This window comes from Grampus griseus (assembly GCF_964374135.1).
Source record: "Grampus griseus genome assembly, chromosome: 11".
NCBI classification, from domain to species: domain Eukaryota; kingdom Metazoa; phylum Chordata; class Mammalia; order Artiodactyla; family Delphinidae; genus Grampus; species Grampus griseus.
The window spans coordinates 63036235-64172697 of NC_139005.1; the positions used below are offsets into that span (position 1 = coordinate 63036235).

A 1136463-nucleotide genomic window follows, 5' to 3' on the forward strand; every position below is an offset into this window, starting at 1 on the left:
TCTAGGTTGTCCAATTTGTTGGCATATAACTGTTCACAGTATTCTCTTATGACTTTTTGTATTTCTCCAGTATCAGTTGTTATTTCTCCTCTTTCATTTCTTATTTTGTTTATTTGAGTCCTCTCTCTCTTCTTGGTGAGCCTGGCTATGGGTTTGTCGATTTTGTTTATCCTTTCAAAAAACCAACAGTTGGTTTTATTGATCTTTACTTTTTGTAATCTCTTATTTAATATTTCTTCTCTGATCTTTATTATTTCCTTCCTATGGCTGACTTTGAGTTTTGTTTGGGAGGGAACAAATTTTTCTAATTCTTTTAGGTTATAGGTTAGGTTGTTTGAGATTTTTCTTGTTTCTTGAGGAAGGCCTGTATTGCTGTGAACTCCTCTCTTTGAATTGCTTTTGCTGCATCCCATAGATTTTGTATGGTTGTGTTTTCATTGTTGTTTGTCTTGGGGTATTTTAAAAATTTCCTCTTTGATTTCATCATTGACTCACTGGGGTTTTAGTAACATGTTGTTTAGTCTCCATGTGTTCATTTTTCCCCCATTTTTCTCTGTGGTTGATTCCTAGTTTCATGCCATTCTGATCAGAAAAGATGCTTGAAATAATTTCTATACTCTTAAATTTGTTGAGGTTTGCTTCATGACCTAGTATGTGGTCTATCCTAGAGAGTGTTCCATGTGTGCTTGAAAGCATGTGTATTCTTATTTTTTTTGGATGTGGTGTCCTGTAGATAGATGGTCTACTGTGTCATGTAGGAGCTCTGTTGCCTTATTGATTTTCTGTCTGGAAGATCTGTCCATTGATGTCAGTGGGATGACAGTGGGGGTCTCCTACTGTTATTGTATTCCTATCAGTTTCTCCCTTTATGTCTGTTAGTGTTTGTTTTATGTATTTATGTGCTCCTATATTGGGTGTATATATTTTAACAAATGTAATATCCTCCTCTTGTACTGATCCCTTTATCATTGTATAATGCCCTTCTTTGTTTTTCTTTATGGACTTTGTTTTAAAGTCTATTTTGTCTGATATGAGTATTGCTACTCTCACTTTTTTGTCATTTCCATTTGTTTGAAATATCTTTCCCCCCCTCACTTTCAATCTGTGTGTGTCTTTCAACCTGAAGTGAGTCTCTTGTAGGCAGCATATTGTAGGTTTTTGTTCTTTTAATCCAATCTGCCACTCTTTGTCTTTTGATTCGAGCACTTAGTCCATTGACATTTAAAGTAAGTATTGATATTTATATACTTATTGCCATTTTAAATCTTGTTTTCCAGTTGATTTTTTAATTCTTTTTTGTTCCTTTCTTTTTCTTGTTTTTCCTTTTGTGGTTTGATGTTTTTCTTTTGTATTATGCTTGAGTTCCTTTCTTTTCGGTTTTTGTAAATCTATACATTATATATATTTGGGTTTTGATTTGTGGTTACCCTGATTTTCAAGTATGTTGACCCACAGCTATATCTACTTACTTTAGACTGATAGTCATATAAATTCAAGCACATTCTAAAAAATTTACACTTTTTACTCTACTCTGCCACATTTTGTTTTTATGATGTCTTATTTTACATCTTCATGGTTATTCTTTTGTTCTTCATTGTAGTTATAACTGGTTTATTTTTTATTGTTTTTTAATCTATATACTAGCTTAATTAAGTGATCTTCAATCCTTTTATATATTTGCCTTTCCTATTGTGATTTTCCCTTTCCTGTAGATTCTTCCTTCTTTTCTGATTAGAGATGGCCTTTCAGTATTTCTCTTCAGCCCTTTTGGGGGCTAAGTCTTCTCCCCAGTTATTGGAGTAGAGCACTGAGGGTCAGGTTTGATAAGCCTCCATTGCCCTTGAGTACATGCTCTATCCCAAAGGAGGTGAGCACTGAAGCAAGTGAGGCCCCTGTGGTCACAGAGAACCTATGTGCTGCCTGTGCAGGCACACGTGGTTCTGCCCAGAAGCAGCCCAAGGTTGCATCCCTTTCTTTAGCGTATTTGTGCCAGACCTAGTGCTAGGCTGTGTTGTCAAGTGGGCTGATGCTGGAGTCTGGGGTTCTGTGGCTGCAGGAATTGAGGTGGTTTTGCTGCCAACAGGCACCTTGGCTGCCTCTGTGTCAGGCCTTTCCCAGGACCTGCCTGCCCCAGAGCTGGCTCCAAGCTGTGGTGTGAGGTGGGTGGAACTGGAGTACTCCTGCCAGGAATGAACAACTGCGTACTCCTTCCCAGGAGTTGTCTGCCTGAGACATGTGTTTCTGTGGTGCCATCCAGTATGTACGCCAACCAAGTGTGCTGCTGTTGGACCTGTCCCTGCTCTGTGAGTGCTGACAGTGGGCTCTGAGATTTGACCCAGACTACAGCCCAGGCCTTTTGGGTTGTCTCCATGCAGCTAGATCAAGTCCTCTTCCAGGGCCCATCTGCTGGAGATTCAGTGCTTAGTCAGTGCATGTACTAGTAGCCTGATCTGGTCTGTGTTTTGGGCTGGGTAGTGCAGCAAGGTGGCAGACATCAGCACCAGTCTAGCTCCCTGATTGCTAGCAAGCCAGCATGTGTGCACTCTCATGAGCAGAGTCCAGGCTGCTCCAGTCCCTCTATCTGTCCCAGCAGACTCTCAGCAGACAAGGGGATTCCCCAGGGTGAGGGCCTGCCCCTGTGGACCTTGCCTCCTTCACAGATTCCTCCCAGGGGTGCCAGTCCCATCCAGATGCCTATTTTTTCTGTCCTATGCAGTTACATGGAGATCTTTTTCGCAGCTCTGGTTGCGAAAGAGATCTTCTGCCAGTTTCCAGCTGGATTTTGGTGAGAATTTTTCCTCATGTAGATGTATTTTTGATTTGTTTGTGGGGGGATGTGAGTTCCATGTCCTCCTACTCCGCCATCTTGATCCTCCTCCACATTCTTGTTATTTTTGAGAAATTGAACTACTATATCCTTTTTACAAGAAAGATAACTTGTTACAAACTGTATTTTCTCACAGTAAGAAATATACAGAACAGTTATTTATTTTTTAGCTTATTTTTGATTATAAAATTCCCAGGCATATGAAATGACATAAAAATAATATAATGAATACCTGTGAAAGTGCTAGTTTTAAGAAATAAAATATTACAATAAAGCTGAGTTTCCCTAGTCCCCCCTACTCCTCATAATATCTGCAAGAGGTGACATCTCTTAAATTCCAAAACTTCACGTACAGGTTTTTATATTTTTACTATATGATTGTTTTAGTGAATGGTATGATTTTGCATGTGTTCATTTGTACTCCCATTTTCCCCCTCAGTAGTTTGCTTGTGAGTTCTTTGTTAATGTTTTCAAGGCCACCATGGTAAAAAATACTTGGGGTGAGTGGCAAACTCATAACTTGCTAATGTGGGAGTCTTTGTATTGGTTAAGGCTTAGTTTGTAGCTTAATATGTGATAAATTATCATAAATGTCCCCCTTGTTCCTGAAACATCTGTATTCTCCAATTTTGAATGCTGCTCTATGTATATGATACATGGGCATATGTTTTTTTCCTATTGGTTCAATCTTCTATAAACTCACACATTTATTTTGTCTATTGATCTATTAACTCCTAAGAAAGATATTTAAAATTTTTCTGCATCCAAGTATGTACAATTTCCTCATTTTAACTTAGCTTTGTTAATTTCTTAGTAATTCTTTCACTTTGTGCTTTATGTCCTTTTTAGTTTGTATTATTAAGTACAAAGTGAGTTAGAATTCTTATGTATTCCTGATTAATTAAACTATTTGTTATATTGCATCATCCTATTTTATCTTTAGCAGTGTCTTTCTTTTTTCTTTTTTTTTCTTTTTTTTGCGGTACGTGGGCCTCTCACTGTTGTGGCCTCTCCCGTTGCGGAGCACAGGCTCCGGACGCGCAGGCTCAGAGGCCATGGCTCACGGGCCCAGCCGCTCCGCGGCATGTGGGATCTTCCCGGACCGGGGCACGAACCCGTGTCCCCTGCATCGGCAGGCGGACTCTCAACCACTGCGCCACCAGGGAAGCCCAGTGTCTTTATTTTTTTTTAAGTTTAAGTCTATTTTGCTTGATCGTAATATAGCTACACCAAATTTTCACAGACTTGATTGTTAGTATTTATGGGCGCTTTTGTTTTATATTTCTCTTTAAACAATATAGCTAGGAAAATTTAGCACAACCTGAAAATACATATTTTTAACTAATAAATTGGATTATTTTATATTTATTGTGTTTATGAATATATTTGCACTTATTTTTAATAGATACATTTAGTTTTCAGTTTATCTTGCTTTTTCTTTTTTTTTCATATTAGAGAGACTTCTTTTGAAATGTTTGAGGTATTTTTAAAGTATATGTTTTCCTATACTGATTTGGAAGTTATACCTTGATTCTGTTCTTTAATAGTCACTCTTAAACACTTAATGTGCATATTTAACAAAAACTAAAGTTAATCAACATCCCTGTGTTCCTTCTGAATAATATAGTATTTACGGGCCATTATAGAATGCTTTGACTTCCATTACTTTCTTTCAATTTCCATAGAACTGTTTTCCAGTGTTCTAATTCCACAAGAGCAATTTTGATTTTTATCTTTCAAATTATCATTAATTGTATTGCATTATGTGGTTATCATTTGCTTAGATTTACTTACACATCTATGATCTTCTTTGATCACTATTACTTCTTGCATCTCACTTTTTCCTTTTTGGTTCAGTTTCCTTCCAAAAGTTCCTTTATTGAAGGTCTATCAATGGTTAATGCCCAGGTTTTGTTTTTCTGAGATGTCTTGATTTTACCTCCTTTCAGGATTAACAGTTATTTTCATTCAGAACCATGTAGCACTATTCCGTTCTCTTCTAGCTTCTCTTCTTACTCTTGAAAAGTTTGCTTCAGTCTACTTGCTGTTTCTATGATGTATCTAGAGAGTGACAGAGAAAATTAACCATTGAGTCCCTGAGTCATCTTGCACTCAAGAAGCTGTGACTCATGCCCAGTTCTCTATTATACAGAAGTCACTGCTACCTCATTCCCCTGAAACCCCGTTGAATTAAAAGTGATTTAACCCCAAGAGTACTGGGACATTTTATTAGTAGTCCTTCTCAGTTTCAGCTTTACCTCTTGCTTCCCACACCACCCCCTTCACTGACAGTGAGAGAGTTAAATATCTTTCGATCAAAAAGCTCAGAACAGTTCAGATGTAGTCTCTCCATTGACCATTAGATTGGGAGCAAGCATCCCTCTGAAAATTTGACAATTAGGCCACAAAGGTGCCTTGGTTTTTTGGCTACTAGAGGAGCCTGGAAAATAACCCATCTTTTTTGCTTACAGTGCGATTCGCTAACTGTTTTAAGAGAAGACTGAGCTAGACTAAAATGACTCTTGAGCCATTTGAAAGAGCTGGATATGCAATAGTGAAATTTGAGAACCATATAAAGGAATTGATTGGGCTTCTCTATGTGCAATATATTGATGAATTAGGCATTTACTTATTAGGCATTTACCTAATTATTAGGGCATGTTAGATTCGGTGCAGGTTAGAGAACACAGTAATGCTGCAGTTTCTCATGACTACCAAAGTGGGCAAAGAGTACATACTTAAATTAATAACAAGACTATTTCGAACCTAGACCCTTCAAAATTTCTCCTATTGTTTTTAAAACAATGTGTATAAAGGGGGGACATGCATGCAGATGACTTGAGGCATCTCACAACTTCTCATTTCTGTCCTTTATCTTCTCTGGCTCTTAAGTGGTTAAATTGACACTTGGATTCTTTTCTCAGTAACTCACATGCTATTCATGTAATCCATATGGTTTCCAAGGAAATCATATACTACTTGAAATAGTAGGTGCTGTTATTACCACTGCAACTACACTTAGATCCAGGGTAACACTACCTCAGAGGGAAGGCTCTCCTTCTTGAAAGGGGAGCTAGTAACCAGGAGGGAGTCTCCACAGACCAGTTAGCTTTATGTAGGTTAGTTACAGTCTGCTTCCTACTGCTGCCATTAACCTCATTCTCTCATGGAAGTGGTAGTTCTGGTCATCAGTCACACTGTCCAAGCAAGACCTTACTTCAGCATCACTCAGCCCTGGCCAACCACAATCTCTTACATATCTTTTCTCCTCCCCTCACTGGCACAAAAGACACCAGCTTTACATTTCTAGGTAAGGCCTTTATCTGTTTCTTGGGTTCCCTGTGTGTTGCTGTTCTTTAACCTGGCCCTTCGTCTAAACTGAGCAACCATTTTTTTCCCCATTACCTGGACCAGATTTTATCATGTATTGACCAGTCGCTTTTTCTTCCCCAGACTCCTGTCATTTTCACCTGTCTAGTCAGAATTCTCCAATCTCCATCACCTCATAGTTTTTTCGTTGCTTGCCTTTGTTTGTTTGTTTATTGAATTGTTTGGGGAGGGGGAAGAAGGGAGTGACTCAGTAGTTTCTATAATCAAAATCATTTTTGTTTGTTTTCCATGATGTTTGCCATTTGTGTTATTGTTACCTGAAACATTTGAGTCTTTAAGTTTTCATCAGTGGTTTAAATAAACAGAATCATTCTCTGAGACAGACTTCTTTAACACTAAGCTGCATGAAATGACATTGAAAAATGACCTTCCAGCTCTCTGAATAGTGCGAATGCATGAGAGTTTTATCATGAACATCAAGAAGGAGGAATGGAATTTAGGCTTGTTGTCAAATCAGTGTCAAGGTCAATTAAAGCAGTTGATTAAATGGAGGCATTTTATAGAACCTATATCAATAAATATAGTAGGTATTGATGTAGACTTAGGAGACTTGAAATGGAATTGTTGAGGATTTAAAAATACCTCTTGAAGCATTTCTTTTTTTTCCCCCTTAGAGCACCCAATTGAAATTTTGTGGCACATTTGCAAAGTAAAAATGGAATTGCATGAATTATGCACAGTGTTCTTAACTGCACATAGTCTCTGTCACTGGAACCATCATCACCTACCCCCACATCTTGTCTCTCCATCCAAAAAAGAGACTATTCACACTATTAGACATGCCATATTGAATTACAGGGAAGAAATATGCAGAATATCCAGCTCCCTACATCCCAAACTGAAGCACTAAAATCGCACATTGAAGGTGTTGTTCAGACAAAACCCACTAACTTCCCTTTGATTTTTATGGTAGTTTATGCTGTCTGGAAATTATGGGCTGGCATTTCAAAGTAACATTTTAGAAGAGGAAAATGGATATTTTAGAAGAATATTTCTTTTGACATACACTGTGTCAGAATGAATTTTTTTTCCCCAATGGTGAAATCCCTGTATTCTGGGTTTTATCTTTGAAAGCAGAAGAGATGGAAAATAGTATGTGACTTAAATACATCTTTCTGTATCTTAACTTCCAACTGTTTCTTCATAGAATGGACTGTGAAAGATTAATTTTACAGCTACTTAAAACTGTCTGAAGATGAGAAGTGGTTTCAGTAAGAAAAGCAGAGAGTAAATAAAGCTAACATACCAAACGTGAATGCCATGAAAACTGAACAGAACACGACATGGATTAACTGATTTGTTCCACTCCACTAAGTTACATTGAAGTTGGAGAAGTTTGTAGGACTTTGATGTACATGGAGGTAAAAGTGGTATGTGTTTTTATCAAACTGAATACTGATTGTTCAGAGCTCTGAAGGTGAATAATGGTAGTACAGCAGAGTAGTTAGAAGGGTTTGAGCTTCTCATCCCAACTCTGTTATTTACTAGTTAAGTGCAGGCAAGTGACTTAATCTAAGCCTTGTTTCCCAGTCTATCTGTCACAGGGTAACTGTTAATTATATGAAGAATGAGAAGTAAATAAATCATTATCAGAACTAAACAAAATGAAAGAACTCAGCACAATGCCTGGCATCCATATATTAAGTTCTCAGTAAATGCTACTTCTTATTATTTTCATTTATTATTATTATATGACAAAAAGATGATCATACAAGCAATAGCCAAATTCTTATTTTAAACTTTTCCCAATTTTATAGTAAATTAATTCTCATCATAACTTCATAGATGAAAGTTACCATAAACTTGAAGAAACGGTGGAAAAATTATTTTTTAACATTTTTATATTTTCTCAACTCTTCTGTATCCAGTTCCCTGATTATTCATAAGCTGTGTGCATTTCTTCCGAAAGAAAGTGCTTGTCAGTCCTCCTAATGGCCTCCAAGGAGAGAGATGTCAAGTAATTTATCTGAAGCCTATTTTGGTGTTTAAACCTGCTGAGCCCATGTCTCTACAATTTGACATTCAGTGGAAGCAATAAATGATGATCATATCATTAGGAATTCAGATCCACTTCTCAAAACATTCCACTGGCCCATTCCTTTCATATTCCTGTATGAGGAAATTTATATACTCAAAATGGGTGTGTGTGTGTGTGTGTATGCATGTACATTCAGGATGCCAAGTCCGAATCTTTCAGTGGTCTGAAGCGGAATCTTCTCATAGAGTAGCCATGTGTTTGTAGAAATTTAGCCAAATAACATAATGCATTTTGTCTATGTCTTACCACATCCAGCACGTCCAGTACTTTGCCTTATTTGATTATATATGAATATGGAGAGACATCTGAAAGGCCTATGTTTTTTTTGAGAGCTTTTGACTTATAAGAATATGTTGTTATACAACTTAATTTGTTGAACATGCTGCTTAACTTTTTATTTATCTCCATCTGTACCCACTAAGATATGTATATATTTATCAAATATAATAATCACTTGCTAAATACCAGGTACCCTTCTAAGTGCTTTATGTATGCTAACTCATTTCATTAATTCCTATCATTTAAGTTTTAAGTATGATTTAAGTACCAATTGCTGTTTTACAGAAGGGAAAACTTTAGCACAGAGAGATTAAGCAATTTACTCAAAGACACATAGCTAGATGTGAAAAATAGATAGACAACAAGGATATACTGTATAGCACAGGGAAATATAGCCACCATCTTATAATAACCCACAATGCAGTATAATCTGCAAAAGTACTGAATCACTGTGCTGTACAGCAGAAAACAACACAACATTGCAAATCAGGTATACTTCAATTAAAAAAAAAGTATACATAGCTAGTAAGTGGTTGAGTCAGGAATCAAACACAGGCTACATGTCAGAAAGGCATATCTTTAATTGGATAAAAAGTTCTACTATTCTAGATTTTCAACTCTCCCTAGATTCAGGACTTCTGATGACATGTGTGAGAGACCAACTTCAACAAGATTAAGAATAGAAGAAATTTATGATAAGAAAGTACAGGACAGAGATTCCTCATGAACCCGAAGGTAGGGTTCAAGTCTCAAAAAGAAGGATTACAGTTAGGAATTGGCTGACCTTTAGAAATCTTGTCGTCTATCTCTGTATACCTGTTGTATTATTTTACACTCAAGGGTGAACTACTTCGACTTCTTGGCCTCTGTGGTTTGTGGAAAATGGCTGGCTTACATTTGCATAACTACATTTAAAGGATTGAAAAAAATCTAACTTTGAACTTATTTTACAAGTCTATAGTCTCAGGGGAGAGAAATTCAGAGAGAGAAGGTTGAGTCAAATATATAATAAGAGTTTAATAAAGTTTGGACATAGAGGTAAGGTTATGTACTGTAAACATTCCCTAGTTGCTTCCCTTTCATGTTTTTTTTTTTTTTTCCCTTTCATGTTTTTGAGGAGTTAAATTAAAGGGTCATAGTGAGTTAGGCTGATACCATGGTGGAAGTCTCCTACTCTCCCTTCACATGCCAATGTCTCAAGGAAAGCTCTGTGTCTCAGACATTACAGGAGGTGCAGTACTTATTTCATATCCACTCTGACCTCCCCTGTCCCAAGTTTTCCTCACTGTATTTATGCCTTAATATTTGTCATAGTTATTTTCTGAAATTTTTTGTGACCTCTTCTGGAATCAACTGTGATTACTTTGCATCATATTTCTGCATTCTGTTGATATTACATTTATACCTGAATATGCTGCTATTTATAATTTTAGTAAGGTACTATATATTCTAATATTTACAAGATTCATGAATACTATCCTTGGCTCAGCTTTTAGAATATTACTCAGTATATTGTCCTGAATAGATATACTGAAGCTGTAACTCACCAGGTGGTTCCTTTTAAACTTATCAAACAAAAGCCGAGACATAATGAAAATCAATGTGTGTTTATGTGTGTGTCTTCGTCTTTAGTGGGAGATTAAAGGGGCGTAGTGATTTGTGGGAGCTATCAAGCGTGGAAGAAATGTCTCCTTCTTCAAGTATATGTACTGCTGACAGAAATGGGGGAAAATAGAACCTGTACTCACATCTCTTAGGATCTTGAGGATTCTGCATAGGTTTTAAAACTTATAAGAATCAACTGAAATGAACGCAATCGTCTATTGCAATGTCTATTTGAGCACAGTTTTAGAAGTTTGAGGTTTTCATGCCTAGAGTTCTATTAATTTGCTTGACACACTATTTTCCCAAACTGTGAAAAGGTTCCTACTGTCTACTTCTGTCAGCTCCCTATTTAATAGGGGCTGGCAGTCAATGTGCAGCTTGAGCTAGTGAGACTCCTCAGAGGACTCTTAAGGACATCTGTTGCTAATCTCCATTCCCTCAATTTCCTGAAGATTCAGTCCCCTTCCCCACCTCTCTCACTCTTAGCAAATGATTTTAGTTACAGCTTTCCCGAGGAGATGAAACTTATCTGACATGGATTGCATCATCTTTAGTTTGTGTTCTCACTCTCACTATTTCCCACATCTACTGAGACATCACTCTATCAAATATTCTAAGCTTAAATCTTTTTTTCCTTTTGCCAATTAACATGAATAGACTCTCTCTATTCTAAAAGATGTTCCCTAATATCTTTGTATGGTGACATATCTTAACTAGACTTATTGTGGTGATCAATTTGAAATGTATAGAAGTATCAAATCACTATGTTGTTTAACAGGAACTAATGTAGTGTTGTAGGTCGATTATACTTCAAAAACAAACAAACTCCTAGAAAAAGAGATCAGATTTGTGTTACCAGAAACAGGGGTGGGGTGGAGGGGCCATGAGGGGAGGGGGAATTGGGTGATTGGATGAAGACAGTGAAAAGGTACAAACTTCCAGCTGTAAAAAAAATAAGTACTAGGGATATAATGTACAACATGATAAATATAATTAGAACTGCTGTATGTTACATATGAAAGTTAAGAGAGTAAATCCTGAGTTCTCATCACAAGAAAAAAAATTTATTACTTACTTTTCTATTTCTTTAATTTTGTATGTACCTATATGAGATGATGGATATTCACCAACTTATTGTGACAATCGCTATATGACGTATGTAAATCAGTTGGTTACGTTGTATCCCTGAAGCTTCTACAGTGCTATATGTCATTTATATCTCAATAAAACTGGAAGTAAGTAAATAAATAAATAAGACATTCCCATTTGATCCCTTAAGTTACTACTCTGCCTCTTCCTGTCCCTTCTTCATCAGGTATCCTAACATAAATATCTACACTTGCTGCCCCCACTTCCTCACTACCAGCGTTTTAATTGGGCCCTTACAATCCAGCTTTTACATGCTCTACTTTTCTTAACTTGTTTTTACCAGGTAATGAACTACTCTCATAATTTTCCAGTGCTTAGGGAATATATAAGATGCATCTCAATTTTACAAGTAGTTTTAGAAAAAAATAACTACTTTTCTTCAAAGTAATTTAAAAATGTGTTGAGAATAAAATTATTAACTTAATTACAATATATTGTAAAATAAAATCCAGTAAGAAATAAAAATTCCTGCCTAACTTGTAAGTCTATTATCACAAGAAACAATTATAAATACAAATAACTGAAAACAAATATAATGAAAGGAAATAATATTGGTATATAGCAGGGCTGTAATACGTAAATTGAAAAAGACCTGGGAGGATTAAAAATTTTCCACTCTGTCCCTTGCATGCCTTTGTCACCTGCAGCTGTTCCTCCCAACCCCCTATTGAACTTGACCTCATTAATTGTTTCTTTCACCTTCTTGATAAATCAAATTGCCAAAACCATGGCTGTTATTAAATAAGCTGAAATTTAGATAAATCCCTTGCTAAAAAGCTATAAAAAATTCTGCCTTTTTTCCCAAAGATAATCACTGGCCTTCTGAATAAAGTCTTATAATTAATGGTGATCTGTATGGTTTTTTCCCCCCACAAACTGTGATTTGTTTTATGACATCTTCTGTGGAGTCATAGCTGAGAGAGGTGAGAAGAAAGTCTGTGTTTTTGGTGTCATATCCAAGAAATCATTGCCCAGACCAATGTCAAGAAGCTTTTCTTTTATATTTTCTTCTAGGAGTCTTACAGTTTCAGATCTTACATTTAACTCTTTAATCAATTTTGAGTTGATTTTTGTGTAAAATAAGCATTTAATTTAATTTTTTTGGATGTGGATATCCAGTTTTTCCAACACCATTTATTGAAGAGACCATCCTTTCCCCATTGTGTATTCTCAGTACCCTTGTCCAAATTCGACTGATCATATATGCATGTGTTTGTTTCTGGTCTCTCTATTCTGTTCCATCGGTCTATATGTCTTTTTTTTTAATGCCAATACCATACTATTTTGATTACTTTAGCTTGGTAGTATATTTTGAAATTAGGAAATATGATGCCTCCAACTTTGTTCTTCTTACTCAAAAGTACTTTGGCTATTCATGATATTTGTGGTTCCATAAGAATTTTAGGATTCTTTTATCTGTTTCTGTAAAAATATGCCATTGGGATTCTGATAGTGATTGTATTGAATCTGTAGATTCCTTTGGGTAGTATCAACATTTTAACAATTTTATTTCCTCCAGTCCATGAACACTGAATGTTTATTTATTTGTATCTGCTTTATTTTCTTTCATCAGTGTTTTATAGTTTTCAGTGTACAAATCTTTCACCTCCTTATTTAAACTTATTCCTAAGTACTCTATCTTTTGATTGTTTACATAATTTTCTTTTTGGATAGTTCATTGTTAGTATATAGAAATGCAGCTGATTTTTGTATGCTGATTTTGTATCCTGCAACTTTTCTGAATCTATTTATTAGTTCTAGTGGTTTTTTGGTTGGAGTATTCGGCTTTTTCTACACATAAAATTATTTCGTCTTAAAACAGACAGATATAAGTTTTTTCCTTTCTGATTTGGGTGCCTCTTATTTCTTCTTCTTGCCTAATTGCTCTAGATAGGACTTCCAATATTATGTTGAAAGAAGTGGCAAGAGTGGACATCTTGCCTTGTTACAGATCTAAGAGGAAAACCTTTGTTTTTGACTACTGGGTATGATGCTAACTGTGGGCTTTTAATATATAGACTTTATTGTGTTGAAGTAAGTTCCTTCTATACCTAATTTGAGAGTTTTTTTTATCATGAATGGGTGTTGAATTTTTTCAGCTGATTTTTCTGCATCTATTGATATGGAAAAAGATTTTTATTCTTCATTCTGTTCATGTGGTGTATCACACATCAATTAATTGGTGTATGTTGAACTATCCTTGCATCATAGGGACAAATCCCATTTGATCATTATGCATGATCTTTTTAATGTGATGTTGAATTAAATTTGCTAATATTTTGTTGATGATAGTTACAGCTATGTTTATCAGGGATATTGGCCTATAGTTTTCTTTTCTTGTGTTGACTTTGTATGGTTTTGGTATCAGTGTGATAATGGCCTCATAAAATAAGTTTCAATGTTTTCCCTCATATTTTTTGGAGGAGTTTAAGAAGGGTTGGTATTAATTCTTCTTTAAATGTTTGATAGAATTCACTTGTGATGCCATCTAGTCCTGGTCATTTCTTTTCTGAGCGTTTTTTGATTACTGATTCAGTCTCTTTATTGGTCATATAGGTTAATGGTCTGTTTAAATGTTCTGTATCTTCTTGATTTAGACTTGATAGTTTGTATGTTTCTAGAAATTTATCCATTTCTCCTAAGTCACTTGGAATATAATTGTCCATAACAGTCCCTTTTATTTTTTACTTCTGTGGAATCAGTTGTAATATATCCTCTTCCATTTCCGATATTATTTATTTATCTCTTTTTTCTTAGTTAATTCAGCTAAAGGTCTGTTGATTTTAGTTTTTCCAAGAACCAGCTTGTAGTTTTGTCAATTTTTCTTGTTTTTCTATTCTCACTTGATTTATTTCAGCTCTAATCTGTATTATTTACTTCCTTCTGCTAACTTCAGATTTAATTTGTCTTTCTTTTTCTAGTTTTTTGAGGTGTAAATATATGTTGTTTGAGATCTTTCTTCTTTTGTTAAATGCAGGTATTTATCATTATAGACTTCCTTCTTAGTACTGTTTTTACTGCATCATCTAAGTTTTATTATGTTGTGTTTGCATTGTTGTTTGTTTTGTGTTATTTTCTAATTGCCCTTTGGACTTTTCTCTTTGACCTAATGGTTGTTCAAGAATGTGCTATTTAATTTCCATGTATTTGTGAATTTTTCCTTTTTTTATAATTTTTAGATTCATCCCATTGTGGTCAAAATTGTTACTTGGAATAATTTCACTCTTCTTAAATTTGTAAAGACTTGTTCTGTGACCTAGCATGAGCACCCTCTGGAGAAAGTTCTGTGTGCATTTGAAAATAATGTGTATTCTACTACTTTTGTATGTTCTGTATATGTCAGTTAGATCCACTATACAATGATGTATAGTGTTTCTTGGGTTTCATTTCCCTTATTGATTTTCTATCTGGATCATCTATTTATTTTGGAAAGTGGAATATTAGAGTCTTCTACTGTTATTCTATTGCTCTCCAGTTCTCCCTTTACATCTGTCAGTGTTTGTTTTATATATTTCGGTGCTCTGATATTGGGTACATATATATTGTAATTGTCTTTGTTTTATATATTTCGGTGTTCTGATATTGGGTACATATATATTGTAATTGTTCTATCTTCCTGTTGAACTGACTCTTTTATCAGTTTGTGATTACAAACTTTGTCTCTTGTGACAGTTTTTGACTTAAAAATCTATTTTGCCCAATACTCTCTTTCAGTTGTTATTTGCATGCAATATTTTTTCCATCATTTCCCTTTTAGCCTATGTGTGTCCTTAAATCTAAAGTGAGTCCAGGACTTCCCTGGTGGCACAGTGGTTAAGAATCTGCCTGCAGGGAGATTGATTCAAGATGGCAGAGTAGGAGGAAGTGCTCTCACTCCCTCTTGTGAGAGCACCAGAATCACAATTAACTGCTGAACAATCATCGACAAGAAGACAATGGAACTCACCGAAAAAGATACCCCACATCCAAAGACAAAGGAGAAGTTACAATGAGATGGTAGCTGGAGCGCGATAACAATAAAATCAAATCCCATAACTGCTGAGTGGGTGACTCACAAACTGGAGAACACTTGTACCACGGAAGTCCACCCACTGGAGTGAAGGTTATAAGCCGCATGTCAGGCTTCCCAACCTGGGGGTCCGGCAATGGGAGGAGGAATTCCTAGAGAATCAGATGTTGAAGCCTAGCGGGATTTGATTGCAGGACTTCAACAGGACTGGGGGAAATGGAGACTCCACTCTTGGAGGGCACACACAAAGTAGTGTGTGCATCGGGACCCAGGGGAAGGAGTGGTGACCCCATAGGAGACTGAACCAGACCTACCTGCTGGTGTAAGGGGATCTCCTGCAGAGGCAGGGGGTGACAGTGGCTCACAGTGAGGACAAGGACCCTGGCAGCAGAAGTTCTGGGAAGTACTCCTTGGCATGAGCCCTCCCAGAGTGTGCCATTATTCCCAACAAAGAGCCCAGGTAGGCTCCAGTGTTGGGTTGCCTCAGGCCAAGCAACCAACAGGGAGTGAACCCACCCCCACCCATCAGCAGACAAGCAGATTAAAGTTTTACTGAGCTCTGCCACCAGAGCAACACCCATTTCTACACACCACCATCCCTCCCATCAGGAAACGTGCACAAGTCTCTTAGCCTCATCCACCAGAGGGCAGACAGCAGAAGCAAGAAGAACTACAATCCTGCAGCCTGAGGAACAAAAACCACATTCACGGAAAGAGAGACAAGATGAAAAGTCAGAGGGCTATGTACCACATGAAGGAACAAGATAAAACCCCAGAAAAACAACTAAATGAAGTGGAGATAGGCAACCTTCCAGAAAAGAATTCATAATAATGATAGTGAAGATGATCCAGGACCTCGGAAAAAGAATGGAGGCAAAGATGGAGAAGATGCAAGAAATGTTTAACAAAGACCTAGAAGAATGAAAGAACAAACACCTAGAAGAATGAAAGAACAAACACCTAGAAGAATGAAAGAACAAACAAACAGAGATGAAAAATACAATAACTGAAATGAAAACTACACTAGAAGGAATCAATAGCAGAATAAATGAGTCAGAAGAAGGGGTAAGTGACCTGGAAGACAGAATGGTGGAATTTACTGCTGTGGAACAGAATAAAGAAAAAAGAATGAAAAGATATGAACACAGCCCAAGAGACCTCTTGGACACCATTAAATGCATCAACATTTGCATTATAGGGGTCCCAGAAGGAGAAGAGAGAGAGAAAGGACCCAAGAAAATGTTTGAAGAGATTATAGTCAAAAACTTCCCTACATGGGAAAGGAAAGAGCCACCCAAGTCCAAGAGAGTCCCAGGCAGGATAAACCCAAGGAGAAACATGCAGAGACACATAGTAATCAGTCAAAAATTAGAGACAAAGAAAAATTATTGTAAGCAACAAGGGAAAAATGACAAATAACATACAAGGGAATTCCCATAAGGTTAACAGCTGATTTCTCAGCAGAAACTCTACAAGCCAGAAGGGAGTGGCATGATATATTTAAAGTGATGAAAGGGAAGAACTTACAACCAAGATTACTCTACCTGGCAAGGATCTCATTCAAATTTGACAGAAATCAAAAGCTTTACAGACAAGCAAAAGCTAAGAGAATTCAGCACCACCAAACCAGCTTTACAACAAATGCTAAAGGAACTTCTCTAAGTGGGAAACACAAGAGAAGAAAAGGACCTACAAAAACAAACCCATTACAATTAAGAAAATGGTTATAGGAACATATATCGATAATTACCTTAAACATGAATAGATTAAATGCTCCAAAGAAGCACTTGCTGAATGGATACAAAAACAAGACCCATATATATGCTGTCTACAAGAGACCTACTTCAGACCTATGGACACATTCAGACTGAAAGTGAGGGGATGGAAAAGATATTCCATGCAAATGGAAATCAAAAGAAATCTGGAGTAGCAATACTCATATCAGATAAAATAGACTTTAAAGAATGTTACAAGAGACAAGGATGGATACTACATAAAGATCAAGGGATCAATCCAAGAAGAAGATATAACAATTATAAATATACATGCACCCAACATAAGAGCACCTCAATACGTAAGGCAACTGCTAACATCTCTAAAAGAGGAAATCGACAGTAGCACAATAATAGTGGCCGACTGTAACACCTCACTTACACCAATGGATCATCCAAACAAGCTTTAAATGACACAATAGACCAGATAGATTTAATTGATACTTAGAGGACATTCCATCCTAAAAGAGCAGATTCTAAAAGATCATCCTAAAAGATCCTAAAAGATCTCAAGTGTGCATGGAACATTCTCCAGGATAGATCACATCCTGGGTCACAAATCAAGCCTCAGTAAATTTAAGAAAATTGAAATCATATCAAGCATCTTTTCTTACCACAACGCTATGAGATTAGAAATGAATTACAGGGAAGAAACCATAAAAAACACAAACACATGGAGGTTAAACAATACGTAACTAAATAACCAAGTGATCACTGAAGAAATCAAAGAGGAAATCAAAAAGTACCTAGAGACAAATGACAATGAAAACACGACAATCGCAAACCTATGAGATGCAGCAAAAGCAGTTCTAAGAGGGAAGTTTATAGCTATACAAGCCTACCTCAGGAAACAAGAAAAATCTCAAATAAACAATCTAACCTTACGCGTAAAGGAAGTAGAAAAAGAAGCACAAACAAAACCCAAAGTTAGCAGAAGGGAAAAAATCATAAAGATCAGAGCAAAAATAAATGAAATAGAAACAAAGAAAAAAATAGCAAAGATCTATAATACTAAAAGCTGGTTCTTTGAGAAGATAAACAAAATTGATAAACCATTAGCCAGACTCATCAAGAAAAAGAGGGAGAGGACTCAAATCAATAAAATTAGAAACGAAAAAGAAGTTACAACAGACACCGCAGAAATACAAAGCATCCTAAGAGACTACTACAAGCAACTCTATGGCAATAAAATGGACAACCTGGAAGAAATGGACAAATTCTTAGAAAAGTATAACCTTCCAAGACTGAACCAGGAAGGAATAGAAAATAAGAACATACCAATCACAAGTAATGAAATTGAAACTGTGATTAAAAATCTTCCAACAAACAAAAGTCCAGGACCAGACGGCTTCACAGGTGAATTCTATCAAATATTTAGAGAAAAGCTAACACCCATCCTTCTCAAACTCTTCCAAAAATTGCAGAGGAAGGAAAACTCCCAAACAGATTCTATGAGGCCACCATCACCCTGATACCAAAACCAGACAAAAACACTACAAAAAAAAGAAAATTACAGACCAATATTACTGATGAATATAGATGCAAAAATCCTCAACAAAATACTAGCAAACAGAATCCAACAACACATTAAAAGGATCATACACCATGATCAAGTGGGATTAATCCCAGGGATGCAAGGATTCTTCAGTATATGCAAATCAATCAATGTGATACACCAGATTAACAGACTGAAGGATAAATACCATATGATCAACTCAGTAGATGCAGAAAAATCTTTTGACAAAATTCAACACTGATATATGATAAAAACTCTCCAGAAAGTGGACATAGAGGGAACCTACCTCAACATAATAAAAGCCATATAAGACAAACCCACAGCAAACATCATTCTCTATGGTGAAAAACAGAAAGCATTTCCTCTAAGATCAGGAACAAGCCAAGGATGTCCACTCTCACCAATATTATTCAACATAGTTTTGGAAGTCCTAGCCACGGCAATCAGAGAAGAAAAAGAAATAAAAGGAATACAAATTGGAAAAGAAGAAGTAAAACTGTCACTGTTTGCAGATGCCATGATACTATATATAGAGAATCCTAAAGATGCCACCAGAAAACTATTAGAGCTAATCAATGAATTTGGTAAAGTTGCAGGATACAAAATTAATGTACAGAAATCTCTTGCATCCATATACACTAATGATGAAAAATCTGAAAGAAAAATTAAGGATACACTTCCATTTATCACTGCAACAAAAAGAATAAAATACCTAGGAATAAACCTACCTAGAGAGACAAAAGACCTGTATGCAGAAAACTATAAGACACTGATGAAAGAAATGAAAGATGATACAGATGGAGAGATATACCATGTTCTTGGATTGGAAGAATCAATATTGTGAAAATGACTATACTACCCAAAGCAATCTACAGATTCAATGCAATCCCTGGCAAATTACCAATGGCATTTTTTACAGAACTAGAAGAAAAAATCTTAAAATTTGTATGGAGACACAAAAGACCCTGAATAGCCAAAGCAATCTTGAGGGAAAAAAACGGAGCTGGAGAAATCAGACTCCCTGACTGCAGAATATACTGCAAAGCTACAGTAATCAAGACACTGGCACAAAAACAGAAATATAGATCAATGGATCAGGATAGAAAGCACAGAGATAAACCCACGCACCTATGGTCAACTAATCTATGACAAAGGAGGCAAGGATATACAATGGAGAAAAGACAGTCTCTTCAATAAGTGGTGCTGGGAAAACTGGACAGCTACTTGTAAAAGAATGAAATCAGAATACTTCCTAACACCATACACAAAAATAAACTCAAAATGGATTAGAGACCTAAATGTAAGACTGGACACTATAAGGCTCTTAGAGGAAAACATAGGAAGAACACTCTTTGACATAAATCAAAGCAAGATCTTTTTTGATCCACCTCCTAGAGTAATGGGAATAAAAACAGAAATAAACAAATTGGATCTAAGGAAACTTAAAAGCTTTTGCAAAGCAAAGGAAGCTACAAACAAGATGAAAAGACAACCCTCAGAATGGGAGAAAATATTTGCAAACAAATCAACAGACAAAGGATTAATCTCCAAAATATATAAACAGCTAATGCAGCTAAATATTAAAAAAACAAACAACCCAATCCAAAAATGAGCAGAAGACTTAAATAGATATTTTTCCGAAGACATACAGATGGCTACAAAGCACATGAAAAGCTGCGCAACATCACTAATTATTAGAGAAATGCAAATCAAAACTACAATGAGGTGTCACCTCATACCAGTTAGAATGGGCATCATCAGAAAATCTACAAACAACAAATGCTGGAGAGGGTGTGGAGAAAAGGGAACTGTCTTGCACTGCTGTGGGGAATGTAAATTGATACAGCCACTATAGAGAACAGTATGGATGTTCCTTAAAAAGCTAAAAATAGAATTACCATATGACCCAGCAATCCTACTACTGGGCATATACCCAGAGAAAATCATAATTCAAAAAGACACATGCACCCCAATGTTCATTGCAGCACTATTTACAATAGCCAGGTTATGGAAGCAACCTAAATGCCCGTCGGCAGACAAATAGATTAGGAAGCTTTTGTACATATATAGAATGGAATATTACTCAGCTGTAAAAAGGAAGGAAATTGGGTCAATAATAGAGATGTGGATGGATCTAGAGACTGTCATACAGAGTGAAGTAAGTCAGAAAGAGAAAAGCAAATATTGTATATCAATGCATATATGTGGGACCTAGAAAAATGGTACAGATTAACTGTTCTGCAGGGCAGAAATTGAGACACAGATGTAGAGAACAAATGTATGGACACCAAGTGGGGAATGTGGTGGTGGTGGTGGTGGGGTGTGACGAATTGGGAGACTGGGATTGACATATATACACTAATATGTATAAAATGGATAACTAATAAGAACCTGCTGTATAAAAAAATAAATAAAATTCAAACTAAAAGAATCTGCCTGCCAACGCATGGGACACGGGTTCAGTCCCTGGTCCAGGAACATCCCACATGCAACGGAGCAACTAAGCCCATGTGCCACAACTACTGAGCCTGAGCTCTAGAGCCGGCGAGCCACATCTACTGAGCCCATGTGCCACAACTATTGAAGCCAATGTGCCTAGAGCCAGTGCTTCGCAGCAAGAAAAGCCCATGCGCTGCAACAAAGAGTAGCCCTCGCTCCCCACAACTAGAGAATGGTCATGTGCAGCAACGAAGACCCAATGCAGCCAAAAATAAATAAATAAACAAATAAATAAATTTATTAAGAAAAAAATAAAGTGAGTCTTGTAGAGAGTGTATAGTTCAATCTTGTATTTTTAATATGCATGCATCTACTCCAAATCTTTTGATTGGTGAGTTTAATCTATTTACATATAGAGTAATTATTAATAGGTAAGAGCTGACTATTGCCATTTTGTTGTTTTCCCTTTTGAATTTCTTTTGTTCCTCTCTTTTTCTGTTGCTGTCTTCTTTTGTGACTTACTGTGGTTTTTCCCATAGTGATATACTTCTTTTCTATTTACCATTTTTGTATCTACTATAGTTTGTATGTGTGTGTGTGTTTTTGTGGTTACCATAAGACTTGCATAAAACTTAATATATTTATAAGTCTATTTTAGGCTGATAACAAGTTCAGTTGCATACAAAAAATTTATACTTTTACTCTCCCCTACATTTTATGTTATTAGTGCCAGAATTTACTTACTTTTATGCTGTATATCAGAAAATAATTCTTTGTGGTTATAGTTATTCTTAGTATCTGTCTTTTAACTTTTATACTAGGGTTAAAAGTGACTTATACAATACCAGTGCAATATTTTTTCTCTATATGTCTATATGTTTATCTTTATTAATGAATTCATACTTTCATGCACTTCTGTGTTGCTGTTTAGTGTTCTTTCATTTCAACTTGAAGAGCTACCTGTAGAATGTCTTGTAGAGCAAGTCTAGTGGTAAAGAACTCCCTCAGTTTTTGTTTTTCTGGGAAAGATTTCTCTCTTCTTTATTTTTAAAAGATAGTTTTGCTGGATCTAGTAGTCTTCACTGGCACTTTTCTTCCTTCAGCACATTGAGCGTATTATCCCAATCTTTCCTGGCTTGCAGGATTTCTGCTGAAAGTTCTACTTATGAGGTCCTCTTGTATGTGACGAATCACTTTTTTTCTCACTACATTCCAAACTCTCTCTTTGTCTTTGATTTTGACAATTTAATTATATTTTGTTTTGATGTAGAACTGTTTAGATTTAACATTTCTGGAGTTCTGTGGGTTTCATGAATCTGGATGTCCATTCTCCTCCCCAGATTTGGGAAGTTTTCAGTCATTATTTTTTTAAATAAGCTTTTCACCCCTTTTTGTTTCTTTTCTGCTTCTGAGACTCTCATGATGTGGTTCTCTTTGATGGTATCTCATAAGTTCTGTGGGCTTTCTTTATTATTTTTCTTTATGTCTCTCTGACTAGATAATTTCAAATGACTTGTCTTTGAGTTTGCTGTTTCTTTCTTTTGGTTGATAGAGTCTGCTGCTACTGATCTCTAGTGAATATTTCAGTTGTAGTCATTGTATTCTTTAGATCTAGAGCCCTGAATACTAATAGGAAGTTTTTCCATTTCAAACTAACTATTTTGCTTTGATTTGTTTTAGATAGTATGTGCACATTATAGATATTAAGTAAATAAGTGTTGATTTGAACTTTATTATATTCTCTACTTTTAAATTTTTTTGAGAAGAAAATTGGGATTGACATATATACACTAATATGTATAAAATGGATCACTAATAAGAACCTGCTGTATAAAAAATAACTAAAATTCTAAAAAAAATAAAAAAGAAAGAAAGAAATTTTCTTCTTTTGCTTCCTGAAGGAACTTATCTTCCTGTAATCCTTGGGACAACTTCTTGAAGCTCACCACTTTTGTTTCCTTACCGTTTGTCTCCAGTTGAGGCAAAACCTTACATTTCATCACTGCTTGCTTCCTGGTTAAATTTGGGCCAATCTAAGTATTCATGGTTTCTTCATTTCAAAGGAGAAGCTTTCTTTTCAGTGCACAGGTATCATCCTTTAAAAAATCAGTCAGGTAAATGTGGGTGAAATATAAACATTAAACTCCATGGGTCATGCATTCCAAGTTTAAAAGCTATGTGCTTCAGTTGGATCTGCTGGGGATAACTATTTCATATGCATCTTCTGTATACAATTAGCCCTTGAACAACAGGGGTTTGAACTTTGCAGGTCCACTTAGGTGCAGGTTTTTCCCCCCCCCCCCCCAATGTATAGGTATTACAGTACTACCCGATCTCTGGCTGGTTGAATCTGTGGTTGTAGAACCGAGGGTCAAAGCATAAAGTTAGTTTTGCAAGGGTTACACTAACCCTTGTGTTGCTCAAGGGTCGATTATACTTCACACTCGACATGGAACAGATTGTTTTTCTTGGTATAGAACTTCACAAAGTTTTTTCTTCCTCCAACAGGAAAGAAAGAGGTCATTAAAATTTTCATAACAAGTTGGTTCAATTTAATTGATTAATATTGTTTACAACTTCTATCCTTGTTGTATTAATCATAAAGTTCTTATTAAACTCCACAAGGGAACAATATAAATTTTTATATGAAACATGAACTTAATAAACAAGATTTTGGCTTTCCTGCATTCAAGTAATCATTTTCTTAATGTAAATAAATGACAAGCACTTCTATAGATCTTAAAGAGTAAAAGTCAGTACAGATCATCCTTGATGAGCTTAGTACAAAACTTTCTAAGTTGCTTCCCTAAAATATTTCCCACAGAGTATCGTTCTTTCACATCCTAGTCTTAGGTCAAACAACATACTCCTTTTGGAATAAAGACTAGGATTTCTTGGACATCTGGGGAATTATTTTTAAGATAAATATACTATTTATGTAGAGGAAACTATAAGCGACTTTATATAATTATATAAAAAAAGAATGTTGCATTGGACCTTAACATTATGCACAAACTGGTTTCACTTTTTAAAAAATATATAAAGAATGGGAGGTAGTTGAATGAAAATGGTCAAATTGTGTGGAGGCAGCTGTAATCCAAGGGGAAATTAAATAGGGCACAGTACAAAGGTTTACATTTTTGTAAGAAGAGAGGATTCCTCCCTTTTCAACATGTAAATATGTTTGGCCCAAGGCAAGGCAAGAGAATTACACGCTTGGACTTTTTCCTCATAAACAAAGGTGTTGCTGTTTCAGCTCTGTAGCAATTTTCTAGGCTATGTTTTTTACTATTTTTGATATGGAAAAGAAAGACTTCTGATGTAGCTCTGAAAGCTCGACAATCATTTTTTGCCACAAGCATACTATATTATCAATTTGGTGCAAGGCTTGGAGAAACTGAGGTGGTCACTTCTTAGTGCAGAGGGGAGAAAGTTTTCCTAAGTCTGAACCTATAAACACTGTTTTCAGCATCTGTAGGGATCATCAATAATTCATAAATCTTTAGGAAATATTTGAATCAAGAATGGATGTTTCGTCTTTTTTTATTATGTTAATTTAGTTGGATATTTTTGGAATGGTTCATTTATTAACTCTCTATTCATCAAATTCTTGTCCTTAAGAAACTTTCCTCTAATAGAAATGTCACTTTGTTTTTCTATTCCATGAGATGAATAGTCTTCGCAGCTAATCAGAAAGCAAGTATTGTGTCTGTTCTACACCACATGAACTCTAGGTATGAATCCCAAACAATACCATTTTAATATACACGGGAGACAGTACAAAAGATCCTGAAGAAATTGGCAAAAATGTAAGATAGTCTATGTAAATTGTGCAAGTTCTATTTTTAAGTGCTATATTATGTGATATAAATATATGACCATATGTTACAAAATCAAAATCAGGACCCATGTTCCAATAAATTATTTTTGCTTTATTATTCGGTCATAGAAGCTGTCTGAGAGAGGTAGTGTTAAGTGCTTAGTAATGGAATTTTCAGGATATTTTAATAGCTTATGGGGATAGCAGATACTTGCAATTAGATTTGTCCCTAAAAACCTGATATGTAAACATACTTTGGATATTCACATATAACAAAGAAAAATGAAAATCAGAACCTTACTATTCAGGTCTTTATATTCATGGGCCATCATAAAAGATGCTTTTCTCATTTGTCCTGTGTTAGTGAAAAATTTATCGTGGATCAGTGTTTGAGAAGCTGGTGTTGGAAGTGATCCAATAAGACATTATAGACACAATGAGCTGGATTTCTCAAGCAAAATGGATTTTGGTAAACAGAGGAAGGATCAGAAGACATTTCAGGACAGAGGGATGAAATGTTTGAAGAGACAGAGTCCAGGAAGAGTCTAGCTCTTTTGTAGAACTATGATAAAGGTGGGACCAGTTAAGTAAAAAGTACATGTTGTTGGTTAGTAAACATGAGGAATCATCAATGAAGTAAATCAGGATTATGGAAGGCTTAGAAAACCAAAGTCTAGGCATGGTGGATTACGTGGGTTATTTATACATTCCTGTTACAGTAAGGCATAGAGTCAAATACAAGATGATTATGATGACTTTATCTTCCTTTAAAAGTTATGTTAATGATAGATTGGTATATTTCATGATGACTATACTTTGATGCTGTTCTAAAATTTGAGTTCCTTTTTTTTTCTGATCATTTAAAACACATAGAAACAACTTCTCCTCTTCCTTCTCCTCTTTCTCCTGCTCCTGTTCATCCTCCTCTCCTATCCCTGTCTCTCTGTTTATCTCTCTCTACACACACATGCATACATATACAGTAATCAGATAAACTTGACTGACTGTAAGAAGACCAGTTGCTTACTTTCACAGTGTTTCTTTTGATTTTCCTATGATACTGTAATTTTTGCCCTTGCTCTTATGTCCGAAAAATGTTTTTGATTAATAGAACAAAAACAAATCCCGCCCTAATTATTGGAAGGTGGTGGAAGGAAACTAATATGTGTGAAGCGAAAGCTACTTGATAATCACTAATCTGGTTACCTTACCTGCACACATCCATTTAATCTTCAAACCAACCACAGTAAGGAAAAATTATCTCCATATTACAGATAAGAATATTAAAAATCAAAGAGATTAGTCAATTTGCTCAAGAGTACTCAGTAGGTGTATGTCAGAGGCCGGACTTGAACCCAAATCTGTCTGGCTCCAAAACCCTTGTTCACTTCTCTGTACAACTCTTTGCTCAAACAAAATACTACCACCATATAGGGTCAGTGATCTATAAGATTAAAGTTTCATTAATCTGTTTGAAGTAATTCAGTTAAGTGTGTTTTTGTTTTACCTCTTAATTATGGGCCATGAAACAGTCACTTGTCAGTTGTTTTAATGAAAAAAATCCACAGTAACAGGTTAGAGTCTTTATTCGTCCATAAGAAGCCGTAAGATAAGTCAGGAACCATGGCACACATGACTTCTGTTTGTAGTTAATAGAGAAAATAAACTACAGGCAGTTTTCCTGATAATAAAAAGTGAAAGCAAGGGCCTAGCAGAAAAAACAGCAAAATAGAATTGTCCCTCTTCTTTTTATGACCCTCTTCTATCCATATTCTTACTTCTAATTCTGTTGTTATCTGAATAGAGGAAGGTACGAACAGAAAAATCACAGTCTAATCACATGCTGAACTTTTAACTATGGTACTGTGATCAGTGAATTTCCTGTATAATCAATGCCTCCCTCATCTACTTTATCTCTATGTATCAGGCCCTCCTAACTACCTGATAGTTTATTAAGGAAAAGAAAAAAACTAAGCTTTTCACAGTTCTTTTGTTCTATGCAGTAATTATCATTCTTGCCTCATTTACCAACCCCAATTACTTCCATTGCTTTTGTTACAGAAATAATGTCTGCTAGCATTTGTTCAGCCCTTAGCTACATGTGAGGCCCCACTTGAAGTACATTACAGGTGATGGATGGCTTACTTATTCCTCATACTTAACCCTACAAGGCTCATGTTCTTTTGTCATCCCAGTTTTATAGATCTAGAACCTGAGGCATAAGCTGGTTATGGAGTAGGGATTTGAACCTGGGCACTCTGACTACAGAGGCCAAACAAACCCTACATTGTACTTTTCAGTCTTAGTAAAAAAACTTAACCTGTCTCACTTCCATTATTGGTGATTTGTGTACAGTATTTCCTAACTTGCAGAATTGTCAAGATTAAACTAGATAACTTATTACGATTATTATCATGGTGCCTGACACAAAGCATTTATTATATATTTAATTTATTTAAGCTATTATAATTATATATTAGGCTTAATTATATATTAAATATAAGTAAAATATGACTAGTATATTTATTATCTTCATTATCATTGTGAAATGCCTGTTCCCTTCTGTTACAGGTACAGGATAGAATTTGTTGCTTATTTTTGTGCTCAAGGTACATAGTCCAGTATCTAAAATATACCAGCTAGTTAACACATGTTTGTTGAACCAACTAGAAATGTACAAATTACTTAATTAGTGTCATGTGTTTTTTTCTTTAAAAGTTTATTTCTTTTTTTTCATCTTTATTGGAGTATAATTGCTTTAAAATGTTGTGTTAGTTTCTGCTGTATAACAGTGAATCAGCTATATGTATACATACATCCCCATATCCCCTCCTTCTTACTTCTCCCTCCCACCCTCCCTATCCCACCCCTCTAGGTGGTCACAAAGCACTGAGCTGATCTCCCCCTGCAATGTGTGTCATGTGTTTTTAAAGCTAGTTTCAAAATTACTTTATAATTTCCACATTATAAACACTTGTGGAATGAAAGAATTTGATGCCCCTTAAAGTTCTTAAGATGGGATATACAATATGTTCTTCAATGAAGGGTACAGAATGGTAAATTTGGGTTGTTAAATTAATTGGTAAATACTAAACATTGGAGAGTATATAAAAATGTTCCTGGTGATGTTTTCTATGATAGGTCTCCTAACAGTGCAACCTTCAGAAGCTCTCACAGATATAAAGCCTAGATATTTATTTCACAGTGGTTGCAAAGTGAGATGTTTTTGTCCACTTGAAGTAAATAGCAGTAATGTACTTCCTGAGAGTATTTTAATTTAAGGGAAGGTAGTGTCAGATGATGGAATATATTTTTAAATCTGATATGTTTGTAACTTAACATTTAGCATCTATAAGTACAAATGTCAAATAATTGCAGTTTCGTAACTATCTTATAGTATCATATATTACTGATAATTTTTTAAAGAAGTGACAGTCTTATCAGCCGGTAGATCTAAAGCAAAATCAGTGAAAAAGGTCTGGGGCCTATGAAAAGAGGTCAGTGTGGTGGCCCAGTATTGAAAGTAGTAAGTGAATTCAGAAGCACCTGACTTTTTTCCTTTTTCCTCATTCACAGTCTCATTCAAGTGTGGAATTTCCCTTTAATTATTATCCTCTTTCCTCCCATAACTCATGTTTTCATAATTCTATTGCTCTCTCCAGTGTTCTTGTGTGTAAATGGCATTTATACATTTGAACAGTTACTTAACAAATGTTTATTTAGCGCCCATGAAATGGATGGATTTGGGGGTAAGGCATTCATAGGTTCAAATCCTGACTGGACGACAGAGCAGCTGAGTGATTTTTCTTTTCAAGGGGAAGGATAAATTAGGATTTTGAGATTAATGTATACATACTACTATGTATGAAATCAACCAAGAACTACTGTATAGCACAAGGAACTATACTCAATAATTAGTAATAACCTATAAGGGAAAAGAATCTGAAAAAGAAATTTTATATATATATGTGTGTGTGTGTATATATATATGTGTGTATATATATATATATATATATATATATATATATATAAAACTGAATCACTTTGCTGTACACCTGAAACTAACACAACATTGTAAATCAGCTGTACTTCAATTAAAAATATGTTGCCAAATGTGAAGAAGACCACTTGAAGTCAACCTTGGAAACAGGCATAAAACACACAAATAAAACAAATAGAAGTGGAAGAATGAATTTTATAAACTGTACAGAACAATTCAAATCTTTGAAGAAAGAGAAGTAGAGGTATCTACCCATTTTCCAGGGATATGTGGCAGTTCCTACTTCAAATCACTGTTGACAGTCTAGGTCAGAGATTATATAAGTAGTGAGAATGCTAAGAAATAAAATTAAGGAGCAAATTTGCTAGTGAAAATTAAATTATTTACAGTAATCAGAGTATGCCAGTCAGGATTTAGGGAAAGAAACATCATGGAATAGGGTAAAAATAGGTTCCTTATACAAGGGGAATTAGAGTGAACACAGCATTATAGTCAGTATGGAATGTGTTCCTACATTTCCAGTGCTAAATCTCATGATTCCTCTTGATTTAGTTCAATTAATCCATTTCATATTTGTGTGCAAGGTGGACTCTAGCAGGATTACAACGGGATTGTAAGGAGAGGGAGGCTTTAATTGTAAAGTGCACAAGAACACCTAGGATTGAAAGAATTCCTCAAATTTAAAAATGATTACTGATGTTGATTATTATTTACCTTATATTGTTAAATAATATTCAGTGTCCATTTTATAATGGACCTCACAGACACCTTTTATGAAAAATAATTATCACAAACATGCCTGACTCTTTCTTCCTTCTCTCAACTCTCTGCCCTTTCTATCAAATATTTTGTCTTGAACACTGGCATGTACAACAAGCAATAATTCTATAGAGGATATCTGAACAATTTGTACTTTGAACAAAACAGTATGATGTATACTCTTCATTCTTAGAAGTAAACTTTCAAGAATGTACAAAACCCCAGGAAACATACATAGAGACTCAATTTCACAGCTATTGAACATGTATTTATAGTTAATCACATCTTTTAATGTGAATCCCTGTATTTGTCTGAAGGCACAGGAGTCTGTCAACAGAGCATACTAATAAATCCTTGATGCCCTGAAAAAATTTTATATTTTTTCTCTTAAACTGTGTTTAGACTGATCAGGAATATATGATTCATGCATCCTTAGCATGCCCTTTTTACCAACAGGGACAGCATCTTCAGATATGTAGGAAAAATATGCTTATTAAGAACACATGGTGGAGTGGACACCACAAAAATAGAGTCAGGGGAACAGGGGAAGAGATTATAACTGCAACATGACTTTGGTTCTTACAGCTTCTAGCACAAGGACTGGTTTTTCTATCCCATTAGGCTTTTCAAAGAATATATGTATGAGAATTCTAGAAACCTGTAGAGATAACACCACAGATCAGATGGCTTAATCTGAACATGAAAGATACTCCCTTCACAGTAATAAGAAAAACAGATCTTTTCTAGAATGATCTGGAAATATCAAGAAAAGAATGGAGGAGGATGTAGGAACAAATTGCCATGATACTACCAGGTCTGCATAAAATGTGAAAGAAGAGAGATTGGAGTCACAGAATCAGTGGAAGGACATGGCAGGAATCCTGGCCATAGCATTGCCTGTAAGTCTTCCTGTCTTCTCTTGAGTCAAGAAATCTTCCCCACTCTACCTTATGCCACCTACTGTTCAGTGCTTGCCTACACATCCTTGTAGTCAGGGTAAGCACAAATAAAATGGTCCACAGTACAAACCTGAGGGACAGCTAGAAAAGTTCCTCTGACTTAAAATCCTTCTGCTGTAGTACTGTCTCAGAGATCCAATACTTTGGGTTATTAAGCAAACTCCTTTAACATGCAATACTGTTGGGAAGAATATGTAATAATAATAAGGTAGATTCATATTTGTGTAGCTTTCCAGTTTATAAAAAGCACTTTCTCATTTTTAAATTATTTAATGCAACAGTTCTGGTTTATTATTTTCACTTTGTAGATGAAGCAAGAGACCAGAATGATTAAATAACTTCTCCAAAGTCACACCAGGAACACATAGTAGAACCAAGACAAAATTACAGGATATATATTGTTAAAGGGATTTGTCCTTTTATCAATTCATTCAAAAAATGCTTGTTTAATATCAACCACTAGGCCTTGTGCTAGACACTGGGATACCATAGAGAACAGGATATTCATAGTGTACTAAAAAGTCATACAGCCATATAGTAGGGAAAAATATGTGTTAAAGTAAAAGCTATTTTTCTCATTAGAGGAAGAAAGAAAAAAAAAGAAAGGAGGGGAGGCAGGGAGGATGGAAAGTAAAGAAAAGTTGACTTTCATCAATTAACAGGAAGGAACGGAAATTAAGAGAAGGTAAAACTAGATCTTCAACATAAAGGTTTTTGAAAAATATTCAGCATCCTGCCTCTTCTTGTTGAAACCCTAGGTCAAAGTGATAGAAATCCCAGAGAAGATTAGGGCGTTCACAGAATAAAACAGACTCTACCTGGTTTGCCAGGGAGTAGCCCAAAAGACAACAAACCTTGTAGAGAAACACTAGACCTACTTGGGGCCTGAAAATAGAGGTATCCCTGCTGATGGAAGAGTGACATACTCCCAATTTCACTATCGTGTGGAGTCTTTAAAAATAGACACCAAATAGCTCTGGATCATGACAAAGAGGATCATGACAAAGAGGATCTTGGACCATATTGAAACAGTATAGTAGCAATAGGTGGTGTCTCGTAATAATATTGACCAGAAGAGATGATTTGTGCTTTAATGGAAACCAGGAAATACAGATGCCAGCATGTAGGTCAGATTTCTCCCCTAACCATGGTTCAACAAGATGATGAGTTGCCTTTATTTAGCACAATTAACTCTTCCATAGTGTTTTGTACTATGGAATTCAAGAGTTATATTTAAAAGGGATAAAAAATTATGTTTTATTTTTGCTCAACTAATTAAACCACTATATTAAAATTGATGATGAATATCAAACATCACTATACTTAATGTTGAAACACTAAACATTTTTCAACACATTCAGCAAAAAGACAAGGATATCTGCTATCACTAAAATTATTCAATACTGTTCTGGAAGTTTATAAAATGCCATAAAAATGCAATAGAAATGATACCCCCCTTTATCACTGCAGATAAAACAACTTTATCATAGAAAACCAAAAATAATTAACTGAAAAGCTTTTAGAAATTATAAAACAGTCCCCAAACTGGCTGGTTACAAAGTATACATAGAAAGATCAATATATGTCACAGTATTCAAAAGAATATGATTAAAGACTTAAATATAAATAGCAAAGCTAAAAAAATTAGGTGACAACATTAGAGGAAAAAAATATGAGTTTTAGTAGATAAATCCTAAAATGAAACTATTTATATTTTTCTTTGGACATTTATTATGTTTTTATTTAATCATATATTTTAATCATATATCAATCTAATTATATGTTGATTTTAGACTGATATATGACTAAATTAAAATGGACACACATATAATTATGTATATTGATGTATATGATTAAATAAAAACAAATAATGTTCAAACACAAATATACTGGGAGAAAACATTTGTGGTACACATAACAAAGTATTGGTATTCAGAACATATAAAGAACTTTGCATATAGTAGAGCAGATGAGTGTGCAAACCCTGGAGCCACCCAGTTCGACTACTTACCAGCTGTGTGACTTTAGAAAAGTCCTTCAGCCCTTCTAGGCTCAGTCTCCTCATTTTGTAAAATGGGAATAAAAATAGTACCTACCTCGTCGACTTGGTATAAAGGTTTATTAAGTTCATATTTATAGAGTCCTTAGAACAGTATCTGGCACATAGTAATTACCGTGTGTGTTTGTTAAATAAATTAAATGGCTAATAAAATGATGAACTCACTAAAAAATGACAAATCACTTCTCAGAAAAGGTCATATGAATAGCTAATAAAAATATAAAAAGATACTTGACTTCAACCAGTAATAAGAAAAATGCAAGGCAAAAATCCATCAGACTGACAAAAGATTTAAAATGTGTGATTATTAAATGTCTCAAATGAAGAAAAATAATAATTTGGAAGCAATTTTTGAAGTTTCCATTTAAATTTAAAATAATATAAAATCTTTCTATCTAAAGGAAATATTGATGCAGTAAAAAAAAATGTACAAAGATACCCATAGCACTACAAATTATAAGAGCAAAAAAAGTGACTTAAATGTTCAATGGCAAAATGTAAAATGGTATAGCCATGATATGACATACTATGCAAGGTTCACAAAAGAATAAAGGAAAAAATATTATATATATGTAATTATATGTAATATACTCTAGGAAAAGCAGGTCATAAAAATGCTTAAATTATCTAAAAGAAAAAACTCAACAAACAATACTATGAGCTTTCTATGACAACTTTAATATTTTAATATGCAGAAAAAATAGGTAAATGATAATAATACTTATTTCTGGGGAGATGCTATTCATAATATCAGTAACATTAGGAATTGAATTTATGAGAAAAAAATCAAGTAAAAAACCCTGTAAAACTTCACAGATTAAAGCAAAAGAAGACTTGGATACATTAAGAGACATACTGTGATTTTGGATTGAAGACTCAATAGTGAAAATAGACTTTCCCCCTAAATTAATTAATGCTATCTTAGAATAGCAATGTTAATTTTGACTTTGCAAAATATTTATAAAGTTCATATGTAAGAATTAGGAAGAAAAATCACCAAGAAAAACATTTCAGAGGAAAATATGGCTAGAGAGCTTATATTGCCAGATATTAAGGTATATAATAAATATATAATAATTGAAACATGTGCACCACAAATGTAAAAGGGAGCATTGCATTGTCTATAAATGTCTGTATTAGTTTTCTATTGCTGCTGTAACAAATTACCACATACTTAGTGGCTTAAAAAAACACAAATTTATTATCCAACTGGTTTAGAAGTCTAGTTTTGCTGGACCAAAATCAAGATATTGGCCTACTGGGTTCCTTCTGGAGAATCTGGGGGAGAATTTATTTCCTTGTCTTTTCCAGCTCCTGATGTCTATCTGCATTCCTTGGCTCCTGGCCCCTTCCTTCATGTTCAAAGCAAGCCACTTCAAAGCTAACATCTTCAAATCCATGTGGCATCACTATGGCACTCTGCTTTCATCCTTATAGCTTCTCTGACTTTAAGGAATTTTATAATTACATTGGACCCACCTGGAAAATCCAGGATAATAGTCCATCTCAATGCCTATTGCTTTACCTAATCACATATGCAAAGTCCTTTTTGCCTTGTCTGAGATTCCAAGGATGAGGTTACAGTCTTTTGGGGGCCGTTATTCTGCCTACCAAAAGCACATGACAATTTATGTAAAAATAAACAGAAACATGATTATAAAATATATGTTTAATGTGAAACATATGGAATATGTATTTGCCACCACCTCTGTTAAGATAAGGAACATTTATCTTACCCCCAAAAGTCTGTTATATACCATTTTAGTCACTCCTCTTTCTCTCTACAGTCAATCACTGATATTCTGTCTGTCACTATAGATTTGATCTGCCTTTTCTAGAATTTCGTATAACTGGAATCGTAGAGCATGTACCCTGTTTTTATATCTGGTCTCTTCCATTGTGCATAATGTTTTTTATAGTTTAATCATTGTTGTATGCATCAGTAGTCTGTTCTTTTTTATTGCTGAGTAGTATTTCATGATAGGGATTTATCATTTGGTTTACTTAAATACACAGGAATAATTCTGAGAATGTCTCCCAATGACCCTGTCTCTTGTGTAATCAACCCCCATCTGAGTGTGGATGGAACCTGTGTATATGATGAGATATCACTCCTACAATTATATTACATTATATGACAGGAGGGGATTATTCCTGGTAAGCTGAAATGAAGCATGGGAGCCCTTTAAAAGGAGAGGATTTTCTCTGGCTGGCTGCAGAACAGAATTTAGAGATTCAAAACATGAGAAGGTTTTACTTGCCATTTCTGGCTTTAAAGATGGAATGGGCACATACCATGGAATGTAGGTAGCCTTTAGAAATTGAGAGGGACCCTGCATCAACAGCTCGCTGGTGAAAACTTCAGTCTTAGAACTACAAGCAACTGAGTTTTGTTAACAAACTGAATGATCTTGCAAGGAAATTCTTACCCAGGGCCTTCAGATAAGAACTCAGTCTGGCCATCACCTTGATTTTGACCTTCTGCAAATAATTTACTGGCATCTGCCTGGACTTCTGACCTACAGAGCTATAAGCCAACACAGAGGTGTTGTTTTAAACCACTGAATTTGTTGTAATTTGTTACGATAGAAAATTAATATCCATTCGCCTGTTAATGAACGTTTGAGTTGCCCTTAGTTTGGGTTATTATGAACAAAGCTACAATGAATAATCATGTAAAAATCTTTGTGTAGATATGTGTTTCCATTTGTCTTGCAAACGTGTGGAAATGGGATTGCTAGGTCAGTTGGTGGTGTATGTTTTTCTTTTTAATAAAAAGCTGCCAGCTGTTTTCAAAAGTGGTTGTACTATTTTATATCCCTATCTGGAAAGTAGGAGAGTTCCAGTTGTTCCACATCTTTGACAACACTGTGTATTGTTAATGTTGTTAACTTTAGACTTTTTTGTGGGTGTGTAGTAGGATCATCATGAAATCATTACTATAAATCATTATTCTGAGTACCTTTTCATATTCTTATTAGACATTTGTTCTTATATTATTAAGTCATGAGCTCTTTATATAGTCTGAATATAAGACCTTTGTCAGACATATAATTTGAATATAATTTTCCAACCGGTAGCTTACCTTTTCATTTTTCTAAATATATCTCTCAAAAGCAGAATTTTAGAATGTTATTAAAGTTTAATTTTTTAAATTTAAAGTTGGTTAGTGTTTTAGGGTGTCCTGCCTTAGAAACCTTTACCTACCCTGATATTGGGAAGATTTTCTCTAATGTTTTCTTCAAGAAGTTTGTAGTTTTAGATTTTATATCTAAAATCTGATACATTTTGGGCAGAATTTTATATTTTCTGTCTGGTATGGTAGGCTGGATTCTAAGATGTCCCCCAAGTTTTCACATCCTTCTGGAATACACCCTGCATAATCCTTGGATCTGTGAATTTGATCTCCTTTACTCTTATTATTATGTCTCTTTAAAATCACTTTTTATTGGAGTATAGTTGATTTACAATGTTGTGTTAGTTTCTATGTGCAGCAAAGTGAATCAGTTATACATATACATCTGTCCACTCTTTTTTAGATTCCATTCCCATGTAGGTCATTACAGAGTACTGAGTAGAGTTCCTCTGTGCTATACAGTAGGTTCCTATTAGTTATCTATTTTATGTATAGTAGTGTGTATATGTCAATCCCAATCTCCCAATTTATGCCTCCCCCCTTCCCCCTTTGTAACCATAAGTTTGCTTTTTACATCGGTGACTCTATTTCTGTTTTATAAATAAGTTCATTTGTACCATTTTTAAGATTTCACATATAAGCAATATCAATGATATTTGTCTTTCTCTGTCTGACTGAATTTACTCAGTATGACAATCTCTAGGTCCATCCATGTTGCTGCAAATGGCATTATTTCATTCTTTTTTATGGCTGAGTAATATTCCATTATATATATACATGCCACATCTTCTTTATCCATTCCTCTGTTGATGGACATTTAGGTTGCTTCCACGTTCTAGCTATTGTAAATAGTGCTGCAGTGAACACTGGGGTGCATGTATCTTTTCACATTATGGTTTTCTCTGGATATATGTATTAAGTTATGTATATGGCACAGTTGACTTGAACATAGAGAAATTATCCATTGACCCTAGCCTAATCACATGGGTTCTTTAAAAGCAGAGCGTTTTCTCTCATGGTAGATGAGGAAGGCAGGGATATTCATAGTGTGAGAGGGATTTGATCTGAGGCAGGTTCTCCTTTACTGAGTTGGAAGGGCCTGTAAGGCAAGAACTGGAGACTGGCCTTTAGGAGCTGAGGCGATTAGCTTCCTTCTACTTTTCAAACAAAGAAACTGAAACTCCAAAGATTCGGCTGGCACAGAGCCATTAAAAATACTGATTCAGAACTCAAAATCCTTTATTTCTGACTCTAAATATTGATAGAATGCCTTTCCATTTTGCCACACTGACTTCCAAATGTTTAATCTCTCAACTCTGATGTATAAAATGCAATAATCAAAGTGTAAACTTTCCTAAATTATAAGATCAGACTGTCACACAGCGCAACAATATACGAAATTAGTACTGGTATACTTAAGAAAGAGGAATAAGAAGAGTCTGGAAGCTCTTTGTTTCCCAAATTTAAACCCCCCACATTACCGCCACCATCTGATGCTACGCGTTTCTCCACTGGTTCTGAGTTTCCTGTCAGAAAGGGATAACCAGAGCATTTGAGGCTAGTTACATGGTAATTGTTCTTTTATGTCTATATGGATAACCTGGAGGTTTTTTTAAATTATAGATTTGGGTTCAGTAATTTGGGAATGGGCCCAGGAGTCTGCATTTCTAACAAGCTCTTTGGTACTACTACTATTCCACAGAACACACTGAATGTCGAGGAGTTAAGAGTGTTTTTTAAAAATCATAGTAGGGAACTTGAATTTGACAGAGTGTAGGAGTATCCCAGCAGAAGTAGAGCCATTTCATGTTCCCAGTGATGCTAATATATTCATATATGAATAGCTCCCAAATGTTCAAATAATTTATTCGAATAAATCTTTGAAACTCACCTATTTATTATGTGTAAGAATCAGTAACACTAGAATGAAGTGGATGGTGGCAAAAGACATATTTATAGTTCACTGAGATGGTTAGGACTTAGGTTCATATGAAACATTATAAAATTGACCTTCAGAAAAAGTGACATCTTGTCTCTTACGAATTTCATTTTATTTCTTCTTTTATGTTAAAAAAACCCCAAAATAGTTGTTCATCTGTTTTATGGCTGATTTTTAATGACAGAGAAAATATATTGCTAATTTGTGATATAATTAATATATTTATTTTTGTGTGTGTGTGTGTGATTAGTCAAAAATTAATTTAGAGGGAGTTTATTAGGCTTTGGTAATAAGCTCAATCTCTGGCTTATGCTTTGGTTTTGAAATATCGGTGACACATTGTGATCTATCATTCAGTCAATTGGAAAAAAAATCAGCGACACTTGAATACTCTGAGTACCTTTTTTGTTTGTTTTTTAGACAAAAGGGTATTTGAACTGATGCACAAAACATTCTTAAAAGTCATAGATTTGTATGATGGAATATATTTCTCCTTTTGTTGATATATTTCTTGGAATATATAGGTTTTATGGAAAATGTCCTATGATGTAAGAGTATTTTTTAAATAGCATCTTCAGTAACAACTTCTTAAAGATTCAGTGGAAATGAACCATAATATTAATTACACTTGCAAACACAAATTTATAAATTTTTCTCATGAAAGTCAGATTTTGAATGTCACAAATTGATGCAGTTTGATTAGTCTCTTTGGGACCAAAAGAGTATATATATATTATGGGCTTAGGTCATGCTGGGACAGGAAGTCTCTCTGGGGAGAAAATTAGTTTGACTTAACGTGGGAAATTTCATAAAGGTGAACTTGTTATTCAAATGAAGATTTTGTCTATAAGCAGTACTTCATAAAACCAAAAGAGAGTTATTTACCAAGGAATGAAATTTTAGGAGCTAGTTTATAATGTTTATGAAGTAAACAAAGTTATGTACTTTCATTCTTTCACTTTTCTTTTTTGTTGTGTTACCTGATTTTCTATTTATATTAATAGAAGAATCAAGTCCAACAATGCAATTAGATTGCCAGGGACAAAAATATGTTTTTAAATTAAATTTAAACTTTTGGTCCATTTTATTCTCTTAGGATTTGAATAATCAGCATTCCTTTTTATTTGACATCTTTATTGGAGTATAATTGCTTTACAATGGTGTGTTAATTTCTGCTTTATAACAAAGTGAATCAGCTATACATATACATATGTTCCCATATCTCTTCCCTCTTGCATCTCCCTCCCTCCCACCCTCCCTATCCCACCCCTCTAGGTGGTCACAAACCACCGAGCTGATCTCCCTGTGCTATGCAGCTGCTTCCCGCTAGCTATCTATTTTACATTTGGTAGTGCATATATGTCCATGCCACTCTCTCACTTTGTCACAGCTTACCCTTCCCCCTCCCTATATCCTCAAGTCCATTCTCTAGTAGGTCTTGTGCCATGACAGCTGCCATATCTAAAACATGCAGTAGTTTTCTCCAAGTCCTTTGGAAGTTTTCAAGTCTATGTAAGAGATTATTTCTCTTATCATCAATGAGAGGCAAGAGAGGCCCTAATGGCAGTTTTTCATTAGCCTCATCTTTGGCTTGTCAGTGAAGTGCAATTCAAACAACAACAGCTTGAAAGTCAGATTTTTCTGTGTCCCATTTACTAGCTGCATGGACTCAGATGATTCTCAACTACTCAGTTTTCTCAATCAGTAATAATAATAATAATGCCTTTCTCTTGGAGCTATGAGGGTGATGAAAAAGAACATATATAGAGTTCCTAGCACAATTTCTGACCCATAATGATATCAATAAACATATTTATATTCTTCCGTTTTTTATATTTCCTTTCCCTCTCCAACTTATGAGGTCCTTAACAAAATAAATTGTATTAATTGTCAATATTCTGTACTTGGCAGAAAACTTGGTAGATGTCTTCTCCGATTCCTTGGAAAGTACTTTCCATTCTATATTGGAAGAGAAAAGAAACCTGATTGAATTGTGAATCGTGTTGAAAGAAAATTGTTTCATGTTCATATGAGTGAGGCTAAGTTCATAAACTTCCTCAAAAAGCATATGTTTTACTTCTGAACATAATTTTAAAATATTTAATAGCTTTCCACTTTCAGTCAATTTTATTGAGTAAATGCTTCCTAGTTGTTTTGATGTCAACTCACTTCAAATTTTTTCCTGCCACTTATTTTGATCTAATAGTGGACTTGTCTGAATAATGAGTTTATTTGGAATACTAAGCATTTGATAATGCTATTTTAATGATAATAAGACATTTTTATATAGACCATTGGTAGGTAGGCATGAGGACATTCAGGAGAGCATCTGTATAATAATAGCAAAGTATTTTAGCAGAGGAAAAGCAGGATAGTGATACGGATTTTCCTCCGATTAGATTAGGGCAAATTAGTGGAAGGGAGGGGAATCGCCTACATTTACATTTAAGATTCACTTGATCTAAGTTCCTGGGCTCACTTAAAGGCCAAGGAATCTGGAGAAAAAATGAGGAAACTATTCTACCATACTTTTATTTAAAAATGCCGGTAGGACCAATCTCTTCATAGAACCTCTAGAAGCACAAAGACAGATTAACTTATTCTGTTAATTCATTCACTCAAAAATATTTACTGAGCCCCAACCATGTGCCTGACCCTTTTGTGATACATCAATATGCCAAATAGAGTACAATCCCTGGCCCTATGGAACTTACATTTTAGAGGAAGATTTGGTTAGACAAGCAAAAAGTATTAAATACAATAAACTTTGCTTAAAGGTGATTAGTGCTTTGAAAAAGAAAGAAGAGCAGGTAAGAGGGCATTCAAATATTATGAAAGAGGGTGACCCACGGATGATGATTTTAAGATTGTACTAAACAGTGGACTCGGAAGTTTCAAACACGATGAGAAAATGGTTGCTTAGTGTGTCAGTCAAAGTTCTCCGGGGAAAACAAGGTAGAAATTTATTAAAGTTTGTTAGGTCAGCCAAAGCGTCTTCCAGAGAGACAAAGACTAGCCAGGAAAAATCCCCAACTATGCCACATGAACTGTGGTAGAAATCACTGTCGTCCCCAGCCTGCACAAATAGCATAGTTCTGAGTCCACATGGTCAGTACCTACGGTGTTAATACTGTCAAGACCACAGACTTCCACTGCTGCTGCTCTTGAAAGGTCTTACTCCCTGACCCCATGACTCACTGGAGGATGGACTCTGCACATGTCTACTTCTTGTTTTTCCCTGCTTGTCTTATAAACAGTCCTCTTGTTTCTGCTGGCTGCCTCACACAGGTGTGTCTAACCGACAGAATCTAGGTCACCTGCCTGTGTCCTAGCAGTGAGTCCCGGGATAGTCCTTGAGAAGGATAGAACTCACAGTGTGAGAAATCGCCGCCTCCCCAGAAGTCATTCAAGTGATTTGGGGCTAAGCAAACGTGACAAATACACACGACCGCTAGGAATCATTGATTAATTTCTAAGCCATATCATCTTACTTTTATGTTTTACCTTATTCTTAATTATTGATTTTTTTTTTTTTTTCTCTCAAACAGATTCATGAGAGTGTAGCTCTGTGTCTTTCAATTAGCCGGGTTTTGGAACATTTTAGTGTTTCAAGCAACATGGATTTTTCTTTCACGTAGGATAAAGACAGAAAATTGGTTGATATTGATGATGATAATGGTTTTCATGGTGATTATATCTGAATATCTAGTAAACGGTGAGAGAAGTTTTCTTAAAGATTACAAGCCAGTTGTAGTTTTAAACATAAAACTCTAGACTTTGATATGCTATGGGAAGTAGGTACTCTAATTTAGCAACCTCTCTTTTAATATATTTATTTCTCCCTAGAAACATTAAAAAATATATTCCCCTCTCCTTCACACCTGGTAAGATTAGAGGATAATAGAGTTCAGTTATGTGTAAAGAAATAAATTAATTAAAAAGAAAAAGTATATGCAACTATTGAAAATAACAGTTGTAGAATTATATACTGTGAACATCAATGTAGGCATTTTAGTTATGATTTATGAACTATATCTTTTCATTTATGGATGATAATATTTTTCTGCTTAGCTTTTTTCATCCCTTCATTAACTTAAATCTAATCTTAGTAGTTCTCCTCTATAAAGTATTTACAAAGACTTCTTAAATACATACACTATTCATTTAAATACTTTACATATATTTATAAAGAAATCAAGTGCACGTAAATAATGAGTTGTTTCATAATTTCTTTTTTACCTCATTTAAGTAAAATGGAACTGAGCCAAAAACTGTTGTGAAATCTTTCCTGAAGAAAGATATTCAGAAGAGAGTTTTCATTATTTAGGTCATCATTAATGAAAGGCAGGGAGTGAGACTAAAATCATGAGTCAGAATTGGAAGCGTGGTTCGTGTGAGTATGATGAACTACAGGTAAATTGCATTGGAGAGAGGAAGATCATTAAAGAAGAAACTGGTATAAAGTGAATACACTGAAGGATTGAGTGCACATTTATTGGAGACAAATTCTTCCTTTGATAACATTTCCAGACCCAAGCCATTTCGGGGCTGCCAGTGTTCCCTACAGAGTCACCCCTTTACTCTCGGGGTGATTTAGTCCATATACCTGACTGTGATGGAAGGAAGCATTCTAATTGTGGCCTTTGTGAGACTGTAAAGCAAATGGTCCTTACTTCCATGGGCTTATTACTGGGTGTTTCTCTGCACCGCTGGCAGAAAATTGGGCGACGCATGAGTTCCTCTTGAATTAGTCAACCAGACTACGACTTAACCACAATTGAAAAGACTTTGTAACAGTTGCCAAGGATGTTTGGACAAGCCAGACTTCCACAGCTTCCCACAGGGGAATCCTGACGCACTTGTCACTTCCCAAATCAATCATTGGCCTTGTTGTTTTGCTAAGTTTCCCAATGGCTGGACTACTCTCCCCAGAGATTCTGAGAGCCTGGCCAAGGTGGGCTGGGCAGTCTGCAGAAATATGTACCACAGCCAGGATTGTCAAGCTGCATGAGTTCTCCCTTGAGCTAAGAAACTTCAAACACTATCACAATGCAATGCCCTGGACTGTAAGCAAAGGCATTTTCAGCATAAAACATCTCTGTGTGCTTGGCAGTGTAATAGATGCCACATGCAGAGAGATTAATCTGATCGTTATCCAAAGAAGGAAACAGAAGGGAGAGCCTGGCCTGGCACGCCTTTAACTCCGTCAAACACAACAACAAAGTAAAACAACAACATTCTCTTTGGAACATACTTATTCTTTTCAGTACTTTCTCACATGTGTTAGCTCATTTGACTGTAATGACCTCACTCGACTTGAGACAATGTGGTATGTGGCTGAGCCCAGGATTGGGAATCCTAAAGCGTGGAGCCAAGCCACCATTAAACCTGTGTGTCGTTAGCATCTGAGTGGCATTGTGCCCAAGGTAATGTGAGGATAAATGAGATGATGAATGAGCCAGTGCTTTGTGAACGGTCTCCAGATATAAGGCAATGATATTATCATTGAAGTGGACCATACGCTCGTAAGAAAGGCTGTATATTATTATTTATCTGACCTAGGGCATCTGTGAAGATTCCCAGAAATGTATGAAGAAGGAAACCCAGTCAAAACCCAGAGAACCCTCTAGTTAAGCAGGGTGAGGATTTGGACCCTCCTTACTTGGGCTTTAAAAGAAAAGATGACCCTTGAAACCTAGAGAAATCTAGGACATCTGGGTTACGTGAGCAACTCTGAAATGCAGCAATTATTTTTGGTCAGGTAACACGGCAGGAAAGTTTTGTAATTCTGTTGTATGTGAAATAAACAGTACCTGTTCAGGTACTGGAAGTTGAATGACGGTGCTTATCTGTAGAAGCAGCAGCTTTGAGGTAGCAGTTTTGACATGACTATGAAGCTATGGACATAAGGAGAGAGAGAGAGAGATTATTATCCAACAGACAGTAATTTTATTTTCAGACTCCAGAGCAGATTAGTTTCCATTTCCCATGATGTATTAAATGTGTGTGCATGCATATGCACACACATCACAAATGCATAAAAAAAGTGCTTACTATAGAGCAAGGCTCAGGAATTTGGATGAAATTGTGAACAGCACTATTGAAGCTGCTCTAATTTTAAATTCCCTCTTGCAGCTGCACCATCCTGCCCTATTCTCTATGAATACAACACATTGATTTAAATAAAAATAGTTATCAGCATCATGCTTCCCTGTACCAGCTGCAGAGCTCTAATAAACCTTTGATTTACTCTCTATTAGTGGTATAGAAATAAAGCCATTTAAGATGAAAATAGTAATGCCTCCTATTCCAGTTCCCAGGTCCTGTCAAGTTTAACCTAATGTCAATTAATGTGACTGGTTTTATATATTCAGTATCTTGTAATAATTTATAATTAAAAAGAATATATATGTGAATATGTATATATGTATGTGTATATATATATATATGAATCACTTTGTTGTACACCAGAAATGAACACATTGTAAACCAACTATACTTCAAAAAAAATTTTAAAAATGTAACTCGTTTTATATTTAACAAAGGAATAAATCTGGTTCTTTCTGTGAGGTAGAGAGGAACCTTTTTGAACTCTTCTCCCACGTTCACAGGTTTTGTCCTAGAGTTGATTGTAGAGTTGATGTCCTTTAAAGCAGTTCCTGAACACCTCCACATGTTTTTTCTTTCTCCTTGTCCTAGTAAAGCTTCTCTTTCTCCTATTCACCACTGGAAATACCTGTCTTGACAATACTTTTTATCTCCCCCCTACCCCCTGCCATAGATAGTGCACAGAGATAGAAATCTCCTTAGGTGCCCCTCCTCTCTGTTTCCAAGCACTATAAACCCCTCTCTAGAGTAACACACAGCCTCATTGAAGCTCCATACGAGCAGAGGCCATATCTGCATTTCCCCCATTGTGTATCCCTAGCCCACATAACTCGGTAGACCCTTAATAAAAAACAGTTGAACAGATGGAAGACAGGAATGAGTGTATTGCCTGTGTTCTTGTCTAATACCCTGCCTAGTACAAAGCAAGTGCTTAATAAGATATATATGTTGAAGAAGCAAATCCAGTGTGTTAGAGTGGTTTTTCTTATCTGTGTTGACCATAAATGGAAGAGAACTGTGAGGGCAGGAGAGAAGATATTCCCTTCATTGTTCTCACTGGCGCTAGAATAAACTTAATAGTACCTATGGTAGTTAACAGCCATCTTGGTTCAAACCTTGCTCACCTACCCACTTCATCTCTTGCCCCTCACCAGACTTCCACTCTTGGCCCCCCCGCACTGCCCACTGCACAGCTGCAGACCTAATGTATCCCACTCTCCCTTTGCCAGGTCATTGCATGTTTTCCTTCTATGAGAAATGTCCTTCGTAATCTCTCCACCTTGCTTCCTCAGCCATCAGGTCTTAGGATCAAAGTCACTTTCTCAGAAGATCATTTCCTGATACACCAGGTTGACATTAGGTGAGTTTTTCTGTGTTCCTTTTGCATATTGAGCTCACCTTGCTTTCATAGCCATATTTTGTTGTAAATTGTGAGATTTCTGGTCCTTTAGACGCTTTTCTACTGGATGACTTAGAGCGTCATTTCATTTAAGATAAAGCCCAAGATTCGTAAGTGTGGAATGCAAGGTTCTAGGGGATCAAACCACTCTTTGCCATTCCAGCCTCATTTCAGCCTTAGGGTCTTTGGCCATAATGTTCCTTCAGGTTGAAAAATTCTTCTCCCTTCCCTGAAAATTCCTTCTCATCTTTTAGTCTTCTCTCAAAGCCTCTTCTATTAACCCAGTAACTAGTTAATTCCTAGTTCAAAATAGTCATTGCAAAAATGACTTATCACTGTGCAGCTGACTATAGTGATCAACACAAATAAGATGTAAGCATATCATATTTTAGTTTCTATAATGCTTTTACAAAATATTCAGTAACTCTGTGCTTTAATAAAAAGGTCTAATACTCTGCGGATGCACCACAGATTTATGTGGACAGGTTTTACTTCTCTCTTCCTTCTCATTAGGCTGTATAACAGTTCAGACCCAGAGGTTTGTTGTGTTGTTCTTGTCTCCTTATATTAATGAAATTCTTCAACAAGGATATCAAGGTATTTAAAAGGGAAAATGTTGTTAGCCCTCTGCAGTTGAGAGTACCCGAGTTTAACGCCCACATCAATAAATAATCACTGCAAGGTTATATTATTCATCTGGACAAATTGTATAAACTAGATACGCATTGTTTTAATTAAGCTCCAGAGCTATTCCAATTAAGACAGCTGTATAAAAATGTGAAGGGAGAGAAAAATGGAAGTAGGGCATTTGAATTTCTGAGCAAGGAAAAAATGATGGGGGAACTGAACAATCAATTTTATTTTATCTAACGAAGTCAATTTGAGAAGTCAAATTGCAGAAACTGGTTTTCTCGATTTTCTATGCAGCATCTAGCATACTCTTTGCCTTAATGATCTGAGTCCTCCTTGTGCCCAGAAACCTAATATAGGAAGGAATGAGAGCTGCTTAGTAAGCCTGCTGTGCAGATACATGAAATGTTAGAGATAGGAATTAAAATGTTGCACAGAAGGCACTGGTGAGTCAGTAAAGGGATTTAAAAGAGTTGAATAATGTGTGATTATTTTATTTGAGGTTTAAGCTGATTGAAGTCAGGGGTAATTAATAATACCTCAGAAAAATATTTAGAAGTATCATGGACTTTGTCTCCTACAGATGTAAGAAATGATAACTAACTATTCAGATCAACTACATATTAAGCTCCTGCTATATGTCAGTTGTTCAACTATAACCTTTCTATATTTTATCTCCAAGCTTCCCGTAACTCTATGAGATTCACGTCGGTATTATTATTACCATTTCAAGTGTTAGGAAATTAGTAACTGCCCTCATGTCATATACACATCAGACATCAGAGCTAGAATTTGAACCCAGGACAATTGCACACCCGAAACCGGGCAATTTCGTAGCCACTTAGCACATATTATTTAATTTATTTATTCTTGGCAACAATCCTGTTGAGACAGCGTCATTATCCTAATTTTGTAGATGATAAAGTTGAAACGCAGAAGAGTTCAATAACTAACATAAGGCCATATCCTCAGTCAAGGGTGGAGCTTGGATTTGAACCCAACACAGTTTTTTTCAATCCTGTGCACAGTCTTATTTTCTACTAGATTAGCTTTGATGTGCTAATCCTATGCCATACGCTAGTGACTCTGTGGGTAAGGAAGCTAAGAATCATTTTACTTTTATGTAAGAGAGTGATTTTCAAATGGGTAGGTAAACAGGTCCTTGGAAATTGTGGCTACATATAATAGGTATTTCTTAAAATCAGGCTCACTCACATAGGCTTACATTTCAATATGATTTGCTGTTTCCAAATTATTTCAATTTAATGTCTATGCAGAGGAGATAAGTTGATGCCAAGGACTGTTGGATCAAGTTGCTGAAATTCGGAACTGATTTATTAATTAATTTACTGTAGCAAAATCTAGCCTATCCTGACTAAAAAAATATCTGCTTTCTTCATAATTCTGTCACTTTCTTGCCAGGTAACAATGGGAAAGTTCTTTAATTTTTCCATATTTCAGTACCCTTGTCTGCAAAAAGGAGGTAATGATAATGCCAATCTTATAGGAGAATTGTGGAATTAAACTAGTTGATATACTTAGAGTTCTTAGACTAGTGTTGGTACAAAGTAAAAATTCTTCTTTGGCTTCAATCCCCCATTATCTCAGATGCTTATAGATAAAAAAGATGAAACACTTTGTATGGTCTAAGAAGTTAACCAAGATCTTCAAAGTAGTCATTTCAAAGCCTCTGCTGAATTTTTGGACATGTAAAGGGAAGACCTGACCAGAGTTGACAGCAGGGACAATGGAGAGCTCAGTTGCTCTGCATTAGGAAATGTAGCTTAGTGTCATTATTGTGTTTATGTCTGTATGTTTTTGCTTTTGTCATGAAAGAGATGAGAAAGGAGGAATGGGTTACATGGAATCACTAAATCTCATAGTGGCCCAAGAACAAGAAATAATAAGCAATTTAAAGTTGTTTTTGTCCCTCTGATGTAAAACCATATTCATCTCCAAACTTTCAGTCACATAGACACCTTAGTAAATATTGTTTTCTTTGTTTCATTGTTTTAGTGTTTGCCTTTGATTTTTATTTTATGGTTGCAATCGTTTTTTGAAGTCAAAGAATGGAGTTGACGATAGTGCCATAGCAGAGGTAAAGGAGAGTAAACGGTAGTCACAGATAGGAGCCAGAGAAAAATGCTGTAGAATATCATCTGTAGCCTAACTCTGATATATTCATAGTTGATTGCAGTGTTATCCACTAATATCCCATGATATCATTATTGGAAACTATAAAAATGTTTGTTTATTGGGTAAGAGATCAAAAAAGGAAATGATACCAATGGCATCATACACCCAGACTCTCCATTCCTCCATCCTTCACTCCTGAGTCTGGTATGCTTCCCCTAGGGATGGATAAAGCTTCTAGACCAAGGCTCAGTCTTGGAGGTTTCCATATTTCTACTCAAGAGGTAGCAGACCTTCAGTGGGTCATGAGAATGGAATGAATATATGGTCAATCCAAGAAACTCCTGTCTGTGATTGTTCAGAATTTTTATTGACCCCCTTCCCACCTTCAACTCAAACACCACCTGTCTCTCCTTCCATCAGATGCTAATGAAGAAATTAGATCACTTCACCATAGGTAAAGTGGAAAGAATTTAAAGTCAGACAACTCAAAAGTGAACACAGATTATTCCTGACCTACCAGTGTTTTCCAAGGCTCATTCTCTGAGATTTTGAGGTATTACTTCATTTCTCAGGGAACTCTCCCCTCAAAAGTTGGAGTACTAATTATCTTCCCTTTTTTTTCATAAATCTTGTTACTACTAAGATCCTAAATGAGCTAATATTGACGTCAAATCTTGCTTCATGACTATACTTTTGCTGCTTGAAGTGATATGAAGTTCCACTTTAAATAGGAAGCAGGGGAGGAAAAGTCATTTTGCCCTCACATAAAATTCATATTTAATATGGAAATACCAAGAATCCACTATTGTAAGGATGAATCAAATGTCCTCTCTTAAAGGAGTTTTCATTATTGTAGGTGAGATAGGTGCACAAAATAATGATAAAATTGCTTTTGGTATATTGATAAAATAATGGTAAAACTGAAGAGTATAATTTAGATATTTAAAAAGTGTTATTGGAATACAGAGGAGAGATTGCTGACTTCTAAAGGCATGGAATGTGATGGAAAGTAAGAAAAACTGTTCTGAGGACATAGTATTTCAGCACGTTTCATGGGTTTTGGATTAATGATGGATCTGCAGGAAGGGCATTACTAGCACAAGACATGAGCAGATCACAGAAGCAATAAATCAAAGGATCAGAAGCAATATTTTGCTGTAACTGGGAAATGAGGTGTATAAAGGGAAGTAATGGGAATAAAATTGGAAAAAAATAATTTGGGAAATGTTGAATACCAGGCACAGACATTTGGGTCTGTTTAGTATTCAAAGGAGAGCTATTAGAAATTTTGAACAAAAGACTTATAAGGTCAGAATGGAGATTCAATAATATTAATCTGACAATAAGATCTAACGTGGATTGGAATGGGGGAGATTTTGAATGAGACAAGTTGGGAAACCAAGACAACATTTTGGGGGAATGGTAAAGATAATCTAAATAAGTGCATAATATGAGAAGGAAATGAGCCTCATAATCAGATCCAGTAGGACTTGGTCACTAATTAGAATTTGAAGGTAAAGAGAGGAAGGAGTTGAAGATGACTTAATCCTAGAATCAGTAGTAGAATTAAGGAAGCCAGAAAAATAAACAGGATTGGGGAAAGGGAATTGAGCTGAATCGGAAGCTTAAGTAGAATATCCAAGTGAAAAAAATCTAAGAGAAATGGGAAATACAGTTTGGACTATGAATTTCTTTGGGGAAGAAAACAGAATATTCTCTTTTTAGAGTTTTTTAAAATTTATTTTTAGATAAGCTTGCAGTTGCAGTTCAACATAAGCTAGGAATAGGAATGTTTAGGATGGGGAAGGAACAGTATTGTATTAAAATTATTGTATTAGATAGCAGATAAATCTGATTGGAAAACACTTTAGAGGTGCTTACAATGCATGTTTTCTATTCCTAATTCAGAGACATCTACTCTCTTAAATATCTCTTGGAAGACAATTTCAATTTATGTTTAAAATTGGAATGGTCAAGAAATGACCATTGTAACTCTTATCTAAATCTCATCTGTTGTAATTTAAGACCATTTACACTCATTTTTAGACATTTTCTATTGTTAAATTTCATCTTTTACTCAAATATTATTCATTACTTACTATGATTTTAGATCCATTTTTGCATTAATCACCTTCATGTTTATATTGGCATTAATCACCTTCAGATTTACTGAGATGTATTGCCAGGACTTTCCTATTATTCCTTGACATGTTTAAAAGATTTAAATTCTTCTCTGTTTCATTGTATTTATAGTGTACTTTAGCATAGTATTATCTTAATGTCTGGTTGAAATAAGTTAATGTTTCAGAAATTTAATGAAGATATTAATGACAGAACACAGAGAATTTCTTTTAACTTTTTGTAGTCTCAAAGATTTGAAGGCAGAAATTAAGGATTACTTCGGAACAACTGCATTTTGGGAATGTTTTCTTTTTAAGTCTGACTTTAGGCATATATAAGTGCTCTCTATCCTTTTCCTTTTTAATAGACTTTTTTTTCACTTAACTTCATTGAATACTAATGGTTTTTTTTTTTACTATCACTCTGAACTTCCTGATGAACATCTGGTTGACCTTCTCTTTTCACTGTACATACCACTCAAAGAAAGTTTATCAATTCCCATGGCTTCATCTACTCTTTGCTAGTGATTCCCTGATTTTCTGCCTGGTGTAGAAATTACCTAGCCATCTTTGACTCTTTTTTATGGACATATCCTGTCCATTCCGTACCATAAATACTCTCTGTGCACTCCCCACTGACCCCATTGCTGCTACTATTATAGACTGTGATGTTATCATCATTCTGTGGATTGTTGAAATCAACTTCTAATTGACCCTCTTACCCTGTCTCTCATTATCTACCTTGCCATGCTGAAGAATCTAAGACATACCTTTAGCATGCACCCCATTTCCTCCAGAGCTCTATTAACATGCCAGTCAAGGCTCTGAACGTGCTTGCCACAAACTTTTTTCAGAGCCAAGTCAAATCCTCTCCCCACATATAAATATTACTCTTGATTGAAGAGAGTGTACCTTGGGCCTCTTGCCTCTATTCCTTTTCTTATGATCTTCCGTATTCCCAAGATATACTCGTACTCCCTTCTCTGCTTTACAGGTTCTTACCCATTTTTAAAGTCTTAGCACAAATATCACCTCCTGTAGTTTTCCTTGATTCTTCTGTCAGAATAACTTTTTATCTTCATCTGAGTTTCCATAGACCTGTGCATGAACCTCTATTATAGAACTCAGCACGTTGTATGGAGGGAATAGTTTTCATACCTGGCTGATTATAGTAGACTGAGAGCTTTTTGCAGGTAGATGTGCCTTATTTCCCTAGTCCCCAATGCCAAGTATAGTTTCAGAAATTAGCAGGTACTCAATAATTGCTTGAATCACTATTTCATCATATGGAGAGGCATAGAAGAAATAACTGTCTCAAAGGAAGAGTGGAGAAACAGACCCAAGAGAATTAAAAGCAACTGAACTTGAATTTTTCTCACAAAAATATTACTATAATCAAGACAGATGTCATTAACGGGATACAGTGAAGCGGCAGCCCTTTGGAGTGCAAGCTGAAGTTGGGGAGGTGGTTCTGTTGCTACACGGTGGGGGAAGTGGGTTTGGTGAACATCTACCTAGACTGGACAAGTGAAGGTAGGAGTGAGAGCAGCACATGAATATTAGCAACAGAAGATGGTCTCTAAATTAAGAGTCTAATTATAAAACAGCTTTACCGAGATTCAGACATACAGACTGCCCCTAGCCCTCCACTGGACAAGGTCAAGCCTTCTTATACTCACATCTCTCTTCCCTGTAATATCCGTACTCTTATTCTTTGTTCTTCCTTTCTTGTTCACATTCTTCCTCCAGATTAAAAAAAAAAAAATTTGTATGTGGTAGGGAGGGAGTAAGACTAGGGAAAACAACCGATAAGAAAGAGTTTCTTGAGATTTATAAATGCTGTTCTCGATGCATGCTTATTCTTTATTAGAGAAAGTAGTGTTAGCGATACTACCAAGGAAATTCCAAAATGTCAGTGGTTGGGCACAATGGAGGTCTACTTCTTGCCCATGTACATTCCAGTTGGCAGTTTGAGAGTCGGAGGTGAGGGTAGGATGCGTGGGTAGTGGGTGTGTGGGAAGGTCAATGTGTGAAGTATGCGCAGTAGAGGGGGTTTCTGCTCCAGGAGTCATTCAGGAGCCCAAGCTGACACAGACTCTACTTTCTTCAATCAAATGGACATTTGACTCTACCATGCAGTCTGTGAAATGAATTCTAGCCACCTGCCCAGGAGAAAAGGGACTCGGGTTATTGAGCAAGCAGTCAGTCTCTGCCCATTAAGTACAAGTGATGCTACCAAGAGATAGCAAGAAGAAAGTTTTAGCTGTTATATTTATATTCATATGCAAGATGTATATATGCACATATAAAGCAACAAAAGACATTCTGATAGAATATTCTTTAAAAGCATAACAATAACTAAACACATACTTTTCAGATGTCTCCATATGACATCAATAGGCTGTGCTTCAGTAAATTTATTTTATAGTCTGGAGGCAGCGACTGTAAGATTATATATATATTGTTTTGGCTCATTTTTCTAAAAAATGAGCCGTGAGAACTTTAAATCACACTTGCCTGAGGATTCAAAAGTAAAGAGGTTTGTGGGTAGAAGTGATTTACGTGTCATATAAATACTGTTATTTCTGTTTGGAGGCAACTGGAAACAGTATAAAAAATCAATGCAGACATTCTTTTGAGTGAATATAGGAAACTTACTGTGGGTACATACATTGCTGGAGAACTGCGGAGTAAATAACATAGATTTGCCTGATGTTTACACAGTTTGGGCTGTAATTTCTAAAATAATGAGACTTATTTTACAGAAAAATTAAGTTAAATTTCAAAATAAAAGTGATAGTTGTGTCTAAGTCTAATGAATAATGTAATGTCAGATTCACTAACCCATTTTTGTCTACAAAACATCTACATATATACCATCTTCATACCATCCTCATAATTGCTGAATCTTAACCCTGGGCAATTAACAAATGTGGTGGGAAGAACCAGCATCCAAGTTTGCAGTTGATGAAACACAGGCTCCAAATTATTTTTCTTAGGATTAAATAGTGACAAATAAGACTTTAGATTAAAAAAAATTTTTTTACTGTGGTCTGAGGATTAATTCCTTTGTAAGCTACTTCTCCACACATCATACATACTTAAACATAGTATTATAGGATTTCATGTTTCTTTGTTTCATCTTTGCAACAGATCAGCAGTATGATTCAGAATTCATGTCAGTGGACCAGTGTCCTGTGTGCTCCAGAAATGAAAGATGCTGCCCCTCTAAGTGGACTTCTTCATCCCTTTAGTGTTTGTGATTCTCTCTGCATTCAATATGTCAACTTCAAGTTAAATTGTGCCCCAAGTAGCACAGTAATTGCATTGGATGCCTGGAGGGGTGAACATCAATTAGTTACAAGTGTTCAAAAGGCTTCCGACCGGCAGATTACATTATTCTTGTATGAGGATTTCATATTGCTTTGAAGGCATTTTCAGTAACCTCAACAGGTCGCAAAACTTTTAAAGGATTTTGCCACTTACATTGGCCACCATTCCCTTAGAGCCCTAGATTGATCTACAGTGTCTAACAAGGCCTGATAGTGGCCTTTGTGGATTCAAAGTTTTCTTTCTTTTCCCTCTGTTTCGGTTTTTGCCGAAATTGATAGTATAACCATGTGGAGGAAAGAGTTTTAATCATTTACAAGGAAGGGCTCAAAAAGTCAAAGTGATTTACAGCAGCTTCTCAAATTTTCATGTACCTACAGATCCCCTGGGGTTTTTGTGAAAATGCACATTATGATTCAATCAGTCTGGGGATCACCTTAGATTCTACATTTCTGAAAAAGTCCCAGGTAATGCTGATGTTGCAGATCTATGGATCAAAATTGGGAGTGACAAGAAATAGTATTTCAGTGGTCTGCAAAGCCAAAGGTTAGTCACAGGCTAGGACAGATCCACAAATTTAGGTGTCTCATTTTCTGATTAGTAGAATGAAGTCTAGTATATTATTTAAAAATATAAATGTTGTTAGATATCCCTGGGTCCACTAGTAGCTACTCATAATTGCTCAACCTTAACCCTTGGCAATGAACAAATTCTAGTGGGAAGAGCCAGCAGTCCTGGGATCTGGCCTGAGGAGTCTTGCTCCTAAGTTCTGGAGAACAAATGGAGCAAATACGAAATTTGACGTAATAATTTGCTTCATAGTTGTCTTATTGCAGAGCCTCAAAGAAATGTGGACCTTTGGGAACGTCCCTGGTATATAGCAGAGTGTCTGGCATTTGTTTATTTCTCAATAAATGTTGAATGAATAAAAGAGTGAAATAATCTCTAATTGTTAAGAGATGTTGATAACCTGTGACCTACATAGGTTTGAATAGGTTAATCTTCCTGCTAGACATATTTTCTTCTATATAGGTGTATTAAATAGAAGATGTGCTCTCTCCCCAGATAATATGAATGGGCTTGTTGAAAGACTCTCACTATACAAACATATTAGAAATGATGTGGATTCAGGAAGTAATCCAAAAAAAGAAATCACCAAATGGAAGATAGGATAACTCAACTAGTAATAATAAGTAAACAAATGGACAAAGGTAACACAGAGAGTGAAGCAATAGAAAGAAATTCCATCTAATTAAAAAATAGGTAAAAAGCACTGTATCTAACACCAGCTATGCATGGAATGTGTTAAAGAGTGAATGGATAAAGAAACAGTTATTATTCTTTCCCACACCCCCAAACTGAATGCATGTTTTTAGGGAAGAAATGCATATTTCTACAATAGAGAAAGCAAAAAATTGTAACGCTAAAAATAATACATGTAGTGTCATGTCTGTTATCTCAGTGCTGAAAATTAGAAATTATGCAGCCACAAGTAGTGTAAAAGGGAAACTTTCACTTACAGTAGCATTTGACTAGGGCTGTCACCTGATGGTCAGAGGAGGTGGGGTGTTTGGTAAGTGATTAGGTCATAAAGGCAGAGTTGTCGTGAACGGGATTAGTGCCCTTATAAAGGAGACCACTGGTGAGCTCCCTCACTCCTTCCACCATGTGAGAGGTCAGCAGTTTGCAACCAGAAGTGAGCTCTCACTAGGACCCTGACCATCCTGGCACTCTGCTCTTGGACTCCTAGCCTCTAAAACTGTAAGGAACAAATTTCTATTGTATGTAAGCCACATAGTCTATGGTATTCTGTTATAGTAGCCCGAACAGACTAAGACACTAGCTACCTTTAAAGCTCTGATGGTCTTTGTTTTATTCTTTACCAGTCACTGAATGGGTCTATTTCCAGGAGGTTGTATATTTGCTAAGGAGGAAAGCATGTTTCAAGTATCAGTTAAGTTGACAGTAGTCAGATAGTCCCCTTCTATCCCCAACACAAGATGAATGATGCGATTAGGACAAATCTAGGAGATATTTTAAGGGTTGTAAAGCTGTAAACTCAACTTGAATGGCAAGAATGCACACCAGTGTTTCCCCATTTTCTCCCAGTTAAACTATGAACTCTGGTAGAAAGAGGACATGGGAAATAAACAGCAAACAATGTGCATGGTGCCAGATGACATACCTACATATTCTGGATATGATGGACTTTATCTTGACTATGCCATATATATGAAAATGTTTCCAGATAAAATTGAAACATCATACATTGTGGGAGATGTTAGATTAGATATATCTATCCATTCATGTATCCATTCATTGATTCAAGAAACATTTATTGAGTGCCTATTGTGTATCAAGCAGTATTCTATTATTCTTAGGAAATAGCAGTAAACAAAAGTGAAAATCCTTGCACTCTGTGTATAAATAGAAATTTATTAAAAATAAGTAAATTGTAGTGTCATATAGTATGATATAGTGAATATAGTGTATGGAGAAAATGTCATCAGAAAAGGGGAGTGAGAAGTGCTGGGAATGTGGGTTGGGAGAGTTGCATTTATAAATGGGGTAGTCGTTGCATTTATAAATGGGGAAGTCATAGAAGGTTTGGTTGAGAAGGGGTCACTGAAGAACGTTGAGGGAGTGAGCCATATGCAAATCTGAGATCAGAGGTCCAGGTAGATGAAACTGCAAAGAGTTATAAGGTATGAACGTGCCTCGGGTATTGAGGAAAGGGCAGTGTGGCTGTAGCAGAGTGAGCTAAAGGAAAACTAATAGATGTGGTCAGAGAGGTAAGGTTGGAGAAAAACGAATCAGAGATGGGGCATGGGGAGTGCTTTATGTGTGTGCATATGTATGGTGGTGCAATTATAAATCAGGTGGTGATTATATGTAATTTTTAAAATATTGGCTTTAAATTTGAGTGAAGTGGGAAGTTTTAGAAGGGTTTTGAGCAGAGGAAAGACATGACCTAATGCTACCGCAGAATCAGTTTGGTCATTGTGTTAGGAATAAATTGAAATGGAGTGATTGTAGAAATGGAGACCAGACTATGAAAAAAATCCAGGTGAGAGAAAACTGGGACTTAAACTAAGGGGTTAACAGTGGAGATGGTGAGAGACAGTTGGATTCTGGATATATTTTGAAGGCAGAAATGGAGATATTTGCTGATGGATCTAATGAGGTATATGAAAAAGATGAAAGAAGTTAATTAAAACTTCAATATTTGGAGGCTTAGGAAATGGAAGGTCCAGGATGGATATATAAATTTGGAAGTCATCAGCTTATAGAGACAGTGTTTAAAGGCAGGAAACTAGATAAAAATAATCTTGGTATGAAAGAGAAGAGACTAAAATTCTGAGTTCTGCAATGCTTCTGTATCAATAAATAGTTGGAGAAATGAGCAGGAACCAGCAAAGGAACCTAGGAGGGAGGGGCTAGTAAGGTAGAAGAATGAATTATTATAGTAATATTCTCAGTGATAAATTACTCCCAGTCCTATACAGAAGAAACCTCCAGTAATTCAAAAGTGACAATAATGTTTTCAGAACTCTATGTATCAATATACAAATGGAAAAGAAAGACGGAAAGAAATGTTTTCAGAGCCCTATGTATCAATATACAGAATATAGAGAGGAATAGTTAGAAATATGGTGAGATACCATCATCATCATTGTTATTAACAATGAAAATGACAAAACAAGTACCATTTAAGTTACAAACTTTATTTAATCTTCATAAAATTGTGGTTTAATTATTCACACTTTTTATGGAAAATGAAGATGAGAAAGGCAAGTAACATTATCAAGGTCATTCAGGTACAAAGGACTCAAGAGGAGATGGGAGTTACAACTGGAATTCAGGCACCAAGTGGAGTAGAAGGCTATAACTTTGAACTTAGGACACGCATTTTAATTAATTTACAGTTGTTCGAGTAGCATACGTTCAGCAGAGTGTTAAATATAAGTACAGTTTAAAGAATGATTATAAGGCAAATATTAGTATAACCACCACCAAAGGCATAAAATTGAATATTGTCAGAATTCTGGAAACTTTGCCCCTTCCAGGTCAGTACCTTCCTACTCATCCCAGAGGTAACCACCACCCTGGTTTCTTTATTGTTCTAACTAATTCTTTGTTGTTCTAAGTAATTCTGCAACCTATGAATGAACACTTAAACTATATTATTATTTTGCTTACTTTTGAACATTATATAAACAGTGTCACACTCTTTTTAGTATTTTGGGTTGAGAACTGCAACAAACTGCATCGGACATAGCTATTGGGACTAAGAAGTAAGTGTTGTCAGCATGACTTTGTTGTTTGTTCCAGGAAATCTTTGCTCAAAAAAAAAAAAAATAAAACTATGAACCAATGAATAGCACCACTGCTTGCTTAAGAAAATTTGTGCCAAAAAATATGAGACAACTGCTTTAAGACAATTCAGGACCATCACTTTGCTGTGTCTACTAGTCTGGAATTTGATGTCACACACTTTGCAAAATCCAGTCAGTTTCCTGACTGGAAAACCTCACTTTAAATTACTTGTGCCAAGACCTCAAGATCCTAGAAATAGCCCTCTTCTGACTCTCACCTTCTCAGTCACTGCTAAGATGTTGCTGAGATAATGTTTTCCCTTACTGCAGTGGCTCTGGTAAATTTAGCTATTCTTTATTAACAGGTTGTCTGATGATGCTTTAGGGAGTTCAGCAAACTTGGGGAACTTTTGGGGGAGTCCCGTTGAGATGAATTCAAGACTTCCTCCTTGCCATGTTCCAAGAGGCTTGATTCAGAAATAGTGTGCTTCTCAGAGGTCCTTTGAGCCTCCCACTCAGAGATCTGTGGAATTAGTCTCACAGTGGATCTTAGCCCTGATCTCTTTTCTTTGAGCTCCAAATGTGAGGTTTATTTTGTATCCCAGAAAGTAAGATGTTTTAGGGGAGGCTTTTGTTTTCTTGAGCAGATTTGAAATCTCTTTCTTTTGGTGGAAACGTATCTTGTGACTGTGTTTTGTCTGTCCTTTTCAATTTAGATTGTAAATCTGTAAGAAACATACTATAGGGAGAATATGAGCATAAGCTGAATAAGTCTGTCCTCAAAACAAATTCTGAAAGGCTCTTCAGGAGTCCCTTGGGCACACTTTGCCTTGGGTCAGGTTTTCAGAACCTTCTAAGCACCTTCCTCAATTGTTTTTGTAACTGACCTGTTTAGTTCTCTCTATTTGGATCTGAGAAATTTATTGGGCTCTTGGTGGGTGATAGACAATCTGTTGACTAATTTCTTTGCACCACTCTTAATGACTGTTGCAGTTCTCATGGGCTATTCACATTTAGGTCTTTAATCCACAAGGAACTGGTTTTTCTGTAAAGTATGAAGTAAATATTTAATTTCATTCTCCTTCCATATGTATGCATAATTTCCCAGGACATTTATAGACAAGTCTGTCTTTTCCCACTGATCTGCAATGACATTTCTGTCATATAGTGTGTCTCTGTATGTGTAGGTCAGTTTCTTGGCTTCCTATCATGTTCCTTTTGTCTAGCACAGGATTATCAACCCACTGTTCCAAATATTATATTTTTATAATAAGTCTTGATATATGTTAGTGCAATTCATCCCAATTGGTTGTTCTCCTTTGTGAATGCCTTGGCTGTTTAGATCTCTTTCACTATTTAATGCAGTAAAGAAAAACCCTGTCAACTTTGAACCAAAAAAAAAAAAATAATAATAAGGAATTTGTTTGGGATAGCATTGAATCCATAAAATAATATGGGGAGAAGTGACATTTTTTCAATATTGGGTATTCCTGCCATGAACATGGTATATCTCTATTTATTTAGGTCTTTTAAAATATCTCTCAATTAAATTTTATAATTTTATTTACTAAAATAATATATATATTTGTAGATATACTCACAGGTATTTTGTACTTCTGATTACAAGTGGTATATTTAAAAATTTTGTGTTTTAAATACTTGTTGATGATTTATAGAAAAGCCATAAGTATTTATATTTTTACTTTCTTCCTATCAACCTAAATTCTTTTATTAGTTCTAATAATTTACTTGTAAATTCTTTTGATAATACAGATCACAACCACAAAATACAGATACCATCACTAAACAATGAGAGTTTTGTTTTTTCCTTTTCTATCTTTAGTCTATTTGTTTATCCTTTTTGCCCTGCTGTGTAGTGAGGACCTCTCAGGTAAATGCTGAATGAAAATGTTGCTGATAGAATTAGTTTCTAGTCATCATATAAAAGGAAAGCTCTCAGTATTTCACTGTTAAGTATGATATTTGCTCTAATTTCAGTGGAGGTACTATTTAGCAGATTAAGGGATGTTCTTTTTATTCAAGTTTGCTAAGAGCATTATTTGAAAAGTCGTGAATATAAACTTTCATTGATGAATTTTCTCTTCATAATTACACACACACACCCCTTGGTATCATCCTCCCTGCTTTTCTTCGGATTCTACAATCAGTCTATCTATTGGTCTCTACCTTCAAAATGTCCAGAATTTGACTACATCTCACCATCCTCAGCGCCACTACCCTTGTTCAAGCTGTTATCATCTCTCACTTGGTTATTTTAAAAGTCTCTAACCTAATTGAACTCTGTCTCCACCCTTGTGCAGTCAGGGCAAAATTTTGAATGTATAAATTAATCAGACCACATGACTTTGTGACTCAAAAGCATCCAATCGCTATCCCACTCACTCAGGATAAGAGCTAGAGTCCTGACCAGGACCGTCAAGTCTCCTCCCACCTCTGCCCCGTGTGTAACCTCTCTTACTTTATTCTCTGTCCTCTTCCCTGGTTCTCTAGACTCCAGCACAATAGTGTTGTTTCTGTTCCATGGATATGCCAGGCCTGTTCTTACGTCAGCACTTTGCACTCATTGGTATACTACTCAGAACACTCTTTAATCTATCTGCATGCCTGATGTCTTCATTTCCATGAAGTCTTAACTCACACGTCATGTTTTTATTGATGACATTTCTTTATTGATGACCTGTCTAATAAACACTATAACTTAAAACTACGCATGTGGCCCATTCATACCTTTCCCCTTATTTTTTCCTTAGCACTTATCAACATGCATCATACCATAAATTTGCATATTTTTTACCTCCCTCTCTGCAAACTAGAATGTAGTCTGCACAAGGGCAAGGCTTTTCATCTGTTTTACGCATTACTATATTTTCCAAGCATAGAACAATGCCTGGGATGTACCATGGTGGAATGAATTAGTTAATATTGTAATTTTTAAAATTTCTGAAAATCTACTTTAAGAAATAGGAAATGTCACTCTGTACAGTTTCCTATTCCCCGCACATACTTTCACATTTTATTTCTTTAAATCTAGTAAGCGTACTGTACTTTAATCTGTGTCTGATAATTCCAACATCTAAATTCTTTTTGAGACTTTTAGCTCTTTTATTTCTGTTGGTTCTCAAAGAAAGTGTCATTTCCTTGTGTCCTTAGTTTTGACAGGGAGTTACCCCAGAGAGTATTTGCATTTCCTTCTGACAAGCACCGACAACACAATTTCTCCGGACTTCATTAAACTCAATGTGTAACATTAGGGTTTTTGTTGTTGTTGTTCTCGTTTGAGTACATATGTGATCTCATTTTGTCACAGAGATCCACAGAGCACCATTTGAGGATTTTATTTTCCCTTTCAGCTTTGCTTGAAGCCAAGGTGATTTTTCATGCAGTGTCTTGTGGTGGAGGTAGGGGAACGTTTATTTATGACTTACTCTTTCACTAAAGTATAGACATTTGGAATTCCAGCGTTCTCTTCTGTTGGACTTCCAAGCTTGGCCAGTGATTGTGTTTGATTTTGGCCCCCATTCTCCAGCAGGCTATCAGAAGGAAAACTCAATTTTGCTAGTTTGGTGAATGCTTTCAAGGTAAATGTGGTTTCATTGATATGCTTACGTCTCTTAGTTTCTACCTTCTCTTTGATTTACTATCTTGCCACTTATTTAAAACTTTAAAAAGCATTTTTAAAACAATGTTAAAAGCACCTCAGTTGTTTTCAGCAGAAGGGATAGTTGAAATAGCTTAGCTCATCATATTACTGGAAATAGGATTTAAATATTTCTTTCCAATTGTTTTATAAAAATAGCATAAAAATATTATGAAAGATTTAGAAATTTAAGGAAACAAATCATCTAACAATGTACCATACAAATACTAACTAAATTGGCATTTTAATTCATATAATTTTTAATTCATAGTTTAAAATATGGTTTTTGAACTTTATGCATGATTTTGCATTGTTTTAATAATTTAATGTCATATCAAGAAGTAGTAAATCTTGTTGCAGCATTAATAAGTAGTTTTTATGTTATAGTGTTAAGAACTCAAAACTTGGAGTCAGATTGCTTATTTCTACTTTTTCACTTTTACTGTGATCTAGAGTAGGCCATTTAAACTCTGTTTCTCAGTTTTCTCATCTCAAATTTGGTTATCTTCCTAGAGTTCCTGTGAGGAAATTAAATGAAATGAGTGATACATTTAAATATCTAGGAACAATATTTGTCACACAGTAGGGCCTTAGTAAATGTTTATTTTTATAATCAATTCTCATATTTTAATAACTTTAATCTATGCGTCAAAATAAAAACCAACTCATATATTTTTTTATTTTATTGAAATATAGTTGATTTATAATGTGTTAATTTCTGCTGTACAGCAAAATGATTCAGTTATACATATATATATTCTTTACCATATTCTTTTCCATTATGGTTTATCACAGGATATTGACTATAGTTCCCTGTGCTATACAGTAGGACCTTGTTGTTTATCCATTCTGTATATAATAGTTTGCACTTGTTAATCCCAAACTCCCAATTCATCCCTTCCCACCCCTGCCCCTGCCACCGTGGCAACCAAAGTCTGTTCTCTGTCTGTGAGTCTGTTTCTATTTCGAAGATGAGTTCATTTATGTAATATTTTAGATTCCACATATAAGTGATATCCTGTAGTATTTGTCTTTCTTTTTTTGACTTACTTCACTTAGTATGATAATCACTAGGTCCATCCATGTTGCTGCAAATGGCATTATTTCATTCTTTTTTATGGCTGAGTAGTATTCCATTGTATGTATATGTGTGTGTGTGTGTATATATATATATATATATATATATATATATATATATATATATATATATATATATATATACCGTTTCTTCTTATTCATTCATCTGTTGATGGACATTTAGGTTGTTTCCATGTCTTGGCTATTGTAAATAGTGCTGCTATGAACATTGTGGTACATGTATCTTTTTGAATTATAATTTTGTCCAGATATATGCCCAGGAGTGGGATTGCTGGATTACATGGAAACTCTATTTTTAGTTTTTTTGAGGAACCTCCATACTGTTTTCCATAGTGGCTGCACCAATAGACATTTCTACCAACAGTGTAGGAGGGTTCTCTTTTCTCCACACCCTCTCCAGCATTTGTTGTTTGTAGACTTTTTAATGATGGCCATTCTGACAAGTGTGAGGTGGTACCTCATTGTAATGTTGGTTTGCGTTTCTCTAATAATTAGCAATGTTGAGCATCTTTTCTTGTGCCTATTGGCCACCTGTATGTCTTCTTTGGAGAAATGTCTATTTAGGTCTTCTGCCCATTTTTTGGCTGTTTTTTTAAAATTTTTGTTATTGAGTTGTATGACCTGTTTGTACAGTTTGGAAATTAAGCCCTTGTTTGTCGCATCATTTGCAAATATTTTCTCCCAGTCCGTAAGTTGTCTTTTCATTTTGTTTATGGTTTCCTTTGCTGTACAAAAGCTTGTAAGTTTGATTAGGTCCCATTTGTTTATTTTTGTTCTTATTTCTGTTGCCTTGGGAGACATGACCTAAGAAAACATTGGTATGATTTATATCAGAGAATGTTTTGCCTATGTTCTCTTCTAGGAGTTTTATGGTGTCATGTCTTACAGTTAAGTCTTTAAGCCTTTTGAGTTTATTTTTGTGTATGGTGTGAGGGTGTGTTCTAACTTTATTGATTTACATGCAGCTGTCCAACTTTCCCAACACCACTTGCTGAAGAGACTGTCTTTTCTCCATTGTATATTTTTGCCTCTTTTGTTGAAGATTAATTGACTGTAGGTGTGCAGGTTTTTTCCTGGGCTCTCTATTTTGATCCATATGTCTGTTTTTATGCCAATACCATGGTGTTTTGATTATTGTAGCTTTGTAGTATTGCCTGAAGTCTGGGAGGGCTATGCCCCCAGCCTTGTTCTTTTTCCTCTGGATTGCTTTGACAATTCTGGGTCTTTTATGGTTCCATATAAATTTTAGGATTATTTTTTCTGGTTTGGTGAAAAACGTCATGGGTAATTTGGTAGGGATCACATTAAATCTGTAGACTGCTGTGGATAGTATGGCCGTTTTAACAATATTAATTCTTCCAGTTCATGAGCATGGTATATATCTTTCCATTTCTTTGAATCATCTTCAGTTTCCTTTATTAATGTTTTGTAGTTCTCAGCATATAAGTCTTTCACCTCCTTGGTCAGGTTTATTCCTAAGTATTTTAATTTTTTGGTGTAGTTTTAAAAAGGATATTTCATTGTCAGCATAAGAAAATGCAGCCAATTTCTATATGTTAATCTCGTGTCCTGCTACTGTGCTAAATTTATTTATCGGTTCTAGTTGTTTTTATGTGGAGTCTTTAGGGTTTTCTATATATAGTATCATATCATATAATTATTTTTTATGCTGGTTTATTTTGGATTTTTTAAATTGGTTTAACTAATATAAGTAATACTATGATGGGCACCACTGAATATCACTTTTCCCCATATTTAAATTATTTCCTTAGGAAAATCTCAAAAAAGAGTTATTTTGCCACTACATGCCTATATTTATTGTTTTAGTACATGGTGCCAAATACAAATTCAAAAGGATTACACTAATGTACAATAAAAGCTTTGCCAAGCTTAAGTTTTCTAATGTTTAATTATTACTAATAGGAAGAAATTTTTTTTGTTATTTTGATTTGTGTTGATTACTGGTATGAATGAACATTTTCTCAAATGTTTGTTTAGTATTTGTATTTCTGCTTTTGGAAAGTATCTGTTTATTTATTTGCCTGTTTGTCTTTTAAGTTTTTTCCTATTTATTTTATGAGCTTTTTAGATAATAAAGAGATTAACCTTTGGTCTGTCATATTTCCTGCCACTATTTTACTATGTTGTTTGGCTTTTAATTCTAGTTTCTGTTTTTGCATGCTTTTATCATACAAGTACACTTTTAATATATTTGAATCTGTAGACACTTTCCTTTGGACCTTCTCCTCTTGCTTCTAGATTAAGAAGTTTCTTACCCTGAAGATATTTAATAGACAGTATTTTTTCTGGTCTGGCTGAAGTTTAGAGTTTACATTAGGCTGTTTGGTTAAAAGTCAGATTTTTTGGTGTATGATGCTGTGTAGAGAACCAAACTAAATCTGTTTTAGATTGCTAACTATGTATTCCAAATCCATTCATTAAATAACTGACACTCCATTGATCTGGGATGCTTCTTTTATATTAATTTAGTAGCTGTGTTAAAATTTTAAATGTGATTTTCATTTTTTTCTTCAGTGTAAACCAATGTTTATGGCCCCTGGACTATCTTTATAATAGGTACATTATATTTTGAGATAGGGAAGGATTCTCTATTAAATTACAAATTCACAGTAAACAGATTTTGAGGTTATCAGTTATGATCCTTTGTGCTGAAGGGTAGGTATCCTCATTCATTAATAGCTGCTGAGTGGAAACGAGATCAAATCACTTAATTTATCTTTAAAATTACAGTAAGTTGGATTGGCACATAAAGAAAAACTCTCTCAGTATTAGAGCTTTTCAAATGGAATTGACCACTTCAGGAAGCAATGAGTTCCCCATCACCGACTGTAGTTAAAGAAGATGGTTAAATAAGAGCTCATTACCAGTTGGAGGATTTTCATAAAGACTCCTTGTTGTCTAATACTGGAGGACTCCAAGGTCCATTTCAGCTTTAAGATTCCATGTTTCTTTAATCTACCTATGAATAAATATTTTTCACAGTGTAGGACTTAGAGGACAGGAGTATTTTTGATTAACTTTTGAGTAGCTCCTAAACCACAGAACAAATCAATTGTTTCATTTAATTCTATTTGAATTGCTAAATTTGCATAAATTCTCATCAAGTTTAATGCCTATACTTCCTCTCTTTTTTCTCAATAAACAATAAAGTTCCAGGGAATAGGTACATACCTAAGAGAAACACAAGCCTGTTTTAGAAGTTCCCTAGGTAGTTTTAGAAGTTGAATAAAATAATTAACTGGATTTACCCAACAGGAAAGCCCAGTAGGGGCTTCATGTCATTACTGAAAGGGGAGATACATGTTACCAGACTTTAAGGAGGATAATGATGATGAATCGTAAAACCATACATAAGTTTCATTAAAAGCAAAGTTATATCTCATCTATTTAGATAATTGAGGAAAAATACAATACTGAATTATAGGATATTTTAAATAAAAATTTATAAAGCAATAAATCAAAAATTTAATAAAATATGACTTTATAGAAAAAAATACATTTGTTCTATAAAATAAATTGTTTCAACAAACAGATGAGAGTAAATTATAATTAATATAGATACTACATTTAACATAGGTGTTGCATTTAGAATTAAAAAGTTTAATTTCCCTCATAGTTCGAAAAATATTGATGGAATTGTAACATATTAATATGCCTGTTAATCTTTTTCTGTGATAACCTAAACATTAGCCTGAACCCTAATTAATCAAAAAAGTTAAGTAGGTGGTTCTCATTGATGAAATTGTAATGCATTGATACATGTACTGTAAAGCAAAGAGAATGCCTTAGAAATAAACATCACAGTAGAGGCAAGAGTCTGTGGCTTTTACCATGACTCTCAGGAGAAGCTCAGCCATGAAATTTCTGCATCCCTGACTCCAAGAAACTTTGTAAGCAGGTCACAACAAATTGCACATTTTGGTACCTTCTATTCTGCTGTATGTCTACAGACACAACCTGAACTGCTTACATGGTACAGATGGCTCACAGTTCCTAGAACAAACACAGAGGAATTTGTAATATATGATCATCATTTCAAAAATTTTGCATTTATTTTCTTCTTTGGAGGAATCATTTTGTATAATGTGACTACTAAAGATAATTTTCATTGTAAAACGTAACACACATTCACAAATGCAAAGTGGTTTTATATTTTGAAAAAGAGCATCCTTATTTTCAAATAAATTGGCATAGGAATGTAGGTTAAAAATGATAGAAGTAGGGCTTCCCTGGTGGCACAGTGGTTGAGAGTCCGCCTGCCGATGCAGGGGACACGGGTTCGTGCCCCGGTCCACGGGGATCCCACATGCCGCAGAGCGGCTGCGCCCGTGAGCCATGGCCGCTGAGCCTGCATGTCCGGAGCCTGTGCTCCGCGGCGGGAGAGGCCACGGCAGTGAGAGGCCCGCGTACCGCAAAAAAAAAAAAAAAAAAAAAGAGAGAGAAGTAAATAGTGTTTTAATATTATTTTGTAAGGAACAAGATGGAAATTTTTTGTGTCTCAGTTTACTCAACTATTCAATGAGAATGATGGTAATACCCAGTTCATTGGGTATTGAAAAGATTAATAAGTATAAAGCACAAGTGCTATGTTAAATGCAAAGCATATATTTATTATTGTTCCTTAAAGTTTAATTAAATGAGATACATTTTTGTTCAGTTTGATGTATGTTTATAAACTTGTTCTAGGCACAGTAGAGAGGACAGGGTGGAAGAGACAGATATGAGGTTAGCCAGTTATAATGTAAGATGGACCATGATGCTAGAATAAATTGACAAAGGAGACATGTTCCAGCCTAGAGGTGGGGGGATGGTTGAGGAAGATGACCTAGGGGGAAAGGTTTAAGCAGTTATCCATGTTGTAGGCTTCCCTAGACCAAAAATATTCCATATAGACATAATCCAAACTTCCCCTTTGTACTCTCTTAAGTAGCCCAATACTCTACCACTAAAGACATCCTTGGTTAGGTTCAGAATCATTTAAAACATATTAATTTTCCAACTCTCTTCTAAATATGTTGTGCGCTTTCATGTCCCTAGGCCTTTAAATAGGCAATCGTCCCTTCCTGGAATGCATATTTTCGCTCCCTTCCTGTCCACTACAGACTTTGTCTGAAAAATTTGCACTCCCCCTCCAAAACCTAGCTGAAAATCACTTCCTTTGCATAAAATTCCTATACAAGAACGTAGGCAGAACACTCCTTGACATAAATTGTAGCAATATTTTTCTGGACCTGTCTCCTAAGGCAAAAGAAACAAAAGCAAAAATAAACAAATGGGACCTAATTAAACTTAAAAGCTTTTGCACAGCAAAGGAAACCATTAACAGAATGAAAAGACAACCTACTGAATAGAAGAAAGTATTTGCAAAACATATGATCGATAAAGAGTGAATATCCAACATATATAAACAGCTCATACAACTCAATATCAGGAAAACAATCTGATTCAAAAATGGGTAGAAGACCTGAATAAACATTTTTCCAAAGAAGATACACAGACAGATGGCCAACAGGCACATAAAAGATGGTCAACATTTTTAATCACCAGAGAAATGCAAATCAAAACCACAATGAGATATTACCTCATACCTGTCAAAATGGCTATGATCAAAAAGTCTACAGATAACAAGTGTTGGCGAGGATGTGGAGAAAAGGGAACCCTCCTAAGCTATTGGTAGGAATATAAATTGGTGCAGCCACTGTGGAAAACAGTATGGAGGTTTCTCAAAAAACAAACTAGAACTACCATATGACCCAGCAATTCCAGTCCTGAATATATATCCCCCCAAAATGAAAACACTAATTCAAAAAGAAACATGCACCCCTATGTTCATAGCAGCATTGATTACAATAACCAAGATATGGAAGCAACATTAAGTGTCCATCAGCAGATGAATGGATAAAGAAGAGGTAGTATATACCTACAGTGGAATAGTACTCCTCCCTAAAAGGAATGAAAGTCTGCCACTGGCAACAACATAGATGGACCTAGAGGGTATCACTGCTCAGTGAAATAAGTCAGATAGAGAAAGACAAATACTGTATGTTATCACTTATATGTGGAATCTGAAAAATAGAATGAATGGACATAACAAGACAGAAACAGACTCATAGATGTAGAGAACAAACTAGTGGTTACCAGTGGGGAGACGGAAGTGGGGAGGGACAAGATAGAGGCAGGGAATTAAGAGATACCAACTACTATGTGTAAAATAAATAAGCAATGAGGATATATTGTACAGCAGAGGGAAGTATAGCCATTATTTTGTAACAACTTTAAATGGAGTATAATCTATAAAAATATTGAATCACTATGTTGTATACCTTAAGGTAATGTAATATTGCAAATCAACTGTACTTCAATTTAAAAAAATCACTTCCTCTTTGGAGCCTTCTTCAAATCCTGCAGTATGGTGAACTGCCCTTTCCTTGTAGTTCTCACAGTGCTTTGCTCTGTGTCCTGTGATGTATTTATCAGACCATATATCATAATTTGTGTGTACTATCTAAAATAGTGTGGAGATTTACCCCCAAACAAGGACAGTATCTTACCTATACTGTATTTCCTAAAATCTAGTATGTACTGTGTTTCTAACAGATGTTTTTGCTTGAGTTGATGGATATAATAGCTGAGGGAGTAAGAGGGGGCAGTCAGAGATAATGAGAAATCTTTAGGAATGACAGTTCTAGGAAGACACCTGGAAGCAAGACTCCAATAACCTTTAGACGAGAGGAAGGGTTTCCAGGTGTTGGAAATGGCTGCAGAATGTTAGATAAAATTACAAAACAAAATGCATACTTCTCAACTCTGCCCAGGGCAAGCTCTGAGAAGAAGGTCCTGAAATTTAAATTGCTGTTCCTTGAATTGTACCTCCTCCAAAAAAAGCCATCGAAGACACATTGTAGTAGACCTTATTGAATTTTATTATTTCTGTCTCTTTTATTCTGTTTACTCTCCAGGAGTTTAATTAATGTGCTAAGTTCAATTTTTAAGTGTTCATGCTTCTTACAGTGCTTTTTCCCTTTCTGATGAAATTTTGCAAATAAAAGTCTATACAAATTTTAAAGTAAAAAGCTTACATTTCTCATTATTAGTTCAAAAACATGTATTTTTTTTCAATCAAACCTGAACTTTGTACCAGATCAGTACTAAGCTAAGTCTGACTGTGAAGGGGAAAGAATCATACAAAGATGTCAAAACATGGTGTCTGCTCCCAAGGAGCTCATAAGGTCATAGGATAGTAATGTTTTTTAGCATTTTATAGATAAAAATACTTTCATTTGCTAAGTCTCATTTCACTTTTTTATACAACTTATTTCTTAACAGGTAAGGAGGCTAAAAGTAAGAGATTGAATGACGACTGAGGTCACAGCTATTAAGGGGAAGAACATGGACTTGAAAATGGGTTTTCTGACTACAGATCACATAGCTTTTGGACAGCATCCTACTTTGTTCTTTTGCAAGACTCATAATCAAATTGATTAAGTCGGACCTCAGAAAACTTAGTTTAACATTGGAGACAAGCACATTTCCAGTGTTACTATAGAACTCATGATAGATATATAAAAGACCCCAAAGGGATGAGGAGCTATAATATTTGGAATTGAGATGAGAAGGAAATTTCCTGAAGGAGTTGATTCTTAAGCTGAGTTTTGAAGAACAAGTAAGTTCTAACTTGAAAAGGATTGGGGAGATTGCCTCCATGCAGTGAGGACTGAGTGTATATGTGTACAGAGGTATGTAGAGACAGAATACATGTGGGGAAATAGCAGTACTGCAGAGAGACTGAAATAGAGAAAGAAGAGAAAGGAGGAGTAGAAGGCGCTGAGCTAGGAGGCAGACAGATGTTAGCTTTTAAAGAGGCTGACAGACTGAAAAGAAATCTGTTTTTTTTGTTTATGGAGTGCAGACCCCACAGAAGTGTGACACGACCAAATTTGTATTTTGAGAAGTTCATTCATTCAGCACAGTAGATGATTGTTTGGAGGCCCAGACGGAAGGAAGCCATCACAGTCACTCAGGGGAGGAGGAAAGAAAGTTTAACACGCAAGAATGGCAGTACAAATGGAAAGGAAAGGACGTGGAAGATTAGGCGGCCAAATATGTATAGAACTGATAAGTGATTTTATGGTTGAGGTGGGAGAGAAAGCAGGATCTATGGTAAGTCTCAGGTTTACCACTTAGAAACCAAATGGATTGTGTTGCTGTGTCCTGAAAGAGAAATTTGGAGCAGGTCTGAAGAAAAGATGCAGTGAGTTTAGGCTGGCATATGTGGGATGTGATGTAGCTTTGAGGCACTCAAGGCAAGATGTCTAGCTATCGTTTGTTGTAGAGAAAGCAGTAGAACCCAGGACTTAGGGTTGCAGTCCGTGAAGCTAAGGTGACTTACATTTCAAGCCCTGCTTACCACCTGCCAGCTGCATGACCTTAGGCAACTTATCTAATATCTTAAAATCTTATGTTCATAACTAGTAAAAAAAAAAAAAAAAGGGGGGGGGTTTAAAATAGTTACCTTAAAATGTATTTTGAAGATTAAATATGATCACATGTGTAATTATTTACAGTCTGTCTTCCCAACTGAATTGTCTGCTTTTTGAGAATAGAGACTATGTCTCTTTTGTTTAATTCTTTATCTCAGTACCTGGAACCATACTTGGAATGTAGTAGGTACTGAATACATACTGAGTGAGCTAAATGACCAAATGCCCAGAGACTCTTCTGTAAAGAGCAGGTATAAGTATCATATAGGAGGTTGAAGCTTAGCAAAGAGGGTTGGGAAAGAGAATGTATGTAAGTAATTGAGTGTAGGTATGGATTCATAGTAGTCACTCTGTGGAGTTTGTACACAAAATGTATCCCTGAGGAAAAGAATTTTTAAGGAAGAACTGAAGGAAAAGGAATCTCTGCTGCTATGACTCTTGACTATGTCCAGCTGTTCTTTTTCTAAGCTTGTCAAATCTAACACTCTTAATATCAGAGCTGGTTCCTGGAGACACCCCTTCACCTGTTAACACCAGACTCCACATGGTGAATTCTTCCATGATGGTGCACTGGGCAGTCAAGGGTAGGTCCCACTTACAAACTGGTGATCCTCCTTCAGGTGGCCTACTGCCCATCTGTCTTCTGAGTTTCCGGGTTCCACCAGTAACATTCAAGAGTGCCCTTGGCTTTAATGGGAGCATTTAGAGCACAGACAAGAACAGCTGCTCCTTCCATGCATTCCTGTATATAGCAAGCTGTAGGTGTTCCCTCTATCTGGATCCATCTCACAACGAACTTCTGTGCTGCTGTTACTAAAATATGGGACAACTGTGACATCTTTAGATGGGAAAGTCTAATTTGTTTCATACTATTCTAGATTTAAGTTTCTAAGTAAACTCAGAGAGGTGACAACATTGTGGGTGTGTGAAATTGTCTTCCTGCCAGCTAAGTGTTTCTCTTTTTTGCTTGTGTGGCAGAGAAGGTTGTGCTGTGCTTTGTTAACATGCACGACAGTTGGCTTTTTGTCAACAGCTGGCCGTTTGGGGTACACTCAACTGTTCTTCAGTCAGATGACAGAAATGTCTTAGGGTGGTTCTTCAATCACAACCAAAATAGTTTTTTTTTTCTGTATGTCTAACTAATAACAACAATAACAATCATTTTCTAAGCTTCTATTACACTGCAGAACATGAAGAAGACAAGGAGGGTAATAATGCACACCTGTTAAGGAGCTGCTTGTTGTGATCTAAGTACAAAGTGCTAGTGACCTGAACTAAGATGGGGACAGTGGGATTAGAGGGAAATTAAGGGATAAAAATGTAGAAAGAGCTGTGAATTTTATGACTTGGTGCTAGATTGGGGGATAATAAGCAAGAGGGAGAATCAGTGATGACCCACTCCCACCCTCAGTAATTTTAAGTACCCCGTTTACATGCTCTATGCACTCTTCCTCTTATATTTCTTGTTAAATTTTATTCTTCACTGTTGGGTTGAACCTGAAGGAAGGCAGGGGCCACCTCTGTCTTGTATACTGCAGCAGCTCTTTAGCAGCTGGTAGAGTGAATACAAGCCATTCACCAAGGTGTGGACCACAGAGGAAGGGGTGGGTTGGAATTGTGTGAAGAAAATGATAGTTATGGACATGTGTGAAACATTCAGATGGAGCTGTGTTGTAGCAAAACTGAGACAGCCGTCTGGACTCAGGAGAGAGTTCTGTGCTGGACATTTAGATTAAGGAGCCATCAACATTTAGACAGTAATGGAAATTATAGAGGCTTTGCAATCTATGCAGAATATTTAGGGTGAGAGAAGACAGGCCAGAACTCTGGGAACACTGGGACTTAAGGATAGAGAGAGAAAATCCCACTTTCTTTAAAGAAGTTAGATTTCTCTCTCTCTTTTTCCCCCCCTTAAAACAAGAAAAATCATTTATTATCTCATAGTTTCTGGAGGTCAGAAATTTGGGAGGGGCTCAGTTGGACAGTTCTGGCTTTGGGTCTCTCATGAGGTTGCATTGCCTGTAGGCTTCACTGAGGTGGAGGATCCCATTTCAAGGTGGCTCCCTCACATGGTCGGCAAATTGATAGTGGCTGTTGGCTGGAGGTCTTAGTTCCTCTCTACATGGACCTCTCCACAGAGCTGCCTGGGTGTCCTTGTGGCATGGTAGCGGGCTTCCCCCAGAGTGAGCATTTCAGAGAGAGTGCCAGGTGGAAGCTGTATCCTTTTTGTGATAGTCTTGGAAGCCACATAGTATTCCTTCTGCCACATTCTATTTGTTAGAAGTAAGTCACCAGTGACCCACATTCAAGGGAAGTTAGACTTCTCCTTAAAGAAATTTAAGCCAGCTGAGGCATTGAAAGCAACCTTTGCATTTAGTACCAGAGATCTCATTGATTACCTTGCTAAGGGCAGATTCTATAGGGTTTTGGCAATGAAAATGCATTTGTAACAGGTAATCTGGCTTCTGCCACTGTCTATTTTGTAATGGCTATTTGCTTTTATGTCAATTTAGAATCCTTGTCTTTCTCTCTCCACCACTGCTCAGGGTCTACGCTTTCAGTACAGAGCTTTCTTCAATTCTATTCCTAAGGAGGTATACTTTACTCCAGGAGAGATCTTTTAAAACACTGCCTCTATATTTTACCTGTGACTGTTTTTTTCCTCCTGCTATGTACATTCCCTCTCTGGCTGTTCTTTCGGACTTGAACGAGGCACTCTAATGGTTTTCTATGAGTTTTTATGAGTTTCTAATAAGTTTGGTAGAACTGTCCAAGCTGACCCCCAAAAGACTTGTATAGCTCTTATGAAACTTCGGTGTAAAATATCACAGGTAGCCTTGACTTGAGAAGGTCAGTGTTTTTCTATCTAAATTTTAATTCTTTCGTAGGTGAAGACCATTCAAATCCATCTCAGATTGTTTAGGCTAGAGGTAGAGGAATGGGCAAAAGTAGTAATCTGCCAACATACCAGTCACATCCGAACTAAAGTGAAAGATATCTTCAGTAATTCTGACCTTTAAAACAGTCATAGTCTACACAGCCATGTTCAAAATAAACTCATCACCAAATGTTCTGTGTATGCAGCTGGAGAAACTGATGCAGGGAATAATGAAATCCATATCAGAGAGCTAACAAAGCATGGCAGGAGAGTTCAGGCAAAGATTTGCTGACAAAGATCTTTGAAGAATGATCATCTTTGCCTTGATACCCAGCAGGTGTGCCCATTGGACGAGAATTAAGTCATCTTTTCATGTCAGCAAAGGGCCTTGTTTCTACACTGCTATCAGGGAGCATCTACTCCCCTTAGTTGCCTGGAATCTTACTAAATTGAATCCTGGCTGCCATTGTGGCAGCCTGAATTATTTGTAGGACTTCAGTTATCATGGGCATACCATGGGGCTTGAGGAAGAAATTATTTGCCCCCTAATGTTGTAAATTTAATTTTCTTTCCGAACACCTGCTAAAGGACTAACTAAATCATTTGCCAGCGTGAAATATATCACACTGAAAGTTGATAGTGTCTGTATTTATTCTCATTATTCTCATTATTCTCATTATTCTTATTATTCTTCATTTCCCAAGAAGCCTGCCACAGTCTATAGAACAAGGGATGAATTTCTTAAAGAAGGTTTTACAACAGTTGGATCTTTCCAGGCTAAAGAGAATTGTTAAGTTTTTACAGGTTACACATAGTAGTCAGAATGGTGATTAAAATGTAGAAAGACTTCAGTTTCTTTTTTAATGGTACATTTGTCTCACATTTTAAGTCTCTCAGCTGTAAAAACATCATGTGCAATCATTACACTTTTACTCAAAGAAGTCCTGATTGCATTCTCACCAACGATCTCCACAAACAAGTCTAATAATTAATAGGTAGGAAGACCAAACTGTCCTCCTACTGTAAAAGGTAGGACAGAATTAGGGCAGACATAGTTTTGGGAGGAAACTTAGAAACTTTACCTTCCTTTTTGAAGGAAAAATAAAGTTTCTACTTTGCATCTCTTTGATACTCTCCTAAAATAAAAAATGAGCTACTGAGGCTAAAGTTAGAGAAATAAATTATTAATATGTACACTAATTAATATTTGCATTAATTTTGTAAATCTCTGAGCTGTAGAAAAGAGAAAAAAGCTAATTTCATACCTCTGGTATCCTCAACAGTATACATGAATTTGGGAAAAATGTTTTAAGTATACCTTGGAACACCCTATGACCTGTAAAAATTTTTTTTAAATGAAGATAATGGATATAAATCTGATAGTACTGTCACTATACTTATTTACTTTGGGTAAAAAAGTAAATATACTTATTTACTTTGGGATATATATGCCAATAAAGTCATGTTTTGGGAAGAAACAGAAATACATTTCTAAATTGAAAATGATCTTTAAAGTAATCATTTTGGGAATTATAGACATTTGGTGAATTCTTCTTTGGGAATGCCTTCAGAATCAGAGTCACACATGAAATTCAGGTTTTATTTTATAGCAATATATTTGGGACCCTAATATATATTACCAAGATGTCACATATGTTATTCGTAGAATTTTCAAAATACTTTTTATTGATTTAAACCAATCTATTATACTCCCAAAGTACAATATCCAGTATGACCTAAATGTATAATACAGAAAATCATCCCTGCCCAATCCCTTGCCATTTCTTAAAAAAAGATCTAAACTCTGAAGTACGAAGGCCAGGTAAGTCAAACCTAACTCAAGGCAGATCTGGGTCATTGTCAATTTTTAGTCTAACATATGTCAGTGGGACACAGGAGCAGGACTTCTGTATGGCAGACTGTCTCAAATTCCATCTGTAGAACTGTAACAACTCTGGAGGTCTACCTACCGTGATACCAGAGGAGCTGGAAGCAGTGAAAGTATTGGCAAGAACATAAATCCAATCCTTAGAGGGAAATGTAATGAAGCTCTTGATATGCTGCAAGTTTGGGTTCTCAATATTCACAAACTAAGAAGAGATACCATTATTGTTGCCTGTAGGTAGACAAGGCTGATGCAGATAGGGACACACAGAGTGAATGAAAATGGGCCTTGAAATATTTTAAAATAACGTGCTTTAGAACCTAAAGATAACTTTGAAAGAGGTGTATGGTGATACAATGTGAATGGAATTATTTGAATTGGAATCAGTCTTCAGACTTACAAGTTTGCTACTTCGAAGTGCCTCATCATCCATTTGGGTGTATAACTTCCAGTATGTTGTTAAAATAATACTAAATAGGGCTTCCCTGGTGGCGCAGTGGTTGAGAGTCTGCCTGCCGATGCAGGGGACACGGGTTCGTGCCCCGGTCCGGGAAGATTCCACATGCCGCGGAGTGGCTGGGCCCGTGAGCCATGGCCGCTGAGCCTGCGCATCCGGAGCCTGTGCTCCGCAATGGGAGAGGCCACAGCAGTGAGAGGCCCGCGTACCGCAAAAATAATAATAATAATAAATAATAAATAATACTACCCTCTTTTTAAGGTCATAATGCTTATGTTCTTCTGCTTCTGCTGTTTGGATTCTAAATTCTCTGCATATTCAAGTTTGAAATTTGCTCTAAAGAATAATAGGCATACTATGACCCCCAGATCCAAATTGGATTTTTATTATTTTTTTATGCTATTGGAATAACCTATAAGAGTATCACCTGCCTCTGCTCTTGCACAGTAAAATTTCTAATGTTTGAGATACCAAGGTTTTATGTATTATATTAAAAATATACTCTCCACCAATAATACTCCAAAAGGCCAGCTGAGATTAGTTCAGCATTCCATAATTTCTCCCTTATGACCTTTATTTACTCCTATTAATTGTGTGCATATCTGTCTTCACAATTGATTTTAAGCTCCTTTAGGGGTATGGACCATATTTCACTGAAATTTATATCCTCCACATAATCTAGGGGAGAGTTTTCTATTTTATCATTCTTATTAAAATCTTTAGGGCATATAAGAATTCATGTGGATCTAAGGACGAAGTGCAAAAAAAGAGAAATGTGGGAAGGGTGGGTCCCACCTTATAGTTCCACACGGCTGCTTTCCTAGGCAAACTGCATCAGCAACCGTCGTTTTCCTGAAAGAGCTATGCTATGTATAGCTGCTCCTGTGAGTTTACCACGGCGAGGGAGCTCTTAGGAGATGCTCTAAAATTATTGCAGTGAAGTAGTAGAACGCTACCTTATAAGGTCTTGTTTGCTATAACTGAGGATAAGACTGGTAGTAAACTGGGCAACAACCAAACTGAATTATTGTTAAACTGAGGACCAATAACCAATAGGCGGTGATGAGCTGAGAATGTATATGTCAGAGGAACAGGACAGAGGAGCTGCTGATGTACACACAACTGGACAAAATTAGGAACTACTGCAAGGCTAGTACCACCCCTCCACCTTCATCGGGTTAGAATTTTTCACACCCTGAAGGTTGTGGCAAGATGGAGGTGGGAGCACAAATTCCACTCACATTAAAAAATTTTCACTACATATTAAAAAAAATTTTTTTTTGGCTACGCTGGGTCTTCATTGCTGCGTGCGGGTTTTCTCTAGTTGCGGCGAGCAGGGGCTACTCTTTGTTGCGGTACGTGGGCTTCTCATTGCAGTGGCTTCTCTTGTCGCGGACTCTGGTAGTTGTGGCATGCGGGCCCTAGAGTGCACGGACTTCAGTAGTTGTGGTGCGTGGGCTCAGTAGTTGCGGCGCGTGGGCTCAGTAGTTGCGGCATGTGGGCTCAATAGTTGTGGCACATGGGCTCAGTAGTTGTGGCGCACGGGCTTAGTTGCTCCACGGCATGTGGGATATTCCTGGACCAGGGCTCGAACCCGTGTCCCCTGCATTGGCAGGCAGATTCTTAACCACTGTGCCACCAGGGAATTCCCTTCACTATATCTTAAATGAAGATTGAGCTAAGATGGAGGTAGGAACGTGAAGTATTTATGTTTTATGCATCTTCAAGCAGAAAGCTGAGATTATTTAAAATGTTCATGCAGAGCAAGAAATCGAAATACCAGAAAGGATCAAGTGGCACTGACTTTGGAATATGACCAGGTCTTCAGTTTCTGGGGAGAAAGAAGAGGAGGGAGCTGCTTGAGGAAAATACTTGGAGTAAAGAAAGAAACAGAAACACTATTCTCTTTTAGAAATATTTGGTAGTTAAGTGCTTCAAGTTTTGTCTTTATAGTTAGCCATCTAACTCCTTAATGGAATTAGAGTACTTCGTTGGTTTCACTGTTTGTTTTACATTTTAATTTTATTTATTTTTAATTTTTCTTAATTTTAATTTCAATCTCTTTAATTTTCAAAACCACTAAGCTTTATTTCTTTTTAAAAAACAGAAAATAGTTGGGCTTGTATTAGTTTTCTTAGCTCTGTTAAAAGAAGATTGAAAATGGATTATGAAGTTGCTCATTCATGAACAATCAAATATCGCATTCTTTGCTGAAATGACAGCTTTTGGTTAATTAATTATGTTGTAGGCATTTACACTTCTTCTGTGGGCAGTGCACCATAGCAGAAGTTGCTCACATGAGCAGCTTTAAGAATATTCTACACTTAATACTCACGTATTATAAGAACTTCAGCTAGTAAAAAAGTGTGTTTCTTTTTATTAATTATCATCCCTTCCTTTTGCTTACTTCTCTGGAATCTTTGCTCACGTAAACCTAAATGTCCACTTGTTCTCACCAAAGACATTGAATAAATCGTTCTCTCTGAAAATTGCGCTGTTTCCTAAGCTTTCAATTTCCAATGTATCCCTGAATTCTTCACTCTCTACCCTTGAAACATTCTCTCACTTTTAGTTTGTGTCAACAGCTCACCCTGCCTTATCAATCTCTCTTGTCACTTCTGTTGCAGAAACTGCCCATGTTAGGAGTGGTGGATATAAGATTTGAGCTTTAATTTCCAATTCCGTATGCTCTTTAACCATGTCCTAAGGAAGCTGTGAGATTTCAGTATCCCATTTTTTAAGCAAGAATTTGTTGTAAATAAGTCTGGCAGATGGCCACAACATCTGGGACAATTAAGCCCCAGGAATGGATGAGTAGTTTTCTAAGGTGAGTAGAATTTTCCATCTGTTCAAATGGCACGTTAGGGGTTTAGACAAGCCAGTGCTGGCTGCTCGGGGTGTATGCCTTACACAAGCCTACTTTTTGTCCCCCCAGATACTTTCTGGTTGTGCCGCTAAAAAGTGGAGAAAGTAGGAAAATAAATATTTGCTCTTTTTACAGCTGTCTGGCTGTTGTGAATGGATAACTTAGGCTTCTTTGGGTTTAAGCAATGAGATCAAACAGTTTTCATGAAATTCCACTCACATTTCAATGCATGACTTATTTTGGTTTATTCTGTTGTAGAATATTCCAAACCAGAAGTAAATGCTAAAGAATAAATTATCCCATTTAAAAGATATGGATGTACCACATAACAGATTGTGGCCACAAACATTCTGAGTCAGACCTTCCCCTCCAAATGCCCCGTCATCCCCTACACCCAGGCAACTCTCTAATTAATGTGTGATGGAATCATACCAAATCAGTATTAGGAACATATTATTTAGAGCCTAGGTTATTATTTTGAAGGTCTGTTGCTTAGGGTAAGCCACAGAAAATCAGTGAATTAGGCAGGATTTTTGTTTGTTTTCTGTTTGAGGAGGTACAATAAGTTGGCTAGTACAAGGAAGCTCTTACATCCTTGCAAACTTCAGTCACATTGCCATGTAAAGTCATTGCCAAGTTTTCAAAAATGAATCTGGACTGCTATTCTAATTCATGACTGTTCCGCCTCCGTGACAGTTGGTGCTCGCTTTTGCAGGGGACACAGCTGAAACTGCGTGGTGGAAGTGTCATTCCACTGCTAAGGTTTTGGATTTTGTTGCTCTGAAGAACTCGTATGTCAAAGAGTAGCAGCTTCTCGGTCTTCTTCTCTCCCCATCAGCAGCTGATATCTACTTTTCTCCCTATTTCCTCCAGACCGTCCACTCCCCAGCATCATTTCTGGAATATAACTCTGCCTTTCTTTCTGCATTTTATTTTCTTTTTGGTAAGCATATAGACTTATATGGTTTGCTAATAATTCCTGAATATGCATTTGCAGCCTTGAATCTCAGTGCCTTTCTGGCTTAAGTATCTGAGCAATCTTATGGCAGTACTTGGAGAACACTGTAAATGCTGAGACCTGATCTTTCAAACAGTTGAAGTATTGACCACACCAGATTTACACTTGGCTGTGCCATTTGCTATCACTGTAGCTTTAGAGCATATATTTGACCTATGCTAACTATTTATTTATTTATTTATTTATTTCACATCTTTATTGGAGTATAAATGCTTTACAATGTTGTGTTAGTTTTTGCTGTACAACAAAGTGAATCACCTATATATATACATATATCCCCATATCTCCTCCCTCTTGCGTCTCCCTCCCACCCTCCCTATCCCATCCCTCTAGGTCATCACAAAACACCGAGCTGATCTCCCTGTGCTATGCACCTCCCACTAGCTATCTATTTTACATTTGGTAGTGTATATACATCAGTGCTACTCCCTCACTTCATCCCAGCTTCCCCATCCCCCTCTGTGCTCCCAAGTCTGTTCTCTACGTCTGCGTCTTTATTCCTGCCCTGCCACTAGGTTCATCAGTACCACTTTTTAAATTCCATATATATGTGTTAGCATACGGTATTTGTTTTTCTCTTTCTGACTTACTTCACTCTGTATGACAGATTCTAGGTCCATCCACCTCACTACAAGTAACTCAATTTTGTTTCTTTTTATGGCTGAGTAATATTCCATTGTATATATGTGCCACGTCTTCTTTATCCATTCTTCTGTTGATGGACACTTAGGTTGCTTCCATGTCCTGGATATTGTAAATAGTGCTGCAATGAACACTGTGGTACATGACTCTTTTTGAATTATGGTTTTCTCAGGGTATATGCCCAGTAGTGGGATTGCTGGGTCATATGGTAGTTCTATTTTTAGTTTTTTAGGAATGTCCATACAGTTCTCCATAGTGGCTATATCAATTTACATTCCCACCAGCAGTGCAGGGGGTTCCCTTTTCTCCACACCCTCTCCAGCATTTATCATTTGTAGATTTTTTGATGATGGCCATTCTGACTGGTGTGAGGTGTTACCTCATTGTGGTTTTGATTTGCATTTCTCTACTGATTAGTGATGTTGAGCATTCATTCATGCGTTTGTTGGCCATCTGTATGTCTTCTTTGGAGAAATGTCTATTTAGCTCTTCCACCCATTTTTGGACTGGGTTGTTCGTTTTTGTGATATTGAGCTGCATGAGCTGCTTGTATATTTTAGAGATTAATCCTTTGTCAGTTGCTTCATTTGCAAATATTTTCTCCCATTCTGAGGGTTGTCTTTTCGTCTTTTTTATGGTTTCCTTTGCTGTACAAAAGCTTTGAAGTTTCATTAGGTCCCATTTGTTTATTTTTGTTTTTATTTCCATTTCTCTAGGAGATGGGTCAAAAAGGATCTTGCAGTGATTTATGTCATAGTGTGTTCTGCCTATGTTTTCCTCTAAGAGTTTTATAGTGTCTGGCCTTACATTTAGGTCTTTAATCCATTTTGAGTTTATTTTTGTGTGTGGTATTATGGTGTGTTCTAATTTCATTCTTTTAAATGTAGCTGTCCATTTTTCCCAGCACCACTTACTGAAGAGGCTGTCTATTCTCCATTGTATACTCTTGCCTCCTTTATCAAATATAAGGTGACTACATGTGCGTGGGTTTATCTCTGGGCTTTCTATCTTGTTCCATTGATGTATATTTCTGTTTTTGTGCCAGTACCATACTGTCTTGATTACTGCAGCTTTGTAGTATAGTCTGAAGTCAGGGAGTCTGATTCCTCCAGCTCTATTTTTCTTTCTCAAAATTGCTTTAGCTATTCAGGGTCTTTTGTGTTTTCATACAAATTGTAAAACTTCTTGTTCTAATTCTGTGAAAAATGCCTTTGGTAGTTTGATAGGAATTGCACTGAACCTGTAGATTTCTTTGGGTAGTATAGTCATTTTCACAATATTGATTCTTCCATTCCAGGAGCTTGTTATATCTCTCCATCTGTTTATGTTATCTTTGATTTCTTTCATCAGTGTTTTATAGTTTTCTGAGTACAGGTCTTTTGCCTCCCTAGGTAGGTTTATTCCTAGGTATTTTATTCTTTTTGTTGTGATGGTAAATGGGATTGTTTCCTTAATTTCCCTTTCTGAACTTTCGTTGTTAATGTATAGGAATGCAAGAGATTTCTGTGCATTAATTTTGTATCCTGCAACCTTACTAAGTTCATTGATTAGTTCTAGTAGTTTTCTGGTGGCATCTTATGATTTTCTATGTATAGTATCATGTCCTTTGCAAACAGTGACAATTTTACTTCTTTTTCAATTTGTATTCCTTTTATTTCTTTTTCTTCTCTGATTGCTGTCACTAGGACTTCCAATACTATGTTGAATAATAGTGGTTAGAGTGGACAACCTTGTGTTGTTCCTGATCTTAGAAGAAATGCTTTCAGTTTTTCACCATTGAGAATGATGTTTGCTGTGGGTTTGTCGTATATGGCTTTTATCATGTTGAGGTAGTTTCCCTCTATGCCCACTTACTGGAGAGTTTTTATATAAATGGGTGTTGAATTTTGTCAAAAGTATTTTCTGCGTCTGTTGAGATGATCATATGGTTTTTATTTTTTAATTTGTTAATATGTTGTATCACATTGATTGAAGAATATATTGAAGAATCCTTGCATCCCTGGGATAAATCCCACTTGATCATAGTGTATGATCCTTTTAACGTGTTGTTGGATTCTGTTTGCTAGTATTTTGTTGATGATTTTTGCGTCTATGTTTATCAGTGATATTGGTCTATAATTTTCTTTTTTTGTGATATCTTTGTCTGGTTTTGGTGTGAGGGTGATGGTTGCCTTGTAGAATGAGTTTGGGAGTATTCCTCCTTCTGCTATATTTGGAAGAGTTTGAGAAGGTTAGGTGTTAACTCTTCTCTAAATGTTTGATAGAATTCACCTGTGAAGCCATCTGGTCCTGGACTTTTGTTTGTTGGAAGATTTTTAATTACAGTTTCAATTTCCTTACATGTGATTGGTCTGTTAGTATTTTCTAATTCTTCCTGGTTCAGTCTTGGAAAGTTGTACCTTTCCAAGAATTTGTCCATTCCTTTCAGGTTGTCCATTTTATTGGCATATAGTTGCTTGTAGTAGTCTCTTATGATCTTTTGTATTTCTGTGGTGCCTGTTGTAATCTCTCCTTTTTCATTTCTAATTTTATTGATCTGACTCCTCTCCCTTTTTTCTTAATGAGTCTGGATAATGGTTTATCAATTTTGTTTATCTTCTCAAAGAACAAGCTTTTAGTTTTATTGATCTTTGCTGTTGTTTCCTTTGTTTCTGTTTCATTTATTTCTGCTCTGATCTTTATGATTTCTTTCCTTCTACTAATTTTGGCTCTTTGTTCTTCTTTTTCCAGTTACTTTCGGTGTTTATTTGATATTTTTCTTGTTTCTTGAGGTGAGCTTGAATTGCTATGAACTTCCCTCTTATAACGGCTTTTGCTGTGTCCCATAGGTTTTGGATCATTGTGTTTTTGTTGTCATTTTTTTCTAGATTTTTTTAAAATTTTCTCTTTGATTTCTTCAGTGATCTCTTGGTTATTTAGCAACGCACTATATAACCTCCATGTATTTGTGTTTTTTACTGTTTTTTTTTTCCTGCAATTGATTTCCAATCTCATAGCATTGTAGTCGGAAAAGAAACTTGATTTCAATTTTCTTAAATTTTCCAAGTCTTGATTTGTGACCCAAAATGTGATCTATTCTTTAGAACATTCCATGTGCACTTGAGAAGAAAGTGTATTCTTCTGCTTTCAGTGGAATGTCCTAAAATATCCATTAAGTGTATCTGGTCTGTTTTGTCATTTAAAGCTTACGTTTCCTTATTTATTTTCTGTCTGGATGATCTGTCTACTGGTGTAAGTGGGGTGTTAAAGTCCCCCAATATTATTGTGTTACTGTTGATTTCTCCTTTTATGGCTGTTAGCATTTGCCTTATGTATTGAGGTGATCCTACGTTGGATGCATAAATTTTTACAATTGTTATATCCTCTTCTTGGATCGATCCCTTGATCATTATGTAGTGTCCCTCTTTGTCTCTTGTAATAGTCTTTATCTTAAAGTCTATTTTATCTGATATGAGTATTGCTACTCCAGCTTTCTTGTGATTTCCATTTGCATGGAATATCTTTTTCCATCCCCTCACTTTGTCTGTATGTGTCCCTCGGTCTGAAGTGGGTTTCTTGTAGTCAGCATATATAACGCTCTTGTTTTTGTATCCATTCAGCCACTCTGTGTCTTTGTTTGGAGCATTTAATCTGTTTACATTCAACATCGATATGTATGTTCCTATTACCATTTTCTTAATTGATTTGGGTTTGTTTTTGTGGGTCTTTATGTTCTCTTGTGTTTCCTGCTTAGAGAAGTTCCTTTAGCATTTATTGTAAAGCTGGTTTGATAGTGCTGAATTCTCGTAGCTTTTGCTTGTCTGTAAAGCTTTTGATTTCTCCATCAAATCTGAATTAGATCCTTGCTGGGTAGAGTAATCTTGGTTGTAGGATTTTCCCTTTCATCACCTTAAATATGTCCTGCCGTTCCCTTCTGGCTTGCAGAGTTTCTGCTGAAAGATCAGCTATTAACCTTATGGGGATTCCCTTGTATGTTATTTGTTGCTTTTCCCTTGCTGCTTTTAATATTTTTTCTTTGTATTTGATAGTTTGATTAATATGTGTCTAGGTGCGTTTCTCTTTGGGTTTATCCTGTGTGGGACTTTCTGCACTTCCTAGACTTGACTGACTGTTTCCTTTTGCATGTTAGGGAAGTTTTCGACTATAATGTCTTCAAATATTTTCTCAGATCCTTTCTTTTTCTCTTCTTCTTCTGGGACCCCTGTAATTCCAGTGTTGGTGTATTTAATGTTGTCCCAGTGGTCTCTGAGACTGTCCTCAATTCTTTTCATTCTTTTTTCTTTATTCTGCTCCCTGGCAGTTATTTCCACCATTTTATCTTCCAGCTCACTTATCCATTCTTCTGCCTCAGTTATTCTGCTATTGCTTCTTTCTAGAGTATTTTTAAATTTCAGTTATTGTGTTGTTCATCACTGTTTGTTTGCTCTTTAGTTCTTCTAGATCCTTGTTAAATGTTTCTTGTATTTTTTCCATTCTGTTTCCAAGATTTTAGATCATCTTTATTATCATTACTCTGAATTCTTTTTCAGGTAGGTTGCCTTTTTCATCTTCATTTATTTGGTCTTGTAGGTTTTTACCTTGCTCCTTTTTCTGTAACATATTTTTTTGGCTTTTTTTTTTTTGATGAGTGGGGCTGTATTCCTGTCTTACTAGTTGTTTGGCCTGAAGCGTCCAGCACTGGAGTTTGCAAGCAGTTGGATAGAGCTGGGTCTTAGTGCGGAGATGAGGACTTCTGGGAGGCCTCACTTCGATCAATATTCCCTGGGGTCTGAGGTTCTCTGTTAGTCCAGCGGTTTGGACTCAGAGCTCCCACCACAGGAGCTCAGGCCCACCCTCCGGCCTGGGAACCAAGATCCCACAAGATGTGTGGTGCGGAGAAATGAAAAAGAAAAGTAAAAAAGGAGCAATACAGTAACAAAGAATAAAAACAAAATAAAATCAGAAAGATAAAAACTATATTAGGCAAAATAAAAATTTATTTGAAACAACTGCAACAAGGTAAAATAAAACCACAACAGAAGAAAAAAGAAACAAAAACAAAAGCCTTGGCTATGGGGGGTGGAGTTTAGGTGGGGGTGGAACTTAGACAGGGGCGGGGTTTAGGGTGGGGCAGGACCTAGGCAGGTGGGGGGTGACTTTTGGGCGTGGGTTGCGACCTAGTCTCAGGACCCAAGCCAATGGAAAAGGCAGTGGGGGCAGGGCCTAGGTGGGATAATGTTCACGAGTGGCGTGGGGCCTCTGCTTAGGACCTGCACAGAAGGGGAGAGGCAGCACCTCCAAAGGAGGGCCTCTGGAGTGTGGAGTTCTACAGTTTGGAAGTTAAGTCCCTGGGTGAGGGTGTGTGGGTGGGGTTTAGGCCCAGTGCAGTTAGAGGGGTCTAAGAGGGGGTCTCCGAGTGTAGAGGTAGAGCCCTGGGTGAGGGTGTAGGGGTGGGACTTGGGCTCTGCACAGCAAGAGGGAGGCTCCTAGGGCAGAAGATTGGGCCTGGGAACCAAACAGCCTCCCCAGTGCCTAAGTGGACAGAGAGAACGCTGTTTGCATTCTGTTCTTCTGTGCCCCCCTCCCCCACAGTCTCCCACAGGGTCTCCCCTGTCCTGCTGGACCCCTAACCATGGGTGGGTCCTGCTGGGTGTAGGAACTCCTCCCCTCCCCCAGGCCCCCCTCAGGGGAGGCTGGTCCCAGAGGTCCAGCCTTTACTTTCGCTCCCCCTTCCCTCCCTCCCACTCCCTCAGGACCCACGTGGCTGGAGGGGGCCTTGGTAGGCAGAGGATCAGTCCCAGGATCTCAGCAGGCTCCCAGGGGTCCAAGTGGGCAGGGGAAACCTGGCCACACTCCCTTTTGGTCCTCTGCCTTCCCAATGGTACCCCAATATCCCCCTTCGGGTGTGGGATCCCTTCCCCTCCCCCAACCACCCCTCAGGGGAGCCAGTCCTGTCCCACCTCCACTTCTCCTCCCCCTTCACTCCCCCCCATGCCCCATGTCCTACCTGGTTTCTGGGGTTTCCTCCCGTCCCCTTAGGTGTCTGTGGTCCCTTGCCAGTACCTGGTAGGTGCCCTAGTTGTGCGGAGACATGAATTCCGTTTCTTCCTAGTCCGCCATCTTGTCTCCACCTTGCCCCTATGATATTTATAAAATGGAAATAATCATTCTTTAGAAACCTCACAGGGTTATGAGGCTTAAATGAAGTTGAATCTTTATGTTTGATATAGTAAATGATAAACAATTGTGTTCTTCTCACTGCCAATCTCCTAATTGTTGTAAACTTCCAACTTTGGAATTATCCTTAATTGTTCACACTTTTATCTTCTAAATCAAATCCATCACCATGTTCTATTAATTAGGGTCCCCCTCTTTCTCTGTGTCCATGGCTACATTTTTTATTGGTTCAGACCATCATTGTAAACCAGGAGTACTGCTGTATTTTATATCCAAATTTCTTTACTTTTTTTTAGCCCATTTAATATAATTAAATTTTCTTTCAATTTAGCAAACATCATTTTGAACCTACTATGTGCCGTAAAGATTGCTAGGCCATATTGTAAGTGGCCTTGGAAGACACTATTAGTTAGAGCTTGGGCTCTGGAGCTGGATTGCTTGGCTTCAAATGCCAGCTCAACTATTTATTAGCTATGTAACTTTGGACAAGTTAGTTAATATTTCTTCATTTCAGCTTCCTTGTCTCTAACAAGGATATAGATAATAATAGTATCTCATGTCATAATGATTATCATAAGAAATAAAGAAAATGGTGCATATAAACATGCCTAACATGCAGAAAGCACTCAATTATTAATTTTTCTTATTATCTTTGAATTTTTTTTCAGCATTGGCCTCCCATTTTGATACCTACAATGACCACCTCTTCAATATAAATTAAATTGGAGCCTCTGTATTTGAGTTTTCCATTAACTTCCTTTTAATCAGTTCTCACTAATGCAGGTGTTTATGACACCTGCATAAACATAGACATTTAGCCTGATGGCATTTAGTCCATCATCCCTAGACTTCCAGTCACTGACAGGGTTTCTCCACAGCATAGATTCTCTGTCTTAGTTAAGCCATTGTACTTCATGTTTCTTTATTTTTATCTGATGTAGTTCTAGATTCAGTGCATTTACCCAAGTCATTCCTGTTTTTCTATTGTTTATTTTTTCGCTAATTTCAAACATTCTGCTTTGAGCTCGCTTTTCAAGATTCTTTCCCTTACTAAGTGCTCCTAAACTAAGCACTCTTATATTCCCTCTGCTTTTAGAATAATTATGTTCTGCTTGTGCTATGTTGAATCCCTTACTCCATAAGCCTAAGCCTTTCTGCTCCAGTCATATTAGTCTCCTGCTATTCCTGAAACATGCCGAGCATTCGTCTATCTTAGGACTGTTGCATCTGCTTTTCCCTTTAACTGAAAATAATGTTTTTCTCTAGACATATGCGTGGTTTATGGTCATACTTCATTCAGGTCTCTGCTCAAATATCACTACCACAGAGAGTCACCCCATCATCCTTACATGGTTTCATTTTTCTTTGTAGTATTTGCTATAGGTAGATCTGATATTTATCTATTGTCTTTTTTCCTCACCAGGGGGCAGGGCCATTGTCTTGTTTTGTTCCCTGTTCTATCTGTAGCTCCTGGCACAGTGCCCTTTATATAGGAGATTCTCAATTAATATATATTGGATGGATGAATGAATAAATTGTAACTTGACATCCCCCACCAAAAATCATTCTAAACACTTAAAATATTTATGGACGATATATTTGATTTTATAACATACCACTGTATATTGTGATCTTGATGAAATCATGCTGGTTTTAGGACAAAACTGACTCAAATTTCCAATTTCTCAATATTATCTGAGTGAATCCCAGTAAATATTTCTCTGAGCCTCAACACCTTTATGTATAAAATATAGTAATACTCACTGTGATGATTAACTTTATGTCAGCTTGCCTGGGGTATAGTGTCTAGTTATTTGCTCAAACACTAGTCCAGATGCTGTTGTGAAGACATGTTTTAGATGTGAATAACATTTACACAAGTGGACTTTGAGTAAAACAGATTACCTTCCATAATGTGAGTGGGTCTCAAACAATCAGTTGAAGGCCTTAAGAGGAATAACTGAGGTTTTCAAAAGGAGAAACACTTCTGCCTCAAGACTGCAGCATAGAAACCCTGCCTGGATTTCTAGCCTGATGGCCTGCTCTAAAGCTTTTGAACTTATCACCCCCACAGAATGCTGTTTGCCAATTCCTTGAAATCTCATATATTCTTATTCTCTCTCTCTCTCTCCCTCCCTCCCTTCCTCCCTCCCCCCTCCCCCCTCTCTCATTCATATATATCCTCTCTCCGTATGTGTGTGTGTGCTTATATACATACATATCATATCATATTGGGTTTTTTTCTTGGGAGAACGCTGACTAATAAACCTACCTTGCCTGATTGAAGTTGGGATTGAATGAGGCATGTTTAAAACTCAGTAAATAGTACAGTAAATTCTTTTGGCAGGTTATTGTGCCTGCCACATAGTAGGTGCTCAATAAGGATATGATGAAAGAATGAATAAATATTTTCCAGAACAAATATTATTCCAGAAGACTGTAAAAGCTCTTACATTTTGGTCACCATTAATCATTTCTGAATAGTCTTTTTGGCTGAATGTACAGCACATTGCATTCCCCGTAAAGGTCTAAGGAAGCCTATTCATATGCAACATCATTCACTGAAAATAAGTCAGTATTTCTTTTATGACAGCAAAAGTACTGTTTGCAAATGAAAGGAGGTCGAGTGCCAAATCACTCCATGAATCTTCTAGCAATTTTTAGATAAATCTCATTTTCTACATCTGAAAACACTTTCTAAGAGTGTTTTGAACACTAGTTAGCTAATTGGGGCCATGGTCTTTGAAAAAATATATATATACATATTATACAAATGTTAAGTATTTTAATTCAGGTGGAAATGGGAAGTGGCAAGGTATCTTTTAAATGTTTGAGCATCTGGAAATTAAGTACACGTATTTGAAGAATATACAAATTCAGATGGGGTTCTAGTAAGAACGTATTCTGTTTCAAAGAACTGAGAAGATTGAAATAGTCACTGTTGAAGCTGAACAGATTTCATGGATTTTAAAGGTATTTTGCAGTATATGGACTTGGAGGCCTATCAGGTGCCATCGTATTTGGGGTTTCCCTCAAGGTATCAACTAGAAGACTAAGAGATAGACCCATGTGGCAGGGATGGCCGAACAAATACCAGGACCGTGTTAAGAGTCTTTAGTGCCAACCAAACACACTCACTAAAGGCTAGGCTCTTAGAGAGACAGTTAGGGAGAAGATGAGAGGAGGAAGGAGTGATTGAAAGATCCAAAATGAGACGCTGGAAACCAGATTGTCTGCCTTCAGTTTTGCCCAGTTTCCCAGCCAGAGTCTTCCAAAAGAAAACAGTATTTTTTAACTCCATTGACATTCTTACCGTGGTGGAAATATCCTGAAATTCAGTAGAAATTTGAATTTCTACATTGTTAAGCCTTAATGTATGACAAGTTTCTAATCCTACTGCCTCTGTCTTTCCAATGCCCCTTGATTTGGTAGTTGGTCGTAAATGTCCTAATGAGAATGTTTTTGTTAATTAGGATAGGAAAATATCCTAAAAATACGAAAATATCTTTACCACTTTTAAATATGCTTGCATTATAAACCTACTCACTGGAATAACCAGCTCCTCAAACATCATTAACTACTTATTTAAAAATTCATTTTTAACACTTTTATATTATATCAAGTTTTATTGCAACAGATGCTGAAAAAGCCTACCAGTTTCATGGGGATTTTAGTGACAAGATAGGGGAAATGTCTAGACTTCAGTTCTTTTCTCAGTACTTGAATTCAGGCCAACTGCAGGATATCAGCTTCTACATGTGTTCAAGCTCACAGATTTTTTTGTTTTAAATGAAAGTTACATAGATTGGAACATCAATGCATTGGAGATATTTGAGGGAAAGAAAGAGGACAATAAAAGAATAAAAGTGAGTTCGTGGACTTCCCCCTAGAATCCTAGATTCCCTAAATGACATAAAATGTCATGTGGCTATGTGTGGCTAGATAGTGACATTTTGGACATAAATTGAATTCCCTGTTTGAAAGAAGAAGAGAGGTTTGTCCTAGAACAATAAAGCTTGCAAAAATGAAGTACTGTAAGCTGAACTGTATTTAAAATTCACTATATATATGTATAACTGAAAAACTTTGCTATACACTTGAAACCAATACAACATTGTAACTTAACTATACTTCAGTAAAGAAACATAAAAAATAAAAAAGATGAAAGAGAAAAAAATTCACACTACACATCTGTGCCATAAGGATTCAGGAGTTGTCCCCCACGTTGTCTTGTCAGTACTCATTTGACTTGTAGTGGGCATATGGCAGGGAGGCATCAGAGCATACCTGAGAGCACACACCACCTGGGAAGCAAGTGGAGATGACAGTAGCAGGGGAATAATTAGGGTGGCCTTGAAGGGGAAGGGCATTACAGGGGATTGAGACTGTTCTCCATAGCCAATCACTGAGATTTACTGCAGTATGAGGAAGAGGTCAGGGACCAGCAGAGTGACTTAGGAAGAACCATCCAGGGATCTATTCTAACCCAAATGATCTGTAATTTGAGGGATCCAGTCTCTGAATGCTCCCCCAAATATACCATCATTTTTCACTAAGCAACATGGAATTTGCTACAAATGACTGTTCTGTTGATACACAGAGGTCTAAAGTGCCTTCAATCTGATAACACTGTTCGATAGGCTTTGAGACACCACTCAGCATGTGCATTTTTTAAGAGAAATTAAAATAGTTGCCTCAAAAGCTTTCAACAGAGGGGAAGAACTTCCCTGCACCCCTGTCTCTTTAGTTTATATCTCTAAGTTCCATTGTTCTGTGCATAGCTGTCTCTTGGGCCTTTTCAGAAACCCTTGTCACCAAAGTTAAAAATACCTACCAAACTAGATTCTAAGAAGAACAATGCACATCTTTACTGACTTTTTTGCTTGTTTGTTTTCAGTTTTGGTAAATTGCAAGTACATCATTCTCTGCACAGCTGGACACTGTGCTCTTTCAAATATTTTTCCCTTCTCAGAAATTAAAAAAATATATATATATATTTGCCAAATTATCTTTCACCAAAACATACCCCCCCAAAATCATTTTATTAATTTTTTTTATGCTTCATGGTGACAGATCTAACTTCAGAAACGTGTCACTAAAGGGCTAGATAACCTGGTATTACTTCAGACAGGCAGCCAACATGTTGGCCACAGGTTTTATTGTCCAAATCTGCTCAGTGAAACCCCACACCAACAGTGGCCATTACGCAATAGAGCTACGGATATTGTCAGAGAATCTAGAGACCATAAAAATCTGTATGTTGTATGCATAAATTTGCATATGGAATTAAAGAGGTCTTAACTTCAAGTGGGAAATTGTGACTTCGTGAACTTAATGCTTTGATCTCAGTGGTCATATCTGGACATCTGAAATTTACAACTGGTTGTGCCAAGATACTTGGGAAGAGTCGGGTAGGAGTGAGAACATTCTTAACAATTAGCAGGGGACTAAGCTTCAGATAATATACATAAGCACAAATGGACAGAAAAGGTCTCTGCTGTTCTGTTTGTCTCCTTTTCCACGGGTACATGAGGCCAACAATTTAATTTTCTATTTTAATTAATCTGGTAGCCACAGTTCAACACTGGCTTGTGGTAGAGAAAGAATTGGACAGCTCTTTCTGACTTAGTATTTTTGTACTTTTCTTCTATCATATTGTCTTAATATGATAAACCATAACTACAATAAAGGAAAGAATTTGGAGACAATCCACATTAATTTTACAAGTACTTAGATCTCTCCCTCTTGAACCTCACAGGAGCTGCCTGAGTGATTGTTCATGGATACTGAAAATAGCCAATCATTTGTTATCCATACAACTTCGCTTCTGAGAAAAATACATTAGGAAAAGGCTTGCTCTGGATTTTCCAGCATGCAAAACTCCATCAAATCAGTTCAACATGCAAAAACAATTTAATAAAGCACTTACTTCCCCTGGGCCCAAGGTCATATCTATGCAGAACTGAGGAATTGAAGGTTTTTCAACACTGTTATTGACTTTCAGTCATTTTTAACTTAGCCAGACCAAGTAATATTGACATGTACTAAATACAACTCTTAATCATTAGGATGATTAAAAAGAACATAAGTTTTCTAAACAGTGCTTTACATTCCTTTTACTTTTACAATCATAACATTTTCATTTATTAACTTAACACATACTTATTGAAAATAAACTGTGCTCCAGGCATTGTGAAAAGGTTTGAGAATATAAAGATAAATAACAAAATCCCGTCCCCAAGTTGTTAAAAAAATCTTAGTGCTTCTGTCACAATATCCTTCACAGTTGCTGTCACATATCTCATGGAAAGGCTGGTGGCAAAAGCCCCGAGGGGGAGAATCAGAAGTCCTGAGTTTGAATCCTGACTTTGTCCTCTGCTTGCTGAGTAACCTTGGGTAAGTCAGTGAATACTGAAACTCTTAAATTTGTTTCCCAATTTATAAAATAGGGACTCGGGATGTAGTAATACCTGTCACTTAGGGTTACTGTAAGAATGAAATGGATTGATACCATGTCAAATGCCTAACAGAGTGGCTTGCATGAAGTCAGCATTATAAATAGTAGCTATTTTCAAGGAGTTAACAGCCGAATTAGACAGCTCACTCTGTTTTTCAACAGTTCTCATTGTCACAAGGTTCTGAAATTTGCCTTCCTGCGAATTCCGACCACTGGAACTCATTATGCTCACTGGAGCAGATAAGTTTAATTCTTTCTTCCACATGAACAACCTTAAGACAGCGGAACACAGTTTCCACCCTTCTTGATTTCTTCCCTGTTGAGCGTCTGCAGTGAACTTTTATTGTTACTTAACTATTTTTTCTTAGGTATAATAAATATATTAAAACCTTCAAAACCATTTACACTAGGGTGAGAATCAGTATAGGATGGAACATTTCATACTGAATTTAAATCTGTTTAGTAATTGAAATCAGAAAATAACCTCTCCTCCAAGTTTTACTTAGAAGATAAACCTCCATAAACTTTCACCAAGGCAGTAGTCTCCTAGTCTATTTCCAGCCTGCTTACTGAGTCATGTTCTAAGTACAAATCTATTTCTCTATTGGTTGCCATAAATAAAACTTCCCAGCTTACTTAGTACAGTGGTTCCAAACTTTTTGATCTACTAACCCCTTTACACCCTTAAAAGTGATTGATGATCTGCAAAAGCTTTTGCTTCTGTAGGTCAAATCTATATGTACTTACTGTATTAGAAACTAAAACAATTATTAATTCATTTAAAATACAACAGATTTATTATATATTAACACAAATAACACATATTTATGAAAAATAATATCTTTTCCTAAACAAAAAAGAAATAGTGAGCAGAGTGGCCTTGCTTAATATTTTTGTAAAATGTTTAATGTTTAGCTTAATAAAAGTCAACTAACTGTCTGCTTCTGCATTCAACCTGTTGTGATATGTTGTTTTGTTTGAAAAATGTGACAAAAATCATACCTCACAGAGATATGTAGTTGGAAAATGAAGGAATATTTTAATAGTCTTTTTCAGATAATTGTGAATATCCTTCTTTGGTATTACACCAAATCTCAACAAATGGTAGTTTCTTACAGGGTAGTTGAAATGTATGATCTCAAGTGATGCCCATGACATTTAAATTAAAATCTATTTGTCTAACTTGCGCTTTAAAAGGAACTTTTACCCATGTGTGATCTTGTAATACCATGTTTTGATTATATGAAAAAATTGGTTCACTACGTTATACAGATATTCCAAAGGTTGATGCATTTCACTATATAATATCAAGAAATCACATTCACTGATACCATCCCAAATCTCATTTTTTCTTAAAAAAAAATTGTTGTATACTGGGATGCTGTTAAGTTCATGATGGCAGATACAAGTTTTCCAAAATTCTAATTTTCTTTGAAATTTGTCATTGGCAACAAACACTATTAGTTATTTTCCTTACAATGACAAGTTCACTTTGTTCATTTTCAAGAAAATGCCTGCCAAACAAAACTCATTTCAACATTTTGGAACACCCTGAAAGAGTCTTGGGGACCCCAGAGGTCTATAGACCATCCTTTGAGAACTGCTGTCTCAGCTTTTAATAAGATCCCCTACAAGTTGCAGCCTACCTTCCAGCCCTACCATACCTCTAATCCTCTCTGGCCTAATCTAATCTATCTTTCCTCTCATCTGCTCTGCTCATTTTTTGGCCAAGATTCATGAACTCTTTCCTGATATTTTTTCCATGTATTATTAAAATATTATTAAGATAATCCCTCCTTGAGTTGTTACTATATATATCGTGTACTTTCTTTTAGCGTTGACCTTGCATAGTTTCATTTGTTTATATACCTGTCTCTTCCTTTTAGACAGTTAGTTGCTCAAACACTGGAACTCAGTCTTGTTAGTATCTATATCAGAAAGTAAATACTAGATCTACCAATTATTAGCTTGAACAAGTTTTTTAACCACTCTGTGTCTGATTTCTCACTTGTAAAATGGAGTACCATTACTTACTCCAGAGAGGACTGAAAGAGAAAATGCATATATCAGCTCAAAATACTGTTAAGTATGATCATTATTACTACATGTTTTTGAGGGATTACCCCGTTGATGAGGTATTTCCTGTTTTAATATCAAAAGGATTAGTTATAATTGAGTCTATAGCATTGTCTGAGTTTACAAGGGTTTCTTGTCTTGTATTTTTTATCTAGGGCCTAAATTCTAGACAATGATTTATTTGGGTAATTTTTGATCTATTGTGAGTTCTGTTTGGTAAGCAAACATTTTCAGGTTAGATACTTCTGTCACTGTGTTTATTCTGTGAAGTACCATATTTTAAGCCACATGTATGTGGTTCAGGCCCTTACTGATGCAGTCATTCTAGACCCTGTCCTCTACCTGACCAAGAAATCTCTCACATTACTCCTCAACTCTCCTCCCTACTGCTGCCATTTCAGGGTTGATCCTTATCCCTTCTCTTCTGGACTTTTCCAAATAGTCTCCAGTCTCTCTCACCTACAATTTAACCTCCATTCAGATTCTGGAGAGTGCAAATTCTTCATAAAATGCTAATATGACTAAAAACCTATCTTAGCTACTTGTCACACACAAGATGAAGTCCAAACTCTTTGGGGTGGGTATTAAAGCTCTTTATATTCTCACCTCTTTATTTCTTGCTAAACTGACTTCTTATTCATTCTCTTAGCCCTACCCCACCTCTCATGCACCTGCTGTGTTGAGCAACTTGCAGTTCCTAGAATATGATATATCTGTATTTATTGGCTCCAATTTTTTTTCTATTTCTAGGCTATCTTTCTGAAAATTACCACTGAGTCTTCCAGACTCAGCTCTTTTCTGCTCTGGTGTCATTCTGCTGTGACTTTCTCCTCTCCTGTTTTTTTAGGCTCTGTATCCTATGTTATAGCCCACACAGTACTTTGTTACCTCTATTTGTGTTTATATCTGTCTTCCTTCATACACTAAGACATATTCACAGAACCTGCCATTCATATGATCTAACAAGAGAAGCTATTCCCCCTCAGTCCCTGCTATATAGAGAGCTATGACTTGGACCACTAATTCTGTTCTCCTGGCAAGATCTTCAGACCAACTGACAGGAAGACAGCAAATCCAAAGGATGCTCTGTGATCTATGACTTAGGACCAATGGCATACCAAGTGTGAACGTTTGAGATAGGCTGAACAGGTTCTCCTGCCAAATTGAGTTGGAAAGAACTGAGTCATAAAGTGAAGTTGAAAGAATTTCTAGGAGTACCTATATGAGTCCCCTCCATATCCACTCATCTGCTTCCATCTGTGTACATACACCCTGCCTCCCTACCTTTATCACAGGTGTACTAACTGACCATTCTTACTTAAGGCCAACCTCTCCACTGGAGCACTCAATCCTAGCCTCACTCATTTATTGGAGAACACCAGTCTAGCAGTTCTCTCCTACCTTATCTTTTTCCCCTTCTGATAAATCATTCTCATTGGCATACAAATATGCTGTAATTTCTTCACTCTAAATATATATAAATATTTTTCTCCTGAATCTGCATCTCCCTTTAGCTACTGTCCTATTTCTCATCTCTCTTCTGTGGAAAAATTTTCTGGAATAAAATAATCTCTAATAGATACAATCATAGAGTTCTCTACTTTCCTGAACCTGCTCTAATCAAGCTTTTACTCCACCACTGCAGAAGTTAAATTTTGGTCATCTTCTTCCTTGACAATTCAGAGGTATTATACTGGTAGTCAAGTCTTCTACCTTCAAATACTTTCTTCACGTGTCGTTCAGGAGATCACACTCACCTGAGTGGCCCTCTACCTCACTTACCCTCCTTTGGAGCTTCTGTTTTCTCCTTGTCTTCACGCATCAAGGTAATTATTTTTTCTGTCTGTACTGGCTCTGTTAGTATACTTGAGTCAGGTGATTCTATAATACACCTAGACACTGATGATTCACATATTTTAATCTCCAGTTCACACTACTGCCCTCAACTCCAGACTCCAAATGCCTCCTAGATACACCCAACTGCATGTCTCCCAGCCTCTGCATTTCTCTCTGCCAACAATAATTTTATTAATGCAGTAGCCAGAGTTATCCTTTTATAAAGTTAGTCAAAGGCTATTATCCTTCCTTTGTAGCCCTCTCAAGGGACCTCAATGTCCCTACAGGATCTGTTCTGCCTCTTCCCTGTTATCTCGCAGACTTCATCTTCTACTATCTTTCTCCTCTGTCTCAGGACTCCCATCAAGCATGCTCCTGACTCAGGGGTTTTATGCTTGTTCTTACGTCTCCCTGGAATTCTCTTCCCTTAAATATTTCCTAGGGTTAATCATATTCCCTTCAGAACTCTGCTCAAAGTTACCCCACCCCAGCACTTAAAAACTCTCTTGCCTTTTGTTAATGGAGTTGAACTCAGTTCTGTACTGAAGTCCTCTCCCCTATTGCAATAACTCAAATAATACTTGTCATTTTTTAATGTACCCAGTGAAATTTCTGTTTTACGTCCCTGTACTTTCTTTTTAACATTTCACGTACTGTGCCTGTACATATTATACTTCTGGAAATTTGTTGTGTGGGTAAGTGGATGCAAAGCCTCATAAAAGCTAAAAATTTGAGAGGGTAGGAAAGAGGAATAGAAGATAAAGACTTCAGTAGACAGAGGGAGAATGAAAGAGTATATGCTTAGAGAGTAGGCAGAGGGAAGGAAGGGGAGAGTGAGAGAGCAAAGCAGAGATGACCTGTGGGCTGCCTCTGTCAGTTCCTGGTTCACATATATATATTTTATGTATATGTATATATACACACACATATACACTATTAGAAAGTATCAGAGTGGGGCTTCCCTGGTGGCGCAGTGGTTGAGAATCTGCCTGCTAATGCAGGGAACACGGGTTCGAGCCCTGGTCTGGGAGGATCCCACATGCCACGGAGCAACTAGGCCCGTGGGCCACAACTACTGAGCCTGTGCGTCTGGAGCCTGTGCTCCGCAACAAGAGAGGCCGCGATAGTGAGAGGCCTGTGCACCGCAATGAAGAGTGGCCCCCGCTTGCCACAACTAGAGAAAGCCCTTGCACAGAAACGAAAACCCAACACAGCAAAAATAAAGTATTTAATTAATAAATTCCTACCCCCAACATCTTCTTAAAAAAAAAAAAGTATCAGAGTGTATATGTATAGTGTATATATGGAATGTATAATAAGGATATATATTATATATAATTAGCATATAACAGTAAATATATCCTTACAGTACACCTGCTTCTTCTTAAATTTAGTTGCGTGAATTTTCTAAATCACTGATCCTAGCTACTAGATGAGACCAATTAGAATTCTCCATTCCTGTGATCTCTTATACAAGAACCCATCTTTGAATCTGGAGTGCCTGGCATTGTACCTACTGCATATCAAGCATTCACTGGCCAACTTTTAAATTAAAATATAAATATATCAAGGCTTACTTTTCTACTACCCTCATAAGTAAGTCTTCTGTTTATGAGAAGATTATGGACAAAATATATCCTCCGTGGTTAAGATCGAAAAGAGAGTTATTTAATTGTCTTACCTTGCGATAGAAATATTAACTTCAAATACCAGCAGAAACAAATCAAGTTCTCTTGGAGTTGGCCGTTGTTAACTGAGGCCTCCACCAATTTCTGGTTGTTAGAAGTCAGACTTGAGGCAACTTAGTAAACCTCTAGACCTACTAATGAAAGAAAAATATATTTAGATTTCAAGTTTCAATTTCATTATTACTTCTTTACATTTTGCCAACATAGCATGCATGGTTTTGCTGGAAAATCCAATCAAAGCTCTCAGAGGAAACAGCCAATAAATATGTAGTATAGAGATGCATTTTCCCTTTGTTTGAATGACCCCTTTACCCTATGGCTTTTTCCAATTCTGGAAAATTTCTGGAAAATTCTTTTTCCAATCTTCCAACCAAACACATACAGCTCGTTAAACAGTCTTATTGAAATTTCATTGAAGTTACCATTGTCCTCATATGGCAGCAGATCTTGTTGCCTTTTCGTATGTATTTTCAATCTAGGAGGCAGAAAGTTGTTCTGCAGAGCTTCATATGCAATCTTTTGCCAGTTGATAAACTCTGTGTCAGTTCACCACAAAACAGGACTGCCCCCCCTCAGAATATGAAAGTCTTTCATATACTTCTGTTTTGACCTCCAAAGCAAAACAGCAGGTATCTAAAGGATTCTTAAATCCCCCATGCTAATTATTGTAGCAGTTTGGTTGAACAGGGAGATAGATTTTATGCTTCTATTTTATCGATCTCTTTCCGTTGAACAACTTCTTGTGTGAAATATTTCTTTCTTTAAGCAGTCAAGTGAGATGTGAGGCAAGCATCTGTTTTTGCCTCTCATTCAGGGCTTCTTTTTTTTTTTTTTTTTGCGGTACCCAGGCCTCTCACTGCTGTGGCCTCTCCCGTTGCGGAGCAACAGGCTCCGGACGCGCAGGCTCAGCGGCCATGGCCCACGGGCGCAGCCGCTCCGCGGCATGTGGGATCCTCTCGGACCGGGGCACGAACCCGCGTCCCCTGCATCGGCAGGCGGACTCTCAACCACTGCGCCACCAGGGAAGCCCTCATTCAGGGCTTCTTAAGGACCAGGTCCAAAGGGATGAGTATCGAATGATTCATGATAAGACTAAAGATATGGAATTTACTTCTTTTTCTAAGGTCTGAATGTCAAAGCCAAATTGAGATTCTTAAGGCAGTCTTCAGCTATAGAGCTATAAAGAACAATGCTCTCTACCCAATTCTCAGCCAGTTAGGCCTGCCCCAGCTAAATGCTAAATACAAACCCAGCACAGACTACATGAAGAGAAGCCCGAGGGGATGTGTTCTGCAAAGGGGTCAAATACAGCAGTTCAAATCTGTCTCACAGTGTCCTGGTTGCTTAGAAAAGTGTAGTATATTGAGTGTTATGGATGGTCCAGTGGGACTACAATGTGTTTTATTCTGCCCCTATTATGTAAAAGGATTCAGGGAAGGTTGGAAACAAAATATAAATCACCCACTTGGGTGCATGCACACACATGCATTTAATTATCTAATGATCTGCTTTCATTTGACAAAAGCAGAACTATTCAATGTTAAAGATTGCATGACCCCGCAGGAGACAAGGTTTGGAACATCATTTATTAACGTTACAGTGAAATGCTTAAGTATTTCATGTTTTCATGATCTATGGGAAATGTGATCAGATGGCAGCAATAAAATTTGGGATTTTCCTGATCCTCACTCCAAGATCTTATTTTTCTTACTTGTCTTACTTTAGCTTTTGATTATATTTAACACTTATTATTACATATTCACAAGTAGGTAGGGCCTATAACCTGCTGAGACATGTTCCATCTGTCCTTCCCTAGGAGAGTTTGTTCTGACATTTCAAGTAAACTGTTTAGATGTCTTTTCCACTTTTCAATCTGGGGAAAAATTATGGGAAACTTGTAGTCTGATTCAAGATTTGGATAACTGTAAAATCTCCCAGAAAATATGGCTTGCTTAAAAGTTTAAAATATCTTATTCATTGCAATTACAGTTAGGAGGAATTTAATTGAACTGTGATAACTGCTATTTAATAAGTATTATTATAATTTGTACTACTAAGGAAAATATGGTAATCAGGCTTAGAATATGATGTGTGGTCCTGGTTAGCATTCTGGAAATTACTGAGTCTTGAGCAAGGAGTTGAGACTATAGCGACTGATATGCAGAAAAGTCTTAGGACCATATATCTGGGAAGTAAAAATATGGTCAATAATTTAAATTCCTATATCACACATCATACACAAATATATTGATGTCTCTGTTCTATACACGAAGGAGTGCAATATTGGTGCAGAAAATGAAAAGTCTGCTAAATTCCCTACTGAAGTCAAGTTTTTCTTGACGATAGACCAATGAATGATAGAGGTAACACTTAGTATTTTTCTGGTGGTTCATTCAGTTTCTGTTAGTCATTTAAGACAGCTTAAAGGAGCTCAGGCTTACTAAGGAAAGTGTGATGGATATGTTCTGGGAGTTGTAGACCTATGTTATTAATACCAAAGTAAGTAAACAGTGTAGTCAGAGATATTAGAACTCTCTCAAAAATGCTCAAGGGCTTCCCGTTACTTTTAGAATAGTTGAACTCCTTAACATGGCCTTTATCTCCCAAATCACTTCCTATGCTTTTCTTTTTGGTCACTTTGCTCCAACTACATGGGTCTTTTAAGTTCTTGGTCATTTCAAGACTTTTCTTCAGGTTTCTGTCTAGGCTCCTCTCTCTGTCTGGGCTGCTCCTGCCCTGCTCTCTGCATGGCTGTCTCCTCTCATCCTTCAGGCCTGGTGTAAGTATTGTAGCCACACTGTGGTTTTCCCTAACCCCTTATCTAAGCAGGCTTTTTATGTCAGTTTCTACTCTTTTTCTTTGCATATTAGCTTCATTATCACAATTCATAATCATATACTTACCTATTTATTTATATATAAATATCTTTCTTTTCCCATTCTAAATTATAATCTTGATGAGAACCACTATATTAAAAATTCTAGTATGTAGTAGGGGCTCAATAAATATTTTAAGAATAAATGTGAAAGAAAGGAAGTGATCAAAAAAAGAGGGTTGCAGACCAATATCACTGATGAACAAAGAGGCAAAAATCCTTCACAGTATATTAGCAAACTGAATTCAGTAATACATTAAAGGGATCATATGCCATGATCAAATGGGATTTATATGAGGGACACAAGGATGGTTTACTATCTACAAATCAAACAATGTGATACACCACATTGACAAATTGAAGAATAAAAATCAAACGATCATCTCAATAGATGCAGAAAAAGCTTTTGACAAAATTCAGCATCCATCTATGATAAAAACTCTCAACAAAGTGGGTATAGAGGGAATATCCCTCAACTTAATAAAGGCCATATATGGCAAACCCATAGCTTACATTGTATTCAGTGGTGAAAATCCTATCCTATCCTCTAGGATCAGGAAAAAGACAAGGATAACCAATCTCACCACTTTTATTCAACATAGTATTTGAAGTCTTAGCCATAGCAATCAGACAAGAAAATGAAATGAAAGGAATCCAAAATGGTAATGAAGAATTACAGCTATCACTATTTGCCAATGACATGATATTATATTTAGAAAATCCTAAAGATGCCACCCCAAAGCTACTAGCATTCATCAAGAAATTTGGTAAAGTTGCAGGATACAAAATGAATATACACAAATCTGTTGCATTTCTATACACTAATAATGAACTATCAGAAAGAGAAATTAAGGAAACAATCCCATTTAATTGCCTCAAAAAGAATAAACTAGCAATAAATCTAACTAAGAAGGTAAAAGGCCTGAACTTGGAAAACTATATAAATCACTGATGAAAGAAATTTAAAATGACACAAACAGATGGAAAGATATATCATGATCATGGATTGGAAGAATTACTATTGTTAAAATGACTGTACTACCCAAGGAAATCTACAGATTCAGTGCAATCCCTATCAAAATATCAGTGGAATTTTTCATAGAACTAGAACAAATAATTCTATAATTAGTATGAAAACACAAAATTCCCAAAATAGCCAAAACAACCTTGAGACAGAAGAGCAAAGCTGGAGGTATAGCACTCCCTGATTCCAAACTATACTACAAAGCTACAGTAATCAAAACAGTATGGTACTGGCTCAAAAAAAAGACACATGGATCAATGGAACAGAATAGAGAGACCAGAAATGAACCCACACTTATATGGGCAGTTAATCTATGACAAAGGAGGCAATAGTATACAACAGAGAAAAAGCAGCCTCTTCAATAAATGGTGTTGGGAAAACTGGACAGCTCCATGCAAAAGAATCAAGATAGGGCTTCTCTGGTGGCGCAGTGGTTGAGAGTCCACCTGCCGATGCAGGGGACACAGGTTCATGTCCTGGTCCAGGAAGATACCATGTGCTGCGGAGCAACTGGGCCCATGAGCTATGGCCGCTGGGCCTGCGTATCCAGAGCCTGTGCTCTGCAACGGGAGAGGCCACAGCAGTGAGAGGCCTCTGTACCACAAGAAAAAAAAAAAAAGAATCAAGATAAACTACTTTCTCACATCATGAGCAAAAATAAATTCAAAATGGATTAAATACTTATATGTAAGATCTGAGGCCATTTAAAAAAATGGTCATGAAGAACTTAGGGGCAAGATGGAAAGGAAGACACAGACCTACTAGAGAATGGACTTGAGGATACGGGGAGGGCGAAGGGTAAGCTGGTTCAAAGTGACAGAGTGGCATGGACGTATATACACTACCAAATGTAAAATAGATAGCTAGTGGGAAGCAGCCACATAGCACAGGGAGATCAGCTTGGTGCTTTGTGACCATCTAGAGGGGTGGGATAGGGAGGGTGGGAGGGAGGGAGACGCAAGAGGGAAGAAATATGTGGACATATGTATAACAGATTCACTTTGTTATAAAGCAGAAACTAACACACCATTTTAAAGCAATTATACTACAATAAAGATGTTTTAAAAAAAAAGTTCTAGAAGAAAACATGGGTAGTATGCTCTTTGACATCAATCTTAGTTATAATTTTTTTGGATATGTCTTCTCAGGCAAGGGAAACATAAGCAAAAATAAACAAGTGGCATTACATCAAACTAAAAAGCTTCTACACAGTGAAAGAAACTATCAACAAAACAAAAAGGCCACCTACTGAATGGGAGAAGATATTTCCAAATGATATTATCTGATAAGGGGTTAATATCCAAAATATACAAAGAACTCATGCTACTCAACATCAAAAAAACAACTCAATTTAAAAATGGGCAGAGGATCTGAATAGACATTTTTCCAAAGAAGACATACAGATGGACAACAGGCACATAAAAGATGCTCAGCATCACTAATCATCAGAGAAATGCAAATCAAAACCATGGTGAGATATCACCTCACACCTATCAGAATGGCTGTTATCCAAAAGACAACAAATAACAAGTGTTGGTGAGGATGTGGAGAGAAGGAAACCCTAGGCACTATTGGTGGGTTGTAAATTGGTACAGCCACTACGGAAAACAGTATGGAGATTCCTCAAAGAATTAAAAATAGAACTACCATTTAATCCAGCAATTCCACTCCTGTGTATATTTCTGAAGAAAACGAAAACACTAATTAGAGAAGATATATGTACCCCTGTGTTCATTGCAGTACTATTTACAATAACCAAGGTATGGAAGTAACATAAGTGCCCATCAACAGACAAAGGGAAAAAGAAGAGATGGTATATATATATGTGTATATATACGTGTGTGTATATATATATATGTATATATGTGTATATATATACATTTGTGTATATATATATATATATATGTAGTGCAATATTGTTCAGCCATAAAAAGAGAATGAAATTTTGCCATTTGTTACATGGATGAAACCAGAGGGTATCATGCTAAGTGAAACAAGTTAGAGAAAGACAAACACTGTATGATTTTACTTATATGTGGAATCTGAAAAACACAACAAATGAACAAGTATAACAAACCAGAAACATAGTTGTAGATACAGAGAACAGGTGATTACCATAGGAGAGGGGTGTGGGGGGAGGAAAGAGTAGCTAAGGATGATAAGAGGTAAAAAGTTCCAGTTGCAAAATAAATGAGTCATAGTTATGAAATGTACAGTGTGGGGAATATAGTCCCACCATCACACCTTAGTATGGTGACAGATTGTACCAGGACTTAATTATGGTGATCATTTTGAAATGTATAGAAATATCAAATCACATAGTGTTGTAGGTCAATTATACTTCAAAAACAAACAAATGAACAAACAAACTCATAGAAAAACATCAGATCTGTGGTGACCAGAGGTGGAGAGTAGGGAGAGGGGACGTTGGACAAAGGCAGTTGAAAGGTACAAACTTCCAGCTATAAGGTGAATAAATACTAAGGATGTGATGTACAACATGATAAATATAATTTACACTGCTGTATGTTATAATGAAAGTTAATACAGTAAATTCTAAGAGTTCTCATCGCAAGGGAAAATATATTTTTCCTGTTTCTTTAAATTTTTATCAATATGAGATGATAAATGTTTACTAAACTTATTGTGTTAATCATTTCATGGTGTATGTAAGTCAAATCATTATGCTGTACATCTTAAACTTGTACACTGCTGTATGTCAATTATATCTCAATAAAACTGGAAGAAAAAAGGAAAGGAAGTGGTCACAAAAAATTTCGCAGATATGGTAACATTTTTCTTATTTATCAGTATCAATCCCATGATTTCTGATAACTGTTTTTTTTTCCTCTGTGAAGAAAATTCTTCCAAACAAAGGGAAAGGAACTAATATCCAGGCTAGCACTAAAACACTAAAAAAGCTCTCTCAGAAAGATTAGACCGATCTATTTTACTGTCTATCTATCTACCTCCCTCCCTCTCTTTATCTCCATTTGGGGTACACTTATAAGGATATTGAACTATAATCATCTCTTTCTAATCATTGTGGAACAACAAATGTTTGTGAAACGATTCCCTGCCACAAGGCAGGAGAGAAAGGACCCTAAAAGGAGAGAAAGAAAGATGGTTAAGGTTTATCACTTTAGTCACTTTGAAATAAGTGAAAAGAAGAAGAGACCACTTCTACCTGATCGTTATTTACCTTGTAATCCTTTACTTTTTGAAAATTCCACCCATAACAACTTTAATCCATCCCAGTGTAGGAAATGTGATCCACCAAATTCTTATTTCTCTCTTTTAGAGTGAAATAAGGGAAGGAAGAAGTGGTGAGAAACCATACTCTTTCTAGAGTATGTCTAGCAACCCTTTTGCACTTGAAGAAATGGAAATGGAAAGCGAGTTGTGCTAAATCATGTATCTATTTGTGCATTCTATCTTCAAATCCACTTCTCCTTCCACCAACACAACCATGTCTGGTATTGCTGTAGAAAATCTGGGTTTGACATAAATATACACAAAAATTTCCAACATTAAAAAAAAAATTTCCAGCATAAAAATAACTTAAAATAATTGAAGTGAAATTTTTATTAGGAAGAAGATAAGGTAGTTATTGCAAGGATTTTTCATTATACATTAGAATAAAAGAAGGTACAAAAATGCATTTATTACTCCTGAGTCCTTGGTGATTAATGTTTGAGGATTTGACAGGTAAGGAAGGTCATTTCTTAGTCTAAGTGTGCCAAATCACACTGATTTCTGTTGTGGACCCCTGACCTCATAGGGCAAGAAGTTTCCGCAAACAGATACTCCATACTTGAAGGTAGTTAGAAACTTCAGGTTGCTTGGCATCTAGCAAAGCAAAATATCTAGAACATTGATTTGTAAAAGAATCTAGATATTTAGGGATTATGTAGTCTAAATCTCTACTTAAAGTTGTCAGAAATTGTGTTTTTCTGATGAAATAGATATTTATAAATTCACAGTACCTTTCTCCCTTTTAAAAGTTGTCTGAAATTTTAGAAAACATTAAAAATTGTGAAGTTAGCATATCCTAGTTATATAGGGTATGCTCTTGGCATTGTTTTGTGTAAGTTTAGTCTGTTACTTCACTGTCCTTTATATTTTAATATATAAACCTAAACTACAATTTCCTTGTGCTCCTGCTTTTTTTCTCTTTTATAGTAAATGGCTTCATAGTTCTTTGTAAAAATCCAATCATCTCTCTTGTCCATATAAACCATTTTCTCAGAAGAAGTTTGCTTTGAAAGCTCACATCATTCTTGAAAAATTCTGCTTGTCTCTCCCTTGTAGTTAAAGGTAAACTGTTGTATTTCTTGGAAAACAAAACTACTGAAATCCTAGCTTGTAAGTCAAATAGTAGGACACAGTGACTCTTCAATGTGAAAGGTCATTTCATCATACCTGATTAGATGAGATATGTAACATCTGGATAATTGAAGTAAAACCTAAATAACAAACCAGTTGAATTTCAGTAAAATTTTGGAGAAAATTGTATAAGTTGTCCTATATGGAACAAATTAAATGCCATCTTTAAGTGGCCTGTTTTTATATCAACAGAGCAGAATAGGGTTATTTAGTGAACTAAAAACCAAAAATGAGTCACAGTGCTAGTTTTAAAAGCCCACATGTTATTGAAATATAAAGACGGCTGTATAATTTCCAAAAGCTACCAAGGATTTGTTTCTAGAAATCAAGGGACCCCTTGGCTACTGAACTGGCTTTCCTGGAAGCAAAATGTGGAAGTGTTTAGGAATCTCTTATATTTGTTTAAAAACTTGATGCTATTTTATAAAGAAGTTTACAGTCGTTCAAAAGAGGTTGAAAAAATAAAAAAAGAAATAGATGCTGTTAGAGAAGCATGAGTTGGATTATACTGAGATTTTCAGGCCTGAAATGGGAAGGGGAAAAAGTACACAGTGCAGATTATCTATGGAAAATGAGAAACCTGGTATCAAGGATTTTGCTATAAGTGGCTGGTTGCCATGGTAGCAAGAAGTAAATGTAGATACTAATGGGGAGCAAAATACCATGTAGTGGTATCAGACAGGATCAGAGTGGCAGGAGAGAGTTTTGTTTTCCTTCTGATTAGGAAAGAAAAAAAAAGTGAAGAGTGAGGTTGGCTGGGGGCAGATTCTAATGCAACTGAAACAAATCCAAAGTAATCAGTGTATTACTGCAGGCTTATGGGGAGAGCCAGGTCCAGTGAGAGACTCCTACTCCAAGCTACTAGTGATGGGCTACCTCATAACCATCCTCTAGATGGGGGAGAAAGACAAGGGCTGAACAGTTGGATCCTGGATTTGCTATGCGTCTGGATTTAATACAGATGGTCTCATATATGAGTTTTGTACACATATATTTGTATCTTTATTTTTTTCAGAAGTAGTTATACTTTTAAATTTTAGGCATGAGTGGATGAATGATGCATCAGTAATAACTTTTTCTGAGAAAAAATGTAAATTTTACTTTTAATATATTATGCATACAAGTTGTTTAAGAAAAAATAAAATGTGAAAAGCTAGGATTTATTTTGTTATGACAGAAGTTCTGTACATACACATAACACCATCTAATGCAAAATATAAATTGTAATCTAGATTAGCATCAAGAAATTTCACATACTGTGTTTTTTATTTGCTCTTCAGATTCCTTCAGATTTCCTGAACTGTCATCCAAATGGGAATCTTACCACTCTGCTCTCTCTCAGAATCCTTCCCTCTCTATTCCTCCCTCATGTCCCTCACCCAGCCCTGCTCCTCGGTACAAGGAACGAGCGTGAGGGCCTAGTGCTTCTTCAAGAATCACTGGCCTCCTCCCACCTTCTGAAGTTAGAGAATGTAGCTCTTTCTGGAAGTTTCTGGAAGCAGCTCTTTCTGAAAGTTTGCACTTTCCAAAACACCTTTCCCCATGAGAAACTTTGTCCTCCTTTGGCCAAAAGCCCTGTGCTCAAATGGAAAAGAAGAGCGATCCTTTTGGTGTTAACATGTGCATATAACCAGAGAGGCAGTGACTAATGCAAGGGTTTTGCTTTGGCCCATTTTGTCTCACTGTGCCACGAGGGACACCTCCTAACCATCTGTCTGTTTCTGAGATTCTTGCCTTGTTCAAAGACACTTGGTCATATAGGCAAGCATATACACAATCAATTCCGGTGTGCAGTTTCCTTGCTAAAGCATGAGCACTCTCTTAGGGGTTTGTCTTCCAAGAGGCAGTCCCTTTTTGAAATTTTTGCAAAAGTACCACCTAGGCTTGTTAGCAGTGACTCGGTGAGCTGCTGGTCGCAAGTGGGGTACTTCTCCCCAGATACAGTTTGAAGCAAGGATAGACAGACCTAGGTATGGATGTTATTGTATCTAGAAATCCTACAGGAATCTGGGCATTTTTCTTCAGCAGCAGTAGAAGCCATAAAATGATAACAATAGGGCTTCCCTGGTGGCGCGGTGGTTGAGAGTCCGCCTGCCGATGCAGGTGACACAGGTTCGTGCCCCGGTCCGGGAAGATCCCACATGCCGCGGAGTGGCTGGGCCCGTGAGCCATGGCCGCTGAGCCTGCGCGTCCGGAACCTGTGCTCTGCAACGGGAGAGGCCACAACAGTGAGAGGCCTGCGTACCGCAAAAAAAAAAAAAAAAAGATAACAATAGATAAATATCATTCATTCAGCACTTACTATGTACCTTCGTCTGTGCTTTATCTGAATGATCTCAAGATCTCATTTAGTTCTTAAAATAAACTTGTGAGATGTGGTTTGACTCCTCAAGTTTCAAATAAGGCTTAGGAAAATTAAGTACCTCATCCAAGGACAAACTTCTAGTAAGCGGAAGAAACAGGATTTCCTCTGAGGGCTGACTGAGGCCAACAGCAGGACTCTTAACGCTTTGCTTTCCTGATGCTTCCAAGTGATACAAAACCAAACTTCTAAGAACTCGCCCTTCAAAAGTGTCAGTGACTAAAGCGCTGTGAGAACATCATAGTCCCAGAAACAGTGTATCCGTGGATGTCTGCTTGAGAGATGACACTTGTTAAGAATGGAATAAGATCAGAATTCTCCTCAGTCATATGTATTTATGTATAAAGTTAATGGTAAACGAAGACCATATAGTCATCTAGATAAATGATGCCCCCCTAAAAAGATCAGCCAACTTCAACACTCATTCTCTCTAGCTCCTACCCACACACAAACACAGAACAGGAAAGCTAAAAGAAACATAAAATATTTTTTGAGCTAGAGGTAAAATAAAGCAATATATGTGTAGTCAGTTTCTGAACTGACTTGTGTTGCTCAGTAATACATGGTCTTGATCCTTGTGTCTTTTATTGTCTTAAATAATTTAGTATAAGTCCTCCAGTTGTGTTCTGCATTTTAAAATTGTTTTGCGACTTCTACGTCCTTTACACTTCCAGATAAAATTTAGAATCATCTTCTCAATTTCTACAAAAATAATTGAATTATTATTGGGGTTGTATTATTTATATATATAAACATAAATTTGAGGAGAAATGATATCTTAACAATGTGCCTTTCAATCTATAACCATGATATGCACTTCCATTTATTTAATTTCTCTGACCAATCTTTTGTAGATTTCAAAATATAACTGTCGTACATATTTTGTTAATTCATGCTCAGTATTTGATGTTTGTTGGAATTTTTGCTTATTGTTTGTTAAAAATGGCAGGGCTTCCCTGGTGGCGCAGTGGTTGAGACTCCGCCTGCCGATGCAGGGGATACGAGTTCGTGACCCGGTCCGGGAGGATCCCACATGCCACGGAGCGGCTGGGGGCCCGTAAGCCATGGCCACTGAGCCTGCGCATCCGGAGCCTGTGCTCCGCCACGGGAGAGACCACAACAGTGAGAGGCCCGCGTACAGCCAAAAAAAAAAAAAAGGTAACTGGCATGTTTTATAATTTTTTGCTAGCAAATGAAACTACAGTTGTTTTTTGTATATCAACTGTGTATCCTGTGTTCTTTCTAATTTACTTAAGATTTCTAGCAATTTTTTATGGGTGTCCTAGGAGCGTCTTCAAATCTGATATTATTTCCAAATTAAGAAAATTTCATTTCTTCCATACAAATTTATATGCCTTTCATTTCTTTCTCCTGCTTTATTGCACTAGATAGGACCCACAGAACAATGTTGAATAGAAATGGTGAGAATAAAACTCCTTTCCTTATTCTTGATTTTAGGGGAAAAGCATTCTGTAGTTCACATTTAAATATGATGTTAGCTCTAGGTTTTCATACATATCCTTTCTTAGGTTGAAGGAGTTTCTTATATTCCTGATTTACTGAGAAGTTTATCATAAGTGGGTATTGAACTTTATCAAATGATTTTTTAGTATATGATCCTATTTGGAAAGGCATAAGGCTTTTATTTTTTTAGAATGTTTATGTGATAAATTATTTTGATTGGTTTTTGAATGTTAAACAACCTTATATTCATTTAATAAACTTATTTGGACATAATGTATTACCCTTTTAATATTTTGCTGAATTCAATTTGCTAGTAATTTGTTAAGGGTTTTGCACCTATGTTTAGGAGGCATGTATCGTTCTCTTGCTTTCTTTGCTTGTAATGTCTTTGGCATCAGGATAATGCTGACCTCATACAATAAGTTGAAAGATATCTTCTCCTCTTCTGTTTTCTGGAAGTTTGCATAGATTTGGCATCATCTCTTCCTTAGGTGTTTGGTAGATGCCACTGAAGGCATCTAGTCCTGGGGTTTTTTCAATGTGGGAAGGCTTTTAACTATGAACCTAATTTATTTAAGAGATACAGGGTCATATATGTTATCTGTTTCTTCTTGGATGGACATTGGTGGTTTGTATCTTTCAAAGATTTTGTCCTTTTCACTTAAATTGTCAAAATTATTGGCATAGAGTTGATGAAAAGATTTTGCTATTATAATTTTATAATGTCTGTAATATTTGGAAGGATAATCCCCCCTTTTACTTCTAGTATTGTAATTTGTATCTTTTCTCCTTTTTAAAAATAAGTGTGGCTAGAGGTATGTGAATTTTATTGCTCTTTCAAAGAAACAACGTTTGGATTTTTTTTGTTTTGTTTTCTGTTTTAGTGCTTCTTCTTGCTTTAAGTTTAATTTGCTTTTCTTTTTCTAAATTGTAAATATGGGAAGTTAGATTATGAATCTTAGACCTTTCATATTTTCTGATACAAGCGCTTATGGTATAAGTTTTTTTTCTAGGTGCTATCTTAGCTGAATTAAATATATTTTGATATTTGTGTTCTAATTCACTCAATCCAAAATATTTTTTGACGCCCAGGTTCAAAACTAGGAATCATCTTTGATCTCTTTCTTAACTCTTTCTAATAGCTGATCAGTTTTCAAATCCTCTCAGTTCTACCTTTGAAATATTTATTAGTCATAGTGTCTCCCTATTGCCAATGTCACCACCCTGGCCAAGGCCCAATTATGTTCACCACTGGTCTCTTACAACACCTTTAAATCATTTTTCCAGTCACCCATTTTTCCTCATTCACTTCATCTTGTCCATTGATATAAGATGTCTAATAATTAAAAATGAAAACAGTAAGCAACTGGTTTTTGCAGGGCTATACTTAGATTAACGGCAAATGAATCAAAAACCCTAACTTTTAAGAAATCTGATCATGTTCATTCCCTTTCCCCCAAATATTAAAGACATTGATTTCTCCCTAAGTAGTTCCAATTCTTTCTTATAATATTAAAGACCCCTTCATGCAGCTATGGAGCCCCTTTTTTTTTCCCCTCAAAGTGTCTTTATTTTCAAATCTGATATTCGAAAGTACTAGGTACATAGAGCAAATTGAATCTGCTACAAGAAAAATAAACAGGCTTCCAGAGACACCATGGCCAGATCTCCTTACCCTTCCCACAAAACTCTCTCCCTTCCACCTCCCCTGACCAGAAGCAACTGGGTCCCAGTCTCATCTCAGCTGAATCCAGCTCGGCCTCGCTGCCTGTCTCAACACCGCTTTCATGCTTCCGATCAAAAGTCTGGTTTGGTTTTGTCCGCTTGCCTGAGGGTGGAGAACACTTAAGACTGGGAACATACCACCACTTATGGAAGAACTTTCAGTGTCTTTTTTGTAATTGGAAGTTCTTGAGGAACAAATGATGTATGTTAAATCTCTTTGAAAATCATGAATTAATATTCCAAAATTAGGACTTATTGGTATTAGGCCTTACCAAACAGAATTTGGCTCTTTATAAGAAAGAAGTTTTTGTCAGTAAATGATGTCCAAAATTGAGTAGTTGGCTGCCTTGGGCAGTCAGTGCTCTCAGTGCCTGGAAGTCTTTAAATTTGATGTCAGTGGATGGGAATGCTGTAGAAGGGATTTAGCTTCGATTGAGAAAGTAAAGCAGATAACTTTGATAACCCTGCCAGATATTTGAAGTGCAAAACTTCATAAGTAATGTATTCTGACCACTGGAGTGCAGGAGTTCATGTCGGTGACTGTTTGTATCTATTTCTGACCAGCTTTATGTTCAGTGGCGTCATGCTGACATCTTGAAATCAGCCACAGCAGATGTAAAAATCAGCAAATACTTTCCAATCAGGACATTCCCTCTGATCAGAGGGCCAGGGGGTCAACATTGAAACCAATACTTTCAACAAAATTCAAGCCAGTAGAATATTTCCATTAATATATCTACCTAGCATTTGAGAATTAGAATAAAATGTAGTTTTCTTCTATAACATAAAATAAAAGTCTTTGCCTAGGACCAGATAAGTCACTTAGAAGACCTAAACTGAAAACATTACAGTGCCCAGCAATACCAAATCATGAAAATATGTGTAAGGAAATCCAGCTAAGGTCTTTTTCATCTCCATGCACAAGAAAGAATTTTGACACTTCTTTGAAATAATCACATTTTTTAAAATGTGGTGCCTTTGCTCTTTTAGTGACTAAAATATCTGGTTGATATTTAAAATTAAAGAATTTAAATCTAAGAATTAAAATTATGTTTAGAAAGGAAGACTGACCCATTTATTTTCCAGTATATGGCGTAGATGAATGGATAGATAGATAGATGGATGGACGGATAGAGAGATAGCTTGGTAGACAGATGTTGTGTCTTTTAATTTCATTATTAAAATAACACTGTAAAAAAGATGTTACTTTCCAAAATCTCATTGCCACATTCTTGATCAAGACTGGGAATGAGGATTTACAGCCAGTGCTTCAAGTATGGTAAATAAAAAGTATATATTGGTTGCTATTAATATTACTGTTACTGTCCGTGTTTGGCCATTGAGTAAAATGCTTGACTTTCACTAATTTACTTAATAACTATGTGGCTCAGTTTCTTGATCTCAAAGAAAATTAGGCTATTGACACCCTATTGTGTAACTAAAAACATTTCAACAGGCACAAATCAAGATAATGTATGTAAAGTCAAGATAATGTATTGATGAACAATATACAAATATAGTCACATTATCTTTTGATTAATAATACAGAGCCATAAATCTTGGTTATCAAACATCAGGAAATTTGTTTTGCATATATCAAAGATTTCATATTACAGCAGAAGAGTTGGTCAGAGTAGTTAACAAATAATTGCCTCAAATATCACTCTTATCTGGGAGCTGTCTGTTCTCCTCAGTCTGACTCTAAAAGTATTCTCTTGGTAGCTCTAGATGATTAAGGTTGAGTTAAATTCAGTGTGTTTTCAGTGCAAAATATTCCACTCAGGGTGCACAAAAGCACTCCTTACCTACACAGCAGCCAGGGCCGCAGGAGGTCAGTGCTCAGTGATGGAGGCGGGCAGGGAGATTTATTCCCTTTAGAGCTTCTTCCTAGGTCAGATGCCATACAGGCCTCTGACATTTGAAAATGTATTTTTTTTCTTTTTTCTTTTTCTTTCTTTTTCTTTCCCCATACAGCTTTTTCTTTTCTGGCATTGAAGTGTTCGATTCATTTCCCCAAAGAAGCAACAGGGAAATGAACTGTAACAAATACTGTTTGTTTCTGGAATGAACACCCTCAAGTCCTAGAGAGTAGCCTGGGATTAGAGAAATCACTGATATTCTTAAAAGAAATCATCTTTCCACTGAATCAAAGGAGCAGAAATCACGAATGCTAAATAAATAAATCCATAGAAATAAAGGTAGTTGTAAAAAATATTAAATGAAGAACTTGAGAAAAGGCTAATTTCATGTTCCTTAGATGACAGCTTAGATCAGGTGGTTAATGTTTTTAATTGATCTTTGATGAGAACCCTGAGGCATAAATCCAGTTAACATATACATGGATGTATGTATACAATCAAATAAATTTATTCCATATTTTATTAAAATGAGAAGCCCTTCTGGAATTAAAAAATGTGGATGTACAGAAATGAATCTCTTTAGATAACACAATTATGAATTGCTTAAACTAATTTTGTAATAATACCATTGCTTGTCACGTATAAAGAATGCTAGTCATCTGTGAATAGTTCAGTTAAAAGTATTCTACTAAAAATCCGTCAGGAAGATATATGCAAATTAGTACCCTTTTTCATTGCTTTTTTTTCTTGACAACTGAATTCTTTTCTTTCTCTCAGGTATGAATATACTACCAATAATTTTTTTAAGGGAAATAACTTCTTTAATAGAGAGATGAAGGAATTAAAAACATTTTTTTATACAGCACATTCTTATGAGTTATCCATTTTATACATATTATTGTATATATGTCAATCCCAATCTCCCAATACATCCCACCACCACCACCCACCACCACATTCCCCCCTTGGTGTACATACGTTTGTTCTCTACATCTGTGTCTCAAATTCTGCCCTGCAAACTGGTTCATCTGTACCATTTTTCTAGGTTCCACATGTATGAGTCAATATACGATATTTGTTTTTCTCTTTCTGACTTACTTCACTCTGTATGACAGTCTCTAGATTCATCCACATCTCTACAAATGACCCAGTTTAGTTCCTTTATATGGCTGAGTAATATTCCATTGTATATATGTACCACATCTTCTTTATCCATTCGTCTGTCGATGGGCATTTAGGTTGCTTCCATGACCTGGCTATTGTAAATAGTGCTCCAATGAACATTAGGGTGCATGTGCCTTTTTGAATTATGGTTTACTCTGGGTATATGCCCAGTAGTGGGATTGCTGGGTCATATGGTAATTGTATTTTTAGTTTTTTAAGAAACCTCCATACTGTTCTCCATAGTGGCTGTATCAATTTACATTCCCACCAGCAGTGCAAGACGGTTCCCTTTTCTCCACACCCTCTCCAACATTTGTTGTTTGTAGATTTTCTGTTGATGCCCATTCTAACTGGTATGAGGTGATATCTCATTGTAGTTTTGATTTGCATTTCTCTAATAATTAGTGATGTCGAGCAGTTTTTCATGTGTTTCTTGGCCATCTGTATGTCTTCTTTGAAGAAATGTCTATTTAGATCTTAAGCCCATTTTTGGATTGGGTTGTTTATTTTTTTTAGCATTAAGCTGCATCAGCTGTTTATGTATCTTGGAGATTAATCCTCTGTTCGTTGATTGGTTTGCAAATATTTTCTCCCATTCTGAGGGTTAATGTTTCAGCTTGTTTGTAGTTTCCCTTGCTTTGCAAAAGCTTTTAAGTTTCATTAGGTCCCATGTGTTTATTTTTGTTTTTATTTCCGTTACTCTAGAAGGTGGATCAAAAAAGATCTTGCTGTGATTTATGTCAAAGAGTGTTCTTCCTATGTTTTCCTCTAAGAGCTTTATAGTGTCTGGTCTTATATTTAGGTCTCTAATCCATTTTGAATTTATTTTTGTGTAGGGTGTTAGGGAGTGTTCTAATTTCATTCTTTTACATATAGCTGTCCAGTTTTACCAGCACCACTTACTGAAGACACTGTCTTTTCTCCATTTTATACCCTTGCCTCCTTTGTCATAGATTAGTTGACCATAGGTGCGTGGGTTTATCTCTGGGCTTTCTATCCTGTTCTGTTGATCTATATTTCTGTTTTTGTGCCAGTACCATATTGTCTTGATTACTGTAGCTTTGTAGTATAGTCTGAAGTCAGGGAGTCTGATTCCTCCAGCTCTGTTTTTGTCCCTCAAGACTGCTTTGGCTATTTGAGGTCTTTTGTGTCACCATACAAATTTTAAGATTTTTTGTTCTAGTTCCATAAAAAATGCCATTGGTAATTTGATAGGGATTGCATTGAATCTGTAGATTGCTTTGGGTAGTATACTCATTTTCACAATATTGATTCTTCCAATCCAAGAGCATGGTATATCTCTCCATCAGTTTGTATCATCTTTCATTTCTTTCATCAGTGTCTTATAGTTTTCTGCTTACAGGTCTTTTGTCTCCCTAGGTAGGTTTATTCCTAGGTATTTTATTCTTTTTGTTGCAGTGGTAAATGGGATTGTTTCCTTAATTTCTCTTTCAGATTTTTCATCATTAGTGTATAGGAATGCAAGAGATTTCTGTGCATTAATTTTGTATCCTGCTACTTTACCAAATTCATTGATTAGCTCTAGTAGTTTTCTGGTGGCATCTTTAGGATTCTTTATGTATAGTATCATGTCACTTGCAAACAGAGACAGTTTTACTTCTTCTTTTCCAATTTGTATTCCTTTTATTTCTTTTTCTTCTCCGGTTGCCATGGCTAGGACTTACAAAACTATGTTGAATAATAGTGGTGAGAGTGGACATCCTTGTGTTGTTCCTGATCTTAGAGGAAATGCTTTCAGTTTTTCACCATAGAGAATGATGTTTGCTGTGGGTTTGTTGTATATGGCCTTTATAATGTTGAGGTAGTTTCCCTGTATGCCCACTTTCTGGAGAATTTTTATCGTAAATGAGTGTTGAATTTTGTCAAAAGCTTTTTCTGCATCTATTGAGATGATCATATGGTTTTTCTTCTTTAATTTATTAATATAATGTATCACATTGATTGATTTGTGTATATTGAAGAATCCTTATATTCCTGTGATAAATCCCATGTGATCATGGTGTATGATCCTTTTAATGTGTTGTTGGATTCTGTTTGCTAGTACTTTTTTGAGGATTTTTGCATCTCTATTCATCAGTGATATTGGTCTGTAATTTTCTTCTTTTGTAGTATTTTTGTCTGGTTTTGGTATCAGGGTGATGGTGGCCTCATAGAATGAGTTTGGGAGTATTCCTTCCTCTGCAGTTTTTTGGAAGCGTTTGAGAAGGATGGGTGTTAGCTCTTCTCTAACTGTTTTATAGATTTCACCTGTGAAGCTGTCTGGTCCTGGACTTCTGTTTGTTGGAAGATTTTTGTTTGTTTGTTTGTTTTTGTGGTACGCGGGCCTCTCACTGTTGTGGCCTCTCCCATTGTGGAGCACAGCCTCCGAACGTGCAGGCTCAGTGGCCATGACTTACGGGCCTTGCTGCTCCATGGGATGTGGGATCTTCCCGGACCGGGGCACGAACCTGTGTCCCCTGCATCAGCAGGCAGACTCTCAACCACTGCGCCACCAGGGAAGCCCTGTTGGAAGATTTTTAATCAGAATTTCAATTTCATTACTTGTGATTGGTCTGTTCATTTTTTCTGTTTCTTCCTGGTTCAGTCTTGGAAGGTTATACCTTCCTAAGAATTTGTCCATTGCTTCCAGGTTGTCTATTTTATTGGTATAGAGTTGCTTGTAGTAGTCTCTTAGAATGCTTTGTGTATCTGCTGTGTCTGTTGTAACTTCTCCGTTTTCATTTCTAATTTTATTGATTTGAGTCCTCTCCCTCTTTTTCTTGATGAGTCAGGCTACTGGTTTATCAATTTTGTTTATCTTCTCAAAGAACCAGCTTTTAGTTTTATTGATCTTTGCTATTGTTTTCTTTGTTTCTATTTCATTTATTTCTGCTCTGATCTTTATGATTGTTTCCCTTCTGCTAACTTTGGGTTTTGTTTGTTCTTCCTTCTCTAGTTCCTTTAGGTGTAAAGTTAGATTGTTTATTTGAGATTTTTCTTGTTTCTTGAGGTAGGCTTGTATTGCTATAAACTTTCCTCATAGAACTGCTTTTGCTGCATCCCATAGGTTTTGCATTGTTGTGTTTTCATTGTCATTTGTTTCTAGGTATTTTTTGATTTCCTCTTTGATTTCTTCAGTGATCTCTTGGTTATTTAGTAACGTATTGTTTAGCCTCCATGTGTTTGTTACGTTTTTTTCCCTGTAATTGATTTCTAATCTCATAGCATTGTGGTCAGAAAAGATGCTTGATATTTTTTCAGTTTTCTGAAATTTACTGAGACTTGATTTGTGACCCAGGATGTGCTCTATCTTGGAGGATGGTCCATGTGCACTTGAGAAAAAAGTGTAATCTACTGTTTTAGGATGGAATGTCCTATAAATATCAATTAAACCTATCTGGTATATAGTGTCATTTAAAGCTTGTGTTTCCTTATTAATTTTCTGTTTGGATGATCTGTCCATTGGTGTAAGTTAAAGTCCCCCACTATTATTGTGTTACTGTTGACTTCCTCCTTTATAACTGTTAGCAGTTGCCTTATGTATTGAGGTCCTCCTATGTTGGGTGCATATATATTTATAATTGTTATATCTTCTTCTTGGATTGATCCCTTGATCATTATGTAGTGTCTTTGTCTCTTGTAACATTCTTTATTTTAAAGTCTTTTTTTTCTGATATGAGTATTGCTACTCCAGCTCTCTTTTGATTTCCATTTGCATGGAATATCTTTTTCTGTCCCCTCACTTTCAGTCTGTATGTGTCTCTGGGTCTGAACTGGGTTTCTTGTAGACAGCATATATATGGTCTTGTTTTTGTATCCATTCAGCAAGCGTGTGTCTTTTGGTTGGAGCATTTAATCCATTCACGTTTAAGGTAATTATCAATATTTATGTTCCTATGAACATTTCCTTAATTTCTGGGGGTTGTTTTTGTAGGTCCTTTTCTTCTCTTGTGTTGCCCACTTAAAGAAGTTCCTTTAGCATTTGTTGTAGAGCTGGTTTGGTGGTGCTGAATTCTGTTAGCTTTTGCTTCTCTGTAAAGCTGTTGATTTCTCCGTTGAATCTGATGAGATCCTTGCCGGGTAGAGTAATCTTGGTTGTAGGTTCTTCCTTTTCATCACTTTAAATATGTTATGCCACTCCCTTCTGGCTTGTAGAGTTTCTGCTGAGTAATCAGCTGTTAACCTTATGGAAGTTCCCTTGTATGTTATTTGTCATTTTTCCCTGCCACTTTCAATAATTTTTCTTTAATTTTTGCCATCTTGATTACTATGTGTCTCAGCCTGTTACTCCTTGGATTTATCCTGTATCGGAATCTGCACTTGTGGACTTGGGTAGCTATTTGCTTTTCCATGTTAGGGCAGTTTTTGACTATAATCCCTTCAAATATTTTCTCAGGTCCTTTCTTTCTCTCTTCTCCTTCTGACCCCTTTAATGCGAATGTTGTTATGTTTAATGTTTTCCCAGAAATCTCTTAGGCTGTCTTCATTTCTTTTCATTCTTTTTTCTTTATTCTGTTCTGCAGCAGTAAATTCCATCATTCTGTCTTCCAGGTCACTTATCCGTTCTTCTGCCTCAGTTATTCTGGTATTGATTCCTTCTAGTGTAGTTTTCATTTCAGTTATTGTATTGTTCATCTCTGTTTGTTTGTTCTTCTATGTGTTTGTTAAACATTTCTTGCATCTTCTCGATGTTTGCCTCCATTCTTTTTCCAAGGTCCTGGATCATCTTCACTATCATTATTCTGAATTCTTTTTCTGGAATATCGCCTATCTCCACTTCATTTAGCTGTTTTTCTGGAGTTTTATCTTGTTCCTTCATCTGGTACATAGCCCTCTGCCTTTTTATCTTGTCTGTCTTTCTGTGAATGTGGGTTTTTTTCACAGGCTGCAGGATTGTAGTTCTTTTTGCTGAGATGAAGGAATTTCAGGCTTACAGTTGAAGTACCTGACCTAATTCAATCAGCTAGTAAATATCACAACCAGGGCCCGGTATCAAACCCCCAGTTTTCTGTTCTCTTATCTGCCTTATGTTACCATGCAAAGAATGAGCCTAGAAATAATTTAAGCCAAACTTCCACTCAACATAAGAATGCAGATTACCAAAGTGTGCAAAAGAGACCTTTCTTTCTCTGATGAAACAGATTGGCACACCATCACCTATTTCACCTTTAGATATTTCTGACTTGTTAAGTCCTTCTAATATTAAGCTGACAGGTGCCTTTGGACAATTTTCAGTCATTGCTTTTGCATTTAGGATCTAGTACATTAAAGAAAACATCTTCTTTCAAAATGTAAAAGTCAGCTCTTATAACACTTCCACCCCCCCAACTCAGTATCTCATTTTTCAAGTCAAAACAGTTCCATCAATTATGCACTGAATGCAGTAGGCCCTCAAGGATAACCTGTTGAAATTAATTGAAATGAATTGAGTTATTTATGGAGTCTTCACCATGATTTCTTAAGTATAATTCTTTAATTGCACACCTCAAATTTTGCACTTGGAACAAAAACAATCAAAAAAAAAAGAAAGAAAAAGAAACACAGACACACAAAAACAAACTTAATTCTAATACACTTTGACCAATAAAATTATAGTGAGGTTTTTAAAATGTTTCTTGGTTTTATAGTACAGTGTATAAATTCTGTTCTTGCCGGATACTTTTGTTACCTTTAATGTACATTTGCCAGATAACTTGTGTTCACAGGGATAGTCTTTTGGCATAGAGCAGAGAGGCTCCAGCTATAAAGTGACTACAGGATTATGACTTCCTTAAATAAATTAGCTATATTACATCTAATACCCCTTAATGTTTACTATATTAAGGCCTACAGTTAAAGACTACTGTTATAAGAGGCATGTCCCAAAGGGGTTTGCTTGTCTCTCTGTAAACCCCATTTATTATGTCTCACATGAACTAATAGTAGAACCTAGCCAGCTTGCTTGCCTCAAGTTTCTCCCCCAATTCATTCTCCATATTGACAACAGGATTATTTTTAGAATATACATCTTCTTATATTTTTGCTATAGGTAGAACTTGAGTTCAACGTACTTAAAAAAATAAAATTGAGGGGATTGGTCAGATTATGTAGGGCTCTGAATTTCAGGTCAAAGACTGGGAGAAATTATATAGGTAATGGAAAGTCATTAAAAGTTTTAGAATAGGATACAAAAATGATAAAAATTTTGACCTCTAGAAGATTTTTCTGGCAGTGCCTGACAGAAAAAATTATACAAAAGGTAAACTGGAAGTAAATCAAATAGAAAAATTTCCCCTTGTTCTCTGATATGTTACTGATAGACTGGGGCAAATAATTAAAAAAAAATTAATCCTCTACTTTCTATCCCATGAAACAAGGTGATTCCACTATTTTATGAAAAATAAATATATGTATTTATGTGGTATTTCAAAATAAATGTGTTACCCTTCAAAGAAAAGATAAAGTAGCAAGAATTATGGTGAAAGTACAGTAAAGTACTCCAGTTTTTAATATCATTATATAAATATACACATTTCAATATTATAACTTCTCAAATACTCTTTTAGAATTAAGAATAATGAAAATGTAAAAATGATGTCCACATTAGTACATTGATTAAGATAAGTGAGGTTTAACAGGCATAACCTATTGCTTTGTTGATGCTTATAGGCGGATGGGAAGTTATAGAGTCTGTATGTGAGCATAATAGATGGAAAATAACCAATAAAATGAAACATCAGCTGTACAGCTTTTATAATTTCCATTCAGTTATTAATCCCATCAGTTTAATTTAAAGCAATATACAACACAGTGACAAAACCAATTCATGGTTACCATGGTAAATTCAAACACATAGAGAAAGCCAGTGGTGAATCAGTATTTCAAACGTTCAATTATTAACTCAATCAGCTTCAGTTAAAGGACCAACTACTGTATTACACAGGCAATTAATAACTACTGCAGAATAGCCAAGTGTTTTTTCCACTTTCTCATTTTTATGTGTAAGGAAAGACTTTGACAGTATTATCCACATAACATCACCCACCACAGGGTCACCAGAACTGCAAGTTCTCATTCTAGGGTAGTGAAATATTTTAATTTATAATATAAATAAAAGTAAAAGTTACAAGTATTAACCTATTAGGTTTTAAATATATTTTATATAAAGGATTATAGCAGTTGATAAAAAAATGACTATTGTTTTACCTCTCTTAGTCACAGTGAATACTATTTGCATAAGGAAACCTATTACTAAAGTTGAACAACAGCAGTAATTCAAATTTCATGGCTAGATTAGTAAAAAAAAAAAAAAAGAGAGAAAAACTCATAAACTTTTATCAGTCAATATAAATTTACTGATTTTCTTAACTTCCAGGTGTCAATATCAATATCACCCAGAGCTCTCTCCACACCCCACCCAGTATATCTGCACACATGCATATGTGTGTGTGTGTGTGTGTGTGTGTGTGTGTGTGTGTGTGTGTGTGTGTGTGTTTAATGTGGACTCAGGGAGCAGAAGAGATGAGGTAGATATTATGCATCATTAGAAGATAAACATCTAGAAGCCAAGAATTTCTGTCCCTTTTGATTACTGTTTTATCCCCAGTGAGACACAGTATATTAATACAGGATATCTGTTCAATGAATAATTTTGAAAGGGCAATTCCATAGATGTTTGAAGCAAAATAACCTAGTTACATATTTTGCCAGATCAATATCATTTGGCTATTTAGGCTCTCAGAAGTGCATTCTGTAAAAATTACTTTTCATTTACATTTACACGTTTAGTTGGTCTTTAGAGTCCATAGTTTAAAAAGAATTTTTAAAGTCCCGTACAAAAGGGAAAAGAAGTGACCTGGCAATAAACAAACTACTCAATTGTCTAGATGTTCACATCTAATCCTTTTGGTTTCTTTGATTCCTTTGTACATAAAGTATCAAGAAAAAGAACCAATATATATTCTTAAAATCAGACTTCTGAGTTGTGGTCAAGATTTTGGTGCTCAGGAAGGGCAAATTCCCTTTCAGAATGCCTTTAGAGTGTAAATTTTTAGATTAGTGTATCAATTTTCTTTTATTAATGTATGAACACTACTCAAATTTTTCTCATTTTTGGTTGATTACTATGGGTTTTGCTGTCATTTCTAACAATCTTGGAAGTTGTCCATTCATTATTAATTTAATGAACAAGTACAGACCACCTCTTCTGTGCCATCACCCAGCTAGATGATACATATTCCTGATGCATAGAAGATCTCATGATCTAGTCAGAGTAGGTAGGCGATTAAATGGTATAGAGGGCAATTCAGGATTCCGATCAGGGAGAGTTGTGGCCTAAGAAAGAATGCTGTGAAAGGTAGATGGTGTAGGCCTGTAAGAGTTGAAGTTGTAAAGTTAGCCAGGCATAGATCATTTTAAAAACCTGTTTTATTTAGATATTTTCAACAGGCAGTGGGCTGCAGAAAATGTCACGACAGCTAGTTTGATGAATGAAAAGTTGGCAACACTGTGTGTGATAAGTGCAAGAGAAAAGACACTAGAGGCAATTTGACAAATTGGAAGCATAATTTGATAGATAAGCCCCAAAATGATGAAAGCCTGACTTAAGTAGAAGCAGTGGAAATGCAGGAAAGAAAACAACCATGAGAGATGATAAGCTGATATAATTGACAGTACTTGGTCATTCTTGGAGGTTGGTGACAAGGAAGAATATGGAAAGAATATAAAATAACTTGGGAGCCTGGATGAATAACAATAGCATCCACTAAGACGGGGATAACAGAAGAGAGATTAAGTTTTGGAGGAAAAAAAATGATATCAACTTTTGGGTACTAGATTTAAGTTGCCAAATTGCAAGTAAAAATTTCCAGGAGGCAGATAAATGTATAGTGTTGCAATTCAGAAGAAGTCTGGGGAGGGATAACATTTGAAAATGATCAGCATAATTAATAACTAAAACTATGGGAGAAATGATGTTATACTGGCAGAGTGATGAAATAACATTCGTTTGCTTGTTTTTGTGGGAATAGTCAGGAAAAAGTCATGTATCGATAGAAATGCCATTCATTTATTTATTTTTGTGGGAAAAGTCATGTAGGAAACAAAGTTATGTGCCTCACGTGTTAAGACTGCTCAAGCAAATGACTTTTAAGAAATCTGTATAAACAGTAAATAGTTACGGGATGCAGAGAAATTGTTAGGGATCTTTGTTCACAAAGAGGCATGCAATTGACTTGTCCCTTCCTTCAGATTTCCTCCTTACTGCAGTATAATTTCCAAGAGAAACTAAGGGTATCTTTCCCTTATTCTCTGGCTGCACGTTGGAAATGGATTTAAAAGATCAAATTGTTTAAAAGGATTATTGAATTCACTTTTTAATATTTTCTTAAAAATGAGATTCTCTACCCTGAGTGTATGAGTTAGAACTCTTCTGCGGCAATGAATAAAAAATCAAAATAGTTTATACAATGAAGAAATGTATTGACTCACATTACTAAAGGAGTAGTGGTAGGGAGAGGCTTACTGATCCAGTTATGTAGTGATATCATCAAGGACAATGTGCTTTCCATCTATATGCTTTAACCTTGGCTTCATCCTGAGGTTGGTTCTCTGAATGATTCCTCATGGTGTTAGGATGGCTGCCGGTAGCACACAAGTTACATGCTTCCATGTTCACATCAGAGGTGTAGAAAGAGGGGCTTTCTGCACCTCTTTTATGAGCAAGAAAGATCAGTCTCCAGAGCTTCCAAATAACCTCTGAGGAGAGGTTAGTATCATTGGCCAGCATTGGACTGCTTGATGGGAATTACTCTTACACAAATCAGACCCACTGCTAGAGTTGAGGGGTGATGTCAGATTCACTCAGCCATATGAGTATTGTGGGAGAGGGTAGAAATGTATACAAATTCAAAATCTATTAGGACAACATAAAATGGAGTGGTTGTTTAGGTAGTCGATGTCTGCTGTGAGAAGCTTCCATTCTAAATTATAAATATTCATAATGCTAATAGTTTAGAGAAATGTATCAAAAAAGTGCTAGGACTTTATATGAAATAGCACATTTAATTGTCATAACACTATTTAGGTGACATGATTATATCCATTTTGCAGTTGAAGAAATGGAAGTTTCTAGAGATTATGTAATTTACTTGTAGTCCAACAAATGCAGGTCTCGATTCCAGCTTTGTTTATCTCCCAAGCTATTTGCTATGACATTTCATTCAAGTGCAAGGAAAACTCTTTTATCTTTCTGCCTCATTTCCCTTTTGTTAATAAAGATATTGTTTCTTTCCAAACAATTGACCAAGGCCTGCTTGGTGACCTCAAATCTTCAGATGCCTGAGAAACATCACTCATATAAGAAATCTCCTCTTTCGTATTGTGACTTTACATCCTAGAGGTCCAGGAGCATAAAGTCACGTGTTCAGAAAACAGTGTAGATTCCTGGAGTCTCTTGTACACAGCACGATATATGCAGCAGTTATACTGAGAAGCAGGCACAAAAATAATTCTCTCACAGCTCTTCTTTATTAGAGGTGCTCAGAAAGAGGGACAAGCCTGAAGCTTTCTGCTGGAAATATATTTGTTTCACAAATGAGAACCAGTAAGGTGGATCAGAATTTAAACTCAGGCTGCTTCATGACAGCAAGTCTTTAGTTTAGCAAAGCTGCTTAGGGAGCCCAGCCGTTTAATGGAATGAGATAGCAGAAAACTGTTCTTTTCTTCACTAGCTATCCATTAGGCAAAGTGAAGGAAAATCTCTTTTATATCTGACCTAAAAAATGAGGATGGAGAGTTTCTTTTATGACACATCTCTTTATTAAAAAATTTCCATTCTAGATGAGAGAGATATGAGAAGTGAACAAAAATGCTGACTATCAAAGCCTTCATTTGAAGATGCTTGTTATACTCTAATTTAATAAATGGCTAACTTCATTCCTTATATTGATCAAAAGTCCATATATCAAAAATTTGAATTAAAAAGGTCTTGGTTTTGATCATTTTAATGGGGTTAATTGGATAGTTTAGGAAGTGATCGGAAAATTTCAGTCACTAAGCACAATTCCTAGTTGGGAAGGAAGTAAAATGCAAGCTAAACCAATGTTAGAGAGGAAGAAGATGAATTATTTTCTCTTTCAATAAGCTATTTAAATATAATTTATTTTGTAATGGAAACTGTTCATTTACTTTAAAAACATATTTAGTACATGCAAGGAGTTATTATTCATAAAATGAGATGTGCATCCTGCCGTAAAGTGGCTGATAGTGGATTAGGGAAATGAGATTTGTATTTAAATAACTGCAATGCAATGTAAAATTGTAAGTGCCATATAAAAGGTGCCAGTGAAAGTGTGGTATTACCAAAGGAACAGTATTCAATTGAGTAATCAGGGAAGATTTGGTGGGCGGGTAGACCTTGAGCTGAATTTGAGGATTTGGACTTGCAGATAAGAAATGAATCTTCTCTGCAGGGAGTAACAACGTCAAGATGCAAACTAGGAAAGTAGGAAGAATGAATAGCTACAAGCTGGTACATCAGTCTGACTGGAGGAGGATTCTGCAGGACAGTGCCTGGGCCCTTGTTTCTTCTTGGGGGAAGAGCCTGACCTTATCTAAGATTAAAATTTTTCTCATTTGGGCTTTAAGAGGTAGTGAATTTTTCTCATTTGGGCTCAGCTGAGTTGAGAATGGGCCCAGTTGGTTCTGGTCAGGGGAGGTAGAAGTGAGAGAGTTTGGTGGAAGTGGAGAGGAGATCTGGCCATGGTGTCTCTGAAAGCCTGTTTATCTTTCTTGTAGATTCGATTTGCTCTATCTACATAGTACTTTCAAATGTTAGATTTGAAAATAAAGATGGTTTAAGGGGAAAAAAGGGCTCCATAGCTGCATGAAAGGGAGTGAATATTATAAGAAAGAATTGGGACTACTTAGGGAGAAGTCAGTAAGTCTTTAATATTTTGGGCAAAGAGAATGAACAAGGTCAGATTTCTGAAAAGGCTGGGTTTGTGATTCATTTGCCTTTAATTCTTCAGTATCTAAGTATAGTCCTGTAAAACCAGGTGCTTACTAAGTGTTTTCATTTTAAATTATTGGACATCTTATATCAATGGACAGGATGAAGTGAATGAGGAAAACCAGGTGACTGGAAAAATGAGTTAAAGGGGTTGCAAGAGACTGTGTAATTGGAACTTGGCTAAGGCAGTGACATTGGCAATGGGGAAAGGCTATGACTATTAAGTATTTCAAAGGTAGAACTGACAGGATTTGAAAATTGATCGGCTATTAGTGTCAAGGAAGAAATCAAAGAGGATTCCTAGTTTTGAACCTGGGGTTTGGGAATTTGATGGTGTAAAGAACATACCTATATAAGGAAGGCAACAGGAATATTTTGAAGAAAGATGAAAAGTTTAGTTTCAAGTATGTGTTTAAGGTGACAGAGATATATTTTAGATGTTTAATAATAAATAGTTGGACAGGTAAGCCTGAATTTTGCATGAAATAAGGGCAACAGATGAATACTATGGAGGCATTTGAATCATGGTGATTGAGAAAGGAGAGACTAAATAAAATTGAGAGCCAAGGGTGTATTTTGAGGAAATCTTTATTTAGAGGGGTTTGAAGAAAACTTGAAAAAGTTTTTATAGACATGATTTCAATAAGCTACTTTGTTTTTGGCAGTATTAGAAATTAATGAGATAATAGGAAGCAGAAGTTAGGACTATACTTGAACTCTTTCCAGGAAAGAGAAATCCAAATTCAAGTTTAAGCACCAGGATGCAAATCCACAGAAGAGCCATGTTTGACTTGTTTATCACTCTCTTCATTTTCTTATACTTAGTAGTTTCTGAATAAATATATAAAGATATTTGAATTAAATGGATTAAATAGGTTAAAAGTCAATAATTTATTGTGAAATAATTTCTCTGTTCTTTTGCTTTTTGGGTTTTATTTTATTTTTTAATTTTATTGAAGTATAGTTGATTTACAGTGTTGTATTTAATTTCTGCTGTACAGCAAAGTGACTAAGTTATACATATATATTCTTTTTCATATTCTTTTCCATTATGGTTTATCACAGGATATTGAGTATAGTTCCCTGTGACCTTGTTGCTTATGCATCCTATATATAATAGTTTGCATCGCTAATCCCAAACTCCCAATCCTTCCCTTCCCCACCCCTCCTCCCCTTTGGCAACCACAAATCTGTTCTCTATGTCTAAGAGTCTGTTTTTGTTTTGTAGATAGGTTCATTTGTGTCATATTTTAGATTCCACATATAAGTGGTATCAAATGGTATTTGTCTTTATCTTTCTGATTTACTTCGCTTAGTGTGATAATCTCTAGTTGCATACATACTGCTGCAAGTGGCATTATTTCATTCTTTTTAATGGCTGAATAATATTCCATTGTGTGTATATATCTATATCTATATCTATATATATATATATAGATATAGATATACACACACACATACACATACACATACCACATCTTCTTTATCCATTTATCCATTGATGGACATTTAGGTTGCTTCCATGTCTTGGCTATTGTAAACAGCACTGCAATGAACATTGGGGTGCATGTATCTTTTTGAATTATAGTTTTGTCTGGGTATATGCATGGGAGTTTAATGAGTTTAATTATGAGTTTAATTAGGTCCCATTTATTTATTTTTGCTTTTATTTATGTTGCCTTGGGAGACTGACCTAAGAAAACAGTGGTACACTTTATGTCGGAGGATGTTTTGCCTATGTTCTCTTCTAGGGTTTTATGGTGCCATGTCTCATATTTAAGTCTTTAAGCCATTTTGCATTTATTTTTGTGTATGGTGTGAGGGTGTGTTTTAACTTCATTGATTTACATGCAGCTGTCCAACTTTCCCAACACCACTTGCTGAAGAGACTGTCTTTTTCCCACTGTATATTCTTGTTTCTTTTGTCGAAGATTAATTGTACATAGGTGTGTGGGTTTATTTCTGGGCTCTCTATTCTGTTCCATTGATCTGTATGTATGTTTTTGTGCAATACCATGCTGTTTTGATTACTGTAGCTTTGTAGTATTGTCTAAAGCCTGGGAGGTTTATGATCCCTGTGTTCTTTTTCCTCAGGATTGCTTTGGCAATTCTGGGTCTTTTATGGCTCCATATAAATTTTAGGATTATTTGTTCTAGTTCTGTGAAAAATGTCATGGGTATTGGATTTTATTTTTTTAATTATAGGTTTAACATATGCTTATTGAAAAAACTTCAAGCAAAAAGTATAAAGTAAGTAGAAAAAAGTGAGTAGGACATTACTGTGAATGTTTTGTATTATATTTTTAGACATTTTTATATGCAGCATATATATATTTATTCACTTATTTATTTATATTGGAATTTACCCTTTAACTTTCACAATATACTATGGGAGATTTATAACATTAGTACATGTACATCTATCTTACTGTTTTTAATAGCTGTGAGTAATGTCCCATAGTGTGATGTACAATGATTATTTTTACCATACTACTAATGGGCACTTAAGTAGTATGCAGTTGTATTTTTTCATATTTAGCGATGACAATACATTGCCCATTCTTATATAAATATCTTTATGTACACATGTGAATAATTTTGTGAGATAGATTCCTTTTAGTCACAGAATATACTCATTTCAAATTTTGTTATTGACAAGTTATCCTTCAAACAAGCAGTAGCAATAAAAAAATCTTTGCAAATGTACAAGCAAATGTATAAAGCAACTTGACTGCACATTTTTTGCTTATTGCTATTTTGACAATAAGGATTTAAGTATCCAAGCATAACTTTTAATTTAAGTACTGAAAAAAAAATTCCTTTTTGAAATCTGGATCAATGAACAAGTATTTTCTGTAGTGAAAATATGCTAGACTATTTTTCTCCTTCAGTCCTCAACTCCTGATTCCACTAAAATATATGTGTTCCTTGAAAGGGTTGGGCTGATTGCAGGTGAGTTGGGTATCGCAGGTGTGGTAATTCTAACAGGAAAAAACCCACATATGTCCAGGGCACAATCAGTTAATAAGAATATGTGAGGTTGGCCACAGTTAATAGAATTGGGATTCTGAACAGGAAGGATCACATACCTAATATAGCAAAGGCATTAAAATTTAATTTATTTAATTTAATTTAATATTATAGTCATTTTCATATTAATATTCCAAATTCAATGTTATTTAATACATATTTTTAAATTATGCACATCAAAGCACGAAGGTCTGTGAGACAGATTCTACCAGCATGATGCTAGTCTTGACTCAGTTCTTAATAGTGATGCTTAGGGCCCAAATTGGGTCTGACTGGATGACTCCCATGCTATTCCGGTATCTCTGATATGGAAGACCCTTGACTACTAGAGAGGAGGGAGGTTTTAGAGGGCTTCTTCCATGTCTGAAAAAGGGTAATTCGATCTCCTCTGAAAGCCTAGTACTTGTCTTATATATTTTATATTTATTAAGCAGTGTAGTTAAAAAATATGTAAGTCTGTTACTCTGTAAGTTATTATCAAAATTTTATAGCTTGGAAATTAAAGATGCCCAGATAAGTAACTTGCTCCAAGTTTACGTGCAAGTAAATGGCACCAACTTAAATGTAATGGAAGATCTAGTGCCCTTTGTAAGATACCACATTTATTCCTGTGAGTACCTGAACTGATTTCTAGAGTGAAATTCTCTGGAAAAATCCCATACTGTATTCCAAGCTCCTCTACACTGCATGTTTAGGCATCAGGAAATTGAAAGGCCTCAGTGGTTCAGGCCTTGTCACTGTGCGGGCATACACAACTGACAGATAACCATTCGGGGTAATTCATTACCTCAGTATGAGCACTGGAGTGTTATGCAAAGCTAACAACTAAGAAAAACAAGGCACAAATAGTAAGGACTCAATCTTTAAACCATGTATTCCTGTGGAAAATGAGAATTAACAACCAAGTTACTAGGAATACAAAAGTGATAATGTATATTTGAGAATGTTACAGTCCTTTTGAAAGGGCAGTTGTAGAATTTTATAGAAGTTACTAGAGATTAGTATGTTTCATGGGTAATAAAAATTAAATGAATTCTAACTAGCTCAATAAAATGACCAAAACTAAATTGGAGAAAATAAACATTTAAATAACTTTAAACATGTCTAACCTCTTATTTATATCATCCCAACAGCTGTGCCACTCCTGTTTATTCCTGCTTTACAAGTCATTTTAAACTATTGATTCCCTGCAATCTATAAAATCAGCATTGTTTCTTGCCGAATGTATTCATATCACCTTTGTCCTCCTATCCATCCACATGCACTTCTTATGTTTCCATAGCACTGAAATAAGAGGAAATACCTGAATAAGAAAAAACCTGAAATGGTGAAAAGTAGAACCAAAATTCATTTCATTTGTCTTAGAGACTTGCTATGTAATTCTCTTTAGGGCCAACCTCATCCATTTTAAAATATATACTCATTTAATATTTGATATACACAACAGAGGTATATTTAGTCACCATATGCTAACTGCTATAGCAAACTATTCCTAAATCTCAGTGACTTAATACAATAAGGTGGTATTTTCTTTCTTGTGTCATAGACTGTTGTAAATTAGTTGGGAGAGGAAAGGCTATGCTCCATAAGTCATTTAGGGAGTTGGGCTCTTTGTGTCTATGGCCACATCATCCTCTGTGGCTCTTGAGTCCTCCAGTAGGTACATTATATCCTCATCAACTTTGGGTGTGATCAATCTTTTTAGTTTTAGCCGTGCTACTAAGTTTGGCTTGGTAATACTCATTGTGGTGGTGGTGGTGGTTTTTTTTAACATCTTTATTGCAGTATAATTGCTTTACAATGGTGTGTTAGTTTCTGCTTTATAACAAATTGAATCAGTTATACATATACATACATCCCCATATCTCTTCCCTCTTGTGTCTCCCTCCCTCCTACCCTCCCTATCCTACCCTTCTAGCTGGTCACAAAGTATGGAGCTGATCTCCCTGTGCTATGCGACTGCTTCCCACTAGCTATCTATTTTACATTTGGTAGTGTATATATGTCCATATATACACTACCACTCTCTCACTTTGTCCCAGCTTACCCCTCCCCCTCCCCATGTCCTCAAGTCCATTCTCTAGTAGGTCTGTGTCTTTATTCCCATCTTGCCCCTAGGTTCTTCATGACCATTTTTTTTTTTTTTAGATTCCATATATATGTGTTAGCACACGGTATTTCTTTTTCTGATTCTGACTTACTTCACTCTGTATGACAGACTCTAGGTCCATCCACCTCACTACAGATAACTCAATTTCGTTTCTTTTTATGATTGAGTAATATTCTATTGTATATATGTGCCGCATCTTCTTTATGCATTCATCTGTCGGTGGGCATTTAGGTTGCTTCCATGTCCTGGCTATTGTAAATAGAGCTGCAATGAACATTGTGGTACATGACTCTTTTTGAATTATGGTTTTCTCAGGATATATGCCCAGTAGTGGGATTGCTGGGTCGTATGGTGGTTCTATTTTTAGTTTTTTAAGGAACCTCCATACTGTTCTCTATAGTGGCTGTATCAATTGATGTTCCCACCAACAGTGCAAGAGGATTCCCTTTTCTCCACACCCTCTCCAGCATTTATTGTTTGTAGATTTTTTGATGATGGTCATTGTTTTTTTGATTTGCATTTCTCTAATGACCAATAATGTTGAGCATATTCCATGTTTATATATGCCATCCAAAATGTTTTCTTAGGTAATATCTCTATTCACATATCATGCCTATTTTTCAGTTGAGTTTTGAGAGGTAGCCCTTTCCTCTGATTCCTCAGTAGTATCTCTGTCCTCTCTAATAGAGGAGGTGGCTCAGCACCCTGGACCTGTGCCCTCTGGATTTATGTTGACAGCAGTAGCCCTGCAGACCTCTGAGCCACATTAACATTATTCTTTCATTTTCTTAAAGGAGACAGGTGTTCACAGCTGAGTGGCTCTCTTGGCCCATATCCTGCCTGTAGAGTCCCAGAATTCCAACAGCCTATTTCATTACATCTCATCTCTGCCCACTTCCATCCAAGCCAGCAGTGTTTCTGCTTTAGTGGTTGATCCATGAGTTGCATGTCTAATTTCTCCAGCAAAAGTTTGTACAGTCAGACCTTGGCCCTGTTTCAGATCATACTATCTGAACAAACTGAGCATTTTCCAAATCATCAAGTTCTGATTCATTTTTGCTTAACAGTTCCTTTTAAATTTTATCTATTTTCTCTCACATTTACTATAAGAAACAAGGAGAAACCAGGCTGCATCTTCAACACTTTGCTAGGAAATCTTAGCTAATTATCCATGTTCTTCACTTAAAGTTTCACTTTCCACCCAACGGCAGAAAATAATGCAACCCAGATTTTTGGCACTTTACAAAAGAAGAAATATCTGTATGTGTGGCCAAGATGATAAAGCAGAAAAACCCTGAGCTTGCCTCCTCCCATGGGTTTACCAAAATTACAATTATTGAGTAACTATCTATGAGAATGACCTGAAGACTAGCAGAAAAGATTTTCCACAACTAAAAATGTTAAGAAGGAAGCACAATGATATGGGTAGGAGGGAATGAGACACGAATGAGTCAAGGTCCATATCCTCAGGTAGGTGACCCACAAATGGGAGGATAATCACAATTACAGAGGTACCTCCCTAAAAGTGAGCCGGTCCTAAACCTATATCGGGTTCCCCATCCTGGGGCTTCTGCACTGGGAAGACAAGTACCCAGAACATTTGGCCCCAGTGGGGCTTGTTTTCATGAGAGCTGGAGGGCTGTGGGAACAGAAATTCTGCTCTTAAAGGATGAAAACAAAATTTCACATGCCCTAAGTCCCAGCACACAGGCAATAATTTGAAAGGAGCCTGGTTCAGACCCACCTGCTGATCTTGGAGAGCCTCCTGGCTCTACTGCCTAGGCAGTAGGGAACTAGGACTCCTTTTGGGACATAGGTCCTGGCAGCAGCCATTTTGAGGAGCTCATTCTACCACAAAATCACTGGCGTTTCAAGTGCCATTCTGGAGCCCTTCCTCTAATCTATTAGCACTGAGGTTCAGCCTTGCCCACCAGTGGGCTGCCTGCTTGCAAGGTCTGGCAACCAACTGTGCCAGGGGCCAACCTTGAATATTAGTGCACCCACAGTAATTGGCTCCACCACAACAGAAGGGCTCATGCAACCACATAGGAGATACCCCTAGAGCATCTGTAACCAGAGAGGAGTGTGCCTCTGGGCCCCATAGGACATCTCTGATATAGGGCCACTTCTCTAAGATCAGGAAATTAACCAACCTACCTAATATATAGAAATAAACACAGAGAAGTGAACAAAATAGGAGACAAAGAAATATGTTCAAAATGAAGGAACAAGACAAAACCTCAGAAAAAGAACTAAATGAAATGGAGATAAGAAATCTACCCAATAAATAGTTCAAAGTAATGGTCATAAAGATGCTCAACAAACTTGGGAGAACACTGGATGAATAGAGGAGAAGTTTTACAAGTTAGAAAATTATAAAGAAGAACCAAACAGCTGAAAAATACAATAACTGAAATAAAAAATACACTAGATGGAAACAATAGTAGATTAGATGATATAGAGGAGCAGATCAGCAAACTGGAAGACAGAGTAGTGAAAATCAACTAAGCTGAACAGAAGAAAAAAAAGATTTAAATGAAGATAGTTTAAGAAACCTCTGGGGCAACATCAAGGGTGTTAACATTTGCAGTATAGGGGTCCCAGGAGAAGAGAGAGAGAAAGAAGCAGAGAACTTATTTGAAAAATAATAGCTGAAAACTTACCTGGGAAAGAAAACAGAATTCCAGGTCCAGGAAGCACAGAGTCCCAAACAAGATGTACCCCCAAGAGGTCCATACCAAGACACATTATAATTAAAGAGGAAAAAATTAAAGATAAAGAGAGAATCTTAAAAGTTGAAAGAGAAAATAAACTAGTTATACACAAGGAAAATCCTATAAGAACATGAGCTGATTTTTCAGCAGAAACTTTGCAGGCCAGAAGGGAGTGGCATGATATATTCAAAGTGATGAAAGGAAAAAACCCAAAACCAGGAACACTCCACCCAGCAAGGATATCATTCAGATGAAGGAGAGAGAAAGATTATTACAGACAATCAAAAGCTAAAAGAGTTCAGCAACACTAAACTGGTTCTTCAAGAAATGTTAAAGGGACCTCTCTAAGAGGAAAACAAAAGGCACAACTAGAAATATGAAAATTATGAAAGGAAAAATCTCCTTGGTAAAGGGAAACATGCAGTGAAAGTAGTAGATCAACCACTTATAAAGCTAGTAGAAGTGTTACAAGACAAAAGTAGTGAAATCATCGATAGCCGCAATAAGTAGTTAAGAGGTACACAAAACAAAAATGTAAAATATGACATCAAAAACAAATGTGGGGCAGTGTGGTAAAATTCAGATATGTTAGATTGCATTAAAACTTAAGAGATCAACTTAAAATAATCTCATATATATCTAGGTTGTTATATATGAACCTCACAGTAACTAGAAACCAAAACCTATAATAGATACAAACACACAGAAAGAGAAAGGAATCCTGACATAACACTAAAGATGCTCATCAAATCACAAGGGAAGAGAGCAAAAGAAGAAAGGAACCAAAAAGAACTATGAAAAGATCCAAAAAACAATTAACAAAATGGCAATAAGTACACACCTATCAACAATTACTTTGAATGTGAGTGGACTAAATGTTCCAATCAAAAGCCATAGAGTGGCTGAATGAATAAAAAAAATCAAGACCCATATATATGCTGCATCAAAAAGAACAAAAAACCCAGGGATGAATGAAATGCAATCCCTATCAAAATATCAATGGCATTTTTCATAGAACCAGAGGAAATAATTCTAAAATTTGTATGTAAACACAAAAGACCCCAAATAGCCAGAGCAATCTTGAGAAAGAACAAAGCTGGAGGTATCGTACTCCCTGATTTCAAACCATGCTACAAAGCTACAGTAATTAAAACAGTATGATACTGGCACAAAAATAGATACAGAGATCCATGGAACAGAATAGACTAGAAATAAACCTACACTTATATGGTCAATCAGTCCATGACAAAGAAGGCAATAACATACAGTGGGGAAAAAGACCACCTCTTCAATAAACGGTGCTGGGACAGCCACATGCAAAAAAACAAGCTGGACTGTTTTCTCATACCATGTACAAAGATAAAGTCAAAATGGATGAAAGACTTAAATGTAAGACCTGAAACCATAAAACTTCTAGAAGAAAACATAGGCAGTATGCTCTTTGACATCAGTCTTAGCAGTATTTTTTTGGAACTGTCTCCTCAGGCGAGAGAAACAAAAATAAACAAGTGGGACTAAATCAAACTATAAAGCTTTTGTACAGAAAAGGAAACCATCAACAAAACAAAAAGGCTGCCTACTGCATGGGGGAAGTTATTTGCAAATGATATATCTGATAAGTGGTTAATATCCAAAATATACAAAGAATTCGTACAACTCAACACCAGAAAACAAGTAATCTGATTAAAAAGTGGGCAGAGGACTTGAATAGACATCTTTCCAGTGAAGACATACAGATGGCCACAGACACATGAAAAGATGCTCAACATCATTAATCATCAGGGGATGCAAATCAAAACCATAATGAAATATCACCTCACACCTGTCAGAATGGCTATCATCTAAAAGACAACAAATAACGGTGTTGGCTAGGAAGTGGAGGAAAGGGAATCCTTGAGTGTGGTTGGTGGGAATGTAAATTGGTGCAGCTACCATGGAAACAGTATGGAGATTCCTCAAAAAATTAAAAATAGAACTGCTGTATGATCTGGCAGTTTCACTTCTGGATATTTACCTGAAGAAAACAAAAACACTAGTTTGAAAATATTTATGCACTCCAGTGTTCCTTGCAGCATTATTTACAATAGCTAAGATGTGGAAGCAACCTACGTGCCCACTGATAAATGAATGAATAAAGAAGAGGAGGCATATATACACAATGGAATACTTCTCAGCCATAAAAAAAAACTTGACGTATGTGATAACATGGATGGATCTAGAGGATATTATGCTAAGTGGAATAAGTCAGACAGAGAGAGAGAAATACCACATGATCTCACTTATATGTGGAATCTAAAAATCAGAACAAACAAAATAAAACAAAAACAGGCTCATAGATACAGAGAACAAATGGGTGGGTGCTGAAAGAGAGGGGGAAAGCGGTGGGTGAAATAGGTGAAGGGGATTAAGAGGTACAAACCTCCAGGTATATAATAGTTAAGTCACAGAGATATAATATACAGCATAAGGAATATAGTCAATTATATTGTAATAACTTTATATGGGGACAGATGGTTACTAGATTTGTCATGATCATTTCATAATGTTTGAAAATTTCACATCATTATGTAGTACATCTGAAACTAACATAATATTGTACGTCAACTGTATTTTAATTTTTAAATTAATATTATATATAAATATACTTCTAAAGTTAATAAATATTTCAATTAAATATATATCTTTCTATATATTTAAATGTACATATTTGGTACATAGACATCATCATACTGTATATAAATTTTTCCTTTATTGTTGCCAATACATTTCAGCCTATTTTAATACATATATTCATGCATATAATTCTTTTTAATATTCACATGTTATTTTTACAACATACTGTAAATATGTTATATTTTATAATATTTAGTTTCACATTCTTCTCCATCTTCTAATGGTGATATAATCTTAGGGCCAGTTACTTAATTTTTCTGTACCCCAGTTTCCCTATTCAGAAAAAACTGATGCTGATAAAATATCTCCCTCATAGGTTGATTATAAGAATTGAATCATAACCCATGTGAAGCCATTAGTACAATATCTGGCAGATAGTAGGCACTAAATAATTGTTACCTATTATTGCTGCTTCCAAGATTCCATGCCAGTTCTTATGCCTTTTACCAGAACTCCTGGTCAGGAACCATTCCTTTTGGCATTGTTAGGAATGAGGTATTTCTTCTACATAGTGTCTGTGCTCTTGTTAAGTCCTCATTTATCCAGCACTTTAGCCCGTCACACAGGTGGTCATAAAATTTACCACTGACAATGCGGAGAAGCAATTCTGGATTATATGGCTGTCACTTTTCACTGTCCTAGCTGTTTTCCTCTTCATCTACCAAATGCCAGGCCCCACTCCACACGACACCCTCTGAAACTGACAACCTCTGACACGTTGCCCAGAAATATCTTACTGTAAAGTAGCTATGCCACTTCTCAGTGGCCCTGACAGTCAACCCTGTAATATGACACCCTAAAAGGTCTCCATCTTCAAAGTAGCAAAAAAAAAATTTAGTTCAAAATAAAATTATTTTTAATTCACTTAATTTTCTTTTCTTTCTTTCTTTCTTTCTTTTTTTTTTTTTTTTGTAGAGAAGGAGTAAAAGATAGACATGAGATCAAACAGTGCTAGACTGGTAAATTCCCAGAAGGTAATAAATCATTGCTTTGGAGTGCAGGGTAGGATAAAATGTATTGTCATTTAAAATGTGTTAGTACAAAATTGATTAATCATTAAACTTACTAATTTGATTCACTAAGTTTCAACCAAATAAGCTGTCACTGAAACAGAGCTCTATACTTTGAATCATAATCTGATAACTTAGTCAGTAATGAAGGTGTGAATTTCTTAAATCACCTCTAGTTCAAATTATCTACTAAGACCCATTTGGGCAGGCATAGAAAATAATTTGATATTTCTTAATTTTTAGTCTCCATTTATAAAATAGCAATAGTGTTTAACTCTTTGACATAAATTTTGAGAAAACTGAATTTGAGGAATCTTCTCTCCCTTGTGTTTGGTATGCTTATACAATTGGCATCTGTTTTTCAAGAAATAAGGTGAGATTTTGCTCTATTTTTAAAATTGGGTATAAGTCAATTTAAGGTTAAAGATGCAGCACACTCCTTGGTTTTCGGACAATTTTTTAGAGAAGTTTGCTTTTGAGAAGGTGGCTGCATGAATATGTCTCCCTTCGCCCCACAGAAGCAGTTAAAAATCCATTCGGAGGTTTTAAGCAAAGTTCACTTGATTGTAGGTCAGTACCCAGTGGATAAATCACAAAATTACTTCAAATAACGTACGTGATTTGTTTTCTCCCTGCTAAGGAGAAGGTCTGAACTGAGAAGCCATGAAGTAAGAATTGTTTCCTCACCCCTAAGGTTAACGCCCCTGTCACAACTGAAGTCACCATCAAGGAAAAACAGAGAAGTAGCTTAAAATGCAACTGTTTTCATCAATCTGCCACAGGCAGCAGAAAACAAATGATCGTGGATCCTATCTGCCAGTGGCAGGCTATTTGTTAAAGTACAAAGATAAGAGAAAAGAAGGGACAAGAAATCCCTTGGCAAAGAACGTGAGTGAAACATGCCACCAAAAGTGCAGGGCCTTCCAAAAATAGTCTCTTGTGATCACTGAGGCCCGCTGGGTTGGCAGAGTGTAGTGTTTGGGTGAATGTGTTAGGCGTAAATGTTCCCCTTTAGAGTATTAGGCTATTGACCCCCTGCTGCAAGAATAATCTTTCTCAAGCACCATTTTCATCATGTCGTTCCTACTCAAGGACCCTTAGGGCAGAGCACCCTGGTGCCTACCATATTAAATCCAAACTCTTCAGCTTGGCATCCTCAGTGGTCCTCTCCAACTGATCTTTGCCTCTATTGCACCAGCAAACAGGCCCTCTTCAATCCATTCAAGTAGATTGGCGTGCTTTTCTCTGTATAACTTTTTTGGTAGAAATTGGCTTTAATATTCTGCTTCTCATTCTCCTCCAGCCTTGAATGTTCTCCTTGTTCCCAAAGGTACACACTCCCACATATACTTCTGTTCCACGCCTGTTGAAGTCTCTGCGATTAGCTTTGAAATTGGCTTCCCTCAGGAAGTCTTCCCCGACTAAACTTAGCCCTATTCTGTTAATTTTGATTTTGTGTCCCTCTTCAATTTGTACTGTTTTTCCATATATATTCTTCACTGTGAGTTTCACTTCTGTAAGTTTGTTGCCCCAAGCTAGAGTCAAAATATAACAATCGTAGCATGTTTTATGTTTGTTTTCCCAGTGACTTGATCATCATTCATTCTTTTATTTCTTCACTAAATGTTTATTACTTAATTACTCTATGTCAGGAACATTGCTAAATTCTGAGTCCAGGGAATTCCCTGGCCGTCCAGTGGTTAGGACTCTGCGCTTTCACTGCCAAGGGCCCAGGTTCGATCCCTGGTTGGGGAACTAAGATCCTGCAAGCTGTGTTGTGGCCAAAACAAGCAAACAAACAAAAACAATACTTCTCATTGTCAATATTAAAAAAAAATTCTGAGTTCAAAAATAGACAATAAACTGTTCCAGTTTGGGGGAATTCTTAAATTCTAGTTGATTCAAGACCAAAGTGTTGTGTGAGCACAGAAGCAGCTCAGGTAAAGTTTTCTGAAAGAAGTAGCCTCATCTTAACCTATATGTATTACATTCAAGATAAACTAGGAATTTCTGGGGAGGGATAAGCAAGATGGAGAATCTCTTTGATATAAAAGTAATAAAATATTTGTAGAAATTCAGAATATAAATGTGGTTCTTAAAAACCTCAATCTTAGCTTCATGTTAGCACAAACATTTTTCTTTCATGGGACGATTTGCTGAATGCAAGTTTATTTCAGAAATTTAATTTCTCTAAATAAATGCCATGCTAGGTATTGCATGTTATAGAATTGTTTAGAATTGACCTGCTGGTCTCAGAAATTAACATTATGATCCTTCATGGGTCATAAAATTTAGACATATAACCACCAGCTTCTTAAACCAGGTAATAATGTATAATATGATGCAGAAGTATAGCTGCTACTGTTATTATGTTTTTTTTTGTTTTTTTTTTTTTGTGGTACACGGGCCTCTCACTGTTGTGGCCTCTCCCGTTGCGGAGCACAGGCTCCGGACGCACAGGCTCAGTGGCCATGGCTCACGGGCCCAGCCACTCCGCTGCATGTGGGATCCTCCCAGACCGGGGCACGAACCTGTGTCCCCTGCATTGGCAGGTGGACTCTCAACCACTGCGCCACCAGGGAAGCCCTACTGTTATTATGTTATTGAGAAATAAATTATTTTAGGACAAGAAAAAGCTTACAATAAAAATTAGAGTTTCAGTATAGAGACTTTTAATCTGTATGGTTGAATAGACTTATTTTTATTAACATAGTCTGATTCTTTTACTTCTTCCTCCTTAATTTGTTTTGTCATTTGCCGGTCATTCAAAGGTACTTAAATCTCATGTGAGCTACAGAGCATAAATATATGAGATTCTTGTCTTAAATGTTAATTCTAGATATTTAAGTGGATGATTCCATTTTGGAAGCTATATTGTTCATTATATATATGTATATATATGTATATTTATTACAGAAAGAGCAAGAGATAGAGGGAGAGAGAGAGAGAGATGAATTGATGGACTGATTTTAAGGTATTGGCTCATGAAGTTATGGAGGCTGGCAAACCCCAAATCTACAGGGTGGTCCAGCAGGCTGGAGACCCAGGGTAGAATCAATGTGAAGTTCAAGTCCAAAGGTAGTCAGCTGGCAGATCTCCTTTTGGGAGGGGAGATAAGTCTTTATTCTATTACAGTCTTCAACTGATTGGATGAGTCCCACCCACATGATGGAGGGTAATCTGCTGTACTCAAAGTCCATGAATTTAAACTATTAATCTCATCCAAAAAAGCATCCTTATGGATATATCCAGAATAATGTTTGACCAAATATCTGGGCACTGTAGCCCAGTTAAGTTGACACATAAAATTAACCATCACAGAAGTCAGAAGTTTTCTTCTTTGTCTTATTTTAGACCTTATTAAAAGTTAGGGAGAGAACTGTGTTCAAGGCTTATCTTTTGTCTTGTTTTTTTTTTTTAATTTAATTAATTTATTTTTATTTTTGGCTGCGTTGGGTCTTCATTGCTGCGTGCCAGCTTTCTCTAGTTGCAGTGAGCGGGGGCTACTCTTTGTTGCGATGCGTGGGCTTCTTATTGCAGTGGTTTCTCTTGTTGCAGAGCACAGGCTCTAGGCACATGGGCTTTAGTAGTTGCAGCACGTGGGCTCAGTAGTTGTGGCTCGTGGGCTCTAGAGCACAGGCTCAGTAGTTGTGTAGCACAGGCTTAGTTGCTCCGCGGCATGTGGGATCTTCCTGGACCAGGGATCAAACCCGTGTCCCCTGCATTGGCAGGTGGATTCTTAACCACTGCGCCACCAGGGAAGCCCCAAGGCTTATCTTTTGAATTCATATGACTTGACTACAGGCTCATGAATCACAGTCCCCACCACTGCCACCTCATCACAACCACCACATATGCTTAACGTTGTCTCTGTATTATTCAATGAAGTGTTTTCAATTCTGGCTAATCAGCCAATAAAACAACCTAAGTGTTCATCATGGATGAACATGGATAAGGAAAATGTGCATATATAAAATGGAATATTATTCAGCCACTAAAAAGAAGGTTATCTTGTCATTTTTGACAACATGGATGGATCTTGAGGCTATTATGCTAAGTGAAAAAAGTCAGACAGAGAAAGACAAATACCATATGATCTCAATTTTATGTGGAAACTAAAAAAAACTCCCCAAACTGAACTCACAGATACAGAGATCAGATTGGTGGTTACCAGAGGGAGGGGTAAGGGGTAGGTAAAATGAGTTGAAGGTAGTCAGAACTACAAATTTCCAGTAATAAAAATAAATAAGTCCTAGGGATGTAATTTACTGCATGAGGACTATAGTTAATAATACTGCATTGTACATTTGAATGTTGCTAAGGGAATCAATTGTTGCTAAGAAAACAATTTTTAACTATATGTGGTGATGGATATTGATTAAACTTATTGTAGTAATCATTTTGCAATATATACATGCATCAAATCATTATGTTGTACACCTAAAACTAATATAATATCATGACAGTCATATCTCAATAAAAAGCAGCAACATATATATATTGAGTCCTTATTAGATTTTATGCATTATTCCAGGTACTGTTGATAGCAGCCTGTTCTTCTGAAGCTTACATTCTATTGAGGACCACACACAACAATAAATAAATAAGTGAACATAATAAAAGATAAAGTAGTAATAACTACTCTGGAGAAAAATAAAGCAGGGCATGAGAATAGTAGGGAGAACTATTTTAGACAGGGTGGTCAGGGAACCCTCTCTGTGAAGGTGATGCTTCTGTTTCAACAGGAACCTAAAGAAATGTTGGGAGAAACTAGGCAGATATCTGGGAGAAGTGTGCTATATTCAGAGGCACTAGTAAGTGAGACATCCTGAGATGGTTCTGACTTGCTGTGTTCAAGGAATAGCAGAAGCCAACTTGGCCAGAGCAGTGAAAGATAGAGGAGAGGCAAGAAATGAGGGCAGAGGTAGCCAGGAGCCGGTTGTCATTGGGGTTGTCAGGGACACAAGCTGTATAATCAAGTACACTGCTATGGTGATTTTATTCATGAGCAGAGAGAAAAGGAATTTTGGATCTTATTGTAAAATATAATAAAGATGAAGTTTTCAAATGTAAATACCTATTCTGGGCTGGCCAGATAAGGAAATGTGTGAGGCATGTTGGTGGAAACTCTGATGATCTGAAGAGTAAAGGCCTTGTCAAAAGGGGATTTCTTATACGAACTTCTAGCAAATTATCATCATGCAGGTAAGCTTTAAATTTGAGACTTCTGATAAAATGGTTTGGCATGTTAATTATGTGCATTATGGAAAGAAACATACATTTATTATACCTCCTCTCTAAGCCAGGCATTGTAAAAGTGGATTTCATACCTGTTCTCATACAGTCTTCACAATTAAATTAGAGGCACTTTTCAAAGAATAACAGAGCCATGTCAGAAGGCAGTTCCTACTTTAAAAAATCATCAGCAACCATGGCAATAAGTTGGAGGTCAGCACTGACACATACTCTGTCGCACAGTTAGGTCAGTGAAATGGTATGTGTAAATGAGACTCATCCAGTTTGTCTGAGGCACCATGGTTTGATGGCTGTCAGTACCAGATACTTATGCATAAATTTCAAAATTGTTTTCTGAGAACTAGTTAAATACTCTGAACTACTCACATATATCAAGGTTATAAAATAATTGAGAGTGAGAGTTGTTTTTAGAAGAATTTCTTTCTTGTAAGCTATGCTATGAGCCCCACTCTCAGAAAGAAAAGGGATAAAATTATTGATCCATTACCAAAAGCCTAGGAAAAAAGAATGGCTTTCATAGGATTAACGCAGGAGACATTTGTCCTCTGAATCCTCTTTGGAAAATCTCAAAAGCCAGAAATGACTGAGTAATATTCCATTGTATGCATATACCACATCTTCTTAAACTCATCATTTGTTGGTGGGCATTTGGGTTGTTTCCATGTCTTGGCTAGTGCTGCCGTGAACATTGGGGTGCATACATCTTTTCAAATTAGAGTTTTCATTTTTTCCAGACATATGCCCAGGAGTGGGATTGCTGGAAACTATTTTAGCTCTATTTTTAGTTTTTTTTTTTTTTTTTTTTAAGTTACTCTTCAGCGTGTATTGCCATGAAGTTGAATTTTCTTTTTTAAGTATAAACCAGATTATTTATTTATTATTTATTTATTTATTTTTGGCTGTGTTGGGTCTTCGTTTCTGTGCGAGGGCTTTCTCCAGTTGTGGCGAGCGGGGGCCACTCTTCATCGCGGTGCACGGGCCTCTCACTGTCACGGCCTCTCCCGTTGCGGAGCACAGGCTCAGTAGTTGTGGCTCACGGGCTTAGTTGCTCCGCGGCATGTGGGATCTTCCCAGACCAGGGCTCGAACCCGTGTCCCCTGCATTAGCAGGCAGATTCTTAACCACTGCGCCACCAGGGAAGCACTATTTTTAGTTTTTTAAGGAACCTCCATATTGTTTTACACAGTGGCTGCACGAATTTACATTCCCACCAACAGTGTAGGAGGGTTCCTTTTCTCCACACCCTCTCCAGCATATATTATTTGTAGACTTTTTTTTTTTTTGTAGACTTTTTGATGGGAGCCATTCTGACAGGTGTGAGGTGATACTCCATTTTGATTTAGATTTGCATTTCTCTAATAATTAACAATGTTGAGCATCTTTTCATGTGCCTGTTGACCATCTGTATGTCTTCTTTGGAGAAATATCTATTTAGGTCTTCTGCATTTTTTTTTGATTGGGTTGTTTGCTTTTTGATATTGAGTTATACAAGCTGTTTGTATATTTTAAATATTAACCCCTTGTTAATTGCGTCATTTGCAAATATTTTCTCCCATTCCATAGGTTGTCTTTTCATTTTGTTGATGGTTTCCTTTTCTGTCAAAAGCTTTTAAGTTTAATTAGGTCCCATTTGTTTATTTTTGCTTTAATTTCTTTTGCCTTGGGAGACTGATCTAAGACAACATTGCTACAATTTATGTCTGAGAATGTTTCGCCTATGTTCTCTTCTAGGAGATTTATGGTGTCATGTCTTATTCTTAGGTCTTTAAACCATTTTGAGTTTATTTTTGTATATGGTGTGAGGGAGTGTCCTAAGTTCATTAATTTACATGAGGCTGTCCAGCTTTTCCAACATGATTTGGGGAAGAGACTGTCTTTTCTCCATTGTATATTCTTGCCTCCTTTGTTATAGTTTAATTGACTATATGTGGGTGGGTTTATTTCTGAGATCTCTATTCTGTTACGTTGATCTATATGTCTATTTTTGTGCCAATACCACACTATTTTCATTACTGTAGTCAGCACTGTAGTATTGACTGAAGTCTGGGAGAATTATGCCTCCAGCTTTGTTCTTTTTCCTCAGGATTGTTTTAAAAAAGAATGAAATGTTGCCATTTGCAGAAACATGGATGGACCTACAGAATATCATACTAAGTGAGTTAAGTCAGACAGAGAAAGACAAGTTTTATATGATGTCACTTAAATGTGGCATCTAAAAAATGATACAAATGAATCTATATACAAAATAGAAACAAACTCAGAGACATAGAAAACAAACCTATGGTTACCAAAGGGGAAAGGGAGGAGGGGGAGGGATAAATTAGGAGTATGAGGTTAACAGATACAAACTCCTGTACATAAAATAAATAAGCAACAAGGATTTACTGTATAACACAGGGACAATATTTAATATCTTATAATAACTTATAATAGAAAATAATCTGAAATATATATATAACTCAAGCGCTTTGCTGTACATCTGAAACTAACATAATATTGTAAATCAACTATACGTCAATTTTAAAAAAGTAAAATGGGAAAAATAATACTTAAAAAAAAGCTAGATATAGGCGATTTGATGGCAGAACTAAAATAGAATTACTACTGCATTATTACCAGGTTGTGGAAAATAATGCATAGACCACTTGTAGATGTATAAGTGAGCACAGCAGCATGGGTTAATTTGATCCTGTACAAAGAGGAAGAAATCTAACTAGTATTGCTAGATATCTACTGACTGCAGAAACACTAAAAAATGAGCTGACAGTACATCACTTGTATCAAGGGAAATGCAGATAATGGCCCCAGCAAAGGGAGATTTCTGAAGAACATACAAAAATGTTCCATGTGAGAGAATCAGTTTAAACATTGGCCAGGCTCATAGAACCTGAAGCCAGCTTATGACATTAGCAGTCAAGTAAGAATGTCATCACTTATAATTCTACTTTTTCTATTCTCCAGCCTGGGAAAGTGCAAACTTCCCTCATGACGATAATGTTAATATGTAGAACACACAACTGTTTATTATAATAATAGTTTCAGTAAATGTTAATAGTTATCATCTCTGGATCAAACCAGTACAATTTAACTCCTTATATATAACTTGTCTTTGCCTAAAGGTAAAGGTCCTCTCAAACTCTTCCACAGATGTTCCTTAAGCCAGGGGTTGGCAAAATTTTCCTGTAAAGGGCTAAATAATAACTATTTTATACTTTGTAAGCTAAATGGTCTGTCACAACTTTTCAACTTGGCCATTTTTAGTATGAATGCCTCAAAGACAATATACACATGAGTGGGAGTGGCTATGTTCCAACAAACCTTTATTTGCAAAAATAGGCAGCAGGTTGGATTTGTCTCAAGGGCTATAGTTTACCCATGTTTGCCCTAAGTGGTGAAAACAGTCGTATTCCTCAATTTTATATGAGTATTCTCATTATGATATCCTTGAAATAGTGAGTAGTCCAATTGCTGAGACAACCAAATGTAGCTACTTACATTAGCAGTAACTGAAACCTTAGCTCTACTTGGCTAAACTATGCTTTTTTTGCCCCATTAGTTCCAGTGCAAGATTTCAAACTTTCTATAATTATTCTATTTATTTTGCTTTTTTCCTACAATATTTTGGTGACCTGTGCCACTTTCTATGATTTAATTTACTTGACAGTTTCTACTAACTAAACTTGATATTGTTCTCTCCTTTAATAAAAATAGATTTCCATTTGAATCAATAATATACCTCTAGATCAGTATAACTTTAGATTTCTTTTTTTTTAATTACATCGGTTTATTTATTTGTTTGTTTATTTATTTATGGCTGTGTTGGGTCTTCGTTGCTGCGTGCAGGCTTTCTCTAGTTGCAGCGAGTGGGGGACACTCTTCATTGTGGTGCAAGGGACTTCTCTTGGCGGTGGCTTCTCTTGTTGCGGAGCACGGGCTCCAGGTGCGTGGGCTTCAGTATTTGTGGCATGTGGGCTCTGTAGTTGTGGCTCGCAGGCTCTAGAGCACAGGCTCAGTAGTGGTGGCGCACGGGCTCAGTCGCTCCGTGGCATATGGGATTTTCCCGGACCAGGGCTCGAACCCATGTCTCCTGCATTGGCAGGTGGATTCTTAACCCCTGCACCAGCAGGGAAGTCCCAACTTTAGATTTCTTATATAAACAATCTTAGTGAATCAGTTGATAGTCAAATATAATATCTACATTTATGTTTCTGATCTGGTACGTAGATTAATGCCTGGAAAATATCTCTGTGTCCAGTAAAATCTTTTCATGCTTGAAGATTGGAAGTTTCACTTCAGGTACTTTGTCACATTGGATAGACTGTCTAAAGTCAAAGAAGTAAACAATAGTTATAACAATGGTCTTTAAAAAATAAGCTTAAAAAATAAATTTAGCTCTTGTCACTTGTAACGTTACCTATATTCGGCCTAAGAATCTAAGGAGGCATTTGATTAACTGATTTTCAGGTTGTGACTCAAAGTAGAACTGTGTATTACATATTTTGGTAAAAGTAAGAGTAAAATTATCTCAGAAATACATCAAGCAGATTTTGGCAATTGAGGAATCAATTACTGACAGAATATTTAAGCCAATGATCAGAGAAGAAGATTACTTCCTCAGAAAGTAAATTTATAGTATGATAATAGTAACATATCCTTGATCTCAGAGAAATAAAAATAGATAATAAAGCAAATGTAATAAATTGATGAGTTATTTGTTAATTTAAAGTGGGGGAACTGACCAAGTCGAAAGTTTTGTGGGTTTTGTTGTTATTATTATTTTGCTATTACTAACATTTGAGTTAGAGTGAAAACGACTTTATTTTATTTTTATAAATAGATGCTAGGTCTAAAGACCACATTCTTAGAACTTCAAAAGTGATTTTTTTCCTCCAGTGCTGTGTATGGCAGGCTAAAACAATTCTTTCCTCCATAAAGCATTTAGTAATACTCTGTAAAACATAACAAACACTCTTTCAGATGCACAGCTGAGTTCATATGAAAGTAAAGGAAATACTCAGGGTCCAAAATCAAAGAGGAGTCCAGAAACTAGAGTTGTCAATTGGAACTGAAGCTTGTGTCTGCCCAAGAGCCTTAACAGATTCAGAAACATAGAACCTAGGATTGTAGAAGCTACCAGGAGGGTAAAGAACTGAGGTCCCCACATAAACCTGAAACGCTTGCAAGGCACCTACAGTGAAAAGGAAGACTGAAGAAAAATCTATTTATTGCTATAAGGACTGGAAAAAAATCTTATTTACTGCCCTATGCAGGCTACCAGAAAACAAGATTGTGTTGATCTGCAAGATGGAAAAAAGAAAATGCCTGAGAATTAAAATCCATAGTACTGCTCTTCTGCATGTTTGATGTTTGTGCTTATATTACCTGCAAAATACAGAAAATGATAAAAAATGAATAAATTGCAGTGGTCACAAGTTGATAGCTCCCAGATATATGTGGCAGGAGTAAAAGCAAATTCTTCCTTGAGGGGCACAACTTCATGCCAGGTCTCAAAGAATTTATACAGTTAAAGCCTAATGAAACATGGATTCAGAAACCAAAATTACAGAGCATGGAAAGAAATAACCTACCATGAATGAAATCATCAGAAGCAACAGAAAGCATAATTAAACTTACAGGAGTATCCTATGATTTGAAATAACATAAAAAGAGTGTAAGTCATATATTAAATATATATGGAAAAAAGAAGCTATAAATATAAGCCAGGTGGATCTGAAAAGAAAAAAGAAAATTAGTAGCAATGAAAGCTATACTTTTAAAATTAAAACACAATGGATAAATTAAAGTGCATGAGACCCAGCTGAAAATAGGATTAGTGAACTGGAAAAATTAATCTGAAAAAATTACATAGAATATAACAAAATAAAACCAAAAAAGAAAAGCATTCAACAGTTAAGAAAATAGTCTTCACCACTACACATGAACCAGTGCAAAGCAATTACTTATTCTCTGAATATGTGCAACAATATAGGCACCTATTAAATTTAAATTCTACAACATTGTATGTCAGACTTATGAAAAATAGCTGAAGTGGTGCTTGGAGGAAAACACACACCTAACCACTTGCATTGGATAAAATTATCAGGCAAGCATCCAGCCAAAGAACTCAGAAACAATACAACAAAATAAATCCAAATAAAGTGGAGGAACTGGAAAAATAAAGATAAAAGCAAATATTAGAGAAGATTAATAAAGCCATGAACTTTAAAATTTTAAAAGATATATAATAGGTGGATTTTTGGCAAGAATAATTGTGGAAAAAAGAAAATATATGAATAAATATTACTAAAAATGAGAAGTGAGATAGAATTACAGATAGGATAGAGAGTAAAAATATTAAAGCAAACGTTAGGAAAAACTCTAGACCATTAAATTTTAAAACATATGAAATGGTACATTTCCTAAAACAAAGAAGTAACTTATGTAATAGTGACTGCAAAAGAAAGTCTGGATATGTTTTTAATCATTAAGGAAATTTAGTCAGATTAATCAGTAACTAAAAATCTATCCATCAAATACTATGAATATTAAACTAGTAGGCCTGTATTATTTTACAAATGAATTTTAACAAACGTGTACAGTACAGAGGCCTAATAGTACAGATTAGCTAAAGAGAAGTAATATTCACCAATTCTTCTTGTGAGATGAGTGTGATCTTGGTGATAAGCCAAAATGTAAGAGAAGAAAAGTATAAGTAAATATAATTTGTAAAAACATACAAAAATCTGAAATAGGTATTAAGTTCATTATGACAATATGTAAAAGAGATTAATGTATCAAACACAGGTGGGTTTATCCCAACAATGCAAAAATGTTAGAATATCTGTCAGTGTAATTCTCCACATTGATATTGAAACAGATAACAATATGACCATCTCAACAGACTGATAAAAAGCATTTGATAAAATTTAGCATTCATTAATACTAAAAATTAATGATAAAACTAGTAATAAAGTTCTATTAAACTGGGAAGAAATTTTAAATTCCTCTGCTAAAGGAAAACTACTTAAAATTAAAGAATGTCACTGACAAAATTTATAAGCATTTCCTTTAAAGTCAAGAGTAGGGCAATGAGGTCTATTGTCTCCATTTTAATTCTATCTGGGATGGAAACTCTGGTGAGTGCAAAAGTAAAGGTGGAATAGAGAAGGAGAATAAAAATTACAAACGAAGAAAAATTATAATCATCCACAGATTATATGTTATCACATAAGAGACTCAAAAGAATCTAGAAAGAATATTAGAAATATATGAATATAGCAGGGTGGCTATTTATAAGGTTGGTAAAGAAGAATCAATGGCTTGTCTACATAACTTTTAGAAAACATAATTTGTGAAGTTCACTTACACTAGAAACAAAAATATGAAATAACTAGGTATAAATGCAAATGATGCTTCAGATCTGTATGGGAAAAAATAACACTTTATTTAAAGTCATTAAAAATACCTTTTAAAAAAGTAGAGATATACCACATTAAAGGGTAGCATAACTCAGTATCTTAAAGATGACAATTATTTTTTCAGTGCAATACAAATCAAAATTCTCAGTGGGTTTTTCATGAACTTGAGAAGCTAAATTAAGATATATATATATATTTGGGAGAGCAGATGGCCAAAAAGAGACAACTCAGTCTTTTTTTAATTTAATTTTTATTTTATATTGGAGTATAGTTGATTTACAATATTGTGTTAGTTTCAGGTATACAGCAAAGTGATTCAGCCATATTTATATATATCCATTATTTTTCAGATTATTTTTCCATATAGGTTATTGCAGAATATTGGGTAGAGTTCTCTGTGCTATACATTAGGGCCTTGTTGGTTTTCTATTTTACATATAGTAGTATGTATATACTAATCCCAAACTCCTAGTTTATCCCTCCCCCCTTACCTTTCCCCTTTGTTAACCATAAGTTTGTTTGCAAAGTCTGTGAGTCTGTTTCTGTTTTATAAATAACTTCATTTGTACCATATTTTTTAAGAGTCCACATATAAGTGACATCATATGATATTTGTTATTCTCTGTCTGACTTACTTCACTTAGTATGATAATCTCTAAGTCCATCCATATTGCTGCAAATGGCATTATTTCATTCTTTTTTTGTGGCTGAGTAATATTCCATTGTATATATGTAATTAATACCACATCTTCTTTATCCATTCCTCTGTCGATGGACATTTAGGTTACTTCCATGTCTTGGCTATTGTAAATAGTGCTGCTATGAACATTGGGGTGCATGTATCTTTTTGAATGATGGTTTTCTCCAGATATATGCCCAGAAGTGGGATTGCTGGATCATACGGTAGCACTATTTTTAGTTTTTAAAGAAACCTGCATACTGTTCTCCATAATGGTTGTACCAATTTACATTCCCACCAACAGTGTAGGAGGGTTCCCTTTTCTCCACACCTTCTCCAGCATTTATTGTTTGTATACTTTTTGATGATGGCCATTCTGACTGGTGTGAGGTGATATTTCATTGTAGTTTTGATTTGCATTTCTCTAATAATTAGCGATGTTGAGCATCTTTTCATGTGCTTTTGGGCCATCTGTATGTCTTCTTTGGAAAAATTTCTATTTAAATCTGCCCATTTTTTGATTGGGTCTTTTTTTTTATATTGAGCTGCAGGAGCTGTATGTATATTTTGGAGATTAATCCCTTGTTGTTCATTTCACTTGCAAATATTTTCTCCCATTCTGTGGGTTGTCTTTTCATTTTGTTTATGGTTTCCTTTCCTGTGCAAAAGCTTTTAAGTTATTTAGGTCCCATGTTTTAAATTTTTGTTTTTATTTTTATTACTCTAGAGGTCGATCCCAAAAGATATTAGTGTGATTTATGTCAAAGAGTGTTCTGCCTATGTTTTCCTCTAAGAGTTTTATAATATGCCATCTTACATTTAGGTCTTTAATCCATCATGAGTTTATTTTTGTGTATAGTGTTAGAGAATGTCCTAATTTCATTCTTTTACATGTAGCTGTCCAGTTTCCCAGCACCACGTATTGAAGAGACTGTCTTTTCTCCATTGTATATTCTTGCCTCCTTTGTCATAGATTAATGGACCATAGGTGCATGGGTTTATTTCTGGGCTTTCTGTCCTGTTACATTGATCTATATTTCTGTTTTTGTGCCAGTACCATACTGTTTTGATGACTGTAGCTTTGTAGTATAGTCTGAAGTCAGGGAGCCCAATTCCTCCAGCTCTGTTTTTCCTTTCTGAAGATTGCTTTAGCTATTTGGGGTCTTTTGTGTTTCCATACAAATTTTTTAAAAAATTGTTCTAGTTCTGTGAAAAATGCCGTTGGTAATTTGATGGGGATTGCACTGAATCTGTAGATTGCCTTGGGTAGTATAGTCATTTTGACAATATTGATTCTTCCAATCCAAGAATATGGTATATCCATCCATCTGTTTGTGTTGTCTTCAATTTCTTTCATCAGTGTTTTATAGTTTTCAGAATACAGGTCTTTTGCCTCCTGAGGTAGATTTATTCCTAAGTATTTTATTCTTTTTGATGAGATGCTAAATAAGATTGTTTCCTTAATTTATCTTTCTGATCTTTCATTGTTGGTGTATAAAAATGCAAAAGAGGGCTTCCCTGGTGGCACAGTGGTTGAGAGTCCGCCTGCTGATGCAGGGGACACGGGTTTGTGCCCTGGTCTGGGAAGATCACATGCTGTGGAGCGGCTAGGCCCGTGAGCCATGACCGCTGAACCTGCGCATCCGGAGCCTGTGCTCCGCGACGGGAGAGGCCACAACAGTGAGAGGCCCGCGTACTGCAAAAAAAAAAAAAAATGCAAAAGATTTCTGTGTATTAATTTTGTATCCTGCAAGTTTACTGAAATCATTGATAAGCTCTAGTAGTTTTCTGGTAGCCTTTTTAGGATTTTCTATGTACAGTATCATGTTATTTGCAAACTGTGACAGTTTAACTTCTTCTTTTCCAATTTGGATTCCTTTTATTTCTTTTTCTTCTCTGATTGTCATGGCTAGGACTTCCAAAACTAAGTTGAATAAAGGTGGTGTGGGTGGACATTCTTGTCTTTTTCCTGATCTTAGAGGAAATGCTTTTAGCTTTTCACCATTGAGTGTGATATTAGCTATAGGTTTGTCATATATGGCCTTTATTATGTTGAGGTAGGTTCCCTCTATGCCCACTTTCTGAAAATTTCTTTTTAAACATAAATAGGTGTTGAATTTTGTCAAAAATGTTTTCTGCATGTATTGAGATGATCATATGGTTTTTATTCTTCAATTTGTTAATGTGGTATAGCACACTGATTGATTGGCAGATATTGAAAAACCTTTGCATCCCTGGGATAAATCCCACTTGGTTATGATGTGTGATCCTTCTAATGTATTGTTGGATTCTGTTTGCTAATAATTTGTTGAGGATTTTTGCATCTATGTTCCTCACTGATCTCAGCCTGTAATATTCTTTTTTGTGGTATCTTTATCTGGTTTTGGTGTAGGGTGATGGTGGCCTCATAGAATGAGTTTGGGAGTGTCAATCTTGAAAATAAATAAAAGGTGATGAGAGTTTTCAGTTACTAAGATTTATTATTATATACTTATTATAAGATATCAAGACTTATTTTGAGTAAATCATATTTGTGTATCTCTGAAAACTTGATTTGTGACAGCAGAAGCGCTACAGATTAAGAAGAAATAATGGACTGTTTAGTAAAAAGTGTCTGTTAGTCAACTGGTTAATCGTATGGAAAACAAAATACAGTTAGCATCCTACCTTACAATACACACATAAATTGCAGATTGATTAAAAATATAAGTATGAAAACCAAAATTTGTAAAAAAAAATTACAATGGCTTTTGTTAGGAAAGGATTTATTAAGATACAAAAAGCAATAACCATGAAAAAAAGATAGTTAAATTTTCTGCATTAATATTAAAAACTTCTTTGGGAAATGTGACAGATACAGGTAGAAGCAGGTAAAAGATGTTGCAATACATGTACCTGACAAAGGGTTAGTGCACAGACCATATGAAAAGCATTTCCAAATTAATAACAAAAAAGTACACTGGAAATGTGGGCAAAAGATACATCTTGATGGAAGAGAGAACCCCCAAACCCCAAAATATTATGAAAATATTTATCAATTGCATTAATAATAAAGGGAATCCAAATTGAAACCACAATCATATCTGATTTTACACCAAATTGGCCAAAATAAATACTCTAGTGATTTAAAAAGGTAGATAAAGGAAAACTACACTGCTGACAGGAATCTATCTGGTATAGCCTCCTTTGAGGCAAAGTTGACTATACTCTATCTGGTAAATAAAAAGTGAATTTAACCTATGAAATTCCACTTCCAGATATATACTTTAGAAAACTCTTTGCACAAGGAGACATCCATAGTAGCAATGTTATAATAGTCATAAATAAGTGTAGCATATTTACATAATATAATACTGTGTAGCAGTGCAAATAAATTTCCTAGAGTCACATATATTAACACTGATGAATTTCATAAACTATATTGAATAAAGCCATTCTTTTTTAGGAGTAGCAAGAGAATAAAATGTGCCGGAGAATTACAGATAAAAAAATTTAGTTTGGTGTTTCCTTCTGAGGAAGGAGTGAAATGAAGGAATTACACTCTGTACGTAAACTGGCTGGTGTGTTCTTGGTATTGTTTATATGTTTTCTATTGCCTGAAAATTTTAAGTAGAATGTATAAAAGAAGGAGAAAAACCTACTTAAAATGTTTAATCTTTTTCCTTTATTATCTTATGGCCTACCAGTCTATGCTACCATTTTAAAATTCTCATCCCCAGAAAAATCTCGGCGGAATTCCTTTGTGGATTAGTCACTCCATTACATGGATTTTTAGTTTGTATATCTCTATCCTTACTTCCTAGTTCTTGTATTTTTCCAGATTCACAGTACTTCTTGAGAAAATAGTGTGAAAGAGAAAGTGTAATATTTGCTCTACAATAAAAAGTAAAGAGCACCATAAAAATCTCTTAGTTATATCCATGAGTTTCATAGACTTGTATCAAGAATAGATTTGAGCTCTGGAAGCAGTTTGGTCTTTAGAGGAATACTCGAAAGCCTGAAAGCTCTTCCATGAAAACAGAATTAGTGAAGCCCTGTTCAGTCATTTGCTGTTATAAAGTGAATTAGAGCACGTGCGTATAGCACATCTTGTCCTATTTAATTGAGGGTTGTAAGCATACTCAGTGATGTAAGCAAGGAATGAAACTTGGTTTGGGCAGGGATGTGATATGATTTTTTAAAAAATATGTATGTAAAAAATACAAACAACCACAAACCATGAAATTAAGAATGAGACATACATAGGCTGAACAGAGGAATTTGGCACTCATATTCTTACTAGCAATCTAAAAAGGCACTAAGTGTTGCTATATAGGAGACTGATTAATTGCTATAAAAAACTAGAAAGTATGAAACATAAACAAGCATCTTTGACAGAGGGGAACACCAAACTAAAGATGTAATGAGGAGGAGATTATCTATAGCGTGTGACTCGTAGAAGATGCTGATAAAACTTCTTTGCCATACAACATCCAAAGAAAGAATTCTAAGACTTGTGTACAATAAAATGGCAGTACAGGGCCCAACATGGCTTTAAATAATACAGTCAGTGTGTAATCACTGTTGTAGTACTTGGTGCAACTCAACTATGTTGCAGGTGTTCAGGGGCTAGATTGTCAAAACATTCTCAAACAGTTATGATATGTGAGGAAGTGATACATTTTGTCGCTTGGGAAGCAGAAGCAAAAGAAGATGAAGCCTGCTGTGGCACCATGTAGCATGGTATGGCACAGTTGTAGGGCAATTAATAGGAGCAAACTAACCAGTTTGCTTCTAGCAATACAAAATGAAGGAGATCACACTGTGGGCAAAGAGGCAAAGATGCAAGTAGTGATGTCTCATAAACTGGATGCAGCTGTGTCCCAAACGGCACTCTTAATGGTAGAACTTTGAAAAGGAATATTCCTTACACATTTTGATTTGCAGACCAGAAATAATTTTGAACTTCCAATGTGTGCATATAAAAATGTGTATATTTTAAAAAAACCCAGATTAATAAACATACCAAAAGAAAATTAACTAATTAAATTATAATAGAATTTAAGAAGTAGTTGTAAATAAGCACTATTTATTGTGGTAGATTTCTTGCAGAGTATAAGAGAAATATTTTCCTTATAATTCCCAAAGATTGATTCACCTGAGATGTTTATAAATTCGCTGTAGAGGCAAAATGTTTGTAGAGTCACCATAAAACGTTTTAACAGAAAATATTTTACAAGTGTATTTAACTCAGGAATGAAGACAAAATGTATAAAAGGTCAGAGAAGATTTCACAGAGTATAAATTCTTTGAGATGGTCCATGAATGCTTTGCAGGGCTTGGATGAGTGGATTTGAATGGAAAATGTCTTCTGTGTGTTAAGAACAGTCCATGTAAAAGCACAAAGGCAAGAATGTCTCTAGAGTTTGCAGGCAACCCTCAAGAAAGAAGCCTGACTGAGAAAAGTATATTGAAGTCTTGGGAAATGATGTTGGATAGCTGAAGTGGAGTGAGATTCCTGAGAGCTTTGAATTGAATTCCTGGGTGAGGAATATCAGTTTTATCTCACACAGGAGGGGGAGACATCCAATTATATGAACTGGCTTGATCAAAGTGGGGTTTTAGTAAGATATATCTTTCTTTAGTGTGTAAGGGCTGTTTGAAATGGGAGGTTAGAAACTCAAGAGAAATAGGAGATATTTGACCTAACCCACCTAAGTGGTTAGGACCTAGGCAACTGGTGGGGCCAGTGGTAACAGGAAATGATCAAGTCTATTCACATGCCCAGTTACTCTTAAATTTATTCATTTTCTTTCATTCAGTGCATATATATTGAGCGCTTTCTATGGGCCAAGTTCTATTCTAGGTACAAGAGATACAGCAACGATCAAGTAAAACAAGGCCCCCATTCTCAAAGAATATACGTCCAAAGACCATGGAAAAACAAAACATAAATAACTTTATAAAGTGTTTTTAAAACGGTGAAAGAATAGAATAGAAAGTAATGGGGAGAATGGCTAGTTGAGATTGGGTGTGTGGTTAGGGACAGTCATTTGAGCTGGGTCCTGAATGAAGGGAGGGATGGATGCTGAGCAGAGAACATCCCAGGTGCCAAGGAAATCATACGGAAACACTGAGCCAGAAACATTCCTGGTGTGGAGATTCATTACACACAGCAGCATACTGAAAGCTCTGACAAGTCCAGCTTTAAAGAATCTTTAGTAAATGTTGTTAGCATTTCTCCAATTTGTTTTATTCCAAACTGTCTTTTGAAATTGTTGGGGCTGTTTTTCCTTAAACAACGATTGGTGTGTTACCCTAGACATTTCATGTCAAAGTCCCAATCATTTAGCAAGTTCTATCTTTATTTTTTGTAAGATAAAACATGTGAACGAGAATAAAAATGTCACTGCTTAGTATATTCTTTGGCTCAGAATAGTACATTTGCATTAAGCAAATGGAAATGCCAGATGTTATTATGATAGTTCCTCTAGAATAGCTCAGCGATAACACTGGCATTGCCACCACACTATTTCAATAACTCTCAACTCACTTTGGAACCACTTCCCCTGTCAGTCTCATTGTCTTCTGCCACCTTCTGGGTTCATCACATTTTACAACCCCCTGCTGGAGTAACTTGGAAAGCAGTTTCATCCAGTAGCTTCTCTGAACAAGAACTGGTTCTGCGTTGGTTACAAAATAACGTTAAAACTTTATCTGATATTCAAGGCTTTTTTCCAATTGCACTCCAGTCTGCTCTAAAAATCTTATCTCCCACATTAGCCCAGCTTGAAATTTCCTACCCATTACCTGTGCTCAGAGTTCTGCAGCACCTAAAATAATATCCTCTCCCCCTAATATAAATCTAATCCATGTACTCATATTTCAAAGTCCATTTCAAAGCCTAAAGGCCTCTCTTTTTTTTTTGCGGTACACGGGCCTCTCACTGTTGTGGCCTCTCCTGTTGCGGAGCACAGGCGCCGGATGCGCAGGCTCAGCGGCTGTAGCTCACGGGCCCAGCTGCTCCGCGGCATGTGGGATCTTTCCAGACCGGAGCACGAACCCGTGTCCCCAGCATCGGCAGGTGGACTCTCAACCACTGCGCCACCAGGGAAGCCCCTAAAGACCTTTCTTTAGGGCCTTTCATTTCCATCACCCAGCTCACAATTCTTTCTCAATTTCAGTGACATTTGTTGTCTGTACTATTAATGTGAGATATACATATATACACAGATACATTCATGTTTTTATTATATATATTTGTTTATATTATGTTTTTCCTAGTTATGAGATTATATGCATGTATGTCAACTATAACCTGAGCTTCTGAAAGGTAAGAATGATTATTTAGTTCTTTTATTTCTATTAACACCAGAAGAGTTAGCTAATAATAAATACTCAACATATATATCAATTGATTAAACACCTACATAGAAATTATAAACAAATACAATTCCTGAATTTGCTCATATAGTTGTTCTTATTACATCATTAGTCAGATTCAGCTTGTTCCATAATAATTTTCCATTTTCCCCTCTTATTCCACACACAGTTGATAAAATGTGTTCTGTATATATTCTTTTTCTCTTTCTCTACATATACTTATGCATTTGCACATATATATACATACCATATATGCAAATCACCTCTATATATAACATATATCAGATATGAGTTACATATGACATAGTGTTGGTTTGACAACTTGATGTCACATTTACGGATACTGCATAGGTTATCATTGATTTTCATTTCTGAGAATTAAATAGACCAAAGGTTGGCAAATCTGATCCATTATCTGTTTTTGTAAATAAAAGTTTTATTGGCCACAAAAGCCACACCCATTTATTTACATACCATCTATAGTTGCTTTCCCCCTAAAAGGAAATGTTAAGTGGTTGCATCATGGAGCATATGGCACACAAAGTCTAGTATATTTGCTATGGCCCTTTACAGAAAATGTTTGCTGATACCTGATACAAAATAAGAGGAAATGTAGTGCTTTACGTTTGCATAGTTCTCAAGACCCAGGTGTCATAGGTCGATTGATGTTCTACTGTTCAACTTCCCCATTTATTCAGTTGTAATAGGAGTTTGACACCAGACACATAGACCCAGAAGGACATTATTTGCAAATTATCCTCTTGTTGCTCAAGGCATTCAGTCTGAGTTATACTGGTCTTGAAAATACGGAAAATGTTATAAGGAGATATCAGAAGGTATAGAAGTTGAGCTTAGTCCAGAATTATTTTCTTCCAAAGTTATTTTGATTATGGAAGGCCTAATTAGAAAGCTTAATCATAACACGAAGAATGTGTTTGCTTTGCAAAATCAAATCAATTGCACAATTTATGTTCCTTGCAGCTGCTACTTCCCATTTTTCTTTTTTTCTTTTTTTTCGGACCTTCACTTTATGAAGATCTGTTTCAGATCTTTTTTTATAAATGTATTTATTTATTTTTATTTTTGGCTGTGTTGGGTCTTCGTTTCTCTGCAAAGGCTTTCTCTAGTTGTGGCAAGCAGGGGCCACTCTTCATCGCGGTGCACGGGCCTCTCACTGTCGCGGCCTCTCTTGTTGTGGAGCACAGGCTCCAGTCACGCAGGCTCCAGACGCGCAGGCTCAGTAGTTGTGGCTCATGGGCCTAGCTGCTCCGCGGCATGTGGGATCTTCCCAGACCAGGGCTCGAACCCGTGTCCCCTGCATTAGCAGGCAGATTCTCAACCACTGCACCACCAGGGAAGCCCTACTTCCCATTTTTATAGAAGCAGCTGCATCCCAGCTGTGGATATGAGCAGTTATGGCTCCTGCTTATTCATAGTGGAGATGTTTCACACCCATCAATACGGATGCCAACAACCAAAGCTTGGAAGCAAATTTCTTTTAAGAAAAAAAAAAAGAGGCTAGTATTTTTGAACTAAAAAAGAAATGAAAATGTAATGTACTGTAGGTTTTTGCAAGCCTAAGGAAATATAGTAATATATAGTATTACGTATTAACATATCAATAACATATCAATTTCAAGGTTTATTCTGTTAACTTGGGATTTGAATTATTATTAATATTTTTCTGCATCCCAAACTGACACATTAAATTACTAATTTATGACAGATTCTAAAACTATAACATTGAAGAATAATATTTTTCTTCCTTTATAACATAACCTTAAGCAATGAAAGAGAGGATAGACCTCCTTTTAAAGAGACAACAAGCACCTTGTTAATAAGTTAGCAAATAAATTCATTTGACATTTTCAGTAAATTCCATTGACTTTGTCATATGCACGCATATATCTGTACAGTATCTAAGGTATGGGTTTTGTCTCAGTATTTTTGGTTTTGCTTAATAAAATATTACTTTTTTTGCTAAAAATATGATTTTCTTAATCTCTGGCAATTAGTCATGTTTCTATTTTTCTGGTTTTATCAACCATTTTATTGTATTAGTATGCCATTAATTCTGGAATATAGCCCAAACAGTGATATGAAACAATCCCAGAATTGTAAGAATATGAATTCTTGCTGAGTAAAAGCAAGACATAAGAACTGCATGTAGTGAAATGTAAGTTCAGTCACACAGTAGCTTGGATAATAAGTGTAATGTATTCTTGTTCACAGAGCAAAATTCTGAAATCACTCTCATTAACTTTTCCTGTGTGTTGAGAAGTTAGCTGAGAGCTGAGATATTAGCCAAAATTAGTTTTCATGCCTTAGCATAAGCACATTCCACATTTTTTGTTATACATTTGCTAATTTGCCCCTCATATTTCTAAATTTCTACTTTTACTGTGGTAAGAGTATATACTTAAGGATATCACAAATTGATTCTGAAAAGGACAAAGGAATAAAAGGAGAACATACAATCACTATAATCACATAATATTATTTGAAAGTCTAATCAATTTGGAATTTGTACATTAGCATAAAATTTTTATTTGTGCATCCAGCAATTACTTTTGAGCTGACGTATTCATTTAAAACTTAAAGAAAGAGTATGCATGTGGCGTGTCTTAGAATGCCATTAGCACCAGTTGAGGAAGAGTTCCTGGTCTTCTCTCCATATCTGAGTCATGAAGGAAGAGATGTATATACAGATAAGAGAAACACTTGATGAAGCTACCTAGGAGTAGGGAAAATTCAGTGGTATTGATTCATATTTCATAAAGTATATTCCTATCGTTATATCACAAAAGTTAAGAATATTACAGTTCCATGGTTGAATAATTTTTGGAAAACATTCCATATTATTTCCCCTGAAAATTCAGTGTTTATTTGGATATTAGAGGGTTTGAAAAATCCTAATTCAAGAATCCTGCATTTTTTGTTTTGTTTTGCTTTCCTTTGTTTTACCCTTCATTTGCCTTTCATTCTCCAAATTCATTTAATTATAAAGTGCTTTTTGTAAGTGACAACTCTTGATATCATCTGGAACAAATATTCCAAAAAACATGTAGGGAAACATGGAAATAGGTCTTTGAAAAAACAGGTGAAAACACACATGGAGATATGCAAAGATGGTGGGGTACTGGCCAGTCTCTCACCAAATTTGTTTATAGCAGATGCCAATTCTAGGTTCACTCTGGTATTCTCTGGATAAGAGGTGACCATGCAAAAGAAGACTCTCAGAAGGAGCTGGGAGCATAACAGTGACTCTCAAACTCCTTAGATGGGTACTTTACAACTGGCAGGAACCTTTCAAGGAATGCCCTATTGTCCTCTATGATACTCTAGGAATTTCTATCAGCTGAGAGCCACATGCTTCCTAAAGGCAATATCCCTTGTTGAACCTAAAGCCGGGGCCCACCATTGCACCATTGAACAGTAAAAAGTTTACAAGACACACTTCTTCCCAAACCAGGGGTCTTTGGCCCTTTGGTAATTAAATTAAACATTTATGGAGACAACTAACACATGTATGCAACCGTGTGTTAAAGCTGGAGTCTGAAAAAAAATGACAAAATAAAAGTCTCAAAAGGGTAACAGATTAGTGTAAGAAATAGCCATAGGGACAAATAACCCCAGTAAAATCGGATAAATGCTATACTAGTGGAATAATTAAAGTGTCATAGGAGCACAGGGTTGAGGGAGACAATACATTCCACGTGTGGAAGACAGAGGAAGAAGGTGGCTAAAATTTCACAAAGTAGGTGAAATTTCATCTGAAGTAATGTAATAAGAAGTAAAATATTTTAATAGAAATTATTTAATAATAAATAAGATAAAAAAATTATTCACTCCATGAAACAAAAATGAGCTAAGAAAGCTGCTGCCTAGTACAGAGCCAAATCTTTAAGTTGGGTCACAAACCACCAGGAAAAATTCTTTGAGATAACGCTGCCATCTATGTCTAGCTATAGCCTTGAGAAATAATGGCTACTGGTATAGTCACTCAACAAATGTTTCTGAGAATTTACAATGTGAAGGGCATACTTATTAAGTACTAGGCATATACATTTGTAAACAAGACACAAACCTCAGGCTTAAGATTCTAAAAGTATAATGCAAAAAAATGCAAATAAGCAATTAAAGTAAGCATTTTTTAAATGTATGCAAAATGCTGCCTGATTTGGTAAGTCAGCTCATCGTGTTTATGAGAAGTTTACTATGCAGAGACAGAGTGGTGAACAAAGCATCAAAACATTCTGGTCATTGCCCCTAGGAATTTATAGCATAGATAGACTTTGAAAAGGTTCTAATTCCAGTTGAAGGTGTATGTGTATATATATAAGTATACGTAAGTGTGTATGTGTGTGTGTATATATATATATATATATAATTTATATATAAATTTATATGTTGATTTAATATATAAATTATATATATATATATAATATAACATTTCCAGTAATCTCCTTTGAAAAATAATCCAATGGTGAGTCTCAATTGCTATATAGCCAGTGGTGCAGCTTCAAAACTTCAAAATGGATCATTGTAAATATTCAATGCATATTATGAACGAGTCCCTACACTTATCCATCGCAAGTGAAGCTCTCTGGTTAAGAGCTCCAATTTGCTTACTATTGGAGAGTTTTCCTCATTGTGCCGTTTATGTTTTGGTTATTTTCTGGTATTACTAGAGGTCTTTAGGAAGAGATAGGGATGGGATAGGTAGATGGAGAAAACCTGTATATTCTGTTGTCTCTTTTTTTTTTTTTGAATTTCCTGTTATTTATATTTTTATCCAGCAGGTTCTTATTAGTTATTCATTTTATACATATTAGTGTATATATGTCAATTCCAGTCTCCCAATTCATCACACCCCCTCCCCCCGTCGCTTTCCCCCGTTGGGTCCATACATTTGTTCTCTACATTTGTGTCTCAATTTCTGCCCAACAAACCAGTTCATCTGTACCACTTTTCTAGGTTCCACATATATGCATTAACATACGATATTTGTTTTTCTCTTTCTGACTTACTTCACTCTGTATGACAGTCCCTAGATTTATACACATTACTACAAATGACCCAGATTCGTTCCTTTTTATGGCTGAGTAACATTCCATTGTATATATGTATCACATCTTCTTTATCCATTCATCTGTCGATGGGCATTTAGGTTGCTTCCATGACCTGGCTATTGTAAATAGTGCTGCAATGAACATTGGGGTGCATGTGTCTTTTTGAATTATGGTTTTCTCTGAGTATATGTCCAGTAGTGGTATTGCTGGGTCATATAGTAATTCTATTTTTAGTTTTTTAAGGAACCTCCATACTGTTCTCCATAGTGGCTGTATCAATTTACATTCCCACCAGCAGTGCAAAAGGGTTCCCTTTTCTCCACACCCTCTCCAGCATTTGTTGTTTGTAGATTTTCTGATGATGCCCATTCTAACTGGTATGAGGTGATACCTCATTGTAGTTTTGATTTGCATTTCTCTAATAATTAGTGATGTCGAGCAGCTTTTCATGTGCTTCTTGGCCATCTGTATGTCTTCTTTGGAGAAATGTCTATTTAGGTCTTCTGCCCATTTTTGGATTGGGTTGTTTGTTTTTTTTAATATTGAGCTGCATGAGCTGTTTACATATTTTGGAGATTAATCCTTTGTCCGTTGATTCGTTGGCAAATACTTTCTCTCATTCTGACAGTTGTTGTTTTATATTGTTTGTAGTTTCCTTTGCTTTGCAAAAGCTTGTAAATTTCACTAGGTCCCATTTGTTTATTTTGCGTTTTATTTCCATTACTCTAGGAGGTGGATCCAACAGAGATCTTGCTGTGATTTGTGTCAAAGAGTGTTCTTCCTGTGTTTTCCTCTAAGAAATTTAGAGTGTCTGGTCTTACATTTAGGTCTCTAATCCATTTTGAGTTAACTTTTGTGTATGGTGTTAGGGAGTGTTCTAATTTCATTCTTTTACATGTAGCTGTCCATTTTTCCTAACACCACTTATTGAAGAGACTGTCTTTTCTCCATTATATATCTTTGCCTCCTTTGTCATAGGTTAGTTGACCATAGGTACGTGGGTTTATCTCTGGGCTACCTATCCTGTTCCATTGATATGTATTTCTGTTTTTGTGCCAGTACCATATTGTCTTGATTACTGTAGCTTTGTAGTATAGTCTGAAGTCAGGGAGTCTGATTCCTCCAGCTCCGTTTTTTTCCCTCAAGACTGCTGTGGCTATTCGGGGTCTTTTGTGTCTCCATACAAATTTTAAGATTTTTTCTTATAGTTCTGTAAAAAATGCCATTGGTAATTTGCTAGGGATTGCACTAAATCTGCAGATGGCTTTGGGTAGTATAGTCATTTTCACAATGTTGATTCTTCCAATCCAGTATCATGGTATATCTCTCCATCTGTTTGTATCATCGTTCATTTCTTTCATCAGTGTCTTATAGTTTTCTGCATACAGGTCTTTTGTCACCCTAGCTAGGTTTATTCCTAGGTATTTTATTCTTTTTGTTGCAGTGGTAAATGGGATTACTTCCTTAATTTCTCTTTCAGATTTTTCATCATTAGTGTATAGGAATGCAAGAGATGTCTGTGCATTAATTTTGTATCCTGCAACTTTACCAGATTCATTGATTAGCTCTAGTAGTTTTCTGGTGGCATCTTTAGGATTCTTTATGTATAGTATCATGTCATCTGCAAACAGTGACAGTTTTACTTCTTCTTTTCCAATTTGTATTCCTTTTGTTTCTTTTTCTTCTCTGATTGCCATGGCTAGGACTTCCAAAACTATGTTGAATAATAGTGGTGAGAGTGGACATCCTTCTGTTCCTAATCTTACAGGAAGTGCTTTCAGTTTTTCACCATTGAGAATGATGTTTGCTGTGGGTTTGTCGTATGTGGCCTTTATTATGTTGAGGTAGGTTCCCTGTATGCCCACTTTCTGGAGAGTTTTTATCATAAATGGGTGTTGAATTTTGTCAAAAGCTTTCTCTGCATCTATTGAGAGGATCATATGGTTTTTCTTCTTCAATTTGTTAATATGGTGTATCACATTGATTGATTTGCATATATTGAAGAATCCTTGCATCCCTGGGATAAATCCCATGTGATCATGGTGTATGATCCTTTTAATGTGTTGTTGGATTCTGTTTGCTAGTAATTTTTTGAGGATTTTTGCATCTCTATTCATCAGTGATATTGGTCTGTAATTTTCTTTTTTGTAGTATTTTTGTCTGGTTTTGGTATCAGGGGGATAGTGGCCTCATAGAATGAGCTTGGGAGTGTTCCTTCCTCCACAATCTTTTGGAAGAGTTTGAGAAGGATAGGTGTTAGCTCTTCTCTACATATTTGATAGAATTCACCTGTGAAGCCATCTGGTCCTTGACTTCTATTTGTTGGAAGATTTTTAATCACAGTTTCAATTTCATTATTAAATTCATTTCATTATTAAATTCATTTTATTATTGAATTCATTTCAGTTCAATCACAATTATGTGTGATTGTTCTGTTCGTATTTCCTGATTCTTCCTGGTTCAGTCTTGGAAGGTTATACCTTCCTAAGAATTTGTCCATTGCTTCCAGGTTGTCTATTTTATTGGCATAGAGTTGCTTGTAGGTCTCTTAGGATGCTTTGTATTTCTGTGGTGTCTGTTGTAACTTCTCCTTTTTCATTTCTAATTTTATTGATTTGAGTCCTCTCCCTCTTTTTGTTGATGAGTCTGGCTACTGGTTTATCAATTTTGTTTATCTTCTCAAAGAACCCGCTTTTAGTTTTATTGATCTTTGCTATTGTTTTGTCTCTATTTCATTTATTTCTGCTCTGATCTTTATGATTGCTTCCCTTCTGCTAACTTTGGGTTTTCTTTGTTTTTCTTTCTCTAGTTCCTTTAGGTGTAAGGTTAGATTGTTCATTTGAGATTTTTCTTGTTTCTTGAGGTAGGCTTGTATTGCTATAAACTTCCCTCTTAGAACTGCTTTTTCTGCATCCCATAGGTTTTGAATCATTGTGTTTTCATTGTCATTTGTCTGTGGGTATTTTTTGATTTCCTCTTTGATTTCTTCAGTGATCTCTTGGTTATTTAGTAACACATTGTTTAGCCTCCATGTGTTTGTGTTTTATGTTTTTTTCCCTGTAATTGATTTCTAATCTCATAGCGTTATGCTCAGAAAAGATGCTTGATATGATTTCAATTTTCTTAAATTTACTGAGGCTTGATTTGTGACCCAGGATGTGAACTGTCCTGGAGAATGTTCCGTGTGCACTCCAGAAGAAAGTGTAAACTGTTGTTTTTGAATGGAATGTCCTATAAATATCAATTAAACCTATCTGGTCTGTTGTGTCATTTAAAGCTTGTGTTTCCATATTAATTTTCTGTTTGGATGATCTTTCCATTGCTGTAAGTGAGGTATTAAAGTCCCCTAATATTATTGTGTTACTATCGATTTCCTGTTTTATAGCTGTTAGCAGTTGCGTTATGTGTTGTGGTGCTCCTATGTTGGGTCCATATATATTTATAATTGTTATATCTTCCTCTTGGATTGATCCCTTGATCATTATGTAGTGTCCTTTCTTGTCTCTTGTAACATTCTTTATTTTAAAGTCTATTTTATTTGATATGAGTATTGCTACCCCAGCTTTCTTTTGATCTCCATTTGCATGGAATATCTTTTTCCATCCCCTCACTTTCTGTCTGTATGTGTCCCTAGGTCTGAAGTGGGTTTCTTGATATATCGGTCTTGTTTTTGTATCCATTCAGCAAGGGTGTGTCTTTTGGTTGGAGCATTTAATCCATTCACTTTTAAGGTAATTATGGATATGTATGTTCCTATGACCATTTTCTTAATTGTTTTGAGTTCGTTTTTGTAGCTCCTTTTCTTTTCTTGTGTTTCCCACTTAGAGAAGTTCCTTTAGCATTTGTTGTAGAGCTGGTTTGGTGGTGCTGAATTCTCGCAGCTTTTGCTTGTCTGTAAAGCTTTTGCTTTCTCCATCGAATCTGAATGAGGTCCTTGCTGGGTAGAGTTATCTTGGTTGTAGGTTCTTCCCTTTCATCACTTCAAGTATATCATGCCACTCCCTTCTGGCTTGTAGAGTTTCTGCTGAGAAGTCAGGTGTTTACCTTATGGGAGTTCCCTTGTATGTTATTTGTCATTTTTCCCTTGCTGCTTTCAATAATTTTTCTTTGTCTTTAATTTTTGCCATCTTGATTACTATGTGTCTCGGCATGTTACTTCTTGGATTTATCCTGTATGGGACTCTCTGCACTTCTTGGACTTGGGTGGCTATTTTCTTTCCCATGTTAGGGAATTTTTCTACTATAATCTCTTCAAATATTTTCTCGGGTACTTTCTCTCTCTTCTCCTTCTGGGGCCCCTAAAATGCAAATGTTGTTGCGTTTAATGTTGTCCTAGAGGTCTCTTAGGCTCTCTTCATTTCTTTTCATTCTTTTTTCTTTATTCTGTTCCGCAGCAGTGAATTCCACCATTCTGTCTTCCAGGTCACTTATCCGTTCTTCTGCCTCAGTTATTCTGCTATTGATTCCTTCTTGCACAGTTTTCATTTCTGTTATTGTATTGTTCATCTCTGTTTGTTGGTTCTTTAATTCTTCTATGTCTTTGTTAAACATTTCTTGCATCTTCGCCATCTTTGCCTCCATTCTTTTTCCGAGGTCCTGGATCATCTTTACTATCATTATTCTGAATTCTTTTTCTGGAAGTTGCCTATCTCCATTTCATTTAGTTGTTTTTCTGGAGTTTTATCTTGTTCCTTCATCCTGTACATAGTCCTCCGCCTTTTCATCTTGTCTGTCTTTCTGTGAATGTGGTTTTTGTTCCTCAAGCTGCAGGATTTTAGTTCTTCTTGCTTCTGCTGTCTGCCCTCTGGTGGATGAGGCTATCTAAGAGGCTTGTGCAAGTTTCCTGATGGGACGGACTGTTGGTGGGTAGAGCTGGCTGTTACTCTGTTGAGCAGAGCTCAGTAAAGCTTTAATCCACTTTTCTGCTGATGGGTGGGGCTGGGTTCCCTCCCTGTTGGTTGTTTGGTCTGAGGCGACCCAACACTGGAGCCTACCTATGCAATGGGTCCCGATGCACACACTACTTTGTGTGTGCCCTCCAAGAGTGGAATCTCTGTTTCCTCCAGTCCTGTTGAAGTCCTGAAATCAAATCCCGCTAGCTTTCAAGTCTGATTCTCTAGGAATTCCGCCTCCCGTTGCCAGACCGCTAGGTTGGGAAGCCTGACGTGGGGCTCAGAGCCTTCACTCCAGTGGGTGGACTTCTGTGGTATAAGTGTTCTCCAGTTTTTTAGTCACCCACCCAGCAGTTATGGGATTTGATTTCATTGTGATTGCACCCCTCCTACTGTCTCATTGTGGCTTCTTCTTTGTCTTTGGATGTGGGGTATCTGTTTTGGTGAGTTCCATTGTGTTCCTGTCGATGATTTTTCAGCAGTTAGATGTGATTCCAGTGCTCTTGCAAGAGGGAGTGAGAACATGTCCTTCTACTCTGCCATCTTGAACCCTGTCTCTCTGTTTTCTCTTTTTTCTTTAAATTTTTGCACATAGTTCTTGAGATGTCATTTTTAGTAACATTTACATATCATTCTCTACTTCTTTCATAAGTAAATTCTGGATACATGTCATGGGGTAAATGCAGCCTAGGCTGCTATGCTGTGTATATTTAGGTAAGATAACATTTTAAATTGAATAGATATATATAAAATTCTGGAAAAAATTAAATAGACACACACATAAACACAGACCCTTTCTTCAGATGAACACTTTCTTTCCCAAGAAGCACAAACAGTTCAAAATGAATCTGTTAAGTCTGAATTCATCTTTGTACAAATTCAATTTACAAACAGTGACTCATTCTTTAATTCTTAACATAGTAAAACTTCCCTGAAAGTTTTATTCCTGCTGCATATTTAAGGCATGATATCTATGTTGTTGAGATCTTGCTCTTAAAGGTTAGAGGAACATGTTGCAATGTGGCACAATACCTACTGTCAGGTGGCAGAAGCATCCCAGGTAGATGTTAACAAGCATGGATGATCATACCTCATCCCATGCCAAGTTTTTAGCAGTAAATATGTCTGCCTTTGAGGGTAGCTCGTCTGCCCTCCTCCACACACATGCACACTCTTCTTTTCATGCAGAAATCAGAGATGATTTCTGAACTTATCTTTCCGTATTTCTTTAAGGAAAAAAATCCTCAATTTCTTAATAATCATATACTAATTAACAAAGGAGCCAGATGTAGCAGTGACATTCAAAAACTATTAATTCCACTAAGAGTAGAGTATCTGATACATCTCTATTTTGATTTTACTTTAAATTTTCAAAAGACAGTGGAAACACTGAAGGCAACTTCTACACTGAATTCAAGTGGAAAAACAGATGAAATGATAATTTATCACCAGATGGAATGGTTGAAAATATAGAACAGAAAGTTGTTAAAAATTTGCCTTGCCCTACATACGGACAAGAATTTATAGGTCTCAATACTCTATATATTTCACATTATACACATTTTTTCAAATGTTACTGTTAATTACTGAAATGTAAATGTGGTCATATCTGAGGAGTTGAAGGCAGTTTTGCCAGCACTGGAAAGTTTATCTTTTCAAAAAATCTCCTTCCTTATCTTTGTGATTTTTTCTACATTAATTTACTTTTCTTACTTGATTTACAAAGTGGTGACCATCCTCTCCAGCACCTTTTATCACATTTTTTCAGACAGTGTTCTTATAAGATGTATGGATTCATTCTGAACACCTGAGACATAACTCCGGAGCAGCTATTGCTTGTTAAATCTCCTCTTGTTTTCTGATTATTAAATTTCCGAGTTAAAGGTAGACTGTTGCATCTCCAAGCAATAGTTTAGTAACACATTCATGAACACATACACAGCATTATAAGCTTCTGTTTCCATCAGACTTTTAACTGTTCTATTTTAGTACTCACTGTACCTAGTCTTAACCAGGGTAACTATAGAGTGGTCCGTACTTACTTACCTATATAGTATTGAGTCTTTTAGCAGGAAAGGACTACATCATTGTGAAATTCATAATCACAAAGAAAGATAGTTAGAAACATGCCTTAGACTTCAGCAATAAAATATTTTAACAAAAATTGTCATAATCCTTCTGCCTGGATAATCTTAAAAGAAATATAGTTCAAGAATATCAGATGATCAAAAATGAAATTTTGACTCTACAATTACAAATATTTTCAATTAGTAAGACCTGAAGTGTTATACAAATTAACTAAGAAGAAATTTACAAATAAATTAAGATTTTCAAATAGATATATACAGGTATACCTCGGGGATATTGCAGGTTCAGTTCCAGACCACCATAATAAAGTGAGTCACAAGAATTTTTTTGTTTCCCAATGCATATAAAAGTTGTGTTTATACTATAGTCTATTAAGTGTGCCATAGCATTACATATAAAACAACAATATACATACCCTAATTAAAAAATATTTTATTGCCAAAAAATTCTAACCATCATCTGAGCCTTCTGCAAGTCACAATCCTTTTGCTGGTGGAGGGTTTTGCCTCCAAGTTAATGGCTGCTGACTGATTAGGGTGGTGGTTGCTGAAGCTGGGGTGGCAATTTCTTAAAATAAGACAACAATAAAGTTTGCCACATTGATTGGCTCTTCCTTTCATGAATGATTTCCCTGCAGCATGCAATGCTGTTTGATAGCATTTTACCCACAATAGACCTTCTTTCTGTATTGGAGTCAATCCACTCAAACTCTGCTACTGGTTTATCAACTAAATTTATGTAATATTCTAAGTCCTTTCTTGTCATTTCAGTAATCTTCACAGCATCTTCACCAGGTAGATTCCATCTCAAGAAACCACTTTCTTTGTTCAGCCATAAGGAAGCAAATCCTCATCCGTTCAATTTTTTTTGTTTTAATAAATTTATTTATTTATTGGCTGCATTGGGTCTTCGTTGCTGCACGTGGGCTTTTCTCTAGTTGTGGGGAGCGGGAGCTACTTTTTGTTGCAGTGCATGGGCTTCTCACTGCGGTGGCTTCTCTTGTGGTAGAGCACAGCTCTAGGTGTGCGAGTTTCAGTAGTTGTGGAGCGCAAGCTTCAGTAGTTGTGGCGCACGGGCTTAGTTGCTCCATGGCATGTGGGATCTTCCCAGATCAGGGCTGGAACCCGTGTCACCTGCACTGGCAGGTGGATTCTTAACCACTGTGCCACGAGGAGAGCCCCCATTCAAGTTTTTTTGTGAGATTGCAGCAACTCAGTCACATCTTCAGGCTCCACTTCTAATTCTAGTTCTCTTGGTAGTTCCACCACATCTGCAGTTATTTTCTCCACTGAAATCTTGAACCCATGAAGTCATCCATGCGGGTTGGAATCAACTTCTTCTAAATTCCTGTTACTGTTGATATTTTGATGAACCATGAATATGTTTAATGGCATCTAGAATGGTGAATCCTTCCCAGAAAGGTTTAGGTGACTTTGCCCAGATCCATCAGAGGAATCACTATCTATAGAAGCCTCACAAAATGTATTTCTTAAATAATAAGACTTGAAATCCAGAATTACTCCTTGATCCATGGGCGGCAGAATAGATGTTGTGTTAGTTTCATGTGTGACATGAAAACAATATTAATCTTATTTACATCTCCATCAGAGCTCTTGAGTGACCATGTGCATTGTCGATGAGCAGTAATATTTTGAAAGGAATCTTTTTTTTCTGAGCAGTGGGTCTCAACAGCGGGCTTAACATATCCAGTAAATCATGTTGTCAACAGATGTGCTGTCATCCAGGCTTTGTTGTTCCATTTGTAGAGCACAGGCAGAGTAGATTTAGCATAATTTTGATGGGCCCTAGGATTTTTGGAATGATAAACAAGCATTGGCTTCAATGTCAAGTCACCAGATGCATTAGCTCCTAACAAGAGAGTCAGACTATCCTTGGAAGCTTTGAGGTCATGCATTGACTTCTCCTCTCTAGCTGTGAAAGTCGAGATGGCCTCTTCTTCCAATATAAGGGTGTTTCATCTCCATTGAAAATCTGTTGTTTAGTGTGGCCACCCTCATTAATAATCATTACTAAATCTTCCAGATAACTTGCTGTAGCTTCTACGTCAGCACTTGCTGCTTCACCTTGCACTGTGATGTTATGGAGATGGCTTCTTTCCTTAAACCTCACGAACCCACCTCTGCTAGCTTCAAACTTTTCTTCTGCAGCTTCCTCACCTCTCTCAGCCTTCAGAGAATTGAAGAGAGTTAGGGCCTTGCTCTGGATTTGGCTTTGGTTTCAGGCAATGTTGTGGCAGGTTTGATTTTCTCTCCAGATGACTGAAACTTTCTCCATGTCAGCAAGAAGGCTGTTCCTCTTTCTTATCATGTGTGTGTTCACTGGAGTAGTAGTTTCCTTTAAGAACTTTTCCTTTGCTTTCACGACTTGGCTAACTGGCACAAGAGGCCTAACTTTTGGTCTGTCCCATCTTTCAACATGCCTTCCTCAATAAGATTCATCCTTTCTGGCTTTTGATTCAAAGTGAGAAACATGCAAGTCTTCTTTCACTTGAACACTTAGAGGCCACTGTAGGGTTATTAATTGGTTATTTAATATTGTTGTGTCTTGGAGAATAGGGAGGCCCAAGGAGAGGGAGAGAGATGGGGTCAGTGGAGCAGTCAGAACACACACAATATTTATAGATTTTCATCTTATGTGGGTGCCGTCCATGGTGCCCCAAAACAATGACAATAGTAACGTCAAAGATCACTGATCACAGATCACCATAATCATAATAATGAAAAAGTTTGAGATATTGAGAGAATTACCAAAATGTGACACACAGACATGTGAGCAAATGTTCTTGGAAAATGACACTGATAGACTTGCTTGATGAAGGGTTGCCACCAACCTTCAATTTGTAAAAAAACACAATATCTACGAAGCACGATAAAACTGAGGTATGCCTATACAAACAACTTAATATATAGAATAATGGCTAAGACCTGTGATGGTTAAATCTTAGTAGTCGGAGTTTGAAATTCTCCTCTCACACCAGCTCTGTGAGTTCAAGCATGTTATGTAAGCAGTCTAAGCAACTGCTTCCTCATCTGTAAATGGGAATAATAAAATTACCCATCTCAAAGTTTTTTGATGATTAAATTAGATAATATTTATAAAACAATTATCTCAGTGCCTGGTTAATAATAGGTACTTGATATATTCAACATTTTTGGTCAAAAAGGAGAAGGGTCGCCTAAAAAGCTAAATATAAAAATTAACATGAAAAAAAATTAACATGAATAAAATGGAAAGCTGGGGACTTCTCTGTCAGTCTAATGGTTAAGACTCCATGCTCCCAATGCAGGGGGCATAGGTTCAATCCCTGGTCCGGGATCTAAGATCCTACATGCCACACAGTGTGGCCTGAAAAGAAAAAAATCAGGAAATTGGAGTATCAAAGATGGTAAAACTTAGAAAATATTCTAAAATACGAGGCCCACAACCTCACATCTTACAGGTTATTGTTCAAGTCTCACCTTCCTAGAGAGGCCTCCCTCCCTATCGGATTTAAGATTTTGAGCTCCTGCCCCCGTCCTCACACTCCCTATTCCACTTCCCGTTGTAATTTTTCCCATCAGGCAGCTAGACCAATACCTGTCCTATAGTAGGTGCTGATATTTGTTGAATGAATGAATAAATGAATTACAGATCAAGTAGAACAAAGATGGAGTAAACTCATTGCTTAGGGAAGGTGATATAAAGTTAAATGATGACAGAAAGACAGCACAACTGTTCATCTTTACATTCATCTTCTTGCATAATGAAAATGGAAATACGGAAGTTGTCCTCCTTTCACTCCTCTGTTTCACCTTCTAGATTTTATCAGTCACTCTGTTGTGTCCTTTGATTATATTTCCTGTTTCTTGCTCTCCATGCTTTATTTTCTTTTTTAGCATTACAAAAATCTCTAAATAGGTTTGTTCCTTCCAGTGCCATCTCTCTCCAATTTAACCTCCACACTGTCAGGAGTGATATTTTTAAAATACATAATCTGATTAGGTTAGTCCCTTATTTTAAGTCCTTCACTTGTTCTTTACTTTTTTTTTTTTTTTTGGTAAATTCTAAGATCCTTAGAAAGGGGTGCGAATTATGGCACAGTGCAGTATTATTCAAACAGTAGGCTATGATCAGTTAGTGGTTCCAAAATAAATTTACTCTTTTGTTGTGAGCAACAGTTCTAAAACAATTAAATAGACTATACTAGAATAGAAATATCTAAATAAATCACACTTATAAAGGATAATTTTTGGAATTGAGACACACACACACACACACACACACACTACTTTATGACACGAGACACATTTCTTACTGTGGATTGAGGTAAAAAAATTACTTTGAAAGCCACTGGCATAGTGGTTAAGAGCATGGACTCTGGAACAAGGTGACCAGAGCTTCAAATTCAGTTCTGCAATTTACAAGTTGTGTAACTTTGGGTAAATTACTTAACATCTCTGGCTCCAGAGATATTTATGAGGTAAAATACAGTATCTACCTTTGTGATTATTTTGAAGACAAATGAGTTTATATATGTAAATTGTATAGAAAAGTACCTGACTCAAAGTATATACTCAATAAACATCAGCTATATAATTTGGAGGGTTTTTTTCCCAGTGTACGTTCATCTGGCTCCTCGTCTATCTCTATAGCCTTACCTTACTTACCCTTCCCTTTCACCTGTGCTTCACTACAACTTATTTGAATTCCTTAACATTCTTTGCGCCATCAAGTTTAGCACCTCATAACTGAAGAAGCTGGGGCAGAGATAAGTAACTTACTTTGCCCAAGTTCACAGGGCCAGTTACTCTGGTGTGCTGAAGGCCAAAGCTCGTGCTCTTAAGCACCACACTGCGGTGCCTCTATTGCCTTTGCTATAACCATCATCACAAACATCTAAACTTCCATCATTCTTACTGATCTTTGTTGGACATCACTTACTGAAATTCCCAAGTACTTCATTATATATCTGTCTTTCATATTAGATTCTCTTTCCTGTATGTACTTGAAATGCTCTTCTCTCAGAAGTTTCCCTGGAAAAGTCCTACACATCATTCTAGATTCTGCTCCCAAGCATCCCTCTCTATGTGCAGCTCCTGGCAGACACAGTTTAGTCACATTAGTAATTTAGTAAATTAGTCAAATTGGTAATTTCCGTGTACTCCAAAAGTACTTTGTGATTTCCTCTAACAGTATTTCTCAGTTTGTGTTATCAGGGACAAATAAAACAAGTCACATATGAGATGCCAAAAAAACAGGTCACTGGTCAAACTTGGGGAATGCCACACACTATGCCTTCTTTTGCCTAGGAAAGTCACAAAGTGTGTGCGTGTGTGTGTGTGTGTGTGTGTGTGTGTGTGTGTGTGTGTTTGTATGAATATATATATTTTAAAGGCTCAGAGAAGACCTGAAGGAAAGATGGCAATTTTTCTTTTGTATTCCAGATTTTAAAAATAAACATTGAACCATTATTTTGGTGTAATACTTATTAAGTATTAAGCAACAGTTTTTGCAAATGCTGTACTATTAGCCTTTATTTTCCTAAATTGGGATTATTTTCCATGCCTACCTCTTTCTCTTGAGTAACTCTAGCGTGTTTGTTGTTTTGGCTGTCCATTGTGGGAATACCTTCCCTGTTTTGGCATAACCCTTAAATATTTGGCCAATGACCTCACCTACTTCCATGAAAGCAGAAAGAGCTATATTACCCTTTGATGCCTGATTACCTGTTTTTATCTGGAAATTTAAAACTTAAGAGGAAAATCAGGAAAGTACAAGGATATTTATTGCTATTTTTAACATCTGTGGCTATCAGTAAGCAGTAGTAATGGGGCCATTGTTTTCCTATGTTGCTCAGCTTATACTGCACAATACACTACTCTAGAAATCTCAGTGGAATACAGCAAAAGTATTTGCTTCTCACTCATGCGTTGCATGTTAACTGGGGCTCAGCTGATCTCGACCGCGCATGGCTGGACTTGGCTCCAGGCCATGCCTAGCATTTAGGATTTCTCCATATGGCTCACATTTTCTGGGACAGCATTATACCTGGTGCATGCACATTCCAGGCATGATGCAAGCCTTTGCTTTATCATGCCCACTAATATCCCACTGGACACAGCAAGTCACATGGCTAAGCCCAAAGTCAAGAAGCTGGGAAATAACACTTTTTCTACCAAGAGACCATGGCAAGGGTATGACTGTATAATATTATTACAAGGGAATGGAGAATTGAGAACGTAATATAATCTGCCACACATCCTAAGCATACATGTCCGTGGCTGAATCTTCATTGAACCTTAACTTCCTCTGTTCCTGCTAGGGAGTTTTTCTAGTCCTCCTGATGATTCAGTGAGCTACTTGCTATCCTTCAGCAAACAGTGACATTTCAAATAATATGGCATCATATGAGCATGTGGGAGAGTCTTTGGGTACAAAGATAAGATCCTCAAATAAGGTCAGGAGACCATGGCCTACCCTGTATCTTAGTAAATCCAAATTCTGACTCATAAATCTTCTCCATGATACTTACACTTTCCCATCAAATATTTTGTTATAGGAAGCGCTGATCATTATATAGGATATGATTTTTTAGGAATATAAGTTAAAATTAATAAATACCTTTATTAGGATATAAGTATTCTATTCCAAATTTCTGGTTCGTAATATCTTTTAAACAAAGATTTTCACCAGAATACTCACATCCATAAGTTTGAATTGGAAGTAATGGTATGTATGATTTTTAGTTGCTTTTTTTCCTATTAGAAACCAAATTTGATGGGGGCGGGGGGGGGGTGCTGTCTCCAAATACTTGCATTGGTAAGCATGAAGTAATTGAGTTGAGTTTCAAACAGTCAGCAGTAACTGTTACTTTTTCCACAAATGTAATATTCTTCTGGATTACTAAATATGTAACTGGTACTTGCTAATTAATAATATTAGTTAATATTAGTAGGCTTAATATTTAAAAGAATACTTCTTCATTTGAGGGCAGATAGTATCTATGAGACATCGAAAGAAAGCTAGTTAACCATGAAATATGAAACCAAGACCTGGAATGAAGAATATTTCCAGTAAATGTGGGAAAATACTCGTAAACCTGATGATTAGTCCATGTGAATTATTCTCAGTGCTCTGCCTTATGGTTGGAAATTTGAGCATGCAGAGTAATGCACTGCACATCTGTGACTGCTAGAGGGAATTGAGTGAAAGCACTACTGTCTATCCAAAAAGAAAATAGCATTATAAAATACCTTGTAATGCAAGATAATGAGCTGATATGATTACAAGCTAATAGACTGCATTACAGTACACAGTGCCACTCTGGGGTCAGTCTGATATTCCTCTTCTTTCACTCCAGATGCCACTCTGCTATTATTTTGTCTCTTTTTACTGTCATTGTGTAGATTTACAGCTACTTTGTATGTTTAATTTTGTTTCAAAAAAACTGTTGGTGAATTCTGCTCTAGGTTGATAAAAATCAATGGTTTGTAAGCTCCGGGAAGGAATACCGACTAACTGGTGAGGAGCTGCATCATTGAGAGTCCTAGTCAGTGGCCTCCACTCATGTCACCATCTGCCACAAAATAGTACTGTTTCTTCTTTTTTCTTAAATTCTTTTTTCTTAAATGAGTAATTCTTTGTGGCAAATTAGATGTGCCATGGAAGCTCTGTCAGTTAAAGTTTAAGCTTAGCTGAATGTAACAGAAAACCTAAATATAGCCGATTAAACAAAATGGGGTTTCTTGTTCTGTCAAGAAGGCTAAGTTAGGGAGTAGACCCTCCTAACTTCCACTTACATCCCATTGTCTGGAATTTAGCCACCTGGCCAATGCTACCTGCAAGGTACTATCTTTTAATTGGAAATACTGTCACACTCAACTAAATAATAAGGAAGAAGAGATAAATGGATATATAGTAGGAAATTAACACATTAGTCACATATCAAATCCAACAACAGCAGTCTTGGAAACTAATGGTAAGAGAATGCCTCATTTGAAGAAAGACAAACACAGCCAGCGATTAGACTGTAATCTCATTTAATAAGAATCATAGAGTACTCCAGGTGACTTTGGAATAGAGTACTTTAAACTGTCAAAGTATAATTATACCCTACAGAGTTGAACAGACAAGGAAGATTTTATTCATGAGAAATGCAATAAAGGAGAGAGCTTGAACTAAACTCTGCTGCAGCAAAAGATGGGAGATGTTTTAAACACTCGGGTGAGCTAATGGAAGAGTACTGAAAGGCATCGGGTTGAGGGGAGCTTGGTCAGTGTGCTTAGGCCATCTGTGTTTGCTAATTGGTGCTTATCAAAGTTAGGTTCCTACCATCCCACAGAGACTAAGAGAGGAGAGCTATCTTTCTTGATGATTACTTTTCAAAGGGATGACTGTCAGGTCTTGAGAAGGATATTTTTGAGTTGTAAAAATGACAAGAGGTTTGGAGAAGATTTTCATCAAAGGGGAGACGCTCTAAGAAAAGGGAGGTCAGGAGCTTATTATGGTCAGGAAGAAACCTGGCTAAGGTTTAATCAAGCCAAGGGGAACATTAAAGACCTCTTGGTCAATCTCATTGATGCTGTTTGGAAATGCTAGACCATGGTGATGATAAAAAGCAGAATAAATTCAAGTCATTAAAAAAATTCTTTTTATATTCTCTAGTCAGTATACCCCCTTGTTGCCAAGGATATTTGTCATTGTTATGGGTTGCACTCTGTCCCCGTCAAATTTGTATATTGAAGTTGTACCCCCAGTACCTCAGAGCGTGACCTTGTATGGAAATAGTAGAAATAGGGCTGTTACAAATGTCATTAGTTAAGATGAAGTTATACTGAATAGGGTGGTCCTCAAATCTAATATAACCAGTGTCCTTAAAAAAAGGGAAGATTTGGGCTCAGAGACACACACAAAGGAAGACTGTCATGTGAAGGTCGGAGTTATGCTGCCACTGGCCAAGAAACTCCCAGAAGCTAGGAGAGAGGTATGAAACAGATCCATCCCTAGCATCTTCAGAGGGAGCATGGCTCTGCTGACGCCTTAATTTCAGACCTCTGGCCTCCAGAACGGTGAGATGATAAATTTCTGTTCTTTAAGCAGTTGGTTTTTGGTACCTTGGTAGACAGCCCTAGCAAACTAATACAGTCATTTGTTATTTCTTAAAAATTATCTACAGCAAGTATTGCAAAAATTGAAAAACTGATAAAACTGAATGATAATTATATGTAGGCATGCCATGTTATTCTCTGTGCTTTTTTTCTGAACTTGAAAATGTCATGATTTAAAAAAATAGAAGTAAATTTCAATCCTCAAATACATAATTAATAAAATGGAAAAGGTATTCAACTAAGGAAGCTAGAATGTGAATATTAAAAACTCAGCTTCATGGATGGTAAGAGGAAAGTCCTAAACAGTAGTAAATCCTGAATTAGTACACTGAAACTCAGTGCAATTAAGAAAATTATTCTTTAAGCTTAAAAAGCAAAACTCTGAAAAATCAAATTAATAAAAAAGATTTATAAACAGAAAATACATGAAGAAGACATAGATTATGTAAAGATATACAGAGATAAATTCTTTTTTTTAAAAGGTGTAGTTTTTTTTTTAAATCTTTATTGGAGGATAATTGCTTTACAATCGTGTGTTAGTTTCTGCTTTATAACAAAGTGAATCAACTATACATATACATATATCCCAATATCTCTTCCCTCTTGCATCTCCCTCCCACCCACCCTCCCTATCAAATGAATAATGATACAATTGGCAAAGTTGTATACTAGTACATTTAAATATCTTGAGAATGAGAATAATTTTCTAAAAACTATGAACCAGCTGATATACATCCAGGAGAAAAGTCCTAGAATCCCATTCTTATACATTTATAATGTGGAGAGTATATATCATATAATTTAGAAAAGTGGAATACACAATTTAAAATATGATGAAGGTTTCCTCTCACACTAGACTGGGAGCTTCTTGAAGGCAAGGATTTTATCATGTTGATCTTTGTATTTCTTAGCACTTGGTCCAATGTCAGGCAGTTTGCAGGTATTTAAGCAATGTTTTTCTGAGTAAATATAAGAAATAAGCATTAATCCAGTGCATGATAAATGTCAAATATATGGCACAAAACAAAATATGGTAGGGAATCAAAAGAGAGCAAGATTGCTATGTGAAGTTTTCATTGCATCACAGTACAATGGGAAGCTTTGGGTTCACAGACTATTGGGGGCCAGGTGCTAGCTGTGTGATCAAGTTATCTAATCTTTCTAAGCCTCCACTTCTCCGAGTGTGAGGATAACCAACTTGAGTTCACAGGGTTGTCTGGAGCCCATAATGTGCCTGGCTGATACAGGTGGTCCATGAATGTTGGTTGCTGTCCCTCTTCTGCACTGTTTACACTGTTGTAATTGATTCTTGACCAGCTCTATGCTTCTTGGAGGCAGAGATGGTATCTTACTCATTGGTACTATTTCATAGCATAGAACAATGAATAGCACAAAACATGTGCTCAATAAATAGTTTTGATTAAAGAAGAAACTACGTGAGGTTGAAGGTTGGGTTGCATTTGGATATATATGAAGATGTAGCATGATGGTGAGAGAATGAAAAAGGTGAAGCATAAATAAAATGTGGGAAGTAAAATGATCTAGGCAGAGACCTTAGAAGACAAGTCAACCCAAGTAGATGATTCAAGTAAGAGATTTCGCAGAAGAGTGAGCAGAAAGTAAGGTTAAGTCTTAACTATGAAAACATGAAAATTTAAGATTCTGTCTTTTATATAATGGGTAGCAAGAGAAGCATTTTGAGCAGAAGTATGACATGTTCTTTACCTCAGGATTAAAGAGTGTTCCCCAAATTCAGGCAGGGTGAAATAGAGGTTATTTGAAAATAGAGTTTGATTTTAATCACTGAGCACACTTAAGAGAAATGTTATTATTAATCATCCATGTGGTATGGTCCTGAAATAGAGTGATATCAAAAGAAATAAACATGGAGCATTGGATATAATTAATATTACATGATAGATTCATAGAATGTGATGGGGAAGGACATGGAGAGCATGCAAAATAAGAACAATGAAAAAGAAGCTTGAGAACAGAAAAGAATTCAGAGAGAAGATAAATTCAGCTTTAGACAGGTGATGGTGGTGATATGTCCAAATACAAAAGCTGGGTAGGCATTTAGGGAAGTGGTACTGGATGGACTCAACAATTACATAATTACCACAGAGGTGGTAAGTTACAGGATTAGAGTAGATGAAGACATTTTAACTCAAAATACAAAAAATAATAATAGAAGACCAAAGTTTGTCCTTTAGGAGAACAAAGTACTAGATGTTAGGAACCAAAGGAAAAGGGCACAATCTTGTATGTTTTACAGAATTCTGATCTTTTTTTTTCTTTTTTAACTAAGAACAGTGCTTCAGTGAATAACTGAGTCCTCTTCAGATCTATTTAAGGCAATCATTGTATTTTATATTTTTCTTCTTTTTTAAAAATAACTTTATCAGGGAGACATTAAGGTTACAGAGGAGTAAGGCATGGAGATCACCTTCCTCTCCACAAATACATCAAAAATACATCTATATGTAGAACAGCTCCTAAAGACCACCTACTGAACACTGGCAGAAAACCTCAGACTTCCCAATATGCAAGAAAATCCCCATGTAACTGGGTAGGGCAAAAGAAAAAAGAAAAACCAGAGACAAAAGAATAGCGATGGTACCTGCACCTCTGGGAGGGAACTGTGAAGGAGGAAAAGTTTCCACACACTAGGAAGCCCCTTCACTGGTGGGGACGGGAGTGGGGGGAGCTTCAGAGCTATGGAGGAGAGCGCAGCAACAGGGGTGCAGAGGGAAAAGCAGAGAGATTCCCCCAAAGAGGATTGGTGCCGACCAGCACTCACCAGCCCGAGAGGCCTGTCTGCTCACCCGCCAGGGTGGGTGGGGGCTGGGAACTGAGACTTGGGCTTCACAGGTTGGATCCCAGGGAGAGGACTGGGGTTGGCTGCGTGAACACAGCCTGAAGGGGGCTAGTGCGCCACAGCTAGCCGGGAGGGAGTCTGGGAAAAGGTCTGGACCTGCCGGAGATGCAAGAGACCATTGTTTCAGAATGTGTGAGGAGAGAGGCTTTTGCTCCATGTGCCCACAGATGGCGGAACACCGCCTAAGTGAGCTCCAGAGAAGGGCATGAGCCATGGCTATCATCTTGGACCCCAGAGGTGGGCAGGAACTGCTACCGCTGCCACCAAAAATCCTGTGTACAAGCCCAGGTCACTACCTACAACCCCCTGGGAGCCTGTGCAGCACACCACTGCCAGGGTCCTGTGATCCAGGGCCAATTTCCCTGGGAGAACACACGGCACACCTCAGGCTGTTGCAAAATCATGCTGGTCTCTGCCACCACAGGCAAGCCCCAACCCGCATTCCAGTTATGACTGCCATACCCCTCCCTCTCCCCAGCCTGAGGGAGCAAGAGAGCCCTAATCAGCTGCTGCTTTAACCCCCTCCTGTCTGGGTGGGGAAGAGAATGCCTGAGGACGGATTACAAGCAGAGGTGGGGCCAAAACAAAAGCTGAACCCCGGGAGCCCCAGGAGCTATGCAAACAAAGAAGAAAAAGGGAAAATTTTCAGTGCAGCCTCAGGAGCAGTGGATGAAATCCCTGCAGTCGGATTGAATAAACCCTGCATCTGTGAAATACCTGAATAGACAATGAAAGTTTCCAAAATTGAGGTGGTGGACTTTGGGAGCAACTGTAGAATTGGGGTTTGCTTTCTGTATTTGATTTTTTATTGGTTTTATGTTTATGTTGGTTTCGTTTTTAGTGCCTGTTTTTATTGGTGGGTTTGTTTCTTGGTTTGGTTGGTAACACAATAATAGTAGGGGACTTTAACACCCCACTTTCACCAATGGACAGATCATCCAAAATGAAAATAAATAAGGAAACACAAGCTTTAAATGACACATTAGACCAGATATACTTAATTGATATTTATAGGACATTCCATCCAGAAACAGCAGAATACACTTTCTTCTCAAGTGCACATGGAACATTCTCCAGGATAGACCGTATCTTGGGTCACAAGTCAAGCTTTGGTGAATTTTAGAAAATTGAAAGCATATCAAGCATCTTCTCTGACAACAACCATGAGACGAGATATCAATTACAGGAAGAAAACTGTAAAGAATACAAACACATGGCGGCTAAACAATACACTACTAAATAACCAAGAGATCACTGAAGATATCAAAAACTACCTAGAAACAAATGACAATGAAAACACAAAGAGCCAAAACCTATGGGATGCAGCAAAAGCAGTTCTAAGAGGGAAGTGTATAGCAGTACAATCCTACCTCAAGAAACAAGAAACATCTCAAATAAACAACCTAACCTTGAACCTAAAGCAATGAGAGAAAGAAGAACAAAAAAACCCCATAGTTAGGAGAAGGAAAGAAATCATAAAGATCAGATCAGAAATAAATGAAAAAGAAATGAAGGAAACGATAGCAAAGATCAATAAAACTAAAAGCTGGTTCTTTGAGAAGATAAACAAAATTGATAAACCATTAGCCAGACTCATCAAGAAAAAAAGGGAGAAGACTCAAATCAACAGAAATGAAAAAGGAGAAGTAACAACTGACACTGCAGAAATACAAAGGATCATGAGAGACTACTACAAGCAACTCTATGCCAATAAAATGGACAATCTGGAAGAAATGGACAAATTCTTAGAAACGCACAACCTTCCAAGACTGAACCAAGAAGAAATAGAAAATATAAACAGACCAATCACAAGGACTGAAATTGAGACTGTGATTAAAAATCTTCCAACAAGTAAAAGCCCAGGACCAGATGGCTTCACTGGTGAATTCTGTCAAGCATTTGGAGAAGAGCTAACACGTATCCTTCTCAAACTCTTCCAAAATATAGCAGAGGGAGGAACAGTCCCAAACTCATTCTATGAGGCCACCATCACTCTGATACCAAAACCAGACAAAGATGTCACAAAGAAAGAAAACTCCAGGCCAATATCACTGATGAACATAGATGCAAAAATCCTCAACAAAATACTAGCAAACAGAATCCAACAGCACATTAAAAGGATCATACACTACGATCAAGTGTGGTTTATCCCAGGGATGCAAAGATTCTTCAGTATACGCAAATCAATCAACGTGATACACCATATTAACAAACTGAAGGAGAAAAACCATACGGTCACCTCACTAGATGCAGAGAAAGCTTTCGACAAAATTCAACACCCCTTTATGATAAAAAACTTCCAGGACTTCCCTGGTGCCGCAGTGGTTGGGAGTCCACCTGCCAATGCAGGGGACAAGGGTTTGAGCCCTGGTCTGGGAAGATCCCACATGGGATGGGCAGAAGACCTAAATAGACATTTCTCCAAAGAACATATACAGATTGCCAACAAACACATGAAAGAATGCTCAGCATCACTAATCATTAGAGAAATGCAAATCAAAACTACAATGAGGTATCACCTCACGCCAGTCAGAATGGCCATCATCAAAAAATCTACAAACAGTAAATGCTGGAGAGGGTGTGGAGAAAAGGGAACTGTCTTGCAGTGTTGGTGGGAATGTAAGTTGATACAGCCACTATGGAGAACATTATGGAGTTTCCTTAAGAAACTAAAAATAGAACTAACATACGACCCAGCATTCCCACTACTGGGCATATACCCTGAGAAATCCGTAATTCAAAGAGTCATGGACCACAGTGTTCATTGCAGCAGTATTTACATTGCCAGGACGTGGGAGCCCTAAGTTTCCATCAACAGAGGGATGGATAAAGAAGATGTGGCACATATATAGAATGGAATACTACTCAGCCATAAAAAGAAACGAAATTGAGTTATCTGTAGTGAGGTGGATGGACCTAGAGTCTGTCATACAGAGTGAAGTAAGTCAGAAAGAGAAAAACAAATACCGTATGCTAACACATATATATGGAATCTAAAAAAAAAAGTGGTTCTGAAGAACCTAGGGACAGGACAGGAATAAAGATGCAGACATAGAGAATGGACTTGAGGACACCGGGAGGGTAAAGGGTCAGTTAGGACGAAGTGAGAGAGTGGCATTGACATATATACACTACCAAATGTAAAATAGATAGCTAGTGGGAAGCAGCCTCATAGCACAGGGAGATCAGCTCGGTGCTTTGTGACCACCTAGAGGGGTGGTATAGGGAGGGTGGCAGGGGATATGGGGATGTATGTATATGTATAGCTGATTCACTTTGTTTTACAGCAGAAACTAACACACCATTGTAAAGCAATTATACTCCAATAAAGATGTTTTTTAAAAAAGTTACTAATAAGTAAAAAAAAAAGAAAAAAAGAAATAACCTAGATTAAGTTTTGCTTATGTTCATGAAATAAGCTAGATTTTAGTTTTCCTTACATGGTTTAAATGGTTGTGTCTGTTCAGGGCATTCTCAAGTTTGGTCTCATTCTGTATTTAATTTTAATGCTTGGATAAAGTTGAGTTGTGATTTGTGAGTTCTCCCTACTTTAGTTCAATTTACTTAATAATTAGTGTCAATTCCTCTCATTCTGTTATTATGTTTTCTGACAGTCTTGGTTTCCAAGGTTGTGAATATTTTTTTAAAAATTTACTTCATGGATATCTTAGTGATCAGTTGAGAGAGGTTGTATTAGAATCTTCTTGTCAGAGACCATTTTGAACTAGAAACTATTTTGTTTAGTTAGAAAATTGTGTGACATGATTGGATAAAAAACTAGAGCTGGGGATGCTGGCCTTGGCTATTACATTCCTTAACAGAGAAAGCTTTTTACCACATTTCAAAAACTGACTTTGCCCAGCACCTGAGACCTATATCAGTATATACAGGTCAGCACGCGTCACAGGTGTTCAATAAATGTGTGTCGGCAGCTACTTTTCTGAGAGCGTTTCTTATACCAAAAATCCTTAAAAGAGATGTCTGTACATACTTTATCATGCTCACTCCCTGGGTAATAACATTTATTCCATGACTCCAAAATGCTGTCAATAATAAAATGGGTCCAAAACTTATAACTGTGTCTCTGACCTCTTCTTTAAGTTTGGACTCATTTAACTACCACTTTGATGCCTGGTAGGCGACTCAGAAAAGAAGTCTTAATCACATCCTACCTTTTCTTTGCAGGTTGTTTCTGTCTCAGTAAATGGCTCTACCATTTACTGTGTGTTGCTTAGGCCCAGTTTTTTAAAACTGAGGTATAGTATAGTGTTATATTAGTATAATTTCAGGTGTGCAACATAATGATTAAATGTTTGTATATTTTGTGAAGTGATCACCATAGTAAGTCGAGTTAACATCCATCACCATACATAGGGAATAAGCCTCTTTCTCATAAATTCTGGGCCCTTTTCAAACAGCTGCATCTGCCCTAGGCCCTGTGGCATGTGAGTCCCTGTGCAAGTCCTTTAAAATTTGTTTCTCAGTTCACCACAGCCCCTTTGGTCATGTGAGCATGAGCCCCGTTAGTTTTCAAGCTAGATGTTTTGGGGGCTTGTCTCTCAGGTGCAGGTCTTAAAAGTTGAGGTGTTTGTTGTGTGGTATGAGCCCTTAGCTCCTCAGGGAGGAGCACCAGGTTCGAGTTCCCTCCTGATTGTGCCTGGCAGTGCTGGCCAATGGGGTTTATGGTGAGATTACATCTCAGCCTGTCCTAACTACTTACATGTGTTTGGGTTTTTTTATCCTTTGCCCGATAGGGAGTCGCTCTGCAAGTTTCTTAGGTTTTCTTTTTTTGTTTCGTTTTTTTCCCCCCAGAGGATATTGTTCCATATGTAGCGGTAGGTTTAATGTGACCATGGGAAGGGGTGAGTTCAGGATCTCTTTACGTCGCCATCTTGAACCAGAACCTAAGGCAATCATTATAGAAAGATAATTTGATAAATGTTTCCTATCATGTGTGTTTGCTTTTTGAGCATGGGTCTTTGCCATGATTATTCCTGATCTACTTCCCAAAACTATATAGTGAGTTTTGTGTATTCATACAGGTAAAAGTTAATAATGATATTCCTTAAATTCATCTCTTGTAAAATGGTTATAATTATGTACAAATTTTATGAAATACTTTATAGATTGGTAAAATTTATAATACTTGGTAAAATTTATGTATAAATGAAATTAAATGGCAAGTGTTATTTTAATCTGAAATAATTCTGATTAATTAAAAATATTATTCAGCATTCTTTCATCTCTACCTGTGATCTGGATGAACCAATGAGTATCCTATCCTTTACAAATTAATCTCCAATTAAGAGCTGCTCCTGGGAATGTGGATGCTGATAATTTTAATCAGGAACACTGTGAAACAGCTGATTTCATTTAGTTCTTGAATGTGGTAGAATTTCATAGACTCCCAAACATAAGATTTTATTTAACAGTAAAATTCAAAGTAACCCAAAACAACTGGATATATTACTTTTAAGGTAACTCAAACAGAAGTATATTTTCTGTGTACTTTTTAATGCCAGCCCTGAAAATTAAATGCCTAGATCTTTCCTGGTAGAATAGACACTAGTCTATTGTTTCTTTTGTGTTTTGTTCCAGAACATTGTATCCTTTTAAATGAAATACACTAAAAAACACTGTAATATTAGAGTGTTTAAAAAAAGAAAAAGAAGCAAAATGGCAATGGAAAATTTCAAGCCTACACACAGGGACTACACACTCAGAATCAAAGTTTCTTAAAGAAAAAAAAATGAAAAAGATAAGAGTAAGAAGTTTTCTTCAGAATGGTACAGTGTGTGCATCCCAGTCACATGGAAAATTGTCTTAGACTGGAAGCTACTTATGACAAACACGAAGACTTCTGCTTAAATGCCAAAAGATTCTGCCAATCTCCCCACAGTAGCGCGGTTAGCTGACAGACAGATGTTAAACAAAGCTCTCTCACTCTGTGACTTCCTGTTGATATGCTTCATAAAACACCTTTCTTCCTAAAACAAAAGACCAAGAAAAACCTGGAAGACTTCTTTGCAATTCATATAGGAGGATGCCATCAGTCCTAATCCCAGCTCCTTGAGGCTGTTTGTCCTTCAACTTTCAAACTATACAATATACAGCTTAATAAGAGGACTTTTGCTTCTGCAAATGCAAGTCACCAGTAAATCAGTGAACTAGATAATTGCCTGTATTTTGAGAGAAATTAGAAACATTCACTAAGGATTTCTGTAGCAAGATCCCATTTCAAAAAAATGTTTGAGAAGTGTGGCAAAATAATTTTCATCAATGATTTTAATTAAACCTCTAAAATTTTTGTTTCTTCGTTGTTGTTAGGTGAATAGATAGCTGCTTGGAGGCCAAAACTGTTCTATTTGTTTGTTTCCTTTAGATTGAGGTATAATGGACATAGAACATTATATTAGTTTCAGGGGTATAATATAAGAATTCAGTATTTTTATAATTGCCAAATTATCACAAGTCTAGTTAACATCTGTCACCCTACAAAGTTACAAAATTTTTCTTGTGATAACTTTTAAGATTTATTCTTTTAACAGCTTTCAAATATGCAATATCGTATTAACTATATTCCCCACCCTGTACATTGCATTTGCATTACCGATTTATTTTCTAACTGGAAATTTGTACCTTTTGACCCCCTGTACCCACTTTGTCTAGCCCCCATCCCCACTCCTACTGCTGGCAACCACCAATCAGTGCTCTGTAGCCAGAGCTCTTTTTTTTGTTGTTAAAGTCCACATATAAGTGAGATTATACAGTATTTGCCTTTCCCTGTCTGACTTACTTCACTTAGCATAAGGCCTTCACAATTCATCCATGTTGTTGAAATGGCAAGATTTCCTTCTATGTCTGAATAATATACACCACACCTTTATCCATTGATTTATCAATGAACACTTAGGTTGTTTTCATACCTCGGCCATTGTAACTAATGCTACAGTAAACATAGGTGTGCATATATCTTTTCAAATCAGTGTTTTCATTTTCTTCAGATAAATACCCAGAAGTAGAATTGCTATTTTAAACGTTTTTGAAGAACCTCCTCTGTTCTCTGTAGTAGCTGCACCAATTTATATTCCCCCAAGCGGTGCACAGGGGTTCCATTTTCTTTACATCCTCGCTAACACTTGTTCTTTCTTGTCTTTTTGGTAATAGCCATTCTAACAGGTGTGAGGTTATCTCGTTGTGGCTTTGATTTGCATTTCCCTGATGATTAGTGTTGTTGAGCATCTTTTCATGTACCTCTTGGCCATCTGTATGTCATCTTTGGAAAAATGTCTGTTCAGATATTCTCATTTTTAATTGGATTGTTCTCTTGCTGTTGAATTGTATGTGTTCTTTATATATCAGAAACTCTTCTTGTAAGTACTGTGGCTATGAGATTTCTCAGAAAGCCCCATGAACCCTGCTTGGTGCTGGTACTTTCCGCTTCCCATCACATATGGCCCTCTCAAGAATGTCCAATTTACTCAGTGTTTTATGGGTCTCTACTTTGAATGTGATGTCACAGGAGAGCCTAGGAACTGTTTTTCTCCCATCTTACCTGGGGAAGGTAAAGTTGTGTAGCAAATTCTATTTTTAGCCAAGTGCAAAGGAAAAATAATTTTCTCATCCTCAACAAGGAAACCATCTGGATGGAGGATGGAGGGAGTGACGAGGAAAGCTGTACTCCCTTCCTCGTGGAGTTTGGAGCCCCATTGCATTGAGGCCTGTAAGAGGAGCCCTGATGTGTCACTTGCTTCCCACACATCCCCAAATGGTTTTCTTAAATTTGCAAAGCAGACATCTTTCATTTTCTTTTCCAAGAAATGAAGTTTTAAAGGTCAACTATATTAGAGAGAATTTAAGGGTTCTTGAGTAGCTGCTTCTTGAAAGAAGAAAAGCAGTCTTGTATTTTTGTCTTTGAAAATACATTTCTTCTAGTTTCTTAAGTCTTCTATATCTCAAATGCTTGACTTCTGAGCAAACCTAAGGCTAACAGGGACCAGGCTAGTTAAACATTAGAATGTGTGGAAATACTCCTGCTTTCTTTATATTACCGATTTTTCTCAGCAAATGCTGTAAATTTCTCATAGAAAAGAAAAAAGCAATAGGAGAAAGATTACCTAGAAAATCTTCAATTAATTTTTATAAAATCCCCTATTTGGTAAAAGACTTACTGGCACAATTCCTATTTGAAAAATTTAGTGGGGAGCATCAGAATTGGAAAAGTAAATAAAATATTTCAGTAGAGTCAGAGGCAAATAATCTGTATTCCTTAACTATGTGAAGCAGGATTAAAGCAAAAATTGGAGTTGAGGTTGAAGTAATTGATCTATACCCTTGTGATACCACTATTGAATATTAATCATATTTTTCCAGGATTTAAGATTTAAATTTCCAGGATTTAAGATTGTCTCATCACCAAGAAGACTAAAATGAAAAGCTAGCAATAATGCAAAGTCCAAGCTACTCTTTCTCTCTTTACTTACTACCCCAAATCTTACATAAATGCTTACTCTCACTGCAGTCACTCTCTGCTCAGCTTCTCGCTCACCTTACAACTTTGTAACCTGAACTCTTCCTCAGTCACTGTGAAGACCACAAGGACACTGCTTGATACACAGGACCAATGCCTTCCTAAATTGCCCATCCAGAGTCTCACCCTAGAAAACCCCAAACTTCAAGGATAAGAGCAGAATTGAGGTCCCCCCAAAAAGTAAAGGGGAAGTAGAGAATCTCAGTTTATTAAAGCAAGTTGAGAAGAGCAGTCCTTCCTATCCCATCCCTTTCACACAACCCCAAGAAAGGCAATCACTACTATGAACCAAGCTCTTGAAATTTTATTGGCCACTATGGTAATTGGTTGAATTTTGTAAACTAAGGGGTAAAAAATCCGGTGTTCATGAGGATGATCTCTCTTCTCTCTCTTTTCTAGTGCAATTGCTGAAAGGATGATGGAGAAAAAAAGGATAGAGGGAGTTGTTTTTCCTTTGAGAAGCTGAGCTATTTTGTTGTATATCTTTCTCTCCTCCTCTCTTCGTCCTCCCCGTCCCCCCTTGCTACTCTCTGACTCCCAAACTACCTCCAAAATAGAATGGCTCTTGGAGGTTTGCTCTCCACCTGGGGGAGGAATACTCTGTCTAATTTGCATTCCCTCCCTGTGTGTTTGTTGGTTGGTTGGCTTTGAGAAGGCAAACGAGTTAACTTGGGCAAATCTGTTTCACTAGGGAATAGAATATCTGTTTCACTAGATAGAGCCCCAGCCTGGAATAACAACATTCTGTGCATACTTCTCCCCATGATTATTTTTCTCTTGGGGACTTCATGTAGAAATGTTTGTTGATCTAGAACAAGCCTAAATAGTGGAACAATTTTAATTTTAGCTTTCACGTGATGATATTTATACCTGATCCTTGTTTTGAGCTATCTTTAATGTGCTATTTTTCATAAATATTATTCCAACCTACCAACATTATTTGACTCTTGCATAGGAGCAAAATACTGAATTAGGTTTGAGAGAATATGAAATAATGCTACCTCTAATGAAATGATAACCTAGTTTGGAGGATTAAACATATAGATCAATAAATAAAATAGTAATAATAACTAGACTGAGAGTAGAAAACAAAACCTGAAAACATTACAGTCATCTGAGGAAGAGATTTTTTTTTTCCATTTAGGGTTATTAAAGGAAGTTTTCATTAAAAAGGGTGGAATTTGAGCAGAGTCTTGATGAATTACTGAAATGCTAGTAGTGGAGTTTACACTAATGGTTATTCCTTATGATGAGAATGACAGAAGAAAGGCAGGAAAAATTGGAAAATTATAGATACCTCAAACTAAAGAGTCAATTTGTGTGAATACTTAATACAGTGGTAAGAATTATAACTTAATACTTAGAATGGAATCAGATGAATCTGAGATAATCTGAGCTCTTTGCAATTTATTCTGAAGGAAAAGAGGGTCTACTCATGGTTTTGGAACAGGGATTCAAGTTAATGACACAGAATGGTTCATTTGGTAATGATATGCTTGATACTTCTTCCCAGACCAAGCCCACATCTTCTCTGTCCATTAAAAGAGTCCCCTATTTACCCTTAAACATGTCAATACTATAGTGTTCTAGAGTGTTTTCAACTTAACATACAATGGACCATGCCCTGTCCAAACCCTTTAATGGCTCCTTGATGCTTATGGGATAAAGGGAACATGATTTCATATGACTTCCCAGACCCTCCATGCCTGGGACGCTGCCTCTGCCTCAGAGTAATGTTCTGCCATTCTCCACATGAAGAGTATATGATATCATTGGATGAGAAGCTGAAGAAGACATTAAAATGTGAAAACTGATATAAGTAAATGTAATACAAGGAAGGGAAATTGCACTTGACTTTATCCAGTGACTCAGAAAATGGGGGTAATAATTTAAAAAGCAAAACCAGAAGAAAGCTGAATTGAGAAAGAGAGAATCATTTTGCATTTCTACTTGTTGGGTATGAGAAACTTGCAAAATTACCGGGTAAAAACTTCCTTCGTGGGGTTGATAGTTGGGGCCCAGAACTCAGTTGTGAGCAAAAGTAGATCTAAAAATTGAATTTTGATAATGTTAGGCATTATGGTGAAAGTGGAAGCCACACAGATTATGAAAATTGACAAGGAAATTGTGGAGAAAGAAAGTGGTACCAAAGATCCTTTTGACATTTTATAATGTGCACAATTAGTAAGTGGGTGTAAGAGGCACCTAGAACAAGAGACTGTAATAAATGTCTCCTTCTCATGAGAACAGAGACTTTATTTCAATCCTGCTGTATTTCTGCTCCTGTAACAGAGCTTGGCACATGGGAGAATTTTAATAGGTCTTTGTTAAAATAGCTGAATAAAACATAAAGGCATAAACTCACACGGTACTGAGACATTTTCTTGTAGTGAGCATTTTAGTATTTGGAAATGGAGAAAAATAAGTGAGGTATTCAGGACTCTGGATGGAGGAGTTCTTAGGAGCGTTCAGACCCATTGCTGAAAAGATATGTCTAGAAACCCAACTAAGTTACGAGGCAAGTAATGCTAGAAGGGGATTTAGGCTTGGAGAAAAAGGAGAGTGAGGGACCTGAGACCACAAGGAGAGGAGACACTAGTGTTTTGTAAGCATGAAGAATTGGGAGAGGGAGCATTGTGGAGATTGTAGTAAGGGACAAGAAATTTTAAATTCAAGATCCTGTCTTAGCTCCTTTCTTCTCTCCTTCCGTGATTTATTTTCTGTCCACCCCCATGACTTCAGTTGTCATCCAAATGAAATATACTGAGTGCCTGGCTCAAAGGAAGAATTCAGTGAAATTTGGCTATCACCTTTTCTGTATTATTATTTGTTTATATACAAAGGCTTTGCACACAAGTTTTCTAACTTCCTTAAATAGCTCCAGATTTATCATTCCAATGCTGACCTCAGACATCTCAGATTTAACTTGTTCAAAATACAATTTATCAGTACTTTTCCAAGGAAAAGCTTTTGTTCTTTCCTGTGCCACAGTAAAGTGCATTGTAAACCCAGTCTTACCAGTTAAAACAGAATCATCAATTACCATTTCCTTTTGGTCATGGTCACATCCAGCCATCACGTCCTACTAATTTCCATTCAGAAATATCTCTAGAAGTCGACTTCCAGTCATCCATACTGCTACCTCACTAGTTTAGGCACCCATCATTACTCCCCTAACCTATTAGAGCAGCCTTCTGTTCCGCTCCTCAGCTGTTTATACGTCTAGACTGTTCCCCACACTGTTGTCATTGCTGTTTTTCTAAAACTAGAATCATGTCACCAGCATTGAAGATATCTGCTGGCTCCTGATTGGCCTCAGGATAAAAACATCCATTCTTTTGCTATGCACTACTCCTTGTGCTGGAGGCCTGGGGTACCATGATGAGTAAGACAGTTGCAATCTACCTTCTTCTCCTGGCTCCCATTACTTCTTCATGATCATCTTCAAGCAACTCATCGCCATGTTCTCTTTTCCTTCCATACGGAGTTATTACCATCTAAGAGTATTCTGGGCTTTTCCACAATTTCTCCTTCTGTACGTGCTGATCCCATCATCTAGGAAATAATACCTACCAACATTCAAATGAAAAACCTCTCAAATGCCATTCTTTCTCTGAAACGTGCGTATGTCCATGGCCAAGATATTTCCTCTTACCTGTCCTAGGACTCTGCTTATGCTTCTATTATAGTACTTATCATGTTTGTCTTTCTCTTTTTCCTTTACTGTGACTTCCTGTAAACATTTGTATACCTAAAGCATAATACAGTGCTGACACATCGTATACACTGAATGAGTGTGAAGCAGTACTGAGAGGCATTTGAGTATTCTGGGGATGCGGTGAAGTCAAAGAAAGGTACAAGCACAGATCTTGCAGGGAAACAAACCTAATTTGAATTCTTAAGTCAATAATTTTTTGTTGTAGAACAAGAGCAATCATTCAACAGCCTTTTTTAAAAGAAACTTACTATAATGGAAAATTTCAAGCAATACCCAGAATCAAAGAGCATAACATTATGAACCTCCGTCACGTACTCATCACCTGTTGTCAGTTATTACCAACATGTCTAATCTTTTCATCTATACCCGGTCTGTTTTCCCCCTCTCCTTCTGAACTATTCTGATGCAAGTCCCAAACTTCATCAACTTTAATCCATAAATAATTTATCACGTATCACTGAAAGATGTGTTCTCTATTTTATAAGAACTTATAACATCTCAAAAATTTCTTAGTGTCATCATTCAGTCCAAATTTTCCCAGTTATTTCTAAATAAGCAAGTGTTCTTTAAATAGCTAGTTTTGGGGAATCAGAATCCCAATTTCCACATTTCTTGTATTGATATGTCCTTTAAGTATCCTGTGGTAATTTTCCTCTTTACTTCCTCCCTGATATTGCTGTTAAAGAAACCAGTTTCTTGTTCCTTATAGAGCAGGGCTTCTCAAATATTAATGTGCCTATGAATCACCTTAGAATCTTGTTAAAATGCAGATTCTGAGTCAGTAGGTCTGGGTTGAGGCCTGAGAGTCTGCATTTCTAACAAGCTCCCTCCCACCTAGTGCCAGAGCTTTACAGGCCGCACTTGCAAATGTGACTGTAGAGCATCTTACATTCAGGATTTTGCTAATTTCATCTTCATGATGTCATTTGCCTTGTTCCTCTGTACTTTGTGATATCCTGTAAACTGACAGTTGTATCTAGAATTATGGTTCCCAAACTTGGCTACACAATTGCATCACCAAGGAACTTTACAAAATCTTCATGTCCAAGTCATACTCCAGACAAGATATTAAGCATAAAAGTCCTCTTTTATTGACCAGTTTGTAGAACAATGAGTTATTTCCCTATCATCTTCCAAAAGCTTTTATTTAAATATACTTTAAATATATTAATATATTTGTATCTATGCATCTATATGTACATATAAAATCAGAATTCTTAATAGAAGAAGAATTATATATTTTGTAACATGTGTTGATGAATCATTTAAACGTAAAATAGGTTGTTTGTGGTGGTGGTGGTTTTTTCTTCTTTTGTCTTTGCTTTTGTTCTCTTTGTAAGAGCTGTGAAAGCATAAGCGTCTCAGTGAAAATGTGCCATCAGTAGCAGTAGGTACACCTTAACACCTGGCACTGACATCTCTGCCAGAGTCTGACCTTCCCATTCCCGGGCTTCTGCCTCTCCAGCTGCAAGTACGGTTGTCCCCTCTGAATCCTGGGGGCCCCGAGTGGTTCCAGAGCAGTTGCTCTTCACTGCAGCTCTCAGGATAAGGAGGTTATTTTCCATGTGCCCAAAGCTTTCCTCGCCCCTTTCTTCTTTTGGACTAAGTATAGACTTTTATCAGACAGGAAAATTCTTTTATCTTCTAAAACACTGCTGCTTTCAGTCCTGCATAATTCTTTGAGACAAGGAAGTAGAGGGTCTTGCTCACTGGCTAGGAATAGACGAGAGGAGGGAAAATTGTGGAGAACAAAATTAGCTAAAAAAATTTATTTTCTATCATTTATTGTCATTGATAAGAGTATTTTGTTTACATAGCTTTAAAGAGAGCATTTACATTAAAACCCAGCATTAAACTTTACTTTATGGGAATGTGGATGGTTAAACATATGTGTGAGCCACTGAAAATTTACAGTTACTGAAAACTTAGAGATAGTATTTTCTTATGTGTATTTGTCCATAGTAGGGCAAAGATTTTAATCTACAGTCTGTCTAGTAATCAGAGAGGTAGTGTTTAAGCAATGTGCTTCAAATAAAAATAATACCCTTGAATGTAATAATCAACTTCAAATGGGTTTTTTCTTTCTGTAATTTTACAGAATGGGATTTTAAACATAAAACTTATACAAGATCAGGGTACTTTGGAACATTTGTGTAAACTAATTCTGATTTTCAAACCCAGAGGCTTAAAATATAATGAAAACTAAAGATATTGCCAGAAAATGAACTATACTATATGGTTAGCTGAAGGCTAAATTTGTTTTCAACTGCTGCTGTTGAATTTATATCTGTTATTCTCTCACCATGATATCATGAAATATATTGAAGAGTGGGTACTTTAAAAGTGGTATTATAATTATTACAATTAGCATAACACTTCATAAGTTACAAAATATAGTGAATGTATATATGCTTATACACCAATTCAAAAACTCATTCAATCCTTACAATACCCCTGGGAGACAGGTGCTACTGTCCTGATACTTTTATTGAGATAGAAACTGAGGCTCAGAAGAATAAAGGCTCATAGCTGGAAATCAGTCTCTTGGAAACTAGAGCTCAGGTTTTCTGATTGCAGATCTTGGTGTGCATTTATTTTTTTTATGCATAGACTAGATCCAGATGAGATCTGATCTGAGAGGCCTAACTAGGTTTAGAACTAGTCATATCTCTGATTAAATAATCAAGTGATTTGCTAATGATGTATAACATACATAATGTACATTTAGATATCACACTTAAAAACTTAAAGTATCTTTACTGCTTTAATCTTATTTTAGTCTTCCAAGAAACCTGAGTTAATAACTTCAACACCCAACTAACAGATGAATAAACAGAGGTCTAATGAAGTTATGGAACTCATCTAAAATTATTAAAAGTTTCATTCTTTCTGATATTCCAAGGTAACTCTTTCCACTGAAACCACTTCATTTGTAAATACTTATCAAGCCTAAAATTTACTAACAAAATCTGATTTAGTTACCTTTAATCATTTTAAGAATATAGAGCTGTTTAAACTTCTATGGGGGAAAATATGCATATGAGAAAGTAGATTTTTCTTTTATAAAGGAAAAAACCCCAAACCCTACCTATGTCCGCAATTTGTAATAATACAAAATTTGCCACACTGCTTTATGTGTACTGCTACTAACCTTTACCCTACTCATTGATTTAATCCTTTAGCCCAACATTTAGTCATAAAGCAAATTATGAAATAAACATTTGGTGCAAATGAGAACAAACATCATTTGTTTCCAAGGGTAAGTCTATTGACCTGCTTACAAACTACCCTCTGAGAAACATCATACATCAAGACTTTGACTGTTATCAACGTTATACTTCCAGAATTTTCTTTCTCAGACGGACTGGGCACAGAGAAACTGAGCATGTGCAGATGAGTCCCGAGGGCCTCAGGAGCCACACAGTTGTGCAAAGCTCTTTTCTTGAAGTGAGTTGGGCTGAATTAGAAAGCTTTATTTAGGTCCTTCTATGAGATGATTCAGGAGGGAAGTAGTTTTCAGCCCAATTACCACCAGCTGAGATGGGAAATCTGTCTTGATACCTCCATCCTCTTTGGATATCTGAAGCTTAATGGAAATTGGGGAGGAGGGCTCTGATATTTAAAAACCAAACTACTCAGCTAGGTCTCACACTAAGCTTTTAGGCACTTCTGATAGAAGAAAGTAACACCATTGCTCAGAGTGACACCAGAGATTCAATGTGAATCAAATGTGTTCTGATGATTCTGAAAGTCTGCTGGAAGCTTTAGACAGCCCATCAGCAAGTTGGCCATGTGACTAACCAGAGGTGACTTCAGAACTGCCAGTTTCCCAAACAAGGAAGCCTTCCAAAGAGCCATATGCCACTAGAAGTGTCTGTCACAATTTAGCATCTGAATGTAATGCTTGCTTTCCAGCTTAAAGAAACGGTAAAATGCTTTAGCTTCCTACTGGAATTCTCTCTGCATTCAATTAAATTATGTTATTTAGTGACCAGAGGGTACAATAACTAGTTATGGATATAAAAAACAAATTATAAGTCACTAGGAAACAGGATCCTAAACTTCAGAAGTACATAACCTTGTTGAAATATAGCAGTGTTACGGTATTTAACTGCTCTAAACCTTCCTAGTCCTTCAAGGTCTTAATTCCTGAATAATGAAACCCAGGCATAAGAATGGTACTAAACTATCATGTATACAGGTACGACATAAATATGTTTGTGTTCCCAGGGCTGTTTGCATGTTAACAGAGACCAAGAAACCTTAAGTCAAAATAATGATGCTCTAGGGAATTACTTTCAGGTACCAGTGAACAGGAGGGAGAAGTATATTTCAGGGCCCTGGGCACTGTTCAGCATCCCAGAAATCATATGACACGAACAGATGACTTACTCCAGCTATATGTAAATTTGGCCCCCGAATTGGGACTACCATGGTCTGCTTGCCTATAAAGCAATAATAATAATATGATAGGATATTTTAGAGCTGTACATTATTTGTTAATACATCATTTTATTTAATCTTCTTAACAACCTTGAGTTATGCAGAGCACTTAGTTTCCCTCCACCCCTCCATTTTTTTTAAAGGAAAAAGGCAGGCTCAGGAGGTCTAGATTAATTTCAGATAAATGACAAGCCTTATGAATTAAAATGAACTTCTGGGCTGAAAAAGCTGAGCACTCATTGGTTATGGTAGTGTATCCCAGAGGTATGCTTGTCTCTCATAAAAGGAACATTTTTATTGAGTGGAAAGTGAAAATGGTAGCCATTGCTACATTGGAAAGTGCTATGAGCATGAAATGTAGGGTAAAGCAAGTATAGAGAACAGAAAAAAAAAAAGTGAAAGGAATTAGAAAAACTAAAGGAAATAATGAAAGGAAAAATGAAACAAAAGGAAATAATAAAAAATGTCCCCAGCTATTCTAATGCATGTTTCTATTATTAGGAAAGGGAAGAAGCTTGCTTGTGATCTTCATATTTAAAGATGTTTACCGACCTACTCTCAGTGAGATGTAGACTTTACATTGTGAAAATTGTCTTCCAAAACAAGCAAAAAAAACCCCAAAAGAACCAAACCTCACATTCTTAACAAAAACACCTAGGCAGAGACAGAGACATCCACAAAGCGGTTTCTCCATGCACACATCAAGTTGTTGCTTAAGGCTCAAGCCTGTGGACTGGATCCCATTAACTCCATTTTATAATATACTCTGTTGACCACCATTGAGATGTATCCACTACGCAAATAAAATTGGGAGAAAAGAGGAACTTTCAGAATAGTTAGAAAAGTACTTGAAAGCAAGGATTAGGACTAGAATACTGAGCAGGGTGAATAAAGAGTCGGAGTACTCAGAGGTCTTTCAGTACTTTCTGGTATTTTACTTCCTACCTAGTTCTCGACCATATTCCTATGTACATATGGTAAATAATTTGCCATATTTGTAAATGTAAAATGTTACTAGATTAAGTCGTATTTTTAAGCCTTGATAACACTATAATATTGTGGAGGAGAGATTAAAACATTGAGGTTTCCATTCCATTTTTCCAATGTGCTTTTAGGAAAGCTCAAATAGGTAGCATCACTAGGAATCATGTCAATATGCTTCATGCAGGTTGAACAGAATGTATCTAAACATGAGGAAAAAGATACATTGGGAAATTGTGTCACATTAGCTAAGATGAAATCCTCCAATTTTTACCTCCATACCTATCTAAGATTTGGGGTAAACTTTAGGCCTCCATTAAAGGATAACCTAATTGGTTAACACAATTATCGATGTAGCTGATGTTCTGTTGCTCATGCCAGACTCTTAAAGGAATAATGAGATTAGTTTAAGACAGGAATAAAAGGAGTTCTGAAGGTTAATGAAACCAAGGGTAGCAAAGAAGGAAGATGTCAGTTCTGGCACACCAGCTGTGTATTTCGAGTACAGGAGCATCTGTCTCCTGTCTGTAGGCCTATTACTATTAAATTTGTCAAAGCAACAGCACCTAATGGAGCTTTATTTTTGTTTTTCTCCAATAGAAGCGTGTTTCTTTGAAAAAGGTTGACAGAGGATTCTTAAGTTCATGGAAACCTTGTACTTTAAAAACCTGGTTTCCTTTATACATCCTACCCTTAGACCTTTTGTTTATTGCCTTCACCAAGTCTGACTACAAAATCTGAGTATGGATGTTTAGGGAAAACCCATTGAGAGTACCATCTATAAGGGACTACTCAAATAGAGAAGAAGTAGAAGCCCAGCATGAGCAGGTTATGAGATTCTTGAGGGCCGAGAAAGACAGCATAGCCAGAGGGAGAATCTCAATTAAAGTCAATGAGGAAACCAAATATCGCCACAGAGGAAGAACTGAGGATTGGGAACCAGGTACCTGAGCTTCCTTTACCAAATAGAAACGTGCCCCCATCAACACTGGGACACAGTCCTGTTCCCTTCAACACTGGTAATGGTGTGCTAGGACAGATCAGTTCTTTGCAATTAATCCCCTCTGTTACTGACTTGCTGATTAAAAATTCCAGTATACTCTGTGTACTGCTTAAATTAAGCACCGTCTTTGTAACAGATAAATCCTGAAATATTAGAGGCTTAAGCTAATAGCTATGGTGGAATTGGCTATCTGTCCAGAAAAAATGTTGACTCTCTTTCCTTGGAGTAGAGTTTTTGCGGGGAAGCAACTGTCCAGTTGAGAGCTTGATTTTACAGCCCCATGGAATCAAGGGAAGGGGGCATCTGACTAAGTTTGGACCAATCCTGGTAGAAGTGACTTATCTCACTTCTGGGCATATCCCCTAGTTAGGGGACCAGCTCACATATGCAATATACTCTCTAACTTCCCTTCTCAACAACCTGTCGAGGTCAGGGAAAATGGAAACTATGTATAGAAGATGGCAAACTTCTTTCAGCTGAATTTCTAAGTGGAGTAGCCACCTGTAACATTTGAGGTTTATGAAATTTGCAAACTGACCAATTCTTGATCTCTCTCGTTGATCTAATGCCTGCTAAATTGTCTATTCTATTTTCATCCTCCTTCCTAAGAGCTACAGACAAGAGATTGGCTGGCTGCTTTCCAAATTATTATGTGTGACAGTTTGACTCAGTGTTTCGTCGCTGCGTAACATGGGTCAACAGCTTTCCAAACACCAGTATCAGTTTCCTTGTTACCCAATACCCAACTACTAAGCCAGTGCCACTTGCTTTAGTTTTGGGGTTCTTTTAATGATACCACACCACTTCTGATACCAGTTTCTTTATCAGTATAAACACTAGAAGTGGAGTCTTAGGGTTAACACAGTAACACAGTATCTCACTCAAATAAATGCCAAGTGACAGCAGAGAAAGCGAGAGTTCTATTTGACACAGTCATTCAAGGACCCAGGCTGACAAAGGTTTTGCTATCTTCATGTGGTTTCCAGGTCACCTTGGGAATCAACATTCAAGCCCAGACATGGCGAGTGGTAAGATAGTGCATGTGGAGGGTATACGGAATGTGTCAATGGCCAGGCCTGAAAGTACATTACCAGCCCTACCTAGACGCAAGGGACATGTGTAGAAGAGAAGTCTTGGAAACAGTTCCTGGCTGGGCAGCAACTGCTCAAACGCCACTACACCATAGTCAAGACCTGGTCATCCCTGCCATATTTTTTGGCTATCCCAATAAAAACATCAATAACAACAGCAAAACCACAATAATTAGAATAATAAAAGTAACCACTTACTGAACATCTACATGCCAGCCTTTTATAAAGATCTATTTTAATCCTCACATGTATCTTTTAACATAGCTAATATTACCTATTAAAAAAAAAAAGAAAAGAAAAAAAGAAACTGAGGGGGCTTTGCAATTTGGCCAAGCTTCTACTGTGTTACTATCAAACTCACATTTTAAACTCAGCTTTTCTTAGGCCAAAATGTGTGATCTTTCTGCACTATACCTGCCTGTACCTTATCTAACAATAATTTAGAAGCTCTGGTTAATAGGATGGTCAGAACTGAAAATAGAAATAATAAGTATAACTTATAGAAATTAAAAGGCAAGTGTGTCTTATTTTTCATGTGATATGCATATGCCTAAAATATTCAATAGAAAAATGTCATAAACAAATTCAATAGCTTTCCTATATATTAGAAAAAATTGCTATTTTAGTGATTAGAATTTAAATGAAAATATTTTGTAAGGCAGTTCTTTCACCCTGACTATATTTAGAAAGTTATTCTAAGCCAAAAAAAAAAAAAGTACAGAAAAGACATTAATTACATGATGTTTTCTAGCTTTATTTATACAAGTGAAAGACAGGAGGTAACATAAATAGTAATACCAAATGCATAAACATCCTCTTGATGTAATCTCACACAACTCTAAAACTTGATCATATTCACTGAAAATACTATAATATATAAAATGCATATGTTACAACAAATTTTAAAAAGTATACTAGTATCCTCTTTATATAACATTAATCAAAACAAAGCATAATGTATAGAAAACCAGGATACACACCAAGAATTAATTGTGGCTATTTTTATGTGAAGGGAAATTGATTGCTTTTTTCTTTATTTCTTTAATTGGGTATTTTTTTTCTCACAAATCTCTTGCATGGATGAATTTTATAGTGGAAAATATCTGACCTTTTATTTCAATGAGTGTGGCAGGAAATTATATTTGTAGAAGTAAGAGTGATTAATGCACTTATCATCTGCAATCAGCACTCTGGGTATAACACCTTCCATGACCTACTCAGTAAATGCACAATCATAAATGTCTATGATGTGCTAAGTAGCTCCTTAAACCCTATCAAAGTATGTAGCCCTGAATATTTCACTTTAAACTAGTTCTGTTACTTTTTCTTATATAGAAAATTAAAGTTCTGAACTCTTAAAATATTATAGTTGTACATCATGTGTACATTCATCATCCTTATCATTGTCATCATGTAGATATTTAACGTAGATACTCAGAAGATCTATATATGTTGTTCCAGACTAGCCCCCTACCTAATCCAAAGACTTCTGATATGCTTTATGTTTGATGAACTATTGTAGATAACTTTTGCTGAGCAGTCTCATCTAAATCTTCTTTGGCCAATTTATTCTAAAGGAAGGGCAGAATTACATATTTTTATAGTAAAATATGTGCCTAATTGAAGGACTGCAACACCGTTACTCATTTTAAGAATCCTTATCCCATGAACCACTATGCATTTATATCTGATTTTGATACTTTATAACTTAATTACCTCCTCCATATTGGAGAAGGCCTTGGTAAGAGAAACTAATTTCAAAGTGCTGTGAGATCCTGACCATTTGTCCCCCAAATTTTCTGTTTCCACCATCTCTTTAAATAAATTGTTATAGATCAAGTTCCTAATTCACGTCTTGTTTTAGTCAAACTCTTTTCTTCAATCCTGATATCATCATCAAAAGAACAAGTCAGATCCTCTCTAGCAAAGGAACTAAATTTTTATTTGGCATATCAAAAACTGAACTATGATTCTCCCTATTGTCAATGTACAATGGTTCAATTCACTCCTCCACTAAAAATTCATACTTATTTGTGTTTTTTCTCGAATCCAAACATCTCATGTGCCAATCCCTTCTGGAAATCTTCCCCGACCCTGTAGGCTGAGTCAGCTGCCCCTTCTCAGGGTTCTAGTGACGCCCATGCTTCTGCCAGTAGTGCGGAAGCTCCGTTACTTTAAATAAATTGTAAATTAATATATGACTAAAACGCAGGCCTCTCAACATGGTTTCTACCTAAACCATTTATTGACTCAGACATAAGTCACATAGGAAGGAAAATGGCCATTACATTAGATTCATGAAAATCCTAGCATCTAAGATCATGTCTATCTATATGATCCTCTGAAAAGTGTTACTGTGACTAAGACCACATAACCAATTTGTAGTGTCTGTACTCATCGAGAAAGCAATCAGTCCCAAGGCCTCTAAGCTTTAAATGTCTGGTACCCAGTAATGTACTCCCATTATTTCCTCATCAAGCTTGTCAAACATGACTAAATCACCTCTACGTACAAAGCTCTTGAGTCCTAAACTCAGGCCATAGGAATTATACATGCGAAATAGACAAACTGTAGAGTCATGGAACATGAGACAACTGCCACATCTGTGAGAATGAGAGCGGTTAAGACTCAAAGATGATCGTTATTGGTCCTTTTGTTCTTTGCTGATTTGAAGCATCTTGAGGTCTCTAGTCTTCTCCTTTCCCTGTTCAGGGGAGGAGATGGAGAGGAATAGGGGGAAGGGACCTCAAATTAAGCTAAAGGCTGGCTTCAGGTCCATGAAAGAGGTCTTCCACAGGAGCAATGGCCAATGAGAAGAGGTTGGATAAATATCATCTGATCAGACTCTTGTGTTCTCTAAAAATGTTAACAGTGTAATGACTACAATAAAGGGTGTATTCTCAGGGCTTGTTTACCAGAATTATCGATGAACTAACCTTGGAAGTACTCCATTTTGGCACAAAAGGGGTGCGATTCCTTTAACATGAAGTATATCAGAGAAGACAAGGACCCCCTGAGTCATCCAGACACTCTGAGGAACCTTTCAGTGTGCCCTAATGCTTCTTTCTCTGGCAGCTAGCCAGAGCACTGCATTTTCTGTCAGAATCTCTAACCCACTTAGCACTCTGTTTCTGGGCCTGGCCTTTTGTTTGTTTGCCTTAAGCCTGGACTTGATTTAGTTAGACAAGCAGCCCCAGCCAGATCTTGTCATTCAGTATCACTTCCTGACCCTTTTTATTTTATTAATGTCATTAATCTGTTCCTGACACCATGGAAAGAGTTTGTTAATGCTCATCTTCTGCATACATAAACATTTAAAATTCCAAGATAAATTTAAAACAGTTCAGGTTGGATTTCACAATATTTAAATGTATTTAATGCTCACATGACAAGCTTGCAATTTAAAAGAAATGTATGGAGAGCCTTTTTCTAAGGCCAAGAAGCCTGAAAGAAGACTGGGAGTCATATGTATTTGAACAAGGATTGCCCTTGGAGCTAGGAGAGTCAGATCTGGGTCCCAGCTCTCTCAAAAGCTTATCGTGTCATCTCAGGCAAGTTAAATCATCTAACCTTTCAACTTGAATTTCTCGTCTTTCCAACTGGAGTGTTTGGACCAAGTAACCGCCATGTTCTGATCAACTTTTAAAATTTTACTAAATTATGTTATACCACCACCTGAATTATGAGCATCCAGACTTCACATAACTTAAAAACACAAATGTTTTTGTGTTTTTAAATGTGAACTACCCCTTTCACCACACACGTCACCCACACAAAAGTTGGAGGCTCTTGCTCTGAACAGAGACAATTGTAACTCACATGAAATGAGGCACTGGTGAATTTTCCAGTCTTACGCTTTTGCACACATTAATTCCTTACCTTTAAACGGTTGGATAATTGTTGCTTTTTTTTTTTAACAGAGTTGTTACAAAGATGCAATAAGATAATACATATTCTGGTGCTAGTATTTCTGGAGAGAGAATAGAATGAGTTTGATTTTTTGACATCTAGAAGGAAATAAAATTGCCTATAGGCCATTGACTATTATGTTTCAAGACATTGAGCTAGGTGTGAAATTGGTATTAGTTAAATAATTTGTCTGTTTATCTTCTTCATTCCCCTCCCTCCACTATTCTCCACCATCCCTAGTGTGCCTAAAAATTTGTCTGTAGCAGATCTCATACTCATAATTGAATTCTCTGTAGTATCTACAGCGTTTGCACCGTATTTAGCACATTGTAGGGCTTCATGTTTGACGGAAGTCACGGGAGTTTGACAATACCCAAGAAGAAATGGGTTATGAAGAAAAATTCTGGGGGCAGTTAGAGGGCTATTATAGTAATACAGTAGAAATGTTTATGACTTAGAAAATATTATTAGCAGTGAGGCTAGAGTGAGGTGGATGACATTGAGAGACATTTGCAAGGTAGAATCATCAGTACTAGGTGATTAAGTGGATGTGAGTAGAAGAGAGAGAAGAGTCTGCCAGGTTTTTAGCTTGAATTGGGTAGAAGATGGTGTCATTTACAGAGTGAGTAGAGGTTTTTTACATATTGAATCTGAGATGACTGTGAGCTATCCAAATGTCAAACAGATGGTTGGATATGCGAATCTTGAAATCAGAAGCAATGTGAGAGCTCTAGAAATACAGCACTCAGATTATAAGTGAAGTCCTGGAAGTGCATGGCATTCCATAGGCATTCCATACGTAGAGAATAAGAAGAGAATCTAGAAGAGGCTCTGGATATTTTCAAACATTTAATAGTAGCATTCAGAAGGAAGAATTGATAATGAGACCAAGGAATAGATGACAGAGATATTGGAACAAAATCTGGAGAGGTGATAGAGAGCAAGGGCAGAACATATTACTAAAAAAAGGAGTGATCAGCTGCATCAAATGAAACTGAGCTCTGAAATGATGAGTCCTTGGAGATACCCATTTGACTGAGTAACATGGAGCCCATTGGTGAACTCGGTAAGAGCAGTTCCAGTGGAATAGAAAGAGGGGAAGCTGAATTGAAACCTATAGAGAAGTGAACGAGGGATGAAGATGCTGAGACACTTAGCATAAACAACTTTTTGGTTATTTCTAAGTTTGACTGTTAATGAAAAAATAAACAGAGCAGTGAGGAGAAAAGACCATGGTGTGATAAGTGAGGGATAGTTTTTGTCTGTTTATTTGTTTTTAAATGTAGGTAAAATGTGATCATGTTAAAATGATAATTGGAAGGAGCTGATAGAAAGGTCAGGTTTGAAAATATGAGAAGCGGTAAGTGAAGCAGCACAGATTTTTAAAATTGAAGCATAGTTGATTTACAACGTTGTGCCAGTCTCTGCTGTACAGCAAAGTGACTCAGTTATACAGATATAGACATTCTTTTTTTATATTCTTTCCATTATGGTTTACCACAGGATAGTGAATATAGTTCCCTGTGCTATACATTAAGACCTTGTTGTTTATCCATTCTAAATGTAATAGTTTGTATCTACTCACCCCAAATTCCCAGTCCATCCCTCTCCCTTCCCCTCTCCCCCTTGGCAATCACAAGTCTGTTTTCTGTGTCTGTGAATCTGTTTCAGATTTGTAGATAGGTTCATTTGTGCCGAATTTTAGATTTTACATATAAATGATATCATATGGTATTTGTCTTTCTCTTTCTGACTTACTTTACTTAGTGTGATAATCTCTAGTTGCATCCATGTTGCTGCAAATAGCATTATTTTGTTCTTTTTTTATGACTGAATAGTATTCCATTGTATATGTATCACATCTTCTTTATCCATTCATCTGTTGATGGACATTTAGGTTGGAAACAACAAAGTTTTTGAGAGGGGAAACAACAAAGTTTTTGAGAGGACAAACAGATGGGATTCCAAACACAGGTAGAGGAGTTATTTCTTCCATTGTAAGTAGAAAGAAAGAAAAAAATTATAAAGATAAAGGAAGGGTTAGTAAATACAAATCAAGGTGGTACCCAATCAGTGGCATCAGTTGAGGGTGAGAAGGAGAATTCAGAGATTTGAGGAGAGTAGAGAAGTACAGAGTATTCACTGGACAGAATGAGAATGTTGTAGAAGAAGAAAAACCAAAGACATTCCATGAAGAAAAAGGAAACATCAGAAAAAGTAAGAGTGGAAGCAAGGGAAAGAAATCATTAAAGAAAATAGACACGGTTGTTGGGCAGAAGCCACTGCATCTCACTCCATTTCTCCACATGCTGCATCATTAACAGATCACTGCATTCCAGTTTTTCACTGTTCCCCATCACCCCATCTCTTCTAACTTTTCCAGTTAGCTCCGGAAGATATTTTACTATTTCTTGTTGGCTTGGATAGTTTCTCCTTTCTTTGTTCAATTCATAAGCCTAACTTTTACTGTAGTTATGGTTTGTAAACTGTAGTGTCATGCTAGTAAAAATACCTTCTTCAGGGAACAGGGCAATCATATTTTGAAATGAAATAGGCATAAGAAATCATGGCTGACCACCAGTTCCAAGCAAATTGTAGACTCAATTCCCCCATCTATCTCATTAGCCTCTTTAACTTGATTCTACTTTAGTTTAAGCTCCAATGAGTCAGGATGTTAAAACATTTTCAATGTACCATTTTCTTATATATTTGGAGATGAACTCCCTTATCAGATTTATGGTTTGTAAATATTTTCTCTCATTCTGTACATATTAGCATTCTCAAGTTCATTGTAGCACCATTCACAATAGCCAAGATCTAGCAACAACCTAGATGTCCATAGATGGATGAATGCATAAGGAAAATGTGGTATATACATACAATGGAATACGATCCAGCCTTTAAAAAGAGTGAAATTTTGCAATATGCAACAACATGGATGAATCTTTTTTTTTCTGTGATACACAGGCCTCTCACTGTTGTGGTCTCTCCAGTTGCGGAGCACAGGCTCAGCAGCCATGGCTCACAGGCCCAGCTGCTCCACGGCATGTGGGATCTTCCCGGACTGGGGCACAAACCCATGTCCCCTGCATCGGCAGGCGGACTCTAAACCACTGTGCCACCAGGGAAGCCCTATTTTTTAATTCTTTTTTTAAAGTTAATTTTTATTGGAATATAGTTGCTTTACAATATTGTGTTAGTTTTTACTGTACAGCAAAGTGAATCAGCTATACTTATACATATATCCCCTCTTTTTTTTTTTTATTTCCTTCCCATTTAGGTCACAACAGAGCATTGAGTAGATTTCCCTGAGCTATACAGTAAGTTCTCATTACTTATCTATTTTTTAATATAAATTTATTTATTTATTTATTTATGGCTGCATTGGGTCTTCGTTGCTTCACACAGGCTTTCTCTAGTTGCGGCAAGTGAGGGCTACTCTTCCTTGCAGTGCGCAGTGGCTTCTCACTGCGGTGGCTTCTCTTGTTGCAGAGCGCAGGCTCCAGGCGTGTGGGCTTCAGTAGTTGTGGCATGTGGGCTCAGTACTTGTGTCTTGCGGGATCTAGAGTGCAGGCTCAGTAGTTGTGACTCATGGGCTTAGTTGCTCCGCGGCATGTGGAATCTTCCCAGACCAGGGCTTGAACCCGTGTCCCCTGCATTGGCAGGCGGATTCTTAACCACTGCGCCACCAGGGAAGTCCCTAGTTATACATTTTATACATGGTATCAATAGTGTATATATGTTAGTCCCAGTATCTTGAGGACATTAGGCTAAGGGAAATAAGCCAGTCACAGTAAGACAAATACTGTGTGATTCCACTTAAATGAGGTTTCTAAAATAGTCAAATTAATAGAACCAAAGACTAGAATGGTGATTGCCAGGAGCTAGGGGTAGGGGGAAATGATGAGTTACCAATCACTGGGCATATAGTTTTAGTTCAGCAAGATGAATATGCTCTAGGGATCTGCTGTACAATATTGTACCTATAATCCACAATAATATGTTGTACACTTAATAATTTGTTAAGAGGTAAGATCTCATGTTAAGTATTCCTAATATGACTAAATTCTAACAATAAAATAAAACTTAAAGATATTTATACTATTTTCATATTAACAGTATTATAAATAATTTGCATAGTACAGAAAACCAAAAAGAAGAAAATAAAAATCACTCATCGCATCACTCTGAGATAATCCCAAATTACTTGATACTTAACCTACTGGTTCTTTATGGCACGCACACCCTTTATACCTTAAATAACACAATCCTAACAATATGGTTTTATTTTTTCTTAAAAATAACACGTTGCTACAGCTATATTTGGCATGAAATTAATCAATGTAAGTATGTTACATCTGTTTTAGGCACTGTAGATACAAAGGTTATCAAGACACAAACACCAGTAATGTCCAAATTGATAATGTATGAATAAAATATAATAAAAGAGGTATGAATAAAATAATGGAAAAGCAGATCTTTAATTCAAAAGAAGCATCACAGGGGAGGACGTACCCTTCTGAGATCTTTATAAGAATTAACAATCCTGTGAAAGAAGCATAATTATTTCCTTAATTTCATACATAAGAAAACAGATGTAGATTTCAAACGAAGTCACACTGCTAACATGTGATGTGGCCAGCATTTAAACACTGGTGGTCTAATGGCAGAGCCCATGCTCGTTTAATCACCAGGTGATGCTTTTCTTTTCACCAACAGGACTTTATTTAGCAGAAGGTAGGTACAAAGGCAAGACAATAAAAGTCCATGATCTACTCCAGGAAGAGCCAAATGTTTTCTCCAGTAGTAGTAGAGGGTCAGTGTAAGGTGATGGAAGAGATGAGACTGGAAAAGTGGTTGCAGATAGATTATAAAAAGCATTTAATGCCATGGTAAGGAATTTGGACTTTATTCTGTAAGCAATACGGGAGGCACTGAAGGATTTTAAGCAGAGGAAGACAAGTTTCTGTGTGGACTTCCAATTTATAATATTGGTATCACCAGTCTTAAAGTTAGAAATCACTTTTTAATTGTTTTCTTCACATCATTATATTTTAACTTTGCCCCTCTAAGTTATCAACAAGAACATTAACAGTAATAACAGCTTAGATGGAGCCAGAAAATCTGAACCTAACTCCATGGGGAAGTTGGGAAATGTTAGGACGGGTACTATGCACCTTTGTCTAGATATAAATGGTTTCAGAGCTTTTGCTCTGATGGCAGGACCATCTTCTTCCTGTTTCTTGTGTTGCCCAGGTAGCCTTGGTCTTACTGTAGAAGCTGAAGAAGGCACAGGTCAATGATCCATTAGCTTTAAAGATTAAGATGATAGAGATGATTAAGTAAAGGAGTGTACATGTACTATTGGAGAGAATAGTTCTGATGAGGGGATATCTTCTGGTTACTCTGCTACAGTCAGTTTTACTGCTTTATGACTCCAACAAATGCATTCTTTAACTTCATCTTCACTCCTTGAGGAAAACACAATGATTTTACTAGAACATATAATAAAATTTCAAATCAAGGATATAAATTTAAGATGTCATTTCCCAAACCTGAAACATTTTGCTTATCCACTTGGAAATCTGTCTTTTGGTTTTTCTGTGATATTAAATATCATATAGAAGCATTTTGGAGGTTTAACAGTCTTACTTATTTTAAACCAACATTTGCAGTTTCTACCTAACCCTCTTCAAAAAACCAACCAACCAAACAAACAAAAAACCCCAACTTTTCCTAGAGCTATTAATTGTTAAAAAGATTTGGTTGAAGTTTCAGATCTTGATTTTTTTTTTTCTCCTTTCCTCTTTCTAAGTAGGAGTGCCAGAGAAAACCAAAATGACAAAAAGATGTGAAAAAAAGGCATAAAGGATAGAGCTGAATCATCTTCAGAACACTGATAATAGGATTTGTTCATGCTCTATTTTAACAGATACACATTGAAGGGACAGATCATGTTTTCTTATCTGGCAAATTAGACCAGTTCCTTTCTTAGTTAACTGTAAACAACCAGCCAAACTTTATGAGCTTCCTTTGATTTTGCAACTGAAAGCTGTAGAACTATGGACACTGTTATCCTGCTTCCTAGAGACCAAAGGTAATTAGTCATGGTTTGCCAAAAATCCAGTCTCACAAGCAGAATATTAAATTAAGATGAATAAGTATGCCGCACAGTTAGGAAACTTAAGCAGCAGGACAAATAAAAAAGGGAAAGAAGTTTTGCTCTATTGAGTAGATTAACAGCTAAAATTGAAGCTTGAATTCTAGGGCTGAGCTCTGCCACTTCCTTCTTATCTGTTTATGAGAAACTGTTAAGCCAGAAAAGCCCCTAGGCAAACATCTCACTTTATTTTATCTCTCCATTTTATCCCTCTCCTGCCTCTCTGTTCCACACATCACTGCCTAGCTCCATCACCAGCTGCCTCTTTTTTAATCTAAATCACACAGAGGTAAAAGTGAGTTGATATTGGTGGATAATGTCTGGAACAAGCAAAGCTTATCCCAAAGGAACAAGGCTCTAATTATGAACTTCAGATAGTACAACATCTGGATACTATTCTGAGGCAGATGAGTTCAGGTGGTTCTCCCAGGTCTCACGAAATGCTCATTACACAGCATGACTTTGCTCTTCTGAGTACCGTCACTGGATCTAGACTGCCTGGACTGGAATCCCAAGTTCACTGCGTGCATACACTTGGCAACAGCTATGGAAATGTACTTGGGCACAGCACTTCTTCCACTTGGTTTTAGTGTCCTCCCCTCTATGGCTGAAAGAGTAATAATGCCTATCTTATAGTGCTGTTGGAGGATTAAAGGAGATTCTAACATGTAAAGTGCTTAAAACTATTTTGGCCACAGCCAGTACCCAATAATTGTTAGCTGTTTATTTATTTACACATTTTCTCAGATTTTCTTAAGGAAAAAGAGATGGCTGACATCAATTTTGGTATCCTTTCCCAAGGCTTATTATTATTATGAAGGAAGAACATATGTTAACATTTTGACTTATGATTTATGGGTTCAAATATTTGCATTCCCCTTTGCCAAACTTACTATTTTTACTGAGCGCCTCCTCTTAAAAAGATGGTGGTAGAGGTAAGAGAGATGCTGTGTCATGATACAGTAGAAAATGGCTTGGACTTAGACTTATTTTAAAGCCTTGCTCTGCCACTTAAAATCTAGGTAGTTTATTAAGTTTCTCTGTTAGCCCTCTGTGAAATGGAGGTAGCAGTTGCCCAGTTTGTTGGGTCATGGTGGTATATGGAAGATAAAACTTATCCATAGAACCAAATAGAATATTAAAGAAGGAGGCTTTTGGAAGGGTATAGGGTCAGCCATGGTAAAAATTATATATTTCCATTTCTACTTTCTACTAGAAAGCAGTTCCTGCCAAGTGATCCATTAAGTGTTGATCTGGACTGAATGGGTACTCCTTTCATAATGTCCCTTGGGAAGGCTAATCACTCAATGAGCAGCATTGAGTAACTTTTTCTGCATGTTTCTCCGTTGGCTTTTATAGCAACTTTTCTGATCTTCCTCCTACTTTATTGGCTGCTCTTTCTAGGATGGTTATTGTGGGCTTATGTTTTTTTAACCATTTAAAAGTCCAAGTTATTCAGTGTTGTTTTCTTGTCCCACTGCTGTTCATACCCTCTATCCCCCTCGGATGATCTCAGTAGCTTCAACTGCCATTAACAAGCAGGTTATTCCCAACACAAACCAATCTCCAGGTCAGCTTTCTCTCCTATACTTTGGACTAACCAGCTACTTGATGCAAACCTCGATGGGATATTCCACAATCATTTGAAACTCAATAGTCCAGCACTGAACTGAACGCCTTCCCCAGATTAAAAAAAAAAAAAAATGTTTTTTTACCTTCTGTCTTAGAAAGTGGCACTATTATCCACTCGTCATTCAAGCTAGAAACATAGGAAACATCTTAGAAAATTGCTTTGTAACCTCCATTATCACCTCTTACATATTCTTCTTCCTTAATATTACTCACAGCTCCAGTCCACTCCCCTGTTTTAATTTAGTACCTCATGGCTTCTTGAACTGTGTGAGTTCACAGCCTTAAAGTGGTCCCCCTATGTTCAATATCTCTTCCTCAAGTCTTCCTCACATTGTGACCATAGTGATGTCTCATAAGGCAAGACTGACCTTGTCTTTCTCCTGCTTAAAAAGTGTAATGGCCTCCCCCCCGCAACACACATAATTGTAATGGCCAACATAGCTTTTATGACGAAACTTAAAATATTTATAGGCTAGTGCATGGGTGTTTCACACTCTTGCCCTTGCCTCTTTCCAGTCTCAGTCCAGCGTGCAGTCTCCATATTTATCAGCCTGAGGTCACAGGACAGTTTCTGATAGAGATACAAGGAATAGCCGTCAGATTCAGGCAGTGCAAAGAATTACACTTGAGATATTCCTTCTCTCATACCAAACTACCTCCAGAGACAAAGGAAGGAGGCTACCTATCATTTGGGAGTTGTTGGCTGAGATTCCAAGAGATGTTAGTGACACACTGTTTAAATAAAATTAATTAGAATCCACAAACTGGTGTGAGCTGGGTGGGGTAGAGGGTATTTGGATTAATTAATGGTGTATTTTCAGACCTTAAACACTTAGGATGTAGGAATCATATATTAATGGACTTTTTATACCTCGTGATTAATACAAAGCCCAGCACATATTAAGCACTGATTAAATTATTTAGGGAATGAAAGAGAAAGCAATGAGAGAGGCCACTATGAACATGTATTTGACTCTATACTCACTTTTTACATTTCTTTCTTTACAAGAGTATTCAGTGATGTAGAAGATGAAAAAAGGAAAGGGGAATATTAACCAGAATTGTTAAATATTTTATTTTGAGGGTAGTGTTTATATACAGTTAACGCACAGTTCTTAACTGTACAGTATGATGTGTTTTGACAAACGTATATATACACCAGTGCAAACACCACCCCAATCAACATAAAGAAAATTTCCATCGTACTTTTCTCATGCTCCTTTCAGGCAATCCCCCACCCAAACAGCCACTTTGCTGATTTCCAACACCATGATTCGTTGGCCTGTTCTTGAGCTTCATATAAGGGGAATCATACAATGAATGTATACATTTTGTGTTTGGCTTATTTTGCTTATCATCTTTTAAACATTAATCTGTGATGGTGAACGTATCAACAGTCAGTTAGTTTTCATTGCTGAATAGCATTCCATTGGATGAATATGAATATACCAAAATTTGTTTGTACATCCACTTGTTGATGGACATTTCTACCCCTACCCAACACCCACTCCCAGAGTTTTGACTCACAATCTCCTGTGAAAATTCTTATACAAATCTTTCTGTAGGCATGATCTTTTCATTTTTCTTGGGTAGAAACTTAAGAGTGGAATTATTTGCTCACATGCTTTGTTATATGTCTGAGTTTGGAAGGAATTGCCAAACTGCTTGTCAAAGCAGTTGTAAGATTTTACACCTCTCCCAGCAGTGAACGAGAGTTCCAGTTGTTTCGCATTTTCATAACACTTGCATTGTGTTTATAATTTTAGCCATCCTAGTGAGTTTTAATTTGTGGGGTTTTTGTTTTGTTTTGTTTTTGTTTTTTGCGGTACGCGGGCCTCTCACTGTTGTGGCCTCTCCCGTTGCAGAGCACAGGCTCTAGATGCGCAAACTCAGCGGCCGTGGCTCACGGGCCCAGCCGCTCCGCGGCATGTGGGATCTTCCCGGACCAGGGCACGAACCCGTGTCCCCTGCATCAGCAGGCGGACTCTCAACCACTGTGCCACCAGGGAAGCCCTAATTTGTGGTTTTAATTTGATTTCCCCTGATTACTAGTGATGATGGGCATCTTTCTATGTGCTTATTGTATTATACAACTTCTTCTGTGAAAAGTCTGTTCAAATCTTTTGTCTACTTTTTGAGTTATTTGTAACTTTATTGAGATGTGAGACAATTATATATAAATATATATAATGGATATGTAAATATATAATCCGTGGCTTATTTTAATTTTAATATTGTCTTTTAAAGAGTAGAAATTTATAATTTTGATGATGTCCAATTTATTATTTTATGTTTATTGCCATTTTAGTTCTAAGGAATCTTTGCTACCCCAAGATTCTGAATGTATTCTCCTATTAATTTTGAAATTTTGTGAATGCATAAGATAGGAGTTAGGGTTCATTATGTTCCACGTGGATAACCAGCTGTTCCAGATAATTTTTTGAAAAATTTCCTTTCCCCACTGAATTGCTTTGCCACTTTGTGAAAAATCCATTGACCATATGTGTTTGTCTATTTCTGGATACTCTATTCTGTTGTACTGATCTACTTATCAATCCTTACACCACACCATACCATTTGACTGCTGTAGTTTAAGAGTAATTTTTAAAATTAAGTAGCATAAGTGTGTTCTTTCAAGACTATTTCGGTTATTTGATGTCCTTTGCACTTAATAATTTCATATATATTTTAGAATCAGTTTGTTTTATTTCTACCAGAGGTAAGGAGGGAGGCAGGGAGGGAGAGAGGGAGGCAAGGAGGGAGAGTGCTTGCTGGGAATTTGACTGGAATATTCACAAGGTTGGGCCATCCAATTAATAAACTGTAATATTTCTCAACTCATTTTTTCCTTAGTTTCTTCCAACAGTGTTTTATAGTTTTTCAGTGTAGAGATATTAAATATTCTTTATTCAGTATATCTACTTTTTTGTTATTAAGAATGGTATTGGTTTCTAAGTTTCATTATCCAACTGTTTGTAGTTTATAAAAATGTAATTAATTTTTGTATAATGTTCTTATGAACTACTAATTTGCTTAGTAGTATAGCATTTCTTCTTTCTAATAGATTTTAAAAATTTACTATGGACTAAGTTATGTTGTCCATGAAAAAATACTATATTAATCTTTACTATATTTTATTATTTTTTACTTGTTTTATTGCACTGAATGGGAACTCCATTACAGTATTATTAGAAGTAGTGAGAACGGACAAGCTTGCCTGTTTCCTTTAGAAAGGAAAATACTTAATTATTAACTATGATGTTGATTGTAGATTTTTTTCCTCAAGGTGACCTTTATCAGATTGAAGAATTTCCCTTAGATTCTCAGTTTTTTGAGAATTTTTATCATGAATGGGCATGGAATATGATCAAATGCTGTTTCTACACCTATTGAAATGACTATATAGTTTTTTAAATGTGGTGTAGAATTCAACAGTGAAGTCTTTTGGACCTAATGTTTTACTTGTGGGACAATTTTAAATTATGAATTCAAGTTATTTAAGGTGTAAGGCTATTCAAAATCTATTTGTTGTTGGATTAGTTTTGGTAACTTGTGTTTTTCAAGGAATTTGGTGGTTACATCTTAATTGTCAAATTTATTGACATAAGATTGTTCATAATATTTCCTTATTATTCTTCGAATGCCTGTAGAATCTATAATAATACTTCCTCTTTATTCCTGATATTGGCAATTGGTATTTTCTCTTTTGTTCTTCTTGTTCATTGTAGCTAGAGTTTTATCAATTTTGTTCTTCTTTCCTACAAATTGGTTTTTAGTGTGATTGATTTTTCTCTATTTTTTATTTTATAATTTTCTGATTTTATTTTTATTATTTACTCTCTTCTCCTTACTTTGGGTTCAGTTTGGTCTTTTTGTTGTTGTTATCTAGCTTTTTAAGGTGGAAACTTGGATCAAAGATTTTAGAACTTTCTTCTCAGTCTATACATCTTTTCTAGGAACTCTGTAGAAGCTGTCATTATACTCTGCTCAACTATGAAGGCTGATAACTCCTTGGAATTCAGTTTATCAAGGTTTCTTTGCAAATGCCTTTTCCTAATCCCACAGAGAAGTATGGTTTTTATTTTGTGTCGACTTTTCTTACTTCTATCGTGGGAGAAAAGATCTTTCAAATCCTTTACTACTTACCTCCTAGTAGAAGTTGATTCACTGGTTCTTTAGATGTCCTGAACATACTGAGGTTCTGCTAACATCTGGTTTAAAAAAATTCATATATTCTTAGCATCTTTCCCCATTTTCCTAAATTAATGCTAAGTAAAAATCCTGGCACACTCACTCTGAAAGATCTCAGAGAAAATTACCTTAAAAAACAAAATGGAAATATGAGATTTAGCCTTTCCCAGCTAGAAAACACCCAGTTAACCATTTTATTTCTTTTCTCTAAATGAGTTGCTAATTTGTTAAATTCCAAGGGAAAGTTATACAGTATCTCTCCCACATCTTTTTATTTCTGCTCTAAAAAATTTGTTTTAAGTAGTAAAATGTGCTGTAAAGTGACAAGTGTAAACTATCTTAAATGAAAAAAGTTGAAGACTGAAGGAACATTTTATTCTATCATAAGATTCATGTATCAGATATTACATCTTTTTAGGTAACGTTTAAAAAAATCTTTTCATGAATGACAGCTATTACTTCCATTCCAGAAAGTGTATACTTTAATACTCAGAGGAATTTCCATGGACCCCCAGAGGGGGTCTATCGTTGAAGATTAATCATGTCAGATCACTCTACTGTGAGAAGCTAAAGCCAAGCACACGTGATGATTTCATTTCAATAGATTTAATTTTCTTCTTCTGACTGCCACTTTACTCTCTGTTTGCCTTAGAAAAAGGCATGGTTAAAGGAATCCCATTGTGAAGAGAAACCAGGAAAAAGCTTTGCTACAAGGCAAGAGCTAATTCTCTATTCTGTAGGGGCTGATACTCTTCTATCCTTCAGTAAAAGCTAATGGCTCAATAGGCCTCATGCACTAAGCTAATCTAGGAAGAAGTTGATGCTTATTCAATCGAGGATTATTCTTAAGTGCTATTACTGCATATAAAAATACACTTACACCTACTTGATGTAAAATATGACTAAGGTTTTTAAAAAACCAACCTACTGACTTTAGCCTTGTCAATATTACATAGACATTTGCAAATGTGATAGTATTTGAATCAGATGCTACTGCATATCAGTTTGGGTTTTTATAGCAAATGACGATACCTGCTAATTAGAAAATGAATACATAAATCTCTGGCATGAAAATTAGCCTTGTATTATCCCTAAGGTCTCCTAAAGAATTAGAAATATGTAAGTGATGCTATTTAAAAATAATTCAGTGACTGCTGTTTACTATTTAGAATTCAGGCATCCTGATAAAAGGACATAAGCTTTCCTAGCAGGTATTTTTGCCAAACATTCACAAGAGTAAGAGCAATTTCCTTTTGATATGAGTAGTGTGTTGGCTAAAGGCACTGCCACCCTATGGTTATCAATTCCTACAAGGGGAGAGAAAACTATGAGTAGAGAAAGAAAGCAAGTGAGAGAAGTAAGCAGCATAAAATTTGGAGACAAAGTTCTTGTATAGGGAAATAGCAGAAAAGTTTTTGTGAAATTCAGTTGTGTCAGTTGCGGATTGTAGGCCCTCAATATGAGTAATGAGTGGTCAATGCAAAAAAGACCCTCAAATAACTTCTCTTTACTTAATTACATACAGCTCAGTTTAGATGGTTCATTTTAGTTAGTTAAAACTGAAAAATCATAGAGATCATAATGTGAAATTACTTACAGTTGCATGAAGATATAGAAGTTTGAAAATTATTTTGCTTTACCAAGTACTCCTAATATAAAAATCATATGCTACTGTTTCCGTCATTTCAACTACAACCATATCCACTTTCAGTTTTATTTGGGATGATGATCTGCATGTAAAGGCAAAAAGTTAATTCATAAAAGTGATGCACTGTTCTCATGATGTTAAATGCAACCACGTTTATGTATAGGCATATTGGGTTTTATGTAAAACACATGTGTTCAAGAGCGATTTACTCACTTGACATGCTATTTATAAGTGTTTGAGTATCCTCTAGCATTTGAGTATTGTTATATATGTTGCATTTTTAAGTCTACTCGTGCTGAAACCATTTTAGTTTGGGTCTAAGCAAATAGAAAGTGTACTGCTCTGAGTTATTTCTTCTTAATGTAGTAGAATTTAAATTAAACCCTAAGAGTTGAACATCTATTATGAAAACTCTCTACTGAAACTTCAGTTTGCTCATCAGAAAAAATGAGTATGACCTATATGATCTCCTATTCCTCAGATATTCTGATTGTGTGATTGTACGTGTTGCTCATTACAAAGGGTAGAAATAGGCATAATTTTATTACCTAAGGAAGTTCTATCCAAATGTTCTCACATTTCATCTGGTTTCATCTCTAGGCATTTGTGACCTTTGAGAGATTTGGGAGCATCAGGAAGAAGCTGTGGACTTTTATTTTTGAAGGCTAAAATGCATTGCTCCTTCCTTGTAAAGAATGAATTTTGACATTGTGCACAGGTTTATTCATCAGAAAAGGGGATATAAAACTAGGGTAGCCCTTTGGCTTACAGACATATCTTTACTTATTTGTGAATTCTAGAATAAAGCCAAGCAACTTCACAACAGTAAACATGATCCAATATTTACTGAACACTAAATGTGTGCCAAAAATTCTAACTGCTCTAATATCTGAAGTTTTGTAATCCTCAAAACAATTCTTTAAAGAAGATATTATTATTTTTTTATTTTATTGAAGTATAGTTGCTTTACAATGTTGTGCTAATTTCTGCTATACAGCAAAGTGACTTACTTCTACATATATATATTCTTTTTTATATTCTTTTCCATTATGGTTTATTATAGGATATTGAATAGTAGGACCTTGTTGTTTATTCATCCTATAGATAATAATTTGCATCTATTAATCCCGAACTCCCCTTGCCTCCCCCCAACTCTTCCCCTTGACAATGATGAGTCTGTTCTCTATGTCTGTGAGTCTGTTTCTGTTTCATAGATATGTTCATTTGTGTCATATTTTAGATTCCACATATAAGTGATATCCTGTAGTATTTGTCTTTCTCTTTCTGACTTACTTCGCTTAGTATGATAATCTCTAGGTCCATCCATGTTGCTGCAAATGGCATTATATTATTCTTTTCAATGGCTGAGTAATATTTCACTGTGTGTGTGTGTGTGTATATATATATATATATATATATATATATATATCACACCTTCTTTATCCATTCATCTGTTGTTTCCATGTCTTGGCTATTATAAATAGTGTTGCTATGAACATAGAGGTGCATGTATCTTTTCGAATTATAGTTTTGTCTGGGTATATGCCCAGGAGCGGGATTGCTAGATCCTATGACAACTCATTTTTTAGTTTTTTGAGGAACCTCCCTACTGTTTTCCATAGTGGTTGCACCAATTTACATTCCCACTAACAGTATAGGAGTGTTCCCTTTTCTCCACACCTTCTCCAGCATTTGTTATCTGCAGAATTTTTTTTAACATCTTTATTGGAGTATAATTGTTTTACAATGGTGTGTTAGTTTCTGCTGTATAACAAAGTGAATCAATGATGGCCATTCTGACCAGTGTGAGGTGGTGCCTCATTGTAGGTTTTTTTTTTTAATAAATTTATGTATTTTTAAAATTTATTTTTGGCTGCGTTGGGTCTTTGTTGCTGTGTGCGGGCTTTCTCTAGTTGCGGTGAGCAGGGGCTACTCTTCATTGTGGTGCGCGGGCTTCTCATTGCAATGGCTTCTCTTGTTGCCAAGCATGGGCTCTAGGCATGCGGGCTTCAGTAGTTGTGGCACGTGGGCTCAGTAATTGTGGCATGTGGGCTCTAGAGCGCAGGCTCGGCAGTTGTGGTGCCCAGGCTTAGTTGCTCCGCAGCATGTGGGATCTTCCCAGACCAGGGCTTGAACCCGTGTCCCCTGCACTGGCAGGTGGATTCTTAACCACTGCACCACCAAGGAAGGCTTTTTTTTGTTTTTCGCAATTCTCTAATAATTAGCAATGATGAGCATCTTTTCCTGTGCCTATTGACCATCTGTATGTCTTCTTTGGAGAATTGTCTATTTAAGTCTTCTGCCCATTTTTTGATTGGGTTGTTTAGTTTTTTGTTATTGAATTGTATGAGCTGTTTGTATATTTTGGAAATTAAGCCCATGTTGGCTGCATCATTTGCCAATATTTTCTCCCAGTCCCTGGGTTGTCTTTTTGTTTATGGTTTCATTTGCTGTGAAAAGCTTCTAAGTTTGATTAGGTCCCATTTATTTATTGTTGCTTTTATTTCTATTGCCTTGGGAGACTGACCTAAGAAAACATTGGTATGACTTACGTCAGAAAATGTTTTGTGAGGCAGGTATTATTGTTCTATCCATTTTACAGATGAGTTACAAGAGATTAAGTAACTTACACAAGGTATTAGTAAGTGGTCAAGCTGAAGATCCAACCCACGCATTCCAGCTCTGCAGCCTGCATTTAAAATCAATACACTATAGTGTTTCTATGGAATACATGTTAAGTTGAACACTGTCAATAATAGTTCCAGATCATTGGTTTTATTTTTTACCAGCAATTTGGATAACATGGATCATCTTAGTGGTCTGTGGCAGCTGAGTTCTTCTGCTTGGAGAAAAGGTCCCCAGACAAAAGCTCTCAGGGTCTTTCCTTTCTAGACCCTGAGCTATTTATGTACTCTTTCAACTCTTAATTATCTGTCTTGGGCCAGTAGCTTAGTGAGCTTGGGCTCCCATAACAACATACCATAGACTGTGTGGCTTAAACTGTAGACACTTATTTTCTCACAGTTCTGGAAGCTAGAAGTCCGAGATCAGGATACCAGAGTGTTTGTGTCTGGTGAGAGCCCTCTTTCTGATTTGCAAATGGCTGCCTTCTTGCTGTATCTTCACATGACAGAAGGAAGAAGCTCTGGTGTCTCTCCCTTCTTATAAAGGCACTAATCCCATCATGTGGGGGGGTTCTACCCTCATGACCTCATCTAAACCTAATGCTTCCCAAAGGTTCCACTTCCTAATACCATCACTTTCGGGGTTAGGGTTTCACCATATGAATTTGGGGGAACATAAATGTTCCATTCATAACAGCCAGACTTTGCTCTAGGCACTGGGGATATAGCATAAACAAGTCAGACAAAAAGCCTTGCCCATGTGGAGCTTAAAGTTTCATGGGAAAGACAGATGATAAGCAAGATGAATAAAATAAATAGACTGTAAGTGCTAAGGGAGATAAAAGGCAGAAAAGAAGGTTAGGATATATAGGGTGTTGACATTTTGGATAGGATGGTTAAGAAAGTCTTCTGAGAAGTTGACTCTTTTTTTTTTTAATATCTTTATTGGAGTATAATTGCTTTACAATGGTGTGTTAGTTTCTGCTGTATAACAAAGTGAATCAGCTATACATACACATATATCCCCATATCTCCTCCCTCTTGCGCCTCCCTCCCACACTCCCTATCCCACCCTTCTAGGGGGTCACATAGCACCTAGCTGATCTCCCTGTGCTATGCGGCTGCTTCCCACTAGCTATCTATTTTACGTTTGGTAGTGTATATATGTCCATGCCACTCTCTCACTTCGTCCCAGCTTACCTTCCCCTACCCCGTGTCCTCAAGTCAATTCTCTACATCTGCGTCTTTATTCCCGTCCTGCCCCTAGTTTCTTCAGAACCATTTTTATTTCTTTTTGGATTCCATATATATGTGTCAGCATACGGTATTTGTTTTTCTCTTTCTGACTTACTTCACTCTGTATGACAGACTCTAGGTCCATCCACCTCACTACAAATAACTCAATTTCGTTTCTTTTTATGGCTGAGTAATATTCCATTGTATGTATGTGCCACATCTTCTTTATCCATTCATCTCACTTAGGTTGCTTCCATGTCCTGGCTATTGTAAATAGTGCGGCAATGAACATTGTGGTACATGACTCTTTTTGAATTATGGTTTTCTCAGGGTATATGCCCAGTAGTGGGATTGCTGGGTCATATGGTGGTTCTATTTTTAGTTTTTTAAGGAACCTCCATACTGTTCTCCATAGTGGCTGTATCAATTTACATTGACTTAATCTAAAAGGGCTAAATGGTGGGAAGAGCCAAAGCAAAGGGCTTGAGGGGGAGTGTGGCTGGCTTCTACGAGACAGTGACAGAGCAGGGTTTGTCAACTCATGTGAGTAAGGGAGAAACTGTAAGAGATGAAGTTAGAGACATAAAGGAAACCCAGACCATGAAGGTCCTTATAATTCGTAATAGGAACCTCAGAAACTATTGGAGGATTTTGAGTGGAGGAATGACATAATCTGACTTTCACTTTAACAGAGTAATTCTGGCTGCTCTGCTGAAAATAAACTGAAGCGAGGAACAAGAGCTGAAGCAGAGAGACCAGTTAAGAAGCTATCACCTGTCAAATTATTAAAAGAGATGAGGCAAATGAGTGCTAATCATGTCTCATCTGAATCGATCAAATGTTTTGTTTGCTGCACAGAGAAAATTTGAATGTGATTTTAATGCTAACTTGGGAAGACTTGCAAGAAAGTTGGCAAAGTGTACAAGGCATTAATCTCTTTTGAATTCTTTCAAAGAAGAAAGACAGCCTCAAATTGGATGTAAACTGCATATGTATACTGAAACTAAAGAGTGGCAACAAAGTCATACTTCAAATTCTATAAGTTACCTGCTGGATAGTGTGCAACTTATACTTAGATGAAGTACTCCAAACTTCAATAGATACTACCTATAATCCTAAGTATGATAAGGAGTTTAGACTGTGGATGGGAACATTCCGAAGAATACCACTAAATTCTCTTGCTTGGAGGTTAATAGTGGGATATATTTGTGGACTCACTCTCATTCTGTGCAATAGGAAGGGCAGGGGTTAGCAAGAGATCTTCTGACCACACAAGATAGCCACGATATTGCATTTAAAAGGAAAAGGGGAGATTGTAATTATAGCTGGGTCAAAGGAGAAACAAGGGAACAACATTGTGGGGACATTCTGGGTCAACAAAGACATTCTGCGTTAAAGATTCAATAGAAAAACTCCATGAGCCATAGAAAATCACATTAGATGGAACTTCTTCCAAGATGGTATTCACTCCTAAAAGCCCAGAAATGAAGATCTCATCCTGACCTACACTGATGTGACGGTGCATGCCAATAGGGGATGAAATTCAATAAATCTGGAAGAAAAGCTGAAAGAAGTTGGCTGCCGAGTGCCCTGTCTCCCTTAGAATTTACCCCTCCTAAAGCTAAATAACCCTAATAGTTGGAGGAAGGAAAATATTAATAACATCAAGGCCTTCAATTTAGAATATTGAAGTGATGCCATGATAAGAGGTAGGGAAGAAAAGAGAGAACCTCTGTGCAACATTTAGGGACAATGGCGGGCCTCAGTGGGCCTGTTTTTATTAAAGGCAAAATTACAAATAAATGCAAGATTAAATTGGTGCCATAATTCTTCAACAGAATGAAAGAAGACACCTATGCTAGACGTAAATACGTGCTCGAATTTACGGAAATACACTTACCTAAACATTTGGGAAGTTTAGGAAAGAATTGCGTCACCCTTTCAGGTTAATAAAAGACAGGAAAGGGTAAGATGCAAAATACCAAATTATCCATTGGAGAATGAGCTATCAGAATGAATATTTAAACTAAAATAGATAATTTCAAAATCATACTGAAAAAGAACAGAATTTTATTAGTCTTCACTCTATAGCTTACCAGACAGACTTGAGGAATATATGTATATACTGAGGGAAGGGGAAAATAAGTGAATAATTGGCAATGCAGAAATTGTTTTAGACAAAGTTAAATAGGTGAAGAAGACTTTATTCAAGGCTACTGCAATAGGGGAAAAAAGATGCCAATGCAGTCTAAGCTGAATTCTGCGGATAGAAGTGGCAGAAGTGTTTTTAAGGGCTGAGTATGGGGGACCAGAGACCATCTTCTCATACCTTCATCACAAGAGATAGTCTTACAGCTTGGAACAAGGCAAGTTAAGCTCCTACCCTCCTACAGAAACAGAGATAGGGATACTCTCTCCCTTGTTTATTACACTTCAAAGAGATGAATCCCAGGTCCTTTAGAGAAAACAATCTTAGGTGGTAAAATCAGCAAGACGCTTCTAAAGAGATTTAAATCACAAAGGAATAGAGAAAGACTTTATAATGACAAGTTTTCTAAAGTAAATGCTCTAAGTAAACAGAGGAGAGAGGCCTCTGTGGTTAGGCTATCTGGATTTTGTAAGGCATGTGCGAGGGAGGTCAGAGGTAGGAAGATGCCTGTCTAAAGTTTAGTCAACCTGAGAGAAAGGTTAAGGTGGTCTTGGTCAATATAGATGATAAGGTAGTTGATACAGAGGGCCACAAAATGAAGATTCAGTCCCCAGATAGGTATAGAAAATACTTTCAAAGACATAATAAAAGAATAATTCCCAAAATCAAATAACACCTAGATCAGTATATATTTAAATCATGTTCTACGAAAATTTAACACCAAGATCTATCTTGATGAAATAACTAAACTTTAAAGATTAAAAAAAAATCCCACAGTTCTAGGCGGCAAAAACATAATAAAATTGCAAAGGACAAGAAATATTTAGCCAGGCCAACTTCAAACCTCAGATCAGCAAGTATGGGCCATTGTCATTAGAGTATTTTCAGGGACTGATCAGATTGTAGAGAGAAATAAATTACAGTTTAAGAAATGTTATCTTTATTCCCTTCTCTACTTTTTAAAATAGCTTTATTGAGGTGTAATTGATATCCAATAAACTGTACATATTGAAATGTGATAAATTTCAACATATATATGAGTATGTATGTGTGTGTATGTATATATATGAAATCATTACCACAAGTAAAGTAACAAACAATTCCATGAACTCTTTGTTTCCCAGTGCTCTTCTGCAGTCCAACTCTTCCACAACCCCACCCACAAATAACCACTGATCTGCCTTCTGTAATTATATGTTAATTTGTATTTTCTAGAATAAATGAAATCATACATAGTCAAGATGGTTATTAGTCCCACCATACACTCCCATTATGCAATCATACGATTGTATTTATAATGTATGTGGGGGAAGATAATGGGGCATTTTTCACTTACCATTTTTGTTTTGAGAATCTCTCATGTTTGTTATATGAATCATTCGCTCTTTCATTACTGAGTAGTGGTATAATTACACAATGGAACACAATTTGATTCACCTGTTGGTTGTCATTTGTGTTGTTTCTAGCTTTTAATAAAGAATCCCAAATAAATCTCACATGAACATTTGTGTACCACCAAGTCTGTGTGGAAATAAGCTTTAATTTCTTTAGGGAAAATACCTAGAAGTGGAAATCGTATGTCATAAGGTAGTTTTATGTTTAATTTTGTAAGACTCTGTTACCACCAGCAGTCTGAGAGTTCCAGTCACTCTACAGTCTCACAAACACTTGTTATGGCCAGTTTTCTTAATTTTAGTGTTTCAAGTGGGTGTTCTATGGTATCATGCTGTGTTTTTAAATTTGCACTTCACTGATGACTAAGGATCTTAAACATTTTCTTCCTGTGTTTACTTGGTATTAGGAAATCTTCTCTGAGGTGGCCATTCAAAGATTTTATCTATTTAATTATTTTAATTGGGATATGTGTCTTTTTATCATTGAGTTGTGAAAGTTTTTTTTATATATTCTGGATTTAAGTTCTTTTTCAGTTATTTGTTTGTTAATATTGTCTCCTAGTCTATGGCTTGACTTTTCATTGCCTTAACAACTGGTTTTAAGAGAAGCCTGTAATTTTGATAAAACTTCATTTATCAGTTGTTATATGGTTCATATTTTAGTGGTTTTTCTCAGAAACCTTTTCGTAATATAAAATCACAATTTTTCTCTAGTGTTTCCTAGAAAAGCTTTATAATGCTAGCTCTTACATTTAGAGATATGATTCATTTCAAGTAAAGTATTATATATGGTATGAGGTAAGGGTCCAGATTCATTATTTTGTGTGTGGAGAACCAATTGCTCCAGCACTATTTCTTGAAAAGACGTTTCTTTCCCCATCAAAAATTGCCTTTGCCCCTTTGTCAAAATTAATTGGCAGTACATAGATGACTTTTTCTAGACTCTCGATTCTCTTCCATTGTTCTATATATCTATTTTTCCACCAGTACTACACTGTCTAGATTACTGTAGTTTAGTAGTAAGTCTTGCAATCTGCTAGTATAACTCCTCCAACTTTGTTTTTCTTTTGCAGAATTGTTTGTCTGTTCTGGAAAACTTCCATTTACGTGTAAATTTTAGAAATCATCCTGTCAATTTCTACCCAATAAAGTCTTCTGTGATTTTGATTGGGATTGTGTTGAATTGTAGGTCAAACTGTGGAGAATCTACCTCTCAGCAATAATGGGTCTTTCAATTTATGATTATGTTATATCTCTCAATTTTTTAAAATATCCTTTTATATTTCTCTCAACAACGTGTTGTATTTTCATTATGAAAGGATTAAAGGGCTTCCCTGGTGGCGCAGTGGTTGAGAGTCCGCCTGCCGATGCGGGAGACACGGGTTTGTGCCCCGGTCCGGGAGGATCCCACATGCCCCAGAGTGGCTGGGCCCGTGAGCCATGGCTGCTGAGCCTGCGCGTCCGGAGCCTGTGCTCCACAACGGGAGAGGCCACAACAGTGAGAGGCCCGCATACCGCAAAAAAAAAAAAAAAAAAGGATTAAAAATACTTATCAAATTTTATGTTTTAATTCTATTAGTTGTATTTTAATTATATTAGTTTTAAATTTTAAATCGTCAGTTATTACTAGTATATAGAAATAGATGTTTTAATATTAACTTTATACCCTCCAACTCTGCTTTTCTGTGGATTCTTCATGCATTTCTTTTTTCCCCAGTTTTGAGATACAGTGACCATTTAAAATTTCATGAATTTAATGTGTACAACTTGATGATTTGATAACACGTATACATTGTCAAATATCCACCACACTGTCTTTATTTTACGTCAGCCTTTCCCAGATGGATGTTCAAAAATCAATGCATCCTACATCCTTTCTCATTACCAGTTTGAAGATTCATTTCATATATTAGCACATTAAAGTCTTAAATTCCACGCAAACATGTAGCTTTTTAAAACATTTTCCAAATGTATTTGACTGTAAAACTTTTTTGAAGAACAACTTTTAACGTTGCCCAAACTATCGTAACATTTTCTAAAATTGCTACCTTAGGTCATTTGATCAAAAAATTGGCATCAAAAATGGGGTGTTTGGAGGAGATGAACACAGTGGCTGTGCATAGAATGGACTGGAAGCCAGGAGATCTTACCAACTAGAAGGCCATTGAGATGGCTATTTCAATAAGCCAGACAAGAAGAGATGAGAGCCTAGAGAGTTATAAAGAAGGAACTGATGAAATGCCTTGCTTACTTCCTGTTGCCTGAAATGCCCTGTTCTCTCCTTTCCAACATGGAATTTAAAGAATTGTTCTTGTTTGAATAACTACAACAAGATTATGGTGGTAGCATCTACTACTTAACAAATTATAATTGCTACTTTCCCCATTGTTTCTGTAGTCCCCTCACCTTCTTTATCTGAATTGACATGCAACTTATTACCGAGAGATTAGTCAGTTTAAATGGATATAATAATTTGCTAATACTAAAAATCAGTGTTGGTAAGCTCTGCCTTCATATGCCATTTCTAAAAATTACTATTTGTTCTATAACCTGGGTCAAATCCTACTTCTTTATAAATATTTCCTAGACCATGCTTTCGTATATTGACTCTCTGGTCACTGAATTACTTTAGCATTTATTTACTATATTACTGTAATGTATCCTGTCTTAATTTGTTTTTATTTTATATACTCAATCTTCCTATTCATCTGTATTGTAATTGTATTCCATGGAAGATAATTGTTTACCCTTCTGCAGCACCATCTATAGACCTATTGCACTGGGTACAAGATAAGTAAAATTGATTAGATTTAAATATTCTACTTCCTTTGATTTTTCTATTATTTGATAAATAAGCTGTGAATTTTAATGAAATGCTCTCCATACATTGGAGAGAAATGGAATGGAATAGAGTATTTTCTCACGGAAAGGTAATTCCCTAAGCCTCTAAAAATGTACACTTTAAAAAGAATGTGTGTATGTATATATATACATATATACACACACACATATATATATATAATTTGAATTAGTAGGAAATTGTAGTTTTTTGACATTGACATCTAATGAATTTAAAGAGAAGTTCACAAGGTAATTGAGAATACATAACCAAAACTATTCAGCAGTAGAGTTTTTATGGAGATGAAAGTTTCATATATTTTATTATCTTCTAGGCAAACATAAATGAATTCAAACCAAGCATTTAAGTTGCCCGCCTACCCTTTAGAAAATTGATTTCTATAGGAAAAAGTACAGGTACTAATAGCAATTTATTAGACTATAGCTTATGAAGAGTAGGAGGTTGGGATAAAAATATCGCATGTGGTATAGTGATGGAGTAGAAACTCTGGAGTCAATGGAGTCATTGAAATTTGGTGTGAATCACAGCTTTTGTTTTGCTAGTGATCTTGGGCAAATCAATCTATAACTATCCATCTATCTGCATATTTTGAAAATAACAGCACTTTCCCCCACAGGATTGCTATGAGGCCTATGAGAGAATAGTTGTAAATAGTTGTAAAGAGTAAAGAAAAGAGGTTCTATTTTTATTTTTGTATAATTCATTGTAAGATATTGTGGGATATTTAAGCAAAATAATTTCTCAACAGAGAAATAAAACATCTAAATTAGTTTTAGGACAATTAGTGTGAGATACTTAACACATGAAGTATTTAACTTCACTGAATCATTTGCTCTCTGTTGAGAGGAAATATCATGGGCCCCATAATGATTTTTATTGAATTTTCAGAAAAGAGTGTTTGCATAGTCCAAAGTTACAAAGTTTTTCTCCTATGTTTTTTCTTCTATCTTTACCTTTAGGTCTGTGCTCTATTTTGCGTTAACTAATTTTTATGTGCTGCAAGGTGTGGATTGAAGTTCATTTTTTCGCATAGGGATATCCAGTTTTTTGTGGGGTTTTTTTTGCGGTATGCGGGCCTCTCACCGTTGTGGCCTCTCCCGTTGCGGAGCACAGGCTCCAGACGCGCAGGCTCAGCGGCCATGGCTCACAGGCCTAGCCGCTCTGCAGCATGTGGGGTCTTCCTGGACCGGGGCACGAACCCATGTTCCCTGCATCGGCAGGCGGACTCTCAACCACTGCGCCACCAGGGAAGCCCTATCCAGTTGTTTTAACATGTTTTATTGAAACAACTGTCTTCTCCCCACTGAATTGCTTTTACACTTCTGTTGACAACAGTGGTCCACGTAAGTGTGGGACTATTTCTGACTTTCCATTTTGTTCCGTTGATCTGTTTTTCTATCTTTACACCAATGTCACACTGTCTTGTTTGTTGTAGTTTTATAAGAAGTTAGGTAATATTAGACCTCCAGTTATTTCAAACTTATTTGCTATTCTAGTCTCTTTGCATTTCTATATAATTTTTAGAATTTATTTGCCAATCTCTACAAAATTACCTATTCAGTTTTGACTAGGATTATGTGAAATTGATAGATCAGTTTGGTGAGAACTGGCATCTTAAATTACTGAATCTTCCAGCCCACGTAGAATGTATCTGTCTCTATTTAGCCCTGTTATTTCTCTCAGCAACCTTTTAAGGTTTTCAGATCTTTCATATCTTGTGGGATTTATCCTTAGGTATTCATATTTTGAGGCTATCATAAATGGTATCACACTTTAAATTTCAACCATTTTGGAAATCAGTTTGGAAGTTTCTCAAAAGTTAAACATACTTCTGACATATGATCTAGCCATTTATCTTGTAAGTATTTTCCCAAGACAAACAAAAGCACATATACATAAAAATACTGCAAAGCTTTATTCGTAATAGCACAAAGCTATAAGCAACTCAAATATCCACCAAAAGGTGAGTGAATAAACTGTGGTATATATACATACAATAAAATAAAACTTAACAATAAAAAGGAATAAACTATTGATCCAAAGCTAGAATATGAATGAATCTAAAAACAATTATATTGAGTGAAAGAAGTCAAACAGAAAAAGAACAATCTGTATGATTTCATTTATATAAAGTTCTATAAAATACAAACAATCTATAGTGGCATAAAGCAAATCATTGGTTGACTGGGAATGGTGTGAGAGGCTGGGAAGGGATTACAAAGAAGAAAAAGTAAAGTTTGGGGGGTATATTGTTTTGCTAGGACTGCCACAATAAAATACCGTAGGCTGGGTGGCTTACACAACAGAAAATTATTGTCTCAGTAGAAGTTCAAGATGAAGCTTCTCCTGAGGTCTCTCATCTTGATTCGCAGCTGGTTGCCTTCTTGCTGTCCTTGTATGGCCTTTTCTCTATGCCTGTGAGCATCCCTGGTAACTCGCTTCTTATGAGGACACCAGTCATATTAGATTAGGGCCCCACCCTTATAACCACTTTTAACCTTAATTAGCTCCTTAAAGACCCTATCTCTAAATATAGTCATGTTGGGAATTAGGTCTTCAGCAAATGAATTTTGGGGTGAACACAATGAGTCCATAACATTCTACCCTCTCCCCCTCTCCCAAATTTATGGCTTATAGCTGTGGGTCTATTTTACTTAAATGTGTGTGTTCCCTTACTATAATAACCTAAAGCCTTGAAATACTGTGTTTTATGTCTATGGCTAACAGAATTATTTCTAGTTAGTTTGCATAACTGATGGTTTTACATAACTTTCTAATAAGGGGTAGCAGGATCAATATAGAGAGAAGCTAACATCAAACCACAGATCAAAATGAAGTGCAAATTAGAGTTGGTGAATATCTTTGAGAATTAAGTTGTTAAATTCTGTGCTATTTTAAAAATTCACAGCTAGCTGTTTTTCCGAAGTTTTACATAGGTGCTCTGCCTGCTGTTTGCTTATCACTCAATTCAGCAATATATCTCCCAATTGTTAGTAAGCCTTTGATTTGGTCTGAAGTGGCTGCTCACCCAAATGGCAGGCCTGAAGTATATAGTGTAATAATTAATGAATATACACTAATGTAGTCTCAAGGATTCAATTAGTAAATAAAATAAATTTAGGGAAAAAATAATAATTTAGAGAGCTGTCTGCATCTGACTCCAAACAATAAACAGGATTTCTTACACATGCTCTAATTTTCCTTTTCAATAGCCTATTTCTAGTTCTGAGGTATTACTTACAAACTTGTTAGTATTTAACAAGGGGAAATAGGGGGTCATAGCATTCATTATAAACAGAATGTGTCATTCATATAGAAGAGCAAATAATTATGTGAATGAGATATAAAGTATTTTAATCATAAGTGCAGCACAAAACAGTCTCTTCTTTTGTAGACACTACCTACTTTTCTTCTTAAATGTCATCCATATTTATCAGACAGCATGGTTCTTGACATTTAGGTTTTTTTTTTTTTTTTCGAACTGTAACTGAAGCTTTGACAACAGGAGCTAATCATCAAGGGACTAAAGAGAAACTTCTTTTTTTTCTTTTTTTAAGCAGCAGGTCTCAGTAAAAGTGTGAATTATCAGTCATTTGAGATACTCTGTAGCCGAGAACTTTTATCATAATGTAGTTAAATCTCTTAAAGCATTTAATAGATCTTAGAAGTTTACATGGAAAGTGTCAGAAATTAAGTTTAACTTATTAGACAACTTTTTCTGTCTTTCTGTGTTAAGTCATCTGTGTACATCATATGGAAAAATTGTTTTGAAAAATTTCCACAAAACAGAAAGTCTTACTTGAAGTATTTTATGGAGATAATTGTTTCCCCATGAAAATTACATTATAACAAATGTTCCAAATGTCTATCTTTGGTCATTCAAATTAATCTTTTAAAGGCCCCATTTCAAAGTTTATTAATGACTAGTCAACTACAATATTTTCACTAGTTATGTTTATAGATTGTTTATCAGCAGTAATATTATAACTATTTTCCTGCTCTTAAGCCAGTTCATATCATGAAACATATGTCAAGAAATCTCAGGAAACACTGGTGAAAAAGTATTTACTAGGAAACTTTTCATAAAAGTTGTAGATTTATCAAGAATTGTGAAAAATCTGAGATTTTACCCTCCTTCAAGGTAACGAGTTAGCCTACAACAGTTGTATAAATGCTGGTACAATACACAAGATTCCTGGATCAGAGACTAATGCTAGTTTATTTCTGACAGCAATCTTAGTAGACAGAGTATAATTTCTGCTTTGGTTCCCTGAGCCTCAGTTCTCACAGGGTGAGAGGAAGCGGACCAGTTGATGTTTGCATATGCAGTGTGTTGGATTACAGAAGAGGAACCCTAAGTTTAGGTAACCCAAATATCTTATAATGGGCAGTAAGAGAGCCTGGCCTTTTTTCTGGAAGGAGACACTATCTTTATCTTCCAAGGTTGTTTCCATTCTGGAAAATAGTCTGGAAAAAAGGCAGTGCCTCTGAACTGAAGATATGGAAAAACATGAGAGATGCATGGAAAATTGTCTCCCGGTAGTAATTTCTTAGGTATGTATCTTTACTCCAAATAAACTCCTCTAATGGGTATTGATCATGTGGCTGACCGAAAACAATTTTAAAGACCCAGTATATTGAGATCTACAAAATTAAACTAATTCATCAATTCACTTACTATAATTTAGACATTATATGTAAAAATTCTCACATTCCTACACCAAGGGAAAGTTTATTGTTCTGAACAGTACATAAAGTAGTTGGGATTTTTTGGTTTTTTGTTTCTATTTTTGCTTTAACAATTCTGGTTTCTATTCCAAAGTTCCTTCCTCAATAAATCCAGTTAATTTCTTTCTTATTGAAGCTGTTATTGATGCAGTTTTTGTGTTGGGAATACTTAGACTCTAAGATTAAAAGTGGTCAGCTGTACTTAAGGCAATAGATAGAAATGGAACAACGCAAAAATCCGCAACCATCTGTCCCTCTGTTAATGAATTACAGTCCTTAAGGGTCTGCTAAAAATCCTTTTAAGCTGACTAAAGTATTTTAAATGTAAATCTTCAGAAAAATATTAATTTTTAAGATAATGCTGAGCGGCAGCTATGCACTAAGAAAATGTATAACTTAAATTATACTATAACCAAGCATATTTTAATATAAATACAAATAAGGTATGAATAAACGCTAAAACAGACAATGTGATGAAAATAACAGAGCCTGAAAACAGCCAATATTTGATATTTTGGGGGCACTGACAGAGTATGACTTAACATTGTGCTAAGGATGGGGCAGTTAGCTCTTTGCTGTAGATAGCTATGGGGTCTCCTGCTTCTATACTATGCCTAGACGTGGTTCTTGTCCTAGGTTTTATGGCCTAACACTCAGTATTCTCCTGCCTTAATCTTACCCATGAAATATGGGATGAATCAGTAGGAACGATGAGGAATAGCAGCCGTGGGATGAAAAGCAATCACTAACAGGGAGTGGTATCTAAGCTAAGCACACTGATGGATGTGCTGGATATTAGGGATAACAACTGCCCATGGGATGCTTGGTCATAGCCTTTGCCCAATAAGTGCAGTCTATATTGGATGGACTTAAAATGACCCAGCTGGATACTCTCTTGTGATTTTCAAATGAAATACAGAGATGTTAATAGGGGATGCTTGATTGTGAGGAGAATGAACAGGATATGTTCATTTGAGTTGTTACTTAGCCTGAATCACAGTAGAACATTTTATTTCTATTCTCCTTGATGCTCGTGCACCTTCAAGTCATGGAAACTCTGAGTGGTATCCAGTGACCATACAATTGCTGAGATGGCTTTGCATGATTGCTCACTTCTCCCTGCATTGATAGAATAAATCCTAATGAACTGAAACAAATTGAGTACATATCTTCCCTCTGAAGGAGAAGAATTTCCCTGATAGACAAACGTGGATTAATTACAACTGAAGTATATAGTTTACTGAATGGTTAATTTAATGTCAGTAACTTACAAAATTGCACATACCATATAATGTAAGTCTATTGTAACTTCCAATCTCTCCTTTGCAGGAATCAGTGAAATAGTTACTCACGTGTGGCTAAGGTAAATTGTGTCCCCATTAGTCGAGTATAGTCAGCCTTTTAGTACTAGATTCTCTTCTGTATCTACGTCATTTCTCTAGAAAAACATTTAATATTATTTTGAGGGGATTCTGTCTCTAGATTTGAAGCTACTCAAAATATAATTCTAATTAAAGCAACTTTATAGAATGAATTTATATAACTCTAGGTAATTCTGTTTTTAATTGTGTTTCCTTTAGATTTTTTAAATTGAAGTATAGTTGACTTACAATGTTTTAGGTGTACAGCAAAGTGATTCAGTTATACATATATTTATTCTTTTTCAGATTCTTTTCCATTATAGGTTATTATAAGTTATCGAATATAGTTCCCTGTGCTGTACAGTAGGTCCTCCTGAAAATCTATTTTATACGTAGTACTATGTATCTATTAATCTCAAATTCCCAATTTCTCCCTCCCTGCCCTTTACCCTTTGGTAACCATAAGTCTGTTCTCTTATGTCTGTGAGTCTGTTTCTGTTTGGTAAATAAGTTCATTTGTGTCATATTTTAGATTCCACACGTAAGTGATATCAGGTGGTATTTGTCTTTGTCTTACTTCGCTTGGTATGATGATCTCTAGGTTCAACTATGTGGCAAATGGCACTATTTCATTCTTTTTATGGCTGAGTAATATTCCATTGTATTTAATTGTGTTCTTACTGGCTTTCCCCCTTTCAATATAGTTATCAAAATGCCAGTGCCAATTTGCCCCCCACCCCACAAGAAAGTTTGTTGGATATTCCACAGTACACTGTAACTTTGTTTTTCCTCTCTCTAGGAATATAGTAATTTGTTTATATTTGCAAAATCACTGTAGCAGATCTCTTTCCCTCTAAATTTAAAATCTACTTATGTTGCTGAAATCCACAGGGATGAGGAATGAGTTGGAGGGTGAGTGACTCTTCTTTTCTCTGGATATTTTTAAGAAAGAGAATCTCATGGAGGCCCAACTGAAATTCTTAACGTGCACAAAAGTGCGGTTTCGTGTACACCACTGTATTTTACATTTCTTCTAGTTTTAGCGGTGTCTCTTCACCTTCATAGCCCTGGTTTTATTGTTTAACTATTTTAAAATCTCTGGTGTACAGGATATAATTTTTAACTTAGTACATCAAGGTAAAATTTTAGCTGAAAAACTGCTCTGTATATAGATGTCTGGGAAAAGGGGGAAAATAAATCTACCGATGAAAGAAATTACTTTGCTATTTAAAATTAAATTATCTCTCTTAAAATTAGAAGGAAAGTAATACATTTTAATGAAAAAAATATGGGCGTACGAATTAGACAAATAGAACTCAAAACTTGGTTCTCCCATCATTAAGTGTACAAACTTGAGAAAGTCATCGTGTCCTCCACGCCTGTTTCATTATCAATAAATTAGGACTAATAATACCTAGTTTGCAGAGGCTTTTGAGATTTATGCCATTATGTGTGAAAAAATGCTAGCTGAATTGTTTGCTCTTAATAAATATTTTTAAAAATCGACTTTGATAAAAGAATTAAATTTTTGGCAATCCCTTATATATTGTACATTTCTTTCTTTTGACCTTTTGCTAATCAGTCTCTTCATAACCCCAGTTATCTTTAATATAATTTTAATTATATTATATATTTAATATAATTCTATTAATTATATAATTATATTTAATATAATTTTAATTATATTAAATTTATATTAAAGATAACGTGGGTTATAAAGAGAGTATTTCCCTCTGACATGTTAATATTATCTGTGCTTTCTTTAAGTTTCCATCATAATTTGTTCTTTTTGGTTGAATCTTCCTTTCTGGGGTGTGTGTGTGTGTGTGTGTGTGTGTGCGTGCGCGTGCATGCGCGTGCTCACGCACATGAGCACACAAATATCTGGATAAAAGGCACAGCAGATGATGAGTTGCTTTCTCTGGGAAACAGTATAGCAACTAGGTGAAGGGCTGCAGTTATTTAACTGTATACAATTCTGTGCAGTATGTGTTTTTATATGAAATACTAACATAAAACAGTCATAATTTACTATTAAAATATTTAAGCTAACACAATGCTAGTTTTGTCTTTTACTCTTTGACTTTGAAAATTTAAATTTTAAATATCTTAACAATCCCAACTACCTCTAAGTTTATGCAGTGATCTTCTCTTTTCTAAGACCTCTACACCATCTATCGGTCTTTTTAATCAAGAGACAAAATCATGTTACTTTATTATTTTAAATTATTATGCCTCTTTATGTCTTAATTGGAATATTGAGTTCTAAACCCCTCACCAGAAAGACTGTTCTTTGAGTATCATGTTTTCTTTTTTTGCTTTGTCTATATTAGTACTGAAATTTATCATAGTAGTGACAAGTATTATACAGCAATGATTTTCTTTATTTAGACTGCATGTGATCATAAACAAAGCATTGATCCCACACATGCCTACGAGTCCAGAGAGGCATTGTAAAGTAGTTAGTGTAGTAAAAAAGACTACAGATGCAGTGTGTCTCATAACATATTGCAGTTTTGTGATCTCCAAGGAACCTTTAAAAAATAGATTTTCTTTACAGCTGGCTTACCTAGGCAGTTCTTTTTTGATTACAGAGTTTCCTTCTTTCTCTTTTTCAGATCTTTCAAAAAGCAGCAACACCTGAGTTCACCAAATGATGCCATTGCTTATTCTTTATCATGCAATTTTATAAACAATAAGCTTTTTATTCTCATAGTTTGACTAAACGATACATGTACAAAGCAGGGCTGCTATTTAGCCCATATGCACAATTTTCAGTCATGCCAGATGTTCCAGATATTAGAATATATGAATATTTCTGAACTGGAAGAAAAAGAGCCACAAAGCTCAGCTGCTTCAGTATCTGCCCCTAGCACATTCTGTCCATCCTGTCAAGACTGCAGCAAGATCTAGGGCTGCTGAGGGAAACAGTAGGTCCTCCACAACTCGCCTGTTGATTGCTTTCATAATCCTTGTTAAATATTCTAAATATCAAAGGATGTTGGGTGGAAGTTAAATATGTATTACATATTTTTTATTAGAATTTTTTAATAATTTGAATGAAGTATACAAAAACAGTTTACCTGAGAAAACCATTGCATCTAAGGCCAAGAAAGTGGGCTATGTCCTTATCACCCTGACCTTTTTGGTTCGGTCTATTTTGGAAATGTTCTCTGGCACAGTTGTGGAGGTCTTGCTGTCTATCCAGTGATTCCTTGGACACCAAGGCAGGATCTAGAGTTGAGGTTCCCTGGATTCAAGACTTGATTTTGTTACTCCACTAACTGTGACACCTTAGGTCTCTTACTTAACTTCTCTCTGCTGTAAAACAGCAATACTAATTATCCCTGCCTCATAAGACTGTTATGCAAATCATATGAGATAATTAATATAAAGCATTTATAAAAGTGCATGGCACATATTATGTTCAGTAAGTATTAGTAACCACTGCTGTGTTGGTGGTCAGTGTTGTTACTACTGGGTCATATTGCTGTCACTCGGACCAGGTGGTTTCTCGTGATCTATAAAGTTACACTTAGCAGCTTTAAGAAAGTGTAAGTGTTATGCAACCTATTCTGGCAGAAAGACCTCCAAAGTAAACATTATTTTTGGTCTACTAAAAAAAACTTTCTGTAAAACAGTACTAATTATCAAATCACCTTTAATTTAATAAAATGTACTAACAGTATTGCATTGTAATAATTTGATTACAGTCTAGTCTCCATACTTACCCTTCTCTCCTTCTCCTTGAAAGAAAATAATATATTTGATGAGTAGCAATAATCAGAAGAACTACTATGTACTTAATATTTAAATACCTTGATTCTCACAGCACTTCTGAAAGGTAGCTATCACTATTCCCATTCTACAGATGAGGAAACAGATATCACAAAGGCTAAATACTTTTTCAAAATTATGGAAGTAATAAATTGCATAATTGTACTCCCAAATCTATGCTCAGAGCATTAAGCCATTTGTAAAAGTGTTCAGTGAATAAAAAACCACTATGAGATCTGAATGGAAAGATCTGTGGCAACAGTGATGCAGTATACCTTCAAATTAAGGGCTATGGGCAATAGTAGCATTCGTTTAGCCTTGGCATAAAAATTATTTTTTTATATTTTGTTTTGCATTTACAAGACAAATCCTTGTTGCATCACTATAAGTTTTGCTTTATGGAAACAGTTTTGAAGTAGATTTTTTAATCACAGGATATTCTTTTATTAACGTGACCAAAAGCTTTGAATAGGAACAAAAGGATATGTTAGTTTCAAAGTGAAAAAAGTAACCATATCTAACATAGATAATGTTCCTTTTTAATATATTTAAAATAAGAGAATACCCACAAATTGCAATAACTGTTTTAGATTAATATTACCTAATAAGATAAATATTTATTTGATATTGAATAACTCATTTATAAAATAATGAAGGCTCACCTTATTCTTACCTGGCATGTAACTGTCTTTAACATCTATAATAATTTATCTACTTGGCTTTGCTTTATTTCCCATATTCTGTCTTTCCTTACTCATTTCCACAGTTCTCCTTTACCTTTACATTTCTGAGCACCTAATGATGCTCTATTCTAGCTAATGCACTATTCTATCTTTGGAAAGATCTTGACAACCCAGGGGTTTCTGATGATGCTGAAAATAATTCATCTCTCTGTGATAAATATAAGATTTAATTAGAAGCTAGAGAATAAGTCCAGAGAGAAAAGATTTGAATGTCAAGGTGAGAATGATATTTTTTTTCTGATTCTAAGGCTATTAGTTTTTTTTGTTATTTAAAAAAAAAATCCAGAGACCATACAATAAGAGATCCAGTGTGTTATGATTCTACCATTTAATTTGATTTTTATTTTGCTTTTCAAACAGGGTTTAAATCAAACCTAAATAACTAAATCAAGTAATTAAATGCAAAGTTTGAGCTGATCCACTCATGCATATTCTCTACAATAACCATCATCTTGATGCCTTAATCAAGGGGGTAAAATTAGATTAGTTCTTCTCTAGCTTAATGTGAATATTTAGTACATCAGTTATGAATGATCAGTGTTCATGGAAAAAGTCCACCTTGTGAAACTGAGCAACTTTCCAAATTTCTACTATTAATTGTTGCTTCAGAACAACTCATCTCAAAAAAAAAAATAGTTAATCAGTGTGTAACTGTATAATTTTATCAATGAAATTAGATGGTACTACTTAAATTTCTAGACTCTTTTGCTTTTTGAAGATAAAACATTCTCTCAATTGCCAAAGTTCAGCTTTATGCCAAGACAATAAAGTGCTAAAGTTAAATGCCATCCTCATTCTAAACCATTGAAAAGACAAGCCCGCTCTTATTGAGTAAATTAAACAAAAGACTTTGACATAAGAGGATCACTGAGAAAAATGCCCAAACAAAAGCCTGCGTGATGTGAATCAGTAAATCCTTGAAAAGCCCTGACAAAAGACAAAAACATACTGTAGTATTTTAATGTATTTTGGGAATTTTTTTTTTTTTTACTTACAGAAAACGGATTAAAGAGGGCTTGAAGTGTAGGTGTCTTTATTCAAAAGCTTATCTATGAAAACAATCAATGGAAGACATACATCTTTTCAAAACTTACCTTTTCACAGACCTTCAAGATTGTACAAACCTGGGCTAGTCAAACAGGCTGTAACTCACAGAAACCCATGATCTGACTTGACTCTCAGTAAGGAGGAGATACTGCTAGAGCACGGTTGCTTGTCAAACAGCTTCCTATGCCCAGACTAACAACGCTGTGTCCATGGCAATGCAATTAGCACAGCATCCTTTGAGTTTAAGGAATGAAGAAGCAGGCTATGTTACTTCAACATTCTTTGCCTTACGCACTCCCTTGTTCTGTAGTCTCATACCTGAGAATCACTGGATAGAACTAAATTATCAAATGGATAGCCTCAAAAAATGTATAATTACACTAAAGTCATTCATCAGTCCTGATAGGAGCTTAATCTCAAACTGAGTGGTACTTAACTCCAGACCAAAAGAATGGAATTTGAGAGACACAGGTAAGACATGCTATCATCTGTTCCCTAAATTCTCAGTTTCCTTTCATATTAAAGTCAGCAGGCAGTAATTTATTTTGATATAGGTAGGAAATAATAATTGTCCATTATATCAGTTCTTCATCTCTTGCATCCTTTGTAGATTATCTTTTTCATCTTTTGAGAACATTGTCCATTAATTATTCATTGTCCTTAGAGATAGCACTGAATAGCAGAAATTTCAGTGAAATTCAGAATAAGAAAATCTAGATTCTTATCCTTATCTGATGCTTACAGAGACTATAACCTTTTACAAGACACTCAATCCCTTTGGGCCTCAGTTTTCTCATTTAAAAAAGAAGCAGGTCGGACTAGGTAGTTCCTACCACCTTACCTGGATCCAAATGTTCATAAATTTCTGAAGATATTCTCTCTGATACAGGGTGGTAGCGTGTGTCTGTCATTTCCCTGTTGTCTCTCAGCTCCAAACCTATCACTATATACCTTTGCTCTGTGATGCTCACAGCTGGGACTCTGCAAACTACATTTCTCTTATGCCACCTGGTTTCCAGTTAGATTCTCTTAATAGGAAGCACCGGAGGGAGACAGCAAGGCTGTTTGTTTTTTGATCCTTTGAACAATGTTGAGCTGTTGTACGTTGCTTAGCAATTGGTTCCAGTCTCCAGCTTCTTTCAAAACTCCCACTTCTTTTTCAGCCCTCTAAGTTTAGTCATTGTCCTATATTAAATTCTTCATTATAGTTTCCAGTTTTTTTGTCTGGACCTATACTAATACTTAGATTATGGGGCAATGGATAAAGCTGTATGTGTCAAGAGATAGGACCCATGTCTATCTTCTTTACCTTGTTCACTGCTGTATTTGTGGTCTAAAACATAGTAAGCTCTCAATACATACTGAGTGAGTGAGCTGGACTTTTATAGACTAGTGACCTTAATTCAAGTTCCTGGCCTTACCACTTAAATGTTCTTAAATGATCTTGGGGAATTTTCCTAACATATCTGATCCTTAGTTATATAATCTAAAAACCAGAAAAGTAGACATTGTTTTTTGTAATTCCTGGTTATTTGCAAAAAACCTGATTAACTTAGTTTTTCCTACATACTCACTATCCAGCAGATTGTCCGGCTCATGGTTGGTATTCAATACATTTGTGTTAAATAAATGATGAGTGAAGGCTGCAGGAAATAAAAAGATTTTTTTACGATTGATTGGAGCATGGTGGGTCTTTGAAAAAATTTGACTATATCATCTTGTTATTTTTGTAAGACTCAGAATTCCCCCAAAGATAGATAGTATGTTTCTATAGCTCTCTGTTCTCGACGTGTAGCATAGCACCCATGCCTGTGGGTACTCATGGAGAGTTGAATGAAGCATGTTACTAACAATGCTCAACTACAGTAAATGTATCCTCTTGCTCCTGGTTGCAGTCATCTCCTTTTTTATTACTGTAGCTGTATTGTGTATGGACCTGGTAAATTTTTACATCTAAGAGCTTAGGGCTCAAAACGTATCTCCACATTAATTACTAGCTGTTAACTTCTCCTTTTCACAGCTTTCTCATATGTAAATGGAGATTCTAGTATACTGTTCTCATAGGGTTGTTTTGAGGATTAAATAAATGACTACATCAAAAGCTTTTGGAGCAGTGCTAAATATGTGGTAATCTCTCAATAATACCAGCGATTGTTCTAGAGGCATTCATTCAGAGCTGCTAAAATCTTATTTCTGAACTCTCTATTATTGATAATACATATATACTTATAGTTTTGAGCATCCACAAAGTGGCCTTAATTTTTCTAGTGAACATAAAAAATTGTGTCATGATCCAACAGAAATCCAAACCTGAAACTTGGCAGGATTTCTCGCTCCCATCTTGTACATCTAACTGGTCACTGAGGGTTACACAAATGAACCAAAGATGACCTCTGTGCATTGACCCCCGGGTTGTAAATTTCTTCACTGCAAGCTGAGACCTGTTAGCTCAAAAGCCTGCCAACACCAAACTCAAATTTTCGTAACTCCAATTATTTTTTAAAAATAGACCATCCACGCAGTCAGTCCCCAGATCCCTTTTTACTTTCCTTTTTTTTTTTTTTTAACATCTCTAGATCCACCTTTTAGTTTTCATCCTGGCTGCAATTGCTATGGTTCAAGACTCATCACCTTTAGCCTCAACTTTTATACACACTACTATATATAAAATAGATAACTAATAAGGACCTACTGTATAGCACAGGGAACTCTACTCAATACTCTGTAATGATCTATATGGGAAAAGAATCTAAAAAAGTGTGGATATATGTATATGTATAACTGATTCACTTTGCTGTACAGCAGAAACTAACACATTTTAAATCAACTATACTCCAATAAAAATTTATAAGTAAATAACTAAATTAAGTAGGCTAGTAACTGGTCTCTTGCCCCATCCAATTTTACCTTCCATAAACTGTCAGGATGATCTTCTCAAACATAAACCCAGTCGTATTATGTGCTGCTTAATATCTTTCATTAGCTGATTATAACACTGTGACTTTGTTGAACTGAAGTGGGTAATGTGACTGTTGACTTCTAAGCTTTTAAAGTAACATCTGTATATAAATATGAAACATAACTAAAAAAAGAAAATACAATATTGTAAGTTGTAAATGATGTGAAAAAAGACAGGACTATCATAAAGAGAAAGCAAATTCATAGTTACTAGTCTATGACACATAAAAAGACCTCCAAAGAAACCTTCAAAGATACTTTTGAAACAATATATTGAATTTAAAGTTATGTGAAGTATATTACAGAGATTCTCAAATAGGTCTGTGTTATTTTCATGTTCATAAAGGGTGTCACCACTGTATAAAAGAGTTTAAAAAGCACAGGATTTAAAAAGGTAGTAGAAAAGAATAAAAACAGCAATCTGTCTTCCAAATGTGCAAATTTACATGCTCATTCTAGCAAAACTTATTTGAGTCAGGTTGGATTCATTTGTCATCTCAGAATTCATAAATCAATCCTAGAAACAATATAAACAAATTCTCTTGTGAATTTATTAATCCTTTTTTACCACACCATTTTCTAATAGCTAGAATGCTTTACATCTTGGAAAGGTTGAATTCCAAAGCTATCCTACAGTGTTTGTTGATTTATTTGACATCAAATTGTTGATCTCTTTGCTTGGTTCTAATAATATAAAGATGAATAAAAATGGTCCCCAAGTTATAGCAGTTTATATTTACAGGAAAAAAAAAAAACACATATAACCAAGTAGTCTTCCAACTGAATGAAAATGACTATGCTAGTTTTGTCTATACAAGATACAGGTATGGTTTAAAGGAGTCATAATCAATTTCCTTTAGGTGAGTGGAGAGAGAAGTTGCAAAGAAGAAATCTTTGACCTAGATCTTCAAGCAAAGGGAAGCTCTTTGAACGATAGAGTGGTTGAGAGGAAGGTTACTGCAAGGTGACTAGAGATTAGCCCACTCTGGGACTCTAAATCCTGGATGACATTCATACTATAGATATCTGGTTATTTTTAAGCAACAAATTTTATGTAATATTTTTCTGGCATGAGCTTCCAAGTATAGCCAAGTCTAACCTTCAAAGTTTAGAGAAGTTTTAAAAAGGAGAAATATATCTAGTCATTTTACCTGTACTTTTGTCTTTGGGGAAGTGTTCTTAAATTATCTCAGGTAGATTTTTACCATTTTACTTCACGTAGAATGGTATATAAACTTCTCACAATTCTCAGTTTAAAGGAGAAAAATAATATGCACTCTAGAGATTAAATATGATAAAAATCACCAACCCTCAGTTTCCTCATTTGTAAAGAAGGAATGCAAAACCACATACCACATAGGGTAACAGAAAGGATTATTACCTATATAAAGTGCTTAAAAGAGTGCCTGTCCCACAGTAAACTCTAGGTAAGTGTTATTTATTACACTATTCTGAATACTCATACATATTTTTTCAATGACTCTTGAAATAAGACAAAATAGACTATTTTTCATGTTGTTACTTTGACTATATTTCTTGTTACCTTAATATAGACTTAGTTATTCACGATAGAACATTTAAAAATTTTATTTCATTCATAACATGTTACTTATGGGTTAATTTTAGGTGGTCTGAGATGCTCTGTACCCAACCTATAACTTCCTGCATGAAGGGCCAAAGATGGCATCAGGGTATAAGTGGCTCCTGTGACTTCCAGCCCCGGAAGCATGTGGAGAGTAAGGGAGGAGCATGGTTGGAAAGATACAGAGCCAGAGCCAGTCTGTGAAAAGCCCTTCCAATCTTACAGCTCACATATGAAAGAGACTTGACAAATGTTTTCCCAAATTAGATGGTGATTCTTAAAAATCTATGTGATATTGCCAGTAATAAATCTAAAGCAATCATTTCTAAACCATCAATAAAAAATTCAGTCTACTCTGGTAGAAAAACTAAGGTCTTTTTTCAATTCTCTCTATAGAAAATGATTTACAAAGTTGCCATCATGGGAAAGTGGCATCATCAAAGCAGTAAGTTTGCAGCCAAAATTTTCAGGCAAAAAGTCTTATAAAAGTAGTGTTAGTTAATGAATAAAAATATTGCTTTATTTCCTCATTTTTGTGATATTTGTGGTCTCAACTTTTAATAAGTTGTACTTTGATTTCTTCCTTTATTCTCAATAAGTAACCACACTGCACCAATTTTTACTCTCAATTTTGCAGTATTATTTTTTAAACAGTGGCCCTCAAATGGTCTTAGTTCAGAGCCCCTCTTTCTGAATGATGTTATGATATCCGATTGACAGTAGAGGAAAGTGAGGTGCAGAACCAAAAGTCACATAACCAGTAAGTGAGAGAGCAGAGCTAATATACGTGGTACGTGTGATGAGAAATGTGAGGATAACAACTATGTGTAAGGAACCCATGGAAAACAGGTCAAGTGTCCAATGCTATTGAGAAAAATGACAGGAAAAATAAATTATATGTATTTGCAGCCCAGAGAGACATGTCTTTGTGTACCAAGCAGGTTGAAGGGAGGAGAGGAGACTGGCAAAAGTGTAGAGATTGAGTGAGGAGATTCTCTGAGAACAGTTTGGGAGGAGGTGGGGAAGCAAAGCCAAGAAAGGGAGAGGAGAAGAGGGAATAAGAAAGAGATGAGAATCATGAGAGAGAAGGAGTGTGAGAAAATAAAGCTTTTGGTTTGACTCAACAATCTGTTAGTGTTCTGCCTCCAAAGAATAGACGCCTACTTGAAACTTTGTATTTGAGTAATATTGTGTGAGGAACATATGTGAAGTATCTAGTGGAAATTTATTATTTGGCTCCCTTAATGTGAGCTTGCAGTTGAAAAAATTAAGAAAAATAAAGAAAATTTGATTATAAGAAGGAAGGAATAAAAACAGTGGTTATTCCAGGTCTAAGTAAAAATTGTATACTTTGTAATATACAACAAAATAGCATCATTATAGCCTAAAGGGAGTTTTAAGCTAAAGCTCACAACTTCTGAGGAAACTTGGCTTATATTACGATGATAAGAAATAGATTTAAATAATGAAAATAATGGAAATAGATTTAAATAATGAAAAAAATAATGAAACTTTTCATTATCTCAAAATCTACCCTAATCACTTAATTATATTGCTGCAAGGAAACACCGAAACGAAAATAATCTGATGACATGAAATATTTTTTACAGATTATTTAAATGTGTCCAATTGTTTCTCCTATTTTCCCCCTAAATTAGTTGATAAAAGATATCTTAGTCAAAGGCTGAACCATGAACCAGAAAGCTGTTTATAATATTGGCACGCATTCCTTCATTTATTCACTCAAAAAGTATTCAGTACCAATTGTGCTCCAAGCACTGTGCTTTGGACAAATGATGGTGGAGACAAAAAAATGGCTGGGGACACCAGGCACAATGGCTGCTCTCAGGGAATTTACATACTAATGGAGAGGCAGGCATTAATGAAATAACTACATAAGTGAATATATGAATACATTGTAAGATAAATACTATAAAGGGAAGTAACCAAATGGGAAGACATTCCTGAGGATGTGTGTATCTGAAGTGGAAGTGATGGAGAGAGAATATTTTAGTACAGGGAATCAGACATGCTGAGGTTATTGTGCCTTAGCCTAAGAACAAAGAAAGTAATTTAAAGGTGGAGATTGGATTAGGAAACGTGTGAATGAAGAAAAGGTAGTTATAGATGACAAGTGGCAGCTGGGGTTAGGTGGGAGCATTGGAGACAGAGAAATGGGAGTATTCAAGAAGTATTTAAGATAAAATATAAAAGATTTAGTGATTGACTGAATATAGGAGGGGTGATGATAAAGGAGGGCAGTGTCAGGAATGACTCATCAGTTTGTGCTTCTAGATAAATGTTTCCATTTATTAAGATGGAAAACACCAGAAAGATGGGGTGAAAGGATGGCAGACATAAGGAAGGCTATATTATTGGGATTACATTAGACTATTCCAAAGATCCACTGCTAACACAGCATTGCACTAGGACTCCAGGCACTACACCAAGCCACAACTACCTCTAATGATAAATGGCCATACAGGCATAAATCACTTAGTAGTGAGCAGTATTTCATCATCTTCACAGATAATTCTATAATAGGACCAAGGGAAGTGTAACAACGCAGATTATGTTCCGTTCTTTAGTTAGATGGTTTCTTCTGGCTTATATAATTGTTAATTTGGTAGCAGAATGGAAACAGAATATGTAAGCGTATGCAAGTGCCAAGTTAGCCTTTTAAAAATCTATGCTAAATGTATTTTTCTTTACATTATTCCTGAGTAGCCTTCCTGGAAAATGTAGCTGGTTTATTATAATCAGTGTATTGATCTCATCTCCCAATATAATTTAAACCAGAGTAAGACATTTCTTCTCAGCAATAAAACAAAAATCTAGTTAGTCTTCATACGTGGCTTCAAAGTTGTTTATACGTAAAGAGAACCATGCAAGAAAATTATCCTTGCATATCCCAAACTGCATTTTTATATATTTCTCTTTTTTTGGATGATTACTAGCATATAAACTGGTGAGAATTATTTATCTCTATTCAACATTCAATAGATTTCAGCCTCTGCCAGACAATAATGTATTTGTTAATATGTTCTTCTGAATATAATCCTATTATAGCCCCATTACTTTCCAAATTTATTTTAGTCCTTTAAGTGTGGATTCTAAGAACAGATGTTGAATACATATCCGATTTTGGTTCAATCATCTCATTCCTCATAGTGTTAAAAACGCAATAGGTCATGGAATTTTAAAAATTAGAGCTAATTTCAGATGAGAAAATTAAGGCCCTGAGGAATGAAGCCAGCCTTGCACAGTCACAGGAAGTTCCTGGCCAGATCAGAGCTCAGAGCTCGGCTGTAGCAGCATGGGTCCAGGCCTGTTTCTTCTGCTGCACTACATGCTGCTTCTCCACTGCAATGGCCCCTGAGGCCATTTTATTTAACACTTACTAGATGCTGTATCAGTTTATTGATAGTATCTCTAATGTTTGCCCACCTCTTACCCCACTTTTACAGATGAGCTCCCTGAGGCATAAAGATATTAATACTCTACCCTAGTAAAGGGTGGAACTGTTATCTGACCCCTGAAGTCTGACTTGTGCATCAGTGCAGTTAACCAGTATACCACGCTGCCTTTTTAGAAAAACTCTCAAAAAAGCTGAACCTGAAAACACTGCTCTCTTCTAATAATTTCTTTTACTAACTTTATATAAAATATACTTTAGTTCATCAATGGGAATAATATTTTTCATTGTTAAAATACAAGAAATTCTCATGAAAAATTAGTCAATAACATCTGCTAAACTTAACATACTTATCTCCTCATAGACTGGCATTCTTTATATTCTTCAGAGGAAGTCTTATTATTTTGACTATTGAGCCCAGTGTGAAGTCAGCATAGAATTTCCTAATAGCCTTTAGAAGTAGAATAAATTAATTCAATAAAGGTTCTAGTCTGCTTAGTTTCCTTCTCTTTCATAGTAAGGAAGTAGTAAAGTAGTAAAGTCCAAAATAGACTCATTATAAGCTTATCATAATATACTTATTTGAACCACATTCAATCCTGAATTTTTAAAAAAGTCTTCCATTTAAACATCATTTTTTATTGCTGCAGATGTATGTGGAAAAAATATTGCCTGAACTGCATTAAAACCAGCTGATGTTTTATGAGATTTTCTACCATGATATTCTCTAGACATTGAAGGTCTGTTAGAACAATGGAGGAATATGACAAAAGAGGAGGAAAATAATTGTTGAACTAGGTGCTAGATATTTTCATTTATATGATCTCCTGTTTATCACAGCACTAAGATATTTACATACATACATTTCCTGCATTTTGCAAATAAGGCAACTAAGGTACAAAGAGGGAAAATACAGCCCACAGCCAATTAGAGACAAATTCAGGACCCAGGTATAGGAATACCTGTAAGAGAGCTGAAGCTTTCCCCACTGTTTTATGCCAGATAGTCTGCAAGTGTATAGATAGTGTCTAAAATTTTCAAGGAAAAGAGAAATAAGGGGAAAATTAGCTTAAAGAATCAGGAGCATTTTATGGGAAGGTATGTAAAAGGGAGAGGCGATGTGGAGAATAGTATGGGTGAGAGTGAGAAGCAGGGAGAGAGAGAGAGAGAGTGAGTGAGAGTGAGAATGAGAATGAGTGAGAGACAGACACTACACATGGTGGGAGACAGGGAGTGTGGGGAGGAGAGGTTGGAGTTCCAGAACTAGAGGGGAGAGAAAAATATTTTCCGGGAGTTACTGTATGGCATAGATGAGAGAGAGTATCTAATGCTGACATGTTAAAAATTGCCTTCACAACTCATGGACTTTTGTGTATCTTTAAAGCCAGAGCAAAGATTTAATTTTTTTCTGATAGAATGTTGTTACTTATTTTAATGTAATTTTGCATAAACCCTGGAACATATGAGTCCTCAATATTAGTGTTACACATTAATGATCTATACTGATAATAAATTCATTCATAGATATTCCTCCATATTACCTTCTGCCTTTTTCATTCTTTGTACTACAAGGGAAAGGTAGAGAAGATGAAAGACTACCCTAGACTTAGAAACATACCTATCGTACTTTTTTACACTATAGGAATCAGTGCAAATACAACATATTAGCATTTTGGCTAAAATGAAGAATGTTGAGTTTTACAATATTTTGAGTTGTTTAATGTAAACATTAATAGTGAAAAGTGAGATAATTAGCTACCGTACATCTGAATGGATATAGAAAATATGCTTCTCTCGTTCCCCAACGTTCTTTACAGATACTCATCTCTATGCTATGATTCCCTTTTCCCAACCTTTAGATGTTTATCATTTATTCATTTGTATATCATCTGTTGGTCCAAAACTTCCCTGGTTTTGTTCATCCATCCACTTAACAAAAAGGAATAAGTGCCTACTCTGTGCTAAATTCCCCATGGAGGACTACCTCTTGCTCCTGCCCTATTCCTTTGCTGCTTTGTGAGCTGGTTATCTTGTATTAAGCAACAGAATAAATATAATTACAATAGATCTTAGACTTCCTTCCCTCTCCTAATGTGGGACTATCTACTATATCATTATAAAAAGATGGTGAAACAATTTCAGCCCAGGAAGATATGTTCTATTTTTAAGCAGAAAATACAAAATAGCTTTTAGGAACTTACCTCTTTTCAAATGAAAAAGCCTCCTTCCACTAAGGCTTAAAAGTGGCTTAGAAATTTGAAGAGAGCTTTGCAGTTTAAAAGAAAAGTGTAGAAGGTGAAAAGCCTTCTCAAATTGTGGGTTATATAGGGGATTGGAAATATTTGGGTCAGGAGTCCTCTAAATGCCCTTAGTTTACTGCTGGCTACTTATTTAGGGTCCCAGGGAACAGAATACACACCCCTCCCCACCATCCTTGGAAGATACCCCAAGATACTAACGAGTCAGCTCTTAAAGAGAAAGCATGTTTTCCACATATAGCTTCAGAAAATTGTAGGCACCCTAGGAAAAAATAGAAAAGAATAATAGAGCCTTTAAATGAGATAATTGGGAAATTTAATATATTACTATAATTTAAAAAATATATCTGTAAAATATTTAACATACTACTCTATGAACAGAGAGATGTTTATAGAACATTGTTTTAAATGTTGATGCTGCAATTGTAAAACAAGATCTCATACTAAGCTGGTGATAACAGTTTAGAAAATTTCCCAAAGTTGTTATTTAACTAACCAGATTCTCTGACCATGGTAATGTAACACTAGAGTACAATTTTTAAATTTAACTAAAAAATAACTACAAAACTTTAAAAATACAATCTTGATCACAGAAAAAATTTTAAATTTCAAATTACACTAACAGACTACTCATTTAGTTTTAGAACATTGCATATGAAAATTTATGAGATGACATTAAGAGTAGCTATTTGGGCAGCAGTGGACATCAAGTTTAATAGTGAATTGTTAGTAATGCTCTCTAATCGAGCTTTCCACAATGATAGAAATGTTCTCTGCATTGTTCAGCATGGTAGACACTAGCCACATATTACTATTGAGCACTTGAAATATGACTAATATAACTAAAGAACTGAATTTTATGTGGAAAATTCATAGTGAAAAATGCTCATGTTATTTAACATGAAATAATAGAAACAAACTAAGCACTCAGCTCCAAAGTTTTTTTTTAAAAGACATTAACATTAGAATTAAAAATTGCTTAAAATTAGAAGTACATTAGAATTTATGAGTAAATCCAAATTCAGGCAGGATATTTAAAGAAAGTGAGAGGCCACCCCTAAAGTCACACATCAAGAATAAGAAAGACATTATAACCAAAATGCAAAGATGTTTTTTAAAGGATAAAAGGAGAATCTCTTCTAATTGGGAAATTTTCAGTAAATGTGGCAATTGTCTAGTAAAGTATAAATTATGAAAATTGACTTGAAAATGTGTTTGCATCACTTAACCATTTAAAAAAAATCCTAATATATGTACTAGACCAAAATTTTTAAATAGGTAATTATTTAGGTATGTGACATGTCCCATATCGTTGACAAAGATTAAGTCTTCCTAGAACTAATTTCGAAAGCTAAAAATGGTTTGATATGCACTCTTAACATGTTATTCAAAGAATAAACTATATTTTACTGTAAGGTATAGAAGGAAAATTCCCAGAAAAATCTTTGAGAATTTCATACAGCAGAATGAAATGCCACAAACAAATTGTACTTGTGCTAGGAAAGCAAGAATGACTAACATTAGAAAAAAATACCTTATTAAATCCATCATACAAAGAAGTTTAAGAGAATTTTTTTTAAAAAAAGCTATAATCAAGGCTTCCCTGGTGGCGCAGTGGTTGAGAGTCCGTCTGCCGATGCAGGGGACACCGGTTCGTGCCCCAGTCCGGGAAGATCCCACATGCCGCGGAGCAGCTGAGCCCGTGAGCCATGGCCGCTGAGCCTGCGCGTCCGGAGCCTGTGCTCCGCAATGGGAGAGGCCACAACAGTGAGAGGCCCTCGTACCACACACACACACACAAAAGCTATAATCATCTTAATTAATTTGATGAAATTTAACATCTGTTCCCTACTCCATTAACTAGTGTTTCTAAAAACATACTTCTCCTAACACGAGTGAAAATTATCCATTTGGACCAACAGTAGACATCAATTTTAGTGGTAGAATTCAATGGCAGTGCTGTCTGGTGCTTATAGCAATGGTAGCGATGTTCTCCTCACTGTCCAATAGAGTAGGCACTAGTCAAATGTGGCTATTGATTAGTTGAAATGAGGCTAATGGTATTGTAGAACTACATTTTAAATTTTATTTAATTTTAAACAATTTAAATGTAACTTTAAATACCATATGTAGCTAGTGACTACTATACTAGAAAGTGCAATCCCAGACACAAACCTCTTAAATTCTTGAATATATTTAGGGAGTGCCAGCTAAGTACCATGAACTATGCTATGTTCTGAGAAAACAAGGGTGGTTGGATAGACCTCACTCCTTACATAATGACACTTAACTTTCAATTTATCTCAATATAAACAGTATTATTAAGAATACTCACAGATTTTATTTTGCATGTTGATCTTCTGAAAAAAATATGCAAAATTTGAAAGTAAAAGTCTAAATAGAAATTTACATCTTTTTTTTTTTTTTTTTTTTTGCGGTACGCGGGCCTCTCACTGCTGTGGCCTCTCCCATTGCGGAGCACAGGCTCCGGACGCGCAGGCTCAGCGGCCATGCCTCACTGGCCCAGCCGCTCCGCGGCATGTGGGATCTTCCCGGACCAGGGCATGAACCCGTGTCCCCTGCATCGGCAGGCGGACTCTCAACCACTGCGCCACCAGGGAAGCCCTACATCTATTTTTATATAAATAAAATTCCACTAGAATGAAAGCTTCTTGAAGTCTGGGTTTTTCTTTTGTTCACTACTATATGTCCTTGCTTTAGAACAGGGTATGGAACACAGAGAACATTCATTAAGTCTTTGATGAGAGAAAGAGAAAAAAAGGAAAGAAAGAAAAAAAGAAAGGAAGGAAAAAATGGAGGTACTGAGGGCAGAAGGAAGAATAAGTATATGTTTTTTCTATCATATCTTACAGTGTTGGATTATAGCATTGGTATTAAATTATATGTTTACATTGATAAGATAAATAATTTAAGAACAGATAACCCCTGAGTTGTGTATAAGGCTATATCTGTTAGGTCCACATAAGATTGCTCCAAACATTTAATACTAAGGTGTTCTAGAGGTGTTAAAGGACCTTTTAACATTTTTACCAAAGCAAATATACTTCAGGATTCCCTATTGCTATTAATTACCAATTTTATGTTATTCTAGTCAAAGCGATTTGCAAATCAAAGAGAACTATAATGTATTTAATACTGTTGCTGTTAGAATTGAGCCTTATGTTCAAAAACTTCCCAAATACTGAATTGGGAAATAAAGAGAATGGCAGGCATAATTAACAAGTTGTTTGAGGAGGTTGGTGATCTTTGGAGACAGGAAGGTCTGGACACAATGAAGGTCAAAATGACTGCAACTCCATGATTTTTAAGGTATAGTATAAGGAAAGAGGATGTACTTTAGAGTTAGATTGATCTGAATTCTGATTCTTTCTGTGCCAAGTACTGATTCTGTGATTAGATTCACCATCTGTAAATTTCCATGATAATACTTCACCAGAATGGTATAGCTGTTAAATCAAATATTGTTTTAAAGCACTGGGATTGAGTCTGACACATTGTCAGCATTTAATAAATGCAAATTCCAACATGGATACCATCTTTCCTTGGCTATTACCTCCCTACTCTTTTAGCAAAATGGTTTATTCCATGTTCAGATAGCATTTTGCACCAGGACAGTTTCTTTTCCAAATACACCCCAAATATCACCAGTAGCTCTTTGAAACAACAGTGTTAATTATCATAGGAATATCATATTTGCTAACACATTTGACTTTTCATTGCAATATAATCTTTTGTTGTAGAAAGTTCTTCCATTTCTTGAAATTCTAGCCAATTACAGTGGGAATCTTTCTTGCCCTTCAAAAGCCAGTTGTGGGGAAATTATAAACAAGATCATACTTAGTTTGGTACAACTTTTCCATGTAACCCACATCCTCTGACCTTCCAAGAAATAAGTGAACCTTATCAATTCATAAATCTTACTTCTCAGCAAAGTTCTGTCTATACTGAATTCTTTTGAAGAATTTCCATTTTGAACTTGATGGACTCTTGCATTATTCCTTCACAGTCTTTGATTGATCACAGGGAAAAGTAGGTTGGGCTCGAAAAATGAAAGATGAAGTAAGACTAAGACAACATTTCAACCCAATTTTTATTTACACTCATGTTCCAAAAATGGAATGAAAACTGTAAAATGCCAAGGATTCATTTTTAAAATAGATTTTAATGGAATAAGGAGAATGTTGTGTGATAACTTCTCATTAAAATGTAAAGAAAGTAAACTTGAATATTAAAAGTGATACTGAGTGATCCCGTATAAGCTCTTGTATCTCCCTTTCTGAAGATGGCAGGAGGAAAAAAAAGCAGGATACATTCTATATTTGATTTTGAGATGCTCTGTTTCATTTCAGTCTAGACTCAATTTTGTTTTAAGATTGACAACGTGGCCTAGCTTCATAGTGCATTTCTTCCAAAAGCAGTGTACTGAAACAACATTGCAGTATCGATTCATTTTACATGGTTGATAATGTGATCATATAATTAGAAGAACTGTGAAGAAATCTTTCACACTTCTGCCCTGGTTGAAGAAATAGCTCCATGGGATAAATCTTTAAAACATTAAAGGATTTAAAAAATAAGTGTTGTGTTGGTGATTTATGCAGCCCATAATAATTTGGGTTACATTTATCATTTAGTTATGCAGATTGATACTTGAGTAAACAATAACTTCCTTGGAGAAAGGTAGGCTTAGCTATTTCTTTTTTTTTTTTTTGTGCAGTACACGGCCCTCTCACTGTTGTGGCCTCTCCCGTTGTGGAGCGCAGGCTCAGCGGCCATGGCTCACGGGCCCAGCCGCTCCGTGGCATGTGGGATCCTCCCGGACCGGGGCACGAACCGGTGTCCCCTGCATCAGCAGGCGGACTCTCAACCACTGCGCCACCAGGGAAGCCTGCTATTTCTTGACTTACTATAGCTAATAACAAAAGTTAATAATGAATATTAAAAACAATAGTTCTCAAAATTTATTGTATATCTAAATCACCTGGAGAGCTAATAAAATTCATATTACAGGCCCCACAGCCTGATGTTCAGTTTTAATGGATAAAATTTGGGTCCATGAATCTGCATTCTGAATAAGCCTCTAGGCTTATTGTCTAGGCTTATTGTCTAGGCTTGTTGTCTACCAGAAATGTGAATTAAGCATAAAGACTCAAATAGCCACCTGAAGGATCAGAATTAGAGCTAATTCTGATCTAATCAGAATTAGATCAGAGATAGAGCTCTTTCAAAGTCTTATTCCAAAAGAATTGCATTATTTAACCTGTCTAATGGTTCCCTGGAAGATCCCACTTGCAAGACTATTTGTATCTGACCTAACAGAGAGCATACCCAATACCAAAAGCCCTTTCTCCTAGAGGAGTTTGTTGAAAACAATTACAGAGAGCATTCTAACTTCATAGCTGTATGAGGGGGTGGATAACAGTTGGGGCAAACAGTAGACTAACTGAAAGGCCTAAAAGGAAATTCTGGTGAATAATGTGTGCATAGGGGCTTTGAAACACTCTGACATAGTCCTAGGGATCTAGAAAGTCACATACATGCTGTGGACACGCTCAGGAAAAGATCTGAGAAGGCCATAAGCTCTCACCTCCAGCTGACTTCAAGGCTCAGTGAAAGCAGGAAGTAAGACCAAGACAGAGATGTCAACTGCTTGGCTGGGCATAGCAGGCATGCCTCAGCATGCACAGAGTGCCCTGGTGAAGACTGGGAGACGTACTGCTTCCAGGAATTGAAGACAATATGTCTAGTATTCACAAAAATATTAAACAAATGACCAATGATCTGACAAATGATTAAACAGAAAATTCAGTGGTCAGAGACAATAAAGAATACAAACTTTACAGAAAAGTCACTAAAACAAACAGTAACAAATGTAACAAGTAGCAACAACAACAAACCTTGGGGAAAGGGGAGACAATGATTTCCAGAAAAGCCATATTATATTATTTTAGATGTCAAGTTTTCACCATAAAATTATGAGATATGCAAATCAACAGGAAAGGGTGCCTCATAAACACAAAAAATAATTAATAGGATCTACACCTGAGGAAAGAACTATTCCTGAGGAAGTCCAAACACTGGAATTCCCAAAGACTTCATTTTTTCTAAGTTTTTAAAATTTTTACTTTATATTGGAGTACTGGTGATTAACAATGCCATATTAGTTTCAGGTATACAGAAAAGTGATTCAGTTATAAATATACATGTATCTATTCTTTTTCAAATTCTTTTTCCTTTTAGCTTATTACAGAGTATTGAGCAGAGATCCCTGTGGTATACAGTAGGTCCTTGTTTGTTGTGTATTTTATTTTAATTATTTATTTTCTGTGCTTCAAGAACATAATTTTTTATTTGCTGTATGGAATAAAGACTGGGGAAGGGAGACACAAAAGGTAGAGACACCAGTTAAGAGGCTATATTTTATTACAAGGGTACAAAATAATAGGAAAGGGCAATTACAGAGGTAATTCGTACAGAAAGCCAGTTCAGGAAATGGTGTTTCTTTCTAACTGATAGACTTCCAAGAATTGTTTTTTTTTTTTTTAACATCCTTATTGGAGTATAATTGGCTTACAATTTTGTGTTAGTTTCTGTTGTATAACAACCTGAATCAGCTATACGTATACATATATCCCCTTATCCCATCCCTCTTGTGTCTCCCTCCCACCCTCCCTATCCCACACCTCTAGGTGGTCACAAAGCACAGAGCTGATCTCCCTGTGCTATGCGGCTGCTTCCCACTAACTATTTTACATTTGGTAGTGTATAATATGTCAGTGCTACTCTCTCACTTCGTCCCAGCTTCCCTTCCCACTCCCGTGTCCTCAAGTCCATTCTCAACACCTGTGTCTTTATTTCTGTCCTTGCCCCTAGGTTCATCAGAACCTTTTTTCTTTTTATTTTTAGATTCCATGTATATGTGTTAACATACAGTATTTGTTTTTCTCTTTCTGACTTACTTCACTCTGTGTGACAGACTCTAGGTCCATCCACCTCACTAAAAATAACTCAACTTCATTTCTTTTTAAGGCTGAGTAATATTCCATTCTATATATGTGCCACATCTTCTTTATCCATTCATGTGTCGATGGACATTTAGGTTGCCTCCATGTCCTGGCTATTGTAAATAGTGCTGCAGTGAACACTGTGGTACATGTCTCTTTTTGAATTATGGTTTTCTCAGGGTATATGCCTAGTAGTGGGACTGCTGGGTCGTATGGTAGTTCTATTTTTAGTTTTTTAAGAAACCTCCACACTGTTCTCCATAGAGGCTGAATCAATTTACATTCCCACCAACAGTGAAAGAGGGTTCCCTTTTTTCCACACCCTCTCCAGCATTTAATGTTCGTAGATTTTTTGATAAAGGCCATTCTGACCACTGTGAGGTGATACCTCATTGCAGTTTTGATCTGCATTTCTCTAATGATTAGTGATGTTGTGAGCATCCTTTCATGTATTTGTTGGCAGTCAGTATATCTTCTTTGGAGAAATGTCTATTTAGGTCTTCTGTCCATTTTTGGATTGGGTCGTTTGTCTTTTTGATATTGAGCTGCATGAGCTGCTTGTAAATTTTGGAGATTAATCCTTTGTCGGTTGCTTCATTTGCAAATATTTTCTCCCATTCTGAGGGTTGTCTTTTCATCTTCTTTATGGTTTCCCTTGCTGTGCAAAAGTTTTTAAGTTTCATTAGGTCCCATTTGTTTTTTTTTTTTTTGTTTTATTTCCACTTCTCTACAAGGTGGGTCAAAAAGGATCTCGCTGTGTTTTATGTCATAGAGTGTTCTACCTGTGTTTTCCTCTAAGAGTTTTATAGTGTCTGGCCTTACCTTTAGGTCTTTAATACATTTTGAGTTTACTTTTGTGTATAGTGTTAAGAAATGTTCTAATTTCATTCTTTTACATGTAGCTGTCCAGTTTTCCCAACACCACTTATTGAAGAGGCTGTCTTTTCTCCATTGTATATTTTTGCCTCCTTTATCAAAGGTAAGGTGACCATATGTGTGTGGGTTTATCTCTGGGCTTTCTATCCTGTTTCATTGATCTATATTTCTGTTTTTGTGCCAGTACCATACTGTCTTGATTACTGTAGCTTTGTAGTATAGTCTGAAGTCCAGGAGCCTGATTCCTCCAGCTCCATTTTTCTTTCTCAAGATTGCTTTGGCTATTCGGGGTCTTTTGTGTTTCCATACAAATTGTGAAAATTTTTTTGTAGTTCTGTGAAAAATACCATTGGTAGTTCAATAGGGATTGCACTGAATCTGTAGATTGCTTTGGGTCGTATAGTCATTTTCACAATGTTGATTCTTCCAATCCAAGAACATGGTATATCTCTCTATCTGTTTGTATCATCTTTAAATTCTTTCATCAGTGTCATAGTTTTCTGCATGCAGGTCTTTTGTCTCCTTAGGTAAGTTTATTCCTAGGTAATTTATTCCTTTCATTGCAGTGGTAAATGGGAGTGTTTCCTTAATATCTTTTTCAGATTTTTCATCATTAGTTTGTAGGAATGCAAGAAATTTCTGTGCATTAATTTTTTATCCTGCTACTTTACCAAATTCATTGATTAGCTCTAGTATAGTATCATGTCATCTGCTAACAGTGACAGTTTTAATTCTTCTTTTCCGATTTGGATCCTTTTTATTTCTTTTTCTTCTCTGATTGCCATGGCTAAAACTTCCAAAACTATGTTGAATAATAGTGGTGAGATTCGGGACCCTTGTCTTGTTCCTGATCTTAGAGGAAATGGTTTCAGTCTTTCACCATTGAGAACGATGTTGGCTGTGGGTTTGTCATCTAAGGCCTTTATTATGTTGAGTTAGGTTCCCTCTATGCCTACTTTCTGGACAGTTTTTCTCATAAATGGGTATTGAATTTTGTTAAAAGCTTTTTCTGAATCTATTGAGATGATCATATGGTTTTTATCCTTTAGTTTGTTATTATGGTGTATCACATTGATTGATTTGCATATATTGAAGAATCCTTGCATTCCTGGGATAAACCCCACTTGATCATCGTGTACGATCCTTTTAATGTGCTGTTGAATTCTGTTTGCTAGTATTTTGTTGAGGACTTTTGCATCTATTTCTATTTTGCATCTATATTCATCAGTGATATTGGCCTGCAGTTTTCTTTCTTTGTGACATCTTTGTCTGGTTTTGGTATCAGAGTGATGGTGGCCTCGTAGAATGAGTTTGGGAGTGTTCCTCCGTCTGCTATATTTTGGAAGAGTTTGAGAAGGAAAGTTGTTAGCTCTTCTCTAAATGTTTGATAGAATTCGCCTGTGAAGCCACCTGGTCCTGGGCTTTTGTTTGTTGGAAAATTTTTAATCACAGTTTCAATTTCAGTGCTTGTGATTGTTATGTTTATATTTTCTATTTCTTCCTGGTTCAGTCTCGGAAGGTTCTACTTTCATAAGAATTTGTCCATTTCTTCCAGGTTGTCCATTTTATTGGCATATTGTTGCTTGTAATAATCTCTCATGATCCTTTATATTTCTGCAGTGTCAGTTGTTACTTCTCCTTTTTCATTTCTAATTCTGTTGACTTGCGTCATCTCCCTTTTTTTCTTGAGGAGTCTGGCTAATGGTTTATCAATTTTGTTTATCTTCTCAAAGAACCAGCTTTTAGTGTTATTGTTCTTTGCTATTGTTTCCTTCATTTCTTTTTCATTTATTTCTGATCTGATCTTTATGATTTCTTTCCTCCTGCTACCTTTGAGGGCTTTTTTGTTCTTCTTTCTCTAATTGCTTTAGGTTTAAGTTAGGTGGTTTATTTGAGATGTTTCTTTTTACTTGAGGTAAGATTGTATTGCTATAAACTTCCCTCTTAGAACTGCTTTTGCTGCATCCCATAGGTTTTGGGTCATTGTGTTTTCATTGTAATTGTTTCTAGGTAGTTTTTGATTTCCTCTTTGATACCTTCAGTAATCTCTTGATTATTTAGTAGCATATTATTTAGCCTCAATGTGTTTGTTTTACAGTTTTTTCCTGTAATTGATATCTAGTCTTATAGTGTTGTTGTCAGAAAAGTTACTTGATACGATTTCAATTTTCTTAAATTTACCAAGGTTTGATTTGTCACCCAAGATATGATGTATCCTGCAGAATGTTCCATGAGCACTTGAGAAAAAGTGTATTCTGTTGTTTTGGATGGAATGTCCTATAAATATCAAGTAAGTCCATCTTGTTTAATGTGTCATTTAAAGCTGTGTCTCCTTGTTTACCTACATTTTGGATGAACTGTCCATTGGTGAAAGTTTGGTGTTAAAGTCCCCTACTATGATTGTGTTACTGTTGCTTTCTCCTTTTATGGCTGGTAGCATTTGCCTTGTGTATTGAGGTGCTCCTATGTTTGGTGCATAAATATTTACAATCGTTTTATCTACTTCTTGGATTGATTCCTTGATGTTTATGTAGTGTCCTTCTTTGTCTCCTGTAATAATCTTTATTTTAAAGTCTATTTTGTCTGATATTATAATTGGTACTCCAGCTTTCTTTGGATTTCCATTTGCATCGAATATCTTTTTCCATCCCTTCACTTTGAGTCTGTATGTGTCCCTAGGTATGAAGTGGGTCTCTGGTAGACAGCATATATATGGGTCTTGTTTTTGGATTCAATCAGCCAGTCTGTGTCTTTTGATTGGCGCATTTAATCCATTTACATTCAAGGTGATTATCAATATGTATGTTCCTGTTACAGTTTTCTTAATTGTGTTGTGTTTGTAGGTCTTTTCCTTCTTTTGTGTTTTCTGCCTAGAGAATTTCCTTTAGCATTTTTTGTAAAGCTGGTTTGGTGTTGCTGGATTCTCTTAACTTTTGCTTGTCTGTAAAGGTTTTAATTTCTCCATCGAATCTGAATGACATCCTTGCTGGGTAGAGTAATCTTGCTTGTAGTTTTTTCCCTTTCATCTCTTTCAATATGTCCTGCCACACCCTTCTGGCTTGCAGAGTTTCTGCTGAAAGAAGAGACTTTCAAAGGGGGATTCCCTTGTATTTTATTTGTCGTTTTTCCTGTGCTGCTTTTAATATTTTTTCTGTGTATTTAATTTTTGATAGTGATTATCATGTGTCTTGGCATGTTTCTCCTTGGATTTATCATGTATGGGACTCTCTGAGCTTCCTGTACTTGATTGACTATTTCCTTTCCCATATTACAGAAGTTTTCAACTATAATCTCTTCAAATATTTTCTCAGACCCTTTCTTTTTTTTCTTCTGGGACCCCTATAATTCGAATGTTGGTTGTTAATGTTGTCCCCGAGCTCTCTGAGACTTTTTTTTCTTCTGGGACCCCTATAATTCGAATGTTGGTTGTTAATGTTGTCCCCGAGCTCTCTGAGACTGTCCTCAATTCTTTTCATTCTTTTTTCTTTATGCTCTGCTTTATTTATTTGCATTATTTTATCCTCCAGGTCACTTATCCATTCCTCTGCCTCAGTTATTCTGCTATTGATTCCTTCTAGAGAATTTTTAATTCCATTTATTGTGTTGTTCATTGTTTGTTTGCTCTTTAGTTCTTCTAGGTCCTTGTTCAACATTTCTTGTATTTTTTCCATCCTATTTCCAAGATTGTGGATCATCTTTACTATCATTACTCTGAATTCTTTTTCAGGTAGACTGCCTATTTTCCCCTTCTTTTGTTTGGTCTGGTGAGCTTTTACGTTGCTCCTTCATCTGCTACATATTTCTGTGTCTTCTCATTTTGTTTAACTTACTGTGTTTGGTGTTTCCTTTTCGCAGGCTGTCTGTTCGTAATTCCCATTGTTTTTTATGTCTGCCCCCAGTGGGTAAGGTTGGCTCTATGGCTTGTGTAGGCTTCCCAGTGGAGGGGACTGGTGCCTGTGTTCTGGTGGGTGGGGCTGGATCTTGTCTTTTTTGTGGGCAGGGCCACTTCTGGTGGTGTATTTTGGGGTGTCTGTGAACTTAGTAAGATTTTAGGCAGCCTCTCTGTTAACGGGGGGCGTTGTGTTCCTGTCTTGCTAGTTGATTGGCACGGGGCTTCCAGCCCTGGAGCTTTCTGGCCGTTGGGTGGAGCCGGGTCTTAGTGCTGAGACAGAGATCTCTGGGAGAGCTCTCGCCAATTGATATCATGTGGAGCTGGGAGGTCTCTTGTGGTCCAATGTCCTGAACTTGGCTCTCCCACCTTAGAGCCTCAGGCCTGACACCAGACCAGAGCACCAAGACCCTGTCAGTTACCAGCAGGTAGGAGATAGCTAAATAGAAAGTATCTCAATGGCTTCTTAAGTGATGGGGAAGATGTGATGCATGAAGTACACAAGCTCAAGTCTCACAGCTTAGTTCTGTGAACTTGAATGAGACAGTTAACCTCTCTGTGCCTCAGGTTTCCTTTCGTGCAGCATCTCCTCATCCCAGAGGCCCAGTCATGTGCAAGGGAAGGGCTGTCGCTCACAGGCTGTGCAGGGAGGAAGGCTGGGAGCCTGGCTCAGGACCGAACTGCGCATGAGTGTCTTGGAAATGTCTATATCTATTTTAAATAAAGCAGTGTGTACATGTCAATCCCAAACTCCCAATCTGTCTCTCCCCCAACCCTTCCCCCGGTAACCATAAGTTCATTCTCTAAGTCTGTGAGTCTACTTCTATTTTATAAATGAGTTTGTATTATATATATATTTTTAGATTCTACATATAAGCGATATCATATGATATTTGTCTGTCTTTGTCTGACCTACTTCACTTAGTATGAGAATCTCCAGGTCCATCCATGTTGCTGTAAATGGCATTATTTCATTCTTTTTAATGGCTGAATAATATTCCATTGTGCATATATATATATACATATATATATATATATATATACATATATATATATATATATATATATATATATATATATATATATATACCACATCTTCTTTATCCATTTATCCATTGATGGACATTTAGGTTGCTTCCATGTCTTGGCTATTGTAAACAGCACTGCAGTGATCTTTGGGGTGCATGTATCCTTTCAAACCATGGTTTTATCCTGATATAGGCCCAGGAGTGGGAATGCTGGATCATATGGTAGTTTTAGATTTAGTTTTTTCAGGAATCTCCATACTGTTCTCCATAGTGGCTGCACAAATTTACGTTCCCACCAGCAGTGTAGGAGAGTTCCCTTTTCTCCACACCCTCTCCAGCATTTATTGTTTGTAGAGTTTTTGATGATGGCCACTTTGACCAGTGTGAGGTGATATCTCATGGTAGTTTTGATTTCCATTTCTCTAATAATTAGCGATGTTGAGCATCTTCTCATTTGCCTCTTGGCCATCTCTATGTCTTCTTTGGAGAAATGTCTATTTAGATATTCTGTCTTTTTTTTGATTGGGTTGTTTGTTTTTTTGACATTGAGTCCCATGAGCTGTTTGTAAATTTTGGAGATTAATCCCTTGTAGATCACATCATTTGCAAATTTTTTCTCCCATTCTTTGGGTTGTCTTTTCGTCTTGTTTATGGTTTCCTTTGCTATGGAAAAGCTTTTAAGTATAATTAGGTCCATTTGTTTATTTTTGTTTCTATTTCCATTACTCTAGGAAACAGATTGAAAAAGATATTGCTGCAATTTATATCAAGGAGTGTTCTGCCTATGTTTCCCTCTAAGCGTTTTATAGTATCCGGACTTACATTTAGCACTTTAATCCATTTTGAGTTTATTTTCGTGTATGGTGTTAGAGAATGATCTAATTTCATATTTTTACATGTAACTGTCCAGTTTTCCCAGCACCATTTATTGAAGACACTGTCTTTTCTCCATTTTATAGTCTTCCCTCTATTGGCATAGATTAATTGACCATAGGTGCATGGGTTTATCTCTGGGCTTTCTATCCTGTTCCATTGATTCATAGTTCTGTTTTTGTGCAAGTACCATACTGTTTTGATGACTGTAGCTTTGTAGTATAGTCTGAAGTCAGGGAGCGTGCCTCCTCCAGCTCTGTTTTCCTTTCTCAAGATTGCTTTGGCTACTTAGTGTCTTTTGTGACTCCATACAAGTCTTAAGACTTTTTGTTTTAGTTCTGTGAAAAATGCCATTGGTAATTTGATAGGGATTGCATTGAATCTGTATACTACCTTAGAAAGTACTGTTATTTTGACAGTATTGATTCTTCCAATCCAAGACCATGGTATATCTTTCCATCTGCTTGTGTCATCTTTGATTTCTTTCATCAGTGTCTCTTTTCTAATTTGGATTCCCTTTATTTCTTTTTCTTCTCTGATTGCCATGGCTAGGACTTCCAAAACTATGTTGAATAAAAGTGATGAGAGTGGATATCTTTGTTTTGTTCTTGATCTTAGAGGAAATGCTTTCAGCTTTTCACTGTTGAGTATGATGTTAGCTGCAGGTTTGTTGTATATGGACTTATTATGTTGAGGTATGTTCCCTCTATTCTCACTTTCTGGAGAGTTTTTATCCATAAAACAATGTTGAATTTTATCAAAAGGTTTTTCTGCCTCTATTGAGATGGTCATATGGTTTTTATTCTTCAATTTGTTGATGTAGTGCATCACACTGATTGATTTGTGGATATTGAAAAATACTTGCATCCCGGGATGAATCCCACTTGATCATGGTGTATGATTCCTTTAATGTATTGTTGGATTTAGTTTGCTAGTATTTTGTTGAGGATTTTTGCATCTATGTTCATCAGTGATATTAGCCTGTAATTCTCTTTTTTTGTGGTAACTTTGTCTGGTTTTGTTATCAGGGTGATGGTGGCCTCATAGAATGAGTTTTGGAGTGTTCCTTCCTGTGCAGTTTTTTGGAATAGTTTCAGAGGATAGGTGTTAACTCTTTTCTAAATGTTTGATAGAATTTACCTGTGAAGCCATCTGGTCCTGGACTTTTGTTTATTGGGAGTTTTTAAATCACAGTTTCAATTTTAACACTTGTGATTGGGAGATTGTACCTTTGTAAAAATTTGTCCATTTCTTCTAGGTTGTCCATTTTATTGGCATATAGTTGCTTGTAGTAGTCTGTTATGATCCTTTGCATTTCTGTGGTGTCTGTTGTTACTTTTCCGTTTTCATTTCTAATTTTATTGTTTTGAGACCTCTCCCTCTTTTTCTTGATGAGACTGGCTAAAGATTTCTGCTCTGGTCTTTATGATTTCTTTCCTTCTACAAACTTTGGGTTTTGTTTGTTCTCCTTTCTCTAGTTGCTTTAGGCGTAAGGTTAGGTTGCTTAATTGAGCTTTTACTTGTTTCCTTAAGTAAGATTGTATTGCTATAAACTTCCCTCTTAGAACTGCTTTTGCCATGTCCCATAGGTTTTGGATCATTGTGCTTTCATTTTCTTTTTGTCTCTAGGTATTTTTTGATTTCCTCTTTTACTTCATTGATCCATTGGTTGGTTATTAACATAATATTTAACCTCCATGTGTTTGTGATTTTTACAGTTTTTTCATGTAGTTGATTTCTAGTATCATAGCATTGTGCTCAGAAAAGATGCTTGATATAATTTCAATTTTCTTATATTCACTGAGGCTCACCTTGTGGCCCAGCATGTGATCAGTCGTGGAGAATGTTCCATGTGCACTTGAGAAGACTGTATTCTGCTGCTTTTGGATGGAATGCTCTCTAAGTATTAATTAAGTCTGCCTGGTCTAATGTGTCATTTAAGCCCTAGGTTTCCTTATTGATTTTCCGTCTGGATGGTCTGTTCATTGATGAAAGTGGGATGTTAAAGTCCCCCACTATTATTTGTGTTTCTGTCAATTTCTCCTTTTTTTTTTTTTTTTTTGGCAGTACGCGGGCCTCTTACTGTTGTGGCCTCTCCCGTTGCAGAGCACAGGCTCTGGATGCGCAGGCTCAGCAGCCATAGCTCACGGGCCTAGCTGCTCCATGGCATGTGGGATCTTCCCGGACCGGGGCACGAACCCGCATCCCCTGCATCGGCAGGCGGACTCTCAACCACTGCGCCACCAGGGAAGCCCGATTTCTCTTTTTAAGGCTGTTAGTGTTTGCCTCATATATTGAGGTGCTCCTCTGTTGGGTGCATTTATATTTACAATTGCTTTATCTTCTTATTGGATTGATCCCTTGACCATTATGTCGTGTCCTTTGTTACTTGTAACGGTATTTATTTTAAAGTCTTTTTTGTCTAATAGGAGTATTGCTGCACAAGCTTTCTTTTGATTTCCATCTTCATGGAATACCTTTTCCATTCCATCCCTTCACTTTCAGTCTGTATGTGCCCCTAGATCAGAAGTGGGTCTCTTGTAGACAGCATATATATAAGTCCTGTTTTTGTATACTTTCAGCCAGTCTATGTCTTTTCATTGAAGCATTTAATCTGCGCAAGACCCTATGTGTGCCCTCCAAGAATGGAGTTTCTGTTTTCCCCAGTTCTGTGGAATTCCTGCAGTTAAACCCCACTAGCCTTCAAAGCCAGATTCTCTGGGGGCTCCTCCTCCCAGTGCCAGAACCCCAGGCTGGGGAGTCTGACATGGGGCTCAGAATTCTGAGTTCAATCCTGTGGGAGAACTTCTGTGGTATAATTATTTTCCAGTTTGTTGGTCACCCACCCAGTGGGTATGGGATTTGATCTTATCGTGATTGTGCCCCTCCTACCATCTCATTCTGGCTTCTCCGTTGTCTTTGTATATAGGGTATCTTTTTTGGTAGGTTCCAGCATTTTTTTTTGTCAATGGTTGTTCAGCAGTCAGTTGTGATTTTGGTGTTTCTGTAAGAAGAGGTGAGCTCACATCCTTATACTCTGCCATCTTGTCCAGGAATTTTCCAGACAAAGACTTTAATTCAGCTATTTTAAATATGTTCAAAGAGCTAAAAGAAATTGTGTCTAAAGAACTAAGGAGAGTATGAGAATGGAGTTGTTTATGCTGCAAATTTATATACAAAAAGTACTTAAGGTACAAATCTAACAATATGTACAGAATATGTATAAAACTATAAAACACTGTTGAAAGAAATCAAAGAAGAGTAAATAGAATTTCCTTGTTCATGGATTGGAAGACTCAATATTAAGATGGCAGTTCTTCCCAACTTGATCTGTACCTTCAGTGTAATTCAGATCAGAATCCCAGCAAAGTCTTTTGTAGTTTGAAACAGTTTTTAAACTGATTCAGGTATTCAAATGGAAAGGCAATAGCCTAGGCTAATCAAAACAATACTGAGGAAACTCAGAAAGATTCTACTACTTGTTTTTAAGTCTTACTATAAAGCTTGCAGTAGTAGAAAAATAATAAACACACACACAGCTCAATGAAACACAAGAGAGAGCCCCAAAATAAACATGCTCAAATATAATAAACTAATTTTGGACAAATTTATAAAGTCAGTACAATAGAGAGAGGTTAATATGTGTAACAAATGATGTTAGAACAATTGAACATCCATGTGCCAAAAATAAAGTGAACCTAGACAAAAAGTTTACCTCTTTTACAAACAGCTCAAAATGGGTCTTAGATTGTAAAATGCCAAACTATAAAAATTCTAGAAGAAAACATAAGATACGATCTACGTGATCTTGCATTTAGTACTGAGTTTTTAGATATAACACCAATAATGCAATCAATGACAGAAAAACCACATAAATTGGAGTAAAGTAAAATTATCTGCTCTGTAAAAGATACTTGTAGTAGGCTCAGTAATCTTTTCCCAAAGACATAGGGTCCTAATCCCCCAAACATGTAAATGTTTGCAGATGTGATTAATGTAGGGATCTTGAGATGGGGAGATTATCATGGATTGTTTGGTAGGCCCTAAATGAAATCACTAGTGTCTTTATGAGAAAGATGTGGAAAGAGATTTGACATAGAAGAGGACTATATAATTAACCATAGATGCAGAAACTAGGGTGGCTACAGTCTAAAGAATTCTAGCAGCCTTTAGAAACTGGAAGAGACCAGGAACAAATTCCCCTCTAGAAAGCATCCGGAGGTCGATTTAACCTACTAACACCTTGGTTTCAGCCAGTGAAACTGATTTTGGACTTTTGCCCTCCTGAACTGTGAGAGAATAAATTTCTGCTACTTTAAGCATTTGTAATAATTTGTTTCAGCAGCCATTGTAAACTGATAAGCACTGTTAAGAGAATGAAAAGACGAGCCAAAGAATGGGAGAAAATATCTGCAAAATGTATACCTGATAATGGACATGTGCACAGAATATACCAAAAAAAAACCCCAAACCTTAGAACTCAACAATAATAAAACAAACCATCCACTTTAAAAATGGGCAAAAGATTTGAAAAAATACATCACCAAAGTAAATATAAATATGGCAAATAACTATATGAAAAGATGTGCAATATCATGTTAGTAAAATGCAAATCAAATAACAGTGATAAAACACTACTCTTTTAGCCATTCCAGTAGGTATAGAAGGTAATTTTTTAAAACGTAGACTACCAATTGCTGATAAGGAGAATTCTCATTCATTGCCAGTGGGAGGGCAAAATAGTCCACCCACTTTGGAAGACAGTTTGGCATTTTCTTGCAAAGCAAAACATAGTGTTGTTATATGCTCCAGCCTTGTACATCTATAGATATTCACTCAACTGATGTGAAAACTTATATGTACACTAATCTGCATGAAACTGTTTATAGTAGCTCTATTCATAATCATCCAAAACTGTTGCCAACCAAGATGTCCTACACCAGGTAATGGATATACCACCTGTGGTATATCCATATGATGGAATATTATTCAGCAATAAAAAAGAATGGACCATCAAGTACAGAGAAAGACATGGATAAATCTTAAACACATATTCCTAAGTGAAAGATGCCAGTCTGTAAAGCAACATATTTTATTACTGCATTTAAAGGAAATTCTGCAAAAGCAAAACCATAGAGGCAATGAGCAGACCAGTGGTTAGAAGCTTGGGGGATGGGAGAAGAATAAATAAGCAAAGCACAGGGGATTTTTTTATGGCAGTGAAATTATTCTATATGATACAGTAATGGAAAACACATGACACTGTGTATTTGTCAGTATCCACAGAACTTTACTATACAATGGTGAACTCTCATGTAGGCAAATTTTTAAACTACTAAGGAAGTTAAGGGATCTCAGGATGAATGTGGGATGTGCCCAAAAGGAAAAAAAAAGAAACTGTAAGAGAGGTATGAAACAGCTTCAGTGATTAGAGTGGGGGAATAAGGTGCTGACTTAAGTAAGTAACTTTGCAAGCTGAGTGCTGTCTGTATGACTAAAGGCAAAAGGAACTGTGCATGAACACTCTACCCTAGTTGATAAAGTTGGTTCCTATGGGGTGTGGGTTAACAATTCTGAAACCATTACAGATATTGTAATTGAACAATTAAGTAAATGGAAGGGGATGGTGGGAATGAGTTTTGTAGCTGCTAGAGTAGAGGTTACATGAAAACATGAGGAGGAGGCTAGAATGACCCACGTGGTTGTGGATTAGAGCAGAGACATCAGCATCAACGCACATCCCACTTAATGTCAGTGGAGTTACTTGCATTTAGAAATATTTATAGATATGTGTGTACATACAGATTAGTACAGGTACATGTATTTCCTTGCTCCCTCAGCTAAGGGAAAGCTGTACAACTTTGTACAAATAGTCAAAATTGTTGATTGTGATTTTTGAACTTCCTTTCAAAATTCAAGACATTTTTATTGTTTGCCATTCACTCATTCAACTAATATTTACTGTATGTCCATTGTGAGCCAAGAATGTTCCACCCTGAGGATATGAAACCAATAATGTCATTGACCTCATAGATGAATGGGAAAAACATTCAATAAACAAAGAGTTATATGTATATAATATAACTATATACCTTCAATTTATTAAAATACTTCTAAAGTAAGTAAAGGAAAATATTATTACCTTGTACCAAAATTTCAGAGCAAGAAAAATATTCAGGTCTTTGACTTGGTATTTGACATCTACCTGCTGTAGAAAACATCTAGCCTGATGATTGCAGTGCTTCATTAATCCAATGATGCTCTCAATTCAAAATATACTTGTTGACACCTAATATGCTATCTATATATATATATGTATAGTATATATATGTGCTATATATATATGCCATATATATGCTCTCGCTCTCTCTCGCTCTCTCTCTCTCTCTCTCTATATATATATCTCCTATTTAGGAGTTAGAAATATCCATTCATTCCCTTATTCAACATTTATTAAGGGGTAACTGTGAGACTATTTCTAGAAATTTCCAAGATGAATTAGACATATTTCCTATCCTTAAATAGGTCAGTATAACGGGAAAGAAATACAATTAAAAAAAATTAAATCCACTCTGGCAGAATGTGCACAAAGTATTATGGAACTATAGGGCATATCATCTAACCTAGCGTGAAAGCCAAGGAGGATTCTTGTTATATGCCTTTTCTGAGCTAAAAATTTGAGAAGGAAGTTAGGCTTCAGAACCAGGCAGGAAGAATATAAGAAGTGAGGACGTATACCACAGAGAGAGTATGAACAGTGAGAAAAGAAACAAAATGGAATGTGCAGGAAGCTACACAGTTTAGTGTGGCCCTGGCTTTTCAGGGGGAGGACAGGAATGGTAGGAGATGATGTTGGAGAAGGAGGAAGAAACAAGTTTGTAAAGAGGCGTCAGCCATGCTGTGGAACTTTAATTTTATACTGTGGGGATAGCACATGGATTTTAAGTTGGAAAATGAAATGGCTAGATTTAGAGGTAAAAGATGTATTTCTCTCCTTGAGAATCTTATGGCCTCAGAAATCAACTTTCTCTTTATAGGAGATGTGTTGCCCTTATCCTTGAAGAAATCCAGAGTTTAGGAATAGAGTATTATATTCTTGACATCATACCAATGCTAAGGAGAGATACGAAGGACTCAAGGAAAAATAAATACAGTGAGAGTTATCTTAGTAATTTTTTTTACAAGAAAGTTGGGACTGTGAATTCTGAGTTCCAAGGCTGATCTTTAGAAATGTCTATTTTAAGGGTGGAACATTTAAAGAGCAGGATATCTCTCTAATGGGTTGGCCTGTGTAGGAGGAGTATGTTTTGTATATTCTGTATGATCTGAGCAGAATCACTCAAGTGATCACAAGCAAAGGATGATCATAATTGAAATTAACCTTTTGGTTTCTTCTTACTAAGGCTGTGCCTTTTGGCTGGCATTATAAAATGCTTAACACTTGAAAGCACCTTCTTTTGATATTGCTACAATGATCACAGAAAAATATAACTTTCCTCTCAGTGAACTAAATGAAGCAAATTATAGTGAGGGCTACAAAGAAGAAAATTACATGTTGCCATCAATTTAGGCAATAGAGTAATAATTTTAATAAAAACTTTCCCTATTAATTTTGTCACTCTCTTTCTGTGTGTTACCATTGGATGACTAACCATCCCAATGGACTAGACAGGCTCACATTGAAAGTTTTATTCTTAGGCAAAAGTTTTCCCAGAGCTATCATAGAATTTATTGTTCTCACTTATTTGCCAAAAAACATAATGTAAGTGACACAGAATAAACTCAAAGTTACTGAGAAGAGGGTTAATTTGAAAAAATCTGACAGTGCACTGGGTTTCAGATTTCATATGCCACAGAATCACCTGTGAAGGTTGTTTAACATATAAATGCCTCAGTCTCCATCTCTGTCAGTCTCAGGAGGCACCTACACTTTTAGTGCATTTCTGGTGCACTCCAAAGTTTGAGAATCAGAGTTACAAATGACAAAAACCTTCCAGTATCAGTTTGGAAAACTGATTTTAAAATTTTAGAGCAAGGACAAGAATGCCTCTTTGCTGCATGCTTAAACATAAAAATTTATAAAATGTTAAATTCTTTTTAAATTCTGCATGTCATCTAAAAGATCGGAATTTACAAAGATGAACATAGTAGCTAATATGTTTAAACAACCTAATATAATAAAAGATAAGTTAATTAAAATGGAAAATAACTGTAGTCTCACAGGAGAATGCCAAATGCAAATCAGGGTATGCTTCTTCTGTGCTAAATGAGAATATGCCTATGCAAACTTTGAAAATAGTAAGTTTATATGGAAAAAAATAAGCATGTATATATTGAAGTAATAAATTCATCATGTATGTAAAAAAGAAAAGGTGCTAAAAATTATGTTATGGGGGAAAAAACCCAGAAGAGCAGTCACCTCTAAAACTGGATTCTGATTCTCTGAAATCATTGGTTGTTTTTTGTTTTTGTTAAACTTGTATAACGTGAAGAAAAAATATATATATACATACCTCAAGGAAGCATATGCTTCAAGTTTTTGGATGTTGGTCCAAAGAAAACTCAGTGTTTATGTGCAAGGCAGACATTTCACGTTTTTTAATGTAATCCAGTTTTTGTGGAAAGGGTCCGTTCCCAATATATAAACTTTTCTCAGTAATGCTGTGAGATTTCCACCTGTCTCCTCAGCAATAGTTCATAAAACTAAATAAGAGAATTTATTTTAAGAAAAGTGTGCATTAACCTGTGACATCTGGTTTGTTTAGTGACCCTGTAAATGCCGTGGGCCTATCACTTTAAACTGATGAGGTTTACATAACCTTAATTGAATTATCAGGGCATTGAAAACAGAAGGGACAAGAGGGACTACAAGGCGAGTATTCCAGTTTCTAACTTCTACTTAGCTCAAAAAGTCAGTCTCCTGTCAGATTTTTGGAGATTTGTGCCTCCCTGGGGCTATTGCAGACTTCTAGCCTCTGCTCTTTCGATTAGGTTGCGCAGCTCTCAAACAAATACAGAGGATAACTTTCTGAGTGCGTAGAAACAAAATGTGGAGTCTGAAGCTTTGCTAAAATTTGAAAACATCAAAATGATTTCCCCCAGGCCTGAAAATGCTCTCAGTGTTGCAGTGAAATTCAGCCAGCCCTATGCTTACATGGAGTGACCAGTATGAAAATACACTGGACAATGTATTTGAGACTGCTAAGACAAGAGGCACGGTGGACCAAAGCATCAATTTAATGTTAGAACTAAATTCAAATCTGAACTCTCATACTCTGTATGACCTGAGCTATGGTCTCTAACCCATTTTCCTCATCTGAAAATGGTGATGATATATATCTTGATAGATTCTTGTGATGACTAAATGTTGAAATTCATACAAAGTATCTGAAAAAAATGTCTAAAGATAGTTATCTATGAGTAAGAAAATACATAGCTAGAATCATTCATTCCAGGTAAGTTTACTGATCACCTCGTTTATGTAATAGAGATGGTAGGTTATATCAAAGTTCTTTGTGAGCATCTGTAACATTTTGAGGAGCACTTTAGATGGCCTTAGAGAATATCTAGTTTATATCTAGGTATAATTAAGCCTTGAGGAATAGGAAAGGGAGCCACCTCTGTCATATGCAGAAATTTCCAAGAAGTTGAGAGGGACTACAAATTTACAGTGACAAAAGATTAAAGCACTTTCTCTCAACTGTACTGAGAATCTCAGAGAAGGTGGAGAAGATAGAATGTTAGAATAATTCAGGATTAGGGCATTCTTGTTGTTGTTTGTTTTGTTTTTCCAGGCAGTTATAAAAGATCTAACAGAAGCAGGGTCATTGATAGTGTGGCAGGGTGTAGTTGAAGCCAAAAAAAAAGGAATTAAGAAAATGGAATATTAAAGTTTACAATTTGGAGGTACAACTTTTGAGAAATACAAGCTGTGTCTAATGTTTGACTGTGGGTGTGTGTGACTTCTGCAAAAAAGATTTGCTGGCTCTTGAGTTAAGGAAATCAAGAAATTCTAAGTCTAGAGGCTAGAGATGGAGAGACACACTCTGGGTCAGCCTGACACAGCCTTCAACGGCTATCGATTTGACCAGGATGGTAAGTAACAGTATCAAGGAGAGATGACAAGGTTATATGGATATATGTCAATGGATATCACAAATCTCAAAAGAGAAGTGTTCTTAATATCAAGTTATAAGTTCACAGTGGTGAACAGGAGCTAGGTGAACACTGACAACACCACTATCATCATCACCACCGCAATTCTGATCATCATCACCACCAATACAATTCTGATCAGAGAAACTAAGCTGAATGGAGCCAACAATATGGGAAGTAATTAACAGCCAAGGAAAGATACTGGAGTAAGCAAACTGTGAAATAGTTGAGTATGTAGGAAAGTTTGTTGACCATGAAAGGGTCATTCCAGAGGCTAGAGGGAAGAGTTAGTAGGGAAGGGAACAGTGAGAAAAATGGAGTAGGGAAAGGATGCACAGAATATATGGGGATGAGGTTACAAGAAAAGATAGGTGTTAAGAAAGGAGGCATTTAATGTGGTATCCGAGGATGAGGTATGTGGCTACTGTAGGATGACTTGATCTCCGAGATCCCAAAGGAATTCTGGTTTAAAGTTTTTCAGTGTTTCTGTAGTCTAGGTGGTTCATATGGCTTGTTTGTTGGTAAGAAGTATATTGTATTAGTTAGGTGCGTGGATTGTGGGGTCAGATCATCTAGTTACAGGTCTTCCTGCAGTGCTGACTCACTGTGCAACTTTAATAAGTTACTTAATTTCCCTGAGTCTTGGTTTCATCATCTGTAAAATTATCAGTGTAGCAGGTTCATCATAGAGCTGTAGGATTGAATGTCATAATGTGTATTATATTAAGATTTGAACTTGGCACAAAATTAGCACTTTGCTTTCACTATTACTATTTTTGTATGTATAAGAAGATGATGGCTTTTATTTAAGGTTCAAGCAGAACATTCAGTAAAAATTGTAATGTCTTACTCATAATCAGAATTGCTTTTAATTAGTTTATAGAACACGCACCTCAAAATAGAAAAATCAGGAGACTGTGCAGAGTGAGAGAATTCAGGCCTCTCATAAAGAGCCCATCTTACTGGCCACCTTTGCAAAGGAAAGCTTAGTGCGGGCCAGGGAAAGGGGTGCAAAGGAGATTTCTTAGTTTCAAGATTGTTCCCTTTATCTATTGCTGCAGAACAAACCACCTTGAATTTGATGGTATTGAAAACAACATTTAAAAAAAATATTCTCTCTCATAGTTCAGGGGTTGATTGATCCCAGTCAAGTTTCTCTCCCTTAAGGTCATTCATTTGACAAAAGTCAGACAGTGACTGGAACTGGAGTCATCTCAAAGGCTTCTTTTTTAAAATCCATTCTTTGTTTGATAGCAGTTTTATATTTACAAAATTATTACAAAGATAGTAAAAAAAAGTTCCCATATACTCTACACACAGTTCCCATTACTATTAACATCTTACGTTAGTATGGTATTTTTGTCACAAGTAATGAATCGATACATTAGTATCAACTAAAGTACATCATGTACTTAGATGTTCTCAGTTTTACCCTAATGTCCTGTTTTCTGTTCCAGCATCTCAGCCTGGATAACACATGACATTACATACATGGTCGTGTCTCCTTAAACTCCTCTTTGGCTGGAAGAGTTTCTCAGACTTTCTTTGCTTTTGATGACCTTGTCAGTTTTAAGGATTACTGGTCAGGTATTTTTGTATACTATGCCTCAGTTGGGATTTGTTTGATGTCTTTCTCATGATTAGACTGGGGTAATGTGTTTTGGGGGTGTAACCCCAGAGACAAGGTGCCGTCCTCATTACAGAATGTCAGAGGTGTGTATTATCAATATGACCTACCATTGTTGTTGTTACCTGTATTCATTTCCTAGTACTGCTGTAGCAAATTACCACAAACTTTAGAAGATTAAAAAAAAATTATTACCTTACATTTCTATATGTTACAAATCCCATATAGGTCTCACTAGGCTAAAATCAAGATGTCAGAGGAGCTGTATTCTTCTCCATAAACTCTAGAGTAACATCTATTTTCTTGCCATTCCAGCTTCTAGAGGCTTCCCATGTTCCTTGACTCCTTTCCTCCACCTTCAAAGTCAGCAATGTGGCATCTCTCAGTGCCTTTCTTCCATAATCACATCTCTCCCTCTGACTTTCCTCTTCTGTCTCCCTCTTCCATTTTTAAGGACCCTTGTGATTACATTAGGTTCAGCTGAATACTACAGGATAACTTCCCTATCTTGAGGTCAACTGATTAGCAACCTTAATTCCATCTGCAACTTTTAATTTGCCTTTGCTATGTAACATAACATATTCATATTTTCCAGGGCCTACAACATGTATGCCTCTGAGGCCATTATTCTTCCTACCAGATTAATCTTGATCACCTGCTTGAGGTAGTATTTTTTCCCCTCCCTTTCATAATATACCCAATGGAAGAAAGTCACTATGCTCAGTCCATTCTTTTTTTTTTTTTTTTTTTTTTTTTGTGGTGCGCGGGCCTCTCCCTGTTGTGGAGCACAAGCTCCGGACCCGCGGGCTCAGCGGCCATGGCTCATGGGCCCAGCTGCTCCGCGGCATATGGGATCTTCCCAGACCGGGGCACGAACCCGTGTCCCCTGCATCGGCAGGCGGACTCTCAACCACTGCGCCACCAGGGAAGCCCTCAGTCCATTCTTAAGGACTGGGAAATTATGATTTTATGCTTCCATAAGGGCAGAGTATCTATATGAGTTACTTGGAAGTTTTTATCTATTTTTTTCCCTTTCATTTATTACTCAATCACCGGTTATCTTTATGGACTCATGCATATTTATTTTATTCTTTGGATTATAACCTAATACTACTTAGTTTACTTTGTTTCTCAAGTTTTTCCAGCTTGGCTGTTGGGAACTCTTTCAGATGACTCCTGTATCCGTTAGACATACCCTCATAATTGTGGGGTTTTTTTTGGTTTTTTTTTAGCACTTTCTTACTTTCTGGAATTTTAAGATGCTCTAGGCTTGTTTATATACTTCCTTCTACATTCTAAGAATCAGCCGTTTCTCTTGTTCCTTTTATTGAAGTCCAAAATCTGGGTGCTAGCTGTTCCGGTTGCTATTAGGGTGTCATTATTTCTAGGGCCTTTCAGCTGACAGAGCATGGAGATATATATATTTGTGCACTAACCTGTGCATATGCACATATTTACACATGTTTTTATATTTATACTAAGCTAAATATGAGTTGATACTGATGTCTCTAAGTCTAATCAGTTACTACACGGATCATTCTAGCTTATTCCTCCTGCTTATCTATAACCTCCCACTCCAACATTGAGAAACCTTACTCCTCCCACCCCCTTCCATTTCTTTAATTGTTCAATTTCTGTATACATATAAAATGGATTCAGAATTGTTAAACCCATATGCCCATAGGAAATAACTTTATCAACTAGAATGCAGTTCATATGTACAGCTCTCTTTGCCTTTAGTGGAATATACGCCACTCATTTCCAGAGTTACTTAGCTCAGGGACTTCTTCTCCCATCCCATTCAGTGAGGTGGTTTCATATAGCTGTAATATAGTCACATGTTTTGGTTACACTTAGCATTTCATCCCGTGATTCCTCTGAAGCCCTAAATAATTTCACAAATATTTGCATACATTGAGGTTCACTGTGCTATAAAGTTCTATGAGTTTTGACAAATGCTTAATGTCCTGTACTCACCACTAGAGTGCCAAACAGAACAGTTTAATCACCCCCAAATTTCCTCTGCTTCATCTATTGCAACCCGTATCCCTTGAACTCCTGACAACTAATGGTGTGTTTTGCCTTTCCAGAATGTTATATAATTGGTATCATACCGTATGCAGCTTTCGCAGATTGGTTTATTTTACTAGCAGTATGCATTTAAGATTCATCTATGTTTTGTATGGCTTGATAGCTCATTTCTTTTTATTCCTAAATGATATTGTATAGATGCATCATAGTCTGTTCACTTATTGTAGGACATCTTGGTTGCTTCCAGTTTGGGCAATGATGAAAAGTTTACTATAAACATCTGCAGGTTTTTGTGTAGGCATAGGTTTTCAAATCAATTGGATAAATACATAGAAGCACAACTGCAGGATTATATGGTAAGACTATATTCACCTTTGTAAGAAACAGTCAAACCATCTTTTAAGTCATTACACCATTTTGTATTACCATCAGTAGTAAATGAGAGTTCTTGCTGCTCTTCATTTTTACCAATATTGGTACTGTCAGTGTTTTTAGATTTTGGCCATTCTAATAGATCATTGTATTATCTCACTGCTGTGTCAATTTGCAGTTTCCCAATGGCAGATAATGTCGAACATTTTTAAGATGCTTATGTTGCCATTTTTGTATCTCCTTTGATGGGATGTCTGTTCATAACTTTTGCCCATTTTTTAAAAATTGAGTCATCTTTTTTTAATTTATGAGTATTAATAGTTCTTGGTATATTTTGGATACACATACCTTTATCAGGTATGTGTTTTGTAAATATTTTCTTCTAGTCCGTGGCTTGTCTTTTCATTCTCTTAACAGTGTCATTTGTAGAAAAGAATTTTAAAAATGAAGTACATCTTTAATTTTTTTAAATTTCATGGATCATACTATTGGTATCGTATTTAAAAGCTCATTGTCAATCCAAGGTCATGTACAATAGATGTTGTTTTATGTTTCTATTAGAAATTTCATTACTTTGAATTTCACATTTAGGTCTATGATCCACTTTGTTTTAAATACACATAGTCATGTTTATAAAGATATACCATTTTTACAAGCTGAGATCATATTCTACATACTCATCTGTTTTCAATGTGGCAAAATTTGTGTCTGTGCAAAATAGAAGTCTTCAGAGTTTAATCCTATGCCTTTTCACTGATGTACATAGAACCATATAACAAATATCCCAATCAAGGTATAGAATATTTCCATCATCCCAATAGGCTTGCGTCTGCTACCCTTCAAGTAAATTTCTCTCCTCATATTTTGATTTTTACCACCATAGATAATACTGCCTATTTTTGAATTTCATATAAAAGATACCATACAGTATATATACTTCTGTGCCTAGTTTCTTTCACTCAGATACTGTTTTTGAGATGCACATATGTTGTTGCATGTACAAGTGGCTCAGATTTTCTTTTATTGTTGACTAGTGTTCTGTTTTATGAATAAAAATAATTTGTATCCACCATCTTGTTAAAGTATATTTGAGTTGTTTCCAAGTTTTGGCTATTACAAATATTAGCAAAAAGTTGCTGCCAAAGTGTTTCCCAAAGTGGTTATACCATTTTACCCTTTCACCTGCAATATATAAATATCCTCTTGTTCCACAACTTTTGATATTGGCAGTCTTTTTTATTTTAACTGTGATAATATACATATAACATAAAATTTACCGTGACATTTAATATGTTAACAGTGTTGGCAAAACCATCACCACTGTAGTTCCAGAATGTTTTCATCACTCCAAAAGGAAACCTAATCCCACTAAGTAGTCACTTCCCATTCTTCACCTCCCCCTGAAATATTTTTTTCTGTCCAATCTCTCTCTCTTCTCTTTATTGGACTCCCAAGTAAGTAATGATAGACTGCCGAACATTGCCCTATAAGAGTCTGTATTCTTTTTCAATCTTTCTTTTCCTTAGGTCTTCTGATGTAATTATTTTATTAATTTGTCTTTAAAACACTTTATTTTTTAGTTTCCGATCTGCTAAGTCCATTAGGTACTGAAATTTTTTTAGATATCATAGTTTTCAGTACTAGAATTTTCATTTGATTCTTGTTTATATTTCTCATTCCTCTGCTGAGGTTTCCTATCTATTTACTCATTATATCCATCTTTTATTTAAGTCCTTGAGTATTTATAATACTTATATTAAAACCTTTGCCTGCTAATTTTGACATCTAGGTCATCTTAAAGATGTTTCTATTACCTGCTTTTGTCTTTATTTTGTGCCATATTTTCTTCTAATAATATTTTAAAGTTATATTAGGGTATTATGGTGATGCTGTAGACAATCTGAATGTTGTCTTCCTTAAAGAGATCAGACTTTGTTTAGTTAGGCAGATCAATTACTATCAGATAATTCATTTTATCTTGTCAGAATGTTGTGTGTGTGTGTATGTGTTGTTTTATTTTGACTCGTCTGTACGTAGGTTCTACAGCTCTCAGCCAGGCACATGTGGGGAGCCTCTATGCAGAGTTCTGAGCCCACCTCTCTGTGCAGCTTTCTCCTTTTCAGTGCCCTGCTCAATAAATTCAACAGCATCTCTGATATCTGCCCTCTCAGCGTAGCAAGACTTCTGTGCTCTACTTATACCCATCTTCCTGTAGCATAATCTAGAAAGAGACCACAGGCAGAAAGCAAGAGCAAATGTGCAGTTCACCTGGTGTGTCTCCCTTCTCTTGAGAAGGATGTATGTAAACAGTTTTCTCTAATATTCTGTCCAGTTTTATAGTTGTATGCAGAAAAAGAGCAAGTCTAGTATTAGTTACTACATGATGGCTAAGAGAAGTCTTGATTAGGGACCTTTAAGCATTTAACATTCACACTGTATTATAAAATGATAATAATTGGTATTCACAAAAATATTTTTCTCCATTCTTGAAATATTTTTGTTCCAAGGTAATACATATGTGTCCCAATTTTTAGCTTTGCTGTATATTTTTTTCATATTTTTTTCCATGAAGCATACAGTTGGTTAAAAATCAGTTTAGAAAGGTAATTTAGAAACTCCTTGAAGGGCAGTAATTATATCCTGTAGCAATAAAATAGTAAAGAGAGATATTAAATATTGGAGTTGTAAGTTAAAAGAATTAGGATGATAAAAGTGGAGTAGTGTTATGGGGGAATGACATAAAGAAATGCTACTGAACCCCTTCAGTAGATGATGGTGTGGAGGTTACTACAAGGTCTAAATAACATAATAATGCTGGAATAGGGGAAATTAGAGGGTAAAAGATAGGAAGACTCTGCTGGTTTTATTTATTTATTTGACAAACTTCATTCAAAAACCTCTTTTTCATAAAGGTTGTAGAAATGTGAACATTGGCATAGAATAAAAATAGATTATGAAATCAAGGATAAGGAAAAATAAAATCTACATTCAAAATTAAAATCTAAGACCATGTTAAAGGAGCCACAAATTTGGCCATGACATTCCTAGTAAATAAAGGAAGGAAGAAAAGTGAACACAGCATCCATAATGCTGAAAAAGAAACTAGATAATTAGGAGAACATGTAAGTGAGTGAGTGAGTGAGTGAGTTTTTTGGTCCCAGCAGCAAAGAAAGATTTCTCTGATGGGTTCTTACAGAGGTACCACATTTAAGCATAGCACCTTTATATTAAAGACAAGTACACAGTATGCTCAAGTAGTGTAATTACATTTTCTGATACTCAGGGGTAGTGCTCTTTAATTTACAATTTACTTATCCATTCCAACGAACTATATTGAGAAATGCTATGTTTTACTAGATAAAGATTGGATGGTATGGTGTCTTTTATCTGCAATATTTTATCCTTAATATTACTTATAAATACTGTTCAACTTTTTTTTGCATATTCAGCCATATGCATTCTTTCTTCTATGTGTACATCATGTAGATATCATAACTGACTGACTGAATGATTGGACGGATGAGTTAGGAGGACAAAAAACATTCAGATCCTAAATAATAACTTCCTATGTAGGAAGCAAAAATCTATTCCCTGTAATGACAAACATTAACTTACCAGTATGCCAGTTGGCCAAATGGGAGATTTAGGAGCAGTAATCATCCAGAAAAATACTGGATCAAGGCTTCTAATTGACCTTTTTGATATTTATTATAGTTCAGTCTTCTTGCTTCCTAGCTTTCTTTAAACTCTGAAATGTTGAGCCTATGCTCATCTCAACAGGAACTTTATAGCTTCAGCCTGCCCAGATAGAAGAGCATATTTGCATAGCATGAACTTTATATCGACTCTTATGATTCCTCAGATAAATGTCTTTGATATATTTAAAAATGAATAAAATCCATCTCACAAAACTGTGATGGAAAATTAAAGACAAACTTTTATTTTCATCACTTCTAAACTTCAAAGGCACCATCTTGGTAGAGCAAGAAAATGTTAACACTTCTGACTCCTACACTTCTTGGTCATAATCCCTCAGTGGATAATCTTACATTGGGAAGGTAATAATGAATACAGATTTTACTTATTTGTCCACATGTCCTTTATTTTAGTGTGCATCACACGAGTATGAGTTAGTTTTGTTCACACAAAGGGAAAAATTTAAATGACCACCCAAGTTAGAAATACTGTAAAGAGATCAGGTAAAGGAGATGGAAGATTTTAGTAACTAAAGAAAGGTTTTCACCAACCTTTTCCTGTGCAACTCTATTAAAAAATGTACTTCAGATGATCTCATGCTCGTAATTCTAGAAACTAGATGAAACGTTGATCAGAGCAAACTACAAAGCAGTGTATGTCATGACAAAGTGACTAGACAAGACACATGGGAGAATGTCAGGAATTATAATCTGACATTAGAGTTGATATTGTTCATGGTTGGATTAAATAAATGTGATTACTAAACCATTTTTCTCTGAATCATTGATAGGATGATTTATATGAATACATTTCATAAAAACATAAGCAATCTTTAAAGGTATGATAAATAATCCTACTTTGTCAAAGGATTTTTTTTTTTTTTTTACTATACTGCTGGATATTTTATTTGGTATTGGATATCTCTAAAGAGATAGATAGATTTTGGTCTCTGATAGATTTGTGTATCAGTGGTAAGCAAGATTTATAAAATTAACAGAGAAACAACCAATATTTCCTATTTCCTGGAATATTTTATTGACTTTTTATCTAAAATGATCAAAAAGGTTATTTACTAAATGGTGTGTGGACATTGCCTGCTCCAGTTGTAGTTCTTTAACAAACTTTTTATTTATTCCATTATTATTGGTATATTTTGTTGCATCTTCAATTTTGGTCTTTTATGTTTTCCTAGAAAATCACCAATTTGATAAAATCTTAAAATGTATATCAGCATAAAATAGTATTCCTAAAAATGGGCTTTTGGAGATACTGGATCCAGGAATTGATAACAGATATGCCAAGAAATAAGTATTCCTTAGTAAAATACATTTGCATATTATGACAGGGAAATTAGAAATCAGCAATATGCCTTAACCTATCAGATCTTCTGAAAATTCCTAGAGTCAAAATATCTCATTTTTTTTTTAGTTTGGAATTTCCAAAACATACTTGAACATGGATACTTCTACCATCACACAAAAACATACCTATAAATATACTGTAAAACAAGGCTTTGTGGGACAGTGGTTTAGAAACACTAGAATGCAGCAGATATAAAAAGTGATCTCCCATACTCATTCATCTGTTTACTACATATTGCTTTTATAATTGCAAGATAATGAATAGACATTGCAAAATATATACAAACATAAATGTGAATAAAGTTAGTGAAAGTTTTTATTTCTCTACTTCCATTTGTGCTTCCTTCTATGGAATGCTGAATGGACTAATTATTCACATATTTTTCCTTAATTATTCAGTAATATATTAATTTAAACATATATAATTAGTTCCTAACTGCAGATTTTACTACATATTTTGTACATTTTTATTAAAATTTTTTCAAATTCTTTGTTTTGGTTTCTCCTTTGAAACAATAATTGTTTGAGACTTTCTTTTCTTAACAGTAAATGGATGTTTCTTATTTAAACTTTTTTCATTAATACCTAGTTTGTTACACTGTAATTAGATATTATACCTGTATAAATATGACTTTTAGGAGCTGATTGAAATATTCATTAAGCGTAGCCTGGTTTATAATAAGGTTTGTAAATATTTGCAAAAATATGTATTCTTTCCTTACAAAGTAAAATATTTAATTTAAATCAAGTTATTATATTAATAAGTTTTTCATTATACAATATTCTTACAAAATTCATTCAAAAAAGTACATAAAAATGTCATGATTTTGGTTGTTCCAGGTAAATACATGAAAAAAGAGAGGGATGAAAGAATTAAAGAAATTAAAATTATTAAATTAAATTAAAATTATTAAAATTAAAAAAATCATTGATAATAATGACATTATTTTAAACATTCATCAATGTATCTGTTTTACTTAATGGGTCTGCCCATGATTTGAATGATATTTTGAACAATTCAACTACCATCACTTTTTCTTCAATTTTTATTGAGTTTATAATGTGTTTGCTTTAAATTGTTGAGTCATTCATTCATTCAACAAATATTTACTGAATATCCATCATATTCCAGGCGTTTTTCTGGGTACTGTGGATATAGTAGTTAATGAAAAAGACAAATCCAAAAGTTCCTGCTCTCACTGAGCTCATTTTGTAGTCCCATGGTACCATCTTTGATGCTCTGACATTTGACACTAAAAGATAATGAAAGGTCTGTATTAATTTTGGCTTGTCCTTTTATTTGTACACCTATTCAGTGTAAGTTCTCAAATTTTAATATTTACACTTCTCCTTCCTTAAGTTTGTACTTTCCTGGTAAAATTTTACCTATACTTTTATTTTATTTTATTTTTTACTTCTTTCTCCCGTTTCTTTGTTGATTGTCTCTTTTATACAAAATATACTATCCTTTTATATCCTACATTGTTTGTTCTACTTTAACTGTTTATTCTGTTCAGTCACTATCTGTTGGTACACAGCCTGAAGCAGCCAGCTCTCTAGTCTCTGGGGGTAGAGTGGTGTGAAATACATCCAAGGTTCTTACTTCCCTGAAATTTACCTTCATGTGGGAGAGGCAGATCATATTTTAGATATTAGTAAGCACTATGAAGACAATTAAAGCAACTGAATGGGATAAAGGGGATATGAGATATTCGGGATAAGTGAGCAGAGAAGTTTTCTCTGAGTAATTGCTAATTTCTGAATGAAGATCCAGTGACGCAAAGATTTAAGAGAATAGTGTTCTAGGAAGAGGAAAGAACAGGTGCGTAACATTTAGGAACTGAAAGAAAGCCATTGTTGCCGGATGGCATGGAGCAGGTGGGAATGAGGTTAGAGGGTATACGGGAGCCAGATAACAAAGGCCTTTGGATTTGCAGAGTAAGTATGTAAGAAAATATTAAAGACTGCTCTGTTTTGAAGTCTGGCCTCAAATCAGAGAACAATCAGTGCAAAGTAACCTGTCATTCTAGGTATAGAACTGTCATGCCGGACATATATGAGAGGTGTTCAGATCTGGTTCTGCCACTGCTAATCTGTATCCCATCACACATTTAATGAGCAAAAGCTAAGCATTCCTTAGAGAGGATAGTTTCTCTGAAGAGAATGAGGAATTCTATGGAGCACTGGTGTCTTCCTCCTTCCCACAGGCATAGACCTGTCACTCCCTCCCAGCCAGGGAAGAAAGCTCCCAAGAGCACGTTCAGAAAGATTGATCCGTGTCCTGGAATTGGAAAGACACTGTGGCCGGTGTCCGTGTCAAGGCTGAGAAACGGCTGAAGGCCAGAGGCTGGCTGGAGGGGCCTGGTGTGACAGAGGGGAGGGAGACGTCCTGGAAACACTGAGGTTCACAGTATGGCTGGGGGTTTTCCCTTGGAACGTTCTGGGGAAGGTAGCTGGGTGAGAGTAAGCCTGATGGGAAACAGCCCCAGTGATTGGGTCCATGTGGTGAGGTCCTCCTGAAGGCAAGACAGTGGGAAGGCCAAAACTGATTACCAGAGGCAGCGCCACACATATCAGCCTGCTGCAGGTGAGACAGTCCAGTGACAGGGTCTCCAAAAGGCCCACAAAAGCACCTCACGGGCAGAAAAAGCAAATAAAATGAGATTTAAATTTCTGACACAAGCATGGTTCCAGGTTGCCAGACTACAGTAGCACCTGCCATGTAAGGTTGTGCACTCTTGGGATTTCTCACTCCTGCTGAGGCTGGCCTAGCTTGATGGGGAAGAGGCCAAACCTTGGAACCCACCCCCTTTCCGTGTGGTGGGTTGAGTCAGGCATCAGTGAGGGGAGAAGAAAAGAAGCTTTGAAAGGAAAAAGGAAGTCAGCTTTTGCTTTAGATCAAAGTGGACTTTATAAACTAGAGAATGAGGTTTTTAGTCAATATCTGAGAGCAACTAAAAATCTATGAACTTGAGATGGTATTCAGTAGAGGGAGTATGAAAAAGTCTATTTTAATCATTGCATTCCTACAATTTTATTTTGTTCAGTAAACAGCCTGGCAGGGTTTTAATATACTTACTTACCTATATTTTAAAATCTAGATCCATTTATTTTCATAAGTGACAGTGTTGGTCTTTCTGCATGTTTAGTCTCTATTTTTGTTGATGTTATCTGGGAAGTACATTGCATTCATATTTTTTAAATTATTTACATTCCTACTAATTATTTAATGTTTGATTACTTTTAGCCATAGGAATTAATTTTTAAACTAAATCTTGGCTTCTGTGTCTCAACTTAAATCCTTTTAAAATCACAGTCTCTTTATTCTTCCATTCTTCATGTCATTTATCTCTCAGTCAATTGAAGTATCTCTTTGATTATTTTTTAAAAAGAAAGCATATTGGCCTCCTAATATCTGAGAATGGCTTGGCATTTTCTTTGAGAAGAATGACAATTTGGTTGGATAAATATTTTCTGAATGTACAATCATTTTTACTTTAAAACTTTTAAAAATACTCAATATTGCACAGATGCCTGCTTAAAAACTGATTTGTGTTCTAAGGGTATTTGTACAGATTTGTTTTGTTTTGCCTGCATCCTGTACATTGCCAGACTTTGTCTAGGATTTGGTCTCTTTTCCTTAGTTAAAATTGCTTTAGAAAGAAGTTCAAGGACTTTTTTCAGGTTAGCAGTGTTTTCTTCTTACATTTATTTGATCACTGCTAATAATCTATCCTGTTTCTTATTCTGAGAGCTGTATTATATGCAAGTTTAAACTTCTTATATCTTGTATGAACTGGTCTCGAGAACAAGCATCCCCTGTTTCGAATCTGCAGTGGTAATCAAGTTATGAGTGTCTTCCTTATTGCTTCCCCAGCACTTGTGCTTTCATATAAGAAGCTCATTCTCCCGGCATTACTAACTAACATAGATTCACCAAAGCTTCAAAAGACTGGCTTTTTTCCTAACACAAAATTTTCCTCCATTTTTTTTCTTCTTTTTGGCCATTTCTGTGGAAATCTGGGAGGGAGTTATATCCATCTGTATTCTAATAACAAGCCTATCCAGACAAAAAGCACTTATTTTATGCAATGTTCTAGTTGCACCCTTGTAGAAATGTCTATATCCACGTTACTGAATGTAATGCCTAAGAAACATTTATAGAAGTACAATTATAGGCTCAAAATTATGCACATTCAATTTTTTTTTCATTTTGATAGGCTAAAATATGCATCTCAACATTTGAATAAATTTTAATTTTCTCTCAGTGAGGTTGAGCATGATTTCATAAAATAACTTGGTGTTAATAAATTGTCTTTTCAGGTCTTTGATCTTTTTTAAAACTAGGTTCCAATATGTCACTTATAAATTTGAAAGAGTTCTTTGTACATTAAGTGTACTAACATCACATTTTATTAGTTACAGTAGCCTCAGCACTATAAAAAATAGACCCTTAAAAGAATTGTCTTCTATTTTATAGAGAGTTTTACTTTACATAATTGAGATTATTTCATATATGATTTTAACAGTGGTCAATAAAGGAACATTTATAGATTTTATCTCGACAAGGATTCCCTTTTTGGAGACAGCGAATAATATTTTTTGTTTGTTTTACTTTCAGCACAGTAATTTTAAGTGGGTTCTTAAAAAGACAGGAAATTACATGTGAATTGTAGGATTAAGGATGTGGCTCAAAAATCACATTTTCCCTTAGGAAAATACAAATTCAGAACCAGTATTTATCCAGTCCACATGAGAAAAATTTAATGAATTGAACGACTTCCTGAAGTCAAGAACCAAACTTTATGAAAACTTAAAAAAGTTCTTTTATCTAAAAGCACCCCCCCCCATTTTTTTAAGGTTATGGCTTTTCTTGTGTTTTTCTCTGTAAATCTCCATGAAGATGGGATCCACTTCTGTTTTGATCACCAGCTTATCCCAACTCTTGGCAGAGTTGGCAGAGTATCTGATGCATAGTATCATATTAAAATATTTGTTAAAATATAGCAGAGGGAGGAACACTCTCAAACTCATTTTACGAGGCCACTATCACCCTGATACCAAAATGAGACAAAGATGTCACAAAAAAAGAAAAATACAGGCCAATATCTCTGATAAACATACATGCAAAAATCCTCAACAAAATACTAGCAAACAGAATCCAACAGCACATTAAAAGGATCATACACCATGATCAAGTGGGGTTTATTCCAGGAATGCAAGGATTCTTCAATATACGCAAATCTATCAATGTGATAAACCATATTAACAAATTGAAGGAGAAAAACCATATGATCATCTCAATAGATGCAGAGAAAGCTTTTGACAAAATTCAACACCCATTTATGATAAAAACCCTGCAGAAAGTAGGCATAGAGGGAACTTTCCTCAACATAATAAAGGCCATATATGACAAGCCCACAGCAAACATCATCATCAATGGTGAAAAACTGAAAGCATTTCCACTAAGATCAGGAACAAGGCAAGGTTGCCCACTATCACCACACTTATTCAACATAGTTTTGGAAGTTTTAGCGACAGCAATCAGAGAAGAAAAAGAAATAAAAGGAATCCAAATCGGAAAGGAGAAGTAAAGCTGTCAATGTTTACAGATGACATGATACTATACATAGAGAATCCTAAAGAGGCCACCAGAAAAACCACTAGAGCTAATCAATGAATCTGGTAAAGTAGCAGCATACAAAATTAATGCACAGAAATCTCTTGCATTCCTATACACTAATGATGAAAAATCTGAAAGAGAAATTAAGGAAACACTCCCATTTACCACTGCAGCAAAAAGAATAAAATACCTAGGAATAAACCTACCTAAGGAGACAAAAGACCTGTATGCAAAAAGCTATAAGACACTAATGAAAGAAATGAAAGATGATACAAACAGATGGAGAGATATACCATGTTCTTGGATTGGAAGAATCAACATTGTGAAATGACTATACTACCCTATGCAATCTACAGATTCAGTGCAATCCCTATCAAACTACCAATGGCATTTTTCACAGAACTAGAGCAAAAAATTTCACAATTTGCATGGAAACACAAAAGACCCCGAATAGCCAAAGCAACTTAAGAAAGAAAAATGGAGCTGGAGGAATCAGGCTCTCTGACTTCAGCCTATGCTACAAAGCTACAGTAAGCAAGACAATATGGTACTGGCACAAAAACAGAAATACAGATCAATAGAACAGGATAGAAAACCCAGAGATAAACCCACGCACATATGGTCACCTTATCTTTGATAAAGGCGGCAAGAGTATACAATAGAGACAAGTCAGCCTCTTCAGCAAGTGGTGCTGCGAAAACTGGACAGCTACATGTAAAAGAATGAAATTAGAACACTCCCTAACACCATACACAGAAATAAACTCAAGATGGATTAAAGAACTAAATGTAAGTCCAGACACTATAAAACTCTTAGAAGAAAACATAGCCAGAACACTCTATGACATAAATCACAGCAAGATCATTTTTTACCCACCTTGCAGAGTAATAGAAATAAAAACAAAATTTTAAAAATGGGACCTGTTGAAACTTAAAAGCTTTTGCACAGCAAAGGAAACCATAAAGAAGATGAAAAGACAACCCTCAGAATGGGAGAAAATATTTGCAAATGAAGCAACTGACAAAGGATTAATCTCCAAAACTTACAAGCAGCTCATGCAGCTCAATATCAAAAAAACAAACAACCAAATCCAAAAATGGGCAGAAGACCTAAACAGACATTTCTCCAAAGAAGATATACAGATTGCCAGCAAACACTTGAAAGGATGCTCAACATCACTAATCATTAGAGAAATTCAAATCAAAATTGCAATGAGGTATCACCTCACACTGTTCAGAATGGCCATCATCAAAAAATCTACAAACAATATATGCGGGAGAGGGTGTGGAGAAAATGGAACCCTCTTGCACTGTTGGTAGGAATGTAAATTGATACAGCCTCTATGGAGAACCCAGCATTCTCACTACTGGGCATATACCCTGAGAAAACCATAATTCAAAAAGAGACATGTACTACAGTGTTCACTGCAGCACTATTTACAATAGCCAGGTCATGGAAGCAACCTAAATGTCCATCAACAGATGAATGGATAAAGAAGATGTGGCACATATATACAATGGAATATTACTCAGCCGTAAAAGAAACAAAATTGAGTTATTTTTAGTAAGGTGGATGCACCTAGAGTCTGTCATACAGAGTGAAGTAAGTCAGAAAGAGAAAAACAAAGTATGTTAACACATACATATATGGAATCTAAAAAAAAGAAAAAAAATGGTTTTGAAGAACCTAGGGGCATGACAGGAATAAAGACAGAAACGTAGAGAATGGACTTGAGGACATGGGGAGTGGGGAGGGTAAGCTGGGACGAAGTGAGAAAGTGGCATGGACATATATACACCACCAAAAGTAAAATAGATAACTAGTGGGAAGTACCACATAGCACAGGGAGATCAGCTCTGTGCTTTCTGACCACCTACAGGGATGGGATAGGGAGGGTGGGAGGGAGACACAAGAGAGAGGAGTTATGGGAACATATGTATATGTATAGCTGATTCACTTTGTTATAAAGCAGAAACTCACACACCATTGTAAAGCAATTATACTCCAATAAAGATGTTAAAAAATAATATTTGTTATAAATAACAAGAAAATCTTAAAGTTTTATGTGTGTGTATGTTGTGTGTTTGTTAATGGTATATTCAATAAGAGTACATAGGTGGTATGTTTTCTAAGCCCTTGTATATCTGAGAAATTCATTGTCTTCTGACATGGAAGACTTGGTTGTTTATAAAATTCTTGTGTTTTAAACATGTTTGTTCAATACCTTTAAGTGTTACTCCAGTGCCTTTTTGGCGTCTTATTGTGTTTGAGTATAAAATTTACAAGTATTTTTTTGACCAAAGTTTATAGGCTTTTGTTCTCATCTCTTTTTGAAATTTAAACCTTTAGTCAGGACATGTTTTGATTTGGATCTTATCTAATTTGGGTGGGAGCATAGTGGTTCCCTTTTAACTGTATACTTAGTTACTATTTTAATGAAAACTATTTTCCTCATTTCTGTTTTTAAATATTATTTCTGTTATTATTCTTCCTGCACATTTATAATTCTTGGTTTATTCTCCATTTTCCTTCTTTCATATGCACTACTTCTCTCCTTCTAATCATTTCCATTTGTTAACTTTTTCTTTATAATAATATGAATAAGAATAATGAGAAGGAGGGAACTTCACTGTTGGTCCAGTGGTTAAGACCCCATGCTTCCACTGTAAGGGGCGTGGGTTCGATCCTTGGTCAGGGAACTATGATATCCTATGTGCCCTAAGGTGTGGCCAAAAAAAAAAAGAAAAGAAGAAGAACGAGGAGATAAAGGAGATGTAGAAGGAGAAGCAGCAGAATCCAAGCTCTGCCACAGGGAAATAAAATAAAAACCCTTTAAAAAGAGCCTCTTATGCCAAGGGGGAAATACAAAATTAAATTGTAAAACTTACCAATACTAATAATTGTTATTTATCATAATCTATGGCATGATGCTAAAGCAGTACTCAGAGCAAAATTCATAGCACTAAATGGCTATATCAATAAACATGAAAATTAAAATTTGTTCCAAGCAGTGGAACACTTATTCCCTTAATTCAGGGGTCCATGGCCTGTTAGGAACAGGGCTGCACAGCAGGAGGTGAGCAGCGAGCTAGCGAAGCTTCATCTGCTGCTCCCCATCGCTCCCCATCGCTCACATTACTGCCTGAACCATCCCCCATCCCATCCGTGGAAAAATTGTCTTCCACAAAACCGGTCCCTGGTGCCAAAATGGTTAGGGAATGCTGCCTTAATTCCTGTTCCTTTAACCTGGATCCTAGCAGGAGGAGACACGTGAAGCAGACCTGAAGTCAACCTACAGAGCTAAGCCAGACTGAGACCAGAGGAGTCAGGCAAAGCCACAATCAACCCATCAAGCTGAGAAGAAGAAAGAAGTGTTTATTGTGAAAGCCATTTAATTTTAGGGTTGTTTGTAGAAAAAGTTGACTGATATATTGAAAAATTAATATATTGAGGACATATTAGAGGCATTTCTTCAAAGTATAAAACAAGTATGCCACTATTATCATTATTACTTAACATGGTACTGAGGTGTTAGTCACTGCATTTAGATAAAAGAATGCAGTCAGGAGAATAAAATAAAAAATGAAAGGAGTTTTACAGTTTATGTGATTATATAACTGGAAAACCAAAGAAATTTAGTGGAAAAACTATAAAACAATAAGAGAATGTGGTAAAATAACAGGAAGTATACATATAGAAATCAATACAAAGAAACCAGTTATAAGATATGCCAGAGAAAATTCTGTTTTCTGTGGTAAGAATAACAAAAAAGCAAAAAAAATACCTAAGCACAAAAAATTAAAATTGTGCAATAACTATATGAGGAAAAGTTTAAAACCCCAAAAGACACATAAGAAACAAAAAATAAAAACATATTATTTTTGGATATGAAAATTCAACATCATGAAAATGCCATCTCTTCCTAAATTGCAAATTTGCATGATTTCTATAAAAATGTCTGTAGGCTTATTTTTCTACATTAACTATAAAATTCATATAGCAAAATGAACAAATAAGAATTACCAGGAAACGTCACCAAAAAAGAACAATATTGGGGGATATAACCCTACCAAATATTAAAACATATTATAAAACCTCTATAATTAAAGCAGTTTATTATTGGTGCAGACCTACAGTGGAACAGGTTCCTAAATCCACAAATAGATACAAATACATGTGGAAAGGCAGTATATGAAGAATGAGGCATCTCAAATATGTGAGGAGATAAGAACTTTCTGCTAAAGATTGTTGCTACTTTGTCATTTGAAAAAATATTGGATTCATGTCACACCGTACTGCACAATAAATTCCAAGTAGATCAGAGATGAAAATGTGGAAACTTAAACCAACGTGTACTTAAAGCATGGGTAAATTGTTTTATAACTAGAGAAAAGGGAACACTTTTAATTATGTCTCAAAACATTACTAAATTTGAGTACATTAAAACTTGCATTCTAGAAAACACTAAAAAATAAAAATTATAATTACATACTGAGAAATAATATTTGAGGCATATAATATACACAAAAGGCTAATTGTTGTAATATATAAACTATTCAGAGAGGAAGATATGAAAATAGCTCTTAAACATGTGAAGAGACAGAAAACCTTATTCATGATAATGAAAATAAACATTAAAATTATATTTCTAAGCTCGTTTGCAAAAATCTACAAATTTGATAACAAACTCTTGTATGGAAACAGGGAGGTTTAGCCATTGTTGTTGGGAATGCAAAATAGTTCAACACTTACAATGAAGAATGTGGGAAGACCTAGAAAAGTTGCTGGGCATTTACTAATTCATCTGATAGTCCCTCTTCTAGGATTCTATTCCTAAGATGTACCAGCACAAGTATAAAATTACTTAGGCAAAGAGACTTCCCTGGCTGTCCAGTGCTTAAAACTCTGCGCTTCAAATGCAGGGGGCGTGGGTTCGATGCCTGGTGAGGGAGCAAAGATCCCACATGCTGCGTGGCTGAGGGTGGGGGTGGGGGGATTACTTAGGCAAAAAGTTATTCTTTGTAGTCTTATGTGTAGTGGAAATGTATTGGAAATGACCCACATATCCATCAGTTTCGACCTGATTGAATAAATTATTCTCTGCCTACACAATCAAATACAATGCAGCTGCAAAATGGAATGAAGAATATCTTTATAAATTGATATGGAGCAACGTCCAAAACATAATGTGGAATGAAAAAAGGACGATGCCAAACAATATACATAGTATGTTATCCTTTGTGCAAGAAATATACTAATATATGTACTCATATTTTCTTACATTTACAAAAATAATCACTAGATGGGTAAATAAAAAAAATAGATACCTGTAGAACTGTGGAGATAGAATAAACGGTTTGGTGAAAAAAAGTCACAATACAGTTATTACTCCAACATTTTTGTTACAAATCTTATATTTATGGGCAAAACGTTAGAATCACTGGGGAAAATAAGGGAAAGGCATCTCTACTTTCTTTAAGGTGAAAATATTTGCATCCTTTTTAGGTCACAGTACCAATTTGTTCTTAATTAAAATTTATGGGCTTTGTGGTTACTGGAAATTCTTCACAGAATCTGTCAGTAGATTGACTTTGAGTCTTTCCTTTTCAACGTGGTAATTTTCTTTTCCTATCTTTTCATGGCATCTTAGAGGAAAAAGTTGGAGAAGCTGTGCATTTTACTACTCACAAAATTTTACACTAATTAAATTATGAATTTTTATGATATATTTGTAAGATCTGACAAGATAAGTGCTACTCAGTCTCCTTTTTAAAATGGATTGGCTAATCTTGTTTATCTATTTTATATAGTTAATATTCAAAGTGATTCCTGCAAAAAAAGAAACATTTCCCCATTTGAGATTTTGCTTAAAATTTCCTAAACTTATTAGAGAAGACTTTGGAGATTTATATCATTTGTTCTAACTACGGGGACTTTATAAAGTTTCTCTCATAGAGTTTGTTTTTTTTTCATAATTTTATAATATAGTTTCATCATATTATTAAAACATTTCTGAATATTTTATATTTTTTGTTCTAGTTGTTATATAGGGCAGTTATTTATTTTGGTATATTTATTTTGTACCTGGGCACTTTGCTTTCCCATTAGTTCTAATACATAGAAAAGCATGTTGTCTGCAAGTATTTATGACGGTGATATCAAGTTTCTAAAAGTAATAACCAATACATCTGATTTGTGGCTTATTGACTTAATAAAACATGAGACTGGTAATTCTTTTCTTAAACTAAATTATTGTAAGAAAGCTTTCAGAGTTGCATTTAAATATAATGCTGACTGTTCTTCAGAGTAAGAGAGAACCCATCTATTCATAAGTATACTATTGGGGACTTTCTGTGATATCCAGTTATTTGTGCCCACTTTAAAAAGTGGGAATTCCAGCAGAACTCTTAGGAACACATTCCAGTAACTAATAATACTCATCATCAGGGAATCTCTTTGTATGTCAGTTAAATCCCTAGTGTTTCAATTCAAATCAACTACTTCTTAGACTATCCCTCATTAATTGAGGTAGCTCATTATCAACATTTTGTTATATCTCTCAAGGTTCATTTTTCTTCATATAAAAATTGTTGCTCCTTTTTCAATTATTCTCATATATGCTTCAAAAATGCTCAGTGAAGAGTAGGTTCACCTGAACAAATACATCATGAGATAAGTTTCATTTACTGTTATTACATCCCTATAAAACCATGTTTATCATGCCTGAAAATGTTTCTAGTGGCCCTTCGCCTGATGCTTTAAATCACTTAGTTATCATTTTTAACTTTATCACACAGAAAAAAAATGCTAATCAAAAGAGATTATTCTAATTTTACTCTAAATAATCCTTAAGTAAAATAAAGGAAATTAGGAAATAAGATTTCTGATGAATGTAACTATACATAGAAAACTAGTTTAGTTATGTAAAATTATCTTTTAAAGCAATCTTCATTGGAGGTTATATTTTCTAACAATAAGTTTTTATGGAGCTTAGATAACTAACTAAATAATGTTTGGTGATTTAGGCAAAGATATATGAGTACTGGAAAGTATATATGAATTAGTATGGACTTTGTTAAATACATAATATCAGTAGTTAAACACATAGAAAGGCAATAAAATACTGATAATGTGAACATTTTTCCAACTTACATCAAGGAATATATGGTTTGAAAATTTGACTTTATATAATAAGAAGAAAAAATTTTTATTATATTTCTAGACAAAAATTAGGTAGCCCAACATTGATATCATATGTACATACTTGGAGCATTGCTTTCAGAAACAATTCTAAAGACTTGAAACAGATACATACTTTTGCTTGTTTTAATTGATCACTAGTTTCACTGCAGTATAATAGATTCTGAGTAAAAGTGTGTTGGATTAAAAAATCAATTTATATATTTATTAAAATCAGCGAAGTAGGGCTTCCCTGGTGGCACAGTGGTTGAGGGTCCACCTGCCGGTGCAGGGGACATTGGTTCGTGCCCCAGTCCGGGAGGATCCCACATGCCGCAGAGCGGCTGGGCCCATGAGCCATGGCCGCTGAGCCTGCGCGTCCGGGGCCTGTGCTCTGCGATGGGAGAGGCCACAACAGTGAGGGGTCCACGTATCACAAAAAATAAAATAAAATAAATAAAATAAAATAAAATCAGCGAAGTATATTTTTGTTATGAAAAGATTCTGAAGCATACTTTATCAATGAAAGATTTACTTTCATATTAATCTTTCATTTATTTAAAAATTAATCAATTTGTTTCTTGAAAAACTAGAAATTACTGATGTCTGGATCACATCATCTGACTATAATTTTCAGTTCAGTGGAAATAAAAATGGCTTTTTCTCTTGATAGTCCTCCATTTTGACTATCAAGGACTATTTTGCTTCAAGGACTATCTTTATCAGTGGAAGTATAAGCTGAATATAAACTCTTATTTTATGCAAATACAGCTCTCACTAGGTCTAAATCCGTGAAGGACAACTATTTCTTCTTCACAGATTGCCAGTGACCTAAGAGGGGAGGGGAGGAAAGCTTCCAGCAATCAAGTAGAAGAATTAGTATAAACACTGTGTCCACTGTGATCGCCCATCATGATTAAAATCAGAAATCTTTCAAGTGTCACTAATTTAAATAAGTCTTTTGTTGTTTTATAAAATCCAATGGACCATTCACAATGGCTGGATCAACTCTTTCCCCTTATCACTGCACCACTGCTGTAGTTCAGTCATTGTAAATCAATTCTTCCCATGTTCCTACAGCCTAAGCAAAACTGAGTTGAAATACAGGGAAAGATGGATATTGTTGGTAGAAACCAGAAAGATATTTTATTCATTAGTTTTGCTTTTCATTCTTCTGATTAACTTGGACTTTTCAATGAAAATTGGTTGTGGAGCAGTTGTTAGTGTGATATGGGGAAGATGAAGTATAACTGATGGTTGTCTCTGAAGTTTAAAACCTTCTTTACAAATATTGTGCCATTTCATTTTGGGAACAAGCTAGTGAGAGAGTAAAGACATTTATAGGTAATGAAATCTAATAGAGAAGATAAATTTAACATGGTTCTTCTGATTCCCAAATATTTAAAAATTATAGGCACTGGAGAACAGCTGAGGACTTAATGGACATAATCCCTGAGAAATAAGCAGGTGTAAGATTAAGTAAACCAACATTTTACAGCTCTTTCTTTTTCTTACGATTCTAAACATTAGGCAGAAGACTGAACACAGCACGGACCCGGAGAAAAGGCCTCTTCTAATAGGCAGAGAAAGAGCACAGCTTTAGGCTGCTTTCAGGGGATATAAAGACAAAAAACAAACCAAAAAAAAAAAACATAAGGGGCCAGGATCTCAGTCAGATGGGTGGTGCAGAGAATGATTTCAATACTGTGTCAGTTTGTACTCAAGATATTTGCTAAATTTTAAAGCTGCGTAGGTCAAAATATAAGAAACCAAGTACAAACTCTGAAAAATTGAAAAAAAAAAATCAGTAGTGTCTACATGTTAAGAAAACTAGCATTGGGCTTCCCTGGTGGCTCAGTGGTTGAGAGTCTGCCTGCTGATGCAGGGGACACGGGTTTGTGCCCCGGTCTGGGAAGATCCCACATGCTGCGGAGCGGCTGGGCCCGTGAGCCATGGCTGCTGAGCCTGCGCGCCCGGAGCCTGTGCTCTGCAATGGGAGAGGCCACAACAGTGAGAGGCCCGCGTACCACACACACACAAAAAAATAAAAATAATACCCTCTTTTTAAGGTCATAATGCTTATGTTCTTCTGCTTCTGCTGTTTGGATTCTAAATTCTCTGCATATTCAAGTTTGATAAAATACAAAGAAATAAAATTTTCTTGTTTCCTACAGAAATTAAGCATGATTAAATGGGATTGCCTAATCATTATGTTGAACTAAGTTTGCAAGTTTTTAGATATTTCATTAGATGTCACTCCCCCTGCACATACAGACACATACCTGCCTAGTAACATCCTAGTATCAAGTAGATACTTATGAGAAAAACCAGATCAAATACAGATAAATAATTTACTCTTCCCCTGCATATCTGAGATATACTGTGAGTTAAATTTTGTAATTTTAGTGTATAAATATTTGGAATATAACTCATTCATGGCCTACTACCTGTGCCTTAAAAATGTTGTTAAATTGTTTTGCTTAATTAGAAGGATATTTATTTTGATAATAGCTGATAACAGTATTCAAGTATTATTTAGAATAACTCATTACTAATTTTATGACAGATTTTACATTATATTGGTACTTCAGTGAATGTAGCTTTTAAAAATTGTGTTGAGTTTCCTTCTATAGTTATTTAATAATAAATATAAAGGTTTTTAAGAAGCATATATAAACTTGAAAAAAAGTATTAAAAATGGTGTTTGTATTGCTTTTAAATTAAGGACCTTATTTATAGTTGCTATGATTGAGTTATTCATATGCAACTGAAGAATCAAATTTTATTTTCCTTTACTGTGGTTATTATAGTCAAACCCACAAAGCTATTATTTTATTTTTAATTGTAGTCTTTTCAGTTTTGTGTGTTTCATTTTTTTTTTTTTTTTGGAAGTTGATAAAGTTAACTGTCAGTTTTCACCCCAGGGTGAGAGTCTCATTTTCTAGGACTTCTGAAAACTCAAGAACCATACTTCTTCATGAATTTTTAAAACATTATTTTCTTTTGACTTGCCATGTAAAAATATTGGAAGTTAGTGATAATAGTAAGCCCATTTCTATGGAAATGGTCTATATTATTTAATCAATCTTTCTAGATGCTAAACAATTCATGAACTTCTTTTTGAAATTCAATAAGCAGTTCATGAATACTTGAAAAGAGAGATTCTGTTTAAAAAAATCAGAAACTGGTAAGTTCTATCAGTGACGAATGCTCTCCCATCAAATTCAAACTGGTTATGAAACAACCCAGTTTTTAAACTCATCCTGAGTGCCCTCACAGCAGTAAGAATAGACAAGGTACGAAATTCATTTTCTTAGGTGATGTGTAAAAAAAAGGCTTTCTGAACACAATTCCATAAGAGGAGTTCCAGAAAGGTTTCAAGCCGTGGTAGCTTCATTGTAATTAACGTACAGTCTCCCAGAGAGATTTCTTAGAAGGTAAACACTCATTGTGGTACTTGTTAGTAATTGTCTTTGTTATTTTACTGTCATACCTTTTAAGTTCCGTAAGGCACTTTGCAACTAAAAGAATGTCTTTCAGAGAACCTTGGAAAGGATGGTGTAAGGGGCCTGGTACATATCTGGAGTGTAGGAAAATAAAATAAAATCGTATTCTTCATACTATCAGTGTACATTCTTATTCTGCCATGGATGCATTTTTAATCGCTCTCCTTAAAAGCTTGATCCAGCAGCCTTAGAAATAAACAGCTCTCTATCATTATCCTATTATAAGTGAACAGCCTCTCAATCCTATCCTGATTTTCAGAAAGAAAAAAAAAAGACATTTAGAAATCGTTCTGAAATATAGTTTCTACAAACATTTCCGGTGGGTGATCTTACTAGCCTGTTAAACATTTGTAATCACACAGAGCCTAAAATATGGAACTGCAAGCATGTTAGCAAAGTGTGAAATTTCAGTGCTCAGAAGGCGTCCAACACTCACAGTGAGCTGATTTCCAGAACTGGAGCTGCACCAGCTCTCCAGAGAGCTAAAGCTGCCATTCCATTCTCCTATCTCCCTTGGAGGATAATAAGTGGTAGCAACAATCCATGTGGGTGGAAACTGAAGAAATAGAAAGATAAAGTAGAGGAGGAGGAGAAGGTGGCACACGCACGGCAGTGATGGAATAAATGACACAGCTTAAATTCAGCGGGTTTCTGTTCCTGGTTTTAGACTGATGATGTGCACAGCTTTTTTTCCCCCTCCTTTTTAAATTATCAAACATAATCCTAACTAAGCACCTGGCTGCCTTGCTCCTAGACTGCATCGGCGGTGTCTGTCTCCTTTCATCTACCATTTTAATGCAAAATCTGAATGCAGTTTCACTGCTCTAAGAGATTTGCCGGGAGCCTACTGATATTTTTCCAAGAACGCTTAAAAATACATCTTTGTATCAGAATTTCAAGCACTGGAATAATAAAAGAGTGATGACAAGAATAAGCAAGTGGTTTAGGGAAAAATCATAATCTGCTTCCCCAAAGTAATGGTATTAAGAATCCTATTGCTAGCATGAGTCATGGTTAAATTAGTACATAATTAAAATGAAATAATAGATTATGATAACTGTTATGCCTTCAGTTTTTCTATCTCTTTCTCCAAAGGGGTGACAGTGGTGAAAAATACAGGAAGTAGCATGATTTGTTCGGGATGAGATGAATGGTTCAATTACACAAAGAAATTTTTGGTTGGTTTGGATAAATATTGAAAATTGTGTCATATCAATATATCAGCGTGCCCTTTTCTTCAACAACACAAATATTTAAATCCCCTTTGGCTGTTCATGTGAATTCAGCCCAGCCACCAGTTCTGTACCTGGTTGTAATTAGCTATAAACACATAATTCCCAAGGTAGGTTGTTTAAGGCTAGGTGGAAAGATTTAATACTTCTTAGACACAGTCAGATAGTTTATTGCTTGTATGAAGGCCTGTGAGCCCTACCACACAGGAATGTGTACAGCAGCACTTGTTTCTGACTATGGCTACATTCTTCATAGGACAGTCCACTATTCTGTCTTTATTTTAGTTGAGGCTATACACGAAGCAAGATGGGAAGATGTGAAAGCTTTAAAGACTCAAGTTCTTCGGGGTCCTGAAGACAGGCAAGTGGCCACTCAGCCAGGTTCGTGTCTAAGGCCTATACCATGAATCAGAGCCTCCAGTTATTTGATGTGCCCACTTCCCTTTATTATACATGAAAGCTTACATACAAAAAGAGGGGCCATAGCTGTCCAGGAAAGGACAGGTAAATATAAACATAGAAAAGTAGTCATCAAGTTGAATATATACCTAGTTCTGACAGGAGACTTGGTCATGGAAAAAACAATCACAGTGTGAAATTGATGGAATTAAAAAATAATTACACGTGGGAGAAAATGTCCAACTAGCAGCAGAATGCTTTTGGGAATTCTCCATTACAAATGTGGGTGTAGACACCACCTTATTTCATTTTTGATAAGTGTTTTTACAAGTTCCACATTTCAAGTGTTTTCTGAAGTCTGCTACAGAGCTGATGTGAAAATAGCCTAATTCTAAAATTATACTCCTGTTGCTGTTACTGTATGTATCTACTTTTAAAAATAATTAGACTGCTTAATATCTTGAATTATGTTGAAAAATCTAATGAGTAAAGTATTCACCAGGATTTCCATTTGACAATGTGTGAAGTAGTGGATCCCAGTACGATATTTATGTTACAAGACTGTAGTCTCACATTTGACAAAGATTTTTCCAAATAGAGACTAAAGATCTTTGGTAGACCGTATTATTTTAGCTGTGTTGAACACGGTCAAATCATCACAGAGTCTGATAAAAGTTGATTCAGCTAAAGATCTGTCTCTTCATATAAAAGATTACAGTTAATCTAAACTCTTAAAAACTCTCAATGGATTGCCTCAGATTCATAGAAAATATATTTCAGTTTTAGAGAAGTTAACTCTTTCAAAGACAGTCTATCTAAATACTTTTATAGCTTTTAATCTGTACAATTTTTTGTGAAGTAGTATATACTATTGATTAAGATCATGGGACATGGATTCAGACTGACCTAGATTCACTCTGTGGTCTACCACTAACTTGCTTTTTGGGCCTGGACGAATCTCATAAAATCAGAGTCTTTCTTTTCAGATTTATTAAATGGAGATAACAAAAATTTATCTCATAGAAGTTTTTGTGGGGATTGAAATAAAATAAAAAGTTATTTAGGACAGTGCCTGGTACATGTGAGATGCTGCTATTCTTATGACAAATCAAAAATAAAAGTTAAATTACAATGGATTAAGTTGTAATCTCATTAGAGAACATCAGATTAGTTGTAAAATCACTGTAGAAATCCCTTGTACTATGCTGGGAAATTAACATATGCCTCTTAATAACCTGTGCCTAAATTTTCAGGGTGGCCAGGTACCAATAGTAAACCTTGAAGGAACAAATTTCACTGACAATTACATGACTTGAACTAGCTGATCTCTAGTATCAACAGTAGTATTGACCTAAAATCAGGAAATTTAATCAGTTCATATTCAAAAAGAAATTGAGGGAATCTAAGATGTAAAGAAAATCAAGCAAGAGAGAAAAATAATCTCATTTCCATGAACTGAAAATAAAATATCAGAGGTATTTAAGATGAGGTCTTACCCTCCACCAATAACAATAGAAAGAGATGGAGAGAAAAGGAGAGACTAGGTATTACATGAGTCAGCAATTCACATTGGAAGTTTTTCATCCTCAGGTCAGTAGATCAAATATGATCTCAGGCGTGCAGAAGACTCTAAATATACCGGTTGTTTGTGCTGTGAAAAAGACAAGGTATAATTAAGCTCTCATCCACCCAGGTCCATACCAGACTCGGCTTACCCAGGAGTGAGTCACAGCTCTGATGCGCTGATTGCCCTGGGCAGAGCCAAAGCAGTGATTAAATAGCTCAGAGCTTAGGAGCTGGAGGGAACCTCTGCATTAATTCTCCTTCATGCTTAAATTAAGGCTGATTCTGGAGCAATCCCAGTGATTGCTAGGGATTTAAGATGGTCTTCTGCAAACCATCCCCAGGAATTGATGCCAACAGGCTCTCCACTGAGCAGATGAAATGCAGGCTGAGGAGCTCTAGGGCTAATTTGTTTTTCATATATTATGAATGTTTTCAAATATAAATTATTAACTGTACTTTAAAAGTTGACTGAATAAAATGAATTTTCAGTTAACCTACTCTCCAAATGGTCTGCGACATATAAACAACTGAAGATACAAAAACATTTCTTTACTCAACATATGACTAAGTTTATTCCTTTGAATAAAACATTACTTTTTTTTTTCTGGACTCTGTATCATAATGCTTAAATCTTATTTTGTCACATGGGAAGACTTTATTGTAACGATAAAAAAAAAGCCTTTCTAAACTGATCAAAATAATATATTTTTATTTAATTGGCCCGGAAGATTATAGTGGATACTGATTACTTTTCACTGGTTGGGTATGATGCTGCTGCTTGGGTCACTGGCTTAAGTTTCACATATCCAGATTATCTATAGATTATCTATGCATTGTGTATCCAGGTTACCTATAAATATCCATGCATCATGAATCCAGCTGTGCATACAGAAAGATTCTATTCCACACTCAAATTTGTGCACAGTTTCACAACTGGTAAGATTTATAAAGCACCTACCATATTAAATATGTGGGAAGGATTGTACTTAACCCATCACCACTGTTCATTGCTCAAAGCGAATATAGTTGGGGGAGTTATAAGGACAAAATGTGTTTATGTTCAAAGTGACTCAGATATATAGATTTGATTCTGAACCTCCACATACTTTTAATCAAAGATAGATTGAACGACAGACTTTACATGCAGAGTTTATATTATTATCTTAGTAAATAAGTTCATTAAAAAAGCATTTGAACAAGGTGGATTTCATTTTCAGATATAAGGTAACTGGAAATGCCCTTCTTCTGGTAGAAAGAGTATACAATGAAAGAAACTTCATCATGCTTAAGATCTCCCGCTCTGAGGTGGTGCTCCTCTCATATGTTCATAGTTTCTATTTCTCCAATTTGATTAAAGGGTTTTGAATAGTGAACTCAATAATAATAGCCTTGGAGTTCAATTCAGATCCTGGTTCATACTCTGGAGTTGACATTCCAGCTGTCTCATTTGGGGCAAGTGTTTAACTCCTCTGAGCCTTGGTTTTTTATTTGGTAAAATAGTTTGTAAGCTGATAAGTTTATAAGGTATTTTTTTAAAGAAATCAGAAATATTCCCTGAATTCTCTCATAATTCCTAGCAAAGTGTCAGACTTATTTAACTTAGCATAATGCCCTCAAGATCCATACATGTTGTTGCAAATGACAGGATATCATTCTTTTTTATGGCTGAGTAATATTCTATATATATATATATATAAATCTCACATTTTGGGACACAGGTTTTTTTCCATATCTTGGCTATTATAAATACTGTTGCAATGAATGGACATACTTATATCTTTTTGAGTTAGTGTTGTTTTTTCTTCAGATAAATCCCCAAAGTGGAATTGCTGGATCTTGTTGTAGTTCTATTTTTAATTACTTTTAGGAATCTCCGTACTTTTTTCCATAGTGGCTACACCAGTTTACATTCACACCAGCAGTGCACAAGGGTTCTCTTTCCTCCACTTCCTTGCCAACACCTGTGATAATAGCCATTCTGATAGGTGTGAGGTGATATCTCATAGTGGTTTTGATTTGCATTTCTTTGATAATTAGTGATATTGAGCATCTGCTTATGTGTCTGTAGACCATCTGTATGTCTTCTTGGGAAAATGTCTATACAGAGCCTCTGCCCATTTTTTAATAGGATTGGTTGTTTTGATATTGAGTTGTATGAGTTTTTTTCTATATTTTGGATACTAATCCCTTATCAGACATATGGATTTGCAAATATTTTCTCCCACTCAGAAGATTTCCTTTTGATATTGTTGATGGTATCTTTTGCCATCCAGAAACTTTTTAGTTTGATGTAGCCCCACTTTATTTTTGCTTTCATTGCTTTTGGTGTCAAATCCGAAAAAATATATCATCACTAAGACTGACGTCAAGGAGCTTACCACCTATGTTTTCTTCTATGAGTTTCATGGTCTCAAATCTTACATTCAATTTTTTAATCCATTTTGAGTTAATTTTTGTGTATGATATATGACATTGTACCAGTTTCATTCTTTTGCATGTGTCTGTCCAGTTTTTACAACGCCACTTACTGAAGAGACTATCCTTTTCCTCGTGTATTTTCTTGGCTGTTTTTTTTTTTTTTTATAACTTAATTGACTATATATGTGTTGGTTTATTTCTGGGCTCTCTATTCTGTTCCACTGATCTATATGTCTGTTTTATGCCAATACCATACTGTTTTGATTACTATAGCTTTGTAAAATAGTTTGAAATCAGGGAGCATGAAGCCTCCAGCTTTGTCCTCCTTTCCCAAGATTGCTTTGGCTACTCAGGGTCTTTTGTGGTTCCATACACATTTTGAGATGGTTTGCTCTATTTCTGTGAAAAATGACACTGAAATTTTGATGGGGATTGCATTGAATCTGTAGACTGTGTAGTATGGACTTTTTAACAGTATTAATTCTTCCAACTCCTGAACACCAAACATCATTCCATATATTTGTATTTTCTTCAATTTCTTTTATTGTCTTACAGTTTTTAGTGTATAGATCTTTCACCTCCTTGGATAAATTTTTCCTAGGTATTTTTTTTTTTGAAGCAATTGTAAGTAAGATTGCATTCTTAATTTCTCTTTCTAGTTTGTTACTAATGTATAAAAATGCAACAGATATCTGTATACTGATTTGTTATCCTGCAACTTTACTGAATTCATTGATTAGTTTTAACAGTTTTTTGGTGGAATCCTTAGGGTTTTATATATATAATACTATGTTTTCTGCAAATAGTGAAAATTTTACTTCTTCCTTTCTGATTTGGATACCTTCTATTACTTTTTCTTTCCAAGTTGCTCTGTCTAGGACTTCCAATACTGTGTCAATAAAAATGGCAAGAGTGAACATTTTTGTCTTCTTCCTGATCTTAGAGGAAAAACTTTCAGCTTTTTAGCATTGAGTATGAATAACTGTGAGCTTGTCATATATGGTCTGTATTATGTTGAGGTATGTTTGTTCCTTATCCATTTTATCGAGAGTTTTTTATCATAAATAGACGTTGAATTTTGTCAAATGCTTTTTCTGCATTTATTGAGACGGTCATGTCATTTTTATTTTTCCTTGTGTTGATGTGGTGTATCATGTTGATTGATCTGCAGATACTGAACTATTCTTGCATCCCTGGAATAAATCCCACTTGATCATAGTGTATGATCCTTTTAATGCATCATTGAATTCAGTTTGCTAATATTTTGTTGAGGATTTTTGAGTCTGTATTCATCAAAGATATTGGCCTATAATTTTCTTTCTTGTGGTATCCTTGTCTGGTTTTGGTATCATTGTAATGTGCATTTGGAAGTGTTCCCTCCTGTTTTTGGAAGAGTTTGAGAAGAATAGGTATTAATTCTTCTTTGAATGTTTGGTAGAATTCATGAGTGAAGCTGTCTGGTCCTGGACTTTTTTTGTTGGGAGATTTTTTAAATTGCTAATTCAATCTCCTTACTAGTAATCAGTCTGTTCAGATTTTCTATTTCTTTATGTTTCAATTGGAAGGCTATAGTTTTCTGGGAATGTATGATTTATTCTACAAAGCTCAATATTGATATATAAATGTTCTTGGTAGTCTCTTATGATCCTTTGTATTTCTGTGGTATCAATTGTAATGTCTCTTTTATTTCTGATTTTATTCATTTAGCCCTTTAACCATCTAGTTAATGGTTTGTCAATTTTGTTTGTTTTCAAAGAAACCAGCTCTTGGTTTCATTGGTCTTTTCTATTATCTTCTTAGTCTCTTTTATTTATTTCTGCTCTGATCTTTGCTTTTTCTTTCCTTTTAATTTTGGGCTTTATTTATTCTTCTTTTTCTAGTTCCTTAAGGGGCAAACATAGGTTGTTTATTTGAGATTTTTCTTGTTTCCTGAGCTAAACATGTATTGCTATGAAATTTCCTCTTAGAACTACTTTTGCTACATTCCCATAAATTTTGGTGAGTTGTATTTTCATTTTCTTTTATCTCAAGTTTTTTAAATTTTTCTTTTGATTTCCTCTTTGATCCATGGTTGTTCAGTTTGATGTTGTTTAATCTCTACATATTTGTGAAATTTTCAGTTTTCTTTTTGTAATTTATTTTTAGTTTCACACTATTAAGGTCAGGAAAAATACTTGATATAATTTCAGTTTTCTTAAAATGTTTAAGACTAGTTTTGTGGCCTAGCACATGATCTGTTCTGGAGAATGTTCCATGTGCACTTGAAAATAATATGTATTCTGCCATTTGGGGAGAGAAACATATATATGTATAACTGCTAAGTCTATCTGGTCTAACATGACACTTAAGTTGATGTTTCCTTGTTAATTATGTCTGAATGATCTATCCATTGGTGTAAGTGAAGCTATATATCCTTTTAAACTACATATTTAAATTTTAAAATTAGTTCTTATATTTGTGCTTACCTTACAAAAAATCAAAGGAGGTGTATATAATTATTTAAGGTTAAAAGTACAAGATATAGGGCTTCCTTGGTGGCGCAGTGGTTGAGAGTCCACCTGCCGATGCAGGGGACGCGGGTTTGTGCCCTGGTCCGGGAAGATCCCACATGCCGCGGAGCGGCTGGGCCCGTGAGCCATGGCCGCTGGGCCTGCGTATCTGGAGCCTGTGCTCCGCAAAGGGAGAGGCCACAACAGTGAGAGGCCTGCGTACCACCAAACAACAACAACAACAAAACAAAAGTACAAGATATAATAATATCAGTAAGAAAGATAAAGGGAAAAGTACTTCAGTGATTAATGGAAATTATGGATATATTTTCTTCATCTGCTGAATATATATATATATATATATTTTTTAACTTTATAATTACTCTTTGACTTTCAGTGACACAATGTATTTGACAACCCCAAAAACTAAAAAATAAGAACCAACATCTCATGAAATTTCCAATAAACTGTCTGAACAGATTTTATTCTCTCTTTCTCTAATCAGTACCAGATTAATTTCTTTTCTGTCATATACAGCTATATTTCACATTGCTTTTAGGAGTGAATTTGCATACTTTAGATCAAGTACTGTTTCTGTCTCCTTATGTTATTTAACTGAAAAGGCAATCTTAATTGGTAGAAACTTATTTATTAAAAGAAATTATTAATTTTTTCTTAAAATTTTCATCTTTCAATGAGAGCTACAAAATGGAAAATAATATAGAGGTTTTCTCTATTAATGTCTAATTAGATAGTATAGTGTGAAAGTAATTTTAATTTCCATGTCACATCTGGAATGCAATAAAAATTACATAACCATATGGAAGATTTATTATTTGAATAAAAAACACTAATAAATTGAAATACTGAAAATATGTATATATGGCGTAACCTTAGTAAGTTATTTACTCGGGAAATTAAAAGAATATTTAAAAACTCAATTCTAACTCAATTTAGTAAAATAATGCAACATGGGTACATTAATTTCTTTAATTTGGGACTTTTAAATTTATTTCTTTGTAGCCATCATTGATTTCCAATTCTTGTTTTCATAACATGTTTTTCTTCATTTTTTTCTGTCATATTATTTATTCAGATGTCTGACTCTCCAGCAAAAGCTGTACCTTTATCAACTGATATTCACATTTAGTTCACTACATTGTGTCTAGTGAAGGAGAATCATGTTTATTATAATAAACAAAGAAATAAATAATGCTATATATATTTCACAGACTATTATGTGGATCTTAAAATTCTGTGGAAGAATATTTAGTAACAAGGGAAAATATTTTTTAAATCATCTAAAATGGCCAAAAGCAGGATATAAAACTTATGTAATCATAATATAATTCCAATTTTATATATAAATATATACATATAAAATTGCCAGACATTAATACACCAAAATAATATTCTATATGCTAAGGGTGTTAGGAGCCGGAAAGTGAGATTAGACATAATATTGCTTTTCTTCCTTATATTTCTTTATTTTCCAAAATTTCTATGGTGAATATATATTAATTTTTACAAGTTATATGCATTTAATCATGTTTTAAAATATATTTTGAATAATGGATTTATCTTTGAAACTAAAAGTATTTAGTTTAAATTATTAAAAGTCATTGCCTTACTTCATTCATATCTGATCTGATATTATGCCCTGAGACAATAATGTACCTTTTAGTACTCTACCAAGAATGGAAAATACAGCAAAATACCTTTATTACTATTACAAATTGAGGAAAGACTAATTACTCCATCTTCTCTCAATTATATCCCCACTTGAAAATTGCATATACTGAGTAGAAAAAACAATGGTGGAAAAACTGTAACCAGTCACCTTCAGAGTATTTCAATATGAAGACCATGTTCATAAAATTTTAATCTCTGAAAGAGTTACTGGTTTCCAGTTCTATAGCCAAAAAAAAAAAAAAAAAAAATTTTTTTTAAACAAGGTTGACAGAGCACAAGATAGAATAATATTTTGATTTTACCTTTGGAACCTTAGTATGGGCTTTAAATCAGTGCACAGAACTTTTTTCAATTTATATATATATATTTCCCTTTGTGAAAGTAACAAATGTTGAAAGGTTCTGTAAAATATAAGTGCCTTTTGATACATTGATAAAACAAAGCTACAAAGAATATATCGCATAACAAGACCCAACTGAGCATGAGTTTTAACTGTAATCTTAGCTGACATTTATCTAAAATTGTCTCCTACTTTGTCATTGCACTGTTATAGGTACAAGTTTGAGTGGCCCATAAATCAGAGGTCCTCTAATTCTGTCTGAAAAATTAAGGTTGATTTATTTAAATTTATCTGAAATCCCAAGGCCCTTAGAGAATGGATGATTAAATAGAGATGTATGGCTCTCTGCAAGGTAGCTGACATTGCACCAGGGTCTATAAAAGCTCTATACTTGCTCCAGTCTTTTATCAAGGCTCTCTATTTCAGAATAGAAGATTATAAAAAAGAATCTTCACTTTATTGAAAAGCTTCAACCCATCCTGATTTACTCGTACAAAATTCCATGTAAACTGACCTTGAGGAGCCTTCTAAGATAATGCCAACTACTCTCTTAATGAAATTTTCTATTCAAGAATTTTACCCGGGAGGTTTAGAGATGGTTTTATCTCTGCTATGTACATTGAGATTCTGAATGGTTAGGTAAATTCTCTAGTACATTGTATGGCTCATTGCCAGGTTCCTGTCTCCCAACTTACCATGCTAATAGTATTTTCTCATTCACCATTCATGGATATAAGAGGAAAATGACATATATGCACATATATTGAAGTACTGCCATCCTTTATTACATTTATATTTCTAAATGTTTGATATTCAAAACAAAGGATTTAGATCCTTTAAATAGCATCCAAAAGAAACCAAGGGTGAAAAAACTCTTAAGAAACCTTGAACAAATCTGAGTTTGAATAACTATGTGGTTATATGTCTTTATGCCTGATGCACTCCTATTTGAAACTTTGATCCAAATTTAAAATCTCCGGTTAAACAAATTTTTACATGAAGAGTAATAGCAGTTGTTTTGTGGTTCATTTAGTGCCTCAGTAAAACAAAATTTATTAACTTCAAAGTCTCCAAAAAGCATTGTTTTTTCTTACCTCTACTTGTACTTTTAAAACTTCAGTCCATCATTTACTCTAATAAAGGAAAATACAATTTTAAACTTATTTGCCAAGGTAGGTAACTTATTTACCTACTAAGGCAAGTATGTTAGTGAAATAAACATCTTTTTAACCTAAACTCATCTGAAAGATGAAAATTCCAGAATTTATAAGGATCACCTCCATTATGAATTTCTCTTATTAAAAGAAATCTTATAAATTGTTCTCATAAAAGTTTCAGAATTATGCTAGTTGCAGGAACTCTTCATAACTGTTACAGGGACTCAATGTTTTCACTTTGTAAGAGCACTATTTTAGTGTTCATACTTTGGCTGATTCCCTCCCACAAGGTCAATGTGGGGTGATAAATAGAAAATACCCATAAATGAAAAAAACAACAACACAAAGTGTCTAGGGTTCTGTTTTGAATTAGTATGTGCATCCTGTGTAAGGACTGGGGGACAAGGCAGGGAGTAGAGTTTTTGGCTTGGGGCATTGCTGTGCTGCAGAATGATAAAATAGTAAAAAGAACTGCTGGGATTATGTTGTTGCTTCTCCTTGCCAATGATTTTGGGCAAACGGTGCCTGCTTCACATTGGTAATGATTCAGGGAACTCTCAGGATTTGTCAGGAGTAAAATCGGAAGCCCTATGTATTTAAGAATCTGATAAAATAGATTAAAATAACTAATTTTAGGCAGGGCTTCCCCACCCCTCCTTTCTAAACTTACTGGACTGATAAACTCTAAAGAGGGTCTCCTCCTAATGTTGTCTTATTGGGGGAAAGGGTAAGTGTAAGCCTTTTCTGATTCTAGGTAGTAAAGAGTGAATAGTGGTTTTCTAATGACTCTGGGTCTTCATCCTAGGGGTTCATTTGCTCTCTATCCCTCAGCTGTTTGGATCTGTCATGTCCTTCCCACATGTCTGACAAATAGCTGATATACGGAGGGCAAATGAGCTCACTGGATAAAATAAAATAAAAAAAACAACCTCTCCCAATACACCATTTATTAAATGAACTGTCCTTCACTCTGAAGGTAATCTTGAACTAATAGATAAAATCACCCAAACTCTTTTATCCTCCATCCACAGAATAATTCATTATTATTGGTCCAGAAAAATATTACCAAGCTTATCAAGAACAGTAAAAGGAACCCATTAGTCATAAAAAGCTAGTATGAGAAGAAAAGATAAAGTAAAAATCAAAATTTGTCATCTGAAGAAATACTCCAAACCACAAAGAGAAAAACTGGTACATAACATCAATATGAATTAAACCTAATTAAATAATTGTCACAGGTAAGGTACACCAGATGAATCAGAAATTCAAAAACTGAGAAGTGGAAAACAAATTATTCATTGAAGAAAAACAGAAAATAAACTCAGAAATAAATATGGAGATTAAAAAGTATCCAAGGGAGAAAAAAATATGACTCAATACACAGTGATAGATACAGAAAGTAAAAGAACAAAAATGAAATCTGAAAAAAAAAAGATTAAATTATGAAAAAAAAGCAGGCACAGAGATCCAACATACATACATACATACAACTGGAATGGGAAGAGCTAATAAAAACAAAACAGAACTTTATAACCGAGCTAAATATTAAAAATTTTTCTGACATAAAAGCAGACCTGCCCTTTCTACTGAAAAGATCTATCTTTGTACCTAGAAAAATTAACCTGGAAGGGTCAAGTCCAAAATATATCAAAGTAAATCTATGCCTCCAGAACAAAACAAACAAACAAACAAAGAAAAAGAAACTGAGTCACTTACAAAAGGAAGAAATTGGTGTGAATAAAAACTTCTTTTATGAAGTGTTTGTTCAAAACTTCTCCTGTTGTTTAAACTAGGTTGGTTCATTTTTTACTGAGTTATGAGCTATTTATATATTCAATATTAAAATATTTTATCAGATTTTGTTTTCAAATATTTTCTCCCAGTTTATATTGCATTTTTGCATGTGGTTGTTAAGCACTTGAAATGTGGCCAAGTGTGACTAGAAAGCCAATTTTTTTTTAATGTTTTATTTTTAAGTTTTTTTAAAATTGAAGTATAGTTGATTTACAGTGTTGTGTTAGTTTCAGGTGTACAGCAAAGTGATTCAGTTATACATATATATGTGTATGTATACTTTTCAGATTCTTTTCCCTTATAGGCTATTATAAAATATTGAGTTTAGTTCCCTGTGCTATATGGTAGGTCCTTGTTGGTTGTCTATTTTATATATAGTAGTATGTATATGTTCATTTCAAACTCCTAATTTATCCCTCTTCCCTTTCCCTGTAACCATAAGTTTGTTTTCTATGTTTGTGGGTCTATTTCTGAGAACACTGAATTTTAAAATTTCATTTTATTTTAGTTAATTTACATATAAATAAAATAGACAAAAGTTATATGAATGTCTAGTCAGCGCATAAAAAGATGTTCAACACCATTAATCATTTGGGAAATGCAAATTAAACTATGAAATGCCACTATAAATACACTAATATGGCTAAAATGAAAGAAACTTATGATAACAAGTATCTGTGAGAATGCAGAACAACTGGAAAGCTCACATATTGCTGGTATGGTTTCCACATTAGAATATACTTTGCCAATTTCTTATAAAGGTAAACACACTTACCATATGACCTAGTAATCCTAGGGTATTTATGCAAGAGAGAGGAAAGTATATGTCCACTCAAAGACTTGTACATGAAAGTTCATTAAATTTTATTCTTAATTCCCACAAACTGTAAACAACCCAAATGTCCATCAACTGGTGAATGGATAAACAAATTGTGCTTAGTTAAAAAAAACCTGAGATAAAAAATCTTAAACTATATAGTTGTGCTTATGTAAAATTCCACAAAAGACACATTTAATAATCAATAATTGCTGGAGTTAGGGTGGATGTGTGGAGAGGATTTAATGCAAAAGGGCATGATGTAACTTTTGGGGTGATGGAAATGTTCTCTGCAGTGTTTGCAGTGGTAGTTATATGAATACATATATTTGCCTCCAAACTTACTGTGCAATTCACTTAAAATTGATGAATTTTACTGTGTGCAGAGTATACCTCAATTAGGCTGATTATAATATTCCTAGAAATGAATGATTGTAAAGACAGTACTTATAAAAACCTGTAGAATTCAGCAAAACCTATGCTTTGTGGAAATCTTATAGCCTTAAATATATGTATTAGAATGGTAGGAAGCATCAGAATGAGTGAATTCAACATTCAACATTTATCAGGAAAAATAATTTTAATTATTATAGAATATACCCAAAAGAAGAGAAACAAAAGAGGTAATGAGGTGGATAGACCTAGAGTCTGTCATACAGAGTGAAGTAAGTCAGAAAGAGAAAGACAAATACCGTATGCTAACACATATATATGGAATTTAAGAAAAAAAAAATGTCATGAAGAACCTAGGGGTAAGACAGGAATAAAGACACAGACCTACTGGAGAACGGACTTGAGGATATGGGGAGGGGGAAGGGTGAGCTGTGACAGGGCGAGAGAGAGGCATGGACATATATAAACTACCAAACGTAAGGTAGATAGCTAGTGGGAAGCAGCCACATGGCACAGGGATATCGGCTCCGTGCTTTGTGATCACCTGGAGGGGTGGGATAGGGAGGGTGGGAGGGAGGGAGACGCAAGAGGGAAGAGATATGGGAACATATGTATATGTATAACTGATTCACTTTGTTATAAAGCAGAAACTAACATACCATGGTAAAGCAATTATACCCCAATAAAGATGTTAAAGAAAAAGAAAAATTATAATATGTTATAAAAACAAATATTAAAAAGGCATTAAAACAGCTAAAAACTAAAACATTGGCAAGATGACTCAGATTTTCATTGATGAGTTTGCTGGTGCTTATTACATTATTAAATTTATTAACATTATTAAAATATAATAAATACCAAACAAAAGTGTGCTAAGTACTGACAGCGACGAGTATGTTCAGTGAACCAGGGTTTATTACTCGTCTCATTCTGTGCATCGTAAGTACAATGGAGAAAAATGCAGTTTTCAAAAACCTTGATGTTTTACTTATAGATTCAAATAACAATAACAATAACCTAATATTTTTTAGATGTGTATTTATTTCAAGATGATATTGTATATTTGAATTTTCTATTTCTATTTTCCAAATTTTCAAGAGAATATCTTTTAAAGAAAATAATAAAATTAATAACCATGTTAAATTTTATTATTTTTATTACTATTTCATGAATTTTTGAAATATGAAGATGAAACAACATGATACATGTTTGTGTGTGATTACGAATAAGTACTGCAAAATATTTCTGCCTAGGGAAGTTCTTGTAGCATGTATACACACACACACACACACACACATATATGTGTTTTATTTTGTATGGTATATATACCATAGTATATTCCACATAAATGTACATATGTATTTTTTACACTTTCATTGCTCATTATAATAGTGGTAAATAATTTTTTAAAGGTTGCTGATATAAGTACTTATCTCTACCATTGAAGAAAAATGTGGCATATAGAGAATGAGTACAGTTTATGAAGAAAAATAGACTAAAACAGTTATGAAGTAAAATCATTGGAGTATATCAGTGTTAGCCCATTGCTTTTTTAATGCATGTGATTACAAAACGAGAAATGTAATTTTATTGCATCCTTCATTCTTTGTGACATGGAATTAAAGCTCTTCTTCATTTCTTGGCAGACATTCATTGACAGTTTTGTAAAAGTTGACAAGGGCCAAATTTTTAAAAAGATAACTTCATAGATGTACACTGGAACTTCTTATATGAAAGTATGGCTTTAAAACTTCTTAGCTATCAAATTAGTCATAAAATAGTTAATGTCTAAATAGAGCTATCTCTATACTTAAAATTACACTTATATACTCATTTTTCATATGAAAATCAGTTTTCTTTTCTCACCTAGACTCTCCCTGCAAAAGAGAGAATGAAAGAAACCTGCATGAATTTCCATGGGAATATTCAGATTGGGTGCTTAAATATTCAGATTCCAAGAAATCAGAATCCTTAATGAGGTGGGATGCAAAAACTGCAGAAACAAATCCATCAACAAAATTTTAGCAACTAAAGCTCAAGAGAAGTTTATTTCTTGCTCATTTAGCAGTTCAAGGCGGTGAATCTTGATCTTTAAGCGGTTCTTCTTTAAGTAGTAATTAGGAGACGCAGGGTTCTTTCATCTATGTTCCTACTATAGTGTGGATTCTTGTTATCATTTGCAGCCAGTCAGTGGAGAAAGAAAGAATGGGCAACAGGCCACCCATCTTCTTAACCCTTGTCCCTGATATGGCACATAGCATTTCCAGTTTATCCCATTGCCTATAATTCAGTGACATGTTCACACCTAACTGCAAAGAAGTCTGGGGCATGTACTCAATTTGTGTGCCTAGGAAGAAGAGCACATGGATTTCAGTAAACCACAGTCTCTGACATAGAAATCAATTCTGTGCTATATTTTAACATCTGAATGATGTTAAGTGAAAAAGCTGAGTTTCTGTGGTAGAAAATACCTACATTATGGTGTCATAAGAATAAGATGAATTAAGATTCATTATACCTGGGCCCTATGCTGTCTCCACCTATAACATCTGAGTAAATAGGCAAATCATTAAACTTTGGTGAAATTCCATTATGAGTTTTGTGACTGAATCATCTCTAAGATTAGCTACAGCTCTAAAATGCTATAATTATACTTTTAACAGTTTTTGAGGTGTTGAGTGAGACTTCAATGTACAAACTTCCAGCAAATTGGAAAAAGGTGATGAGTACTTTATAAAATGAATATTAAGGTTCATGTGGATGGTTTTTATTACATATCAGAGGTACGCTATTCTTTTTCTAGGAATTATAGTGCAAGTAAGTATCAATATTAAATATCAATTGATTTTAGTCACAGTTTTTCTTAAAATTCGATATTTTTTCACCAGTGTGTGCTGACACCATTACTTCTGGCACATCGTAGGAACTCAGTAAATAAGTGCTGAATGAAGAAATGGATGAATAAATAATTAAAATGAATTTAATTAAAATTTAACTCCTATGGCCTGAATTTGTATCTAAAGTATCACTTATGCTATAGATCTTCTCCATGATTAATCGAAAAAATACATAAATAAAATGCAGATAAGAAAATCCTCCTATAAAACTTAATACTTAAATGGAGTAAGCTCTGCCTTTTTCTTCAGAGCATGTTGTAAATGAATTCAGATGGGTCTAATAATTAAACTAAATCTAGCGAAAATCTGAAAAATTTAACTCAACAACTGGGACTGGTAAGTGCACACACATTACATAGTTCAAATGAAAAAGACTGCATTTTCCATAACAGATTACTTACCAGAATTGACATTTTTAAATGAATTTCCTAAGGGAAAGACCTAGAGAAGAAACATAATATGTAAATGCAAAGAGAGTTAGATTCTGAAGCTGGCAGAAAGCTTCAAGACACTGTGTGATAATTGACACATTTGGTCCTTTCATATTCTTGAATATAACTATCATCCCACTCCCCCACCAACTTAGAGGAGAGTTTTCTTTTCTCAAATGCTTATGGGAAAGAAAATGTTAATTATATTCAAGTAAATACAGGCAAATTTCTCCCACATATTGGTCTAATTCATTTCTTTTTTAACAACTTCATTGGACTATAATTGCTTTGCAATGGTGTGTTAGTTTCTGCTTTATAACAAACTGAATCAGTATACATATACATATGTCCCCATATCTCTTCCCTCTTGCGTCTCCCTCCCTCGCTGCCACCCTCCCTATCCCACCCCTCTAGGTGGTCACAAAGCACCGAGCTGATCTCCGTGTGCTATGCGGCTGCTTCCCACTAGCTATCTATTTCACGTTTGGTAGTGTATATATGTCCATGCCACTCTCTCACTTTGTCCCAGCTTACCTGCCCCGTCCCCATATCCTCAAGTCAATTCTCTAGTAGGTCTGCGTCTTTATTCCCGTCTTGCCTGTAGGTTCTTCATGACCTTTTTTTTTTTTTTTGAGATTCCATATATATATGTAAACATATGGTATTTGTCTCTCTCTTTCTGACTTACTTCACTCTGTATGACACACGCTAGGTCCATCCACCTCACTACAAATAACTCAATTTCATTTCTTTTTATGGCTAAGTAATATTCCATTGTATATATGTGCCACATCTTCTTTATCCATTCATCTGTTGATGGACACTAAGGTTGCTTCCATGCCCTGGCTATTGTAAATAGAGCTGCAATGAACATTTTGGGACATGACTCTTTTTGAATTATGGTTTTCTCAGGGTATATGCCCAGTAGTAGGATTGCTGGGTTGTATGGTAGTTCTATTTTTAGTCTTTTAACGAACCTCCATACTGTTCTCCATAGTGGATGTATCAATTTACATTCCCACCAACAATGAAAGAGGGTTCCCTTTTCTCCACACCCTCTCCAGCATTTATTGTTTCTAGATTTTTTGATGATGGCCATTCTGACTGGTGTGAAGTGATATCTCATTGTAGCTTTGATTTGCATTTGTCTAATGATTGATGATGTAGACCATTCTTTCATGTGTTTGTTGGCAATCTGTATAACTTCTTTGGAGAAATGTCTATTTAGGTTTTCTGCCCATTTTGGGATTGGGTTGTTTGGTTTTTTGATATTGAACTGCATGAGCTGCTTATAAATTTTGGAGATTAATCCTTTGTCCATTGATTCATTTGCAAATATTTTCTCCCGTTCTGAGGATTCTCTTTTCGTCTTGTTTATGTTTTCCTTTGCTGTGCAAAAGCTTTTAAGTTTCATTAGGTCCCATTTGTTTATTTTTGTTTTTATTTCCATTTCTCTAGGATGTGGATCAAAAAGGATCTTGCTTTGATTTATGTCATAGAGTGTTCTGCCTATGTTTTCCTCTAAGAGTTTGATAGTTTCTGGCCTTACATTTAGGTCTTTAATCCATTTTGAGTTTATTTTTGTGTATGGTGTTAGGGAGTGTTCTCATTTCATTCTTTTACATGTAGCTGTCCAGTTTTCCCAGCACCACTTATTGAAGAGGCTGTCTTTTCTCCACTGTATATTCTTGCCTCCTTTATGAAAGGCAAGGTGACCATATGTGCATGAGTTAATCTCTGGGTTTTTTATCCTGCTCCATTGATCTATATTCCTGTTTTTGTGCCAGTACCATACTGTCTTGATTATTGTAGCTTTGTAGTATAGTCTGAAGTCAGGGAGCTTGAGTCCTCCAGCTCCTTTTTTCTTTCTCAAGATGACTTTGACTATTCGGGGTCATTCATGTTTCCATACAAATGGTGATTTTTTTTGTTCTGGTTCTGTGAAAAATGCCAGTGGTAGTTTGATAGGGATTGCATTGAATCTGTAGATTCCTTTGGGTAGTAGAATCCATTTCATGATGTTGATTCTTCCAATCCAAGGAAATGGATATCTCTCCATCTGTTTGTATCATCTTTAATTTCTTTCGTCAGTGTCTTATAATGTTGTGCATATAGGTCTTTTGTCTCCTTAGGTAGGTTTATTCCTACGTATTTTTTTTTAACATCTTTATTGGAGTATAATTGCTTTACACTGGTGTGTTAGTTTCTGCTTTACAACAAAATGAATCAGTTATATATATATACATATGTTCCCATATCTCTTCCCTCTTGCGTCTCCCTCCCTCCCTCCCACCCTCCCTATCCCACCCCTCCAGGTGGTCACAAAGCACCGAGCTGATCTCCCTGTGCTATGCGGCTTCTTCCCACTAGCTATCTACCTTACGTTTGGTAGTGTATATATGTCCATGCCTCTCTCTCACTTTGTCACACCTTACCCTTCCCCGTCCCCATATCCTCAAGTCAATTCTCTAGTAGGTCTGTGTCTTTATTCCTGTCTTACCCCTCGGTTCTTCATGACATTTTTTTTTCTTAAATTCCATATATATGTGTTAGCATATGGTATTTGTCTCTCTCTTTCTGACTTACTTCACTCTGTATGACACACTCTAGGTCTATCCACCTCATTACAAATAGCTCAATTTCGTTTCTTTTTATGGCTGAGTAATATTCCATTGTATATATGTGCCACATCTTCTTTATCCATTCATCCGATGATGGACACTTAGGTTGTTTCCATCTCCGGGCTATTGTAAATAGAGCTGCAATGAACATTGTGCTACAGGACTCTTTTTGAATTATGGTTTTCTCAGGGTATATGCCCAGTAGTGGGATTGCTGGGTCATATGGTAGTTCTATTTGTAGTTTTTTAAGGAACCTCCATACTGTTCTCCACAGTGGCTGTATCAATTTACATTCCCACCAACAGTGAAAGAGGGTTCCCTTTTCTCCACACCCTCTCCAGCATTTATTGTTTCTAGATTTTTTGATGAGGCCATTCTGACTGGTGAGAGATGATATCTCATTGTAGTTTTGATTTGCATTTCTCTAACGATTAGTGATGTTGAGCATTCTTTCATGTGTTTGTTGGCAGTCTGTATATCTTCTTTGGAGAAATGTCTATTTAGGTCTTCTGCCCATTTTTGGATTGGGTTGTTCGTTTTCTTGTTACTAAGCTGCATGAGCTGCTTATAAATTTTGGAGATTAATCCTTTGTCAGTTGCTTCATTTGCAAATATTTTCTCCCATTCTGAGGATTGTCTTTTGGTCTTGTTTATGGTTTCCTTTGCTGTGCAAAAGCTTTTAAGTTTCATTAGGTCCCATTTGTTTATTTTTATTTCTATTTCTCTAGGAGGTGGGTCAAAAAGGATCTTGCTGTGATTTATGTCAAAGAGTGTTCTTCCTATGTTTTCCTCTAAGAGTTTGATAGTTTCTGGCCTTACATTTAGGTCTTTAATCCATTTTGAGCTTAATTTTTTGTATGGTATTAGAGAGTGATCTAATCTCATACTTTTAAATGTACCTGTCCAGTTTTCCCAGCACCACTTTTTGAATAGGCTGTCCTTTCTCCACTGTACATCCCTGCCTCCTTTATCAAAGATAAGGTGACCATATGTGCGTGGGTTTCTCTCTGGGCTTTCTATCCTGTTCCATTGATCTATCTTTCTGTTTTTGTGCCAGTACCATACTGTCTTCATTACTGTAGCTTCGTAGTATAGTCTGAAGTCAGGGAGCTTGATCCTCCAGCTCTGTTTTTCGTTCTCAAGATTGCTTTGGCTATTCGGGGTCTTTTATGTTTCCATACAAATTGTGAAATTTTTTGTTCTAGTTCTGTGAAAAATGCCAGTGGTAAGTTGATAGGAATTGCATTGAATCTGTAGATTGCTTTGGGTAGTAGAGTCCTTTTCACAATGTTGATTCTTCCAATCCAAGAGCATGTTAAATCTCTCCATCTATTTGTATCATCTTTAATTTCTTTCATCAGTGTCTTATAATTTTCTGCATACAGGTCTTTTGTCTCCTTAGGTAGGTTTATTCCTAGATATTTCATTCTTTTTGTTGCAATGGTAAATGGGAGTGTTTTCTTGATTTCACTTTCAGATTTTTCTTCATTAGTGTATAGGAATGCCAGAGATTTCGGTGCATTAATTTTGTATCCTGCTACTTTACCAAATTCATTGATTAGCTTTAGTAGTTTTCTGGTAGCATCTTTAGGATTCTCTCTATATAGTATCATGTCATCTGCAAACAGTGACAGCTTTACTTCTTGTTTTCCGATTTGGATTCCTTTTATTTCCTTTTCTTCTCCGATTGCTGTGGCTAAAACTTCCAGAACTGTGTTGAATAAAAGTGGTGAGAGTGGGCAACCTTGTCTTGTTCCTGATCTTAGTGGAAATGCTTTCAGTTTTTCACCATTGAGGACGATGTTGGCTGTAGGTTTGTCATATATGGCCTTTATTATGTTGAGGAAAGTTCCCTCTATGCCTACTTTGTGGAGGGTTTTTATCATAAGATGGTGTTGAATTTTGTCAAATGCTTTCTCTGCATTTATTGAGATGATCATATGGTTTTTCTCCTTCAATTTTTTAATATGGTGTATCATGTTGATTGATTTGCATATATTGAAGAATCCTTGCATTCCTGGAATAAACCCCACTTGACCATGGTGTATGATCCGTTTAATCTGCTGTTGGATTCTGTTTGCTAGTATTTTGTTGAGGAATTTTGCATCTATGTTCATTAGTGATATTGGCCTGTAATTTTCTTTCTTTGTGACATCCTTGTCTGGTTCTGGTATCAGGGTGATGGTGGCCTTGTAGAATGAGTTTGGGAGTGTTCCTCTCTCTGCTATATTTTGGAAGAGTTTGAGAAGGACAGGTGTTAGCTCTTCTCTAAATGTTCGATAGAATTCGCCTGTGAAGCCATCTGATCCTGGGCTTTTGTTTGTTGGAAGATTTTTAATCACAGTTTCAGTTTCAGTGCTTATGACTGGTCTCTTCATATTTTCTACTTCTTCCTGGTTCAATCTTGGATGGCTCTGCATTTCTAAGAATTTGTCCATTTCTTCCAGGTTGTCCATTTTATTGGCATAGAGTTGCTTGTAGTAATCTCTCATGATCCTTTGTGTTTCTGCAGTGTCAGTTGTTACTTCTCCTTTTTCAGTTCTAATTCTATTGATTTGAGTCTTCTCCCTTTTTTTCTTGATGAGTCTGGTTAATGGTTTATCAATTTTCTTTATCTCGTCAAAGAACCAGCTTTTAGTTTTATTGATCTTTGCTATTGTTTCCTTCATTTCTTTTTCATTTATTTCTCATCTGATCTTTATGATTTCTTCTGCTAACTTCGGGGTTTTTTTGTTCTTCTTTCTCTAATTGCTTTAGGTGTAAGGTTAGGTTGTTTATTTGCGTTGTTTTTTGTTTCTTGAGGTAGGATTCTATTGCTATAAACTTCCCTGTTCAAACTGCTTCTGCTGCATCCCATAGGTTTGGGGTCATCGTGTTTTCATTGTCATTTTTTACTAGGTATGCTTTGATTTTCTCTTTGATTTCTTCTGTGATCTCTTGGTAATTAAGTAGTGTATTGTTTAGCCTCCATGTGTTTTTATTTTTTACGGAGTTTTACCTGTAATTGATATCTAGTCTCATAGCATTGTGGTAGGAAAAGATACTTGATACGATTTCAATTTTTTTTAATTTACCAAGGCTTGATTTGTGCCCCAAGATATGATCTATCCTGGAGAACGTTGCATGAGCACTTGAGAAGAAAGTGTATTCTGTTGTTTTTGTATGCAGTGTCCTATCAATGTCAATTAAGTCCATCTTGTTTAATGTATCATTTAAAGCTTGTGTTTCCTTATTTATTTTCATTTTGGATGATATGTCCATTGGTGAAAGTAAGGTGTTAAAGTCCCCTACTATGATTGTGTTACTGTTGATTTCCCCTTTTATGGCTGTTAGCATTTGCCTTATGTATTGAGGTGCTCCTATGTTGGGTGCATAAATATTTACAGTAGTTATATCTTCTTGGATTGACCCCTTGATCATATGTAGTGTCCTTCTCTGTCTCTTGTAATAGTCTTTATTTTAAAGTCTATTTTGTCTGAAAGGAGAATTGCTACTCCAGCTTTTTTTGATTTACATTTGCATGGAATAACTTTTTCCATCCCCTCACTTTCAGTCTGTATGTGTCCCTAGGTCTGATGTGGGTGTCTTGTAGACAGCATATATACGGGTCTTGTTTTTGTATCCATTCAGCCAGTGTGTGTCTTTGGTTGGAGCATTTAATCCATGTACATTTAAGGCAATTATTGATATGTATGTTCCTATTACCATTTAATTAATTGTTTTGGGTTTGTTATTATAGGTCATTTCCTTCTCTTGTGTTTCCCACCTAGAGAAGTTCCTTTAGCATTTATTGTAAAGCTGGTTTGGTGGTGCTGAATTCTCTTAGATTTTGCTTGTCTGTAAAGGTTTTTATTTCTCCATCAAATCTGAATGACATGCTTCCTGGGTAGTGTAATCTTGGTTGTAGATTTTTCTCCTTCATTACTTTAAATATGTCCTGCCACTCCCTTCTGGCTTGAAGAGTTTCTGCTGAAAGATCAGCTGTTAACCTTATGGGGATTTCCTTGTATTTTATTTGTTGTTTTTCCTTGCTGTTTTAATATTTTTTCTTTGTATTTAATTTTTGATAGTTTTATTAATATGTGTCTTGGCATGTTTCTCCTTGGATTTATCCTGCATGGCACGCTCTGTGCTTCCTGGACTTGATTAACTATTTCCTTTCCCATATTAGGGAAGTTTTCAACTATAATCTTCAAATATTTTCTCAGTTCCTTTCTTTTTCTCTTCTTCTTCTGGGACCCCTATAATTCGAATGTTGGTGCTTTTTATGTTGTCCCAGAGGTCTCTGAGACTGTCCTCAATTCTTTTCATTGTTTTTTCTTTATTCTTCTCTGCAGTAGTTATTTCCACTATTTTATCTTCCAGGTCACTTATCTGTTCTTCTGCCTGAGTTTTTCCGCTATTGATCCCTTCTAGAGAACTTTTAATTTCATTTATTGTCTTGTTCATCACTCTTTGTTTTCTCTTTAGTTCTTGTAGGTCCTTGTTAAACGTTTCTTGTATTTTCTCCATTCTATTTCCAAGATTTTGGATCATGTTTACTATCATTATTCTGAATTCTTTTTCAGGTAGACTGCGTATTTCCTCTTCATTTGTTATGTCTGGTGGGTTTTTGCCTTGCTCCTTCATCTGCTGTGTGTTTCTCTATCTTCTCATTTTGCTTAACTTACTGTGTTTGAGGTCTCCTTTTCGCAGGCTGCAGGTTTGTAGTTCCCATTGTTTTTGGTATCTGTACCCAGTGACTAAGGTTGGTTCAGCAGGTTGTGTAGGCTTCCTGGTGAACGGCACTAGTGCCTCTGTTCTGGTGGATGGAGCTGGATCTTGTCTTTCTAATGGGCAAGTTCACATCTGGTGGTGTGTTTTGGTGTGTCTGTGGCCTTTTAATGATTTTAGGCAGCCTCTCTGCTAATGGATGGGGCTGTGTTCCTGTCTTGTTAGTTGTTTGGCATAGGGTGTCCAGCACTGGAGCTTGCTGGTCCTTGAGTGGAGCTGGGTCTTTTCTTGAGATGGAGATCTCTGGGAGATTTTCAGTGTTTGATATTACATGGAGCTGGGAGGTCTCTTGTGGACCAGTGTCCTGAACTTGGCTCTCCCACCTCAGAGGCACAGCCCTGATGCCTGCCTGGAGCACCAAGAGCCTCTCATCCATACAGTCATATGGCTGTAGGTAGGAGGCCTCAGTTCCTTGCCACATGGATCTCTCCTTTGTGCTGCTTGAGTGTCCTCATGACATGGCAGCTGACTTACTCCAGGATGAGTGATCCGTCCTGCAGTCCCCAGGACTGTCACAGCTTCAGCTGCTGGGGCCCCTCCAGTACCAGCATCCTCAGTGAGGCCTCCCTCCCCTCAGGCTCCGCTGCTGTTCAATGACGGCGGAGGGCAGAGACCCCAAGCCAGCAGTTCCATCTCTGCCTCTAATTCATTTTTACATTTGGTCACTGTTTAAAATATTTTGATTGTATATACTTTATATACCAGGTTTTTGAGATATAATTGATATATAACATTATGTTAGTTTCAGGTGTACAACATAATTGTTCAATATTTGTATACATTCTGAAATGATCAGAATATGCCTAGTTAACATCTGTCACCATACATAGTTACAAATTTTTTTCATGTGAAGAAAGTTTTTACAGTCTACTCTCTTACCAACTTTCAAATATAAAATAGAATGTTATTAACTATAGTCCCCATGTTGTATATTACATCTCCTTAACTTATTTATTTCATAACTAGACGTTTGAATCTTTTGAGTCATTCACCCATTTCACTCACACCCCCAACATCCCCCACCTCTCACTACCACCAATTTATTCTTTGTATCCATGAGCTCAGATATTTTGTTTGTTTTTTAGATTCCAAATATAAGTGAGATGATATGGTATTTGTCTCTCTCTGACTTATTTCACTTAGCATAATACCCTCAAAGTCCATCCATGTTAACATAGATGGCAATATTTTATTATTCTTTTTTTAGGCTGAATAATATTCCATTGTCTATATAAAGCACATCTTCATTAGCCATTTATGGACACAGGTTGTTTCCATATCTTGGTCATTATAAATGATGCTACAATTATCATGGGGTGTCTATATCTTTTTGAGATTTTTGTTTGTTTGTTTTCTTTAGATAAGTACTTAAAAGTGGAATTTGCTGAATTATATGGTAGTTCTATTTTTAATTTTTTGAGGAACCTCCATACTGTTTTCTATGATGGCTGTACCAATTTACATTCCTACCAACAGTGCACAAGGGTTCCCTTTTCTCCACATCCTCACCAACACTTGTTATTTCTAGTCTTTTTGATAACAGCCAGGTGTGAGGTGATATCTCATTGTGGTTTTTATTTGCATTTCCTTTATGATTAGTGATATTGAGGATTTTTTCATGCATGTGTTGGCCATCTGTATGTCTTCTTTGGAAAAATGTCTGTTCAGATCCTCTGCCCATTTTTTAATCATATTGTTTGGGGTTTTTAAAAATTCTTTCCCTATTTAGTTGTATGAGTCCTTTATATAGTTTGGATATTAACCTCTTATCAGATATATGGTTTCCAAATATTTTCTCTCATTCAGTAGGTTGCCTTTTTATTTTGGTGATGGTTTCCTTTGCTGTCCAGAAGCTTTTCAATTTGATGTAGTACCACTTGTTTATTTTTGCTTTTGTTGCTTTTGCTTTTGGTGTCAAATCAAAAAAATATATGTATATATCTTCACTAAGACCAATGTCAAGGAGTTTGCTGCCTATGTTTTCTTCTAGGAGTCTTATGTTCTCAGGTCATACATTTAAGTTTTAATTCATTTTGAGTTAATTTTGTGTTTCAAATAAGATAGTGTTCCAGTTTCATTCTTTTGCATGTGGCTGTTCAGTTTTCCCAGCACTATTTACTGAAGAAACTGTCTTTCTCCCATTGTATATTCTTGGGTCCTTTGTCAGAAATCAATTGAATATATATGTGTGTGGATTTATTTCTGGGTTTTCTATTCTGTTGCATTTTTCTATGTATCTGTGGTTATGTCAGTATTATACAGTTTTGATTACTATAGCTTTGTAATATAGTTTGAAATCAAAGAGCATGATGCCTCCAGCTTTCTTCTTCTTTCTCAAGATTGATTTGGCTATTCAGGGTCTTTTATGGTTCCAACTTCAACGAATATTTACCAAACATTTTCAGAGCTGTAGGTCTGAATACATACTAGTGACATAGAAACACAAAGATCCTGCTCTCATACAATGTATAATCCCCAATAAAAAACTCTACATTACAGTATTGTATTGAGTAAAGGGAGTAAATAATTTAGCATTCATCAATTATAGAAAAGCAAAATATTAGAAAATTTAAGTTAATATAAAGAAGAGATAAATTTCATGTAAAAGAGTTAAATGATGTGAGGTAATAGAAAGTTTAAACCCCATTTTCTTGGCCTCTTAGTATCCAAAACGGTGTGGAAATGCTAGAAAAAATTACTATAGATCTAAAAATAGAAGCTAATTTGGAATGTAGGTATTGTGAATTCCATTAATTGATTTAATCATTTGGTGAGTATTGATTGAGTCCTTACTATGGGCCAAACATACAAAGGTTAAGATATTGCTTAGAAAAGAAATAAAATAATTACAATACAATGTAATAGAATTATAAAAAGAAGCACAAAACTGTAGAGAATATAGAATGGTCACTTAATATAGGCAAGCCAATGCCATAATTTAAGAGAACTTGGACATGTAAGAGAACATTTCCAGGAGAATCATTGTCTAAAACAGATATGGAGACCTTCAAGATGGCAGAGGAGTAAGATGTGGAGATCACCTTCCTCCCCACAAATACATTAGAAATACATCTACATGTGGAACAACTCCTACAGAACACCTACTAAGTGCTCACAGAAGACCTCAGACTTCCCAAAAGGCAAGAAACTCCCCACGTACCAGGGTAGGGCAAAAGAAAAAAGAAAAAACAGAGACAAAAGAATAGGGATGGGACCTGCACCTCTGGGAGGGAGCTGTCCACACACTAGGAAGCCCCTTTACTGGCAGAGACGGGGTGGGGAGGGTAAGCTTCAGAGCCACGGAGGAGAGCACAACAACAGGGGTGCAGAGGGCAAAGCGGAGAGATTCCCGCACAGAGGATTGGTGCCGACCAGCACTCTCCAGCCTGGGAGGCTTGCCTGCTCACCCGCCGGGGCGGGTGGGGGCTGGGAGCTGAGGCTCGGGCTTCAGAGGTCAGATCCCAGGGAGAGGACTGGGGTTGGCTGCGTGAACGCAGCCTGAAGCGGGGGGGGCTAGTGCACCACAGCTAGCTGGAGGGGGTCTGGTAAAATGTCTGGAACTGCCTGAGAGTCAAGAGACCATTGTTTTGGGGTGCACGAGGAGAAGGGATTCAGAGCACTACTTAAACGAGCTCCAGAGATAGGTGCGAGCACGGCTATCAGCGTGGACACCAGAGACAGGCATGAAACGCTAAGGCTGATGCTGCAGCCACCAAGAAGCCTGTGTGCAAGCACATGTCACTATCCACACCTCCTCTCCCGGGATCCTGTGCAGCCTGCCACTGCCAGGGTCCTGTGATCCAGGGACAACTTCCCCGGGAGAACACACGGCGTGCCTCAGGGTGTTGCAATATTATGCTGGCCTCTGCCACTGCAGGCTCGCCCCACATTCAATACCCCTCCCTTCCCCCTAGCCTTAGTGAGCCAGAGCCCCCTAATCAGCTGCTCCTTTAACCCCGTCCTGTCTGAGCGAACAGACGCCCTCCGGCAACCTATTTGCAGAGGCAGGGCCAAATCCAAAGCTGAACCCCAGGAGCTGTGCAAACAAAGAAGAGAAAGGGAAATTCTCTGTGCAGCCTCAGGAGCAGGGGATTAAATCTCCACAGTCAACTTGATGTACCCTGCATCTGTGTAATACCTGGACAGGCAACGAATCATCCCAAGATTGACGTGGTGGACGTTGGGAGCAACTGTAGATCTGGGGTTTGCTTTCTGCATCTAATTTTTTTCTCTTTTTATGTTTATCCTAGTTTAGTATTTAGAGTTTATTATCATTGATAGATTTGTTTATTGATTTGGTTGCTCTCTTCCTTTTTTTTATTTATAGATATATATTTTTCCTTTTTCTCTTTTTGTGAGTGTGTATGTGTATGCTTCTTTGTGTGATTTTGTCTGTATAGCTTTACTTTTACCTTTTGTCCTAGGGTTCTCTCCAGTTTTTTGTTTGTTTGTTTGTTTGTTTTGTTTGTATATTTTTTTTAGTATGCTTTTTAACACTTGTTTTCATTGGTGGATTTATTTTTTGGTTTGGTTGCTCTCTTTCTTTCTATTTTTTTTATTAAACTTTTTTTATTTTTAATAATTTCTTATTTTTTATTTTAACAACTATTTTATTTTCTTCTTTCTTCCTTCCTTCCTTCCTTCCTTCCTTCCTTCCTTCCTTCCTTCCTTCCTTCCTTTTTTCTCCCTTTTCTTCTGAGCCATGTGCTTGACAGGGTCTTGGTGCTCCAGCTGGGTGTCAGGCCTGTGACTCTGAGGTGGGAGAGCTGACTTCAGGACACTGGTCCACCAGAGACCTCCTGGCTCCACATAATATCACACTGTGAAATCTCTCCCAGAGATCCCCATCTCAACACTAAGACCCAGCTCCACTCAACGACCAGCAGGCTACAGTGCTGGACACCCTATGCCAAACAACTAGCAAGAGAGGAACACAACCCCACCCATTAGCAGAGAAGCTGCCTAAAATCATAAGGTCAAAGACACACCAAAACACACCACCAGATGAGGTCCAGCCCACCAGAAGGACAAGATCCAGCCTCCTCCACCAGAACACAGGCACCAGTTCCCTCCACCAGGAAGCCTACACAACCCACTGAACCAACCTTAACCACTGTGGGCAGACACCAAAAACAACGGGAACTATGAACCTGCAGGCTGCAAAACGAGACCCCAAACACAGTAAGTTAAGCAAAATGAAAAGACAGAGAAACACCGCAGATGAAGGAACAAGGTAAAACCCCACCAGACCAAACAAATGAAGAGAAAATAAGCAGTCTACCTGAAGAAGAATTCAGTCTTAAACTCAAGTAAGAGTAGTCAAGGATGTTCCAGATAAAGAAAAGCACAAATGGCATAAGCTAGAATAATAGAATGCCTTTATATTAGGTCCCTAGGGAACAGTTGATAAGCTGCTAGTAGGTGGACTGAATAGAGAAAAGAGTACAGAGAATGAATTCGGAGAGGTGAAGTGTTGGAGTTAGATAGTGAAGGACTTGTGTGATATTCTAAGGAATGATGCAGAATCAAATTTCTGTTACAGAAAATTATTCTGGTGACAACTGGAAGGTGAATTGGAGATGGAGCAGTATGTCAGTTATAGAGATCATATAGAAAGCATTTGGAGGCATGCGTCCACTCCTCCTGTGTACCAGGCATGATAGGTTATATTGATGCGTAAATGAAGAGATAGCTACTTTTAAATCCAGGAGAGAAATTGTGAAGCATGAAATAGTGGAAGCAGAGGTAATGAAGATTTGGGAGAGCTTTGGAATCATAATGGACAAGAGTATATGATCAAGTAAGTGTGGGATATGAGAGACAGAGAAAAGTCAGGATGACTCTGGAGCTTCTGAATGAAGCCTGTGGGTAGGCTACAGGCAGGACAGCAGTGGGCGAAAAAACATGGTCTCCAGAGACTGCTTGGGCCCAAATCCTGGCTTCATCACTTTGTAGATGACATACCTTGGGTAAGTAAGTAGCTCCTCCACTTACTAGCAATATGCCTGGAGTGGAACAGGGGAGACGACAAGCTCAGTAAAGTGAAGAAATCTTCCTAGAGTAAAACTTTTGATAATATATTAAAGAGCTTGAGACAGAAATACAAACAAGGTATGTGGTTAACAGTTTGGCTGCTTCACTGCTCAAAGCCGTAGCCACTAGCTACATGTGACTATTTAAGTTTAGCGCTTTAGTCACACTAGTCATACTTCAAATGCTCAGTAGTTACATGTGTCTAGTAGCTGCCATATTAGACAGTTGTACAAACTATTTTCATCATTACACGAAGATCAACTAGACAGCACTGGGTTACTCCAAGAACTTATAAGGAGCAAGATTAGAGGATTTTAAAGAGAGGTTTGGGGTTCCTGAAACTTTTAGAATAAGCCTACAGTGCAGAAAAATTTGTTCTGTTAATGTTTACTGAAAGCCCCTCTCTGCTGAAGAGACTTAATCAGGCACATGAGTGTACTTGGTATTTGTATATCCTTCAGTCACATTCTGTTCACCTGATGTTTGTCCAGTGGGTTAATAAACAATATTCATCAGCTCAACATCACAATTCTCCATTCAATCAGTGCTGACCTTGCTGTACTACACATAAGAACCCAATTTTTCAGTAACAACCACCACCCCTGAACCCCCAATTCAATAACATACAACAAAGGGTGCAGCCAACTAGATACCTGGTATCAAGCTTATGACATTGGACACCTTCCATTTGAAGGAAGCTTGGAAGAGACATGTACTCTAGATTGAGATTTGTTTTCTTTGCTCATTATGTTATGCCAGCACAAACATTCATGGGCTTGCTAAATGCCTTATCCACTCTCCTGGCATGATGGTATCATTGCTTTAAGGAAATCATGGAAAAAGTAAAATTCAAAACCTTATCAGTTAACTGATCATCAAAAAGCAGCTGGTATTCTAGCATGATAAAATTTCTATTAAAAATACATTTCTCCAGCACAAGGAGTCAAATCATTTTTAGGCTTGGACAGTATCTCATACCTAGAGGATGTGGTAAATGGTTTGTATTTTTGTCATCTTTTTCCCATAACCAGAACTCAAGTGTCAGGTCTCCTAGCATGGAATTTGACATGGAGCCTGCCCTTAGGAAACCAAATGATCCACTTGTGTGCTTTTTTGTTTTTATTTGTATGACTGAACCAATATCTCCACCAATTAAAAACTGATACTGCTGCTTGGCCTTTTGGGGTTCTTCATGCCACTTACTAAGCAATCCCAAATGGAAGTTTATATAGTTGATATGGGCAGTGGTTCTGTTTTAAGAAAAACTGGGTTATAATCCCTACAGTCCAGGAATTCCAACCCTCCTTCTTGTTCTCTATATATTCTCTCTTTCATACTTATTACATTCTAACATTATATAAAATTTACTCATTAGTGTTCAGTGTTTATCATATATCACTTCATGCTTAAATATAAGTGACTCAAGGACAGAGATCGTTGTCTTCTTTTGTCTACCAAAGATTTCCACTGTATAGAACCGTGCCTAGAATGTATCAGTTATTAAATATATATATATAGAAAGAGAATTGAAGCATGAATGGAATCAGAGACTCCCCTAGTTTCAACTGTTCTATTATAAAAGAAATGGAAGACTACTGCAATCCATTACAAGTACGATTACTGTAAAGCTCACATCCCACGAGAATATTTTGGGTCATCCTTCAAAGTTGAAACAAACAAACATGGTCAAGGTTCTGGCTAAAGGCAAAAGTAATAATGAATTGGCAAAAGAGTTAAAAACCATGAATATCAACTATGGCCCCATGACAAAAGGGAATCATGCCTGCGGAAAGAGAATAGATTGTTTATGGTTGTATTTTTCATTCTTTTCTCTGTTTTACTAGCATTTATAGATCATTTTTATTGAGATGGGGTAATCATAGACTTAAGGAAATAAAAGGTGCCACCTAAAAATCTTGGGCTTAGACACCTAAACTCTTACAGCTGTCTGCAATAACTGATGAGATTTGTGGATGGTTTGCCTTTCTGGGGGGAACTGGGTATGTTTGCAGTTTTAAGGTTGATTATGTTATGGGGGAATATTATTTTTAGAAATGTAATATAGTTAGAAGATATATGAGGAAATGAGGTAGCCAAGGGGGTAATTTTGTAAACATTTCATGGTTTGGGGTACCATCAACATTGACCCCTCCTTCTACTGGTAAAAAAGGAAACTTCATGTATAATATCTGTTTCATTTCTCACTATGGAGACTGAGGGAAATGGCACCTAATGGCAGCAAATGTACATAAAAGTATCTACAGCTCAGCCTTGGGTGTTGTATCTGAAATGAATGATGTAAAGGCAGTAAGGTGGTTGGTATTTATTAAAGTTAGCTGTGACTGTGTCCAGACAGAGAAATACCCTGGGTATTTATTTAGCAAGTATACATATATGTCTTACTATGTGTCAAGTCCAGCTCTAAGTGTTTTACAAATATTAACTCATTTAGAAACTTCTATTAGTCTCTGCCAAATATTCTGGACTTGTAGTAGGATTGTACTCTCTGATGTCCTTCTGGTGTAGCCAAGTGACCAGTTTGCGCCAGGGAGTTTTAAGTAGAAGGGATGTGTGTCATTTTTAGGCCTACCAACTAGTTGTCAATAAGATACCCTCCAGTCCTCTTTCACCTTTGTTGTGGCCATTGATAATAATCCAGAGAATGGCTCTTCCTTCAGCCTGGATTTAAGAGTGCAGGTGATGGAGCTGTCAGTTAGCCAAACCATAATGAACATGTTCCATGAGCATGAAATGAATATTTTAAAGTCAGTGAGATTTGGGGGGTTGTTTGTTACCAGAGCATAGCTTTCCCTAGCCTAATACAAATTCCTATGTGGTAGGTACTGTTATTCCCATGCTTAGGGAAAACCGACCACAGAGTGGTTAAGTAATTTACACAAGGTCATACAGTAGGAAGCAGGATTCAAGTTCAGCTAAGTTAGCTTCAGAGTCCATATTCTTAACTAGTAGGCTCTGCATCCTCTATAGGCTGTCATTTATAAAAGATGGTTTCTGTCCTTTCTGATTTTTGTACTTCCAGCCTTGCCTTATACCTGTGTACCTTCCAAGTCTTTCCATTAGCTCCCCATTATTAACATGGGTACTTCAACAAATAAAGCTTTTCTTTCTTAAAATAGAGTTGTTTTGGTGCTTATAACCAAGAACCCCAAAAGAAATATGTGAATGCTTTTTACCTATTAAAAGCAATAGGTATTCACTGAAGGAGTTTAAGCTGATGAAATACATGATCCAATTGTATTAAAATAAGCCAAATAACCTGTTTTAAAAAACTAAAATTAGAAGTGTATTTTACAAATTAGAAGTGTATGGAAACAAATTGATTAAATATATTGATAGAATGTCTCAAAATTTCCCATAAATCTCAGAGAATTTTAGATATTAGAAAAACACAATATAGTGATACTGTGTTCTCATTACGATGCTAACCTCAAATAATCCCAACTCAGGCATAATATATAGTCTCTCCAATCCTGAGAAATGGTTTTTGTAATGGTGTGACTAAGGAAATATATTCTGAAAGCCCCACAGAACTACTTTTCTATCCACTGTTGATTTTGACAGTGTTTTCACAAGTTCTGGTTATATGTTTGGAACTCTATTTTTAAGGTAACAAAATACGTTCTGAAAAAGCAAGACTGGATTTAACATCTAGCAAAACTGCCAATTGCTTTTCAATTTGTTAGTTGAAAAAAATATCTAGATAGTAAATTGAAAGTTTTTATATCTATCATTGAAAAGTGGTATTTGTCTCCAGACTAAGATGGAATTTGTGATGCAGAAGCCTAAGAAAATTTTTATTTACAATGGCTCACTCTCAGTACCTATCTCTTAGAAGTGAGACAGTACATCAATACATATTGCCAATTCTGTCTTTTATTGTTTCCATAATTGTCAGACTCCTTGTCAGATTTTTAATATCTGAAAATAATCAAAGCAAGATAGCAGTTTCACCCATTATACTTGAAAATTTCAGCAAGAGTTCCTTGTTATTTGTATATATTGAGCCCTTCCTCGAGAATCTAGGTCTAGATGTTATCACATAAAACCAACAATAATTTTTAGGTTTTAGGGTTCCCAAGATAATAAAAGAATACGCAGATAATAGAGTACAAGGAAGATAAATTTCTTTTAGGCCATATAAAAGACAGAAACTATGCTTATAATGCTTGGTTCTTCTTTTTTGTAGAAGAGTTGGATATATTCATTTTTATGTGTGTATGTTTATTGTGATTTGCTATTATGGGTTTTTTTTTCAATCATCCCAATTGCAATGATTTCTCCTTTCTAAGTGAACAGAGAATATTAATAAATCTAGGGCCATTGTTCCTAAGTGAGTTTTGCCAGAAGGTCAGTGCGTTTTTTTCTGTAAAAATACATTTACATGTTTGCACTAAGGAAGGATGAGTTAACGTATGCAAATCCTATGGGGATTTTTGGGGGTTTTTTTTGTAGATCTTGCTGCAGGACCCTGTTGTCTTAATCTACTTAAAGTGAGGTTTGTCCCTTTGTTTCACGTCTAATAAGATTGCTAAGCAAGGACCTTTGTCTAGCAAGTACTGTTGGGAATAAAATCTAGGGATGCTGTGAATAAATTTGGGTCATTAACATAACCTAGTCATGCTATAAATTTTTATCATAACCTCTCTTCAGTGATGAGTGGAATGGTCTGAGATCTGCCTGCTGAGGTATAACTGTAAGCTAGAGGCTACCTCAGTTTGCCCCTGTACACTCAGGCCTGACAGCTGAGATGCTCAGGATCACTTAGACCTTGAAGATGTCGACTATCAGAAAGAGGCCTGAAAACAATCATGGAATAACTAAGTATGGTCTGGATATTACTTTGAGCAGAAAGAAGTAGTTTGGAGGCCCCCAAACAATGAATTGACAGTGTCTATTTAGAATCCAGTAATAAGCACTTGAAATATAAGCACTTAAGGTGATTTTAATACTTTTTACTATATTTCTCCAATAGTGAATATGAAAGGACTGGGCTTTTATTGTTTGTGTTGGGAATTTTATTGTTCTCATTAATTTCACCATCTGTCTACATTCGTGTTGTGTGATTATTACATGGACAAGAATGTAACAATGAAAAGAACAAGCATTAATTCAACTAAGGTTATCTTTGAAGTCTGTCGACTGTACATTGTCTTAGTCTCCTAATAAGGAGATAATATGGTTTATAATTATATTGTTTATTTACCTAAAGAACAGGAAGATCTAAACATATGGCTCAAACTCACAATTAGATGATTCCTTGCAGTGAGCTCAGTAATCCTTGATAATTTTATACAAAGTGACATTTGGCTAAACCTGTGACAAGGAAAAAAGCAAATTTTCTTTGGAAAATAAGTGAATAATCTCCTAGAATCTAGAAACTGGGAAAAATAGGAAGTACAGGCTAAAAATTAAGACTTTCTGTCTGCATATCAGCTCATAAGTTTTATAGCACTTGCCTTCCTCCAGATTTTCAGCAAGCCTATAATCTACAACAGCCCTTAGATCCCATTCACTTTGCCTTATGCACTTGTTTATTTTTCTTGAAAATTCCCCAGACATTTTTCTTAACAGGTGATTTTTCAATGAAATGTCATTTTGGTTTTTTGTGAGTATCCTTAGTGGCATGTACCAAATGACTCATTTCATTTGTGACCAGAGCCAAATTCAAATTTAATTTTCCAGAGGGGACAAGTTAATGTATAACCTATTGTGCCACCTGGCATCCTAAATTCAATTTCCTGAACTGTTTTCACTGAGAACAGAATCGGGTTTATTGTTTTGTAAAGACATTTCCAGCTGTCAGCTGTGACTTCAGTCACTTTTTTAGTTATATAATTAACCCATTTGTTATAATTAATAAGTAATAAATACTCAGAATTCTAAATTTTGAAAATGAAAATTTGGGTTATTTAGATCTATGGAACTGCCGTGGCCTATATTCTGAACTAGAGAAATACTAAAACCTCTTAATTGAACTTCCATTATTCATCCTATACTGAGTTTTGTGCCTCATGAATACTATCCTAAATTGTTCTTTTGAGGTTCAAACCCAAACCAATTTAATTCCAAAGCTCATATATTTTTCTATTACATGATGTTTGAGTTAAAGGTGTTTTTTTAATGTTTATAGAAAGCATGAACATTATAAAGTTAAAAATAGGAAGAAGAATTTTCAGACCACTTCAAAATGGCATGTAGATACAAAGTCGTAATAGTATTGTATGTTAAAAAAGTGAGACTTAATAAAGTTTCTTTACGTAAAGATTTCTGAGTTATTAAGGCCACTTGCTGTTCATAGTAGCCTGGTATGTTACCAAAAGACTCTAATTATAATATATAATATGTGTCTTGTAACTCACCAGTTTACATTCTAGCAGCAGCTTGCTCATTTATGTCCAAATATTCAAGATTGTTCTATATGTTTGACTAAACCCTGAATGAGCCATTTTAAATAGTAAACAACATATTTTACACTGCATTATTTTGAAAAAAAAATAAGATGAGAATTTATGAATTAAATGATATTTTGTTCTTTATTCTTATTTTAGAATCAGTTATTCCCTTTCTTATTCTTCATCTAAAACTACAGACCCTGACTTTAAATTCCAGGCCCACAATCTCTTAGCTGAATAACTTTGGGAAGTAGTGTAACCTCTCTGGGTTATAGTTATACAATGGGAATAATAATAATAATAGTAATGACCTCATTTGGTAATTAGGAGCATTAGGCAATTTTTATTTATGTAAAGACTTCAAACAATATCTGAGTACTTAAAAAACATCATGTACTATTATTAGTTGTTAAAGTTTTCATATTACAGTGCCTTAGCATATTAGCTAATCTATCGATCTCTAATGCTCAATTCTCAATCACTACTATGTTTTTTCTTCCGTTTTGCCTCATTTCTTCTGAGCACAGGTAATAAATAATAATACCAAAAATACCAAATAATAATACCAAATATACCAATAATAATATACCAATACCCATATACCAATAATAATACCAAAATATTTGCAAAATATTTTGAAATAAGGAAAATACATGATGTCTTCATCCAAAAACATGTTCTAGAAATACTTGAGGTGTTTCTTCTCAGTCTTTTCCCCCCTAGGTATAATTTACACTGTGATGATCGTATTGCATATAAAATTCTAGTTCCTGTTTATTAATATAATGTTACCAAAGAAATCTCTTTACTATAAAATATACATCATGTTAATGGTTTAAGTTATGAATATATACTAGGTTATTCAACAGTCTTTCTATTGTGAATCATTTAGTTTACTTTCATCTCTCTCTCTCTCTTATTTTTATCATTATAGCTAGTGCTATGGTTTGTTCATTCACCAAGTAAGAGTCCTTTCTAGCCAGAGGAAACAGTAGGGACCAAAGGAGGCAGAATCCCTACCTTTGTGGAGCTAATGTCCTAGCTGGGAAAGGAGCAATAAACAGATAACTCTACGTACATTTAAAGGAATGATGTGTACTTTAAAGAACACTAAGACAAGATATGGGTATAAATATTGATGGGGAAGTTCTCTTTAAGACAAACTGAATTTGCAAAGCCTCTCTGAGGATATATTTGAATAGAAGCCTAAATGAAATGATGATTAAATTATAAAGTTTAGTGCATAAAACTTTTTATTGCAGGTCTTTTTGAATATTTTTAGTTTTATATGGGGAAGGGAAGGAAAATCAATAAACTAAAAAACCTAAATAATTTCATGTCACATCCTAAAGTCACTCCCCAGCAAGCATTTAACATAAAGAATTTATAACATTATTCCTTATTAACAGTAGCAAAATAAGCATATTTAACTCACTGGTTGACATATGAGAGGTTTGAAATATGACTCAGAGAGTTACATGATTACTCAGGCCAGTTTTCTTGTCTGGTAGGTTAGAGATCATGGATCTAAAAACCAATTTTGGTTATATATTTGTTAGCAAAATCCTCATAATCTGTTTATAAAAGAAAATCAACATCAATGGGTATGATTCAAACATGTGCATCTCTTTGGGTTCAAATTATTGGCAACAGCATACCTCTATATTTTTATACTTATAAAACAATCCAAATTCTCCTGTGGAATTCCAATAGAGAGAAACCTATTATATTCAACAATATGTAACCTGCAAAGGATTTCTGACAGTCAGGGTGCATGATGGAGATTGCCTTTGCTTAGACCTTTACATAATCACTTACAGTCAGCCTTCCTGGAGAAGTTCCCATATTTAGCTTTTTGATCATAATGCAGTAGGACAAATGTCAGGAAATACATTCCCATAAAGTGAAATAAATCTTGTTCTTTAACCCAGAAATGACTATAAACATTACCTTCATGGAAATTTCACTCATTTGCATATTTTCAGCTTCTGTAAGGAGAACAGAACGAATGATAATTAGGTGGTGGTATTTTTAATTGAGGACAAGATTAAACCTTACTTATCAGATTCTCACATAGTGCAGGCTAATTTTGGTCTGTATACTATAGTGAAAACATGACACATTGACCTCAAAGCATTTGAGGGCTGTTTAATTTTCTTTCACTGAAAGGAAAAATAAAATAGATTTTGGTAAGTTGTCTTGATGAGAAAAATTCATACAATATTTACATATCTTTTTTTGTAGCATGTTTATATATTTTGAGATCAAACAGCATTTTTCCTTTAGTTTTCTTTTTAAATAATATAGCATTGTAAGTTTCAATCTCACATAGATGGGAAGATTCAGAGCTTAAAACAACTAAACAAAGACTTAGGTACATGTACAAGCCTCAAATTGGAAACACATCAGATTCAAGAATGGAAAATGGTGAGTAAAAAAAGGGAAGGAAAACAATGAAATGAGAACAGACCTAGAAACGATAGAGGAGAATTATGTTAAGAACGGGCAGAAAAGTGTCAGAAGTACCATGAGGAGGAAAACACAGAGAGAGAAGTAGAAGAAGAGACATAAATACTGAATAGAAAGAAGTAACAAGGCAACAGGGAAAGGAAGAGAAAAATAAATGTCAGTAGAGAGGATTATCTCAGTCCTCCAAAAACAAAAAAATCAGAAATGACAAAGAGGGGAAGTAAAAAGAAAGCTAGAAGAACAGGCAAAAGAAAAAGAAATTCCAAGTTAAGATTCTTTTGACTGAAAGTTATACACTCACCACAACTATGTTGCAATTAATTAATTAAGAAGAAAATATCTCATAAAGATACAAAAGTATCTCAGAGAACACAAGACATGGAAGTTCAAGCAGGTTTTCCCAAGGACTAGCACCCGAAACTGGAAAGCTGACAGTGTCAAGGGCTCTTTCTTCCATTCTTCCCTTTTTTCATTCTTTGCTTTCTGCAGACTGGTTTCTGGTTAGAAGTTTGGTTTTCTTGCAGCTTCCACTTTCTCATCTACTCAGTATAATCAGCATCAGAGACTGGCTAGGATTTCTGAATTTTAATCTCAAATTATCATAGGAGTTTGTTTAACCCAATTGGATCAAGGATCTACCCCTAGTATAATAGGTTTAATCAGCCTTCACCAGGGAATGGTAATTAAATTGAGATTAGTCAGTCTTCTCCCTATGAATTGTGGAACAATTCTCAGGAAAGGAAGCAGTGGGATAGGTTGAAAAGTTCAAAGATATCAACTTCTTAGAAATAAAGAAGATTAACTAAAGGAGTGATGGAAAAAGAACGCTTATAGGTCAGTAAAGTAAAAGGAATATTGAAAGGAAAGCAAACAGAGGAAGAGAGAGTAGTAGAGATGATTACTATGTTAAAGAAGAATCAACCCAATACAATTATAGTACTTCATATTGGTTTCAGCATTTACAAAAGTTTCATAACACCCCAAAAAATGGTTTCTAGCTCTACATTTATAGGGAGAATGGAATATCTTCTCTTGAGTTCACATAATTTGTCCTTTATGACTGACATCTCTTGAGGGCAAGGATTGACTCTTTTTTTAAAAAGTTTATTGTGGTAAAAACAATTTAACAAGAGATCTGTCCTCTTAATAGACTTTTACATGTATAATACAGTACATGTAAAGTATTGATTACAGGCACAATGTTGAATAGCAGATCTCTAGAACTTATTCAACTTGAATAACTGAAACCATATACCCCTTAGTTAGCAACTCCCCAATTATTCATCCCTTCAGCCTTTGGCAACCACCATTCTTCTCTTGCTTCTATGAATTTGACTATTTTAGATACCTCATGTAAGTGAAATCATGCGGTATTTGTCCTTCTGTGACTGACTTATTTCACTTAGCATAATGGCCTCAAGGTTCATCCATGCTGTCACATATTGCAGGATTTCTTTTTAAAGTTGAATAATATTCATTGAATGTATGTATATACCACATTTTGTTTATTCATTCATCTGTTGATGGACACCTAGATTGTTTGCACATGTTGACTATTGTAATAGTGCTGCAATTAACATAGGAGTACTAATATCTCTTCAGGATACCGATTTCAATTATTTTAGATAAGTACCCAGAAGTAGGATTGCCGGATAATATGGTAGTTCTATTTTTAACTTTTTAAGGACGTTCCATACTGTTTTCCATAGAAGTTGTATTATTTTGAATTCCCATCAAAAGTGTAGAGGGTTCCAATTTCTTCATATCCTCATCAACACTTTTTATCTTTTTTTTTTTTTTGAGGGGAGAATAATAGCCATCCCAACAAATGTGAGGTAATAACTCATTGTGGTTTCAATTTGCATTTCCCTGATAATTAGTGATGTTGAGCATCTTTTCATATGTCTGTTGGCCATCTGTATATCTTCTTCAGAGAAATGTATTTTCAAATCTTTAGTCTATTTTTAAATCAGGTTATTAGGTTATTAATATTGCTGTTGAGTTGCAGGAGTTGACTATATATTTTAGAAACTAATCCCTTATCAGATATATGGTTTGCAAATATTTTCTCCCATTATATAGGTTACCTTTTTGTTTTGTTTATTGTTTTCATTGCTCTGCATCTTTTTAGTTTGATATAGTCTCACTTGTCTATTTTTGCTTTTGTTGCCTGTACTTTTAGTATCATATCAAACAAATAATTGCCAAGACCAATGTCATGAAGCTTTTTTCTGTTATTTCTTTTAGGAATTTTACAGTTTCAGGTCTTATATTTAAGTCTTTAATTCATTTTAAGTTGATTTGGGGGTATGGTGTAATATATAGATCCAATTTTATTCTTTTCATGTGGCTTTCCAGTTTTCCCAACACCTTTGTTGAATAGACTATCATTTCCCCATTTTGTATTCTTGGTACCCTTGTTGAAGATCAGTTGGCCATATATGTGTGGGTTTATTTCTGGGTTCGCTATTCTGTTCCATTGGTCTATATGTCCTTTTGCCAGTACCATACAGTTTAATTACTGTAGCTTTGTAATATAGTTTGAAATCAGAAAGTGAGATGCCTCCAGCATTGTTGTTCTTTCTTAAGATTGTTTTGGCTATTTTGGTTCCTTTGTTTTTCCATGTTAATTTAAGAATTGTTTTTTCTTTTTCTGTAAAAGAATTCCATTGGGATTTTGATAGATATTGCATTGAATCTGTAGATTGTTTTGAATAGTATGAACATCTTAATATTATCTTCCAGTCCCTGAACATGAGATGTCTTTCCATTTGTTTGTATTTTCTCTAATTTCTTTATCAATGTTTTGTAGTTTCAGTGTACAACTCTTTCACTTCCTTTTGTTTATTTTTAGGTATTTTATTATTTTAAAACTATTGTAAATGGTACTGTTTCCCTAATTTACTTTTCAGATAATTCACTGTTAGTGTATTATCACAACTGATTTTTGTATGGAAACACAACTGATTTTTTTGGTTGTTGTTGATTTTGTATCCTGCAACTTAACTGAATATAGTTATTAGTTATAATAGGGGTTTTTTTGAAGTCTTTAAGGTTTTCTATATATAAGATTATGTCATCTGCAAAAAGGGGTGATTTTACTTCTTTTTTTCTGATTTGGGTGCCTTACATTTCTACTTGGTCTGGATAGGACATCTAGTACAGTGCTGAATAGAATTGCCTAGAGTGGGCACCCTTGCCTGTGCCTGATCTTAGAGGAACAAATTTGTTTTTCACCAGTAAGTATGACAATGACTATGGGCTCTTCATATATGGCCTTTATTATTTTGAGGTAGTTTCCTTCTGTTCCTAGTTTGTTGAGTGTTTATGATGAAAAAGTGTTGAATTTCGTAAAACATTTTATCTGTTGACAATATCATGTCATTTTTATCTTTCTATCTATTAATGTGGTATATCACATTAATTGATATTCATATGTTGAATCATCCTTGCATCCCAGGGATAAATCCCACTAGGTCCTGGTGTATGAAATTTTTAATATGCTTTTAATTTGGTTTGCTGCAATTTTATTGAAGATTTTTGCATCCTTGCATTTATCAGTGATACTGGCCTGTAATTTTCTTATGTTTTGTTGTCTTTATCTGGCTTTAGTACCAAGGTACTGCTGGCCTCATGATACGGGTTTGGAAGTATTTGCCCCTCTTTAATTTTTTGGAAGAGTTTGAAAAGGGTTAGCCTTAATTCTTATAGAATTCACCAGTGGAGTGTTCTGGTCCTGGGCTTTTCTTGTTGTAAGGTTTCTGATAACTTTTTCAATCTCATTGCTATCTATAGGTCTGTTTAGACTTTCTTTTTCTTCATGACTAAGTTCCAATAAGTTCTATATTTCTAGGGATTTATCCATTTCTTTTAAGTTATCCACTTTGTTGATGTATAACTGTTTATAATAGTCTTTTATGATCCTTTTTATTTCTGTGACATCAGTTGTAATCTCTTCTTTATAAGCAGGTTTAGGTTTACAGAAAAATTGTGCAGAGTACAGAGAATTCCTGTAAATTGCCTTCCCTCCCCTTCCTTCCAGTTTCCCTAATTATTAAGACCTTGCATTAATGTGGTCCATTTGCTACAATTGATGAGCCAATATTGATGCATTATTATCAACTAAAGTCTATAGTTTATATTAAGGTTCACTCTTGTTGTACATTCTATGGGTTGTGATAAATGTATACTGGCATGTATCCGCCATTATCATGTCATACAGAATAGTTTCATTGTCCTAAGAGTCCTTTGTTCTCCCCCTATTCATCTCTCCTCCATTCCAACCCCTGGCAATAACTGATCTTTTTACCTTCTCCATAGATTTGCCTTTTCCAGAATGCCATATAATTGAATTTATGCAGTATCTAGCCTTTCAAATTCACTTCTTTCACTTAGCAATATGCATTTATGATTTCCTCATGTCTTTAGTGGCGTGATGGGTCATTTTGTTTTATTCCTGAATGATATTCCATTGTATGATGTACTACAGTTTGTATATCTGTTCATCTATTGAAGGACATCTTCCAAATTTTGGAAATTATGAATAAAGCTGCAGTAAATATTCATGTGTAAGGTTTTTGTGGACCTAAGTTTTCAACTCATTTTGGTAAAAACCAAGCAGCACAATTGCCCTTCTTTTTCAGTACAGTTTTTATACCTGGTAGTCCTACCTTGATAAATTATAATTTCTCCTTCATAGCTAGGTCCTGTGCCTGTGATCCTAATTTCTTTTTTTTTTCTTTTTTTTTTTTGCGGCACACGGGCCTCTCACTATTGTGGCGTCTCCCATTGCGGAGCACAGTCTCCGGACACGCAGGCTCAGCGGCCATGGCTCACGGGCCCAGCCGCTCCGCGGCATGTGGGATCTTCCCGGACCGGGGCACGAACCTATGTCCCCTGCATCGGCAGGTGGACTCTCAACCACTGCACGACCAGGGAAGCCCCTAATTTCTTTTTTTAACACATTAAAATATGGATATTTTACTGAAGATTTATCTCACGGTAGATGGGGAAGAAAAGGTATAACATATAGCCCAGACTTAAAATCCTTATTAGACATATTCATTCTTTAATCCTCAAAGTTCTTAAAATGAGCAAACCACCTCTTCTTTTCATTTCTCATTTTACTTTTTTGAGTATTTCTTTCCTTAGGTTATCTAGCTAAAGTTTGTGAATATTGTTTATCTTTTCAAAAAATCAACTCTTTATTTTGTTGATTTTTTTTCTTTTATATTCTTTATTTATTTCTGCTCCAATCTTTTTTATTTCTTTCCTTCTGCCAATTTTGGACTCAGTTTTTTCTTCTTTATCTAGTTCTTTGAGGTGTAAAGTTAGGTTGTTTGTTTAAGACCTTTGTTTTTTTTCTTTTTTATTCTTTTAAAGGTTTATCACTAAAAACTTCCCTCTTGGTGCTGTTTTGGCTGCAACCCATAAATTTTGGTATGTTGTATTGTTTGTTTGTTTTTTTTGCGGTACGCGGGCCTCTCACTGCTGTGGCCTCTCCCGTTGCGGAGCACAGGCTCCGGACGCGCAGACTCAGCAGCCATGGCTCATGGGCCCAGCCGCTCCACGGCATGTGGGATCTTCCTGGACCAGGGCATGAACCCGTGTCCCTTGCATCGGCAGGCAGACTCTCAACCACTGCGCCACCAGGGAAGCCCTGGTATGTTGTATTTTCACTTCATTTTCTCAGGATATTTTCTAATTTCTCCTTGATTTCTTCTTTGACCCATTGGTTGTTGAAAAGTATTGTTTAATTTCCACATGTTTTTTTGATTTTCCATTTTTCCCTCTGCTATTGATTTATCATTTCATTCCATTGTGTTTGGAAAAGGTACTTTGTATGATTTCAGTCTTACTGAATTTGATCAGACTTGTTTTGTGACAAACTAGTGACTTATCCTGAATAATGTTCCACATGTGATTGAGAAGATTGTTATTCTGATGAATGTTCTGTGTGTGACTATTAAGTTCAGTTGGTCTATAGTGTTGTTCAAGTTTGCTGTTTCTCTGTTGATATTTTGTCTGGGTGTTTTATCCATTATTGAAAGTGTGGTATTGAATTCTCCTACTATTACTGTGTTGCTCTGTATCCTCACTTTAATTCAGGAATATTTGCTAATGTATTTAGATGGGTACATATATATTTATAATGGTTATATCTTCCTGTTGAATTGACCCTTTTATCATTATTTAATATACTTTGTCCCTTACAATTTTTGACTTAAGTCTATTTTGTGTGATATAAGTGTAACTACCCCTGCTTTCTTTTGGTTTTTATTTGCATGGAATAAATTTTTCCATTCTTCTTTTTTTTTTTTCCAGCCTATGCATGTCCATAAATGTAAAGTGAGTCTCTCGTAGTCATCTATATGTTCATTTTCTTTCCCAGATTTGGAAAGTTTTTGGTCATTGTTGCTTTGAATTAGATTTTGGTTGTTTCTCTCTATGTTCTTCTTCTGGGACTTACATAATGCATATATTGATCTTCTTTTTGGTATCCCATATATCCCTTAAACATTCTTCACTCTTTTTGCTTTTTGCTCCTCTGACTGGATACTTTCAAATAACCTGTCTTCAAGTTGCTAATTCTTTCTTCTGCTTGCTGTAGTTTGTTGTTGAACTCCTCTATTGAAATTTTCAGTTTAGTTGTTGTATTCTTAAGTTCCAAAATTACTGTTTGGCTATTTTTATAAATTTCTGTCTTTTTGTTGACATTCTCACTTTATTCATGCATTACTCTCCTGAGCATTTTTAGCATTCTTATAATAATTATTTTAATTCTCTATCAGGTGATTCATATATCTTCACTTCATTAGGGCTAGTTCTGGAATTTTACCTTGCTCCATTTTTTAAAATCATATTTCCATATTTCTTCATTTCCTTTAACTCATTGTGTTGTTAGCTACACAGAAGAAAAAGACCAGCTCTCTCAGTCTTTGCACATTGGCCTTGTACAAGAGATGATATTCACCAGTCAAGCCAGTTAGAGCTTCTGTAGTGCTCTCAAACATTTGTGTCAGTCCAAATCACCATTTTTGTTTTTAGGTGCCCCTAGACAGAAGTGACAGAAGTCAATCCCTTTGGTGGTAACTGGAGAAATTGTAACACTGAATGTGTGATCCAAATCTTTTCCTCCCTAGGGAGAAGCTTGGAGTTAGGGTGCCTTTTTCTTTCTCCCCACTAGCTCTGTGTTAGGCTTGAGTAGCTGTGCTGAGTGCATGAATTTTAGTTTAAATTGCTGCCTTTGTTCTCTGTGGTCCCAGGAGTCTAGCATATGTTGATCCTGTCAAGCACTCTGCAAGAGATGAGATAGAAGCCAGTCCTGTGGGCAGCATGCAAAAAGTTGGGATACTATATGTGTGGTCTAATTCTTTCTCTCCTCATTGATAAGCTGGCAGCTGGGGGTTTCCTGTCAACAGCATGGCACTGTTTCAGGGAAGGGATTATGGCAAGAGGATGTCTCCAATTTTACTACCAGTTTTTTTTTGTACCTGGTTTTTGTACTTGTCCAGACTGCAGGAGCCCCTCAACTAGTTTCTGGATTTCTCACAAAGGGCATTTATCTGTGTATTTCTGTTGAATTTGTATGCTGGTGGTGGGTGAGTCCAGGGGTTCCTCTTCTGCCTTCTTGCTGATGTCACTTAAGTCTTATTTGTTTTTATGCTAGCACTTCACAGAATGCCAAGCACTTAATCAATGCTTATGGATTGATGATAGGAAATCATATACTATTGCCTTTTGTGCTGTTAGCTGATTCATTGAATGATATACTCATTCAAAAAATAATTGAGTTTCTCCTGTTTACTAATCATTTTTTTCCTAAATATGAAATATTCACCACTGGAAAGATGAAGATAAAATGGCTTACTTGACACACTCAACGCATAAAATGCTCTAGGTTAGATTCCTTGATGAAACCAAATAAAGAGTGTCCTTCTTTACTGCCTGTATCCTAGATGAATTGGGAGGCAAGATAACAGGCCAGCAGATGGAGAACCAAAGTATCTCCTTTACTGCTGATAAAGGTTAAGAGGAAGGACATAATGGAGGAATCAAAATTGCTTTGCTCACTGAACCCATAGAAATAGAGAGATATACCAACTGGAAAGTTTTGCATTGAGCCAGCCACCCCTACAAAAGAGTCTGCCACCAGAGGAATAAGGACAAAATGTGATATCTTATGAACACATTCAGAAGGAAGGAAACAGGAATGGTTTACCCCTACAGTACTTCAAATTAGTGTATACAAGTCTAAGTTATAATGAGTGAGATGCATTATCTAACACTGAAGTCAAAATATCAATGAATTACAAGAAAAAAATAAATGAGAACCAAAAATTTTACTAAATTTTGTCTTAAAGATTTAATTTCACTCATTAATGATATTGATTTCTGCTTGTAATTAATACATCATTAGAGTTTTTATTTCTTAATGACAGCACCTAAGGCTGTGGTTATAATTCTCCTACATTAGTGGAAGCTATCCAATGGCCAATGGCATTCTATTAGATTTTCCCAGTTAAATTAATATGATGGACTTTTAATGGATGTTTTAATAAACATGATCAAGAATATTGTGAAATCACAGTCACTCTCAATGACATTTTTGACTTTGTGTAGTAATAGAGTTTTCAGTCATTGATTCTGGTCCTCTGAGAAACAATTCAAAATGAATTATTAATATATTTTTCTAGTGTTAGTAAGAAAAGTGACAAAGGGAACATAGACTAGACCAGATTTAACAAGATTTTTTTAAAGATAAGCTATTTAATTAGCTAATCTAAAGTTTTCGTTTCATGTCATTGTGATTATCTAGGTCTGTGATCTTTCCAAATAGAATACAGGTAGAAGGGGTGAGATTTGATTTGGGATTGAAAGAGTAATAGATAGGCCATCTATGCTTATTTATAAATTTCCTGTCTTAGGGTCATGTGTTCAGATCACTCACAAAGACAGATTTTGAGCTTAGCTTAACCTAACTCAAAACAGTGTTTCCTCCAAGATATAGATTCTTAAAACCTTCAAGTCCAATGGGTGGCTATTTCTCTTCACTCTGTGAAAACACACATTTAAAGAGAAAGCTGCTAAGTTGCATGCTGAGATTCTCCTAGGACATATTTTAAAGAAATTTTTGCAGGTGGTTGAGAGTTGTCCTCTATGTATCTGTGGTAAGGGAATGAAAATTGCTTACTCTGGGAACATTGACTCTATCATTCTTAAATTATCTGTGTACTACTTAAATAGTTTACATTGATATAGGGATAGAAAGGCTCACGGTTATGTTTCCATCCTGCCACCATCATTGCCTATAAACACTGGGTACTCGGTGCAAGCAAAGCAAATTGTGTCATATTTTTTGTTTTAAATTTTCATTACATTTTTATTGCTTATGTAACAATATTGTTACTAAAGAAAAAATAAAGTATACATATAAAAGATAAGAAAGAATTTAGGAGAATTATTCCTGTAACCTAGCATTTAAGTATAAAGCCTATTAATATTTTAATATTAATGACCATTCAGATATATTTATATGAGTATATGTGTTTTTCTTTGTTTTATTTTTCCTCAAACACTCATGTAGTTATTCTCCAATATATTAAAAATCTTATATTTTCTAATTGAATACAAATAGTATAGAAAATTAGAAAAGAAAGAAAAATATAATAAATTGGAATTACTATAAATCATTGCTCTCAGACATAACTACTGGAAATATTTTAAGATATAGCTGTATATTTCATTTTCCCAATCTTTATCCTGAATAATTGGTATAATTAAGTAAAATATTAAGAATATATTCCATGTCAATAAATGTAGAGAGACTTCAGTAGTCTAGTGATCAAAATCATTTTCCCGATTCAGATTGCCTGACTGCCATTTAGTTGTTATGGAACATAGAACAATTTCATAACTCTGTGGAAACTCATGTCTGTATCGGAAAATAATAGCACCATCTACCTCATATAGCTGTTGTAAAGCAACTAATACATAGTATTTTATGTAACATAGTATACTATAATATCTCATAATTTTATTTTATACTATTACTGTGTATTTTGTCATGTGTACATATACCAGAGTCTATTTAACCAACTCTATTTTGATAAACTTTCAAAGCACCTCAGATTTTTCACTATGAAAGAGAATGTCTATGATGAAGATTCTTACACATGTATCCTTATACATATATCAAATTATTTTCTTAGAATACTTTGCATGTAATGGAAAGTTAAGTCAAAGATTATTCATTTGAAAGAATTTTAGGACTACTGAAATTTTCTACTTAAAAACGTTTTTATTACATCTATTATGAATAAAAAGAAAACTATGAACAAGCACATAAAGTACCAGAATTCTTCTTAATAATAACAGATGCCATTCCTTATACTTGCATAGAAGAAAAGAACTTGTTCAATTTGTTCACCTTTTATTGTTCATAGTAGTTTTTTAAGATCTTTGTATTTCTGTGATGTCAGTTGTAACATATCTGTAATTTCTGAATTTTACTTGAGTACTTTCTCTTTTTTTTTTCTTGGGGAATCTAGCTAAAGGTTTGTTTATCCTTTTTTTAAAAAAAACAAAAGCTCTTAATTTCATTGCATTTTTAGACTCTACTTATTTCCACTATGGTTTCTATTATTTTCTTCCTTCTACTAATTTTGAGCTTAGTTTGTTCTTCTTTTTCTAGTTCTTTGAGGTGTAAAGTTATATTGTTTTATGAGATCTTTCTTGTTTCTTCATGTATGAATTTTTTGCTAAGAGCTTCCCTCTTAGAACTGCTTTTGCTGCATCCCATAAGTTTTGGTATGTTGTATTTCCATTTTCATTTGTCTCAAGATTTTTTTTTTTAATTTCCCATTTGATTTCTTCTTTGACCCATTGGTTCTTCAGTAGCATGTTGTTTAATCTTCACATTTTTTTTCAATTTTCCAGTTTTCTTCATGTAATTGATTTCTAGTTTTTTACCGTTGTGGTTGAAAAGATGCTTGATATGATTTTAGTCTCCTTATATGTTATGAACTAACATTTAATTTAACTTCTCACTTATTTTTAACTCCAGATAACTTTAGAAAATTACTTTCTACACTGTGACATTTTCTTCTGAGTTGCTTCTTAAAAGGCTTAATAATAAAAGTCAGTAATGGAGTTCAGAATTCTATCCATGAAATTTATTCTCTTGTCCTTGTTGATATCGCCTAAAAACTTTGTTGACATGCAGGCACCTTAATTTTAGTTCCTTGGAGCATTGTCTTTATGTCCAAAGGAATGTTATCCATTATCTAAAAGTGAATTCCTTCTCTTACATATAGAGGGGGGAAAACGTCTTGATTTTATGAGATAATCATTTTGTTTGATTATTTATGCAATTTCTAAATAATCAAAACTGTCTAAATAACATTGGTTAAACTATTTTAGAGAAAACCAAAATGCTATATGAGACAAATGAGTTATTCCAATTGCTATATGGAAGTATGATTTTCTTTTCCCTATACAACATCCATTTAATCTTTTATTGAAATGTCTAGAGTGGTATATCCCTTTAAAATCTAAAATTACATTATTTATATTTGAAGTGTTTCTGCTATTACTATTCTTCCTGAAAATGTTTTTTTTTATTTTTATCTTTTCTAACCTAGCTCCTTTCCTCATCTTGTGTTGCAACTTAAAAAGTATCTCTGTTTTAAAAAATTCTAAGTAGAAGAACATGTTTATCAAAGGATTTTTAATTGTCATGCTTTAGATTTTACCAATTTATACCAATTCCATAAATTTTTTATTGTAAGTGAAGTTTTCCACACTCAAATAAAAGTACCCACTAGAAGACCATGGCTTTATTACTCTATTTTTATAATTCTTAAATAATTTACAATATCAATATCTTCCACTTTAGGTTATACTGATATTTTATTAAGTGAAATAATGTATTAAAAGTACATAGTATCATCACTTAATAATGCTAAGTTGTAAATTTACTATTGCTGCTAGATGATTAAATACTGAAGCTCTGTTTATTTGGGAGCCTAAATAAAAAGTGCACAGTTTCAAGTATCATAATCACACAGAATTTTATTTTCTATGAAATGAGGTGGAAATAGAAGTTAATCGTATTATTGATATCATTTTAAAACTCTGACACATACCGGAAAGGCATTTATGTGAAATGTGCAGTGAAGAAATGAGAAAGTTTATCAATATTTTTAACAACAGAAGTTTCTCTAGTGTACAAAGAAAAACAACTTGTTAAAGAACATGCCTGAAAATCTTACACTAGGAAATACTTTCATAATGACTTTGAATTGGAAAACTTTCTACAATCCATTGGAATGAAAGCAAGAGAAGTGAACTCCAGCAGTAGTATATGTTTGAGAGCAATGAAATCTCTTCAGTACAAACATTCATATGCATTTTGAAAGACTATAGAAAAGACATTATTGTCATGCTTTAAAAATGAACCTATAGTTACACAGGGAAATTGGCATATGTATGTTCCTCCATCTTTTCCTGAATCTCGCCGAATACAAAATTCCCATCTCTATCGTCCTGTAAAGCTGGAACCTATAAATCTAGAGAATTTGCAACAGTTTAAGTTAAAAATGACTTTAAAACAACCCAGAAGCAAATGTTCTAAACTGACTTGGATTTAGGAGCTACTTAGCTGTAGTCAGAGCTTGCACAGGTGCTGGACTCTACAATTCTGAAAGCACATAGAAAATTTAGAGGACTCTGTGATTAAGGGATTTTAAGAGGAAGCTAAAGAAACAGAGTTATAATGTAAAACAAACAAACAAAAAAACAAAAACAGAATAAAAAGACCTCAGTGTTCCTCCTCAGACTTAATTGTTTAATATCGTAGAGACTGAAGGAATACACTGATATTTTATTGAGGAGGGGCATCTCTACTGTGATTCCTGAAAATGGCTCAGGTTTAACTACAGGGTCAGAGGAGTTAGATTCAGTATAAAAATGAATCAGTAAATTTCCAATGTAGATGCTAAAGTGCAAACAGCTCTCTTAACGAAAAAACTTCAGGCCAGCTCCTCATCAATATTCAGTTAGAATGCATATTCCAGAAGTATTCCTTGATCCCTCTTAAACATACTACACACAGCCATCAAAAGTGACTTTCTTAACACATAAAACATATAGTGTCATTCTCTTATCTCACTCTCTCCCTCTTGGCACATGGGATCATCTGTATTTTTTTCACTGATTTTTAAAATGTGGCAAAATATATATAACAACATAAACATATAACATAACATTCACCATCTTAACCACTTTAAAGTGTACAATTCAGTGGCACTTAGTACCTTCACAATGTTATTCAATCATTTCCACTATTTAGTTCCCGAAAGTTTTCATTGCTCTGAAAGGAAACCCTATACTTATTAAGCTGTAACTCTCTACTCATCTCTCTCCTCAGCCTCCGGCAATGACTAATGTGCTTTGTATCTGTATGGATTTAAGTATTCTGGATATTTCATATAAATAGCATCATAAAATATGTGGCCTTTTCTGTCTAGTTTCTTTCACTTAGCCTAATGTCTTCAAGGTTTATTCATGTCACAGCATGTATCAGTACTATAATACTTTTCATGGATGAACAATATTCCATTGTATGTATATACCACAATATTCATTCATCAGTTGATGGAAATGCAAATCAGTTGAGTTGTATGCACATCTTGGCAATTGTGAATAATGCTGCTTTGAATAGTTTTGTGCAAGTCTTTATTTGAATATCTGTGCTCAATGTGGAATTGCCGGGTCATATGTTTTACCTATGAGAAACTGACAAACTGTTTCCACAGCAGATGCACCATTTGATATTTCCCCCAGAAGTGTGTGAAGGTTAAAACTTTTCCACACTCTTGCCAACGCTTATTATCACTTTTTTTTTTTATGATAGCCATCCTAATGGGTATGAAGTGGTGTGTCATTGTGGTTTTTAATTTCCTAAATGACCGATGATATTGAAGACTTCTCATGTGCTTTTTGGCAGTTTGTATATCTTCTTTGGAAAAATGTCCATTGAATTTTTTTTTTTTTTTGTATGCGGGTCTCTCACTGTTGTGGCCTCTCCCGTTGCCGAGCACAGGCTCCGGACGTGCCGGCTCAGTGGGCATGGCTCACGGGCCCAGCCGCTCCACGGCATGTGGGATCTTCCTGAACCGGGGCATGAACCCATGTCCCCTGCATCGGCAGGTGGACTCTCAACCACTGTGCCACCAGGGAAGCCCTGTCCATTGAATTTTTTTGTCCATATTTTAATTGGGTTGCTTGTCTTTTTGTTGGTAAGTTGTAAATATTGTTTATATATTTTGGATACTAAACACCCTGATCAGATACATGATTTGAAAATATTTTCTACCCATTTGTGGGTTGTCTTAACTCTCTTGATAGTGTCTTTTAATGCACAAAACTTTAATTTTTGAGAAAATCTGATTTATCTGTTATCTTTTGTTGTTTATGCTTTTTTTGTCGTAACTAAGAAATTATTGGCAAGTCCAAGGTCATGAAAATTTACCTCTTTTCTTCTAAGAGATTTAGCTCTTAACGTTAGGCCTTTGAAACATTTTGAGTTAATTTATATATGGTGGGAGGTAAAGGTACAACTTCATTCTTCTGCAAATGGCTATACAGCTGTCCCAGCACCATTCATTGAAAAGACTGTCCTTTCTCTTATTGAATGGTCTTGGCACCCTTGTCAAAAATTAGTTGGCCATAGGTATTTAATTTATTTCTGTACTCTCAAGTCTGTTTCATTGGTTTATATGTTACCCTTATGCCAGTGCAATTGTTTTGATTACTGTAGCTTTGTAGTTAGTTTTGCAGTCAGGAAGTATGATTACTATTTTGGCTGTTCAGGGTTCCTTGCAGTCCCATGATAATTTTACGGTCAGGTTTTCCTTTCTGCAATATGGTCATTGGACTTTGATAAAGATTTCATTGATTCTATAGATCACTTTGGGAAGTACTGCCATTTTAACAAAATTAAATCTTCCAATTCATGAACATGAGACGCCTTTCCATTTATTTAAGTCCTTTCTATTTTTCAGCAAAGTTTATCATTTCCGATGTGCGAGTTTTCTAATCTTTGTTAAAATTATTCCTAAGAATTTTGTTCTTTTTGATACTTTTATAAATGGAGTTGTTTGCTAAATTTTTTGATTGTTCATTGATAATGTATAGAAATACAAATAATATTTGTGTGTTTATATAGTATCTTCCAACTTTTGTTGAATTTGTTTATTCTTTTTAAAATTTAATATAATTAATTAATTTTTATACAGCAGGTTCTTATTAGTTATCTATTTTACACATAATAGTGTATATATGTCGATCCCAATCTGCCAGTTCATCCCACCACCACCAACCGCACCCACCCCACCCCTTTTTCCCCTTGGCATCCATATATTTATTCTCTGCATCTGTGTCACTATCTCTGCTTTGCAAACCAGTTCATCTCTAACATTTTTCTAGATTCTACATATATGTGTTAATATAGGATATTTGTTTTTCTCTTTCTGACTTACTTCACTCTGTATGACAGTCTCTAGGTCCATCCACATCTCGACAAATGACCCAATTTCATTCCTTTTTATGGCTGAGTAATATTCCATTGTATATATGTACCACAGCTTCTTTTTCCATCTTCTTTATTCATCTGTCCATGGGCATTTAGGTTGCTTCCATGACCTGGCTATTGTGAATAGTGCTGCAATGACCATTGGCGTGCATGTGTCTTTTTGAATTATGGTTTCTCTGGGTATATGCTGAGTAGTGGGATTGTTGGGTCATGTGGTAATTCTGTTTTTAGTTTTTTAAGGAACCTCCATACTGTTCTCCATAGTGGCTCTATCAATTTACATTCCCACCAATAGTACAAGACGGTTCCCTTTTCTCTACAACCCCTCTAGCATTTGCTGTTTGTAGATTTTCTTATGATCCCCATTCTAACTGGTGTGAGGTGATACCTCATTGTAGTTTTGATTTCTCTAATAATTAGTGATGTTGAGCAGCTTTTCATGTGTCTCTTGGCCATCTGTCTGTCTTCTTTGGAGAAATGTCTATTTAGGTCTCCTGCCCATTTTTGGATTCGGTTGATGGGTTTTTTTAATATTGAGCTGCATGAGCTGTTTAAATATTTTGCAGATAAATCCTTTGTCCATGATTCATTTGCAAATATTTTCTCCCATCCTGAGGGTTGTCTTTCCATCTTGTTTGTAGTTTCCTTTGCTGTGCAAAAGCTTTTAAGTTTCATTAGGTCCCATTTGTTTATTTTTGGTTTTATTTCCATTTCTCTAGGAGGTAGGTCAAAAAGATCTTGCTGTGATTTATGTCATTGAGTGTTCTGCCTATGTTTTCCCCTAAGAGTTTGATAGTGTCTGGCCTTTCATTTAGGTCTTTAATCCATTTTGAGTTTATTTTTGTGTATGGTGTTAGGAAGTGTTCTAATTTCATTCTTTTACATGTAGCTGTCCAGTTTTCCCAGCACCACTTATTGAAGAGGCTATCTTTTCTCCATTGTATATCCTTGCCTCCTTTGTCATAGATTAGTTGACCATAGGTGCGTGGGTTTATCTCTGGGCTTTCTCTCCTTTCTATTGATCTATATTTCTGTTTTTGTGCCAGTACCATATTGTCTTGATTACTGTAGCTTTATAGTATAATCTGAAGTCAGGAAGTCTGATTCCTCCAGCTCTGTTATTTTCCCTCAAGATTGCTTTGGCTATTCGGGGTCTTTTGTGTCTCCATACAAATATTAATATTTTTTGTTCTAGTTCTGTAAAAAAATGCCATTGGTAATTTGATAGGGATTGCAGTGAATCTGTAGATTGCTTTGGGTAGTGTAGTCATTTTCACAATATTGAATCTTCCAATCCAAGAACATGGTATATCTCTCTAACTGTTTGTGTCATCCTTGATTTCTTTCATCAGTATCTCATAATTTTCTGAATACAGGTCTTTTCCTCCTTCAGTAGGTTTATTCCTAGCTATTTTATTATTTTTGTTGCAATGGTGAATGGGATTGTTTCCTTAATTTCTCTTTCTGAACTTTCAATGTTAGTGTATAGGAATGCAAGAGATTTCTGTGCATTAATTTTGTATACTGCTACTTCACCAAATTCATTGATTAGCGCTAGTAGTTTTTTTGGTGGCATCTTTAGGATTCTCTATGTATAGTATCATGTCATCTGCAAACAGTGACAGTTTTACTTCTTCTTTTCCAATTTGTATTCTTCTTATTTCTTTTTCTTCTCTGATTGCCATGGCTAGGACTTCCAAAACTACGTTGAAAAATAGTGGCGAGAGTGGACATCGTTGTCTTGTTCCTGATCTTAGAGGAAACACTTTCAGTTTTTCACCATTGAGAATGATATTTGCTGTGGGTTTGTTGTATATGGCCTTTATTATGTTGAGGTAGGTTCCCTCTATCCCCACTTTCTGGAGAGTTTTTTTAATCATAAATGGGTGTTGAATTTTGTCAAAAGCTTTTTCTACATCTATGGAGGTGATCATATGGTTTTTGCTCTTCTATTTGTTAATATGGTGTATCACATCGATTGATTTGCATATATTGAAGAACCCTTGCCTCCCTGGGATAAATCCCACTTGATCATGGTGTATGATCCTTTTAATGTGTTGTTGGATTCTATTTGCTAGTATTTTGTTGAGGATTTTTGCATCGATATTCATCAGTGATACTGGTCTGTAATTTTCTTTTTTTGTAGTATCTTTGTCTGCTTTTGTTATCAGGGTGATGGTGACCTTGTAGAATGAGTTTGGGAGTGTTCCTCCTTATGAAATTTTTTGGAAGAGTTTGGAAAGGATGAGTGTTAGCTCTTCTCTAAATGTTTGATAGAATTCACCTGTGAAGCCATCTGGTCCTGGACTTTTGTTTGTTGCAAGATTTTTTTTTTGAATTTTATTTATTTTTATACAGCAGGTTCTTATTAGTTGTCTATTTTATACATATTTGTTTATATATGTCCATCGCAATCTGCCAGTTAATGCCACCACTACCACCCACTTCCCCACCCTGTGGTGTCCATATGTTTGTTCTCTACGTCTTTGTCTCTATTTCTGCCTTGCAAACTGTTTCATCTGTACCATTTTTCTAGATTCCACGTATATGCATTAATATACGGTATTTGTTTTTCTCTTTCTGACTTACTTCTTTCTGTATGACAGTCCCTAGGTCCACTCATGTCTCTACAAATGACCCAATTTCTTTCCTTTTTATGGCTGAGTAATATTCCATTGTATATATGTACCACATCTTCTTTATCCATTTGCCACAGTTGCAATTTCATTACTTGTGATTGGTCTGTTCATATTTTCTATTTCTTCCTGGTTCAGTCTTATACCTTTTTAAGAATTATACCTTCCTAAGAATTTGTCCATTTCTTCCAGGTTGTCCATTTTATTGGCATAGAGTTGCTTGTAGTAGTCTCTTATGATGCTTTGTATTTCTGCAGTGTCCATTGTAACTTCACCCTTTTCATTTCTAATTTTATTGATTTGAGTCCTCTCCAGCTTTTTCTTGAGCAGTCTGGCTACACTCTAACCTTTAGGTGTAAGGTTAGCTTTTATTGTTTTTTGTTGTTTTGTTTTGTTAAAAGGTAGCTTTTTAAAAATTTATTTATTTATTCATTTATTTTTGGCTGCTTTGAGTCTTTGTTGCTCCGTGCAGCCTTTCTCTAGTTGCAGAGAGTGGGGGCTACTCTTTGTTGAGGTGCATGGGCTTCTCATTGTGGTGTCTTCTCTTGTTGCGGAGCACGGGCTTTAGGCACTCGGGTTTCAGTAGTTGTGGCATTCAGGCTCAGTAGTTGTGGCACATGGGCTTAGTTGCTCCGTGCCATGTGGGATCTTCCTTGACCAGGACTGAAACCCATGTCCCCTGCATTGACAGGTGAATTCTTTTTTTTTTTTTTTTGGTACGCAGGCCTCTCACTATTGTGGCCTCTCCCGCTGCGGAGCACAGGCTCCGGACACGCAGGCTCAGTGGCCATGGCTCATGGGCCCAGCCGCTCCGCAGCATGTGGGATCCTCCCGGACCGGGGCACGAACCTGCGTCCCCCGCATTGGCAGGCGGACCCCCAACCCCTGCGCCACCAGGGAAGCCCGACAGGTGAATTCTTAACCACTGCACCACCAAGGAAGTCCCTAGATTGCTTATTTGAGACTTTCCTTCTCTATTGAGGTAGGATTCTATTGCTATAGACTTCTCTCTTAGAATTGTCATGTTTTCATTGTCATTTTTCTGTAGATATTTTTTGATTTCCTCTTTGATTTCTTCAGTGATCTCTTGGTTATTTAGTAATGTATTGCTTAGCCTCCATGTGTTTGTGTTTTTTTACGTTGTTTTCCCTGTAATTGATTTCTAATCTCATAGCATTGTGGTTGGAAAAGATGCTTGATATGATTTCAATTTTCTTAAATTTACTGAGGCTTGATTTGGGACCCAAGATGTGATATATCCTGGAGAATGTTCCATGTGCACTTGAGAAGAAAGTGTAATCTGCTGTTTTCGGATGGGATGTCCTATAAATATCAATGATATCTATCTGGTCTATTGTGTCATTTAAAGCTTGTGTTTCTTTATTAATTTTCTGTCTGGATGATCTGTCCATTGGTGTAAGTGAGGTGTTAAAGTCCCCCACCATTATTTTGTTACTGTTGATTTCCTCTTTTATTGCTGTTAACATTGAGGTGCTCCAATGTTGGGTGCATATATATTTATAATTGTTGCATTTTCTTCTTGGATTGATCCCTTGATCATTATGTAGTGTCCTTTCTTGTCTATTTTATCTGATATGACTATTGCTACTCCAGCTTTCTTTTGATTTCCATTGGCATGGAATATCTTTTTCCATCCCCTCACTTTCAGTCTGTATGTGTCCCTAGGTCTGAGGTGGGTGTCTTCTAGACAGCATAAATATGTATCTTGTTTTTGTATCCATTCATCTAGTCTATGTCTTTTGGTTGGAGCATTTAAGCCATTCACATTTAAGGTAATTATCAATATGTATGTTCCTATTACCATTTTCTTAATTGTTTTGGGTCTGTTTTTGTAGGTCCTTTTCTTCTCTTGTGTTTCCCACTTAAAGAGGTTCCTTTACCGTTTGTTGTAGAGCTGGTTTGGTGGTGCTGAATTCTCTTAACTTTTGCTTGTCTATAAAGCTTTTGATTTCCCCATCGAATCTGAATGAGATCCTTTCCAGGTAGAGTAATCTTGGTTGTAGGTTCTTTCCTTTCATCACTTTAAGTATATCATGCCACTCCCTTCTGGCCTGTAGAGTTTCTGCTGAGAAATCAGCTTTTAACCTTATGGGAGCTCCCTTGTATGTTATTTGTCATTTTTCCTTTGTTGCTTTTAATACTTTTTTTGTCTTTAATTTTTGTCAATTTGATTACTGTGTGTCTCAGCATATTTCTCCTTGGGTTTATCCTGCCTGGGATTCTCTGCACTTCCTGGACTTGGGTGGCTATTTCCTTTCCCATGTTAGGGAAATTTTCGACTATAATCTTTTCAAATATTTTCTCTGGTCCTTTCTCTCTCTATTCTCCTTCTGGGACCCCTATAATGCGATTGTTGATGCATTTAATTTTGTCCCAGATGTCTCTTAGGCTGTCTTCATTTCTTTTCATTCTTTTTTCTTTATTCTGTTCCACAGCAGTGAATCCCACCATTCTGTCTTCCAAGTCACCTATCCATTCTTCTGCCTCAGTTAGTCTGCTATTGATTCCTTCTAGTATATTTTTCATTCCAGTTATTGTATTATTCATCTCTGTTTGTTTGATATTTAATTCTTCTAGGTCTTTGTTAAACATTTCTTGTTAAACATTCTAGGTCTTTGTTAAACATTCTTTTTTCCGAGGTCCTGGATCATCTTCACTATCATTATTCTGAATTCTTTTTCTGGAAGGTTGCCTATCTCCACTTCATTTAGTTGTTTTTCTGGGATTTTGTCTTGTTCCTTCATCTAGTACATAGTCCTCTGCCTTTTCATGTTGTCTCTCTTCCTGTGTATGTGGCTTTCCTCCGACAGGCTGCAGGATTGTAGTTCTTCTTGCTTCTGCTGTCTGCCCTCTGAATTGGTTTATTCTTCTAATAGTTGTATTGTGCATTCTTTCAGATTTTCCATACATAAGATCCTGTTATCTGAGAATATAGTTTTTGTTATTTCTTCTTTTCCAGTTTGGATGACTTTTAGTTATTTTCCTTGCCTAATTTCTCTAGCTATAACTTCCAGTACAGTGTTCAATAGCAGTGCAAAAGTGGAATCACTTTCTTTTTCCTCATCTTAAGGGGAAAGCTTTCAGTATTTCATTATTGAGATGTGGGTTCTTCATAAATGCCCTTTATCTTGAGTAAGACCCCTTTATGTTGAGTAAGACCCCTTCTATTCCTAGTTTGTTGAATGTTATCATCATGAAATGGGGTTGGCTTTTGTGAAATGCTGTTTCTGCTCAATTGAGATGAACATTTTTTTTTTAACCTTCCATCATTAGTTGGTTATATTATATTGATTTTTGCATGTTTAGTTACTCTTGGATTTGTGGAATAAATCCCACTTGGTCATGGTGTTTAATCCTTTATATAGGCTATTAGATTCAGTTTGCTAGTATATTATCCAGGATTTTTGCATCTATGTTCATAAGAGATATTAATCAGTACTTTTCTTGTGATATCTTTGGCTTTTTGCCAGGCTAGCCTCAAAGAATGTGTGAAAATAGTGTTTCCTCCTCTTTTGATTTTTGAAAGAATTTGAGAAGGATTTGAGAGAATCCTTTAAAAATTTGGTAAAATTAACCAGTAAAGTGATCTGCTCTTGCACTTTTCTTTGTCGGCAGGTTTTGTTGGGATATTTCATGTGCTTTTAATTTTATGAACACTAATGATCTGAGCACTTTTTCATGTTCTTATTAGCCATTCACACTATGTGAATCATGTGTTGAACTCTTCCACCATTTTTTAATTGTTTAGCAGTCTTTATTATTGTGCTGTAAGAATTGTTAATATATCCTGGACACAAACAGGATATACGTTTGTGAATAATATTTCCCAATACGTGGCTTGCCTATTCAGTTTCTTAAGTTTCTTTTGAAGAGATTTTTAATGTTGATCAACTTAATTTATATTTTCCTTTATAGTTATTAGTTTGTTCTAAGAGCCTAGGAATTCTTTATTTGTTCTGGATTTAAGTCCTTTGTCAGATAGATGCATTACAAATGATTTCTCTCAGTTTGTGTTCTGTCTTTTCATTCTTTGAATGTTGTCTTTGATGGTCAGAAATTCTTAATCTAATGAAGTCCATTATGTCAGTCTTTCCATTAATGGCTAGCTATTTCTGTGTTGCATTTAAGAATTATTTGCCTACCTCAGGCTGATGAAGATGTTCTTCTATGCTTTATTCCAGAAGCTTTACTGTTTTTCTTTTCACATTTAGGTCTATGATCTATTTCCAATTATTCCATTGGATAAATGTATCTAATTGGTTTAATGTCATTTGTTGAAAATAAATCCTTTCCCCCACTGAATTAGCGATGTGCCTTTGGTACAGATCAGGTGACTATATATATGTGAGAGTGTTTCTGGACTCTACTTTCAGATCTGTTGGACTATTTGTCTATTCTTGTACCAGTAACGCACAGTTTTGAATATGAGGCTTTGTAATAAGTTTCATATCTACTATTGTAAGACTCTCAACTCTGTTAAATGTATTTGAGACTTTCACAGAAAGTATAAGCCTTTTTACCTCCATATAAATATTTAATCAGCTTGTCAGTTTACATTAAAATTGATATTGAATTTTATCTATAAATTTATATGGGAGATTTTGGCATCCTATTATTTATTTCTCCAATATAAGAATATGATATTTTTTCATTTATTTGTTTTCTTAAATTTTTCTCATCAATATTTATAATATTTAATGTAGACATCATAACCATATTTTCATAGATTTATTTCTAGGTATTTAATATCCATTGATGTTATTGTAAATGATGTAATATTAAATATCACTTCTAATTATTTGTTTCTAATAGTTACAGAAATTAGTTTTGTATATTGATCATTTATGAAGAAAACTTGGTAAATTTATTTATTAATTCTAAGACTAGATTTTTTCATAGTTTCTGCATATAGAAACATGTAATTTGCAAATAATGATATTGATTTTTAAATTTCATATGTAATTTAAATTTCATATATATGATTTTAAAATTTCATAATATATAATCTTTCTCACATATTTCTGTGTCAGTGTGGTTAGATGAGAAGTCCATTTTCCAGAATCTTCTTCTATGTATAATGCCTAAATAGAGTTGGTCCAGAGGTACTTGTGTACGTATGGAAGACATAAGTGAAGCTGTATCTATTGTTCTCGGAAGGTCCTCATGCTTAGATGTGGTATCAGATAGAACCTGGCAGATTACATGTAACAGAAAGAACCTGGCAGTTTCTAGTTTGTTCTGTCTATTCCATGTCCAGTTCTTCTTCTCAATAATGCTCACAGACCCATAACCAGACCCTTGGCTGCAAACCTACAGAAATAATAAGTAGGCAACAACTTTCCATCAGTCTCTCCATAAACTTCATCTGTTAAATCCTTCTGAAATCCTAAGCTTGTAATTATAAAGGATAAATAACTTAAACCACTAACAAGTTTTCAAAAAACAAACAACAAAAAATATTGTGAGGCATTCAGAGGAAGACATTTTTAATCGAGAAAGGGTAGGAAATAAGTTTCTAACTTATGATGGGTTGCCTGAAAGTATCAGAATTGAGACTTGAGTCAGTTGATAAAGAAATACTTAAGACATTTATTTAAAGAAAAAAACCACTATAATTAAACCATGAACAGTTTATTTTGTATTTAGAAGTTAAACTTCTTTCCATTTCTGGGGATATTAACAATGTAGATTGCTTAATCATTTTTTATTTTAGCAGTGTTCAATATGTGCTTTGCAAACAGATAAATGCTACAAAAATTTAAAGTACTGTATAAAACTTAAGATCCTATATGTTAAATTTGAGATTAAATACATCTATTCTAATTGAGATTAATTTAAAATTCCAGTTCATTTTTTTTAATGTTTTGAAAACTCTGCAGTTTAAGGGAAAGTATAAACACCTGGATTGCTCAGCTGAGAAACCCATACTTAAGCAGGGAAATGGAGACATTTTAAAAAGAATAAAACAATTATAAGCAATAATCACTGAATAGATTGTATGAAGTTCATAATTCTTTCACCATTATTTAAACAAACTCAAATCATAGAAATATCAATTTTGTATACTTTAATTTTTACTACAGTCTCTCTTATGATCAAATATCTAACACTGCCTTAGGAACAGGCAGCACAGCAAAGTTAATTTACCAAACTTTAGGTCAATTCAAGCTTGGTTAAATTGCCATTATTTACTGGCTCTTTGCTACCTGTTTTCAAAGCAGTCCATGTTCTTTCCCTTTCACCTTCTGTTAGTCAGTTTCAAAATCTTCTGATCTATTAGACATGCACAGAATCTGCTTCCCATCTGCTCATCTCAACACCACTGATGTTAAATTCTTAATCTTTAACCCAACATCACCACAGTACTTTCATCTCTTGGGAAAAACTTTTTTGATCGTTGAATGAAAATGGCTACCTTCACCTAGTTGCTCCATGTTTTGTTCATGCTTACTGATATACCCTGAAACTAGCCCTAGACATTCCATTCTAGATTTGCCTGGTTTCAATGTGTGCTCTGCCACTACCAATGCAGAAAGTAAAGAGGGAGACTGGGTAAAACAAAAGACATTGCATTGGTAGAACCAGGTTATACTCCCTATTACCTTTAATTGCAAGCCTTTTAAACAACCTGACCCTCTTTCATCCTCTGTTAAGTGGGAACAATAGGAATGACATCAGAGGACTATTACACTGAAATGATATGGGTAAAAAGTATACTATAAAACCCAACATATTACTATTATAAAATATGCTAATTTTGAAAATATCTTTTTAATATTCTGAGATACAGCACTGATGTTTTTTTCCTTTAGAAACCATATTTAAAGTGGCAGTTAGGAATACTAAACATGGGATTAATATTACTAAACTTTGAGCTTGTAATAGATTTTACAAGTTTTGTGAATTCTCTAGAGGAGTATTTTGAGAGTGTTTCCACTTAAATATATATATTTAACTTCCAAACAATTGCCTTACAAATAAACTTTTTACTTATTCAATATTTTTTTGTTTATTATAAGTAAAGGTATCTCTTCATGGTATTCTTTATATGAAATTAAGATCTAAGGAACTTTTTATTATTTTATTTTATTTTATTTTTTTTTTACGGTACGTGGACCTCTTACTGTTGTGGCCTCTCCCGTTGCGGAGCACAGGCTCCGGACGCGCAGGCCCAGTGGCCATGGCTCACAGGCCCAGCTGCTCCGCAGCATGTGGGATCTTCCTGGACCAGGGCACGAACCTGTGTCCCCTGCATCGGCAGGTGGACTCTCAACCATTGTGCCACCAGGGAAGCCCCCAGGAACTTTTTAAACAGGGTTAAAGTTGTTGTGATATCAGTATGCTTGCTTATTCCCTTGTTTAAAAGCATATGCTAGCAAAATAATAGAAATGGTGAGAATTTTTCTTATTTCTATGAATTCAATCATAAATCAACAATAACTGTCCCCAAATTGTTATCTCTAACCTTGACCAAATTCCCAGACCTGAGAATTACTGACTTAAGTGACATCACCAGATCTCCTTTCCATAGGCAACTTAAACTCTAAAACCCCACACTGAACTCACATTCTTTTTAAAGCATACTTTTCTCTGTATTTGCTCTCCAGTCAATGACTCTAATATTTCAATTAACCAGCTCAGATATCTAGACTTTTGTCTAAATTCCTCCCTCTCTACCACCTTTGACCTGGAAAACCTTTAAATACATGTTTTTAAACATCTCCCAAATGTGTCTCATCTTAAACATGTCATTATTACTGACTTCACTCAGGTCCACATACTTGCCTAAGACAGGAATCAGCAAACTTGTCTTTGTAAAATACTAGATCACAAATATTTTAGGCTTTGTAGGTCATATAACATCTATGAGTACCAAACGCTTATCTCTGCTATGTGAAAGCAGCCATGGACAACAGACAAACAAATGGGTGTAGCTGGATTCTAATAAAATTTTATTTACAAAAAGCAGTTGTACCTTGGGTTGTAAATAAACCTTAACATGAACAAATTGGTCTAAGAGAAATTAGTCTGCATGCCAAAATAAACTTCAGCACACTTTAAAGGAAGACAGTAGTATTCAGACATTTGACAATGTAATATTCACAATGTCCTGTATCCAATAAAAAAATACTAGAAAGAAGAAGGAAGCAACTTTGACACATAATCATGAGGGAAATCAATCAATAAGAATAAATACAGAAATAATAGATGATAGAGTTAACAAGGATTTCAAATGAGATAAGTTCATGCTTAAAGCTAAATATAAACATAACAGAGGGAGAAACAGAAGATATAAAACAAATGACATTCTGAAGCTGAAAGCACAATATTCAAAATGAGAATTGATAGACTAAATAACAGATGAGATACCGAGGGGTGGGGAAAAAAAAGTGTGTATAAGGACATAGCAATAGAACTATTAACACAGAAGCAAAAAGAGTAAAAGGGAGGGAAAACCCCTGAGTTTTGGATACCTGTGGAAAAATATTAAGCAGTCTAACATATACAGACGTGGAATCCTAGAAAAGAGGAAATGTGGTTGGAATGAGAAGAAATATTTTAAAAATTTTCAGAATTTTCCCTAATTCATTTGAAACTGTGTTTACAGATTAAAGAAGCTCAATGACCCCAAGCAAAATAAACACACAAAAAAACTGAAACCAAACAAATCATATTGAAATTGATTTGAAAAATGAAAATCCCAAAAGCAGTCAGAGAAAATGAACATATTTTATGCAGGCCGAGAAAGAAAAAAAAAAAATCATTCTCATCAAAACCATTGCAAACTAGAAGATAATTCAATAATGTTTCTAAAGTCCTGGGGAAAAAACACATATTTTATCAGCCTATATTTCTATGTTCAATGAAAATATACTTCAAAAATTAAGATGAAATTAAAGACATTTTTAAACAAACTAAAGTTCAGAGAATTTGTGAATAGCTGTCTTGTACCACAACATAAGTTATAAGATGTTTTTCAGGCTGGAGGAAAACCCAGATAAAAATAGAAATGCACGAAACAATGAAAAACAGCAAAAGTTTGTGGGTAAAGATAAGTGAATATTGTACAAAACTAATGATAATGTAGATTTAAAATATTTGTATAATTAGAATAAATTGTCAGATTTATGCTACTCGTGGTATAGGAATAAATGGAATTACATGTTCCTAAATTATAGCATTATTGAGAAAGTGGTAAATAATGTGTATGCGATTGCAATAAGTAAAGGGTATATGTTATATAAACACTAAAAGAATAGTAAAAATAATGAGTTGAATCCACCATATATTCACATAGAAAAAAAATGAATACTGACCCCCAGTCTGACACCATGCATAGAAATCAATTCCAGATGGCTTACTTATTTAAATGTTAAAAGTAACAAGCAAATCTCTTAGATGAATGCACAGGAAACTGTCTTCATAACTTTAGAGTGAGCAAACATTTCATATATAGGGCATAAAACAAGCTATCCATAAAGGTGTGATGTGAAAGGTTGTGCTACACAGAAAAAAGAACACAGACCCAATACACGTTATTTGATGCTTTAGTAACCTTGATACCAAAACCAGGAAGTACAGCTCAAGGGGAAAATTATAACTGAATCTTAGTCAACAACAGAAATCCAAACATCTTGACAGAATATCATGAAACCAAATCCAGCCATTTATTTAAAAAATAGGTTTATATTAGAGTTAATTTATGTCAAAAGTGCAAGATTAATTCAATATTAAAATACATATTAGTGTAAATGACATTAACGTATTAAGAGGAAATTGCCCTCTCAGTAGATGCAAAAAACAAATTAAAACCTAGAGAAAATTCAACATCTGTCCATGATTAAAAAATAAAAATGTAAACCAGAAATAGGAGAGAACGTCTTTGCCTTATAAGGACTTTGTCAAATACTCTACAACAAACAAATACTTATTGGTAACATATTAAAAGTGTTTTCCTTAAAGTTAAAATAATAAGGATCTTTACTTAAGTGGATCATCTACCCAATGCAATAATCAGGCAAAAGAAGTGAAAATGATAGCTGTTGAGAAAATTGTCATTATTCATAGATTTTTGTCTCCAGAGAAAATCTAAATAATATCCAAATTATCATTATTGATTAGTTTAGCAGCTTTGCTACAAAAGCCAACTTCATTTTTTATGAGGAAATGTAAGTTTTAAGTGGTAGAATTTGCCTCAAACAATAAAAACTGGTACTTAAATCTGGGGAAAAAGTGTATAATGTCTTTGATAGAGTCAAAGTCATAGTGCTACCAATATTTTCCCAAATTAGTAAAATATGTAATAAATGTTATCAATAATATTAACAGAGTTTTTTTTATGGAAATTTACAGGGGAATTCTAAATTATATGAGCATGCTTAAGGTAAGCAGTCAAGACACTTGGGGAATAGAAGAAGGAAGAAACAGTGGAGGAGGAGGAGTGGGGAATGCTTTTAGATATCAAAATCTATTATAAAGTTACATAATTAAAACAGTGTACTGTTGATGCAGAGATAGATAAGAAACATATATGCAAAAATGAAAAAGTGATCTAGACAAAGCTAGCATTGCAGGTTGATGGGGGAAAGGACAGGCACTCAATAACTGTGCTGGGACAACTGGTCATCAGTAGGAAGAAAATAAATTCTATCTCAAGGTATATACAAAAATTATTTTAGTTATATTGATGACTCAAAAGTTAAAATATTTTTAATTTTATAAATATAGAGAATATGAAGTGAAAGAATCATAGAATTGGGCTACACTAAAATTAAGCATTTGTCTTCATTAAAAAAAAAACAGAAAAAGATGACAATACAAGCCACAAGTTGAGAAAAGATATATGCAATACATATAACCAACAAAATATTAATACAAAGAATATATAATGAACTCCAGTGAATCAAAGACCAAAAATAAAACATGGGGAAATGATTTAGAAAAGGCATTTCACAGAAAAGGAAATATGAATGGCCAATAACATATGATATTATTCTCAACAAATTTCTCAGTAATCAGAAAAATACAAGTTAAAAATTCAAAAATATATCATTGATCTCCACCAAATAAGAAAAATTGTTTTTAAAATTTGTTGTGATTTCTTTTCTCATTCCAAATAAATATACACTTCCATTCCTATTTTGAGGCTATTTTTAAATAGCAGATGACATGATATTATACACTGAAAATCCTAAAGACAGCACCAAAATAAACAACTAGAACTCATCAATGAATTCAGTAAAGTTACAGAGTACAAAATTAATATACATAAGTTTGTTGCATTTCTAAACACTAACAATGAACTATCAGAAATAGAAATTAAGAAAACAGTCCCACTTACAATCACTTCAAAAAGAATAAAATACCTAGGAATAAATCTAACTAAGGACATAAAGAACCTGCCCTTGGAAAACTATAAAACACTGATGAAAGAAACAAAAAAGGACACAAACAAATGGAAAGCTATACCGTGTGCATGGGTTTGAAGAATTAATATTGTTAAAATGACCATACTACCTAAGGCAATCTACAGATTCAGTGTGATCCCTATCAAAATGTTGATGGCATTTTTCATGGAACTAGAACAAATAATTCTAAAATTTGTATGGAAACACACACACACAAAAACCCTGAATAACCAAAACAACGTTGAGGAAGAACAAAGCTAAAAGTATCAGATTCCCTGATTTCAAACTATGCTACAAAGCTACAGTCATCAAAACAGTATGGTACTGGCACAAAAACAGAAACATAGATCAATGGAACAGAATAAAGAGCCCAGAAATGAACCCACATTTATGTGATTAATTAATCTACAACAAAGGAGGCAAGAATATACAATGGGGAAAAGACAACCTCTTCAACAGCTGGGAAAACTGGACAGCTACATGCAAAAGAACCAAACTGGACTAATTCCTCATACCATACACACACACACACACACACACACACACACACACAAAGAAAACAAACTCAAAATGGATTAAAGTTCTGAATGTAAGACCTGAAACCATACTCCTATAGGAAAACATAGACAGTATACTCTTTGACATCAGTCAGCAATATTTTTTTGGATCTGTCTCCTCAGGCAAAAGAAACAACAAAAGCAAAAATAAACATATGGGACTACATCTAGCAACAAAATGAAAAGACCACCTACTGAATGGAAGAAGATGTTAATAATATTTGCAAATGATGTATCTAATAAGGAGTTAATATCCAAAATATACAAAGAACACATAAAATTCAACATCAAAAAAAACAAACAACCCAATTAAAAAATGGGCAGGTGAAAAAAAAATGGGTAGAGGACCTGAGTAGACATTTTTTTCCAAATAAGACATACATATGGCCAACAGGCACATGAAAAGGTGCTCAACATCATCAATCATCAAGGAAATGCCAATCAAAACCACAATGAGATATCACCTCACACCTGTCAAAATGGCTACTATCAAAAAGACAACAAGTAACAAGTGTTGGCAAGAATATGGAGAAAAAGGAATCCTCATGCACTGTTGGTGGGAATGTAAATTGGTTCAGCCACTGTGGAAAACAAAGTATAGAGCTTCCTTAAAAAAATTAAAAGTAGAATTATCGTATGATCCAGCAATTCCACTCCTGGGTATTTATCTGAGGAAAACAAAGACACTAATTCAAAAAATATGTGTACCCTTATGTTCATTGCAGCTTTAATTACAGTAGCCAAGATAGGAAAGCAACCTAAGGGTGTCTGTCAATCAATAAATGAATGGATGAAGAAGATGTGGTATACATACAATACAATATTACTCAGCCATAAAAAAGAAATGAAATCTTGCCATTTTTGGCAACATGGATAGACATGTAGGGTATTATACTAAGTGAAATAAGTCAGACAGAGAAAGACAAATACTGTATGATTTCACTTATATGGGGGATCTAAAAAATAAAGCAAATGAGTAAATATAACAAGAGAAACAGAGTCACAGATTTAGAGAACAGACAGGTGGTTGGCAGAGCAGAGGAGAGTGGTGGGGATGAGCGAAATAGTTGAGGTAGATTAAGAGGTACAGATATCTAGTTAAAAAATGAGTCACAGCTATGAAATATACAGTGTGGGACATATTGTCAATAAAAAAGATTTGTTGTGACTTTTTTCATTCCAAATAAATATACACTTCAATTCCTAATTTGGGGCTATATTTTTTTTTTTTTTTTTTTTTTTGCGTTACGCGGGCCTCTCACTGTTGTGGCCTCTCCCGTTGCGGAGCACAGGCTCCGGACGCACAGGCTCAGCGGCCATGGCTCACGGGGCCCAGCCGCTCCGCGGCATGTGGGATCTTCCCGGACCGGGGCACGAACCTGTGTCCCCTGCATCGGCAGGCGGACTCTCAACCACTGCGCCACCAGGGAAGCCCCATGGGGCTATATTTTAAAATAAGGTCCCTAAATTGTAAAAACCTCAGATCTATAAAACCTGGGTCCATTTCTTATTCTAGGTGTATACCCAAGAGAAACTCATGCACATGCAGAACAAAAGACATGTTTGAAATTAATTATAGCAGTACCATATGTAATAGCAAAACAATACAATTATCTATAGACAAAAGAACAATGGTAAAAAACAATGATGGGGACTTCCCTGGTGGTGCAGTGGTTAAGAATCCGCCTGCCAGTGCAGGGGACACGGGCTTGGGAAGATCCTACATGCCACGTAGCAACTAAGCCCATGCACCACAACAACTGAGCCTGTGCTCTAGAGTCCGTGAGCCATAGCTACTGAAGCCCGAGTGCCACAACTACTGAAGCCCACACATGTAGAGCCCGTGCTCCCAACAAGAGAAGCCACCGCAATTGAGAAGCCCGCACACAGCGATGAAGAGTAGCCGCCGCTCACCACAACTAGAGAAAGCCTGCACACAGCAATGAAGACCTAATGCAGCCATAAATAAATAAATATTTTTTAAAATGATGTATTCATACAATTGAATACAATCTATGAGTTATAATGAATAAACTTCAGCTACATGGATGAATCCCAAAATGTACTCAAACTAAGTGTGTTGAAGGAATATATATTACTGCATAAGTCCATTTATAAAAATCCAAAAAAAGGAAAAACTGAAAATGACAATTTTTAGAGTTACTTATATATGTGGTAAAATTATAAAGAGTAGCAAGATAATGGTAAACACAAAATATAGGATAGTGGTTACCTTGGTGGTGCAGGTAGGAGAGTATCAGATGAGGAAGAGCAAATGAATGATGGCAAAGGTAATTTTCAATACTTAATTCCTGAAGCTGGGTGGTGCATATACTAGTGTCTTTATTAATAACATTTAAACTATTCATACTATTTCCTAATGAACATTTCTAAGAGTTCTAAAGCCAACAGCTAAAACTCAGTAACCTTATTCATTAAGAAGAGTGGCTGGCAAAATATCCCTTTTCTGGTTCCATGCATTTCCCTTGGTGATGATGAGACAGTTATATTAATGTGTTATTTAAGCTATTCCTTAATCCATAAATCTTTCAATTTACTCTGTATTTTTGGAGCCTAGTAGAAAAGGATTGGAATTCTTGAAGTAGTCACAGTTATTTTGAATATATCTTAAATTTCTCTTGATTGTCATGTGTTGGGGATTGAGATGTGCTGTGTGATGTTGGAGAAATTAACATTTCTGTTTCAATTTTCTCGAAAATATTTTTAATATTTATATCCCATTGACTTCCTGATACTCAAATCTATTCCTCTACTCTTAAGATAGAAAACACGGGGACATACAAAATGGACAACCATGGTCCAGGAGATGTCATCATCATGGCATCCACAATAGGTTTCAACTACAGTGGGGTTTAAGCATGCTCACAGACCAAGAGACCAATCACTCAGGCTCCTGTTACCTCTGTCAAAAGTCTTCAATATCCAAAAGGGAAGCATGCCCAGATCTATGAGAGACTTTTATTCTGGGGTTAGAAGTAGAGAACCTTGTGTCTTTCTTATCTTTCCTCTTTGTTCAGTATCCAGTAAATGAACTTTTCCTTCAAAAGCCTGCCAGTTTTGATGCTTAATTTAGTATTAGGTGAATTAGAAACAAATGGACCAGGTTGCATATAAATTGTTGAAGCACACACAGATAGTCGGTTCTACAAAAACCCTCCCAGGAGTGTACTAGAATGAATCAAAGGTATTTGTGTTTTTCCTGCCTTCTATCAAAGCACTGAGCACCATTCCAGAATCAAATTTTGAAGTCTTGAATGTCTGCCCTGCTTCTCTCCTAAACATTATTAAAACATTTTAGCTTGTTGAAAGCACAGACTATTTCTCCCCTTCCACAGCCTCAACCTACCTTAACTCTCTCTATGGCTTTTGATAAGTAATTAATCCCTCTGGACACACATTTTTTTTTTTTTACATAAATTGAAGGCAGTAGTTGAGCTATGATTCTCTTATGTATTCAGTTAAATAGAATTCTCCCTCTGATTTTAAAGGGAATTAATATAAAATTTAATGTTCCTCTTGATTTATTAGCAAAATTGCTTTTGCTACAGTATATTCCTGGTGTGATAGGGTATTTGAAAAATATATCACTTGTTTTCCTTCTAAAACCTTTGGCTAACACTAACTCAAACTACTTTTTATTTTGCTCTTGAGATAGATTCACTTAAATATTATTTTCCTTTTGCTAACCTCAACAGCCTGACACAGTATATTACTTTTTGAGTCACTGTTCTCCTTTTCATTTTCAATATTTTCTTAGCCATAACTTTAAGAAAAGCCTTTTGTAAAGCCACATTGAATACTTCTAGCTCTTTATTTTCTTTTCTGTGAAAATTGTAAGGTATTGTAGTTCAATTATAGAACTCTTACTCTCTGCCCTAGAGACTAAGACTTGACTTGACTCCCATGTATTCATTTTATTTTTTTCCTCTTTCAATTCTAGATTCTCTTTATTTAAAACTTTGGGTGTCCAGTTAAAAAATCCATGTGGTTAATTTCTTTTTATCTAATTCTAAAACAGCTCTGTTGTGTTCTCCTTACCAGGTGGCTATAATATCATTAGCAGTACTATCAGGCCAAACGATTGTGAGAGAAAGGAAACCAAAATGGATGACTCCACTGTCTTTAAGTGTTTTGAAAACATGTGGTTGGTTCCACTGGCCTCCTAAAAACCAAAAACACCAGTGTTCATATTTTTAACACTAGAATAGATTTTTCTTAAAGAGTAATATAAACTAAATGTTAACAGCAAAACGATACTTAAGTGCATATTCTCTAAAAATTATTCATCTCCTAGAAGCTTACAGTCTAAGACCAACACATGCAAGATAGAAGACTGTTGATGCTTTATGTATAAACAAATTTTTATAACACGGATTAACTCTCTTCTAACTTCAATGTTCATACGTAAAGAGTGTCCAACTCACTGTTGGCTTAAATGGATTGGATTATGGGAGGAAGTCCCACCTCCTAGAAATCTGAAAAACAAAAACAATGGCAAGAGGAACGATAATGATAAAATAATAATAATGGCTAATGTCATTAATCCTTGCTATGTGCTTGGAACTAGCACTTTATATACATTGCATTACTTAATCCTCGCAAAAAACCCTAAGATATATGCTGTGTCCTTTTGTACATATTATAGATGAGAAAACTGAGGCTTGGAGGGGTTTTGTACATTTTTCGAGATCACATAGACAATTAGTGTGGAAGCTGGAATTCTATACAGATTTTTGCTCCAGAAAACAAACACTTAATCAATCCTGTATCCTGGAAAGAGGGGAGAAAAAAGGCTGTATCTTGAAAGGCAATGATAGAAAATGTATAACTATAAAAGAAAATATGAATTTATAGAAACAAAATAAATCTATACAGGCAAAATATGGAAAAGTTGGTTATTTTTTCATTTTTTCACAACCTTGAGAAATGATACTTATGAATAGATTTTACCAATTAGTGTGGTTATTAAAGATATAAACTTTAATGATATATGAGTGTGTTAATTCAATGGAACTCTTCAGTACCATTGATCAACTAGCATATACAAGCCTTTTCAGCAATGTGGAGAATTCTCTTGATACCTCTCTTGTGTGTTCTTTCTGTGGTCTATACAAAACCTTGGCTAAGTTTGCACTTAATGAATTTCTAGTTTCTAAAGTCTCTAATTCCCACTCTTGCCCTAAGACACACTCTTCTCCTCAGTGCCCCAATCCAATTTAATTTCTATTCTGATCCTGTAGCCTATTAAAATAGATGGCAAAGGGAACATTAAAGTAGTAAATAGATGAATCCATTGAAAAAGGAATAAAGAAAATGATGATGAGATCTCAGAGCAAAAAATGTGAAGAAAAAAATGAACAAAGGTTTTTTTTTTTTAAGCAAAGAATGAGGAAGCAAAATGTTGAACAAAATAGATAAACACAGTTCTGAAAATAGCAAATATTTTTTAAAAATACAGGATAACCAAGGGATGAGTTCAATCTCAGTAGCATAAGACATAGACATTTCTAGATTTTAAAAGTACCTGAGGAACTGGATAAAGACAAAAGACTATTGACCTGATCTTTCTTTTAATGGAGGTGAGTCTACTATAAAGTCAAAGAGATGATATATACTCTCTGCAACAGAATAGCATGATATGTGAGCCCAGGTGGAGGTCTTTAGTTCATTCCCAGAGTTTGGAGAGAACATAGGAATAGGAGAGAGAATTAAAAATCTTAGTTCTGTAAAAATTACAGCGTATATATATCCAGTATGTAAGTGCAGTCTTCCTAATATTCATGATCAGAAATGCTGTTTATTCCAAAGTTAATCACAATATACCTGTGAAACCCATTCATATCTTAGCCAGCAGTCTCCTGCAAGGAACTTTGGGATGTAAACATCTAACACCATTCCTGTTGTTTAGGATTCTGACCACTGAGAGAGAGTTGATTATTGGGTAGCATATGAGGTAGACAGGAAGAGAAATTGGCTAAAACGCTGATAATAGGATCAGAGTCTGGAACAGAGATTAATATGGAATCATATTCTACTTACTAATTTCTTCTAAAATAAGTTTACTTGTTTCTACATGCAGCTATTGGACACAGCTTTTTAAAACAAGCAGCTTTTAATTATTGGAATCTAGAGAATGTGCTAGGAGTATTTTTTAGAATAAAGATCTCTATTAGGTGGATAATATAATGATCCTCATGTGAGGACGTTTACTAGGAAACAGTGTTAGGTAATTGATTCTTTTTCTCCTCCTCCTCCCCCCTCAACCTCCTCATTCTTTTTCTTCGTCATCAAATACTTAAGTTGATTTTAAACTAACATCTATTATCTTTCTCCATCTATGAAATTATTCTAAGATTTGAGGAATATTTTTAAACAATGGGAGATCCATATAGTTACAATTTTGGAGAATACACAGGTATTTGTCATTAAAAGGATTAGTTTATATCAAGTTGTCTTCTTTTCCCGTATACTTAGAATAAGGATCTTAATCTTAAACATTACATAAATTGGAGAGATTTAATTAAAACTTGAAGAAATGTGTTACTGTTAATTGAATTCTTGATACAGTTACCTTTGCAAACCAATGTTAATGAAACTCCAGTTCAAAGTGGATGGGTTTGGGGAATTGAGATAGCTATTTATTTCCTTAACTGAGATGCCGTGATCATCTTCTCAGTAAAATAAAGAACCCAGTTAGGAGAGTTCTCATTTGTAGCTATTGATCAAGTTTACACAAACTGGAAGTATTTCTAAGCAAAACAAATCAGAGATTCAAAGTCCGGTAAACAAGGTCAGTGAGTGAGAGATGGAAATGCTTCTATGCGTTTTGAAAGACTTGCACCTGTGGAGCAGAGCCAGGACTTGGTCCGACCCCGAGCCAGGTTCCGCTCCGCCCCTTGCCTCGCTTGCTCTCCCTGCCCCCACACGCTGAACCTCCCAGTTTGGTATCTCTCGGTATTACCAAGCTATAAATTGCCCTAGAGCTTAGAGGCAATCAGGTCAGCACCGCTGTCACAGGGGAAAAGCTTCTTACTCCCGAGCAGAATCGTTCGGGGGAAAGAGAGGAAGGAGGGAGGGAACCCACGCTTTAGTCGTCACTGCGCTGGCAGGGGGTGGAGAGATGGGGGAGGGGGCTGGCAGAAACTGCATCCTCAACAACGTCGCCCTTGACCCAAGTCTACAAACTTATTGGTCGCCACAGTGGAAACTCCCAGTGCACTCTCCGCTGCCTGACAGCCCCGGCTGCTGGGTGGAGTCGCGCTTCCCGGCCCCACCTATGGGAAGGAGCTTCCCCTGCATCTCCGATCCACCGCACCCTTTACGAAAAGTCTCCAGGTACCTAGCAAGGCTCAGATTGTTCTACCCCCGCTTCCACCCCTGTACCCACACGATAATATTATCAGCCTCCGACAGCCCAGAGGGCCACCTTCCTGTGTCCTCAGTTTGAGGACACTCTTGCGGAATCCTTTCTTTTCCCCGCCCTGCTTTGCTTTCACAACTCCAGCGGGTTGAATGGCCAAAGACAAACTTCTGCCTCTCCTTCCCGGCTCCCACATTTTCAAAACCCCACAGCCTGCAAACCCACACACATCGGAACTCCAAGGGTGCTGTTGCAGTCCGGGCATGCTCAGTATCAAGGCAGATTTTGATTGAAAGTAAAAAAAAAAAAAAGAAAGAAAGAAAATAGCTTTGTATTATGCAGTCTCCCTCTCATGTGCTTACAGCTTGCTGAACAGGTTGCGGGGCATTCCTGCGACTACCCAGAGGGTTTATCTGGTGCCCTTGATTACGTCTCCTTGGCATTTGTACCCCTCGTAGTTCCCCCCCCAACCCTTCTCAACCCCCCCTCCTCAGGTCCCTGTCCGCTGTGGGGATGGAGAGACACTAACAGAACTGGGATGGGCGCTGTTGGCTGAGCGGATCCACCTATTATTAGTGCGCCAGGATTGGCTCCTCGGCGCAGCGTACCCCAGGTGGAACCAATCAGGCGGCCGGGGCTGGGAGCTGATGGGCGGCCGCCTCCTCACTGGAGGGATTCCTCGAGAAGCTGCAGTGTGGGGATGCTCTAGACCGAGTACTGCCCCCAGTGTCTTTCCACCTCTTCTTCCTGCAGCGGCGGCAGCAGCGCTTGGCAGCGGCAACTTGAGACTGCGCCCAGGGCAAGCCCCCCCCCAGGGTGGTGCTCAACTGAGAGGGGGGGCTCAGTGCCCGAAGGTGTGTGTGTAGGGTGGGGGCGGCCAGCTGGGACCAGCTGGTGGCCCTGGAAAACCTCCCACACACCCACACCCACACACCCCTTTTGTGTTGCAGGCTGCCCCTCCAAGAGCAGAGGCAGCAAGAGGACGTGTGTGCACCGGTCCGCACGGGGAAGCAGTAGGGACGGAGCCCGGCACCACCTCCTGGTTCTCCCTCCAGGTAAGACAGCGGGACTGGCGGCACAGCAGCCTCAGCTGTGCCTATTTGCTTGAATCCGTTCGTAAGATTTTGTTCTCGGTACACTTAGGTTTTGGCGGTGGGAGACTGAGACCTGGGCAGGGAGCCCCGGGTGGCCTATTGTGAGCGATGTAATGAGAACACATGTGCCTCTCCTGGAGAAGCACTTTGCACAGCGCCCGTGATTTAGAGCCTGGAGTTGATGATGTTGGTCATCCCCCATCTTCTTCTTTCCCTCTTTCATTTCCTCTCCTCCGTCCCCCACCCCCAATCTCTATCCTTCACCTCCCCCCCCTCAACCCCTTTCAAATCTCTCATCTTCTCCCTCCTCCCATCCAAAGCACGCACAGTATTTCTTTCTCTTCCTGGAAAGGATTGCCTTTTCTCAGAGGAAAGAGGGGGGTAGTGATGAAAGGAGAAAGATTTCTTTCTGCCCAGGGGGAAAAGAACAAGATAGAATACACGATAGAAAATTAGAGTACCAAAAGCAATTAAACTGAATAAAGGAAGTAGACAAGCCATGCAGCCCCAGCTGCCAGAGAGGGGAAGTGTCAAGTTTGACTTGATCTTCTGCTTGCAAGGGGCTGTGTCTCTCACTAGATTGCTTCAAATGGAACAAAAATAAACCACCGATCCAACCCACTTTCAATTGCTTAATTGCTGTTGCTTTTAAGTGCCCACCATCTGACTTTTCCTGGTTCCATTTGTCCTGCGGGGCTGACTATTTGGTCTTATCCATCACTGGTAATGTCTGAACTTGGAGAGGTTTCTCGAGTGGAGAAAAAATTTTAAAAACAGATTATTACTTTCCTGAGGTTCTTTGGCATGGCCTTTATGTTGAGGGGCAAAAGAAAAAAAAGTAAAGTTTCAAAACATGTTAGTGACACCAGTATTATTAGGAGGCTTGGATTTCTACTTTGAGAAAGCAAATCTGGTTAGCTTTGTATACATGGTGATTTTGACTTTCTTGAATATTAACCTTCTGAAATAATGCAAACATTTAACTTTTGTGTTAAAGCTGCATTTGCATATGAATTGTGATTTCATTCTACCTTTCTGCTGTTTGCGTTTTGCTGCCCAGATATCGAATTCATGCCTTGCCTTATTTTCTTTTAATAAGTATATTTAATAGATGTACACATGATGCTTATACAGTTTCAGTACTCGATTTAGAAGGTGCATGGAAGCTCAGTTGGCCAAGAATCCTCTTGTACTGGAACAAAGTTTAGGAAGTAATGGTAGGAAGATAGCGTCAAATTAAAAAACCTTGAAGGGGAAAATGCTTTTACTTTCATGTCTTATTATAATACAGAGAAAGGTATCAAAACAACTATGTGCCCTGGCTGCCTGCATGATAGGTCAAGTGAAAGGGACTTGCTGGACAGAGCCTTGACAGCAGCCTCAGAAATTTCTAATTCCATCATCAATGGTATAAGCTTTCCTTTCCTATTATTCAGCTAAGTGATGACCGTCAGATGGGAGGAGATAGAGAGAAGTGCTTAGCTGAATGTAATGGGAAAGCATCCCAAGTGGGTGCTACATGAGTGCAGAGAAATCAGCAGATGTTAGTGTCCAGATAAATCTTTTCCTTTGATTTATCAGGGGAAATGCCAAGTCTTACTTTTTTTTTTTTTCCTACGTGTCCACTTCGGATAAGAAAAGGGAGCCTTCTTAACTCTGCCTGATCTTCCACACTAATCTGTGTACCCCAGAAAGTATTTTTTTCACCACATATCTTCAGTGGACAAGTTTATACACTGACCTAAAGAAGAGCTGCTTTCATTTACCATCAACGTAATATATGTTATTTTCTAAACCATTTTCCATTTGAGACACTTATCTTTCCTATCTAAGTAGAATTGTCTCGAGTCACAAAAACAAGATCTTCTTTCTAGGCCTTTGACATTTAAATGCCTTTTTTTTTTTCTTTTTAATGTAGTATCTCTGTTGAAAGCTAAAACTTATTTTTAGTGGTGCCACCTTTTGGTTATAAGGACAAAAGGACAATTGTTTAATTGCTTTATGTGTGTACAACTGAATTAACAAGTTTAGACATGAAAAGATATAGAAAAAGGAAACCAACTGCTTTTCACTGCGAGCAAAATATTTTACTTGCTTATTTCTCCACTGTCTTAGGAAGGGTAAAAGTTTGGTCTTGGTTTGTGACATTTATGTTCAGGACTCTTAACAAATGCTAATTATAACAATGACAAGTAAAAGACATGCATATGAGTATTGAGTTTCTCACATACAAAAAAATTAAGCCTTTATATACCGGAAGTCAGAACTAATTCCAATATATATTGAGTGGATTAAAGTGAGACTTTAAATGATATATTATGGGAAATTATTACCCTGTCTTTCCACAAAATGTTCTAGTGTAACAGTTTCATACAACCTTCATCTTTTCTCCTTTTAAAAGAATATCTTAGTAAATCTTATTAATGTTTTAGAGCAAATATGGTAATTAGACTTTAATGTATTTTTATCAGAACTAAAGGTTGCTACCCTACAGAGGAAATGCTAAAATGCTACTTTCATAAAATACCACATGATAGAGAGTTGTTACCGAGTAGTTTTGAACTTTATTTCATAATGGAGAATATTAGTTATTCTGTCTGGTCAAATTGTCAGAGAGTTCTAATTCAGAAATATGAAAATGGTTAGCGTGGTATGTACAAGATTTGCACATTAGACTTGGTGCTAACTGAAAATAAAACTAGAATATAGTAGCTTCTCTTAATTGTACTTGCAAAATGAACTGGATGATTAATAAATAAAATACAGAATGTGTTAGATCTAAAAGCTAATTCGAACTTCCTGTTTGCCTAATGACACCATGGACATAATATCAATTCATTCTTTTGAGTTCAGTATACTAAATCAATTTATAGCGAATTCCCAAAACAGATTTTTACAGTCATCTAATCTTAAAAAAACTCACACTTAACACAGACAATTATGTGAGCCTGAAATACTTATACCTCTTAGGATTTCCAGTTTGTGTAATAGCTAGGAAGAGATACCATTAACTCCAAATTGGAACATCATAATTCTTTTCCTAATGGTAGTGATTAAATGATTTGGGGAAGGGAAAGTAAAAGTAAACAGTTTGATTACATAATGGAGCAAATTTGGTCTACTATTACAGAAAACCAAGACCAAAGTTAGACTTTCTGGCATTAGAATAACATAGGTGTGGGTTTTACAAGTGTTTTGCTAAAAACTAATGCTTTCTAAAATGAAATACCTGGAACACTTGTGATTTAAAATAATTTTTTTTTTTTTTTTTTTGTGGTACGCGGGCCTCTCATTGCTGTGGTCTCTCCCGTTGCGGAGCGCAGGCTCCGGACGCACAGGCTCAGCGGCCATGGCTCACGGGCCCAGCCGCTCCGCGGCATGTGGGATCTTCCCGGACCGGGGCACGAACCCGCGTCCCCGGCATCGACAGGCAGACTCTCAACCACTGCGCCACCAGGGAAGCCCCTAAAATAATTTTTAATGATTTTCTTGTCATAAATACATCCGTATCAAAAGTTTAATATATGATATTCTTCCTAACTGAATTTGTTTGCCATCGCAATTGATCAAAGCTATTTAAATAGGGATAAAGCATATGGCTGTGTAAAACATAATTTCAATTAGCATTTAAGCATATATATATATATATACGTATGTGTGTGTATATATATGTGTACGTGTGTACATATATATACATATTATGTAACATTTTCTAAAAGGATTTGAGACTAATGGACAGTAGCATGTAATCTGCTGAAACTAGGGAGTACTCCTGTAAAAAGTACCATTTAAAGAAAGATGACAATGTCTTGGGGATGCTTTTAATATTTCTTTGGTTGAAAAGACCAGGAGTACTCAGAGGCAAAATTAATGGAGGTCTAGATCTTTTCCTTTATACAGCCCTTCTGTGGCTTAGGGAAGAAGTGATTTTTATATGAATCATGTATTAAAAAAAAAAACAAAACACCTCTCAGTGCAAGATGCACTTTTATATACAGGTAACAAACTGAAGTCACATTTTCACATGATTTGGACATAACAGGGCATTAAAGTTTTTATCTTTCTAAGATTTCTTCAGTGTTTCTTTCAGCATTTGCACAAAGGTAAACGTGTTCTTAATCTTTTACATAATCGACATGATTATCATTGCTTTTTCAGATAAGGGGGTTTAGATTGGTATCTTAAATAATTCCTTTAGGAGTGATCAATATTTTTCCTAATAGTTTTATAAATTTGATTCAAATCTCTCCATTCAGTGTGGCCACTTTTTTTAAAGCAGGAATTTAATCTTTCCAATCTGAAGAAAACAGTGTTTTTCCTTTAGCTTCTCTGTCATTTTAGGAGAGTTCTTGAAGAGCCACTTTTATATTGACTATAAGATGAACTGTGATAGCAGGGCATATGAACATCGTTCTACTCATATGTGTTAGTATAAAACAAATGTATTTTAAATAATATTGCAAGTATAGTCATGCTATCTATTGGAAATAAGAGAGCACCCAGTCCTTTCTTGCTATGTATGAATAAAACTTCAACCTTTGCTATATTGTTTAAAAAGGAAAAGCTCTTATTTTAAAGTGTACAACGTGAAATTATTGCTATGTTATAGAAGGAGTAAGCACCGGGGATGTTATTTCTGCAGTTTTAAAAATAATTATAGAGGTCCTATTGCAAAGAAGCCTCCTTTTAAAATATCCACTTTCTAAATCTAAAAACAATATTTAAAAGAGTTCTAAAACAAACTGAAACCTAGGTTAGCATAACAATAGCACATTTATGACTGTGTTAGAAAGAAGTATTCTGCTGTCTTTGAAAAATGCAAAGCAGATTAAAAAATGTTTCTGTAATTTCTGTAATTGTATTTAGTTAAACCACAACTTCTAGTTGTTTAGAACTAATTCTGATTCTCTTTGGGTTTGTTTTGTCTCTACAAATACACTCAGTGCTTGAAAGGGATGTGACACACTGGTTTCCTTAACTTACCAATAATGTAAATGAGAGGAGGTCAGAGTTCATCATTTTTGGTTACTGCTATTGTGGAGATAAGAAGAAAAGATACCGATCGTTCCTATACTGGTCTCACATGTAGTATGTTGAACATATTAGTTATACACATAGGACGTCATTTTGTTGAAGAGGAGCTCTGGAAAATTGGAAAGCTTATGAAGATAATAAACGCCTTCTGTATTTTAGCTGTCTGTACAAAATGGGAGCTGGAAACTTTCCATGTAGATTGAGAATGGCCTTTCTCAGCTAGTATGAGAATCTAGTGAAATAATGTAGTTTCTGAAATAATTTGGTTAAAATACCATTTCCTAGCAGCGCTGTCAGACAACATTTCATTGGAAATACTGGATTACAACCCCCCTACCGCAGCCCCCAAAACTACGCCTAAGACAGTTAGCTAAGTGCCTCAGTCAAGAACGAATTTTGGTCGAAATAGCCATTTAATCAAATCCAGCTATGGATGGTACTGAAACTTGGTCTTGCCTCATCCCATTAAACCTGTTGTTTCTCTATTTGCTCAATGTAGTTTTGCTTATAATTAAAAAGAGTTAAGTGTTTCCTGCAATAGATGAATGTTTTCCTTTTCTTTCTAAATCATTCACCTGATCAAGGATAAAATGCACATAGGCACTTAAACACAAATAGAATCGGAGAGTTACTTAAATATGAGAACTTCTGATACTGCAGTTGTTTAAATGAGACATACTATCTCTTGTCCTCCTCCTACACCCTCCCAGACTACAGCCAACTTTTCTGTCGCAAGCAAATGAAGGAGAGAGCAGGCAAACCCACCTCACACCTCTGGGCGCAGTTCCTTGGGTGTGGCCTCCAGGGGACAGCCTCCTGTTTTTACCTGAGGTCTTCTTGCGTATCAGCCCAGGCCCTACTCTAGCTGAAAGCAGATAACTGAATTTAGGAATTGCTACTTTGAGATTTATTGGCATATTTTCGTCAACGTGAGGGCAAAATCACACGGAAATACTCAGACAGAACATACTCAGCTGTAACAAACTTGGTGCTAACACTTTTCAAATGTGATGCTGAATCTTATATACGATTTAGATAATTGATAACATAGTTTTCTTTCATGGAATTTCTTTTGATTACTCACAAGTGATCCAAGCAAAAGGTGAGATTGTTAAACCGTGAAGCCTCGTATAACTTAACTTATTAGCACCACTGGACAAAGCTGAGATAATTATTTAAAAGAATTTCAAATCCTTCGATTGGCTTTAATACTTCCAAAATCCACCTGTGTCTTGTTATGGAGACCCTTAAACATTTACATACCTCGTCCTGCTCATCACAGATAATTGAGAACTGGTTTGTACATCTACAGACTGGATATTATTGTGAAACGTCACATAGGGTTGCTTTTAGGATGGATTATTGCTAATCTTTCAGGCATAATTTTATGTGAATGTAACTAAGTGTAAACAGCATGTAGCATCACAGCAGCAGACTACACTCACTACAATGTCAAGTTAGAATTGTTTGCTCTTTCCTTGAGAAGGAGAAAGAGTCGATTAAGTATATTTTTTCCTGATGTTGTTCTGCCCCCCAGCATTCTATGTATTATAAACAGCGAAATAGGTCCTTGTTCTCCACCTATGAAATATGGAAGCTGCTTATTTTTGTGGGGAAAGTCATTAACAAATGTTTTTTTGGACAAATGACTTAATGGCTTTTGAAACAAGGACAAATGATATAACACAGGTTACTAAGGCCTAGCTAAGCTCCTCTAGCAAGCAGGCTCTGCGTTAGCAAGATTATTAAGAAAAGTTGACACAGCTTCTCAGGAGAAAGGCAAGGTAGCAAAGCTCTGAATCTCTGTCTGACTTGGAGTGTCTGCAGATCCTTGTTTACAAGGCTGGCTTTCTGCCTAATCCCTAGCATTTTTATCAGATTTGAGGAATGAATTAAGTGAACCATTGGGCCTTAGACCATATTTCTAGAGCACTAGCATCTTTTTATAAATAGAATAACATCACTATCCTATTTTCGCCAGTGTCCAGAATCCAAGGCCACTAAAAGTTTTATATATAAATATAAACCAGACCATTAAATGCCTAAAAATGCTTGAGTTTTATCTGTCTGTGTACAGGAAATTCTTGTGTTGAAAGCTTAGTTAACAACATGACTGTACAAGTAATTTACCTATTTTTCGTGTTTTTATTAAATTATAATATTAAATTTAAAATGCCAAACAATCACTTTGAGATACAGTTGAGTTTAATAATTCAAGAAAGTGACATTTCAACAAAAAGCCAACATATTCCTAAATTCTCCAACACCACCCTGCTTTTAAATTGTGGGAGGAAAAAAGTACTTCATATGCAAGTTTCCAGTTTTGTTTTGTTTTTTTTTTCCTGTGGAATCATAGATACTTTCGGAACCATTCCTAGATACCACAAAATGAATATTAATGATAGGACAGAGCCGACTCCTTCAGGACAGAGTGGAGTAGACAAGTTGTTAGCCTTGGAGAATCTGTTTCATCATTTAGATATTGAACACATAGCAAGAGTTTGATTTCTTTGACTTCTGGACTTTTAGACCCGTATGTGTTGGAGCGTGTTACTACTCACTGCCAGGGTAGAAGAGATTTGTTCAGCTCTCCAGCTAAGAGCGTGATATAGCAATTCTCTTGCATTCTCTTCCTTCCCCACCATTTTGTTCCTTTCTCATCTCTTTTTTTCCTGCCCTCTTCTGCCTTCCTTCCTTTTTTTCTTTCTTATTCACCTCCTAACGAATCATCTTCCCCTAGAATCACTGGGAGCTTGGTACTCTAGGCCCCATACTAATCTCCACATGCTGAATTTATTTTTTGTCAGTAACCAAGAAATTTCACTCTTAGTTTGTATACATTTCAGGTTAGTTTCGCAAAAGGTTTGTATAGATAGATAAGGGAGCATCCTCTTAATTTGTTTAAGTAGTTGGCACACTTAAATGGATTGTGCCACGATTTGAATGTTTTTAAGACCTTACATGTAAAGACTAGCCCACTGGTAATTTTTAGAACAAAATTGATTGAAGAGAGATAAAACAATAATGTTTAAAATTCCAAACGGCATGTACTTTTAGGCACCTTTTTTTCTCTGTTTTGTTCTTCCAGTGGTAACTTTTACATCATTGTTTTCACAACAGTTGTATCTCACCGTATGTAAAAAATATTATGTTGCCTTATTTGATTTTGATAATAGAGAGATTCTCCATTTTACAGAGGCAATAAAGGAGACTCAGAAGTTAAGTTACCTGGCTGTAATTACACACTTAGGAAGGCTTTTATAATTTTCACCTGCTGAATCATACTGCCTCAGCAGTTAATCAAGAAAAAAGTCAAGTATATTTTTAAACTTCCTCGCTATATAAGAACTAGTTTGCTATTTCTTATCAAAAATAAAAACAAAAATATAACATCTTCACTGAATATTGGATATACAGTTGTTATTCTTCCCATTGAAAAGAGAAGGACAGTTTAATATACTGTCATTACTTCTGTGACTCTAACTTTGTATTAAATTGTATTTTAAAATTATTCAAGGAACAGTTCTCTAATCCATAAGACAGTTCACCAATCCTGAGTCACTAGGCTTAGTTGGCCTTTACTCATTGCTGTATCACTGTGGTATTAGATGTTACCTCATTTGTTTCCTTATTTGGAAACTATGGAGTCATAAGCCACCTCCTAGAGTACACAGAGATGTGATGAGAAAATGAACGTTGTAGCTTTACTAGAAGCTTTACGACCTCATCTCTCATTATTTTTCTCATTGGTACTTACACATAAAACTTCTCACTGTTTCCAGAACCTGACATTAATGGAAGTTGTTGAATCTACTGGTGCTTTTTCTCTCCTATTTCAAGATAGAAAGGGCTAAGCAGGGAACATACTCAAGCCCCAATTATTATCCAGCCCTAATGTGAAATCCATCAATTGGCAATTCTTTATGTTAAAAATCAAACACGTTTGGAAATGATTGCCAGTAGGTATACACATTGCAATGTGGATCATCATAATTGACTTTCTAGCTGATCTGATAGAAGGAAACAGAAGTTTTAATTGGGAAAGGCTTATAGAAAGAATGCAAGATTAATTGGAACAGAAGACAGGTATTTATGGGGATTTTTGGACAAACACAAGTTAATCATATTCTCGTGTTCTTACTACGATTCCATTTAATATTCCCAAGAATTTTTTGAGACTGGTACTAATTTATCTATAATTTTTAGATGAGAAAAATGTGGAAAAGTAACTTGCCAAGGTCATACAGCTGTTATGTAAAGGGAATTGGATTCAAACCCAAGCAGTCTATTTCTAGAGCCAACACCCAACCATAAGAAATCATAATCATTAAACTCCTCAGTGGTAGAAGATGCAGAACAGTTGGAAGCAAACAGATAGAAGTGATCAAAAGAAACTGAACAGTCATAAGCAAACTGTACTTCATAGTTTGAGTCAATATGACCATGATGGCAATGTGCTAAAAGATTGAAACTTGAGTCTCATAGGTCTGGGTGTAAAGACCTACTCTGGCATGGTGAGCTTCAGTAATATATTTCACTGCTAAAAGCTTCATTTCACCAGGAATGGAAATGTTTGCAAATTGTCTGGTACTCTGTTAATAAATGGCAGATCTGACCACTCTTGCCCCCTTTTTTATTAGTCAGGAACTCTTTCACTTTCAAAAATGCCACCTAACTCAAAATGGTTTAGAGAGAAAAGGGATTTTAGAGCTCATGTTACCATAAAATCCAGGAATATTCTGGATTTCATCATAGCTGGAAATAGGAAATCAAGCTATATGATCAAGACCAGGCCTATCGCCCCCCACCCTCCCACCCATCCCTACCTCCTTAATTTTACTTTTCCTGCCATTGCTTTATTTAGAATCAGGCTCTTTCTTTACAGTGGTAAGAATGTTCCCAGGGAACAGGCTTACATAAGAAATCTCCATGTAAAGAGAGCATCTTTTTTTCCAAAAATTTCTAGGATAATCTTGACTGGAACAACTTGAGTCACTTGCCCCAAACTCATCACTATGGTGAAGGCTGTGAAATACCATATTTTTCTAAGCTGAGCCTTGTGTCATCCCTGGATTTGAGAGTTGTACAAAGCATCACTCAACTACACAGAAAGAGAGTTCTGCTGTTAAAAGAAGGGAAATGATTAGATTTAGAGCAGGCAAAACAACAAATGCCTAGCTCATAAGGTATGGGCACTGACCGGTCGAGAGGATGCCTGCTGGCATTAATGCTGGAGCAGGCTCCTGGAGGGCCCTTATTTTTCCTGGCACTAACCCCTTAGTTGATGGGGTAAGATCCAGGGAATTCTAGGGGAAGGGCCATAGTAGTTGAGGATGTGGAAAGGAGTGGCCCTCAGAAGGCTTGAAGCAATGCCATTTACAAACAGGTGTGGATGTAGTCAATAATTAAACAACTGGTATGACTATAGCAGTGTGAAAAGGCTGCCTTCGGGCTGAGGGCTGAGTTGAGTGTCATTTAACTCTAGTTGGGTCCTTGCCTTATTGCTTTGGCCTCCTCTTTTTTAATGCAGTGGGAAAATACTTATAGGATTTGAGGATTCTTAGATTCAGAGCTCAGTAGGTCTGAGAACTGCCAACTAAAGATATGTACAAGGCCACCTGTGTATATGTCAATACCTCACATTTTTGTTGGTTTTGAGTAAGGCTGGTTATTTTCAGGAGTTTATAGAGTTTTATTTTATGATTACCCTAACTACCTATGTATTGCTACAGATACAATAAAATAAATTTGCACAAAAACACTATACGTTTTTCCTTGCTATACCCTGAACTGAAAGGGAATTATTTAGGAATGATGCACTTCCTCCGTAAGCACCAGGGCATGCCTGTTATATGCCAGGTGCTATTTTAGTGCTGGGAATATAGAAACAAATGTAGTAGATAAGTTCCTTGCTTTTAGGGAGCTGGCATTCTAGGGAAGGAGACAAAATAGTTAAAAACAACAACAAAAGATAACTAAGGTAGTTTTCAAATAGTGAGAAATGCTACTACATAATAAAACAACCTAATAAAACAGTAAAATCAAGGACTCTGGTAAACCAAAGCTATGTAAGTTGAGGCATGAAAGGAGAAGGATCCGGCTATGTAAACACCAGGGGAAGAGCACAGTAGACAGCAGAAATCCTAAGTGCAGAAGCTTGGCAGTGAGGGTGAGTTTGTTCTACTTACGGAAGAGAAAAAAGCAAATGTAGCTGAAGTTGTAAAGATGCTGGCTTCATGAGTGTAACCCTGCTTTAATATTTTAACTAAAAGCAAACTACAAACATTATTAAGGAAATTTTCCAAACAAGACGATCACGTCACCTCAACATTATTTAAATATATGTAGTATCTTATTTCTGTGTAATACATTTCCAGTCTATGTAATCATGCTTACACATTTTATGATTACAGTCATGGAATACATACTATTTCCACCCTGACTTTCAAAATGCACTCTCAGGTGACTTACAGGCATATATTTTTATCTTCCAATTTCTCTAGAAAGGTAACTTCTTTTCTTTTATGACATAGATTCCTTAGACACTTTCCGTTATCTTTTGTTAAATCTTAATAACCTTTCTCCTTTTGCCCTCCTTTCTAAGGGAATTGAACACACAGCCTACCCTCAATTTTATTGTTTCTCAAAATTTAAGTGAACACCTTGGTTTTTTATCACAATAACGTTTTTTTCCTCAATTTAATTTCCTTTTGAGTATATGTTTGATTATATCCAACAAAATTCAAATTTAGATTTTGAAACAAAAGTAAATAAACACTGAAAGCATAATGAAACAACTCATTTTGTGTCGATTATCATTTAGACAACACGGGTCTCAGAGCATTAACCGGAAATTATTTTTCCTCTGTCTGGTTTCATATCCTGGTTTTAAGAACTCAGTAACCCAAGTCTACCTAGGTCACTCTGTGACAGTAAACTAGGTGCTTACAGAGGCATATTAACATTGCGAGTGGTGCTGCAGTACCACTCCCTATGCTGCAGCAGTAATGAAGTAATAATTACAGTGTCAATCTTAAATGGCCCTCTTTTTTCCCCTAAGACTCCCATAGACATTATATGCTGATAATAACATATTTTGTAAAGAGAGTATTCTTTGCTGAATTCACCCAAAATCATCTATATGTGAATATAGCAAGAGTGTTATAATGGACCATTCTCATCAGTAAGTGATAAACTCTGTTTTCCTTATCTGTGGAAATCAGGCTCTTTTGTATCCTAAATATCTTATGTTTTTCTACATCTGTGTGTGTATATATATATATATATATATATATATATATATATATACTTGCATATATAGTATATTTGAATTTTTTAATTATGTGATCACTCCACTAAGTGCAAGTTTTTCAGGATTTTGCAATGATGTATGTATATTTTTTATCATCTTTTGACTCTGCAGTGCCTGACAAACATTAGGAAGAGAGCATTCCATAGAATATTTATTGAATGAGTGAATGAATTCACTAAATCTATATTTTCTAATGTTTTTGAATGACATCCAAACACAGTATGCTTTCAAACACACATACACACTATATGAACAAAAGTTCTATGAAGTATTTCTTACTGGTGTTGTATTCTGATACCTCCTTTTCAATTCTCTTTTTTACCTAATTTATTTTTTTATTTTTATTTATTTATTATTATTTTTTTTTGCAGTACGCCGGCCTCTCACTGCCGTGGCCTCTCCCATTGCGGAGCACAGGCTCCGGAAGCGCAGGCCCAGCGGCCATGGCTCACGGGCTCAGCCGTTCCGCGGCATGTGGGATCTTCCCGGACCGGGGCACGAACCCGTGTCCCCTGCATTGGCAGGCGTACTCTCAACCACTGTGCCACCAGGGAAGCCCTACCTAATTTATTAAAAAAAAATACTGGTCATGACCAACAAAGTTAATGTAACAGCATACCAATGGATAACAATCTGTAGTTTTAAAAACAGTTTCCTAAAAAAGTATTATCAATTTCAAAAAAGTATATTTAAGATCCCATTAAGCATACATAAGTATAATATAATGGATATACAGGAACTTGCAGTGCCTTATTTGGAACATAAAGTATCATCATACTGTAAATGAATGAAAGTTAATAGAATTCCCAGACCAGAATGCTCTTGCTGTATTCACATATAGGTGATGCTCTTGCTGTATTCACATACAGGTGATTTCGTGTGAACTTACACTGTATTTTTTTAAACCCACAATGAATCTGGCGCCAGTGCTGTTACTGGTCATTCTCAACCAAGCAGATTTATGTTGGTCTGCTGCCTTCTGAGGAATTCAGTTAATAGCCATTAGTTAAAATAAACTTTTTTATAGACTAGAGGAAAATACAGAGATGTGATAGGAGATTATTTCTGTTTCTTTAAAGTAGTGAATACAGAACTAGTCTATGGAACCAACAGATGATGAAGACTGAGCATAAATATTTAGATTTTTGTGTTCAAATATAAAAACAAGCAAATAATATAAAAACCCTCAATCTGTCACTAAGTTTATGATATAGTGATTTTACAGTGTGATCTCTCTGAAACCTTTCTGTGCTAACTGGAGAGGATCTGTAATTGATCATGATATTTCTCTGCAAGGTAGTAGACATTCAAGTGGCTCAGCACAGTAACGCTTCTTTGGCTTTCCTAGTATCCAGGTGAGTTTTCTCATGATAGTGGATAAGGTGGAGATTATGTCCTCAATCTTTCAGTCATTCATCAAGCTGCTCAAAAATATTTAAGAGTACAAACTCTCAGGCACTGTCAGCCACTTATGGAAAAGTGTAGTTCAGTTAAGAGAGACATCATAAGCAAGTAGTGATAATATATTCAGATGTGAGCTGTGAAATAATCAGGATAGGGTAGGAAAGGCTATGGTAACAAACAATAGGAAAACCTCAGTGGCCTAAACATCTAAGCCTTATTTCTTGCTTATACTATGTAACCATTGTGGAAAAGTGTGTGTGTATTTGGGGGGAAGGGTGGCAGAAGACCCTCTGATTTGAAGTCATTCAGGGACCCAGAATGTTGAGAGCTTCAATGAGTTATAACACTGTCGTCTCAACATAATGACATTAATGATACAATGACATTAAGGATTCATTGCAGTTGGGAGGAAAGCGCTGGACAGTTTCTCACCATCCAGTGAGAAAATTAACTACTTTGACCCTATAAGAGGCATATACAATTTCTGGTCAGAGACCATTTGCCAGATCCAGCCAACGTGGCCTGTAACTACAAGGGCATAGGAAGTATAACACCCTCCACCCCAACTTGGGCCTCGAAAGGAGAGGATATTGCCAAGATCTTGAAGCCTCTTTTATTAGCTGCCACAGAAAAGTGAAAGCACATGAGAGTGAATGATCAGTTAGTCAAGCCAGCTACGGCTTCACAGAGGAGGTGATGCACGGGCTGCACTCTGAGGGACCTTTCTATTATCGTGAAAGATGCTTAATTCATTCTTTAATGAAATCTTCTCTCTCTCTCTCTCTTTTTTTAACCTGAATCTCAAACACGGGATATGTGTTTTATTAAGAATGCCAGCACTCCTGGTAAATTTGGTGGATGAACTAAATCATTTCTCTCGTACTAGGAGTGCTGATGTATAATACAACTGTCAATTTAACAAATCTATTTGGATGTCTCAAAGACACCTCATATTTACCATGGAAAAACTGAACTTTCAGTGTCTTTGATCCTAATGAATGATTCCATCATCCATCTAGTTGTGTTATCTAGAAACCTGGGAGTCATCTTTGTTTTCGTGTCTCTCATTCTTTTTTTTTTTTTTCGTGTCTCTCATTCTTAACCCGAAGTCTAAAATATATGATATCTTTATTATTTTTAGTTTATAAATATCCTTTACATCTCATTATTTTTCTTTATCTCCATTGCCATACCATAATCAAACCAACCTTGCCTTCTCAATTCTACTCTTCTTACTTTGACTTTCAAGTGCATGCATTATCTGGCGCCTCCTACTCACCAGCCTAATTTCTCATATTGTTTCTCTCATTCTCATGCTCAGGCCACACGGGCCTTCTGTCAAGTTTTAATATTCCAAACTCCTTCCTGCTTCAGGGCCCTAGTACATGCTGCTTCCTATGCTTGGGTTACTGTGGACTGTATTTACTATTGGCAGACACTAATGATGTAAACCCAGCAATAAAGTTTGGCCAGCTTTTTAAAAATAAATGTTTATTCTTTATATACAAGAGTAAGTGTTTGGTTTTTTCATATTATGAGTATGAACATGTCACTTTTCAAAATTACTGCAGAATTGTCAAGAATTGGCAATCACCGTGTGGTAGAAAGGGATCTGAACAGTAATTGAAACTTTTTTATGGTTTGGGAAACCCTGAGTATAAGTTTGAAGATGTTGAATAGTTAGCTGCTTTTAAAGAAGAAATGTATTTATAAATTCAAATCTTACAGGTGAGGATACTGATGAAACAAAATTTAATTGAAGGAAATCTTCAGTGGGATATAGAACAGTGCTTTAAATATATATTGCTAAAATTTTAACCTTAGGATTTTTTCCAATTATTTTGAGAACATGTTTCTTCCAAATCATGCCATCATAGAGTTTTTTCTTGTTTGTTTCTTTTCTTTGTAATGGGAACACTCTGATCTTACATCCTCTGGGTGTGAAAACACACTTTCAGAAAATACTTGAAAAAATGCAGTGAAAAATAAATCTAGCTAAAGATAAAACAGCGAGACTATAAGAGAAATTTTAAAATAAAGATTTTAAAAATCTTTAAAATCTCTGATTACTGAGACTGAAAAATCTCTGAGATTGACTGTGTTAAGAAATCTCTTATATTTATGTGTATATTTCTGTACTTTAGTTCAAACAGTAATTCACTGTTACAAAATTATAGCAATGAAGATTAATGTTTATCATATTGTTTCCAATTATATCTTCCATGTCAACTGACCTAGCAGTGCTTAGCACTTTACTAAGTAGGAACTTAAAAATCTTTGGTGGACATTGCTGGATGGATCATCCTTGTTGGTGTTTTTTTCATTTGTTTCTCACGCATTTCTATTTTTCTTCCAACTTAATGTTTAGCCTTGGTAATGAATCTTCATGAACTGGAATTAGTTATAGTTGACTCTTATTTCATCCAAGGTGAAATATGACTTACTTTCTTTAATCAGCCTTTACTTCTCTATAATAAATCATTCCAGTAGCTCACTACTAAGTTGCAAATGAATATGTGCTAATTTAAATGTATAGATCATTAAGAGTAAAAACATATCATTTATTCCAGTTCCACTTTAATGGAGCCACTATTGTGGATTATTTGGGTCAACGCTAACTATCTTTGAAATAGATAATCAGTCTTTTGCTTTACTTTTTCCCTTTCATCTCTTCTCCACCTTTTCTTCCTTCTCTCTTTTTAACCATTTCCTCAATTTTATCATAAATATCTATTGCATTCAAAGCACAGAAGAATTCTACTACTAAGCAAAAAAAAATATTCTTTCTGTATGGATTTTAAATATATGTTTAATATTCTACATTGGAAACTGGTATTTTTTAGAAAATTATGGTTTATTGCTAGTAAAGAGCGATGTTTTTAAAGAAATATTTTAACTTGATTTTTTTTTAAATTGAAGTTGGTTGATTTACAATGTTGTGTTAGTTTCTGGTATACACCAACAAAGTGATTTAGTTATACATATATATACATATTTCTTTTTCATATTATTTTCCATTATGGTTTATTACAGGATGTTGAATATAGTTCCCTGTGCTATACAGTAGGACCTTGTTGTGTATCTGTTTTATATATAGTATTAACTTGATTTTTAAATGAAAAAGTATTCCCTAAAAATATTTATAATATTAAAATAATCCAAAAATATGTGAATTGAAAAGTAAGTCTCCTTTCAAACCACTTGTTGTCTTCCCAAAGGCAACCATTGTTAATAACCTCTTATATCCCCTAGCAGAAATATTATCTCTGTATGCAAACATACATCACATTTAAAATTAATGTTCCATTATATACACAATGCTCTGTACATTTTAAGTTATTATATAATTTTATTTATGTTGGATAATATTTTATACAAACTACAATTATTTCATAATGTACATAATATATTTTACATGTTAGTAAGAGTTATAGCTAACACTTTTGGTTAATGTAACAGGAACTAATTCTATAAAATATGTTAATTGCAAGTGATTCAATTTAACTTTAAGCTGAATCAGTTTTATAATTTTAAGTATTTTCTGGTATAATTTGTGATGATTGTGACAATTCACTTTAGATATATTAAATGATTTTATAGATTTGATCATATTTAAGGATTTTTATAAAGTTTTACTTCTCTCATATTGCAAAGTATCTGTCAACAGATATTATAATATCTTGTTTAAAATGAATAATTATCATTAGAGAGCATAATCTTCTGTAGCATTTTTAATGTTCAGACACTATTATAAATAACATTTTATAATCACGTTTATTATGTCTTTGTTTGGGGGCTTCAATATGTTAATCTTAAGGATTTTAAAATATTTCAAAATGTAAAACATTAAGAATGATCTTGCTTGTTTTGGGTGCATGACAAGTATTTTACAACAGAAAGGATATGGAAAATATTTGAAGGAATATGAAGTTTTTAGGGGTCTTTACAGAATATGTTGATTTAATAATAGTAGCTTACATGTAGAGAGCTTTAATTACATGCCAGTTGCTATTCTAAGTATTTACTCATTTAATACTACTTCATACTCTTTGTGAGGTGTGTACCATTATTACCATTTTGGAAATGAGAAAGCTAAGGGTCAGAGAAATGATGCTGTCTGCTTACAGTCACATAGCTATTAGGTGTTATAGCTGGGACTCCAGTTCCATGTGAGGGGAGGGTGGCTTTAAAGCCAATAGAATCTAGATTATTTATTCTGTCATTAATTCAAAAAGCTCTGAGCATTAGTTCAAAATTATTCAGTATCAATAACTTTCAGCCCTCCAAGAGCTTATCTTTTAGGGGGGGCAGAAGAGAAGTTAAGTGGAGAAAAGAAAGAAAGGAGAAAGGAGAGAGGAAGGGAAGAAGGAAGACAGGGATTTGTTGGTAGTATGTTTTATCTTGGTAAGTACTATCAAAATAGTCAAGATAAAAAAACAAGGAGAGAGAGCAGAGAGTGCCAGGTTGTGGTGCGTGGGGGAAGATGAAGGCAGAATGTATTTTTAAATAGGGTCCTCAGTGAAGGTCATAATTGAGCACAGATCTGAAGGAGGTGAGGAATTAAGCTTTGGTAAGAGGTGGGACCATGCCTGGTGATTCAAGGAAAGCAAAGGAGGCAACTGTGGCCCAGGTGAAACAGGCTGAGAAAGCACCAAAAGATTATTTCAGAGAGGTGACTTGAGGGCAGATGGTGTAGAGCGCTGGGTCAACTTTGGCTTTTATGCTGAATGAGATGGAAAAACCATTGGAGGGTTTTGAGCATAAGGGTAAGATGTTCCATCTTGGATTTTTAATGATCTTTTTGAATAGAATGTTTTTGCTAGAATAGACAGAGTGGGTTAAGGGTAGAAGCAAGGAGAAAATATGCTCTTTGTAGGTTTATATTTGAAATGAAATTGCCTGCACCTTCTCTCTCTGTTCCCTAGATGTTGTGGCCTTTAAGTACATTAAGAGAGCGGTGGAAAGCTCAGGAATATGTTACCACAGAATGTTTATGAAAAAAATGGTTTTAATTTCCATCATAGAAGGTTATCATAACACTGTTTTTTTTGTTTGTTTGTGGGTTTGTTTGTTTGTTTTAACATTTTATACATGCATTTCCCAGCCATCTTTATTTTGAGGCAAGCAGATAAAAGGTGGTCTAACTTCAAGGCATCTGGGAAAGTGGCAGAGAAAATCTTTTTTTATTCTTTCTATGCTTGAAAGACTTACTAATGCACTCTCAAACATTAGAGGAAGAGAAGCATTAAGGGTTCATGAATATAGAGTGAGTGCAATTAGTTCTAAAAGCCGTCTTCCATAAGATTGGATTGGCATTGCTTTTCAAGAAAATTTTTTCTAGACAAAATTCTTTTGCCTTTCAGTATTTTACATTTAATTTCATTTTAAACAAAAATAAATCAATATCAACATTGCAAATGATACCCACCCTACTGAAGGCCGATTTTGAGACTTAGAAGACATTTGATATAATTCTCTAAAATTACCCATCATCCAAATAGTGCTTATCATAGTCAAATTCATAGCAACAAATTCAGAATTAAAAGATATCTATAACACTTATAGCTAAGTTGATTTGTGTTTTAGTCAGTACATACTCCTGATGTTTCAGTACACCATCAGCAAATAGTTTTCCTCTGCTTGCTTACTATGAGATGAGCATTCAGCCAGCTATTCTAGATTTTTTTAAAGGCTTTTTTAAAAGGAGACTATAATATAGTTAAAAAGCTACAAAAGACCCAGAAAATACTTTCAGGGAAAAATATAAAACAGTATATTATTTTTTGCTGAAGTGGAGAAAATGAATATTTAAATAAAAGACATGGTGGATAAACAGATATAAGCTATTTAAAGTTAAGTCATTCAACAAGACTCCATGATCTATAAGTGCTATTTAGTCGTGTGGTCTGGGAATGCCAAGGGGTGGAATTGAGGAGGTATCTCCAATGACCCTTGTACTTTATACCTTATAATATAGTTGTTTGTGTACATTATTTCCCTTCCCTATTACAATATAAGCTCCTTGATAGTTGAGAAGATATCTTAATTATCTTTATATCCCAAACAATATCTCACACATAGTTGATATTCAATAGAAGTTTACTAATTGAATGAAGTATGTGCTTTCCCCTAAGATGCTAAAACATAATTTCAATATCTAGAACTTTCATTAGGAGAAATAGATTATTGCTTGCTTGAGAGCACTGATCATGTTTCCCAAATGTGATATTCTTGGCTTATTGAGAAAACGCTTACCTTTTTGGATGGAATATTTAAAATTAACTAAATTTTATTTCCAAAGAGGCATGCTTAAATTTTACCCCCCCACACAAACTATTATTAGTAGAGTATTTAAACTAAGTTATGTTGAGATTATAGTTAGTAATCAAACTTACTACATATAAAAAGTGAAATATTAATTAGTATCATTAGTAGTAGTAATAAAAAGTATAAATTAGTGCAATTTCCAATATAAAAGTATTTTTAAATCATTTTTTTTAAATAGAGGGTTTTTGTTTCAATTTTTATGATTTACAAAGATTACATATTGCCCTTGTATGTAGAAGACTACGTATCTGACTATAAAGTAGGTGTAAGTAAGTAGGTTTAATAAACATATTCAAGCTGCTGAGATAATAAAACATTCAACTTAATAATAATGCATGTAAAGTGATTAGTATGGCAAAATCATATTAGTGATTCTTTGACACAAAGAAATGTTCAGTAAATGATAATGATATCTATAATTGCCATTATTATTCTTACTAATCTTGTTGGAGTTGTTCACTTTTGAAATGCTTTGGAGAACACTTTTTGCATTTACCTTCTGAACTCTTCTTCACTTTACATTGTTCAGTATACCTCTGCCTGGTGATTGGTTCATATCTTTGGTAGCTTCTGAGTCATGCTTTATCAGGAAACCAAGGCTGTGATTTGCATCCCAGAATATCCTCCTCCTTCCTCCTTCTCACTGTCACTTCTATTTTTACTTCGGAGCACAAGGTTCTTTAAGGCTTATCTTGTATTCTGAGGTTTCCCGCATCCACAGATTTACTACCTGCTTCTCTATAAGAAATGTGTACTTGGTAACAAATCCTTACTAGAAAAAGACCGCTGTAGCTAGGTTAATACCTAAGGACAAAGCTTTTCTTTTTTCCTAAATCTCCCATTCTTTCCCCTCCTTGAGGTGACTGTTAGCATTTTTCTGCCCCAGTTCTCCCCGAGTGCCTGGTCCAGTTAATCTTGTTAAACCAATAAAAAATGATTTGGTTACCTGTAGTTAATCTGTTGAAAAGCATATATTGAATTCCTACTTTGTCCAGGGACGTTTGTTAAACACTAATTCAGGATATCTTATCTTGGCATCCATGTTGCCTCAAGGGTTTCAGAATATTTTCCTTGAAATTATGTGGAAAACGTGGTGTGCATGTTTGCAGGTATGTTTTTTCTGGGGAATAAGCTCATAGTTTCCATCAGATTGTCAAAGGGTGAAGATGCCAAAAAGATCAAGATTCACCCACAACAGAGGCAAAAATGCATAAAGCACATTCCTCTGGTTGAGGAGCTTACAATACAGGTGAAATTAACAGGTAAATGACAGTATAAAAATAAGGGTGAAGAGTATATAGTACAATAGGTAAGAAGAGAAAAATCACTTAGAAATAAATTGGTGGGAAGAACTGGGACTTCATCTGGGTTTAGAAATAAGTTATTTAAAGTTTTATGGGACTTCCAACCTGAGGGAAAAGAGTGAACAAGTCCTTGGAATTAGTAGTATTGATTAGAGTGTCTGGGAAGATAATGAAGAGCCTACTTGAATTATATTTGTTTATAAATAAAAGTGTTGTTGAGTACATGATATATTAATAATTGCCATGGTTTAAAATGTTGAATAGTAAAAATATTCATGGCAGATCATCTTTTAGCTAATCTTCCTTAGATTTAAAAACTTTCAGATTCTGAAAACCTTAAATATTCATCAAGATATTTTTCTGTAAAATAACAATGATCTGCATGATATTTCATTAAGAAAGACACTATGGTCCATTTCACAAAGACATGAGGTACAGTTCTTCAGTAGTAAATTATATTACAGCAGCTTACACTGACCTAGACTGAATATTTTAGTTTTCTTAAATATATCCAGTGCATTTTGTTTCTAAGCTTCTGTTTTATCCAATTAGAAGGAAAAAAAGTTCAAATTTCATGGCTTAAGAGTGTAGACATCTGTACTCAAATATCACATACTATCTCAAAATTAAGCATCTTAAACTGGACCGCTCATGACCCTCTTCTTCCTTCAACTCACGTCCTCTTCATCCTCCTTTTCTTTCCCCTCCCTTCCAAACTTTGCAGTGTCTCAATTGTAATCAGTCTTTCATCTTCCAGGTCACTCATTCTTCCCAAAATTGATCCCTTCTTCCCAGAAAACTTTCTTCATCTTCTTCTTATACCATATTTTTCATCTTCATTCTCCACTCACTAACATTTCCATTGCCTCGGATCTCCTATCCAGAGTCAGACTCTTTTTCCTTTCCATCAAGGTAAATATTGTCCTACCTTCAAGGCTTAACTGAGAAACCATCAGCTAGAGTGTTTCTAAATAAGAACTATACAATAGTAATCATGCTCCTAACATGAATACTTCTAGATTTTAGGTATGTAGATAGTACCCTGTTTTATACTATATTTTCTGTTTGGATTTATGTAGAATTAACCCTGCTGATTTTTCACATATACATATGTTACTTATCTTTCCACCTTAACTAAAATCTTTTTGCTGGCTGGATCAGGTTTCCTATTCCTGGTTTTCTTGTTTGTTTGCTTTGTTGTATTTTTCATCTGTCAGATCATTAGGCACAAAATGGGCTCTTTACGTACAGCTATTTTTAAAACACAGGCAAGATTTTAGGAGAGAATGGCACGTAATCAACACTCACATACATTGTAATTTACACTGTACATACAAAGTATTTTCACATACTTTATCTCATTTACTAATACTATTATGTATTATCATCTTCATTTTGCAGATAAGGAAACAGACTTGGTCAGGAATAGGAAACTAGTCAATACCTGACCTGAGCATTAACTCAAAATGTCTGCTCTATACCCAGCTTTCCATGTTAGCATAGCTGCCTTCTAGGGCTGCATTTTATAAAAAAAGTTAAAAGACTGAATAGTTTCTAATATTCAAAGGGCAATAGATCTGGAACAAATTTGTCAAGATAACTAACAGAAGTTCTAGATGTTGCTGAATTGTAAAGTATCCACCATGAAATGACAGTTAATTGAAATTTACTTAAATACGGAAGGAGGCATTTTTGACAGCTTTTTAATGTGTAAAACTTATGAGATATCTCAGAACATGTAGGATAAAAGGAAACTTTGTCAGTATTATCACCAGAAACCTGTGACAATTTGAATTGTGCCCAGGAGGAAGGTCACAAATCACTCCTTTAGGGATGTCCATTAAGTAGTCTTTCCTCTCTTTAAAAGCTAGGTAGTGGGTACCAAAATAAACCAACCTCAAACTTAGATGCATGTCATTTCATGTGTGTCTTCTTAGGTCCGCAAAGCCAGCACTGTTAAGCTCAAGTGCTGAGAATTGTTCAAATAAATCCTCCTATGTGTGACAAATAATCAAGAGGTAAAAGTCTAAGAAAACTACAAAAGGTTACTACTAATAATTTTATATATTGGCAGTTTTCCATTCTATTTCTCTTGACGTGTATTCTTTAGTCTTAGTGTTTATGAATCGAGCGTATTTGGTATTTGTAGGATACAAATGCATATTTGATTTAGCAACATGTTTTCTCTCCAAAAATTATACCAAGGAAAAGAATTTGATGACAAATATATATACCAATTAGGGTGAAAATTATTTTTGAGAATTCTGCGATATTTTAAAGATAACTACATATGAATCTTAGTTTGAGAAAATCACTTTGAGAAAAAACAAAGTCAAATTCTAAAATTGAAAAAATAGTTCATATAAGTATCATCGTGATGCTCTTATTATGATTTGTGTTCCCTAGTAACTTAGTTGCCTAACAAGGTCATTCTGCTGATGACCTTTGCCATCAAAAATGGTTATCAAGATCTATGAGGATTGTGCAGACAAATGGATGCCCGCCATGATTGTAGCCAGTATGAGCGCACCGAGCATGAGCATACAAATGGAAACCATTCCACATTATTCGCAGGCAGTTGCAACATCAAAAGCAAGTGTGATTAATAGTTAATGACAGGTTACTTCTTTCAGTCTACTAATAATGATTCTTGCCTTAATTTTTTTGACTTTCCATTGGCTAATTTATCAAAACTTACAGATTAACACTGACAATAAAGTTGTTAGCATCTAGACCAATAACATTATTTCTGAATAGAATACATATTTCTAAATTAAACTTTTTTAAAGTTTGCAAGGTTTGTTTTCAATACTAAGCATAATTTTCAAAGCCAGGTCATCTAGGTACATACATTTCTCTTCATTTTATCGAAGAGGAAGCAAATCTAAGTACCAACATTCACTGAATACCTGAAAAATAAAAAGACTGATAATTTTGATACTCATGAAATCCAAGCTTTTAAAAGCGGATATTATAGAAAAGTTGAGTCAAAAATATTTAGCCTTCTACCTGAGTAAAATTTAATATATTGATCCTATGATTTCTGCTGTAACTTGACCAGTGGATGATGATGTGTTGCAGAGAACAAACTTCTCTGAAGTGAAACTAAACCTAACCTTAAAGGTAGTTAAAGACTGGATTTATCTCCTGTTATATAGATAATCAAAACAAACAGATAAACAAAAACCATGATGCATTAAGTTAATAAATTAGAAATGAGTTTAAATGCATACTATGTAGATACCCATTTCTGTCATCACCAAAGTAACGATACAAAACATAGTAAAATGTCCTCTATGTTTCTTCTTCAGATCTCAGTTTCCAGGGCCTCTCATGCACACAGACCCTTCCGAGATCCCGGGGGAATAGGGAGGTTAGCAGTGGATATGTTTTGTTTGTAAAATTTGTAAAAATAAAATATTTTAACCATAATTAGTGAGATAACTCTGTCCTTTCCACCTAACTTTGTATTCCTATTGCTTTTGTGATTTTTTTTCTTCAAAAGGGCCCTCAGAATTGTATAAGTGTCAGGAAACTCAATGTCTGGAACTGCTCCTATATGCTTTACCTCTGCCTAGATCTCTCTCCCCTTCATCCCTGCTTGTTAGAATCCTACCTAACATTCAAAGCCTATTCCACATACCTCTTCTTCTATGCCAGTGTTCTGATTTGTTTATAGAACTTTGAGCCTATTTATTTTCAGTGTTAGTTTTAATTTATGGCTTGTGTATGGTTCTTCTTGCTCTTCACCACCCACATAATCTAGTAACAGTTGACTCCAGCCTAATAGACTCTTGGAGACTCACTCCCAAGCCTCATGACTTCCTAGTTGTGTGACACCAGGCAAGTCACTCATTCTCTTGCTCCCTCTAGGACTCAGTCCCGCACTATCAAATGGACATCAAAATAATAATATTCTCCTCATAGACTTGTTGTCAGGAGTAAATGAGATGATTAATATTAAGTGCTTATTAGAAAGCTTGGACAATAGTAAAAACTCATGAGTTAGTTCTTACAATTATGATTATTTAAGTAAAAATTTTAGGTTTCCATAGCATCCCGTAAAGTACTGTGAAAATAAATATGTACTGACATGAATTATTGATAACAGACTTGATTATTTCAGGCTATAGGATCATTTTGAAATACAAAATGAGAAAAGACAAAAAATGTTTCTTCGTAAAACTACTTTATGACATTTAGGATTAAGTAATCAACGTGGTAAGTAAAACAATCAAAAATCCTTTGATGTAATATTTATTCTAAGTGCTTAATGTAAAATAATGTTAGTTTTAGCAATTACTAAGGAGTTGGCATTTGTGTACTTCCCACATAATAAACAGACTCTAAAAAAACACATTTGGTGGTTTGAACTATGGCATTTTCATTTGAAAAATAAAATATGTTATCACAGAAACATTTTCATTTCTCTGTGATTGACTTATTTAAAAAATATTTTTGAAGGTATTCTATAAAAATACTCCTTTTTTTGTTAATCCATGTTTTTGATTCCAAAATATTTTAAATAAGGCATATATTTGAAGTCACAGGACACAATAATGAATGATTGTGATATGTGCAAAGTATTTGAATAATGAAAGCTAATTCTAGTCTATTAAGGACAAAAAAAGATGCAACACTATCTGCGTCAAATGTTTTCTTAAGTTTACTCTGTATTTGGATCTATGGACACCACTGCAGTTTATAGCCTCTTTGACTGTTTGGAGTTGCAAGGTAAAGAAATCAGGCCTCCTGCTATAATGGGGACCTTGTGAAAAATGTAATGGTATAGGAGAAAGAAAATGGCCAAAAGAAACCTAAGGACAGGAGGCAAGCTCAGCTATTTGGTTGCCATGCAACGGGCAATTTCTTTACCCTTGAGCCTTTTCCTCATATATAAAATGGAAATCATTATACTGACTTCAAAGGTAGATGTACATAAAGCACCTAGATCAATTTCTGGAGTGTAGTCTGTGACTTTACCATATACATAGATGAAAGAAAGAATTTGTTTCTAGAAGTCCAACTCTAAGTATCACAAAACCCCTTTCTCCTTCTTTTTTCCTAAGCATTTAGTGTAAAGTTAGAACTGCATTTATTCTTTTCTAACTTTAATTGCTACTTGCCCTGTTTGCATAAAGAATTGGCTATTTCAACAGTCGTGCTAACTAGTGAATGAGTATTGTCTTCACAGGAATTATAAGATAAATACATTGAAAAAATGTGCTTGAGAGAAAAGAGATATGGAAACACACGATAAATAACTAGGGAAATGTCTCAGGGTAAATGATGAAGAAGAACATTTTAGCCTTTTTTGTTAAATAAGAAAATGTGGTCAATGGAACAAGTATAAATCTCCTGGAAGAAGAAATTTATCTGAGACAACCCAAAATTTTATCTGAAACATATGCTTAATATAGGAGATGAAAACATTCTGAAACACAGATGGGGGGAACTTAATTTGAAATGAACAGCAATCACTCTCCCTGAGGGGCAAATGTCCCCAAACTATATATCCTCTAAATACTGTAAATAGAGAATTTACAGTATTTAGAAGTCAATGATATTTCTTTTTTTTAATTTTTATTGGAGTATAGTTGATTTACAATGTTGTGTTAGTTTCAGGTGTACAGCAAAATGAATCAGTTATACATATACATATAGCCACTCTTTTTTAGATTCTTTCCCATATAAGTCATTACAGAGTATTGAGTAGAGTTCCCTGTGCTATACAATAGGTCATTATTAGTTCTCTGTTTCATATATAGTAGCATGTACCTGTCAATCCCAGTCTCCCGACTTCTATTAATTGTTTATAATGTAGATACCAAACTCATTTAATTCTGTTTTAATTTAAAACAGTATAAAATATATTACATACTAAAAATTATTTGAAAAGAAGGTATTTTTGAATTAGCTTCATTTCTCCTTGATGAACACAAAAAGGAAAAAAAGTGATTTTATATATTTTACAAAGGATAATAGGAATTTTAGAGTTCAATATATAAAAAATATTTTCTACAAAATATTAGTTTCAATTAACAGAAATGTATAATTAGAAAATTTACCTTCCTTAAATCTTAGAAGCTCACAATAATGCACTTTAGTCTTTTTGACCTATGTATAATATCTAGATTTATGACAATATCTATATGTAATATCTAAATAGATTTGTGACAGTGTCAGCAGTCAACTAAAAGACAAGATGTTTAAAATTTTATTTTAAACTTTTCTTAAATTTGTTACATATAGACTACAGAAGTAGCAGACCATGCATTTAAGTATGTAATACCTTCATACTGATTAATCTAAAATGTACCATAAAATAGCTTTTGTACTTTGTTTCTATGAAATATCATTTGAAAAATATTCAGGCTAATTTATTTTTATCAAACGTCAAATATCAGGATATTATTAACGATTTTTGAGCTTAAGAGAAAAGCTACTTTCCTTTCTCTGTATTTCAGTGGTATCACCATAGAAATACTAATTAATAAACTATCCTCAGAGTACTTCGGGCAGGATTAAATGTTTAGTGACTAGAAGTTAAACTCTTTTTTATTAGACTAGGTCTTAGATGCTGTTCAATCCCAGAGGTGGATCTTCATCATTGCATAAAAATTGGTAAGCCTGAAAAAATGACAGTTCAAGACTGTCGTCTACAGGCATATGAAGCAGTTTGTCTTGATCGTTTAAAAGGAGTAGACAGTTGGGCTTCCCTGGTGGTGCAGTGGTTGAGAGTCCGCCTGCCGATGCAGGGGACACGGGTTCGTGCCCCGGTCTGGGAAGATCCCACATGCCGCGGAGCGGCTGGGCCCGTGAGCCATGGCCACTGAGCCTGTGCGTCCGGAGCCTGTGCTCCGCAACGGGAGAGGCCACAACAGTGAGAGGCCCGCGTGCCACAAAAAAAAGTAGTAGACAGTTGATGCTTTATTAATGATTTTACTAGATCCCATCCACTGATTTGCTCTGTATAACTAATAAGGATCCATATAATTTATCAAGTGCCACAAGGTAAAACTTATACTAGGGCTTTTCATCTATCATCTCACAAAGATCATACTTAACCTGTGGATAAGTGTGTACTACAAAATAAATATTTGGTAGGGGGAAGGTTTATCTTCTCAATTGTTTTGGAGTATTACGTTGATCAGAGAATATAGTGCTGAGGCTCTGGTATTTTTTTCTTTTTTTCAAATTATTTTTCCCATTGATATTTTTTAAAGTGAATATGAAATCTTTTTGATTTTCCATAGGCTCCTTGGAAAATCTTAAAGATAGTTTTAGAGATAAAAGATATCATGAATTTATTTTTTAATTTGTTATTTTTATTTTTTTAACATCTTTATTGGAGTATAATTGCTTTACAATGGTGTGTTAGTTTCTGCTTCATAACAAAGTGAATCAGTTATACATATACATATGTCCCCATATCTCCTCCCTCTTGCGTCTCCCTCCCTCCCACCCTCCCTATCCCACCCTTCTAGGTGGTCACAAAGCACCGAGCTCATCTCCCTGTGCTATGCGGCTGCTTCCCACTAGTTATCTATTTTACGTTTGGTAGTGTATATATGTCCATGCCACTCTCTCACTTTGTCACAGCTTACCCTTCCCCCTCCCCATATGCTCAAGTACATTCTCTACTAGGTCTGTGTCTTTATTCCCGTCTTACCTCTAGGTTCTTCATGACCAGTTTTTTTTCTTCTTAAATTCCATATATATGTGTTAGCATACGGTATTTGTATTTCTCTTTCTGACTTACTTCACTCTGTATGACAGACTCTAGGTCCATCCTACAAATAACTCAATTTCGTTTCTTTTCTGGCTGAGTAATATTCCACTGTATATATGTACCACATCTTCTTTATCCATTCATCCGATGATGGACACTTAGGTTGCTTCCATGTCGTGGCTATTGTAAATAGAGCTGCAATGAACATTTTGGTACATGACTCTTTTTGAATTATGGTTTTCTCAGGGTATATGCCCAGTAGTGGGATTGCTGGGTCATATGGTAGTTCTATTTGTAGTTTTATAAGGAACCTCCATACTGTTCTCCATAGTGGCTGTATCCATTCACATTCCCACCAGCAGTGCAAGAGTGTTCCCTTTTCTCCACACCCTCTCCAGCATTTATTGTTTCTAGGTATTTTGATGATGGCCATTCTGACCGACGTGAGATGATATCTCATTGTAGTTTTGATTTGCATTTCACTAATGATTAATGATGTTGAGCATTCTTTCATGTGTTTGTTGGCAGTCTGTATATCTTCTTTGGAGAAATGTCTGTTTAGGTCTACTGCCCATTTTTGGATTGGGTTGTTTGTTTTTTTGTTATTGAGCTGCATGAGCTGCTTGTAAATTTGGGAAATTAATCCTTTGTCAGTTGCTTCATTTGCAAATATTTTCTCCCATTCTGAGGGTTGTCTTTTTGTCTTCTTTATGGTTTCCTTTGCTGTGCAAAAGCTTTTAAGTTTCATTAGGTCCCATTTGTTTATTTTTGTTTTTATTTCCATTTATCTAGGAGGTGGTCAAAAAGGATCTAGCTGTGGTTTATGTCATAGAGTGTTCTGCGTATATTTTCCTCTAAGAGTTTGATAGTGTCTGGCCTTACATTTAGATCTTTAATCCATTTTGAGTTTGTTTATTTATTTATTTATTTATTTATTTATTTATTTATTATTTATTCTTCGGTATGCAGACCTCTCATTGTTGTGGCCTCTCCCATTGCAGAGCACAGGCTCTGGACGCGCAGGCTCAGCAGCCATGGCTCACGGGCCTAGACGGTCCGCGGCATTTGGGATCTTCCCGGACCAGGGCACGAACCCATGTCCCCTGCGTCAGCAGGTGGATTAGGTGTTCTAATTTCATACTTTTACATATACCTCTCCAGTTTTCCCAGCACCACTTATTGAAGGGGCTGTCTTTTCCGCACTGCATATTCTTGCCTCCTTTATCAAAGATAAGGTGACCATATGTGTGTGGGTTTATCTCTGGGCTTTCTATCCTGTTTCATTGATCTGTCTTTCTGTTTTTGTGCCAGTACCATACTGTCTTGATTACTGTAGCTTTGTAGTATAGTCTGAAATCAGGGAGCCTGATTCCTCCAGCTCCGTTTTTCGTTCTCAAGATTGCTTTGGCTATTCGGGGTCTTTTGTGTTTCCATACAAATTGTGAAATTTTTTGTTCTAGTTCTGTGAAAAATACCAGTGGTAGTTTGAAAGGGATTGTATTGAATCTGTAGATTGCCTTGGGTAGTATAGTCATTATCACAATGTTGATTCTTCTAATCCAAGAACATGTTATATCTCTCCATCTATATGTATCATCTCTAATTTCTTTCATCAGTGTCTTATAATTTTCTGCATACAGGTGTTTTGTCTCCTTAGGTAGGTTTATTCCTAGATATTTTGGTTGCAGTGGTAAATGGGAGTATTTTCTTAATTTCACTTTCAGATTTTTCATCATTAGTGTATAAAATGCCAGAGATTTCTGTGCATTAATTTTGTATCCTGCTACTTTACCAAATTCATTGATTAGCTCTAGTAGTTTTCTGGTAGCATCTTTAGGATTCTCTATGTAAAGTATCATGTCATCTGCAGACAGTGACAGCTATACTTCTTTTCCGATTTGGATTCCTTTTATTTCTTTTTCTTCTCTGAGTGCTGTGGCTAAAATTTCCAAAACTATGTTGAATAATAGTGGTGAGAGTGGGCAACCTTGTGTTGTTCCTGATCTTATTGGAAATGGTTTCAGATTTTCACCATTGAGGATGATGTTGGCTGTGGGTTTGTCATGTATGGCCTTTATCATGTTGAGGAAAGTTCCCTTTATGCCTACTTTCTGCAGAGTTTTTATCATAAATGGGTGTTGAATTTTGTTGAAAGCTTTCTCTGCATCTATTGAGATGATCATATGGTTTTTCTCCTTCAATTTGTTAATATGGTGTATCACGTTTATTGATATGTGTATATTGAAGAATCTTTGCATTCCTGGAATAAACCACACTTGATCATGATGTGTGATCCTTTTAATGCGCTGTTGGATTCTGTTTGCTAGTATTTTGTTGAGAATTTTTGCATCTATGTTCATCAGTGATACTGGCCTGTAGTTTTCTTTCTTTGTGACATCTTTGTCTGGTTTTGGTTTCAGGGTGATGGTGGCCTCTTAGAATGAGTTTGGGAGTGTCCCTGCCTCTGCTATATTTTGGAAGAGTTTGAGAAGTATAGGTGTTAGCTCTTCTCTAAATATTTGATAGAATTCACCTGTGAAGCCATCGGGTCCTGGGCTTTAGTTTGTTGGAAGACTTTTAATCACAGTTTCAATTTCAGTGCTTGTGACTGGTCTCTTCATATTTTCTATTTCTTCCTGGTTCAGTCTTGGAAGGTTGTGCATTTCTAAGAATTTGTCCATTTCTTCCAGGTTGTCCATTTTATTGGCATAGAGTTGGTTGTAGTAATCTCTCATGATCCTTGTATTTCTGCAGTGTCAGTTGTTACTTCTTTTTCATTTCTAATTCTAATGATTTGAATCTTCTTCCTTTTTTTCTTGATGAGTCTGGTTAATGGTTTATCAATTTTGTTTATCTTGTCAAAGAACCAGCTTTTAGTTTTATTGATCTTTGCTATAGTTTCCTTCATTTCTTTTTCATTTATTTCTGATCTGAGCTTTATGATTTCTTTCCTTCTCCTAACTGTGGGGATTTTTTGTTCTTCTTTCTCTAATTGCTTTAGGTTCAAGATTAGGTTGTTTATTTTAGATGTTTCCTGTTTCTTGAGGTAGGATTGTATTGCTATAAACTTCCCTCTTAGAACTGCTTTTGTTGCATCCCATAGGTTTTGGGTCATCATGTCTGCATTTTCATTTGTTTCTAGGTATTGTTTGATTTCCTCTTTGATTTCTTCAGTGATCACTTCGTTATTAAGTAGTGTATTGTTCAGCCTCCATGTGTTTGTATTTTTTACAGATCTTTTCCTGTAATTGATATCTAGTCTCATAGCGTTGTGGTCAGAAAAGATACTTGATACAATTTCAGTTTTCTTAAATTTACCAAGGCTTAATTTGTGACCCAAGATATGATCTATCCTGGAGAATGTTCCATGAGCACTTGAGAAAAATGTGTATTCTGTTGTTTTTGGATGGAATGTCCTATAAATATCTGTTAGGTCCCTCTTGTTTAATGTATCATTTAAAGACTGTGTTTCCTTATTTATTTTCATTTTGGATGATCTGTCCATTGGTGAAAGTGGGGTGTTAAAGTGTCCTACTATGATTGTGTTACTGTCAATTTCCCCTTTTATGGCTGTTAGTATTTGCCTTATGTATTGAGGTGCTCCTATGTTGGGTGCATAAATATTTACAATTGTTTTATCTTCTTGGTTCGATCCCTTGATCATTATGTAGTGTCCTTGTTTGTCTCTTGTAATAGGCTTTATTTTAAAGTCTATTTTGTCTGATATGAGAATTGCTACTCCAGCTTTCTTTTGATTTCCATTTGCATGGAATATCTTTTTCCATCTCATCACTTTCAGTCTGTATCTGTCCCTAGGTCTGAAGTGGGTCTCTTTTAGACAGTATATATACTGGTCTTGTTTTTGTATCCATTTAGTCAGTCTGTGTCTTTGGTTGGAGCATTTAATCCATGTACATTTAAGGTAATTATTGATATGTATGTTCCTATTTCCATTTTCTTAATTGTTTTGGGTTTGTTATTGTAGGTCTTTTCCTTCTCTTGTGTTTCTTGCCTAGAGAAGTTCCTTTAGCATTTGTTGTAAAGCTGGTTTGGTGGTGCTGAACTCTCTTAGCTGGTATTTTTAATTTATTTACATTTTTATTGAAGTATAGTTGATTTACAATATTTCGTTAGTTTCAGATGTACAACATACTGATTCAGTATTTTTGTAGATTATATTCCATTTATACGTAATTTCAAGATGATGGGTATAGTTCCTTGTACTATACAGTAAATCCTTGTTGCATATCTATTTTATATATAGTAGTTTGTATCTGTTAATCCCACACCCCTCATTTGTCCCTCCATTCTTCCCTCTCCTGTTTGGTAACCACGTTTGTTTTCTGTATCAGTGAGTCTGCTTCTGTTTTGTATATACATTCATTTGTATTATTTTTTAGATTCCACATATAAGTGATGTTATTTTATTTTATAGAGTTAGTCCCCAAAACACTTCTGCATGGGCAGAGATGAAATTCTAGAGTTAGGAAATGAACTACATATAATATGAAAGTTCATTTGTACCTTGTGCTAGGTATCCTTCCTCATCTTTAGCTCCCAAAGGGATGGAACACCTCAGACTGAAAAATCTTACTAACCTAACTCCTAACCTTACTAACCAAGAATTTCTTAAGGCATTCATGAATGCTTGAATGTCAGTGATTATAGTTCATAAATCTTTTACCCTGTCTGTATGGTTAAAAAATGTTATATGGAGTAAAATTCTTATACTAAAACTGTACTTAATAACTATACAAACTTGAGTAAATTACTTAACTTTCCTGTCTCATATTTCTTACCTGTAAAATGTGCATAAGAATAGTACTACCTATAGGCTTGTCTGGAGGATTTAAGTGAGTTAATAAACACCAATAATCTTGGAACAATGCCTTGAAAAAGGTAACAATAACTGTCAATTACTGTGATTGTTATTGTTTTGTTATTTTCTCATATACAGGCTGATCCTATACCAGGCCAAGAGAATTCAGTCAACTTGAGGGGGGAAATGTTAGTCAAATAATGATTTGGTGCCAGAACTCATTTTACTTTCTGTTTGGCTGTTTAATCATTTTGTTAAAGAATAACAAACAGCATAATCTCTATTCTCAAAATGTCCTCAGCCTTCTGATCTTCACAGAGTCACAGAAAGTAGGATTTAAATGGCTTTCATCTAGTTTGTCTTAGTAATAGACCCACAGTCCATCAAGAAACAAATGTCATTCTGTGGCCCTAGTTAAACAGAATTCATGATTGTTTTTCCCCCTAGGACTGCTTTGCAACTGCAGATGAGAATGGCATCATGCCAGTGGGCCCTGTCAGATGGCTTTCCACTGCATTCTGAGTTTTGGAGAACAGGAGCACAGATATTTTTGATTCTGCAGGTCCATTCGAGCACAATTTACAATAAGGAAGAAAATTATTTAACAGCAATTTCATATGCAGTGAAGTTATAACTTTAACGTTGAAAAAATGCAGTTTTTAAATATATATCCTTTCCAAATGGATACTAGCAAATTATCAGCTAAAAAACCTGGGTATCTATAACAGAGCATGTTTTCCAATAGTTAACTGCAGATTCAGTAATGATACAGAATGATATAGTTGTTGATATTGAAATGTTTCAGTCATTCCTTTCATTCATCTCTTCAGTCCATAGTGCCTACTGTGTGCCCAGCACTTAACATGAGACGCCTTCACGTCATTGTTGCTGGTTTTGAGTTGGCAAATTCTGATGTGATATTGTTTCTTATACTAGACTAGTTCTAGATAATAATGCTCACTAAATATCTCCATGTTCATATAAAATATGAGATTATATTTCTCATTTAACTCTATATTTAAGGCTATCAATGAATTCCTCATGAGTGTCTCTAGTGTAGGACTTTGCTTTATCCTCCAGTGTATTCCTGGAGCTAGAGCAGTGTCTGGCACAAGTTAAACTATACAATGCAGTAAATAATTGAGTTAATAAATATGAAAATCTAAATAATCCCGAATGTCAGTTAGGAGAATTGTGGTAATGATGAAAAGCTACAAACCCTGGGAAAAACTGTTTTAATTTCAAAATCTATGTGATATTCTCCAGATAAATTTTTTTCCATTTATTATATATTAAACATATATTAATGTATTATTTGGTTAAAAAAATGTGTTTCTATAAGTGTAGGTGGATACAACCTACACCATTTTAAAGTTTTTACGATATACTTGTGAAATATTAACACTTTTCCCCAAAAGAGATTTTTCTGTTTTTTTTAATCCAAGATGATTTTTGTCTTTGAAATTTAATGTAGCTCTTAAAAATGTTCTGTTCTCTCTATTTAATCTGCAAACTTAACATAACTGGATTTTTTTGAACCTGGTTTTTAAAACACTATGTGAAAACTTTCTCTCTACTATGTTTAATTCAATGTGCTTTATATTTTTTATTGATTTTTTTTAACGAGGCTCAAATAATTTTATACTTAGATTATTTTATAGGTAAAACAGAATATTCTTGCAATAGGAAGACCTTTTGAAGGAAGTCATTAATTTTGTTACATAATTGAATTTAGCTCCTAGTTTTTTATCTGATACCTTTAGAAACACAAATTAAGAAAATTATATGAATAGACAGGCTCCTTATCTAAATTAAAAATGTCATTACCTTGTAATTATAGTATGGTAAGACCAAACACAAATATGACAAAACAGGTTAATCGAATAATTGGTCATTGAAAATTGCTAATAGACCCTTTGGTGGTGATTAAGAGAGGCAGTAGATAAGAATAGCTGTATTTTGGTAGTTTTCTGGTAAAATGTTTTGATGGCGAAAAGTAACTGAAAAGATGGTTATTTACTTATTTTATTCTTTCATTCAACAAATATTAGTCTGGACATTTTGCCAGGCACCGTTCTATTACCAGGGCTACACTAGGGAACAAGCTAGACAACATACTGTTCTCATGAAACTTACATTCAAGAGGACAGGACATATATATGTGTTAGTATACGGTATTTGTTTTTCTCTTTCTGACTTAATTCACTCTGTATGACAGACTCTAGGTCCATCCAGCTCACTACAAATAACTCAATTTCGTTTCGTTTTATGGTTGTATATATGTGCCACATCTTCTTTATCCATTCATCTGTCGATGGACACTTAGGTTGCTTCCACGTCTTGGCTATTGTAAACAGTGCTGCAATGAACATTGTGGTACGTGACTCTTTGAATTATGGTTTTCTCAGGGTATATGCCCAGTAGTGGGTTTGCTGGGTCATATGGTAGTTTTCTATTTTTACTTTTTTAAGGAACGTCCATACTCTTCTCTATAGTGGCTGTATCAATTTACATTCCCACCAGGAGTGCAAGCAGGTTCCCTTTCTCCACACCTTCTCCAGCATTTATTGTTTGTAGATTTTTTGATGATGGCCGTTCTGACTGGTGTGAGGGTGGGAGGGAGATGCAAGAGGGAGGAGATATGGGGATATATGTATACGTACAGCTGATTCACTTTGTTATAAAGCAGAAACTAACATACCATTGTAAAGCAATTATACTCCAATAAAGATGTTTAAAAAAAAAAGAGGACAGGACAGATATTATTAAGTACATAAGTAAATACATATGGTGAAATCTGGTAGCTTTAAGTGCAAAAGAAGATAAAACAGGCTAGAGAGTGACTGTGGAGAGATGCAGCTAATTTTGAATGAGTAGTCAAGAAAGTCTCATTTGAACTGAGACGAGGAGATGCCAGCCCTGTGTCAGATGCTCTAGGCAGAGGAGCTAAAGGCCCTAAGGGAGTGTTTGAGAGATGGAAAGAAGGCACATTTGACAGGAGCATGTAGAACTAGGGAAAGGAGGGGAGAGGATGCTAGATATCTCTAAGTAACACCCTGTGGAAACTATGAAAAGAGTTGGGCTGTACTCCAAGTGCAGTGGAGTATTGTAAACAGCATAGTGTCAGGCTCTTCTTTATAATTTTAGAAAAAAAACTTATGTGAAAGAATATTTGTTCTATACTTTTTAAAGTCACATACATTTGGATCCCTGTTGGCAATGCAGTCTTGTTTCTTAATTTAAACACTCAATGCTGTCAAAATGCACATAATTTTTAATTTAATGTGGTTTGTCAGAACACTAGAAGGCAATTAAAATCATTTGACATACTATTTTCCTTTTTGTCCATTTTCACAAATGCATTTTAAGTTTTTTATAATATTTCAATTAAACAATATCTAATCCATTTATTTAACTATATCCTTCCTACGTAGAAACGTCACACATTATTTTTAAAGGTATATGCATAAGTGTGTCTATCTGGCTGACATGATATTAATTCATTGCTTCTCTAGGAAGGATAGTCATGAACAGTGTTTTTCTATTCAACCATTTAACCATCAACATTTTTCATGATGATAAAATTTATGTATTTTCCAGCAACAGAAACTTTGAATTGAATTTGGACCTCTTAAAAGAATTTTTGCCCAATGGCAATAATCTTCTTCCCTGATTGATAAAGATTAGAATTGGTTACTGAGTTTTTGAGATTTTATTTTGGTATAGCATTTTTCCTTTTCTTTATTTTCCAGACATGAATAACTGCCAAGCAAACACTGTATTTAAACCCCTGAGAAGTTCAAAAGGGTTTGGAGACAGCAAAGGGAGTTCTTTTATATTTCATTATCCTCTATAATTAACATTTCTGCCTCAGCATTAATAGAACTAAGCTTTTGTCTCCTTTTGATTTTCATTTTAGTGGTTGAGGCCATTATTATTTGTGCAAAAGGACAAGCTAGCTGTTAAAAGTAGCCCAAGTGCAAATTGGAGGGTAATTGAAGGAGATAATTTGCTGTTGTGAAAATATGTCCAAATATTTGTTCATGTCATTGTCAACAAAATGGTGATCATCAGACCAAGCTAATTCCCTTTCCCAGGCACCAACTGGTTGTTGTTGAGTGTTTGGCCTTCACAACACTCATGTGATCACATCCCATCATATGTGCTTGAGACAGTGTCTTTAAAACAGCAGAAATGTGGGTGCTGCTTCTTTACCTCTTCATCTTAAGAATTATTTTATGTTTTAGCTGTATGCTATAACCAATCTTTAACTTTGATCATATAAGGATACTTTATCTTAACGTTACATATGTAACTATGCCCATTGATTCTTGGAAAAAGAAAATTCATTTCTTTACATAGATTTTTAAGGACCCAGTTGAAGATAAGCTCAACATATAACAGTAGTCAAACCATATAGAGTACTTTAGGGATATCTCTGTAACTTCTATATACATCAAGCAAATAGCTCATAAGACTATATACAGGGTGTTATTTATTTATGAACTGTGAAGAAAAATGACATAGATAATACAAGTTGGTAGACAAACTGAAATTATGAAAGTAAAAATAATTTCTTAGTTATAATAGCTGTCACTTACTGAATATTAGCAGTATCATTAATGAATATTGCTATTTATTTTTTCCCCAGGAATTTTCTGTTTTTCTAAAAGGTAGAAGACCATGAGTTAGTTAACAACCAAATAAACATCATTGAGTAGATATCAAATAAAGATATATGAGAAATTTAAATTTATTTTTCATCCATTTCATCTCCAAATACTTGATTATTTCACTGGTAGTTATGTGATTTTGCTTCATCTTGACCCTTTGGAGAAATAATATTCTGTCCTCTGATGGTCATGGAATTTGTAGCCTGCTTTGAAAGACTCATCACAAGATGTTATTGACAATCTGAAGTCTCAAAAAAACATTGGATGTATCCGGTATACAGCATTTGGTGTTTCCAGTTTTCTGAAAGTAATTGGTGGGACTGTACGATAAAGCAGGGGTCTTGAAATTCAGATCTTACTATTTAAACCCTAGTAATATATGTTGCTAGGAGCTGAATTGGGGTTAAAGTATTGTCAGCTGAATTTAGCCACAATTGTACAGAATCAATTTTAAACTCAAAGAACCGATAATAGTCATTTATATTACACCTTGTATTAGTTCAAAGCTGGAAGTATAATATAAAGTTATTAAATCTCAAATCAATCATTCAAGGTAAAGATGGATATATCTTTGGCATTTTATGTCAAAAAGGTAGGAAAGCGTCTCTAAATATCTAATATTTTATTTGTGATATTTATGCTGCAGAATAAATAGGATATAGTGCTTTTTAAATACTTCTGCATTTGTTAAATTTTTTAATTGGTTAAAAGGATACACCAATATAACAATTTCAAAAATTGCCGAGTGAAAATGATATTTAGGATATTCTGAACTACAGGTATATGTTTACATGTAGATTATGGGTATATGTTTATATAAACATATACATTTACAGTTCTCATAATCTTGTATGATAAATAGCCTATCATTTTATATGTTTTTAACTTAATGAAATATATAATGTAAATAGTTATACATATATTTACATATAAAAATGTCATGAATTTTTTAGAGTCTCCAAACCGTACAGTTCTTTGCATTCTTTAAGCCGGGAGTCAATAAAGATACCAATTTATCTTTATTCCTGTTAAAGGATCACAAGATATACCCTCTGAATCTATATGATACAAAACTTGATCTATTTGATTAATGGAACCAATAACTAGTGTATTCAGAAAATAACAATAAATTAAATAATTATGCATCATAAGAGTATCAGAATCCCAATTATTAAAATTGTTATAAATCAAATTTACCAATCTTTATTTTTTACGTTACAATTTGAAAAGCAAACTAGAAATACTAGTGTGTATTACATTTTAATTTATCTTTTCTTAGAGAAATTTGCCACTAAGTATTATAAAATATCAAATCAGTCATTATCTGTAGGTGACTGAGCCCTTAAGATAATTGTATATTAATTTTCATACGTGATTCATCCATTAGAAAGCTTATGCAAAGTTAGATGTATTGAAGACAGCCACCATTACCCCATAAAAAATATAAAAATTAATTGCTCTCTAAGGATTTAATGTCCACCTATTCTGGGGAAGTCAATATATTGGATCTGTAGTAAATAGACTCAGTGAATCTAAATGTGGACATGCTGAATTTCTTTAATAGTATGCATTATTCTAAAGAACTGTAAGTGAAAGAAGGTAGTGTGTGCAATGCTATGATAAGGAACTACAACTACTCAATTTTAATTCTCATCTGAAAAGCATACAGAATTTCACAAATATTTGGGGAATGTTGGAAGAAAAGAGTTTTAGCTTAAATGGAACTGTATTTTAACTCTTTAGTTTTTATTTGTTTTAAGTAAGGAAGATAATAAGAGTATTGCTGGCTCATTGAGCACTTTCCATGAGCAGGTGCTGAACTAAACTCACTACTGCCCAGAACTTTTTATAAGACAGATATATATCTATAGCTATATCTATATAGATATATACACATATACACGAGACAAATAAATACATGAGACAAATAAAGCATGCAGAAGTAAAGTTGAACCAGTTTTCGAAATTAGGGTGATATTCATACATTGCAATTAATTAAATTTGTATATGTTAATCTAAAGAATATTTTCACCAGATTGGCTAAATGTTTTATAAATAATTTCTTATTGGACATTTGAAAATTATTTACATTCTTAAATTTGGAACAAATCTTTCTGTAAATCTCCTTGAATACTAATGAAATCTTGCAAAATGTAGTATGTATATTAAGTAGTTTATTAAAGGGAGATTACGGGTTATTCAGATTTTTTTACATTATTAAAATGGAAGAATCAGTGGAACAATTTTCATTTTTTCTTTCTCTACAAGAAAGAAAAACATGAGATAATGCAAATACGTAGCAAAATAAGGCTAAAAATAATAGAAAAGATGGTAATTGTCTTATTTCTCTACAAAGTGAATAACTTAAGTACCATAATAGAGGAAGCAATTGCTCTCTATTTTCAATTTAAAAACAGACTAAATAAAGTGTTAATTATAGGAATAATAAGTAAAACAAATCTACTTTCAATATTTAAAGGTAAAACATAATGGAGATTTCAAAGAAATTTGTTATCACTAATTTATAGTGGTTTAGGTTCAGCATGACCTTGAATCTATTAGGCATTAAACTTCTTTTCTGTCCTGTGAATTCTGGAAAAACTTTAAGCCTTAGGGCAGGTAAAATATGAACAATAGTTTTCTCGAAGGTAGTTACTTTTTAAGTACCACAAATATTTGTTTAGCTTCTCCTGGGAAACTAGAGCCATCATTCAGCATCCCCTACTTCTGAATCTTCTTAATTTAAAAAACATGTCAAGTTTTAGCTGATGAAGGTAAGAGTGTTGGATATTTTGATAGTTTCTTTTTTTTTGACATTTAAAAAAATTTATTTTACTTGCCTTTATAATCAAGATTTTTGAATAATACCTTCTAAGCTAATGCATTTTAAGTCCAAAAATTTTGTATTGTCATCGGTGATGAAATTTAGAGTAAATATAAAAGTATTATTTTCACAGGTTTTTAAGTACTTTTAAAAAATATTTAAATGACAAAACACAAATTATACTAAATTTTCATTAAAAGATACTTGGATAGCTTCTTAATACAGAACGTTGCACAGGCCACTTGTTCATACAAGGCGATAAATTCTGTAACCATTCACATGGCCCCGGAAAACTGCTCTGTAGATCAGCTTTTAGCATCAAATTCTTTGGAAGTTTGCTTACCTGAAATTGTAATTGTCAAAAAATAAATTAAATTATATCTATGTTATTAAAATTTGTTAATGAAGAAAATGCAAGAATATTCAATATGCTTGCTTAAAAATATGCTTTTTGAGACTTGCAAGATAAAGCTTGTATGTAAGTAATTTTTATTGTTGATATATGCTCACTTCCACAGCAGCAGTATTATCTGGCAGGACCTAAATGAAATCTAAAGTTAACCTACCTGTTAAGTTAACTTTTACAAAGCCTACAATAAGGTTTCACACAGAGGTTGTTTAATTCAAAAAGCAAAACCTGAGTCGCCATTGTATTGGAGTAGATGCTTTGCTATAGAAGTGGCTTAAAAATATAAAGTAGGATTAGGAAGGGAAACTTATCTGGGTAGAAAATTGTTAATGGTGGGGTCCCTAAGTGAAACAATTGTGCTCACAGAAAAATATCTGTTCTTTTAAAGTGGACTTAAAGTATTTTTTTAAGATAAAGGCAACTTTTTTAATGCAGAGAGTTTAGTTAGACTTATGGTACATGTAAATGTTAATTCAGAACCTCCAAAGATTAGGGATCCATCCTGGAAACACAAAAGTTGGAAGGAGATATTATGAATATTTAGAAAATGATTAAGATTATGTAACATAAATAGAGACATTATTCACTCTCATCCCCATATTGAGATGAGACCATAAGAAAATAATTTTGGATAATTGAAGAAATTATATTTGTATATAGTAATACATATTTAATATATATGTAAAATTATATTTTACACAAGTAAATAGTTAAGTTATGGAACGAAGAGACAAAAAGGCTGAAAGTGTGCAATAGACTTCAAAGTTTTGTAGTTAAAATGGTCTGTCAAACTATCATCACCATGCTGTATGTTATGACTCCAGAACTTATTTATCTTATAAGTGGAATTTGTACCTTTTGACCCCCTTCACCCACTTCGCCCACCTAACCACTCCCCCACCAACTCCTGCCATCTCTGGCAACTACCAGTCTGTTCTCTGTATCCATGAGCTTGCTTTTGTTGTTGTTGTCTTAGATTCCACATATAAGTGAGATCATACAGTATTCGTCTTTATCTGACCTATTTTACCTAAGTATAATGCCCTCAGGGTCCAACCATATTGTCTCCAATGGCAAAATTTCCTTCTTTTATATGGCTGAATAATATTCCTCTTTGTGTGTGTGTGTATATCATATTTTCTGTATCCATTCATCCATTGATAGACACAGGTTGTTTCCATACCTCGGCTATTTTAAACAATGCTGCAGTGAACATGGGAGTGCGTATATCTCTTTGAGTTAGTGTTTTTGTTTTCTTTGGATAAATGTCCATATGTGGAATTGCTGGATCATATGGTAGTTTTATTTTTAATATTTTGAGGGACCTCCATACTGTTTTCCAAAGTGACTGCACCAGTTTGCATTCCCACCAACAATGCACAAGTGTTCCCTTTTCTTCCTTGCTGACACTTATTATTTCTGGTATTTTTGATAATATCCATTTTTACCGGTGTGAAGTGATATCTCATTGTGGTTTTGCTATGCATTTCCTTGATTATTAGTGATGTTGAGCATGTTGTAATGTGCTTGTTGGCCATCTCTGTATGTCTTCCTTGGAAAAATGTCTCTTCAGACTCTCTGCCCACTTTTTAATTGGATTATTTTTTTGTTTTGCTATTGAGCTGGATGAGTTATTTATATATTTTGAATATTAACCCCTTACAGATATATGATTTGTAAATATTTTCTCCCATTTGGTAGGTTGTGTTTTCACTTTGTTGGTTGTTTCCTCTGCTGTGGAGAAGCTTTTTAGTTTGATGTCCCACTTGTTTGTTTTTGCTTTTGTTGCCTTTGCTTTTGGTGTCAAACCCAAAAAATCATTGCTAAAACCAGTGTCAAGGAGCTTGAAAATTGTTTTTCAAGTTTTCTAGGCTTCATATGTTATACTTAAGCATAAAATGCCTCAAGCCCTATACTTGTATTTTCTAAACAAACTGCAAATGTTATTGTCGGTTACTAATTACTGAAACCTTTTTAAAGAACGACTTGTGCATTAAAAATCTTCAAAGCAGGAACAATTTGGAAAAGGATAAACCACTCATTTTTATACCTCTGACCTTTTAATATAGATATCTTCTACCATACATTAGCTTTGCTCTGCTTACTGTTTATTTTAATTTCAGTTTCAGTAAAATAAATAAATACCTGAATGTAGGAATCCTGTTCTCTTTAAGGGAAATAACCTTGGAAAAGGAAAAATAGATTCTTTGAACTATTTAAGTGATTCAAAAATTACAGCACATTACAGTGCTATTAAATGTTGTAAATAACATAAAACCTTACTTAACTCTCTAATATGGAGAAAAATAGTTCTGATTATATGAGATGTAGCATCAAGGAAGTTTGTTTTTTTTCCTCCAGAGAGGTTTGTCATGTTTTGTAAACACTGATGAGTTTTTCCTTTACTGAGGTAAGATAAAAATATTCATAATTGAGGAGTACTCCTCCTTCTCATGTATTCAAGGAATCTGAAGAAATCAAAGCAGTATTTTTAGCGTACTTTCAGTCAAGCCAGTGAATAAAGATATGAATTAAATAAAGACATTTGTATATTTAGAATGTACAATTATAGAACATGTTTCTTTTAATAGAAGGAGGGGATGGATTCAGTTATGTTCAGTAATATTAAGAAAGTCTTTAAACTCTAGAAAAAAATATTACTCATATTAAGTGCTGATAACTGATTTTATTCTAGGCACTTACGTATATATCCCAAAGAAAAGGAAGGAGCTACCGTGTAAAAATACATTTCCTCATGAGGAATGGAAGTTCATTCAAACATTCAGCCAATAGCTCTGGGTGCCTGCAAAGTGCCAGGCTGAGTGCTGAAGATAGAGCAGTAAATAAAACAGATAAAAATGTCTGTCCTCATGGAGTTTATATTCCAATGTGGAAGGCAGACAGATATAATAAAAAATAAAATACTGAGCATGTCAGATGGCAAAAGTGCTATTGAGAAAGACATAGGGGGAAGGGCCTACCAGCAGCAGGAGTGTGAGTTGTCCCGGGCCACCTACTCATACAGTAACTAAGAGGAATGACACAGAAGTGAAATTAGAGCACACAGAATTAGTTCTGCCTGTCTTCACGCAGGGAGTGATCAGACTGGGAGTGTTCTTGAAGAGAGTCTCACCAGGAGAAAGCAGTGTTCTGGGCTCCGTCTTCTCTCTGCCAGAGCACACAGTATCCCTAGGTCACATGGATCATTCTGCCATTTCATTCCATGTCATCACGGAAACGTCGATTTGAGCACCTGCTGTGCCAGGAGTGTGTTGTGTGTTGTGAACACAAAAATGATGAAGACCTCATAACTGGCACTTCAATAATACGACTGGTATAACGACTGGTATAACTCTTTGATTTAAATTATTTAGAGACTAGATTTTCATGTTTTGATTCATTTGATTCATTAGAGTATGTATTTATGGTAAAGTGCTCTCAGAATGGGAATTTAACCTTTTCGTGTTTAGGTTCTGGAGGAGGGGCTTCATAAAATCAATAAAATATTCCCAGGAGTTGGATATTATGATTCTTATTTTAAGAAAAGGAAAAAAGAAAAGGTATCCAAGTTCATGGGGTAAGCAAGAAGCAGGAAAGACTATTGAATCCTAAGTCTCCATACTTTCTGTCAGAACATGATGTATACAAAAGCCACCCCAAGAAAGAGATTCATTTGGTAGTTTGTTATCATCATGATTGAATGTATAATATGGAAAAAAAATTATGTGGAGATGTGTTAAATCAAAAGATAATGCCGTGTATATATATTCAGAACATTTCTCTAATAAAGGACCAAGAGATGGAGCTCCTCCAAGCAAAGTGATCAAGTCTAGGTGATGATGCTTACAGATTTACATCCTCAAAGCAGTCCTCCTTTCCAGAAGTTCCATACTTATTAGAGCATTAACTACTAAATTCTCCTTTTATGTACCGATGGAAGTCTCAAAAGACGAGCTGTCTGAAGCCAAAATATAAAATGCCGTGTGTAGTTAGGTCAAAGACTCTGATCTACCTCCCAGTTATTACTGTCATGAAGCTACTTTTTATTTTGTCGAGTGAAATAAAAATGTGAGTTTGCATATGGCTTACAACCTGAAAAGCGTTATCAAAACCACAAGTTCTTGGGACTTAACAGAAGCAAAATGATCAAGATGGTTGCTTACATAAAACGTCGATTTAGTTCTCTGTCTGATGCTTTGAAAGGAAGGAATGATTTGAATTACCGCTCAGGTATAGAGGGGAGAAAGTCTTTTCTCCTACCATTTCCTGAAGTCTGACTCTGCAATATTTGGAGCTGCTCAGCCAGCCAGCAGCCACGTCGTTGCATAGAAAATATGCAAATTACATTTTGTGCCCAAAAGGTGTAAATAATTGGGTTTATTAGAAATAGAAATTTTTAGATCACACTAGTCTTTTTTTTCTAGTTTCTTCATCTCCTTGTTTACACAAAGACACATACCCTTTTGTATAAATCACTGTCTCTCTTTATATATTTATAAACTCACTGTGTCCCTGGCAAGTGATAGAAAGCCAGAGTTTTCAGAAACTCAAGGAAAAGAATCTGTCAAAGGTTCTCTGGATTGACCTTCACAGGCTAGTGGCTCAGTCTTGAGTAAATCACTTCACCCCACTTAGCCTCAGTTTCCTCATATCCACAGTATCCAAAATTCTGTAAAAATTCTGTTTACTCATTAATATTCATGGAATTTATAATTTCCAAGCCCATGGGATCTTTCTTATTCCATTATTCTAATCAAAATATTATATTTAAACTTGCAGAATTTGAAGATCAGTGAGGTGTTTTTGAGTACCGGTTATATTGTTTCTAAATATAATGTTACCGTAAGGGCCATGTGGTACAGCTTCAGAGATAACATAAACTCACACCACCATGTCTGCCAGTTTTGATGATTACATATCTTAACAATAGAAAGCTGAACAGAACTCAACAGTTCATTTTTAGACCAGAATTTGTGTTAATCATTTTGGTCTACTGATAAGAATTTAAAGCCATATTTTTCCCCCTAATCTCTAAAGCATAACCGTGCCATGTTCCAATCATGATTTGATGTTTCCAGTTTACCCTATTTTACTCCTTATTTCTGTAAATAAAATAGACTTAAGAAAATGTTGGAACTCTAATGGATAAAGAAGGACTCATGGACAGGTTGAGGGCAGATCTACTATTTTGGCCTTTAGAAAAATCTCTACGTATCTGGGTTGAATCTCTTACCTGGCATTTCTAGGAAATCAGTTTCGATACTTCACTTAGGAATGATCAGTTTCTAGTACACTGATCAATATTGAACATTTTCACAAAGAATTGATTTAAAATCAGAACACAATTTATTAATATATAATTAATGCCATTTCAATCAACCAAAATGTTCATAATCTCTGCAGGACAAAGAAAACTTGGGAACTACATTTTATTACAGAGAAATGTTTATCTTACTTGACTAAATGTTCATTTATTCAAGTGGTGTTTATTGATTTCTTGCTCTCTGCTGGCCATTTGGGACACAAAGAGGAGCAAAAACAAGTACAGCCTTTGCCTTCATGAAAATTTCAGTCTAGAAAAGGAGAAAGAGTAATTACACCATGATCACAGAAAATGTTAAGTTACAACTCTGAAAAATGCTACAAGAGAAAGTAAGATATACCGTGTTCTGAGAGCTTATAGTAAGGACATTTTGCCTTACTGGGTAAGCCAGGCTTTCCTGAATAAGGTACACATGAGCTGATATCTAGAGGACAAACTGGAAATTAACTTGGTGATGCATACGGGGGAAAGAATGCAGGCAAATTCTTGACAAAGGGCAGACAAGGGACTGAAAAGGCCACTCTGCTAAAGTACAGGGAATGCCTAAGAGTATGCTCTAAGAAAAGATTAAAGAAGCAGAGAGAGATCATATAGGGTTTATAGGACATGCCAAGATTTGTCCACGAGTGATGGGAGGCCACTGAGAGGTGTTGAACAAGGGAGGGAAGTGATCAGATTTTCATTTTTAAATGACCTTCCAAGCTGCAGTGTTGTGAGTGAACTAAAGGGACACTGAGCTGGGTGTGCATAAATTAGTTTGTTGTCAAGATGAGTTGTACAACTTGTACAACTAGATGGGTGTGGGTGTTATTTATCAAGATAGAAAATGCACCTAGTGGGTGGGAAGATTGTGAATTTTATTTTGGACATGAATGTGTGTTTGGAAATAAATCCTGGAAGAGATGTCATAGGAAATTGGATATATTGGCTTAGAGCTCAGAAGAAGTCATTTGTGTTTAGGTCATATTGCAAACTGTGGAAGTGGAAGAGAGCATAGAATAGGGCAAGCCTAAGTCTGAACTTCGAGGTACTCCACTGTTATAAATGTTATAAGTGTCTATGTACACACAAATGAACCCGCAAGTAACAAAGAACTGGCACAGAGGAAGGAGTATGATAAGACAAATGTGGCAGATGACCAGGGAAGAATATGTTTTGAAAGGGGGGGAGACATCGTCTATGTCAAAAACTGCTGTGACATCATCTAAAATCTGAAAAATGTTTATTAGATTTACTGACATTGGAAGTCACTAGGAATCTCAGCAAGAACTGTTTCAATGGACTCAGGAGACCAGATGCCAGAATGATGAGTGAGGAGTAAGTGAAAGTTAAAATGGACATAAGTATAGACAGCTTTAGCCTCTCTAATGCTTTGTGATGATGATGTTGGTGACTTCCTGGGGAAGTGAGGTGACTTAATTCCCAGGAAACACTTTTGCCATTGCCTTATTTCCTGTTCTCTCTTTATTCTAAACAAGTCAGTAATGGAGTCCTAGAGTGTATCCCCACTTTGTTAAATTACTGAAAGCAATGAATATTTGCTCACTATACTAATTGTATTAATAGAATCATAAAGTCTTCCCCAAGGCTCAAAGCACAACATAATTGATGCCATCTATGTCTGACTTCCTATTTCCATGAATATCTGGGTGAGTTTCTATGATATTTCTGTAAGTTTCCTCTGTAGAATGTATGCAATGGAATTTAGAATTGGGGTACATAAGAAAGGTAATATCAGGGATGGAATATTTGGTATGGGTCAGTTGTGATATCTCAGAAAATGAAAATGGATTTATTATTATACATTTACTCCATTCCCTCCCTCCCTCCTTTCCTTCCTTTCTTCTTTACTTCCCTCTTTACTTCCTTCTTTCTTTCCTTCTCTTTAAGGAATGAACACCTAATGATTCTTCTGTAATATGCAGAGTACTAGCTGATAAATAGTAAAGGTAGATGAAGAGTTAAATGATAAGTACACTGAAATTGCTAAAACAATAGCTCTGTCAGAATACACAAAGATAAGATTGAAGAGAATGGGATTAAGAGAATGGGAGTGATAAATACTTTTGAATGCAAGCCTGTGATATAGTGATGAATAGAACGTTATTAAGAAAATAAAACTTAGAGATTATCCTAGAAGTTCTGCACAGGTCTAAAAATAAAGAGACATTGGTTATCGTAATAATCCTAGACATCAATTTTGGGAAATGAATATAAACAAGATGCATTATGCCATGGAAGTATTCTCAAGTCTCAGTAATCCCTGAGAACATGTCACAGAGAAAGGCAGTCAATTTGGAGTCAAAAGGAGCTTTACATTCAAGATATATTGTGAGGGAGATATTTTTAATAAATAAAAGTATAATTTGGGGCTTATTAGGTATCAGGTGTTGGTAGGACATCCAAGCACACATATACTGAGGCAGAAGAAAATAAAACACATGTAGAATTACTGTTCAGGTATCTAAACATTTTCTCAAATACTTCTTGGGAAGGCCCACTCAGTAACCGGAATTTTCTAACATATGCCATAGATTGATAAAGACAAGTGAGAAAGTTGATTGGTTGAAAATATGTTACAAATCTATTTAGTTATATTTACTTACATCAGAATGGAAAGTTAAATTTTACTTTTAATTGTAAGTGAAATCCTTTTAAGTTTATTCATTGCCAGTATGTGCTGTTGAGTCTGTTCTCAGAAGACATAAGTAAAACATCTCAACTTTGTCATAAGCACATGTACACAGTACTCTTGATTTCCCATAGAAATCTTAGAGAGCTTATTTTTAAGGAACCCAATTCTAAATTTCTTTATCCTTTAAAGATACGTTTTATTTATTTATTGTATTTCCTTTTGTTTTTTTCTAATATAATTTTTAATCATACTCACTTTTGATCAGTCTCTACTTACTGTGAGATCTAACAGTGATAATTTTAGACTAGGGAATTCCCTGGCAGTCCAGTGGTTAGGACTCCACGCTTCCACTACAGGGGTCACAGGTTCGATCCCTGGTTGGGGAACTAAGATCCTGCACGTCGCATGGTGCGTCCAAAGAAAAAAAAAAAGTTAGACTAAGCCAAACACACTCTTTTTTTTCTATATTAATTGAGTTAACACTTGAGTAGAGCCTTAAAGTTTGAAGAATGATATTTCTTCAAAAAAGTATCAAATTTCTACTTAATATAATATTAGATACTTTATTGATATTTAAGAAACTTTTTGTACTTTCTCTCTAGATCTCGTAATAATTTCAAGTGCATACATGCTTGCAGAATGCTCTATTATGCTCATTTTCCAGATTATTTGAAAAGTTTCCTCAGCTGATGATAGTTATGATTTTTATGAAATGCAGAATTCTTCCTTCATTCCTTCCTCCGAAGAAATCTTTAAATTTTACCAATATGTGAGTTGTTAGGGGTTTTTGTTGCTGTTGTTGCTGTTTGGTTTTTTGCTTTCATTGAATAATAATCAAATCTTTTGCAATATTTACTTGATCCAGTAAAATAGATGATTTATTTGACTCACAATGACATAAATAGGAAATGATTAAACCCACAATAATTGAAATTAATTATTAATCAGTGATCTAGATGATGAACAAATTAGCCTTCTGCATCGCTGGTCACATAAGTGGGGAGATTGAAAGGGTGTAATATATTCCTATTAAAAAATTTTAATTGTGTCTCTAGGAGTCCCCTAAAACTTTAAATATCTTTGGGAAAACTGGGTATTTTGGAAAGGGCACTAAATTGGACTTACCTTGGGAAAATCAGTTTTTCATCATATTTAGTTTTTCATATGCAAAATGCAGATAATAATTTTTACTTATCATACAGATTGTTCTGACTCAAGTAAGATAACATGTGATTTTTCTAAACATAGAAAAATGGAATTAATCTTCAATTAATTATTCTTTTGCTCACCTATCAAATCCATCCCTTAGTAAAATTCTGAGGAAATAGATATGGGTCAGTTTTCAAAAAGGTTTTGGGAAAATGATTGTGGGACTTTGACATTGGAGAAATGGGGACTTCAGTAGAATACCCTGGAAAGTACTTCTGTGGGTGGGAAGAAAGAAGTTGTGCTAATACTGAAGAGAGAGGTGCATAATTGGGGACTAGAAACACAGTGAAAAGGAACTTCTATTTCCTGGTTTTGTCCCTGGAATCTATTCTGATAATAGCCTGTGACCGTCTACAGCAGATGTTTTCATGTGTTTAGCCACCAAGCAGTTTAATGAGTTAAGCCTACTTTAACAGCAACAAATTATAGAGTAATTTGTTTTCTTTTATTGATGCACATATTATATATACGTTTCCACTTTAATGTCCTCATTTGCATAAGTTTAAATAGGCATACGAATTACAGCTCTGAGTCTGATGTGCAATAGTGTATGGGTCCCTACACCTTGTGATGTCTGCTAAAGAAGTATAGAGCTCAAATGCTGTACCAGAAACATTTCTTATTTTTCTCCTTATAAAACCTCTGAATTTAACTCTGAGTCAAGAATGCTATTTTCTACGTCTTTTCGTGCATTAATTCATACAAATGATTATCTACTTTCGTGAGAGATGTGTGCATAATACATTGTACCTATCCTCAATTTACATGCCATCTAATGTAAAAGTAAAACATGTACAGATATTTATAATACAAAAATGAGGGTTATAACTACCACGTGGGTAATACAGAATGAATGGGGGGTCCAAATAGAGAGTGATGACTTATCGCAAGTTGTGAAGGAGTGCCTTTTGAGCTGTATGTTGAAAGATGACTGATAATCTCTTGAAAAAGGCAGACTGGACAACAGTATGAGCTATTGAAAGTTTTAGAATCAGAAGGTACTATCATTAAAGAAATGCTTTAAGAAGATTGAAGTGGTGGTTTGAGCCATATTGGTTAGAACACAGGGGATGATTCTGCAGATAAAAGGACAGTTAGGGGACTATTTTAATATTCGGTCCATGATTCCCAAACACCGGTTCCCAAGCACCCCTGCTACAGAAGCATCTGCAGAGATTTTCTAAACAGCAAACTTCCAGGTCCCTCCTGAGACTCTGATTCAGTGGGTCTTAGTTAGGACCCCAGAAACAATATTGAAAACCCATCAGTGATTCTGATGTATAGCCAAGGTTAAGAATCACAGGTTGCAATGATAAACCCTCTGGCCTTATTAGTACAAACTAGAATTAAGGTAATGGGAGAAAAAAGAAACAAATGTAGGAATGCCATAGAAGGTATTTTAGCTGTTAATAATTGCCCAACATTCAAAATGACAAGTTTTACTATTTGCAGTTTGTGAATTGCACTTGTGGAAATTTTTCTGTCTTGTTTTGTTACTATATTTATAGAGCATTTTTAATCTATTTTCCTACCATTTTGTTCCTCATTTGACATCACAACAAATTCTGTCAAAATAAGTTTCAAAAGTGTTTCTTCCTTCTACTCATGCTGACAATAATTCTGAAGTTATTTTAAGATTTTAAGCCTTTTGCAACTGCACCGAATATTTTAAATTGCTACCATAGATACTTTTAGAAATAATGATATCAGCTGATTATGAAAGAAAACATTATATTTGAAACAGTTTTCTAGGCTTTGCTAGCCACTTTCAAATTCTCTATATTTTTATTAAGATTCCCAAATACATAACAATAGAAACTGATTTATTTTTAAATGTACGTTTAACATATTGGTATTTAATTATGCCATGTTTATGGGGATGTTTTATTGTAGAGTTTAATTAGATGTTTCTGGGTCTAAATGAAATCCAGTCTTATTTTAATTAAATGGTACATGGTGCTAAAAATGATAGGAAAAGCTAAAAGAAAAGAACCCCAATGGAAGACTTGGGTTTCAGTTGTTGGTTTTTCTTAAACATAAAGTAGCTCAGCTCTCTAGCTGAACTAGCCAGACAAGATTTGAAATCACGTATAGGACCCATTTGTTGAGCCAGGATTTTCTCTTATTTAGTTTCACTGATATGTCTGAATAAATTACTTAGCCAAATGTATGGTTTACTATTAAATCATATTGGAATCATGGCAAGACCAAAAATCTTATATGAAATAAGTGATGTACAGGTAATGCAAATAAGCTCATTCAAAACATTTTTTTTAACAAATACTTGAGGAGGGCTCAGATTGGTTATTGAAACAACATTTTTTTTTTTTACATCTTTATTGGAGTATAATTGCTTTACAATGGTGTGTTAGTTTCTGCTTTATAACAAAGTGAATCAGTTATACATATACATATGTTCCCGTATCTCTTCCCTCTTGCGTCTCCCTCTCTCCCACCCTCCCTATCCCACCCCTCTAGGTGGTCACAAACCACCGAGCTGATCTCCCTGTGCTATGTGCCTGCTTCCCACTAACTATCTATTTTATGTTTGATAATGTATATATGTCCATGCCACTCTCTCACTTTGTCACAGTTTACCCTTCCCTCTCCCCATATCCTCAAGTCCATTCTCTAGTAGGTCTGTTCTTTATTCCCATCTTACCCCTAGGTTCTTCATGACCTTTTCTTTTCCTTAGATTCCATATATATGTGTTAGCATACGGTATTTGTCTTTCTCTTTCTGATTTACTTCACTCTTCATGACAGACTCTAGGTCCATCCACCTCATTACAAATAGCTCAATTTCGTTTCTTTTTATGGCTGAGTAATATTCCACTGTATATATGTGCCACATCTTCTTTATCCATTCATCCGATGATGGACACTTAGGTTGCTTCCATCTCCTGGCTATTGTAAATAGAGCTGCAATGAACATTTTGGTACATGACTCTTTTTGAATTATGGTTTTCTCAGGCTATATACCCAGTAGTGGGATTGCTGGGTCATATGGTAGTTCTATTTGTAGTTTTCTAAGGAACCTCCATACTGTTCTCCATAGTGGCTGTACCAATTCACATTCCCACCAGCAGTGCAAGAGTGTTCCCTTTTCTTCACACCATCTCCAGCATTTATTGTTTCTAGATTTTTTTTTTTAACATCTTTATTGGGGTATAATTGCTTTACAATGGTGTGTTAGTTTCTGCTTTATAACAAAGTGAATCAGTCATACATAAACATATGTTCCCATATGTCTTCCCTCTTGCGTCTCCCTCCCTCCCACCCTCCCTATCCCACCCCTCCAGGCTGTCACAAAGCACCGAGCCAATATCCCTGTGCCATGTGGCTGCTTCCCACTAGCTATCTACCTTACTACGTTTGTTAGTGTGTATATGCCCATGACTCTCTCTCGCCCTGTCACAGCTCACCCTTCCCCCTCCCCATAACCTCAAGTCCGTTCTCTGGGAGGTCTGCGTCTTTATTCCTGCTTTACCCCTAGGTTCTTCATGACATTTTTTTTCTTAAATTCCATATATATGTGTTAGCATACGGTATTTGTCTTTTTCTTTCTGACTTACTTCACTCTGTATGACAGACTCTAGGTCTATCCACCTCATTACAAATAGCTCAATTTCGTTTCTTTTTATGGCTGAGTAATATTCCATTGTATATATGTGCCACATCTTCTTTATCCATTCATCCAATGATGGGCACTTAGGTTGTTTCCATCTCCGGGCTATTGTAAATAGAGCTGCAATGAACATTTTGGTACATGACTCTTTTTGAATTTTGGTTTTCTCAGGGTATATGCCCAGTAGTGGGATTGCTGGGTCATATGGTAGTTCTATTTGTAGTTTTTTAAGGAACCTCCATACTGTTCTCCATAGTGGCTGAACCAATTCACATTCCCACCAGCAGTGCAAGAGTGTTCCCTTTTCTCCACACCCTCTCCAGCATTTATTGTTTCTAGATTTTTTGATGATGGCCATTCTGACTGGTGTGAGATGATATCTCATTGTAGTTTTGATTTGCATTTCTCTAATGATTAATGATGTTGAGCATTCTTTCATGTGTTTGTTGGCAGTCTGTATATCTTCTTTGGAGAAATGTCTATTTAGGTCTTCTGCCCATTTTTGGATTGGGTTGTTCGTTTTTTTGTTATTGAGCTGCATGAGCTGCTTGTAAATTTGGGAGATTAATCCTTTGTCAGTTGCTTCATTTGCAAATATTTTCTCCCATTCTGAGGGTTGTCTTTTGGTCTTGTTTATGGTTTCCTTTGCTGTGCAAAAGCTTTTAAGTTTTATTAGGTCCCATTAGTTTGTTTTTATTTCCATTTCTCTAGGTGGTAGATCAAAAAGGATCTTGCTGTGATTTATGTCATGAGTGTTCTGCCTATGTTTTCCTCTAAGAGTTTGATAGTTTCTGGCCTTACATTTAGGTCTTTAATCCATTTTGAGCTTATTTTTGTGTATGGTGTTAGGGAGTGTTCTAATTTCATACTTTTACATGTAGCTGTCCAGTTTTCCCAGCACCACTTATTGAAGAGGCTGTCCTTTCTCCACTGTACATTCTTTCCTCCTTTATCAAAGATAAGGTGACCATATGTGCATGGATTTATCTCTGGGCTTCCAATCCTGTTCCATTGATCTATCTTTCTGTTTTTGTGCCAGTACCATACTGTCCTGATTACTGTAGCTCCTCCAGCTCCGTTTTTCGTCCTCAAGATTGCTTTGGCTATTCGGGGTCTTTTGTGTTTCCATACAAATTGCAAAATTTTTTGTTCTAGTTCTGTGAAAAATGCCAGTGGTAGTTTGATAGGGATTGCATTGAATCTGTAGATTGCTTTGGGTAGTAGAGTCATTTTCACAATGTTGATTCTTCCAATCCAAGAACATGGTATATCTCTCCATCTATTTGTGTCATCTTTAATTTCTTTCATCAGTGTCTTATAATTCTCTGCATACAGGTCTTTTGTCTCCTTAGGTAGGTTTATTCCTAGATTTTTTTTTGTTGCAATGGTAAATGGGAGTGTTTTCTTAATTTCACTTTCAGATTTTTCATCATTAGTGTATAGGAATGCCAGAAAAATCCTCAACAAAATACTAGCAAACAGAATCCAACAGCGCATTAAATGGATCATACACCATGATCAAGTGGGGTTTATTCCAGGAATGCAAGGATTCTTCAATATACACAAATCAATCAACATGATACACCATATTAACAAATTGAAGGAGAGAAACCATACGCTCATCTCAATAGATGCAGAGAAAGCTTTTGACGAAATTCAACACCCATTTATGATAAGAACCCTGTAGAAAGTAGGCATAGAGGGGACTTTCCTCAACATAATAAAGGCCATATATGACAAACCCACAGCCAGCATTGTCCTCAATGGTAAAAAACTGAAACCATTTCCACCAAGATCAGGAACAACACAAGGTTGCCCACTCTCACCACTCTTATTCAACATAGTTTTGGAAGTTTTAGCCACAGCAATCAGAGAAGAAAAGGAGATAAAAGGAATCCAAATCGGAAAAGAAAAAGTAAAGCTGTCACTGTTTGCAGATGACATGATACTCTACATAGAGAATCTTAAAGATGCTACCAATAAACTACTAGAGCTAATCAATGAATTTGGTAAATTAGCAGGATACAAAATTAATGCACAGAAATCAACATTCTTCTGATGACATTTCTCCTTTTTTTATTCCAAAGTTCAGCCCAGTTAAATCCATTTATTTCCCTGCTATCTTACCTTTTCGTTTATGGGCCAGCAAATATAGTTAGTTTATTGCTTAGTATTGAACTGTCTCTTTGATCTATACAGTTTTATTTTACTCTTGATATACCTAGAAAAGGAGCATAGTATTCTTTATTTATAAGTACCTCAGTTAGTTGTATCTATTGAAACTATGAAAACCCCTTTTTAATTACAACTAGAACTCTATTCTCTGTCTAAGTCTCTGGCTTTACTATTTATGAAAACATAGTGTTTAATTACTGTTTTGCCACCTCATTTCTTTTCTAGTAATTTAAACTTGAAAACCTTTTCACAGTCTCAGTATAAATTCTGAAAGCAGTTGTAACTGACCCCGTGCTTTATTAGAAACTTCTTTCCTATATTGAGTTGAAATGTCTTCTTATATTTCTACCTATCGCTCAACCCCTTGTGGCTAGACAGAACAAATCATATTCCATGCAACAGCCTTTCAAGTATCTGAAGATGGTTATATTCATACTTCTATACCATCTCTGCTCCAGGCAGTTTTTCATGAGTCATGTCTTTGATTTCTTTACCATCCTGTCTTCTGAATATTATCCCAATTAATCTTTATAATCAAAGCTGACTGTAGGACCCTGGCATAACAGAATAAAATTGGACCAACACTAACTTTGTTCTTGCGAATGTATTTGCATTAACACCCCTAGATACCCAGCCACACATACCCTTACCCATCTGATCAGATTAGTTTCCAAAATGATTGTTTCATCATGTTGGCTCATATTAAATTTAAAATAAACTAGAATGTGGGCCTGAGATAGAACACAAGCATCAACTGTTGGATAGATCAAAGAAAGAGTAGCTACATCTTAAGAACTCATGTTCATATTAAACAAATCTTTTAGAACTTTTAAAAGCCATACATTAAGAGATTTTTAAGTCTTCTGTAAGGTTTTTAAGTACTCCCATATCAAATCCTATAAAAAATAATTTATCTCAGAAAGGTACAATAGTAACATGGATTTTTTTTTTGCTTAAGTAAGACAGTGATGCCATAGGTGCTCAGAGTGGGCTTGATTCTTCCAGGGAAGAGACTGAGAAATCGTTGATGTGAGAAGAGCCTCTCGCTTGCTGTTCTCTCCATTCCGGGCTGGTTGCCTGCCAAAGCCTCATTCCTACCTGTAAAACTGCCAACATCGGTTCATGCAGCAAGCCTATGTAATTTGCTTTTCTGGGGAGCTATATTAGGGCAGGGTTGACTGATTGAGAGAACTGAAAGCTACAGGCTCTGGGACAAGAGGGCTTTCCTGTGGCCTTATGAGCTGGTTGGTCCTTTTTCAAGCTTGAGAGATAAAACTCTTGGTAACATAGAAAAGGCCTTACTGGCTAAACTGACAGTACTTTCCTGAACAGTGCAAATGGCCCTCATAGCAGGTGCGTTATTCATGGAGCATTATTCATCAGAGCACCACCTGGACAAAAGCAAACAAACAAAACAATATAGAGAGAGATTAGTTGGGAACAAATTTTATATAAAGGATGTTCCTTGTCGAATTATTTATAATGGAAAGGAAAAACTATTCAGTCTGAATGGCCAGAAATTATAGTATTAATTATAGGGCATCCATACCAGGAAATGTTATGCATCCTGTGTGATGTTAAAGAAGAACCTTCAATTTCTATAAAAGTTGATGAGATACTTAATCAAAACTCAAATTTCAAGGCAGTATTATGGTGGCAGCTTGTTAAAATGCATAAGTGATGTACTGGGAGAGCGATACTAATTGAGAATGAGATGTGGAAACAGAAGATAGGAAGGATTATCAAACAAAATTTTAGGATATTATTGCTAGATGGTAGAGAGTTATTGATGACTTGTTGATTATTTTAGTTTCACTATTTGTGCTTATATGTGTTATGCAAACACACAGACAATAAAGTTACTGCTTTTGTAATAAAAGCATGGATAATTTAAAAACAATTTTGATGGGTATAAAAATAATGTTTCCAGGTTCTAAACAACAGAACCCAGCTCTAGGGAGCTTGAAAAAAAAAAAAAAGAATGTGTTGGAAGATTATCAGAGAACTCTCCAAATCTGCTGAATCCAAGATTGGGAAAGATGTCAAGGGAAGCAGGATACCAAGCGAAGCCCGGACAGCTGAATGCAGAAAGGGATCAGGCAGAACAAGGGGATGGTCTGCTTATAATTCTTCCATTGGTACCTTTGTCACTGGACTGTGATATGTGCCATAGTCTCTTGACACCTCTGTTCCTGTGCCCAGAATAATCACTAACTCTCCTTACATCTTTGCCTCACTTTGTTAAGATACAAAAGTCCAAGTTGGGATGGTGTATATTAGTGGCCCATAACCCATAGTATGTGTCCATGCCCAAGCTTCCAGGGCCCTGCATGGCTATTCTCTGCTTCCCTTGGCTTCAGGTGGAGACCCACCTCTTATTTTGAGGTTTCTGTCACCTCCCTCCAGTAGAAAGCTTCTTGGATGCTAAGTAGTAGCAAATGTTCTGTACATCAAATGTTGGAAGAGTTAGTAAAACATTGTGTTAATATTTCTCTGGAGATGCTTAAAAGCCTTAAATAGGATCCTTCAGATAGATTTTTATCTGTACAAGTAAGTCCAATTGTGTATGCCACAATTCCTAAGACTCTGGAATATTTCAGTAATGTGTATTATGTAGCTCAGGCATAATAGAAATGCATTCTCCTGGAGACCAACACATGAAACGATTTGTGTATGCATTGCCAGCGTCAGACACCATATATTAGTGTCAATATACTGTAGAGTACCATCAGGATGTTTTTTGCTCAAGAGAGCTATGAAATTTAGTCCTTTTGAAATACTAAGGCAGAGTGAACTACTAAGCTAACTGCCAAAATCCAAATTTAAAAATATATACAAATATTTTTATTTTTTGAGGGATATGTAGGAGCCTGTCTTCTGATTAACAGACTCAAAAGAAAAATGTCAGTTAAATTAAAGTCATGGGAATCTATGATTAGGTTAATAATGTAGTGACCACGTCTTGCTAGTAAAACAATAATATTTAATAAGAGTGTTCACTGCACTTTTATAAGATGGTTTACAAGGTCACAGAGAAAGTTATAGTTGTAGTACCTGCCACTGAGTTGTTTTATGAGCTAATAGATGACATTCAACAGATGAAAATGAAAAGGCAGAATATACATCATAGATAAATGTATGACTATATTATTTATAAATGTGTGCTAAGGGATATTGGAATGGCTTAAACACATTGAGATTATTTTAATACAAATTCAAGAAGCAGTTGAGTTTTCAAAAATTCAGATGCTTTTCATTTCTTAATTTTATGCAGTCAGATGTATTTTTGTAAACTTTGCAACCGAAAGATCTCTGAATAAGCATTTTTAATTAAAAGTCCCACATAACCACTTTGAGAATATTTTTTTCATTGAGGAAAGGGGGAAAGAGCCCATTAAATATTGCTGTTATTTTGTATGTATAAAAGAAGTCTCAACTGGCAATTCAAAGCCTTCTATGATTTGTTCAGTTGAAATTAATTCTCTTCCTTCTCCTCCATGTTTCCCCTGAACTTTGCTTTTACCTGTATTATCTCATTTAAGTTTTCATCATATGACGATGAGAATAACGATAATAATGAACCCTTAGTGATTAGGAAATCAAAGTTTAGACAGATAGCTAATTTGTTCAAAGTCGTGCTGCTTATAAATAAAGTACTAAGATTCATTCTTAAGCAATCTGACTCTAGAGTCCGTACTTTCAATCCCTGCACTATTAATTGAATATATATTTTCTTCTCTGGATCTTTAATTTTTAAAAGGAAAGGCATCCATCTTACTTACCAATATAACTTTCATGGTACTTAAGACCATGATGACCACAAAATAAGATTAAAAGGAAACAAATCAAAATGTTCAGTATAGTTGTTATATAGTGTGATTATAAGTAATTAATTTCATTCTTTTACTACTTTAATGTTTTCCTAATATGCTGTAATAATAGAAGTCAGCATAAGAGATAGTTAAGAGTAGGAATTCTGATCAAACATACCTGATTTCAAATTATTTCTCCCTCACTTTATGACTCTGTTTATTTATGGCTTCAGTTATCTAATCATAAAATGGGAATATTACAGTGGAAATGGTATTTAAGACTGTTGTAACAAAAATACACTTGTCAGAGTATCTGGTAGAAAGCAATCAATAGAAGCTAGCTATTATTTTTAATCAAAAAATACTTAAGGAGAGAATACTAATATATCATAAATAAAGAATACTGAAATTTATGGTCATTGATGAGTCTTTGAATCCTTAAAATGGATTTTTATCCATACAATAAGTTCTAATTTTGTGCACTAAAATTCCTAAGACTCTGAAACATTTCAGTAATGTGTTTTGTACAGCTCAGGTCATGATTCTAATGCTCAGGGTGGATAGAATAAGTAAAAATGCTACTTACAAAGATGTACCTGACCGGACTTCCTCCTTTTGGGTATTCTACCATGATACAGTCATATTTAACAATGAACGGTGTTTGGAATCAATTTATATGTATACACAGTATGTTTACATGGTATTTCTGAGATTATTACAATGTTATTTAATTAATTTTATTTGGAATTTCTGCTATGGCTTGAATCACAAAGTATTGCAGAGACAGGGTCAGGAAAAAATAAAAGATGGTGAGAATGAGGTGAAAACTTTAAATAAATAATGCTTGGATTTTATAAATAAGCAAAAGAACATCTTTTTTACATGTCTCTGTAGTTCATGAAAACTGTATTAGAACAAGTTTAGGTCTAAGAGAAGATAAGGGGTAATATTTTGAAATCAACACATTTTTTACTATCACTGCAGAAATTTCAGTGTATTTTATCTTGCATCAAAAAATTACATCTAAATATTTCTTTATAAAAGTTTCCTTAGGGCTACACAAACCCAGAGAGGTACAGAATTACTTGACTTTTCTCTGTGCAATCCTAAATCAAATGAAGTTCTCTCAACTGAGATTCTGTGATCAGTTTGGAGGTCTTGAACTAGACTGTCCCTTATACTGACCATAGGAAACAGTTCTCCATATTCGTTATCATTTTCCCAGTATGTACCAGCATGTCCAGTACATACTATGTTCTCAACAAATATATAATGAATGCATAACTAATGGAGTTACATGGCATAAAGATCTTGGAATTACAAGTCCTGTCTTCAGTCCTGGGCTTTGCCACTTGCTGATTATTTAGCTTTGGGCAAGTGATTTAACTTTTTAGAATGTAAATTTATGTATCTGTAAAATTTTAAAAACAATTCTCCTACTCTCTGTGAAGGAGATACATGTAAATTATCTTGAAAATTATAAATGCTAACCATTATAAAGCCATTTCTAAGGCAGAATGACAATGGCTTAATATCGTGGAATCATAGAGTCTCTGTATTGAAAGAGACCTTAAAAGTCATTAAGTTCAACCACACCACTGGTACTTGATTTTCTTCCTAAACAGGGATGTAATAGATATGAAATGCATATTTTATTTTATACATAAGGGGTTTTTCATTCTGCCCCTGATATGACCCAAAACATTCCCTTTGAGTTATAAAGGAGTGATATTTTCAGTACTTTACTCCACACTTTTAAACCGCACACAATTCCATGAGGTAGACACTACGTTTATCCCCATTTTAGAGATGAGGAAACCTAAAAAAAGAATTGTAATGTTACTTGCCCAGTGACTCACAGTTGGTAAGTTGTAGAGCCTGGACTTGAACCTAGACAGTCAGGATGGAGACAGTCTTGAGTCCATACTCCTAACCAGCACAGTGCACCCTCCCCAGGTGAAGTGGAATGTGGGAATCTTCTCTGCTCCCTGCATGCAACAGTGGATGGTTGTAAGGCGCATCCTATCAAATTCCATAACAGTCTGGAGTCTAGACCAGCAGAGTTCCATAGAACTTTCTGAGATGAAGGAAATAATCTATATCTATACAGTCCAGTATGGTAGCTAGTAGCCACCTTTGGCTTTTGAGCAATTGATACGTGAATGGTGTGATTGAGGAACCAAATTTTTAATTTTGATAATTTAAGTTTAAATAGGTAGATGTAGATAGTGATTACACGGTGACCACATGTTGAACAATGCAGTTTCAGGTTCTAGATCAATGCTTCTCTTTTTTTTTCCTCCTTGGTATATATGACAGCTGGCATTTATCTGTGAGACACTCTCCCATGAATGGAGCCTGGCAGGACAGAACCAAGTAGTGGCTAAGAATTTAGAGGCTGAAGTTAAGCCGACTTAAGCTCAAATGTCGGCTGTCGTGCTGAATGTGTGACTCAGAGTGTGGAGTTGACTTACCCTTAAATCAGGGCAGTAATTAAATTACATCACTGAGCTTTTTAAAAACTGAAAAAAAATTATTTGACATAATTTCAGAGTTATAGGGGGAAATGCAAGAATAGTACAAAGAATTCCTGTGTACACTTCACTTGGAATCCCCAGAGTTTATTACTTTTTCTCTCTGTCTCTGTCTGTCTCTGTCTCTCTCCCTTCCTCTCTGTCTCTCTCTCCTCTTCCCTCCCTCTCTCTTTTTCTCCCTTTCTCTCTCTGTCTCTCTCTGTGTATGATTATTGCCCTGAACCATTTGAGAATAAGTTGCAGGCATGACTCCCCTTTCCTTTTACTAGATACTTGTGTGCATTTCCTAAAAATAAAGACATTATCTTAGACAAGGCAGGAAATTAACAGTTACTAGTCATAATACTATTATCTAATCCACAGACCTTATTCAGTTTTCAGCCGTCGTCCCAATAATGTCTTTTATATCCAAAGCAAATACCATCTTACGCTGTGCATTCAATTTTCATGTCTCTTTAATCTCTTTTACTGTAAAACAGTTTCTCAATCTTGATATTGTTTCACGACATAGATGTTTTTTAAATGATGTAGGCCAGTTAGTTTGCAGACTGTCTCTCCGTTTAGGTTTGTCCTTTGTTTCCTCATAATTTGATGTACTTGTGCACTTCCGTTAGGGATAAGAAAGCTATGACATGTCCTTTGCTGTGCATCATATCAGGAGGCATATGATGTCCATTTGCCCCATTATGTTGGGCCATTATGGTGATAATAACTTAGATCACTTGATCACTTGAGTAAGTTTCTATCTACCAAGAACATGTTTTCGAGTTAAGCTCATAAATTCATATAATTATTTTTTTTTGATACTGTAGCTCCAGATTTGAGTAGAGAGAGCCCCCCTCAAGCTGACCCTTATATCCTTTTGACATGACTCCATCATTATTTGAATACATCCCTAATTTCTGGCATAAGAAGTCACTTCAGACTCAGGTCTTATCTTCCCTGACTACCTCCTGGAATCATTAATTTCATCAAAATGCTTCAGTTTATAGGAGTAAAAGAAAGGTATTTCGAAAGCAAGATCTTAGAGCCTGGTAGACTTATTGTTGCTACTGAATGTCATTACTTCTAGGCTTTTTAGCAGTTAGAACTAGGCTACACACACAGAGATGGGTGTATGTACCACCACATATATACATACATACATACATATATATATATATATGTAATTTCTTCCTCCCTTCCTACCCTCCTTCCTTCTATCTATGTCATAAAAGTTGTAAGTTCAAACTGGTTCAAGTTCAAACAAGTTCAAGTTGGTTTCAATTCCATCCAGCATCATGGAGTTAATTATACCTTTCCTCTTTCCCACATTTGTAACTCCCTTCTCTGACAGTACAAGACCTAGATCTCATTATCCACAATATATTTATTTATTTGTTCAGTCCGAGAATACATAGAAAGTAGTTTCAGAAGTATTAACCAATAAATCTGAAAAAAGATACCTGCTATGTAGAATTCAATAATTGTTTAGAGTTCTTTGTGTCTTCAGACTGAGAATATATAGTCCAAATACGCAAAGTCCAAATAGTCTAAAAGTTACCTGAATTCTCCCCCTCTGCCACCATGCCCAATGTGGCTATGTTATTCATTTGATATAAAAACATGACTCTGTTCGTGTTTCTGTTTTGGGTTTTTAGATTTGGGTCCCTCCCGAGGTGTTGTCCATTTTCTTTTTTTAAGTATGTAAAACATTAACCATTTCCAAAAATTAGAACTTTACCAGAAATTCTATTCAGAGAAGTGTTATCCCAACCCCCTCTTCCTTCATAGAATTTTTTTGAGGAATAAATAAGATTATAAATGTTTAGATTTTTACACACGACCTGGTACCTATTTAGATTCCAAGAAGTCCCATCTAGCTATTCACTTAATAATATTGCTTTACCTTTGTTCATTTACACACTCCTCAAATACTTCATGCATTTTCCTCCCATCTGTGAAACCAAACTGGAAAGCAATTGTGTGAATAAAATTCTTCTCAACCTTTGATATTTTAGATCTTACTAGGAATAGATTATGTTGATATCCTTATCACAACTGATCACAAAACGCTATTGTGTTTAGTTACCCCGTTAATCAGTGGCCTATTTTGTTCCTTAAAAGAGAAGAATATGCTTACTGTCTGTGGGATAACCATAATGTTATTGCAAGAATTATGTAGAAAACATATCACAGTAAGACCTCATTTCAGTGATTCCCTAAACAAAGCTGTAATTCTGTATGAAGGTAATAATTGTTAGATTGGACTGAAACAAATAAAGAATCCTGAGACATGTCTCAAGAAATAAGTGAGTTAAGTGGAACTTCCAAGAATCATCACCAGGTTGCATTCGGGTTCTAGCTGCATGCTGAACCCCAGGAATTTCTTGGGATGCTTTAGAGACCCAATCTTTGTGTAAGGTTATTTTTATAATAAATTGGTTTCATTGTCCTCAATAATACAACTATAGGTTTTGCTCTAAGACTATTGCAGGTCATGATTTTTCTTAAATTTTGTATCTTGCATTCGTTGTGAGCCATGTCCCATTCCATAATTCTGACCATGGGATCATGCCTAAATTTTCTTTGCCTTTTTGAAATGCCCTTTCCAAATGCCTACAGTATGTTTCTAACTAGTTGCTATCTTTCCCCTTCTTGCTGGTCTGAATTAAACATTGAAGAGAAATTATCCTAACAACTTTCTTTTCCTTCTCTAGATAAAATTGTTAGCAGGGCGAGGAAAATATTTGTTAGCTTTTCCACTTTCATTACAATAAGATTTGTAGTAGATGGCAGAATTTAAGCCTCCCATTGCTACAAAGCTTGCCTTTCTCTCACCTGATCTTGTGGTTATCATTAGGAATAAGGCATCCATAGCCTCCAGCCAACCAGGCATCTATAGCACCGTGCACCTCCTTAATAGGATGCCTCTGTCTGCCTTTGTGTTCATTTATGCCAATACTATTCTGCATGCTTCAGCTCAGAAGTCTACAGATTTCTCAATACCTCATTTTTCAGTATTTCTCCCTATTTCCCCTCACTGGGATTCGAAAGTATGCCTTTGAACTTGAAGTAAATAATACTAATTGGCACACAATTTTTAAAAAATTCTGTTGTTATAAGATGGGGACAAAGTGATAGCTTAGAAAGATGTAACTTATCATAGCAATGAAGGAGTTTGGGATATTTTCTCTTCTTAGCTCATCTCATTAGTAACTACTGCAGGAGTCATTTGTATTCCATTTTAAAGTATAAATATTTGATTCATATCCAATTGGGAATAATTTGTGTAAGATACAGCATACAATGTTTTACCTCTGTGTATAAATCATTACCCCTGCATTTAATCATTGCTAAGAGATCGTATAATTTAGCAATATAGATGATTTTATATTTGTCTCTAGGCTTCTTTTACCTTTGGATCAATTAAATAATTTAATATATTCACCACTTAATGCAGCTTTTTAAAAAACTGAAGTAAAGATCATAGAGGAACAACTATGACCTTAGAAAAGTTTGTGACTTCATTAAACAGCAAAAACAAAAAACAGCAGGAAACGTAAGTTTTTTAAAAATCCAGAATTTGTGACATAGAAGTGATACCACAAATAGGGCAATCGCAGGAAATCTGAGACTATCCTTAAGACATGTCATGTTGTTACTGACAGTTATACTAAACTATATAGTGAATTCTAACACATTCTGAATCATGAATCCAATCACTCGGGTTTGGCTGACCGGAATTATCCCAATATAGCACATGCATTCATTTTGAGAACAAAGAATATGAAAGCTAGTATTTGATTTCTCTTGTAATCATCTGGAAATATGGTAGATAGTTTTAATCCAAAATTTCCTGTATGAGAAGGGAATAAAATGGAAATAATGCTGTTGAAGTTGAAGGTCAAATTCTATCAGCATGAACAAGGAACCTAACATCAGACCAAAGTTCTCCTTCAGAATCCCAGAGTTTGAAGACGCTATGAAGTCCTGCACTGCAGGAAGAATAATTAAACAATGTTATCAGTTGGATTCTGTCAAACAGTCTGGTGCTATTTTACCATAATAGTTCTAATTGATCTTTCCATAATCTGAACATTATAACTTGAACGTGACACTGCCTTAAATGCCCAATAAAGTGCCAACACAGAGGGACCATTTGGGGCCAGATCCCAACCTATTTCTAATTCAGTTCTATTCTATTCTATTCTATTCTATTCTATTCTATTCTATTCTATCCTATCCTATTCTATCCTATCCTATTCTATTCTATTCCATTCCATTCCATTCTATTGATTCAAGTGAGTATCTGCTAGTTACAGGGTAGTTTTAAGGTGAAATTTAAGATCTTTAACTAAAAAAAAATTGTTAAAATAGGGTTGCAGAAAATAATATATACTTTTATCCTGTATCTGAAATAATTAATAAAAATAATAAATCAAAGAATCTGTATAAATACACAAAAAGTTATTAACAGCAATTATTTTGGGAGAGGGTAGGAAGACTTTTTATTCAGTAATTTTACTTTCTAATTTAACAACTTTGTAGTGCATGATTATCAATTAGCAGTTATTACCTATCTGATTAGGAAAAGATAGTTTTTCAAAAGCTAAACTTTATAGAGAAGTCAAATGATGTAATGAAAAGTCATAGAATTTATCGTCAGAAAACATGGCAACTGTCTAGCCATGTGACTTGGTAGATGTCATATATTTCTTCTGAGCCTCAGTATTCTTATCTGTAAAATGTGATTGATAATAAAATTACCAAGGTAAAAGGTAGTTGAAAATATCAAAATGCAATGTATGAAAAAGTACTTTATAAGGTCAAGTATCAAGATACCTTTGGTAGATATATATGTACAGTTTTATGCTGACTTATAGGTACTTATTGATAATTCAGAGAGAGACATATTGGGTAGACCTATTTGTAAAAAAGAGCAAAATCCTATAAAGAAAACTGACAGTGAAAAACTGAAGGCAGAGGTGAAAGGAAAAATACAATGGAAATATATCAGAACACATTTTCAAAAAAGACAGAATGCAGCCCTGGGAATAGGGAGGAGAGAATTAAAGAAAAATTAACATGGTAAACAAAAAAGTCAGAAATTGGGGGAAAAAATAGATAGAGCTAATGACTAAGAGACTTTTAGAAATAGCACTAAGCTGTGAAGCCTAAGATGGTCATTAGATTTGGGAAGGGTGATTGAGGCTCTGGCACTCTTACATGCTAAAAATGACTAAAGGACAGAATGAAAATCTTTTCTAGGACTGTCAAGTTAGTTATGCTATATAGCTGGAGGTTGGAGAGTGGTTAAGGTTTGAAAATAATTAAGTGATATAACCAGGATTTGATCTACTGAATTCGATTTATCTCTTCAATGGCCGAAGGTTAAAATGATTAACACGTAAAGCTAAGGCATAAGTTGTCACATGAGACATCTAAACTCGGATCCCGGTTCGAGCTTGCTTCTGCCCATAGAGTTGAGGACTTCAATCCACGTCTTGAGAATTCCGGTTGGTTACTTAGGAGTGAGTGAACGCGTGTGTGGCCATGATGGATTTATTTATTTCCATCTTAGGAGTTATTTTCATAGTTTTCCTTTGAGAATTCTAACAGACTTCTACCAGCTTCAATTGTTCTGTGTCTCTGGATGCTGCCTACGTTCTGTCAACAGAGGTGGGCCAATTTATCTGATATTGCCTCTGCAGAAAAGACAGGAGCTTTGGGGGGCAAAGTGTGCCTATCATGCAGGTAACTTCCCTGATCTAACCAGGTAGAGAACTAAGCAGTCAGGAGAGGTAGTGTTGGGAAAAGCAGAATCTTTTCTGTAGCCACCTCTCCTGTCCACGTAGGAATAGCTAGCACAAGAGCCACTTTCTATAAGAATTCCTAACATTTGACATGGCTCGACAAGGATGACTCTGATAGACGTTATCATGTCTGAATCTGTGCGTGGCTAAGTCTACCGGTGTGTTTGGACAGCCACTTTCCCTCGCTGCAAAGTATGTCTCCTTTTCATCCTTAGTGGTATTTTTGGTTTATGCCCTTGTTTGTGAAGTTATGAGAGGCTAAATTTGGTTCTTCCTCCAAATCTAAATATCTTCAGAATATAATCTGAATATCCAAATTTAGGGTTGGGTTGGGTTGGGTTTCCTCTTATATTTATTTTGTTTGTTTATTACCATAATGACTTCCCTAATAATTGTAGTTTGTACCCTAGCCTGAGAGCGGCAACTAGGAGAATATATGCCTGCTGCCTTTATGCTCTCTGTACCTCAGTTTCTTCCTATATATTCGTGGGAGGTATGTCAGTGTTTTTTATTTATCTCATAGGATTATATTGAATGCCAATTAGGTGTATTTTTAAACACTTACAAAGCTATTTGTGTCCCCCAAATTATCTACTCATAAAAATACTAATTTTAAAAGGATCCCTGTGGTAATGAGGTTTATAATTAAGCTGTCAGTTTAAAATATTTTGATTTCAGTTTTATTTAAAAAGGAAAATCCAGAGAATGGACTTGAGGACACGGGGAGGGGGAAGGGTAAGCTGGGACGAAGTGAGAGAGTGGCATGGACATATATACACTACCAAATGTAAAATAGATAGCTAGTGGGAAGCAGCTGCATAGCACAGGGAAATCAGCTCGGTACTTTGTGATCACCTAGAGGGGTGGGATCGGGAGGGTGGGAGGGAGATGTAACGAGATATGGGGATATATGTATATGTATAGCTGATTCACTTTGTTATAAAGCAGAAATTAACACACCATTGTAAGGCAATTATACTCCAATAAAGATGTTAAAAAATAAAATAAAGTTTATCATACTAGCAAAAAAAAGGAAAATCCACTTCAAGTTTGCTATGTGAAGTTTTGAAATTTTGTGTAAATGCTAACATCACATGGAAATCACATTTTGTACAATTTTATAGCCACCATTTTTTTTTATCTGACTGTTCTTGTAATTTTCTTTTTAGTTGCCTTCAGGGAACAATATGAGAGCTCTACTTAGAGCTTATTTAACTCCTATCAATTCTTATCAATAAAAATCAAAGATTATACAAAATTAGACAAACATTCATTTGGATAAGAGGCAGTCCATTGAATTCTGCTAAAACAGTTTTTATATTAAAACTGATTCATTTTATTTCCTCACTTCAGTTATAGGCTACTAAACTCTTACAGCCTTCTGAAACACAAAAATTGAAAAAGTCTTATTCATGTAAAAAATTTTTTAAATTCTACGTAAAGCAAATGTCTGTCATACCAAGATGTCCAAAATTCTAAAGGTTATCAGGCATCACTCGTGGTAGCCTTGGAAATTATTTGTTTGATTTTTGAGGAAATCCTTTAACCAGTCAAGTTCAGTAATATTTTTAACTTACTTTTCTCTGCATTAAAAGGATATGCCTGTTAAGATATACCTAGGTCATACATAATACATTCATCTGTCTTCTACCACTTCTGTGGGTTGAGATGCACATGGTTTAAGTGAATCTGTGTGACGAATATTAGAACAGTGTTGACCCCAGTGTGTCAACTTCTGTGAGTCTGGAGGTTCTCAAAGAATTTGTTGGCTGAGCTATAGAGTCTCTAAGAAACTCTAATTTGAAGAAGGAAGACTAAAGTTTGGGGAGGGAAAGTGAAAAAGGTTGATAAGTACATATAACTTCCTAAATAAAAATTTTGTCATATATCATCAAGAGTAGCCCAGGAAAACCATTCTTATGGCTTCTAAATCCTTGAATCCAGCAATATAAAAAATTTTTATTTTGATTTAGGTTTAAATGTCCAGTTTCTAGAGATGCCAGTTTCTTTACAACCTAAACCACTTGTCAAGTTCAGACCACGGGGAAGAATATTACTATTTTTCAAATACAGATTATTAAATCCATTCCATTTGAAAGACTAGAGATGCAGGTCAAACATCCTCTACTTCATGTTTTGGATCCCCTGGGAGATAATCCATTTTAGGAATTGTTTAATACTTTCTGAATACTTGTCATAAACTTCCGTCACAGATACTTTTTCTTAAATCTACAAGGCAAGTTGTCTTTTTATATGCTTGTTTTGCCTCTTTAAGAGAGAAAAGGGAAGAGAGAGGGAATGGAATTAAGCTTTAAAGAAACATGCCTGGTTTGTGTGTTTGGTGCTTTCCAGAAACAGGAAATTTATTAGAAGAAATTGAGGGTAATCTATATTTAAGGGAAGCAGTTTATATGTCTTATGGGCCATGGTTTCCCCAATGAAAGAATGTTTAATACATCTTTATTGAGTAAATAGGCTTGAATAAAATCTATAAATTTATAAAATATTTTTGTTTGATCTTTATGGCAATCCTTTGGGATGAGTAAAAGCAATATTGTATCTCTTTCTGGTGTTGTTGCTAACTTGGCTTCCTGACCCAAAGTCAGTATCAATCCATTCCAATTGTGAAAGACCTAGGAGTCATCTGAACAAGCAGGAGTTGAGATGTTAAAACCACTGGTTTTATCGCACATCTGCAAGTGAGAAGACCTGTCAAAACATGGGTTAATTGTTTATATGGTAAAAAACTAGATGTTGAAGTGAAAAATCTAAAGTGCTAAATATGTTAATTATAATTAAATATGAGCTGTTTTCGGAAAAGGTAAACTGAAATTTACTACAGAAAGAATCCAAGACTCTCTCTGATGAAGTTGGTATACAACCTCTTTCTTTAGAGAATAGTACAAGCACAGGGAGCAGCTGCAGGACCCCCAAATTCTTGGAGGTAAAGAATATCTAGAATTTAGATAGATATTATTATTATATCTATTAATAATAAAATATAATTATTCTATTATTCTATTTAGAATAATAGAATTTGCAGATTCTAACAGGTCACATCACATGTTGGTAACTGAGGTGTGAAAAAACAAAGGACCATACTCTGGCTTGTACTCCACAGAAATCACACCTTACTTGTAACTTTAGATTTGGTTGGATCCTTTTCCAATGAATTAAGGGCAGCAAGCATTAAAAAAAAAAGACTAAAATTGAACTCAGACAAATTTAAAATGTAAGATCTAAAGGTGGTACATTCTGGGCCTAGATAATTTGAATTCTGTCTTTGAACAGAAGGGCAGCTATGGGGAAATTAGGCTTCTTGTGATGACATCAGAGACATCTCATCCCCTGGGTGTCAATGGTCACATTTAGAACGTTGCTCTAAAGTCCGATGCAGACTCTCTGCTGATAAGTTTCTGAGAGGCAAGTTTTTGGGTCTCATTGATTTACTGAAACATTCATTCAATTAAGAAATTTTTGAGTTCCTGGAAGGAGCCAGTGGTATGCTAGGCCATACAGCTACGACATAGGCATGGCTCATGTGTGGTGCAACCTAAATTTTGTTGCTTTGGTAAAGATAACATTACTTCCGAGAAGGGAGGCTAAATATTATAGAAAAGAACAGAACGGAAGTAGGATGCCTCCATAAAAGGAGGCAAATACATAAGATTGGAAATTGAAGTGTGCGTTCAGTCTGGGTAAATAAAAATATGAGATTAATTGCTCTTATATGGGTAATTAAATGGGGGGTGGGGGGAGGTGTTCCCATGATGTTAATCCTTTCTGAGATTAACATGCTTTTATATACTGGTTTCAGTTAGTCATTTGCCAATGAAGGCTTTTAGATAGCATTTAAGAGAAATCTGTACAGGTCAAAACAAAAAAAGAGACAATCTTTCCTAGCAGAGCAAATTGTTAGAGATAAGAGTATACATAAATTACGAAATTTGCTGTAAAGTCATTCGAAATGGGTGTATTCTTCTGTGGTCACCTTAGCTATATATGCATCTCAGAGCAGAGTAAGCCCATCTAGATCATATCATCTAGAAACCAGTATTTGAGCAGCCTCATAAAATATTTCAAAATATAAAGTCTCAAATTTCCTTTGATGTTAAAGATGAGAGACACAGTAAATAGGTAAGGTTTTGGATATAAGATAAAGAAAAGTTGGAAGAAAATTATTTCGTTATCATCAAAATCAATTATTGAGTTTCACTGTATTTATATCACTTCTTTTAGAGTGGTAAAGTTAGGAGAAAATTTAAACATTTTCTTCTAAGAATGTACAATTTAAAAGGATAATTTTAATATAGGAAAGGTTAACTGATGAATAGAACATATTCTATTTAGGAATGTTTACTTAGATAACGACAAAGTATTCATGTTTCCTTCAATGGTAGTTGAATCAGCAGTATCTCTAAGTTTGCTAATAACTTGAACACTATGATTTGGGACTTGAACCCTAAGGAGTCAAGTTCAAATGATGACTTGTATGTTCTCTATTATTTAGTTGGGAAATTAGACCTGGCTATTTAAGGTTTCTTAAATCATTACATATATGTTACATATTTTAAACAGCTTTCAATATAATTCTTGTGACTTGGCTTTGCAGATATGCCTGTTTATTTTTTTAGATTATTTAGGAGATTAGCATTAGAAGATATGTTTAATTACAATTTTTCCTTATAAAGTAGGCAAACTTTCATGTTTACTAAATAATAAGAAATATAAATTCTTTATTTATTAGTGAATGTGGAAAATAATTTTCTCTGAATGTAACCCAGTCTGGTAACTTTGCATAAACAAGCCCTAATTCAAAGCTATTGCAACAGGAGGGAGAGACCGGAACTCAATCTGAGCTCTACTCCAGGGAAAAAAAAAAGGGCAGGAGAGTTTTCAATTAGCAATAATCACGCCTCGGATAAACCTCATTGGCTACGATACTGCCACTGCGCAAAGCTGGGCAGGAGAGTTTTAAGAGGTGCGTGGAGGCCTCTAAGTCTGCCTCTGTTTGCTAATTGGATTTACCTACAGGAAAAGGAAGATAGTTTTACAACTTGGAGCAAGGCACCTATCAAATTTAGGCTTCTACCTTCCTACAGACACTGAAAGATAGAGGTACTGTCTTCCTGGATGGTTACATTTCAAAGGAATGACTTCCAGGTCTTTGAGAAAGACATCTGTGGGTTGTAAAACTGGTTAGGGCCTTTGAAAGATATTTACATTTCAAAGGAGCAGAGAAGGATTTTACAATGATATGTTTTCTAAAGTAAATGCTCTAAGAAAAGAGAGATCAAGGGCTTAGAGTCAGGAAGATAACTAAAGTTTAGTCAAGCAGAGAGGGACCAACTTGAGCAATATATTATGTCGTGATTATGTTATAATTTGGACTTCTTCTCCAAGGTTCTTTGACTGTGGACCTCTGGGTGTGACTCATTTGGACTTCTGGAAAGGGGAAGTAACAATAGGGATGATGCTTTGGTACTCTTCTTTACTCTGTTACCAACTATTTATGTCTTGAGAAGCTGCCTTTGGGGCCTTTAAATTTTGTAAGTTGAGAAGAAATTAGATATTTATTCTAGTAACAAACAATAATGAAATAAATTATTGGAATTGCATAGATTATCATAGAAATACGATTAGTAGTAGTATTTTTAGTACTTGTGTTGAACTTAGCCATCATGATGCATAGAAAAGAGATGTTGTTATACTATAAAGATAAGTAAATTTAGGTAAGTTATGCTGAACAATTACTTAAGCAGAATAGCCTTATTCTTATACTAGCAGCTTCTTACCTTCAAACTGGAATTAAAAGAGAAAGTTTATATGTCATCCTGTTAAGGAGACAGTGATAATTATGAATTCTCGTCCTCCTTCAGAATCTTAAACAAAAAGCCTTACTTTCTGGAAAATTCTATAGTCCTATAATGCTGAAACATTATTTAGAATAAAACAACTCATAAAAATGTTGATAAAAAAAGAACTACCTAGCTAATTCTTAATTCTCTGAAAACTAAAGCTCTCTAATACCTATTTTTTGAATGCTGTTGTAGGTAATTAGATATGATTTTCCAGTTATTGGAGAAAGAGCAGATGTGACTGGGATTGCTGAGATCATAATTTTATGGTGTAATGTGATGCTGACCGTGTGAGGGGATGTGAAGATGAGGCAGTTAACAGTAGATGTAAGGGTTTGGAACTGGGAGTCTTTGAACTATATTTGAAAGAATCAGAGCAAGGGCTTAAAGTCATTTTACTTTTCTTCTTTCTTTGTTTCCTTCTGCCATTCTTATAGCAGCTGAATTCTTGGGGCCTCTCTCCTCACTCTTCCTTTCCAACGTTTTCCTTCTATTTCTTTCTCCTTTAGCAGTGCTCTTTAAGTAAATAGGACACTGAAAGAATATATAACGTCAAACAACCATCAGACAGCAGGTCCTAATCATGCCAGTATTCAGTAAGCCATGTCTGAAGACTCTACCTTTCCTCTGGGTTTGATAGGATAAAGCTAGTCGTGGAAAAGGAATTGAGAAGTGTGGCTCTACTGATAAGGAAACATCACCATAAACTGTGAATTAGCAGCAGGTCACTGGATTTACGTCTGGAGTGTTTCACTGCTATTAATAATGCCTTTTTTACTCTTTGACTTCTGTGGACATATCACCTAGGATAATGACCCTCCATCTATTTGCACAGGTGCAAGGAAATAAAAAAAAGGTCCTAAAATGTACATACAGACTCACACACACATAAGCATGCTGGGCATACTAAATTATAGAAAAGAATAATTCATCAATAAAGTAAATGTTGTGAAGTCCTGTGATTCATCATTCATGATTCATTCATAACACAAATTAAAAAATAATTTTGAAAGAAGCTGACAGATTGGACCAGAGGCATAAATCTAAGCTATCCAGGCAGTATAACTCTGCACAGTAACATTACGGGAACAGCTGCTATCTTTGTGTAGCTCACACCTAGGTTGTTTTTGTAGACCCTACTGATGACAAAACCAATTAGCAGATTAGAAATTGCCAAAAATCAGGGATGCCTTGCTGAAGAATCTCTAAAACTGAATAGTATTTTGGCTAATGCGATTCTTTGTTCATCTCGGGATTTACAGAATAAGAATGTTTTGTGTGTAAACATCTGTTGCTTCAGGGGAACATCCATCATGCAGTTGCCAAATGAGGTAGACATATGTGCATATGGAAAGCCTTAAGATCTGTGGTACTGCTGAATTTCTCAACATAGATTAAAACTTCTAATCAGGTTTTTTTTTTTAAGTAAACCTACTTTATAAAATGAACTGTTGAATAGTTTGATGTAAAAGAAAGCATTTCAAAGGATATTTCATTTAAATGTAAATGTAGACGATGCATTATTAAAGAGAATGTGGCTTTTCATATTCTTGTTTTTCTAGACACCTGGGATCAAAGTCACCTTTTGAACTTACACAGTAAGCTTCTAAACTTAAATCTTACTGTTAAGGATTTAAGTTCCTTATTTTCACTGTTAAAAGACAAATGCTACCTAAAGCTTTATCTGCAGCATTAATTTTCCTGTAAAGACAGGGGAACTGAATTAGCAGGGGAAAGGGTAGGACTCTGGAACACTTCGGTCATAGCTTTGGAATCAGAGCTCTCAGCAGTTTCATGCTTTGTGGATAATTAAAATCGATACAAAATAATTACACAGCTGGAAGGATCTCCAGATAGTTAATCCAGTCCCTTTCCTCCAGGAGAAACTAACTCTAGTCTAAACCAACGTCCACACAGGCATTCAGGTTACATGAAAGAAATAGGAACCCTAGATTTACTTTCTGCACTTACTATGAACATTGCCAATGTGGCCCGGTAATAAGTGTTCAGAAGGAGATTATTATTATTATTATAAAGACGATGTAAGCATCATACAATAGCCTTCTGCAATCGCAAGATAATCAATGGAAGGCAGTGATGGCTAAAATGACTGTCATTTTTAGTGTTTCTCATGTCATATCTTAAAAGTCCAGATCAAGTGCTATTCCTCCCTAAAATCTTACTAATCTCCATATCCATTGGTTATTTAACTTTTGGTACCTATATTTAGTAAGGCTTTAGGATATATACATAAATCTATAATATGAATATAGATAGCTGTATAAAGTAGCTTTTGACATCTCTGCACCTTAATGAGAAGTCCTTGAATGCTAGTTGCCAGAGCCTAGCACAATGCTCTGTACTTAGTCATTACTCAGCAAATGCTGGTTTTTAATATTTTTCTTCTAAATCTGGTTGAAGCTAGTTTTTCTTTATTGTTCTGTCCTCAGGGCAGGTGAGGACAATCATGAGAAGTGTTGAGTCTCCTGGCTGATTTCAGTTCTCTATTCCAACATTCTCTTTATTTCTTTTTTAAGGTGTCTTTGTTTTTTTTATTTTATAGAGATCAAATATTGTAAGAACAAAATAAAACAAATATTTCCAAGTTCCATTAATGTTCCACATTTTTCAAGTAAAATTTAACGTGACGAAGTTAGTCTACAACAAAAGATTTTTAGATGATCTCTTGGAGTTCAATTTTATTTTTTAGGTACACTTTTCCTAAAGAAAAAGGCCATGATTCTTGAAGCTTTTGGTAAATCAGTAGAATTCAAAAATTGTAAAGTAACGTGTCAAGTTAGATTAGTGGATTAGTCCAAGGCATCTACAAAGTTTTAGGGAAACAATGTATTACACTCACTACATGCTTTGAAAAAAATAAATAAAAGGGAACTTTTCATCAGTATTCAATATTGGGCCACCATATGGAACTGGACCCTATTCACACTCATCATGTTTTCTTTAATCCTGCTGTCTTTGACTAGTGGTCAAAATACAAGATTTCTATTACAGAAAATATTTCCCATCAATTGTTATTTCTACAACCAGCTGTCTTCACAATCTCTTTTCTGTATTCTGTGACCTACATGCCACATTTCTTTACAGTATATTCTTTCTTCTTCCTTTAGCTAATAAACTTCCAGTTTCTTCACTTGACAAGAAACAAAGGCAACTCAAGTGGAGGCTGTACATTCCACTACAGCCAGAAGGGGATGGGGGAGTGGGGAGGTGAGGGCTGAAAATGGGAATAACATTCTAAATTTCTATGCATTCAAATACCATCACTTTCTTTGTCTGCAAGACCCTTACTCTGCATACACATCCCAGACACACTGTCTTCTAATCATTGAGGACACTGGAATCTGGCTCCCTATCTTCCTTTTGACCCCCAAACCCAAGCATCCTTGTGTATAGCTTCAGTGTCATTATGGTGAACCCATCAATTTATCCCAAGAAATTTTACCGACACTTCACTCAACAAACATCATCAAAGCTCAAGTCCAAAGAAAAGAATGAATCTCTCTCTCTTTCTGTCTCTCCCCCATTCCCTCCATTCAACCTCCATGCTCTTCAACCCTAAAATTATCTATTTAATTTTCCTAAAGCACCGCATTAATCCATGCAGTCACTGATTCCTATTGCCACATGTTCAGTCTTCCTACTTCTGGTGTTCAAAGACCATCAAAATTGGCCCTCAACCTTTGTCTCTAGACAATTTTTGTTACTTGGGCAAGATTATAACTGATCCAGCAATTCTCCAAATATGCCTAATTTTCTAGAATTCTAAGCTATTCTCATGGCCTCTGTCAATTGTGTCCTACCCTCCCCCACAAAAAAAACTACTTTCCTTTAAGATCCAAATGGCCAGTAGTCTGTGACCACTCCATGTGAAAGTGTCTGTGTTCTTCTCAGAAGTTCTGTGGATTGGGTTCCACTGTTTGAAAGCATTTATTTCTTTGTTTTGTGGTTAACTGTAAATTTATCTGTCTCCTTAATTGCCTAAAAGGTAGAACCAGCTTACTGTGTTAGTAAAATAGGGTATTAGTTCCGTGTCTACCTCTAATGAGCTCTTTCTGACTTACCACTTCACCCTACTGAACTACAATTGTATATGTATGTAACAGGAGAATGAGGACATCGATTAAAATGATGTGTTATATTTTGTATGTGTTCTATGAAATTATCAGAGAAGTGGCCAGGGCGTTCTATGTTTATTATTTCCATATCACTCTCTTTATAATAGGCTAAAACTAGTAGATATTCAATAAATATTCATTAATATTCATTGAATAAGGAGATATTTACTAATTTCTTTTTAACAGAGCACAGTAAGTTTTAAGGAGTCAATAATCCACTTAAGGATACAGTTCTCAGTCATCTACCCCTTCTTTTCATCACATCCGTGATTAGATTTCTCCACTAACTCTGTCTTCTGGACCACATCTTTAGCCTATGGCAAATACTAAAACTAGTATAAAAAACATGGCATATCAGGTTTGAAAAAACAGACTTCTAAGTTTTAGTGGCAAGTTGTGCAATGCCACAGTTTCTTTGAAAAGCCTTTGCAAAACACCTCAATTACACCTCATCATTATGGTTCTTGTGACTTCCTGGATATTTCTCTAATAAACTCTGTAAAACTCACCTTGTTAATCACCATTGACAAAGCTCCATCACATGGTTCATCTTGTTTGAACCGCATAAGAAATCAGAAGTTGTACCTTCTTCCTGTCTCATTGGTTGCCTCAAGTTGTAAGTTTTGCATAATTATATAGATTTTTCTTCAAATGATGGTATCTTATAAACATGGCGAGTTATGTCTTCTAGAAGCCCGTATCTTTGGGGGGTTTTACATTGATAAGAAACATTGAAAACTTAGTTCATTTTTACAAAGATTTCAGAATTTTAAATATCTCTGAGAAGGGTCATATGCCAACAGATGCTTAATTTTCAGTGTAGCCCACATTATCCAATGCCCAGAGGGTGTTTTTTCTTTTTTAAATATTTAAATAACAGTAATATTGGCAAACACCGTCTTCTCCCCCCAGATGTGGAATACAGGAATGACTTGTTGGCTACTAAAGAGATTAAATTTCATTTGTCTTTGCCCTAGAGATAAACACCAAGTAAAAGATGGAAATATTTTTGATAAGTAAGTTATCACAAACAGCATAGTTTCTACTTAAGAAGTAAAAAAAACTAACTCGGCCTCGGGGCTCTAATTCTATTTGTGTGCCATCTAATATTTGTAAGTGGGCTTCACTTTAAGCTTGTCTATCCTGGCAGTTCAGAATGCAAATATAATAACAAAATTCCCTGAAAACAAATTTCAGCTGATCAAAACCCCTTAAAGAATTGTTTAAAAGATAAGTTATTTTCTTTACTACAGTAAGTAAAGTATTATGGTGATCAACGTGTGAGAGAAATGAAGTTAATTTATATTAAATACAGAAAGGAATAAAAATAACTCATAATATATTCAAAACAAGACTGTACCGTATTTATAACTAGCTTACCTTATCTCAGTAGTTGAATTTTCCTTTGAATATAATTTTGGAGGAATTGCGCTTTTCTTGGCTAAGGTTCTATTTTAAAACACACACATGTATGTTGTTGACAATGTAGCCCTCCATCCTAATAACCGAGATTAATATCCAGTGACATAAAAACACTACCAAATGTAAAATAGCTAGTGGGAAGCAGCTGCATGGCACAGGGAGATCAGCTCGGTGCTTTGCAACCACCTCGAGGGGTGGGATAAGGAGGGTGGGAGGGAGATGCAAGAGGGAGGGGATATGGGGATATACGTATGCATATAGCTGATTCATTTGGTTATACAGCAGAAACTAACACAACACTGTAAAGCAATTACACTCCAAAAAAGATGTTAAAAAAAAAGTACTTGAGATTAAAATAGAATAATTGTGAAGTAAATGTGTTTTTTTCCCCTTAGACTTGGGACATGATTCAGCATTTAAAACTTATAATTCCCCAAAAGATGTTACAGAGACAATTCAGCTGTTGGATTTGTTTCAGAATAAATAAGGGACTTAATATAATATGCATATAATATCCATATGTGTACATACATATAGAGTCTTACATATCTAACCTATGTATCATGTGTTGATATATTTTTTCTTCTTTAATGTGCACAATTTCAGTTCATTCAGTGATATACTTAGGCAAATGTTACCAAGCCTCTCTCCTCTGTTCAGGAAATGAGATCAGCAGTGCTTATGGGAAACGCACATGGAATCATCAGTCTTTGGTGCTCATCTAGTCACATTAGCATTGTACTTCACTAATAATGTGGGATTTGGCACAAATCTAATGATATTAATGGGGAATGACTTCTGTTTGTATAGAGAGAGTAAATGGTGGATAATTGTGCTCTTTCTGCCCTTATTCAATCCTTTGTTCACTCTCCCACAGCCAACATGCCTCCCATATCCCACCTGAAACTGGAGGCAGCCTTTCTTGGCTTTTCTACTTTTTCTAATATTTCTTAGCCTTGTGGGAGAAGATAGGAGGAGGAGGAGGAATAGAAGTCTAGTTCAAAATATGCAGTTTCCTCTTTAATGTCACCACTGGACTTGTTCAAAGAGAAACTCAGATCCTTTTTTTTTTCTCTTTTTAAAGTAGTATCCAGACAAAAGTTTTAGGCTGTAACTCAGGTATGTAATGTTACAGCAGCTTTATATTTATATATTAGAGAAATCTGTATATTTATATGTTAGAGAATTCTAACATAAAAACCTTTTTATTTATATTTCAGTAAAATGTCCTTTTAAAAATATTTAAAATCTGAAAAAAATATTTCCCAAAAGATAATCTCTCTTACAAGGAGGGAACATATTTATTCGTTCCACGGGAATTTGCTGGGTGTCTTGTATGTGCCAGGCATCTCCTCACTGGAGATACAGTAGGGAAAGGAGGACAAAGTTCCTTTATCCAGTAATACTTAAAGGGTTAAAGCTTGTATTTATAAGAACTGGAGCTACCCTTAAAACCACTAGACTCAGTAATTCTATAGTGCCCATAACATCTTACACTAAACATGTAGTAAGTACTTTAATGATACATTTCCTCACCAAACTGGAAAGCCATTACATGTTTAGCTAAAATATCTCCACTTTGGAGTGAACAAACAAAAGCACTGGGTTTGATCAAAATGTAGAAGAGAAATACCTATTTGTTATGAATCTGCCTCTTAGTATAAAGGGTATAAGAATTATTTACATCTACTGGAAAAAAAAAAAACTTTGCAAGTTTTGTTTCCAAAATGTTTCATGACATTTATTTATTAACTACGAATTGTTTGTATATTGTGACGGACTACCACTTAAGGTGTTTTAGTTGTTGTTTTTACTATTCCTGAAAGATTTGCAACTAGTTTACCCCATCAGCTTGGTTTCTTTCTCCTCTCTCCTGGAGCCCTAGTTTCCTGGCAAACGGCAGGAATGTTATAGATTTAGGAATTAACCTTCAAGAAGGCGCTTTAGATGGCGATGTCTCCGTGTACTGCTCAGTTCTTTAGTCTCTCTTTTGGGCACAACTTGGCAAAGTGAAAATATGCCAAAAGATGGAGAGGAAAGTATTTTGCATTGGAAATTTTTTCTTTTCTTGAAAGAAACATCACTTACATTTAGGCTAGATTATACACCACGACCTGGAATTGGAAACCTAGCAGCTGATGAATTGGAACTTTTCTGTGAAACAAGCCAATTTAAGTTAGAGTCATGGACTGTTCACACAGGCTATCAAATTCAAACTGATGAAACAGTGCCTGGCAAAAGTTTGACTGAATCTAGAAAAGAAAAACAGATTCACTTAACAGAAAACGGCTGGTAAGAGATTACAATTTTTAAATATGTACTAAAATTACTGTTGTTCAGGCTGATAATTTCTCAGTGCTAATAGGCCACAGAAAGGCTTGATACAGCTGGTGTAGCTTTGGAGACAGGGATTTTGTTTGGTTTTTGTTTCTATGTTTTATTCACATTATTGTTGTTCTTTATAAAACTGCTTGGGTTGTTTTTATTAACGTAGGAGAGCCTGGACTTGTTGCAAGAGATATTGTCTAAAGAGTGATAGCACTAAAGACCTTTAGTCCCTATATGGATAAGAGAAAAATAACTAAATTAGGGTAGGTCTTTTTATATAAACCAATCTTAACAAAACAATCTTAGTAAATACTTTAATCTAATAAAATATCCTCATAGTCAAGTAGTGTTTTAAAATACCAGCTATACATTTTCAAGTTCATTTTTTTCAGAGCTTTTAAAGAACCATAGAAATACTGTATGTAAAAAATGAATAAATCCAACAGCAGTGATAGAAAAGGATACAAATATAATACATGAAAGTCCTGCAACTTACTTTAACCACCTAACTAAGAAAAGTAAGAACACTATTTCTCAGATAATATTTTTAAGTCAATATTACTACAACTCACTATATTAAAGGCTCTCAAAATGAGGGAATTAGTCATGGGATAACATTTTCTACGATTAATGACATATTTAATTTTCTTATTTAGTCATATTGCTTTCTTTACTCATAATCAAAATATAATTTAGAGAATGTATTATTTCATCTAGAAATTAACAGCTGGCTTGTAAGAAAGACTTATGTCAGATTAATTACTGCCTTTTTAAATTTTATAATATACTGTGACAGAAAATTAATGATGCCTGCAGTATTTAGCATAGTTCATAACCCACAATTCAATGAAAATATACTGTTATTAATGATAAACATTGCACAGATATAATATACATGAATTGCTGTCCATTTTATGTCTGTTCTGTATAATTCTATGAAATGAAGCTATATTCATTCTGTTTATTAATTTAGGCTTCATGGATTAAAATTTGCATTCATTATATTCATGTGTATATAGGATTATATGAATTTAATCAACTCAAGGCATGACAAGTAGCGTTTGACTGACAGTTTCTTCACGATTCTAATCTGGTCAAGAATTTATTTCCCGTTCATTTTATCATAGACATATGAGCATTTTAAATTAGACTGAACACGTTAGCATTTTAGGTAGTATCCATTCCCTTCATGCTCCCTGTGCCAAAAGCAAGGTAGTGTCCACAGACAGACATAGACTTGTATAGTGTCCACAGAGAGATGCTTCCATAGCATGCATGCACTGACATTTAAAGCATGATATCTCCAGTTTGGTGTCTCAGATTTAAGTTTCTTGCACAGTTTTAGTTAAAATCTCTTTTTCCTGTAATGGATAGCAGGGCCCCTTACATTATAGTGTAGCAGGTGTAAAATTCCAGTTTCTCAAATAGGGTCACCTCTTTCGTTTTTAGTCCTACTGAATTCAGTCATTTTCTTTTTACCAGTGGCTAGTGATTGGCTATGACATCTCCAAACCAAGGACTATAGTAATAAGAAAGACATGGTATATCCCTGAACAAATATGGGAACAGTTATTTTTGGAACCATAGGCATAAAAATACTAAAAAGAATGCTTAATAGTTTTCCTGTAGAGGATCCTTTTGGAAATGCAGAATTGCTATGGAATACTTAGAGGAATATTTATAAATAGATTGAATGAATAGTCAAGATTTCTACATTAATAATGAATGGGAAGTAAAGTTATTTCCATAAAATAACACCCAGTAATATTTGCGGAGCTATGATAATGAGTAAAATGTATCCACTGGTTTCAAGATTGTTCCAAGTGAGTTTAGAAGGTGTGAGTTGTCACAAAATAATACAGCGAAGTTTTCAAAACCTTAAGTAATACCCAGTCTGAGAGACTTCAATCACAACACCATTTCATTTATAATTCACTTTTAAGTGTCTGTGTTCCAGAGATTGACTGACAATGGCAGGTGTTTCTGAGCGATTGCTGAAGAAAATATCTAAAATGAGATACAGCAGAAATAAGTCTCTCTAAAAGAAGAGAATTAAAAGCAACCAGGTAGGGAAATGCATTTTTGAGAAAATACAAGAGACTTTCAGATCTCTCTTTGAGGCATATGCCTCACATTGAAAAGGAAGCATTTGAGGAAAACAGAGATGCCAGAGAGAATAGATAGGGAGTTTCCCTCCCATTAGCCTGCCCAGGGTACAGAGGTAGAACTGGGCAACCTAAATTACATTGAATAATCTGAACTATAAAAACCTTTGGGATATGAATTTGCCTCTACTTTCATAGGAACAGAGTAGATGTACATGAAGATTATAATCAATATTCGTGCATAGTGGCAGAATAAAATTATGTTTTCAAAAGTTAGAAATGTTTTAGCATTTTTCTGGGAAGTCATAATTCTCAAATTTTTCAAAAACACAAAGAAAAAAGTAAAGCCTTTCTGGAATTGTAGCTCCTAAAAGTAACTAAAATTGTCAGTTTGGTGTGAATCCTTTCAAACTTTTGACAATAGGCAAATATATACGTTTACATTAATGGGTTTTTCTGTAATATCCTTCTGTAGATTAATTTTTTACTCAATCATATAAGGTATAAATTAATGTGTGAATACATAGGAACCTACTTTATAGTTTTGACACTACCATGTTTCATTAAATGGATGTACCATAATTCACTGAAGCTATCCCTTTCTGAAGTATATTCATAATATGATAATATAAGCAATCATAAATTCTAGTGTAATTTAGGTTTTAACACAGTTTCTGATCAACCCCAGTGATGAGAAGGGACTTCCTTCAGCGGAGAACATTCAAAGTGCCAGCCAGTTTCTCATAGTATTTTATGAAATCACAACCACCTTTGGACGTAGAAATCATAAGCTTCATTTCACAGCACAAAACAATGTGTTTCTGAGAGGTTAAAAAGTTTATTGCAAGACACAGCTGGTTTGGTAAAGAATCTGAAAAAGAATGAATATATGTATATGCATAACTGAATCACTTTGCTGTACACCTGAAACTAACACAACATTGTAAATCAACTATACTCCAATAAAATTTAAAAAATATATATAACTTACCCAGTCGTTCAACCAGAAAACTGGTGGGTATGCAGTTATCGCCCAGCTCCTGGGGTACAGGCATGCCAAATACAGAAGAACCCTGTCAAGAAAAGATATCCAAAAAGTATGGGTAGTGTGTCCCTCCCATGTCATACAGGAATGAAGGCCTGCCCAGAGATGAACTTTTTGGTTTCAGGATCCATTTACATCTTAAAAATTATTGAGAATTCTAAGGATATTTTGTTTGTGTGGGTTGTAATCTAATACATCAATATTTATGTATTAGAAACTAAACTGAGAAATTTATTTACTGATTCATTTTTAAATGACAATAATAATAAACCCACAGCCAACATTTTTAATTAAAATATGTTTTGTAAAACAAACAAGACACAGAGCTAGTAAATGACAAAGCTAATATTCAAAACCAGTTATGTCTGACTGATTCCCTGTCCTTGACATGCCAACAAACTGTGAGAAAACTGTGAGAAAAATATGTTATTTCATCATGACCTTTTAGTGAGAGAGTTTCATTCTCAAGTTGTTTTCCTTAACTACAGAGCCCTGGATTTAAGAGAATTATTGAACAAAATTGTGCCATTCTTTTTTTTCCTCTAACATCTGTACCAGGAAACCTTGTTGCTTAGACCAAAATGGAGGAGCCATTGCACTGTCACCAAAGTACCAACCTACAAATAGTGTCATGAGGATTGATGGGTTTCTGTATCTTTATATTTTAAATATAAAGCAACGCCACTCATGGACATCAAAGGATAAAGTTTTTTCATCTAATACAATTTTATACTAATTTGGAGGTGGCTGTTTTTCATGGGATATGAGATAATCCTCTATGTAAATAGGTAATGTATTTCATCCAGAATAATAGTGAAGTCCAGACGCTCGATATATGGATTACCTCTTTGCCCTAATTCAGTATAATCCTGCTGGTATCATAAAGCCTCAAATATACTTTTTTTTTTTTAATACAAAACAAAGATTTTTCTTTTGGATAAAAAGTTGTCTCCTAATTATCTACAGGTCATTCTGTTATGGAAACAGGAACTTCATTCGTTGGTTTATTAAGCAATTGTTACTGGATTTGTGCTGAATTCTAGTGATATCAAAATAAATTAGAAAGAGAGTTCATGTCTCCATTCCTCCAGCAACTACCAGTGTGATAAGTAGGGAAGGGACATGAGCAAGGAATTGATACAAAGTATGATATAAAGTAAAATGAGAGCCCAGTGCTAATTTTGGGTCCTAATACAGAAGACACATGAGAAATAGGGTTAAATAAGATTTCAGGACAACAATATTGTGGGATTTAATATTATAAAATTTTTAAAGTAATTAGGATAATCCCAGGGAAGGGGGGAACGACTAGTTTAAAATATGTGATGTCGGTTTGTAACTACATAAACAAAACGTCTGGTTAACGTTAAAATAAGACTCTGTTAGTCTGTGTTACGAGTCAGTGCAGTGAACAAGTTAGTCAACCCCCTTTTTGGCATAGTGTTCAAAACCAAATGAATGACCAGATCTTTTGTTCACCTGAGTGGACCTTTTGCCATCATCTGGTCACAGCCGCCGTTGCAGCCCCTAGTGGTTTGGCTACTAGAGCGCTTGCCAGAGCTCATGTGTCATTTAGGATGTCCCCAGCCTCTGCACGTCTGTTTGTTCTAATGACCACCCTCAGCAAGCCCCAGCTTCCGAAGGAGACTCCACTAATTAACTCAGTCAATACAGCATCTGATAACTGGTTGGTGGGATAAACAAAAAAGACTCCTAAAGTGAAAGAAGGAAAAATGAATTCTCCAGGCCACGAAGACCAAAATGAAATTACGAGCCATCAACCCAAAGCCATAGAAGCTTGATCGTGTACATCAGCCTTGTCTTTGGCATTGCCTGGCACTCCATCCTGGGCCAAAATGTAGATAACTGCAGTTATACCATGCTCAGCACTTCAGTTTGGTGGCAGTTTCATAATATAATAAAATTTATCATTTGTAAGCCCGTCCGCTTTTTTTTTTTGAAAAAAAGCCCGAGAACAATTTGATCTGTCCTGCTAACAGCAGACACTGATGCAGGTGGTTTAAAAACAAAGCGTTTAATCGGGCAGGGTTTTACTTAAACTACTTGATGATTCATCATCCAGCCTCTGCTCATTGTCAGTTGTGCCTCTCTGAGCTATTATTTATAGAATATTTAAAGAGCCGGGACTACATGTGCCTCCGTCTTGGGTTCTGTTGTGCTATAAATTGTAGTTCCAATTTGTTTCAAATGTGGCATGGATTGTCAGGATGCCATGACTCATGCTTGGTTCAGATGAATACTGTATAGTAGTTATACCGAAAAGCACAGTTTTCACTATTTATTGGCAGTTCTAGAATATTCCTAGACTACAGTTTTCTCAGGTTTTAGCCCCGTAAAATCATTCTACTCCTACATTTCCTTATGTTCATTTTCTTCACAGGGCAAAATTCAGTCAATGGCTTAATGAACACTGTGTAGGTTCTGGCCCCCTAAAATGGCCGTTGCCATATGAGGTTGCTCAGCATGACGCAACCCTTTATCTATCAAGAAAAGAGACCAACATTTGTGGTTTTCCCAAAGGAGACACTATAGATTTCTTGAATCACATTCTGTCTCCTTAGGTACTTTTTTTTCCTTTAAGCTAACTATTAAAAACAAAAATCAGAATCAGATGAAAGAAAGACAAATTTAACTTTAAATGACAAAACCAGGAGGATAGAAACTTTTACTTGTCATGCTTAGTCCTTAATAATTGCAATTAAATAGATATTAAGTTTAATTCACCCCCTAGGCTCCCTAAAAGCAGAACAGTCTTTCATCTCTGCACCCTCCACCTTTAACTATGTCCCATAGTAGGGACATAATAAAGATTAGTGGCAGGAATGAATGATTCTGGAAGACAGGTTATGTAACTCTATCATTGGGAGGCTGGAGAAAGTTAGAAAAGATAGTAAAGTATAAGAATAGGACTGAAATAGGATGATTTAGAGAAGAGTTGAAAAGGATACATAATTATCCAGCCTAAGAGTCCGCCTCTATCTTATTCCATTCGGGCTGCTACAACAAATCACCAGATGGTAGCCTTTTCACTGTCCTCACATGGTGGATGGGGCCAGGGAGCTCTCTGTGGTCTCTTTTATAAGGGCACTAATCCCATACATGTGGGTTCTACCCTCGTGACCTAATCACCTATCCAAAGGGTGCATCTCCAAAGACCATCCCATTGGTGGTTAGGAATTCAAAATGTGAATTTTGGGGGACAGAAACATTCAATCTGTAGCAACCTCCGAATGAACAACCCCTCCTCAGAGCACATATTGCTCATGTGCGGCTATGGCACCTGGCACATTTCATTGTTATAGCTCCTAGGGGTGCTTCGATTGAGTGTGTTCATCTTCTCATTCCTAGCACAGAGTGTGGCACGTGAACGAGTATTCAGAGAGCATTTATGGATGGACTGAACCAGTGCACACCCAATATCATTATCATCAAATGCTAAAGGCTTTCCCAGTTTAAAGAGAATTGAGGTGTTGTGTTGAGAAGTTAGACAAATTGTATAATCCACCAGAAGCAGTGTCTAAAAGAATAGGCATCCAGCAAACACAAATTTTGATGAAATTTGAAAATTCGAACCACAGTATGTAGTTAAAAAAAACTCAAATAGGCTTTGCCAGAAGAAAAAAAGGGTTTTGAAATTTTTCATTAAAAATTCAAGAAGAAAAGAAGGTGGGGCATGGAGAGGGAGAAAAAGCAGTAGGGAATGTGAGGGAAGAACCAGAAAGAGTGAAGACAGTGGATCAGAGTTTTCATTAGGTCTAGCCTGGTTTGCTTTGGACCCCTAACCAGGGATGATTTTTACCTATTCAATTTTCAAAAGCAATCCTTAATGATATTTCAATGCCCAATAATATTTCAGTTATATTTTAGCATCAGTGCTATCCAGGAGGATTATTCAGATTTACATGGCAAACAAAGGTACTTAATAAAAGTCTTGGACTACTTGGAGAATCAGAGAGAGATTTCCTCTAGCTGCTTCATTTGTAGCCTTAGAGAAATAATGCATTAATCTGCAATTAGATCATGTCATCTTTCAGGATGTTTAGCTAAGGTGAAACGTGTAATTAGACATTTTAAATTGCATGTCACCACCCACAGGGTTGACACATGTTGTTTTCTCTTTGGTACAGTTCTGTGTAAGGATTCACTCAGTATATCCAGAAGTCACCTTGACCATGAAAATAAGGCTCCTGCAAATTACAGCTTCAGAATGAAATCAAACGTTATCTTCCATTACTCGTGTATTCCAACTTGAATGAACATGCATTTGATAAATAAGTTTTTCATTTTGCTTACTTATTAATTTAACATACATTTTATATTTGAGGATAGCTTAATAATTATCAAAATGACTAGCAGATAATGATTAAAAATAGTCCCACATGTACTCGGTCCACCTTTTATTATGGTAGGTATAGGCATGGAAAAGAGGCTTTAAAAGAGAGAGAGAGAACATATGTAAATATCTTCTTAATATTGAACCCAGTTGAGTTTCCTTAGTTTGTTGTACATGTGATAATTACCCTGGATCATATTTTTCAATAATGGCATGTTTGTTATTATAAATAACTTTATATATGTATTTTTTCATTTGGGATTTTTGTAAAATATTAGCAGGTGAGGGAAAAGAAGTAATGTAACCCATCTCTAAGTGTATAATAATGAATGCTAAATGTTAAAGACATATCTGCTAAAATACACTTAAACAAATGCAGTATGGCCTGCTTTATATCTCTCTACCTTTTTATTGCGATGTTAATCAGGAATTTAAATTTTATTTTTAGGCATGGTATCCTGGGTACTATGTGAAAAGGAAGTGATGATGGAATTTTTATTTTAGTGTTAACGGCAGTTTTCAAGAGGCCTAATTAAAATCTTTATCTGAACCTTGAAGATGGGAAGGCTGTGTGAATGCATGCACTGAGTTCATATGCCTTTTGAGATTTTCTTTTCAATTTTATAGTATAAAATTTCTAGTTTTTTTATACTTTTCTCCTATAAAAGTAGTATTTCTTGTTATCTTTAAATACTGCTTTCACTTAAAATGACAGTTAAACAGTTTCTAAAATATTTTGAAATACTTTAAGAGGGAAAAACCTACTTTTCCAATTGTTTAACAATAAGATAGGAGTTCCAATAATTTTAGGAGTTGCCTAGCCGCTATACATATTAAGGTGATGTCTGGGTGATTAGCAGGATCATAATTCAGAAGATAGGAAAAGTGTTGCTTATTTAATTTTCAAGTCCACCATTCAGGTTATGTCAGTATCTCTTGAGTGGGGTAATACTGGTTGGTCCTCAGGGAGAAATAAATGCTTATTGGTTGTATAGGTGTTTATTTAGTATCTTTAGTAGACTTAGTGTCAATGAACTATACCTTTATAATGACCAGGAAGAAAATAATCTTTACTTGACCATTACCTGAAAGTGTTATGGGACCATGCATTTTATTTTCTGCCAAGACATTGTGTGGGTATATGTAGGTAAAGACTGGGGACGGGGTGGGGAGAGGGCAGGGGTGAGAAACACAGAAATACAATGTCTGTTGGCTCTATGGTTACCTAGCAGATAAATTGCATTTTCTTATGTCTTTCAAAGTTTCAAGGTCAAACATGTATTAAGATTAATATTTTTCTTTGGCTGAAAATCAGTGATCAGCGTAGAACGGGGTGGTGTAAGACAAGTGGTGCGAGTCAGAATGGAAACTCCTATAATATGAGAAATTTTGTGTTAAAATGAAGTTGCTTTACTCGTTTGAACTTAGGTCTTCTTTTTCTGAATGAGGATGTGGTGTGTAGGGATTTGCGAGGAAGTGCCTTGGTAATCATGGAGTACTAACATTGCTGGAAGGACTGGTTTTGTGTGTATGCTTGTATGTGTTTAATAAATGTGAAATGACATTCTGAGAGATAGCTGGAACAATTTAATACAAACATTAATGCAAAGTGCGCAAAGATTTTGGAGGCATACTGCTTGAGTTTGAATCCTGGCTCCTCCACCTGTTTCTTCTGTGACAGGCTACTTACGTAACCTACTTGCACCTCAGGTTCCATCTCTGTAAAATGGGGATAGTAACAGCAGCTACATTATTAAATTGGCTTGAGGATTAAGTGAGTTAATATCCCACTCCCTCCTCTTCTTAGAAAGGAAAATTCATATCCCACTCCCTCCTCTCCTTAGAAAGGAAAATTCAGGGTTTTTTTGTGTGTTTTTAAAGGATGTATCCTAAATAACCAAAACAATGGTGGCAATCATTTAAAATTGAAAATACCTATCAGAAATGGAGAAAAAATGTGTTTCTTAAACCACTGGCAAGGACATTTATGCAGAGGCTTTGTGTTTTAGTAGCAGCTTACTCCAAGGTGATTGTGTTACTTCCTGAGATTTGACCTCTTATATAGTTGATAAATTAATCAGTAAAGAATAATTACTGAACACTGAAAAATACAGATTATCATCAGAATCAAAATTTGCCTATTATGGTGAGTTTCCTTCAGATTTTCATGGAGAAAATATTGTCTTAACATCACAGTTTACTGGACTAAGAAAGTTGGAGGGATTTTTGTTTGTTTTGTTTCTTAATGACAGACACCTTAAAAGATTTTATTATTGTTCAGGACCATGAAGTCCATTATGGTAAAGAGCTAATCATTTCTTGAGTAATTTTTTTTTTTTTTTGCTAAATACTAATATCAGTTTAAGTAAGCTTGATAGCCAGCCTTGATCACGATTGATTACACAGCATTTGAAGTCATTGCTCTAGTGCTAATAGTAAATCTATTTTGTACTGTGTAACCTCTTAAATATCCTTAATTAAACTGTCTTTGCTCCATGGACTGTCACCTGCTTGTAGACCAGCAAGAGATCTCTCTCTCTTCATAACTGCCCCTTCATAACTAGCACAGAGCAGGCTGTCAGTAAATGGTGGTTAGATGAACAAATCATACTAAATGAAAAGGTGTCAGTCCATTTCAATTTCCTTATACTTTACTGTGCTTAATTTTAAGTCATAATAAAATTGATAGTAAGACCTGCAGTAAAGGCACAGTGGTGGGAAGCCTAGGAATTGAGGTACCATCAGAGTTATGTGGCAATAAAGGACAGTCATCCCTTAGACGTGGCTCAGATCTATGGAAATTGACAACTAGTGTAGAGAATCGTATTATCGACATTGCCTACACCTGGGTAATATGACTACTGAAGCACTAACTGTGTTCAAGCACTGAGCTCAATACTCATTTCAACTAAGAAAACTCTGTGGGGTTGATTTTATTAATTGGATTTTGCATCTAAAGGGACTCAGAAATGTTAAGTCATTGGCTCATGGTCACACAGCCAGTAGGTGGGTAGAGACCAGAATTGGATCCTGTGTTTTTCTACATGAAGAGCCTGTATTCTTTGCTTTTCTTTGGGAGTCAAAATACTCTGAGCTGGCCCAAATAGACTACACGTTTTCTTTGACTCAAATGAGTCATATGTACAATGGATAAAATAACAAAACACTGAAGATCTTAATATTGTAAGGTATTTCAAATAATACTCCCCAAATAAATATGAAAATCCTGCAAGATGTGGCAAAGCAGTAACCATTATACCATATTATTTGGTTAAGAAATCATCTAAAAATTTAAAGTCAATTTAGTCAACCTGCATTTTTATTTACATTCTAGCATTCACATAATTTTCGTTTCCCTCAATTTACTCTTATCCCCTAAATCCTTACGTAGCTTCACTTGAGATCATAGCTTCTTCTAATTCCGTTCAAGGTGTAACTTTTCAGGAAAAGAAAAGCCATTTTTGAGTGTACTTTTCATCTTGCCTTGTGAAGAAAGTTATAATTAGAGATAAAGTTTGATCTCCCTTCTCCAAGTACCCTTTAATAAATGGATTATGCTTCTGAGGCCCAGATAGTTCCAAACCACAAGAACCCTGCATACAGAGCTGTCACTGAGAAACCAAGGACGCAATAGATACGTCAACTTTCTCTTTTTAATTTAGTTTACAAATCCAAATACAGCAGAAGTTTGTTGGTCACTTCCTTGCCATATTTTTGTTTGTATTTTTCTGTTTCTACATTCCAGTGTTAGAATTTGTACCTAGCCCCTACCAGGCAAGGTCAGGAACTTACCAAAGATCGTTCAAAATACTATGTATTATTCTTTCTAGTGATTGAGTTTTATTACTTGCAGCTATAATTTAAGTAAAGGAAAGTGCACTATGCTTTGATATCATTTTGTATCTTTTGTGCCAGTGTGAAAAACATTCAAGATCCCTTTAACATCAATTGAGAAGAATATTTATAGGACCAAAGAGTCTGTTGTATATAACATATTTGAAATTATTTTATATGTAAACATTTATTCTTATAATATGCTAATTTTGAGCTTTAGTCTCTTAATTGTTCAGCAAATTATTCAATTTATTTAATATTTTTTTTAAACAAACTGGTAGAAAGCTGTCTATATTAACTAGTATAAGTATTGTGTGGAGGTTAAGCAGTGTTCCAAAGTACTGAATCAGTTGGAAGAAAGATTTTCTTATTAAATATTTGTGTTACGAATATATTTGGAATAAAATTATATGTAACTAAAAATGCAATATTTTAAGATGTTTGCTTAGAATTATGAAAATTGTAATCTTAAGAGCAATTATAATCAAAAAGCTTCCTCACAAGAAAATACTGGTTTTAATATGCTTCAAACACCCTTTAATTCTTCTGCCCCCATCTGTTATTACAAACATGTTGCTTGTGCTACCTTAAAATGTAAACGAGGGTGTATTCCATTAGAATGACTTCTTTTCTATATGAACACAAAAGAGAGAGGTTAATAGATGCAATAATTCTGATGGATGATTCTTATAAGAGGCCCCTAAAAAGAAACAATCAATCAAACATATAGGTTCTAGCTCTTATTACAGACCAACAGATGTCAGGGCTTCTTAAGAAAATGTGTGCCCATCACAGAATACTGCTGAGTTCTACCCTGTTTGAAACTAATAAAAACACAGTTGCAATGCCAGCTATGTAAGCTAGGGAGGAATTCAGTGGAAAAGTGAGATATCAGAAATGCTTTCAAGTCCTTTGAAATTGTAAGTGCATTTGAATGTTATGCCGTGAGCAGGGAGGCTGCATGAAGTGATTCTGTTTCTAAAGGTAGTTATAAAGAATCTGAACTACAGGATTCAAGAAACACTACTGGTGATTTTGAAAAACCATATAAAGCTAAAGTTAGGAAGAACTGCATTCCAGAGTGGTTCAAAAATGGCACATGATTTCAGAGTAATTTAAATAATTTTAAACTCTTATATATACTTGATTTTACAGTCTAATAGTTAATATCTTAGTTTTAAAAAACAATAAAAAGGCAACTTCACTACTTCCATGCTTTGTTGGGAGTTTTGCTTGTCATGGAAGAAAATAAAAGAAGAAAGTAAAAGAGAAAATCTTAACAGTTCATGTTTCAACCCTGTTCAACTCCATTTTTTGAGAGTTTTTTCTAACCTTTAGTCTTTCTAGATTTTCTCTTAACAAGCATTTTAAGTAACGGCATGAATTTTAGGAATTCTCAATATTTTCTGCTATAATTTAAATGTATACAGAATCTGGCAATACAGTGATCTGTTCATTTCTTGAGTGAATAGGTAAAGCATATTTAATCATTGGAAAATAGAAACACCTTTCTGACTCAATTTTTTCTCACCTAGTTCTTCATCTCAAAGAAGTTCCTTTAGCAACCAATGAAATCAATTGGTGAAGCAGGTGTAATGGACAGATGTCTTAATGTGCTGCCTGCCTGGGACAGCACAGTCTATTGGAAAAAAACAGAAAGTAAGAATGCCAGAACAGAGTAATACATTAGTGTCACATTTAGAGAGGTTCATGCGTTGCTCTGGGGGACACAGAGATGATTCTACATAGATCAGTGGGGTTAAGGATGGCTTCTGAGAGATGTGAATAGGAGTGAGGATCATTTCTGAAGAATTTCAACTGAGAAAAAGTTAGCCTAGCCAAAAATTTTAAAGAAGGGCCTGCCATGGTTTTCCCTGTAGAATTAAACACATCAGCTTATACTTGAACTACAAAACTTTCTTTCAGCTCATGGTCTGTGCCTACATATTGGCAAGGGAACGTACAGTGGAGAATATAAAACTATTGCAGTTCTATTTTTAATAGCCCAGTATGGATCTGTAATCCATCAATTATATAAAGTTTTCCTTAAAGAAACTTATCTTTTCATTCTACTTCTCTGGAGTGTGTGTTTCTATACTCGAAGGCCCATTTTGTGGACTATTTAGTATTTGTTTTGTTGTCTTAAGTTTGCTATTTCAAGCTTTAAGCCGTTGTTACTCCTGTAAATTCTAGTGATTCAAGATTTCTATGAGCAAGTTCATGTTGACCCAATCAACTGCCTTCATGTCTTCATAGAAGCTGATTATATCCCCTTTGTTTTCCTAAGTGGAGATATTATCTTTGCAACCCTGTCTCCTGTAGCAGCCTGCTTTTCCTCTGAATCACAAGCAGTATGTCATATAAGAGAAATGAGAAGGTAGTTGTAGGCACTGCCTGAATGATGAGTAGTTCTTATGCATTACTAATGGCAACTTGAGAACTACTTAGAATGACACTTAGCACCAGATAAAGTGATCAACCTTCCAGGAGATGGAAGCTCTGTAATTGAACTGGAATAACCGGTAAACACTACATCCCTTTCTTTTCTGCTTGATGTGTCATATTTTGGTAAGTGAACATAATCATTTACTACATATCTGATGCTATACTTGAGCAAATTCATAGTAAAATCTTTGACTCATGAGTTACATAGAACCAATCAGAGGCCAGATGTAATATTGTTATATACCTGTAGTGTTTTTTAATGTCACATAACCTACTATAACAAAAGTGTATTGAGATAAAATATTGGATTGTGTTTTTTGTTCTTTTGTAGGGTTTTCTTCTTTTTTGGTTTTAAGGTTCATTAGTGTGATTTTGTTTTTCTTCATACTTTTTGATTGTGATGATACGGATAGTCTAGGCAAGAAGCTTGGGTCACTTAGGGTATTATCTCATAGGATTCTTACAAAGATTAAATAACAATACAAGATAAAGTGTTTAGAGAACTGCCTGGCACACAGTAATCACTCAGTAGCATTCTTTTTAGGGCATTATAATTAAATATTATTGCTCCATAGGTCAGTTACCTTTACTTTTCTCCAAGCAGATTTATCCTAGGTAGCCTATAAATGATCAATAAAAACTGAACAACACTACTAGAAAACTAGCTCAAAGTCTATGACCTAAATATTACATGAACCAAGTATGTCAGCTTTGTAAAGCGATTGGAAAATGTGGTGTCTGTGAGTCTGTTTGGGGCAAGGAAGCAGGGAGTTGGCCTGTGTGTTCTCAGTCCTAACCTATATAGGATATTCTGAAAGCAAGCTGTCATTCAAACTTTTTAAAAGAATTGGCTTATAGGAACAATGAATTTATTTCATAAGCTTTGATAATAAATAATTGTGTCGCTTAACTCTTCTATTATTGTTTCCCTGAAATCTATTCACCATACCACAGCCGAAGTGGTGTTTTGAAAATTCAGCTCTGATTAAGTTACTGCCCCCTTCTACCCTACTTATAGCTCTTTATTTATTTATTTATTTTTGGCTGTGATGGGTCTTCGTTGCTGCACACGGGTTTTCTTTAGCTGCGGCGAGCGGGGGCTACTCTTCGTTGTGGTGCACGGGCTTCTCATTGCAGTGACTTGTCTTGTGGAGCACAGGCTCTAGGTGCACAGGCTTCAGTAGTTGTGGCGCACAGGCTCAGTAGTTGTGGCTCGCAAGCTCTAGAGCACAGGCTCAGTAGTTGTGACACACGGGCTTCGTTGCTCCGTGGCATGTGGGATCCTCCCAGACCAGGGCTCGAACCCGTGTCCCCTACATTGGCAGATGGATTCTTAACCACTGCGCCACCAGGGAAGCCCCACTTATAGCTCTTTAAATGATTTTATAAAGTTTAAGAAAAACAGGCCAAAGTCCTTGCTGTGACTTACAGGGACCTCTGGGATCTGAATCCTTCTTACCTTCCCAGCCTAGGGCTACTCACTCACACTGTGCTTTCTGTGGTTCAGTGGCCCTGGTCATGGGCTCGACACGTCAGAAAATTTGCACATGCTGAACCACCCCCCTGGAATGCTTTTCCCTACAGGCCTTGCTCAAGTAATTTTTAATTCTAAGTTTGATCTCAACACAGTGCCTGGCACATAATAAGTGCTCCAAAATATAGGTAGCATAAATGAAAAAGTGAATGGTTAATGGAACGTGTACTTTCTCAGAAGCTCTGTAATAAAGGATAATTTCAAATTTTTTTCACTAGCAGTTTTCCCTTTATGTCACTTTATATTAGAATAAAGTTCAAACTCAATTTAAATATTCCCTTCTTTGGATTCACATTCATGTATCTGAATTGTTAAAAGATTCTTACCATGTTAGTAGAGAAAAAAGTCTTTTATCTGCTAGTATATTCTTTTCAGATTTAGGGTTAATACATTAATAAAGGGGGAAGGGGTAATACATTCTGTCTCTAGAATTTTGGAAGATTTTGAGAAAAGGTCCAAAACTTAGCTCACCAAAAATGGAATGACTGCATGTATCAAGCCTATATTGAATGGTAACAATTGTAATAGTGAATATGCTGTACATGATATAAAAACTGTCTTACAATTTGTGCTCTAAGGAAGATATTATGAAACTATAGCCAGACAGAGATAACAAAGTAAAAAAAAAAAAATCTTAAAAGGAGAAAAACCATACATGGAAGCTTCACAATAATAAGCTTTTGCAATTGCCCAAGTTCCCTCTCATAGCAGCCTTGGTTGATTAGAATGAGGAACTGTGAGTAAATAGAATTCCTTTGAAAGAAAAAGTGTTTGGGCTCCAGAAGCTGATGAATTTTCTTCTCTTCTTAGGGCAGCAAAAAGAAAGAAAGGTAAACTTCTGAGCTTTACTCTCTATATAACAAGGTTGTTGTGACCAAATGAATGTGAAGAATTTAGAATACTGTACAATTCTAAACTATTGATATGAGTAATACTTTTTTATTAACTATTAGTAATGTCAATGCATTCTGTATGCTACTGAGGAAATTAATTTATTTTATGTGCACTAAATAGAAGTGAGACCCAATTAGAAATGAGAAATTATTCCTAATCTTACTTCTAAACTTTAAAACATTTGTTCATAATTTTAAATCTTTCAAGATTTCATTATTCATTTTTATCTCTCTCTACTTGTTAGTTTCACACATCTTGAAAAAGAATATTTGTTGTCTGAATTACTTCTTATAAAATAGAAATTAAATATTGTCTGACTCTTTTAAGCCTTTAAGAAATGTCTTTTTTTTAGTTTATGAAGATGGTAGTTGGTGTATGTGGGTGTGTGTATCTAAACATCCCAAAATGTCCCACACTACTAATATGAGTAACAATTAGAAGTGCACATACAATAGTATTACTATGCTTATTCTCTGAGTTATTGTATATCATTATATTTTATTTCATTGTCCATTCTATGTTCTCACTCTGTCTCTGAAGGAACACTGTCAAGAGATATACTTTGAATCTGTAACTTACTTGGTTTCTTGACCACACACTCTACTTTTAGAAGTTTCTTCTACTTTGTCTTTCAACACACTGCTCCCTTCTTTTGCCTATTCTTGGGTATATTACATTTTCTCTGTCCATCTTTTATTAAATGTTGGTTTTCTTCAATGGTAGTCAGCCATTTCCTCTTCCTACATTTCATGTGTTCGCTGAGAGATTTCAGCTATTCCCTTAGCTTGTTTTTACATCTCTACAAACAATCTCAAATCTCTATTCTCAGCTCCCAAATTTGTTTTTTATTCCTTAGTTTTGCAAATTAGAGAGGGTAGTTAAGAGTGTGGACTTTGAAGACAAAATGCTTGGGTATAAATGTGAGCTTTACTTATCAGTTAGGTGACCTTGTGCACGTTATTTAATATCTTTGTGCCCCAGTTTCTTGTATTCCATGGTATGGCTATGAGAGTTAGCTACATATGTAAAATTCTTGGAATAGAACCTGACACATAATAAGTCTTCTATTAATAAGTGCTCTGTTAGATTTGTTGTGCTGTCATTGTCATTACTGATTGAGCAGGTAGCATGAGCAGGGAGACATAATACTGAGCAAAGGAAACAGGACCTGACCCCTGCTCTCCTGGAGCCTATAGTCTATAATCCTCTTTTTAGCTTCCCACTAGATTTGTGTGCTTGGCTGGCCTCCTGGTATTTCCAATACGAGATATTTAAATCCAAAACAAGAACATGCTTCCCCCTCAAATCTACATCCAATCCTCATAACACTTAACATCTTTACAAGGGTCACCTGGTAAATTGAACATTACTTCAATTACATTTTACAGGAAACAACTTTCTGAATGTCTCACAGGTGTGACATTGGTCAAGCACTTGCCAGCGATCCCACAGCATAAGTCCTGGAGCTGACACTTGGACCAAGATTGTTCTTCAGGTCCTTTCTGTATGAGTCACTGCCAAAGATACCATGTTTCCTGGAACCTGGTAGAACATCAATACATATTCTTGAACTAAATGAATGGAATGAACCCTAATTTATTTAATTCAGAGTTTACATTTTGACTGTGTCTATTTTATGTTCTGTTAGAAGACAGGGAAGTGGGAAGGGACCAGTATTTTCTGAGCAGGAAACATTTATATACCTTAATCATTCGTTTGTCATCCTTCACCTCATTCTATCCTCGTAACTCTAAGACTGGTACCATTATCACCATTTTAAAGATGAGAAAACTCGGGAGTTTGAACAATTCTCTTAAGATTCCAGAGCTGGTACATGTTAAAGTCACAATTTAATTCCAAACCTGTCTAATTCTAAGGACCCGCAATCTTTTTACTATGCCATCTTGCCTATTTACTTTGCCTGACAATCTATGGAAAATAGTTTCCTCTTACACCATAGTTTTAGCTTTTCACAACATATATGTCGAGCACTCTGTCATATCACTTGTTTCAGATTAAGTCAGAATAAAAACATTGACAAGGTAAGTCACCCATCTGTTTATTTACAGAACCTTAGACAGAATCCAGAGGTATGAGTCAAAAACTTAAGGATGTGAATTAATCCCCTATTATATATTTTTGATATCATATTGGAGAAGGTACTTATTCTTCCTGCATTCTTTTTATACATATAAAACACTCAAAAAAGTTAATATTCATAAAAGCCTTGTCTTGCTAATAACTATTGAGAGAAATTTAAGTGAAATAATCATTGGCTTCTGATAACATGTGACCATTAAGTCAATATATGCTTCTACTCTCTTTAATTTTTCCAGTATATTATTGAACAATTCCTTGTTCAAAAACTAAATATGAAGGATAACAGGTGAGATATTTGAGCTAATATTTGAGCATAAACTATTAAGGACAATGATGTAGTTTTATTTTCTTGTGTTACAGTAGAGAAGGGCATCTTAGCCAGACTAGCACAGTGATGACATATTTTCTGAACTGTTTTTTCTCACATTGTCTTATGCTTAATTTAACAAATATTTATTTAGTGCATAACAAATAACATAACAATGTGCATAACAAGTGCATAACAATAACAAATAACAAGTACATAACAAATAACATAATGTGCATAACAAGTGCATAACAATAACAAATATTTATTAAGTGCATACTGTGTGCATAAGTGAGGTATGTGGACATACCTCACTATGGAGGGTACAAAAGAGGCTAGAATATCATTTCTCCCCTTGAGGAATTCATAATCTGATGGCAAAAGCAGACTTGTATGTAATCAACTGCAGTATCTGGAAGAAAAAAGTACATCTTTTAATAGCAACACAAAATACTCTGGTATTGTAAAAAGAGCAAGGCTAGAGGGCAGGGCGCTGTGGAGCTTGGAATGAAGTGGCAGGATATTAAATGGAAGCCATCAGTTATGAAGCTAAAGCACATATAGGCAATAACATGATAAGAGTCTGGATTCGTCAGTGGACTGAGAGAGTAGAAGGTAAAGAATATCAGGGACATTTCAGGGGAAGAATCAATAATATGTGACACTTAATCAGATGTGGGAGTGGAAGTTAGGTGGAGTCAAAGATGAATTTCAGTTTTCTTATCAGATAATATGCCAGGGAACACAAAATAAGAAAAAGCGTAAGGGAAATGTGCAACATTTCATTTGAGGTTTGTGGGTTTAATATACCAGTAGGACATCTATAAGTAGATAGCCAGCAGGAGGAAATTTGGGTCTAGAATATAGTGAGGAGGAAGCAAAATAAGAAACTACAATAAAACACAAAACTACGGGAACCTCCTTGGTGGGGCAGTGGTTAAGAATCTGCCTGCTAATGCAGGAGACACAGGTTCGAACCCTGGTCCAGGAAGATCCCATATGCCACGGAGCAACTAAGCCCGTGTGCCACAACTACTGAGCCTACACTCTAGAGCCCGCGAGCCACAACTACTGAGCCCGTGTGCCACAACTACTGAGCCCGTGTGCCACAACTACTGAAGCCTGCGAGCCTAGAGCCCGTGCTCCACAAGAGAGGCCACCGCAATGAGAAGCCGGAACACTGCAACGAAGAGTAGCCCCCTCTCACCGCAACTAGAGAAAGCCCGCGTGCAGCAACAAAGACCCAATGCAGCCAAAAATAAATAAATAATAAATAAATAAATAATTTTAAAAATAAATAAAACCACAAAACTACGAAAACCAAAAACTACAAAGCCCAAAAAGTATGGGCATTAACACAGAACCAAAGTTTTGAAACAGTGGAATGGTGCTTAACAATCTCAATAATGCAGAGAAGTTGAAAATTGAGAATTAGGTGTTAGATTTGACAGCCATGAGATGCATGATGACTTTAGTATAATGAATGAGGAAGCCGGATTGCTGAAGGTTGAATAGATATATGGAAGTAAATGCAGAAAAGTTCACTATGAAAGTTTTATAGTAAAGAGGAGAAAAGTGAGTAAGGGGTAAAAGGGTAGTTGATGTAAAATTAATATTTTGGCTTAGTATGGAGAAAAATGAACTTGTTTATAAACTAGTAAAAAAACAAAAATAGAGAAGAAGAAGAAAGATACTTAACTCAAGATCCATAGAGTAGGAGTCTATTTGGGACTTCAGGTTGATTTTGATCTCTTAAAAGCATAAACAAAATATTGAGTGTATGTAAATTTTTATTTGAAGAGTCATGAGATTCTCATAAGGATCTCTACTTCTCACTGCAACCTCCCAAAAATAAATTTTGGAATCTCTGAAATACACAGAGGGAAGATTTTATGGACAATACCCAAGGAAGCAGGATGAAATTAATTCAAGGGGATGTATATTCCACACCATTTCATTGAAAATTTCATCTGTGAATCTCAAAGTGTTCCATGTATGTTTAAAACAAATTTGAAAAGAATAACTCATATCATCTCTTAATTTACTCTGAATTCTGAAAGGAAAATAGACCTAAAAGGATCATCACTGTACACATTATCTAAGAGATAACTGAGCACTTGCCCAATCTGTGCCAGGCATAGTGCAGGGTAGACTCAAACAATTAGGCAGGACAGCTAACGTAGAATTTAGTGGAACCATGCCAATGTGGGATTCAGTAATTGTTTAGCAGACAAACTATCTAAGCTAAAACATGAAGAACCCATTCATTCAAAAAATGTTTAGTGCCCATATGAGCCAGATACTATCCCAGGTGCTGGTCTTATGGGCACGAATAAGACAGGAATGTCTGCCTTCGTGCATTGTGGCAAGAGGGAGACAAAGTAAACAAATGGACAAATAAAAGTCTATAATATCAGGTCTTGATAAGTGTTATAAAGAAAATATACGGGGCGGGGGTGGGTATAGTGGCAAAGGAAGACTTCCCTACAAAGGTGACATTTGATAAAAGACTGGAATAAACAGAGGAAATGAGCCATGTAAATATCCAGGAAAGATCATGGGTGGTAGAGAGAACAAAGGCCCTGGATAGGAACATGGTCTGTTGAGCTGGAGGAATTGCCAGTGTGTCCAGAACAGACTGAGGAAGACAGATGAGGAGAGTATATGAGGCCAGAAAAGACTTATGAGCCATGTTAAGGAGTTGAAATAGGAATAAGTCAAGTGAGGATTGGAGGGAGTAGCTTGACTTATTTGACTCCTTACTGAAGTTTGACTCCTTATTGAAGGAGAGTGTAGAGAAATGAAGTTGGAGGTGGGGATAAAAGTATTACCATTTTCATAGGATAGAAAGGACTTGATGAATGGTTTACTACCAACCAGCCGTCAACAATACACGAGAAACCCAAGGTTTGCAGATCAAAGACATCACTAGATAATTTCATCATCCAAGATTCTCTACCAAGAGATACCAATTGTTTTTCTTTATACAAGACACTGTATTGAGTACAATGCTTTAGATTGAAATGGGTATATTCTAATATAGTAGCTTTAGATCATTTTATAAATTTTCTTACTTTGCAGAGCCTAAAGTTCTGAGAGTTTCCAAAGTAAACATATTTCACTGATTTATATGTACATATTTTAAAGAACATGAAAATAAAGTAGACTGATTTTTTTAGTTATTCTAAAATTGGTTTTAAACTTTATAATATTTCTAACTTCGATTTTTTGAGTGGTTCTCTTTAGTACATAATGTTTTTACAAATATAAAATAATTCTAGGAACTAACAATAAGTACCCTATTCTCCCTTCCCCCATATAACTGATGGACTCAAAATGTTGGTGATTCTTGGGTAGCTTTAGTTGTTGTAAAGTATGTGCTTTTACATCTGATTTAAGAAACAGGTAAATGTTTATTTAATCGTTCAGTTGAGATTGATACAGTTGTCTTCTACTTACGCTATCTTCTTATTGCCCAAATCATACATAGAAGATATGTAATTATTTTTAAATATAGGTAATTTATGAAGTTTAGAATGAGAAGTTTATGGTTACTACTACATGAGCAAGCTATTTCATTGGAGGCTTCCTTATTCTATTTCATCGTACTTGCTTAAGTCTGGGTTTTCTCATATCTGGGTTCTTATGACACTGACAATGCAATGTTAAAAGTGTGGGACTAAATATTTTGTGCAAAATAAACTGTTATACCATAAAGTTTTTTTTACAATTTACTTCATTTATTTGTTTATTGATAGGTTCTTTTCTCATCAAAGTTGAAAGCCTCTTTTGTAAATTATAAAAAATTTTATTGTAACCTGGTTCATTTAGTACTTATTTACATGAAAAAAGCTTGAACTTGATAATAATACAGAGCCATTCAAACAAGGTCAGTATACTCTGCCTTCGTTATTACAGTTAATTTTTCATGACTTTTGTTGTCTTTTTATGAAAGTTTACATCTTTTACAATTTCTTACATTTTAAATACATTTTCTAAAATATTTACTATGTATATATTTGTTCATGTCTTTATTTTTGTATTTGGCACTCCAACATTGGCACTGGTATAGAATTTAGCAAATACAGTAGTAACAGAGTTTTAATTGAATTTTGCAAGAACTTAAGCAACATGAAAGCAGGGATCTGATCTGTCTTGTTTGCCTCTGTAACTTCAGACCTACAAAAGTGTCTAGCACAAGGTAGGTGCTCTATAAATATGTTAATGTAAAGGAGAGAAGAAAGAAGAGATAGAGGACAAGAGAAAGGGAAAGATGAATTAATAAGACAGTTTTTGTCCTGAAGAGACTTAGAGGCCAGATAAGGAAATATGACATGTGCGTAAAAACTAGAATAACAATACAGTGATGTACCCTCCAATATACCATAATTATATGTGCCTTCAGCGTTCAAGAATGGGATTTAGGCTGAAGTGTTTTTAAATTTGAAGTTGTGTTAACTTGATATTAAAAAGAATAATGAGGGTTCGTGCCCCGGTCTGGGAAGATCCCACATGCCGCAGAGTGGCTGGGCCCGTGAGCCATGGCCGCTGAGCCTGCGCGTCCGGAGCCTGTGCTCCGCAACGGGAGAGTGAGAGTGAGAGGCCCGCGTACCGCAAAAAAAAAAAAAAAAAAAAAAAAAAAGATAGGGAGGAAAAGAATAATGATGTTAGTAATGGTAATATTAACGCCAACGCAACAGAGCTTATTATATGCTAACATTTCAAGTAAATTAATTTATCCAATCCTCACAATAGCACTATTGGATAATTATTATTATTATATTTGGTTTTTTAGTTGAAGGAATTGAGGATTATAACTAGGAAGTTCTAAAGACAGAGCACAGTGACAACCAAAAAATAACAGCCTGGGCTTCCCTGGTGGCGCAGTGGTTGAGAGTCCGCCTGCCGATGCAGGGGACACGGGTTCGTGCCCCGGTCCAGGAAGATCCCACATGCCGCAGAGCGACTGGGCCTGCGCGTCCGGAGCCTGTGCTCCGCAACGGGAGAGACCACAACAGTGAGAGGCCCGCGTACCGAAATAACAGTCTGTGAAAGCTCAATTCAGTCCTTTACTGGAAATATCACTCAAAAAAAACCTTTTTTTTTTTTTTTTTTGGCGGTACGCGGGCCTCTCACTGTTGTGGCCTCTCCCGTTGCGGAGCACAGCCTCCGGACGCGCAGGCTCAGCGGCCATGGCTCACGGGCCTTGCCGCTCCGCGGCATGTGGGATCTTCCCAGAAGAAGGGAAGCCCCGAAAACCTTTTTTTCATACAGCATTTATTTTTGTATTTTACTTTCATTAATTTTTTTCCTTAAGTTGGATTTATAGTAAAATAGTAATAGTTATAAATAAGTATAACAATATAAATATTATTTCAACTATTTAAAAGCTCCAATTTATTAAATAGTACAAATGTTAATTATGCTTTTTTGAAAAATTTATTGAAAGGGTATCTATTATATTTATTTTTTAATTGAAGTATAGTTGATTTACAATTTTGTGCCAACTTCTGCTGTGCAGCAAAGTGACTCGGTTATACACCTATATACAGTCTTTTTTTTATATTTTCCATTATGGATTACCAGAGAATGTTGATTATATCAATAGTTCCCTGTGCTATACATTAGGACCTTGTTGTTTATCCACTCTAAATGTAGTAGTTTGCATCTACCAACCCCAAACTGAAAGAGTAGCTTTGAAACAAGCAGCTAAAGAAAATCTAAGAACATCTCAGTGTTCTGCTGATTCTAGCATTTTGTCTCTAGATTTCTAACCTCGTCTACGAATTATTGCTCATTCTCTTTCCCTGCTCCACTCATACATGTAAGAAAGTCTGCTAGAACTTGAGCTGTGCAGATTGCTGTGCAGAATAAAATGTTAATCTCTTGGCTTATTCAATCCAAGAATGATTGTAATATACTTACAATGATTGTAATAAATTGAGACTGTGACTGACTCAGATAGGGGCACAAAATTAATTACCTGTCTTTAGTCTTATATAATGCATTTTTTATATATATATATATATATAATATTTAGGAAAAGCACACAAGCATGGAAGATACATATATAATACACTATATATAATATAATTAATATATATTATATATACATGATATATATAATATATAATGCATTATATATACGTGCCTTCCATGCTTGTGTGTTTTTCCTAAATCTGTTCTCCCAGTGACTTTTACCTGCACTTCGGATCAGAGTTCACCTAAATTCCCACAGTGGTCAAGTATTGCTAGTGTTGCTAGTTTGTTATCTAGTAGTTAGCATACCACTAACAGTGGTCAGTAGATGATGGCATAAAAAAATGGATCATGTGCATCATGGCCAGTTTTAGCAAATCTCTAGACTAGATTCCTTTCCTAACTAAAGTTATCTTATAAAGAGGTCCAAACGTATCTTGAATAATTTAAAATCAAACCTGAAAATACATTTACAAAAGAAAACAGAAATATATTCATTTGTCATCAATAACAAAGGAATAGAGAAACTGAAGGCAATCAGTTGAACCAAAACAGGTTGTTAAAATTCACAGTGTGTTCTATGTTGAAATTTTAGAAATAAAAAAGAAAAAGATGAAAGCAGATGCACTGTTTTGTGGATTAAATCAGACAAGAGAGCCAAGGCTTTCAAACTCCTTCTTCTGTCCAATTTACAAAGAATAATGATATAAAATTCTTTGTAGCTTTTATCCCACATTGACTAATATGGTAAAAGATTTCTCCCTAGCATTTTTTTGCTTTAAAAAAATCCAAATAAATTTTAATTCTAACTGAAGTCCTTCCACATTCTATGTTTCGAATACAATTTGCAAACATTTTGTCTTAAATTATTTTTTAATAGGGAAAAAATTTTTGAATGGTGCAAGAGCCTACCTCTCCTGCTTTCTCCCCCACTTTTTGCCTTTGCACATTGCAAACAAGATTCTTCTTACGCAATTATCTTACAGGGCATCTTGGCATAAGGATATTCAAATGTAATGATTCTTTACATTTTCATGTCTCAGGTAATTTGGCTGGTATATTGTCTGTGATTTGCTTATACATAAGGTCAAAAACCTGACCCCTGTTGGTAATACATCATAAACTAATCATTTATATTTTCTTTGCCAAGGTTCACTGAACCATTTAACTTACACTGACTACTGCAACATTAAATTTTTCATATTAAAGCAGTATTCAAATTAACCTTTTTAAATTACACTATAAAAAAGTGAATTTGCGTAAGTAAAAATTAAGGGCACCGTAAGCAAATAAGTTGGGCAGTTTTTCTTGGGAAAACTGTAGCTTAAGCACATTCCTCTAGATTATTTAAGCTGTTTGTTGTGTTACAACAATTTGTATCTAACCCAGTAAAATTTATAGTACATGTGTTCAATGGAAGAAAATAATTGATAAATTAAACATCTCACTCTGTGGAAGCAGTCTATTAAAATTACTAACTTATTAGATATTTTGTCTATGAGCTTTTATGAATTCATCTATATCATAAAAATATAATCTTTTAATATTACAAAATTTGAAGTACATATATTTGATTAATTCCTCTAAGTTCCCCTGTCAAATAAATGGTACCAGAGAGCCCTTTATCTGTATCCATTTCTAAATTGATAATAACTAAAAGGATTTAGAGTTTTGTGAAAATAACAAGAGAATTTACTGAAAAATGATTGACTCTTACCCTAAAATGAGTGAACCTAAAGTCTAAGAGAAGTACGTTAGGACAAATATATTTTGCTTTCAAGTTAGGTTCCTCATCTTTTATTTTTTTATTCATTTACTTTGCCCAAATAGGTTTATTTATACCTTTTCCATAAGCTACAATTATAAATACTTTTTTTTAAATTGAAGTATAGTTGATTTACAATGTTGTGTTAGTTTCTGATGTATAGCAAAGGATTCAGTTACGTATTTGTGTGTGTGTGTGTGTGTGTATACATATATATATTCTTTTTCATATTCTTTTCCATTATGGTTTATTATAGAATATTGAATATAGTTCCTTGTGCTATACAGTAGGACCTTGTTGTTTATCCGTTTTATATATAGTACTTTGTATCTGCTCATCCGAAACTCCTAATTTATCCCTCCCCACCCCCTTTGGTAACCATAAGTTTGTTTTCTATGCTTGAGTCTGTTTCTGTTTTGTAAATAAGTTCATTTGTATCATAGTTTAGATTCCACATATAAGTGATATCATATGATATTTGTCTTTCTCCTCCTGACTTACTTCACCTAGTATGATAATCTCTGGGTCCTTCCATGTTGCTGAAAATGCCATTAGTTCATTCTTTTTTCATAATTGAGTGGTATTGCACTCAGTTGTTACGGTAGTATCTTCTCTATCCATTCATCTGTCGATGGTCATTTAGGTGGCTTCCATGTCTTGGCTACTGTAATTAGTGGTGCTGTGAACACTGGGGTGCATGTATCTTTTCAATTTAGAGTTTTCTCCAGATATATGCCCTGGAGTGGGATTGCTAGATCATATGGCAACTCTGTTTTTAGTTTTTTAAGGAACCTCCATGCTGTCTTCCGTAGTAGATGCACCAATTTACGTTCCTACCAACAACGTAGGAGGTTTCCTTTCTCCACATCCTCTCTAGCATTTATTACTTACAGACTTCTTAATGATGACCACTTTGACCGGTGTGAGGTGATGTCTCATTGTAGTTTTGATTGGCATTTCTCTAATACTTAGTGAAGTTGAGTATCTTTTCATGTGCCTGATGACCATTTGTATGTCTCCTTGGGAGAAATATCTGTTTAAGTCTTCTGCCCCCTTTTTGATCGGGTTGTTTGCTTTTTTGTTATTGAGTTGTATGAGCTCTTCATATATTTACAAATACTGTTTTGAATGACGAATCACCAGAAGCACATTTTATTAGTCTAATAAGCTCTACATTAGCATGCAAAGCTGACCTGGCATGAAAGTAATTTAGGGATAAAAATAATAGCAAATGATTGCTAGCATCAGGAGACAGTTTTCTAAATTATCCATTCATTTATACATTCAACATGTATTTGTTGAGCTACGACTGTATAGAATAGTAGCCAAATGGTGTTCTAGGCACTAGATATGCATCAATGAACCAAACTGAAAAAACCTCGAGCTCTTACAGATTTTTGAAGAGGTGGTCGTGGTGCCAGGAAGAAACAGACAAGCATATATGCAGCATAATGATAAGTACTGGGAAGAAAAATACAGTATTACTGAAAAGTGAAGAAAACAAATAAACCTAGACCTATTCAACATCAGGGAGTCAGAAAATTAATTTTTAAATCAATACGATAAATTTCACTCCTATGAATAGGTAAAAGAAAGTTGTTGTTTTTTTTTAATAGTGATAAATATCCTCACCCCAATCCATTCTCCAAAGAGTAACTAAAGGGAGTCGATGCTTCAGTGGCTTCCAGGGTGCCCTCACCTAGAACCCTCATCAGAGGCTGCCCCATGCCTGCCTCCAGCCTTGATACCCCCATGCCTCTCCATACTCACTACATTTCAACCACATAGACCCTTTGTGTCGTCCTTGTTCCTCAAGCATACGGAGCTCAGGACTTTACACCTATATTGTCATATTTTGAATCTACCCCTTTACCCCATCCTACCCGTAAATCCAGCTAATTCCTGAATGTGATTTCTGCAAGGAAGCCAATTCTGGATGAAGCTCCCCTGCTCTCACTTGCCCGGCATCTTTACCTGTCCTTTTTGGAATTTATTACATGTAAAGTATGTAATGACACATGCTCTGTATGTATGTTTTTATCATCTCTCTCTTTCATTAGCCTGCAGTCTCCGTGGGGCGAGGTGAGGTGGGCACTAGAGGCAGCCGTTTGTTTCCTTTGCCAGTGAGTGTTCAGTGTCTTGCACCCTGCCTGACACGAATAAGCATTTAGAAAATCACTTCTGAGAGAAAGAATGAATTTCTATAAAAAATGTCTTAAGTTTACAACCCATGGTTTTATGTAACACATTGCAAAGTGGGTTCTGGTGGGAGCTGGTAATATCCTTTTAAACCATGTGACTGAGCTAAATCTAGTTGAATCTTTTGTTTTTAAATCTGTGTTACATACTGTTTCTGCCCCGGACTCTGCTGGAAGTCTACTGCTTGCTTGTAGGCTCACAGTCCCAATGACAGATGTTTTTTAATCTTTGCTATTTGGCTTCCAAAATGGGTATATATTACTAACTCATGTATTCTCACCAACATTTAGAAAATGACCCTGGGGGCTGTGCTCTGAGAAATCAGATACTTTCTGGGACCTGTAGCCATGGGAAAGAGGTTTTGAATGCTTTCTGGTGGGAAAAGCCATTTTATGCTTGGAACCATTGTTGAAAAGAAGACCCAATTGTGAAAAGCCACAGTTGTGTAAACTATTAAAAAATTCCAGGGAGTGACATAGATCAGGACTTTATTGTTTTATCCTCTTACTTCACGTGTGTGTGAAGGGCACACACATAGATGTGCATAAACACACAGTGTTGGTGATGTTTTCTGCTTCATTCCACATGAGAACTTAGAATACTCCTAGAGGATGGGAAGAATCCTTTATCGATGCCTACCACATCCTACATCTCCATCGTGACACTTATCTATGTGTAGTAATAATTTATTTCCTTACCTGTCTCGCCAATTCTTTTAGAAGCAAGAAACTTTCATTTTTTATCCCCAAAACCTGGCCAACAAAAAGACAGTCCACAATAGACACTCAATTAATATTCATTGAATGAATCGCAGATTATAAATAAGTACCTATAATGGAAATAGCCTGAGCTGGAGTCAACCTTCCCTTGTCTATCTCAGCCAGGCAAAATGGAGCTCAGAAACCACTCAGGGAATTACACTGTCTTATGCAGCATCTTCTCCTTTAAACCAACAGCTGAGGTTTTCCCAAACCCAGAAAACCCCCAAAAGATTTTCCTACATGGATTTATGCCAGAACGATTCTGGTCCATTAGTTGGCAAAGAGGACTCCATAATAACTTCAGAGGAACTGTAAAATTCTATTCAGAATATAATGAAAGCTGCGTGTATTGTGTATTCATTTATCTTGAAGTAGGAAAGCTTGAATCCTCAAATAACAGGGTGTTGCCATATTAGCTTCCTCCAGAAAACTGAAACTTCAACTGTGAAGAGAGCAGAATGGTCTGATTAGTATCAGAGCTGCTGGAATCTGCAAAGCCTCCATTCTTAATTGGAGCTGCAAGATGCAGCTGATAACTTAAAGTCTCCCTCTGTGAGTTTCTGCATTCATGGATGAATTCTGTTACTTTAGTGTTTTTGAGATTCCATATTCTAAAATCGTTATTTAAAAATCTCAAATATAAGATAATACCATAGGTTGCCCTGTAGCTAAGAATAAATAAATACAATAGAAGAGTATATTAAAGAAAACAGAAAGAATAAAAGGAAGAAGGAAAGAAAAGAAAAAAGAATGGAAAAGAAAGGAGGGAGAAGAAAAGGACAAAGGAAGCAAGGAAGGAAGGTACTATTAGAATATTTGATAGATCTCCTCCACAACTCAGATGTTTTTGTATGTGCAGCATTTCAATGTCCTTCCTAGGTACATACAATGCCTTTCTTTTTTATTAGCACGGCTGCAGCTGCTGTTGCTTGCAAAGAGGTTCAAAAATCAAAATAGACTCAGTTAGCTTTTCAATAATTCTAAAATATGGGGGAACACTGCCAGAGAAGGACAGCACTCCAGTATCCTAAACAAGGAGTCTTGTCAGCAAAACAAAGTATGAATTGCTTAGAGATAATCCCCCCGGGTGGTAATTCCACTGGGTGCCTTCTGTGGCGGCACACGCTCTTTCTCCTCTACGGAGCAATGCCATAGAACAGGCTATGTCAGAAGAAATAGGAAAAAAGTTGCTTTCTTGAAACATTTCTTCTTCTAGATTTTTCTTTATGTCCACATGATTCATACCTCTTGGTTCTTAGCCTGGAGCACGTAGTGCAACCAGGAAATGAGGAAGCTAGAGCTGGCTGTGAATAATGAATGGGCCACATCAGCAAAAGTCTATATACACACTCAGTAGCAAAGGTGGGTGCAGAGTTGCAGGCCAGCATTTTTATGAATTTTTTCCATTCTCCTCTTTCTCTCAAAGGAAACCAGGAAAACAAGAACTAGCAAGAGCTTGACAAACGCCTGGCTTTGAATTGGAGACCATTCACCTGCCTATTGCTTCATTCCTGGAAATTTCACTGCAACTAACTAAGGTACGTGGAAAAAAAACAGAAACTTTGATATGTTTTGTTGATGAACTTGTGATATGTGGAAGAAGAATGCATTTGTGCGGAAAATTGGAGGACTGTATCTCTTACTTCAAAAGAATGTTTGGTATTTGTCATGTCTTTTGAAATTATTACTAGTATTAACGCCCTTGACGTGCTAGTTTAGTTGATGGGGCACTGGCCACTTATATAACATTTTGCTTTCTCCGACTCTCGTTTTGTACTTCATCAAATCCAAAGTTGTCATGGTTCATTATCTGTAGATGATCTTGAGCAGCCTTGCATTCTAAAAGAATATGCCACAGCATCTGCCTCTGTGCTTTTGTGCCCTGCTGTACGGATGATATTTCAGCAACAGTATTGGGTAAGGGGTGGGAGTGGAGGCAGATTTGTCTCAGGCTGATGTTTCTTTGTGCCATACTATGCCTTACTCTTTCCTATATGCCTAATTCAACAATGAAGTACATATATCACATTGTGACTATTACCTATGTTAGAGTACATAATCGAGGTTGTAAAGTATCTGCTTGAATGTCCCAACTCATGAATTCCATCAAATTCAATTATCATTCTTAGACTCTTCATTAACCAATCAAATTGCTTCTTTGGTCTGTCATTTCTAACACCCTTTCACTCGGCATAACCACAGTTCTCTGAAGTAAATTGGAGGTGATTAAATTATCTCACCAATCATTATTGGGAGTCTCATGTTACTGAAGTTTTGGATTTCTAAAGAATCGTCTTTCACATGATTCTCATTGTATATAGGAGAAATGATGTTATAGTATGAGGCCGTGTCTTGAACTTTATTCTGCTGTTTGTATCTTAGTTTCTTCCTGAGGAAGTTGGCTACAATAGGTCTCTGATCCTAAAATCATACAGAAATAAACCAACTATACACTCCTATAAATTCACCATCTTATTAAATAAATCTGTCCAGTAGGCTTGTGTTGTAACACAGTTCTTCACCTTTGGGGAATGAACCATTTGAATGCTGGACGTTCCTCTTATCTCTGATGCAGTATGATTTTAGGGGATCACAGTTGTTATTGCTGAAACATGTTTTTTGCTAATTTTTATAATTTCCTTACATAGATTATTAAAACAAAGGAAGTGGTTCTGAAGTGCATATTACCTAGAATCAAAAGTTTCTTTCTTAGGCAGTAATTGTCAGTGCTAATATATAATGGTTATTTCAATCATTTTATAATGAAAGGCACAGCTGATGATCTGACAGTGTGGTTCTTACCATGCAGTTCTTAAAATATTCCCATTTTATACTCTTCTACTTTGTATGTTAGAAACAGTTTCATCTTCTACTCTGCAAATATTTCGAGAAACATCTCAAAATGTAACCTGAAGCCAACCTACGAAAATATCTATTCCTGGGTTCCATGCCAGACGTACTTAATCAGAATCGTTGTGAATGGGCTTTAGAACCAGCATTTTAAATATGTGTATCAGATCATCCCAATGCACTCCAAAGTTTAAAAACCACTACTCTATAATATGACAGCAAGGAAACAGCCAAGTGGAAAACATTTTAAAGCTATAGACATATAATTAATATAAAAATATTGAAAATAAATTAGGATTTTGACTTTTTTCCTACATATTTTTATTTCCTAGGAGTGTACAAAGGACTTTAGACTGTTTCTTTCTCCTTTCATTTGAGTCATAAATATTTTGAAATTAAAAATTAAATGTTAAAGATGTTAAGGGTATGAATGTCTGTCAATTGAAAAGTTTCCCAAAGTTGCCAAATAATAAATGATCTCATAGTAAAGGGTATTAAATTCATAATTGCTACAATTATTTTCACATTTAAATCTTTAGTTTTACAAAGCTTTCTAAATATCAAGTCATTCTTTCAATATTAGATGTCTAATAAGCATCACTTCTTTAAGAATTCCAGCCTGTACTTCTGTTATGGTTTCTACTCATACAAGTCCTGTGGGTGTCAAACTTTCAAAAGATAATTTATTGGTACAACTAAGTAAAACCTTTTGGCTAAGGGTACCCCATTTATTCATAAGTGAATATTTTTCTTTTATCTAATTTTAGTAAGGGAATTTCCTCATAGCTTTATTTTTAATGCAAAAATGTCAGACAGTTTGCCAACTTAACATGCCAAACTCTGAAGTATACATTTAAGTTAGAAGGGACAAAGAACTTTCTTCTGAACCGTGAAACGACAGAATATTGTGATTACCTCTGGCACTGAATGAGAGCAAAAAGTAACATTAGATTTAGTAGGAAAACTGCAGAGACTGTTTGACCCATAAAATTAATTCTTGCTTCCTATCTTGTAGAATCCACTGAGACAAGGGTCTAAAAGGGGAAAATGCTCAAAATCTTTAGGTTTTCAGGTGTACTTACTTTATAAAAGTGTCCTAAAATAGTTGGAATAATTGTCTTCCAAATTCATACGAATCTTTTTATAAATAAAAATATTCTTGGTTTTCAACTGGTTTTAAAAATCACATTTACAATACAGGCAGGCACTAATTTCAATTGGATTGTATTTCAAAAGTTTAATTTATAAGTTATATTTAGAACTCAAAATGTTTTCACACAGAAACGATGTTATAAATGATGTTAGATGCACATTCAATTTTTTTTTTAAACATGTTGGGGGTAGGAGTTTATTAATTAATTTATTTTTGCTGTGTTGGGTCTTCGTTCCTGTGCGAGGGCTTTCTCTAGTTGTGTCAAGCGGGGACCACTCTTCATCACGGTGCGCGGGCCTCTCACTATCGCGGCCTCTCTTGTTGCGGGGCACAGGCTCCAAACACGCAGGCTTAGTAGTTGTGGCTCATGGGCCTAGTTGCTCCGTGGCATGTGGGATCTTCCCAGACCAGGGCTCGAGCCCGTGTCCCCTGCATTAGCAGGCAGATTCTCAACCACTGCACCACCAGGGAAGCCCCACATTCAATTTTTTTTAATCCACAAAATTATAGTCAAATTATATGATTTGTAAAAAACGAAAAAGAGAGCTCTAAAGTGGAAAATAGTAGAAAACAATACTATGGGATTCTAAAAAGTAAACCAATTGAACAAAATATTTTTTTAAATTCTTATTTACTTTGAATATTGACACTAAAGAAAAACAAGTTTGGTTATAAAGTAAATGAGAAACTGAAAGAGAGGGTAGGATGTTTTTGTAAAACACAGAGAAACTGGTTATAACATGAGCAGTATTCTCTTGAGCAGAGGAAAAGTAGATGGAGGGAAGAGATGTAGCCCAGAGATAGAGCTTGAGGGGCAAGTGGTCTCAAATATATTGCCAAGCAGTATTAAGCTATTAAATAGACAAGATGCTCATTAATGTTCATGTTTATGGCTCAAGGAAAGAGGTGCATTCAGTTATTTTTAAATGAATAGATACATATTGTAGGTACACATTCATTTAGAAAGCAGATGAATAGAGGAAATGTTTAAGCAGAGACAGCGAGCATGAATGCTAGTCCAATGGACACCAAGGAATGATGGAAAGAGAGAACTGGTGATCTCATAGCCTTCTACCAACAGCTTTTTCTCTGAATGACTCAAGCCGCCACTCAGGGTTTTATTATACCCCACTTTCTAAGGAATTCTATCCTCTGTGTTTTTCAAAAAGTTCAGCATCATGTTCAGTCGGATCAAGTTTACCTATTTGCTGCATTTACCCCTACAGGTGTTTCTTTAATTTGCCAAATATTTCTTGAATATCTACTGTGTTTTAGGCACTTTGCTGAATTTGCTACTTTTAGCCCAGACATTAGACCAAAAAAAATATTTTGTTCCATTTGAATTTTAGTATTTTCTGTTTTACTATTTCTCTTTCTTTCTATTCATTAAATTAGGATGGTTTGATAAAACAGGAAGCACCTGTACCTGGCATGGAGGACAGGAGTCTGAATAGCCCAGGGAATGAGGCCCAAGTAAGGGCTTCTCTGTCTTATTCTTCCTCTGTTCTTTGGAAGTCAAGGAAGTCTTAGCAGCTCTGAGTCCCCTTTACCTTCATTTAACCTAAGGAACAAATGGTAGAGGTGGAAAAGCAAACAAACTAAAACTCTTCATTCAAAGAAAAATTGATAATTTCAAAATAAAGGCCCGTAATAGTTAACATCTCTTGTTTTGGTCAAGCCTCACTACTAGGCTAATCTGCAGTGTAAGAAACAAGAAGTTAGATACCTTTCCTAGAAAAAGGGCCTGTAATACTTCATCAGTTCTAATTTTTAGTAAAATAAAATGTCTAAAAGAAAAGTTTCCAGAATCTCTATTACCGTTGAGGTTGAGGCACAACAGAAGTTATCATGTAGGCTCCTAACATCCCTCTTTACTCTGGAAATTCCACTAGGAAAAAAAAAATGGTTCATTTTCCATTGAAGAAAATTTTAAAGATATTTTTAAATGTAAAGCACCCTTCTTTTCCATTCCATTCTCAAGAAACAAGAGTAAAGGGTAATATGGAGTATTGGCAACATTCAAATGAGTCTTAGGACAGGAATGGTCAATGCCTGGGTTGAGTTATCTCAGTCTGTACTTCACAGCTTTCAAAAACTACTAGGAAAACCTGGGCTTAATGAGACAACAATGGTATTGCCACTCAGCCTTGTTTGAATTTCCCAATTGCTTTTGTTCCCTCATCCCTTTGAAGTGATGCTTGAGAATTGCTTGACCAGTCCTATATCACCAGTTATCTTCACATGTAAGCTTGTTTGATGTTTCCTGCACTTAGGTTTGCAATCAGTATATCTTCGTCCTCTACTTTCCCTTAGCCCAGCAAACCTTGTTCATCAGCCTGGGTTCACACTTCCTATGCCAGTCAGCACTTCCTATGCCAGTCAGTCTTCCAAGCCGTGTGTCCAGGCCCCTGTTCTATGGAGATTTCATGTTAGTGGAGAAACAAACAAGAAACAAACACATAAATACTCAGACCCACTAAAATAGTGATCATCCAGTAACTCTAATCATATTCTTCTCTGCATTTTTTTCCTCCAAGTTGTTTCCAGTCAATGATCCTACTCTTTTTAATCTCACTGATTCTTACTGTTGTCAGTTATGCACTAAAATCAATCTGGTCCACTTACTTTAACTCTTTTTAGTCTTTATACCTCCTTAAATGAAATGTATAAATTTGCATAGTAGATAAAGCTATATTGCCTGAGAAATCTAATCCATAAAGCTAGGCCTAAGTAATGCCACAGTGCCTACACTGTGGCCATTATGGAATCTAATACCCCACAACCCAGGCCACCAAAGGCATAATTTCTGATCCTGAGATTTTTCTTAATTACATTTCCCAGCGACTAAGTGTCCTGTTCTGGGACACATCAGAATAAATCTTTTGCTCTGTTGTTCTATCTGGCAAAGTAACTTCACTATGGATGAAATTGGACTAGCCACTTTTAAATTCAATAAGGATTGTGTGTATCTAGTCAATATAAAAGAATAGACTTTCGAGAATTCATTGTGGTAATAGGAAGGAAAATTACCTACTTGAAGATATTGGATGTAATTCAGGAAATAGATGATAAGAAAAGAATACATAGCAATTTGTGAGAATGATGCACTATTTAAGAAGAGATAAACCAATAGCCTGAAAAAGTTATAGAAGTTGGACATTCATTCTTAACAATTTTCTTTACACTTATTATCACTTAAAAATAAACTAATAACATTAAAATGCAATATTTAATGAGAGTAGAACCACTCTAATTTAATAATAAAAATGATTTTTATATTTGCTTATGCTGATACTTATTTCAGTTTAAAAATGTTTTATGGAGAAGTTAATACTTTTTATTGTAATTTAATAAAAGCAAAAGTTGTGTTGCTCTCATTAGTTTATTTAGGGTTGATTATCTTTTTTATTTGAAAATATTTTTGCCAATTTTAAGGCATTTAAAGAATCTTCACTTTGCCATACATTAAACCCCCTAAGCAATGTGCAGCTAAACATATCTTAAACATATATACCCAGGAGAATAATACAGTTCACAGGAACATCGAAGAGAGCTTCATAGAATCTTCTAGAAAAACTGAACCAGAAGGAAATGTATAAAATAGATGAAAGGATATTTTCAAAACCCAGTAAGAATGTGAGGTCACAAGGGGATATGTTGAAGGACATAAAATTCTTTCAGGTGCAATAGTAATGAACTCTGGAAAGCTATCCTTTTCCTAACATTGTGAAATTCACACAGAACTATGTGAAGCATTGTCTCATTTCACTGTATGCATCTAGGTTAATCACTGATTACTAATTCGTTTCATATCTGAGATGAAGCATTTACCACCTCTTGTTCATACATACATATCTATAGTATTATCACTATAAATATTTCTAAATATGTAGATCAACAACACATTAAAACCCTGAAAATCCTCAAGCGTCAGAAAAGAAAGAGAGCTCGAAGGCAGAGTAGAAAGACGAAGAGCTGATGTCATGACTGAGTAGGGAGAGGTCGGTCCTTTATCAAGTCTCTAACGACTACAGGACTTGGGTCTAAGCAGGTTCGAGATCTGGAACTGAAATTCTCACATAAATTCAGGATCGGCGAAGAGCTGCTTCCTTCTTGATGAAGCAGCAAGAAAATTGCACCCACTGATCCAGGGAAGTGACTAGAGCTTATCTGCCTAGGAACCTAGATGAAATACAGGGAAAAAAATAGTTCTACTGTGACAAATCAAAACACCAGGCTTTAGCATATGTCAGTACGGGGCTTGAATGTGTATTATTCACAGTGCATGAATCCTCCAAATGTAATTTATATAAACTAATGGGAACCTACAATTCTGTATGGAAACATGTCTGAACCAGGACACATAGGACTCTTTAAGGAAAAAAAAAAAAAACTAAAATGAGTTTACAATTAAATGAATAATGATAAAACCACACATGAGAATTATCCAACATAGCAAAGCATAATGAGGCACCATAAGCAAGAGCATTCAAATCCTAAAGTTTTGAGATAGCTTAACAATATGAAAAACAGCATAAACTAATCATTTAAAAAATTATAAAAATAAAGAAGGAAGAAATAGAAACCAACAGTAAGACACTATGAAAACAGATTAGCAGATCTGAAGAAGAACCAAGTACTCATAGAAAAGAAAAATATAGTTTTCAAATTAAAAAATTTAATGAAAACTTTTAGGATGAAAAGAGAAATGACCTAAGATGATATTAAGGGACTGTGAATTACATCTGAAGAAATTTTCTAGAATGAGCACAGAATGTTAAGAGATGGAAAACTTAAGAGACATAGAGGAATAAAATGAGAAAGCACACCAGTATCTATTAGGAATTCTAGATGGTTAGTTACAAGATAATAGCTGAGAATTTTCCATATTTGAAGAAAGTCATTAATACCTTATAGAAAATCATTCCCAGCCACAAACCAGATAAAGAAAAACAAATTCAAACATAAACATTTTAACAAAGCCACAGAACTCCAAAGATAATACAAGATCTTAAAAATCAATTAGAACAAACAACATATAAAGGAGCAAGGAAAAAATAATAGATATCTCGTCAACTATAATAGACAAGATGACAGTGCAAAAAATAACTTCATGTGTTGAAGGGAAATAACTAGCAAGTTCCATATTTATATTCCATATTTATATAAACTACGAATTGATTTTGCTGTCATTATTTTTCAATAATGACAGCAAAATCAATGTACTTTTTCAGAAAATGATTAAAGAAGTTCACCACTCATAAATAATTTTGAGTAACAAAATATATATTATCTACATTTTAGTGAAACCCTGGTTTTCAGCCTTGAAAACTTGGTTATTCTAGGATTCACTAAATTAAAAAGACATCCCTGGGCTTCCCTGGTGGTGCAGTGGTTGAGAATCCACCTGCCAACGCAGGGGACACAGGTTCGAGCCCTGGTCTGGGAAGATCCCACATGCCGTGGAGCAACTAAGCCCGTGGGCCGCAACTACTGAGCCTGCACTCTAGAGCCCGCGAGCCACAACTACTGAGTCTGTGTGCCACAGCTACTGAAGTCCGCATACCTAGAGCCCATGCTCCACAACAAGAGAAGCCACTGCAATGAGAAGCCCGCGCACCACAACGAAGAGTAGCCCCTGCTCATGGCAACCAGAGAAAGCCTTCACACAGCAACCAAGACCCCACGCAGACAAAAATAAATAATAAATAAATAAATAATAATTTTTTAAAAAGACATCATCAGTAGCGTATTGTTACAGACCAAGTTCATTGCTGACATATCTTTATGTGTCAAAAGGTTGAAATTTTAATAGCATAAGAGAGGTGCCTTTTTGATAGATAGTTAAGTGGCCTAAAATACAGAAACTGCACTGTCCTGATCATTTACTTCTTCAGTTAGCTACTCTGTAACATTGCCATTCTTCTGAACAGGAACTTCAAATGTAAAACCTTTATGTTCTCCTAAAATCATTGTTATCATTCTTGACCCATCATTAAATGTAAGCTATTGCATTTCAGAATGCACATCCAGACATTTAAATGTGTACACATGTAAATGCTTATCTTGCTCAGCTATTCTGTAATAGTGTGAGAGATATATAAATAATCAATAGTTAAACCTATAAACCATCTTTGTGCCAAGCACACTTAGTAATTATAGGATAGCTGAGCTAGAGATAAAAAAGACTGTAGGGGTAATTGGAGCAAGTTCTTGCCAGACAGCTTATGATCATTAACAACTTCTTCATGTAATAAAGTGATTCTGTGAAGAAGATGGAAGGGCACTAGGAACTAGCGTAGGAACAGACCTAATGACTGAGTGGTTTAGCAAGAGTGTGTTTTTACCCAGGACAAAGCCTTAAGAACTAGAGACAGACCAAATACTAAGAAAGAAATTTGCATTAGTAACTTATCTCCCCCTTAAATTAGATAAAACATTCACAAATCAGTTATACCCCTTCTTGTGCCTGTGATGTTTTCTTATGCCCTGGACAGAATTTACTAAGATAATTAAAAACTCAGAGCATCCTATCCATACAATGACATATAAACATTCTCATTCTGTTTAATTCTTTTTTTTTTTTTTTTTTTTTTTTTTTTTTTGCGGTACGCGGGCCTCTCACCGCTGTGGCCCCTCCCGCCGCGGAGCACAGGCTCCGGACGTGCAGGCTCAGCGGCCATGGCTCACGGGCCCAGCCGCTCCGCGGCATGTGGGATCCCCCCGGACCGGGGCACGAACCCGCGTCCTCCGCATCGGCAGGCGGACTCTCAACCACTGCGCCACCAGGGAAGCCCCCTGTTTAATTCTTGAAGCTAATGTGTTTATTTATTATGATGATCAGAAATTAGGAAACATAAAGGATGAATTTAATAGGAAAGTATTAAAACATATTCATGAAAGGAACATACTACAAAGGCGAATTAAAATTTGCTATCAAATATGTAGAAAATTAGATGGAGTTTTTGGTTTGAAACAGCTGAAGAGCTGGCAATATGCTACTATTAAAAACCAGCATTATTCTAAGATATTCAAATAGAAACATAAGAATAATGCTGGACAGATCACTGTATTAGAGAGCCTAGTTCTAATTTAGATCCGTAATTGAAACACAACATCAAAAACTAATACAAGGACTGACATATACACACTACTATATATAAGACAGATAACTAATAAGGACCTACTGTATAGCACAGGGAACTCTACTCAATACTCTGTAATGGCATATATGGGAAAAGAATCTAAGAAAGAATGGATATATCTATATGTATAACTGATTCATTTTTCTGTACACCTGAAACTAACACAACAGTATAAATCAACTCTGATCTAATAAAAATTTTTAAAAAAAGATTTAACAGAGGGAACTGTATTCATTATGCTGTAATAAACCATAATGGAAAAGAATATGAAAAATAATATATATGCATAACTGAATCACTTTGCTGTACAGCAGAAACTAACACAACATTGTAAATCAACTATACTTCAATAAAATATATTTAAAAGTAAAAGAATTAAAAGAAATTGAGAAACAGCAACAAAACTAAAATTATTTAAGGTTTGAGACATCACCTTGTCAGAAAAGACTAAAGAAATTTCAAGATGTTAAAATGAGAAAAAGAGAAGCATCAGATGTGGATTTAAAGTAAATATAGGCCATTACAAGAAAGGTCAGACACTGAGGCCCAAAAGGGAGAAATGTGTTTAAATTGTCGGAAAGAATAGCAGATGAGATGATGTGATGTTCTACAGAAGAGAATGTTGAAATTCTGTTCTTGAATTTATTGAAAAGACAGAAATTTGTCTTTTGTGAAAAATTTTATACAGTTCTGCCTGACAGTAAAGAAATACATGTTTATAACACTTCCCAATTCTCGTATATGTATATTGATAGATAAGTTTTGGCACTGTATTTGGAAGGCTTAGGGTAATCAACCCAAAGGTTTCCTGAAGTAGAAGCACAACATTACAATTTTCTAGGTGATAAGTTATTTTATGACTTTGTTATTACATTGAATGAGCAACAGGAGAGTCCAAAAACATAATCTTCCCCCCACAAAAAAAAATCCGTTTCCAAAATAACTCCTGTCAAGATGGCAGCCAAGTCCAGAGAATGACCAGATTAATCGTTTGGGTTTCGTGGTTGTTTTGATGTTGCATAGAAGGAGAAATGATCATTCTGTGATGGTATTCAAGGAAGTGCTCCTACAGAGATAGAGTCATCCGCTCACCATCCCTCACAAACCCCCTTCATAAAATGGGAACATTCCAGGTGGAGGACAGATAATAAATTCTTTATGTTGTTTTAGAACCTTTAATTCTAAAAATATTGGAGGTTTTTATGTACTGCTGTTTTACTTCTGAGTATAAATGTAAGGAAGTTGTTTCATAATTTAGTTTTATAATTTAGACCCTTGAATAAGGCTTATAAACTGATTTATGGTCATTATGCTTCAAGTTTATTTTGGATGCAAAATGTCTTACAGAATCTACTGAAATCAACAAAGGAAATAATTTCAAAAAGTGTTCATCCAATAGAAATTCTCTGTGGTTAGGAAAATTTACATCAATCTATTTTTACTTACCGACACCCTCGTTCTTTTCTTTATAAAAACACCTTTGGGGGAAGGAGAAAATTTAAAAGAACACAAAGAGAGGAAAATTACATAAAACTTTAAAAATTGCATGGACTCTTGCCTGCTTTTCACATGGACTACTGTCTTATACTTATTTAATCTTCTCTGATTGCATTATGTTGTGAATGGGCAGGGTAGTGTTTTCCCACCAGTTTCTTCTATACAGGCAAGAATTTTCAAACCAAAAATCTAACAGTTTGTGTTTTTATTTTACTTTATTATTTTTTTAATTAATTAATTAATTTATTATTTATTTTTGGCTGCATTGGGTCTTTGTTGCTGAGCCAGCGTGGCTTTCTTTAGTTGCGGCGAGTGAGGGCTACGCTTCATTGCGGTGCGCCGGTTTCTGATTGCGGTGGCCTCTCTTGTTGCGGAGCTTGGGCTCTAGGCGCGCGGGCTTCAGTAGTTGTGGCTCGTGGGCTCTAGAGCGCAGGCTCAGTAGTTGTGGTGCACAGGCTTAGTTGCTCCGCGGCATGTGGGATCTTCGCGGACCAGGGCTCGAACCCGTGTCCCCTGCATCGGCAGGCGGATTCGTAACCACTGTGCCACCAGGGAAGCCCAGTTTGTGTTTTTATACTGCAAGAAATGTCTCTGGTGAATAGGGAAGATGATTTATATGCATACATCTGACCTTATAAAAAAATCTTTGTTTTTCCCATAAAGTTGAATTTATATTGCTATCATTTATTCCAGTTTCTTTTTGTGTATCTCTAATACACCATTTAGTTTGTAGATCTTTGATACTTTAGAACATATGACAGTTTAAATAAATCTATTTTTCCAAAATTTTTTTACGTTTATAGTTTTTCTTCTTTTTTTAAAAAATGAAACAAATAGTTAATTACATGGTTACAACAATTTTTGCAAAGTTTCAGCTAACACATTGTAATGACTAAAAATTGCCTCTGCCTGTTATTTATTGTTCAGAAATTAAAATTTAATTGTATTAATTAACAGTTCTATGAAGAGTAAAAGTTATTAGGTTTCTAATACTTACAGTTCTTTTTTATATATAGTGAAATTCAGATTTCTTCTAAAAGGGAAAAATCACTCTTCCACAGTAAGAAAGGCTTTCTATTCATATCCTGAAACTACATTTTTTAGCTTGTGGAATATAAGTCATCCACTTGCTTGGTATGAATGCAGAAATTTAGTTCACGAAACTGAATATATATTTGTTCATATGTCTCTTTATAATAAGATTCTGGACTGTGATGAGTGGTTTTTCCTTCATGTTTTCCATACACACATGAAGGATTAAATACATAGCTTTCTTTTTTCCAAAAATGCCATTAGCATTATCAGTCTCTGAATATAGGTGGAAAACTGCCTCAGTGTTTCTGATATTTCTCTTTTCAAAAAAAGCCACAATGCAGAATGAATAAATACTAAAATTTTATAAAGTGTGATCATGAAATAACAAAACTTCTTTTTTTCAAAAAAGCTCATGTACTGAAATTTATATTCAAATGAATGTTGTCCTTCACTGTGGTCACCTTGGATTTCAGAAATGCTGCTGCTCTTCAAAGTATTTTGTTAACACATTTTGGGGTCTGTCTTTAGAGCCAGTTTGTGCACCAGGAAGCATTCCTCAAAGAACACTGGGAAGGCAGACACCATCCATGTCTGCTACAGGAGACATTGGCTTTAAAATCACATGATCATGGCAAATGTGAAGGCAGACTTTCTGAAATCTTCCTTCCTTCCTTCCTTCCTTCCTTCCTTCCTTCCTTCCTTCCTTCCTTCCTTCCTTCCTTCCTTTCCTTCCTTTCCTTCCTTTCCTTCCTTCCTTCTTTCCTTCTTTCTTTCTTTCTTTTTCTTGCTTTTGTGAATATATTTATTTACAGTTTTCAAAAGCTCTAAGTCTACAGCCCTAAGATACTCAGAATGACTTTCTGTGCTTCCTTTGACCTGAGATGTTTCTTTTAATGAGTTTGTGCCCTCTTCAAGCAAAATAGGCATTCATAAATTATATTTTTATTTTAAATAGTACTCTTTTTTTCTGGACAGAAAGATATATCTGTCACATAGGAGGAGGGATCTGAGGCTGATGGAATCATGAGATCACATGTTGGTTAAAGAACTTCTTAGGCTATGCCCAGAACACTGGATTCTTTAAGATATTAAAAAAAAAATCAGGAAACACAGATTTTTCAGGCTAGGTGAAGGATTATGGGCTCCTTGTTTTACTCACTTCTTATTATATCATTTAGTTATATCCTTATCCTGGACAAGTATATAAGGTCCTTACTAGAACCCATAGGACTATACATGACCTGCCCCTGCTACTGGTCTTTAATGGGATATAAAACTTTACCAGAGCCTATAGTACTCTGCATACCTAATTACTGTTTAATATTCACTTTGCATTAGGGATTTATAAAATGGACCCTAAAAAGCCAGTATATACCAGGCCCACATGGGTTCACTAGTGTATTTTACCAAACATTTAAGAGAGAAATTATACCAATTCTCTAAAATCTCTTCCTAACTCATTCTGAGGCCCACGTTACCCTAATACCAAAACTAGAAAGACATTACAAGAAAAGAATATTGCAGACCAATATCTCTCATGAACAGAGATGCAAAAATCCTCAACAGGAGCCAGCCCATGAGCTGTCATGCCAGGTGAAAGAGGTAATGGAACTGTGGAGGGATGTTTCACCTTCTATTACAAACTGTTCATTTATTCAACCAAAGTTTACTGTTCTGAGTACTATCCTATGTGGTCGATAAGTCAGACTAGTTACCATCCCCTATTCAGTCAGTCACTTATCAATTAACTTATCCAACGAGTATTTCTTGAACATCTACAAGGTGTCAAGCATTATACCTGGTACTGGGGAATGTATCAGTGAGCAAAATAAACCAAACTCCTGCCCTCGGGGAGCTTACGTTCTACTGGGGAAACAGACGACAAACAAGATTTATACATAAAATGTAAAACATGTTAGTGACATGTGTTAAGGAGGAAATATGAGTGTAACATGTATGTGGTGGTGAAATGTACATAGATTGTTCAGAGATGGCCTCACTGAGAAGACGACTTTATGTAGAACCCCAAAGGATGCAAGGGAGAGAGTCTTGACAACGTCTCCTGGAAAAGAGAAGGTAGAAGGAACAAGGAAACAATAACTAGGAGGCCAATGAAGGGTGAGAGAAGGGATGTGCTTGGTGATAAAGTTGAAGAGTTAGGTGGAAACCTGGTCACGCAGGGCCTTGTGGGAAGTGGCAGGGAGTTTGGATTTTATGCCAAGTGTAATGGAAAACCGTTGGAGGGTGTTCAGTGGGAAAATGCCATGCAATGATTGACTATTCTAGAAATTCATTCTTATTTCTGTGGAGAATATATATTTAGGTGTCAAAAGTACAGGCAGAAAGACCAGAAGTAAGTTATTGCAGCAGTGCAGGTGAGAAAGCTATCAGAGGGTTAGTAGCTTTGATTAGGCTCATGGAAGTATAAAGGGGAAAAGTAAAAAGACTTGAGACATATTTTCAAAGTAGAACTTATATGACCTGTTGATAGATTGGTTATGGAGAATAAGAGGAAAAAAGTTAAGAATTATGCTAGATTTTTGCCTTCAACAGCTTGGTAAAGTCATTCACAATGATGGGGATGATCCAAAACAGGATCCAATAAGGGAGGATAAATAGAGTTTTATTTTTTACATAGTAGGTTTGAGATTCTCATTGGACTTTCAAGGGATGACAAAAAGGCTCAGGTGCAGGAGGCTGGGCCCCGGGAGAAACGACTGGGATGGAAATATCAAAAGAAGATTTGTATTAACTAGGATGCTCTCAGCAGCAAATTAAAGAACACCTTACCAGAGCTGCTTAAAAATAAATATTACTGACATTTGTTTTGTCACTTTACCATGTCTGTTTATTAAGTTTAACTTTAGAGTTAGATAACTCAGCAGATAATTGTTGTAAAAACCCTGGGTCAGCCTCTATGAGAGTCTCTTGGCCTGGCCGCCAGGTATGCAGTGTCGGTGCAGCCATCCAAGCATCATGTCTTCAAGTGGCAACGGAGAAAGCAGGGTAAAGGAAAGAAGAGTGTGCAGCCAAAAGGTTAGCTCTCTCTTCTGATTGGGGAGCAAAATTTTTTCCAGAAAATTACCAACAGATTCCCCCATGTCTCTTGTCCAGAACAATATCAAATGCCCACCCCTTGCAAAAGGAAATAGTATTATCTAAATTGATAAGACAAATGTGTCATTTCTTATAACCAAGATTCCATCATTAATTTTAAAAAAGCTAGGCTGTCTAAGGAAGGTAACCATCCATGTCTACTACAGGAGACATTGGCTTTAAAATCAGGACAAATGATGTCACCAAAAATATATCACTGTACACAAAATATTTCACCCTCTTTCTACAATACCCTTTTTTAAATGGCCACTGGAAGAACGAAATCTAGAGTATCACCTACAAATTAGTTGCTTCTGGAAGTGAAAGAAAACCATAACCCAACAAACTTAAGCTGGCTGTAATGATGATTATCTCTCATCACAGATGAGAATTACACACACACACACACACACACACACACACACACACACACACACACACACACACACACACACACACACACACACACACACACACACACACCATGATTTCCAGTAACTTCATGTTTCTTGTTAGCTTAGGGATAACCACAGCCTAAAATATCATAATCTTACATATATTTATTGTGGACTTAAATTCAGCAGATCTGGATAACAGCCATTTTACCTTCATGAACCATGACTGTCTCATCTCTGGGCTCTTGCTCTTGCCCTGCCCATTCTACCTGGAAATCACCTCCCTTAGATCTTTACGGGGCCAATCAGTTCTCATTATTTGGATGAGAATGTCATTTTCTTAGAGCCTCTTACCTTGACCACTTTACTGAGAGCAGCCATACCTGTACCAAGTCCCTCCATATTTAATACATATTTAAATAACTGCTTTTAATGCACAGAAGTTATCCCTAACTGAACATTGTATATATTTTTGCTTGGACCTATAAGATGTTTCTTCCCCACCCTTAATTAGGTCAAGGACGTCTGCTTTCTTCTCCATGGGCTCTCAGCACCTATGACAGCACGTGCTATGAGGTACATACTCGGTCAAGATTCATTTGTGCATCTGTAAATGAGGATACTTTGAAAATAACGGGCCTATATGATCTTTAAGAAAACATATAACACTTATTTTCTGTGATTCCTGAGAAGATTTTTTTTTGAGTGACATTTGTTGGAAGTTTTTTTTTTTCCCCTGATTAGGAAAATAAATTACATCTAGAAATCATTCTTAACTCACTGTTCTGTTAGTGCCTATGACTTAGCTGACCTCCTTCTTTCTTTGAGAGACTTTTTTCCTTTTAATCCACATTTTCTACTTCAAAATAGAGGATGAATAAAAGTACATGACTGTGTTTTCTTAGACATAGTAGTTGGTTAAAGTGGGCACTAAATGCAAGAGGAACCAATCGTGAAACTTTTTCATACGGTTGTAATCATTTATGTGCATATTCATGTTTATACTTGTAGGCTCTTAACCTATGTGCTCCAGTGCCTCTTAATTTGGAAATGAAATGTCTTAACAGTGGCCTACAATTTTATACTATGTTTTTATAACTTTGAAATTAATCATCTGCCTATGAACCAAGATATAAATGAAAAATTTCCTGGGGAAAAAATGTACCTATATTTCTGGGCTTACAGGTCTAAAAGATATAAATTGGAATATAGCGAGGAAGAATAGCTAATATCACAAGGATTATTTGAATTGCCTTTGCTAAGTGACAGTAACTGAATTCGATATTAGAATTTTTCGGATGAATAAGATGTGATTAATGCATTTGAGTGTTCCACAGCCTAGTTGGAGATTATAGGTAGTGTGTGAAGTGAAATAAACAGGAAGGAGAACAGGATGTGTCTAGGATAAATGAGACCCAGGGAAAGAAAGTTTTCTGAGAAAAAAAAATAGAGCTCAGATGTAAACATATCTGATTCAGAGACTGTGCTGGAAAATTAATGAAATCAGTAGGCAAAAGAGAGATTAAATCAGCCTAAGAGGGGGGATATACAGATCTGTTAAAGAATCAGAAATGGGACAATCAGAAATACTGGGAAGAGACTTAGAAAATTTACAGGAGAATGGAAGCAACTGAATTCCAGAAAGTAAGTTTCTGTGTTTGTGCACCCTTAGTAGAGGGTCTCTGCTAGTACTTGAACATGCGCTTGTGTACGTGACAGTGTTATGCGGCCTGTGAGTGTTGCCTCACCTGCCGCCTCTATGAGTAGGGTTTATGGGTATTAACTGTTCATTTGTTTACTGAGAATCTCCCATATGCCAAGTACCCTGGCAGAGGCAAATAAAAGAGACCACTGTCCTCAAAAAGGTCATAATCTCTGATTGGGAGATAAGTATTAAATAAGCAACGTGATAAAATATACTTGCCACAATTTCCTATTATTGCAGGGTTTTTTTTTCTTTCTTTCTGATGTCAAAAAGTAATCCAAGCCACCCGTTGGCATTTAAATCATGTATATCTAGTTTACAGTGTCCTTCCTTACAGTTACTTTGTTCTATTTGTTCTATTACAGAAAAAAACAATGTGAGTTGATATCTACATGAGTTTTTAAGTACAAATTCTTATCTCTGTCTGCCATATCACACTGTGTTGTGAGAAGTCCAAAATTTAGGTTCTTTCTTAAATTTAATTATCTGGTACTTCCCTACAATGGTCTGTCTCTTATTGACATGTCAAATTTCATTTTGTTCACATATCTTTTGTGTATGTCTACTTGATACTGATAACAGTGGCTGGTGTAAGAGCTTATCTGCTTTTGATTCTGAAAATGTAATAAAGAAGGAAAACACAAAGGAACAGCCACATGTACTCGCTATTCAAGCATACATCCAACTTTTATATCAAACTAATATTGGGAGAAACGTGGGCTGCATGTTGCAACTCAGTCTCACTGGTATCAAAGACAGACACCAATGGCAAGGGACAGCGCGTCTGTGACAAATGTGTGAAGGGATAAATTATTGAAACAAAGCATGTGAAAGCAGTCTTATGAGGATCTGTGTTTGACTTTTAGGTACAATAATTTCACGAATGTGTCCCTTTGTATTATGTTACCTTTGACTTCAGAACAACAGCATTTTTCTTACCTAACAATTTATGAATAAAAATGACATGAAAATGAGAAGAGACATTACCCCTTAGTGCTCCATTTACTCCATTTGAATAGATCTTAAATAATTATCAAATTAAAAAATATTTGAGGGAAAACATAGTATTAAAAGAAACGCCAAGGGCTTCCCTGGTGGCGCAGTGGTTGAGAGTCCGCCTGCCGATGCAGGGGACACGGGTTCGTGCCCCGGTCCGGGGAGATCCCACATGCCGCGGAGCAGCTGGGCCCGTGAGCCATGGCCGCTGAGCCTGCGCGTCCAGAGCCTGTGCTCCGCAATGGGAGAGGCCACAACAGTTGAGAGGCCCCCGTACCGCCAAAAAAAAGAAAAAGAAGCGCCAAGAAGTTATGTAGTTCTTGCCTAACTCTAGGCAGTTTTGAAATTAGTAAAGGCCTTCTAAAAAGGGAACCTTACATCTTATAGAAACACTTCCTTCTATCTAACTCAAATGCTTTATTTCTATAGTAACCCTATGTTTTCTTTTCCTTAGAAAATTAGTAGTAGAGTATCATGTCTTTTGGGTCTATAGCTAACACCAAAAACACTGTAGTTAATTAATGTGGATATTTTTAAATTGTGGACCCCTAGATAATTAATTTTGTTTCTCTGGACTTCACAGATGAAAGCAAAATTCAATGATGTGTAATTAGAAGAAAGGCAGAGTTAGTCCTTTTGAATCATTTTATGTGAAAGAAGATTTTCATCATTTAAAATCATAAACCGACATTTTTATCCAAGAAGATTCTAGAGGAAACATTTTGATTTTCAAATGTGATTAGAAAAACTCAGACATTCATCCTTGCCCTTTCTATGAACTCTTTCTCAGATTAACAAGTTTTCTTGATCTCATCATTTGGGGTGCTGTTTATAAAACTGATAGCTGTACATAAGCACTGAGTCTTTTTATAGATTTTATAAAATCATGCTGAATTGTTTTGTGGATAAGTATGTTTGTGTCAAATTGATTTGGCTCTCTGTGGATTACTGTTTGAGGAAAAGGCTGATCATTTTGTAGTGAGGGTCATTTTGTGAAGAGCCGTTATTTCCTGGAACCTTAATTTTGGGGCCCCAGAATGTAGACTTAGGGACCAGGCTCTTCACCAAGGTCATTGTTCTGTTCTTACCATTGCCCTTTCCCCAACTCAAAGTCACCCTTGTAGTCAGGAACATTCATTTACAGGGAAAACAAACGAATAGCTCTTTCTTACCTATGCCCCAGAGCAACAAACAGCAAATATCACCCGAAAGTCACTGCAGATGGACGAAATATTCAAGTTTTAGAAGTGGTTATGTCTGGACCTGAATCTGCCAGTTCCGTGTGACTCTGCACAAGGTGATTGACCTTTCCAGCACATTCCATCCAAAAACAACAGAATACACATTTTTCTCAAGTGTTCATGGAACATTCTCCAGGATAGATCATATCTTGGGTCACAAATCAAGCCCTGGTAAATTTAAGAAAACTGAAATTGTATCAAGTATCTTTTCCAACCACAATGCTATGAGACTAGATATCAATTACAGGAAAAGATCTGTAAAAAATACAAACACATGGAGGCTAAACAATACTACTTAATAACGAAGTGATCACTGAAGAAATCAAAGAGGAAATCAAAAAATACCTAGAAACAAATGACAATGGAGACACAACGACCCAAAACCTATGGGATGCAGCAAAAGCAGTTCTAAGAGGGAAGTTTATAGCAATACAAGTCTACCTTAAGCAACAGGAAACATCTCGAATAAACAACCTAACCTTGCACCTAAAGCAATTAGAGAAAGAAGAACAAAAAACCCCCAAAATTAGCAGAAGGAAAGAAATCATAAAGATCAGATCAGAAATAAATGAAAAACAAATGAAGGAAATGATAGCAAAGATCAGTAACACTAAAAGCTGGTTCTTTGAGAAGATAAACAAAATTGATAAACCATTAGCCAGACTCATCAAGAAAAAAAGGGAGAAGACTCAAATGAATAGAATTAGAAATGAAAAAGGAGAAGTAACAACTGACACTGCAGAAATACAAAAGATCATGAGAGATTACTACAAGCAACTCTATGCCAATAAAATGGACAACCTGGAAGAAATGGACAAATTCTTAGAAATGCACAACCTTCCAAGACTGAATCAGGAAGAAATAGAAAATATGAACAGACCAATCACAAGCACTGAAATTGAAACTGTGATTAAAAATCTTTCAACAAACAAAAGCCCAGGACCAGATGGCTTCACAGGCGAATTCTATCAAACATTTAGAGAAGAGCTAACACCTGTCCTTCTCAAACTCTTCCAAAATATAGCAGAGGGAGGAACACTCCCAAACTCATTCTACGAGGCCACCATCACCTTGATACCAAAACAAGACAAGGATGTCACAGAGAAAGAAAACTACAGGCCAATATCACTGATGAACATAGATGCAAAAATCCTCAACAAAATACTAGCAAACAGAATCCAACAGCACATTAAAAGGATCATACACCATGATCAAGTGGGGTTTATTCCAGGAATGCAAGGATTCTTCAATATACGCAAATCAATCAACGTGATACACCATATTAACAAATTGAAGGAGAAAAACCATATGATCATCTCAATAGATGCAGAGAAAGCTTTCGACAAAATTCAACACCCATTTATGATAAAAACCCTGCAGAAAGTAGGCATAGAGGGAACTTTCCTCAACATAATAATGTCCTTTATATGCAGTAATTTAAAAGGGTCCTCCCAACATCATTCCAAAGACAAAAACTGAAGGTAGATATGGTTCTCCAGACTATTCTGACTTCTAGTTTATCAGTGGCGTGAGGTTCTATTAAGATGTAACTTAAAATAGTGCCTGTTAAATGGTGGATAGTGACCTATTAGTGGGTCATGGAACCAAATTAGTGGTTTGTGACAAACATTTTAAATGGAATAAAATAGGACAAAAATCAAAAGTGTGTAAGTTACATCAGATGCAGTGAGGCTTAGTATTGCTTTGTGAAACAATTATGTATTCAGTTACATATTTGCATTGTGTGACTGAATTGTGCTATAAAACGTATTTCTTACCGATGTCATTGCATTAAGTAAAGTAGCTGAGCTGTAGATGTCCCTGTGTAGGTGATATTTAGAAACTCACCATGCCCGTTCGGTTGGATGCTTGTGAGAAGAAAGCAGATAGATTAGTGCATTCTTATTTGGTTTACTTAAGACCGCTTTTAGGCACCTTTCCTCAAAATCCCTGGTGCTAAGACTACTGCAGAGAGAATTCTCTATTTGTTTCCTCTTCACACTCTGATGTTTGTTCTCTGACATTTTTGTGTCAGCCCCACGATGGCTCCTTTGGGCTAATAAATCCTTGTGCACCAACTCACAACTCTTACATTCTGATAGCACTCTATTTAATGACTTAAAACCTGTATTAGGTTTCTCTGTTTCCTAAAACAGCATATGAAACTGTTGGACCTAAATTATCCTGGACCCCAAACTCTGAGAGAACATATAATCATAGGAAAAATATATTTCTTATCAGAACAAGCAGGTGTGCTTGAATATTGACTAAGCTGCTTAATCTTTTGGGCACGGTATGTCTTGCAAAGAAGGACAGTAATGTTCAAATACCTGTACTTTTATTTTCTGTCAGTTTCATATTTTTCCCTTCAGAATAATCATTTTCCACTTTCCTAATGAAATCAGTTTCATGCATCAAATCAGCCATCCTTGAATATTTGAAGCCTTTGACATCAGGTCCTGTAATGCTGTTTTACATATTGTTTGCTGATGTGGTTGCCTGGTCAGAAATTCAGCTGTTCCACTGGGACCCCACTTTTGTTTTTCTAGGAGCTTTTGAACATCCATAGCATCCAGCTTCTGGAAAGAAAAGCTTTCAAACTAAACAGACTGTGTTCATTTAGGTTACCACAAATTCTTTAACCATATAAAACTGCTCTTTGACTCATTTTGACCTATAAACGTGTAGTTCAGGCAGTTTCATATAGTTCAGTCTAATATTATGTTTGGAAAGACAATATCCTGTATTCAATTTACATTTCCTTTTAAATAGCCAGACTCTGAGTTCAGCCAGCATGAGATACGGGCTGATGCTTTTCTTCATTCTTGTATTTAGTAAATATTTTCCTCAGTTCCAGCTATGTTCAGAGCACCAGGCATGTGGTAAAGACAAAGATAAAGCCGACAGATGCTTAAGAATCATGTAATGTTTTTTCTGATTGCTAGTAGACTGGTGGCAAAATAAAGTTATATCCTCCTTTTCACTCATAAAGTAACACAGAACTTGATAGCCCATTAAGGTACATGGTTTTTCTTAAATATGGGCTCAGTGTCGTATTAGAATCATCAAACCCCTTCCTGTGTTGTCCCTATATTTATTTCCTCCTGAGTAGATACTCTCTCCAATCAACCTGCCAGTGTCATTTAGTCTTTCCTAGGTATCTGTCCCTGATCTTTAAATACTAATGATCTACTGTAAGCATTTAACCACCTAAAGTCTCATTGCATCTTGAAGCATTAACAAAGCACTAAGGTGGCTCTTTAACGTTTTAATTGCACCAGCCACAATCAATAAAATATTACAGATGTTCCTATGTTATTGTTTCTTCGTTTTTGAGGTGAGGATGAGTGGATATCTTTGTAGTTTGCCTCTTTGTAAGATAGTCACTGCCTGGCCTGTCGCTATTTCTAGTTCTTTTCACGTTTACTTTAGAAGTTGCATTATGCTTGGGTTTAGTTTTGTTTTGTTTGGAGGGAGTCCTTTGCTCTGTGGTTGATATTTTTGAAATGATTGCTCCCATCACTATCCGGTGTGGCAGGGCTTTTGTTTCCTTCCGAGACTCCTCGTTTTGTTTCTTCCAAATGACCATCCCACCCGCCACTGCTGCACTGATGTTACCAAACTATAGACTGAGTACAGCAAGGCGGTGCAACCATGGCAGTGATTCTCAACCTTGGCCGCACGATAGAATCCCCCGCAGAGTTTTAAAAATACTGATGCCTGGGTTCTGCTCTTGACATTCTGAATTAATTGGCCTACACTGAGGGATGGACATTAATATTTTTAAACATTTCCCAGAGGAAGTCTAATGAACAGTGAAGTCTGAGACCCACTGATTAACGTTTTAATAAGAGTTCCCACGTCGAGCTAGCTCTGTCTTTGGTCTCATTGAAGCTGGTCCAGACTTTGGAATGAGCTAAAAGCTAATGTGTATAACTTCTTTTAGTAACCCATTCTGATGGTTGGCTGGTTACTTTATAAAGGTTTTACCACCTGCCCTACATTTATCAGAGAGGAGTTCAGATCTCAACAAGAGTGAGAAATTATATCCATAATATCTAATAGCCCTGAAGTCACTCTTTGGGATCCACTGCAAGATTATTTTACACACCTGACACTTTGGGCAGCTTTCCTAAGAGTAATTAACATCTGTGTAAAGATGTAATCACCTGAAGCAGCTATGTAAGCAAGAACAATCTCAAGAGCTTTTCATTTCTAGCAGCAAAGAAATTGTATTACAGCAGCATTTTGCCAGCAGAGCTTAGGACATCAGTGTAGCCAGTATTAGAATGAAGCATTGGAAGACTGAATAACAGGAAAAGATTAATTTCTATTAAATACCTACATCTGCTGGTTCTCCCAAGTAGATTAGACTGGAAAAGCCTAATGGAGGATTTTACCCAATCTCCTTGGACTCTGTGCACAATTCCTGCAGTTGCTACCAAGTTTCCCCAGAAAGAAAAAAACAAAAGGAGTAAGAAGTAGCCCCAAACATGTAACCAATCCCCAAAGTAATTGCTGTTTGAATGAACTGTGTTGTTATTTGTGTTGTCTTAATTTACATGGACATTCTTTTGTTAAGAAAGAAAGATTTCTTTTACTATGTAACATTATACACTTTTAGAATCAAAAATTTGCCTGAATTTCTGAACTGAACTTATTGTTAATCATCTGTCAGTTTCACAAATAATCCAGGTCTTTCTCCATCCATTACTGTTACAGAGAGGTCTACAGATAAAATTATGGGTATAATTTTACCCCTATCTACCTTAATGTCATTTATTTTAAGAGAATTAGAAGATCTTTGTCAGCTTTTGCTGTTACTTTTATGTGTCTCTGCCTCAGTGCATTCGGTAAACTATAAAAAAATAGACTAATAGTAATTTTCAATGAATATAATTTTTCTGTTTTATATCAAAGTCCAGCTGCTTTCAAGAGAATCCCTTGATCACCTCTACGGCCATGATTTGGGCTTAGGGAAATGTGACTAAGCACTGATTTCCACCTAAGGGAAAGTTTGCTTCTAAGATATAGGAGAGCCTTGCAAGAACACATTTCTTTTTTAGTGAAAGCTATACTATATTGATACCAATTAAGAAGAAAGCATGGGGCTTCCCTGGTGGCGCAGTGGTTCAGAGTCTGCCTGCCGATGGAGGGGACACGGGTTCGTGCCCTGGTCCGGGAAGATCCCACATGCCGCGGAGCGGCTGGGCCCGTGAGCCATGGCCGCTGGGCCTGCGCGTCTGGAGCCTATGCTCCGCAGCGGGAGAGGCCACAACAGTGAGAGGCCCGCGTACCGCAAAAAAAAAAAAAAAAAAAAAAAGGTCTTCCCCAGGGCTTTAATAAAGTTGTAGTAAAAACAGAACTTTCAGAAACCCAGCAGAGTTCCCATTTATGCTTTCTTCTTCTTTTTTTTTTTTTTTTTTTTTGCGGTACGCGGGCCTCTCACTGTTGTGGCCTCTCCCGTTGCGGAGCACAGGCTCCGGACGCGCAGGCCCAGCGGCCATGGCTCATGTGCCGGGGCACGAACCCGTGTCCCCTGCATCGGCAGGCAGACTCCCAACAACTGCGCCACCAGGGAAGCCCCCTGGGGAAGACCTTTAAACTTGCCTTAGTGGTTAGTTTTGATGCTAATAGTATAGGGTATTCTTGAAGAGCCTCAGAATTCAGAAGGACCATATTGACACTCTTAGATGGTCAAGAGATTGGTTTCTAAATACTACATCAAACAGTATATATAAGAATAACCTCAAAGCACAGTAAGAGTTGAGGATGCTATAGAGTCATATATCAAACCCTAAAATTCCATCTGTCTGCCTTACTCTACCCAACCAAATCCAGTTTGGCAAAATACAGAAAATGGATCAAATAAATCAGAAAGATAAAGAGCAAACATAAACTCACACAAGTGGCTTTGGAAATGCAATGCTTAAAAGAAAGTCAGAGAAACAGGAATTAGATTGTTCACAGGATAAACATAGGTCTCGTCACAGTATTAAGTGAGAATCTTTGAATGGCAAGCCACAGAAACTATTTGAGCTGGCATAAATCTCAGTGATGTTATAGGAAAGGCACTGGGGTATCTACAGAATCCAAGGAAGCATTAAGCTTTCACATCTCGGGGAGAGCGGGATCCAGTGTATCGACAGAGATCTCAGGGGCAAGAATATGTTCTCCGGGCTTCTAGAATTCTCCTAGAGGCCCAACAGTTTAACTCCCAAATTAGCAGGAAAGTAATTTGATTTTCCCATTTGAGGTAAAGGGCCTATCCTGTGTTAATTAGCAATATCCCAGACAGCTGTTCTTGGAACAAAAACATGGCCCTTGGGAGTCATTCCTATGGACAGTGTGGTTGTTCTCAACTAGGAAGGAGCAGACAGGTAATCCATAATAGGATTCTATTATGAATATTTTCAGAGAGTCCTGAAAACAAAAAGAAGAGATCCTCAAAATACAGGGACATCTGTGGATCGTGTTATTCCTGAAGCCTCAGGCCTTTCTATTTTGCCTAAATTGTCTTATATTCGTGACTGCTAATGTTAAGTAATTGTGCCTTGAGAGAAGGCGGTCATGTTTTGCTTTGTGAAAAGTAGGAGCATGAGCAATCTTGAGAATGGGCATTTTTTCCTTTTCCTCTTGAGTTTGAGTGAACGCAAGAGGAGGAATGTGTACTGAGATGACCTTCTTTCTTCCCAGAAGCTGACTTGTACCCTAAGCCTATCGCTTTACAATTTCTTTTCCTCTTTCTTGTTCCCTGTTTTGGAAAGAGAAAGAGAAGACAGAGGAAAGAATGGGGAAGAAGAGAGTGTGCCTTGCAGAGGACACCATGTTGCCTGGATTCCCTCACCCAGTAACCTAATGGAGAGTTAGAGGAAGCAGCTGCTCCAAGGAACAGTTCTAGACAGTTGAGGCTAGTCCTTTCAGCCACCCCGCCCCTCTCTTCAGTGCCACAAATGCCTAAAATGACTTTACAAGAGCTCAGAGCCTTCAGTCCACGTTTAAGAAGGAAGGGTCAAGTGGATTTAAGCTCAAAACAAGTTAGAAACTGACTCATATCAAATTTTTGCCCAAGACCAAGTTTTGAAAGACTTGGAGAGGAACAAGAGAATTATAACAACCCAAAAGGAAAAGTGGGGGAAAGAGCAGGATCTGAGAGCCTGCCCCAAACCCTTGCTCTCTTCATAGTTTACCCGGTGCTGTCCTTGATTAGAAGTCATTTTATTTTGTTTGCCTATGAGAAATAAAAATACTGAAATTAAGTCCAAGAATGGAGATATTTTATGGATATTGACCTTTAAATTAGGTGAAGAGAGAGTTAGGAGTTCAAGAGCACAGGGGTCAGAATTTCATTAAGAAGCAACTTTTATTTGCTCTCCTTGGCAGGTAACCCTAAATGTGTGAATTCAGTGCCATCCTTATTCCTTACCCAAAGTCACCACTCTTTGTCAGGGAAGAGTTCTGCTTGCTTTGTCCAGGCCACTGGACTGGAAGCTCCATGAGGACAGCCACCATGTCTTCCGTGTAACAACTGAATACCCAGCACCTAGCATGGAGGCACTGAGTAACATGTGCTGAAAAGATATTAAATCATAAAGCAGTGTCTAAACAACAATGTGACCTTCGGGAAATGCGGGGAGGCAGTGTAGAATTAGCACAGTGTTTAAGAACGAAGACCCTCGAGTGAGTTAGACTGAATTGATTCAAATTATGACCGCCATTTTCTAGCTTTGTGACCTCTGCGGATTTGTTTAACCTCTGTGAACTCGGTTTCCTTCTCTGCAAAACTGGAATAATAATAGGAGCTTCCTCCTGAGATAGTTCTTAAAAATAAATCTATTACACATAAAGCACTTAGCATATTGCCTGCTACACAATGAGTACTGAGAAATATTAAGTATAGCAAGTTGTCACGTGTAGTTATATGCAAAATCCAATCAAATTTTGTAAATCCTTTGAGTTTAGTGTTGGTAGAAAATTTCACTCTGTTACATTTATTACTCATCAAGGGATGCGTGCAATAAAGAGAGGTGGTGTAAAGGTCCTGCTCTTGGCTAATAACTGAATTTCTAGAGCAGCAAGGCTCCATGATTATGTGACAGAAAATGGCTTATTATATAGTTCTTCTATCAGTTCACCAATAAATACATTATAAAATATTCACACAGGAAGCTCTGATTCACCAAGGGTTTTTAGACATTCGTATCTGCTGTTTTTCTTCCAACACTGGCATGGTTGAAAAGCATTAGCATGCTCTTGGCTGTGACTGTGTTTTGGAATCTGCATTTGTAACTCCCCCCATAGAAGAGCAGCAAGTGATTTGGAAGCAGCGTGATGGTATGATTTCTAAAGGGAGATTGTTTTGTGTACCTATGGTTTCCTTTTCTGGAGTTTATCTTTAAAGAGTCTAAATCTTTGACATGCTTTTATATTTTTTGTCTAAAAATGGAAGACTAATGGCAATGCTCAAAATCAGGATAACCATGGTATAAACTGCTTCTGACAGCCCTTTCAAGGACAAGTTCAATTCTGACTTGTACTGCCCTTGCTTTTATAATCCTTCCACCCTGGCAGAAATAGTCTAACCTGGATTAAATTTACATCTATCAGAACATATGTACTTAATAGCAACTAAATTAAAATAATCCCATATTCAAACTTTGAACTTGGGTGTTTGGAAGAGGGAAGGTATGTATCATGCAGGGTCCAGTGCAGTCCTTTGCCACCTTATCAGAGATTTTTCAGGAATCAGTCACTGTTAGTAGTTAATGTATTCAATATGTTAGTGCAAAGGTGGGGAAGGGGATCAGCACCGAAATGTAGAATCTGGTTAATATTCCTACAGAGAATTCATTAACTTCAACAAGATGTAATTTGAGAGAAAAGGTTCTAATCACCACACGTTTTAAATAAGTACTTGCACTTAATAGGTGGCAGGATTTTGATTATACAATTGGGTGTTTCATACTGAGAAACGCTGACTATTTTAAACATATCAGTGAGGTTAGTGGAAATATACAAAATATTTGAAATGTGAAATAAATGCAAACATTACTGATGTTAGATCAGATTATATTAAATTGGATTAGGGTATGTTAAAATATAGGACACAGTCTACTTCAGAAGTAATTCAAGATTAATTCACCGTTACCAAGCTGTGATTCGGATGCAAAGCAAAACGGAAAGGAGAGTGCTGTTCTTCTTCTTCAGCTAAGCAGTGGAAGGATTAAAAACTGTAAACTTACTCCTTGGAAACAAAATACCGCTCTTGCTTTTGAACATAAGTGTTTTTTTAAAAATCACTTTTTAGAACCACCTTAACTACTTCTTCATTTTGAAGATATGAAGGTTTCTGTCCTTAAAAGAAAATTATACTTTGTGTCTACACTTGAAACTATCAAGGTTGATGCTGGATTGTCTAATAATGCCTTAGTCACACACGCTATCCTGGGGCCAAAAGATTCCAATCAGTATTTTGTTTTCCATATAAAACGTTTTGTCATCTTCTTTTCATGAATTGAAAATACTGTTGTTGGACCTTTATTTCCATTGATGTCCGTTGGTGAAATGTCCATGTACTGAGACACTCCAAGAAATGCCAACTTAAATTCCCAAATACGTCTTTACTTGAAAATAAAAAGCGAACAATAAGCAGAAAATTGTCTTAGCCAAATTAGCAACAGAAATCATCTCAAATAAATTATGTAACTGAATATTAAAGAATTCTAAAAGTTAAGACTTCCAATGTGTTTGCCTTTGAGTATCCTTTTTTAATAGTCAGAATACCACTATTGTCTACACCTTAATTCATTACTATTCTAGTATAAAAATCACAGTAAGTTTAAGGGGCTCTCGGACAATTCGTATTTAACCCTTAAAATAGCTAAAAGCTGCCAGTATGATAATCAGTTCCTCTCTTTTACATGTTATATTGGATAGACTAAAATGGTGATATTTTACAAATCCTTTATAAAGTTCACTTCAGTTAATAAGAAAAAAAAAGTCCCCAATCTCACTAACAAAGCCACCGCTAGAGTGACAGTAAAACCTTCTGGAGTTTCATCATTCATAGATAATTTAAAGAACATCAACTGTAGATCCTATGATTAATTAGATTAAAAAAACCAATGCTTAGGGATTTTTTTATTAGTATACATTTTAACTCTAAGCTGTTTTACGAATAAGAAGAAAGTACACACATGTTATTTAAGAAGAGAATGTGACCAGAGTTGAGAAGACTAAAGATGTTACACTGCCATCCCTACAATCCATTCTATCGGTTGGAAAGATTGTGTGCTATTAGTGGCTACAAAAAGGCTGCGAAGAAGTGAGCACACCACCATTATCTGACTAATTTGCTTGTGAAGTGCTTTTAGAAAAACCAAAACTGAAAGGCACTCTAAACTACCAATTTATGGTCTATTCTTGGTGTCAATGATGCCTGAGAGAACAGCACATTGTAAAGTCTGTTTTTCAGATGAGAAGATTTTTGTCAAAGTGATGTGGATTTTCAAATACAGTCAGCCCTCCGTATCCAAGTGTCCCGAATGTGCAGGATTCAACCAAATGTGGATTGAAAATTTCCAGAAAGTTACAAAAAGCAAATCTTGAATTTTCTGCACCCCAGCAACTATTTACATAGCATTTTCATTGTATTTACAACTATTTACATAGTATTTACCTATGTCTTTGAAGTAATCTAGAGAGGATTTGAGGTATATGGGAGTATGTACGTAAGTTTTATGCAAATACTATACCATTTTATATTAGGGACTTGAGCATCCTTGGATTTCGGTATCTGCAGGGGTCCTGGAACCAATCCCCCAGGATAGTGAGGGACAACAGTACTCGTGATCATCTGCTTTTCATCATGTGAAATTTATCACGTGCGTTCACTTTCACTTCAACTGTCTTCATCCAAATAAATGTTCTTTTTTTTGACACTTGCTTCAAAATTAAAAGAACATAAACAGAGTACGTGGATTTATTTCAGTGATTGGATTACCTGAGAGGTTTTGCTTTTAGTAATTTCAAGGTTTTCTAATTCCATTTTAAGAGTGTGCTCTGCGTTAAACATCTGCATGGTAAAATCACTAAAATATTGAAGGAAAAAACTGCTGTTGCAGGATGCATAGAGATGTTTGCAGATCCTTTTTTTAAGAAAAGGATAGAAATATATATACCTTTTTTTCCTCCTTATACTTTTCAAAAAATTAAAGAGATTTTACTGTAATTTTTTACCATAATCTTTCACTAGTTAAAAAGAGTGGCAGAAAGGCATGGATGTGATAAATTTAAGGGGATCAAGGGAAGCACGTCAGTACAGTGTGCTCCCTCCTGGCCAGGAAAATTGTAAATTAAAAGTCATCCTGGCGTGTGCTTATTGGTCACTTACAATAATTTTCATTTATGAACAACTTGTTTACCTTAAGTTGAAATGTCTTTGGCAGAAAGAATAACAATGCACTTGTGAATGCAAGAGGAAATATTCCTTGTTTGGCTTTTTCTCGCATTGTCATTTTTTTAATTATTATTATGAGGGGAAATTTCATTTAGAATAAAGTCTCATCATTTCACAGTTTTAAAAGTTTTCTCAGATGAATGAAATTTGGCTTTTGAACCTCTCAAGTTCGGTATCCAGGTAGTGAGTGAGCTACGCAGAAAATGGTCTCATGCTGTGTTTATTGAGATGTCCTGAACTCTTGCCCTGAGCTTATTTCATTTATATTCCATATCTAGTCAAACTATGAATTTAGTTTAGCGTCACGAAGCACATTACTTTTGTGTATTCCTTGAATCTCAAATTCACTAAGTCACTCCTTTGGGATTCTTCTATCATGGTGAAGTAAGGCAAGATGAGAAAAAAATGAGATCCAACATTAAAAAAAACAGCTTGAACTCTTATTCACTTTGTTTGGAAAATGATTTCATGAAACCTGTAGTATTGGGCTTTACAAAATAAATATCTGTTATATTAAGATAAGTATGTAGCTTTCTTTTAAAATGAGCAGAAGGTACATTTGTGCTGCACCTTTCACCCCCTAAGGAGTGTGTTACAAACTCTATACAGAGCACAGAAATTACTTTTTCCATCACTGGAGTGGAACAGAGCAGTTGTTTAACAGAATACAACAATACTGCAAAATCACTTAAGAAAGGAATTGAATGAGAGTACAGCCTCCAAAAGAAATGACAGGGGGGATTTAAGAAAAGCAGACTGCAATCTCTCAACTTGGAATGTGGCCAGGACATTCAGGCCAAACACTCCAATCTTTCCCTGAAACATTATACAGTAGTGCCTTTGACCCAGGATCAGTGTCTTGTCATTTTAGTGTTTATCACATGTGACATCTCCTGGATCTAGTCCCTTGATAATTAACTAGTCCAGAACTGATCCAGAAAAAAAAAAAAATTCTTTTAATGACTTTCCAATGTCCACTCTTCTAATGCACCTGGGTTCCCACCGTCACGTCTCCTTGCAAATGTCACCAGTCCTAGCCAATGTTAGGAGTGTAACGCACGTGTTATTTAAAACCCAAGGTGTCAAAGTTGTAGGTGGTAAGATAGATTTTTCTGATTTCAAGTAAATATAAATAGATCCAAGCTTAAGACATCAGTGCAAAATTAGAAAGTTTTTGAGACATTCAGTGAAGCCAAGTGAATAGACGTAATATGTGTCATTGAGGGGTTGTTGTTTCTTTGTTTCCTAATAAAAAGGCTCTACCTTCATTTACATTGTATTGTAGATCTTTCCAAAGTCCTGAATGATAGTGATCATTCTGCAGATGAATTTATTTTGAAAAGCATGTATATATATTTCATTTTCCATTTTGAAGATACACTAGACATTTTCAAAACTTTTGACCTACTCAAATTTTATCTTTTGATGATATAATCTTCTCAATTCATTAGTACATTGGACAGTTCCTTTTCATTTTTTTATAATTCTATAGAAACTCTTCTGCTTTGAAGTCAGATTAGAGCTATTTCTTTTTTCATCTGGCAGGTTTGAATCAGCACTCTCTCTGAAAGGATTAATTTCTTTTGTTCCAATTTTAAAGTAACGATTGCCAGCATCTTAAAAAGCATCAGTTATGTGGAAAACCTGCCCTGCGCAGAAACCGTAATAAAATAGTTAACCTTCATCTTTAAAGTAACTGTGATGCCACCAAGTATTCAATTTTCTATGCTTTCAAATATCTAATAACCCTGCTTTTTTAACCTCATATTCTAATCAAGAAAAGACGATCACATGTAATTTATATATATACAAAGCAATATGAAGAAAACATGCTTATATTCATTTAGTTTGATTTATAGTTATTTGTGGTGAAAGTTACCAGTTGTCTAAACTTCCCAAAGTAATATATTTGGACATTTAAAAGTAACTTAAATTTTTAATGAAAATAAATAAATTAGATCATAAATATAAAGGTCATGACAATTGCAATTTCTCTCTAATAATTACAACACGTAATTAATTTAGCTAATTCTTACTGACTTCTCTTATGTGCCTAATAAATTCCATGATTTGGATATAAAGCACTTAGAAATACTGAGCTCTATACAAATTTTATCATTATTATTGTTTAGTTAGTATAAGTAATTGTATTTTGGTAAAATTTCAATAATATCTTATGTTTAAGTTGTTTTGTTGGGTTGGAGCTAAAGATAAAGAGAAGTATTTGATGTTGCTATTGGTTTGGTTTATTTCAATAGGATAGTAGCACTTAATACAAGGGTGAAAATCAGAATGCAATTTGAATACAGATGTGGGAATTTTTCAGGTATCTAGTATGTCCCGTTTCCTTTAAGCATTTTATCTCATTTCACTTCACCGCAATATTATAATGAAAAAATTATTTCCATATTTAGATGAAGAAAATAGAGCAGAAAGGGGTTCAGTAACTTACTCAATGTCACATAATTATAAATGATAATTCAAAGTAGCTGACTCCAAAACTCTCTCCACTCAATAATGACACTGATTTGGTGACTAATATGTTCATATGCTCATTTTAACTTCGAATGAGAACTTACACAAAAACCTGAAGCTTAACTCTGCATGTATAATACTTCCATGAGAAGAAGGGTTTCCTAGAACATAACTTGAAAACCCTGATAGACGGCGTCTCATAAAAGAATCTAGTATCCTTACTGTGTGAGCACAACAAAACTTTCTGGTAGCCCTCGCATTCTAGCAAACAAGAAGCCCCCTCTAAAACTATGATAATTTTCCTTGCCCCAGCGATACACGATGAGGTCAGCAGAACCCCTTGTTTCAAGGGCCCCAGCCAACCTTATGTGTTAGAGGCCAGCTATAGACTTTAGAAAGGGAGCATGAATGAAGTCACAATATGTCTGAACCCATTTAATGTTTCAACATGACAATGTTTTATTCATATTATGAAATCAATTAAACAAATGTTTATGAATAGATAATAAACATGGATTATCTCTGTGGGATTACCCACAAAGATTAAAAAACATGGATGTTTAAGGTCACACAAACCTAGATCGCAGTCCTAGTTTTCCTTTTGCTAGTTCTGGATCTAAGCAAGTCTTTGCAACCCACTAATGTGCAGTTTCTTTATAGGAAAAACAAGGCTAATAATAGTATCTCTCTCACAGGGCTTTTGTACATTAACATGTATTAAATGAGATAATACATGTAAATCACAGTGTATCTGCTCCATAGGAAACACTTCAGAAATTATTTTGTTCATTTACTAGCATTATTATTAATATACACCGGATTGTATACAAGATCCTTAAGAGCAGATAGACATGGCCTCAACTTAGACGTAGAGGTTATGGATTGAAAAGATAGGCAAACAAGCATGGCCGTGCAGTTTACCAATTACTATGCTGGAAGAGGATTAAAGTCATCAAGAGTTCCAAAAGGTTCAGTTTAAAAAACCATTCCAAACTGAGAACCGATCCCATCGAAGGTATGCATTTCATGCAGGTCCCAATCCAGTCCCACATCTTCAAATTGCTCTTCCCACCATGGACACACCTGAGCCCTGGTGGATTAATATCAGACATCTAGGGTGGTGCTGTGGTTTTGACAGGCACTCTGTTTGCCTACCTTCCTTTTCTCTAATTGGTTTGCCTTGAAGGATGATGATATGCCTTTTAGGATGCCAAAAGATTAGACACCTTAGTTCCTAAGAAATCGTTTGACTGTGGGTAAAAAAAACCTAGAAGATTTTTTACTCAAGGTCCTCTTCCAGGGAAGACCAAGCTCTTGAAATTGACTAGAAATATCAATTCCCATTCTAGCTTGGAGAGGAAGTGATGGCATTCATTACTTTAGGATTTTCTCTCTCAGGCAGGTCTACTTGTGCCGATGTATGAAGGTCACTTATATAAGGCATGGGAATTAAAGTATTCGATTCTGGGTCATCAAGGGAACACTTAGTCAGGACTGGCCAATGCAGCGGTTTGCCAACAGCTGGCACCTGTTTGGCCGAAGTTGCCAAGGCCAAAGGGTGGCTATTATGCAAGGAGTGGTCTCCATAATAAGTTGTAATTGGAGTGTACCATGAGGGGACAAGGGAAAACAAAAGTGGCAGTGACCATGAATGAGCTCCAGGCAACAGGTGCTCTTTTTGGAAAACTAGTCATGTTACTGGGAACGATGACATTGCAGGCTTGGATGTTTGGGTTTTCTTGTCTTTTGACAATCAGTGAGGATGACTGTTTGGTGTCATCTTCTGACAGTCCCTGAAATGACGTATCTCCCACCTGTTTTTGTTTGTATTTTCTTTTCTTTTGTTTTGTTTTGGGTTATCTAAAATGTACTATATAGGATCGTTAGAGATTCACAGAAGATATTCTCGGAAAGCTTCAGAGCTTTGTTTGCTAAGTCTGATTCTAATGGAGGATAAGAGGGAGGTCCTGCAACACAGTTTCCACTTTACCCATGACGAGCCATGTCAAACCATATGGTGAAACACATTATTATTGTGGTTAATAACTTTGAAGCACAGTTTGGTTGCAAGTAATTAAGATGTTATGCATTGATGATTGACTTCAGTAAATCTATAGCTCCTGCTATTTTGTTGTTTTGTACCTGTTTAAAGCTGCCAAGAGAAATCTTAAAAAACAAAATCCATACAAATATACAAAAGAAGTCAACACAAATATACCCTTAAGGTGCTCTACCCATTAAAATTTCAGTGTGTGGACATTTCAAGTGTTTTCAGCCTGAAATTATTCACAGTTACCTTGTTGGCCATTTTTCAGCAAAAGGGTTGCTACAGTTGACAGGCATGGCAGCCAGCCAGGAGAAATTGAGCATAGAGGAGATGCAAATTTCCCCTCACAGTTAGGTGAGGGCAAATTATGCAATTAAGTATGGTAGCTATTTAAATCCAATTGTAATTCAAGGCCCATCTCAAGTCCCTCCGCCTCCTCCATGAGGCTTTTTAAATTACTTCAGGCCATGATGACCTCCCTGTCCTCTGCAGTTCTATAGCTCAGTTTATTCAGGTAGTTATGAAATGAAAATGAAGATGTATTTTATAAGTTTATGTGTAAGTTAGTCATTTGGCACATGAAACTATTTTCCAGGAGTTGGGAAAAAACATTTTATGTGGTGGTTCTATTTTTTTCAGTCAGCTTTGTTACAATTATTAGGAAATTATTGCCTAGATCAGTCCCCAGGGCCACCAACCATCAATAAGCGTGACAGTACTGCAGGAACTTGATGTCCTAAGGACTTTTATGTTCCCATATTTAAGAGTTCTCTTCCTCTTAAATTAACATAGCATCTGAACTCAGAAGGTAGTTGAAGGTCAAGTTGGGAGTGGAGGGGAAAAAGTAGATAATACTTATACTGTTTTGTGTTACATATGTCAAGTTTCATCTCCTGGGAGGTGTCAAGAAAAGGCTTTGGGAGAAGGTGAATAGAAGATTGAGAGGTTCAATTCTCATTAGAAGGGTAAGGGGAGATTTTCAATGCAAAAGCTCATCAAAGACAGAAAAGAATTCTGGGAGGAGATGGCTTCAGAGATTGGGAATGTACCTGGATGATTGATATGGGTAATGGTCCCCTTCATTCATTCAACATTCAACTCACAAATGCTTACTAGACGTCAGGCACTGGTTTAAGGAGGTACTTGGGGATACAGCAAAAATACGTTAACCAAGATCCCTGCCCTCAAGGAATTTACACTCTAGTGAAGTAAAAAAGAAGATATACCCACATGCATATAAATAGTTACGACTGTGGTTAGAAAAGATACATAAATGCAGTCGTGAGTGGTGAGTTGAGGGTGAACGGCCATTTATATACGATCGTCACAGAAGGCCTCTCTGAGATGATGACCTCTGAATCGAAACCTAAAGAGTAATAACCATCCTGGAATATCTGGAAGGAGAGGGTTCTAAGCAGAGGGTTCAGCACATACAGGAATCCTGAGGCAAGAGCGACCTTGGTTTGTTCTAGGGGCAGAAAGAAGAAAAGTATGAGGAGTTCAGTGCAAGCTGAAGGAGAGTGTTAGGTGAAATAGGCAGGGGAAATATGTACGATCCTATAAGCATGAGAAGTGGTTAGATTTCATTCTAATTGTGACGGGGCGCCACTGAAGAATCTGAAGCAGAAAAATGCTATGACCAAGTTTATATTCGAGAAGCTTATACAGGCCATTGGATAGAATATAGACTCCTTTCTGTAGGTAGAAAGGAGTGATGTTAAGAGACAAAAGCATTTATCCAGGGAAAGATGAAGGTATTGTGGTCTATGATTGTGGCCCGTGTGGATGGGGAGAAGTCAAATTTGGACTTTTGTGGAGGTGGAATAGGTAGGTTTGATATAAAGATTAAGGGAAAGGAAGGAATCATAGATGATTCATAGTTTCCTAGCTTCAGCCTCAGGTTGGATGCATAAGGTGTTCCAACTGATGACTGTGCCATCTCCCACTGTTTTTTGCTAGCCTCATTTCCCCAGATAATGTCCTCATGGATAATTGCCCCATTTTATTCGTGTCCATAGTGTTTACCATAGTAGGAGTTGAATAAAAACTCCATTGATTTATTTTCTCCACTACTTGAACAAGAAAATATTATTCAAGAACAATTTTCTTCTATAAGAAAAACATTATGGTGAAATTTTTAGAAACTTTAGCATTGCTTTAAATATAGTTATGCTCCCAAGATTACTTATAAGATTATTACTCCATTTAGACACCTTACGTCAAATTTAAAATCTGAATTGCTCGCTTTCATTAAATGTTTAAATTACACGAAGACTACCTTTCTGGTTACCGTGTGACAACTTCTGTTGTGGCTGGTGTGAAATACAAGATGGCATTTTAAAACCTTTATAAGTTTTTAGTATCCATGAGAAAACCAGTATCTATCAACACTTACGTATTTCTAAAACAATATTTTAAGTCTTAGTGGTTTTATCTTTACCATTTATGTAAAGATCCCTCTGATTTTTTTTTAACTTTCAATAGTTTATGCAAAGCCATCCATCCTGTGAATTGTCTAAAGCATTAGGCAACCCTACTTTCTGTTTTCCCCTGACACCCAGAATAAACTTTGGTTGTCTGCACACTTCATTATTGATGAATATTAGCAAAGGCAGCAAAGCAAATCATAGCTATTAATACTAAATTACATGTATTAAGTTCTTACTTGCTTCCTGGCACCATGATAAACGTACGTTTTATTTCATTTAATCAATGTAAATACCATATGAAGTAAGAAGCATCATTATCTCCATTTTACTGATAAAGGCTGAGACTTAGAAAGAGTGAAGGCTGTGCCTAAGATCACCTAGCTGTCAATCAAAAGAACTGAAGTCAATGTAAGTCCACAACTCAGACTCTCAACTATAAAGTATATTGCATATTGACATAAGAAGGTCAATCCGGCTGATATTTTGGTTATTTTTATAATTTGGTTAACTTTAAAGGTTTATATTTTCTAACATTTTGAGAGTCTATACTTTAACCTGTGTCTCATTTTCTTTTCCCATCATTATCAATTCTGTTTGTTTCTTTATCCTTTTACTCTACCTTTCTTTCACTATCATCTTTTCTCCCTAGCCCAGATTTAGTGCTTTACTCCATAATATTAAAGCTCTGCCCAGAGAAGGCATTCTTTGTACTTCATGACACTTTGCTGCCATTGCTGTCACTATGTTCTTTCCTGGATTCGCAATCCTGAGCTCCAAGTGTATTTCCAGGATTTCTTAACCTGCCTTTCAGTGTCTCTGGGTGGAATACTGCTGTGTAGAGTCTGAGGTCTTACCAGAGGCTTTATGGGTTTCTTTTTATTGCTAAGTGAATACTATGGCATTCCTATTACAGTAGTTTGTTTCTTTATCCCATTCTTTCAATATTTTTCTAGTACTATGGAGAAAGAGGTAGAAAAATCAATAGAATTAAAATTGAAAAGAAACTGTGACAAGATGAAAATTGGACAGAAACAAATTGAATGATTTTTTTTTCCAGTCTAAGTTGAAGATTAGACTAGATGTCTCTCACTTGTCTTAGAAAATAGAAGATGGGGAATATCTCACATGTATCCTGTCCTCACTTTGGTTGCCTTCCATGAAATCCTCCATTTCATTCTGAACAAACTCTCCTCTCAAAATCATGTCCCCTTATGTGTTCAAAACAGGAAGTAAGTTGTCCATAATAACATGTTCCCCTGCCTTTTTTTTTTCGTGAAGATCATACCTTTTGCTACTCCTCTTGATATAAAAGTGAGGAGGAAAGTCATCCATATTTGAAACCCCCTCTTATCAAAGCCCACTAAATTATTCTTTACTATATTCTTTATTAAATCTGGATTCTTGATTAACAAATTCAGTATCTCCTTTAATGCCTCCAAGACACCCAGATCCTGATCATTTTACTCTCACCTGTACTTGCTCTATTTCTGCAATATAGACTTACAAAGTCTTGTTCTGCAATCAGTTGTTAAGCCATTCCTGTAGATACTCAGATTCTTTTCAGGACCCCATCCTAACTACTTTATTATCTAAATTTTCATTATTTATCTCAATCTTTGAAGACAATTTTCTTCTAAAGCTAGATCCTCTGAATGTACCCTCTATCTAACACCCATCTAATTCCTGATTGCTAGCATGAGGATGCCTTTATTTTCCAAGTCTACTTGATTTCCTCTTCAAGGGAAAGATGGAGGCATTTTGGACTAGGATTGCGGCTGTAGAGAGGGTGAGATGTGGCCAGATTTGGGCCGTGATGCCAGTCATTGTTGAGAAGTCCTACCAGAATTTGATGTCTGTTTCTTAACATTAGCCTAAAAAGTTGCTTTAGGATCTCATATGAAACCTTAAATGAAATATCTTTTCACTGGTAAAGAGGAGGTTAAAAGAGATCATAGTCTTCAAGTAATGGAAACATTTATTTAATATTTACTGCATATATTTTTCATTCAGTAAGTATTTATTAAGTGCCAGGTCCTCTGCTAGATATTAAAAGTTCTACTGAGCATAAAGTAGACAGTGTCTCCCAGTGTTTACTAATAACTTAGAAGAAAAATAATCAGTTTACTACAAAGAAGTGTGATGAGTGATTTGAGAAATTACAAAGGTTTGTGGATCTGTAGCAGGAACATTCCATCTAGTCAAGAAGGCAATTACATTTCATTTGAGGTCTAAAGAACAGTAAGAGTTAACCCTATCCTAGTGCTAAAGAGAGAAGGTTGAAAAGATTGTGCCCCTGACCTCAAAGAACTTACAATACAGGTGTGTATATGCTTTCTGAGAGATCTTACTAGAAATCGTTCAAATAAACTAGGGAAAACTTTTAGACCAATGGCTCTTTGCACTTAAAATTCACCTGAGCTTTATGGGAAAAAAAAATCTATGACTAGTTGCCACCCCAAATCTCCTGAATTAAAATTTCTTGGTATAAATCCTGGGAATTTGCATTTTATAAGATCCCCAGTGACTCCTATATTTATGAATGCTTGGGAATCATTGCCTAAGATTTAAACATAGGTTTTCTTGAGAATCACCTATGATGTTTTCTATCTGCAGATTCTCTGGGCACACTTAGGAACTGGAAAGTTTAGAACTAAGAGGCCCAGAATCTTCATTTGTAGGCATCAGTCCAGTTGATTCTAGTTCAGGGGTAGGTGGACCATACATGGATAAGCAGCACTCTAAAGTTGTATGACAACATTATCTGTTATAGAATATTATGGACTAGATATTGATTTAATTTTTAGAAGAAGACTGGATCCAGTCACCTGGAGGGTATGTTACTTTCTGGCCACATCTAGCTCAAGCCGTCTCCTATTCAAGCATAACTGAGCACGTACTACTGTGATATACAAATGGCAAGCCACATTTCATTGTTCATAAAACCACAAGTGTATGCAGAGTTTTCAATATGGAAGGAAAGGAGTTGGGCTTTTCCTATTCTCTTATTTGTTTCTGTGACACTTCTGAGATCTATGGAGTCAAGTCACCATTATATAGCTCTTGCTTTCAGAAAGAGTCAAGAAAAAAAAATGTTGTAATATCTCCTGATTCTTCGTGAAGTATGTAGGCAGAAACTGATAGCTTTCTGTAGACAAGTGTTCACTCCTTCTGATAAAAACAGAATGTACCTTTTAGCTGCTCCCATGCCTCTTCCCAGGTGGTCACTGCTCTGCAGCCAGACTGCTAATTTTCCTTCCATGGTTTCTCATCACTCTTAGGATGAAGTCATCTCCTTAATGAGGCCTACCATGCTCTATAGGACATGCCCCGACTCACCTCCAGACTCATGTCCCCTCTTTCTTTGCTTCATTAAGGATGACACATATGCCTTATGGTCACGTGGCACCTCTTTCCGTGCACCCTCGTCTGCCTGAAGACCCCTGCCATCTCTGCTTGCTTCCACATCAGCCTAACTAATACTCATCTGTTTCACATGGCAGCTCAGGAGTCACTTAGAGAATCTTACCTTGACTCCCACTCAAGGTCAGTTTTATCAACATTATTCTATCTCCTAGGGTGCTTTTCTCAGAGAGTTACTGTATATACTCCTTCAGGAGTTTATTTGCTTAATGTCTCCTTAATTAAACTGAAAGCAGAAACTGTGTGTGTGTATATGTGACACATACCACATTGTCTACACATAGTAAGTACTTAATAAATATTTGTTGAAGACGTGAATGAAGAGTGTAAAAAACTTGAAGAAAGTCAGAGTATTTCAGAGTAGGATCTCAGTCCATCCAGTGGGTTCATCAAATATTTATTCAATATTTGCTATGTTCTGGACGCAGTAATAGGCACCAGGAAGACACAGATGGATTAACTGTTTGTGAGCTGTAAACACAACATGCACTCTCAGTTTTAGGCAACTTTCTTCCAAGGAGATGCTGTTACATCACTCATTTGTGTAAGTGGTAGCTCTTCCGAACTCATCTCCAACTTATCTGCGAGCAACTTGGGCATATTCCATTTCTATTTCTTCTGTTTTCCCCATACAACACCTAGCCCATTTCCAGGAGGTCCAAGTAAAGCATTCAGTCAGGCCCAATTCTAGAAACAAACCAAAACCTCAGATCAATTCTTGATATAGTATAAGAAAAAGTACCTTTTTTTTCTAGATAGTTATAGAATGGAAATGCCAGCAAAATATATTAGAAGATTAAATAGTACATTGTTTTTTTTCATATACAAATGAGTTTCTTGACTATATCAATTTTGTTTGAAAAAACAAATCTAGGGTATTTTGACAACTTCTAGCGAAAAATCAATTCAGATACTTTAATCAGAAATAACTCTCATGATAAGTACCATTTATTTTTTCTTAAGTCTAACCTAAAATTTGCACTCAAATGTGATTAGAACTCTTTTCAAATACTTGATACCATTTAGAATAGTGTTTAGAATTCTTCCCTCTAACCATTCTATGTCATGCCTATATTTGGTGGAAATATTTCTTCTCTTTGAAAACATATTCCGAAATCTTCATATCGAATTTAAGTTAAAGATTCAAAGCTAAAGTTAGAAGATATAGCCACATAAATAAATTTGTACAGTGATGACTCATAATAAATGCAAACATTGTAACTCAGAGTGTCTACCTTATAGTTGGTATTGTACCTATTAATAGTTGGTATTGGTATAGACGTAATGATCAAGCGTAGCCAACATGAGAGACTTTTTTTCTATGAAGCATCTGGTTGGTAGTACCATGTTTGTTGGTTTTAACTTTGCTAGGCAAAATGCCATTTAGGGTTTTGAGGGTGTTTTTAAGAAGTGGGGAAACAACCTTCAGCATTTTTTTCTTACTAAACTCCATTCATGTCAGAGAAAGAGAAGATTGCTGGCTGGAGAAACCAGAAGCCAAATTTGCAAGTGAGGTCAAACAAAATACTAATAGATTCTTGCAATATGCATTAAAATGCTTTCATTTTCACAACCCATTTAACAAGTAGGTGTTTCCCGCAATGCAAAAATACATTAATTTTTTTTTCTTTCCACACCTCTACAAATTGCTTTTGTGTAATATACTGCACCATAGGATACTTACTCAGAGAGCTGATGCAAAACCTCATTTTGAGAAACAAAAGCAGTGTCGATTTCTATGGCAAGAGAATGAATACTACATTCCAAGTTGATTTAGGATCTGACAGTTCTAAAATAAGTTACTTGGAAGGCCCACTATCTTTTTCCCTGACCTTGGGTATTCACAGCATTTGTGACCTTGAATGAAAATGAAGTCTAACACTAAGAATGTTCTTCATCAGCATGAATTAGCAGTTTTTTAATGTATGTTTCTGTGATCATCAGTTTATTTTCCAACGTGTAATTTCTATCTCCCTAAATCAATTTACCCAGCAGCATGTTGCGAATGTGACTCATTTCGTCTGTGCCTGTGCTTGGCATTATGTTGCTACAACAAGACCACCTGACAGATTTTTGAGCCTAGGAAGTTGTCCATTTCAATTAACAGGACACCCAGGACATTTCCCTGTCAGGATAATGAAAGTATGCACTAATTTGCCTCCTCTCTGAAAAAGAAGAAAATATTATGTACTGTTAAAATGAAGTCAACTTCCTTTTTTTTCAGAACACAAAGTCTTAGCATAAAATGAATATAAATAATGGAAAATTATACATAAAAATATACAATATATATTATATGTTGTTTGTATTATGTATATTATATGTGTGTGTGTGTGTGTGTGTGTGTGTGGGTCTGTGTGTGTATTTTTTTCCTCCACATTATAGTGTATGTGCCAGGCATCCTTTCCTAATTCTTCGATGTCTATAGAAAAATGGATGGATTATGGACACAGTCATCAATTCATAATGCTAATGTGACCTGCTGTTACCTGTCCATAGCAACAGATTTGTGTTTCCTGTGCTTTGGAGAGGAAACACGTAGAAGAAAATGCATCATTCTAATGTTTAAGTATCGTTTACTTCATGAACCCTTTGAAGAAACCTGCAGCATTTAATTCCTCCTAGGCTATGGCTAAGCAAGGCAACCTAATGGGTAGTAAAGTAGAAACACGGTATGACAAAGGCTCCAACTGGTTTCATGAAGAATTGATGCAGTTTTGCAATAATGCTTTAATAAGATTAGAAACTCTGACATTTTCTCATCCTCTGTCAACATTGGTGCATGCTGGACTTTTAATATAGTTGCACATGTAAACCTTAGCTTTTCTAGTCCAATTCAGTTTCTCCAGGTTCTATTCTTGATAGATCTCTTTTTGTTAATAGTTTTTATAAGCCTACAGGAGAAAGGAGAAAAGGGAAAACAAACTGAAGCAAAGCTCCTTTCAACTATAAAAACGTCCCTACAAATATATGCGGGCGCTCTTTAGATATACCATTTTGTATGGTTAAGCCTCACAAACTCATCTCTGCAGCAGGCTGCACATTTAGCTGGGAGACAACTGAGTTATAAAATTCGTTTTGGACTATTGAGAAAAGAAATGGAGCTAAAGAAAGGTTCGAGATTCTATCGTGAGCCCATAAAATAGGAACTTTTACTTCTTCCGGTGAATTTCTCTCACTAATACTGGTTTATTTTCCTTTGTATGGAGAATGGTCATTATTAAGACACCTCGTAGGTTTCCTCCATGAACAGCGGCCCTTAATTAAAGTTGTGCATATATATGTAGTGATGAGATGAGCCTGACGTTTTGCAAACACCTGCTTTCTTTAGATAAAATCCAATGATTATTTTATAGAAAAAGAATAATAATGTTATACAATTTGGGAGCTGAAAAGATGGATCTAACCCCTCAATAAATCATTTTAAAGATGAAAACTACTGTCCAAAGAGGTTGATTTGCTCCAAATCAGAAAGTTATCTAGTGATGGGAGAACAGAGAGTGCCATCGTCTGCCCCCTAGGAAAGCATTTTACTCTTCAGTGTGCTTAACAACTTGACAATAAAATGAGGGATTTAGAAAACGTATAGTTCCTAAACCTAGACTTTTTAAGGAAATAATTTACCATAACTCATATTTTTATTTTATCTTTCAAAGAGCTGAATTTGGTCTAAGTACCAAACTTATTCATTAACATTTTTATTCTATTGCCAATATAAGTGCATTTCTTATATTTTAATGTCTCTTCTGCTTTTTCAAAGCATCTCAAAATCTGCCATTTTGTTTTGTCACCATAGCTCTCCAATAAGGTAGCTATTCATATCTTCTGTATTTTGTTTTTTCCCCCCTCACGGAGGACACTGAAAAAGAAAGAGGTAAAATATAACCCTACCACGTTCACAAACCAATCTATACAGACAATGACAATATACCTGTGTGTCAATGAATTTGTAGAAGGAAGTGTAAGAGAGGAAACTTACGTATACCAACTATTGACTGATCTGTGCTAAACTAGTAGGAGAAGCTTTATATATGTTATTTCATTTAATTCTCTATGAAGAAGCATTATCTCAATTTCCTAAATGATGTACTAAGTCTCAGACAGGGTAAATAATTCAGCTGAGGCCTTAAAACCATGTAGAGGCACAACTAAGATTGAAAATCAGGATTTTTACTACAAAAACAAATGCTGGGTGTTCTAGACTAGTGGTTCTCAAATTTGGTCTGGGGACGCCTGCAGGCCCAAAGACCTAGTCTATGAGATCAAAACTATTTTTATACCTTTTCAATCTCATTGCCTAATGATTTTACAATGTTTTCCAGAGGTTATGTGACGTATTGCAACACAACAAATTGACTGAAGCAGCAGACATGACACTTCAGCTACCTTCTATTAAGATAGAGATTTTTAAAGATTTGTAAATGTGTAAAACAATGACATTACTTTCACTAATCTTTTTGTTTGGGAATATAGTTACTTTTTAAACATGTTAACTATATTAACGAGTTATAGTTTATTGTTATTTGTTAATAAAATTTTACATTTCTTTTAATTTTTAATAGGTTATGTATATGCAGACGTAACCCATATGCAACAGATCTCGTGGAATCCTTGATAATTTTTTAGTATAAAGGAGTTCTGAGACTAAAAACATTTGAGAACCACTATGTTAGATGAAGCCTCCTCATTGAACAAAACAACCCAGGACCTGTCTTTCAAAGGAAAGAAAATCTATGTGTACATCAATCTTAGTGCTAGAAATGACTTTCAGATAAAACTTTGCTGCCATGTTGTTTTTTCACTTAACTTATCCTAGAAAGAAATCAGTAATTATTGTTCTTTTCTTGGAGGTCCTGAGTTTTGAACTGTCACTATAGTCAGGTATTTAAATCTAACTCTTTTGACTTAGTTTTAGCAAAGGTCTCAAAGGCCAAGAAGGAAATGAGAGGTGATAAAGCCTGCACATTCCAAAGTGAGGGGCGGTAATATACATAAAACTTTCAAAGACAATTTTTAAAATTAGTTTGACAATACCTCTCTTACCTGGATGAAATAAAAGGGTCAAAGTAGGAGAAGCCAGGTTGTTGGAAACTGAATAATTTCTTTAAATATAGTTGTTAGTATGCTGAGTCTTTATGGGGGCAGGAAAAACACAGCTTCCCTCTAGCCTGAAACCTAGAGAAAAGGGGCTTTAGAGAGACCATCTGAAGTTCCTCACATGATGGAGTCTCTGTGGCCCTGCAGTTGATGCCTGGCCCACAGTAGGAAAAGCCAGAATGTAGGATATTGTGACTGGCTCAGGCCTCAGATGGAGGAACATGAAGAGACTTCACTGAGAGCAGTCTGGACTCAGAAGTTGACAGGGCCAAGTATGGTGAGCATTTCCTCTGGGATCAGGTATTGAATAAACAGCCTGGAGTTGTTTTTAGTAATTTTAAAATGTTTTATTATTGTATATTGTATAATTCATAGTAATACATTTATTATTACATAATTATTTCATTCCTACAGAAAAGTTACAAGACTACTACTAAGAATTACCATACACTCTTTGCTAAGATTCGGCAATTATGTCTATGCTGTACCATTTACTTTATCATACCCTTTCTTTATCAGTCTTTCTCCATGCGTGCGCATGCACATGCACACACACACACACACACACACACACACACACACACTTTATTTCTGAACCATTTGCCTGTAAGCTGAAGACATCATGCCTCTTTATCCCTAAATACTTTAATGTGTATTTCCTAAGAATAAGCACATTTTCATATATAACCACAGTGTAGTTATCAATATCAGGAAATTCCTCATTGTTATCATAGTACCACCTAATCTATAGCTGGAATTGTTTCACATTTTTCCCAAGAAGGGCATCCTGACCCCACCTAGGGGTAGAAATGCTGATCTCCCAAGGGTTGAGAGAGGAAGTATGAAGGGGGAACGGATGGAGATGCGTAGATCTCTAACCCAGCCTTGAGTGACTGGCAAGGATTCTAGGAAATTGGGATTGGCGATAGAAAGGACTCATTCACTGAAGAACAATTCAAAGATTTATTTTCTGGGAAATGGGGTTGAAAGAGGTACCTGGCCGACCAACAGCAAGGCAAATTTAAGCACAGATTGGAATGCACCTATCACAGGCTCCTGGTTGTGCTTTCTCTTTATTGTCAGAATTGATTGAGGAAACCAGGGCTATGCTTCTTCAACAGGTAGAGATTGCTCATACTCAGTGGCCAAGACTAGCTGCTGTATCAATATCCAAAGCCAGAATTTTGCTTAACAGTATGTATCTGTAACATATCTTTACCATTCTAGAGCTATAGAGACACTTATTCATTTAATTATCAAATATTAACTAAATGTGTACATTGTAAAGTCCTAGACTAGGAATACATTCCTGCAGTCTCAACATTCAGTCATTCATTCATTTATTCATTCAACAAATACTTTCTGAGAAGCACCATGTACCAGACTTTCTAGGTGCTAGGAAAATAGTATTTGACTAAAATGGCCAAGATCCCTGCTTGCCACGAAGTTAGTTAGTTACTTTCTAGGGTGCATTCTGTTGTCCTTGTTGAGCTTATCTCTGCAAGGGGGATGCTGCAAAGATGTTTTGTTATATCTGTGCTATAGTTTTTATGCTGTAATGATTAAGAAAGAATTTGGATCAGAGAATGAAGCTAATGGAGAATTTAGTCCAGCTTTTTTCCACTGTGATGATGTATTGTCTTCTTGAAGTCGTGCTGTTTGCTACATATTTTATTTTTTAATAGCTCCAGGATAATAGCTACCTAAGCCTACATTTATTGGGACTTTTTGACAGTCAGTTGCAAAGCAGAATACCCTTATTTATTTTTTATTTATTTATTTTTAATAAATTTATTTATTGATTTATTTTTGGCTGCATCGGGTCCTCGTTGCTGAGCATGGGCTTTCTCTAGTTGCAGCAAGCAACAGCTACTCATCAGTGCAGTGCGCGACCTTCTCATTGCAGTGGCTTCTCTTGTTGTGGAGCATGGGCTTCAGTAGTTGTGGCACATGGGCTCAGTAGTTGTGGCTCACAGGCTCTAGAGCACAGGCTCAGTAGTTGTAGCACACAGGCTTAGTTGCTCTGTGACATGTGGGATCTTCCCAGACCAGGGCTCAAACCTGTGTCGCCAGCATTGGCAGGCGGATTCCCAACCACTGCACCACCCGGGAAGCCCCAGAATACCCTTATTTAAAATATGCTTATGAGGGACCTGGCTCTGCCCCAGCAGCTGAGAGGAGCTGCGTCTCCTCAGGACCCCCTGGAGCCTTGGCTACTGGAACAAGCAGGGCCGAGGCCATGCTGACGGCCCCGGCTCTGAGATGAGAGGCATCAAGTCCACAGTAACGGAAGCCTGGTCTCCTCAGGACCCGCTGAGAGGTGGTGCCGCTGAAGGAAAAGGGTCTTGGTGTTCTGGCTAGGTGTCAGGCCTGAGGCTCTGAGGTGGGAGAGCTGAGTTCAGGAATTGGTCCACGAGAGACCTCCTGGCTCCTTGTAATACCAAATGGTGAAAGCTCTCCCAAAGATCTCCATCTCAACACTAAGACCCAGCTCCACTCAACAACCAGCAAGTTACAGTGCTGGACACCCTATGCCAAACAACTAGCAAGACAGGAACTCAAACCCACCCATTATCAGAGAAGCTGCCTAAAATCATAATAAGGTCACAGGTACCCCAAAACACACCACCGGACACGGTCCTACCCACCAGAAAGACAAGATCCAGCCTCATCCACCAGAACACAGGCACTAGCACCCTCCACCAGGAAGCCTACACAACCCACTGAATCAACCTTAGCCCCTAGGGGCAGACAACATAACCAATGGGAACTATGAACCTGTACTCTGCAAAAAGGAGACCCCAAACACAGTAAGTTAAGCAAAATGAGAAGACAGAGAAACACACAGCAGATGAAGGAGCAAGGTAAAAACCCACCAGGCCAAACAAATGAAGAGGACATAGGCAGTCTACCTGAAAAAGAATTCAGAGTAATGATAGTAAAGATGATCCAAAATCTTGGAAATAGAATGGAGAAAATACAAGAAACGTTTGACCAGGACCTAGAAGAACTAAAGAGCAAACAAACAATGATGAACAACATAGTAAATGAAATTAAAAATTCTCTAGAAGGAATCAATAGCAGAATAACTGAGGCAGAAGAATGGATAAGTGACGTGGAAGATAAAATAGTGGAAATAACTACTGTAGAGCAGAATAAAGAAAAAAGAATGAAAAGAATTGAAGACAGTCTCAGAGACCTCTGGGACAACATTAAACACACCAACATTCGAATTATAGGGGTCCCAGAAGAAGAATAGAAAAAGAAGGGGACTGAGAAAATATTGGAAGAGATTATAGTTGAAAACTTCCGTAATATGGGAAAGGAAACAGTCAATCAAGTCCAGGAAGCACAGAGCGTGCCATACAGAATAAATCCAAGGAGAAACATGCCAAGACACATATTAATCAAACTATCAAAATTTAAATACAAAGAAAAAATATTAAAAACAGCAAGGGAAAACAACAAATAACATACAAGGGAATCCCCATAAGGTTAACAGCTGATCTTTTAGCAGAAACTCTGCAAGCCAGAAGGGAGTGGAAAGACATATTTAAAGTGATGAAAGGGAAAAATATACAACCAAGATTACTCTACCCAGCAAGGATATCATTCAGATTCGTTGGAGAAATTAAAACCTTTACAGACAAGCAAAAACTAAAAGAATTCAGCACCACCAAACCAGCTTTACAACAAATGCTAAAGGAACATCTCTAGGCAGGAAACACAAGAGAAGGAAAAGACCTACAATAACAAACCCAAAACAATTAAGAAAATGGTAATAGGAACATACATATCGATAGTTACTTTAAACCTGAATGTATTAAATGCTCTCACCAAAAGACATAGACTGGCTGAATGGATACAAAAACAAGACCCATATACATGCTGTCTAAAGAGACCCACTTCAGACCTAGGGACACCTACAGACTGAAAGTGAGGGAATGGAAAAAGATATTGCATGGCAATGGAAATCAAAAGAAAGCTGGAGTGGCCATTCTCATATCAGACAAAATAGACTTTATAATAAAGACTATTACAGAGACAAAGAAGGACACTACATAATGATCAAGGGATCAAACCAAGAAGAAGATATAACAATTGTAAATATTTATGCACCCAACATAGGAGCACCTCAATACATAAAGCAAATGCTAACAGGCATAAAAGGGGAAATCGACAGTAACACAATCATCATAGGGGACTTTAACACCCCACTTTCACTAATGGACAGATCATCCAAAATGAGAATAAATAAGGAAACACAAGCTTTAAATGATACATTAAACAAGATGGACTTAATTGAGATTTATAGGATATTCCATCCAAAAACAACAATACACTTTCTTCTCAAGTGCTCATGGAACATTCTCCAAGATAGATCATATCTTGGGTCACGAATCAAGTCTTGGTAAAATTAAGAAAATTGAAATTGTATCAAGTATGTTTTCCGACCACAATGCTATGAGACTAGATATCAATTAAGGAAAAAATCTGTAAGAAATACAAACACATGGAGGCTAAACAACACACTACTAAATAACCAAGAGATCACTGAAGAAATCAAAGAGGAAATCAAAAAATACCTAGAAACAAATGACAATGAATACACGATGACCCAAAACCTATGGGATGCAGCAAAAGCAGTTCTAAGAGGGAATTTTATAGCAATACAATCCTACCTCAAGAAACAAGAAATATCTCAAATAAACAACCTAAACTTACACCTCAAGCAACTAGGGAAACAACAACAACAAAACCCCAAAGTTAGCAGAAGGAAAGAAATCATAAAGATCAGATCAGAAGTGTATGAAATAGAAATGAGGAAACGATAGCAAAGATCAATAAAACTAAAAGCTGGTTCTTTGAGAAGATAAAAAAAATTGATAAACCACTAGCCAGGCTCATCAAGAAAAAAACTGAGAAGACTCAAATCAATAGAATTAAAAGTGAAAAAGGAGAAGTAACAACTGACACTGAAGAAATACAAAGGGTCATGAGAGATTACTACAAACAACTATATTCCAATAAAATGGATAACCTGGAAGAAATGGACACATTCTTAGAAAAGCACAACCTTCCAAGACTGAACCAGGAAAAAATAGAAAATACAAACAGACCAATCACAAGCACTGAAATAGAGATTGTGATTAAAAATCTTCCAACAAACAAAAGCCCAGGACCACACGGCTTCACAGGTGAAGTCTATCAAACATTTAGAGAAGAGCTAACACCTATCCTTCTCAAACTCTTCCAAAATATAGCAGAGGGAAGAACACTCCCAAACTCCTTCTACGAGGCCACCATCACACTGATACCAAAACCAGACAAAGATTTCACAAAGAAAGAAAACTACAGGCCAATATCACTGATGAACATAGATGCAAAAATCCTCAACAAAATACTAGCAAACAGAATCCAACAGCATATTAAAAGGATCATACACCATGATCAAGTGGGGTTTATCCCAGGAATGCAAGGATTCTTCAATATATGCAAATCAATCAATGTGATACACCATATTAAAAATTGAAGGAGAAAAACCATATGATCATCTCAATAGATGCAGAAAAAGCTTTCGACAAAATTCAACACCCATTTATGATAAAAACCCTGCAGAAAGTAGGCATAGAGGGAACTTACCTCAACATAATAAAGGCCATATATGACAAACCCACAGCCAACATCGTCCTCAATGGTGAAAAACTGAAACCATCTCCACTAAGTTCGTGAACAATACAAAGTTGCCCACTCTCACTGCTGTTATTCAACACAGTTTTGGAAGTTTTAGCCACAGCAATAAGAGAAGAAAAATTAATAAAAGGAATTCAAATCAGAAAAGAAGTAAAGCTGTCACTGTTTGCAGATGACATGATACTATACATAGATAATCCTAAAGATGCTACCAGAAAACTACTAGAGCTAATCAATGAATCTCATAAAGTAGCAGGATACAAAATTAATGCACCGAAATCTCTTGCATTCCTATACACTAATGATTAAAAATCTGAAAGAGAAATTAAGGAAACACATTGCAACAGAAAGAATAAAATACCTAGGAATAAACCTACCTAAGGAGACAAAAGACCTGTATGCGGAAAACTATAAGACACTGATGAAAGAAATTAAAGATGATACAAACAGATGGAGAGATATACCATGTTCTTGGATTGGAAGAATCAGCATTATGAAAATGCCTGTACTACCCAAAGCAATCTACAGATTCAGTGCAATCCTTATGAAACTACCACTGGCATTTTTCACAAAACTAGAACAAAAAATTTCACATTTTGTATGGAAGCACAAAAGATCCCAAATAGCCAAAGCAATCTTGAGAAAGAAAAACAGAGCTGGAGGAATCAGGCTCCTGGGCTTCAGACTATACTACAAAGCTACAGTAATCAAGGCCATATTGGTACTGGCACAAAAACAGAAATAGAGATCAATGGAACAGGATAGCAAACCCAGAGATAAACCCATGCACATATGGTCACCTTATTTTTGATAAAGGTGGCAAGAATATACAATGGAGAAAACACAGCCTCTTCAATAAGTGGTGCTGGGAAAACTGGACAGCTACGTGTAAAAGAATGAAATTTAGAACACTCCCCAACACCATACACAAAAATAAACTCAAAATGTATTAAAGACCTAAATGTAAGGCCAGACACTATAAAACTCTTAGAGGAAAACATAGGCAGAACACTCTATGACATAAATCACAGCAAGATCCTTTTTGACCCACCTCCTAGAGAAATGGAAATAAAAACAAAAATAAGCAAATGGGACCTAATGAAACTTCAAAGCTTTTGCACAGCAAAGGAAACCATAAACAAGACGAAAAGACAACCCTCAGTATGTGAGAAAAAAATTGCAAATGAAGCAACTGACAAAGGATTAATCTCCAAAATTTAGAAGCAGCTCATGCAGCTCTATATCATAAAAACAAACAACCCAATCCAGAAATGGGCAGAAGACCTAAATAGACATTTCTCCAGATAAGATATACAGAGTGCCAACAAACACATGAAAGGATGCTCAACATCACTAATCATTAGAGAAATGCAAATCAAAACTACAGTGAGATATCACCTCACACCGGTCAGAATGGCCATCGTCAATAAATCTACAAACAATAAATGCTGGAGAAGGTGTGGAGAAAAGGGAACACTCTTGCGCTGTTGGTGGGAATATAAATTGATACAGCCACTATGAAGAACAGGTTCCTTAAAAAACTAAAAATAGAACTACCATATGACCCAGCAATCCCACTACTGGGCATATACCCAGAGAAAACCATAATTCAAAAAGAGTCATGTACCACAATGTTCACTGCAGCTCTATTTACAATAGCCAGCACATGGAAGCAACCTAGGTGTTCATCAACAGATGAATGGATAAACAAGATGTGGCACATATATACAGTGGAATATTACTCAGCCATAAAGAGAAGCAAAATTGAGTTATTTGTAGTGAGGTGGATGGACCCAGAGACTGTCATACAGAGTGAAGTAAGTCAGAAAGAGAAAAACAAATACTGTATGCTAACGCATATATATGGAATCCAAAAAAAAAAAAATGGTTCTGAAGAACCTAGGGGCAGGACAGGAATGATGACACTGATATAGAGAATGGACTTGAGGACACGGGGAGGGGGAAGGGTAAGCTGGGACAAAGTGGGTGATATAGAGAATGGACTTGAGGACACGGGGAGGGGGAAGGGTAAGCTGGGACAAAGTGGGAGAGTGGCATGGACTTATATATACTAACAAATGTAAAATAGATAGCTAGTGGGAAGCAACGCATAGCAGAGGGAGATCAGCTCAGTGCTTTGTGACCACCTAGAGGGGTGGGATAGGGAGGCTGGGTGGGAGATGCAGAGGGAGGAGGTATGGGGATATATATATATATATATATATATGTATAGCTGATTCACTTTGTCATAAAGCAGAAACTAGCATACCATTATAAAGCAATTATACTCCAATAAAGATCTTAAATAAATAAAATATGCTTATGAAATGTTTCTTTAGGCAGATAGAATTCATACATTCATAAGCTAAAGCCCACATGTATGCACACTAATTGATTTTTATGAATACCAAGTGTGAGTGTTGTTTTCTATCCAAAGTTCTTTGTGTGGTTTTACCATTTAGGCAGCACTGATTTGTCTAGAAGTATTTTGACATGGTACACGTACTAAACATTCAAGCCTGAATTCAGAGTAATTTTCCCTTAAAATTACTTAGAGGCAAAAAAAAAAAATTATCTGAGCCATCATTACTCTTACTTCAATGTGAATCACGTGCCTCATCAGCATGATTCCATTTCCTCTAAGTTCACTCTAAAAACTCTTCAACTCAAAGCCAAAATATGATATTTGCTTGTTAAGCTTTATGGAAGCATTGGGAAGCCTGGAAATGAGGCTTAAATTATATTGAACATTGGCGTTTCTAATGTCCATTTTTACAATCATTAGTAACTAAGTTTAATGGCTTGCTTTGGGATTGTCATTCTAGACTCAAATCTAGAGTGAAAAACCTGAAGTATACTTTGTGTATTATTTTACACTGTAAAATAAAAAATGTAATTTGATTTCTTGATCATATGTGTATGTGTGTATATATACACAATACACATTGACATAGACACATGCATATACACATATATATACAACATGCATATGAAATAAGTGTATATTGGTGCATCTATGTGTTTTTATGCATATATATAATATACATGTATATACAGGCTGTTTTATTCTGACATGCATGCAATGTATACACATATATATGTTTATATACATTTGTGTGTAGAAGAGTTATTAAGCAGTAGAAAGTGATAAAGACTATCTGATTCTAGATCTTTTTCCTTCTTTTTTTAAATGCCAAACACTGTACCTGTGTAAGTGACCTTTTGAGAAGGTTGGTAATATTGATGCATATGTACATTGTTGGAAATTGTATTGTGATATTGCTAAAGAGAAGTAGCTTATGTCTACATATGAGTGTGCAATTGCTTCAAAATGAATCTTCCTCCTCAGTCCTAGATGTCAGCTACTGAAAATAGATATTAAAAAAGACCCTTGAATATACATGCTGTGGCATAATAATATTATAGTGAAGAATTGTATTTAAAATCTTGATTTGTTAATTTTATGCATGCTTTATTTTAGTTTCTCTTTTCTTAAGGAAATATTACTATTCAAGCATGTAAAATTGCTTGCTTTTCTAAGTTAACAGATTGGCTACAGCATTTATGCTTCTATTTGAACACTTTCAAGAAAGAAGAAAGTTATTAACCCATTCAGAATAGGAATTATGTCTGTTCTATAAACATATTTCAAGTACGCAGTTATTATTGTTTCCCGATCAAGGAGACTTTAGTGTCCCGGTTATAGAAATGAGGAAGATGAACACTCAGAGATAGTTTCATTCTGTGAGTGTTCAATGCATTTGTATATTGATCACTGAAAAAAAATTGCCCATTCTCATCCTTTTAACGTGTTCTTTCCTGATAAAGAAAATGCCATTCTGCAGTTAGGAAAAAACAACAGGCCATTATTAAATTTAAAAAGCACTGTGCCTTTATTTTATTGGAATCACTTAGTTTATTTGCCTGATTATTTGTTTTCAGCTATTAGAATGTATTTAAAGCTGTTTGAAAACCCACACAGCACTGAACACTGATGTGTTCCTTTTACACCCTTTAGTAGATGCCTTGAAATTCTCCACATAATTTGGAAAACTATTTGGAAAATGCTTTACTCTGCTGCATTAAGGGAACTTAAGTTCTTGTTGTTTTGCTGTTTCTTGAGCACAACCAACTTTCCCTGCCTCAGACATGGTGCTTCCAATTCTCTCCACCCAGAGGGTTCTTACCTGGCTGCCCACACAGCTGTCTTCCTCACTTTAGTCTCTGTTCAAATATCTTTCCAAAGTGGCTTTCTGGAACCACCGTACCTAAAATAACCTCTCCAGCCTGCTTTCTGCTTGATTCTTTTAAGTCTTGCCTACCTATATTTTTCTTCATAGCCATTATTACTACCTGGAATTATAGTGATTCACTTTCTTATTGATTCCATGAGGTTAAGGATCTTGTGTGCTATATTCACCTCTCTCAACAGTGCCTGTCATATTGGAGGTGCTCTCAATATTATATATTTTATATATATATATTTATACTTATATATGTATCAAACCCATGCTTAATCAATGTAGAAAGCAAGTTGAAAACCAAAAGATTTAGGCAAGTGACAGCCGCACACACTTGAAGCCAATTTATGATTAAATAATACCATACCCAAAGTATCCGAAAAAATGAATTCCTTTTTTCCCAAGAAGTAGGCAAACTAAAACATAACATGCTCTAGTTATTTTAACTTGTAACAAAAGAATTGTTATTTAAAAGCATAAAAAAAGAAGCTTTAAGATAAATTCTATTTGCAACAATTAATATAAGGGTATGGCATAACTTACCTTTATCATTTTGTAATTGCTTTAAATAAATAGAGACCAATTTAGCTATGGGATTTGCATCAACTACTGGCCGAGTTTTAATGGTCAGATTGCCTGTCTGTGGATGGCGAGATCTCCTTATAGCTTCCCAGGCTATATTTATTTGAGTTAGCCCATTTCTTTGTATAGGCATAGTATGAATTGATAAAGATCTCTGTATTTGATCAGGATAAAAGAACAAAAGAGGAATATTGAATATCACCAAATCCATAGGACGAGATTACTGCTTGCTTCGTCAAGTAATATTATAGAAATACATGTTATTTTAATCATCTCAAAGATGTCTCCATGAAAAATGTGTTAGAAAACTTCAGCAAAATAATGCATTGTTGGTTGACAAGCCACTTCAAATTTCCTTTCTGTGGAGTTATTTGTGATCTATCATCCAGTCAGCCCTTAGCAGATATTTCTTTACTCCAATAGAAAAATACACTTTTCAACATAATCTTCTCCCATTATTGTTGTCCTTCTGAAACTTTAAGTGTAAATTATGTAATATAATACATGTTCCTGGCCAGCCTAATGCTTTAGAAGTTCAAAATCCAAAAACAGATAAATAATATAGACAGAGCTAAACTAATATGGATAGAGCATGATCATTGGGTAATTCAGTGAAGATTCTGTGCTTTTCCTTAAGTAAAAACTACACTTTACTGCTGACTTTGTCTCCAGAGCAACAGAGTAGTTTAAATGGGAATAAGAAATAGAAAATGCATGTGGGGTTCCTGCCAGTCATTGTGGAATAATAACAGTAATAGATTTTCTAAGAGCATTATTTCAAAGGGCTCTTTACATTAACCATCGTCACACAAATATTTTTTTTCCTATATTCAGTGGTTGGAACATTTCTCTCTTATTCAGGAAGCTGTACAAGATATATTTGGCTTTGGAAGTCCTACATGGTAGTAGGATACTTTCTCCTTCCTAGGTAATTTCTACTAATGCAGATATCAATTATGCTTTCAAACTTTTCAATATCTCGCCCTGTGTGTTATGGGTAGTGCAGATTTGTTTTGTTTTATAGTCTTTGTTAATGCGTCTGTAGATTGCATTGAAAGAGTCTGAGAAAATTACTCCATACATCAACATCAACAGTGCAAATTGTTTTTTCCTTTTTTTTTTTTTTTTGGAAATCTACATACTGTGCTAGTGTACTACACTGTACAAATCAGTAAAAAAAAAATTAAATGATTAAAGTTGGTTCTGGAAAGTTTTAGGTCGGGAGCAAATGTACTTTTTGAATGCTTCTCAAAATTGAGCAAGAGAAAGGGAAGTAAATAAAAACGACTATGAAACCAAACATATATGCTGCTCTCTTCCTACCATCCAGATTCAGAAATACTTGTGACTTCTGACATGGTGATTAATGTAACATCACTTGTGAAATCAATGAAACTAAAATATTTTCCATACATTCATTGCTTTTCTCTAGCTAATGAACCTTAAATGAAGTTTTATTTATATAGGTGTGCTAAGTGTGAACAGAGGAGGTTACTTGGTAATTGTAAGTTAATTAATTATAACTGTAATAAATGTTTCTTTAAGAATTCCTATGGTAACATTTTGCAAGTAAAGATAATGCTCTTCTTTACTCAACCATGTGTAGAAGAATAACCTTAACTGAATGTTGCAATGTTTCTAACCTGCATAGTATAAATTCTAATACATTTAAGCGCCATTGTGCTTAATTTTTTTTTTTTTTTTTTTTGCGGTACGCGGGCCTCTCACTGTTGTGGCCTCTCCCGTTGCGGAGCACAGTCTCCGGACGCGCAGGCGCAGCGGCCATGGCTCACGGGCCTAGCTGCTCCGCAGCATGTGGGGATATTCCCGGACCGGGGCATGAACCCGTGTCCCCTGCATCGGCAGGCGGACTCTCAACCACTGTGCCACCAGGGAAGCCCATGCTTAATTTTTGTATCAGACTTGCTTCACTGTCTACGTGTAGTTTTCTTTTACCCTCCTGGGTACAGATTGTCTATGCCACATAGAACAAATGATAGGACACTTTGTTAAATCAGGTAATGTCTTTCTCTTCCATGTGTCATGAATTTCAGTGTTAAGAACACTTTCATGGAAGAAACAAAAACTTTGCACACTTTATAACACACTTTCAAGACTGCCTGACAATACTTTGTTATATTTTACTCAAATACTTTTATAGCACAAAGTGAAATAAAGCATTACCTAATCAGAAGACTATTACCCAATTGCTTTGCTACATTGATCTTCTGAGAAACCTGCATTGGCTTCTTGTTGCCTTCTGTAATCTCATTCTAAGATTGTCTACAATATGATCCAATCTACTTTTCCAGCCTTATTTCTCTGTCCTTGCATACACCTGGTTCTCCTGCCATACCAGCCTACTGTCTAGAAAACAAAGATGCCTAGTGCTTTTCCTCCTCCATCGCTTTGCTTCTCCATAACTGGTCCCTCTGAGAAGCTTTTCCCTATCAAAACTCAAACAAAGAATAGATCTTCCATGTACCCTAAGCCGTTAGGGCTTTTGCTACTCCTTTGGATTTTAGTTTACTTACAAAGAGAACTCATTATAGTCTGCTTCAGGTAAGAGTTATGAGTGGGTTCAACGCTCTCTCCCCCACCCTACCTTTTGGATAGAAATTTCTTGGAATTTCTCGTTTTTGTATTCAGAACAGTGTTGGGCAGGTGCCTTGCCCAAAGTATTCCATCAGCAAAATCCATTAAATGAAAATATATCATGAAGGAATTGCATCACTTGCCTTGGTGAGGCTCTCACAGAATGAAAGAAATAAGAATAGTTGTTTAAACAGTCTTACGTTTAAATTAAATGGAGGGGTAAAGTGATAGTGTCAGCTCAGAAGTACACCTACATTGTCCTTAAATAATGACTTGTTTTAGGTGAAACAGGTTCAGTTTCCTTCAGATGTGTATCATGTCTCCAGTATTGTTGCTTCAATTCTTATCTCCAGTCTGCACTCACCTCCCATGATCACCATCTAGACTTTTGGAGCTATTGCTCATGTATATACACATACATACATATATGTATGTATCTTTATTTATATTTTCTTTATTCCAGAAAGAATAAAATATTTGTGTTTAATAACAGAATAAATGCTCATCCAATTTTAAGGATTGATTTACATAAATGACACCTACTAAATAAATCCTTGATAAAAGAGAGATGAATTAAAATAATCTCAAAATAGTATCATTTGCCATGAATTTAACTATGAATGGCACAATTATTTGATTCCTCCCATGTTAAGAGTCTATTTTAAAAGTCGCTAAGGGGCTTCCCTGGTGGCGCAGTGGTTGCGAGTCCGCCTGCCGATGCAGGGGACACGAGTTCGTGCCCCGGTCCGGGAGGATCCCACATGCCGCAGGGCAGCTGGGCCCGTGAGCCATGGTCGCTGATCCTGTGCATCCGGAGCCTGTGCTCCACAACGGGAGAGTCCCGCGTACCGCAAAAAAAAAAAAAAGAAAGTCGCTAAGAACGTTTTCCTGACCTAGAGAGCTTGTAAATTTTATTATATACCTCCTGCAAATACTTCTGATCATCAATTTTAAATAATATTAAATTTGAGGTTGTAGTACACTGTGCCTGATGTGTTGATTGGGTCTTCTATGTTGACTTCTTTTCTTGGCATTTGCTTCTTTTCAATAAAGGAGCATGAAGACAATCCAACATAGAAACGGCCTCTTAGGACCATGTTATAGCTAATCAAATAAATGCAGAATTTTATATTTTAGGCTTGCAGAATTTTATATTTTAGGCTTGAATGTCCCTAATTCACCAAGACAGTCACCTCTCACCCCTTGTTAGGGTGATGATCCATGTTAGTTCCCTATCATGTAACTTTCATATTAGACACATCACAGAACTAACCTGGCTTTTTCTTGTAGAACCTAAAAGAAAAGTGAACAAGTACACAGATAATGGGCAAGAGAATAAGGTTTGAGAGGTAGTAGTTTTCTACCTGGGAGAGAGAGAATGTGGTGTGGAATAGTATAGAATAAGATACAATATTGTTCACTTGAAATGTCTGGAGTATATGATACAACCACACCATCAAATTGGCAAACTAGATTTTTAGTGAGAGGGTACTGCATAGAGAAGGGAGACTGATTGGGTTCTTCAATTGTTTAGTTCAACAGACATTTATTTAGAACCTCATATATGCCAGGCAATGTACTAGGTGCTTCCAAGTACATTGTCATGGAGTTAAACAACCTCAAAAACTTTAACATGATGTACTAAGTGCTATGATACAGATATGAATTGGCATTCTATTGGACAGAGACCTTTTCTTCTACTTCATTTTGTTCCACACAACTCCTGGAATGGTACTACAGAAACACAAGGACATTTGTTGAGATTTGCCTGATTAGAGAGATGGAACTGTGACTTGACTTGGGGCCACCTCCAGTACATGGACAGTAAGACTGTGATTTGTATTCAAATCGGAAAAGGTCTGTGCTTCCCATCAACCTCTGCCAACCAAGTTTACTATTCTTAATATAATTAGCATTTAAATGATTTCATTATGTTGACATTTTAGTCCATGTTATGATTGTTAGTAAAATTAGAAATCCACATGTGGTAGATGGTACTTCATAGACTTCATTGAAGTCTGTTAAAGTGAATGATTACATTAGTTTCTGAGTCTCCCCTATATCAAAGAGATGGAAGTGATGATAATAAAATCAGTTTCTTTTCAAAAATGACATGACCTTAAACTATAAAGAGGAAATTACAATGCTAGGGAATTCTCTGGCAAAAGCCAGAACACCACTGAGAAACACAGTAAAAGTTCACCTGCTGTAATATGTAAATCCAAAAGAATTTTTATTTTAAATTGAAAGTTGTTCTCTTCAGTTGAGTTTTCTATCAGTGGGCCCAAAACTCAGGCCCTTATAATCCCTGCCTAGAATCCTGCCTCCAAGGGAATTTCCCTGTTCTAAGGAATTAGTTCTAAGGAATTAATCTTGATCGTATTCCTTTTGTCAGTGAAAATTAGTCGCCATCCACATTAGACCCCTAAAGGATCAAAGAATAGAAGCTGGGAAACCAGCTCACCCATGTTATTGCCTCACTGGACCTGTTGTTATTCCATTCATTATATCACTTCATGGGTGAAATGAAAGTCTTTTTTCAAACCCAAGTAAAATAGTGTCAAATTTTTAAGTAAAATTTTATTGAACTCTCCCCCAAATTTCTAATGCTAGATCACTCAACTGCTTTCTCTAGTGAAAAATTTAGTGTGACTTAACTATACATTCTCCATGTAACTTGTTGGACATTCTTCATTTCTCTCAAGTATATTTAGGTTTTGAAAACATCTTTGAGTTCTCTGAGTAAATCATTAATTCAGAATTTTATAGGATTGCATTTATGGTTATTTTGAGAAAAATAATTTTAGCAGAATTAAGTGGTTTGTTCTTATAGCAAGTGTCTTATTTCATTTCTTCTCCCCTTTGGTCTTTTCTATTCATCAATTTGTTTTCATCCACTGATGGGGGATCTCGAGTCTGGTGTTCTGAAACTGACTTCATGTGCATTCACTTTCGGAGTGGAGATCCCATTCTATTCTTTGAAATGCTTACCATTTCCAATACCCACACATCTAATTCTAAGAACTAGTTTTTAAAATGTGTTTTCTCCAAGTAAAGTTTTTTGGGTTTGGTTTTTTTGTTTGTTTGTTTGCTTTTTGTTTTTTTTGTTTTTTTTTAATTTCTAAACCTCTTAGAATTAAATAAGCATTGTCCATTTAAAGAGTTGAGAGTTTGGCCGTTTGAGTTAACACAAACCTTTGTGCTTTGGGGTCATCACATAACGTCTTTTAGCCATCCCCCCGGTATGTAGCTCTTAACTTAGGTATTCACTCAAATTTGGTTGACTCTAGTTAGAAAATGTATCTCTAGACATCCATGAGCATGCAACTTTTACTTCCTGCCTAATTCGATGTGAACTGTGTAGATGTTCGTAGGACAAATGTTTTATGCGTCTCATAAATATATCCTTGAAGGTAGTCCCACAATAGTAAATCCTCATATGTAGATGAAACTATTATGTTGATTTAGAAATCTTTTGTTTAATGTAGGAATAATGCGATTCAGGTAAAAGTTCCAGGAGTAGTAATGAATTTTACAAAGGTTACATGTTGAACATTCCTTGAAAAGACTTCTACTTTTAAGGCTTTTTACGCTTCAGAGATTAGATATATTCAATTACTTTTAGAAACCAAAGATACCTCAATAAATCAAGTAATCTAGTCTTTTTCCTTAGGGTAGGTATTGTGTTACCCCATCTTACAGATGAAGCAATTAAGATGCAGAAAGCATGTGAATTGCTTCAGGTGATACACACTGAATAAGTAGAAGAGGAATGTCTAGAAAATAGGCTTTTTACCTTCTCAAAGTCCATTCCAACACTACAGAGACTTTGTTGCAAAGGAAAAATGGGATTCAGATAGAGAGCTGAATGTAGATACTGACTCTACCATTTACTAATTCCAAAGAAGTTGTGACCTGAGTTTGCTCTTATGCAGAGATTTAACACCTACTTCACCATGTCCTTGTGAAGATGAATGTGATAAATATATGCAGTTTGCTGAGTGCAACTAATTAAATAGCAGTTATACTTACTTTTTTAAATCATGCTGCTTCTCCAAAAATAAGCATATAAACCCCAACAATGAATCTTTGGAGAGGGCAGTTTTCATGTGAATATAAAGGCCCAGGATACTATAAGCAAATTTGTGTTGATTTTTTTTTAATGTACCAGTAAGAAAGAGATAAATAAGACAATGTCTTGAGAACTAGTTTCATGTGAGAAATCACTAATTTTCTATTTTATCTCTACAATTTTTCCCCGAGTAAATAGAAGTGACTGAAGACCACTTCTTCTAGGCTATGGTTTTGTCACAACCGGCCCTGAACTTCCAGCTTGGTACTTTCCCATGGTGCTGAACTAAACTCAAAACACAACAGAATTTGAGCCAATCAGCATAGACCTGTAAAGATTTCATGCCATATCCCAACATCATGCTTATTTGGTCACTGAACTTTGTTGGGCTTGAATTTGCAGCAAATCCAGGTTTAAATGTCATTTTCTCTCCTTCAATCTTAAATCTGTATACAGAATTGATGCCCCACTCCCCCTACCCAACCTCAAAAAATTGGGAAAGTTGAGTCAACTTATTTTCATTGCTTGTCACTTCATCATGTCTTATTAGGACAGGTGTGGTTTTTATAGCTACCTTGGAGCCCTTTGTAAAGATATTTGGTTGGCTTCTCCTTTTCCAGCAATTATGTCAGCATCTATGTTATGTAAATATTCTCCACAGTCTCTAATTGTTGCAGCACCAGAATCTGTAGAGAAATCAAAACCCTCTGAAAATAGTCCAGTTCGTTTGTGTTCTCTTTCCCTTGTGCCTTCCTCCTCTTTTGTACCCTTGGCTGCCCACAGAGACACTAATTCTGCCATCAACAACCCTCCATCTTTCTTATAGTGGTATCACCATCAGTGGTCTTGTTTCGAACATAGAACCATAAGAAACATCCTGCTCTCTTCTGACAAAGCTGGGAAAGTGGCCCCTCTCACCTCTCCAATAGATCAGACTGAATTGGCAAACTAATTTCAAGTCATAGATTGAGGTGCCTTTCAGGCTATTTGACTAGGTCTTTCTAGTTAAAGAACAGTATACCTTTGATCCCCCTATAATAGGTCCTTGGCCTTTCTTCCCAAAAATGCCAAGAAGGATAAGTGCTGATAAGAAAGCAAGGTAGGGGATCCACGGAAGTCCCAGGATCACCAACCATGGTTAATGGCCAAGAAGTCATTTTTTGGTATCTGCCAATCTGTATTCCAGTACATTTTCTGAGCTCAAAATATACTCTGCCCATCTCCATCAACAGATGAGTGTTTACCATGCATTGACTCATTTTAAGTACCACCTTATTGTAGGGAAACACAAATGCATAGCACATGCCTCCTCTAGAAGTCAATTCAAAATCAGCATAGATGGGACTGGGGAAAGTAATGAGATCATATATAAGTAAGGGCTAAGTTATGTGTTTTTGAATGTAAGTGCTCCACAAGCGTGTAGGAAAGAAACCATGAGGAAGCTAGTGGGTTTTTTTTTTTCAATTTGTTTTATTGAAGTATAGATGATTTACAATGTTGTGTTAGTTTCTGCTATACAGTAAAGTGATTCAGTTATACATAAATATAATAGTTTTCATTTGTTAATCCCAAACTCCCAATCCATCCCTCCCTTACCACCCTCCCCCTTGGCAACCACAAGTCTGTTCTTTATGTCTGTGAGTCTGTTTCTTTTTCATAGATAGGTTCATTTGTATCATATTTCACATTCTACATATAAATGATGTCATATGGTATTTGTCTTTCTCTGACTTACTTCACTTAGTATGATCATCTCTAGGTCCATCCATGTTGCTGCATTATTTCATTCTTTTTTATGGCTGAACAGTATTCCATTGTGTGTGTGTGTTTGTGTGTGTGTATGTGTGTATATATATCTATCTATCACATCTTCTTTATCCATTCATCTGTTGCTGGACCCTTAGGTTGTTTCCATGTCTTGGCTATTGTAAAGAGTAGGAAGCCAGTGTTGATCATCAAAGGCATCATGGAGGTATCTGCAACTGTGCCTTGTGGGCCTTGAATTAAATAGCTCTTCATGGAATTAAATATAGATCCTAAGACTTTCTTCAGCTTTTTCTTCTCTAAGATGGACAGTAACAATTCTATGACCATGTAGTAACAGAATATTTCTATGAACTCCTGCCATTTCGTGGCTTCTTTTGAACACTTTCCATTTCTATTCACTTGGGAACTCTAGATGTGGAAGCAGAGAGTGTGTAGTGTCACAATAATAATAAAAAGGTAAAGATTTCTACATCTTCATGCTTCTGTCAATAGTATATGTAAATGTCACTTCACACATGCCAAAGCCATAAAGCACATTTTGCATTCTCTCTTCTATATTAAAGTCTCTTTCGATGGGATTTATTTCCCATTACTTGAATCAATGCATTGCTCTTTTATTCATCTTTTCTTTTCCACCCTCCATTTGTCTTCATTTAAAACTCATATCTGGCTATTCTCTTCTACAAAAAGGTTCACAGTTACCCATTTTAATAAACAGAACCACATACAGAAATATTTAGAAATGGAAGACACATTAGAGAATCACCTTTTTCCACACTCTCATGGCTGATGACATTGAGGTTAAAATAGATTAAGGGATTTGCCTTAAGTCACACACTAGATAAGACAGAGGCAGACTAGGATTATATGACACTTAATTTTACTTTTATCAATATTCAATATTATTCATTCAACAAACATTTATTTGTGTGATAGGAACAATTCTAGGAGCTGAAGGCCAACAGAGGCTCCCCTAGGCATAATTCTGGTCCTGTGGCTCATGTTTCTTTGGGTTTCTTCTCCCTTTGCTGTGCTCACTGTGGCTTCCTGCTATACCTTTTTAAAAAATTGTTTTATTTCTTCATGTATTGATAGTGTCTTTATCTTCACTCAGTCCCAATTAACTTTCCCAAGCTTTTCATTTAATTAATTCCCATCCTCCTTTTCAAGGTACAAACTGGCTCTCTCCTGGCTCAGTGCCATTCTGCCTCATTATCAGGCCTCCCTTCTAAAATAATTATTTTAAGTATAATGAAAATGTTAAACATGGTTGAACCCAGTATGTGATTTGTTATAACTGACTTCCAACAGCTGTTTTATAGTATGTTTTGACTTGTACAATAAAGTGTCACATCAAAAAAATAAGCAAACCCTTCATCCTTCCCCCCACCCACCCATTTCATTCTTTGTTGGTAAATATTTGCTTCTATTGCAATGAGGACAGGCTTGTTAGACTTAAGCCTCTTAAGTGACTGAATGGTTAGACACAAAACATAGAAAATGTTCTTTCCTCTAATATGAGGTATAATCTTTTGGCCTTCTACCTTCCTTTGAAGCAAAGTCCATATTCTGTGTTATTGCCTTGTTTACTGTTCCTACCAGCAACTATAGTGATTGCATTTAGTTACAGAACATTTGTTTGTTTACTCTATTACTTGATGGAATATTTTTCTTTTACCACCTAATATTCTCTAATAGTTACCCAGATAAATGTCATTGTCTTATCTTTTGTAGCTATAGACAGAATAAAACCATCTTGTGCTTAATGATCAAAATAAGAATAGCCACAGTTCAGTGTAATGTTTTGTAGAGATACTGAAAAATGGCATTTTATATTTATTTAATTTTTTTTAAAGATAGTTTTAGATTCTCTTTTTTGGTCATGTTTGTTTTGCTATTTCAAACTCTCATAAAGCATTACAAGAATAGGACAGGAAGATCTCATATTCCCTTTACCTTGATTAACCAACTGTTTACATTTTATCCTATATATCAGTTTCTCTTTCTGTCTCATAAAAAATGAATACATATATATACATATATATTCTTCATATTATATATGTTACATATGTGTGTGTATATACGCAGTTCATAAACCATTTGAGAATAAGTTGGAAACATGGTGTGACTTATCCTAAATACTTTAGCATATATATCAGTGTATTTCCTGAGTACAGGACATTCTCTTACATTACACAGAACAAGAATCAAACACAGGCAATTTATCGTTGATGTAATACCATTATCTAATGCATAGTCCACATTCAAATTTCATCCACTGTCACAATAATGTTCTTAACGGCTAATTGTTTTTTCCCATTGGTCCAGGATCTAATCTAGAATCATGTAAGCCATTTAATTGTCATGCTGTGCTTTACTTTTTTGTTTAAAAGCTTGCATTCAGTCACTAATGACCTGGATAGTGTCTCTTTTTAAAGTAATTTCTGCTTGCTGACTACTGTTCCAAGAATAGGAATTTAAGCCAAAAGCTGTCTAACAAAATCCCTTAGGAATAATGTTATCTGTGCCGGAAATGGCACAACAACTTTGAAACCCTGTTGTGACGACAAGTTTTGGCATTTCAGTAGGAGACAGTAAAGAGAACTCTAAGTTAAGCAACATTTTGCAGTTTTGAAATTTAAAACTTGGGATAGAGATTCTGTTGCCATTCCAGTCAAGGGGTAATGTTTACAAGTAGCCGTGTTGCACACAGATTCACAGTGCAGACTTTAAATCCAACCCTAAATAAATATTTAGCTCAATGATGTGTTAGTGAATGCTTAGTAAAAATCAATGCTTTCATCAAAATAAAATACTGGAGATATTTTTTAAAGTTTGGATGTAAGTATTAGTTATTTGTCATTTTTTAATCTAAGTCCCCTTTTTTAAAAAAGCTGTGCATTTTTAAATGTCTAGCATTAAAATGAATACAAGTAGTTCCCTCCCCCCCAAAAAAAACAAGCAACACTGATCTGTAGTATTTATGACGCCTAAAGCATGCAGTGTTTTGCTTAGTTCTGTAAATAGAATTATGATTAGGGCTACAAGGTTTCCACAGCAATTTCTAGCCACTGTTGAGCAATAGTGATACCTAAGTCTCAGACAATTTTCTTTTTTCTCCATGTCAGGCTTGCTTCTAAAACTAGATAAAAAGAACATGAAAGAGCCATCGGTTTTACTGACTATGAATACATATCGTGTTTTGTGAAAATTATATGAGCCTACCTACCTAAACAGATTCATTTTTTTTTTAAGTATTGTAAAAACAGGCAAAAGTACCAAGTACCAGGAAACTGAGTCAGACCTACTGGTAGCAATTACACTACTGAAAAACCAGATGGTTGACGGGAGGTGCAGAGTCATCCCGTGTTATTTTCACGTTTTCCCTCTAAAAGAGAGAGAGATGTTTATACATGCAAGAGACAGATTAGCTACCAGAAAAATACTATACACATCCATATTCAGCACGTAGATTAAAAGTAAAATAATTGTCTGTTCCCTACAGTAGAACAGGCTTGCCCATTCATCCTTGTGATAGATATGCATGCAAAACCAAAATGAAACCAAATCCCTGCGGATGGCTCATAAGTCACAAAAACTGTTTAATCCTTTCATTGCATCCCTTTGGGAAGCCTGTCCCTTGGTTAGTAGTAACATGCAATATGTATAATGTCAAGTATTCTGTTAGTTTTTTAGTAGAAAGCCTTCGTTTTTTCTAACAGAGTTTTGTCCCTGTATTTCATATAAAGAGCTTTACGCCACTCTGTTACCTTAATATGTACGTCCATAGAATTCTGTTGTAGCTTTTGTTTTAATAAGAAAAGTGTCAGTAAGCAGAAACCATGTATGGAAATCTTATCTAAAATTGATTGTGGCTCTTATCTAAATTGATTTTAAGAGGCAGGCAGGTAAATCTAAGGTGCATTTTTACATTGCTCTTTCTAGTGGATTTTGCTAGAAAACAGTTGAGTTTCAAGCAGGACTAAAATGAAAGGAGACCTTGGAGTCTTAACCATTGAACAGATGCAGTAAATGCAGCTTTGGAAATACAGCTGTCACTTCACATCTTTTCCACTGAGTACCTATGTAAGCCAATCACCAGAGCTGCTGTCGTTATAATATTTTTGTACTTTTGTTGAAAATAGACACTGAGAACCCTTTAAACAGAGTAACGTGCCTATTATCAACCTAATTTTAAATATTTCATTCCTTCTTGATTTTCATTCCACTTAAATTTTTTGATGACCAAAACTAATGAGAACTTATAATAAAAAGGTACTTGTTTCTAGCACGGTGAAATTGTTCATTTGTGAGTTGCTAACTTATCAAACCAAATCAGAAATTCTTGATATCTTTATAACATTAAAGCAGTTCCTGATATTGACTCTTGGGAAGGATTTAATTTTCTTATTCTCTAAACTGAAAGTTGTACTGCTTTCTGCGATGATGTGAGATTATTTTTCTCTTTATCCCTGATGGGATTTTATATATATGTGTGCATATATTATATATATAGTATATATGTGTATAAATGTATGTGTATATACTTATACACATAAACACACACACTAGAATAGTTTTAGGTTATATCCGAACCTTGATATGGCTCCGAAAATAGGCAAATAGGTAGAATATATTGAAGTGTTCAATATAGCAACAGGCATTTAATTCACTAATAATTGTATGAGTCCTTTTTAATAAATAAAATAATGCAATATTCTCTAACAATGTCTGCCTAACTTAGTAGTATTTCAGTTTTCAAATGGAAAAACTATAATGTAGGGAGCATAATGAACTTCCACAAAATCAGTGTATAAACTATGCACAGAACCTTGATCTCTAAATCTTCAACTTTAAAATCCCTATCTATCTATCTTATACTATATCTACTAAGTATATATTTGGTAGAGTATATATTTGGTATTTGGATGTATATAGTGTAAGATGTTTAAGTAGAAATATTAAATAATAAAATGAATCAGTTATAATTCATGACAATATGAAATGATTCTGAACTGTGTGTACTCACCTAACCATTGCGCATATTGTTTCCTTTTAGGAAAAAAAATACCAAGAAAGAAACAAAGAACAAAATACCCGAGAATTCCTAAAGAACAGTAAGTACTTTAATGAGACAATGATTATACTAGAGCTTCTATGACCTTACAAATTTCTTTTATAAAAATATTCACCTTTCTGTTTTCTAAGATAAGAAACTAACATACTAAGTAAATGAAGCCTTCTAAAACTCAATTTCAATTTACTGGAGCAAACTGAAAATCATTTATCCTATAATCCTCTTAGATAAGAGGCCAGGGTAATCCTTGTGATACATATATGTGGCAGAAAATGTTTATGTTGATTCCATCATATCTTTTGACTAGCATCATATCATTTTAAATTCTATAGAAGAAAAACAGTAAGTAAAATTTAATCAAAGTACCTCACGTTCTCTGTATGTGATACAAATTTTTTTTCACTTTGAACAAAATTTTAAGCGGAATCAAGATGCTTGGTTTGTTTATAGTCATTAAATTAGAATTATTGAAAAATGGCAGCCATCTGCAGGCATTAAAACAGAGCTTAATCTCATTAGTACATTTCTTTCCAATCTTCTCACAACTTAATTATGATGTGTATTTCCTTACATAGCTATTATTTGTTAGTAATAATTGTTTTTATTAAACAAAATTAAGTGCATTCTTGATATCATTCTTTCTGATAAAACTAGTAATATTGTAATGATTTCCTACATGTAAATAATTACATATAATGTAAATAATTATAAATTTTGAATATGTGAATATCAAAAAATAGTAAAATAAGTATAGGAAAGCAAAATCCACTTTGGTGACCCATGGTATATCACTTTTAATACCATGGTAGTTTTGAAATGAGTTTTCAAATGCATTTCTCTAAAATTTAAAACAGAAATGTTGAAGTAAAATGTAGTGAATTAGCAAAATGATAGATCTATATCTTGATATATATCAAAATAGAATAAAGTCCAATGGAAAGGCTATAAGTGTGATATAAAAAAAGAAATTCATGAATAATTTTTCTAGGATATATACAAATTACACTTAATAAGATTTTCTAGCACCCAAAGAACTTTAAGATGTGATTCATGCATTAAATGATTAAATACAATTAATCATGGTAATGATGATATAAATGCAGTTTATCTTAAACTTATTTTACTTTTGAAGTGTGAGAGAAGCAGGAAGAAAAGGATTTTGTTTTACTTACCTATCTGAATATTATCCCTGTGCTGCCTCACTTTATACAAAGTAATTTACCTCACTTTTTGCTGTGGTTATGGATGGCTATACACTTTCAGTTTTAATCAGAGATTTATAAAATTCAAACTTCAGAACTTTCAACAACTGTTCCTCGTTTTAAAAAAGAAACTCCAAATATGTGAATTGCTTTTCTGAGGTGACATAATATGTTTACATCGTCTTGGGTATAAGAAGGATAATTTAAGAATTAGATTTTTCTATCATGTTTAAAAAAAAGAAAAAGTGCCGCCAATTTGAGTGAATTGCAGAATATGAAATAAATGGGCAATTTCTTTTTGACATGTTTTATTGCCAACATCTTACTGACCAGAGAAAGTCAACTAAGTAATTCAGCCAAAACATAACACCTAGAAATTGTCCCACAAGAAGGCTAGCTTCCCTTTAAGTTTTGTTTTTATGTAAATAAGTCAGTTTTTAAACATAATTTCAATTCCTTACATTACTTATTGGGGAAAAGGTTGGATTTTTAAATGAAAGAACCATGCATGTTTGTTTTAAGATCTTTATACAAGAGCCAGATAATACCTACCCTAGCCTCTCACAATTTCTTAGTCATCTTCTTATAATTTTATTGTGAAAAGCTATCAATGGCTTTTTATCTGATCTGATTAATCTATAACTTATTTGGCCTGTTATTCAGTGTGACTTATATAAGTGATTTGATTTGAAATGTAATTTTCAATAGGATTTAGTATGGCATACTTTGGAAGGACCTGATTCAAGTAATGACATCTTTTGCTCATTTGGAATAATCCTAGGGAAAATAATGTATGTTTCCAAGAAAAAAATCATGCCTTTTCTTGGTGCATTTTGTGGTATAGGGCAGTTTTTCCCTTCAGTCTTTAATTGTCTTTTATTTAACAACAACATGTTAAACTACTCGTAAATAATTGTAAGGAAAAAGTGACTCTTTTTAAGATACATATCATCTGATTTAATGGTTCCAGAATTCTTATGCCCTAATCCTTCCTTCTATTTTTTTTAATTTTTATTTTATATTGGAGTATACTTGATTAACAATGTTGTGTAAGTTTTAAGTGTACAGCAGAGTGATTCAGTTATACATATACATGTATCTATTCTTTTTCAAATTCTTTTCCCATTTAAGTTATTGCAGAGTATTGAGCAGAGTTCCCTTGCATTACAGTAGGTCTTGTTGGTTACCTATTTTAAATATAGCAGTGTGTACATGTCAATCCCAAATTCCATATTGATCCCTCCCCACTCATCCTTTCCCCCCAGTAACCATAAGTTCATTCTCTAAGTCTGTGAGACTGCTTCTGTTGTGTAAATAAGTTCAATTGTATCATTTTTTTTTAAGATTCCCCATATAAGCGGTATCATATGATATTTGTCTTTGTCTGTCTTATTTCCCTTAGTATGATAGTCTCCAGGTCCATCCATGTTTCTGCAAATGCCATTATTTCATTCTTTGTAATGGCTGAGTAATATTCCATTGTATATATATATATGTACCACATATTCTTTATCCATTTGTCTGTCGATGGACATTTAGGCTGCTTCCATGTCCTGACTACTGTAAACAGTGCTGCAATGAACATCGGGGTCCATGTATCCTTTCGAACCATGGTTTTCTCCAGATACATGCCCAGAGTGGGATTGTTAGATCATATGGTAGCTCTATTTTTAGTTTCTTAAGGAACTTCCATAATGTTCTCCATAGTGGCTGTACCAGTTTACATTCCCATCAACAGCATATGAGGGTTCTCTTTTCTCCACACCCTCTCCAGCATTTACTGTTTGTAGACTTTTTGGTGATGGCCATTCTGACCATTGTGAGGTGATACTCACTGTAGTTTTGATTTACATTTCTCTAATAATTAGCGATGTTGAGCATCTTATTGTGTGCTTTTTGACCATCTGTATGTCTTCTTTGGAGAAATGTTTATTTAGGTCTTCTGCCCATTTTTAAAATTTTTTCTTTAATATTAAGCCACATGAGATGTTTGTAAATTTTAGAGATTAATCCCTTGTCGGTTGCATCGTTTGCAAATATTTTCTCCCTTTCTGTGGATGGTCTTTTCGTTTTCCTTCTGGTTTCCTTTGCTGTGAGAAAGCTTTGAGTTTAATTAGGTCCCATTTGCTTATTTTTGTTTATATTTCCACTACTCTAGGAGAGGGATCAAAAAAGATCTTGCTGTGATTTATGTCAAAGAGTGCTCTGCCTTTATTTTTCTCCAAGAGTTTGATAGTAGTTGGTCTTATATTTAGGTCTTTAATCCAGTTTGAATTGATTTTTGTGTATGGTATTGAAGAATGTTCTAATTTCATTTTTTTACATGTAGCTGTCCAACATTTCCAGCACCATTTACTGAAGAGACTGTCTTTTCTCCATTGTATATCCTTGCCTTCTTGGTCACAGATTAATTGAGCACAGGTGCATGGGTTTATCTCTGGACTTTGTATCCTGTTCCATTGATCTGTATCTCTGTTTTTGTGCCAGTACCATACTATTTTCATGACTGTAGTTTTGTAGTATAATCTGAAGTCCAGGAGCCTGATTCTTCCAGCTCCATTTTTCTTTCTCAAGATTGCTTTGGTTATTCAGGGTCTTTTGTGTCTCCATACAAATTTTAAGATTTTTTGTTCTAGTTGTGTGAAAAATGCCATTGGTAATTTGATAGGGATTGCATTGAATCTGTAGATTGACTTGGGTAGTATAGTCATTTTGACAGTTTTGATTCTTCCAATCCAAGAACGTGGTATATCCTTCCATCTGTTTGTGTCGTGTTTGATTTCTTTCATCAGCATATTAAAGTTTTCAGAGTACATATCTTTTGCCTCCTTAGGTAGGCTTATTCCTAGGTGTTTTATTCTTTTGATGTGGTGGTAAATGGGATCACTTCTTTAATTTCTCTTTCTGAACTACTGTTGTTAGTGTATAGAGATGCAATAGACTTTTATGTCTATATTTTATATCCTGCATTACCGAATTCATTGATGAGTCTAGTAGTTTTCTAGTAGCATCTTTAGGATTTTCTGTCACCTGCAAACACTGACAGTTTTACTTCTTCTTTTCCAATTTGGATTCCCTTTATTTCTTTTTCTTCTCGGATTGCTGTGGCTAGGACTTCCAAAACTATGTTGAATAAAAGTGGTGATAGTGGACATCTTTGTCTTGTTCCTGATCTTAGAGGAAATACTTTCAGTTTTTCACCATTGAGCATTATGTTAGCTGTAAGTTTGTCATATATGGCCTTTATTTTGTTGAGGTAGGTTCCCTCTATGCCCACTTTCTGGAGAATTTTTATCATACATGGGTGTTGAATTTTGTCAAAAGCTTTTTCTGCATCTATTGAGATGATCATATGGTTTTTATTCTTCAGTTTGTTAATGTGGTGTATCACATTGACTGATTTGCATATATTGAAGAATCCTTGCATTCCTGGGATAAATCCCACTTGATCATGGTGCATGATTCTTTTAACGTATTGTTGGATTTCGTTTGCTAGTATTTTGTTGAAGATTTTTGTGTCTATGATCATCAGGGATATTGGCCTGTAATTTTATTTTCTGTGGTATCTTTGTCTGGATTTGGTGTCAGGGTGATGGTGGCCTCATAGAATGAATTTGGGAGTGTTCCTTCCCCTGAAATTTTTTGGAATAGTTTCACAAGGATAGGTATTAACTCTTTTCTAAGTGTTTGATAGAATTCACCTGTGAAGCCATCTGGTCTTGGACTTTTGTTTGTTGGAAGATTTTTAATTACAGTTTCAATATCATTACTTGTGATTGGTCTGTTCGTATTTTCTATTTCTTCCTGGTTCAGTCTTGGGAGGTTATACCTTTCCAAGAATTTGTCCATTTCTTCTAGGTTTTCCTTTTATTGGCATATAGTTGCTTGTAGTAGTCTCTTATGATTCTTTATTTCTGTGGTGTCATAACTTTTCCTTTTTCATTTCTAATTTTATTGTTTTGAGCTCTCTCCCTCTTTTTCTTAATGAGTCTGGCTAAAGGTTTATCAATTTTGTTTATCTTCTCAAAGAACTAGCTTTTAATTTCATTGATCTTTTCTATTGTTTTCTTCATCTCTATTTCATTGACTTCTGCTCTGATCTTTATGATTTCTTTCCTTTTACTAACTTTGGGTTTTGTTTGTTCTCCTTTCTCTAGTTGCTTTAAGTGTAAGGTTAAGTTGTTTATTTGAGGTTTTTCCTGAAGTAAGACTGTATTGCTATAAACTTCCCTCTTAGAACTGCTTTTGCTGTGTCCCATATGTTTCAGGTCTTCGTGGTTTCATTTTCATTTGTCTCTAGGTATTTTTTGATTTCCTCTGATTTCTTCAGTGATCCCTTGGTTATTTAGTAGCGTATTGTTTAGCCTCCACATGTTTGTGTTTTTTTTCCTTGTAGTTGATTTCTAATCTCATAGTGTTGTGGTCAGAAAAGATGCTTGATATGATTTCAATTTTCTTAAATTTACCGAGGCTCGCTTTTTGGCCCAGCATGTGGTCAATCTTGGATAATGTTCCATGTGCACTTGAAAAGAATATGTATTCTGCTGCTTTTGGATGGAATGATCTATAAATATCAGTTAATCCATCTGGTCTAATGTGTCATTTAAGGCCTGTGTTTCCGTAATGATTTTCTGTCTGGATGATCTGTCCATTGATGAAAGTGGGGTGTGAGAGTCCCCCATTATTATTGTGTTACTGTCAGTTTCTTTTTTATGGCTGTTAGGAGCACCTCAGTATATTAGGCAAATGCTATGTTGGGTGCATATATATTTACAATTGTTATATCTTCTTCTTGGATTGATCCCTTGATCATTATCTTGTGTCCTTCTTTGTCTCTTGTAACAGTCTTTATTTTAAAGTCTACTTTGTCTGATATGAGTATTGCTACTCCAGCTTTCTTTTGATTTCTACTTGCATGGAATACCTTTTTCCATCCCCTCACTTTCAGTCTGTATGTGTCCCTAGGTCTGAAGTGGGTGTCTTATAGACAACATGTATACGGGTCTTGTTTTGTATCCATTCAGCCAGTCTATGTCTTTTGGTTGGAACATTTAATCTGTTTATGTTTAAGGTAATTGTTGATATGTATGTTCTTATTGCCACTTGGTTAATTGTTTTGGATTTGTTTTTGTAGGTCTTTTTTCTTCCCTTCCTCCTTTGTTCTCTTCTTTTGTGATTTGAGGACTAACCTTAGTGTTGTGTTTGGATTTTTTTTCTTTTTTGTGTGTGTATCTATTGTATATTTTCAGCTTGTGGTTACCATGGGGTTTTGCTATAGCAGTCTATATATAAACAAGATTGTTTTTAAGTTGCTGGTCTTTTAATTTCAAATGCATTTACAATATCCTGCATTTGTGCTCTCCTCTTCTCACAGTTGCTGTTTTTGATATCATATTTGTGTGAAAATGATTTGCTACCTTTACTGTACATCTGCCTTTACCAGTGAGCTTTTCCATTCGTAATTTTCTTGTTTCTAATTGTGGCCTTTTCTTTTCTGCCTAGAGAAGTTCCTTTAGCATTTGTTGCAAAGCTGGTTGGGTAGTGCTGAATTCTCTTAGCTTTTGCTTGTCTGTAAAGCTTTTGATTTATCTGTCGAATCTGAAGGAGAGCCTTGCTAGGTACAGTATTCTTGGTTGTAGGTTCTTCCCTTTTATCACTTTAAATATTTCATGCACTGCCTTCTGGCCTGCAGAGTTCCTGCTGAGAAATCAGCTGATGATCGTATGGGGATTCCCTTGTATGTTTGTGCTTTTCCCTTGTTGGTTTTAATACTTTGTCTTTAATTTTTGTCAATTTGATTCCTATGTGTCTCGGCATGTTTCTCCTCGGGTTTATTCTATCAGGGACTCTGCTTCCTGGACTTGGGTGACTGTTATTCTTCCCATGTTAGGAAAGTTTTCAGTATTATCTCTTCAAATATTTTCTCTCTCTCTTCTCCTTCTAAGACCCCTATAATGCAAATGTTGGTGCATTTAATGTTGTCCCAGAGGCCTCTTAGACTGTCCTCATTTCTTTTCATTCTTTTATGTTTATTCTGTTCTGCAGCAGTGATTTCCACCATTCTGTCTTCCAGGTCACTTATCCGTTCTTCTGCCTCAGTTATTCTGCTATTAATGCCTTCTAGTGTATTCTTCATTTCAGTTATTGTATTGTTCATCCCTGTTTGTTTGTTCTTTATATCTTCTAGTTCTTTGTTAGACATTTCTTGCATCTTCTCAATCTGTACCTTCATTCTTTTTTGAGATCTTAGAGCATCTTTACTATCATAACTCTGAATCTGTTTCAGGTAGATTGCCTATCTCCACTCCACTTAGTTGCCCTTCTGAGGTTTTATCTTGTTCCTTCCTCTAGGACATATTCCTCTGCTGTCTCATTTTGTCTAACTAACTTTCTGATTGCAGTTTCCATTCTGCAGGGTTGTATTTCTTTGTGCTTCTGCTGTCTGCCCCCTTGTGGAAAGGACTGGTTCCTGTCCACCAGTGGGTGGAGCTGGGTCTGTCCCTCCAGCAGGTAGGGCCATATTACAGGGTGTTTATTGGGCAGCTGTATGCTCAGGAAGACTTCAAGCAGCCTGTCTGATGAAGGGTAGGGCTGTGTTCCTGCCCTGTTGGTTGTTTGGCCTGAGGCATCCCAGCACTGGAGCCTACAGGCTGTTGGGTGGGGACAGGTCTTGGTGAGAAGGGGTGGCCTCTAGGAGGGCTCATGCCAATGAGTACTCTCCAGAACTACTGCCACCAGTGTCCCCACACTGTGCCAGAGCCACCCCTATCTCCACAGGAGACCCTCCAATACTAGCGGGTAGGTCTGACCCAGTATCTTATGAGGTCACCCCTTTTTTCTCTGGGTCCTGGTGCTCACAAGACCCTGTGTGCACCCTCCAAGAGTAGAGTTTCTCTTTCCCCCAATCCTGTGGAATTCCTGAAATCTTACCCTGCTGGCCTTCAAAGCCACATTCTCTGGAGGCTCCTCCTACCATTGCCAGACCCACAGGCTGGGGTGCCTGACGTGGTGCCCAGAACTTGCACTCCTGTCGGAGAATTTCTGTGGTTTAATTATTTTCCAGTTTGTGGGTTGCCCACCCCCCAGGTATGGGATTTGATTTTATCGTGGTTATACCCTTCCTACTGTCTCGCTGTGGCTTCTCCTTTGTCTTTGGATGTAGGGTATCCTTTCTGGTAGGTTCCAGCATTTTTTTGTCAATGGTTGTTCAGCAGTTAGTTGTGATTTGGGTGTTTCTGTAGGAAGAGGTGAGCTCATGTCTTTCTACTTCGCCATCTTGTCTCCGCCCACACTGGATCCTTCCTCCTTTCTTTAGTTCCTTCCTTCCTTCCTCAAAACAAATGACTCAATTTAAGCCTGAATAATAAAAAACATAGTTTATTTCTTTAAAATTTTATAAAATATTTATGAAGAGAAATAATCTGAATTAAAATGAGGTCAAATATGTGTTAATATATGTCTTAAGGGTGTCAGTGCATGGAGTAAAGCATGATATTAGGTGACTAATTTTCTTGTCTTTATCTGTAGAATACGTGCTTGTATTATACATCCATGACGAGTAAATAAGCTTTTACAACTTTTATTTGAATCAAACCTTACAAATGAAAGATGTTTTAGCAAAGGAAAGCCATACAGACAGACCTCCTATAATTTTTCTTCAGAGCCCATAGCTTAAGAATGATTTGGTGGGGACTTCCCTGGTGGTCCGGTGGTTAAGACTTCACCTTCCAATGCAGGGAGTGTGGGTTCTATCCCTGGTCAGGGAGCTAAGATCCCACATGCCTCATGGCCTAAAAACCAAAATATAAAACAGAAGCAATATTGTAACAAATTCAATAAAGACTTTAAAAATGGTCCACATCAAAAAAAAATGGTCCACATCAAAAATATATATATATATTAAAAAAATTTTTTTAATGATTTGATGACTAAAATATTACTACAGATCTTTAGAGCACATTGCACTTACATTTCACAAAAACTTTTTGTGCTTAAGAAAGATAAGGAAAATAAGGAAGGAGGACCATTGGATATTGTATTTTGTATTAATAATTTTCCTCTCAATTGCTGAACACTTGGTGCTTTCAAGAGCTCAATGGGTCAGCACTTTATAGACTCTAAACACACTGGAAAATAATAACAAAGAGGATACATATTAAAATTTCAGGTGCTCAAGCATGCTTCTGAAAAACTATTCACATTACCCTAGATTTACTAAACCTCTTTAAATACTATTGGGAGTTGATGTTCTCACTCAAGGCATGACTATTAGCATGACTATTATTAACAATCTTGGTTTCCTGGCACACCAAATAGAGCAAGAAGTTTTCAGTAAGAAAGGTCCTAATGGAAAGCAGATTTTAACTAGGAAAGGGTTTGTGATTCACTGGAGAGTAAACATTATTTGTAAATGCTCTGTTCAAGCTTCATTTAGTCAAACCTCTCTTTATTTGAAGTAGCTAAGTCCCTGTAATCAAAAAGTATAGACGTGTGTGTGTGTGTAATAGTAGCATAGAGCTAGGGAAAAAAATTTATCTGGTCTAAAGTTCTTCTTTTAGACATTACCTCCTTTAATATACTCATTTATAGAGGGCCAGATAAGACAAGTCATTTATCCAAGCTGTTGCGTCTAGTGACAGAATCAAGAAAAATTCTAGCTTCATTAACCACCCACTGTTTTTCCTATCTGTAGTATTAATTGAAAGAGCTTATAGAAAAACTGAGGGTTTCAGATTGGTTCAAGAAGACTGTTCTCAAAATTTTAACTTAATTCAACCAAAACTCTAACAAAATTTTATTTAAATAGCATGGCCTACTCTCTACCTGCCAAAAATTTTATTGTGATATGGCTCACTAGGATGATGTTTATAGTGGAAAGAATTAGAGAGAGTTAGTTAGAGAATCTGAGTTTGAATCTTGACTTCATCTATTCCCCCTCTCGTAGCAAAGAGTCCTGGGGAAGGTGATGACTTTCAAGATCACACAGGTAAATTACTACTGGATAACAATAATACATACATACAATCTACCATCAGCAAAAGTTAAGCAATTACCTCTTTGATTCTTTACTTTTTTTATCTAGATGATGAAAAAAAATCTGTCTAGTCTGCTTCCTGAGACTCTCTGAGAGCTAATTAGATTGCTGTAGTGATGTTATTACATTATTTTATAAAATCTTATACTATGTTACTGTAAAAAAACAAGTTCCTTTTGTGTGAAAATTTGACTTTACTGTTTTGGGAATCCAATATTTCATTTTACAACAGTCCATTGCTGATGAAATCAAAGTTATTGATTGACGTCTGTTTTAGACAATAATGGTCATCCAGAAAAAAATTCCCTTTTCCTTGAATTTATAATTTACCCTTAATCCTGATCAGCTTTCTCACACATAGACCTAAGAGAGGTCTTATAAAAAAGGAAGAGTGTTTGGAAGGGAAAAGGAACACTTATTGGGCTCTTAGTTTGTGTCACATGCTCTACTAATTATACAATTAAATTTCATTTGATTATCAAAAGTACTCCTCCTATGTTATCATGGGTTCATCGATAATGAAAATAAGAACTGAAAGCCTTATAAAGTTAGCCTAATTTAGTAAGCAGAAGTTTTACCATTGGAACTCAGGTCTGATTTACCCCTTTTCAAGTTATCACTCTTAAACATTTAACAACGGGTGAAGGCAAAACCTATTTCATTTTCCTGTATGAATGATGGCATGGTGGGAGGAGGTGGAAGTAAAGAATATATCACTTTTTAAAATGTAATTTGTCTATGAAGAATACTTGATGTACAGATAATACTACTTTATCACTTATTGTCAATAAACATTAGGTTGCATCATGCCTATTTGTCCTTCAGATGCTAAAATTAAACCATGATAGGAGAATTTAATTATTAAAGACAGCTATCTTTAGATAGAAAAAGTAGAACCAAAATTTAAATGAATGATAGCCATAAGTGTAAAAGATCACCTAAAGAGAAAGAACTATATTTACTCTATTTTTTGTTTGTAAATTAACAAATTGATGTTCACAGTATGTGCTTCTTAGATTTCTATGCTTACGTTATTATCTGGACTTGTTCTCTTTACAATCATTGGTAAAACTTCAGAAATTTATCCCTTTATTCATTATTCTTTAATATTTGCTAGTGAGTGCCTACCGTCTACACTGTCCCAGGTGTTAGAGATACAGAAGTGACCAAAGCACAGCCTCTGCCATCAAGTAGCTTATATTTAGAGTAATTACAAATACTGGAATGTCTATTTTATAAAGAGAATAACAGTACTTTGACTTACAGTAATTTAAGATTCTCATATGATTAACCATGGTCAGAATCACTCTATGTATTTATTTACTAGGTGACTGAGAATTTTGTTGCTTTCTTTGGGACATTGGGTATGATGGGTTTCCCACAATCATTACTATTCATGGTAAAGCAAAGCTAAACAAATTTTGTGACTTAGGGCATTTCCTAGAACACTAAAGAAGGAGCCTTCTGTAATCATATTATAGCATTGTACTGGCTTTGGAAACTCACTCTCTGTGTTCAAATCCCAGCTCCACTGCTTATTAGCTATGGGATTTAGGGCAATTTAGTAGACCTTGTGATTGTAGGTACTACACTGAAGTTAGCTATTATACTTATTCAATAGAAGTTGATAGAATTCAGTCCATTTTTTATTTCTAGAAACATTAAGCTTTGATTTGGCTGCTCTTATTGAAATTAGTCGTTATTTTGTTCTGAAAATTTTATCATCTTTCATGACTCAAATATAAGTTGTATAGTTACAAAAGAGAAGGGAAATGCTTTCAGATCAGCAATATGGTTTTAGAGATATGTGAAGTCTAAAGTTAATAAGACTTTAAAACAAATGATTCAGCCAAGTGATTAATGCTAATTTTGATCTGCTCTAACATGGAGACTTATTTACAGATTTGTCGGCACCAGGGCATTACTGTGGGTTGCATTATTCATTTGTGTAATTAAGAACATTGGCAGTGGAGGAAGGAACTGCATTCAGGTCCTTTTTCTGCCACTTACTTGCTGTATGACCTCAGGAAGACAATTTAACCTCTGCCTCAATGTCCTCATATATTACAATGGAGATAATAAATCCTATTTTATAGGCTTCATATGAGAATTCCAGTACACGTTTTTTAAGTGTTTATTACAGAAGTTAATACAGTAACATCAGCAGATAGTACTTCTGTTGTTATATTTGCTATTAAAGATATCTCCTTTGCAATATTAAAGGGGCATTTTTTAAAAATCATAAACCACATACAAGTCTGCAAGGAATAAAGATGAAGGAAAGTACAAAGGACGAAGAGTAATGAAGGCTGGTTAGAAAACCTGAATGCAAGATGAAATTTGGTTTCGATACAGTAGTAGACTACCATGAGCCCTCTCCTAGAAGGCCTCTTCCTCCTTAAAGCAAATGCTACTGAAATTAGACAAGGCCAATAGCGTGGCTCCCTTTCAGAGAGGTCAAAAGTAAGACTTGAGACATTTTGACAGTCTTCATGGTTCTACAAGTAAGCTAAATCAGCATGCATCCTGTTGTGAAGGGTACCAAAAAGGCTTTCTACCCTACCAAGAAATGCCTTCCTTTGGGGTCACAAATGGGGTCATTTTCTCCAGAGAAAATAACCCTAACCCCAACTGTAGGCTGAGCAGCTTTCCAGAAATAAATTATACCCAACACATGCTATAACAGGCACCATTGTAAAGTTAAGGGCAGTTTTATGCCACTGCATAGCAAAATGACACACTCTTCCTTTAAAGAAAGTTACATAAAATTTTCTATGTGATATCTAAAACTGAAATCGCAAAATTATTCTTTCACCAAGGAAATCTCAGATAACAGCACTTCTTATTTTGCTGCTTTTTCCCCCATGTTAAGGAATCAACTGAGTTCCTCCTCATTTTAGTACCTCACCTATGTTGTTAGTAAATTTCACATCTACCATTTTAATTTGCTTTATTGTTTGTCATTCTTTTGCAAATATCGTAAAAATCCCTTTATAATACTGACATGGAGTATCAATACCAACACCACTCCTTTTCATGTCGAATCCTGTTCTGCCTGTAAAGACAGGTATATCCCAGCCTTAGTAATAATGATTCATTTATCACCAGAATGTAATTCATGGTAAATATCTTATTTTTCTCTTTTCCTTAAAAGTTAATTCTTACATAAACTACACACAATTTTGTTTCTTTCCTATTCTAAAATATAAAAAATCTGGTTCAGCATATGCTCCATTGTACATTTGAGCAATTTATGTCTCCTTATGGCTAATATGAATTGCTTAACCCTGCTATTGTTTTTATTTTCCACTTTCAAAAGTATCCTGGCAAAGCCTATGTTTATGAATTGGTACAAAATGTTTCAGACTGAGGAAGGAAAGTCTCTAAACAAATGCCGAAAGTGCATTGGCTTCCTAACTCGATGACCCCCCAAAGTGGTATTATATGAATTTTCAACAGTCTGAAATGTAAAAACTAATTCTTAGCAGTTTTTGCCAGTTGCTCAGGGTTTTTGCTTATCCATTTTATTTTGGCATGTAGCATTGACACGTTCGCTTTAACATCTCCTGGGAAGTACTTATTTTTTATTAACTATGTAATATTTGAACATTATTTAGCCTTGAATTTTCCTTCTCTTTTGTATTTTAAAATACATTTTCCTCATTTTAGAGGTTTTCATAATGCCCCCCCATTGTGTCTTAGAGCATTTTATATGTGATAGTATTTATAATATCATTGTATTCTAGAATGCATGATCTTTAAAAATTTATCTGAATTATAACTAACATAATTCTAGAAAAAGATGGGTTTGCATAATTGTGTAATTATTAATATGCCCATTGTTTCCAATTATGATGAGATTTGAACAATTGTCAATATAGTTTACGAAAGGCAAAGCCAAATTTGTTATTGAGACAGCTAAAGAAATGGAGAAAAACAGGCAGTCCCCCACCTATGAAAGTTATGTTTTCTTTCTATTTCATGAGATAGATATTTACTCAGAGTCATTGTACAAACAAACCCATGAAAAGCCACAGTCTCCACTGAGCCACAGTATTTAGAGCCTTGGGAATGGGGATGGCATGAGTGAAAGGGGAACAACAGCAAAATGTTTCTCCATTACTCCTGACACTGAACTGACCCTGCCCAAAATTTGAAAAATAAGTAAAGCTGGCTTTCCATACTGCCTTATCTCTTTCTGACCTTTGCTTTTTTCCTGATGTAATTCTGTTTCCCACCTAATGTTCCTGAGATGCCTTTTCTTTAAAGCGGTTTCAGCTTCTAATTTCCTAACCCCACTTGTCTCTTGCTCGGCACACCTCAGTGCAGCTGGTATAGGGAAGCTACTAAGAAAAAAGGAACCGGCTCAAAGTACTCGCACTGGCCCTGCATTCTCTCTGCTCTCCCCCAACCCCTACACACAATAGTGTTAACCCAAAAAGCAAATGACAGAGGGGATTTTACACAGTGTGAGGTCCTGAAATGATGAGCTCAGATGGTGTGGGTGGAGATATTTGGGGACACAAACTTTCAGTCCATCGCAACCATCTATACCAACCATTCTATTGGGACGACTCAGATCAAGAAAGTAGCGCTTAAATTTTAATTTTCAATTTGTATCATAACTAACTCTGGATGTAAATATAATTAGTAATGATGAAACAAATGCTGTGTTCTTTCTGTGCTGGTATCAACAGTTATGGAAGTGGCACAGTGAGGCCAAGCCAGCCCATGCCTCTGTCCTCGGACTGACGGCAACGGTGGTCCCCATTAACTGAACGCTTACTTCCCCCTGAGCACTTTACATGTAATTTCCCCTATTTCACAAACGAGCAAACTGAGAGGCAAACTAACTTTCTTAATGTAACATATCTTATAATTTTTGAGCTAGATGCCAACTCGAGTCTATATAGTGCTAAAACCCGTACTCTTAAACAGACAAACTTCAGACTTATACCAAAACAATGTTTGAAGAATTTCTCTCTGCATGAGAGGGTGAACTCCTCGAGTGTGGTAGGCGAATCATCTTTGTGTCCCAGACTCTGTGCCAGAGTTCGTGCTCAGTGCTAGCTGAACCAAACTGATGACTTTTTTACTCAGATCTATCATAGTGGTGGCTTTATTGAAAATTTTCTTTTCTCTTATTTTTCCTCACCAAAGCTAGATTAATCCACATCCCCAAACACTCCATTGCAATAAGGTTTTCTTTTCAAGAGTTGTATCTTTAGCCCTATACAAATTTGTCATTTATTTTGACCTTTTTTTAATTATGATAAAATATACATAATATAAAATTGACTGTTTTAACCATTTTTAAGTGTACAGTTCAGTGGTATGAAGTTCTTTCACACTGTCGTACAGCCATCACCACCATGTACCTCCAGAACTTCTTCATCTTCCCAAACTGAAACTCCATATCCATCAAACAATAACTCCCCATTCCCTCTCTCCACAGCCCCTGAAAACCACCATTCTACTTTCTATCTCTATCAGTTTGACTACTGTAGGTATCTCATATAAGTGGAATCATGCAGTATTTGTCCTTCTGTGTCTGACATATTTCACTTAGCAAGGTCCATCCGTGTTATAGCATGCGTTAGCATTTTTATGCTTCTTAAGCCTGAATGATATTTCATTGTATGTATATGCTACATATTGTTTATCCATTTATCCTATAGTTTATTGAATAATGTAGCTGTCCAATGTGGAATTCTTTGCCATTTCCTAACTTAAGATGCAAATATAGAAATGCAATGAGTTTGTGACTTCTAGGACAGCTATTCTTTTATGTCATAAACTCTAAAATTAATCACAGAATGCTAGTTGAGTATAGGCAATCAGCAAAAGAAATAGATGAGTTTAAGATAATTAGGGTGTCTGAGTCATAAATATGCCATGTTTTAACTGCTCCAACTAGAATTAGCCAGTCTTCATGTGATTATCTGATGTTTTTACACATCAACTTTTCTTTAGAAGATTTGAGAAGCCACTGGTATTTTTAAATTGCCATTTCTCTAAAAATAAATAGAGGCTTGTTGATTCAAAATAGGAATGCAAATTTATAACCTTCAACTTTTTTAATACTACCATTTAACTTCTAATCTGTGTATTATGAAATATTGTTCAAGAATTACTGGATGAATCTTAAATCAATAAGAAAGAAATGATCTATTCATCCCTTCATGTTTTCAACAAATGTTTCTTATGTGCTTACTATTTTTACAGCTAGCATTTACTGAATGCAAGATACACACACATATGTTTATAGCTGTATATATCTTCTAATAGACAAGCTTTATCACCATTTTTACAGATGAGGAAGCTGAGGATCAGAAAGGTAAAGTGATTTTCACAGCTAGTAAGTGGCAGAGTTGGAATTCTAGATGCATGGCTCTTGCTCTCTGCCACCTCACACTGCCCCCCCTCTACATGCTATGCATGGTGTTATATGCAGGGCAAGACACCATCTCCACCCTGGAGTAATTCACATTATAGTGGAATTGGTGAACATTCTAAAATGCATCATAATAGTACGATAAGAAATACTTGGAATCCAGTTGGACATGGCTTAACATCGCCTGAAAAACTTTACAGAATAAAGGGCAGTCCATCTTGACCTTGCATGACTTGCTTCCATGCTGGTTTTCCACTTTGATTGCTAAAGAATTTACTTAAGCACATGGTATGGTTGGTTAAGGTTGAGGCTGTAATGAGATCATGAAGGTCAAGTTCAAGTGTTTGTTTGAAGTTAATCTCTAGCCAGTGGAAAACCAGTTTTTTAATGTTATTTTTTCTGCTTAATCTCTCATTCTGTAGAAGCCTTAGTAATAGTAACAATTTTTAAAAAAAAGGTAAGTTTCAGAAAAATAATTTTTGTTAGCTTGTTAATGTTCTTGCATTATAGAAATGAGGCAAGATTTAAGTGTATGACCTTGGCTTTTGTTCAGAACCATCCCTTCTCTCGGGTGATCCTCAACAGTATGATCCATAATAACCTTTCGTTGCTATTTTCTGACCTGTTGGGCGAGGCACTGAAGCCTGCTTCCCAAGGTCTGTGTTGCTTTAAGTTACTGCAGTGAGGAAATTTCACAGTGCTGTCATGCTTTTGGTTAATACAGTTTTGTGTTTTGCTTGGAAAAGACAATTCTGATAGTGTCCTACTGATTCAGATGTTTTCTGACAGTAGCTGCCTACCAGGTTTGCCTTCATTGACTTTTCAATGTTCTGTTACAAATAACTTGCATGTACAATTTGATATTGAAGGGCATAGAAGGTTCCCCACTGTGCATGAAGTTGGAGCAGCCCTGAGTCACGGGGTGGTGTGTGCTTATTCTCATTCTGAAATCACCCACTTGTCCTAGGCTGTTGCCATTACAGGGTTGCGTTTTCTCTGTCATTCTTTTTTCTTCTCCCTGTTTTATTCTTTAAACTTCATTCTTAGAAATCCCCCATGATGAGTGAAACTTGATATATAAAGTCATAGGTGTTTTCTTATTTTTTTGGACACCTGGAATCCACAGTATATTGAATTGCAAGTACATATTTTGTTAGTAATTTTAAAAGAAACCTATTTTTCGATTCTTCTGAAATTGTGGATGGTTAGAAATGTCTGTTATAATAAAAATAACTATCAATCATTTAATGAATGCCTACCACTTGCCAAGCTCTGTGCATAGCAATTTTTACATGTTATCTATAATTTTGACAACTCTACAAGGTAGGTTATCATTGCCCCATTTACAGATGAGGAAACTAAGACTCTGAGAGATCAAGTCACTTGCCCAAGATAATAATAATCACTACTCTCTCTCTAATCATGCTTGACTGACTTTTAGTATCTAAAATGATAGTAATGAATAGTGTTTGGATTTGTAGAGCACTTCACAGTTTGCACGGCAGTTCACATACGGTACCTCTTTTAACCTCACAAAACTGGTATCTGTACTTTCTATTTCGTCTTAGTCTCTGTAAGACCATTTTAAGGCTCCAGATTCTGAAATGGATTATGAATTTCCTTGGGCTGAAATATCACCCTTTGTTAGGTTAGCATCATTTGAAATAATAGCTTCGTTTCTACCACTGCTAGTTTATCAGTGGAGAAGGCAGCTGGAGAACTTGCCTGTTGATACCCTTGAAGAATTCGGGGCATTATGCTTACCCAGACAACAGCTGCCTAAAGCAGAAGCATAATAGTGTTTTCGAGACCATAATTCTCTGCCCAAGAAATCTGTGTAAAAATTATATACATAGCTGCTATTTTTTACTGTCTCCTACCAAGATCCCAGCCCACAGCATCCTTGCAATTTAAAGACGTTCCAGTCTCTGCAGACTGTTCCCATATCGTCATATGTACCAAAGCATCCTATTCATTCATATACATGAATAGACATAGGGAAGAGGGGGAGGAAATAGACAAGTGCACAGAGAGAGAAAGGACACCTTACAGTATTACACAAGAATAAGGTTACAGGAAAATCGATACTGAGTACATTTCTGTCTCATCACTAGTAGTTCCAAAACTCAATGACCTTAGATTCTCTGACATAACTTAGGGTAGAAAATACCAATTGGGTAATGGGAACAACAAATAAAAAAGTTTAAATAGAAGAAAAAATAAAACAATTAAAGCCACCTGTTATCTCCCATCCCCCATGGACCACAAAACCACTCTACTCATCATTTCAGAAAGTTCCCTATTCTTTCAAACACCAGAGCTTTGGCTTGAGAGTTTGTCCCCACTTTTCCTGACCTAACCTCCTCTTATGCTGAGTTTCTCCGTCTCATCTATATCCCCAGAGCATCTACCACAGCACTGCTCGGATCTGCTGGATGGGAACAGAGTCAGCCATCAGTAGGGTAACCTTGCCACCTCCTCACCCCCATCATTCCAGAGAGCAGTCCAGCACTTTGAGCACAATGCCCAGCACACAGCAGAGGATTCTACAGCACCAGACCCTGTGCTAGTTCTGAGGGTTAGCCTCAAGGAATGTTAGAAAAAAGGGAATGAAGGAAGGGAGGAATGAGGGAGAGGAAAAAGAGACGGACGGAGGGAAGGGGAAGGAAGGAAGGCGGAAGATATAAAAAAACAATGTAATGATTTAATCTATCACGTAGTTTTTCATATAAAACAGTTTTTTCAGCAAAGACATTTATTTGAAAAAATAAATATTTCAGAGTCATTCAGAACTCACAGTGGGGATGAGGGAAATGAGTTTTATGTAGGACTAGAAGTCAGATCTTATAATTTGCTTTCCCACTATTTTGGAAGTTTATTTTTCTTATTACTATTTCCACTTTTATTATGACAAGGTCTTTGTTCACTCCTTAGCTAACAAATTTTAGAAACAGACAATTTTATATGTTTTTATAATGTAACAAATAAAATAAGAAGGCAAAAGAATTTTATCTCCCAATCTACAAATTACTGCATTAAAATATTACTAAATAATGCAAAATCCACCATATACAAGTGTGAGGGTGAGTGTTTTCTTTTCTGGTCTCTGTGAGACTGATTATGCTAATTGATACCAGTGCTCCTAATAGGAACTAACTACTCCCCAAGGAAACACCATTTACTATTCATTCTCCTGCTCAGGCGCTCTGTAGCTTTACTTTCTCCTTTTTAAAATTTCTCAGCACTGCCCTCATCAATCCTAAGAAAACTCCTGATTTTTCTAGCACTTCTAGGCCTTGAGGGGCTGCATGCTACCATTCTACTGCTCTTCATACATTCCAACAACTAGAAACTCATGGATAGAGTGTTGATCATAAGACACATTGCTCCGCTTAATGATTGAGACTTGATTCCAATTCTTGCTATACTTGTGGGCAGACAATGTATTTATTAAATAAAAAGCCGATGTTTTATTTTTCTTCCTATCTCTCTGCTACTCAAAAACAAATATCCCAGGAGCAATAGTTAGTTAGCAGTCACGGAAGGCAAGAAGATTAAACAGAAAAATAAACAACCTTGAGAAAAAGAAAATCAAGTATGATTTTTGAATAGTACCTTGAAATGTATTATAATCACTTCCTGACTTCTAAATCAGATCTGACCAACATATACCCCAGTATCTATTGAAATCTATAGGTCAGGCAAATATTACACAATGAGAAAGGAATATTTATTAGTCTTTGTGCATTTATAGGCATAGAAGATGCTGTGTGAACTGGTTTGAATTTTTCATCTGTTCATTATCTTATGGTTTCAATTAGTAATGAGCAGAAAATTGAAAAAGATGGAAAAGAAAGAGGGGAGAAGGGAAGAGTAAAAAGATCAAGGGTTGCAAAAATTATAAAAGAACAAAGTAGTTATTCACAAGATAGAAAAAGAGATGTGGGTTGGAGGGAAAAGACCACACATATGCACAGCCACGTACACGCACGCATCACCCACACATGTGATATACTGACCACACACACAGATGTACACACATGCACAGACTCCGCCTCAGATGTATCATCCACACACACAAAAGCACAGACTATACACTTGCTCATTTGCTCACAAGCACACACAGGCACAACAAAGTTATGCTCCCATATCTCATAGTGGCTTCCCTTGGTCCTCAGTGCTCTGGGGGCAAGGATGGGGAGGGCAGGGCTCACAGTTGCCTAGGACTGGCCATGCGACCAGATCTGGAAAGCTCCACTATCTTTGCTGTGCTGCACCTTTATATACTGCTGTACAGTATCATTCCAGAAAATCTTAAATTTATAGTCTATATGCTTCAGATATCTTTTGGTTCCTAAAGCAAATTCAGTGACCATCTAGCATGAGGAAGCAGTCAGTGCCAAGGAGTTATGAGCAATACTGCATTCCCTTGAATTAAATATCGTGGATTGTACTTATCTAATGCTGAATTCGTACAGTGGGAATAATAACACTGGCCTAATGAGGAATAAGTGAAATAACTTTGTAACACACCTAATACAATGCCTGGTGCATAAAAGATGCTCTAAAAAAAAAAAAATGGAGAAGGGCGAGGCGTAATTTTACCTTTGTTATAAAGATTTCTAGCTGCTCTTGGTTTGGTTGATTTCCCTCATATAATCTACTAGATCTGATCACCTTTTAGTGTCCTAAGAAATATTAATAAAGACTACTTAGTCCACATTAATCTGTCTCTGAAATCTGAATAAAACTTTAAAACTTTCAAAGGTAGTTCAGAAATACACACGAAGTAAGTGTTACGTATATATTTCCTCAAGGCAGTCAGTTGAGTATGATTTTAGATCATATATCCGTGCACTGGAGAAACCCTTCTGCTATGACAAGCTAGTTAAATTGTGAGATTCACCCAGTTTATAAAAATCAACATGCTTTTTTAAAAGAAAGCATTTAAAAAAATTCTTTGAAGTGTTAAGAAGAGGATAATGTTATAGATGTTGGTTAAAGGTAGTTGTATGGAATTAAAATCATCTAGCTCATGACTATTTGTTCAGATGTCCCTCCTACAAAAATAGAGTTCTTATGTGTACTGAATTCTCATAGTTGACTCTACTGTATTAAGTAGAAAAATAGAGTCATGGAACTGTGGAATTGGAATTTGGAAATATGCATTTCAATGCCATTTGGATATTAAAAGTATTAGGAAACTATATTGATACACAGGCATTTTTAAGAGTCAGTTCTAAGTCATTTTTTAAAATTTTAACCTTTAAGCTTTTACTTGGAAAAAATTTCATATAATTTTAAGATCATATAAAAACCATAGTGTTCTGAATGGCTTTATGTGAACTTTGAAGCAAATAACTAACAAGGTATGAACCCAAACAAGGCCCCAGATGATTCTCTCTAGCAGTTAGTTTGTAAGGAGACCTTGTAATATAAACTTGTTGGGGTTTCCAGGTAAAACATCAAATACCAGCTGTACTTTCATGCTCAGTGGTGTAGAAAGGCAGAGAGGAGAAGTAAGGATGTGGGCACCAGGTCCTGGGCTAAAGGTTCACGTAAACTTCCCCAATTCTTTATGCTAGCCTACATCCTCCTCTAGGATCAAACTGCCCTGGGCTACAAACTGAGACTCGGAGAATATATTTGTTCATGACCACACACACCAAGTACAAACTGATGTAGAATATGTTACGTACCTGCCTATTTCAGGGTTGAGTGTCATCATTTGGCATTATTGCCTTTACACTGTTATTTCCACCACGACACACCCATGAGGCAAGTCTGAAAGAGGAAGGCAAGACTTCGCATCATTCTTAGAGCCCCTGCCAGGCTTTGGATTTCATTCTTATTAATTTGGGTTGTAGTTGCAAAAAGCCAAGCCACAAATGACCTTTGATTATTTTATGAAACCTAAACACACTTGTCAAACCCAACCATGCAGAACGGTGCAAATTAAGTCAACTTTTACTCTGGTTTTGTGCCAAACGGGATGAAGCCTCTGGTGGCCTGGACAGCTCTATTTCCTGCTTTCAATTTCAGAGAGTCTAATTAGTAAATCAAACTTTTAAAAGCTGTCTAAAATAATTAATTAGGTCATAATTACTCAGAAGCATATTTTATAGTGTACTCTAATCTACTATCTGGTCTAAATGCTTGAAAATGGTATCAATTTCATTATTAAAGAATTAATTATAATTGGGCATAATCCTTTGGTGATGGAGGGTGAAAAGAAAACATACTCTAGCAATAAATTGTTCACATATGTGAAGTAGATAAATTCTTCCAGAGCTCAAGAGTGCTAGTTGTGCTCTGGAATTATTTTCTGGTTTTAATAATATTCTGTTTTAAAAACCTTATAAACATCACCCAACAAATAAATGCCTTATAGGAAAAAAAGGGCCCTCTGTCTGAATGTGTTCATTGCACATGGACAAGTTATTTTCCTCCTACTGTATCCAAAGCATTTCTGACCATCATTACATTAGTACAATAAAGACAAGGAGAATGTATGTGTCGTATCAACCTCTGTACTAAGGAGTTTTACCCACATTATCCCATTTGTTCTAAAAATATAATGTTATAAGGAATGTGTCATTTTTACAGATTGAGGAGGAGAGGTCCAGGGAGACTGAATGATTTTCAGAGTTAATAAGGGCAAGATCTAGGAATTGAATTTAGGCCTGTGTAATTCCAAATCTCACCTTTTTTCTCTTTTTTTAAACTATTTCAGGTTTGTTACATTGGGGACCCTAGTAACAAGGGTCTTGTTACTAGGTTACTGGAAACAAGGGTCTTGTTTCTTGAGGGTCCATGAGACTTTTTTAAAAAATCCTGTCCTTTCATTTCAATAATAATTTTAAAGTGTATACGTATTACCACTTATGAATACAAAACAGCTACTTGGCAGTGATCAAACAAGAAAAATATTTTAATACAATATAATTTCAGTTGTTAAGTCATGATTTCTCAGACAGGGTCTTCAAGCCCCACTGAGGGATCCTCAAAGATTTCTTTCTTTTCCTGAAAGACACCTGCGCATGACTTGTGCTTATAGATGAGCATTGAAAAACCATGAGCATATAGAAAACCATGTCCTGCACTACCATAGAATATTTCATGGACTCCTGAGTATTTTAAATTAATTCTTCAGATTCCAGATTGCATTTGTCTATTTTCTCAAGCATTAATGATCTTCAAACCCTACGTGTTACCAGATGTAAAAAATATCTAGTCATAAACTCTTGAGTTTGAATTGTATCATTGTTTGTTATGGAAAATTTTCTTTGACCAACCATTGGGAGCCGACATAAGCGTCCAAAGCAAGAGCAGGTATTTGCTCAAATGATTCTTAGCGAAGATGATACTTGTTCTTTTATGCATTTAATATTCGTTTTACTCAGTTTTAACCAGGCCCCTGAGTTCCCCTTTATATATTTTTGTTCCTGGTTTACATACATATTAATGAGTTCCATGAAGCGTGGTGTCGTAATATCTTTGTCCCTTTTATATGCCAGTACAGTGTGCTTTTATTTAACAAATAGCTTTTTTCAACCGACATTTTAATGCCACATTCACAAAAAATCAAGCAAAAATGCTAAATACAATTTGGTTTGTCTGTGAGGTAGGGTTTTATGAAGAGCTTTCCATCAGAAAAGCTACATGGAAAAGATAATATATGAAAGCTGGGAAAATATAGATAATTACCTCACATCCTAATATTACGCAAGACAATGTAACTTTTTACCAATTACAAATAGAAAAAAATCTTTTAAAAACAATATTATATCATCCCCTAAAGACTAATTCTCAATTTTATTAAGATTCAACAATAGAAATCCTTTCTTAAAATTAACCTAAAATTTCTCATTTGGAGCGACAGCTTATTTTGCTTGTATTCTGCTCCTAAATGTTACTATCTTTAATATAAAGGCTCTTAAGCTGCATGAAGACTAATTTTCCCCAATCTTGTCTTTCATGGACTATGGAGAAAAATGCCATGAGGTAAAAATGTTGCTGTTTCTTTAAGCTCCTACTCATTCCTTTTTAATGTTTCTTTTAGGATCTAGCAAATCAAATAAGAAAATTTAACTTATAAATAGTAATAACACCTAAGATCAATAAATCTTGCCTATGCCCATCCATGTCAGAGAGAAAATGTAAATATGAACCATTTCAAAATCTTCTTGCATATTTAGGCCAAAGAGTATTGTGAAACTAAAGCTGTGGACTTCAATTAATCATTACAGTTTTACGGGTATACTGTTGTAGTGAATTAATGTGTTTCTCAGAAGAGAAAGAATAGAGGTGACCAATGCTCATCTATAAATGGCAATGAGTAATGTGAAAACGAGCACAGATAATATACCTGTTAAGGGTTTCACAAATGTATAAACCACAAAAATGTTAGATTCATAAACAAAGTAATCAAGAACATCTTTTAAACACTGTTGTCCTCCTAATTTTTTTTAGGTTTTATAAAATATATTACATACATAAGTAAAACCATAATGCAGACTTAAGTGCTTACTTAAAATGTATTTTTGGAATGAAATTGGGTCATTTGTAGAGACATGGATGGACCTAAAGAGTGTCATACAGAGTGAAGTAAGTCAGAAAGAGAAAAGCAAATATCGTATAATAATGCGTATATGTGGAATCTAGAAAAATGGTATAGATCATCTTACATGCAAAGCAGAAATAGAGACACAGAGGTAGAGAACAAATGTATGGATACCAAGGGGGAAAGGGGTGGGGAGGAAGGAATTGGGAGACTGAGATTGACATGTATACGTTACTGATACTATGTATAAAATAGACAACTGATGGGAACATACTGTAGGGCACAAGGAACTCTACCTACTGCACTGTGGTGTCCTAAATGGGAGGGAAGTCCAACGGGGAGGGGATATCTGTATGTGTATGGCTGATTCATTTTGTTGTGCAGTGTAGGCTAACACAACATTCTAAAGCAACCATACTCCAATAAAAATATTTTTAATAAAATTAAATAAATAAAATGTATTTTTGAAAAATTAAGAAACTTTTCATTTTTCCACATAGTGTTATATTTATGAATTCTTTTTTTAATATTTTTAAATTCCTATTTTTATTATTTGCACATTCCTATTTTTCCACAACTGTGTTTGAGTGTTAAGACTGAGTTTTTTCTTTTTTATGGACATTATAACATTAGCTTTAATAGTAATTAAAAATTAACAATAAAGTATAAAAAGGAATCTAAAAATTCCTGCTGTATAGAATTATGGCTACTAAAGACCATTTGTAGGTGACTTGGCATTGACAGAAAAGTATACAAGTGTGGATTTAGTCAGATGTTAAAATTCCTTTCTGGAACTCAGTCCTCTTGGCAAACATAAGTATTGTGTAACTCTTTATATTTTAATTGGAGAAAAATGCCGGCGTGAAAGGATAATTTTTACTTTTTATCTTTTCCAGCAGCATGTGCTGCTGTTTGACATGGCAAATGGAAAAACCAGAAAGAACTGAATTAAATATCTCATTATCCAACAGATTGAATAAATTATAAATAAGAAAAATAAATACAAAGAGAGGCTCAAATATAACCTTGAGCATAATGCTTTGAAGGGTTGTAAGAATTTTCAATATGCCTTCTATTTTCATCCTCTTAAATATTTCAAAATATACTTAAGGTGTCATAGATAAATAAATAATAATGCTTCCATTTTAACTATAGCCTATCTTTTGAAAGCTGTTTATCACCAATTCCTGCTATTTTATATAAATGGGCCTACCAACCTACAGAATGAATGACATCCAAACTGACCAGGACAGACTTAGGAAGCTAAGTACACACCAGTGCAAGAAGAGCAATTTGTCTAGTCATAGGATTTTTGTCTTCAAAATGCTTTACAGGCCTCGAGAAATTCTAACCACACCCCAAGAAGTAATTTGCTATTACTGACAATTTATGATAAAAAAAAAACTCTTGGCTATCTCTAATTTGCCCAAGGCCAAAGAAAGTCAGATTAAGGTTTTTGGCCTCAAGTTTTTAAGTCTGATTGATTATTTAGATTGCACTTTATTTTTTAACTTTAAGTTTTTTTATTATTTTAGGAATTTGGCATCATTTGTTACTGCAAACCTATACTTGTACTTGAGATTACACTTCTATTTTAAATTCCTATTTTCATCACTAACAGCTTTTTATGCTTTTCTCCTCTTTTTTTCCCCAAGCTTTATTTTCTTCCAGAAAATTTAAAGAGTTGTATTAAAAAACTGCTTGGTCGTATTTCAATTAGTCAAAACTTGACACCGATAACAGTTGCAAGTGAAGAATATTCTTCAAGCTCTGTGAACAGAAGAGTAGATAATTCAAACCTAGGTCCCCCTCAGAGCACAGTCAGAATATAGGAAGAGAGTTTTGCCTCTCAAAAGTGAGGAGCTATGGACAAAAGACAACATGTGACTTGAAATCCTGATCCTCCCTTTTTAAAGATACTACCTCTGAACTCTAACTAGAGAAACAATATAAAAATAGAGGGAATTCAGTCTTTGTTCAACTTTGGGTTGGTGTTTAAAAGCCACAGACTCTTCTTCAGTACATTACTGGGCTGAAGTGTAGAGAAACCTTTGTAAATCAGTACTACTTATTTAAAAAATAATTTGTTGATTAATTCACATTTTATTTACTATCTTTTATGCCAGACCCTATTAAAAGCACTGGAATTAGGGTAATAAATGATATGAACCTTTCCCTTAAAAAGCTCAGTCTAAGAGAGAAAGAGAGAGGAAAAAGGAAACAATAACAAAAAAAACCTCTAATAAATCTGTGCTAAGAGAATACAAGGGAAAAAATAATTACTTTTGTGGATAGTAAATATTTCAGACTGGAAAACTGGATCCCAGAGAACCAATGTTAATTAAATGCCTACTGTATTTCTTTCCCAGGACTGCCTTAAATTATCAAAAATTTGGATGGCTTAAAACAACAGAAATTTACTCTCTCACAGTTCTTTGATCCAAAATCAGAGAGTTAGCTGGTAACAAGGTCCTACTGTATAGCCCAGAGAACTACATTCAGTATCCTATGATAAACCATAATGGAAAAGAATATTTTAAAAAAGAATGTATATATATATATATATGTATAATTGAATCACTTTGCTGTACAGCCAAAATTAACACAACATTGTAAGTCAACTATACATCAATTAAAACAAAGAGAGTTACCTGGGCCCTGCTCCCTCCAAACTCTCTCAGGAAGGAGCCCACCTTTGCATCTTCCAGCTTCTGCTAGCCCAAAGCATTCCTTGCTTTGTGGCGCATAATTCCAATCCCAGCCTCTGTCTTTGCATGGCTGTCTTCCCTCTGTGTCTCTGTCTCTCCCTCTCTTCTTATAAGGACACCAGTCATATTGGACTTAGGGCTCACCTAACTGCATTATGACCCCATCTTAACTTAATGACATCTACAAAGACCTCATTCCCAAATAAGGTCACATGCACCGGTACAAGGGATTAGAACCTCAACAAAGCTTTTGGGGGGGAACAATCCAACACACGACACTAGATACTCATTAAAACACTAGGTACTTGTCCTCCTTGGTTTAAAAAATAATAGTGGTTTCATTCAAAAATCAGACAATAAAATAATTCATCAATTTTTTACAGTTTGCAGATCTATGTATATGAGCTTTTATACATACAGCTCTCAGTATTTCATTATTATCTGTAACATTTACTATTCTGTCTTTAAAGATGAAGAGGATTCTCTTTCTGAACAAGGAAAAAGATAAACTAGATTTAAGTAGCAATTAAAGATAGGGCTGGAAAAGAACTCTAATACAGACTTATTGTGGCTATTGTGGGATGACTCTCACTGGTGATTTATTGAAATAGGTAAACTAAGGAAATGAAATGATGAAATCTTGCCCACAGTAGAGAAAGGGCACTAAATGACCTCCTGGAGTAACTTCACTGGCAGTCATTTGAATACAACAAAAATCTAAAATTTTTGAACATAGTATGACACATAAGCAGGAATGCTTACATAAGACTGACAGATTTTACCTTTAAAAGGTATTTACATATATAATGCACGTCCAACCTGAAAATATACTATTTTGTGATATTTGAGTTTCCTATAGTCTCTCAGGAGGCGCAAATGGTACATAGAAATATTTGCAACGTTTTGTGTACTGTAGTTGACTGTTATAAACTTATTGTACTCAGCAAATTCCAAACTATCTACTGGACACTGCAGAGAAACAAGACTTTTGCCATGACACCAAGGACCATATTATTACTATAATATGCTTTATTTATATAAATAGGGGTCTTAAGAGATTTCACCAGGATGAGAACTACAGGACAAGGGTGGATATTTCAGGAAAAGAGAATGACTAATTAATTCATTCAACCAATATATATTGAGAACCTGCTATTTGTCAGGCCCTGGGATTTCAGCAGTGAACACAGTGTTCCAAGTTCTTGTCCTCAAATAGCTTAAATTCTGGGTTGGGAGGAAGGGGGGTGGGGAGGGCCGAGAGGTGTCATCAGAAAAAATACAGCATGCCCTGTTAAATTTGAATTTCAGGTAAACGACGAATACATTTGTAGTATAGGTATGTTCAATACAATATTTGGGACACTTGAATAATTATACAATGAATAAGTTTTCAGTATAAGTAATGACAAGTAATAAGTTTTTAGTATGTCTGATACAATATTTAGGACACACATACTAAAAAGTGTTTTGTTGTTCATCTGAAATTCAAATTTAACTGGGTGCCTTGTATTTTTATTTGCTAAATCTGACAGTCCTAAGGTAGGGAGAAAGAAAATAAACATACAAAAAGTAGTATGCCATAGATGATAAATACTAGGAAGAAAAAGAAAGTAATGTTAGGAGAATTGGGGATGCTGCAAGAATACGGGGTCACCATTACATTTATCGGAGAGAAGGTCTCTCCAAGAAGGAGATATTTGAGCAGAGACCTGAAGGAAGTGAGGATGTGATCTACACCACTACCTGGGTAAAGAGCTTTCCTGGCTAAGGAGACAGTAAGTAAAAATCCCTGAGGTTGGAATACTGTAGGCTTCCCAGGGAACCAAGAGTCCTGTATGTTGGAACAGAGGGAGCAATGGGAAGGGCAAAATTTGTATTGCCCTTTCAGAATTTATTATGAGTCAGAATGAATTCTTTGGCATTACTCAAAATATGACATTAAGTTGTATGTCTGTCCATCTCTGTCTCTTTGTTCCTCTCTTTATCTCTGCCTCTCTACAAATGCATGTGTGGGTGTGTGTCTATAATGTAAGACATATATATATATACAGAGAGAGGGAGAGGCTCAACACAAAGTAATGTCTGCTACAAGGAAAAATAATGAGCAACTTAATTAATCTGGGCCTTATTTACACTTGTGTTGTCAATTTTGATCATTTGCTTATTTAACTAAAATGTTCTGCTTTCATTACAGTCATTAGCTTCCACCTATAAATAATAATGTATTCATATTCTGTAAGTATGTTATAGAGTTCCACACATTTTGCAGCAGAGACCAAGACACAGAGAGTATTGTTATTTAATGAAACCTCTCATCAAACCCTGTGGATTTACTAGCAGTTGGTTAACCTTCAAAATAACACCACATATTGGGATTCTAATGCCCAAATTTATTCATCTCATTCTTTGTTTTGAAAATTGGCCTCCATTAGACATTGTCACACTGCAAACTGACCCTTCTCTCCACATGGAGGTGGTCTCTGTGGCCCCAAAAGGTGGACTCAGCAGTGCCCCCCATTTTAAATACCAGGGATTTAAATAGCTCTCAATCCAAGGGACACTTGTACAGCATTTGTGTTCCTGTTCTGCCCCCATTCTTGTGTCTTAATCTCTGACTTGGTAGCATCCCAATATTCCAGCCCCTAGAGGCCTGGAATATGACCTTTCTCTTGTTATTAACGCTTCTAAAATACACTTGTTTTCTAATCTCTGGCCTGGTTCTTGAGATCACTTTGCTTACTGATACAATTTTCTGAGTAAAATACCAGAGTATTAATCATCCTTCACCCCTGAGTTTTGCTCACTCAGGAGCCAAGACATCCCAAATCAACTTCTCAACTCCCTTTCTTGACTTTTCACTTGGAATTTTGTCCTGCTATTGTCATGCTTCCTGACATAAGTCATATTTTGCTTGGTAGACTGACTTCCTCTGAGCACCAGCATGGGGATCTGTTCTTAGTGTGCTAACTCAATTCAGAATGTGATTCCAGAGGAAACTTACACAAGCCACTTAGATAGCCTCATCCACCAGAGGGCAGACAGCAGAAGCAAGAAGAACTACAATCCTGCAGCCTATGGAACAAAAACCACATTCACAGAAAGATAGACAAGATGAAAAGGCAGAGGGCTATGTACCAGATGAAGGAACAAGATAAAACCCCAGAAAAACAACTAAATGAAGTGGAGATAGGAAACCTTCCAGAAAAAGAATTCAGAAAAATGATTGATAGTGAAGATGATCCAGGACCTCGGAAAAAGAATGGAGGCAAAGATCAAGAAGATGCAAGAAATGTTTAACAAAGACCTAGAAGAATTAAAGAACAAATACACAGAGATGAACAATACAATAACTGAAATGAAAACTACACTACAAGGAATCAATAGCAGAATAACTGAGGCAGAAGAACAGAGAAGTGACCTGGAAGGCAGAATGGTGGAATTCACTGCTGTGGAACAGAGTAAAGAAACAGAGTAAAGAAAAAAGAATGAAAAGACAGCCTAAAAGAACTCTGGGACAATTTTAAACCCAACAACGTTCACGTTATAGGGGTCCCAGAGGGAGATGAGAGAGAGAGAGGACCTGAGAAAATATATGAACAGATTACAGTCAGAAAGTTCCCTAATATGGGAAACGAAGTAACCACCCAAGTCCAGGAAGCACAGCGAGTCCCATACAGGATAAACCCAAGGAGAGACATGCCAAGACACATAAATCAAATTGGCAAAAAAATAAAGACAAAGAAAAATTATTGAAAGCAGCAAGCGAAAAATGACAAATAACATACAAGGGAACTCCCATAAGGTTAACAGCTGACTTCTCAGCAGAAACTCTACAAGCCAGAAGGGAGTGGCATGATATACTTAAAGTGATGAAAGGGAAGAACCTACAACCAAGATTACTCTACCCAGGAAGGATCTCATTCAGATTTCGGATCTCATTCAGATTTCGATGGAGAAATCAAAAGCTTTACAGAAAAGCAAGAGATAAGAGAATTCAGCACCACCAAACCAGCTCTACAACAAATGCTAAAGGAACTTCTCTAAGTGGGAAACACAAGAGAAGAAAAGGACCTACAAAAACAAACCCAAAACAATTAAGAAAATGGTCATAGGAACATACATATCGATAATTACCTTAAACGTGAATGGATTAAATGCTCCAACCAAAAGACACAGGCTTGCTGAATGGATACAAAAACAAGACCCATATATATGCTGTCTACAAGAAACCCACTTCAACCTAGGGACACATTCAGACTGAAAGTGAGGGGATGGAAAAAGATACTCCATGCAAATGGAAATCAAAATAAAGCTGGAGTAGCTATACTCATATCAGATAAAATAGACTTTAAAATAAAGAATGTTACAAGAGGCAAGGAAGGACACTACATAATGATCAAGGGATCAATCCAAGAAGAAGATATAACAATTGTAAATATACATGCACCCAACATAGGAGCACCTCAATACATAAGGAAACTGCTAACAGCTATAAAGGAGGAAATCGACAGTAACACAATAATAGTGGTGAACTTTAACACCTCACTTACACCAATGGACACATCATCCAAAATGAAAATAAATAAGGAAACAGAAGGTTTAAATGACACAACAGACCAGATAGATTTAATTGATATTTATAGGACATTCCATCCAAAAACAGCAGATAATGCTTTCTTCTCAAGTGCTCATGGAACATTCTCCAGGATAGATCATATCTTGGGTCACAAATCAAGCCTCAGTAAATTTAAGAAAATTGAAATCACATCAAGCATCTTTTCTGACCACAACCCTATGAGATGAGAAATGAATTACAGAGGAAAAAAAGGAAAAAACACAAACACATGGAGGCTAAACAATACGTTACTAAATAACCAAGAGATCACTGAAGAAATCAAAGAGGAAATCAAAAAATACCTAGAGACAAATGACAATGAAAACACGACGATCCAAAATCTATGGGATGCAGCAAAAGCAGTTCTAAGAGGGAAGTTTATAGCTATACAAGCCTACCTCAAGAAACAAGAAAAAATCTCAAACAATCTAACCGTACACCTAAAGGAACTAGAGAAAGAAGAACAAACAAAAGACAATGTTAGCAGAAGGAAAGAAATCATAAAGATCAGAGCAGAAATAAATGAAATAGAAACAAAAAAGCAGTAGCAAAAATCAATAAAACTCAAAGCTGGTTCTTTGAGAAGATAAACAAAATTGATAAACCATTAGCCAGAATGATCAAGAAAAAGAGGGAGAGGACTCAAATCAATAAAATTAGAAATAAAAAAGAAGAAGTTACAGCAGACACCACAGAAATACAAGGCATTCTGAGACTACTACAAGCAACTCTATGCCAATAAAATGGACAACCTGGAAGAAATGGACAAATTCTTCAAAAGATATAACCCTCCAAGACTGAACCAGGAACAAATAGAAAATATGAATAGACCAATCACAAGTAATGAAATTGAAACTGTGATTAGAAATCTTCCAACAAACAAAAGTTCAGGACCACACGGCTTCACAGGTGAATTCTTTTAAACATTTAGAGAAGAGCTAACACCCACCCTTCTCAAACTCTTCCAAAATATAGCAGAGGAAGGAACACTCCCAAACTCATTCTATGAGGCCACCATCACCCTGATACCAAAATCAGACAAAGATACTACAAAAAAAAAAAATTACAGACCAGTATCACTGATGAATATAGATGCAAACATCCTCAACAAAATACTAGCAATCAGAATCCAACAGCACATTAAAAGGATCATACACCATGATTCAAGTGGGATTTATCCCAGGGATGCAAGGATTCTTCGACGTATGCAAATCAATCAATGTGATACACCATATTAACAAATTGAAGAATAAAAACCATATGGTCATCTCAATAGATGCAGAAAAAGCTTCTGACAAAATTCAACACCCATTTATGATAAAAACTCTCCAGAAAGTGGGCATAGAGGGAACCTACCTCAACATAATAAAGGCCATGTAGGACAAACCCACAGCAAACATCATTCTCAATGGTGAAAAACTGAAAGCATTTCCTTTGAGATCAGGAACAAGACAAAGATGTCCACTCTCTCCACTATTATTCAACATAGTTTTGGAAGTCCTAGCCATGGCAATCAGAGAAGAAAAAGAAATAAAAAGAATACAAATTGGAAAAGAAGAAGTAAAACTGTCACTGTTTGCAGATGACATGATACGATACATAGAGAATCCTAAAATGCCACCAGAAAATTACTAGAGCTAATCAATTAATTTGGCAAAGTTGCAGGATACAGAATTAATGCACAGAAATCTCTTGCATTCCTATACACTAATGATGAAAAATCTGAAAGAGAAATTAAGGAAACACTTCCATTTACCACTGCCACAAAAAGAATAAAATACCTAGGAATAAACCTACCTAGGGAGACAAAAGACCTGTATGCAGAAAACTATAAGACATTGATGAACGAAATTAAAGATGATACCAACAGATGGAGAGATATACCATGTTCTTGGATTGGAAAAATCAATATTGTGAAAATGACTATACTACCCAAAGCAATCTACAGATTCAGTGCAATCCCTATCAAATTACCAATGGCATTTTTACGGAACTAGAACAAAAAAATCTTAAAATTTGTATGGAGACACAAAAGACCCTGAATAGCCAAAGCAGTCTTGAGGCAAAAAACCAGAGCTGGACGAATCAGACTCCCTGACTTCAGACTATACTACAAAGCTACAGTTATCAAGACAATATGGTACTGGCACAAATACAGAAACATAGATCAATGGAACAACATAGAAAGCCCAGAGATAAACCCATGCACCTATGGTCAACTAATCTATGACAAAGAGGCAAGGATATACAATGGAGAAAAGACAGCCTCTTCAATAAGTGGTGCTGGGAAAACTGGACAGATACATGTAAAAGAATGAAATTAGAACACTCCCTAACACCATACACAAAAATACACTCAAAATGGATTCAAGACCTAAATGTAAGACCGGACACTATAAAACTCTTAGAGGAAAACATAGGAAAAACACTCTTTGACATAAATCACAGCAACATCTTTTTTGATCCACCTCCTAGAGTAATGGAAATAAAAACAAAAATAAACACATGGGACCTAATGAAACTTCAAAGCTTTTGCACAGCAAAGGAAACCATAAACAAGATGAAAAGACAACCCTCAGAATGGGAGAAAATATTTGCAAATGAATCAACAAAGGATTAATCTCCAAAATATATAAACAGCTCATGCAGCTCAATATTAAAGAAACAACCAATCCAAAAATGGGCAGAAGACCTAAATAGTCATTTCTCCAAAGAAGACATACAGATGACCAAGAAGCACATGAAAAGCTGCTCAACATCACTAATTATTAGAGAAATGCAAATCAAAACTACAATGAGGTATCACCTCACACCAGTCAGAATGGGCATCATGAGAAAATCTACAAACAACAAATGCTGGAGAGGGTGTGGAGAAAAGGGAACCCTCTTGCCCTGTTGGTGGGAATGTAAATTGATACAGCTACTATGGAGAACAGTATGGAGGTTCCTTAACAAACTAAAAATAGAATTACCATATGATCCAGCAATCCCACTACTGGGCATATACCCAGAGAAAACCATAATTCAAAAAGACACATGCACCCCAATGTTCATTGCAGCACTATGTACGATAGCCAGGTCATGGAAGCAACCTAAATGCCCATTGACAGACAAGTGGCTAAAGAAGATGTGGTACATATATACAATGGAATATTACTCAGCCATAAAAAAGGAACGAAATTGAGTCATTTTTTGAGATGTGGATGAATCTGGAGACTGTCATACAGAGTGAAGTAAGTCAGAAAGAGAAAAAAACAAATATCGTATATTAACACATGTATGTGGAACCTAGAAAAATGGTACAGATGAACCAGTTTGCAGGGCAGAAGTTGAGACACAGATGTAGAGAACAAACATATGGACACCAAGGGGTGAAAGCCACAGGGGGTTGGGGATGGTGGTGTGCTGAATTGGGTGATTGATTGGGATTGACATGTATACACTGATGTGTATAAAATTGATGACTAATCAGAACCTGCTGTATATAAAAATAAATAAAATGAAATTCAAAAATTAAAAAAAAACTAATACTAAACTTTCTTTGGGTTATTTGTATGGAAATATGTTAATATAAATGTTTCAGACATTACATGAAATTCCTAAAAATCTTATATATTCTGGTATAATGTTGTAAGTCATAATTCTAGTTATTACTTTAAAATGTATATCTCAGAAATAACTAAAAACAAACAAACAAAAAAAAGAATGTGATTCCAGCGGCTGCTATCCCTGTCTGCCCTCATTGGATGTGGCAGGACCAGGACACTGGGGCATAAGCTAAGCCCGCCCCCCTTTGTGCCCAGTAATCGAACTGGTTGGATATTGCTCCTTGTTTCTTGCTTTCCAAAGTAAGAATAACACCAACATTACTACATACTTTACTCTGAACTTCAAATCAAAAATGTTTTAAATATCTCACATCTCAAGGATCACGAATTAGAGACACCATATACATATTGTTCTGTAATTTCAGAACCAGGCATTAGAAGAGCCCTGTGTTTGCAGAAACTAGAACTTTAAAACATTTCTAATCATACTCTTGCAAAAAAGATAACATGACTTCCTCCCTCTCAATTCATGCCATCTTTTGCTTCCTGGCCAGAATCATCAAGGCTTGTTGAATTTCATAACGAATTTCTCTTTTTGGTCTATGGACCCACTCTCCACCTTTTTTACATCTCTTTTGAGTTTTTCCACTTACACCCACTAGAACATTTCCTCTTTGTGCTAGCCCAAGCAGGCTTTTCTGTCTGCGTCAGGCCAACATCCAGCTCTTTCTTCCCAGCAAGTGTCTGTCTCTGAAGTCTGATGCAGAGCTTAGCCAGAGAACCTTTCCGCATGTAAGTAAACAGAGCCATGTTTAGCTAGGTCTCAAGATGAAACACGTAACTGTCCTTTTTGCTGTGGGGAAGTGCTTCTGATGCTTTAATATTTATGCTCTAGATCTAAAATATCTACTATTAGTTCTGTGAACCTAATCCCCAAGTCTTAGTTTCCTCATTTGTAAGATACTGGCTATGTGATCTCCAAGCTCACCTCCACCTCTGCGGTCTGTAATGCAATTATTCATCACATTCGGCAGAGCCTCTCCTCTTTATAAAACTCAAGTCTGTGGAATCAGAGAGAACAAAAATGATCCCAGGCATGATTTTGCTATGGCAGGATTTCTACCTTCACAGTCATATACTCCTTTTTAGAAAACCATAAGAAGAGGTAAACTATGCAAATTAGAAATAAATATATATCTGATAATTACAAATCACAAATTATAACAGTTTTAAGAACAGAGAGATTACTAAAATTTCCTAAGAAGATGTAGGTACATCTTATATATTGTTACCTTTTTATTTTCTGTCAACTCTTTACTGCTTTATTTGGAGGTGAGTTACATACACAGTTTTCAAGTTAAGCAGATCAGATGAAACATAATCGTGATTCCTATTCCTCTGTTTTTGCTTTCCATAGTGGATGCTTTAAGTGTGAAACATTCAGTGTGTCTATTTACAAGACTATTAAGTGTGAGGAATATTTGTATCATAAAACTCACACTCCAGGATTAGCTATACATTAATAATACTTTAAAAACTTATTTGAAAGTGAACACTCAGCCAGTCACATTGTCTGGGAGGTCCCAAATAATTGGAATGGCTTTTTAAAAAAAAATTAATTGTAATTTCTTAATTTTCTGAATAAATGTGCATAGTTCACCAGTGGATTTGTCTTCTCCATTCTCTCACTTGCTGAATCTACCCTATCAATCAATTCCTGAGTCATTCTTGATGCAGTGCAAATGTTTTATAGTCAGCCTCAACCCAGCAGCGCATAGGGTCTGGAATGTCTTACTAATATGCCCAGTAAGTTTTAGCCCTCCTTTTGTTGCCCAGCTCTAGCCACTGCATTGACTTACCATAGAGTTTCTGCTTCAAGTTCCCGATAGACCTGAGCCCCTGTAGAAAAAGCCTTGGCCTCACTGGCTCTTGTCAGCCCCACCTCTAGAGAACAAGAAGCTGTTTATTCCCACAACACTACCATGTTCCTTCCAGGAATGGGCTCCTCACCCAAAGGCGCAACACTGCCATCCAGCTATTTTGACCTTGAACTCGTTCTTCCACAACTGGCCCACAGTAATGCAACACCCACAGTAACCACACAGAGATTTGCCGTTTTACGCAGGACAGCCCCATGGATAGGTCTGCTTTCCAGTTTCAGTGTTTTGTCCATATCTGTTTCCGTTGCCTCTTGTTGGTGAAATAGCACTCTGACCCATTCTGACATTTCCAAATAGGAGGGGAAAGTACATAATTGTTTGAACCATTCATGAATAACTTGGACATTCAATGGGAAAGTAATCAAGACTGTTTATGAATATTCCTCTTTTAAAATAAAATGGTATTAAGCAAGGGACTGATGTGGTCGACCATGCTGTATTTGCAAAGATAAATGAGATTTAGATAAAGACATGAACTTTGACAAGAGCATTATGTACTTTTTGCTTTTCAATCTGTTTTTGCTTTTCCTACATGTTGTTAGCTGAAGGGGACTTTTAAAAAGCTAGTTGAAAATAATGACACATCAAAATAAGCATTGGGCCATTCAACATTATCACTTTAATCTCTCTGGCCCTTTTAGAAATAATATGCTCATTTTAAAAATTACATGCTTTCTTCTGGTAATTGTATGTAAATTTCAAATTAAAAAGTACAAGCACATTTTTTTTCTGGTTCATTTTCTGACATATTTCTGTACAAATGGGTATATTAGTAGGAATAGGACAAAATTTTTTAAAACTAAAATTGAGCATTGTATTCCTGGTTTTTAAAACTGTTGTATCCCATGAAAGAAATGTTTTCTAAGATTTCTATAAGCTATTCGTAGAACCATCAAATTAAGGTTGCACTTTTTTTTAACTCACTGACCACTGTCCAGTTCTAACTTAATGACCATCATTTGATGGGAAAAGCATGTTGACTGCAGAATCAGCCAGAGTTGGCAGCTAATTCTGGCTTCTCCACCTACCTCCACTCCACTCCTGGATCTTACCCCCGCTAGCCCACCAATTCTCTCATCTCTAAATAGTCAGAATGTCAGTATCTTTCTTATTTGAGGGTCATTGTGAGAAGAAAAGTAGACAATATATATAAAGCACTTAGTTCATTGCCTGACACACAGTAGGAGCTTAATAAAAAATTATTAAAAACTAACATTAATTATATATATCTGGAGTAATTGAGGCAGATGTTATAATGCAGTGCTCGAATCTGTTCTAATTATACCCATGCCTTTATTAAAAGCCTTTCATGCTTTCCATTATCTTATCTAATACTAATAAATTGTCTTTCACAGGTAGAACCCATGGCTACTTTTTAAGGGACAAAATATTCTGTAAGATTCTATTTTATGCCAGAATCACTTTTTTTCAGAATTACATATATTATTATATATAAAAGCCATTATAAAATACAATTATATATTGCATAATTATGTAAATTATATAATATAAATATATGATGTAACTATATTATATATGAAAGCCATATATATATACACATACATACATATATATATATATATATATATATACACACACACACACATATATATACACATACCTCTACAGGGAAAGAGAGGGGAGTTATTTCCTGGTTTAGATTTTCACAAAGGTCTTATATGTATTGGCTTGCCCCAGATGCTAATGGATACTTAAACCACATGATACAACTTCACAGAGAGTCAACTGTACTCAATGCAATGTGATAAGTAAACTCAGCTATGTGAAGGGGTAGAATTAAAAAGTCATATGAATTAGAGACTTCCCTGGCAGTCCAGTGGTTAAGACTTCGCCTTCCAAGGCAGGGGGTGCGGGTTCGAGCCCTGGTTGGGGAGTTATATCCCACATGCCTTGCGGCCAAAAAACCAAAACACAAAATAGAAGCAATATTGTAACAAATTCAATAAAGACTTTAAAAATGGTCCACATCAAAAAGAAAAGAAAAGAAAAAGAATGCAGAGATATTTTTTAAAAAAGTCACATGAATTAAAAGACTGCACAAGATCCACCTAAAAATTCTTTCCCGACAGGGGACTGATTCAGGCTACACCTCAGAATCCCCCGCACATTTAACACTTCTGATTTAGGGTATTTTTGGAATACCCTACAAAGTTTGGAGAAAAAAAAAGAATAGAAAATATTTAACATAAAATCACAGTGAAAAAAAAAATAAGACTAATATAGAAACTATTGTCATAAGCTGTAAAGAACATGAGAAGGATATTCCAACTGATTTTAACCTCTCCCTACAGCAGAGATTAATAGAGTGATAATTCTTATTTTGGTACGTAATCCATATTAAAGACAGTGATTTAAATAGCGCCTGTGGTGTATGGAGTATTAGATATATCAACGGCCCTGAGTCCAGGGTATAAAAAGCTTAGAACTTTATAAGATGATTGGCATGTATTTGTGGGATTATTTTTTTAGAATGTGGAACGGGAAATTTTATCTAGCTAAATTTAAATTCCCACTAATACAGATTTTCATCTTCTTTAAATTGAGATCTGTATGTTATCTGAGTTAACTACCTAGATATATCAAATAAAATTAATGTATCAGAGTATGATAGTAGAAATGACATTTCCAGATATTTGAATTTGTTTTTAATTATAGCAGTGTTCTCTATCAGCTACAGAAACTGTGGAATATGTATGTATGTTATAAACATAAATAACCTTATTCTTTTGAAAGACCACAGTAATTTCAAAGAACTGTTTGCTGTTGATATGCACGAAAATGAAACACAGTAAAGTGATAAAACAGACTTTGGATCTTAAGGTTATAGTGACTGCTATTAACATTGAACAGATCCAGAGACATGAAAAATGGGCTGTCTGTACTCTTTGCCAACTCAGTGAGAATATCTTATAAACAAGATCATTACTTGTGTTTAGCTGATTGGTATGGATGAAGAGAACCTTAAATTCACAGTACAATATTTTTCTATTCCTCATATGTGAGTCATCGTTGCAAAAGTAAAACCTTCACTTCCTCAAAAGTAAATCTCCTGCTGTTTCAATGAGATCGAGCATTTCAATAATACTCATTTTAAATTTAATATTATACTATTGGGTCCTACAGAAAAACAGAGGGTTTAGTGTGTAGACGTTTACCCATTTATATAAAATCATTATATTTGGGCCAAAAAAGGGAGAATTCTGCAAATTAGTTGTTTCTTTTTATGTCGTACCAAACATCTTGAGACATCCGGATGTTTGACCATCACTAAACTTATTATGATTAATAAAGCATTATATTTTTTATCTAAATGACTTGGCACCTAAGAGAAACAGATTTAATGATTATTTATTAACCTTCAATTCCAAGGAAAGTTAGATAATTTTCTACTGTGAAACAGAAAGAGAAGCCATTCACTTCAATAAAAGCTGTTGCCTAAATCTGTATCTGAAAGAAAACATAATTGATGTCGGTAGATGTACGTATATTGATCTTTAAGACAAAACAAATCACAAAAAAGATGGTGAATTAAATATATGTAAGTTTCACAGGCTAAATTTCACAAGCGAAAACGATGAGAAAGATTTACTGGCTCCCACATCAGTGAGCAGCAAGGACACCAGGCAAGACTTAAACTCTGTTAAAGCCTTTGGGATCTTAACACAGCCGCTCAGGCCTTCTGCTTGGGTACCACAGCTCCAGCGAGGCAACCTAGCAGCCGTAAGGATGCTGTTAGACTAATCGAATCAGTCTCTTCCACTGTCAATACTTTGTCAAAATAGTCTAAGATGACAGATGGGTCAGGGAATTTAGGAGTCTTGCCAATGGGCATGAGATTAGAAAGTGTCAGGTTGTAGCTTTATGATAAGAGCAGACCGAAGGGAAAGTGAATGCAACTAAATGAGTATTTGGAATCATGCTACCAGGCTGCTTAGATAGTAGAGCTGTATATCTGGGCAGTGAGGAATCTGAGTGTGGTAGGAATGGAACTGACAAAGTTTGGGACTGAAACGATTAAAAAATAAGAGAGATTGGAAGAGCTATATATCATGTCAAAAGGAATCACTGTATGCATATATATGTATATGTGTTTGTGCAAACCTGTACACATAACGTATGTGTACCTATCGCGTAACCTGTCGCATCCTCTTCCTCAACTCCCTCATTCCAACTCCCCTTCCAGGGAAGACCATATAGCTACAAACATTTTAAAGCCTGTGTATAAAATCTACAAAAAAAGAAAAAAGTATATTACTACATTTCTACCTATATGATGCAATATGGACATTGTTATGCTTCACAAATTCACTTGTTGTCCAAGTTACATATGAGGCCTACTCTCCTGTATCTGGTAACTGGTCCTGATTTCTCTCTTTATTCCGCAGTTTCTTCTCCCTATCAAATTATAAATTGCCTTCTGTAATTTGTTTCTCTGATGTAGCATATCCTCTGTCAATTCAAGTACTTCTGCCGGCTTTCCTTGGGAGGTTCTAAGATGACAAATGACTGCTTTATCATTTAATTCATCTCACTATAAAGGAGTGTTTGTCATTATAAGCTTCTTATTTTCTTACACTATAGCTGGCTGATGGCGTGACCATAAAACCTTAGTTTCGTTGTATCTCAATCGTCTCTACAAAATAGAAATAGTGTATACATGGTCATTAAAATTTCTCTTACTGAAACTGTTGTGGCCAAGATGAATAGTGTAGTAAGCTGGGCCTCAAATATATTGGAATGCTGGTGGAGATTCAACATAGATTTGGTGGGGAGGGCAGATTCTGACCCTTCTGTAGACACTACCTAAGAGTGGAAGTCACATGGCTTTTTATCCAGACATGTATACTTTTTGGTTTATCAATATTCACAAAGGCTTATAAACCCATCTTCAGCTTAGTGGTCCACAAGAAGTAGCTTCAGTTAACATCAGAGAATAGCAACCTCCCAGATATTGTAAGGAAATTTAATCTCTCATTTGTCAATGTAACATAAATTTTTGTATACCTGCTCTATCCCAGCAGTACCATAGTGTAACTATGAACAGACATGGTTCCTAGCCTCAGGGAACTGACAGAACAGAGAAGTCAGACAATAAAAGAGGAGAAAATAACATGCACCTTGTAAAAAAAACCATTTCTGCTGTGATAAGAGAATCACTGCTAGGGAATTCTGAGAAGACAAGTAAAATATATTGCACATATAAGCACACACCTTAAAATAAGCTCAATGAAAGAAACAAATTGGTCAATGATAGAGAGTAACTACTGGGTTATTATGGGAAGATGATAGCTTGAATATATCCCTGCTACCTTTGCTGCTACTGTATCTGACCCAAGCAGCTACCTAGGCTTCCTGTGCTGCCAGAGCCTTGAAAGAAAGAGCACTTGGGGGAATTTTTGCTTCATGAACCAAGGAAGAGGCAAGGACCAGTGGGGAAAGGTCTGAAGGGAGGCCCCAATGAATGTGGTAGATTCTGGTGAAAGTCTGGCCTGCGGGGTGGATGAGCAAAGGCTGCCTGCAAGAGTGGTCCTTGCTGGGTCTACCAGTCTCCCCAGGCCTTGAGCAGCTTCCGGGTGAAAGAAGGATTTTTTTAATCATGAAATAAAAAAAGCAAAAACCATGAAAGAAATGATTATTCAACATGACTGTACTAGGATAAAAACTTATATAAAAAAGAAACTTTAAAAAGTAAAAGGATAAGCCAGATGAAGAAAGTATATTTTTTTAAAAATCAAATAGCCTAGAAGAAAAATGGCCTAAAGCATTTTATTCAGAGAAAATTAGAATGCCAATAAAAATATCAAAAGATATTAAAGCTCACTAGCAACTTCTGAAATACTAATTAATAGATACTGACCCCAATTAATCTTACACCAAGGTGGTAATAAAGATGTAGAAAGGTAAGACTCACAGACGTTATTGGTTGAAGTAGAAATTAGTACCACTACAGAGGAGAGCACCTTCAAAACACCTGGTAAACTTGAACATGCTCACAAGCCCTGATTCACTAGTTTTCCTACTAGATGAATGAATTCCCTAGTGAAACTCTGGCACACTTTTATAAGGACTTACATGCAGATGCTCAGATCTGCTCCCTTTGGGGGAGTGAAACATCGCAGCAACCTAATTATTCTTCACTACATAAATGAATTATTCTTCACTACATAAATGAACAAAGTGGACTTTGTTCACACGGTAGGATACTGAACCAAAATGAAAACAAAGGAATTTACATATATTGACCTGAATAAATTGCAATAAACAGGGTGATATTGAGACACCAAGTTGAATTTTTAAAAAGCATTAAATGATTTGAACTTGACAAAATGTATTCAACGTAAAAAATGCATTTATAAAAAAAGTTATATAAAAACTTTAAATGTAGAAAATAACATATATATTGTTCATAGAGAGATCCATATTTTATAAAATATAAAAACTGGACCTAGAGACTGTCATACAGAGTGAAGTAAGTCAGAAAGAGAAAAACAAATATCATATTAATGCATATATGTGGAACCTAAAAACATTGGTATAGATGATGTTATTTACAAAGCAGAAATAGACAAATGTATGGATACCAAGAGGGAAAGGATGGGTGGGATGAACTGGGAGATTGGGATTGACATATATACACTACTGATACTACGTATAAAATAGACAACTAATGAGAACCTACTGTGTAGCACGGGGAACTCTACTCAATGCTCTGTGGTGACCTAAATGTGAAGGAAATCCAAAAAAGAGGGGATACATGTATACATATAGCTGATTCACTTTGCTGTACAGTAGAAACCAACACAGCATTGTAAAGCAACTATACTCCAATAAAATTTTTTTTAAATTATGCATACATCTACCAATGTCAGGAAAGTGATTACAGCTGAGAAGGAAGGGGGGAACGGAATGGGACAGTCATTAGCTACATGTGTAACATTTGATACTGAATGAGAAAGCACCTTGACACAGAGATGTCAGCATGTCAGCATCTGTTTGTGCACGGAAGTGGACATCCTTTGTAACATTATTTTTATTTGATGAAATGACGATTATTGTGGGAGATTCACAGACACACCTCTTAATAAGAAGAAAAACCACAGTTTCTCAAGGAATAAGGTAGAGTTGAAAGGTCAAATGTCATAGAGGTGAAGAGGACAGGGGCTTGGTGGTGTGCTTTGGGATCAGGTGTGGAAGAATCCAGAGCCACGACTTACCAGACCTGAATCTTTCAGAAAGTTATTTAACCTCTTAAAGAATCGAAGTTTTCCTCTGTAAAGTGAAGATAATAATGGAATCTACTTCCATGGTATTATAGTGAAGCAGAATGTACTAATGTAGCATATATAAAACAGTCGGCACTGTGGCCAGAATAAATGGTCCATAAACGTTGACATAGTCCATTCATTCATCAAGATATTATTAAAATTCCCAGTCTAAACACATAATGTCATGAAGATGTTATGAGGGCAAATGGAATGATATGGGTATTTAGTAACAAGCATTAATTGAATATCCACTAGGCTCCAACACTTTCCATAATTTACCTGTAAGCCTCCAAATAACCAGGCAACAGCAACTCTTATCCTGCGTAAGGAGACCCAGGTCCTAAGAGGCTCAGTGTTTTGCCTAAATCTTCAAGCTCGTGAGAGCTGTGAGGTCCAGATTAAAGCCGGCATCTGACTCCTAAACTCGTTTGTTTACAGTGATAATCAAACTGCACTTCCACTGGCTACGGCAGCTTTAAAATGTTTGAGAACCATAATTCTACACTATGTTACCTTTCTGCATACTAGTAGATACTTCCTAAGGTTCAAAGAAAGGCCAATATATACTTTGGTGTCAATATAATATTTCAATTATCATATACAGTATAATGCAGGTAAAGTTTAAGAAAAAAACTGCTTAACCTTAAGCATGATTTTTTTACTGTTTTACATTGTGTATTATAGAATTTGGTATAGGTGAATTAGTTGACAATAGGTTACTGACTTAATATGAAATAAATATAGACATACATACACACACACATGAAAATAATGCAACAATGAACCTTATGTTTGAAAACCTTACACCAATCTCTTCTCATTTTTAAATAAGTTTATATGTGGTGAAAATGCAGCTGACCATGTCCCATGTCCCAGGGCAGAAGCCTTCTTCAAGTGCTCCCTGTAGAGGCAACTAAAGTGTTATAACCTCTTTCCGTCAGCGGTGTGAACCTTTCTGAGGGCTCATGGTGGCATGGAAAGATCTGACCTAAGTCAGGGGAGCTGGGTCCCAGTCACACAACTACCATTCACCAGGAGGAGGTCTATAACACACCAGGGAACCCTGAGCTTCACCTTTTCCAGGCTTCAGCTTTTCTTTCAATATAATGGAAGCATTGGTCAAAAGCATGGAAGTAGTTTTCAAATGTATTTTAAGTCCTAGACCCCTTTGTTTACTTAAAATTTTAAGCCAAAGTCAAATATGTCAATTGCCTGGAAAGGGGACATTGAGAACTCTCCCCAAATTCTTGGACACATCTCCAGGAACACTTTGGAACAATCCAGAGATAAGTCAGAAAAAATTAGTGGACAAGAGGAATTCTAAAATTAAATTAAATTAAGGAGAAAATTGTGGGCCTCAAAGTATGACCAACGTGGTTTGAATCTCAGATCCTCCACTAACTAGTTGTCTTACATTGAGCGAATTAGCTGGTATAAAACTAGTTCCCTGTAACCTACCTTATAGTGTTATTGTGAATATTGAATAAGATAATGCATGTGAAGCACTTAGAAAAGTGCCTGGAACCTAAAAAAGAGATCAATAAAGTAACCTACTGATCAATTTACCACCACCAACATCATCATCATTATTGTTATGAAATTAATCAAATGTACGAAAAAAAACCTAGCAGTTGCCTGGCACAAGATGTGTGTGTATTACACCTCCATCATTTTCCTACTTTTATGCCAAGATAGCGACTCTATATTAGGCTCTAGAAGCTGTTAGATTATATTAAAAGGTAATGATGAATGAGATAGCAACCTCAAAACACACTGATGAAAGTTATTTTCTGCAGATTAGAATGAATATTGAGCTAATGGTATTTTTGTGAGAAACTTTCCTCCATCCCCAGTAGTTTTGTATCTGCTTCTCTGGATATTTTAGTGGTTGAGACATTCCTGGCTACACAGGAATGTGAGATGTTCATTAAAAGAAGAGCCCTAGTCACTGCCTTGTAAAGATGATTCTGACAGCCTAGTTCTTTATGAACTATTTGTGTGTTAGCTTGTCCAGACTTTGGATGAGTTGGCCACTGGAGCAGAAAAATCACCACCAGGCTTGTCATATATCATTGATGCAATGTGCCTTTCTATGTGCCTGGCTGAGCAGCTTCCAATGACATTTGACATGGGGTTTTCTCCCAAGGCCATGGCATGCTGTGTGCAGCAAATCTGAGCTAAAAAACTAGTGTATGGCTGGGTGTTCTTGGTAGGCCTCCAGGCATTTCATGTTCATTTATAAAATGCCTTCTTTCTCCTTCAAATTAATCTTACGTTCTTTCCAATCACCACTGTAATACTCTTTTGACTTTATTTTCTGACAAGCATGAAATAGCCTGATAGGATTGAACTGAAGTATAAAAAACCAGAGTTACTACAGTCAGAAATAAATGAAAAGCCAAAAACCAACTCTGCAAATTTACCTTCACAGCTGTGTTAGTGCACAGTTCAGGCCGTTTCTAGTTTTAGGACTCTACGTTACCTCTACATTATGTCTTTGTGTTGAATGAAGTTGTAGGTATTATGTTTAAAGAGCAGTTAACCTGTCTCCAAAATCTGTAACGCTCCTGGATGTTCTCTGACTTTCACTGCAAATGGAACTTCAGTGTTGGTTTATGGAAAAGCTACTAAAACAACAGAAGGACAGTTATCACAAGTCTCTTTATGAAAAGCATTAGCTTGTGGTAATTAATCTGAATAGGACATTTACTTTAGTTCATCTAAGCAAATCAATCTAAATTTTATTTTCTTCCTGGATATGTCATTTAATGCCCATTTAGGTTCAAATATTATATTTCTTTAAATTGTTAGTCCTAATGTGTGTTGTTGGGTGATCCATTCATTTAATAAGCATGTATTTGGCACCTCCTATGTGCCTGGCTTTTGGAATTCAGAGGCAAATGGCACAAAGTTTCTGTCCTCAGAGTGTTCCTAGTCTGATAAAGGAAGAAGAAAAGGAAACAAGAAATGTGTATGGTGCATCAAAGCCCAGTGGTAGTAATGTGTACCAGGCATAGGGGCGACAGAAGAGAATGGGAGTTCAAGGAAGGCTTCCTGGAGAAAGTGATCTCTGAGCCAGACAAAAAGGGGTAGGGACTTCCCTGGCGGTCCAGTGGTTAAGACTACGTGCTTCCACTGCAGGGGGCTCGGGTTTGATCCCTGGTCAGGGAACTAAGATTCCGCCAAAAAAAAAAAAAGGGGGTAAAATGATGACAGGCAGTGATGGGAAGTTTGTTAACCAAAAGGATCCAAGTAAAATGGAATTGAATTAGGGAAACCGAACAATTTGTATGGGGCTTTATGTTTAAACAACACTTTTATGTATTCGCCCACTCATTTCTTCCCTTGAGGTATGCAAACCAATATCTATCTTATTTTATAAGTTAGAAAACTGGCTCTCAGAGTTCCCACTCAGTGACTGTTACCTCAATGAGATAACTCAACAAATATTTATCAAGTGCATAGTGCCTCAATTCTTTATCTGTAATATTAGCATAATAATCATACCTCTCTCTTAAGATTATTACAAGGAATAAATAATATATGCTAGTAACATAGAACAGTGCTGGGCTCAAAATCAGTGTTATATAAGCCAGTTATTATTACTAGTAGCAGTAGTAATAGAATGCCAGATACTGTTTTAAACGCTAATTGTGAGCAAAACAAAAGCTAATTTTCATGGAGTTTACAGTGTAGCTAGAGCAGACAAATGGAGACAGTAAAAGGAAATGAAGTTGAAAGATTTGCTGGAAGAGGGAAAGGCACAGATTGCATAGGAATTTATAAGCATGCTAAAAATTTAGAATTTTAAGCAAAAAAAGGATCTAACTTATGCTTCGAATGAATTACACATTGAATAGATTGAAGAAGGACAAGGATGGAGAGAGTAGACCTGGTAGAAGATTATTCAGAAAATGGTGGCTTTGGGCCAGTATTGGGGCGGGGGGGCTAAGTGATGAAGGGGTGCAGAGAGAAGTGGTCAAAATCTGGATATATTTTGAGGGTTACCAGGCAGAATTCACTGATGGATTGGATACATGGTGTTCAAAAAAAGTAGATTCCAGAATTTTGGCCTAAGCAGGTAGATCAAAGCTGGCATTTCTTGAGATGGAGAAAAGATTTATGAGGAAGACCACTGGCAGCAAAAATCGAGATTTTAATTTTAAACAAGTTAACACTAAATAAATGGATGAATATATGATATTGCAAAAGACTAGGGTGAACAATTTAAGCTACATTTACTAGTTGATTGGCAACAGTTAAAATTTTCAAAACAATTTGAGCTAAGGATCTTCATGTTTATCATATTATATTGAGCTAACTGTGTATGTGGTTTGCTCTCCCACTAGATTATAAATTCCTTGGTACACTATTCACCTTTGTGTCATCACTGCCCAGCACAGTGCCTGGCACATAGTGTGTACTCAGTAATTGTGGAAGTAAATTGAAAAGAAATGGTTTGTGCCCATACAGAAATTCGAGTTGAGATTGTAGGTTTCCTGGGTCTGCTGTTGTATAAATTCAAACCACTCATGCTTGGGGTTGCTGAGAAAGTTCCAGATATCTGCTTAGCACCACAAAGAAGGGGAACCCTCACTTCCACATCCTGCAAACAACTCTTAGCATCCTTGTTCTTCCTTATTTTGCCTCATACCAGAGTCAAGAGCAACATTTCAATGTGTCTCTTACAGTTAATTTACTAAACTCCAGGTCAAATTGAGCCCTGGTCTACTTGAAGAAAAATACACAGATGTAGTTTCTCCTTCCTTGTGCACGTTCATCTATCTTTACTCTAATTCACTCAGAACTGAGAAAAACGCATGTGTATCGAAACATTTGTATGGCATTGATTGTTCCCCATGCGATTATGCCAACAGCAATAGTGTGAAAGCATGGGGGTGAAAATCATCTCTGTAGCTTGTCTTTTGTGGGTTTACACCCCAATGAGGTAGGACAGATAGCCTAAGGTGTGTCTCTACTTTTCTCTGAGATTTGTCTTTTCAGTAAGAGTGTATTTATTATACCTCCTGCTTGCTTTTAGTGACTGATAGATTTCTTGAAGGTAGAACAGATTCTTTTTCACTTGAAAAAAAAATTATTTCTGTTGTAGTAAAACTGTTTCTTTAAAGAAGTTTTTAAAGATGTGAGACTAGATGTCATTTTAAGCTGGTACAAACTTCAAATTTTGATAACAATAAATCAGATTAGAGGTGTAGGATACCATTTTGTTTTCCGCTAGCCCCACTTACAGCCAAGTGCCCATCATTCTAGACTATCTGCCTCCATCTTTGTTCTTCTTCCCTCTCCCCTACTATTCTGATCTCCCATAAGACCTCTCACACTTTCCTATCTTATCTGTCAACCCAGTGATCCCTCATAATTGAATATATGAGACCACTGGAGAAGCCTAAGCAGTATTGGAGCTCATGAAAGTTATATTTGCTAGGTGTATGGTATACCTGCTCACAAGGGTCTTCTAAACTCCTGAGAGACAAGACACATAAACAAAGTTTATTAAGTGTGATTCATGCTTCAATAGATATTATCCAGAGGAGAGGGCTTTGACTTTTTCTGGGTCAGTCAAGGAATATTTCACTGCAAAGGTGATATTTAGCTGAATCTTAAGGGATGAGTAAGAGTTTGCCAATGAAGGAAGGCATTTTACGTTAAAAAAACAAAAAAAGCAATATGATAAAGGGAATAGAGGAAGGCAATGATGTGATCCATTTGGAGAAAAGAAGTTAAATGGGACTGGAAGGAAGAATAGTCAAAGATGAGGGACCAGATGCTGGCTGGGCAGATGTTAAAAGACTGTGAGCAGAGGCATGCCATCATCACATCGAAACAGTATGGAAGATGAATTAACATAGGTTCTAAGTTCACATAAAAGTCTATGGCCATAGTCAGAGTGAGGTGGGACAGAGTCAAGGGGATTAAGAGGCTGTATGGAATCAAGAGAGTTACAGGAATCAGAATCCACATCAATTCATAACAAAGTGCAGGAGGGCAGGATGAGGGAGAAAGCAGAGGTAAAGGTTTTAATTCCCAGGTGCCATTAACCAAAATAGAGAATAAAAGATATTGGCTGGGATTGCATCAGCATGAGGAGCATAATATAGCTGATTCTGGAAGTGCTGAGTATAAGGATCCTGTGAGCTAAGCTGAGTTATATATTTGGGAGTCTAATAGGCAGAAAGGTTGAAGTCATAGGTGTGGATGCAGTGACTCAAGGTAGAACGCCCCTGAATGGGCCTGGTTCCTCTAAATTAGTCTAAGGGATGTCAGCCATACTTCCGAGAGATCTCAAATATATATTCCCTGGTTTACAAAATTCAAGTAAGATATTCTCATCCTTTAATGATGCATGAGACTGCCAGACAGTCCATTAGCCAGAGGTCGCTGATATCATCTAGCCACAAGGTTTAAACCTCTGAGGTCTTAGAAAGCAGTTTTCCAAGGGGCTGCAGAAATGTACTTCTCCTTTTCTTATGAATACACATAGGACCTGGTATCACTAAGATACTATGCAATCTAACTCCCTCCGGAAAATCAAAATGCTCATAAAATAATGCTAAGATCTTGTCAAATAAGGCCTTACCCAGCCATATTCAAGGAGGAAAGCATTCCTTCTGACTTCTGAAAAATGGCCTCTTTGCCTTCTCCAAAAAATAATGTCAGAACATATCACAACTATTACTGTATATTTAATAATGATGGAAATTTTAACTTTCAAGGATCCTACTTAGAAATCAAAAAGAAGGGCTTTCAAAGTTACATTGCTTATTTCTGTGTGTGTGTGTGTGTGTGTGTGTGTGTGTGTGTTGTTTGTTTTTAACCTCTTTATTGGAGTATAACTGCTTTACAATGGTGTGTTAGTTTCTGCTGTATAATAAAGTGAATCAGCTATACATATACATAAAAAACAAAAAAGGTGGGGAGAGGAGAAATTCCTCCCTCTTTCTGCTTACCCAGTTGCTTGAGCTGGGGAATCTGTCTTCTGCCCTGGGCTTCCATGGTTCTCGGGCCTTGGGACGCCAACTGATTTACACCACCAGTTTTCCTGGGTCTCCGGCTTGCAGATGGCAGCTGGTGGATTTAAAAAAAAAAAAAAAAGGTTACATTGCTAGTTACTAAGTAGAGAAGACCCTTGTTTTCCTCACCTCCTTCAGGGTGAGACCAGAAGGTTAGTCACTTTAGTGTGTGTGTGTGTCTGTGTGTGTCTGTGTGTACATAGGCACACCTGAAATCTGATAGATAGTCCATGATCTTTGAAAATTTCTTTTGCTTTCCCAAAAGTTTGTTTGGTAATGTTTTTATTTAGTCTCTCTGGGCTTACGTTTCATCTTAGCCACCATTTAATAAGTTTCTTGAATGTGCCAAACGATAGGAGTTTTATATTCTTTATTTCATCTCCTCTTCTGTTACTTATATGAATGAGATATTAGCATGGAGTTTTTCTGTTTTGGGGGGTTTTTTTGCGGTACGCGGGCCTCGCACTGCCGTGGCCTCTCCCGTTGAGGAGCACAGGCTCTGGATGCGCAGGCTCAGCAGCCATGGCTCACGGGCCCAGCCGCTCCACGGCATGCGGGATCCTCCCGGACTGGGGCACGAACACACATCCTCTGCATCGGCAGGCAGACTCTCAACCACTGCGCCACCAGGGAAGCCCCTACCATGGAGTTTTATACATAAATCTGAATCTGCAAAAGGCTAACCAACTTGTCCAAGGTCACATATCCACAAAGAGGCACAGCAAGTGTCTGAAACTAAGTCTTTCTGACACAAAAGCCCCCGCTATGAAACACAAGGGATGAACTTGCCCAGAGAAAGAGACTACATGAGGATACAGCCAGAAGGCACCATCTGCAAACCAGGGAGAGAGGCCTCAGGAGAAGCCAAACCGGCAGATACCTTGATCTTAGACTTCTAGACTTCAGAACGATTTCCCAGGAGCTCTATGACCCTGTGACTTTGGTTACTGGATTACAGCCCAGGGATAAGCAAAGCTGACCTTCAGCAACATTACTGATCTCTCTTAATAGTAATAATTATAAGGAGATTATCTCAGAATTTCTATGTGAACAATCTTATTGTTTAAAAATAATGACTTTTTTTGGGCTTCCCTGGTGGCACAGTGGTTGAGAGTCCACCTGCCGATGCAGGGGACATGGGTTTGTGCCCAGGTGCGGGATGATCCCACATGCCATAGAGCAGCTAGGCCCGTGAGCCATGGCTGCTGACTGCGCGTCCAGAGCCTGTGCTCTGCAACGGGAGAGGCCACAATAGTGAGAGGCCCGCATACCGCAAAAAAAAAAAAAAAAAAGACATTTTCAGAAGCAAGAAGAACTACAGTCCTGCAGTCTGTGGAATAAAAACCACATTCACAGAAAGATAGACAAGATGAAAAGGCACAGGGCTATATACCAGATGAAGGAATAAGATAAAACCCCAGAAAAACAACTAAATGAAGTGGAGATAGGAAACCTTCCAGAAAAAGAATTCAGAATGATGATAGTGAAGATGATCCAGGACCTTGGAAAAAGAATGGAGGCAAATATCGAGAAGATGCAAGAAATGTTTAACAAAGACCTAAAAGAATTAAAGAACAGAGATGAACAATACAATAACTGGAATGAAAACTACACTACAAAGAATCAATAGCAGATTAACTGAGGCAGAAGAATGGAGAAGTGACCTGGAAGACAGACTAGTGGAATTCACTGCTGTGGAACAGAGTAAAGAAAAAAGAATGAAAAGAAATGAAGACAGCCTAAGAGACCTCTGGGACAACATTAAATGCAACAACATTCACATTATAGGGGTCCCAGAAGGAGAAGAGAGAAAGAAAGGACCCAAGAAAATATTTGAAGAGATTACAGTCGAAAACTTCCCTAACATGGGAAAGGAAATAGCCCCCCAAGTCCAGGAAGCGCAGAGAGTCCCATACAGGATAAACCCAAGGAGAAACACGCCAAGACACATACTAATCAAATTGGCAAAAATTAAAAGACAAAGAAAAATTATTGAAAGCAGCAAGGGAAAACGACAAATAAAATACAAGGGAACTCCCATAAGGTTAACAGCTGACTTCTCAGCAGAAACTCTACAAGCCAGAAGGGAGTGGCATGATATACTTAAAGTGATGAAAGGGAAGAACCTACAACCAAGATACTCTACCCAGCAAGGATTTCATTCAGATTCGATGGAGAAAGCAAAAGCTTTACAGAAAAGCAAGAGATAAGAGAATTCAGCACCACCAAACCAGCTCTACAACAAATGCTAAAGGAACTTCTCTAAGTGGAAGACACAAGAGAAGAAAAGGACCTACAAAAACAAACCCAAAACAATTAAGAAAATGGTCAGAGGAACATACATATCGATAATTACCTTAAACATGAATGGATTAAATGCTCCAACCAAAAGACACAGGCTTGCTGAATGGATACAAAAACAAGACCCATATATATGCTGTCTACAAGAAACCCACTTTAGACCTAGAGACACATACAGACTAAGAGTGAGGGGATGGAAAAAGATATTCCATGCAAATGTAAATCAAAAGAAAGCTGGAGTAGCTATACTCATATCAGATAAAATAGACTTTAAAATAAAGAACGTTACAAGAGACAAGGAAGGACACTACATAATGATCGAGCGATCAATCCAAGAAGAAGATATAACAATTATAAATATATATGTACCCAACATAGGAGCACCTCAATACATAAGGCAACTGCTAACAGCTATAAAAGAGGAAATCGACCGTAACACAATAATAGTGGGGGACTTTAACACCCCATTTACACCAATGGACAGATCATCCAAAATGAAAATAAATAAGGAAACAGAAGGTTTAAATGACACAATAGACCAGATAGATTTAATTGATATTTATAGGACATTCCATCCAAAAACAACAGATTACACTTTCTCCTCAAGTGCGCACAGAACATTCTCCAGGATAGATCACATCTTGGGTCACAAATCAAGCCTCAGTAAATTTAAGAAAACTGAAATCATATCAAGCATCTTTTCTGACCACAATGCTATGAGATTAGAAATGAATTACAGGGAAAAAAACGTCAAAAACACAAACACATGGAGGCTAAACAATACGCTACTAAATAACCAAGAGATCACTGAAGAAATCAAAGAGAAAATCAAAAAACACCTAGAGACAAATGACAACGAAAACACGACAATCCAAAACCAGTGGGATGCAGTAAGAGCAGTTCAAAGAGGGAAGTTTATAGCTATACAAGCCTACCTCAAGAAACAAGAAAAATTTCAAGTAAACAATCTAAACTTACACCTAAAGGAACTAGACAAAGAACAAACAAAACCCAAAGTTAGCAGAAGGAAAGAAATCATAAAGATCAGAGCAGAAATAAATGAAATAGAAACAAAGAACACAATAGCAAAGATCAATAAAACTAAAAGCTGGTTCTTTGAGAAGATAAACAATATTGATAAACTATTAGCGAGACTCATCAAGAAAAATAGGGAGAGGACTCAAATCAATAAAATTAGAAATGAAAAAGGAGAAGTTACAACAGACACCACAGAAATACAAAGCATTCTATGAGACTACTACAAGCAACTCTATGCCAATAAAATGGACAACCTGGAAGAAATGGACAAATACTTAGAAAAGTATAACCTTCCAAGACTGAACGAGGAAGAAACAGAAAATTTGAGCAGACCAATCACAAGTAATGAAATTGAAACGGTGATTAAAAATCTTCAACAAACAAAAGTCCAAGACCAGATGAATTCTATCAAACATTTAGAGAAGAGCTAACACCCATCCTTCTCAAACTCTTCCAAAATATTGCAGAGGAAGGAACACTCCCAAACTCATTCTATGAGGCCACCATCACCCTGATCCCAAAACCAGACAAAGATACTACAAAAAAAGAAAATTTCAGACCAATATCACTGATGCATATAGATGCAAAAAATCATAAACAAAATACTAGCAAACAGCATCCAACAACACATTAAAACGGTCATACACCATGATCAAATGGAATTTATCCCAGAGATGCAAGGATTCTTCAATATGTGCAAATCAATCAATGTGATACACCATATTAACAAATTGAAGAATAAAAACCATATGATCATCTCAGTAGATGCACAAAAAGCTTTTGACAAAATTCAACACCCATTTATGATAAAAACTCTCCAGAAAGTGGGCATAGAGGGAACCTACCTCAACATAATAAAGGCCATGTAGGACAAACCCACAGCAAACATCATTCTTAATGGTGAAAAACTGAAAGCATTTCCTTTGAGATCAGGAACAAGACAAAGATGTCCATTCTCTCCACTATTATTCAACATAATTTTGGAAGTCCTAGCCACGGCAATCAGAGAAGAAAAAGAAATAAAAAGAATACAAATTGGAAAAGAAGAAGTAAAACTGTTAGTGTTTGCAGATGACATGATACGATACATAGAGAATCCTAAAATGCCACCAGAAAACTACTAGAGCTAATCAATTAATTTGGTAAAGTCGCAGGATACAAAATTAATGCACAGAAATCTCTTGCATTCCTATACACTAATGATGAAAAATCTGAAAGAGAAATTAAGGAAACACTTCCATTTACCACTGCCACAAAAAGAATAAAATACCTAGGAATAAACCTACCTAGGGAGACAAAAGACCTGTATGCAGAAAACTATAAGACACTGATGAAAAAATTAAAGATGATACCAACAGATGGAGAGATATACCATGTTCTTGTATTGGAAAAATCAATATTGTGAAAATGACTATACTACCCAAAGCAATCTACAGATCCAATGCAATCCCTATCAAATTACCAATGGCATTTTTTACGGAACTAGAACAAATCATCTTATAATTTGTATGGAGACACAAAGACCCCGAATAGCCAAAGCAGTCTTGAGGGAAAAAAACGGAGCTGAAGGAATCAGACTCCCTGACTTCAAACTATACTACAAAGCTACAGTAATCAAGACAATATGGTACTGGCACAAATACAGAAACATAGATTAATGGAACAAGATAGAAAGCCCAGAGATAAACCCATGCACCTATGGTCAACTACTCGATGACAAAGGAGACAAAGACATACAATGGAGAAAAGACAGCCTCTTCAATAAGTGGTGCTGGGAAAAGTGGACAACTACATGTAAAAGAATGAAATTAGAACACTCCCTAACACCATACACAAAAATAATCTCAAAATGGATTCTAGACCTAAATGTAAGACCAGACACTATAAAACTCTTAGAGGAAAACATAGGAAGAACACACTTTGGCATAAATCACAGCAAGATCTTTTTTGATCCACCTCCTAGAGTAATGGAAATAAAAACAAAAATAAACACATGGGACCTAATGAAACTTCAAAGCTTTTGCACAGCAAAGGAAACCATAAACAAGACGAAAAGACAACCCTCAGAATGGGAGAAAATATTTGCAAACGAATCAACAGACAAAGGATTAATCTCCAAAATATATAAATAGCTCATACAGCGTAATATTAAAGAAACAAACAACCCAATCCAAAAATGGGCAGAAGACCTAAATAGACATTTCTCCAAAGAAGACATACAGATGGCCAAGAAGCACATGAAAAGCTGCTCAACATCACTATTAGAGAAATGCAAATCAAAACTACAATGAGGTATCACCTCACACCAGTTAGAATGGGCATCATCAGAAAATCAACAAACAACAAATGCTGGAGAGGGTGTGGAGAAAAGGGAACCCTCTTGCACTGTTAGTGGGAATGTAAATTGATACAGCTACTATGGAGAACAGTATGGAGGTTCCTTAAAAAACTGAAAATAGAATTACCATATGACCCAGCAATCCCACTATTGGGCATATACCCAGAGAAAACCATAATTCAAAAAGACACATGCACCCCAATGTTCATTGCAGCACTATTTACAATAGCCAGGTCATGGAAGCAACCTAAATGCCCATTGACAGACAAATGGCTAAAGAAGATGTGGTACATATATACAATGGAATATTACTCAGCCATAAAAAGGAATGAAATTGAGTCATTTGTTGAGACGTGGATGGATCTAGAGACTGTCATACAGTGTGAAGTAAGTCAGAAAGAGAAAAACAAATATGTATATTCACACATGTATGTGGAACCTAGAAAAATGGTACAGATGAACCGGTTTGCAGGGTAGAAGTTGAGACACAGGTATAGAGAACAAACGTATGGACACCAAGGGGGGAAAACCACGGTGGGGTGGGGATGGTGGTGTGCTAAATTGAGTGATTGGGATTGACATGTATACACTGATGTATATAAAATTGATGACTAATAAGAACCTGCAGTATAAAAAAACAAACAAAAAAACAACTAATACTAAACTTTCTTTGGGTTATTTGTATGGAAATATGTTAATATAAATGTTTCAGACATTACATGAAATTCCTAAAAATCTTATATATTCTGGTATAATGTTATAAGTCATAATTCTAGTTATTACTTTAAAATGTATATCTCAGAAATAACTAAATTTCCTTGTGAATTGCATTGTTATGAACTTTAATCAAATCTTTAACCGTGGTCATTATTAAGTCTTTTGTCATTTACAGACAGTTCTGGGTGTACTCTGATGCTTTTGCAAAAATGTTCCTATAAAAAGGTTTCATCTTCAAGGAAGTCATGGAAAAGACTGACAAGTACAGGTTTCTGGTAACTGACTATATTGCTGAACTGAATGAATAAGCATTTTCAGAACTCTAATGGAAAACTGATGAATTCATAAAAGTCCTAACAAAAGATCAAGATGAAAAAAAATTAATTACATGGGACTGAGTGAACTGATGAGGATGATTATAATTTTTGTGACTTTCTGTTTGAATTAAAATTTAAAAATCCCCCCCAAAATAAATAAATAAGTAAAACTCATTCTGTTCACGTGTAAAAAAAAGAACTCAATCTAAGATGCAAACTATCATATGTAGGATGGATAAACAAGAAGGTCCTACTGTATAGCACAAGGAGCTCTATTCAATATCCTGTGATAAACCATGATGGAAAAGAATGTGAATAAGAATATATATGTGTATAACTGAATCACTTTGCTGTACAGCAGAAATTAATACAACATTGTACATCAGCTATATTTCAATAAAATTTTTAAAAAAAAGAACTTGAGACAGCAAACATCAATAGAAAAGAATACAAAAAGACTGCCGGAGTGGAAAATAATTAAAATTTTTAATAATAGCTACCCAGGATTTGTTGTTTTGGTATATTATTCTGGGCTATTGTCATTGGGAAATAGTTTATGTTTATAATATATTACAATGTTATATGATAGGTTATTATCAAAAATATTGTGTTGACATCATTCAATGAAGTCAAAATAAATTTTTTGTAGTTTGGTCTATTCCACTATAAAATATTCATCTCCAAATGTACCTCAAACTATGAAGAGTTCTTTTTTAAAGTTTAATAGAGATGTATTGAGAAACTACAGAAAGCGTATAAATAAGGAGTTATGGTGCTTACAAAACTGAGTAGGAGACCATACTTGCCCTCTAGGGATTTACAAACTAGCTGAGGAGTAGGATTTTAAAAGACACAATATGCAATATATACAATGTAAATGGCATGTTCCCTAATAGTTACAAAGTGCTAAGTTATGACCTCCCAAAGAAAAGAGGGGTCATAAACCAGTATGATTGGGAAATAATAGTGAAGATGCAGAGCTCACTGTTTTTTTTAAGTGGTGGCTTTATTTTGGATACTGACTGGTTGGTAAGCTTTTAATAGAGATCTCTTTGTTCATTAAACAATTATTAATTTAGCACTCTAGGCGGGCTTCCCTGGTGGCGCAGTGGTTGGGAGTCTGCCTGCCGATGCAGGGGACGTGGGTTCGTGCCCCTGTCCGGGAATATCCCACATGCCACCCAGCGGCTGGGCCCGTGAGCCATGGCCGCTGGGCCTGCGCGTCCGGAGCCTGTGCTCCGCAACGGGAGAGGCCACAACAGTGAGAGGCCCGCGTACCGCAAAGGGAAAAAAAAAAAAAATTAGCACTCTATTATGCACTTTTTCTAAGGCTAGGCAGAGTGATTGAATAAAGCTGACTAGATCTCAGCTCTCATTCATTCTAGTAAACAAATTCTGATATAGATAAATTCTTTACAACAATAAAATAGGATAATATCACAGTGAATGAGTTGGCTAAAAGAGGGGAGAAAAAGGCCTTTTTTTCAAGGTAGGACTTTCTGGAAATATGTCTCAATAAATGATAAGTGATTAATCTGAATATTAAAATTGATTTTAATAAAATATTGAGTAAATATTTGGCATGAACCCAGAAAGGATTCAGGCTTAGCCATTGAACACACATGCACTTTAGAAGCAAATGGCTTGCCTTCAAGATCTAGCTCTTCTGCTTTCTAATTGTTAGCATTGGCCAACTTTCCTATTTCTGCAAGCCTCACTTTCCACATCTTTATGCAAACATAACAATGATGCCTACCTTACAATTTGTAATGAGTACTAATAGGCATAATGTATTGTAAAAGGCTTAGCCAAGTGTTTGGCACTAATAAAAGTGACCATTTTAGAGCATTTGGGGGAATACAGTTTAGTCCAGCTTGACTGTAACATATGAGGAAGAGTAAGGGAAGATAAGTCTACAAATATAATTGAAACCAGAATAAGCAGAATGTGCAACACCAGCCTATTCCTTAAGCTGGAAAGAATCGTGAAATGTTTTTTGAGCAGGGAAGTGATGTCTCAGTGCTAGGCTTTTGAAAGATTAATAGATCAGTTGTTTACAGAATATTTTGGATACTGGAAATACAGAAGTAGAAAATCAGTTAAGAAGCAGTTTAATTACTCCCATAATAGAGACCAAAACAAGAGAAAGGATTGCAGACATTACAGAAGTCAAGTTGACAGGACTTTGTGACTAAGTGAATGAGTACAGGTGTCAAGGCTGGGGGCCTGAGAGAATAACTGAATAGAGATGGCAATGAAAGGACCCACTTTGAGTCAGAAGAAGATGACTCAGCTGTGGGCACACTGGTTTGAGATTCCAAAAGATACCCAGCCAGCAGTGGAAAATGTAGAACAAAAATAAAGGGGAAAGCACTAGTTAGAAATGTAGGTTAGAGTATCATCAACATTCAGATTGTAGCTGAAGCCCTGAATGCTGGCAGGATAGCTCTGCCAAGAGAGAATGGAGATAAGAGAAAAGGATGGTAAGGGCATAGTCCCAATGTCTGAATACTTCTCACTAAAGAAACTAGAAGAAAGAGTCTGGGAATGAGACGGGGAAGGGAGGGATCCCTATGAACGAAGGACAGCCAGTAGACACAAAGAGCAGATTCTGCATGTCAATTGCTGTATGTAAATAATACCTAAATAACGAACTTAAACTTTTTTTCAGATATTCCGTTTATAGGATGCCAAAAGAGCTAATTTAAAAATTGTTGGTAATGCTTTTCACGCATCATGAAAATGATGTAAAATTCTTGAGCTTTGTCTTTTTTCTTGTATATATCTAATTTATTTACAAAGTCCTCATAGAGAGGTCTTTTTTAAAATGTTCCATTTCTAAAATATAGAAGCACTTCTTAAGGAAATTGTGAAATATTCAGACTTAGCTGAATAGCTACCTAGGAAATAAGTCCTGTCAACAGCATGAAAAAAGTTTCCTTTGACATAATAGCTAAAGGTGATGAAATTATTTTCTCATTAAATGACTCAATTCCCAGGGTGGCATTAGGAATGCATAATATATGAGGTGTTATCACAAAAGCCTTTTTTTTTTTTTACTGCTACACCTCTCCCCTTACTTTAACTTTAATTATGATAGAAACAAGGTATAAACGAAATCAGCAAGTATAAATTAAAATGATATAGATTGTCTCATATCACTAGTTGTTCACCCCCATATTTCACATTGTGTTGTACAGATCTGAATTCAAGTTAATAGGGGAAAAAAGTTTTTCTCCTTCAAACAGGCAGACTTATTTACATAAATGAAATTATGGATGAAATTTTAAAAATAGTAGAACTGATATAAAATATTGAAATACACGCTATGGCCAAGTATATGTTAATAAACCTGAAAATGTCAATTAAATAAATATGTGGAAAAGTAAAAATGATAAAAATTAACTCAAGAAATATATAATATAAATAGAGCAATAAACCAGATGAAATTATTATTATTATCAAAGAATTCCAGAGCTAGAGTTTACCAATTGAATTTTTACATTCAAGTAATAACTTACTATATTATTTTCTATAATATAGAAAGTAAAAGTTATCCATTGTTATTCTTGATGATTTCAAAATTTGATCAACATGAATAAACATACAACAAAAATGCATGAAACCTCAGCTATTAACAAAGTTGGATACAAATGTACTAACAAGTAATTCCAGTAATACATTAAAGGTATAATCCATTATGATGAAGATAGGTTTGTTTCCAAAAAATTAAGTTAATTAAATCAGTGAATTTGATAAAATTTTACATTCTCGTTAGAAGTATTATCGTTAAAATCAGAAACACGGCATGCTTATTCCCTCCATTATTTTAGAATAAGATAGATTGTCGGGCTTCCCTGGTGGCACAGTGGTTGGGAGTCTGCCTGCCTATGCAGGGGACACGGGTTCATGCCCCGGTCCGGGAGGATCCCACATGCCGCGGAGCCTGCGCGTCCGGAGCCTGTGCTCCGCAACGGGAGAGGCCACAGCAGTGAGAGGCCCGCGTACCACAAAAAAAAAAAAAAAAAAAAAAAGATAGATTGTCATTCTGTAAAGAGCACATGCTTATCTTCATAGACTAGTCCCAGAGAATTATCTAAAAACCTATTAGATATTCTTAAAGACTTTAGCTACAGGAATTTAGGTATAATATAAACACCTGAAAAACAGCAACTTGAATTTGAATCACCAGTGAGTAGTTACAAGACAGAAATAATTACCAACTAAGAAAAAATTAAAATGTATCCAGAAATAAGCCTTAAAACATTGTGGCAACTATGTCAAGGGAACTATAAAGCTTTATTTAGAGATAAAAAAGGAAAAAAATTAAATAGGAAGATGTACTAGATGGGCTCCTGGATGGGAAACTTAAATATTGTAAAAATATGAATTCTTTCTAACTAAATTTAGAGATCTAATGCAATCTTTGGTAATATGTCGTTGGAATATTTTTGAGAATTTGATACATGGTTCTAACATTCATCTGGAATAATAAGATAGAAGAATGACTACAATCAAATGGCATTACATTTTTTGTGTACAATAAGAACTAATGATTTTCTTAAAGAGCAAAAATGAAGACATGCACCAAGTTGATAACAATACTAATATCTTGAGGGCGGGATTAAAAGAACTTGATGGAAGGGGGAGGCTTTTTTTTTCTTTGTTTCTATATTTATTTTAGTGGGAATGATTTTTACTTTCTTCTGACTGTAATTTTCAATTTTTAAAAGATCCTATTAAAACAATAAAAAATGATCCTATTAAAACAAAAAAAAGGAAATATTTTAAATGAATATAATGAATGTTTAGTATGTTTAATATATAAAGATATATTTCATTTCAATAATAATGCTAAATTATTCTAGTAGAAACTTTAATATTACTAGATAATTGGCAAAAGAAGAAATTTCCTTCAACGTTCACTATCATTAGTAAGTAACAAAATAAATTTAAAACAAAATAGAGATACCATATTTATCTTTTTGATTTTGTGGTTTAAAATGTTAATATTTATGACTGATAAGGTAGAGTGACAGAGGCCCTCCCAGACTCTTCTTGTAGGAATGTAAATGGGTCAGCAGAAATCTTGCCTGAGAGATCACAATGGATTTTGATTTTCCAACTCACATATTTGTGGATTTTTTTAATTCCTACAATATTTACACATTTAAATAGTACAATATTAACATATTCTACACTATTTACCTATTCTTTTATAATCAGAAAAATAAAAAGCATTCTTAAAAAATAAAGTTGCTTAATGTAAATTCAGCAATTAGGATTTTTTAATATAGTATTTCTTAAATCACTGCTTTTCTTAATTTATTTGTGAGTGACAGACATGGTTATGGCCTCAATTCCTCTCCCCAGTAAGTTCATTCATAATATTCTAGTAACTGAAATGAAAATACACAAATTTCTTCTCATAGGGATGCTGGGTGATAGGTATAGTAATAACTGTAATAATATTAGTAATAGTCAAAATATTTAACATTACCATATGCTGGGTACTGTGTTAAGCTCTTCAGAGGTATGAACACAGTTAATCACCAAACCCTATATGGTGGGTATTATTGCTTTACCAATTTACAGATAAAAAACTAAGTGTCAGAAAAGTTACATAAATGTGCAGGACAGCACTGTGACTCCAGAGATGGGATGCCAGGATCTTATGCCCTGCTAGACTGCTTGCTTGGGATTTTTTTTGAGGTCATGTAACTTACTTGAGCCAAAATGTTCTCAACTCCGCCGTAAAATGAAAATAATAACACTAGGCAGTGTTGTGAAACCAAATGATGTGATATATATGAAAGTGCTCTGAGGAGCAAATTCTGTAAATTTAAAACATGATTGTAGAAAAAATGGAGTTTAGTTTAAGTATTTAGATAACGGTTCCTTTCTAAAAAGTATCTTTCTTAGTGTCATCGATTATTTTTCCCTGTTCTTTTAAAAAATCTATGCTATTTTGTAGGAGAAATTGTTGCTCTTTGTTGAGTACAATGTCTGAAGCATTGTCCACCCAGTGTTGCTAGTTAGAATTTTACTACAGACCAACCAATCCCAACCACAGAAGCTGTCTTTGTGTATAAGACTTTAGATGCAGCAAATAATAATAATGTATCTATAGCAAGTTTTCCAGTATATATTACTACTGCCAAAGGACCCCTGATGAGATGTGAGAGAAAAGAAATTAACTATTTGTGATGAAAGATGTAGTGAACACTTTACAAACAAGTATTTTTTCTGACCATAATTAAATTTTGGTTGAATTACATTCTATTTATGATACCTCATTGCCCCCTAATTTCATCTGGGTAAAATGTTCTTCCCGTTGTCTCCTTTCGACTTCTGCTCCATTTTACAAGAAGTGACTAAAATTTTAAAACCTTTTTTTTTTTCATTTATGACAACAAGATTGAAGGAAGACTGCCATGAGTACAGAGTCCTACACAAGAAATAGAGATCTAGGTCAATTTTTCCAATGGGGAAAACAAAAGTGGGCTGACCTCCAATATTACCTCCTGCCTTTTCTCTGTGATAAGGTACAGTAAGAACCAGAAATGAACTTGAAAACAAGAAGTAGCCTCCTTTAGTTCCATAGCAACCTATGAATAGACTTCAGAAATCTATCCTTCTCTAAAATAAAGATTTTATGGGGTTTAGATCATATTTTCTTTTGAGTAGTTGGAGACTCTAATCGCTTTAAATCATAGGAAATCTAGAAAATGTTTTATGTGAATTCAGGTATAATACATTTATACTTTAATTCTAAAGCTAATTATTGATATCAGAAGTTTGCTTCTCAGTTAAACACTGATTAATAAAATGGATTTTTAATTTTATAAACCTTAATGCTTGATTTAGCAGTGTGGTTTAACCAGTATTTATAGATATAGATACAGATATCAAAAAAGAGCTTTAGGGGCTTCCCTGGTGGCGCAGTGGTTGAGAGTCTGCCTGCCAATGCAGGGGACACGGGTTCGTGCCCCGGTCCGGGAAGATCCCACATGTCGCGGAGCAGCTGGGCCCGTGAGCCACGGCCGCTGAGCCTGCTCGTCCGGAGCCTGTGCTCCGCAACGGGAGAGGCCACAACAGTGAGAGGCCCAGCTTTAAACATGTATGCACTTGAAAATAAAGTATAAATAGAAGAGCACAGAGAAATTTGCTAGTTACTGGTTCTTAAATAATAAAGCTAACAATTGTTAAACTCTTACCAAGTGCCAGATGACTTAGTTATCACAAGTATTACTCCCTTTAATGCTCACAATAATTTTATAAATAATTAGCATTTTTAAGTCAAATGATTAAGTGACCTGCCCAAGGACATGCAAAGATAAAGTGATGAAGTTGGACTACACTCCCATTGGTCTAACTCTACAAAGAGTACTCTTTACCACTCATCCACACTATGGGTACTTTACTTACTTGTTTTTTAAAATAGTCACTATAGTGTAGCGATCAAATATAAGAATATTGTGAATTTAAATCCTCCTCACTTAAAATTAAAAAATACTAGTTTCACTGCAAAGAAAATCCTGAGGTGACTCCATGGTCTACAGTAGTATTCCTAACAAAATTTGGGATAGGAGGCTGTGGAGCAAAGAAGGGAAAACCTTTAGAGGAATATGTCAGAATCCAAGAGGGCTGTTTTCATACTATGCTCACCCCACCTCCCAATTCCAGTATTTCTCCCTATTCTTTTCATGCATTACGTATGTACGTACCATTTCAAATACTCTTCCTCTTCATGGAACATGCTTTCTGCTTCTACCCTACGTCATGGCTAAGTTTATCCTGCAGGTCTCCACTCACATGTTACCTTCCCCAGGAAGCCTACCTGTTCAGTTAGGGTGTCCTTCCTCTTGCTCATAGCACCCTGTCCTCTTTCCTATCATATCACGTCCCTCTCTCTCTCCCTTTCCCTCTAACACACACACAGTATTTTAATCCTTTATTTATATGTTTGTCCATCTAGTCCATCATATCCTTCCAAGCAGAGACAATGAGTTTTTCATTCATCTTACTGTAGTAATAAATTTTAAAAATAAAAGACAACTATTATTTTTATCCCAAGTGAGTACCATAATGCCTGCCAGAGACTCAACACTCAAAACGTATTTGTTGAGTGAACAAATATATTTCAAGGCACCTCCCAGTTTTCAATGTATTTTGTCATGTGTTCCCTCATTTAATTTTCATGTTACACCTCTGTGCTGAGTGTAATATTCTTATTTTTAAATAACGAGAAACCCAAAATGCAGAAAAGTTAAGAAACATGTCCAAGGTCACAAGTGCTACAACAAAACAAAACTGAGACTGAAACTTATGTCTTTGGACTCTGTCCATTAGTGTTTGCCTTACAACGAAGACGAGAAATCAGTCTCCTAGGAAAGTACGAGGTATACTTCTGGCATACCACATTTCACTCTCTGAAAAACTTTACTACATTGAAGTGGTAGCATGCCACAGAAATTTTTAACTGTACATTTCAAGCTTAATGGACAAAATAAGAGTTTTCTTCAATTCAGTAACTGTTTAGTACAGAGCATAGAGTTAGTAAATAACAGAGACAATCTTTGCCCTTCATGGAACTAAAAGTTTAGTTGAAAGGATTAGAGAAAAACGCAAATAATTTTAACTCAAGGCAAGAAAGAGATGCTACAAGTGAGTCAGTAGTTCATTGGACAAATTAAATAACTAATTCTATGTGCCAAGCTTCATGCAATGGGTTAGATATATGAAGATTTAAAAATGGGATTGTGGGCTCCCAAAAGAAAGCGATAGGTTGAATTAAGAACAGAGTCATGTGACGGGGGCAGTGATGGTGGTGGTGGGATGAATTGCGAGATTGGGATTGACATATATACGCTAATATGTATAAAATAACTAATAAGAACCTGCTGTATAAAAAATAAAATAAAATTCAAAAACTAAATAAATAAAATTTTTTTAAAAAACAGAAAAAAAAAGTTCTTCCCTCCCCTTAAAAAAAAAGAACAGAGTCATGGAAGTGGTAGAAACTGAGAGGAAGCTTAGAGAGCTGGTTGACTTTCAAAGAATAAGGATAAAGGTGGTCATTCTGGGAGCTATGGAGACATTAGACAAAAGCTACAAGATAGAAACATGTGGGGCATATTTTGGAGAGAACTAGTTTAATTAGAGTGTTAAAGGGGGAAAATGGGTGAAAAAGAATGAATGTCAGGACCTTATATGCCAGACTAAGGAATTAATTCATAATTTGATAAGTAACGGGGATCCAATGAAAATTTTGAGCAGCAGAATGACATCACTCGAGGTGGGATTTGTAAAGATTTATCTACCTGGTGTATGTAGGATGCAGCAAGAAACTGAAGTTTTCAGAGCTAAGGATGATAAAGCAGCATCATTTAATTACACCATTATAGTACAGAAAATATTTAGGTGATCTAAAATAAACACATTCGTTTATTCCCTGAAAATAGATGAAACAATTTTAAGAGAGTCCCCACTGATGAGTTTTCATACTAAAAAAGCCTATCAGGGCGAGAGATTGCAACGCAGTACAGTTAAATTAGATTTGTTATTTCTTGGAACGAAACTCCCTTTGGTAGTTGTAGAGAAGTTCTATTGCGGATTCAAAAAGAAAAAGAAGAACTTGAAGCACACAGCAATTTTTCATAGTTATTACAGGTGACATCTAAACTGGCAGGGTGCAGACAAAGAAAAGGCATGTAAATTAGACTAATAAAGGCGTTTCTTTAGACTCATCCATGAATACCAACAGAAGTATATAAAGAGATAAGGAACTTGTCTAGGGTAACTACTGATAAATGAGCAAGCCCAGATTATCTTTCAGTTCCAAAATGTATTTCACAGGCAGGTCAAGTCACTTTTGATTATTATTTTCAAAAGGAGTCATTTTTAGGATATTTGTGTTTCACATATAAGTTAGCCAAAATATTTTATGTATTATTATTTTAATTGTATTAATATGTATTACTAAATATGACTTTAACAACTGACATCCCAACCTGCCTTAGAGATTTAATGATGCTTTTATCAAAAAGAATAAGAAGATACTTGTCCTAGTGCTATACCATTGAAACTTGCACTTATGGACATTTAATAAATAGTTCTTTCATGATAGAGATTTTATACTAAAGAGATATGGCTTACAAACTATATTGTATTAGGTAGCCCCAAAACTCTCTGTGTTATAAATTCCGTGAGATGATCTGCAAAAGAAAGAAATTTTCTATTGTCAATTACATTTTGGAAATTTGCATGTCTCTTTCTTTGGAGATACAAACTACACATTAGCATAGTAAAGTCTGATATATCCTGCCTAAATATAAAACCTATTTAACTGTATTCAACCCAGTGCTTTCCAATCTTATGTGATAAATAGAATCTATTTATTTTCCTTTCATATCTATTCATATTCCATGCTGACCTTAGGAAATATTGCCAGCGAACAAAGAAGACAGCATTACATATTTGGGAAATGTGAACTTTTAATGAAAGATCTGCTCACCACTAACCCTACTTCCCAGAAAAGCTACTGGCATTCTGGTCTGAGTCAACCCATGGGGTGCTCAAATTTATCATAGGTGCTCATGGGGTCCCCATAGTCCTATTTAGCCCTGCCTCAAAAATGAGACATTAGGGGCTTCCCTGGTGGCGCGGTGGTTGAGAGTCTGCCTGTCGATGCAGGGGACACGGGTTCGTGCCCCGGTCCGGGAAGATCCCACATGCCACTGAGCGGCTGGGCCTGTGAGCCATGGCTGCTGAGCCTGCGTGTCTGGAGCCTGTGCTCCGCAACGGGAGAGGCCACAACAGTGAGAGGCCTGCGTACCGCAAAAAAAAAAAAAAAAAAGAAAAGAAAAGACATTATCTCTGATGATTTTGTCTCCCCTACTCTGTTGCCTCCATCCATTCATTTGATCAATGTTTTCTATGTTCTGACTCCACGACAGGGAGCATGATATATTCTGGAGGTAAATAGTATACAGACCCCATGGCCCTCACCTTCACTAAAATAGTGGAAGAAAGAGACAAGAAAAGAGCCTGATATGTTTCTAAGGAAAATACCTGCACTGTGGGAACACAAACGAGGAGCATCCGTACCGCTTTAGTGGATTAAGTGCTGAGAATAAACTGAAATCTGAAGAATAAGTGAGAGATAAGGAAGATTGTCGTGCAAGGCCTTGGTGTGGAGAGCTTGACTTTTAGGAAAAAAGTAAATGTGGTACGCCACTCCATCCATGCACTACGGATCCCAAGGAAAAATCTTTCTTATTATTGAATTTCCCTTCTCAGAAGAGTAGAGACTATTCAAACCTTGGTACCTGTAGGGTAATCCAAAGGTGAGAGGAGGTGGCATCATGCCTTTTAGAAGCTTGACCCTCTGCCCCTTGATTAAGTAACTGCTGTTACTTGGAGGCAAGAAGCTAATGTTGGAATCACCGCCACCTGCCCACCGTGATTTAAGTTCGGAGCTACAAAGAGCCAACCAGCTAACCAACAACTCCTCCTACAGTGCTTCCTCTGTGGTTCTATCCAACCCTGGAGAAGTTCCTTCAGGCAGCATTTGACTCTAAGTCATGAAGGCAACCATAAGTCAAGACCAGAAACACTTCTTTGAGACAGAGTATAGCTCTTTGAAGTATGTCCACTAAATAGGAGATGTGTTAGGATACTGCTGGCCAAGCCTATATGGATGTTCATTTCTTGTCGGAACACTGATTTGTCTTTCACAGGATTGTGAAATCAATGTATATGTCACAAATGAGCAAAAGAAAAGAGTACCTAAAATTGAAAATGTCAGTATTATTCACACAAACTCAAAAACACCAAATTGGTAACACTCTAATAAAATGAAGATGAAAATGTCTTAAAAATGAGAGACCAGAATATGTTATTATATGCATTGATTCTACATTTTCAAAAGGAAACAGTCACAGGAGGCTGTGAATCATTTATCATCCTGACCAGACCTCTCCTACTCTTTTCTCTTTAAATTTGAAAATGGTGCAATTATTCTGTTATGCTTCATAAAACAGTAAATTATCTCCAATTATTGCAGATTCATAGTAGCAGTAAAATGCTTGTGTAAAACAACACACTCTTGGAATTTATTACAAGATTATAAAATTACAACTCTGAAAAGAGTTTCAAAAACATGTCTAACTCATTTTCCTTGCCTCTGGGCAGGACTGAGTTGCAAATAATTCCAGAAAAGAATAACTATCTAAAGAGATGGTCCAACAATTATTCTTGTTAGCTACAGGGTTCAATTACACTTATAGAGAGACAAATATTTTTTCCATATGCCACAGTTCTTAATGTTTCCTTATGTTTATATTCACCTAAATTCTCAAAAAAAAATCACATTCTATCATATCAATAAAAGTGAATGGACTCTGAACAACAGCAAAACCACAAAATTAAGTAAAGAAATCTGTCAATGACTTTACCCCATAAGCTTTTGAAAACCCTTTCATTTATTTGCCTTGATATTTCTTGTTTTGTCTAAAAGACAGCACTGGCTAGACAAATTTTTAATCACCTCTACGTCAAGGATTTTTAAAATGTCTTAAGAGTGGAAGGATAATCTACCCTCTGCACAAAAACATTTTGTTATTCCCACAGAAACCATAAAGTAAGCATAGCTTTTCCTCCGCTGACATTAGAGGATATTAGTGATTTTCTTAAATTGTAATTTAAAAGTTTTTTGGGAATCTGGGAGATGCCAGATGTCCCCTAAAGTTTTATCATATGTACTATTCTCCTTTTGTCACTCAGCACACCATCAAGGCTCTCCTCTAGAAACTGTCCTGCCACAATTTAGGGCTGCTTTGAGGATTTCTAGAACAGTTCTGAGACCATGTATTTGTCAGTCAAATCTGTATTCAATTCCTGTGAAGTTTCTCTCTTCCCCGTACTCTGAAAGTTACAAGGAGCAGAGGGGTAGACGCTAGTGATATGAAAATAGTAGCGTACAACCTCTGGCGTGAGAAAGATCTGTTTGACACCTGGTTCTGTCACTAACAAGCCAGTTGACCTTGGAAACGTCATTTATATTGTCTGAGTTTCAGACCCTTTGGCCTTTAAATGGAAATGATAATGCCCACCTCAGAGGGAGAAACGGATTGAGATAATTGATGGAAAGCAAATAGCAGCCAGACACATTGGTCCTCAGTCCATGTCTGCAGTTATCGTTTTCTATCATCGCTGGTGTTCTTGTTGTTAGTATTACTGTGTCTGTTGGGAACGATAGGGCACGAAGGCCAAAAAGCCCAGAGGAGTTTAGGATTGGTATCAGTGCCCCCAGAGAAGTGGTTGGAATGTGCACGATGTACAGTGGGGGAAACGCTGGGAGACTAGTAAGAAAGCAAGGTGTTTCCTCCACGTATTGATTTAATAGGCACACAAAATCGCTAGCAAAGCAGAAAACCCTCTCATAAGTATCCCACCTTAGGTGGAGACACAAGGCTCAGGGTATTAACGTAACACACCCAACACGATTGAACAAGGACTCAAACCCAGGATTTCTGCGTCCAAAGTCAGTGCTTTATCTGCTTATACCAGATGCCTTTTAGGACACCAGTCCTGCCCATAATATTCTTCCCCAGCCAGCCAACCTCCTAGTCATTGCCTATTTTTAACTCCCATTGTATGTTATACTCATTTTATTTCAGCATAAATATTTGCTGTGTTTATCCCTTTCTACTGAATTTTGAGCTCCAGGTCAAAGAGAATTTCTTGTGCATCTCTGTATCTTAAGGCCTTATATTCGAATCTGAGTTCCACCGCTAGGATTGGTGGGCAGGTCACTTCTTTCCACTCCAGGGAGGGTGGCAACTAGGCCTCTCTCTGGGTTCCCTTAGAATCCAGAAGCACCTCTTGTAAATGGAGAAACGGGCACGTAGAGATTGGTAAATAATAAAGAGTAATGAAAAAACCAGGGTATAAAATTGAAAGTGTTTCAATTCTGGACTAAGGATAAATTCTTGAGCTTGGGAGTTGCTTCTCGAAAGTCCTGTTATTAGAAAGATTAATCTAGAAGCAAAGTACATGGACAGACTAGCAAGAGATGAGCGTTCCAGTAAAATCATTCATAGGCTAATTAAATTCCCTCTTCGCGCACTTTTACTGCAATTAAAATATAAAATGTCTGTTGACATTTTTGATGCCTTGATACGTATGGAGAGATACTTATTCTTCAGTGGGTTTTCCCTTTCCTTTTCTGTGCTTCGTGTAATGCAGTCACCATCCACGTGAGCCCACAGTGCTCAATGTTAAATTCGCCAAATGCTGTTCTGCACTGTTCCCTCAGCCAATTTATTTCAATCTCAGAAGGAGCAGCCAACTCCACAGTGGATGACTGCTGACTGCAGTTCCACACCATCACTCTTCAGGAGTAAGCTGCACTCGAGCAAAAAGCTCCCACCGTGTGAGCATGGATGCGATCAGCCCCTCATCAGTGGCAGCAGCTGTGGGCCTAGGAGACCCCACTTTCTGCCCATGGGGTGCAGCGATGCAGACAGCTTATCTACCTCTAATACAGGACTGGATTTTTATCTTTAAAAAAAAAAAAAGCTATAGAAACGGTAAGGGAAAATATATAGGTTGCACAGGGAAGATTATCAAACCAGTCTTCATCCCATGTAAGAGCTAGGTCATATTTACAGCATGATTGGTGGTAGCCAGATATCATAAATGCTTATGTTTATTTTTGGAAAAAATGATAGAACTTTCAGGGTAACAGCTTAAAACTTCTAATTTTCATGGTTAGGGGGTTAGAGCCTAAATGTTCAGAAATTTTCCACAAACGCTATCATCAACTTAAAATAGCTGTATTTTGGGCTTCCCTGGTGGCGCTGTGGTTGAGAGTCCGCCTGCCGATGCAGGGGACATGGGTTCGTGCCCCGGTCTGGGAGGATCCCACATGCCGCGAAGCGGCTGGGCCCGTGAGCCATGGCCGCTGAGCCTGCGCGTCCGGAGCCTGTGCTCCGCAACGGGAGAGGCCACGACAGTGAGAGGCCCGCGTACTGCAAAAAAATAAAAAGCTGTATTTACTAAATGAATTTGTATTGAGATGGACACATGCGATAGCAAGTCTGTGGCCCAGAGCCAGGAAAGCTTTACCTTTGTCCATTTGACCTCCCTCCTCTTGCCTCTGACTTTCCTTATATGCTGATTCCATCAAATAATTTGATGATTATAGAAATGATCCTTGACAAGATCCTTTATTCTTGAACTATATTATCATTTACCCTATCACCTTGCATTTGTGAATTGCATGTTAGAATAAGCCATTTTGCTGTTTCACATGTGTACTTATTATTGGTTATGTATTGTCACACTCCGACTAAAATTATGATTTTAGTAAAGAAGTGGATGTTTCTAGAAATGTATGCACAACATGGAGTTTTTTCAAGATTTGACTGTACACCATAAGGGTAAACATTTTTCAAGTGCAATGTCAAGGGAAATTTTTTTCACGTAATTTGAATCGACAAGCCATTTCATTCAAGTCTACATACAATTTTCCTGTGTAAGTAGTGGCGCAAAAACAAATGGCATGCTGTCTGTTCTTCTCTGTTTAAAATCATAATCGAGTTTACCATTTCTACTATGTGATAAAGCAAACAGCCCTAGTGTAGAAATTAGAAATAAAAAGGAGGATTTAGTGAACATCAAAGTTGAGTCCAACACCGTACATGTGTTATCATCTGTAAATTTCACAACACAAAAATCAAGCAATTATCTGAGTTTCCAGGGAATTAAGTAATTTAACGAATGTGTCCTGCTGGCTCTTTAAATGCTCTAACTCCACAGGCTTCTGTCCTGAGTACTGTCTTTTGCTACAGTACATGATTTTCCTGGGTGCTCTCATCTCTTTTCAGGGTTTCAATTGCTGCTTATATACTCCAATTACTCTCAAATCCATTATTTCCCACTGAAACCTTTCTCCCAAACCTCAGACCCAAATGCCCAACTGCCTAAGATATCCTCCCTTCCCTGTTCCTAGACACTTCCTCCTCCAAATATCCACTAGTGGTTTCCCTATTCTTTCTACTCTGTTTCCTATGTATGTTCCCCATATACACTAGCTGAGTTAAATCAACACATTAAACAAAGGACTCAATATGAAAAATCTATCAAAGTTATGTGACATTTCATGTGATCAAATATGTGATTCTAATAAGAGAATTTCCTTAAACATTTCATTCTTATACCTCAGAAGCCATACAGGCATCATCTGATCCAGATTCCTTGCTTCGCAGCTGAGAATCTGATGCTAATAGCAGCAGTTCAGTCTTTCACTCGTGATTGCATGGCCAGTGTCAGCCTTGAATCCCAAGTTCCCTGACCTGGGAGGAAGTTCTACTGGACCTTGTAAACTCCTCCTTTTTTCAAAAAGTAATGATTTAGGAGTGTGAGCCGGTATTTAGAGTAGTGAGCTATCACGTTTCAAATCAGCAGAAATCATCTATGTGTCATCTCAAATTATCCCTTATGGGAGAGTGGGGCCTAGGTCCATATTGTCACACTGTCTTCAGTATACGCTCCACGGTTGGGGTCAGTTTCTCTTCCCTGCAGTGGCTCCTAGCCTGTATTTTCCTTTCCTTCTCCTCTGGCAAACCCATTTCCCAGTCATGAGGATCCCATTGTTCACATCCACACCACTCACTGCCCTACCTGACTCCCAAAATGGGGGGCTTGAGTTTAGCTACCAGTAAACATGCTTCAAGTTACCTCTTTCCCAGACTTGGGGTAGGAATGTTTTTGGTCTATAGAAATAGGCAGCCTCACATGTTAACTGCACATGAAAACTTGCTTTGTCTGTTGGGTTTTCTAACATCCTAGAACAATCTGGAATAAAATGTAGAGTGCATTTTTAAGTGACATTGAATAAATCTAAAAAGGAAGGTAGACCGCTATTTGATTTTGCTAGCCTCTTGTTGATTTCAGAAGCAGGGCCTCTGTAATGGTGAATTCAGTTTTACACTTTTCTCCTCTTCCCACTCAGGGCTCGTTAACCCCATAGTCACTCTCCACCTGCACCATCACCCACAAGCTCCTCTCATGCCCATCCCTGGCAATTTATGCCTTAGGTTAGCTTTAAGGTCACGTTTATGAGTCTGCTAAACTTGCAAACTTAGCCACCTGAGATGCTACAGGAAAGGAAATGTTCTTATTAGCTGCTTTCAATAAAATTTTCTGGAGCTCAAGTAGTGTTTTTAACACCCCAAGGAGACACCTTGTAGAGAGAAGAAGTCAAGCCTTATATTTGCTTAATTAGTAATTACCTGTTAAGGTATTGAATGATATACAACATAGTAGATGCCATGCAAGTAAACTAGCATTTATTGAGTTCCTAATACATGATAGCCAGACATAAACAAAAATCAAAAGTCCTCCTTGCCCTGGTAAAGGGGACCTTAGAAAAGCTGCATTTTTAGCCACACACTTTAATGAAACTGTTCCCCTCTGGTCACTGCTTTTCAGCACTTTTTGTAGTAGATGTCATCTGTCTATCATGTTTCCTTGTAAGATTTTTAAGTTCTCTCAACTTATAGAACTATAGCATGTGTCTTAAGCATATACTCTTTCTTCAAGCCCATCATCACTCACATAATTAGATATAAAAGACTAGAAATTTCTTTGAAAAAAGGTCAATAAAAAGATTCACACTCCAAATAAGTATGAATTTTTAACTAGTTTCCTAAAAATTAATTTCTGGGGAAGTTTTTCAGTTGGAAGACTTTCCTATAAATTGGGCTATTTTGAACTTGAATATAGCTAATTCAGCATCCAAACGTGGTAAGTAAAGCAAATTTTTGTGGTCATATATATGTTCCATTCATTTTTTTTCTTTTTTTTTTTTTAATAGGAATATAGTTGCTTTACAATGTTGTGCTAGTTTCCGCTGCACAATGAAGTGAATCAGCTATATGTATACATATATCCCCTCCCTCTTGGACCTCCCTCCCCCGCCCACCCCATCCCACCCATCTAGGTTGTGGCAGAGCACCGAGCTGAGCTCCCTGTGCTATACAGCAGGTTCCCCCTAGCTATCTATTTTACACATGGTAGGGTATTTTTGTCAAACCTAATCTCCCAGTTTGTCCCACCCTTCCCTTCCCGCCCTGTGTCCACACGTCTGTGCTCTATGTCTGTGTTTCTATTCCTGCCCTGCAAATAAGTTACCCTCTTGCACTATTGGTGGGGATGTTCCATTATTTTATTGCCAATAAATTAAGTTTGGTAAGTTTGAGAGACAGATATGAAAATGTCTGAAGGATGATGATGTTTAAAGTGATTCTTTTTTTCCACCAAGTTCTTAGTAAATAATAAATTCTCACTTACTTTGAGAAAGATTATTTTTATCTTCCCATATTTCCCTAGCCTCCCAGTAATAATTCTAACTATTAATCTAACTCGCTCTATTTTTTAAAATAAATGATGACATCTCCTAAGTAAGGTGATCATTAACATCCATCATTTTTATAAGCAGTTTGACTGAAAATGAAGAATTATGATGAGGGGAGAGCCTAGTTTTACAGGAGAGTATTTCACCCTTCCTTTTGGAGACAAGTTCTACAGAGCCACCCAATGTGTGTTTAATTCACTTATGATAGAGAAAGAATGAAATATCCTTCAAAAGCTTCAAATCAACTTGCCATTTAATCCCCATGTTTCCAATAGGCTCTAACATTAAGCAAGAGAAGGAGCTCTTGGATTCCTACCATAAGCTCCCATCTGTCTAAAAAGTTGTCTGCCTCAGCATTGCAGGTCCCATCATCCAGTTCAATTCTTTGGGCCATGCCACTGTTGCCGAAGGCATCCATCTCAAAGCACTGTGTGTGTGTCGGGGCCAGGGTGGGGGGCGGGGAGTAGTTGCAAGAGAGAAAATAGAAAAGAATAAATGCCCCATTAACAAAGTTATAGAACTGATTTTCAGATTCCTTAGCTATCACTTCAGAAATAAGGGAGGGGGGCATGGAGAATCTTATAGAAAAACAAATAGGTAATTATGTTGAAAATAATAACACCGAATGGTTGATTCTTCTGATCCTCTAGATACTAACAGCATCCCCACTCTATAGATGAGGAAACAGGCTCACAGGGATTGAGTAACTTATTCAAGCCTGTGCTTGAAATCACAGCACTGCATTATGGTAACACAAACGTTTTGTTCAATTACATTTTAGAAGCACATTTACTGCATAAATCTAGTTCTTTTGTGCATATAATCACACTATCTTTTTTTCCACTAGCTAAAATAAAATTGAAGCATTTTACATTTCCTTAAATGACAGTAGGTGTCTAAAGATTTAGTTTTCCATTTTTGGTGTTAGAACTCAGTGAGCTCCAATTACTGATTCCCCATAAACCTGAAACAAATAAACAGGAATGTTTTTTTAAAGTTAATAAATAAAAGTTCTTTACTTCCTTGACCAGTAAATTAAGAAAAAACAGGAAGAAAAGTCCAGAATAGCTCTACTCTTCCCCTAAAATGAAGAGGAGACTAATGAAGGACTCTTTCAGATACCAACGGGAGAAATAGCTTTGCCTGCCTGCCTTCTTTTTCGCTGGTGCTCTTGTCGTATTTTTAATTAACACTTATCAAGCACGTACTATGTGCCAGACACTCTGACAAGAACCTACATTGATATATTCAACAACCCCATGAGGTTTTCAGGAACTACATCACAGTGAAATTTTCAAACAAAGCTCTCACTTATACAGAAGACCAGGATTCCCATTCTAAAAGGTCATCTCTAATTCACACTTTTGACTCTGCCCTAAGCATAGCCAGAAGTCTATTGCCTTTCAAATTATGTGGCCTGCCTTAGGGAAGAATTCCCCAGCACAGATATGATGTAATGGGAATAGCATAGACACCCAGCATTTGAATACACCCTGCAACTTTCTTGTTTTATGATCTTGGAGACAATACACAACCCCTCAGAACTTCCATTCCCTCATCTGAAAAAAAAAAGGATACCAAACCCAAGAAATTATCATGAGGAAGAATTTAAATAAGCCATAGATAACCTGGAAGTAAGAGCCCAATGAAATAATTTTTTTCATCATCATCATCTTTATTAGATGGTACTTTCTCAGATTCTTTGACCAGAAAATAAGAAGGACTTGAATAGACAATAAGACGTCTCCATGGAGTAATTGTATACATTGTATATATAAAACTATATATTATTGTCATTTCATACTTGGTGACTAGACAATGATACCCCTATTCTTTTTTTCTAGATTATCAATCAAATGTCCAGCATATAAAGATTTGAAAAGTTAAGTGTGGAGTAGTCTGAGTAAAATTAAAAGTATTAATTCACTTCAAGTGAAGCTGAGGGAAAAAAGTATCTGAGGTTACTCTAGGAAAGAAAGGAGGGAGAAGAAGAGATAATTGAGAGAGAGGAATAAAGAAAATACGCTCGTTATTTCTTCTTTATTCTCTGCCATTGTGTGATTTCTTCACAGGGATTAGAGCATTGACATATGCAACCTTGATTCTTGTTATCTCTGATGAAGAGTAATCCATCCCTTCTATGGTGTGTGTCTTAGGGCTTAGCAGATCGCTTTATTTCAGAAAGTTACAACACAGAACCCTCAAGAAAAAATGGGTAGAAACTATTAAAAACTGCGTAAGCAAAAAATAACATATCGTTTTTTCTTCTTCTTCCCAGTTGAGGACTCCATTCTTTGGCAGACATTGTAAAGTAACAAAAATGTTTAATCAGAGTCCTCAGCTTATATATGAAAAAATCATTTTCTCTCAACTGCTCCAATATCATTATCACTTTGTTAATAGGCATGCCGCATTCCTAAGTTGGGAACATTCACTCTTCCTGGAACAGGCAGGCCCCAGATTCCTCCTGGTTTCTGCTCAGTCTACCTTATCAAAGACGCCTTTCCTATCTTCTTCCTAGGCAGCAGTTCCCTCACCCCATCACTTGCTACCCTCTAATCCAACCTTTTCTTTATTTTCTTCAGAGCACTTATCACCATGTGACATCTATCTGTTTAGTGTTGTTCTCACCTCATGAGGATGTAAGCACCATGAGAACAGAGATTTTCTTTGGTTCACTACTGTATGGCGTGAAGGAGGAATTCAGTGGTTATTTGTTAAATTAGTGAATGTAAAGAACTATTGAAGGAGCAAAGGCCTGATTAGGTCTCAGAGACTGGAAAAAATTAATATAGGCACATTTAAAATAAAGAGCTTATATCTTTATTATGTAGTCCTTGTGAGTGTGTGTATATGTGTATATATACATATATACAGAGAGAATGTGTGTGTATATACATACACACATATTGAGAGAGAGAGAGAATGGCACTACTAAAAGTATAACATGCTGGAATCGTCGCTCAGGTAACTCTAGTGACAAAGTCACTTTGGAGGCTATATGCAGTGTCAAACGACCTCATTTAGGATGTCTATCTGGACAACTTCAAGATGATGTTGGTAAAAATATATTTAGACTCAGAATAAGATAGGGCCCCAGATGTCCTGAATTACTGGGTGAACTGGTATGGAGCGGTACTGGAGTGAGAAATACAGGAATGGTGACTCTGACCATATCTTGGACTCAAGATTGTAGTTAAGGTAGGGCCTACCAATTACATGAATTCTGTTTGTCAACCTTGTGGTGTTAGTACTGAATTCACTAAAACTTGGACTTGCAACTTGAGAATTATCACCTAAGCTATTTGATTACAATTTTGTGTCATTCAGATTCATGGGAGACCCCCATCTAGGACCACACCTCACCAGGAGGAGGCTGTTGAAATTCTGCTGGTGGCATCTCTCAGCATTGAATCTATTATCTCACACAGTTAAGATGTGGCTCCAAAGTTTTATATCCTGTTCAACAAAGACTTAAGAATGATCCAGACCTACCTTCCATTAAAAGTAGTCAAATGACATTTGTTACTAAGCATAATCCCTTAGAGCCTCATACCCATCACCCAAGCTGTTCAGAGTATTCTTCCCAGTGACAGAAGCAAATTTTTATAAGTACAATTTTCTCCATTTCTTACAATCCAAAGATATATTTTAGTGCCACTTATGCATTGGTTTTCTGGAAAATGCCTGCCTAACCTACCCTTGATCTGACTTTGCCTTAACTTAGCACTGGTTGCAAGAAAGATATGAAAAAAAATCAGAAGGACAGTTTCTATCATGAAATAAATCGAGGGTCAAGAGTTTAGTAATGTTTAAAAGCAAGAGCTTTGAAGCTAGCCGGGTTTGTCTTATATCTGAATCTGAGAATTACAGCCATATGAATATGAGCAAGCTACTTAATATTTTAAAGCTTAGATTTCTGAACCATAAAATTGGAATAATGACAGCACCTAGCTCAGAGAACTGATGTGAGGATACTGGGTAAGTACTGGGCAAAGCTGTCATGACGACTGGGAAGAATAATGGGCGTGAAATGACTATCATGGAGCAGGTCAACATGCCTATTTCCTTCTCTTCTCCCTTCACTTGGGAAGGATCCAGTCCCTGGCACTCCCTTGTGCTACCAAAATCCTGCCTTGGTATGGCTGTTTGTTTCCAGCTGTCTTTAATCTGCCACATACAAGAATAAAAGCTGAGAGGAAACCTAGAAAATAATGATTACCTTGTCTTTATTTATTAAGAGCAATAGAAGAGGCCTTTTCTTAGGAATAAATGTTGAATCATGTTAGCAGAAGTGACTGCTATTATTTAATATTGTTTAAATTCAGCTATTTAGGAAATGAATTATCTAGCCAGGTAGAGAGACAGAAAGATGTAGATAGACACATAGGTAAATTAATGCTTGGATGGAAAGAGAGACATAGGATCATACACGGGTGGATGGACGAACAGATAGACAAATAGGTAGATATATGCATGGATGGTTAGGTAACAAATAGATTCAGAAAGATGAAATCATATATGGTTGGATGGATGGATAGATAGATGGATGGATGGATGTTATGGTATGAATAAGGTATGAGAAACATCATGGTATGGAATTCAAGGTAAAGGGGAAATTCCTAGAACCCTATCTCTCTTTTGAATTACAGCCAAGCATACTTATGTTTCAAGCCTGTGATCTTCAGACTGCAGCATGGTGTACTCAAATTACAAGAAAAACCTGTTACATTTTCCTAGAAATTCTATAATCTTCAAGTATTCGGGAGGAATTTTTTGTTTTTGTTTCAAAAATCCAAATATATAATGAAATAAGGTACAAATACATAGGTATTTTTTTAGAAAAAAGCTCATGTGTTTTTATGTTAGAAAAGCGTGGCCTTAGGTTACAATCCCCTAGACTCTCCTGATGGTATCCCTTCTTTCTTGTCTTTATGGGCACTTCGGTTGAAAATTTTAGAAGTACATTGTCAATCAAAGGGTCACAACAGTTGGTGTGGTCTGAAACACAAACTGTTTACAATTTTTGTTTTCTTTTTATTTTAGCAATGTATATATTAATTTTTTGCTAAAACCAAACACACGTGCTATTAAGGTCATGCTGATCCGATGAAACATTAAGCAGAACAGGCTGTGAGGTACAGTGGAGAACAGGACACAATCTGCTATGAGTAAGAGAGAAAAAGCACAGATGCATGTCAAGGCAAATACTCAATAGACCCGTAAAACTTCCCTTCATGGGTCTGTAAGAGAGCACAGTCAGGTCGACGAAAATTGTATGAAAATGAAGAGTCACTACTGAAGGAATTGAAAGTGCAGTGACATGGGTGCTTTCCTAAATCCACACAGGAACACTGGTGTACTCTAGGAGGAATTATATTGTAAAATATACTGCCTCATTCACCATATTTGAGTATGAGTTTCTACAAATTTAGTATCTGAAAGTGTGCTAAAAATACAAAATGGTTGGGAATCTCTGGGTTAAACTTTGCAGTTTAGATCAGGAGATTTACTGACACCTGTTAGCAAAGTACCATAACCAGATGGAGACAGTGGCTTTTAATAAGTGAATCTAAGTATAAATGTGTAAAATTCCGTTTAAGTCACAGGGCTTTGGATGGAATGTACAGCTATATCAAAGATGATTCAATATGTGTACATTATAAACATTTTCAGAGAGGTTTTATTTTGCAAATGGGTACAGACCTCTGCAAATGGACAGATGAAAAGAATTACATACAAACAAAACTCAAGTAACATTTTTGATGAAAAGTTTGCAGATCTTTCTCAGAAATCCATATATAAAGAAGTAAATTTTTCTTGGTACATACAAATGTGGGAAATTTGCTAAGATTCATCAGGAATTCCTGTGTATATAGTCATAGCAATCAATGAAATTTTTTTATGATCTGGAAGGTATTCTTTTTCAAAAACTGAGTGATTTCTCACCCATAGTGAACTATAGGTGACTATACAATTTACATACTAAAGTAGGACACTGTTGAGAGTTAGAGGCGGTGCTAAACCAAATTAAAAGGAATTGCTTGATCTATACCTGGCTTTGCCGTATGCATACTGGAATGCATTCACTCTAGGAATAATTGCCGTTACCTGGAAATCATTTGTCATCCCATGCATTATATTGTCCAGCATCAAACCAGTGGAGACCCATCATTATTGCTCCAAGACAGTTCATGGGTGTCATGTTTCTGTACATCTGGAGAGCATAGGAACCAGCTGCCTTGGTTCTCAGTCTTTTCAAGAACCTTTGTGTGGCCAAAGCTTTGGAAGCTAGAGATCCAGAGCAAAAGTTAGGCTGGTTAGCTTGCATATCATCACAAAAGATTCAGGTTTTCTAAGCTTAGGATTCCTCATCTGTGACACAAATCCCATATGTGCAGAACGTCCGCATAATCCTCGTGGGACCTGGACTGTCAGGGAGAATTGACACAAAAATGAAGCTCATGCTGCTTGCTATGCCACAAATAAAAGTCCTTTATCTTTGGCCCTGGAGTTTCATGTCTTCTGCCAGTATCCATGGATATTTAGATGGCTAACTTGTTCACTTACAAGTAGGGCAAAACCCCAGCCACTTCATAGCTTTTAACACACATGGATAGGGCAAGAGCAAAACAAATAACCATTGTGATAATAATATTTAATCTGAGTCCTAGAAAGGGCATTGGACAGGGGTCCAGAGATAAGTTGCTAATCCCACTAGACTACAGCCTTTTTGAGTGAAAGAACAAATTACTCCCTTTCTCTCTGGTCCTCAATTTTCTTATCCATAAAGTAGTCAGAGGAAGGAGGTGGCCTTTTAAAGTCCTTCTGATTCTAAATTATTTGCATTTGTGATTCTTTCAGTCTGTCCATAACTCTGTCCCTCATTCCCACCACATGATTTATAGATGCATCCTATGTACATATGATATGTGCTCTACGGTATATGTGTTAAAACTCACAGAATATTAGCATGCAGAAGCTCCTTAGAGACAGTGTACTCTAGATATTTCCATAACTATGCTCTGATAAATCCCAGGATTCTTCAAAGAAGATTTGGGAACTCCAAAATTCTTGATTGGTTTATTTTTCATGTAAGTGTAAACTAGTTTTTAAATTGAAACAAAACCACATGGATACTGCAATGTGTTGGAAGCTAAATGCAACCACGTAGAAGACCAACAGTGAGGGAAAATATCCTCATTGACCTTACAAAATGCAAGTGCCATACAGTCCAATTTCTAAAATAAACCTACACTGATAAAATTGTTTCTTTTGACTGCTATTTAAATGAGTTACAAACAACAACCACTTTGCAATGCTGACTTTATCAATCAGAGACATGAAACACTGATGCATTACAGTACTATTAGTCTGATGAAAGGGAGTATAACGAATTGGGGTAAAGAAGAGAAGTAGAGGCAGAAAAGCTAACTATATATACATGTGGAACTATTATAATTATTTGAAGCTTATTTTCCTTTTGAGTTGAGGATCCTATTGTTTCTTTTAAGGTCACATAGTTGAATACTGCAGGAATTTGGAGTATGGGTTTACTACAGTAGCTTTTGTCCCTACTAGCAAAATTATTATTAAAGGTTTCCTTGAACATAAATGTTTCCTTGAACAAAAAATTTTCTTTTGCTCTGGCTTGGCATTGCTGTCCCCAAAGATGAAGGGATCGGTCTGAACTTTGGAGGAACAAGCCAGAATGGAAAAGAGATGTGTATAAAAGGCAATATGGAAAAAGAAACAATCCAATGGCTGATTCATGTGCAGAAACGCTTAAACCAATGCATCTCCGTGACTGGGGAAATGGTGGCAACTTGGATAGAAACAGGAAAGTTGAACAGAGTAACCAGTTTTGAAAGCAAGAATTATGAGCACAATTTGAGAAAGGTGGAATTTGAAGAGATAACAGGCCACGTGGTATAAATCCCTAACGAACAGGCCAGAATTGAGGAAAGAGGCCTAGCTAGAAATATGGATTTGGTAGTCATCTGTGTCCACAGACTGCAGGCTTCAGATATCAGAAATTAGCTTTTATTCTTGAATCTGGAAGTGCCAGTAATGCTGGCAATTTCCTGCCACTCTTTCCAATAAAAAAGTCCACATTCTGATTTCGCTGTGACTCAGTAAATTGCCTCAAATCTCATACACCATTTTCCTTGTTGCAGGGTGTCAAACCCAAATCTACCTTCAGTTTAAGTGTAAAAGTTTTTAAAAAGAGTGTTGTGCGTTTGTAAATTGAATAATTACATTTTCCTTTCCCTGAGCAATATGGAAATGTGAAAAAATAATAATAAATCATCTTCGCCAATCAATGCAAGGAATTCAGGTTTGCAAAGCCATGTTTGAATTACTATAAAAGGAAAGGAGACCTGACAATTTCTGTGTGATTGTGGGATGTATAGCATCATCAGAATGACAAGGTAAATGCTGAGGAATATTTTTCTAAATATTGGAAGAATTGACTGGGTATTCAGCAGAAGCTAAGTGAAAATGTCAGGGTAACGATTACGATTTTGCACTTTAGCACACACTGACGATTGGGACATAGCAAGATTTGATTGTGGCTTCATGAAAGTATGAAATCGAACTTTCAGAGACATCGCCTGTACTAGACTATACTTGAATGCTCCTTTATTTTGCATGCAAGATTTTTTTTTAATATATACTCTTTTTAATAGTATGTTATTTGGTTAATATATATGTCACACTCATTAAATTTCATACCTTGAATTTGAAGGTATTTTTTCTATCTTTGTTTCTTTGTAAGCATAAAATTATTCTGAGCTTTTCTCAGATACCAGTAAATAAGTAACAATTGTTCAGTGAGTATCTACCATGTGCCTACCGCAAGGCTGAGCATTATGGACTTTTCAGACGGAAGAAATTAACATCCACTGGGGAAGCAAGTGTAGATACTCATAAGTGTTCAACTTTCTATTCTGTGATAAGGAAGATTAAGAGTTGGGTGCAAATACCTCCTTGGTTGACATGAGCATCTTGCTTTTGATCGACAAAGACGCTTATGGGAATATCAGCTTATCCTACTCCATGGCTTTACTTTTAGGGCCACAGGACACGGGTTGGTGGTGGTCAGTGGATGATTATTCTCTTGGCAGAAGTCAAGGATTGCAGGATTCAGGTGTCTTTTGGAGTGGCTGAGTTTCTGAACAAATAAGATCCTAGCAAGAGCAATTAAAACAAGCTCTTAATTAAAAGCTTTTGGTATCTAAACTTGAGGAAAGCAAATCGATGTGGCAAGCTTTCACTCCAAGTCATATCATTGCTCTGAAGCCCAGAAGGGTAGCCTGAGACAACACTGTCTGGAAATTTCCTGAATGCCTAAAAGGACTTGGGTTGAGTTCAGTCTAGACTGGAAAATATGTCTATATTTAGAATAAATGGTGAAAGTTTAACATTTAGACAGAAAATCACTTAATTTTCCATTATTATAAAACTAAATGTATCATTCTCATGAGTAGACATCCTTTCAGCTGCTGTCTATTGAACTCTTATGAGCAGCCAGACATCTGCTGACAGCATTATCTTGGTTAAACTCACACCATATTATAGATTGGTACTCTATCCCATTTTTACAAAGGAAAAAAAAATCCTGGAGAAGTCAAGTAACTCGTTCAAGATCCATCACCTCACAAGAGGTGGGGCTCAGATTAAAACCCAAATATGCTCACCCCAAAGTCATCGTGTTAACTACGACCTGGTACTACCAAACTTGACCAGCAGTGAACTTCAGGTATTACATATGAATGTGCTAGGTAAATTAGTTCCTGACTGCATACAAGACCTCTACTCTCCAAGCATTTTTTTTTAATACCACACATCGCTGATAAACTATTTTCCACCGCTTCTAATAATAACACTATAATAATGACAATTATTACTGAAGATGGCCAGTGTATCTCTGTAATTTTCATTTTTAACGTTATCTAATGCAGTTTTTGCATAAATAATTCTTCTTAGCCAATAATTTATTGCTTGTGTTAAAAGAAAAAAAATCTAAAAATGAGCTTATTACATGTAAATGGTAAATCTCTTCTATTTATAGAAAATCATGTTTCTTGTGTTTTTCATTAATTATAATGGCACTGATCAACTTTAAATATGGGCTCCCTCTACATAATAAAATTGATTTTTCTCTACATTTTTAATTCTGCAGCTATTACGTATCTGGGAAACAAGAAAAATGTTCAATTATTTTCATTATTCCACCTATGTGAGGTATGGCTAGTCATTTCTGTAGGTCATATCAAATACTTGTTCCAAAGTATTATTACTTTGCATCCAAAAACGTCAATAACAACGAGTTAGATCTATCATTTATTGAATGACTGATATGTTTTAGGTACCACACTTAGAACTTTTTTTGTACTTGGCACTTTATATCCATTGTATCATTAATATCCACGACCATCCCATAAAGTAGTTATCATTACCCACAATTATATAAGAGCAATCTGTGGATCAGAGTCGTTAAATAACTCTCCTAAGTCATAAATTAGAAGTGACAAAAGCTGTTTCCAAAACCTGCCTGCATCCTAGCACTAAATTTTTAGCCTATCACCATGCTCCCTCCAAGATACCTTTGAAAATACTGAAAATTAAACTATCTGTAAAAATAAGATCTTGAGCATGTTTCATTTTAGGTTTGCACTTCATAAACATTTTAACAGATATCCTTTGATCTTAGGGGAATAAAAATTAAAGTTAGCTGTAACTCTGTAATTTGTTTCTTTATATATTCAGTATCTTATCAACCCTTTGTTAGCATGGCTGACCTTTCCCAGCGCTGGTATTTATGTAGAGGATCATGCTTTTGTATTAACTATAGACATTTCTGTCTTTACCCCTGCACAAAATCTCTTTCCTGTCACGTTGTTAGCAGATATTTTTTCCACTCTGCAAGCAGTAATGCATAAAAATATGACTGTAGATATGCATGTCCTTTCTCAAGCCCTAACACATACAGATTTAACCACCACGTCATTCATAGATACTTATTTCATCATGACAAGAAGAGCAACATATATAATTAATATTGATTTCCCTGATCTTGCCTGAACCCATACAGCTTTCACTGGTACAGACTGATAGGGAAACATTTTACCTCTGAAACTCTCCGGCGTTTAAATATTTAACTTCCATTTCATACATCACTAAATATTACTGGGGTACACAAAAAAACTAACCAAAAAAGCAGTAATTCAAACTAAGAACTTAAGAAATCAACTGAAGCCAAAAAATCTTTAAGATTTTAAAAAGATATCACTGGGAACTTACATTTCAACATCAAACTTATATTTCAATCTCAGTGAAAGAGACATAAACATCATTACTCTTTAATAAAACCATAAATAATATTTTGTGGTATTTCCTAAATGCAATAATACTAAGAACTAGTCGTCTGTTAGAATTTACAACCTACATTCCAATTTACAAACAGATCACTGTCTCTGACTTTCATTCGCTTCTTCCTTTTGACCACAGATCTGCAACTTTGGGCAAGTTACTTAACTTCTCCAAGCTATCTTTTCCTCATCTTTAACACGTAAAATAAATCCATGGATTAAATGTGCATTATATATGTCACATTTGTTGAGATAAATATATTCATTAAATACTATCTATCAGGAAATAGATATTATATGATTATATATATATATATGTGTGTGTATATACATATATATATCACACAAACAATGCCTGCCATACACGTAGTAGGGTCTCAATAAGTGTGAGTTCCCTCCCATTTTCTCCTTTTCATATACGTATTGTATACTAGGTACGTATCTGTTAAATATATTGTACTTTATCACATACTATAAAGTATATGTATACTCTAAAGTATAATGTATAAATATACATTATACTTTACCCTATACCTTATCACCTCTGTATCACACACTATATATATAATTTGTTAAATACATTGTACTTTGCAAGGCTTTCACTCAGGGTGGGACCAGAATGAGGCGCTTGCTTCATGTACAAAACTTAAGATGATGCAAAAAAAAAAAAAAAAGCATAATCAAGTAAATAATATTTTAATGCAATTTTTAAAAATAAGAATTTATCGAAATTCCATGATGAACAAAATATCAAAACATTAAGTAAGGGCAAAATCAGTATTACTGGTCTTTCCTTTGCCTTGGGCTTTTATATGGCTCAGCCCAGCACTGCTTTCACCAGAATTACCTAAGCATGTTTCCGAGCTCTCAGCCTCTCCGTAGAAAGAATATTCAGCATGTCTGTGTTCTTATTCCAGGGCCTCTTGCACGAGGTAGCTCATCACAGCCTCATTTTTTTTCCCAGTTTGAAGCTGAAAGGTTTAAGGCTTGAAACTGGAGATAGGAATACAGGCTGAAGTATGAGCTGAGAACTTGAGGAATCAAGAATGCGAGAGGGCAGGGCATCACAGAGATCTAGTGATGAGAGAGCTTTTGTTCTAGAACTTGCCAACCTTGAAAAGGCTACAGACTACTGTCTCTCTGCTCATTCTGCTTCAACTTCCTCATCCAAGAATGATTTCTGACTGTGACATGTTTCTATAATGATTTGGGGAGGCACTAAATACATTTCTGGTTCTTAGGCCTATGAATATAACAGAGTACTCCATAGTTATTTTCCTTTCTGTTGGACTTGGTGGGGAGGTGGGGGGAATGCCTTGATGAATTACAGTTATCTAAGTACTCAGCATATGTAGGCATAGAGTTGATTTTAATAGTGCTTTTGAAAAATGAGAATGGGTACATCCTCTTTCTACAATGTTTTCTTATTTCATATTGTACCTATTCCTAAATATTCAAATCAGCCTCTACTAAAGCCAAATTGTAGACCAAGTTAGTGCTTGATATGACTTGGTTTAGACCGATTCTCTCACTGAGACAAGACACATTGCTCTCTTCGGTTTACCCCAAGGGAAAGAATTGTATCACCAGTAGGCAACCCAGGAAACAGATTAACCAAGCCATGGAGTAGAATGAGTAGGTGACGGTGCTTCTATCCCTCAGTTACCAAACTATGCACAAAACGTATCTGCAGTTAGTGTGGCCATGTATGCAGCATTTCAGGTGAGCTATGGATGGCAGGAAAAGACCACATGAGCCTACAGAAAGTCCCTGGTTTATTTAACAAGAATTCTGAAATTAATGGAAACACAGTGGCTCCCCACAGCGGGGGCAGATAGGCGGCATATGGCTTTCCTCTTGCCCCTGGCTTCCCTGAGGGGCGCACATCTGCCAGAGACTCACTTCATCTGGGGAAGGCCCTGCTAGCTCTGAAAATACAGCCAAGTTCTTCTATGCCACAGTCTTTCAAAACATGGAGTCTACGACACCAGGGAGACATAGGCTTATAACCTATGTGCTTCCATTAAGGGAATATTTACAGACTTTATAGACTCTTCAGGTTCTTCTGCAAACTCTCCCCAGGAAGCTCACATTTGCTTCTGGTACAGAAAGCAGAGTCAGGTTTCCTTAACAGTATATCTGCCTCTAGAATTCTGGTATCTCCAAAAGCCATTTTCTAGAACACTCCTTGAAACAGACTTAGTACATTTTAACTAGGTGGTTTCCACATACAGTTTGGTCTGAAGATAACAACAGATTAACTTTTCTGAAATATATTTAGTTCTTACCACATGCAAAGTTAAGTGCCTATTGAGTTCTCAGAGCAAATGAATGAGTTTGGACCCAGGCATACCTAATTTATAAAAGACTGTGTATTTCATTACCATGCATTAGAGTCAATTGGAATGCTTATCAAATGCAGAATTACTGGGCATCTCCCTAGATTTACTCCTGAATTATAATGTTTGGGGGTGGGGCTAAAGAATTGTTATTTTTCTGAGCCCCCACTTGACTCATGCACCCTAAAGTTTGAGTATCACTGATTTGCATCCTTGTTGCATTGACTCCATTAGGATTTGAAGTTCTGGTTATCTTAGGAGAAGTCCGTAGGTTTACATGTTACCAGTACCATTGTGACAACTGTCTTTGCGTCCCTCAAAAAAACCATATACGCTCTCTCTCTATATATAGATAGATATAGATATAGATATATACACACACACACATATACTGTAGTCACTACCCCAAGCTGAGTTCAGCTTGCCTATATCATAATGAACTGACAGTCAGGGTCAAGGGAGTCAACTTCCTAAGTGTTCATCTTGAAAAAAAGTAGGCCAGCTTTTTCGCCTTGCCTTCTCTCTTGAGTTTTGTTAAAATAAAGCCTATTCTTATCTGTGGAAACCAGCATGTTTTGCCATCTGTCTCCTTGCAGATATCAAAGTTCTATATTTTTCATTCAGCACCAAATATTTATTTCACCCCTCCTTATGATGTTTTTTCATCCTCATCTCCCCTTCCATATACCAGTTTTCTGTGATCAGATTCAATCTGTGCATTGGCACATTAATCTATTCTTTATGCTTCATTTTATTCCTAATTTAGGCCTAAGGAATTTTATATTTTAATATCTTGTGACACCCTATAGATTCCTTATTTCTTTAAAAAAATGTACTCCTTTGAAAGTGTACAAATAACATATTTGTATCTTTGCTGCTTCTTAAGTTTATTATTTAGATGCATGAAATATTACATGTGACATTAGACAGACATGCTAGAATGGATGGCTTAACTAAAATAAGCTATTTTGTTTACTTCCATTAATACTACTGTGGTTATATAGGTTAACACATTTGAAAAACATGAGGAATATATGCTAAATTATTTTGCATTTCCTTTTTTTTGAATTTTTGAATTTTATTTTTTTTATACAACAGGTTCTTATTAGTTATCTATTTTATACATATTAGTGTATATATGTCAACCCCAATCTCCCAATTTATTCCAATTATTTTGCATTTCATAGCACAAGTAAAACCAGTGTTCTAGTATTGTTGTTGAAAAAGAAATCATTGAGTAATTGGGGCAAAGACTGAAAATATTTAGGTTAGTAATGATTATTTGAATGTGGAAGACCAGGTATCTATTTAAAGAACAACACATGTGAACCTATAACTGCTCTTTAAAAAAAGTTTTTAAACATATAAGCTATTTAGAAATATTTCATTTAACATAATTAAGGTGGGCTCAGGAGTTTATTTTCATTGCTTCTACTACTTTCATGATTTTTTGTAGTTTATGGATCCCATACTTTCTAAGGAATATCATGGGGCTGTAGGAACACATGGCATTGGTCTACATAATTCATTAGGTTAAACAGTCTATGTCATTGGCTTGGGTTTCTTTCTTCAGGGTGTTCCCAAAGTACATCAGGACCCAGCTCAGCTAGCAGCAGTTTGAGATAGAGAATTAGCATATAGTTTCTTAGGGAATGGTGCTTGAGTAGCTGCCTTGTGTGAGGCCTGAGCAGAATTGCTGAGAGCCAGAGAGGAAACAGGGTCCAGGCAGTAATCCTGCGTGACTCTGTCTAGTTTGGTATCTCAGGAAAGGAAATGTCAGGATCATTGTTGAGTGACGAACACACAGACAGTGCAGATCAGTGTTGCATCTGGGGCCCGCAGCTCACTCACATTACAGCACACTTATGCAGAATTCCAAAGCAGCCCCTGTGGTACCAGGTAAGCATCTCACCTTCATTTCTACTAGTGTGAAGTACTGAAAAATCATTGAGAAGTTAAGACCCTTCTTTGCCTACCACTTGATGATTTACATTATTCACCTTTTTATGAGAGGGCTTAAAAATGTCCATTTTCTAGAGGGTACTAAAGATGGAAATAAATACATGGCTGGCTGGGTTAAGTATACTGAAAATGTGGCCAGAATAAAGAAAAACAAATCAACCTACAAGGTAGACCAACCACGAGAGACTGAACAATATGATTTTTTATTAATCTCCCATGCCAGGGAAACAGACACTTACTAAGACAGATGAAATAGAATGTTTCCATCTGGCAAAATGCTTGGAGGTGGAGACAAATTTAAACAGTCAAATGTGAACATTAGTAAAATGAGAAGAAATGACACTATAAGCAGATCACAATTTCTTATGGCCTTTCATTTGTCTTTTGAGAAGCAGAATAAAATGACTGTCACTGTTTTAATCGCTTGAGAACCAGAATTCTTTTCAGAGTTTTATCACTTATTGTTGAATGTACCTGTGTTATGAGTCCAAGGTCCAGGTTCTGAATCAGAGAATCATTTATTTGATTTGTGTCAGCCACAGATTGCTTGAGGAATGTCACTTTTGCTTACAGAAAACTGAAATAGGCATGGTAGGATGTATTCCTATACTTCAAGTGCATTTTAAGACAAGAGGTCAAACTCAAGTTGTCCTTAGATAAGGAAGAAGCAGAAATAACAATACTTCAAGCACTAGATTTTTTGTGTGTAACCTTATAGGTTTATGATTTTGAGAAAATCTTATGTTACAAAAAAGATGGATGCTTAGATATAGAGAGTAACATACCGTTTTCTCTGATGATACTCCAAAAATGGATTCTTAAGAGCAGATCCTATTAAGATCTTTTCATGTTGCTAGGAGAATTGTTACCATAGAAACAATGGTACTAGTAAGCATCACTTACACACACATAACCTCAAAAGTAACTTAATTAAAGTACCTTTAGAATTTTATAGTGTTGTCTTTTGCAGCATTTGTGTGTGTGGTACAACTTATTAAGCCCTTTTTTAGGCAAGCATGAGTAAATTTGCCCACTGCCAGCTTTTATTAGTTTAAATTCTCACTCACTTTGTTACATTGAAGTTTTATCTTTCTTCAGCATATAAGGCAGAAAAAAAACTTTAATATTCTCAACTCAACTGTCATTTTTATTGGGAACATTGAATCACAGCAGTGGTGGGTGCTCAGCCCTGATGGGATGCCATAATCAAATAAGAAAATCAAAGAAAACTTTGGCACTGCTACAGATTTAAGTCACGCTTTACCCGTAACCTCATAATCTTGAGTATTATTTTGAAAACGCAAAATCAGAACAAGTAGCCATCCTCAAATTCCTTAAAATATGCTTCTGGATTTTTCATTAAAAATCACAAATTCTGATCAAATGGAAGAGAGTTCAGCTCAAGCAACTTTGAGAAATACTCTTCTACTTTTTCCCTTAAAAGTATAGTTAATAAGACTCCATTACACAGGTACTGATTACAGGCCCATAGTTTACTGTTCAGAGAGTATGCTAGCTCACGTTACAGATTTCTCTAAAATCAAAAGCTTGAAGTCTGAATTCAGGATGTAAAGTGTTAACATATTGCCAGGAAACAAATTAGGAGAAGAGTTCCCATGTCTTGGTTGGGAAATTGTGCATTGCTTGTGGATACCCTGAAATACTGTAAGTTGGGAGTTTTGGAGGGGTATTGTGGAAGATACAGCACACCACACTTGACCACTGTAGGCTTCTGCTAATGTCGCACCCATCATCACCTCTTTGACATACCATTTCCTCCAAAATTACCTCATTTCGCTTACTATAGATCAAATTCCTTTTCAATTTTTGTCAATAAAGTTTGTTACTGCAACCATACAATAGACAGGGCACCAGAGTTATTTCCCCTGAATTCCAAAAGCCAACAGCAAAGCAGAGTCAATAACACCTGTTGACAAGGCTGATACATCCAACAGCTGACATAAAATACTGCCTCAATGACATAGAGAACAGAGATATGGGCCCCCAGACACGAATCTCTTCCGTGACACTCCTTAGTGAGACACTCCCTAATTTTCCCACCAGCCAGGAGGGCACGGCTTAACAATCTTGTCAGGCCAAACTGGGATGAGGGAAGGGGGTTTCTAACTGTCTCTCCTTCCAAGAATACCGACCCCAGGCATCCATGGCCCACGTGGCACAATTCCACTTACAAATGACTGAGCTAGACAGCAACCAAGAAGTGATCCTTCCACCAGACCCCTCCACCTGCGTAGTCATGACAACTGCTAACCCAGCACTGAGAACACCAGAATACTCCTTAACCCTCTTCACAGCTTGGTTCATTTTGTATTGAGAATCTTGTCTCCCAGGGAGTTATCCATGGGATAAGCCTCCAATAGGCTTTCATTTTAAACTAGCGAGAACTCTGTTTTACCTTTCCAGGGTGGAAATAGCCTCATATCTCCCTGCACCACCCAAATCAAAAAACTTCTCTATCCCATTTAGCTGTAGCTTGAAGGCACTTTCTAAGTTTTATATCATGTCAGTGTCCTCCCTTGTATTCAGGGCTTGGTAGTCTTAGTAATCAAGAGTATCAGAGTCTGACCTTGCCCTGGACAACTTGCTTTCCCTATCATCGTAGAAAGAGCAAGAGGCTTGATATCAGCAAATCTCTAAGCCTCCGTTTCCATATATAGAAAATTAAGAGCATAACCTTACTCTGTAGCATTGGAGTATTAATGAGGATTAAACTAAATAATGCATATTCCAGCACAGTATCTGGAATATCAAAGCTCTTAAAGAGAGGATAGCTTCTACATTATCTGCAGAACTGGTTGGAAGGAAATCGGACTAATATCTCTAATTGTAATCAGTTTTACTTGAGCTTATTTTACAATTCACTTCTCTTTGTGACTATCATTCATGAAACTTCACTTTGAAATCTAAAATTAATTCAAGTTCCAGGTGGGTGTTTTCCAAACTTGATAAAAGGAAATACCCATGGGACAACAAATATATTGGTAAAAAAAAAATTACTGCTACAAGAGGCAACGAGAACACTGTTGGTCATAATTTAAGTAGTGCAATGTAGAAAAATCATAAAGTCAGAGAAACCAAAAATTTTTAAAGCATAACAAGTCATCAGTTCTGCTTGCCCACCCGTTAGGGTTTTGTCCAGTGTTCATCTCTAATGTCGTAATGATAAAGCAGCTTCTGCTTCCCTTGAAAAACTCTCATAATCAATAACTCTTACTGTCAAAGACCTTTCCTGATAGACCAAATTTTATATTTTCATTCATTCTGTTCTATTATTTTTAGTTATGAGCCGGAGTACTTCCAAACTTTGTAATTCTGCCCCTCAGACTTCCATATACTGGATGGCCAAGCTAGTCATTTTTTTTTTAATCTTCATGATTTCCTAAAGATTTTCTCTCACTTACTGTTCTCCTTTGATCTAATCACCAGTGCTTATTTACATCTTTTGTAATACAATGTTTGCAGTCCCTACTGTTTATTAGTGTAAGGTTTTGCAATTTCTACTTTTAATTAAATTGCCTCAGAAAACAATTTAACTTTATCCGTTTCATTGCATTGGCAAGTCCTTATTTTACTTATCTTCTATAATTCTCAATCTTACGTATGTCTTTTAGATCCTCATAGCTGTGTATAAAAGAAGGACTCCTGAACACAAATGTAACACACATTGCACACTGTGTCAAAGCTCCTTTGGAGGGCTTCCCTGGTGGTGCAGTGGTTGAGAGTCAGCCTGCCGATGCTAGGGGATGCGGGTTCGTGCCCCGGTCTGGGAAGATCCCACATGCCGCGGAGCGGCTAGGCCCGTGAGCCATGGCGGCTGAGCCTGCGCGTCCGGAGCCTGTGCTCCACAATGGGAGAGGCCACAACAGTATCACATAGCTGAGTGTTTTGCATAGTAGTTGCTCAATAAATGTTATATTGCATTCTCTTCTCACACAGCAAGTTGAAATAAAAGCAATAACTCTCTTGAACTTCAAAGGTAAACTAGTAAATTTTACTAAATTAGAAAAAAAATAATAAGACTTTTAGAGAAACTTCTTAAATCAAAACTTATCTGTGCAAAAATTAACAATGGAGATTCATTTAAACTCAACTTTTACATTGCTGCATAAAAGCTAGCCACAAAATGATAAGCAATAAAACTACCTAAGGTCCCAAAGAATCACCAGAGGTTCTATTAATAGCATCTGAAAGAAATATTTCTACAAGCCACGCCACAGAGGTTATGCTTTTATTGGTGTTTATTTCTTCATTTCAATTACTCTTTCTTTTTCTCACTCTGTTTCTTACCGTCTTGGAACCATTTGTCATAACTACTCTTGCAAGTGCCCTAGCATTGCACTGCAGTATCAATTTCATATTTCTTTAGCCAACTTCCCATGTCAACTTCCAGATGCGTACTTTAGACTTTTAAATAAGCCTACTTAATGAGCGCTCCTATAAATTACTTTGCATGGATTTCATCCCTTTTAATGCTCTGATAAGACCTTATGCTTTTCCTTCATATAATCCATCACAAAGGTAATTATGTAATTATTTGTTTGTGTATTTCCTGAGTCTTCAGCTAAATTGTAGGCTCCATGAAGGGAGTAGCTATATGCCTTATTTACTACCCTGTCTCTATCTCAGCTCACTACTATGTGTCTAGCACTGTGTCTGGCATTTAATAGTTATACAATAAATACTTATTGAACAAGTGAAGAAATGAATGAGAAGATGGATATAATTTTATTCTGATAAAATGTCCATTAGTTTAAGCAGTTGCTAAATTAATCTATGTACATCTTCACTTTTTAGTATTCCTTGCATGGTTATGAATGGCCTAGAAATATAAATATGAGCTTACCTTTCGTTCATCTATGTCTAAAGAACAGCTAGTGATTTTCCCAAACTGCTCTTAACAAAGATATTGGTGGACAAAATGTATTGGCTTTCCTGGTGAGTCATTTCTTACAACTCCATTCCCTTAATGGAGCACCCAGCAGGGAAACAGGTGCTGCGGGAATGAGTTAAATTATACCTCAAGAAGGGAAAATGGCTTGGCGTTGAGGAAATAATAGCCAGACTCTTTCTTTAATAATAATTAAACAACAGGTCAATTAAGTCAAGTATCCATCATTTAGGTTAAATATCATTACAGCTGTTGATGTCTGGAGACTGAATGACTGATATAATTCCTTATATTTAAGTTTCATAGGAGATATCTATTAAATAGGAAAATTATAGTCAGTCAATAAACTAGTCAATAACTAGTCAATAAACATGTGTAGTGTTTACTATGCAACTTATGACATGTCTTTGTTTTAATGGTAATATCTATACTGTATTTAACAAGTTCAATACTAAAAGCAACTATGCTGTTTTTTCTGCATATTTTCCAGTGCCCAAGTTGCTTGTGGCTTCTGCACTGTGGATTTTTGGAAGTTCTTTTCTCAATATTTATTTCATCAATTTATTAATTGACTTTACAGAACAGTCTCCACTCTAAAAAAATATCAAGACCTTATCTGCTCATTACCTCAAATTGCTTTAGACAGTAACAAATTAACAAATTCTATAATTTGTACTATACATGCCTAATAGTACATTACCCAGTGTTCTAAATCTATGTGGCTTTGGTTCATCTTCATTAAAAATCTGTTTTTCTAACTTTATTTAGAGTGTTAACTTTTTTAAAAATATGATTTAGTATACCTTATCATTTTGTTTTACATAAATTTTAAAGATGGTTATCTCACAGAACTTAGGAAAAATACTTAAATTAATGCTTTATTTTTTAAAAGATTCATTTAAATCATTTTGTTTATGGCAAGAACTATTTAGCCATACTGAACATAAGTCATTTAAGAATTAGTAATAAGTAACAGGTATACGTGCCAGCAATGTACAAGATGCCATCATCATTATTTTTATTTTTTTTAACATCTTTATTGGAGCATTATAATAGTGCGTTAGTTTCTGCTTTATAACAAAGTGAATCAGCTCTACATATACATACATCCCCGTATCTCCTCCCTCTTGTGTCTCCCTCCCACGCTGCCTATCCCACCCCTCTAGGTCGTCACAAAGCACGGAGCTGATCTCCCTGTGCTATGTGGCTGCTTCCCACTAGCTATCTATTTTACGTTTGGTAGTGTATATATGTCCATGCCACTCTCTCACTTAGTCCCAGCTTACCCTTCCCCGTGTCCTCAAGTCCATTCTCTACGTCTGTGTCTTTATTCCTGTCCTGCCCCTAGGTTCTTCAGAACCTTTTTTTTTTTTTTTTTAGATTCCATATATATGTGTTAGCATACGGTATTTGTTTTTCTCTTTCTGACTTACTTCACTCTGTATGACAGACTCTGGGTCCATCCACCTCACTACAAATAACTCAATTTCGTTTCTTTTTTTGGCTGAGTAATATTCCATTGTATATATGTGCCACATCTTCTTTATCCATTCATCTGTTGGCCATCATTATTCTTAATCCTTTTATGTATTAAAATTTTCTCCTCTTGGCAAAAACCCAATGAGATTGGCATCATTATCAACAGATCTACTTTGCAGATAAGTAAAGAGCAGCAGAAAAGGTTTAAGTAACTTTCCCAACATCACAAAGCCAATGATTCAAACTCAAACAATTGGACTCCAGAGCCCAAGATTTAAATAATTATGCTATCTACATTGCTTCTCTTTACCCATATAGTATTTTAGGTCCTGGAAAAAAGGGAAAAGCAAATAGCAAAAGAAACAACCAACCACAACAAATGAAAAACACTTCAGACCTCAAAGAACTTTTAATTGTGAGAGAATTTACAGCCCAATACGTTAACCACCCTTCTAGCCCTACACATATTCCCACAAAGAGACTGAACACACTCACAGCAAAAACACTTTATACATGTACCCATGTACACACTTAAAAGTACAAAGCAAGTTACAGGCGGATGTAAGTTAACCTCTGTGTAGGAAACAGTTCATTAGAACCATCAGAACTAACATGTAGAGATTATAAACTATATGCCAGGCCTTTTCCATATACCATCTCCTGTAATCTTCATCACTTTATAGAAGATAAATCTGAGGCTTAAAGAAGTTCAGTAGTTTGCTGAGGACCACACAGATGACTGTGAAAGAGCTGGAATTTAAACCGGGTTCTGAGTCCAAGCCCATGACATCACCACACCACAGTACAGAAAAAACTAATATACTCCAGAGACGGACCACAAAAGCCAGTAGGAGATGCCCATAACGAAAATCAGTGTCTCCACTTCAGCAATTCTGGCAAATAATAAACTTCAAAATATGGCCTTACGGAGTATAAGGTAGAAGAATGGTCAGAGCCTGTCGAAATTCACCAGAAAATATTTTCTGAACGTTATTAGATCTGACCTGGGGTTTTTGAAAAATTTAATTGTGATTTATGTCCACAAGGTAAAGGAGAGAGGAAGACTAAATAGCATATTATCTTTTTAAAAATGCATCAATCTCCAGAATGTAAATATAGTTTATAAGATGAACCTTTACAGTCATCACCAAAAATAACTAAGTTGCCTATTTGTTCTCCTCTTTCACATCTAAGTGAATTTCACACTTATTCTTAACAAGTACCTCTTTTATTTTCCAAGCATTTGAAAACACAGGCCTTTAGCAAATATACTTTTAGTGTTCCCCTAATTGTAGATTTCCATGAAAATTAAAAGACAAGGAAAGGAGCTGAAGTGTGTATACTTTAAAGTCTACACCTGTTTTACTCTAAATTTAAACTGATTTTTCTTCTATCTTTGTGAGTGCTGAAAGTGGGGAAAAGAGTTTATTATTATAACGTTCATTGTCATGAGTATAACCTAGGTTTGAACAATTTTAGGTAGGCTTTGTAAAGTTAAAGCACATTAAAAGGCCTTAAATTCAAAAGTTTGTCAACTAATAACTATGTTTCTTAGAATATGTGGCTCAGTGCCATATACTAGTAGCTACAATATTTAACTTGAATGTTCCCATCACAAAAATGCAAAAATGTCAACTGATAGAAAGGAACAGTTACATCTAATGAGTTCATGAAAATCTGTGAGATCCACATGAAATATTAATCCTAGGGATTTTAAAGTTTTAGTATTTGTAAGTCAGGATGACTCAAACTTACAGTCTTTCAGAGATGTATAAGGGAATCTTTATTTGGTGAAGTTGCAATGAATTCCCGCACTACCATATCATTGGTTTGAAATAGGAACTTTTGATGCCACATCTGGAGAATAGAATAATATAAGCCACTACAGGTAGTAATTACTGAAGGTAATTGTAATGCAGCTTGAATGGTAAACATTAATGGGGGGAAAAAAAAGATTTCTAAGCAAATAAAAATCTCAAGCATCAAAAAGACAAAAAGTTTGTGATAAATGGTTCATTTAGGCATGCAGTGCTGTGTGGGCAAAATTGGATTGCAATCATAGCCATTTAAAAAATGAAAACATTGGGAGAAAAGAAAATTGGACAGAAATGGCATGGAAATTACAGCCTTTGAACCATTCTGAACCTGTTTTTGAAGCATCATCATGAGTGGGCAGCAAATTCCTTCCAATCTCCTGTTAAAACCTTTATGAAAGCCTAGAGACCCTGAGAGAGAGATAATCAATTCGGGGCAGACAATGGAAATATTTTTTAGTGATAATCTTCTTTTCCATAAAACTGTGCAAAATTAATTCTACTGTTAAATTGCTACTTGATTTTTCAATTGATACTTTTAATTTCAGGAGAAAATCCTCCCTAATTATCCTTGACCTGTCCAACTAAAGATCACTTAATAAGCACATACTTCATGGTAACTATTGGGTTGGCCCAAAAGTTCATTCGGGGTTTTGGTAAGATGTTACGGAAAAACCTGAACGAACTTTTTGGCCAACCCAGTAATAAAGAGATGACACAATTTCACATAAATAAAGAGTATGTTAATGTTCCTGGTGTTATATTGTTGGGAATCTCATGGGTCCAAGAATTCTGTGATTAACAATGCACACCTAGGAATGTAAGTGGGCATTATTCTATGGAAACAGATCTTTGGCCCTTATAAATGATGCATTATAGTTTCCAAAGACATGTTGTGCTGGGTCTGTATTTGCAAAAAGTTAAATTAATTCTTACAGCTTTGAAACAATAATGATCATAGACTTGTTCAATCATTGCTGAAATGTCTGTAATTTGATTCTAAGACATTAATATTGAAATTACCCATTGGCTTTCTTTATTAAATACTTTTAATTAGTCATTTCATAAGGTTTTTTAACCTATTTGTTAAATCCATGTTTTTAAATTAGCTTCCCAGGAATCATTTAAATTATTTCTTACAAATAAAATAATTTTAGATTATTATCTGAAAGAATGTTACATCCTGACGTTAAAAAGGAGAACTATTTGTAAATAAGTATAAGAACGTTACTTTACCTTTCAGTAAATAGCAGCTTTAATCTTCTGAGAAGATTGTTTAAATCAGATTTGCAATGCCTGAAGCAAAATCTTGGTTTATTTTATTTTATTTGACTTGACTACATTCTGTTTTCATTAACATTTTCTATTTGACCTTTTGAGTTATAGACCCCTTCTAACCTAAAAAGATGTTATTATGAAAGAAGAATGTGTCTGTTTGTTTTTTATCTTTGAAAGTGAGTACTGTTTTATTGCTATTTGAAAGTATTACTTAAAAGATAGTGGTGTGAAATTTCAAATGAAATGACAAAAACAGATTTTTTTTTCTGTCAATGATTTTTAACTCAACTTTGAGTGAAGTAGTTTCTTACTAAGACTCGTTAGCTATGTATAATGTCTGTAAGCAAAATGACCCATTTTTATAACATTTTAAGGCTTTCATGATATTTTTTCTAAATTATATCTATGAAGTTTAAGAAGCATAAAATAATTTTCTAAATAGACTTTCTCTTGGATACTGGCAACATACAACACATTTTTTTTAATCTGAAAGAGATGAAAAATCTTGCCTTGGTCCTTGAAGAACCCATAATCTAATGGAAAAGATGGACAAGGGGCAAATTGAAAAATTGTATGATGACTGCTCTAAGGGTGGCACTTAAACATCACTGCCTCAGGGACTGCTAAACTAGGTTTATCCCCTTATAATATACTACCTGAGCACACTAAATTGTCCCTATTAAAAAGTACTCCACATTCTGTATGGCAATTACAAATCAAATCTGTCTTCCTGATAGACCGTAAACTCTATAGGGACCCATATCTTTTTTCTTGTTTACCATAGTATCTTCAATGCCCAGCACCATTTTTGACATGTAATAGCTGCTATATGCATTCATGTTGAATAAATGAATGACAGTGAATGAATGAATGAATGAAAGGTATAAATAGTATGTTATATTATTTAATCCAGAGCAGACCTTTTTTTTTTTTTTTTTTTTTGCGGTACGCAGGCCTGTCACTGTTGTGGCCTCTCCCGTTGCGGAGCACAGGCTCCGGACGCGCAGGCTCAGCGGCCATGGCTCACGGGCCCAGCCGCTCCGCGGCACGTGGGATCTTCCCAGATTGGGGCACGAACCCATGTCCCCTGCATCGGCAGGCGTACTCTCAACCACTGCGCCACCAGGGAAGCCCCAGACCATTTTTAAGTGAGAACTCAACTAAGCCGTAAAGGAAAGTCCAGATGAATATGGAGAGGGAGGACATAACACATATAAATGTACAGAGGTGACAAGGAGCACAGAGCAGTCATCTGGAATGGCTAGAATATGCACAGAAATGCGAAATTACAGTGATGCAGTATATTTTTTATTTTCATCTTAACATTTTTCTCCACATCAAGCAAGTAACCCACTCCTTGCCTAGAGGGTTTCTTTCCAGGGAAGAAAAGAAAAACAGCCAGAAGTCAATAGCACTTATTGCTTTTGGTCAGAATATAAATACATCGAAGAAATACTCTTCGTTCCAGAAAAAGGAGCATAAGGGGAGCATGCTTTGGAAGACAAGGAGAGAGTAAGAAGAGAGACTCCTTGAGACAAATAAGGAAAGCTGGTTTGTCAGTAGCTTAGGATGACGGTAATGATTGTACCACAGACCCAGAAGCTGCCAGCTTCACCAAAAATTCCTGTGCCTGAAGCATGGGATGGAGAACAGAGAGCTACTGGGGTAAGAAACCCACTGAGAGACCATACTGGCTGAAACACTGGGCATCGCAGGGGTGACTAGGATGAGCAGATGAACCACGAGCAGAGGAACTTCCATGATTTTGGCGTTCTACAATTCCCCAGGACTTCGGAATAACCTTGAGGCAATAAAGTTACTAAATTTGACATCCCCACCTGCCAGGAAGGATGGAAGCCTAGAGCCAGGTTTAAAGTACATTTAAGAAAATTAAGGGGCTTCCCTGGTGGCGCAGTGGTTGAGAGTCCGCCTGCCGATGCAGGAGACACGGGTTCGTGCCCCGGTCCGGGAGGATCCCACGTGCCGCGGAGCGGCTGGGCCCGTGAGCCATGGCCGCTGAGCCTGCGCGTCCGGAGCCTGTGCTCCGCAACGAGAGAGGCCACAACAGTGAGAGGCCCGCATACCGCAAAAAAAAAAAAAAAATTAAGAAATGCAATATTTCTTGTCATTTGAATTTGTAACTTTAGATTTCTTATGTGCTACTTAACCAAGAGAGTTAGGTTGAAAGGCATCATATAACGAGCTAATAAGTTTCAACTTGATTCTGAGAAGAGTCAGCCATTCATGGTTTTCAATTAGGGAAATTACAGGTTTAGATTAAAATTTTATAAACATCACCCTAATGGTAATAGAAGTTTGGATTGGATAGCAACAAACTAGTGGGAAGTCGCCCAGGTATGAGCAATATTGCAGTCAAGAGATAATAAGTTGAACTTAAGATAATAAGAATAGAAAGAAACTGTTGACATGAGAGCTATTTAGAATATAGAACCATCATGCTTGGATGTGCATGGTGAAAGAAAAAGAAATCTCAGGTAACTCCCAGGTTTCTGGTTGGCCTGGAGGGTTGAGAGGGGAGGAGGAGGTATCACGTTATCATTTGTACGACAAGAATCTGAGGAGTGTGCTCCTGAAAGAAGGGAGAAAATTATCTAGAACACAAGAGAGAGGAATTTGGGGCTCATCAGTAAAGTTGAAGTTTGAGGCATGTATATGAGACCTAGCCCAGGAAATGCACAGAGAGTAAAAGGGCTGAGAAAGGAACTCTGTGCATTCAGAGAGAGAAGTTCTGTAGATGACTGAGAAGGAGTGAGCAGAATGCTAGAAGAACAGTAAAGAACGCTATCCCAGAAAAAACGAGAGGAAAAATTTTCAGGAAGGAGGAAAACAAACATCAACTGTGTCAGATGTGATAAAAAAAAATAATAAAAACAGTAAAAAAAAAAAAAATAAAACAGATTTTGGAAAATTTGAAGAAAAATAAATACCTGGCAAGGAAACTAGATTTTGGAAAATCTTGAATATGAGATCTTAGATGACCTGTGAGAAAAGAATTGTTATGATAGAGGGAGGTGTGGAACCAGGTTTCAATGAGTCAAGAAGAGAATTCTAGGTGATGAAATAGACACTTTATATATAAAGTTGAATCAGAAGGGGAGATAGACACTCAGGCCTCTAAACGGGTTTTAGGATCAAGGAAGCCAAGTGATCTTGTTTTCATTGCTGCTTCACGGGGGGAGATTGGAACAGTTAATATTGTGGAGTGTGGGAAGGGAAAGTAGAGGGCAAGAGGTTAAAGAGAAAATAAAGGATAAAGGAATGGTAGCCTGTGGCAGCAAAAAAAAGCAGAAAGAGACAAAATGCAGATAGACACAGAAGAGAAGGAAGTTAGAATCCTTTTGAAATCAGAATCACTTCACGTCTGTATAGAGCAGGAAGAAGTGAATAAAAAGTGCAAAATGTCAAGGAAATTATTGCTTGTTTGCCTCTATTTTTCTGAGAGAAAATAGGCAAGAGAGTAATTGTCTATTTTGTGAGGAATATTTTATAAGGACTTACCTATTTTCATATTATCTAAATCTCTATGATGTCTATTCTATGAGGAATTATATAGCAGAATCTCTGTTCCATGAGAGGAATTGTCTGGTGGGAGTGAGGACACAGTTTGGAAGACTGAGTTCAGAAGTGAACATAGTTAATATTGGAAGGACAGAGGGGGAGGGCGAGTTGACAGGGTAAGTGGAACACTTACACAGTAAGTTTTGCAAAGAGCTTTCCTATTGGGCCTCAACTATGGATGTTAATTTACTAAAGACCGTTTACAAAAAGCAGGAAAAAATGTAAAAAGAAGTAAGAGAAGTTGGGACCTAGGAGGAGCCTTAGGTTTCATCCAGCCATATTACTCTGCTCATTTATATGTAAGGTAACTTGAGACCTGATGGGTCAAGTAACTTCCCCAAAGCTCAGCAGTGACACCATACTCCAGTCCCCTCCCTGCTGTAACAGAAGTCTTTCACGCCTGCAGCTGCCACTTGATAAATGGCCTTCATCTACACATAAGTAAAATTTACCAGGAGGCTAATTTTGCAAGATCAGCAGAGCCCACAGAACCTGGAAGCCACGCATACAACCTTTTAAATTCATCGTTTTCTCTGAATCCTTACCTCCTGTTCAGTTTTCAGGAATTGCAAACTGTTTGTGGCTAAACACCCTAGTTAGTAAGTATACATACACTTAATTTCACTGGTGAAACCTCATAACTTAGTCCTTTAAAAAGGACATACCTCAATAAACATATTCTTGGGGATTTTTTACTCCAAAGATTGTTTTGTTCTTAGCAAGGACAGGAATAATTTCACGAACAGCTTATGTAACTTCTGGAGGATATGCCATTACCTACCTTTTGAATACTCTTAGGCTGTATTTTCTCAGGGACAGTTTTGCCTGAAATTGTTGAACAACTGCTTCTTTACTGAATTTCTGGCATGAAATGGATGTCCCAAATTGAGTTACAGGTTGTTTTTTGGTTTTAATTTTTTCAGTGATTATAAAATGCCTTTCCCCCATCCCCAGCCTTAAAAGGTAAACTACCTTAAAAGGTAAACTACATTTACCTGGACATTTATCTGGACAATGAACCACAAGCACCTATGTCCGAAGTCTTGATCAATGGCCAACACAAAACATAAATCATAGTGCAGACTTAAAAGGAAGCCTTACTGGTGGAGGTTGGGAGAGGTGGGGCTAGGTTCCAGCCCAGGGTCTGGGGATTAGACAAATTACTTAATTTCCCAGGTTCCTCAGTTTTTGTCATCTGGAAAATGGAAGCTTTAAACTAGATAGTCTTTATGACCCCTTCCATCAATAGGATGCCAATCAACCCAAATTCTCCTGGATTCAAATTTTTAACAATAAATTTATGCCTCTGGCTAACTTTCATCAAAATTACGGTTGGGGGGAAGATCCATTGAACATACAGGAAAATTCTGTTCTGTTTTACTATCTAAAAGAAAAATTGAGCTACACTTTTTAGTGGTTTATAGACTACCCTAATGCGTCTATGTCACAGTATGGCTATGATTAAAAACTCAATTTATGAACAATAGGGACACATTAATTATAACTGGAACAATAAACCTAAGCATAGAAGAGATAATATGATATGTTTCTGTATAAATTATCCCGCCATAGGAGAATGCTGATTCAAACTTTGTAGCACTGGTAATCCTTCTTTCTCTGAAATGGTGTGCCTTTCAAATAGTTTTACTTTATTGGGTGGACTTCACAGATGATACGTTTGTTTTCTGGCATTAAAAAATCATTCAGGGGCTTCCCTGGTGGCGCAGCGGTTGGGGGTCCGCCTGCCGATGCAGGGGACGCGGGTTCGTGCCCCGGTCCGGGAAGATCCCACATGCCGCGGAGCAGCTGGGCCCGTGAGCCATGGTTGCTGGGCCTGCGCGTCCAGAGCCTGTGCTCCGCGGCGGGAGAGGCCACAGCAGCGAGAGGCCTGCATACCGCAAAAAAAAAAAAAAAAATCATTCAGTTGTCACCACAGTTTCTTAGGGAATTTGCAAATTCAGAGGTCTTTATTTAAAATGAGTCATCATGATGGTGCTATTTTTCTCCCAGGGGTCTACCCATGTATTCAGTTAGATATCTGAGGTTCAGACATGAAGTCAAGTTGCATGTTTATCAACTGAATGAAAAAGATGTACCACCTGTAAATAAATGTGGCTAATGATATTGTCTCTATTTTACAGTAAGGGAAATTGATGTTCAAAAAGGTTAAAGAACTTATAAGGCCAAGCAGATTTTAAGTGGCAAATCTGAGAATTGAGCCTCTGACTTTAAGAACTTCACGTCCAATATGTGTTCACTGTATTATACAGTCTTCAACTACCTTCTCCTAATCATTAGTATGACTGGGATTTACAGGCTTGTATTAACACTAACCTGATTCATGATTAAATTTCTCTGGTATAAGTCAGAGTTAAAATACTCAAAGGGACATTACGGAGCCACTGAAAGGTTACGATTTGAGAAACTACCCCCCAAAAAACTATTATTTTAGGTTATTTCAGTGTTACCTTGAAATAATAACACTTCTTGAGTGCTTGCCACATTGCTCTGAGAACTTTACAGATAGGAATTTATCTAATCCTCAGAATAACTCTATGTCATAGGTACATTTTTTTCCTTCCTCTTTAATAAATGAGGAATCTGAAGGACAGAATAGTAAAATATAAGCTAAGAGGGCTGACCCCTGAGTCCACGCTCTATAGCTAAGAGGTCTGACCCCTGAGTCCATGCTCTATACCACTCTCGGGTCGGGATAAGAGGGAAAAGGATCCTAACATTTCGTCCAGTTACGTACTTATATAGTACACTTTGGTGGAAAACAGGAAAAACTGTAGAATGAAGCATTGAGAAGATATTACTGTCGGAGCATGTGATATCAAAATAGTGGCCACAGAGTGACAATGGGGAGACAATTTGAAATGCCTAGAAAAAGAAGGGTCCCTGAAGACAGATTGCTTCATAGCTTCATTTGGGAATTTGTGATGATAAATTCAGAAGAAAAGGCATATGGATCTGGGCCCTTGGAACCAACATGACAACCAAGGTGTGGGGAGAAAATTGCTGCTTCTGTGCCACTGAAGGTACCCTGTAAGCTTGGACATACTCATTACTGAATCCATTTACCAGTAAACTTACAAAAGAGCCAGGAAGTTCTCTCTACTCCCACATAAAACAGCCATACGGCCATGGCACCTCCATTCCACTCCTCCAAGCTCTTATGCTTAGGATCTGATAAGCCAGGAAAAGTAAAGATAAATATTTGACTAAATGGAAAAATGAGATTGCTCTACTTAAAATATGTAACGTCTTGTTAAAGGACATACTAAAGAACGTACTTATTGCCACGGAGGGCCAAACAGATGCAAGAGAGATGAAAATAAAGCAAGATTGTAATTTTTCAAAGGAAGAACTGTTTAATCAAAAAGATAATAAAGTATTAGAATGGACCGCCAAGAGGAATTGTTTAGCCTCTGTTTCTGAATATCAGAAGTGATGCTGTTTATCCTTATTGATTAAAAATTGAGATGTCTAAAGGTAAAGGCTCCCTAGAATCCCACTATTTAATTTAAAAATCCATATTTAGCTATAAACATTGTCTTGAGGCATCAACAATACAAACACGCTTGAATTTCTCTGTTGACACTGTATTCTTTTAAAACAGAATAAAACTTTCTTTTCATCTAAGGCATTTGATGCCTTTATCTAGGCACCAAATCAACTGTACATATTTTGTTTAAAATCTGTGAATAATTTAGTAGTGTCCTCGATTCACCAGGTGATGTCTCTAAAGGATACAAATCATGTTTTAAATGCAATTTACGTATCAGGAAATAGCCTATCAGAGTTAACGATTCCGTTAATGCACTCTTTTGAAAAATTAGAAATATTTAGTTCAGCTTTAAAAATAGGTATTAAAATGGAATCATTTTCTCTGGCAAACTTTTAGCGGTAATTTCAGAAGAAAAAAAAAAAAACCAAAATGGAATTCTTCTGTTGCCTTCCGGCCCCTTTTGAGAACTCCCTATCTACAGAGTAGGATTTAATGAGCATTTTTAACTAACACTTGATGAGAATTTGCTAACAATTATGTAACTTGAGTATTTGATTCGGTTGCTGAATCATCAACTGTTATATGTAAGGAGCAGATTACCCAGTCATATGTTCAGTTTCTAACCAACATTTCCAGAGGAACCACATATTAAAATTCATGCGAGTCCAACCTTTGGTAATTATACACCTACATCAAGTACTGTGTGCCAATTGTGTCACACATATGACCTCATACTAAGAACAAGCTTGGGCAAGGTGGGTACCATTATTACTCTTTTTACAAATGGCGAAATCAAGACTCGATAGGGTCTTACAAAATGAAATTCTTTTTGAGGCTAATTCAGTAGGTCTAACTATAAAGCCCATGATCTGTGCACAAGGCCACATGGCCTCATTTTCATCAGGGAAAATCACTAGATACTCATTTGATACACAGTTTGCCTTCATAGGGTCATTATTTGTGGGTGTGTTCATTGCTTTGAGGTAGTTTGCCTTCAGAGGCCATACTCACCCCAAACTGCATGAAAAATACAGGCTGTTCCGTTTCTTTAATTCATTTGTTTATTTATTTAATTAAAAATAGTAAAAAAAATTAACACATCTTAAAGTCCTGATAGGATGCAATCACTGACATCACTCAGAAAAGGGTCCTCCTTGGCAAGCGTTACAGCCAATTGCCACGAACGAACACTTCCAGGTCACCTATCCCCTCCCCAAGACAAGCACGAGGTGTCCAAAGCATCATCTCCAAGATTGGCTCAGACAGGAGAGAGAGATTGATGGAGAGGAAGCAAAGGGAGTGGCGTCAGAGGAAGGTGCTGAGAAGAAGATGAAGGGTTCGAGTAGGACCACTAGCATGATCATGGAGCACAGCCTTCATTCCTTCTCCTGCCACCTCTGCACCCCACTGTGCTTAGGACCCCGTCCTTTCCACTGTCAGGCAAGCTTGTTCCACAAGACAAAGTGACCTACTTACAGTTTATTGCAAGGGAAACTTTTGGCTGTGACCTTTAATAGCACAATGTTCTATAGGCATGACTATCATTCACCCTTTGCATTGATGTGTCTGGTTGGAGTTATGATACCAGGTACACTCCTTGGGCAATTAAAAACCGCAAAAGACAGACGGGCATGAAGTGAGAGAACCAAAATAGCTACCTCAGGCACAGCCTCAGTCCCACCACTATTTTAAGATTTCCTGTTCAAAGCAGTAGGTGACAAGAAATCCCCCACTTAAATGAAACTCTAAGCATGCTTAACTCTCTCTGTACTTGAAATACGACCAAAAAAATAACTTCCCCAATTGACCACATATGATAAATTTGTTCTTCTAGTCAATGTTTATCTGATGGCACTATTCATTCAGCAAGTACTTGTAGAGTGCAGACGCATGTCATGAACTAGATTGGGGGTTGTTGAAGATGCAAAGAATAAAAGGATATTGTTCCTGTCAGGGCAAGACTTACCCTTTAACTGGGAAGACAAACAATTATAGGGCATTATACTAAAAACTGTACCTTTGTTATAACCCTGAAACTCTCCTAAGTGATTTAAATGTATTAACTCATATAATTCCCCACACAACCTTTTAGGTATTTGCTGTTAACATCCCCATTTTACTGATGGAGAAAATGAGGCCCAGACAGGTTAATTTATCGAGCTAGTAAGGGCTGAAGCTGGGACTCAAACTCAGGCAACCTGGCTCCAGAGTCCACAATTTCAGTCACCTTGTTGTAGAACTCTAAAAATAGAGAGCGACCCTCTCCAGGGGATCCAGGAAATACTTCTGAGAGATGATGTTAGAACTGAACTTTTAAAGACAGGTTGAATTTAGTCAAAGAACGGTCTTTCAAGGCAAAACATACAGCATGTACTGAAGCATGACAGTTTGTTCAGGGAACATTGATACAGTTTGTAAAGATGGCATTTAAAGTGCGTGGGAGAAATTAAGAAAGGCAGGGAAATTCCATTAGGACAAATGGGGAAGGGCCCTTTATGTTATGCTGAAGAAGTTTGAATTTTCATTCTACGAACAATACAGAGATAGCAGAGATTTCCAAAGTAGGTAAGGAGAAGTAAACTTTAAGTTGAAGTACAGGCTTGTGGATTCTGATCAAATAATAGAAAAAGTCCAATGTGGCAATTAGGTGGGCTTAGGGATTATGCAAAGATGTCATAGTCAGCATTTTGTTTTTAAGACACTGTTCTGGCTACTTACAAAAAAATCACTGGAGAGGGAGGAAACAGAGAGGCTGGGAAGGTATTCAGAAAACCATTAGCATGTTTCATCAAATCCAAGGCACCACTGATTTTAAAGTGCATGATTTTAAGAAATACTAAGAAATAAAAATGCCTACAATTAAACACCATCTATCATAAAATGCATTCCAAGTTCACAGATGTTAAAATGTAGGAGTGAGTGCATCTTAGAATCTATGAAAGGTGGTATAATGACTCAGGCAAAAGTAGGCTTAATTACTGATCCCAGTCACTGAGTTAATTAGAACCTAAATTCATTGAACAAATAAATATTTATTGAATATTGGTATGTAGAAATATAATGGAGATGTTGAGAGTAAATGGCAGTAGTGACTAAGGGAAAGAAATGATATTGGATATAAGATCTCTTAAAAATAGACTTGTTGAGCTTTGTTGTACTACTGAATGCAGAAAGGGAGGGAAGGAGCTTTAAGGATAACCATTAAAGGTCTAAGAAGGCTGACAAGGTAATGTCTTTAAGACAAGTATAAAAAGATGAAAATATTAGTCTGTGACACCATGAGTTTGGCTCTGAACATGCTGAGGTTGAAATAAAGATAGGACTTGCATGTGGGGATGTCAGCAGGTAGTTAGAATCAGTGCCTGGCTCCTGCTTAGGAAAGAGGACAGGCTTGGACAAATTGATTTAGGAAGCATCCAAGTGATGTGGTGACACCATGGTAGTAGATGGAGTCACCTACAGCAAGTCTCACCAAGAGGTGATGTTGGCTTGAACTAGGGCAAAGCCTTAGGAATAAATGAAAGGAGATGGATTCAAGAAATACTATGAAGATAAAGTTCCTCAGTCTTGATACTGATAATCCTTAAGGGTTGGGAGAAAGATGATTCCATTGGGTGATATGGGAAGTTAAGAAGTATAGCAGTTTGGTTGAAGAGGAATAAAAATTGCAATTCTAGATGTGCTGTGTTGGAAGTGCTATCAGGATATGCAAGTGAAAATGACCTAAGAGTAGTTTAAAATGTATAGTCTGGGGCTTCCCTGGTGGTGCAGTAGTTGGGAGTCCGCCTGCCGATGCAGGGGACACGGGTTCATGCCCCGGTCTGGGAAGATCCCACATGCCGCGGAGCGGCTGGGCCCGTGAGCCATGGCCGCTGAGCCTGCGCATCCAGAGCCTGTGCTCCACAGTGGGAGAGGCCACAGCAGTGAGAGGCCCGCGTACCACAAAAAAAAAAAAAAAAATGTATAGTCTGTATTTCTGGAGATGGGTCAGATCTAGAGATATAAATTTGAGAGTCATCTCTTCATAGTGAAAGTTGCTGCTGTGGTATAAAAGACTGCCGAGAGAAAAATAGGGATGGTAGAAACAATTCAACCATAGAACTTTAAAAAAAGTTACATTTAGGTGGAAGAAATAGTTCTATCTTATCCTAAATAATATTATTTAATAAGAAATGACATTATTTAATAATAAAATGCCTATGATTTATTGAATGCTTATATGTATGAGCCATTTCACATTTGATATTTATAATACTTCTAAATAACTGCATGGTAGATACTCAAATCTCCATTTCAAAAATGAGGAAAATCTGAGGTTTAGCATCTTTCCCAGGGTTACACATCTAGGAAGTGGCTGAGTGGGGATTTGAATCTAAGGCTCTTGCTTGCAAGCTCTCCTGCTTCCTAATGCACTCCCAGCCTACACAAAGCCCATCTTCATGTCACTGTCAAACATTGCTCCTCTTCTTTACAGAGCACATGTAACAAATCCAAATGCCCAGAGAGGACACAAGTAAGTAATGTGTTTCAGAGACTTGAGCTGGATCTACCCCTAATGGTATCTGGAATTGTCTGCTTTTGACACTGAACCCTTGTTTTGACCATGCAGATATATTCTTCACTTCTACAAAAAAAAGTTTTCCTTAAAAAATGTGGTCCTCTTACTCTATTTTCATTTTTCCCACTTTTGATTGAAACATGGAAACAAATATTTCTCTACCATAAGAAAACAACGATGTAATGAGATGAGAGCAAAAGATGCTTGAATTCAGTGCTGAGGACAATAGAGAATGGCGGCGACTAGGGCACAATGGAGAGTAAAAGCCCATCTAAAAAGGTGGCAACCCCTCAAAGTCTTGTGTTACCAAATCTCCAAATTTTTTTCAGGGAGGGTGGGAACTTAAAATGCTAGGCAAGGGCTTCCCTGGTGGCGCAGTGGTTGAGAATCCGCCTGCCGATGCAGGGGACGCGGGTTCGTGCCCCGGTCCGGGAGGATCCCACGTGCCGCCGTCCGGGAGAATTCCACGTGCCGCAGAGCAGCTGGGCCCATGAGCCGTGGCCTCTGGGCCTGCGCGTCCGGAGCCTGTGCTCCGCAACGGGAGAGGCCACAACAGAGAGAGGCCCGCGTACCGCAAAAAAAAAAAAAAAAAAAAAAATGCTAGGCGAAACCGTCCACTTTTGATAGGATGCATCATTTTAAACACCATGCAGGCTAAAGAAAAACTGCCTATGAGTAGAATTAACACTGGTGCCTGTTTATGAACATAATCACATAATCAAACCAGTTATATTTTGTAGAGTGGATAATTAAGAAATGTTGGTACTTTACTATCAGTGGTGAATTACTAGTATGACAAGACACTGCAGTGGAGAACCACTGAACTTGGAAGCATTCACAGAGAATTTACAGCGTGTTTTCCTTTTTCCTTCTTTTTTGGCTTTCTGTTGTTCCCCCAACTATTGGTTCATCTAAATTAGACTGTCCTTCCCGCCCTCATGTTTCCATTCGTTTTGCAAAAACATCACAAGAAGCTATGTCAAATGCATCAGTAAATTAAAGTGTATGTATGAATAGATATTCACAAATTTCCCCACATCATGGTTAGCTGTCATAAGCTATGCGGAAAGTACGGAAAGGAACCGGGTCTCTTTACCTTTGGAGCGTGCCCAGAGGAACACAATGTAAAGAGAAATCCTTAGGAATGACTGTTCTCAGTATCTGCAATCTCCACTGAGCCCCTTGCTTTATCTTTGGGAATTTAGTGTTTAACCATATTTTAATATGTCAAACTATTTGTTTCTCATGAGAGGGGGCATGTGGTAACAATCATTGTTTGAGTCACAAACTGGATGAACTAGATTTAAATGTCATTTCTAAGTGGATTAAGAAATATTCCGTTTTTACATTTAACAAATGAGAAATGGCACAGAGGGAAATGGTGATCTAGACAGAATCCTGGTAGATACCTAAATTTATGTTGATAGAGATTTACCTTACCCCTTTACTTTCTAAGACGTTGATATAAAGCAAAAGGCATATGTCTAGAGGAGTGACCTGATGACTACCATTAGCCTTCGGTAAAGGAGTTGGTATGAGGCAGGGACTGAGGAATCTTGTGTCCGGATCCTTGTGGAAGTGGGAGAACGGCAATAATAGGTTTTCTGTCACATTCAAAAATTTTGTTCAGGGATATCCCATTTGTGTAGAGAGATGTAATTTTCCTCAGACATCATCTAAGCTCATTTCATGGAAATGGGGCGGCCTGAAATTTTTGCTGCATTTCTCTTTAGAAACAATTTTTAACTCTTTCTTTATATCACGGTTAAAAATTGTAAATGAACAGTTAGGAAAAAAACCACCTCTGTTGATTTAATTATATAGCTTACATGGTATTTAAATAGCCACATTTATTACATATTTGTAGCTTGAGAGGATTCTTCACACATAAAAGCTTTTCTATGGGCTGGGCACCATCCCAACTCAGATTTAGAATAATGTGGGAAAGGTTTTGTTCACTGAACTTATTCCAAATTTTCTAAAGTTCTATATTGTTGAAGGAGGCTATGGTTGCTGATTTTATATGGTGGTGAAGACTCTTCTATTAAAATGTGTTTCACTGAAAATCTATCCTTTGAACAGACGCATAAGAAATTTATCTTGATTGCACTGGAAGATGGCAATTTGGAGCAATTATTTATCCTTATAATGACCCAAGAGCTTTTATCATCAAGCACTTACCATTTGAAGACCTGACTCCCGTTCCTAAATAAGTGAATAATAATCTGCGTGTTTAATCCTTGCAATACAACTTAATCTTTTGCTAGCCTATTCTATGAGCTAATGAGTTTATATTAAGTGGAAACTGAATTGTCCACCTTCTCCATTGTTTATACAGATATATATTATACATATGCAATAGGATGAGCACCAAAGAACATTTTCTTTTAAACAACTATATTATAGGAAAGTTTCTTTGGCTGCTTCAGGCTAAAATCTAATTATTTACTAAAAGTTCACCCACTGAACTCATCAAGTTTTCCTTACCTTTCATCATTTTGACTACCTGACTTCTTACACAAAAACATTTTACTGAAAAAAAGTTACACTTTTACATTTTCTGGAACTTAAGAGCCATGAGACCTGTCTTCGCAAAACACCATTTTGGTACAGATAATTTTTCAGAAGGCAACTTAGGATTTTGAAATATATACCAGTTGTCAGAATCTATAAATCTGCTGGTAATTAGGTTTTTTTAATTCAATTCTGGTCAATTCTACCATAATAATTGCAATAGAATGCATTAATAATGAGCATAAAAGTTTAATGCAATGCATAGAATAGAATTCAATAGCTGATTTTAATAGTGGTCACTTCTTATTCTATGTAGGGAAGACCAAGCTCTATATTGATGTACAAACCATGGAGGCTATCTGGGAGACAGAGATGCTATACTAAAAACGAATATTTTAGGGAGAAAAATCAGGGTGTCGCATGGTCATCTAGGTCATATGGTTAGACCAAAATTTCATTTAATTTTATTTTTGCAATGCCCTACTAATGGTTCAATAGCATCACAAGCAGGCCTAAATCCTGGGTGATAACATGTTCTTCTTCCAGTTTTAGAAATCCAGTTGAATAAAAATACCTATAAAAATACCTATACCTCCCTTGGTCTTGTGAGGATCAAATGAGATAATGTACATGAAAGCACTACAGATGCTATACAAATGCTAGTTGGATTCTTAGGGAAGGCTTTTTAGAGACAGCTTTGGCACAGTAGAAGGATACTGGGATTCAGTGTTGGAAAAATCTTAGTTTTACTAGCTCTGTTCCCTTGAGCAAATCATTTAAAATTGAGTCTCACTTCTGTATACGTAAAACAAGTAAACTAATTTCTACCACAGTGCTGTTTCGTAAATCACCTTCAAACAAAATGAGACCTATGATGAAAGTGTTTGTAAACGATGAAGCACGATACTGGTATATTGTTATTAGAGTGGTTATTTATTAACTATAGAGAAGGCAAAGTAATGGTTATAACAAAGTAAATTGTTTAATTAGAATATCTGTTTAGAAAGGCTAGGCAATTGAAGTGAGTTCTTTGTTAAGTACTTATCAAATGACTATCTCAGTGTCCCTATGCAGAGGGCAGAGAAACGGTGGACAAGTCCTGGACTTGAACATCTTACCATTTCAAGAAAGTAAGGCATACTTTGAGTCTCTACAAGAGGTAAAGGAAAATTTTTTAAATGTATCCACATTATTGGCCACTTGAATGATTAAATCTGTCACCTAGCTTCAATAATACTTGTTTGAGAATTAATTGTGTACAAAATATTGTCCTATGCCCTGATCTGTGGGAGTGTTTGAGTGTATGTGTGGAGTAGTTGGGGAGGGTGGGAATGAAGTTAACATGTATACTACAAAAGAGTAAACATATCGTTCCTCCCTTCCTTCGACAACCTTATTCATTTGTGAAACTTCAAGATTTTATGCTATGAAGAAGCATAAAATGAATGTCAAAAGACTTGTACCAGGATGTATTATTGAAACATATTGCACCTGCTACATAGAAACAGGTCTTTATTTTTACGAAATATAAACATTAAAAGACTAAATTGTCAGGTACCAAATATTTGTAGCTATACATTCCCCAAAGCCCAATATATTAGAATTAAAACAAAGGATTAAAACATTATGTTAAGGTCTAACACATATGTATACACTTAACTTCTTAGTCTTCTAGTGATTTGTTTAGACAGGGAGCTTAGAAAAGTCAGTAAGATCTGGTGGAAAGCCTTATTCGAGTGACAGTGTCAAGTTGTCTCACTGAGCCTCAGCTTCCTCATCTGTAAATGAGGAAAGCTCTAACTTGTTAGGTTGTGATAAGATTCAGCATTCTAGTGAACAAAAGTGACCCAAACTGTGCCAGACAAGTGCTTGGAGTTTAAGAAGTAAGCAATAATGTTCAGCAAGTAGGAATCTCCTTTTTGTTTTTTAAACCTCTTAATCCCATACCCCTGTCTTGCCCTTCCCCCCTTTCCTCTCCTCACTGACAATCCCTAGTTTGTTCTCTATACCTGTGTCTGTTTTTTTTATATTCATCCACTTGTTGTATTGTTTAGATTCCACATATTGTGGTATCATACAATATTTGTCTTTCTCTGACTTATTTCATTTAGCATAATACCATTCAAGTCCATTCATGTTATTGCAAATGGAAAAATTCCATGCTTTTTTATGGCTGAGTAGTATTCCATTGTGTATATATGTATCCACTACATCTTTATCCATTCGTCTGTTGGTGTACACTTAAGTTGCTTCCATATCTTGGCTATTATAAATAATGCTGCTACGAACATTGGGGAGCATGTATCTTTTCAAATTAATATTTTTTTCCTTCAGATACATTCCCAGGAGTGAAACTGCTGGATCATATGGTAGTTCTACTTTTGGTTTTTTGAAAAGGAATCTTCAATTTTAATAAACACAACAAATGATGTTTCAATCTGGCAAAGATGGGACACCTTGCTCTAAATTTAATTATTCTTTCTCTTTCCCACAGAATACTACTAGTTCTTACTGGTGAACCATTAGTATTTACAGAATAAAGACAGCTCTTTTTCACATTTTAAGTGCTTTCAATATAGTCACTAGGAAGACAAAGTAACGGTATTTGTTATGGTTAGAAAATAGCACACAGTTTTCTAAATTCTTTTTCACTGAAAGAAATGTTTCAGACTAGTGCTTTATCCTCAGAAATATGTGAGTTTGGGTATATTATCATGTTATTTGAGGTTAGCAAGTATGTGATGCTTGAGGTCATAACTAGCTATTGTTTACTAAACATGTATAAGATAAAGGGAGATGAGAGGCTAATTATCAATAGACTTGCCTTACATAGCAAATACCATTTTCTACTTTAACTTGGCCTCAGTGATAATAATCAGAAGTCAAGTTTCTAAACAGCTTTCCCATACCCTTTTGGGCCATTAGTCCCTCATCTTTAAAGTTTTCAATATTCTTTTCAAGACATCTTGAATACTTGAGCAGCAATTTTCCGTGTCTGCAGCAATCACCAGTTGAATGCTTTTGTGGATGGGAAAATAAATGGATTTTCAACAATGTAGATACTTTTAAATGAGAGTCCCGATGAAATTATGGATGAATCAAGGGACAGCAGGAAGTCTGTGATTTTCTGCATTTGCAAGTGTCTTTCTAAAACACAGCATCCTTAGCTCTCAACAGATATGACCCATTAATGCCAGTGCCTCAATATTTTTTTAAATAATTCTTATTTAAAAAAAATTTTTTTATTGAAGTATCATTGGTTCACAGCATTATATTAGTTTCAGATATATAACACAGTGATTCAATATTTTTATAGATATACTCCATTTAAAGTTACTATAAAATATTGGCTTTATCCCCTGTGCTGTACACTATAGCCTTGTAGCTTAGTTATTTTATACACAGTAGTTTGCATCTCTTAATCCCCTACCCCTCTTATGCCCTTCCCCCCTCCCTCTCCTGGCTGGTAACCACGAGTTTGTTCTCTATATCTGTGAGTCTGTCTCTGTTTTGTTAAATTCATTCCTTTATTTTTTTAGAGTGAGAACGTTTAGTAAACAATAGCTAGTTATGACCTCAAGCATCACATGAGTGAGAACGTTTATGGCTTCAGAATTTCACACAAGAACAGTCAGTAAAGTAGCCAACTTTATACATAAACTCTCAAATTGTATAAAGGGCATTAAATATGCTACTGGTTATTGGAGGACTCCTACAAAATATTTATGTCCTGACTTCTAGAAGTCTAAATAAAAATGGTATAAAAAAAAGGTTTTAAAATCTAAAGAGAAAAAAAAAATCTAAAGAGAATATAAGAACTCATACAGGGAAAAACAGAAATGTATACGATGTTATTTAGCTACCTGCTTGTTTTTGTCACTCGCATCTGTGAGCAGAACAATTTAGAGGCCCCTCAGATGCAGTGAGGCAAACAGAAGTCTAAAGGCCTTTCTGGAAGAGGATAGCATCAGCGAGGGCTCAGGGGGGATTCGTCTGCCAGGGCTGCAAGCAGATCTGACCTATTGGTGGTGTGAGATGAAGCAGCTGTCTTTGAAAGCTACTCTGGCATTTGCCATCTATGTTTCTCAGAAGGAGCGTGGCAGAAGAAGATCGATAATTAGTGAAGATGATTCCTGCTGTTACTAAATAACCACAGAAGAGGAAGAATCGTTTGACCTTCATATTAGTCACATTGCTGTTTATAAAACAGGTCTTTCAAATGAATTCCCACTCACTAATTTCATATACTTCCTCCAGAATTTAACTATTCATTCAATAGAGAGTTAATCTGACAAAACCATTGCATGATTTTCCAGAAGAGGGTTAAGATAGGAGAGTGATGAGAAACATGGGGTCTGGAGCTGGACCCGGTGGGTTTAGATCTCGGCTATACTCCTTAGCAGCTGTGTGACTTCAATAAACTATTTAGTCTCTCCTAATCTCAGTCCCCTCATCTGTAAGATCAGGGTAATGTAATGTCTCCCCTCTTATTTTAATGAGAAGATTAAATGATAGAGTGGTCAAGAAAGCACTGACAATATTTGGTATTACAAACACTCAGTAAATGGTAATTATTAAGGTTTCTAGGCTTGAAAGAGGTCATTTATTTTTAAGGTATATTTTATTACTACACCATGCAAATCTGTATCTCTTTTCTTGATCTCTGTAATAGAGGAAAATACTGTCAAAACTGAAAGCTTCAAAATGAATTACCCAGGTACCTAATTCAATGAATACGTATCAATATGCTACTACGTATAACACAAGTCAGTAAGAGTTCTTGCCCTCAGGAAAGGAGTTGTGCAACTAGAGATGCCCAGGGAATAAAGTGATGTGGCATAAAAGGCATACCAACTCTTAAGATTTAAGGGGACTGGTTAATGGCGTACGTATCTTTTTCCTCCAGAATTCAGAACCATATGAGACACTTTGTTACAAAGCAGAAACTAACACACCATTGTAAAGCAATTATACTCCATAAAGATGCTAAAAAAAAAAAAACATAAGAGAGGTAGGCTGAGGAATCAAGCTACTACTGTAGCTTTAGGGAGCACATTAACTGCATTACGAGGCTTAAATGTGTGACCTCAGTGTGGTTCCTTGAACTGAGCTTGCGATTCAAATCTACAATGCTCCCTGAAAGTGCAGACTGTACCCCTGTAAGTTCACTGCACATCCAAGAGCATGCACCTCTCTGTGGGAAAGCAGATGTACAGTAAGAACCTCAGACACCCTGGGCCAAGCACGTTCAATTCCTTCTCTCACATTTATCAATAGGGCCAGGCATTCCTCCCCTGGGGAAGACGGATGGAGAGAGGAAGCCAAAAAGACAGAAACATCACTCCTTTATTTTTTCCTTGAAAGAGTGCTATGGAAATTCCCCCTTCACTTGGTGGGGTATGAGAAGTGAAAATAAGTGTTCTTGTCCTAAAGGAGACAACATGCATAGGGGTTCAAAGAAGAAAGAGTCCGGAGGGTTGGAATGATTAGGAAACAATTCAGAGAGTAGATAGTACTGGGGATATGCATTTTAAAGGAGTATCAATTGGATAGGCAAGATGAAAGAACGGGGCTACCATGAGGAGCTGGTAGTAAGTCCTAAAGAAAAAGCTAGAAGAATTTTCGAGCATCAGAGAAGAAGACCCATCACAGTTGACACTGAAGTGCATTTTTAATGAACTTCGAACACCTGAGACTTTGTTAATATTTAAGAAGCAAGAAATAGGCAGTCATCGTAAGGTGTTTAAGATTAGCAAGCACATGCGGTATATATTTAAGATGATGTAACATTCTATGGAAACAGTATATTATTAAATAGATATTGTGAGGGTCAGGCTCGATTGCTGGATGAATGAAACCAGCACCTATATCACACACTAGAATGGGTAGTAAATGACGAAAATAATGAACAGGTTTATAGGGGAAAGAAGACAGAAGGCTATCCGGAAAGAAAGGAATTTGGGAATGTATAATATGGAAAGTGGATCACTGCCCAGAGGTGAAGCCCAAACCATAATTACAAAAATCATTAGAATCAAAAAATAAAGGAATTTCGAGAGCCAAATGGCAGAGAATCATCAATGGACGTTGAAATCACCAAGAATGCCTCTAAGGATGTTAGCGAAATGCAGTACAAGCCAGTGGAGGAAGATGGACACCCATCCTAGAAGTCCTGGTGACAATGACAAAGCATTAAATAGCATAAGTACAGAAAATATAAGTGGGTTAAGAAACTGCTGGGAGTTAATTGTCTGGAATTAGTATTGAAATAAATTCTCCTGGGCTTATGGAAAATAAGAGACTTAGAGGCATCAGGGGGAAGCTGGGTTTCAGTTAATAAAAGATGGAAAGAGTTTAGAAGAAAGATTTGAGGATTCATTACAAGGTGCAATCAAAGGCAGGCACTCAACTGACACACTATGCCTGACACAGTAATAAGGGGATGGGCCAGAGTGCAAGGGACCTGGGGAAGAGGGGCAATCTAGATAGGAAAAAGGATGCGGGCATCATCAATAGCAAGGATTAAGGAAACGACGGTTTGAGAAAGAAGCTCCAGGAACCTGTTGACAGTACAGGCGGTAGCATAATTTTATCATTTTCAGTCCTCTGGAATGGCCTTGCCGGGTCACTTAGGGATGTTGAAAAATTATATTCTTTCAACACCTTACAATTAGGAATGGGAATTGGCATCATCCTATTGGCACTTGCTGCTAACAACCAATGTGGGAATTTTTAGAGACAGACACATGGTCTCACCAACACATTCTAATGTAGTCACGATGCCATCCAGTGGTTAGTTTGGTTACTTTCACAGATACTGTCCATCTCTCTTTAAGAATATATTTTATTTAAAAAAAAAAAGAATATATTTTATTTTATAGTGAATATTCATCTAAGTTTCAGCAGGCTTTTATGAAAAGCATTTTATTGTATCTTCAAAAATCACAGAGGAGGGATTTGATTTGTTATTTACTTCTAAGATAATGGAGTTACACCCAGCTTGTTTTCTATATGTGTTATGCTCTAGGAAACATGATTTAGCCTCTCTTCTATTGAAATTAATGCAATAAAGAACCATGAAATAATGGGCCTTACACTGTATTCAATTTTAGTCCTAATAGAAACACAATGGAAAATAACATCTGCGACATAGGCCTGGTTGAACACAGGAAAGTAATGGATATTTTCTGCTATGATTTTATGGGTGTTCTGGGTTATATCCTTCACAGAATGCTCATCGGTACAGTAATAATATGGTACATACTTTGACTTGACTTATAGGTAGTCTCAGTTTGGCTATACGTTTACTTGGGCAAATTTAGCGGGGAGACTTTCATTTGGTTGCTAACAAAGTAGGATAAATCGAGCCGCCATTAGCAGGAACCCTTCTCAAAATTTTTGTAAAAGCACAGCTTTCACATTCATTGCACATCCCTTTAAACATATATTTTAAAGTAATTTTTAGCGACATCCTATTTGGGATATGCAAACATTTGGCAATAAAATTCTCCTTTGCCACAAAAATTCATTATTTGAATCTCCATGGTAAATTAGCTTTACGAGGTAGCTACTTTATTTTTCTATGAAGCAAAGGCAAGAATAGAGACAGTTTCATCATCTTTATCATTGTTTGTATGAGGAATCACTAAACAGTTCACTGGTGGGAAGCTATGAAAAGGCCCTTTGGTTTACGCCTTTATCGGTAGGCATAAACATAACTAAACCACCCTAGGAAAATGTACATTAATATCTAATATTGTTTCTAAAGACCTAGAGGGGTAGCGTCACCACAGTCAACTATGCTGTACTGATGCAATATTTTAAATCATTTCAATTTGAAAGTGATTGGAGCCATTTGTCATTTGATTATTTTCACACTATTTGTCCTTAGACTGCTTCAATTCAGTTCAGAAAATACAGAATTGATTTGGAGAAGAAGGTGGTATTGACATAAATGATGGCAACGTCTGCAGATTTTCAGGGCTGGGGGAGCAAGAGATCAAATGCTACCCAGACTGAGAGGCAAAACTGATGACAACAATCAAAATAGAAAACTTTATGGTTCATACGAGTTATTGCATTTGATCTTAACTCATGCAGTTACATACTCCATACTACTTATCAATATTAAATTAATGCTAAATAATTTTTCTACTAAATTCTACCACTCTACAATCTTCTTCATGCAATGAACTTTTGGTTGTTTGGTTGTTGTTACTATTTTTTAAACTTTACATTTGGAAAAATTTTAAACTTACCAAAACAATTGAAAGAATAGTACAGTGAACACACATATACTCTTTGCTTATGCCAAATGATAACTTTTTGCCACACTTGCTTTGTGTATGTGTGTGTGTTCACTTTTTTTGGCTGAACTATGTGAAAATAAGCTCTAGGCACTTCATCCCTAAGTTACTTCACTGTGTATCTTAAAAACAAGAATACTCTCCTACATAACCACAATACCAGTATCACACGCCAAAAACTTGAACATTGGTGCAATAATATTATCAAATATAATACCTAAATTTAAATTTCCCCAATTGTCCAAAAATGCACTCAATAGCTCTCTTGTAAAGGTACACTTCAACTTTTACAATGAATATCCCCAGATACCTTTTACGCAATTTTGTTTTTTGGCTGTGTTGGGTCTTCATTTCTGTACGAGGGCTTTCTCTAGTTGTGGCAAGAGGGGGCGCGCGGGCCTCTCACTATTCATCACGGCGCGCGGGCCTCTCACTATTTTGGCCTCTCTTGTTGCAGAGCACAGGCTCCAGACCCGCAGGCTCAGTAGTTGTGGTTCACGAGCCTAGGTGCTCTGCGGCATGTGGGATCTTCCCAGACCAGGGCTCAAACCCGTGTCCCCTGCATTAGCAGGCAGATTCTCAACCACTGCGCCACTAGGGAAGCCCTACGCAATGTTTTTAACATCTACGAATTCTTGCCTGAATAACTTATTATGCTGGGTATTGCAAAACAAGGTGATTTTCTAATTTTGCCATTTCTTCTACATTTTGAGACAGCATTCTACTGTAAAGAAGAAAGTTCTTTTCCTTTTATTTAATAGTATCACCCTGGGTTCATGGACTTTTTAAATAATTTTTTACAATCATTTTACTTTTTCACATCACATTGTGCCAGTTGTGGCCAGTAAGGGCCCCAAAGACCAGCTCCGTGTCTTTCTGACACATGCCAACCAATATGGGGCGTATCCTTACATTCTTACACAATGAGGAGCTCTAGGCCCACCCAGTACCTTCCTTGCCCCAGACTTAAACACAAGAAATCCGTTCTGCCTTCCCTCCCCAATGGGTAAAGGTATTGAGAAACCAAAATATACTAATTTTTACTGGAATATCATCTTCTAGGCTCTTTTGGTGGACAGAGCTAGGTTTTTTTTTTTTTAAAAGAATGCATTCAAACTTACACCTCTAAGTCAAGTTCAACAACACAGGATTCTTCTGCACTTTTTTCCATTCCATATGCATATCCCCACATCTCACTGTGAGAACACCAATTTCTAACATCATCCATATATTTCTCATTTGCTCTATCCTACAATACACAAAAGCTTCAGAATTACTACACCAATAGCAGTAGTAACAAACCTGCTATGTCAGATTCAAGATTTTTAAACTATTCTTTTATGTCCTTAGGTTATGTACCACTAAGGTGTTTCACTTAACAATGCATCTTGAAGCACTCCATATCAGTTCATAGAGATGTCTTTTATTCTTTTTGATGGTGTTATAGTACTCCATGTTATGGATACATCAGAATTTACTCAACCAATCTCCTATAACTTGGCATTTAAGGGTTTTTCCCCAATATTATGCCACAATGACTAACTTTGTCTATTTTGTTTTGTACTTTCGAAGGTGTACCTTCAGGATAAATTCCTAGAAGTGGGATTACAGAAGCAAGGGTTACCAAGGATACCTTTGTCAGATAGTGCCAAATTCCCCTCCATAGATATCGTGCCATTTTTCACTTGCATCATTGTACTTCTTAAAATAACCAAATCATTATTTCTCCCTGAAAACGCTAATTATTTAAATAATAAACAATTAATTTTATAGAACTATAAGAATTCCTTACACACCCACTTCCTGATTCCAAACTCAAAGTTAAATTATATAGGTGGCAGATGTATATATCCACAGAAACAGAGGACTATAATACTAGACAAACCTGGACAGCTGGTATGTTTTGAAATTGTAGTATTTATGATTATTTTTCTCTTAGACTAATTAAAAATACAGAATAAAACTAAATAATTCATATAATGGAAATTTAGAGTGAAAAGAAATCTCAGAGATTGATCTTTATGAATTATATTAGAAGAAAGTGAAGTACTTACAACATAAACATGATTGAATGTACATTACAGTTATTTCTGGAAGTATGACTATCTATATAGTATATCTGCTACTCTCACTGAAAATATAATCTTCTCTGTCTTAATTTTTCTTCTAGGGTTCTTAGTCTCTGTATCAACTTTATACCTTCCTAGATTTCTAATATTTCTATTTAAACAGTTCCTAAGATCTCACAATCTGATTTCTTAGTTCCCATTCCCAGGCCACAAAGTGTGGAAGACCAGCTCACGTGACTAAACCACTATAGATGTTCCTCATGTGACACCAATGGGCTTTCACTGCCACTCAGCAGTACTTCCTTCTCCAGGCTCCAGACATCTGAAATTCACCTTTCTACACCCTTTTCTTTTAGCTGATGACCTTAGTTTTTACTTTACTTGAAAACCAAGGGCATTCAATTTTTATTCATACCAATTCTATCCTCCCTTCCTTGTAACATCTTTATTTTCACTCTTCCTGCAGGCTAACTCTCCCCTTCTCACCTCCACACACCTGCACTCTTCCTCTGGAGCTGTGCTCCATAAATCGTCTCCTTTTCAGCTTACAATTTATTAAATCTTTCTGTCTTCTGGCAACTTCTCTTTGTCTCCACACATGCTTAGGACTCACACATTCTAACAACAGCTTTCTTCACCTTCTCAACTTGGAATTGTTACTTTTTCTTGTCCTTTCAATGGCAAAATTCTTAAAGACACTGTATTAAAAATCACAGCTTCTGTTTACTCTCTTGTCAAGCCCTTGTAATCTGGCTTCCACTTCACAGAATATGTTCTTTTAAAAGTTTCTAGTGACCTCTAAACTCTAATTCCAGTAGTCTCTTACTGTTCTCCATCCTTCTTAAGCTCACTTCAATGTTTGGTGCTATTGATTGATTTCCTCTTCAAACTCCCTTTCTGAGATCATCTGGACTCTTTGTTACCACAGTTTTCCTCCTCAACATTCCCTCTCCCTCTTGTTCACTAGTTCGTCCCAACTCCTAATATTAGGGATTTCCTAAAAGTCTTCCATAAGGTTTATTTGAATAGTTCATCAGGTAAACAACGTGTTGGAAGACCACACATGAGGATGTTTCCTGGATTGTGAAAATGGTAGAATGCATATTGGGGAGCTCATTGCACAAAGCCTGAGAGTTATAGGTATATAGATAGGTTCAGATGAACTATATGGCAGCAGATAATAGATAGGCAACAGGTATATATAGGTTCAGATAATGGGCCATGTAGTTCTAAGACTATTTATTGGGCCAGTATGTATCACAATATTTGTGGGCCAGTATTTCTCAGGTAATTATATATCCAACAACAGTTTTTAACTGACTGAAAGCAGAGGTCCGAACTATAATTTTAAAACATTGATAAAATGTTAACCCTTCTTTTTAGCCTTTCTGCTGAAAAGATTTTCTTTTAATCTAATATCCAAAAGCAAACTGCATCATATTACTATGTCTAAACTGCCCTTAGTTAAATCATTAATAATCATCCATTACTTTTTAGAAATCAGTTCTATTTCTCCATTTTTAAAGACCTAAAAAATTTGAATAGGTTTTTTTCTAGAATAAAAATACTGTTACAGCTTCAGTTGACATAGGTCAATTTCTGATGTAACCTGGTCTTTATAGTAATCACTCAGAATAAAAACCAAAAATATCACATTCCTTCAGTCAGGAACTTAGGCAATATTTAATCACACATCCATTGCCTAAATTACAGTAAATATTTGTTGTGCACCAATCATATGCAAGTCTCTATTAGGACATTAGGGATTCAATCTAGACAAAAATCTTTGCCATGAGAGCATATACATTTCATCTGAATGAATCAGAATGGCTTAGATGTAATGGTATTTGTAGCTTATACCTGTCCTTCCTGTAGTGGGTGGTGCTGTATAGGGTGTACCAGCTTTAGTGAACCCACTAAATTGGGCAGCTAGGAAGATATTTATCTTCTATAAAGGGGAACTGTTCATGTGTCCATGTTCAAAACTAAGGGTGGTCTTGCCCCAGGGGACTTTTGGCAACCATTTTGGTTGCCCAAGCTGATGGGAAAGGGTTCCTGCAATGCACTGGACAACCTCCCAAAGAATTATCCCATCTACAATGTCAACAGTGCCAAGGCTGAGAAACCGTGCTCTGGGCAAAAGGGCTCATGTGGCTTGGGTTCTCTCTTAGGAGAGGGACATAAACCACATTCTTCCACAGCCTTTCTCCTACTTCTGACCATACAGATCTCCCTTCAAGTTTATTTCTCTGATCTTTTTTGTTCCATGGGAAAACATATAATGTTCAACTGAGATCTGTACATTCTGTTTTTCTGGGCTGTTCTCAAGGGTCAATCAATGCTTGCTAAAGTTTTCGAGCAAGCACTAAGGTAAGTTCTGTGCCTGCTGGGCATAATTATAGAAAACAACTTCCGTTTAAAAATCTCCTAATGGGAAGCACAGGCACAATCTACAAATTACAATCTTTTTCTGGTGTGTTTGTGCCCTCAGCAGCTCACAGCAGGGCCAAATCAGTCTCCATCAGCCACCATTTTTCTAGCTACCTTCCTAAAATATCAGAAGCAACAAACCTCCCAGGGTGAGGAAACATTCTGCAGTTTTGCCTACGTGGATCACTATTTTTCGCCTACAATGGTTATGCTGCTATAAAATAACTAAGAAGTTATTATTTAATTCATGAATAGAAGGGCAAGTTAATCATGTTATTCTTTAGAAGTGTTATATTTCACATGGTAGAAAACTCACAGGGGCCTTGGTTGTTAGTCCAAAATTCACTTGTGTTTTTCCTTTCCTTTAGATACTGCCTAAACGTTATAGATGATAATGTCATCATTTTACCTGTATAACTCTATGGCAAGGTATAAACTAAGTCACGTAACTGTTGAACTCCGGATGGAATTTATACTTTTACTACTTATATAATATTAGATAACCCATTTAACCTTTCAAGGGCTGGATTTAGTAATGCATTAAATAAATAAGTTGAGCTAGTATCTGGCATGAGAATCCTGGGTTTGAATTGGGTCACACAGCCATCAGCTGGTGATGCCATCAGCAAGTCATCCCACCATTTAGACTCTAGAGATTATAATATGATTACTTCGAGTATTACAAAGCTATTTGCCATTGCTTCTGTCATCACTAGATGGTTATCTTGAATGTGTCTTCTGGTTCTACAGACACAACTCAATATCACCCTAAACTGTATCTAAGAGATGATATCCAATATTCAGGATGTCTGAATTGGCCAAAATTAAGTAGGGTTTTAAATTCTGTGTTTCAGCTTTTTTTTCCCCTAGTAAAATAATTACACTTTGTAGGCATAGAAGTATAGGAGTGGAGATGTAATTTTTACCCCAGTGGTTCCAAATTTCTTAACATGCACATCTATTTTAGATTCACTAGGAACTAATACATTATAAACAAAACACTTCTTTTTAGTAAAGGTCGAATATTTTCTCTGAAAAGTCTCCCATCTCAGAATGTGTCTTCTTTTCTGTCCTAAAACTGTATGAGCTCTGTTATTACAGCAAGAACGCCTTCACTAGCAAACGGAAATGTCACCCAGCCAAAGAGAGGTATGGAGAGCCAGGTCCCATCCACTGTGACCTGGCATCTTGGTCTGTAGTTACTGACCATCAAGAGTGATGTCGTTCATTTTTAGAAAACCCCATGATTTATTAGTCCAGAGCAAGAAGAGAGACACGTTTGTGGGTGGGTGGCTGGAGTAGATCTTGGACATCATTTCTGAATTCTGTGATTTTTCCAATTACCTCTGCTCCCAAGAAGTCAATCACCACTGCTTGTAAAGAGTAACCCATTTAACTGATAAATAACTAGGTTCTGAGGGAATATTAAAATGAAATTAAACACTACTTCATTTACACTTCACCTACCCACTTGCATTTCAATGTATCCAGACCATTTTTCTAGGCACTCTTGTTGAGTATGGTAAAATCTCCACCTCCATCAGGTACTTTTTTATTTTTATTTATTTATTTTTTTTGGCGATACGCAGGCGTCTCACTGTTGTGGCCTCTCCCGTTGCGGAGCACAGGCTCCAGACGCGCAGGCACAGCGGCCATGGCTCACGGGCCCAGCCGCTCCGCGGCATGTGGGATCTTCCCGGACCGGGGCACGAACCCGTGTCCCCTGCATCGGCAGGCAGGCTCTCAACCACTGCGCCACCAGGGAAGCCCTCCATCAGGTACTTTTGAGGTTGGATTCACGTTGGAGTGATTCTCCATGTGATATTTCACAGAATCACCAGCCCACCTTTCCAGTATCCCTTCTGGGTTAGATTTCTTCACAATACCCAGATAACAAGTAGGCAGGCTACATCTTATTATCCAGGTTTGCACTGTGGAAGGAATGGTCTGATTCTCAAGAAGCTGACACCTTTCTTGGATATAAAAGATATGTAAAAGAATAAATAACCCACTCCAAAAAATACTGTGATGGTTTACAGCAGATCAATTTGCTATAAATGCGATTTACTGCAAATCATCATAGTACTAGCTATCTTCAAGCAGTATGAACTAGAGATGTAGAAAAGTAGTATATAGAAGAAACGGTTTGAAAATACCCATGATTATGAACCAGTTCCACCTAACCAAGTAATTTATCATTTAATAGTTAGGTATTTTATAGCAAAGTTAACTATATATGCTTTTTCTATAAAGTACATCCTATATTTCCATTCTTGGCCAATGAAAATTTAAGTGCAATCCTGCAGTATGTCAGGAATTGAAGTGTTTTATGTTCTAACATTTCAGTCCCCAAGAAGAGTTCATTTTGTTTCTATAGCATTTTCCACATCATCTTTCTTTGTTCAACAAGCTCCTTCCAATCCTCTTTTCCATGAAACTACAAGATTTCTTGAGGCTCAAGGATCCCCACATATTCACATCTTCTCAAACTTTACTCTTGTCTTTCTTTGCCTGTAATTTTCTAGTATCTCCTGGATTTTACACATCAAGTATAAGATTCATGAAATTCAGTTACTCACTTTATCAGTTCTGCACATTCAAACTTCCTGGTACTGATTTCACCTTACATGCATCATACCTATAGTTGGTTTGCATTTTATTTATACTGCACATAAACTATTTCTTTGTAAAGACTATTTTTACAGTACAGTGGAGAGTGCGTAGGAGACTTTGGTTTTAATCCTGCAGAGCACTTTCTTTCCTCAAGCATAGAATAGAAATGTTGAAATTGTGTTCATTTTCCCAGAACTTATTATGATGTGTATGTTTTTTATTCACGTACCCTCTAATTTCTTACTCTCCCCAGGTCTAGAAAAGAAATTGAACTTTTAGAATTCTTTCTTTGAGAGAAAGGAAGTAATTTTATTCATGAAGTCCATTTCATTTAGTAAAAATGTCTCTGAGTGGCTGATTCCCCAGAGATTAAATGTCCAATAGGCAGTCAAGTAGAAAGTGGACTCCCATCCCCCTGGCTTCTCACACCATACATAAGTGATGGTATACACTTCCTCCTACCAGCTTTCTCCTGAAATCGTAATTTGTCATTTTCTAAGGACTAAACAATTAAGGTCTGAGATTCATTTTCATTGCAAATGAATAATTAGTGAATGTCAATTTCATGTTCTCTTAGTCCATGCAAAAGACAAAAGCAGTTATGTTACAATGCTTAACAGGCTCTCTAGCTACGATGACGTACCAATTCTTGGAGATGATAAACATAAATATTATTATTGTTTTCCTCCTTAAAAGATCATCTAATCTGGTCTCATTTAAAAGTTTACTTAACATTTGTCTTCTCTATGTATAACTTTAGGAGTGTTTTGCTAATTAGATACAAGAAATATAGTCACCTCTTCTAAACATTATTTTATTTACACCTGGTTTTAGATTTTTTATTGTTTCTTTGTTTCTCCACCCCCTTACAGCACAAGGTATCTCAAACCCCAAGCAGCTGCCGTCTGGCTTGTTTTACATAACTCTCTGAGGCCATTCAAGTGGCAATATACCAGTGAAGAATAAAAATATATATATTGGATAGAGCCCAGGAACTGCACCCAAAATAGCTTTTGAAAAGTCATTGAGCATAACAGTGGAAATAATAAGGAGGTCATAGCAGCAGCTGCTCTGGGAGCACTGGAATAATTCTCCCATCATCATGCCGCAGGTACAGGCGGAAAGCAATGCTTTTGGAACCTCCACTTTCCCCTTTAGTTTTTATGCCTATCGCTCAATCTCAACAGCTGACAAGCACCTGGGGATCAATTCCTTCAGGATTTCATAAATTCACACTAATTTTGGCAATTTCCCAATTGTAACAGTAAGAACCTTCCCCCAAGTTGGGCAGACAGCTTTAATATTTCATTGCATATTCATGTATCACCCCATGTTATTTTTAGTCTCTAAAGGAGACAGCAGACGAGGCTTCATAAAAGATTAGTAGAAGCCCTACAAATAGTTTTCTCACTGTTCTCATAGATTTGGGGGTTCTTTTCTTTTCCTGAGAGGGCAGACAAGAATTCCCTTCAAAGACAATGTATTTGGTAGTGAACAAAAGGAAAACTTCAAACCACCAAGAATCTCCTTGATATGTGAGAATATCTAATTTTGATTCCCCCAAGACAGCCAGCCACAATGTTCACCAATTGTAAGGCACCAGCTAATCTTTACTTTCTCTTTCCCCCCAGTTCTTCCCATTTGCATTATTTAAAGGGTATGTCATGTTTCATTATTTCCACATTTCTTTCTGTGAGATATCAAAATCACATTGGGAAAGAGCTATATCTTAAAAAAAAACAAAAACAGACAATTGGAGATAATTTTTTTCATACCGTATAGGTGTCTTGTAACTTTTATATTTACTGTTTACAAGAATTTTCTATTCCATTTCCCTTTTTCATCCAGAGAGTTTTATAAGATTGTATAGTGTGCAATATAGTGAAAAGCCCAAAATAATAGAAAACATTTTTAGAATGGAGACATTCTACAAATGACAGATTTTTCCATTTTAGGCCTTATGAAAAATGGATTTGAAACTTATAAAATATGTATCTGGAACATCTGAGTGCAAGATTTTTTATTTTATTTTAGAATTCAGATCCATGATTTAAAAGCCCTTTCCTTTTTCTGAAAATAGCCATGCTGAATTGATTTTTAAGGAGAAAGAAAGGGTGTAATTTGGATTGTAACCCTTTTCTAAGGACTTACACTGTTTTCACTTATGCTGACTTCCTTTATTCCCATTGCATCCTCATGGAGCAGGGAATGCATGTGTTATCATCACTCTTTTACAAGGATGAACTTTCGGCAGAGCTATAAATAAGGCTTCATTTTCCTTTGTTCCATTTCACCTTTTCAGTTCTACATCTCCTGTTATAGACGCAGTGTGGCTTTCTAGCTAACACTCCTTTTTCTATCTTGAAAGAAGGGTTATTATCTTATAACATCACTCAAAGAGAACTTGCTTTCCCCGCATCCCCCAGAGAGTTAAAGAAAGGAAATAATCAACCCAAATGAATGAATCACTAATGGTAGAACTTCAATAATGAATGTGAGATAGATATCTAGGAGATATCGCTGGGTATTTTCCAAGTCTTTGAAAACTGCATGGAGGAGTAGGGAAAGTCCCATTTTGTTATTCTTATGAAAACCAAAAATCTGAGTATTCAATCTCTAACCCGAATTTTATAATCTTGATTCTCCAACTTTGAAAGTAGTTCTTTCTCAGTCAGACTTCTTCCTTCTATAATGGCTGCATCAACTTCCACTAATTTTTAGTACAGTTGACGGAGTAAAAAAAGAAGGTAACTGAATATAAAGATGACTAGGTTGGAAACCAAAAATCCAAGTCTAGTCTGATTTGCCACTAACTAGCATTCTGACTTTTGGAAGCAGCTGTGCCTTTCTGAATGTATTTTCCTCCTCTAAAATTAGGAAGCTCAACAATATCTTTTTTAATGGTTCTGCCACAGTCTTCTTGGATTTAAGCTTGAACTCTACTAGGTGTGTGATCTTACACAAGCTATTTAATCTGTGTATGGTTTACTTCTCTCATCTCTAAAATGGAGATGATTGCAGTACCTACCTTGGAAGGAATTACATCAAATGGAGTAAGTACTTAGTTAGATTCTAATAATTTTTAGCTATTACTTGATTTTTAAGAGCTAAATTCAAGTTACCACAGATACATTAAACAGTTAGCATAACTGAAAAATGTAAATATGATTTTAGATATTTGTATAATAGCTGATGTTTATCAAGTGTTTATTATGTGCCAAACATTGATTAAGTCCTTCATTTGTAAATCTCATTTAATCCTCTCAATAACACATTGTAGAAGATACAATTATCTTTGGTTTACCAATGATAAAACAAAGGCTTAGACGATCACACAATCACACCAAAAAAAAAAAAAAAAAAAAAGGTGCCGGAGGTGGTGGCGAACAGTTTTTTCCCCAGAGTTCACTCTTTTAATCACTGTGCTATCCTGCCTTCCATTCTAGGTCTTCTGCCTTCCATCTAGATGACTAAACCCTAATTAAATGCAGCACTAGATCCTAATAAAAATAAACCTTCTCATCTCTTCAATCATTTTATAATCCCTATTTGATTTACATTAATTCTCTTCGAAACTTGCCAGTGGACTTTTATGAGGCTATGAACCCATAAAGTAAAAAAGTGTTTTCGAATCACAACTCATTATTCGCCTCCTTCATTATCCTTCCCCTTCAGAATCACATATGAAGGACCAAGTTTCTTGGGAATCTCAGAGACTTATTTAGATCTAGCCTGGAATTCACCTAAAGCTAGATAAAACTGGTGTTGATAGGCCTGTAAGAGCCCCACAGAAAACATTGCATCAACACACACAAACACACACACACACCCCTTCATTTCAAATATAAGAAGTCAGAGGTCAGAGTTTTAACACCATTGTTTTCCATAGATGGTGGCAATTAAGACATTTGAAACTGCTACATTTCAATCTCCAGATCCTCATGGTGCAACACTTCACTGCACTGGGAAACAACATCTGTTTCATTCTCCAGATTAATTCCCTTCTTTCAGAGAAATGACTTCCAGCTATTTTAGATATATGCGCTTCGCTTCATTTGAGAAGCAATTTATATTCATTCATTCACAGCCATCATTCACTAATATCATGGATTGATGGACTTAAAAAGCCTAGCTTTTCATTAGTTCTGTTTGCAAGGCTAATTGTTTTTTTTTTTTTTTTTTTGCGGTGCGCGGGCCTCTCACTGTTGTGGCCTCTCCCGTTGCGGAGCACAGGCTCCGGACGCGCAGGCTCAGCGGCCATGGCTCACGGGCCCAGCCGCTCTGTGGCATGTGGGAGCTTCCCAGACCGGGGCACGAACCCGCGTCCCCTGCATCGGCAGGCGGACTGTCAACCGCTGCGCCACCAGGGAAGCCCTGCAAGGCTAATTTTTATAGCATTGGATTATTTTACTTCCAGTTGCTCCTTTTTCCAGGACTTTGTGTCCCACAGTCATTCTTTTGATAGAATAATCTATTACATGTTTCTATCTAAAAGGATGTGTTGATTCCCTTTGTAGTGAGAGCAGGTATTTACAAAAGCCAAAAGGTTTATGTTCCTCGTGCTAATTTGCACAGAAAGTTCTGTGAACCCTTTCACTTAGCAATGAGACTATTAAAATATAAGTCTTGGAACAGAGAGGATCAGGAATTTAGTTACTTGTGTAACACGTATTATTGGCTCCTAATTTGCACTGAATATATGTAAACTCATTGCTCCATTTCTTAAGTATCCTATTATTTGTTTACTCTTGCAGCTGTTACTGCTAACTTCAAATTAGTCACAGGATCTCTCAATATATTACTATTCCTTTAGCAAAAGCAATGATGATAGGGAGGGAGGGAGGGAGGAAGGGATGGATGGATGGAAGGAAGGAAGGAAGGAAGGATAGATAGGGATCAGTAATACCTACATTTATCTAAGTCCACATACATAAAGGATTTTTCACTTGTTAAATTGTACTTATCAAGAACATGTGTAAAACAATCTAATTGTTTTGCTGTTTATAGGCACACCATGAAATTTTCTTCTGAAGCAGTAGATTCTAGTACGTGAGGAGCCTTGGGAACAAAGAAGAGATGATTCCTTGTACTGATGATTCCTAGAAATGTTTCTAATTACAGTATGACATCCTGTATCTTAGTTGCAATGCAATTACCATTTTCTCTTTTCTTCTTCCTCCCGATACACTTATACATGAGGATCTGTGGGTTTCATTACACCAGGTGATTAGGTAAAGATATTTGGTTGAGATTTTAAGGTGAATTTTGACTTCAAAAACGAGTGATAAGTTATTTCCTTCTTCCTGGGCATTGCTATGTCCCAGGAACTTCACCTATACATACGATCTCCTCATTTAATCCTCCCAGCAACCTGTGAGGGACCTGTTGATCTAGTAAGGAAACTGGGACATATGCCCTGCATGACTACAACTAAGACATAAAATGATGACTGCTGCAAGCCAAGTACAGAGACGTATAACAATAGCTGTGCAGAAGAAAGTTTCCTTCTATCTGAAGAAATTTTTAAAAGCTCCTTGAAAAGGTAACATTACCATCAGACCTGAGAGGAAGAAAGGTATTTCTAATGTTACTTTAAATCCTAGGACTCCCTCTTCCCTTTAGACGTGTACCACTAATGTTATTCTTGTGGTAAACAAACATAAACGAGGTAAGAATGATACCTTGGCAAAATGTGAAATGAAGACGAGGGAGCAAGGAAAAAAGGGAGAGAAGGTAGGAGAATATGGGAAGGACCTAACAAGGACTATGTGTTTTCATGAAAGAGAGATTGTGAAAGATAGAAATAAGAAAGACCTTATTCCTAATCAGTTACAAATAAGAAGGTGGGGGAGAAGGAAAGTTATGGTTTAATGTTCCCTTGATACAACCACCAGTTGACACCACCAAGGCAGTCTAGTTTATTTGTTGCCTGAGTTGACCTTACTAGTGTCAGGGGAGAATCTGTCTTCTGATCTCATGTGTAAGACATTCCAAGCTCAGAAGCTCATTTCTCAAGAGAAGAAGATGAAGTAAGAAATGCTTCAGTTATTGATGGTCTTAAAGTTTCCTAATATTAATACCTAGTATACGGAGAAAAGGGATGCGAAAGAGGACAAGGCACCTGTTTTAATGGTGGCAAAGGTGGCCTTTCTCCCACAGCTAAGCTGAGTGATCTTGCTTCTGGGTGAAGTATTTTGCGAAATCATTCTGGCTTGCTCAGGGGCCAGCCTTGTTGAGTGTCTCTCACCATTCCTAGAAGGACAAAGTAACTGCCCCCAACATCACCCACAGGGTGTAAGAACTGATTAATGTGAATGCATTTACCATTTATCATTTATTCAAATATTAAGACTCACTGACCTCTAAGAGAATCAAAGTAAGCATTTTTTTTTTGCCCTTCCTTCCTTTCAAATAAGTTGATATCAGTAGCTGTGCTTCTCATACATGGATTCTCTAGAACCAATTCCTTTCAAAACTGTGGCCTCTCAAACTAGCAAATCATATTTGAACTAAAGTTAGTTCTATTCAGGTGGCTTTACATTCCATTCCATTCTACACAATGTCATAGTCAGTGTACTACCCTAAGGACCCCAAACAATTTCTTAGTAGCCTGAAAGAGTCTCTATAACTTTCCAACAAATTTCAGAAAAAACATAGGATAATGAAATAAGCCCGAGAAAAGATTTTTTTCAACATCCTCTTTATGCCAGGGGTTGTTCTAGACCTAAGAAGATGCAATGATGCCACTACTGGACTCTCAAGGAGTTTACAATCTAGTATAAGAAGAATATGTGTAAACCAATATGTACTAAGCAGTAGAACATATGAGACACACTAGGGAAATAAATGAATTCTGACTGGGTGGGCTCAGAGAAGAAGGAAACAATTGACTTAAAACTTGAAGCATTAAAAAGATTCAGATAGTAAAGAATTAGATGGGGGCAGAGTTTAGGTAGAAAATTTGCTGCAACGGAGGTAAATTACTTAACAGCAGAAATTCAGGGGTGTTTCACACCAAGAATTTACTTTAAATTCTCTCTAAAGTATTTACTTTAAATTACTTATTTCTATATTTTCATTTTTTACTGTTATTAAGATCCATCATGACCAAAATATATCTTCTTTTGTATAATACTTGAAAAATTGATGATGCTAACTTTAAATATGTTTCTTATTTCATTAATTCATCAAATTTCAGAACGTTTTTGCTCTTTGTGGATTCAATTTGTTCTTGTTTTATTTTTCTCTATTTCTTAGGTATTCTAAAATCCCTATGTGCTGATAAATCATACAGCACGTTGGAATTACTGGATGCCCAGATTAATTTAAAAACTGGAATTTAAGTAGAAATGTAATTGGCTATAAAACATATAGAGTCTTATTATGGTAATCTTCTAACTTCTTTTGAACCCTGGATTTCAAGTCTCTGCTGACCAGTGAAACTTGTCGTTTAAATTCATTCAGAAGGGTAGTGTCTTATGCAGAGTGAGCCTATGAAGCAAAAATTATCTATAGTCTAAGTGACCTTTGAAAATAAGCCTACCATAAAATTCAGTAGGCTGCTTTTTCCTGTTTTTCAGTAAATCTAACACAACGTTGAAAGAGATCACTGTTCTTGGTGAGAGACTGAGGTGGAATAATCACCTGAGCTAGAAGCCGTACTGGATGAAAAAACTGAATTGTTGCTTTTTTTTTTTTCCTGAGTGGGTATGGTTGATGTCACCTAAGTTTAATTAGAACGCTACTGCAGTGGTTCTCACAGATAACCATGCATCAGTATCCCCTGGAGAGTCGTCTGTTGAACTAGCTTGCAGAATTCTACCCTCAGTAGGTATAGAGTAAGGCTTGAGAATTCACATTTCCAACAAGTTACCAGTAATGGTGATGCTGCTGGTCCAGGGATCTCACATCTGTGTCCGTGTGTGGGTGTGTGGGTGTGTGGGTGTGTGTGTGTGTGTTTTAAAGATACCCGTGTATGCAGCCATTTTCACAAAAAAAGAAAATCTGCTAGCAACTACCAGCTGCAACCTTATGGTCTCAAGGTCTCCCCCATGTAACTATGCAAGCATTTTGGACCCCAGTCAATCCTTGCTAAGCAAGCATCCTTACTTCTTGCCAGCTCCAATCCTGATTCTTAACAACTTATGCAACTTTTTGGTTTTTGCCTATGTAAGCCTTCCCCATTTTGTAGCCCAGAAGAACACAATTCAAGTGCTTCTTGAATCTGTTGTCTCCCAGGCTATAGTCCTCTATTTGGCTCAGATAAAACTCTTTTCCATTCCAAAAAATTAAAAGATGCCCTGTATGTGTGCGTCATTCAGCCAACTACATTCTTTCATCTATCAATCCTTTCTTTGTTTTTCAGTAGTGAATATAACCACTTCTGCCCTGTAGAGCTGCTTTGATGTGCAAAGTTGGCAAAACCAATTCTCAGCTGCTGGGAATGCCTTAAATGCTGAGGTCAAATTGTCAATAGAATCCTGCCTGGGTTGATTTAATGTCAGGAAGATAGATATAAAAGTGGCATTTCAATAAGCTACTTTGCTAAACTTTAATAACACAAATTCTGTTAACCTTGGAGCCCTGATTTAAACACAAGTAAGTGAGGAAATCCCTATTGTTAACTAAGCCCATTTTGCATATTTATTGCTATCCCTTTTAATTTGTAAGGGCATATCAGACTAATGAAATCTATTCTCTACGTACTAGGTCTTTGACTTTGCCTTTTCCACTCGTTACATTAGATGTAGATGCCTGATGTGACTTTACTAGCAGCTTACCTACATTTGGAGAAACTATGAAAACATGTGAAAAAGTGCTTGCTGTCATCCTGTCATTCCTTTCTTAACTTTCTCATTTTTTCCTATACTTGTCTATAATCTGTTTTCAAAGTCCAAAATTTTTAACTTGCTTTTTCACTCCACCAAAATGAAAATCATATCTATATTGATTTCACTATTTAAAAAATAAATGCTGTATTTTGTTGAGTTCAGTATTACATTCAGTCTTCCAGTTGTTTTAATTCAAAATTATCCTTTATGCAATCATATACCTAAAAAAGAGAGATAACCCTGAAATAAGAGAATACAACGCAAATAAGCTGGGATAGGGGAGTGTGAGAATATAAAAATTTGGAAACGTGGCGACTACTTGACAACCAAGAAGATTATCACACTGTCATCAGCAGGCTTTGGGGTTGATTAAGGGGAAGGAAGAGGATGCCTTAAGTAGCATGGGGAAAGACTCAGAGTAAAGATTTAGATGTAACAGATTAAAATGACAAATTCACAACTTCATCAAGTGACCTACCTTGTTTTGTAGTCTAACTTGGAAGGAACTAAGGTAGAAAATATATAAATATGATATAAAAAATTTAAATATAAAAAATCAAATTACCTACTTTTTCCCCTTTTATAAGTCTATGTAAAGTTATAGAATACAAAGTTAAAACATACCTTACTTTAATTGCTCTGCCTATGGATTTCTTATAGGGAACTGCCTTCAGTGGCATGAAAAATCTAAAATTGCTTGCAATGTTTATATTTGAAGTCAATAAATTCTACTTATGCATTCATTCACACATATTTATTTAGCAACTTCTATGTGACTCGTGTTGGGTGACTCGTGCAAGAAATAGAGTTGTGAACACACATCCCTTGCTTGGCCTGGTTGTTAAAGTATACCAAGGAACTGCTCATAGCAATAACATGCATTGACTGTGGAAACAGAAGTTCATGGACCTATCATGCAGTGTATCAAGGTGTCCTGGTACTAATCATGGTGTCTGGGTGCTCCTGGCAAACTTAAGGAACCCTAATTAAGAATTAAAATTACATGTGGAAAAACAATCAGTCTAATCTATATATTTTTTCCCTTCAGCAACAACTACAGAGAAGAAATGTGTCCCTTTAACCTCTGAGGAGGTTATTTTCCCTTTCAACCGAGGGGGGAAATCTTCACATCAGAACTAACTGTTCTATGATTGATTAATAGCTTCCCTCCTGTTGCTGTGTGCAGCCGGGATGACATGCATTGTACACACAACAGGAGGTAAGAGAGTCAATTAGGGGAACAATTAGTTCCAGTTTCTACAATTTATTTGAGGCTGTAGATGAAATTGCCTGAAAATATTCAGAACATTAAAGATCAGTGATGAAACCTAAAGAAATAAATTTATATTCAAATTTCAGAGGCAGATGCTTAGCTGACGCTGCTCCTCTGCAGATAGGCTACGTTAATGCAATAACAATTATAACTTGGCAGCAATTAATAAATAGACTGTCAAAACGAGTCAAGTTGTGTTCATGGTTTTGGAAGGCTGCTGGTTTTAGCTTTGACATGATGTGGCTGAAGTGTTCCTGAAAAGCTCAGCGTTATTAATTAATTTAAGAATGCAATTCTGTGACTCCCTTTCAATGGGTCTTAGGTTGGAAATTTCAGGAACCAATCATTCAGTGCATCCTGCTGTGTCTTCTTTGGGGTCCATATTTAATTCATATTTGTATTTAGAAAACTGCAATATGTAGGAGTATTCTAAAATTTATGAGATTGATGCAAATACAACCAAGAAAACATGAGACGACTTGAAGTAATGTAATTTGATGGGATCCTCACATAGAATTCTAGATTTAGCCCTCGTTGCAATATCATGGTATAAAATTCAAGTTAGGGGTAGAAATCAGGTGGGCCAAGGGTGATGGTCTAGCTCCAAGTGAACTTAAAGTTACATCGCATGCAGTATAATCTGCAAGTCTGAGCCTAGGGTCCCTCTGGTCTAGGGAATGAGACAACAGAAAGGAATAAAAATGGTCAAGAACATTTCACTGAGAACAGTGAAATAAGCAAAATGTTCAATAAATGTAGTACAAATTCTTTTTCTTTTAAAGCAAGATATAAGAAGGAGTTTAAAGCCATAATTCTACCAAGTTTTAAGCTTGGAGATTTTCTTATCCTTACTTAATAATCATCAAAGCTACCTCAGGCCAAAATGTAAATCCCTGATCAGTTTCACATATCTACTAGTTTGTTCAGACTTCAGTAATGAGTAAATTAATTATTGATGTTAACATGTGTGTATGTAATAATATTTAAAACCCAAACACATTCTGAGAGTAATTCTCTAGAGTTACTCAAATTTAATCCCTCAGAGAAAATGTACATTTTTTAAAAGGTAGCACTGTTACTTTGATGAATGCATAATCTCTTGCTGAAAACTCTGATGGAAACAAATAGGACAGCTAAGAAATAAGGCAGGCAAATAATATCACTATCACCCAGAAAACAAGGTAATACTAACAGAGAAAATTAACTCTAAATATTAAATCTATCTCTAGACCAAAACAGGAAAGAATTCACCTCATCTCACAGAAGTTTTCCTAACCTTTAAATAAAAATCTGGTAGAAATGTGTTAGAAAATTCCATTTTGTAATTCAATTCTAGAAATTAAGAAGAAAAGCAAATTGATATTCCCAGCTCCTTGTCTGTGGTGTTTTAGTACTCACATCAACTTTCCTGCTCTAACTAATTTTATTAATCCCTCTAGTTAATGAATAAGTAAATCAAGAGCAGGGAGAAAAAGAATCCATCGATTGCAAGAACAGTAGTAGAACATTTTTAGAAGTGGTCCCCAGCTACGAAAGTGATCTTGCCAGCATTGCTTTGCTATCTAGTTAATATTCTAATTTCTGTTTTATTGTTCTTCATAGAGCAAAATGTTTCACAGTTAATCTTCCACGGTAGTTTTGTTTCTAAGCTCTCTTTAAAACATGGATTTGGCAGTAGCCAAATATTTGAAGATAAATTGATTTCATGCAATACACAGAAAACAAGTATGTTATTGATATAAATGGTTTATTTGTAGAATTACATTAAAGATTATTTTGAAACAGCATGATCCCTCTCTGGACGGTATTAGAATTTCATGCCTAAATCAAGTTGAACATTAATTTATGTAAGTTTCTTTGTCATTTGCAGTAGTAATGAATGTCTCTGAGTGGAATGTCAGGGGAGGGACTGTGTAGATAACAGGTTCGAGAAAAAAGATGTACGTGTGAAGTTCACGTGGGAAGAAATTGCTACAGATTTCTCTCTTTTATTCCTATTCTTAAAGGAAAATACTTAAATTTAAGGACATCAGTCCTTTTCTTTCAATCTGATTGATAAAAGCAGAAGACTCAGGCCTAAATTGTAAATTACATCTGCAGTCGAGCAAATGCCCAGACATGATGGAGACAGACCACAGTAAGAAAGAGGAAGGCTGCATGAGTTTGGGGAACCACAAACCTTGGACACTGACATTCTGAAATCAAATGACATTCTGATACCGATTTCCAGGCTTTTTCACTAGGGCAGTGTTTATAATCTTAACCAGCATGGCCAAGGGAAAAGTCTCAAGGGCAGTATAGACTCCAGACATTGCCTAAGTTTTTTTTTTTTAATTGAAGTATAGTTGATTTACAATGCTGTATTAGTTTCAGTTGTACAGCAAAGTGATTCAGTTATATATTTTTTTCAATATATTCTTGTTCAGATTCTTTTCCCATATAGGTTATTACAAAATATTGAGTATAGTTCCCTGTGCTATACAGTAGGTCCATGTTGGTTATCTATTTTATGTATAATACCGTGTACATGTTAATCCCAAACTCCTAACTTATCCCCTTCAATGCCACACCTTTCTGACTTCATCTGGAATGCTGTTTTCTCATTCAGAAAGCTATTCAGTCTCTGATGATGGATTTCTACAAAGTACCATCTGAATCCGCTGATTTCTACAGAGCCTTTTCTTCTAACACCCTCTGCAAAATGCTGTCTGGCTTCTTTACTTGTTATCATGAATAACAGCATGATTTTGTAGATACGTGTTCTCTCTTTCAACACTGAATGCTCCCTATCCTTTTTCTGTCTACCAGCTGCCTTCTCTCTTCACTGTCAGCATTTTGTGATGAAAAAGATTCAATGACAAAGTGTGCCTAATATTGTGTAGGGTTTACATTCGCTCAGGATTTGAAGCAGGCCCCTGTTCGTACTGTTCAAATGCCGTGTCACCTCTGCTAATCCCAATTCTCTCCAAAATGGAACTTAATCTGATCTAACATGCAAAACTCAGAAATGCACCCAGAGCCTGCTTGTGACACCAGAGAAAAATGAAGAATGGTGGGCAAATTCACCTAACTTTACCTAAGTTGATGTGGTTCACTCCCTCATACCAGGAAAATGAAGTATCTATTTATAAAAATGTTATAAGTATATATCCTAAAAACAATCAAATTTCTACCATACTGGGGTAGGGATTGAGACTTTGTGCTGAATAGTGCAAACACGTACATGAATAAGACCCTATCCCAAAACTCAAGGGGCTCAGAGACTGGTAGGAAAAATACATACATAAGCAGACAATCATGACATAATTCTAGAAATGCAATAAAAATGCACTAAAGTCCTCATTTTTTCCCTTTTCCAACATAAAGTAGAGGAGTCTTTTTACATATTGAAGAAAAGGGGGGGTGTTTTCATCAGAAGTATAGACAGGATTTCTGTTCCTGGTGGCTTATTAACCACAGAGATTATTTATTCTTACTTCCAAAAGCTATTGAAATGGTAGAAAAGATATGAAAAGAAAGGGGTGAAGTATATAAAACTCTGGGCAACATGAGAGTACATTAATAAATCAGAAGTTGAGACACTTCCAAAGGATAGAAGGCATTTCATAGTAATCGATCAAGACAGCAGATCTGAGAAAACTGTAATCCAGAAATATTTGATGAAAATACAGTCCAGAGAGAGGAACCATTTTCCCCAGCCGGCCCTAGATATTTTAACAAATTGATCCAGCACTTTTGCCTAGAGAGTAATTGCAATGGAGTAATTTATTAGTGGAGAATTGCCGGCTCACAGCTGGGCAACCGACTCTAGTTTATACAGAGGTAAATAAGGCCACTTGGAATGCACGCTGAGTAATGAGGGGAGAAGTCTGGGAACGGTTTAGGACCAAAACAGAAGCAGAGCCAGGTATTCTGAATCTCAAAAGGATATTAAGAAGAACAGGAATAGCCCCTCTGTCAGAAATAAAACATGGTCCACTCCCAGAGAAATGCCTTCGTCACCTTGATAACGAGGTCACTCCTAGCCTACCTGCTGCCCAGGCGTCTGTAAGAGAAGCCTGATCATCAGTACACTCCAACCAGGTGCACTGAGCTCCCGGTCAACCCCTCCATTCAGAGGAGAGGCTAACAGGAAAAGAGACTTGCCCAATTTAGGAGAAATCCATAGCAGTCCCTAACACTAATCAACACAAGGTTCAAACACAGACATTCTGGCTTCAGAGCCTATGCTCTCATCTAGCACATAACTGGTCTAGATATGCATTGGCCCAGTATACCTAGCTTAGTAACAGAACCTGCCCCCCACACCTATGTCATATTTCCAATTATTGAAGGGAATTTTTTTAGTGTCAGGCAAATATCCAATTGGTGAAACAGCTACCTATACAGATATTGAAAAGGTAAAAAAATCAAGGAAATGTATCTTGGAACCAGAGCATTACCACATGGACCAGCCATTATTCCATGAAGTCATCCTTAGATCCGATCCTGGCTCTTTCTGATTCTCAAAACTTTTAATTTCTGAAGCAGCAGGGCCTCTAGAAGCCGCATGGTATTCGGGCTAATGTTCTTACAGCTGTATTGGAATTGCTAGTGCTAGGAAAGGGTGATTCCCATATATGTACGACTTGGAAAGTGGGGCTTCTAAATGGGTGCCTAACTCTCAGTGTCCTATAACACCTTGCCAGGGCCACAGAGCTTCAGAAATTTTAACCAGTTTGACACAGAATCCTGAAAAATTCCTTTGGTAGCAGCTGCCCTTTTATTGAAAATTTGATAAATCTGAAATATATATTTAGATCCTACTCCATAGAGAAAGGAGAACAACCTCCATTGAGAAACAGAACAAAAATTTTTCATTTCTTTCTGAGTCTAAGTGATATTACTATGGGAGCAGAGGGTGGAGAGGTAAACAGAAAAATGTGGCCATATTCCAGGATCTGGCCTTCAAAGTGATAGACTTAGAAAATGATTTTGAAAGTTATCTTTCAGTGTGACTCACACTAACCAATTCACAAGAGACTAATGTATAAACTAGAATGCCAATATTTGTTCAGGGACTAGATATCTAGGCATGTCTTACCTGTACATTCTTTCCTAGCAGAGAAATCTGCATGCAAATAATACTATGTTAACTTCATGAATCAGAGCAGGAGAAGCTCCTTGCATCTAGCTCTGTAATAGGGATATATCAATATTTGCTACAGGAACAAGATGATGATGCTGACCATCATCATCATCATCAACACTGCATTAAAACAATTGTTATCAACTACCACTGAGTGCCTGCAATGTGCTTATTCACATTTTATCTAATTTCATAATAAATATATAAGTTGTATACTATTATCCTTTTTAACAGGTGAGGAAACACTGGCTCAGAATGCAAGTAATGTGCTCTTGTTTTCACAGCTAAAAAAGGCAAGAGACAGAACTGAGATCCCTCTCAAACTGGCCATCCTAGAGCTCATGTGTGCTCACAAGGTCCTTAACAGTACCACTTACCTTGTGAAAGTCTCCTCTTCCCTGGATGGATTTTATCTCTCTTTTTTTTTAACACCCTAATTCCTACATTTCATTATGAATTATTTTTCCTTTAGGTATGTTGTTATTACTTTCACCTGTGTAGCTTTAAAGTTTCTCGTAGAGCTATATTTTGCCTGTTCTTTCTGCCTCTAGCCCTGATAATTCTGTGATTTGAAGTTGCTGTTGTAGAAATCCTTCTCATATTTCAGTTTGATTTTATAATTTTACTCCGTTGATTTTAGTGGTGCTTTGCTGGCATTCCTACCTTTTCTTTCTTTGTTAGGCACAAAACTTTCACACGGTCCTTTTGGTTTGGGGGTTTTTTGGTTGCGTTCTTTCTCCCTGATTTTGTCTTTGATGCCAAAGCCCCTGAGTGATTTCTACAATCAAAATCTTCAGTAAACAAGTGGAATGATATTAAGTCATATCTCCTATTTGATTCTATATTTCACCTTCTAGAATACAAGGTGACTTTTAGTTGATTGAAATCAACACTCATATTTTATTCATGCTATCAGTATACTTTTATCTTAGTAAAAGTGTTAGTTTATCTGTAATATGATATTCAGTGATGAATCAGTAAGACTGTGCCCTCACTCTGAAATGTCTCCTTAGTCAGTTGGATATTAATTGCAATTCAGCTATTGCTATTACCTGTTTTAAGGAAAAGCAGTTGCATATTAATGGCGTGGAAGAAAAAAAAGTTTGGCTAAATATAAACATTTTCTCCCAGTAAATGCATCATCGTTTATAACCAGATTGATGAAATGAAACATGTAGTTCTAACCATCAATGATCTTGAGCTACACAGTGGGGCAAGTTGCAAATCTTCCCTGTACCTGTTGTTTCACAGTAAGGTAGAGATGCTTTCTACTTAAGAATATTAAAAAGTTGTGGTAATATGGCATTCTGAGATTAAAGGTCATCCAACAACTTTCAAAGAGGAAGATGGGCCATTCAGGACAAGTACTTTAGATTACTTTTCAGTTTTCTTTCAATATGTCATAATATCAAATTATTCATATGTTTGGAAAAAAGCCTAAAGAGATAAGACTCCCTACAGAATGACTTTTTTTTTTTTTTTTGGCGGTACGCGGGCCTCTCACTGTTGTGGCCTCTCCCGTTGCGGAGCACAGGCTCCGGACGCGCAGGCTCAGCGGCCATGGCTCACGGGCCCAGCCGCTCCCCGGCATGTGTGATCTTCCCGGACCGGAGCACGAACCCGCGTCCCCTGCATCGGCAGGCGGATTCTCAACCACTGCGCCACCAGGGAGGCCCCAGAATGACTTTATTTTGATGCAATTATACTGTCTGTAATTACTAAATCTACAATGTAAAGGCAGTTTGACTCCATATATTGCTGTCATTAAGCCAGAATGCCTGTTTATTATGCAAATGAGAGGGTATTTACAGATTGTGCTTTTGCTGAAATCTTTCTTTGAAGACCTAAAATGTAAACTGCTATATATTCATCTGTCTTATCATTGAGCCACTCAAATGGAAATGGCATGAAGTCCAATTGTTGGCCAAATGTAAGTTTAAACAAAATAAAGCCTACAGATACTGATTTTTATCAAAGTCATATTTTTCACAGTGATGCTTAAATGTGAGATGAGGAGAAGCCAAAGAAAAGGACTCCACTAAGAAATGCTTGGAGAGTGTGCCATGTAAACGACATAATAGGGTACCTGCCTCTCAAATATCCTTTCCAAGTGTTTGGCTCCCCCGATTTACTTCCAAAGTGCTCCAAGTGGATGAAGGCACAGTTGTACAATGTCCAGTCACTCACACGTTTTGATTAATTATGGACACATTCAAAGATAGAGCATTTAATTTGAATACAGTGTATAAAATTAGAACCTTACCTAAACCTTTTAAATCTTCTAAATTAGATAGAACCAATCATGAAGCCAATTTTCTGGTATTCTGAATAAATTCAATTTGTATTAATCTAGCACTTTAGGATGCTGGGCAATGATCTTCACCATAATTCATAGGGTGTAGGGAAGATACAGCTCTGTTCTGAATAGGAGAAAATGTAATGAGTGTCTCATAGACTTATTGAGCATCAAAAACTAGGGGTCATGGGCTTCCCTGGCGGCGCAGCGGTTGAGAGTCCGCCTGCCGATGCAGGGAACACGGGTTCGTGCCCCGGTCCGGGAAGATCCTACATGCCACGGAGCGGCTGGGCCCGTGAGCCATGGCCACTGAGCCTGCGCGTCCGGAGCCTGTGCTCCGCAACGGGAGAGGCCACAACAGTGAGAGGCCCGCGTACCGCGAAAAAAAACAAAAAAAACTAGGGGTCAAATGCACACACAGGTAAAGGGTATTAGCAAGCAGCCAATAAATACCCTTTTCTACTACTATGCTAGGCATAGCATAATAGAAAATAAGCCGATAGAAACAATTTTATTTTTGTTATTGTGGAGATCATATTATAAAGTATTTGTGTATGCTAGCTTTTGACTGCAGGCAACACCAAATGCAACACAAAATGGATTAAACCGTAAGAAACACTTATCTCCCATTGCAAGAAGTTCCCAGGCATGGTGGTTGTACGGCTAAACAGTACAGCAACTCAAACCATCTTCAGGGTCATGATTACTCCCAACTTTCAGCTCCTTTATCCATAAAACACCAGCCTCTCCTTCACTGAACAGTTCTCTCATGATCACAACACAGTTACAGGCAGTTCTAGCTGCCACACACAAATATAACACCAACCAGCAGAAGAGAAATCACTTCCTGTGTATGTATTTTCAAGAGTTAGAAAAACTTTCCCAGACATCAGCCAGCAGACTTCCTCTTATACACAACAGGCCCAAACTGGATCACATGGCAGTGCTCAAACCAACCATTGGGAAGAAGTATGGGATTACCAGGACTGACATATAGACTAATAAAATTTACCCATGAGTGGGGGATAAGGAGTAGTAGTTGCTTATCTAAAAATGCATATCTAAAAATATGGCTTATCTGAAATCAGAAGGAAGGAATAGCTGTTAGGTAAGCAACTGACCTACGATCTTGCTTATTATTTTTTTGTAAATTGTATATATTGTTCATTCAAGTCTCCTGTCACCAAATTAGTTCATTAGCACACAACAGAAGGTCGAATTCAGGAAGAATAAGCCAAATCACTTTTTATACTTCATATCTGATATATTTAGCGTGTAAACTTAGACTTCAGGCCCAACTATACTCAGATATTTAAATCCTGGTGGTTTTCTACCTGGTGTGTTCTCTCAGTTCAGTCTTTCATAATCATTTCTACTAGAGCATATAACACATTGGATTTTAACCATCTGTATGCATCTGTATTTATTCATTTATTAACGAGGCAGAATTCCACGGGCCCTGGAGCCAGCTTGTTTCAATTCAAATCCTCTCTTCAGCACTTACTAGCTGTGCAACCTTTGGTTAAGTTTCCTTATCTGTGAAAGACAGATAGTACTGCCTGACTCATGGGTTTATTTTGTGAGCATTAAATGAGCTTCTACGTTTCAAGCTCTTATTTTATTCATTTACTGTTTTTAACTGGAAATTGCAGAAATTTCCATCATATTTAACAATCTGAACTGTGTATAGACTGATTTTAAAGTTTTGCTTCCCTGTGTGACAAAACAATGACAGTTTGCACACCGTTTGATAAAAGAGGGCTTTGAGTCGCAAGCTTACATTTTCTCTCAAGTGCCTGTAGCTCAGAAACAGCAAGAGTTCAGAGCTGGGTTTCAGCAAAGCAATGGAGAATGGGAATTCCAAATGATTATTCTGTTGCTGCTATAGAAAACATTTTGACAGTCAATTTGCTTGATCCAGCTAACCTGTACCACTTCCCAAACTGCCAAAAGCATCTAGTTTTATCTTACTGTACAAAAGAACAAAACTGTACAGAAGAGGTAACTTCAATTAATATCGTACACAATGACATTGTTGATGAAAACTATGCTAAACTGATCCATGTAAGATTTCCATTCCATCTCTAGGTTTTCATATCTACCGGTTTTATCAGAAAATAAAAAAGGGAGACTTTGACACTGTATCATTTTAAAAATGCTACAAAATGCACTTGAAGTCTTTATAATGCATCTGAAAAAGCTCTTTTGCAATCTTTTCTTGATCATGACCCTGCCATTCTTACCAAAATCTTGGGAGGCCCTTTAAAGCTATAAACTTTCTCCAATATTGAGTGGTGCTTTGAAAATAAATTACAGTTTTTGAAACTGCATTAGTAGAGAAATGGGTGTACAATAAATGGATTACTAGAAAAACAATGTTAAATTTGTGAATTTATTATTAAATGCTTTTAGAAACATCTCTGATATCCCAGTTTCCAAGATTTCTTTCCCTATTATAGGTGGGAAATTTTCAATTTGTCTAAGAACTCTTGCTTTTCTGTATCATTATCACAGTATTTCAGTACTTGGGTCTTGACTTGGATATGTTTTGTTTCCATTCTTTTATTCTCTGTATTATAGGTCTAAGGGGGGAAATAATCTAGCAATGAATATAGTTTTCATTTGGCTCAGAGATTCATTTTTACTTTAGCTAGTTCTTCTGAAATTTATGTTGACTATAATTGCTGAATATAATTGCAGTGACTGATCTTCTGGGAATGAGAAACTCAGTTTGTTTAAAATTGTATACAGTCTATTACTTTATAATACATTATTTGTAAACAATGCTCGTGCTTTCTCTTCATTCTTTAGGAAATCTCTATTTCATGTACTCTAAGAAACCACTAATTACAGGATGCAGCATGATTTTATATACCACTAAGAAAAAAATGCTGCAAATTAAACTATGTCCAAAAATGGTTTCCTATCACTTGAATTTTTATTTTGTACTTATTGAAAGGTCATTGACTTACTTAGATTTTATTTTGTGTCATTTTTGTGCATACAAACGAGGAAAATAAAAGAGATGGGTTAATAACTTGCAAAGATTTCTAAATCTGTCCTCAATTCATAGTTGATGATGCCCATCTTTTCTTACAGACCATTTTCCTTTGGGCCATCAATAGGGTTCGATAAAGCATCTCTTTAAACATTGTTCCATTAGTGCTTCTAAAATCTTCCAAGCTGTTTGACTCCCATTCTGCTAGTTTTCAGTGTGTAAGCTTACAGTAGAAAGCTTCAGACACAGCCAGGATTCTGATCCCTTCCTCAAATGGCCTTTAAATGATTTGTTACTGGGATATCAATAGGAATAAGAAGACAGTTGAGTGTGCACAGGCCTGGCTGACAGTGATAGGGAGATGCCATATATTATAAGACAAATAAATCCTCATTTCAGAGGTGTAAAAACATGGGGGAAAATGTAATGTGGAAAAAAAAATGTATTCAGAGTCGAATGTTTTAATCTCTCCACTATCATTGAGTCACCATGGCATTTTTCTAAACCTACACAATAGGGGTCCCACATCACTCCACATCATCAGTTCTTTCACCTCACACACACACCCAGTTATGAATGCAGAGCAGACTTAGTAACAGAATTCACCACCTCTGGCTATAAATTCAGATATTCCAGGAACAACTAAGCCTAGTGAACCCACACAGGTTTTACTTCTAATCGTGCTTTCTTGATTACAAGGTACAGATACTCAGATTACTATCAATATTAGTATTGCAAGATACTACGTACTGAAACTCAGAACTGAAAACCAAGCCAAAGCAGGACAGCCAGAGGGATGCGGCTGCCACGGTGGTCACAGATTTGAGCCCTGGGATCAGCTGCATTCGGGGCCCTGGTCCCCCCACTTACTAACTCTGTGACAGTGAGCATGTTTCTTCTCTTCTCTATGCTTCAGTTTCTTTAGGGTGTTTCATAGCTTCCATTCCTGAAGGAGAGAATCTTACTGGCCTCACTCACCTTTTCATGCTAAACAGTGTCATTGGCCTCAGGCCAGCATCTAAGTGAGGTGCCCTTCCATCAGGTACTCATACCTCCTTAAATCTGCTGTGCCCATGGCTCTTGGGGGGCGATCATGCAATCTACATGGACTCTTTTCTATCATTAGAGTCTGTAAGCAGGACAATTTCAGTGGAAAGGGGCTATGGGTGGACATTCACATCTTAAGGACATCTCCCACCACCATCTACAGGATCCACAGTCAGATCTCTCCTCAGAAAAAAAGAAAAAACAGTTGAAAAAAAATTTTTAATAGATACAAAGAATTTTGAACAAATTGGACCAGCTTGGAAATAAGCCCTAGTAATAATGACACTTTTGCCAAAGTACATTATTATTTTTTTAAACAATGAAAATTAGAGTAAGACAGGAAAATAACTGAATTCTTATTATTGCCAGTGTCCTTCCACCTTTAAGGAAGAGAAATCTTGAGGAACTGCTTTTGCTTGTCTTGGGGAGACAGGAATGGAAGGGGGTAAACACTGGACAATCTGGAAAACTAAATTGTATAAGATAAAGATAGGAAATCATTCACACTGAAAATATGAAAACCAGAAGTTGGTAGTCAGTTCCAAAGTCTAGTAGGAGTAGCTGACCATTTAAAAGTTTGACCTCTGGTTTTTAATACAAATGTTGCTATTCTGCTCTTTGGAGCCCCTAACATATGTACCCCTCTCTGCTTACTCCTTTTGGACCCAGATTTCCTAATTCCTGGTCCTACAGTTTACTTCTTATACATGCTTTGTCACCTGCTCCCTGGTGATCAGAGTAGTGTTTCCAGTTATCTAACTATGTCAGGAAGGTAACTGTGAGTTGTAATTTACCACTATTGGTGTCAAGAGATGCCATCCTGGGGTCTGTTTGAGTTTCCATAATGGCAGGAAAAGGCAGCCAGGAGAAACTCAGGGGCTGTCTCAATGGTGTGAATTGGCATCTTACTCTCCTTGTCACTGACTCCACCCAAGGCGCAGCACTCAGGAGACACACATAACAGGCATCAAGTACTCAGTACATGATAAGTAAGACATAGCAGTAAATAAGTATGGTTCTCCCCTTCGGAGGAAGAAAAGAAACTAAGAAAGAAAGAAGAGACAAAACTAAGGAGAGCAGGAGGATGTCGATTGGAGAGGAGAGACGGGGGCGGGGGTGGGGGCAGAAAGATAGGAGAAGGAAAACCAACACAGCTGTAGGAGGCTGCAGAGAGACAGGCTTGGAAGAAGGGACAGAGAACACATAACAGCCCCTTCTATGGGGCCAGGAATGGGAGACCATGGTGATGGTTTCCATGGGCGTTTACTTATTTCCAAGCTCATCAAGTTGTACACATTAAATATGTACAGTTTTTGTATATCAACCATACCCCAGTCATTCAGTATCTCCTAAGGGATTCTTAGGAGATGCAGCTGGTGAGTGTTCAGTCCTCCTCCCTCCTCACATTTTTCCAAAGACACCTTCAGCATAATAACCTCTACACCTCTTCAGGGTTTGTACTGTGACATTTGTAGGACTGGGGAGGAATGTTGATTCTTTTTGCAAAGTAAAGCTAAGCAGGCCCATTTGTATTTGATTTGCAAAGGCATCTGTGAGAGATACTGGCTGAGAACCATACTCTTAAGCAGAATTCTCGCTGCACCTCTTTAGGAGACTTTTGTGATGAGATAAAGGGGTAAAATCTGGAGGTACCTACATCTATTTTGAATCAATAGATTGCAGATAAAGGGCTCAGGAGCCTGTATGTTTTATGGTTTCATAAAGGTAGGCTGCGTGCTATGCTTCCATTTGCTCCAAGGTCTGATAAACAAACTTTCATCTCTCTCCATTTTACTGGGACTAACACCAGAAGTCAGCTTTCTTCTGCCATGACAGGGACCATACAATCTCTGGCTGTCCTCCTACTTCCAGCAAGAGAAACTATCTAAACCAAAGAGACGCTACACCTCAAGCCTGACATTGCAACATTTGCAAACTCATAGAGGATTTTGATCATGCTGCTAGAGTTCACTAACTGCCTAAGGATCCTTGGGTTTGGAAAGAATTTAAATGAAACTTTTGACAGTGTTGTTTTTTTTTCCCCCAAAAATCTTTCAGAGTGGGTATCATAGGTGGAATTCCCAGGGAAGCTGCTCTAAGTCAGAGGTAGCTTACTGGGGAATGCTTTTCATGTAACGGGGTGGAGAAAGCAAGGTTTAGGCAAGATGCAGTTACCACAACCTTCAGCTGATCCTACAGGGGTCTTTAGAGATTAACCAAATTAAGGCAGGGGGACGTGCCTTTACACCAGCATCCTAGTCATTGCATGGGGGCCGTCCCTGGGGAAGTGGGTTTAACCTTGGACAAAGCAGTTCCCTTTAACCAAGGGTGATTCTTTAGGAGAGACTCCTCAGCTGTGAGCTGTCAGAGGGCCCTGAGACTGAGGGCCTCATTCCTGAAAGGGAGGGAAGGAGGCACAGGGCATCTTCTTAGGGTTTTCACCTACACTTACAGAAGGTCAAGGGAAATTCTGATGGAATAAAATGACTACATTCTGCCCTTCATCTCAAAAATACTTTATAACACATTCTGTGATATCTCCTGGACTCTGTAATAATTTCTGCAAGAATTACTTTCAGTTTGGGGCATTTCTGCATTCAAAGACTTTTTCTTAGTAATAATATATTCTTCAATATTTCTTTGACCTTCTTCTCCTGTTTGTTCTTTAATTTTGCATGCTATTATGATAAAGTACAATGCTTAAATAGAGATGGAAATAGTTCTTTCAACAAAAATCATTATGTGTATGCAGTATGATAGACTATCTCACTGTAAAATCCAAGAAATCCATATCAATTTATGGACCTAGAGACAGACATAATTAAAGTCCTCCTAAGTAGAATAAATGTAAGGGACAGAGGGAAGTTGTCATGGCAACAAAAAATCCTGATTTTCCTCATTTTATACCACAAATGTATTAACTTTTATGATACCTTAAAATTTCTTCTACATTCTATTTTAACCAGTGGCCATTTTGCATATTATATTTGCTAGATATGCAGCTGAATCCTTCTTTCTTGCAGTTTAGCTTTTTACATTACATTGTAAAGTTTGGTTTTTTTTTTTAATCTGGTATTGAGAAATCTCTTTCTGGAAGGTATAGTTTTCTCAAGAGCAAAACAGTTTTAAAGGCCTTTTCTTCTGTGTAATTTTAAATAATTCAGGTTTATAATATACTGACAATATAAACATATGGGGAAAAAAACAGAGTATCCTATCACAAGGTTGACATTTTTAAGTGTATCTTTCCAACCTCTTTTATACAAAAGATCTTATCTAGAGAAATTGGACATACTTTCTATAATGTCTCATAATTTGCATTTTCATCTAATTCTCTAATGTATTTCCAGGTTTGTAAATGTTTATCTTTAAAATAATTCTAATAACATTATTTTATGGATTACCACAATTTAAGTCTCTCTGTTAGGTAGTTTCTGGTCTTCTAATACTATAAATAAGTTACTACAAACATCCTTACATTAAATGAATTCTCTACTGTGAATTCCTAGAAAAAGAATGAGTGCTTCTACAGCTTTTAACATGTTCTCTTACTTTGGCCTCGATAAAGTATTTTTCAAAACCATGGTCTGTACCCATTGCCAAGTTTTTTGTATCCTCACCTTCACATCTATATTTATCCTCATTTACAATTAATATATATTAACTTTCAGTTTTTTGACTATTTGTTAAATTAAACACATTTTTTTTTTTTTGGTAGGAGGGATTTGCATTTCTTTCTTTTAGAATTGCTTGCTTGTGTCCTTTGTACCCAACCTTCTTCTAGGCGGGAATTTATTTTTCTATTCAATAATATTTCTCTTGGCACATTCAAGATGTTAAATTCCATTTTAACAAACTCAATGACTATACCTCAAAATTAAGCAGTCTCTTTCCTATTAGTAAGATGACTTGTATTTTCTATTTACTGCTAAACCAATTCAAAAGAAAATCATAAATACCTTTCCAGTGCTGATTTAATTGTTTCATAGTACTTAAATGTTATTACTGGAATAGACTAGTGGAAGGAACTATGGATCAGGCTAAATCTGTGTAGAACAAATCGCTTAACCTCTCCACAACCATTTTTTTCCCTGTAAAATATGGTAAGTTACTTTTCAGGGTTGTAATGAGAATTGAGGATATTATACTTGAATATCAATGCCAGCATTTTGGCACATAGTAGGTTCTTAACAAATGGCATCTTTAGTTTTTCTTAGCCTCATTTAATGTTATTGTATCTTAACAGGTCCCTTAGCATAGTGATTTTCCAAACTGTAGGTCACAAACCAATAGTTGTTTGTGAAACTAATAAATATAACGAGAATTTTTTACTAAAACAGAACAGAATAGAATGGAATGTATCAGAATATCTCACACATAGTAAGGGCAAGTTTCTTTATGTGAAATGTGTTCCATATTTAACATATAGGGGGAGAGTGTGTATACTGGAGCACAATACAATGTACTTCTTACTAAGGGTCATAGTCCAAAACTTCTTCAAAAAACCCACTATTTTATTAGATTTTAGTCTCATAGCGTACAAGTCCCTTATGCTAGTAGCTAGGACACCTAGGTTCAAATCTCAACTCCACTAATTACTGCTATCTATCTTTGAACCAATTGCATAACTTCTGTATGCCTTAGTCTCCTCACCTGTAAAATGGGTGCTAATTATACCTATCTCATGGGAATGGTGTGAGAACTCTATGATTTCATATATCTCAGCCACTTAGCAGATCCTCAATAACTGTTGGCTGTTTTTTATCAAGACTTGAGTAGAACATAAATTTTTTTACTAAATAAACAAACAATGCCACCTGCACTAAAGTACATAAGAGAGTATAAAGTCATCACATTAGTCAGGACTGAATAATAAGCTAGTTTTTCCACCTGCAAAATGATGCTTCTTGATAAGCATCTTATTTCCATAAATATGCATTTTCGAGAGCCATGTAACTGTTCTTAGTTTTGTTATTTACAAACACTATCTCTCAAAATATAAAGGAATGAAAATAAATTCAGCAATTGGTCTTTCTTTGTCAGTATATTAGATCCTTAATTGCCCATTATATCTTTATAATTTGTGAAAGACCTTTAATTTCACAGTGGTATACATTAAGTAAAAGAAGCACTGTCTGTATATTTCTTACATAATCTTTTCTTGATTTTTAAAACAATCAGAAATGGTAGGGATAATATCATTGGCTAGTAAGTTCCAAGTTTATAGATTTTACCTTTTTTTTTTTTTTTTTTTTGCGGTATGCGGGCCTCTCACTGTTGTAGCCTCTCTCGTTGCGGAGCACAGGCTCCAAACACGTAGGCTCAGCGGCCATGGCTCACGCGCCCAGCCGCTCCGCGGCATGTGGGATCTTCCCGGACCGGGACACGAACCCATGTCCCCTGCATCAGCAGGCGGACTCTCAACCACTGCACCACCAGGGAAGCCCTAGATTTTACCGTTTTTGATAAAACACCTTGCAAGCTGTACCTTATGTCTGAAGAGGATTCTTTCTGGAAATTATAGAAACATTCTTTGCTTCCTTCACAACAACAACAAAAATACTGCTTAAGCTTCAAGTGCCTTTTCTAAATGTTGACTCTGTTTAATAAAAGCCTCATTTTTCCCAAAGCCTTTTAGATCATTCAACTTATATATACAAATGTTTTATATATATTCCAAAATAAACTGGGGAAATATGAAAATATTTAACAATCCAAGAGAAAGGACCCAAACATCTCCGTGCACAAAAGCTATAAACAACTGTGTAGCCCGTTGGAGGGAGCAGCCGAACGTCAGGCTTATCCCAGCAATGATATCCCACTTCCAGAACATGACAGAAATTGAGCTGAAACAGACAATATACCTTTAATTTAATGATGACACTGTTGTATTTAGCTATTCTATTTAGCACAATCACTTCCTTTAAATCCCACAGCAAACCATAATTCCTCAAATATCCTCAACTATCCTGTGGAGATAAGTAATGATAATCACATCTGGTGATTCTCATAGCAGAGGAACAAATTCATTTTTTAATACACACGGATATTTTATGCATATGTATGTTTTTGTGAGTGTGTAGTTGTAGTCTTGCTAAGTTACATGAAATACGAGTGAAGGCATCATCAATATCAATAGCTTCATCTAGGTTGTGCGAACAGTACTCCAGATTTTTGCAGGGAGACAAGAGCCAAAGCTAAACAGAATCAGAAAATCAGGGAAAGCTTCTGGAAAGCGACCCTGAGGTAGAAAAAATAAAATTTTTTCACAGTCTGGAAAAGTCTGAGCTGCCAAATGCTATTAGGGAGGGATAGATCAATCAATCGATGGATCAATTAATCAACAGAAGGAACAAACTTGCATGCCAGACATTGTGCTAAATTCTTTGCATGGATTAAAACCTTACATACTTGGTATGATTACTCTCCTTTTACAAATGAAGAAACTCAAGAACAGAGAAGCCCTGAACCCCTATCTGTCTAATTCTACCCCTTAGGATTGTATTAGTGACTACTATTGAAAAATTCAAAGCTTTGAAAAGAGAACTAATCTATTATAAAATTTGATTATCTATGTATCTCAGCCTCATCCTTGATCTCCTTTCAGGAGACCCAAAATCTCTAGATTTTGATTAAGATTTTAATAAATCCCATACATTTGAGATTATTCTCCTTTCACTAAACATGTAAGTAGGCGTAATTAATGCACAGAAGGTTTGAATTCTATAAAAATCCTTTATCTGCTTGCTCGTTATTTCCATTTCTTTGCAACTCAGAAGGGCTTTATGGGTCCATCAACTTTCCTGTTGAGACTGTGAAGTTAGGCCCAGGCCTATTTGTATTTATCTATTTCTGCCCCAAATCATGTCCACTCTCACCAGCACAGTCTGAAAACTTACATCACACAGTAAAAGTATTTAAGTCCAGAATACGTTTAGATTGGAGAATATGACTTCATTTGTACCCCTTTAGAAGACCTCCCTTACATTTATACAGCACTTCACAGGTACTAAGAAAAATCTAGGCAGGGCAGGTTTTGATTCTTCATATTGCAAAAGATGTATTAATTAAGAAGTTTAATGCCTTGTCAATCTTCATTTAGCTAGTGAAGAAAACTAGAACTGTTTTCTGTATTCAAGGCTAAGATTTTTTCACTGACTACCTTAAGGATTCATTTTTTAAAATATTTTGAAGATAACATTTTAAATAATTGCATAAATTTAATAATTTATATTATTAATTATATAATTCAATAATATAATCAAACTAAATAAACTGAAATAATTAAAGTCATGTTTTATCATCAGCACCTTAGTCTATATAGTTAATCATGCCGCATTTACAGTGGCTTCAAAAATTCAGCGTAAGCTGGGACAAAGTGAGAGAGTGGCATGGACATACATACACTACCAAATGTAAAATAGCTAGCTAGTGGGAAGCAGCCGCATAGCACAGGGAGATCAGCTCGGTGCTTTGTGACCACCTAGAGGGGTGGGATAGGGAGGGAGGGCGGGAGGGAGGGAGGCACAAGAGGGAAGAGATATAGGAACATATGTATATGTATAACTGATTCACTTTGTTATAAAGCAGAAACTAACACACCATTGTAAAGCAATTATGCTCCAATGAAGAATTAAAAAAAAAAATTCACCCAGCAAGACAAGTGAATTATTGATCATAGTATTATCTATAGTAAATGTCAAAAAAAAATAACTGGGCAGAAAGCATGCTATCAATAAATGAGATTCAAGAACTAATTTCTGTATAACATTCAGGAATCTTGGAGTATCAGTGTTACAATAGTATTCTTTACACCCATTTTAAAATTTACTAACATTTTGAATGTGCTATCTTTTATAATTTATCAACACTTCCAATATAAATATTTGGTCTCTCCTTTTCGGAAACGCAAAACATTTAGAGTATAGAGCATGTATGTTGTCAGCAGTTGTTTCATGGACATTTCAGTAGGATATGGGTTAAAAAGTTAAATCTATATAGCAAGTAATTGCCTGTATAAGTAACTAATAGATTTGACAGTTTCATTTTATTGTTAGGAGAAAATGCTTTCAATAACTATGTCTGGTCTTACCTTCTGGGGAAGAACCTTCTCTGTGGTTCCATAAATATTTCATGAACCAACATAAAGCAATATGCTAATGACAGGCTGTTTACCCAGTGAGCAGATGTGCCCTCTGATGTTTTTTCATCTCTAGAATAGATCTGATGTGGGGTCAGTTAAACCATTTTGAATTGTTCTTTTTTTTGCTTCCCTCCCCTCACAGTTTCACCTGAACCTAAAATGGTGAGCGAGAGTCATCATGAGGCCCTGGCAGCCCCGCCAATCACCACTGCTGCGACTGTTCTACCAAATAATGCCACAGAGCCAGCCAGTCCTGGGGAAGGAAAGGAGGATGGCTTTTCTAAGCTGAAGGAAAAGTTTATGAATGAGTTGCATAAAATTCCATGTGAGTATCGCATATTGTTACTTGAGTAAAAATAAATGGTTGAAAATCAACGTACCCGTTGGGAGGAAAAGAATTCCTCTTAACCTAAGTGTACCTTTGATTTTTTTATTATTGGAATGGTAGTATTCCAAAAATAAAATGGAATATTCTTGGAAATGGAATATTCTTCTTAAGGATTTAAATATACTTAATAAATGAAAATCCAATTTATAAAAAAAACTATCTTGTGTTTAATGTAGGTGGGCTCTTTTTTTTAATCTTCTTCAATGTCTCTTTCTCCAGAGAATGTTAACGTTTTATGTGTTGTGTATTTTAGATTTGTATTTATGAAATCATTCCATTGTAAAGATTATTCCTAAGCAATAGCTAAAATGTACTTTCCCATTATTACAAGTTTGGTTTTCTTTCACTCATCTGTTAATATTTCAAAAGCTTTTGCACACTTTTTAACATTTTCTTTGTTGTCATTGGGAAAGAAACAATAACCTGGACCTAAGTTTATTTGTGTGGGTATAGCACTAAGTCCAACCAGCGCCATTTAATTTAAATCATAAACTACAGGTTGTTCTTTTTTCTTCAGAGATGAACATTTACTATGCACTAGACACTTCTCTAGGTTCTGGGAAAGTAAGTTTTGGCCCTCACAAAGCTTTTATTCTAGTGGGGGAAAAGAAATAATCAGTAAGGAGGCAAATGTTTATGGTACATCATGAAATGGTGAATAATATAAGGAAACAGAAGGAGAGTAAGTGGGAAAGGGAAGGGGGTAGAGGGTAAAAGGTTATTACTTTTTAGGATTATCTGAGCTGATTTCCTTTGTAAGGAAACCTGGAGGAAGTAGGGGAGAAAGCTCTAAAACCTGTGTTATACAAAGGCCCTTAGGCAAGAGTCTGTCTGGAATGGCAAGGAGCTCAGTGTGCCTTCCGTAGAATAACACAAGGTAGAGAATGGCGGAAGACAAACCTGAGGCCGCTATATGGAGCCTAGTGAATTGTTCCAAGGAAGCTGGGTTTTACTCCGAGTGAAATGAAATGGCTTCGCAACATTCTGAGCAGAGGGATCCCATGATCTGACATAGGTTTTTCTTAAAAATCACTCCTGCTGTTGTGTTGAAAATGTGCTTAGAGGGGCAAGGACAGAAGATAAAGCAGGCTGTTGCAATCATCTAGATGAGAGATTTACCAAAGCTATAAGAGTTATTCTATAAGGACATTGAGAAACTAAATGAAAACTACAGGGAATCAATTTCTTATCCTCCCAGGAATTAACAACTTGTTCATCTGTTTGTCCACCTTTAACAAATCCAAGTGCATCTGAGAGACACTCTTAGCTCAGTTGTCAGTAATTTCCATTCCCAGCATGAAGTTCCATAACCTAGGGAAGAGGGAGATGGTCCAATAGAGCGATCCCTAGGATGGAGAACACAGGCTCTCAGGTTCTCTTCCTTGCTCTGCTGCTGAGCTGATGGACTGATTTGGGTATCTTTTGATATGACTTTGAAGTCATAACTACAGGGCAAAAGCCAAATGCACCTGTCATGGGGGCAAACTCTCCCTTGAATATTTTATCGAAATGCTTGCTCTAAAAGAAATGTGTTAGAGGGAAGCAGAGATAGAAAAGAACAACACCAAATCAAACGCGTATTCTGCCTTGTCTTCAACACCATTTCCTTCTCTGGAAGAGTAAACAATATGAGAAGCAATGGCAATGTCGATACCAGTGAGATTTAATGTTCCCCGTGTATCCATACACCCATTCTCTCATCTCCTTTAGGCCTTCACCCAATAGCATCTTCTTAATTAGGACCTCCCCAACCATGCTATTTAAAACTCTAACCCATTTACCCCACCCAATCTTTGCCAGCATTTCCTGTCCTCTCCCTTGCTCTCCCTTGCTTTATTTCTCACTGTATTACTTAGCACCATCTGAAATGCTATGTATTTTATTATCTGTTGTTCAGTTGCTCTGGCTCTCTCCAAAATAATGTAACCTCTATGAGTGCAAGAAGTTGGGTCTGTTCTATGCATAGTTTCATCCCTGGTGATCCTTAATATATACGGGGCACTCAATATCTATTTGTTGAGTGAATTAATGAATGAATCAATGTTGATTTAACTTATATCCTGAACCACCCACTCTTAGATTTTCAGGCCTTAAGATGCTGAAAATTTAAAGCATATGAAAAAATTTAAACAACAACGTCCTACTGTATGGCATAGGGAACTATATTCAATACCCTGTGATAAACCATAATGGAAAGGAATATGAAAAAGAATGTATAAATATGTATAACTGAATCACTTTGCCGTACAGTAGAAATTAACACATTGTAAATCAACTACAATAAATTTTTTAAATTTAATTTCTAACACCAAAGAAAGCATCATTTCAATGCTTGACTGTGTCATTCACATTGAAAAAACAAGTTGTTTCCATATTTATAGTCATAACTCCATCATTTAGCCTTCTCCACTTAGTGCCAGCTATTACTTTATACTTTCCTCCCTGTGTATCAGCAGGAAAAGAATCAGCTGGGAAAAAATATCTATGCAACTCTCCCTTCTTTTTTTTCTTTCCCTTGGCTATTCTTATTTCTTTCCTTCTTCCCAAGCCACTATCCCATTCCTGTGTTTCTTTCTTCGGCACTGGGAATTAGACCAGGAAATCAGCCTTCCTCCATGGAGATTTGCTTTGACCAGCAACCTAAAATAATAGAATGTCAGAGGATCTAGGTAACACCTCTAGAAATATTATGTTGCTGGCTCTCTCCTTGATTTAATGGGAAGAAACAACTGAGATACCTAAAATTTTTAAACGGTTTGGTAAATAAGTTTAGGAAAACTAAATAATAAATACAGCCATGCAGGTTTATGATAAATATTGTAACGGCGTATTTTACACTTTCATTTTAATCCATCACAATTTTTACTGCCCGTGTAATTGAAATTTCTAATGGGATTTCTACACAGAGAGCAACACTCAACAGAAATGAAACAGATCCCTAAATCAAATTCCTTTAGGAGCATATGTTAGATAAAGGTTATCACTTTTGACTTGGCATAATACGGTGATGCTAATGACAGGTAACAAATTAGAATATTAATTGATTTCCGTCTCTGAACTAAATCTTGGCTCTCTGGCAGATGTGTTTTTTGCAAAATTGATAGCAAACAGCTTTAGTCTGTCACTTGAAATTCCCACTTGTGAAAAGAGAGGTGTCACAATGGCAAGGAGTGTGCATGTCATTAGTTGGGTAATCTGCAGAGTCCAGCACGGAGCATATTCAAAGCAAACTGCCTGATGATATCATCCACAACACCACAGGGGTTTCAAATAAAAAAAGGAAAAGGAAATGGTAAATGCTGAGCATTTTTATCTTTCAATTCGTTCTGCACGCTGTTATCTAAATGAAGCAGACAAGGTTTTTCAGAATGTTTCTTTATTTTGCAACTTTGATTTTAATATGACTAGGGCCATGGTTGGTTTGTAAAGCATGAACTTGTGTCATCCAAATAGCTGTGATTAAGGTTTTGATATTCATGAGCTTCTTGAAGTAAAGTGCAACTTTCCTGAAGCACAGCAGAAAACCAAATAGCCAGAACTTGACTTTGAGTTTAGAATAAGAGCAAGTGGGCTAAGCGTAGTTATGTGATCTGTGCAGAAATACTATTGGATAGACAGTTTAAACAGGGATTAAAAACACAAGCTTTGGTTACAGACTGCATGGGTTCAGATCTTAGCTCTGCTACATCCTAGCTCTGTGACCTTGGGAATTATTTCATCTTTCTGTGCTTCAGTTTCTGCTGGTATAAAATGGGGGTTAAAAATAATATCTCCATCATCGGGTAGTTGGGCAAAGGCATCAATGCATAGGAAGTGCTTAGAGTGTCTGGCACAGAGTAAGCATAAGTGTTAGCTATTATTAGAGTCTAGTTGTCATTTTTAACAAGTGTATTCCTCTTTCAGAAAAGCCCTCTATTCAGGTCAGACACCCAAATTGAGAAAATTCCAGAAACTTTGCAGCCAAATATTCAAGCATTGCCTTCTTTAAACACGTTCCAAGGATGCCTGTTCTAGGAAAGAGAGATTCCTTCTTGGTGTTTCCTCTTCCCATCACATCTAATTTTCTTTTTTTCCTTTGTAATTTCATTTTCTTACTCCCTCATTCCTTTTAGCCTACAGGTATGCTCAAAAAAGTCCACATATTTGCAAGTACCTAGTGAAATTCTATGCATCGTAGGTGATTCAGAAATGTCAGTTTCCTTCTTTCATGCTCTAAGATTTTCTTCTTCCTTTACCTCCTCCATCACCCACCATTCTCACTTCCTCCTTCATATCTACATCAAACTGATTGAAAACCATAATCTAGATCCTGACATCTATTTCTTCAACTTCCATTAACAAGTCAGCTTCTTCTGCTCTGATCTGCATTGTCAAGTACTATTAAAAGGGTCACCAGGTACTTCCTTTTGCACAATTATGAGGGTGATTGTCAACCTTCATTTGGTCAGATATTTCTGTGTCGTCTTTATGATCAGCGGTCATCATCTGAAAAATCTTGATTTCCAGGAGTCTACTCTCATTTCCTCCTCTTACTTCCTTCCCTCCTTATTCTCTTTCATTGACTGGTCCTCCCTTTTCATTATCTTTCCTTCCCTGAAGTGGTAGATGTCATGGTTTCCAGGGTTCCATTTTTAATCCTGTTGCAATCTTATTCTCTATGCTTTCCCTGGACCATCTCGTTCCCCTGGCTATTCAGATAGGAAATCTCACTATTATCCTTGTCTCCCTCATCTATTGCACCTCCAATTCCATACCCGCATTCATTTAAGTCCTGTGAAATCTCCTCCTAAAAAACCTCTCAAAACCAGCCAGCACTTTGCTTTCTCTCTTCCTGGATTCCCTTACCCAATTAACCCTGACACGTTTTTTTTTTTTTAATCACTCAACCAGTTCAGATGTTACCATTTAGATAAGAAGTTGCCTCATTTCCCAAAGCAGAATTGTTTGAGTCGTCCTCCAGCCTTCAAAGCTCTTCATTAAAATCTTTGTCTTGGTTACCTTGTTTTGTTTGGTTATATCTGTCTTTCTCACTGAAATGTAAACTCTTCAGAGTCAGGGACAATTTCTTACACACATTCGTATCCCCAATCCCCAATTTGAAAGTATCTGCCACCAGGCTAGAAACTATACTATAGGTATTACCATATTACAAGTATTAACATTACACCAAATACTGTGGTTCTTGTGCCATGCTTGGAGAAACTATGATCTAGAAAGCAATAGTTTTCAAACATTTTAGCCAAGGATCCCTTTGTTCAAATAAAATATTATACGGAAACCTATGTACAGGAAGTCAGAGCTGCCTTGGTGAGTAAACACATCTTCCTCACTCACCCTCCCAAGGTTTATTAGCAGCTACAAAGACACCTGGCTGTATGGAACACAGTTTGAAGGCAGTGGCCTCAACAAGTGGTAGATATATCAGTGTTATCCCTCACAGCAATAACCAGTGAAACTCAACAACCAGTAGTGATATAACTGGTTAAATATGGCATAAGCAAATATTCATCCATGAGGAAAAATGCAGTCCAGTAACTTTGTTTTCCCTCGTGGGGCTGCAGAATGAATATAATGCTACTGCCGTATGTTAGTGTCAAGAACACAATGTTAATTCAAGAAGATAATTTCAAGAAACGTAGGAAGAGAACCCTTAGGAACATATAGTAATACCTAGCATGTGAAGAACAATAATTATTGTAACGATTGCCAGTGTTCACTGAGCACTTAGCATGGGCTGTGCATTCTGTGAAATCAGCCTCCATTCTGCCCTGTAAAATCTCTACTAGGTGTGAACAATTATTATCCCCATTTTACAGATAAGAGAGCTGAAGCCTAGTAAGGCACACATGGTGCAGGTTGTAGGTGCAGGGCTGTGTCAGGAAAATTTTTGCAGTTTTTTTGCCTTCATAAAATATCACAAAGACTGCAAATCACCTCCACTGTTGCTTATCTCCACTGACTTGAAACTCTTAGGGCTCTATGTGCCTGTTCAGAGATACTGGTTGGTATTTGATGTTCATCTCTTGTTATTTGTTTTACTAAGTGAATACTTGGAATACAAGTTTAGTACTAATTCAGAGTTTCTCCTTGGCTTGAAAGGCAAGTGTTTATTCACTTTATATTTCTGCATTTCTTTTATTGGACTCACTCTAACAGATTGTCATGTGAATAAATAATCCATTACTACCTAAGTACTAAGAGTTAGATTCTGTTGCATTGTATAGATGAACTCCTCAAATATCATCCACTGACTCAGCTTCCGCTCTCATCTGTTGACTCTGTACTTCTCACACTTCAGAAAAGCACTGGCTAAAATGTTAAGTGAGATTATTCATTGTTAATCTCTACTAAATGGAAATATCTATGAAAAAAAAGTTACAATGCTGATGAGCGTTATTTTCAGAGCAAGTGCTTTGCAATATTGAGTTACTTCATCAGTGCAATGCTGAAGGAATCTACTTGGAACAAGGACACTTAGAGATAAGGGTTGCAGTTCACAGCACAATGTAGTGATTCATGCTTACACTCAATGAATGGTTTTGTTTATTTATATCATTTTTCAAGTTTAACTCTGATTCAAAATGTAGGAAATGCATACGTGTATATGTAAATACAATGTGAATTCAATGTGTGTGTATTGAGTTACCATGAAAAACTTAATCCTAGGGCAGAAAGTCAGTTTGGTTCTTAAAATTTTGAGTTGGCACTGCCCCTTATAGGATATTATGAATATTCATTGGGCCGTTTTTATTGTGCTGATAAATGAGCATGAGGGGCAGCTACTGGCATTTAGAGGCCCTGGGCCCGGGAACCTACACATCTTCCAACATGTCAGACAGTTTCGCACAATGAAAAGTTGTTCCACATTCTGCACAAATTTCACAATCTCCCTGGGATGTGCATATGGAAGGAACCCCTGTTTATAATTATCTGAACCTAGAATGACTTGACATAAAATGTTAAAGTGTTTTCTGCGTGGCTCTGATATAAACTGAATATTCTAGCTTTTATTCTAATGTTTTCCTAACCTCTGAAGTTTCACTTGCTCCTGACTTTTTGCAAATCTTCTGTCTTATTTCATTAATTCCAAACATCCCTTTTAGCAGTTGCAAGCATTTGATTACTTCATCGTGTCTTCTAGTAAAGTTTTGTCTGAAGATTTTTACAGTGAACTGTGAATTATTTCATTACAAATTACTTTGTTATTTCTCCTATATTATAGTTAGCACATTTTATTCATTTGTAAAATTTATGTGCGTATGTTGTATTATCTATTATTTACTCTGAGTAAAAGGATTGTTATAAAATATTCATTATACTACTGATTTTAAAGAGCAAGTGTGTAATCTGACTCTATCAACATCCTATATTCAATGTATAAACCTAACAAAATTATAGGCTACTGATGCTGTATTTCAGGAAGGTTGTTTAAATGTCTCCTTGAATTTTGTTTCCCTCTTGGAAGCCTATTATGCAGAAAATTCCCCCAAGAAATTCATGCCTTTAAAATTAATTAGTGTTGTGAGATTTTATAAGCCTCCAAAGCATAGGTAATACAGAGTAACAGTAAGCACATTAAGCTACCCAGTGAAGTTAAGATCTCAGCGAAGTTTCTAAACCTTATTTAGCTACATTCTATTAGCATTTCAAAGATATTAAGTAAACACACCTAAGAAAAATAAGGAGAGTGAACAATATTTTGGACATATATTAAAAATAGCTCAGGAGGGCTTCCCTGGTGGCGCAGTGGTTGAGAGTCCGCCTGCCGATGCAGGAGACACGGGTTCGTGCCCCGGTCCGGGAAGATCCCACATGCCACGGAGCGGCTGGGCCCGTGACCCATGGCCGCTGAGCCTGCGCGTCCGGAGCCTGTGCTCCGCAACGGGAGAGACCACAATAGTGAGAGAGAGGCCCGCGTACCGCAAAAAAAAAAAAAAAAAGCTCAGGAATCACCTTGCTGAAATACTGTACCAATAGATAAATACATTTAAAAATAATTTTAAACATCTATTTCTCACCACATAGCAGTTGCATGTCAAAATACAGGCTACATTTTCACTCAGAGAAGTCTGACTATAAATGCAAATCTATAAAGAAAACAGCAAAAGGAAAGAAGCTGAGAGACTGCCGTTTTCGCCTATTCTAATGACTATATAGATCTTTTATTGCACTGCTGACCTGTCAGGTTTGTGCCAGTTTCTATTAAATTAGATAAAGAATTTAGAAGTGGAAACCAGAGGGAAATTATGCGATGTGCCATTATCTTTTTAGCACTCGGCTTTATTTTTCTTTGTTTTGATTTTCATTTCTGAGAATACTATAATAAAGAGATTTGAACTTGTTTTCTTCTCAGTCCACATGCCTCCTCACTCTGCCTTTTAAGTGAACTTAGATAACTTTGAAATAAAGATTAAGAAGATATTGGCCCAGGGCTTCCCTGGTGGCGCGGTGGTTGAGAGTCCGCCTGCCGATGCAGGGGACATGGGTTTGTGCCCCGGGCCGGGAGGATCCCACACGCCGCGGAGCGGCTGGGCCTGTGAGCCATGGCCACTGAGCCTGTGTGAGATATTGGCCCATTTAAAAGTTTCCTCACCAAGCAACACTTTCATTGAAACCAGTGTCCTGGAGGAATCTCAAAATCACTTCAACCCTCTGCCTTTTTCTCTTTCAAGCTTTTTACATACATACACGTTTTTTTTAAAGGCAACAGTAAGCTACAAATAATAGAAATATATTTGACTAACAATTATGCCATTTATGGAAAGGAGTGTGTACCTGTCCACAAAAACTTAGAAAAGAGCCAGGATCTCATGGTAATAAACTTTAATTGATAGAGTTCCATGGTTCAATGCCTTGCAAGTAAAATTTTATTGCAATAATTTTTTTTCATAAGGATTTGGATCAGAGTCTTTAAAATCAGTAAACTATTGCAGTAGATTAAAAACACTGCTGTTATGTAAATATTACCCCTAAATTCTTCTGTACACTTCAGTAGCCTTAAGTTTTAAGACTTTGACCATAATTCTAAATCAGTCACTCAGAGGCTCTGGCCCAGTATTAGTTATTAACCCGCAGTAGGGGAGCACTGTTTGCTACAATAAAAGGCCAGAGGGTGAGCTCTGGAGTTGTTCTGCCTTGGTTCCAAGTCCCAATTCTGCCATTACTACTACATGACCTTGGGCAAATCATTTAATCTCTCTGTAAAATGAGGATAATAATAGTACTTACCTCTGGGAAGGTGTGAGCAGTGAAGTATTAATATATATAAAGTGCTTTAAACATTGTCTGGAATATAACATGGGCCATATTCAAAATTCATAAACTCCTAATGCCTATTTATATAGCTCCTACTGTGTGCTAGGCTGTGTATGCCATGCTTAGGAACTAAACTAAAGCACATCATTTTAACTTGTTTCTGGCTTCAATAGCATTACAGGCTCAGAATTTTTCTACCAGAAGGACCTCTAAATTAAACTGTCTTAGCAAGACATCAACAGTATTATAAGATATGATATGATTTTTGCATACATTCCAGTCTCATCTGCAATTATTCACTCTCACACAGTTTGTTTTGTCAATACAGAGACTCTTAGAGTTACTGAATTTATTATGCACATTGTCCCATGCTTCCAGGTCTTTGCACAGACTCTCTCCTCTGCCTGAAATTGCTTGCTGGCCACTGCTTGTCTAGCTGGACTACTTTTAGTTATGCCTAAGGGCTCAACTCTTTTTTAAAGGTCTTCCTGTCCTCATGCTACCAATCCCGTAATCTAATATTCATCAGCAATTCTCCCTCTGTAATAAGTCTGTGCTTTACATATGTTCATAATTTTTACTTTCTATTTTACTTTTGTTTTTTCTCTCTTAATATGAACCAGTCTACGTGAGATCAGAACACTGTCTTTTCATCTTTGTGTCTCCAACCTCAGCACAAAATTTGGCTCATAGTAGGCAGAATTATTATTCTCCTTTAGCTCAAAAGATCCTACATAATTATATTAACAAGAAAAGGACTTCCAATCCTAGATACAGAGGACAGATTGGCAGAAGCCAGAGGCAGGCGGTGGGGTGGGGAAAATGGGTGAAGGGGGTCAAAAGGTACAAACTTCCAGTTATAAAATCAATCAGTCATGATGGACGGATGGGGAAGTAAGTTACAGCATGGTGACTATAGTTAGTAACACTGTATTGTATATTTGAAAGTTGCTAAGAGAGGAGATCTTAAAAGTTCTCATCACAAGACAAAAACATTTCTAACTGTGTGTAGTGATGGATGTTAACTAGACTTATTGGGGCGATCATTTCACAACGTATACAAGTATTGAATCATTATGTTGTACACCTGAAACTAATATAATGTTATCTGTCAATTATGTATCTATTTTAAAAAGGGCTTCCAAAGGGGTATCACTGGAAAGGGGTAATAATAATAATCAAAGGTGAAATTCAACATTATGCTGGACTGAAGATGGGCCACCCTCCAGATCCCTTTTGCTTTCCCCTCAACCACTCAGCCCTTGACAATCATCTTTTCTCACCTTTGATTTTTCTCTCCCTTTGCTCAGCCTTTGCCATCTGCTGTTTTGTTTTCTTTCCTCCTTGCCTGTGTTGTATCAAAATGTTAGGAACTGTTTGATTCTCTTTGGCCTGGTGGCAGCCCAGTCTGATTCATCACTGAGATACAAACCACCACCCAATCGGTCCTCAGAGTACACAGCTCTCCCCACAAGTATTTTTATTCAAGTGGAGACCTGGGACTTAATACCAGTTTCTTGTTTTAGTTTTTAAAATAGTGCACGGTCCTGCAATGCCCAGGAAACAAGATGAGCTCATTTCTCTCAACGATTGCTGAACCACACAGCCCGGTCTCCTGTGCATTCACCGAGAGAGTTCAAAGCTATCGCTAAGTGTTGTGTTACGGCAGCTTTTACCACGCTGGGTACTTTTGTGAGGTTTTCTCTGCAGAGTAGCTGTTTATAGGAAACCTGTATGAGTCTCCCTGTTTCACTTATCAGCCACACAAAGCACAGCCCTTTGGTCTTTGGGGGACCGTTGCTGCCGATGAGGCCACAAGGTGGATATCATTTGAAGTAGTGCTTCAGAATGGCCTTGCCAGCCATCTTCTGCCCACACTAACTGGAACTGTTCCATGTCACCTCACCTTTCCACGGCTGCTGTCATCCATCCACCTGTCTTTTCCATACCTGTTAATGTGGCTCTGATGTGATTTACCTGGCTGTCTTTCAAGTCCTCATCAGTAGAGACTCTGTTTTGCTATTTTGCATTCCGTAGCCTTCACCTCTAACAGCAACGCTACGGATGTGAAAGCCCAGGAACTCTCATAAGAGTTCGAGTTTGATGATCTTTCTAAAAGTTGAGCACCACGTGATTTCACCAGTGCCTCAATTACTGGAAAACGGATCATTTCCCGCAGTCAGTTCTGCTGCTTTTATCCTCCATGGGAGCTCGATGCACCTTTGCTTCTATCTGGATTCCCTGATTTGGCCATTCATTCAGCCAGGGAGAGTGGACCTGTCTGTACAGACACCCAGTGCCACGTACCTTACCCTTCCTGATACTCTCTTCTCCCTTGGTTCCTGACACTTTAATCCTCTTTCGTTTTGAGTGTTCTTTTTCTCTTTGCCTCCTTCAATCACTGATAGGTACTTTCCAAGGACCTGCCTTTGGCATTCATCTACTGCTATGATTTCTTCATAATTTCAGGACTTTCAGTATTCTCTTTATGTAAATCATACTTCTAAACTCAATCCCCAGTCTTGATGTCTTTACTGAGCTCTCCCCTTTTGTTCAATTAACCTTATTAAGGGATGATTTACGTGCAATAAGATGCACCCACTGCAAATGTACAGCTCTGTGCACTTTGACAAGTATATGAAAGGTAATCACCCCTCCAAAAATGCCTCTAGTCCCTTTCCAGAAATTCCTGCCCTGGTTCTAGGTGATAACTGATCTGCTTTCTGCCACTATAAATTATTTTTGACTGTTCAAGCATTTCATGAAAATGGAACTATGCACTGTGTCGTCTTTTGCATCTGGCCTCTTTCACTGAGCCTAGTGTTTTGAGATTCATCCATGTTCTTCTATATACCAGTAATTCATTTCATTTTATTGCTCAGTATTCCGTTGTATAGATATCCACAATTTGCTTATCTATTAATGAAAGTTTAGATTGTTTTCAGTTTGGAACTCATAAGATAAAGCTGCTGTAAATATTCCTGTGCAAGTCTTTGAGTTGATAGAAGTTTATGTTTTCGCTTGGGGAGTACCTAGGTGTGGAACTGCTGAGTATTAGTATAGAATTTATTTTTCTTTATGTAAAAAAAAAAAATTGTCAAACTTTTCCTAAAATGACTGTGGTATTTACATCCGTGATGTATGAGAGTTCTAATTGCCCTGTGCCCTTGTCAACACTTGGCATTGTTGGTCTTTTAAATTTTAGCCATTGTATTACAGGTATCAAGTATATCACTATAATTTTAATGTGCATTTCCATGGTAACTCAAAATAGATTATAGATCTAAACATAAATATTAAAATTGTAAAACTTCTAGAAAACATAGCAGATAATTCAATGGTCTTGATACAGGCGAAATTCTTTTTTCCCAGCTTTAGTGAAATATAATCAATAATATAACATTGTATAAATTTAAACTGTACAATGTGTTGATTTTATACAAAATGATTACCACCATAGCATTAGCTAATACATCAGTCTCATCATATAATTACCATTTCTTTTGGGGCTGAGAACATTCAAGATCTACTTTTAGCAAATTTCAAGTAGATAATACAGTATCATTAGCTATAATCACCATGCTGTACATTAGATCCTCAGAACTTGTTTGTCTTATAATTGGAAGTTTGTACCCTTTGGCCAATAACTCCCCATTTCTCCTACCCAGCAATAGTCTGCCTAAAAGGACATCAAAACCATTAACAATAAAAGATAAAGGTGACAAATTAAACTTCTTCAAAAGTAAAGACTGCTTTTTTGAAATGCAGCACTAAGAAAATAAGGCAGGGGGCTTCTCTGGTGGCGCAGTGGTTAAGAATCCACCTGCCAATGTAGGGGACACAGGTTTGAGCCCTGGGCTGGGAAGATCCCACATGCCATGGAGCAACTAAGCCCGTGCACCACAACTACTGAGCCTGCGCTCTAGAGCCCATGAGCCGCAACTACTGAAACCCGCGCGCCTAGAGCCTGTGCTCTGCAACAAGAGAAGCCACCACAATGAGAAGCCCGCGCACCGCAACAAAGAGTAGCCCCCACTCACCGCAACTAGAGAAAGCCCGCGTGCAGCAACAAAGACCCAGCACAGCCATAAATTTATTTTTTTTAAGAAAATAAAAAGGCAAATCATAGACTGAGAGCTCTAGAGTATCTGCAATACATAGATTTGACAAAGATGCTGTTTCTGGAATATATTTTTTTAAAAAACTCTTACAAACCAATACAAAAATGAGCAAAGATTTGAACAGATATTCAGTCAAAGAAGATATACATGACCAATAAATTCATGTAAGGATCAATTGCACGATCATTTACATTCAACATTTTTAGTCATTAGAGAAGTGCAAATTACAACTACAATGAATTTCATTTTTAAAGCTCTCTTTAAGATCCATTCATCTGTATATGCCATTTGCATATTTTACTAAATTGAAATTTAGTATATCCCAACTAAACTCACCTCCTTTTCCCCAAAAAAAATACACACACACCTCTACCCTGAAGCTCAAAACCCTAGCATCATCTTTGATTCTTCCCACTTTTTGTCCCCATTGTCCAACCAGGTAACAAGTTCTACTGCCTCAATCTCTGCCTTCTCTCCTCTCTATTCTCACTGCCACTTCTCTGTTTGGGCCGTCCATCTGTATTACAGTTATTAGGACCTCTTAAGAGATTTTCCCATAATTATCTTCCCCTGTTGGCCAATCCACTGTACATAAATCTTCCAGTTGTATCTTCCTAGAGCACAGCTCTGAACACACCAGTCCCTTGCTCAGAAACCTTTAGTACTTTCCCCCTTATCTGATTTTTGAACTCCTTTATTTGCCATCCAAGACCCTCTGTAGTCTAGCCCCAACCTACTTTTCCAACCTCATTCCAACTTCTTTGAACTGAACTATTCACTGTTCCCCAGAGACATGCCTCCATTTCCTGCTTTTGTACCTCAGTCCATGGTGTTCCTACATCTGAAATGCCATTACCCCCATCTCTGCATATCCCAGCCTTCCTAACCTAAATGATAAGGCTCAATTCAAATGCCAGCTCTTCCGTCTTGCTCCTCCTGAATAACCATTTTACTCTTTCAATATACTTATCTTCTACCATGTAGTATTATGCCCATATCTTATCTTCCTTACCAGATTTAAGTTCTTAGAAGATAGCCTCAAACTTTGACCCCTTTTTTCATATTTTAGACTACGTGCTATGTGCCTTACAAAGGATAGGCAGTCAATAAATGTGTATGACCTGGATGAATTGCTTGGTTGTAGAATACAAAACAGAGTAAATTATCATTCCTGTAATCTAGTAGGAGAGATAAGATACGCAGAGACAGTAACAGTGTAAGACAGTAGAAATGTGTAGAGGAGTCATCAAAGATGAGCCTGGAAATGTAATTTGGAATTAGGTTAGAGAGGGCCATCAATATCAGGCTAAAGAGTTTAGACTTTATTAAATCGTTAAAGAGGAGCCAGGAACCATTCAAGATATTTCAACATGGAAGTAACATAATCATTGTTTTGTTTTAGGAACATCAATCTGACGTGTGTGGGCAGGAGAGATTACAAGGGGAGAGCCTGGAGAGACGGACCAGGCAGGAAGGAGGCAACTGAAGGAACAGTAGAGATAATGAAAGTATAAATTGATGTGGAAAGGAAGGCACAGATGTTCAGACTCTGTGAACATGCAGTTGACAGACACTGCAACTGGATCTGAGGGTGTGTAGGAAAAAAAGAAAAAATATAATTCCAGAGTATCTGGGTGATCATTCCCCTGTGATGCCCTGTAGGGAATGGGGAAAGCAAGGGAGAGTTCAGCATTGGAAATTGAGGTTTGGGGAGTTGACCACATATAAATCTAGGTTGTGAATGTGGATAGTTGACATAAGTAAGAATGTGTGGGATGGGGTTGGGGGGAGTCAATGATAAATTCTTAAAATATAAAACTCATGGATGAGTAGTGAAATTGATGGCGGGATAAATGAGCTGTCAGAGAGTAGTGGGTAAAGCAGAAATGCAGAGTGTCATAGAAGCTAAGTAAAAATTTTCTGAGAAACAGTAGCCAATCTGGTTCAAAAGAAATGTATTGAATGTACTGCTTGAAATTTGGAAAAACAAAAATGACTAAAGCATGCAATCTACCCTTACCATGTTTTCAATATAGTGGGGGAGAGGGAGCAGATACCATCGTCATCATCATTACCAGTATTTTTGAGTGATTAATACAGGACCTCATCTATGTATTAAATTATTATTTGACCAGTTATTCCTCATAACAACCTTGTTGGGTATGTATTTATGATTTTAATTTTATAAAGGAGTAAAGCATCTCAAAGATATTAAGCAAAATGTACTCTGGTACAGGGCATAATGAAGTAAGTATTAAAGAAGGGTGCAAGTAAGCAAAGCACAAAGGAAGGAGAAATGGTATAGGAGCAACAGAAGGAGTTAGTTAAGAAAGAGGTGCCTTTTGAATTAGGCCTTGAAAGAGAGGATTTATACAACCAAAGAACTGGACAGAAAGCCATTTCATACTGAACAACATGAGTCGTGAGTGCCATCACAGAGTTTGATGGTTAACAGTTTGGTTTGGTGTGACTAAATTGTAGGACACATTGAAATGATGTTGATGCAAATCGTGTGACCCCATTTTTTTAGAATATTTAATGCTTGGCTAAACAGGTCATACTTTATCCTGCAAACCATAAACCTTTATGGGATTTTAAAAAATAGAGTGTAGGTCCAACTAATCTTTTTTTTTCTTTCTTGATGATCAGAAGAAATAATAACAGATATAAACATCCAGGCATGGCAAATGCTGCAAATAGATCATGGAAGCTTATGCTTGAGAAAAGGTCAGTGGATGTAGAGCTCTTTGTTGACCTTGGAAAGTCTCGTTTCATTAGAGAGCTGGCATCAGATGCTGGCTTGCAGGGTGTGAGATGAGGAGTTAAGTAAGAAGTGAGAAAGTGGAGTGAGAAAGTGAAAGCAGTGAGTGTGAACTGTTCTCTCCCGTGATGGGACAAACAGAATGACGGCTCGTGCACTTAACAGGATGAAGGGGAACTGGATAAGTGTTGAGGCAGGGAGCAGAATGAGATGAAATGACAGAGACTGTCATTACCATAGGCAAAGTGAACTCTTTCCTGGCTCATTCTGAACGCCACCACATATCCACACCCCATCACACATCTCTCCTAATTTTTTTGCAACAGAAGTTACTTGTAAACCTGGGACAGAAAAGTTGGTGACAGTCCACTGAGAGCTTCAGTGTTAGAAACTCTTCCCAATGCATTCAAATGACTAATTCACTGGGATTATAAAGTGTTGCTGAGACCACAGACCAATATGTTTGCACTATTTTTCCTTCTTCATTGATCAGAGTCTCCCTTCCCCTGTTCTTTCCGTAAACCTCATGCTACGGCACTTGCCAATTTTGTTCTTATGTGACAGCTATTTGTTTTATTCTTCCAGGTTAGTCTAAAATTTTTTTTTGGTGGGGGGAGGCAGAAATGGACATTCTCATATATATTGCTGCTGTAGATACTAAATAATTACTTATTGAATTAATTTTGGAGTCTGTTTCACTATTATAAATACATGCAAAAAATTGGTTTGCATAGAGATATGTTAGTTTCCTACTGCTGCATGAAAGCTTACAACAAACTCAGTAGCTAAAAACAATACACATTTATTGTCCTACAGTTTACATGGGTCAAGAATGCAGGCACAGTTTAACTGAATCCTCTATTCAGGGTCTCACAAGATTGCAATCTATGTGTCACTTGGACTCCGGAAGAGCGACTCAGGCCCCTCTTCCAAGCTCCTTCAGGTTTTTGGCAAGAATCCATTTCTTGCAGTTGTAGGACTGAGACTCTCAGTTCCTAGAGGCTGTCTGCTTCTTCGAGGCAAGTGGAAGAACATCTCTCTCACCTCAGGAAGGGTCTAGTCTCTCTTGAAGGGCTTTCAACTGACTAAGTCAAATACACTCAGGAAAATCTTGCTTTTGATTAATTCAAAATCAACTGACTTAGGACCTTCATTGCACTGGCAAAATCCCTTCACCCTTGCCATATAAAGTAACTTCATATCACAGGTCTTGCTCACAGTCAAGAAGAGGGAATTCTACAGGATGTGTACGTAAGGAGTGCTAAGAGGAATTTGGGACGTCTTGGGAGCCATCTCAGAATTCTGCCCACACAGATATGGAAGGGGAAACGGAGCATTAGGAGAGAGCAAAATAATTTTTCTTTAATGAAAAAGCAATAGATATTTCCTTTTCTGTAGTATCTATTTGTACTATATACTTTTTTTTTTTTTTTTAAATTAAGAGGATTTGAACTGGAAAGCATCATTCATTCTCATTTTGTCCATTTCTTCTTTGGTGGCGGGGTGTGGGGGGCAGATTCCATTATGACCACTAATACAGTATATTTTCACAGGGTTAGCAGCAGCAGAGTTAAAGTGCTGAGATGTTTCAGTGCAGATTCTTTGGTATCTGAGCAATGTTAAAGGGAGTGCGAAAGCTAAAGCAGTGTGCTGTTCAGAACTCTCAGTCTAGCAAATTTTTCAAAGGTTATATTTTGGTAATGACAATGAGTTCACATCAACGGGTTTCATAATGTCTATGAAATGAAAGATAGGGAGAATTAGTAACCAAGGTCATTCAACTACTAAGTAGCAACAGAGGATTCAAACCTAAGCCTGGCTTTTAACTTGAGCCCAATCCAAATCCATCCAGGTTCTTAACTCTTGCAAGATGCTCTCTCCTCCCAAAACACTCATAATAAGACCTTGTGTTGTATGTAATAAGTAACTTGTGTATGAGGGTGCTCATATACATCCTCCCAAAATTCATATGCTGACACCTAATTCCAATGTGGTGGTATGTGTAGGTGGTCCTTTAGGAGGTAATTAGGCCATGAGGGTGGAGCCTTCGTGAATAAGATTAGTGCCCTTATAAAAGAGATCCCAGAGATCTCCCTTGCTCTTTCTGCCATTGAGGATACAGTGAAAAGGCAGCTGTTTATAAACCAGAAAGTGGGCTCTCACCACACACACAGAATCTGCTGGTGCCCTGATCTTGCTTCCAGAACTGTGACAAATTTCTGTTGTTTACTAATTACCTAGTCTATGATATTTTTGTATGGCAACCTGAATGCACTAAGACAGGCTATTTGCCACTCTTCCCCTTGTCTCCAAAATTTGAAGACAATCAGTTTCCCATTTCTTCATTTTTCCATGACATTTTTTTCTTTTAAGCTTGTTAAATGGAATTTCGTAAATTACTCAAGTATAACCACATGCTTGCTCACATTTCAGTATCAAGCACAACATCAGGCAGTGGGCATTTTTTTCACACTGATGCAACTGTTCTGGTAAATTAAGAAACTTGTTAAATCCTTCTTGTGTCTCTATTTATTAAAAATATTCTAAAACAAAATCAGTGCAGCAAGAATGCATTGGAGGACCTTACTCAGGAGCAAGGATTGCAGATATTGGAGATGCAGTGCAGAAAATTTCATCCCTCTTCCCCATTTCCAAACTCAGCGATAGCTTTGTGAGCACCAAGCAGGAGGTCTCTGAAGTTAAGCCCATCCCAGAATGGCATGCGTTGTTGCTTCTAATGATTGACTTTACTTGAAGTATTAATTATCAAAAGTCTACTCTCTAAAAGTGCTATGTATCCTTATCTCAGAAAGGGAAAGCAAAGTTAACAGGGCCATCAAGGAGTGGGAGGAAAGGCAATTTTACAGATTTAGTTAGCATGGAAAAGGAAGAGGTGAGGGGAAGAAAATGGGGGCAGGGAGTAAAGTTACACCTAATAAAGCTTAAGAATCTAGTATAGCTTTTATGATGTAAAAGCATGATGCTATATCATGCTCTGTCATAAAGTAAAAAGAATTAGTTATCCATTTACCCAGTTTCACCGTGGACTCTACTACCACATTTTCAAATGTGTTAGAACAATTGATCAATTCATTTCAACTCCATTCTCTGCAATTTGAAGTACTGCAGTGAAGGCTTTCATACTGATAATTACCAGTGTTCTCTGCTCTTTTCCAGGCCTAAAATTAAGGTGCCTTTGTTAATACCTTCATCACTATCATTGGCTTTGCACATTGCTACCCCCTTATTATTTTTACAATTTGCTAAAGCTTTTTTTTGTTTGGTAACCTTGATCCTCAAGAACTTTCTGCCTGATTTCCTTTACACAGTCCTTTAGCAATTTTTTCTCTCTTCATAGAAATTCTCATTTCCTATATACTAATGCAGAAAACACTAATATTTGATCATAAAACTAAAGGGATCTATACTAACCTTTCCCCCCAAGTTTTCACATATTTCACTCTAATTCTTGTTGGGCTTCTAATTTTACTTTGAAAAGATTTTTTTCTAAACTGAGATTTCTCTCTTTAGTTTCTTTTCTTACGTGGCAAAAATGGAAAAGCACTTTAAATGTTATTCTAAAACTTAGTCTGTGAAGTAGGTGGCAGTCTTAGCAAGGAAATGTAATTCCTGGAAATTGTTTCCAGTGAGTGATAGCTGTTGTAACTGCGAAATCTAGTGTAAGCAATGAGTTTTTTCACCAAAGGAATGACTCAAACTGTTATATCTCTGTGTAGAAGCCATCCTTTAAAAAAATACCACCTTCTCGTTACTTGGAAACTCAAATATAAATAAATAACCTTTAACCTTCCTTTGATTTCTTAAGTTGAACTTTATATTTTTGTGCAGAGTTTTATAAGAGGTAATGTTTATGGGAAGAAAAATATAGCTGCAAAAAAACTGTAGTAAAAAAAAGAAAATAATTATGAAAATGATAACAAGTTTTTGCAATTTTGTTAATTCTTACCAAGATTAAGACAAACTTTTCTGAGGAATAACTCAGGAGGAAACCTCAAACTAGTCTCTAGTTTCACTAAAAATGGTATTTTATAGAAACTATGCAAAAACTTAGTAGACTATGGAGTCTGGAGACCAGAAGACATATTACTGGTCAATCCCAAAAGATAAGGATCCTGTTAAGAGTAGTGGGTACAATAGATGTTTTAGAACATGGCAGTTGTTTTAAACATGAAAATTAAAGGTGCAATGAAAATCAAAGATGATTAAAACTTTAGGCCTAGGGAGAGTTGAGAGAATGGGGGAGCAATGATTAAAAACTGGAAATTTTGAGCATGTATTCCATAATGGGAAATGGAAATGAGACCATAAAAATGAATAGAGCCCAGTCATCGATGGCCTTGAATTCCAAGTGTCACTGGGGACCACTGAAGTATTTTGAGCAGAGAAGTAACCTGGCCAGAGCTTGCCATTTCCTCTAGGCTTCTGTTTTGGAATGAACTGGGGAAGGGAGAGGCTGAAGAATGGGAATCGATTAAGAGGTGATCCAAGTATTCTAGGCAGGAGGTAATAAGAGCCTGACCTGACAAGTAGAAATAGAAATTCAAAGAAGGAAATACATGTAAAATGTATTATCCCCTTTTCCAATCTGGTACTTATTTTTGCCCCCATTCTCTGGTTCATGTTGGCGGTCATTCCCTCATCAGTTCTAAATGTGTGAATTCTGCACAGCCTTCATGATACCATCATAATGAGGCCATTCCAATTCTTCTATAGTTTCTTCTATTATTTCTCTGAATTTATTTTTTTACCTTTGTCTCTGAAGCAATTATTATTAATTCTATCTTTTATCATAGTCACCTCTGTTGACCTCTTATCTCAACTATTGTGAGTTCCTAGAAGACTGAGATGATGCTTTAGTTTCGGTCTATCACCCTTATCCAGCCCAGTGGCTAGAAAGTCAGGGTTCAGCATAAGGGTGACAGTATTTGCTGGGGGTGTTACGTGGATAAAGTGCAGAACTAGCAATATACACTTGCTGGAAAGTCAAAGAATAACAACAAGAGTTTCAAAGGAGGGATTTTTTTTAATTTAAAAAGTTTAAATCTGTCCCTAATTCCAAGTGTCATTAGAGATAAGGCAAAGTGAAGATAATTGAATATAGTGATTATTTATCACCTGTAAAATTCCAGAGTATTGTTTTTATAGAGAAGATATTAAGACTTCAGAAAAAGTGTTCCAAAGTCAAGGGCTATCAGGCCTCTTCGCATAGCTATAAACCAAATGCATTCTCATTTCTTCCATTTACCAGTACTTCTGGTTCACTGTTGTTAAAAAGATATCAGAAGTTGCAAAATAGCAACTTATGAGGTGCCACTTATGGAGTAGGAATGCTTTTCACATAGATAGGCTTTACAATGTTGTCTTTGAACATTCTTGGCATAAACAGGTCATACTACTGCTGAGATATATAGGGTATAATGAAACATAGCACAAAGTCAAGGACTCACAACTCTTTGCTAAGAGAGAAACAATTTATGAGGCATTATTAAGGACAGTGGGGTTATTATCATCTCACTAGCAAATGGAAAAAATTAGATCATATATTCCCTTCACACATGGCAGATTGTTTTGCAACCACCTACACGTTGGCAGTTCATCACTCAGTATTGAATGAGTGCCTGGTGTGTGCTCAGTGACCTTCAAGAATGCACAGCAATGGCAGTGGGGGAGAGTCACAGCACAACAGATGCTTAGCACACATAGACATAGATACTCAAAAGGCTCACAGTCATACAAGGAAAAAAACACTCATTCAAAGAGTTGGAGAACACTTTCCAGGGCAGGGGATCAAAAAAAGCATAGGAAACTATAGTTAAAAGCATGAATTTGCACTGAAAGGGCACACAATAGAAAAGTACTAAGAACCATCTTGTAGGATGAAAATATTCCTCGAGAAAGTACATTTTGAGTTGGGATTTCAGAAAATGAAGGTCAATAAAGATCTTATTGGTTAAAAAGAAAATAGCAAAAAGTAGTCAGACTGGTTGAATCCATTTTTTAAAGTTCACTGAGGCTAAACCAAGGCCATTTGACCCAGTTAGTATCACAGGACACTTTAATCCCATTCAGGATGCCCCTCGTTGTAGCAAGTGAATTAGTCACATGAAAAGGATGGTGCAAGACTAATGACATTTCTGTGAAGATACTCAAAGTAAATTCTCCATTGATGGAGAGTAGCATTTTTAATAATGAGAGGAGTGAGATGGATGGAGAGTACAGCAAGATTAGATTTCTTAAAAAGTATGTTATGAAGAAACAAGGACTCAGTAGAGGGAGAAGTTGGATTGGGCAGTTGATGGAGAACCTCCATTGCACCTGACATTCTTAAGATGGGAAAACATACATACAGGGAAAATAAAAATTATCTGAATAAGAATGTGTAAGCCAGAGACTTCTCTTGTCTTCTCGCTTAGAAATCATCATAGCAATTCGGGTATGAAATATCAAAGGCATGGAGAAGAATGGTGTTTGTAAAAATGAAGAAGTCTGGAGTCTCAAAAATGCCAAAATGGCTGGCAAAAAAAGATAGCGAAGGCAAAACTAACCCAAGAATAAAACTAGAAGAATGATGAAGTGATGATATGTTTAGCAAAATGCAAAAACTTGAACAGCAGCTCAGGTTGGGTACAGACAGGCAAGACAGGCTTGGTTCTGGAACATTTCTGGTTTCAGATATTGCTGAAACAAACACCTTTGGGTCAGAAGTTGAAGTCAGCTGGAGACCCTTGACATATAGGAAATCATAGTTGAGAGTTAGCCTCAAAAACAAGGTAGTTAATGGGATCAAATCTAACATAAAAATGATTGTACAAAAAAAAATCTGTGAATCTAGCGAGAATTCATGAAGTCAACTAATTCTGTTTTCAGAGGTAGAAGATCGTTGACAGAAAAAAATGATTTCATTTTATGTATATATTTTTTGTATTGTCCGTCTCTCAAGCATGTTCCCTGGGGCTATGTGACTTTTCCAGGCTCACAGGTGTTGAAGGGTGACAGCTATGTAATTTATCCCCTATTTTCCTCCTGTTTTCCCAAAAGTCTTCCATCCAAAGAGTTGGAAGTGTGGATGGTGAGAAGACAAAGCCATCTAGAGGAGACAGATCCTAGGGGACATATGCAACTATAATGAGGGACTTGGTGCTTAATCAGATAGATGGAAAAAGATCAAAGGTCAATTATTTAGGCAAACGCCCAGCAAAACACTAAGCAAAGCTAAGTGGTAAGTATTTCCAGGAAGGAGGAGGTGTTAGCAAGAGCGGAACCAGAGGGATGATCTCACTCTTCTGGATGGATCAACAAGAGAAGATTAGGTCCCCAACCCTGGAAAAACTGGAGTTTAAGACTTTTCATCACAACAGCAGTTTAGAAGAATAAAACTCCATTACAGAAATTGAACTAGAATGTTAAATATTAAGGTTTTGAAGGCCAGACTCTGGAAGTGGATCTCCACATCAGAATAAGGCTAATAGATAGCTGGAATTCCTTAAAGCCCCCAAACAAGAAACCGGTGAGGGTCTGGACCATCTAATAGTAAAAATAGTTCCCATTAATTTAGTAATTATTAAGTGCTTTACCTGAATCATCATATTTAATCCTTATACAATCCTATAATATAGGTATTATTATTTCCATTTTAGAAAGACTAACTTGCTTAAAATTATGCAGCTAGTATGTAGCCAGGAGGATACAAAATCCATAAGAGACTACTGCCTGGGTAAAAGGAGGATTCAGAACAAGAATGAACTTTTTATAACAACACTCCTCCTAGAAGTCCTTCCAAGAAAGAAAAGGCCATTGCTGAGTATGTCTGCCTTCCAGGATAAGTTACCTCCCAGTATGAGAGCTCTTAGCTCCTGTTCTCACAAACCCTTATCTATTAATAAAATCCCAGTATGTAAACATAGTCCTACTACTGCCATCAAGGACTCCTCTGGAATACTCAAGGTGAAGTCCTCTTATATATCAATATATCAACTCCCTTGAGTCATTTAAAATATTTTAAATTTGAGAGCAATTCTCATGCACAGCTGTGATATATCTCTGGAGATGTCTATATTGCTGCAGTATAGATAGTTTCTAATAAAAAATTTATGAATGAAATGTACAAGTCAGTGACTTAGAGTGATACACTTTGGGTCATTCCATCATAATAGCCCAAAACTAGAAGAGTCTTCACACAATGAAATGGGTGATCAGCATTCTTTTGGTGAAACCCAACGCTAATTTGTGTACATGATGAGTGATGTTTTTGGTTCTTGGAACTAACAAATACCCACCTACCCTGGCTCCCACATAAATGTGTCCTCAAGCTCAAATGATGTCATCAGAACTCAGTTTCTCTCTTTTCAACCTTTAGCATGGATTTCTTCAATTTTTACTTCCCTCCTAGGACGGCATTGTCCACATGGCAGCTGCCCTGCAGCTCACGGCTAACATTCAGCCAGTGTAGCAACGCTCAGTATAAGTGACTTTTTCACTCATTCAACAAATATCAATACATGTTGAGTGCTTACTGTGTACCAGCATTGCTCTAAATGTACAGATATGTCAGTGAAGAAGAGAGAACAATCTCTGCCCTTGTGTTATCTTTTCTAGATCTACTATTTGTAAGAATAGTTCCAGGTATAACTACTTCAACATCATGTGTCCATCCATGCCGCAGTCATTATGCTCTGGGGGAATGGAATGTTCTCGTTCACCAGACCTACAGCTTAGACCCGTGCTTAAAGAAGGGAAGACAGGATCAGTAACATTCAAATCACCTTAAGACTAAAAAAGAAGAATTGGGGTGCTTTTACCAAACAACAAATGTAAACCTAGGAGGAAAATTTGTCAATTAAAACTCCAAAATCCAAATTCAGGGAGTTTAGATGAAGAAATCTCCCCTGAAAACAAGTAGAACTTGCTCCGATAAAGTTTTTGAGTCAAATTAAGCTTCCAGAATCATCCAGTCTAGACGCCTCCTTGTTTAGTCCATGAGCACTAAGGGGAAAATAGTCTTCCAATGAAGAGTATATGGGGTAGAGTCGCACTTCCAAGGATAATAGCTATCTTCAGTCATTGTCTGAATATAAGTTTTATTTATATAGAGAATTTCAACATCCACCCAGTGAATAGCTATGGGCTATGCTTCCTTCCTTCTTGCCACAGACGGTGGAAGTTATGTTCAATTTTGTCTCACCCCAGGTGAGGAGAGCTCAAGCTATTAGTGATTGAGACCTCAGGCTTCATAATTTATAAAATTTATTTTGCTCTTCTGTGTCATGGAAGAAAAACTGCCCCCTGTGCTTTGGGAAAATTGATTCAAAATTTGATTGTCTAATATACTGACTCTAGATAACTGGATAGTAACTGATAAGATAAAACTTCGTTAGGAAATACTTATTTTTTCCAACAATAATATAATGGTAGCTGTCCTTGTTTATTTTTTCTTAACGTGCTAGATGATAGGCAGATAATAGGGGTGTGTGTGTATTGAAAAGCAAAGTTATTAGACATTTATGACATGGTTAAGAATGGTGACTTTTGCAGCTGAACTGCCTAAGTTAACATCATGACGCCAACATTAAGCTACTAAATGATCTTGAGCAAGAAACTTCTCTGAAACAGTTTTTCAGAGTATGAGAGTAATAGCACATTATAAGATTGCTGAACATATTAAAGGTATTAACAGACATCAAAACTCAGCACAACAGCTGATAGATAGTTAACATTCAGTAATTTTAGTCATCATTATCTTCGTCATACTCAGGATGCTTTTTCCTGCCAGTAACAGGATTCTCATCTTAAGCTGATAGAGGTATCGTCAGTACTGACTGTCCCTCCTTAGGGGCACTGGTATAGTTGCACTTCCTCACCTTATTGTAGGCGAAGCTGTGTCACTAGTTCTGGGAGGTTAGGTTGTGGGTGAAAGTCACATGTGCCTCTTCTGGGCTAGAACATTTGATTCAGATGTGAGAACACCCAAAACTCTTCCTTCTGGAACCCAAACCAGCAATTTTGGAGATGTACTTGCTTCATAAACCCACATCTTTGAGTGACTACAATAAGCAGAAGCCCCTGCTGCTGCACAAAGGCCTCTAGCGTGAATGAGAAATAAGCCTTTGTTGTTTTAAGTCCCTGAGGTTTGCTGCATAATCAAACACATCTTGACTGATGCAAGCAACTTACACAATGAAGCATTTAAGTGTCTCATATAAAATAAAGTCTTGGGGTAGGCAGTCCCAGAGCTAGTTTACAACCAGGAGCTCTGAGTTTCCTTTGACCGTCTCTGCATAATTGCAAGATGGCTGTGGCAGCTCCAGACACCATACATTATCAATATAACAGTCCAATCCAGAAGGAGATGGTGGGGGAGAAAGGCAAAAGGGGTCTTTTTCCCTTGGTGCTATCTCTTTTGTCAGGGAAAACATTTTTCCCAGTAGTCTCCCGCAGATTTCCCTTAAATAGTATTGGCAGTACTGGCTCTTATGTCCAACTCTAGACCAATTAGTGACCAAAAAAAAAAAGGAATTACAAAACTGATTTAATTCAATCGTAATTCATCCCATCAATCTGGGGAAGGGGCCTGCTATTCTTGAGTATACTAATCCCTTGCATGATACCTAAACAAAATCGGTATTCCTTAGCAGAGAGTGAGGAAGAAGAATGGTTATTTGTCTAAGCGACCAAGAGTATCTTTCCCAAGAGCAATGGCCTTTTACAAGACTTCTTGTAAAACTAAAAGAGGACTTTTTAAATGACTTTCTGAAATGACCTACTTACTGTCAATGAAGTTGTCCCAGGAGAGGATTTCAAGTCTACTGAGAAGACTGAGGTATGCTGGTAAACCCTTCTGCTTGCATATTTCGGTGGACAGTGTGGATTTCTAAAGAGGCTTGCTCAGCCCCCTTGTTAGACAGACACCTAATAATCTGGTGGACACTGAAGTATGTTAATAGGGAGAATGTGTTACATGAATTATTTAGATTATGATTATCCCAACGTTAAGCAGTTCTTGAATTAAAATATATGCCTAGGATACAAAATGCATAGCAGCTTATTTTGTTCTAAGGTGAGAAATGTAGGAAGAGAAGAGGTTACCAGAGAATGACGATCGACTCTCCAACCCCCTTATGGCTTTGAAAAAAATACAATTTACAGTTTAAAAGCATGGATTCCAGGTAAAAGCTAAAAGTTGGTGACCTCCATGTCTTTCCAAAACATGATCACGCAGGACGGCAAGAGAAACAGCAAAACAAATTCCGCCTTGTAGCACACGTTTTCCTTACTAATATTTGCAATTCCAGTTTCTAACAGCACAGGTATATTTAATTGCCTCTGAATGTTGGAATGCAAACCCATTTAGTGTTGAAAATAGGAGCCCAAAAAGGAATCACAGGCTCTGTTGGCCTGCAGAATCCCATAGCTGAAGGCTGATTTTAATGTATCTGGGGAATTTTTTTAAATTCTTGGCTATCATGCTTACTTTAGAACAGCATTTAAATTATTAAACCATTACCATCTCAAGCACAAATGTCTTGCCGACACTTGTGACTTCTGAGTTATTTGTGTTACCATTTCAAGAGTTCTACTGAATATTTTGAGCACGTCTAGTGGTGGAAATGTATATTTTTCTCATGCTCCAGTTCCAAGCTCTTTAAAAGGGGCTGGTCAATAAATCCAAATCTTTTTTTTTTTTTGACCAAGAGATCTCTACCACTGTTAATAGTAGGTATCCTTCCAAAAGATTCCTAACAATAGGAATCCTTCCAAAATTGTAATGCCAATTACTCTGCCTGATGCAGAAGAAACGTGCTATTCATTAATCTGTTTCTTATTTGTTTATCCTACACTTGAATTTTCATCTCTGAGTAGCAACATTACAACACTTAAATATTAGGATACTGTACTTTTTCCCTGTATGTATCCATGATTCACCTTTAAGTTAACTTTAAGAAATCTCAAACCTAAGCTTGCTAATATAAACATTAGTATTCTTTCCAGCAGAGACCACTTTACTAACAAAAATAGCTTCTATCAACTTGCTAGAAGAGTCTCTGTGTGGCCATAGCTGAGATAAACGACATTGAAGATGTAGAGCAAGAGACAGTTTTGTTAAATTTCACCTTAATAGACATTTAGCAGCATGTATCAAAATTCAATTTTATCCAAAACTGAAGAAAATGTATTAAAAGTTAGAATAAGACAATAACTCACTTTCAACTTTGTTGACAAAGGTATATTAATTGAGATGTGGAAAAATAGTCAACTTCTATCCTTCCAAAACTGTCAATCAGCATGTTTGATAGTTGGACACTTGACTTTGGTTAGCAGTCACGTATTAAGGTTAAATTATGTGTTAGTTCCATGGCTGGTACTAACTAAACTATTATCTTGCCAATGGTTATTGCAATGAGGTCACACTTTTGGTGCAGAACAAACAGAAACCAGGAATCTATCATCATCCCACTGGAACATTACTGTTAAGTGAACCAAGAAAGAAAGAAAAGCATCTCACTATTAACCTCAAATACTTTTGGAAATGGATGTTCGCATCCATATCCTCTCTGATAGCCTGGGTTATGGCCTTGGAAGTGAAAATCCCTTGCTGTGTACATAGTGGGTCAAAAGAATAGGAAGAAAACTAACTCAAATGTTTTAAGATGCCTCACAATGACACCTGAATTTCCTCTGATGCTTAGCATTTTTATTTCCCTAAGGGTGAGGCTACTTAAAGGAGAAAAAGATCAACTTCTCAGATGAGGAAGCAAATTAAACAGTTAATAGAAATAGAGATTATTTTGTTTTGCTTTGAAAATAAACAACACATCTCATTCTCAGAAGACGAGCAGCTTAAAGTACACCTTTATTTTACGTATCCCTACGAATTGCACATTTAAGAACACTACAGAATAATGATTCTGATTTATTTGGTTTCAAAATGATTGTGACAGTGTTGGAAGGCAGGGTTTTATGTTTCCTTTCTTTTGTTTTTCTGACTTAGCATCCTGACTTTCAAACAATCCAAATGAAGTGAGGATGCCAACTAGACAAGGCATGGAGGTGGGAGACTCCAGAACTGCATCACTTTTGTTAACTAGGATAGTGCTTCCCAGGATAGACAGAGTGACTGCTGAACTACATAGAAAACACAAAGCATGGATTTCTGGGCATGTGGGATGTCTTTAGGTAATTTGAGAGACAAATCACGTACGGTGCATTGACTGCTCTGCTGTGGCTATTTTGCTGAGGCTATTTTGACTCTTAACACTGAAAGTTCAAACTGCTGTTAAGATTTCACTATAATGTGTGCTGTGGTTCTCTTAGGAATGAAGAGTTAAATCTACAAAGTTCCTAAGAACACTTATGTAAAAGCATAAGGAAATGCACAGGAATAAGAAATTAAAAACACTTAATTTCATGCAGAGTTTACATCTTGGGAAGAGACAGGAAATGCAATCAGAGGTGGTCCTATGTGGCCTCAGCAGTCATCATCTTTTAGTTCTTCAGCTTGGTGTGAGGTAAATGAACATCACACTTTATTCCTTTTTGCTTGACTTAAATTGTAATAATGTCTGAAAAAATTAAAGTCCATGTAGTATCATGGGAACATTCATAATGAAAAAAGCTGAATACAAAATTGCATGTGCTGTGAAGGCAACTCTAAATATATGTGTGTAAATGAGGATAAGAAGGGAAAATGTTAAGAGGTGACTTGATAAAATAATAGAATTATGAGCCATTTGCATGGCAATTGCTGAGAGATATGATTTGAAAGTTTGGTGATCAAGAAAGGGAAAATAGGGCTTCCCTGGTGGCGCAGTAGTTGAGAATCTGCCTGCCAATGCAGGGGACACGGGTTCGAGCCCTGGTCTGGGAGGATCCCACATGCCGCGAAGCAACTGGGCCCGTGAGCCACAACTACTGAGCCTGCGCATCTGGAGCCTGTGCTCCGCAACAAGAGAGGCCGCGATAGTGAGAGGCCCGTGCACCGCTATGAAGAGTGGCCCCCGCTTGCCACAACTAGAGAAAGCCCTTGCACAGAAATGAAGACCCAGCACAGCAAAAATAAATTAATTAATTAATAAGAACACCGCAATCAACAACATAAAAAAAAAGGGAAAATAGAACCTGAAGAAAATGGAAGCTTCTTTCACATAAAACAAAGGAAATGTTCAGTATAAATCAATTTAAATATTCAGTATATAACCAATTTGAACCTTGGCTTTTTCTTCCTCCTCTCCCCTGTATTCACCCCATCATTTTACACTCTTTCAATTAAAGAAAAATTCTTCCTTTTCTGAAAACATCTAGAGTTAAAATTCAGAGTTCTACAAGAAAATATAATTCAGAGCTCTAAATTTAAAGCAAGGTGAAAGTGCATCCACAGTTTTTAAATATTACAAACACAATAGCTGGCATTCAGTTGAATTTCCTATTTATTGCATATTCTGAATTTGATATAGTCTAACACTTGTAGGCTTAAAGCTTAACTGAGGCATGTAAAATAAGACGATTAAATAAAAGGAGAATTTCTCACTTCTACCATAACTGTGACATTAGAAAAAAAAACTCAGCTTTACTTTTCCAAAGGGACTTGATTACATGGAGATATATGTGACGAGGAGCAAACACACCTCAGAAAGATTTAGAAATACTTATTTTTCCTACAGGAATTCCCAGCCAGAAAGCAAAACTTGCTGAGTCTAACTGGCAAAAAGATTCTTCTTTGTTCTAATGTAACTGTTCCTTATTTCCCATGGCCTTGAATAAATTCAAATGCAGCGGTTGTTTTGCTAAAACTCAGAGTAGAACCTCTCATTTACCTACTATTGTTCTGCTGCATTTACTTCATTCTGATCAATTTCAGTCAGCTCTCTCGGTTGCTTTGAAATTGGCAGGTATTCTAAATGAACATCTTGTCAGGACTGGTGGAAGTAAATAAGCAGTTAGAGAAAAAGGCTATTTCATTGAACTGCAAAGAAAAACAATCTTAAAGACTTTGTTCTTATTCTCCTGCCTTTAATAACGCACAGTCTTAATACTACAGAAACCTTCTGAGAAGAAATTTTTATTGGTGGCTTTACTTCACATACATGCGCACCAAAATGCCTTCAGAAACTGATGCCCAAGGTGCTCCCTCAGAGGACCACAAATACAATAAAGTTCCGTTTGAGTGTAAGGCTACTTTAACAAGGAATTCAGATTTAATTAGGAGTTTGAGATTAACATATACACACTACTATATATAAAATAGATAATCAACAAGGGCCTACTGTATAGCATAGGGAAATATACTCAATATTTTGTAATAACCTATAAGAGAAAAAAGACTTTGAAAAAGAATATATGTATGTATAACTGAATCATTTTGCTGTATAGCAGAAATTAACATTGCAAATAAACTATACTTCAAGAAAATAATTTTTTTTTTAATACGCAGGTTTCTCAAACAGGAATTAATATACTTTAAAACCATAGGCTTAAAACCCAGTGAGACAGTGTAAGTGATGGCCAGGCATCATCACCAGCCAAGCTTCATTGCCTCTAAGATTTCATGAGCTATGCCAGATCTGCTCTTTTTAAAAAAATTCTTTCAGTACATATCAATCCTTAAAATTAAGAGATTTCTGCTTCTCTGCCCCCAATATTTTCAGTCTCTTCTGCTATACTCTGTTTATTTTTGCTAACTCTCCCTTCATAGAAAACAGGTCTTTAATTCTCTTATAGGTCCCACTGGCTAAGATTTAAATGTCTGCTTTACTTGATGCTGGATTAATGCCAAATTATCTATATTCCTTCCAACTTGTAGCAATTACACTGGGCCAATTTTCTTTTCCTTTAAATTTTGACAGGCAAATAGAACCAGGGCTCTAGAGGAAACCCAGCAGGTTTCATATAGTTTATTGCTTGGGTCTAATCATTTTAAATATGTTACCAAGAAATACTTTCAGGATGAAAAATATTAAACTTTAGAACAGAATTTGATATATATTTATTTTTATATAAAATTGGAAAGAGAACTAGCATTTATTAAACCTCATCTATCTGCCAAGTGTCAGATGTGTTACCTCATGGAATTCTCTCAATTATTATTGTGGTATTATTATTCCCACTTCTCATGGAGAGAAATAAAGGCTCAAAGAAGAAAAAGACTCACTGCGCTTTAAACTCAGGGTTCTTTGACTCCAAACCTCTACTACCTTTTAGTATACCACGATGAGTTGAAGTAATATATAGAATTATAATTGATTTTCTATGAATTTACTGTTTCAGTTATTAAATTTCAAATTTATTAAAATTCACGCAAAAACATTTACCTTTACTAAAAATCAAATTATATTGACATCATGCCAAAATAACTGCTTTATGAGGAAAATTAATCCAAATCTATTCCCTTCTAGAAAGGTAAAACTCTTAGGTGTTGCTTTAGAACAATAACCAAATAATAATTATGTTTCAGCCATTTTAGAAACTTATTTTCCATTACTGTATATTAATTATGATTCTGATCAGTTGTGTTAACAAGACTTTTTCTCCTTATACTTTGCGCTTTTTTCCAAGAAGTCTATTTTGTTTTATGCCATAGTTGGACTTTTGCCTAGAAAATTACAAAATCACTTAAAACGAACAGTATTTATCCCGTCTTTCTGAAGGAGAATACTTCTAACTCCAACCTCATGACTCTCCCCTAATATTTTTCCAGCCGTAGGTGTTAGCATCTGCTGTTGTAAAATCTTTGGTTTTGATTGGGGGAGACTGGGGTGAGGGCTAGAGCAAAGATCACTTTTTACATTAAACATTACATAATCATTCCACATGTCCAATTACACAGATGACTGGAACTTTACAAAACAATCTACCTCCTTAAGCTCATCTTAATCATTTTCACATTTGTGTTCTTGAGGTTCTACCTGAGATTCTCACCCTTACAATCCCTAAATAAGGCACCTGACACACTTCTCACCAGGTAGGAACCTGGTGGTGACAAATGCTTTCTCTGCGTCCTTGTGAGCACTGCTGAAGCTGAGATAGGTCTCAACTCTTCTTCTCCTGGAAATGTATGCAAGCCTCAGACCACTTACAACCTCCCCTCCCTGTTTCACCATTTAGATGACTGCTCAGAGACAATCAGAAAAAGTGCCAAAGAACGTATCACCCCAAATGACTTCCCCAAACTCCGTACTGTATTCTTCCCTCTCTTGACTCCCCCACATTATCATATATGCGTAAAGCAGCCCACAGAGGCGGTAGAGTGAATGGAAAAGAGAAAACCAAGGCACAAGGCAGCACCATGTGCTTCAAGAAGGACCAGGAGTGATGTCAGGAACCCTGGGTTCAAGGAGGGAGCTGACCCAGGTTAACATAAACATAGGGTCACTTACTGCCCCTTTTGCAGTGTCCATAGAATGCGTCCTTAGTTTTCTTCCATTTGTCTCAAACGCATGGTAGGACTTCAAAGAGCACTGATTAACGAAATGACTTACTACACAATCAGTTGCCGCTTTTAAGTCAGCTGAGCTATTCTCTGAGGTTAGTGGAATGCTTTTTCAATAGGAGATAGCGCTCTCCATTCTTTTATTTTCCCCTCAAGATCCTTCTTCTGATAACCTGTTTTATGTTGAGTGCTCTGCTATTTTCTTCCTTTCTGTCCATCAATATTTAATTTAAAGTAAACATCTTTTTCAGAGATAATAGTTTGACCTTTAGTCAAAAAGATTTACCCACATCAGTTCACTGAATTCTCCATTTTTATTATTTCATTTAAAATCATTAAGATGAACTTCAAATATAAAATTTTTTATTACTTGAAAGTCATTTGCCTCAGTATGTTAAGAAATGGATCTACTATCCTTTTCCAAAGAATCTTAGGAGGCCACTAGTCTAGTAAGACAATTCTATTTCTTCCAAGCAATATCTGGATTTAGTGATCCTCCAAGCATACATGTTAATATTACAATATTTGTGCAGCAACCGGGTTCTTGACTTTGATGGTTATGTATAAGTAAAATACTGGGGAAAAAAACAGCTATCCCTTCCATTAAGTTTCATAGCTTTCAATCTTTAAAGAAAATCCTCTATTTCACTATTTTACTAAATCGTATTAAAATGTAAATTTCAGCTACTGTTTCAATTCTAGTCAAAACCACCAAAAGAAAACTATAGGCTCCTAACTTAATTTTCTTGAAAATGAGCAAAGACAGCAGAAAATAAAGGTTTTCTGTAAATGAATATGACATTGGAATGATTTAAATAGCAAAGAACCAAAAATTGTGATCCTAGATAAGTTTAAATCCCAACACCGTTGATTGATTTGAAACAGGAATCATCAGAAATTGGATTAGTAGAAAGAGCTTGATGTTCAAAAGACTGAGCTCAAGATTGGGCCATGGTTTTTTCCCAGAATCTTAGGACAGTCATTATTTTTGGTACTTTAGATTTACCATCTGTGAATGAGGATATTACCTAAATGAAATAATAAACCCAACTATTTTATAAATTATTCAATGGAAACAAATGGTATAAAATCAAAGTTGGTTCTTAATAAAAATTGATCATTATAACTTAAATGTGTATGTAAATAGTTACTGAACAATAAATGCTGAATTCAAGATAGCTTTTCAGTCTCTTATAATACTTGGCCAATTTTTAAGGAGAAAAAAAAACAGCATCAAGAGCATGTTGTTATTAATGCATAAGCACTATAAAACGGGGAGTGTGTTCAAGCAAAATCTACCATTTTGCCAGTAGAAAGAGTAAAATCTTTCCACTAATATCTTTACTGCTTAATAAAAAGGTTTACCTCAGGAAGTGTTAGCTGGGCTGAAAAATTACTGAAAATACAAAGCAGTACATGTTTATTTACATTAATACAAACTTAATATTATTCTAATGCTGCTTGCACTATTTGAATAACATAAACAATTGTTGGCCAGTGCAATTCTGAAGGACAATTATTTATGTTCCCCCAAAGTTTGATCTATTCATTCTATTATTTATCCACGAATAGCTTGATGACTACCAAAATGCTTTGCGTTTCAGTTTTTCAACAGCAATCTTTATTTTAGAATGTTACCCTGACATTCGGATATATTGTTAGGGCAGAACACTTTGAGCATACTGGAAATTGTACAATACATACAAAATTGCTTGTATTTCATCTTTTATCCACGTAACGTTCAGAACTTGTTTTTTCTGCCAAGTTTTAAGCATTTTCAAATTGTGAAATTTCATCGGAATTGCTGGCAAATAACACTGACATTTAAAACTTTCCTTCATATTATCTACCATTCTAAGCACTTTGCATGTCATAAATTTACATATCACAAGTCAGAGTTTATATCATTATCTCCTTGCTTCACCCACCTCCCCTGTTACAGAGGGTGTAACTGAGGTTCAGAAAGTTTAAATAACTTGATCAAATTGATTTAGCAATTTAAGTGGCAGAACTTGGAGTCAAGATCCATGATCCTTATTATATCTGATGTTGCCCTGTTACGATTATCAATAATATTTTTTGACAAATGATTTTCATTGATTTGGCATAAACAATTAAAACTTATTTCAGTTAAGAGAAACCTGACAGTAATATACAAATATGTTCACAAAACTAAACTCTTCTTAGAAGTGATATAATTAGTGAATATTTGCTCATCTGTCAATGTGGACATGAGAGAATGCCACAATATATAAGAAGAACATGAAAATTGAACCCCAAAGACTTAGGTCTGATCTCAACTCTAAAAGGAATCACATTACAGGAACCATAGTTCAGATCCTCAGTGCTCTGATCTGTAAAATGGAGATTATGGTATCCACTTTAGCGACTCTACAATTTGGCTTTTAGGGTCAAATCAGTTGAGGTAATGTGAAAGGGTGTCATAAAATGAAAGAACTATATAAATGAGAAATTGAATTAGGAAATACTGCAGGGGTAGGATATAAGAAAGGAAAAGGCATACCAGCATTACTAGTACGATTTTAATCGAATCTTTTAAGGAGATATATGACATAAAAATCATTTAGAAAAAATAATTGACAGAAAAAAATAAGCCAGTTTACTGCTTTTTCCATAGTCTATCTGGAATAAAAAATAAGGGATGCTTGCACAGATTTTCTAAATAATCTGGAAAAGTTGATGTATATATGAAGGTTTATCATGATTTAATCTGTAGTATTTTTTTTTAAGTGTACGTTTTAGTTTCAACAAGGTGTCCAAGGAACCAGGCCCTATGTATAAACAGTATTTGAAGAAGGCTGTCTCTGCCTCTAATTATATTTTCATTTATTCAATAAGCATTTACTTAAGACTTACCCTTGTACCCAACCCAACTGATACTTCATAGAAGGCAAAGGAAAGGAAGATATCAGTATCCCTCTTCAGATAGCCTCCTCATGTTGAAGAGACAAATCACAAAGCTACTAGAAAACAAGGATCAATACGTGATAATAGAAGGCATAAATGAATGTGGATGAGAGACAACGCAAAGGGCTCCTGCGTGGTATTACTCACGTAGACATTTGGAGGAAGTCTATTGGGAGTCATTCAAAGGAAGAAATAACTGAGTTTGACAAAGAGAAGAGAATAAAAGGAATTTTACATTCTTAGTGGACATCTGTGAGAATCTACAAAGACCAACAAGATTTGCAGGGCCTTGAGGTCACATGCTCACTGCTGCGGTGCTTAGAAGCACGAGCTCTAAACAAAAGAGAAATAATATTTAAAAGGAAAAAGAAAAAATAAAGAAAAAGTCACCATATACAAGATTGACCAGCATAGGGAAACCCCGTCAAAAGCAAGAACAGGAAATAAATCAAGGATCTTGGGAGCTGTAAATGAAAAATGAAAGTTCACATCCAAGAACCAGGAAACAACAAAAAAAGAAATGACGCTACAGATTGTGAATTGGACACATAAAATTGCCAAGGAGAGAAACAGACTGAGATAAACAGAGAAAACAACAGTTGGAAAGGAAAATTAGTAAGAGTGGTCTGTAGCAGCAGCGATCCATCGGATCATCAAGGCAAAATGTCCTGTGGATAGCTAGACAAGTGGGCGGCTTTGCTTTCACTGTTGTCTACCTGTCACTTTGTATAGTGATGAAATTAATGAACCTGACGCTTCCCTTTCATGACTAGAAAGACTCGAATGTCCTGCCCTTCTTCGCTCATGCACGGCAACCACACAGTTCTCCTGTCAGTACAATCAAATCTCTCCAAGTTACAGGGAATTCTGAAAACGCATCGTTTGCTCCTAGAATAATAAACAGGAAATACAGGGGAGAAAAATCCTTCCAAAAAGCAGGTAATGAAACCAAACGGCCTTTTTGTTTGTCTCTTTCTTCTAACTGTTATAAAAGAGCATAGGGAAGCAGGGAATATATCTGCCCATTTACCTGATATTCTTTTATCATAATTGGATTTCATCCTAATAACATTAAATTTCTTAGTAAAGAAACAAGTAGACTCTCAACTATTGAATTATTCCAAAGTTAACAACGGGTGCTATATTCAATGCTTGGAAAAGTCTTTTTTTTCTTGGCATCTTTGCCAAAAACAGACAACAGATTAAAGACCTAGTTGACCAAATTCAAAGCATCAAAATAAAACCAAGTACTAATTGGATCAGGATCCAAGAGATGCTTAATTTGAAGCCTTAGCAAACAAAAGTCAAGAAGAAAGTTAGCTTCCGCTATGGGAAGAAAAAACCCGAGACATAATTTTTCTTAGTTTTGAACTTAGAAATCAAAACTCGAGAGAGACATGCTACAAATGTTACAGGATAAATGGATTTCCCTTTAACCACAAAATTGTGTCGCCCACAGCATGATTGAAAACTGTTACAAACTTCCAAGAGCTTCAGCACTGATTAGTGAGTGAATTGCCTTCATCTCTGCCAACTTACCTGGCATCCCTCTATGTTTACCAACACACTTCTCCCTGGAGGCTGCAGAGCAAGCTCCGGAGTCAACTCTGGAGCCTTATCTAAATCCCCTGAAAGCTGTGAGGGGAGCTTATCTCCGCCTGAAGACCCAATGTCATTTTCCATGTCAAGTTTCAGACATTCCAATATTGTGAAGATATGGATGACTTGGCCTCATCATTGAAAGCAGACGATTATTACAGGCATTTTATAAAATTAATTATTTGGTTAATACCTGTGCAGATAAAATGGACTTCAGTCGACTAATTTTTGTTACCAAGACTGATCCTTGCATTCAGCCAGAAACATCAATAACCTTAATAAGTTATTCAGCAGGGACTGTGAATTTGTTCAATAGAGCAACACATACTGAAATCAGATCAATGGATAGAGGTTCTGGTAAAAATGTATCAATGTATAGGTTGTGATTTTGTGCATATCAAAGCAGTGTATCTTACTGAAGTCTTTTTATGTGTTAACTTTATTAAATTTTAAAGTTTTTAAAAATAATTCTAAACTAGTGCTCATCGGACAAGTAGAATAAGATTGCTGTGACTATATAGAATTAGAATCTAACAAAAGGCCCCATTTAATTTGGCATTTAACATGCTATCTGGTATTGTTCACAACTGCTTCATGTCTGTCAATCAAATCTGACCAACTGGACTGGAAGCTGATTAAGAAAATTGTTTCAAACTTCACTATTCCTCCAATGTGTTGAGCATTACCGTGTTAAATAGACATTCAAATGGATGAATGAATGAGTGAGCCTCTCTCCTACATTATTTTTTACGCAATCCATCCACCTTAAAAAGCCACGAGTAGCTGACTCAAGTCAATGACTTGGATCATTTTTACAGCATATTTATACAGACACATCTTCCAGTTTGCTTTCTGTCAGGGGCTCATATTGGAAAACTGAACAGAACTACATTAGAGGAAATGTGAAATGTGTTTTTAAGAAGGTAATTCTGAAGGGTATTCAGGGAAGGCCACGTGTGTTTACCTCAAAGAAATGTCTTTCCATTTACTATGATAAAAAAAATCTAATGTAGATTTTCATAAGTCCGTGTCTTATTGAGAGCTTTGTTTAGCAAGGTAGTCACTGGGTGATAAGTTAGATTAAAAGGAGTCTAAAACCCAAAGGAAAGGAAGGAGAAAGGAAAAAAGGGAAGGAGGGAGACAGATAGACAGGAGAGGAGGGAGTCAGGAAGGGAAGGAGGGAAGAAAAGAACTGGAGTCCCCAAAACACTATTTTCACTGTGTACCAAGCAAGGATTCAAAGCTCACCTCAAGACTCACCTCCTCCATGAAGCCTTCCTTGAAATCTAGGACCTTTTATCTTGCTCTTCTCTAACCTGCTACCTGCCGAGCCCACCTACTCCACTGAATTCTGTGTTTAACTCTGTATAGCCTCCTGTCTCCTGTAGTTTATTCCTGAGAGTTAGTCTTCATAATCTCCTAGATAAAGGGGCCCATCTTCTCTGGGTTCTGTTTCCTCACCACCCCCAGCATAGTATAAGCACACAGCAGACTGCCCAGAAGAAATAAGTGAAGGGTTAAATGACCAAATAAAGACTACATTTTCCCTAACTCACTAATCTTGAATTTTACTCTGAAGCTCTCAGAAAGGAGTTTTTACTTCAGAATCCAATGGTCTTCTAGGCCTAGGGAACTGTAATCTCCACAAGGGTACCACACACTCCCAATTGTGTGGAAATTTAAACACACAACACACACATACACACATCTTCCCATCAAGAGCCCATAGCTTTTGTCATATTCTAAAAAGAGCATACAATTCAAAGGGGGCTTAGAACTACCATTCTAAATAGTGAAGAAAAATAAGTTTAATACCCAGAAGCCAAGAATGCATGGTCTTTGAAGCCATTTCGGTCTATAATGAGAAATTCTTCATTCTGACCTTTGACTGGTTGGTTTAATCTTAAGCCATATTCTGAATTACTTCATACACTATTTCAAACCTTGCATTTAACAGTCTGTCTGCAGAGGTGGTTAATGAGTGTATTAATCCACACATTTGCAGAACTTTTTTTTCCATTTGCATTCTGTAATTTAGAAAAGGCTTTAAAATGCAAGGCTTATTTTCTTTTTTTCCCTTTTTTTGCCAATTTTTGAAAAATGATTATCCTTGTCTGTTTTTTAATAATTATTTATAAACAGTCTAAAAGCAAAGCTCTGACATACAGATTATTTTTCCTACTGGTTAAGAGCAAAATTATTATTTTTCTATTGTATTCTGTATCTTGCATCAACGTATAATGATCTAGAAAGATGGGTTGTATGGGGTAAAACTGGAAGTTGGCAAAAATCTTCAGTAAATGTAAGAATTAAGTTTTTATATAAATTATTCATAAAATGAATTACACATACCTTAGTGCAGTGGTGAGGCACTCATATGACAAACAGAGAGACATCAAAGGTAGAAAATGCTTGAAGATATTGCTGAATTTTTGCAGTGGCCATAGCAATGATATTACCTGTGTATCTTGACGCTCTTGGCTCGCATAACAAGAATTGATATAAAAGTACAAGCTTACATTTCTCAGAGAGGAAAATATGGCTCATCTTGTGAAAGAGTTATGAATTTAAGGTTGTTTCTTAATATGATAGATGGGAATGAAATGGAAAGATAATGCAGAGCTGCTCCAGAAAGTGAAATCAAGGCAGAAAGACAAAAAACAGTAAGTTTTGTCCTCGATTAAACCTTGAACCCAATGAGTAAATCCTCCAAAGGTTGCCAGCCTAGGAGACTGCAGTAGCTAACTGGGAATGAGGAAGGAGAGGATCAGAGCCGAGGACACGGGATTGAGTAGCTGACCCACAGAAGACACACATGGGAGGGTGGTGGGCCTCAGAGACTGTCCACTTCTCTCCTACTTGAGCTCAAGAATGTGGGGACGTGGGTTTCTTTCAAGCCATTTACTGAGCACCATTAAGCAGATAGTACCGAGTCAGGTATTTCAGAGAGGGGAAGAAAAAGTCTCTTTGGAGGTGAGAGCTCAGAATTAGAAGAGCTTGAGCAGGCCTCCCCTCAGCCATAGGGCACTTTGTGGAAATTAGAAAAAGCTCTTCTCGCCAACTGCTCATTTTGTAGGTCTGAGGCACAACGCATGTCTGATGAGTAGATTTCAGATCTGGGAGCATAAGGTTGACTGACACACATGACTGCTATCAGTAATGCTAAAATTTTCCCTTTTATAAATGTACTCTCTGAAATACCCTTGTTCTTGGTGAGACTTTTATCTTTGATTTCACCATATAGTAAGGAAAAGGATATTTCTTGCTCTATTAAAGAAAAGGATATTTGGAGTGTCTACTTTTTCTTTACGTATATGTCAGGGCCCCTTAAGTAAATAATTTAAGAAATTTATTTACTGCCAAACTCCCTGTGGGGGGGGGGGGTTGAGGCAGGAAATGAGGCTTTTCAGTTGGAGAGTTACATTTTTATTGTAGAAAGAATATTTACTTGCTGAGTTCATCAATAAACATACCCCTGGAGTTCTAAATTTGTCCACAGGGGCATATTAAGCCATGTAGTTTCTACCTGAAAATGTACTATATTATGTTCTGAGTACTGAGCTTGGCAAATACGGAAAGTTACTTTTTTAAAAAAGTAAATTAGACCTAGATTTAACACCTGGGAAGTCAACAGAAAGCTTCATGATTGCAGAAACCATGCTTAGCACTGTATCCCAGACCTGAGAAAAATGCCTGACACACAATAGATGCTCCATAAATATGTGTTTGATCAAATAATTACTTTTTTAAACGGCCGACTTCCCATGAAAGGACAGCCTCTCTTGATAAGGGAAAACAGTTGTTTGGGGTTTTTCCAACAGAAGACCAGCTAATGGAAATTTATTTCTAACTGGTTCCAAATTAATTTTATTGTGTTTGCATTAAATATCCATGCTTCATGTCATGAATAATCTACAAAGAGCTGAGTTTTAAGTCAGCAAGAAGTGAATTTCATGTGTAGGAAGGAGTTTATTAAATACCTTTTATACATTTTTTTACAGGTTTGTCTTTTTATTTTTACATTATATGTCATTTTTATGCCAGTCTAACAAACCACCCAGTGTATTATACCACATAGTCCCCATTTCCCACTGGCTGGGAGGGGGAAATTTTAGCAAATATATGCAATATTTTTATTTAAAAATCTGTCAACACTCAGTGAGACTTGTGTTGAGCCTTGAAAAGTAAGTATTATTTAAATGACCAAAGAGGAAGAAGAAAAGCCATTTCAAAAAAGAAGGAATCTGCTTTAGAAAAACATGGGGGTAGAACTGAGCAAAGTACAATGAGTTGCCCTGTCTGACGGGACTACAGGTGGTATAGGAGAACAGTGAGAAAGAAAGGTGGATAGGTGGGGTGGGCCAAACACAGAGGACTGTGAACGCTATGCACAAAATGACTGAAAAGTATGTATGAGAAAAGTTGTGCTCATAAACAACAAGGTCCTGCTGTGTAGCACAGGGAACTACATTCAATACCTTGTGATAAACCATAATGGAAAAGAATATGAAAAAGAATGATATATATGTATAACTGAATCACTTTGCTGTACAGCAGAAATTAACAGAACATTGTAATTCAACTATACGTCAATAAAATTTTCTAAAAAAAGAAAGTTTTGTTCAATGACAATGGATGGGCAAAATGGAGAGAAGAGATAACTGATGGGAAGGGAGATCAGATGGGAGGTAATGTCAGGCCCAAACCTTCCAAGTCAAATAGATGTAAAAAAAAAAAAAAAAAAGAAACATATAAAATGTATCAAAGAAATGACAAGACTTGCCAATCAGTTGGAAATGGGAATTAGAATTTCCACGTGGTTCCAACGTCTAAGGCAGGAAATTATAAAAGCACTGACAGAAGCCACATAGCTGGTTTGAGAACTGGTTTGAGAAGATGATGAAAGATTCATAGGGAACATTTCCTAGACAGTTGGGAACACGGTTCTAGAGAACAGAAGAAGGGACAGTAACTGACCTACAGTTTAAGGCATGGGAAATGATGTGCTTATTAACGAGGGAATGTGAAGATGAGCACAGAGCTAAACGCCTTGAATAACAACTCCATCTGACACTGGGGAATGGGAAAGGAAAGAGAAGAAAATGTCCGAGCCACAGAAGGAGGTGCCGGTAAGGGTAGTAGAAACAAAAGCAGAAGAAATTTTCAAGAAGGAATACATGATCAAGACTTTTTCATACCACTGACAATGTAGTTTGGGTTTAGCCAGAAGAAAATCATTGGTTATCTCTGAGAGAGTCTTGAGTGCACTGTTAGTATCATGAAAATGGTTGCAGAAGGCATAGATAAAAACGGTGAATAAGAAGAAAAGATCACCACATATACAGAAATAGCCCACATTAATATTCCAATTGCATAGTCATCTATATGCAGCATATGTTATAAATCTCTTGAGGTCTGCTTTGTCTCTATTGAGTTTCCTATTGCTGCTGTAATTACTTACTACAAAATCACTGGCTTAAAACTGCACAAATTTATTATTTGGAGGTCAGAAGTCCAAAATGTGTTTAATTGAGCTAAAATCACATTGTCAGCAGGGCTGATTCCATCTTTCTTCCCAACTTTAGTGATAGGTAATTAACAAATAACATTGTATAAGTTTAAGTTGTACAACATGATGATTTGATATACGTATATATTGTGAAATGATTACAACAATAAGGTCATTTAACATATCCATCACCTCACATAATTACCATTTTGTGTGTATGTGGTAAGAACAATTAAGATCTCTCTAAGCAAATTTTAAGTATACAATACAGTACTGTTAACTACAGTTACCATGCTGTACATCAGACACCCAGAACTTATTCATCTCATAATTGAAAGTTTGTACCCTTTGACCAACATCTCCCCATTTCCCCTACCCACCCCCAGCCCCAGGTAACCACCGTTCTACTCTTTGTTTCTATGAGTTCCAACTTTGTAGGTTCCACACTTAACTGACATCACAGAGTATTTGTCTGTATGACTTATGTCTCTAACTTCTCATTTAGCCTGATGCCCTCAAGGGTCATCCATGTTGTCTCAAATGACAGAAGGAACCTTTTTTATGGATGAATAATATTCTATTTTCTTTATCCATTTATTTTCTTTATCCATTTATCCATTGATGGACACTTAGGTTACTTGTATATCTTGACTATTGTGAATAAAGCTGCAGTGAACATGGTGGTGCAGATATTTCTTCAAGAGAGTGATTTTTTGTTTCCTTCAATAAATACCCAGAATGGGATTGCTGGACCACATGGTAGTTCTACTTTTAATTTTTTTGAGAAAACTCCATAGTTTTTTGTTGTTGTTGTTGTTTTATAACGACTATGTGAACTAATTCTTCCCGTTGCGGAGCACAGGCTCCGGACGCTCAGGCTCAGCGGCCATGGCTCACGGGTCCAGCCGCTCGGCGGCATGCGGGATCCTCCCGGACCGGGGCACGAACTCAGGTCCCCTGCATCGGCAGGCGGACTCCCAACCACTGCGCCACCAGGGAAACCCTGAACTAATTCTTTTGAAGCTGTAGGAGAGAATCCCTTTCCTTGCGTTTTCCAGCTTCTAAAGGTCACCTACCTTCTTTGGTTCATGGTCCCTTCCTCCATCTTCAAAATCAGCAGCACAGAATCCTCAAATCGCTCTGATTCTGAAACTCCTGCCTGCCTCTTTCACTGAGAAGGACCATAGTGAATACACTGGGTTCATCTGGATAACCTAGGATAAACTCGCCATCTCAAGATCCTTAATCACATTTGTAAAGTCCTTTCTGCTATGTAAGGTAACATAGTCACAGGTTCCAGGGATTAGAATGTGGACATTTTTGAGGACTCATTATTCTGTGTACCACAAAATCTAAGTTAAAACATCAGAAGCAGAATTGACTTTGACTTAATTCTTATGCATCGGTTTACCTTCAGGTTAAATGATATGTGAGATTAATTCATTAACTAGAAGATGAAAATAACACTTTTAATGGAGAGCTTTTACATTAGTCTATTATTTTCTGTTGAAAGGTCCTTAAGTTAAATGCTAAAATTCATGTTATAAAATTCCATTTAATGATAGTTGGGTAGCAATAACTATAAGCTGATAGCTTTCTGCCAGTAGCAATATTTTGATGAGCCTATTTTTGATTGAAACTATATTTTATATTTAAATAAAATAAAGAAATCACTCTTAGCAGCATCTTTTGCTGTTATTTTCTCCATTTTTTTTCAAAAGTAAAATGTCCTATTAAACAGGCTTCACAGCCCCACAAGGACTTTTCCTTTGTATACATGTATAATATGCATATTTTTAACCTAATGATGTAAAAATATATTTCAGTTTCTCCTACTATTCAATCTGTAGTTTTTCCTTTATAAAATTGAAGGGATAATGAACAAAATTTCTGTGAAGATTACATGAGATTTAATGTATGTAAAGCCATAGCACAGCTGCTGGTCCATAATAAGTAGGTCTTCAATAAATTTTTAGCGTAATCCAAAATATATTTCATGAGATTTGCTCACTAATATTGAAACTTATTTCTATAAATGCTACAAAGTAATAATACTGTGGATGGTGTTTCTGACTAAACTTACAAAATTCTCGAAATTTAGTTGCTCTATGAAATAAAATAAGATCGTTAGCACGAAAATTCAATTTAAATAACTGCATTTAATTTAAAATGGTGGTTTATAATTAACTATTCAGTCCAGTTTTCATATGGGTACACAAAATGATAGCATTAAGGCTTTTTTAAAATTCCATCTAAAGGTACCAGTAAGTTGTGAGGAAATTTTTGTTTATTTCATATATTCAAAGTTAAAATTAAGCTATTCAGAAGATCAGCTGAAAGCAAACCTAGAAGACAGCAGCACTATAAGAAATAGAAGTCAAAAACAAAAGTTTTTTTCAGTGATTATAATTCACCTTCAAGTTGCACTATTTCAAATTTCTTCCTGTAATCCTATGTTCCTATGTCTTTACCTCCTTTAAATAATGTTCCTGTGCTGTCACTGTCTATTTTCTTTTTGTTAAGTTGTCAAATGATCTCTGTCTTACTCTGTGTAATTTAAGAGACTTTTATGTAGCTCTCTGAGAGACTATCACGCAAGTCCAACTAGGAGAATAATTTACGAGGTTCAAAATGAAGGGTCATTATTCTACTGTCTCACCCGCAGTGAATACACAGGCTCTCTCCTTCACGCATGGCAGGGTTTTAACTAGATCAAAAGAGGTAGAAGCTTTTAAATGAAGTATTGTGAATGCTATCATTGGTTACATAAGCTCCCTTTACATTTTTTTAAAAATATGATTGCTTAATGAGATTAGAGACCTATAAGAAAGCATGTCTTTGGGTATGGGCTTATCTGTAACTTTCACACAAATCTTTCTTTGGCTGAAAACACAATTTCAGCAGTTATGGTTTTATATGTCCTTAGGGTAACATCTAGTCATCTTTCATAAGCTAGAATAATACGCATAGTAAGTCTTCTTCACTATGAAGCTAAATGCAAAAGGAGCCAAGAGAGTGGATTTTCTCAGTTTTGAAGTTAATTTTTAGGTGTTTTTACGTCATCAAAGTACTCCTACCTGTGTTCAGCAATCATTGATACTAACGATGTTTATGTAGCTAGAAGAAAATAGCACTTTTTCTTACCATTTCAGTAACTAATGTCTTTTTTGATTACAACAGGCAAATCTAATTACTGCTTCTTGTGATTAATCTCAATAGTTGAATGACTTTCTAGGCAAACTGAAATCCTCCGTGTTTCCATGAGACCTGATTGTTTTATAAGCACATGTGTAGGGGATGCCAAATGAGAAAATAGAGTTACTTTTAGTAGCTGGACAACGTGTCATAGAAAAAAATGCTTGAGTGTCTTTATTTGTGTGTGCTTTATTAAACAGACCCTGTGAATCGGAAGTCTACGCTCTTATCTAAAAATTCTCTCTTCCTCCTCTCAATTTCTTAGCATATCCATCAAACTCCTCTCAGTGTATTCACCTCTTTCTTTTTATATATTTATTGATGTGCATTTTTTATGCCCCCATAGGTACTCTGAGCTGTGTCACCCACAGTACTTAGACCTATGCCTTGAATATTTTTTTAAAAAAAGCTAATATTAATTGAATTCTTGCTGTGTGCTAGATGCCATTCTAAGATTTTTAGTCTATTAACTCAACCTTGAAAAGAGATGAAACAGGTACCACTATTATCCTCATTTTATAGAGAGGCAAACAGCAATTCAACGCACATAATCTGGCCAGTTACGAAGCCTGTAAGTGGCGAAGCCTGAATCTAAGCCTGGGTTTATAACCGCTGCCCTACCTCCAGAGACCCTGCATGGGTAAATCTCCCCATGATCGACTTTCAGAGCACCAAGTCCTTCTTCCTAATCTTCACTACTTTTAGGACTTTACATTTGTCTTTCTGTTGTCTTGATTAATATCTACCCCTTCCACTGTGCCCAGGGCATGTTAATAGAACCTAGAGTATTTGATAGATGAGTAATAGCAGCTAATATTAAGTTTTTGCCATGTGCCAAGTACTGCATCTTATTTTAATATTCAGGAAGACTATCAGGTACCCACCAATTTACCTCCACTTTAGAGATGAGGATACTGAGACAGAGAGAGGTTAGGCAACTTGCCCAAGGTCACACAGCTAGTAAAATGGTGGAGCCAGGGCTTGAACTCAAAGGCCAGACTCCAGAGGTAAGCTCTGAAGAAATGAAGGAGTGGATCATTGAAAATCTAGCTTGGAGGGGCAGGGAGAGCTGTAGGGAGGAGATGACATTTGGCATGCCTGGACGGGCGAGGGGGGAAAGATAGAAACACTCTAGGCTGGGGAAACAACATGGATAAAGCAATGCAGAACAGTGTGCCTAGAGCTCAATAAATACACATGAATGAGTGAACAGCTATCTTTATGGCCCATGAATTTAAAGGTTTTGCAGATGTAAATGCTTTATTACTAACAGTCTCTGCATTTGTTTTCTTTCAGTGCCACCGTGGGCCTTAATTGCCATAGCCGTAGTCGCAGTCCTTTTAGTCCTGACGTGCTGCTTTTGTATCTGTAAGAAATGCTTGTTCAAAAAGAAAAACAAAAAGAAGGGAAAGGAAAAGGGAGGGAAGAATGCCATCAACATGAAAGATGTGAAAGACTTAGGGAAGACCATGAAAGATCAGGTAATGTATTCATTCCATGTTTCTTCTTATTTTATCAAAAATTTAAGAATAGACAGTTTATTCGTTTATGCCAGATAAATATAGAAATAAACAATATCTGGACACTTGTCACAGTTTTAGAAATGCTTTGTAATCCTTTCAGTCATGACTCAACATCCCAAAGTACAATGGAAACGTGTGGTTAGGGTTTTCCAGTCTCCTAAGCACATAGACCAGGAAAGGGCATCCGTGACCATCAAGGCCAAATTGGTAGGCCCAGCGTATTGGAATGATACCTGAACATTTGTATTACATCTGTTTAGCCTCTCTTAATTGTGCCTAGAGCTAGAGAAACAGAATAAAGAGTATCTGTTCTTCCTCTTGGGCGGGACATCTTTTTATCATCATCGCTGTTCATAATCACTGTTAAATACTGAGTCTTATAGCTATTTATCACACTTGATGAAAGCTACCATCCCTATACAAACATCCAGCTCAATTATGAGCGCTCAGGAATAATGAGTTATACAAGGCAAGTGAGAGAAGTATGAGCTGGTTCTAAAGAATGGGGTAGAATTTTAAGGCAAAACTCTTCACTTAGGGACAATTAGAACCATAATGCAAGTTATAAAATCCATCTGGCTGAGTTATCTTCCCAAGCCCAAGGAAGCAATCTGAGTGTCCTTTACACTGTTATCTATCTTTCCTAAACGAGCTAGGTGATTTGGTTCAGAATAAAGTCTACTATTAATAAGTATAATAATTAAATGTCCCTTCATTTCTCTATTGGAATCATATTCATATTGGATATTTCCAAGGAACAACTTATTTCATATAAAAAGTAAATGTAGGGACTTCCCTGGTGGCACGGTGGTTAAGAATCTGCCTGCCAATGCAGGGGACACGGGTTCGATCCCTGGTCTGGGAAGATCCCACATGCCGTGGAACAACAAAGCCCTGTGCACCAGAACTACTGAGACTGCATTCTAGAGCTCACGAGCCACAATTTCTGAGCCCGTGTGCCACAACTACTGAAGCCTGTGTGCCTAGAGCCCATGCTCCGCAACAAGAGAAGCTACCACAATGAGAATCCTGAGCACTGCAACAAAGAGTAGCGCGCTATCTACAACTAGAGAAAGCCAAACTAGAGAAACCCAACGCAGCCAATAAATAAATAAATAAATTTATATTAAAAAAAAGTAAATGTGAAGATTTTTCAGAGAAATAACATTTTCAATTATCAATGCTTCCCTTCAAATAATTCAAAATTTCTATTTATTCCCTAATAGCAACATATATAGGCAGTTTTATAAATTCTTATTATACTATTAATTGAACTCTTAAATATGTGAATCTCCTTAAGAACAATTTAGTTAAGGAAGGTATTTTTAGTACATTTGTGTAGTTATCCACACACTCAGGACACTAATCCCTCTCCCTAGCCTGAGTTTTAAACACTTTGCTCAAAGACACTGTAATGTCTCTTGACAACAGTTTCACATAGGCTCATTTTTCACTTGAACTTCTGCTTGGTTTCAGAGCTGTAGAATGAATGCTATGCCTGCACTCACACTCGGAGAGCTTCATCCTGAGCTCAGAGTATCAAGGGTTATATCTTTCTCAAAGTTTCTAATCACAGCCACAGAAGCCCAGGTGCCAGCGTTCAACCACAGATGTCTAATAAGGATTTTTCTTTTCAGTTAGTTTGTTACATAGAAACTGAAGCTTTAAATCATGTCTTGTTTTATTTCAGCATTTTCCGTAACCAGCAGGACGTGATACAGATTTCTTTAGACAACATATTTGGGAGATTAATAACAGTAGTAATAACTTTCTAGATGGACATGGATGTACTGAATAATTTGTATGTGAATTTGAGCTATGTCTATGAAACATTGGAACTATAATACTATCATTTTCATAACTACATTAAAATTCAAATGTGGTTTTCATGTTTGCTAGAATTAACAGTTTAAAACACTAAATAATGTTAAATGATTACTACAGCATTTCTTCCTAGGACAAGAAATTTGTATTTTTCTTTGTGGAATTTGTTCTGTATGATGTAAGACTAATTTATAGGATAGTAGCAGTGTTTATTACCCCTATTATGACATGGATAAATGACCAAGATCTCAAAAATAGTAAATACAGAAATCAGTAACTTGTACCATTTCACTCCATATAAGAACTAACAGAAATTCAAATTTCAATATTCATGACTATATGTCTCTATGATAAGATTTTATAACCAAGGAAGAATTTTTAAATATTCTGCAATAACAACAAAATGGTAATGATACATAATATTTGTATACAGAAAAGGATACATATTTAAGACTTTTATAATGGCTTAAAACTTAAAAGCACTAAAAATACAGAGGGGCAAAATCAACTTGCAAAGTCAGAGGTCTGGAAAGGTCATTTCTCCACGGCTTTTACTAACGTGTGTGGATATTTAAATTTTTATTTCTTCCCTCTGTGTCCTCCTTATCTGTATTATGTCTCATGACTGTTCTGGACTGTCCCTTGCGGTAGGTTTCCTCTGCTATGAGACACCCTTAGTCAACGCTCAACTACATTTAGTGGCCTGGCAGCCGGGGCTCCGCAGCTGAGGGTGTACCATTCTGACACACATCAAGAGGCTGAACTAAATTGATTTTTTTTTTTTAAGATAAAGGGTTTTCATTTTAAGATTACTGATTAAATAGAACAGTATTAGAAAGCTCAAGTTTTAATAGATGGGCACAGAAAGAAAATGTAGTGTCTTACGCTCCCTTTTTAGCATGCCTTATCAATTCCAAATCTGAACAATTTAACATAGAATGAACAAACACACCTTCTGATGGTTTATCCAAGTACAACTAAACACCTTTTGAATGTTGAATCAAGCCAGAAGCATGTGCACTAAATTTTTGAAATTTAAAACAAGGTCTTTTTCCCAACACAGCTTTTCCCACTACAATTTATCAAATTCTCAGAACTCCTGGGCTTACATGCATTTTCCTCTGCATTTTGTCCCTTGGTGCGTGTGGTGGGGAGACTACTGCTCTTGAGATATTATAATAGCTGCTGATTTAATAGGTCTTAATTTAATGTAATGGTACAGAAAATGTCTTGCTTAAGCTCGGCCTTTGGGACAAGAATAGACTTAATCACTTCACTGATAAAACAGCAGCACTGAGAAATTATCAAAAATTTAGCCCTATTCCATGCAGAATAATTGCAGAAATGGTCATGCACCTTTCATTAGGGCAAAAACCACTTAGAGAGAAGGCGATTTAATAGCTCAGCTCTTTCAAATGACACTGAGCTGAAACATATGTAAATTGTCAGTTCTGAAAGAGATTTTGAAAAAGTATTTTAATCCATGAAAATTTTTTTCATGATGGAGTGGTGTGAAGATTTTTTCAGACAAAAATGTGCGTTAAATAGTTTGCTATTAAAAAAAATCAAAATCTTACAGAAGGCAAATTACCTACATTGCCATTTTCTCAACACATCTTTTCAGACAGTATTAAAGACTGACGCACAGCTGAGGTTCTGAAAGGGCAATGTGGGTTCACTGCCTCAAGTCCTCCCCTTAAATTCAGTAGTCTTTTCCTGTCACTTTACTATCATTTTTCTATTAGCAACACCCCAAGTTAAAAGATTAATATTTAAATAATTATGTTGTTTTCCTGCCTGTGGCTATCAGTACAGCAACATTTTACTATTCAAGGAAACATCCAAGTATAAACTTCCTAATTAAGTGGTGTATGGCTCACCAGATTTGAAAAGGTTTCTGCACAGATGTAATAATGGCAATTTTCAATTTTCCAAAGTCATTGTAGGCTCCTGAAACTTTTCAGGAAGAACAAAATGGAAGGCATCTCCAACTACAGCTCAACTCTCTGTTTCAGCTCAACTCTCTGTTTATCATCTTCCCACCCTAATGAGTTCTAGTAAGATGATGCCAAGTCTGTTTTTTAGGATCAAATTAGAGTTAGATGGCTAGAGCCAAATTGCAGTCTTGTCAGTTCAGAGACTGAGGGTGTCATTTTGAGACACCACTGCGGGTCTCTGTATGAATGGATAAGTGAACAGAAGAGATTTCTCTGAGCAGAGGGAAAAAACCATGTAATCTGGGAGTTGTGGGAGGTTGGATGGTAGAGCTATAGTCTAATGACTCTGAAGCCTTTCTGAAGCCTGATTATACTTCTGTGCATTTGAGTTCTAGAAGATTTCTCAGGTTTAATTTGATCACTGACAGGAGTTAAAATTCTTTTGCTTTGGGCTTCCCTGGTGGCGCAGTGGTTGAGAGTCCGCCTGCCAATGCAGGGGACATGGGTTTGTGCCCCGGTCTGGGAAGATCCCACATGCCGCGGAGCAGCTGGGCCCGTGAGCCATGGCCGCTGAGCCTGCGCATCCAGAGCCTGTGCTCCGCAATCGGAGAGGCCACAACAGTGAGAGGCCCGCGTATCGCAAAAAAAAAAAAAAAAAAAAATTATTTTGCTTTGCTTTGTCAGAGATATAAAGCAGCCTACCACTCGTATGTCTTATCTTCAATTTTGTGAGATTCTATAGTAACACACACACACACACACACAAAGAAAGGCAATGAAAATACCATAACCAAAGCCTAAGAGAGAATATTTGTAGTATATAACAACAAAAAGATTGAGACCACTAAAATACAGAGTCTCTACAAATCACTAAGAGGCAAACAACCCAATAGAAAAATTAGCAAAGGATGTATTATATATACATATTATACAAAAGATTATTACACAGGTAGTCCCCAGAAGAAATAATACAAATAGTTCATATAAAGGTTTTTAAATTTTCAACCTCAATAGTGTTCAGGAAAACGTAACATTTTATCATTTTTCATTTCGAATAACTATTTATAGATTTCTAATTTTTTTCTAATTCTTTAAAGCAATAAGAATGCACACCCCCTAGAAACAAAACTTCTAATATTTATAATCTTTATAACCTTTGATTTTTTTGAGCAAACTTTTTGCATTAATTGGGAAAATACATTATATATTTTTATTTTTAATAAAGAGGACCATTTGAATGAATTTTATGAAATTATGAGCTTTCTAGTGTTTCAATTTATATTACACTTAAGTTTTAGGTTATCAGGAACATTCAATTGGTTTAAACTCAATTTTGAGAATTCTGTGCCATGATTTTTGCTTGTTACCACAAAATTAATTTTTATGCTAATTTCAGCTTGACAGAATTGCAAACATAACTCCTTTTACCTTTTGCTATCAAACAGACCCGTAAGTCAATTTAATTCAGCCTAGCTTTCTGTGGAGCTGTTATGAAAGTAAAACAGTAAACTTAAACTGGAACTGGGGTAGATTTTTCTCTAAACATGCATTTGCTGGTGGCATGGTTTCTTTTCCTCTTTTCCCATAACCATTACAAACGTATACGCAAAACTCAGGAAATTACAATTTTCTAAGAATCACTTACTCAACTATCTTTTTCATAGGAAACAAGGCAAGAAAAGGCCACCCATTTCATATAAATTACTCCACTGCATGTAACAAGGATGTTTTACATGATGCTTAAGATCTCTTTTAAACTACATGAATGTGAAAACTGGCCTGGTTAATAGCATGTTTATCATACCTCCGAAAGAAGCGATTTTATCAGAGCCAAATATAACACAAAAGTTGACGTTTTCTTTGCAACAACTTTACATTTTTTGCTTGCAATATTCTGAGGGGCTATTTCCATTGCTTCCATGTTGCTTGCTGATTGGGGGGAAAAATTCCGTGCACAAATGGAATTTTAAAAAAATATGTAAGCAGCAGATGTGAATGTGTGTCAGACAAATGGAGATTTACAGCATCTCAGTGCTTGCTTCTAACAGCTTGGAAGTATAACCACAGGCCCAGTGTCATTTGAGTTCTGATGAAAATTCATTTGAATTCACATATAATCCATTTCCCTACTCATAGGCCCTGAAGGATGATGATGCTGAAACTGGATTGACTGATGGGGAAGAAAAAGAAGAACCCAAAGAAGAGGAGAAATTGGGAAAACTTCAATATTCACTGGATTATGATTTCCAGAATAACCAGGTCTGAGGGGGAAAATGTCTTGTAATTCCATTACGTTTTCTGAAATTACCAACTAGAAATTGAAACAAGATACTTCTTAAAACATTTGGTTTGCTACGAGGGGAAAATGCAATTATCAAAGCTATTGATGAAATCATTTCTAAGTACAGGCGGTCCCCTACTTGCTAATTTAACTTCTGGTAATTAGAATCCACAGTGTTCAGCCGATTACATCTACTTATGGCACTTACAGCAGGCAGGCAGAATACAAATTAACTTGAAGCCATCAGTCTGATTCTGAGAGCTCCCAGTCACAGATCCCTCAGGCTGAGCTACAACAATCTTCCTTGGAATTCATGGATTTAGCTCCAAACAGGGCAAGGGACCTTTGAGTTAGACCACCAATTAAGCCAAAGTCTTCAAACAAAAATTAACCATCTGATGAGGAATCAAAGATTAAAAAATTGACTTTCCATGAATTTCAATGGCAAGAATGCCTTATGTAATATGATACTGGCTAAACCTCCTAGCACAAATGAGTTAACGGCTCTAGAAAAGTAGAAAGACCATCAACTTGATGTCTAATGCCTTTGCATGCTGCCCTGCTTCCGGAAAAGTGACAAGGAACTAAAGGTTGCATCAAAACAGTCCTTCCTGCTTTAAAAGCCGTGAAGTGCCCCCTAGATGAATGATAATACTAGCAGGCTTTTATTAACTGCCTGCTATAATGGTAGCTCCAAGATAAATGTTAAAAAAAAAAAAAACACTCTACCTAAAAAGACCTTCTAGGGGCTTCCCTGGTGGCGCAGTGGTTGAGAGTCCGCCTGCCGATGCAGGGGACACAGGTTCGTGCCCTGGTCCGGGAAGATCCCACATGCCGCGGAGCGGCTGGTCCCGTGAGCCATGACCGCTGGGTCTGCGTGTCCGGAGCCTGTGCGTCGCAGCAGGAGAGGCCACAACAGTGAGAGGCCCGCGTACCAAAAAAAAAAAAAAAAAAAGACCTTCTAGGACCCATGACTTTGATGAAGATGTCTCTTTACCTTCTGAACTGTTCAAGAAATTTAAAAGCTAGATAAGAATTAGCTGAGTTAGAGATCAGGCTCTTAAAAATCTATAAGACACAGTTCTCTTCCGACTAGTAGAGCTTTAAATCGATTTCTCCAGTTTGATCAGTTCACTGACCTTTCGGGGTGGGGAAGAACTTGATAGATGTAAATACAGTTACTACCTAATGCAGCATGTGTTAATTATGTCTAGTTTGATGAGGAATCAACAATAAATAAATCAAACACCAATACTCAGCTTTGGTGACTTATGTCCAAAGTCAGTAATACTGTGAGCTCTAAACAATGGCAGAAATTCTGGACTTTATTTAGGAATTGACTGTTCAAATAATGTCTTCACTTTTTGAAGTGTCCAGAGGGTTCCTCAAAAAGAACATATTGATACGTACCACCATATAATAAATAATTGTATTTAGTTAGCTTCATTACAGCCCTGGCTCATTACTTTATAATACGTTCCAGAAAACTGCATGTTGGTTATAGATACAAGCTAATAGGTATGGAATTATACAGAATTATAGGTATATCATTTCTAGTTAATTAAATAGGGCATTTGAGGTCATTTTTATCGCTTCTACCAAAATTTGATCATTAGGGATTGGTTGAGAGCAAAACTGCCTATTATTTATGTATTCTAGAGAAGGTCAAGGTCAACTTACATTATCTTAACACAAAACATCTTTTCCAGAAGTATAACCTGCCTTTATATATGTAGCCAACAATTTTCTACTAATTTATTCTACTTTCATATTTTCCAGTAGAAATCTAGTGGATCTCATCTTGGTTAGTCATAATTTTGAAACTTCTATGTTGGCTTTGAGTACTCTAAGTAACATTTTATAAGGTAGTATTTTTAAGAATACAGCACTGAATTTTTTTTACTCAAATATAATTCGAATGCATTTACTCTTCCTTTTCTAGCAAACCCATTTTAGAAGGTATTTCATTCAGACGATCTAGGGTATTCTACCTGATAAATTATTTTAATAGTATGCATTTATTCTTCCAAATGGTCTCCGCTAATCTGATTTATAAAATGATTCCTATGAGTCATGGAAGATAAAGTCTGAGGAATTTCGTAGATAAGGCTGTAATCAAATATACACACCTGCTTACCAAAATGAAAAGACAATCCTAAAAGTCCTCTAAGAATCCTTCATGGTGGAGAGAAATGTGATACTTATCTCTCAGGCAGAAGTCAGAGGGGGGTTGGGAGAAGTAATTCCACCTCTATCAACAAGATACCCCCAAATCTTTAAAGTACAGATGATCAAGTTTGAAAGAGTTTAGGCTATATCACTAGTGCTTTCCCTGCCCCAAAGAAAAGTATTACAAAAAGTGAGGAGAGAATATAATCTTGCTTATTCACATTGCTATCCAAAGGCAAATTCCAAATACCAACTTGGCAAACCTAGAGATGAACTGTTTGCTTTACTAATCATGTCTTTATAAGCTGATGTCTATTTTAACCATTCTTTGACCATCGGTCTACGTTTTGTATACCTACAATCCAGCATTCTTATTGCTACTGTTGTATGATGAAGTCACAAAGATCTTGAAGCATTAAGATGGAAACAACAATCTTTAAGGGTATTGGTCTAGGTTAAAACTTGAGCCAACTAGCCAAAGTGCACATGGTGGGTCCATTTTGTAGAAAGTGGATGTGACTTTTTCAAGGAGGTGACTTGCTTTTCCACTCTATTGGTGGAAAAGGTACAGACTCAACATTTCAGACCCTGATGTGACTGCATTTTCTGAAGGATATATACATTGAATAACAATAAGGGAGTCTACTTTTGTTTCCCATATGGATCTAAACCAGTCTGTTGACACAGCATGTCTGATGGCAGGGCATCAGAAGAGTCTGCTCACACCTTCTGTTTCCTTTGCAAAAACATTATCAGTGCCAGCCAATACCCGCATTCCTAATAAGAGATAGGAATGTATCACTGAGAAAACCAGACGTGAAGAAATGCAGAGATTTCTGCTGTATTTGAAAAATATCAGAAACTTAGTCACTTAGCATTAAAAACCATAACTGTAATCTCCCCTTCCTTTATATGAAGCTAAAATTATATTTCTTTGACCCCATGTCCTATATTTAACACAGAATTTAATATACAATAATCATTTTACTCTAAGTTAAAACAAGAAGGAGCCAGTACCCAAGTAAAGGTCAAATATGATAGAAACTTGAAAATCTTATTTTTATCTCAAAAAGCTACCAAATTCTAAGAAAATTTCTATTTAGCTGCTCTGGGGCTTTGGTTCAAAATAAGAATTTCCTACTTTATAATTACAAGCTTGTGATTGTTTAACAATTTCTTTCCACTTACAAATCATGCCCTGGAAAGAAAAATAATGCACAAGGGCTTTTAGCAACTGGAAAGTTATTTGATTGCAACCCTTTTGCAAACATGAATTCCATATTTAACTGTAATCAGCAACCTTTTAAAAGCCTCTTTTGTGTTTAAAACCAGGCTTCCTAGAGCCTGCATCTGTCATAATTGGGTTTCTGAAGTCTATGCAGCTCACTTCATTTGCCTTCTGTGCTCAGATTCAGAAGAGAATAAAAGTTTATTAAAAGCAAAGAACAAAAGGGAAAAATCACAATATGCAGCAGTGTGAACACATCAATCTTTTCCAACATGTCCACCAATGCCAGTGTTTGCTGTATCCTGCCTCTCATTTCAGCTGCTGGTAGGAATCATTCAGGCTGCCGAGCTGCCCGCCTTAGACATGGGGGGCACATCTGATCCCTATGTGAAGGTGTTTCTGCTGCCAGATAAAAAGAAGAAATTTGAGACAAAAGTCCACCGAAAGACCCTTAATCCTGTCTTCAACGAGCAATTTACTTTCAAGGTAATTTTTTTTTTGTACTTACTAATGAACTTGTCCTCTGTTGTTCTAGATAACAGACTGATCTCATCCTGACACATATAGAGACCACTTGACCACTTGTTCAGAGACTCACAAATGATTCTATTCAGAATATTTAAGATTCTTATCTTCAATGTAATGAGGACTCTCTATTGCATTAAAATTTGGTCCCAGTAGGATTCAGCTCAGCTATTTCAGAAAAGAATATGGACTGGGATAGAACTAGGATGTCATTCGTATCTAAAAAGTGAGTTCAGCTTCAAGTGTGTCTGTGGACCTGAACGTTTCCCCCTTCTCTAAAATAAAGCCAAAAGAACTGTAAACTTTTTCCAGGTTTCCAAGTTCCTGAAAATAAATCACGACCACAGAATAAAGTAAGCTGTGCAACACTATTTAAATGGTCCAATGAGGTATTACTCTCGTTGAAAAATTTTTTGTGTACAGGGGAAATTTAAGTATTCTAAAACATTCTGCTTAACCCACCAATAAAAAGAATATGAACCTATTGTTTTTTTCCATCTCTAGCATTTTCCTCTTACTCTTGGCTCTTCCCTGGTGTTCTTCATCTTGTTGAGACACCTCAATTAACAAGCAGTAACAAAGAGGAATTCTGGCCACATAATAACTCAGCAGGAAAAGGTGCTTGGCAGGTCTCAGGCATCTCTGCATATACGAGTAGTCTCTGTAGTTCTCATCTTGAAATCATGCATAAAAACAGTCTTTTGGTAGACATGTTTAACACGTGAAATTTTTTGAAATGCATTACTTAAAACAATACATGTCTGTGAATATGCCAAGGAGCAGATTCAGAATCACCTGTCTACCAGTCAGCCTTAGCGATAGCACGCACCTGACATTAGCAAACATCCTGGTATGAAATAAATGGATGAAACTGAGGGCGTGAGTCGTTCCCATGAACCTTGTTTCCAATTTTGTAAAAGAGCGGTATCTTTCTATTCACTCTAAAATTAGAGTTTTTAAGACAAAAAAAAAAATCCCTCATCTACTGTCAGCAACTCTGTTTAAAATCTATACTTTTCTAAACCCAGATAGTTAATGTAGAGTAGCAGTAAAAACCAGCTTATGAAGAACTAATCATTAGGGTCAATATACCACAGGACATAAGTGAAAACGAAACAAAAAAATATTGCAAAAGGTAATTACAATCCTTCTGTTTGACCATGTATTGATCTTAATTTAGGTCAGTAGTTTCTAACCACAATTTAGTCAGCACATTCTTAAATTATTTGAAATATTGTGGGGCTTTGTTTTTGTTTTGAGTTATCTATATGTCATTTCTTTTAAAAAAGTGTATTGCTAATAATTTTTAGTAATGTCTATAACCTCAAGAATTATAATCATTGAGATTTTGAAATTGCCTATAAAATTTAATAGGTTCCATTTTACTTCAGGAGTGTTGATCACATCATAAATCAATCCAAAGTACAATATATTTTGATAGATTTGAGAAATATACCACCGTTTCTAGGAACTAGTTAATTTTTCCTTGTAGGCCTTGTAGATTATGCATCTTAAATGCCAATAGGCTGTATGATACAAGAATGGAAGCAAAACAGTTTAAAGAGGATTGGCTTTAAAATTGAGTTCAAATCCACTGAACGTGAACTTGACATGCCCCACATGAAATGCTCCTTCTTTTCTCCACAACAAACTACCATTTGAAAGAGCTACTCATCATTCAAACAGTAAATATTTATTAAGTGCCTACTGTGTACCAGCACTGTGCTAAATGCTTTACATGTATTCGTTTGGCCTCAACCAGCCCCTGTGAAATAGACACTGTTATCATCACTTTTTGATGGATGAAAAAGCCGAGTTTTATTTACTTGTCCCAGCGCCATCAGTGGGAAAAAGGGGGAACCCAGGCCCAGACCTGCCTGACCTCAAGCTCAAGTTTTTGACTAATGCCCTTTCAGTACAATCACCAAAAAATCTAGAGAGATTTCAGAAATCAGATGAAATTTTCAAGAGTTCATCCCTACTCTAAAATTCCTTATTTCTTCCTTTCAAAACTGGCTCTTTGGAAGGGTTTATTTTTTCACTCTAAAGTAGAAAATGTGCTGTGCCTAGTTTTTAATCATAGTATTTTAATCTGATTCCAAATAGATGACAAATGATATAAAATAAAAACTCTTTGGAAAAACCAAAATTTCTTGTATATATGCAGTCAAATATTCTTCCTTCTCCTTTCCTTCTTAATATGCAGAGTTAATTGAGAAATGTTTGCTGGAGCATAACACAACTATTTACACTGATAAAATAATAGCAAGTGTCTGAAAGTTGATCAAACCTTCAATACAAGTCTGAACAATTTCTTAATTAGGCATTTCTTCCCGGTTACTGAAGTGTAGCTTACTTGGATTGCCCTGCTTTCTCTGAATATTAAAAATGTCACTAATAAATATCCCAACCCATAGCATCTGTCCCAGTTATATTTGAACAGCTGGAGAATTCATCAGTTCTTGGCCTTTTGCCACTGCTCATCCTAAAGAGTGTCGTACCTAAGAATGAACTTCAAGATCTAGATTATAATGCATCTCTGATATTCAAAACAGCAATTTTCTAGTCAGCTCTTGTCAATCAGTAACTTATTTTAAGGAATAGGTGAGGCACCTTGTGAATTTCATTCAAGTCCTTGCAGACTCCTAGCATGCCTGTTCACATATCACTGCTCCATTAAACTATGACATCCAAATGGCCTGAAAGAGCGGGAACTCTCCTCAATACTCTGTAATGGCCTATATGGGAAAAGAATCTAAAAACAGAGTGGGGGGCTTCCCTGGTGGTGCAGTGGTTAAGAATCCACCTGCCAATGCAGGGGACATGGGTTCGAGTCCTGGTCCGGGAAGATCCCACATGCAGCGGAGCAACTAAGCCCGTGTGCCACAACTACTGAGCCCGTGTGCCACAACTACTGAAGCCCATGCGCCTAGAGCCCGTGCTCCACAACAAGAGAAGCCACCGCAATGAGAAGCCCACACACCGCAAGGAAGAGCAGCCCCTGCTCACAGCTAAAAGAAAGCCCGTGCACAGCAACGAGGACCCAACGCAGCCAAAAATAAAATAAATTTATTTTAAAAAAAGAGTGGACATATGTGTGTGTATAACTTATTCACTTTGCTGTACACCTGAAACTAACACAACTTTGTAAATCAACTATACTCCAATAAAATTTCTTTTAAAAATGAAAGAGTTAGTAGAACTTTTGAAACAACTTATCTACCCGGTTAAGTTGCACCCTGACAGTATAACTTATCATAAAAATGACAACAAAATATTCTACAAGAAAAACTTATTTATATAGTCAAGTGCAATTGGCTTGGTTTATTCGTATATTAACCTTGAAGTGTTTCTAGCCTGACTAATAGTATGAGCTATTATTAATAATACTAACAGCTTCTAGAACTTTGGGATAAAGTGATAAATCACTATGGTAAGTCCTCATTTTCTCCCAAGTAATTTAAGCCCCAAGCAGTTAGTTAAATGATTCAATTTAAGGAAAAAAACCCCAAAGCACAAGTATCTCCCTGTTCTGTTTATCCAACATAAATATCAAAATTAAAGACTATAAACAGGTAACATGTTTTAAGCATTTTTTGTGACCAGATATTTTGTCCTCATCTTTTTATTTAGGTGCCGTATTCGGAATTGGGTGGCAAAACTCTGGTGATGGCTGTCTATGATTTTGATCGTTTCTCCAAGCATGACATCATTGGGGAATTTAAAGTCCCCATGAACACAGTGGATTTCGGTCACGTAACTGAGGAGTGGCGTGATCTGCAAAGTGCAGAGAAGGAAGAGGTAAGAAAAACATTAGCATTTCTAATGTGACAAGCCGTACTCGCCAGTTGCTACTCTCATACTAACCTATTGAGAGCTGCTGGGGTGACGTGAGTGATGTGGCCCTCCAGCTTCTGACAGTGAGCAAAATAGGATCAGGGGATTGCATAACCTCGTAAAAAAGTATACTGATCTTCTGGGTCTTATTTGAAAGAAAACAAAGGTTTGTGCAGGTCTACAGATAATTCCCTGGGGTTGAGGGGACAGACAGACAAACACACCACTTCTAAAAGCTTAGAAATTACACACACGCACACACACAATCTGCTTCTTTAAAAGGACAGTGAAAAGTCATCTTTTCCTTTGTATTTTTCCACAAAGACTTTGTTTTCTACATAGATTATATAGCTATTAAATAGAAATGAAATGGCACTTTTTCCTTGATTATTTCTGCATATTATAGACAGTTCATTGTTTCTCCTAAAGATATCAGAGCACAATGGGTAAAACGTCAAATAAAATTCACAAAGGCAGATATTAAATCCACTTTTTAAGTGACTCACATTTTTACAGTATTCTTCACATTGTTTTGCCCCAGTTTTAATAGGTTAGCCCAGGATTTTTCTGTGATTTAAAGAAGGGAATTTCAGTAGCCTTAGTGCATTTAAACTGCATAATAATCAATTCTATTTGATTATGCTATGCCAGCCTGACACTAGTGCTTTTCTGAGCCAGTGTCTCAACAGGCCAAAACCAGAAAAGCAAACAATTCTCAGCTTCTCTGAATTCCTAAAGCAACTCCTTTTCCAGCCATTTTTTTGTTCCTAACATGGGTTTATAATTACCCAAGGGATTGCCAACAGCCTTTGTCATTTAGAATCACTAGACGCCTTGGATTCTGTAAGATGTGGTCACTTTGGGGCCACCAGGGAAATCAGAAAGTAACCCAAGCCTTCAGAGAAGCTCAGCCAAGAACATCACCTGGGAATCCTTTCAACCTAAGGTTTTCTGTAACCATTATTACTATTGAGGTTTTAGAACAGGTTTATTTATTACTATACTGAAATTGAATTTTATTAGTGCTCTAAAATTATTACTTCGTTGTAAAAAAAAAAAACGAGTCAAAATTATTTGAGTTAAGCTCTGCTTTTTCTTTGGAAGGAAAACGTTTAGTCAAAATTAGATTCTTGGATATTGAAATAGATTTACTGCCCCTGTGGATAGAACCACCCAAGGATAATATGGAGTTTTTAAGTTTTACAACTTATTTAAGTAGTTCTTCCCTATGAGTAGACCAATATCTATATTAAAATGCAACATCTGTGTGAAAAACATTTAATCCTTTAACCATAATGTTGCTAGTCATTTAACAAAGTAGTGACCTGTTTCACTGAATTTTTATATTTTATTGACATATTTGACTTTGTAAGTTCCTTGTGGCTGGGGGATAGGGGTGGGACCATAACAAGTATTATTAACTGATAGATTTTTGTTAATTGATTATTGGTTGGCTTCTTGGTCGAGTATCCAGATAGGACCCACTTGTCCTTCACAAGCCCACCTGTCCAGAGGGCATGGCTCATGTCCTTCCCCCCCCAACTAGTCACTATCAAGTGGTATGGGATTCCAAGACTACACCCCTGGGCTTCTGAAAAGTTGGTAAATATTTTTGTCTGTGTTAGGAAATGTAATCCATCAAGCCATTTTCTTCTTTAAAAAATTCTTTGAATACGGGCAGAGTTTGATACTTGACACTGAGCTGACAGGTATGACGCTAGAATCTACGAGTTTAGATAGACTGCCCAAAAAGAATCACGTTTTTATTCTCACCCCCTGAATTGCCCGTTTTCTCTCTTTTATAACTTTCTTCCTCCTCATCTTCTCTCCCTATGAAAGATTTTGTGATCCAACTTACTCAAAATGATTCACCAGGGCTTCCCTGGTGGCGCAGTGGTTGAGAGTCCGCCTGCCGATGCAGGGGACGCAGGTTCGTGCCCTAGTCGGGGAAGATCCCACGTGCCGCGGAGCGGCTGGGCCCGTGAGCCATGGCCGCTGAGCCTGCGCGTCCGGAGCCTGTGCAAACGTTTATTATGTACTGCTATATTCCTAGAACTGTGCCAGGTGTTTAAAAAAAAAAAAGAAACGTGAAAAGGGTGGACACTGCTCTTGCTTTCATGGAGTTTAGTGCTGCCTCACTTTCCTCCCTCACTCCAGTTTTTGCCTTGCTTATTGCCAGCTAGACTGATTTCTAGTAAAAGTCTTGCCTTTAAGATCAAACACTCCTGGGTTTCAATCCCTACGGATCCATTTACTAGCTCAGAGATCTTAGACAAGTCACTTATGCTCTCTAAACTTCAGTATTTTTTTTTTAATCTAGTAAGTGGTCTAACATTATCTTATTTTACAAATTAAATAGGATAGAGTATAAAGTACCTAGCGTGGAGTCTGCCATTTGACATATTCAACAAGCAAGAGATCTCCCATTCTTTCTTCTTGACCAATCTTTTTTGTGTCCTTTCTTTCTTGTGCTTTCATCTCCCTATTTGTTCTACTCTTTTTCCTCTATGTGTATTGCTCTACTCTTTTCCTCACCACCACTGTACTTACTGAATGGCTCTGGAGATTTTTAACGGGAAATAATTCTATAACTATACTTTTAAACCCTGGAGCCTTTCCTCTTTGGTATCTACTTGGGAATAATTTTTGGTTTTCAGTTGAGTGACTATTTCCTTTTATCATGATATAGGAAACCTTATAAAACAGATGTCTAGCTTACAAAGTATCTCTGGATAACTAGATTCAGGTATAAACTTTCTCCTAATAAATAAGATTCCAATTACATTTTATGTCTAAAGAATTACTTCTGATAACGTGCTGTCTTTTCATGCTACTGTTCACTAACTAGAGAAAATTATAGTTGTTTGAATAAACTGAAGTCTTAGATTGACTTTAGTTCTCACGGTTTCAAACAAAATTCTTTTTCCATTTTATATGAGCAATTTTGTTTAAGATTTTTGTTTTGCTTTCCTCTAAAGTGTTAAATCTTCTTTTTAATGTCACAATGAGTGAAAGATACCAAAGAAAGCGAGAAAAACGAATTCAAGAAACAGCTTTGGAATCTAGAAACTGAACCGCTAGTCATTAATAGTCTGTTCAAGGAGAGACTTGGATTTAAACGGGTTAAATACAGCCCACTAGGATCCAACCCCAGGGTTTTGACAGCATGGGGTAGGCTTTGTTGTTTAAAGTTAAAAAATATAAAAGTCATAAGATGATGAAGCAATTACGTAAGTTAAAGGATTATGTGTTATCTTAGTAAGCAATTAAATACGCGAGCAATTGGGGAGAAACTGGAAAGGAGCCTTATCTAAAAGTTACTAAGCACATGTTTGAAACACAGGGGGTGTTGAAGAGAGAAATTAGGCCAGAAGAGCTTCAACAAGCACACAACTCCCATTGTTAGATTCTAGCCCGTGGAGAAAACCTCTGTGCTGAAGTTTCCATCCTGACTTTATGACGTTTTTATGACTAACACAATCCAAGTCCCCTCCCTTACTAGTAGTTCAGGTTCGCTAGCCATTTTTTTTTTGTTTAATGTTGCATGACTGATGACCCACTCTCCTTCCACCTGCTAACAGGTGAAGATGGAATCTGACCTTGCAAGACAGCTAAACCTTTCTCTTCCTTTTGTCTCTTTAAAACAGAAGTCCTTTGAGTTTCAAGAGATGGTTACGCATAAAACCATTGTCTTAATTTTCCCCCTTTTCAGGTTAAGGCCTCAAACATCATCCTTTATAATCAGTATATACAGTTCTTCCACTGGCAAAAGGCTTCTAACATGTATAGCCTCAGGCTACCTGGTGAATTTTTAAGATTTTCTTCATTTTAATCATTCAAGAATATTTATGTCATCCATAAGTCAAACCTGAAGCCAACCTCCAGATATTTGGAGTAATCCATTCTTTTAATATTTTTACTTAATTACTTCAAATATTATGATCAATAGCTATGACTCCATTTTCTTTTTTAATGAATTTTAATTATGATCATTGCAGCAACTGTATCAGTCCTGTACCCCAGGATCAAGTACATCTTCAAAGCATTTAGACCCTTTTTATTTTAGCATTTGTTCCTAATTTTTCATCCCTATGCCTTCCACTGCTACTTTTTAATCCCTAAAAACAGCATAAAATACCACCAGAATGCAACTGGATCCTTTTTAAGGAGTCTGTCTCATAACTTGACCAGTACTATTTTGTCTCCATTAGAAAATGTCCATCACCTCTGCTTTGTGTAGAATTCGTTAAAGAGTGATTTTTAAATGAGATTCTGTAATCTAGTACAAATGGAAAAAAAACTGGTTGCTGAATTAAAACAAGTTGGGACATAATTTAATTAGGACCCAAGCAGAAGGGAAGAGAAACTACTTTAGTGCCTTAATAGAAAATCAGTTTTGCAAGAAAACTCCACATTTTTAAGTCTAATTAGAAAAACATTTAATTCACAGAAAAGCATTTGGAGAATACATATTCAATCAAAAATCCAAAGTTTTTTTAAGCTTATGATAAGTTACTTGATATTCCTTTGGAATGCGTTCAAGTCATTACTCCTTATGGCATCTCTTTTGTCCAAGGATCAAGAACTGATGCTGTTTCTAAGTATACTTAGCAGTCAGTTGGTAGCTCACGCCCTCCAAGAATCTCCGCACAACAAATTAGTGCCCTGAACTTTCGTTCCTCATAAAAGGTTAAGTGCAGGAACTTTAATATGGAAGCCCGTAAGAATCTACCTTGTCACTCACAAACTATCACATTAGAGAAATGCAACAGACACTCATTTTGACCCCCGGCATTCCAGGAAGGTATACTTATTTTTACTTCTTCATCGTCTGTCTTCCCCACTGGACTATAGGCAGCGTATCTATTGTTCCCAACTGTGAAACCAAGTTTAATCACAGAGGCAAGCACACAGTAGGTGTAAAAAAATATTTTCGAATTAATGAATGGGGCAGAGTTGCTTATTATACATGAGAGATGCTTCAAAACTTCCATTTTAAAGTCCATGTTATGGTAACTGTGTTCTTATTTTACAAATGAAGTCTAAAGTATTCTGAAAAACCATCAATAAAGTATCTTAGCACCAAACAATGAAAGTGATTTAGTACCCTTTTGTCTTTTCAGTCTTTTTATATCAAAGGGAGGCAGTATAGATGCTTAGCAAAATCATTCTAGTTGTTTTTGTTGATGGTCATGAAAATGATGAGTTTCTCTCACTAATTTTTTGGGGGGAGGTGAGGGGTAAAGGCTTATTCAGGATCTCTTTCCTCTGTATAAACCTTTTTATCCTGTTTCCATGATGCACGGACAGCTTGTGGCTCAGCTTAATTTAACTTTTATTTAAAGTTAAGATTTAGTTAAAGCTCTGATTTGAGTCTCTGCTGGCAACATAGAAATTTACCCAGAGGGAAATGGGAAAGAATCAATTCCAAGGAGAAGTCCAAGAATATGAACAAAATCTAAGTTTATTGTATCTAGAATATTTGTTGCTAGTCAGATTTATAATAAAATAGATATAAAACAATTCAATAATATTATATTAAGACCATGATATATTTTAGTGTACTTAGTATCTATGTGTCCATTTTGTGGTACGTGCAACATAATAGTTTCCCTTTAAACTAAGTAGAGTTGCATTTGATTTCTTGATATGTCTTTGGCCATAGCTGTGGTTTACTTGCATCTGAGTTTTGTCAGAATTTCAATCACCAATTATAACTATATTGCTATGCATAATAAGTATTGTTGTCTTCATGATGTGGTTTCTAAAAACATCATAGGAAAGAATAACTGGAAATATCCTTCTAGTGTGTAGGACTGTAATTTGATTGCCTTTCTAGTTAAAAAGCCTTTTCAGGCACAAATGGATGAAAACAAATTCTCACTTCACTGAGATTCTAAATGAAAATTTGGTATCATTTGTCTGCTAAAATAAAAACGTGGGGACTGTGAGCTTCAGTTTTATTGGGGACTTAACTGAGGACTATAGCCCCAGAGACAGCCTCTCAGATAGCTCCAAGGAACTCTCAGGAGGACATAAGGGGGGAGGTTAGTATATATGTGATCTTGGCAAAGAGGTTTGGCAAGCAAAAGCACATCTCTGTAGAAGGTTGCTACTAGCCACAAGGAAAAGATATCTCAGTTAACGATTTTAGTGCTTTAAAGTATGGGAAGATGCAAGAATTTGGGTTCATAAGATTTTCTCCTGAAAATATCTAACTATCTGAAAGCCTTGTTCTGCCAGTTTTCCCAGAGCACAGAGTGCCTCATTCCTGATCTCCACCCTGAGCTCCTTTCAGGGTATGTTAAAGGTCAGCAACTCCAGTAGCTAATGACTCAATCCTTGTAGAACCAGACAGCAAGCGACATTCTTTAGTTGGCCCTTTTTTTTTTTTTTTTTTTTTTTTTTTTACTGTGAATTCCCTAGAAAAAATAAATTTAGACTCTAAAGAATTAAGTGGAGGGAGAAACCCTGGACATTTTGAAAATGCCCTTTGACGACCTCCCATGGTTCCCCCATTATCATACCTTAACCTACTGCATTACCCTCCCCTTCACAGCTGTCATGGCCCAGAGGCCTGGATTTCCAACCCAGCTCCCTCGGTTCCAAAATTCATCTTATTAAAAGCTTCCCTTAACTTCTCTACCTAAGTTATAAACACCAATAATAATAAGAGCTACTATTTACTGAGAATCTACTGTGTGTCCACAAAAAAACTTCACAACAGTCTTCAAAAGTGGCATATTAAATCTGTTTTACAAAATGAGGGGAAAAACAAACCTGAGCCCAGGAAAGTCTAAGTAGTCTGTCCAGGTTCACACAACCAATGCCAGAGCTAAACTTCAAACACCGGTCTTTCTACTTCACCACTCTTTCTACTTCACCATACCATCTGCTTTAAACAGTGTCTCTCAGTCTCTTTAGCCTCCAAGTGTAGCTATAAACTCAACTTAAATGCAACAACAAAAAAAAAGAGCAAAACCAAACTGATACAAATTAGTTTTTCCTCAGCTTTGGCTTGTTTATTTTGGAATTTCAACATTTGGTCAATTTTCTTTGACAACATTCAACTGATTAAAATCTACATGTATATTTTCCCTCTCAAATATTATAATACACTGCAAATGTAACACAGCAAAAGAAAAAAAAAACAGTAAATAGCTATGGCATTTTTGTTTCTTCTTCATAATATTTCATAAATACTTAGCATGAATTCCTGTCCAGGATACAAAGTCCTAAAATTCAAAGGTCCTGTCCAGGATACAAAGCCCTAAAGTTCAAAGGTACTCATTAACACAAACATGTTATTATTCACTCATGATTGCTGATGAATTTAATGAAGGCAGAGGGATTTTGCTTTCCAATAAAAAAAATTCATTAATAGAATTTAAATTCCCATTCATTTATTCAGAACATATATTGAATATCTGTGAAATTACCACTGTAAAGTGCATGGAATGGAAGATTAAGATTCACATATGGGAAACGGTCAATAATTGTAGCAAAATTTCGTAATGAAAATTAACAAAAGCAGTTTTGTAAAGAGCCAGATCTGAAGTATAAATTACTGGGCACCGTATGTTTTAGGCGCAAAGAAAAGGTACGGACAGGGAGGGTCCGTGGAAGAGTTGAAAAAAGTGAGCTAGTCTTTAAAACTGAGTAGATTTTGAATAGGCAGAAGGAAACTAAGAATGCCTTCCAAAAGTTAAGAGGTGAACAAGAGACAACTGACAGAGCTAAGACCGCCAATGACAGGCCCAGGTAGAAGTAGAGTGAAAGCTTGAACAGATATCCTGAGAAAGAAGACTAAATGAAGTAGTTTAGTGACAGTTTGTCCCTTACAATGTCAGACTGATCAACCTAAACTCAGGACGCTAAATAAAGCTCGTAAAACTTGTTCTTCCCAAGGACAAGAGCTGGAATATGAAAGCCATCCCCACCTCTATGCCAAGCACTCTACTAAGTGCTTTTCTCACATGATCTCAGGTAATCCTTGGTGCAGTCCTATGGGGTCATTCTTCAGATCCCTGTTTGGGATTGGCCAATCCCCATTGGCCCGGTGCACCCAGAAGGTAAGCACCAGAATAAAGATTTAGACCTAGGTCTGACTCCCAAACCCATTCTCTCTCTCCTCTGCCATATTGCTACTTAACTGACTAACACTCAGTGAGTCCAAGGATATTGCCAATCTTGTTTCTCTTCTTATCCCCAGTGCCTGGCACTGTGCCTGGAACATCCCAAGTGCTTAAATAAGTATTTCCAAGTGAATCGGTTGGACAAATTAAAATAAAAATTTTCTTTTACAAACATGCATGAGTCATACCACCTTCAGAGAAGTCATCTTTGAAGGATACCCAGTTATTCCAGTTGTACTGCCTATATGGTACATATTTTGAATTCCAGCCCCTCTCTCCAAAAGTCTTTCTCAGTATACAATAGTCTTCTCTCTGTCCTCAGTTGTGGCCTGTCTTTAAAAGGTAAGTTTGATTGAAATGGTCATAAGCTGTTTCCAAGTATGGCCTATAAGGTGATGATCCAACTGAGTAAAATAGTTTTAGTTATTATGATCAAGTAATGAAGTAGATATTCTTGTGAGACTTCTATTCTGACTCTGACCAAAATGTTTTGAGCAACAACATCATTATATAGTCTCTCAAATGGGTCACTAAAGGAAAAATCATCAAGAGATATAATTTCTGGATACATGTAGTGCCAAGGAAATCTGTTTTAATAGAAACTAGTGTAGGTGTTAGTTTTCTTTTTTATTTAAAGAGTGAGAGTTTTCAGTCGAACTTTAAATACAGCAAAGTGGTTTAGAAGCATGGATTTCATGAATATAGATTGGAGGAGCATAAAGTGAGGAGTGGGAATTGAAACAGGAATGAATAGAAAACAAAAGAAGGGTGAGAAAAATGATATAGACAAGGGCAATCTTGCCTGTATCTGGTTGTTTTATTATTGAAATAGCAAAGAGGATTCTGAGTGGGAAGCAGTGTCATCAATGCAGGAGAATGTCTCGTTCTGTCCTGTCCTCCAATTCCACACATTTGGATCTTGTACAATGTCATCTTTTCTGGTGGTTCATCATATGCTTTGGAACAATTTTTTTTATTATCTTGTTTGTGACTTCTTCAAATAAAATGTTTTCACCTTCTGCTTTACTCCTGCCTCGCTTTGAGCAAGCCAAATGTTTGTATTGTGAATCTTTAATCCATTACAATCTGTTACCCTGCAATTAGATGAAATGTCAGCAATTCAGTTGTACTATTTGTACTAAAGAATAAGGGAGAAGAATGAGGACTTGCTGATAAACAAGAACTTAAATAATTAAAGGATGAAAGAGAGGGAGCCCGCATACACACATGCAAACCTACTTGTTTTACACGTGGCTAAGGTTCTTTCCAATTGTGAACAAGAGGCCTTAAATACTGCAAATTACTTTTATTCCTTCATTCTTTCATTTATTCAACATATATTTATTAGGGCTCTTTTGTGAGCCAGGGACTGTACTAGCTTCTAGAAAAACAGTGGTGAAGATAAACAGACCCATTAAGCGTAGTCAATTATACTTTAATTATGAGACAGTACCACAAGTAGATAAAAGCTCTGAGCCTGGACTCAACCGATGTGTATCCAACCATGACTCCACTTACTATTGGTGTCCTTAGGCTTGTTACTTAACCCTTCTGTAAAATGGGATTAATATTACCCACCTCCATGAGTTGTGATACACTCTAAAAGATAATTCATTGAAAGCACTTAAACAATACTTGGCACCTAATAAACTCTCAACAAATACTAGGTTTTCTTATTATGGAAGACACTGATCAGAGCCTTTATTTCCTTGCCACTGAAAAAGCACTGCTCTGACCACTAGACTTATATACTTTCTTTTGTGAGGAGACTGAGACAGCCTTAGGGTTCAGAGGACATCAGCATACAGTTCTGATGAAAGACAGGATATCCGAGTTTAGCCCCCATGTGTGAGAAACGGTGGATGAAGACAGACTGGGGGTGACATGGAGAAGAGGTCACAAGGCCAATCCAGGGTAAGGCTTAGCACGCATGAGTGGAAGGTGGCAGTAACACAGTGTGGCCCCAATGACCACGCCCTTCTCTATGCTCTGACACCACATAAAAAGAATTCAAAGTCCAGGCCCTACTAAATCAAAAAGACTGTCAGTAACAAGTAGTGGTGAAGACGTGGCAAAATTGAAACCCTCACACAGCTCTGAAGGGTGTAGCCGCTTCGGAAAACAGTTTAACAGTGTCTCAAAATGTTCAACAGAGAGGATTCATATGACCTAGCAATTCTACTCCTAGGTTTATACTCGCCCCCCAAAGTGGAGATGCATTTCCACACAAAACATGCTATAGTCATACAGGAGAATATTATTCAGCCATGAAAAAGAGTGTAGCACTGATACGTGCTACAACATGGATAGACCAGACAGCCAAATCCACACAGACAGAAAGCAGATGAATGGCTGCCTAAGGCTGGGAGTTGCAGGGTGGGGTGGGGGGCAGTAGAGGAGGAGGCATGAGGAATGACAGCTGGTGGGTATGAGTTTCTTTGTGCGCTGATGAAAGTATTCTAAAATTAGATAGTGGTGATGGTTAACACAACTCTGAATCTACTAAGATCCACTGAATTGTATCCTTCAAGAAGGTGAATTTTCTGGTAGGTGAAGTATAACCTCAATAAAGCAGTTTAAAAAAAAAATGTTATTTCAGGTACTGAAACCCTCATCATGGAAGCATGATGTTTCTAGGTTGACCTGGGGTTCCATCTGAAACAGAACTGATGTATGCTGGGAATCCTCTCCCAATACTGTTTCCAAAGTTGAGGGATATTTCCTCAAAATATTCCAGTCTCCCTTTAAATCAGAACATGTGTCTGCAGGATCCTGCTCTTCACCACCACACCTCTTGATGTAAGGTCAATACTAAGACCCCTTGGAGAGATGAAGAACCCAGGCTCAGGCCACATGGCTAGCCAGTGAGAACTCAGGATTCAGACACCCTTTTTCTGATTCCAAAGCCATTTTCTACTAGTGTACTCTCTCGTAGGGTAGAAGCTTTAGGGTTGCTTATCCTGACACAAGAACAATGTTCTAAATATTAGAACTACCCACTCCCTTTTGCAGTCTGCCTTCCTACGGTAGATTCTCAGAGATTCCTCCAGTCATTTCCTTGCTCTTTTCTGTGCCTTGACTAGCAACGTCATGCCTTTTTTTAATGGAGGTAGAACTCAACATATAATAAAATGCAGATATGAAGTGTACAGTTCAATGTGTCTTCACAACTGTATACACCAATATAAGCACCACTCCAATCAGGCTGCAGAACATTTTTTACCCCCAAGAAGTCCCACATGCATCTTGGTGTCTATACAGGAATGCACTGATACTTACTCTAATGGGATTCTATAGTTTTTTCTTCCTCATCCTCACTAAGTGCCCTGATAATACTCAGCATCACCTTGATCTTTAACCCACAGCGTATTGTTTCCGCTGTACCGTACGACTGGCACCTCATTACACACATCCCTGTTTTCTAAGTGTCAGTGCCAAGCCGCTTTGTGCCGTTACATAAAAAGATGCCTTGTTTACCTGTTTTGTTGTCTACAGGAGTATAAGCTCCTTGGAAGGAAAGTATTTACGACTTTTGCACATCACAGTAATTAGCTCTTAGGAGAACGTGTGGCAGGGATCAAATGAGGACAGATCCCACCAAATCCCATCAACCCTCTGAGCCTCATTTCCTTATATGTAAAATGCTGTTGAAAAATGTAGAACGATATGTACTTACGTGTTTGAAATTTACTTTTGTTTTTTCCCCAATGATTTTTTAGAAAATTCATAGAGTTGTGCAACTATCAGAACAACCTAATTAAAGAACATTTCCATCACCCCAAAAAGAAACCTTGTGCCCATTTGCAATCACTCCCATTCCCAGCCCTCATCCCCAGGCCACTATTGATCTACTTTCTGTCTCTATGGACACTGCCTATCTAGACACTGCCTATCAACGTAATTCTACAGTATGTGGCCTTTAAAAAGTTATTTTTCAAACCCAGGTCTGTCTGATGCCAAATGAGTTCCTCAAGTAAACAGATACATTGAGTAGAAAATCACTTGCTCTTTGGGGGAGCGGGGGGGAGATTCATGGTTTCCAGTACCATTTGGCAGTTTCAGGAGTATTTTTCCTCTCACTGTAGCACCACTGACAGTCTCAGTATCTCTTTCACTCACTCCTGTCCACTCTTTCCAGATTTCAAGTGCCTGAAGACAAAGAGGAATGGCACCTAAGCTTTTGGGAAGACTGATGGGAGGTTTCTGTCAGTCTACTGCAAACAAAACTTCTGCCACTTGGCGTCCCCTGCCAGCCTTATCTCCTCTCTTCTCTCTTTTTATCTCTTCAGGAGAACTCAGGGAACAAATAAACCATTTAGATTGCTTTTTTGCTCCCTTTTAAATGTCCCCCAAGCTGCTAATAACGTGCAGTTATTTTCTCCCTGATGGAACACAGCGAGACTGTGAAGCAGGCATGTATGTCAGGGTGCTCACAGGGTCTTACCTGGCCCCCAGGAGCTGGCAGGAGTCCAGCTTGGAAAACACAGGAGAGCACCGGGCAGTAGGAGGACCCAGAGCACAGCGAATCCAGCCTTGGGCAAACCATCTAAAACGCTTAGAGAACAGTGTTCTTAGGGGTAATGCCCTTCATTCTAAACTGAGCCCCTCCTTTCAACATCCTTTCTGAAAGTAACTTCTAAATCAGTATTTTTGGTTTTGGGTGGAACATAATGAGTTTATATGCAAGAACAATTTGCTGGACTTCAGATAACACTGGAGTGGAGAGATGAGGATTTGTGAGTGAAATGTGAGGCCCTACAGACAATTCTATTAGAAGGGAAAAGAGTTGAGGTCTATCCCGATGGGGCTTTTTCTGTAAACCTACATCGTTGGAAACGCCTCGTAGATTAACGGTGTGGTTTCCTTTACTCACAGAACTACATGTTAGATCTGTGGGAAAGAACTACAAGACAGAGCTGCCAAGTGAACTATGAAAAACCTAACTTTTTACCTTAGGTATTGGCATATCCCAATGATCTGTACTGTTCTAGGGTGTGATGGCTTAGGAGGGAATATGATCTGAACCTCATACATTTTTAGAGGGTGTCAAACCCTCTAAAAAACCCTGGTTCTGCCTGTCAGAACTTGGCAGATCCATCTCCTGACCCTGAACATGGTCCTAAAGTAAATCACTTGAGGAAATTGGATCCCAAAGATTACAGGTGGGGAATTTTGAAGTGTGTCCATATTTCATTGGAGATCAAAGAAGCCTAACTAAAAGAATTGTGGGCTGACTCACATGATAACTTATTTTTGAAAGGGCTGTTTTATCTTGAAGATTATGAGTTAGGAGAAACTAAGGTGATTGGCAGTGGAAAGAATCAGAACGTGTGAAATTCCTTAAAAATTTATTGACTTAAATAACTTTGTGTTACACATAATTTAAAAAAACCCTTTAAAAAAAGGGAAAAAAAATTTTTTTTTTTTAAAAATACTTCTAGTCATGTCTCCTCATTCTCTAAGCTGCAAACACTCTGGAATGTGGTGAGAGGTTATTTAGCAAAAGTTAACCAACTGCTCTTCAGTTTAAGGTGTTACTTCTGCATGTATAAATCAATATTCTGACAAGGAGCTTCCCTGAATTTTCTCCTTCTGCTAGTGTAGGAGGGGAACTTTTAGGAACCAGCATAGTGTTAGGAGTTGTCTGTTCTTAATTGTATCTCAGTGTCAGAAAGCAAAAATAGAGTGAGATTAGAATATTCAAATAGGTCAAGAGTCTGGAGTTTTGTTTTTTGATCTTTGAACATATTTTTGGATAGCCTAAGTCATAAAGAGAGAATGTAGACAGCAGCCTTTGAAATGCTTGCCTGATTTAAAAAAAAAAAATTACCATCAATGTTTAACTTAGAATTTGAGGACAGATGTGTGCTGCTTCTTGAGGTCACTGGCTTTCCAAGTCCCATCATGTTGATGCTTTGTTTATATTGAGGCCACATTTGAAAATTACATCCAGGCTATGGAACCTGAGTGTCACAGTAGGATTGCCTAATTTTAGGGGAAATTATGTTATCTTTTTTTGTTGTTGTTGTTGCAGTACACGGGCCTCTCACTGTCGCGGCCCCTCCTGTTGCGGAGCACAGGCTCCGGACGTGCAGGCTCAGCGGCCATGGCTCACGGGCCCAGCCGCTCCGCGGCATGTGGGATCTTCCCGGACCGGGGCACGAACCCGTGTCCCCTGCATCGGCAGGCGGACTCTCAACCACTGTGCCACCAGGGAAGCCCTCTTTTTCTTTTTGGTAGACAGTATTTTCAAAGCTCCGTTAGCTAGAAAAACCAGGTAGAGCACAAACTTAGCTTAACTGTGTTTAAACTCCCATCTATTGAGTTTGTGTGGGGGGCAGATGCGTGTTAGGTGTGTTAGCTCATTGATTCCTCCCAGTGACACTCTGGGGTACGTACCCTCCATATCCCCAACGGATAGACAAAGAAGCTGAAACTCAGAGAAACTGAACAGCATGAGGCCATGCAGCTAATGGGAGGCCTGGGGTTCCGACATGGTCTGACTCCAGACACACATCACGCATCACATGGGATCGCCTCTAACTGAAAAAGAGGTCACAAGGCCTGCATTAGGGATGATGTTTTAGTCTGCAAACGCACACCCGCTCTGCACACACTCCGTACTTTGTTCCTCTATACTCTTACGCTCTCAACTCTAAGGCCTCCACCCTACTGTGCGAAGACGGCTACGACAGCTTGCCTCAGTTCAACACCAATCCCAATTCCCAACCCTTTTAGCTGTCCGCCAGCTTTCTGGGTCAATCTTTCTATGACATAGATCCATCTGTGACAGATCCACCTAGGATTCACGTGTTTCTGTTTCCAAGTCTCTCTATTCCCCATCTTCCCATCTGTTTCATTCCATCCTATCTCAAGTTCCCGGCAGGAGGAAGTCATTGCTTCCATCTCTTTCATCACTTTTCCTGATACCAGGTACAATGGTGAACTTGGAGTTGGACATCTGCCTTGTAACTACCCCTAGGACACCAAAGATCAATGAAACATTTTCATGTTCTCCAGACAGTGTTTAATAAGGTATACTTGAATCTAAGAGACAGTTCTTTGTGAAACGAAGTATCTTTGTCTGCTTAGAGTTTCCTAAGCCCCTGTGTATCACAAAACAAGAGAAGCTCCTTATTCGCACCCTATACAGAAGATTTTGAGCTCTGTAGAATTTCTCAATATTTTTGTCACTCCCGAAATAATTTTTAAAGAGCAATGAATCTGCCAGAAAGGGCTGATTCCTTTATGAGGTGCTACAATTTGAAACATGGCACTGACCATCCTGCGAGATTGCCACTTCAAACTCTTCTTACAAGAGAAAGAATAAGAGGGAAAGAAAATGCATGAGCTACCTCTCACCAAACCAGATGATTACTAAGTGCCTGTCATCCAGTTTCCAATTTAGCCTTTCTTCAAATCCAAATATTTAATAGTTTGAGAATAAAATCATAGCATTCCTGCCTGGAAATTTATGTCATCTTTATATGAATTAATTTCACATATACCTTAGCCAAATTTTTAAACACTTTTTATGTTAGGTCTGAATTTTAGCAGGATAACTAGCCTTTATTAAATGAGCAGTGGCTGGTGTCATTGTCAGTCATGACTTCCAAAAACCTCGTATCAGTTGGTGGCAGACCTGGTTTCCTGCACAAGGAAATCATCTCTATCGGGGGATTTCTAGAGACCTTGATTCTCACCACCACCCCAAAACCCCAGCCTCTTCCACCTGCTGGTTTATGGTCTCTCTCCAAAAATCTCCTGACTTTGTAATTCGAATTGCTGATCCATTCCCTTGGGAGGTAAAACAATTTACATATTTAATTTATATATGAAATAATTAAACACATTAGCTCAATTAAATCTCACAGACTTGTGTTATACATATTATGCTAAATGTGCACATGAGGAAACCAAGACTCACAGAGGCTAAGAAACTTGTCTGAAATCACATAACTAGGAAGTAACGACCAGATGTTTAAATGGTTTGCCCGAAAAGTCCATGTTAATTACTATTTATTCTATTTTTAGATTCCAAAGTGGAGCAGGGACTCCACGTCAGATTCCTGGGGTTGAGAGTTAGGAACGGTTCAAGCCACGTATAAAGGGACCTGGTAATTCACTTAGGAAAGAAATGTAGCATGCGACAGTGGTGACCTTTAAAAACTGGGTAAGGGTTTTCCCGAAGTAGTAATCAGGATCAGAAGGGTGCCTATTTAAATAGCATACATGCAGTTTGAATTCTTTTTCTTCCTTTTTTGGTGTGCTGGAGGAAAGAAAATTGTTTATCCCAGTGACTGTGACTTCATATCCAACAGTGCTGAACCTCAAGAGAGAAAAGAGATGAGACAGCTGCATTTTAACAAGGTTGATTTAGGCCAGAGCTGCTGTTTGGGGCCTCTGGTTTGAGTCCGAGATAAGTATTTACCAGGATGTACTGCTATACAAGTCACCAGCAAATGATTTCACGGAAGAACCCAGTACACAATCACAAGGATCAAACCCCCTTTCAGATCCTCATGTTCAGCGCATAATGAATTCAGTGCCCTGGGCTAGAACTTAAGTAACTGGGAGCAAAACCCAGCTCATCATGTGTCATTTCTACAGGAAGATAATGCTTGATACATTATGTGATCTCCTGTATGTGAAGCAGGAAGCCACTGTCCAGCCATTAGAGTGTCAGGACAGAAGACAGAAAGGCTGGGAGCCCAACAGGGAGGGTGTAGTGGATTATTTCTCTCTGGGTGTTGATGTGGTGACCTGCCATTGCCCACTGCCCTTCCCATTCTCAGCATACTCGGCCGCCAATGTTCTCTAAGAAAATGCTTCTGGGTGCCTCCTTTCCACATAAAATCATACGCACTTGGGCTCAGAACCGAGAATGGAAATGGTTCATTTCCCAAATGCAAGTTCTGGCCCACCTAAACAAAGATTTGTACGCAATAAGTTAAAATCTCTCAAAGAGTTTCAAGCGTCAGTTTTTCAAACATATTCTCAGACTGTGAAAATTAAGGATTAATATATCCCTGAATGGAAACTGCTAATTAACATCTTCTATGCTTTATTCTTCCTATTATGTCTGAGATTATTTTCTTACTTTTAAACATGTTGCATCTGTTTGGATTATCTTTTTTTTTAATAAATTTATTTTTTTTAATTTTTTTTTTTGGCTGCATTGGGTCTTCGTTGCTGCGCACAGGCTTTCTCTAGTTGCGGCGAGTGGGTCCACTCTTCGTTGCGTTGCGCGGGCTTCTCATTGCAGTGGCTTCTCTTGTTGCAGAGCACGGGCTCTAGGCATGCGGGCTCTAGAGCACAGGCTCAGTACTTGTGGCGCGCGGGCTTAGTTGCTCGGTGGCACGTGGGATCTTCCCGGACCAGGGCTCGAACCCATATCCCCTGCACTGGCAGGCAGATTCTTAACCACTGCACCACCAGGGAAATCCTGGATTATCTTTTGTGTCCCATATATTTCAGCTTTTATTAGTTCATATTTGTCCCCCCCAAAATGTAGGTTAAATAGGTGATAAGTAAGATTTACACTATCTGTTTTTATGAGTTTAACAGTAAATATTATTAATATTGCTTTACATTTGTGTGATGCTTTCATGTGCTCTAGAGACTATTGGGAACCAGCTCTGTGTTTCCAAACCAAATTCTGTCTCCCCTCAAATCTCAGGGCTGTGGCATCTATGGAAGTTGCCTATCTGTTTTGGGCTCTTAAAATAGAAGAACCACAATCTTTCTCTGAGAGAACTGAATAATCAATGTCCATTAATTGGGGGTAAGATAATCCATTTGAGGCAGCTTAGAATGACCTTCTGAAGCGACTAAGGCCTAAATAAAAAGGCGTTTAAATGTGGCATGGAAACCAAAGATACCCCTCCTGGCAGGGTGCAGTGTTGAAACAGCTACCCCAAAGAGCCTACCTCTCTGGAGGGTTTTTAAAAAATAAGCATTGGGGGCTTCACTGGTGGCGCAGTGGTTGAGAGTCCGCCAGCCGATGCAGGGTACACGGGTTCGTGTCCCGGTCCGGGAAGATCCCACATGCTGCGGAACGGCTGGGCCCGTGAGCCATGGCCGCTGAGCCTGCGCGTCCGGGGCCTGTGCTCCGCGGCGAGAGAGGCCGCAGCAGTGAGAGGCCCGCGTACAGCAAAAAACAAACAAACAAAAAATAAGCATTGGGTCATGGATTTATAGTCCTGCTTCAAGGTAAGGGGACAGACAAGGCGATCTCTCATGGGATCTAGCAGCCTGGTGATTCATCAAAGAAGGTGTTTAAAAAGCAAAACCGTGAAGAAGAAAAAGAGCTGTAGCATCAATCTAAATCAAGGCTCACATGTACTTTCTCTCTTTTTTTTTTTTTTAACTTCTAATCTCTGCCTGCATTTTCATAAGACCTATCACAGTAGGACATACCCTCTACAATTACTTTGACAAACAATGGTATCAGTACTTAGGTTTTTAGTCTCTTTCAAAGCAGTCAATTTTTGACAGTGACAAATAGCAGAAACTGATTCCTGAAGCTCTGACTCCAGTCATAGATTTGGAGAGTTGATTTAGCAGAGTGGCTTTCCGTATATTAGCCCCTGGCTAACTTTCTTGGGCAAGTGCCCATAGGCAGCAAAATTTCAGTGGAAACTTACACAAACGCAATAAAAACAGAAGTTATATCGTGTTGACTTTTCTACCAGGTAGATTGTAAAAAAAAAAAAAAAAAAAAAAAAGTACCAGTTTTTTAACAATCTATTTTTAATGACAGTTATATACAGAAAAATATTCTGCCCAGAGATGAGATTTCACACTGTAGAGTTCTTGCAAACAGAAGCAGTAACAAGCTGAGCCTCTGGCCATCCTATCTAAACTACATAGAAATTCATATTCATGGAAGCCAACTTTAACTTATAATTTCACACATTAAAATGGGCTTAGTGCTCAAAAATAGGAAAGTGGCTAATTACACTACCACTTAATGGAATATTAGGCATTAGACATAATTATATGGAAAAATGCTTTAATATGTTAGGCAGAAAAAGCAAAATATAAAATTTTATACATAGATACATATGCTTGTGTTGTAGGTTTTTTAAATATTTGCATATGGAAAAGATAATTTGGGGATCTATGAAAATGAGATTATTGTTTTAGGATGCTAAGATAGTATTTTTGGTCCAATTTTTAATGTACATATATAAATGTAAATATACACACACACATGTACATTTGATATAACAAATGACCACTTTTTCAAAGTTCAGTCTAGTATATTCTGTTTTCTGCACAAGTTTTTATTTTTTTTTAAGTGCTTTATCATGAGTTTTAGGAAAATGCAGGTAAACCCACATGTTCCCTCCTTCATTCACTTCTCTGCTCATAAGACCCCTGCCAGCTGCAGTACCCACATATTGAATGGGTTTCCATTTTAACTTGTATTCAGCTGATAAGGTTTTCCTTTTCCTTTTTTCCAAATGAGTTTGCCCCAGAAATGTTCCCCTAGATTATTCCACAAAAGCATGTAGTATTTACCCTTAAGTAATTAGAAAATAGGAAGGCGAAAATAGATTAACATTTAAAAATAAGAGAGAGCACCCCTGCCGTGCTTCTGTGGCGTTTGAGATGTGCAGTATCATACATGTGTTTCGTCACTGGCAAAGTGAGAAATCTGGAAGGGGCTAGGAAAAGTTGTGTGGCTGCAGTAAAATCTCGACTGACAAAGAGAAGTTTCTGTGGTGAATGTTTCCATGCCCTACAAAGGAATGGGGCAAAATAAAAAGATCAAGACTTATACCTTGGGTTAATGCAGCAAAAACTATATTGGTAAAAAATTTCAGTGCCACTGAGATGCCATCACACCATCACATTGATCAAAATGCTTCCTTGAAGCATGGATTTTCAAGCGTTTGCATTTTTCATGCCAGCCAACTGCTATTCTAAGTAGCCATCAAGTTTTCATAACCTTCTCCTGGCCACCTCCAGAAACTGTGTTGGTGAGCAGGTCTGTTCCACTGCAATGGATATTCTTCTATAATATCTGAATCCCAGTTACGTATCTTTACAGGCGGAGCCTGAGACTGAGGGAGACTGAACCATGAATTCATTTCTACATGACCTTTGGCCTGCTTCTGACAGCTAAGGAGATTTGACTTCCTGGCTGGCCTGCTAGAAGCTCAGGGAATGAGACTTCCCAGTATTTACTATGTCATTTTCTAAATCACAGTTTCAGACAGAGTATGATGTAGTATACCTCCTTGGTGGGGAAAAGCAATGTTATGGCCTAGAGGGAAAAAAAAAAAAAAAGCATATGCCCTCATTCTTGTTAGATGTGGAAAACAAACCGTCGGGTGAACAGGAAAATAAATACTGTTATGCACCTAGCTTCATACCAAAAAGATATTACTTTGTTGACCTTGCTTGCCTTTTCAATGCCAACTTCAGGTCTATTTGTTAATGCCAGCTTTGAGTAATTCAAAATGTATATAAAACCATTTTCATGAAACCTACGGTTCATGGAAGACAGAGGAGAGGTTGTCCATTTCATGTGAGGCCTACGATTTCCCTCTTTCCATACTGATTTATATACCTGCAGGGAGGACTCATGGATCAAGAAGGTACACCTTGGTTCAAACTGCCTCTGCTATTCATGACTGTGCAAACTTGGAGAATTCAGCTAACCTCTCTGTGCTTTAATTTCCTTATGCCTAAGATAGAGAATACAAAACCCTATCACAATGGCAATTATACCTCAAGAAAAACCCTCGTCACAGACTACTAATAATAAGGTGCTACATGTGAAAACATCCAGAAACCAGTAAGCATGCAATGAACACTAGCTTCCTTTCTTTTTTTCTCCTTCTACACTCTTGGCTATTATAACTTACACAATAATTGTGTTACTTAAATTCCCTACTACTTCTTTCAAATACAAAGACCATATTTACTGATACAGGGGAACAAATACATAAAGCTTAAATCATATTGTGTCATTTTTTTAAAGGGTAGTCCAACAAAATGGGACCAAGATTTTCTTGCCATCCGTAGACAGTTAATTTTAGCCTTCTTTTTTTTTAACATCTTTTTTGGAGTATGATTGCTTTACAACGGTGTGTTAGTTTCTGCTTTATAACAAAGTGAATCCGCTATGTATATACATATATCCCCACATCCCCTCCCTGTTGCATCTCCCTCCCACCCTCCCTATCCCACCCCTCTAGGTGGTCACAAAGCACCGAGCTGATCTCCCTGTGCTATGCAGCTGCTTCCCACTAGCTATCTATTTTACATTTGGTAGTTTATATATGTCCATGCCACTCTCTCACTTTGTCCCAGCTTACGCTTCCCCCTACCCCTGTCCTCAAGTCCATTCCCTAGTAGGTCTGTGTCTTTATTCCCATCTTGCCCCTAGGTTCTTCAAGACCTTTTTTTTTGTTTGTTTAGATTCCATATATGTGTGTTAGCATATGGTATGTGTTTTTCTCTTTCTGACTCACTTCAGTCTGTATGACAGACTCTGGGTCCATCCACCTCACTACAAATAACTCAATTTCGTTTCTTTTTATGGCTGAGTAATATTCCATTGTATATATGTGCCACATCTTGTTTATCCATTCATCTGTCAATGGACACTTAGGTTGCTTCCATGTCCTGCCTATTGTAAACAGTGCTGCAATGAACATTGTGGTACATTACTCTTTTTGAATTATGGTTTTCTCAGGGTATATGCCCAGTAGTGGGATTGCTGGGTCATATGGCAGTTCTATTTTTAGTTTTTTTGGTGTTGTTGCAGTAGGCAGGCCTCTCACTGTTGTGGCCTCTCCCGTTACGGAGCACAGGCTCCGGACGCGCAGGCTCAGCGGCCATGGCTCACGGGCCCAGCCGCTCCACGGCATGTGGGATCTTTCCGGACCAGGGCACGAACCCGTGTCCCCTGCATCGGCAGGCGGACTCTCAACCACTGCGCCACCAGGGAAGCCCTATTTTTAGTTTTATAAGGAACCTCCATACAGTTCTCCATAGTGGGTTATCAATTTACATTCCCACCAAGAGTGCAAGGGGGTTCCCTTTTCTCCACACCCTCTCCAGCATTTATTGTTTGTAGATTTTTTGATGATGGCCATTCTGACCAGTGTGAGGTGATACCTCACTGTAGTTTTGATTTGCATTTCTCTAGTGATTAGTGATGTTGAGCATCCTTTCATGTGTTTGTTGGCAATCTGTGTATCTTCTTTCAAGAAATGTCTATTTAGGTCTTCTGCCCATTTCGGATTGGGTTGTTTGTTTTGTTTGATATTGAGCTGCATGAGCTGCTTGTATATTTTGGAGATTAATCCCTTATCAGTTGCTTCATTTGCAAACATTTTCTTCTATTCTGAGGGCTGTCTTTTCGTCTTCTTTATGGTTTCCTTTGCTGTGCAAAAGCTTTTAAGTTTCATTAGGACCCATTTGTTTATGTTTGCTTTTATTTCCATTTCTCTAGGAGGTGGGTCAAAACGAATTTTGCTGTCATTTATGTCATAGAGTGTTCTGCCTATGTTTTCCTCTAAAAGTTTTATAGTGTCTGGCCTTACATCTAGATCTTTAATCCATCTTCAGTTTATTTTTGTGTATGGTGTTAGAAAGCATTCTAATTTCACTCTTTTAAACGTAGCTGTCCAGTTTTCTCAGCACCATTTACTGAAGAGGCTGTCTTTTCTCCACTGTATACTCTTGCCTCCTTTATCAAATATAAGGTGACCATACGAGCATGAGTTAACCTCTGGGCTTTCTATCCTGTTCCATTGATCTATATTTCTGTTTTTGTGCCAGCACCACACTGTCTTGATTACTATGCTTCGTAGTATAGTCTGAAGTCAGGGAGTCTGATTCCTTCAGCTCCATTTTTTCTTTCTCAAGATTGCATTGGCTATTCGAGGTCTTTTGTGTTTCCATACAAATTGTGAAATGTTTTGTTCTAGTTCTGTGAAAAATGTCATTGGTAGTTTGATAGGGATTGCACTGAATCTGTAGATTGCTTTGGGTAGTATAGTCATTTACAATGTTGATTCTTCCAATCCAAGAACATGGCATATCTCTCCATCTGCTTGTATCATCTTTAATTTCTTTCATCAGTGACTTATAGTTTTGTGTATACAGGTATTTTGTCTCCTTAGGTAGGTTTATTCCTAGGTATTTTATTCCTTTTGTTGCAGTGGTAAGTGGGAGTGTTTCCTTAATTCCTCTTTCAGATTTTTCATCATTGGTGTGTAGGAATGCAAAAGATGTCTGCGCATTAATTTTGCATCCTGCAACTTTACCAAATTCATTGATTAGCTCTAGTAGTTTTCCAGTGGCATCTTTAAGATTCTCTATTTATAGTATGTCATCTGCAAAGAGTGACAGTTTACTTCTTTTCCAATTTGGATTCCTTTTATTTCTTTTTCTTCTCTGATTGCTGTGGCTAAAACTTCCAAAACTATGTTGAATAAGAGTGGTGAGAGTGGGCAACCTTGTCTTTTTCCTGAACTTAGAGGAAATGGGTTCAGTTTTTCATCATTAGGAACAATTTGGCTGTGGGTTTGTCCTATATGGCCTTTATTATGTTGAGGTAAGTTCCATCTATGCCCACTTTCTGGAGAATTTTTATCATACATGGGTGTTGAATTTTGTCAAAAGCTTTTTTCTGCATCTATTGAGATGATCATATGGTTTTTATCCTTCAATTTGTTAATATGGTTTATCACATTGATTGATTTGCATATATTGAAGAATCCTTGCATTCCTGGGATAAACCCCACTTGATCATGGTGTATAATCCTTTCATCTATGTTCATCAGTGATATTGGCCTGTAGTTTTCTTTTTTGTCACATCTTTGTCTGGTTTTGGTATCAGGGTGATGATGGGCTCATAGAATGAGTTGGGGAGTGTTCCTCCCTCTGCTATATTTTGGAAGAGTTTGAGAAAGATAGGCATTTGCTGTTCCGAAATGTTTGATAGAATTCGCCTGTGAAGCCATCTGGTCCTGGGCTTTTGTTTGTTGGAAGATTCTTAATCACAGTTTCAATTTCAGTGCTTGTGATGGGTGTGTTTATATTTTCTATTTCTGACTGGTTCAGTCTCGGAAGGTTGTGCTTTTCTAAGAATTTGTCCATTTCTTTCAGGTTGTCCATTTCATTGGCATATAGTTGCTTGTAGTAATCTCTCATGATCCTTTGTATTTCTGCAGTGTCAGTTGTTACTTCTCCTTTTTCATTTTTAAATCTGTTGATTTGAGTCTTCTCCCTTTTCTTCTTGATGAGGCTGGCTAGTGTTTTATCAATTTTTTTTATCTTCTCAAAGAACCAGCTTTTAGTTTTATTGATCTTTGCTATTGTTTCTTTCATTTCTTTTTCATTTATTTATGATCTTTATGATTTCTTTCCTTCTGCTAACTTTGGGGGTTTTTTGTTCTTCTTTCTCTAACTGCCTGAGGTGTAAGATTAGGTTGTTTGAGATTTTTCTTGTTTCTTGAGGTGGGACTGTATTGCTATAAACTTCCCTCTTTGAACTGCTTTTGGTGCATCCCATAGGTTTTGGGTCATGTTTTCATTGTCATTTGTTTCTAGGTATTTTTTTATTTCCTCTTTGAGTTCTTCAGTGATCCCTTTGTTATTTAGTAGCATATTGTTTAGCCTCCATGTGTTTGTACTTTTTAGTTTTTTTCCTGTAATTGATATCTAGTCTCATAGCATTGTAGTTGGAAAAGATACTTCATACGATTTCAATTTTCTTAAATTTACCAAGGCTTGATTTGTGTCCCAAGGTATGATCTATCCTGGAGAATGTTCCATGAGCACTTGAGAAGAAAGTGTGTTCTGTTGTTTTTGGATGGAATGTCCTATAAATATCAATTAAGTCCATCTTATTTAATGTGTCATTTAAAGCTTGTGTTTTTTTATTTACATTTTGGATGATCTGTCCATTGGTGAAAGCGGGGTGTTTACGTCCCCCACTATTACTGTGTTACTGTCGATTTCCCATTTTATGGCTGTTAGCATTTGCCTTATGTATTGAGGTGCTCCTATGTTGGGTGCATAAATATTTACAATTGTTACATCTTCTTCTTGGATCGATCCCTTGATCATTATGTAGTGTCCTTCTTTGTCTCTTGTAATAGTCTCTATTTTAAAGTATATTTTGTCTGATATGAGAATTGCTACTCCAGTTTTCTTTTGATTTCCACTTGCATGGAATATCTTTTTCCATCCGCTCACTTTCAGTCTGTATGTGTCCCTAGGTCTGAAGTGGGTCTCTTGTAGACAGCATATATATGGGTCTTGTTTTTGTATACATTCAGCCAGTCTGTGTCTTTTGGTGGGAGCATTTAATCCATTTACATTTAAGGTAATTATCAATATGTATGTTCCTATTACCATTTTCTTAATTGTTTTGGGTTTGTTTTTGTAGGTCTTTTCCTTCTCTTGTGTTTCCTACCTAGATAAGTTCCTTAAGCATTTGTTGTAGAACTGGTTTGGTGGAGCTGAATTCTCTTAGTTTTTCTTGTCTGTAAAGGTTTTAATTTCTCCATCAAATCTGAATGAGACCCTTGCTGGGTAGAGTAATCTTGATTGGAGGTTTTTCCCTTTCATCACTTTAAATATGTCCTGCCACTCCCTTCTGGCTTGCAGAGTTTCTGCTAAAAGATCAGCTGTTAACCTTATGGGGATTCCCTTGTATGTTATTTGTTGCTTTTCCCTTGCTGCCTTTAATATTTTTTCTTTGTATTTAATTTTTGATAGTTTGATTAATATGTGTCTCAGCATGTTTCTCTTTGGGTTTATCCTGTGTGGGACTCTCTCCACTTCCTGGACTTGATAGACTATTTCGTTTCCCATGTTAGGGAAGTTTTTGACTACAATCTCTTCAAATATTTTCTCAAACCCTTTCTTTTTCTCTTCTTCTTCTGGGACCCCTATAATTCCAGTGTTGGTGTATTTAATGTTGGCCCAGAGGTCTGAGACTGTCCTCAATTCTTTTCATTCTTTTTTCTTTATTCTGCTCCCTGGCAGTTATTTCCACCATTTTATCTTCCAACTCACTTATCCTTTCTTCTGCCTCAGTGATTCTGCTATTGATTCCTTCACACCCCCCTCACCATCTTCCCCAGGGTTCCCCCATCACCACTGGACCCCTAACCATGGGTGGGTCACTCTGGGTGTACAAACTCCTCGCTTTCCCAAGCCGCCCCTCAAGGGTGCCGTCCTGGAGGTCCAGCCTTTACTTTTGCTCCCCCTTCCCTTCCTCCCACTCCCTCAGGACCCACGCGGCTGGAGGGGGCCTCAGTGGGCAGAGGATCAGGTCTGGGATCTCAACAGGCTCCCGGGGGCCCAAGTGGGCAGGGGAAACCTGGCCATGCTCTCTTTCTGATCCTCTGCCCTCCCAATGGTTCACCAATTTCCCTCTTCGGGTGTGGGATCCCTTCCCCTCCCCCAGCCACCCCTCAGGGGCGCCAGTCCCGTCCCGCCTCCACTTCTCCTCCCCCTCACTCCCCCCATGCCCCACATCCTACCCAGTCACTGGGGGTTCCTCCCGTCCACTTAGGTGTCCGTGGTCCCCCACAGGTGCCTGGTAGGTGCCCTAGTTGTCTAGCCTAATTATTGAAAAACTCAACTATTTTGACTTTTTACAGTGTCTGGCAATCCAGAAAACCTTTAGCTCGGATTAGCCGGACTACAGCATGGAGAAGGAACGTATTCAGGCTGAGAGGCCCGTGACAAGCTATAGTTAATAAGTTCTCCATGGTGTCAAAAGTAATAATAGTAACATGCCTTTGTGAGTTAAATTAATTTTGGTTTGTGCACTGGCCTGCACATAAAGGTGAATGACATTTCCAAAAATGATCAGGCAGGAGTTGAGAAAGCCAAGTGGTAAAGCAGAATGAGATGCGCTCACTAGAGCAGGGCCGCTCACTGCAGGCATCTGGGGGCACAGGCAGAGAGATGCAGGGTATTATTACAGCAAAGGTGACGCCGTGGGGGGAGGGGTTGTTTTAGTTCATTTTGCCCTTTACGAAAATTCCGGAAGAGAGATTGTGTCTTTAGAGAAACTAGAGATGTTTGACATCCTGGCTCCCTGTTTGGTAATGAGAGAGCATCTTCCTGCTAATCTCTGATTTCAAATGTCTTCAACCCACAGATATTTTTTTCCCTCTGCCTGCAAGAGGCAGCTGACTGGTAATAGCTTTTAAATGAATGACCCGTCAAGTGGCATTTTAAAGCCCTAATGGTTGTGTTCATTTCAGAGACTTCTTAGGAACCCCACACACATACCCTGCCACTGGCACAGATAAATATGCTGTCTGCAAAGAGTTAAAAGACACATGTTGAACCCAGGAAGAAAAGATCTTAGTATGACCGACGTAGCTGGTGTGGTATCTTGTCTTTTTCTGTTTGAGCTCTAATAGTTCAAGGGTTGCAACCAGAAATCAAATTATAAGGAAAATGAAGATTTCCCTGTTAAGTGATTACTATAGATAGGAACTATATAATAGTTTATATTATGTAATTATATAATAGTTTTATATAATATATTATAATAGTTTATATATAAACTTAATAGTTTAAGGAGGAGCTATATAATAGTTTAAGGAAGCTGTGTGTCTCCTCTTACTATAAACTTGACAATTCAGTCTAGGCCTCATCCTAGAGTAATAAGTCTCTACATTTCTTTCATGTATCTGTCAACACATTATTTTTCCTGTCTGTTCAGGAGTACTATTGATATACCACCCAATTTTTAAACTTGTATGTACAAGTTTCTTTATTTCAATAAAATTAAGAGCACTGTATTCTAGGCTATACATATTGTTTGATATCCATAGCCATCCTACACACTCTTGGAAGTATTCTCCTCATTTTATAAAGGAAAAGTAAAGGGAGTACCACAGTCATACGCCCATTAAGTTACCAAGTCTGCATCTTAACTCAGGTCAGTCTGAGCCTGTGCTCCTGTTGACACATAACCATAAAAACCCTTGCCCTGTTTTCCAGCAATCAATTCACTGTATGTACTAAAGGCTTCCTATATAAGCAACTATGTTCTGTACCTTCTACATTTAACTATCCCAAACAAAAACACATCAGCAAAGGAAATAGCTCCTTGGTGGAAGATTTTTCATTAATCTGATGCCTCAATTCAACAACATATCTACAGATCATTCTATGCTGGGCCCTGGTGATACAGAGATGAATTAGATACAGTTTTTCCACTCAAAGGAGTTCATAGGCAACAAGGAAGGGATGATGCTGTCTGGAGGTGAGGAGTTCAGAAGGGATGATTAGATATGAATGAGGTGGGTTATAAAGGACGATTAGGAATTCAACAGGTCAAGAATAAGGATTTCCAATCAGGGGAAGAAGGGTGAGCATCTGAAACATTCAGAGAGAAATAACGTCTGGCTACGATCTAATGCATGTGAGAGGAGAATGATGGGGGCAGGGGCTAAGCCACAAAAATAAATAAGGGTAATATTTTAGTGCTTTGAATTTGGAAGTTAACATTTTACTCTGATAGTTGGCAACCAGGAGGGTATTAAAGCTGCCAGTGGCCGTATCAGCTCTATGGCTTAGAAAGCTAATCCTTTGGCAGCATGACGATGAATTGAAGGCTCTTGCTTCCAGAGGCAGAGTTCATGAAATTACGTGGCAGTGAAAGTAAAAACTCAAATTTGAAAAGGTTTTTAAGATATGATTTATAGAAACTTGTTTTCAATTAGACAGAAGAGTGAGGGCTTGAAAGCCATTGAAAGTGATTCCAACTCTAGCTTGGTTAACTGAGAAGTGAGCAAACGGGGCAATAAATGAAATTACAGAAAGATGCATGAATTTTAAGGATAAACATTAAGTTCTATTTTGGACATGTTGGTTAAAACAGAATTCATTTCCATTGTAGATCATATTAACACCCTACTTCTCCCCCATCACAAACTTGTTTAAGTGCTTTATATATCGTATTTTATGTTCTTCTATATAGTACCCTACCCAGCATCAACCTGCATTGCTTAAATTTTCCTGATTCCATCATCTCCTTAACAGTCTAGTATTTTTCTAAATTGCTTATAAATAAAGCCAGAAGGCACGTCCTTTCTTCAAAGGAAAGAAATCTCCCAAGGAAAAAATGTCCTGAAGAACAGAAAGTGAAGAAAACAACCTTCATCCTTGCCATTAAGCTAATACCTTTTCTAGCTTCCTCAGGAACTTCCTGATTTCCATTTCCACTCCTCCCAGTTAGCAGCCAAGTATAATAAACCACTACTAGCACCTGCTCCTTCCTGTGCTGATCCAAGCTCAAGGTCACTGAGGGGTGAAGTGGGGGGACAAAATCCAAGCCACGTTTTACCCAAGGATAGGATTCAGTGGACTTCAACTCAGAGAGACCCACCGTGTGAGGAGACCCTGAGCTCCCCTGCAGAAGGAGGACCTCAGGTGGGGCCCAAGTGCAGTGCGATGGGCATCTCCACATAGACATCTTACCAGGTCCCACAGCTGGCTGTCCATGTCCACAGCTCTTCTGTGTGTCCAAGAACAAACTCCTAAGAGGGCTGACTGAGAGCGAGAACTCTGTATCAGCATTCATATGACATTATCCTTCTGTTCATTAACACAACAAAAATATGAGTGTCTACTATGTGCCAGACACTGTACCCCGCACCAACTGAGTAAGGAACACACAAAGATGGATATAACTGTATTTTGTAAAAACTCATTCTTAATTTTTGATGGATAGAAATGCTACGAATAAAATAACGAACATGCACTGTGCACTTAAACCATATTCTAGGCATCATTTTAAGCACTTGATGTATCTCCTCTCATTTGATCCTCACAACCACCAGTTGAGATCAGTACTATCATTATCCCCATTTTATCCAGGAGGAAACTGAGGCTTAGGGAGATGAAACAACCTACCCTAAGTCACCTAGCTAGGAAGTGACAAACCAGGGTTTCAAATCTAGGTCTATCTGACTTTAGACTCCAGCTCTAAACCTCTACTACCTGTAGCCCAACAGGTACTTCAGCCACAGATCCATCCCTATACCGTATCCACTGACCTCTGGCCACATGAGAACAGAGAATACAGCACTTATCATGTGTTTAGAGAATGTAGCTTGCTTTTATATTTTTCTAATTCACTGCTTGAAATAATCCCTTTCTTGCATTTATTTATCCTCCTTTTTGCAGAAAGCTTATCCTTCTACCCACTTTTTCCTTATTTGACCTCACCAAATCCCTGTGAGGAGAGAAGAATATAATTGATTACCCCTTCTGATTCAAGATGATGTAATACATCTCCTTTTAGTCGATACATTTAACTCAGGCAACCTCAGGAACGGAAAGGAGAATCAGGGAGCCTGGGTTTGGGACGTGCTTCTGCTCCTCTGAGAAACCTTTCATCTCAATAGTCTGCAGGTATACATGGAAGACCTTGAGACGGTCATTCAGAAATTGTAGCCTGCTGACTCCTGTACACTCAGGAAGACATGAAAGCAATTGCAAATTGCTTAACAGGGGGTGCAATATTAGAGATGAAGAATCTGGCTATGAACACTTCCACCAGGGAAGTGCTGCCATGTGACATTTTTTTCCAGTTCAGCACCTTGTGCTAATAGTATCTTACAGGCTTAGTATTAGATACTATTGAACAATGATTACCCAATATAAAAAGAAAATTAAAATTTCACGAGATTTGCCAGATAGAAGAAAAAGCATGGACTTCGATGCTTAACAAACCTGTGTTCTGGGTTCTAATAACCATGTTACGTTAACAAAGTTACTCCACAGGGCTGAGCCTCAGTTTGTCCATTTATGAAGTAGAGACAATGATAACCTGTACTTCATGGCTGTGAAGATATGGAATAAATCATATGAAGTATCCAACACATAGAAGCTGATCTGTAAAAGGCAGCCCGATTTTTTTTTTTTTTTTTTTTTTTTTGTGGTATGCGGGCCTCTCACCGCCATGGCCTCTCCCGCCGCGGAGCACAGCCTCCGGACGCGCAGGCCCAGCGGCCATGGCTCACGGGCCCAGCCGCTCCGCGGCATGTGGGATCTTCTTGGACCGGGGCACGAACCCATGTCCTCTGCATCAGCAGGCGGACTCTCAACCACTCCACCACCAGGGAAGCCCTACATAACAATTTTATACATATTCTTTTTAGCTTCAAATTCAAAATGATGTCCCTTAGATTTCACATATTCTTTCGCTGAGTCAAAAGATTTTGGGGGGTCATCTGAAGTATATATGGTGATTTTTTTTTAAATTTATGTCATTTTTACTTATTTGCCAAAAATATGCATGAAAGCAATGGAAATAAGGATTACCTCAGGCTCTTAATTTGTCCCTTTGCAGAATTTATTGAACAATAATGGTTACTACTTTTCTAAGAAAGAGTTCATGGAAATCTGCAAACTACTTTAAGGTACAGTGTTGGCAAACATGCTTTTATGGGATTTCAAATGTGAAAAAGTTCTCTTTTTAAATTTTTATACTGGGACATCCCTTGTGGCACAGTGGTTAAGAATCTGCCTGCCAATGCAGGGGACATGGGTTCGAGTCCTGGTCCGGGAAGATCCCACATGCTGTGGAGCACCTAAGCCTGCGTGCCACAACTACTGAAGCCTGCACGCCTAGAGCCCGTGCTCCGCAACAAGAGAAGCCACCACAATGAGAAGCCCATGCACCACAATGAAGAGTAGCCCCCTCTCTCAGCAACTAGAGAAAGCCTGCACGCAGCAACAAAGACCCAACGCAGCCAAAATAAATAAATTTATAAATAAATTTTTAAAAATTTTATATTGCTCTCCATTAACAGGATATCACATAATAAAATCCGAGATGAAAACCATAGATAAAAACTAAATCCTAATAAAATGATAAAAAATCACCTGACGAAATTGGCCAGAAATTTATGGGTCCATTTTCTCAGTCACATTTTCTAGAAGCTAAGTTTCCTTCATTAAAAATATGATGTTCAAAGTTGAAAACCAGAATGCCATTACAAATAAAAGAGGAAAATTATCACAGTTTAAAATGCCTTGAGTTACAGTTGCATAACACACATTCTTAAAAATTCTTTTAGTCGTCATTTCGCATAAAAAAATCTGTGATGTCCTTTACATAACAATAAAAACAAAACCCTGACATCTCAGCAGGTCACTCCAGCTGTCAGTCTGAATACATGCAAAATGAAGCAAATAAGATATACCTATGTGCTTTCTTTGTCTGAAGACGATAGCTTCCAAGCAAATTCACATCACACTCATTTGCAGATAAACTATATTTTTGCACTGTGTGATGTAGTGACTTCCACATTTCCATGCAAGGAACCACTGAATTCCCTAATGATCTGATTTTCTTAACGATGAGCACCAGTGAACTTTCCCCTAGGCAAACCAGATGGAAACGAAATTGTTTCTGCAAAATGAACAATTTGTGAAATGTTGGCAAATTGAATTCCAAATATACTTAGAGATGATCTTGACTTCCTCTGTAAGTCTGCCACAACATGCAGTGCATTTAAGGCCTACATGAGAAATACACTAATTATCTGCATAACCTTTAAGGAAAAATAAATGAGAACAGAAGATCACCACTGGAGAGAGAAAAGCCAAACTCTGATAAAGTAGTAATGTGTAGATGGGACCGTTTCACTAAGAAACTGAGATTAATGTAGATGTTGTTAGAGGTGTTCACTTATCACCTTTGAGATTGGTGATCTATTTTGTGAAGGGGGTAACTCAAGCTAAGCAAATTTCTTCACAATGTTTCAAGTCAGTTACATAGCCAAGATGAAAATATAAATTCAAATGCCTAATCTATATGCATATAATTTACAACTCCATATATTTTTATCTTTATCTGAAAACTGAATTAACTGGGCTGTTCATGAGAAAGATTTTGTTTCCATTATCCACAATCTGATTATATTACTATTTTCACAGTGACACTTAAACTATCAAGCAGATGCAACATACTTGTGGTACAGAAGATGGACTGTACTTTTCTCTTTATCTCAATAATCCTTACAGGTCTCCTCGTATCCCATCCATGGAGGGTTGCAATGCCCCTGGAGATGGCCATAGTCATAACTGGGATTCAGAAATTCAAATATTCCACCTCAGCTGTTATATCATCAAGTAATGAGGATTCTTTTGCATCTTTACAAGATTCAGCTACTCAATGTCTAATAAATAATGAAGTAGTGGAAACTATTTAAAAATGGTTATTCTACTGATATTAACCTAGTAAGAAAATGATATTAATACATCTCATGTACAGGTTTAGTATTTCAAAGCTCTTTTCTTTGATTTCATTTTATTCTTACCAGTTCTTTACTAGAAAATGTAGTTGCATTATTATATATAAATCTAGTTAGAGTTTCTCTTCAACCAAACTAGCCAAATTCCCAGTGTTATTCGCGTATCATTTTTAAAACCTATTCCCAAACAGTAACTGTTTTCTCTTTGGCTCTTTTATGTTTTTGTCCTGTCTAGTTTTTCCGCTAATGATATTTATCCATTGTCCTTGGCATGTCTGCTCTCTCAGAAAGCTTGATCCCCAAGATTCCACTTCCATATTCTCTTTGCCTTTAATAAGAAACCCAAATGATATCTTAACTCTAAAGAAACTTTATTGTCAGCTATGTGCTCGACAGTTTTTTGTTTTTACATCACTAGTGCATATAGCATAGCTTTTCATTTCTCCCCCATCAGAGTCTTGGCCAACTGATTCCAAATTTTTCTTACAATAGCACAAAAACTAAAAATTGGCATTTCCTCTGTCCTATCCCTTTTCTACAGTAAGACACAATGGCTCTTGACCTGTAACTTTATATCGACTTTTAGCCGTATGGCAGACACTCTGTTAGGCAAAAGTGATGAAAATATAAGCCTTGTTTAATGAAAGAGGCAAATAGGAAACAGGCATCTTGTGTGTAATATTATAAGTGCTATACTGAGAGTTTAAAAAGGTGTCATTGTAACAAAAATAGGGAAGAAAAGCCATTCATGAGAATGGCCAGAGGATGACTCAGTAGAGATGACAGCTGAGAATTAAGAGGAGTCCAGTAGTAAAACAAAGGGAGGGAGGTTATACCAGTTAAAGGAAGCAGATGTCCAAAGATACGAAAGCACAAAAGAACATGGTGCAATCAACATGCAATAGTTCTTGTTCTGTTGCCTGCAATCCAGAATGAATCTGCTTTCGTGTGGTAACATTTCTGTTGTATAAGTGTGCATCTCCTTTGCTATTTCTTTATATAATACTTTTATCATTTTCCTTTGTATGTCCATGGGCTTCATCCTCTGCTCTGGTGTCATCTTCATAGGTTTTCCTTTGTATTTTCAAAAATCTGTTCAAGTGAGACCACCCTTTCCAAGAGTCTGTCAAAAGGGCGGTTGTGTTTAACCTGAATCCTCCTACTTCTGCTCTCTTAATTCTTCTTGCTCATATAGATTATGAGAACCAGAACAGTCAAAAAGCTGGTCTTCTTCTTCCCCTGCTACACGTTCACACATCTAACCCATAATCCATCCCTTTCCGAAAATCCATCCCCCCACTCCTGTGGCATTCTTCCCCTACTGATGGGTATCAAGAACCCCCAGACCAATCCCTTCAGGAATGTTCACTTCCCCCTTTATTGTCAAGTACTTGCACTTTATTGGAAGATAAAGTAAACAGACTGGCTTTTCCCCCGACCCCTTACTCTCTTTTTCAAGTTTCTTTTCTCTCCTCTATTCCTTTCTCTATTTTTTCCCCACTGCCTTGCCTCTCCAACCTCAATTTATTGGCTTTTTTTCCCGTCTTCTCTCTTTTTTCAAGGCTCCCATTTGCTATGGACAGCCCCCTTGGCAAGCTGAAGCCGCAAGTGGAAAAGCTGGACTTGGCCCCTATGACCTCCCTCACCTTGCTTAAGTGGCTTTTCTCCCCTTGCAGCTTCTGTGTGACTAGCCTAGTGCATAGCGTGCTCTTTTTGTTGCCTTCTTTTTGGTTCTCTTCTCCGTGATTGTAAGCTCCTCTTGGCTCACAGGTGGGTCTTACGTAATCCTCACGGAAAGAAAGAGCAGGCACGATTCATCTATTTTAATGGTGCAGGAAGAACTTGCTTGCAGTGCTCCCCTGAGGTGGTTGGTGGCAGAACTCAAGTCTACGGAGCATTTGCCTTCCCTTTCACCCAGACCTCCCTGAGAAGAAGGAAAACCTTCCTGGGGAATGGTGTCTCCTACTTGTGTGGTATTACCATTCCTTCTGGATTTCTTGGTCACCACCCCAGAACTAAAAAGGGAAAGTGTTCTTTGGATAAAACAGCACCTTGGCTTCTGAGTTCTCTCTGTCAAGACCCTATTCCCCCATGGTACCTTTCACGTTAGTTAGGATGCACCAGTAAACGTAGCTATGGAGTGAGAGGTCAGGGTACCAAGTTTTTGCAGTTGTTGAGTATGATTAGTAAACATTTAATGCTGCTCTACCAGAAAGACTATGTATAAATCATTCAAATGCTTATCTCTGCCAGTAAAAATGACACATCTCAGAGTTGAAAGTGCCAAACTATGCCTTCCAAGGATTACCTGGCATTGTTTTTCATGACTGCTCCAGCACCAATGGCCCACCTTCTGGCATATTATTTATGTATAATGGCTTCCTTTATAATTGCCTAGGTCAAATTTGCATTTTTATGTAGAAATAGGTTGCTCATATTTCAAAATTACTTAGTATCCACACTTCCGGTTTAAAAGAAGATAACACTGGTTCCCATAATCCAAATTTAACTATTTGGAAGAGGCCCCAAAAGTCACATGAAGACAAGAAAATAGAATATTTAAAATTGGGTCTGACCTAGAAAATCAAGGACATGTAGCTAACAGAGAGAGAATGTTAAAGGGACAAAGCAACGTGGTCTCTTTAGATACTTTCCACAAACGTTCTGCATTATTTCCCTTCGCTTCACATGTCCTCATACAATTGGGTCATTCACCTGGATTCCTACTAGGCGCTCTGACTGACTAAGGCAGCATCCCTAGCTATGGAGACATACTCACCATCTTTGGCGTTTTTGCCCGTCTCCACTCACTTAGATAAATCTTCCATAACCCAAAGAACTGTCAACTAAAATTTAATACCATGATGGATTGCCATGTCATCCTCTAGGGGGCAAAACAGCGTTTCATATTATTTTAAAGGACTCCTAGAGATCTAAAACTTTAGGGGAAGGGAATGAATGGTGGAATTTCAGGCCCCAAAGCACACTACAGAATGAAGAATCTTTTGACAAGGACATTGCCAGGACTCACTTTCCATTCTACATTCTGGTCGCATTCCCCTGTCCACCACTTGAAATTCTCATTTGAAATTAACCAAAACAAATTCCTCTACCTTCTCTATACTGGTCCTTCCAAATATATATTTCTAAAATGGCACTAATCATTTTATGTTGAACTTTTGTTTTTATGCTTGTCCCCCTCAACACAGAATAAGTTTCTTAAGGTCAAGGACAAGTTTTCATCATCCATTCTTCCTAGTACCTTGCACCATGACTGACATATTGAAAACACAAAATAAGCATTTGGCAAACTGAATTAATGAAGTATAAGCATTGCTCATTTTCTACTAACCACAGAAAGTGAAATGGATCACTAATCATACTTTTGAAAACACTGTTTAGAATTCATTCATTTATTTCTATTAATTATGTAAGGCTAGGCTACAGTAAGAAGTTGGCCCAAACATGTAATGGTTCAGCAAAAGAAATTTATTTCTTGCTCACTCAGTAGTACAAAGTGGTTCCACATTGGCAGGTAGGGTTCTTTTACTGTGCCATTTGGGGATCCTGGCAAACTGAACCTCTGCCATCTACAGCACGTGGCTTCGAAGGTCACAGAGGTCACTGTCACAGTCATAGGAGAGAGGAAAGATCATACAAAGTAGTTATGGGGGATTGAGTCTAGAAGGGCACACTTCACTTCGGTTCACAGTCCATTGGCTAGAATCCAATCACAAGACCTCATCCAACTGCAAGGAGGGCTGAGAAATGTAGTCTAGCTATGTGTCCAGGAAGAAGAGAATGGATTTTGACAAACAACTAGCAGTCTCTGTCAGAGTTGAGCACTCAAATATGCATGCATTCTTTGTCTCAATGAATATGTGCTAATCATATCTTACATGCCAGAACTATGCATACAGATTAAAAGGGTACTGTATAAAGATGGTCAAGTTCATGTAAGTGAGATGCAATCCAATAATCACACAAATCAATATCTGATTGCTGTATATCATTACAATTACTGGGCATGATTATAGTAATGATAACTATAGTCAAAACTTCAAAAGAAGAGTATAAGGAACCACTAAAGAATATTTAAGAAAGGCTTTACTTAGTCTTGGAGTCAGGTAAGGCTCCTCTAAATAAATGTTGAGGTAAGGTCTGAAAGATGAGTAAAGGTTACATAAAAGGGAGAATAACGAAAGGACAGAATGTGTCAAGCAAAAGGAACTGTTCATATGGTGGTGCTAAGAGTACAGTTAACATGACTTATTTCATGATATGAAGAAGCCTGATATGAAGAGGCTGAGGAGTAAGCAGGAACAAGACATTGAAGAATATTTTAACTGGTGGTAAAGTTGTGGATCTTTATCCCAAGAGAGACAGAAGACCTACTTGAGGATTTTAAGTAGATTTGTTATTTAAGAGGCCGACTCTGCCCACTATATTCCAGGAGTAAATTGGAGGAGGACAATTTAGAGACTATTAGAATATCCCAGGTGACAGATTATTGGATTAGGGGGTAAATACTCTAATATTGAAATATTAGAGATTTATTGGAAAACGATGGAAACAAGTGAACCCACTTGAGAGATTTCTAATAGATAAAATCAGATCTCTAAAGAAGTCAATGGTCAGTGATAATGCCCAGTTTTCTGGCTTTAGCAACTGTTTGGAGGCGGTTACCAATACTGAAATAGAGTGAACCAGGCTTGTGAGAAATGTAATGCAATTCAGTTTTTGGCATTTGAGTCTAAGATCTTTATTTAACGTACTAATGTGGAAATGACAAGGAAGCAGTGGATATATAAGTCTGGAGTCCAGATAAAAGATCGGAACTGAAGAAACAATCTTGGGAATCACTTCTGGATTGTAACTAAAGCCATAGACAGGGACAATATCAGTTTAAGAAGAAAAGAAATGGGCTTGGACTAGAATCAGTGGCCAGAGAGGCAGATAAATCAAGAAAGCCTCCAGAATTACAGAATCCAGGGAAGAGAGAGAAGTCAACACATCCTGCTGAGAGTTCAGGTTAATGAAACCTGAAAAATATTTATGACTTACCAAGATGGATGTCATTTGAAAACTTGGCAGAAACAATTTCAATTCAATAAAGTAATGGAGAAATCAGTAGAACATGAACAAATAGGGACAGTGAATGTAGACAATTCATTCAAGAAGTTTGGCTTCTCTAGATAGTGCCTATTTCGACCACCCTCTTCCCTATATATGGCACTATGTATGGGGAAGAAGGTGGTTGAAATAGGATTTTTGTTATAATAGCAAGTGCTCACATAGTACGTTTTATGTGCCAAGCACTCTTCTAATTACTTTACTTTGCCTTGTATTTTACCATGTTTATTTTGTTCCTTGGTTTTGTATGCTTTATTGTGCCCTAGTATCTAGGACAGTGGTGGCCCATAGGAGATGCCCAATAAATGTTTGATGAACAAATAGTTAATGCCCATGTCTCAGTCCAGTGCTCTCTCCATCACTCTGTACTGCACTGTACTGTTATTTTTAATAGGCATTTTGATTTTCTATTTTCATCATTTCTAGAGCACTTCAGAATATCCACTTTTCTGTTGTTAATTCTTATTTCTAATAGGACTACAAGTGTATCTCTTCATCAAAGTAGAAGTTAAAGATATAGTGAAAAAAATTTGAAGATGTAAATCATAAATAGAAATCTGTCCTTAATTAAATTACATACATATTATACTTATAGAAGAGTAACTTGTTTAAGCGCTTAGAGACTTTGCCCGTGCATCCCTGTGCCTGGAATATTCTTGCCCTGTCCTTCAAGGGGTTCACATTGACTCTTCCTGTGGAATCTTCCCATCTCAGCTCAGGTATTTTCTCTTCAAGCACACTTACATGTCACCAATCCCCCATATATACTAGCTCCAGCTGAAAGGGGAAAGCTGGAAGACTTGTCCTAAAGCTACATTTGCATGGCAAGCACATTTGTTTTACAAAGAATGTTTATTTGGGGTGGCTGGAAAAATTTATCCTTGATTATTGGGGGTATAAATCTCCAAATAAAGTCTTCCTTCCTTAATTCTATCACTAGACCCTGGCAAGTTTCAACCTTCTCCTCTTTGCCCCCAGAGTATTTGTGCCACCTGTTCAGTGCAGTTAACACATGATATTGTTATTCTGTTTAAATTTGTCTTTCTACTACATTCTGAACTTGTTTAAAGTCATCTTACTCCTCTAGGTATCTATGGAGCCTAGACTAGACCCTGGAAGAGTTTATGATGGAACTTAATCATTGCTTAGTAAGAAATGAATAGTTGAATGCATATGAAGTTAATCAATTACATGGTAACCTCACAAAAATAAGTATTAAAAGAAATAACATAGTCTCATTCACCTGAACCATTTACTGTCCATTTGCACGCTAGGCCAGATTCAGTCTTTTTAGCCTGGGTACATCCACAGCAACATTTCACACTGTGACCATCTGGACCATTAGATGTAAATACCGATTTGCAGATACTTCAGGGGTAGAAGAGTAGTTATGGGAATAAAAAGAATTTGAAAGATACTACCACACAAAGGATATGTTTAAAGCCACCCTACCTGTTATTAAAATTAAAAACCTGACATTGACCTTTCCTATAAACGAATAATATCTTTGTATTTTTACAAATGGAGAACACGCAAATAGTCTAGATTTTCATTTTGAGAGATTGGACTACCATTTGTCTGTCACCTCTAAATAGATGCCCAACCTCAGAAAAAAACCTTCTATTCAGAGAGAATATCTCCAGTTTAACACATAGAAAAATCTTAAGATTAACATAAATAGAATATGTCCTTTTAAAATGTCACAGCATTAAGTCAATTCAGGTACCTTTTTAAAACTCATTCAAAAGTATAGCATTTCCAACAAGTGTGTGAACTTAGCCCCATTTGCAAAGATCATTAAAGTGAACACCTCTCTCTACACATAAAATGATGGATGGTGCTATAAAAAACAGCATATATTCATTTTAATCAAGCTTTTTATTTACCCAATGGAGATGACCTCTGTTCTAGTATCTATAATGCTTTTCAAAAAGGAAAGGTATTACTGTAGTTGTCTATATTAAATCATTAATTCATGTCTACTCTATTCAGTGGATGCTTTTAAAAAAATATCAGAATTATCAAGCTGCTCAGAACAAAGGTGCTTTCTGATTGTCAGCTCCATATTCTAAAAGAGCAGGTTAATTTCTCTGAATCTCACAGTTGGAACTTTCTAACACTAACTGGCAGTTTCCACCTAGTGATCAAGGCAATTGACTAAAATAAATTATACATAAAGCTGAGACTTCTAATAGTAGTAAGGTCCCTTCATGAGCTAATCATACCAGCAAAAGCACTCATCTGTCGGCTGCAACCCCATAGGGTCTTGAAATTATCGTATAAAAACTGCACTTCCAAGAATGTTTTCGTTTCCAGTTTCATGAAAGGACTAACTGAGCCATGTCTACAGAACTAGGAACAAAGAAAGACCTCTGAATATATTCATTAGTTGACTTGTTGATTAACTAGAAACACTGTTGATATATCGAGTACTAGTGTCCATACTGTTTACAAAACAAGACTGGTGAGGCTCTCTTTTCAATGCAATCAACCAACAGTTATTTCTAAGCCCCTATCATGTGCCTTATTAGGTAGTATCAAGTACAATCCCTCTTCTTCTGGAGATTAGGGTGAGGGGAACTCGCAAATATGAATAGGGGAAAATATCTCTAGGCACCATACTACTGGCTATAAAGCAATTAATTACTAGTAGAAATCCTTGTGCACTCTGGAGATACTTAAAGATATGGAACTTGGACTAGGGCTTAATGGTTAGGGGTAATTTAATTAGGCATAATAAGGGACTACAGACATTGTAGATGAATTTCCTGACTAAGCAAAAATCTGGTGATGGGAAGGAAGATAGCTCAGAGACGTAGTCATTGCTGTGGTGACCCCTCCACACACACTCAGTCTTGCACCATCTTCATGATGAAGGCATTTATTCCACTGGCCAAGAGTGTTGATGGCTGACACTCGTAACAACTGAGTTGCTCCTTCTTAGAATCTCCCTCACAGCTGAGGAGGCCCTGGTCCAAGATGTGGGGAAAGGCCACATCCAAAGACCGGTGGCTTCAGGAGCATAAAAGTCATCTCTTCAGAATTTAGAACATCTCTGAAGAGCTATTTTAGCTCCAGAACTTCCTATAGGATCGACTGAGGCCTTTGGTGTGACTGCATCATAGCCCAACTTCTCCACCTGAGCCATCCTGCTTTCTGCATTCTCCCACAGGTGTTGATTCAAAGGACACATCCCAATCTCCCATTTGCAAATCAGTTTGCTTCCATGGAGAACCCAACCTGTGGATACTGAGGACATTGACTATAATTGATAGTAGGGAATCTGCATTTATTCCATCAATAGGAATCATACAGCTCTGCTCTGTGCCAGCCATCTCTTGTGGATCTCATACTCTGGTGGGGAAAACCTCAACAAAATAGAACTTCGAGCAATATGTGCTAGGATGAAAAAAAAAGCAGGGCATGGGGGTAGGTAGTGTGAGTGTTTAGGAGTGGATGGAACCTCTTCAGATAGCATGGCCATATAAAAGGTCTCTAAAGAGGTGATATGTAAAGCAGAAAGCTAAGCAAACTAATAGAACAATCCATGATAGTATCTGGGGGAAGAATACTGCAGGCAGAAGGAAGAGCATAGGCAAAGGGTCTGAGGTCAAAGTGTACCTAACGGGTTTGGAGGAGAGAAAGTAAGATCGGGAGTATAATGGTAGGAGATGGAGGGGTGAGACCCCCATCTATAAGGCCTTTAAGTGTAAGGAATACAGATTATTCTAAGTGAAATGGGAATACATTGAAGGGCTTTGAGTAGGATTGTCTCATGACCAGATTTCCACTTTGAAAAGATCAGTCTGCCTTCTATGTGAGGAAGAGTCTAGAAAGGAGCAAGAGTTGAAACAGAGTGGCTATCAGGAGGCTATTAGAGAAGTCTAGGTCAGGAATTATGTGATGCTTTAGACTTAAGGTTACCAATAGTCATGGTTTGCCTGGGATCGAAGTCTCCCAGTGTACAGGACTTGTGAGGCTTAAACCCGTAGAGTCTTGAGCAAATGAGGGTGGTTGGTCACCCTTCTTGGACTAGAATGATGACCCTATAAATGGGGAGATACAGTCAAATTCAAAATATATTCTGAAGATTGAGTAGGTAGTGAAGTTGAAGAAAAAGATTTGGATAGTTAGGGCAAAGAATAGAGCTTCTTGAAAGCCAGGAAGATGGGTTTGGACCTTTGAAAGATTAGCTTGGCATTAGTATGTGGTCTACATTGGACTTTGGTGAGACTATGACTTAAAGAAATCTTTGCTCAGACTATTTCAAAAGAGATGACAGAAGTATTTAGGGCATAGTCTCACAGAGTGGAAATGGAGGTGAAGGGGATAGAGGTAGTGGTGGAGGCCATGGTGTAGGGTGATGGTAGTAATGGCAGCAAATGGTAGAGATGCAGGTCATATTGGAAGTGGAGGTGGTGAGGGTAGAGGTCATGCTGATGATGGTGGTAGAAAAAAGTGAAAGAAAAAATACAGTTGAACATACATTACCCAAAAAAAGAAATGTCAAGACTTGTAGGCTGAATGACTAGAGGAAAACAAAAGGTAAGGTGGCCACTGGAAACAGATGAGTTAGCGACCCTGACAGGTAAGAGTGTTGAAAAGGCAAACAGTTGAGGGGAGGGTTTGCTGATGAACATCCATTTAGTAAGACAATCTAAAAGTGAAAGGAGAATATCCTAGTGGGCGGTCAGTTAGGAATATTAGTTTCTACCATTCCAGATGACAGTCTGACACTAAAGAAAACTCAGGGGCTTCCCTGGTGGCGCAGTGGTTGAGAGTCCGCCTGCCGTTGCAGGGGACACGGGTTCGTGCCCCGGTCCGGGAAGATCCCACATGCCGCGGAGCGGCTGGGCCCGTGAGCCATGGCCGCTGAGCCTGCGCGTCCGGAGCCTGTGCTCCGCTGCGGGAGAGGCCACAACAGTGAGAGGCCTGCGTACCGCAAAAAAAAAAAAGAAAAGAAAAGAAAAAGAAAACTCAGGATCAAGTCAAAAGACTTTGAGCATTAGCTCCATGCTAATGTAAACCTTATGTAAACCGAGTTTAAAAATTTTAAAGCACTGAAAAGCAACTTCAGTTGATTAACATAAAAATACATGCTTAATTTGGCATACCAATTATGATGATTTTATGAGCAAATGAAATCTTACATGTTCAAGTTCCTAAGTTAATGAATTAAATGGAGATCTGTAAAAGGTGCTAAAATAAGTACTTTTCTCTATTTCCCTTTCTCCCAAAATATCCACTTTGAAATCCAGTCACTCATTCTTCCCCCATCCCATAGCTTTAAAATTAGAGGTAACTTGACATATTTCTTCTACTTGAGGTATGGTTTTTTCCAACTGCAACTGCTTTCTTCTGAAACTAAATATGTAAAATCTTAAAGATTCCCTAGATATCCTAAGATTGAAGAATAAAAGTATACTAGAAGTTATGACAACTCTTCGTTTAGAACACCTGAGATGCCTATAAAGTGTGGAATTAGATTATGGGCCACGAAGAACGGTGTCATTTAAGAGAGAACGGCTGATTAGGATGCTTAGAGTGACCTGGTTCTCCAGCAGTTCCCCAGGAAGGTTACTGTGGCAAATAGACTCCTGCAAAGAGAACCCTTCTGATGAGGATTTCTGAACAGGAGTTTTGTTCATTTACCTTTGTCTTGTCTCCTAAGGTTCAGATGAATTTGTCCATCCTTTGTATTAATTTCTGTGCTATCGAGGCCCGTTCTGTATTTTCAGAGACTATGAAATGTAATCTAGTCCGCTAGATTCTCCTGATGTGTACATTAATTCCTAGGGGTGAGTAGGCACATTACAAGTAACTATTATCTACACTAGTGGAAGAGAGGTATGACCTAGATAATTCAAAATGAGGGAATTAGCTCCAATTTCCATATATTTACTTTTTGAAAATATGTGGAAAGTGATAATTCAGGGAAGGACCTTGTCTTCAAGGAGTTTTTAGTCATGTGGGGAAATTAAGACACGCACAGTAAGACCAAAAAAGTCCCCTTAGTAACGTAAGAGATATGTGGGTAAGGTGCTATGGGAACTCAAGAAATGAAAGAACCATGGCTATACACACATGTGGTGATATTTTCAAAAGCATTACATAAGCAGAAAGTACCATTTCTCTCTTCCTCTCTCTCTCACGTGCGCGCACACGCACACACACAGACATTGAATATATTACTTCTCACCTATCGATAAATTATAGAACAGGTAGATACCCTTTCCTTTTTGAAAGATGGATTTAATGAGTACCCCCCAAAAAAGGAATTGCATTTTCTTAATTTGTTGGATTACATCTGGGCAGTTAATTTAGCCAATTTAACATATGTCAAGATACAGAGAAGGCCAAAAACAGCCAAATTAGGAGTACAACAGGAGAAGACCTGAGGATATGGCCTTCTGTACCTCACTCCTATGTTAGAAATCTATCTGCAAAAGTCTGGCACAACCATTACCTTCTTTGGAATTACTATTGGAGGAGGGATGGGCAGGGAAAAGATGCAAAGAAATAAACCCTGATTTGCCATACATATACTTAATGCCGTATGTCAGTGAGCAGTCTAGCACCTCCAGCATCTGAGAATACAACAAACTGCACACCCTTGCCCCCTCTCTCATGCATTAATATGAATGCAAAAATCTTCCTCATGTTCAATTACCAAAGTTCTTAGTTATCCTAAAGAGTAAAACACTTAAGGTGGCCTCTTTTCTGAAAAAGGTGAAAGTTCTATATAGCGTCAACATTTTAAACTCTTCAGTTATTCAGAGATGCTCAAATATAGGATTGGTGAATGTTCTTGAAACTAAAATATGATACCAATGAAATAGCGTGAGGGTATATGAGAAACTTTGTGTTACTGTGTATTTCACTTTTTTGACCCACTGCTTAGATTTTTATAAATTTTAGGATAAGGAAAAAGAAAGTTAGACCTCACTTGAAATGAGTAAAACTAAAAGTGCAAAAACTTATCTACGTTTTTGCCTTTTTGCCTTTCTGCTGTTAGGAATTTACAATTTCTCATCAATAAATAGAATTTAAATGGAACATGGAAACAAGTATTTTTCCCCCAAAAGTCTAAGTATTACACATAATCCTATTTGAAATGTCAAAAGACAAAAAAGTAGGTAGGTTGAGTCTACCAAAAAAGTGTTAGGCTCTTTTCAAAACTATTTAATCAAGTTATTAATTTTTGCCAAGAGTTTTGCAGTACTATTCAGAAAGCAGTCTCTAAAAAAGTTGTCTTGGTCCCATCTCCTGAACCATTGAATTATGGATATATTTTGATGAATGTTAAAGTATAGATGAGCTAATTAAAAACTGAAATGAGTTATAGTCACTCTTGATGATACCTTAGTGAATGAAAGACCACTGGGTAAATGCCAGTGAACGTTAAGAGTTTTCAAATTCTAATTGTCATAATCCCCCTCCCTGAGGAGTTTACAGTGTTTATGTACAAACCACATTCACCTTTATTTGAAAAATTACTTATACTTTCTTATTGGTTTTCATAGCAAGAGAAATTGGGTGATATCTGCTTCTCCCTTCGCTACGTACCTACTGCTGGCAAACTGACTGTTGTCATTCTTGAGGCAAAGAACCTGAAGAAGATGGATGTAGGTGGCTTGTCTGGTGAGTCTGATGTTTACTGTGTTTTTTGATGCTGTTTCATCGTGGATACCGAATGCACAGCACACGTGCCGCGATGCCCCACTCCTTAATTGGTCACAGTTCTCTTTCCCATGGAACCTGGAAGCAGTTTCAGAATTCATCCCAACACAGAGACCCAGGAAGCCACTCTCAATTTATTAGAATTAGCAGAGAAGATGAGACCTATTTTCCCACTTCACAGCCCAGGTATCAATTGGCAATCCTATAGCTCTGAAAGATGAAAAACTGCTTCTCTTTTGAAAGGCAACACTTATGACCAATTATAATTTTGTTCCCTTTTTTTCTTTTGTTTTTTGGTCAAAATTCATTTATGATATGAAAAATACTGTTTTATCTGAGACTCATTAGGTTAATACTTAATTTATATAATAAAAGACAAATATTAGGTAAGTATATAGCCTAAGATAGTTTTTAGCAATACTGTTTTGTGTGAACATGCATCATTTCAAATATATGTGAACAATAAAATCTGAGGGTGACTCCTCATGGTAATGCATTTATTCTCTACAGCTTGTGTTGGGGATGGGGAAATTTGGGGATTTAAAGTTCTGTAAAACCCAATTTTAGTTTTAAAAAAAAGTGAGTAAAGTATATTCTTTTCTTTTTTTTTAAGTGAGTAAAGTATATTCTTTTTTTTTAACACCTTTATTGGAGTATAATTGCTTTACAATGGTGTGTTAGTTTTTGCTGTATAACAAAGTGAATCAGCTATACATATACATATGTCCCCATATCTCCTCCCTCTTGCGTCTCCCTCCCACCCTCCCTATCCCACCTCTCTAGGTGGTCACAAAGCACCGAGCTGATCTCCCTGTGCTATGCGGCTGCTTCCCACTAGCTATCTATTTTACATTTGGTGGTGTATGTATGTCCATGCCACACTGTCACTTCGTCCCAGCTTACCCTTCCCCCTCCCCATGTCCTCAAGTCCATTATCCTTGCTCAAAAGCAAAGTCAAATGAAGGACTTGTCATTTCCACAGCGGAACACAATTGTTTTTATTTTCTTCTCTGTGTGATTAAATCAGTTATATCCTTGATCTTCTAGTAACTAATTAAAGTGTGAGGAATTTTCTTGATATGGCACAGGGTCAAAAATAGACTATAGTTGTCATTGTTCATGGCTATGGAATTAGATCCAACATTACTGGTGCTTTCTCTAATAAAAATATTGCAAACTTCAAAAGGTCACCCTCATGCAGCATGGTGATTTTATATTATAAAGTGTAACAGCTAAAATATGCTAAAGCTAAGGTTCCACCTACTGAACCACTAATTTGTCAACCAAATTCTCCTGGTGCCTAAATTTACTTCTCTTTATAAATATATTGCCTGGGGAATCTGCACGACTTCTTTCATGTCACTAAGACCCCATTTAAAAACTTGCTGCTTTCATTGCCTAATGGCATTAACAGAGCAAGTTTAAAGCAATAAGCAGTTTCTTTCAAAAATGTAGAGTATTTACTGTGCCTAAGATGCAAAATATATGCATACACCTATGTAAGTATCTATACACATCCACCTTTTCCCGGGTCTGTCCTGTAAAAAGGCCTAGAAACAAAGACTGACCTAGTAGCCATGACCATCCCAGAACCAGAAATGGTGTGAAAATACAATTTCTCACTAGAAGAACCTGGAGCTCATTGGAGAAATGGTAGATTCCAGATGTGGCAAAGGAAGGTATACAAGACAAGCCTAGAACATCTCATCATACCAGAAAGCAAGGAAACTATCAAAGACTAAGGGAGTCATGTCAACAGGCTTAAGAGTCACCTTGAAGAGGCTTCCACTGGCCAAAGATGTGATCATTTGAACATCAGTAATGATAATAAATGCAATGTATTTAAACCTAAAACAAAAGAGTATTTAATGTGCAGAGAAATTTTTAGGCATGAGAACAGTTTACCCCCAGAATTCTACTTAGTATCTTGAAGTCTGACTTCAGACGCCTTTGACCTTTCCGCTTCCTTTGGTTCGATAGCCAACTATCATCATCTAGTTCTCTGCATCCTCTCTCCCACACTTCTTTCCAAACTCCTATGCCAACCACCTCCTCATCACCTCTATCCAGTGCTCTCCTGGTCTTCCTCCCCATTCACCTTAACACCCTTCATCAGAGTTCCAGAAGCAACTCTACCATGAAGCCAGTAACTTCAGGGTCCCTTATTTGTTCTGTCTTCTCCCAAAGTCCTAGAAAGGAGTCCCCATGGTCACAGATAGATATTTCACCCACAATTTGTTAATCACAGTTTGTGCCTCTTGACACTCTCACGCCTCTTCCATCATCCATCTCTCTTGTTGTTCAGCAGCATCAGAGATGCTACAGGCATTTTTGAGGTTTAGCTATGGGAAGTTGGGTCTAGCAGGACATTATTTATGTGGCTTGCAGTCATAACCACTGCTAGGTATCCCAGTGAAGGAAGGGCTCCTGGCATGACTCCTACTACCCATTGGGCTAACTCAACACTGTGACATGGAAGGGGCAAGGCCAGAGGTCATATCTAATTCAGTCTTCGTAACTCTATAAAAGAGAAAAAAATATTCTTTTTTCAAATGCCAAACTACATTTGCTGAAAATAGCTAGTTAACTGGAACCAAAGTGGGCTATTTTGCCAGGGTTTACAATTATAGTAGCTTCACAACCCACCTAACCCAGTTCCACCCCTAAATTTGAAGTATCTGGAATGATTTGGTTGAACAGTTAAATATTAAATTAAGGATATTTAGCCTTGAAATATCCTTAAAGAGTCCTAATCATATGGGCTTCCTGCTGCCTGTAAAATTAAGTCATAATCACTCAGGTCTACATAATATAGATACTTCCAGACTACACCCCACCATATTTCTATATTTGAACCAAGTTGACCAGCACACTGGTCCCCAGAACAGGCGATGGGATTTGCTGCCTCCACTGTTTGCTTAAGTTGTTTCCTTCACCTGGAATCTCTTCCATCCACCAAGGAAGGTCTAGCTAAACCCTATCCATTCTTCAGGCCCAGCTGAAGTCTTATTTCCTCCATCCATTGAACAACTATGTATTGTGTCCCTACTTTATGTTAGGCATTGTTCTGAAACCAGGTTTACATCAGTGGACAGAACAGCCAAAGGACCCTGCCCTCATACAGATTACATTGTAATGTGCGGAAACAGACAGGAAGCCAATAAATAAGAAAAGCACGTTGTACACCAAGAGGTGATAAGTGCTATGAAGAAAGCAAAGCAGGGAAGTAGAATAAGGAATGTTGGGGAGAAGCTTTAAATGGGGTGGTTGGAGAAAGACCCGTGAGTAGGTAACCTTTTGGCAACAACCTGGAAGAGGTGAAGAAGTGAGCCATAGGGGTGCCTGGGACAGACAGCATTATACGTGGAGGGATTCCATGAAGCCTTTTTTTTTTTTTTTTTTTTCCATTTGATTCCAAATCCCATATTGTTTTTTTTGTTTTTTGTTTTTTTTTTAACATCTTTATTGGGGTATAATTACTTTACAATGGTGTGTTAGTTTCTGCTTTATAACAAAGTGAATCAGTTATACATATACATATGTTCCCATATCTCTTCCCTCTTGCGTCTCCCTCCCTCCCACCCTCCCTATCCCACCCCTCCAGGCTGTCACAAAGCACCGAGCCAATATCCCTGTGCCATGCGGCTGCTCATGAAGCCTTTTTTGATCCATCCTAAAAGAACAAATTTTTTCCTTTTTTAAATGCCAGGAGTTTGTTTACACCCTTCAAACATCACGCTTCTCTCACTAGACTGTGCTCTATATTTATATATCCCACCATTCCCACACTGACTGGTAGCACTGAGCTGAGCTGCTGAATAAATAATCAATTATTTACAAAGGAGCTATGGCCTGAAAAAACAAGTCTTGCATTTCAAATTTGTTTAACCTACTTACCATTAAAATGACTTTAAGCACTTGGATGGTCTGTCTCAAAGTAAGTTGACCTATGTCCAAGGAGACCAAAATTATATAATGAGGTCCTTCCAGGTAATTTGAATGCCAAACTACATTTGCTGGAAATGGCTAGTAAATTGGAACCAAAATGGGGTTTTTGCCAGTGTTGAAATCCCAGTCTCCCACTGTTAGCAATTTGACATTGGACAAGTTATCTAGCTTTCTAAGCCGCAGTTGCATTATCTGTAAAGTGGAAATAATTAGAGAATCTTATTTATAAGGTTATTGTGAGAAATAAATGAAAGCACACTAAAGTGCTTACTGACTATTACTGTCATTATTTCTATTAGTAACCTTATCAAATCTTGGGCTAAATATGCAAAATGTGAAAGCAACCAATGGATAGTTTAAGCAATTCCCTGATTTAGTGGGAAAAAAGTTTGATGGGATTGGCTGGTCAATTCAGACAAAGAGATATCAGTAGACTCCTGTATTCTAAGTCCCAATATCAAATTAAGACAATATATGGGATTAAACAAAAAATATTGAAGAAATAGGAACATTTTTAAAAATAATTTCTTACTACTCAACACAGTTTCTTTCTTTCCTACTGTATGAATTCGAAAAGCATGGCCCCAAGATTTTGCCTCTATCATATACCCAATATAACAAGCCATGCAAATCCCAACTCTTACTTTACAGTGACAAACTTGATTGGACCATTCACATATCTACAGTAGATACTTGAGCTTTGTTGCTTCCTGTTCTAGCGCTCAAGTATTTGAGCACCAGCGAGGGTTTCCGAATCTAGCTATTTGTATTGAAATCTTGAGTCCTGCAGGCTGCAAGGCTGTTCGTCAGGTGCACGTATGTGCAGTGGGAAATGAGCAGCTTTTGTGCCCTGTACTTGGAAAAAACTCAAGCCTTCGGCCTAGTAACCACAACTTAATATACATCTGCACTTTTGGAGTAAATCTCCCTTCAAATAAATGTTTTCGTAAAAATTGAGGTAGAGTGTGAAGAGTGCCTTAGTCCATTCAGGCTGCTATAACAGAACACCATAACATGGGTGTCTCATAAACAGAAATATCTCACAGTTCTGGAGGCTGAGACATCCAGGATTAAGGTGCCAATAGGTTCTGTGTCTGATGAGAACCTCCTTCCTGGTTCACAGATGCATGTTTTCTCTGTGTCCTCATGTGGTAGAAGGAGCAAGGGAGCTCTTTGGGGTCTCTTTTATAAGGTCACTAATCTCTTTCATGAGGGCTCGACCCTCAAGAGCTAATCACCTCCCAAAGGTCCCACCTCCAAATACCATCGCATTGAGGACCCTGTTTCAACGTATGATTTTTAAGGGGACATTAACATTCAGTCTATAGAAAAGAGGTCTAAGAAATTGAAAGCATCAGAAAAGTTGAGAATTCCTAAAGGTGTGAGGTTCTATATATGTCTTGCATTTTTTAGCTGTATAATTTTTATATTTGAATTTCTACTCGTGTAGAGGCACAAGTCAGAAATAACTAGATACCCTGCTCCTAATTTCTTGTCCCTGGATATGTTACAGTTAATCTTCTCAGGTTTTTTTTTTTTGGTCACCCCAGAAATTTGAGACTTCTGAGTACAGCTTTAAAGAGGAATGTCAAGACTCTAAATTCAGTTTGGGCTTTATATATCACAAGTTAAAAAAAATTCTGAAAGTTTTCCAACGAGTACATAACTGTTCCAAGAAGGAAAGACAAAACTTCTGAACCAACAAAATGGAAGTGATAGTAAGCTTTTAAGTTTCTGTATTAGGGAGAAGTTCTAATTTTCAACTTTAATCTGAAAATTGTTTTCAAGTGTTAAGAAGTCATTAGCACATAGTTATAAAACACTCTACTAATTTAGAAAACCTTTTCTAACTTGGTTTTCTCACGTGGTCCTCAAGATAGACCTGTAAGGTAGTTTCTGAAGGTGATATTCTCAGAAAATTGAAGCTTAGAGACACTAGACAATGTACATAAATCATCTTGCTCCATGTCTGTCACATACGTGGCATTCAATACTGGTCATTGCTTTTGTCATTACTGACATTCAAAGTCACCTAATGTGTAGATTGTAGAGCTGGGACTGAAGTCCAGGCCCTACAATTCCCCAACATAGAACATCTCAAAGACTGTTCCATTTCCCTCTTCTGCTGAAGCTAGGACAGAATTCTTTTGAAATTTTTCTAAATGTTTGTACTGCTAGGAACCATGGCAAGTAAATCAAGGTAAAAATCTGCAGCCCTGCCCCCTTGATACGGTTTGTGTTCACCTGTATTGTGAAGAGAACATCAAAAGTATGCCAATCATTGGCAGCAAGAGAATGCTGGGAAAACATAGGAAGGACTGAAATGATATGCCCCTAATTCCAGCAGTCTGCTGAAGGTCAAGGACCTGGAGAGGTAACTACAAGGTAGGATCAGGTCAGAGACATCCTGAGGGCTGGTTGGAGAGAGCGTGGTGGAAACTGTTCTCTCTTTTTTGATTTACTTTATTTATTTATTGAAGTATAGTTGATTTACAATGTTGTGTTCATTTCTGCTGTACAGGAAAGTGATTCCATTGTACATATATATATATATATATATATATACATTCTTTTTTGTATTCTTTTCCATATGGTTTATCTCAGGACATTGAATATAGTTCCCTGTGCTGTACAGTAGGACCTTATTGTTTATCCATTCTATATGTAATAGTCTGCTAACCCCGAACTCCCACTCTGTCCCTCCCTCGACCCACCCTCCCCCTTGGCAACCACAAGTCTGTTCTCTATGTCTGTGAGTCTGTTTCTGTTCTATAGATAGGTCCATTTGTACCATATTTTAGATGCCACATATAAGTGATATCATATGGTATTTGTCTTTCCGTCTTAGTTCACTCAGTATGACAATCTCTAGGTCCATCCATGTTGCTGCAAACGGCATTATTTCACTCTTTTGTATGTCTGAGTAGTATTCCATCCCATATGTGCACCACACCTTCTTCATCCATTCATCTGTCAGTGGACATTTAGGTTTTTCCATGTCTTGCCTATTGTGAATAGAAACTGTTCTCTCTTACCATCTTTTCTCCCTTTCACTTTCCACACCAAGTCCCACCTCCAGTCTTCTTCCTGGCCGTCCCCAGACCTGTCTCATCACTATGGAATTTATACTGTGAAAAGCAAAGAGCAGGAGTAGAGAGGTCCCCCAAAGCATCTAAGTTCCAAAGGACAGGGCGATGGATTTCACAAACGGCACCAACTACTTGAGGGAGATGATGGCAGAGGAAGAAAGGAGGCACACGGTGGTAAAGAAGTCACCACTGCTTTACAGCAAACTGCCAGTGTGTGGACAAGCCCCTGACACCCAACCCAGTATGATTCACCATATGCTTCCCCAGCCCTGCCGGCCCCGCCCGCCCCCCACACACACGCACTGCTTTCCTTTCCTCAAGATGTAATTTTTTTTAATTTGTCACGGGTTTGTCTTGTCATTTCTACTGTCCTAGAAATAGAATTTGGAAAATAGAGCCAATTTAAATTTTGGAAGTTATCTAGGAAAGGGCAACTCACCCAACCCTGGGGAATCATTAGATTCCACACATAGAAACCATGAATGAGCACAGGCCTATCGTTCTTTCAAGCACTAGTCAGCAAGATGTGATATTCTACCTACGTCAGAATCATCCCAGGTACATGTTAAAATTTAAGATTTCACGGACCACCTCAGACCAAACTATAACTGAATACCTATGGGTGGGAACCTGGAAATTGCATTTTAAACATTCCCCCATGTTACGCTTATGCATCTTAATAGGAAACTATACTTTATAGGGAATGTATAGAGTTAGAGGAAGCTAGGGTGGAAATCATATTGCAATATATGTCTTTGAAATCAACACATTGAACACCTTAAACTTACAATGTTTGTCAATTTATGTCACAATTCTTTTTTTAAAAAAAGAAAAAGAAAACTCTGTTTTAGAGGCTTAAATTCTACATCATAATTTTTTAGCTGAGGTCCGGGTCAGCCCAACTCCAAGTTATAATTTTTATCAGTGATATAGAATACATCCTTTGCTTCGTCCACTGGAATTTCCTTAAGAAGTCCTATTTTTTTTTTTTTTTAAATCAGCTCAGTATCCTCTTCCCTGAAAAATACCTTGCCCACATATCTAAATTACTGTCTTTTCTTCTTCGGTTTTTTCCAACCAGAAACAAAAGCAATAGGCAGTTCCTTTATACATTCATGATCACCACTCTTGACTGTCCTTCCATTGGTGTTGAAAGCATGACAAAGAAAACCACTCCAAATTCAACTGATTTGGACTAAAAGACACTAGTCTGGGAGCTGGGCCAACAAATCAAGTGGCAAAAACTTATCTGAGCCAATTAGATAGGGATATGCAAATTAATTGGCCATGATATCAGGGTCAAGCAATAACATGCAAATAAACTGGTATCTTATTGAGCTAACGAGATAGGAATATGCATAATAAGTTGGCCATGATGTCAGATGGCTTCATCCTAATTTTAGGCTTGAATGTTATAATACAAAATTCTGTGACACTTCAAAAGGCTTAATTACAATATTGATAAAATAGTCTGAATCCCTAAGATGTGAACAAGTTGATCTGAAAAAGAAATGACAAATCCTTAAACTGGATCATCCTGCAATGTGAGATCCAGCCACAATTACCACAGAACAGAGAGAGATGCTACACCTGAAGGACTAAGTGGTTTGGATGAAATGAGAAGAGGAGATGTGGGATGTGGGCTAGATTTGATATCAGAAAAAAATGAATGATTGGCTGAAACACATTAGTTCAGAACAGCACAAAAACTCCTAAATAAGTCCTTTAGCCGGCAGGCACATATAAATCATTCAACAAACATTTGAATACCCACTCAGCGCCAGGCACTATGCCAGTCCTTGGCTAAACAAGTAAAAATAACAGCAGACACTCACGTAGCACGATGTGAGCCAGACATCCTCCTAAATGCTTTACATATGCTAAGTGATTTAACCCACACTTACAACCCTATGAGGTAGATACTATTTTTAATAGAGAGGTAAGTAACTTTCCCAAGGTCACAGAATCAGTATTTGGCAGATTTAGGATGTCAAGCCAAGCAGTCTTCCAACTCCATGAATAAAACTCGACTCCTCAGGCATTATCCTTCCTCACCAGGTTCAATCTGGATGACAGATGGCTCACTACCTGTTATAGTTTGAGAGATGGCCAAAAATTCTACCTGATTCCAAAATTCCTTCATGCCCAAACTAAAATTAGATCATGGAAGCCACTAATATAAATTCACTGGTTGATTGTTCAATTAGGTTTTGGTTACTTAGATGGCAAAGACAGGATCAATGAGTTCATAAGATCAGACATCAAATACTAATAGATTTCCAGTCGGAAAGGACCACGTCAGTTTCAGTGTACAGACTGGTATGTTATTTTAGTGACTGATTCTTCATGCACAAAAGAGGACAAAATACAGAACAGTGTAGTTTCAGCTGTATCAGTGGTAGAGACGCAGGGATGTTGCTAGCATATGGAAGAAAGCCCAAGTCTAAAGGATTTGAGTGCCTATTAGGCGGCAGAGGAAGACTAAAGAAAAATTTTACCTACTACTCAATATCAAGGGCTGATTCTGGATGACAGTATGTATGATATGATTGGGATGGGGGGGAGATATGATTTAATAGTACAAAAGCTTACTGCCCCTATAAAGCGCTATGGGACTCTGTGGGCCGATATTACATATTTAAATAATAAGACTGAAGAAACTTGAATTGCAACAGACAACTACCAGGAAAATAGAGCTCATCTGGACAATGTTAATGAGATCCACATATGGAGAAGTGGAAATAGTTCCAAAGAAATCTGAATTTTTACTAGTCACCTTGAAACTCCAATTCTGAAGGTGACATCCATGTTTCCAGCCACTGAAATTCCAAGCTCAGTGAATAAATCCAAAAGAAAAAGAAAAAAAACAAACCTTGCTAGGCTGAGTAATCCAAAGTGTGATAGATGAGCTTCAGTGTAGTCAAGCTTAGAAGTAATATATTGAAAGGAAAAAAAAAGTTAGAGTATAAAATAATAGGGTCTATCATAAGCCAAGAAAAGTCACACAGAGCCATCCATTGAAGACATTTATCAAGTGTGCCACTACAACCAAAGAGGCTTGGTGCTGTCGTGGAGGATTTTATAAACACAACAGGGAAAAAATGCCCTGCCTTTGTTCCAGACTGGAGCTCATTCACGTGTGGAGAGCCTGTGGTTACAGTCCGGCCTTAGGAAAGAGAGTGGGGTTACAGGCCCAGCTGCCAGAGAGGCGGCTAGAACAGGGATGAAGAGGCTGTGTGTGAGAACAGGCTAAGAAGATTGCGACTTTGTAGTCTGGAAAAGGAAAGCTGAGCAGAGATATGATTAGAGTCTGAAAATCATGAAAGGTAGAGCCAGAGTAAGACCAACCTGTTTTCACATCCCACAATGCTAAAATTAGGAAGTGACTTTGATGCTTGAAAGAGAATAGATAAAAGGGAGGGCCATTGAGAATCATCCCAAAGGCACCTTTCTGCTCAAATTCTTCATCAAATTTTCTCTGCTACTTTACAGTTCAGTAGTAAAACTTGTTCTAGGAGATGGAGTGGGTTAAGATCAATGTATGGGTCTGTTTTGAGTTATAGGCTTGAAAGGGGACATCTCTAAACCTTTATTGTATGTTGTCTTGTAGGACCCCATGTGCCTTTCCATGAGTAACCATCAGAAACAGACCCCACAGCTGCAAAGTTCACTAGCTCTTCAACCCAGAATGGCTATATTTGCATCCTTGAGTTTCCATTCTATCCTCTGCTCTCCATTCAGTATGTAAGAAAGGAATAGCGAAGGCCAGATTTAATAGGTAATTGCACTGGCAGGATTAAAGCCCCCAAATACTTGTTTTTAAAACTGTATTTGGTGGGCTTTAAGAGATTTTATTATCTATATTATATGTATTTGATAATGTTTTAAAATAAAACTATTAAAAATATATCACATTTGTGTCAACATTATAAATTAACTATACTTAAACTTTCAGAAGTTAAAAAAGTATTGCAAATATCTTTGCCATTTTTCACTTCCTTTTGTGACACTGCCAGTTTCCCATTCAGCCTGGAACAGTTAGGTAACAAAAAGGGGAAATACTATTGAGTCTGAAACACCACAACAATGCTCAGAGAAATAGAAACATCAAAAACAATCTTTTTTAAAAAAAATTACATACTTTATTATAGTCACCTCCACTTTCAAAAGGATATATTGTTTGTATTTGGTCCCTTAATCCCTTATTCCTGATTTGTTATAAATTTAATCATTCTTTTTCCTTCCTTTTTATAGCCTTGCCACTTGCTTGTACCAAGAGCTACCTTGAGAGCAGAGATGGTGTCTACATATGTTTGCCTTCTCAGAGGCCCTGGAACTTATGTGAGGGGAACATACTTCAGCTTCCCTGCCTAAACAACCAGTTACAGATTTTAAGATTCTGCCAATCTAACTGGTTATTTTGCTTTCACCTTCCAACTGATCTGACTTAATTTCTTCCATTTAATGAAATCCTTTTGGCATCATAGAGTAGTAATAGTATAATAGAAACAGCAGCTAAGAAATAAGATCAGAAACATAACATGTAGTTATTGAAATTGATTTCAGCTGTCATTTTCAGATTTCTTTTTTCCTTTATTCCCCCACTTCCTTAATAGTTTAAAAAAAAAAGTGAAACAGATCATCTCCAGGAAATAAAGGAAAAGAGTAACCCAGAAATGCACACGTTACTACAGTTATTCCTCAATGAGGGTCGTAAAGACATTTTTCAGTGAAGAAGTAAAGACAAAAACGGTTCCCTAGTCACATCTTTAGCCCAGCATGAACAGATAAGGCAATGACTCAGCATCTTACTTGTTCATTGCTTTATAGACTAACTCCTTATAAAAGTCAAGAGAACATAGCAGCTGGTTGCCTTTTTCAATTCCTAATGGCCTAACTTTTGCTACATATCATTCTCAGGGCTCCCAGGAAAACTAGGAGGCTTTCTATAACTTTTTTCTTCTACAAAAAAAAAAAAAAAAAAAAAGGTTTTAAGTGTTTACTTAGGAAATTAACTTTGTAACTTGAAAATATGAGATAAGCACATTATTTGATCTCCTTGGGAAAGCTCAAACTGCTTTTGCTCAAAACTAAAGCAACATGGTGACTGACTTAACTTCTAGACTTCAAACTACTGATTTCAGCTAATAATATGACAGTGTGATTAACTGTCCCATGTGAACCAAAAAGAGGTGAATGCATTTACTGATAGCACACTTGCAGAGCTCATACGCGTACATATGGAACTGTGACATGTCGCAGTTATCTACAGTTGTTACAGCTGCCTTTTGTTCATAGTATTATGGACTTTCATATCCTAATTAAGGAAACAAATGCTTTCACACATAGCACTGTTAAACTATTTCCCTCCATTTTTAGTTTTCAAATTATAGAGAAGCTCAATAAAATTAAAATAACCTATAACCCCACCACTGATTTCAAATGGAGGGTAAAAAATTAAGCCCCAAAACTACTCCCTCTAATCCCTTTCCATTCAGAGATAATTCAGTGTCTGAAGGAAACAATTTGAAACTTCACATCAAGATTTTTTTGATTTATATAAATTATATGTGCATATATAATATATGCATTTTATAAAAATGAGATCATAAAACATATTACGCTAATATTTTTTCACCTAGCAATATATAATAGAGATCCTTCTAGGACAGTATGTATAGACGTGCCATTATTTCTACTAGTTGTATGACATCTCTTTGTTTGGGTGCACCATAATATATTTAGTAATTCCCTTATAAATATAACTGTGAGGGCTTCCCTGGTGGCGCAGTGGTTGGGAGTCCGCCTGCCGATGCAGGGGACATGGGTTCGTGCCCTGGTCCGGGAGGATCCCACATGCCACGGAGCGGCTAGGCCCATGAGCCATGGCCGCTGAGCCTGCGTGTCCGGAGCCTGTGCTCCGCAACGGGAGAGGCCACGGCGGTGAGAGGCCCGCGTACCAAAAAAAAATAATAATAAAAGACAACCTTTACTGATTGCAAAGAATACAAAAAAAAAAAAAAATCAGGTCATTAGCGTGTAGATTTTCAGATTTTCATCAGCTATATTTGCAGGCGTTTGAATCCTTTAACTCACTCAGTCCAGCAGCATTGTTTTGATAGCAGGTTGGAGATATCTGTGACAGTCATTATAGTCAAAGTAAAAATATATACTTTTGCAAAGTCAAAACCAATATTTTTAAGGCAATTTCTCAAGTTCTAGATTTTACAAAACTACTTAAACACGTGAAAACTACTTATACTGAAAGTTGCCAATTCTAGGTGTAGAAAATACTCCTGAGTTTTATAGTATCTTCTTTACATGCAGTGAAAACATTATAAATGAAAGCAGCCTAAAGAGCTGTATTATAGGGAAGCTTCCGTTTACTATAATTAGATACCTATTTTAATCTTAACTGGAAGGCGTGCTCATGTTTTATATAAGAATTTCACTGAAAAATTTTTAAGAAGAGTTTTGTGGCAGAGATTTTAAAAGAGGCAGTGAATGCTTATGAATTATGTAAGTCTGAACTTTCATTTTAATAACTCCATTAAAATATAAAAACCTTAAAAGCCTCCCAATAGGAATTTAACTTTATAGAAAGGCTTTATATGTGCCTTGACCTTGCCAAAAGACATGCCTTAGGCATGATTTAACAGCTATTACAGGGCAAAGCCTAATAATAAAGACCCATATGAAAAAACCAGCATTTGTCCTTGCCTCCTTGGCCTCCAGTGGAGTTGCAACTCAGCCGTAAACAGACCCTCTCCTGAGAGACAGCAGGATGCAGTGGGAAAGGAACAGTAGCCAGCATTGGAAAACCTGGATCTGAAGCCTTTTAACCTTTCTGATCCTGTCTGCTTGTTTATACAGTTGGGGTATTAATAACAGCAAGGTTGTCACGTAAGCAAATGAAGTAATGTCAGGTGGAAACTCTGAGTTGACAGCACCATGTTAAGTGTTGGTTATTTTTAAGCCGAAGACAGTTCTTGGTTGACTATTTTTCTCACCATATCCTGGTTCCTAGAAAATACAGTCCTATATGCCTCATACTGTGTATGTTTAAAGAATGCACCCCCATTATTTGCATGGCAGTCACCTGCCTGGACTCACCTACTCTAGGAGAACATCCCAAGGCTAACAAATCCTGCTCCCCTCATCCATTCATTCTTGGCCACAAGACCTTGTATATTTTATAAGAAATAAGACCAGTAGTGTATTTCTCAAGGATATATTTCTACCATTTTCAACTTTGAGTTATATGAATTTTTAAGATACCAGAGTTCTCTCCCAAGTGGTTCTTTATGATCACAGGCCCAAGATTGGGCTAATAAATAGGAATAAAGAATAGAACCTCTCTCATCCTAATTACCAAGTTCATGCCTGGAAGCTGGATAAACTCTCTCTAAAATGAAAACACCGTAAGATGGAACCTGGTGTTGCTTGTTAATTTGACTAGAAGGGGCAGGGCCTGGTCCCAGAGCAGCTCTGGGGGAAGATATGTGAAAAATTGTTGTGCCCCAGAGCAGAGATGAACCCTCTGTGTCACTTTGATTTGTTATTCAACTAATTGCTAATTTTGCCTACATCAGTAATGTTGAACTGTGTGTCTCTCTCAAACTAGCCAGCCCGACCCCAGTTTAAACCAATTGCTTAGGAAGCATTTTCTGTGAAGCTAAGAACTTGAAGACTATCTGTATTCCAGGGATAAATGTCAGAGCTTCACAGGATGCTAAGGCAGATATAAACACGAGATTAGGAGGTATATTCCAGCTTGATCCTCACGTTTAAAAAACTCTTCAAACCTATTGCGATCAAGGCTGCTTTTATTTTTTAAAATCAAGATATATCTTTAGTATTCCTGGAGTAATATTCCCAAGAGAAGTATTACGTAAGTTTAGCCCAAAGCTAAAGATGCTATCCTCAAACCAAATTAGATATACAGATTTTCATGTGTAAATAGATACATCTTTTAAATTAACATACCCACATAATTATAGCATATAGATTTTGATTCTTATAACTGCCACTTGAAATTTTTTTTAATGTAAACTATTCTAGCCATCTTTAATGCTGTAAGAGGACCTAGTTTTTAAAGCTACTAGAACTTAACATTTGCTTGCAAGCAAGATACAGGAATGGGATTTTTTTTTCATCTTGGGTGGGTTGATGAGCACAACGATTTTTATTTCTCTTTGACTGCTGCTGGTGTGGATGGGTCTTGCCATTGCCTCCCTAGCTTTTCCATTTGATCTGATATGTAAAAACAGCAGTGAAACCTTACCAACTGAAATTATTCATTTCAAAGATGAGACTCTGGCAACAGAGCTTCTATACACTGAGAAGTCTGGAATATTGCATTCGTTTCTGGAAACACACTTAAGAGGAGAGACATTAACTCTCTGAAGCAAATCCAGAGGGAAATCAGGGTCATGCAGAGGGTAGATCCAGTCTCACTGGAAGAACTGTTCAAGGAATTGGAGATGCTAAAGCTACAAAAGAACAGACTTAGAGAGGACATGATGGTAACTGCCTGCAAATACGTGGGGAAAGAATTGAACTTACTCTTCACTCTAAAGAGCTGAACTGCAGATCCATACTTGGTTCTTTCAATTTCAGTACCTAAGCAAAGGCTAGAGGCGAGCTTAGCAGAAACACTGGTTAAAAATTGTGCTCTACTCACCGCTGTAGGTTAGGGGGTCAGCCTGTTAAGTGCCTCCAATCTCCTAAGACTGTCTCATTTTAGGTGAGAACTGAAGCTCTAAATGATCATGCTCAGCCTGAAGCTAGTGTTAGCACATGGAAGAGTATATCTATTAAAGACAGATTTACCCCACCAAGTAGGGATAAAAATTGAGGATGAAAGACTATTGCTGAGAATGATGACAACAACGACAATACTATAAGTCTTGTTTCATCTTAATCCCGTGAAGTCAAGATTATCCCCATATGCAAATGAGGAAACGAAGGCTTGGAAAAATTCAGAGACTTGCTCAAGGTCACAGAGTGAATGAATGGCAGGTCCCAGCTCCTCGCTCCAGCTGGGTCTGTTACCTAAGCCTGTCTGATTACCCACTACATTCCACTGTCTAGACGATGCACACTGTAATTTCAATTGGCCATAATCCCCAAACCGTAGAAACCTCAACCGTAGAAGATAATAAATGCTTTTGAGCTGCAAAATGATAGCTGACTCACAATTAATACCCTCTATAGATTACCGTGACAAAGTAACGATATCCAACCGTGCCTGCAAATGCCAACACATGCAAATGCCTGCGACTTCATAGATAAACAGCAAATGCCCTAATGAGTAAAAAATAACTGCTCTTTATTTTTTTCTGTGTGCTTATTTCTGCTGGAAAATAATGTCCAGAACGAATTTATGTTCTTTCCAACAACTAAAAAGAAAAGAGAGAGGGAAGGGGGCGAGGGGCGAGGAGATTAGTGTTTACAAGTTTACATAATACAAAAAAAGAGCAGCCATGAAATAGTGAGCTGTGGCTTCCCAGTGGGAAGATAATCACATGCAACCAGTGAGTTCCTGGGCAATTTTAATTTCCTTTAATCATTTCCAAAGTCGTGCCTCGAGAGGTGGAAGCTAAAAAGCTTCCTAACATCTTGCCTTTCTTTTTTCCTCCTCCTTTTTTCAGGTTGGCACAAAGTAGCAAGAAAAACAAAACAAACGAACCTGGGTAGAAGCAATTTAAGTATTTGCTTCCCCGGGAAAATTCCTCCGTTATTTTAGTCCCATCATCATTCATCTCTACCTTTGTACTGCCCATGTATTTCACTGGATCACAGGCTTGTCTTTCTTTGATCGTGTCCTATAAATGCCTTTCCTCGTTCATGAGACTGAGTTCTTTAATCGTCAGCGTTGCCAGGCACCCTATTTATTCCTTTTTCTGTGTTTCCACGGCACACCGGAGTTATCCCTTCCCGTGACTTATCACATGCTGTAGGTGTCTGTGGCTCTTTCTGAGTTCCTTTTGCCAGAGACCTGACTTAATTCATTTTTGCACGGCCATCATCTAGCACTGCCTAAAGTAGGGCCCCATAAGGGTTGAAATAAAATGAAAATACAAATATTTCATTTTATCCCCCCATGTTGGGCTTAAAGTATGAACTGAATTGAAATGAATCCAATCAAAAGTTAAGTTGAACTGAATTGAATACATTATGTCACAATAAAATTATCCAGATTGCACTTACACATATAGACAAATTGATTAGCACAGCCCAACTATGATGTTGTGATTCTAATGACTGATACTCCTAGCATTACCTATTATGTTACCATAGAAAGGGCAATACCTTTAGGCATAATATTATAGTTATTTCCTTCAACTGAGGCCATAATGGCAGACACAGTCTAAATCACTGTGTGTTTAAAGAGTGGCTAGGAAATGTAGAACAAACCTCTGGAAAGTTGACAGTATGTCTGAAAAAGCAAATGATGTATAAAGTAACATGAACTAACATTACACTATTGATTATACAGGAGGATTCCTCAAAACAAGTAGATTTTAAATTTCCTTTTCCAGGCTAAGTCAACTTCTTGGTCCAAGCTATGCTGTCATCCCAGAGGGAGAGGAAGTCCCATCACCATCAGGTCATCCCCTCGCTCCTCTCTTCTCACTGACTGGTTTTTAAAGCCAGAGATAATCAGCAAGTCAATCACCATCTGGGTTAAGCCCCTACATTGGGTACTCGAGATTCAGTCAATAAGATGGACATAATCTGTCCTGCTCTGGAGCCTACAGTCTCAAAAAAGACCAAGCAAAGTATAAAAATAATTTAAAACCCTATGTATTAGGAAAAAAAATCAACAGGATATGAAATTAAAGGAGGTTTCCCTCACCCGATGGATATGGACTCTGATTTAGGAGTTACAGGCAATTCTTCTCAAAAATTCTCTCTTTTCAAAAGAGTTATTTACAAGCCAGATAAACGTTTTGTGAAAATCAAAGTGAGGACAGGGCTGAGGGGGGAGCTATCCCTTCTTTACAATCAATGTTTAAGCAGCATACAGTTGTCTGATGATGAAATAAGTGAACATCAATTTGAAGATCTCTGATCAGTAAAACTTTTGGAGCACCTTCTTCCTTGCATGTTTATAAATTTTGTACATTTAATGTTGTAGTAATATAAAATGGACATCATAAACTTCTTTAAAAGTAAAAAAAAGTAAAGCCTATAGCAAAAGTAAAATATACATTTTACATTTATGAATGACGAAAATGTTCTTCTCCCTTCCAGTGTTATTAATATATTGTGTTAGTCAATATGCGTCATTGAAAATATAGTTTTAACCCTGTGACATAGCAATTCACAAGTTTATTTCACTTAGTTCTAAAAAGAAGTGTCATTAAAAAAAATACCTCACAAAGGCACAATATTGACTGTAAATTGAGATTCACAGTAAATATAAATCAGTAGATCACACTGACTTAAGTTTTTGATGTTTTTAAAAAGATTTTCAGTCACTTCTCTAACCTGAAATAGATCATTTTTACTTCTAATCATGTCTGACACTGAGCTCACTCGAGAAACAGTCAGTTCTGTCACATTCTTATTTTTCACTCGTGTGAAATACATTTGCATTATCAGGTTTGTAAGCCACCGTTGTTTTTCAGGAATCACTTTAAGCAACATGCTCATTTCGTGAGGATGTTTGGTTAAAACTAAATATAATCCAGAAATACATATCACTTAGTTCACGTAAACTGCAGTACATAGCAAAACACAAAAAGCAAACAAGTGAGGGTCCCTCGGGCAGTGGTGCTGTCGCGGCCCCTCAGCAACCCTTGAACACCGCCTGTGAATGATGCCCAGACAGGGACGCCACATTGTTCTGTACCTCAGACCGTGGCAACTCTCTAATCTGGTCTTATTTTTAGAAGAAAAAATAAAGCAGAAATTCTAATATTTTCTTCCCCATGGAGAATATTTAACTCCACACTGAAGACCACAGAAGACTCAAGGCTTCTAGTTAATACCCCAGAAATCTGCCAATCATACTACATTTTCTTTTCCTTTCTTTTCTCTTACCACAGCCAGAAAGATATTGCATCATGTTGCTTCAATTTTCCTTCCTTAAAAAAAAAAATCAATTATTTATTAACCCAGAAGCACAATGCATTGTAACTTATCAACTGGCGAATGAGGTAAGTGTTTTAGGCTTTGCAGGCCACCTGGTTTCTTGGAAGTATTCAACTCTACCCCTGTAACACGAAAACACCCATAGACGATATGAAGAATAGATGTGATGGTGTGCTAATAAAACTTTATATAGGGACACTGACATTTGAATTTCATATAATTTCACATCTCGTGGAATATTATTCTTCTTTCCATTTTTTTTTCCAACTTTTAAAAATGGAAAAACCTCTTTAGTTCATGCCCACAAAAAAACATGCAGCAGGCAGGTTTGGTCCATAGGCAATAATTTGAGGAGGCCCAAGGCCAGAGGAAGGGTAGGTAACCCCTACTGGGGTGTCATGGAGGCTTCCCGGAGGAGGAACTGTGGGAGGGGTTATGCAGCTCAGGGGGACAGGCCCAAAGCACAGTGTGAGCAAAGGCATGTCTGTGTGAAACTAATGGGCAAGTGCATATGAAATTGCTGCAGCAGAGAAGAGTGAGAAATGAAGTGGACAGAGAGGCAGGGCAGCATCGAGGGAATCGAATTTTATGCTCTGGGGGTGTTAGGGTGACACTGAGGGGTCTAAGCAGGGAGTTTGTGTTGGAATGATCAGCAGTGGCGAAATTCTAGAATGTCAATTCTAGCTCTGGCTGTGCAGTCAGTCTGACTTGGGCTAGGACCCCCATTCTGCCACTGACCACGCATACAACTTCAAACTAGCTTCTTATCCCTCTAACTCTGAATCCCTTCATCCGAAAACAAAAGATGCTCTCTAGGTCCATCCATGTTGCTGCAAATGGCATCATTTCATTCTTTTTATGGCTGAGTAATATTCCATTGTACTATATATGTACCACGTCTTTATCCATTCATCTGCAGATGGACATTTAGGTTGCTTCCATGTCTTGGCTACTGTAAATAGTGCTGCTGTGAACACTAGGGTGCATATATCATTTCAGATTAGAGTTCTATCAGATATATGCCCAGGAGTGGGATTGCTGGATCATATGGCAACTATCTTTAGTTTAAGGAACCTCCATACTCTTCTCCATAGTGGCTGCACCAATTTACATTCCCACCAACAGTGCAAGAGGGTTCCCTTTTCTCCGCACCCTCTCCAGCATTTATTATTTGTAGACTTTTTAATGATGGCCATTCTGAGCTGTATGGTTACCAAACGGGAAAGGCAGGAGGAGGGATAAATTAGGGGTTTAGGATTAGCAGATACAAGCTACTATATATAAAATAAACAACAAGGTCCTACTATAGAGCACAGGGGGCTATATTCAGTATCTTGTAATAAACTATAATGGAAAAGAAGAAAGAAAACTAAAGATAATCCCTCCCCTAGCATTTGCTATTCTCTGTTATTTGCTTCTCTTGCTGCACATGCTTTCACAACTGATAATGTGAGTCACTAACTGGTTGTTGGACTGATGCCCCCTCTAGCTTGCAGAAACATGTCATTACCAGTGTACACCAAGTGCCTAGCATTGTGTCTCACAGCAGGTACACAAAAGCAGTTAAGGAATAAATGAATGAAATATAAATGAAACAAGCCAATATTCTCCCACCTTGTCATTCTATCATTGTCCATACATGCTTCTTGTTTTGCAAGGATAAATATGTTGTAACATTTATTTAAAACTTGGGACAAAGGCACTGAGAGAAAAATGATTAATCATCCTCTATACAACTATCTTATGCATAATAAGTTTGTTTTTCTGAGAGAGTTCTAATTACATTACATTTTGGTACATGGCTTTCCCCCCGCCCTCTTCCACTGAGATGCCTTTCCTTCAAGAAATTTTCTTAATTTAAATAGGCAATTTTCTAGTTTATATTGCACTAAACTTGAAGTAGTATCTTTCCAAAGCACAATGCATCGGGCTAACTTTTTAACTTAAACTCAGAAATAAGGTGACAAGTGGCCCATTTCATGAATGATCCAAATGATGTATCCTTCCTCCTATAAAATGCCAAAAGTCCTTCATATTTCACTACCTGATACCATAACACATTATAAATTGTATACATATGATTTATCTAATCACCAGATTTCTAGGACTCTTGCTCCAGAGCAAACCAGAAAGCAACAAAAATCCATGTTGATGTTTTGCTCAAATTGTTTCTTATTGTTCAAGTTCATTCATTCAATGAATGTCTTCTGAGCACCTACTATGTGCCATGCACTGTTAAATCTTTCCTTTTAGGGATATTCATGGAACATGTTTGACATTTTTACTTTCTAAAGAGCTGAATTCTTCACCACTTTATTTTTCCTATTATGTGTATGGGTAATGATGGCCTAATTAGAAAAAGTCTAACAGTTTCTAGGGATAGGATAAAATATAAAAAACTCATAGGACTGTTTAAGCCATACAGATTTTAAGAAGCATGATCTTCAGTTTCTGTCATCCTTCTATTTTCCAAGTAATCATAACTGCATCTTGAAATCTAACCTCATTTACATAGGATGGTGTTACTTTTTTTTTCAAGAGCAAATGCCTTTATTAGATTAAATATATTTAATGTTCTGTCATATACTTCTGCAACCAAAAGGTGTACGTCACACATATAGTGGAAAATACATTTCAAAAATTCAAAAGCCTGTCATAAAGTGTTCACTCAAGATAAATTTTACTCCATAATCATACAAAATGAATCAATTAACCTTGAGTTTTAATATCTCAGTGTGACTTTAACAAAAATACTATTACACATATTTAGAATTGGTACACAAGGTATATAATTGTATGTGAAGCACTGTCTTTGCTTATATTTTAGCCAACAATAAAATGTAGTGTTTTTTTATATGACAGTGTTACTTTTGAAAATTCACGTTGGCCCTATCGCCATTATTATATAAACAACTTAGTTCCCTTTCTCCCTTTTAGTTCCACAGTCCTTTAAGACTGATTATAAATTGAGGATATCCAGGATGCTAAAACGATATACAATTTACACAACATACCAAATCTGTTATTTAGAAAAACCCTGTCATTTTCTCAAGAGAGCTTATAATTACATTCCAACACCTATTTCGTCATCACTCCAGTCTTGACTAAAATTAAGCAGAAAATAGTGTATGTGAGAAAACAGTTTAATTCTATTTCTGAAAATGAGTTCTTTCCAAGAAAATTCTGTTCAAATGTGATGAGCTCCCCAGGATTTTATAAATTTGCAGTTACTAACTTGTTAACCCAAATAAGTGGGGAGAGATATATTCATTCAGTGCCATAAATATATACTCTATGAATATATGTATATTATGTATATGTATTCTATGATATATATATTTAGTCTGGATTTTATCCAAAATCCTAAGGATGACTTAACATTGTGGTGAAATATATACTATATAGACAAGACTTAAACACTTGACTATTCAACGGAAATAGCTGTTGAATCAATTGAGTAAATGTAGTTTAGTGTTTGTTGCCCCTTCTTCTTCCCGAATAGTTTTACTTGCTCATTGATTCAAAACGTATAGCACACCTGTGTCCTAGTCAGTTCTGGAGGCTAAGGATATAGCAGTGAATAAAACAGTCAACCCTCCTTCATGAGACTGATATTCTAGAGGGCGAGAAAAACACTAAGCAAGATAAATGAGTAAACTACAAAGTGTGTTAGATAATAAGTTTTTAGGAGAAAAATGGAGATGGAAATGTTTAAGTAGTCAGATTCTGAATATATTTTGAAAGGATCTGAAGTCAAAACAAAAAGGAGTGTATGTTGAAAACAGGGCTTGGGTCAAAATGTTTATTTTCAAAATAGGGGTGCGAATTGGAGATCTGTTACCTTCTATATCCATCCATGGAAATTTCCTCCTGAGAAAAGAAATGCATTTAATTCTAGTGTTCTTGTCATGTTTCTGATGATTTACATTCTCATTTTCAGTTCTGAGATTATGGTTTAGTAAATGGTCCTCAGACCCAATAAACTTATCAGCAGATAATTTTTTTTAGCAAGTTAATCAAAATGCAGGCAAGACAACAGAATATGCTTGAAATAACAAATCACTTGATTAGTTAATTAGGTTAGCAAGACTGCCACGAAATGACACCCTGTCATTTTTTAAAACCTCAGTTGAAAATATTCTGGGTAATGACATGTACATTTTCAAGGAATAAAGAAAATTGGCCCTTTTGAAGGTTACTAAAAGGTGCCAGCTGTGTACCTTTCCAGGGATTCCTCAGAGAACTCTGAAAATACATAAGGGATTGGTTAATTATCTTAAAATCTCAAAGAGCAGTCTAAGCTACACAATAACATAGTAAAGCCACATAAAGCCTCCTGATGTTTTATGGAAAGTCCTAGTTAGCCCAAGCTTTTGGATTGGTTGAAATTTTTATTTCCAAGCTCAGTATCAAACCCCTGGATAGCTGTGATTTTAAATAAACCTCTCTGTTGTGTCTTTTGCCTCTTAATATAGTAGTCATAGATATGTTTGCATACTGAGTCATCATCTAGTGGAACTCTATCTTTGAAAAACATGTTTACTAAGAGAATACTAAAATTACCCAAAGGAAATATAATAATTTTTAAAAATAGCTATATTATTGAAGGTTTACTATCTTCCACTTGCTGTGCTTAATACTTTATATGTAGTATGGCATCTTATCACAACATACCTGAGACATGTACTATTTACCCTGAAAAGATGGCCTGTGGAAGATAAAATACCTTGCCAGATTCACACCAGAGAGTGAAATGACTGAATCAGTAATCCAAACCCCGCCTTCTAACTCTACTTGGATGTTTCCTGACTTACAAATCTAAAACCCCTTTCTAGAAACAATATGACCTCTTTGGAAAACTTCTTTTCCAGTTGACCTATTTTACTTTAATTTTCATAGCAGATGGAATCTTTTAAACTAAGATTTTGACTCTAATCTTGGCTTTTCTTGTAACAATCCTTCAACTCCCCTGAAAATGGAGGATGTAACAGCACCTGTCATTTGGAGCTTTTGAGACAATAGTAACAGCAGGAACTAATTAGCATACTCTGGAAGTCAGATATGGAGTTCAGAGAGACTCTTTGGAAAGATACAATTTGAAATGTGTTCCCCCCCCACCCCGATCCCGACCATGTTTATTCACATGGCCCCCTTATTCAATCAGCCAATCAGTAAACATCTGTCACTCCTTCTCTCTGCATCCAGTGTCAAAAGAGTACTTTCCTGAAAGTGAAGAGGGCTTATTTAGCAGAACTATAAGCAGCCTCCCTTGCAATTTGCAAAGTGGAACTTTGCCAAAGCTTTCCCTCTCAATCCTATTATCTCCTAGAAACACCTACTTGTGCCTTTTTGAAAGACACCCAAATGTGAAACCCCAAATTTCCTGGACCTGCTTGAGCAATCCCATATTTAGGGTTCCCATGTTAGAGGAGTGTAGTATGTGTCCCAGAATGCTAAATCCACAAAAGAGGATTAGCAGCCGTGTGTAATACCATGTGGTCTGACTGAATAAGGTAGCAGGACTCGTACTCTGAGCTTACTGTGTGCTGGGCATATGCTCAACACTTGACAATCTTTCCCCCATGATTCCTATGACAATTCTGAGAAATATATACTATCATTATCAACATTTTGCAGTCGAGATAACTACGGCTTAGAGACTTAAGTCAGCTAAAGCTCATGCCCTTAGCTACTGCAGGATTTAAGTTTTTATTTCTTTAAAAATGGAAGATCAATGGCCTGTATTATACAATACCGTTATTCTGAATTCCCTGATTTCTACTTTAAAACACAACAGTGTCAATTTCTTTTTTTAAAGGATTATAGGTGCTTTTATTTTGCTCTCCCCAGAAGGAACTTATCCTTCCTTCAAAGGTAAAACTGTATACGTCATCTTTACAGTTGAGAAGTAGTTGAGACTGTCTCAAGTTGTCATCAGATCAGATATTCCTTATCAGAGCCCCTTGAAGATAGAAGGACCGGCATGGTTATAAAGCACAGCACAACAAAAGCCAAAGACCAGGTAACAGCACCGCATTGAAATGCAGCAGCATCTGTGTTTTCACTCCCCATCTTAACACACAGCATAGCAGGGGGTTCGAAGGATTTGAATTCTGAATTTGTTACAATAACATCTGACAAGAACAAGTCCTGAATGTACTATTTGTCCCCATGGAGAAAAATGAGGAGCTTATCATGCAGGTCTTTGTCAAGATAATAACAACACCTGTTGTCAGGCTAAAGATTTAGATACTCCTGGATGAAATGCCAGGTCTGCTGTGTGCGGTCGAGGGAGCGTGGTTGAGCCACAAATTGCTTGGAAGCAAGCTGATTTTAAGTTGCCATGGAAAGAAGATGCAGACAATGAGAAGCCTTTACATGAATATTTTCTATGTCTTGTTATGATAGGAATGTCCAGCTGAGGGGCACTTTTTTGGTACTACCAGTGACATGAACAGATAAAATAATAAACACTAATTACAGTGTATTATAATGATTTCTGGGCTTCACCTCAGAAAGGCATAGATCTAGCTAGGTAATTACTTCTCTGACAGATAGGTTTTTCCATGAGATTTGAGGATGATGAGTCTAGTTTATTGACTGCTGATGAGACCACAGGGGAGGAAGGTCATGAGGCATGCTTATTAAGAACATTTTAGTCAACATGTTTTTCAATCAAGTTGTCAAGGTACCCAATTCTGGTTAAAGAAATGCTTCCTATGGAAATGACACAGTGATTCTCAGCCATGGGTGTCTGTTACTTCAGGGAAAGGACTAAACAGTAAGAAACTGTTCTCAGGGTGAAGTGCAAGTTGTTTCCTGAAAAGGATGCCTTTGACTATCGTGCTCTGTTTCTTCCTAGTGTGAAAGAGAGAGCCAGATTGTTTATTACACTTACATTCCCCGAGAGATTATTTTCCCCCTACCAATTTGGATTGAAGTTCCTACACAGTTCTGGATAATGTTTAGAAGGTACTCTGACCTCAGGGGATTTTCAAAAGTACACAAATCCATGTGCTTTTGTTTCTTTCCACATCCTCTTGAGAATCTCCTCCCTTTCCCCACACCCTAACTGATTTTACCTGGAAAAGGGTGGTGGTAATTCTCCTTGTTATTTACCTATAGAGAGCAAAGAATCTATAGAAGGAAAAAACAGAAAATTAGAGAATTCAGAGAAGAAAAGGAAGTAAAAGAAATAAAGCTTTATCAAAAATTTGAATAGTACAGATGGGCTGCCCTTCTGGAAATGATCTGTCTTATTAAAATGATATGGTTCTAACACTTTTTAGCCCTGTTACGAGTATAAGGATTCAGAGAAAAAAATGGTTTAACACTATGGCAAATGATTGCTACTTCCAGCACTGAGCAGAGATTCCTGGGTTGTGATGAAGTATAAATGTCACAGTGCAGTCCCCTCTTCCACTTACTAAAGAAATTCAGATATTGTAGAAATGCAAGCACATCTGGACTGCTTGTAAAATATGATTTTTCTCCCCAGTAGACTGTGTGCTGTTTGGTACTATTGATCACCTGGTATCTTGTCTTCTATGAATGGTCTAAGGGAAATTTAGCCACACCTAAACAGAGCTCTTGCAATGTTTATTCCTAGAATAGAGGTCCTAATGTGCTTTGCAGAACAGACACAAATTTCCATTTCTTCCCTAACTATACTTCATCCCATTCAATATGGCACAAGAGCAAACTAAATTCATATGGTACAGATGGCTACTCAAGATACCAGGTTGGGGCTTCCCTGGTGGCGCAGTGGTTGAGAGTCTGCCTGTCGATGCAGGGGACACGGGTTCGTGCCTTGGTCCGGAAAGATCCCACATGCCACGGAGCAGCTGGGCCCGTGAGCCATGGCCACTGAGCCTGCGCGTCCGGAGCCTGTGCTCCGCAACAGGAGAGGCCACAACAGTGAAAGGCCTGCATACTGCGCAAAAAAAAAAAAAAAAAAAAAAAAAAAGATACCAGGTTTTTTTTTTTAATTCAAAAAGTGTTTTTCCTAAAACAAAAAATTCTTTGCGCTTCTCTAACTACCCCTTATGACATTTTGCTGTTGTCCCACACAGAATTTACAGAGTTAAACAAAACACACCGTTCAATGATCAGAATTTAATTAGGTTTTCTGTGGTTGCAACAGCTTTCCAATTCTTTCATCTTATGAAGGAGTAAATCCCTAGATTACTCAGACACGTGAAAATAAATTTAACTAGAGTTTTTACATTGCACCTCTCAGTTCTTCATCATGTAAAACACCTGTGCCTTTCTAAAAGCTACGAATCCCTCTTTATTATTTTGATGAGCTAACAAGGTGAATTCATTTCTAGAACACTGTAAAAAGTCAGTTGTGATCAATGGCCCCAAGAATATAACCTCTTCTGGATCGTACTTACGATTTGGGAAATCTCTGTGGAAACTAGAATATATAGAAGTGTTATTTGTGTTGTAGTCATACAACTAGAGGGTTTACCCTCCTCTGGAGAACTTAACATTGAGGGTAGGCTGAGAGGCGATCATTTTAATATGGAAGATTTTTCATAAATAAAGGAAATTGAGTTTTTAGTAGTTGAGGCAAATTCTCCATATGCATCCTTTTTTATCTCTTATTGAGTGCTGATCTATACAATTAACACAGCAAATGAAGAAAAGTTCCCAGCTTTGAAAATATCCAGCAGATTTAAGTATTGTTATTTACCATAACCACCTCTTAAATATATGTTAATTGCAGCTGCTAATAAATAAGCTTTTGGGTAAATGTCTTTATAGCACATATTTTATGTACAAATTTGAAACCGAATTTTATCGGATTAGACTTGTATGACAAAAATAATCTTTAGACAACCTCCTCCATGTCTATAATTATCTAATGCTTGCGTATCAAAAACAAGACTAATTGAACAGGTTAGTGTTAAAATAAGTAGAATTTATTATCTACAGGGACCTGTAACCAGATTGGCCTGTATCTAGAATAAGTATAAAAAATATTCAGCTTGGCGCTGGCATGTAAAATTTGTGAGTTCAACAACAAAAAACATTTAAGTGCCTTCACATTGCCTAACCATATGGGTTATGGGCAAAGATGCTATGGCACTGAGATGCATGACTCTCTTGACAAACTTTTTTTTTTTTTGCGGTACGCGGGCCTCTCACTGTTGTGGCCTCTCCCGTCGCGGAGCACAGGCTCCGGACGCGCAGGCTCAGCGGCCATGGCTCACGGGCCCAGCCGCTCTGTGGCATGTGGGATCTTCCCGGACCGGGGCACGAACCCGCGTCCCCTGCATCGGCAGGCGGACTCTCAACCACTGCGCCACCAGGGAAGCCCTGACAAACATTTTTGACACTATCCTGGGAGCTCGGGAGCACCGTACACTTAGAGCCATGATGATGATTTCAATTTATAGTTCCATCATTTCAAGCTTTGAATATAGGCATAAGAGCAAACAAAAATGAAACTTGATTCAGTTTTGTGAGCAGATGTAAGAAAACATCATCACTTATTATATGATAGATTTAACTGGCTTTCTCCTGAATTACATAGACATATGTATTAGGGACATAGACATGTTCCTAATCTGTTTATATATAGGTGTTTAATACCAAAGCCTTTGTATTATTGTTTGATTGTTTATTCTTTTCAGCTAAGAGTTAGTCCCACCAAGCAATTTATAATAAATAGCTGATGGGGCTGGGGGCGGGCTGGTAATTGGGACTCAGTGTGGAACAAGCTATGTCCAAACACAATTTTTTCCCCAAAACTTCTACAGAGACAAAATCAGTTCTATATAAATTAGTTATTGGAAGTAAATTCTCAGGACTGTTTGTATATTTTGTTTTCTATCTATTTGTAGATGCTCAATCAAGATTTATGTATATTCATTGATTTTTCAAGTCTGATTAGCCTTTAAAATGTAGCTTGAATCTTTATGCTCATTCCCCCCTCCAAATGTCACCCACAATTAAAATTAAAGTCATGATACCAAAATTACTGGTGGCAGAATGCCAGGATTTACAGTTCAAAATGGTGTCAGGGCAAAATTACATATGCAGGCAATTATGGGTTTTAGAATAAATTAGTGTTTTAGGCTAAGGTTACCAATTCGAGGGGAGCATCAATCAACTGTGGGTATTAATTCAATTACCTGGTTTGTTTGTTGTTGTTGTTGTTGTTTTTGCGGTACGCGGGCCTCTCACTGTTGCGGCCTCTCCCCGCTGCGGAGCACAGGCTCCGGATGCGCAGGCTCAGCGGCCATGGCTCACGAGCCCAGCCGCTCCGCGGCATGTGGGATCCTCCCGGACCGGGGCACGAACCCGCGTCCCCTGCATCGGCAGGCGGACTCCCAACCACTGTGCCACCAGGGAAGCCCCCAATTACCTATTTTTTAATTCAGAAAAATGTGTTGTGAGCATAATAAATGAAAGAAATAAAGCCATGAATAGAATGTGCCACTGGAGTGGTCTTAGGTGAGAACATACGTGGTGATTCATAACACTCCAAAGACTGCTGCTTTTCCTGCTTTTTTCAGTTCACTGGATAGACCGGTCTATCATTAAATGAACCAAGCTAGAAAAATCCTGCAGTCAAAAGGAAAACAAACTTTGTTATGAAAACTCAGGCTAGCCCAAGATTAAGGTAGGGCAGGTGAATGTCATTGCCACGATCTCTGATACTATCCTTGTGCTGTGAGAACTGCTACTTTAAATCAACACTGGCATATCCTGGGCCTTTAGTTAACCAGTAAGGGTTGTCCAGTCCACTACCTTGCTATTAGATAACACTGCTTGAAACCATTCCCAAAGAAAGGTACCACATCCCTCTTCAGAGAATTAGTTGATTCTTGACAAACCAAATATATATATAAATATATATTTATATTTGAAAATAATAAATTTCTAACCAAAAAAGGTTCACAAATTTAAGACCCCTTTGGAAGTAGCCACACTTTCCCCCAAATATGTCTTTGGGGTTTTTTTCTCCCCTTTTTATTTGCTTTCTATTGCATGGACTATCTTCCTACCCATTGTATTTTTGTTGAAAATATTAATAACTACTCTGCATTCCTGAAATTTCCTAGTGTTTGAGTCTTTAAATATCTATTATGATCTTAATCTCTGAAACCTAATAATGATTTACAAAAATTCTCAGTGCCCTTCCCTGAAGTTACTAGCTTCTAGGCACCTGTGTCCAGTCTCATGAACGCTGGGTCTGTGGGCGCCCCTGCAATATCCTCACACTTGCTTCAGCTTCTCCATCCCCTTCCTCCCTCTCTTCCCCTGCTGTCTTGTTCATGGTCAATGTTTCTGTAGTTCTACCTTGTTCTCATTCTTCTTGATTTCTCTCCCAACATTAACCTCACATATGTGAAAAACAGTCTATTGGAAGAATAACCTGTTGCAACATTTTATAAAGTCATTCTGAATGCAGTTGACATAAAGATGTTTGCCTGGTCACCTGCCTGTAGGGGATAAAGGAAGTGCATGTGTGATGGGAGACATAGGTATTATTAGAAATGACAATCATAGTTGATATCTTAAACTGAGATAACCTGTATTTATCTTATCTCCATTTTCAGCACTTCTGCTATCTGCACCCTCTTACCCATCTTATAACCTTTGAATATTTTATCTAACTAGTATCCTTTATAAAAGGAATACTTTCGCACATTATATGCTTTTGCTTGAAGAGACAGCAGTGGCCCAGAGAAGCCGCTGGAAATTAGTGGTAATTCATTAGTTAAAATCTGCCTCTTTTTTCTACCTAAGCTCAGTGGAAAAAGCACTAAACCGAGTTCTAGTCACAATTATACCACAATTCAAACCATAGGCATGGGCAAGTCACACAACTTGTCCAGGCATCAATTTCTCAAATGAAAAAAAAAAAATTAAACTGTTTGACATCTAAGGTTGCTTACATTTTTAAAATCAATGATTCTATTACTTTTTTTAGTTAAATAAGGTTTAGGAAGCTGGCCTATCAAATGAAGTTACTATAAAGAGTAAAAACAAGAGAGAAATGATTTCAAATACGAAGCTATGTCAGCTGTGCAGACATTTTGGGAATATTTCTAACCAAGCTTAATCACTGTTGAGTTATTCTATTATTTTTCTATGTGCATTTGATTAAGGATGATGCACAAATGTTTCTTTTTATGTGCATTCTATTGGGGATGCCAATTATGAGTTAACTTATTTTAAAGGTTGTTTGTAATGTCAATACAGTCTTAAGAAATGCCCAAATAACAGCTGCTAGGCGAGAGGCTAAAATGCCTATGAGATGGTCTTGGAAATTTCTATAATATCTGCTCTATCTAATTATGTATAGATGCAGACTATTCATGCTTAATATCCAAGTAACTGCTGGAATTAGAATGGTTTGACCAATACATGCAATTAAAGGGGACATATTTTAACCCTTTTCTTGGGAAGTTGATTTTTGTAATATGAGCATTTTTAGGTGATATATTTAATGCAAAAATCTTTGACATCTCACCATTAAACTCTCACGAACACTTAATGTCATTTTGTTACATTAAAACAAAAGAGCCTCTACATCCTGCACACACTTTTTCTTCTACGTTGTACAAATACTTAAACACATGTGCATATAGCTGTAGGGGGACTATAGATGGAGTGGGGTCAGAAAATATCTGCAGTGCACTTGTAACATTTTTCCAGTTCCTCGGTCACCGTCTTTCAACACTTTCCTTTACCTGTGTCTTTTTTTCTCTTCAACATATACACATCAGTACTTTGTCTTGCTTCGTTAAAAAAATAAGGAACACTGATTTCAGGGGGAGGCTTATATGCTTGAAACTATATACATTTTTGCAGTGGTAGAAATTTTTAAGAAGGGTATTCATATCCTATTCATGGAAAAACTTAAGAAATGGGTACTTCAAATCCCAATTTCCAGCACTAAATATATTATAAAAATTATACAAAGGAGGTGATGTTCACGATTTCAGTCCTCTTTTGCTGAGCCTCTGACATACCTAAATCTTGCCATTTAACAGACTCCAAAGGAACTCATTTTTGAATGCTATTAAGGATATGTATTCACAATACTTGAAACTTGGCTATCCTGTGTTTAGAAAAATATGCTTCGTCAGTAGGTTTATCCTACTTGTCCATTATTCTCCATGACTCTCTACTTGCAACAGAATTGCGTAATCAAGTTATTTCCATTCACATTTGCACACCCTGCCAAGAAATAAAAATGTGGAAATCAGTTCTGACTCAAGGCACATTTATTAGATTATAGAAAATCTTACTAATCACAACTTTCAGCAACACAATGTCAACCACAGTTTTTGTATAAAGACATTGAATCGACATCCCGTTGTAAAAATTCTATCAGTAGTACAACATATCTATACTCTTCCCAGTAACGTGTCCTCTGACAGATCTAGAAAGCCCTAAATTAAGTTAGACAGCCGATGAATACGAAGAACATTTTTAGTGATTTTTAGTGAACTTAAGTAACCTAAGATACTGCCATTTGCTAAGTGCTTGTATGAATCGGGCACTGTGCTAAGTGTTACAGAGAAAAACCCTCACAGCAACCCTGTGAGGTAAGTACTCTAATCATCATCATTTCGCAGATGAGGAAGCTGAAACTTGAAGAGCTTAAGTAACTGCCCACGATTACAGAGGCGGAGCTACACGTCAAGTTTGTCTGGCTCCTTAATCATTCTATCCTGCACCCTAGCTTTGTTTATATTCAGGTTTCCTTTGCTATCTCACCATAAAACGCTGCCACCCTATCTTAATGGTAGAAGAGATTCAACTCCCACCTCTAGCACGTGTCATAGGACACAATTTTAAATGTAACTCTGGAAGTATCCAAGGATATTTAGCTTGACTGCCAAGTTCTATAGGTTGAATTCAGTCTTTCATGTGCTTCACCCTAGCCACCCAGTGCAAATTATGTCACCAGGAGCAAGGTGATTGTCGTTACTTTCAAGATCAGTCACAGTCACTAGGCCCAGAGGTTAAACAGTTGTATTCTATCAGCAGAGGGCATTAGAATCTCCGGAGACACTTGTTAAAAATGCAGGTGCCCTGGGCTTCCCTGGTGGTGCAGTGGTTAAGAATCCGCCTGCCAACGCAGGGGACACGGGTTCGAGCCCTGGTCCAGGAAGAGTCCGCATGCCACGGAGCAACTAAGCCCGTGTGCCACAACTACTGAGCCTGCGCTCTAGAGCCCATGAGCCACAACTACTGAGCCCAGGTGCCACAACTACTGAAGCCCATGTGCTAAAAGCCCGTGCTCCGCAACGAGAAGCCACAGCAACAAGAAGCCTGCGCACCACAATGAAAAGTAGCCCCCCCCGCCACATGCCACAACTAGAGAAAGCCCGTGTGCTGCAACGAAGACCCAACACGGCCAAAAATAAATAAATAAACAAAATAAATTAATTTATTAAAAAAAAATGCAGGTGCCCTGACTCAGCATCTCTGGGATAGGGAATCAGATATCTGCATGTAACAACTCCTGGTTATTCTAATGCAAAGTCCTGAAGAATCACCCTTTGAGAAACACTAACTTAAAAACATACAACACAAAAAAAGGACGAAAGTGGTTTTTGGAAACAGTAAAAGAAGGTTTCAAAAATTCCTTCCCAGTTCTAAAATGTATATATCTGGGGATGCCGGAATCACAGTGCTCAAAAAAATTTGAAAAGCCCCCTAGGAGTGCAAAAACCTAGTTTAATAAATAATGACACAGTCCATAGGTCGTTAACTCCAAAGGATGTATTAGTAAGATGGCGAAGAGCTAACATGGCCCGTTTTCATTATTTTCTGAACGTGGGAAAGATGTTGCCAAGAGCAAAGAAAATACATTATCTTTTGTAACCACTGGAATAGAATCTTTAGCTAAGCCCCAACAGTTTTGAGTAGACAGTAAGAATTACACGATTGCACCACTTAGGAAAATGAGAGAAAGAAATTAATGGATTTATTTTTATTCAGGATGGCTGATTTGTTGTGATCAGAAGTCAAGGAATTTTAAAATACCAAGGAGCACAAACCGTCATGCGAGGTTTGGGAGGCAATGGACCAACTAAAAATAAGGCCATCAATACAGCAATTTTGTAAGCTATATGGCAAATATCAATACACTGTTGAAAGCTCTGCAATTTGTATACATTGTAAATTCTTCTCCAAATGTGCCACGTCCACACAACGTGAACAGCATGTGTCACCACAGAAATAACGCTCTTTGAAGAATGAGTGGACACACGAGACGTGACAACATGCTATTAATCATTGTTTCTCCAAAGGAGGAACAGTTTAGATACTGTTTCGTGAGACTATCTCCATGGCCGCCACATTTTCAATCTTTTTAAAATGTACGTTTGAAAACCCCAAAATAGGCAAGTTTCCATGGGAATACACTCGTGGACAACAATTTGAAAAACTAGTAGTTACAAACCATTTTCTAAAAGAAAATCCTTGTTTCTTCTCATACCTACAAAAACCACATCAACTTTTGCCACTGTGGGAAAACTACAAGTAATAGGAAAAATAATGATAGAGAGTTCATAATTTATAGTAAAGCTATCAGCTGTACAAAGATTTTAAGAACATAGCAAATAATGCTTACTGCTGATACATAAGTGAGAATATTCACAGGTTTACAGCAAATGAGGACAGAAGATGGAGAATAATTCTTTACTCCCCACTTGACCCCATCTGTGACATACAATTTACTTGGAGTATGAAGAACAAAGAGTAGAGAAAGAATATCAAGAGAGATAAACTAATGTAAGCTGATGCAAAATTTTCAAAGACATAGGTATATGTATATATACATATACATGTATGATGTACATAAAATAAAGAGAAGATTCACTTTAGTCTCTCTAGTTAAAGAAATCCAAGTATATGTACTCTGACCCTGTCTGGATAGACAATCCTGAAAGCACTTCTTTAGACTTCTCTATCAGCCCCCATCCTCCCCTACCCCATCCCTCTCCGATGGGGAAGGAACAAAGACTGACCACCTCCCCCGATATTTACCCCTCTGCCAAACCCTAACATCTCTGTCATTCTGGGAGAGCGAGAACCAGAAACAGCCGCCATTTCAATGTATACCTTCTTTCTGACTAACCTGAAAGCTATAACAGGGACTGCATTGAAGAGGTGATGTATTATTCGGCTGCAATCTGCTCTCATGCTTTACATCTGGTCACATATATTATTTAAAATCAGACAGATACATAAACTGTTGATGTAGCCCAGATAGCTGGATGATAACCAACTGGTAAATGCTAGGGGTATATAGCTAGGTATTAACGTGAATTGCAATGGACCCGCAGATATGAATATGATTTGGGATATCACCAAGGCAGCTGTCAAAATGGAAATAATGTTGCTTTTACTGAGGAGAAAAAAGACTGAAAAGAGTAAAAATACAACTAGAAAGTTACAGGAAGAAACTCACACAGTAATAAGATTTATCAGTGTTTATCAATTGCCTACACAGGTTAAAGATAGATTGCTATGACAGTATATAAAACAGTCTGCAGGATGATTCAGTATCCAAATATGAACCCATTTAAACTCATGAAGATCAATACCAATCAGAAGTTGACGACACATAACCCACCCTTCATTCTCACATCTCCTCTCAAGAGGTTAACACGTTTCAGAATTAATACATTTAAAGATGCTTGACTATTAGGATAGGAATTAATCTATTTGGCTTATGTTAAAGAAAACTTGTTTCAGCCCACATCAATAAACTGTAATACCTAACTAGAATTCATCAAAACAGATTTCTACTGTATCATTTCAAAAAACCAGATATTTTCCCTCTTACTCAAATGCTAAAACATCTGGACCATAAATTTTATCTTACCAATGACATATCTACACAAAAGAGTTGTTTTGCTATTGAGTGTATTTAGTCATTAGATGGACTGCCTGTCTACATAAAATTACCTCCATAATTATCAGAATTAAGATTAAATAGATTAATCTCATGATAACCCAAATGTTTTAAAACTACTTACACACCACTCAGTTTTTTATATCATTTCTTAATGCCAAGATGATTTTAAAGGACCAAATACATAATTGGCATTGAATACATCTGTCAAATGAGAGAAAAGAAAAAAGATGTAGAGAAGAAGACTGGTTATAGAGAAGACATCAATCAAAAATTCCTCTAAATGATTTAGTTGTTTAATTAAAGTAGAGAGCCCCACATTTATTATAGACTTCAGTAGTAATCTTTGATTCATGAAGTAAAGAAATTTCTTCTCCTAGTCTATATATAGTATACACTTAGAGTATAATGAAAGGAGAAAAAGTACAGGAAGCATACCAAGGGAGAGAAAAACAATTTAAGTTGATGCATATCATATCAAAAATAAAATACCTTATAATAAACTTAAAGTTTTTATTACCATACCACACTTGGTAAAGAAAACAAGTATACAGATTTTCCTAAATTAATCCTTAGTAATAAATTCAGGGAGACTTACTGTTATAGTCCACAAGTCAACCATTGACAATTTTTATTATATTATGGTTGAAAATACTGAATAATAGTTTGTATACTAAATTGGTTACTATATCTAGGAATATAATTTTTAACAGGTTAATGTTCAGATATGAAGTTATTTATAATCATTTCTAAACCAAATACTGTAATACTTTAGAAACTGAGGTATTTATTATGTTTAACACTTTATAGGGTCCAAATAGTATGCTAACAGATTTCCAGGTAACAGTAAGGGATCTTTATACTGATGGCTAGATTACCCTAGTACAGGAAGGTTGGTTGCTGTGGTTCCTGCCCTACACTGATACTTTTTCACTTGAATACATGCTAGGAGAATATATTTGATAATTTTGTAGCATATTTAAAGTAAATATTAAATATCTAAATATTAAGTTGAATATTATTCCAGTCTTTCTCAATCCTCTCAGTATAGAATCACCTTAGATTTTAACATATAGATGCCCAGGCTCTATCCCAAGAGGAACAGTTGGCTGAAGGTTCCAGGAAGCAACGATTTTTTTTTTTTTTAAGTTTCCCCAGTCGATACTAATCTAATACAAAACCAGATTAAATTCTTTTTCTGATTGAGAATAAAGGGATAGAGCTCAAGGAATAGAAGTTCTATAAATTCATATATATCCAGGCTATGGGACATACTCACAGATTAAATGGAGAAAATTGTAGCTAACGTATCAATACTTTGTGTTGCTTGGTTAAAGGCTGATTTTTTTTTCAGACAAATACTTACTGAGCATTTATTTAGTGCCAGGCACTATCATATAGATACCCAGAATAGAAAAGTTAACATGATCATTCACCCTTAAGGGCTTATATTCTAGTAGGGAGAGATAATAACAATTAAACAAAACCAAAAAAAAGAGTAAGATAATTTGGGGTACCGGTAAGTGCTAGGAAGGAGACCAACAGAATAATGTAGGGGGTGAATGTGGAGGGTTGACAGCTCTGGTGAAGAGACATTTGAAAATCCGGAAGAAAGTTTTTCAAGCAACAAGAAAAATACCAAGCTCCTGAGATGGGAAGAAATGTTGTGTGTTTGAGGAATATCTAAGAGGCTGGTGTGGCTGGATCTTGGCACACCATTGAGAATGTGTAGGGAATTCGGTCTGAGAGACAGGCAGGAACCAGCTCTTGCAGGAGCTTAGAAGCCTTGGGAAGGTATTCGCTTGCATTCAGTTGCACTGGGGAGCTAGCCATAAAAGGGTTTTCAGTGAAGGAAAAAAAAGACAATGACGAGGTCTGCCTGCACGTTGGAATGTTGTTCTGCTTACCCTCTAGAAGAGGGTCTGTGGAGGGGGTCAAAACTGTGGGCAGCATCCTTATTGCACCAAGATGATGGTGGCTTGGTACCGGGAAGATTCTAACTGATCCTCTAACTGTCTCAAGTAATGATTTTTCTTCATCGTTCTTTTAGATCAGAAACACCATACTACAAGTCTTAAAGATGTGGCCAGGTGGGGGGATACGATTAATAGAGAAATATATCAGGATGGTTCCTTTTTATAAGTATATGTGACATTCTAATCCCAACAGCTTCCAATCTAGGAAAATCTTACACAGTATTTTCCACTAGCAACTGTAAATTCTGTGTTACTACATAGAATTGAAACCTCTCAAGTTTGTGTGTCAGAAAATTGTTGAGATGGATGAGGTTACGTTCATGCAACAAACATTCGATTCTGAATTGCTGTTTAAAGCTGAAAGTTGACCTAACTGAATTAATTTCTAAATACGAAGTATTTTCCTGTTACTATCAATTATATTCCATTTGTCATTTATTACACCTCAGAAAGCGATCGGTATGCAAGGTCGGTCTGATCCACAGAAAAGGAGAACATGGGGGTAGGAGGGCCCTCGCTACAACAGAGGCTGAGCCCCTCTCAACTACCGGGGAAATCTGTTCAAATGCTATTGAAGGAATTTCACACTTTAGGTGGAAAGAATACTAAGGACTCTGCTCTGAGTTCATGGCAATCACTACCTTGTATTTAATAATTGATGTGGCTTTTCAGCAAGTACTGTCTTAAAAAAAAAAAATCCTTTGCACTACTGTGTTCAATTCTTAACTTACCTCTTAACTTATCCTGGCTTTGTATTGTCAGCCAACTTAATTTTTCTGATGACAGAGATCAGGTCATACGGCACATGCATCTTAATGCCTTATTATGGTGCAAAATATGCAATAGGAAGTCAGTAAATATCCACTGAACAAAACACATTTAATACAATAAGGTCCCTCTACTCCAGAAGCCGAGAACAGATTTTAAAATATGATTGAATCAATGTTAATATATATTATAAATCAACATGTATAAAGTTTCATCAATAAACATGTATCAAAACACTTGCAAATAGGATTTATGGATGAGGAAAGTTTTCTGGGAGAACTCGCCTAAATTAGTATTTCAAAAAGAAAAGGACCTGTTTTATAAACAATGAAGTTTGAATAGAAGGGAGAACTTGATATTGGAAGCCAGGAAGACCATTTTTTCTGTTTCACGATTCCCTTAATATTTCTGTCACAGCCCTTCTAGTTGGTCTCTCTCCAGACCTCTACTCCAAATCACTGTCTAGCTCAACATGCAGATTAAAGCATGCAATTTCAGGAAGTCTTCTCTGTATTTCTGCCTACTTAATTTCTGCAACATTAATACACAGTCCAGTACTGCCATGCTTGGTCTCTTTGGAAATCCTGCAATCTTAAAATCCTATAATTTCAAAGATATTTCTTTTCTTAGGGAATTGGGATAGGGCAGAAATGAGAAGGAATATTGATCCTTTCTTTGGTCTTTAAGTTTTAGAAGGGTTTTTGATATTGTTATCTTTAAATGAATGTCATAGGACATTTTAACAAGTGATCTGTGGTCATTTGAATAATTTTTTGGCCTTTTAAAATTTCATTGTCTTCAGGAGATAATTTCAAAGAAAATATGATAAAAGATAAAGTAAAAATTCAGATGTGATGTTCTATTTAGAAATTATATTTTCTCTAGAATTAAAGAGTTCAAATATGTTGCCAAAAAGGAAAAACTAAAACCTTCAATGGCTGTATTTATAATACCTAGACGGTTCCTAGTATTACATCTATCTCATCTTCCATTACTTATTAGGAGAGAAAGCAGATTAAGTCTAATCAAGCACACTCGATGATTGCTGCCGGTTTGTTTCTAAAGACACCTTTTTATGTATAGATGAGGAAAGACTAAAATTTCCACATAGTAGATATTACAGAGTAACGAAGTGGCTCTCAAACCTTGGCGTAATTCAGAATCATCTGGAGGTCCGGTTAAAATGCAGAAATGCAAAATGCTCTGCTGGACAAACCACAATGACTTGAATGAAAGCAAACAGTTTATCCAAGTACATTTCTCTCTAAAGCCAAGATGAGTAGAACATACCTAGTCCCTCACCTTCTCTCCTATTCTTGGGCCTCACTTCCTCAAATATTGAAGACACTAGTCATACCCTCCATCGACTTCAAACTCCCCACTCTACTCTCATTCCCCTATGCCTGACTATCCTTAATGTTTAGCGACATAGTGTGATGTCAGAGAGAGAAGTGGGCACAGGGACCTGAGGCAAGATATCCATTTGAGCCATGATTTCTCCATCAAAACCTAAACATCTACTTCTCCTGGCTACTGTTGATGACTTAAAAGAAATGATAATGTGTATAGAAGCAAGCATGACACCCAGCACGCAGGAGGCCTTCTTTCCTACTGCCGGCAAAACGAGTTTCCTTTCCATCCTTCTAGAACTTCTAGGCCTTACATGTCATCACATTAATCTCCTTGTCAACTCTACTTTGTACAGAGTGTACCAGGCAGAAAGTAGGAGAATGAAGGTGGCTAGGCAGGGTTTTCAGTTTTTCAGAAAGCAAAGAAACACAAAGGGGGTAGATTGATTGCTGCTTGCAGGAAGGTAGAGGGCCAGAAATCAGAGCTCTAGAACCTTTTAGCCATTTTCCTCACCTCTGTCTGAACAACTTATCTACAGGTAACCACACCATCTGACAGAACACAACAGATGCAACCACCTAATGCCTGATACCAAGTTTTGGACCAAGGGCACATTGCCGAAAGGCAGGCGTTAACTTTGTTCACCTTGCCTAACTCGCTGTTGTCTGTGCCATTGCCATGTATCCACAGGATGCCCTAGCGTATTTGGTTTCCATGAAGTCCATGTGTGAACCTAGAAAAACTAAATCTCTAATCCGAAAGAGGAACAAATATCTTCCTTATATTTTCATTCTCTCCTTTAGACCGGGGGTCCCCAACCCCCGGGCCGCAGACCGGTACCAGTCCATGGCCTGTTAGGAACCCGGCTGCACAGCAGGAGGTGAGCGGCGGGCAAGCAAGCGAAGCTTCATCTGCCGCTGCCCATCGCTCCCCATCGCTCCCCATCGCTCCCATTACCCCCCCAACCATCCCCTCCCCCACCCTGATCTATGGAAGAATTGTCTTCCACGAAACCGGTCCCACGCCAGAAAGGTTGGGAACCGCTGCTTTAGACAGGAGCACAATAATCTGTGGGTGCAAGTCATCATCCCATCAAGTTTGAGAAGCACCATAGTAGCCGTTAGGGACATGCCATCTGCGTGCCAGCTCTAACAAACAATGTGACCTTCAATAAACCTTTTCAGTTTCTTGTGTCTGTGACCCCCCCACCTGGAAGATGGACCTAACGCCGCCTGGCTAATCTATTTTTTATTGTTATTATGCTATATCAAAATGCTTCAAGTCAAACATGGGCAAATGTAACACTGATGGGTAATTTAAGTGAACTCTATTAACTAGCAGTCAATCATCAGCTTTCATATATACCACATATCAAGAACATGCCATAAAATTCCCATTACGCTTTCACTTGGCATTCAGGAAGCTAGTGATATAAACCCCTTGATGATATAGCCTGAGACAAAATCCAGGTTGGTCACTTCTTCCACTCCGGAATAAATGTCTTTTCTGAGAACTTTTGTTGGCTAGCAGATTTCTGTAAAAAGAATTTTACTCTCCAATTTTATTTTGTTGCTCAGTAGGAGATTACCACATGAAAGCAAGCCATTAAAAATAAATTGTGAACTTTTTAAGAAGATAGACAAGGGGGACTGGTAGATACTCATAGCACTGTTTGCAGAACGAGTACTGTGGCACTTTCAGAACGGCGGGAGGCTTCACAGAACCTTCTGACACTGGTGTTGACCCTCCAGCTTGGGTCAATCTACACTCCACCCCTCACAGGCTCAAATAAGAATTCCTCCCGCGGAAAGTTTCCGCAAGGCAACGGACAAACCCCCTGGGACTAGCTCCCGGCTTGCCTGAAGCTCAGCTGCTTCTCTCGAGCTGCCATATCACACTTGACCAGCAGGTGCTGCCATTTCAACATGTGTGATTTTCCCTTCCAGTCCCAACACACAAGTTCAAGGTTTCCAGCTTTGGGAGATAAAACCTGGGTTTCAGGTCTGATGAAGTCTTTTTCACTGTGGTTATCTAGGATTGAGCCATTCTGAGAGCTCTAGTTTCTGTTCATGAAGCAAACTGAAAACAAGGCAGCCCAAGAACGACCCCTCCTGGATGGGCAGCCTCAAAAGGCGGATTTTTCACAGGTGTCTCCTCTGTGCTGCAAACCTAAATAGCCCAAGTTCAATCGCATCGATGCCGGAGGCAGGAAAAAAAAAACGAAACAAAAGATAAGAGCAAGCTCAGTAAAGCTTATGGCTCTGCAAGGGCTCTTTTGATATAGAGATCTCTGTGAAAGCTCATTAAATCCTCAGTGTGTGAGGCAGGACTTCGGGAAAAGTCAAAATGAAGATAATAAGACACCACATCCACTCATACCGACACATTTGTAAAGCATTCCGGATACTCCAAGGAAATTCCACACCACTCACCCCTCATATTAAGGGGCCTGAACTAGCTCTTCTAGTTAAACCACAGTCCAGATGAACAGTCACAGACTTGGGAGATAGTTTTGTTATAACATCGACCACAACATTGACCACAAACAAGACTATTCAAAAAGCAACTCAGAGCATGGTCCCCGTGACGGAGAGCCTGTTGGGGTCTCTTCTTGAGCAAACAGCAGCCCCCACACACCGTAAATATTCAATATATCTGAATAGACGATCAGACATTAGGCGATAGTTATATGTGAGAAAAGCCAGTAAGTTCCATTTTCCCAGTGCTTTATATTTACTGGAAAATACTCATAAGAAAAACTTTATCCTCAGACTTCAAGCAGAACTTGAATGGGAATGAAACCTTGTATTAAGGCTCTCCAGAGGAACAGAACCAAGAGGATGGATATGTGTGTCTGAACAGGAAGAGAAAATTTAAGAAAGTGACTCACGAAATTGTTGCGGTTGGGAGGGTAGGCAGCAGGCTGGAGAACCAGGGCAGGGTCGATGTCGCCACTCCGCAATCCACTGGCAGAACTCCCTCTTCCCTAGGCAAGCTCAGCCTTTTTCTATGATGGTCTTCAATTGGATGTAGTCCCACCCCCATGACCTCATCTTATCTTAGTTCCCTATTTAAAGACCCCATCCCCCAAATACAGTCACATTCTGGGGTCCTACTGGGGGTTAAGTCTTCGATATACGAACTGGGGGGACAAGATTCAGCCCATAACAGGCCTGAACAAGTATCATTATGATCTAGAGATTAAGAAAGAAAGAGGTGGAGAGAGGTTGGTAAAAAAAAAAAAAAAGAGTAAACGTGTGTGATTCTCCACCCCTGGTCCCAGGCCCATCATCAACAACACCTAGAAGTTGTTAGAAAGGCGAATTCTCAGATCCCACCCAAGATCGACGGCATCTGTGAGTGGGGCTCAGCAATTGTTTTAACAAAGCCCTCCAGGTGATCCCAATGAAGGCTACAGTTTGAGAACAACTATCTTAGAAGGTTCTTGATTATAAGAGCAATGCCACCTGAGAAATTTTCCAACCAATGTGGCTGTCAGTAGTGTTTAACCTGTCTTTTCTTTAAATATGAAGCTGAGTCATATTTTATAAAAGGGCCTTGAAATCCATTTTACTCTTATAAATTGGAACTGAAGCCAGAGCTCCAGGGATAAGCGTGATAACAACACTGCAAAGGGACTTGGCCTCTGAATACAGATTTCACAAGGTGAAAGCAAAGCTGTAGGGACCCGATAAAGCTAATTTATCAAGTAGGAGAGCAGTCTAATAGCTGTCTGTCTGGCTAGAGGCCGCCCGTTACCTAATGCAATTCCCATGAATGGCAGACTAAATTAGAATGGTTGATCTTCATAAAATTCATTCTACTCTCCCTCTTAAAAATGAAAAACTAGAAATAGAAGTAAGTGGTCACTTTTGAGCAAGAATCAAATTTAGATTATGCTACACTTGGCCCCAAAATATCCTCTTCACCCTCAGAACATTAGCCTCTGCAAATACACTGGTTAGTAAGTGTATTTGGCCATGCCTCTCACCAGGCCCTTTAAGAATCTGCACTACTGGGACTTCCCTGGTGGCGCAGTGGTTAGGAATCCGCCTGCCAGTGCAGAGGACACGTGTTCGAGCCCTGGTCCGGGAAGATCCCACATGCCACGGAGCAACTAAGCCCGTGCACCACAACTACTAAGCCTGCGCTCTAGATCCCGCGTGCCACAATTACTGAAGCTCGCGAGCCCGGAGCCCGTGCTCCGCAACAAGAGAAGCCACGGCAATGAGAAGCCTGCGTACCACAAGGAAGAGAAGTCCCCACTCGCTGCAATTAGAGGAAGCCCACGCACAGCAACGAAGACCCAAAGAAGCCAAAACATAAATAAATAAAAATTTAAACAAACAAAAAAAGGAATCTACAGCATCAGGAGCAAAAAGGTTGAATTCACCTGTGAGTTATTTCTAAGAATTGGTGGATGGTGAGATATATAATACAACAAGGATACCCATAACTTTTTATCTGGAAAAGTCAGCTTCATCTGAGGCTTCTTTGATGACTCCTCTTGAAATCGGAAGAGGATCCGATTTTCTATGTTCCTTCGATTCTCTTGCACATGGCCTGCACTGAGATTTCTGTTTCAGAGTGGTGGTTCATGCAGGACACTCAGAGTAGATGCACCTTGCCGTCTTCTTTTCCTCCGTCTTTGACCACGTCTCCACCTCACAGAGACCTCTTCTTTCCAGTTCCCTCTTTCTGCAAACAACAGTCTTCACTTCCTGAATCCTGTTCACACTACCTTCTAACACTGGCCACCAAAAGATGCTGCTTCCAGAACAGGTTGACAGGGATGCTCAAATGCATGGGGGAATATTCCTGACTCTCACCTGGAATCAGTTTGACCTGGGTATGACACTTGAATTTACAGCAAATGCGTGTAAAGGCAGTTCTGGGTGAGCCACTCTGAACAGGAGATGGCAGTAGCGGCAAAGGTATCTGGGCATCCTTCTCCAGTCCTCCTAACAAAGGGTATTTCCTGTCTGTCAATTCAGGGCATAATTTTGCTCACCAGAGCCAAGCTGTGGACTCCACAACTATTGAACGGCTAAAGATTTCTCAAATGGAAGGCTGAACAAGCAAATGAGCAAGGTGGGGGAGCTGTTACTAATTCTCACCGCAAAGGGAAGGAGGAGCCCCAGAGAGCACAGATGCTGCTACTTAGATTGGCATCATTGGAAGCTGGGAAAGGATTTGAGATCTAGTGACTTTGAGCAAGTTATTTAGCAGAATTGATTCAACCTGTGACCTCATGTGGCTTAAGGGGGTAAGGGGGTCCTCCTCGCAGGCTTCACAAAGCGTCAAATAAGATAAGATCCAGGAAAACCATGTAAACTATGACATGCTACAAACGTATGAGGAAGGCATTTTTGTTGGCTTGTCCTTGCACCTCCAAATGTCCTAGACCACTTTTTTTTCCTTTGTTTGTTTTTTTTGTCATCCAGGTTATATGGCCAGAAGCTGTTTGACCATGGGTCTATTATTTCTCTGATAATTATAAATTCCCAGAGAGCTACGGCACACAAATTACATTGTAATAGCTCTAAATTCTTTGCTTCATCCTGAGTCTACAATTATGCTCTCACCCAGGCTCCTGTCATCTGTTGTCTTGATTTATGAGAACTTCTGTCCTCTGATCTCCTCATTTCTTACCCCTGCCTCCTTTAAAACTTCTGAAATGTGGCTGCAAGGTCAAATTTCTCATCGTGCCAGCATTGCATTCTCAGGTGTAATCATTACTGTCTTAATAAAGCAGGCAGCTAGTTCCACAATAGTCTAATTCACTAGATAATGGCTCAGCCCTCACTGTATAATCCCCATCCTGTCCCTTGCTTGGACTCCAGAACCACTGTGTTGTGGTTTGAAGTATCTCTTAAATTGTCACATGTATTATTTAAAATTTGTTTCCAGTCAAGTACATGATGGATCAAGTGCTGCATATAAATTAGGAAAACATAACCAGTTTCACCTGGAGTGAAAACACTAGCCGGAAAGTTTTCTGGTAACTTCCATATACTTATAGACCCTTTCCAAAAGTTGGAAAAAGAAAAATCTAAATTTTCAAGTATAGCAGAATCAGGTTGGTATTAAGGTAGAAGATTTAGGAGGCATGCAAACCGCAATTTTTGAGGTAGTTAATAAGGCAGAGATATATTATTTCACTTTGCTCCACTTGTGACCTAGAGTGAATTATATCCACAATAAAATTAGACCGAACTTGACTCTGGTACCTGAATGGCCAAGAGGTACAGAAATTTCCAACACAGCTTTATTAGTGTGTGGGATATAACAAGACCATAATCTAAAGCCAGTCCTCAGTTTTATTATTTATTTTGCTGCCTTGATCATTTTTCTGCACTCATTTGGCTTGAAGGCACAGACATTCCCTGTTGATTATCTCGACTTGGCAGTTGGTTTCTGCTACACATTTTGATTCCTAATATGGTAGCAGGAGAGGGTTTTGTATGAGTTCCAGCGAGTTTCTCTGGGCTTGTGGAATGCAGTGAGGAAAGAATCCTACAGAGATGAAAACATGAACATTTGCACTGATAAAGAGAAAAAAGAAAGAAAGAAAAAGAGGATGTCTCTCTAAAACCTCTTTTTTTTTTTTTTAACTCAGGCCACTTTCATTTCTAATGTCGTACAGTTGGGGGATGGAAGGAATTAACTTTGTGTTTTTTAATTGCCTGTACTATCAGACACTTCAAAAATCGTTTCGAAATGCCTGAGTGTTTGTATAGAAGCAGTGCTAACAAAAGACACTTTTCAGCGTCATCAAAGTTTAAATCCTCGAAGCACCCAATGACACTGTTCTTTAAATTAGCCACATAGTGATGAAATCTGGGAAAATAAGTTGCATGTCCCCAAAAGAGAGTAATAGATTATTCTGTCCATTCACTGTACAAATTATACTGTTCCTCCTAATTTTTGTAGCAATGAGATTTAATGTTAAAGAATCCATGGATTGATTGTTTCAGAGGTCAATACAGTTTTTCTCTCAGTTATAGGTTAGTTCACGGAAATATTCATTTGGTAAAAATTCCTTTAACAATACATCCCAGATGACAAACTTCCCTTTAGCAGTAGGCTCTTTTTTTCTAAATATTTATTAAAAGCCTCTGTACTTTAATAAGCCACACTTGCACTGGTGTAAAAATGTCACTATTTTCATCATAATTAACATCCATTTAACGTTTAACTTTTATGTAATTAAGAATTATATTTGGTGGCTATTGCCTCCAAATTGGCTGTATCAACATTTGGGATCATGTCTAGATGGCCTGATCTGCTGCATCAAAAAAAACAAAAAAATCAACTAATGAGTCATCTAGAAATTCAAGAAATTCAACATGCTAGTGTAGATACATTTGAAAGTATGGGTGTTTTTCTGTTTTGTTTTTTGTTTTTTTGGCCGCACGGCGCAGCTTGCAGGATCTTAGTTCCCGGACCAGGGATCGAACTGCACCCCTTGTAGTGGAAGCGCAGAGTCCTAACCACTGGACCGCCAGGGAAGTCCCTGAAAGTATCGTTTTTATGATGCTCCATATCTTTTCTTTTTCTGGACAACTAATTCTTAGAAGCCCTTCTGAAAGGGTTCTGATCAGTTAGCGACAACTACAAACACAATTAGTCTGTATATTAGTTAGGCCTGGGCGTGGCTACAAAAACCAGAAAATCCCAAAATAACAGTGGTTTAAAGGATATAGAAATTTATGTTTCTATAATACGAAGTACTGTGAAGGCCATCAGTCCAGAGCTGACATGGGGTCTCCATCTGTCACAAGCAACCTATGGCTATCTTTCTCCTCTGCCATCCTCTGCATGTGGCTTCCATATCATGGACTCGTGTGGCAGCTGCAACGTCCATGTGAGAAGGAAAAAGGGGGAAATGAAGTAAACCCATGCCGTTTAGTGAAAGTTCTTAAAGTCCCACATGGGTTTTCCACTTACATCTCAATGGTCTGAATCTAGTCTTGACCTGCCAGGGAAGCTGGGAAATGTAGTCTTTTATTTCAGCAGTGTGCCCAGCTAAAACTTGGGGTGCTAAAGCTAAGGGAAAGGGGTGAAGTGGATATTGGAGTAGGCAACACACAGTCTCCATCATAGATTCACAGGCTCCTTGACTTGCTATCATCGTCAGGGTCATGGATGACTTAGCTTCTCCATGCATATTCATATTGATTTATTTAAATTAGAAGTAGTTATTGTGCTTCACTAATGTAAATATATATATAAATTATTAAAACTTTGAAAATGCAGATAATTACGAAAAGTTTTAAACTATCTTAAATTTCACCACCCAGAAATAGTGGGGTTAATTTTTTAGTACATAGTTCCAGGCCTATCTTTATGCACACCTATGTGTATATATATATATACTTTCCATAATAAACTTGGAATATACAAAGCATGCTAATCTTTAATCTTCTTTTTTAACGAGATGTTCACGATATGGTGAACATCTTTCTTCATCGATAATCTTTTCAACATTGTTTTAAATGACTATAGATTATTTCTTTATATGATTATACCATAGTTTAACCAATATCCAATTGTTAAATATTTTAGTCATTTCAAATTTTTCTGTATTATAAACCACACTGCAATTAATATATTTGTCACTAAATCCAGGGAAGCACCTGGATTTCTTTGATTACTACTGAAGTGGAGGGCTACCCTGGTGGCGCAGTGGTTGAGAGTCTGCCTGCCGATGCAGGGGACACGGGTTCGTGCCCCGGTCCAGGAGGATCCCACATGCCACAGAGCGGCTGGGCCCGTGAGCCATGGCCGCTGAGCCTGCGCGTCCGGAGCCTGTGCCCCGCAGCGGGAGAGGCCACAACAGTGAGAGGCTGCGTACCACAAAGAAAAAAAAAAGTATGAGACTACTGAAGTGGAATATTTCCCCCTGCCTTAGATTTAGCTTTCTTTATTGTGAAAAGATAGGACATGAGAGAAAGAGGTTCATGGACTCAAATTTGGAAATACTAACTTTGAACTGAAAGGAACAAGTCCCTGGTTGTTAGATAAGTCATGCATGCTCATGAATGGCAACATAAGAGAAGAGATTATCCTTCCATTTCAAGTGGCACTCAATGACGATGCCACCTGGCCCCTTCAGGTAAGGTACCTCAATTTGTTCCTCATTGTTTAAGGAAGAAGCCACCACGATCTTGGTCCACATTGAGCTTAAAGGACAATGCTTCATATGTGATTTGTGAGTTTTCTCCCAGCCCAGTCATTCCCTTGAGCTGACTGTCAGGCTCTTATCTCAGCAGAGTGGCAGGTAAAAATATTCAGAGGGTCTCCAACTTAATTCAGGTAGTCAGCAAACCACAAGGTCTGTCTGCTAACTACTTTCATACCAGATAGGATATCTCCTACCTAAATTTGTAACAGCTGAAAACAATTTTGTGCCTTTAAATATCTGATGATGTGCCACATTTCACTACCTCTGAAGCCAGGGTGATACACAGTAAGTAGCCAGATCACAACATGTCAGTCCAACAGCCGTTGGTATCATTTCCTGATGTTTGCTACGTAGAGAACTTCACATACCTTAGGCACATGCTCTCTGTGAATGGGATTGATGTATTTTCTTGCTTGTGTGTTGTATACATTATTCTGGAGCAGTTTATCTCTGCAGCTTTTTAATCCTCTCTTTGTGCCTAAAAGCTAATTAGTAAATCAAGAGTTAATATAAGAGATAATTTGAACATCATAGGAGAATTCCCAATTAGACCATAAGGACAAAACTTCAGAAAATTGCATGCCTGAATGCTGAGGTGCAACTAAAAATAGGAGGAATAAAAGTATACTTCAGGGCTTCCCTGGTGGTGCAGTGGTTGAGAGTCCACCTGCTGATGCAGGGGACACGGATTCGTGCCCCGGTCCGGGAAGATCCCACATGCCGCAGAGCGGCTGGGCCCGTGAGCCATGGCCGCTGAGCCTGCGCGTCCGGAGCCTGTGCTCCACAACGGGAGAGGCCAGAACAATGAGAGGCCCGCGTACCGCCAAAAAAAAAAAAAAAAGTATACTTCATCCTCTACCAGCAAAACCAAAAATTAAACATTAAACCACAACTCTCTCTTTTTCTCTGTAAGCCTAACGATTCTCTTCCATATATGTAAGGAAAGCAAATACTCATTTTTGTTTACAATTTAGGTTAGGCGTTGTACAGTGACTCACATGGGGCACACCCCAGAGAAAATTTAATGGGCAATAACATCGAACACTACAAACTCATAGGATTGTAAGACACGGCTGGGGTTTGCCCATCCTCCAACTATCTTGCTGGACTATTTTTTTCTCCTTCTATGGGAGGAATTATTTAGAGTCAAGCATTATTAAGTCAAAACGCAAAGGAAGGAGAAAATGAATATGGGTTAGTTGCATTCTGGATGCCACTGAACCACAGTTGGGATAAATTATTATCATGGTATACAAACGCATTGTGCATTCCAGGAAGAAGCTGGAGTATGGGTGTGTACCAGAAAGTGGCCGCAGATGAGGATTCTGAGTGTGTGTGTGTGTGTTGGCAGCCTGAGCGTGCATATGGATCCTCATACCTAAGGCTAAGAAGTCGGGACTCTGTCCTGAAGCAGTAATCTCCCAGGAGAGTTGTAGCTACTGTCCAGGAATGTCCCATTATATGTAATTTGGCACATTCTGTGTGAGCTTCTCCCCTTTACCTTACTGCACAAAGAAGATACCTGCAATCTCGGTAGAAAAGTAAAACTCTTATTCCTTATCAGCAATCTGCAGGGTAACAGAGGAAACACTATGATCGGAGCAGCTGTGATTGTGCTGAAGACCGCTTCCTACCATCAACCACCTGGGGAGAAAAAGAATTCAGTCAATAAAAATAAAAGGCAGATAGGCACCAACCCTAAAGCAAGGAACTTTTTGTAATAGGAGTGAAAAGAAGGGACCAATGAGGGCTACAAGAATCACAGAAGGCTTCTCTGAAGAGAAGCCAGACGTAAGGCAAAACCTTTAGGGTCCCGAAGAATCGGGTAGCAGTAGGACTGCAGGGAACCATTTCCTCAGTAGGGATACAGTGACAGGCAAAATAGACAAGTCTCCGATTTCATGGACCACCACAGAAAACACAAGGGCCTGTTTGTTTTGTTTTGTTTTTTGCAGGGCCTTGTTAGGGTGCCTGCATCTGAAGGACTTAGATAACTGCCCCTTTTCAATGGCCTTTACTAATTTTCCATTTTATGTACTTCTGTGTATAGAATTGTTTAAAATTCATTTTTCAATTTTTAAAAGTAATATGTGTTCATGAAAAAGCAGTAAAAACAGACCAGAAGTATAAAGTCTCTTCTCCACCCCCATACCCAACCCTTCTATCCAGAGATAACCACTGTTTCAGGTGTATCTGTCCAGAAATTTTCCATGCATATATAAGCACAGAATCTATATTATGTATAAATATTATCATACTATTTTACTTTTTAAACAATGTAATTCTGCTATAGTGATAGCTCTATAATGTTGATATAGGAGAGACTTGATGAAGGCAATCTGGTTGGTAAAAGGTCTTGAAGCTCTGTTGTAATACACTTTATATAAAATATAATATCAAGGGCTTCCTGGTGGCGCAGTGGTTGAGAGTCCGCTTGCTGATGCAGGGGACACGGGTTCGTGCCCCGGTCCGGGAAGATCCCACGTGCCGCGGAGCGGCTAGGCCCGTGAGCCATGGCCACTGAGCCTGCGCATCCGGAGCCTGTGCTCCGCAACGGGAGAGGCCACAACAGTGAGAGGCCCGCGTACCACAAAAAAAAAAAAAATATATATATATATATATATATAATATCAATTGTCAATATCAAAGAAAGGTGCATGCTAGAAAGCAAGGAACAGTAAAGCACCACCCAGAAATTCCTTGGCTTTACCACTTAGGCATCTCTGCATGAGAGCACAGAACAGTTGCCTACCGTTTCACTGTGTGAATGGACCATAATTTTTAAATCATACTTTAGTAGTAGACATATAGAGATTGTATGTAGTGATTTTGCCTTCATAAGCACTACTTTTTGAATCTCTTTTTACATGTACCTTTGCATTCTTAGGAAAGGGAATTTAGAGCATAAAATCTTCCAAGCAGAATCCCTGAGTGGAAGGGAACGTGCATTTTAAACGTTGATAAAATGTTGCCATAAAATGTTGCCAAACTGCTCTCCCCAGACGTTTTTCCAATTTACAAGTCAATGGTAGAGACAATCTGTATATTTTAGGATTTGCTTGGAGAAAGTGCTGAGCTAAGCTGCCACAGAACCAGTCCTGCAAGCTTCAGATCAACCTACCTGTTTGCAATCAGGATCCCAGCCATGCACGCAAGTCCAAGGTTCTCTGAGCTTTTGGCATCCCCAGGCAGTTTGCCTTAGTGCAGCTAAACGGGAGTGGTATGGTGCCACCTACATTCAGAACCATTTTTGTTTTCGCTTTCTGGAGTGTAAATACCTATTAAAGGATTTTCATTCCAAACCTAGGGAAAATTCTATTGAGAAAGTAAACCAATAAGAGGGAGGGAGCTGTGAAGGCTAAGTCTGAGCCGTCAGGAGGGCAGACAGAAAGAAACAAGGCAGGGAGGCAAGGTCAAGAAATTGAAGAAGGAACTGTGAGACAGTCCTACGACCACTTTGGCCTCCTGAAAGAAAAGGTTTGGTAGATATTTGCGCGAAAGCCCCTCGAGGAGGATTCAGCATCAAGGCTGAATGGCAAAGACAAGAAGTTCAGCACTTTTGCTATTTTCCTCTCTCTCATGTTCAAATACTTCTCAGAAACATACAGCTTCATCTTCATTACCATTTGATGTTTATGTATATAAATCCTCTTCTAAGTAGACTTGGGGGTTTATATGCATGGTTTAGTGATAAAATAAGAGATAATCACATTTTCAAACACAAACATGTGAATGATAGAAAAATGATAGCATTGGTAATTCAGTTTCACGTTTTGTCAAGTATCTTTTTAAAATGCAGTTAATTATATACTAAGCCTTCTCATACATCATTTATGTTATTGATTAAATGTAAAAATGGAGGGAAAAAGACTGAGTCCAATTTATTTTTGCTAAGAGAATGAGTAAAAAACCATCAGCCACGTTAATATTTCAAACAACAAACAACTGGAAATTTATTTCTGCTCTTAAAGAAAAGTTTGGGACTAACAAATTCTTTTACACATGTGCTGTTGATGAAGAAAGGAGGGAGAAGAGGTACAATATGCTCCAGAAAATGATTACACCTTTAGCGAGAAACGGAAACACAGCTCCTCTGTTGGCCACTAAGGAAACCATGCTTATGACTTAGTAGTCATAAACAGTAAAAACACAACAAAAATCAGAAGATATACATATACGTGTGTGGACGTAATCATTCTGTGCTTCGTTTCCTGCGAAACTGTACAACAGCAATATATTTTTAACTTAATCTAAAATGTAAAGCCTGTACCAATTATCAGTCATCCAAAGTGTCTGTAGTACAATTTGAGGCAGCACGGAGAACAATGGAACACACATTCTCATTCAGTCTTTTTTTTTTATCTTTATTGGAGTATAATTGCTTTACAATGGTGTGTGAGTTGCTACTGTAAAACAAAGTGAATCAGTTATACATACACATATATCCCCATATCTCCTCCCTCTTGCATCTCCCTCCCACCCTCCCTATCACACCCCTCTAGATGGTCACAGAGCACCGAGCTGATCTCCCTGTGCTATGCAGCTGCTCCCCACTAGCCATCTATTTCACATTTGGTAGTGTATATATGTCATTGCTACTCTCTCAATTCGTCCCAGCTTCCCTTTCCCCCACTGTGGGAAGGGACTCAAGTCCATTCTCTATGTCTGGGGCTGGGCCCAAGGAGTCAGTAGTTTTTAAAACTCTCCAGGTGATTGTAATGTGAAGCCAGTGTTGACAGCCACTGGTAGAGGGTGTCATCACATTGGACGCTTGAAGTGCCCCACAGGGGCCTCAAAATTGAACGCCTAGCCTCAGCTTAAGCACCCAACTAACGGCTTGTGAGTCTTGTCCATTGTAGCCCAAATAAAACCAATCCAAGATGGTTTACCTTCTTCTTCATGCAGCAGGCACTCATGATGTTACAAATGAGAATTTCTTTATCTGCACCCGCATCACTGTTTCCATTAAGGAACTGGTAAATTGAGAGAGAATGTGAGCCCTCGAAAGAAGGAAGCTGAATTCATTTGGATTCAAATCTGGAACAGAATTTGAACAAATTTGGAACAGAAAGTTCCAAACTCCCTTTTTTCTAAGTCTTAATAACCTACCTTGCCTCCCTTCTTTTCCACCTGCACCCTCTCTGCACAAACCCATCAGTCATGGAGGTGAGCTCATGGCATCTGGTAGGAGGTCAGATGGGAACTTGATTGAGAGGCAAGTCAGGTGGAGGTCACACTGATTGCATCTGAAGGTACCATGCGGGAGTTTCAAGATGGTGGGATTCGGCTATATTCACAAGCACAGCTTCCTCCAGTGTTGGCGATCACGCTACCAAATGTGAAAGGGCCCTCATGGCAGGGGCTTCAGACATTTTAGTTGAATCAGGATCAGAGCTCCTCAACTTTTATTTTTTTTTAGCATCTTTATTGGAGTATAATTGCTTTACAATGGTGCATCAGTTTCTGCTTTATAACAAAGTGAATCAGCTATACATACACATATATCCCCATATCTCCTCCCTCTTGCGTCTCCCTCCCACCCTCCCTATCCCACCCTTCTAGGTGGACACAAAGCACGGAGCTGATCTCCCTGTGCTATGCAGCTGCTTCCCTCTAGCTATCTGTTTTACATTTGGTGGTGTACATATGTCCATGCCACTCTCTCCCTTCGTCCCAGCTTCCCCTTCCCCCTTCCCGTGTCCTCAAGTCCATTCTCTACGTCTACGTCTTTATTCCTGTCCTGCCCCTAGGTTCTTCAGAACCATTTTTTTTTTTTAGATTCCATATGTATGAGTTAGCATACGGTATTTGTATTTCTCCTTCTGACTTACTTCACTCTGTATGACACTCAATTTTTTTAATGAAATATTTCAGGCCTTACGATATTAAGTATAATATAATGAATACTCATGTACCCAGTACACAAAAGAAACAAAACCTAGCACATCTAATCACAATACCTTGGGTACCCTTTCCTATCCTTTTTCTCCCATTCTCTCCTCAGAGGTAACTGTTATCTTAAATTTGCTGTTTGTGATTCTCAGCCTAGTTTCAAGTTTTATGTTCATTATTCCTAAATATGTTTTTATTACACATACAGTTTGTTTTTGCATGTTTTCAGTTATATAAATGATATTGTACTCTGTGTATTTTATGTGTTTTCAAACTTTATATATACAAGTGGTATCATATTATGTATCCTTATGCAGGAATGTGTCTCTCCAAATTATATTCTTGAGATGAATCCATGCTGGTTAATGTGAACTTGTTACTTTTAAATTACTGTATAGCATTTCATGGTAGGAATATACCCCAACTGAGGTTTACATTTTTCTGTTGATGAATATTTGGGTTGTTTCCAATTTCTTGCTGTCACAAATAGCACAACAAGGGACACTCCTATACATGTCTCCTTATCCAAACATGGGGGAGTATCTCTAGGATGTTTACGTAAGAGTGAGATTTCTGGGATGTAGGGAATGTACATCTTCAGCTTTTCTAGACATTACCAAATAACACCCTACCAGAAGAATATGAGCATTTCTATTGCTCACATCCTGTCAACACTGAGATTGTTTAACGTTTAAGTAGTCAATTTTAACTGGTGTGTTTTTACCAAACAATCCTGCAGGGGGCAGCATATCCTGGTGATTCTTGCTGTTTCTGCCGCATTACAGTTAATGGGTCCCTTCCTTCACTCCTTGAAATCCTTCGACCTTCTCTTAGTTACTCCTCAACCCGCTTTCTTACCTCCATCAGCTCCCTGGAGATATCTTACACGGACAAATATAACACCATCTGAAAGCTGAAAGCTCCCTCCCACTTTTCACTCCACATTCCTGGCACATATCTGTCTCCTGACAGGATGGGAGGGAAATAGAGGCAAGCCAGTCTTGAATTAAAATACTCATTCCAGTTCAAAGTAGCATTAAGAGAGGATGTGAGTAGACAGCAAAGTCTTCCACAGTTCTGAAACAGTGGTATGTAACCTAATTAGAAGGCATTGCACACTGTCAGAAACTGTTTATGTAAATTGGAAAATTGCTGAGAAGTAGGGAAAAGTCTTACAAAGCAGTGGTGGCTTTGTTTTTCTTCTGGAATAGAAGCTATTTACTCCTTTGCTTTCTTAGTTTCATTGTTGCTGGTTCCCTAAGGAAGAAAAAGAGCGTTCAGTTTCAATACACCTCCTTGAATTTCTCTCATTTATACTGAGCTGAAGTCTCTCCATGTCCAGAGCTCCATGGTGGGAATGCAGCCTTCAAAGATGCAATCCTTTCAACAAAGCAGATGTGAAATTGAGCTGTGCTTAAAGATTGAAAATGGCTGCTTTAGAGGAGAGTTTATTGTTAGTACTTTCAAAGTGGTCCTACTGTCACCCCTCTGCTGGGAGTACTTTTTCCTTCCTAGAACTGGATTTTTAAATTTCAGTCCTTTAAAATGAATGAATGATAAAATTGTATTACTGTCTTTAAGGGGGAAAGTAGGCAAATAAATATGATTTGCTTTTGGATTGACCACTGTTTTGAGTTATTAAATCTTCTCCTTCTCCATTATCATAGATCAAACTTTCTCCAAATGGAATCTATCAAATACTCTTTTAGCAAAATGTTAATAGGTGTTCTGGGGAGTACAATTTATGTCAGTAAAAATGTTGGGTTGAAGAACGTTTTCTACAGGAAAATCAAGTTTCTCTAATGCAAAAGTTTCTCAGAGTCAGTTATTTGCTGATATGTATTATAAATCTATAAGGCACGACTTATAGCGATTCTGTGTTTCTACAGCGATTCTGTGTTTCTAAGTGGTTTGACCACAGTTCCCTTTTCCATGAAACACCTGACAGGATTAGAGTTCAGAAGACACACCGGAAAATGCAAGGATAGATATTCTAAGGTTGGCTACACCATCACCCCGAATCACTGAAACCAGAAATTCACAAGACCCAATTATATGTTATCCTTGACTGAAATTCTTTCATGATAGAATATCTGTCTTGACGTGTTGGTTGGCATACACATTGCTTCCGTGTTGAATGTTATTGTGGAGATATTTGAGGGCAGCCTAATTTTTGCTTCCTGGTCTGTGACTTTTTTTCTGCTTCAATGCCTAAGGAATGTCTGTATTCTCGAACTTCAATTATTCAGTCAGGGATACGTTTGTAGTGTTGAGCATTCTGTTACCAATATGTCCTAGAACATGGTATACTCTTTCAATCTGTAGGCTTCTTTGTCTTTAGTGATACTTCCTTGTATGATATTTGCAAATACTTTTCCTGTTCTATTTATTGGATCCTCTGTTCCAGGGATCCTCAATTATGTTAAGTGCTTTGGAACTCCAATCTATTACCTTCTAATTCCTTTGCTCCTCTTGTATTCACAAGCCTTTCTTCTAGGTCAGTAATTTTATTTGCAGCCATGTTTATTTCATTCCTTGCTATGTCACCTTTACTTATTGTTCTATAATGTTGTTTTTGTCCTCAACCTTCTTTAATTCTGTAACCTTCCTGGTGTTCTCTCATCTCATCATTGAGCTCATATTTTTCGGAGTGCATGTTCTCATTAACTTGATTCATAGTACAAAGCGCTGCTGAGGAATTTTGTTTTGTGCTTTGGATTATGTTTTCTTTAAGAGTGAGGGTTTTATCATTCCTCTGCATGCCATGTTCCTTTCTTTTAAGGGTTGGTTGGTTTTGTTTGTTTTTATTTGGGAGCGTTGCCTTAGCATGTTTGGATATTTGTCTCTGTTTTGTTCCCCCCAACCTTGTTCTATCCGGACCTTCTCTTTGTTCTGACCAAGTGTACGTGACTTCTCCTTGACTCCATGTCCATTGACTCTGACTTGTTTCCACACTGAGCTATGGTTTGAGAACTTGGTATTGAATACCACCCACTTTCCTGTGGGGACTGGAGGGGAAGACTATGTGACATCTGTGTGAATTAGACTGAAGGGAAGCTGTGTGACATCTGTGTGAATTAGAACTCCTGGATTCTGCTCTCTCTGGGATTTGATAGGCATTTTGAACTAAGTTTTAACCCCTCCCTACAATCAGGACTCATATCCACCCTGAAGGGGGACACTCTGGGATTTTTTCTCCACAATCATTCAACACATTTTTATCGAGTACCTATTCTCTACTAGGCACTATTCTAATCTAGGCACTGGAAACAAATGAGACAAAAATCCCCTTTCTTGTGAGTTTATATTCATTGTGGTATCTTGACTGATACAACGTGGTATCCAAAAGAAGCTGCCCACTTCTGCCTAATGGCCATTCCACCACCCCTTAGTCAAAAGAGAGGAAAAAAAAATAAGGATAGTCATTCAGTTCAATTTTCTGTAGATCTGAGGGCAATAATGAAGGCTTAAAATTCATCAAATTCGCCAGTGAAGCTTCAGAGGGGCAGGGAGGAAGGTCAAGGTTAGGAGCTACACTGTGTCACTCCAGAATCTTCTCTTTTCCTGGCCTGCATTTTGCATGCGTGTGTACATGCCCATGTTCTGTTTTGTTTCGGTGTCCGTACTAGTAAGGGGCACGCCTTGCCTTAATTTGGTAGCTGGTTTGTTGTTTGGAAGGAGAGAGCTAGTGTTTCTTGGGGTTGGCGTTCACTTTTTTAGTTGTGAGAGAAAAATGGAAGATTCTATGACCTGTTTTCACTCTATCACCTTCAGCTGGAGGCCTCAACTTGTTCTTTTAACTCTTAACTAAATATCCTATCTGTGGTCTGCAAATATAAAATTACCATGAATAGCTCCTTCCTCGTAATTATTCAAGTATTGAATACTTGAAGACTCAGATTTAAAAAAAGAAATCAAGCTGAAGTGGTTTGGTTGGGTTGTGTGCCAGCTCCTCTTGGCTAAAATACATTTCAAGGACTTAAACTTGAGAGCACTTCTAAGAAGTTGGTTATTCTGGATTCCTTCATATCTAGGGAACACATTTGTCAGAAGAGCTCTTCAATTTCATGACACCTGATGCTCAAGATTTTTCTTGCACAATCCCATAAGAATCCAATCTCTCTTCTGAGTATGTCAAACGCCTACACAGTTAGTAGCAGGCACAGACAGGAAGTGAGAATAAATACCTATCTCTAGACTTGCACTAAGATATGGGCTCTGGGTTAGCATGAGAAACCCCAAGCACCTAGACCTATTTGCTGAACCTACACAGTCAAAGAAATAACCAAACACTTGTGCCTTTTATTGTGTACAGTAAGAGACTGAGCATTACCTACAAATGTCTCCCAAATAAATCATACTTAATTCAGATTATGAGGAGAATATTTGATAAAGGGAATTTCAACGGCACTAGATTGTATCTTCTTGTGTCACTACCATGTCTCTAATATAATTTCCCCCACCCAGAAATGTAATTCTCAGCCAGTTGCCTTGAAAGCTGGTTACCTTGGAGATGATTATCAGTATTATGATGACCTATTTAGAGGAATTTCTGCATTGCCAGAAAACAAATAACCACAGAGAGAGCCTTACAAAGGAATGATGCTCGTTCCCTGGAAGTGCCTTTACAAACGAATGCCGTAGATGTGATGTATTATGTGTGTGTGTGCGCACGTGTGTGTGTGTGTGTTTGGTGTAGATTTGTCCATAATTAGGATTTACATTTTTGTGGAATGGCAGTTGTGCTTAAGCACTTTAAGAGCAAAGAAGGCAGTAAAAACCACAGCAGGAATAAGCATATAGACATCTTCTCTCTTCCTACAATTTGAAATGCATGGCCATGGTTGTATTGATTTCTCATCAGTGTTAACATAGTTTCCATTTGCCCAGTTTCTTTTTCTTGCTCAGGCTCTGTTTTTTGAGGATTTTCTAGGGGTGCTGGAGTGTGGCTGACAGGTGACTGGTGAGGATTGATTTTTACAAATCAATTGATTGACTGTTAATAGTTCCCAAATAAACTTAGAGCTGCTATTTTGATTTCCTCAGAATTATGCCACAAAGTCTGCGTTCTAACTCTATTTGGTCTCCCATTCTTCTGTGAAACTAGTGTTTGTGATTATAGGCAGATTGGACTTTTTAAGTTTAAATGTTTTTCATTAATCATTGTCATTATCATTAATGCTTCATCTGCCTTTTTTTTTTTTTTGGAGAAATTTTTGGTACTACTTTAACGTGGACCTTAAAAAATTCCAGTGATAAATATTAAACCTTTATTACGATCAAAGACACAGGAAAAAACAACGTAAACCAAGCATTACCCAAAATAGGACCAATAGACCTAAATTTCCAAATTTAATATTTGTTCTTAGGTTTTCAGGTTAAAATTCACTCATTGTAGCTTCCTCCAAGGTAATAACAACGTGTCCATATTTCCCACCATCTTCTCAGATCATCTTGCAAAGCATTGGACACATAATGAATGTTCAATAAACCTGACTCATCGTATAATTTGCCCTCCAGGAACTTCCAAAACCTTTTTACATTCCAACTCAGTTTTCATCTGCTCATGTTCAGCAAGATTATGTAGGGATCTCCTTTTTTTAAGCAATATGCAGTAAGTCTGTTTTCAGAGAGGATCTTGAGTCAAGGTCAATTAACTCATTCAGGCCCTATTTTCAATTTTTGTACTGTAGACCTGTCCTTATGCCTGAAATCGCCACTCTGAACTGAGGGCAAATATCAAATTCATATTAGTTACCTAATTAAATTCTTTGGACTGTTCTGACTGCCATGTTGAAAATGCCAGTGTAAGAAAATTTTCTTCCATTTGACTAAATATAACTCTTTCTCTTTCAATATTTTTGAGAGGGAAATACACTGATAGTTTAATGAATAATTCCTTAGCTGAATTTTATCTCCTAAAATCTAGCACTATATTATTCAAATTGATCCTGTAAAATGTTGACTTCTCTCCATCTAACAGAGTTGTTAGGAACGGTTTTACCGAAAAAGCATTAACATTGCTTATTGGTATATGGCCTTTGACTCATTTATGCCATGTCCTAAAAGAGGCATTAAAAACACAGAGAGATTTTCTACTTAATTCAGAGACCGTAAATGGTCTTAGAACATAATGTCTTCCCTCTTATTCATTTATTCAATAAAGATATTTAACTGTCCCTTTAAAATGGCTTTCAGATGAAGTAACAAGTTGTGAGTTGTTTGAAGTATCTGCACATCCAGCGCTGCTTGGTAAGAATTAACCCTTTTGAATCTAGGCTTGTATCCAAATCATCCAGAATATTTCCAAAAAGATTCAGAATCAGACCTCTGACTCTGCCCAACAATGCCACTAAATTAATTCCCTCTGCATTCTCTGGGATGGCCTTTCAAGGCAAATCATGAACTTGCATTAGAATATTTGCTTTGTGCCTAATCTTCACTCCTAGAGATGACAGTTCTTAACGTTTAACACTCGCCATCCTTCCCACCCTGATGCTAAACTGGGAAGAATGAGAACAGAATGTTCTAACCTCATCCATACCACAAGTGGTTATTCAAGGGAAAAAACATATCTCATGGCCTTTTGCTAGATAAACTTGCTTTACAAACAAGGCAAAATCTTCTGAAGGATGATATGGAATAGCTTTTCTCCAAAGGAGTTCATGACTTTATTCCCTCTGCTCTAAGAAAACTCATGTCCTACATTGCTAGTGATCTGACGCAAATCATGAGATGTGCTCACTACAGTTATTCCAGCTGGTCGTTTCTGTCAAGTTCTATTCAATCCAGAGCAGCACCTGTTAGAGTGTTTCCGATGAGAAGCTTGGGGAAAGGGTTATTGGGTAAACGGGCTGTTTTCACCAAGTCCCATTTGCCATCCTTTTAGTGATTGATAGCCATCCTTAATGAAGATTATAAAAAGAGAAGCTGCTTTAAAATGGACAGTCAAAAAGTTTCCACGAAGAAATGATATAGAGCTGAGCTTCATTACAGAGGTATAGGGTAGGGGCATGAAGAGGAGGCATTTCAGGCATGTGGCCCCAAAGAGGGATGAAACACAGTGTATTCAAGGTGCTGAAAGGGCTGCAGCAGCAGGGGGAGTACCCTGAGAGACGAAACTGAAGAGGTAGGTATGAGCCAGACCATTCAGGGTCTGTTAGTCTAGTTAAGAAATGTGAACATTAAACTTACAGTATAATTACTGGATTGAAAACCATGTAAGGAGTTATATCATGTTTTAATCATCCTTCCTTGCACAATGTATAGAGTCTAAAACTGATCAAGTTTCTGAATGTTAGATTAGGATGAATGTTCAAAGTCGCAGGGTTTCTATGATCACTGATATTAACTGTCTGACCACGGACCCGTCACTTAGTCTCAGGTCCCTCAGCTTTAAAATGGAGGTAATGAAACCTCTCTCTCGGGGTGGCCATGAAGAATAAGTGAGATAAAATACAAAGAGTGAAAAATAAAGTGCCTGCTAAGAATTGTTTTTCAATCGGAAAGAATATGCAGCACAGGCCTTAGATGTGGGCAAGAAGGGACCGTGCCCTGGAACCCAGAGTTTAGAGATCCTACTGTGGTCCTCCTCTATCTACCCTTCCAGGGGATGAAGAATCCTCAAGACCAGCAGAACAGAACACGCTCATCTAGGGGCTGCACCCAACTCTCCATTCTAGACCGGGCTCTGGGTACCTCAGATCCAATGCTCCCTGCCAAAATGATCTCAAGTTTATTCACGAGGTCTTTGAAGATTTTTTTTCCCCCAGATATGACCGCCTGAAGGCAAGTGCATACCCCATGGCTAAAGAGCAGTTTTTGGACACATGCAGGCTGGGGCGTCCCCATGGGTGTATGTGAAACTTCTTATGGTGTGCGTGGGAGTTTAGCGAGGAGAAAAAGGGGGCCGTTTCCATTGCTGAACCCCAAGGAGTCTGAGAACTCTTGATTTAAAGCTGGACTTCCTGGTTATTATGTGTTAAGAGATGAGAATAGAAACTACCTATTTTAACAGTTTGTGTTCTAGTTTATAACATTTAACAATTTAGACATATGGCATATGGACTTGCATTTGAAGTTTTAACCTGGGCCCTGCAAATGTTACAGGCAGGTATATATGTATCCTGTTATTTATAAAATCCTGCATACCACACAAAATTCCATTTCATTTAAACCGCCTTAAGATGTAGGGGTTGCCTATTTATGAAAATCACTTTAGGGCAACCATGAAATTCCATTATGCTCGGGAAGGCTGGAAAAGGCCAAGGGAAAAAAAACAAGTTCAAAGAAAGGCAATCCATCTCGTGACCTCTTTTCTTCTCTACACAAGCAGAAACACCATCCAAATATCACTGTATGGTGTTTTGTGAAATTGTACATCTATATGTGGAGGTGGAATGAAAAGAGGACATGAGAGCTGGTCTTGTTTAGAACTAACAAAAGGTTACTTCTCTCTTTGTGACATTCATTTGGACTCCCTAAGTGTAGAGCCTTGAATTCAAACTAAGCGTTTCCAACCGAGTGAAGGGTGTCCATCTGCTCCGAATTCCTCTCACTGTCATTGCCATACAAATCATTTAGCAAGAAAACATACACTGTCTTACGCTATCTTTCCTAATACAAAAGATGTGAGTTGATTTAAACTTAACTTTTCAGGAATTTCTATCTTCTCCTCCCACCCAAATGTGAGCTCTTTGAAGAACAAACTGGGTTCTATAGTTTTCTGTATCCCCTCACTCTCTTCCCTAAGAGTTTGCTCAACAGATATTTATACCTCACTGACTGATGCAATCATTTAGCAAATATTTACTGGATTCTACCATGTGCCAGGCTCTGTGTCAAGCATGAGGGTACAAGATTGAACTGGCTAAAAGATAAATGCCTGGCACATAATAGGCACTCAGTAAATGAGAGACTGAGCAGGTGAATGAATAAATGAATGGATGCATCAATGAGTGAATTCTGTACCACAGAACTAAGGAATAATAGCAAGAAAAATGGAATAACCACTTAAGTTATATTAAACCAAAAGTCATCAAAGTAAAAGATGTCAGCCTGTAGAATATCTATGATTCAAGAAAATGTCAGGGACATCCCTGGTGGTGCAGCGGTTAAGAATCCGCCTGCCAGTGCAGGGGACATGAGTTCGAGCCCTGGTCCAGGAAGATCCCACATGCCGTGGAGCAACTAAGCCCGTGTGCCATGACTACTGAGCCTGCGCTCTAGAGCCCGCGAGCCACAACTACTGAGCCCATGCACCACAACTACTGAAGCCCATGCGCCTAGCACCTGCGCTCCGCAACAAGAGAAGCCACCGCAATGAGAAGCCCGCGCACCACAATGAAGAGCAGGCCCCGCTCGCCACAACTAGAGGAAGCCAGCGCACAGTAACCAAGACCCAATGCAGCCAAAAATAAAATAAATAAAATAAATAAATTTATATATATATAAAAAGAGTAAACAATTAAAAAGAAAATGTCAAATGTGGGGAAAATAAGAGCAGCCCTAACATTTATACCTCTGGGCCATCTCCGTGGCTATTTTTAGTGTGTGGCTCTGGAATCTTGCAAAGAATTAAACTGATCCACAGAAACCAAATATTCTATATAAAGAGTTTGACTAACTCTAACACCCCAACTCTCACTTCTCCCAGATTTAGGGATGAAGAATCTTAGGTGTTGTCAATTCCATAGAAATCAGTATGTACAATAATATTATTGTGAGTTTTTACTGAGGTCTGAAATACTGATATGCTGTGATTGACTTTAATCACAAATTTGCTTCATCAAAAGCAGTAAAATCACCACAGAATTATATTACTCCTTGTCATTTTCCTATATGCAGTATAATATTGAAGTCATAGTTTATTTTCTCCTTACAGTATTGTAAGAAAACCAGATTACCAAGGTAGAAGTTGATCTCTCTTGCAAAGCTACTTATCTTCCTGACATGCAGAGCACCAGCTGATTTCGAACAGAGTTTCACAGCTTTATAAAATAGAACCATATTTGGCCATCAATGAACCAAAATAAAATACCTCTCTAGAAGGATAAAGGAAATCAATATTTACATAAAGAAACTTAATAACAAACCAACCATGGTGTTCAAAGTTTTGTGTCTTTAAAATAGGGCATGCATTATTCATACTGTGAAATCTCAAACCAAAGGTGGAAAGTATGAGTTCTCAGCAATATTATGAGTCTTAAAAACCATTATCTCCTTTGTAGAAGAAAATGAAAGCCACTTTGTTCATCCTATTCCAGGTCGGCATGCTTAACAATGTCACTTAAAGGCAGGAGGGGGACAGCAAGGAAAAAGAAACCTTCCTGAGATCATGAATTCATCTCCTTTCTCAAGAAGAGAAAGAAGCAGTGAGACATTTCCAACGAAGAAAATGTAGGGGCCGTTCCCCCGCTCCCTAGGAGACAGACCCAGGCACTTGACAAGTTCTAGAAGCAATTCAAAGTGAGGACATGGAGAGAGATTCCTCCACTCCCTATGGAAACATTTCCAAATCTCTCCCTCCATTATCCTTAGACAGGCTCAGTCCATAAACTTTCTAATATTTGGACTGCAAAATGTCTAGAAGACACATAGATATTTTAAAGCAAGTACATACAAGGAATAGGGAGTTAATGAGAGTGAAATCCATTCTGGCTGAACCAATGTGAGAACTGGGTGAAGCTGAAGTAACCCCACCAGAGCACAAACCCTGTTCAGTCATATTAAGTGTAAGAGCATCTCTATTCTCACATTGTTTTTGTTTTGAACTCAGGCTGAACTGCCTGGAAACCTTCTCTGTGTGGATAAGGAGTAGCATCCATTTATTGCCATATTACATGTGCTTAAAAATCCCAGCAATAGGGGCTTCCCTGGTGGCGCAGTGGTTGAGAGTCCGCCTGCTGATGCAGGGGATACGGGTTTGTGCCCCGGTCCGGGAAGATCCCACATGCCGCGGAGGGGCTGCGCCCGTGAGCCATGGCCGCTGAGCCTGTGCGTCCGGAGCCTGTGCTCCGCAACGGGAGAGGCCACAACAGTGAGAGGCCCGCGTACCGCAAAAAAAAAAAAAAAAATCCCAGCAATGTTATCCAGTTACCAATGTTATCTCATCAAGTAGAAATGTCTAATAATTGTTAAAAAAAAAAAAAAAAAGGAGGAAAGAAAGAAAGGAAGAAAGTATCTTACTAGTGATCTTTCATCTGGCATAAATAAGAGGCTAAGCCCAAATGTCCAAAAAAAGAAAAAGAAAAAAGTCAAATTTGCTGTTTGCAATTTTGTTTGCTTTGCTGAATCCTTGGACTGTTTTTGTTTTTCCAATCAGCTCGTACAAACAGTTTATACATGGTCATTCCATGAAACTTTTTGTTGTCATCCAGAAAGAATCAAACATAATTACTACGGTTCCTAGTCTCATGTGTTTGCCCTTCCCAAAAGATTTTCCAAAGTTCAGGAAGAAGAGGGTTGAATTATAGATGAAGAATTTCACCTTCAATACTGAAAAGGAAAGATTTGGGTTTTGCAAACACAGTGAACCCCTTCCTCTACCAAGGGTGGAGCTCAAACCCTCACACTGTTCTTTTACTTGCCCATAAACGCACCACATCTGGAAAATCTTTCTTGGCTGTAGTCCTACTCCATAGGTTTCGTTCATGCATTCCCACACTTTTAGTCAAGAGGCTGGCGGTCACGTACAGTCCACTTTGGCAACAACAAAAATGACTGTTGGAATTCAGTGGCTTCCTCTACCACAACCAAAAATGCTTTCCACTTAATTCATAACAATAGCATTTTGCGCTTATGTATTTGTCTCATCAAAGCACTCTGCCGCCATTAATGAGCTAAATCAGCCTTTGCTATTTTATAATGTCTCACTACAATGAGGTTGCTTTTCTCTGTGGCAGTCACTTGTGTCATGTTGTTTTCTTCTAGCAAACACTGAACTTAACTAATGTAAATTCATTTTTAAATTGTGGGCTCAGAGGAAAATTTTCCCGGAATATATTTTTAATGCTGCATCCTTACTATAACATTACAAGGAGCATTTTAAACTATAAAGACACATAAGTTTTTCAATGTAGTCTTCTCTAAGTACTTGTAAATTATTTATAAAGACCCCCGCAAGTAAATGTGTTGTAACTGCCAGTGATGGAAATGGAAATTGTCTGCTCTGTGAACCCTATTACTATTTATTTGTATACTGTTTAATGATTGGCTTACTGATGAAATACTCCGTCAGTGTACAAGAAAAAGCCGCAGCTGGCAAGGAAACTCTAAATCCTAAATCTGCCATGTTTTAACTCTGCTGTCTCTGCTACTGCTAGACCACTTTTTTTTTGTAATACTGATATGGCAGTTTAATTCAATGATAATTAGATCTATCTGTCTACTGTAAGATATACAAACATATACTTTTCTGCATTCCCTTAGGAAAAAAAGTAAGTTTCATGTCATGGACCACTTTTTTTTTTTTTTTTTTTTTTTTTTTTTTTTTTTTTTTTGTGGTACGTGGGCCTCTCACTGTTGTGGCCTCTCCCGTTGCGGAGCACAGGCTCCGGACGCGCAGTCTCAGCAGCAATGGCTCACGGGCCCAGCCGCTCCGCGGCATGTGGGATCTTCCCAGACCGGGGCACGAACCCATGTCCCCTGCATCGGCAGGCGGACTCTCAACCACTGCACCACCAGAGAAGCCCCGTGGACCACTTTTTACAAGTGCTTAATGGCTCATTCCTAGGAATTTGATCTCAAGTGGAAAGGAATGGCTCTCTGAAAATTAGTGTATGCACACTTTCAAGTTTAGACAGAGATGGAATCCTCAAGACCCTAGGTTGAGAAACTCTATAAACATTGGTTGGTTGCCTCCCAACTTCTATTCCCAGCATTCTTGGTAAGGGCCTTCTAATTCCTGTTTGAGGAACTACCATATTCTTCTATTCTTAGCCTTGTACTTAGGCTAGAGTTGCACCTACACCCAACTCCAAAGGTAGGATTCCTGGCACTCCTGATTGGTTTGGGGATGGGCACATGACCCAGGACTAAGCCAGTCTTAGCTCATCACATCATCTTCAACACAGGGATTAATATAGGGTTGACATTTCATCTATGTTTGTTCAATCAGAGTGAACTTGGGACTTTTCCTGGGAATTCTGATGTAGATTCTCTTTCCTTTGGATGGTATAGTGTGATGATATGAGACTTGAAGCTGGTACAGTCATCTACATCCTTAAGAGAAAAGCCTAGGATATCTTGGGGAGGCCACCGTGTGGAATTTGCAGAGGACTCTGTAGAAAACAGTAGAGACACAGGCAAACCTGGGACCGTGATATTGTTGACTCTGTATTAAATAGGGAGCAGATTGAACTGCTGTAACAAAGAGACTCCAAAAGATACAACTGCTGTTTGAAATTCTTTATCTCCCTCATGTCCATAGGTGGGTGGGTGGGCAAGATTGGTAGGCAGTTTGGGGCTGTGAGGTCATTTAGGAACCCAAGATCTTCCTACCTTGTTGTCCTGTTCCCCTGGAGTACTGACTTCATGTTGCAAGGTAAAAGCTGGTTCACTGCCCTCCCATATCATCCATGTTTCAGCTGCAAGAAAAAAGAAATATAAAGTGGAGGGCGTGAAGCTTATTTTAAGGTAGGATTTACCCATTTTAGCTCTATTGATATTTTGGAGGTGATGATTCTTTACCGTTAAGAGCTGTCCTATACATTGTAGGGTGTTTAGCAGAATCCCTGGCCTCTACCCACTTAAGGCCCATATCACCTCCCCAAGTTATGACAATCAAAAATCTCCCCAGACATTGCAAAATGTCTGGGGGATGAAACAGCCCCTCCACTGAGAGCCACTGTTTTAAAGATATGCTATGGAGTTCACACACAACACTTCCATTCACTTCCAATAGCCAAAGTTACTTATTTGGCCATACTGAGTTGTAAGAGAGTCTGGGAGAAATATTTCTAGCTGGATGAAATGGTGCCCAGGTAAAACTTAGGAGTTTCGTTGCTAAAAAAAAAAGGAGGGGAGAGAATTCCCTGGCAGTCCAGCGGTTAGGACTCCATGCTCTCACTGCCAAGGGCCCGGGTTCAATCCCTGGTGGAGGAACTAACATCCCTCAAGCTGCACCGCCCAGCCAAAAACAATAAATAAATTTTATACATCTTTTAAAAATAAAAAGAAGGGAGAAAAGGGTTTTAGGGGACAATTAATCTTTGCCACACAGCCCTACTTCTGGACTTTTCCACCATATGTGGTGGGTGGACTGAAATGAGTTTTCAGTCACTTGAAATTTGGGACCTTACTTGATAAAAGTGCTACTTTCCTCTTCCAACACGATAAGTTGAAATTTACTGAACATTATCCATGGGGTGGGCGGGGGGGAGCGGGAAGGTGAAAGGAATGATACCTAAAGTTACTCAGAAGCTGGGTACTGGCTCAGAAGGGATTGAACAAAACAACTGAAATGAGGCTGTTTCATAACAAGTCTTTGGTTGAAATGGAAAGGCCATGGTTACGAGGGCCCACGGTCACTGTGGTAGTTAAGAAAGAAGACAGTATAATTATGCAAAATTGTCAAGATGAAAACTGCAGGCATCTTGCATTATTCGGCTTTGAACTGCTGCTTTCTAGTTCTCATTGTAAATACAAAAAGCCTTTAGTGGCCCCTTTATATCTCACACAAAAGGATCATTGCTTACAGCCAGCTGTTTTGCAATTCTATTTCTATGAAGTTAGAATAATTGGACATTAGAACTGCCTAAGGGAAGAAGGGGGTGACAGTGTTCTTGGGTATTAAAGTAGAGTATGGAATAGTAATGGAAGGATCCCCCTTGTTACAAGGAGATAGTCTTCCCAGAGTTCATCCTGAAGCCAATAGTTCTGAATTCAAAACACATTTTCCCACAAGAATATTGTTTTTATGTTATTAGATAACCACAGAAGTCCTCCAATACCAGAAAAGAAAGAGATGTATGCTTTGCAATAGTACAAAAGAAAATGCTGCAGGGCAGACAAAGGTTTGTCTGAAGGTTCTGACTGAGAAAATCATCAGTAAAATCTTCAGGGAGGAGGTGACTTTTAAATCACATTTACAATGGGAAAAGAAGGCATCTCAGGCTAAAGGACAGGCAGTTCAAAGATGGGGCATTCAGTTCTCTGTGAGGACGAGTGAGTATCGACCAGGAGTGGAGCACAGGGTTTGTGGAAATGAGATGAGGAAGTTAGGATGGGCTGTGAATGCTATGGTAGAGTTTGGAGATTTTTTACGTTGGCAAGTCATTAAAGGCTTTTAATGAGGGAGCTAGTGTGATCAAATGTCATTTTAGCAATTATAGGAAGACTAGTTTGGTGTTGATGGCATGGTAGCAAGAGAGATTGGATTTCTGATCTCGAGATGTGGCCACAAGTTAGAGAGAACCAACAAGTGTGACAAGGTGAAGGGAAGTTGGCAGGATGTGGTGGCTCACTCTTCATGGGAGGTGGAAAAGGAGGGATCAAAGATGGCCCCAAATCAGGCTGGACTCATGACACAAGAACAGGCCAACAGGGGAGGTAATGAGCTCAGTAGGTTTCTGTCCCAAGGATAAAAGAGCCGAGGGAGTTATAGTTATGGCCTTATAGTACAGCATGTGGGCTGCACTTACGTTTCTGCAAAGCTCACCCAACATGGTGTCCCTATAATTGAAGGAAAACAACTTACTGAATTTCATACTTAGTTCCAAAGTCTTCCTCCAAGGTTACTCTATGTCCTTTTTTGGGAATGTATCTCTACATGTTGAAACTGCGCCAGGGACACCAGTGTTGGTGAAAACATTACATTCCAGTGCCAGACTCTGTGGCCAGAAGCTGTTTAACTGAGGTGGCAGTAATATTGAAATCATAAGGTTGTACTGCAGGGTGTCTGAGAAAAGTAGTGTAGAGAAAAATCCTATTAAATGTGTGCTAAAATAATATCAAATGTGATTACACTCGAGAGTCTTGGGGCAGATGAAGGGAGAGGAGAAAATAAAGAAGTATCAGTAATGGTCAGAGAGAAAAAGAGGGGACCAAGGGAGAGTTTAGTGGGAAGAGAGCTATCTTAGTCTGGAGACAGATAGACAGACAGACAGGTAGGGCTCTGCTATAACAGAATACCACAGACTGGGTGGCGTAAATAACAAACATTTATTTCTCACAGTTCTGGAGGCTGAAAGTCAGAGATCAGGGTAACAGCATGGTTGGGTTATTAGGGAAGGCTCTCTTCTTCATTTACAACTCTCCTCATTGTATCTTCACATGGCAGAGAGAAAGATCATCTCTCTTATGTCTCTTCTTATAAGACTCCACCCTCCTTTGATTGCCATACCCAACCTCCCCATTTCCATCCCTTCCATAGACAAAGCCATCAAATCAACCGAGCCTTTGTACAGCAAGGTAGACTGTGGAGAAGTCTGGAAAAGCAAGAAAATAGGGGCATATATGTGTCATCACTCTTCTTACTCCCTAACCAAAAGAGGATGGCGGATTCAGTGCATCCAGGGCAGATCAGATGGAGATGAGTGGGATGGGTTGCAATGCCTAAAGGACTATGTGTAGGTGGTAGCTCGAGCTAAATATTGGAGCATCAGGGCCAGATCAGACCACTAGGAATTGGTTGTGGGAAGAAATCCTTCAGAAAGAAAACTCCTACCACTTAATGTGAAAAATATATGTGAGGGCTTCCCTGGTGGCACAGTGGTTGAGAGTCCACCTGCTGATGCAGGGGACGCGGGTTCGTGCCCCGGTCCGGGAAGATCCCACATGCCGCGGAGCGGCTGGGCCCGTGAGCCATGGCCGCTGAGCCTGCACGTCCGGAGAGAGGCCACAACAGTGAGAGGCCCGCGTACCACAAAAAAAAAAAAAAAAAGTATATATATATATATATATATATATATATATATATATATATATATATATATAGGAGAGGTCTTCCACTCAAAATTAATGCCTGAATAGGGACCAAATGAAAGAAAAAGATTGGCACCAGACCATAGTCTGTCCACCCCACGAATTATATTCAGAAGAGGCTGCCCAACTGGCAGAAAATGGTCCTTTCACCTTCAGGATTGCTTATAAGCTGGAGCTGACCAAGGAATCACCTAACCAGTCATCCCTGAATATGGCCGCTGAGATCAAAGTATTCATTTGGCCGTCAACCTAGGATCCTCTGCACTCCTTTCACATGGCAAAGTCAGTGCTCCCTAGCCTCCACTGCCCAGGAGGTGAGGTGTAATAAGTGACTTAGCAAATCATCTCACTGTAGCTTTAACACAATGATTACCTGTCCCTCGCTCTGGATTGGAAAGAGTGGAAAAAAAGAAAGGAGGAGTTCTAAGGCTAGATGGAAGCAGAAGGAAGAAACCAGACTATAAATGTTATTCATGATAGAAAGGAATTAACAGAAAAAGGGAGGAGGTATAGATACTACCTCTCTCCAGCAACCAGTAGGCATTACTATATTCCCAACAACAACAATAAATCTCAAAGCTGAGGGCCTCCTTTTCTGTTTCCTCATTTTGAGCAGCATCAGGAAAGTAGATACTACATACATAATATGCCCAAGTATATCCACATTAGCTGGCCTCAACATCTGGAAAGAAATCTCCATAAATCATAGTTTTGACTCACACTAGCCTAGAGCCTCAGTAATAAGAGTCCACTTAGAACTCTCCAGATTAACTTTTCAGCTCTGTGTAATCTGATGTCTTGACTTCAGGAACAAGAGGAAACTATACAGGATGCTGAGTTAGTTTCCCACCTCACACCTCAAGACCACATATACAGGTAGAAATGAAAGAAACCCTTCCCTTCTCTTTCACACCATACATGATTAAATTCTTCACTAATGAACCAGTTGCTTAGCATGGGTTTGCTTCTTTCCAGAAGTAAATCTGACACTTGGGGCAGCTTGGCTCATTCCTGCAGCCAATGGAATGACTTCCTCCCATTTGCTAATGGTGGGCACCAGTTCTGCAACGTGAGTTGGGGGAGAGTCTGACACGTAGATGCTGACTTAGATCTCAGCCCTTTCATGACACAATAATAAACGTTGATCATTAATAACAATATGTTCCAGGCACATTTTGAAACACCTTCCCTGTAGAAACTCAATTTAATCTTCGCAACTCTCTGAGCAAGGTGTTATCATTCTCACCACTTTGAGGTGAAGGAACTATGGCACAGAGAGCTTAAATAACTTGCCCAAACCACACAGCTAGCAGTACAGCTGAGATTCAAGTTAATCTGGCTCCAGAGTCTATACTTATAAACACTATACTAAATTATTTCTTCAACGTATCACAAAGAGCAGTAGGTTCAGAGTCATAGGACCTTGGTTTGAGTTCTTGGGGAAAAAAATTAGTCTTTCCAAGCCCCAGTTCCCTCACTGGAATTGTTGTAAGGATTAAAGGAGATGATATAATTTATATATATATACCTAACATATATGTATATGATCTTAAAGTACTCTACAAACATAAAGGAACATTATTATATTAAACCTTGTAATGGATCTGACTGTAAAAATTATTCTCAGCTAAGGTTTCATCCATTTTGACTAATCTTACCACGGATCCTGAAACATCTGTACGTAACTGTTGTCTTCTGATTGCACGCTCTGTGTTAACTTTTTTGAATTAAAAAATACTTTTTTGAAGGATTTTGTTTTGAGGAACAATGTAATAATTTTTAGAAGATTGGAAAAAAATATCAATTTTTTTCCAAAAGATTGTTTTCTAGACCTATTTAAACTTGACTTTCATCATCAAACCTTGCTAGATAAACAATAGAATTATCTCTTCAGCTTTGGTTGTTGTATTAGTTTTTTGCTACTGCCATGATAAACAATCAAAAACTTAATTTTTAAAACAATACATGTTTATTATCTTATAATTCTATAGAAGTCGTACACAGGTGTCACTGGGCTAAAATCAAGGTGTCGGAAGGGTCGTGTTCCTTCCTGGAGGATCCAGGCGAGAATCCGTTGCCTTTTCCAACTTTTAGAGGCCAACTGCATTCTGTGGCAGTGTAGCCATCTTAAAAGCCAGTAGTGTAGCTTGTCCCTTACCCTTCTTCTATTGTCACATCTCTTTCTGACCACAGTCAGGAAAGGTTCTCTGTTTTTAAGGACCCATGTGATTAGATTTTGCCCTCTTAGGTAATCCCCTCATCTCAAGATCCTTAACCTTAATTACATTTGCGAAGTCCCTTTTGCTATATAAGGTAACATATTCACGAATTCCGAGGGTTAAGATGTGGACATCTTTTGAGAAAGCTGTTTTTCTGCCTTCCATAATTGTGAACTTTAGGGACAAAAACCAAAAACTGTTGTATATTATATTAAAGAGGCTTGTCAACATATAAAAGTTTGAGGGTGACTTCATTACAGCGTCCTAAAATACCACCAAGTCATAACAGCTATTATGACAGAAAGGAGATGAAGTTCAGTTAGGCTGACTTCAGACAAAAAGAGAGCCGACAAATGGTGAGTGAAGGTAGCAGTGCCTCAGTGACAACAAAACCAAACGATAGACCTGAAAATCATCCAAAATGAGGCAATGAATCTGCACTCTTTGTACCTGTAGTTTATTATTGGGAATAAAGAACCATCTTTCTGATCCCAGTCCATCATTTTCCAGAATTGAAAAGTTACACTCATACACTATTAGAGACTAGATAGACATCGGAAAAGAGCCCTTCCTTTCTACCACAGTTTGAAAAACAAAAAGACGCTAACCTTTTTTAAGATAAATTAAACAAATAAAAGAAGCAAACTGTCCCAAGTCTTGCACCTGTTTCAGTGGCAACAGGGATTATCTAAATGGTGTTGAAGAAGGGTTGTCAGTATTTAGATGATGAAAGGTTCCATGAGTGCTTGTTTTGGGGACAGAATAAAGCAGTGCAGCCGCAGAGGTATGGAGTCCCTGAGGACAGTAGCCCAACTTTGTAGCTTGCATATTTCCCCATGCTATTTACATGTTTACAAAAACCTAACAGATGTTTGAATGCTATGCATGGTGTCCAGCAGTTGTACTCAGGAAAAGCAACAACATTAGGGAGTCTCATTACAGCCTATTTATCATTTCCATAAAATGATGTCTTATTACGCAATGATCAGGATTTCTAGGCCACTAAGAAACTCTGAATTGACAAGGATTTGCTTTGTGGAACAGCCCCTAAAACAGAACAAATTTAATTATACAGGGTCTTACTCTGCAGGAGAGGCGATCCTTACTATAAAAAACGTGTGTGTACCTAAAGCATGATGGGTATCTCATAGTTAGGTGGGTATGTTTCCATTTAGAAGACTCAACCATAGTTACGGAGACAGGAGCCAGGTCTAGATCCCCAAAGAAGTTACTAATGAACTAATCAAGGGATTAGGGCCATCTCCAAAGGGACCAGAATTCAGGGCAAGACTCAACCAGAGGACACTTAGGAAATCAAGCCAATCAAAGAGTAGATGAAAATGGAGAAGACTGGAGAAAATGGAGACACAGTGTAAGACTCTGGATGGCTGAACCAAGAAGATGCTCAAATGTGACCACCTTGGGTACATAACCTATCAGGCTTAGACAGTCAAGACTTATCCAGGCACAAAAGTTGAAAAAGAGTAAGACATCTGACAACCTGTGGAGTGGGAGAAAATATTTGCAAACCATATATTGGATAAGGGATTAATATCCAAAATATATAAGAAACTCATACATCTCAACAACAAAAAATAAAAATTTAAAAATCCATTAAAAATGGGCAGAAGTTATGAATGATATTTTTACAGAGAAGATACATAAATGGCCAACAGGTACATGAAAAGATGTTCCAATATCACTAATAATCAGGGAGATACAAATCAAAGCCATAATGAGATATCACCTCAAACCTACTAGAATGGCTATTATCAACAAGACAAGAGATAACAAGTGCTTGCAAGATGTGGAGAACAGGGAACTCTCATGCACTGTTGGTGGGAACATAAATTGGTGCAGCCAGTATGGAAAACAGTATGGAGGTTCCTCAAAAAAATTAAAAGTAGAGATACCATATAATCCAGCAGTTCCACTCCCGGGTATGCATCAGAAGTAAATGAAATCACTATCTCAAAAAGATATCTGCATTCCCATGTGTCCGTTGCAGCATTATTCACAATTGCCAAGACATGGAAACAACCTAAGTGTTCATCAGCAGATAAATGGATAATGAAAACGTGGTATATATAAAATAGATTATTATTCAGCCACCAAAAAAGAAGGAAATCTGCCATTTTTGACATCATGGATGGACCTTGAGGGTGTTATACTAAGTGAAATAAGTCAGACAGAGAAAGACAAATACTGCATTCTCTCTCTTATATGTGGACGTAGAATCTATTAAAAAGCCAAACTCATAGAAAAAGAGCACAGAATAGTGGTTGCCAGGGGCTGAGGAGTGAGGGAAATGAGGAGACATTGATCAAGGGATACAAACTTCTAGTTATAAGATGAATAAGTTCTGGGGATCTAATGTACAGCATGGTGACAATGCTGTGTTGTATACTTGAAAGTTGCTAAGAGAGTAGAGCTTAAATGTTCTCGCCATACACACAAAAATACTATAATTATGTGAGGTGATCAATGTGTTAACTAACCTTGTGGTGGTCATTACTTCACATATATATGTATATCAAATCATCACACTGTGCATCTTAAATTTACACAATGTTACATGTCAATTATATCTCAATAAATATGGGGAGGAAAAGGAAAGAATAAGCTCTAAGTTACTGTCAGTCTTGGTTATGATTAAGACGGGAATTTTGCCTGTAAAGTAAGTTGCTTTGGTACCTGTAACAGGATGGATCTGCAAAAACAAAGACTAACTCTGCCCATTCATAGCAGCCCCATACCTGCTCCTCTTCCAGCCCCGTGTCCCCTCTTGTAAGTATCATGAAATTATAGAATATCTCTGAATCATGGTCAGAAGTGGCAGATTCTGCTTTTGAAAGTGGGAGGCCAGCAGTGTTACCTCTCTGACCTCACTGCCTACCTCTCCCCACCTTGCCTTCTTGTTCCGTAGACACACAGAAGGACAAGCACCTTAGGGCTTTGCATGTGCTGCTCCTTCTGACTGGTTCAAGCTTCCACCACATCTACCAACGACTCACTCCTTGTAATTCAGTTTTTAGCTCAAACCTGGCCTCCTCGGTGAGAACCTTGTTGATCAGTTTTCCTAAATTAACTTGGTCTCCCCCAGGCATTGATCACATCACATCAGAGTTCATGTTGAAATCTGAAATTATCTTGTTGGGTTTTTAATTTGCTTGCTCACATGGCAGATGCACAAGGAAATTTCTTGTCATATACTGTGTTAAATGAATAAACAGTCACCGTGCTTCTCTTGCAAAACCCTGTGCCTTAGTTAAGTTGATGAAGTTTCAACACATGAACACAGGAGCCATAAACATTGATTTGTGACTATTTAGTACTTGGGTATTTTGTCAGTGCCAAGGAGCAACTGGAGACTTGACCATCTTTGTAAAAGTGCAAGGGGCAGGGATGGAGGACCCAGAGAGCTTCATAAGCAAACAAGGTCTCTGAACCAAAAATCAGAGTTGCCTGTGAACAGCAAGATGGATTATCAGTAAAAAGGGCCTTTTTTCCCCTTCATTTGCAATTATTTACAGTGCATTTTTTTAACTGATCAACTATGTAGTTGATAGGCTTGGTTTCTCATCACTTGGTCTGGCTTTTAAAGATATTCTTCATTTTGATGAAAATCTTCATTACGAGCCCCTTGACTGGATGTAACATTAAAAACAAAAACCCCAAACAACACATATTCAAGTAATGTGGGCTTTGGGGCAGTGGGAAGAAGATAGGACTAAGAATAAGGAGACCCAGATTATGAGGCCAGCCCTAAACAAGTTCCTCTGATTCAGTCAACAAAAATTGTATACTGCCAGGTACTGTTTAGTAAATTCAGTTAGTGAATATGACAGACAAAGTTTCTGTCCTTCAGGAGTTATGTTCTACTAGGGGATAGGAAGAGGGAGATAAAAACCACCTTTGCTGGTCTGCAGTTTTATCTTCTAAAAGTACAATATGTGGGCATTAAACTAGATTATCTGTAAAGTTTCTCCCAGCTCTACACATTCTGAAAGAAAGGAATGTAATTTTGGAAGGCTTGGCAGTGGTTATTTTAGGGGAGTAAAATCATGGATGATTTAAAATTTCTTCCTCTTTTTGTTTATCATTGCTTCCTGATATTTTTTCTATAATAAACATGTATTACGTATCCGATGGAAAAATGTTGAAGAAAACAGTAGATTTTACTATCAAACCTGGGTACTGGTTCTTAATAACCTGAAGGGAGGTCATTCATCTGTTAGTAATGAGAATCGTCTTTCCCCTCCAGTGACTTACTTATTACTTTATCTAATGAGGCTTTGAGGAAACTGCTAAGGGAATCTTTCTGCTCCTTTTCTCATTACCTCTGTGTGTGCTACCAGCTTATTCTCTTTTCTCTGAATCCTTGAAGCTCTTCTCTACCTAGAAATGTTCTGGCACAGATCCTGGTTATCTCTCTTTCTCTCTGTCTCATACACACACACATACACACATGCACACAGACACTCACACACACACACTCAGACATGTGGCCTCTTGTCACCCTTCAATATTCACATCTTACTTTAAATGTTACCTCTGCAGAAAGGCCTTACCTGAGTGATCTAAGTATAAGAATTCCATTCTTCCCTTAGACTCACCATACCTCTGGGAGTCTCTATCACACATCTCTCTGCCCTTTCCTTCCACAGCACTCTTCTCAACTTAGAATTTCATATGTATTTCTTTTCTTTACAAGCTTATTGTCTATTTCCCCCACAAGTCTGAAGTTCCATCCTGAAAAGAGGGATGGTCTGATTTGTTCACAGCTATACTCCTAGGGCTTAACTAATATTGTTTGAGCAAGTGAATAAATAAAAGAATGAAATGTCTCCTTTGTCCTCTCTCTGTCAAGAGTTTTAATTCCCATGCAGTGGTATCCTGAAGCCAGTTCTTTGCCAGCTCACAAGAGCCAATTGTTAAATTTTCAGGAATTTAGTGAGCCAATTGTTAAACTGTTAGCTTGAAATCAGCCATGCTGAGAGTATTTATACCATGGACATTAGCAAATGCTACATGTCAAGACTTTTTTTTCCCAAAAAGCTGGTTTACCAGCACACCAATCCTCTCATCTCCTAAATCCAACTATAAATATTGAGATATCATGGCAAAAAAACATGGCCCATAGGTTACTTAAAATCTTTCAATAAAAAAACGCTTGAAATTAAAAAAAAAAAAAAACTAACTACATGCTACACAATTATTTTCCTGTCAGGAATACTTGGACTTTTTATAAGCTAAATTGTAATATAAAAATATGTGTCTCTGATTTCCTAAAGTTTTTGTTTCTGTTTTTCAGATCCTTATGTGAAGATTCATCTGATGCAGAATGGCAAGAGGCTGAAGAAGAAAAAGACAACGATTAAAAAGAACACACTTAACCCCTACTACAATGAGTCATTCAGCTTTGAAGTACCCTTCGAGCAAATCCAGGTAATGTCATCATATTTTTTCTTCCCATTCAATTTCATTTCTTCAGATCACATAAATTCAACACACAGATCTTGTGAATTATCAGTGCATATGCCTCCATTAGAACTGCTATTCTCATTCCACGCACATTTAATGCTCAAACTACATCAAGAGGGAAATGATAAAATACACAGCACAGGATGTGCTGATTCATCGCCAAAAATAGCTGTCATTCTGTTGAGCAGAAATAAAGTAGGAAAAAGAACATCGACAGAACCACTCTACTAATTCAAAAAGTACATCCACAAAGGTTAAAAGGTCGAGAGAAAATAAGCTTTCACTCTTTACTCCCAGGCTACAATATGTAATTCTCATTATCACCTCTTTGTAGCAAAAAAAAAAAAAAAAAAGTAGGATAAAGGAAATATTTTGGTTGATGCTAAATATGCAGCATCTTTAATCTTTCACTATTAAAAAATAATTAACAGTAGAAAAATTAGGCTAAGTTGTATTTTTCATTGTTTAAATTCAGCTTCCTGTTTCTGAGTTGGAATGGATGGTTATTTTTGTAAAGACAGAACCTTAATTTGCTAGATAATATTTGTTATGATAGGAATTATCCTATTAAAAGACCTTGTGGTTAACATGTTCAAAATAGGATGCTACATGTAGACACAGTGATAGCATATGATCTTATTATTTAGTCATTCTTAAATATTTTTAGATTTTCTTACGTCATATTCATAGTTAGGCTCTTGGATCCAAAGTTCGCATCCATTAATTATGGGCTATTCTTGCTAATCTTTCTTCTTTTTTTAAATATGTATTTATTTATTTACGGCTGTGTTGGGTCTTCGTTGCTGTGCGTGGGCTTTCTCCAGTTGCCGAGAGCGGGGGCTACTCTTCCTTGCAGTGCTCGGGCTTCTCATTGCAGTGGCTTCTCTTTTTGCTGAGCATGGGCTTCAGTAGTTGTGGCTCGCGGACTTAGTTGCCCCGCGGCATGTGGGAACTTCCCAGACCAGGGCTCGAAACCGTGTCCCCTGCATTGGCAGGCAGATTTCCATTGGCAGGCAGGTTCCCAACCACTGCGCTACCAGGGAACCCCTATTCTTACTAATCTTTAATGGGTATCAGAGAGTCAAATTTCTTAAAGCAACACTATTTTTACACTTTATAAAAAAATTGATGTGGGTCTATCTTTTTAGTCCTATAGAAGTTTGCTCATAACTTGAAGGAGAGATGAAGGGTAGGCATCAAAACTACAGCATGGAACCTTCTAATGGTCCAGAATAACAAAATGCAGCAAATATTCTTCATTTGCATATTTTTATTTTTAACCTAGTCTTAAAATACAGTACCTTAGGAATGAATCACACCTCTATTCCATGAAGAAAGCTAATATAATAGCTACATTTATTGTATATTTATTTTGTACCTAGGCCCAAGGTAAGCACTTTACCTGCAAAATCTCATTGAATCCTTACAATAACCTTATAAGCAAGGTACCATTATTACCCCAATTTTACATACATATAAGGGAACTGAGGCTTAGAATTGTCTCATATATAAAATAGGAATAATAACAGAATCCATGTCAAAGTGAGACCATGCATGTAAAAGCATTTGGAACGGTGCTAAGCACATACAAACGCTCAGTAAATGGTTCCCGTCATTCTTACTCACGATGCTATTGTTGTCTTTTATTCAAATTAACATTTTATGTATTAGAAACTGGATCTAACAATAAGATTAAAACAATATGTAAATCAGCACTTTCCAATAGAACTCTGCAAGGATGGAAATGTCACCGGTATTGTCCAATAGGGTAGCCACCAGCCATAGGTAGGTCATGAGCACCTCAGCCACTAGTATAAACAAGGAACTTTAATTTTAATTTATTTAAATTTAAACAGCTACATGTGGCTAGTAGCTACTGTATAATATAAGGCAGTTTTTTAAATCATCAGTAATCCCACCATCCTCACATTAGTTCATGGTTTTTATATAACCTTTCTTATATACATTTTCACATGGCAGCCGATTGTACATACTTATTTACTTTCAATAGCTGTTATATAAGTAAATGACATTGCAGAAGACACTGATTCCCTGTCCCCAGTCACTTGTTTACTAGCCTGAACCAGTGAGCTCACTGCTTTGGACACACTGGCAACCTAAGACATCCAATTTCTCCAACAATTTATTTTGCAATATTTATTCAGTGAACTCTTTTTTGAGTTCTGAGACATTATTCCTATGGAAACTAACACCTCCTGGCATTTTGTGTTTTAATTCCACAAAACAATATGAGGCAGGACATTGAGATGAAAAATCCTATTGTAAATCTTCTCTTTTGAGCTACAATTCTATACCTTTAAAAAAAAAATACATGTCCCTTATCAACTATAAATTCCAGCAAATGCAAATTTATTGAAAATGAAGCACATTAAAAACAAGATGTATGCTGGGTTTCTGGGGCAGCCTTTCAGAGGAGATAACATTTTGTCAGGACAGAGAGAACCTCAGCCCAATACAGAGTCCATGAGGCATGGAAATAATGAGCATGCCTTTGACTGCATCCCTTCTTCACCGCTCCTAAAGTCAATTTGTTCTTTTCTTTCTTCTTTTCCCCAATAGGCTGCTATCCTAGTCTTTGCATTTCCCTAGAGAAAATAATTGAGCATTTAACATGCTATAATAGGGGCTTAGGTTTTTTTTTTGGGGGGGGGGCTTAGGTTTTATTTACCCTGAGGTTATACGATTGTCTGTCTTTCTATCTGTCTCTATCCATATGAAATACATTGAGAGAAGCAAAATATGCTGATTTCCAAAAGCATATGAAAAGGTTGCAAACCACCCCCCACCAAAAAATGTATAGACTACAGATGCAGCTGAAAAAATGAACCCAAGGCCCTTATAAGGATATTTTGTCTTGATTGCTCCTAATCAATACATTCCTAGGTGAAAGAATCAAAATTCACTCTAATTATTCACTCCAACCTCCAAAATCCTTGTTACTTTTGTGCATGACGACCCTACTGTCCCTGTCCCTCATTCCTCGCAATATGACTGCATCCAGCTGAATTCGCTTGGGAAAGGTGCTCAGAACCAAGGTGATTCTGTGCTTGGCTTCGAATGCCATCCAGTGAATAGGTTATTCCCTTAATAATGGCATCAATCCAAGGCTGCACAAGGAAAGATGGAAATCTGTTTCCTTTACTGCCCATGTGTTGCATTTTACATTCTAAATTCCACTTTCAGAAGTGATCATTTTCTCTGATCTGAAGCTGTATGTTGATGACCTCTCTCAGCACATTCGTCCAATGATGCAGTCCTCAGAGTACAAAGCCCAGTAAAGGGCCACAACTGAGCGGGATCTTCATCTGGCCCTGGCTTCCATCATTACATTTTCTGCTTCTTTGCCTCTGGCCACCAAATGCTACACGTTCTACTTTATTCTAAAGTTTCCCTTTATCTTTTCCCTTGGTTTCTAGATTGGAGCCATTGCCTATTTTGACTAAGCAAATTCATTACTTAGGAAGAACTAAAACATACTTTTAAAAAGTGTTTCTTTCGTGTCAAAATGGTATGGGTTTGCTTTCACCAGTTCAAAAAAGTAAGGCATTAAATAAACCCTCACAACCTAATAGAATCACTGGAGTAAATCTTGTGTGGCCTAAAGGGTTATTCCAGTTGATGTCAATGCTGGATACACAGTTACTTAATAAATGCTTACTGAGAGAATATACGAATGAGAAAAATTATGTTTAGTTAATTACTACTTTTTTAAGACTTTCACTCTGTTGTCACACTTTAAACTCACAATAATCATGTGATTAGCTGAAATTCTATATTAGTTTTATGTAAAACTATGCTGGCTCTTCCCACCTGAAATAGGATTGCAGTACATGGTTGCTTTGAAAATTGTAACCAAAAAAACAAAAATGATCTGAGTACTAATGCCAAAAATTTTGCTGATGAAACAATGGAAACAACTGGATTTAAAGGTGAATACAGGGGACTTCCCTGGTGGTCCAGTGGTTAAGATTTTGCCTTCCAATGCAGGAGGTGCGGGTTCGATCCCTGGTCGGGGAGCTACAATCCCACATGCCTTGCGGCCAATAAAACCAAAACAGAAGCAATACTGTAACAAATTCAATAAAGACTTAAAAAATAAAAATGAATACAAGTTGACATGGGCAGCCGGGCATGGTATTTTATCACATGGCCTCCCGAAACCAAACCACTCATTTCTCATATGACTTCAGGCACGTGATTTAACTTCTCTGAGCTTTAGCATCTTATCTCTATAATGTCAATGTTAACGGGATCTATTGTAACTGAGTAGTTCACATGAAAGACTTAGAATTGTGCCAAAATTAACATTGACTGAGTATTCTGAAGATGCTGAAGGAGATGATGATGATGTAATAATGGCAGGGACTGGACTCGGGTTTTCACGTTCAGGCATTTTCCTCCTTGTCCTGGTGTTTGGAGCTTGGGTCTTCTTATTTCCAACTGCTTTGATCTCAAGGAAGCTTGGTAGTAGGGCTTTATCTCTAGAGCCGGATGATTAATGTTTATTTTGTGTCCTCTTTCAGAAAGTGCAAGTGGTGGTAACTGTTTTGGACTATGACAAGATTGGCAAGAACGATGCCATCGGCAAAGTCTTTGTGGGCTACAATAGCACCGGGGCGGAGCTGCGACATTGGTCAGATATGCTGGCCAACCCCAGGCGACCCATTGCCCAGTGGCACACCCTACAGGTAGAGGAGGAAGTTGACGCCATGCTGGCTGTCAAGAAGTAAAGGGAAGAAGAAGCCTTTCTGCATTTGCCCACGTAGTGCTCTTTAGCCAGTATCTGTAAATACCTCAGTAATATGGGTCCTTTCATTTTTCCAGCCATGCATTCCTAATACAATTCAGTGGTACTTCAAATCCTGTTTTAATTTGCACAGATTTAAACGTAGAGAGCCCCTAAGCCCTTCGTCATACCACTGCTCTCCAAATCTACTCTTCTTTTAAGCAATATGATGTGTAGATAGAGCATGACTGAAATTATTTATTGTATCACACCGTTGTATATACCAGTATGCTAAAGATTTATTTCTAGTTTGTGTATTTGTATGTTGTAAGCGTTTCCTAATCTGTGTATATCTAGATGTTTTTAATAAGATGTTCTATTTTAAACTATGTAAATTGACTGAGACATAGGAGAGCTGATAATATATTATATGGTAAATATAGTATCGTCTGCATTCCAGCAAAAATATCAACTTGTAAGGCACTAGTACAGTGAAACTGACATCTTAAAGGACAACTTAAACCTGAGCTTTCTGTTGAATCATATGAGCACCAAGATACGCTGACACCACATATTTGGTGGATGAATCCAATTTTGTAGAATTTCTTCACAGGCAAATTAGCATGATCTGAGAAGCATCCAGCCTGACCTCCAGGAAGTAGAGCCACAAACCAGAATAGCATCTGTCTGTACGTATCTACAGAGCTCAAGTCACGCTTCACTCTTACATTCAAGGAAGCAACTGAACAGGGGTCAATGATTTCACGTTACTGCATACAGAGTAATGACACGATGGTGTTCTGTGTGTGTGTGTGTGTGTGTGTGTGTGTGTGTGTGTGTACATGTGCATTTGTTTGGGGATGGGGTGGGTGGGAAAAAAGCTGAGGGGAGAAGAAGTCAGCATTTCTGAAATACTGCCTGACTATTTAAAAAGAAAAAAGTAGCTCTCCGTTAACACCTTTATACAAAATGTGCATCCTGTGAATTCTGTTCCAGATTTCACACCTACTATAACTTCAAAAGGTTTGCACGTCAGACTTTGTAACAAAATATTTTATTATACAAAACCAGATTAGAAGGAATGCAGAATATTTTTAACGCAGCAATCTGTGCTTATGACACAAAATGACTTTGTGGTAAGCAGACAGTATTGTAATCCCATCAAAAGAGGAAAAAATAAAACAATTAGCCATAGTTCTGAATGCACTTCCATTAAGCCAAAACAGACAGCTAGTGATCTTTTTATATGCTCTTTTTACGTAAATAAGTTTTAATTTGTCCTTTAAAAAAAGGTGAAACAAAACCAAGAACAAGTTCTAGAAAACAGAAGCAACCTCTTATGTACACTAGATGCTTGATTTAGAGGAGTTTTTAAATGTTTTCAGTGTTATTATGTAGTAACTGGCACTATTACGAAGCTACTAGTCATTCCATAAGTCTTAAAGGACTGCTCTGTGTAACACTGTGACTGCCCTGTGTGCTTAGACACGTAATGTAGTTTCCTCAGTGGATAGCACTCAATCTATTCCGTAGTGATATTGTAACAATACTGCCATTCCCTCCTACTGCACTGCCCAAGGTGTGTGTAGCACAAACCGTTCTCATTACAAAGGACCAATTCAGCACTGAAAAGCTATGCATAGGACAAGAAAGATACAAAGCATGGGGTGGAACACACAGCATTTCGTCAAGCACTGTGCAATATTCCATATTTTTCCCCACTATGTTAGACCCCCCGCTTTGCCGAAAGGCAGCCCATGATCTCACACTGCATGTAGCCTTTTCTCCCACTCCCCTCTGTGACCCTTTTCACTCGCAGGCCACAGAGAGTAGTGATGCTCTGAAGTGAAAGTTTTGTCTCCAAAAATACCAAAACAGAATGAAGGAAAACAAAGCATCGGCCTCACGTTGACTTTCAGATATCGCACCATGGCTTTTACAACTGCAAAGAGAATTCAAAAAGGGCTGATGGGAAGCTTCAAACACGGGGTTGGCTGTTTCCTGATAAAACTACAATTCCTGTCTTGTTCTTTCCTCATCAAAGAAGAGGCAAGCCCTTTGGCCTTTCAGCCCAGTCATAGCAAACTCCTTAGAACTGGGATAGACCTGGAGGACAAAGGGAGAATAACATCTCCCTCTTCCGTGGATGGTCCATACTTTTTTCAAAAGGTAGATAATAGAAAATGCACAAGTCACGATGTGAGATTAAATACCAGTTTGAACAGAAGATTCAAATGAGACTCCTTCCAACTTAAAAGATCAGACCCTACCAAAGAGAGGGAGTTGACTGACTTTTAAAAATTCCTTGAATACCAGAAACTGACATTTGATTTCACCATATTTCAGTTTTAAGTTGTTCGCGCTGAAACAAACATTTTGAAACAAGCAGGTTCGAGCTGCCGAATACACATCATTTCTTGCATTAAAGCACGATTAATGCATTCTCTTGCAACACTGCCAGACATGGGATATTGTCACGATAGAATTAGTTGGTACTACGCCACCTGTCACAAGTCAGTGACCGAACCTGCTTTAAGACCAAGATTCATCCTCCAATAAGCCACATGTACCTTTCTGACAAAGCTGTGTAAAGTATTAGAATCTGATGCTCTAGAAAGATCCTAGTTGCCTTTGTGTATATTTACTGCCTGCTTGAGTGCTTCTCTGTGTGGGTATTCTCTGTATCTTGTAGAAATGTTGGGGTGTTTTCTTCTGCCATATGGCTCGTGGCCCGCGAGTCAACTCCTTAGCTGTATTTTACCTTCATTTTTGATGAGGTAGTTTAAATTTTGTTTCATTTTGTGTAGTGAATTCCACAGGAGTTTTCTGATTGTTGTTAAAAATGACTTAACATATTACACAGATATTCAATAAAAATGTTTTATTTCCTGTTGATGTTGCTGCCTTTCAACCCTTTTTCTTACCTGACTCTGGTGGGGAGTCCATGGCCTATTGACTTTGGAGCCTGCTGGAAGCAGGGGCACCTAAACAAAAGCTTGCACTGAATGCCAACCTCTGAGTCATGTCTATGAAGACAGAATGGCTGGAGGGAAGACAATGCCCAGAGAGCATTTGTCCATTCCTGCCCAGTGTTCCTGGGCATGTCTTTCTCAACATGTGTCTCTCTGTTCCTATTTATGATGAGTTCACCAGGCACACTTTCAGGCTTCCTGCTTTGCCCAAAATGTGTCCTCCAGGATTTTCATACTCTAGAGTCTGAGTCCCATAAGCCTCTCCAGAATGGAATTAAAAATAAGGTATTTTAAAGCCAGTCTTCAAAGGAGAGCATGACACATTAACTTCCCTGCCTACCACAATTACTAGGTAAAACAAGTAAACACCTTTCCCCCACTAAATGCAACATTCATCAGGTGCCTGCTGTGTACCGTGTTTTTCCTGGGTGATGGAGATACAACAAATGATGTAATAAGATTCACCTGGTCCCAAAGAGCCCACAGTCTCAGGCGGACATGTACATGCAGTATCCCAAGATGCTATGAGGTACACCCTGAGTCCCTGAGAACTTTCCCCAGACCAATCCTAGTGGACACAATGGTGTGCCACCCTCACTCCCCTTCAGCACCTAGAAGCTGCTAGAAGCCTTGCCTGCCGACAGCTCACAGCCCTGTCCCTCTGCCCTCTGCTGAGGAGACTGCCTTACCTGAGGTCATGCGTCCTCCCAGGGGGTGCAGCTCACATTCCGTGGCCCACAGTGGACCTCCTGTGCCATCATGGCCGAGAGGGTTAGTTGACGGTGCTTGTGCAACCGCAGTGCTGTTCGACTTCTCCCTCTGCCCCGTCAGTAGTCCTCACTCCTTCACGGGTGGCGCTCCCAAGGGCGCTTGCCAATAAGACTCCTTCTCAGAATCCATACCCTGGGATCCCTGTCTTTGGGGGAAGAGATAGGAAGAGAAGATTTCTAGAGAGTACAATACCAGAGGGAAATCCTAAAGGAACTGGTAGGAGTTATCCAAGTCCATGAGTGGGCAAGACTGTGGCAACATTTATCTCATTTAACAAGGCTTAAGGTTCACTCACGATAAGGTCTCTGGTAGCTGCCTATACCTTACTCCCTTCAGCAGCATTTACTGGGCCCTGCCAAATAAGGGTAAGGACTAAGCCCAAGCAGCTTAGACAGCCAGGGAAGAGGCCACCTCACTACTGTTTCTGAGGAAACAATTGGCAGAGGTCTAAATGTAAGTTGACAAAAGAAAATTTGAGACCCGTGAGGGTAAGGAGCAAAAAAAAAAAAATCAGCATTATAAATTGTTCAGTTTTCAATGGTGAGCATTTTGTTTTCCTTAAATAGCTCTTGACATTAGCTTACAAAAAGAATGTTTCTTAATGAAGTACCAAAAAGAAAAATCACCATATGCTTTCTTCAATGTCTGTATTTCAAATAAGGAATTTAATATAAGAATTTGGCCCCATAAAAGATCTGAGAAAGCCAAGCAGAGGCAGCAGGTTAACTCAGAGGTGAACAGATACCACCTGTAATTATATGCTAGGGCTGCCCTAACAAAATACCACAGACCTGGTGGCTTAACCAACGAAAATGTATTTTCTCACAGTTTTGGAGGTCAGAAGTCTGAGATCAAGGTGCTGGCAGGGTTGGTTTCTTCTGAGATCTCTCTCCTTTGCTTGTAGGTGGCATCTGGTCCCTGTGTGTTCACCTGGACTTCCCTCTATGTGTGTCTGTGTCCTAACCTCCTCTTCTTATAAGGACATGAGTCATATTGGATTAGGGTCCACCCTAATGACCTCATTTACACTTAATTACCTCTTTAAGCACCCTATCTCCAAATATAGTCACATTCTGAGGTATTAAGGGGTTAGGACTTCAGCATATAAATTGGGGGTGGGGCGTAACTGAGCCCATAACACCACCCTTAAGGCTGGAAAAACAAAATGGAGAAGAGATGTTAACACAGCCCAGAACCATAGCGGAGGGGCCAGAACCTGCGGGAATTAGCATGGAACCACCAAAGGGTCTTGGGTGCTGGTGTTGGAACCAACAAAGAGGCTCCCCATTGGAGGCTCAACCTGGGCCTCCCACCAGCATAACCTAATCAGAGTCAGCTGGGGAGGGAGTCCGGGCGTACATAGCCAGCACAGAAAGGTGGGAATGAGGGTGGAGAAAAAGCAGGCAAATGACCAATACTTTAGGTCTCTCAGTCCATTCAGGCTGCTATAAACAAGAATACCGTAAACGGGATGATTTAAACAACAAATATTTATTTCTCACAGTTCTGAAGGCTGGGAAGTCCAGGATCAAGGCACCAGCAGATTGAGTGTCTGGTGGGAGGTGGTCTTCTTGCTGTGTCCTCACACGGGGGAAGGGACAAGTGAGCTGTCTCTGGGGTCTCTTTTATCAGGGCACAATCCCATCCATGAGAGTTTCACCCTTGTAACTTAATCACTCCCAAAGCCCCCCATGCCACCTTCTAATACAATCACTTTAAGTGTTAGGATTTCAACATAAGAATTTCAGGGGGACATAAACATTCAGTCCATAACATTAGGAAACTTTTAGCAGCTGCACAGGTTTTCTAAATGCTCTGGTTTCTTCCCTGTAGGATTCAGGTGTTCCTATCCGAGCCACACCTGATGAAACAGGTGCAAGAAATCACAGTCTTCCATTTATGCAGAGAGTTGACTAATACAGATTTGAAAGTTCCAACCAAGATTGCCATTACCCACTCCCTGCAACACAACTTTATTACATATGCACAGGACTCTTTGATGTGTAGCAACTGATTTAAGCTGCACACAAATCTTTACTGTAAAACAGTCAGATGGTGACTTTGGAATAAGAAGGTTAAAAAAGCAGGAAAATAAAAATGAGAAATAGCCTGATACTAAATGTACAAAGAACTTTTCCAAAACATACAGAATAATAATTATGCTGGAGGAACCATCAAGAGGGAGCAGTAATAAAAGCACCATGCAAACCTGCTGATCATTGCTGTGTGATCTAAGTTCTGAGGCTGCCTGTAAGTTACCTGCATCTTAAAGTCTGCATTTCAGCCATACTGATTCCTTCCCCCTCCCCGACCAATACATATCCCCAAAGTTCCCACACTCATCCTTCTTTAACAGTAACCATCTTGCCAGCAAAGGCTTTTTCCCTGTGCAAAATGGACTTGCCCTCGCCAGAGCACACACAAGGTTAAAAGGGATTTTGTACTGAACAAGTCAGGGCTCACTTCCTTCTCAGCTGTCCACTTTACTTTGGTCACTTTCCTACCTCCTCTGGTCTGGGAGTGAAGCAAAGAGGTGACATCCTTTATAGGCAGGATTTTTTGAGTTGCCTGTGGAAGGAACCCAATTCAAGCTGGGTTAAGGAGAAAAAGAGAGGGAGGGAAAGGGATCCAGGGCAGGGAGAGGGAGAGAAAGACAGATACAAAGAGAGACAGAGACAGGGCTTCCCTGGTGGCGCAGTGGTTGAGAGTTCGCCTGTCGATGCAGGGGACACAGGTTCGTGCCCGGTCCGGGAAGATCCCACATGCCGCGGAGCGGTTGGGCCCGTGAGCCATGGCCGCTGAGCCTGCGCGTCCGGAGCCTGTGCTCCACAGTGGGAGAGGCCACAGCAGTGAGAGCTCCGCGTACCGCAAAAAAACAAAACAAAAAGAGAGACAGAGACAGAGAGAGGAACTATTGGCTCATCTAACCAGGAAGTTCAAGTTATGATTCCATTCAGAAACAACTGGATCAAGGGTCACAATGTCATCATTCTCTTTCTCCCTCCACCCCCCCAACCCCTGTCCAACTCTGTTCCCAGTATTACTTCATTGTCAAGTTCCAGTGTCTCCATGATGGCCCCTAGCACCTCCAAACTTCTATTCTTCCAGCTTAGCACGCTTGCCGAGAGTGCCACTTTCACAATTATGTCGCTAAAGTTCCCAGACCTGACTTACATGCTTGCGGCACATGCCCTCCTTAAAATAACCACTGTGGCCACATGATGCAGTGTTCACTTTGGCCAAGCCTAGGTGTTGTCCCAGCCCAAGAGCCACAGAGATGGAGCAAGGATAGTTACTCAAAGGAAAATCGAAGTGCTCTTACCAAGGAAGAAAAGTGGTACTTAGCAGACAAAAACAACATGCATCTACTCGTTGGCCCTGATTCGCCTCTGCCCCAAGAGGAGGAAAGCTGAAGGTACAAACTCAGCCACGGCAGTAGCCTGGTCATTTTTCCTTTTGACCAAAAGCACTACCAGGAAGGGAATTTTGAAAGTATGCACCACCTTTCAACCACCTGAAAACATCCGTGTTCACCTTCCTACTTATTGCCAGGAAAACCAGTCAACTGCTATATATTTTAAGCAACCTCTTTTGAAAAGCACTGAGATATTAACACAACTTTAGATTCCTGAATTTGTAAAAAGAATTTGTTATTATTATAGAAACTTATCAGGAGGAAAGGGAAATAGGAAAAATTCACTCTACATACCTTTCTTGTTTTTACAAATGGACTGACTGTCTTGGTCCATATATACAATCACCCTTTAGATGGTGATTGTATAGAATTTAGTATCAACTTCTTTCACTTAACGTGAAACACAAGATTTTTTTCTTGTCACCACACAGTCTGTAATTCTTATTTTTAACGGCCACCTGACTTTTCTTCAGATAGAAAAACAAAAATGTATTTGACCATTTCCCTAATAGCAGATTTTAAGTTGTTACTAATTTATTTCTTATATAAATAACATTGTAGTGATACTTTAGTGAAGATTTTATTTATTTATTATTCTGTTAATCTACTATTATCTATTTTCTCAAGATAAGTTTCCAGAATTTTCCAATTTGGTTTCTGGAAGTTCCCACCAAAATGCACTGCTACTGGTGTTATGTGCTCCAGTTTTCCCACAGCCTTCCCAGCTGTGGTCATCATGCTTCGAATGTCTGACAGCTGTAGAGGGTCATGTTGCCTCGGTGATAAAAGGTCCAGGGCTGGAATATGAGTCTTTCCATTCCAGGGCCACTGCCCTCCTCACTACGCCAGGCAGCTTGGCTAAAGAAAATCAACGGCAGGAGTAAAACGTTGGCAAAGAGCCTGAAAAGAAAGGACAGCAGGCGAGAATCTCAAGGAAGAGAAGGCCCAGGACGAGGAGGGTTCAGATGGGACTCTTTCCTCGTTCTCACCTTCACCATCAAATCCAGGGACTCTGAGCGCTGGGGAGTCTCTCCGGTCCCTCCGTGTTTCTTTAAACCCCTCGTTCAGGCTTGCACCTTATCTTACCATCAGTGTCACAGAAGCCTCACAACAATCCCTCCCAACACCCAGCCTCACTGGCTCCAGCTCTCACTGCAGACCGGAAAAAGCACCACCCTGAGAGCTGGCAGCCTGCGTTCAAATCCTGCTCCAATCACTAAGCTACATAGCCCTGGACAAGCCACCTACTTTTGCAAATAAAAGATAATTGATATGAAAACCTGGTATAAAATAAGCATTCAATAAAAGGTAGTTATGGTCTTTCTGAATCTAGCTCAGTGTCAGTAAACTTCACCTGTAAAAAAAGCTTTTGGGGAGCTTTGTGGGCAATATGTTCTTTGTGGCATCTTCTCTTCTTCTGGCTGTCTGACAGTCATCCATCCCTCCTTTCTTTCCAACCCTTTAAAGATGTGAAACCCCCTGCACTTGCTTTGGCAGCACATATACTAAAAATGTAAAAACCTTTTGTAGTTCACAGACCATACAGGTACAAATGGCTGTAGTTTGCGGACTAGCTTCGAGTCACATCACTCTGCTTCTTAAAAGTCTCCCCTGGGCCTTCCCTGGTGGCGCAGTGGTTAAGAATCTGCCTGCCAATGCAGCGGACACAGGTTCGGGCCCTGGTCCGGGAAGATCCCACATGCCGTGGAGAAACTGGGCCTGTGCACCACAACTACTAAGCCTGTGCTCTAGAGCCCTTGAGCCACAACTACTGAGCCCGCATGCTACAACTAGTGAAGCCCGCATGCCTAGAGCCAGTGCTCTGCAACAAGAGAAGCCACTGCAATGAGAAGCCCGTGCACCGCAATGAAGAGTAGCCCCCGCTCGCCGCGACTAAAGAAAGCCCACGCACAGCAACAAAGACCCAATGCAGCCAAAAATAAATAAATAAAATATATTTTTAAAAAAAGAAAAAACAAAAAAGCTCCCGTTTCCTCTTCCCTATAGACTTAAATTTAAATTCTTCAGCGTGGCATTCAAAGCTGTCTCCAGATATTAACCACGTCCCTCTGCCAGCCCCGCCCCGTATCCCAGCTACACAATTCTCTGAACAAATCCACGTGCTCTTCCGGCTCACACCTTCACTGATGCTGTCCCCTCCACCTGAAGTTCCCTGATACAATCTGGCAGGTTGGTGAGTGACGTGGGAAGGGAAGGAAGGCTGTGGAGACACTCAGGCGATTTGGGGAAGGAGAGAGATGTGACATTTTGTTCCCAATGCACTGTCTCTGTGAAGCACAGCCTAGGTTCTCAGGCTTAGTTCCTTAGTCCTGTGTTCTTCCAGCCACCCATGAGCCCCACATGCCTCCAACCGTTAGGCAAACAACCATAATCTTTAGAGTAACGAAGCCTGAAAGACTCACCATTTTCCTTGAACATACTGAAGATTTTTTTTTTAATTCAAGGGAACATGAACATATTTCAGAATATTAAAGCACTGCTTCCTCCAGCAAATGTGAGACAGTCAGATGATTTATAAATCATAAAAAGGAATGGGACAATCGGTCCTTGACTAATTTCCTGTCAGTGTCACAGTTGCCTCATTTTCTTACATTTCCCTAAAATCTGCACTGCTGTTTTCTCAGAGCCGGAACTCAGACTCAGGTGACCCAAATTAGACAGGCTCGGGACAGTAATTTACGGGCTGAGTGACTCACTAACTCTGGCTTTGCCTCTAGCCGGGATGATCCCTGCATGTGTCCCATGGCCAGGAAGAAACCACATGGCCTCTTTAGCCTCCCAACCCCCAGGACCCATCACCCAAGCTGGTGTTTTTACCATGAAAAGATTCTCTTACTTCACCAGGAGCTCTTTAGGAAGAGATATAACATCTTTACATATTTATTCAATACTTACTCTGAAATAAGTGCTAATTCTTTGGTTGGGAGTCTCAGGCAGACTGGACTGAAGTGGGGCCCTGTTATGGACCGAACTGTGTCCTCCCCAAAATTCATATGTTGAAGCCCTAACTCCCAGTCAGAATGTGACTGTATTTGGAGATATAGATTTAAAGAGGTGATTAAGTTCAAATGAGCCATTAGGGTGGGCCCTAATCCAATCTGACTGGTGTCCTTGTAAGAAATGGGTCTCATTGGGCTAAAATCGACATTGTGGCAGAGTTGCATTTCTTCTGGAGGCTCTAAGTGAGAGTCCATATCCTTGCCTTTTCCAGCTTGTAGTGGTTGCCCACATTCCTTGGCTGGTGGCCCCCTTGCTCCATGTAGCAGTATCTCCTCTCTTACCCATCCTCCTTCTTCCCATCTCTCTGACCACAGTCAGGGAAAGGTTCTCCATTTTCAAGGACTCGTGATTAAATTGGGCCCACGTGGATAATCAACATACTCCCCTCATCCCAAGGTCCTTAACCGTAATCACATCACAAAATCCCTTTGCCATGTAACAAACATGTTCACATATCAGGGATCTTGCACATCCTTGGGGCCATTAATCTCCCTATCACATTGTGTTATTTAAATATTATTAAAAATATTAATTTCAATTTTTTAACTTTTCTTAATGTGCCTACTAAAATATTTTAAGTTACCTATGTGGCCTTCTTTTGTGGCTCACATTATATTTTTATTGGACAATATGATATTAGAATTGAGAAACACAGAGATCAAGAGATTTGTCAAAATTTATAAATCAACTCAATAATGGTGCTAAAAACTTTGAAGTGGCTCAGGCTCAGGGCTCAGACTTCCCTTTCCATACTCATCCTGGGTGATCTCATCCTGCCTAATGACGTTAATGCTATTTACACACTGATGAGTCCAAAATTTTTATCTTCAGCCCAGACCTCATCCTTGAACTGTAGTCTCATATATCCAACTACCTACTTAATGTTTCACTTGGATGCCTAATAGCATCTCAAATGTAATATGTCTCAGTCTGAACCCTTGTTCTTCCCCAGCACCAATCCCACTCTCGATCCCACCCTGCTGCTCATATAGTTTCCCCCCATCTCAGTAAGGCCCCAAACCTCAAAGGTAACATTGACTACTCTATTTGTTTCCTGACCCACATCGAATATATCAGCAAGGTCTGTCAGTTCTACCCGTGAAATACATCCAGTTTCTGCTCATTCTTGGTACCCTCCCACCTGGTCCAAGCCACCCTTGTCTTTCACCATGGTTAACTCAACAGCTCCGTAACTTGCCTCTATAATTTCATCCTTCTCCCTTTCAGTTTATTTTTGATAGAGCAGCCAAAGTTATCATGTTAAAACACATAGATCACATCATTTCTCATCTTAAAATTCTCCAACGATTTTCCATCTCAGTTGAAAGAAAAACTGAATTCCTTACCGTGTTCCACAAGACCCTGCATGGTCTGGACCCCAGCTACTGCTCTGACCTCATCACTTACCACTCTCTGGTTGGCTTACACCACTCATTTGTACTTGCCTCCCTGCTGTTCCTCAGACATGCCAAACATGCTCCCACCTCAGGGCCTTTGCACCTACTGCACTTGCTGTTCCCTCTACTTCAGCAGTCATTCTCCAGAGAACCCCCTCTCTCGTTCCTTCATTTTCTTTAGGTCCTTAATCAAACACCAACTTTCACCATCCTCATTCCTTCACCCTTTCCCGCTACCCTGCCTTATTTTTCTCTATGAAACACCACCTGGCACACTAAATATTTTCTTGTTTATCTGTTTGCTGGCTGTTTCTGCTCAAAGAAATGTATCCATAAGGACTGAGACTTTCATCTGCTTTGTTCATTCCTATATCTCTAGCATCTAGAATAGTGACTCGCACATAGTAGGTGCTCAATAAATATATAAACTAATTGACTCAGAAAGAATTCATAACGTTAGGCTGAATAATTAAGAATGAGCTAGATAACCATGCATTAAATATGTTTTTCAGAACTGTATTGTTTGGTTCTAGCAGATCTTTAAAGGCATCTTTCAAGAGTTAGCCACCTTAGCCAATTTTCAGATAGGAGTCTCATTCTTCAAAAACCTAGTGGTTTCAAATCCTAGTTGCCCTTTTGCCACTCAAAATCAGTTTTTCTTACGTGGATAATTGTTTAAATCTCGTCTTTAGAACTGACAAGGGAAAATGTAGATAATTGCTGTTACAATAAATGGAAAAGCGCCAAAAACTACTGATATTTTCAGTTCATTTAACCCCTAATCAACTGTCAAACAGAACATCCTTCCCAACTGTCAGCTTCAGTTAGCAAACTAAGGGGCCTGCTTGTCTCAGGCTCCTGTCACATCAAGAGTCTCAGAAGGCAAACTAATTGCTTATCACCTAAGAAGAACAGGAACAGGGGCATTATATTTTCTTATTACTGTACAACTTTATTTCTCTTTTTGCTAATGCTTTTGGAGCTGGTGATGTCAAATTTTGAACTGCATTTTTTTCATCCCATACAGAAAGCAGTGCTGCTTCAGAGAGGCAGAGACCAATAGGTGGGCTCCTAGATTGATTTGTGTCACATGAAAGATACTCACGGATACTCCTTGAAATACTCACGTGAGGGGACGATTGAGCAAGGGGTTCAAGAAGGAGGCAAGAGCAGCCGGAAGCAGGATGCAGGGGGTTTGAGGTTCCTACTTAACATCCACCGAGACATGAGATGGGGGAGAAAACCCAACCTTCTCTATGACTACCTTCTCTATTGAGTAATAGCACAGACCGATTAAAAAAATAAAAAATAGGGCTTCCCTGGTGGCGCAGTGGTTGAGAGTCCGCCTGCCGATGCAGGGGACACGGGTTCGTGCCCCGGCCCGGGAGGATCCCACATGCCGCGGAGCGGCTGGGCCCGTGAGCCATGGCCGCTGAGCCTGCACGTCCGGAGCCTGTGCTCCGCAACGGGAGAGGCCACAACAGTGAGAGGCCCGCATACCGCAAAAAAAATAATAATAATAAAAATAAAGAATAAAAACCCACAACTTCTAGTCTAGAGTCCAAAGCCCCTAGAGATTTTGATTTCTCTTTCTCGGTTTCTAAATTCCTCTGCCTTATTTCTTTGCCTTCTCTCTTCTCTCTCTGTAGGACATTCAGTTGTTGTTTTCATTGATTATACTTTTGTAAACAAATTTCTACTCTTAGTTTTTTGAGATAGTGGGATAAAGGGTACATTATTTCCCTTTTTACCTAGATTTTTTTATATTACTACATTTTGAAATTTAAAAATAACAAAGTAGGGACTTCCCTGGTGGTGCAGTGGTTAAGAATCAACCTGCCAATGCAGGAGACATGGGTTCGAGCCCTGGTCCAGGAAGATTTGACATGCCATGGAGCAACTAAGCCCATGCACCACAACTACTGAGCCTGTGCTCTAGAGCCCACAAGCCACAGCTAGTGAGCCCATGTGCCACAACTACTGAAGCCGGCACGCCTAGAGTCCATACTCTGCAACAAGAGAAGCCACCGCAATGAGAAGCCCACACACCGCAACAAAGAGTAGCCCCTGCTTGCCATAACTAGAGAAAGCCTGTGCACAGCAACAAAGACCCAATGCAGACAAAAATTATTAATTAATTAATTAAACTTTTTTAAAGTAACGAAGTAAATAGAAGACACATGTATTGGGAGCAAAAGTGAAAACCACTCTGATGCAGTCCTGGACACACTAGTACTTAAATGCTCTTTACATATTTTCATCTTGTATTAAAGTCATTCTTGGGAATTCCCTGGCCTTCCAGTGGTTAGGACTCCGCACTTTCACTGTGAAGGGCGTGAGTTTGGTCCCTGGCCAGGGAGCTAAGATCTCACAAGCCGTGCCAGCGCAGCCAAAGTCATTCTTGATATAATACTGACCTCCACAAATATACGTCCAGGAGAAAAACCACACAGTTTCTAAACTGAACTTGAGAGCAGGGACTTTGTCTTTTTATCCATTTTTTAATTCAATAAAAGCAATTATTGAGTGCTTAAAAATGCCAGGAGCTAAGTTTATAACCTGAGCAAAAGAGATATAATTTGTTCCCAAAAGGATTTTAAAGTGAAGGGATTGTTTTGTTTCTTTGCATCCAGGAGTCTCACAAATGCCAGCAATATAGGGGACACTGGATAAATGTTGTTTTAACTAATTACTAACTGCCTTGGGTGCCAGGGCCTTGGTTCTAGTCTCCCCAAATCCCTGAGGCACTTTTTATCAACTATTCTTTTTCCATTCAATATTTCAATCTCACCTATGCATTTGTGGACAACCTGCTCCCCCAGACAGTAAACACAAACCACATGAACAACTCTCTGTAAAATGGGGGTAGGAGATGGGAGGGACAGTGTAGGAATCATAGATCAGTCTGTAAGTCACCGCCCTTTCTTTAGGAAGTTAGTATTGCTCTGTTTATGACCCCTGTAGGAGCTTAATACATAGAGATCTTTGATGAAAGAGTTAATGAAGGGGTATGTGCTATTAAAAATAACGATAATTCAGAACAAGAAGATAGAAATTAATACGGCTGGTTTTTTAAGGAAAAAGCCCTGCATGTGTGTGTGTGAAGGGGAGGATTCCAATGAAGTTGCTGTTGCTCGAAACATCTTTGGAATTCCTTTCGGTAAAATTATTCATAAAAAAAATACCCTAAGGATAGGTTTAACTAAAGCTTTTGGATACAGCTGAGATATGAGGAATTTCTTTTGGTCAGTCACAAGATAAAAAATTCTACTCAGCATTTCTCAAATTGAGATCCCTTTTATACTAGTCTTAAACACAAACCAACAAAAGAGCTCTGTGGCCAAAAGCGTTTAGGAACTACTTCATCCTACTCTCCACCCTGGAGATTTACAAAGCATATTTCTATTATGTTATCAGCTCTTTGCTGCTTAATTATGGATTCCCAAACTAATTTGACTGAGAAGACTTTTAAAAAAAATTATGCCTATCAACATTGGAAAAAAATTTATTGAGGTATAATTGATTTATAACAAGAAAATCTTGTTTTAAAGTAACACGTGCTTTTCTTGTGTAATTTTAATTTTTTTTCTAAAAACCCTTACTTGAACATACAGATTTTAGATATACCTCTTTTTAAAATCAGTTACTAAAATCAGTTACTGTAGCAAACATTGTGAGTTATATTTTCATATCCATTTTTCCCTTCTACCTTTACAAAACAAAACAAATCCCTTTTGTTCAATGTGGCAAAGTATTCAGCTACAGACACGCACCTAATCTACATCCCTTTGTGGCGTTGTGACCAAGTTTTAGCAAATGAGATCTAAGCAGAAGTAACTAGGTGTGGCTTCTAGGGAAGCTATTTAAAAGGTGAAAATTCTGCTGGTGTACCCATACAGCCTTTTTCCTCTGTCCCTCTCCCCTGCCTGGAGCACAGTCATGACACCTGAGGGGCAGCCAGCATCTTGCATCCATGAGATTGAAAGCCACAGTCTGGGGAGAGTGGAGCAGCAAGATGGAAGCAGCCTAGGCGGCTGAGGGCATTACAGGGCTGCCCTGGGCTCCAGAACTTTTTTTTGTTTCAGAAAAACAAACTTCTTTCTTGTTTAAGCCATTGTCTGTCATATTTTCCTTTAATTTTGACCAAACACATTCGTAACCAAGAGTCACATTTATGATCACATTTCCCATAGTTTCTATCTTGCAATGAGTTGTGTTTTAGACTTATTATTCTTGTACTTTTATTGTACATCACCTCAAACCCTTCTTGACAGTACATATAGTGTATATGAAACAATAAAAACATATGTATTTATAACCATTGCAAGCTCCACATTGCAAATTGCTGTAGGTCAGCAATTAGAAATAAATGTACATGTGGTCTGCAAAGATTTTTCTAAACCTGAATATTGGTCAAAGAATCCAAAACCATTAGTTTTGTTTAATGTCGTAGCAATCACCTTCTATAAATTCTGTTTGTAAATGTAGCTCTATTCATAATTTAAGTAAATGAAAATAAATTTTGTAGTGACAATTTTATTTCATCCTTTGTAAAAACTGTAAATGTCCTTAAGTATTATTACCTTGGGTTGGGATGCCATGATCTAGATATACATCTTTAATTCTACTTTGTTCTTTTTGAATGGAGAAAATCTGACTTCATCTCAGTTCCCAGCACAACTGGCCTTGGGAATGCTGGGAAATGGATAGCTCTAAAATATGTGGGGAAATGAAGGGGATATAAATTGCTGAGTATTATCATCATCTTGATGGCATTGTAGTCTTTTTCTCTTCTTTAGACAGAGTCAGTGACTGGGAAGAGAGATATGACTGAACTCTGTAAGTCTATGTAAGGATGGAAGGGCAATAACCTAAGCCACCCTTGATGTTCTATTGAAGACTGGCTGCTTTGCCATTGTTGCAAATTGCCCTGCAATTGTCAAAAGTAACTAAAGAGACTTGAAATTTTTACCTGAGGAATAGTGATGAGACAGAATCCAGACTCCCTTAAGAAGTTTCACCTGACTGAAAAAGGGCCAAGAAAATCAAGCCCACTTCTGGAAATTACCATGTGTATTAGTTCTTCATAATTACAAATGGATGGACTTCCCTGGTGGCGCAGTGGTTAAGAATCCGCCTGCCAATGCAGGGGACACAGGTTCGAGCCCTGGTCCAGGAAGATCTCACATGCCGCAGAGCAACTAAGCCTGTGCGCCACAACTACTGAGCCTGCGCTTTAGAGCCCACAGGCCACAACTACTGAAGCCTGCACATCTAGAGCCCGTGCTCCGCAATGAGAGAAGCTACCGCAATGAGAAGCCCACGCACCACAACTAAGAGTAGCCCCTGCTCACTGCAACTAGAGAAAGCCCACATGCAGCAATGAAGACCCAATGCAGCTAAAAATTAATTAATAAATTAATTTTTAAAAATAATAATAATTACAAGTGGAATTCTATGGAGTGCTGAAGGAGTGTTGTCACTTAACGACTTCCTAAATAAACTGCCATAAAAAGAAGCATATTAAAGAGGAGTGATATTTAACATGTGGCAAGAATTATCTGAGATAAATTACAAAGAAGGTGCCTCTCAGCTTTGCATGCAAAAAGAATCTCCATTAAGTAATCAATTAACCCCAAAGCAATCCTGAACAACTGATACATTTAACAAACTTCACTGAAGGCCTATCATTTGTTATCACTGAGATTCACACAAAGGATATAAAAAGCATTTCTATGGCAGAAGTATGTAACCATAAAAAGTTTACAACTGGGGCTTCCCTGGTGGCACAGTGGTTGAGAATCTGCCTGCCAATGCAGGGGACACAGGTTCGAGCCCTGGTCAAGGAAGATCCCACATGCCGCGGAGCAACTGGGCCCATGAGCCACAACTACTGAGCCTGCGCGTCTGGAGCCTGTGCTCCGCGATAGTGAGAGGCCCGCGCACCGTGATGAAGAGTGGCCCCCGCTGACCGCAACTAGAGAAAGCCCTAGCACAGAAATGAAGACCCAACACAGCCAAAAATAAATAAATAAATTTATTTTTTTAAAAAAAGTTTACAACTGAATAGGAAATTTAGGACATATATAAGAGCAAAATAAATAATGATACATAAACTAAGTTGCTGCACCCAAGTGACACAGCCAAAGGAACTACAGGAATTCAAAGGAATAAACAGGGTGTCCTGGTTAAGGGCTTTGTGAACAGAGAGAATGGGCTTGAGTCCCTGTTCCATCTCACTCCACCTTTGTGACTCTAGGCAAGTTACCTAACCTGTCTATGCCTCAGTTTCCTCATCTGTAAAATGGATTTAATAGTTGTAACTACCACAAGGTTGTTTTCAGAATTAAATATGGGGCTTCCCTGGTGGCGCAGTGGTTGAGAGTCCGCCTGCCGATGCAGGGGACATGGGTTCGTGCCCCGGTCTGGGGGGATCCCGCATGCCGCGAAGCTGCTGGTCCCGTGAGCCATGGACGCTGAGCCTGCGCGTCTGGAGCCTGTGCTCCGCAACGAGAGAGGCCACAACAGTGAGAGGCCCACAAAAAAAAAAAAAAAAAAGAAAGAAAAAAATATGATAACATACGTAAAATGCTTAGTATTGATTCTGGCAAGAGTAAGTACACGATAAATATTATCCATTATAAATACAGCCATACCTCAGAGATATCGCGGGTTCAGTTCCAAAGCACCGTAATAAAGCAAATAGCACAATAAAGCAAGTCACATGAATTTTTTGGTTCCCCAGCACATATAAAAGTTACGTTTACACTATACTATAGTCTATTAAGTGTGCAATAATAGCATTATGTCTTGAAAAACAATGTACATACCTTAATATAAAAATACTTTATTGCTAAAAATGTGCTAGTCTTCATCTGAGCCTTCAGCAAGTCATAATCTTTTTGATGTTGGAGGGTATGCCTCGATGTAGCTGGTGCTGACTGAGCGGGTGGTGGTTGCCGAAGGCTGGGTTGGCAGTGGCAATTCCTTAAATTAAGACAACCATGACGTCTGCTGCATCAATTGACTCTTCCTTTCATGAACGACTTCTCTGTAGCATCCATGCTGTTTGATAGCATTTTACCCCGAGAACTTCTTGCAAAATTAGAGTCAATCCTCTCAAACCCTGACTCTGCTTTATCAACCAAGTTTATGTAATATTCTAAATCCTTTGCTGTCATTTCTACAATCTTCACAGCATCTTCAGCAGGAGCAGATTCCACCTCAAGAAACCACCTTCTTTGCTCATTCCTAAGAAGCAACTCCTCATCCGCTCAAGTTTTATCATGAACTTGCAGCATCTCAGTCACATCTTCAGAGTCCACTTCTAATTCTAGTTCTCTTGCTGTTTATACCACCTCTGCAGTTACTTCCTCCAATGAAATCTTCCATGAGGGTTGGGATCACCTTCTTCCAAATTCCTGTTAATGTTGATATTTTGACCTCTTCTCATGAATCTCAAATGTTTTTAATGGCATGTATGTAGTGACTCCTTTCCAGAAGGTTTTCAATTCACTTTGCCCAAATTCATCAGAGGAATCAGTGTCTATGGCAGCTAGAGCCTTACACAGTGTATTTCTTAAATAATAAGACTTGAAAGTCAAAATTATTCCTTGATCCATAGGCTGCAGAATGGATGTTGTGTTAGCAGCATGAAAACAACATGAATCTCATTGTACATCTCCATCAGAGCTCTTGGGTGACCAAATGCATTATCAATGAACCATACCATTTTGAAAAGAAGCTTTTTTCTGAGCCGTAGGCCTCAGCAGTGTGCTGAAAATATTCAAGAAACCATGCTGTAAACAGATGTGCTGTCATCCAAGCTTTGTTTTTCCATTTATAGAGCCCAGGCAGAGTAGATTTAGCATCATTCTTAAGGACCCTAGGATTTGGGGCATGGTAAATGAGCATTGGCTTCAACTTCAAGTCACCAGCTGCATTAGCCCCTAACAAGAGAGTCAGCCTGTCCTTGGATGCTTTGAAGCCAGGCATTGACTTCTCCTCTCTAGCTATGAAAATCCTGGATGTCATCTTCTTCCAGTAGAAGGCTATACTGTCTTCATTGAAAATCTGTTGTTTAGTGTGGCCACCTTCATTAATGATCTTAGCTAGATCTTCTAATAACTTGCTGTAGCTTCTACATCAGCACTTGCTCCTTTACCCTGCACTTCTATGTTATGGAGATGATTCCTCCCCTAAACCTCATGTAACAACGTCTGCTAGCTTCAAACTTTTCTCTGCACCTACCTCACCTTTCTCAACTTTCATAATACTGAAGAGAGTAGGGGCTTGCTCTGGACTAGGCTTTGGTTTGAGGGAATGTTATGGCTAGTTTGATCGTCTATCCAGACCACTACAACTTTCTCCACATCAGCAATAAGGCTGTTTCTCTTTCTTATCATCTGTGTGTTCACTGCAGTAGCACTTTTGATTTCCTTCAAGAAGTTTTCCTTTGCATTCACAGCTTGACTAAGGGGCACCAGTGGCCTAGATTTTGGCTTGTCTTGACTTTTGACATGCCTTCCTCACTAAGCTTCTAGCTTCTGATTTAAAGGGAGAGACACGTGATTCTTCCTTTTACTTGAACACTTAGAGGCCACTGTAGGGTTATTAACTGGCCTAGTTTCCATATCGATATGTCTCAGGGAACAGGGAGGCCCCAGAAGAGGTAAAGAGATGGGGAGTAGCCAGTCAGTGGAGCAGTTAGAACACCTTTATCTATTGAGTTCCCTGTCTTATATGGGTGCAATTCTTTGCCCCAAGACAATTACAATAGTAACACTAAAGATCACTGATCACAGATCACCATAACAAATATAATAATAATGAAAAGGTTTTAAATATTGCAAGAAGTGGCAAAATGTGATAGAGACACGAAGTGAGCAGATGCTGTTAGAAAAATGGTGCCAATAGAGTTGCTTGACACAGGGTTGCTACAAAACCTTAATGTGTAAAAAATGCAGAATCTGTAAAATGCAATAACGTAAAGCATGATAAAATGGGGTACGCCTGTAATTTGGAGGAATGATAACTGAAGACTGGGTCTGTAACTGAACTGGAAGTCTTTCAGAAATGTTGTGAAGGATCCAATTTAAACAAGCAGAGAGAGAAGAGAGAATAACTCAAATCTTGACCAACATAAGTAAATACAAGGAATAGGAATGCACAGGGCACATTTTAGAATTAATAAATTTGAAATCAGTAGTTCTCAGTTGTTAATAACTGAATATTGCAATCAAGAAAGAAGCAAAGGACATGAGCAGCAAAATCACAAATTAGGAAGTAATTAGGAAACAAACATATGGGAAAATATTCAGTCTTATTAGGAATCAAAAAATGCAAATTAATACGAGAGGACGATTGACTCAAGATGGTGGATTAAGCACACAAATCTAAGTACTTTCTTAGCCCCAAATCCCAAAAAATGTCAGCGATGATAGAAAGAAACTAGAACAAAGTGCCATCAGCAGACTAGAAATGTTGTGAGATTCCTGAACTATAAAAATCACACTGCAGTGGCTTGATGGAGGAAACCCAAAAGAGTATGGGGGAAAAAGACCACTGCAGTGATACGAGCCATTCTGGAGGTTATCCAAGTTCACAGGTAATTAAAACGTGGAGGAGGTGGGATGATTAATTCAGGTAATTACTGCATAGCTACTATAACAGACATGTCCTGAAATCTCACGGGTTTAATACAATAAAAGTTCATTTCCCTTACTTACATCACGTGCCGTCAGCAGCAGAGATGCAAACGGGCATTTCAGGGAAGGGGGCTGCTGCATTCTTCCCTGGGATAAATATGAGTGTAGATGCAATCACACCCTTAGACTGGCAGGTGGGGCCCCTGTCCTACATTTTGCCACTCAAGGATCCCTGTGCTCTGGAACACCTTCCTTGAAATTTTCTAAGTCTCGTGCCTGGACCTGCCAGAGACAGCAGTGTCATCCAAGCAGGGCACTCCAAGTCTGGACCTGGTCCAATATGGGTCCTGGTCACCAAAAGCCCTTCTGAAATTTTCCAAGCTTCCTCCAATAACTGGGAATGGCCAGGGCTGTCTGAATATTTTTCTCTCTTCTTCCCCTTTTTCTCTAGGAGTCCAATTACGTAGCGTTTAGGCTACTTAATATTGTCCCACAGAGCATGATGCTCTATTTAAGTTTTTTCTTAGGCTCCTTATTCTCTGTGCTTTCTTTTGGGTGGTTTCTGTTACTGCGTTGAAGTATACTGAACTTGTCTTCTCCAGTGCCTCATCTGCTGTTATGTCTACCTGGTCTATTTTTAATTTCAGATATGGTATTTTTTTCATCTTTAAAAGTTCCTTTTGGAATATATATCTATGTTCCACTTCTCTCCTCAACACATCATGTTTTCTTCTACTTTTTTTTTTTTTTTTTTGGTACGCGGGCCTCTCACTGTTGTGGCCCCTCCCGCTGCGGAACACAGGCTCCGGACGCGCAGGCTCAGCGGCCATGGCTCACGGGCCCAGCCGCCCCGCGGCATGTGGGATCCTCCCGGACCGGGGCACGAACCCGCGTCCCCTGCATCGGCAAGCGGACTCTCAACCACTGCGCCACCAGGAAAGCCCCAGCGTGTATGTATACAGATGTTTTAACGTCCTTTTCTGCCGGTTCTGTCATCTCTGGAGTCTGTTGTATTCCTTTCAATGAGGTTGGATATTTTCCTGGCACACAGATAAGTTACTGGAATAAGCTGAATGCTTTCAAGACTTACTTTTAAGCTTTGTTAGGATGTATCCAAGCAGTCATTAGTCAAGGGTTAATTTAGTTCCAGTACTAAGATAATATTCTTTGGAGGTTTCTACCCAATGTGTATATAATGAGGTCTTTCCAATAGGGCTTGTGGGAACATGAGCTATTCCCAGCCTGTCTGAATCCCAGTAATTGTTCCTCCTACTTCTTTTTGATGGTTGTTTTTTCTGGTCTCAGAGAGTTCCCCTCTCACACTCAGTACTGGGCCAAAGTCTCAGAAGGACCCACTGCTGCTCCCTCCCTCACTCCCTCCCTGTCTCCCTCCTTTCTGCCCGCCCTGCAGCTCCATTCTCTAGGGTACTCTGACCCACAAATTGTTGCCATGTTGGCCTCCCCAGACTCCAATCTCTGTCTCCACAATTAACTGGGACTGCCAGTTTCCTTCTTCCTGTGCTGTGACCTGGAAACTGCCTCCGGGCAGTAAGCTGGTACAGTCACATCAAGTTTTGTGTGTTTGTTTTTCTTCTCTCAGGAATATATCTCTTGCTGCCTATTATCCAATGTTGGAAGATTATTGTTTTGTATATCTTGTCCAGTTTTCCAGTTAAGGGAACAAAGTAAATCTTGTCCCTTCATTTCTTCTCATACAGAAACCTCTCAATGTAGCTTTAATTTGCATTTCTCTGATGCTAAGTTCTTGATCAAAGTGTATGTACATTTCAGAATTTTGAGAGATACTGCCTACTTGCTCTCCAAAAAAGGTGTTATAAATTTATATTCCACCAAGAGTTTTGCATTCCAATACTAATGATTGCCAATCTTAAAACATTGGATATGGAAAGATAGTAATAAGAATAGGAAGTACAAATGCCTTTAACCACATGAAAATATGCTCAATCCTGTGTAGAATATAGAGACCCAAAGCACAAAATTAAGAAAAAAAGCACTTAGTAGAAATAGAGAAGATGCAAAAAGAGAAAACATATAAACAGCTTGTTATTCATCAGATAAGATATTGCATTCATAAAACAAAAACAGAATGCTATTTTTTAAAAGGGATTTTCAGAGAACAAGAAAAAAATGCTTTCCTAAGTTAGAAATGTGATCACAAAAGTTAAAAATAAAAAATAGAAGGGTTGAGGAAATTTCCCAGAGACGGCACACTCACACATAAAAAAGACAAAGATATAGGAAAGAAGAGAAAGAGATAAGAAAAATAAGAGAGTCGATCCAGGAAATCCAATGCCTAAGTAGTACAAGTTCCAGAAACAGAGAAATAAACAGGACAAAATTATCAACAAAATAATTAAGGAACATTCCCCAAAACTGAGATACCAGATCGAAAGGGTCCACTGACTGCCAAGTACAGTGGATGAAAATAACCTAGAATGATGGACATTATTGTAACATCTCAAAACACTGGAGCAAAGAAAAGATTCTATAAGTTTTCAGAGAGAGAGAGATGGAGAGGGGCAGGGAGAGAAGAAGGAGGAGGAAGAGGATGGGGAAGGAGAAGAAGAAATCCATATCACTCTGGACATCTCAGCAGCTACCCTGGAGGCTAGAAGACAATGGAGAAATGGCTTCAAATGACAGCCAGTCTAGAATTCTATACCCAGTCAAACTATCAAACAAGTGGGAAGATGGAATATAGGCATTTTTAGACACTCATGATCTCAAAAAAAAAAAAAACTATCTCCCACTAACCCATTATTGAGTAAAACTGACTAATGAGTTCCAACAAAATGAAGACGTAAACCAACAAAGAGAAAAACATGGGGTCTAAGAAAACAGGAGGGAGGCCCAATGTAAAGGAAAGCATATGTAATCTCCAGGAGGAATGTGAAGGAAGATCCCAAGAAGGTAGTTACAGAACAAGTATAGAAGAGCAACCAGAACAGCGTTATTCAAAAAACTGACACGCTGAGAATTACCATTAGCAAGATCCTCCTGCCTTTTTGCCATCATTTTAATCTGAGGATTGAAAGCCCAGATAAAGCCTGACCCAGATTCTCATACACACTTGGCTTATTTGAACCATGCATTGATGATTCTCTTCTCTACTGCACACCTTGACTCTTGGATCAGCTGGGAGTACTCAACTCTTTCTAGAGAAATGTTTTGTTTTGATCTATTCCTGAAAATTTGAACTAGGACATAGCAAGCTTAAAAGTGGAAAATACAAAGCAGTCTCTTCCCTTCATCCTATTCCTGCTAGATATCCAGTACCTGGCCCATCTACACTCCTGCCAGATGCCCCAACTGTGGTAAGCCCTGCATCCCAGGATTCACTCCTGACTGTGCCCCCCAACTTCCCAAAAAGGGGCTCCTAAAAACTTTCAGGAAAGCTGAGGCCAGGCCATGACCCAGTGACTCTGTGCAAGTTATATTTTCTATGTTTCATCGGTGGTAATATCGCCTTTTCCTTACACAGCTAGGTTTGTGCTTATGTTGTTGAAGGATATACACATAGGTGATAAATCTATAAAGAGAAACACCACAATGAACACAGAGCTAGTACAGTGGTTCCTCTAGAAGGGTTAGAAGTAGGTACAATCAGAGCGGGACCCAGAGCCATTTCTAAAGTGTTGGTAATGTTTTAATCTACTTCATGTATTATAACTTTTCATTTTATAATTATTACTTAAAATGTGCATATGCATTTTATACACACTTCTATGTGTGTGATACACTTCACAGTAAAAAGAAAAAATATATAGCAACATAATGATGTCCATAACTGGACAAGTAGGCCATGAAATTGAATGCATGCTATGATTACAACTCTGCATTACATGACTAGGGAGAAAGAATAGAAGGTAGTTATTCTCCAGTGAGAGCAGTAAATTACAGTTGAAAGATCATGCATGATTTTCTCACAAACCTAACAGTTTTCAAGTGGCTTCAAATGCATCATCCCATTAGTCCTCACCATTCTGTAAGGCAAAGATTTGTCACAATGCTCATGCTGCCAGTGGAGAAGCAGACGCCTGCCTTTTTTAGCAAACCTCGCCCATAATCTCACAGTCAAGGAGCAGCAGACCTGGGACTCAAACCTCTACGCCATACAACGTCCCTGTCGCACCCTTTCTCCTACCTTGATCCCAGTGACCTCACTAAGCCTCAGCTTCTTCATCTGTAAAGTAATAATAATGGTAATGGAGCTTTATTCAAAGAGCTATCAGGATCAAATGAAATAAAGCATGTATAGCACTTAGCATACAACCTAACATACAGTAAGTGATCAATAACTGTTACATATCAGTAATAGTAATATTAATATTAAGAATTAATTAGAGGGCTTCCCTGGTGGTGCAGTGGTTAAGAATCTGCCTGCCAATGCAGGGGACACGGGCTCGAGCCCTGGTCTGGGAAGAGCCCACATGCCGTGGAGCAACTGGGCCCGTGAGCCACAACTACTGAGCCTGCGCGTTTGCAGCCTGTGCTCCGCAGCAAGGGAGGCCGCAATAGTGAGAGGCCCGTGCACCGCGATAAAGAGTGGCCCCCGCTCGCCGCAACTAGAGAAAGCCATGGCACAGAAACGAGGACCCAACACAGCCAAAAATAAATATACAAAAATAAATAAATTTATTTTTTTTAAATGAATTAATTAGATAGTTGAGTTCAGTACTATTTAACTAGGCATTAGGCATACGAGAATGACTATGAGGCCATTTGTCCAGGAGTGACAGACAATTAAACAAATAACAAATTCAGGAATCTGTAGAAATGATGGTGATATAGATATACATAGATATATATAGATACAGATCTCTCTCCAAGGAAGATGTGTGTGTGTGTGTGTGTGTGTGTATGTATATATATATACTTTTTTTTTTTTTCAAGGAACATTTGCTTTGGAATTGGACCTGGTGAGGTGAGGTGAGGCAGCTGGGGAAGGCTTCCCTGAGGAAATGTTGCAAACTCTGAGATGTACGGCTGAATTGGAAGGAGTCTAAGAGACTATCTAGGCTATTCTCTCAATCCTCACTTGAGAAAAGGAAAAATGATGACAGTGGGAGTTGAGGTAAGGAGATTATTATACCCAGAGTTTAATATTACCACACTAAAATGGTCTACTGTGACTGTTAAATCAAAGGAATAAGGGCAAAAGGTCTTTGGCTTTGGCAATTAAAAGATAATTAGTTTCAGAAAAAAATAGGTACCTGGGAATTAGATGATATCAAAGAATTGTTCATTTTGTTAGGTGTGATATATGGTGGTTATATTTTTTTAAGTACCATTCTGTGAAAGACATAGAGTTCAACTTCATTAGTTACCTTAACTTATATAATTGGCCTACAGTGGGAATGGGATAGGCGTGAGAGTGCTGATTATAAAAGAAAGTATCACAGAAAGGAAATCACCAGGCATTCAAAGAGAATAACCTTATCTCTACCTTTATATATGTTTGACATTTTCTGTAATAAAAAATTTTAAATATAAAAAGTGGCCAGCGACCTTGAAGGAAGCCACTTCAGATAAATATTGTGGGGAGAAGACAGATTTAAAAGGGTCAAAGGGTACATGGGTGATGAAATATTGAGTCAACTCAAGAATTCTGGCCATAGCTCGGTGGAGTCTCAGGCTGAGAAAATGCAGATAGAGATACAGATAAATACATAGATATATACAGAAATAAATATGGTTTGGCTAATTATAAGGAAATCTAAACACATCTGTGGGTCTAAAGGAAGAAGCCAGTGGAGGAAGAAAGACTGAAAAAGTAAACCAGAAGGCATAAGACGTTAAAACCCCAGATGGGTCCTAAGAGGAGAGGAGATTAAGCCAGAAATTAGAGCAAGAGAAACTACTTTCAAACCCGTCCATGTCAGATGAGCAAAATCCCCAGCTCTCCTGCCAGCCTCGGCCACTTGTTTCAGGAAGACACACCCATCACCATCATGCGATGGAGCTCTTCGATGTGAGGCCTGACAGTGGAGGGCATGGGCTACCAACGAAAAGGAGGAAAAGGTGAACAAAGAAACAGGTACAAAGAGAAAGGAGACAGCTACTCCGAGTGAAAAATCTGATATTGAAAAGAACCTGCCATGGGGTGAATCATAGCGTTCACCCCAGCCCTGCTGCTCCACCACTAAGTCCAATCAGATTCCAGCGAGCAGCCCACCCACAGACTCAGGTCTGGAGTTCAGGAAAGGCAAGAAGACTGGCCCAGGTTGGAGTTAGTAATCCAGGGGTTAATATGGGCTCAGCCTAGGGTAGAAGCGAAAGGCAGGGCAAGGGAGGAGGTGTGTCCATTTCAGAGAGGTTCCGAGACCCAGATTTAACAGCCCTGAATCTCAAGGGTCAGTCCAAACAGGGCCAAATTTTTTTGGTTTGAAATAGGAGCAGGCTGCTTAAATATGGCTACTCGCCAGCAGAACCCATATTATTATCCGATACTAAATTTAATGATGCAGGAATTTTGGCTTACCACTTCTCTGTAACTCAATTTCCACAGTTACCCTAAGTTGGCCCGTGGTGGGAGAAAAGTATTCCAAAATAATTATCATAAGAAAAAAAAATGTCAATGAGAGGAATAAAATTATTCCTCTCCTCCGTGCAAACAAAGAAACCTTTTCTACCTTTTCCCCTACACCCATCCAAAAAGGTATCTGAATCATTGGTCCTTTGAGAACCAACAATAACCCTCAATTGTTAAGGAACTAGAATTCTACTAGAACAAATTATTTTCTTAACGACTCCAGCTGAGGAAGTGAGAACTATTTGTTGCACTGTTTAGCTGCCTTAATAGGGCATCGTTAAAATTCCCTCTTCAGTTCACTACTTGAGATGCAAAGCCAGGGAAATGTTCCACTAGGTGTGAGTACAGACATTCTAATTAACGTCATTGTAATCAGGGTTTCTGCCCACCGATATGCTAAATCACGTGAATTGCATGAATAGTGAAATGGAGTGGCAAGTATTTCAGAGGTGCCTTCGGAGCAGAATCCATATTCTGATTCTAATCAGAGCTACAAAGATTTCCTATATAAAATCTCACATTTCTAAGTCTCCATCCATCAGTTATTGACTCCTCCTTAGAGCCACTTCACCCACAGTCCTCACAGCAATACTCACTCCTGTGTGTTTTTACTCCCTGGGACACAACCCATTGCCCCTCACCAGGAATTCTCATTGACAATACCCGGAGAGCAGAGTTATTCTCAGAGAACAGCTTGCCCAGTGCCGGGCTTCATTTGTCTTTCCCCGTGGGTCATTTATCACAGGGAGCTAGCCTGTTGAGGTAAATACTAATTGAAAGCCTGTATGTTCTCCTGTGTGAGAGCTGTACGTTCTCCAGCCCTGAGCAAAGGAAATTATTTTGCACACAGAGGCACCAGTCCAGAACTGGACAAAGTCCCCCCAGCTGGCAGTAACACATGCCCTATCACTGTCTTTGGAAGAAAGATTCTTCCAATTCTCAGAGAAAAAAGGAATCATAGACTATTGCAATTTACATATGCAAGCTGAGATTTCCCCCAGGCCAAAGGTTTTGTTTCTATAGTAGCTTTAACTACCTTCATTATCAGAACCCAACAAGAGAAGGTTGGGTTCCCAAATGTAGGCGTGTTCCTACATCCCTTTCCTCACCCTTCCCCCTCCCTCTCTCCTCCCTATTGGACTTGACATTACAGGTAGAATCCATTTGTAAATAACTTGGCACATTCATTCATTCAGCAAATACAAGTGTCTGTTATGCACCAGGCACAGCAGCAGCTGTAGAAGATAGAATTTTGATTTTGAAAGAGAATTATATACCATAATAATGCAAACACCGATTATTGATTTTTAGCAAGTTAATCTATGCATAAAACTTGAAAAACTTAAAAAATGTACAGAGCAGAATGTGAATGGTAGAAAATGATGTAAATGTACAATGTCAAATGCTGGCAAGTGAAAGGGAGGGAAGGGGCTTCCCTGGTGGTGCAGTGGTTAAGAATCCACCTGCCAATGCAGGGGACATGGATTCGAGCCCTGGTCCGGGAAGATCCCACATGCCGCGGAGCAACTAAGCCCATGCGCCACAACTACTGAGCCTGCGCTCTAGAGCCCGCGAGCCACGACCACTGAGCCCGCGCGCCACAACTACAGAAGCCCACGCGCCTAGAGCCCATGCTCCGCAACAAGAGAAGCCACCGCAATGCGAAGCCCGCGCACCGCAACGAAGAGTAGCCCCCGCTCGCCGCAACTAGAAAAAGCCCGCGCGCAGCAACGAAGACCCAACACAGCCATAAATAAATAAATAAATGAAAGGGAGAGAAGATTGCTGAGGGGAAGGATTTGGAATCTATGGAGGAGCAAATAAAGGTATAAATGCGTTAACGTTACCAAGGTAATTAGAGTGGACGTTACTGGTGCCTGACCTATTGCCACCTCCCCTTCTCTCCCTTTCCCCCTGCATTTTGCTTGTTAGCAGAGCCCAGGTTCTATTCATGTGCCCACGTTATTCTTTGGAATCATGTGCTCAGGAACAATCAAGGGTAAATCATGATTGATCTAAATCGTGATAACTGCACACCCCTTGTCAGTCATTAGTGCTGAGTATGTGGCTGGTTCTAGCCAAAGAGACAGGAGGCAAAAATTGGCACTGAGCTTCTGGGAAAGATATAAAGGAAGAAACGGCCTCTCATATTGTTTTAGACATTATCTGAATTGATTAACCTTATAGTTAACCTATCTTGGAACATCTTACTGTGGGAAAATACATTTTCCTTACTGCTTAAATATTTGGAATTGATTTTCTCTTTCTACAAGTGAAAAACAACCTAAATACGATAACTCACTGCAGAACTAAAAATGATGATTTAAATGTGGAGGAAGGAAAAAAGAAGGAAGGAGGAGATGTAAATGATGATTTAAATGTGGAGGAAGGGAAAAAGAGTAAATTCTCAAGTATAATAGCAGAAGATTATATATATGTATATATCTATGGTATATATGTATATATATGTATGTATATAATTGATTTCTTAACAAAAGAAAAGTAGCAGTGTAAGAATTCTATTTAGAGGGATGGAGGTAGTCATCAGAAGAAACAGAAGTTAAAAATGTGACCAGAACTGAGGTGGGAAGGAGTGGGTAAACTATTTTTCATTATAAGTCTTTTTGCACTATTTTATTTTTAAACCATGTGCATGCATTATTTTTGATAAAAGCTTTAACATTCACATAAAGAAGAAAATGAATTCAAAACTAGAAATTAATTTCCTCTTCTAGAGCCACCAGAGAGAAAATAAGACTCTTTCTCGGAGACAAATCAACAAACGTTAATAGAAGTGCTTTTAACCAGGGGAGAATGCCAAGGGCCCCAGTGCTTTTCCCCCGTGCTATCAGTGTAGTAGTTTCTCTTTGTGCAGATGTGGATTAGGCTTTTGGCAGTGGAAGTGTTCGAAATAGAAGGAGATAAGGGAGTTTGGAGGGCAAAGAAAGAGAAAAATCCCCCAGCTACAGTACAACCAGTTTTCCTCTCGCTCCAAACAATGCAAATGACACATGCGCTCAGATTCCATTTTGCTAAAATAGGTGGCAGGTATATGAGTTGGATAACTAAGCATGCTGCATTTCTCCCACTAAAGTAAGATACCAAAAGTAAGATACCAACTTTCTCCGAACTGATTTCACTCTTAAAAGTACAAGAGAAAATTGCCATGGTTATCTTGACAGTCTCCTCTGGGATATGAACAAAGTTCAAACTGCATCTCCCCCACCTCTTTGACACTGTTGACAAAAAGGTACCAATGATCTAACTTGAGCCACCAGTATCACCATAGAACATCTAAGGACATTCCTCTTCAGCAAATCCCAAAGCTCCCAAAGATGCGATTTTGTTCCCAGAGGATCAGAGTTACTGAAACAAGTTCTGGGAAGAAGACAATCCTATAACTGCCAGAGTCCAAGAGAAATAAACATCTACTTCCAACTTTATTCACTTGATGTCCCATTGAACTCATTGGTCAATAGGCCATTTCTTTTAAGCTGTTTTTCAGTAATGTAAGCCGTATATACTGGTTTAAACTCAGTTAAAATAAATTCTAACCTGAAACTAGTCAAGTCTTCTGAAAACTAACCTATTACAATATCAAATATGAATTGACGCAGCCATGCATATTTCTAGCAATATAGCCTGCAGAAATAAGACATACAAGGTTGTGCGTTGCAGCATCCTTTGTTATGACAAAAAAACCAAACAATCCAAAAGTCAAACAGCAGGAGATTGATTGAACAAATAACGACGTAACCACACTAGGGAATACTATACAGCTATTTAAACAAAAATAAAATAAAAACTAGATAGAACTCCATGAATTGTCATAGAAAGATGTCCATAATACATTGTTATCTAAAAAAAAAAAGTTGCAGAAATATGTGCAGAATATAATTCCATTTTATTAAAAAAAAGTGTATATGTATATGTATATCTGTATGTTTATTTTTATTTTTTTCATGTAACCAGGGAAAGATATGAAAGGGTATAGGTCAAACTGTTCATGGTGATCACCTCGGGGCATAGAATTAGAGGCAGTACAGTTTTACTTTATACACTAGTAAATATTTTGAATCATCATATCAACACCACATTATTTTGCATTGAGGAAAAAAAACAAAGATGTATTTGTTGGGAGTGTACGGAAGGTTTTCAAATCCTCTCTTCCAGGACCACACTTAATATTACAATTTCATGAACATCTGTCTGGTTTTTCAATATCTTCAGAAAATAAAGATTTTACAACCTTCTTCTGTAACTTTGTCATCATAATAGTTTCCATTTAGTGAAAAGCTAATGTGTGTGGGTGCTTCCCATACAGTCACTCACTTAGTCTTTCAGTAACAGCCCTGGCTTCCCTAGGTCAATTGTACAGATGAGAAAATGAAGTAACTTAAAGAAGATCACACAAATCCACCAAGCAGCCTAGTCAGGACTCCAAAGCAGATCCAGCTGGAAAGCTTGTGCTCTTCCTGGGACCACAGCACATCTATTAAGCGCATGCTTCTAAGCCGAATCACTCACCTCAAAACGAATTCGATTCGTTTTGCAAATGGAAATAGTATATACTGTGGGAGTCTAAAAACCTACCTCACAGAGATGTTGAAAAAGAATCAAAAGAGACCTGCCTCAACCATGGTCTCTTCTTCCACTCATCATGCTCGCCTCCCAAAGAAAACTGTCCTTCACAAGCCATCATGTCCTCTGTTACTCAAAGCCATACTCTTCCCACTCTATCTTTACCTTCAGCCTTTTTTTTTTTTTTTTTTGCGGTACGCGGGCCTCTCACTGCTGTGGCCTCTCCCGTTGCGGAGCACAGGCTCCGGACGCGCAGGCTCAGCGGCCATGGCTCACGGGCCCAGCCGCTCCGCGGCACGTGGGATCCTCCCAGACCGGGGCACGAACCCGTGTCCCCTGCATCGGCAGGCGGACTCTCAACCACTGCGTCACCAGGGAAGCCCCCGGCCTATTTTTTAAAAATTCTCTTGGTGAGGTCTCTCTGAATTCTCTAGATTTTTCCAGACCTGAAATCTGAACAGATCCCTTCAATACTAAAGCTTACCTCCCAGCTTCCAAAAGCTTAGTCCTCTAGTATCCCAATAGCCTGCAAGCGTGTCATGATGTTTTGAAGGTTAACAAAAACAAAAATATTGCGAACTCATGGTCACTTGACTCTAATATTTTTTTCAGCTCTGCTTGAAAAATGGTTTGTCATTCCTGGCCTTGAACTTGTAAGATTTGTTAACAACTCTGTGGGAGGGACAGTGGTCAACAACTTTTGGAGAAAAATGTTCATTAGAGCCAAAGAGGAAAACTCAGTAGGGTTTAGATGATACACAGCATAGTAACTAAGAACTGGGAATGTACAGTATACATCGGAGAGGCAGCAGCTCTGTCCCCTGTCGCGGACGCTGAGATGTGGCTGGATTATTACAGGTGCTGTCTCCTCACACAGCCACAGTAACCAGAAATGCCTTTCATCCCATCTCTGGCTGGTCCAAAGGTCATACTCCCCAGGGACCTACCACTTCTTAATAATGATTCATTATGTATTCCAGCCCCAGGACATTTCAAAAGAGTGTTTCAAACCACTGCTGGTTATTATATTGGATTTAACTCTACTGATGCATTTATTGACACCACGGGAACCACTGAAATGCAGTAAGCTCCTTTGAAAGCAGAGAATTTCAAGTAGGCACATATTTTGAATCTGTCTTTCCTAAGAGGCACAGAACACACTAATTAATGGTGGAAAGTCACAAGCCTATATACATGGAGTGACCTGGGAGGGAGGGCAAAGATCTGGGGGCAGTTGATGGGTACACCTACTCATTTAGTTTTCATCTTTGTACTGTTGCTATAGCAATCTTTCTAATCTGCAAAGCTAGATCAAGTCTCTCCCACATGTAGAAGCCTTCAATGGTTCCCACTGCCTTCAAGATAACCCCCTTAACATGCTGTCTACCCCCCTTTCAGGATCTGGAACAAAATTCTCCATCTTGGATCCATCAAGCGTGCATAGTAACTGATAGTAAGTAACAATTGACTATGTCTTTGTATCCACAGAGGCTAAGAGAATCCTTAGAATACAGTAGATGCTTGTTGACTGACAGAAAAACTGAAAAAGTGAAAGAAGAAACAAGTGGAAGAATGAGACATTCTTACAAGATTCTGTTCAGTTGTTTTGATTCAAAATTGTGACTGTTTCTGCTATCTCATATTCACAGGAAGGGGGCAGGGGAGGAGACAGATAGATAGATAAATTTTTTTCCTGTGAATATAGGCGTATTATATATATTTTTTTCCCCCCACAGGAAATATGCACAGTAAAAAAAAGATTATCTATCTAGCTATTATCTCTATCTGATAGCCCAACAAAACCAGGCATTTTAGTTCTGGTTGCTCTTTTCAGTGGGGGTTTTTGGCCCCAAGAATGTGAGGAATTTACTTGTATTTACTTTCTTATCCTCAAGGCTAATTTTTATCACTCACTTAACATTCCAAAAGCCCCTGGAGCCAATAAGCAAACCATTTGATTGAAAATAAAATTGTAACGTAGTCCTCTATTGCCTAGAGAATTAATTAGAGTTCCAACTCACTTCCTTAGTACCATTTTAGACTGGGGGGAAAAACCTAACTACAGAAATCACATGTTACTGGTATTGATGCTTCACCCAGGCCATACATCGTAGGCCACTGAGTACTAGGAAACAACCTAACACCTAAAAGCGCCACTATAGGCTAGAAGTATTAATGCAGCTCTCTCATTACATCAATGGAGTAGCTTGGCACAAAATGACTAATTCTTTTACACAGACCTGAAAAGAACTCTGTAGAGAATCATTTCTCTGTCAAATCCCCCTCTTCCGCAACACCACCAGAAGCCTTAGCCAACAGCACTACCACTTACTCACTGCGCAGGTCAAAAACTTAGCAGCCGCCTGTGGTTCTTCTCTCTGACACTCTACAGCCAGTCCGTCTATAAGCCCTGATAGCTCTGACTATAATACATAAATAACTCTCAACTGACCATCTTCCCTCCCTCCACTGCTACCACCCGAGTGTAAGCCCACTACCAGGTCTCCGTCTCCACCACACTTGTCCCGTCTGTCCATCCTCTCCACAGCAGCCAAACTGTCTATTCTAATTACATCAGCCCACATCCCTTTCCTGCATCAAACACTCAATGACTTCTCACTGCACCATGAGTAAACTCCAAACTTCTCACCGTGGCCGCTAAAGCTTTTCATACCCAGCCCCTGCCTCCCTCTCCCATCTCATCCTCCCTTCTCCCTCGTTCATCACGTCCCAATCCACCGGCCTCGTTTCTATCCAACATGCTGAGCTCAGCCCCTACTCCCTCAAAATTGTCAAATGGCTGCTTTCTTCCCAACATTCAGACCTCAGTTCAGATGTCATGACCAATTTGACATCTTTGACCAATCGACATCTTTCCTGACCAATTTAAGCCACTCTCTAACCCATGACCCTATTTTATTCTTTCAAGGTTAGATTTTATTATCTGTCTCCTTCCACTAAAGTTGGAAGCTCCTTAAGGTCAGGGACTCATCTGTTTAAGTTCTCTGCTCTACCCACATGGACTAGAATATTTCCTGGCACAAAGCGTGCATCAATAAATATTTGCCAACTAACTGAGTACCACCAAAAAAAGGATCTTCTTTTCCACATACCACATGCTAGCGTCCGGCGAGAATGAGCACACCTGTGAGGTGCCATCGTTTGAAAAACAAATTATCTCTTTGAAAGGAATATTTCAGACCACTGTGGATAAGATTCGTATCCAGAGTAGAGAAATGACTTGTCATGAGCAGACACTAGAGGTAGTTTGTCTTTCATTCTCACTAGATTAAGATCTAAAAGTCTAATTTCCACACCCTGAGATCTTCAAAAGAAACCTGATGAGTTTTTTCCCCTCGCCTGTCAACTGATAAACAGACACTTGTGGTCTTTCTTACTATCATTCACTCAATCTTTGATCTTTGGAATTCTGCTTCCTTCATCTCGGTGCAGTTACAGCTCCACTCTGTGGAAAAACGGGGAAGGCAGGAAACTCAGGATAGGTGTGTCACCTACGTGACCACTGAGAAAACTGGGGAACCTAGGCATCAGGAGTACAGCCTGTAAGAACATGCACAGAACATCAGAATAATGAAGTGTTTTATTCTTATTTAGATTCTATATGGTAATCTCTAAAAATTAAATATGAATCCCGGGCCTATCAATGTTTGATGATTTACTTGCTTTCTTGCCCATCTTCCCACCTCTTTTATTTCCATCGCAGGTTTGCAACGGTTCAGCAATGTGCTTTTCTAAATGATGCATCTCTGTCAGTAGACACCATGACGTGTATAAAAATTACGAATACATAACACAAAGTTCATTCTGGTCAGACCCCGAAATGAGATGATGAAAAGCAAATGATTTCCTATATCCAGATGCATAGAATGCAGCCATGGAAACTAGCAGAGGCAGCACTGACTTTTCTTAAAAGGAAAAGAATGTTTTTCACCAACTGGTATCCCTCAAGCCTTGCCTAGGGGAAAAGATCCTTCATGAAGCTGCCAATCGTTATGAGCAACATCAAATCAAGACCTAATCAATGTCCAATTGGCTCAGCTTCCAGGAGAACAGGTGCAGAAAGGAAGTTAATCATCTCTCCCAGAGAAGTCTAGAAATATTTTAACATTTCTTAGGATTTAATACACTGCAACTTGTGGTCTCCAAAGCATCAAAACTTAACACGGTTTCTGGTAACAGAGCGACACTCAACACAAACAGCTACAAGGCTTCCACCACTTTGCCATCTAAAGATTTTAAAGCCATTTCAGACTGAGTTTTAATCTATGATTGATGGTAATAATATCAATTGCCCCTTCTCCAGCTTCAAGAAGTCAAATTTGGGCTCCACTTTACACTGGGTTTTTCATTGGACTAACTCATTAGAAGGCTTCAACCCTTAGTGAAATTAGAAACTAGGCAGAGTTTATCTTTGGTGACCCAAGATAAACACTTCATCTCCACACTCCCCCACGCTCCTGTCCCTGTTTTGCTCTCAAGTTCCTTCCCTATCAAAACAGCCTCTAAAGAAGAGATCTGAATTCCTTAGCACTAAAATAAACCTCTGCTAGAAGCTTCCAGAATGACCTTTATCCAGGAGCTACAAATAGGGATCAAAGCTTTGAATTAGACTATGTTTTCAAGAACAAGAGAACATGTAGGGAGATGAGGAGTTTTTCCCGAACCCATGAAATTGTAGAGACGGCAGCTGCCAGCTTAGCCTACTGTGTGATTAAATAAATTCACTTCAAAACTTCAAAACCAAGCCCTTCCTTCAATTAGTTCATAGTTCACAAACATGCAAACAATTCATTTTCATTCATGAAATAATTACAAGATTATTTAAAGGACAGATTGATACCCAAAAAAAAGAGAAAATTTCACAAAGGAGGCAATGACTGAGCTTGGTTCTCAAGGATGAATAAGAATCTGTCAGCAGGGCTTCCCTGGTGGCGCAGTGGTTGGGAGTCCACCTGCCGATGCAGGGGACGCGGGTTCGTGCCCCGGTCCGGGAAGATCCCACATGCCGCGGAGCGGCTGGGCCCGTGGGCCATGGCCGCTGAGCCTGCACGTCCGGAGCCTGTGCTCCGCAACGGGAGAGGCCACAACAGTGAGAGGCCCGCGTACCACAAAAAAAAAAAAAAAAAAAAGAATCTGTCAGCAGTCGAGGTTAAAGGACGTTGTAAAGCAATGGATCAAAATGAGTAAGGGGTCGGGGGCGGGCGGGGGGGGGGACTGAAAGCATTCTATTGGCAGCTTGGTTTCTAACTTACCTCTCTCTCCCCTCTGGAAAACCCTGGCCTTAGGGATTAGAAACTCTGCTGACAAGCCCCAGTGCTCCGATTTAGAATATATATATGGACTGAGAATATTCGTGATGGACAATTCACTGTGTAGAATATAATGAATAGTAAGAAACAGCCCGGCCACAAAGCAATTCACAATATAATGGACAGAAATAGAAATGGATGCACAGAACATAAGAGAATAAAGACTAAGAAGAGAGAGTGGAGCGTGAACTGGCTGTAAAGTAAGCCAGACATAAAGTTAGCCCAGCTCCCAAAACGGAAGTCACGGTGCGTAGATCATTTAAAATCCTATCCAAAATAAATAAATAAAAATTTAAAAATAAAAGTACTATCCAGTGGCTAAGTCAATGTTCCCAAGTCCTGCCTGAGTGAGAGGAGACTGAGTGGGTAGGCGTGGCTGTCTTCTGCCCCACCTTCATGTTTCCAATTTGCTGATAAACCCCACTCAACAAAGGTCAGGTTCTCCCGGCTCAGGAAAGAGGCTCAAGGGTTTTAAATTTTCTACATTTACTAACTTATCATGGAAAAATTCCTGATCACGGGAAAATTCACCCACAGCTAATATCACGTGGGGCAGTTCTCAGCAAAAAGGGTAACCACTTCCTCATTTACTGGAACCACAAATCCCATCTTACTTGTAAAAGAGAAGAAACCTCAACATCCTGCTGACCCCTCAGAATCTTGCCTCTTCTGCCAAGGGCTGCATGCTCCCGTCATCTGGTTGCCTTGGACACATCACCTCCCTCATCTCCCTGATGTGGGGCTGCATGTAAAGATCACTCAGTGCAACTCTGGAAATCCCCCAGTCTGGGTAGTGTCCGCCCTATGGCTGCCCACAGCTGTCACTGCTCAGGCCACCTTCACTCAGCCAACGCCACTTAGAGCAACGAGAGCTTTGCTGCTGCTGCAGATGTTGACAAATGTCCCTCCACCTGTGGCTGGATCAGCCTGCCATGGTCTTCTGTGTTGAGTTTGAGCTAGGAAGCCTCTGACCCCTTGGGCCAGACATCCAGCTGGTTGTTTTGGACAATTACGAATCAGGTAAATATTTTCATAAGGCTGAATATTTTTAGCAGTTTGAGTGAATGCTCTTCAAAGCTTCAGGTTCTGGGTCAAAGGCAGTTTTCATTTAGAGAAAAAGTCTCATCCCTTCCCTTTTTACCTGTTAAAGTTGTATGGACACTATTTGAGATAGCTGCTACTTTATTTTTCCTTTTATCTTTTCTTGAGTGTGAAAGTGTGGGAAGCCCATGTTAAGCGGGTATTCTCTCTGGAGAAGGCATCTCAGGTCCAGTCACATGCCTTCAGATTTCCACCTATATAATGATATGAGCCTTCATGTAGAATGTAAAATGAATTCACACACAGGATAAAAGTAATCTTGATAAACACTGAAATTTTTACTATATGGGAAAAAATATGAATGGGGTATCCTGTAGTTTAGAAGAAGCATAGACTCAAAAAACCTCAGAGATCCTGTCATCTAAGCTCTCATTTTATGATTTAGGGAATTCATTCCCATTCATTCATTCACTCATTCAAAACCAGACAGGGTTCATCCCAGCCCAGCATTCATCCCAGTGATTCTCAAAGTGTAACCCCAGGACCAGCAGCAGCAGCATCACCTGGGACCCTCTAAAAATGAAAATTCTTGAGCCCCACCACAAATCTACTGCGTCAGAAACTGTGGGGGGTAGGATCCAGCAACCTGTATGTTACCAAGTCTTCCAGGCACACAAAAGTTTGAGAGTCACTTCCCTATATCCTGTAAGTGGAATGTATTAGGGCTATTTATTTTAACTGGATTAAACAAAAAAGGAAATCTGTTCATTTATGCAACTAAGAAGTTCAAGGAGGGGACTTCCCTTGTGGTGCAGTGGTTAAGAATCCACCTGCCAATGCAGGGGACATGGGCTTGAGCCCTGGTCCGGGAAGATCCCACATGCCACGGAGCAACTAAGCCCGTGCGCCTAGAGCCCATGCTCCACAACGAGAGAAGCCCCCCGCTCACCACAACTAGAGAAAGCCCACGGGCAGCAACGAAGACCCAACGCAGCCAAAACTAGAATTTAAAAATAAATAAATAATAAATAAATAAATTTTGAAAGTTCAAGGAGTAATTCCTCCTCTAGAATAATCTGGGGAAAACACCATGTTTTGCTTTTCTTCAACGGCTGCAAATTTCCATCTCCATCAGCTACTCCTCTGTTAGGGTTGTCCATACCATGGTCCCAAGCTATCTCTCTAACTTGATTTCCCACTGCTCTCCAACAGGTACCGCTGCTAGAAACTTTATGGTTTTCCCCGTGTCTTTTTTTTAATTGAAGTAGAGTTAATTTACAATGTTGTGTTAGTTTCAAGTATACATCAAAAGTGATTCAGTTTATATATACATATATATACACATTCTATTTCAGATTCTTTTCCATTATAGGCTATTACAAGATATTGAGTATAGTTCCCTGTGCTATATAGTAGATCCTTGTTGATTACCTATTTTATATATAGTAGTGTGTATATGTTAATCCCAAACTCCTAATTTATCTCCCCTTCCCCCCACCGCTATCACCTTTGGTAACCATAAGTTTGTTTTCTATGTCTGTGAGTCTATTTCTGTTTTGTAAATAAGTTCATTTGTATCATATTTTAGATTCCATATATAAGTGATATCATATGATATTTGTCTTTCTCTGTCTGACTTACTTCACTTAGTATGATCATCTCTATGTCCACCCACATTGCTGCAAATGGCATCATTTCATTCTTTTTTATGGCTGAGTAATATTCCACCCCCTCACCCCCGTGTCTTGACCATACTATGCCTATTCCCCTATGTTCATTTCTTCCAATAAATTCTCCTTAACTGAAACACTTCCATTCCCTCAGCCTATTAAAATCCTTCCCAGACTTTAAGAACAAGTTCAAGCTTTACCACTTCCATGAAAAATCCCTTGTCCACTCCAACCATCTCTTATAAACTTTCTTGTGAACTCCTATAGCATTCAGTGCCTGACCCATACAAGATAGTCTTTAATTACACTTCTTAGTTAGGGACTGTTTTGTTGTAAGAGAAACCATCTGTGCTTGTTTCAATAAATGGAGATAGCTGTAAGGATTTAGAGAGATTTCATGTAACCCAATTGCAGGATGATTAGCTAAACCTCAACAGGTGTGAAAGGTCACAAGTAGTAGACAGGGACACTTATTCCTCACGTTTTAATATGGATGGACATACACTGTCCTCTCTCCCTACCCCTCAATCAATCTCAATTAACTGTCCGACTGGTGACTTTGGGAGAAGGAAGTACACGCTCAGTGTAGCCCCTTATTCTCCTTTTTTGTGGGGGGAGGCAGGCTTCTGTAGGGAGCGTTCAAGGGCAGGTGCCCAGGTCAGGGAGGTGGGCAGCACTGCAGTTTTCCAACTCTGCTTGGACTAGGTGGGTAAGTTTATTTTGGGGTGAAGTTAGTGAGCCCCTTGTTACTGCAGGGTTGAAGTTGGAAATCAACCCAAACAGATTAAGGTGACACTTTTATTTCCAGCTGCCTTATTTGTCTGACCCTCAGCTGGTTCCAACTCAGGCGAGAAAGAAAAGGGTATTATCACTGGTTACCCTATAACCATCTAAATAAGAAGCAGCAATTCTCTAACTGGAGCTACATATTCATCATCCTTGCTGTAAATCCACTCCAATTCTCCCTCTGAAAATGAACTTCTTTTTTATTTGAGCTTCTGGCTCCTCATTAACTTAGAAATTTATGTGGAACTGGGTGTTGCCATTAGTGACAGAAACTGCTAATTTCCCCCCAGATTTATTCCCCTCTTCATCCTTAGTAACAGAACACCCAAATTTCAGCTGAGTACATGGAAACCCAGAATAAAGAATATATTTCCCAAGTAGATGTGGTCATGTGATTAAGTTCTGTCCAAGGGGATTTAAGAGGAAGGGCTATGCACAACTTCTGGAAGATATCTTAAGGGTGAGGGAGTTTGCTCTTCCCTTTTGATTTCTTCTTTCCTACTGGTTGAAATGCAGTTCTAATGGCTGGAAATGAGGCAGCCATTTTGGACCATGAGGAAGAAGCACTGGTATGCTAGAGCTGGCTCACAGGTTCAGGGCAGCAGATTGTTGAACCTTCAGGAATTTTGCAAACTAGTGATTAAACCACTGGTAGCTTGAAATTGGCCATGCTGGGAAGGTTTCCAACATAGGAATCAGGCAAATGTTACAACTCAAGCCTTTCCACTCCCACCCGTCACCCCCAGCCCTGAGGATCAGTTTACCAGCACACCATTGGATAGAAAGAAGTGTATGTTGAAGATGTCAGAGCAACAGGACAAAAGAAGCCTGAGTCCCTGATGGCAATGAAATACCTTGCCATGGGAGCCCTGGACTGCCTACATTTATGTGAGGAAAAAGTGAATTTCTATCTTGTTAAGGAATTATAATTTTTGCTTTCTACTCCTCAAAGCCAAACCCAGTTGGGACACTGGACCTAACTCAACATCACCTGACCATTGTTTTGGGGTCATTAGGAAACTAAGAAAATCTAATTACTTCAGCTTAGATCAGGTTTCCACATCCCTGGAACAACCTTTGGGGGACAGGTGTGTGGGTTCCATGGTACAAACCTGGCCACCTAAACCATCCTTTCAGCAGGGCTATAGGTTTACATCTGAAAAAAAGGGGATATGAATGGAGCAGGCACCCCAAACTAGTTAATTATGCTACCAGTTGGTATATTAGGACACAGTTAACTTATTTAATGTCATTCCACGTAGCATCTACATCTGCTCCTTTTAAGCCCACTTGTCTGCATTACTTTCCAAAAGCATTTTATAAATAATTGTTTCTATGTCTTCCACATAATTTATAGCTGCATATTTTCCCCTCTGCCCTGAATGCTGTAGGTACACTACACTCGCTCAGCCACTGAGAGCTCCACCATGCTGCCCTGAGTTCAGTGTCTTGTTTATTCCAGCGTGGTCTCTCTCTGTTGATTCTGGGCTCTGGCAAACAGATCTGATCAATAACACCAGAGAAAAGCTGTTCAGATGACGGTGCTGTACCTGCCAAATGGAGCAAGAAAGAGCAGCACAGGAGACCCTCAAATGCCTGCTTTACTGCAGCTCCAGGCACCTCCAAGGAAACAGACAATGAAGTTCCTTAGTCAGTAAGAGACCCAGAAGTCCTCTGACTTTACGAACATCCTCATCAACATTACTGCGTCTATGGCGGATTGACCAACCATCGCACGACTATGCAGCTAAAGGAAGATACAGCTGGAGACCCAACAGAACTTCAGGGGATCTGAAGAAACTGGAAAATCGACTGCCAATCTACCAAGTGGAAATGCATTTCCAGTGGACTTTGCTGTAACAGCCGTTTATAATGCTGATTCCTTTAGGGTGCCCAAGTTCAGGGAAAAAAACTGTGCCACTGTGTGTGGTATGAATCTACTCAAAATGTCTATGTGTGTGTATGCTTCATGTGTGGGTGGATATTATATTTCTAACCAGATTATAAACTCCAGGAGAATATGGAGAGAAAAAGATCAACAAGACAAGGTCCTTGACCTATCAGAGAAAACAGACAAGTGAAGAGAATACTACAAAAATGGTGTGAAAAGTATTGTAAGAGAGATAAGCAGAGTGAAGTGCTCTTGGTGGTGGACTCTCCGATATCGTCTCTACTCCACATGAATAGTCTATCCACCCACAAGAATCCCATGCCTGTCATTGGTTTAAAATGGACACAGGAGCCAATCTTGGTCTCCGAGACATGGAAAGAAGCAGAAAGTTTTCTCACTCCTAAAAAGGAGACACAAAAAAGAGGTATTCCCACTCTTCCTCTGGACATTGGGGTCAAACACCTACCCAGTGGGCTTACTATAAAGCACTAGGCCCTATTTTAGCAGATGAAAATGAAGGCCCAGAAAAAAGAAAAAGCTAGATATCTGAGTAGAGGGACTTGAAATACCATAGTAGAAAATAGCAATCGTTCTTCCTACAGGCAGGAGCTAAGCCACTTCTAAGAGGCTGGCTGCTTTGTCTGATAACTATTTGCAGAAATCTCTTCCTATCCCTACTCTCTGCTGTATTATAGGGCAAGGACCATGTCTAGGACAAGGCCTCAGGCACAGTGCCTTGTATAGCCCAATCAACAGTGCTCAGAAAAAGTTCAAGAGCAAAAACCCAATAAATGGGGCTTCCCTGGTGACGCAGTGGTTAAGAATCCGCCTGCCAATGCAGGGGACACAGGTTCGATCTCTGGTCTGGTAAGATCCCACATGCCGCGGAGCAACTAAGCCCATGCGCCAGAACTACTGAGCCCGCGTGCCTGCCTAGAGCCTGTGCTCCGCAACAAGAGAAGCTACGACAATGAGAAGCCTGTGCACCGCAATGAAGAGTAGCCCCCGCTCGCCGCAACTAGAGAAAGCCCGCGCACAGCAACAAAGACCCCAACACAGCCAAAAATAAAAACAAATAAATAAATTTATTTAAAAAAATAAATCTTTTTCAAGGAGTGAGATTGGGTATTTGATAGTGAGAAAAACAAAATGATTAGAAAGAAAGATTTGGGGGGAACTAGTGCTATTCTAGGATCCCCTCCCCCAAATTCTTCACTCCTCAAGCCTGCTTTTTTCTTTTTTTTTTAGTTATTTATTGTATTTATTTATTTTTGGCTGCATTGGGTCTTCGTTGCTGCGCGTGGGCTTTCTCTAGTTGCGGTGAGCGGGGGCTACTCTTCGTTGTGGTGCGAGGGCTTCTCATTGCGGTGGCTTCTCTTGTTGCGGCGTGCGGGCTTCAGTAGTCGTGGCACACGGACTCAGCAGTTGTGGCACACAGGCTCTAGAGCGCAGGCTCGGTAGTTGTGGCTCCTGGGCTTAGTTGCTCTGCGGCATGTGGGATCTTCCCGGACCAGGGCTCGAACCCGTGTTCCCTGCATTGGCAGGCGGATTCTTAACCGCTGCGCCACCAGGGAAGCCCAAGCCTGCTTTCTTCTACAAAAGTCTGCTTTCTTTAGCTGCAGCTCAAGAACTATATTTTTCCTACACTACCCTCTCTCAATTGAGAATTAATTCTACATGCTGCCCCTTCAGGATCCTGTTCTGCCCTCCACTGGTCATGTCAAGTTCCTATCCCTCACTGTGAACTAGATTTTTTGATTTTTTTTTTTAACTATCAAGACCCAGGTCCCACTTCCAGACTGATTGAATCTAGTATGAAGCCAGAGCTGAGAACCAGGATATGACTGTATAATAGACGGCTGTCGCCGCTAGATCTCCAGAATTGTTGAGGAAGTTCTATAGCTATGAACAAAATCCCACCCATATTCCATGTCTGAAGAGCTCACGGGTGTAGGGGACAGATGCCTTCATGTAGGAACTGGAGACAGTCAACCTGCCAGCAGACCCACTTCTTTGACGCAAGAGAGAGAAGGGGAGAGAGACAGGGGGTACCTCTGGGAGGAACGCATTCTGCAGAGTGGCAACCATCCCTTCCATCGCCCCTCACTGTTTAGAAGGTTAGTTTTCAAGCTGGGATCCCCGCACGATAAAACTGAGGCCGAAATGTCGCTTCCCACCACTACCGCTAAGTTGAGGACTGGGGATGGGCTCTGGACTGACAGTTGGCAAGTCACTGGTCTGGCACAGCACCTGATCCTTGCCAGAGTGGAGGGGGGAGCAGAAGAGAGGTGCTGAAGCTGACGGGAAGCACTAGAAGGCGGGCTGTGTTGCCCTCTTTGGAGCAGCAAGAAGACAAGTGTTCCACTTGGCTCTGACAGAATCCAAGGAAGGTGACTGGGCTTTAGCCGGCACGCTTTCCCAGGCAGCTAAGCGTACCATGGTCTAAACGAGAACATTGCACCTGAGAGAGATCTCCACTTGGAGCATGGCCAGGGGTAGCCTGGAGAGCCCACTGAGGAACCAGCACATGTACCCCAAGAGAGAAACTGCATTCAGACAGCAAAGGGCAATCAGTGTTGGCCAGATAAGCTGCCACAGCCTACAGAAAGGAGAGGTGAGTACAGACCTCCTCACCAGAAGCAGGCAGGTAAGAGGAGGCATTGCCAGCTTCCATTCTTTTTTTTTTTTTTTTTTTTTTTTTTTGTGGTCGCACCGCACGCCATGCGGTGTCTTAGTTCCCCGACCAAGGATGGAATCTGCTCCCCCTGCAGTGGAAGCGCAGAGTCTTATCCACTGGACGGCCAGGGAAGTCCCTGTAAGCGATCTTAATGGCGTCTCAGCCCAATTCCATACCTTGTGTCGCTCCCAATTTATTAAAAGTGTCATTGAAATCTTAAGACTCAGTAGTGCTCATTTTAGTTTACAATCATTTTCTATTCAAAGGTCTTCTTCCTTCTATTGCCCACACCCCTAGAAAACTCAGTCATCTTAAATGCTGGAGGGTGGGATGGGGATCTTTGTTCTCTCACATCCCAGCGCCCTTTGCTGCGCTTAGGTCACCACCTTGCCCCGAGGTATCAGTTCCCAGGTCCACGAAAAGACTCCAAGAGGAGACTCTGACTTCAGAACCAGTTCCCTAGCCTGAGGTCACTGTGATCCGAGGTGTTTTCGAGAAAGCCCCTCCCCCTCCCTCTGAGGCTAAACTTTCTTTCCCGTGGGTCTGAAATTCTCAGCATTCCTGGCATTCCCCAAGGGCTGCGACAGCTCTCTAAACATTCCTGCCCAAAGGCACCTGAGGAATGGGGCCGCAGTTCTGTGGGAAGGCAGAAGGAAGCTAAGTGCACAGGGCAGCCAAAGTATTTGGGAGGACGACAGGGAGGCCTTAGACAGACAGACAGACACACACACACACGAGAGGGTGGAGGGTGCCAGAGAGGGAGCCTGGTCTAGAGGAGAATTTGCAGCACCTTGGTGCCGGCTCAGCCTGGTTAGGGACTTACCTTGGGAAGGAACGTGGGCCAGCAGAAGCTGGTGCAAAGCTTTGGAGGCTGGAAAGGAACCCAGGGCCCTAATATAAATTTTTAATCAAGATTTTTCGCTAGTATCACTTGCTGGAACCCCTGGGGGAAAAAGTTTTCACTGAGGCCCTAAGTGTACCTCAGCAGCCCAGTCACTAGAGCCTCAGAGATGAGATCCATCGGCAAAAATCCTCTCCCTTTCTGGTCTCTTTCTCTCCCTCCATCTCCCTCCGCCTCCTTTCTCTTTCCCACACACCACCTGAGAGTTTATTGGGGTAAATCTTCCTGAGAACTGGGTACACCTGCAGTTTATTCATCTATGCCTCAGACACACCACTAGAGGGCAGTGTCGTCACTGATCCCCTAAAAAAGGCTCCCGGTTTCCTCTGGCTGCAGTGTTCAGGCAGGCCCAGGCACACATCCTGTGACAGGATGTTTCAGAACTTTTCCTTCCACTCTCATTGTAAATAAACAGCCTCGGGGTGGATCCATCCAGATGCACATCACAGCACAGCATGAGCTGCCTGGGCCAAAGCTTCCGGTCTATCTGTAACAGTCTTGCTCAACTGTAGCACAGGTCAAAAGCTGGAGCTTAAACTTGCATTTTCGTCCTTCTGAATTTCTGCCTGAATTCTGGAATTTCTCTCATATGCTGCCCTCAGGAGCAAAAGGAACTTTTCAAAGGAATGAACAGTTGAAGGATCCTGCACAGCCTTTTTTGTACAAAACTCTGTTTTGTTTCCATGTTCAAGTTACAAGTGTTTGGCTTGCTCAAAAAGCAAGCTTGCCCAACTGGTCAGAAGTGATTAGTAGCTTAGTCGTGTGTGCAAACATGGGGACCAGGAGCCACACGTTTCTCTCTGCTGGAGGCACTGGGAGTGTGAACTGGGGCCCAGTAGATCCGGTCCTAGTTAATGTGCCAAAAACACAAAGTTGCTAGAAGCTTTGGGCGTTTTTGGCAGAATTCCCCTTCCTGTGAGTTCCACTAGTGCTCCTAGGCCCAGGGGACAGGCTCATATCTGACTTCTCTGAGATTAGTATTTGAAGAAGCCATGCAAACTAACCCACTGACTGAAGGTCTGGGTGAAATGATAAATCAGGGAGCATTAAAGGAATGAGGTAAGGGCTAGAACATGGGCATGGACATCGCTGCCCCAACATTGGTGCTGTACTTCCTTAGACAACCAGTACCTCCTGATATCAAACTCATCTTCAGTTTATCAGCAAAGGCAGATAAGGTGAAACATTTGCAGCCAGAAGGATATCTGGAATTTTCCTACCATGCTGAAATACCATCCAGAGTTCAAGTGGGCCATATTTGGACAAAGATTGCTATGTTTTTTTTCCTATCTTTTGTGTTTTCACTGCTATATAATAACATTAACACTCTTTACACAAGGTCAGTACTATTTACCTAAGACTTTCTCAAAGGTCTCCCTTCTCTTTTCCTATTCTTTTCCCTCAAAGGATCGTGAGTCCATATTATGCTTTTGAGGGGAAAAATAAAATAGAGAAGTTTATTGAAATGAGTCAGGTGGGGATTGTAACTCCGCAAATCCACGTGCACTGAAGGGAAGATGGGAGCTGAAAACCAGTCCCAAAATTTAAAGATGACCTTTCAACAGGAAGCTCCCGGGGTTGGGCCCACATTGTGTTTCACAGCAGGCAAATAGAGAAAAAAGCACATAAAAACAAAGATAGAAGAAAATGGAGCAAAACCTAACTAGGTAGAATGTTGACAAAGGGTGGAGATGGATTCAAGAGCTTTACAGGTGGCACCTGTGGCCCTCACCACCCACACACCCCATGAACATTACCAAGGAGGCATCATGGCCTTTTCTCTTACAGGTACCTTCTTTACCAGATGTTGCCCACCCCAGGAAATCAGGAACAAGCACTTCTTTGCTTTCAGCTCACCTTTACAAGTCCAAGATTTGGGGACAAAAAAAAAAAAAAAAAACCCAGATAGCTAGGAAAGGATAAACAGTAGGTGAAATCCCAGCTGTAACTTGGCTAAATAGAGTTGTTTCAGAACATGACAACTGGGCTTCAATCCATATTATTCTGAATGTATAATCGATGTGTCCTGTCTGTTTCCAGGAAAGGAACTTGTGTTCTGCTTTTTTCTTCTCCACTTTCACTTGGAAAGAATGGCTTTCTCATTAGGCAACGTTCACATGCCCTCAGAAAATGTGTTTGGAGTAGAAAGACTCCCCGGAATCACAGATTAAAATGCCAGCAGAGTTGAGTATGTTCTTCCCCATTCTGAGCTGGTGAAATGAGCACTCATGCCGTTCTCCATGTGGGGAGCTTCTCAGGTAAGACTATTAAAGCCATGGAGTCATCTACTTAGTGTGGTTATTAAAATCCCACAGCACCCTTGTGAAGAGTGTGTGGACTGGCAGCCAGAACATCTTTTCCCATTCCAGCCCCTATCTTTCCTGAATTTATAGAAGCAAAGCAAGTAGGTAAGATTTAGGTCCTCTCACCCGCTTTGCAGATATTAATTGAGCAACTGTTCAATGTGTTAGGCACTGGAGTACAAGATCTACGGACTTCCCTGGTGGTCCAGTGGTTAAGAATCCACCTTCCAATGCAGGAGATGGCGGTTCAATCCCTGGTCGGGGAACTAAGATCCCACGTGCCATGGGGCAACTAAGCCCGCGCGCTGCAAACGAGCATGCGAGAGCAACTAGAGAGTCTGCGTGCTCAACTACAGGGCCCACCCGCTCGGGAGCCCGCGGGCCACAATTAGAGAGAAGCCTGCACACCACAACAAAGATCTCATGCAACTAAGACCCGATGCAGCCGAAAAATAAAATGAAATAAATCAATAAATTTTTTAAATAAATAAATAAACAAGATCTAGCCTAGACTTTGCCTTCACAGCGTTTAGTCATGAGGGAAACAAGCCAGTTAAAAGTCAATTATAACTTCACACCCACAAGCGTGGCTGTCACCACTTAAAACAAAACAAAACAAAACCAGAAAATAACAAGTGCTAGCAAAACTTCAGAGAATTTAGAATGCTCATACACTGTTGGTGGGAATGTAAAATGGTATAGCTACTGTGGAAAACAGAGTTACCATATGACCCAGCAATTCCCCTCCTAGGTACATATCCAAGAAAACTGAAAACATGATCAGGCAAAAACTTGTACAGAAGTGTTCATAGAAGCATTATTCATAACGACCAAAAAGAGAAAACAACGCAAATGTTCATTAACTGATGAATGAATAAACAAATGTAGTGTATCCATACAATGGAATAATGTTCGGCCATAAAAGGGAGTGAAGTGCTGATACATGCTACAACGTGTATGAAGCTTGAACACATTATGCTGAGTGAAAGAAGCCAGACACCAAAGGACAAATATTGTATGATTTCATTTACATGAAAAGCCTAGAAGAGACAAATCCCCAGAGATAGAATTTAGACTAGTAGTTGCCAGTGGATGGGGGAGGAGGGGAGTGAGGGGCTCAGAGGGTGTGGGGTTGTTTTCTGGGCTGATGAAAATGTTCTGAAATTAGGTAGTGGTGATGACTGCATCTGAACTCTATACACTTTAAAAGGGTGAATTTTATGGTATGTGAATTATATCTCAATAAAATGAAGTAATTATAAGGCAGTCTGATGAACGCTTTCTGAAAGAAGTAACTTTTAAGCAGAGACCATAAAAGATAAATAAGGGGCTTCCCTGATGGCGCAGTGGTTGAGAGTCCGCCTGCCGATGCAGGGGACGCGGGTTTGTGCCCCAGTCCGGGAAGATCCCACATGCCGCGGAGCGGCTGGGCCCGTGAGCCATGGCCGCTGAGCCTGCACGTCCGGAGCCTGTGCTCCGCAACGGGAGAGGCCACGACAGTGAGAGGTCCGCGTACCGCAAAAAAAAAAAAAGGATAAGTAGGAAGAGGGACAGAGGAGGAAGAGTGAGCAACGCTCAAGGACCAGCGGAACAGCTGGGTGCTGAGGGGAGAAAGCACGGCACAGTTGGGTAAACAGTGAATTGCCCCGTGAGCTGAAGCAGCGTTTGTGGTGGGCAGCAGAGAGACATGAGGTTTGGGGTAGAAGGAGCTAACCAGCCAAGCTAAGGAACTTGGACTTTGTCCAAATTATAACAGGAAACCTTTGAAAGAATTAAAGCTCAGGGGCAGCAAGATCTGATGCGTTATTCAGAAAGGCTGCTCCAAATGCGGAGTGCAGAGCAGGCTGGAGACAGAGCAAGGATGGAGGCGGGGAGATTAGTCAGGAGGTTACTGCACTGGGACAAGTCAGAACTGACCGTGTAGGGAGAATTGGAAGGTACCGGGGAAGGGCTTCCAGGCTCCCTGGCATTAATGCCCTGCCAACCCTAGTGGAGATGCGGTCTCCTGAAAGGCGGGGCTGAGCCTGCCGGCGGCGTGCCTCCCTGCAGGGAGGCCCTGCTTCTGCTGCGGGCCAGACTTGCCTTCGCTTTTCAGACCACCCCGACCATAAAGAGCCTGACCACCTGCCCTGGAAAGACAGTCTGCTCTGCATCAGCTACGGAGCTGGGACGCAGAGACACCCGAGTTCAATGCCTGCTCTGCCGTTTCCAAGCTGCCTGACCCTGGGTAGCTGTTTCATCTCTGATCTGTTTCCTCGAATGTGGGGTGAGGGGTATAGTACATAACTCACAGTCTTTACTCACGGCTCTATGTGACTATATAGATTAAAAAAAGCCTTGGACCAGGCCTGCCCTGTAGTGGGTGCTCAAGAAACTTGTTTTCTGTACCTTTCAAGCCCTCTGAGATTGTAACTGTGGTTTCAGTCACAGTCATAATTCTTCAAGGCAAAGTGGGAGTCCACAGGGTAAAAAAAAAGTCTGCCTTAGGCCTGGTGCTGTCAGTATTTAAGAGAGCTGGGAAACACTGTTCCGCTATCGTCCTAGAAAGAGGTGCTTGCCCAAATGACAAACGTAAGTCATCTGGATCCAGGCTCTTTAAAGACCACTTCAAAATCAAATGTATTTAAATAAATTCCTAAAAAGAAAGATCTGAGAGCTCCTCAGACAAGTTACCGAATTGGGCTTGTTTACGCTCCAGGAAGGCCAAAGTTCCAGGTAAGACACCCCTTTCAGGAGCTCAGCATAACTCCAGGGCAGCAGACCATATAAATAGTTTGAGGCACTGAACAAATGGAATGTCGTCTGGAATGATAATGTGAAAACAGAAAAACAGTCATGTAAACACAGCAGGCGATTTAATTTAAAGAAGCACATTGAACAGGCCACCTAGAGCTTTCTAGGCACAAGTTAAGGGAATACATTTTAAAAACCAGGCGAGGATAGAAAGTATCAAAATGTATTTTAAACCCTTACTAAGGAGTTTATTGTTATCAGCACTGAAACCAAGGTCTTTCCTCTTCTCCTTTGCCAGGTTGCAAGTCCTAGTCATAAAATATAATTTTAATACAGATATCATCTAGTAAACAATCCCCCAAACCTTTAGAAAGCTCTCTCGCGCTCTCTCACACACACACACAATGTATCTTTCATGTATCTGAAACATGTTTCCCTCTCATCTTCCTACACTATGAAAATTCATCTCCGAGGAAATACCCACCTTCCTAAGGATTTTCCTTTCTTCTCTGATCACTGTAATGGGTCGCAGAAAGCACAAGGTGGCAGCAGCACACTAGAAATGCAACTAGAATAAGCTCTTGGGCATCATGGAAACTGCATCAACAATCAATTTATTTTCATAAAAGTAAAAGAGACTTTTCCATTATAAGAACAAATATGCTAAAAGTTTGGAAAATACGACAGTGAAAAGAGAATTATACCACCCAGAGATATGGACAAATGTTTAATTCTTCCTGCCATGATGAGTAGTTGTGATTATACTAGATATGCAACTGTATATTTCTCCCTTTTAAACTTTACCGAAGTGAGCACTTTAAAATCTTATTTATTCATACATCGCCTTGTTTCAAAAAAGATTTAAGGCATCTGCATGTCTGTCCATATTTTTATAAACGCTTTAAAAAGATAATTTATTAGAATTAGCATATTTAACCATTTTCCCATTAGCAACAATTACTTTAAGCAAAACGTTATCAACAGTGCCTGAGCTAATAAGTTTACATTTCTAAGATGCAATATCTAAAAGCAAAAACAAAAAAGCTAGTTATTAGGGAGAATCAGAACTGAACAAATGAAATGGTAACCCTCTCTTTTTTCCTAAAACAGAAAATGAAATCATGGTGTCCTTTCTGGGGGAACAGCATTTACTCTAAAACCTCTGTAACTCCAGAAAAAAAGTACAGAATATATTATTGCTTTAGCTGGTCTGTATGTACTGGGATCTTCATTTTCTTATTTTCAAACCTATATCAACAGTGTATAATATGTATTTTACAGGTGTGGGAATAACTGTACATATATGCATAATTTTACATGCAGAAAATATCACATAACAAAATAATTTTTAAAATACTTAAGTATTGCTGAAGCAGCCAAAAGTCCTTTATACTTTTAGAAGATTGCCACTAACTAGATTTGCTCCTGGAAAATTAACCAAAACCAAAATTCATTTGCTGCTTTGGAATCATTGATGAGTGCTTAAAAGAACTGTATAAAATCATTTGGTCTGGTCATCTCCTTTAGACAGAAAAAACCCATTATTATTACCCTCTACTCAGGCAAGTGAAACCTTCAACAACATCAGGCAACTAAGTGGGGAGACAGGGTACTTAAAACCCTGTAGCAAGCACTGAAAAAATTCCATATCATCTCCCCCATGTTTCAGTACCTTAACTCACCCCTTTAATCCGCAGGTCAAATATGAAAAGTTAGAAATAATGTAGTCACTCTTCCCCCTTTTTAAAGTGAAAACTTAATTTGCTTTATTAAATGAACAAAATACTGACTTCCATGGGAGGGGAAATTCAATTGTCAGGAACAAATATTATTACAGTCCAGAAACTCCAAATGGTAAATCTTGATTCTCTCCTTTGTAAGAACCTATTAGGCAATCACATGAAATTCTCTTCAAGAAAAGATCCCATTCAGACTCCCCAGGCCCCAGTCAGAACTCAAACAAAAGGGTTCTCACTCTGAAGGTTTCACTTGCTCCTTGCTGCTTTCCCCCTTCCCAGGTAGCTTTGAAGAAGTTTCCCATTTTATTCAAATGCTCTCAGCCAGTTCGGAAAGGGGATTTCCTGAACTCTGAGCGCCAAGGTTAAGTCTTCTGTGGTCCAATATATTGCAACTTGGAAGTGACTGAAGGGGGAAAAGTCAGCTTTAAAGAAATTACTAGTGCAGGAATTGAGAGCACTTTCTCAACATTTCTTCACCATAGAACTGCATAAGAGACTCAAGATTGAGTCTGGATGATTTGACTAGAAACTTTTTTTGCCTCCCTAGTAGCTGAGGTTTCCCAAAGATTGGGCTTTTCCATTTCCAGAGCCCTGGAGAAGATTAAAAAGCATGTACTATATTAAGTAACATGCCTTGTGTATGGAGTATCCACATTTTAAAAGCCTAGAAATTCTCTGGCTTGGGAAAGCTAGAAAAGTAAACACCAACTATGACGACTGGCAAACTTAATCTTTCCACTGCTGTATCTCGTCCCCAAACTTTTCATAAAAATAATTTAGGTTTTGGCCCTCGGAACTATTCCTTACGAAAACTGCTTATCGTTATACAAGAATAGTTTCCACTATTTTCTGTTTGTTTTTCCTCTATTTCTATTCTTTCCCACATAGATTAAACCAAAATAAGATTAGCCAGACCTAATTTGATTCCAATCCAAGCCACACACCCTATAAGTATTCCATTCCAAATCAAGTTTAATTTACTAACTTCCTTGGGGCCCAACTGAATGACCTACTGGAAAGAGGTCACAGAATAATATTGCAGGCCAAAAAAAGAATGTGAAAAACACAAACAAGCCTGGAAACAGATTGGCCCAAACACATGACTTGGTTAAGATGTTTCTTGTGGAATTCCAATGTTAAAAGATTAAGCCTTCCAACAGGAGAAGCAGCCAAGGGAGAAGTAGATGCATTTGTATTTACTTATCATTCGTTCATCCACTTATTCGACAAATATTTATTGAGCACCTATTATGCAATCAGACCTTGTATACTCATGGACCTTACAATAGTAGAAGAGACTTCAGGAGACTATTTGCTTTTCCAGGTGTCCAGGTCTGCACTAAAGCCTGTCTCCCCTCTGTCTTCAGTATTCCTTCCGTGTACTGTGAAATCTGTGAACAGAAGCTTCATATTTTACCTGCTTCTATCTTCTGATAATTTAGAAGCTGAATTAAAAACCTCCCTTTTGATTCTGGCAACAAATGACTTTTGGATTCTTTTAATCTCAAGGATTTTAGACCTTTTTTTTAAACCTCCTTTTGAAGTCAAGTTTTACCTCTAAAAGATAAAGTCAATTTCATTTGCTAACAATATAAGAGCTAATAGTATAGCAGCTACATATGGCTTTATACTAGTGATAAATCACTAATATTGTTATAGCTCATGTTACAAACTTCCACCATATTTTTGACCCTCAAAATCACTCTCATGTAATAGGAGAGGTATTACTATGTAATAGTGTATTTTGTAGATTAAGAAGTGGAGGCTAAAGAAGGGGAAATGACACATCCAAAGTCACTTAGTAGGTGGTGAATCCAAATCTTAAGACTATCTGATCAATGTGCTTTTCTACTTTTCCTCAATTTAAATTTAGTTTAAAATTTAAACTTTTGGCTGTTTGTGCTAGCGAGTGGGACTCTGTTATGCTACAAACACATCAAGAATTCCTCCTTAAGATTCAGAAGTTTCCTGCTTAGTTTTGTTTAACAACATACCATATGCCCCATTTGAATTAAAAACAAAAATTAAACACATGATAACAGTAGACTATAGGTATATCAGACTCCCATAAATAGAACAAAAATGCTCTTATTTAGAGCATGTCATTTTGGTGAACAGGAAATCAGAAAAACTATTTTAGTCCTCATTTCAGCATTATTTAGCTAATTAATCCTCTATGTCAAGTTCTGTGACAGTTTTACACACTATAAAATGTGTATAAAAAATGTCCTTTAAATTTATAAGAAGAACAAAATCATTAATTCTAAAATATTTTATATAGTACCTAGTGTTACTGTTACATGAATTCTGAAAAGGGAGAGAAAAAAGCCCATTTCCAGTTTCAGCTCAGCAATATCTTAGGAGAGAAGGTACATTTTTTTGAGGTTTCTTGTTTAGTATCTAGAATATTGTAATCACAATCAGTGAATTCTTTAAATTCCTTTTACGGACATCCCTTTGGACCATGAATCCAAAATTATGTAGGCATTTTCCCTATTACACGATTAGACTGATTGGTTTGCACAAGGTACACAGTAAGTGAGTAGGAGGATCAAAGGTCAAAATCTCTGCTCGATATCCTAACGTGCCAGGATCACTAGGTCACACCTCTGCTAATAAGATAAAACTGTGACAGAACTCAACAGAATTCAACAGAATTCAACAGAACTCTCTAAGCTGAGCCTTAGTTTAGCCATCAGTTCCCATGCTAAATCTTACCAGATCTGCTTCTTTCTCTTTCTCTATTCATGCCTAACAAGCAAAACAACAGATAAAAAGCAAGCTGTAAATGTGGAGCAAAGAATCTGAATAATCCACAAGCCAGAAAAACCTGACTGAACGAGAGTTAACTAAATGGATTTCTTTTCTACAGTTTAGAAAGTGAGTTTTCTTTCTTTCTTTCTTTTTTTTGCGGTACGCAGGCCTCTCACTGCTGTGGCCTCTACCATTGCGGAGTACAGGCTCTGGACGCACAGGCTCAGTGGCCATGGCTCACAGGCCCAGCCGCTCCGCGGTATGTGGAAATCTTCCCGGACCGGGGCACGAACCCGTGTCCCCTGCATCGGCAGGCGGACTCTCAACCACTGCGCCACCAGGGAAGCCCAAAAGTGAGTTTTCTTAAATCATATAATGAGTCCAAGGATTCAGCAGGCTACAATGTGAGTTTGTATTAGAATTTTATTTTCATGAAAAAATTTTCAGAGTCACAAAATGGAAATAAGAAAATGCACAGGGACTTCCCTGGTGGTCCAGTGGTAGAGAATCTGTCTTCTGATGCAGGGCACGTGGGTTCGATCCCTAGTCAGGGACCTAATATCCCACATGCCACGGGGCAACTAAGCCCGCATGCCACAACTACTGAGCTCGCGTGCATCAATGACAGAGCCCGCCGTGCCGCAAACTACAGAGCCCATGCGCTCTGGAGCCCACGCACCACAACTTGAGAGAGAAAACCCGCATGCCTCATCTAGAGAGAAGCCCGCGTGCCGCAAAAAGAGCCCACATGCCACAACTAAGACCCAATGCAACCAAAAAATAAAATAAAATAAATATTTTTTTTAAAAATAAGAATATGCATAAGTTGGCCTACAGAAAGAGAAAAATGCTTGTGAGAACTCTATCACAGGACAAAATTGTAAAAAAATCACAAAAATCTTTCAGAAAAGGTAATCTAGTCACCCAAAGAAATGTATAAATTGGCTGGAGAAGAGCTACTGAAAAATACAGACCCTGTCCTTAACAGGTTAGTAAGAAATAACAATACTAATAGTTCTGCATTTACCATGTAATACATATTGATTTAGGCATTTTTAAAAAAATCTTAATCCCTTAAAAATTGCTAGATCCCTAAGAAGTTTCACTAGTCCTTCAAAGCAATCTCTCCTTCCTCTGTGCTTGTTCACATTATATCTACCCTTTAACTATATGTAAACCTACTGAAGACAGAGACAGTCTGATTTATTTTACTACTGCCTTCAGTATATACCACAGTGCCCTGCCCAGTAAACAGTAGAGTTTAAAAGAGTGGTTTTCAAACTTTGGGTGCATAAAGTATCACCACCAGATTTTGTTAAAGGGGCAAATCCCCAGACGCCAGACTCCAGAAAATTGGATCTAGTATATCTGAATTGAATCTAGTGATTAATTCAAATATTCAATAAACATTTATGAAGTACTTACATGGTAGGTGTCATTCACTCGACTTTACAGATACAGAGCCATGAGTAAAGTAACCTGCTAAAGGTCACAAAACATAATAAATAAGGGTCAGGCTTAGGCTAAAGTAGCAACCAAGGTCTCCCATTTACTCATTCATTCATTCTTGTATTCACTTATTTAACTGGTAATTGAAAACCTCCTACGGGTGGGCCTTTGAAAGGAAAATGTACACAGACACCAAATGCCAATCATTTCCGTACTGTTAGCTGACAGTCCTGGAAAACGTTATCCCCACCAGCGTAGTCCTGGAGTAGCCGTCAGAAAGGGTGCAAGAAAGAAGAGAGAAGGGATGTCCTAGTTTTATTTCTAGGAGATAGAAGCACTGCACGATTTTAGGAATAGGCTTTTTCTTTGTACATTAATTTTTTTCATTGGGAATTATATTTTTTAAAGATGCCTTTTTCACATTTTTTTCTGTTTAGCAGCTTAGTCAGCTATCTTTTAAATGTTAAGAAAATCCATCTCTCTTTAAATCCATACTACCTTTCATAACCTCCACCAATTTAAACTGAAGTTCCAAATATTTTTGGTTGAAAAAGAGTCTATCGCTTGCTTTAATTTTTCTCATCAATCTCACTCATGGGAAAAAACATTCCTATTTCTGAACTTAATTAAAACAGAGATTAAACTTTCTTATACTCCACAAATTTCATATAACAAGTAAAATACACATGTTTAAGCTGAGCAGAGTATTTTCCTACTAGAGCGATATGCATGTGTAAGGTCTAAGAATGGACAAGTGTAAGATCTAAGATATCTCAGGAGAAAATACAACAAAAGGAGATACACTGTGTGTACAATTTCAAATTAATACATATAACTGGACAAATAAAATGTCCACATTCCAGTTAAGATTCTTTTTCTAGGTCAGAAGACGAACATTACTTTTAAACTTGTACAATTCAGGAGGGAAAAAAAAATGTCCTAGCCCTTTCAATTGCTACTGGGGTACCCTGCCTCAGTGATAAAAAAAAAAAAAAAATCATCCCTAGTACTGACACCTGTAACTGCCATCCTCTGCTTTGCCGCCTAATATAGCACGTGTATCCAGGGCAACAGAAACTGCTTCTTGTTGTACAGGAGCAGGTCAGGAGACAAACAACCTCTTGCTTTGATATGCTTCCTGTTTTCTGCTATCAGGACATACCAGTCTCTAGTAATCAGGTACACTGAAAAAACAAGTGGAGAAGTAGAGAAAGAAACTGACTCGTTGCCAACCTTCATGAATTCAAGCTGATTCACCCTGTTTGTTTAGTTCCCGTATCAGCTCGGTTAATGATACTCCTCTGGAATATATTTGTTCAGGAGTCCGGGCAGAGACATTTCTTAGTAGGAAAACAGGCCCAGGTTGAGCCTGGGGATTTGAAAGGAAGAGAAAGCTAACTGAGAAATACTCTGAGCTTCTCAAGTAAACTAAATCAAGAAGCTCTTTCTTTCTAAAATATGCTTGCCTTCAACCAAGATTTTGTTCAGTGTTTCTTGGGTAGCCACAATTTTCCAGGGGCTATAGAGATTATGTTACATTAATATCAACACATAGCGCATCCTCTTTCAGGACAGAGCTCAGACTTGCTTCAGTTGGACTTCTGAGGACAGTCTCCCTAGCAAAGCAGATATTTAAGACCAGAGGGCAGTTTTATTACTCACTCAGAGCTTCCTGATTACTTTTTGTTTAATTTCAGGGAGGACAATCATCATCTTCTCAACTTCTTCACTGGTAAAACTCACACGAGAAAAGGTACTTCATTTAAATTCTTCTCCCATCATAGCTATGAACAGGCATAGCGTCACATTTTCATTTATCCTTCACAATGAGCCAACCAAGTTAGGCACTATTTTGTCCTGGGTGCAGATGAAATTATAAAGCAACTTGTCCAAGGTCACTCAGCTAGTAGTGGTACAGCCAGGCTCTGAATTTGAGTAGATCTAACTTGGAAGCCAGCACTTCATAAGGTGGTGTGTGTATGAAGAACCTTAGCTGCAACTCTCGGGTGCAATACCACGGCTCATCAGACGTTGAGTATTATTTTCCTAAATATTCCTGACTATGACTGACACCAGCCCTCCCTCCCCAGTTCCTTCAAACTTGCCTCAAATTCTAGGTCCTAAAGGTGTCTCCTCAGTCCTTTAAGGAATTAATCTCCCCCTCCTCTTTTTTGTGCACATCCTGTCTAATCCTTAACCATGTATATGCATTTTGAGAACGAACAGACAGTCTGATTCATTTGGGTGTCCCTATGGCCTCCAGGTGATTCTGAGGCAGGGGTAGAGGGACTACCACACTTAAAGAAACACTGCCTCCAGCTGTTTGTGACTTTGGATTGAAATCATGTTCTAAAGAGACACGAACAAAATAAAAGTTAATTTCCACTCTCCCTCCACTCAAATAATTTTTATGATTTCCTATATCTTATGGTTTTATAGTATTGTTTAATCTCTGACCTTTCTCTAAACAGGTCAGTGTTGCAGACTAATCTTATTAGTGGTCAGACACCTCCATTTTCAGGTACTAGTAAGATATCTGATTCTGTTTACATCACTACGTGACCTCAGGGTAAATAAAACACTCCTCTCGGTCTTATTTCCCCATCAACGCAGAGATATTCAGCTTTTTAAAGTTATGAAGATGTTATAAGCCTATTTGAGACCAAATAAGAGAAACTTCTCAAGTACCCTGGGGAGGGGAAATAATTCTTACCAATTTAAGTTACTTTTAAGAGTTTAAAATAATCTAGGTATAAAAGGGAAAGGGCTATCCTAAGTTCATAAGTGAATCAGGGGTAAATCCTCAAAACTGGTTCTAATTCCCCCACATATGTTCTTCCCCAAAGAAATAAATCTTTAGGTAACTCACAGGAAAAGGATAAAGTGTCCTGACCGCTCAATTACAAAAAAAAAAAAAAAAAAAAAGTAAATGGATGATGATTTCACCGTAGGGGGAGTGTTTCTCAAGTAACTAGACACCAAAAGCTTGTAAAGGACACTGTACTTAGTTCCACCTCAATTGCAGAGCTCAGAAGGAAAGAAAAACACACAGAGAAATAAGTTTTATTTAACCATGGGTGACTTTGGGAACTTTATGAGCTATAGGAACATAGATCCATATTTGGGAATCCATTATAAAATTAAGCATAGAAATGGTAAATAATTACAGATCTTTCAGATGATCAGAATGTACTAGAAAATGTGGAATCCTGACCTCCACTAAGAACTTACTAGCCTTGGCCATTAAGGACATGATTTGGGGGCAAAAATAAAATCCATGTAACAAATTAAATGAATGGAAATACAAATTTATGCTCTAAATGCCCAATTTCTCATGATTAGGGGAATAAATCTGCCTTTTCCAAACATTAGACCTATCAGCATGTTTATGACACAAACCATAGCCCATGACACATATTGAGGCTACTCTCTCTGTCAAAAGAGAAGTGAATTTCAATTCTCATCTTCTGGGAAGTTCCAAAGGACATTCTGAGAAGCAACCACCCTGTGCCAACACTCTTTTTAGGGCAACAGAGAATAAAATGGTGTTGGCTAGGATTTGTCTTTTCGTTCACTGTGATATACCAAGTACCTAGAACCAGAGCCTAGCACAAAGTAGTATACAAGGAGTATCTGTGAACTAATGCACGATGCAAAATACAAGAATTCTAGGCTACAGCTGGTTTCCATGTTCTGGAAGAAAAGAGGGGATCCTTCTTTCTGGATGGAGATACTGGCAGGAAGAGAAGAAAGGTTTTGTCAATGTTAATTATCAGGTGGTCCCCTAGTCGATGGCTGCCAGCAACCAGGCTTTATTCTAAGCGCCGCAAGAACTCGTGGTGGCTCAGTCACAGGGCGACTTCACAACCTGCCTCTAGCCGTCATCCAACACTCCACCTCCTACTCACCAGGATTGCCTCACAACCAGCTGTGAAAACTTGCTTGGCTGGCACCTCTACATAGACCCTCATTCATATGTGACTAGAGACGGAAGTGTCTAGCATCTATTAAAACCCCTACTCCGAGTTTGCGCCAAATTTTAATGGGGTGAGGAATGAGAATTTGTGCACCACTTTTTAATTATGATTTTATTAGCTTAATTAAATTATATAAGCTCTCTGATGTCTTTTCACATCCAACTCAATGAACATCTACCTATACATGCTGACGTTAGTTCTGTGTTGCATTCTAATTTGAACACCACTTTACTGTGATTTAACTACTAAAAAAAAAAAGAAAAAATCTTGACTTTTATAGTCAATCTCCTGAGGTTCTCAACAGGCATGAATAGATTTAAATTTTTTTCAAATCAAGATATGTAAGATCTGCTTACCATTTATTTGCACAGAAAATGAGTGAGAGGATGAGAAATCACAAAGCAACAAGCAGCTTTCTGTCATCTTTCTAAAATTTTCTAGTAAAAGTACGAGTTGGAAAATGTTTCAAGGTCCTTACAGCTTTTACAGTTAAGAAGAACTCTGTAAGTGCTCTCTGGTTTTTATTTCATCTGATAATCTAGATGGTTATCAAGGATTTAATTTTTTACAAAGAAAGGTAGCTCTTAATTCCAGGTCTTGAAAAGGCAATGTACAAGATGAGACTGGAACACCTAATGCCAGAAAACAAGGAGGCTATCCATGACCAAAAGGACACAGGAGCTAACTTGGAAGGGGCACCCACTGGCCACATATAAGATAACCTGGACATAAAAAAATAATGACTGCAATGGATTAAAACACTTTAACCATATAAAACAAACATATGACTTACCTTTGGAGGCAGCCTGGGCTCTGGCCCATTACTGTAAAACTGGTAAATAAACAAAAAGAATGTGATCTTATCTTCCTTATATTTTAGAGAAACCAAGTAATTGATGAAGAGCTTCTCTTTAAAGAATTCGAACTACTAATGTAAACAGAATGATAGAACTTGAAAATTATCACTGCAATACCTAATGATATAATAGATCTGGGCAATAATTATCAATATTTGCTAAAACCATTACATAAAAGGTTGATGTCAAATTTTTAAATAGAGCAATCAAACTAATAACATCTGAATTTACTGACCTATCTTAACATCATTAAAAGTGAGACAACCAGACATTATGCACCTTCTGATGTGATTCAACAGAAATACACAACACTTATAAATTACTGCCCAAAAGGTATACATATATTGAATCTAGTAAAGTCTCTTCATCTAATTAACAATTTATAGAAAATAGGCGGGATAGAGGGACAAGTTAAACAGCATCTTAAAGATAGAATCAGCCAAATCCAGAATGTGGGAAATTCTACAGCACAAATGATCTAATTTCTTCAATTTGAAAAAAGGCATAAAAATTGGGGGTGTGTGTAATTTATAGGTTAAAAAAAGGCTTAAGAGACATAGTAACCAAATGCAATGAATGACTCTCATTTGGATCTTTATTTGAATAAACAGTAAAAGGACATTTTTTGAGGTGTCGGGAAATTTGAACACGAAGTATTACAGGATGCGGCAGCCATGAAAATGGGCTTCTCCATGCTCCTACTGTGGGGTGGGTAATTAACTGACAGCTGCTGTGATTTGAATCTGCCATGGTGTGCAGCTAAGGCCCTGCTTCCTACTGGCTACTCCCTGCCAACAAAGGAGCATAGCAGGAATACAAAGGCAAGCCCATTCCTGCAAGATGTGGGACTACTCTGATGAATGGGCATCTTTGGCATGAGGACTTTTACAGACTTGCTAAAACTTTCTTCAAACTGCACTGTGGATTAAGACTTCCTGCTCAACCATCCTCCTTCCCTCTCTTCTTCACAGCAGTCAGGTCTATGCTGAGGTTTCCCAACCTGCCCTAGCTCCTGCCCCATTTTTCCTCACATGTGCTTTCCCCCAGCAGATCTCTTGCAGGCCTGCCAGAACCCCAACTAAACAGATGATATCAAGAAATTAGCATTAAATGAGTTGGGGATGCTAATATTGTGATTATTTTTTGAGCCTTATCTATTAGAGACACATACTCAGGTATTTACAGGTAAAACGATAGGATGACTGAAATTTAACTGTAAAAATACCTCAGCAAAAAATGAGAAAATGGGGGACAAATTAAGATTGGAAAAATATGGGTAATTTCTCTTCTTTTGTGTATATCTGAAAACATCCATAGTAAGATGTGAGAAATACCTGACCAATAATCCTCAAAACTGTCGAGGTCATCGAAAACAAGGGAAGTCTAAGAAACTCACAGCTAAGAAGGGTGTAAAGAGATACGACAACTAAGCATCATGCGGTATCGTAGAGTGGATCCTGGAACAGAGAAAGGACATTTGGGAAAAAGTGAGGCTACATGAACCAAGTATGAACTTCAGTAAATAATAATGTACCAATATTGATCCACTAATTATCACAAATGCACCACATTAACGTAAGACATTAATAACAGGGGAAACTGGGTGTGGGGTATTCGAGTACTCTCTGTACCATCTTCATAATAATTCTGTAATAGAAACTTGCTCCAAAGTTTTTAAAAAGTAAAAAAAAAAACAAACAGTAGATTATTTAACTATCTCATCATGTAAGAAAATAATGATCCCAAATTAGACTTTAATGTTTTTCTTTACTCACTGGGATGCAATTTTGTGGCTTTATCCTCACCAGTCAATTAGCTAGAAAATGCTATTGAATTTCTGAGTGCACAGAGAGTAAACTGAAAATTCAGTCTCCCCATGGACCACCCCACAGTGTCTATACATACAAAAAAATGAAAACAAAACTATAACTCTGATGAAACATACATTTATTTGTTCCCATCAAGGTTTAAAATTTGACAAAAATGCATTTCTGTTACCAAAAACCTTCAGGCAATAACAGAGATTGACCTTAACACAGAAGAACAAAGATTTCATTCCACAGACTCTTGGACTTAAGAATTCATTTGAGTTCCAGAGATAATACTAAACTAATGGGGTCATGTCAAGCTGCCAGTATCCATGCTGAGGCTTTTCCTGATACAATCTTTTGCAATATAAGCAACAATGAAAATATCATTTTTTTTACAAGTTCATGTTATATTACTTATATAATGTCCAAAGACAAAAGGAGGACCAAGATCTTTGCTTAAAAATAGAAGTGCATAATGCAAATTTGCAAGCTTTGACCTGCATCAGAATCATTTGAAGGGCTTGTTAAAACACAGATTGTTGGGCCTCGCCTCATTCTGTTGTTGGGTGGGGCCCACGAATTTGTATTTCTAACAGGTTTCTAAGTGAAGCCAATGATACTAGTGCGGGGACCACACTTTGAGAACCACTGGGAAAATATTTAATAGGACAATAATTATGGCATGAAAGTGAGTATGTCATAGCAAAAGGCACAAAGTATTGCTTTGTGACCTTGGGCAAATTAACCTCCCAATCTGTACCTTGCATAGGTTTTAAGGAATCAAATAAAAACAATATTTAAAGCACTTAACACAATACCTGGCATATGTGGTTACTGAATTATTAATTATTGAATGTTTTTATGCTATACGAAATTAAGGTTAAAGTTATGTTCATACTGTTAACTGAGTCACTATGCTTAACTGAACTTAAGATATACTGATCTCAAAAGAGTTACAAGAAACAAGAGGTACTTTTAGTCTTCTTATGATCATTAATTACCATTCTGAAGTGTACATTTATCCAATTACAATGTTCACTGATTAACTGATTTACTTTAAATAATAAAGAATACAGTTAATATGAAAATTACTGGCATAACTTTACTTTAGATTAGTGATGTTGTTTACTATCCTGAATTATCCATTCATGAAACTTTCAATCGGCTACAGAAGGCTAATAATTTTCCTACTTTTCTTAACACTGTATCAAATGAATGCATTCTTACCAAAACTGATTTGCAGGTTCTTCAAATGGAATTTCCTATGCCTTTGACTGATAGCTTTGTTTATACTTTTGCACTACAAAAATAATAAAAGGAGTCAGATACCTTTCTATTATTTTTCCTAAAACTTTGCTTCCATAAAGCTAAAATGTCCACTGATGACATCATCCACCTTTGTTTAACCACAGTAAATAGTTTACATTTCAAAGGAATGCAAACATTTCCCTGGATAAAAGCCTGTAATGTAATATAGACTGTAAATTTCATGTCCCGTAGTATATCTAAGCAGGTATAGCTGCTGATCATATATGGACTAAGACAATAATTTATCCTGAATAATTTTTCATACTTCAACATGAAAAAACATACCTAGCAGTCAAAACCCTTATTTCGTTTTTCTTTCACATGTATAAAGTCAAAGTCCAATCTACCTTTCCTAACTAGCTCATATTAATTTTTTTTCATACTGCTCAACTATCTGACACCAAGTAGCATTCTCCTTTATTAAAAGCATCTTTATTCAGTCAGAGCAGTTTTTTTAAAGTGAGAATTGAATTGTGCATTTGGTCCAGAATTAAGAGAGAAGTGCTTTGCTTTCTTTTTAACCTTACATGGTTAGACATTAAAAAAAAAAAAAAAAAGGTTTGTAAAGGGTATTATAACCAGCCCTACCTCTTTAACATGAAGGTCTAATATTACATAATTCTTTCCAAGAAGCTGACCGAGAGTAAAATGTAACCAACCTCTTGTAGAGGTGAAAAGAGAAAACTAGAGGCATGAGATTAAAAAATCATATGGGTAGTTTATAGCTACTCATAGAATTGTGTGCACGCACAGAGTGAATCTAGAAGGAAAAACAAAAAATAGGGATTTGATGAAGTCTAAGATAAAGAGATCCAGTTCCAGTTGAGACTAGGAGACCTTGCAAATTTTTTCAATAAACTTGCAAATGGAGTACATTCTTACATAATGACTTGAGACTTTATCTAAACAGTCTGACTGAAAGATGCTTGTTCACTTGTTAGACATGTATGACATTACTGAGAAGATTTAGAGTTCTAGAAGTAAAGAAGACTGATTAGCCTGTGCAGGTGTATGAAGAATGACACATTAGGCAAGAGGTTATGTAAACCATTTACTAAAAAAACACAGACTGGATTTTTACATTCCCAGACCTCTACCTATCTTTTCTAAGTATGAGGGACCTGAAATTCTTTGACCACCATCAGATTTAGTGGATGACAGAGCAAATTTTGGATTAAGAAATTATTTGTGCAGTTTCAAAACACAAAAACAATTAAAATTTTTAGTCAGGTTGAACATGTACACTTCCTCATTCAAAAAGCCCCACCACGAATGTATTCAGATCTTATCAATACCATATTTTTGTTTTGTAAAATACAATTCCTTCTACAATAATATACTAATAAAGATTTTAAAGTACTGCATACTGTTTCAGTAAGAGGCACATAATGAGAATATTAACATTGTCCTTTAACTTCGAAAATAAAACTCATGGTCAGGGTTTCACCGATAGTACAGGAAGGAAAAAAATAATTAACCAGTGTTAAAAATTAAACAAAAATTTACTTTTTATTGAGTATTTATTACTTTACATGCAAAGCATATTAAAAGTGAATCTATATCACGTTGACTACCCCAGTGAAAACCTACGCAATGGGAATTATGAAAGCTGTCTACACAATACTAATGTGATCAATAAATGATCCACATGTTTCTCTACAAATTTGCATTACCTGAATTAGCTGATTTTTCAACAAAACAGTAATTTTAGCTTTCATGGTCTTTACTGGTAACAGCAGACATCTGATACTTAAATTTAGCAGAAAAGCATAATAATAAAAACCCTGAATAGCACAGTCAAAACTTTCAAGAAACAAGTTCACCAAAAAAAGGTAATATACATCTATTAGGTATCCAGAGGGGGAAACAAAACAAAACAAAACAGGCATGTAATAAATGTCCATCAAGTGATCATCACTAACATTCTATTATTACCAAAGTGACTGCCAATATGTGAACTGTTTATTAGACTTAAATACCTAAAACAAACCAGTAATCAATAATGTATACAGAAAAACTAACTTAAAATTACATTTGAATACCATTAACAGTTTGGTGTATCTGACATAAACTGAATTCTTTTCACTTCACCACTGCTACAAATGCCTTTAAAATGTTCTTTTCATAATACATAATTATCTTAAAGAAACATGGTAAGATACTTCCCAAAATGCATGAGGTCTTTCATCCACCACTCAGTAAATGCTGCAGCAAATTAAACAGTACCTATTAACCAGACCTAAAATACAATGGCTGGATAATAAATACAAAAAGAATACTTTTGAATGAACTATTCAGATTAGACTGGCTAATGCTACTTAAGATATAGCACTCTTAAGATAGCACTGACACACACTATACAGATTGTACAATGCTAGAGAGAAGGGCTGGTCCATGTCCATTTTTTGGAAACTTCTGTAATATCTAGAATTGTATACCCAGTTGACTAATAAATACCTGCTGAAAGAATAAGTATGAAAATTTAACATAACCCCCTCAACCATATTTTTCTCACATATAATTATTTTGGGGGGGTAGGATGGGGATATGACTTTAATATGCTGTGAGATTCTAGCTAAGTAAACTAAAAAAACAACGTGGGCTCAGGTTTTCTTGGACTATGATTCAAGTCTACACTGAGAATGAAACGACCAACTTCTATACATCAATGAGAAAACGTAACAGGATGGGGGGAAGTACCTTTGTTGATGGACCTGATGAGCAAAATGTTTGTCTTATTAGTACTATGTTTTCAGTTTATTGAAACAACAAAAGTGTCACTAGTTCTCAGATAAGTCGTACAAGTTACAATCCTAATCAATGGGATGTCCTTTATTTATGAGAGCATAGTTCCAATGCAAAAGAAGTCAAGTTTACTGTTACATATTAGGAATGGTTTAGATATAATAAGAGAACATTTACCACTGACTTTAACATGTTATTTTAAAGTTCTGATTCCTGAATGTTAGTTCCTTCTCACTTAATATATTCTCCCCAGTGATAAGCTGGTGTTCGGTTTTTCGTATTATAAGATGAAAATATATGCCTGAATCTTATAACAGGTTATTAACAACATTATGAATAGTTATTAAATAAGTGCCAACATTGCATGAACTTACTAGGTACTGAGTCAAGATCAAAGAACTACAAAAAAGATGAAAGATAACTATCACTATACATATGAATACTGTGTAGGACATCAGATTCATCATCAAACCCAAGGTCCTTCCTATTTTGTCTTTTGGTGTTGAACATACGGACGTGCTACTACATGGACTTGCATTATTTTCCACAAAGTATTAGTGGACTCAAAAACTTGCATTTTAATTTCTAATTATAAAAATCCAGAGTAATCCAGAAAACAGAAACCACATGTAACTGAGGTAGGTTTTTTACCTTAAGAATACATTGCTTTCTACTGCAACTAGAAAGTTATTTTTAAAAACACATTGTTTCAGATATCTGCTCCTGATACTTAACCTTCTGTTATAAACTACTTGAGCAAGTATTACAATGTTAATCTACTATATTTAATAAATTCCCTTAGAAATACACACCCTAAAGCCTTCCTCTTCCTCTCTAATGGTAACTATAGTGCAATAAAATTAGTAACAATTCTAGAAAGATGAAACAGATATTACTACAGTAATTCCCAAGTTTATGCATGTCAGAAATCAAGGAGGAGAGTCACATTCATTTTAAAGATGATAAACTTACTGTTTTGAAAATAATATCATAAACACATTAGAACTTTGGATATGCTTTATTATGCCACAAATTCCCAAGAGATATAAGAAATATTATTTCTGAACGGGACTAATAATTTCACAAATACTAGCACTTTATTGACAATAGCCAAGTTTTTTAAGGTCATGCACATGTATTTAAGTAACCTTTTTAAAATCTCGTGCTTTTTATAAAATTTAAAGGGAAACTGTAGCAGATCCTACTTTATTTTTCAATATTCAGTGTAAAAATCTATATGTGATATAAATATACATTTTAAGGACAGGAGGGAGGACTGCAAATGAACTGCTTTGCCTAAGTTGCCAGGCTCCTGCATAGGTACCGTTATGTAAAAGATCATTGTTGGAAATGCTCCTGATAAACTGAAATAAAGGAAAAACTTTAAAACAGCTTGGTCTTTAAAAGCATTAATACCTGGCATAATTTTAAAGGGGGAAATGAAATATTCCTTTACTTCCAAATGGATTAAACAGAAAAGTCAAAATACTTCTCTTATTGAAAAACGAGTACACAAATACATTTTAAGGCTGGATACTAACACCATTTTCACAACATCCAAAGTATGGATGGGAAACTAGGCAACACCGATATTTCTGCCATACGCCTAAGGGTAAACAAAGGGAGATGAGGACTTCACCCCCAAAGATGGTGACTGAGCCTGGCATACCACTTTGACATGTGGGCAGCAGATCACTGTTCCCATGCTGGGACTATTCTCCAAAAAGGATGCCCTTATGCAGTAATTCTACAACTTTATCAAGTTTGGTAATCTAACATTGAACTTTTTGCTAAATATATATATGGACATATGTGAAGTTCTCCAGTGACCAAGTTAATTATTAAATAAACTAAATGGTGAAAAAATGCTAATAGCTAAAATTATGTTAATTTCAGGGTTTTCAATGGAAGATATAGGAGGAAAGAGGCAAGGGTAGCTGTTTCCAAATATAAGTTATGAACAGAATCATTAGATGTTGAGCTTTAAAAATTCTATCCAGGGTCTCAACCTAAACCTATCTAGAAGCTATAACCCAAGAATTCTTTTTAAGCAACCCAAATGATTCTGATGATTAGTCAACGTTGAAACTTCTGAATTGGGGGCATGGGGGAGGGGAGAGGGCACGATCTAGATTATTGCAGAGTTTTAGTATTCAACATTGATATTTATCATTTACTCTGCATTTTTCCCCAACTGTCTCACCTTCCCTATTTTTCTAACAGTGAATAATGAAGTGGCTTAGCACGTAAAAGGAAAAGAGTCAGTAGGGTACCCAAAATGGGTTTTTACTATGTTCAAGCCATTTACATACATTAATGGGATAAAAGGGTACCAGTAGACTGTTTGAGATTCAACTTCAGACAGATATTTCTTAATGTATTTTAAAGGAGAAGGTTTCCTTACTCAACATGAGAATGTAATAATATAAAATAATTCTAAACATTATTGTTACTTAATAAAAGAGAAAATTTGTATAATTCTTCAAAATAATTGTTTTTATAAATCCAATGTTAGGAAGAAAATCCCTTAAATTTGAGGTAGGGGAATAATTCTCTCATATGGGAACAACTGTGTCACAGTGTTATCCTCCAAGTTAGAAATTAAGCAAAGTATTTCAGTATTATTTCTGTTTACATACTGTTTTGTTACAGTAAGTACAAATGTTTTAAATGTGGATAAATATTTTGGTTTTGATTTTAATGCATATGATAATTAAAAATATGGATTTTTTTTTCCTTCTACACTGAAATTGTATACACTCTCTAGGCTTGATGAATAAACAACTTTTAAAATACCCCATGTTCACTTATAAACCTTGGAATAATAATAATAAAAAAAGTAGTACCTACATAAGAAATTTTACATTAAAATTACAATTGTATGTTTTTCTGAAGTCAAAGTGATTTTAAATTTATTTCAATATTTGAATACAAAATAGTACATTTTAATTTACTATAGCATAATTCAAGTATTCTCTTAAATTTTATATTTAGCCAACTAGTATATGATATTAACTGACTTTTTATAATAGCTTTCCTTTTTTAAAGATGACTGTTATACAAAAGAGTGTGACTCTATGTTCCTCTAAATTGCTTAGAATAAGTTGAGAGAACAAATGACAGTAGATAAAGACCTTTAGGAGTAAATCATCAACATATAAAAGGTTGCACACATCAGTAATAAGGCATTTGCAGGTAACTCCCTAAAAAGTATTTGAATTCATGTAAACAAAGACTATGTATATTCTTTTAGGGAGAAAATGCACTACCATAGATGAAATATATTCAGATGGTTGTGACTTTAAACCATATGTTATTTGAATACCACACAAAACCGAAAGAGGCATAACCTACCAGTTTAATAACTAAAAGATGTTACTTATTTGTGAACTAAAAGGTTGATACTTTTTGAAACTGATAATGAAAAAGAAATATTTTGAAAATAAACATCCACTGTTTTCTAGAAATAAATATACATACTTAGTTAGTTTAATGTATTACAGCATAGGAATACTGTCCTAGCGCCCAAAACATTCAATCAGTAGTTTTAAAATATTTTTCCACACTGAGCCTTGAATCTTCTACCTTGTTAGCTGCCCAACAACTTTCAAAAGAGTTTTATTCTCCTGCTTTAGTTGTTCATTTTCATCTTCTATGTCATCTAGGTCCTTAAGGAAACAAAAAGGAAAATAATACGTAAGTTTTTAAAACACTTAAAAGTATTCTGAAGGTGATAAAAAAAATTTCAAAAATATACATTCAAAGATAATTCATACAAGCAATTAGTCTGCAAACGAGGGCTAGTTCTGAAAACAACTTTGGAAGGAATATGCCCCACCTAAAGGCAGCATCCACTACTTAGACTCCTCACTGGTATCATGATAATGCAGGCCAGCTCCTGCCAGATCTTTCAGTTTTTAAAGAGAAGCCAGAAATCAGAATTCTTTATTGTGAATCTTCCAATTTTTAATCACTATAAATAATTTAAGTTTTTAGTTAAAAACAAATCCCTCCTTCCCCAAACTAAGAGCTAAATACATATGCAGTCAATGTGAGGTTTGGGGCCTTGGATTGCAACCCTGTGTCAAATTAGGCATCAAAAAGATCCAGGTACAAGTTCTAGATGTACCCCTACCACGTTGGTGATCTTTGACAAGTATGCATGTTGCAGGGGGAGAATTTGGGGAGGTGATAGAACTGAGGTATACAGAAAAGGAGGTCTGGGGCTTACAGAGTTGATCTGGTTCAATTTATGTTAGGCTTCTCTATGATATTTTGTTTAAGGAAAAGGTTTAGAGCTTAAAAAAATGCAAAAGCCACTAAACTAGGTGCTTTAAAGTTATCTGATTCTAGCTCTATGTTCCTTATATTAATCTTAGTACCATATAAACACCAGTTGGTAAATACAAAGGCAATCCACTATAAGTTTTAGTTTGAAGAAAGACTATTTCAAGGTAGACTATTTACTGATGGTTGGAAAAGAAAACATTTATAGATTTATCCTTGCAATTCAAAATACTAAACTTGGAGAAATCAATTTGAATTCTAAGTGTACTACTGGATAGCAAAATTCTGAAACATTTAGTATACTGTCTTTGAACAATTAGGTAAATGAGTTTTAAATGTTCAAACACAGAATTTGTATTTACTCACAAACTAAATTAATGATATTAGGAAACTAATTTGTTGAAACTAACAATAATAAAGATACGGGATTCCTAAAATCACTACAACTGAGACCTACCTAAGATTTAGAATTAAATAATAAAATACATTCACATATCATTTACTAGATTACAAACTCTGTAAGGGCAGGTGTTTTTTTTATTCTTTTTAATGAACACACTAAGACAATGCGAATACATCATAGACATAAAAATATTTACAGATTTTATTGAATCATATTCTAGAACCAAAAGAGGAATGCCCGTGTTCCAAACCAAGATGAAAGGCAGTCTATAAGAATGGAAGAGCTTACTTAGAATTAAAACTATTGAATACCTGAGGGTCAAATACTGGCTCAGCAGATAACTATGTGATTACTACATATGACCTTGAGCAAGTTAAACTCTGAGTTTCAGTGTCCTCATCCACACCCTGCAGTTAATGCTGGAGAGCTGTATTAGAATAAGTCTGCACATAATGAAGCTTTCTATTTTCCCTTCTTTTAGAATTAGAGTTAAGATTGGATTAGGAATTTGTTCCATTTTTCCCTGAAGCAAATTTATTTCTTTCCTCCATCTTATGTAAAGCCTTCGAAAAAGGGAAACTATGAAATCTCTCCTCATTACCATTACCTAAGTATGGCCTAGCATTAATACCTGCTTCTTAAGCAGGGAGTAAATTCTAGGGCTGAAAGAGAAAAAAAAGAAGAGAGACCTTAGGTTTAGGCTAAACCTAAAGCTGGGGATGCATATGTATAACTGAAGAAAAAAAAGTGGTGAAAATACCACAAAGACAAGGACATATGGAGTTTCTTATGGCAAGACAGTAGCAATTTTAGTTCTTCACTGGGGCAACTCTGTACCAGTACCATTTTATGTGTGGTGCTGACCAAGCTGCCTCTTACCTCCAGACTCTAACAAAACACAGAACAAATCCATTCACTGGTCCATCCCCAAAAGAACAATATTAAGTAAATACAACTGACTGGTAACTGGCCAGAGGAAATCAGTTTATGGAATGAAATGACGGTTCTGGCTACCACAAATTACTATTGCATTAACAAAAGAATGAACTATTTAGTTCATATTATTATTTAATAAAATTAAATAATTTCTTCATATTTATGTATTTTCATCCAGTTGACAGAAAAAAAGGAAACCATTAAACTGAAATATGTGAATACTCACTCGATTTAACAAATCAATTTCTTCTTTGAGTTTTCCAATCATTTCCTCTTTATCTTGCATTAGTCTCACAAGTCTTAAGTTTTCTTGTCTTTCTCTTACCACTTCCTGGTAGATATAATTACAAAGTATTAATTGGGAAGTAACAAGTTGTTTATAATCTTAAATAGCATACATCTGCTAAGTCTGGTGAAGTACCTTAGATACATGAAGATTTCCAATGAATTTCTTAAGTCACTTGGTAAGGAAAGGAGGACCCCATCCCAGAAAAGAACCAGAGAATGAGAGGAATACAGGAGTTGTAAAATATACTTCTGATTAAATCTATGTTTACCCAAGTTTTTAACAAATACCAATACTCAATGACTTTAGCTCTTTAGTTGATCACCACCATTAGTAATAAAATATCTTAACATTTAATGACCAATACCCTGTTGAAGAAAATTCAAAATTTTAATAAAAAATACAAAGTTCAAGAAAAGGAGATGGCTCTATGGAAAACTCTAAACAGAAAAATAATGATCCTCCATTTTACTTCTGGCTCTGCCAGTTAACTGACAATGGATAAAATGAAGGAACTGAAAATGATTACTGGTTTTTAAACTTTTTTTTTCTTTAAACAATGCAACACCTTTTCCAAAGAAATCTTATCAGAAGCCTGGACTTTACGCTGGGTCAGCCACCTTGGGGGCAAAAGTGAAGCAGAACTGAAAAGGTCTCACATAGAATTTGGCTTCTTTCTTACTCACCCTCAGAGGAAAGCAGCCAGCCAGCCTCATTAATCAGCTGCTGCCAACTGCTAGGAACTCAATCCAAACTCTTGTGGAACTTTAAAAGCCCTTCTGAAGAACCCCCTTGAAAACTATTATACTATGTATTCCTTAAAGTTTTTAATTTAAACTCACAGAAACTAGGGTTAAAGTTCGAATGTGAACTAACAATAATCATAATATTATAAAAAGAAACAATTTTTAAAATTCAATCTCTACTTAAAACAATTTTTATATCACAAGGAATAGTTTCAGTTCAGCAAAATAAAACACATTTTCAACAATCAGAAAGTAATTCAGCACCATTATCAATTTTAGGGATTTAATGTTTACAGAACAAAGTTGAGACCCCATGGTTAATAAATTAATGCCAATATTCATTTGAGATGTTCTCAAAGATACTCCTAAACAGGTTTATCCTTAAAATTGTTTCAAACACCACAGTGGCTCTGGGCTCTACCTCACAACCCAGAAGAAAGTCTACAATCTGTACAGATAATATAATAAACACACAGTAGTACATACTGCTAGCAGAGACTTCTAACCATTTCAAAGGCAAAGATTGTTTTCAATATATTAAAGATAACACTTGGCAAAATGAGAGTATCCATTAAATATTAACCAATTCAAGAGCTGGCTCCATTTCTAAAAGTTTTAACATCAACAGAACTGGACAGAAAAGTATTAAGGAAATCAGAAAATGCTTAGCCATTATGCATCTAGAAAATATATAATTAAGAGTGATTCAAAGCTTTTATTTGACTACACATGGAAGTACCGATTAACACTACTGGTTATCTTCCATTAGTGCCCCTCATTCTTTTCCCTTTTTTGTCACTGTCTCTTCCTTACACATTTCAATTTTTCTCTGTGCTGCTATGAAAGTGAAAAAGGGATCCCAATGGTATATTAATTTCATAAATCTTAAATAATTTGTAATTCATACCTTTTCAAGATCTTCAATTTTCTTTTCCAATGTGCTACTTGAGACCAAATTACCTGAAGCATTTGCATCCCTGTTATACCTGCTGAACCCACTTCTATCTGTTCGGGAAAATCTACTTGAGACATCTTCTTCAGAGGCAGTGGTTGTGCTATGGAAATAAAAAAGATACAAAAAAAATTTTTTTTTTTAGATGTTGGGGGTAGGAATTTATTAATTAATTAATCTATTTTTGCTGTGTTGGGTCTTCGTTTCTGTGCGAGGGCTTTCTCTAGCTGTGGCAAGCAGGGGCCACTCTTCATCGTGATGCGCGGGCCTTTCACTATTGCGGCCTCTCTTGTTGCGGAGCACAGGCTCCAGATGCACAGGCTCAGTAGTTGTGGCTCACGGGCCTAGTTGCTCCGGGGCATGTGGGATCCTCCCAGACCAGGGCTCCAACCCGTGTCCCCTGCATTAGTAGGCAGATTCTCAACCACTGTGCCACCAGGGAAGCCCCCCAAATTTTTAAAGATACCTAATATTCAGCAAGAAGAGTGCCAAGAGTATTTTCTGTTCACCCTAAACAATTATCATTCCCCTGAGGACACATGGTTATAATAGCCAACTTATTTATAATTATGGAAGTTAATCATTATTCCAACACGATAAAAAAATTTTTTTTAAATTAATTCTTTTGACCAGTATCTACTGAGTAGCTGCTAAGTACCAGACACTGTTATGAGTACTGAAGATGGAACAGGAAACACAGATGTGCAAACATGGACTCTGACTTTCATAGAGCTTTCAGTGTAATAGGAATATAACCAATGACAATAAAGCAAGACAACTATCACAATAAGGTAAGTGTAAGGTACTCTGAGAACTATGACAGTGGACCTAATGTAGCCTATCTGTAGTGAAGAACCACTTTCTTTCTCCTTTTATTTTTAAATTCCATTACATCATGGACAAACACTTTTTTTTTTTTGGCTGTGCTGGGTCTTCACTGCTGCACACAGGCTTTCTCTAGTTGCATCAAGCAGGGGCTACTCTTCATTGTGGTGCACGGGCTTCTCATTGAGGTGGCTTCTCTTGTGGCAGAGCACAGGCTCTAGGCACACAGGCTTCAGTAACTGCAGCACACGAGCTCAGTAGTTGTGGCTTGTGGGCTCTAGAGCACAGGCTCAGTAGTTGTGGCACACAGCAGTTGTTCCGCGGCATGTGGGATCTTCCCAGACCAGGGCTCAAACCCGTGTCCCCTGCATTAGCAGGCGGATTCTTAACCACTGTACCACCAGGGAAGTCCCCATGGACCAATACTTTTGTAAGATCAAACAAAAATGAACTGGAAAAATAAAAGTAAAAGAGGCCATACAAAATACAAGCCTAAATGTTTTATTAGATTCAGACCCATAAAATTATATTTCAAAAACAGGATAAACAAAAAAGAAAAGAATTACATAAAACTGCAGAATTTTCATTGGAAGTATGCATATAGGCAATTATAGAAAACAGCTATCGCACTAGCAACTTTTGTCATTTCATAATTCTTATTTAACCAAAAGTTATCACTGAAATAGCCATTCTTCATATTAAACACCAATTCACACATTCTGAACTAATAGCATATGTCAATATTTAAAGTTTTTAATATAACAAATAAGCTTGCTTCTTGCTTTTGCATTAGTTATCTATTACTGCATAAAAAAATATGCCAAAACTTAGTGGCTTAAAATAACACAGTTATTATCTGACAATTTCTGTTGGTCAGGAATCTGGAAGCAGATTAGCTGGGTGTTCATGATTCAGGGTCTCTTATGAGGTTTTAGTCAAGATGTTGGTCAGGGCTACAGTCATCTGAAGCCTTGTCTGGGCTGGAGAATTTGCCTCACTGAGCTGATGGTAAAAGGCCTCATCAGTTTCTCACTGGTTGTTGGCCAAAAGCCTCAATTCCTCAGTATGAGGGCCTCTCTACTGGGCTGTGCACGACAAGGCAGCTGGCTTCCAGAGAGAAAGCGACACAACAACCAAGACAGACACTGCAGTCTCTGTTATGACCTAAACTCAGAAGTGACATACTATCACATCAACCCCATGTTGAATGTGGAAGGGGATTACACAAGGTGAAAATACCAGGAGGTAGAGCTTCCTGGGGGCTCTTTTGGAGGCTGGCATCATTCTTGCTAATCTACCGAATCTAGGTTGGACTGATGACAATGCTGATCACAAGGGGTAAGGTATATCTAAACTACCTCTATGATTTGTTTTAGTAGCACTCACAACAGAGAAATTAGTTTCACAGATGTATATTGGCCAAAACAGGGGAAGAGACTTTGAAGCAATTTTAGCAAGCTCAGGATATTCAGTTTTAACTTTTACCCAATATGCAGAAAATGACACTTTTCAAAATTTGTCCTCAATTCTTTATTGGTAGCCAGTTCCAAAAATTTATCCATCAAAAGTATAGTTAAATCTATAATAACTTTTGATGAAAAATAATAGATTCTTGATCTATTAATTTCCTATGCATGGGTTTTCTTTTGATGGAAAATAAAATTCAAAGTCTTATCAAATTTGTAAGGTATATGCTTATAACATTTTGCAACAGTGCAATATTAAAATCATCACCTACTTACCGATAAATTGTGGAACCCATCATAACAATTTGAAGAATCTTTTCCCCAAAATTTCTAACTTTCATTTTTGTCCTTTGACCTTATGTAACACTGAAAACATTTGATATTTCTTTCTTGCATGAAAGGCTAATTAAGATCATTTTTTAAAAAACAATGATGCTATCAGACAAATAACCTTAATTCACATATTTTAAAAGCTGGGGACTAAACTAGTTTCTTTTTAAAAAAAAATGAAGTATAGTTGATTTACAAAACCTGATTTTTTATCTTGTAAAAACATGAAGTGTTCATGCCAAAGGTCAAATACTTTGCCTGAAAATTTCCCTTTAAAAATTACTGTATACCTCAGCATATCGTAACAGCTGATGGGCTCAGCTTCCAAACTATCATTTAGTTGTTTTAAAACCTCAAATTTAATGTATTAGTGTTTAAGTAATTCACACTTTTAGCGAACTGTTAATTTAGTTGATATACCAAGTACACTACTTAGTTCAGCCGACATAACAAGACTTTCTCAATGAAACAAGCAGGAAGTTGATTTACATTCTGGCACAAGTTTCAACATTTTTTCCCTGTCACTGTTTATATAATAATCAGAACATACTCCTGCAAAGCAAAGCAAAACACCAAACCACATTTGTTGACTTGGTAACTCTTCAAAGTTTTATATATCTCAGACAAGCTGTGTTTGTCAGCAAGGAAGCTGAAAAATAAATTCTTCCTTCACATTACTGTCATGTGAGCAAAATCAATGTGCTGATCATATTGTAAGAAAAATTCCTTTGCTATCCTGATTTGTCTAAGAGTTGGTCTTCTGTATGACTAAAACTGTCCCTAAATATACCAAGCTATGGGTGTTGCTGGGAAATATTACATGAACTACCTTCTTTGCTACAGATTCATCCAACACCTTCCAGCGAACATCTTTGTCTTGTCATTTGTGTGTAGTTTTTTAATGTTAGCAACCTGAAGTCAGACTGTAAAAGAAACTCACAAAATACTAATGAAATCCTGAATATATATGAAATCCTGAAGATCTCTTCTGTCAGCTTAACTGTAATAGTTCTTCTTTCAAATAAGGCATTTGTGGTTGTGAATATAATTATGTCATGCATGTAAATGCCACTTAAATTTTGATGGTTTTATTGTTTTAGCAGCCAGTACATCACTGCAAATAACCCACTGTGGTTTTAGCACTTCCCATCAATAATGGCTAAAAATTGAACTCAATATAGGAGGGAGGATACTTCCCAACAAAACTAGTACAAACTCTTTTGGTCTGTACCTCTTTGAAATTACTTCCATCATCATCATTTGGTTTAGTATTACTGTCACATTCAGAAAAGATGTATCTTTTTTTATTAAAAAAATAATCTAGGAAAGCTTCCTTATCATAAGTAAATTAAGATTGAAAATAAAGAATATAAATTTTAGGGCTTCCCTGGTGGCGCAGTGGTTGAGAGTCCGTCTGTTGATGCAGGGGACACGGGCTCATGCCCCAGTCCGGGAAGATCCCACATGCCACGGAGCAGCTAGGCCCGTGAGCCATGGCCACTGAGCCTGCGCATCCGGAGCCTGTGCTCCGCAATGGGAGAGGCCACAACAGTAAGAGGCCCGCGTACCGCAAAAAAAAAAAATTTTACTTCCTAGATTTAGGTAATACTAACAAAAGCAGAAATTGAAAAGAATAAAAAAGGTTTTTTGTTTTTATTTGTTTTATTTTGATTTATTATATATTTACTTTTTAATTATTTTACTTATGAAACAAGAATATGCCTGATTAAATTTAACACATGATTTTTAAGGTAAATAAATCCTTCTTCAATTCTTACACATTTTGGGTTACAAATGACTAACATAAAAATAACACAGGTAGAGCAGAATACACATTCTTCTCTAGCTTGCATGGTATACTAACCAAGATAAACCATATTCTGAGCCATAAAACACACTTTCACAAATTTATAAGAACAGAAACCATATAATGTCTGCTCTTAGGCCACAACAGAATTAGACTAGAACCAGTAACAGCCCCAAAATAACATGCAGATTAAACAGTGCACTCCTAAATAACACATAGGTCAAAGAAGAAATCTCAAGAGAAATTTTAAAATATTTTGAACAAAACGAAAACGAACCCACAACTTATAACTTGTGGAATGCAGTAAAAGCAGTGCTTAGAGGGAAATTTATAGCAATGAACGCATATATTAGAAAAGAAGATAGATTTAAAATGAATAGTCTAAGTTTCTACCTTAGGAAACTAGAAAAGAAAGAGCAAATTAAATCCAAAGTAAGCAGAATAAAAGAATAACAAGAACCAGAGCAGAAATGAATGAAATTGAAAACAGGAAACCAACACAGAATAATCAATGAAACCAAAAGCTATTTCCTTGAAAATATCAATATAAGCAATAGGCCTCTAGCCAAGCTAACTAAGAAAGAGAGAGAATCTCTTCCAGAAGATAAAAGCAGAGGAAATATTTCCTAACTCATTTTATGAGGCCAGCATTACCCTAATACCAAAACCAAAGATATCGCAAGAAAAGAAAACTAAACACTAAGATGTCTCATGAACATGATGCAAAAATCCTCAACAAAATATTTGCAAATCAAATTCGAGAATGTATAAAAAGAATTATACACCAAAATCAAGTGGGATTTATTCAAGCCTGGTTCAACAGTTTAAAAAAAAATCAATTAATGTAATCTATCACAGTAACAGGCTAAAGAAAATCACATGATCACCCATAAATTCAGAAAAAGCATTTGATAAAATCGAACATCTATTCATGATAAAAACTGGACAAACTAAGCACAGACGGGAACTTCCTTGACTTGATAAAGAATAACTACAAAAAACCTACATCATATGAAATGGTAAGACACTCAAAAGCTTTCCTGCTAAGATCAGGAGAAGGCAAGAATGTCCCCCCCCACCACTATTCCTTTTCAGCATCTTACTGGAAGTCCTAGGTAATGCAATAAGACAAGAAAAGGAAATAAAAGTAATACAGGCTGGGAAGGAAGAAATAAAACTGTCTTTGTTCACAAATGATAAGATCATCTATGGAGAAAATGTGAAAGAATCCACACCAAAAAATTCCTGGAACTAATAAGCAATTATAGCAAGGTTGCAAGATACAAGGTTAACATACAAAAGTCAATCCCTTTCCTACACGCCAGCACTGAACAAGCGGAATTTGAAATTAAAAACACAATACATTTACATTAGCTCTCTCCAAAATGAGATACTTAGGTATAAATCTAATTAAATATATACAACATCTACGTGAGGAAAACAACAAAACTTGAATGAAAGATACCAAAGAAGAACTAAATAGAGAAATAATCCCTGTTAATGGATAGGAAGAGTCAATATTGGCAAGATGTCACTTCTTCCCAACTTTGATTTACCACTATCTACTGGCTCAATGAAAGCCGAATCAAAATCTTAGCAAATTATTTTGTGGCTATTGACAAACTAATTCTAAAGTTTACATGGAGAGGCAAGATCCAGAATAGCCAACACAATATTAATGAACAATGTTGGAGGGCTAACACTACCCAACTTCAAGGCTTACTATAAAGCTACAGTAATCAAGCAGTGCAACACTCGTGAAAGAAGAGACAAATAGAGCAATGGAACAGCAATGGAAGCAGAAAGAGACTCACATAAATAACCCACAAGTGATCTCTGTCAAAGAAGCAAAGGCAATACAATGGAACAAAACAGTCTTTTCAACAAATGATGCTGGAACAACTGGACATCCGCATGCAAAAAATGAAAAATAAGGCAAAGACTGTATACCCTTCACAAAAGTTACTTCAAAATGGATCACGGACCTAAATGAAAAATGCAAAACTACAAAATTTCCTAGAAGATAACTAACATAGGAGAAAATGTAAAAGTCCCTGGATATGCTGATGACTTCTTAGATAAAACACCAAAGGCACAATCCATGAAAGAAACTGATAGCTGGATTCATTAAAATTAAAAATTTCTGCTCTGTGAAAGACAATGTTAAGAGAACAAGAAGACAAGCCAGGCTGGGAGAAAATATTTACAAAAGACACATCTGGTAAAGAACTGTTATCCAAAATATACAAAGAATTCTACAACTCAACAATAACAAACCACCCGATTGAAGAATAGGCCAAAGAACGTAACAGACACCTCAGCAAAGAAGATATACAGATGGCAGATAAGCATATGAGAAGATGCTCCATATCATATATCATCAGGGAAATACAAACTAAAATGAGATACCACTGTACACATATTAAAATGGCTAAAATCAGGATCAATGCTGGTGAAGATGTGGAGTAACACGAACCCTTATTCACTGCTGGTGGGAATGTAAAATGGTACAGCCGCTTCAGTGACAGTTTCGTGGTTTCTTATAAAACTAAATATACTCTTATCGCCAATCATGCTCCTTGGTATTGACCTAAAGGAGCTGAAAACATATGTCTACCCAAAAACCTGCACGTGGGTGTTTATAGCAGTTTTATTCACAATTGCCAAAACTTGGGAGCAACCACGATGTCCTTTCCAGGTGAATACACAAATAAACTACAGAAAATGGAATATTATTCAGCACTAAAAAGAAATAAGCTATCAAGCCATGAAATGATATGAAGGAAACTTAAATGCATATTACTAAGTGAAAGAAGCCAATCTGAGAAGGCTATATACTGTATGGTTTCAGTTATATGACATTGTGGAAAAGGCAAAACTATGGAGAGAATAAAAAGATGAGAGACTAAAATGCTACCATAGTGATGGATACATGTCATTATACATTTGTCCAAACTCACAAAATGTGCAACACCAAGAGTGAACCATAATGTAAACTATGGACTTTGGGTGGTTATGATGTGTCAGTGTAAGTTCATCAGTTGTAACAAATGGGCTTCCCTATTGAGGAATGTTGACAATGGGGAGGCTATCCGTGTGTGGGGACAGGTTTATATGGGAAATCTCTGTACCTTTCCCTCAATTTTGCTCTAAAAACTTAAATTAAAAAAAATCACCACAGCACCTGAACTAGTCGATATCCTGTTCTGAAAGGATTCTGCTTATCATGCACTTAGGTGTGATGATGACAATGTTAAAATGCAATTCAGGCTTCTAAACATTTACTCTCAAGTTTTATTCTTACCTTGTCATGGATTACTTACAAACAGTTCAAGGACCACACTTTGAGCAGCATTATGCTAAAGAATGTTTAAACTCAGACTTAAAAGAGGAATAAGAATGTGTAAATATCTAGAAACAAAGAGTACGTGGCCCTTTGAGAAACAGAAAAATCCAATATGGCTAAAGCATGAAAGGTAAATATAAGGGTGATAAGATATGACACTGGAAAAGCAAGCAGGAGACCTGAAAGCAAGATAAGACACTGGAAAAGCAAGCAGGAGAGCTGAAAGCTCTTTTATGAAGAATTTCAACTAATGGTCTCCAAATTTATTCATTACATACACATTGGTATGTATATTTATCTACTATCTTTATAATCGATTTACAATATCATTATGTTTGGTTATATATTACATATTCATATATACTTTATTATACAAACATATGTAAATCAAATAATATGATTTATAATGTGATATTGTTAAAATATTATCTGTATCACTAAAAATATAACATAAAGGGGTGAAAAGATTTTAAATGTACATCCTTTTTCTTTTGGCTGCGTTGGGTCTTTGTTGCTGTGCGCAGGCTTTCTCTAGTTGTGGTGAACGGGAGCTACTCTTCGTTGCGGTGCGTGGGCTTCTCACTGCAGTGGCTTCTCTTGTTGTGGAGCACAGGCTCTAGGCGGGCAGGCTTCAGTAGTTGTGGTGCACAGGCTCAGTAGTTGTGGTGCACAGGCTCAGTAGTTGTGGCTCGTGGGCTCTAAAGGGCAGGCTCAGTAGATGTGGAGCATGGGCTTAGTTGCTCCATGGCATGTGGGATCTTCCCGGACCAGGGATGAAACCCGTGTTCCCTGCATTGGCAGGTGGATTCTTAACCACTGTACCACCAGGGAAGTCCCTAAATATACATTTTAATTATTTATGATACAAATTTTTTTGTTTTCACAAAAATTGACTATAGTATTTTTTTTGGGGGGGGGGGTACGCGGGCCTCTCACTCTTGTGGCCTCTTCCGTTACAGAGCACAGGCTCCGGATGTGCAGGCTCAGCGGCCATGGCTCACGGGCCCAGCCGCTCCGCGGCATGTGGTATCTTCCCAGACCGGGGCAAGAACCCGTGTCTCCTGAATCGGCAGGCGGACTCTCAACCACTGCGCCACCAGGGAAGCCCGACTATAGTATTTTTAATGAAAGTATAATTTGAATATGCTTCACTTCTGAGGAACTTATTTTAACTCTTTGTGATATATAGAGATTTGAAGGTGTAGTTCTATGCATATTTGATTTTTAATGTCTGTAACAGCAGAAAGAGATGTCTCACAGGAAGAATTTAAAGTTTTTTAAATTTTCACTTAAAACTCCAAAGCAAGCATCAAAATTTTTTTCTAATTTATAAGAACAGATCTGATTTTGTGTATCTTGCCAACTGAACACCACATGATCACCTTTGCGTTTATATACTTATTTTTATATTCTCCTTAAATTCCCCCCGACCTATCCATTTTGTATTAGTTAAACAACATAATAATTCATAAATCCATCTAACCATTCAAATTACACTATTGTGCAACATTTAGAAAGTGAACAAACTTTCCTCAGGATACCTCAAAAACTAAATAATCATCTGATACATAGAACAAGGGAATAAATAACAAGTACATAGTGCTAGCTATTAAGTATACGGTGGGCCCTACGAATCTGTGGGTTCCACATCCACAGACTGAACCAACCCACATTGAAAATATTCAGGGGGGAAAAATGCTAGAAATTTCCAAAAAGCCAAACATATTTATATAGCACTCACACTGTATTAGGTACTATAAGCATTCTAGAGATAATTTAAGTATACAAGAGGATGTGCATAGATTATATACAAATACACCATTTTATACAAGAGACTTGAGCATCCACAAATTTTGGTATCCTCAGGGTCCTGGACCCAATCCCCGCTCCGTGAATATCAAGGGATGACTGTAGATGTCTTACTGTCTTTTAGATTAAAAGGTAAATACAAACAGAAGATCTAATATTTCCCTCCTGCATCCTAACATTGTCTTGTGCATCACCCTGCCTTGGAGACCAGTTTAGACTCATTTAAAGGTAATAGGAAGTCATTAAAGCAGGGAAAGTGACAGAATCATTTTAATAAAATGCACTAGAAATGAGCAAAACTGAAGGCAGCGACACCAGTTTGAAGGGTATTGTAATCATCTATGTAAGAGATGATGAAAAAAAAAAAAAAAGAGAGATGATGGTGTCCCTGGACTTCCCTGGTGGTGCACTGGTTAAGAATCCACCTGCCAATGCAGGGAGCAAGGGTTCGATCCTTGGTCTGGGAAGATCCCACATGCCGCAGAGCAACTAAGCCCGTGCACCACTACTACTGAAGCCACACACCTAGAGCCTGTGCTCTGCAACAATAGAAGCCACCACAATGAGAAGCCCGGGCACCACAACGAAGAGTAGCCCCTGCTCACCACAAATAGAAAAAGTCCACACGCAGCAACAAAAAACCTAACGTAGCCAAAAATTAATTAATTAATTAAATTTATAAATAAATATATATATTATATTTATATATTATTTATTTATTTATTTTAAAAAAGAGATGATGGTGTCCTAGATTGGTGGGTTGGCACTGGAGCTACAATGACTGAATTTAAGTGAGGTTGTGAAGAAAGGGGAGGGGAGGGGAGGGGAGGGGAGGGGAGGGGAGGGGAGGGGAGGGGAGAAGAGGGGAGGAGAGGAGAGGAGAGGAGAGGAGAGGAGAGGAGAGGAGAGGAGAGGAGAGGAGAGGAGAGGAGAGGAAAGGAAAGGAAAGGAAAGGAAAGGAAAGGAAAGGAAAGGAAAGGAAAGGAAAGGAAAGGAAAGGAAAGGAAGAAAGGAGGGAGGGAGGGAGGGAGGGAGGGAGGGAGGGAGGGAGGAAGGAAGGAAGGAAGGAAGGAAGGAAGGAAGGAAGGAAGGAAGAAGGAAGGAAGAGTCAAAAGCAATGTCCAGATTTCTGACTTGAGCAAGAATGTATTTTGATACCAACTACTGAAATCCACTAAGTTTCACAAGTTTACTTTTGAACATGCTGAGTTTAAGATGCTTCTAAGATATCTATAAGTAGACATTTGAAAGTTGTTGGTTATACAGATATAGAGCTAATGATTTAAAATCATCAACGTAGGTATATACAGTAACCAAAGTCACCAGAGTGAAAGAAATTTCTAGAACAAATACACAGAACAAAAAGAGAATAGTCTAAGACAAAGAGCTGAGTAACATCAACACATAAAGAGTAAGTACAGGAAAGGAAGAACTACAAATAAAAACTGGGAAATACTGGCAAAGTGGCAGGAAGAAAATCAAGAGGGTAAGGTATCACCAAAGCCATTATCTATCATGTTATAAAAGAGCATTAGAATCATTTTAAAGGACCTCTTTTCACTTAAAAAGAAGTCCACTTATCTGCATCAACCACAGATTATTCAAGTAGAAACCACAACGCTGACAACTACAAACGAAAACCTAAAAATGTGGATATCCCTTAATATGTTTGTTTGCTTGATGTACAAGCTTAAAACAGCCTTTCAAAAAGTTTAACCTATTAACAATTTTAAAAATCCTTCCTATTAGGCCTGTCAATACACAAGTGATAATATCATACAAACTCAAAACAAGGAATAATTATTACTGAAAAACATAATCAGTGATTTATCCCCATTAGGTATTAGGTTTGTAAAGAACACTGTCATAATTGTGAATAACTGTGTTAACTGATCTTATTACCAAATTTAGCTCTGTTTATTTTAAAAACAGGGGCTTCCCTGGTGGCACAGTGGTTGAGAGTCCGCCTGCCGATGCAGGGCACACGGGTTCGTGCCCCGGTCCGGGAAGATCCCACATGCCATGGAGAGGCTGGGCCCGTGAGCCATGGCCACTGAGCCTGCGCGTCCGGAGCCTGTGCTCCGCAACGGAAGAGGCCACAACAGTGAGAGGCCCGCATACCGCAAAAAAATAAAAAATAAAAAATAAAAACAGAAATGTTTTTAACCTATTTTTGAGGGCTGGATATGTACAGCGCAAAATACCCAGAATAAAAGATTGTTTTATTAACTCCAAAAAGATTGTAACGTTCTATTCAGGAATGTTAACACAAATCTCTAACCAATACAATTCCAAAAAGAATCCCCCTCTGCCCTTAGCTACAAAGTATTAACCATAATGTGCAGAAAAGGAAAAAGAATAAACAGTATCATCAAAGATAAATACCACCATTTACCGAAATTTTCCCCTCTGGGAATTTTCATATTTTCTGTGGAAAGACTAGAAGGTGTTGTGTTGGGGGATAAAACTATCACGAGAACAAGATTGGCAGCATTATGAGATTACAGCTAAAGGAATTTCCCACTAAAATAGATATTTTAAACCTTAGCAATTAGAAGAAATACAAGACCCATGAGTAAAATCCTAGTTTTAGAATGGATACCAAATATTTAGAAGTATTAGGTAAGTCGGGGAATTACTAAATAACCAAGAAGTACATGACTGGTCTCCATATTTTTAATGTTTCACTACCTTATTCAATTCCACCACCACTGTCCCAAACAGTCCCTCACTCTGGGTAGGTCTTCTCTCTCTTCTCCCTTTAAACACACACACACACACACACACACACACACACACACACACACACACAGCAACAACTAAAGATCAAAATCATCTCTCAGACTCTTTATTAAAATTGTGATACATATTCACTGTGGGAAACAGATAACATGAATCAATATCTCCAGTAACTCCACCAACCCAGAGATAACGGCTGTTATATTCTACAATATATTAGTAGTTCATAACCTTTTTGTATTGCAGATCTCTTTGAAAATCTGATGAAAAATATAGCTCTTCTCCCAGATAACCATGATATTCTTTTATATAGAATTTTAGCAGCTCATCAATAGAGTTCAAGTTAAGAACACATATATATTTAGATAGATGTTGTTTTATATCATACTCTTTGTAATATGCTTTCCCTCTCTCCATTTAACATAAATAGGTAATAATTTTCCTATAATTATTAATTTCTATAATTAACGGTTTTCTAAAGAATCAGTTTAATGCCTGTATTGTAACTTTATATTAATATGCTATAGCTTATAACCTATCTCACTGTTAGAAATTTAAGTTTCTCCAGTTAGGGGCTATCATACTTGTTCATTTCTGGTGTGTTAAGTATAATGAATTATCCTAAAGAAATCACTATAAACTTAACCAAGTAAACATTCCACTAAGAAAATTACACATTGGGGGAAAAAAAACCCCCAAAAATACATAACCACTGATCCATCCTTCTTAAACCTTGAGTTTCAGAAATTTCAAGACTCCCCCCTCCAAATAATTATCCAAAGTTATTTAAACATGTTTTAAAAAGGAGTTCAGTGAATATGTTAAGAGACGTTCTAGGTAAACAGGAGTTGATTCAATAAAATAGAGCTCAACTACAGTGACTGCTTAACAAACTCAATGCTTAAAAAGTACATCCTTGATATTTGTAAGAAAAAAATTAATATTTAATCCATAATTTACAAGAGCACACAAACTAGTCTTGTGGGTGGCTTGTACCCTCTAATGATTTTTTCAGTTTGTCTAGTCGTATATATATCATAAGTTATTTGGTTTGCTGAAAATATTTTCTAACATATAATGCCAAATTTCTATCCTTTAGCCCATTCCTCCTTTTTTCACCCCCATTAATCAGCAGACACCCTTCTCCAAATAACATACATTCTCCAGTCTTTGCTACAACTTGCTGACAGATTAATGAAAGTAATGAACTGTTGATATACAATGTAACAAATTCCTCTAGATAAGGAATTGTTAATTTCAGATCTAGATTTTGTGCTTGTTTTTATTTGGTGTGTGTTCAACTACGAGTTGCTATGAGTCCATGAATAATGACTAGAAACTTTAAAAAAAAATTGTTGTTGTTTGTTTTATAACAGTATTAAACATGGCTAAACCTTTGAGAGCTAAAAAGTAACAAACCATGTGCTTTAGGCTATGAAAATAAAAGAAGTAACAAGTATATGAACAGGTCACAAGTAAAATAATGGTCTAAAAAATGGGTGGGATGGGGAAGGGAGGGAGATCCAAGAGGGAGGGGATATATGTATACATATAGCTAACTAACTTCACTGTACAGCAGAAACTTATACAACATTGTAAAGCAATTATACTCCAATAAAAAAAGCTTAAAAATAAAAACATACATCATGTGAAATCAATTTTCTACCTAATTTAACACAATATGTAAATAAAGCTTTTGATGAGGATTTGTAAATTATTCCCCTAATGATTCTACCTAAAGAATGCAAATCTGAAAAGTGCCAATTATAATTTAAGGTTTATAATTTAATAAGGATTAAATATGTATGAATGATACAGCAAACTTGGTAAGCTACTGAAGTTTATTTTTATTCCCCAAACCAAAAACTGATGATAAAAACTCTTTTGGTTTGAAAGTGTGGCCTGGAAATAGGCCAAATCAAAGCTATTTGATTGGCAATGCTTGCTAGCAAAAGAAAAAAGAGTCTTTCCAGTTTAAACTATTCATGTTAAGTAAAAATTACCAAGCACAAGTTTCCTTATATCTAGATCAAAATTACTCAGAAATGAAAATAAAAGCAGCAGCAGTGGCAAACATATCAGACCTACTTAGTCAATTGTTGATTACCTTGGCCTTCTTATCTCTTTTAAAAGGTAAACACTGGGACTTCCCTGGTGCCACAGTGGTTAAGAATCCACCTGCCAATGCAGGGGACACGGGTTCGAGCCTGGGCCTAGGAAGATCCCACACGCCATGGAGCAGCTAAGCCCTTGCGCCACAACTACTGAAGCCCACGCACCTAGAGCCCACACTCTGCAACAAGAGAAGCCACCGCAATGAGAAGCCCACACACTGAAACGAAGACCCAACATGGCCAAAAATAAATAAATTTATTTATTTTTAAAAAAGTTAAACATTGAGTTTTATCTATATAATAACTTAGTATTAAAATTAGAGCTCTTCTTAATCAATGTTTTATTTTAGATGAATTATAATAACCACAACTTTTAACCAAATATTTTAAACTTTAACGTAAAAGTAGGGCAAGACAGAGGTTTTATATGTATAAATCTAGGTAGACTGTCTTGTGCAAGCATGCGAGTTCTGGAGTCAGGTTGCCCGAGTTAAAATCCAGACTCTTCTGTTCACTAGTTTCGTAAGCACAGTGAAATGATTCTACCTCTTTATCCCACTTCACTCACCTATAAAATAAGAGTAAATATTATACCTACAGTACCTACCTTACAAGATAACTTTGGGAATTGAATGAGATCTCTACGTAAAGCTTCTTGGACATTATAAGCACTTGATAAGATTTACCATTATTCCATGAATTATTAGCACAAGCATGACCACACCTTCTGCAACCTTCATGGCTTCAACAGGGAAAGAAGCTAATATCTCAGTCATCTCCGTTAAACAACTTATACTTAATTGTGATTTTCCTCCTATACATGTGTACACACACTCAAACACATTTCTGATAAAAGCATTACTCCTTGTGTATAGCTGGTGCTATGGACTTGCTAGGGTCTGAATGTTTGTGTCCCCCCAAAAATTCTGTTGAAATCCTAACGTCCAATGTAAGGGTAATAGGAGGTGAGGCTTTGGGAGGTGCCTAGGTCACAAAGGTGGAGTCCTCATGAATGGAGTTAGTGCTCTTATAAAAGAAATCCCACAGAGCTCTCTAGCCCCTTCCACCATGTGAGGACACAGTGAGAAGCTGTTAGTCTGCAACTGGCAAGAGGGCTTTCACCAACCAGAACCTGACCCTGCTGGCTCTCTGATCTCTGACTTCCACGCTCCAGAACTGTGAGAAATAAATTTCTGTTGTCTGTGATATTTTGTTATAGTGGCCTGAATGAACTAAGATCAGAATGAATTGGATACTCCCAAAATTCATATGCTGAAAGCACTAACCCCGATGTGATGGTATATTTGGAAGCAGGGCATTTGGGAGGTAACTAGATTTAGATGAGGTCATGAGGGTGGGGCCCTCATGATGGGATTAGTGCCTTTATCAAAAGAGACACCAGGGAAGCCACCCCTTCTCTCTCCACCATTTGAGGACAAAGTAAGAAGGCAGCTCTCTGCAAGTCAGGAAGAGAAGCCTCATCAGGACCAGACCATGCTGACACTGTGATCTTGGACTTTACAGCCTCCAGAACTGTAAGAAAATAAATTTCTGCTCTAGCCATCCTGTCTATAGTATTTTGTTATGGTATCCCAAAGCTGACTAATACAGATGGTATATCTGTATTTTCAGTGTTTAAATACACAAGGGAAAATGACACAGTTTTTCTTTTGCTAAGTTCATCAAACCCTTACAAATTCATGGTGTTTGCAGTATTCAAAGACTGCAGAGTATGTCAGAATAAGTCATGGTCAGAAAGACATTACACTCCTGCCTACGATGTAATTTCTTTTTAAGAGCACAATATTAAGGTTTCTTATTTTTCAAACAGCTGTTTGAAACAGTTCTAGTTAGTTAAGCCATGGTCAGGAAGACATTACACTTATGTCTACAATATGTTGTTAGTCATAACTTAAGGATTCTTACCTTTTGTATCTGCCTGAAACTGTTCTAGATGGCTCCTGTAAAGTAAAAATAAAAAATGACATATCAGTTTGGGTATGTGTATAAGCACACAATTCTGTATTCCATAAAACTACTGACAGAGAATACTGGAACAATTACCATTGTTTTTTTTAATAATTATTTTATAGATTTATTTATTTTTACTTATTTATCTTTGGCTGCATTGGGTCTTCGTTGCTGCTCGCGGGCTTCCTCTAGTTGCAGCAAGTGGGGGCTACTCTTTGTTGTGGTGTGCGGGCTTCTCATTGCGGTGGCTTCTCTTGTTGTGGAGCACGGGCTCTAGGCGCACGGGCTTAAATAGTTGTGGTATGCAGGCTCAGTAGTTGTGGCTCGCAGGCTCTATAGCGCAGGCTCAATAGCTGTGGCGCACAGGCTTAGGTGCTCTGCGGCATGTGGGATCTTCCCAGACCAGGGCTCAAACCCATGTCCCCCTCATTAGCAGGAGGATTCTTAACCACTGCGCCATCAGGGAAGTCTCTTTAAAACTATTTTTGAAACCACAGGAACTAGATTTAAATGTTTAATCACTGGTTATTTAGATAAAGCAGAAAGAAATACTAAGGTTATGTGTATGCACTCAAAGTACATTTTATTGAATGTAGATAATAATGATTCCATATGGAACTTTTCCCCTTAAGTTTCACAAACAGTACTCCAACTAACATTTTATCAAGGTTTTCTTTCATAAAAGTCCCTAATCTTATTTTATATGAAATAAAACTTAAGGCACAGACCTTGAATGATATCTGTCTAAATATGCATTAGAAAAAATGCTAATAATGCCTTAAGTTCCAAAACATAACACCTCTCTCACTTTGGTTATAAATGAAATATTTCAAAACATGACATCAGCTTGATTATCCAGACTATCTCTTGCTGCAATGAAATAGGCAAAATTGCTAAATAAGAATAGCCCTTGTTGCATTTACTGATTTGTGGGTAACTGATATATTGATTGTAATGGTAGAAACAACCTGGCAATAAATAATATTTCTGAGGCTTAAAGTAGGCATTTTCCCCTAACATGATAAAACTTAAGACTAATACACATTTAGAGTAGAATTTTAATAAATACAGAAAGGTGAAATGGAGGATGTTGGAGGATGTTTTCAGCAACACTACACTATCGTGGCATTATACTAATGTTATACTTTGACCCAACTATAAATGACTTAAAGTCAGTTATCAGGTAAGTTTCCATTTATGTATACTAATAAGTTGTATAATATCTGTTTTCTACGTTTCTCACAGCTTTTTTTTTTTTAAACAACTAGTGACTTAAAACATATGTCAACTTTTACGGTATTTTCTCTACAGCTAGTTTGGTGCAACTGATCAAATGACAACTTGGACATACTTGATCAAATTATTCCATGCTCATGTCCAAGATGTATAAACAATAAGATTTAAGCCTATTTCTGTATAACTAATATTCAAGAGCTAAGATTCTAAAGCAGACCAACAACTCTTAAGCTTATTGTTTATTGGTTAGATGTGAATATGGTTTTTATTAGACAACACTTAAGCTTACTGTTTATTGGTCAGATTTGAATACAGTTTTATTAGATTATACATTTTGTAACTAAATGTTATTTCACAGTGACTCTACTAATCAAATTCTATTGCTTAGGGACTTCCTTGGTGGTGCAGTGGTTGGGAATCTGCCTGCCAATGCAGGGGACACAGGTTCAAGCCCTGGTCCAGGAAGATCCCACATGCCGCAGAGCAACTAAGGCCGTGTGTCACAACTACTGAGCCTGCGCTCTAGAGCCTGCGAGCCACAACTACTGAGCCTGTGTACCACAACTACTGAAGCCCGCAAACCTAGAGCCCGTGCTCCACAACAAGAGAAGCCACCGCAATGAGAAAGCCGCACACCACAACTAAGAGTAGTCCCCGCTCACCACAACTAGAGAAAGCCTACGTGCAGCAACAGAGACTCAATGCAGCCAAATATAAATAAATAAATAATAAATTTATATATATATATAAAAAATTCCATTGCTTAACAATGGAATGTTCCCCAAATTGGATAGACAATATTAGCAGAGATTGGGAGGGGTGGTAGCCTGCTTCTCATGTGTATTCAAGACTCACATTTACAGATGGAATTTAACTATTCCCTGCCAAAAAGAGGAAACTGAAATGATAGAAAAAAAAAAAACATCAGCCCCTATAGTGCAGTAAAAGAGTCCCTTATAACTTTAAGGAGGAAAATTCTTGTTGTTTCTATACATTAATACAAAATTCTACACAAATATAAACCTTAGATTTGTTAACTAGAAGCCTCTATATTTCTGTGACCACAAAGATTTCCAAGCAAAGAGTGATAACGTCATAATTACTATAACTGTGAAAGTTGAAAATTCCATTCTAAGTGTGTGGGGGGAGAAGAAATACCTTCAGTATCACTGAAATTGCTTGTAAAAAATATGAATGCTAAGACTATATTGGTCTTAAAAGTTTCAAAGACTATGTAATTAGACCTTCCAATAACCCTAAAGTTTATTATACAACTGATTTAAAATATACTTTTCCTGAAATAATCTTTCTTGTAATGGGTGGTTTATATTACAAAAGGGAGGGGGAAAGGCCTATGTAGAGCTTAGAAAATGTTGGCAAAGCACGAACTGTTTTATGTGAGTTTAAATAAAACATTCTGCTTCATTCAAGCTTAGAATGGTCAATAAGGAAATTCCACGAACATTGTCTTTACAGGTGCAGTGGCAGATCAGCACTTGTAAAGTATAAACGAATATAAAAGCATATGTGAAGTAAGATCAGACAAATACAGGCCCAGTAGAATATAGTAAAATAATACTGAAGTTATTCAAATAAACTTGAATAACTTCAGTATAGCCCTTGGTAAACTATGGCATACCATGGTAACTGGCCCTCAGGACTAACTTTAAAATACCTATACTGGTATATATAATATACTAAGATACAATGTTGAAGATGAATGCAGAACAGAATATCTGTAATGTACAATTGAGAAAAATAACTTTAAAAATGAGAATAAAATAAGGACATTATCAAATTAACAAAGATTTTAAAAGGAAAAACTAAATAATAACCAATATTTGTAACTATAAATGAAGTATAACCTTTAAAAATTGTGAATCACTATATTGTATACCTGTAACTTGTATAGTATTGTACAGCAACTGTACTTCAATTAAAAAAAAAAAAAAAAAGGAAAAGCTCATTATTCCCCTCCTTTCCTGAACGGCTTAGTCCTAAAGCCATTAGGTGGGGCAGAGCAAGGTGGGGAGGAAACAAGGTGGCCCCAACCAGGGTATCAGAATACCGGAACACTCCATGAAGAAGAGCTGCTTGGCAAAAAGAATCAGAGTCCAAGAAAACTGAGGCCAGCATCCATACAGCAGGGGGACTTAGCCTGGCATGAGAAATCAGAGCCTGAGCAGAATGAGGAGGGGTCTACAAAGCATGAAAGGGAAGTTAGGTTATCAGGCCTGAGGCAAGGTCAGAAAGGGAGTCCCAGGAAGGGATACTGAGAGCCCCAATCATGGTGTGATGGTCATCCATTCATGAGGGGGGCCCAAAATGGGGATTTAGAGCCCCAGAAGGGTAAAGAGGCTGTTCCCTCAAAAAAGGCAGCCCGGGGCTTCCCTGGTGGCACAGTGGTTGAGAGTCCGCCTGCCGGTGCAGGGGACACGGGTTCGTGCCCCGGTCTGGGAGGATCCCATATGCTGCGGAGCGGTGGGCCCGTGAGCCATGGCCGCTGGGCCTGTGCGTCTGGAGCCTGTGCTCCGCAACGGGAGGGGCCACAGCACTGAGAGGCCCGTGTACCGCAAAAAAAAAAAAAAAAAAAAAAAAAAGGCAGTCTGGCATGGAGAATTCACAGCCCTTGCAAGGTGTGGAGAGCATCTCTGTAGGGCATGACCAGGGCTGACGTGCCAGAGCCCAAATAGGATGAAGAGAGTGTCCACAGAGTGGCAGCCTGGCCTGGAGGTGTCAAAACCCAATCAGGTGATAAGGGGTCCCCATGACGGAGTAATCCAGCATGAGGTCTCAGTCTGAGCGGGAACAAAGGAAGACCCTAAGGAAGAGCAGCCTGTCACAGGATGGAGAAGCTAAGCAGGGTAAGGACGGAATCCACAGAGGGGGTGAACTGGTGTGAGGAGTCACAACTCAAGCAGGGTAAAGAGGGCAACCTGCAGCTTCACAAGGGATGCCCAAGCCTGAAGAAACTGAGGAGAGTGTTCATGCACAAGGTAAAGCCAACGTATGATGTCAGAACCCACTCGCGGTACGGAGGGCATACGTGTGGGGAAGGAGTGGCAATGGGAAATAGGTTACATATAGGGGAATTGACTAAATAAGAAAACACATTAAGAATAACGGGAAACAGGTTCCTCTGTGTCACAAAAGGGAGTTACAAATACTAGATTTAAGTCTTGTGATATTAGATTAGAATTGGCCATATTGGTATAAATTAATTTCAGTATCTACATAGATAGATGTAGTTACCTAGGTAGGTAGGCAGGCAGCAGACAAACAGATATGTATACGTATGCATGTACATAGAGACACACACAGTAGGTCTGTACATAGAGAGGGACTACAAATGGTGACATCTCAATAACATGAACATAACTACAGCCCAGATCTTGGCTTCACAATATCATTTACCAGTAAAAGGAATCAGGGCTCCTTAGAGAAATAGCTGCTAGCTTCCAAGACTGGAGTAAGAAGCTAAAGATGAATCTGCATTATCTTATTATGCCAGAAAACAAAGAAGTATTCCAAGAATGATGGAGATGTAGCAAAGGATACAAAAGGTTAAAGGGGCTCTCACTGGCCAAATTTGGGATAAAGTGACTATTAAAATAAATAATGATGTGCTGTGGTAGGCAGAATAATGACCCTCAAAAGATGTTCACATTCTAATCTCTGTAACCTTCAAATATATTAGGCTACATGGCAAAGGGAAATTAAGGTTGCTAAATCAACGCCACTAAACAGGGAGATTATACTGGGTTATCTGATGGGCCCAATGTAATCACAAGGGTCACTGAAAGTGGAAGAAAGAGGCAGAAGAAGGTCAGAGGGAGATATGGAAAAGAATAAAGGTCACAATGCTGACTTTGAAGGAGGAAGAGGGACAAGGAATACAGGTAGCCGCTAGGAGCTGGAAAAGGCAAGGAAACTGATTCTCCCCTACAGCCTCCAGAAAGGAATGCAGTCCTGATTTTAGCCTTTGATTTCAGTCCATGATTTTATTAGTCCAGTGAGACTTCCAACTTACAGAAGTGTAAGTTGATAATTTTGTGTCATTTTAAGATACCAAATTTGTGGTAATTTGTTATAGCAGCAATAGAAAACTAATACTGATGGTAAGTAAAATCCATCAGATAAAATAGGTAATAGTGAGTTGATACAGATATACAGATATAAATAGATGATAGATAAATGGACAGAGATAAATAGAAAGTTTGATGGAGATTAAGGTATCTACATGGTTCAAAGCACTTATCCACAAAATACTTATTAAGAAGGGGCAGTGAAGCCTGGCAAATACCACCTTCATCACACGACCAAAGTGATCATCATCAGCAATGGAACAAACTAAAATCATGTGTCACCCGATAGGATACACAATGAGAAAAACATAGCACCAATTTTGTGATATTCCTGACAAAGACATATAACCTGAATCTAATTATAAGTAAATATTAGATAACCCAAACTGAAGGTCACATCACAAAATAAATGACCTATAATCTTAAAAAGTGTTAAGATTAAGAAAGTTAAGGAAAGACTGTATCAGATTGAAGAAGAGATATAGTGACTAAATAGAACATGTGATTCTGAATTAGACCCTCTTGCTATAATTTAAGACATGACTGGGACAACTGGCAAAACTTGATGATGGCTGAATATGTTAGATGGTAAAAGAATGTGTCAATTTTAATTTCCTATTTTTAAGAGGTGCGTTGTGGTTATGTAGGAGATCTTGTTTGTAGAAAACACACAGTGTAGTATTGGGGGTAATAGGGCATCAAGTTAGCAACTTACTCTCAAACATTTTAAGGGAAAAAAATTCTCTGTACAGTACTTGCAACTTTTCAGTAAACTTGAGATTGTTTTAAAAGGCAAATCAATAAATAATCAAAGAAAGGAGAAAAATAAAACTCATAAATGTCCTCTCACAAAATGCCATTATTTACATAAACTGATAAACTTTTCTTCATAAGTAATTTAGGCAATATGTATCAGAAATTTTTAAAATCTTTAAAATGCATTATGGGGAATTCCCTGGCGGTCCAGTGGTTAGGACTCTGTGCTTTCACTGCAGGGGGCACAGGTTCGATCCCTGGGGGAACTAAGATCCCTCAAGCTGCAAGATGCGGCCAAAAAATAAATAAATAAAACATTTAAAAATGCTTTATGGCTTTTGGCCCAATAAGTTCATCTCTGGTAATCTGGCCAAAGAAAATAATTCAAAACACAAAAAGCTTATTTAATCTCCACAGATGTTAATTCCAGTATGACTTATAATAGTAAAAACGTTTAACCACTGAGGATTTGTATTAATGGGAAATTTGTGTCACCTATTACACACATTAAAAAAGAAAATTCTATGCTACTGAAAATAATACACAAAGAGTTTTGAATAACATGAAAAAAAATGTTCATGCTATAACACCTACAAAGAGAATTTTGGCAATACCATCAAAATTACAAATGCACATTCCTTTTCACCCAGAAATTCTAGTGCTAGGGTTTTATCCTACTGATTTACACACACATATGCAAAAGAACATATATTAAAAGGTTTTCACCACCACATTGTTTGTAAAAGCAAAAAATTATATATAATCTAAATGACCATCAACAGAAATTAGTTAGAAAAATTATGATACATATACAAAATAGAATATTCTGTGTTTACAAAAAAATAATAGGGAAGCTCTTTATGTACTCCACAATATTAAATGAAACGAACAGGATGCAAAACAGTGTGCTAAAAATTAGTGAATACATATATAGACATATATATACACACATATAGACATAAATTTGTTTATGGACTACCTCAAGAAGGATCTAGAAGGATGTGCAAGAAAAGAAAGCACTAGTTGCCTCCAAAGAAGGTAACCAGGTAGCTGAGGAAGACTTTTTACCTACACCTTCTTATGCTTTTTCCATTTTTTAGCATGTGATTGTATGCTTCTTTTAAAATTAGTTAAGCCTAAAGTTTAAAATTTAATAAACAGTTCATAAAATACATAAGGAGACCAAACTAGGTAATTTCCCGTCTTTTACATTTTCATTTTTTTCAAATTTTCTAATTGATCATGTATTATTTAATCAGAGAATTAATATATTACTTTAAAAACTGGCATATTATCTAGGGAAAAAACATGGTTAAAAATGTGTAAAATCATAGCTAAAAATATAAGAAAAAAATATAAAGTCTCATTTTTTATTACCACTACTCCATATTATTTGAAAAATGCCAAACAGAAACTTAAAACACTCTAACCTTTCACAGAGCTTACTGTTATGCCAAATTCATGTTCCCATTTCATTCTTCATTTAAAAAAATTTGTTTAACTGATTCACATACATAATGCTAAGAAACAAAATCTCTCTGTCCTATTCAAGAAAAGCCTTAAAACAACCAATGATGCCAATATTTTCTCTCTCTTTTTGTTGTTTTTGAAGTTGGAGTTATAAATAAAATCTATATCTTATGTGAGTAATAGAATATGTGAGTTTAGGTAGTAACTCAGAGAGAGGTCAACTATGTAGACAGAAAAGTTCCTGTTCCCATTCCAACTTCAATGTGGCAATTTGGGATCCACTGGAGAGTTTTTGCCTCACTTTCATCCTAAGCACATAGCCTGGAATATACATACTTAAAACCAAGATCATCAGTGAGTTACATCCTAATTGCTAATGAAACAAACAAATAAACAAAAATGAGAGAAATGAAGGGCAGACCTAGGAAGAGACTAGAAAAGCTACAGGAAAGAAGATAAACTGGATAAGGCAGAAAGCTCCTCAGAGAGCCCGGATCAGCAGAGACTGCTACATATCTGGGTATAAACTTGGAAATAAACTAAACACTAGGCTCCTCAGCTTTGACTGGGTAAGGAACAGAAAGAAATCAGCCCTCTTTCCAAAAGCTGCTGCCTGATGTTAAGTGACATGACCAAGAACTAAAACCAGTTCTAGACTCAATCAAAATGCTATATTGTCTCTATCCCAATAAATTAAGCCTATTTCTTCTCCTGGAATAGGCACAGATTTAATTTCAACTTTGCTGTAATACACAAAAACAAAGGATACAAAGATACTTTAGATTATGAACAGTCACGGAGGTGCTGAGAGAAGCACCGCTGCTTAGCTTACACTATGTTATAATAGGGTATTCTAGCAGTAGCAACTGCAGTACAGGGGCACAGACAAACCCACATTACCATTCTTCGCATCAATGTATCTGCCTCAAAGAGCAGAGGAAAAAGAAGTTTTGCGTTCACATCCAAACCATTTCAAAATATTTTGCCTCTCTCTGCCAAATGCCTTCTATCATAACCTTGCAAATTAATAGACAAGTTTACATTTCATTTTTTTCATCAGTAAAACAGGGAGATATGTGTACTGCTCGGAAACTCCTTTTAGAGTAGTATCATAATAAAATGCACTTAAAAAGTCAAAGCTGGAACTCTGAAAAGACAACACAGTAGCTTACAATCTCAAAATGTCATCAAATTAATTTAAGCTTAGATTTATCAAGATAATTCCCAAAGTACAGTTTATATGGAATGATTCTGAAGAGTGATTTGCTTTAAACTCAGGCACCCCAATGCCAACAACTCCCAATTTTCTGTGCTACAAGAAGCCAAGATAACAGCTAATTGGAAACTGACTTAAATTTTGTTTTAAAAAGTATTTTATAATTACACAGAAATATGGGTGTTTCTGGCAATTCACAATACTACATGTTGTGTTTTATTATTATGTTGAAACATTTGGCTTGGTAGACACTTGTTATTCAACTCTTTATTTGCTACATAATTCTAATGCAGATATCAGCCTGGAACAGTACTCTCCACTCACTTAAAACTCACTAATCCTTACTTTTTTAAGAGCAAAAGGGTAATTATTTTTCCTGCTTATTTTTACAACAGATACTGTTTAAACCTGCTTAGTCAGTAAATATTCACTGATCAGGAACTAAGGACCAAATACTGCTTACGTCAAAAAGTATTTAGATATAAGGAAAATCACTGGTTAAATCCATTTAAAGTACTTAAATGGAGTTGATGCAACCAAAATGAAACAGGAAAAATTATTAACAGTAACTTAAAAATTGTTAAAATAGCTAGTGACATTCTAGAATTTTTAAATACTCACTTGTAACAGATAGGAGCTTCCTGGATCTAATAAGCTTACAGCCTCATTTTGCATCGTGTTCTGTTGTGTAATTGCATCTTCTCGTTTCCGCTCTTTCTGCCCAGCTTCATCATCTTCATATTCATCTAAGCACTGAAAGAAAGAATAGTTTCCATTTTACTTCTATATAATATTAATAAAATGTTTTGATAGTACGTAAAGATACATTTGATAGCATTAAGAAATACTAAGCATTCAGAAACTACACAATAAAAGTGTTCCTTTCAACAACGGTACATTTAATTCCTATAAACTAAATTATCTGCTTAAAATCCAAACCTCCACATTCACACCCTTGTCAACATCTTTCTAGGCTCTAGGCTCTAACTACCAGTGACAAGGTTTGCTTAAAGGTAGGGTTCACTCTTTCTTCATCATTCAATCTTCAAGTAAATGGACTACCTTAAAGCACTTTTTGGAAGGTAACAAAAGACACACCACACAGACATGGAAGGTAGAGTCTAACGGGAAGGGGTGTGTGTCTGTGTGTACATGTGCAGATAACTTAATAATAAAAGCCACTGAAGGTAGGGGTGTGTGTGTGTGTGTGTGCGTGCGTGTGTGTGTACGTGCGCACATAACTTAATGTTAAAGGCCATTTTCTACCTTAGTAGCCTATAAGTATCTTCACCTAGGGAGTAAGTCTTCTACAAACACTCTGTAGAAGAATTTACAATTTAAAAAATGCGTTTAATTTGGAACTGCAGATATTAAAAAAAGAAGAATCTCAGATGATGGGAAGAACATATGGAAAAGCTTACATGAAAGGGTGCTGTTTAAAAAACCGAATCACCACCTGTGTTATCTACCCAGACTTTTTACGTTAATAAAAAAAAAACAAAACCAACAACCCATAAACAGAAACTAAACTCTATCCATTACACCCACTGTGAAATAGGTCATCTGTTCCTTGTAACTGAACACATTCTTAACCAATATACTGCCTGTGTGTGTTTTGTAAGAGACAAAAAATAAATAATATCTCTGCAGGCACTTTGTAAACACTAAGACACTGACCAAAGCACAGAATAGCAGGAAAGACAACAGTATTTACAAATTGTGCAAAGAGAAAAGAAAGGCTGAAGCCACTGTGCAAACCAAGAAGGATCCCTGGAGCATCTGAAATAGGAGAACACAGAAAATAAGCAGCACATTCAAAGACACAAGGTCCATAGCGGGGGGTATGGAAGAAAGCATCTGTTTGACATGGAGTCTTAAATCAGGATGATGTGGAGGGAAAGCTGGGGGACAGAATGGAAGGGATGAATTAAAGAAACAAGTAGGCTGAGATTCCAGAGAATGTTTAGGGTCTCTCCTGTAATGCAACTAACTATGTGTACAGGTGTCACCTGGCCCTCTTCTCACCCTGTGGGAACTGGGGCTTAGGTAACTGGTACAAGAAAAATGATAACACTGTGGCTACTGCTATTGCTGTGAGGAACAAACTGTTCTTGACTCCCAGGAGACTAGTGTCTTCTGCCAGGATCCATGAAACCAGAGCAGGCTAACTCGTTAGCTTGTAAGCAGGGTAAGATCTCAGATCCTTCAAAGTCCTTGACAGAGGTGAGTATTGGAAAGGCATATGCTCTGATCACAAAGAAATACAGATAATAAATAGCCTAAGAAGTCTAGACTTTTCATTACGTAACACTGAAACATGTTACGGTGCTACAATTCCCTGGAATATAAGTAAAACATGATCAAAACTGATTTGGGGAAAGGAACCTGTATACAGCAATTCAGAGTTCTGATTAACAGGGACCAAAAGTGGAGACTAAACAACATAGTAGGCAATGGGATCCTATGAAAAATGATATATCTGGGAATTCCCTGGCAGTCCAGTGGTTAGGACTCAGCACTTTCGCTGCCGGGGCCTGGGTTTGATCCTTGGTCGGGGAACTAAGATCCCTCAAGCCTCTCAGCATGCCCCCCCCCCAAAAAAAAGATGTATCTTAGGTGGAAACAGAATCAATAAAAGGAATCTAGTAAAGGGTACCAAAGTTTAAGAAATTAGTCCTGATTAGAAAACGAATCTCTCTTAGGACTTTTAAAAAGACTTTCTCAAACCAATAGACAGTATCATGTTTTATGCCAAAATATCAACAAAATTTAAATGCAAAGCCAGACTTAAGACACTGATGTCCACTATCAACAGGGTGGTTACCATCACTCTGGAAGTACTATTTGGTAAAACTAGGGAAGAAGAATAAGAGATTTCAGCATCAGAAAGGCAAATTTTCATCATTTCAAATGATACAAATTTGTCAGAAATATTTTAGAATTACTACAGTTCCTTAAGATGGTTTTTCATTAAGCACACAGAAATAAATAGCTTCTCAGAGTAACATCAATAGCTAGTTAGATTATATAATTTTAAGAGTAACCATAAAAATAAACTAAAAAAACTTTATGAAAAAACTATAAAACTTTACTGAGTGGTATAAATTAAGATCTCTTCTTAAGAAAAAAAAACTAATACTGAAGGTGTCAATATCTGTAAATCAATTCATAAGTTGAATTTATTTGGAAAGTAAGGGTGGATCATCTGGATGCATAATTACATAAGACACCCAGAAAAATTACTTCTTGAAGAGAGTTATGACAGAACACTCACTCTAACTAACATTAAAATGTATAAAACCACAACACCGAAAACTATGTGATAAAGATACTAGAACGGAAAAGAGAGTGGAGTACAGAAATTCTTCAATACATAGTACTGAGACAAGAGTCAGCAAGACTCTAAGACCTAGAAAGAATAAAAAGTGGTCTCATCTAGCCTTCTACTCTGTGAAAGCAATCATTCTCTGGTACCTGGGCTGTAAAAATCCCTGACCGTAGGATCAAATGTCAGTAGCATGAATTCTTAAATCATAGAGTAATATAGACTCACCAGCATTAAAAGAAAGCAGAAAAAATAAACTTCAGTAAATGTTTGCTAAATGAACCAAGATGAGACAAATTAGGGAAATGGACTGTTGCATACCAAGTTAAAATTCTGAATGTTCTTTTTCTTGGCAACACTCTTACACCCACTGACCTGGGAACCTATTTATCACACATACTATCTCTGTGGAGAGTGTGTACATCTTACTTTCCAGGAAGCTTTTAGAATAGGAATTACTTGATGAATCACAATTTCCCTCCAAAGTTCTTCTAGAAACCAGTATAGTTCTTTTAGCAACAAGCATCTTACAAATTCCTTAAACTATCTTACTTAACGGGGGATAACTACACCTGGAGGAACCATTTGGTAGAAATGGTGAGAAATAAGAAAAGACTGAAAGCAAAAAGGAACTGAGTTAATTGACAAAGGTGGGTAAAGACATCTCCTATTCTACTTCTTGTAAAGATTAATAATTTTCTAAGCACAGAAGCTGGCTGGTATCCTCAAGGGAGAGAGAGAGTTGGTCTTTAAATAAGTACTAGCAAAAATAAAACCAAAAAGAACCCTAAATATTTTTTAAAGCTTCTTTCTATGAATTATAAGCTTTTTATCTGGGAGGGGAAAAGATGAGAAGAAAATAGCTACTGATTTTATAGTATACTTACAACAGTAATGTGGGACTGAATCTCCTACCTCTCTTCTCAGCTCTCATTTATAGATAAATGTAATAAACATGTAAAAGTTATTCTCTCCTTTCACACAGATTAGAGAGGAAGTTGCATGGGAACTGAGTTAACAATTATTTGAAACAAACCAAAAAGTCAGATTTTATGAAATGATAATAATAAGCATCACTAATTCTCATCAAGCTCTTTGCTCTTCCCAAAGGTACATTTAGAGTGTTAATATTTTAGCAAATAAAACCTCAGAACAAAAAAGGAAATGTATGATTTTCATTGCTAATAACAAAGTATCAACACTGGAAAAAAAAAAGAAGCTACTTTGAATAATTTTTTATAACATGTAAGATTATTGCTCAGATCTGACAAAGTAACCAAATAAAAAGAAAATGGATTTTTTGTTAAGTCCTATTAGTTAGGATTCAAAAAACTGTACTTCATAGGAGCACAACAGAAAGTTCAGAAATAGATCTAAATAGACAAATTGTGTTTACAATAAAGTAGAAACTCTTACTGGTGGGAAAGAATGGGCTTTTTTTAAAACACATGGTTTGGGGATAACTGGATAACTATGTATTTTTTAATGTGAAATTGGATTTATTCCACATACTAGGATAAATTCCAGTACATCATTAAAAATGAGCAAGGGCTTCCCTGGTGGCGCAGTGGTTGAGAATCCGCCTGACGATGCAGGGGACACGGGTTCGTGCCTGGTCCGGGAAGATCTCACATGCCGCGGAGCGGCTGGGCCCCTGAGCCCAGCGGCCATGCTGGGCCTGTGCGTCCGGAGCCTGTGCTCCTCAACAGGAGAGTCCGCAACAGTGAGAGGCCCGCGTACCACAAAAAAAAAAAAAAAGAGCAAAAATTTGAACACTCTGCCGAAGAAAATATAGGGGTGACAAATAAATACATGAAAAAAAGGCTCAATATCAGTACTTATTAGGGAAATGCAAATGAAAACCACAATGGGCTATCACTACATACCTACTGGAATAATAAAATTAAATATCGACTAAAATTAAAGTGTTAATGAGGATTTGAAACAACCGAATGTCTCCTATATTGCTGGTAGGAACTGACAGTGGCGTAGTCATACAGGGAAACGCTTGGCAGTTTCTTATAAATTTAAATATATGCTTACCATATGACCCAACAATTCTACTCCTAGTTAGTTACGAAGAGAAATGAAAACATATTCACTCAAACCTTACACACAAACTTGAACAAAAAAAAAATAAGGGCTTCCCTGGTGGTGCAGTGGTTGAGAGTCCGCCTGCCGATGCAGGGGACATGGGTTCGTGCCCCGGTCTGGGAAGATCCCACATGCCGCGGAGCGGCTGGGCCCGTGAGCCACGGCCACTGAGCCTGCGCGTCCAGAGCCTGTGCTCCGCAACGGGAGAGGCCACAGCAGTGAGAGGCCCGCGTACCGCAAAAAAGAAATAAAATAAAAAATAAAATAAAATAAAAATCAGTTTTCATAATAGCCAAAAACTGGAAATAGTCCAAATGCACATCAACTGGTGAACAGATAACCAAGAGTAGTACAGCCATGCAACAGAATATGCTCAGTAACAAAAGAATTATGCTAAGACACCAGGAAATGAAGACTATATGCTGTGTGATTCAATTTCTGTAAAATTCTAGAGAAAGCAAAGTCATAGTAACAGAAAGCAGATCAGTGGTTGTCAGAAGCTGTGCCTGAGGGGAGCGGGCTGACTAGAAAGGGGCAGAATGAATGACGGAAGTGTTCTACATCCTGATTCTCATGGTGGTTTGCCCAGTTGTGCATATTTGTCAAAATTCATCAAATCACACTCTTAAGACAGTAGCATATTATTATATGTAAAAGACACCTTAATAAATATGACTTAACAAAGAAAGAAATATCGTGGAGGTACTGAACAAATAAAATGAGTTTAAAAAAAAAACTGAACCTAAATCTGATTAAGACTCTAGATCCAACTACCAACTAAAGGAAATAGAGGGAACAGAACAGTATATTAGACAACACCATGGAGATGCAATCATGAAAATCCAGATTGTGGGGATATAGAAGACCACAGAGCAAACAGTCATCTGGGGCTACATAAGGTTTGTTGCTTTAAAAAAAAAAAAAAACACTTTAAAAACCATTCTCAGCTCTCCATCATATAGAAATAAGCCTCTGCTGATCCCTGTTATAACTATAAAATACAAATGGCCAGTTCTTACAACTAATAAATTGTAAGAAAGGGAGAGAGAGGGAAAAGGAGAAGAGAGCCACAAATTTGAAACTCAAAGGACATATGAATGAATATCAATATATTGACCTCATTTGCATCCTTACTCAAAGAAACTATTTTTTTTTTCAAAGAAACTATTTTTAAAATAATCATTTAAGAGACAGTTCGAACAATGATGAAATCTGAAATTAAGTCTAAGGAGTTTCATGAGATTAAGGAACTATATTTAAGGTTTGACAGTGATATTGTTCTTTTGTTTTAAAAAGATTCCTTGTATTTTAGAGACATGCTGAAATCTTTAAGAATAAAATAATAAGTCATCTGAGATTTGCTTGAAAATAACATAGGGATAGAATGGGTAGTGCGTGGTGGTATAGGTAAGACAAAACTGGTCAGGAGTTGATCACTGTTGAAGCTGAAGGATGTGGACATGGCGGACTTCACTGCACCATTCTCATGACTTTTATATTTGACCAAAATTCTCACAATAAAGTTCTAAAAGTAGCAATAAAATTTGACTGTGCACTGACTAAGTAACTAGAACTAGGTAAGTATCTTTCCTATGAAGCATAACATTTCTGCCTCTAGAGAACAAAATGGTGGAATATTATTTGAAAACTGTTTTCAAAGAAATGGAAATGTTTGCAATTTAATGTAGAGTGGGGAAAAATACTATGATGAATGATAAAAAGAAAAATATACATTATCTCTAGATTTTCTTTTTTTAAATTTATAACTGTCTATAAGTTATATTTTAGATTAAAAAATATAAGAACTCAGATTTTGGAATCAGAGAGACCTAGATTCAAATCCCACGTTGGTGAATTAAAATAGTAATAGCATCTACTAGTAACTGAATATTTTCTAGGTGTGTAGAGAGCACTGTTAAGCTCTAATATCTAGTATTTCAAATACAGGTAATTTTCACAAAAACCTTAGGAGGTGGGTACTACTTTATATAAGAGGGATGTGAGGATTAGAATTAAGTAACAGGACACAAAGTTGTTGAGGGGTACCGTCAGAACTCCAACCCAAGCAGCCTAACTACAAACCTCAACCTCAATTTTCCAACTACCAGTTGTAACCTATTCATCTGTCACGAAATCCATTTAGTGCTCTGCAACCCAGAGTTTATTTGAAGAAAAAGAAAAGGAACAGAACAGAAAATATCAGTGAGCACTTTTCTGTGAAACTTTGGTTTCACGTTATCTCGTGAGGGTCCTGGATCACTTTGCAGAACACAGAATTACTGGAAGTTACAGGAAAAAAAAGAGTGGTTATGAGTTGACTATTGTTGTAGCTGGATGACAGTTATATAAGGGGGGTTCATTTACTCTGTATTAGCTCTGTGTATGTTACCTTTTTTTCCCCCCATTTTTAAAGGGACTTTTAGGTTCTACCAGGTCTCACTTCCATGTTTATTTCAGTCACTGACAGCAGACCAAACTTCCCCAGGTCTCACCCATTCACTTGTACAGACTCTCATTTCCATACCACTCTGTACGGTCCCTAATCTGACCCAATCCTGTGTCCTTCCTCTCCCTTCCAAATCATTCCTCTGTGCGCCCTCTGGAATTCCTGCTGATTAACATTTTGCTTTCCTCAGCTACAGGATGAAACCTAGTTGGCTCCCTGAAAAAGCCCTTTCCCCTGTAGCTCAGTCAACTGGAAGCTATTTGTTTTTTAAGTTCTTTCATACCTTTGGGCCTGGTGGTAGGATTAGTGTATTCTCTGACTACCTCTCTGGAGCAAGTATCTCCTTTGGCCACAATGCTCTAGGCCAATGATTCTTATTCAGTCAATACCACTCCCTACAAGGCATGGAATTTTGTGGTGGCATTTTTGGTCATATTGATGACTAAGAAATATTACTTGTTTATGGATTGGAAGCATGAAATGGATATCTTGCATTTGAAAAATTAGTCCCTCTAAGATAGAACTGACCCACGTCCCATCCAAATGTAAAAGGTAATACCAAAAAGTCATGCGGTGAAAAATCTATTTATAATTATCTGAGCCTAAACATATTTTACGGGGTGGTGGTGCGGGGGGGAGGGGGGATGGGGGAGTGGAGGTTCCAGAGTTTTAAAATACATACAGATTTTTCCAGGAAGACAACTACCCTTTAAATCCAGAGAACATGATATTTCATTTGTTAGTAGCCTTATTTTTTTAAAGTTGCTCAACATTTTGGAAAAGGTCGCTGACAGCAAAACTATTTGTGGTATTTGACTCACTAATAAAGCACACTTTTATCAGTCCAAAAAAAGGTTTTTAATAATCAACATTTTATAAGTTCATAGACTAAAATAACTAAACAGGATCCATTTCATGGTAGCTTTTCCCTATTAATTTGAAAAAGCAGAACTCCACAAAATTCAGGAATCCAGAAAAAGCAACCAACATACCATTTGCCTACTTTAAACACAACTTGTATTAACATTTTTAAATGCTTCTAATATATGGAGAAGAGCATATTCAATAGAACTTTTTACTTAATAAGAATTCTTCGACAGTAAGTAAGCCTCAACAATCACTCATAACTATTATTTATCTGAAACTATGCACACACAACTAAAGAAAATACAATTTTAAAAAATATTTCAAATGCATTAAAAATTGTTAAAAATAATTTTTAATAAAATAAATGCTGAAGCCAAGTTTTGACACTTTCATAACTAGAATAAATTGTGTGGTATACTATCTAGTTCTTGGAAGAGCTCAGCTAGAGATTGCTTCACATTCCTTTTTCTTTTTTCACATTTGTTCCCTTTCATAAGTGAGGAGTCTTACAAATGAATTAAACAATTCATTCATCTCCAAACACTATTAACAATAGTTCTTAAAATCCATTCAAAAATACTAGTCCCCTTAATTTTCAGAATCCCTCCCCAAAAGTGTAATATCATGTTCTTCTTCCCAAATGCCTGTCTCTGTAACCTATGAACACCTGATCTTAATATAAGGAATCCACACAAATTCCTTAGGTGTTTCAGTTTTTCAGTAAATTTTTGCAAAGTATAATTACTTCTCTATAAAACTCTAACACTAGGGAATAGCACAATATTTTCAACATATGAATCAGAATGAGGAACAGAATTACAATAGAACTAAACAGCCAAGTAAGTTTAATTGTATTTATGTACAATAAATCATATAAATGTGGCTCTAAAAGCATGCTGATTTCCCTTTGCATTTTAAGCAATCTTAGCAAGGCTTTTAGGGAAGAGAAAAAAAACTATACAGCTCCAGGAGAGGGAAAAAAAGTCTGTATTCGGGATCACACAGTTACAAACCATGAATGTGGATAAGTGCCTGTACTTTCCAAAACGAAAAGTTACTGTGTCCGTGAAAGGTATTAGGGGAGCTAAGCTAGATTCCACTCATTTTCTTCAGAGAGACCATGCCATCCTATCAGTACTACTGCTGCTTCATCTGCCTCCCACTCTGGTAACACCCCTTTTCATCCTCCATTAGTCCTTTATCTAGCATATACCACTCTGTCATCATTCAACCTCTGCCAAGCTACTCCTTCCCTTCCCTCCCTGTTTCTAAGCCAAGAGGTTTCTTTTGAAATGGTTAAACAAAAGGAACTTTACAACATTAACAAAAAGAAGAGTAAGATCAAATTAATAAGCATCTTTATGTGAAAAGAACTGAGCAAAATAAACAAATGACTGCTCTCCTCTCATTAGATAGCTGAAAAAGCCACATATATAACACAATGCTTAAAAACTGCCACACACACACAGCCTTAAGCTAGAAAGTTTGGAAACTAAGTGGGATAAATTATAATGTATGGGGCTTCCCTGGTGGCGCAGTGGTTAAGAATCTGCCTGCCAATGCACGGGACAAGGGTTCGAGCCCTGGTCCGGGAAGATCCCACATGCCACGGAGCAACTAAGCCCGTGCGCCACAACTACTGAAGCCTGCACTCCAGAGACCGTGCTCCGCATCGAGAAGCCAACGCAATGAGAAGCCCGTGCACCACAACAAAGAGTAGCCCCCACTCTCAGCAACTATAGAAAACCCGCCTGCAGCAGCAAAGACCCAATGCAGCCAAAAATTAAATAATAAATAAATAATTTTTAAAATAAAATAGAATGTATGAATTTTTCAGACTAATTATTAAACATCCTGATTAACTTTGTAAATTAGCAATGAATTTCATCTATCATACTGAATTAGGCTTTCTAACAACTTGCTAATATATTGATACTAATATAAGTACTTTGATTTCATGGATTTAAAAGCTGAGTTTGCACGAAGGTTAGCATTTTAGACAAAAATGAAATCTTATCTGTAAAGAATCTGAAAATATAACACTCCAAAAAAACAGGAAATGAAAACAGAATTTCATCCTTCCATAATTTTAAAGTACCTTCCCCACCTTAAATTCTACACCAATACTATCAGATATGACTCAGCCATGGACAAACCAACCTCGTGCTGGGATCCCATCAGATCTCAGGGCTAAGCAGTGTCAAGTTCTCTAAAGAGCAACAATATTCATGATTAGAGAGGCAGGCAGCATTCTCACTTTCAGCAATCTCAACAACAACAATAACTTAAAAACTACAGTTGGGTACTTTTTATTTAAACAGAAAATGAGATTTTCCTAATTACAAAATTAATGTACATTACAAGAAAACTTTTAAAATACAGAAAAGAAGAAATTAAAAATCATCCTTTATCTTAAAATAAACAACTGTCATCACTTTGGTACAAATCATTCTAGTACAACTTTTTCTTTCTTTTTTTTTAAATCCATATAATTGTAGGCATCCTGTTTTGAGATCTATTTACATGGCCTCTTCATTTTCAACAAAAATTTTAGTAGTTGCATAGTATGATACTAGATTTGTTTAATCAGATCTGTGTTGTAGGACATATAAGCTAAATAGCCTTTCATATAAATTTGTGTGCCTATCTCTAATTTTTATGGCTCTATAAACATGCTGCCAAATTTTCCTCCAAGAAGGTTAATGTTGTCTCACCCTTATTACTGTTTTAACCCTCTCCGAACATGTTAGGCAAATAATGGTTTCACTGAATCCTAGGTGAGCAGGATGAACTTGTGCTCTCTTTTTATTGGCTTTATGTATTTCTTTATGTATCTTCACTTTCTTCACTGATATCCTCTCTCAATTTTTATACTGGTTTATTCATTTCCTTAGTATGTCCAAAAGCTCTTCATATAGTAAGATGGTAACCTTTATCGTCAATTTTTTTTTCTAGCTCACCTTTTAATTCTGTTTAAGTTTTCCTTCTGAGATTTACTCCCTGTGGTTTTATGTTAAGAAAATGTTTTTCTTACTTTAAGATCTAATAAACAAGGACTTCCCTGGTGGCCCAGCAGTTAAGACTCTGCACTTCCATTGCAGGAGGCGCACGTTCGATCCCTGGTGGGGAAACTAAGATCCCACATGCCGCTCGGTGCAGCCAAACAAAAAAGTCCATGAATTCCAAAGTTCATGAATTCTGGAATTTGTGGATATTCCTATTTTTAAAAAATCTAATAAACACACATACTTTCTAACTTTTACCATCTCACTTTTTTAAACTTTTTAACTCATCTCATATTTAATTTCTTGTATAGGGAGTGAGTTTGGAATCTAATGATTTTTTTAGGGTAAGCCATTGTTCTAGCCACAGAAATGGACTAACCCAGAACTGCAACACTGGCGGGAGGCTGTATGAGTAACAGCCCTGGGAGGAGCTCAGCAACCCCTCCAGGTTCACACCTAGGGGCTCTTAAGCAACCCCTATCTCCTCACCACTGATTCAAAATGCCATCTTTATATTTTTATATATGGCTATGTTTTAGCTTTCTATTCTGTTCCATTGATCTATTTACGTTAATGCTCAAATCATATTATTTTTATCATTAAAAGTTAATAGTATCTAGTAGTATCTAACAGTTTCCTTGATTATTATTCATTATTCAACTCTCTTGGCTATTCCCAGATGACAAATTCTCCTGGTACAATGGAATAATTATTTCAGTACATTTGAAATAATGTATAAATTATTTGGAGAAGACTACCGACAACATTAATTAGCTGTGTGATCTTGTAAAATGGGAACAGCAGTACCCACATAACAAGTTTGTGCAATAAGTTAGAACTAAGGAAATGAAAGTAGATATGGACTGTGGACAGACATAGCAAACAGCAGTGGAATCTGAACGGACTGAGAGAGTCCAAGCAGTAAGCAGCAGTAACAAGATGACTCTTAGTTTTCTAGTTCATGGTATCATTCTTGCACGCAGATAATTTAGAGAGGAGAAACAATGAGGTCTTTGGTGTTGAGTATTTGGAATACTTGTGTGATATAAACAAATAATTCAAGGAAAGGAAGGACCAAGGTAGAGATCAAAGGCTAAACCTTTTCTAGTAAAACTCTCAAGATGGCTCTAAATGTAGGTAAATTGGACGACACAGGCAAACAAAAATTGAGAGAGCTCTGACAGAGGGTTCTCGAACTTCTCTGAGAAGTAACTGTGCTTTTTTGCTGACAAACATGGGTAAAAGTTTAGGATAAGGTAGTGGGGTGTAGGTTGATTAAAAGTTTAGAATACATATTTGTAGGAAATATGAAACTGAGTGAAAATAAAAGTATGTAAAGGATTTCCAGACAAGTGCTGAGGGTCCAGCTCAGAAGGAAAACCCTAAGACTTCAAAATGGCACCCATCTCTAATATCAGCTGTTATTAATTTAAAGCTCATTACTGCTGTGAGTCCAACTCTAGTAGAGAAACTTATTTAAAAATATTTTCAGCAAGTTGTCTAATTATTTTTGGAATGAGTAAGGAGGAGGGTCTCCCCATATCCCTAACTGTTCAAACAGGTAACTCAGAAGCAAGTCTTGACCAGCGAGATATTAATTGTGCAATTATACTTGAACATAAAAACTTTGTTAGGGCTTCCCTGGTGGCGCAGTGGTTGAGCGTCCGCCTGCCGATGCAGGGGACACGGGTTCGTGCCCCGGTCCGGGAAGATCCCACATGCCGCGGAGCGGCTGGGCCAGTGAGCCATGGCCGCTGAGCCTGCGCGTCCGGAGCCTGTGCTCCGCAACGGGAGAGACCACAACAGTGAGAGGCCCGCGTACCGCAAAACAAAACAAAAAAAACTTTGTTAATATCATTTTCCATCAATATCTGACTTTCCCCCACTAGACTCCAGAACCACACTGATTTTAGATGAAAATTCTTTCTATGGTTTTATATTATACTTTCTTTTATTATCTACAACCCAGGTCTCAACCTAATTATATTTGTTTTAATGCTTAGCAATCCCAAGTACTAGGCTTGGGTATTTACAACATAAAATTTCCTCAACATGAGTCACACAAACAATGCTAGGGAAACAAACTAGGCACTAGTGTAAGGAAAGAGACTATCTTCAGAACGAACTACCAAAAGAGACAAATGTGTAAAATATATTCTATCTCAGATGTATCAATGATGGCTCTTAAATAAGCATAGTGCTGAGGTTGGAAAAATAAACATCACACTCCTAAGCTTAACGGCTCACAAATTATTGATTATACTCCTAGAGACTCAATGAGTAATCAAAGAAAACAACCCAAAATACCTATATTTAGCTTTCAACCATTATCAGATTTAAACAATCCAGTATTCACAGCCTTTCTTCAACTACATCCAATGATGCAAATCTAATCCCATGATTGTTATTCTTCAACTTCCTAGATGTCTGGGCAATATATGTAACTGCTCTATGCTTCAGGTTTTTTTTAAAATCCGTAAAATGGGGATGACAGCAATAATTATGTCCCATAAAATTTTAAGGATTAAAGGAAATCATGTATGCAAAAAGCTAAGAACAGTGATGCACACAGCAACTTAGTAAATGTTTTATTATCATCATTATAACTCCCATCAATGAACACTCAGATGTACAAGTAAACATGATAATAATAACACCAGCTAACTTTTACCAGACACAATGTACTAGGCATTATTCTAATACTTTATTTGGATCATTTCATTTAATCCTCACAGGTAGGTACTAGTATAGATTCCTTTGGTCAATGCTGTTTCAACTGGAATTGCTTTCTCCTTACTCCTCTGTGCTAATCCAACCACAAGTATCCAATTCTTCCACTGAGTAGGCACTTTGTATTTACTGAATATTTATTTATTGAATGAAACCTTGTCTGATTATTCCAAATGTAAAAAATCAGATTATAAATTCTCCATTTCTTAATTTTTAACTCATTCCAGTTCTTGATTACATATTATATAGCACTGGTCCCTTTTCTTTCGTTTCTTTCTTTCTTTTCCTTCCTTCCTTCCTTTATGGCTGCGTTGGGTCTTTGTTGCTGCTTGCAGGCTTTCTCTAGTTGCAGCGAGCAGGGGCTATTCTTCGTTGTGGTGCATGGGCTTCTCCTTGCGGTGGCTTCTCTTCTTGTGGAGCACAGGCTCTAGGCACGTGGGCTCAGTAGCTGTGGCTCACAGGCTCTAGAACACAGGCTCAGCAGTTGTGGTGCACAGGCTTAGTTGCTCCGTGGCATGTGGGATCTTCCCGGACCAAGGCTCCAACCCATGCCCCCTGCATTGGCAGGCTGATTCTTAACCACTGCGCCACCAGGGAAGTCCCTGGTCCCTTCTTTTACGTTGCAAATTCTACCTACTTAATTAGGTTTCAAGGTTCCCAAAGGCAGAAACCTCATTCAGTATTATTTCTGGATCCTTCAGTTTCTTGTCAGTAACACCTACACAATGGGAACTTAATAAACAAATGCAAATTCCCTAATTTAATATTTCCTGACTGTCCTATATAAATTTTAAATAATTTTAACAGCATATTTATTCACTTTTATTCAAAAACATTCCTTCTGCTTAAAAAATACAGTTTGAAAAATCCTCATGTACACAGAAATAATATCTGGTAACTACCTCCCATTTTATCCCAGTCAATTTCATTATAGATTCTAACGAGAAATACAGGATTTTCAAGAACTCTCATACACGGCATACTTTAAGAAACACTATATAAATGCAGTAAAGCCTCGTTTCTTCAGCAATAAACAAGCAAAACTTCCCTCTTATATAATGAATGTGGATCACTTTCAGCCTCAAACCCCTCCCCCCTCAAAGAATGAAAAGCAGTAATTAATAAATTCAGAGGACCTGAAACTAAGTCAAGTCTAAAAGGATTGCAGGCAGAAGCCCTGAAACTTTTAAAATAAGTTACCTTACTAGTTTTTGTGGAAATGTTTATTTATAAAAACACTCAATTTCCTATAGTCAAACCACCTATTGAGATTTTAGGCAGCAGGGAGAGAGAAGATTATAGAACAGAAGGCAATCTACCACACGTTGAGATTTCCCCAATGTAACACACATTTTCTGAGAATTCAGAAATATTTGGATAAACATAATGACAGAATAATTTGTATACATACTTGAACAAAAAGAATGATAGCACCGAATCCTTTGAAAATGAGCAATTATCCTGGAATCTCTTTTATGCTTAGAGAAACAAAACCACCAAACAGCTTCTCTGTCTCCTTTCACCAATGGTCAGTAGTACTAAAAAGAAATAACTAAATAAGGAAAGGTTATCGGAAAAGGGATCCTAGAGAAGAATACATGGAGACTCATAATTTTGCTAAGGTGTCCACATGCACAGCTAAAGCTCTGTAGAGTTCCTATGGACGACATACCTTTCTGGTCTAATGTCTGTAAACTTCATTTTCAGTCCTCTTTCCCCCTTAGGAACATTTGTCTAGCCCCTCTCAAGAAGCTTTACATTTCTGTTTAAATTTCCTCGTCCCCTATGCATATCCTCTCATCCCCCAGATAGTCAATCTGAAAGTAATTTAATTTAAACTTATCATACAAATCATTCATACTAATATATACTTCCATTTTTAAGAACAGTTCCTCTCACAGAAAAATTAAAAGTTTTGTCTATATTAAAAAAAAAATTAAAACCGATCTTGAATGTAAGCTAGCACTTAACACAGAGGCTGGCACACTACCAGTACTTGAATATTAAATAAATGAATGAACAACTTAACAAGTAAACTAATTAATCTACTTGAGCATAGCATGCTCCGCACCCAACAAGGGTCTTTCCTTAGCACTCCCTTAGTCTTAAATCTTTCACTTCTCTCCCATCCCTTGGCCCAAGAATCAAGGACTCAGTTCTATTATATGCTGTACCTTCTCCCTTTATCCCAGGCTTCCAATCATAAAATGAGCCAAGTAAGCAATCCAACCTGTATGACCACAAAATTCCAACTTCTCAAGCTCTTTAATACTTTGGGTATACACATTTTGGGTATGAAGAAGAGAAAGGAACTAGGAGAGAACTGATCAGCTGGGAGGACAGGAATGCAGCTTAAAGAAAATCAATCCTGGAATGGTTTGATGGGTGGGACTCTTTGAATGAGAGTTTGTAAGTATTATGTGTATGTGCATCTAAGAGTGAAGTTAGGGGAAATAACTAAATTGTACTGGCAGTGGCTAGATAAAGATAGTAAAAAGAGAACTAAAAATGTAATTTCAATTTTGTCTAAGGACCATATAACACCCATCTTTAAATGATGGGTTCGTTTTGCTTTAACTTTCATTATATAACGAACTCTATTTGTGCCCTTAATTCTCAGGTTTACTGATTATACAAAGGAAGTTAACCGAAATTTTTAAAATGTTTTTAGAGAGAATACTATTGATGTTAATTCAAATATAATAATGACAAGAACACTAACAATTATACAGCACTTATGTGCCAGGCACTGTTCTAATTCTTTTCAGAGCAAAATTCTTTTAACCTACACAACCACCCTATGAGATAGGCACTATTATTATCCTTACTTTACAAATTTGGAAGCAGTTAAGCAACCTGCCTAAAGTCACACACCTAAAAAGTGATGGAACTGTTATTTAAACTCAGACAATCTGGCTGCAGAGTCTAGGCTCTTAACCACTAGGCTATATTTACTACTCTGGGGTGATGTAGCTTGTTCTCTACTTTCACTGTTAAAAAAAAAAAAAAGGTCTCAAATACAGCAGATATTTTATACGATGCTTATTAACAGGATTAAGAAAGTCTAATGATTTACCAAGGGAATCTGCATAACAACTCCTTTCGTGAGCATTTTAAGGAATCATAAACATTCATTTACCTCAGATGCTACAGGACGAATCTAGGGTGGGGGGCAGATAATCAGAAAAATATATTTCATTGAATCTAAAGATGCCATTGACTGAAAACATACCATTATTTTATGTGCCACTGAGAAAGAAAATTCTGCCAAACTATAATACACCATTAGTTTAAAACATACCCTTAAATGAAAAGTGAACAAAGTATAACTAAGCCAATGAACTACAGTCACTTATCAAGGGCACTTTTAATAGATGGTTGCATAAAAGATGAGACCATGTAAAAGACTATTAGCATTTCTTGAAATCTGCTGTATCATTCTGGGAATCCACATATTTGGAAGAACTTAAAAACATGAGAGCAACATATGATTAGAGCTTAAGTTGTAGTTGTAGAGAACATCAGGACAACATGATAAACTGGTTTACCAAACATATGCTTAGGTCAGGGTATATGTATTAGTTTGTTGGGGCTGCCATAATAAAATACCACAGACTGGATAGCTTAAACAACAGCAATTTATTTTCTCACAGTTCTGGAGGCTGGAAGTCCAAGAACAAGGTATCAGCAGGTTTGGTTTCTACTGAGGCCTCTCTTTGGTTTGCAGACAGCTGCATTCTCACTGTGTCCTCTCATGGCCTTTTCTCTGTGTGTTTTCAGCCCTGGTGTCTCTTTCTCTTCTTAGAAGGACACCAAACATACTGGATTAACACCTCACTCTAACAATCTCATTCAACCTTAATTATATCCTTAAAGGTCCTATCTCCAAATACAGTCATATTGGGGGTTAGAGCTTCAACATACGAATTTGTGAGGGGGATACAAAATTCAGTCCTTAACAACATAAAATAGCTGATCTTAGTGGAACCCATTCCTGGAATACAAAACATCATATCTGTTATAGCAAGATACTACTGAGGTAATAGTACTCAACACAAGTCATTTCTACATTAGGATCAACAACTCAAACAAACAAACAGAATAGCTCTTCATTTGAGACTAAAATAATTTACTCTATGGGATTTTAGAAAATTGTTTAAGCTCCATAAAGTGTCCTTATTTTTGGTTTTTGCTACATTCTTGTATTAGAATCAATTCACATTTTATATTACAAAGGAAATTCTTGCTTTCAGGCAATTTTTGCACACTATTCTCTATATTACTTAAGAATTAGAGCCACTATTTACCTTTGACTCACTGGCACCTTACAAAGCGCCTAGCATATAGTAGTGACTCAACAAATATCAGAGGTAGGAAGAGTAGAAGGAAAGAAGGAAGAAAGTAAGTTAGATAATTATCAATTTAGGGTACAGTACTCTAAATTCCTATCTGCTTTCAGTTTTGTACCCTCCGGATTCCTTGAACCAAAATGCTTAACATTCAAAAAACGTATAAAGATAACAGCAAGTTTAAGGTCTAACACAGACTTCAGTTGATTCTTAGCTTCATGTCACAGTTCATAAAAGTAGAAAGCAAGCAAATCTTACGAACAATGTCCAGCCCCCCCGAATGAGCATTTAAATGCTATTTGAAAGCAGAAACAGACACAGTTCAAAAGACCTTTCAGAGCTCATGGGCCTATGTAATTGCCAGGAAGTCTACTAGTTCAAAAGCTGGCTTTTGAAGTCAGCTGATTCTACAGTTTCAACGAGAAATTTTTACATTTTATCCCCCCCCAAAAAAAGGCCTTCATAAAACACAGCATTTACATATAATACCTACTCTAAACCCTAGATATTCAGAAACCATCCACTGAGTAGTCAACTCATTTAGTATTTATCATCTACATTCTCTTGTGGCTCCAAATCTACAAGGGAGAAGTGGAAGCATAGAGTAAGCTAGATCTATATGAAAGAAATATTCTTAAATACTCTGCTATTTTCAACTGTCAAGGAATATCAAAAGGAAAGCAAGGGGCTTCCCTGGTGGCACAGTGGTTGAGAGTCCGCCTGACGATGCAGCGGACGCGGGTTCGTGCCCCGGTCCGGGAGGATCCCACATGCCGCAGAGCGTCTGGGCCCGTGAGCCGTGGCCGCTGGGCCTGCGCGTCCGGAGCCTGTGCTCCGCAATGGGAAAGGCCACAGCAGTGAGAGACCCGCGTACCGCAAAAAAAGAAAAAAAAAAGGAAAGCAATATTTAAATGTTTCATTGCGGTCTTAACCATATGAAAAATATTTCAATCACACTGGACTGAATAACAGATAACATAAACAAAGGTGGACCATTTTTGGTCTACTATTTGATGTGCCCACGCTTCTCTATAAATTTAGACCACTGAGTATGAAAGCAAATTTTAAGGTAATAACACTACTTTAATTTGACACATCTGAATTAATGAACATTAACAAACAATAGTTACTTATTATTTAGAAAGGAAAACATTCCTTCAGTACAAACATGTATATGGTTTCTTTTCTTTATAATTGAAATTTAACATATGTTTAAATTGCCAAAATCCCATATCACTCAGTTTCAGTTTATTTTAAAAGGATCCAAAGTTCTTGATCTCATACGTCAGGAGAAATGAACAAGATTTTTATAATGAGAAAGAAAACAAAATGTCTATAGTAAACAATAAGTTCATTTTGTCTTAATTCTCATTTACTGAAAAATGCTCTGTGTAGCCTACTTTTCAAAGCCTTTTAAAGAATGATAATAATATGCCTTTCCCATTACATAATTCAGATCAAATTCTATGCCTAACAATTACAAGCATAAAGTATTCATTTACATACCTTCCTTCAGTGTTCAGAATGCATTTATTATTGACCAAATCACTTACATAAGAGATTTAAATAGGACACTAGGTAACAAAAATTCCATTTCTCCTTGCCTTAGTTGTTTTCTTATTCCCTTTATCAAATAACTGGTATTTCAATAGTGCCCTTCTTCAGAAAGTTTAAAAAAACAACTTTTACCTACAACAATGATTCATGTTTTGTGAGCAAAGAGAGGAAGCTTTGTATTTTTGTTATTTTTATCTGTAAATATATTTTCCCTTTAACGACCAGAAACCTAAGGTAAAGAAAATACAACTTATGTGAAGTCTAAACTGAAACTAGGATTTCAAATTGAAAGTTACATTTCAAATAAATTTGAGTTTATACATTCTATCCCTAATAGTTCTTAAATAAGGATGATGGTTTCCAAACAGTACACCAAGGTAGAGTGAACTCAGAGGCTCCTCCAACGGAAACAAATAATTTTTGATATCTGTGGAACACTGCATGAGCCACTAGGCTCACGGCAGTTCAGTTTCAAAATCAGATCCTACTGCATTCCTTTATACGCACTCATTATCTTCGCAAGACTAAGTCTCTGCAACTAAATTTTAAAATTTTCAAAAAGAGGAAAAAAAATGGCCAAAACAAAAAATAAATGTGGAATACAAAATGAAGAGTACAAGTTCCCATTGATTCCATTCCAAGTTTTATGAAGTTGCATAGTATAAACTGTACACATCCCATTAGAAAAAAATTGTAGCTACTTAAGAATAAAATTAAAATATTTCTTGGGGAATTCCCTGGCAGTCCAGTGGTTAGGACTACGCGCTTCCACTGGAGGGGGCACGTGTTCGATCTCTGCTTAGGAAACTAAGATTCCACATGTGGCGTGGTGTAGCCAAAAAAAAAAAAATTTCTTCAAAGAAGAAAGTCAAAGGGACTTCCCTGGTGGCACAGTGGTTAAGAATCCACCTGCCAATGCAGGGGACATGGGTTCAAGCCCTGGTCCGGGAAGATCTCACATGCCGCAGAGCAACTAAACCCATGCACCAAAACTACTGAGCCTGCGAGCCACAACTACTGAGCCCACGTGCCACAACTACTGAAGCCCGTGCGCATAGGGCCCGTGCTCCGCAACAAGAGAAGCCACTGCAATAAGAAGCCCGCGCACCGCAACCAAGAGTAGCCCCTGCTCACCACAACTAGAGAAAGTCCGCGCGCAGCAACAAAGACCCAACGCAGCCAAAAATAAATAAATAAATTTATTTTAAAAAAGAAAGTCAAAGAATTCATATGTGTTATTTATTCAAGTTGTTAGAACATGAATACTTAAGTCGTTTAGACCTAAGTAAATGGAGTTATTTGGTATTTCTTTGGATCGAAGGGCATCATGAAGGAATTACTGGCACACTAAGGGTGTGGTGAATTGAGAAAGTTTGGGAACCTTTTGATAAGACTATAAAATGAAATGCCACTGGGACTGTTACTAAACTTAACGAAACATTAAGTGACTACATTATCCTCAAAAGACCATATATAAAAGTTACTGTGTAGGCTCTAATAACTCTATTTACAAATGTCTGAAGTCATCACCTTTTCAAAGAACATTCTCCACCCCTCCCTCTTGTTTAACTGAAGTCCAGCTCTTACCTAAAGTCCAGTCCCTCTTCAGCTGTCTCTGGGGTAAAATACTCCTCAGTCCTCATTTGGGCTGGCACAAATTCATCTTCCTTTTTCCATACTTAGGAAAAAGAGCTACATAGTATTCTTATGATAAAGGCCGAACTTCTTCAACAAATTCTCATGGGTCTTGGTAACAATATATATATACAGTACCAATATTAATATTATACAAAATTCTCCAAAATACTTTCAGAGCCATATCCTGAAATATCAATATTGTCATTATGCCAACAATAGTGCTTCTCTGTATAATTTGAAGGCACACGAAGTCAGCTCAATGTTGATCTGGTTATAGCAATTCAAAGAGCTTTCAGTAGTACCAAGGGCAGGATCTCAATTAAGAACAAGTGGGTAGCAGTCAAGTTCCGCTACCGTTAACTTTAAGCAAGTCCCTCTACCTCCTGAGTCCCAGTCTCCTCAACCATAAATAGGGTCATTTATTTATATAACAATATTTAGGAATGTTCAAATGAAATTATGCTTATTAAGCACTTCATAACATATTACTTATTATACAAACAAATGGATCCATCATTCTTCCAAATATATACATGCAAAACACCGTATTAGCAAATAGCGACAGAGCAAAACACAAGACAAAAAACCCTCTCCTCATGGAACCTAGATTCTAGTTGGGAAATAATATATTTAATCTCAGCTCCCTTCCACTAAAACGACAACGAAGACATGTTAAAAAGATATTAGCACATATCAACAAAACTTGAGACAGAAGAGTGAGAGATGACAGCTAAATTCTGTCTATAAAAAGTAGATGGGGACTTGCCTGGTGGCGCAGTGGTTAAGAATCCGCCTGCCAATGCAGGGGACACGGGTTCAAGCCCTGGTCCAGGAGGATCCCACATGCCACAGAGCAACTAAGCCCGTGCACCACAACTACTGAGCCCGCGTGCCACAACTACTGAGGCCTGCGCGCCTAGAGCCCATGCTCCGCAACAAGAGAGGCCACTGCAATGAGAAGCCCGCGCACCACAACGAAGAGTAGCCCCCACTCACCACAACTAGAGAAAGCCGGCGTGGCAACGAAGATGGAACTCAGCCAAAAATAAATTAATTAACTTAAAAAAAAAAAGAGTAGATGAACAATTGCAGATTTTGCAGTGCAAAGAAAGCTGAAATCTACACGTCAAGCAAAAAAAGGGGGAAAAAATTATACCAAAGAATTGGGGAAGAGGCTTAGGAACCGAAAGTTCACAAGTCCCTAATGGCAAGGGAGAGGAGTGGGCAAAAACAGGAGGAATGGTGAAAAGTCTACATAAGAGGAAGTTAGGGGCTTCCCTGGTGGCGCAGTGGTTGGGAGTCCACCTGCCGATGCAGGGGACACGGGTTCGTGCCCTGGTCCGGGAAGATCCCACATGCTGCAGAGCGGCTGGGCCCGTGAGCCATGGCCGCTGAGCCTGCGCGTTCGGAGCCTGTGCTCCGCAACGGGAGAGGCCACAACAGTGAGAGGCCCGCGTACCGCAAAAAAAAAAAGAGGAAGTTAGGACATCTCACTCCCTCCCCTCCTCAGTCAGGCAACTATCTTATCCCGATGGACAAGGTTTACTCTCTACAAATACTGAACCAAAGAAGTGCCGGACTCTGAGACACCAGTAATAGTCAAGGGTGGAGGTGAGGAAGGATCATACTGAAACAAGGAGTGAAAGTCTATGTATAAAACAGTGGTATTTCCAGTCCTCTTCCCCAAGTGCATCTCAAAACATCAAAATGAAAATGTTTAGATAATAAATATTCCCCATATTTTGAGACTTAAGAGATAGCTATATATAGTAATTATTTATAATGGTTCCTGTTCACCAAAAAGCCGTATTTCGCTATTAAAAAAAAGATTTATTAGGTTCAAGTTTATATAGAAAGGGAGAAAAACAAGAAAGAAAGGGAATTATATTTAGAGGCTAGATGATCGTCTTGTCAGGGAAGCTTTAGGCAATGAATAAAGAAGTAATTCAATACAATTTTTAACAGTACACAAAATGTCATGCAGTTATTTTAATATACATTAGAAACAATATAGCTAGTTTACTGAACCTATAATTTCAAAATTAGTATTGCTTAGCTAAGGCTAAGTTTAAAAAATATTAAGAAAATATTAACACAGGTATTTTGCAGAAATGGCAGTAGTATGTAAATGTCTAAACTTTGAGGCAAACTACTGCAGAGACGATAACTAAATTGGATGGTAAAGTTAAGGCCAGGTAAACGAAAATTACTTCAAACTCCAAGGATCCCTTCAATTCTGATTCTAGGAATATTTTTAATAGACATACTTTAGGAAACAAATGTTTTCTGGATATATATTGACATAATGTAGGTTGACCAAAGAGATGCTTTTTCAGAAACATTTTCCCAAGATACAACATTAGGTAAAAAGTATTCTTTGAGCAATAGTAATTTAAAGTTCTAAAAATAGAATAATAGATTAGATGAATAAGAACACTTAGATAAGGTAGAGGAAAATTATAAATTATATTAATAGAAACTACCATTTATTGAGCTTCTACGGTGTACTAGGCACTGAGTTAGCCAATCAAAACAGGAACTCTTTACACAACTCCCTTTTACAGGTTAAAATTCTAAGACTCAGAAGTTAAGTAATTTACTTATGGTCCCAGTTGGGGGAAAGAGGGGTAGCTGAAGGGGAAAAAGTGTGACATAAGGGAAGAAAAATCTTTGATAATCAACTAAGTATCACAATTAAATTCCCAATACTATAGTTTTCCACATTCCTAACATTCGGAAACCCTTATAAAAATCCACAAAGTAAACGACTAAAAACTAGTGGTTAAACAAATGGCCAATAAATTAGATGTATTCCACAGAGATACTGTACCCAGGAAAAAAACTTCAATTTGATAGAGTAGATTCATCATGTGCATCTTACCCTAGCTGAGGACTTAATTACATTGCTGGTTCAGCCAAAGAAGAGACATAGCAAAAAAAATGCCCAAAACTTCTTAAATGGTCCCATTTCCAATATTCAGTTAAACGAAGTCAGACGTTACTGAGCAGCCCAACCAAACAACAACAAAAATAACTGCCATATGTTTTATAATTCTATGATCTGTGTCCTTAAAATGTCAAAGAATGTTTAGCAGTTAAAAAACTTCTCTTAAGTTTTCAGAAATCGTCCCATATTTACATTATCATAAAAAGCAGTAATTTTGTAAAACTGAAGGGAGACTCTGCTATTCATGCTTCTAAAATGTGCTCTTAATTTTTCTGACTACTAAAGGCTATAATAATGTCACTTGGAAAACAGAAGGCTGAGTGAGCATCTGAGGGTAAAAAGGAATGTTTTCACAGGCGCAGTTGGTAAATACCACTGGCTCTAGATGAGCATTCTTCCCTAACTGGAAGCCAATCCAATTTAACTTAAAAAATCTCCTTGTTACATAGAGCAATGGGAGATCATATTATCTCAATTATCCCTTCACATTAAACTCAAGGGTTGAACTAATACTTTAAACATTATCAACATCCATTCCTTTTTACTGTGTTTCCAACTGAGTCCATAGCCAGAGTTAAGATTTAGCTAAACTAGTCAACAGGCTTAGATGTTGTTCTCTAGTTTGGGCACTACAAAAAGCTTATTTTTATACTCCATACTTTCCATTTTGATTATACAAACATTCAATTTGCAAGTTATAATACATTACCAGTGCTCTCAGGGAAGGATAACTTGTGAGACCCAATCCAAACTTTAATGTCATAGCAATCCTTCATTGTATTACTGCACAGCAGTGTGAAAAAGGCCAGTATGGCATGGGAAGAAACAATCCTATACAAACACATTTTACAGTAATGAATCTGCAATCAATAAATCTATTTGGATACTGGAGTAAATGATCTTGAACAGAGAAACTTAGGTGCCTAGGAAATGAATAAAGCATAATCACAAGAAATAAAATTTTAAAGTAAAGCAAAATATTGCATTTCTGAAATTTAAAGTAGTTTTCTTTCTTCACACTTAAATTTTTACACTAAGTGACTGCATAGAATATACACCATAAACATGAACAGGCAATTCGGAAAACATAAACACTCAGTATGTAAGTAAGTAAACATGTACAATTCTCAAAGAAAAGCAAATTACAACCAAAAGAGAACTGGTCACAGAAATTTCGGCACATATATAATTTGCATTTAAAGCTTTCCCTTCCAGGCCTGAATCCTGGCTCCCAGATCTGTCTTCCTTATCTCAGCTCAGTCTCTCAATGTAGCTGTCTCATGTGGTATCTCAGCTTAGATCTGGCTAGAGGATCAGGCTATTCTCATATCCAGGCTGGACTAACAAAACAAAGACTCAAGTGACAATAATAAAAATCAAGGAGGAAGGGATAGTCAGTCCCAAGGCTTAAGTCCCTCAGTCCCCTTTTATACTGGATTTCTAAATCATTTTTGTAAACACTAAAAGGGACTGATAAGATCAGTATTTTTTTTAGTTTATTTTTTAAATTTTTTGGCCGCACCTCGGGGCATTCAGGATCTTAGTTCCCCGACCAGGGATCGAACCCAAGCACCTTGCAGTGGAAGCGTGGAGTCTTAACCACTGGACTGACAGAGAAGTCCCAAGATCAGTATTTTGAATTTATGCTATAAAAGGAAAGAAAAGGAAGCAACCCAATGTCATTCAACCCATGAATGGATAAACAAAAAGTGGTATACATAAGCAGTGCAATATTATTCAGCCTTAATAAGGAACTTCTGACACACACTACAATACGGATGAACCTTTGAAGATACTATGCTAAATGAAATAAGCCAGTAACAAAAGGACAAATATAGTATGAATCTCCTTCTATGAGGTACCTGAAATACTCAAATTCTGAGACAGAAAGTAGAATGGTGGCTGGTAGGAGTGGGGGACAGGGAGGCAGGGGAAATAGGGAGTTACAGTTTAATGGAGTTTCAGTTTGGGAAGATGAAAAGTGGTTGCACAACAATGTAAATGTACTTAATGCACTGAACTGTACATTTTAAGATAGTTAACATGGTAAATTTTATGTTATGTATATTTTACCACAATAAAAAAAAGGGAAAGGAATGATAAAAACAATTAAGCTCACAACGACTAAGACCCTGAAAACCTTTCAAGAGCATTAGCGGTATTTAAATATTTAATTTATTAAGTAATACAGATACTCATTGGCTAAATATACCTTGTAATACAGACCACAACCTGACGAATGTGAATATTTGAGCGGATTAAAGAAAGACTTTCAATAGGAGTCACTTTAAATCCTTTATATAAAAAAGTTTCAGATTTGTGATTCTGTAGGGAATGTCTTTTCAAAAGCTCTTTGGAAAGAGTTCAATCATAAAAGAAGACAAAAATATGGACCATCATGCGCTTACTTCATTTTCCAACCTCTATATTAACCTGTTCCTGAAATGTATTTACAAAGAATGCAGCAAATCTTTTCATCAATCACCATGTGAAAACCTTTGGCAGGGACACTGTGCATTCCTGGGAGGATTTAAATTAGTTTGTGAGGGACGGAAACCTGGCTTAAAAGCAAAGAATTGGATTTAGGATTTGACAAAGAGTTTCTTTTCTGAGGAACTTAAAATGTTCTATCATGAGTTTTCACATTTATTTCCTCCATTATTAGCAAAGACACAAAATAACAAAGAATTTCAATTAAAATTATCCTTTGGTAGTTTTCTACTCATTATTATGTTAGCTTTATCTGTCCACCACAGTACAGTATTTGAAACCACATTTCTGCTTTAAGCAAAAAAGGAACTAAATTAAATATTCCAAAGGCAGGAAATCCTGTTTCAATTGCATCATTTAAAAACTCTTAACTGATCTACTTTGAAGAACAAGAGTTATCTACCAGAAAGTAGAATAATTTTTTTAATTGATGCAATTTCAATCTCCTTAAACACTTTACACTTGAATATATCAGTGCTTATTAAAAAAAATCACTCTATCTTTTTTTAAATTTCAAATTCTAGTTTATTTTTTAAAATGTTAGTTGGACAAATTATTTTAATTGTAGATAACAGGCACTTAATTTAATTCTGCAACTTTTAGTTTAGGCCTAAAAACTCAAATTGTTCTAAAGGATCCTTATATGTAGTGTGGTAAATCACAGAAATGCAAGTACTACTAGAGGTAGTATGTGAATGATACGTACTCTTCCTGTAAGAGCCAAATTGTCAAATAAGCTTAATTTAAGTAGTCAAACATGTTGACTAGCTGCAATAAACCTGAGAGAACAAGAAGAAAAGATCAGCAAAAATAAATTGACAGTCCTTAAAGAATAGAAATGGGGAAAACCAAAAACATCCTTGTGATAATGCTGGAAGAATCTTCCAGTCCTATGACTCAGGGAAATAACATTCTTACTGGCACAACAATAGGGATTAAAATAATGGATGAAAGTCTACCCATAACGGCAGCACCCACTATTTGCATAAATAGTTTGGTTAAATATGACTACATTTAAATTTTATCTTAATTACAAATACTATTCCACTAAAGCACCAGCAAAGAAGGTGTGTGCAGAGGGGGAAGACATGGACTAGCCTATCCAATAGTTATAATATGGCCAAAAATAATAACAACAGTAATAGTAATAAGGTAGTACCTGTAATCAGTATATTAAAAAGAGAGGATATGGTCCCATTTAACAGACAAAGCTTGGCAATAATTCTAAGACAATGGCTCAAAAGATGGCCTTCTTGTCCCTCTGTGCAAAAGGAAAGTGTTCCTCTTTCCCATAAATCAACCAACTAAGGAAGGCTCTGGGAGAGTTTGCAGATGGAAAGCTGCTCAAAAAGCCTAGTTCTGGTGATACTTTACCACCCCTTGGGTGGGGGAATTACCACCTGGGAACTGGGGACTGCAGTATTTAAAAGCCCTTTCTTTTCCGTTCGGTAACAATCAAGGAATCATTTCAGCTTGTGAAGTACTGCTACTATACTCTGAGGGGGAAATCAAGGAAGTAAAAGGAAGTACACGTCTGTTTTCATTAAAGTTCCTTAACATCTCTACTAGTTTCCTACTTGCTAAAACGCACAATCTCAGGCCTCACCCCAGATCCTTCAAAAAAATCTGCATTTTACAAAAGCCTCAGGTGATTTGTATACAGATTTAAGTCTGAGGTGTCCTGGTCTAAAGTGCCACACCTGACAGCCTGACATCCCCAACTAACCCCATGCCTAACTGCGTATCACTACTTTCCAAACATTTTAAAACTTGAGAATGGACAATGAAAGCAACTCAAAATCTGAATATACTTCTGATAATGGAGAAAGTGTTGAACTAACTAAAAAGTTTGGACTTCCTAACTCCTTTTCCAAGAGGAAAATTGTATGAATAGATTTGTGTTTTGAAATCTAGCTCTAACAAGATGAATAATATACTGGAGGCAGATAAATTAATTAGGAGCTACTGTAGTGATCCAAATGAATGATAACGGTGGCCTGAAATAGTATAGTAGTAATGAGGCTATGAGGGAAGTAGATGAATCTGAACGATATCTAGGAACTAAAGTTGACAACATGTGGTGAATGAATAGATGTGACATGGAGGTGGGGCAGGGAAATATGCCAGATACTCATGTAATTCAGGACATTCATATCAATAACCTGGAAAAACTAAGCAGATGGCCATACTACTCACAAGTTAGGGAACACCAGAGCAATAAGGTTTAGCAGAAAAGACTAAATTTTTAGGAAAAAAACAGAAATGTTCAGTAGACAGACTGGCACACAAGTCTTAAGCTCAAGAGGAAAATAGGCACTGGAAATATATATTCATAAATTAACAGTAGTAACACCCACTTCTGGCCAAGTTGGAGACAGAGGGACCAGATTTACCTGCCTGCTTGAAACAACAACAAATACATAAAATGCATGGAAAAATGGTTTTCAGACAATAACTATCAGCACACAGTAATGAATCCTGAGAGACAGAAAACTAAAAACTCTGCAATTACTTCCTAGAGAGAGTTTCCAGACAGCAGCACAGTGAGAAAGAACCTGGGCAGAGACCAGCAATCTCCCTGAATTGAGGAAGTGGGTATGGGAGCCCAGCAAGGCCAAGGTAGCTAGAGTATGCAGGACCGAATTCTGAAGAGAAGAAAGCTGCCCCAAAATATCCAGAGATCGGAAAGGGCCCCCTCTCTAGATTTAAGCTAAGCATTGACCAGTGCAGGCACAGAGGAAGCACCCCAAGGCTAATGCATCTGAAAGGATTAGAGGGAAACTGATACAAGAAGAATGACTGTGCTCAATGAAGCCAGATTTTAAGGAGTACGCACTATATGATTACCTTTATATAAAATTCTAGAAAATGCCAAGTAATCTATTGTGACAGAAAGCAGGTCAGTGGTTGCCTTGGATGGGGGAGAAATTACAAAGGATCACAGGTAAACTTTTGAGGGTGATGGATATATTCAATATCTTGGTTGTTGTGATGGTTTCATGGGTGTACACACGTGTCAAAACTTATCAAACTGTACATTTCAAATTTATGCAGTTTATCATATGTCAATCTATCTCAATAAAAAAAAAATTTAACTATCAGCATATACACAGAACCTGAAGTTATGAGGGTGGTTGCGATTGCTGAGCAATTATACACAGATTGAGAAGAAGGCCTAGGAAAGGACCATAAAGAATACCAACATTTAAAGAAGTAATAAAGCAGAGAGATTGTGAAGGAGTTTTCAAAGAATTAGAGGAGAAACTTGCAGAGTGTGGCATAATTGAAGCAAAGGAAAAAGAGTTTTCCCTCAAGGAGTCTTTAAAGGAAAGAGCAATCTATGTCAAATTAAGATAAAGCCTAAAAAATGTTCAATGTACAAAAGAGAAGAACATTATGAGGTAGGCATGGTGTAGGAGAAGGAGCACCAAGACAGTCATCCTTGATCCAATAATTTGTTATTTTAACTAGAAAGACTAAGAAATATAGTAAAAAAATTTATTTAAGGCTTGACTGTTAAGAAAAACCATGAATCCTAGATACTAATAGATTATTTTTCATCTGGTACTGGCACCCTCCTAACTAATATGCTACATTCAACATAAACAACAGTAATTAACTGTCCTTAATTGAGTCTTTAAAGGAAATCAAATCAGAATCAAGCTAACAGTAATTAATGCATATACTCATTAAGCATGAGTGAAAGTCCAACTTGGAGGTCTATCTTCCCATCTAAATTTAATAGGAAACTAAATACTTGAAATTCTTTCAGTTTTTCTTTTTTAATGAGTAATAGGGTTATTTATGTTCTTCCTATCAGCCAACCAAGAAGAACAAGATTTTTTTTGCCTCATGTTAGAATAAAAATTTATGTTTACATACAGATGCACATCATCAGCACACATAAGAATTTAATTCAGTAAATTAAATTAAGTGAACAATCTTCAAAACAAATGCAGATTTATCTATGTTATATAACACTAAAATTCCAAGAGACCAAACTAGTCATCCTTCAAAATAAATAATACCAAAAAGTAATTATGTTTAATTGCTTCTTTTAAATTTTTACACAGATAGAATATTTTATAACTTTTTTTTGTTTCATTTCTGAATATTTAGTAAATTCAATCTGTTACATCTCTTGACTATCAACATACTTTTAAATATCTAAACTCAAGCTAAAAATCTCTGTAATATTTTGCAGCAGGGGCGTTTTAGATATTGGATAAAATAGGCCAATGTAGAAGGCCAAACACGTGTATCATTCACAAACAGAGGCAGACTTTGTTCTTGTCATTAAAAACACTTCCCCTGCTCTCTACCTCATCTTACTAGCTTCATTTCCATTTGTACAGTAGTAATAAATGTCTGGAGAAAGCCCACTAGTTCACAATATTGTCCAGACCAACCAATCCCTAAATAAGACTAAAATGTTAAAAAAATTTCACAGTGGGACTGCCCTGGTGGCGCAGTGGTTAAGAATCTGCCTGCCAATGCAGGGGACACGGGTTCAATCCCTGGTCCAGGAAGATCCCACATGCCACGGAGCAACTAAGCCCGTGTGCCACAACTACCGAGCCTGCGCTCTAGAGCCTATCTACTTCTCCTATCCTGATTCAAATGGAATGCCAGTATGGCAACTCCTAGGATTTGTCACAAATGGGAAACCAAGTGTCATCTTCAAAATTTCAGGTCTTAAATCTGGAGGAGGAAGCCAGCACCCTTTTGGAGCCATGAATATTGTCCGAACTCCATCTGTTGCTCAGATTGGAATTTCAGTGGAATTATTGGACAGTCTGGCTCAGCAGACTCCTGTAGGTAATGCTGCTATGTCTTCAGTTGACTCACTCAGTTCACACAAAAGATGTTAGACAACTTCTACAATTTTGCTTCATTGTTTGCTGTCTCTCAGGCCCAGATGACACCAAGTCCATCTGAAATGTTCATTCTGGCAAATGTGGTTCTGAAATGGTATGAAAACTTTCAAAGACGACTAGCACAGAACCCTCTCTTTTGGAAAACACAATTTGAATAAAATAATTTTTAATGGATTCTGAAATTTGTCATGTTTTGAAGATAATCATTCTATTTGAAAGCATGAAGTCAAAAGGATCATGAAGCATAAGTTTAAAAACTGCTTATGACTATGAAGCTTAATTAAAATCTTTATAAAAAATTAAAAACACTGAACTACTGAGCCCGCGTGCCACAACTACTGCAGCCCACGCGCCTAGAGCCCGTGCTCCACAACAAGAGAAGCCACAATGAGAAGCCCGTGCACCGCAACAAAGAGTAGCCCCTGCATGCCGCAACTAGAGAAAGCCTGTGTGCAGCAACGAAGACCCAACACAACCAAAAAATAAATAAAATTTTAAAACTTCGCCTTTAAAAAAAAAGAAAAACAAAAGAATTATAGGGGAAATCCGTCTTTAGTTAAAAAAATTTTTTCACAGTAAATCCCATTTTACAACTATGCACATTTCTATCCGTAATCATTCAGAACATCAATTACATTCTTATATAACATATAATTTAAGAGGAAGAAAATAACCTATAGTAGCTTGAGACCAGACGTTCATTAAAAAAACTTACCAATGAAAGACAGAACATTAGAAGTTCTAAAAAATTATTTTCTGTGATATTTAGAAAGGATTTTTGTCTGTGGCCCATGCTGTTTCCTTTTTTTTTTTCTTTTCTGATATTTAACAAAAGAAAATATTTGGGTTTAAAAGACTACATTACTCCCCACAAGCAGTTTTACAAATTGTGCAAAAGAAAAGAGATTAAAGGCGGGGGTTCGGGGGTGGGCATGGAAAGAAAAGATTCACTCTTCTTAACCAACTATTTTATTAGACACAGCTGCAACAAATATAGTTTTAAAAAAACAAACCTGAAGACAATAGCTCATTATGTTTAGTGCCAGGCCCATAACAGTTTGGGAGACACAGCTAGACATTAAAAGCAAATCTACCACAGACATACTGGGTTATAAATGCAAGTACCTGGAGTTCTGCAATCAGCTGTGGTGAGCAGCCTCTGATCAATTTATCCTAGTCAGGAGCAGCCAGAGGAAATGAAATGAAGGAAACAGGAAACAGCAAAGATAAAATGCTTTTTCCTAGGGTAAACTTCAGTGTGGCATTGACAGGAATCTGGTCCTTTCCTGATCAACTGACCATGTTAGGAACAGGGAATGAAAGTAGTTATTAAGTACCACAGGACAATTCAAGATGACAGACATAAAAACAAGCAGCAGAAGTGCTGGGAGCAGGCATTGAAAAAAGGAAAAAAGAGGAGAAGAATGAAAGAAAACAGAACTTAAAAAACGCTTCATGGGAATAACCTTCATACTTACGCTACAACGCAGCAGCATTACCTGGAGCACTTGCTACAACAGTAGGTCTGGGATGAAGCCCAAGAATCTGCATCTCTCACAAGGTCCCAGGTGATGATAAAGCTAGACCCAAAAACCACACTTTAAGAAGCACTGCCCTATACTTACCCTTTTGTAAGACTCAACCCACTCATGCTCACTTATTTAATTAATATCTGTCATCTGGAGTGGGGGGAAAGACTGTTAAACCCATCACTGTCATCACTGTATTCCTATCACCTAGCACAATGCCAAATACATCACAGTCTCCAAATATTGCTTACTGAATAAAGACCATTGTGAAAAACACGGAATGTAGTGAATGGCGGCGGGGAGGGAGATTAAAAGAGAAAAGTATGAAGACATAGAAAACAAAAGCACAATATAAATGTCCAAGTATTTGCTACAGGAACTGCCCAAGTCTTAATGAGAACGGCAGTAACTGGCCATCAATCTAATTTCATAGGGAGGTCATAAGCCAAAGAAATTTGACAAGGGCAGAAAAAGCAAAAAAGTTAGAAGTAAAAGAAGAAAAATCAATGAATATTTTATATCATTAAAAAGATGGTATTTTTAAACAGCAAGAGTGATAAATTCAAGTGGAGAAGAGAATATGTTATGGATATACCACCATTAGATATCTATAATCTTAATCATCATCACTAAAATTCATTAAGTATCTATGAGTCAGACACTAACACTAGGCAGTTACATTTACTCAACCATTCCAGATAATATTCTCTACATTTCAGAGATAAGTAAACTAGGCTGTAAGTGATGAAATCATTTGCCTTTAGAGTCAGATGGACCTAGGCTCAAATCTCAGTTTTTCCTACCTCACCTCCGAGTAGAATGGCCTTGGGCAAATATTTTGGCCTTTGAGCCTCTTGCTTAACTGTTATTTTTTCCATTCCGTCAGTTTTTTTGTTATAGCTGTCTTGCTTATTTTTAACCTACCATTTAATGAGTTCCCCGTGTGCTAAATAACGTGGTAGTCAAGGGCATTAATGTGTAAACTCAGTGAACACAGTAGTGCATGGATCTGAATTCCAAATAAAGCCAATTTCTTCTTTTATTAAACAGGAGTAATAATAATAATACCAACCACATAAGGGCTTGGAAGAGTGTCTAGCAATAAAACCTAGCTTCTATTGTCATTATCATCATCACCATTATTACTACTAATCCATATATCAACACCAAGATGAATATTAGTCCCATTTTACAAATAAGGAAATTGAAGCTAAAAGAGATTAAGTCCTGGGATCTGTAATTACTATAACTATTTAAGTACTTTGTGTACTTGGTTATTTTATCTGTACTCAAAGTACTGTTAACTAAAATTTTGTTTTTAAAAGTTGCGATTTATAAACCTTATAGTTTTCAGTCTTCTCGTTTACAGGAAAAGATTTTGTAAATGTGATGGGGGTGGGCGGAGACACTGTTTAACAGAATTAACCTCCAATTAAGAATAGTTAGAAAGGTAGTGTAAAAGAGAAAAGAAAGCAGAGGCATCATCTTCTCCTATATTATATACAGAACTCATAAAGGAGGCCTTCAAGAAATACTTGATCTGATGTAGTTCTACTTTCTTTGAAGCTGTGTTTCTCATTTTAGGGTACATATACCCTTCCTGGAAATACATATCCTCATATGCAGAGGCACAGTTAATATATGACCTATTCCTAAAGTACTAAATGTATTCAAAGATTGGGGGGAATAGTTAAATAGTACAGAACACTACAGAAGACTTCAAAGAACTGGGCAACCACACTAGTACAACTTGAGCCCCTTGGGATATAAACCATGTCCTCTCCTACCAAAGTCATTTGATGGCAGTCTGAGTACACCAGTTTGTAATGTAAACCTTTTAGTAGCATAACATTAAATCTGTTTCTACAATTACCAAAAATGAGGTCAATATGATCAAATCAGATAATACATGTTCATTTTCTTCAAACTGTTAAGCCCTATCTATATAAATTAGTATTAATGTCTGCTTTGTTTTTTAAAAACTATGGCCCACCTCCTTGAGGAAAGGGCACATGTAACAAATAGTTTTCTCTCTCCAAAGTCATTTTTATAATTAACATTTATAGAAGATTCTCTACCACTATATCTTTAGAATACATATGCAAATTGCTATTGTCAAGCAATTTAAAGATAACAGATGTGTGTTAATCTTTTCATAACATTATATGATTCACTACCTAGTTCATCTCTTCCCTTCCCTTTCATCCACTGACAAATGCCAGAGTATTAAAAGTTGGATGTTCCTATTTTAATTTTCTTCCCCCATACCCATGCTGTCCAATAGAAATAAAATGTAAGCCACATGTAATTTTAAATGTTCTAGTAGCCACATTTAAAAAAGGAAAAAGAAACAGGTAAAATTAATTTTAATAATATATTTTATTTAATCCAATAACTCGAAAAAGTATCATTTCAATATGTAATTCATATAAAACATTATATATGAATGTTTAATATTTTAATGATTTAATATTTACATTTTTTCAAACAAAGTCTTCAAAATCCAGTATGTATGTATTTTATACTCACAGCACATCTCAACTCAGACTAGTCACATTTCAGGAGCTCAACAGCCACCTGTGGTAGTGACTCTGTACTGGATAGAGAAACCATATATGGTGACACAAACAAGAATTTCCCTGGCCTGAAGGCTACAAATTCCTGACATTCATGCCTACCTAATCTGCTAAAGCAACTAAAAGAGAAAAACTTTATTTATTCCCTCTCCTTTTACTATATATCACAGTACAACTGTGAAATTTAATGAAAAAAGGTATGAGTAATTCAACATAATAAGTACAAAAAGTATAAATCTCTGCACTAGCAAAACTGAAAACATTCTGTGCTATAGCAACAAACAAGAAACCAAAAAAGACCATTTGGTGAAAGTTAAAATGTATTAATTGAGTACCTACTGTGTGTAACATTAATCTATAAAAAAATACAAGGGACTTCCCTGGTGGTCCAGTGTTAAAGAATCTGCCTTGCAATGCAGGCGACGCTGGTTCAATCCCTGGTCAAGGAACTAGGATCCCACATGCCACGGAGCAACTAAGCCTGCACGCCACAACCACTGAGCTCACGCGCCTCAACTAGAGAGACCAAGTGCCGCAAACTACACAGCCCACGCACCCTGGAGCCTGTGCACCACAACTAGAGAGAAGCCTGCGCATAGCAACTAAGACCCAATGCAGCCAAAAATAAATTAAATAATTAAATAAATAATAAATAAATCTTAAAAAAAAAATACAAATAGGATCAGTCAGTGATTCTCAAACGTGGCTGGAATTCAAACACAGGCAAACTGACTTCAGAATTAGGAAACCTCTAGGGCCTTTTTGCTGGTACCACGTCCTCTCTGTAATAAACCCGGATGACTTTCCTTTTGGTAACTGCTAATACCTCCCCAACTTCCATGCCACACCCACCTCCTCCCCCCCACCCCCCGCCCCGCACCCCCTGCCAGCCAGGAAATGGTAAACTGTCTCTACTGCAACCCTTTCCTTCTGCCCCCAAGGCAGATATACAGAACTGTTCTTTAAAACATGTAGAAAACCATAATTCAGGAAGACACATGCACCCCAGTGTTCACTGCAGTGCTATTTACAATAGCCAGGAAACAACCTAAACGTCCATCAACAGAGGAATGGATAAAGAAGATGTGGTACATATATACAACGAAATATTACTCAGCCATAAAAAGGAATGAAATTGGGTCATCTGTAGAGACATGGATGGACCCAGAGACTGTCATACAGAGTGAAGTCAGAAAGAGAAAAACAAATATCATATATTAACGCATATATGTGGAATCTGAAAAAACTGGTATAGACGATCTTATTTACAAAGCAGAAATACAGACACAGACATAGAGAACAAACGTATGGATACCAAGGGGGAAAGGGGGGGGGGGCGGGATGAATTGGGAGACTGGGATTGACATATATACACTACTGATATTATGCATAAATAGATAACTAATGAGAACCTACTGTATAGCACAGGGAACTCTACTCAATGCTCTGTGGTAACCTAAATGGGAAGGAAATCCAAAAGAGGGGATATACGTATACATATAGCTGATTCACTTTGCTGTACAGCAGAAACTAACACAACATTGTAAAGCAACTGTACTCCAATAAAAAATTTTTTTAATAATAAAATAAAATGGAAAAAAAAAGTGATCAAGAGAATGGATTAAACAGATTGTAAATCAAGATAAGTGTCCCAGTCCTGAAGTTGATGCTGATTTGCTAATCGACCTCTGTTAAGACATCTTATTGCTTTGTGTCCATCCTTTGTCAGCACTAAATGAAAACCCATAAAGCACTGTTTTAAAACATGTTGGAAATGTTTGCCCCCTACCAACCAACCACTGGAAAGCCCTAATAAAAATAAAAGGAAAAAAAAACCTGTAATTCTCTCCTCAGGAATTTAAGTCCTTTACCATGTTTGTGTGTATTCTGAAACTTTCAAGAGAGTGATATAACATAAAAGATCTTCCAAATTTATTTAACTACCTGAACTTTTCTCCTTCTCCTGGCAGGACCTCACCCTACCTCACCCCACCCCTTGCCTCCATTAATTAAAGGTACCCAGTCCTCAGAATTCTGTCTGCTCTTTCACACCCAAGCTAACTCAATCTATCTACTCTCATATGGTTTGAACAGCACAGATCTCTGGTTCTCAAAGTGTGGAATCAGAGTAGCATCAGTATCACTTGAGAACAAGTAAGAAGTGCAATTCCTGGACACCAACCCAGACCTACTGAATTGGACACTGGGTGGACATCAGTAGCGTGTGTATAACAAGTCCCCCAAGTGATGATGTGCACTAAAACTTGAGAACCACTGCCACAGACTAACTAGCTCCAAACTGTTATCTCTAGGCCAGACCTCTTCCCTAAAATCCAGACACAGTCTAGTAAGATGGTCAAAAAGCATTTTATTGAACTTTGAAAAAAGATGAAATCATACAAACTGGAGAATATAAATAGTAACTATATACTCACAGCTAAGGAAAAAAATCTGTCCTTAAGAACTTGTATTTCAAACTCTTAGCCATAATATTTCTAACGAGAAAGTTACTAACAAAAAATTTCAAATTCATGACAGTGTTCATCACCAGCCTTGAAAGAAAGAATCTCTGGGGATATCCATACATATTTGTTGGCAAAAGTAGAGAATATCTCTGGAAGGTACACAAAAAAATAACAGTGGCTGCCTGTACCATTTGAAATTTTATCATGGGCATGTAACTTTTAAAAATTAATATATTACATTTAAGGTAATATTTCACTTTTAGTTATAAGAAGATAGTTTTCTTATTTACTTTCTAAAAAAATTCTTATATTAGTAACACTTGAATTTAAAGCCCTATTAGAACTAGGAGATTTGTTTTCTGTGAAGTTTGATGCTGCCTTTGCATCATTATGTTACATTAAACCAAAGCCCCCTCCCTTCATCATGTTCCCTTTAACTCCATAAACATTTTTTTCACTAAGAACCTATGAAAAGCCACGTGTCATCAGTAAAAAAAAATAATATGATCAAACAGGGCCATACCTTAAGCAGGGCTCAGAGGCGACAGGATTCGGGGAATTATAATATAGGAGGGTTATAGCCTGCTTAATCATATTCAGAAAGTAAAATGGGAAAGCAATAAAAAGTAAAAACAAATAAAAATATCTCAAATGAAAACCCAAATGTTGCCACTTGAAAAAAATGCTAGAAAAGATTCTCAAACTAAAAAACAGCCTTCTCAAAAGAAGCTGAAATGCAGTAAATGTTACCTGAAATATAGAAAAATCTCAGTCAATATGTACAGTAGAGCTTAAAAAAATCCAGATATCTGAGACAGGAGAGAGTGAAAAAAAAATCTGTAGGGATAATACTTCACATTCCACAAAACAGTTTTTATAGATAACCTCTCATTTGAATCTCACAATAGTCCTGTAAATAGGCTGTGATATTAGAACAACTACGTTAAGATGTATTCTAACAAATAAAGAAATCAAAGATGAGAGAAGTTAGGTAAAAGCTGTAGAAGTCAAAAATATTTTAGTCTTTACCCTGTATCTTTCTAATGCATCTAGTCCTTTCTTCTGTATCTCCACATGGGTAAATCTAGATAGCCTGGGATTACTAAACTCTTATTTCCATTCACATCCGCATTCTGGCCCATTCACTAATGGACCTACCACTTTGTCAAAGCGAACTAGAATTCCGTTCAGCTTCTTTCCCTTTATCCTTTCTTGCAAAGCAAAAGCATCATTCACACATAAAGACCAAAGCAAGAACCCAGCTCTTACAGATTCCAGAGTAAGAAATCCACAAAGGCTTACACCAAATCACATTAAGTCCATTTATGCATCTGCAAACTTCAAGTCATAAAATGGCACCCATTCCCATCAAGTCTATTCCTAGAGGACAGAGGACAGAAGATAAATTCTAAAATGTGTGAATCAACACTTAAAATCATGAGAGCGACAGGAAAAATGGGCAGGGCACCAAGAAGAATCTCAGCAGATTTCCATACCCCATGTGACATATATGGTAAATACAGAGTGAGTGATCAGTGCTCCAAGACAGCAAGCCTCACATTACGAAACAACTATCCACTCATCATTTTCCCATTTTACAAATTATTGTTAACGTAATGTTAATCTTTAAGAATTATTAATTCCTAACATTTATTCTTCATATTAATTCTTAATAAGTATTATTGAATATTGTTAATTACTAATGATGTTAATGATTAAGAAGGATGGATTCAGGGGTGAGATACACCTAGATTTTAATCTCGGTACCATCAGTTATTACTTGTGTAAAATTGAGCAGGTGCAGAGTTCTCATGAATAAAATGGAGATTGACTCGCCTATCTCTAAATTCAGGATTAAATAAATTAAATGTGTTTGTCTAAATTATCTGTCAAGTAAAAGTCCTCAAATAAGTGGTAGCTTTTTTTTTTTTTTTTTTTTTTGCGGTACGCGGGCCTCTCGCTGTTGTGGCCTCTCCCGTTGCGGAGCACAGGCTCCGGACACGCAGGCTCAGCGGCCATGGCTCACGGGCCCAGCCGCTCCGCGGCATGTGGGACTTTCCCAGACCGGGGCAAGAACCCGTGTCCCCTGCATCGGCAGGCGGACTCTCAACCACTGCGCCACCAGAGAAGCCCAGTGGTAGCTATTTTTATTTACAATGACAACACAGTATCATTTTCATTATTTCCTTATGATTAGGGCTCAGCATTTTTTAAATAGCATTTTCTCAATGCTTCCTTACTCTGCCTTCACAGGCAAAATACCAAATGTTTAATAACTCTACGAAATCTTCAAAAAAGTAGGACTTCTAAAATGAAAGCCAAGAAAAAAGAAACCACAGATTTAAATTGAGTAATCTGTTTTAGCTAACATGAAGCTATTAATAAATTCTGTAAATCAATATTTCTCAAAGGTATTGTTGATGGTCCACATTCATCAAAATTATCTGGTGAAATCTTTAAAATGCAGACTCATGGGTCCTATCCTAGACTTACTAAATCTCCCTTAGTAATTCTCTGGCAAATAAAGTTTTATAAATTTGTTTTAAATAGGCTAGTGTGAACTTTTGACACAGCAACCAACAAATGAAATAAAGTTAAAGTTATACTATATGTAGCAATTAACTAGGCTATGTGTTTGTAATGTAATAAATAAAGATAAATAAAAATAAATCCAACTACAAAGCACATGCAAAATATACATGCCAGAAAAAGTACTAAGTCTTGGCAAATATGAAATTGTCAAAGGGAGTTAATAGCTCATGTCCTAGTCTCTTCAGGCTGCTATAAACAAAATACCATAGACTGGGTAGCTTATAAAAAACAGAAATTTATTTCTCATAGTTCTGGAGGCTAGAAGTCCAAGATCAAGGCACTGGCAGATTGGGTATTCTGGTGAGAGCCACTTCCTGGTTCAAAGTTGGAGTTCTCTGCTTTTCTTTCACGGTGGAAGGAGCAAGGTAACTCACTTGGACCTCTTTTATAGGGACCCTAACCCCATTCATGAGGGCTCCGACCTCATGACCTAATCACCTCCCAAAGATCCCTCCTCCAAATACCAAAACACTGCGGATTAGGTTTCAACATAAAAATTTGGGGGGGACATAAACATTCGGTCATTAGCAGCTTACAATAAGGGAGTTTATTTTACATTCTAAACAAAAAATTGCCTATTAAAAATAACTAGACCTGGTAAGAAATTTAGTAGGACTATTTACCTATTGTACATAAATGATTATTTTCATAAAAGCTGTACAAAGCAAACAACAGTCCTTAAAATAGTCACTAGAGGCTACCACTTCAAAGGTTTGGGGCTGTTAACTAGTCCCCAATTTTTTTTGAAGTGAGTTTTCATTACTCAAAAGGATACAGAGATTTTATAAAAGGAAGACCAGAATGATCCTATTCTTTCACTACACCTCTGCAAAACCCTCCCCCAATTAGAACAAAATTATATAATTTCAGGACTTCCCTGGTGGCGCAGTGGTTAAGAATCCATCTGCCAAAGCAGGGGACATGGGTTCGATCCCTGGTCCGGGAAGATCCCACATGCCACGAAACAACTAAGCCTGTGCACCACAACTACCGAGCCTGCACTCTGGAGCCCGAGAGCCACAACTACTGATGCCCACGTGCCTAGAGCCCACGCTCCACAACAAGAAGCCCGCGCACTACAATGAAGACCCAACGCAGCCAAAAATAAATAAATATAAAAATGTTTAATTATATAATTTTAAATTAAAAACTCAAAAAGAAGGTTTCTTTACTGCCTTAAGAGTCTTCTCTAAATCTTGGCCCTTTACGGTCATGTCGTGCTTTTATATCATCAATTATCCTAAACTATAATAGCAAGTTTTTACACTAAATCTATATTTACTGGAACACACCCTGAAAGTATATTTTATTTATGTTTTTAAACCCATGAATTAGCTTGTTTTGGGTCATATATTGTTTTTCAGAAAGTCAATGCTTTTGAATGTAATAGTAAAAAGAAAGTCCTGGGCTTCCCTGGTGGCACAGTGGTTAAGGATCCACCTGTCAATGCAGGGGACATGGGTTCGAGCCCTGGTCTGGGAAGATCCCACATGCCGCGGAGCAACTAAGCCCATGCACCACAACTACTAAGCCTGCACTCCAGAGCCCGCGCGCCTAGAGCCCGTGCTCTGCAACAAGAGAAGCCACCGCCCTGTTCGCCACAACTAGAGAAACCCCGTGCACCGCAACAAAGACCCAACGCAGCCAAAAATAAATAAAATAAATAATTTTTTTTAAGTCCTAAGTGTGATACCAAACTATTTCAAGGTCAAAGTAAGCATTTTTTTCATAAAGCTCCAAAGTTTATACTTTAAAAAAAAAGAATGAGAACAAAACACATACTGATAATTGTATAAACATAGTAAATATGCATCTATCACTACCTTAAGTAAACCAAAAACTTTAACTTTGTAGTGAACATTCAGTCAATGCATTCTTCATTAACAACTAGAAAACTCTTCTTCAATTTCCAGGAAGGAGGGACAGTTCACCAAATATTTTTCCAAGAATCAATACTTACATTATGGGCTTCAACTGTGAAGAGGTTTGATAATACCCCCAATATAGATGAGAAAAAAAGATTAAAAGATAAGATTTAATTTCTTCTCCAAACAGATATTTTTCCATAGAATGATGGTGGTTACTCAAAAGATTCTCCAAAAAATGTAACTTTTTTCAAAGAAATTTTATAAATGCAAAAATTATTCAAATTTTTAAAATTTTCTTATAGTCTACAAATAAAGCTAAAACAGATACCTTCAAGCCAAAACTATGCTATTAAGTTCTAATCTCTAAAATAATTTTCACCAGGTCCAAAAACAACAAGAGATTAAGTCCAACTGGAAAAGATTTATTTTGCTGACATTATTCTATTTGGTTCAGTTTCTTTCCATCCTTCAACTCACATCCTTTCTCACTTTTAACCCACATTAAATAACTATTTAAACTGCCAAATATTTTAAGATCTATAGATGGCTGGCTCAATAAACTCATCTCAACATATTTCTATTGTATCATAAAAATTCCAAAAGTCAATTAAAATAAAAATTGTTAAGTACAGGAAAACTGAGTCTACATTTCATCTCAAGTACACAAGAGTAAGAAACTAGGACGACCTTCCCCTTTCATTTGTTTTTAAGAACAAGAAATTAAGTTTTATTATGCCTAATTAATCTACTGCTTATACTTCTCTGACACACATCTCCTCTCTCCAAACTTCATTCCATTCCAAGTTTTAGTTTCTGGATTTTATCATTTATGACAGCTTACAACTCCCAGTCTTGCTTCAAGAGTGCTCAAATTTTGGAAGCAATTCTGGAAGTAGATTAGAAAGTTCAGTTTTCTAAAATCAAACTGCAGCAAAACTTAACATCCCATAAGAGAGCCTATAGTCTTCCTTCTATGGAGTTAACAGTAATACATCTCACAATATACAAGAGCTTTAAACTATTCACAGACATTATCTTGTTAATCTTTACAAAATTTCTATAAGGAAGCAGATAGGAACCTTGGAAGCTTTTCAATCCTTTTTAGACTCTCCAAGTAGTTTCTTAGATTATAATGTTATATGATATACTACTAAATAAGCAACCTGTGAGATACAAACTGCACTTTAATAATTTAGGAAGGCAACTCAAATGTATTAGCAGAGGAGACTTCCCTTCCCTTCTAGGAGACTCTAACTGGAAGACATGGTTTCAGTTAGTACAAAGTGGGCTTCATGGCCCTCTCTTTCTCTTTCTCACATGGCAAAACAAATGCAATAAAGCTTCTATCTCTCTAAAGGGAAAGAACCAAGCATTTAGCCTACCTTATTTGTACAGGCCATATCTTAAGGTAACTAAATAGTTGATAAAAGTTCTCTTTATAAAATACTCCAGCTAATAAATTACAAGGGAATGACAGAATTAGAGTATCCCATTTTGCAACCCTTAACAAAATGGAGCTAGACCAACAGACCCCAAAGCATGGTCCAAGGAACCCCTGTGGGTGGGTTCCCAAAACTCTTTCAGAGAATCTGCAGAGTCAAAAGTATTTTACAATAATACTAAGATGTTACTCGCTTTTTCCCCCTCACGCTCTCATGAGTGTACGTGAAGTTTTCAGAGGCTACATGACACGTGATATTACAACAAACTAAACGATAAAGCAGATGAGAATCCAGCTGTCTTCTTTTAAGCCAGACAATAAAGAGATTTACAAAAATGTAAAACAAAGCCACTCTTCTCACTAAGTTTCTGTTTTGGAAAATAGTTTTCACAAAAATGTTATTTATTTAAACATGCAATGGGTTTATCTTTGTTATTTCTAAATAAATAACAGATATTTCTGAATTTTTTTAGTTTTAATTTCTAATAAGGTAAACACCAATAGATATAATATCATTTACACATAAACAAAAGGTCTTTAGGTCTTTAATAATTTTTAAGAATATAAAGGGTCCTGAAACTAAAAAGCTTGGGGACAGCTATCTAGGCAATTCATCAGCATCTGCTAACATCACAGAAAAACAGTTGACCAGAGTTTTAATCCTCCTGATGGAAATACAAAATATCACCTATGAAGTATTCTTGAGAAAATAAAATTGAACATGAATCTAATCAAACATCTAGTTTAAATAAAAATCTACCTATTTACAGGAAATACAACGTTCAGAGGATTACACTAAACAACGCCATAGGAATGCAATCAGCAAAATCCAGCCTGTAGAGAATACTACAGGACAATCAGCTTTATTCAAAAACTAAACTGCAAAAGAATAAAAGAGGAAGAATGTGAAGACTAAAAGCAACTTAACAGACACAGCAACCAACTGCAGTGTATAGACTTTATTTGGGCAAATATAAAAACATGCATGAGATAATCATGGAAATCTGAACACTGGATATTTGATATTAAGGAATTATTATTTACGTGTAATAGTGGTATTGTGGTTATCTTTAAAGAGTCCTTATCTTTATAAATTTATACTACTTACAATGAAATGACATGATTCTAGAATTACCTCAAAATAATGGGAATTGGGGAAAAGAGATGAAATATTATTGAACCTGGGTAATAAAATACATTTATACATAGGGTTCATCATACTATTTTGTTCACCTTTGTTCATTTGATTTTTCCATAATAAAGGTAGTTGTTTTTTAATGATTCAAGTTAGGAAAAAATTTATTTCTGTAGGTAAGCTGAATCATTATCATATACTCTTAAGCCAAAGGCTATTATAACCAGTATTTCTTCCCATTAAGCTGCCTGATGTTGTGCTGTTTCTGCTTCAGAAGACAGCCCTGAACAGTATGTCTTTGGTTTTCCAGCGTTTTATTTCTGAACCCTTCGCCTCCAAGAGTATCAAAACAAAAGCAAAAACAAAAAGGACAACTGGTAAGAAAGGAAGGTTATAGAGAGGACAAACATAAAGAGAGGAATCAGTATAGCAAGTTGGAAACTTCACACTAGAAGGATATAGTCTCATCCCAATAGAACAAATACCAGCATGCTTACACACATGCATTTCTGATTGTGTGCTATAGCCGAGACCCTGAAATGAAGAAAAAGTTCAAAACAGAGCCATGGGAAGGAAGGAATGAGTGCACGTTAAAGTAAGTTCACTCCTGTCTTTTTCTATTTCAGATACGGACTTTGATTAGTCTTCACATTTTGGTTTTCCTGGAGGTGTTGAAAGACTAGCCCTAAAAGTTATTGGCTTGGGCTACAGATGAGATTCCCCACCCAATGAGGCTATGTAAAGATCAAGGATATAACACCAATAACCTTACACTGAGGGTTTCTTGTACTATGATTTTAACAGAATTTTAAGTAACTTGCATAACAGATTTATGAATCACACAAATCTCAAAACTTTCCCCACATGATAAGAAAGAGTAAGCCATGTCATAGAGTAGGGCCATGTCTATTTTTCCAGGATCATCCAAATTTCAAATATCCTATCTTGTCGTCAGGTCTTGTATCCTGATTACTGGTCTGCAAAATACAGTCATCATATCCATGGAACTTAAATAACTAAGAAACATATTTAAATAACATCTCCCCATCTAATAATCATCTTAAATTATGCTTCATTTTCAAGTCCTCCAAAAGAAGCCACTCTAACAAACATCTTGATAATCTATCCTTAGCTGAGTAACTCTCAAGTGTTCTTTAAAAAAAAAATCAGATAATAAATGGAAAAGTATATTGAAACTGGTAAGTTATACTCTATGAATACCAGTTATTCTTTGTTTTTAATGGATTACTTTTCTGAGAAAAAAATATCAATATTTTTAACTTATGGGTACATAAAAAGCTAAAGATAGGTGTTGGTTTTAAATAAGAAAGAAATAAAAGTTGTTAATCACACTGTTTCACTCCTTGCACCAGAGCAAATTTCTATTATTTTTCCCCATTTTAACAATGTAAACAGTTTTAACAACAAATTTTAAAGAACTCAATGACAGTATGTAAGCAAGGTCTAAAAGAAAAATGCATGGAAAGTTAACAAATTACAAAAGGGTTTTACTATTTGTTTGTTTTTAAAACTATTCTCAAAATTTACCACGGAATCAGGTAATTTAAACTTAAAAAATGAAACTATCATCCCAGTTAATGCAATAAGAAAAGGAAATAAAATGTATACAGATTGGGAAGGAAGAAATGATACTGTTCACAGATGACACGATCATCTATGTAGAAAACCTGAAAGAATCAACAAAAAAACTCCAGAACTAATAAGGAATTATAGCAAGGTTGCAGAATATATGATTAGTATTTTAAAAATCAATACGTTTCCTATATACCAGCAATGAACAAGTGGAATTTGAAATTAAAAACACAATAGCTCCCCCCAAAATTAAATACTTAGGTATAAATCTAACAAAATATGTACAACATCTATATAAGGAAAACAAGAAAACTCTGATGAAAAGATATCAGAAGAACTAAATAAATAAAGGGATATTCTGAGTTCACAGTTAGAAAAATTCAACACTGTCAAGATTTCAGTTCTTTCCAACTTGATCTACGGATTCAATGAGAGCACAATCAAAGTTCCAGCAAGTTATTTTGCGGACATCGACAAACTGATTCTAAAATTTATATAAAGAGGCAAAAGACCCAGAATAGCCAACACAATATTGAAGGAGAAGACCAAAGTTGGAGGACTGACACTATCCAACTTCAAGACTTACTATAAAGCTACAGTAATTAAGATGCTGTGGTGCTGGTGAAAGAACAGTCCAATAGGAGCAATGAAACAGACAGTGAGCCCAGAAATAGAGCCACATAAATACAGTTAACTAACAAAGGAGCAAAGACAATACAATGGAGCAAAGATAGTCTTTTCAACAAATGGTGATGGAACAACTGGACATCCACATGCAAAGAAATGAAACTAGACACAGACCTTATAACTTTCACAAAAATTAACTCAAAATGGATCACAGACCTAAATGGAAAACCTAAAACTATAAAACTCATAGAAGATAACTGGGACTTCCCTGGTGGTGCCCAGATAAAGACTCCTCGCTCCCAACGCAGGGGGCCTGGGTTCAATCCCCGGTCAGGGAACGAGATCCCACATGCACACCGCAACTAAGAGTTCACATGCCACAACTAAGGAGCCCACGTGCTGCGACTAAGGAGCCCACCTGCCAAGACTAAGGAGCCCGCCTGTCGAACCTAAGGAGCCCGCCTGCCGCGACTAAGACCCCATGCAACCAAATAAATAATTTTTTTTTTTTTTTTAAAGATAACTAACATAGGAGAAAACCTAGATGACCTTGGGTTTGGCAATGACTTTTTAGGTACAACACCAAAGGTACAATCCATGAAGAGAAATAGTTGATGAACTAGAAGACAAAACAGAGTCTGGGAAAAAATATTTACAAAAGACACATCTGAAAAAGGACTATTAGCCAAAATATCCAAAGAATTCTTAAAACCCAACAAAAAGAAAACGAACAACCCAATTTAAAAATGAACCAAAGACCTATTAATAACCACTTCATCAGGGAAGATATACAAATGGCAAATAAGCATATAAAAAGATGCTGTGTCATCAGGGAAATGCAAATTAAAACAAGGTACCACCACAGGACTTCCCTGGTGGCAGAGTGGTTAAGAATCTGCCTGCCAAGGCAGGGGACATGGGTTCAAGCCCTGGTCTGGGAAGATCACACATGCTGCGGAGCAACTAAGCCCGTGTGCTACAACTACTGAGCCTGTACTCTAGAGCCCACAAGCCACAACTACTGAGCCCTCGTGCCACAACTACTGAAGCCTGCACACCAGGAGCCCATGCTCTGCAACAAGAGAAGCCACTGCAACGAGAAGCCCGCACACTGCAACCAACAGTGGCACCCGCTCACTGCAACTAGAGAAAGCCTGCTGGCAGCAAGGAAGACCCAACGCAGCCAAAAATAAATAAATAAAAATAAAATTAAATAAATAAAAAGCAGTATTTTAAAAAAGAGAATCCACCTGCCGATGCAGGGGACACAGGTTCGAGCCCTGGTCCGGAAAGATCCCACATGCCGCGGAGCAACTAGGCCCATGCGCCACAACTAGTGAGCCTGCGCTGTAGAGCCTGCATGCCTACAACCTGTGCTCCGCAACAAAGAGAAGCCACCGCAATGAGAAGCCCACGCACCGCAACGAAGAGTAGCCCCCACTCGCCGCAACTAGAGAAAGGCGGCACACAGCAACGAAGACCCAACGCAGCCAAAAAGTAAATAAATAAATAAATTTATTTAAAAAAAAACAAACAAGGTATCACCACATATCTATTAGAATGGCCAAAATCAGGAACAATGAAAACCCCAAATGCTGCCAAAGATATGGAGCAACAGAAACTTTCATTCACTGCTGGTGGGAATAGTACAGCCACTTTGGAAGACAGTTTGACAGTTTCTTACAAAACTAAACACACTCTTACCATATAATTTGTTGATCATGCTCCTTGGTATTTACCGAAAGGATCTGAAAACTATGTTTACACAGAAACCTACACGTGGATGTTTATAGCAGCTTTATTCGTAACTGCCAAAATGTGGAAGCAACCAAGATGCCCTTTAGTAGATGAATGGATAAATAAATTGGTATATCCAGACAATGGAATATCATTCAGCACTAAAAGGATATGCGCTATCAAGCCATGAAAAGATATGGAAGAACCTTAAATGCATATTACTAAGCGAAAGAAGCCAATATGAAAAGACTACCTACTGTATGATTGCTATTATATGATGTTCTAGAAAAGGCAAAACTATGGAGACGGTAAAAAGATCAGTGGTTGCCAGGGGTTAGGAGGAAGCCTGCATAGGTAGAGCACAGAGGATCTTTAGGGTGGTGAAACTACTCTGTACGGTACTATATCGATAGATATATGTCATTATACATTTGTCCAAACCCACAGAATGTACAACACTAAGAGTAAACCATGATGTAAACCATGGACTTTGGGTGTCTGTGTATGTTCATCAGTTCTAACAAATATACCACTCTGGTAGGGGATGTTGATGATGGGGGAAGCTATGCACAATGTAGAGGGAGGAGAGATGTGGGGAATCTCTACAACTTACACTCAATTTTGCTGTGACCCTAAAACTGCTCCTGAAGTCTATTAAAAAACAAAACTGTCAAATCTGTTTCTGAAGCCAAAATAAAATTAAATGAGCAAAACATTTTACCATTATCATGCCCATCTTATGTGTTACTATTACACATTTTTTCTTGAATAAAAAATTCCAGTCAGTAACAGTGAAAATTCTTCATAGAAAAATCAGTGGGTTACAAAATGCTAAAAATGTCTCTCGTACAGTTTCATTCTAAAAAATTCCATGACATTAAAAAAAAAAAAAAGATATTTCCTGAGACACAAGTATTGCAAAGGGAGCAATTTACAAAATATCAAAATAACAGCAGTTACTGTAACTGACTCTTTCTTATGCCCAAATTTTTTGGCAGATGTTTTCTAGTATTTGTTATCCTCAACTATTCACTGGAATAGATAACCATATTACCAACTGCAGTTCACAATAAAAAGGAGCATAAGTTTAGCATAAGTTTAACTCCAATTTTAGTTTAACTCCAATTTAAGCTTGGAGTTTAAGTTTAACTCCAATTTTAAGTCAACTTCAAGATTTTGTAATTTTAGAGCAGGAATCTAGGAGAAAATATAATTTAGAAATGAAATCATTTACTCAGATTTGCCACATTTGCCACATTCTCAATACAGTCTTAATTCTGCATAGCAAGCAATGAGCTAAGTGTTGAGGATATTAAGTGGAGTCTCAAGGAAAGCTAAGCTTAAAAAAGGAAAACATTACATTCTAATAATTATTTCAGAACCACGTATAGCTTAAAGTTGTTTTGCGTTCACCCTTTTAACCTTGAATTCAACAAAATAAAAATTTGAGGAATGTAATTAAAGTTCCTTGTCTCTAATCAACTTACCATCTAAATATTCCACCAATCTCAAGATTGAGTCCCTTCTCTGGGAGAAGTCTGTGGTTAGATTTCATTGACGCAGGAAAGGTTTTAATCAACAGGCTAGAAACACAGGCCTTAAGTTCTATATACTGAAGGTGGAAGTAACTTCTCTGAATTCAAATATATTGCCATCTAGAAATGAAGCCAGGCATAAAGAAAGCACTTAAGCTCTAGATGTTTACCCTTCTGACATTTCACTGAATCAATAAAAAAATTAATTAAAGTATCATTAGAATTCATAAAAAATGAATTCTAAGGATCTTTGGAAAGTCAAAGATAGATTTTTATTTGTTTCTTTGTGCAAACACAGGATCAGATATTTGGTGGAAAACCACATAAAAAACTACAAATGTGGACTAGAAAGTAATGTGATTAATATTTTAACATATAACATATTCTAACTGACATGATCAAATAAGCAATAGGACCTTCTCAAGGCTTTCTATACACCTTATGAAGTTGTACACACTTTATGAAAATATCATTAACCAAAATATTTTTTAGTGCTCCTCTTTTGATATTTCCATTAAAGCTTTGGCATACTCTTCTGAACAACTGTTCATTCGATAAACATTGATTCAACACCTCATTTATGCTATAACTCCTTACTGGTAACAAATGTTTGTCATCTGAGGGTAGATAATGATGCTTTGAAAAAAAATCATCCCAGGTCATCTGGGGAAACTTAGGTGATTAGGTTAATTAATACCATTATTATCTGATTTTAAAAAAATGAAATCTTAGAACCTTAAATGCATGTTGCTAAAATCAAAGAAGCCAGTCTGAAAAGACTGCATAGGAGAATTCCAACTCTATGACATTTGGGAAAGGTAAAACTATAGAGACAGTGGAAAGATCAGTGGTTGCCAGGGGAAGGGGAGGAGGTATGAATAGGTGAAGCATAGGGGATTTTTTAGGGCAGTGAAACTATTCCCTATGATACTGTAACGGTAGATACAGTGACATTATGCATTCAACAAAACTTTTTTAAACTGTACAACACAGAATGAACCCTAATGTAAACTACACATTTTATTTAATATTGGTTCATAAATACTGGTTCATCAATTGTAACAAATGTACCACACCAATGCAAGATGTTAATAATGGGGGAAACTAGGGAGTAGGGGAGTATATGAGAACTCTCTACTTTCTGCTCAATTTCTCTGCAAACTAAAGCAACTCTAACAAAGTCTTTTACAGGCACACCTCGTTTTATCGTGCTTTGCTTTATCTCACTTTGCAGATATTGCATTTTTTATAAACCTGAGTGGAGCAAGTCTTTCAGAACCATTTTTGCCAATAGCATTTGCTCACTTCCTGTCTCTGAGTTAGATTTTGGTAATTTTTGCAATGGTTCAAACTTTTTCATTATTTTATTTGTTATGGTAATCTGTGATCAATGATCTTTAATGTCACTATTGCAATTGTTTTGGGGTGGCACAAACGGCAACCACATACGACAGCCAACTTAACTGATAAATGTCTGTGTTTTGACTGCTCCACTGACCGGCTGTTCCCCCATCTCTCTCCCTCTCCTCAGGCCTACCTATTCCCTAAGACACAACAATATTGAAATTAGGCCAATTTATTACCCTACAACGGTTTCTAAGTGTTTAAGCAAAAGGAAGAGTCCCAAGTCTCTCACTTTAAATCAAAACCTAGAAAGGATTAAGTTTAGTGAGGAAGGCATGTTGAAAGCCAAGACAGGCTCGAAGCTAGCCTTCTTGCACTAAACAGTTAGCCAAGTTGTGAATGCAAAGGAAAAGTTCTTGAAGGAAACTGAAAGTGCTACTCCAGTGAACTCGATGATAAGAAAGCAAAATAGCCCTACTGCTAATATGGAGAGAGTTTTAGTGGTCTGGATAGAAGATCAAACCAGGCCACAATATTCCAGTAATCCAAACCCTAATTCAGAAAAAGGTCCTAACTCTCTTCAGTTCTATGAAGGCTGGAGAGGTGAGGAAGCTGCAGAAGAAAAGTTTAAAGCTAGCATGGGTGGGCTCATGAAGTTTAAGGAAAGAAGCCATCTCCATAACATAAAAGTACAAGGTGAAGTAGCAAGTGCTGACGTAGAAGCTGCAGGAAGTTATCCGGAAGATCTAGCTAAGATCATTAACGAAGGTGGCTACACTAAAAAAACAGATTTTCAGTGTACTGATAGGAAAAAACAGCATTATATTGGAAGAAGGCGCCATCAAGGACTTGCACAACTACAAAGGAGAGATTCAATGCCTGGCTTCAAAGGACAGTCTGACTCTCTTGCCAGGTAGGAGCTAATGCAGATGGTGATTTGAAGTTAAAACCAATGCTCACTCACCATTCTGAAAATCCTAGGGCCCTTGTGCTCCATAAAAAGAATAACAAAGCCTGGATGACAGCACATCTGTTTACAACATAGCTGGCCCACTGTTGAGACCTACTGCTCAGAAAAGATTCCTTTCAAAATATTACTGCTCACTGACAATGCACCTGGTCACCCAAGAGCTCTGATGGAGATGTACAATAAGATTCATGTTGTTTCCTTGCCTAACAATACAACATTCATTCTGTAATCCATGGATCAAGGAGTACTTTCAACTTTCAAGTATTATTATTTAAGAAATACACTGTGTAAGGCTATAGCTGCTATAGACAGTGATTTCTCTGATGAATTTGGGCAAAGTAATTTCAAAATCTTCTGGAAAGGAGTCACCATTCTAGATGCCATTAAGAACATTCATGATTCATGGGGAGAGGTCAAAATATCATCATTAACAGGAGCTTGGAAGAAGGTGATCCCAACCCCCATGGAAGATTTCAGTAGAGGAAGTAACTGCAGAGGTGGTATAAACAGCAAGAGAACTAGAATTAGAAGTGGAATCTGAAGATGTGACTGAGATGCTGCAAATTCATGATAAAACTTGAGCAGATGAGGAGTTGCTTCTTATGGTTGAGAAAAGAAGGTGGTTTCTTGAGATGGAATCTGCTCCTGCTGAAGATGCTGTGAAGATTGTTGAAATGACAACAAAGGATTTAGAATATTACATAAACTTAGTTGATAAAGCAGTGGTACGGTTTGAGAGGACTGACTCCAATTTTGAAAGAAATTCTACTGTGGGTAATATGCTATCAAACAGCTTTGCATGCTACAGAGCAATCATCGGTGAAAGGAAGAGTTGTTACCTGATGCAGCAAACTTCATTGTCTTATCTTAAGGAATTGCCACTGCCACCCCAGCCTTCAGCAACCAGCACCCTGATCAGTCAGCAGGCATCCGGCAAGACCCTCCACCAGCAAAAAAAATTATGACTTGCTGGAAGCTCAGATGGTTAGCAATTTTTTAGCAATTAAGTATTCTTTAATTAAGGTATGTACATTTTTTTAGATATAACGCTAATAGACGACAGTATAGTGCAAACATAACTTTTATATGCACTAGAAAACCAAAAAGTGCATGTGACTTGCTTCATTGCAATGTTCACTTTATTATAGTGATCTAGAACAAAATCTACAACATCTCTGAGGTATGCCTATAAATTAAAAAGAAATATTACTATGAACAAATTTGAGTGCTTCAAATGATCTACAAAGTAGAGCTCTGAAGGTAGCATCAAAGCAAACTACCAATTGTAATACCTGTATCCTTCTACTCTATGGGTTTCAAAGCTGAGGTATATTTCCTAATATAAACCCTCTATCCCAGGAATTCCCCGGTGGTCCAGTGGTTAGGACTCGGTGCTCTCACTGCCAGGGGCCTGGGTTCTATCCCTGGTTGGGGAAATGAGATACCACAAGCCACGCGGTGCAGCCAATAAATAAATAAATAAATAAACCCTGTATCTCAATCAGGTTGCTAACTCCCACCTTTGTACCACTGCCCACTCTGCTCTCTCTCAGTCTGAAATATGACTCTCCTCTTCACTTGCCCATTTCTTATTAGTCCTTCAAGATCAGCTCAAATCTCACACTCCTTCCGTGAAACTTCCTGGACTATTCAGTCCTCTACGGAACTCTCACTTCTCTGTACTAAGAGTATGGCATTATTTACCACTTTATTACACATTTTTTTAAATGTTTCAAAATTATCTTATTTCTCCAAATTAGATTTTAAATTGCTCAAGGAAAAAAACATGAATTAGAGTTTGTCCAAATCCTGGCAATGCTGGTAACAACAGACATAGCAACTCAGATGCCCAAAAGGCCTAATTCGGTGTCTAATATGCAATACATACTAAGAAGGTAGCAAATGTGTTGTAGCTTTACTGGAACATCTAAATTATTAAATATTCTGTAGCCATTAAGAATAACAACACAGCTATATATATATTCACTGACATATAAAGATGATCATAAGATAGTAAGAGCAAAATGTTATAATATTTGTAGAATGACTAAATTTCTGGACTTATATATTTATTTTAGGTGTATGCCCAAAAATATCCTCAAAAATTGTACACTAAAACTATAAAGTAATAGTTATCATTGGACAGTGGGAATTACATTTATGAAACCAAAAAATTAACATCTCCGCTTTCAAAAAAAGTTTAAAAGGAAATAATATTCATGATATAATGTCAAGCTTAAAGATAGGTTATAGGGGCTTCCCTGGTGGCGCAGTGGTTAAGAATCCGCCTGCCAATGCAGGGGACACCCCCTGGTGTCCTGGTCCGGGAAGATCCCACATGCCGCAGAGCAACTAAGCCCGTGCACCACAACTACTGAGCGTGCGCTCTAGAGCCCGCGAGCCACAACTACTGAAGCCTGCATGCCTAGAGCCCGTGCTTTGCAACAAGAGAAGCCACTGCAATGAGAAGCCCGCACACTGCACCGAAGGGTAGACTCCGCTCGCCACAACTAGAGAAAGCCCATGAGCAGCAACAAAGACCTAATGCAGCCAAAAAAAAAAAAAAAAAGTAAATAAAAAAAAAAGTAAATAAATAAAATTTAAAAAAATAAAGATAGGCTATAAAAATGTACATAGAATATAATCCCAATTAATAAAAATGAAAGAATGTATGTCAAATCGATAGCAGTAATCTATAGCTGATGTTTGCACAATCCTGTTTTGGCTGTTTAACTTCAAATTTTCTGCAATGAGAAAGCACTGCCTTTAAATCATCAAAAATAAACACTATTCCTAATACGTGATTTGGAGAAGCACTTAACTTCCTCTAAGTAAGAGAGGGCAGAAGGAAGGGAGACAGGAAGGGAGGAAGGGAACATCTGTAGAAGCTGAATGAATAAAGGCAGGAAAAGAATCAAAGGCAATGCCCATCCTTTAGCATCTGTATTCCAAGCATCTGTATTCCAAGATGAACTAAAAGAATCTGGGAGTGGAATTAACACCTGTTTTTATATCAAATACAGGAAAAAGTCTAAACCCAGGGACAAAATTAAGCTATAAACCTCTTCTTGATTACACTCAGAACAGAATGTGACAATTTAATATCACCAGAGCCCCCACCTCCACTCCATCCCGCTCCCCTAAAAAGTCACCCCTAAATCTTCAGTACATAATTATTTTTGGTATAACTTTGCTTAGGGCCTATCCTCTCGTTTCTTTTTAACCCATGTGAAAATCTGGATTTATTTATTCTATTATATGCATATTATTTTTACAGGATTTTATATTGTTTAACATTCTTGAATAGGTACCTGTCTCTGAAGAAGAAAATTCCCTTAATGACTTCAAATTAGGCAGGCAAAACTTATTCCATTCTGGAAGCTGTCAGAGTTATTGTATAAATAGGTATGGACAAAGGAAGGAAATGCTTAGCCAATAATACTAACAAAGAACAGCAGAATAAAGTCTGAATTCCCTGGCATGACATTCAGATCCATCACAATTGGTCCATATCATTCCTATTTAGCTGTTCTCCATTCACTCCCAATCATGAATTCTGTGCATGTCAGTTTCCTCTGTAAGAACATATCCCTCCCTCTTTCCAACAATGATAACCAACGTGTGAGCACTGGCACCTAAACAAATGTGGAGTCCAAGTTTGCCAGTATAGCTTTGGGCAAGTCACAACTTCTATGAAGCTCAACTTCCTCATCTTGTAAAATGAGAAATATAAAAAAATCTACCTTGTGAGTTAATGTGAAGATCAGAAATAATGCACAGAAAGTTCCCAGCACAGTGTTGTGCACACAGTAGGCATGCAATGTAATGCTATTATCTCTTGGTTCTGTGCCTTCCCTTATCTAGAATGTTACTGTGTCCCCTCTGCACTTGGGAAGTCTTCATCAGTCAAGTCTCAGGGCTTAATACCACTTCATCAAATATAAAGCTCTCTTTGACTCCCTCATGTAACTAGTGGCTCCCTTTTCTGAGTTAGTTCAATACTTTGTTCTTTTCTATATTGCAGTTTTTATAACATCAAATTATAATTATTTGTTATCTGTTATGGACTGAATATTTGTGTTTCTCCAAAATTTCTATGTTGATAATTCAAAAAGAGTCATGTACGACAATGTTCCTTGCAGCTCTATTTACAATAGCCAGGACATGGAAGCACCCTAAGTGTCCATCGACAGATGAATGGATAAAGAAGATGTGGCACATATATACAATGGAATATTACTCAGCCATAAAAGGAAACGAAATTGAGTTATTTGTAGTGAGGTGGATGGACCTAGAGTCGTCATACAGAGTGAAGTAAGTCAGAAAGAGAAAAACAAATACCGTATGCTAACACATATATATGGAATCTAAAAAAAAAAGGTCATGAAGAACCTAGGGGCAGGACGTAAATAAAGACGCAGACCTTCTAGAGAATGGACTTGAGGCCACGGGGAGTGGGAAGGGTAAGCTGGGACGAAGTGAGAGAGTGGCATGGACATATATACACTACCAAATGTAAAACAGATAGCTAGTGGGAAGCAGCCGCATAGCACAGGGAGATCAGCTCAGTGCTTTGTGACCACCTAGAGGGGTGGAATAGGAAGGGTGGGAGGGAAGGAGACGCAAGAGGGAAGAGATATGGGGATATATGTATATGTATAGCTGATTCACTTTGTTATAAAGCAGAAACTAACACACCATGTAAACCAATTATACTCCAATAAAGATGTTAAAAAAATAACAAGCTAAAAAAAATTCCTATGTTGAGATCATAAACCGCAATGTGATAATATTAGAAGATGGGGCCTTTGGGCAGAGATTAGGTCATGAAGGTGGAGTCCTCATGAATGGGATTAGTGCTCTGATAAAAGAGACCCCAGAGATCTCTCTCAACCCCTTCCACCATGTGAGGACAGAGTGAACCAAGAAGCAGGCTCTCACCAAACACAGATTCTGCTGCTGTCTTGATCTTGGGAGTCCAAGATCACAGCCTCGAGAATTGTGAGAAATAAATTTCTGTTGTTTATATACCACCCAGTTCATGATATTCTGTTATAGCTTCCTAAACTAAGACATTATTTTTTCTCTAAGAGAAAACCTGAAGTTCCTTAAGGACTGCTGATAATGTAACTCATTGTATCACGGAGCACTGAGCCTGGGGCACAGAGAAGGCACTCAAATGTTTTTGAGTAAACCAACTAAAAAAGAATCTACCAAAAGTGCTGTAGCACCCAAGGGAGAAGAGTGACAAGGGCAAATGCTTAAAGAAGGTCAGGTAGGATGAAAATAGAAAAGAAGCTGTCACGTTGGCAATTATGAGGCCATAAGCAAACTTGGCAAGATCAATTTTAATAAAGTAATGGGACTGAGCAGTGAAATGGGAGTTAGCAGGTGAAAACAACGCCTTTAAGTTGAGCAATTAAGGAAAGAAAAGTAAGTTGAAGGTGAAGCAGAATTAAGGGAACATTCCTTCATGGCAAGATGAACCAACAGAGAAAGGCTGAGTATTTAAGAAGGAATAAAATAATAAAATAAGCGAGATTCCAGATAGTAATCAGGAGAGTTAGCCTGGCGGGGGCGTGGTGGGGGAGAGGCAGGACTGCAACACTCAGCTACAGGGAAGAAGGCTGAGGCCGAAATACAACTTAAATTCTGAGATAAAAGTAGTCTGGGAAAACCAAGTTAACACTTTTTTATAATGGACTAGATGATCTCTAAAGACTTTTCGAGTTCAAAACACCCAGTTATGTGATTTTCTAATACCAAAGAAAAACCCTCTAAAATCCATCCACTGCTTTCCTTTTCTACCAGCACTGCCCTAGCAATCAGTATTAGTATATGGTTAAATGAGTATTCTCAGCTCTAGTCACTGTCTGCTCCCTAGATCTTTCTCTACCTCACTACTTGGATTGATCTTCCCATGCCACTGTTTTACATATTTTGGATATATGGATGTGGATATGAATACAGATATAGATAGATACATAGATATGTATGTATGTATGGGCATATACATATACACTCCAGCATTTGTTTAGAAAACTGTATTTGTTCCAAAGTAACTAATATGTTAGGGAGCAAGTTGAGCATAACACAAATTTCACATTTGCTTCTGTGCAACTGCAAGACACACTAGGTGAGCAGAGAAAACACTACCCAGCCACACAGAAACACACAAAACACACACACCACAAAGTTCTGCCAGGTAGCTCAGTTCACTCACTGCATGTGTTATGAGCTATACCCATCCATATCTGGTGTTGAACTTTCAATCCAATTTCAGATAGCCCTTCTTCCACCACTTCACAAGTTGCAACCTTTTTGACACCCACTTCTGTAAGCAAACTTCAGGCCTTTTACAAGGTAAAGTGTCATATTTATTGCAGTACTTCTATATTTAACCATTTAACATGTATAAAATTGTGCTAGTCTTCATTAGGTTTCTGTCTTTTCACATGTCACTGACAAAGATTTTGAGTGTTCTGCCCCTAAACTCCATTTTTCCATACACCCTGGGGTTTTTAATCATGTGACTTTTGCATACCATGTTGAGTTTTATGAACTTGTATGTTGAGTTATAACTTACACACACTTATAATTACTGCAGCTCTAATCACGAATTTCCTGCCAAAATCAAAGGCAACAGAGGAGGTAAAAAAAAAAAAAAAAAATCTCAGGCATCCTTCACAATTATCTGAAGGTCCCAGTACCTATAAGATGCTTTGAATGACCCAAACACACTTCTTGAATGGTTCAGGAAACACAATATATGAAAAGGAATAAATAGCTGTTTAGCAGTAGGGCCAATAAAGCAATGTTGAAATATTTTAACATCAAAAAACACAAACATATCCATCCCTAAAGACAGAGAGTATACTGGTGGTTGTCAGGGGCTGGAGGGAGGGTAGAATGGAGAGTTACTGTTTAATAGGTATATAGTTTCAGTTTTACAAGATGAAAAGAGTTATGGGGATGGTAGTGGTGATTTCTGCACAACAATGTGAATGTGTTTAATACCACTGAATGTACACTTAAAAATGGTTAAGATCTTATGTATGGGTATTTTACCATGATTAAAAAACAAAATCCAACTCTCGGGCTTCCCTGGTGGTGCAGTGGTTAAGAATCTGCCTGCCAATGCAGGGGACACGGGTTCGAGCCCTGGTCCGGGAAGATCCCACATGCCAGGGAGCAACTAAGCCCGTGCGCCACAACTACTGAGCCTGCACTCTAGAGCCCACGAGCCACAACTACTAAGCCCGAGTGCCACAACTACTGAGCCTGAGCTCTAGAGCTCGCGTGTCACAACTACTGAGCCCGTGTGCCACAACTACTGAGCCCGTGTGCCACAACTACTGAAGCCCGTGCACCTAGAGCCTGTGCTCTGCAACAAGAGAAGCCACCGCAATAAGAAGCCCACGCAAGACCCAATGCAACCAAAAATAAAAAAAATTTTTTTTTTAAATCCACCCCTATTTTTGAAGAACACCACCATAAAAATATTCATAATGAATGACTAAATATACACACAAACCTGTATAGTGTGGTTCCATTTTCTATGTAGATAGAAAAAGGACTATAACAAATATTAATATGTATAACAGGTGATTGGTTTCTCTATCTTTTTTTGTATTTACACAAGGGAACTACAATGAATACATTACTGTTTTAACACATTTTTACCAGCAGAGAAAAAACATTTAAGATACAAATTTGATTTGGATCAACTTTTGCTGGCATTACAGAATATCAAGAGGTCTTGTCAAGAATTTGAGACCTAAAGTAACTTCTTTAACTATTTCAGCTAAAATACTTTCTATTCATATTCCTCAGGTACCATCTTCTGAACGTTCATTTTGTTCTTCATAACTCAGATTTCCATTCTTTTTAAATACTACTAAAAGTATTCTGCAAGGAATTCCAAAAGTAATAGAAAATCATTTCATACTTCATATAATCTGAAAATTTCTCAAATAAGATTAAGTAGTTCACGTACATGCCCATAGATAAGTTGAATATTAAAAGGTATCTTTTAAAGTTAATTTTATTACAAAACACGTTTTCATCAGATGTTTTTCAAACTGTATTTTATTATTTTTATTTATTATTCAATTAGTCTCTTAACAGTTTATAAAAAGAGCCTGCAAACAAAATTTTAGCTGTCACAGAATTGTAATCTACAACATAAATTCTCTCCTATCTGTTCATTTCAGCAAAACTCTAATAAAATACTCACTTTCAGAACACAACAGCCCTTTTTCTTTAAATTCAACTTATAAAGCAAATGAAACTATTATTGAAAACCACATTGTAACCTATAAAAATTTGGTGAAGGAAATTTCTAAAGACTATCACCGAATAAACGTTTATTAGCCAATTCACGTGCTTAGTTTTGAACTCACTGGAGCTGTTTTTGCCCTTTATGTATATAATTTTGCTGCTTTTAGAAATTAAATATTGTTATAATTTTATTCAGACATGGTGCCTGGCATATTTTTAAGTAACCCAAGGAGAATGTAATAAATAGCTGAGGCTCAATTCTAACACCCGTATGTACACAACTATAAACAAAACTGCACAAGACTTGGGCTTCCCTGGTGGCACAGTGGTTGGGAATCTGCCTGCCATTGTGGGGGACACAGGTTCGAGCCCTGGTCTGGGAGGATCCCACATGCCGCGGAGCAGCTGGGCCCATGCGCCACGGCTGCTGGGCCTGCGCTCTGGAGCCTGCAAGCCACAACTACTGAGCACGTGTGCCACAACTACTGAAGACCGCGCGCCTAGAGCCCGTGCTCCACACAACAGGGGAGGCCGCCATACCGCAGCAAAGAGCGGCCCCCACTCACCGCAACCGGAGAGAGCCCGCGCACAGCAACAGAGACCCAACTCAGCCAAAAATAATTAAATAATTTTTTTAAAAAAATGGATAAGACTTACACCAAAAGTTGCCTCAGCAATAAGCAAATATGTTAAGAATCAATTGGCTAGCTAAGGACACCGACAGGTCTAATATGTAAGAGTAGTAAACAAAAGGAGAAAAGTCTTCACTTGAGACTATTTTGACAAGATGGACAAAACCTGTTTTAAGAGTTTGAACTAATTATTAAACATATTTACAAACATACACTTTCCCTTAAAGAATATAAAAAAGAAAAATGAGTAAAAAGTACAGTTCAAATTACACGTGAAGTATTAGAGGTTTCTTCTGTAGGCTAGGCTTCTGCAAGAAGCAAGACAGACAACATTTTGTACTAAATATATGACATTACATAAATGTTTAAGATCCTCTGAATTTCCAAGTACCTCAAGTTGTCTCTGTTAAAATATCTATAAAGTTCTTAATTAAAAGGGAAAAATAAGAATGTTTAACGTCCCAGTAAGAAATTTCCACTAGACATCAACAACCACCTTTCAATGTAACCTACACAGTAACTATAATTTATCATTTGGTCATTCTTCGAACATTTTCAGAAACGTTATCTCACAGGATTATTATATGAATTAAATAAAATAATCAGTATCAATTTCATTTCACAGATCAGTAAACCAGTACAGAGCATTTAAGTCAGTTCTTCTCAAACTTTAGTATGTACAAGAATCACTCAAGAACATGTTAAAATGATGTCTTAAGTAACTCCTTCCCATCCGCAGACTGAAGTGGATCCCAGAAATCTGCATTTTAAATAAATAACACAGGTGATATTGGTACAGGTGGTTCCCCCCACCCCAACCCAGCCACATCTTTTAGGACCCTGATTTAAGTAATGTATGACTAAAGCCATTAATGGCATAAAACTCCATTTTTACTCTGAATCAAAGTTCCCCAAAGTTTAGATGGTAGAGCTTTACAGATCTCATGAAAGATACGTAAAATTTTAAACAAGTTGAAAATATTACATTCAATTAAATTAAGTACCTCTTATACTAAATTCCAGTAAAAACAAGTGGTAGTAGATGTCTAAGTTTTTTAAGAAACTTAAAACTGAGGAGATTCTACCATTTCATTTCTCTGTGAAATGCAGGAAAAGCTGAAATTAAATTATATTAACTTAATAGCTTCTCGTGGTTTGAATACTGTTGCACTTTACTGAGTAGGGAGCTAAAACTTAGGTACCACAGGTTCTAGGAACATAATTAAAAAATTAAGATGAAAATGTAAAAGCACTTAGAGCACAGCTTTGTGAATACACTGAAAACCACTGAACTGTACACTTTGAAAGGGTGAGTTTTATGGTATGTAAATTATATCTTACTTTTTAAAAAGAAAAAAACTCTTAGAAAATTTCAAACTAGTATTTTCCAGTAATTTTAAATTTCTAAGACATTATATCAGCATTACTATTAAACAGCATAATTATTTTCTGGCCTATATCACAGATGCTGAAAACCAGTGCAGAAATAATAAAGAACATAAATAAGGCTGCTAGCTTGACAAAGATTTTAAACAAGAATTGTAATACCACTGTTTATATATTTATTTGCTCTCAAATCCTTCCAGTAAAGTCCCACTTCATCTGCCTTTTATAACAGGGTTATTTTCAAATTCTATAGTAATTTATTAGCATCTTATAAAATAATCTTTTATTTCTTTATTTCTTTTTATTTCAATAATCTTGTATTTCTTAAACTAGGTATATAGTATGTAATACACTGAAATATAATAAGATGGTTATTAAGCACCAGACTTTGAAGACAGACTACTTTGCTTCTTACCACATATATGGCCTCTGGCAAGTAACTTATCCTTTCTGCCCCATTTTCCCATAGGGTTGTAGAGAGAATTAAATGCACCAATATACGTAAGGTGCTTAAGTCAGTGCCTGGCACTTAATAAACACACCATAAATATCATCTACTTTAATTACATAATAATTATTTTTATGTAAAAAGGCCTCTCAGCTTAGAAAACTCATTACAAATCCTGATAATATTAAAATTTCAATTTTCTTTATCAATTTAGGAAAGCTGCGACTAAAATATTATTAAGGAACCTAGGTGTTTATGCTGTTTCTACCCTATTCACAAGTCCAATTTTCTCCAACTCTGAGTCACTATTAGTTCTTCTCCTGACTCATCACATAGAAAGGTAGACAGTCTGGAATATAATTGGCATACTAAAAGGCATTTCTTAATCTATCTGGATTTATAAGATTTACTAAGTGGAACTTGTCCTATATAATGGTCAAAAAATATGCTAAATAATTATGACTTAAACTGTATTCACTTAAAAGTGTTTGTATATATCAAACGTTCCTTCAAAGTATGTAGTAGGTGTTATAACCCCATCTTGACTGAAAAACAACATATCACTTAAGTAAAATCGAAGATCCACATTTTCTGACTGCTAGCCAAAAGCAGATTAATAATTTGCTGATGATCTGGTGTTCAAAATTTTGCCAAGCAAACTACAGACTAGAAGCTCAGAAGCAATCTCTGAGCCTACAAATTTGACCTTAACTTCTATTCAATTCCATACTTTCATTGTTTTCCCCATTCAGATGTTCAAATCATTTAAGATAACCTCTAATAAAAAGTTATTGAAAAAAATCTAGGGACGTAAGCTAAATAATGCAACATAGATTAATTAAAAACTCCACTTTCCCTAGACACACACAAAAAAAATACTTTTAAAATACTACTCTACCACTTATTCACTTTCCATGTGATCTTGAGTCATTTAAACTCTCCAAGCCTCCACCTTCTCCTCTGGAAATGGGGATAAAAAGAGTAACTATAACTACCATATGGGATTTCTGTGAGCATTAATCAAGACAACACATAAAACACTTTAGCCAACCACTATGAAAACAGTTAAGTTTCAATAAATGTTAACTTCTATATATAAATCCAAACTTTAGCATCATTTGACCTCTATCTATTGAAAGATTTTATTTTCTATGAAAACCATCTCTGTTAACCCATTCATGCACACCTACCCAATGGCAATAACTTCACAAGCACTCTGAAAATGTGGATATTAACAGTCGAGGAAGTTATAGTCCCCTCCTCTTGAGTTAGGTACCCTGCTCAGGAAATAGCCTGTACTTAGCACTGTACTACTTAACACAGTTCCCTATATTACTTGAGAGCCCCTTGTGGGCAAGCCCTGTGTCCTATTATTCATTTCTGTATCCCGAGACTGAAACCCAATAGTTCTAAAACCTGACTCACAAGGGGAGGTTATCAAAATATTAATACCTGGGATCCATCCCAGACCCATTAAATCTAAGAAGGTCAGGGAGGTAGAAGACAAGTAATCAGCAAGGGGGGAGCATTTTTTTAATATCCTCACGTGATGTTAGTGTGCTGCCACAGTTAAAAACCACTGCACTCTGACATTTAAAATACTATACAAACAGGTATGTATACGTGTGTGAACATATAAATATATAGGTAAAGAAATATAAGTCTCAGTTCAAGACCCTCAACCTCACAGCTACTCCTAGCCCCATCATCTCTTTCCTTTAAACAGACAACACTGTTAATAAACAATTAGTTACATGCTGCGTTAAGATGGTTTTTAAACTGTTAACTCAGTACAGTACTTAAGCTTCTTCATGTAATTATGCCTTAGTCTTCTTCCTAGATTACAGTCTTGCTCCTTGAAAATATACACTGCCTTATTCTTCTTGTTTTCTCCACAGTGCTTATGATAGTGCCTTGAACACCAACATGTAATAAACATGTAGCTGATCTAATAAATGCATACAAAAATTATCAGCAGGAAGTATGTCACATCCAAATTAACCAATTTGGGCTATGACTCAAAAACAGAAAAAGTAAAAAGTCAGAAAAAAGTTTAAAAAAACCTCTAACTTAGTAAATAAGAACAACTAAAGTTTATCTCATTAATGAGCATCTATATATTTGCATTTATTACAGCCATCACATGCAGTATCCCATCACCATCCACCACTTTAAGATTCTGAACTGCTTCCTTACTATCTTCCAGTTGCTTGTGGTATCTTTAGCTGCTGTCATGTTCTTTTGTAACAACTTTACAATACTCTGTAATTAGTAAAATAAGTTAATGAAAGTCACAACAAATGTGTCACACATGCTTAATAAATACGTCTTGAAGAAACAATGTTTATCAACCACTAAAATAGACTCTTTGCATACAAGTTACATGCTAATCTCTAATATAAATTTAGATGGGAATACTGTCTGAAAATAAGAGAGTCTTATTCAACACTATATATAATACAAGTCTAATTGTGAGTATTGACAGACTGATGATTTTCTGCTTTCATAGTATTTTCATACCTGAAAATTCTATTAAATAGTATATGACTTTAAAAAATAGGAGTGCTAAGCTGTATTACACAAGAAACTCCACAGCAACTGGCATTCGCAATGTTGAAACTACTAAGAGAAATGAATGGCACACAATTCTAAAAAAAAAACAATTTAAAGATAGGAAAATGACTCACCTTAAAAGTTTTGTGTCATACGTGTACCACTATTAACAATCTGAAAGACTTATGTTGTTTTTAAAAATCTGAAAATATGGGGACTTCCCTGGTGGCGCAGTGGTTAAGAATCCGCCTACCAGTGCAGGGGACCCGGGTTCAAGCCCTGGTCCGGGAAGATCCCACATGCCGCGGAGCAACTAAGCCCGTGTGCCACAACTACAGAGCCTGTGCTCTAGAGCCCGCGAGCCACAACTACTGAGCCCAACTGCCACAACTACTGAAGCCCACGTGCCTAAGGCCCATACTCTGCAACAAGAGAAGCCACCCAATGAGAAGTCCGCGAACCGCAACAAAGAGTAGCCCCCGCTCGCAGCAACTAGAGAAAGCCTGTGAGCAGTAACAAAGACCCAAGGCAGCCAAAAAAATAAATAAATTTTAAAAAAAACTGAAAATATGGGGAGGAGACACTCAAGAAATATGCCTGCTAATTAGATACTGTGGTAAAACATTACCATGTTTTGTTGGGTCCTACAGCATTAAACAGATAGAGCCGGAGTTACCACAAAAAGAAAGCAGTACACAATTCCCTATTCAATAAAAAAGGTTCAAATTCCACAGTCAAAAAAATGGTACCCTGGGTTGTTTGTTTTTAAGGAAGATTAAATTTAGGAGTTGCCAACACCCAAACGAAAAACATTCCAGAGTATCAGACTCAATTGTAGTGGGGAGTCATCTACATTCTCAGCACTACGTTCCCTTACCCAAAACAGGAATATTAACAAAGGATGCTTCTTAGGATCTCACGAGATACACCATACTTATTTACCCCCGGTAAACATTACCCTTGTTTAAAAACCAAAAACAAAAAGATACTTGAGAAATAACAATTTTAGCACAAGCAGCCAGACAAAAAATGAAGTTTAACATCTGCCAAGATATTCCCCAAAATAAGACCCCTGTCAAATGAACAATGAGGAAAAGATTGCAAATGACAAATTCTTTTATTTGGACCATCAGCTACTTTTAAAAAGAAAGTTGAGGAATGTAGCTTTTCCAAAGCCTTCTCTTCAGTTTCTCCCTAATCTTCATATTTTTAACTTAAAAAAAAAAAAACCCTAGAAATTTGATTACCACTCTTATGAATTCCTTTTAAAGCAATTTAATGAGTAACAGATCTTTTGTGCAAGTAGGAAACCACAGAGGACAGTTTTGCTGGCTGATAAAAATCTCTCTGAAACACTCATAAAAATATACCCTTCAAAGACAAACTCTGATTTTCCAGGTATGGAAATTATATTAAGACTTAAAAATTTGGGTATGTTTGATATACACCCTAACTTACTGCAAATGCTTTTACTTGAACCACAATTAAAGTTGGTGAATTCTTACTATTTATTTACTGTGTGTCAAAGTTGAATAAATTAGAAGGCCAGGAGGGAAAAAAAGGTAAAACCTAGAACCAATGAGAAAAAGATGCAACTACTTCGGGTGAAACAAGGTTACTGAATCACTTCCCCAAACCGGTGAGTTACTATTAAAGTAACCAAATACTTGTTAGAGGATTGTTTTGTTTTGTTGAGGGTAGAGAAAGGTGCAGTTATACCCCAAGTAGAAATGTTTCACCAGTAACTCTGTAATGGGAAGATGCTGCTGCCTGCATAATGGTTTTTGAGACTGCTCAAAAATACCAAAAAAAAAAAAAAAAAAAAAACCCAACAACAACCCAAAAAACAAAAAATTCCCAACCCTACCACAAATGTTTTCCAGAATACACAGAGCCAAATACTTAAATACAGGGAGAGAGCACTTTAGCAAAAAGAATTGAGGGTTGCTACAGCGTTCCTAATGTCCACAATACCACTCAGAAAAAAACTCGTGTTTGTGTGTGTGTGTGTGTGTGTGTGTGCGCGCGCGTGCTGGGGAGCACTATTTCCAAAAGCTGGTTTATATATGAAATACAGCATATGCTCAACTGGATATACTTATCTTGGGTTCATTGAAAGATAAAGCTGTCTGGGAGAGTGCTAAAGCCACGTTTTCTTTACAGGTGCTATTAAACACTGTTAAGAGAGAAGAAGAGATAAACTATCTGATAATTTGAGACGGGCACGTGGGAAACTAAAGTACGTGGTCATCACCATTAATCAATTTTTCTAACTGATCAAGCATAAACAAACAAGGCTAGGTGGGCAAGTTCTAGAGCCCCGAGTTGTCTTTCCAACACTGAAAAGAAGGATCCTGGGTCTGAGATCTTAGCCGGGAAGCCTGAAAAGCACGCGTCCGACTTTGGATTTGGGGAACTTCCCAGCAAGCATTTGTTGAGAGTAAAACTCCATCACCCCCTGCCTGCCTAACTCAGTGAAAGGCTAAGAAGTGCAGGCTCGAGGGGGAAAGCTCTGGGCCCTGGAGAGAAGACACCAGGAGGCGGCAGCCCTCCAGGGTCCGGCCGCGGCCCCCGCCCGGCTCACCTCTGCGGCAGGGATGTTGACCACGCCGGTGGAGCGCCGCTTCTCCCGCAGCTTCCTCTTCTCGATCTGCCCCTTGCCTTTCCTGGCGCTGGGGCCCGAGCTCTTGCCCTTCTCCAGGGCGCCGTCCCGCTCCTCCTCGCCGTCCCGTGCGGGGGCTGCCCCCGAAGCGGCAGCGGCGGCGGCGGCGGCGGCGGCGGCGGGGGACTCATCCTCCGGCCGCCGCGGGCCGGGGGCGGCGCGACTCAGCTGCGCAGGGCCCACAGCGCAGTTCACGCCCCCGGGGCCGGGGGCGGCAGGTGCGGCGGCGGCGCCGGGGAGGTTGTTGTTCAGCTCGTTGGCCGCAGCGGCGGCCGAAGTACCCAGGGGCCCCGGCGGGAGCTTCCCGGCCGCGTCGCCCGTGCCCCCACCGGGGGCGGCCGGGCCCGGGGGATTCTGCTTGGCGCGCATCTTCTCGCGCTTCGCCTTCCACTCCTCCAGGAAGTCTGTGGTGCTGCCGCCGCTGCCGCCGCCGGTCCGGTAGCCACCGGTCGCCATATTCCCAGCGGGGCCGGCCGGGCTCTCACCTCAGGCCGCCGGCCCCGACTCCGGCCGCCGCCCCCTCTTCCTTCCCGCCACCCGGAGGAGGCGAGGGAACGACCCCCGGGCGCGGGGGTGGCCGCGGCTCCCCCAGGGACCGGCTGGTCTGCAGGGAAACACAAAAGGGGGCGGAGAAGGGAAGCGTAAGATCCTCGCCCGGCCCGAGGGTCTGCCCCGCGGCCGCGCCCCTCGGAGACCCACAGAGAGCGCGCCCACTCAGCCCCGCAGGCGAGGAGCCGCAGAGTCCCCACCCTGCAAAGTTTCTCCGACGCACCTACACGGCTGGCCCGGACGATCACCGCCCCTCGAGGGGTGGAGAGAGGCACGGTCCCCACCCCCGGCCCGCCTGCCCGCCCGCCCGCCCGCCCCATCCCCGCCGGGGTCCGAGCCTGCGGCGGTCGGGGGACCCGGACCAGACCCCCCACCTGTCGACCCGTCGCATTTCCAACCCTCGCTCCGGTCCGGGGTCCCCGCGACCGACACACTCATTCCCGGGACGAGGCGCGGAGTCCCCAACCGACTCGCGGAGGAGGCGGGACGCCTCCCGACCCAGCAGTCCAGCCGAGTCCAGGGGGACGGGTGCGCGTGTGGAGCGCGGACCGACCGGGCGGCCCCTTACCTGGGAGGAGTTGGGGGGACGAGGAGCGGGACTGGGTGCTGGCGCCCAGGTGAGCCGAAGCAGCCGCGCGGAAAGACCCGCGGCCAGCTCTCCGTCCTGAGCCCGCGGCGCTCCCGGGCTAGGAGGGAGGAGGGAGGGAGGGAGGGAGGGAATGAGGGAGGGGAGGGAAGGGAACGAGGGGAGCCGAGCGGCGCCGAAGCGCCGGCGGAAAGGACCGAGACCGCGCGCGAGGGGCGCGGCGCGCGGTGGGGGCGGCGGGGCCCGCCGACGCCCCGCCCCCGGCGCTCAGGTGCGCGGCGCCGCGTCCAGCCCGCTGCTGCCGCCAGTCCCGCGCCAGCAGATGCGACCGCACATTCCTGGGCGCGCAACCTCGCGGCGGCCGACCTGCCGGCGCCTCCGACGCTGGAGCGTGAACCGCCCTCCACGCCCTTCTCCCCGTTCCTCTTCTCCGCCTCTCCAGTCTCCCACCACTCTTCCTTTTAAGTACAAGACATATTCTTCCAGGGAAAATCACAAATACTGCTGGCTGAGGGGGAAAGTGCATGATTCAGGGCCTGACTAGCTAGGATGGAAAAATACTCTCGCGTCCCTTTTCCTAGTCGCTGCCCCCTTTTCAGATGTACTGGGGTGGCAAACAGGAGAGTGGAAACGGCTAAAACCCAGGCCCCTCCTTCTAAGTCTGTGGTCTCAGGTGAACGTGTCGCCTGAAAGGAGAGACTTCAACTGTACGTGTTATTATCAAGGCTTTACTGTTATCTTAGGCTTGCAGGGAAAAATTTTAAAGCTCATTTTAAAATGTATTGTGTTGGCGATCCCAGTCCTACTTGGAGTTTCCTCTTAACCCTGTCTCTACAACTCCTCTTCACAGATAGGGAATTTAGCAGCAAAACTCCCTACCAAGGTCCTAAAGCTGCATTGAGGCTGATTTGATATGAGCAGGGGCGGTGATTGTCTCTATTCTTCTACCCTTGACATGCCATAGGGTAAATCTTATCTTCAGAGGCAAGTCATCTCCGACTTCTGGATCAGGGCTGGGTGGACTGCCACTGTCAAGCACTTGAGCAGACAGACGTCACCGTATCCGAGTAACGCCAGGGCACACCACTGTCATAGGGTACAAATGCCTGGTCACCATTTTGCAAAAAGTAGGCGAGCCCTGAGTCACATTCTTACCTAACATAACTCTTTCTTCCTACTTAGTACCTGTTTTGCCTAGGTGGCACACGGTGGGTGAGCCGTCAGCCTTTGCCTGCTCAGGAAGGAGAACAGGAGAATGTGATTCACATGCTATTTATTTATCAGAGGGGAAGGTCACACAGTTCTCGTCTTTTGTCTGACTGCTGGAGTGAACTTGTGGATAACCCGGATTGAGTTCTGGAAAAACTCTTTAAAAAATTAAAGGCCTACGTTGGGAATCGGTTTAAAAGGCTGAGCCTGGCTGGTACCAACCTGGGTGTGCCATCTGAAACTGCTCAATTAATGATTCATTACTTTGTTTTCTGAGTTTTAAGGTGGGGGAGGGAGGGTTGAGCATTAAAGAGATTCACATTAATATTCTTTATAACTTAACAGAGGATTTTCTCTTGGAGGGACTGCAGGATATAGCAGAAAGAGGATATAATGTGCCTGAGTACAAACATCTAAATAGCTGAGAGATCTTGGGCATGTTGTTTAAATTCTCTGAAACTCAGCTTTCTTTACTATAAAACCAGTAATAACAGCCTATGTTTTTATGTTGTTATAAGAAATGACACTGTGTACTGGGTCAAGGAAAGCACTCAGTAAATATAGTCTCTTTTATTAATAGGATATTGAACAGAGTCCTGGGTTTCTAAGGGGGGCGCAGACGAAAAAAGATAAGGTACTAAATACACAATATTAACTTGAAAACAATAGACTTTGAATGAACTAGGATAACACTCTGCCACATAATTTATCAGTGCATCTCTTTGACCAGTTCTCTTGGTATATTAACAAGCGCTGAGTCAGGAATGTTGGCTACTATGGACTTGTGTGACTTTCGGCAAGTTGCTTACCTTTTGTGCCTCTGTTTACTTACACATAAAATGGGGATAATAATACTTCCTACATTGTGAGAGGGTTGTGAAAGTGTCCGAGAGATCCTTAGATAAAAGGTAGTATGGGAGTACCGGAGTAGTTGTTATTAGTCTATAAAGTGCCCTAGGAACCATGGATGAAAGAGATTACTGAGGTACAAAGCGCTGTGTATTATTACTGTTATCGTTCATTATACCTTTTGTCTTTACCTTACCATTCTCAATATTCCCAAAGGTATATTTCACAGCCAGACTGCTTCCAACATTGCATCAAGATATTTAGCTGAGTCAGTTCTAAATTGCTGTGTTTGCATGTCGTCAATCTTCACATACAGCGTTCTGATGAAATAATCCTTAAAGACTCTGAGCCTGGTTTCTCAACTGCAGCACTACTGAAATTTGGGACTGGATAATTCTTTGGGGGTGTTGTCCTGTCCATTGCAAGATGTTTAGCAGCATCCTTGGCTTCTGCCCACTAGATACCTACCAGGAGTGTCCTCCACCCCCAGTTGTGAGTTTGCCAAGTGCTTCCTGGGGGGCAAAATCTTCCCCAGTTAAGAACTTCTGAGCAAACCTAAAACAACTAATTTGGGTGATACACTTGCCCTTAATAATAGAGGGAAATAAGATGATGATAACAAAACAAAGATTCATTTTAATATGTCAGAGTCAAACTTATTCTAAATGTTAAGTCTTACTTAATGTTTTCCAGGCAGTGGAAGAGCTATATGTGAAATAGCCTGTTTGTATGTGTTGAAATAATTAATAGGATATTAAGAAATAACAATTTGCCTGCAATGCAAATATTTCTGGAAGATATGCAATTCGCCCTCTAAAATCAAAATAATACATGCACATCGTCTTAATGGTTAAATACTTCAGTTCTACAAGGATTATAACAAAAGACAGCAATCCCCTACCTAAAACCCTACCCAGAACTTTGAACTCTTATAACTGCTTCTGCTAATATAGATCTTCCTATTTATATTTTAATGCCCTCACCTGCTATTCTACTTCTTGATTTCTCCATTTTTTAGACATCCATTTTTGGCTTCCTGATACAGAAGAAAATTTAGTTCTCCTCTACTTAGACTACACCTAGACGTTTCTTACTCCTAAACTCCTGCTATACTTGTATTGCAATTTTTATTGAATAAACATTTAATGTTTATAGTGTTATTACTATGCAAATATTGTTCACAACTGAGCCAGGCAGTGTACTATGTTTGCTTTTCTTTTTTTTTCTCCAACTTATTTTCTTGTTACACAAATATTTCTTTTTCCTACAGTTAAAACTTGCCCCTTTTTTGCCTTATTTTTTCTATATATCAGTCACAAATTTACACCCAGACTTTCTTCCTGTCGATGCAGTTCATCACGTCAGATGATCTGTCAGTTCTATTTCTCTTTTTCTTGGAGGTATCTCTCCTGGAGCCTGCCACCCCCACTCTGGTCTGGATTGATTTTAAAGCTCATTGCTCTGTGGTTATTCTGGGATTATACTTCCCTAACATCCTGGGAATTATTTCCTGTGCAGACTCCTTGTTTCCTGAATCCCATATTGTCCTCTTTCTTTTCCCTTATTTTAGTTGAGTACTTCTTCAGTATTCTCTGGAGATCCGATTGCACATTCTTCGAGACCATGTGTGTTAGAAAATGTTTTTAATTTATCTTCACACTTGGTTAATAGTTTGGTGAGGCATAGACCTCTACGTTGGAAATCATTTTCCTTTATAATTTTGAAGGCATCACAATATTGTCTTCTGGTTTCCAGAGTTGCAGTTTGGAAAACCAATGGCATTCTGATTCCTTTGTATTTTCCCTCTGGAAGCTTTTGGAACTTCTTACCCAGATCTACTTGAATATCTTAAAGATTTGCCATGATTTGTCTTTTTTTTTCTATATAAATTTATTTATTTATTTTTGGCTGTGTTGGGTCTTCGTTGCTGCACACGGGCTTTCTCTAGTTGCGGCGTGAGAGGGGGCTACTCATTGCGGTGCGCTGGCTTCTCATTGCAGTGCGTAGGCTTCTCATTGCTGCAGAGCATGGGCTCTAGGCGCAGAGGCTTCAGTAGTTGTGGTGCACGGGCCTAGTTGCTCCACGGCATGTGGGATCCTCCCAGACCAGGGCTCAAACCCATGTCCCCTGCATTGGCAGGCGGATTCTTAACCACTGCGCCACCAGGTAAGTCCCAGCCATGATTTGTCTTTTTTCATTATTATGTTAAGCACTCAGTGGGCCGTCTAAATCTGCCATGTGCCTTTCACTTGGGAAATTTCTTTATCCTATATCTTTGGTAATTCTTCCCTTCCATTTTCTCTTTCTGGAGCCCCTGTTAAATAGATATTGAACTTCTAAGTGTTTTCTAGTAAATATTTGTCTTTTCTCTCCTAGTTTCCATCTCTTTGGCATGTTATTATACTTTCAGTGAAATTTCCTGTCTTACTTGCCAAACCTTTCTGTTGAATTTTCTGTTTCTGCCACCATTTTTTCTTTGATCTATTTCTTAGACTCTAAATGTTCTTCTTCCATATTATCCTATTTTTGTGTCAGATTCATCAGATTTTCTCTTTCTAAGGAAATTCCTTTAACTTTTCTTCTGCTGTTCCTACACTTTGTCTCCTATTTGCTCCCTTTTATCTTTTTGATTGTTTTAGTCTTCATCTTTCATATTAGAGGATTTCCTTGTCAGTCTGCTGTTCATTCATTTTTTTTTAAATTTTTTTTTTTTTGGCCGCTCTGCGTGGCATTCAGAATCTTAGTCCCTCGACCAAGGATCAAACCCGTGCCCCCTGCAGTGGAAGTGTGGAGTCTAAACCACTGGACCACCAGGGAAGTCCGTGTTCATTCATATTTTAGATTGAAGCATTGAAAAGTTGTTTGGGGGACTTCCCTTGTGGCGCAGTGGTTAAGACTCTGAGCTCCCAATGCAGGGCACCGGGATTTGATCCCTGGTCAGTGAACTAGATCCCACATGCATACCTCAACTAAGAGTTTGCATGCCACAACTAAGGAACCTGCCTGCCACAACTAAGACCCATTGCAACCAAATAAATAAATGAAAAGTTGATTGCTTGCTCTTCTTTCAAAAGGCAGAGCTTGTTGATTGATGGTCTCAATTTAGGGAGCTGGTGTTTGGACCCAGGCATTTTGTGGAGGCATGTGTCCATTGTCAGCCTCTTTGAGGCTTTTCTCTTGGCCAGATCAGTTTCCCTGAGAGAAATTGTGTTTCTGCCTGTATTGCTAGTTGTCAACTGTTTCCAGTTCCAAGTAGAAAAAGGGAACTGGGGGAGCCTTAGTACTCAGCATGCAGGTTTCACTCAGTCCCTATGCTTGGATGCCTGGGGTGCTCAAGTTCAGTACATTTGTAATTCAGCAACTTCAGAGCGTGAACTTCCAGTCCTCTGCCAGGATCAGGAGAGACAGCCTCCTTGCTCCTGGGCCTTACAGTGGGGACTTGAGAATCTAACTGTCCCTTATATAGATTTTTAACGACTCCAGCTGTTTTCACCCCCATTCTTTCCTCTCTTTCAATATATGCTGCTGCCTCTGATTTCTGAGCTTTCTTCAGGACAAAAAGGATTCCTTCTGGCTGGCTTTGTCTCTTGCAGGTGGTTAGAATTCACCTTTCTCTTCTCTGCTAACATCTATCTGTTTTTCATCTTCCATCTTCCAAAATTTTGCTCTCATTTCCCATCCTCTTGGTTGTTACTGGTTTATCACTTTACTTTTATTTTAGTGAAGTTACTTGAGGGTGTACAGGTAAACATGTGTGTTCAATCTGTTATGTTTAACAGGAGATCTAATCTGTCCATTTTGCAGATTTCTAGATATTTTGAAATCTAATCTGTGATGAGGCTAGATAAGTAGAGACCTCTACCTCTTATTACATCTTAAGCCCCTATTGATTGACACTATTAGGAAGAGTTCTATGAAATGTGTTGTGTTTTCTGGAGGCTGTTTAGGAAGATGTGGCTCATTACATTACATAATGTCCCCAGGAAAAAAATGTCTGACATTACTACTAAGAATAGTTGTATGTATTTCTCTTTTGTTGGCTTTTTTTTTTTTTTTTTGGATGTGGACCATTTTCAAAGTCTTTATTGAACCTGTTACAGCATTGCTTCTGTTCCATGTCTTGGCCCCTTGGCCCCGAGGCATGTGGGATCCTAGCTCCTAGACCAGGATCGAACCTGCCCCCCTGCCCTGGAAGGCAAAGTTCCAACCACTGGACTGCCGGGGAAGTCCCTTTTTGTTACTTTACTTTTTTAACCACAATAAAACTATGTGTTTCATGGCTGGTAAGTTTTCCCTTCTTCCATCAACTGCTGTTAATCTTAGGCCAGATTTGTGGCCTATCCGGGAAAGATCTAGGTTTTGTGGTGCCTGAAGCTTATAAAACTTAGGGCACCTTCTTTAAGAAAAAGAATAGGTTAAAAAAAATAGTTAGAATGAGCAATTTTAAAGATTATAAATTTTAACAAATTGAAAAGTGCCATAAGCATCACAAAAATCCAGAAAAACAACCTAAATTATTCACTATTACTCTCTGACATATTTCTATAATACTGTTTTATCTGCATTTTTACTATTTATTTTATTTTGTTTTATTTTATTTTTGCCTGCACCACACAGCTTGTAGGATCTTAGTTCCCCAACCAGGTATTGAACTGGGGCCCACAGCAGTGAAAGCACGGAGTCCTAACTGCTGGACCACCAGGGAATTTCCAATTTTATTATTAATTGATGCATAAAATATCTGACTTCATACACAGATGTATCCTCTATTTGTAGTACACAAATATATATATTTGTGCATCATAAGCACAGGATCTCTATTGATCCTACCAGTTTTTCATTATCTGTCACTCCTTTCCATGTCCTAACCTCCTTACTCAGATTAAAGCTTATCATTATTAGCCTCCTCTGCCTACTCTTGCTCAGCTAAAATAAGGCTAATTAAAAACAGTTTGGTGGGTGGGCTTCCATGGTGGCGCAGTGGTTGAGAGTCCGCCTGCCGATGCAGGGGACACGGATTCGTACCCCGGTCCGGGAGGATCCCACACGCCGCGGAGCAGCTGGGCCCGTGAGCCATGGCCGCTGAGCCTGCGCGTCCGGAGCCTGTGCTCCGCAATGGGAGAGGCCACAACAGTAAGAGGCCCGCGTACCGCAAAAAAAAAAAAAAAAAAAAAAAAAAAAACAGCGTGGCATCTTTCCTAACTCTCCTTCAAATGCATGACCATAGTTTCAACTGGGCAGTGCATACTATCTGGCAATCCTGCAGTCTTAGTAAGCGTGTTCACCTGTGCTGCAGAATGACTAGTTCACATCACTCCCTTAAACCTCCAAAACCTCCTTATCCAACCCTCGCTCTCAGTTGATGAACTTGTTTGTTGACTAAAGTAGGACCTATGTGAGTGGGGCTCCTCATCTTGCCCCACACCTTTACTCACCTTCCTACATCTGGATCTACCCTCTGCCTCCTTACGTTTAGATGAAGTTCTTAGCTCCTTTTGAAGGCAGTCCTGGCATTTGTATCTTTCCCCTTGCAAGAGCTTTGCTGTACAATTAATACTCTTCTCTCATGCATAACCAATTTCTTCTCTTTTAAATAATTCCTTTCAACATACAAATGCACTCTATATTAATTCCCTCTGTATTAATCTTCTACTTACTGCTGAAACAAATTAACATCTTAAACAACACAACTTTATCATCTTACAGTTCTGTAGATAGATGTCCTACAGGGATGGGTCTCATTGGGTTAAAATGAAGGAACCAGCCCGGCTGCACTCCTTTCTGGAGGCTCTCTGGAAGAATCCATCTCCTTGCCCTTTCCAGCCTCTAGAGGCTGCCCACATTCCCTGGCCCTTGGTCTTCAAAGCAAGCAATGTCCCATCTCTCTGTGCCTTCCCGCCAGAGCCACATCTCCCTATGATTCTCTTCTGCCTCCCCTTTCCACTTTTAAGGATCCTTGTGATTATATTGGGACCACCTGGATAACCCAGGATGATCTGTTTTAAAATCAGCTGATTAGCAACCTTGATTCCATCTTCAATGTTAATTCTCTTTTGCCATATAACTTATATTCACAGGTTCCAGGGATTACGGCCTAGAACTCTTTGGGGCCATTGTTCTTCCTACCACACCTTCTTAAAGAAAAACATTTTCCCAGACTCTAGAATCTAATCTGGTCAATGTCCTATTTCTCTGTTCATGTTCCCAGTCAAAAGTCTTGGAAGAGTTATCTTCATTCACTGTTGCAGTCTTGTGGGAATGAGCCATTAACCTGTGGGGTCTGTGCTAACTCTGGCTAGCTAGTGTTGTAACTGAATTGTAGGACATTCAGTTGGTGTCCAGAGAGTGGGAGAATTGGTTAGTGTGGGAAAACCACGCACACATTTGGTGTCAGATGTGTTGAGAGAAAGAGCACAGTGTTTCCCCTTTTACCTGGTTAAGATGAAGATGTGATTTCCTGACAACCCAGCAATTGCACTCTTAGGCACCTACCCTAGAGAAACTCTGACATGAACACAGGGACACATGGGCATAAATGTTCATTGCAGCACTAATTATAATAGTGAAAAAATGAAAAAGTACTTGTAGTTAGCAGGAGAGTGAATATATAAATTATAGTTTATTAGTATAATGGAACATTTATATCATTTCAAACCAGTTTCAAATGGATATGTAGGGACTTCCCTGGCAGTCCAGTGGTTAGGACTCTGCACTTCCACGTTAGGGGGCCCAGGACCTGATCCCTGTTCGGGGAACTAAGACCCCCCCCAGTGCAGTGAAAAAAAACAAAAAGAATATGTAGAGTATGACATTGTTCATATAAATTTCCAAAAGGTACAATAGTATATATTTTTAACAGATACACATTTGTAATATAAATACAAGCATACCAAATTCAGCTTATTAGTTACTTCTGAAGACAGATGGAGGGAAAAGGTATAGGAGCTGTAATGTTGCTGTTATTTATGTTTTATTTCTTTAAAAAGGAAAGAGATCTAAGATAAATGTGCATTAACATTTGTTAAATCTCAGTGTAGGGGGTACCTAGATTATTTGTTATATTACTTTCTGGACTTTTGTATATTTGAAATATGCTAGAATTTAAAGTAATTTTTAAAGGAAAAATACTTGGACTTGTGTAAATAGTTTCATAAGAAAAGTTTTGACTTTAAAAGTCTGAAACTTTAACAAAATTGGACTTGCCCAACATGTCTTTGGGCAGCCTTAAAATGTCCCCCTTTTTTGCCAAGCAAAAGAAGCCATAAAATTGTAGAAAACTTAATGAAGCCATGTACCCTGGAAATATTTGAAATGGTTTATGGCTTGGGGCAAAGGAAGAAAACTGAAGCCATGCCAATGTCAAAAGTCACAATTCCCTTTAGAATCACTGATCTTTCCTCTAATATCTGGACACAGATCCTTAAAATGGCTCCTAAACCACTTTCCTTCAACAGGCAAACAACTGGATGAAACCGCTGATGCCTCTCATTTTAACCAGCTCTTCCACTATCATTCTTTTTTTCATACACGGGTGCCACTATTTCTTCCACTAAAAATTGGAAGAAATATTCCAATTTTTCTGATCCCCTTTTGGAGACTTGGCAAGCCCTTGCCACTTTCCGAATGGTGAAAAAACGTCTTTGTCCAGGAAAACTCTGTGTGAATGGAACATTTTGGTTCTCTGGGCACAGATGGAGCACCTGAGCTCAGTAACACGCCTGGTTGAGCAGCTTTGCTGAAGACGCTCCACACATTGTCATGACTCATTGCTCTCAGCATCAACAGGAATTGGGCTGTGCCAGCAGATCTGAAAGGAAACTTGTCTACTGCTGTGAAAGTAGGTGACTTTCACAGAGCCTGGTCTTGATATCAGCCTTTTCAAGAAAATTTAAATAGAAAAGAGATCAGAGTAGGAAGCTCTTCTCCATTACACTTAGTCCACTTGTGACTTTCCAAAGAACAAATCTTAAAGTATGTGATTGAACTTCATGCCTAAGTTGTATGTGTGCTCAATAGAGAGAGAGAGAGAGAGAGAGAGAAACAGAGAGAGAGGAAGAGAGAGAAAGAAAGCCTTCTCAGAACAATTTAACTGGGAGGTGTTCATTCCTAGTTTTGTTACGTCATAGGTGTTTTCGACCATGAGACTAAGATAAATCTTTTGATCCAAGGTCCTACATAGAGCATTCTGGATGCTGCTAAAAGAACCCCATCAACTCTTATAGCTCAGCTGCCATGTCAGGAAGTGAAGATAGAAAGCAAACAACATGTAAACTTTCCAATAAAGAGGAAGGACTTTCTGTGGTCTGAAGCTCAAAGTCTTGTTTCTCTGCAAGCAGAAATCTTCAATACCCCAAAACACCATAAAATTCTTTTGAATGTTACTTCTGCTTAGATGACTTTAAAATTAAATCATGAATTCATCATCCTTTTTGGCCCACAGAAAGCTTCAATGATGTACACCTCACCCAAGATGGTTCCATTGATTCACAGTGGTGATGAGGCATGAATTCAACTCAATCTTGGAGTATGTACTTTAACGTATATTAAGCCAATATTTTCAGAGCTTTTTGCCATTAAAAAAAATTGAAATTAAATGGATGACATAGATGACATAACACGACTTCTTATTCAAATCAAAAGCAGTCTTTCACTGGAATTCACTATTGAGTAAAGCTGAGATTGCCTTTTATTTTGTAGACACTTGGGTTTAATTTAAATTAATGAAGATAACATTTTGCATAATAATACTTATAGCAGTTATTTATTGCTTACTACAAGCTAAGCACCATGATATTACTTCGTATACAGTGTCTAACTTAACCCTTTAAACAGTCCTATGAGGGGAGCATCAATATTACGTCCCTTAAACATCTCAGAGAATTGAGATTATGTAACTTACCCAGTGTCACACAGCTAGTACATGATAAAACCAAACATTTCAGCACGTAACTGTCTCATTCCAGAGCCCATCCTTATATGTCAAAGGAATTAATTTTAATGCAATAAAATAAACAGCTTGACCAGCTCAGTTTCTGTGCATTTTCCTGTGAAAGATTTCTTTTGATTTTATCACAAGGTTAGGGCTTCGTAATCAGTGAATCTTAGGGCTACGAACAACTAGACCAGACAAACCAGGCAGCATGGGCTCCCTGCACAGCCCCTCCCCTCTCTGTCTTTGCATCCTTGTGTCTGGCGCACAGCAGGTATAAATGTTTGTCAAATGGCACACAGGCAGGACTGCTGTCCTAAGGTGGCCCTGGAAGTAAGCTGACTGTCTCCCAGGGCTTTACTTGGGAGGTGGGGACAGTTTGGGGTAGGGAAGTACTCCTTGGTGTTTGTGCCCTAGCCAGCCTTTGATCCTCAGCTTTGCAGATTCAGAACTCTGATTTTATCAGCATCTGAAGCACTTATTAATGTCTCAGGGACACACAGTCACGTTAATGTAGCCCACTTGCCTGGGCTACATTTGTCTAAGAGCCAAATAACTCAATTTATAATGAAAAATATGAAGGTCAGAAACCCAGGAATGTTAAAGTCATCGTGAACAGTGTGCATTCTCCAAGAAGGCAGACCTATGTGGGAGTGAAAGCAGGACTGTAAGCTTACTTGGTAAATATGGAAAATGAACAGGAGGGGTTAATTAGAGGAATCCAGTGTTTACTGGCCTCTGCTAAGAGAGCTTGAGACATTTATCTCCACAAATAAGGAGAGCCCTGCCAAACTGAACAGAACAGAATGGCTCTCCCCAGGACCTTTGCATTCCGACTCTTTTGCTAAGGAGGCTGCTAACTCTGCTACTGAGGGACACATTCTTCCTTTGCATGTGCTAATGACTTTAATCTGGTTACGGTCCTGTTTTATTGGTCAGACCTCTTTCAGGTGAATTTGCATATTGCTGCAAAATCCATTTATTGAATTTTTTTAAAGTTTAATTCCCTCAAGGCAATTTTATTGGTGGGCATTCTACTATAACTTCAGTGTACTAATGACTAGCATTTTCTAAGGCCACTCAATAGATCTTCCAATAGAATTTGCTCCTAATTTTAAAGTCAATATATAAGCTATATGAAGAAGAGAATTACAGTCATTCATTCAATGAATATTTAAGGGGTTACACCTACTGTCTGTCAGGCTTGTTCCGTGCAAGTTACTGTTTAAGCAATAGAGTACAAAGACAAATGACATCTCCTACCTTCAAGGAGTCTGCAGGTGTGTAAACACATATGTAAACAAAAACAGATACCATAAAAGACTATCTGAATAAAAAGACTTGTAAACAAAAAGATGGTGTTTAGTTCTAAATAGAAATAAGAACAAGTTGTTATAAAATAGAAAACTAATAAGGACCTACTGTATAGCACAGGGAACTCTACTCAATACTCTGTAATGACCTATATGGGAATCTAAAAAAGAGTGGATATATGTATATGTATAACTGACTCACTTTGCTGTACAGCAGAAACTAACACAACAATGTAAATCAACTACAACTAAATCCCTGGGGGCGCAGTGGTTAAGACTCTGTGCTCCCAATGCAGGGGGCCCAGGTTCGATCCCTGGCCAGGGAACTAGATCCCACATGCATGCCTCAACTAGGAATTGGCATGCCACAACTAAGGAGCCCACATGCCACAACAAAGGAGCCGGTGAGCTGCAACTAAGACCTGGCACAACCAAATAAATAAATATTAAAAAAAAAAAAAAGACCAAGTTGTTGTGCAAGCACAGACTGAGGAGAGATGCCTTCACCAAGAATGAATGGGAGATATTTTTAAGTAGACAGGAGAGGAATATGCATTCCAATAGATGGAACCACTTATGGAAAAGTACAGAAATATAAGTGCCTCCAAGGAATGGAGAAGGTGCTGCCTCTGGAAGGTTGGGAGTGGACACAAAGGTGGGCTGGAGGGGACACGGGCATAGGGATGAGTCTACTTGAGTCTTCAGGACCAAAGGAGACCTTTCCCACCTTCCCTCTTCCCGTTGGAATTCTCACCTCTCCATGTTTGCCTCTTGTGCCTCTGGCTATTAATTCTCTGTTACTTTCAGAAGCCTCTGCTTTCCTCAGGTAATTCTTTAAATCAGCGATTTTTAAAAATTAATTTTTTTATTACATAATGCATAAGTGTGGTACAATATTCAAAAGATGTAAGGGCAAAGTGTGACAAATCAGGTTTCCCTTTGACTTACGATGGCCAGCCACACAGTTCTGCTCTTCTGCTCCCAGGGACTACCTCTGGTACCAGCTTCCTGCATATCCTTCCAGAACGTCTCTGCATAGGCACGTATATGCACATGTTTATACACAAATGCATGTATGTATATAATTTTTTACACAAATAATAGACTACTGCTACATCTTGCTTTCTTTGCTTTACAATAGATTTTGGGGATCTTTCCATGTTTATTTATCCTTTTATTCATTCATTTGACAAGTCTTTATTCATTCATTTGACAAGTCTTTATGTCTTTATAGGTCAGGCACACTTAGGTGGTGAGGATACAGCAGTGGGCAAAATAGGTAAAATGTCTGCCTTCGTGGAAATTATATTCTAGTAGAAGGGGTACAGAAAAGACAGACAAAAATCAAATAAGCACTGAAACATATAGTGTGCCAGATGGTGATAAGTACTATGGAGAAAAATAAAGCAGAGTCCTGAGAGGGTAGAAGTTGGAGAGTGGCTGCAATGGTTGCAGGAGAGACAGAGACTGACAGATCTTGTTCCCTATTGGTCCAATAGCACTCTGTCAGATGAATATATCATAATCTGTTGAATCAGTCCCCTACGGATAGAAACTTACATTGTTTCTAACATTTTGCTGTTACAGTGATGCAATTCTTGCACATATGTCATTTGACACATCCAAGAGTATATTTGTAGCTTAAATTCCTAGAAGTGGAATTGCCAGATTAAAGTCATTAGCATATGCAAAGGGTCTGTGCAGTTTTAATTTTAAGAGATTTTGCCGAATTACTCTCTGAAGAGTACCAATTTACAGCCCTTTCAGCAATGAATGAGCGGACCACATCTTCATCAACACAGTGTGTTGTCAAGATTCACGATGTTTGCCTATCTGATGAGTAAACCATGAAATCTTATAAGTCTAATTTGCATTCACTTTTTATGATTGAAGGTGAGTTTCTTCTCATGTATTTAAAGTCCATTTGTACATCTTGTAAACTATCTGTTCATATCCTTTGCCAAATTTTCTATTATGTGTGTGGGGGGGGTGGGGTTGGTTGTTTTGTTTTGCTTCATTTCTGATTTGTAGAAACTCTTTTCAGTAAAGAATTTACATCCTCTTTGGGATGTGAGTAGCAAATATTTTACTGAATTTGTCAGTTTTTTTGACTGTGTTTATAATAAACGGCTTTAGTGATACAGAAAATTTTTGTTATTATGTAGCTTAATTACACCATCTTTTTAATGGCATCAGAAATTATTATTCTTTTTAACTTCCTGTGTTTTCTTCTAGTACTTTTACAGTTTATTTATTTATTTATTTATTTATTTATTTTTGCGGTATGCGGGCCTCTCACTGCTGTGGCCTCTCCCGTTGAGGAGCACAGGCTCCGGACCTGCAGGCTCAGCGGCCATGGCTCACGGGCCCAGCCGCTCCGCGGCATGGGGGATCCTCCCGGACCAGGGCACGAACCCGCGTCCCCTGCAGTGGAAGCACAGAGTCTTAACCACTGGAGCGCCAGGGAATTCCCATGAGTACCATATTTTAAATGTTTCAGCTTATAAAATACATTTTACTGTCTGATAGAAAAACGCATCTCATTTTTCTTATTTTTTTTTAGACTTTCCCTGGCTCTTTTTATTTGCTTGTTTTTCATTTGAACTTTAGAATCAGTTTTCTAGTTCCAAAATAAATCATCTTAGTGTTTTTCTTGGGATTACCCAAAATTTTATAGATTAATTTAGGGAGAATTGACATCTTTGTCATGCTGAAATTTCCTGAACAAGAGCATGGGATATCATTTAGTATGTCTTTTTGTGTGTCCCTCACTAGTTTTCATTTAAATCTTTCACATGTTCTATACATTTTATCCTTTCAGTTTTTGTCTTCTTACTGGTTGTATAATAATCTTTAGTTTCTATGTACTAATTTTGAGTTCTCTTATTGTTTCTGACAGTTTTTCATTTGATTCCCTTGAGTTTTCTGGGTAAACAATCATAGCATTAGCAAATAATGATGATTTTGCTTCACTTTTCCCAATTTTTTTATTTTTATTTACTTATGTCATCTAATTATGTTGGCTAAATAAGAGTGGTTATAAAGAAGACCCTTAACTTATTCCTGATGTTACTGGGAATGCTGCTCTTTGTCATAGCTAGAAGCAGGAGTCTCCATTAGGTATTTTAATCATAAAAATCTAAGGTGCTTACCAGAGATCAAACTCTTTGAAAGAGATGAAGTTTATACAAAGATTCTTTCTAGTGATGGGGAGTTATCATAAGGCTATATTTAGACAAATGAGGGAGATAAGAAACAATGATGGTGTGTTTGCTAATTACTCTTTGTTTCACCCTTTTTTGTTAGCCCAACACTATTCTAACAATTTTATATATACCAGATTATCTGAAATTAATCTCATCAAGGATTACAGGCTCTACACAGAGGCAAATGCCCCAAAAGGAAACTTAATTGATAGAAGTTTCAGTGTCTTGCTCTGACATTGCTCATTCTTTAAGGGATGTACCAGAGGAGAATTAAATAGCCAAACAAAAAGAATAGGAAGGGAGTATGAGATCCAAATCACCTGGTAGTACAATAACTCATCAGCCTCTAATTAGCCAAAATTTGGCCTTAATTTAGAGGCTATTTTTTTTTCCCCAAACATACAAAAATTTGGCCCCTGCTTGTCTATCAATACTCAAGTTTTCCTGTCTAGAAAAGTTGCTTTGAGATTGTGCAAAGGCTTTCACCTTTATTTTCCACATCGCCTTAAATAGAAAAGATCTTTAAAAAGATCTGTTGAATGTGTGTTAGGTAATTAGTGCATCCTATGTGGTTTTATATTACCAATATGTTGCAATGTCTCTTGAACAAAGGAAAGGCTTTAGTTAGTCTAAATATACATCAGCTTTTAAAAAGATGATGAATGTAGATAATTTCCAAATGTCATATTACTAGAAAACTATGTTTTTGGATTACTAACACTTGGATTTGTACTGAGTCTTTATCAATCACTATGGTTAAAATTTACTCTTTTGCTATTTTATTTTTCATTTTCCTTTTAAAACACCCAAAAGGCACTGTAACCCTCTAAATCTGTTATTCATTAACAAAACGCATGTTGAGGTTAGGACATTTCTAAAGCCCCAAATTGCTGACTTTAAGAGGGTTTAGTCTGTTTGATTTTTTTCAAGGATGCAATGGTGGGAGGAAAGAGTTGAATAATTTAAGCACTGTTCTACATGTGATAAGACGAAACTAGGACCATTTTAACAGCCTGGAAAAGGTCTGTCAAAACAACCCCTTTGCTTTCATTCTCCAAACTCTATTTAGAAGATCTGATTAATTGTCACAATATAGTATCACTTTCCTAAATGGATTAATTCTCACCTCAGGTTCCTGGCTAACCTGTGGATCAGCAGCTTCCGGGCATTTTGACCACAATTCATAGTAATAAATATATTTTACATTGTGAGCTTATGCATGTAGGTGTATAGTTTCTTAAGATGATACTTAATCGATCTACAGGTTTTACACTCCCGTATTTTCTGTTCTTAATCTAGCCTATCCCCTTCTGCTCTATTCATTTAAAAAATTGCTAGCTGTAACTTCTAACTCTGCAGTTTGAAAAACAATGCTATAGTTCACTGCTTCTCAGGTTTTAATCACCTAGGGATCTTGTTAAAGTGCAGATTCTAATTGGGTAGGTCTGAGATACTGCATGTCTAACAAACTTGCAGGTGATGCTGATTGATGCTACTGGTTTGTGGAGCACCCTTTGGAGAAGTAAGCCTGAAGATATTTATCTTTGGTCCTTGTGGCCCAATCTCTGGTTTATTCTGCTGAGGCAAGGGTCTTAGAATCTTATTAAGTCCTTCTTTTTGTATTTTACATTTTGTTGGGGTGAACAATTAAATCTATAATTTCAGGTTGTGTTAAGTGCAGTGAAGAGAAATGACACAGGCTGAAGGTCATGGCAGCGAGGGGCGTTGGATGTTTTAGGCTGGGTGTTTAGGCAACACCTAACTGGGCCAGTGACATTTGACAAAGACCTAAACGAGGGGAGAAAACTGTGGGAAAATCTGGAGGAAGGACAGTCCAGGCAGAGAGAACAAAAAGGACACAGGTCCTGAGGTGGGAAAATAATGGATATTGTTGCTGGGTACACGCTTCACAGACAGCGTAGGGACAGGTCTGACTAGAGGGGAGTAAGAAAGGAGACTAAAAAGATCAGGGCACTTAGGTAAGCAGCCCTGATCATATAGGACCCTGTAGGCTGAGTTAAATTTGGATTTTATTCTAAAGGTGATGGGAAATACTGCAGAGTTTTGAGCAGGGAAATGACATGAAATTTCAGTTTTAAGTGATACGTGGTGAATATACTATAGAAGAATAAGAGTAGAAGTATGGAGACTGGTTAGGACATTATAGCAGTGGATCGTATTGACTTCTTTCCAATGACAGAATTGTGCCCATTTATTTTCTAGAACAGCTAGAGTTTCTACTTCCAAAATCTCTTAAATTCTTGCCCCTTCTCCCATTTTGGAAACCTCCTATCTGTTCTAGCCTGGATGACTTCCTTAATCATTCAGGTTAAACAGAATGATATTCCAAAATATAAATCTGATGATTAGACTATTAAATAAAAATCCTTCATTTTTTTCTAGTTTGCTTCAGGATAAAGTCCAATCTTAACATAACCTAAACATACTTTTGAATCTTGTCTCTGATTCCTTTTAAAGTAGGTTCAGGTACATGCAAACAAGCTAACATATAAAAATTTTATTCTCTCCTTCTGTAGTATCTTCCTCTGCTCCCTTTTCTGCCTTGAAAACACCTACTTATTCTTCGTAAATCAGTTCAGATGTCGCCTCCTCAGACTTGGATACCCTCTGTGCCCACTCTCAAAGGAGCTAGGTGCATATTCCTCTGTAGCAGTTGACTCACAGACCCCTACTTTAGCTTTCATCATATTTTACAACTGTTTGTACTTTGGGATTGTGAGCCCCTCAAAGTCAATAACCATATTCTATCCATTTTTATGTCCTCAGCACCTAGCATTGGCCCTGGCACATAAACAGGCTCTTAGCAAATATTTGTCAAATGAATAAGTAAGTGATGGACAACTGAAAAAGGGCCACCCTTAATAAATAACATGAGATGCAAAAGTTATGCAATATCTATCACTCTAGCTTTGAAGACGGAATCAGGCCAAAGGGAAGGCTTGGTCCCTCTTGCCCTCCTCAGCCCGCACGGCAAAGTCCACTGGTATTGTCCCAGAGAACTATGGAGCCCTCATCTTGGGACCCTTTGTGTCTACAGTGTTCCCTGAACCCACATTTGTGAGGCCAAGCAACCCGGGTGACCACAGAACTTGAAGTGCCTTTTTGACAGCCACCTCCATATTCAAGAGAAGGAATCTAGATTTACAACCAAATTATTTTAACTATCAACCACCATTTCAAAAAATCAAAATCGGTAATTTGCAAAGTTAGTCAACAGTAAAGGAAGAAAGCAATAGCCCCTGGCATATTTTTCTGTATACATAACTCTCCCCTAAGGACAGAGGTCAGAAACCAGAAAATTCCAAAGAAAATTTGATAGTTAAGTATATAAGCTGTCCTTTAAATTCTTCTAGAGCCAAGATGATGATTTTTTTCCCCATTTTTATCTTTCTACACCCTAGTGCCTCATAGAGTGCCAGTACCTTGTGGGTACTTAATACATGTTGATTAAAAAATGTTGAATGGAGACTCTTACTTTGAAATTTTTTTCCAACTTTATTTTTGCCTTGAGCTTGTTTCTTTCAAACTGTATAAATAACAAGGAAAAACATACTCAATAGTTTCTAAACCAGTAACATCACAACTGGTATTTCTGTTGCCTTATGTTACTATAAGTATCACAATAAATGTACAAAGCAGTGTTCAGAAAGAAACAGGCCTGTTATCACAGGGAAGCAAGGCCCAAATTTCTTATTCTTCCATGGTATTAATCTAGTTGTATGGCCCATAGTGTCATTAAAGATTTGAACAATAAGACACAGTATAGGCTATTCAAGAAGACAAGGGAGGGGAAAGAAAAGAGTTATACTGAGAAAGTATGGTATATTTGGCCATTTTATAAATGGCTGAATATCACCAGTTTCATATGGTTCAACCTAAGAGCAAAAAGGAAGGGAAAATTGAGGGAAAGTATTTCTAAAATAAAAGATATGTTCATGCCACGTTAATGCTTTGAAGGACTCAACAAAAATGAAGATGGCCCTTCAGTATCAGAATCACCCAGGGGCTATATAGCATATTAGTTAAGATATGAATTTCAAAGTCAGACTTCATTTAATTGAATTCTGCGTATACGTATACCACTTACGGCGTGATCTTGTCTTCTGCCTCAGTTTCTTTGCCTGTAAAAGGGAAAAATAATAATACTTACCTCATTGGGGGTTTGAGTAGATTAAATAGAATAAAACTGTAATGAGCTTAGAAATGTGCTTTAGTAGAAACATTTCCGGGACTTCCCTGGTGGTGCAGTGGTTAAGAATCCGCCTGCCAATGCAGGGGACATGGGTTCAATCCCTGGTCCAGGAAGATCCCACATGCTGCAGAGCAACTAAGCCCGTGCGCCACAACTACTGAGCCTGTGCTCTTGAGCCCGCGAGCCACAACTACTGAAGCCTGTGTGCCACAACTACTGAAGCCCGTGTGCCTAGAGCCCGTGCTCCACAACAAGAGAAGCCACCACAATGAGAAGTCTGCACACCACAACGAAGAGTAGCCCCTCTCGCTGCAACTAGATAAAACCCATGAGCAGCAATGAAGACCCAATGCAGCCAAAAATTAATTAACTATTTTAGAAAAGAAACCAAGTTTCTACTAGATGCGTGATGTTATTTCTATCAGTCTTCTTCAATCAGAAAGGAAACCATGATGTTAGCAGTCATTTATGTGAGGGCAAATACGAATTTGGAGTTCCTAAGTATTTTTATGTATTTACTAGAGGAGATCAGGCTTTGGGGTCAAAAGGATCTGGATTTGTCTTTGGGGGAATTTATTTACCTTTTCTAAGTATCATCTTTTTCATCTGAAAAGTGAGCAAAAGATGTACCTAATTCATATGGTTGTTTTGAAAAGTAAATGAAATTATTTATGTAAAATCCTCAACAGAAAAGTCACAAAGTACTTAATAAGTCATAGCTATTACTATTAATAGTAATTAACTACATTGACCTGAATGTTACAAATAGATCTTCTTACAGTTTTCTAAAATTAACCAATTCAAAAAAGAGGTTAAATTTTTGTTTATTTTACAAACTTATCCTTGAATATTATGTAATAGTCATTGCCTAGTTAATTTGTTTTAAATTGAATTAGAGGGACTTCCCTGGTGGTCCAGTGGTAAAGAATCTACCTTCCGATGCAGGGGACGCGGGTTCGATCCCTGGTCGGGGAACTAAGATCCCACAGGCCGCAGGGCAACTAATCCCGTGTGCCACAACTACTGAGCCCACACTCCTCATCTAGAGAGCCTGCGTGCCACCCACGCGCTCTAGAGTCCATGCGCCACAACTAGAGAGAGAAAACCCGCACACCACAACTAGAGAGAAGCCCAAGAGCCACACGAAGATCCCGTGTGCTGCAAATAAGATCCGATGCAGCCAAAAATAAGAAATAAATTAATAAAATAAATATTTTTAAAAAGTGAATTAGAATTTTAAATAACATAAATTCTGTAGATGCATTCAGTTTCATATAATTCATCTGTATAAACAGTGTTGTAATTTCAGGATGAGTACCACATAGAAACATTAAAAATATTATTTAATGTATCTTAAAAATTACAGTGTCTAGTTGTAAAGTTCTATGCAACAAACGTGTAAAAAAAATACAATGAAACAAAAATTCTGTTTGGTCTTTTGGTAAACAAAGGCATATTTTGTTGTTTATTACAATAAAGAGGAGGCAACGAAAGGACTGACAGAGCCTAGTGAAAGGGGTGTCATCTATCTGAAGGGACAGCTTAAGCTCCATTTCCCTTCCTTAAATCTCCATTTAGCTCTGACACAGTGGCGCTGCCTGCCATTCATAGGCTTCAACTCTAAGGAGATATTCTTCCAACAAGAATGTTCTTATAAGTGATGTAATTTAAAAGGTGGGGAAGAAAGAGCAAGCATATTTGCTAAAATCAACTCAGAAGATTGAGAGAGAAGCAGATAGAATGTGAACAAGAAAAGGTCAGCTCAGATTGAGTCTTCAAATTGTTGTGAGAGGCATTTGTTTAGAAAGATACATCAAGGTCACAGGATACAAAGTTCAAAGAGAAAAAGAATGAATTCAAAGATAATGTCATTGAGATGTATTTGATTCATGTAAAGGACAACACTAATGGTTATAGAAAAAGTGCTTTTCTATAACTTGAGAAGACAGAATTGATACACAACTTCATGAAACTTCATTGACCAGGAATGTATTTTCCCCTGAGGCTCAAGAGCTTTAAAGCCACATAAAATATTTCATCGTTTTGTGATTCATGATGCTGGCACATCTTACATCACATTCAATTAAAGAACAGTGTGTGTTTCTTCACATCATCTTCCCACAGAGAAACTGAGGAACAAGAAGGCAAGTGACATTGTCAGGAGTAAAAATCTTCACTTCTGTATTAAGTATTTTTGTTCATTTCTTGTTTGGTATCTCCATACTCACTTTGAAGCCGTTGCTTCCAATGTGACTGGGTACTCATATTTTTCAATGTCTATCAGTCTGCAACAGTTTAGTTTTGGTCTGAACTAGACAGATGGTGCCTGAAGGTCCCTTCTACATGCATTGTTTTGACTTTGAATGGAATGAGTCAGTATGACAGAGCCGTTAAAGTTCAGTATTTGGTTTCAGACAGGGCCAGTTCAAATGCAAGACCTGGCTTATTTACTTCAAGTCTTTAAGTCTCACTTTCCTTAACTGTAAAATAGATAGCTTTTATAATGCTTACTGCATTTGATTATTGAGAGCATTAATTGCATATAAGACAACCAACATAGTGCCTGACACATGATAAAAACTAAAGGCGCAATAATTATTTTTGAGCTCTTTATTAGATAATGTTTGGAAAATTATAGGACTAGCATTTACTTATTAGGACAGGAACTTAAGTCCTTCTTGATTCATGAAGTGTCCTTAAGCTATAACGATCTATTCTGCATTTGCCACTAATTGCACACTTAAGATACCTTTATTATTATTTTCCATTGCAGGGTAGAGATTATTGCCTCAAAGCATGAGATAAAAAGACCAGCAATGAGACTTCTACTTCTGGGAAGAGGGAGGAGATAAACTTTTCCCTACTTCTCTCATTAAGTATAGCTTAAACACTCTGCACATTTTCTGGAAAACAAACATAAATAGACTCTGAAAGGTGGAGAGAAGAAGGCAGACCAGATAGGAACCTTGGAACCCAAGGAATGACATGGCGGTAAATACCCTGAGTTTTCTTTTTGCCTTATGTATGCTGGACTGGGTGATGGAGAAGCCCACAAAAAACAGAAACACCAGTAGGTACAGACCATATATATATGTATAACTGAATCACTTTGCTGTACACTTGAAACTAACACAATATCGTAAATTAACTGTACTTCAATTTTATTTATTAACTTTTTTTTTTTTTTCTGGTATGCGGGCCTCTCACCGTTGTGGCCTCTCCCGTTGCGGAGCACAGGCTCCGGACGCGCAGGCTCAGCGGCCATGGCTCACGGGCCCAGTCGCTCCGCGGCATGTGGGATCTTCCCGGACCGGGGCCCGAACCCGTGTTCCCTGCATCGGCAGGCAGACGCTCAACCACTGCGCCACCAGGGAAGCCCTGTACTTCAATTTAAAAAAAATACCATAGATAAATAAAAATGGAATTCTAAAATAAGTTTAAGTAACCTATAGGAAGACAGGAAAGAGAAAACAGAAATTGTGAATGATAATACTTTCCTCCTAAGATCGGGAATAAGGAAAGGATGTTTGCTCTCCCCAATCTTCTTCAACATAGTTCTAGATGTTCTAGCCAGTGCAATAAAGCAAGAAGAGGAAATAAAAGGCATACTGATCAGAATGGCAGAAGTAAAACTGTTTCTATTTGCAAATGACATAATTGTCTACATAGAAAACCCTAAGAAATCTACAAAAATCTTTTACAACCAATAAGTGAGTTCATCAAGGTCACAGGATACAAAGTAAGCATATTAAAATCAACTTTGTTTCTATATACTAGCAATTAACATGTGGACACAAACATTAAAATATAATATTACCTACAATAACTCAAAAAATTGAAATACTTAGATGTAAATATTACAAAACATGTCTAGGTTTTCTATGCTAAAAACTACAAAACACTGGTGAAAAAAATGAAAAAAGATCTAAATAAATGGAGAGACATACTGTTTTTGTTGATTGGAAGAATCAACATAGTAAAGATGACAATTTTCCCTTATTTGATATACAAGGTTAATGCAATTGCTATCCAAATTCCAGTAAGACTTTTGTAGATACAAACAAGATTATTCTAAAATGTATTGGGTTGGCCAAAAAGTTTGTTTGGGTTTTTCTGTACGAACTTTTTTTGCCAACACAATATACAGAAGGGCAAAGGAAATAAAACAGTTAAGACAACTTTGAAAAAGAAGAATGAAGTGGGAGGAATCAATCTTTTCAATTTCAAGATTTATCATGTAGCTTCTTTAATCAAGACAGTGTGGTGTTGGTGGAAAGACAGATACATAGATCAATGGGATAGATTAGAGAGCCCAGAAAAGGACCCACATAAATAAGCACAACAGATTTTTGACAAAGGTACAATACAGTTCAATGGAAGAAAGGTAGCCTTTTTTAAAAATGCTGCTGGAGTAATTGGATGTTCATTTTATTTTCTTATTTATTAATTCTTTATTTATTTATGTTGGCTGTGCTGGGTCTTGGTTGCAGCATGTGGACTCTTAGTTGTGGCATGCAAACTTAGTTGCGGTATGCATGTGGGATCTAGTTCCCCAACCAGGGATCGAACCTGGGCCCCCTGCATTGGGATCATGGAGTCTTACCCACTGGGCCACCAGGGAAGTCCCAGACATTCATTTTAAAAAAAGAATCTCAACCTAAACCTCAGATCTTATCCAAAAAGTAAGATCATGGACATAACTGTAAAATATAAAACTTTTAGACAAAAACATAAGAGAAAATCTTTGAGATCTAGAAATAGATAAAGCGTTCTTAGACTTGACACCAAAACCATGATCTATTAAAGGAAAAACTGATAAATTGAACTTCATCAAAACTTAAAAATTTGCTTTGCAAAAGATCCTGTTAAGAGGATGAAAAGACAAAGACTAGTGTTTAGAATACATAAAGAACTCTCAAAACTTAACAGTTTTTTAAAAACTCCAGTTAGAAAATGAGCAAAAGACACAAGGAGACATTTCACCGAAAAGAACATATAGATAGCAAATAAGCACATGAAAAGATGTTTAACAACATTAGCACCAATAGGGAAATGTGAATTAAGATAAATCACTACACACTTACCAGAACAGTTAAAATAAAAAGAAGTAGTGAAGATCCTGGTGAGGACAAGGGAAAACTGGATCATTCCCAGATTGCTGGTGGGAATGTAAAATGGCACACGCTCTGGAAAATAGTTTAGCAGTTTCTTTAAAAAATAAACATGGGACTTCCCTGGTGGCGCAGTGGTTGGGAGTCCGCCTGCCGATGCGGGGGACTCGGGTTCGTGCCCCGGTCCGGGAAGATCCCACATGCCGCGGAGTGGCTGGGCCGTGAGCCATGACAGCTGAGCCTGCGCGTCCGGAGCCTGTGCTCCGCAGCGGGAGAGGCCACAGCGGTGAGAGGCCCGTGTACACGCAAAAAAAAAAAATAAAAATAAACATGCGACTACATAATGACCCAATAATTGTGCTCCTGGGCACTTAACCCAGAGAAATAAAAACTTAAGTTCACACAAAAGCTTGCACACAAATGCTTATACCAACTTTATTTATAAGAGCCCAAAACTGAAAACAACCCAGATGTCCTTCAATGGATGAGTGGTTATAAATCTGTGGTACATCCATATCATGGAATACTCTTCAGCAATAAAAAAGAATGAACTCTTGATACATGAACAATCTAGATAAATCTCCAGAGAAGTATGATGAGAAAAAACATAAATCATAAAAGGTTATGTACTATATGATTCATGTATCATTTTTGAAATGATAAAATTATAAAATGGAGAACAAATTAGTAGTTCCCAGGGGCTAAGGAGGGGTTAGAAGGAGGAGGGAAGTGTGTGTAGTTATAAAAGCACAACATAGGGATGCTTGTGTTGTTGTAATTGATCTGTATCTTGACTGTATTAATATCAATATGCTGGTTGTGAAATGATACTATAATTTTGCAAATTATTACCATTGGGGGAAACTGGGTAAATTGTACATGGAATTTCTACATTGTTTTCTTACAACTGCATGTGAAGCTGTAATTTTCTGAAAGCAAAAAGTTTAACTGAATAAAAAAAAACCACCAGAAGTCCTAGATTCTGATCCTATGTCTGGGTGATTTTTATAAAGACATTACATTACTCAGCTTCAGTTTACTCATCTGCAAAATGGAGGAAATGATACCTGCACTATATCCTGGAAGTGGGCAAATAAAGAGAAAAAAATTTTAAGAATTTGCACATAGCTACATACTCGGAATCAGACTTCTAGAACAGAAGGGACGTTAGTAATTTCCTATTTCATTGGTCTCCAAATTATTTTTTTCTGGACCATAGCCACCACAGGTTGGACATTGTGCAGAGTGATGGGAAGCTCTTTCTAAAGTCCCACCCCCACTCCCCTCACCACTTAGCCTTGCTTTCCTTTGTTTTCCATATTAGAATTCTGAGGGATTTTGTAGGAGAAAAGTGTTTCTTACTTAAGGCATTTTGAAAACAATTCTTCTAGTCCCAATCTTTCATTTTACTGACCAGGAGACTGGTAACCAGAGAGGTTTAGTGACTTACTCAAGACACTAAGTAGTTGGTGGTGGAGCTGAGAACAGAACTAGGGCTACTGACCCTCAGTCCAGTTTTTTTTTTTTACTAAATCATGGTGCAAATAGCTTAATCAGGTAATAAATTTGCTAATGTAATAACATGTATTGTTGTTTAGAGCCGTAACTTTATACAGTCTTCCTTAAACAGATGGGGTGAATTTGTAGACATGTTGGTAGCGGTGGTATTGGATATTGTTTATAGGTGGATGGAATTCAAGGAGTGTCTTAAACATACATCAGTTAGAGTACATATTTGGAAAAAGCTTGTTGGTGCCACCTAGTGGTTCAAGTGATAGATATTAATAGTAGTACTTCAGAAGACATTTTAGAACCCCACTTTTGTTAATGCTATTTCTTTTTTTAAATAATTTTTATTTATTTATTTACTTATTTATTTTTGGCTGCTGTTGGGTCTTCGTTGCTGCATGCGGGCTTTCTCTAGTTGCAGTGACTGCGGGCTACTCATTGCGGTGGCTTCTCTAGTTGCGGAGCACGGGCTCTAGGCACGCGAGCTTCAGTAGCTGTGGGACGTGGGCTCTAGAGCGCAAGGCTCAGTAGTTGTGGCGCATGGGCTTAGTTGCTCCGTGGTATGTGGGATCTTCCTGGAGCAGGTATTGAACCCGTGTCCCCTGCATCTGGCAGGCAGATTCTCAACCACTGCGCCACCAGGGAAGCCCAATGCTATTTCAGTTGATACACTAAAAGTCATTGCCAGCTACCTCAGCCACTTTATGATGTTTTAGGTGAAAATGCTTTTCTAAATACAAAATAAGAGGCTCACTTTTGGTTTAGCTATAAAGTTTATCTCTGCTAATTAAAAAGTTTCTTCTTGATAGAGCAAATTACTTAAATTATTTTCAAGCCCAGATTACTTGTTAATTGCAACTAATTTTTAAGTCAGAATAGTGAATCCTTAGTACAGATCCTTAGGATTCCTATAAAACTAATAGTCAGGCTTAAAAGTATTAACATTCTTTTTTACAAAATCTGCAATTTGGATCTTTTACTAAATCAAGTATTACTCTGTATAAAAAAACCTTGTGACCATGTTAAAGACTAATGTCATAAGGCCTGCAATTAGAATTAAGTGCACAATTTAACCATTAGAAGGGTTTCAACTCTTTGAATTTTTCTAATGAACATATATTTCTTTCAATGAAAACTTATACTTTAGCAGATATAATCCTTTTCCTAACATCAAAGCAATTATTTGAGCAGACCAATACCTCCCAACAACTGTTGAACACTTAAAACGCTTAATTACTTCTACATTGTTCACCATATAACAATTTTCTTTCTTTTATGAGGGGTCATGAAAGGAGTGAATCATAAAATAATTTGTTTGCTAAAGGTGTTATTAACTTTGGAAATTTCTGGTCTTCTGGGCTGGCCCACTTACCAAAGCTATTTTCGGAACAATGATGACAATGATGAGTAAATACTCAAGTACACAAAAGATATTTGGTAGACAAGGATAAGGGAGGTTGTTAACAAGCCTGTGGAGGGAACCTGAATAAATCTGAGAAAAGCAGGATACAAAAGCAGACATGGAGAGAAATGGAACCAATGACAGAAAGAGAAGAGAAAAACATTTAAGGAACAGAGGTGAGGTACCATCATGGCAAAAGCGAAAAAGGTCTGAGATAATGCTGAAAAAGTTTAACGAACAGGAGAAATTTGGAAAGCAAATTTACATTCCCATGTAAAAATATCAACCTGTGCAAAATTATGCAGTTGTTCCAGATTTTAGTAATTGTATATTTTTAACTATTGAGTAGAGGTACATTTTCACAATGCCAATTCAAAAAAGATTTTTTAAGAAAACATGCAAATGTAGCCCATTTCCAAGGGCTTGGATCAGAGATGAAGGTTATGGGTAGCACTCATTAGTCATGTCAGGTAATATTAAGTTCTTCATTTAAGTTACCCACTGACTAATTGAAGCTCTTGCCTCCTTAAAAAAAAAAATCTGGACTCTATTGGAATACCCTCAGTTTTTTCCAATAGAAACACTTCAGACTGAATGTTGAAGACAGGTGAGAACAAAATAGGTTTTGAAGGAAAAGTACATGAGGGCTTTTATGCTGACTTCCTAAAGTCACATGAAGTGGAATGTACATTGAGTCAGATATTGTTCTGATCCTGGCTTCATTGCTTATGCCCTCAGCTCATGACTTCAGTTTCTTCTTCTGTAAAGTGGGAATACAGCCTCTGATGGTTGTTGAGAGGATTAAATCATATATAGATTAAATCATAGGATTAAATCATATATATGTGGGTAAGGTGCTTATCAATGCTTGGCACACAGAGGGTGATTAAGAAATGGTAATTTATTTTTTCAGACAATATTTAGTGAAGCAATCAGCAAAGCATTCAAAGTTCTTTCCCATGGTCTTTTGGTTTCACTGGCAGCATAGACTTGAACTGGCAAAGAAGTCACGAGCTGTTTTTAATGTCTCACATAAAATTCTTAATGCCCTAAGAATCTATTATTATATATAATTATAACAAGTAGATTTTGTACCTAGGGACACATTTTAAAATCTTCTAATAATTACGAGATAGTGAAACTCACTTCTTCCATTTTAACTTGAGGTCGCAAATTTTTTAGTTTAGAGACAACGCGGAACTTTTTAAAGAATAAGGGAATAGTAAGTATGTAGGCTACAAAAAGAGCACTTCTATTTTTAGGATTAGTATCGACCAAATGTGAAAAGCTGGTGTCTTCTAAAGAGATTTTTGTACCAAGATTTGAGAAAATACTCTTGCTCCTGTTAACATTTACAAAGATGTATAAATGAATACAGACTATAACTTTTAAGAATTCTATTTAAGACTCACTACGCCTTCCGTTATTATTACTGTCCAAAATCCAGAACATAAACATGCCATAATTGATAGAGTGTCACTATAGAGATGTAGTGTCTACATGAGGGCTCCTCAACAACAGTTTAAAACTCACACACTCTCACATTAATAAGTTGTGCCTGTAGGCATCCTTTCTTAACTCAGTGGTTTACTGATGAAATCAGCAAAAGAAAAAAACAATGGTTGGCATATTGGTAAAGGGCAAGTTCAGCCCTTTTTTAAAAATCTGGCAATTTAAAGTAAAATTATAATGGAAAATTTAAATAAACTTTAAAAACTTTGAGTACTAATTATATGTAAGAAATAGTACCTAAGCATGCCTGTTTATATAGCTTTGCCATTTGAAATCTTGCTTAATATTTCTTATTAAGCCACTAAATGTATTTTGTCTGTTTTTTCCAACTAGATTATTTAAAAAATTAAAGCCCTTCAATACTGTTCTTTGCTTTTTCAAATTCATATTATTGTCACTTTATTTATATCTAATATTATTCTATTTAGTTTGTTATTCAATCATTCATTTGCTCACTCAATTTGGGCAAGGTTTGGATTTGCCTGTGTTCCTTATGCACATATTCTAGCCAGGGCTGCAGGAGAAACACTTAGAAGTGCATTTCTTTCTTTTTTTTTTTTTAACATGTCTATTGGAGTACAATTGCTCCACAGTGGTGTGCTAGCCTCCGCTCTACAACAAAGTGAATCAGCTGTACATATACATATATCCCCATATCTCCTCCCTCTTGCATCTCCCTCCCACCCTCCCCATCCCAGCCCTCTAGGTGGTCACAAAGCACCGAGCTGATCTCCCCGTGCCATGTGGCTGCTTCCCACCAGCCATCCATTCTACACTTGGCAGTGTACACATGTGCATGCCACTCTCTCACTTCGTCCCAGCCCACCCTTCCCCCTCCCCATGTCCTCAAGTCCATTTTGTAGTAGGTCTGCATCTTTATATATTCATCTAGAAGTGCATTTCTTTAATCTGAGCAGTTATTGAACTTTCCTTCAGCGTGGTTACAGTTTACCTCTTAGCCTCCTCTCTCTCTTCTATCTCAGGGAAAGAAGTATGTATGCAAGTGAGTAGAAGGGCTTCCAAATGTTGCTCCATTCCCCAGGTCCAGATGGAAAGAAAGATGGGGTGAGCTGCACAGTTAAAACCACTGCCATGTGCTCAGGGGCTCTGAAGGTATGAGAACAAAGAGGGCCTTTCACACCTGTGATGTAAGTTACCAGCACCCATTGTCCTCAGCTCTTGCTCTTCATTCGTCACTTATGCCTCTGTGACATCCTAGCCTATTTGCCCAAGGATTCCCTGGTCTGATTAGGAGAGGCAGACTAAAAGGCTATAAAATCAATCCCAACTCTGCAATTCTATGGTGTTCACTAAATCTTTTTATTAAATTTCATCCATGACAAAATGCTTCATTAAACCTAGATATTACTATCATATTTTTTGTTAGATTCAATGAATATCTTTTTTTTTCCTATGTCACTGAACTAGTTTTACCTTTTAGTATATCATACACATTGTTCTTTCATGCTTAAAATAGCCCCTAAAATGGATTCAATTTGCACAAGTGTTAAGGGGAGGAATGACTCATTTCAGGGCCTTAGACAAAAATAAGACGTGCTGCTGACTTACGGTCTAGTGAGAGGAACTGATGTACTCATGGCCAATTATAACCACTGTGGCAGAGGCAGAAAGTAGTGCCATGAGAACCCAAAGAAAACCAGGCTTCTTGAGAAGCGTGCTATTTTAGCTGAGTCTTGACAGCTGCCTAGGAAACAAGGTACATGGTGGGCAAAGGCCTGGAAAGTCTGAGGTCTGTTCTGAGAATGTTTGGTTTCATGGGTGGAGTGTAAAGGGGGCAAATCAAAGTGGGATCAAAGAAGTAAACCTGGCACAGTGCCTGGCATATGGTGGGTGCTCAGTCAATGTTGAAAGAAAAGAAGATGCATATGTCACTCCTGTGCTCGAAAACTTCCCATTATACTCAGAATAAAATCCTGGGCCTTACTCTGGTTCATGGGGCCCTGTGATTCCTGCCCCCTTAACCCTCTCACCTTATTTCTTACCACTTGTCACCTTGGCTAATGCTGCCACTGGCTCCCTTCTCTTTCTCAAGCATGCCAAATCTGTTTCTGGCTCATGAATGGCAGTTCCCTCTGCTAATACCACTGTCCTTTCAGATATGCCCACAGTTCCACCTGTCACTTCCGTCAGGTCTCAGATCAAACATCTCCTCCTCAGAGATGCCTTCCTTGACCACCTCTTCTGGAATAGTCACCCCAGTTACTATTCACTTTCTCTATTTTGATTTTTCTGTGTAGCACTTATTCATGCTTGATACTACATCCTTCGTTTATTTGTTAATATTCTATCTCCCCCACTAAACTATAAGTTAATTCAGTGAGGATAGGGACTTTATTTTCTTTACCTCTGTATCTCCAGTGCCTCGTATATAGTTGGTTTCAATAAGTTATTTAGGGAAGGAAAGGAGAGAGCAAGGGGCCAGTTGATGGAGGGCTTTGAATACCATGTCCAGTTATTCTGCAGGACACTGTCTCACTAGCCATACCTCTTTACTCATCTCTGGGCTTACAGATGGACCCTCCATAAATTCTTAACATCTTTTCCCTCATTAAAGAGGAATATATTAAATACCTAGCAGGTAGTTAATATATTATTATGCATGCAGGAGAAAAAAAAGAAATCAGTGGATGATTCTTTAAGTCTATAAAGGGCACTTATTATTGCCAGGTGCTGGGCTAGGTGCTGGGAGTATAGCAATGAACAAGACAGATTTGCTCTCACAGAGCTTAGAAGCAAGTAGGGAGAGCTGCAGTGAAGCATGACCAGCGTTTTGTATAAGGGAGAAGGGTAGGTACTCTTATCTGCTCTTATTAGAGGAAACGATGTTCATGCTGAGACCTGAGAGGTGAGTTAGCCAAATAAAAGGGGAACAATAAAGAGTACCTCAGAGTGAGGAAGCAGAATGTGCCAAAGGGGGTGGGAAGAAATCAAAGAAGTCTGATATGCCTGGAGCCTTAAGTACTCTGTCTTCCAGGTATTTACATTCCAGTGGGGAGGAAAGACAGTCATTTGAGGCAGTTAAATAAGAATCTAAGGATCTACAGGAGGAAGACCAATGGTCATAGTAACTGAGTGAAACAGATCCTATAGAAGAGTCTTAGAGGAGAGAAATGAAGGGAGAGTGTGGGCTAAAGGTAACTACAGGTCTTCAAGGAGAAAAAGGGATGCAAGAAGAACATGGAAAGCTGGTTGGGATGTAGCTAGATAGACAGAGGGAATGGACCTTCTGATCAGGAGAACTGGTGTTTGGAGGAATAGGATAAGACAGGACTGCTTAGACTGTTAAGGTGGGAGAGGACGAAGTGATAAGTCTTGGTAGCTAGATTTCAAAAGGAGGCCTTGGAATTTATTTGAGGATGATTAGGAGATAGTGAAAGTAAAATGTCAAGGAACAAGTCATTTAATAACAAATATTTACTGAGCACCTACTGTGTGCCAGATACTAGGCGGTACCAATACAGCAGTGAATAAAAGTTCCTGCCCTCATGGAGGTTACATTATAGGAGAAAATATTAGGTGATAAAAATACACAGGTTAAACCAGGCAGGAAGGTTACTACTCAGAGCCAAGAGAAAGTGATGCAAATGAAATACTATTTAAAAGTAGGGAAAGAAGGACTTGAGCAAGAGATTAAATATGTTGAACAAAGGCGAGACAAGAGCTCTGGATTTTTGCTTTGCTTTACCTTCCTGACTTCCAGTTTGTTTATCCTCATTATTGAGAAATTAGTCTGAAGTTAAGACTTTTAAGGAATCAAGTATTGACTGAAGCCTGATATATTCTAGGTTAGTAAAAATCTTAATTTATTTTACATGCAACTTTGTAACAATCTAAATTATTTAAAACAGGGATTCTCTCAGTCTCTCTGTTGCCTTACATGGGTGCCTTACCTAAACCAGTCATCAATTGTGTAATCAATAATTTTCAATAATAGTTGAAATAGAACTGGTATATTGCACACGGTAGGCATTCAGTAAATATCTATTAAATGAATGAATGTTTTCTAATTGTTTAATAAGTTAGAGCAGAATCAGAGTTTTTCTGATAATGTTCTCATTTACTTGAATTCTCATATACTATCCTGAATGGGAGAGAAAAAGGAGGGGCAGTATCTTCCTGCAGGTCGAAAGGATATTTCCGATAATTGCCAGTATGTCTTATCTATGCCAGAGGCCGCCACCTAGGAACCTTGGGAATATGAAAGTCACCCATTAAGTGTGTCCCAGGGGGAAAAACTGAGATCTACTCCCTTAAAAATCACCCCCCAATTTTATCACTCTACAAATTACTTGTTTTCCTTTTTCCATATCCCTTGCTAATTTGCATCCAAATGTATACATATTAGTTGTATATGTATACTTTATTCATTATTTTAAGTAATATTAAGTTGGACACTTTAAATAAAACAGTCTAGATTCTCTACGGCAGATTCAGTTCAGTTATTCTTCTACTGTATAAGGTAATCCAACAGGTTTATAACCCAGGCATTTAACAATGAGTTGAGACTAATTGCCTTTGAATATGGTAGAGTTTCCTTGTTTCTTTAAGCTTCTCCAACGCTTCTCCACCCTTGCAAAACCAATCAATCCACCCCCACCCAACAGCTGACCCAAGGAAGACTCATGTTCTTCACTTTAACACACCTTTTACTTTAGTTTATATACTTCCTGCTATCTGGGATGCTTCTCACTCCATGAAAATTCTATTTTAAAAAGTTTAATTAAAAAATATCACATTACAGAAAATTTGCAAAATAGAGGAAAAATATTACCTATAGAGCTATTCTCTAATACAAAACATTATATTTTGGTCTACTTGTTCAAGCCTTTTTTAAAGCTAGTTTTTTTTGGGTTTTTTTGCGGTACGCGGGCCTCTCACCGCTGTGGCCTCTCCCGTTGCGGAGCACAGGCTCTGGATGCGCAGGCTCAGCGGCCATGGCTCACGGGCCCAGCCACTCCGCGGCACGTGGGATCTTCCCGGACCGGGGCACGAACCGACGTCCCCTGCATCGGCAGGCGGACTCTCAACCACTGCGCCACCAGGGAAACCCCTAAAGCTAGTTTTTAAATTATAAAAGTAATACAAAAGTTTTGTTTCTAGTAATAGCAGAGTAGCTTATACTGGACTAAGCCTTCCTACAGGTAACAGTTATGGACTTTGGATAAAACATATAAAATAGCTGGAGTGACCAAAAGCTGGCACAAACTGGAGAGGACTTAACCCTGGAGAACAGGGAATCACTCTTGGTGAGATCCATGTTTAAACAGATTTACCCCTGAGGGCATTCCCCAGTGAGTGCAGTAGAGAGTAACTAGAAATTAAGCTGCACTCTTATCAACTTGAGGTATCAGAGGACACAGTTTGGGGCTGCCAGACTAGTTGGAAATTCAGGGGGAGATTTTTGGAAATGAGAGCCATTGAGATGGGAGTTCCAAAATACGTGCACAAACTTCTTTCAAATTTTTGGATGACCTCTGATTTGCAAATACATGGTCTCAAAAAGCCTAGGAAAGAAACAGCTAGAAAATGCCGAGTAGAGATTCCAATTGTTGCCCACCATAGAAGAGACAGAGTTTGGAGTTTGAATCCTAGTCTCTTAGTCCACTTGGGCTACCATAATAAAATATCACAGGGTGGGCGGCTTATAAACAACAGAAATTTATTTCTTACAGTTCTGGAGGCTGGCAGTCCAAGATCAGCGTTCCAGCATGGTTGAGTGAGAGTTATCTTCCAGGTCATAGTCTTCTTCTGTATCCTCACATGGCAGAAGGGGGTAGGGAGCTCTGTGGGATCTCTTTTATAAAAGCACTAATTGCATTCATGAGAGCTCTATCCTCATGACCTAATCACCTTTCCAAGACCCCACTTCCTAATACCATAACATTGGGTATTAGGATTTCAACATGTGAATTTGACGGGGACAGAAACATTCAGACCATAGCACCTACCAAGTCCAAGGGGCTTGGTACACACTTTAAGCTTTTAATCGAAACTCAAGAAGGGCATAACTTTGAAGTAAAGACTATTTCCTAGAACTAAAGATTTGTTCTAAGACTAAGAGTAAAATTGAAATAGGTCTGTCCTGTAAATATAAAAAGTGAACTTATACAAGATCAAAGTCATTAGCTGGTAACTTAGCTGCTTGCTAGAATGGAAATCAGAGCTTTTCAGAGGAAGATGAACTCATGTATTATCTACAATGTCTAGAATAAAAAATATTAAACATATAAAGACACAGGAAAACCATGACCCAAGATCAAGAGAAAAAGCAGTCAACAGAAACAGACCCTGGGATGACCCCTATGTTAGAATTAGCAGACAAGGACTTTAAAGCAGTTATTATATTTTCAAAGACAACAGAAAAAATAGTTATAGCAAGTGAAGAGATAGAAGAATTTCAGGAGAAAAATAAAATCTATTTTAAAAGAACTAAAATGAAATTCTAGAACTGAAAAGTACAATATCTAAAATGAAGAATTCTCTGGATGGGCATGACACCAGATTGAAGATGGCAAAAGGGTCAGTGAATTGGCAGAAAGATCAACAGAAAAATATCCAGTCTGAAGAGCAAAGAGGAAAAGGATGAAGAAAAATGAACAAAGCCTTAGTAAGTTGTTAGACAACATCAAGCAACCTAACATGCATGCAACTGGAATCCAAAAAGAGAAGAGAAAAATAATATAATGGTAAAGAAAAATTATTTGAAAAAATAATAGCTGACAATTTCCCAAATTTAATGAAAGTATCAACTTACAGTTCCAAAAATTTCAGTAAACTCCTTGTAGCAAAAGTACAAAGAAAATCATACTTGTGCACTACCAAACTTCTGAAAACCAAAAATAAAGAAAAAGTCTTAAAACAACCAGAGGAAAAAAATGTATTACATACAGGGAAAAAATGAAAAAAATTATGGTTATATTCTCATTAAAAACAATGGAGGCCAGAAGACAATTGTGTGACAACTTTAAAGAGCTGAAAGAAAGAAAGAAAAAAAAAAAGTCAACTAAGAATTCTATATCCAGAGAAAAATATCTCCAAAAATTAAAAACAAAAAATAAAATGATAGCTGAGAGAATTTATCACCAGCAGGCCTTCACTGCAAGGAATAAAAAAGATGTTCCTCAAGTTGAAAGTAAATGACATGATATGACATGTCTAGAGTTTGTCCAGTGCTTTGAAATGAAGAGCTGCAGAAATGGGCCTACTTAGCAGACATTTTTTTAAAAAATATTTATTTGGTTGTGCCAGGTCTAGGTTGCAACAGGTGGGCTCCTTAGCTGCAGCATGTGGGCTCCTTAGTTGTGGTAGGTAGGATCATTAGCTGTGGCTCACAGCTTCCTTAGTTGTGGCACACAAGCTCCTTAGTTATGGCATGTGAACTCTTAGTTGCAGCATGCATGTGGGATCTAGTTCCCTGACCAGGGATCAAACCCAGGCCCCCTGCCTTGGGAGTGCAGAGCCTTATCCACTGTGCCACCAGGGAGTCCCAGCAGACATTTTTTTTTTAACACCTTTATTGGAATATAATTGCATTACAATGGTGTGTTAGTTTCTGCTTTATAACAAAGTGAATCAGCTATACATATACATATATCCCCATATCTCCTCCCTCTTGTATCTCCCTCCCACCCTCCCTATCCCACCCCTCTAGGTGGACACAAAGCACCAAGCTGATCTCCCTGTGCTATGCAGCTGCTTCCCACTAGCTATCTATTTTACATTTGGTAGTGTATATATGTCTATTGAACTCTCTCACTTCAGCCCAGCTTACCCTTCCCCCTCCCCATATCCTCAAGTCCATTCTCTACATCTGTGTCTTTATTCCTGTCCTGCCCCTAGGTTCTTCAGAACCTTTTTTTTTTTCTTAGATTCCATATATATGTGTATACGGTATTTGTTTTTCTCTTTCTTTCTGACTTACTTCACTCTGTATGACAGACTCTAGGTCCATCCACCTCACTGCAAATAACTCAATTTCGTTTCTTTTTATGGCTGAGTAATATTCCACTGTATATATGTGTCACATCTTTTTTATCCATTCATCTGTCGATGGACACTTAGGTTGCTTCCATGTCCTGGCTATTGTAAATAGAGCTACAATGAACATTGTGATACATGACTCCTTTTGAATTATGGTTTTCTCAGGGTATATGCCCAGTAGTGGGATTGCTGGGTCACATGATAGTTCTATTCTTAGTTTATTAAGGAACTTCCATACTGTTCTCCATAGTGGCTGTATCAATTTACATTCCCACCAACAGTTCAAGAGGGTTCCCTCTTCTCCACACCCTCTCCAGCATTTATTGTTTGTAGATTTTTTGATGATGGCCATTCTGACTGGTGTGAGGTGATATCTCATTGTAGTTTTGATTTGCATTTCTCTAATGATTAGTGATATTGAGCATTCTTTCATGTGTTTGTTGGCAATCTGTATATCTTCTTTGGAGAAATGTCTATTTAGGTCTTCTGCCCATTTTTGGATTGGGTTGTTTGTTTTTTTGATATTGAACTGCATGAGCTCCAGCACGCATTTTTAAAATCATATGAACTAGTTGAACAAATCTCTGTTAAGACCCTGTAGAAAAGGTTTTGATTTGAAGTGACAAGATTCTGGATCTTAAAGGAAATTGGATCTTTGGAAAAATCATATTGCAAAAGGAAATACTGGAATGTTTCCACTGCTGCTTGGGCTTGAGAGTGAGGAGGTATATCATGAAGTGTCCAGTTTTATTGAAACCACATGGAAGAATTGCAGGACAAAACTGAGGAGTATTTTCCCTCCTTTCCAAAACAAGTGTGACTCAGGGAGGGCCCCTTTCTCTAAATCTTCTGCTCAGCTCGAGAATTTGTGAGCTGCAGTCTGTGTACTGAAGATGAGATTCACTAACCTGTCCCTAGCCAACTTCTGGATTTCTATTAAAAAAAAATCCTTTCATTCAAAGGAAAATAATGGACATCATGCTGCAGTTTTCAACTCCTTACATTTGTGAACAGGCTTATTTATTTCAGGTGAAAATGAACTCTGTCCTTGTTCTAAGTTCATCCCAGAATTGAGAGCATACTAAAGCACATTATAAGCAACACATGCAGTCTAAGAATCTTATAATGATATGGTCTTAATTCTCCTCTTCCATCTTTTGTGCTATTGTCATACATTTTACTTTTACATGTTATAAACCATCAATATATTGTTTTTATTTTTCATATAGTCAATTATTTTAACAGCTATTAAGTATAAAGAAAATGTCCTTTATATTTACCTACATTTTAAGCACTTTCTCAAATCTTAATTTCTTTGTGGAGATCCAAATTACTGTCTGATATCCTATTACTTCTGCCTCAAGAACTTCCTTTAGGACTTCCCTGGTGGCACAGTGGTTAAGAATCTGCCTGCCAATGCAGGGGACAAAGATTCAATCCCTGGTCTGGAAAGATCCCACATGCTGTGGAGAAACTAAGCCCATGTGCCACAACTACTGAGCCCACGTGCCGCAACTACTGAAGCCTGCGTGCCTAGCGCCTGTGCTCCCCAACAAGAGAAGCCATCGCAATGAGAAGCCCACCATACCGCAGCAAAGAATAGCCCCCTGCTCGCCGCAACTAGAGAAAGCCAGTGTGCAGCAATGAAGACCCAACGCAGCCAAAAATAAATAAATAAATTTATTAAAAAAAAAAGAACTTCCTTTAACATTTTTCTGTAGCATAGATATGCTATTGCATTTTCCCAGTTTTTGGCTGAAAAAGCAGTTTTCCTTCATCTTTAAAAGATAGTCTTGTTGGGCATAGAATTCAGAGTCATCAGATTTTTTCTTCTCGCACTTTAAAGACATCACTCCACTGTTGTTTGGCTTGCACAGGTTTGTATATAACACTTTTTTTCCCCCTTTGTCTACAAGATTTTCTCTGTAACTTTGGCCTTTCAGCAGTTTGAATATAGTGTGTCTAGTTTTTGTTTGTTTGTTTTTTAAATCCTTCTTGGCATTCTCTTGAGCTTTGTGCAACAGTGGTTTGATACATTTCAACATTTTCAGAAAATTCTTGACCACTATCTCTTCAAATATTTCTTCTGTCTCATTTTCTCTCTCCTTCTGGAATTCAAATTACACATATATTAGACCACATGATTTTGTCCCACATCTTTTGAGTGCTGTGTTGTTTCTGGGTTTTTTGCTCTTTTTTTTTTCTTTTTGAGCTTGAGTTTGGATAATTTCTATTTACCTACCTATCAACAACTTCACTCTTTCTTTCCTTGGCTGTGTCAAATCTGAATGTGTCTGTAGAAGACATTCTTATAATTTGTTATCCTGATTTTTTATTCTATCATTTCATTTGACTCTTTCTTATAGCTTCTTTTTTTTCTTTTTTTTTTGGCCGTGCCACAAAGCATGTGGGATCTTAGTTCCCTGACCAGGGACTGAACGTGCACCCCCTGCAGTAGAAGCGTGGAGTCTTAACCACTGGACAGCCAGAGAAGTCCCTCTTCTAATTTCCTTGTCTGTTCATTCCTGTTCCTCACCTTTTCCACTGAGAGTTAACATGTTACTCACAATGATTTTATTTTTTCTCATAATGATTTTAGATTTCCTATCAGATAGTTCCAATATTCATGCAACCTCTAAATCTGGTTCTGATTGCTTTGTCTCTTGACAATGGGTTTGGAAGAGCTTTTTTGCTTTTTTCTATCTTGTACTTACTGATATCTTGCTGCTCATAATGCATAGAACAGTAGAGATTGAGATACATAGTATTTATTACTGGATATGACACCTCTTCTGCTGGCCTGTAGAGGGTTGAGTCAATATAGTTAGGAATTGAGATGGGTTTGTCTTTTGTTGTTGCTACATTTACCACTGGTTTTAAATTTCACTGGACTTACCTTGTGGTTAGGGTGAGAATTGGTTTACTAGAGACTTTTTCTCAATGTTCTGCTTCTACCTTAAGTCTTCTCTATTAGTTTGTTCCTCACAAGTGGTCTCTCCCTGCTCTTGCGCCTTCCTCCCACAATACACTTCCGTTGCTTGTTACCTGGTACTTGTTATTTGGTGCTTGCCGGGGGGTGGGGAGGGCAGTGAGAGGCTGGAAGAGCTTTCTGTATTCCTGCTTCAGCCTCAGGTTCAGCCAGACCCTGTCTCTCTGGTCTCAGGAATGGAGTTTTCTCAGTGATCCTGTACCTCACCCAGAGGTAGGAACCTGTAATGGACGGAAACTTCACTTTAACTTGATAAGCACTGAATAATAAACTCATTTTATAGTATAACATTATCTTCCCTCAAACAAAAATCTCCTGTTGGATTCCTTTTGTAGGGATCCATTAAAGGTGATGCTTTCTTCTTTGAGGTGAATCTGCTCCACTTCAGATTAATTTTATCTGATTATGAACCTCCCCACTCCAGTTTCAAGAGTAAAAGTAAAATCTTCCTTAGTATTTTTAAGATTGAGTGGAACCAGTAATATGCTCCCAACATAGCTAGAGACTTCTCACTCCCCACTGATAATCCTTTTCATTCTCTACTAGTACAGTCTTTGAGAATTTTTTTTTTTTAACATTTAGTTCCATTTCAGCCCAGGTGATCTAGATTTGAAACCTATAGGCCTATAGGCTAGTAGTTCTCAAATTTTATCTTGCATCATAATCCCTTGAGGGCTTGTTGAAAAAGACTGCTGGGCCCTATCTTCGGTTTCTGATTCAGCAAGTCTGGAGTGGAGCCCAAAAATTTGCATTTCTAACAAATTCCCAGGTGATGCTGACACTATTGGTCTTGTGATGTTCTCATGATGATCTACTGATATAGATTAAATAAATAAATAAATAAATAAATAAATAAATAAATAAATAAATGAATATATATATATATATATATATATATATATATATATATATATATATATATATATATGAACTGGTTAAGTCCATTTTCCTTAAAGGAGTTTAGCTATAGTAAGTAGTGACCCTGGTATATCTAGTCACTTAAGATATGCAGCAAAAATGGATGCATATTTTTAGATATAGCTGAGTCCCTTCAGCATGCTGTGCAGTGTTTATGATGCATTGTAGGGAATGCAGGCAGCTTGGGCCTGAAATGTAAGAAGGCACTTGTGTTGCCTTTCCTAACTTAAACTTATATTTTAGGACATTTGCCGCCCTATATGCCCTATGGAGTTTTAGGCTTTTTATCTCTCTAGCAAGAAGAGAAAAGGCAAAGGGGATTGGCTACCCCTTTTCTGATCAAATGTATGCGCCTGTCATCAAGGTGCTTGTTTCATATGAAAAAAAATCCTTTTCCATTTCTATTTGACTTCCTGGTAAACTGGATTCGATTGGTCTGCATGTGTCCTTTTTCCCAGCCAGGTATATGTGGTATGATTGGACACATGGTCTTCTATTTTTAGACTATCACTGGTGTTACTCAAGGTTTGGGCTATATGATCTCCTTTTAACTATTAACATAGGATATCTACATTTTAGGTTCTCACAAGGGATTTTACTTTTGAATTCTCCATTTCCATTTAGAATATGAACACGTGATATTGCAATGCAGTAGGTCTCAAAATATGGTCCCTGGACTAGCAGTATCAGCACCATCTGCGAACTTGACAGAAATACTAATTCACTTGCCCCATCCCAGACCCTAAATACTGAATTAGAAAATAAAAGTAGGGGGCTTCCCTAGTGGCGCAGTGGTTGAGAGTCCGCCTGCCGATGCAGGGGACACGGGTTCGTGCCCCAGTCCGGGAAGATCCCACATACCACGGAGCGGCTGGGCCCATGAGCCATGGCCGCTGAGCCTGTGCGTCCGGAGCCTGTGGAGAGGCCACAACAGTGAGAGGCTCACGTACCGCAAAAAAAAAAAAAAAGAAAGAAAAAAAAAGGAAATAAAAGTGGGGCTTAAACTATATTCGAACAAGCTCTCCAGGTGATTCAAGCTTGAGAAACACTGCTGTAGGGGAATGATTAAGCTAACCAGTCCTGGGACAAGAAAGATAGTGAACACTACACACTTGGATTATATAGTACTTTGATCTCTCTTGCAACTATGTCATAACATTTGTGGAAGCATATCTTATATTCTAGATTTTTCTTTTGAAAGCAGAAATAAGAAACGACCATCTGAAGAGAAATACTACCCCACAAAGTAGAAACAAATGAGGACAATGTACATTAGGTATATAGACCAACTGTAAAACCCATGAGAAAATTCCTTCCTGAGAAGTGATCCAAAATGTTTATTTTGCCCAATGAACTGATGGGCTTCTTTTACATAGTAATGATGTTTGTAATAATCCATTTGTCCATTTCTAACTTGGTTGTCAAAGAGTTTTAGCAAATGTTTTACATTTAATTGAGTAAGTTTCCCCTTAGGAAACTGAGCCTAGATTTTCTAATATAATTATCCTCCCCAATTTATAATCCAATTCTTACCTCTTGTAAAAAATAATTTTACAGCTATACAGTATGTGGCTTTATTATAAAGAGCTACAAAATATTCTTGAGAAGAGGGTATGGACAAAGATAGTAAAGCTCTTCAAGGAGCAAGTCTAGTGCACAGCATGTGGTCAATACATGTCTAAACAAGTCCCTCATCCAGCTCTCGCTGCCTCTCCGACTCTCCGACGTTCCCTCCTACTATTCTACTTCTTGCTCACTTAGCTATATAACTACAATAGCCTTACCGTTTGTCAAAACACTCAAGAACATCTGCACCTCAAGGCCTGTGTTTACGCGGCTCCCTCTGCCTGGACATGCTCTTCTCCCAAACACCTGCACAGTTTTTGCCCTCCCCTCCTTCCAGTTTTGGCTCAAATGTTTCCTTCTCAGTGAGGCCTTCTCTGACAAGCTCTCCCTCATTCCTGAAATCTCTTATCTTGCTCTATTTTTTCCATAGTATCTGTTGTCTTCTAATATTGTGTAGCTGCTTATTTTCAATCTTCCCATTCCTTGAATGTAACCTCCACAAGGCAGGGATTTATTTTTACCTGTTTGCTTCCGGGTGTATTCCTACCCCATAGGGCAGTCTGGCTTGGAAGCGCTAACAAGAACTTGAATGACTGAGACAAAGTTTGCAGGAATCAGAATGCTTATATTTAACACGTTACAAAGCTTTCTTAAAAACCTGTCAAGACTTTTTCCTCCACAAAATGTATCACAATTATTGATTCACTCTTCCCTTTGAAAAACATCAAGTAAACATCCAGTATGTGCCAGGCACTATACTAACTGCTGAGAACAAGGATGAAAAAGACTTTGTCCTTTTATGGAGCTCATAGTACAGTAAAATAGAAGAAACAGATTAAAGAGAATTTAAAACCAGAAAACCAAGGTATGTATAGGGTGTCTGGAACATAGAAAATACTAAAATTTAGCTCCCCTCCTCTCTGGTTTTTCTACTACTGGTCACAGTAAAGGAAGTAGTGGACATCAGAGGTGCAGGCTAGCTAGCATGGAGTAAGAATGAGATGGGCAGGACTCTAAATTTCAGACCAAAAGAGTAGATGAGATTATACAACTCTTATGCAGAAGATCATTATACAACAAGGTTAGCTGCACAACC

General features: G+C 36.9%; 2 protein-coding genes and 1 pseudogene across 4 annotated transcripts; 2 read left to right on the top strand and 1 right to left on the bottom strand.

The window, feature by feature from the left end:
• Nucleotides 1–381332: 381332 nt before the first annotated feature.
• On the top strand, nt 381333–920702 carry SYT1 (synaptotagmin 1; the record flags this gene model as incomplete). Of its 2 annotated transcripts, XM_082666570.1 has the most annotated exons (9): nt 381333–381354; nt 727526–727708; nt 775876–776060; nt 782000–782122; nt 785860–786027; nt 789700–789867; nt 835963–836080; nt 915782–915915; nt 920496–920702. In XM_082666570.1, 8 exons carry the CDS (start codon nt 727543–727545, stop codon nt 920700–920702), a joined length of 1269 nt encoding a protein of 422 aa, XP_082522696.1. The 2 variants fall into 2 exon arrangements, with proteins under 2 accessions (XP_082522696.1, XP_082522695.1); XM_082666569.1 differs by lacking the exon at nt 381333–381354 and having other exon boundaries at nt 727543–727708; nt 782009–782122.
• A 71323-nt stretch (nt 920703–992025) lies between these two features.
• PAWR (pro-apoptotic WT1 regulator) lies at nt 992026–1091961 on the bottom strand (the record flags this gene model as incomplete). Its single annotated transcript, XM_082665900.1, has 6 exons — nt 992026–992695; nt 994880–994984; nt 996593–996740; nt 1013000–1013034; nt 1022429–1022560; nt 1091428–1091961. The coding sequence occupies 6 exons, from the start codon at nt 1091959–1091961 to the stop codon at nt 992609–992611; spliced, it is 1041 nt and encodes a 346-aa protein (XP_082522026.1). The 3' UTR covers nt 992026–992608.
• On the top strand, nt 1053931–1054290 carry LOC309829353 (protein Hikeshi-like; annotated as a pseudogene). The gene has a single exon. The product of its transcript is annotated as a protein Hikeshi-like (transcript).
• Nucleotides 1091962–1136463: the final 44502 nt, after the last annotated feature.